Source organism: Lissotriton vulgaris, chromosome 7, assembly GCF_964263255.1.
Source record: "Lissotriton vulgaris chromosome 7, aLisVul1.2, whole genome shotgun sequence".
Taxonomy (NCBI): domain Eukaryota; kingdom Metazoa; phylum Chordata; class Amphibia; order Caudata; family Salamandridae; genus Lissotriton; species Lissotriton vulgaris.
In genome coordinates this window covers 156189324-157262105 of record NC_141695.1, presented here as the reverse complement: position 1 = coordinate 157262105, position 1072782 = coordinate 156189324, and the positions used below count along the sequence as shown (strand labels likewise).

Genomic DNA, 1072782 nt, shown 5'->3' with positions numbered 1-1072782 from the left:
TTTAGCGGTGATAAGGGGCTTGATAATATGGCCTTGTGAATTTCAATAGAAACCCATGTTCTGGCCAGAACCTGGGCTTCTATTGGAATTCGCCAGGGCATATTATCAAGCCCATTATAACCGCTTTAGTGGCAGTTTTCTGCCGCTAAAACAGCGATAATTTTAACACCCTGCTTGATAATATGTCCCCAAATCTCGTCTACAAAAAACAATCTGGGGCCAAAATTCATAGTCAAATATATTTGGCAAATAAAGGAGAAAAATAATAATTGGAAGCACCATCAAACATGAATCATAAGTGTGTTCAAAGTGCAAAGTGAACAGATGTTGCTTGTGAAGAACAGGTAAACGGCGCTAAGTGAAACACGTATAACAATGTGTGAGGTTTGGTACAGCTGGGAAAGCTAATAACCAGAGAGGAACGTATAGTGGTACTGAAGGTTTATTCAAACTTGGGTCGTTACAGAACTTTCAAATGAAAAGGCAAAGTAGGTTCCTCCGTCAGCCCAGGGTTTCCGGACGGTACGTCTGCTTCTTACTCCCCGATGGCGTGGCGTGGAAGGGAAAAGAAAGAAAGCCACATTACTGGACTGTTTCCCTTATCTGATACGTGGAGGGGTAGGATAAGGGCGTGAGGGAACACCAGGGACCACCACCGTCTGAAGTGTTTCTACACCGAGACTATATCGTCCCGACCCCGTACCCTCAGCCGCCCCTTTAAGCCGTTCCTCCCTCTTGGTGAAACAGACCCCGTATACGAGCTCGTACCTTGCGGTGCCACACTTCTCCAGGTGAAGTGTGGCTGGGCGAAGCGTGGTATCGTTGGCCTCCTGGCTTTCCTGTCGTCGGTTTCTCCCCGTCTCCGGCTGATGTTTCCTCGAGCACTTCGGTTCCGGGTTCCTTCCGACCAGCGGCGAAGACGTCCGATGCTTCCGGTGCTGCTCCGGCGCTCGCGCCCTTCTCTTCGAACCCTCGCGTTATCAGCGCCGTCGTGGAAGATGATTGGTCAGCTGGTGATGACGTCGCTGCCGGAGGCGCCGCCTCGGTGTAAGCCCAGGCGGCTGTGGAAGGCGCACGAACATCCTGTGTCCGCCGAGGCGGAAACGAAGAAGGACAAACATCAGTAGCAGAGTCGAGGCAGGTAGGAAGCCCCTGAACATCAGTATCAGAGTCGTGGCAGGCAGGAGCCCCCTGACACATCCTCCCCCCAGGATTTCCCCGATCGGGGGAAAGAGGAAAGCGGGACAGAAAGTCAGCGTTGCCCTGATCACGACCCTTGCGATGACGGACCTCTATCTGAAAGGGCTGGAGTGCAAGGAACCACCGCAGGATGCGGTCGTTGTGGCCACGATTACGCTGCAACCAAGTCAAAGGGGCATGATCCGTATACAGAACAAAAGGACGACCCTCAAGATAGTATCGAAGTTTTTCCACACTCCAGCGGACAGCCAAACACTCCTTTTCAATGGTGGAATAAGCCTGTTCCCTGGGGAAAAGTTTACGGCTGATAAAAAGTACCGGCCTCTCAAGTCCGTCTGAATCTTCCTGTGAAAGGACAGCCCCAATACCCACCCCAGAGGCATCCGTTTGAAGAATGAAGGGTCTCCTATAGTCAGGCGAAACCAACACAGGAGATGTTGTGAGGACATTCTGCAAGGCCTGAAAGGCGGTCGACTCTTTAGGACCAGGGGCAGGCAGCCTTGGAGACGACTGCGTCTTCCGTAACAAGTCCGTGAGGGGTCCTGCCAATTCAGCAAATTGTGGAATAAACCGCCTGTAGTATCCCACTAGACCCAAGAAAGCCCTCAATTCCCTCTTGGTCTTGGGATAGGAAAGGTCCTGAATGGCTTTGACTTTCTCAGTCTGAGGCTCAATTAGTCCATTACCAAGTACATACCCCAAGTATTTCACTTTCTTGAAGGCGACTCGGGTTTTTTTGGCATTGATGTGAAACCCTGAATCGCGGAGACTGGAGAGTATATTCTCCAGATGCACTTTATGGTCCTCCCACGTTTTGCTAAAGACCACAATGTCGTCCAAATAAGCGGATGAATACTGCTGATGTGAAGACAGGACAGTGTCCATAGCTCTTTGGAACGTGGCCGGGGCTCCATGAAGGCCAAAAGGAAGAACAGTGAAGTGAAAATGACCTGAGGGGGTAGAAAAAGCAGTTTTCTCCTGATCTGCAGGATGTAGTGGAATCTGCCAGTAGCCCTTGGTGAGATCAATGGTTGTAATGTATTGGGCCTCACCAAGACGCTCCAACAGTTCATCCACTCGAGGAAGCGGATAGGCATCCTGCTTGGAAACCCTGTTCACAGCTCGAAAGTCAATGCAAAAACGGATGCTTCCATCCGGTTTTGGAACTAAAACCACTGGAGAGCACCAGTTGCTTTTCGAGGGAACAATGACGCCAGAACGTAGCATCTGGTTAATTTCATCCTGAAAGGCCTGTCTACGGGCCTCCGGTATTCTGTAGGGTTTTTGTTTCACTACCGTACCCTGGGGAGTGGGAATCGTGTGAACAGCAATATTGGTCTTCCCGGGTTCGTCAGAAAATACATCCTTGTATTGCAGCAATAAAGCCAAAATCTCTTCCTTTTGGGTTTCCGTTATTTCAGGATTAACAGGGGTGCTATGTACTGTATGAGGGACATTTTCCACAGTGTGTACTGACTGGGGAGGTTTACCCAACCATTTTTTAAGGAGATTGATGTGGTACATCTGTGTCTTATTCCTATTCAGTCTTAACACATAGGTGGTCTTCCCTATTTTTCTGACAATTTCAAAAGGACCTTGCCACTCTTTTTTAAGTTTGTGAGTGGAGGAGGGTAACAATACCAAAGCCCAGTACCTATCTCTAATTCCCTCCATTTCTTTCCCCTATCGTAGAAGGTTTTTTGTTTCTTTTGGGCTATCGACAACTGTTCATGGGCCAGTGTTCTGAGTTTGTGGAGTCTTGACTGTAGTTGCCGTGTATAGTCCAAGAGAGCCTCGGCTTCCTGGACCCCTTCCTTTTCCCAGCTATCCTTCGTAATTTCGAGCAAGGTTCTGGGAGCCCGACCAAACAATAATTCAAACAGGGATGTACCCAGACTAGCTTGTTTCTGACTTCGAAGGACAAAAAGGGCTAACGGCAACAATTGGTCCCAATTTTTACCATCCCCGGACAGAAGTTTCTTTAAGGTCAGTTTTAAACTGCCATTATATCGCTCGACCAGGCCATCTGTCTGGGGATGATATACGGAGGTTTTGATATGTTTGACTCCTAGTTGCTTACAAACTTGGGCCATGAGTTTTGAAACAAATGGGGTTCCCTGGTCAGTAATGATTTCCCGGGGAAAACCCATCCTGGAAAACACTTCTATCAACTTCTGGGCAATGGCCGCCGAAGTTGCTGCTCTCAGAGGGAAGGCCTCAGGATATCGAGTGGCATAATCAACCAATACTAGGGCATATAAATGTCCTTTAGTTGATTTTGGTAAGAGTCCAATAAGGTCCATCCCAATCCTGTCAAATGGCTTTCCGATGATGGGAAGGGGGTTCAATGGAACCGCTGGAGGGACATATGGATTCCTGCGCTGACATATTTGACATTCCTGGCAGTAATGTTGTATTTGAGCATATACCCCTGGCCAGAAGAAATGCTTCAAAATAGCCTGTCCTGTCTTTTCGGCTCCTGAGTGTCCTGCCAACAAATGCGCATGTGCAAAAAACAGGATTTGGTCTCTAAAGTCCACAGGAACCAAGAGTTGGGGCGTATCATCGGGTTTGGCTACTCTATACAACAACCCGTTTTTTTCAACAAACGTGGGAAATGTTCTTTGAGAAGGGTCTTGACCAGAACGGGCGATCTGCCAAGCGTTAGAGAGAGTAGCGTCATTTAACTGTGCTGTTCTAAAATGAGTGTCTCTAGCCCAGGGTTCAGGTACCAGGAGTGCATTCCGGGGATCGTTTTGCAAAGCGTCTTTCAACAAGATAGAAAATCCCGGATTGTCAGTGCCTATAATGACTGGTTCTGGCAGAGAAGGCATTACTCCCACCACTACCTCAGTTACGGACCCTGCTGCCGTGCACAAATTAACAGTGGCTAGGGGATATTCCTTTACGTCTCCATGAACACAACGTATATGCACAGTTTTCCCTGCCATGAAACATGAAGGAGGAACTAACTCTTGGCGGACCACCGAGTGTTTACACCCTGAATCTAATAGGGCCCTTACTACTTTCCCATGTATGATGACACTTACGTAAAACACTGGTCCGGTCTCTTCTGCAAAGAGAAGAGAATATGGTGCATAACTGACATCCATGGGTTCTTCCTCCCTTTCTTTCGGCTTCTTTCTACAAAATCTCGCTATGTGTCCCCACTCTCCGCAATCATAGCACTGAGGTCCCTGAGTGGGTTGTACTTCCAGTTTGGGAACGCGTGGCCGTTGTGGTTCAAACAGGGGTTTTACAAACTTTCTCTCATTTCTCACTGGTATAGGTTTCAAGGGTTTTTCCGGTTCTTTCACCGGGGGTCGACCTTGAGCACGGGAGTAAGAAGTGGCCATTTCAATGGCATGCTCAAGAGTCAATCCCGCGTGTTGTTTCAACCAGCGTTGTGTACCATATGGAAGGGCCTCTAAAAATTGTTCGAGGTAGATTTTATTCATCACGTCCTCTATATTTCCCTCATGTGGTTTCAACCATAGGTCGGCAGCTGCTTTGAGTTTGTAAAATAAAGTTTTAGGGAGATCCCCTGGGGTACCTCGTTCCTGTCGGAATTTGAGTCTGTGCGTTTCTTCATCAACGCCGAGTCGATCCAATATATATTTTTTTACGACAGCATACCCTACAGTCCCATCTCTGTTAACTGTTTGATAAGCGGACTGGGCGTCACCGGTTAATAACGGTGCAAGATAGAACGGCCATCTATCTCCCGGCCAGGCACTGGCTCTGGCAGCCCTTTCAAAGTTCAGGAAGAAAGCCAAAGGATCGTCACCTGGCGTGAATTTTTGTAACGGAACAACGGGGCCAGGTGCGTGGCTTCTACCTTGCCCTAATACTGCCAAAAGTTGATTCTGTCCCTCGGCCAATTTCACGAGATTATCAACTTGAGCCTGCATGGCATTGGAGAAAGTGGAACGGTCGGTGTCAGCCTGAGTAGCGGTCTGACCTATGGCCCACTCGAGTTTTGTCTGGGCTTCCTTCATTTGTTGAATTAAAGCTTCCATCTTGTATCAGAGGACGGTTCAATTGAGGATCCGAGTCACGGCACCACTTGTGAGGTTTGGTACAGCTGGGAAAGCTAATAACCAGAGAGGAACGTATAGTGGTACTGAAGGTTTATTCAAACTTGGGTCGTTACAGAACTTTCAAATGAAAAGGCAAAGTAGGTTCCTCCGTCAGCCCAGGGTTTCCGGACGGTACGTCTGCTTCTTACTCCCCGATGGCGTGGCGTGGAAGGGAAAAGAAAGAAAGCCACATTACTGGACTGTTTCCCTTATCTGATACGTGGAGGGGTAGGATAAGGGCGTGAGGGAACACCAGGGACCACCACCGTCTGAAGTGTTTCTACACCGAGACTATATCGTCCCGACCCCGTACCCTCAGCCGCCCCTTTAAGCCGTTCCTCCCTCTTGGTGAAACAGACCCCGTATACGAGCTCGTACCTTGCGGTGCCACACTTCTCCAGGTGAAGTGTGGCTGGGCGAAGCGTGGTATCGTTGGCCTCCTGGCTTTCCTGTCGTCGGTTTCTCCCCGTCTCCGGCTGATGTTTCCTCGAGCACTTCGGTTCCGGGTTCCTTCCGACCAGCGGCGAAGACGTCCGATGCTTCCGGTGCTGCTCCGGCGCTCGCGCCCTTCTCTTCGAACCCTCGCGTTATCAGCGCCGTCGTGGAAGATGATTGGTCAGCTGGTGATGACGTCGCTGCCGGAGGCGCCGCCTCGGTGTAAGCCCAGGCGGCTGTGGAAGGCGCACGAACATCCTGTGTCCGCCGAGGCGGAAACGAAGAAGGACAAACATCAGTAGCAGAGTCGAGGCAGGTAGGAAGCCCCTGAACATCAGTATCAGAGTCGTGGCAGGCAGGAGCCCCCTGACACAATGATAATCAGTTGATGGATAATGTGCATGAGTCAAATAAGTCCAATATTTAATTCATGGTATCATGGCACAGTAAAGATCTATATGCCTTCCGATGTTTGTCAATTGTTGTTCATCCTTCCTTCCTTCTAGGTCATCATCAGGACAAAATAAACACATTAAATATGATTTCTGCCTGGGGAGTAAACAAACGAAATTTCAACCAAGAATGTTGATACAAGAGAATAGTGGGGCATCAAAATAATGGGCCATATTGGAGATACCTGTGGAAAAATCCAGGAAAAATACAAGATAGTGGGTAAGAACAGAGAAGGGAAGGAAAAGGTTAATTAGGTCATGCAACATTTAGAAGGTGCTCCAAACACACGGTGAAGGAAACACATAGCAATCTCACTGGTATTTGGAAACCTATTTAAGGTAGCAAAAATAGGGAAGGGGTAAATAAAAGATAGGTTCAATTGTTTAATATGAGGGCAGACCATTGCAGTACTCAGCGGAAAATCGTTATAATAAACATAACGTGGGTAGTACCCTGAGTAGAGGATACGTCCAAGGCGACAGGCTGGTCAGTCCGGGAGTCAGCCAACTGAATTAAGTCAAGAATTGGTCAATCAATTACTGAGGGAAAAGTGGTTGTTCCAGAAAACTGTATGCACTATCAAAGAACTGCCGTGTCGGGGACGTCTGGCCTACTCGCCGGGCAAACAATCATCAGGAAAAACTATCACTGCGGATAAAAATGGGGAAAGGAGTCCATTAGTCCTGGTGTAAATTAGGTAAGATGGTTTATTAAGTAGTTATCAATAAGTGTGGGCTGAAAATCCGTTCCGCTCACGGAATTTGTGTTTTTTGGCAATTTCACGGTCCGCGAATCATGCAAAATTGTCAAAGAATTCGCATTTCGCGAGTTGGCGGATTTTTTTGCTTGGTCGCGCTTCAAAAATACGGCGTTGACTTACCGTGATTCTGAGTTCTCCGAGTTGTTTTCCTCCCCGTTTGCTTGCGCTGCACCATTTTTCAATTTTGCTGCGCGATCTCACGAGACTTTTTTACCGCGAGTACGTCATAACGGCCCGCCATCTTGCACTGCAAGAGTTGCTGAACGCGAATACGTCATAAGGGCCCGCGATTACAAACCGCGCTTGAAAACTATTGCGGGCACATAATTGCGCTGCTCAGCTGACATCCAGCCGGAGATTTGAAGAGCTCGCTTTCCCGAACTTGCCCAAATTGCAATTCCGCACAAGAAATGTACCGCAGGCAGCATAAACCTTCTGAAAATGATGATTTGGATCAGAATAAGTCCTCAGATTGACATTTGGCTGCAATTTTTTATGCTGACAGGGTTAGGTTCAAATGTTTAATTTTGGCCCATCATGCTCTCCATGGCTCTGGCCCCCTCTACCTTCAGAGGCGTTTCTCCTTCTACTTTCCGACGCGTGCGCTTCGATCTATGTCTCTGCGTCTTGCTCGGGTTTCTCGCTTTAAGCTTCAGAGGATGGGTGGCAGTACTTTGAGGTCAAGGCAAGTGCAGCCTGGAATGCCTTGCCCCTTCCTCTGCGGTACATTCAGAACCTTGCTGTGTTTGAAAGGAAACTCAAGACCCACCTCTTTGTCTGATAAGTTTCTTCCCATACCCCTCATCATTGCGCCGGGACACTCATGAGTATCCGTGCGCACTACAAGTGGACATAACATAACACACATAACAAGGAGTCCATTGTTGGGGCCTGGCCATGTGGGTGGGGGCCATTTTGAGGCCTGGTCCAAGCAGGGCCTGGCCATGTGGGTGGGGGTCAAGGGGCCATTTTGAAGCCAGGCAGTGTGCTTTGCACCATAGGCCTGCTGCACTCAGTCTGCCTTGCTTTCACCCAATATGCCCAGGGGTACTCAGTGGTGCATGGACCAACGCAGACTGTGGGGTCTCTTGAATTTAAACATCATTTAGGGCATGGATGGCGGTCTGAGACTATTCTAGGAAACAATTCAAACAGAGTATAATTAATAAGACTGGTATCTATAAATAAATAGTCCAGCCGGACAAACTTTTGATGCGGAGCTGAAAAAAATGTATAGCCTGCTGATAAAGGATGTTTTACAAACCCTACATCAGACAAGCCAAAATCCAGTACCAGGCCTCTTAATGCTTTGTATGACTTTTTTTAAGACCAGGATATATTGGGTCGTGCTGTATATCCATACCTCCCCCCAAATGAATGTTCAGATCCCCGCATAATACCAAAGGAGACGGCCAGTCAGGTAATTCTAAGCTTAGAAAATTCAGAATATCAGGGTCATCCAAATTTGAGGCATAAATAGAACATATTTTCCAATCTTTACCATGTGTTTTAAACTCTAGAATCATCCATCGACCATATTGGGCAACCTTAGAACGTTTAAGACAGCCCAGGCTCCTTTTTTTTTTTTTTTTTGGGCGAGTACATCCTAATAAATGCAGCCCCAAATCATTAAATAAGTGGCGATTGTTCCATGTGAGATGTGTTTCCTGAAGACATAGTAGGTCTATCCTCATGGTCTGTATTATTTGAGCACAACCCCCCCTTTTTTTCTGTCATTAAGACCACATATGTTCCAAGAACAAATCCTCAAATTTCCCATCTTAATAAAAAATTTGTACTCGACAACATTGAACCCCTCAAAGTATCTATTTGAATCGGTATCAAACCACTCACAAAAATGTACATGCTTACGTTTAAATTGTTTAACCCATCACCACTGCTCTTGGTTCCTGCTTTCCTGACCATGCATGCCCCCCTTGCTCCCCTCCCCAGCCACCCCCGCACAACCCCCCCCTGAAACCCAACCCAACAGGGGTAAAAGGGACTGATTAGTCCCTAACATCGATGATGTGAGAAGCATCTTGAGCCTTGCAGCTCGCTTCCCAGTCGCTTCCCACCAGAATGTACCATTTTGGTTATCATGATGGACCACCAGTTAGAGAAAACACACATTTTTTTTCCCCAGTTGCGATACCAACATCTTATCTATAAGTAAGCAGAAAACTAACCAAATGCAAAAAAAAATTGGGGAGATGTTGGAGAAAAGACATATCAACATACAGTATGCAGACAAAAAAAAGCCCTTCGAACCAGATTGTCAGTATAATAATCAAAATGAGGCCAATAGCTCCTTAGCAGCCCCCTCTGATGTCATAAAATATGACCTCTCTTTGTAAATGACTTTTAGTTTAGAGGGGTGAAGGAGAAAGGCCTGGGCGCCCTTAGCCTGGAAAGATGGAATTAATTGACGAAGTTGCCAGCGCTGTTGGACTGTAGCATGACAGTAATCGGGGCGGACGAAGAACTCCAGGCCTTTCCCCCTCCATTTTCGATCCGGTCTAGCCAGATCATAGAGAGCTTCTCTAGCCAAAAAATTGTTTAGACTAATCATTATAGCTCTTGGTTTGATATTTGCATCAGATCTAGTACTCCTTTGAAAAGGAAACCTGTGGGCCCTTTGTAATTCCACTTCCCATTTCCAATGAGATAGTTCCGGAAAGGCCTCAGAGAAAAGTTCTGTAACAAATTGTCTGACATTCCCCCTCCCACTCCCTTCGGGAATACCCAGGATTCTAAGGTTGTTCCGCCTGGATCGATTTTCAAGGTCAATCAGTTTCCAGTTAACCTCATCCCGCAGACCCTCCAGAGATGATAGCTGTGATTATTGCGGCTCTAAGGTGTCCTCAGTTGCCGAGATCCTGCCTTCCACCTCGACAACTCTGGTAGTCATCTCACTGCATGACTTGGCCACACGCCTTAAATTGTTTTGCATCTTACGGACAACGCTTTGTGTGCGTAAGTTCTCCGCCCTTGTCTCCTCTCTATTTTGGAGCATGACCTGGTATAATATGTCCATGGTGACTACAGGGAGCTGCACGTCATCTCTGGTATCTACAGATGTAGTTAATGAAGAGCCTTCATTATCAACCTGTACTGTAATTACCGTGTTCTCCTCTCCTCCCCAGTCAGGACTTCCACTCTCGCCAACTTCTCCATCAAGTGAGCTCCTTGGCTCATGCATTGAGCTAATCATACTCCCATCATCCCTCCATTCACCGTCTAGACTCTCAGATTCCAAAGCATTTGATAAATCCGACATTGAATAAAAATTCCCTGCCGAGTCAATGGAATCTGCATCCCCCAAAGGAATCATTTCTGCCTGCGTATTGCCTGTATAAGGTAGTCCCTCTGATTGCTCTTGCACTTGCGCTGCTGTGATAGATAAGGAAGGAGTAGAGACAGGCACATTAGAGGCTGCCACCAGCTGAAATCTATCCGGCATCAACTTATGTGCCTCTTTAGAAACAGCTTTTTGTCCCAGGTTGCCTCTACTTGCTGCTGGAGATGGATCAAAAGCCTCACTAGGGATAGTAGCATGATTATTAGTTGGCTGGGGGATATTAAGAGTATCATCGTTCTCCTGGTTACTAGTAGTCGCGGAATTATCTTTTCCTGTATTTTGAGTCTTTTTTTTAAACATTCCCGGTGTTTTTGGAATCGCGCCCGACCTACAAGTCCCAGAATCCCCCGGTACGGCATGTATGCTACTGCCTGCCTGGATAGCCGTAGAAATGTTTACTTGAGCCAAGAGATTATTTGCCCCCAGATTTGCCCCCTTGATTTACGGTAGGCAGATTTGATGACGGACCCCCAACACCAGGTTCAGCGTTACCTCCACCCATGCTCGACTCGGTGCCCACGGCGGCCGCCGTGTCTGCCCTGGTCTTTGGTTTTTGCGTCTTGAGTGCTGAGCCAGTCGCAAGATTTTTGGGGGCCATCCTACCTCCTCTTCCCTGATAGTGCCGGCTCCGAGACTGCCGCCCTCTCACAACTACTTGGAATTGATGTGGTACCGTATCCTCTGCAGGTGGTTTTCTTCTTCGACCAAGTCCAGAGTCCGAGCTCCTCCCCCAGGTAGCAGCTGGAAGACGCCAAGCGAGCTGAAGAGAACGTCGAAAACTACACCACAAATCCAGCCGCATTCCAGGTAGATAAAGCAATGACAGTAACAGTACTTTAAATCCCGTTATTAGTTTGCTGTGGATTTCAGAGTGTATCTCCGTGCAAGAGCCCTGGCGGAGCTACTGCTCACACAAACACTGCTTGATATCCCAGTCACTCAAGCTCAGTGTTAATCCATCTCCAATACTCTCCACAGCCCACAACACAAAAGTTTGCTCCGTAGTTGATCAGCTATAGTTGTTTTCCGTAATCACGTTCAAGTCTCTGCTATTCCCGCCCCTCTTATCTACCAGCTCAGAGCAGTGGTCGAAAGAAAACAGCAAAAAGAAATGCCACAGAACTCGCCCCGAGCATGTCAGTCCTACGCTGCTCCGTACCTCCAAACCAGGACACCACGCCGTGAAATCCAAAACAGTCCAAAGCAGTCTCAGTTTTCACCGGCCCCAGCCAACTACGCGTATCTCCTCAGTAGAATCCTGGATACACACACGCCCAAAGGTTCACTACCTTCACTCCGCTCAGGTGCGCTTCAAGCTCGGGGCATCTGGTTCGAAACTTCAATCCGCCCAGGCATAATTCTAGTCGGTCGTGGGCTCTTCGCTTCCACCGAACACACTCGGACCCCCGTACAGCCTCAAGCATTCTCAATTTCTGCTTCAAAATTCAGTACTGCATAGTCCGCATTCAGTGTTTCCACGGAAGGTCAAGGCGGAATAGCAAGTGGGGAATCGATTTTGGGTGAGAGCACTGCGCCTGCCGCTCACTCAGACGCTGCTGCGTCCGCCATCAGAGGCAGGGTTTAATCCAGAAGTAAGATCGTGGTCGTTTGATCACAAATTGCTGGCTGACCCACTATATATTGAGTCGATGGGCAATTGGATCAAGGAGTTTTTTTAGCTTAACAGAGGAAGCTCTTCGATTAAAAATGTGTGGGACGCCTTTAAAGCCGGGGTCCGTGGGCAGACACTTGCATACTCAATTAAGAAACAAAGAGATATTCGGAATAAACTTGATGGATATTTTAAGGCAGTACAGGAATGGGAGGAGAAGTTAGTGACAGTTATTGGATTGTCTCAAGACACAGAACGTATTAAAAGCACTTTAGCTATACATAAAGCAAGGCTATATGAAGTATTTGCGACGACATTGGCTGAGCAGATGGCAATCTTTAGATCACAGGTTTATGAAGTAGGCGAAAATTTCGGGTAGGATCCTGGCTAAAAAAATAAGGCAAAAGGAGGCTTATAATTCCAAAAATGCAATACAGGATGAGGTAGGTCAGATACATAAAAAGCCAGAAGAAATTCTAGAGGTATTTAGACAGTTCTATTCTAAGCTTTATGAGCAGGATCTTACAAGATATACTAGAGATTCAATGGTGCATTTTATTACTGCAGATATTATCTCGAAATTATCCACTGCTCAGGCACATATCCTGGAATCTGATATTACTTGGGAAGAAATTGAGGCAGCCCTGATGTCTCTTCCGGCTGGGAATGCCATGGGACCTGATGGTATCCCGTTAGAATTTTTCAGATTATTTAGATCGTTATTGAAATCTGACTTGATGACTACTTTTTTGGCAGCACAGAAAGGTGCTGCGCCAGTCTCATGGAGACAATCCGTAATCATGGCGTTTCTTAAAAGAGACAAACCTCCTCTTAATCCGGCCTATTATAGGCCCATTTCGTTAATAAATGCGGACAGCAAAGTTTTTTCAAAAATTCTAGCGTCTCGAATGGCGGGGGTAATATCTTCCATAGTCTCCCGCTGGCAACACAGGTTTATTCCCAATCGGGATACTACCGATCATGTCCGGAGGGTTATTGGTCTCATGGACTGGGCACAAGGCACTAACTCAGCTATAGGGATCACCCTGTTGGATGCCGAAAAGGCATTCGACAGGGTGGCCTGGCCTTACCTCTGGGATCTTTTATCCTTAAAAGGGTTTGGCCCGCGTGTGATTATGGCCTTGAAAGCTCTTTATGAATCACCATGCTCTTGTATCAAACTTGGGTCAAATAAATCTAACTTGTTTTCTATTTCCCGTGGTGCACGGCAGGGCTGTCCCGTTTCTCCGCTCCTTTTCGCTGTTTATAATGATATTTATTTGAATGAATTGAATTTAGCAGTGGATATATCTCCAGTGGAGGTAGCGGGTATTAGTTATCGAGCATTAGCCTATGCGGACAATGTGGTAGTGGTGACCACAGATATTGCAACGGCTTTGCCAAAGATTGAGTCACTTGCCTCTCAGTTTGGTGGCTTCTCAGGCTATAAACTGAATTTGTCTAAGACACAAATATCATATGTTGGACAGCATCCCCCTTCACACCTTAATATAGTGTCTGTGGCAACGTATCTGGGAATTAAGATCACGACCCTGATCACAGCTATTCCTGAAATTACCTTTGACCCCATTATTAAGAAGGCTAATTAATTGTGGGTTTGTAATGCGATAGAATCGACTCCCGAAGGAGTATCTCTGCGCAGTAGACCGCTGGGGAACCCGTCCTGGCTTTCCCTGTGAGATGGTCCTTACTGGGTATCTCCAAGGTGAAACCAGGCATCCCCAGCGTATGTGGGGGGCCGTTGTGGAGATGAGGCAAGCTAATGCCCAGAGTTGCCGAGTGTGATCCCTGGTTAGAGTAGGCACCGAGGTGAGAATTATCGAGTCCGCTGACCCTGGTCCACATTGGAACGTATTGATCATCTCATCTGTCATTATACGTGAGGAATAACGTCTTAAAGATGCTAATACTCCCGAAATTGTTATATCTATTTAGATCAGTGCCCCTTGAATTTCCTCTTACTTTTTTTTAAACAACTAGAGGATGGCTATAAACGCCATCGGAGAGCTCATAAAAAACGGATTCTTCCGAAAGCGAAAGGGGGGTGGGGCTTTCCACATTTTACTTTTTATTATCTGGCGTCGGTTCTACAGTTCGTTACACCTTTAATAATAGGTGCTAAAGCTCCAATTCTAGCATTGCACTCTCCATCTATATATGAGTTTGCTTTAGGGGTAGAAGCCCGCGGCTGCTTGTTGAAAAATGTGGAACCCAGTTACTACAAAAAAACTAAATTCAAGATTTTACAGGCAGCATACCGGGCCTGGATTCTAATCCGACGTCATGTAGGGATACCACGAATCTTGAGATACACTCTTTTGACCTCTCAACATATCTTTCCTTCTGCTTTCAGAGATCACACAATGGTGAGATAGCGTAATACTGGTATCAGTTCCCTTGGTGATTTATGGCAGGACAATGGCATGATATCCTTTACAGACCTTCGTCTTAAGTTTAGTCTTATAAATAATGATTATTTCAAATATCTTCAGTTTCATAGCTTTTTGAATACCCTATCACCCTTGGAACGTTCGGGACTCTATAAGATTCCTTTGATTGAGAGTTTCTAATAAAAAAAAAGGATTGTTTTTTTTTTACAATTTATTAATTTCTTTGTATCCAGATGATCTATCGAATAATCAAGAGACATGGGCTCAGAAGTTGGATACTGATAACGTTATGGTAGAGGACTCTATTCTTTTGGCTAACTCTATTTTGTTGTCAGGCAGAACTCATACACAGCATCACATGGTTCTCTGTGACCTCTACTACACGCCAGCAAAAATCTCTAAGTGGGGTAATTTAGTTGGTACACTGTGTAGCAGATGAGAGTTACCAGCTGCTGATACAGTTCACATGTTTTACTCCTGCCCTAAATGAACCCCCGTTCTGTTCGGAACTCCAGTAGAACTAACGGCTGAGCTAGTATTGATAAGGATATCTGCAGATACAGTGGCAGATGAGAAAAGAAATTTGCTATATATATCAACGGCGGTTTATCGGGGCTGTATCACTCAGGAATGGATTAGCCCAGAACCTCCATCTTTTTTCACATGGAGGACCCGTCTATTAGCTGTGCATAATCTAGAACATGCCATCTATAGAACAAAGGGGCGGAAAAAAAGAGCTATAGGAGTGAAAATCTGGGCGCCGCTCCAGCGGTGGATATTGGGAGAACTGGAATAGGAGTATTCTTGATATTTATTTACTTTAGTCTGTTAAAGTGATACAATTCGCCTCTCAATGTAAAAATGTTTTGTTTTATTCTGTAATTTTGTTTACTGCTCTTGTATGTAATGCCTGTTTCAAGTAGCTGTATATTATTTGTGAATTTATCGAAACATGCTTCTAACCTGACCTGCTTGCAATAAATAAATAAATAAAACATTTTAAAAAGGGCATGGATGGCATTGGATTGTGGGGATTTTTGTGTATTTTCCGCTTTTTTTTTCTTTTTTGGGGGGTCTGGCCATGTGGGTGGGGGCCATGTGGCCATGTGGGTGGGGGCCATTTTGAGGCATGGTCCAGGCTGGGCCTGGCCATGTGGGTGGGGGTCAAGGGGCCATTTTGAAGCCAGGCAGAGTGCTTTGTGCCATAGGCCAGCTGCAACCAGTCTGCCTTGCTTTCACTCATTATGCCCTGGGGTACTCAGTGGTGCATGGACCAAGGCTTTCCGTGGGGTATCTTGAATTTAAACATAATTTAGGGCATTGATGGCATTGGATTGTGGTGATTTTTGTGTGTTGTTTGCTTTTTTGGGGTGTTGTTGGGACCTGGCCATGTGGGTGGGGGGCATTTTGGGGCCTTGTCCAGGCAGGGCCTGGCCATGTGGGTGGGGTCAAGGTGCCATTTTGAAGCCAGGCAGTGTGCTATGTGCCATAGGCCTGCTGCACCCAGTCTGCCTTACATTCACCATTATGCCCAGGGATACTCAATGGTGCATGGACCAAGGCTTTCTGTGGGGTCTCTTGAATTTAAACATCATTTAGGGCATGGATGGTATTGGATTGGGATGATTTTTGGTCTTTCCGTTTTTGGGTGTGTTGTAATAATAATAAGTGCCTAGTTGCAAATATTAATTGAAGCACGACATATGCAACATTTTTATTTAACTGATGTTCCTCTGGCTTCTTTTGCTTTTAGGTGCACAAAGAGCAGGAAGAAGTCCTGCTGCGGTGTGTGCAGCACAACGTCACGTGTGGCCACAGACAACTCTGCAACTCGTGCACCTGCGCCCTGCTGTTCTGACATCTGAAGAAGATGGGCCCAAAGAAAGGTGGCCGTAGATCCTCTACCAAGAAAGTTGCCAGTGTCACTGCCAGTAAGAAGGAGCAGAAGAAGCAAGTGGTGGCACTTACCAAGGAGACTGGTGTGCCCACAGACACTTTTTTTGGAAGAAAAAAACTATGTCTGCAGCAACGGGTTCCGCCGGGGACCAAGCTGGGAGCAGCACCTCTGCTTCATTGGGCTCAGTGCCACCACGCCAAGTTAAGCCCAATGCCATCAGTGCCGCAGAGGCAGCCACTTTAATTGCTCAAACACCATCGACTAGTGATGTTGGCGTTGACTAATTGCAAGAAAGTAGCATCCGATCAACGCAGGGTGTAACTCATCTGACAAGTGTTCAACAACCACAGCCGCAACGACAACCACAGGTGCAACAAGTACATGTGCACGGAGATGCACATGGAGATGCGCAAGTAGAGGTGCAAGAAGAGGCGCAAGTAGAGGCGCAAGTAGAGGCGCATGGAGAGGCACAACTGCCCACAATGCTTGTTCCTCCAGGAGTAGGGGCACATCAGGAAATCGAGATTCAAGGGGAGGTATCATCCGATGAAGCCACTCCTGCTGATGATCCATTGTCTTCCAGATCCCCAGCAAGAAAAAGGTCAAGGAGGGCTAGTACAAGTTCTTCTTCAAGCCCCCTTCCTTCTGATGATCTTGATCTAGATTGGAACCCACCAATGCAGTCTCAGAGGGAGGCAAGCCATGAGCCGACGAAGGTAGCTAAGCCTAAAAGGAAGGTTCCTGCAAGGCTTTCACTTATGGGTGCTGACGACGGACAAGAAGTAGAAGTGGTGGATTCTGCTGGTGAGGAACAGTCTGACAATGACGACCCAGTCATCACAGTCGTCACTCCAGCCCCACCGGGCATGCAGCAGACAGACATTTTTACCCTATCCAGAATTGCTGCTGAGCGGGGTGTGGGCGGCGTGGCACTTGTACCACCACCAACACAGGTAACTACTACACCAACACGACTTACTACAGCTGCCATATTTTCTCTTCAGAAGGGCCGGCAGGGACCTCCATCCAGCTCGACTTCTGTTACCTCAAGTAGTGGTGCTGTAACTGTAAGTGCACAACAGAGTCAAGTTCGACCACGCCCATCCTCCACTTCATCTGGCATTGAAAGTAGCACCTCCTCCACCACCACCAGACATCTCTACTCCCCAGTTTGGGACTTCTTTAGTGTTAGCAAAAAGGCAGAAAACTTAGTTGTTTGTTCGATTTGTAAACCTGTAGTTAGTCGGGGTAAGCTTGGTACGAACTGTGGTGCCGGAGGCCAGAGAGGACATCTCCAAAAACACCACACTATCCAGTGGGAGGCGCACCTAAGTGAGATCCGGGAAGTCAAAAGTACAAATCCAAATGTAGACATTGATATTGCATCTGATGACGAAGAGGAGATGATCGCGCAGGGGGGCAGTGAACAACCGAGATACATTTTTTCTGGTACAGACAGAACCCCTGGCAGCAGCACTGCAATGGTAGCGCCCACACCCTCCTCTACCCCAACAACAGCAAGGAGGCACAGTAGTCTGGTAGAGACACCAATGCGAAAAAGTACATCAATCAGCTTAACAGGGTTGAAGAGGTCTGCATCCTCATCACATATGAAAACGGTCTAGACTACCATTAAAAGCATGTTTTGGTCAGAGGCGCCATTAGAACGCAACCACCTAATGGCACATCTTTATAATGCAATGCTGGCAAAAATGTTAGAGCTGGACCTTCTCCCTTTTTCTTTCATGGAAGGGGTGGGTTTTCGACAATTTGTGGCAACAGTCTGCCCTAAATAGAAGGTTCCTAGCTGGTCCTATTTTGCCAGAGTTGCGGTTCCAGCACTACATCAAGATGTGCTGGAGTTGATTGGGGCAGCTTTGCAGAAGAGTGCTGTTCACACTATCCACCTGACAACAGATATGTGGACCAGTTGCCAAGCCCTTGATTACATGTGCATCACTGCACACTGGGTCTCTTTTGCAGGAGGTTAGAGACAAGTTATCTGCAGGTGTTGACAGTGCCACAATTTTTCAAGCTAGTCGGAAACATGCAACAGTAGCCATATTTGCCTTGGAGAAATCTCATACTGCAGTAAACATTTTGAAGGAGTTTAACAGTAAGGTCTTTGAATGGCTGCATCCAAGAAAGCGCATGATTGGTTATGTTTCCACGGATAATGGCAGTAATATAGTTAGGGCCATGAATGATGATGGCTATTTCAGAGTGCCGTGTTTGGCGCACAGTATTAGCAATGTTGTTCAAGATTTCTTGAAAAAAGAAAACACAGTCAGCAAGTTACTGAACACCTGCCAAAGAATCTGCACACATTTCAGCCATTCTTTTAAGGCCCGGAAGCAGCTGGGGAAACTTCAACATGAACGTAGAGTGCCAGTCAGAGGACTCATCCAGGAGGTGGTAACACGTTGGAACTCAACCTTCTACATGCTTGAGCGTCTGTCTGAGCAGTGCTTGGTAATCAATGAGTATGTCTTTGCACTGGGTTCTACTATGAAAGACATGAGGCTAGACTTGGAGGAATGGGACCTAGTTAAACACCTGACAGACATGCTTCGTCCTTTTGAGGTCTTCACACGTGAAGTCAGCAGGGAGGACTGTACTTTGGGCAAAGCTATCCCATTGTTGCGCATGCTAGAGCACCAACTAAAGGTGGTGTCTTCAACGTTCAAAGATGATACTGACAAGCAAGACGCATATCAGTTGGCGGAGAGCATATTAACCCGCCTACTTGACAATGAAAGGCTTAAAAATATACATACAGAACAACATTACATTTGTGCCACTATTTTAGATCCACGGTACAAAAAGGCAGCGGCCAGCAAAGCATTCATTCCTTTTACTGAAGCAGATGTTTCAAAGTACAAACATTGGCTAGCTGTGTCAGCCACTCGCTTTGAAAAAGAGCGACAGGAAATTGAAGGAACAGGCAGAAGTACTACTGAATCAGCAGGCCATCCGGCGTCAAGGTCCACTTCTGTGGCCGAATGAAATCACTTTCCCTCACAGCCGTTACCTACTCCAGCAACTGTATCATTATCCTCACCTGCACCAGGCCCAGCCATAATATTGTCGGAAGCGGATTGGATAACTCATCAAGGGTTTGCTCGTTCCAGTGCTGATGCAAAGGCCACAGATGTTACGCAAAGTGGAGCAGCCCTGGTTGACCTTGAGTGGATGGTGCAGGCCTATCTGGATGACCCGACAGAGGTCTACATTGATCACAACCCATTGGTATATTGGTATGGGAAAAGGCCTCACTGGCCACTGATCACCAAGCTGGCTCTAAATTATGTGTCTTGCCCACTCGTAAGTATGTCTTCTGAACGTGTTTTCAGTGCTGCTGGTGCCATTGTAACTTCAAAAAGGACCCGCCTCTCACTCAAAAATATAGAGAGGTTAACAATGATCAGATGAATTAGCACTTCATACCACCAGATTACAAAATATGTGACTGCACGCAGGAAGAAGAGGACACTGACTTAGGTGACGGGAGATCTTCTCTGTTAGCTGACCTACTCCGTCTCAATTCACAGAGTTTGAGGACGAGCTCTACTTCCCTGACACCAAGGCCTGAAAATGAATTCCTTTTTTTTTGTCCTTTCTTATTCACTTTTATTCCTGTGTGTCTTTCTTTGTTTTGCAACTTTTACCACAACAAAACTCTAATCACCTAATCACAACAAAGCCATCAGCAGCACTGTCTTCATCTTATTTTCTTATTGATTTGAAGGTGCCGCTGTCTGCATTTCTGAGGTTTACAAGTTCACAACTCAGTCATGGTCCTCTATCCTCCTCTCCAGACTCCCCCTATCCATTTCCATCAAGGCAGATGGCTGGATTACGCAGAATCAAGAAACTTTGGCTTCGTAGACGAGTCCCCTCAAGTGGGACTGGAATTACTGACTACATGCTGATTGCTGACAATTACTTCTGAAATTGACAGGAGAGGCTGCCCTGTGGGCCTTCACTTTAGGAACAAGATGCGGACAAAAGTGGAACAGGTAATGAATAATGAGAAGATGGCATGCAGTGGACAGCATTGGCTGTCTGGCTCTGATGAAAGCAATTGCTGTTTCTTTGTTGTGCATGAAATTAATCATATGTCTTCTGTTATTATTTAATCTTTTACACACTAAATGTAACTCAAGTCTACTCTGTTTTTTTTTACCTTGTTTAATTCAAATTGTACTTCAACTGCAGGGGCCAAAACGTTGCATTTTCCAACATGCAAAATGTCCTTGGACTCACTGTTTGCCAATATACCATGATGATGATGAGTGTTTATGATCAAAGTTAAATAATATATCTTTTTTCTTTACAGTCACTCACTGGGATGGATGGATCATCATCGTCGGTTTACGGGAGAACTATGGCCAATCTGTGAGTGGCAAACAGGTAAACCAGTCAACAACAACTACTACAGCAGAAATACATGTCTGTCTAGTCGTGGTATGGAGTGCTCGAGCCAGTGTAGTGTTGTTATGCCAGAGTCCAGACAGCAGAATTTCATGTGTGCCATCGTGGATTGATCATCAACAACATCCTCCTCCTACACGTGACAAATCGAATGCTTAATGCTTACGCTGCTGTGTCCTTCATCTTCAATACTATTTCTTATAGTAGCCATACTCCATGCAACTAGTACTTACATTTTGAATACTTTAGCACTGCTTAGGCTACAATTTATGGCACTGTTCTCTACCGTACTATCTATCGTACTGTCCTAATGCTACGCTCAGGCCACTCAATGTTTCATTTCCTTTTTTTTCATATTCTGCTACTGCCAGTGTGTACCACTACTACTACCAGTGCAACAATGACATTTCATCCGTCTAGGATTCCATACCCAACCTTATTCACTATTTGCCATGCAGCCAGCCCTGTGCTTAGCCCTATTCTCAAACACGAATCACAGGTAAGATAAGCATTTTGGGGAGGTAGAATAATGGGCTAGGACTCTGAGGAGAGGAGAGACTGATAGTAGTACTAGTAAAGTACTAGTAGGGGAATTGAATGCACTAACTCTGTTAGTGGCACTTTTGTACATTTTGTACATTTTTGGACATTTAGATCATTCATGCTGGCAAGTTTGAGGAAACCAAACGTACAGCCCACCACTACACAAAATAATATGAACGTGTATACTATGTTTAAGTATGTAAAATGAATAAATATATTTACCCTAGCAAAAATAAACTATTCAAGAAAAGACCCAACTCACCCCGCTCCCTAACCCGGGCCAATGTCCAAATGTCCTTCAAAAACTCCCTTTGAATCCCCTATGCCCAATTCCCACCCCCCCAACGGTCTTTAACCCCTTCGATGCTTGTGACGGAACCATTCCGTCATCAGTCACGGTTGGGCTGTGCTGATGCCGGAATGGTTCCGTCACGACCACACCCATTTACATAGGGGCCCAGCACAGGAGGATATTCTCCCTAGCAGCCAAGGTGTTAAAAGAGGGGCAAGGGACAGTCACTTCCTCCCTCCGGCGGTGTCCTGTGGACAGGTGGTCCTGCATCTCTTTGCAGAGGTCCTGGAGCTTCTCTACCACTCACTCCAGGGAGTCCACTCTCCGGCGGAGGCAGCGCTGATGTGCCATCCAGGCTCTGGGGGGGCAGCTGCTCGCGGCGGCGGGAGGCCATCGGGCCACGGCGCGGTACAACTGGAGGCTGCTGGCTGGTGGACCCGGGGACACTGGAGGAGGATGCAGCTGTTGCCGTCTCCTCCTCCTGCTCCCGAGCCACCAGCCGCCGATATTCTGCACGATCTATGAAGAAAGAAAGAAAAATAGAGTCTGTAACCAATACTCTTTAACATTAACACCAAATAATTCAACAGAAAGTTGTCTCACAGTAACACTAGCAACTTGCAACTGCAAGCACAGTATAATATTTTGCCATGATTCTTTCCTCCGTCTTTGTAGGCCTGCAAAATTAGTGGGAGTTTCAGGAATTCTACTAGCAGCTCAACTAGACCAACTTTACTTTTTCTCAACAGCAAACTAACACCCTTTTTATTTTATTTGGTAAACCACCGTCTTGACCTGCATTTCAGTTTCACCCAAATGATATATTGCAATGCACACCACACATGCATTTTCTCATTCACCCACACAGGCAGTCATCTTTTCTTTCTCCTCCAACCATCCTTGCTTAAAGCAGCCATGCATCTGATTCCTTCCTATCAGCCACCTCTGCCTGCATTCAGAAACGGATATCCTCAAAGAGAAATTACTGTATCGAGGATATCCCCCAAAACTGGTTAAGGAGTCATTCAAAACCGGAACATTATAATCCAACCCAAGATTACTGAAACCTCTGATCAACTGGTGTGTGTCACCCGCCATTCTAACCTTAACCACAAGGTTCGCCAAGCCATAAATTCCAGCTGGCACTTACTAAACTTGGAGAAAAACAAAACCCCCTTGAACAAGCCAATATTCGCGTTCAAAAGAAACAAGAATCTCAAGAACCACCTAGTCAAGGGTAAGATGCTAAAGGCTCTCCTTAGCATTCAAACTGCAGTCACTAATCTTAAACCCATTATTGGAAATGACAGGTGTGGCACATGCCACGCCTGCCCTCCCGCGGTAATTGGAGACAAAATAATCACTACGGAACGCACCATGGCAGTCGCACGCAATGAAACTATGACCAACTGCCGTACCGCTAATGTTATCTATGTGATCATATGCCCCTGCGACCTCCTCTATGTAGGGGAATCTGGACGAGAATGACGCACCAGAATAGGAGAACATAAATCCGACATTCGGAACAAAAAAATATCCGCTTCCATTGTGGCTCATTGGCTGGAACAATGACATACTGAACAAGATCTTAGGTGGTTCATACTTGAAAAAATTAAGGCTCAACCTGGAAGAGACCCCATCAGCCTTCCCAAGAAGAGAGAGGTCTTCTGGATTTTTATGTTGTATTCGGTAACTAAGGCCCTGAGTGAAGAGTGTCCTTGGCACAATGCTATTTCATAGGATCGCTCCATTCCATCATTGGAAGTCCTGACCCTGAGTAGTTTAGACCCATAAGTGGCCAAGACTTACCCCGACATTTGGGGTGTATATATGATGATATACCCACCTCCTTTGACCGATCCTGGTTTACATATTTATATTGAGATCCTGAAAACATCACGGCTGCAATTTACCACTTTTCTGTGAAGTGTCCATCCTTCCCCCTCTTTTGAATTCTCCATAACTATAATACAAAACAATTCTAAAATGGCCTACATCTCTGGAACGAAGGCCTATGGTCTTCTTCTATTTTTATACCTGCATCAACCTGGATTCGATCGCACTTTTCTAAGCTGGCGCTCCCTGCCAGCATCAAGAGTCCCGGTCCGTCTTCTGTTTCTATTCCGCATTCACACCTGAATCGGATTGAAACGATCCTCCTGACTATTTAAAAATCGCGTTTTTTTTTCCACCTGTTTGTGTCTTGTTTGGACCCTGCCCCATATCAGGATGAGAGCGCACCGCACCGCAGCCTGGAAATATTCCGCTTGAATTGGTCTCGGTAAGTTCTCCCCGCCGGCACCAGCATCGATTAGAATCAGAATACTCTGAACCGACTTTTAAATAACTTCCCCTTTGCCCTTTTTCACCTTAGGGAAACCGAATCCACCAGACCCCTGCGCCGCAGTGAATCATAAACCAGCGGCCGAATATAATTTTTTCATCAAGGCGTGGCAGTAAATCTGTGTATTTATTAGGTGAGCTTTTTTCTTCTTGTCTGGTGCCTTGTACCTGTCTTCGACCAGGGAGATTATTACTCTCCCCAAAAAAACACATTCGGAAATAGTGAGCTGAGGCCTGTATTCTCAGGCATCTTGTTACCGACTCCTGACCTTTCCCTTATTTGTTCAGTCTCCAACTCACCTCCTCAGGACCTGTGAACGCAGGCGCGCAACACCCATTGGGCTCACGGGGCTTCAGCCCCCCCCCCCCCGTCGTGTGTGTCAGCCCGGGCTGACACAGCTTCGTGAGCTGGGGCTGGCGAGCATCTAATTGCAGCCGCACCCGAGTAGTTAACGGGTCTTTAAAAGACCATTTACTTGCAAATGAGGCTTTTGAGAAAGAAAATTCGACGTAGACCTGCTTACATATTGCAGCTCTCTGACAATTAGGAAATGACGTGGGTTAGGCACGCTCTGCCATAAAAGTGGGCTTGTACATGTGGTGAGCTAAACGCACAGTGACGATTTCCTCCTTGAATATGCAGCACATCTTGGTAAATATTTGATGGCGCTTTGGTTTCACTATAGTAAAAGGGCTGGCATAGTTTCCTCCGGTAACTGTTTTGTCTTTGGGGCATTTTAATTGGAAGACGTGGGGGATAAGGTGTAAATAAATGACAGTTTAATCTGTGCTGTGCCTGCCAAAACATCACAAGAGCGCAGGAATGTAAAACTTGCAATCTTAGTAGCTGTACTAGATGAGGCAAAGCCTTTGCATTCATATTACATGTGAAGTGTTTGAAGTGTTGACCGTGACATAATATTGGGAGTAAGAAGAGCCTCTTGTTTGCAGTCAGAGTGCTGCCACATGGGAATTATGGAATGTATTTCTGTATTTATTTTTCAATTTACTGAACCATGAACCAGGCCCTGTTAGGCATCAGAGCTCTACTACCATATACACAAGATGACATCATTGTGCCTTGGGGTCCTGTTTCTTGCTGTTGTTGTGCCCAGGCAGTTAAGTGTTCGAAAATAAAACTGCAACATCAAGGCCGCTTTTAGATGTCTGGGTCTAGATAGAACGTCAAAGGCAGGAGCCATCTCGGCCATTCTTATTTGTATAATAAAATATTTAAGAAAACATTGGCTGAGAGAAGCAACGTATTGATTGGTTAAAGGTTTTCTAGTGCGCCCTGATGGGTTCGGCCTGGCTCGCTGACTGGTATGTGTGATGTATTCACAAGGCCCGTGGCAGCAGAAGGAGCCTTGTATGCCACCTGAACATAATATAAGGACATTGGCATTGAAAGAGATCTCTCCCTGTAGGAGAAATTGACAAGTTAGCAGGGCTCATACATTGCCCTGCTTCTTCTCCCTATTGCTACGACTATCTACAGCACTCCAATGCCTTACTAAATCAATGCACAAAACAGAAGAGCTTTAAAATGAACTAAACAAGGATTTCATGATATGATGTTCTCCTTTCTCATAAGGGGTCAGGTCATTCCATATTGTGATTGAATGTGGTATCTCTCGCTGCTTGAATCCTGCCTACCTATCAGGCCACTCCTCACACATGCACTTCTACAAACGGGACTCTTTGTGCGGGTCTTATGTGGGTCCGTAACACCAAAATATGTGTTTTAGTGCCTTCTTAAAGCAAGTCAAGTTGGACGGATATCTCAGCAATTCTCGGAGAGAGTCCAGATCTTACTGACCGAGTTGATTGGCACTGTCACTCTCCTCAGACCATCGCAACACTTCTTACTGAAGTAACTGTGAGCGCTTTATATATGGTCTCAATCAATCAATCAGATAGATGGGCCTGGGGCAGAAAAAGCTCCGAAGCCTTAATTTTAAAGTTGACTTGTGGGACTTTCAAAAACAATTCATCCAGAGTTCTTAGATTTTTTATGTTACAGTAGAGTGAGATTCTGCTGGATAGATAGAGGAGGACCAAGTACATATATTCATCTTACAGCAGTGTATACATGTATACATCCAGCAGTCAAGTTTGAATAGGATTCCATCTTATAACTGGTAACCAGTGAAGGGATTTAGAGCTGCTACTGTACCATGATCGCTTCTACCCAACGCTGAGACAGGTGAGACATTCTGGGCCATCTGCAACCGATTGAGCAGTGAAGCTGGAGGGCCATTGTAGATGCAGTTATATTAACACAGTCTCAAGTTAATAACAGCCCGCAACTTCAATGCAGAAGAGAGTGAGTGCATGACGTGTCTCACCTTTGTTTGTTGGTAGCAGCAACTCTTAATTACAAGCCCTTGCTTACCTAGAGGCATGATCTGCGTCACATTTTGGCCTTAGATACTGTCTTTTGCACTCTGACTGTTTGGGGAAGTTGCGCGGAGGGTGGCTCTCTCCTTGGTTCCAATTAGGATTATAAATGTCTGGGGATAGATGGAGTTCACAAAGAATTCACAGCTTTAATGTTCCTTAGTACTAATATACTACATATTTAGGTGCTTTTATTACACATAATGCAGTAGTATACGAACCCATATTTCACAGGGATTGCCATTGAATATAGATTTCATCATCAAAATGATATCCCCCAAACCACTTTGCGGAGCTTTACATTGTGAAGAATATTGAGAGCATGTGGCTTGGAGGACCACATTATGCAGCAAGGTTATCTAATTTGTGTCTAAAAAATTGCCATTTAGGTGGCACATTATATATATATATATATTTTAATTTTTACAGTTTTATATAGCATAAACTAGACCCGAGACATCGAGTATCAGAGCGCTTTACATGAGCACCAGTTTTATTACAGATGTACACATTCATTTTTGTTAGGCACTGGGAGATTAAGTGATTTGCCCAGTATCACAGGATGTTGACCATCGTTGCTGAGACTTGAACCCGGTTCCCCAGGTCCAAGGTCCACCGCTCTAGCCGCAAGGCTACATCATCATTAGCTAGAAGCAATATTCTTTGTTAATTCTAAAGAATAGGTAGTAAAATGATATGGCAACTGTGGTAAATCTATAATTATGTGGTAAACCCTGCAGCCATTGTATCACATAAATCCGAGGCCCCTCACCATTGCCCACTGTTATATCAACAATTTATTCATACAAGTATATAAAACCTAAACATTTTAAACAGGGTTTTCAAGCTAACTACCCAACACAAAGATGTAATATAAAACTACATAACACTAATGTGTAATATGTAGCCATCTCTGGGCTCTCTCCAGGCGTGCAACGCCCATTGGTCTCAAAGGGCTTCAGCACCTCCCCCCTGTCATGTGTGTCAGCCCCGCTGAGACAGCGTCCCGGGCACAAACACAGCCACGCCTGAGTACTTCACAGGTCTTTAAAAGACCATTTGCTTGTTAATGAGGCTTTGTTGTTTTTTCACCTCTTTTTAGAGAGCCCCCACATCTCCACTCTGCTGGAAGAATTAGCCCCACCCGAAATTTTTTCTTAGCCCCCCCCGAAATTTGTCTCTAGTTGCGCCTCTGTGTGAACGCCTACTTATCCCGGAAATATCGGGGCATGCTCTAAAGGTACAGGACGATTTAGAATAATGGAAATCTCGATCTTAATACTTTACCGATGCTAGATAATTGGTCAGCCCCTTTTGAGCCCTCCACACACTTACTCCAACTATATATAGTCGGAGACGCTAGATATCTTTACATATAATTATAAAAAAAATGTGTGCAGGTCCGTTCTTTAACACACGAAGAATCTTTATGCAGCGGGCCTCCTGTGAACCATCAGCCTTATGCATACTAACTGAAAAAAGTTTCATTTCTCTATTCCCCTATCGCTAAATCAGCCTACTTTGTCCCAGGCCACCCGGTTTGAATGGGAAGGAAAAGTGCAATTTTTTTTACTGCCATTTGAGAGACCCCACCGAAGGATTTTAACAGTCTTGGACTCCCTGAACCCCTAGCACGACTGGATATTACCCTCTCCTCAGGTATTTCTCGATCTCAATATAATATAAAAACGCCCTGGTTGACATAGGGGGTTGCCCCCCTTTAACTGATACACATATCTCTCCCCCATTCTTTGCTTAGAAATCTGGAGATTGAATATTGAACTTGAAATGTTTCATGTTTTATACATTTTTACTCTTAACTAACCTAACCCCTGTAAGTATCCCTACTGCTGTTTGAACCTATGTATAGCAGGCAATTCAAACCGAAGCCACCATAAGCCTAATTATGCTACCACACCCTGAACGATTTAGGGAAATGTAGTCTGCGCCTCTGATTAATATGAATGAACCTTGAGGGAATGTGAGTGAGTGTTGTAAGTGTAGAAAGCGGATTTATCCATCTTCCCTCTGGTCCATCCTTTTTTGACCTCTGGCTTCTCCATTGTGGGAAGACATATCCTGGGAGATAATATATGATATCAGAGCCCTAACATCCCTACCTAAAGACTTATAAATATTAGAACTATCTTATACTGTATGGAATATTATTGTTGGAATTATGTATGTTTTATCGTTGTTGGAATTATGTATTAAGAAATGTTTTTTATTTTCAGCCTATGTGTTCCCCTCCCTGGTTGCACCCCCCGCCCTGACGAAGGTGCGGCCTACATGGGCCCAACACCGAAGCACGCGTCAACGTGATTCTTATGGATGGCAGCATTCTTGTCCATGAGGACACGTTTTTCCATCTTCTCTGCCTCCATAATTTCCACTTTTGTCCATGCAACTATAATTCCATCGTTTTGTTGCAGGCCATGTTGTATATGTATAAATGATGTGTATGAATGAATGTGGATTTGACTGATCCCCTGAATATATGTGTGAATGTAAAAAACCTTTTTTGTATGTTTGGGAGTGTCTTGGAACACGGATGTATGCTGAATCTCTTTCCTAAAAATACCACTTGGAATATTTGTCCCCCACTATTTTTATCAATAGAATCCCTATTTATATTATATATTGAATGTATCAAACTCGAGAAAATGTCTGATCTATTGATCTAATAAAAATAAAAAAAGTATATAAATAAATAATGGATTGAACTCAATATTCTTGATGTTACTGGCTCTGATGCATAGCTGATGTCACCTCATCTTTAATTGTGCAGATCCCCCAAGGGACCGTTTTGATCTATCCTGGCAGGGTTTTTGCTTTTTCTATTTATATTGTGCATTCAAAAATATGTATCATTCTTTACACTCATAAATGTTACGACTCACTCGTCCTTCCTTTCACCCTTCTTTTCCTTTTCGTTCATCACATCCCTCAAGTTCATCTGAGATGACTTGGCTTCATGATAAAAGTTTCCCAGCTGAGTTGAAGTCAAATAGAGGGGGCGATTGCTTACTCGAGAACTACTGCCGCTAATGGTATTGCTAAGTCAAGGGTGTCTTCTCCGTGATTGGCAAAAATGTAGTTCTAAATTAGTAACTGTTCTTAAACAGTACAGTGTACTTGTACTAGTGTACTGTCTACTGTACAGTACATCATACACTCCTTTGCGAGCCTACTCTAAAATGTCAGGAGTATAATAACTTACCACCGTCCACCGCTGCTGAGCCATCCCCCACAGCAGCTCCTGCTCTTGGCACTTGTGGCGCCGCCGCATCACCCCCTAGAGTGGACGCCTCAGTTCTACTGGCCCCAGCACTGGTGGAGGTAGTAGTATGTGCCGCATCCGATGTTGTGACGCCTAGAAAGAACTTGTCATATTTTAAAATGCCATACACCACCCTCTATTTCATCTCGTAATGGAAGAAAATGTTAATACAACATAATCAATTTTTAATTATTGGGAATGAAAAAAGTGACGGTTTTGGGGAGGGTGTTAACCTTTTATATGCTTAGCCATTACATGCTACACTTTTTGGCACAACTGATGAATGCTTGCTTTTTAATGTGCACCATTTTTCTAATTACAGACGGAGATTCCATTGCCCTTCTGCCAACAAGAGCTTTTCAATTTTCACCACCTACTCCTCATCACCACCAGTACTTGAAGTTCAAACAAGGTCAGGGCTGCCGCACAGAGTTATTCTAATAATTAGATGTGTTAAGTTGAAGTATAATGATTCTAGGGAAGGGTGTTTAAACTTTAACGTCATCTATCATCACTGCTCGCTGGGAATACTGCGGTGGGGCGGTTTAGCCGAGTGGGCGGGGCCGCGTCGGCCAACGGACAATCGCAGCACTACGGAGGCAATGCTCGTGAGGGCCGTTGGCCGACGAACACATGCAAAGGGTTAAATAAAATCAGAAAACATGCAGGTAAACTGTTTCATGTAAAGATAGTAAAAAATCATGCATGCAATCAGAATAAAGAAAACAATAAATAAGTCAAACACTCCTCATCTTTTCCCTTTCCATCAACAGAAACAAATCACACACTTTACCACACCATGCCTCACCTACCAAACCTCTAATGCCACAAACAAATCAGCTGGCCAGGCTGACATGAGAGACAACACACAGGGAACCAACCACCAAAGGTGTCGTAGAGACCAACTCACAGCTCAAAATACATCCCAACGACACGGTGCTCCCAACTGTTACACCAAAGAAATTAGTGACTTAATCCATGAGCAGTCATCTCAAACTCAACAGTCATCCTAACTGTAATATCTATGAAATGCATGACTTAATCCACAAACAGTCATCTCAAGCACAACAGGCATCCCAAATCTAATACCTACGAAATGAGTGATTTAATCTACACACTGTCATCTCAAACACAGCAGTCATCCTAACTGTAATACCTACAAAATGAGTGACTTAAAACATACAGGGCCATCTCGATACAGCAACAAAACACCTTTATATGTAGGTGATTCACCACCCACTTTCCAAAATCGATTTTGTCCACACTATGTGTGGGAGGGTATACTCAGACGTGAGTCCCTTGCTCATTGCACCATCAGGATTCAAGCAAGCCGGGCCGACGACGGCTGAAATGCCAGAAACCGGTCCCTGGAAGCTTGTTTCCTTCCCAGTACAAGAATTGGCTTGGTAGTTTGGTTTGCCCTGTTCCCATCATGCACTGGGACAGGAACAGACTAATTTGCATGTAGCCAGGTTCTGAGGTGGGATGGTGCAGTGAGCTAAAAAATGGTGATGGATCAAACCCTGATCTATTGACTGGGTATGAGTATTCTGCATCATTCAGAAACTCTGTCCATCACCACCCCCTTCGCCAAAATCGATTTTGTCCACACTATGTGTGGGAGGGTATACTCAGACGTGAGTCCCTTGCTCATTGCACCATCAGGATTCAAGCAAGCCGGGCCGACGACGGCTGAAATGCCAGAAACCGGTCCCTGGAAGCTTGTTTCCTTCCCAGTATAAGAATTGGCTTGGTAGTTTGGTTTGCCCTGTTCCCATCATGCACTGGGACAGGAACAGACTAATTTGCATGTACCCAGGTTCTGAGCTGGGATGGTGCAGTGAGCAAAAAAAATGGTGATGGATCAAACCCTGATCTATTGACTGGGTATGAGTATTCTGCATCATTCAGAAACTCTGTCCATCACCACCCCCTTTTCCAAAATCGATTTTGTCCACACTATGTGTGGGAGGGTATACTCAGACGTGAGTCCCTTGCTCATTGCACCATCAGGGTTCAAGCAAGCCGGGCCGACGACGGCTGAAATGCCAGAAACCGGTCCCTGGAAGCTTGTTTCCTTCCCAGTATAAGAATTGGCTTGGTAGTTTGGTTTGCCCTGTTCCCATCATGCACTGGGACAGGAACAGACTAATTTGCATGTAGCCAGGTTCTGAGCTGGGATGGTGCAGTGAGCTAAAAAATGGTGATGGATCAAACCCTGATCTATTGACTGGGTATGAGTATTCTGCATCATTCAGAAACTCTGTCCATCACCACCCCCTTTTCCAAAATCGAATTTGTCCACACTATGTGTGGGAGGGTATACTCAGACGTGAGTCCCTTGCTCATTGCACCATCAGGATTCAAGCAAGCCGGGCCGACGACGGCTGAAATGCCAGAAACCGGTCCCTGGAAGCTTGTTTCCTTCCCAGTATAAGAATTGGCTTGGTAGTTTGGTTTCCCTGTTCCCATCATGCACTGGGACAGGAACAGACTAATTTGCATGTAGCCAGGTTCTGAGCTGGGATAGTGCAGTGAGCTAAAAAATGGTGATGGATCAAACCCTGATCTATTGACTGGGTATGAGTATTCTGCATCATTCAGAAACTCTGTCCATCACCACCCCCTTTTCCAAAATCGATTTTGTCCACACTATGTGTGGGAAGGTATACTCAGACGTGAGTCCATTGCTCATTGCACCATCAGGATTCAAGCAAGCCGGGCCGACGACGGCTGAAATGCCAGAAACCGGTCCCTGGAAGCTTGTTTCCTTCCCAGTATAAGAATTGGCTTGGTAGTTTGGTTTGCCCTGTTCCCATCATGCACTGGGACAGGAACAGACTAATTTGCATGTAGCCAGGTTCTGAGCTGGGATGGTGGAGTGAGCTAAAAATGGTGATGGATCAAACCCTGATCTATTGACTGGGTATGAGTATTCTGCATCATTCAGAAACTCTGTCCATCACCACCCCCTTTTCCAAAATCGATTTTGTCCACACTATGTGTGGGAGGGTATACTCGGACGTGAGTCCCTTGCTCATTGCACCATCAGGATTCAAGCAAGCCGGGCCGACGACGGCTGAAATGCCAGAAACCGGTCCCTGGAAGCTTGTTTCCTTCCCAGTATAAGAATTGGCTTGGTAGTTTGGTTTGCCCTGTTCCCATCATGCACTGGGACAGGAACAGACTAATTTGCATGTAGCCAGGTTCTGAGCTGGGATGGTGCAGTGAGCTAAAAAATGGTGATGGATCAAACCCTGATCTATTGACTGGGTATGAGTATTCTGCATCATTCAGAAACTATGTCCATCACCACCCCCTTTTCCAAAAAGGTGATTCACCTATAATCATACCACAACAACACAATGATGGTAACCATGACACCCCACACTCAGCGACAAATGGGTGACCAGACTCAGTCACATACCACACATATCCTCTGGAGCAAAAATAAATAGCAGTTGTCCTTCAATAAAACATCTACACTAGAGATAGGTGACAAACTCTCACAGCCATCCCAACAATAACGCACAGGTAGGACAAATTTCACCAAGCTGCATTCAAACACACACAACTATGAAAGCTAGCACCGGAGCTCACATGAGATATCAACCTCAAAAATAGACATTCGTCAGCTATCAGAACCACACTCCAAAAACTTAAATAATAATTGCCAGGCCCAAAACAAATGCACCTCTCCTAAAAGCAAAAGACAAGTGGAACACAGTACATCTGCAAACAAATGTGCATAGCAAATATTCTTGGAACACCCTTTCCAAGTTTCTGGTGAGTGACCTCTCACTCGAGTATACTGGAACACAGAACAAAAACTGTAAGAATGAGATGGTTCACAACCGCCCTGGATGAAAGTCCCTTTGCACAGTCCAAACAAAACATGTAACAGCCAACAAAATGTTTCAATACGTATCCACATCCGGGGGCAGCAGAAAGGCTCCAATGCAAATATTCAAACAACTTTTCATCACAAAATGCAGAACGAATCTTGAGAATGATGTAGTTAATTCAAAGTTAAAGCCAATTACCAATGCGCCCAGCATTAAATGGCTCAGGAGCACTGTAATGTCATTAGCTTGGGCCCGGTGTGCTGATTACAAAGAGCCGTACGACATGTTTACTTTAGTGGCCAGTCTGTAACTGAAACCACGCCCGAGCCTCCAGGCTATTTATTACCACATTGCACACTGGTCGGGTGTACGCCGGGCCAGCCTATTACTGTACATGCGAGGGGGTATCCTTTGTTTCACCCCTCATTCACTGTGCAACATGGGCTGGCCATCCGGCCACAACATTACATTCCTCCTTTATCAGGAGAACAGTAACCAAACCAAACCAGGTACAGGGAACAGGGAAACAGGGGGAAACACACATATCACTCCATGACAACAGAATGCTTATGGAACAGCCTTACTTGTTCTCTAGACACAGCCGAATCCTCTGCTCGGAGGCAGCAGGCTATGAAGTCTCGATACCTCTGGGATGGCTTTGGGCAGGGTCGTAGGCTGTACCAGTTCTGACTGCCCCTCACAGAGGGGACGGGCGAAGCCTCAGTAAAACTGTCACTGTCTCCGGGCACCTGGTCGCTCCCAAGTCCCTTGTCTCTGGCCTTCTCCCGAGCCAGGTGCCTTGACAATCTTCCATGGAGGACGCAGTGGGTTGGCTGGTGCCTTCCTGGGAGTCATGACAACTTTCTGGGTCAGCTGTCCATTGCTCGTCGGGTGGCCGGAACTCTTTGGCGGCGTCATCAGGGACCTTCTTGAAGAATGAAACATTGAGGGTTATGCTTTCTTGACCCTTAAAGGCTGTCACCATTGTATCTTTGACATTGGTTACAGTCCAGTGGGGCTAGTCGAAAGGGCAGCCTGAAATTCCCTCCGGGGTGGAGGTCTTGCACAAGCACATGGTCACCGACGATGATTGGGCTCACCTTCGCGTGTTTCCCCTAGGACGCCTCATGGTTGGTTGTCGTTCACCATGCCAGTGATTGATTTAAAGGGCTCGGGGGACTCGGCCCACAATGGGTGGTGCGGGAAGGTGTCTGTCACCACAAGACCGAAACACAGTCAGCTCGGGGAGATACCGGTAGTGCAGTGAGGGGTGAGGCAATATTCTTGGAGAAATTGGTACAGCGCCTGTTCTGACATGTGGCCATCTGCTAGGGCTATTTGGATCATCTTGTTCAAAGTCCCCATCACACGTTCTACTTCCCCATTCGCTTGGGACCACCTTGGGGTTATCAGGCGGTGCTTGATCCGGTGGGTGGTCAGGTACTCGAGTAGCTTAATATTGGTGAATGACGGACCATTGTCCATCCAGAGCTCTCCCACCATTGAGCCTGCTTCTTGCATTTCGGCTCGTGGACCCTTTGCGATCCCTGGACCGTCGACTGGTGGGTCCCTATGAAGGCAGCTCTGATATTCCTTGGGCTTCCCTGGTTGCTCCAGACGTGACGGAACTTCCCACCGCGTGATGAGTCCCTCGGACCTTACTGGTCCACCCCGACACATTTCTTTACTTTCTGTGTGGGTTGCTGTTGCCAAGGTTTCATGGGTCCAATCCAGGCACCGATACCGCAGCACTCAACATACTTTGTGGGACAGCTTGATTCCAGCTCCTGGTTGTCATCGACAACCAGGAGCTGGAATCAGTAAAGTAAAGTTTCGCCTCCTTCACCTGAAATCACCCAACATTGGAGGGCATTCGGCTATCATGCCCCTGGTCAGTGGTTAGTGACCCAGTCTCTGTCCCCTCTGCTTTCAGGTTCTTCTCCTCTTCGATCCAGGCTTGGATCACACCAAGCACTTTCCACTTCGACAGCGGCAGCACTTTGCAGCAGATCGCCATTGAAAACAACGACGATTCCTAACACCAAAAGACACCCATGCATCCGGCTTCCCTGGGTTAGGTAACCCAAGTACTCTGGTGCTCCTGTGGGTGTTGGCCCTAGAAACTCTTAAGTCTAAAGGGGTTTGCTCAAAGTCCTCCTCTAAGTGTCCTTTATCTTTAAATTTCCAACCACAACTTTCCCCATAGAAGCAAATGGTGATTCACGGCTGTGTTCTCACACTGCACGCATCCTCCGTGGGTCTCCTGTGTCACTCCCTACCTCGAGACCATAGGTCCCGACCCCTACGCAGATTTTCCAATGGGATCTACCCAAATAGTATTAACGTGTTACCCTTGCAGCACGCCAACCAAACAGATAGAAAAAATCAAGTTAAATCATTTCAAACATATCAGCATCAAGCTCAACTGAAGGTAGTGCATCTCTAACTCCTATAAAAAATCTCCTGTGTCACTACCTTGGGTAGTTCCTTGTGGGCCCAGCGATTCTACATGTACTAGGGCTTGTGTCTAGTCAAGTCGTGGTTCTTATAGCACGTTCCTTAATATATGGTTTGGTACGCCCTTTGGACTCAAAATATATTGTGCTAATTTACTCTGTGCTATTAAGTGTAACTCATATGCTTTTACCTCTAGCCTCATAAATAGACTAGTAGAGTGTGTTTAGAATAAGTACATATATGTTATATATATACCTGGTGTGGTTCACATTTCATTTGGGCATTCAAGAGATTATAGACTGGTAAAACAACTGCTTTACATTCCTTCAAAACTTAGCCTGAAAGCTGCTCTCCACAACTACCACTAGGATAGATTTCAATAAAGGTTGTCTTTAACCTATCACCTCTAAGGGAATGTTTGGACTGGTGCAACGTGCCCACTATAACTAGTGTACAGCATATGCCAGGCCAACTTCTCACAATGGCCAATAGCCAGTCCATTTGATTTGAGTCCTTGATGGGGTGAAACCTAATGCTTCGACTCCCTCGCTTGCCTGCACTGCTATAACTAGGGGAGATCTCTCCTTGGAGGGGCATCTTTAGGAGCATGCCAGGCACAGCAGGGACAGGATTAGGGAGTACCAGTATGGGTTATGGGAGGGATGGGGCTACTGGTGTGTCTGGAACCACTGCAGTGGATAGGTCTGATTGAGGGGGAGGTGGATCCACTGCAGTGGACAGGTCTGATTGAGGGGGCGTGGGCTCCACTGAAGTTTACAGGTGTGATTATGTGGCGTGGGCTCTACTTCAGTGAACAGGTCTAATTTAGGTGGCGATGGCTCCACTGCAGTGGACAGGTCTGATTGAGGGGGCGAGGGCTCCGCTGCAGTGTCCGGAACTCACAGAAGGTGTGGTATTGTGGGAGGTGAAGTGCTTGTGGTAGGGGGGAGGGCCTTATCATCTTGAGGATGGTGTAATGGTGTGTGGGTGAAACTGGGATGGTTTTTGATGTGTGAACTTTGGGAGGGGTGGCCTGGGACCAGGATGAAGTTGGTTTTGTGGTGGCAGTGTGGCATGGTGGAGGTTTTTTTTGCTATCTCTGTTCTGCGGGATGTACGGTGGGAGCCTCAGTCTTGCTACTCTTAGGGGAGGGTGTGCAAGCAGAGGTGGATCTCCTCTCAGTGCTGGGTTATTTCCTCCTTCCCTTGCGAGTCTTATGTATCAGTGGGGAAGAGGCCAAGGTCACAGAGGAAAACCCTGTGGGAAGGGGGGGGGGGGGGGTTTGCAGGAGAGTCAAGGGTATAGATTTTGGAGGGAGAGGTAGCTGAGAAATGCGTAGTGGTTGTGTGTGTTTTTTGCCCTATCCCCTGTGTCTGTGATGTCAGTCCCCTGAGTGTGTGTGCATGCTTTTTTTGGGCTTTGTTTTAGGTGGCTGTGTGCTGCTTGTGTCTGTTGGGGTGTGTGCATGTGCCTGTGTGAGTGTGCTTTAGTCAGGCAGGTTAGTGGGGACTGTGGATGGGGCAGAGATAGGAGGGGTGAGGGACTTCTGTAGGAGGGGGACTTCTGCCGTCAGTGAGGAGGCCATGGACTGACTTGTGCGCCATAGGGTAGACATGTTTGATGACATGCCCTCCATGTATGACACCAATTGGGTCAAAAGACTGGTGTGTGCATGGAGGACACTCAGCGTGGATGTCTGCCCCACATGTATCTTTTTGAGCAAATCCTCAGACTCTCCACTCAGGGCAGTAGGGCTGACAGATGCAGGGTGTGCGGTGCCTGGCCTGAAGGAGACCTGCTCCCTAACACAGGAGGGTCCACGGACCATTGGAATGGGAGCAGCTTTGAGGGTCGAGATGGTAGTGGTGGCGGGGACAGACTCTGATGTTGTGGCCTCTGCTCTGATAACACCCACCACCACAAGGGAGTCATCACTAGACCTTGATTGGTCCTCTGCATATGTCGATGTTTCAGACCGGCCCTCAGTGTGGCTCCCCTCACCTTCTGTGCCACTGGGTCCCTCCTACTCCCATGTGGACTTGATTTTAAGCACAACACACCACAGAGCAAGTCTTTGCATTATGTTAATGTCAGTTTTTCAAATCATTGCACATATGTGAACATGGCACTTGTCAGTCTGCCAGTGAACCATGGTTCCTAAAAACATGATGGCAATGGGACCATCAGTTAGATGTATTTCAAAGACCACCATGTCCAACAACGCACTAAATTGCCTGCTGTCTGATCTGTGATGCTCCTGACCGTCGTGTGTCATTACAAACATGTCTCATCTGATGCAAGGGAGTCTGGAAGTGACAGAGCAAATGGGATGGACAAATTGATAAGTTGACATATTGAACATAATGCCATCCCCAGTAATCATGATGGGCTTATGTCTTGCACGTCAATGCTATATTAGTCAGCCTGCAGGGCAACAAACAAGTACAAATACTGCTCCATCACAAAATTTCATGTGCCATACTATGCCACTGGCCTATGTAACTAAACAGACTGTACCAACTATTGTTATAGGGGCAATGAATCCCAACGTGAAAGTCAGCACAGTGTCACAATCATGTAATCCCTGCTAAAGCAACCTCTGTAGTGGTCAAGTCTACATGTCCCCTTCTTGCTACACCCAATTTAAAGACTCTGACAATTTCACGTTGTTCTTCTTAGACATTGGAGTATATGAATTAACATATCCATCTAAATGAATTTTTTGATTTCTCTCAGGAAGAAAGTAATGCAGCATACATATACATGTTGAAGCCACCATTATGCAGAGTCAAGGGATGACATACATGTTTTGTCCTGTGTATGTGAGCCACATTCCAGACATTAGATGTATGTCCACATTACCTATATTTACTTCCTGTGTTTCATAAAAGTCCTACCTGTATACACTGACACAGAGTCAGACACATGATTATCAAATTCACAATGGTGAAAGTGTTGCCTGGAACACCAAAATCTGATTAGACAGTGTCTCAGATGGCCTGAGTTGGCATACCTGTCCTTGGTCCATGAGAAACGTGTGATTACACTGATCACTATGCAGGTGACTTCACATTTGGAACACTTATCCATTTCTTTTGTCTGAGGCATCAACATTGGTATCACCTACTGCGCAGGTGATACCAATTACAGCAATCATGATGGACAGCTCAATGCACCTGTTGTAAATGATGCTGAGCACATTAACCTTGGACTACCTCAAATACAAAGGGCCTAAGTGACACATGTTAATTACGAAAAGGGACACACCTGCGTATCAGATGACAATGGGGCATCATCACATTTAGCCAGAGAAGTTGTGTCTCAGCAGACAGACAACCTGTGAGAGGGTTACCAGGCTGAGGGAGTGCAACATGCATGTCGAGCATAGTGCAGCAACATGGCACATACTCAACCCCGCCTAGCTGCTGTCTGGCCTTCAACTGCCCATCCAGGTCAGGGATAAGCATGGGCGAATTTTGCGAATCTCGCGTTCGCGAATTTTGCGGATTTGCGAACTCGCAATTCGCAAAATCCGCGAATTCTCGCGAATTTGCGGAATTTTTTTTGTGTGTTCGCGCGGGCTTCCGCCAGTTCGCGAGGGTTTTGTACAATTTCGCAAACGCGAACTTACCTGTTGGGTCGCAAGTTTCGCGAACTTGTTGTTTCTACGTGTCCAACCTGTTTGGGACACTCTTCTTCATCACTGCCACTCTCTGTCACCACTGCCACTCTCTGACTACTCATGCCACCCTCTGGCCCACCCATGCCACCCTCTGTTTCATCACAGCACCCTCTGGTTGTCCAGTCAGTGTACATTATTGTGGCAAAGCAAGCACACCTTCCCTGCCTCAAGTGACCTGAATTAATTTGGGGCTGATTAATGTGTCACAGAATATTTTTTTAGCTGGCACCTGCTTCCTTAGTGCTTCCTGATTAGTGATCTTTTGCACTTGCTAAGTGCTTTCATTGTTGCAAAATTAGTTACAACACCTGCCCTGCCCCAACTGACAATAATGAATTAGGGGCTGATTAATGGATTTAAACTTCCAGCCTGGCTCCTGCTTGTCTCCCTTAGCTGTAATTCAGGACCTTTGTGGTATATGTGTAACTATTCTGAGGTTCAGAGCAGGGTCACATAATAGTTGCAACTGGCAACTGAACTCTGGAGGGGCCCCTCAGGAAGCACTACAGGAAATGGCTACTAATGATGAGCCTGAACTTTTGAACCTGGTAAGTAGTTTCAGTTTTGCTAAGATCGTATTTCTGCAATTTTGCGCTTATTCGCGGGGCGCGAAGTTGTACTGGGAAGCCGCGAACTCACGCGAACAGTGCGAGCAAGCCATAAAATCCGCTGCTCGCGGATTTGCGGATTTTGCGGGAGATTCGTGAATCTCGCGGATTGCGAATTTACCGAAAATCCGCAAAATCCGCGAGCGAAACGGATTTTCCGCCCAGGCTTAGTCAGGGAAGACCACCGCCAGTACACGTGCATGTGGGGGGTCAGGGTCAGGGTCTGTCGGCACCCCTTTTGTGAGGAGGTGACAGTTTCAGCTGGATTCTTGCAATCCTCCGGTTCCAGCTGCGGAGGTCCTGCCACCTCTTCTGGCAGTGGTGGATGCAGCGTTTGAAGACCCCCACAGATATTACATCCCGGACGATGATCTGTCAAATTTCATGCTTCTGATGGGTGTCGACCTGTAAGGAGGACATAGTGACACACAATTACTACACATGCTACATGTTTATTCATCACACACTTGGACACATAGGTCATGGTTGGAATGGCAGATAATGTATGAAGGTTGGACAAGTATTACCATGGGCAGTTGTGCATGAATATCAATCCAACAAAATACAATTTTACATCACTGTACCTGTACAGAACATTAATCTACACTAGGACTTACACTAGCTATGTGGGCATACTTTCCCATGGGGATCACAATGGTATTAGCGCCTGTTTTGAAAAATGCTTATTTGAAAAGGCAATGTAATCAACCCTCACCTGCTCCCCTGGTTTCCATACAGCTGTCTGTACTATAAACGGAGGCTGTCCAGCAGGTCCTGGTTCTCCTCCTCTGTGAAAGATGATGCCCTCTCCACAGTATGTGCCATTGTAGATCCCAGAGGATGCAGAGACAGCAGCAGTGGTAGGTAGAGATGTTGTGAAGTAGCATGCAGTGCAGGCAAGTTAAGTCTCTGGGGAACAGACAGACTTATATCTGTGCAGCAGAGGCAGATACTGTACCATGCGTCCAAAGTGATAGGTCCTAGTCATTCGTATTATCCGAATTGGGCCAATCCATGATATTGCACGCACCTAACACGCCTACCGCCTCGTTCAAATATTCCGCATTATAACACAATTGAGTTTGATGCATTGTAGTTGTAAACTAACAGAATAGGTTGGCACGCGATTCATACACGAAGCAAAACAGCATCCGTCCCCAGGATGGCCAATAGCCAATGTGTGCGTCTGCCTCTGTTCGGATGTGTACAATGCATCTTTTGAAAACTCACCCGCGGCTGTCCCCATGATGACCAATAGCCAATGGGTGTATCCGCCTCCGTTCGGATGTGTACAGCGCGTCTTTTGAAAACTCACACGCGTCTGTCACCATGACAACAAATAGTCAATATGTGCGTCCGCCTCTGTTTGAATGTGTACAATGCATCTTTTGAAAACTCACCTGCTTCTGTCCCCATAACGACCAATAGCCAATGTGTGCGCCCACCTCTGTTCGAATGTGTACAATGCATCTTTTGAAAACTCACTTGCGTCTGTCCCCATGACGACCAATAGCCAATGTGTGTGTCTGCCTTTGTTCGTATGTGTACAACGCGTCTTTTGAAAACTCACCCACGTCTGCCCCCATGACGACCAATAGCCAATGTGCGCATCCGCCTCTGTTCAGATATGTAAAACGTGTCTTTTGAAAACTCACCCACATCAGTCACCATACAGTCAACAGACAAAGGATGCCATCCGCACGCTTTGGTTGATTCTCAGATGACCATACTATTCATTCAGCATTTTAGACAGTATATCAAATCATCATGTTATGCTGTTTTACATGTGTGGGTACAGTGAGACACATGTCATATTGGACAGAGCACTTCATAGCTCACACTCCCATGATGAGCCAACCTTCATATGCACCAAATACATTGTTTGTGAGGAACATCACAACTGTGAGTGATCACTTCACAGATAGCCCTCCTATTCCTGGACACAGTCCCAGGGTACCTTTGTGTTATCACAGGTGACATACACCCATTATAACAGATTCATTGAACTGTGTGTTCGAATGTGCATTGTGTGTAGTTATATTGAGTAAAACTCCAGTATCTGAGGCTTGTACAATGCACACCCTCCATTGCTGATGTTGTTGATGATATTTACTTGAGACATCAACTTGTATTTGGCATCTGAGTTGCTGTTGTGTCTTTGTGTCAACAGATGTTGCAGGAGTGGTCACAGGTGGTGCTGGTGCCACAGCTGCTAGTGCTGCATGCTGACCTGCACCGGAGGGGCCAGGTAGTTTCTCATCATCCGTTGAGGGCCGAGAGATGTCCACACCAGAGAGCTCAGGGTGAACCAGAGTCTGTAACTGGGATTCCTGTTCCGTTCCTGCAGTGTACCCAACAGGCCCTGTGGTGAATGAATGAATGAATGAATGAATGAATGAATGAATGAAATTCTATTTCTATAGTGCATGGCTACCCTGAGGCCTCCCAGCACTGATTAATAGAATGGCAGACAAGGTCAGGCCAACAGTGCTATGGAGGCGTTCCGAACAGATGGGTTTTCTGAAGGGCAGAAGATTATTGTTCTCTCTGAGGGCAAGGGGGAAAGAGTTCCAAATCCTTGCGGCATTATACGTGAAAGAGCGTCCGCCCCATCTCGCTTTACATATCTTCTTGGTGGTGGCCAGGCACAAAGAGCTGGAATGCAGGGTTCTGTGGGGGAGATAGGAGGTGACCAGAGGGAGCATGATCGCCGGGCCAGTCTTCCAGATGACTTTGTGGGCCAAACACATAGCCTTAAATTGTATCCTGGGTGAAATCCGGAGCCAATGAAGTTTCCTCAATGCTGGTCTTGCAGACTGCCAACGCGGGATCTGAAAGAGCAGGCTGGCTGCACAATTCTGTGTTACTTGCAGTTTGCTGATTGTAGCATGTGGGGCTCCGAGATATAAGGCATTCCCGTAATCCAGGCAAGAGAGTATAAGGGCCTGAACCATAATCCTTCTCGGCTGGAATGGGAGGAGGGGGATGATTTTATGCAGCATTCTCATCAGTCCATAGCAAGAGGCTGAAAGCTTAGTTGCCTGGTGGGGAAATCAAAAGAGCTGTCGAGCCACATGCCGAGGCTCTTTATCTGTGTCTTTTGGGGTGGAGCAGGGCCCAGACAAGCGGCCACAGGCAGGTGGGGACAGAGGACGATGGGTTGCCCAACATGCATGATTTCTGTCTTTTCCCCGTTGAGTCTGAGACATGAGAGTTCCATCCACTCGGCCACCGCCTCTAGGCAAGGGCCTAGGGTGCTAGACGACCCCTTAGCGTGATTTAAGGGTACCACTAGCTGAGTGTCGTCTGCGTAGGTGATGATCTTAATGCCGAATGGATGGACAATCCCCACCAGAGGACTCATGTTGATATAAAAAAGCGTGGGGCTCAGGGCGGAGCCCTGTGTAACCCCACAGCTAAGAGGTAGCCTGGAGGATACCACATTCCCCTAGAAAGACCTGAAAATAATGGTCGCTGAGGAAGGATAGGAACCAAATCAGTGCCGCGCCTGACACTCCCATACTTTTGAATCGGTCGGCCAAGATGGTATGATTGACCGTGTTGAACACGGCACTGAGGTCCAGAAGGATGATGGCAGCCGTTCTTCCTTGGTCCAGCAGCCTCCGTCACTGCCAACAGGGCTGTTTCCATCCTGTGCTGAGGACGGAAACCCATTTGAGAAGCACCTAATAGGTTTTTGGATTCCAAATACTCAACCAAGATGTTATTGATGTGTTTTTCAATCAGTTTGATCAGCCATGGGAGGAGGGAAATTGGGCGATAGTTGGACAGATTAGACTGGTCCAAACTGGGTTCTTCAAGAAAGCCCTGACCATCTCACACTTCCATGATGTAGGAACTTTGCCAGAGGCGATCGAGTACTTCAAAACATCAAGGAGAACTGGGCGGATGGAGTCAAAAAATGAGATTAAGCGTTGCAGAAGGGCAGAATCCAGTGGGGATCCTGAGGTCACTTTGGAAATTACCCAATCCGGTGAGTCAGTGTCTAAGAGACAAAACTGTTCTAACGCGCAATTGGGTAAAGGAGTAGAAGTGCCTGTTGTCGCTACCCCTGCCTTAGGCATTTTAGTAGTCAAAGATGAGTAAATTGTTTTAATGTTTTGATGGAAGAAGACGACTAAATTATTGCAATGTGTGTGTGCTCCTTCTAGTTATGTTGATTTTTGAGGGGGAGTGATAAGTGATTTTTGATATGCGAAAAATTTCCTTGAGCGAATTTGCAGATGTATTAATTTTCACCTCATAGAAATGTGCTTGGGCAGTTTTGATCTCGGCTTTGTACTGCCTAATTGCTTTCTTATATTCCTCTTTCCTACTTGGTGAAATGTTTTGTCTCCAGCTCCACTCTAGTCTTCGACAGGATTGTTTCAAGTCCCTCAGTTTGGAGTGGAACCATGGGGCCTTTTTCTGCCTGTTTTTGTATTGGATAGGTTCTTTGGGAAGTACTGCATCAAGGGAGTCTTGAATCCAGCTGTTAAAATTGCTGCTGCCATATTAGGATTAGAAATCCTAGGAGGTTTTGAGTCTTTTAGGACTTCCTTCCATCTATTAGACGGAAGTCTAGGCCACTTCCTTCCCCATGACGTCGGTGGTTCCTGGGCGGGCGGGGATGTGATGGTAGGCCAGATTAAAGAATTAAAAAGTGGTCTGGCCAGGGGAGTAGAGTAGGGATACCCACGCTCAGGCCTTCTAGATTACTGAAAATATGATCAAGGAGATGGCCCTTATTATGCGTAGGGAGGAAGCCCTTTTGTTTAAAATCAATCGCCTGGAAACTTGAAAGTAGTCCACTAGCTACGTGATTAGAGGGGTCATCCAAGTGGATGTTGAAGTCGCCCAGTACTGTGAAGTTGGCAGAGACCAGTGCTGAATTGTGACTATGTTTGAGAGATTCGGTATAAACTCCCGGGGGTCGATAGATCAGCAGACTAGAAAAAGTGATTGTAGACGTGAGCTCTATCGAGAAAGTCATGCTTTCGCAATCTGGAAGCACGGTTGGTAGGGTTCGACAATTATATAGGTCTTTATGGATAATGGCCAGGCCCCCACCTCTACCAGAGGTATGGTCAGCTCTGTTTATTGAGTAGCCTTGAGGGAGGGCCTGAACAATAGCGGGGTCAGTTTCAATCTGGAGCCAGGTCTCTGGTAAAAAAAGAACGTCTGGCTTAAACTCCTACACTAATAGTCCTATTTCAACTCAGTGTTTGGGCAGTGATCTACAATTTAGGAGAAACATCTTCCTAGGAGTGATTGCAGGAGGTCCAGGATGTACGTTGGGTAGCAGCTTAAAATTACAGTGTGGACAGTGTACGGGAGAATTGGCGAGTTTCAATGAGTGAAGACACTCAGTGTTTCCAGTTAATCTCATCTCATGCAGACGTGTCGAGGTGTAAGTTAATGGGCCACCCGAAAAAAGACCAGGGTTTGTGGCCCCTGTGCCAGGTCGGGCGCAGACGGGCGCAGACGGGCTTGGCTTTGGCGTGCCATCAACATGCCCGTTGCACGCGTCCGCTGCGCGTTAGCGACATTCGCCCTGATGTAGATTGGGGTATGCACACAAAATATCGATATTTAAATATCGATATACAATAATATCGAAGTTTAAATATCGAAGGGACATAATATAGAAGGTAAGTAATATTGATAGATTTAATATCGATATTAGTAATATCGAAGTTTTAAATATCGATGTTAGTAATATCAATGTTAATAATTTCAATGTTACTAATATCGAATTTTAAATTATCTTTGTGTATATTGATATGTATTTATTATGTTTTTAATTTATTTTTATGTAATTTTGTATTTTAGTACTGTAGCGGGTTGTGGGTTTATCCAGGAATAGGGTGGGAAGTACTTTAATTATGTTAAATTATTTATTAATTAGTAGGAATTATAAATTAGTTTTAATTCATTGGTAATTATTTTTAATTAATTGGTAATTAATTTAAATTCATTGATAAATTGATAATTATGGTCTGTAGTGGGTTGTTGGTTTATAGGAGAATAGGGTGGGAAGTAATTTAATTATGTTAAGTTAATTATTAATTAGTAGGAATTATAAATTATTTTTAATTAATTGGTAAATATTTTTAATTAATTGGTAATTAATTTTAATTTATTGATTAATTGATTATGTTCTATAGCAGGTTGTGGGTTTATAGGGGAATAGGGTGGGAAGTAATTTAATTATGGTAAATTAATTATTAATTAGTAGGAATTATAAATTTACAAATGGGGGTGGGGTCGCACACTACTCACACACCGGCGGTGTCGCCCCTAAGGACTCTGGTCGCGAAGACAGCAAGGATAGCAGAAGATCGAAAGATGATGCATCGCGAACAGGTTACTACATTGACCAGAGTCCTTAGGGGCGACACCACCGGTGTGTGAGTAGTGTGCGACCCCACCCCCATTTGTAACTTTAAAGCTCCCTTGAGCAGCGGGCTGACGAGCCTGGGATCCCGCACCTAAGCGCCTGAGTGGTACTATACCTGGCAGATATTGGCAGGCAGATATTGGCAGCCATCGGCAACCCCAAAACACGGCCTATCCCTGCTGACGAGGGGTGATACCCCGAAACACGTGTCCAGTTATGGCGAAGACAGCGAGGATAGCAGAAGATCGAAAGATGATGCATCGCGAACACGTTACTACATTGACCAGAGTCCTTAGGGGCGACACCGCCGGTGTGTGAGTAGTGTGCGACCCCACTCCTATTTGTAACTTTAAGCTCCCTTGAGCAGCGGGCTGACGAGCCTGGGATCCCGCACCTATGCACCTGAGTGGTACTATACCTGGCAGATATTGGCAGCCATTGGCAACCCCAGAACATGGCCTATCCCTGCTGACGAGGGGTGATACCCCGAAACACGTGTCCAGTGATGGCGAAGACAGCTAGGATAGCAGAAGATCGAAAGATGATGCATCGCGAACACGTTACTGCATTGACCAGAGTCTTTAGGGGCGACACCGCCGGTGTGTGAGTAGTGTGCGACCCCACCCCATTTGTAAGGAATTATAAATTAATTTTAATGAATTGATAATTATATTTAATTAATTGGTCATTTATTTTAATTAATTGAATAATTGATAATTATGTTCTGTAGTGGGTTGTGGGTCTATAGGGGAATAGGGTGGGAAGTAATTTAAATGTAATTAAGTAAAAATGTTTTTTAATTAATTGTTTTGTTAATTATGTAATTGTTAATTAATTATTAATTGGTAATTAAATATTATTAAATGGTATTTTTGATTAATTTTTTTAGTTAAATATATTTTGCTAGTCATGTTTTGAATAATTATGTATTGGTATTTGGTATTTGTAAATGGTTTATATTTATTTAATAGTTAAGTTTTTATTATTTTAAAAAATACATTTATTTATAAGTACGTTATTTTTACCCCTACGCTATCCAACACTTTCCCTACTGTTGCACTCTCTGGAGTTGGAATAGTAATTTTTACCCCTACGCTATCCAACACTTTCCCTACTGTTGCACTCTCTGGAGTGGGAATAGTAATTGTTACCCCTACGCTATCCAACACTTTCCCTACTGTTGCACTCTCTGGAGTTGGAATAGTAATTTTTACCCCTACGCTATCCAACACTTTCCCTACTAGTGCACTCTCTGGAGTGGGAATAGTAATTTTCACCTGTACGCTATCCAAATTATTATTTTTTTTTTATTTGTTTTACAGTTTTATTAATTGGTATTTATATTATTATTTGATGTATATACATTTATTTGTAATTTATTATATTTTCATTTATTTATAAGTTATTAAAACTGATTAGAGGTATTATTAATGAAGTATATACTATGTATTGTATTTGTATTATTTGTTTTTATAATATTTATTAATTTTAAATATTATAATATATTTTGAACTATGTTTGTTACATTTATAAGTATTATTTTGTTAATATTCAATTTTTTTAATTAAAAAAAAGGATATTTAAAAAAACGATATTTTTGACATTGATATTTTTTTTCGATATTTTTGTACTTACCTTGTTAGAGATAGGATCTCGATATTAATGTAATCAAATTTTTGTTGTGATATTTTTGTAGGTAGATATTTTTGTAGTCGATATTTTGTCATAGATTCGTAGATTGGAACGCTTGGAGAGCTTGAGCGACACTCTGCCAAGAAGGCTGCCTGCTAATGGCTCAACCAGGAAGTGCTGGGCTCTGTAATCTCCCTCCACAAAACCAGCAAAGGAGTTTCTGTGCTGGACCGGGGAGTCAGCAAGCGTGTGGCAAGTAAGTACAAGTGAAGATCTTAAAAACAATTAGTGCCGTTTTTAAAACAATATTTACAAGTGCAACTGCAGAGCGCTAGCGCAGCAAAGCAGGCTAAGGACTCTGCTTTCTATTACCTGCGCGTTGGCGCCCTGGTGCTCTAAATAGTAAAGATCGCCTGCAGAGCTGGAGCGTCACCCTGCCATGATGGCCGCCCGCCAATGGCTCAACCAGGAAGCGCCAGGCCCGGCAATCTCCCTCCACACAACTAGCACAGGAGCCGCTGTGGTGGACCGGGGAGTCAGCAAGCATGTGGCAAGAAAGTACAAGTGAAGATCTTAAAAACAATTAGTGCCGTTTTTAAAAATATATTTCGAAGTGCAACTGCAGAGAGCTAGCACAGCAAAGCGGGCTGATGACTCTGCCATCTTCTGTGGAAAGATGAGAGACACAATGTTTGTTGTGTTTTTGCACAGTTCATCGTATCATGCACATAAGATTTGTGCATGTGTGCTGCCATTTGTGAATGTCGTTTGCAGTCAAATTGGTGTGGCTACCTCACACTCACAGTCCAGAATGTATGTGGTGTTTGGTTTATGGTATTTTGATAAACGTGTTCCTAGTTCTTCTCTCATTGCACAAATGTGAACAGCTGTCGGTAGCAAATGGTTTGACTGCTTTCCTTTGTGCCTGATAACATCATGTATATTGTCCTTATCCTCCATGGACAGATTAGTTAACTGAGGCTGCTTTCCTGATTTTTCATGCTCAGAGCTGTGAGGTAGAGAGGTTTTTGTGCTTGTGTTATGCTGCTGTAAGTTGTACCCCTCCTCCCACCCAGTCCAGCTTACTCTTTCTGGACAAAGTATCAATGACAGTGAGGGGAATGTAGTGGTAAGGATGCTGACAACGCTGCATGAAATAGGAGTTGAATGCAACTCCCAACAGTGCTTTGTGTATATGACAACATGTAACAGGTTCAGCCATCTTGTTGTGGCCCTTCCATTCACTGTCAGTTATCCCTTGTGACTGATTGACATGTTGCTTTGTGTGTGGGTAGTAATGAGTGCTATGACTGCAACTCACACCATGTCCTGTACACCACACACCTTCCCATCCAGCCCACTGAGAACACCTGGGACAATGTATCCCCAGATAGTGAGTGGAAATGTACAGTGAAGATGGCTGAGAGTGAGAACTGGTGTGAGAAGCCCAGGGCCTAGTGTGACTTGTAACCAATTCATACATAAGGCCCATGAAATGTGTCAGCCATCTTGCCGGTACATTTCCACTCCCTGTGAGATCGGCATGGTTCAAGGTGAGATTGTTGTGCCATGCGGGAGGAGGACTGTTGGCTGTGACTATGACTCCCATAATGCTTTCAGCTATACCCACTGTTAGACCTGGCATCATTGGGTGGGTCTCCCTTCCTCTCTCCTTTTCCTATGTTGTGTGTTGGCTGGATTCAGATGCTCTGGGTACCTTGCCACTGCTAATCAGTGCCACATCGCAAATGCTCCCTGTGTAAAGATGACTGTATGAATTAGGATAACCATAATACCTAGATCTGTGTAGCATGCTCTAATAGCAAGCTACCCTCCATTTCACGGTTACTACTGTGAAACGATCTGTTCTCCTAGACCAGAAGGGGCGGGTGGAGGATTACCTTCTATAATCCTATCTGACCCCAGGAACCTGATAGGAACTTCGAGTTTGATATGTTTATGCTCGGACCTCGAGATACACCTTTTAGTAAGGACCATTCATAGATCCCATGTTTGGAAATGCCTCTTCTGAAAATGTGGTAGTTTCTTGCCTAAGCTTTACTGTAGGCTTCGTTAGTATGCGTATTGGCCGTCTGGTTTTGGAGCAGCAGGGTCCGCTGGGTCAGACCTGGCTGGAAAGAGAGATCGGTATTCAGAGCATGGGGAGGAGTGTCTCTTTGATCTGAGCAAGGCCGTGCCTGGCAAGGTGAATGATGGCTCCACCTCCCACGGGGAGTCTGATAGCAGACCCCCTCATTCTGAAAGGGCAGGATGTTGCCTCATAAACAAAGTGCTCTCTGACCCCACTGAACTGGTTCTGTCTGGCCAGAGTGATTTGTGACTTTAGAGAACAAAGACTTTTTAGGTATAAAACGCTGCGCTTGAACTTTGTTCGGTGTGTTCCTTCTGGATGTCAAGACGAAACTCTGTCCGAGTTAACAGAGGAAAAGACTTTGAAAACTTTCACCAAGCTTGCCGAAGAAACTGCCCGAAGGCCTGAATCGAGAGCACCTCCTGCGGAAGTCTCAGGGACATTAGACTTCACCCCGTCAGCCGTCGGAATTCCTGTGTGAGGAATTCTGCTCACAGGTGAGGCCTCCGTCGAGTAATCCGGAGCCTCTGGTTCTACTGTGAGTAACGCTGAATTCGAACCTTTGCAACTTTTCTGAATCTGTGTGGGCAGCTGCAGTTAAGAGAAAGCTGCCGCCGCTGAGAGCCCGCCTGAATTTGAACCTTTGCCACTTCGCTGAATCTGTGTGGGCCGCTGCAGTGAAGAGAGAGCTGCCGCCACTGAGAGCCCACTTGAATTTGAACCTTCAGAACTGTCGCTAGATCTGTGTGGGCTGCTGCAGGTAAGAGAGAGCTGCCACCGCTGAGTGCCCGCACCTTTGCCAACTTTACATCACCCTTCGTCCTGCGAGCTGCTGCAGCTAAGAGAGAGCTGCTACTGCTGAGCGCCCGCACTGTTGCTGTAGGAGAGTAGGGTCCGCTATCCTATGGTCACCCCAAATTTTTGCTTTTTGCTTCACGGGTTTCTGACTTAACGTGGCTGTGGGCCTGGTAATCATACCCACAGCCTCCTGTTCTCTCTTTAACTTAATACCAATGCACTCTAGGTGCATTACCAATTGGAACTGGTTCACCTTATAGGCCCCTGTAACAGTTTACCCTAGGTACCCAGGGCATAGGTGTATCCAAGGCCTACCAGGGGCTACAGCACGTATTGTGCCACCCCTAGCCTGGCCTAGCTATTTGACACAACTGGCTGTTCACTCAACTGGGGTAAGTTGGTGTAATCACCTCCTACTTAGTTATAGTATATCTATATCTAACATATATGGACACAGGGTAGCCCATAAGTCACTCCTGTGGCAAGCCTCAACAATCCTGGAGGCAGAGTGCTTGGTTTCATATGAGATGGTGCTCTGGCATGAGCTGAGTCTGTTTATAGCTTTCAGAACAACGTCCTTTACCTGTTTCATGATATTGCCATACCATATACCCTTGACCAGCCATCTTGGAAGATCCACGAGAAGCTGACCACACAGCACCCGAGGCATCCTCAACGCTGTGCTTTGGGGGTTGAGAAGCCCCACCACCGAGCAGCATCTGCACCAGAGATCAGCCCTCCAGCATCCACGAGATCTGAGTGGGGCCCTTTTGCATTTTGCCACTCGACGCGTCATCCAGGTTACTGGCCCGTTGGCTAGTGGCCATCTTGGCGATGAAAATCTACAATCAACGATGCTGGTCTGGTTGCTCCAGACTGGCCCTTGCTTCTGTGAAAAGGAGCAGCCCCTCTGATCTTGTTGGTCCGAATAAAAAGCTTTCTTCAATTCCTGCGTGGCTTGCATTAGCCAAGGCCTGTTTGCTGCAATCAAGTTGCCGACACCGCCATCAGCTAGAGCCTGCGTGGGACAGTTCGTGATCGACTCCTGGACGTCCTCGACCTCTTCTTGTCCACGTGGCTGCAGAGAGAAGCTACACCTCTTCACCTGTTTGCACCCGACAACGCCTGGTTCCTCGCCGGTCACTGGCTAGTGACTTTGCACATTGTCCCCTCTGCTTTCAGGTCTTCACCTCTTCAGATCCACCCTTGGATCCACCGGAACTCTTCTGGACGACCCGCCTGCAGCATCTTCATCTTCAGGCTCCATAGAACAGCACGACGAAACCCGACACACTTTGAGACATATGCACCCGCTTCCTGTGGGTGAGGTAACGCTGGCACTCCGGTGCTCCTGTGTAGAAATACACCTCTAGTGTCTATGTTCCAAGTTGCTAGGTTCTAGGACATCCGGAAGGTTCATTTTTCTTTAACTTTGTGACTTTTACGCACCCATTGAAATCAGTAGGCGCCCGCGTGTAACTTTCAGCAGTGCACACCCATTTTGTGGGCCTCCTGCTCACTAACTGTTGTTAGCTCCTTGTAGTCCCAGCGATTCCCTAGGCCCTAGGCATTTTCCCTTTCAGAGTAGTGGTTCTTATACCACTATTTTAGTATATGGTTTGAGCGGCCACCAGGCCCTATCCATATTGTGCAACTTTTGTATATTTAAACACTGTCTTCTTTTAACGAATTTGGTTCTGTGCTCATAAAGAGTATAGGGGGTACTTTTAGTAAATAAATATATATATATATTTTCAATACATATCTGTGTGGTGTTCTTTCATTTGGTATTAAAGGAGAGTGTATATGGTAAAACAGCTTGCTTCACATGCCTTCACAGAGTTTAGCCTAAGACTGCTTATATATAAAACAAGACTAGTATACTTAAGTTCTACTGACCTTAGTTGTTGTAGAGCAAAGGGATTAGCACACCCTGACTACAACTAACTAGAGAAGGTTTAGTAGGTAAACACCAGTGTAGGTAGATTGCAACACATCCACCCACACTAGAGCAATGTCTGGAGCAGAGGGGTCCACTGGACCTGTCCCTGTTGAGAGTGACCCTACAAAGGCACCAACCAAATTTGCTATGTTAAACTTTAAAGAGTTGAGGCAGCTGTGTACCTTAAGAGGTCTCAAGCCGGGTCAGAACCCTAGCACAGCCCACCTCAGAGAGCTTTTGGACCAGTCTGAAGCTCTAAAAACCTCTAAGCCAGACCCCACAGGGAATGGAGAAGGGGGCTCTCCCACTGAAGATGATAATACGGATGTCTCTGTCCCTAATGTCCAAGATTCTGATGAAGTTCAGAATGAGAATCAGCCTGAGAATGAGGATGTGGATAAGGATGAGGATGAGGCAGAAGATGATGACAGTGATTCTGATGATGGTAGAGATAGTCAGGTGCCAGCCAGGAGGATTAGCCAGGAGAACGTAAGCCTATTTGGGACTGATACTGGGTCCAACCCAATCAGAACCTCAGGTGGACTTAACCAGGAGTCTAGGAGGAGAAGGAATCACTCAGGTGACTCTGACAACTCCCATGCTTCTAGAGGTTCTTATGGTCACTCCAGAAGGAGGATGACAACCCCTCAGAGGGGGGAACATGAGGCCAAAATGAGAGAGGCTGAGCTTAGGATCCAGAAGCAAGAATTAGAAGTTGCCCTGGCCCCAGAGAAACTTGCTAGAGCAAGACAGCCTAGAGAGAGTGGATTAGGATCCATTGGTGGCAGCACTATCCCTAAGGAAAAAGACAGGTCCTATGACAATAGACACCTGAGAAAGATTGTGCCCCCCTACAAAGCTGGGGATGACATCCACAAAAGGATAACTGCACTTGAGAGGGCCTGCAGAGTACATCAGATCCCTCAGGAGCAGTGGGCAGCAATCTTGTGGCTCTCCTTTGAAGGTAGAGGCAGAGACAAGCTCCTCACAGTTAGTGCTGAGGATGCTAGAAACTACCTGGTCCTGAAGAGTACTCTGATTGATGGGTTAGGCTTAACAACTGAACAGTACAGGTTGATGTTCAGAGAGACCCAGAAGACACAGACTCAGGACTGGTCTGAATTTATTGAGTGTGCCACTAAGGCTCTGGAGGGCTGGTTGCTGGGAAGTAAGGTTACAGACTATACAGGATTGTACAATTTACTTATGAGAGAACAAATCTTAAATAATTGTCAGAACAAGCAGTTGCATCAACACCTGATTGACTCAGATCGGACCTCTCCCCAAGGCAGACAAATGGGTTAGAACCAGGGTTAAACAAAAGAACCAGAACCAAGGTGGTGACAAAAAAAGGCAGACCAGAAGGGTGGGGAGCAGAAATCTAAAGACCAGAAGTCCTCATCAGGGCCCCAAACTAATAATGAGGGTGGGTCCCAAACTTCCAAGAAGAAGAAGAAAGAAGGTCAGAAGAAACCCTGGTGTAATACTTGTAAAAACACCTCTCACTGGACAAGTGGGTGTAAAAAGGGTGGAGCCCCCAACACTGCAGCCCCTACGGCACCTGCACCCCCAATAGTACAGTCAGCAGTGTTGGTCCACAAACTAAGGGGGTAGTGGGTATCACCTTGGGAACTGAGGGAGAGTCTGGCCTAGTCAGAACCCCTACACAGTCTGTTCTGATTTGTGATGTGGACATGGATTTGTCCACCACTGTAAGCCCCAGTAATGTGGGCAAGTACAGACAGACACCTTTGATAAATGAAAAAGTGGCTCAAGCATACAGGGACACAGGAGCCAGTGTCACTATGGTGACACCCAGCTTTGTGGACCCTGGACAGTACATACCAGGCGACAATTACCTGGTGACCAATGCCAGCAATGTCACTACTACACATAGTGTGGCAATTGTTAATTTCTCCTGGGGAGGGGTAACTGGCCTAAAAAGAGTTAAGGTTAGTGCAGACCTCCCCGTTGAATGTTTGTTGGACAATGACCTTGAGAGCTCTCTATGGTCAGAAGTGGATTTCAGGACTCATGCAGAGATGTTAGGGATTTCATCACATGTCCTTGCTGTGACCAGGTCACAGGCCAAAAAGTGCCTCACTGAATCTCAGGTCTTGGATCCTGGAACAATGGACAAAGCACCTACCAAGAAGAACAGGAGGGTTAAAGCTGTGTCTTCCCACCTGCCTACAAGTGATGATCAGCCTTCCCAGGAAGATGATCTTGAGACCCCTGAAGGAACTGTCTCTGAAGAACTTCAACCTGATCAGGTTGAGTTTCTGGGGACAGAGGGACCTTCTAGGGCAGACTTGGGGCAGGCTCAGTTAACCTGTCCTTCTCTTGAACCCCGCAAACAGCAATCTGCTGCTGAGGCTGCTGGGAATGCTCAAGGTACCCATAAAGTGTATTGAGATGATGGGCTCCTTTATTCAGAGGGTAGAGACCCCAAGCCTGGTGCAACCAGGAGGTTGGTTTTACCTCTGCAATTTAGGGGCTTCCTTCTAACCTTGGCCCATGATATTCCTTTGGCAGGACACCTAGGCCAGAACAAGACTTGGGACAGGCTTGCCCCTCACTTTCACTGGCCTCACATGTCTGAAGATACCAAGGAGTTTTGTCGCTCCTGTGTCACCTGCCAAGCCAGTGGCAAATCAAGTGGCACAACAAAGGCCCCCCTAATACCACTACCTGTGGAGGGGGTTCCCTTTGAAAGAGTGGGGATTGATATTGTAGGTCCAATGGATCCCCCTACAGCATCTGGGCACATTTTTATACTGGTGGTAGTGGATCATGCCACCAGGTATCAGAGGCAATTCCCCTTAGGACCACAACAGCTCCTCCATAAGGGTTGCTTGGCATGGTACAGGGTGATCACTAGAACTAGTGAGCATCATATACCAGGCCAACATCTCACAGTTGCCAACTAGGTATTATCGTGATCCGTCCTGTGGGCCATCGCGGCTAAGAAGGAGCTGCTACTGCCGAGTGCCCTACCCTCGCTAACTTTGCCTCATCATGATTTGTCCTGTGGGCCACCGCAGCTGAGAGAGAGAGCTGCTGCCGCTGAGTGCCTGCATCCTTGCTAACTTTGCCTCATTTTGATTTGTCCTGCGGGCCATCGCAGCTAAGAGAGAGCTGCTGCGGCTGAGTGCCCGCAGCTTGTTCCCCATTGTCGAGGATTGCCACTGTCATCTCGTGGGCCGCTGCAGCCAAGAGAGAGCTGCTGCCACTGTGAGCCCACCACCAAGCTGCAAGACGAGAGTCATTGCCCCCAACAGCCCGGGCCAGCACAGCCGCGTGCTGCTGCCACTGAGAGCCCGTCTGTCCCCGAGTGCCCGAACCATTGTAGGTGCACACTGAGGGCCCCAGCAGACAAGACTTGTGGTCGCTGAGAGTCCGCCAGTCACCGCCTCCGCTTCTTCGAGAAGCTGCGTGCTGTGTACCCTTTCCCCGGCAGGTACCTGGTGCGCAACGGGTCGTGTAGGCCATGGCCTTGAGCTCAGTCATTGTCATGTTCTGGGGAATACGTTATTGCCTTTTTGAGTCCCTACTAGTTTATGTGCATTGTAGCTTGTTGAAACGCTTTGAGAGTCTTGAGTTAAACGTTAGATAAAGATATTATTTTTAAATACCTACTTGAGTTGTGTCCTTTTGTGGTGTCATTACTGACTTATTGTGCATGTCATAAATACTTCACACACTGCCTCTGAGATAGGCCTAACTGCTTGTGCTATGTTACCGCAGGGTTGAGCAGGGGTTGTCAAAGGGGGTAGCCCAGTTGCCCTGACTTAGAAAGAGGGGTCCCTATTTGGACATTGGTACCAGCCATTGCCAACTAGAGACCACCATTTCTAACATTGGCGGTCAGCGGTGAGGATCAGGACTTGCATTTATGATCCACGTACAATAACTGGTAGACACCACTAGTGAGTGTAGACCAAAGCACAGCCACAATTATTTTTTTATTCTTTTGTTGGTTGTTCTAGGATTAAATTGTTGATCGCAGTCATGAGTACTGCTAATATGGGAAGGCCAACCTCCAATGCTTTGGAGGATCTCACCTTTGTGGAGGAAAATTTAGATACCTATAATCCCAGACAGCTGAAGTCATTTTGTAAGAAATTTGCCGTCCCCATGATCGGTCTCTCTAGGAAGGAGGAGTACCAGAAGGTGCTGGGGCAGCAGGATGATGCAGTAGAGGGGGGGAGATAGAATACCCTCCAATCCAGGTACTAGCGTAGCCCAAAGAAGCCTGACCCCAGAAGAGCTGGAGGACAGGCAGAGAGATAGGAGGCATAGCGTGGAGATGGCCAAATTGGTTGGTCAGAAGGACCTTGAGAGTATGAAGTTAGACATTGAGAAGAATCGATTGTCAATTGAATTTGAGAAAATGAAACTAGAGCATGAGAGAATGCTGAGGGAGATAGAGATCAGGGCAAGGAGTGTCCCGGTCTCCCCCTCTGGTGGTAGCATACCTTTAGTAACTCCTGAGATTAGAGTTTATATTCCTGAAGATGACATTAAGGATTTTCACAAGAGTGAGGATACTGGGCAATGGTTTGCCCCATATGAGATAGCAATGGTGTTCCAACGGGTCCCTGAGAAGGATTGGGGAGCAGGTTTGTGGGGACGCTTTGTGAGTGATGGTAGGGATACCCTGTTGGACCTTCCTGAGGAGAGCATGATGGTGTATGCCCATATGAAGGAAGCTTTGATGACATGTTATGGTTTGACCCCAAAAATGTACAGGCAGAGGTTTAGAAACTGTAAGAAGTTAGAGGGTACCACATGGGTTGAATATGTGTCTTATTTTTGTAGCGCAATGGATCGCTGGGTAAAAGGGAGCAAAGTGGAAACCTTTGAGCAATTGTATGATTTGTTTGCGTGGGAGCATTTTTCTAGTAACTGTTTTCCAGAGCTACGCCAGCACCTAATTGATAGCGAGCTGACTAACCCTAGGAAGCTTGCTGCGGAGGCGGACCACTGGGTGGGCACCCGGGTCCGCAAAGGTTTTGTGGGAGACTTCGCCAGAGGTGGGCAGGGTCCCCAGCAGAAAAGTGGGGGGGACAAGGGTAAGCAGAGGGAGTTCCAGAGAAGGCCCCAGAGTAATTCCCCAGGGAACCAAGCAGTGGTGACCCAGCCTCCCCCAGGAAGAAGTCAGTTTCCCCGACAGGTAGGCCTGTTCAGATGGGGCCACTCACTTGTTTCAAGTGTGGTCAAGTGGACCACCGGTATTACGATCCCCAGTGTCCCTAGAGAGGACCCCAAAGCAGCCACTCGTGCACTACCCCGTGCACCATTCTGCCAGATTGCCAGTGTAGCCCTGGGGGGAGGAGATGGAAGTCCAATGTGGGTTGGATCCCGTTGAGTTAACCCTTGTCTCACTAGGAGACTTTGAAAGGTCCCTAACCCCACACTGCCTAATAACACTAAAAAGTACATGCAGTGGGTGACCATCAATGGCCATAAGGTGGATGCTCTCAGGGACACCAGAGCTAGTGTGACTGCCGTCAGCTCCAGGTTGGTGTCTAAAGAGCAGGTTGTCCCCCATGCCTTCTGTCCCGTAGTGTCAGCCGACAACTCAGAGAGCCAGTATGAGGTGGCTCAGGTCCCCTTCACGTGAGAGGGTCTCAGGAACTCTTCAAGTGGCTGTGAGACCCGCCATGCCTGTAGACTGTCTGTTGGGCAATGATCTAGAGAATTTCCAGTGGGCTAAGGTGGAGAGAAAGTCTCATTTGGAAATGTTGGGCCTGCCTGAGTGGGCGTGTGTGACCACTCGGTCCATGACAGCTCAGAAGGGTGTTCAAGACGGCCTGAAATCGTGTCCCAGGTCCTTGCCTTAAAGAGAAGGGATAGGGGGCACTGGAAACTGGTCCCCATGGTTTCCACGTACCCGGAGGGAGCAGACCCTGAGTGGGATGCCCTGTAACCTACAGGTGAACAAGTGGCTGAACTGGGGACCTACCAGAGCGGACCCATTGGCAGCAGGAAGGGGGGCCTCCAGGGAGGAATTTTGCGAGCTACAAAGAACCTGCCCTTCTCTTGAGGGGGTGTGGTGACAGGCCGCCGCCCAAGCCGCAGGTGATCAGACATGGTCACATTGGAACTATTGGGAGAATTACCTACTTTACAGCGAACCTAAGGTTGCTGGGCCTGGGTCAGCCCATGTGCTGGTGGTACCCAAGTGCTTCCGTACCTTCCTACTGGGATTGGCTCATGATGTGCCATTAGCCATACATCAGGGGCAGACCAAGACCTTTGAGAGGCTGGGCACCCACTTCTATTGGCCCCAGATGCACAGGAGCTTGTATGCTCACTGCAGGAAGTGTCAGACTTGCCAGGCAAGTGGGAAGAGTGAAGGGAAGATTAAGGCCCACTACAGCTCTTTCCCTTTGTGAGAACCCCAATCGAGAGAGCGGGAATTGATATTGTGGGGCCTCTGGATCCCAAGACAGCCTTGGGCAGCAGATTCATCCTGGTCTTGGTGGACCATGCCACCAGGTACCCCAAGGCCATCCTGCTCAGGACAGTGACAGCCCTCATGGTGGGACGGGCACTGATGGAGATTTTCTCCTGCGTGGGATTCCCCAGAGAGGTGGTGTCTGATAGGGGAACTAATTTCATCTTCAAGTACATGAGTCTCTGTGGGAGGAGTGTGGGGTAACCGCATAAGTTTTCCCCTCTTTACCACCCCCAGGGTAATGGGCTGGTTGAGAGATTCAACTGAACTCTGAAGGGCAGGATTATGGGCCTAGGTGAGCTCATGAGGCGTAAGTGGGATGTCCTCTTGCCATGCCTGTTGTTTGCTTACCGCAAGGTGCCACAGAAGTCCTTAGTGTTCAGCCCCTTTGAGCTGTGTGTTTAGTTACATGCTGGCCTTCAGAAACCAGACTCGGCGTTTCAGGAAACTTGTTGAGGCAAACCTGGAAGCCAGCCAGGAAGAGATGAAACACTGGCACGATCAGAATGCCACTCTGGTCAAGTTTCAGCCTGGACAAAAGGTTTGGGTAATGGCCCCAGTGGAGCCCTGTGGGCTACAGGATAGGTGGATGGGCTCCTTTGAGGTGGTGGAGCTCAAGAGTCCTGTTACCTACATGGTAGACTTGCAGTCTCCCAGGAACCCCTTGTGGGTCCTGCATGTTAACCACCCGAAGCTCCACTTTAAGAAGTCTGAAGTGGGCATGCTTCTGGCTACAGATGCTGGGATGGAGGAGGAGAGCGAGCCCCTTCCTGACCTCCTGTGTGCAGGGGAGCGAGATGGGCCAGTCAAGGGTGTGGTTTGCTCCACCACACTGAAACCTGAGCAGCAGGGTAATTGTCACCCACCACAAAGCTGCAAGACGAGAGTCATTGCCCCCACCATCCCGGGCCGCCGCAGCCGCGTGCTGCTGCCACTGAGAGCCCGCCTGTCTCTGAGAGCCGAAACCATTGTGGGTGCACGCTGCAGGCCCCTGCAGCCAAGACTTGTGGTTGCGGGGAGTCCACCTGTCACCGTCTCCGCTTCTTCGAGAAGCTGGTGCTGTGTCCCTTTTCCCCCGGCAGATACCTGGTGCGCAACTTTCCACGTAGGCCCCAACCTTGAGTTCAGTAATTGTCACGTTCTGGAGAATACATTATTGCCTTTTTGAAGCCCTACCAGTTTATGTGCTTTGTAGTTTGTTGAAACGCTTTGAGAGTCTTGAGTTAAACGTCAGATAAAGATATTATTTTTCAATACCTACTTGAGTTGTGTCACTGTGTGGTGTCATTACTGCCTTATGGTGCATTGTCATAAATGCGCCACACACTGCCTTCGAGGTAGGCCTAACTGCTCGTGCTATGTTACCACAGGTTTGAGCAGGGTTATTGAAAGGGGGTAGCCCACTTGCCCTGACTTAGGAAGAGGAGCCCCTATTTGGATATTGGCGCCAGCCATTGCCAACTAGAGACCCCCATTTCTAACACCCACCTTCCCAGCAAACCCAACCTTCCTTCCTGTGACTCTGCTTTCCTGGTAGTGAATGTGTACAAACAAGATGGTTGCTGCATGTGACTGGTGTTTGGATCACATTGCCTTGCTGTAGGTTGGTGCTATTTTTGAACACATATCCCAGCATGGACTTGTGCTCCCCACAACAGAGCCCAGTGGGAGGCATCTTGGGAGAAGAATTTCCTTAACTCACAAGGAGAGCATAGTCCCAAGTGTGTTGTTTGGTGTTGGTGGGAAGGGTGTGTGTGTGACAGGGCCTGCTGATCGATGTAGTCAGAGCTAGCACTCCTCTTCCCCCAGACCCAAGAGGCCACCATGATCCATGCTTCCATGACAGTGAGTCAAACTTTACGTACAAGATGTCTAACAGTGTGGCTTGGTGTTTGTTTAAGCACAACTCCAAACAGGGCCTTGTGCTTCACACACCAGAGCCCAGAGTCAGCTATCTTACTAGTACTTATCCACTCCCTGTGAGATGAGCATGGTTCATTGTGGGATTGTTGGGCCACGTAGGAGGAGGACTGTTGGCTGTGACTACGACTTACATCATGCTTTCAGCTACACCCACCTTCCCAGCCAATCCAACCTTCCTTGCTGTGACTCTACTTTCCTGGTAGTGAATGTGTGCCAACAAGATTGCTGCTGTATGTGACTGGTGTTTGAATCTCATTGCCTTGCAGTGTGTTGGTGCTAGGTTAGTACATTTTTGTAAATGGCGAGCTTTCTAGTTAGATTGCAGGTATGTTGTTAGTAAACATCTATTTTTAAACACATATCCCAGCATGGACTTGTGCTCCCCACACCAGAGCTCAGTGGAAGGCATCTTGGGAGAAGAATGTCCATAACTATCAAGGCGGTCATAGTCCCAGGTGTGTTGTTTGGGGTTGGTGGGAGAGGTGTGTGTGTGACAGGGCCTGCTGGTGGATGTAGTCAGAGCTAGCACTCCTCCTCCCTAAGAACCAATTGGCCACCATGATCCATGCTTCCATGACAGTGAGTCAAACATTACGTACAAGATGTCTAACAGATTGGCGTAGTGTTTGTTTAAGCACGTCTCCCAACAGGGAATTGTGCTTCACACACCAGAGCCCAGAGTCAGCCATCTTGCTAGTACTTTTCCACTCCCTGTGAGATGAGCATGGTTCATTATGGGATTGTTGGGCCACGTGGGAGGAGGACTGTTGGCTGTGACTAGGACTTGCATCATGCTTTCAGCTACATCCACCTTCCCAGCCAACCCAACTTTCCTTCCTGTAAGTCTGCTTTCCTGGTAGTGAATGTGTGCCAACAAGATGGCTGTTGCATGTGACTGGTGTTTGGATCACATTGCCTTGTTGTGTGTTGGTGCTAGGTTAGTACATTTTTCTAAATGGTGAACTTTCCAGTTACATTGCTGGTATGCTGTTAATAAACATTGATTTTTGAACACATATCCCTGCATGGACGTGTGCTCCCTATCCCTGATCCCAGTATGAGGCATCATGGGAGAATAAATTCCTTAACTTTCAAGGAGAGCATAGTCCCAGGTATGTTGTTTGGTGTTGGTGGGAGGGGTGTGTGTGTAACAGGGCCTGCTGGTAAATGCAGCCAGAGCTAGCACTCCTCCTCTCCCAGACACAATGGGCCACCATGATCCATGTGACCATGACAGTGAGTCAAACTTTTCGTACAAGATGTTTACCAGTGTGACTTGGTGTTTGTTTAAGCACAACTCCCAACAGGGCCTTGTGCTTCACACACCAGAGCCCAGAGTCAGCTATCTTGCTAGTACTTATCCACTCCCTGTGAGATGAGCATGGTTCATTGTGGGATTGATGGGCCAAGTAGGAGGAGGACTGTTGGCTGTGACTACGACTCAAATCATGCTTTCAGCTACACCCACCTTCCCAGCCAATCCAACCTTCCTTGCTGTGACTCTGCTTTCCTGGGAGTGAATGTGTGCCAACAAGATTGCTGCTGCATTTGACTGGTGTTTGGATCTCATTGCCTTGCAGTGTGTTGGTGCTAGGTTAGTACATTTTTGTAAATGGTGAGCTTTCTAGTAAGATTGCAGGTATGTTGTTAGTAAACATCTATTTTTGAACACATATCCCAGCATGGACTTGTGTTCCCCACACCAGAGCCCAGTGGGAGGCTTCTTGGGAGAAGAATGTCCATAACTATCAAGGAGGTAATAGTCCCAGGTGTGTTGTTTGGGGTTGGTGGGAGAGTTGTGTGTGTGATAGGGCCTGCTGGTTGATGTGGTCAGAGCTAGCACTCCTCCTCCCCAAGAACAAATTGACCACCATGATCCATGCTTCCATGACAGTGAGTCAAACATTGCGTACAAGATGTCTAACAGATTGGCTTGGTGTTTGTTTAAGCACATCTCCCAACAGGGCCTTGAGCTTCACACACCAGAGCCCAGAGTCAGCCATCTTGCTAGTACTTTTCCACTCCCTGTGAGATGAGCATGGTTCATTGTCGGATTGTTGGGCCACGTAGGAGGAGGACTGTTGGCTGTGACTACGACTCACATCATGCTTTCAGCTAGACCCACCTTCCCAGCCAATCCAACCTTCCTTGCTGTGACTCTGCTTTCCTGGTAGTGAATGTGTGCCAACAAGATTGCTGCTGCATGTGACGACTGGTGTTTGGATCTCATTGCCTTACAGTGTGTTGATGCTAGGTTAGTACATTTTTGTAAATGGTGAGCTTTCTAGTTAGATTGCAGGTATGTTGTTAGTAAACATATATTTTTGAACACATATCCCAGCATGGACTTGTGTTCCCCACACCAGAGCCCAGTGGGAGGCATCTTGGGAGAAGAATGTCCATAACTATCAAGGAGGTCATAGTCCCAGGTGTGTTGTTTGGGGTTGGTGGGAGAGGTGTGTGTGACAGGGCCTGCTGGTGGATGTAGTCAGAGCTAGCACTCCTCCTCCCCAAGAACCAATTGGCCACCATGATCCATGCTTCCATGACAGTGAGTCAAACATTACGTACAAGACGGAACTGCACCCTCCCGTGGAGACTTCCCTCCTCCGGATAGCCACTACCAGGCTGATAGGGAGGCGTACCTGCGAAGGCAGTTAGGTATCTCCTGCTGGCGTTGTCCAGAAGAGGAACGAGGTGGCCCCCCCCCCCCCCCGCTCCTGGAGCATCTCCTTTCCTGCTACGGCACTTCGCTCAGGGAGTCCCAAATGTTAGGCGGCCCCTCGGCTTGGCTGCCGCGTCACTCCAGGCAGTAGCGGGCCCGGGCCCGGTGGTGTGGTGGCGCCCCAGCGCGGTACTCAGGGGGACGCTCCTGTTGCAACCCCCGCACCAACACCCAATCACAGCGCGTCGGGTCCCTGACATCAGAAGGGAAATCCTCGCTGGGCTTCTCTCGCCTCCCGGGTGGCGGCGGTGATCCTGGGCACTGAACCCTTCAATGCCTTAGCGCTCCACAGTGCAGTTAGGTCCCGGGGGGGCGGCTGGGATGACCGGGAGGCAGTTTTTTATATGTCCTCTAAACCCAGGTAGTGGCGGTGATCACCGGAGCGCAGCATTCCCTCTGCCACAATGCTCGCACTCTACAACTTGCCCTGGAGCCCAAGTGGCGGTGGTGAGAAATGAACCACAGTGCTCCTGCTTCACAGCGCTATACTATGCCTTAGGGGTTTCTGCCAGCGCCGGAGGTCATCAGGGCTTCAGCGATTCAGTCTCTTTACAGCGCTGCAATGTGCAGGCAGATTCGGGGCACCAACGCAGCTGTCCCTCCATGGAATAAGGCAGTCCCATGTGCCGCAGGGGTAGTTTCTTTAAAGGTCAAGAGACCAGCGAGATTGCACGCAGGCTCAGCGCTGTAGGGCAAATCCTGCAAAGGTTGTTGTCCCAGAAAGGCAGGCCTTATAACTATGGTATCCAAAGAAAGGTAGTGTTCTTTAAATCAAAAAGGGTGCAGTCCCAAAAAGGCAGTTCTTATGAGTATGGTGTAGACACTCTGGGGGTGTAATTTCCAGTCATCCCTAGCAGGTCAGGATCAGTAGGCAGTGGACAGCTCTACAAGTAGGGGCAGCAGTTCCTGGGAGCAGTCAGCCTCCTTACAAGTGGCAATCCTCCTGGGGCAGCAGTCCTTACTCCAGCAGAGATTCCCAGTAGTATTTATTTATTTTTATTTATTTATGCAATTTTATATAGCGCGGACTTTACCCGAAGGCGTCAGAGCGCTTCACAAAAGGAACAGAAATGATACAAACTGAGAACATTACACGAACAACAGATTGCGAAAGCATACGTTACGTTACATACGGTAAAGTGATAATTGTGAGCAAACAAAAATACATGAGGTAGTAAAAATTGTGAGCAACCAAAAATACATGAGGTAGACAAGGTAATAGTGACACTTGTGAGCAAACAAAATACATGAGGTAGTATAATGTGAGCTGCCAAAAATACATGAGGTAGTAAAAAGTGCACAGGAGGAAAAAGTGACAAGTGTGCAGGCTACAAGAGAAAATAAGAGTATAATTTGCGGTATAATACTGCAATATATGCTAGACACTCATGCACAAGAACAAACGTTACGTAGGCAAAGGTGGCACTTGTGCAAGTATCAAAGGTATAAAACATGTGAGAGGAAGCAAACCGTGTGTTACAGGGGCAAAGTGGTGAGTGCAAGTTGCAAGAGGGTACCAAACACAAGTACATGGATAATACTGCAATAAAAGGCAAACACTCTAACCACAAGAACACACTGGGAAGGCACTTCCATGGACATGAGAAGTAGAAATTTTCAGTAGTGGGAGGTCTTCCTTCAGATAAAAGAGAGGACGTGAATTGCTTTTGGAGGTGTCTCTGGAGGAGGAGAGCTTTGAGGTCCCTTTTAAAGGCCTGGGAGGAGGCGGTGGTCCGGAGCTGAGGCGGGAAGGAGTTCCAGATTCTCACTGCGTTGCCTGAAAAGGATTGGGCCATCGTTCTTTCCTTCTTGAAAGTGGGGGGTTCAAGCAGTAGATTCTCCGCATTGCGCGAAGGTCTAGAACCTCCAGAGAGTTTCAGTTTATTCGCCAGGTAGCGAGGAGAAGAGGAGTGCAGGGCTTTGTGGGTGATACAAGCGGTCTTGTAGATAGCTCTAGCCTCAAAGGGAAGCCAGCGGAGGGTAGATAACATCGGTGTGATGTGATCGCTTCTTTTGGCCCCATAAATGAAACGAGCTGCTGAGTGGAAAACAGACTTAAGTGGGGACAAGTGGGATTTGGGGAGGCCAGTAAGAAGAGAATTGCAGTAGTCGAGTCTGGAGAGGACCAGTGCTTGCACCAGGATTATAAGGTCCCGCTCCGGGAAGAAGCGAAGGATTCCCCAAAGAAGGCGCAGTTGGTATCGAGCAGATTTTGCAATGGAATTGATGTGGGGAATTAGATTGAGTTTTTTGTCTAGTATGACACCAAGGGATTTGGCGCTGTCGACAATGATGGGTTTATTGTTTAGTAGATTCATCTGATCCATCCATGATTGAACCGGGGGAGGAGAGAGTGAGGAGAAGAGGAGGAATTCAGTTTTGGAGGGATTCAGAATCAGTTGATGAGTTGACATCCAGTTTTGAATGGAGTCGAGAGTGGAGCTTAGGATGGAGAGATCGTGAGTAGAGGCAATCTTGAGGTAGAGTTGAGTGTCGTCAGCATAGAGATGATAGTGAATCCCGGATTTACTTAGGAGATTTCCCAGTGGTTCTAAATAGAGATTGAACAGTGTGGGAGCAAGTATCGAGCCTTGGGGAACACCTTGACCTACCGCCACAGGAGGTGAAAGACTGTTCGCTATTTTGATCATTTGGGATCTGCCAGAAAGGAAGGATGCAAACCATTTAAGCACAGTGCCCTCCATGCCCATTCTCTGTTGAAGAATATTGAGGAGGGTGTTGTGATTGACAGTGTCAAAGGCTGCAGAAAGGTCAAGGAGAATTAGAAGACAGGACCCCCCTGAATCGAGTATCCTCAACGCGTCATCAACCACTTGCAGTAGGGCTGTTTCAGTGCTGCAGTTTTGGATGAAGCCAGACTGACAGTTGTCAAGAAGATCATTGTCCTTGATATGACGGGAGAGTTGTTTTGCTACACATCTTTCTGTGATCTTCGCCAGAAAGGGAAGGTTAGTGATGGGGCGGAAGTTGTTGAGGTTGTTCGCATCAGCAGTGGGTTTTTTAAGAAGAGGGGTGACCTGCCCAGTTTTGAAGGAGGCAGGAAGGGAGCCTTGCCAGAGGGAGAGGTTGATCAGGGTGGTCCAATAGGAGAGGGAATGGGTATAGAATTCAATGGCAATGGCACTGGGGATAGGGTCAAGAGAATGGTTGGATGGCTTCGTTTCTCGTATACACTTGAGAAGGGCATCTTCAGATAGGGGGTCAAAGCTCTGCCAAATGGCTAAGGATTTGCGCTCCTCTGGAGGGGTAGGATGAGCGACATGATCCACAAGTGATTTCACTTTTTCATCGAAGAAAGTAGTAAAATCCGCTGCTCTCTTTGTAGAGTCATCCACCTTGGGGGAGAGCAATTAGGCATTTTGATGAGATTGAATAGTTGTTTGGGTCTATTTTTGGCGGGGTCAAGGAGGGTTTTGAAGTGTGTCGCTTTCCCAAGGAAGATGTGCTTGTGGTACTTGGATCTTGCTGAGCGAAGCATGGCCAAATTGTCGGAGGAAGGCACTTGCCTCCATTGTTTCTCCAGGAATCTTAGCTGCTTCCTTTCCTCATAAAGGGATTTGTTGAACCAAGGTGCTGAGGGAGTGGGCCTTAACCTTTTGCTTTTGAGTGGAGCGACGTTATTAATTTCAGCTGCAAGAACTATGAGGCTTTGGGAGGTGAGTTCGTCAACATCTAGGTTTGGGTCGAGCCTTGGAAGTGATGACAAAGCTGATTCGCAGAGGGAACCGACATCAATATTTTTGGCATCCCGGAACCATGAGATGGCCCTCTTGGGTTGGCCAAGAGTTATAGAGTGTGAAAGTTGAAGAGAGAATGGGATGATGAGGTGGTCAGACCAATCTACATGAATTGGGGTAGTGGTAGAGAGCATGCCTGCTTTAGAAATAACAAGGTCCAGGATTGCGCCCTTAGAATGCGTTGATTCAGTGCAGTGTTGGATAAGATCGTTTGCAGAGAGGAAAGTGGCCAGTGAGTTCGCAGAGGAGTCTTGCGGTACTCCCCAGTGGAGATTGAAGTCACCCACGAAGGTCTGATTGTCACTTCGCGAGTATTGGTCGCTGATGAAGTCGGTGAGTTCATCCATAAACGAAGGGCCACTACAAGGCGGGCGGTAAATGACATGGAATCTGAGGGGTGAACGGTGTTGCAATTGAAGCTCAAGAGAAAGGCATTCAAAGGTTTTGGAGGAGCTGTTAGGAGAGGCCTTGAGTTGGAGGGTGTTTCTAAAGATGACTGCAACACCTCCCCCCGTGTTGTCAGTTCTGTCATTCCTAAATAAAGAGTAGCCTGTGGGTAATAGGAGATCAAATATAGAGTGAGATGTATCTTTGAACCAGGTCTCTGTGAGGAAGAGCATGTCAATATTATGAAGGGTGATGGTATCGGAGATTTCAAGTTTGTGTTTTACTGCAGATCTGCAGTTGTGAAGCATGCAGCGCAGCTCTGTCAAGACTGTTTTGGTGACGGGGGCACTAGGGCTCTGAAGGGTGATCGGGATATTGTACTTATGAGGGGGTGCTCGGGAGGGTCTAGGTGGATGCTTTGTTCTGACAGAGGTGATGATCGGAATGGTGTAGATAGTGGGGTTGCTAGGGTATGCCGGTTGAGGAAGGGTGGCGTTCAGGGGCTTGAGTGAGTTAACAGAGTTTTCCGACGATAGGTTAAGTTTGGCTGTACTAGGGTGAGGGGGCGAAGTGCATCTCGTGGGAGGTTGGGAAGGAGAAGCGGTGCAAGAAGGGGTGACAATCTTAGAGCATAACAGTGAAATGGCAGCTGTAAGCTGAGAGATGGAGGTGATAAGAGTGCCTAGCGTGTTTTCCAGTGAGAACGAGGCAGAGCACGGAAGGTTGGGTTGGGGAAGGTTGGGTGGCTCGATTGAAACAAGGGGGGGTGGAGTAGGTGGTGGCAGGCAGGGAGAGGTGGCGGGATAGGAGGTAATTTGGGGTGTGGGGTTCATAAGTGGGGAAGGGTGGTGGGTGAGAGCGGGAGTTAGTGAAACGGAGGTTAAGGGAGAGTTGTCTTTGTTGGTGTTGCAAGGGGGAGAGGAATTAAAGACAAATTTAGGGGGAGAGGGGTGCGGAACACGGCGGTAGGGTAGAAGGAGAGGAGAGGCCTGTGTGGAGTCATGAGAATATAGGAGGTTTGGGAGGAAAAGAGGTGCAGTGGTTGTGGAGGACCTGTCAGCTAGGAGAGGTGGCTGTGAGAGAACGGGCATCTGGCAGAGTGGGGGGGTTGGGAGAAAGGGAAGTTGAGGAAAGGAAGTGGTTCTGCTGGGCCCGAGGGAGGGAAGTGGAAGGGGTTACTGGGCGGGGAAGGGGAGTAGTGCAGCATTACTGGAGGAGTAGGAGGGAAGAGAGAGATGCAGTGGGATTGAGGGGAAGACGGGGTGAATAGCGAGGGAAGGAGGGGGTGGGGAGGAGAGATGGAAGGGATGAGGGGAGCATAGGGAAAGTACACGGGGGGAGAGGGACGGAGGAGAGGTGGACTAAAAAGGGGGGAGATGAGAAGGAATATGGGGGAGGAGAAGAGATTGGAGAATCGGGATGGTGCAGATGGGACGAGGAGCGTATTGGCTTGAGGTAAGCCTGAAGTGATGTGTGAAGGGACATACTGTGAGGGGGGAGGAATGGGAGGGGAGGTCACCAGGGAGGGGGAAGGAAGGGGGCCGACCTGTGCTTCTCGAGGGAGCAGCCAATTGGAGTGAGGTGGGGTCTGCGGAGGAGAAAGGGAGTAATGGGTAGAGCTGAAAAGAGAGTCATGGGGAAATCCGGTTGCAGAGGAGGGGAGTAAGGAGGGGAAGAGGCAGTCAAAGAGCGAGAGGCAGTTGTCTTTGCCTTGGATCAAGACAGTACCGTTGTTATAGAGTGAGATAGTGAGGTTACCTTTGAAGCAAGCAGAGGGGGAAATTTTTAGTTTTTTCCCATGGGGGATAGAGGAGGAGGAGGTGACGTTAAGGGAATAGTAAAAACTGTTGGACCAGGAGGGGATGTCGTGAGTGAAGAAAATGAAATCATTTTTAAGCCTCCCAAAACGACTATTGTAAAATTGATCAACAAAAAGGGAATCTGGGAAACATTCAATGGTGTTATGTTTCCATCGTTTAGTTGCAGCTTTAGACAGGCTGGGAGGATAAATGATTTTGTAGCAATTAGTTCCAGCCTTAACTCGAGGGGTGGCCATGATGGTAAAATGTGGCGAAGGAGTGTGGGGGGGATAAGAGAAAGGTGTTACTGGGAAAGCGGTGGAGAGGAGAAATAGAAGAGCATAAAGGGGGCACATAGTCCGGACGTTAGGGTGAGGAGATCAGAGCTAGTGTGCCGTTTGGGACTAGCAAGGCCTAGGTGTGCACACCAGCCTCAACATCTCAAGACTATCAGTAGAGGTGCTCAGAGCAGGGTGTGGAGAACATACTATATGAAAAACAATTTCTAACACCAACATATATCTACTGGCCTGGCCCCCTACAAGTCTTGCAGACTCCTTGTCCAACTGGCCATCTCAGATGGGGACTCACATGCCCTAAAACCATAGTGTCAATGGTGCTGTCTCTGCAGTAGGATTCCATCTTAAACAGATCTGACCCCAAGGAGAAGTAACTAAAACTGGGTGCAGAAGGGCTAATAGCCGCACAGCTGAAAAGGGTCAGAAACAGTGCAGCTGTAAGCAGCTCTGCTTGCTGCACATCTGTTAACGGCCTAAACGACGCAGCTGGCACTACTTGCTGCGCAGCTGAAGAAGCTGAAAAGGCCTAAACGGTGCAGCTGGCACTACTTGCTGCGCAGCTGTAGAAGCTGAAAAGGCCTAAACGGTGCAGCTGGCACTACTTGCTGCGCAGCTGAAGAAGCTGAAAAGGCCTAAACGGTGCAGCTGGCTCTACTTCGAGGAACCGACGGCCAACTCTCATCCTCAGATTGCAGCCGCCATTTTAGGATCAAAGCGACGGTACCTCAGATTCCACGCGTGTCAATCTGGCAAGGGTTGTTGACCTTTGAATTACTTTTCCCCGCGTTTCTGCTACTTTAAGCAAGTTTTGGGGCAGGGTGAACGCTTCGTATCGCTCCTGTGCGCTCCGAACGGGAGAAATGGACGGCCGCTACCAAAGCTCACGCATCTCGCGTGAGCAGCCGTGCGAGGCGCTGGTGTGGTTCTGTACCGTGCACCTATTTCCCATATGCACTAATGCGCTGTGCGTCCCGGGTCTCTCCCAACTGAGCAAGCCGCTCCGCAGCACACTTCTTGGACCCTGGGCAATATAGGGGCTCTGCCGTCCTCACTGGGGATCTCGTGGGGCCTACAGCTTAAAAGTTCACTAGACGCCAAATGGCACCAGTCGTGTCCCGGGCGCTGCCATCTTAGGGTCAGGCAGCTGGGGGTAAACAGATGGTGTTGGACGGCCCCCGCCCACCTGCATATGCCGTCTCCTCACCGGGATCGTGAACGGGAGCCACAGGCTATCTTCCGGTCGCATCAGCAGGGTTCCAGCGTCCCTGGTGCAATCGCCAGCCTCAGTGGGTTTTCCTAGCGCCTGACGCCAGTCTCGGACGCCATCTTGCCGCCTGTAGGCACCAGGAGCATGGAGAGAGGTAAGAACTCCGTTATTTGGCCCCATGCCTCCGCCGCCCCAGTGCTAAAGACAGCCACGCCCCCTACCCCTCAGTCTTAACCAGCCAGTCTATCCACAAGGGTCTGCCTGATAAAGTCCAATGCGCAGACAATAAAGGTTAGAGGACCCCACCAGCGCTATTTCCTCAGTGGCAGTCTAGGCACATGCACAGCAACACAGCAGGCCGTACAGCGATCACGGGCAGCAGGTGTAGACCCCACAAAACGGGGGACCCAGGCATGCCCGCAACTCGTCCTCGAGCGCTGATGTCCGTGTGCAGCGCTCACGAGGCAGGGGCGCATACACTCTCTCAAGCCCCCGCCTCGCAGCAATCAAGCTGTGCTCCAGAAGCCCCTCCGATACCTCACAGCGGGTGTAAGCGCATCACTCACGGTTCGCGTTGGCCCGCCCTCTGCCGCTCCTAAGGATTCGCACACTGGGGGTCCGCAAACAGTGATGCCGCGTACACCGCCCGCCCTCGTCCAGCCACCGGTGGACAGCCAGCTATGCCAAGCCTGCCATCTTCATCGGCAATCTCTCCAGCACCCGGCGCTGGCAAGGCGCCCCCAGGGGTGCACCATCGACACTCAAAACAGGGGGGGGTGATCCTCCGCAATGTTCGGCCCCCCTGCCGCAAACCCACACACCAGGCGATCACTCCGCTACCCCAGCCAGGGCCATCCTCACCGCTATTTCGCCATCAGCCGGGATCCTGTCTCCGCGATCTCTCGGCGGGGCAGGGCGCCCCCGGGTGCGCAGCCCTCATGCCGCGAGTCCGCTCACCAGCACAGGCAGGATTGTAGGGACACCCAGGCCTGACCGGCGACTACCGGTCTCGGCTTCCGGTGTTGTGCAATTAGCGGCCGGCCACTCTCCTCACTCGGGTCCCCGGCTCCGCCGGACTAGCAGGCCCAAACTGGTGCGTCGCACAGCTCCTTTCCCCGACCTCGCAGCGGGACCGGAGTTACTTCAGAGGGCACCGCTGAACCTCCGCTGACCAAAGCAGTGTCAGCGCAGCAGGATGATGTCCAGGATGGTAAATCGGGATTCAGGTCCGGCAGAGCAGTGTAACAAGAATGTGAGGCCAGGACCCTCTCTTTTATAGTTTACAGTCCAGTTACTGGAAAGTGGTGGAAGTCACTGGAAGGGTCTGGGGCCTGGGGCTTCTTGAAGAGTCCAGGGAGTTCTGGGATGTTCCCTGCCTTCCCTGACCTGGCTGTCACAGTGACGGGAGACAGGGCCTTTAAGGCTACAGTGGGCAGCTCATCACAGCCCATCCAAGGGGAGAAGGTGTGAATCACCACTCCCACCTCCCAACTCAGACAGCTATCAGTATGCAGAGGGGAGGGGGAGTCTGCAGTGCCCAATTTAAGTGTAGGCAGAAAAAAAGTGGGATCCCTAGCTTAGTAGTGTCCAAACCCCATATATCATTGGAAAGGGTTCCCCTCCCGAGTCCAACAAGACCAAACATGACAGGATTATTTGGTCCCTGTCAGAAATGATCCCATAAGGGGGCTTCCCAATGTTAGCCTATGGAGGATTACGCCTTACTGCGGTAGCAGGGGCTTGTGGCAGATATGCCAGCGTCATATGGTTTTAGGGGAGAGCACCTGCACCTCAGCACTGTTTAGCAGTGGTGAGGCGCCCAGAGTCCTAAGTCCAACAAAAAGGTACAGTGAAAATGGGAGGTGCAAGGGCAAAAAGGTAGGGGTTGACCACCCTAAGGCTGACAGGCCCAACAATGCCACCCTAGTTTAGACCTGGCCATATGCAAATCAGTCTTGACCCTGTACCTCATGGGAACAGTCCAGCCCGAACTGCTAACCCAGGTCCTCCCTGGACTGGAAACAAGCAACCTAGGATCAGTTTCGGGGGTTTGCCCATCTTTCGCCAGGATAGCTTGATTCCAGTGGCACAGTGAGCCCAGGACACACATCTGGGCATACCTGGCACACTTAGGGCGAGAAAGCAAAAGACACACAATTAATGGACGAAATGCAGACCAAATCAAAACATGCACCCCAGTCAAGCGATCGGGGTTAAATCCATCATTCTTTTGCTCACCATGCCACCACAGTTTAGACCTGGCCATATGCAAATCAGTTTTATCCCTGTGCCTCATGGGAACAGGCCAGCCCGAACTGCCAAGCCAGGTCCTCCCTGGAACGGAAACAAGCATCCTAGACCGGTTTCGGGGTTTCACCCCTCTTCTTTCAAAAGTGCTCCCAAAGGATTGAGTACAGTGCATGTGCATTTGTCAGCCTGCAGCCTTTGGGAGCACTTTCGCGGCCGCTTTGATGTTCTCAGTGAGCAGCGCGAAGTGATCACAACATTTAACTAATTGGAATCCCCTCTTGTTTGGGTCAGCCATCTGCTCAGCAGCTATCAGTACCTTTGACAAATAAACACGGTATTGCTTGAATGCTGCCAAAATTCTTTTGTGATAATTAATTAACGCTCACACTTAACCCTCCAATAAAGCATTTTATAAGCCATTCTTTAGTGATACAGCCTTAAATTTTGCCTGCTGCAGCTAAGCAGTTACTACGCCACCATAACCAACAGTTATTACAAACAGAGGGGTCCCAGACTGGCGGGGACAGAGAGAAGAAATATATAGAAAATGGAGTTAGATGTAAAAAAAAAAAATTAAAAATGAAACAAAACCAGAGTACGATATTTTATTCACAACGTACTGAAACCTTATTATTAGTTATAGAATCACATTAAAGGTTGTGCCCATATGCGTAAAAAGGAGGGAGAGGGGTAGTGCAGTGAGGGGATTCGTGAAAAATAGAGAAAAAGGGATCCTCCACACAAAAAAGGACAGGAAGTCTGCCCACCCCATCCCTCCTGTCCTGAAGAAAACCCGTTTTGTAAGGGATACTCCCCCTACATGGAATAGGGTCGAAACGTAGACTACTTTCCCCCGTGACACCAGCTCCTACCACTAGCAAGATTGACACAGCCGTTATGGAAGCCTGGTTTATGAGAATCCTTTGACCCTTGTGGCTTGATCTCTGTGGCCCGTGTCGGGGAGCCACTTCAATATTGTATATATGAATAATTTAAATCGGAATGTATTTGTCGCTTGAATGAGGAATCCCTTTTTCTCTATTTTTCACGAACCCCCTCACTGCACTACCCCTCTCCCTCCTTTTTATGCATATGGGCACAACTACATTGAAAATATGTGAAAAACCTTTAATGTGATTCTATAACTAATAATAAGGTTTTAGCACGTACTCTGGATTTGTTTCATTTTTCATTTATTTTTTACATCTAACTCCATTTTCTATATATTTCTTCACTCTGTCCCCCCAGTCTGGGACCCCTCTGTTTGTAATAACGTTCTACCCAGGTCCCAGGGACTTCTATTGGGTTAACCCTGTTAAATCTAACCATAACCAACAGAGCACATGATAAGCATTCCAAGAAGCCAAACATCTTGAAGGACAACAACTTGTTAGTTTGCAGACTGATCCGTGCATGAAGACTCGTGGTACACAGAAACCACTTACATCAAGAAGCCATGGCCTGGCACTCAAGACTCACATTTTGGCCGTGTGTTTAGCTTGTTGTTTATGTATGCATCTTTGGAAAAAAAAGCATCTATTGTGCCGAAATACAAGTTTACAAAGAAACAACCGCCAAAATATGCGATTTCCACAAAAGCATCCTATGGGGAAAACACACAAAGTGGTGTACAAACATCATGCGGCACAGTTCTAATTTGACAGCGTCCTTATTAACAATTGAGGCGCTTCCAGCTGATCAAATAAATTTAGCACATACACACTAGGGGCAGGGGCAGCTCGCTGCTTTGTGCCAAAACATAATTTTTCAGAACACAGATATTTGCATGAGCTGTTTGTTGCAAAGGTTCACATTTTAGCTCTGTTTTGATGACTTTAGTAAGTGGGTGGCATGTTTTTAAGCCCAGTGGGTACAGTGTGTGCATTTTTTAACGATTAAATATAAGCCACCACCCACTGCGGGGAATTTCCATACTAATAAGATGGTACAGCGGTCTCTGTGGTATGGTCACTGATCGCACGGATCTATTTGTGACTTGTTTTTTAACGCTTTCTTACACAAACGTTTAATAAAAGCGTCCTGCATACTTGAAACCACTGGGCACATGAATAAAATAGGACAGTTGAAGAAATGTAATATCAAAAAACTGATAATGAACACAGCCACGAATATCTCATTCGTATTGTCAAAGCAAAAGGGCAGTGTCTGCAGGACCCCTCCAATATATTTTACCTGTACGATGTTTAATAAATGTCAGATCGTACATGGAGTGGCATGTAAACTGCCTGTCATTATGTGGTAAGACCTCCAAAGCATGTGTGCTCCCAGGTCACTGGCCGAGCAATCACATATGTTTACGTGCATTTGTGTCCTCTTAATGCAATGTATCACTGCACAGACTAGAACATGCCCAGGCAATATATCCATGTATCACGGCATGGAAGAAAGTACACTGCGTTCATATTTGCCATTCTGTATCACAGCATGGCATAACAATAATTTCTTGCAACTCGCTGCTTGGAAAACGAAACAGTCTCCGGCTATATATTTTATTCTTTGTGATTGTGCCAAATGAAGAACACCCATTTAATTCTACCTTTAAGTCTGCAGTAAAGAACACCCACGACAAGTGTCATTGTGTGAAATACATAAAATATTCTGTTGTAACAGTATGTAATGACTACGGACGCATTACCCTATTACACTGTACTTCTGTGTGGCATCCTAGGTTATGTGTCACCTATGTTACAGAATCACTGCACAACATAGCCCTTTCTCTAGTCAATAAACGTGCAATCCCTGTCATGTCGGTGCGTACCTGCAGGGAATAAAGAATACTCCTACATCACTATAGCAGACTCTATCTTAGCTCCGTGCAGGATGAATGGTATCACAGACATGTGCACAGGGCATCATGTGCCAGTGATGTCCTTGTGGTTAGCTGTTTCGCTGCCCATGGTACAGGGCATGCCCGGGCAGTGGTCGGGCATGTCGTGTTCCCTTTCCCACAGATACGCTGGACACAATAGTGCTCTGAGGTAAGCATTTATTAGATCTTCGTTACAGCTGCATTGTCTTGTAACCTCCTGCCCGAGGTCCTCCTTCGACTGCCCTGTTCCCTCCTAGCTCCTCCCCTACCACGGACATGGTGTCCAGTGTCTCTTGGCCTCTGCCCTTTGCCCAGGGTCCTAGTGCACTTGTCCAGGGCACGACATCTCCCCCCTTGTTGCAAAACAAACATTTCGCTTGACGTTACGTATGGCCGTGGATAGATTGATAGAAAGAAAGAGAGAGAGAGAGAGAAAAAGAGAGAGAAAGAGAGAGAGAAGAAAGAAGAGAGAGAGAGAGAGATAGTTTCCACGGCCTCCCACTCTTTACATCTCCTCAATCAGTCTCTTGATCTTCTTGCATTCTCTTCTTGGTCGTTGCTCTCTGATCTCCTCTTGTGCTGCTTCCTCCTGGGCGTCTTCCTTCAGCCCATGTGTCGGCAACTCTTCCTGTTTAGTTTTCAGTTCCCTGAAGTGTGAGCTGTTTCTGGTGATTCGATATTGTCCTGCTGATGCCGTTATCATTGGCCCCTTCACTTCTGTCACTGTCAATGTGTCTTTTGAGAAAACACTGTCTGACTTTCGTAGTTGTCTTTGCCGTACTATCACAGTGTCCCCTTCCTTCACTTTCGCATCTGTTGCATGTCTCCTCCGATCAGCATACGCCTTCATTTTTGCTTTCACTTCCTTGTCCCTCTCGACTTTGTCTTTCTGATCCACTCTTTCCGCTTCTTTCACTTGCGGCAACCTTGTTCTGCTTGATCGCCCCAACACCAGTTCTGCAGGGCACTTTCCTGTGGAGCTGTGAGGTGTGTTCCGATAATCCCTCAGCACTTGGCATAGTGCTTGCCCAATCGAGATCTGTGTTAGCTTTGCTCTCTGTATTGCCTTTTTGATTTTACCCATGAACCGTTCAGCCATTCCGTTGGCTTTTGGCCACAGAGGCGTTATCCTTCGATGATGTATTCCATGAACCTTTTGAATTCTTCCCCAGTAAATGGCGGGCCATTATCGGTTTTTAATGTCTGTGGTGAGCCCCATGCTGCGAAGATATCATTAAGGACTGGTAGTGTTGCGTTTGCTGATGTTGCCGCTACTTGTCTCACTATTGGGAATCTGGAGAATTCATCTATTATTACCAGTAGGTAATTTCCTATTTCGAAAGGCCCATAGAAATCTGCTGCTAGTTCTGTCCACTTTGCTTTTGGAAGGGTGGACATTTGCAGTGGCTCCGGCTTTGATGGTGGCTCTGTTATTTGGCAGATATGACAGTGCATCACAATATTCTCTACCATGTTGTCTAGTCCTGGGAACCATACTTTTTCTCGTTGCATTTTTTTTGGTTGCTACAATCCCTCTATGTGATTCATGTGCTAGTTCCACTGTCCTTGTCCTTAGTGTTCTGGGCATTACTATTCGTGTGCTTCTTATCACTATTCCGTTCTCGCTTTCTGATAGTTCCTCGCTGATCTTTTTAAATGCTAACAGCTCTTCCTTCAGTACTCCTTCTTCCCAGCTGCTGTTGCTGTTTACGTGCCTCCACCTTTGCTGCTTGGTAACTCTCATTATCGTTTGCATGGTGAGGTCTTGTTTTGTTTCCTGCTCTAGCTCTTCCATCGTTATGGTTGCCGGTGTGCTGTGTTTGAGTGCAAAATTTAGATATTCCTCCGCCATGGTTGTCATTTGGGATGCTTGTGGCAGGGGATGCCTTGGCACATAGTCCGCAGGATTGTATTCCTTCTCGGGCTTGTGAATTATCTTGAAGTTGTAGTCCATCAGTCTTATACCTCACCTTTCTATCCTGGGCGGTATCTTTGCATTTGAGTTTCCATATATCATTATCAGTGCTTGGGGATCCGTTATGATTGTGAATGGCTTTCCGTAGATGAACATGTGGTAGTGTTCACACGCCCATACTACCGCCAAGCTCTCCTTTTCCGGCTGGGAGTATCCTTTCTCTACGTCCGATAGGCTTTTGCTTCCATATGCCACCACTTGTCTTGTGGAATCTTTTTCTGGTTGATGTTGTGCTAATATTGCTCCTAGCCCCACTGGGCAGGCATCTACAGTCAGTTCCGTGCATAGCCTCAGGCCGAAGTATGCCAGGTGATCCACTGCCGTCACGGCATGTCTAATCTCTTGGAATGCTTTGCTGCAGTCTTCATTCCATGTGAAGCTTTTTCCTTGCTTTGTTAGCTCCCTCAGTGGTGCGCTTACAGTGGCAATGTCCTGGATATATCTTGCACAGTAGCTTGCAAGACCGAGGAATGGCCTGACGTCTGCCACGTCTCTCGGTTTGTTTGCCTTTTCCAGTGTCCTGACCTTGTTGCGATCTGGCCGCATTCCTTTTTTCGAGAAGATGTGGCCAAAAAACACTAATTCGTCCCTCTCCAGCTCACATTTGTCCTTATTTAGTGTCAGACCTGCCTGCTCTAGGTGCAAGCATACATCCCTTATTGCTTTGTCATGTTCCTCGTCTAATTTTCCAAAAACTAGAATGCCATCACTGTAGTTGAGACTGTTTTTTACTGGTCTTATTATCTGTCTTATCGTTTCCTGAAAGGTCTCTGCTGCGGACGATATTCCAAAACTCAACCGTTTATACCTGAAGAGACCTAGCTGCGTGGAAAACGTTGTGATGTATCGTGATTGGGGATCTAATTCTAGCTGGTGATATCCCTTACATAGATCTAGTTTTGAAAAACGTCTTGTGCCTGTTAGGCAGCTGATCATATCATCGAGGTGTGGTTCGGGATGTCTTTCTCGTTCAATTGCCTTTTTTGTTATCCTCATGTCGACACATATTCTTATCTTTGTTGTGTCTTTATTTGGTACAGCCACGATCGGTGACACCCATGGTGTTGGTCCTTCTGCTGGCTCTATGATGTCTTGCCTGAGGAGTGCTTCCAGTTCTTCCTCTACTTGTGGCTGCAGATGTATCGGTACTCTTCGATGGTGTTGCGCTAATGGCCTGACTGTTTCATCAATGTGCAGCGTTATTTGCCGCCCTTTTAGTTTTTCTAGTCCCTGTAACAATTTGGGGTATTCTTTCAGGATGCTTCTTTTCTCTGACATGTTGTATGTCATTGCCATGAAACCCACTATCTGAGCTGTGATGTTGTTCAGTAGGCATGGTGCTGGGATGTCTTCCTTCAGCACAAGAATGTCTTCTTTGATCCTCTGGTCTTTGTACGTCAGTTCTTCTGTAAATTTCCCCATGTTTGTCACTGGTTTCCGTGATCCCCATGTGAAGACCTCAACTCGGACGGCCTCAATGTCGGCTTTGTCTTCATCTTTTTATACTCCGATACACTCATAATGTTACATGTTGCACCGCTGTCCAGGACAAAATTTGTTTTGTGTGGCCCTACTCCTATGGTCACGGACTCTGTCTTCTTCATTTTGATTTTGTCTATCAGGCATATCCTTTCTTCTTTGTCATCTTCATCAGTATGTTCGGTGGTAACATCCGACATAATATATAGTCGTTCAGTCTTTTCCTCTTCCTCTTCTTCACCTGATTCTAGTGATGAGCTTCTTGTTCCTGTTTCGACATGTCTGACATGTCTGGTTGTCGACATTCGTGGTCTTCCTGTTCTTCCCCTGTCATTCCTGAACTGCACTCCTTGACATACACTGGCGTAGTGATTCCTCCCGTTGCATTTCCTACACGTCTGGCCAAATGCTGGGCATGTGCCTCGATGTGGAAATTCTAGTCCACACCTGTAGCAGGTTCCTTCAGGTTGTTTCTTCGCCTGTTCATTTCTGTCTTTTTTCCAGCCGCCAGCGTGATTGTTGTTGGTTATGCGGTGTGCCTGTTCCACTTGCTTGTCTTTTCCTCGCTCCATTTCCTTTGCGTGTGCTGTTGCCTTTGCCTGTGCTTGTTCTTTCTTTTGCTGCCCAAATCGGCACTTTTTTGCCTTTCCTCATGTTTGCGTTACTCTAAAATGGCCGCCGCGCTGTTCTCTCTTGCTATTGGCTGATTCGCCTGACTTAAATATGGCCTCCGGTGGTCTTGCGAGACTTCTCAGCCAATCAGCGCTCTGCCTGATTCCAAAATGGCCGCCCGCGTTTTTCTCGCTGTGATTGGTTCTGGCCGCCTGATTCTAAGATGGCCGCCGCTCTTCTGGCGATATCTCGCGTTTCCTTTGTTTTTGAGCGCGTGCTCTTTCACACACTTTTAGTCTGCTTACCGGCTGATGCAGACGGTGCTGTTTTCTTCGATGGCGGTCGGGGTGGGCTCCTGCGCCTCTTCCTCCTCTATTCACGAGACAGGGTGGGCTCCTGGTCTCGATTGTGTCGTTGTCTTTCTCGCAACGCACTGCAGCTCGTCTTCTCTTCAATTTCGGGCATACGATCACACGCCTTCGTCGCCAGTTGTCGTGTTCCCTTTCCCACAGATACACTGGACACGATAGTGCTCTGAGGTAAGCATTTATAAGATCTTCGTTACAGCTGCATTGTCTTGTGACCTCTTGCCCCGAGGTCCTCCTTCGACTGCCCTGTTCGCTCCTAGCTCCTGCCCTACCCCGGACGTGGTGTCCAGTGTCTCTTGTCCTCTGCCCTTTGTTCAGGGTCCTAGTGCCCTTGTCCAGGGCATGACAGGGCGCATCTCGGTAGCTGCCAAGGCTGGCTCCGAGATGGCCCTGTCTTCCATTTGCACTTTGGTGTGAGGTAGCTACTGCCTTGGGGAGGCGGAAGGGTTTTAGATGTGGGGGGGCCTCATCATCAGTTTTGGAGATATCTGTAGGGAGTAAAGGTTTATCTTTGGCGAGGTGTCTGCATTCGCATCACAAGCCCACCCTAGAAACCTCACTTTGGTGTCAACAGGCCCCTTTACTCAACTGTTTGTTTTTAATTGGCGGCAGTGTGGCATACGGGGTCTTTGTGTGCATAGGTTTGTGCACCAGCCATGGCAGCAGGCAGTATCATGGCTATGAGGCACAGTGGATGTGGCTGAAAGGCTCGAGTGGCCAGCTTTGAAGTTGGGGAACCATGTTCGAATTTGCCAGGAGGCTTAAACAATCTGTGATTCTGGGCAAATCACTTAATCTCCCTGTGTCTAAAAATGAATGTGTCCGTCTGTAAAGCAACTGGCGCTCATGTAAAACGCTCTGAATCCTTCTGGTCGAGATCACTTTATAAAACTGCACCCAAAAAAAGGCTGTACGGGGGTACCACAGGGAAGAGGTGTGGCGCCACGGCCAGGGCGACCGACACTGGACGCTGGGGATCATGGTTCGAACCCTGGCTCCGGAGGCAGGGGTCTTTCCAGCACCATGCGACTCTGGGCAATAGCTCGCTTAATCTTTCAAACGGCCCCCAGCGCCGAGATACCCCTTTGGGGGTGATTTGTGCGCTATACAAGTACTGGATTTACATTTTTTACAGACAAAAGAGGGCATCCTATACAAGACCCGTCTCAGCACCCCAGATTTTGCTGCATAATGATCGGTTCCTGAAACACACATAGTAGATACATGGGTCTTGACTGACCCAAGACATAGATCTTTGATCTACTGGTAACTATCCAAGTACCTTTAGGTCGCTACCCTGTGGGCTTCCCAGTGAACTAAATTAAAGCTTTTGCTTATTTGAACAAAATGTGTATACCAAATTCAACAAGCATTGGTATAGCCAATATGCCTCGCCTTTGGGACCTTATGAGTGTTTAGCCACTGACTTTTTTTCTTCCTATCTTTCACTTTTCTCCTGCTCTCTCTGTCTGCCTCTATCGTTATCTCTCTCTCTCCCTTATCTGGATTTACTAATTTCTCCCCCTGATCTGGATTTCCTAATTTCTGTCCCTGATTTTCTTTCTATCTACCTCTCTGTCTCTCTCTTCCCCATTTATTTCCATCTCTTCCAGGCATCCAGCTCTGGGTGTTGTTAATGTCCTGTACAAACTAAAAATGTTCGGTAATAAGTATTATTTTTGGGGTGCAGTGTAGTGAAAAACTTCTGACAAAAACTGATGTCAATGACATGGGCAGTAACTGCAGAGCTTTCAGTGTTTATTTTATGTGTAACTTTCAAACTGGAAAGCTTTGGTTGTGAACAGTCACCCAATTTTGAAAAAATTATTTTTTGATTTTTGGATCTGCAGGAACTAAAGTGCTTTTCGGGGTGCCTCTGTTTGCTCTCTGCTTGTTGTGGATACCAGCCGAGGTGTGGCATTAGCCACTAAATAAAATTCAAAACTCTGCATCATCGTATAACGTGTCTATTGTTAGATGTACCAGACTGCTCAAATTGGGTCTTAGGCCTTTTCGTTGCACTTCTTGCTTTGTATCAAATAACATTGTATATGGACTTCTAGAGAATGTTTTTCACTGGCTGAAGTTATTTCCTTAGTGATTCTTTGTGGCCATTGTTCAAGCTCAGGTATTAATACATGCAGTAACGTTATTTATTTCTGGCCAGAATGTCACTAAAGCCGAGAAAACATTTATTTGGACCACATAACCATGTGCCGTCCGCTAGATTAATGGATAGACAAACAATAAAATGCATATATGCCCTACCGACAAAATGGCTACAAAATATTGCGATACAAATATGTACTGTGCAATCATTCGCAGAATAAAACCTGAACCACAGCCCTTATAAGTGGGTGTCCCTGCTTCAGCAGTCTTTGTTTAAGGTGCAGCATGCAGTTTGAGTGCCACTCAGCAGGTCAAAAGCCCTTTGCGCCTCTAAAGGTGGATAAGTATCTATCATAATAGTGTCATTTTTTTTGTATCCATATTAATGTCATCATTTCACTCAGTTTGCAGTCGTTTTTTTTGGGCCAGACGAGAAAGACCAGTCTTATACCAGGTACATAACATTCAAAGGCTGCTAGAAAGTGGTTTTGGAGCTGTCGCTCATCTATGTTTGTCTGCATTTAAACTACTTCTCTTATTTCCGATCCTTGTTAAATTCAAAACGATGATACTTTGGACAGCAGCGAGGGTGCCAAGTTTGCTCTTATCCTAATTTTACAAAGCAGGAGTTGTAGCATAACATTTTTAACTGCAGCTCTGACCGCAGTGCCACATCCTCTACCTCTAAATATCACAACCCAAAAGACCTGAAACATAGTGTGAGGATTGTGAAATAATGATCTCTCTGCCCCACTTTTCTCACGGCCTTACTTTATTCATTTTGGTTGTGGGAATCACCCCGATATCCTTCCCGCTCTCTCTATCTCTCTCTCTCTCCCCCTCTGTCTCTTTCTCACTCTATCTCTCTCTTTCCCCTCTCTATCTCTCTCCTCTCTTTCTCTCTCTCTTTCTCAGTCTCTCCCACTCTCTCTTGCTCTCTCTCTCTCACTCTTTCACTCTCTCGTCTCTTTCTCTTTCTGTCTCTCTCTTTCTCTATTTCCTTCCCGCTCTCTCTATCTCTCCTCTCTCTCTCTCCCCTGTTTCTACCCCTCTCCCTCTCTCTTTCTCATTCTCTCGCTCCTTCTCTCTCTTTCACTCTTTCTAATCCTCTCTCTCTCCCCCGTTCTCTCTTTCTCTGTCTAGCTCTCTTTCTCTCCCTCCCTCTCTCTCTTTATCCCTCTTTCCTCTCGCTCTCGCACTCCACTCTGTGCCACGTAATGACACACCACATAATTACACTCTACTAAATGCAACATACACTCCACATAATACCTCTCAGTGCCACATATTTACATACCACACATTTGCACTCTACTCAATGCAACATAAATACCCCCCTGATACCACTCAGTGCCACACAATTACAAGCCACATAATTACACTCTCAATGCAACATAAAGACACTCCACATAATACACTCAGTACCACAGAATTATACTCCACATATTTACCGTCTACTCAATGCAACATAACTGCACTACACAAAATACCAGTCAGTACCCCATAATTACACGTCACATAATTACTGTATTCAATGCAACATACATACACTCCACATACCACTCAATACTACATAATTCAACGTCACAGAATTACTCTCTACTTAATGCAACATAAATACACTCCGCATAATACCAATCCGTGCCACAAAATAACATACCACATAATTGCACTGAACTCAATGCAACATAAATGCACGCCTTTGGGTCAAGTTCGCGCTATACAAAAAAGCAACAAAAAAAAATGTTTGCAATGCAATAGGTCTCGCATTATTGAATGTTAGCGCTACTGGTGTTGCATTATTATTAGCAATGCCAATAGCTCAAACTTTTATAATGCGAGACCTATTGCATTGCAAATGCTTGTTGCATTTGTCACAGCAGAGCCAGGCAGAGGGAGAGGAAGGGTTGTGCTGCAGCCTGTCTCAGAGCAGGGGGCACTGCTGTCTGTGCCTGCCCTGCTCCTCGCAGCTGCCCGAGTTATAGACTGGCTCTGGTTTCCGCAGAGACCAGCAGATTCTTTTTAATATATCTACCTTACAGCAGGATTTCTATCAGCGCTGCCCCCTTTTTACGTACATAGCCACAATGTCAGAACAAGTACTGGTGGAGGAGGTTGGGGCTGCTTTGGGGCAATGGGAGGATGCTCCCATTGACCTCTCTACAGGATCCAGCACCCCGGCCCCAAAGGTGGGTTGGGGGGCAACCACACAGGGCCAGGTTTCAGCAGGGATGGTAGAGGAAGGGGCCCCCATGGCTGTGGGGGCCCGGGCCTGGTTATTCCCGCCTGGAGTGGGTTTACAGGGCTACTGCCCGCCCCCTCCCCTCCCGGGTTGGGAGGCGTTGGCATGGGAGGACAGGATTAGGGAACAGCGGCTTCTGGTGCAGCTTAATGAGGCACGGCGGGCCGAGAAAAATTTGGCCAGGGTGGGCGCAGTTTGGGAGGATGAGGTGGAGGGGCCCCCTACTCCCACTTCGGAGGGGGAGAGGTGGGCAGAGCAAGAAGAGGCAGCCAGGGCGTCAAGGAACAGGAAAGGTGGCGTGGCGCAGGGCAAGAAACAGTAGCTTCAGGCAGGGACGGCCAGGATGGCTTTGAGGCCCGATGGTGCCGGCACCCACTCAGGTTGGAGCGACCAGAGGGGTAGGGGGCACCAAGCTGGTGGATGTCGGCAGAGCTTGGGGTGGCCCGGCGGGGTGCAAGATGGCCCCGGGACTCCGGTTTGAAGCAGCAGGGCGGTCCGCGGTGGCCATCCCTCCGGCATGGGAGCGGGCAACGGCGGCGGGTGTGTCTGAGGGACAGGGAGCGAGTGCAGTGAAGAGTAAGGGCATGAAGATGGCTGTGAAAGAGGTGTTGTGGACGCCTGTGGATGTGGATCCGGTGGTGGAGTTGGACTATGAGGTTCAGAATGAGGAGCTTGAGTATGGGGAGGTGAGGGATGACGATGTGGACGGGGGGTGAAGGACAACGGTGGCCTTGGTGTTTTACAAGTTCCTAAGGCATCTAAAGACAAGGAGAAGGCAGAGGCGGCCCAGGTTTCTACCCCCAGAAGAGGGCCCGCAGAGCTGCACTCATCGCTATCAGGTGAGGGTGGCCTGGGACAGTGGGTCAAAAGGGAGTAAGAAGAAGGCGTGCAGGTCGGTAGGTGTTGGAGAGCGGTCTGTCCAGGATTTCGGGGGACACCTAAGGGGGGTTACCACTGGGGGACACGCAGGTGGATGGTAAGTCTGTTTCTACGGCTGGGGTCCAGACTGACAAGGTGGATGGGAAGGATGATAAGGGGGACAAGGTAGACGACAAACATCAAAAGAAGCTCCCCTACATGGGCTGGCTATGCCCCTGGTGTCTCACCTGTCAGACAAGATTAAGGGTATGATTTGGAAACACGAGTATGTAGACGTGTTCAAGTTGTTGCACAGGGAGGTGCAGGCAAAGCAGGGTTCCAAAGAGGAAGAGTGGGAGTTGACCAGGCGGCCCAGGGTCCCTGTGACTATGGAAAATTTGACAATGGCGTTTCTCATATACGCTAGTATTTACTGCGGGAAGCACCTGGATAGGGCCATAGCTTTAATGGACATAATAAGTAAGGCACGAATGCAGTTCGGTGGGTTTGCCTGGCTGAGCTATTTTGAGGAGTTCAGGGCTAGGGTTAGCGCTAATCCTGACAAGCATTGGGGTGAGGTTGACCAGGAATTATGAATGCAGTGGATGGCATCCACACACTCGTCGGCATCTACACATACTGCAGGCGGGTTGCCCGTGGCTTATCGGTCCTTTCCGCCGTGCCCCGCCCACACTGGGGTGGAGGGAGGGGCTGCCGCAGGTGCCGTTACTGCTGGTCAAGCTGCCAAGCCGGGCAGTTATAACACCGGGGCCTGTTGGAGCTACAACAGAGGTTAGTGCTCCAAGTGATGAGGAAAACATACCTTACACAGTGTCTTACCCTTGTCACCCCCTCTGAGCAGTGGCGGAGCGAGAAGGGAAGGGGACAGGCTAGGCAGAAGGGCACCTACACCAGTTAAGGTGGAGGCAATGGCCCCGTGGCTCTCGAGTTACCCGGATGAGGAGGCTGCATTGCGAATTTCGTTGGGATTTCACAGAGGGCTACCAAGGTCCCAGAAAGAGGAGATGGGCAGGGAATTTAAAGTCAGCGAAGGAGTTGCCAGGAGTGGTGGCTGCCAAATTGAAGAAGGAGGTGGAGGAAGGGAGAATAGCTGGCCCGTTTAGCGACTGGCCGACGGATGACCTAATAATTTTTCTGCTGGGGGTGGTGCCCAAGAAGGAAAAGGGTGAGTTTCGGATGATACACCATCTCTCATGGCCTGACGGTCAATCCATGAAAAATTTCATTGCCGAGGAGGACTCTAAGGTGCTTTATGCATCAGTGGACGATGCAATCCACCTAGTGAGAGTGTGTGGCGCGGGGCGGAACTGGCTAATTGCGATATCAAGTCAGCGTTCCGCCTGTTGCCAATACACCCTGCGGATTTCTTGCTCCTGGGGATGCAATTCGGAGGTGCCCTCTACGTGGACAAGGTTTTGCCCATGGGGTGTGCTATTTCCTACGCGCTGTTCGAACTCTTCAGCACCTTCTTTCAATGGGCCTTCACGTGATGCAATGGGCATCGGGACGTCAGTCACTATTTGGATGATTTCCTTTTCTTGGGGAAGGCACACTCTGCTGACTGTGGCAGGGCTCTGTCATGTTTCCAGGAGATGTCAATGCACTTTGGTGTTCCCCTAGCCCCTGAAAAGACAGCTGGCCCCAGTTGCAGTCTGACGTTCCTTGGGATTGAACTAGTTTCCATTCACTGGCTGGCTTGGCTTCCTGCGGCTATAGCGACAGAAATTCAGGAGTCCCTGCTTTGGGCAATCGGGGAGAAGAGGATTGCTTTGAGAGCAGTGCAACGGCTGCTGGGTTTCCTGAATTTCTTGTGCAGGGCACTCAGGGCGGGACAGACTTTCTGCCGGTGGCTCGGCATGTTCATGTCGGGGGCAGTACTTCCACACCACAGGGTCCGGATCTCCATTAATTAATTAATTAATTGTGTGCTTATATAGCGCAGGAATCACTCCCGAAGGGGTACCTCCGCGCTTCGACCGCTGCGAAACCCTTCCTGGCTTCCCTGAGAGATGGTCCCTTAATGGGTATCTCCAGGGTGAGACCAGGCATCCCCGGCGGTCTGGTGGGGCCGTTAGTGAAGATGAGGCAAGCTAGTGCCCAGAGTTGCCGAGTGTGATCGCTGATCAGAGTGGGCACCGAGGCGAGAGAATTATCGAGTCCGCTGACCCTGGTCCAGAAACCTGCCGCGTCGGGAATCGAACCCTGGTCCCGGGCCGTCCTCTGCTCTCGGGTCTGCCGCCTCTAACCAGTGAGCCACACTGCTTCACTATGGGGGTTTTGGCGGACTTGAGGACTTGGCTGACGTTCTTGACGGATTTCAATGGAGTTTCCCTGGATTTTGATGACGAGAGGGCGATTTAGCAAAGTCAAATTTACTCTGATGCAGCCGGGGCAGCTGGTTTTGGGATTTTCTGGGATGGCAGGTGGTGCGCGGAGAGCTGGCCGGCTCATTGGTTGAAACAAGGGAGGAGCATTGCCTTTCTGGAATTCTTTCCTTTGCTGGTGGCGCTGGAGGTGTGGGGTCCGGAGTTTCAGAACAGATCAGTGCTTTTCCATGCAGATAACATGACTGTGGTGGTGCTGGTTAACCGCCAGAGGGCCAGGGATCTGAGAGTGCTGAGATTGCTGAGGTGTTTAATGCTGAAATGCTTGCGATTGGATGTGGTTTTTAGAGCCAAGCATGTCCCTGGGGTGAATAATGACATTGCGGATGCTTTGTCTCGTTTGCAGTGGCAGCGGTTCCGGCATCTGGCACCAGGAGCGGATCAGTGCAAGGCCGAGCTGCTGAACGGCATCTGGGCCTTGGGGGAGTGAGAGTGATAGGCCTGGTTGAACATTCCATTGCTGATACCACAAGAAGGACATACCAACTGGCCTGGGTGGAGTTTGGCTCTTTTATGGGTTGGCATGAGGATTCTGTTCTGGGGGACCGTGCAGCAGTGGAGCAGGGTGTCTGGCAGTTTGTGTTACGTTGTATTGACAGGGGGATGACAGCTGCGACTATATCTGGAAAACTGGCAGGAGTGTCTTTTTATTGTAGCCTGTTTTTAGTGTTTGATTCTACAAAAGATGTGATTTTAAGTAGGATGCTCAGAGGTTGGGGTAAGGAGAGACAGAGGGGAGGAGGGTTGTTGCGGTAGGCAGTTACGTTTGAGTTGTTGATTCGGCTGGTTGGGGTTTTGCCATAGTGTTGTTATGACTCTTTTGAGGTACGGATTTTTCAGTTGTGCATGGTTTGGATGTTCTTTGGGGCTTTTCGGGCGTCTGAATTGTTGGGCATGCGGTCGATGTGTGGCAGGAGGTATGATGAGATCCGATTGGACGGTGTGGGTCTGGGGATTTGGTTGCAACGTTCAAAGACGGATCAGTTGTGCCGGGGCAGGTGAGTCTGGCTGTGCGAAACGGGTGGGGAGGGTTTGTGTCCAGTGACTGAATGGAGGATGTTTTGGCTGCATCGCAGGGCGTTTCTGGTGAAATATTCTGTCACAGGTCTGGGTCAAAGGTGACGCCTGGGCAGTTGTTGGCGGTGTTGCGTATGGCTTTGAGGAATCTGGGGCTAGAGTTTTGAAACTCACTCCTTCCGCATTGGGGCTGCGACAGTGGCGGCCCGTTTGCGGTGGTCTTGGGATAGGATTCGGCAGATTGGGAGGTGGAAGTCTAGGTGCTGTGAGCGGTATGTGAGGAAGTGAGGAGTATGTGGGTGCGGCATAACAGTTGAAGTTTTGTGTTTCTTTTTAGGCTTGTTCTAATGTATTTCTCTTTCATAGGTTGCGTGGGTGGACTGGGGACCAAGACAGTCGCTTGGATCGTGGGGCATTTCTTCATTCACTGGGCATCCAAGTACGCAGAGCAACAGGTGTACGGCCGTAACCTGGGACTCAAAGGACAACAGCATGTGATGCACTAGTGGGGTAAAGGGGGGATGCGATGGGGGGCACTATTGTCTTGGCTCGCAAAGATGGTTCCCCAGAAAGGATGCCCGGACTTACTGATCCTACACTTGGGGGAGAATGATTATGTCCATCTGTCGGGTTTGGCGCTCTTGCAGCTGATGCAGAGGGACTTGGAGGTGCTAAAAACCAGGCTTGCAGGGACTTGCATTGCCTGGACTGAGTTTGTCCCCAGGAAAGTATGGAAGGGTGCGATGAAACATGGGGCTATTGAAAAGGCCCGGAGGAAGCTCAACAGAGCCAAGAGGCTGTTTTGTGGGGACAAGGACATTAAGGTTATTTTTCACGCTGGACTACGACTGGATGAACCCTTACTGTTCAGGGACGACGGAGTGCATCTTCCACGTTTGGGGAATGCGTATTATATGATGGAGATAAGGAATGTGGTCAGTAAGCTGTGGAATGAGGCGATTTGGTGTTGCAGGATGGTGTGACTGAGGTGTGGTTGAAAGATGCACTGTGCGGATCCGGAAGGGGGGTGGGGCAGGTAACCGCCCTACAGGGGGTTCCCTGGTTGGAGATTCTTTGGAGGGGTAGGGGGCTCTGTGTCTGCTCACTGCAACGTGTCGGACGGTGTCTTCTCGTTCTGGAGCCCCATTTGTGGGGCCTCAGCACTGTGTTATTTCTCAGTGGGGTAGGACGGTGTTTCCTCGCGGTTGACTAGATCATCATAGTCTCTGTTGTCACTGCGGGTGTTTGTCAGATGCAGGTGTTGCAAGCATGTCTTCTTTCCACAGTGATGCTGTCTTCTCTCAGAAGTTATTGCAGGACTGTTTGGTACTTTTGGGAGTCGTCGACGTCTATTGGGTTTTTCGTCTTCTTTGGGGAACATTAGCGCTTCGTCAGACGTAGTAAGCACTGTGTAAATGCAACTTTCTGTAACTGACGGGGGCAGCAGGCTCTGCTCGGGCGGGTGCTTGGTCTCGTAGGTGAACTCCCGCGCTACTCTCTGCCGAGATGTTCCTCCCTATATATATAGAGGGGATGGCTTAGGGACGGACATTTCATTTTATCATCTCCCTACATTGCGGCAGAGTTGACATTCCAGCAGCGTGAGCACTTATGTATGGGTCATTGTTAGGTTTGGGGCTTACGTCCCCTCAGAATTCCAAATCCAACATTGGCTCCTCTAAAGACCCCTCAGTCAGAGAGCCCCGGCTAGGAATATTTCGCCGTCACCCCAATAATGAAGTGTTGCATTCTTGAGGGGAGGCCTGCTGTGTCTCCCGTCCACTCTTTGTACTCTGCAGTGACTGTTTCTGGGGCACTGGACTAGATCCATGCCTGGACCTTGGCCTCAGAATGGTACAATTCATAAATGGCTCCTGAATGGGGACACCAAGGAGGGGGCTGCGGCTGGGCGCTATGGCAAATCGCCTCCTCTCTCTCGCCGCATTGGGCCTGAGCCACAGTTGGCCCGGCGGTCAACTCGTGTTTGGGGGCGAATGTGTTGTTCTAGATAAGGGGCTTTCTGCACCAGTTAGTGGCTGTTTCTCCTTTTTTGTGACCCCGAATCCTACCCCGATTAAGGGTATGACTAAAGGCAGAGAAAAAACCCTTTTAGCTCTTAGTGTAGCTGCAACCCCTCTTTTAAGATCTGATGCTTCGCTCAAAGGAACAATTACACAGTCTGAATTGGGAGTTAATATGGAAGGACCACAGGACCCTGGAAAGATATTGTTGTAATCCAAAAATGTGATTATTTTTAAATACCAACTTAATTTAATTTGTAAGTGCTCACAGGTTGCCAAATAGGGAATTGGACCATAGGCAAATAAGTGCTTTCGCCAAGATCACAAAGTTGTGTTCAAATGGGAAAGCCAAGAGTAAAATACTGCTATCTTGGTTAGCAGTTTAGCCATTCTACACATAATGTCTTGTGCATAACCATAATCATGTTGTAGAATTTGTAATTCTATGACTGTGAAGGTTTCATTGCATCTGTTGTTGCAGAACGAAGCTAAACTATGCCCGATATGTTACCCTTCAATTTCACACAGAGCAGAAGGCGGAATACTCTTCAGACTCCCCCTGACAGGCCAAATAACAAGACCATTAAGGTGGGGCTAATTAACGCTCGGTCATTAGGTAAGCACAATTCAGAAATAGCTGAACTGATCGAAACCCAAAACCTTGACCTTATCTTCATTACCGAGACGTGGCCTGACGATGCCTCCGATATAGATCTAGCATTAGCAATACCAGAAGGATACTCAATCATCAGGGCAGACAGAAAGGGGAAACATGGGGGGGCCTGGCTTTCATCCAAAGAAATGAACTGAGGCCAAGGGCCTAGACCATGGCAGTAATCCAGATTGTGAGATCTTACTCTTTCAGATAAACGTCACTAATAACTAAACGTTTAATTGCCTTCTGATTTACAGACCACCTAAGGCAAAAACACCACTGATACAACTGCTGAGCCCATATCTGGAATCTAGTGTGAAAAACTCAGATTTTACTGTTCTGGGCGATATTAACTTGCATCTGGAAAATAGCTCTGATACTAGCACAATAATATTGGCAGATGCACTCTCCAACCTAGCCATGGAACAGATTGTCAAGCATAACACGCACGAGGCACACGCTTGATGGGATGTTTACTTCCAAAAATAACATCAAGATAGTAGAAATCCTACCAGTGCCCTGGTCAGTCCACAAGGCAATAATATTTGCTATAAACGTGGAAAAGGATATAGTTGTATCGGCTCCGCTACCTAGGCGCGCCTCATACTTCGACTGGTCAAAGACTAACTCCCCCAAATTAAAGGAGCATTAGCACTGTCAGTTCCTGAACTAGAGCAGGACAACAATGTATCCACGAACCAAATTTCGAGTTGGATAATCTCAGCCATTAAAGTAGCAGTTCCTCAAAAACAAGCGTTGGCAATGCCAATTGGTCTCGGCATATTAATGAGTTTAGTGGTGTAGTTGCTATTATAAATATATTAATATACTGTGTTTAGTATTCACTGTTAACTACACTATGAAGATAAGCAACGGACATTTAAATATATTGTATCTGTAACTTTTAATAAACAAGTATACTGCATTAGTTATGTTTGCCCTTGTCTGGCCTATTCCTAAATTAATAGCCAGATGTGTAACAGATAGTCGAGACCTAAACAAAAGAAAACCTGGAATTAGAGAGTATAAATCCTCAGGCGCCCTTGATCTATAGTGTCAGATTATTTTTCTTTGGTTTGATTTGTCCCGTGTGACTTTGATGGAAAAAGCACGTAGAGAGAAAGAGCTACAGAGGGGGGGTGGGGGGGGGAGAGAGAGGGGCGTGACAGTCCTTTGGAGCTCAGTATCATTCGTAATAAGTCTTAAGGAATAAAGAGGAGCAGTGAGTATAAATGCTGGCTAATCCTAACACTGCTCAACTTGAGAGGAGTCTCAGGACACACACAAGGAGAGAGAGGGGGCAGGCGAGGAAAAGGAGGGAGGTGCAGTGCTGATAGCCCCCAGAAACTGCTGTGAGGTGAGCTGGAGGGCCTCTCCTGATTGTAAGGGCTCCTCACCTCCCTTTCTCCGGCCCTTCTCACTGGACCAGCTTCCCTCTGAGAGTTCCCTGCGGGTTCCGACAGCTGTCATCCCCAAAGGCGACCTGTCGGAATCAGATCACACGGGGTGTGTGTTTATACATTTACCAGACCCTCGCCACGTTCAAGGCTATAGAGTCAGAGCGGGGGGGTAGTGCTTAATACCTTTTGCTACAACCCCTGTCCCATAAGACTCCCTTTGTTATCTGAATAGACGTACACGCAGAGATATGCTTCGTAGCAGAAAGGTATTCGCTTCTTGTTCGGCATAACCTGTAACCTGTTACTCTGACATGTGGACTGTCTCTGCAGCTGTGCAAAAACAGCTGCGGAGACATTCATAGTGATTGAGTAGTCCATTACAGACCAGCAGGTAGAGCCTGTGCGCCGGCTGGAAGCCAGGGCCCGTCGATTGCCCAGTTATCGTATGCATGAGTACGACATGAAGCACTTCATAACACAGGCTCCTGCAATCAATGCAAAGCAAGGGCATCTCTCCTTAGACCGAAGCACCCCGCCAACATAGGAAGTGGGGTGGGGAGGGGGGCTGCTCGCTCTAATGCAGACAGAGAGGGGAGAGTCCGCAGACCAGGGGCACTAATGCCGGAGCACACTGTCCTGCACGGTGCATTATTAGCCCCTGATCACAGGCCCATGTAGCCAACCTCTCTTCACGTAGAGGGCGTGCCGATCTCTGCACAGCCTCCGCCAGCCGTCAACACAGGCACCCGAGACCGATCTGCCCGGTACATAATTCCTCGCACATTTTAATTTTTTTATTGTTTACATAGCGCCTAAAGGGGACGAGGGGAGGGGAGCACAGACTAAAACTGGGAAACCATGCAGACGGCAAACAGGGGCACTGGGGACAGGAGAACAATGCATTAAAGTAGTGCGCATTGTGCACGGTGTTCGTGCACAATGCGCACTACTTTAATGCAGCCAGCCAATCAGAGGGAAAAAAAGCATTTACAAATGCAATAGGACTCGTATTTACGTGAGTCCTATTGCATTGTAAACAAAAATGCAGATGCCGAAGAAGGCAGGAATGGGAGTGGGTGGGGGGGTGGTGGTGGCCAGATAAGTCACAGTCTGTGGGAGGGAACAGAGGGAGGCAGGGGAACAAAAGAGTTGCCATGGAAGGATAAACATGATGTCATGGCAGTAAGGTGGCGGGACTAATACGCTGGCAACCAATCAGAATACAGCATTTCAGATTTGAGTCAATCAAAAGCATGGGCAGAAAGTGGTGGAGCTTCCCCACAATACTTTATACAGCATCTCTCGACGAGACAGCGCATGCGCTGCCTAGTCAAGACCTAAAAAGATACCTCGAAGAGAAAAACCCCTTCCTAACCATGGTTTTCGGACTCACTAAAGGCACAAAAGCAAAACTGCAGAAAGTTAGAAAAGAGATGGAGGACTAACAATGATCAATGGTTGAAAGACAACTATAAAACGTCTCTGGTCATTTACAAAAAATTAATATGATAAGAAAAAAGCAAATATTTCACTCAAAAAATAAACAAGGCAAAAAATTCTAGCAAAGAACTCTTTTCCACAGTAAGAAAACTAACAAAAATAGATAGCACCAAACAAACAGATATTAGCTCTGAATTTTGTAACAATCTGGACCAATTTTTTGTTGATAAAGTCACCGTAGTATATGAGTCCTTTAAGATGACAGCCAATCCAAGTCACATACTGCCCAACATGGAACCTAAAGAGGAAACACTCCCATTAATATTGAACCCCTTATTTCACTTTCTGCCACCATCATTAAAGCAGATTCTTCAGGTGGTTTGGTCAACTAAATCTGGGGGCCTAACGGACCCTTGCCCCCCAAAGGTGATGCACCTATTCCCTGAACTACTGAGTGACCAATTAGGCCTGCTATTCACAGAAATAATCAATTCCCAATTCCGGTCACTTCCCAGAGGCATGGAAACAGCCTCAGTGTTGCCGCTACTACAAGCTTAGACCCATAGGAACCCTGTAATTACAGACCCATTGCGAGACTCCCGTTCGCTGCTAAAGGTCTGGATAAATTACTGAATAGACAGCTGTCTCAATTTCTCGCGGAGGTAAATGCCTTAGACCACACGCAATTTGGATTCTGAGAGGGACATGGAACGGAAACAGCCCTGCTCATGGCAACTGAGGAACTGAGGAGTGTACTGGATGCCGGTGAAAAGGCAGCCTTGTTCCTATTGGATCTCTCGGCGGCCTTTGACAAAGTAAACCATGATACACTCCTGAGCCGACTAACCAAAGCTGGAGTCCATATGTCAGTTCGAACTCTGTTAGCCACTTATTTTTCCAAAAGAACGTTCACAGTGGAGCTGGGAGAGGCTAAATCTAAACCATTTAACTCTCCATGTGGTGTACCCCAGGGGTCCTCTTTAAGCCCCATTCTATTTAACTTGTACGTGGCACTTCTGACGGCAATAATGAGGAACTTCGGCTTCCTGCCGGTCTCCGATGCTGACAACACCCAAATCGTGGTGTCAATCGCAAACAATGCCAAAGAGACGGCAGACGAGTTTAAATACTGCAGGGAACAGATTAATCAATGGATGCAGGGCAATTTCCTAAAGTTAAATGGAGACAAAAGCAAAGTCATGCTGCTGGGGACAGACATGCAAATCTGGTCCCAGGATTGGTGGCCAGATAGCTTAGGCAAGCGCCTTATCCCCAGTTAACAAGGCAAAAAACCTGGGAGTGCTTCTGGACAATAAACTGTCATATGATGCACAGTCAAACAAATTAGCATCCAACATCTGGTACACCCTGAAAATAAGGAAACTCCTGCCATTTATTCCCCATGATTCCTGTAAAACGTTGGTAACAACGCTCGCCTTGTCGAGGCTGGATTATGGAAACGCTCTGTATGCAGGGATTCAGGTCCAGCATCTGGCAAAACTGCAGCGCCTGCAAAACACAACAGCCAGGCTGGTGCTCGACATTTCCAAGTCCGAGCCTATAGCACATAGATTAAGATCCCTCCACTGGCTTCCAATAGGAAAAAGAATAAAGTTTAAGTCATTGTGTCTGGCCAACACAGCCTTTCATGGGATGGGCTTGCAGTTCTTGAAAAATCACCTGAAACTTTATGATTTATCTAGGACCTTGAGATCCAGCCAATTAAAACTTATCCAGGTGCCAAAATATAAACAGGTCAGGTGTGGGGGTTGGAGGGGGGAGACGTTTCCTGCTGCATGCAGCTAAGGCGTGGCATCTGCTCCCAATTGCAATCAAAAAGAGCCCATCTCTGCTTTCATTCAGGAAAGAATAAAAACGTGGCTATTCACCGCCGGCCAGAAACATATACTTGACAGCTCTTAGGTCCCTCTGCATCTAGCTAGCGCCAAGACGCCCATGTGCAATTGCGCGCTTTCTAAATATACAAATCAAATCAATCAATCAAATCTGCTGGTGAGTAGTTAGTCCTTACGATAACCAGGGCCAGCTGGCCCGACTCAGAAAGCAACACCCAGTATCACACTAATGTATAAATCATCTCTGCTAATGAGAAATAAAGGATCGTTATATAAAACATTAAAATAGGCAAGATATAACGATCAAATTCAGAAAACTGTGGAAAGGGCAGAGCCAGAAAAGGGTGCAACAAGAGGAAAGTGGAGAAGTAAGGGAAAGTCATTGTAACATGTTACTGAAAAAACATGAGTTTTGAACTGTTTTGTCAGATATAACAATGTTGGAGAAGCTTATGCTTGGAAGGGAATTCCTTACTGAGGTGGCTGATGCAGGAAAGAACACATGGCGTGCTTTAAAAAAAAATCTCAAACTGGTATTTCAAATCTTGGTTCAGAAAACTGGGGTGGGACTGAGCGGGACATTACTTACAGGCAGGACTGGCACTTCCTTTTAGCACTGGTTGTTAGTCTGGCTATATCCTGTAAGATTGCTTCCAACAAAATGTGCATGGTAGCAGAAAGGCACAAAACACACAGTTGATGGACAGAATGCAGAACAATGTCTTACATTCACCCCAGTACAAAGATCTGGGCCTAAATCCATCGTTTTTTTGCACTCCACGCCACCCTAGGTCAGACACTGGCTATATGCAAATCAGCCTTGACCCTGTGCCTCATGAGAACAGTCCAGCCCGAACTACCAAGCCATGTCTTTCCCAGACCGGAATCAAGCAGCCAAGGACCGGTTTCTGGCTATCAAAAAGGAAAAGGACCCCCTCTGACTCTTTCTCCTTGTCTCTCCTCTTCCGTTGTTTTTAATGCTTTATTTATGGTTTCACAAAATAAAAAAAATGTAAAAAATTATAAAAGACTGTAATGCTCAAAACAGCTCCTCTTCTGTTTTCATGGGCATCTTTGTTGTCCCTGCCATAACCGCGAGCAAAGAGGCTTGGCAAGTATATCTGACAAAAATGGCACCTGATTATCAAAACAGCCCTAGATGTTCCGAAATGATGCCTACCACCCTGACCACTTCAACTGCATCCACTGTAGTGTCCACCATATGTTTCCGCCAGACACTGATTTTTGACACACTAAAGCAGGGGTCTCCAACCTTTTCTGTATTTAGACCTACTTTTGTTCAATGAAAATAATTGTCAGCTACTATTATTGGTTTTGTTAGATTACCTTAGTGACCACCATGTGTAGATTACCAGCAGGGATCACTGCAGTGTATCAGGAGGGTTGCCAGCAGTGATGTAAAAAAGCTTCATCAATTTGGAATGCCTTTGTATGGGTAATACGTAACCATTGTAGCACTGCCCCTGGCACCAAGGTAATACTGTTAGTAATAAGCCATAGCCATGTGATTTATTACTGAAATATCAGCTTTAAATACATTTTCGAAATGCAACCATTTTTCATCAAACACCTTATGAGTTCTGAAAATACACACACTTTTGTCTCAATAACGGACTTTTTAATGTTGGTATACATATATCAATTCAACCAAACAAAACCTTCAAATTTAGTAAGCTGATTTGCACACAGGAGACTGAGGAGAGCTACTCTTAGATAGCTGGATAGCTACCAGTAGCTCATGAGGTAATCTTTGGAGAAGCCTGCATTAGAGTGACCAGTCCTTACAAAGAGTCATGGTACTGCTTTCAGGCTGGGTGGCAATGGTAGAGCTCCTGGGTTTTGTTTGAAAGAGGCGTTTCTCAACTTCTGTTGATTTATTGGCATAGAACAATATACCCACCTCAGAAACACCAGTGAACATTTCCCTTCTGTCCTCTTACTTGACTGTGAGGGGAAGGTTCTCCTTCTAGTGAAGAACTGAAGAGAGAGGCATGACTATCAGCTAGGACGCCTATGCTCACTAGGCTCTCCAAATCAGCATAAGATGGATGCATTGATAAAGAAAAGGCCAGTGTTGGTGAGCCATTGTGATGTAAGAGGCGATTAAGGACTAAAATTGATTAAGACATGATAACTTATTCTTCTTAGGTCGAGCATAGCGGCAGCGCATGCGCTACTTGCTCTGCAAGGCATGCTGTAGTCGAGTATGCTTTAGGAATCCTTGCTTACTCACCTCTCATATTTTTCATTGGCTGGTGTCATTGTCCTTAGTAAAAGCTGGCTTTCGATTCATTATGAGGCTTCTATGTCCCGCCTTGGTACCGCCCTGTCTGCATATGTTGCCCCACTAAGGAATGGACATTTTACTTTGCTCTTAACACGGCATGCATCATCTAGTGGGTGAGCACTGTTTACTTTATTGACAATGGCGGCTACTTTTTAAGTCGAGCATTCAAGACCTCTTGTATATACTTTAGTATATGACTATTATATACTTATATGTGTATGTACTATGTGGGCTCTGGAGATCAGCCCTAGGGACTTGTCTGCTTCCGCTTGGAGACGTTTTTTTCTGTTCAACTGCCTCTGTTTAACTGTTTTGATCGAAAACGACCAGCAGAGGTCAGTAAAATACCAGAATCACTTTAGCATTCTCCAGATTCCAGTCTATAGAAATTGTCTTCTACAAGCACCCGTAGACAATAATATTTTTTACAAATCTTTTATTTTCAGTAATATGACCACCGAATGCCCTGATTTTATATTAAAAACAGAGCTTTGGACTATACCTTTTCCTGCTAAAAGGCAATATTTCTCTCCATGTGTTCCCATACCTGGCGTGTCACCCAGTTTGGTGCTTACTTTCCCTCCATGTTAAAGAACAGTAGATGTGTCAGCACCCAGGCTAATGTGATGCATAGCTAAATACATATAAGGTCCCAAAGGCGAGACTGATTGGATTGCAAATGCTTGTTTTAATTTGCATACCCAAAAGCCACTGCACAGCTGCAAATGGCCCATTTCATTATCACAGGTAAAACAGTATTCATTTTTTTGCATTGAAAATCCCAAGCATGGTTATGTAGGTCTGTCTATAACACAGTGTCACACGTTTTTGTTTTAAAGTTTACGTAATATTTATAGGTTCTAATCATAACAACAGTGTGCAGCGGTAACATCAATACTAACACCAAAACATGGAGCACTGTGTATCTTATAATTTATAGTCCTCTTTATCAGAAGCAACTTTAAAATCTGGTTCAAAAGTTGCACCTGGATGTTTTGCATATGCAATTTAGACCCTTATTATGGGTAGAGAACATCCAAACAGTAATCTGTGTTATTTACATCAATTTCATGAACGGAATTTGCACTTGAAACTGTACGGAATTTGCACTTGCAACGTGGTTTGTTTCAGTATGCGTTTTTCAGGAAGGAGCCAGCTCCGACTTTGGGTACACTACATGAAGGTGCATATGATGGATGAATGATGCTACAATACCAGGAATGGCCACAGGAGGTGCAAGGCTCCTTCTTGCTTCTCCAGAGCAAAACAAGCTCTGCTGATTGAAAGCTCCACAACCCTGTGCACACCGAACACTACTGCATGGCATTTCACATCATTAGAGACAGGTATTTATTTACTGGAAATTGCGACCTTTCAAAGCACACAAAATAAAAGCTGTTATTACACAGAACAGGGTGCACAGGTGTAATGCAGGGATATCCGTTTGGCATCGAGTAAAACAATTGTTTGCTGAAGGTACCTGTGAATACATGATCTTAAAATATTTCTGTTTCCTTCACAGAGACTTCTGTTTTCTCCTTTAAAGCTGCACTCGGCACCCAAGGGTGCAGCTTGGTTTAACCGCTAGGGCGGCTGACTTTGAAGCAGGGGTACCAACATCCTGTGATTCTGGGCGAATAATGAATCTCCTTGTTGTCATGACCTGACAAACAAATGACGGACAGGGCGACAGGACAGTAGGGACAGCAGACACTAGGACCCTGTGGGTCGTGAGGGAGGTGACCAGGTCACCGGACACCACATCCGGTCAGGGGACAGGAAGAGGACAGATCTGACCAGGACGACAAAGAGGGTAGACGTGTATACAGCCAGCTGCGCATGGAAAGTAATAAAGCATTGTGAGTGCACCAACCTGTGTCCTGTGATCGTTTGTGCTACAAGGTGCCCACTGGGTGGACACGACAACTGGCGACGAAGGGTGAGAAACGAGCCGACGCGCATCTCGACGCCATCGACCCGCCGTCTGAAGAACCAGGAGCCCACCCTGGATGCGCAGGATAAACAGGGAGAAAAGAAGCGACATCGGAGCCCACCCGACCGCCTTTGAGGAGTCACCGGCAAATATCGTGGTAAGCGCGAAGGAACGCGCGCGATCTCAAAATAGAGGCGCTAGCTCTCGCGAGAGTCTCGGCGGCCATTTTGGGGTTAGGCGGCTGGGCCAATCAGGGGCGAGATCGGGGAAGCGGCCATCTTTGAGTCAGGCGAGCGAGATTTCGATCGCAAAATCTCGCGAGAAGAGCGGCGGCCATCTTAAGAAAAGGACAATCGGAAAACAGCCATAGGAATAAACAGAGCGGCCATTTTAGAGCCAGGCAAGGAAGAAAAGAGGCAAAGAATCTAAAGAAAAAGACAAGGAAAGCCCAGAGAAGGCCAAAAACAAAAACAAAGAACAGAATAAGAAGAAGGAAACAAGAAATAACAGAGACACAAAAGAAAGAAAACTAGAAAAAAAGACTAAAAGAAAATAAAACAGAAGAAGAAGAAGAAAAGGAAAAAGGAGAATTAAAGAGACACAAGGGTAAAGAAAACAAAGTAAAAGAACAGAAGAAGAAAAAGAAAAAGGAAATAAAAGAGGGAAGAGGAGATAAAAGGAAGAAAAATGGCAGATCCAAAGCCCAGTGCACAATACAGGAGACCACTACCATTCAACTTATCGGAGCCACAAACAGGAATAAGGTGGGAGAAGTGGATCAGACGTTTTGAAAGATATGCAGAAGATACAGATGTAGCAGAGGGAAAGAAACTAGGATTACTGTTGAACCTAGCAGGAGATAACGTTGAAGAACTCCTGGTGACACTGCCTACCGAAGAAACAAAAACATATGACCAACTAAAGAAATGCCTAACAGCCAAATTCGACCCACAACGAAACATTGACTTCGAACGATATACTTTTACCATTGCATGTCAACGAGTCGATGAAACACTAGACGACTTCGCGACACGGCTGAGAAAATTGGTGACACATTGTGAGTTTGACTAATTTGATAACGAGCAAGCCATAAGGCTACGGATCATAGAAGGCTGTTGCGACACAGGATTCAGAGCAAGAATACTTAAGGAACCAACCTCATTGGAGAACATCCTGTCACTAGCGAGAGCAGAGGCGAGAGCAACGGAACATGCCAAGGAAATGGAAAGAGGGAAGAGCGTTGAAATAGAAAACGCACACTTTACGACAAACAGATATCGCACAGACCAACGAAAGAATGACTGGAGGGAACAAAAAGAGAGGAGACGACCTGAGAGAACATGCTACAAGTGCGGAATGGAATTTCCACACAGAGGTCAATGCCCAGCATTTGGCCAGACGTGCAGAAGATGTGGTGGAAGAAATCACTACGCCAGTATGTGCCAAGGTGCCCCATTAAGAGACGACAATGGGAGAACAGGAAGACAACAGGAATCGACAACAAGACATGTCAGGTATGTTGACAACGAAAGGAGGAGCTCATCACGAGAGTCAGGTGAAGAAGAGGAAGTAGAGAAAGTAGAAAGACTATATCACATGTCGGAGGTGCACACCGAGCAGAGCGAGGAAGAAGAAGCAGGAGAAACAACACAGCCAGCAGACAGAAGCACCCGAGGAAAGACAGACCATGCAAAGATAAGAGTAGGAGTGCATGAAACAGACTTTGTACTGGACAGTGGTGCAACCTGCAATGTCATGTGTGCATCGGAGTATGAGAGAATGGAAGTAAAGCCGACCCTGAGAGCGCCCAAGGTAAAGATTTTTTCTTGGGGGGCAAGGAAAGAAGTAACTAACTTGGGGAAGTTTACAGAGGAACTGAGATACAATGACAAAATAAATAAGGAGGACATTCATGTTCTACAAGGCGATGTCTCAGGGCCATGCCTGATGAGCAGCAGCACCGCCCAAACGATGGGCCTTATAATAATGACATATAAAAAAGACAACAGCTATGCTGAGAGCAAGCAAAGAGAAGACTCAGGGAACAAAGAAAGAGGAAGAGAACAAAAAAGAATAATGGAGAGAACAAATACAACAAAGGGCGGCTGTAGAAAGAAAGGAGCAAGAAACAAAACGGAGGGCAGAGAACAACGATCAAGGCGACGAGAGGCCGGCAAAAAGAGAGCAGAAGGAGGACAACGGAAGAACAGAAAGAAGACTAAGAGGAGAGAGCAACGACAAAGAGAAAGAGCGACTGGCAAACTGAGAACAGACGGAGAAAAACTGAAGAGCACAAAGGGATGCAAAGGGACAAAGAGACTACGTAGAAAGAAGTAGGAAACAGAGACTGGGGAGAAGGGTCGACGAGACTGACAATCTCTCTCTCTCTCTCTCTCTCTCTCTCTCTCTCTCACTGCAACGGCGAGTTAATGATGTAAATGGTGGTGACACGGAATGATTAGTAGAACTGTACCACAAACTGTTGTTTGCAACAAGGTGGGAGATGTCATGACCTGACAAACAAATGACGGACAGGGCGACAGGACAGTCTGGACAGCAGACACTAGGACCCTGTGGGTCGTGAGGGAGGTGACCAGGTCACCGGACACCACATCCGGTCAGGGGACAGGAAGAGGACAGATCTGACCAGGACGACGAAGAGGGTAGACGTGTATACAGCCAGCTGCGCATGGAAAGTAATAAAGCTTTGTGAGTGCACCAACCTGTGTCCTGTGATCGTTTGTGCTACAAGGTGCCCACTGGGTGGACACGACACTTGTGTCTAAAAATGGATGTGTCCATCTGTAATGCAACTGGTGCTCGTGTAAAGCGCTGTGAGTCCTTCGGTTGGAGTTGGCGCTACAGAAACCTGAACACACACACACAAAAAGGAAGCAAACTCGAATCCCCAACTCTAAATGTAATTTTGAACACACGGGCGAGTGCTGATGCCTACCACTTGCATCCACAGGCACAAATTAAGCACTACGACCCAGCCACCCATCCATAGCCCCATCTTTTCCTTTCACCTCTTACCCTCACGTCTACACAACTATCCGTCCAGCCACATATTGAGCATAAAAAAACACTCCTGTGCTACACACACAGGGGCTAAAAAACGGATTACACGGAAGTTAAAAGTCTGCACACACAATCCCACGCATGCTGCACACGCGGAAACATGATTAGGCAGAACTCCAAATATTACACACAGGCTAAACCAGAAAAATCTCATACATAGACACCCTAAATTTTATGTACACGGAACTCTGAATGTTTTACAAGTAAGCCCCAAATACAGTAGACATAACACCCCTGGTATGCCTCAGAGTCCTAAATATTCCCCATCCAGAGTACACCTCACACACGAACCCCAAAGCTCGCGCGCAGACTTCAAAAGACTGTGAATATGGGACCCTAGACCATACAAACAAAAAACCAGTATTCTACAAATGGAACCAAAATCTGATGCACACACATAACCCGCGCTCACTGAACCCAAAGGCTGCACATGCGAAACCTGACATGACCTCTACACTTGGGGAGGTGGATGTTTCAAAATGTGCGCAGTGCACAGAATGTAAACAATCAGGTCTGTAAATGCCTGTGTGCAAAAGCATGCTGCAAACAGGCGCAGCTGTTTGTGAAACATTTCCCCAATTGCTAATAGTGGGTGATCTCCATGCCAGTGACCGCAAAGGAAGCCACAACTCTCTGCAACTGACAATGGTTTCAAGATGTATGCAGAAATGCTGACCCCATTATGCAACAGGATCAACTGAAGAAAGGCATGTTATGCAAAACAGCCATTCAGTGTATTCTGAAGCTGCTGGGACATTTTAAAACAGATATTGAAAAAACTTGAACCGGAGTAGTTTAGAACATGTACACGTGTCTTGAGAAGGAACACTACGTGTTCAAAAGATGAGAGTCAAAATATTATTAACCAACTATTGACATGTTTGCCTTCCATGGGTGCTCAAGGGAGTCATTTTGTATATATTGGGTCCTTTACCCTCGTGTCGGACGCTGAGACAATATTGCACTCAGCAGAACACACAACTTTATCAGCATTAAGGTTGAAATAAAAAAAATACTCTCTTCTGGTGCACTGAGGTTGGTTTATTCTCTGTCGACGCTCCGTAGTTATAGGAAGAACACTTTGCATCAAAAAACAGCACTCCAGACAGTTCTGTACACAGAATATTTATATTGTAAGTGTCCCAGTAGAATGTGCTTCCAGATGTAAAGCACAAGCTTTAAAAGAGATGCACAATGTTTGAGACTTTTGTAAACTCTGGTTGCCTTCTTGCATTAAGTACTATTTTGAGAACTCCTTGATGTCAAGGGCAGTCTTTCCACATGCACATGTAAATCTGTTGCCTTAGACCAGCATTAGGAGGCTTAAAATCACAAGAGGCTGACAGAAAATGGACCTATTACTAGGTGATGGGGTACGCTTCAAAGGCAAAATACGTTTTGCTTGGAGGTCCAACATAGGTTGCACTATTCCTGGGTGATGTAAACACGATTGGCATCAACTATAAAACATTTATTATGACCAAAAGTACAAGAGGCACAGTTACGGCCAGCCTTGCTTCTAGTAAGCTACAACAATAAGTAAAAAGTGCCTGTTTACGCACCACTTACAGGTTTACAAAATACATCAATAAAAGGCATTGTCATTTACAATGCTAATAGCTCAAAATATTGCAAATGTGAGACCAATTGCATTGCAAATGCTTGTTTAGAGAGCAGTCTGTTGTTTAAAAGGGCTTCGTCAATTTCTCTTTAGAGTTAGGTCTGGATATCTTGATTTCATGGGTATTTCCTTTAACTCCTGTACTTGTCTTCATCTTTTTTAGGTCTTTCAGGAATGTGTCTGCCGGCTGACAAATTTTCTTTGCCGGCGGGGAGAGCAGTTTCCCGGGTGCAGAGTTCTCGCTAATCCTCAGGAATTATTAAACAAGCATGGTGTCACAGATTGTACTACGGTTAGCGGGTTATCTGTCTCCGTTGAGCTATCTTTCTCTGTCACCTTATCCATGGCATTATGCAGGGCAGACTTTGTAGCGGCCAATCTTACTCCTGCATCAGTAATTTCACTGTTCAATATACCCATTACTTTTGTCAGATAGCTTGCTATTGAGTTGGCATAGGGGGCACTTTAGAGACCCCTTTCCCCAGTGGCTGTGATAGTTTATGTTTGCCCATTTATACAGCCTGATTCATGAAGCAAAATTGCGCTCGCAATAGCTGCGAAAATGCTATCGCGGGCGCAATTTCCCTAATCGGTATTCACCACGATTATAGCGAAATCGCTAACACAGAATTGCAAAATCGCAAAAAGATTCGCAGAATCCTGGCAGTAGACCATTTGCAAATCGGAAATAGCGAGAAATCACGGAATCTGCGAAATCGCAATATCATCGCAATCGGGATTCATGAAAAATCGCAATTAGCGAAAAACCCCAAAATCGCAGTTTGCGAGGCGCAATTTAAGGACAACCCAAAGCAGGTGGTAACCATCAAACCCATAGTAAAAAAAAATTGAAAAACCGTTGGCCAATCAGCAACTGGTGCTGGCCTGACCAAACACACTTAAGGAGAAGCAGCATCAGCATAAGGAGTGTCACAATGCCAGGAATGTACATGGTGGTCAGGCGGCGAAGGCTACAGCGAGCAGCATGGAGGAGACGCAGAATCCAGGACAGGATATTCCGCCAGCGGGTCACCCTGCTGGGTCAAATCAGAGAGCAAATATACGCAAAGTACCGCCTGAATGGGGCAATGATCATCAAGGTAATTCAGGACCTTGACCCCCTGATGCAGTACCCAACAAGGCGGACCAATGCCGTGCCAACACATGTCCAGGTATTGTGTAGCCTGCACCTGCTGGCCTCCGGGAGCTTCCAGGGGATAGTTGCGGCTGCTGGGGGGATATCCCAGCCCACCATGTCCCGCTGCCTAGGGAGTTTCCTCGACGCAATGCTGACCCAGCTACACCACCACATCAAATTTCCAACCAGCCAACAGGATTTGGATGAGACCAAGCTTCAATTCTACAATGTCGCCAATTTCCCACACGTGATAGGATGCATTGACTGTACCCACATCCACATCTGCCCACCAGCTGCAACAGAGTACATGTACCGCAATCGCAAGTCCTACCACTCCCTCAACATCCAGATGGTCTGCAATGCTAAGACATACATCACGGACATAGTGGCACAGTACTCGGGGAGTACACATGACTCATTCATATTCCGGCACAGCGGCCTCCACACACGACTGGCCAGGGGAGACTTCGGGGAAGGACACCTACTTGGTAAGTACACTTTGCCCACAATGTCACACTGCGATGAAGTAGCTGCGCTGCACAGGCACTCACCCTCTGCTCCTCCCATTCAGGTGACAGTGGCTACGCCCTACGTGAATACCTCCTCACCCCATACCTCAACCCTGCTACACCACAGCAACAGTGTTTTATTTATTTGCAGGTTTATAAAGCGCTGTGAATAAACTCCCGAAGGAGTATCTCCGCGCTGGTGACACCTGGTAGAGAACCTGAGAGGAAGCCACAGGGAATAGAAATTGTGTCAGGAGGACTATTAAGATCCAACAGGATAGAAGTTAGAATGAGCTGAACAAAAAGGTTTTCAGACATTTTCTGAATTTAAGGTGATTCCTACATTGTTTTAAAGAAAGCGGGAGAGAGTTTCAGAGGTTAGGATCTACCACGGACAAAGCCCTACCCCCTAGCCTTGATTTGGTTATCTTAGGAATGCTTAACAGCAGCTGTTCACTGGACCTAAGGGTACGGGTAGGAGCGTATGGAACAAATTTATTGGCCAGATACTCTGGTCCCAATTCATTAAGGCCTTTATGGATAATACAGCAAGTCTTAAACTTCACTCGTTGCCGTATTGGCAACCAGTGTAGTTTATGCAGTAATGGTTTAGAGGGGGACCTGGGAGGTGCATTAAGCACCAACCTAGCTGCTGTATTTTGTACCACCTGCAGGCGGTCCAGAACCTCTTCATTAGCTCCTGCCAGGAGACCATTGCAATAATCAAGACGGCTGATAACAAGAGCCTGAACTAAGGTTTTCCTGTAGGAGTCAGGGAGGAAAGGAAAAATCCTACGGAGGAGACCTATTACGTGGAAACATGATCCTACAGTAGTGGTAACATGATGTTTCATGGTCAGCTCCGGCTCGAATCTGACTCCCAGATTCTTGATTATTGTTTTGGGCTCAGGAACTGAGCCCAAATCGAGAGGCCACCAGTCAGGAGACCATTGGACCTTTGCTTCCCCGAAAAGCATCACCTCAGTTTTTCCAACGTTGCATTGGAGGAAATTGGAGGACATCCACCTTGCAACTGCCTTCATGCCATCGGAGAAAGATTGTATTATCTCCGGTGTAAGGTGTTTAAAAGGGATGAGCAGCTGCGTATCATCAGCGTAAGACACTGGATGGAATCCAAAAGCTCTGGTTACATCTGCCAAGGGGGCCACATAGGTGTTAAATAGGGTCGGGCTTAGGCATGAACCCTGCGGGACCCCCTTGGTGATGTTAACCTCCTCCGACCTAAAGTCACCCATGGTGACAGATTGGGTGCGGTTGGAGAGAAAGCTTCTGATCCATTCCAGTGCTGTACCGCTGATTCCACTCCCAGACAGGCGTTCGATAAGGATGTTATGGGAAATGGTATCAAAAGGTTACAACGTATCACACATACGCACAAGGAATTGCATTGAGAGGACTTTTGGGCTACTGAAGAGCAGATTCTGCATACTTCACAAGACAGGTGGGGCCATGTACTACAGTCCTGATGTGTGCTGCCGCATTGTGGCTGTGTGTGCAATACTACACAACATTGCTACCAAGCGCCGGATACCTGTAGACATCTCTGGCAGTGAGTCGGAAGGGGACGACCGGCCACATGCACATGTGCGCCATGCACGCGGGGAGAACCCAGCTGAAGGCCACAGACGCTGCAACCACATCACAATGAACAGTTTCTAGTGCACCCACTCCCCTCACCCAACAAATCACAATTGCATGCAAATGGAAATAATGACAGGATGCCAATGTATGATGCAAGAATAAATATTATTGTTGGATTCACAATAACAGTGTTAAGTTGCCATCCTTCCTATGTAATCAGTATTGCCCCATACTGCTGTGTCCAAAACACAGGGCAGGCTTGTAGTGTCAGCATGTCCCTGTAAAAGTACATGTAACTCAGGTGCGCCTCCGGCGCACAGCACCCAAGCGCCTCTCCGGCTCCTCCTCTGCCACCGCACGTGACCCTGCAGTGGGCCTGGTGCTACGTCGTAACACCGCAACCTGTGAGGCAGACAGGCTGCTCACACTGGAGGTGCCCTCGCTGGTATCGTCCCCCCCTCCCCCCCCCGACATTGCCTGGTAGTGTGGGATGGACTGCCAGTACGGCAGTGGTGACGTGCTGTAACACTCTGGTCACATCCTCACAGCATTGGATTAACTGCTGCTGCTGCGCCAGGGACCGTCGCGAGAGCTGGGATGTCGCATTCCCTATCACGTAGTTGGATCTTGTGTATGCGGACAGCCGCGTCAGTAGCTGCCGGTGGCGGCGGTGGGCGGAGTTGCGATATTAGCGCAGCAGTGTTGGCCTCCATGGCTGCCGTCATGCGGTCCATCCTCTCTGCCACATTTGCCACATTGCGGCCAATGTTATGTAGCTGCATTTGTATGGCCCCTTGCCGGCGTGCCTGCAGCTGGTGAATGCGTAGCATCCTACACTCAATGCTCATGCTCGGCAAGCGCACATCCATCCCCCTCCTGCCGCTGCGTGCATTGTTCTGCAGGCAAGCCCTGCCATGCCTGCTCTGCTGGCTGGCCACTGTGGGTGGGCGCTGTGTCACCGCAGTCGCTGGACCAGATGTGGAGGCTCCAGCTGCTGGTGGGGTTGAGGTAGACAGAGGTGCTGCGCCTGATGGTGGAGGCGCAGATGCTGTGGGCCTGGCTGCAGGGGTAGGTGCTGCGCCTGATGGTGGAGGCGCAGATGCTGTGGGACTGGCTGCAGGGGTAGGTGCTGCGCCTGATGGTGGAAGCGCAGATGCTGTGGGCCTGGCTGCAGGGGTAGGTGCTGCGCCTGTTGGTGCAGGATGTGTTGGTGACGGCACCTCCTCAGCATCAGTAAACAACACGAGAGATACCAGAAGTCTGAATGCAAGAACCTATAAAGTGTTCATTCTGTAAGACAAAACCAAAAGGTTAATGTATGAGATATAACAATCATAAGTGATATGAATGTGGAACTTAAGGAGAAGAAATGACTAGAAAGACAGCCTAAAGAGTGCTTGAAAAAGTACCCATCAGCCCGCTCAATAGCGGAGCATCGTCATCTGGGTTGCATGGTTGAAATTGTGGTATCCAATGTGCCCTTCCTCAGGACAAACCTAAGGCTAGCAGAACTTGGACCACTTTGTTGACCCTCAACCATTAAAGATGATAAGGTGCAGACTGAAAGGGCTTAAGTTGCAGTGCTCAGAAAGTTGTGAGAAAAAGAAGGAAAAAATTGTAATCCACGTGTTCTAAAAATACCTATCTTGATGTCATTTGAGAAACTTTATTGGGTCTGACCATCAAGGTGGTATGATTAAAAGCAGAGTGAAAAATAGCATGCAAGGAATTGCTATTCACCATGAATGTAAACTGGTCGACATGTTTCAGCCTGGATAGGCTTTCTTCAGGACCTATGATGCACTACTGCAACGTTTACTTACTGTGAAAAACTACAGACCAGCTCCACTTCCTCAAATGAGAAAATGGTATTTCTTCTCCTGTGTGTAATGAAAATAAAGAAAATAATGATAGATAAAGATAACAACCATTGTTACTATTTAAAGGACTATCACATGTGCCTGGTGCACTGATTAATCCTCTGATCATCAACTCACCCAAATTGTAGGGAGGAAAAGCCTCACCTCACCTGGCACTGGCTCAGAGTGAAGGAGGCCACGCAATAGAAAAGACAAAAGCAAAACCTACGTTTCATTTAAAAACCAAACTTGGACTAAAATTAGTCCAAAATAGTTTATACACCAACAGCGACCACAGGTGTGGCAGTCAAGGAGGTCAAAGGTTGAAAATGACATAACTCTTTTACTGGGTATAATGCACCAATCTCAAGGAACAGACCAGTATCCCAGGGTCAGCGTCAGAAATCTAATCTGTCCCAGGAAAAACTAGAAAGGACCCACGTGACCAGCGCCTCCCATGGAGACATCTACAAACGAACTGTGGGAAGCCAGCGCCTCAAAAGGAAGTCTCTAAAATCTATGTTGTAACATTATAAAATGCAGGAAACTGCATTGTTGAAAGAGAGACTGCCATGTTCTCAGACTACTGGCAAAATGCGGAGTTACTGATCTAATCTCCAACTCTGCTCCATCTCATCTTTGAAGAAGTGAAAAAAATGATGAGCGCTCTCACCTCTCCGTCGTTGCCTCGCTCTGTGTCATGAGCCGAGGGGGAGGTAAAGGCACTCTGTAGGTGGCCGCGAGATATACGGCGGCTGAAGCAGAGTTGGAGATTAGATCAGTAACTCCGCATTTTGCCAGTAGTCTGAGAACATGGCAGTCTCTCTTTCAACAATGCAGTTTCCTGCATTTTATAATGTTACAACATAGATTTTAGAGACTTCCTTTTGAGGCGCTGGCTTCCCACAGTTCGTTTGTAGATGTCTCCATGGGAGGCGCTGGTCACGTGGGTCCTTTCTAGTTTTTCCTGGGACAGATTAGATTTCTGACGCTGACCCTGGGATACTGGTCTGTTCCTTGAGATTGGTGCATTATACCCAGTAAAAGAGTTATGTCATTTTCAACCTTTGACCTCCTTGACTGCCACACCTGTGGTCGCTGTTGGTGTATAAACTATTTTGGACTAATTTTAGTCCAAGTTTGGTTTTTAAATGAAACGTATGTTTTGCTTTTGTCTTTTCTAGTGCGTGGCCTCCTTCACTCTGAGCCAGTGCCAGGTGAGGTGAGGCTTTTCCTCCCTACAATTTGGGTGAGTTGATGATCAGAGGATTAATCAGTGCACCAGGCACATGTGATAGTCCTTTAAATAGTAACAATGGTTGTTATCTTTATCTATCATTATTTTCTTTATTTTTTTTACACACAGGAGAAGAAATACCATTTTCTCATTTGAGGAAGTGGAGCTGGTCTGTAGTTTTTCACAGTAAGTAAACGTTGCAGTAGTGCATCATAGGTCCTGAAGAAAGCCTATCCAGGCTGAAACATGTCGACCAGTTTACATTCATGGTGAATAGCAATTCCTTGCATGCTATTTTTCACTCTGCTTTTAATCATACCACCTTGATGGTCAGACCCAATAAAGTTTCTCAAATGACATCAAGATAGGTATTTTTAGAACACATGGATTACAATTTTTTCCTTCTTTTTCTCACAACTTTCTGAGCACTGCAACTTAAGCCCTTTCAGTCTGCACCTTATCATCTTTAATGGTTGAGGGTCAACAAAGTGGTCCAAGTTCTGCTAGCCTTAGGTTTGTCCTGAGGAAGGGCACATTGGATACCACAATTTCAACCATGCAACCCAGATGACGATGCTCCGCTATTAAGCGGGCTGATGGGTACTTTTTCAAGCACTCTTTAGGCTGTCTTTCTAGTCATTTCTTCTCCTTAAGTTCCACATTCATATCACTTATGATTGTTATATCTCATACATTAACCTTTTGGTTTTGTCTTACAGAATGAACACTTTATAGGTTCTTGCATTCAGACTTCTGGTATCTCTTGTGTTGTTTACTGTTAAGTTGGGGGACAAGGTACCAATAGGTCTATAAATACGACTCCCCTTATTCCCTCTTTCACCCTCTGTAATTTGACCTCCTCTGCATCCTCTGGTTGCTCATCAATGAGCAGCCGGTCACTGTCGCTGCTGTCTGCGCCACCTGTGAGAGGAAGTGGACGTTCATTAGTTGCATGTATCTGTCACACATGCAGTTGCTGCATGCATGCTGGATGACATTCCCTGACTGGCTGTGGCATTGCGTACTTTGGGACCTGTCTGGCTGCATTGGGGTACTTGTACATTGTGGGCAGACTACATGTCCCACAATGCTTTAGGGCATTACCTAATGTGCACGGATGGCATGACTTTGGAACATTATGGGAGGCTATAGGGTCATGGCCATTGATAGGGGACAGGGTCGCAGTCGCATGCCACTTACCTTGGCTCTCTTGGGTGGGGCGGGATGAGTCCAATCTGGTGACCCCCAATGCACACCTCGGGCTCCAACGTATCCTCGACGCAGTCCTCCATGAGGGTGTTGGGAGGGACTGTGGGATCTCCCCCTCCAGTGGCCAGGGTCTCACCCAGCCTCTGGGCCACCCTCTCCTTGGCACGACCTCGGAGGTCGTACCACCTCTTCTTGAGTTCCTCCAGAGTTCACTGTGGCCGCTATCCCGACCCAGATTCGCCGTTTCTCCGGCTCAGGCACCCTCCTTGATTCTCTCCCAAAAAGTTTTGAGTGGTTGTCAACCACCCCATCAATGAGGTGCTCCAACTCCTGTTCGGAGAATTTCATTTTCCTCTTGCGCCCGGTGTTGCTGGGCCCTGGTACAGCCTCCTCTGCCATTGCTGCAGTGAGATTGGGTGTGGAATAGCAAGTTTGCTGGTGTCCTGGTAGGAGCTGAGTTAGTTGCTGCCTCGAGGTCTGCCTCACTGTTGTGAATTGGGGTGGGAACTGGCTGCTTCCTGGTTGTGATGTCATCACTGTGCTCGAAATGCGACTTCCTGTTTTCCCGATCTCGCGATTTTGCGATCTCGCATTTTGCGATCTCGCAATTAGCGATATCGCTATTTGCGATATCGCAATTCCTACACGGATGTTGCCGAAAATAGCGATTATTCTGCGATTTCCGTAACTCGCAAACACTTTTTGCGGCCGCGAGCGAATCGCATTATTTTCTCGGTAAATTTCATGAACACCGATCTGCGATTTGTAAATTGCGATTCGCTGTTAATCGCAATTTGAAAATCGCAGATTTCGGTTTTCATGAATCAGGCTGATAGTGTCTATAATATTGGCTAGTGATTACTAGATGAAAGGGTTACAAAGTAGGTTAGAGGCAGATGAAAAAGGAAAATTGAGAATGTTTATGCACAGACCTGATTTTATCTTCTCTCTTTTTTGCTGACTTTAGTATCCTACTTCAATGCCCTATATCAGTGCTCGTACTTGTGTGATGACGAGAGACAAGGCTGAAGAGGGTTGCCTGGCCTCGACCAGGCATGGACAGATGCTGCAGGTATACAAAACAGGAATAGGTGGTGGTGGATACAAGGCTTGCACCTCAAAATTACTGTATATACCGGCAACAGAGTTAGTTAAAATAGTAACAAGCATTTACAATGCAATGGTTTCGCCTTTGGAAAAGTTAGAGCTATTGGCATTGCTCATGACATTTCTTTTTATTTTTTACTTATAAATAAATGGCATTGTTATTTACATCGCCAACCTCAATGAAGGTCGAAGTCTCACAATGCCTGTCTCACAAGGCACACAGATACACAGCAGTCACCCACTTCACAAGGCATAACATACACTCAACATCCGGCATCACAAGATACAAAATGCACTGCAGTACCTTATGTAAAATGCACAAAGTGTGCAGGAGACCCCACAAAAATGCACAAAGTGATTTTCAACCTATTCTAAATGTACAACAACACAGCAGCATGCTCCACAACATACAACAAGGTAAAGCCAGTACAACATGCAAACGTCCTCCACACAATATAAAATAAAGAAGGATGTGGCACTACAGCCAGAGCTCATGATCATGGAAATGGGGAGTCAAGTTCGAGTCTTGTTGTTGGCTCAACAGCCGGTGATTCTGGGAAAATCAAGTAATATTGTCCTATAAAATGAATGTGACCTTGTGTAATGTAAATGGTGCTCGTGTGAAGCACTGGGGTCGAGTTTGCGCTATATGAAACTGCAAAAAAGAAAAACACAAACACTGCAACCTACCCCTACCATGCAAAAATATGCAAGTGTGCCCTACTAAATACACAACAGCAGGCTTGTATATAGGAAGAGGAGTTCAATGGGACTCAGTACAAGCTGAGTAGGCATGCACATATGTTTACATGCCTATTGGTTGCAACTCCTTGTAAAGCATGCTTCCCTTCCCACAACGCGAGCAATCAATAAAGTGTCCACTCCAGAACCAACATCCCTGCTCCTAAAAACATAAGACATAGAAGATCTACACTTCAATATTTTTTCAAATCTTCTCTGTGCTTCTAAATTAAGGGAACTTCAATTACATTTACATGTGTGATCTGAATTCTTAATGGGGCTGTTTTATGATTGTTCTGAAAACTAAGGCAAAGGAGAGGGTCGAAGAAAGCACAACAAGTACTCCATTGCAACGGAAATCTGTCACACACCAGCCAGGCCTACTCCCAAAATTTGCCACTGGTCCTGATAAGTTTTTTCCATTTACATCACCAGTTATGCGCCTGCAAGTAAGTCTTTCCTCCCAAGAATGAGGCGTCGAACAAACAGGCAATAGGGTAAACGCTCAGTTCCCCAAGGCTTTATAGCCTCTCGGGTACCCTCAGAACCACAACTGATGTGTCCTTCATGACTCATGTCTGGCAACCATTGCTCCAATCAGATGTGCTGAGATAAACCCCCACCAAAGGCGAGAGCAAAGGGAGCTGAAAGATTAAACAATACACACACGTTTCACTTTCAAGGACCTAAGACCCCCTAAGGCCTACCCAGCCCATAAGACACCTCACCATCCCATTCTTGTCCAGTTGTGGCTCCATCTGTGTGCTTCAAAGGCTTCACCTCACACCTGATCACTTCTCCCAAATCGATCAGATTCAAAAGACTGCCATCAAGACCTAGTTTGCAAAGAAAACGAACACAACTTAATTGCAGTGTAATGTAATGTATAAATACTGCACTATTGTACAGGTCCCAGTGTATGACTATCAAATGGCGGGAACCCTGTAGCTACTAGCAAGGTGAATGAATCTATGGCATCCATCAGAATTGTTTTGCGTGCTGCAGCACAACTCATCAAACAGCAGAGAACTTGCTGCCACCCTTTCATGCCCATATCACCCTTAAATAGAGCTGCATCTACCTACTTGACCATTGTGATAAAATCCTCTGCCTATATGATAGAGAAACTCGTCAACTTTGGCTGCCCGAGCAACACCATGCATGGACTAAAAATATAAATCAGACAAGACACTGGAGCCACCATTCTTGGACATTACGGTAGGATTATTGAACCGAGTTCTACGCTGCCCCAGGTTTGCTTATGCACCACCTGCTGAAGGAGAACCCTTTTCACTGCCCCTAAGCGTCAACCTAAATAATTAAATCCTCAAAAGACCCCGTGCTTATCACCTGCGTGTCACTGACAATAAAAACCTCTTATCCTGTTCTCCTAACCCGTCACCCACACTGCTCTTCAAACGACCTTGTGTTGTGCATCGCTGCTGAGAGGTTTAGACTTACACTTCAGAGTATCATTGGCTATGGATTACTTCTCATTTGTGTTGTCTGTCGAAAAATAAGAAACTGGATGACTTAAGGCCAAATAAGCCTGTGTCGCAATGAGTACGGTACTGAGCCAATGTATTTTCTTTGTCTTTTCCCTTTGCCCCATTAACTGTTCCTTTGCGTTCATTTCTGGTTTCATTAATATGACATAAAGCTTGGAGAACAAGATACAGCTCAGCGTTGTTCCTCTGCTAGGCTTATACGTGCTAAATCTCAAAATAAACAACACAATGGCCAATACTGGATGAACTTACAAATAGTCGAATAGTAACCTTTGTGAATAAAGCAAAAAGGTCTGTTTTGCGTCACTAGTTACATTTTTATTTTATTCACTAGTTGAATATTGCAATTTTATAAACCATGTCACAATTTAAATATGCATGTATAAACAATTAAACAGTTAGACATAAAAAACCAACGGCTTTATACATATTTACAATTCACAATTTATACACATCCAACCAACAACATTCATACTTCTATCACACCACTGTACATGCACACAACAATAAGGACCTTTGTCAACAAAAGTAAAGAACCTATAGGTGTTATTTTCCGACCTAGTTGCAATTTCTTCTGAAAAATTGAACACAAATTATTATTTTAAGGTCAAGCAAAAAAAGTCTTTTTTTGAGATTAGTCTTAGTTGACAAAAGAGTCCAGTAAATTTTAGTGCAGGTCGACGCGTTTCAAACCCCTGATGGCGGGGTTATCATCAGGACCAACCATTTCTACAACAAAGACCAAATATCAGATTAAAAAATCAGCTCTTGGATTCAGATTATTGATACACAAGCCACCTGAAGGCGACACCACCCTACCTTGAAAATATTGTCAATGTCCAAATTCGTAATTGGTAAACAATCGACAACTTTGTGATGACACTGAAGCACAACATAACATAAATGTATGGGCAAAACCTTGTTTGTGATTTGTTGTAACAATTTTCACTTAAGGTCTGGACTCACCTCTATGGTGAACAAGGTGAAGAACCTACAAAAATAAATACACAATCTGTGTCAAAGATATGACTAGTTTTAATCATTAAAGCCGGGAACCGTAGTTCCTTAATTGCGCTTACCGGGCTTCAAGGCGCCTCTTATTTGATGCCCGTTTGTTGATTTCTTAGGGATTCGCGCTACGGTTTTCACCTAAAAAATGAGGGGCAATTAGATGGCTGCTTGGGAAGGCTCGCTGGTAAGTTTTAAGGGCGCATTTGGAAGCGAGGAATTCTTACCTTCGGGAGCTGGCGCTGGTCGCGTCTAACGGTAGTCAGCAAGTGAACGCAGTGGGCTTGAGTCCGACGTCTCTTTTTACCCAGAAGAGTTACGGGGACACGTGACTGACGGTGTAAACAGAAATATTTCAAACAAACTTGTGATTTTTCCAGTGGTAATCCCGCGGCTGTCACCCTATTCGATTCGCCTATAAGTCAATAATCGGCGTCTCTCAATCGTGCCGATTTGCCCCATTTTTAGACCCACCAGTGTGTTTTTGTCATGGCAACCAATAAACGAAAAAAAGAAAAAAACGCACTGGATTTGAGAGTAGTAAACAGAGAAGTAATACTTTCTGTTTACACCATCATTTTTTAGGTGAAAACCGTAGCGTGAATCCCTAAGAAATCAACAAACGGGCATCAAATAGGAGGCGCCTTGAAGCCCGGTAAGCGCAATTAAGGAACTACGGTTCCCGGCTTTAATGATTAAAACTGGTCATATCTTTGACACAGATTGTGTATTTATTTTTGTAGGTTCTTCACCTTGTTCACAATAGAGGTGAGTCCAGACCTTAAGTGAAAATTGTTATGACAAATCACAAACGAGGTTTTGCCCATACATTTATGTTATGTCGTGCTTCTTTTGTCTAGTGTCATCACAAAGTTGTCGATTGTTTACCATTCACGAATTTGGACATTGACAGTATTTTCAAGGTAGGGTGGTTGCGCCTTCAGGTGGCTTGTGTATCAATAATCTGAATCCAAGAGCTGATTTTTTAATCTGATATTTGGTCTTTGTTGTAGAAATGGTTGGTCCTGATGATAACCCCGCCATCAGGGGTTTGAAACGCGTTGACCTGCACTAAAATTGACTGGACTCTTTTGTCAACTACGACTAATCTCAAAAAAAGACTTTTTTTGCTTGACCTTAAAATAATATTTTGTGTTCAATTTTTCAGAAAAAATTGCAACTTGGTCGGAAAATGACACCTATATGTTCTTTAATTTTGTTGACAAAGGTCCTTATTGTTGTGTATGTACAGTGGTGTGATAGAAGTATGAATGTTGTTGGTTGGATGTGTATAGATTGTGAATTGTAAATATGTATAAAGCCGTTGGTTTGTTATGTCTAACTGTATAATTGTTTGTACATGCATATTTAAATTGTGACATGGTTTATAAAATTGCAATATTCAACTAGTGAATAAAATAAAAATTTAACTAGTGACGCAAAACAGACCTTTTTGCTTTATTCACAAAGGTTACTATTTGACTATTTGTAAGTTCATCCAGTATTGGCCATTGTGTTGTTTTTTGGTATATTTGGCTTAGCCTTACTGTGAACAGCCAGGACCCCGTGTTGTTATATACAAATCTCAAAATAAAAGCATGGTAAGAGTATCAAGGTGAGCCCTGCACCTCGAGGGCTCTTGTGCATAATTGCGCACACCCAAATAAGTTCCACTGAAATTGCGGTCCTTCGGCAGGCTGCACCTGATTGCTGCCGGCTTGGGACCAGCAGTAAATGCTTGTACCACAACTGCACGGTTCTGGAACACACAAACCGACCACTTACGAAATACATGTTTCAAGTCTAAAATCGCTGCTCTTTAGGCTGGCTCGCTCAGAGTGTGTGTGTCTGAAGTAAGTGCGTGCAAACAGCGAAGTGACTGGAAACAGGAAATAAAATGTTAACTAACTGTCCAGGTTTCAAGGCATGATTTTTCATTGTGCACCGACTATTTGCGACCCTCCTAGAATGCTGTGCCACCTCTGATGTACTAACCAGTCATGTTGCCAGATGGATTATTTGTAGGTTCAGGTTGCGAAGTGTCCTGGGCATCGAGGCAGGTTACGTTTTGCGAATCTTTATGAAATACTGCGAACACATTACTCCCTGCGAGTAACAGCAGACCTCCATCTACTCTACATGCCATCGTGTGTTTTTTTAAAGCAGAACATTTCCCTTTAAAGGACACGCGCTGCTTTAAAAAACAAAGAAAACAAGCATTTACAAGTGGTGCGGGAACGGGCACACGGAAAGCGGGAGGGGGGGCAGGGGCGGGAACGGGCACACGGAGAGCGGGAGGGGGGGCGGGAACGGGCACTCACCTGGACTTCGGTCGGCCTGGAATGAACGAAACAAAACAAACCTAAAAAAAAAACAAGTATTCAAATCCCAATATATGCATGGATTATTCAGACATACAGAGAGGGGAGGCTGAGACTTACACCGAGTATATATAGCTATATAGGCGCATACACCTATAGATCTGAGTGGTAACCTATGTGCCCCATTAGCTAGTCAAACGTCTCATTTATTTCCTGACTCGCGTCTCTTTATGATAATCGAGTCAATTTTAGAGGTTCTGCTGGTGCACATTTGGCGTAAGTCCCCCCGAAACCGACAAGAGAAGGTGGTGTCTAATTCAATTACACTGTCAAATAGACTGGCGGGTGAGTGTGGCCGTGTATCTCTGTGTGTGGCTGTCTCTTGGGCGTATCTGTATGTGCGGATGCCTCGTGTATATCTGTATGTCTTTTGGGTAGCTATGTGTGTGGATGAGGTGGGTGGGGGCCAGCAGGGCGAGCTAGACTGCAGGGAGGATTTAGATGGAAATGAGGGAAGAGAGACGATCGGAAGAGGACGAGAGAAAGATGTGCCGAAACAGACTTCGAAAGAGGGGAACATGAAGGAGAGAGAGTGATTGGCGGAATGAGAGCCATCGAAAGGGGGGGGCATGAGGGAAAGAGAGAGTGGCACAGGACGAGCGAGTGGGGCGAGGGGTACTAGAAAGGGTATTAGGGGGACTCAGTCTGAGAGAAGTGAAGGGAGAGCGGAGGGTGAGGGGCAGGAGAGAGCGGGTATCTCGAGACAGCGTTTCTCAAGCTGCTGATCCGGTCGCATAGCTGCCGGTGGTGCAGCGGGTGCACTGGCACTGGAGCCACTCTATTTGTGCACTAAACGATAATTCATACACTCATTCTTTGCTAAGGGAGATAGTAAACACGGCGAGTTGGAGCAATTTAAAGGCACTGTGCGACGGCGTAAACCTGGCACAATGCAATGTGCTACATTAAGGTTTGGCCAGTTGTACATAAGCTTTCAGACGGGGCAATGTCTGAGCAGTCTGTTTGTCCCTTACTGTGGAGAAATATCGAAGCGGACATCCCGGTCCTCCCAGAGCGCATCAAGCACGGACAGCATCCTCGGCGATAGTCCTGTATAGAACGCCTGTCCACACTTCACACCCGAGTCTCCGCTGACCCTCACACACACAGAATGCTGTGTCTCCACCATGCCCCCGCTGTGCCCGAGAGTCCTACCTTGGCCGCAGGCTCCCTCCTGACTCGTCTCCCCTGCTCTGGGCGGGTTCCGGGGCAGGCTGGGACTGGGAGCCGCTCTCCATATCTGCAGCGGCTCTGGGGCAGGTTTTCCGGGGTTCGTGGGTGTCTCGGAGTGACCCTTCTGTGCACGCGGCTCTGGGGCTAGCACCAGGAAGGTCACCGCTCGGCTCCATGTGAGTGGCAGGCACCGCACTCACACACACACAAAGCCTGGAAGTGCTGCTCCTCCCGCGCCTGCGCCCCGGCTCTGCTGCTCACACTGCATGCAGGCCCTGGGCAGGAATCGCACGCACTGGAGTGAAATTCGGGGAAAGGATGCCCCCGGCCGGCGGGAGCCACCTCCTTGGGCATGTCCGTGAACTGCATGCTCTGATGGTCGGCGATCGACGTGCTGACCTGCAATCATCCCGCTGCTGTGTTTGGCTGATGTCTGCGTTGGCGCCCACGTCTATGCTGGAGAGGGACAAAGTTAATAATGAAGACAAACATCGGTGGGGGAAAAAAAATAAAGTACACGCCCACCGCCGCAATGACGACATCGCAGAGGCGGAGAGGGAAATAATCGTGGGAACGCCCACGAATCTGGTCCGGCCTTGACGGACAGATCCGGCTTCCAATGGCTAGCCTCCATTTATGGAGCTAGCCAATGGGAGCCGGGGGACGTTCCTATAGCCCATATTGTAAACATTAGATTTCGCCTGCGTGAATTGCTTGCGCAGTAACGCCAGGCGAAACCTAAAAACAACAGTGGATGGACAGAATGCAGAACAATGTCATACAGTCACCCCAATACAGTGATCTGGGCCTAAATCCATCGTATTTTTGCTCACCATGCCATTCCAGTTTGAACCCAGCTGCCATATGCAAATCAGTCTTGACCCATTGACTCTTGGGAACAGTCCAGTCCGAACTGCCAATACAGGTCCACTCTGGACTGGAAACAATCATCCTAGGACCGGTTTCGAAGTTTTACCCCTCTTCAGCCAGGATAGCTTGACTCCAGTGGCATGGAGAGCACGTGACCTACTGGGGGAGAATCTTTGCATTGTCAGGATTCCGTCCATCATTTGTTTGCTGTAACACTTTTCGCCCTATGTTCGATGGGTATGCCCAAACGTAGGTCACTTTCTCACTGTGCCATTGGATTCAAGCTAGCCTGGCTGAAGAAGGGTGACATACCCTGAAACTGGTCCCAGGGTGCTTGTTTCCAGTCCAGGAAGGACCTGGCCTGGCAGTTGGGTCTGGACTGTTCCCATGGGGCACAGGGTCAAGACTGATTTGCATATGGCTGGGTCCAAACTGGGGTGGCATAATGGGCAAAAGAACAATCGATTCAACCCAGATCTTTTCACTGGGGGAGAATGTTTGCATTGTCAGCATTCCATCCATCATTTGTTTCCAGTACCACTTTTCCCCCTAAGTGGGATGGGTGTGCTCACTGTGCCACTGGTTTCAACTAGCCTGGCTGAAGAAGGGTGACATACCCTGAAACTGGTCCCAGGATGCTTGTTTCCGGTCCAGGGAGGACCTGGCCTGGCAGTTCGGTCTGAACTGTTCTCATGGGACACATGGGTCAAGACTGATTTGCATATGGCTGGGTCTAAACTGGGGTGGCGTAGTGGGCAAAAGAACGATGGATTTAACCCAGATCTTTTGACTGGGGAAGAATGTTTGCATTGTCAACATTCCGTCCATCATTTGTTTGCTGTAACACTTTTCGCCCTAAGTTGGGTGGGTGTGCCCAGAAGTGGGTCCCTTGCTCACTGTGCCACTGGATTCTAGCTATCTAGGTTGCAGAAGGGTGACATACCCTGAAACTGGTCCCAGGATGCTTGTTTCTGGTCCAGGGTGGACCCGGCCTGGCAGTTGGGTTTGGACTGTTCCCATGGGGCACAGGGTCAAGACTAATTTGAATATGGCTGGGTCCAAACTGGTGTGGCATAGTGGGCAAAAGAACAATGGATTTAACCCAGATCTTTAGACTGGGAGAGAATGTTTGCATTGTCAGCATTCCATCCATCATTTGTTTCCTGTAACACTTTTCGCCCTAAGTGGGATGGGTGTGCCCAGACGAGGGTCCCTTGCTCACTGTGCCACTGAATTCAACTGGCCTGGCTGAAGAAGGGTGACATACCCTGAAACTGGTCCCAGGATGCTTGTTTTCTTGTCCAGGGAGGACCAGGCCTGGCAGTTCGGTCTGGACTGTTCCCATGGGGCACAGGGTCAAGACTGATTTGCATATAGTTGGGTCCAAACTGGGGTGGCGTGGTGGGCAAAAGAAAGATGGATTTTGACTGGGGGAGAATGATTGCATTGTCAGCATTCCGTCCATCATTTGTTTGCTGTAAGTTAAAATAGTAACCTAGCATGAAAGAGTGGACTTGGTACCATTCAGTTTAAGGAACACCCCACTATCTAAGGTGTAGGAAACACAGGTAACAGCAGTGACTTGTGAAATAGCTTACAACAAAAGGAACCCTGGTACTCACAATATTTCAGATTAAATTATTGACATAATTCTGTCCAACCTAGTAAAAAGGAGGGGCAGGACCACAATTCCAGGCAGTCTCTGTGGCCGTTGCCATCACCATCTCCCTGCAGCCTGCGCCAGGAGGCGCATACATTGAGTGGCTGGGCATCCGCGGCGCGAGACGTGCGCGGACATGCCCGGGCAAAGCGAGGGCCAAGGGCGGGCCGTCTGCACCTATCAGAGCCTGGAGGAGGCTGGGATGGGCCACCCCTCTGTCTTCTTGAACCAGCATATGGGGACGTTTGTTTGCTTTGTTGCCTGTTTCCATGGGGGGGGGGGAATTACTCGCCGCCACCACTACCATCGCTGCTTTTATGCCAGGAGACAGTGCCCAGGGTACCTGCAGGGTCTTACAACAAAAGAAACCCTGGCACTCTGTTACATCCTTTTCCATTGCTTATTCCCTGTACCTTTAAATCCTACATGTTATTCTTTGAGTGTTCTTAGAACACTACTATGCTCTTGGCTTCTGGTCAGTTGCACTGTTCCTGATCCAAGAGACTGGTGAACATGTTGCTGTGCTGCTGTTATTAAACCATCTTATTGCTGAACCAATTCTTCTGGATTATTCAACAAAATTTCTTAGAACACTACTACGCTCTTGGCTTCTGGTCAGTTGCACTGTTCCTGATCCAAGAGACTGGTGTACATGTTGCTGTGCTGCTGTTATTAAACCATCTTATTGCTGAACCAATTCTTCTGGATTATTCAACAAAATTGGCGACGAGGGTGACCAGGAACTGATGGTGAATGCAGCACAGAGGTGGAGTTATTTTGAATTTTTATGAAAATCTGGAAAAAAAAATTGGAAGACCTGCACATTTTAAACACCTTTAAAGGCTTGCCAAAATATTTTCATCAAAGAAGAAGAAAATCGGAATTTAATAACTCCTACCAACATAAAGATCTTCAATTTTGAATACTTTAAGGTAATTCCTTTGTTTACCTTTGAATTCTCTGACTCTGGCTGGTGGACCGTAGGCGCGGCGTGAGACTGACACGTGAGCCAACCAGCTGTGATTCACGAGACGGATTTGCAACCAGCTGTGATTCACGAGACGGATTTTAGCGCGGGGTGTTTTTCGTATGTAAACAGAGCTGTCACTGGAGCTGTCAGGGATCGGGAGAAGGAGACTCGCCGTTAACTACAGAACAAAGCCGGCGAGTCAAGGGACAGCGCAAGGACGCGTCTACGTCAACAACAACATAACAAAGCCGGCGAATCAAGAGACAGCGCAAGAACGCGTCTGCGTGATGACGTAATCACGCAACGTCAAGCGTGGCGGCCATTTTAAATTGGGATTTGGGTTCCCATAGAAACTAATTACCGAGCATTGCCGTTTTTCGAATCGGTATCTCTGACAGACATCGTTTTATCTTCGCAAAGGTCTGTGGTGACTTATAAAGGAAGGAACAAGGATTACAATCAGTAGGAATTCAGGAAACGTATTTGATAAACTCAATAATATTTTCTTTACACACAATGGAAGTTAATACAGAAAATATTAGTGATTAAGCATTTGTTTTATATAATATTGGTTACATGTGTTAGCAAATATTTAAGAGCATTTGTTTTGCACAATATAACTTGCAAGTATTAGCACAAAGGAATCAAATTAGTATTCATACATATTATATGTCATTATTTTATTTTATTTTTTTTGGTTTGTTTTAAAAAAAAAACTAAAATCACAAAATGCAGTTTGACCCACCTGAGAAGTTTTTGCAAAATAAGGGTGATCCACCAATTCCTTGGACTCGTTGGAAAGAGGAGTTCTTTAACTACATGAAAGCCATAGATGGCGAATGCATGGGTGCGGAGAGGAAGGAAAGTATTTTGTTACACTGCCTGGGTTCAGAGGGTCAAATGACTTTTAGAGCTTTACCTCCTATTCCACCTGAGTTAGGTGAAGGAGAAGGTACCAATGTATATAAAGAAGCTTTACTTAGAATAGAGAAGCGCTTTAAACCAGTTTCTAACATTGCTCTTAATGGGTACAAATTCTACACTCGTGCACAACAAGAAACAGAATCTTTTGATGATTTTTTGACTGCTTTGAGATCTTTATCTATTCATTGTAATTTTGGTGCAATGTGTGATGAGATATTGAGAGATCAGATTATAGTTCATGTGAAAAATAAGAAAACGCAAGAAAGGTCATGGGAATTAGGTGATCCAAAGTTATCAGAGGCAATTGCTATTGCAAAGTCTTTAGAACAGTCAGAAAAGTGGATGCTTACTGTTCAAAAACATGTTGTGAATAAGCCAGATCCTCATGACGAAGTTTGTTTGATAAAAAATAAAGAAGGCCAGATGAATGATAATCAACATACATTTTCAAACACCAACAGATTCCATAACACTGGAGGCTTTAAACGATTTGGGAAGTCTGTGATTTGTTATAAATGTGGTAGTAGGATGCATGTAGCTTCATATGCTGGATATCCTGCCATTAATAAAGAATGCAGGAAGTGTGGAAGGTTAGGACATTTTTCCTCCGTTTGTAGGGATTCAAGAGTTGCTGTTCAAAATTCTAAAAATAAAGTAGCTGTTGTTACAGCAGCTCCATCAAAATCTTGTAGTTGTGTTTGTGCGGGTACAGAGGATTGCACTGCATCCAATAAAGGTTTTGTAGTTTATTTGGCTGAAGAGATTTCTTTGATTGATGACAATGGTCAGCACATTAAAAAACCCATTTGTGAAATGTTTATTTTGGGGGTTAGTCTTAACTTGATGGCTGATTCAGGTTCACCTTGGACTATTATTACCAAGGATTACTTTGAGGAATGGTTAAAACATGTTTTAAACTTTAAGGAGATTCTTCCTTCTGAGATTAGTGCAGTCAGTTTCAATGGTACAAATGTAGATGTTAGGCCATTTTGTAGTAAGGATTACTTTTAGGTCCAGGTGTGTTGAGATCAAATTGTATGTTGCGATTAAAGGTGTGAATGTCATAGGTTGGAAGGATCAATGGAAGTTGGGAATAATTTTGAATCCTCGTGGCAAGGATCCGGTTATGTTGGGTGAAAGTTTTGAAAATAATCACATTTCTTCTATTTCTATTGAGCAAGGAACTGATTTAATTAAGTCTGAATTTAAAGATGTTTTCTCTGACAAGTTAGGTAAGCTGCAGAATTTCTCTCACAAAATTAAACTTAAATCTGGAGTGGTTCCTGTTAGACAGAAATTAATAGGGGTGCCCATTAACGTTAGGGAAGATCTTAAGAAAATGTTGGAGGATTTAGTTTCAGAGAAGATCATTGAACCTATTGACTCTGCTGAATGGGTTTCCCCGATTGTTTTGGTCAGAAAACCGGGCAAATCTTTGAGAATGTGTGTGGACCTGAGGGCACTCAGTTTGGCAATCATTGCGGACTGTCATCCCCTCCCAAATATTAATGAGGTTGTTTCCATGTTAGAAGGTGCTAAAGTTTTTTCCACCGTAGATTTAAGGTCGGCTTATCACCAAATTACCCTTACTGATGAGTCAAAGTGTTTAACAGCTTTCATTACTCCTCAGGGTCTTTTCCAGTATACCAGAATGCCGTTTGGCTTGGCTTCAGCTGCCTCGGTATTTCAAAGGGTAATGTATAACATTTTTAGAGATGTAGATCATTTTGTGAAGTGTTTCCAGGATGATATTCTAATTTTTTCTAGCACAGATGAAGAACATCTTGGTCATTTACGCTGTGTGTGTGAGAAGTTAAGGAAGAATGGTTTAACGCTGAAAGCCAACAAGTGCAAGTTATTTCAATCATCTGTTGAGTATTTGGGTCACACATTATCTGGTGATGGGGTAGTTCCCAACAGATCGAATGTGGATGGTATTAGTAATGCCCCTCCACCAACAAATAAAGACCAGTTATTATCCTTTGCAGGTATGTGCGAATATTATAGTAAATTTGTAAATAATTTTGCTTCTAAGATGGAACCACTAAGGAAACTTTTGAGGCATGGTAATTCTTTTGTTTGGGAAGGGGAACAACAAGAAGCATTTGAGCTTGTCAAGTCTGATATTTTGCATGCCCCCACACTTAGACCTTTTTGTTTGAATAAATTGTGTGTCATCACGGTAGATGCAAGTATGTATGGTGTTGGATCTGTTTTGTCTCAACGGTCAGGTAAAGAAGAATGGAACGTCTGTTTTGCTTCTCGCACTCTTAATGAGACAGAGCGCAGATATGCTGTAATTGAAAAAGAACTTTTGGCTTGTGTGTGGGCGATTGAGCACTTCAGAAATTTCATTTGGGGAAATAAATTCATTCTTAGGACTGATCACAAACCATTAGTTAACATTCTGTCCCCTGGTGGAGGTTGGAATGCCACGGCTCGCATTTCCAGGTTGACTTCACGACTCCAGGAATATTCGTTCACCCCAGAGTATGTCCCTGGAAAAAAAATGTGGTTGCAGATTTTATGTCTCCCATCCATCTCCTGTTGTTGATTGCAAGAATTTGAATGATTCTGATGTTGTTACTTGTTTGCAAGATGTATTATCTACATCTTTTAATGAGATCTCTGAAGAGTTATGGGAAACTTCTGACAAACAAGATCTGACACTACAGTCTATTAAGAAATATATCCTTGAAGGTTGGCCTGAAAAGAAGTTGCTAAAAGAAGACCTGTGGTCCTTTTTCAATGTTGCTACTGAGTTAGAATTGGAAAATAATTTAGTTTTCAAATCTGGTAAGTGTGTTCCACCCTTTGCCGTACAGGGTTTAATCCTAGATGCTGCACATAAATCTCGTCCAGGAATGTCGGCAATGAAAAGATTAATTAGGAACTATTTCTGGTGGCCATCTTTGGATCGTCTCGTTGAACACAAAGTTAGAGAGTGTACTGTTTGTGTAGGAAATGATAAAATGTTAAAAGTAAGTGTACCTCCTTTAAAAACAACTGCTTGGCCCACTTTGCCTTGGAAAAAAATTGCTTTTGACATTTCTGGTCCGTTTATGTGTCTTCCTTCTGATTCACGTTATGCTCTGGTTCTTATGGACTACCATTCAAAGTGGCCAGAGGTTAAGTTTGTTTCTTCTGCTTCTACCAATATTGTTGTGGATTTTTTTAAGGAAGTCTTTTCAAGGGAAGGTTGTCCGTCTGTTTTAGTCACGGACAATGGGGTGCAGCTTACTTCATCTGAAATGGAAAATTTTCTCAAATTGCACTCTATCAAGCACAACACTGTTTCCTTTTATGAACCACATGAAAATGGCTTGGTAGAGCGTTTTAATAGAGTGCTGAAGGGATTTATTTCTGAGGTTTGCAAGTCTGGCTCAAGTTGGAAAACTCTTTTGAGGGAAAAAATTTGGTTCTACAGAATTACCCCTCATACAACCACTGAAGTCAGTCCTTTTCGTTTGCTCAAGGGACGTGATCCCGCTTCTACCATTTGTCCTTGGTGGTTTAGGGACAAATGTCTCAACAAATCCTTTTCTGAAGAGTTAGTTGTACAAGCTGCACAGAAAGTTGAAGATAAGCAAGCTAAAAGTAAGTTGTGGTATGATAAAAAGTGGAATGTTAAATCTCCTAATTTTTCTGTGGGAGATGTTGTAAGAATTAAAAAGCCAGGTCTTGGTTCAAAATGTTCTGATAAATTTGGTAAGCCAATGAAACTGGTAAAGGTTTTTAATAATAGTGTAATCACCCAGGACGGCAGATTATGGAACATTAAGCGTGTTGCAAGATGTCCACCCATGCAACAAGCTTCCATTCCATCTGCTTCAAATACTGCCAGTAGTTCTATTGCCTCAAGAGTTAAGTCTTCTGATCATTCTAGATTGCTTCCTGTTAAATTTGATGATTATGTTTCTTAACTCCATTTTGTTTCCTTTTTCTTGTATTGAAAGGAGATGTGTTACATCCTTTTCCATTGCTTATTCCCTGTACCTTTAAATCCTACATGTTATTCTTTGAGTGTTCTTAGAACACTACTATGCTCTTGGCTTCTGGTCAGTTGCACTGTTCCTGATCCAAGAGACTGGTGTACATGTTGCTGTGCTGCTGTTATTAAACCATCTTATTGCTGAACCAATTCTTCTGGATTATTCAACACACTCACAATATTTTAGGTAAAATTGATGGCATAATTCTGTCCAACCTAGCAAAAAGCAAGAAAAAGGAGTAATCCTTGATAAAGGAAACTCGTTAATTGCATTTATTAAGACAATTTTTAGTTTATTTGATAAGTATCCAAGTACCAAAATTAATTCAAGAAATTGTAAGGGCTCAGACACTTCAGTCTTGATAATTCAGTCAAAAATCTCTACGAAGATAGGAATAGTGATCCAGTCCTTGTTGCAAAGAACATGAACCGGCCAACATCACCACAGTTACTTTCTCAAGGCTGAGAAAACAATAGTAAAAACATGTATAAACATTTATAATATCCCTACAATGTATAATACATCCTATCCGCATAGAACAGTATATAGGCAGGATATAGCAGACAAGAAGGTCTGAAACCACGCAGAAAGGTGCAGAAATGTAACAATTAGTGAAGAAAATGGAAATAAATATGACATAGAGTAAAGGTAGACCCAATACTGACAATCGCGTAAAAAAGAAAAGAAAAGACATGTTGTGATGTGTTCCAATCTATTTGATTCAGAAAAGGGGGTGGTGATGAACAAGAGTGTCTGAATTAAGCAGACCACTCTTACCCAGTCCAAAGATCAGGGCTTGATCCATCACCGTTATTTATCTCACTGCACCATCCCAGCTCAGAACCTGACTATATGCAAATCAGTCTGTCCCTGGCCCAGTGCATCATGGGAACAGGGCAGACTAAACTACCAAGCCAATTCTTCACCAGAAAGGAGACAAGCTACCGGGGCCCGGTTTCTGGCATTTCAGCCGTCTTCGGCCCGGCTTGCTTGAATCCTGATGGTGCAGTGAGAAAGGGACTCATGTCTGAGTATACCCTGCCACACCTATAGTGGCCAAAAACGATTCAGAAAAGGGGGTGGTGATGAACAAGAGTGTCTGAATTAAGCAGACCACTCTTACCCAGTCCAAAGATCAGGGCTTGATCCATCACCGTTATTTATCTCACTGCACCATCCCAGCTCAGAACCTGGCTATATGCAAATCAGTCTGTCCCTGGCCCAGTGCATCATGGGAACAGGGCAGACTAAACTACCAAGCCAATTCTTCACCAGAAAGGAGACAAGCTACCGGGGACCGGTTTCTGGCATTTCAGCCGTCTTCGGCCCGGCTTGCTTGAATCCTGATGGTGCAGCGAGAAAGGGACTCATGTCTGAGTATACCCTGCCACACCTATAGTGGCCAAAAACGATTCAGAAAAGAGGGTGGTGATGAACAAGAGTGTCTGAATTAAGCAGACCACTCTTACCCAGTCCAAAGATCAGGGCTTGATCCATCACCGTTATTTATCTCACTGCACCATCCCAGCTCAGAACCTGGCTATATGCAAATCAGTCTGTCCCTGGCCCAGTGCATCATGGGAACAGGGCAGACTAAACTACCAAGCCAATTCTTCACCAGAAAGGAGACAAGCTACCGGGGACCGGTTTCTGGCATTTCAGCCGTCTTCGGCCCGGCTTGCTTGAATCCTGATGGTGCAGTGAGAAAGGGACTCATGTCTGAGTATACCCTGCCACACCTATAGTGGCCAAAAACGATTCAGAAAAGGGGGTGGTGATGAACAAGAGTGTCTGAATTAAGCAGACCACTCTTACCCAGTCCAAAGATCAGGGCTTGATCCATCACCGTTATTTATCTCACTGCACCATCCCAGCTCAGAACCTGGCTATATGCAAATCAGTCTGTCCCTGGCCCAGTGCATCATGGGAACAGGGCAGACTAAACTACCAAGCCAATTCTTCACCAGAAAGGAGACAAGCTACCGGGGACCGGTTTCTGGCATTTCAGCCGTCTTCGGCCCGGCTTGCTTGAATCCTGATGGTGCAGCGAGAAAGGGACTCATGTCTGAGTATACCCTGCCACACCTATAGTGGCCAAAAACGATTCAGAAAAGGGGGTGGTGATGAACAAGAGTGTCTGAATTAAGCAGACCACTCTTACCCAGTCCAAAGATCAGGGCTTGATCCATCACCGTTATTTATCTCACTGCACCATCCCAGCTCAGAACCTGGCTATATGCAAATCAGTCTGTCCCTGGCCCAGTGCATCATGGGAACAGGGCAGACTAAACTACCAAGCCAATTCTTCACCAGAAAGGAGACAAGCTACCGGGGACCGGTTTCTGGCATTTCAGCCGTCTTCGGCCCGGCTTGCTTGAATCCTGATGGTGCAGTGAGAAAGGGACTCATGTCTGAGTATACCCTGCCACACCTATAGTGGCCAAAAACGATTCAGAAAAGGGGGTGGTGATGAACAAGAGTGTCTGAATTAAGCAGACCACTCTTACCCAGTCCAAAGATCAGGGCTTGATCCATCACCGTTATTTATCTCACTGCACCATCCCAGCTCAGAACCTGGCTATATGCAAATCAGTCTGTCCCTGGCCCAGTGCATCATGGGAACAGGGCAGACTAAACTACCAAGCCAATTCTTCACCAGAAAGGAGACAAGCTACCGGGGACCGGTTTCTGGCATTTCAGCCGTCTTCGGCCCAATCTATTTGAGGCATAAGACAAGCAGAAAGTGAACGTGAAGAAAGATTAACCTTGGAACCACCGATGTGAAGCAAAAATAGTCATGTATCCAAAAGAGTATAGCTAAGAGTCATGACCTTCGAGATATACGAATTGTTCGAAGAAGTTGGACGGCTCAACGGTAGTGGTGGGCAGACGTAATGGTAGTAAATCTGTAATATCAGCATACAAAGCAGAAAACATAAGACTTACAAAAAATCAGTGAGACAAATCTGAGTTTTTAGAGTAAAATTGTTATGTCTAGCTTGGCTGTATGCTCACTCTGTAATTGCATCTAAGCCAGATTTTGGTCTCCGTTGCCATAGCTAAAACAGTTAGTCGTGTCCTGACAGACTCGCATTTGAAATTTGTCTGTTAAGAAATAATATATTCTGAATTAAAATAGCAAATTGGAATTTATCGGGTATGTTAACCATAGACCCGCAATTACATGTAAGATTTTCAAATAATAACGTCCGGGTTTAAAATTATATGAATAATTGATGTATGTTGTGACTTACATGTCAAAGTATTCTTTGTAAAAAGTATGGATGACAAATTAATACGGCATCTAGGGTGCTATGATAAGTTCCCGTGAACAAACTTTTCGTTATTCAGAGAAGTGAGACTAACATCTATCCTTTTAACCAAGTATTTTCCCAATATTTTAAACAAATGTGTCATTGATATGTTGTCACAGACTTATGCAGTAATTCTACAGTACCTTTACCAATATTAAACATAGAAGTGCACACAACATAGAGTGCTGGATGTTCACACACACACACAGAGCCCCCCCACACACACAGAGCCCCCCATACACACACAGAGCCCCCCACACACACAGAGCCCCCCCACACACACAGAGCCCCCACCCCCCCACACACACAGAGCCCCCCCCACACACACAGAGCCCCTTCACACACACACAGAGCCCACCCACACACACACAGAGCCCACCCACACACACAGAGCCCCCCATACACACACACACAGAGCCCCCACACACACAGATGCCCCCCACACACAGAGCCCCCCACACACACAGAGCCCCCCTACATGCAGAGCCCCCCACACACACACCCACACAGATCCCCCACACACACAGAGCCCCCCCACAGAGAGCCCCCCCACAGAGAGCCCCCCACACACACAGAGCCCCCCCACACACACAGCCCCCCCCACACACACAGCCCCCCTACACACTGCCCCTGCAAGTGACAGCATCAACACAACTACTGACCATCACACTCCTACAAGTGTGACAATACAGACTATTCCAGGCCCCCAAAGCTATAAGAATAGCTTGGGTGGCGGGCATTAGTCCTAAATATCTGTTGCTGTGCTCATCTCTAAACTCGACAAATAGCACCACCATCTGATATACTGTCATATTGCCAGTGTTGACAATTAATTGCTGGTGCCAAGCACAGGAAACCACCAGCTCAAATTAGGCACTGCAGCACACCCCTCCCTGGTCCTAGACGTGCTAAGTTCCAATTGTTGTGCGAGTGACAAGTTATGAACTGAAAAGGCCTTTGCCACTCATTATAGAAGAAGGTAAAACTCAAAACACGTGGCTGTGTTTAACAGCTCTGCTTCACAACCACCTTGGAGGAGGCTGTTAAACTTCCTTCTGGAAAGAATGAAGTTGGGCAATTGTCCCATTCAGTTTTTAAATGAGATTATCCCAAATTTACTCTGCATTGTAAATGCTGGTTTTATTACTGTCCCATTTTATACAGATGGAGGTAGTTAAAATGGCCGTAATGTATGTGTCATCTTTAGAAGATTTTCCCTGTGGCTATCCTATCCATCCAGCTTCCTTTACTAATGTGCACAGACACCCACATTTATATAATTTTGACATTTCGAATTGGAAATTTTCTAACCATTTGTCTCCCTCTGCTAGCCCATCTATGCATGTGTTTTTAACCCATTTGTTAGTAGTGAAACGGATAAGAATAGCACAGAGAGGAAAGAAGTGGAACCTTTCAAACATTGCCAAGACACATTATTGCAGAAAATGTCATAAAATCTTTGCCATCATCCTTACAACTGGAGTGAAGGAAATACTTGATAGATAAAAAAAAAACAGCCACAAAGTTTTTTAGGTTAGCTGACCACCTTTCAACATCACGGCCCCAAATTCGGGGACCAACTATGGTACCAGTTTCTGAAATGCCCACTTTACCACTTCTGGTTGTCCAAGATATTGGCATAACTCGGCTCTTAAAAAAAAAATGTAAAAAAAAAATCACAAAACTAGAGCTTAAAAGTGAGTAGCAAACAGCAGCAACCCTTTCTCCATTTGACCGAGATTAAATTGTATCCAAGACACATCACCAGCCACACGCACATCATAATCAGGGGACAGGTGGAGAGAGAGTACACAGACAACATTCCTTGTATCGACGAGTAGGTGTTCAAGATAAAAAGCCGTGATAAACAAAGAGGTCAATGGTCCTATACTCCTTGAAACTAAACTCAACAAAGCATTTCTTGGTGGCTCACAGCAAATTGTGTAAGTTACCAATCTAATTGGGTGGGAGGAGGGGAGGGCGAGCTTAGGGCCAGACTCTAGTTATGGCCTTACAGGCAAAATCGGCCTAATTTGTCCTTGAGTTCAGCCAGAGATTAGCTCTGCACACAAAGACTTGCAAAATTTCTGCAAATTTTTTTTGCCATTTTTTCCTTAAGGTGACTTTTTGTTCCCTGCTGTTCTGGTTTCCATTTTAGATTTAAAGAAATGGAGTGTCGCCTGGGATTCGCACAGACCCTCCCTAGTACAGAAGTGCTACAGGTATTACTGGCGGGTATAGATGGCCACATCACACAAACCCTGTAGAGTCCACGCCAGCTCCTGCTGGAGAGTACACTGAAGCTTAGCATAGCCCAATAGGTGTATGCAATGGTACATCTGTGGATACCATTATCAGCAGATGAATGAAATGTATCTCAGGGAGCTCATAACCCAATGAAAAGAAATCCTGCGCGGCTGTAGCACGTCCCAGGGGCACCCTCATGCCCTATCCCTCCACTCACACCCACTCATATACCCAGACAGAGCAAGCACCATCCATCTGTTTACCCACCCAGTTCCAAGAAATAAAGCATGAGGTGACATTCACTGACTGACCAACAGAAGTCTGAAGTATGTCCCCATGTCAAAGAACAGAAGAGTCCTTGCTTTATTTTGCAAACATTTAAAAATATTGTTTAGAGAACAGCGGTTTTATATAGCTTTTAGACTATCTCTGCTTTCTTTTTTGTCATTATGCTATTGTGTATTTGTGGAAGGAAGATTGCTATATTTTGAAACTCGGTCCTTGATTGCTCAATTATTTTTCATCGAAAAAACTATTGTTTTGGGGGCGATTGTCAGTCAGTTTACATATTATTTCCATTGCATTTTTTATTTTATTTTTTGCTATTTGCGCAGCAATATCTTGTCAAAGACAAGGCTGAGAAGCAGGCATGGCGACCCGAACAGAGTGTAAAAGGACAGGGCTTCGATCGGTGGCCCTCCCCTCCCCTCGGGAGCCAGCAGTACCCCCGACTTCATCACATGCAGACTGCTGGCACGCAAGGGTTGTTTGAACTGGCATCCCGTCCCGGAGCGCTACCAGGGCCTGAAACAAGCTGCAAAGTAATTGCATTTGGAACAAAAGGGCTCCTCTCCCAGAGCCAAGATTAATCCTGCAACGCTCACAAGATACCGGACTGGAGTTAATCATTCAGGAAGCAGATAACAAGCTGGCGAGGCGATGGGGGCGTCTGCAAGGAGCTGGGGTGGTGGGGACACAGTGACGGCAAAGAAAGGGAGGGGGTGGAAGGAACGGGGCGTAGTGGCATGGGGGATGGGGCTGCAGCCAAGAAACTGAAAACGGCAGCATTCACGAGGAGGCGTCGGTAAAAAGTTTGGGGTGGTGGGAAACGATGATGGAAGGAGGAGAACAGTGAAGGAAAACAAACAATAAAGAAAGCAAAGGTGGTGGTGAAAGAGGAAGGGGCAGAAGCAACAAGCAGAAAGTTGGAGGGAGTCTGTAAAGAGCCTGGTGTTGGTGAAGACTGGCAAGAAAAGAAAGCAGACATGTATTGGGGAATGGTAGAATGTTACACGGATCGGAGCGTCACAAGCTGGGAGAGAAACTAACTCTTAAAAAAAATGTAGGCTGAGACCAAACAGGGGCAAGGGTAGTAACAAGCATTTACAAGTGGGGCCGGAGACACGGACAGCGGGGGGGGGCGGGAACGGGCACACGGACAGCGGGAGGGGGGCGGGAACGGGCACAATCAAAACACAGAAAGCAAGAAAAAAAAACAAAGCACTCGCCTGGACTTCTTCCAGCGGCGGTCGGCCTGGAGGAATGACAAAAAAACCATTGAAGTAAAAAAAATAAACAACCGCCCACCGCCGCATGACGTTCAAAAAGGGGCGGGATGAGAAAAATTCTCCGGAACGCCCACGAATCTGCTCCCAGAATTACGGACAGATCTCTCGTCCAATGGCTAGCCTCCATTTATGGAGCTAGCCAATGGAAGAGAGAGGCGGGTGGAAGGCCCTTACTGAAAATCAAAAGATTTCGCCTGCGCGAACACTGCTGCGCAGTGGACGCCATGCAAAACCTAAAAAGGGGCATGCTGTTGAAGGCCAGAGACCTCGGCAGCCCTGCTCTTGGGTTGAGATTTTTAGTTCACGTAGACCTATGTTTCATGCCAGAAGAGTAGTTGTGTTTTTTTATGTTAGGTGTGGGCGGCCCAATGCATTCCAGAAGCTGTTTCTGCGCTTGACAATTTGTCTTCGACCAGTGCTAAATATTTTACTACCTTGCAGTTTATTTGAATGTCATCTGGTTTGAAAGAGGCTATCACAGCTAGTCTCCGTGTGAGTATCCTGCACTGGTTGAACTGCTGTTTAAGCAGACGAGACCTCTCCTCCTTCAGGTTGATGCATGGGCAGATCAGGTGTCCCATGTCCCCATTTCCATTGCCGCACAGGTGGCATTGTGATGGTATTTGCCCCGTCAGCCATGATGTAAGATATGGGGCAGCTGGGATTTTTCCCAGCCAATATTTCAGGAATTTCTTCTTCGAGAACCTGGAATATCCCAGGCTGAAATATGGCAGTGGACTAAGAGATGTGTAGCCTTTGATTGTCATCCAAGCATTGCTTCTTTCTGAGAAGGGCTTTGTCTTCTACTAGGGAGAGTCTCCTTATTGCCTACTGCGCTACTTTTTTGAAAATTGTACAGTAGTAGTTGGAACTTCCCAGAGTTGGGTGAGTCCAGTATTTGTGAGGGAATCCTGCAGGAATGTTCTTGCCGGTGATGTCGTTCTGTGCTGGGGCTCTTCTCAGAGGTGGTGGTTTAAACTATTTGGAGAGGCCTTCCAGATTTTGTGCCAACAGGTTATGTAGGCCGCCTGTCTTGCAAGCTGTTGTTTAGTGAGGCTCAACTCCAGCCGAATCTGTGCTGCGAAGGCATATGTCAGAATGTTGAACATGATTCAATAGGCCCTGATTAAAGTGCTATCCAAGGTTTTGGAGTCTCTTCCTCTTGGGGTTTCACTACCACATGTGATAGTGGGCAGAATTTTGGACTGTGCATCCTGGAGGATAAAGGAGAGCGTGGGACCTGACAGCTTGGATTTTAAGTGCCTTAAATGTATTGCTAGTGCCATCCCTTTCCTTATTAACTTAATCTGACTAGCAAATTGGCCTTCATTATAAATAGTTACCCCTATATACTTGTAACTAGTTGTATTCTGAATTTGGGTGTCACCCAGGTGCCAGACATGGGATTTTACCCTTCTCCTTTTTATGGACATTGTTTGACATTTAGTTTTCTCAAAGTTAACCTCCGGAAATTTGTCAGTTGCCTATCAATGCAAAGTATTTAGAAGGCATTTGCATACCCACTTGCATGTGGCTGACTAAGACCACGTCATCGGCATATAAGATGCTAGATAGAGCCTTAGCACTGATCCTTGGAGCGTGTGCATTGCATGAGTGGAGGATGTGGTCCGTCGGCTAGACTGACGACTTTGGTGCTGGAGACCAGGGTTCAAGCCTCGTGGTCGCGTCCACATCCTGTGATTCTGGGCAAATCACTTAATCTCCCCATGCCTGAATGTGTAATGTAAATACGGTGCTCATGTAAAGCGCTCCAATACCTTCGGGTCAAGTTTGCGCTTTATAAATATGCAAAAAAAAAGGGTCAGTGTCAGTTCCACCATGTAGAGATTAAACAAGGTTGGGGCGGGCACGCATCCTTGTGTGAGCCCTTAGGTGGTAGAGATTTTCCTTGATAGATGAGTGCCATCGCCCAGTTTTACATTCACCCGGGTGTCTATGTGCAGACATATTATCATGTCAAGCAGGCATTGCTGGATTTTCCAGAGTGGCAGATTTCCCCAGAGTCTTGTTCGATGGATGCTATCGAATACTGTCCTAAAGTCTATAAAGCAGAGGTGGAGTGTCTGTTTTGACGACTTCACCATGTCCATAATCAGCGACATGGTTGCTATTTATTGTTCCTGCGGCTTTAGAGAAGCCAGTTTGATTGAATTGTATGGTTTCTGGCTCTGCTGATCAAACCTGAAGTTCTTTCAGTACAGTGCCAGGAAAGTAGGTTGCTTCATTATCTAGTAAGCCAACAAGGTGGTAGTTCTTTGGTACAAATTTGTCTTAGCTCTTGTAGATAGGAGCAATGATGGAGCCCTTCCAGGAGGCTGGTAGTTGTCCCAGTTGTCTGATTTCCCGAAAGAGTGAATCTAAGGACTCTGTCCAGAAGTCTGAGTCCTTCCTAAAGACGGCTGGTGGGATCCTATTTGGTCCTGGTGGTCCTTCTCTCCTGCCTTTAGCAATTTGATGTTTGATTATTGTAATGTAAGATGGTATGTCCACTTCCTGATGATTTGTGGTGATTTTGGAAGTGCAGTATTTCTGGAGGTCTTAGATTGTGCTTTAGACGTGTTTTGCAGTTGCCAGCCCGCTCCCAGTTTGCTGATTGAAAGGGGTTGACAGGAAGTCTGACCATTTCTCTTCGGTGATGTGTGATGTCACTCCTCCACAGTGCTTAATTTGAGCCTGTGATTTCTGGTGCTCAGCCCCGGCACTTAATTGTCAACACCGGAGCTTCAGACAATCTGCCACAGGGTGGCGCTGTCTAGCTAATTCAGAGATAAGCAAACAACAGTTAATTATTAATTCAATATACATTAATAATTACTGATACCTGCAGTCCAAGCCATTCTTATAGCATTGAAGGCCTGAAATAGTCTTAATTATCACACTTGCAAGAGTAGCCTAGTAGTTGTGTTCTTACCATCATCTGCAGCATAGCAGGGTCAATATGTGGTGCAAGCTGCAGTGGCCCCCTGATGAATGCCCAGGTACTTATTTTTCTTTTTTACAAATCAAGCACTGCTCTACCACGGAGATATTGTGTGACTGAGAGCATGTCTGCCAGAAGTAGTGTGGCTCACTGGTTAGAGGCTGCAGACCCGAGAGCAGAGGACGGCCCAGGACCAGGGTTCGATTCCCGACGCGGCAGGTTTCTGGACCAGGGTCAGCGGACTCGATAATTCTCTCGCCTCGGTGCCCACTCTGATCAGCGATCACACTCGGCAACTCTGGGCATTAGCTTGCCTCATCTTCACTAATGGCCCCACCAGACCGCCGGGGATGCCTGGTCTCACCCTGGAGATACCCAATAAGGGACCATCTCTCAGGGAAGCCAGGAAGGGTTTCGCAGCGGTCGAAGCGCCTTGGGACCCTACAGGTAAGTAGTGTGCTATATAAATGCCTATACATACATACATACAACCTTCAGGCTAGTGCACATTTTTGTCATGCTGTCAATGCTTGCCATATCGCTTTCTCTGTGCTCCGAAGAGGTAAGGAAAATATAACGTACATATGCTTTTCTGATATCCGAGCCTGCAGCAGCACACTTGCAAGTTCCAAGCATGACTTTAGACCTGATCAGGCCTCGGTAGAAGTCAATGGGAGGAATGCACTGTCCCCATTCTTTTTTTTTTAAATCTCCCACTTTTATCTTCAAAAATGTTGGCATGTAAGGGATGGTTAATTGTTACAATGTAGTTATTTTTATTTTTATTTGTATGCAGATATATATAGGGCGAACTCGACCGGAAGGCCTTGGAGCGCTTTACATGAGCACCAGTTACATTACACAAGGACACGGTAGTTAGGCTAAATCAGTTTACATGGGTTTGTATTGCGTGATGCCAGGGTCTGTATGATTTGATTTACACCTGGTCTAATCAAAACGGCTTTTTACACACACAATCGAAGGCTTGTGGTCTCTGGGTGCTGCTTCTGGCTGTGCAAGTGACTCGGGTCAGTGACAGGTGCCTGGGGCTATGTCTTACTTTTCCATTGCACAGTTGCTCAATTTTCTATTAATGAGGCACCAAGAAACGTGTAGCTGCAGCAACGTCATGCTCACATCCTGGAACCTCGGGGATGGGATGGGCCGTAGAAAGTTTCCGCGCTGCTCAGCAACAAGGAGCGGCAGTCACTGTGCCCGACCTCGCCCCGGGCAGTGCCCCTTACCTGTGAGTTGGGGCAGGGCAGGTAATTTAGGAAGTTTGAAAAGACATCCGACAGCACCTCCAGCCCATTCCGGGCACCAAACTGACGAGGCGTGTCCCAGCAACCCGACGCCAAGAACTTCCATCGAGGCAACCACGGCACTTGACGAGAAAGTTAAAAACAAGAACAGAAGTGAAATATTAACATTTTTTTGTGACATTTGTAATAAAGTTTGAAACATTGAGAGAACATATTTGAATCCGTTGTTGTTGAATGGTAGAACAGATTGATTCTGTGGTGGCTCTGAATGATGTGGCGGCGACGAGTGATGCTGTGGCGTTCAGTGATGCTGTGCTAGAGCATAGTGATGTTGTGGTGCCCCTGAGTGATGCTGTGGTGATGCGAATTATAGTGAGGGCGATAGATAGAGGCAGGGCAAGTGGGCGAGGGATGGAGTGTGGGGCGGGGGAGGGATAGAGTGTGGGGCGGAGGAGGGATGGAGTGTGGGGCGGGGGAATGGATGGATGGATGGAGTGCGGGGATGGATGGATGGAGTGGGGGGATGGATGGATGGCGTGGGGGAGATGGATGGATGGAGTGGGGGGATGGATGGATGGAGTGGGGATGAATGGATGGATGGAGTGGGGGATGGATGGATGGAGTGGGGATGAATGGATGGATGGAGTGAGGGATGGATGGATGAATGAATGAATGAATGAATGAATGAATGAATGAATGAATGAACAAGGTATTTGTTGAGCGCACGGTGGCCAAGCGGCTTCCTGGCGCTGAGAGCTCTACTGAACAGAACAGAACAGGGCCGAGGAAGTTAACAGGAGTAGGCCTGAGCAAACAAGAAGGTTTTAAGCGCTTTGCGGAAGTGTGAGAAAATGGGAATTGAACGCATAGATAGAGGGAGGGAGTTCCAGAACCGGGGGGCAAGAACAGAGAATCTGGTACCACCAGTGCGGGATTTGCCAAAGCGGGGAACAGTGAGGAGGGCAGAAGTAGATGAACGGAGGGTACCGGCAGGGGTGTGAGTGGAGATCAGGGTATTGATGAACACCGAAGCAGAGCGATCAACAGCCCGGAAGACTAGGCACCCTAGTTTAAATAGGGATCTCTGCAAAACAGGTAACCAGTGAAGTGATTTAAGGACAGGGGTGATATGGTGAGTTTTGGGGAAATTAAAGATAAGACGGGCAGCCTGATTCTGGATTGCTTGGAGACGACGGGTTTCGTAGGCGGGGATGCCCACGAACAAGCTGTTTCCATAATCAAGGCGGGAGGTGATAAGGGCCGAAATGATCATTTTAAGGGAATCCAGGGAAAAAAAACGGGAGATTTTTCGAATCAGACGGAGGGAAAGAAAGCAAGAGGACACTACAGAGCTGACCTGGCCATGCATTGACAGGTCCTGGCTGACCTTAATGCCCAGCGTAAGCGGATTGAGTGGGATTGATGGATGGAGTGGGGGGATGGATGGATGGAGTGGGGGCATGGATGGATGGAGTAGGGAGATGGATGGAGTGGGGGGATGGATGGAGTGGGGGGGATGGATGGAGTGGGGGGGATGGATGGATGGAGTGGGGAGATGGATGGATGGAGTTGGGGGATGGATGGATTGAGTGGGGTGATGGATGGATGGATGGAGTGGGGGGATGGATGGATGGAGTGGGGGGATGGATGGATGGAGTGGGGGGATGGATGGATGGAGGGGGGATGGATGGATGGAGGGGATGAATGGAGGGATGGATGGAGTGGGGGGATGGATGCATGGATCAAGTGGGGGATGGATGGATGGAGGGGGGATGGATGGATGGAGTGGGGGGATGGATGGATGGAGGGGGGATGGATGGATGGATGGAGTGGGGGGATGGATGGAGTGGGGGGATGGATGGAGTGGGGGGATGGATTGATGGAGTGGGGGGATGGGTGGATGGAGTGGGGCAGATGGATGGATGGAGTGGGGGAATGGATGGATGGAGTATGGGGGATGGATGGAGTGGGGGAGCTGAATGGATGGATGGAGTGGGGGAGCCGAAGGCAAGAAAAAAAGTGCAATCAGGGAAGCAGAAGGCAAGAAAACGAGGGCAATCAGGGGAGCAGAAGGCACGACAAACAACACAACAAGTGAAGAAGCACAATCGTAACACAAAGTAAAATGTCTCTTAATTCGGTCGAGATCTGGGCGCTCTGTGGTTGTGGTGGGGGAGGGGGAGGGGCAGTTGTGAGAGGTGCCATGACGAAAGACAGGAAAACAATGACAATAGCACTCTGAAAATATAATTAATCGACGGCTAATAGAAACACGCAAGTATAAAACATTGTCATTTTAACCGCCAATAGCTCTTAGTTTAACAAATGTGAGACCTCTTGCACTGCAAATGTTTGATTCTAACTGGTGTTTCTTCAGTTTTTAGAGTTCAGGCAGGATTGCTATTTCTTTATTTTGCACTCAGTGGTGCGCCTTCCTTGTTAGTACAATGAGCAACTTGTCCGGCAGCTCAAGTATTAAGGAAAATGTTCCCGCAGGTGGCTCGACTTATAGGACAGGGGTTACCTTAAGTAAAGACAGTCTAATAAACAAAAGCATGCCTTTCGTTGCTATCCATGCAGTATCCAAAAAGACTGTCATGAAAAAATGCATTGGGTGAAAATGTGAACTATGTTTTAAAGTACCGATGTTTAGTACTGCCAGGGTGAAACCGGGATTCAGAAGAGAAAAGTTAAAACCCAAAGAATGTCACCATCAAAAATCACAAGGCAACTGTCTTTCAGATGCAAGTTTGTCACCCTGAGAATTCCTCTAAACATTCCGCATATGCAACCGATTTTAGGCACGAAGGGGCCAGGTGCTGCTGCTGCTGTGAGGTGCAGATGGCGGGAGCAATGCCCTACTCTTAACATCATCTACAAACACACGCGGGCCCCAGATTAGAATCCAAGAAGCGGCCAAAGCCCTGGAAAGGATGCGCAATGAGTCCATTTAAATCCAGTTCCACGTCTTCCAGCTGCACAGGATAAAAGCTGCTATCGGGTGGCAGTATGGTGTCTCTGGGGGATCCAGCGCCGAGCTCGGCTGCGCCTACATTAATCCCTGGCTCGTCCTGATAAGCCTTATGTCTATTACAAACTTCTGCCAAGGCAGCGTCAGCTCTTGCATACGAGTATTTTGCTAATGCACTCAAGAATGCTTCTCTGATGGGGTATTTGTAAATTGTGTACAGCACAATGGTCTCATAGCACACTTCTTGAGTAAAATGTCCCCTCCCTGCCTCCCGCTAAGAGGCGTGTGGCTCAATGATTAGAGCAGCAGACCCTGATGCAGAGGTCTAGTCCGGGACCAGGGTTCAATTCCCCGCCTCGGCAGGTCTTGGGCTCAAAAATTCCACGGACCTGATAATTCTCGCCTCAGTGCCTCTTCCAATCATGGAGTCCCACTCTGCAACTCTAGGCAATAGCTTGCTTAATCTCCACAACGGCCCCCACAACGCTAAGGATACCTGGCCTCCACCTTGGGGGTGCCCAGGAGTGGACGCCTCACAGGGAAAGCCAGGATGGGTTCCACAGCGGTATTCATACAAGCGCCTTGAGACCCTTGTGGGTGAGTAGTGTGCTATACAAGTATCCATGTACAAGCAGCCTCGTGGGGGGTCAGAGCATACATCAAACGGATGTATGACGTTACAACGCATACTTTTGCAACGCATGCCTTTACAACGCATAGCGCTTTGGGGTGCTGGATAGTGAATAGTTTAATTTACTATTCCAACTCTAGTCCCCGTGGACACTAGGGAAGGTGTTGGATAGTAAATTAAAATTATTCCCTATCCTAGAGCGCCCCTCAGCGCAATGCGTTGTAATGGTTTGCGTTGTAATGGTAGTGCGTGGTAAAAGTTTTGTTGTAAAGGTTGTATACCACATCAAACACAGACCACTGGCCTGCTCCGCACTGCCTGCTACAAGGATTCGGCAAATACAAGAAGGCTATCGAACCCATCTTTTAAACGTGCGCAGAGGCCAACGACTACCAATGCTTACGAAACAGGAGGAAGGCCTTCTCGGCTTATGGCTCTATTTTTATTGTCAGAATAATAAAAAGCAACTACATCAAATCAAGGTCCAATGCAAAGGAAATACACGCACATTGATTATATATGCCCCCAACTGGAAGGCTAAATGGGGAAAGGAGAGGGATAGAAGTTGAAAAAATTATTTGTTTATTACAAACTAATAAATGGTTAGGCAAAACAAAAGATAACCACGATTATAAGTTCAGATATCTAGGAAGTAGAGGCAGGAAAAATAATTATCTAGCTATAAATGAAAAACGTGTGCCATCATTTCTTGGCGCATATACAACATAGCAATTCATGACGGCATTGAATCTACCAGAGAATTTGTTTTGATGCGGTCAGAAAATAGAAGATAAACCAGCTGAGGGCATTGTTATTTTATTAGTGTGCTGCCTCATTTGTTGAATAAAATATTAGTACGGCATGGACTCTTCTTTTCTTGCTCCCATCAGTTTTATCGATTTGCCATGTTGGATAAATGGGCACTTATCGTGGAATCAAAGCAAATCTATGGGGTTAAATACAGAGTCTCAGCTTTGCACAAGGGAAATATGTCTGCACTCAGACTTTAGAAAACGCGGAATGTAAAGACCGAAATATGCTTTAATGTTAACCACTTACTGCTGTTATCTGTTGTGACCCCTAAGCACAAGCTAAGTCGTCACTATATGGACTATTTATTTGTACAACAATTGAAATGCTAAGAAATGGTTAAGTGCACAAGTAAACTATCCTCAAAGAACATGTATTCCTATACACCTCAAGTGTAGCTGTAGTAAGAGGTATGCTATTCAAAGATGCTCACGTTGAGAGGGTTATGATCATCAAAGCGATAAAATAAAGCTGTAAACAAAAAAAAGTGATTTAGGTTCGCATCCAGGGACGCGAATTATCAATGGTGTACCGTGCGCAGTGGCGTCAGGATATTTGTGCACCTTTAGTCTGAAGTGTTTTACTCTTCAGCGCAAACGTAGGTGGGTTCTTTTCTCCATGCTTCCAACAAGGCAGATGGCACCCTTGAATTGCAGGATGTAAACCTTTAAGATTTTAACGCTTGAGAAATGGTACATTAAATGAGAACGTTTACGTACTGCCGTTCATCGATAAAAAAAATACACACATGGAGGAGGTTAAATAACAGCAAAATAAGTCTGTCGTCCTTTACAGTAATCTGCGCGAAGGACTGAATAGTTAGGACACATGTTTGCAGTTTTTTTATAGGGCAATCTCGTCAGCAAGGCATTGGGGCATTTTACTTAAGCACTAGTTACATTACACAAGGACACATTCATTTTTTTAGGCACATGGAGATTAAGTTATGTGGCCAGAATCAGAGGGTGTTGTTCCGACGCCAAGACTCGAACCCAATTCAAAGTCGACAGCTCTGGTCGTTACGCCACATCCTCCCAAATTTCATACTTGAACAGTGAAATACAAGCACTCTAATAGAAAAAAGTATACGAAACAGTAAATGAAACCATTTTGTTTAAGAGAACATCTGTACAACCCCTCTCCCCATCCTCGCATTACAGAGTGGGCTAACAGGCGGCCTCCGTTGTAAGATACACCACCACCAGTCACACCATAGCCGCATGACGGCTCAGAGCTGAACACCCTTGGTGAGGGCCATTAGCACGTGCCTCCGCCGGCGTCCATGCCCCCAGGAAGACCCAATGTCCACTCCTCGGACAAACACCATACAATACTTCTCCGCATACGAATAAACAATTAGAAAACCACTGGGAGCCCGGACTCACCCATCGTGTCAGCTTCAGGTTCTGGAGCGGAAAGGAAGAGGCCCACAATTCACCGCACGAAATGAAGGCTAGCAAGGACCCCAACCTCCGGGCAGCCGTACCTGCCTGGAAATATGACCCACAATTCCTCACGGCGCAGGGGCAGCTTTTTTTTGTATTTATTCATTTTTCCAATACTCTATCGAATGACGGTCATGTTAGGTGTTGGCGGAGTCATCACACACTCTGTCGCTATCCTCATAAGTCATAAGTGTTAACTGCTCTTAGCAAGTGGCTTCAAAATTGCTGTACCGCGGTAATATGTAGAAATCGTTCACCGAGAAACTATGATCTGTAAGCTACATTGAACAGCATCGAACCAGAGGGGCTACGTTTTCAGTTTGCTGTCCACACACATTTGCCATGTGTTTATGTGTTATTGTGGAAGAACAGCTGTAATATCAAGTGTAGCAGGAATAGACTGGGACCTCGGCGAGAGGGAGGGTGTGGGGGCGGGACTTAAAAAAAGACACGGAAACGCCCCCGAATCGCGTTGTGACGGGGTGAAGAGTAATTGACAACCATCTCTTCCAATGGCTAGCCTCCAATTATGGAGCTAGCCAATGGAAGAGAGAGGCAGAACAAAGCCCCATACTGTACATCAAAAGATTTTGCCTGCGCGAGCACTGCTGTGCAGTGCTACGGCCAGGCGAAACCTAAAAACTAACAGCATGTGAGGCGAGAGGGTCATATCGCTTACTCCTAAAAATCCCATACACTAACCTCATTGCTTCGCCAACCTCTGGTGAAAGTAGTCTCCTCCCATTTGTACCGTAGCGATAACCAATTGCTACATTGTTGCATTTTTTAAAGATCCCCGAAAACGGAAAGGAAGTAAGGAGTCACGTGAAAGAAGGTTTAGCAGCAATGGGAAACAACCTTGGCATTTAGCTCGATAATACTACCTACTGAGATTATATAGCAGGAGCTATGTGGTGGCCATCTTGGAAGGGCATCCAAAGTGAGAAAGAGTGGCAGACAGACATTTCCATACGATATAATAGTGTAGACAGACAAAAGGTAAAATTAATAAGCATACATGTAATTCGAATAAGAATGATTGCAATACACTATAATATATACAATTATTTACAAGCAAACTGATAATGCATTGCAATTCACGGACACCATATATGGATGGACATTTTCTAGGAAATGTATCCACCAAGGTAAGATAGTTGGAAATAAGGACATGTAGAACGTTTATTACATGTAATTCCACTCATATTACAAATTCGTACAAATTTCCAATTAACATTGACATTTATGATGTACACCGACTCAGTGATAGTCATAGAGTTCTGCTTATGACAATGGCATGTGTCGAACTGTTGAGATCCCTCAAGAAGCACCTAAACAGACAATTATAAATGACAGACAAAGCAACATGGATATGAAAGACTCATTCTTCACACAGCACTTATGTTACTAGAACTAATCTATCATACATTGAGCATGTGTTTCTAGCAGATGTAACACTCTGACGTGCCTGTTCTAGGGATTATTCGGACAGAAACACGTGGAGTTCCCTATCGGTATTTAGAACCATCTCCACAGCTCTTAATTTCAGAATCAATTGTGTCTCTGTTCTTTTCAGAGTCAATAGGCTGTCTCCCCCCCTAGGGTGACACTGTACTTGTGCGATTCCATGGAATCTAATACCAGTCATGTTCACCAAGGAGTGTGTGTTGTTAAAATACGCAGTAAAAGGATAGTCAGGGTTGTTATTGTGTGAATAGCCCTCATGTGTTCTTGGATTCTTTCTTTTAGAGGGTGTAGGGTACTTCCTATGCAGATTAGTCCACAGTGACATATAATACAGTAAACTACAAACCTGGTGTTACAGTTAATGTTGTATGCAGTGTTTAGTAAGAGTGTTCTACTGAAACTCTGTTAGTTTATTGAGTTCATACGGACAAACATTACATTGTGCAAATTTGTAGAAACCACATGGACTGGTTGGTAACCAGATGGTGTTATGTTTAATTGGGGGCAGACAACTTAGGTAGAGAATCTCCCGTAATGTGGTACCCCTTCTATGTGCCACCAGGGGTTTCTTGGGAATGTATTTCTGCAATGATTTATCTAATTGGAGTAAATACCAATGTTTGCGTAGAATCTTGTAGATCGATTGGCTCTGTGTATTGTACCCAGTAATAAAAGCCAATTCGTTTTCCCTACCTTTCCTGGAAGTCTTTTTCTTATTGTACAGTAGAGACTGCCTCAGTGTATTAAGGATTTTCTTTTTAGAGATGTCAAGGACTTCTTGTGAGTAGCCCCTGTTAATGAAACGTTCCTCCAATCTGCTCAGTTCTGTAAGGAAGACAGTACCTTCACTGCAGTTCCTCCTAATCTGTGTCATCTCTCCCAGTGTGATGGCATTTATTTGTAAACTAGGGTGCGCACTAGAGGCATGTAGTACTGAATGGCAAGCTGTTGATTTTCTAAAATGTCTAGACATGACTCTATTTTCTTCGATATATATTATCAGGTCTAAGAAGTCAATCACTAGTTTGTATGTTTTATAAGTAAAACACAGGCTGTGGGTATTGTTATTGAGTTGTTCTAACAACTCTGACAGACATGCCTCATTCCGTGACCAGATAAGGAAAATTTCATTGATATACCATCCCCAGTAGGTGATATGCTCAATGACTTCTGGAGGGGCAGCCTCCACAGATGTTTCTGTTCGAAATTGCCCATGTACAGGTTAGCGTAGAATCCATTGCGACTCCCACAGCTTGTCTAAACCAATTACCCTGATGTAGGAACACGTTGTTTTCTATTGTCAGGCGAGTAAGGTCTAGGAGCATCTGAGTGTGCTCGAACAAAGTTGCATCTCTCTGGGATAGTGTGTCACTAAGACCTTGTAATCCCTTCTCTAATGGTATAAAAGTGTAGAGGGACCAAACGTCCTATGTGACAAAAGAGAATTCTCTGGCCCATTCAATATTTTCCAGTTTGTTCAAAAGGTCTCCTATATCTCCAAGGTAGGAAGGGGGATTATGGACTAACGGCAGCAGGTATACATCTATGTATTACGATATATGTTCAGCTGGAGACCCAATACTGGAAATTATAGGTCTTCCTTGTGGGAAAGTACTGGGTTTATGAATCTTCGGTAAAATGTATAGGCAAGGTGCCCTAGGGGAAGAATTGAACAAGTATTTTTACTCAATATCAGTAATAAGCCCTTGTTCTCTCAACATAGTTAGTTTGTGCTCTATGTGTTTGGTAATTTCACTGAGTGGGTTGCTAGTTAGTCTTATGTTACCCTGACCATCTGTGAGTTGCCTCTCAATTTCTTGAATATAGTCTATGGTTCACATTACCACTATATTCAAATCATTACCCTGTAAATCATGTGTAACTGCTTTGTAGAATGCATCCACCAGGTTGTCTGGTGGTAGAGGAGGTATAAATAAGTCCTTTGCTCAACACATTCATATCACATTGTGAGAGTGCAAGGTCAGACAGGTTCACAATTGTTACATTCTCTTTAAGAGTGGTACATATAATATTTCCACTAGCCTGTTCAGTGTTTGTGGTCTGACTCAATTCTTCAGATTGCGGTAGACTGATCTTGTGGTCGCCCCTTCTCTTGCATTTGTTGCGGTGTCGCCCCCTCCTAGTTTTTTGTAATTGGTTTGTTGTAATTGATCCTGGGACATATCATAGCACCCTAGATGCCGTATTAAATCGTCATCCATACTTTCTACAAAGAATACTTTGACATGTAGGTCACAACGTGCATTAATTATTCATATAATTTTAAATCCAGGCGTTATTATTTGAAAATCTTACATGTGATTGGGGGTCTATGGTTGACATACCCGAAAAATTCTAATTTGCAATTTGAATTCATAATATATTATTTCTTTGTTAACAGACAGATTTCGAATACAAGTCTCTCAGGACACAACTAAGGGGCATATTACCAACAACTAGCGATAAATATCGCTATGTTGGCTTAGCGGTAATATTTTTATCGCCGAGCTGCGGCGATTTTAACGCTTAGGAACCTTGCTATTATCAAGGTTTATCTCCTAAGCGATAAAAATCGGCCGAAATGCATGAATATCGCTGAAAAGTCAGCGATATTCATGCATTACCGAGCTAATGCTCTTAGCCATGTTATCCACCTACCATTGGATAACATGGCTAAGAACTGCTCAGGGCAGGTGTTAGCTTTTGGAGATAATCGCGCTTAGCGTGAATATCTCCAAAAGTTGGTAATAGGCGATAGCGATGTTAGCGACTGTTTCCAGTCGCTAACATCTTGGCACACCCACTTTGCATGTCATTAGTGATACATTTCACTGACATGCAAAGCGGGGCCCAAGATGGTTGCTATCTCCTACTAGCTGTCGCTAACTGGTGTCAGCAACAGCTAGGTAATAGGGAGATAATTTTATCTCCGCTTTCTTGGCTTTTAAAGCCAAAAAAGCAGAGATAAACCCCCTTGATAATATGCCCCTAAATGTTTTAGCAACGGAGACCGAAAATGGCCTAGATACAATTACAGAGTGAGCATACAGCCAAGCTAGACATTACAATTTCATTCTAAACACTCAGATTTGTGTCTCTGATTTTTGTAACTCTTATGTTTTCAGCTTTCTATGCTGATATTACAGATTTACTCCCATTACATCTGCTTAACACTACCGCTGAGCCATCTAACTTCTTCGAACAATTTGTATACCTCTAAGGACATGAGTCTTAGCTATATTCCTTCAGATACATGACTGTTTTGCTTCCCATCAGTGGTTCCACGGTTAATCTTTCTTCATGTTCACTTTTCTGCTTGTCTTATGTACCAAATGGATTGGAACACATCACAATAGGTATTTTCTTCTTTTCTTTACGCGATTGTCGGTATTGGGTTTACCTTTACTCTATGTCCAATTTATTTCCATTTTCTACACTAATTGTTACATTTCTTCACCTTTCTGCATGGTTTCAGATCTTCTTTTCTTGCTATATCCTGCCTATATGCTGTCCTATGTGGATATGATGTATTATACAATGTAGGGATATAATAAATGTTTATACGTGTTTTTACTATTTTTTCCACAGCCTTGAGAAAGTCTCTGTGGTGACGAAATGCGTGTTGGCTGTTTCATGTTCTTTGCAACAAACACTGGATCACTATCTCCATCATTGTAGAGGTTTTTGACTGTATTATCCAGACTGAAGTGTATGAGTCCTTGCAATTTCTTGTATTAATTTTGGTACTTTGACATTTATGAAATAAATGAATGAATGTCTTGATAAATGCACTTCCCATGTTTCCTGTGTCAAGAGGATTGATCCTTTTTCTTTTTTTTTTGCTAGGTTGAACAGAATTATGTCATCAATGTAATCTGAAATATTGTGAGTGCCAGAGTTTCTTTTGATGTAAGTCGCTGCAGGTACCCTGGGCAGTGTATAAACACCTCCTGGTATGGTAGAGGTGGCGGCGTAAGAGCCGCTTTGCAGGCTTGAGCATGTAATTCCGGACCCCCCATGGCAACAGGCAACAAGGCAAACAAGTGTCCCCATATGCTGGTTCAAGAAGACAGAGGGGTGACTCAGACCAGTCTCCTCCGGACTATTACAGGTGCAGATCGGCCGGGGGCCCAGCCACTCAATGTATGCACCTCCTGGCCCAGGCTACAGCGAGATGGTGATGGCAACAGCCACAGAGACTGCATGGACTTGTGATTCTGCCCCTACTTGAGGTTCTGTAATTCTCGAGTGTGACTCTATTTTGTTCTATGCCACCATTTTGTGTTGCCCTCACGTAGGCCTGTGAAGGTAGCCTGGCGAATAAAGTGGCCTGGCCTTCTTAGTTCATGTATACATTAACTAAGGTTTCTTTTTGACTCTGAAATGAACTGTAAGAAACTGACCTCTTCACCTGAAACTGACCTCGTAAAGCCAATTTCCCTGATCGATCTTTATCTGAGATTGCCAATCAATGTTCAGGACATCGTTAACTTTTAGTCTCCTTGCACATGCCTTATCTTGTTCATCATCTGTTACTGTTTCTTTTTATGTTTCTTCATTACGTGGGTTATGCTTTCAATTATAGGTTTGTCTGGCTTTTGGAGATTGAATTTGGGACATTCCTAATGATTAACTTTTGGGTTGGGATACTGTTCATGTAATCATGCCATGCCCTGCAGTGCCATCTAAATCAGATTAACCTTTGTGAACTATGTACTTATAATGTTTTGCCCATATCCTGCTAAAACCCCAAAGGCTACTCACCTGCTGACCCTCCAGATTTTCCATTTGTTTAGGAATGTTATAAAAAGTTAACTGATACAACTCCCTTACATGCCTGGGAAAGGATAAAGAGTATATAATATGTGAAGTAAGACCATTCTAGCAGACTGCCTCATTTAGTTGCTAAGGCTTCTGTGTGACGTAGTCTCACTCATTTGAGGTTAATAAAAATTTACTTTTATATTCCAGCTTCTGTGTCAAGTTCTTCTTTGTGAGTTTAAAAGGACTAAGTATCAGTGGAACCCCTGAGAAGTGGATTTTTGGTCTTTACAAATGGCGCGGCCAACGCGGGCCTCATCAGAGAAGTGGCTATCTGAGGGAGTGATTGTCAGAAGACAGAAATCTACTGAGGAGGACAGGACAGGACTCTACTAAGGAGGTACTCTGTGCACGGAGGTTCTGGGAATTCTTTGTCTCTGCAGCCCACCATATTTCTGATCTTCCTGATTTTGATCCTCCACATGATGTCACTCCTGACTGAGAACCTTTATGGCGTGAGTATTTTAAAAAAAAGACCGTTAGGTCATTTAGAACTTGGCAGTTAGAATTTGGACAACCATTTGTTTGGTATAGCTTTGGAATTTTGGAATTTGTGTTGGCCAACTTTGGATTTGTATAGGTTTGTATATGCGAATTGCAATTTGTATGGGTGGCTGGGTGGTGGATGCATGATGGATGGATTTATCCATGATGGATGGGTGCATGGATTGGTGGTTGGGTGGTCGATGCCTGATGGATGGATGGGTGGATGGATGCATGATGGATGGGTGTTTGGAAGGATGGATGATGGATGGATGATGGATGGGTGGCTGGGTGGTGGATGCATGATGGATTGATGCATGATGGATGGGTGGATGGATAGGTGGCTGGATGGTGGATGCCTGATGGATGGATGGGTGGATGGATGCATGATGGATGGGTGGATCGATGGGTGGGGGAATGGATGATGGATCTACGATGGATGGGTGGATGGATGGGTGTCTGAGTGGTGGGTGCATGATGGATGGGTGGGTGGATGGATGGGTGGCTGGGTGGGGGATGCATGATGGATGGATGCATGATGCATGGGTGCATGGATTGGTGGCTGGGTGGTGGATGCCTGATGGATGGATGGGTAGATGAATGGATGAATGATGGATGGGTGGATGCATCATGGATGGGTGGTTGGATTGGTGGGTGGGTGGATGGATGGGTGGCTGGGTGGTGGATGCATGATGGATGGATGCATGATTGATTGGTGGATGGATGGGTGTCTGGGTGGTGGGTGCATGATGGATAGGTGGGTAGATGGATGAATGGTTGAGTGGCTGGGTGGTGGATGCATGATGGATAGATGCATGATGGATGGGTGCATGGATTGTTGGCTGTGTGGTGGATGCCTGATGGATGGATGGGTGGATGAATTGATGCATACTGGATGGGTGGTGGATGCATGATGGATGGGTGGGTGGATGGATGGATGGGTTGCTGGTTGGTGGATGCATGATGGATGGATGCATGATGGATGGGTGCATGGATTGGTGGCTGGGTGGTGGGTGCATGATGGATGGGTGGGTAGATGGATGGATGGGTGTCTGGGTAGTGGGTGCATGATGGATGGGTGGGTAGATGGATGGATTGTTGGCTCTGTGGTGGATGCCTGATGGATGGATGGGTGGATGAATTGATGCATGCTGGATGGTTGGTGGATGCATGATGGATGGGTGGGTGGATGGAAGGATGGGTTGCTGGGTGGTGGATGCATGATGGATGGATGCATGATGGATGGGTGCATGGATTGGTGGCTGGGTGGTGGATGCCTGATGGATGGATGGGTGGATGGATGAATGATGGATGGGTGGGTGGATGAATGGATGATGGATTGATGATGGATGGGTAGATGGGTGGGTGGATGGATATATGAGTGGCTGGGTGGTGGACGCATGATGGATGGATGCATGATGGATGGGTGGATGGATAGGTGGCTGGGTGGTGGATGCCTGATGGATGGGTGGATCGATGGGTGGGTAAATGGATGATGGATGGGTGGATGGATGGGTGGCTGGGTATTGGAAGCATGATGGATGGGTGGATGGATGGGTGGGTGGATGGATGGATGGGTGGCTGGGTGGTGGATGCTTGATGGATGGATGCATGATGGATTGGTGGATGGATGGGTGTCTGAGTGGTGGGTGCATAATTTATGTAATTGATACTTCAGATTTATGGAATTACTGACAATATTTACATTTTATTTACATTGGAAACAATGACGCCATGATTTCACGTTTAGCATTTTTGTTTGATGTTACACAGAAATTGCTGGTGGAACATTTTCAAATAACATTGACAGTATTGTTTATTATGCAGATTAGCTGTGATAAACAGAAACGTACAAACATTCTTAGGCAAAGGAATTCCGTATATGTGCTACGGAAGCTAGGTAGTCACTAACCACAGACAAGGAAAAAAGTTTTAGTGCTGCCAATCGTCGAGCGGACATTTCCTTTGTACGATGGGAAAGACGTGGATTTAAAGTACATGCTAACGATTGTGACATGAACATTTCCTGGTAGCTTTGCTCCTTTTGCAAAATCTCTACGAAATGGTAGAAATTAGGGTGCGGTTTGCCAATACTCGTGTTTAAAGAGTTGTGCCAACCCTCTATGGCATTGTTTGTCTTTGCTTCTCTCTCTAACCAGGTCGAGTAGCAGTTCCAACAGTCCACAAGAAAACTTGGTTTCCTCCGGCGACCTGACCTGCTTAGATGGCCAATCCATCTGTCTTCAAAATAATTTATAATTGGTGCCAATTTGTCTTCGTTTGCATATAAAGTACTCAGACTCGGTAATCGATGTGTAGTACTCGTCTACACTGTCAGGAGGAACAAAGCAAAGTGCGGTTAGATTTTTAAGCTCAAACTGTAGTTTGCTGTCAGACGTATAATCCTCAATTAGGAATGTTTTTGGGATTGTACGCCAAAATACCTGAGAAAAGTGGAAAAAACATCCTTGGATTTGGGTATCCATATACAATTTGGTTATAGTATTGAGCATTGGTAATTCAAAGTCCATGATTACTTTTCTCTGACTTTTGTTTGGAATTTTTTAATTTTAGGACTGACAAAAATTCAGTATATGTTGAGGATTGTTTGTCGGATAGTAAACTGTACACTAAAGGAACTACAGTGCTGTTAACATAGCCGTGAATAGTGTATATTTGAGTGACAATGGTGGGAGTACTTTTAAAGGTACCATCCATCATCCAAACATCACTGTTCTCCAACCTAGTTAGATTACGGGGGTACTAAATATTAAAATACGCTTTTGAGCATTTTCATTGTCATATAATAGAAACGGTTCGCTCGCAACTGTAAGGGAAAGTTTTCGAGGAATTGTTATCTCTGAAAAGGTTTGTGGTGTAACACGTTTAGGATTTCCTGCCTGTTTCTTACGTTGGATTATTCACCACAAGCTTGAAATAGTGGGCATACTACTAGCAACATGTCCAGGAATGTTTTGGGATATTTCCCTTAAAATAGCAGCACACGGCTCATTGGAGTTGCCTGCAATTACTTTCATTTCATTTATAGATTCTCTCACTTCAAATGCAGTTGCAGAGGCAGAGTGGTTATGGTCGGTGCTTCTTAAAACAGAGTCACCAAGAGTCACCGCTCGGCCTCTGCAATGGCTGGAGTAGTATTGGACACACCGCCAATGACCCGTGGCTCCCAATGTCTCTCCTTACAATATATATAACCACTGTGTTTTAGTAGACAGTTTCCTCTGCTGGAGGTGATGTATTTGGCCAACTTCGGATCCGACAGTTCCTGTAAAAGAAAAAGCAAAGGGAATCATTTCCAAGACACAAACAGGAACATTATTTGCTGTTGCAAGTCATAAACGGTGTAGACGGTTATAGGTACATGACTTTCATAAAAAGGAAACAAGCATTGGCATATCCAATAGGTCTCGCCTTTTGGACCTGATGTATTTAGCCCGAACTTTTGGCTATGTTGTCGAGCATTGTGGCTGCTCTGCATTATGTTGAAAACTTATAATAAAAAGTGTTAAGCAGTTTTGTTACCTTTATACAAACAAAGGCAACATTATATGAAACTGAAAAACCTGATTACAAAAAGATTTAAACATAAAACTTGTCTTCTACTTTTTTTGTGCTTGCACTGCTGGCAACTACTGCCTGTGCTCATGCTTGGTTGTTAAAAAAGTTTTTTGTAATGGGAGAGCGGGACATAAATAATGGGGGAGTGGATGCTATGGAGCATATAATAATGTGGCACTGAGTGGTATAGGTGTGGAGTGTATGTTGCATTCAGTAGAGTGTAATTATGTGGCACTGAGTGGTATTGTGTGGAGTCTAAGTTGCATTCAGTAGAGTGTAATTACGTGGCGTGTAATATGTGGCAATGAGTGGTATTTGGAGTGTATGTTGCATTGCCTGCAGTGTAATTATGTGGCGTGTAATTATGTGGCACTGATATTTTTTGTAGTGTATGTTGCGTTGGGCGCACTGTAAATATGTAGCATATAATTATGTGGCACAGAGTGTTATTGGTGTGTGGAAGGGGGGTGTAACAAGAGTGAGAGGTGGTGTGCAAATGGGGGTAGAGAAGCAGACAATACAGGGATCCTCTACTGGTAGGATCTTGAGGGGGCTGAAACCGTGCACGGGCATAAGCTATGGGGTTAAATACTCCCAGAGCAATACTCCTCACAAGCACTATAGGCAATCCGCCTGGAAAAGCCTTTGGGAGCATTTTTGAAAGCCCCTACTTAATATCTCGCCAAAGCATCGCTAACGCGATGGCTTAGGCGAGACCTAAAAACAATGATTGGGATAGAGGCCATAACCAAAGACATTTTGGTATACAATATAAATGATTACGTACATCAGCACCTACAAAATTTGGCTGCAAAAACTATTGGTTCACTCACAAATTATCAATGTAAGCTCTATTACCTTTTTGTACACTGTGCTCTGGCGCTTTGCAATGACACCCAAAAATGTTGCTTGCCTTGCAACTCCGTTACCTTTGAGACTCTGTAACATAAAAAAAAAATACATGGGTTTGCGTTAGGATTATTAGTTGAGTGTTTAAACGGCGAACATCCATCGCAACGAAGTAATCAACAAGGGACAACAGAGAAATGGTAGAATTAAGATCTGTTGTGGACACCATAAAAAAGCAAGTAATAATGGTGAACACCACCCATTACAACGATGGGCTCTCATCGCGGTCGCATTACAACGCAAGTTTTACTTTGCGGGAACGTTTACATAGTATGCATGCTTTTACATAGGAGGGTTTGGCACATCGCATGCTGTTACAACGCAGGTTTGGAATACGTGGGGTTGTCACTTAACATAAAAAAAAAAATCTCAATGGTACCCGAATTTGGAGTGATAGATAAATAACTAATATAAAAATATGGCCCTTGCTTGAATACTGCATGTGATTTTAGGTTTATGGCATTTGCGTGATTGATAAGATTGGTATAATACATGTATCATGTATTTAAGATGGCATAATGGACAGTGCGTTTTTTCAGTTGGGTTATCACACAGCGCACAGAGGCCCCATTCCTTAACGCAGGGCTCTTTGCTTCCATGGGTCGTGAATGTTTGTGGGGGCAACAGCACTTTGGCACAGGGCAAAGGGGCGTGGCTACCACACCAAAATCCGATTTAATACCCAGGTGAAGAAAATAAGGGTTTGTCTGCAACTTTTCTGAGTCACGTACCTGTCTGAACCCTAACCCTGGGCTCCTTGTACCCTATAACTCACTTTACTGAGGCTCCAGACACACTCATAATCCCTTTTACAATCAAGAAATTGGAATAGCCCTGGCTTTGTCAATTTAAAAAGTGTAGAAAACTGCATTAACCCCCAGAGCTAAAGTGTGGGTGTCTTAGGAAGGCATGGGCGCTAGGATGTAGATATGCATGTGCAGTGCTCTCGTGACTGGGATCGGACTGCACGCGCATTCATGTGTCTGTGAGCCCGGCTGGTGGCCTCAGCCCCAGTCTTTGAGGCTGATGCCATGAGTGCGCATTTGAAGACTACACTACTGACAGCGCACGGTACTCAGGCGAGAGACTTGCACCTGCTAAATAACGTTTTTAAAGTTGAAAGGATGAGGGTGGCGCATTCTGAATGTCTGTCGTAGTATTGGGGGAAGAGGCTGGGCCAGGTGGACCCTGTGACAGTGTATGCAAGGAGCCATCAGAAGAGCCTCATTGTCTGATGTAACATAAAAGACCAGGAACGCCTGCAGTGTGTGGGCTCAATCAATCCGTCCAATCCCCCCACGCATCCCTCCCTCCACCCATCCCTCCCTCCATCCACCCACCCTCCATCCATCCTACCACCCATTCATCCACCCATCCAGCCACCCATCATGCATCCACCTACCCATCCATCCACCCACCCATCCATCCATCCAACCACCGATCCATCCACCCATCATGCATCCATCCATCCACCCACCCATCCAGCATCCATCCATCCATCCACCTTTCCACCCACCAACCCACCCATCCACCCACCCTCCTACCCATCAATCCATTAACACAGGCCTAATGCAGTTACAATACTATATATGGCTATACAAAGCACCATTAAAGCATCTCAAGGTTGTTTTAAGTAAACTGGTTTTATTCGACAAAGAACATAGTATCCAGAATGGTCCATTGGAAGGTTGCAATGAATTTTGTAGCTGCAGATACATATAATGTTTTTTTGTTAGCCCCACCTTTTAACCTGACCTACTGACATATCAAACTTCAAGACTGTGTTGGTGGTTAAGAGGAAAAACAAAAAACAAAAAAAGCAAAAGTTACTGCAGAAGCCAGCTCCTCCTTGAAAGCTTCGCCTCCCTTTAAAATCAGACGCTGCCTCTATGAATGTACCATGAATATGGGGTGACTCAGGAATACAACGAGGGAACAGGGGGATTTTATTAGCAAACAAAACAAACTTCCATCTGAAAGAATTCTGAAAAAAATCATATCATTTTTTTGTGAAAAGTAAGCAATAAGGGCTACCGCAAATACGTTTAGATGCCCTTCTTTTTAGTAATTAAATTCACATATAAGAGGTGGCTAGATAAATAGAATTGAACGATGTTATGAGCAAGTGCAGAACATGAACAACGCTGAGTGAATATGTAACAGACACACTAAAACACAAAAAATATACATTATCAAACCTGTGTCCAATCAGTCCTTTGTACACAAACTGTGTTGTATTTTAATCGACATTTCGACTCCAAACAAATGTCATCCTCAGAACAAACAGCACGGGCAAATGCCATCACAGAATTGGAAACTTTAGACGTTAATGGTACTTGCCATATTCTTTCCTAGCCTACAAGAACAGGACGTGCACATTTTGTTGTGTAATAACATTTAATAGCAGCAGATACCAAACACTGTTGTAAAATGATACACCCAAGCAGAGACCTCTGTTGATTAACGGTATGTATAGCCACCAACTTACAGCAGGCACGCCGCTGCCGACATTTTCTGCCCAAATGTTATGTTATGTTATGTTACATGGATTTGTACTGCGCACAGCTGCTCCAGCCAAGGGGCGTCCCAAAACATTTTCAGCAATATTTGAAAAAAATTAAATGTTTTATGTTCTGTACCCATACAAAAAAAAAACAGTGCTTAATAGCAGGAAAATTAATATGATGTCTCAGTAAACTGATAAATCACAAGTAACTATTTTAATAATGATGACTTGCATTTTTTAGGGTGCAGTCTATTTGTAGTTTTCCCTTTTTATAGCACTGTGAATAATAATCAACTGTAGGAATGTTATCGACCGTGGAAAAATGATATGCCGAGTCTGTCATGCAAGGATTTGAACCTTTGACCTCGAGGCCTCACACCAGTTTTACCTGTCAGTCATTGTCTCACAAAGTTATCTTACAGCAGAGAAGCGTGATGATCCCTTCAAACAGCTAACGGATAAGTATGAGGGGCAAATGAGCAAGAAGGCATTTGAATGGGGGAGAACCCGCATGGTGAGAGGCTTTACGGGAGAATACAGCTTGGGCCAGATGTACAAACCTACTAAAGTGGAGAGTGCTGGGAGTACACAATAAAATCACATACCTATTCGTAGGGAAACGTCGAGTAGACTGCAGGTCCAAAAGCGACCAAGTTCACAATTTTGAAGCACTATGCCTCTGAATGCCACGTCCTGGAGGAGAGATAAATGAAATTTGTTTATGGACAACTACTCCAAAGAGCGGGTTTGAGGCGCAGCAATTACTTAATTTAACTTACTTGAAATGGCGGAGCTCGGTGCGCAGGAACGTTGCACTCACGTCTGGCCAGCTGGACAATACACTGCGAAATGGATGGAGGCAAGGTGGGTGACTCCTTTTATACCCCCCCAATACGTTTTAAAAACATGGCATGGTCAGCCTTTTAAAAATACAGGCATTTCTAGTAATACATTTACAGAAGGAATTTACATGCCCCAAAACAAAAAATAACACAAAATAAAAATAGAAGAATTAGCGTCGGCGGTAGGGGGGAGGCCAGTGGGGGCCAGGGGTTAGAGGCGGGTTTACTGTTGTAGGACATATACAAACAGCGTTGCTTTGGCCTGCGACTTCACGTTCTGCAGAGTAATGTTCTGGCCAATAGAAAGCAATGCAATCGCATTGCAACAGACATCGATTTATTTTTTTTTGTCCTCATTTGCCTTTCCCTCTTTTCAAGAAGCGCCAACCTCCTTGCATGTCCATCGCCGAGAGAATTAGTATTTTATTATCTCCCGAACCAGGCACGATTTGATTTCATTGGTGGCAGAAGAGTCCTGAAGAAAACAAGAGGGGGGGAAGGGGAGAGAGTGGGCTTGCAATTACTCCATCAAGGTATTTTTCAACCTGTAGGACCAACAGCGAACTGAGAAGACCAGGGTCCATGGAGTGTTGTAGGCATAATCATAGGACCCGTGGAAAAAAAAAACCCGGAACACTATCACCACTAGACCAACAGGTCCCAAAAAGCCAAGTTACGTTTACTGCAAGATCTGGTCAAGTCAACCTTAGATGTTTCATATAGGGACATCAACCAGCCTCTCTGTGATGGAGCCGTATTTTCTACCCAAACTTTACAAATTTGTCTCCTGGCCAGGAGAATTGAGTAAAACAAGAAGGACCTTGCCCGGCCAGAGATGCCAGCAGCCAAGCCGAAGATTATTAATGGCAAAGTGATGGACAATGATGTATTTAAGATAGAGTCCAGAGTTGACTTCTCTTCTTCCCAAAACCGGCCGATGTAAGGGCAATCCTTGAACATATGTACATTTGATGCTTCAATCACATTGCATTTGTTACATTTCTTTCCTGGGAGGAATTTGGAGAGCCTCAGGGGCGAGAGGTAAGCCCGATGTACTGTGAACAGATGATTACGTCTCAGCCATGCCGGTTTAACAGTTTTATAAAGGAGAGTAAATTAGTTTACCCATGTTTCCTCGCACTGAAAGCCTTGTTCTTCTCCCCACAACTCGTCAGGGAGAACAAACTCCCCGTCAACCTCATCCAACAGCCTCCAGTACCACAAAGCTACCTTTTTGCCTCCCCCAGGTCGTTCAACTAGCAGCTGTTCCAGATTGCTGGCTTTCCCCAATAAGACCCCTTTCCGACACAAGGCCCTGGCCCAACTATCCAGCTGCATAAACTTAAATCTAGAAAGACCGGGGCCAACCTGCTCCCGTAGCTCCTCCCATGCACTCACGGACCCTTCTACCATCAGCTCTCCCCATCTCGTAATCCCTGCATCCTTCATTGAAGTAGACAAGCTATCCTTTAAACATATAGGAAGGCCTGGGGAGTTCCACACTAATGCAAAGTTTGAATAGTAGGACAGCCCTAATCTCTTTCTAATCTGTGCCCAGGCTTTCGCCAGGGACTGAAGGATTTTTAACTTGACTTTTTAGAAAAATTTCTGGTCCCCAAATTTAAACAAGAACCCATCAATTGGCAAGTCCGCTCCGATTAGCATGGCTTTAAACATTGTCCCTGTCGATGAACTACATGGTGTTTTTAAAAGCATTCTAGAGTGGGACAACTGAAAAGCCCATGCGTAGTATTTTAGATCAGGTAGTGCAAGCCCTCCCTTTTCCCTCCTCCTCCTCAACTTCTTCCATGCCAGTCTGGTTGATTTGTAATTCCAGATAAAGGAGTTGATCTCTCTCTGACACTAATCCAAGCTTTTAGCATCAAAAGCCAGGGGGATGGTATTAAAAATAAACGTAAATTTATGGAGAATAGTCATCTTTATCAAGCTTACCCTACCCAAAATGGTAAGTGGAAGGTGAGCCCAAGATTTTAATAGCCTTTTATATTCGTTGTAAACTCGATCAAGATTGTTTGAAACAATGTTTCCAACATCTTGCGTTACTTGTATTCCAAGGTATTGCATGGAAGTGGTCACACCCAGATGTAGATTGGGGATATTCCAAACCATGATTTCTGTTTTACTGGTGTTGTCCTCGTACCCCGAAATACGCCCAAACTCTTCCACCCTCTTAATTACGACGGGAAATGACAAATCCGGATCGGACGTGAAGATGAGAATATCATCTGCGTAAAGTGCAACTCGCCTCTCCCACTCCTCAAATCTGAAAGAGGGAATATTTTCCTCTACCCGCAAGACCTGGGTGAACGGTTCAATGTACAAATTGAAGAGGAGGGGAGAGAGCGGGCAGCCCTGTCGCGTGCCCCTCGTGATGTTAAAAGATTCTGTCAGGACACCATTGATTAACAGCCTTGCAGATGGAGCCCCATACATGAGAGTAATAGTTCGACAAAAGCCTTCACCAAAATTTAATTTCTTCAGAACTACGACTAGATAGGGCCAGTTGAACCTATCAAAGGCTTTTGTTGCATCTAAAGTAAGCGTGGCCAATGGAAGGGAGAAAGCCGAAGCCATGTCTATTGCCCCCAATAAATCATGTGTTAGATCTGATAGTTGATACCCTTTAATGAAACCTTTCTGATCCTGATGTATGATTGTACCAATTACACTACCCATTCTCGCAGACATGATGGTAGCAAAGATTTTATAGTCGCTGTACAATAGCGAGATTGGTCGATAGGAACCACACTCAGTCAGGTCCTTCCCTGGTTTAGGGATCAGAATGATAGTCGCCTCCCCCCTATAAATCTCCTCGAAATAATCCAAAAAGGCTCTCCTAATCTCCGAGTTAGAGATCCTGGCAGCAGATTCCCCTTCTACTTTTATTTCTCTGATGTAATTTCGAGCTTGGTCAGCCTTGACTTTCCAGGCCAGAAACCTGCCTGCTGCCTCCCCGAACTCAAATTGGGACATCCTACTAGCCTCCCATCTCTTAGCCACCCTCTCTTGTAAAACATTCTCCAGTTGTTTTTTCAACTCGTCCTGCTTCCTTTGCTCGTCTGGCGACCCCATGGAGGAACCGAGCTTCTGCTCAATTATGTTCATCTCCTGCTCTAAACTTTTTACTTTCTCCCTGTATATCTTCCGCCTGTGAGAGGCTCTGTTGGTAATACTGCCTCTCCAAAAGGCTTTCAATGCCTCCCACACAATGGCTAAGACAGAAGATTCAAGATTGATCCCCAAGAATGCTGTGGTCTCTGCTACCAAAAAGCTCATTTCTTCGTCTTCCAGTAAAATAGTCCGATCAAAAGACCAGGACGGATGTTTAATCTGCTGGTCAGATCTTAACGTAAACGGAATAGCCGAGTGGTCGGATAGGTGAGAAGGGAGGTATTCTATCGCAGTCAATGAATCTTTAAGACAGAAACTGAATAGAGCATAATCGATTCTCGATTTATGCTTATATTTAAGATTCTGAAAGGAGACCCCCAGTTTATTGCCCGCCCTTTCCCTCCACAGGTCAGCCAGACCCAGCTGTGCCATAATTGATTTAAGAGTTTGCCTTGATTTAGAAGAGATGCAGGCTCTAGAGTTGGTGGATTTATCCAAATTAGGATTAAGCACAATATTAAAATCGCCCACCCACATTACGGGGTCTTGGGAGGTAACTAAATGATTCCTAATGAAATCCAAATTAGACGGATCGTCTAGATTTGGGCCGTAATAGCCCACTAATGTACAAATCCAGCCATATATTGAGATTCTCAACAGGAGCCATCTCCCAGAATAATCCTCTTTATAGTCCAGAATCTGGACTTTCGCAGATTTTTTGAAAATAAAGAGGACCCCTCTGATGTTTGCAATATGATCCGTACATAAAAATTTATTGATCCATCTCTGCTTCTTTAGTAATGTGATGACTTCTGCTTTAAGGAGATGTGTCTCCTGTATGACAATAATCTGCGTGGGGGAGTCTCTTAAGTATTGCAAAATTCGATCCCTTCTACTCCTCACGCGCAGACCATTGACATTCCAGGACACGTATTGAATGGAGGTCATAATATTACTTCCATCTCACTCCCCTTTGCAGAACTCCTCCCATAATAATGGTAAACAGAGCTCACCCACCTGGCATTCTTATTGAACTGAACCTGAATATATGTCCAACTCGGACACGCAAAGAAATTAAAGAGGTCAGACTCATGAGGATTTTTTACCATATACCCCCCCCCCTCCCCACCCTAGAGTACCCCCACCCGAGGGTTGCCTGGCAGAGAAGACGGAGAAAACACTACAGGGAGGCGTACCTAGTATTAGCAAGGGGAGCCCCATTATTTAATTTTTTTTACCCCCTTTTTTGTGTAAATCTTTGATACGCAGTAACACCTTATATTGTGATTTTTAGCCCATATTCCTTCTTAATATTTTTATTTTAATTATTTATTACTATCCCACTTTCCCACTGCTCACTAACTCCTAAAAGGCTATTGAGGAAAATTTTGCTTGCAGCCAAGAGCTCCCAAAAATAACAAACATATACAGGCGATGTCTGGAGCAACAACGAGTGCTAGAGCTAGAGCTAAATGTTGCTATATTACTTAACTTCCACCCTGAGAGCGAGAGAAAACTCCAATGGATTCCAACAGCTCATCAGCCTCAAGAGGAGATCGAATATTGTACATTTTGTTGTTGTACATCACCCGTAAAAATGCGGGAAACCGCATCTGCACCGTTGCACCAAGGGACCTAAACTTGTCTATTCTCTGGCCAAGCTCCCACTGCCTACCTAGTGTAGATTTAGAGAGGTCAGACCGTACCTCAAAAGAGAAGTCAGGTCCCTTTAACATTTTTGTTTTCAGTGTGAGGTATTTTCTCCTTTAAGGTGTATGTGAGAAAATTAATCAAAATCTTTCTAGGTTTGGTTCTGCCTGGGTTTAGACGAAAAGGGTCCCAATGTATCCGCTGTATATCTTTTTCGAGGTCCTTGGCTGTCTCTTCAAAATTAAGGGAGTACTTCAATATTTTAGTCACAAAGGCCTTGACAGCTTCACCTTCTTTTCCTTACGGGATCTTCAAGAGCCGAAGGTTGTTGCGCCGTGAATAGTTTTCCAGCGATTCGACCCTTTCCCGCATGGCATCCCCCTCTCTCCTTAGGTTTTCAATTTTTGACTCAGCGATCTCTAGATTGGACTTAACCCCACAGACCTCTCCAGCACCTCTGTTCTTTCACATAGACCATCCACTTTCCTCTCGAGGATCTCGCATGATGCCCTTATCTCATTCTGGTTAGCTTTAGAAACCAAGAAGTCGCATCTTATCTCCTTCCTCATTGATGTAATTGATGCAACAAGGGTCTCAAGCGTATTTCCAACCCCCTTTCCGCCCACGTCATCCCCACCTTTGTCAGCAGATGATATCTCTTCCACTACTGTTAAAGCATTTTCAGCAACACCTGCAGCCTCGATTGCTGTTCCGGGATGAGAGAGGGATCAGCCATCCCTGACTCTGTAATGGGGATAGGCTCGAAAGGAGTAAATACAGCTGCGGGTGTAGATGTAGGTGTAAGCGTAGGTGTAAGCTTAGGTGTGGGTGTAGATGTAGCTATGGTTGGTAGGATATCTAGTACCTGGGGTAACACTTTGAAGAAGGTGCGCAGCGAGGGGGTGACACAAACAGTACTGTTTTTCGAGTGCTTATTGTTAGCCCCTCTCTGAGAACCGCCCCTGGTTATTATACCTTTGCCTGCTTCCTTGCACCTAGCCCCCTGGTTAGCACCTTTCCCGTCCCCAGCAATAGCCTCACCCTCCACTTCCACTCCCTTATCTGCTACTACGCCTTTATTTATCAATTCCTCCACCCTTGCAGTGCTTTCTGGGACCTGTAGTTTTTTGCAGGCTTTCTGACCACTCCCCTGTTTTTTAATTATGTTCTTGGGGACCTGCCGTTTATTTACTCCTCTTTCCCGTCTCCCAATCTTACTTCCAGGCACCTCTGGCACCTCAGGCACCTCTGCCGCTACTGCTGCCGATGCCGATACTCCGGGAGTTTTGAAATCCTCCAGTGCCCCGGGCTCTTCTCTGCCACTGACAGCGCTACCAGCTGGGATTACCCGAAAAAATACTGGGGTCCACAGAACGAGAGCTGGCAGCCTCACCCCCTCTACTACTCGCTGATCTTCCCCTAAGGAGCCCCCGAGCCGCCGCCCTGCGGCCACGCCTGAGTTCCACAGCTGCTCGGTTCCACCACAGCAAGGAGGCGGGGAGGGAGGGATCGCGAATCTACGGCCAGGCACATCCGCAGGGGGAACACAGGAGAAAGAAAGAACCGGCAGAAGAGCAAAACCAGTGCAGCAGCCCCTCTCGCCCGGAATGCGAGTTACTTCATTCTCCGTTCTTCTCTCAGCAGGATTCCATCCAAAAAACTCAGCATTTAACACCGGCAATACCACGGCACATCAGAGGGCTGTATGGAGCAAGCGTGCCGCACTAGCCTGCGGCCGCCATGTTTTCCATTGCAACAGACATCGATGTTATCGTTGATGATGTAATGGTCTCTGTAAGGTAATAGATGCGAGATAAAAGCACGCGATCACAATGTGCATGATGTATCGTCATACATCCACTGTGTGCACACCTCGCCAGCTGACCAGACCATCAACTGTAAAGAGTGGAACACTCCGGTACAAGTTAGAACACCCACAGGTATTCTGAGAGGCTGAGGAGGTAAGAACACAAAGGAAGTAATGACCACTGTCAGCCATGTTTTATGAAGAACTAATATACAACACAGTGCCTCTGCGTTTGTGTTCATTGCAAGAATATAAGGTGCTAAAGGTATTGCTGATCTAGCTAGACGCGCCTGTGAAATGGAAAATGTAAGAAGCGCATTTAGCAAGCTTGCCTGAGCACGTATATGTCCAACATGAACACAACCTCAAACCTAATAGTTCTCTGTGCGGGTTTTCTGCAGTGATCGCTATCGCAGCCGGAAATACGGGCAGGCAGGTGGGGGGACGGTAAGCAAAATAGAATAAAAAACATACATTGGCTTCCTCCGGATTATGATACGCCGCCTCAGCTTCGGCTGCTCCTGGCCACGATTCCATATGCCGAGGGATTGAATGAATTACACTTGGCTGTTAGACTCGTGCCATCCTACTTAAGATAGGATTTGGGTTCAGATGTTTATTCTGAATTTTGATTGTACCCCCGTATGACCCTAATATTGGATGGAAAATATTGCATCCCAAATCAAGAAAAAGAAATATATTTATGAAAACAATGAGGTATTTGCGCCCTGACGAAGGAATTTAGGACCAAGAGTTCCTTTCCAAAATGCGCGTCGGTGCTTTTTCTTCTTTCTCCCTTGTTTCTGTTTTGTATATAGATATGACATGGTCTGCCCCCCTATGTTAGCCCTAACATAGAAACCTTTAAAATAGCTGTAGTGGCACCTATTTTCTTTGGGCGAGGCAAGATCAAGATGGAATTGATGGCTTTTGAGAACTTGCACGTGGCGTGGACCAAATGCCCACTCCACGAGCTGTTCGCAGCAAAAACCATCCCCAAATATGGGAATGTACTCACAGAGACTAGTTTGTCAGTCCCCACATGTATGGTACTGAGCTTCCGTTTCCCTGGACCACATGGCACAAATAAAGATTTTTTGAAATTCACACGCAGATCTAAGGCCTCCATGTATTGTACAAAAGTTTTAACAAGTAGGCGTAATGCATTTGGGGTGCTGCCCATGAGGACCGCCCCTTAATCATCGGAACATCCGGTGTCACCTGTTTTAGACGATTGCTTAGTCCATTAATATAGATAATGAAGAGCAGGGGTGCTAAAATGCATCCCTGTCTGACCCCTCTTCCTACTTTGATTTCCCCCGAGACTTCCCTCAGTCATGTGAGAATGAAGTCTGACATTCTCAGTAAAACATGTACATCCAACAAGGACAGAGACTGTCAGTTGATTTCTTTGTGTTCTAATGCAGCTTCCCAGAGTGTTCTAAAGAACAACTAGAGCGCTAACAGTCCTACTTATTACAAAGGTATGGCACACCTGAAGCCATCTTGATTGGAATAAAGTGGTAACTCTTAAAACATTTAATTTGAAATTGAACAAAATGAGGGGGATCATTTTGCCATAGAAAGTATGATTAGTGCTTTAGAAAGATAAATTAGGGCACATTTTGAGTGACTTCTCAATTCCTCTTCTATTTCATTAAAAAATTATGACATGCAGACTGAAACATGCACTTTCAATACCAGCAGCAGACTTCCCTGGTGAGAAGTAGCTTTACTACAGTGATCTAATAAGCAACTAGTGTGCTAACATTCTGAATTTATGGCAAATGTGTGTCACATCTGAATGCCTTCTTGATGGAATCAAAGTAGAAAACTGAAAGTATTTCCTACTGAGGAGACTGTAGTAAATGAGGAAATTAGGAAGCTTCATGATAAATTAGTCTCCCAAGATGGCAACCAGAGACAAAAGAGCCCAAATGTAGCACAAATATCCCCCAGATGTAGCCCAAGTATAGCCCAATGACAGAAGGTCCCAGAGTGTTATAAAGAACAACTAGAGCGCTAACAGTCTTACTTATGACAAAATTATGGCACACCTGAAGTCATCTTGATTGGAATAAAGTGGTAACACTTAAAACATTTAATTTGCAAAGGAACAAAATGAGGGGGTTCATTTTGCCATAGAAATTATGATTAGTGCTGAAGAAAGAAAAATTAGGGCACATTTTGACTTCTCAATTCCTCTTCTATTTCATTAAAAAAAATTCTGACATGCAGACTGAAACATGCACTTTGAACACCAGCAGCAGACTTCCCTGGTGATGTTTATATATGTTTGTATATGTATATACACATACATATATATAAATGCATATGCATATATATATATGTGTATTGTGTGCATGTAGAGAGAGGTAGAGAGGTAGAGGTGTAGAGGTAGAGAGGAAGAGGTAGAGAGGTGAGGTTGAGAGGTAGAGACTAGTAGAGAAATAAGTAGAGAGAGGTAGAGAGTAGAGAGTGAGTAATAGAGAGTAGAGAGTGAGTAGTAGAGAGTAGTAGAGAGTAGTAGAGTGAGTAGCAGAGAGTGAGTAGTAGAGAGTAATAGAGTGAATAGTAGAGTGAGTAGTAGAGAGAGTAGAGAGTGAGTAGTAGAGAGTAGTAGAGAGCAGTAGAGAGAGTAGCAGAGAGTGAGAAGTAGAGAGTGAGTAGTAGAGAGTGAGTAGTAGAGAGTGAGTAGAAGAGAGAGAGAGTAGTAGAGAGTGAGTAGTAGAGTGAGTGGTAGAGAGTAGTAGAGAGAGTAGTAGAGAGTGAGTAGTAGAGAGTAGTAGAGAGTGAGTAGTGGAGAGCGAGTAGTAGAGAGTGAGAAGTAAATAGTAGTAGAGAGTGAGTAGTAAAGAGGGAGTAGTAGAGAGAGAGTAGTAGAGAGTAGTAGAGAGTGAGTAGTAGAGAGTAGTAGATAGTGAGTAGTAGGGAGTAAGTAGTAGAGAGAGAGTAGTAGAGAGTAGTAGAGAATGAGTAGTAGATAGAGTGAGTATTAGAGAGTATTGGAGTAGTAGAGAGTGAGTAGTAGAGAGTAGTGGAGAATATTCCAAAGTTTGGCGCAGCACCACTTGCACTACAAGTCCAATCAAATCACATCACTTAGAGTCCTTATTGAAGCGCTGAATCTTGGTGTATCTTCAAATGCTTTTATTTTCCTTAAGTTAATGTACCACAGCCAGCCGACGCGTTTCATTCTGTACAACAGAACTTCTTCAGGGCGTTTTTATTTCCTTCAAGTTATGTCGGTATCCTGTTGTCATATAACTAGATATTTCTTCCAAATGTTAGACGAGTCATAAGTACATTCTTATTCAGAGTGACTAGGTATCAATTTTACCCACACAATGCGGGCAGACTTGAGTAGTTTATAGCATCCTCAAAGTCAGTCTTTCAAAAATTCCAAAGTATAACCCATGATAACCCAAATCCAAATCTTTCTCAAGAAAAGTCATTTTCAATCGTTCGGAATATCGGCGTTTGGGCAGATATGACCCACGGACACGGTTTATGACTTTTCTTGAGAAACATTTTCATTATCATGTCCTATACTTTGGAATTTTTGAAAGACTGACTTTGAGGATGCTATAAATTACTCAAGTCCATGGATGCTGCTGGGAGCGCCCCCAGCAACACCCATTGCACGCCCCTTTAACGCAGGACACTGCGTTAAAGGGACTGATATTTATCAGGCAGGATTAAGCCACAAAAAGTGGTTTAGTCCTGCCTGATAAATATCACTCAGTCTTCTGCGCCACCGGAACGTCACACAAAGTGACGTTCCGGAGGCGCAAGGGGCTCGTAAATAAGGCCCCATAGGTTTCACACTCATTATAGTTAGGAATTAACATTTAAAAAACCTTTGAAATTCACTGTTCAAAAAGGCCTTAAAAACGTGGTGCTTCTCAAGAGCCTATTAAGGATGAACTGCTTCGCCTTTGATATGAGCTGGTTTTTTGAAATAGGCACCTTGACGCCCATTGGGCTAAGTTCGCACATGACAAGACGCCTTTCATTCATTCATTCATTCACTGAAAAAACCATAGGTTTCACACCAGTTATAGCTAGCTGGACATTTAACTCATACAAAACCATTGAAATTCCTCATTATAGTTAGTTGTACTCACTATAACCCGCGCGCCCGCAATCCACTGCTGATGATGTCAAATATTACATCATTCATGACATGGTCAGTGACATCACTGATGACATCACTGATGACATCTCAAATGACATCAATGATGACATTACTGATGCCATCATCCAGTGAATGTGGTTTGCTTTGATATTTAAATATGTATTATAAATACACTACTTTGCATTGAAGAATGAGTGGAAATAAACATATAAATGTATGAATGGTGGATTTAGTAACAGTGTCATTGATTGTTTCCTTGACTAATTTGTAGAGTCTCACTATATATAATCTGTAGTTACTAAACTGTGTGAAAGTCTTTATTGCTTTGTCTTAATTGCTACATTAAAGACTATATTTGGTATTGGTTTCTTAACTGAGTATTTGTATGGGTAAGTGAATGTCTATGTGGTTTGGTGGGGGGTGTGTGATTGCCAAAAAATGTGTGAATAGTTCATTCAGTAGGTATATGAGGTTAAGACTACATGTTATAACAGTTGTTTCATTGAGTGTATATGTTTATGGGTGTGGTGGTGAAGAAATATTTCTCTCAATATTACATCTCCATTAAACTTGAGAAAAAAAAGGCAGTGCATGTGACGGTTATATCTAATTAAGTGTGCCTAAGACTTAGTGATTGTATGAGTCACTATATAGATAACTGTATACTTGTAATAGTGATTTTATAACACACTAAGTGTGAGTTACTATCTATATAAATAGATGAAGTGGTGTTTGTATAAGTGTGTAGGTGAGTAAATGTAAGTATAATCAATTGTTTGCATAAGTCAGCAAGTTGTCTTTATAAGTCAATACAATGTGTGCTGGTGTGTAATGTTGAAATAGGCGTATAAGTATATTTGATAGTGTTCTGTTGATTATTCACTGCATATAACACTGAATCTATAGGTAAGTGATTAGATGTGTGTATAGTTCTATGAATAACTGAGTGGGTGTTTTGAAATTTCTATTGGTGTGTCAATGGTTTCAAATATGGCACTTTCTATTTTACAGTGAGTGATGAAAGATATACTAGTGTGTGATGAGGTGTATTTGATTGTCACATGGATGATGTCATCAGTGATGTCATTTGAGATGTCATCAGTGATATCATCAGTGATGTCACTGACCATGTCATGAATGATGTAATATGTGACATCATCAGCAGTGGATTGCTGGCTATAACTATAATTATAACGAGGAATTTCAATGGTTTGGTATGAGTAAAATGTCCAGCTAACTATAACTGGTGTGAAACCTATGATTTTTTCAATGAATATATATATATATATATATATATATATATTCTTTCACTCCTTCTCCACACCATATAAAGTAGGCACCGACTCCGTGAGGTAAGTATTCAAGGATTATTCTTTATTCCATATATTTATACGGTTTGCGTGCAGGGCGGCTGACTCATAGCGCTATTTGCACCCTTACCTTAACAGTGGCCCCTCTGCCTTGGTCCATCGCGGCTTCTGCCGATTGTGTGGAGGGCGGCTCACCTACCGCGGCTCCTATTGCCCGGCTGGTGGTGGGAACGGGCGCCATAATGGGAGGAGCCAGAGAGCGCAGGGACCTGTGGCAGCGGTCCAGTCGCTCGAGGCTCCCTCCCATAAAACGATAGGGAGTCCTTACTCACTCGTGGATTCCGGGTTGGTGGTAGCAGCCCGGCGCCATTATTTGAGAGACGCTGCATTACGGCAGACTGGACTACAATTGCTCACCTGATTTTTAACTTATATTGTGATCTTGCTATGTGTTTTTAAACAGTTACTGTGTGACTGCAACGGTGTATCGGTTTGCGTGCAGGGCGGCTGACTCATAGCGCTATTTGCACCCTTACCTTAACAGTGGCCCCTCTGCCTTGGTCCATCGCGGCTTCTGCCGATTGTGTGGAGGGCGGCTCACCTACCGCGGCTCCTAGTGCCGGGCTGGTGGTGGGAACGGGCGCCATATTGGGAGGAGCCAGAGAGCGCAGGGACCTGTGGCAGCGGTCCAGTCGCTCGAGTCTCCCTCCCATAAAACGATAGGGAGTCCTTCCTCACTCGTGGATTCCGGGTTGGTGGTAGCAGCCCGGCGCCATTATTTGAGAGACGCTGCATTACGGCAGACTGGACTACAATTGCTCACCTGATTTTTAACTTATATTGTGATCTTGCTATGTGTTTTTAAACAGTTACTGTGTGACTGCAACGGTGTATCGGTTTGCGTGCAGGGCGGCTGACTCATAGCGCTATTTGCACCCTTACCTTAACAGTGGCCCCTCTGCCTTGGTCCATCGCGGCTTCTGCCGATTGTGTGGAGGGCGGCTCACCTACCGCGGCTCCTAGTGCCGGGCTGGTGGTGGGAACGGGCGCCATATTGGGAGGAGCCAGAGAGCGCAGGGACCTGTGGCAGCGGTCCAGTCGCTCGAGGCTCCCTCCCATAAAACGATAGGGAGTCCTTCCTCACTCGTGGATTCCGGGTTGGTGGTAGCAGCCCGGCGCCATTATTTGAGAGACGCTGCATTACGGCAGACTGGACTACAATTGCTCACCTGATTTTTAACTTATATTGTGATCTTGCTATGTGTTTTTAAACAGTTACTGTGTGACTGCAACGGTGTATCGGTTTGCGTGCAGGGCGGCTGACTCATAGCGCTATTTGCACCCTTACCTTAACAGTGGCCCCTCTGCCTTGGTCCATCGCGGCTTCTGCCGATTGTGTGGAGGGCGGCTCACCTACCGCGGCTCCTAGTGCCGGGCTGGTGGTGGGAACGGGCGCCATATTGGGAGGAGCCAGAGAGCGCAGGGACCTGTGGCAGCGGTCCAGTCGCTCGAGGCTCCCTCCCATAAAACGATAGGGAGTCCTTCCTCACTCGTGGATTCCGGGTTGGTGGTAGCAGCCCGGCGCCATTATTTGAGAGACGCTGCATTACGGCAGACTGGACTACAATTGCTCACCTGATTTTTAACTTATATTGTGATCTTGCTATGTGTTTTTAAACAGTTACTGTGTGACTGCAACGGTGTATCGGTTTGCGTGCAGGGCGGCTGACTCATAGCGCTATTTGCACCCTTACCTTAACAGTGGCCCCTCTGCCTTGGTCCATCGCGGCTTCTGCCGATTGTGTGGAGGGCGGCTCACCTACCGCGGCTCCTAGTGCCGGGCTGGTGGTGGGAACGGGCGCCATATTGGGAGGAGCCAGAGAGCGCAGGGACCTGTGGCAGCGGTCCAGTCGCTCGAGGCTCCCTCACATAAAACGTAATGTGGTGGAGGGAGCGCAGCGGACGAGCGCAGCGGGCGCGACGGAGGCGCGCCGGAGTCGCGCTAGAGTCAAGCTCGTCTGCGCTCGTCCGCGAGCGTCCGGGACTAGGGGCTAAGGACTCTGTGTGTCCTCTGGTGTATTCATCCGCTGAATTACTAGCGCTGAGACCTTCTATCATGAAGTGCCCCCCCGTACCCCTCAACGCGGTGAAGCGGACATTTCGCCTAGGCATCAGTAGTCCCATCAACCTAACTACGGACTCTGCCTCTACTTACGCGGTTTCGGCAAGCACGCCAGGTACCACTTGTAATTTTAGATGTGTTTATTTAAACACTCGTTCTATGGCCAAACATCAGACAGATATCTTTCTGTTACTATCTGACACTAAACCAGATTTACTCCTGCTGACCGAAACATGGCTCACGCCGGATTCATTACCGGACATCTTGGCTGCCTTACCTGCTGATTATTATATTATATCCGTGTTACGACCGGCAGGTAAAATTGGGGGCGGGGTGGCCATCATCTCCAATAAGAAACATCAACTTAGACAACTCCCTTCCTTGGATATTTCTAATGTGGAGAATATTGTTGCCAAACTGGATACTGTCAATAGGACACTTGTGGTGGTTTTACTATACCGCCCGCCCCAAACCATGGTTATGTTCCCTGCTATTCTTGCGGAGCAATTGGCCATGCTAGCTACTAATAATTAAAAACTGCTTCTGGTCGGGGATTTAAATCTTTGGTTTGATAACATCCTATCTGATCCCCAAGCAGCTGAGACTAGGGACCTTCTGAGTGATCTGAATTTAATACAACATATAGATACTCAGACCCATCAAAAGGGCCACAGTCTCGATCAACTTTGGTCATTGAATTTAGCCATTGATTTTATTGATATTAAACCTTGTAGCTGGTCTGACCATTTTACTATTAGTTTCTCATTTTGTGTTGAGAAAGCTCTTCAATTTAAGCTGAAGGCTACCAGTCTGACTCGGAAATGGTCCTCGTTGGACATGTCAGCTTTTTTAAATCTGTTAAAGTCTACTCTGCCAGAGCAGAGCTCAGATGTGGAGATAGCCGATTGTAGGCTTCAAGACTGGCTAAATTCGGCCATTAATGTTTGTGTTCCCCTCACTCGTTTTGATAACTCACGCGGCGCGGAGGCGCATAAATGGTTTACACCGGAGTTGAGGAAACTAAAACTTGAAGTGAGGCAGCAAGAAAGAACATGGCGCTCCAACTATTGTCCTCAAGCAAGGATCGCTTATTGTTCTACTCGCAAAGCCTACCAAAAAACGCTGCACACTCACAAAACTGCTTATTTCTCTTCTAAAATACTTAACGCCACCAACAAGTCGAAAGAAATTTTCAGGATTGTGACCGAGCTGTGCAATGATGAGAGAACTTCTCCTCCGGTTGTCCCCTCACAATTGCTCTGCAACTCGCTGAATGACTATTTTAATGACAAAATAGTGCTGATTAAGGACACTCTATCCAAGCTTCCAGTTTGTGCCCCGATAGACGACACTTTTTTAAACCCTTTTACCTTGCATTCCTTTCCCTTAATCACTCACCAAACCCTTCAAGACTTGCTCACTAGAGTTAAATCAGGATCTCCTCAGGATGCCTGCCCTCCCCAAGTAATGAGAGAAATTGGTCGGGCATTCCCTAGTAGCCTGATTTCATTGCTCAATAACTCCCTCGCGTCAGGGAATGTTCCTAATAGTTTTAAACAGGCCTTATTGATTCCTTTGAAAAAGAAACCTGGCATTGACTCCTCAGACCTTTCTAATTACAGACCAATATCGTTACTGCCTTACTTATCCAAAATATTGGAGGCGCATGTAACCAACTGCCTATCAAGTTTTGTGGAAGCCTCTGGGTATTTACAACCCAACCAGGCAGGCTTTCGGCCTGGTCACTCCACTGAGGCAGTGATATTGGCCGTTCAGAATACTCTAAGGTCTAATGCAGACAGGGACTTACACCAGGCTTTGGTGTTACTGGACCTTTCTGCGGCGTTCGACACGGTTGACTATACCATCTTGGTCAACCGTGTCGAACAGGCCGGTCTTCGGGACTCGGCCTTGGCCTGGCTCAAGTCCTTTATTTCTGGACGTACCCAATCGGTTCGACTAGGTTCCTTCACAGCCCCTAAAAAAATTTCCTTTTGTGGGGTCCCTCAAGGATCCTCCTTGTCCCCTTTATTATTTAATTTGTATATGCGCCCACTGTTATTCTCTCTACGAGAGTTTAAGGTTGATGTATATAACTATGCAGACGACCTGCAGCTGGTCTTTGTGCTAAACTCCCACAATGCTGCCGAGGAATTTCGAGCAACCATGTCTTTTATCCAGAGGTGGATGTCTCTAAACCACCTTAAGCTAAATCCGGGAAAAACGGAGCTCATTCTACCTGGGAAGAGTGAGATCAGTTGGAGTCCTAGTTTTTGGCCATCGGACATGGGCTCGCCCCCAAAAAAATCCCGCACAGTAAAAAGCTTGGGAGTGACTCTTAGTGAGGACCTTACCTTGGTGAGCCAAGTCGGAACTGTGGTCTCCGCGGGGTTTTTTCAATTGAGGAAGATCAGGAAAATAGCACATCTTCTTACAGGTCTGGCTTTAATTCAGACAGTCAGTGCTCTAGTCCTGTCCCACATTGATTTCTCTAATGGCCTCTATCTGGGGGCGCCTATTGGCCAACTTAAAAGATTGCAATACTTGCAAAATCAAGCTGCGAGACTTATCTGCAAAGTACCTAAGTGGGAATCAATCAGACATGGACTAGAGACCTTGCACTGGCTGCCTGTGGAACAGAGAGCCACTTTCAAGGTGGGTTGCATTGTGTTCAAGGCTCTGGAGGGCAAGGGTCCTATGTTCCTTAGATCACTACTGCGCAAATATACACCTTCGCGCAGTCTGAGATCAATCCACAAAGATCTACTCGAGGTCCCTCGTTTCAAAAAGAAACGTCAGGGAGGCAGCAGTTTTCAATTTTTAGCCTCCTCATTGTGGAATTCCCTCCCTTTGACCCTGCGACATAGCAAGGACCTCCTTGCTTTTAGGAAGGCATTTAAAACTCTTCTTTTTTCCCAGGCCTATTGTAAAAAGTAATTGTATCTTTTTTATGCACTGTTATGTTTGATTCTCTCACCAGCGCCAAGAAGCCCCAGGGCGTATGCGCGCTTAACAAATTATAAATAACATAACATAACATAACATATATATATATATATATATGACAACCAAGTCCTTGGAAAGCACGAAGTAGGGCAAAACTCCACCCAGCGCTTTGAAACCAGGAACGGACCGCAACAAAAGGTAAATTATTAAAGTGCAATTTTATTTTCCTCCATCATGACACGTTTCAACCAGGTTGCCCCGGCCTTGATCACATCATATATGCACACAGGTCCGGCTCGACACCGGTAAACGAGGAGGCACTCACTCAGGCACAAGTAGATTTTTAAACCAACAGCTTTATTTTAAGCTCGTTCGTCCTAACCCAACGCGTTTCGCCTTCAGCGGAAGGCTTGATCATGGGTATTAAGCTCTAACACGAGCCTACTTTTATGTCTAGTGCACAGTGAAAAAACAACAGTGAAATGCAATTGCATTGTGGGAAACGTAGTTTTTAAACTATGAAAAAAGTGTTAGGTGCTCATTTAAAATTGTATTTGGAAACAATTTATTACAAGCGGATAATTTTTAGTACATTATTATCAATTATAAGTCTTGAGATGTCATCCGTGATGTCATCAGTGATGTCAATGACCATGTCATGAATGATGTAATATGTGACATCATCAGCAGTGGATTGCGGGCGCGCGAGTTATAGTGAGTCCAGCTAACTATACCGTGGGAATTTCAATGGTTTTGTATGAGTAAAATGGTCAGCTAACTATAACTGGTGTGAAACCTATGATTTTTTCAGTGAATTTCAAAGGTTTTTTAAATGCTAATTCCCAAACTATAACGAGTGTTAAACCTATGGTTTTTTCAGTGAATTTCAAAGGTTTTTTAAAAGCTAATTTCTAACTATAACGAGTTTGTAATTTATGGTTTTTAAAGTAAATTATTACGTTTTTTTAATAGCTATTTTTTATAGCTATTAATTATTATAATTTGTATTAAATTATTTAAAAAATGTATACTTTTCTAACATTATTTTTTCTATGTATTTTTCCTGTGTTTTTTTTTAATGTTTTTACCCTGAAGCGCTCAGGGTACGCGCACCCGTAAACGCACCCGTACACATAGCGAGAGCGCTATTCCCGCGTGTGAAAAAATATATATTTATGTATTTAAAGTAATTAGTAATGCAAGACATTCAGTAGCATACTCATAAAAGTAGTATTTTCATTTAAAAAAAATATATTTTGACTCTAAACACATTTACAAAAATGAAGTAAAACGTCATTGTGACGCGCCGCGTAACGCCCCCGGAAGCGCCTCCGTAAGCGCCTACGTACGTGCTGCATAAGCGCCGCCGGAAGCACTCCGGAGCGCGTAGCATAAGCGCGTCAAGCCATGTGACCTTAAAAGAACACTTTTGTTGGTTCATAATAGTTTCTTTTCCAAATATTGTAAGCCCCCACCCATTTCCCTCACTATCATTTTGAACTTGGAGAGAGCAAGAGGTGTTCTTTGGATCATCAGCAGCATCTCTACAATTCCAGAGCAATGGCTGGAAGACAACCATCCTCCAGTGACTCTGAAGATGGTTTTTTGCATGAGGACCCTCCTCGGCGCAAAGTCAAGGAGCATTTCATTTGGAAATTTTTTACTTTCCCTGAAGGAGAAAAGAAAGTAAATGTGGCAAAGGTGTGCTGCAAGATTTGTGGCACCAGCTTATGAAGAGTGAATCGAAACAAAAAATACAGTTTTGGGAATGCCACTGAAATCAGGCATGTGGAGAGGAGGCACCCCAATAACTTTGCGAGGGAGAGTGTCAGGGACCTGGCACGCAATCCCCCAGCAGATGGCGGCAGCACCTCGACTGGTGGAGCAACACCTTCGGGAAGTCAAGCTGCAAGGTTGATCCCGAATATACAGCCCGCACGCATCAAAATTGTCTGCATGGACTGCGATGAACTGCTTTGTTATGGTTAGCAGAGCATAGAACTCATTGCTCGTAAAAAACAAGATCACCGCTGCTCCACCCAGCATTAATTTTTCCCTTTTTTTTGCTCCTGTTGAGCAGATTTGCATTCCCTAGTTTTGTTTATGTTCTGAAAAAAATACAAAACAAAATTTTAAAACTTTTGGAAAAAGTAAAAAAAAAAAACTAAAAAAGAAGAATAAAAAAAGTTCTTTTTAGAACTACCTCCAATTCTCCAAAAAGAGCTATATTCTTTATATTTTTTGTTATTTTTAAAAAAAAACGAATGTATGTGAAGGGGAGAAAGAGACTGAAGAAACATATTACAGAAGGGCAGTGAGTGAGGGTGAATTGATGAAGGAGAATGAGGATGTGACAGGACAGAGGGAGTGAGAGAAGCAGTGAGTGAAGTGGAGTAAAATGAGTAAGGGGAGGGGAGTAAGTGAGGGAGCGAAGGAAGAGAAGAGAGGGGAAGCAAAGTGAAGTCAGGGGAATGAAAGAAGGTGACTGAGGGAGGTGAGTGAGGGGAAGGGGAGTGAACATGGGGAATGACGATAAGTGAGGAAAGCGGAGTAAAGGAACGGGGTGAGGAAGGGTAAGAGAAGAGCAGTGTGGTTGAGGAAAGAGGGGTGATAGAGGGTGGATAAAGACAAGTGAGCATGAGACAAGGGGAGTGAGGGAGTGAGGAGACAGAGGGAGTGAAGGAAAGAGTGAGAGAAGGGGACTGAGTGAGGGAGCATAGAAAGGTAAGTGAGGTAGTGTAGGTGAGTTAAAGGGAGTGAGCATGAGGGAAGGGGAATGAGAGACGGAGGTAGTGAGGCTAAGGGAGAGGGAGTGAGGGAAGGACAATGAGGATGTGACAGGACAGTGGCAGTGAGAGAAGTCAAGTCAAGTCAAGTCAAAAAGATTTATATAGCGCGCTACATACCCGGAGGGTCTCAAGGCGCTTGAAGAAGGGTGTGAAATTACTTGTCGAATATCCAAGTTTTAAGTTGCTTTCTGAATGCTAGGTGGTTCTGAGTGAGACGAAGGTGAGTGGGGACTGAGTTCCAGGTTTTAGCTGCGAGGTAGGAGAAGGATCTACCTCCCATGGTGGTTTTGTTGATGCGAGGTATGGTAGCAAGCGCTTGGTTGGTGGATCGTAGTTGGCGGGAGGGGGTGTAGAAGGAAAGTCGTGTGTTGAGGCATTCGGGTCCAAGTTCGTAAAGTGCTTTGTGTGCGTGGGTTAGGAGGTGGAAAGTAATCCTCTTATTGACGGGGAGCCAGTGGAGGTTTTTCAGGTGACTGGAGATGTGGTCTTTACGCAGGATGTCTAGTATGAGTCTAGCTGATGCGTTCTGGATTCGTTGGAGTTTTTGAGTGAGTGAAGCGGAGTAAGGTGAGTGAGGGAAGGGGAATGAGTGAGGGAGTGAAGGGAGAGAAGAGAGAGAAGAGAGGGGAAGGGAAGTGAAGCCGGGGGACTGAAAGAAGGTGACTGTGGGAGGTGAGTGAGGGGAAGGGGAGTGAACATGGGAAATGAGGATAAGTGAGGAAAGCGGAGTAAAGGAACAGGGGTGAGGAAGGGTAAGAGAAGAGCAGTGAGCTTGAGGAAAGAGGGGAGATAGAGAGTGGATAATGGCACGTGAGTGTAATATAAGGGGAGTGAGGGAGTAAGGAGACAGAGGGAGTGAAGGAAATAGTTTGAGAAGGGAACTGAGTGAGGGAGCATAGAAAGGTAAGTGAGGGAGTGTAGGTGAGTTAAAGGGAGTAAGCATGAGGGAAGGGGACTGAGAGAGTGAGGGGACAGAGGGAGTGAGGCTAGGAGAGAGGGAGTGAGGGAAGGAGAGTGAGGATGTGAGAGGACAGAGGGAGTGACAGAAGGAGTGAGTGAAGTGGAGTAAGATGGGTTAGGGAAGGGGAATCAGTGAGGGAGCGAAGGAAGGGAAAAGAGGGGAAGAGGACTGGTGCAAAGGTACTGAGAGAAGGTGAGTGGGGGGTGAAAGTAAAGGGAAGGGGAGTGAAGGATAGGGAATGAGGGATAGTGAGGGAATCGGAGTAAGGGAATGAGGGTGAGGGAGGGTGAGAGAAGGGCAGTGAGCGTGAGTAAGGAGGGGTGAAAAAGGGTGGATAAAAGTGAGTGAGGGTAAGACAAGGGGAGTGAGGGAGTGAGGGGACAGAGGGGGTGAAGGAAGTAGTGACAGAAAGGGACTGAGTGAGGGAGCAAAGCAAGGTAAGTGAGGGAGTGTGGGTGAGTTATAGGGAGTGAGTGTGACAAAAGAGGAGTGAGAGAGTGAGGGGATGGAGAGAGTGAGGCTAAGAGAGAGGGAGTGAGGGAAGGGGAGTGAGGATGTGTGAGGACAGAGGGAGTGAGAGAAGGAGTGAGTGAAGTGGAGTAAGTTGAGTAAGGGAAGGAGAATGACTAAGGGAGCAGAGGAAGGAAAGAAGGGAAAGGGAGTGAAGCAGAGGGACTGTGAAAAGGTGACTGCGGGAGCAGAGTGAGAGGAAGGGCAGTTAAGGATGGGGAATGAGGATAAGTGAGGGAAGTGTAGTAAGGGAACGGGGGTGAAAGAGGGTGGATAAAAGTGAGTGAGGGTAAGACAAGGGGAGTGAGGGGACAGAGGTAGTGAAGGAAAGAGTGAGAGAAAAGGACTGAGTAAGGGAGCAAAGAAAGGTAAGTGAGGGAGTGTGGGTGAGTTATAAGGAGTGAGCGTGACGGAAGAGGAGTGAGAGAGTGAGAGGCGGAGAGAGTGAGACTAAGAGTGAGAGAGTGAGGGAAGTGGAGTAAGGTGAGTAAGGGAAGGGAAATTACTGAGGGAGCAAAGGAAGGAAAGAAGGGTAAGGGGAGTGAAGCAGAGGGACTGTGAATAAATCTGTTTCTGCTTTCCTCAGAGACTATGGTATGAGTTCCATATACCACAATAACTTGCATTACAACATGCAAGATATCTACAAAGAAGACGGTGTACATTTCGCAGATGAGGGGAACAGAGTCTTTCTCTTGAATTTTAGACTCTGCATCGGTACCTACTTGTAGGTACTTAAAACACCCACATAACACAACAGCTCTTTTTAGAGCTACCCTACCTCTAAGCAATCCAAATTCTTATTTTACACTATTTTCTTTTACTGTTTTTCCCTGTGGTACGCTCTGGGTACGCGTACATGGGAACGCACCCAGCGCTTACCCGGCGAAAATTAAAAAAAAATAGGTTTTTTTGCACCACAGGGTCCTTCTAGGCCCCCCTCGGAAAATCTAGGGGGTCAGGGGGTGTCTACCCTGCCCCCTTATAATCATTTCCCCCCTTTTTTTTTCACCTCTTGTGTCTCTATTCTACCGAGACACAAGATGGCGGACTCTCCGGACTGTTCGGAATGTTGACAGACACCCGAGAGCCAATCAGCTTCCCGCTCGCGCACTTCCGTGTCGCGCCGAGGCGCTCCCCGGTACGCGTACCTGTAAGAGCTTGAAGCGCGCATATAGATAAATATGTGTTTTTGAAGTTATTTTTCGTAAAAACCACTGAAGCAATTTTCATCAAATATAGAAAAGGCACTGCGTACCAGTCCCTACAATTTTGCCAAGTTTGGTGTTATTCCGTTCAGCCGTTCTGGTTGTAGCCGTGTCTAATCGTCCTATTGAAATTAACATGGGGAAAACACGTTTTGGGACCCCCCTTTTTTCTCGGCCCCCGCATGACGAATCCCCCCAAAACTTCCAGGGAAGGAGCGGAGCTGGCCTAAATTTTGGAAAATTACATGCAAATTGCTCAACCGGAGCAAAAGTTATTCCCAATAGAATGTTGCGGATTTCCTATGGTAGCTAGGTCCTAACTATAACTACCTACTGGCGACCGCCAGTAGGTAATATGTATATATACACCCTTTTCTTTCGGGTAAGAACGAGTGCAGACCATCAATATCGTGCAGCAATTTCTTCTTTATTTAGCCTCTGCCATAACGCGTTTCAGCCGTACAAGCGGCCTTGATCACATGACAGCGCCCTGACCTTTTTTCCCACTTTTTAATGTGCTAGTGCATGTCACAATTCATATTAATGGGAGACAGGCTCCCTTATTATCATTTTAAATAGAATACAAGCATGAATGCATGGGTACAAGTACAAAGACAGTTCTACTATTGCCCCATATATAATATATTACTGCAATATAGCTAATAATCTGATTAAAACATTTTTAAAACGTATGAGCTATTGTCTGAACCTGAAAACAATGTTGGCCTAAATGCCACTACGGGTTGCACCCAACTTCCTGTTACTAAAATTGGCATACTGTGAAAATCATTTACTGCTCCCTAACCGTGGAAATGAAAAAAACATGAAAACAAAGTTATACTTTGTCAATGGATACTGCAGGTGAATACAAAACATCACATTTGAGTATCTGAACTGCGCCATATCAATATTTCACACCATATAATAATGGGCATATATCTTATTATAACAGCGTAATGCCGATAATTGGCACACAGTAACCACCGTATCTTCTAGTGCAGAGTAAAAGCAACAAATTCATGCTAATGCAAATGCGACTTCCTCCTGTAGTTCAGCCCACTGATGAAATAGCGCCCTGATTAGTCCTTTCAGGTTACCCAGCGCCTGCCTCGGAACGATCCCGGTGTGTATAACAAGGCATGCTGCACAATTTGTGGAGGAAAAGAAGGCCTCTACACTTAAAACACCAAAAACGGCTGAAAACACCCTTCATGGGATTTAAATGATGCGATTGTTCAAACCACTCAAAATGAGTGCAAATTCAAATGTTTTGAAGCAGGGCTTCTAACTGCAATTTTTTAAGTTCTCCCCTTCCATTACACCCCCGCTTCATGAACACGCGCGCACACTCATGCACAGCGACAATTCTTCACCCCGGTACTGCAGTTTTTCCTATCTTTAAACTTGCATTATTTATAACGGCAGCTCTTTGAACTTGTCCCAGGTACCTAAACCTCCTGTGCACTTATTTCAATGGTAAGCAGGTTTTGAGGGCCACGTTGAGCCTTGCTCCTGCGATGCGGGATAACATTGTATGTAATAAGAAAAATGTAAAAATAAAAGTGCTTGAAGCCTCAGCTGCCGGACCGACAGGTCACTACTTCCCTGCCCACTGCTGCTGAACCAGGGCTGCGGGTCTCGACACAGGGAACTTCTTAGCACTCCAGGGTAACCAGCAGAGTTTTTAACAGGACAGAGTTATCCATTTGAACAGATGCATGAATGGGAGAGTGTGCCTGAGAGTTTGTGTGTATCAATGTATGTCTGAACGCAGCTTTTGAGTGTTTGCGGTGCACTTTTTCAAGCGACTGTATATTTAGTGTGTGCGTTAGGGTGTGTGTATGTTTTAGCGTGTGTATTGGATGTGTCTTTGTATGGGACTGTGAGCGTGCGCATGTGTGTGTCTGTGTATTAGTCTACTTGTTTTTATTACCGTTATGTAAAGGGGCACTTTTTAAAAGCCTTTCATGCTCCATCTCTTGTGGATTTATTGTTAACTGATGTACGAGTTCCTGTCTGCAAAAGCTGGAGTGGGCAGTGAATGCACTGTTGTGAACAGGCGATGAAATTCAGTCCTGTGTGCAGCCACCAACTGACATGAAAGCACTTTGAAAGGATAATCCACACATAAGGGCCAACATCACCTCAATCCTCCAATGGATTGATGACTCCTCCATTCTTAAATCATGCCCCCTCCAAATTCTAGCGCCCTGACGCCCAGAAATGCTGCATTTTGATGTTGCCAGCTAGGTTTATGGTTTATATAATACCAGCACAATCTTTATGCAAATACAGTATTGTTTTTACGTTGACCACCTGCTGGGTGTTTCCTGTACACATCTTCCAAGAGTGAATGGCTGAGAGTTCTGAACAGCAGTAGGAGTGTGTGTTCTCCTTTCCTTGTGTTTGCACAAGGTCTGCTCTTTATGGAATCGCGGAATGTTGTGATACTCAAGAAATGTGTCACCGACCATAAAAGATTAGACAAATACCATGCTCGGCCCATTCCATCCACAATGTAAGCAATTAAAAGGGCTTTCCAGAGTCATTTACTTTTCTATTTGACATGGCTGCTTTTGTGACATCAATTTGCTCTGCTAGCCTCACAGTAGAAATGCATCATCCCAGTGTCAGATATTAAATGATTGCTAGTGTTCAGCGCATTAACAGATGTGTTCACTCTTTGAGGATGGACTGCTCCTATGGAGCAGGGTCAAGACTGATTTGCATATGTAGTAGAATTAGGGGGCATGGAATGGGCACAAGACCACTTATAGAAATGATTGCCACTGCTAATTGTGTAATGTTTTTCTTTTCTGCATTTGTTACAGCCTGAAGAAGTGCACATCATTTTTGGATAGAGAGGGGTTGCATAGAACCCAACCTCCTTTTCGGCTTTTCACAACCTCAGGGTTTCAAGTTAGGGCACTGATACTATTTTATTTTTACAAAGTATTTTAGCGCTATGACTATGTATGTGGTCTTTCACAATTGCTTTATTAACTTCTTGCTTTCTCAAATTTGCTTGAAAATGCACCATTTGCCCACTCTTTTTTCACTTTTTTCTCGGGGGAGAATTCCCTGGACCCTCTTATGTTAGTCAAGCACTCCCGCTACACTCACTCGCCCCACTACACTCAGCCACAACATTTACGCCGCACAACTTTCAAATGTCACCAGCCGCCACTGACTTTACAATCCCTGATTGATTGATTGATGTGCTCATGCTGCAATTATCCTCACTCTCCGTACTTATGTCTCTCTCTGCCCTTCTTCTCACTCTCCTTCCTTCTGCCTCATGCTGCTCTTCTCCTCTTCACTCTCCTTCCTTCTGCCTCACGCTGCTCTTCACCTCCTCACTCTCCGTCCTTGAGCCTCAAGCTGCTCTTTTCACTCTCCTTCATTGTGCCTCACGCAGCTCTTCTCAGTCTCTTTCCTTGTGCCTCATGCTGCTCTTTTCACTCTCCTTCATTGTGCCTCACGCTTCTCTTCTCCTCACTCTCCATCCTTCTGCCTCACGCTGCTCTTCTCACTCTCTATTCTTGTGCCTCATGCTGCTCTGATCACACTCCTTCTTTGTGCCTCACGCTGCTCTTCCCTTCACTCTCTTTCCTTGTGCCTCACGCTGCTCTTCTCTTCACTCTCCTTCCTTTTGCCTCACGCTGTGATTATCCTCACTCTCCGTCCTTCTGCCTCGTGCTACTCTTCTCCTCACTCTCTCCTTGTGCCTCACGCTGCTCCCCTCCTCACTTTCTGTACTTGTGCCTAACGCTGCTCTTCTCCTCACACTCCTTCCGTGTTCCTCATAGATCTCTTCTTCTCACTCTCCTTCCTTGTGCCTCACGCTGCTCTTCCTCACGCTGCTCGTCTCACTCTCCTTCCTTGTGCCTCACGCTGCTCTTCTCACTCTCCTTCCTTGAGCCTCACGCTGCTCTTCTCACTCTCCTTCCTTGTGCCTCACGCTGCTCCTTCCTTGAGCCTCAAGCTGCTCTTCTCACTCTTCTTCCTTGTGCCTTACTCTGCTCTTCTCACTCTCCTTCCTTGTGCCTTACGCTGCTTTTCTCACTCTCCTTCCTTGCGCCTTACGCTGCTCTTCCTCACGCTGCTCTTCTCACTCTCCTTCCTTTGCCTCATGCTGCTCTTCTCACTCTCCTTCCTTGTGCCTCACGCTGCTCTTCCTCACGCTGCTCTTCTCACTCTCCTTCCTTGTGCCTCGCGCTGCTCTTCTCATCACTCTCCTTCCTTGTCTATCACACTGCTCTTCTCATCCTCCTTCCTTGTGCCTTACGCTGCTCTCCTCCTCACTCTCCTTTCTTGTGCCTCATGCTGCCATCATCTTACTCTTCTGCCTTGTGTCTCACCCTTCTCTTCTCCTCACTCTCTGTCCTTATGCCTCATGTGGCTCTTCTCCTCAAACTCCATCCTTGTGCCTCACACTGCTCTTCTCCTCACTTTCCTTTCTTGTGCCTCACACTGCTCTTCTTCTTCTCACTCTCCTTCCTTGTGCCTCACAATGCTTTTCTCATTCCTTGTGCCTCGTGCTGCTCTCCTCCTCACTCTTCCTTGTGCTTCACGCTTCTCTTCTCCTCATTCTCCGTCCTTGTGCTCTTCATATCCTCACTCTCCTTCTTGATGCTTTATGGTGCTCTACAAATACAAATTCTACTAACACCACATACACTCCATAACGCACATGTACAACACATTGCCATTTACAACTCTAAAAGCTTGAAATCAAACAAATGTGAGACCTATTGCATTTCCAATGCTTGTTAGAGGGTGATGTGAGCAGCACACCCAACAACAGAGATAAGATAGCTGTTAAAATGTGTTAAAGCTCAAACTGGAGCTGTAGTTTAAAGATCTTAAAAGACATTTTGGGTGCTTGTTTAATTTGTGCAGTGCTTTCAACAAGCCCAAGTAACATAACACATTTACAGTTTCATATTTATTTAAATCACCGGGCGATTATCGACAGCTCAGGACATTACTTAAATGTCTTAATAGAGCTGCCGATTAATCTCCTGGTGTCTACAAAAATATGAATGGCATTGAGTAATGTTGAATGGTGCTTGTGGATCCAGACCTAGTTTTTCTCTCCTCGCATACTCGGCATTACAAGTCAGAGCTGAAAATTTGAAAACAAATGTGAAATCACTGAATAGCTGAGAAAACAAGCATTTGCAAAGTAATAGGTCTCGCATTAATGCATGTTTCAGCTGTTGCAATCTTTCTCACATTTGTTTCATTGGAGCTATTGGCATTGTAAATGGCAATGCCTTTTACCTTTAAGTTATCGAACACATATATGTGGTGTGTAGTGGAATTATTCGCGTTGGATTGGATTAGTTAGTTGTGTAATTGTGTGGCATGAAATTGTGTGGTGTGGATTGCATTTGTGCAGTGGAATTATGTGGCTTGGTGTGCTGTAGAATTTTACGGATAGAACATATGTGGTATTGAGTGTGCAGGAATTATGTGAAGTGGCATTGTGGGTTATGGAGTGTAATTATGTGGAATGGTATTTTGTGTCGTCGAGTGGCATATAGTGGAGTTGAATTATGTGGTTTGCTGTTGATTTTTGAGGCACAATGTGTAATTGTGTGGTGTGGATTAGATGTTTGTGGTGTGTTGTATAATTGTGTTGTTGCATTGTATTCTGTTTTCTGGTGTTAAATTATGTGGTGTGGATTGCAAATGTGTGAAGTTGAATTGTGTGGTGTGGAACTGTGTGGATAGCTTTACATATTTGGTGATCAAAAGGAAGAAATAGGTCGGAGCTAAGTTTCAGATCTGTGTGTTTGAGTGTTTAAAAAAAAGAAAGAGAGTTAGAGCCGTTGGTGTTGTAAATGTAAATGCTGCTTACCCATGTGTTATGGATTTGAGTGGATGTATGCAGCGTGTAGTGGAATTATATGGTTAGGACTAGAATTATTAGTTGTGGCATTGAGTGGCATTGAATCGTGTGGTGTAGAGTGGATTTGTGCACTTTCAATATGTGGCATGACGTTCAGTTTCATAATGTGGATAGTAATTATGTGTTTTGAATGTATTGGAATTATGTGGAGTGGGATTGTCTAGAATGGGGTGTAATTATGATGAATGGCAGTTTGTGTTGCGAAGTGTTATGTAGTGGAGTTTAGTTATGTTGTGTGCTGCTGAGTTTTATGGTATGATGTTGAATTATGTGTTGTAAATTGTATATATGTGGTGTGTAGTGGAATTGTGTTGAAGGGGTGGAATATATATTTTTTTTATTATGTGGTCTGGAATGGATTTGTGTGTATTTGAATAGTATTGAATGTAACAGTGTGGTATGTAGTGAAATTATGATGATTAAAATTATGTGGCAAGGTGTGGAGTGTTTTATGTGGATTTATGTAGGGTGTATTTATGTGGTATTGAGTAGTGTGTAATTAGGTGGACTTGAAATCTGTGGTGTTGAGTGGAAGTATCTGGATTGTTATTATGTTGCATAGTGTGGTTGTATGGATTGGCAGTTTATTGACTGGTGTTGCGTGGAATGGATTTGCGTAGAAAAGTGTGGTATAGCATTGAGTGGAGTAGCATAAAGTGGCGTACAGGTCTATTTATTTTATTTTTATTTTACAGATTTGTAAAGCGCATGGCTGCCCGTGAGTGTCCCAGCGCTAGTGATAGATCAGAAGCGGTTGAGGTGGAGGTGAATTAGGGAAACAGCCAGGTCTTAAGTAATTTGCAAAATGGAAGAAGGTTGGGCTGGGCCCGGATGTCTGGGGGCAGTGTGTTCCATAGCTTGGAGGCATTGTATGAAAATAGTCGGCCTCCAGAGCGGGCCTTCCTAATCCTAGGTACTGATGCCAAGTTTGATTGTGAGGAACGGAGGGTTCTGTTAGTTTTGTAGGGGGCAATAAGGTGTTATGGGTGGTGCAAAGAGCTTTAAAATGTACCCTTTCTTGGATGGGCAGCCAATGTAGTGATTTAAGGGCTGGTTTGGCTGAGCAGCGGCTGTGTGTCCCCCTGAGAAGACGGGCGGCAGTGTTTTGCACAGCCTGGAGTTTTGCCAGCACCTTGTTAGGGGCCCCTAGATACAAGGCATTGCCATAGTCCAAACAGGACACCACAAGGCCCTGAATCAGTATTTTTTTTGATTGTGCAGGGAGCAGAGGGAGGATTTTTCTGGAGGTCCGTAAGAGACCATAGCAGGTTCCGGCCGTTTTCCTGGCTTGGGTGGAGAAGTTGAGACCCTTGTCCAGCCAGATCCCTAAGCTCTTAATTTCACGTTTAGGTGTAGGGGGTATGCCCATACAGGGAGACCACAGGGACTCGGGCGGAAGTGTGACTGGTTGCCTGGAGGTGACTGGAGGTGTGTAACATTGTGTGGATTTGGTTGGAGTGGTGTTGCATAGAGCAGAGTGGCATTCTGTAGAGAGGAGTGGGGTTGCGTGAAGTGGTGTTGTGTAGAGTGACATGGCATTGCAATAAGTGGCATTGCGTGGGTGGTGCTGCATTGAGTGATGTGGCGCAGACTGGAGTGCAGTTGTATAGAGTGGGACAGAGTTGAATTGGGTGGAGTGCAGTTGCGGGAGTGGCGTGGAGTGGTGAGTGGAATGGAGTAGGGCTGCCTGGAGTGAAGTGGCAAAGAGTAGAGTGGCATTGCATGGATTGGCATTGTATTGATTGTTGTGCAATGTAGTGGCATTGCATAGAGCTGAGTGGTGTGGCGTAGAGTGGGGTGCTGTGGCATGGAGTGGAGTAAAACAGAGTTGTATGAAGTGGACTGGTGTGGAGTAAAGCGGAGTGGTGTGGAGTAAAGCTTAGTGGGATGAAGTAAATCAGAGTGGCCTGGAGTAAAGCAGAGGTGCATTGAGTGGAGCAAAGCAGAATAAAGCAGAGTGGTGTAGAGTCGAGCAGAGTGGAGTAAAACAAAGTGGAGAAAAAGTGGAGTGGAGTTAAACGGAGTGGAGTGGAGCAAAGCAGAATGGCGTTGAGTGGAGTAAAGCAAAGTGGGGTAAAGCAGAGTGGAGTGGAGTAAAGCAGAGAGTGGCATGGAGTAAAGTAGAGTTGTGTGGAGCAAAGCCGAATGGCTTGGAGTAAAGCAGAGTGGTGTGAAGTAAATCGAAGTGAAATAATGCAGTGGAGTGGATTAAAGCTGAGTGTAGGTCAGTGGAGTGGAGTGGAGTACAGCAGAGTGGAGGGGAGTAAAGCAGATTGGAGTTGAGTGCAGTAAAGCAGAGAGGCGTTGAGCAGAGTGGAGTGGAGTAAACAAGAGTGGCATGGTGTCGAGTGGAGGGAAACAGAGTGGCATAGAGTAAAGCAGAGTTGAGTGGAGGAAAGCAGATTGTAGGAGAGTAAAGCAGAGCAGGCTGGAGTAAAGCAGATTGGCGATGAGAGGAGTAAAGCAGAGTGGTGTGGTGTGAAGCAGTGTGGCGTTCTGTAAAGCAGAGTGGTGTTGAGTGGACTGGTAAAGCAGAGTGGCGTGGAGTAAAGCTGAGTAGTGTGGAGTAAAGCTGAGTGGCGTGGAGTAAAGCAGAATGGTGTGGAGTAGAACAGAGTGGCATGGAGTAAAGCAGAGTGGCATGGAGTAACGCAGAGTGTAGGAGAGTAAAGCAGAGCAGAGTGGAGTATAGCAGAGCAGCGTGGAATAAAGCAGATTGGCACTTAGTGGAGTAAAGCAGAGTGGTATTGAGCAGATTGAGTGAAGTAAAACAGAGTGGAGTGTAGCCGAGTGAGTGAAGTTTCAGTTTCAGTTTCAAAAGCTTTATTCGATTATTTCACAAAACAATCATAAAAGCGTACAAAATATGTGCGATTTACGTTCCTCAGTATACACTCTATTGTTAATATCATTTAGAATACCAGTACAAAAATACAGAGATACAAAACATAACAGAGATTTAAACATAGTTCACACATACGAATAAGACTTGGGGAAAGTTAAAAAACCATACTTTTTCTAATGGGCATTGATTTTAAAATAAATACGGCTGTAAAAAAGCATACGTCTGGGTCCTCTAGGGAGAACAAAAGGCTCATTGCAGATTTTGTCGTTGTTACAGCCTTTTTTTTAAATAGTGGTTTCAAGTACATAATTCTAAAGTGCAAGTAAAGGTCGCAGATAAGTAAAAAATGCACAGTGCTCTGCTTAGTAACCTTGTCACAAGGGCAGGGGGAGGAAGAATGATTTTTCATACGAGGGAATGCCACCAGATGGTGGACTATTCCTAATCGCAGTCTCGTGAGGACAAACCGGTGGGATGGTTTGGTGACAATCCTCAGATAATTTTGAAGGCCAAGTGGCACCACATTGGAGAAATAAAATTGTGACGTTGTTAACAACATATTTGTGTCTACTCATATAACGACACTTTTAGCTCTTTCTTGGGGATATCAGATAAACAATCAGGGTCAGCCTTGACATCTAGGTTAAATATGTCTCTAGCTGTTACCACAACATAATGGATCCATGGAATCAGTGAGCACTTGTCTAGGAGAAGGCAATCACTAATAATACTCCTGGTAAAGCCAGTTTCTTCCTTCAACCAGACAGCTCTCCACACCATCAAGGGCCTTAGGCTGATTAGGTCAGACAAAAAATCCAAACCCAGTTCCCGATGTGAAATCTCGTTCGAGGCTGATTTTGGTAAACATAACAGTCTTTTAATAAAAGCATTTTCCTCGACCTGTAGATCCATGTACCGACTGTGTCCCCAAGCACCGGATCCATATAATGCGATTGACACACATCTACAACGATAGATGTGCAACATTTCATGGATACGTCGGTCCCCAAGCTTAGTCGCAAATTTGAAAATTCCGTTGGCACGTTTAGACATTTTGGCCTTCACATTAATTATCTCTTGGGACCACTTACCATTACTACTAAACGTAATCCCCAAATAACAGAATTGTTTTACAATTTCAATTTTTTTATCCTCTATATAGAATGATTTCAACTTTCTCATTTTCTCCCCACACTACGTAATGAATGTTTTGGTGTTATTGATTTTTAGCTTCCTGCCCTTGATAAACCCTGCAAACTTGTCCATTAGCCTCTGTAGGCCACAAGGGGTTCTTGATAAAAGCACCGAATCATCGGCATAAAGCAGGACCGGTATGGGCAGACCATCAACTTGTGGGGCATCTGAGTTGACCTGCTTAAGTTCGGTGTCAATCGCATTTATAAAGAGGGAAAAAAGGAGGGGGCGAGAACGCACCCTTGTCGAATACCCAGATTAACATGGATACTGTTCGTACATTCTCCCCTTCGACCATATCTTATGCTGGCAGATAGTTATGAATATAATCTGGCCAGAAAATATATAATCCCAGGCGGGGCACCTTGCTCTAATAGTATCGACCATAACAATGCATGATCAACGAGATCAAACGCGATGCTAAGGTCCGCAAAGCAGAGGAACAGCGACCCCTGCTTAGCGCGCGTATACTTTCCTATTAGAAGGTCTAGATTAATACACTGTTCTATAGTTCCCATGCCTTTGCGGAACCCAAACTGGGACTTCGCGAGGATACCACCCGTTTCTGCCCACTCCTCCAGCCTGGCCAACAATGTGTTGTGGTGTGCTTTTATTGACTGCCACATTAAACACCTTGGTCAAGACGGGGCCCAATAGTTTGGTATCAGCCTTATAAAGGTCGATGGGCACCCCGTCCGGACCTGGAGCTTTCCCGCCCTTACTATGTCTAATAGCAAGCTCAACCTCTGAGACAGTTATGCATAATGGAATAATAGGCCACTGATTGGACGCCATGGTCTGTAAAATGCCCGCTCCTTCTGGGTCAAAAATACGTGTATAGTGTGAGACCCAACACTCCTCACTAACTAAAGCAGTGAGGCATGGCATATTATCGCTCTTGAGGAAAGGGCAGTTAACAGTGTCCCAGAAAAGTTTACTGTCTGAGAGTTCAACTGCCCTAGTCAGCTTATCCCACGCTTCCTCCTGCAATTCATGCTTCCTACGTTTTATCTGCCCCTTATAGGCAGCTCTCAAATTTTTAATAATCAGCCTATCGCTGGGCCTAATAGCTAATGACTTCTTTAGCTTTCGTAGTGACTCTGAAAAAGCAGAGTCAAACCATCCGGTCCTCTGTTTCTTATAACTGGACTTAGTTATAGTCATGATATTAACAACCTGGGCATTAATCCGACTAAAACTTATCAAAATACTCCTTGAATCAGTATTAATGTCTAGGCAGGTGTTAAGGTCTGGTAGACAGGCTACCACATCTTAGTCAGAAGGTTTTCCGAGTTATCTCCCCTCCATTTAATCCTGTGGCCATTAGATCTAGTTGGGGCAATATCAGTAACCACAGGTTTAGCGGCCAATACTTTATTACCCCAAATAGTTAATACCATGGTGACACAGTTATGGTCACTCATCGCAAAGTCCAAGATGACAGGACTATCACAGGACCCGCTAATGTTGCCCGAGATCAACACATGATCCATAACTGTTGCAGCGTTCCTCCCGGTAAATGTAGGAACAATATTACCCTCACAGTCTTTCGCGGCTTGTAAAGCAACTAAATCATATTTTGCTAAAACCAAATTCAGTGATTCCCCATATGCACTATGGGAAAAATGTAAACAACCATCACCATTCTCGTCATTAAAGCCACATACCCTGTTAAAAGACAATGGGCACATCTGGGCGTTAAAATCTCCCCCCCAGATGAATACAAAGTTAACCCGGTTAACTCGGCAAATCTTTTCCATGGCCTTTTCCAATTCATTGACTGCATTCGGGCGTGATGAATCCGGCAAATTATTATAATAGTTAATCAATAAAACATTGCAGCCATTTTGAGTGAGTGGAGTAAAACAAGAGTACAGTGAGTGGCGTGCAGTGGAGTATAGTAGAGTGGAGTGGGTAAAGCAGAGTGGGGTGGAATAAAGCATAGAGGCGTTGATTGAAGGAGAGTGGCTTGAATTCAAGCAGAGTGGTGTGGATTAAAACAGAGTGGCATGGAGTTAAGCAGAGTTTTGTGGAGTAAAGCAGAATGGTGTGAAGCAGTGTGGCATTGTGTAAAGCAGAGTGGTGTTGAGTGGACTGGTAAAGCTGAGTGGCGTGGAGTAAAGCTGAGTGGCATGAAGTAAAGCTGAGTTGTGTGGAATAAAGCCGAGTGGTGTGGAGTACAGCAGAGTTGCATGGAGTAAACCAGAATGGCATGGAGTAACGCAGAGTGATGGAGAGTAAAGCAGAGTGGAGTGGAGTATAGCAGAGCAGAGTGGAATAAAGCAGATTGGCACTGAGAGGAGTAAAGCAGAGTGGTGTTTTTGCAGAGTGGAATGGAGTTTAACAGAGTAGAGTTGAGCAGAGTGAGTGGAGTAATGCATAGTGAGTGGAGTAAAGCAGAATGAGTGGAGTAAAGCAGAGTGGGCTGGAGTAAAGCAGAGTGGCATTGAGTACAGCAGTGCTGTAAAGTAAGGTAGAGTAGAGTGGAGAAGGCAACGTGGCATTGAGTGGAATAAAGCAGAGTGGCGTAAATCAGAGTGATGTTCAGAAGAGTGAAACAGTAGAATAGACTAAAGCAAAGTTTAGCAGAGTGGTGTTGAGTGGAGTGGGGTAAAGAAGAGTGGCATGGAGTAAAGCAGAGTGAAACGGAGTAAAACAGAGTAGTCATTGAGCGAAGTGGAGTGGAGTAAAGAGGGGGCATGGGGTCGAGTGGAGGGAAACAGAGTGGTGTGGAGTAAAGCAGAGTGGAGAGGAGGAAAGCAGAGTGTAGGAGAGTAAAGTAGAGCAGACTGGAGTAAAGCAGATTGGCAATGAGTAGAGTAAAGCAGAGTAGTGTGGTGTGAAGCAGTGTGGCGTTGTGTAAAGCAGAGTGGTGTTGAGTGGACTGGTAAAGCAGAGCGGCGTGGAGTAATGCTGAGTGGCGTGTAGTAAAGCTGAGTGGCATGGAGTAAAGCAGAGTGGTGTGGAGTAGAGCAGACTGGCATGGAGTAAAGCAGAGTGGCATGGAGTAACGCAGAGTGTAGGAGAGTAAAGCAGAGCGGAGTGGAGTAGAGCAGAGCAGAGTAGAATGAAGCAGATTGGCACTGAGTGGAGTAAAGCAGAGTGGTGTTGAGCAGAGTGGAGTGGAGTATAACAGAGTAGGGTTGAGCAGAGTGAGTGGAGTAATGCATAGTGAGTGGAGTAAAGCAGAATGAGTGCAGTAAAGCAGAGTGGACAGGAGTAAAGCAGAGTGGACTGGAGTAAAGCAGAGTGCTGTAAAGTAAAGCAGAGTAGAGTGGAGAAGTCAAAGTGACATTGAGTGGAATAAAGCAGAGTGGCATGGAGTGGAGTAAAGCAGAGTGGTGTTCGGAGGAGTGAAGCAGAGTAGAATGGACTAAAGCAAAGTTTAATGAAGCAGAGTGGTGTTAAGTGGAGTGGGGTAAAGCAGAGTGATGTGGAGTAAAGCAGAGTGAAACAGAGTAAAGCAGAGTACTCATTGAGCGAAGTAGAGTGCAGTAAAGCAGAGTGGCATGGAGTCGAGTGGAGGGAAACAGAGTGGCAGGGAATAAAGCAGAGTGGAGTGGAGGAAAGCAGAGTTTGGGAGACTAAAGCAGAGCAGACTGGAGTAAAGCAGATTGGCGATGAGTGGAATAAATCAGAGTGGAGTGGAGTAAAACAGTGGAGTGGAGTGGAGTAAAACAGAGTGGAGTTGAGCAGAGTGAGTGGAGTAAAACAGAGTGGAGTTGAGCAGAGTGACTGGGGTAAAGCGGAGTGGAATAAAGCAGAGTGGTATAGAGTGAAGTGGAGTGGAGCAAAGCAGAGTGGCATTGAGAGGAATAAAGCAGAGTGGCATGGAGAGGAGTAAAGCAGAGTGGTCTTCACTGGAGTAAATCAGAGTGGTGTTCAGCAGAGTAAAGCAGAGTGGAGTAAAGCAGAGTGGCATGGAGTAAAGCATAGTTGAGTGAAGCAGAGTGGCGTTGAGTGGAGTAAAGCAGATTGGTGTGGAGTGGAGTAAAGCAGAGTGGAGTGGAGTAAAGCATAGTGAATTGGAATAAGGCAGAGTGGTGTGCAGTAAAGCACAGTGTAGTGGGATAAAGCAGAGTGGCTTGGAGTAGAGTAAAGCAGAGCTGCATTGAAAGGAGTGGAGTAAATCAGTGTGAAATAGAGTGGAATAAAGCAGAGTGAAATTGAGTAAAGCAGTGGCGTGGAGTAAAGCAGAGTGGCGTTTAGTGGAGTGGAGTAAAGCATAGAGAATTAAAGTAGAGTGGAGCAGAGTAAAGCAGAGTGGTGGTGAGTGGAGCGAAGCAGAGTGGATAGAAGCAGAGTGGAGTAAAGCAGAATGAAGTAAATCAGAGTGGCCCAGAGTTGAGTGGAGTAAAGCAGAGAGGAATGCAGTGCAGTAAAACAGAGTGGCATGGAGTGGGATAAAGCAGAGTGGTATTACGTGGAGTGAAGTAAAGCAGAGTGGTGTTGTGTAAAATAGAATGGCGTTACGTGCAGGGGATGGCATTGCGTGGAGTGACAATGTACGGAGTGGTGTTGCGTGGAGTGGCATTGCGTGGATTTAAATGGCGCAGCGTGGATTAGAGTGGTGCAGCGTAGAGTGCAGTTATGTGGAGTGCAGTTGTGTAGAGTGGAGTGGGTTTGCTGGGAGTGGAGCGGAGTGCATTTGCTTGGAGTGGAGTGCAGGTTTGTGGAGTGGCATGGAGTGGCATTGTGTGGAGTGTCGTGTAGCATGCAGTTGTGCAGAGTGCAGCGGCATGGAGTAGCATTTCGAGGAATGGAGTGACTGCGTGAAGTGGTGTTGCATAGAGCAGGGTGGCGTGGCTTTGCATTGAGTGACAATGTAGTGAGTGGTGTTGCGTGGTGTGGCATTCAGTAGAGCGGTGTGGCGTAGAGTGCAGTTGTGTCGAGTGGAGTGGGCTTGCTGTTGCGTGGAGTGCAGTGGCGTTGCGTGGAGTGTCTTTGCGTGGAGCACAGTGGTGTTGCTTTGAGTATCAGTGCTTGGAGTGGCGTTGTATAGAATGGAGTGGGTTGGGTAGAGTGAAGTCAGGTTGTATGGAGTACAGCTGCGTAGAGTGAATTTGCGTTGAGTGGAGTGGTGATAGTGAAACCATTGGCTTGAAAGGAAATATCAAATTCAGAACTACATTAAAGAATTGTACTTCAACTGCATAAGCTGAAATACCAACACTGTGAACATGTGCATAAACAGTATTAGCAGTAACACAAAGCAGTGTACTTGGTTCCCTGGTTAAACCATCATAGTTCTTATGCTATCATTCTGCCTGTTAGAGGAAGAACCATTGGTCCCAAAGAAACATTTATATTGATATCGGCCAGGAAACCTCTAATCTGATCAAAATCCTCCTAAAAGTCAGATTTGATAACTATCCCCTTTAGACCAGACTAGTGAACGATGATCAATAAAAGTTTTTTCTGCACATTTCTATTTGTCCTTAAAACACCACAAGCAAAACATTGTAGAGGGGTTAATGGGATGACCTTTTTACCCGCTATTTACACAGTGAAATGTTATTTTATGTCCTTTAAAAGCAGTGTGAGAAATGCTTTGTTTTCACTCACAGGGGAACCCCCCAGAGTCATTTATTTGTGCCAGAGGTTGTGGTTTGGTGGAGATGTCTGCAGTACTTCAAGAAGGGGCTTCGGTCTTTAAGACCCGGCTTCAGTGTCTAAGCTATTATTTTTCAACATTCTTTGTGGCAACGCTTTTTGAGGGACCTGTCTTGATATCACTTCTCACTGTCAGGGTGTTTCTACCACTTTGTTTGGATAAAGGAGAAGGTTGAAAAGCATGTTTTGAAAGAGATTTAAGAACCACGCTAGCGCTTCTATGCCTTGTCAGGGGTAGTAAGCGCTATATGAATACAATTACAACTACAACAGAGCGATCAGATGTGAGGGCATCTGGCTGGTTTGGGATGATGCGGGTGGGAGGGAGGGCGGAGCGAGTGATGAGCCATACATTTTACAGATCAGCCACTGCATGCACCAAGGCTTCACAGACCTAGCAATCAGTTTATGATAAGGATGGGGGAAGCATCAATGGCATCCAACACAAGGGGAAAACAAGCTCAAGATGCAGTCCAGACATGCAAACTGTATTTGTTAATCTTAATGAACATCACAAAGGTGTCAACAATCCACAGAAGTATGCAGAAGAAGACAGACCACCACTGAGTTCCTCATGCAAGACCCAGCCAAAGAGAAATCTCAAAACAAATGCATGAAACCTACAGTATGCGCTGACTTCTACTTATTGCTGTGATTTATTAAAAACCTGGAGCACATGCCAAGGTGAAACCCGCTAAATGCTTTACTACAGCAATAAATCTTAAGTGAACATCAGGCCCAGGGGCTTTTTTGCTCTAAAAGACAAGAACACTGCTTGTGCACAGCCCCTCACTCTTTGTCTACTGACTCCACTGTTCTGCTGTGAGGTAAGCCAGGCTGGAGCCCCATGACTGATTGAAATGGGGTAGTGGGGTAAGGGAGAGCAGAGAGAGTGGGGTGGAGGAGCAGAGGAAAAGAAAGGACAGCAGAATTAAACAAACATTGGCATAGCCAATAGGTCTCGCCTTTGGGGTCTTATAAGTATTTAGTTATGCAGTAGAATATCCTTAGCGCAACAACATCAACTGTTGCATGGCTAAACCCTTATAAGGGCCCAAAGGCGTGACCTATTGGCTATGCCAATGCTTGTTTGTGCTTGAGTTGTGTTGGTGTAGCACAGCAAGGGCAAGGAGAGGTGAGGTGAGGGAAAGGAAGGGCTTTGCACCGATGCACCTGCCTCTTGTCCGTTATCGGTTCTCTGTTTTGCTGATCAGTGGACTGCTGCTGTTGTGTTAGGGAATCTTACATTGCTGTAGCTTTGATGCACGTTAGTGAAGCTTGCACAAACCTTTTCACAGTACAAAGTCACAATGGTTGCCTTGAGCAATGCTCATTCAACGCAGGGTTGATTTTGGGGTGCAGTGTCAGGTGTTGGTGTACATTTGGGAACCAAGAAGCTGATGGGGAAGATTATCCCGAATTCAGACAGAAAGCGGGGAGTTTAGTTTCAAGGACATCTTTGAATTTAGATGCCCGGTGTAGCTCAGACCGAGTTGGGGGTGAGAATCTCAGAGGAAAAACACCTCGAAGAGAACTTGTCAGTGTGGTTACAGTTAACAGGCTTGAGTTTTGATGAGAGTAGGGAGCTGGATAGGGTCTGGCAAACAACCATTTGAGAGTGCTACAGGAGCGATTTGAGTGGGTTTTACCCCACCATCAGTGGAGTGCATGGACCCCTGTGTTTAGCAGACAGCCAAGCAGCGTGTGCCAAGGGGTTGCCGCCTCGGAACTACTGTAGGTAGCAAGAGAGCTGCAGCTCACATAAGGTCAGAAATCCTTTACATAGCTTAGACCTCAGAAGATATCCCTCCGCCTTTCTGGACAACATGGGCAGTGAGAGACCTTCACAGTGATGTATGGATTTCTTTGTTATAAGGACAAACTGAACACAGCATTTGTTATTATTGTAATAAGGTTGTCCAAACCTACTTTGGTTGAACCTAAAACCCCAAAATGGATAAAAAAGAGATAGCTTAAATAAATATAACACATTGAAAGAAAACTGGGCTTTACGATTAAAAGTAGCCCAATCCGCAGTAACTTGAAGGGAAAAAGAACAGTAATATTCAGAATGGAGGTTAACTACTGTTACCTGCGCGGGGACTGGACTGTCTGCAGGGGATGCACGGTAGAGAGAGGTGCAGACACAGTGTGTGATCGTGCACACTATTCCAGCAGCAGTAGAGCCGCAGATGCACAATCTGTCCGTTCACACTGTGCAACAGACAAGTGTGTGTACCTGCAGTCAGAATGAGACAGTACTAAGTCCCTGCTCTATGGGAGGAACAGAAGAGAGAAAGGAGGGACAAAGATACAGGACTGACCATTTGTAAGCAGGGATTTATAAAAGACACTGACGTAGACAAATGAAAAGCAATGTCGAAAAAGGGGATGGACTTGATGCCCACAGACTGATTGGATGTCAAAAAATCATGACATAAATGACCTCAAATGGACAATTCTGTCCAAAATTGAGACCAACCCTCAAGGAGGAGATATTGAAAGATTGTTATTGCAGCATGAAGCAATGTTGATTGTTAAATATAATACTGTGGTTGATGGTTTGAATGAAATATCTGAGATTTACAATCTTTAAAGACCCTCACTTATGGCTTATGGAGTTATGGACCTATGAATGGGTCATTGACTAGGGCTTGTCAAAACCGAGCACTCAGCACTGGTACTAGCTATGCCGGAAAATCCTTGGACCGGTAAATACAATATGAGCTCTCCTAAATGATACATCATCAATGTACCTCATTTCCACTCTTGACTTCGACCCTAAACAGTGAGGTTACGAGTTCAATCTACTTTCTTGGTAACACTAGGCAAATAATCAATATTTCTAAAAATTATGGGTTGGACAAGTCTAAAAAGGTTGGTCGTTTTTATCCCCACTATGGTTTTTAAACTACTGATTTTGATTACTAAAAGAAATTTGAATTGCCAAGTTTTGTTTGTTGCGCACAATTTGCTTTTGTTGATCAGCTAAGGCAGGGACAATATCGGCCTGGTTATCAGCATCTTGACATTTGTTTCACTATGAAGAACACCTCTCAATAAAGCATTTCACATTCAAATCGGGACGTCAGATGCAGCAGCACGTAACTAATGAGGCGATTAGATAAGACGCACGCCTTCGGTTTACAAACACCGACTAGTAGAAACAGGAAGACATGCGATAGAAGCAACACCGAAGAAAACACGGTAACGATATACCCCAAAAAACTTTCTTTGCTGTCCCGCTCGGTGCTTTCACTTAAGATTACAACTGAGTGTCATTTCCACAGACTTTGTGTGGCGCCGGTCGAAGAAGACTGATTAACTTTGCAGCGATTAAAGAGGTACGCGTGTTTACCGCATAGTGTTATGGAGTCACTTTAGATTCATCCTGTGTTGTAGTAAGAGCTTTTTGGGTCTCGCCTACCGAGCTCGCAAGCGCTGGTTAGGCATAAAGACCTTTTGCTGTCGCTTTGGCTTTTCAGCCAAAGACGTGCACGCGTTCCATTGCCTTCAATGGCAATGCGTGCACGTGTGGAGATTCACTTGTGGGAGCGAGCGTCGCCATATGGTAGCAATTATCGCTCCCACAAGTGAATCGCGCCTCTCTCCCCTCCCCCTGCTGCAGAGTGAGGCACGCGCGCGCCCTTTTGCTTGGTATATAAAGCGCTTACTACCTCCGACGAGGAAATAAATAAAAATTCAAATTTGTGTGATTAGAGTGAAAAGAAAGTCAAGCAATCACTACATGACATAAACGGTTTACCATCTTCTCAGACCACTGGCAAGTGCACAATCAAACAGGCATATTAAGGGCGCCCGCAATGGGTCCTGCAAGCCTAGCACATATGAAGGAAATAGCAAAAGGACCCGTAAAATCACTCATTTTATGCTTAAGTTGTAAGACTACAAGGGTCATCATTAATAAGAGCTTTGTGCTCGTACTGATTACAATACGAACAATGTTTGCAAAACAAGTACATTCTAAAGCCGCTTACAGAATAGGAGAAGATCCCTACATGCTGAAAGGGCTACTACAAATTAACACATGGCCATATATTTCAACATAAAATGGATAGATACAATGACTTATGCACACTATTATTACTTTGATAGAACCTGCTTATTTTGTCTTATATAAAGCAAATATTTTTGTGACCCCTAATATGCACAGTGATATGAAACACCTTTTAAAATGGCCACCCGGCAGACAGACGATCTTTTCTTGTCCTCTTCTGTGTCATCGTGCTCAGGTGCTTGGAGACTTCCAGAACGTGACATTGTAAGCGGCTTGGGTTATCCTCTGTAATGATAGAAAGGTTATTGTAACACGCTTTAATGCAGTTAGGTAATCAATACAGGTGAGCTCCAGGGAGCATCCGCTGCCTTACACCATATCTCTTCAACTGCCCCCACAATCATAAGATACACACACACATTCCAGATGTCATCATAACATTCTACTGTAACATTCACGAGCCTTAAAGGTAAAGAACAACACAACACATCCCCCTCTCCTCAATAAAGGAAGAGAAAGGAGACAAGCAAATTAGAACAAAATAAAGGAAATAAAAAGAACAACAAAAAAAACAAATTGATAGCACTAATATTCTGTAACAAAATCTTTGAGCCAAGTGGGTAATGTGCGAGTTCTTTTACCCAAACTTTTCTCAGTAACATTCAACTCACCACTGACGTTGTTTAAAACACCACCAGCACTGTGAACACCGACACTTCCCCCCTCCTCACAATCAGACTGACCCACAGCAACAGAGTCATCCACCAACTCATTGGTGTTTCCAGCTACTCCAGCAAGTTGTGCTTGTAAGTAGCTATCCTCAAAATCATCTTCCATCCAATCATACATATTTGGACAATAAGGGGTTTCTTCCCTTGTTTCATCATGCTGATCACGACTAAAGGCTATACTTTTCAAATTCCAAACTTTTCCATCACTCAGTCTGACCGCATTTCTCAAAACTTCAATCACATGTTTCTGTGGTTCGAAATGACTCTCACCTTTAGGAACTTTATAAGGTTTCCTCACACGCACCCATTCGCCAACTTTAACTTCCACATCTTTCGTACCATGGTGACTGTCATAAAACTCTTTACTCTTGGAATGAAGTAATTCCAAGTCATTCTTCACTTCAGTAGGTGACCATTGTGTAACCTTCCCATCCATTAACCAACCAGGATTGATTTTACTTCTCTGTAATCTCCCCCTCATCATAATAAAAGGAGACAACACTGTACCAGTTTGCACAGTAGTTCTGTAAGACCAGATTGCCTTCTGCACTTGGACCTTCCAATCCAATTTTTTACTAACAGCTGCCTGGATAACACCTTTGATCACCCTGTTGAATCTCTCAACGGTGCCATTCCCACTAGGATTGTATAAAGCAGTTGTCTTATGTTTCACACCACACTTCTCAAAATAGGTGCTAGCCATGTGTGACAAGAATTGTACACCATTGTCAGTGAGCACACACACTGGTAAACCCTCCATGTTGTCCAAACATTTTAAAACATTACATCCGTCAGCTTTGTCCACAAATCTCACTATAGGCCATTTAGTGAATAAGTCAATAGCCACCAAGCCAAACTCCTTGGATTCCCCAATAGGCCCAATGATGTCAACTGCAATCGTTTCCCACGGAAGCCCCAGAATCAATCCATCACTCATACAAGGTTTCAGGGTTTTAAGAGTTTTATCCGCAGAACTACAAACTCCACAATTCCTTACAAAAATCTCTGTGTCCTTATCCACACCAGGCCACCAAAACATACTTTTCACCATGACTTTGTTCCTCCCAATGCCAAAATGTCCCTCATGACACAGCTCTAAAACCTTTTTCCTTAAAGAAACTGGTGGAACAACCCTGTCACCTCTGAAAAGTATATTTTTCTCCAAGGATAACTCCATCCTAACCTCCCAAAACGCCCTAAAATTTCCTTCCAAAGAACACTGTTTAGGCCAACCAGTACAGATATACTCCTTAACCTTCTTGAGTTCAACGTCTCTGTCTTGTTCCTCCATCCACACTTTATTAGTAATAGCAGGGGCTCCAGAATCATGAATTAAGGCAATACTAACATTCCCCCACGGGTCATCCACACACTCCTCTAACGGAGACGGCAATCTAGACAGGCAATCTGCAACTATATTGTCTCTTCCAGGTAAATAAATCATTTTATAAATGAATTCACTCATGCGCATTGACAATCTTGCCATTCTAGCCGAAGCCCCAGAAATGCCCTCAGGTGACAGGATCTTTACCAAAGGACGAAGCTCCGTTCTGATAGTTACTGGTTTCCCCCACACAAAGGCCCTAAAATGTTCAAGAGCCCATGCACAGGCCAATGCCTCCCTTTCAATGATGGGGTACCTGACTTCAGCCGGGGAAAGTGCACTAGACGCACACAGAATTATCATCTCTTTCCCTTTCTCATTTATTTGAGATAACACAGCACCAATACCCTTGTCGCTCGCATCCGTAGTCAACAAACATTCAGCATTGGGATCAAAACTTGTTAAAGCATTGACACTCTGTAGATCAACTTTGATCCTATCAAATTCATCCTGGCACTCTTTAGTCCAAATAAACTTGACATTTTTCTTGAGCAAACTTCGAATGTTAAACACCTTAGATGCAAAGTCATTCACAAACTTAGCGCAATACTCCGCCATTCCAAGACAAGCTCTTATCTCCTCTTTGGTACTAGGTGTACTAGAATTCACAATATTTTCAATCACCGCTGGCTTGGGTTTCACTCCCTCTTCACTAATAATGTGCCCCAAATACGATACACTCCTTTTGCAAAATTTACACTTCGACAACTCCACTGTAAGTCCAGCCTCTTCCAAAACTTTCAAAACCTGTCTCAACTTACCATCATGTTCAACTTTGTTCTTCGCAACCACCAAAATGTCATCCTGAAAGAATGCAATCATGTCCAAATTCCCTAGTAGCTTATACATTAATTTCTGAAATACAGCCGCAGCTGACGCCAACACAAATGGCATTCGTCTAAATTGATAACACCCAAAAGGTGTGATAAAGGCAGTTAGATATCTTGATTTACTTTCCAACTCAACCTGGTGATATGCAGCAGACAAATCTATAGTTGAGAACCAAGTAGCACCTTTAAAAGAGGTCACCATCTCATTGATCTTAGGCAAAGGAAACTTCTCTACAATAATATTGTTATTGAGATGGCGCAGGTTGATGCATAAACGGATTTTTCCGTTGGGTTTCCGTGCCACAACAATAGGACTGATCCATCTCTAATCAACATTGGGATGGGTCTAACCTTGTGCACCTTAGGTTCAGCATTTGCCTTAAGCAGTATTCTATGTTCAAACCCCCTTAATTTCCCCAAAACTGCACCGAACACCCATGGAAACTCTTTGCTCAAAACGTCACTCAACTTACTCTCCTCATCCACCACCAACACTTTTTCTTCACTATTTGGGTCCAAAATTATACTTAAACTTTTATGATCCCACCATCCCAAAGCCGATGGTCCTACCTTAGACACGTACAATTTTCCCCTTGTGCTCCTTCCTTTAAACAAAAATGTGAGCCATCTGTAACCCAGCATCTCAATTCTTTTCCCTGTATAGCCTACTGGACAAATATCCGAACTCCTCAATTGACCACCAATTTTTCCCACAAAATATTCATTCCAAACTTCCTCATTTACAATCGTGTAAGGTGATCCCGAGTCCGCATAAACTTCCACCACTACACCCCCAAAGATACTTTACATAGAGGTTTTCCTTCTAAGACCTCATCAGATATATTGATGACGTAATTACCTCTCACATTCTTTACCCATTCCAAACTCTCTTCCTCTTCTTCAACAACTATCTCTTCGTCATCCCAAACATACTTAACATTACTGCGATTGCGGCACATCATTGAAAAATGTCCTAACATTCCACAAATACCACATTTCTTATTAATAGCAGGGCAGGCCCTACTAAACGCTAAGTGTTCTTTGCTATCTCACCGATAACATCTTCTTTCTTCACTTCTAGTGTCTTTTTTTTTGGAATCTAGTTGGTTGAGCGTTCCATCTTCCCTGTGGACTTGGTTGAGATCTTGTTGGGGTCTTGTTATGTGGTAGAATCTTACAAACTGCACTTGACGTTTTTTCATGTTCAGTCTCTTTACCACAGAAGAACATCTTCCCGACATTTCTGCTTTTCTCATAATGGCTAACACATCTTCTAATGGTGCATCGCCATTTACCCATAGTCTATCTTGTAATGTAGTGTTATTATTATGCATCACTAGTTTGTCCTGTATCAATTCATCATTTAAAGTTCCAAGTTTACAATCAATTGCTAGCTTTTTTAATTTGTCCACCCATTCATCAACTGTTTCCGTTTTGTTTTGGTTCCTTTGAAAGAATTTGTGTCTAGTTACGCCCATACACACTTTTGGTGCGAAACATTTGTCCATGTTTTTTATGCAGTTTTTAAAAACATCCAAATTCACATCCTCAACCTTATTCATACGGGAATGCATTTTAAGACCAATAGCTCGTAAAGAATGTAGTAAAATCCTTTTTTTCTGTTCCGGTTTCATTTTCTTTTCCTCATCAATTGCCTCAATGTAGTTTATAAAATATTCCTTCCACTCAATCCATTTGATTTCCGGTTGAGTACCAGTAGCCCAAAATGGTTGTGGAGCACTTATGGAAAAATCTGTTGTGCCATCCTGTGTTCTATATCCTCACTACTTTCACTAATAATGTTTTCCACAGAATCTCCACTCTCCATAAACCACGACAATAAAATACTTTAAAAGTCTCTACTATGTATTAAAATACAAAGTCTCATTTGTGTATAATACTCCCCGACCGTCTCACCTGTATTCTTCTTTACACCAAGTAATTCAAATTCCTGGTGTCTTCACAACATGTAGTTCACTGCGTTAACGTCAACACAGATTCTCAGCGTTAACATCAAAAACAAATATTTGCTTTACTAAAATGGCCGCCACGCAAGGTTACGTAGCGTGACCCTGCTCAATTGTGTCACTTCCTCCTCGACACAGACTTTCACCGGTTGCTGCCTCACGCGCTCCACTCTCGCGCTTCCTGACCGGTCGTTGCTTCGCGCGCTTCCTTCTCGCGCCTCCGCATGGAACCTTGCAGCTGTTTGTATGATGCAGCGCTTAAAAGACTCAGCTGGGAAGACGTGTATGTTATAAAATTTCCCAACATACGAGGTATGCCGCTTTTTGGATAATGGCTTACCGCATATAGTTCAAGTAGTCTTTTCCCACGGAGTCCACTTAAATCACTGTTAAGATAGAAGTCTACAGTGAATCTTCTCCGGATTTGTACAAATATTATCCATGAAGTCCAATAATATCCACGGGTTCTTCAATTAGTCCAATCGTCGCCAATTGTAATGATAGATCCGGGCCATAGGTTATTGTAACACGCTTTAATGCAGTTAGGTAATCAATTCAGGTGAGCCCCAGGGAGAGTCCGCTGCCTTACACCATAGCTCTTCAACTGCCCCCACAATCATAAGATACACACACACATTCCAGATGTCATCATAACATTCTACTGTAACATTCACGAGCCTTATAGGTAAAGAACAACACCACATCCTCGTTCTCTTACCTTGTGTAATTGTCAGCGTGCTGCTCACTAGCTTCTCTCTCCAAGGTTACTTAGCCGGCTGAACCATGTTCGGGCTCCGCTTCAGATCTTCCCTCCGTCTCACCAAGGACCAGAGCATGGGCTATTGTCGCGCCATTGGCACTTGCACCCATCTGGTAAGACTCTTACCTATAGGGAGGTGAATGAGGAGTTTGAGGTAGATAGGTGCAGGGGAGGACCCTTTCTTGCCTTTCAACTCTCCTCACACCTCCCGTAGCCTGTCATTATATGCTATTTAAGTCTTGTTTCTTGTCCCCAAATCTGCTTCTTCATTTTAACTTACAACTGTGTTTCTGTCATAACCCATCCCAGGGTTTTGCTAGAAAATCGAGAGCTAAAACGATGATCATCTATAACAGTTACACGGCCCAAAAGTAACTAATTTGCCGCAACTTGTTTTTTTTGTCTTTGGACCCTATTTATGTTCATTCTGCTCTGATTTTGTAGACTGTGTTGCTTGCCTTTTTCTGATTTTATTCTTTTGACCCCCTCTAATGTAGATTATTGTGCCCCTCCTTCCCTCAACCTATGGTTATACTATTTTCCAAAAGATTAATTTGTACATGCTTAATCGGACTTCAGAATATTTATTGCACAGGGACTACCGCTGTGTAGTTATGGTTCATCTTCACTTTCCATTGAAAGGTTAGATATTTATTTGCCTAAAACTGTGGTAATCGTAGGTCGATTTGCACCAAATTTGGTATTCACTTTGTGTCTGCAGCTGAGATTTTGTTTTATTTTTTTACAGTCATTTTCTATCGCTGTCAAGAGTTGTTCTTCCTGACTGATTATGGACCAGCTTGGCAACTTCTTAAGGTAATACAAGACTGTCAAGTTGCAGTTTGTTCTTCTAAAGTTAAAAATTGCCCGAATCATTGTAAATGGCATTCTGTATTTATTTTTTTCAGTTGGCTAAATTAAGGTCTGGAATAAAAACCTGGCTGTGAAGCACCATTGGTGCCACCACAGGGAAACAGTAAAGGTACAGATCGGCTTTTAGTGGATTAAGGTGTATGGGAATGTTTGGAATGGATAAATGTGTGACACATGCACTTTTTGTTTTTTCGGCTCACTCCCCCAGGTCCTAAAGATAACCCATAAATCAGTATAGGGTTAGAAACGCGTAGACCTTGTTGTTTGATCAAAGCAAGTGCTCCCATTAAATGGAAGGTGTCAGGTGTTAGAAATACATGTTTAGTTGACTTGTTTAGGTCACAGAACCTGAACACCACACGTTTTTGACCAACTTTGTTTGGGATTATCTCCCTCTTTTCCCAAAAACTCGGGGGCATACTATCAAGAACAGGAGATAACATTATCGCTGCTTTATCGGCAGGAAACTGCCGCTAAAGCGGCGATAATGGGCTTGATAATATGCCCTTGTGAATTCCCATAGCAGCCCAGGTTAACACCAGAACCTGGGCTGCTATGGGAATTCACAAGGACATATTATCAAGCCCATTATCATCCCCGCCTTGATAATATGGCCCTCTTAATACTTTCTTCTTTTTTCCATAGTTTTGTTGGGGATTTGAGCTTCACCAAATTTATTGAATGTTGGAGAAAATCTGTCTTATGTTTCTTCTTCATTATGAAATGTACATACTATTGTTTGGTCTATGTAAATGACTTTTTCGTAACTTTAGTCCTAAAAAGAAAAAGTGAATAATATAAAGAAAAAAAACAATTGAATAATAACAAAAAAATAAAAATAAATGCTTTTCTAAGAAATACGGCTGCAATCCCTATGAGTGGCACAAGTGAATAAGTAGTATCAGTATTGGCTTTGTTTTTGAATACACAGACCGATTACAGCAGGTGTCCAGCTCTACCTAGAAATATGAGCGAACAGGCTATTCACCTGTACCGGTGCCTCTACTTTGGGTCTGTGAGCATAACAGGAAGATGGCCTTGATGAAGGGGGGAGCGAAGAGATATGATAAATGCCAGCAACAGTCCGTCCGTGTAGAAACAGGCACGGCTAATGCATATCGCGGCAGAATGGTGAGATGGATGGAAGATACCAAAGCACAGTGAAAAGGGGGTTCCGCCAGCCAGAGATCAATATCCAGATTATCTTTTCCGTGTCAGTAGTCATGTACTCTTCAGCGCTGTCCTTGAAAGCCCTCGGCCTGTGCTCGTGGTAGCTGGCCAATCATCAGTTTCCCACGCCCGAAACACGCCATTAACTATCAGGCAGTTCTCAGAGCACTCCATCTAGCAAACTTTTATTTCGTTTCTGCGTAAGGCTATTAAGCACATTTTTAAACCTGTTGCTGATTGTTTTTGGGAACTACATAAGCCCAAAGTAAAAGCGCGATGGTGATAAAAAGGCTCCCTTCGGGGTTGACCCCGAAATTAAAATCATTCAGTCGCTCCCTCCCTCGCTAATACTTTTCACTGCAGAGAAAGGCCAAATGTTTAGAGGTTTCATGATAATAGTGTCCACATTTCCCTGTACTTAATGTGGTTTATAAATATCACAAGGAGTGATGAAACAGTTTCCGCTTTCGGCAAATTTGACAACTCTTGCCCACATTGCAGTTCAACTAGGGACAGGGGGAGCCTCGAAAGCCAACAGTGTAACAAAGGAAACCAAGCTGGAAAGCAGTGTGCACTGGACAAATCACGCAATCTTCCTGTGGCCGTTAAAAGGAAACAACGAGTAACAGTCTAGTTCTGTTGTGAAATGCCTTAATGCTCTTGGTACCAGTGTCAAGCGCTATAAAAACACCTACTTAAAAGGACACAGGTCTCAGATATCCCCAAGTTTGAAGGTCAGAAACCCCCTTAAATCACCTGGGCATGAGTGTTGTGTCTCCCAGTTTTCTCGAATACAGCCTCCATGTTACAGAAAGACACTACAATATATACCCAAAATCAATGCTTGAAAAGTCACCACATTTCACATCTGAAATATATAAGTGTGTCTCTGAACTGCCTGGCATGTATGCTCATGAATAGCCCCACATCTTCCTCAAATGTATTGGCACCAAGCAGACAACATATCCCTCTGGGGAATTTCAGTAGATACCTTATGCAAAGGCGTATCTTTTCCAATTTCCTTTCCTTCCCGCAGGCACCAGTGCAAATGATAGTAGTGGGCCGACTAACCTAATTAATCAGAAGGCAAATGGTCTCATGGCGCGTGACATCACAGCACGTGACATCATGGCACGTGACATCGCGGCATGTGACATCACAGGGCGTAGTGGTATCAGAAGTGACATCAGATCTTAAGCCCTCACATATATGTTTAGCAGGTCTATCATGAGTACAGTGGAGCACATTTCGAGTATACACGCAAACCCTCCTGATTTAGGAAGAAGATTCACACTTTTGTAGGCTTCACATAAACCAATGTTGCCTTTTGTCAGCATAAAGCTTCCTCCACCGATAGTGCTTTAAAAGAAAACATAGTGATATTTAAATTATTACAACGCCTCCTCACGGGTAGTAAGAGCTATATAAATGTTATTTGTTTTGTGCAAATACTGGTAAAGATGAGCACATCTGACGTTCTTTCAGTGCATGCACATCTCCTAAACAGAGCCTGAACAAAGTGAAAAGCGGCCTCTCTTAAGTATGTGTGAAGTGCTAACAAAGTGTGAGCCTTTGCTTCCTCTCTGCTGCATTTGCTTCTAGGTGTGAGACTCCTGACTGTTTCCAGCCAAGAGACTCGAACAAAAGGAGGCCTGATTACCCCTCGAATTCCGCCTTTGTTATGGGCCCAGAAGGAGTCAGAAATAAAAGAGCCCCATCCCGTCCCCGCCTGCATGTTGTTACTGATGGACAGCAGATAACAACACGCAGGCGCTGCTGAAAGTGTCCTGGTGTTTGGAAATTACACCGGGATGAATTAGGCATCTTTTTCAGTGTGGCCCAACTTCTTAGCAGGGTGGTCGGCGTACACCCTTTGAAAAAAGTGGGTGGATGCCGTCCACCTGCGTGTACCCCCGATTCGTGCCCTGCCTTCCGGGATCAACTGCAGAACGCAGAGCTCTGCTTGATGCAAGGTTGCAGGAGCACAGAAAAGCAACTATCACGTTCTCCTTGTCGACCACCTGTGCAGGGGCTGCTGCAGTGCCCGTCACTTCTGGCGTAAGACACACACTACCGTTTCCCTATAAAATGTCTTGTGATTGGCTAAGCCTACAAGAAGACATCCATCTACTTACCTTTCCACATATTTTACTCATTCTGAAACATACTTCCGTTTACTCAGTGGCGTAGCTAGACACTGCCTTGTGTGGCCGTCCCTGCCTTTCCCGCTTGAAAGGGGGCAATTCCTGCATTTGCAGCCCTGCGGCAAACGCATGTAAGCAAGGGTGCTGCCTAATACTGGGGGGGCAGGCCTCCCCGCCCCCCTGAAAGCTTGTTCTGTCAAGTGCAGACCGCCGTCCACACCCCTTGCTACACCACTGTGTTTTCTTTTTTTTATGACCATCCATTTACTTATGTATCCCAAGTGGTTAATTTGTAGAAAACAAAAAAAGAGCAGGTGCTCTCATCAGGAGGCAGCTTTGACCAGCCATTTCTCTTGTTAGCATTGCCTAACACAGACCAACAAATCCTGCTAGTGGGACGGGGTGTGGCATAATGGCCAGCGCTTCCGGCTTCGGAACTGGGGGACCAGGTTCGAGCCTTAGCTTGAGTCTAGTGGCAAAAGTGTCTGAAAAGTTTCAACGCTCAGTCCATCATCTATTGTGTTTGCTTTGTTCGCCCTTAGTTGGCAGGGTATACCAAGACGTGGGTCCCTTGCTCACTTTGTCACTTGATTCAAGCTAGTCTGGCCGATGAGGGCTGGTAGCCCGAAACCGGTCCCAGGATCCTTGTTTCTGTTCCAGGGAAGACATAGCTTGGCAGTTTGGGCTGGACTGTTGGAACAGGGTCAAAACTGATTTGCATATAGCTGTGTCTGAACTGGGGTGGCCAAGTGAAGTAAAGAACGAAGATGGATTCAACCCAGATCTGTGACTGGGAGTGAGTTTAGAAAAATGTCAGCGCTCGGTCCATCATCTCTTGTGTTCAACCTACTTTCTACTATCCCTGTTATCTCTTTTTAGGTGGGGCCTGCTTTTATATTTATTAGAAAAACAACAGTTTTAAGTTCTTCCACTTTGTGCTGCTCTTCTCGCTTTCAGTGGGCTGGAGGTTTTCCCACCCCCCTTTTGCAGGCCCCTACAACACAGGGGCCTTCCCCGTGACTCTCCTTCCCCTGGGTTTCATTTGCCATCTCTGACACTAACAGGGTTCACTTTACCTTTTCAATTTTATTTTATTATTTATTTATTTTTGTGTTTTATAGAGCGCGAACATGACCTGTTAGGGTATCAGAGCGCATTACACAGTATATATTGTTGAGCAAACAAAATGATTAGGGTGCAGGGACAAACAGATCAACACGTATGGTTGGAATCAGAAGCAAAAACAAGGTTCCAAATATTTTCGTCGTGGGCTTCTTGTGATATGTGAAGGTGGTAGTCTTAGATTAGTCCCGCTCAATGAGGTGGTTATGGACAGGCCTTAGGTGAGAAATTTACCCATGAGGAAGGTTTTGGTCTAATTTTTGAAGCGTGCTAGAAGAGGGATTTTCCTGATGGAGGTGGAAGAGAGTTCCAAATTCTTGGTGCTACTCCGGTAAACGCCCTGTTGTAGGTTCTTTTTTTTTTTCTAAAGGAGGCAGGCTGGAGCAGAAGGTTCCTGGCGGACCTGGAGTTCCTGCTTCCTTCCGATATCACTAATTTCTGTGCCAGATAAGCAGGGGAGTTTGTGTATAGAGCCTTGTGTATAGTGCAACCCAATTTCAACTGTATTCTGGCCTCCAGGGGGAGCCAGTTCAGCGCTTTCATATGTGGAGAGATGTGGTCAAACTTCCTGGTACCTGTGAGTAATCTGGCAGCCTCGTTGAGGCAGGCTTTTAGAGGCGCTATGGAGGTCTTAGGTAATCCTGTGAGGGTGGAACAGCCCTATTCCAGTCTGGAGATGACAAGTGCTTGAACTGCCATTTTTAAGTCTGGTGCATCGATGAAAGGTTTCAGGTTCCAGAAGTATCTGAAAGGGAATCTGGCTGCTTTGGCCATCGAGTTAATGTGGTCTCTCATATTGAGGTTACTGTCGAGGATTATGCTCAGGGATTTGGCAGAGTCCACAATGGTCTGTGGGCAGATCAGGGCTGTGATGGCCTTAATCCACATCTGTATCTCTGGGTTGGTTTTTGATGGGGAGATTAGGAGAAATTCGGTTTTCTTTGCATTTAATTTGAGTTGTTTATTGGCTAGCCATTAGACAGTTACTTTCAGGGTCTCGTTCAGGGAGAGGATCTCATTGAGCGAGGAGATGTTGATGTATATTTGGGTGAGGTCCGCATACATATGGTAAGAGATGTTGGCGGAATGGAGAACTTCGGTCAGTGGCTCTAGGTAAAGGTTAAAGAGGGTGGGGGAGAGGGTTGAACCTTGGGGGACTCCGACTGTGACTGGGGTGGGAGCTGATAGTTTGCCGTTGATGAGGAATCTCTGAGAGCGATTGTGGAAGAAGGACCTGAACCATTTTAGTACCACGCCATCCAGACCCATCCTGAGTTTGAGGCGTTCGAGTAGTTTTTCATGGTAGATCATATCAAAGGCAGAGGATAGATCAAGAAGGATTAGAAGGCATGTTTTGCCTTGGTCTAGGGCTTGGAGGGCATCGTCCACGATGTGGAGCATAGCAGTTTCAGTGCTGTGCACTGGTCTAAATCAAGATTGGAAGTCATCTAGTAGGTGAAAATTGTTGATGTGCTGGCTTAGTTGCTGTTGTACACACTTCTCCAATACTTTGGCTAGTAGCGGGATATTGGACATAGGTCTGCAATTGTCAGGGGAGGCTGGGTCCAGTGAAGGTTTTTTCAAGAAGGGGAGAACTTAGCCGGCTTTCAAAGGGTCCGGGATCAAGCCGTGGTGGAGAGAGGCGTTGATAATTGTAGTCCAGCAAGGAACAATGGATTGGGAGGCAGTGGCGAGGCAGTTGGAAGTTAGCGGGTATTTGAAGTGGTTGTTTGGTTTTAAGGTAGAGAGGATTTTTGAGATGGAGTCTTCATTATAGTAGTGGAAGTCAGCCCATCGGGCTTTGTTTTTAGGAGAGGCCAGAAAAGTAGGAGTGGAAGGGTGTGTCAGAGCAGGAGGCGGTTGGGCGCAGGTGGTGGTACTGAGTTCAATTCCCAATGCCGTGATTTTATCAGCGAAGAAGGAGGAGAATTCGTCTGACGATATTAGTGATTTGGGGCATTCTTTCGGTGTTTTAGTCAGTTTATTAGATTGGAATTTGACCAGTTCAAAGAGCTTTTGGTGTCTGTTCTTGGCATTCCCTAATTCCGATCTGAAGTATTCTTTTTTGCAATTGATGATGTGCTTGTTGTATGCATTTCTCGCCTGGCGCAGAAGTTTTAGATGCGCTGCGGAGGGGTGTTGTCTCCAATTTCTTTCAAACTGACAAAAGGCTCTCCTCTCCATGTTGAGGGAGCCAGTGAAAAAAGGGTTTCTGCCTTTGATTTGGCTTCTTTTTAGTTTTAGAGGGGCAAGGTCGTCCAGAATGTTTGAAATAGACGATGAGTAGTGCTCATTGAGATCGCAAACCTTGGTTATGTGCAAGGGGGGTGGGTCAGATCTGCATCGAGCCTCAAGTTTCATAAAGTCTAGGATCTTAGTGTCTCGGGTCCAGCGTTTGGGAATCACCAGTTGAGACAACTTTGTCTTGCGTGTCCCGGGTAAAATGTAGTATATGGAGTGATGGTCAGACCAGTCACAGGGGTCTATAGTCAAGTCAAGTCAGAGAATTTATATAGCGCACTACATACCCAGAGGGTCTCAAGGCGCTTAGGGAGGGGAGGAGGATTACTTGTCAAATATCCAAGTTTTAAGTTGCTTTCTAAATGCTAGGTGGTTCTGGGTAAGACAAAGGTAGGTGGGGAGGGAGTTCCATGTTTTAGCTGCCAGGTATGAGAAGGATCTGCCTCCCATGGTGGTCTTGTTGATGCGGGGTACAGTGGCGAGGGCTTGGCTGGAAGAACGTAGTTGGCGGGAGGGGGTGTAGAAGGACAGTCGTGAGTTGAGGCATTCTGGTCCGATGTCGTAGAGAGATTTGTGTGCGTGGGTTAGCAGTCAGAAAGTGATCCTCTTATTGACGGATAGCCAGTGGAGGTCTTTCAGGTGGCTAGAGATGTGTTCGTTACGCGGGATGTCTAATATGATCCTGGCTGAGGCGTTTTGGATTTGTTGGAGTTTCTTCTGGAGTTTAGCGGTACTACCTGCGTAGAGGGTGTTTCCGTAGTCCAGTCGGCTCGTGACCAGAGCATGGGTGACTGTTTTTCTGGTTTCGGTGGGGATCCAGCGAAATGTTTTTTTGAGCATGCGAAGAATGTTGAAGCAGGATGAGGATACGGCGTTGACTTGTCTGTTCATTGAGAGTGAAGAGTCCAGGATAACGCCTAGGTTCCGTGCGTGGTCTGTCGGGATGGGTGCTTTTCCAAGGGCTTCCGGCCACCATGAGTCGTCCCATGCGGAGGGGGATGTACCTAAGATGAGGACTTCTGTTTTATCTGAGTTCAGTTTCAGACGGCTTTGTTTCATCCATTCGGCAACATCTTTCATTCCTTCGTGTAGGTTTGTTTTGGCGGTGCTGGGGTCATTGGTGAGAGAAAGGATCAGTTGAGTGTCATCCGCGTAGGAGATGATGTTGAGGTTGTGGTGGCGAGCGATGGCCGCAAGGGGGCTCATGTATACGTTGAAGAGGGTGGGACTGAGTGAGGATCCTTGTGGTACGCCACAGATGACTTCAGTGGCCTCGGACTTGAATGGTGGAAGGCGGACTCTCTGGGTTCTTCTGGTGAGGAACGAGGTGATCCATTCAAGTGCTTTTCCTTGAATTCCGATGTTTCTGAGGCGTTGTAAAAGGGTGCTGTGGCAGACTGTGTCGAAGGCTGCAGAGAGGTCGAGGAGGATGAGGGCGACTGTGTCTCCATTGTCCAGTAGAGTTCGAATGTCGTCTGTTGCTGCGATGTGGGCGGTCTCAGTGCTGTGTTTCGCACGGAAGCCAGATTGTGAGGAGTCGAGGGATTTGTTGGCTTCGAGGAAAGCGGCGAGTTGGTTGTTGACAGCTTTCTCGATGACTTTGGCTGGGAAAGGAAGGAGCGATATGGGGCGGTAATTTTTGAGTTCGGTGGGGTCCGCTGTGGGTTTTTTCAGAAGGGCGGTGAGTTCAGCGTGTTTCCAGCTTTCCGGGAAGGTGGCAGAGTTGAAGGAGCAGTTGATGACGTCTCGGAGGTGCGGTGCTATGATGGAGTCTGCTTTGTTGAAGATGTGGTGAGGACATGGGTCTGTGGGGGATCCTGAGTTGATAGAGTTCATCAGGCGGATGGTGTCCTCAGTGGAGATTGAGTTCCAGTCGTTAAGAGTGTTCGAGGGGGGAGAATGTTCAGCATATGGTTGGGTGGGTTGGTCTCCGGGTTGGTTGTCGAAGCTGTTGTGGATGTCCGGAATTTTGTTGTGGAAGAATAAAGCCAGGGAGTCGCAGAGGGCTTGAGAAGGGGTGATGTCGTTGGAGTTGGCTGTGGGGTTGGTGAATTCCTTGACGATGTTGAAAAGTTCCTTGCTGTTGTGGGCGTTGTTGTCTAGTCGATCTTTGAATGCTGTTTTCTTGGCCTTTCGGATTAGTTGGTGGTGTGTGCGAGTGGCGTTTTTGAAGGCGTCCTTGGTGCTAGTGGTTGGGTCTTTTTTCCAGGCCTTTTCAAGGGAGCGGCAGAGTTTCTTGGACTTCTTAAGATCATCGTTGAACCATGAGGCTTTCTTGTTGCCATGTTTGCGTTGACGTTTTTTCAGTGGTACTAGGATGTCGGCGGTGTTGGATAACCATAGGGTGAAGTTGGCGGCGGCTTGGTCTGGGTTAGAAGAGTGGGCTGGGGTGTTTAGAAGGAGCGATGAGGAGATCTGGTCGATGGTGATTTTGTTCCAGTTTCTTTGCAGAGTTGGTTGGAGGTGGTTGGTGGGTTTCGGCTTGTTGTAGGTGAAGTGAACGCAGCTGTGGTCAGTCCAGAGGAGATCCGTAGTGTGGCTGAAGGAGACATGATTGCTGGAGGTGAAGATGGGGTCGAGTGTGTGACCTGCGATGTGGGTGGGGGAAGTGACCAGTTGTTTAAGTCCGAGGTTGGCGAGGTTGTCCAAGAGGGTGGTGGTGTTGCGGTCGTTGTTCTTTTCAAGGTGAAAGTTGAGGTCTCCCAGAAGGATGTAATCTTTGGAGGGGAGCGCGTGTGGGGTGATGAAGTCCGTGATGTCTTCACTGAATTTAGCGCGGGGTCCTGGTGGTCTGTAAAGGAGGGTGCCTCTAAGTGTGGTCTTGGGGTCGATGTGGATCTGGAAGTGAAGGTGTTCAGAGTTGGCGAGGTTGACGTCAGAGCTGGTTGAGATGTGGATTGATTTTTTATGGACGATAGCGGTTCCTCCTCCTGTATGGCCGGTACGGTCCTTGCGTATGATCTTATAGTCTTCAGGGATGGCAATGGTGATGTCTGGGGCGGAGGAAGCGTTCATCCATGTTTCTGTAAGGAAGGCGATGTCTGGAGAGATGGTGTCTAGTAGATTCCAGAGGTCAATGGCATGCCTGTGGACCGAGCGGGTGTTGAGCAGGATGCATTGTAGGTGGTTGGGGTCGGGAATCTGTGGTGTGGTCGTAGCGGAGATGTTGTTGGTGCCGATGAATTTGCAGGAGTAGCACGAGAAAGGTCCATGGGTGTGTCCAGGAGCGGCTTGGACGCAGTTGGGGGCGCGACCGGGGTTAAGGGCTAAGAGGGTGGTGGCATCGTAGGTAATGCGGGAGGGCTGGGCAGCGCGAGGGGCAGGGGGTCTGGCGCTGGGCGCGGTCCAGGCGCGGACGGGCGTAGACGGGCTTACCTTTGGCGCACCTTCGGCGCGGATTGGGCGCGGTCGCTGCGCGTGGACGCTGCGCGCGGGAGCAACTGTCATATATGGATAGTGGAGGGGGAGGGGCGAGGGCGTCTCAGCTGGGAGGCGGGTCGGGCACACGAGGAGCACAACAACAAACAAAATGGAGGCGGAGGGGGGAGCAGGGCGGAGCGCTATTGGCTAACGCGCAAACTATGTGATAAACAGCAAGCACAATGAAATACTTCGAGCGCTAAGGAGGCAAAGCGTTAAACAGCAGGCGAAATAAAATGCAGCTTAAATAAGTCAATGTGAGCAAAGCAGCGCTACGATACCACGTGTCTGCCAGGGACACTGGGAGCGACCACTCGGACCGTGAGGAGGAGCGAGTCACAGCGTCTAGAGGGCGAGGAGCGCTATATGAAGTCAGTGGGAGGGCGTCTCAGCTGGGAGGCGGGTCGGGCACACGAGGAGCACAACAACAAACAAAATGGAGGCGGAGGGGGGAGTAGGGCGGAGCGCTATTGGCTAACGCGCAAACTATGTGATAAACAGCAAGCACAATGAAATACTTCGAGCGCTAAGGAGGCAAAGCGTTAAACAGCAGGCGAAATAAAATGCAGCTTAAATAAGTCAATGTGAGAAAAGCAGCGCTACGATACCACGTGTCTGCCAGGGACACTGGGAGCGACCACTCGGACCGTGAGGAGGAGCGAGTCACAGCGTCTAGAGGGCGAGGAGCGCTATATGAAGTCAGTGGGAGGGCGTCTCAGCTGGGAGGCGGGTCAGGCACACGAGGAGCACAACAACAAACAAAATGGAGGCGGAGGGGGGAGCAGGGCGGAGCGCTATTGGCTAACGCGCAAACTATGCGATAAACAGCAAGCACAATGAAATACTTCGAGCGCTAAGGAGGCAAAGCGTTAAACAGCAGGCGAAATAAAATGCAGCTTAAATAAGTCAATGTGAGCAAAGCAGCGCTACGATACCACGTGTCTGCCAGGGACACTGGGAGCGACCACTCGGACCGTGAGGAGGAGCGATAAGCTTGACAGCGGACTCCTTAGAAATTATCCAGTCAAGGATGGCTCCTTCTGAGTGGGTTGGCATAGAGCAGCCTTGGGTCAGGGCTTGGTCATTTAGGAGGTCTTTGATGGAATTGACGTAGGGATCTTTAGCATCATTCCAATGCAGGTTGATATCACCCAGGAAGATCTCTGTGGCATTGGAGGAAATCTTTATTGTCATGATTTCCAGAAGGTGATCAGTGAAAGCGTTGTTTGGACCTGGTGGGTGGTAGAGATGTGCAAGTTACAGAGGTGTACTGAGTTGCTGCAGATGGAGAGTGCGAGGTATTCGCAGGAGTCTGAGGTGTCCGTTACGAGTTCTGTGACAAACAAGGAGGATCGGTAGATGCAGGCTATGCCTCCTCCTTTCTTATTGGAGTGTCTATGCAGTCTGGCGATGTTGTAGTTGGGCAGGACTAATGTATCCAGGCAAGGGGAAGAGTATTCCTTCAGCCAGGATTCAGTTAGTATGGCTCGGTCTAGGTTTTTGTCCAGGACGAGGTCCGCGATGTCAGCGGCATGTTTAACTGCTGAACGGCAGTTAATTAAAAGACCAGATAAGGGGGAGTCGGAAGGAGAGTCAGGTGTCTGGACAGACAGAACTACAGGCGCCAGATTGCTTTTTACCACATTTCTGTTGTGGAGGGTAGCTGGCCTGTTTGAGTTAATGATGACCGTGCTGATGGGGTGTTCAGGACTTGTATTTGGCGGACGGGGATGGCTGGGGTAGAGTTGTGGTCTTGGAGGATGTCTAGGATTTCATTTTCCGTGAGGTCTAGAGGATTAGGGGAGACGGTGGAAGCGTTGAGGCATGAGCAGCAAACTTAGGTGAGTGTTCCTTAGCATAGGGATATGGGAAAGGGGCTCCGTCACCTTGATACGCATAGCCAGGCGATGCAGGAAGCATTTGGGGGGCAGGGGGGCTTCTCCTATCTCCACATTCTGCAGCTTTATTAAACTCACTTTTTCCTTCCTGATCATCCTCTCTCCTCATCTCACTCCGTCATGACTCACTCTCCTACACATTTCTCCTCTTTTCTTATCTTCATCTCTATCTTCTTCCTGCATATATTTCTCTCTCACCTCCATAGCCCCTTTCGCCATTCTCTCTGCATGCGTCCAGCACCTTAACCCTCTCTCTTGTCTTACCACATCATTTTTTATCCGGGGAGAGGATGTGGGTTTCAGCCAGAGCTGCTAACTTTGCAACTGCAAAACCATCTCCAAGTCCCGGCGTTGGCTCAGCATCCTGTAATTCTTGCCAGTTGACTTAATATCTCTTTCTTTAATGTAACTAGTGCACATGTAAAGCCCACCAATGTGCCATAAAAGTTTGAAAAAGTATTAAATGTCTGTCTCATCTCTCCGTTCTCTTTTTAGGTCTCTCTCCCCCTTAAGTTTCTTTACTTCTTTCCCTGTGTTTCTTGTTTTGTCAACGTTTTTATGCACAATGCAACACAATTAAACTCCACATATTTACGCTCAAATCAATACAACATAAAAACACCCCACATACATTCAGTCTATACCACATATCACCAAACCACATAAATACACTCTGCACCATAATGCATATTTCAAAAAAGCAAAAGTTCACTCAAGGACACACAGTTACACACCACATAATTTCACACCACACTACAAATTTAAATTACACAACACATTTCAGCAATACACACCACAAATTTCCACGTCATGTCACAAAATGTAACAGCACAACAAATAATTCAAGCCCGCAGCATGCCACTACAGAACACACACTACATTTCCATATTATTAACTCCTTAGCACAAATTCACACTCTACATAATTCCACTACAGTTAATAGCATTTACTATCCACAAAATTCAAAAACACATCATGCCACATATTTCCACTCCACAATGCCACACCACACAATCCCACAATCCCAACAACAAAGAAATCCACAACAATGCATCTCAAACTTGCACTTCCACTAACTCTATCATCTGTCCACCACACACCCACTGCCCTCTCATCTCTCCCTCACATTCCCATCGCCCCTCACATATTGCAATTCCACTCCCCCCTATCATCCCTCCCTCCCACTCCCTGCTTCCTCTCTATACTACCTTGTCACACATGCTACCTTCCTCAACCACCTTGCGCTGTGCTAAAGTCCACCTCTCACCCCCCACACCACCCCTACCCTCTGGGTGCCCCTTTGTACTCATCCCTATCTCTCTCACGTACACTCTCTCTCACACCTCTCTCGCTCTCTCACACACTCTTCCCACCAATCTAATATCAATTCACTTCAGGGATTCCAGCACAATTTCTTTTCTGTGCCTTCACAATATTTCCGCACCTCAAACCCACCCTCTCTTCCTCTGCTTAAAGTCTCTTTACATACAGAGGCGCTCCCTATTTGTGTGTGTATGGCCTGCCTCTCACCTTCATTCTTTTCCCACAAAAGTCATCGAGAAGACCGTCAACAAGCAGTTGGCCGCCTTCCTCGAGACGAAAGGATCCCTCGACCTCTCAAAGTCTGGCTTCCGGGCCAACCACAGCACCGAGACCGCCCTGATCGCAGACACCAATGACATCCGAGCCCTGCTCGACAACGGAGAAACAGCGGCCCTCATCCTCCTAGACCTCTCCGGGGCCTTCGACACTGTCTGCCACCGTACCCTAGTGCAGCGCCTCAGCAACGTCGGAAACCAGGAGAAGGCACTGGAATGGATCATCTCGTTGTTCGCCGGAAGGACACAGAGAGTCCGCCTCCCCCCGTTCAGATCAGTAGCCACCGAAGTCATCTGCGGCGTTCCTCAAGGCTCCTCGCTCAGCCCAACCCTCTTCAACGTCTACATGAGCCCCCTCGCAGCCATCGCACGCCAACACAACCTCAACATCATCTCCTACGCCGACGACACCCAGCTGATCCTCTCCCTCACCAACGACCCCGCCACCGCCAGAGCCAACCTACATGAAGGGATGACAGACGTAGCCGAGTGGATGATGAACAGCCGCCTGAAACTGAACTCGGACAAGACGGAAGTCCTCATCCTGGGATCTTCACCCTCCGCCTGGGACAAATCCTGGTGGCCCCCCGCCCTGGGCAGCGCACCCAAACCAACAGACCACGCACGCAACCTGGGCTTCATCCTGGACTCCTCCCTCTCCATGACCAGACAAGTCAACGCTGTCTCCTCGTCGTGCTTCAACATCCTGCGCATGCTACGTAAGATCTTCCGGTGGATCCCCACAGAGACCAGGAAGACGGTCACCCAGGCCCTCGTCACCAGCCGTCTGGACTACGGCAACTCCCTCTACGCCGGAACCACCGCCAAACTCCAGAAGAGACTCCAGCGGATTCAGTACGCCTCAGCACGACTCATCCTGGACATCCCCCGTCGCAGCCACATCTCCGGACACCTGAGAGATCTGCACTGGCTCCCGGTCAACAAGAGAATCATGTTCCGTCTCCTCACCCACGTACACAAAGCCCTACACAACCAAGGCCCAGGATACCTCAACAGCCGCCTCAACTTCTACGCTCCCACACGCCAACTTTGATCGACCGGCCACTCCCTTGCCGCCGTCCCCCGCATCCGAAGAGCCACCACAGGAGGAAGGTCCTTCTCCTACCTGGCCGCCAAGACTTGGAACTCCCTCCCGACTCACCTCCGCCTGACCCAGGACCACCTTGCCTTCAGGAAGCAACTCAAGACCTGGCTGTTCGAGCAGTAGCGGACCCCCCTCCCCTAGCGCCTTGAGACCCTTCGGGTGAGTAGTGCGCTATATAAATGCATTGATTGATTGATTGATTGATTCTCTTTTTCTCACACATTGTTTCTGCTCCTCTATCTAAATTTCAATTACCACTCTGTGAATAATCTACCTATTTCTCTCTATCTTTCTTTCCATCTGAAAGTGAAAAAGATTTATTGTTTAGTTAATTAAAACCAAAACAATCTTGTGTGGGTGACCCAGAAAGAGTACAGGATTTTGGGCCCTCGTACTTCCAGCGGGGTAGTTCTGCATTGGAAGGCAGCTTCCCCATACGTTGCACTAAAACTTGTTTTTTAGATCAGGGGAGACGGGGAGATCCAGGCATGCAGCTGGTTCTGATTTTGTGTAAGAATGCAATACCAACCATGCATGAGCTCGCTGACTAAACATTGCTTTATCTTCCACTAGCGAGTGCTTTATTGCTGCCTTCTTTATGATAAGCTGAAACGAGGCCAGAGGTAGTTGCCACTGCTACAGGTCAGCCATCCTGGCGATTTGGAATGAATCCTGTAAATACTTTGCATAGGGAGACTGAGGATCACCTTGTAGGGTATCCCATAGCGCATTAATAATCTCAAGCCCACAATTATTAAACCAGATTATATACCAAGTTTTGATTGCCTCGTACCTTCACTATAGTTGTTGTTGTCGCAGCCCAAACTCTAATCGAACCTGGGCTGGAGAGGAGTCATGTGGCACAGAAAATACTCTTTTGTACTCGTGTCTGGAGGCTATCCGGAATCCCAGCATCATTTTCATGCTGAACTACACTTCCATAGGCTACAGTTGGTAGAAGTTTGACTTTGATGACTGCTAGTAGTGGGGTGAACAGTGGGCCTTTTAGGGATTTTGATAAACTACAGAACGCTAATATTAGGGTGTTTCCCTTTTTTTGTATGGCCTCATTTTGCTTTAGAAAGGATAACCTTCAATCCAGATATATCCCAAGATATTTATAACTGCTCACCACTTCCAACCTTTGCGTTGTTAATTGTGAACATCATTTGTTTATGGAGACAGCGAGTTATAATCATGACTTTTGTTGTTGTGGTATTTATTTCCATCAGGTTTGTTTTGGCGAAGTTACCTATCTCATTAATTGCTCTTGCAAGCCGATTCTCATGTAGCTTAGGAGAACAATGTCATCTGCATAGGGTACATGTGTTAATGACAGTGTACCCAGATGTGGAGGATGTGATCTAACCTCATCTAGCCTTGGTGTTAGGTCAACCATAACTAGATTGAACTGGTATGGGAACAAGACACATCCTTGCTTTAGTCCCTCGTTAGTATAGATCTTCCTCGTGAGCTTCTTACCGTTGACGATTTTTACCTGCACTCAGGTGTCAGTGTATAGATCCGTTATTGATTTAAGTATCGATTCTGATAGACCCTGTTGCTTCAGTTTACCCTATAAAATGTGTCTACTGACTCGCTCAAAAGCTGCCTTGAAATCCACAAAGCATAGATGTAATTTCTGTTGCTGCCGTTGGCTTTTGTCTGCAATTAGGCCTAGCACTAGAGCATTTTTGATTGTGCCTGTGTCCAGCAGAAGCCCGACTGGTTGATGGGGATTATTTTGTTCCCGTCGGACCAGCTTATTAAGTCGGTTAAAATCAAGTTGGCATAATATTTAGCCTCAGCATCTATTAGCGCAATCAGGCGATAGTTGGCTGGGTCTGTACGCTCCCCTCCTTTAAATACTGGATTAATTATTGAGCCTCTCCAGCCTTCCGGGAGGCAACTGGTTGTGCCCACCAGACTAAACAGACAGTACATCCTTGTTGTCCAAAAGTCGGGATCTTCCTTGTATATTGCTTGGGGTATTCCGTTCGGGCCCAGGCCCCTATCAATCCTTCTTTTGACTATCACCTTGGAGATTTCTTCTTTAGAATAGGGTAGGTGTGGTTGATATATTACCTCACCACTTTTTGTGTCCATTCCTGTTATTTTTGGAGTTTTGCAATACATGTCCACCCTGTAACTCTGCTTGCCCGGGACCACCGCTGCTGTTTGATCTACCTTTAAGATATTTTGGTGAAGAATCGTATTTTTGGTTCTCCGCTACCGAGGGGAATGAAAATTCAAGGGACTTTATCCCGCCCTCGACTAATATTGAGAACGTGGCGATTAGGTGTTATACCCAAGCAGACTCTGTGACACAAGTCACGTTTATGACTTTCGATGTTCTTGACAAAGAGTTCACGTGGTCCCAGAAAGCTCTAGTGTTCGACCGCTTTGCATTGTCTAGAAGTTTCGTACATAAGTTATCGTGTTGTGTTCTTTTGTCATCCCAAATTTGTTTTTTCTACTGCTTCTTCAGTTGACGTACTTGCTCCCATGTGGTAGTGGATGCACTTTGTTGCAGTGCCAACCAAATAGCTCTTGTTAATTGTTTCCTTAGACTTCTGACAATTTGGCTTAGATGTTGGCTATGGTTTATCCTCTTGCTACTTTGCAAATTAGTCAATGTCTCTGAATATGAAAGGTTTGCTAGGAAGGTGATCCATGTATCAATCGTCAAGCTTTTTTTTGACTCAAGGGACACCATCAGGTCTTTTGCCCTCGAAGCTATGTGAGGTAGCGTGTTGTTTGTCCCAAGGCAATTGCTTCAGATTTATTGATGATGTGGACCCCTACATGTGGTCTCTGTGTGTCTTAGAAATGTTGTTGTTAATTCAAAATACTGACGCGAGTGGTCGCTCTCGGTGGTGTATATGATCAGAAACCTTTCTATCTGCGTTAAAAGTGGAAGAGTTACTTTTGTGTAGTCTATGAGCTCAAGTGAGGGCCATAGTATGTGTAGGTCGGTGGTCTGTCCTGTGTCATTCTGCAATTTAGTACACACATACCTAGATGTTCAAGATCTGTTACCAATTGTTCTCCTACAATGTCAGCTTGTTTTGGAATGGAATAGGATTGTGATTGTACTTCCCAGATCGCGTTTGCTGCAGTGATGTTGTCATCTTTTTCTGGTGTATAGAGTAAATTTGAGTAGAAGTCTCCAGTTGGATTATTTACCAGGTCGGTTGTTCAAACCGGAGTGCTGCAATGGTGGCTATACATTTTTTTAAAATAGTTATTTTTTAATCTTTTGTTTCGGGTGCGCATAAAGATTAATAAAGATTATAGTGCTTACCACTAACTGAGGTCCAAACTCCATTTTTATTATTTGCATGTCAGATGTGGTTGTTGACAACTGGACAGAAGACACATTTAGTGCTTTGGAAATATAAACAACAAGGCCAACCTTTGGTCTACCGAACTATATTGCATTTTGCATAACAAAACGCTCATGTGTAACGAAATGCATTTTGATTTAAACGTGCACCATGATGAAGATTGCACGTGGAGATGACGAGTTGTGCTTCACGTGTAATCATTTAGATGTTTGCTAAGCAAAGCAAAATTAACATATGTGTATAATTTGATGTGTAAAGGTCTAAATGAAATGTTCACTGTTAGAACTGGGTGTCTCTAGTTGGCAGAGGTAGGTACCACTGTCCAAATAGGGACCCTTGCTTCTAGTCAGGGCAAGGAGGAAACCCTCTGAGATAACCCCTGCTCACCCTCTAGGTAGTTTGGCACGAGGAGTCAAGGCTAATCAGAAGGCAATGTGTAAAGTATTTGTACCAACACTCACAGTAACACAGTGAAAACACCACAAACTGACCCCACAACAGTTTAGAAAAATAAAGGTATTTAATCTAAACTACACAAGACCAAAACAACAAAAATCCAACATACACAGTTCAAGAATATGGTTCCAAAGTGTTCTTAAGGTTGCAGTAAAAAGTTCTTTTGGTTGCGTTAAAATAATCCACAGTTGCGCGAAAAGTTCACAGTTGCGTCACGTTTCGGACACAGTACCTTTAGTTGCGACAAAGTTCCAAAAGTAGAAGCTGGTGCGGTGGAAAACAAGCGATGTGTTGCTCCTGAGACCCTGGGGAGGTGATGCGACAGCCCCACTGTAGCAGCAGGCGTGTTGCGACGAATCCGGCCTGTATAGGGAGGAAGGCCACTTGTATGGATTCCGGTGCGTAGGTTCCGTAGGAAGTTTGTTCTCGCAAAGGCACAATGCGTCGATCTCGTAGGGGCTGCGACGATCTCCGGGGCGACGATGCGCGATCCAGAGACGATCTCTCTCTCGCAGCTCCTCGATGCGATGGCTTTGCGACGATGTACGCAGCGACGTGATGTGGTCCGCAAGCAATCGGTGTGGTGTTTTCACCCAACGATGACAGGCTCTGCGACGACACTCGCAGCTATGTTAATCTTTCCGCACCGGTCTGGTGCATCCCGCAAACGAAGGATGCGACGGCTCTGGCAGCGGCAACAGGCGCTGTGCCGATCTCAGCCTTCGTAGCGGCGGGTATTTCCTAGCACTGTCGGGGATGCGCTCCGCAGCGAGAGATGCGATAACTTTTCTATAGCAAAGTCTCTCAAATCTTGGTTTCCAGCTTCCCAGCACAGGTACAACTTCCAGAGGCACCACACATGGGCCACACACTCCAGGAAGGACAGAACTCTCTCATTAGAGCTCAGGGGAAGCTGAGGGTGAAGTCCTTTTGTTCTTGGGACTTCAAAACAGGGAGCCAGCTCTTATCAGGCCCTTGGAGATTCCTTCAAGCAAGGGGACACAGCACAGCAAAGTCCTTCCCCTCTCCTTGGCAGCAAAGCAACAGCAGGTCAATCCAGCAAAGCAACTGCTGGACAATCTTCCTTCTTCAGTTTCAGCTTTCTCCTTGGCAGAGGTTCCTTCTTGATTCCAGGATGATCTAATTTTCTGTTGTCAGGGGTCCTGTACTTATACCCCTAAAAGTCTTTGTTCTCTTTGTGCATGTGGGCCCTGAGCCCGGGGTGAACCAGTTCTGGGGGTTTCTTGAGCACTTTCTGGCTTCTTCTTTCCTTTCAGAGTGAGGGGCAGGGTCGTCAGCCACCCAGCAGGAGGTGGAGCCAGCATTGTGGAAGGCAGGCAAAGCCCTATTCAGGCCCAGGTGCTATCTCCTCCCACTACCCAAGTTGAAAATGCAGTCAATCAGCCTAGGGTTGACTCAGCCAGCCTCCTGCGGAATCCCCAGCCCCTGCCACTCTCAAACCAGACTGTCAATACACAAACAGGCCAAGGCACACAGGAAGGTCAGACAAGAGAACACAACTTTCTAAAAGTGCTGTTTTCAAACACAGGATTCAAAAACAACCTTTCCTAAAAGATGTGTTATTAAATTCTGAGTTCAGGAATACTAGACTCTTATGTCCTATCTTGTTCCTATGGGAAGAAATGCTGGTAGCCACTGTAGCCAGCATCCCCCATGTTAACCTATGGAGCAAGATAGCCTTACAATAGTGAAAAATGAAAATGGCTGTAATTCACTGCCAGAGCATGTCACCTGCACCGGTACATGCTCTACCTTGAACCTGCACACAGGCACTGCAGTGGCAGTGCACTGCAGTGGCAGGCCTGAGACACCATTTTGGGGCTACTCATGTGGGTGGCACATTCAGTGCTGCAGGCCCACTAGTATTTACAACAAGGGGTGGTGAGGGACAGAGTCTCTGAATTAAGCAGAAAGCTCTCACCCAGTCAAGAGATCAGGGCTAGGTCCCACACCGTTTTTTAGCTCACTGCACCATCCCAGTTTCAGAACCTGGCTGTATGCAAATTAGTCTGTTCCTGTCCCAGTGCATGATGGGAACAGGGCAAACCAAACTACAAAAGCCAATTCTTACACTGGGAAGGAAACAAGCTCCCGGGGACCGGTTTCTGGCATTACAGCCGTCTTCGGCCCGGTTTGCTTGAATCCTGATGGTGCAATGAGCAAGGGTCTCACATCTGAGAATACCCTTCCACGCTTAGGGTGGACAAAAATATTTACAACAAGGGGTGGTGAGGGACAGAGTCTCTGAATTAAGCAGAATGCTCTCACCCAGTCAAGAGATCAGGGCTAGGTCCAACACCGTTTTTTAGCTCACTGCACCATCCCAGTTTCAGAACCTGGCTGTATGCAAATTAGTCTGTTCCTGTCCCAGTGCATGATGGGAACAGGGCAAACCAAACTACAAAAGCCAATTCTTACACTGGGAAGGAAACAAGCTCCCGGGGACCGGTTTCTGGCATTACAGCCGTCTTCGGCCCGGTTTGCTTGAATCCTGATGGTGCAATGAGCAAGGGTCTCACATCTGAGAATACCCTTCCACGCTTAGGGTGGACAAAAATATTTACAACAAGGGGTGGTGAGGGACAGAGTCTCTGAATTAAGCAGAAAGCTCTCACCCAGTCAAGAGATCAGGGCTAGGTCCAACACCGTTTTTTAGCTCACTGCACCATCCCAGTTTCAGAACCTAGCTGTATGCAAATTAGTCTGTTCCTGTCCCAGTGCATGATGGGAACAGGGCAAACCAAACTACAAAAGCCAATTCTTACACTGGGAAGGAAACAAGCTCCCGGGGACCGGTTTCTGGCATTACAGCCGTCTTCGGCCCGGTTTGCTTGAATCCTGATGGTGCAATGAGCAAGGGTCTCACATCTGAGAATACCCTTCCACGCTTAGGGTGGACAAAAATATTTACAACAAGGGGTGGTGAGGGACACTAGTAGCATTTGTCATCACCAGCCCTGGCACACCTAGTGCACTTTACTAGGGACTTCTTGGTGATACAAATAAGCCAATCATGTACATCCAATCAGCATAACAATATACACAGGGATCACTTACACTCTGGCACTGATCAGCAGTGGCAGAGTGTCCAAAGCATCTAAACCAGCAAAAACAAAATCCAGCACAACATCAAAAATACAGGATGTAGATGCCAAAAAGACAGGGGAAACCACGCCAAGGATGCCAGGTCTAACATGCGTCCCCTCCAGCTGAAAGTGGGGGGAACTGCCCACCCTCTTGGGAGTTCTCTTCACTAAGGCGGAAAAATCTGGACAGGCCATCAGCGTTGGCGTGTTCTGTTCCAGGGCGGTGTTCCACCTAGAAGTCCATTCCCTGTAGGGAGATAGACCACTCCAACAGTTTTGGGTTCTCCCCCCTCATCTGCATCAACCACCTCAGGGGACTGTGGTCTGTCTGAACACGGAAGTGAGTCCCAAACAGGTAGGGCCTCAGCTACTTCAGGGCCCAGACCACAGCAAAAGCTTCCCTTTCAATCGCACTCCACTTCTGTTCCCTGAGGAGTAGTCTCCTACTAATCAAAGCCACAGGCTGGTCCCCGTCCTCCTCAGTGATCTGTGAGAGTACTGCTCCCACACCATGCTCTGAAGCTTCTGTCTGCACTATGAACTCACTGGAAAAATCAGGTGCCTTGAGCACCGGTGCTGTGCACATGGCAGTCTTCAGGGCATCAAAAGCATGTAGTGTAGTTCCTAGTTTCCCACTTGGCCCTGCGCATTGGAATAACATAAACAGTAGTATCGACGTAGAAGTGCGGATCTTCCAGGCCTCCACTGACTATGCTAAACTTAATTGGGTGTGTTACCAACTAGCTCAGAGGTCACTGGAAACTTTCTTCTCTGCATAGGAAGTGATCAGCTTCCCTGGCACAGACAAGAAGGGATTCAGTTTTCCAACAACCGTGCAACATGACAACTTTGCTCCTCAGATTAAGAGTCAATCTCTAGGGTCGTGTGAACAATAGACAGGTATTTCACTCAGTCAGGTTAGTGCAGTTTACTTTCATGATATGTAGAGAATAGAGAGACGGGCGTTTGTCAATAAAGGGTTAACATTTATTGAACAGTCTTTCTTCTCGTACAAGAGAAATGTATTGCCACAATTGCAAGACTTGTTATTATAAAAAGTACGTACAGTAAGATAAGTATTGCGAAATAATACTGTAAAAGCATTGATATGGTTTCTTAGCCATACAATGGTTTAAAAGTAATAAAACATATATACATTCATATATACATTAGGCTAAAATACTCAACTGGTGCTTCTAACTACGCCTACCCCAGTGTGCCTGACCTAAGCCTAACACGTGGAAGGGGAGTAAGTAAGTAGCTTTAAGTTAAGTTGGTTTTGCCAAGGTTTGTTTCAAGAATTCTCATCTAAGGGTTTAGTCAACACCATACCTCTGAATAGAATGATGGAGGTCTGGTATGTCCTTCAGGAGGCACTCGGTATCCCAGTCACCCGCGAGGGCAGACTAGAAACGCTGGAGCTGGATTTCTCAGCAGAAGAAAGGCAGCGTCTCTCTTCAGCCCGTCGAGGAGGAGGAGGGGGGACAGCGTCCGCGGGCAGCTTGGCATCTGCTGGGCTCTTCGCAGAGGGACGGCTGTTCAGCTCCTAAGCTCACCACACCATCGTTCGCGCTTTAGCAGCGATAATGGTATCAGTAGCTTCACCAACAGCAGCGGGGCAGCAGGCTGCAGCAACAGGCTGCATACAGCATACAACAGCAATGGGACACCAGCTGCAGCAACAGGCTATTGCTTAAGGCAACGTTGGTAATATTTATACCTGACAGGTGCCTGGTTTGACGCAAGTTTGCTGGACATAAGACGTCAATTAAAGATGTCACTAGGAAGTGATAGCTATCAATTGCTCATTAGAGTTCCATTACTAATCAAAACACAGCAAGCGGGGATTTCCAGGTTTGCTGAGTTTTTATCTTGTTGAAGAACTCGGAGTGTTAATCTAGGAATATCAGATAGTGACTTCTGCTCTGTCATTGCACTAATTGGTTTCAAAGGAAGTGGCAGAGAACTATTCTGGAATGTGGCTCTGTTCGTGTGAGGCCAGAGATGACTTTCTGAATATCGCACTTGAACGGTTATGCCAATATAGGGAATAAATGGATTTATAGCCGAATAGGAGCATAAGGTCGCAGTATCGATCAGGAACCTAGATAAACACGCAACACCCACTCCACGTTTTCATGTCCATCAAATTACTAAAACTAGAGCAATTAGATGCATGTGTAACATTGCCCACCCCAAAATACATAAATGCATTCGAAATAGGCGTATATTGTAATACGTGAAATTTAGGTACTGTACGTTTTTGAAGCACAGAAATCATTCAAAAATTATTGCATATGAAATCAATGAACGATTATGCAAAAAGAATTACACATGAAGTATCTCTGAAACAGAAGAAGGGCGAGATAAATCATCACATATAAATGCATTGCAATAAATGTGCTAGAGGTTGATGTAAGTTTGTTATATCTCTAGATGTGGTTAGAAATAGAAGTTTGAAGCTTCTGTTCTCTAAGAATAGTTTTTACCTTAAGCAAAGAATTGTTCGTGCCAAAAAAAGGTCAATATTAAAAAAATTGTCCAATTCAAAAGAATTAATGCTTGAACGGGGAAATAGAGTTCCAACGCTTTTAGCAGTTTTTGTTGATCAAAACTGAAGGCCGAATTCAGAGTTCATGGGAACGCTGTGTGTCGGAAAGCTTCTCAAAAGTTATTGTTTCTGTTCGGGTGAGAACATCGTATCAGACAGGCTCTCAAAGAATTGGTCTACAAAATAAGGTGACAGTTCAACCAAATTCGATAGTGCTGTAACTTGGCAGGTGTGAGAATGATTGCTGTCATCATAGTCGGGATCAGCAATACTCACAGAAGGTCGTACCTGGGTGATGTTGCTTTTGTCACTCGCTCCACTGTTACCACCTAGTCGTAGCACAGGAGTCTCAACGAATGCCGTCATCAGGATTGGTAGCCGCTGGGGACAACACAATGCATGAGCCGTTATTGGACTGAGCAAAGTATCGACGTCCATTGGTACTGCTGATGGAAGTGAAAGACAGATGTCCAACACGCACTCATCTCCGCATAGCATACATCGAAGTACCGGTAAGATACAGTTCTGCCATATAGGTCTGAATGAAAGGAACCAGGTCATGTTTAGATCTCTCAGCCTGGCCAATCCGAGGACGTTAGTTATCCTGTCCCGGTAGCGCATTGCTAGGATTGTCTCTTCCATTCCCATGGGAGCTATGTCTGAGCTTTGGCTTGCCATAACGAAGCAGGAGGGTCAAAAATAAAATCCCTGCAACGAGTCCCAAAAATAGTGGTATGCCGCCAAAAACAGAGTGAACAAAATTAGGAACGATTCCCAAAATTGCTTGAAAAGGTGTTAGCAGTCCCGTAAAAATCGTCTTAAATATGCCTGGGATGCTTGTGGCACTAGACATGTTAAGGAGTTGGCTAAGCATTTCTACGAAATGCACGGGGCAATTTGTTGATAAAAGTTCATGAACTTCAGTAGCTGTCCTTGCAACTAGAAGATCATACGTCTCTTTTGATGACGTTATGGGCACTGTTGTCTGCAAAAGCACAGACTTCATTTTGCTTAAAGTATCAATTCGTATAGAATAGAGATTCAGACGAGGCCAGATGGGAGTCACTGTGTCTGCAGGCCCACTCGGGAACAATGCTTGCATACAGCATTTGACCATGGATGTTACGCTTACTAGATAACTTTTCCCTGGCACAAGGCCACAACATCTGTGATCCGTTCTAAGAATGTAACTCCCGTTTGCAAGTTGCATAAAGAAGGGCTCTATCTGAGTTGCAGGTGTGACTAGCTGGTGGCATGAAAGGTTGTTAGAATTTCCATCACATGCTCCGTGTAAATTAATACCCTGGCACAAAAGTATACCGCTTAGTGAATGTTTACAATTATCACCACTAAGAAATACATTTTTGTCGCTGTCACTATAGCAAGAATGTGTGTATGGTAATTTCCATTCAGATTTTACATATCCTTTACCCAATTGTTCATACTGGCCAGTAGGTATGTATTCAAGGCACTTTTTAAATCGGAAAGTTGTTATCGGAATTGTGATAATTCCATGTATTATCCATTCAATGACAGGACTCTCTGACATTGTCAATGGTAATCTCTCAAGTTTTTCGATGCTCAGGATTGTATAGTCTGCTCCTTTCTGTGCCAAACTGATCTGTTTATCAGTAAGGTTAAAAATGGAAAATAATGATGTTGTGTTGATTAAACGCCAAGGCACATAGCCTGAACGAAGATTTTGCAGCGTCCAGCCCAATTGTATAATAGAACGTAATTGAGATTGGCCATGTTGTAACATTAGCAAGTCTCTATCTATCACATCAAAGGCAGAGGATACAGTATTGTCCAACGAATATATTCTGGAAGACAGGGTCATTAACCCATTGTCCACCACAGAAAGTGATTTTTCCAAATTAATACGATCAATTTCTCGTGTTTTTTCAGCTGTTTCAATTTGTTTGACTTTCCAAGCCTCGTTGTAAGCAGCATAGATACTGGTCGCTATGAAACGCTTTTGACGCTGTTTGCGTGGTCCAAGAATGAAATCGCGCAAATCAGCACCATCTTTTAGTAAAGACAAGTGTTGCTTAATTTCAGCCAGTGTGGATGATGTTAGCCATTCGATGCAGAGTTTCCCTACACTGTATGTTGTTATTATCCCTGGATGTTGTCTCTGGGAATATCTCGGGTCTAGTCTGGTCATTTTTAACCCCTGTGTTTTATTCAGGAATCTATCTTGACAGCTGTTTGTGTCAGTAGGCCAGATTAACCACTTTTTCCAATCAGGATGTGTTCTGTTAAAATGTAAAATTTGTGAAACGTCTAACTCAATATCTGTAGTTGTATTTTCAGGTATTGGCTTTGGTATAGACGGTTTGTTAAGGTCTTTGATCTTAGCTAGGCCAAGACAGGATGTTTGGTGTATTGTGTCATTTAAAAACATAATTTGTTCTGGTATCATGCAGGTTCTGAATAGTGCTTCAAGGCCTTGTACCTGCCAATCTTTTGTACCCCAAATTGTTTTCGTTTCAATGTTATCTTTCCAATAATCAAAACCAAATGTCATCATTTTATCATAAAATGCTTCTGAATATATCAATTTAGAATTTGTCAGCATTGTTTTCATTCCTGTTTTATCTAACAGTTTGTAATAAAACGTTTCTGCATTACTGGTGTTAAACCCTGAGAAGTATTTGAATTTCTCAACAAATGCTTTAGAACTGCTTTTAGGTGGTGTAGCACAATGTTCCCATTGATTATACATAAAAACATTTCTAGGCTGTGCAGATTTATGCAAGTAATGATCACCATAATGTGTGTAGCAGAATAACTGCTCATAACTAGATGAACCTTGTAAATAATCATGATCTGTGAATCTAGCTGACATTACTAAATCAGACATCACGTCATTAATATTGTTAAAGTCCCAATCATCAGAGAATGTACTAGGTTTTACAAAGTCACTTAAGGAAACCTTCAGTTGATGAGGATACTTCAGGATTTCGACCGGACCATAGATCTCATAGTCAGTTTTCTCCCATACTACCCCACCAGGTATTGGAATTGCTGTGACATTTACTGTTGACAGTTCTCTTTTCTTCACGTGGGATGATCTGTGTGGTTTCAGGACTAGGTTGATGTTCTGACTTGCTGTGTCCATTGTACTATATTTTCCCTCAATGAATTTTCCCAAACACAGTACCATGATGAGCCAAAGCAGGAGGAAAAATACACCTAGACCGAACCAGAACTCTAACCATGGTGAAATAAGGTAGATTTCCTTCAGTTGATGAAAGAGTTCCGTTGCTTTTTCTTTAAAAGTCTTTTTTGTTTCTGGCATCACTTCGGGGTCGTTTTGATCTTCAGAGAAGTTGTCGAAGTTGATGAAATAACCAGAGGCAGTTCTGTCAATTGATGGGATTGTTCTTTCAATCTGTCTCTCCGTAGCACTTTCTGATGCCACATTAGTGTAGACTGGTATTGTTTCTTGACGAACTGTTTCAATCTGTGTTTCAAGAGGCACGAGTTCCATGGCATTATTGCATAGTCCTTCACCGTTCACTGCAGGCTGATCGAATGTGATTAGTCTTTCAGTTTGAACCTCTTGGATTGTTGCAAGTTTGGGTATTCTGTTGTTTCTTGGGAGTCCACTGGGCCTACTGTTGATTATAGGCCACATGCTTGTGGTTTTACCAGGTCGATGGACACGACTCTGTTCTCCTTTTTACCAGCAAGGGGCGGTAGTACAACTGATCTTGTTCCGGTGACTGCCAAGACAGGTACTGCTTTTCTGTAAGAAGGCCCAAATTCCTTCTTCACCGCGATCTTTTCTCTGACTAGATCCCCAATCTTTGGAATCCAGACAGGCCTTGCTGGGGCTGTTGCTTGTGGTGCCTCGTCAGTGGTAGATGGCTGTTGCTTTAACTTTATGTTGCTTAAGGATTTTCTTGTTTCATTCAGTTCCTGTAAAACAGCCAAACGATCTTTGATGTCAAAGTCTGTTGTTTTTTCTTGTACCACTGACATCTGACTATCGAGGTCCTGAATGTTCATTCTAATTCCGAACAATAGTTCGTATGGGCTGAAACCTTTTAGAGAATTTCTTGGCAAGTTATTAAGACTAGTCTGGACACTTATTTAATGTTTGACCCACCCAGCGCCTGAACCTATTACCTTCGCTGTTATAGATCGCTTTATGTCCCAGTTTTTTTCTTTCTACCACACTATTCCCTTCGGGGTGCGACGGACAAGAATACCGCAACCCAATTCCCATGCTGGCCATGGCCTCCTTATAAGCTCGAGAGCTGAAAGCAGGACCCTGGTCAGAATGGAACGTGGTAATTGCGTATGTGCCGATAAAGACTCGCAGATCTTTTATAACCGTTCTAGCGTCAGCCGAGCGCTGGAGGCTACATTATTTAAGTGTGTTTAGACTTAACTGTGTACAATGGGACGCGCTTCTCTTCTTTGATTGCGCAGATAGACCGCCTTATGCTGTCTAGCAGGGATCCTGAAACTACACTGGCCTGTTCATTACTGCGATCTCTGTTGCAGTTTTCACAATTTTGAGCAAAACATTGTATATCTATGCTCATTCCTGGCCACCAGTACTCTGATTGTAATTCTTTCAGAGAAACCTTGATTGTTTGGTGTCTCTGACCCAACCCCATGTGTGCTTCCAGTAAGAGGAAGCCCCTCCTGCTCCTGTTTGGAATTACTCTGTCCCCCACTCCAGGGATTCGAGCAAAAGGAACGGAGTTTGCATCGATTACGTATGCATAATTGAGTGGATAGTTCACGGGTAGTGCTGCACAGTCGCCTTTTACGGTCGTTTTTACTGCCAACAGGGTTTCCCCGTCTATGTATTTTTCTGTACGCTTTTTTGTGGCTACGGAAGCCGGGTTAGTTGCTTCCGCTGTGGCTGTATTAGCCAATGAATTCCCTGCAACGTGAACGCCATCACGTTGAAGACTCTGTGCGTGAATCACGTGAGTCTTTTGTAGTTCTTTGTGTAAAAGAGCTACCTGTTTCCAGAGCAATTTATGCTTTATTGTGGCACCTGTGTCATCTTTGTAGTCGTTTTCAATCCACCTCTGCAATTTATTGTTGTAAGAGTTGACGCAAAAATGAGAATCGCACACGATAAGTGTCGGGAATTCATGTTCTGCATTTTCGAGCGCCATCTTTAAACATCTGATTTCAGTTCTCTGAACCGAACAGTTTCTTACAGATTCAGTTTTTGTTACTTTCGGTCTGAATTTACCGCACAGCCAACGACCTTTAATGATCGCACAGGCTGCATCGTAGGATTTGCTCTCTACGTTGAAATGCTGTACAAATCCATCTGTATAGATTATACAGGCGTATTGTGGGAGAGGCAGAATTTCGATTGGCAGAGGATATTCTTCTTCATATTCTAAATCATTCAGTTCTTCAAATTGCGGTGCGAAATAGTATCTCACATCTTCCGCTCCTAGAGAATCTACACACTGTATCCATTTCGGATCCAGTGACACTGTAGGCAGGTTTACTGGGATGAATAGCGATTCGAAGGCGGATTCCGCTGTGAGGATATTAATCCTTTTGCCGTGTGATAGTTCTCGTTCATTTGCCACTGCGATTTGCACTGCTTTCACAGTTCTTTCTGTGAGACTGAATGCTTTTTCTGCTTGTGTGTACAAGTGAGATTTAATTGAAATAGGTAACTTTTCTCCCTCATTAGAGGTTAGGGACGTGAATCCGCATCTTCCTGGGATGACTCGGATTACAAGATCGATCGTGTTGTCACGTGTATCTAATTTTGTTTTTGCTAACATGTCTGTTTGCAGTGATCTCAAAATTTCTGTGTGTTTTTGAGTCCAATTGATTTGTTTAAAATCAGGTTTAATTAGTTCGTAGAGAGGTTTAACCCTCTCTGCGTAATTTAGAATGTATGTTCTTCCGAAATTCAGAAATCCTAGAATGGATTGTAAATTCTTCAGCGTTTTTGGAGCTTGGAGTACAGCGCACTTCTCTAAGAAGTTGTCCGCTAGGCTTTTCCCTTCACTTGATAATTCGTACCCTAGAAATAATACTGTCAGATGGGCAATTCGGGACTTTTTAAAGTTGAATTAGTAACCCTCTGCTGCGAACCCAAGTATAATGGTGTTCACTCTTTTCAAGTGAGTATCCAAGTCGTCGTCTGTGAGATAGATATCATCTACGTAAGATAATGCCTCATCATCATATATTTGTAGTAACTCTGTTACCCTAGCTGAGAATAGTCCTGGGCTGTTCTTGAACCCCTGTGGGAGTCGACAGAATTTTTTATGCAACCCAAATGCAGAGAAAGCGGTCAAATATCTGCTTTCCATTGCAATGTTTTGACAAAAGAAACCATAAGATATGTCTAATGTCGTTTTATATTTTTTCCTAACTATGTTATTCATTAGGGCTGCACTATGCGAGTTTTGTACTGCAAAAGTTTTGCAACATGTATTAAGGTGTCTGTAGTCCAAAACTAGACGATATGAATTGTCTGGTTTGGAGACAGGAAACAAAGGATTGTTCATTTGAGAGGTGCATGTTTCAATCACCCCCTGGTATTCAAGTTGATCTAAGATCTCCCTGACCTGTTTATAGCTTCTTGCTTAATGGGATACTGCCGTTGGGCAGTTGGTTCACTTTTTAATTGGATTTTGTGAGGAGTCGAGTCCTCATCCCATCCTACATGATTTTTATATAATGCAGGTGCCTGGGCTACTGCCCATTTCCTTGCATATGTATGTTTTTTGTGAATCGGAATGTGATTCGAGAAGGCAGGCATAATCATTTCTTCGCCACGAGGGCACTCCCTGACAAACTCCGGGGGCCAATCTTTTTCAGCTAACAGAATATCATAGCCTTTTGAGAGCTTATCCCAAAATAGACCTCTTATTTTCCTAGTCTTATCACCCTCTATACGCAATGTTATTTCGTATATTTTATGGGGCTTGCTAAGTCTGGTGTCGGCAGTTTCAACCTGAATGTATTCATTCGTGTCCACTGTCTCCAGATGACTCATCAAGATCTTGCGCGCTATACTGATTTCTGCTGCACTGTCCAACATTGTCAATGCCCACTCCCCGTTTTTCAACTGTGTCCTCAGTATTCTCGGCATGGTTGATTACTCTAATACTGGCTACCTTCTTTTTCTGAAATTGAGAATTTTTTACTCTGAGCCGGTTCCTTGTCTTTGGACTTGGTGTGCTCTCCTGGGTCTGACCGTCCTCTTCTTTCCGAATTCTGTGGAAAAGATCGAGAGGGACGTGTATCAATACTTTGATATCTATCAGGTTTTTTCAGATTATCCCTATTTCTAAGGTTATATCTTTTCTCAGAGGGCTCCCTCTGGGGAGACTGGTGTTCTCGAGTCGGAGTTCTTTCCCTCCGTCGAGGAGACCTTCCTCTGGACTGGAAAACTTTTTCCTTGGGAGTGGATTGTTTATTTCCATCCCAGCTCTTTTTAGGAGTGTTTGAATTATTTTTAAATAATTTTACTAACTCTCTATAAGCCTTTGTAATTCTCTTATGTTAACTAAAAGGTCTTCCCTTGACATTTTTCCAATGTCCGGATGTGGTGTGTAGCTGCCTAGAACCGGCCACGTTGCTCCTGGTCTACCTAGTGGACCGAGCCTGGTAATGTGATCATTATGTTTTAGGGCGCCATTAAACCAGAGCAGGTGCTCTTGAAATTTAAGTGGAATTTCAATCTCCTCAAAAGGAGCGTACTCTTCCGGAGGTTCCTCTATTTTATAATAGTGAAACTCTTTTGTTGTAGCGTTTGCCGCTGGAAATTTTATCCATGAATAGAATACCTCTGTCTGCCGATATTCGTGAGCCTCTATCACGAATATTACTGTACCACCTTGTGGTGTCAGTCCGTTCTCTATAAGTTTTAAAGTTATAGATTTTCTTAAGTGGACCGGGATGATAATTGCATCCGGGTCTGTGTGTTCGGGACTCTGCTGAGTCGCATCTGCTGCGGCCCCAGTGGTTCCGTTTTCTCCTAGCATTGTATAAATGCAGGTTTTGCAGAGTTGGTCTCCAAGGAGACAAAGATTAGGTGCACAATATTTTGGAATACTGTATCCTTCAACGTTGAATAAACCAGAGCTTTACATAGGAATCTCTTCCTACTGAGTTCGGGCGGATTTTAACCTTTCACCCACTCCAGATGTCTATTGGAGTATTTACGGGAGAAAGGGGTCTGTGTGAAATATGCACGACTGAGTTACTCTAACGTCTTGCGTTAGTTTTATCGCCTTACCAAACGTTGGGCGCCATGTAGTGTAGTTCCTAGTTTCCCACTAGGCCCTGCGCATTGGAATAACATAAACAGTAGTATCGACGTAGAAGTGCGGATCTTCCAGGCCTCCACTGACTATGCTAAACTTAATTGGGTGTGTTACCAACTAGCTCAGAGGTCACTGGAAACTTTCTTCTCTGCATAGGAAGTGATCAGCTTCCCTGGCACAGACAAGAAGGGATTCAGTTTTCCAACAACCGTGCAACATGACAACTTTGCTCCTCAGATTAAGAGTCAATCTCTAGGGTCGTGTGAACAATAGACAGGTATTTCACTCAGTCAGGTTAGTGCAGTTTACTTTCACGATATGTAGAGAATAGAGAGAGGGGCGTTTGTCAATAAAGGGTTAACATTTATTGAACAGTCTTTCTTCTCGTACAAGAGAAATGCATTGCCACAATTGCAAGACTTGTTATTATAAAAAGTACGTACAGTAAGATAAGTATTGCGAAATAATACTGTAAAAGCATTGATATGGTTTCTTAGCCATACAATGGTTTAAAAGTAATAAAACATATATACATTCATATATACATTAGGCTAAAATACTCAACTGGTGCTTCTAACTATGCCTACCCCAGTGTGCCTGACCTAAGCCTAACACGTGGAAGGGGAGTAAGTAAGTAGCTTTAAGTTAAGTTGGTTTTGCCAAGGTTTGCTTCAAGAATTCTCATCTAAGGGTTTAGTCAACACCATACCTCTGAATAGAATGATGGAGGTCTGGTATGTCCTTCAGGAGGCACTCGGTATCCCAGTCACCCGCGAGGGCAGACTAGAAACGCTGGAACTGGATTTCTCAGCAGAAGAAAGGCAGCGTCTCTCTTCAGCGCGTCGAGGAGGAGGAGGGGGGACAGCGTCCGCGGGCAGCTTGGCATCTGCTGGGCTCTTCGCAGAGGGACGGCTGTTCAGCTCCTAAGCTCACCACACCATCGTTCGCGCTTTAGCAGCGATAATGGTATCAGTAGCTTCACCAACAGCAGCGGGGCAGCAGGCTGCAGCAACAGGCTGCATACAGCATACAACAGCAATGGGACACCAGCTGCAGCAACAGGCTATTGCTTAAGGCAACGTTGGTAATATTTATACCTGACAGGTGCCTGGTTTGACGCAAGTTTGCTGGACATAAGACGTCAATTAAAGATGTCACTAGGAAGTGATAGCTATCAGTTGCTCATTAGAGTTCCATTACTAATCAAAACACAGCAAGCGGGGATTTCCAGGTTTGCTGAGTTTTTATCTTGTTGAAGAACTCGGAGTGTTAATCTAGGAATATCAGATAGTGACTTCTGCTCTGTCATTGCACTAATTGGTTGCAAAGGAAGTGGCAGAGAACTATTCTGGAATGTGGCTCTGTTCGTGTGAGGCCAGAGATGACTTTCTGAATATCGCACTTGAACGGTTATGCCAATATAGGGAATAAATGGATTTATAGCCGAATAGGGGCATAAGGTCGCCGTATCGATCAGGAACCTAGATAAACACGCAACAAGCAGTCTGGCAGGCTTTGGTCCAGTTCACTCTTTTGGGCAACTTCTTAGAAGTCAGTTCTGTCAAGGGGGCAACGATGGTGCCATATCCCTTGACAAACCGTCTGTAATACCCGGTGAGACCTAAAAAGGCTCTCACCTCTGTATGGGTCTTGGGGGGTTCCCAGGCCAGAATGCTATCAATCTTTGCCTGTAGGGACGCCATCTGTCCGCTCCCCACCTGGTGTCCCAAGTACACCACAGATCCCTGCCCTATCTGGCACTTGCTGGCCTTGATAATGAGGCCTGCCCTTTGCAGAGCCTTCGAAACTTCGCAGAGGTGTTGCAAGTGTTCCTCCCACGTGGAGCTGAACACAGCAATGTCATCCAGGTATGCGGCGCTGAATTCCTCCAGCCCGGTCAGTACCTGGTTAACCAGTCTCTGGAAGGTGGCAGGAGCATTCTTCAACCCAAAGGGCATGATTCTGAACTGGAAGTGCCCTTCTGGTGTTGAGAATGCGGACATCTCTTTGGCCCCATCAGTTAAGGCAATCTGCCAGTACCCAGAAGTAAAATCAAAGGTACTGAGGTATTGGGCAGCTCCCAACCGATCCACAAGCTCATCAGCTCTGGGGATGGGGTGTGCGTCAGTCTTCGTGACCGCATTGAGACCACGGTAGTCCACGCAAAACCTGAGTTCTGGAGTGGCACCTGGCGCAGCAGCCTTTGGCACTAAGACCACTGGGCTAGGCCAGGGGCTGCTGGAGGACTCAATCACCCCTAGCGCCAACATCTTGGAAACCTCTTCCTTGATGCTGGCCCTGACCTTGTCAGCCCCCCTGTAAAATTTTTGTTTCACAGGTAAACTATCTCCAGTGTCCACATCATGGACGCACCAATTGGTGATACCTGGGGTCAGAGAGAACAGGGGGCAAACTGACCCAGCACTTGGCGACAGTCCCTCTGCTGTTCTGGGGTCAGGGTGAGCGAGAGGACCACACCATCCACTGACCCGTCTTGCTCCTTAGCTGCCAGGAGGTCAGGGAGAGAATCACTAGCCATGAGCCATTGTAGCCATGAGCCTTGTCACTTCAGACCTCTCAAAGTGTGGCTTGAGGCGGTTCACATGCAAGACTCTCAGGAGTTGCCTGGGGGTCCTCAAGTTAACCAGATAGGTTACTTCACTTTTCCTTTCCACCACCTCATATGGCCCAGTCCACTTGTCTTGGAGCACGCAAGGCTCCGCTGGCGCCATCACCCACACTTTCTGCCCAGGTTGAAATACGACAAGAGTGGTATTCTGGTTGTACCATCTTTTCATTTCTTCCTGGCTAGCTTCCAGGTTCAAATCTTTAAATCAGTGTGGGGTTGGATCACTTGTCCTGCCAACCTGGATTACTCAGGTATTCTGTACGTCCCTCTGTAAAAAACCCTCATACACTCGAGATGGAATCGCGGGTAGCGGTATATCTTGATTCTCCGCTGGAATTATCGAGTGTCTGCATAATCACGGGGTTCTTTGGTATGCAGCCTCCGCCCGGAGGTAGTCATCCAAGGTTGTGTGCAGTAGTGTCCAGTGATTTGTGAGAGTGGTGAATTTAAAATAACTCGAAGAGCCAGAGAGAGAATTTTATTATTCTGGGTACGAGTTAGTGAAAGTGAAAATATCCTTGGTATGCGATTTGAGAATTGTTAGGGTTCTCTTCGCTACCTATTTTCGTGGGTTAAAAGGTCGACATGTTTCAGCCCTTGTCCGTCAAAGTGATCGTCGGGCTTTCTTCAGTACCGGGTGAATTGGTGAGAAGGGATCATTAATATCTCCTTCCTTATGAGGTCAACTTTTGTGCCTGTGGAAAAAGGGATGTGTCAGTTTTAGGGAGGGTATTAAAACGGGGTGTTTACTTAGTCTATCTACATGTTATGTGTTCAAGGTAAATTATTTACCATTCATAGCTTCGCCATAATCCTGTCTTGGGTAACCACATACTCAAAAAACTTGCCAATTGAGATCACACTTAAAGTCACAGAGTTACTCTATCATCAACCCTCATATAGAAATGAAGTTTTTCTTATCGCTGTTCGCAAAAATATCACGTGATTTTTATCGCGTATCTTGCTTAAACATTTAGCATTATCCACTAAGATTTTTTTCTCTACTGACTATATATATTCTAAACATTTTACAAAATTGATCTCATCTCGTGTTTAGAATGACTTTTTGTTATTAGCCTAAAGCTGTTATATGTTCCAAACATAGGGCGTGTTCTCAATAGCATGCTCGTTACATACCTCCGCACGTGTTAATCCGTGCTTCCACGGGTGCCTTGGGAGTCTGTTGGGAGGTCTTATCTAAAATTTAAGAAAATTTAAGAATGTTGGAGGTTGGGATTGTTAAGATTCAGCGGGGATAGCTGTACTTATCTGTTTTTTCTGGAGTGATTCCCGCGTTCTACCTGTAGATCCTCCTCTGCGACTTGTGCTGACTCTGCCATCCAGGACCCGGTTGTGTTACCTAGTTCCTGGTTCCCTTTTATCCTCCCCAATGGATATGGAAAAAAGACTTAAAACTTAGTTCGGAAACATTGTAGTAGCTATCAGTAGTGGATCAATGCTAAAGATTAATTATAATTAAATGAGTGTACATCATCTATTCATGCTGGCCCATGGGATGTTATCATTTAGACCGTGTACATCTGTGCCCAATCGGTGTACCCACCTTTGTTCTTTCTCGAACAGTATGCGTTCCGCATTGTGGTCCTTGGTCTGTAATGTTTCTAGGATCACCCACTGAAGATCATCTACAGTGTGGCCTTTCTCCAGAAAATGTGTTGCCATTTTTGTTGTTTCCTTCTTACATCTCACGTTGCTGCGATGTTCGCTGATTCTTGTTTTTGCCTTACGGCATGTCATCCCAATGTAAGTTTTACTGCAGGGACATGTAATCATATAAATTATATGACTCGTGTTGCAGTTTGTGTGGCTCCGTATTGTCCATTTGAAATTTGGCAAGAGTTGTAGTTCTTTTGTCGGTCTCGTGAGTGGACAGACCGAACATGAGCCGCATGGGAAGTGTCCCACAATCGGTGGTAAGTTCCACAGTGTTGTTTCTCTTGGGAGTGCAGCAGGTTTAGGTCTCGTGTGGACTAGTTGGTCTTTTAAATTCTCAGTTCGCTTGTTAGCGAAACGTGGTTTAGGCCATGATATATTTGCTGATGTAAGTATTCGCCAATGCTTGTTTATGATTTTCTTCACTTGATTCGCTATTGGACTGTATGTGGTAACACATGTTAGGAGATCTTCTTGTGGGGGTTTTTCCGTATTCTCCAGGAGTCCCTCTCGATTCTGATTCTTAGCTCTCTTGTTGCATTTATTGATAACTCTCTCTGGGTAGTCTCGTGCTCTCAGTTTTGTACAGAGGTCTTTTGCTTGTGATTTATAATCCTCCTTTTTGCTGCAATTCCTACGTAACCGTAAGAATTGACTATAGGGAAGATTTTCCCTTAGTAGGCGCGGATGGTAACTGTTAAAGGACAGGAGACTGTTTTTTGAGGTGGGTTTGAAAAAGGTTTTTGTGTACAGTTGATTGTTCTCTACGAATATAGTGATGTCTAGAAAATCTATACTCTTTTTATCAGCTGTATACGTGAATTTCAGCCATTCGTCTTGTAAGATCAGCCATGTGTGGAAATTCACGAAGCTTTCCATATTACCATCCCAGATTAAAAGAATATCGTCAATAAAACGCTTCCAGAAATGGATTTGGTGATGGAAGGGATTTTTTTTGGGTATTGATAATCTGTTTTTCCAGATTGCTCACGTAAAGTCCAGCCACACTCGGGGCGAAAGAACTGCCCATGGATGTGCCATGTCGTTGTCTGTACATGGTGTTCTCATATTTGAAAAAGTTTTCAGTTAATGCTAGATTACAGCATTCCAGGACAAAGTGACGTGGTGTTTTGTAATTCCACGCTTTTTCAAACAGCACATTCTCCAGGCTTTCCAAGGTTTTTCGTTGGGGCAGACTAGTATATAGACTATCAACGTCCAATCCTATCAGAATCATTGTGTCTTCTGTATAGGTTATTTGGGTCAGTTGGTTAAGTAGATCCCTTGTTTCTTTCAGATACGTTGATGTCTGTTGCACTAGTGGTTTTAAATATTCGTCAGCAAATTTGGACAAAGGTTCCAGTACAGACCCAATGCCAGAAACAATGGGCCTGCCAGGAGGGGGTTGACGTGCTTTATGAATTTTTGGTAGAGAGTAAAAATATGGGATCCTTGGAGTTTTAGTAATTAGGAATTCTCCTTCCTTTGTAGAGATCCAGTTGTTAACCACTGCTTCATCAATCATGAGGGAGATGGTTCTCTGTAACCTCGGTGTCGGGTCAGTTGTTATGATCTCATAGTACCTTTGATCAGAGAGGAGGTCAAGGCATTGTTTATTGTAACCGTCCTTACTCAACAGGACTATACCTCCCCCCTTGTCCGCCGGTTTGATCACAATTGTCTCATCTTTCTTTAGTGTGTTTAGGGCTTGTCGTTCCATTCTGGTCAAGTTCTGGAAGGGTTTGGTGGTTTCTTTGCTCAGGGTGTCTAATTCATTCATCACAGCTTGTTCAAATGTACCAATTTCTATTGGTACCTGGGAATTTAGTGGGCAGAATTTGGATTTCGGACGTAGTTTTGTATCTCCGTCATCCTGGGGCATCTGGTTGGAGAAGAACGCTTTCAGTTTCAGTTTGCGACAAAACTCCGATACTTCACATTTGGTTTTAAAAATGTCAACTGTTGGTGTCGGTACATATCCTAAGCCTTTGTTTAGGATATTTGTCTCTTCTTGAGAGAGTACACGATCTGTGAGGTTTACAATGAGGGAGCCGTGCTCGGTCTTGCCTTCGCTTTTGTCACGCTCCTAGTTTGGTACTGGCGTGATTGATCTGACCACGTCACTCCTCTGCGCCGTTGTCTCTGCGGTGCGCGGCCTACCCCTAAAAAAGGATTCCGTTGGTTGAAGTTTGATCCATTCCGTGGTTGGTATTGTTGGGGATTCATCATCGGGGGGCCCTAGAAATATGGGTTCATCCATCCCTGAAAGTGTGGATTAAATGGTTGGAATGGTGATGGACCCATTTGATGTTGGGGCCACATATTGCGTCCTCTTCGGTTGCCTCTGAAGCCCTGATTCCCTCTTTTTCCTGTGTTGTGATATTCATCGCCACTTGAATCACTGTCTTCACCTGATGAGTTGTTATTTGAACCATAATTCGAAGCATTATCATTTGTCCTGTAGTCTTTGCTACTGTATCGGTGAATCTTTTCCAATGAGACCTTTTTTAGTTCTTTTGTTAGTTTCTGCATTTTGGATTCTGTGAGGAATTCTTCCATTTCACCCATCTCTTTGTTGATGTTTTCTAGTTTCGTCTTATAAATTCTTATGTCCACCATATTGTTGAGTTTTGTTTCAATTACCTGGATCTTGATTGTTAGTTCTGCTGTTAATCTTGTCGCTGTTTTTATAATTAGGACCAGATAGTCTTGTGTGCACTTCCAGGATATTGCAGACCAGTCTTTACGGAATGCAAGATCTTTCAAGAATATTCGCGGTGAGTTGGTTACCCAGAGTCCACGAGGTGCTGCGTTTACCCTTAGGTATTCTGTCATAATAATCCCGTGGACTGCTGTCCTCACTTGTTCCTTCTTTAGATCTGTCAGTTCATCCCATTCATTTGTATTGGCTAGAGTTTGGGTCAGGTTTCCCTCGGCTCGGATTGGTGGTTTGGCTAGTATGGCATCTATTTCCTCTATTGAGTAGCTTAGGCCAAAATTTTGTTCTGCCATATTGTTTCCAGGACGGTTGCTACTCGAGGTTTTATAGTTTTCTTTGTCTATCCAACGATAGTACTTTCTGTTAGCTCCCACTGCTGTTCGCAGCTCAACTATTCTTCAAAAAAAGCGGGGGAGAAGGAAATCGACGATCCAACCAGTTTCCTTGGGCTCAGATCTTTAAATCAGTGTGGGGTTGGATCACTTGTCCTGCCAACCTGGATTACTCAGGTATTCTGTACGTCCCTCTGTAAAAAACCCTCATACACTCGAGATGGAATCGTGGGTAGCGGTATATCTTGATTCTCCGCTGGAATTATCGAGTGTCTGCATAATCTTTGGTATGCAGCCTCCGCCCGGAGGTAGTCATCCAAGGTTGTGTGCAGTAGTGTCCAGGGATTTGTGAGAGTGGTGAATTTAAAATAACTCGAAGAGCCAGAGAGAGAATTTTATTATTCTGGGTACGAGTTAGTGAAAGTGAAAATATCCTTGGTATGCGATTTGAGAATTGTTAGGGTTCTCTTCGCTACCTATTTTCGTGGGTTAAAAGGTCGACATGTTTCAGCCCTTGTCCGTCAAAGTGATCGTCGGGCTTTCTTCAGGACCGGGTGAATTGGTGAGAAGGGATCATTAATATCTCCTTCCTTATGAGGTCAACTTTTGTGCCTGTGGAAAAAGGGATGTGTCAGTTTTAGGGAGGGTATTAAAACGGGGCGTTTACTTAGTCTATCTATATGTTATGTGTTCAAGGTAAATTATTTACCATTCATAGCTTCGCCATAATCCTGTCTTGGGTAACCACATACTCAAAAAACTTGCCAATTGAGATCACACTTAAAGTCACAGAGTTACTCTATCATCAACCCTCATTCAGAAATGAAGTTTTTCTTATCACTGTTCGCAAAAATATCACGTGATTTTTATCGCGTATCTTGCTTAAACATTTAGCATTATCCACTAAGATTTTTTTCTCTACTGACTATATATATTCTAAACATTTTACAAAATTGATCTCATCTCGTGTTTAGAATGACTTTTTGTTATTAGCCTAAAGCTGTTATATGTTCCAAACATAGGGCGTGTTCTCAATAGCATGCTCGTTACATACCTCCGCACGTGTTAATCCGTGCTTCCACGGGTGCCTTGGGAGTCTGTTGGGAGGTCTTATCTAAAATTTAAGAAAATTTAAGAATGTTGGAGGTTGGGATTGTTAAGATTCAGCGGGGATAGCTGTACTTATCTGTTTTTTCTGGAGTGATTCCCGCGTTCTACCTGTAGATCCTCCTCTGCGACTTGTGCTGACTCTGCCATCCAGGACCCGGTTGTGTTACATAGTTCCTGGTTCCCTTTTATCCTTCCCAATGGATATGGAAAAAAGACTTAAAACTTAGTTCAGGAACATTGTAGTAGCTATCAGTAGTGGATCAATGCTAAAGATTAATTATAATTAAATGAGTGTACATCATCTATTCATACTGGCCCATGGGATGTTATCATTTAGACCGTGTACATCTGTGCCCAATCGGTGTACCCACCTTTGTTCTTTCTCGAACAGTATGCGTTCCGCATTGTGGTCCTTGGTCTGTAATGTTTCTAGGATCACCCACTGAAGTTCATCTACTGTGTGGCCTTTCTCCAGAAAATGTGTTGCCATTTTTGTTGTTTCCTTCTTACATCTCACGTTGCTGCGATGTTCGCTGATTCTTGTTTTTGCCTTACGGCATGTCATCCCAATGTAAGTTTTACTGCAGGGACATGTAATCATATAAATTATATGACTCGCGTTGCAGTTTGTGTGGCTCCGTATTGTCCATTTGAAATTTGGCAAGAGTTGTAGTTCTTTTGTCGGTCTCGTAAGTGGACAGACCGAACATGAGCCGCATGGGAAGTGTCCCACAATCGGTGGTAAGTTCCACAGTATCGTTTCTCTTGGGAGTGCAGCAGGTTTAGGTCTCGTGTGGACTAGTTGGTCTTTTAAATTCCCAGTTCGCTTGTTAGCGAAACGTGGTTTAGGCCATGATATATTTGCTGATGTAAGTATTCGCCAATGCTTGTTTATGATTTTCTTCACTTGATTCGCTATTGGACTGTATGTGGTAACACATGTTAGGAGATCTTCTTGTGGGGGTTTTTCCGTATTCTCCAGGAGTCCCTCTCGATTCTGATTCTTAGCTCTCTTGTTGCATTTATTGATAACTCTCTCTGGGTAGTCTTGTGCTCTCAGTTTTGTACAGAGGTCTTTTGCTTGTGATTTATAATCCTCCTTTTTGCTGCAATTCCTACGTAACCGTAAGAATTGGCTATAGGGAAGATTTTCCCTTAGTGGGCACGGATGGTAACTGTTAAAGGACTGGAGACTGTTTTTTGAGGTGGGTTTGAAAAAGGTTTTTGTGTACAGTTGATTGTTCTCTACGAATATAGTGATATCTAGAAAATCTATACTCTTTTTATCAGCTGTATACGTGAATTTCAGCCATTCGTCTTGTGTGTTCAGCCATGTGTGGAAATTCACGAAGCTTTCCATATTACCTTCCCAGATTAAAAGAATATCGTCAATAAAACGCTTCCAGAAATGGATTTGGTGATGGAAGGGATTTTGTTGGGTATTGATAATCTGTTTTTCCAGATTGCTCACGTAAAGTCCAGCCACACTCGGGGCGAAAGAACTGCACATGGATGTGCCATGTCGTTGTCTGTACATGGTGTTCTCATATTTGAAAAAGTTTTCAGGTTGAAATACGACAAGAGTGGTATTCTGGTTGTACCATTTTTTCATTTCTTCCTGGCTAGCTTCCAGGTTCAAATCTTTAAATTAGTGTGGGGTTGGATCACTTGTCCTGCCAACCTGGATTACTCAGGTATTCTGTACGTCCCTCTGTAAAAAACCCTCATACACTCGAGATGGAATCGTGGAAGGAAGATTGTCCAGCTATTGCTCTGCTGGATTGCCCTGCTGTTGCTTTGCTGCCAAGGAGAGGGGAAGGACTTTGCTGTGCTGTGTCCCCTTGCTTGAAAGAATCTCCAAGGGCCTGAGAAGAGCTGGCTCCCTGTTTTGAAGTCCCAGGAACAAAAGGACTTCACCCCCAGCTTCCCCTGAGCTCTACGGAGAGAGTGGTGTCCTTCCTGGAGTGCGTGGCCCATGTGTGGTGCCTCTGGAAGTGTTACCTGTGCTGGGAAGCTGGAAACCAAGATTTGAGAGACTTTGCTACAGAAAAGTTATTGCATTGCTTGCTGCGGAGCGCATCCCCGACAGTGCGAGGAAATTCCTGCCGCTACGGAGGCCGAGATCGTCACAGCGCCTGTTGCCGCTGCCAGAGCCGTCGCATCCTTCGTTTGCAGGACACACCAGACCGGTGCGGGAAGACTAACATCGCTGAGTGTCTCAACAAAATTGGACAACTGCCCATTAATGTGCTTTTCCAAAACCTTGGAAAGTGCTGGAAGTAAAGAGATTGGCCGATAGTTTGAAGAAAGGGTAGGGTCGGCTTTGGCCTCTTTAGTAAAGGAAGGACCATTGCATGCTTCCACTCAGAGGGAACAATGGCCTCCTTTAAGGAGGAATTAAGAAGCTCCATCATTATTTTGAAACAAGGTAGTTGAAGCTGCCGTAGAACTGGTATAGGAAGGAGATCACGGGGGAACCTGATTTGATGCTACCTAAATCCTGTCTAAGGGCTGTGATGTCTAATGGTAACCAAACTTCCAGCATGTTGACAGGTTCTGTGATGCATGTGTCTCTGCATTTGAATGGGCCTGCTTCCTGAAGAAGAGTAGGTGGAGATGAAATGATGTTAGCTGTGTTATTACCAATCAGGGTTGCGAATATATTGTTTCCACTTTGTTAATAAAAATTTGCGCAAGATCCTCACGTTGCCCTTCCTTCAGGCTTGGAGGAATGGGCTGGGTTTCAGAGCCTGATAATTCCTTCACCAATTTGAACAATGTTTTTGAGCATTTCTGTGCTCCAATGATAGTGGATGAAACGTAGTCAGCACGGGCAGCCCTGCAGAGAGAGTGATAATCTCTCTTAGCTCGTATGTAGGCAATTTTAGAATCCGGTGCATAGTCGCTTCTCCGTCTTTCCATATTTTTAAATTTTGTTTTCTCCGTTTTTATCTTGTCTGTAAACCAAGGGGCTGCGGGGTGGTAATTATTCACCCTCTTAATATAAGGTGGAAGGCTGATATCCATGGCTTTCTGGATCCAATTCTGAATGGCCACTGAGTCAGAAGTAAACTTTTTATTAAGGGTGGGGGACATTAGTGGTTAGAAGTTTGTTAAAGGCTTCAAAGTCCAGCTTTCCCCAGTTCCTAGTTTGTTTTTGATTGATATGAATAGCTGCTGGCAAGTTAGCTGATAACTCTAACCTGAAGCCAACCAAGAAGTGGACAGACCAACAGAGTGGAGTAGCAGTGAAGCAAACAATATTTGATAAATTACAAAAAATGAGGTCTAATAGATGACCAGCTGTGTGGGTAGGGCCCGAATTACAAAGCAGTATATTCATTGCTGCCAGTTTGGAAATGAAGGTATTACTAATTGCGCAAGAGAGATCATCCAAGTGGAGGTTAAGATCCCCCCAATGTGGAAATATTGGCAGGGCTAAGAAGGAGAGGGGTAAGTAGGTCCAGAAAAGCTGTGGCCCATGGCCCAGATGGCCTCGGAGGGTGATAGACCAGTATCCCCGAAAAGGTAAAACGAGGAGTTAAGGTCAGTTTAAATAAGGCAGCTTCACAACCAATAACAGCAAACACTCAAATCTACAGCTACAGGACTTATTGTAGATTATAGCGATACCTCTGCATGTTCTGAGATCCCTGTCCTTCCTGACTATGGCATAATTAGATGGCAAAGCTGAGGCTACATCGGGGTCAGAGCTAGCATGGAGCCATGTTTCTGTGAGAAAGATAGCATCTGGCTGTTTGATCGTCTAGAAGTATAAGATATCAGCTTGGTGCTTCGGGAGAGAACAGCAGTTGATGCTAAAAAAGGAACATTCCTCAGTGAATGGGATGCCACATTTCGAAAACAGATTATTGTGCAATTTAACAGGAGTAACGGGTGTTGAAGCGCTGAGCTCCCTACATAATCCTGCATGTAGTGAGAAGTTGCAACCCAGGCAATAGACTACATCGTCCTCGGGGCAGAGTAGCGTCCAATCAGTGGCGGTGCGTCCATTGGGGGCGTTGGGGCGTTGCCCCCCTGCCCGCACGGCACCCGTAGCTCCCTCGGCGTAGTGCACTGAACTGAAGTAAACTGAGTTTACTTAAGTTCAAACTCACGCCGAGGCCGAGGGGACAATGCCTGTCAGTCAGCATGATGCAGGACCGCCCTCCCCCTTCAGAGTCTGAAGGGGGAGGGCGGTCCTGTGTCATGTTGACTCACAAGCATTGTCAGGGGCAGGCAGCAGCACAGGTGCGCATGAGAGGGGACGGAGGCACATTTTTTAGCCTTGCCCACGCATGCGCCCTTGTGCCTGCGCATGCCCATTAGAAGAGCGAAACCTCGCTCTCTTAATGGGCAGGCGGGCAGAAAGCAACCATGCCCTGTGTCAATCCTGGCGCTGCTCCAGAGCCAGGATTTGCTGAGGACGGAGGGCGGGGTTACCGCTCTAGTGAAGGCGCCAAGGTCCCAGAAGATGCAGTGCTGACGGTCCGGTGGTCAGGTAACGGTAAGTTTAACTTTTCTTACTTCTTTTCTTTACACACAATGACAATCGCCTCAGTAGCCCTCGACTCATGCAACACTTTTATCATATACGACACTTCAGCTCCAGTACTGTTCAGCTCCCCACAGGTTCAATTGAATGCAATGACGAAACTGTGCATTTATTTTAAAGTAAGTAAATGCAGCATTGCCAAATCGACAGTAACACCCATGCCAGGGCCGGCTCTAGGCTCATGGTGGCCCTGGGCAGGGAGCGTAGGTAGGGGGCCCGGAAGAGGGGGTCCGGGCGGGGCGGAGCGCGCAGGCCAGTAAAGAGGGGAGGGGGTCAGGGAGTTTAGAAGTGGAACAGAGCCAGAGGCCACCAAATCCCTGCCATGGGCCACCACGCAAATATGTATCCATCCTCAGAGGATTAATATATTAAGGATATATATTGACGTGGTGGCCCATGGGGTTTGGTGGCCCTGTGCAGGTGCACAGCTTGCACATGCCTAGAGCCGGCCCTGCCCATGCGCTACAGTGTATTGTATATAAAGATTAAACTTTCTTCTAGGGCGGCGCACGCTGAGCACCTGGCAAGCACAATTGGGCAGCATGCACATATCTGCTAGCGCTGCATTGCTCTCCTGCCTCCTCCTTTCGTCCCCGTGAGCCTCCGTAGGCCCGGCCGGCCGGTGATAAATGTTTTCTCTGCACGTGTATGTGGAATTGCTGCACTATGTATGGATGTGTAATACACATCCATACATAGTGCAGGAATTTCACATACACTGCAGTGGCCGCGCGGATAAAAAAATGTTACTTGGCTCGGGCAGATGTGCCTTATATATAATGCTCGGCTTTGGTGACTTTATGAATACTTAGTGGAAGCCCAGTACATGTTGATGATGTTTACATTAGAGGTGCTTTGTAAGACATGTGAGGATATCTCATTCCGAAAATAGCAGTGAGTGACAGATCAGGATAGAAGTGCATGATCAAAGCTCTTAGCATGCCTTTGTACGGTCGCAGAAGTCATGGTGCAGATGAAGTGCTGTGAATGTCTCATGCATCACACAGATATAAGTGCATCACAAATTATATATTGTCCAACCTCTTATGATCTCTTATTAGTGGAATAGTCATACATTTCAGCTTATGACAGATGTGCTTCATGAGAGTGCTGAATACGTGTCAGTTCTGGGATATCAGTGCATTGGATGGTCAAAATAGAGGGGTGTTGTTGATCTATTTAATGGGTCTTGATTGTTAATGATTGCTGTTGGCACAATCTCACTATGGGTGTATGTATGGTCACATGTTTTATAATTATGTCCACAGGCATTATGCGGCAATGCAGGACCAAATAACACAGGAGGGTTGACTAATATATTTGTCGAGGAAAGGCAAAGAGAATATGAACAATTTTAAAGAACCTGTTTCCATTTAGAACAGTATAGTTAATTTATACACAGCTAAAGACAAAAGCCCTCCCCAAGCCCATCTAAAGGGGGGGGGGTGAAATAGCTGGGCACCTTTGGCATCTCTATAAATAGCTGATTACAGCAATCAACAGATGAAGCAGACCAGTTAACTTTCCATGAGTATCCGGAGCAGAATTATATCCCGGATGCAGCAATTTCAATAACTTCATGCCATTTGGGCTAGAAACAACATTTTGTTTTTTATTAAAATCTGAAAAGTATGCAGCAGATCACAGATTATGTAGGGAGTTTGTCAAATTAATACTTACGCAAAAAATGCCACAGTTGTGAAATGTGCTACAAAGAAATGATGGACGGGATGTTGAATAAATCATACATTCTGTCCATCAATTGTTCTTTTTACAGATGTGCAAAAGCATTTTCCAGTGGCCCTGTTTACAGTGCACAATAGCAATGCAACCTACAGTGCTGGTTTTAGTGCACTTTACAAAGTGTTGGAGAGACTGAGTCTACAGCCACTACTATTGAAAGTGCTAACTAAAGGTCGAACAATAGCTGTAAAAGATTGGTCGGTTAGGGTGTTGTTTAATAGCCTTCTGTTATGGCACTAGTACTGTCAGCAGCATGATCAAACATAAAGGTGGAACCATTGATTCAGTTTGCTGGTTGTTTTCGTAAGATTCGGGGTGTGCTAACATCAAGATTCGCAGCATTGACCCTGACTGTTGTACTGCTTGTATACAACCTGATTAGGAGCTCACAAAAACGTTGTTGTAGCGATTCTCCGGTGAAGTCAAGGTTGCTATGAAAGCGGATCTCTTTGTTATAAGTGAACTGTGCGGATTTGGTGCCTGGCTGACAATTAGAGAGTATGGGAGCTTGTTTTATTCTCAGGTAAAGGTTATTAGAAAGAGCATTCAAATAAATAAATGATATAAAGTGAATTCAGGATTCTGCATTTTAGGCCTCACCGATCTGGGCATAACCCTCTGTACTCCCTATGCGTGTTTTTGCTTGCAGTGCATAAGCAAATATTTTTTATATTGCACAAAACAGTTACAAATGTATCAGTGTTTTCACAAGTAAATAAGGCCAAATGCTAACATCAGCATAGGCAAATATTGTCCTCTATAGCTCATAAAATTTGGTAATTTGTCAAATGATGATTAATTCAGTTGTATTGCTCTATTATCCTTCCTGCTTTCTTAAATTTGCTTGAAAATGCACCATTTGACCACTCTTTTTTCAAAATTTTCTCGAGGGGAGAACCCCTCGAACCCCCTGTAGGTTCTTTGGGCATCCTCCCTACGCTGGTTCGCCGCAGTCGGGTATCACAATAAGTTTACGCCCTACCACTTTCAAATGTCACCAGCCGCCACTGCGTCCAATTAGTGAGCAGGTTTTTGCGATACTCCAACAACTGTGCAGAGGAGTACCTTATAGTTCCCCTGTTAATTAGACCAAGGGGCCTGGTCCCTATCTGTGCGGACGGGCTCAGACGGGCTTGCCTTTGGCGCACGCGCCCGCTGTGCACGTCCAGTATAGGCATCTTATTTAAGTAGATTTCCAAATAGCCTGCCACCAGCCCAAGAGCCAGCCGGAAGTGGGGGTGGTTTCAGTGGGTGGGAACTGTATCACCAAGCTTTTCTCCGTACAATCGGCACAGAGAAGCCGTGATGGAACGGAAGCGCTGGGAAACTGATTCCCCCACGGTAATTGCCATGCAAATGAGCAAAGTACAATTACAATTCTACAATAAAAGCCTCAAGCAAAGTGCAAAATTAATTAAGAGCCTCAAAGCAAAGTGCAATAATGATTTAAAAACTGATTCCAAGGGTGCCACTCCGCTGCTAAGCAAACCTACATCTGAGCATCCACCACACCTGCTATACACACAGCTCAGATGCACTCGGCTGGTCCGCCTTTTATCTTCTCTACGTTCTTTGTCTTGTATCGCGCAACCCGAACTCTTCTCTATACGGGTTTGAGATCACTGTTCAGTCGAGGCAGAGATTGATAATAGCGCAGCGCGGGAGCCAATCAAGGTATTGAGGTAACAGCAGACCTTAAGTATGCAGGATAGACAGCCTATGTTTCAAAGAAGTTTGATTTGAAAAAATGCAAAAGAACATACATAATTAACAAGAACTACAAAGTGGTTGTATAACTGTATATGGTATGATGACTTAATGAACAATCAGCAAAAATCAAGCGCATGCATATGTAAAAAGGATACAAGAACTATAACAGAGGAAAAAAGAGTGAAAATAATAATATAACCATAATCTAAGGAAGGAATAGGAGAGCTTAGTACAATATAAAGTTATATGAGCAAATAGGAAGTAATGGCTGTAAAAGTAGATATAAATAGCTCTAAAACAGATGTAGACAAATAAAGCTAAAAATACAATTGATAAACTTAGGGAAATCTGTTCATGGAGGTTTGGGAACTTCTTCTAGCAATGGACAGTGTTTGGTACATTTTTGTGCAGAAGCATCTAAGAAAATAGTAATAGTTGACCACATGTGTTCTCTTTTGATAAGTAGGGATAAAGGAGAAATATATGTACGATCCAGTCGGTGGTTATAGCAGACACTATACTACAAGCTTGGAAGGATAATTGTGTGGATTGTTTCCAGTTTTTGGTGATCAGCTGGAACACAATTGCAGTTAGTAGATCCACAATGTCTGTATTATATGTGATAGTTTGCAATTGTTCGGAAAGCGAGCCTAGAAAAATGTTTAAAGGGAAAAAGGGAAATTGAATGTTAATTAATATTGATTTGGGACCATACTTTCAACCAAATTTGGTGGGTATAGGGACAGGAAAATAGCATATGAAATAAGTCTACATTGGAAGCATTACAAGACCAACAATTTGGATCAGTTGTAGGCATACATTTATATAGAGATGTTGGAGTAAACATGAGTCTATTGTATAAAAAGATAAGTGTTTGCATTGTGCTAGCCGATCTTGCGGTCTTACGAATATTGATCCATAATTTATCCGAAAAGGAAATGGACCATGAAGTATGAAAATCATGTTCCCACTGTACTTCCACTTTGGATTTACTTCTATGTTCAGTGGGGTTGGCGAACGTCCTCCCGCCCGACCTGGTCTTTTTTATTCTGAGGGGTGTAGCTAAGAAGGTCTGGCTAGAGCGGAGGTTTCTGGGGGGTACGTAGTGGGTGACTAGATCTCGGGTGATCATAGGACCCGTGTCCTAGAAGTCCTGGTGAGCAATGCACATGGCTTTGAAACAAATTCTTTGACGTACTGGCAGCCAGTGAAGGTTGACCAGACCAGACCTCAGTGATTGTCTGCGAGGGAGTTCGAGCAGTAGACGGGCCGCACAGTTCTGCACTGTCTGAAGTCTGCGTAGGGTGTAGTCTGGGGCGCCAAGGTATAACACATTGTTAAAATCCAGGCGGGACTGTATCAAACCCTGTATTGCTACCTGCTTGGCTTCCATAGGGAGGAGAGGCAAGATTTTCTTAAGCATTTTCAGGAGGCCAAAACAGGTTGCAGAGAGTTTTGTGGCTTGAGTCTTAAATGAAAGAGAACTGTCCAACCATACCCCAAGGCTCTTGATGTTGTCCTTTGGAGCTGGAGGGGGGCCTAGATCAGAGGGCCACAGGGAGTTGAAGAAGAGGGGGTCGGAAGGGCCTAGACGCATCAGCTCCGTTTTGTCCCCATTCAGTTTGAGGGATGATAAGGACATCCAGCTTTTTACTTCTTTTAGGCAGTCTCTGAGTCCGCCTGACGAAGGTGGGTTGGCTACCTGCGCCAGTGAGACCACCAACTGTGTGTCGTCCGCGTAAGAGATGATCTTAATCCTATAACGGCGGACGACATCGGCCAGTGGCCTCATATAGATGTTGAAAAGAGCGAACTTAAAGAGGAGCCTTGGGGGACTCCGCACCTAAGTGGTCTACTGGTGGACACCACCTCACCGTCAAAGACTCGGAAGGATCTGTCCTCCAGGAAGGATTTAAACCAGAGCCAGGCTTTGTTCTTAATTCCGACGCTGGACATACGGTGCAGCAAGGTGTCATGACTGACCGTGTCGAAGGCTGCACTGAGATCAAGGAGGATCACTGCCACTGATCCTCCCTGATCCAGGATTTTTCTGGATTCCTCCGTGACCATGAGGAGGGTGGTCTCGGTCCTGTGTTTGGGTCTGAAGCCCATCTGGGTGGCGTCTAACAGTTGGGACTCTTCTAAGAAATTTACCAGATGGTGGTTAATGTATTTTTCTAAGATTTTGCTCACCCACGGGAGCAGGGAGATGGGCCGGTAGTTACTGAAGTCCAACGGGTCTAGATTAGGCTTTTTTAGTAGTGAGCGGACCATGGCTCGTTTCCAGGCTGGAGGAACAGTGCCGGAGGTGATCGAAGTGTTCAGTACATCCCTGATGATTGGGAGTGTAATTTGGGATGCTGACATTAAGATATCTAATTAAACAACAGGGGGTGGTGATGGACAGAGTTTCTGAATTAGGCAGAATACTCTCACCCAGTCAAGAGATCAGGGCTTAATCCAACACCGTTTTTTAGCTCACTGCACCATCCCAGCTACAAAACCTGGCTATATGCAAATTAGTCTGTCCCTGGCCCAGTGCATCATGGGAACATGGCAAACCAAACTACCAAGCCAATTCTTTCACTGGGAAGGAAACAAGCTACCGGGGACCGGTTTCTGGCATTTCAGCCGTCTTCGGCCCGGCTTGCTTGAATCCTGATGGTGCAATGAGCAAGGGACTCACGTCTGAGTATACCCTTTCACGCTTATGGTGGACAAAATAATTAAACAACAGGGGGTGGTGATGGACAGAGTTTCTGAATTAAGCAGAATACTCTCACCCAGTCAAGAGATCAGGGCTTAATCCAACACCGTTTTTTAGCTCACTGCACCATCCCAGCTACAGAACCTGGCTATATGCAAATTAGTCTGTCCCTGGCCCAGTGCATCATGGGAACAGGGCAAACCAAACTACCAAGCCAATTCTTTCACTGGGAAGGAAACAAGCTACCGGGGACCGGTTTCTGGCATTTCAGCCGTCTTCGGCCCGGCTTGCTTGAATCCTGATGGTGCAATGAGCAAGGGACTCACGTCTGAGTATACCCTTCCACGCTTAGGGTGGACAAAAATAATTAAACAACAGGGGGTGGTGATGGACAGAGTTTCTGAATTAAGCAGAATACTCTCACCCAGTCAAGAGATCAGGGCTTAATCCAACACCGTTTTTTTTAGCTCACTGCACCATCCCAGCTACAGAACCTGGCTATATGCAAATTAGTCTGTCCCTGGCCCAGTGCATCATGGGAACAGGGCAAACCAAACTACCAAGCCAATTCTTTCACTGGGAAGGAAACAAGCTACCAGGGACCGGTTTCTGGCATTTCAGCCGTCTTCGGCCCGGTTTGCTTGAATCCTGATGGTGCAATGAGCAATGGTCTCACATCTGAGAATACCCTTCCACGCTTAGGGTGGACAAAAATATTTACAACAAGGGGTGGTGAGGGACAGAGTCTCTGAATTAGGCAGAAAGCTCTCACCCAGTCAAGAGATCAGGGCTAGATCCAACACCGTTTTTTAGCTCACTGCACCATCCCAGTTTCAGAACCTGGCTGTATGCAAATTAGTCTGTTCCTGTCCCAGTGTATGTGGCCACGTCCGCACCCGTATGTGGCAGAAGTAGTAGATAGAAGCGAGTGTGAGGAAAGCTTTTAGCACATAATATTATTTTGACTGGACAAGAGACTATCATTAAAGATATTCATATGCATGTGGAAGGTGGGACCGCATTTTGTGAATCTGCTAAATGTAATTTCAGGTATGGAATCATTCTTTCTCTAACCTGATTCGTCTAAGCGGTGTGACTCTTGCAGAGTTGTGGTGAATGCATGATTATCACTGCATTTTGTATAATAAAAGAAGCCACGTGAGGAGGGCTTTGGGATCATTTTGCCAGATTTTTAGACTGTGCCACTCTGTTGGTCTGAAATCTGATTTATGTCGTGAGCTGAATTATATTTGTTCTTCTATTTCATATATTGGATTTATTCCAAGTTCCATGCTTGTGTATGACAAGTGATTGACTGCTCCCATGCAAAAATACATTTCTTTCTGTAATGCTTTAAATTGTTAATAAACTTTCATGGTTTTCAATATAATACTTGTCAATCTTCATTGAAAAGCCGAATGTGTTTTACACTTTAGCCTGATATGTCACTGTATATTCAGTGAATTTAACTCTTCAGATCCAGACAGGAGCAGCAAAGTCTTGGGGGATTTACACCACTCTCAGTCTGTCAGAAGAACCTGTATTTTACATGAGAGAAAAAAGCGTTCTATCACATGTAAAACTATAGTTGAGTCCTCAAATAAAATACATATCAGTATGACATACAGGAGTACAGTTATAAATTCACTTCATTGCATGCATACTAAAAAGAGGATAACCTTAGACAAACAGTTTCATAGGAGCAGTCAAACAAACAATGGCCACTCTAAAGGAATTTACAACAGCAGGAGACAGGGACTTATGAAGCTGGAATGTGCCCTTCTCACTTCAAAAACAACTTGAAGAGCTGCCAGAAAGAGCTAAACACAAAGGTACCTATAATGTAATAAAAAAAACTGGCACTGAAGGCAAGTATCTTGTTTATGGATGTGCTCTTTGTGAAAGAGCAAAATGCAGACCCATTGCCCATTGCTGCATGCTGTAGCGGGTGGAAGCAAAATGTGAATGTCACCAACAGACCAGTGATGAAGAGAGTTGAAGGAAAGCCCCTTAAAGTAAGTATATTGTGCATATAATTTTAGAAAAATCAAAAGCTCTTTTCGAACGCCAGACCTAAATAGCTAGGCTCCTGCACTTATTTTTTCTTTCATGAAAACTGAGCACTTGATAGACGGGTGACGTAGTATGAGTCTTTGGTGACTGATAAATGAGCAGTCTGTGTTTTTTTAGGTCGAGCCTAGTGTTGCAGCCCACATGCGCTGCTTGCTCTGCGAGGCATGCTGTAGTAGGGCATGATGTGGAAGTGCTGTGGAAGCCTTGCCCACTCTGCATGCATATTTTTCATTGGCTGGTGCCATTGCCTTTGGGAAACGCTGGCTTCTGATTCAATATGAGGCTTCTTAATCCCTCCATGTTACCGCCCTGCCTCCTTTTGTAACCGCCCATAACGACTGGACCTTTTTACTTGCGGTGTTACATGGTTGGCATTATGTAGTTGGTGAGCACTATTTTCTTTCAGGTGCACACTGCTCAGCAGTGGCGCTGCTTCCTCCATCGGTGGCCAGCTGCGGTGCGTGCCGCTCGTTGGCTGGAGGTGTGCTAGCTGTTCCAGCTGCACACGCTGCAAAGAGTAGAGGTGCACTTACTACCGAGGGAGCCCACGGCGGAGCTCTGGCCTCTCCTGCCTTCGGTGTTCATGCTCTCCTCCCCGGGGTTCCATCAGGGCTGCGGGCAGTGCCAGCCAGCCCTGTGCCCACCTCTGCTGTGCCCAGAGCACGATGCTAGACACCTGCGGCTCCTACCAGCTCTGCGCATCCGGGTAGGGTGGGCCAACGTGGGTCTGCGGGTGGCACAGAGTGCCTCAATCTCCGCATGCACAGGAAGGACCTGCTGCCCAGGGGGTGTGAGTGTGCAAGAGCCAGTTGACGGTGTCACCTACCCCTCCGCTGCCGGCTGCAGGCCGCCAGTGCCACCTCCCAGGAGAGGGGCGAGGAGGCTATCAGCCAGCATGCCAAGGGTGAGTGCCAGCAAGGAGAGGGAGCTACCCGGCCCCTCCCCGTCCACCCGTCAGCTCCTGGCCATTTTTGGCTCAGCTTATAGCCACTGGCACCTTAGTGCCCACACCGTCATCAGCTCCCACCCAATATCATGCACATCTGCCCCATACAAGGATACACTGGAAGCGTAATATGGGTAAGAACTGTTGCAGGTTTATTTTCATACAACAAGCGTATGACGTTTCTGTGGGTCATCTTACAGGCGATCCAAAGCAGGCAGCCCCTCGCTGTCCCGCCTGCCTAACGAGCCAGCCAGCACAGTGAGTCGATGCTCCGACGGTGCAGCACCTTGTAGATCCGATCTTATAACCCGCGCCCCCCCTTTCAGGGCGGAGCGGTATGGCACACCCCCGGTCGGTTCAGGCCCCCCGACCGCCGAAAGGACTTACGGGGCACCGTCGCGGTTTCCCGGAGCCTCCTGCTGCTCCAGGTCCTTGGCCCAGGCACCCTTACTGTGCCATGCAGAGGTACCCTTACTGTACCAGTCTGCCACAGAGGTACCCTTACTGTACCCATCTGCCTCCAGATCGCCCTGTTACTCCGCCTGCAACACAAAAGACAACGTTATAACATTCCATCACTTCGCACCGCCTGTCGAGCCGCTGGGTAAGAGGATAGGGTGGGTGCAGCGCTCAGAAGCGGCAAAAGAGGCCGAGACAGGGGCAGCCGTGGCTTAAGTAGGAGACCCACCCCCTTGCAACTGGTCACTCCCCTGGCCGCGCGTCATGGTGACCCCCGGGAGGAGCAAGGAGCCCTCTGGTCTCCCCTCCTCCCCCGGGCATAGTCGTGTGCTGCGATGAATGGCCACTAAGGGGGCTACTCCGCCAATGTCCCCCTGCGTGAGACGCGAGCAGCGGCATAGTGCCCACACAGCTCCCACCCAATATCATGCACATCTGCCCCATACAAGGATACACTGGACACGTAATATGGGTAAGAACTGTTGCAAGGTTATTTTCATACAACAAGCGTATGACATTTCTGTGGGTCATCTTATGGCACACCCCCGGTCGTTTCAGGCCCCCCCGACCGTCCGAAGGACTAACGGGGCGCCGTCGCAGTTCCCCGGCGCTTCCTGCAGCTCCAGGTCCTTGGCCCAGGCACCCTTACTGTGCCATGCAGAGGTACCCTTACTGTACCAGTCTGCCGCAGAGGTACCCTTACTGTACCCGTCTGCCGCCAGATCACCCTGTAACTCCGCCACAGCTCTGGAGGAGGCCACCGTTGATGACAGAGCCCCCCAAGCTAGCTAGCTATTGACATCCTGCTGCTGATAGTGCCTCTTGTACGTCTAATAAGAACATATCCATTCCCAAATGTGACACGTGCACCCCATCTCTATCATAGTAGCCTTCCGTTTTTCCTGAATTAATGGGTGGCTAATGAAACCAAGGCCTCTCCGGGCCATGAACTTTTGCATGGACCTGTTGATCCTCCTGCAAGACTGTTCTACCGCTGGGGGAGATCTTGCCCCCCTCCATTCTCTGTGAGGAACAATTTTGGAGCACCATAGCTCGCACGATCCCAATCTGTTACTTATTGCCACCATGTCCTTCTGCATGACCTGAATCAAAGCCCTCCTCCCTATGGTGACCAAGTCATTCCCTCCCAGGTGGATAATGACGGCGTTGGGTAGGGGGCCCCTTAATCCAAGGCGTTGTTCTAGCCTGGGTCTAAGGTTACTCCACTTCATGCCCGGGGCGCCCAACCATACGAACTGCGTCTGCGCGAAACCCAGAGTCCAATTCTTGAGAGCTGCCCACTGTTCCAACCTGGCAACATAAGAATGTCCCATCACCCACATGCAACAGCCTGCTGGAAAGAAGACAAATTGTTATTCAAACAAATGGGGAGGACGCAGTCTGTTAACACACGTGGTTTAATAGTTGAACACTGCACACAAAAACTGAAAAAAACGAGATTGGATTGCTTATCCTAAACATACTAAGAAGTAATTCGAAACAACCACTCTGGTGCTGGTACACCTCTACAACACCGCCCAGCCTGTGATTCTATGGGCGGATGTATCGTTGAAAGCAGTTAGAGGTCCAGCGTCCCATATTCTTGACCCCTTCAGGCCCCATTCCTGCCTTAAACGCAGTTGTGGCCGCTCCAATCCTTAAAGAGAGGCTCGAAAATCTCTTCCCCTCCCCTGATAGCCTGGATTTGTTCAAAGCTGCCCCCATGATGCGCTCCAACTGGAATCTGGTCAAGGGGCCCCCTCTGTGTGCATTAAAATTTTTCCAGACAGGGCCGGTCTGGTCTTCAGATATTCCCTAACCGTGGTGACAGGGCAGTATCTGGGGTCCCCTAACGCCCGCAGAACTATGGCTGTGCCCCGACCGGCCTGGTCTGTCTTGGATTTGCGGATGCGGAGCACCAGGGCGTCCGTTGCACAAACATCCAGCATATCCAATGCAGCCCCTGACCTATCAGTTTTTGCTTTTGCCACGAGCTCACTCACCCTAAAAGCACCAAAGAAAGCCAGACAGAAAGCGGTGGTGAAAAGCCTAGCCTCGTAAGGGGAATTGGTGACTAAGGGTAGAGTATCTATCAAGCGCTGTAATGAGGGAAAATCAATTGGTGACCTGGTATTGGCGGACTTTATCTCATCCCGAGCCCACCCTCTCAGTGCTGCCCTCACCCTAAATGAACTGGTGGGGTCGACACCCCCGTTGAGTTTGGTGTCATGCTTCAGGGCCGCCAGGTGGCCACACACCCATTAATGGGATTTGCCCGTTTCCCTGGCCCGAACCACAAAAGTCCCGACTTGTTCGTCCAGTCCCAGTGTCCCTGCTTTTAAGGAATCTAACGCAGTTCTGAAAGTTACCAACTGGGAGCCATATTTCTTACGAGTTGCAGGAGCCAGGGAACGCTCGCCCATCCTCTTCAATCGCTCCCCCACCGAAGGAGTCGCCATAGTGGTGCAGGGAATGGTGTCATCGCCGTCCTCGCCCGAGGCCAGGCCTCTCGGAAATGGAGCCTCTGAAAGCGAGAGAGAGCGTCAGCTGCCACGTTCTTCACACTTTCAATGTGTTGCGCCCTAAACTCTATGTTATTCTGAAATCCCGCTTTCACTAATTCTCTGAGTAGACTCAAAACAAGGGGGCATGTGGCTGATAGCCCATTGATTGCCTGAACCACGGCCATGTTGTCTGACCAGAACACCACCTTCCTGTTTCCCAACCTCTCTGGCCATAAATGCAGTGCCACTACAACAGGAAAGAGCTCAACGGCGGGTATGTTTGCAATAATCCCTTTCTTGCGCCATGCATTGGGCCACAGCATTGCACACCGCTTTTCGCCAAGGATAACTCCAAAACCCTCTCTCCCTGATGCGTCTGAGAACAGACAGAGTTCCTGGCTACACTTCCAGGGAGCCCTCCAAATGACCGTACCATTGAAATGCTCCAGAAATTCATCCCACATTTCTAAGTCAGCTTTTAGCCCGTAGCCCAGGCGTACCAGGTGGTGCTTCTTACTCACGTTGGCTGTGGCTTTTACTAACCTGCGGGAAAACACTCTGCCCGCTGGTATGACTCGAGTCGCAAAGTTCAGCTTACCCAAAAGACTCTGGAGAACACCCAAGGTTGCCTTATCCCTGCCCAGTAATGCCCGAATATCCTGCTTCAAATCGCTAACCTTATCAGCAGGGAGCCTCGATTCACCCTTGATGATGTCCAGCTCAATGCCTAAAAAGGTCAGGACCTGAGCCGGACCCTCGGTCTTACCCGGGGCAAGGGGCACCCCGAGATGTCCCGCCATTGTCTCAAAGGCTCGCAAAGGCTAACAAACCATCTGCGCATTCCTGTGTCCCTTCATGGCCAAAAAATAAAAAGTCATCCAGGTAGTGTGTCACTTGAGATATGAATGCTTCAATGTAAGCGCAAGAGACAGCACAACCCATCGGCATGCAGCGGTCAAGGAAATATTCGCCTCCCCACCTAAAACCCAGCAGATGTTGACTGGATGGATGCACAAGCAGGAGGCGGAACGCGGATTCAATATTTGCCTTAGCCAGCCACGCCCCCTTCCCTGCCCTCCTTACCATATCTATGGCCATGTCAAGTGAACAGTAAGACACAGAACAAAACCCCTTCGTCCAGCCAATGATTGACGGAGTTACCCTCAGGGTAGGGCAAGTGATGTATAAATCGGTATGCTCCTGGCTGTTTTTTGGGCACAACTCCAACCGGAGAGACCAAAAAATGCTCAAGGGGTGGGGAAGGGAATGGGCCCGCCACCCTCCCTAGGGCCAATTCCTTCCTGATCTTCTCACTGACTACCAGCGGCAGTTCCCTGGCTGATTTGAGGTTTAGAGCATCCCTACAACCAAGTGGACCTTTGTAAGGTATCTTGAACCCGTCGACGAAGCCGTCAGCTAATAGCGCCTTCTCCTTCGTGAGGGGGTGCGAGGAGAAGTGAGTACACAGGACACTGTGAAGAGGAGTGAGGGGACCATGGAATGCCGCTGCTCGCGTCTCACACAGGGGGACATTGGCGGAGCAGCCACCTTAGTGGCCAATCGTCACAGCGCACGACCCCGGGGGAAGAGGGGAGACCAGAGGGCTCCTTGCTCCTCCCAGGGGTCGCCATGACGCGACCCCCGGGAGTAGCAAGGAGCAAGGCGGCATTCCATGGTCCCCTCACTCCTCTTCACAGTGTCCTGTGTACTCACTTCTCCTCGCACCTCTTCACAATCCCAAGAGCCTCTGCCATACTTTACATCCCTCTCTCTCTTCAACTTTAAAGAGCTCCGCTGCTCCTCAGTGAATACTGCTACTTGTTCACGGCTCTCGGCATCTCTTCCCAACTCTCTGCTCCTACTCAGAGACCCTGATCCTCTTCACAATCTGCAATCCCTCTTATCAGCCCTGTTTTTTCCCCTTTTTAATAGCCCTCTATTCCTCTTCTTAACCCTCTGCTCCTCTTCCCAGCCCCCGCTCCTCTTCACTGCCCTCTGTTCACCTTCCTAGCTCTCTGCTACCTTTCACTGCTTTTTTCCAAGCTCTCTGCTCCTCTTCACTGCCCTCTGTCCCTCTTCCCAGCCCTTTGATCCTCTTTACTGCCCTTTGCTTCTCTTTACTGCCCGTTTCCCAGCTCTGTTCATTTTCACTGCCCTTTTCCCAGCTCTCTGCTCCTCTTCAGTGCCCTTTTCTCATCTCTCTGCTCCTCTTCAGAGCCATTTTCCAAGCTCTCTGCTCCTCTTCACAGCCATCTGTTCGTCTTCCCAGCTCTCTACTCATCTTCACAGCCCTTTTCCAACTCTCTGCTCCGCTTTACTATCCTTTTCCGAGCTCTCTGCTCCTCTTCACTGCCCGTTTCCAAGCGCTCTGCTCCTCTTCACTGCCCTCTGTTTGTTTTCCAAGCTCTCTGCTCGTCTTCACTGCGCTCTGTTCGTACCCCCAGCTCTCTGCTCCTCTTCACTGCCCTCTGTCCCTCTTCCCAGCCCTTTGATCCTCTTTACTGCCCTTTGCTTCTCTTTACTGCCCGTTTCCCAGCTCTGTTCATTTTCACTGCCCTTTTCCCAGCTCTCTGCTCCTCTTCAGTGCACTTTTCTCATCTCTCTGCTCCTCTTCAGAGCCATTTTCCAAGCTCTCTGCTCCTCTTCACAGCCATCTGTTCGTCTTCCCAGCTCTCTACTCATCTTCACAGCCCTTTTCCAACTCTCTGCTCCGCTTTACTATCCTTTTCCGAGCTCTCTGCTCCTCTTCACTGCCCGTTTCCAAGCGCTCTGCTCCTCTTCACTGCCCTCTGTTTGTTTTCCAAGCTCTCTGCTCGTCTTCACTGCGCTCTGTTCGTATCCCCAGCTTTCTGCTCTTCTTCACTGCCCTCTGTTCATCTTACCAGCTCCCAGGGGGGGATGAAGAATAGTGGAAACGATGGTCGAAGGGGTGAACCTGCAATAGAGAGAGAGACAGAAAGGAAGTGTAGGGGGTGGGAGAAAGAGGCATGAATGAGGTCAGCAGGATGGTATTCGGCAGCAACAGCAGTGGACTCTTAATAAACGCTTTGGACTACTGTGCTTATTTATTTAGTTATTGATTTTTAATGTACTTAGCACAGTACACAAACTCGTTGTTGTGTCGTGTAATGGGGACAGGTCTGCCCTAGGGAGATCACTCTGGGACCTGCACTCAGGGGCATCTAACCCTAACTAGGCCTGACACGTGGCCCTAGAATAAACTCAGTCGGACACTGGGAATAAGTTTGCTTGCTCGGTCTGTGCGTCTCTCGCTCTGAACGCCCGCGCACGTGCTAGACCTCTTTTTATTATAGGGAGTCACATGACCAACGCGTCCAGCCCTCGGGGCGCCGGGGCGGACCTTCGGGAACATAACATTCCTCCTAAGAATAAGGAAAAACCAACAAAATGCAAACAATGAACACAATCAACCTGTAACATTTCTTGCTCATGAAATATTTGGACCGATACCTTCAGCGTCCTTTATATGCCAACGCATTCAGTTCAAACAGCACATGTATATGTGTAAATGGGAACAGTCTTACATAAAGTAGTCTCTCAGCCAGCCGGAGGGGGTGGGATTATCACGTACCTGACGTTGGGACCCCCGATGAGTCATCAGTTCCGTTCCAACCTCCAACTCGTGTCTTGGCGCCTCTCTGTCTGCCCCCTCCGGATCTGGGGCCTCGTCCAGGGCCTCCGCGTCACCTCCCACTTCTTCGCTGGAAGCCTGTTGCTCGCTACTTTGCCTGACCTCGTGACGAGGTGTTAATTCAACGGCCGGCACAGTGGTTGCAGTTTCGGTTTGTTCACCGCCTTGCTGGCGCCCTGGCTCAAAGCTTGAAGGATGATACAGTTTGAAATGAGACACATTGCGAGTCACCCTGTCTCGTCCTCGAATGGCCGTGAGGCGTGTGCCTTTCACTCCAATGACTCGCCATGGTCGCTTCTCGTAGTTAAGTTTAAACTTGCCACCAGTTACACGATTTCTGATGAGCACCACATCACCTCTTTTGAAGTGCGGGGCCACAGCTCTGCGTCTCTTACTGATCTTTTCACATGCAGAGTTTCTTTTCTTCTCCACTGCTTGTTCATCTATCATTGCAGGGGCCCACTGGGGGTGATGAGGAATGGAGTCAGTTATCACCCTTCCTAGAAGGAGGTGTGCGGGGGCCACCCCAGTTGTGGAGTGTGGGGTCTGGCGATAACTTCGGAGAAATGTGAAAATGGCCATTTCCACTGACTGCCCCTTGTCATGGGCGATACGGATAACCTTGTTCAAAGTCCTCATGAACCTCTCGGCCTCCCCATTGGCTTGAGGCCACCGAGGTGTTATGCGCCTGTGACGTGTTCCCAGAGACGAGAGGTATTCTGCAAAGTCTTGACCCTGGAATGGCGGTCCATTGTCTGTTCTGAGCTCTCTCATAGCTCCATGAGTGGCAATGATTTTTTCTATTTTGGGGATGACACAGTCTGCACTGGTGCTTGTGACAATTTCGACTTCAGGATATTTTGAGTGGTCGTCTATCATTACCAGCGTGTGTCTTCCATCCGGAAGGCTGCCAAAGTCCATACTGACTCTCTCCCAGGGTTCTTGTGGCCTGGGTTCCACACTGATGGGGGCCTCACGGGGGCTGTCGCCCGTGACTTGACAGACCTCGCACGATCGCACCACGCTCTCCACCATGTCATCCATGAGCGGGAACCATACCTTCGTCCGCAGCCGGGCCTTCGTCTTGACCATCCCCTGGTGGCCTATGTGGGCCAGTTGAACTACTCGTCCTGTCAGAGCCATCGGGATTACCAGGCGATGCCCCCGCAGGAGGCATCCCGCCGCATCTTCATTTAGTTCAGCCCTCACGCGGTACAAGCTGTCCATTATCTTCTGAGCCTCCGGTGTGAGTACTTTCCAGCCCTCCTTGGCCTTCTGCCAGTTGGCCGTTCGGAGCAGATCCTTGGCCCGCTGTATGCAAGCATCCTGAGCCGTGGTGCTCACGATCTCTTCCAATGATATGGGACGCGGGCATGATCTGGCCACGACCCACTGTACATAGGCTTCCGTCTCTTCTGCCTCATCCCTCTCCTCAGGGGTTGCGGGCCTAGGGTGCCGTGATAGGTAATCCACCGGATTCTTTGCCCCTGGCTGGTACTCGATGGTGCAATTATATTCTTGCAGTTGTAAAATCCATTTTTCAATTCTAGGGGGTGGCTTGGAGGAGGTGCCTGAAAACAGAGCCAGCAGCGGTTTGTGGTCCGTCACCACTGTGAAGGGCTTGCCATAGACGTACAAGTGGAAGTGACGACATCCCCAATGTATTGCGATGGCCTCCTTCTCTATTTGGGAATATCTTTGTTCCGTGTCCGTGAGGGACCGGCTGGCGAAAGCAACAGGGGCCCAGTCTATCTCATCTCGGGCTCTCTGCATCAGAACGGCCCCCAGTCCCGCCGGTCCGGCATCTACGGCAATGAGAGTGGAGTGTCGTGGGTCAAAGAACGCCAACATGGTGCTGCTGGAGAGTGCGCTCTTAATGTCTTGAAATGCCCTTTCCTGTTCAGGTCCCCAGCTCCATGGGGTGGAGTCTTTGGTTAGTTCACGCAGAGGGAGAGTCAGGTTGGCTAAGTCCCTTATGAAACGGCCACAGTAATTTACCATCCCGAGAAAACTCCGGACCTCCGTGACCGTTGTGGGCGGTGGTGCATCCTTGATATCTTTGACCTTGTCAGGATCAGGGTTGACGCCATCGGCTGAGAACACGTATCCGAAAAATCCCAGTTTGTTCTGGAGGAATTCCCACTTGTCTCGGTGCAAGGTGAGCCCGGCACTTTGGAGCCTGCGGAAAACCTGCGCCAAGCGTTGGTTGTGTTCTGGGATTGTTCTTGCGTGCACCATGATGTCATCACTGACATTGATTACTCCCGGTATGCCGGCAATCAGTTCCTGGATGACATTTTGGAAGACTTCGGCAGCACTGGAGATTCCAAAACTCAACCTGGTGTACCTGCGCAGTCCAATGTGGGTGGAGAACGTCGTGATGTTCCGGGAGTCCTTGTCTAGTACAAGTTGATGGTACCCCGCCCGGAGGTCCAATTTGGAGAACCACCGGGCTCCAGCCATCTCTCCAATCAGGTCATCTATCGTGGGGGTGATGTGGCGCTCCCTCTTGATGGCAGCATTGGGTAGGCGCATGTCCACGCATATCCGGACCGCTCCAGGCTGTTTTGGCTTCCTCGTGACCACAATGGGCGACACCCAGGGGGTGGGACCGGACACCTTCTCAATTATCCCCGCTGCTTCCAGCTTCTGCAGCTCTTCCTCAACCAGTGGTCTCAAATGGAACGCAACGCGACGGTGTCGCAGGGCCACCGGTTGAACAGTGGGGTCCACGTGCAGATGTATCTCCCGGCCCTTGAAACAGCCAATTCCTTCAAATAGGTCAGAAAAGTCTACAATCAGTTGCTGTACCGATTCCTCATGCACACCAAATGCGAATGTGACCACCCCCAGGTCCTCTGCCGTCCGGCAACTCAGGAGCATGCCTTGACCCTCTTCCGACACAAAGATGTTGGCTCGCGTGATTTTGTCCCCGTGTCGGACCGCTGCCTTAAATTTTCCCCGGATGCGTAGGGGAACGTCCTGACCGTAGGCAAAAACGGTGATCGGAGTGGAGCGGAGGCTGGGAGGAGTAGGCATGTCTCCGTAGAGGGATGCACTCATGAGATTTATCGAGGCGCCCGTGTCGACTGTCGCCATGATGTCCTGATCGGCCACCTGTATGGCGCACTGTGGCAGCGTCCTGGTGCATCTGGTGGCGGTGCCGATCATGTGCACCTTGTGTACGGATCGCTCCTCCTCGTCATCGTCCATATTACTGTTGCTGGGTTCTCCTTCAGCACCTTCGGGCTCCGCCACCGTGTGTATTGTCTGGCGAGGCTTGCCGAACTTCTTGGACCGGCACACTTTTTCAAAGTGATTCATTTTTCCACAACCTGAGCATCTCTTGCCCCGTGCTGGGCATTCTGGCGCCGGGTGTTTTGGGCCGCCACAGTAGCCACATGACTGCGCTGAAGCTCCGCCCTGAGGTGTTGCTGTTCGTTTTGCCCATTTGGGCTGTGGGCGGACTTGTAGTTTGTTAACTGGCTCCATTTTCATGTTGGCTTGTAGTGCGGCTTCCATGTGGGCTGCTCTGGCCTTGGACAGCTCCTTTGTGCGACCCAGCGTGAGGATGTCTGGTAGGGGCTTCCCCGACTCCTCCAGTATTCTCTCGCGCAGCTTAGCAGAGGCACATCCTTGAATTATCTGGCCCCTGATCTCTTCCGTGACGTCCTGGAATCCACATGTTAGTGCTAGTTTCTTTAGCCTGGAGTGGTAGGCGTCCAGCGACTCGTCTGGCAGTTGCCTTGCTTGCCGAAAAATAAAACGTTCATAATCCTGGTTGGCCATTGGCTCAAAGTGCGCGTTGAGTGCATTGATTAGGGTGTGATGGGTTTTGGGAGTCGCCTCCGTGAGGGTACGGGCAATAGAGTGGATGTCCTTGCCACCAAGATGGAGGACCATGGCGCGCTTCTGTTCCTTATGGACCTTGGTGGCCTCGAAGAATATTAGGAGCCTGTCCACCCACTCCTTCCACTTCGGTGCGAGAGTGGAGGGCGCACCCTCCACCACAAACGGTTCAATGGGCGGAATGGTAGCCATCGCCCTGGACGCTCTGGAGTAGGTCCGTGGGCGGCCGGGGGATGATCCGAAGGGGCACCCCGATTAGTGCGGAGGGAGCGGCGAACACGCTCCGGCGAGGTACGTTCCACGGGCCGAGTGAATGATGGTCCTGGCACTCCAGAGTCGGGTAGTAGGGTGAAGGCCCGGGACGGGTCAGCACCACGTCCCCTCGAACAGCTGGGTAGGACCGGGCGCCGACCGGAGCGCCTCGCCAGGCGGGCCGAGGTGCGATTCACGCATGTGCAGCCAAGCACGGTGCGGCACCGGACGTGGAGGGTCCACAGAGGGAGGACCTCGCGCGACCAATCGAGCTCCTGTGCGCAGCAGGAAGGTGCAAGCCAGCGCCGCTCACCTGTCGAGGGCCAGGGATCAGAGTCGTTCCTCCAGGCGAGCAGTGCGGGGGAGTGTGTGGTAGCAAGGCACGAGCACCGCAGGCAATTGGGAGCGCCCGCGGCCGCCTCACCCCAGGAGGGGCACACACACACCCCGAGCGAGGGATCGACCACCACCCTCGTCGCCAATTGTTGTGTCGTGTAATGGGGACAGGTCTGCCCTAGGGAGATCACTCTGGGACCTGCACTCAGGGGCATCTAACCCTAACTAGGCCTGACACGTGGCCCTAGAATAAACTCAGTCGGACACTGGGAATAAGTTTGCTTGCTCGGTCTGTGCGTCTCTCGCTCTGAACGCCCGCGCACGTGCTAGACCTCTTTTTATTATAGGGAGTCACATGACCAACGCGTCCAGCCCTCGGGGCGCCGGGGCGGACCTTCGGGAACATAACACTTGTCACTGCCTGGGAGCAAGATCACACACTGCAGCATCCAAAACAGTGGTTTTCCTCGGAGAGCTTCCCATACAGATGGTATATATACTGCTAGGAAGGAACTATAGAAAAAAATCTGCTTGATTGTGTAATTACAGTGAATTATGAGGAACCCGATCAATTTTCAGGTCCCCGAAAAACATTCTTGAAATATTTTTCTTTAAATTCCACAGTATCATTTCACCTTAGAGGGATGTCAGCTTGACGTTGCAGGGTATTACTTCTCACGCTACACCCCAGGTCCCGAGGTATCAAGAAAATCAAGCAAGGTAGTGCACTCTGAGGGTCAGAGTAACCCATGAGATTTACGCGAAGATGGCTGATCTGTAGAAATATATCAGCCACTGTGACACACGATGGCCAGAAATACTGTCAATAGCACAACAACAGCCACTCGAAACACAGCATTGGTGCAGCTGCCAGACAACAACTGATCCTACTAAGCTACAGCAACTCAGCTACCAATATGGTAACCTACATGGGGGAAATCACAATGTCCTGCCACTTGCACACCAACTTTGAACCTGTAAGGACCAGTTCTGGATAGTAGTGTTGGCAGCACACTACAGTGGGTCATAGTGAGGCCATTCCTCCCCCTGACCAAGACGAGTACAGATGTCGACAGCTGTGCTGCCAAAGCAATATGTCTAATAGCGGCTGGCACAGGTAAGAGCGGTGAGGAGTGGGGTAAGGGGAGGGGGAAGTCGACAGACAAAGGGTTAGGTATTATTATATAAATACATTAACAAAAACCACTTACCTTGCGCTCGCTGCATGCATGTATACATTTACCTCCTCGACATATTGGCCGATATTTGGGATCCAAATTCTGTAACTCAAGATTTCACACTCAATATTGCAGTCTACATTGTAAATGGCAATGCCTTTTATTTATGTTTTGAGTTTTAAAACATAAATAAAAAGCAATGTCATTTACAATGCCCTTAGCATAAACTCACGTAAATGCGAGACCTATTGCATTGCAAATGCTTGTAATGAAAGTTCCCAGAATTATTTGTGCTTCGTAAAGTTCGAAAACACCTGGCGTTAGCGAAAAAAGAGTAATTAAAAAAACAACTACAAAACGTATTTTCAGATCTAGCTCAACCACGTAAAAGAACAGCTGCTGGTGACTCGTTCGAGCTCGGAGGAAACAGGTTGTTGTGGCTGAGAGTGCGGCACTCACATGAGAGGGCACATATAGATCAGACCTCCCTTTACAGACAGTGTTTATTTTTCGGGTGCAACAGCTACCCAAAAAGGGTCTCCCGGCGCCAAGCCAGAGAAGGAGCAGGAAAGGAATTACTGATTTAACAACCAGGATTTGAGTAACTTATAAAAGTGCGTGTAACTGGTTTCATCCCAGAGTGGTAGAGGAAGAACATTTCACGTAGAGGGGCCCAGGTAAGCAAAGAGCAACCACCCATACTGGACAGCCTATTCCTAGGCACTATGAATTTAGCCTGGGTGGTGGAGTGAAGAGTGCGTGATGGCAAATAGAGTTTGTCTAGATTTTGCAAATACTGAGGAGCTGTGCCCTGCTTGACCCTGAACATGTAGCTCAGAGCTTTAAACTTGATCCGTCTCTCAACTCTTAGCCAATGGAGGTCTCTCAGGGAGCCCGAGATGGAGGCTGCTCTAGGAACGTGACAAAGCAATCTTGCAGCAGAATTCTGCACCAGATGCAGCTTTCGTGCCGCGTCTTTATTGGCTCCTAAGTAGAGAATGTTACCGTAGTCCAGTCTGGACAGTACCAGTGCCTCGACTACGGCTCTCTGGGTGGAGCTTGGCAACATCCAAACAATTTTCTTCAACCATTTCAGGATGGTGAAGCAGGTTGCGGCCACCTTCACGGCTTGTTGATGCATGGATAGTATGTCGTCAATGATAAAGCCAAGGTTCCGGACATGAAGAGATGGGCGAGGTAGAGCACCCATTTCTGCTGGTCAATGGAGAGGTCCCCAGAGATCTTTATTTTTTCCCAAGATCAGGACCTCAGTTTTTTCACCATTAGGTTTAAGAAAATTGGCTTGCATCCAGGATGCAATGTTGCTCAGACCGGAGAACAGATGGTTCCGCTTCCTTGCCCTTCAGAGACAGAGAAAATAATGTGGGTGTCATCGGCATAAGAGAATAATGACAACCCAGCTTCCTCTGCAATCGCTGCCAGGGGTATGACATAGATGTTAAATAATAGGGGACTAAGGATAAACCCCTGGGGAACCCCATAGGGAGAGGAGTGGATTATGGAGGAGGCTACAGAAGAAAATACCTGAAAAGTGCAGTCGGTAAGAAAGGAAGTTAGCCATCTAAGTGCTGAGTCAACGATTCCTAGAGATTGTAAGGCCTTTATTAACGGGAAACAACCTTTACAATGCAACTTTTACAAGGCACTACCATTCCAACAAAACTTTTACAACGCAACATCCATTACAATGCATGCATTTACAACGCAACCATTACAACGCATGACACTACAACGCACACCACTACAACGCATGTCATTACAACACAGTCATTACAACGCATACCATTACAACGCATAGCATTACAACACATAGTACCCTTACACTATCCAACACTTACCCTACTGTTGCACCCCCTGGAGTTAGAAACGTAATTTTTACCCCTACACTATCCAACACTTACCCTACTGTTGCACCCCCTGGAGTTAGAATAGTAAGTTTTACCCCTACACTATCCAATACTTACCTTACATGCAATGTAATGTTATGCGGTGTAATGGTATGCGTTGTAAAGGTAGTATTTGATGTAATGGAATACGTTGTAATGGTAGTTTTTAAAAATTCGGTAAATGCATGCTTTGTAATGGAATGCGTTGTAATGGATGTTGCGTTGTAAAAAACGTGTTGTAAAGGAAGGCGTTGTAAAAGTATGCGTTGTAACAGCATACATCCTTTATTAACACTGCGTGAGACACCGTGTCAACGGCCGCGCTTAGGTCAAGTAAAATAAGGGCTACCGGGTCTCCGGTATCCAAATGATGATGTAGCGTTTCAGTGATGCCAAGAAGAGGGGTTTCAGTTTAGCAGCCATCTGTAAATCCAGATTATGATGGATGAAGACATTTTTGGGTCTCAACAAAATTGGACAACTGCCCATTAATGTGCTTTTCCAAAACCTTGGAAAGTGCTGGAAGTAAAGAGATTGGCCGATAGTTTGAAGAAGGGAACAATGGCCTCCTTTAAGGAGGAATTAAGAAGCTCCATCATTATTTTGAAACAAGGTAGTTGAAGCTGCCGTAGAACTGGTATAGGAAGGAGATCACGGGGGAACCTGATTTGATGCTACCTAAATACTGTCTAAGGGCTGTGATGTCTAATGGTAACCAAGCTTCCAGCATGTTGACAGGTTCTGTGATGCATGTGTCTCTGCATTTGAATGGGCCTGCTTCCTGAAGAAGAGTAGGTGGAGATGAAATGATGTTAGCTGTGTTATTACCAATCAGGGTTGCGAATATATTGTTTCCACTTTGTTAATAAAAAATTGCGCAAGATCCTCACGTTGCCCTTCCTTCAGGCTTGGAGGAATGGGCTGGGTTTCAGAGCCTGATAATTCCTTCACCAATTTGAACAATGTTTTTGAGCATTTCTGTGCTCCAATGATAGTGGATGAAACGTAGTCAGCACGGGCAGCCCTGCAGAGAGAGTGATAATCTCTCTTAGCTCGTATGTAGGCGATTTTAGAATCCGGTGCATAGTCGCTTCTCCGTCTTTCCATATTTTTAAATTTTGTTTTCTCAGTTTTGAACTTGTCTGTAAACCAAGGGGCTGCGGGGTGATAATTATTCACCCTCTTAATATAAGGTGGAAGGCTGATATCCATGGCTTTCTGGATCCAATTCTGAATGGCCACTGAGTCAGAAGTAAACTTTTTATTAAGGGTGGGGACATTAGTGGTTAGAAGTTTGTTAAAGGCTTCAAAGTCCAGCTTTCCCCAGTTCCTAGTTTGTTTTTGATTGATATGAATAGCTGCTGGCAAGTTAGCTGATAACTCTAACCTGAAGCCAACCGAGAAGTGGACAGACCAACAGAGTGGAGTAGCAGTGAAGCAAACAATATTTGATAAATTACAAAAAATGGGGTCTAATAGATGACCAGCTGTGTGGGTAGGGCCCGAATTACAAAGCAGTTTATTAATTGCTGCCAGTTTGGAAATGAAGGTATTACTAATGCGCAAGAGAGATCATCCAAGTGGAGGTTAAGATCCCCCCAATGTGGAAATATTGGCAGGGCGAAGAAGGAGAGGGGTAAGTAGGTCCAGAAAAGCTGTGGCCCATGGCCCAGATGGCCTCGGAGGGTGATAGACCAGTATCCCCGAAAAGGTAAAACGAGGAGTTAAGGTCAGTTTAAATAAGGCAGCTTCACAACCAATAACAGCAAACACTCAAATCTACAGCTACAGGACTTATTGTAGATTATAGCGATACCTCCGCATGTTCTGAGATCCCTGTCCTTCCTGACTATGGCGTAATTAGATGGCAAAGCTGAGGCTACATCGGGGTCAGAGCTAGCATGGAGCCATGTTTCTGTGAGAAAGATAGCATCTGGCGGTTTGATCGTCTAGAAGTATAAGATATCAGCTTGGTGCTTCGGGAGAGAACAGCAGTTGATGCTAAAAAAGGAACATTCCTCAGTGAATGGGATGCCACATTTGGAAAACAGATTATTGTGCAATTTAACAGGAGTAACGGGTGTTGAAGCACTGAGCTCCCTACATAATCCTGCATGTAGTGAGAAGTTGCAACCCAGGCAATAGACTACATCGTCCTCGGGGCAGAGTAGCGTCCAATTAGTGAGCAGGTTTTTGCGATACTCCAACAACTGTGCAGAGGAGTACCTTATAGTATCCCTGTTAATTAGACCAAGGGGCCTGGTCCCTATCTGTGCGGACGGGCTCAGACCGGCTTGCCTTTGGCGCACGCGCCCGCTGGGCACGTCCAGTATGGCATCTTATTTAAGTAGATTGCCAAATAGCCCGCCACCAGCCCAAGAGCCAGCCGGAAGTGGGGGTGGTTTTAGTGGATGGAAACTGTATCACCAAGCTTTTCTCCGTACAATCGGTACAGAGAAGCCGTGATGGAACGGAAGCGCTGGCAAACTGATTCCCCCACGGTAATTGCCATGCAAATGAGCAAAGTACAATTACAATTCTACAATAAAAGCCTCAAGCAAAGTGCAAAATTAATTAAGAGCCTCAAAGCAAAGTGCAATAATGATTTAAAAACTGATTCCAAGGGTGCCCCTCCGCTGCTAAGCAAACCTTCATCTGAGCATCCACCACACCTGCTATACACACAGCTTAGATGCACTCGGCTGGTCTGCCTTTTATCTTCTCTACGTTCTTTGTCTTGCATCGCGCAACCCGAACTCTTCTCAATACGGGCTTGAGATCACTGTTCAGTCGAGGCAGAGATTGATAATAGCGCAGCGCGGGAGCAGATCAAGGTATTGAGGTAACAGCAGGCCTTAAGTATGCAGGATAGACAGTCTTTGTTTCAAAGAAGTTTGTTTTGAAAAAATGCAAAAGAACATACATAATTAACAAGAACTACAAAGTGGTTGTATAACTGTATATGGTATGATGACTTAATGAACAATCAGCAAAAATCAAGCACATGCATATGTAAAAAGGATACAAGAACTATAACAGAGGAAAAAAGAGTGAAAATAATAATATAGCCATAATTTAAGGAAGGAATAGGAGAGCTTAGTACAATATAAGGTAATATGAGCAAATAGGAAGTAATGGCTGTAAAAGTAGATATAAATAGCTCCAAAACAGATGTAGACAAATACAGCTAAAAAAACAATAGATACACTTAGGAAAATCTGTTCATGGAGGTTTGGGAACTTCTTCTAGCAATGGATAGTGTTGGGTACATTTTTGTGCAGAAGCATCTAAGAAAATAGTAATAGTTGACCACATGTGTTCTCTTTTGATAAGTAGGGATAAAGGAGAAATATATGTACGATCCAGTATGTGGTTATAGCAGACACTATACTACAAGCTTGGAAGGATAATTGTGTGGATTGTTTCCAGTTTTTGGTGATCTGCTGGAACACAATTGCAGTTAGTAGATCCACAATGTCTGTATTATATGTGATAGTTTGCCATTGTTCTGAAAGTGAGCCTAGAAAAATGTTTAAAGGGAAAAAGGGAAATTGAATGTTAAAAAATAATATTGATTTGGGACCATACTTTCAACCAAAAGTGGTGGGTATAGGGACAGGAACATAGCATATGAAATACGTCTGCATTGGAAGCATTACAAGACCAACAATTTGGATCAGTTGTAGGCATAAATTTATATAGAGATGTTGGAGTAAACATTAGTCTATTGTATAAAAAGATAACTGTTTGCATTGTGCTAGCCGGTCTTGCGGTCTTATGAATATTGATCCATAATTTATCCGAAAAGGAAATGGACCATGAAGTATGAAAATCATGTTCCCACTGTACTTCCACTTTGGATTAACTTCTATGTTCAGTGGGGTTGTTAAGGAATTTATAAATGGATGAAGCACTTGGTTGGGCTCTTACTAAGGGAAGGATTTTAGAATGAGGCAATAAAGGGGGAGTAGTCAAAGATTGAGCGGATAAAAACAAGAGTACAGAATGAATCAATGCCTTGAATTTATTAGAAAATGATTTTGGAAGACCGTAAAACGTCTGTTCTTCAGAAAAAGAGAGAAAGGTCTCATGTGAGTAAAACTGATGTACCCAAAGCAGACCTTTATCTCACCAGAATTTAGGTTTATGATTAATTGTTATAAAGGGATTATGGCAAATCGAAGAGCTGAGAAAGTGGTCAACATCAGAAAGGTCGGAAATAATTATTGATTGAAATAATTTAGGAGAAGTATTATGTATAGGTGAGGATGAAACACTTGTATGAGTAAAGCTAAGAGATTCTTGAATTGAAATAGGGGAAAGAAAGGAAAATTCAATATCCTTCCATAATGGAGAAGTATCTGAAGATTAATTATTTAAACATTTAGAGATTTGATTAAGAAGAAAAGCCTTATGATACATCTGAAAATAAGGAAAATGAACACCTCTGTTGTAAATTAACGGCGATTAAGTTAAGCATTAGCAGAAGACATGTTTCGTTTAACCATTATCGTAACAAATGTACCGACTCCATCTTGAATTTGTAGCAGCCATTTTGTGTGCCATATATTACCATGTGCTCGCCATGCGTTTGGTTCTACCTCCTTGTTCATTGCACCTGGAGTCTGCCCGGCAACAGGCTATTTTTAGCAGTCTCCGCTTCCAACATGTCCAGACATGCACAGTAGAATCAGTGACTGTTACTTAATTGGTTCCAGACAGGAATGCGATCGGAGACTGTTAGCTCCGCCCATCTATCGATTGTGCCTTCTAAAATGTCCTTGTATGGTCATAAATCTGCTCTTGTCTTTTGTACCGCCTTTTCTTGCGACCCCTCATTGTGTATAAAAGGGGCCATGTGCTTCAGTTCTTTGTACTACTCGATACAATACTGAAGAGTGTTGTGTGGACTGTAGTACCACCTTTAAAGGTATAATAAACTTTGTTTTTGTATTTCCAGTTTCATTGCCAACTTCTTCTTAAGGTCCGAGGACTCTGTGCTGAGAAGGGCGAACCCTTGCACTAAGTAGGCCTAGCTGAGGTTTACTTACAACAAATTGGCGCCCGATATGTGGGGCTCATCGGCACCTCGGATGCCCGAAGGAGCGGCCGTGACGAAGGATTGGAATCTCGCTGTGGAAGCATACGCATGTCAGAGGAGACCCGAGTCTTGGCATCCAAGGCGTTTTTTCCTTTCTTTCCGATCTGACCATCCAAGTGGTGCCGGTCCTCGACTGAGATCTCTTCTGTTGGCTTGCCGTGCAGTGGACGTTTTGTCAAATTTAGAACTTGGCAGTTGGAGACTGGACCCTGTGAGTGGTAAGAACCGTTATACGGTTCTTACCACTCACACCACCCACTTGCTGTGGGTTTTGGAAGCCTGTGAGTGGCGAGGCAGTTTTGGGATTCGCTTGCTGTGGCAATTTTGGAATGAGTAGTCAATGTGTATGTGTATGTGTAATATATGTATTGCAATATATAGAGGCAGGTGATGAGGAGATTTTTCTCTACAATGCGATTTTGATTTGAACAGCACAACGTATTACAGATACCTTAAGTGCTACTTTGATTATAATACTGCATATTCGGCACTATTTTTGACATGCCTGCTCTTAGCGCACTTCGTAAGTTGTGCTGCTTTTGTGGAGATCACTGGTTAAGACTTGAGGAATCGCAGCCGGCTCCCCCAGAGGGGACGCCTCATAGAGATATGTACTTGAAATATGGTCTTTCTTCTATAATGTACAGCACATTGTGGCGGAAATACACACAAAAGGATCCTGAGTTATGTTGGCCAAAGTATGGGTCAGTTGATATGCGAAAGATTGAGTATGTGGAACAGTGTATGCTTAAGCGAAAATCTAGACTGGATATGTTTGAGAGTGTGCGAATGTGGGTGAAAGAAATACGTGAGCGTGAGAAATGTGAGCAAGCGCTGATTGAAAAAGAACAACGGAAGAATGTGTATAAAAAAGCGCAAGAACTAAGAAAGAAAGAAGTGAAAGAGTTGGAAGAAAGACTGGAAAAGGAGCGTAGATTACAGATATCTGGCCAATATGCTGTTCGACAACCTCTTTATCCTGTCCTTAATAAACCGCAAGATGATTTTTCTTTGTTAGATCGCCCTCCGCCTCCGTATATCGTCCCGTCTGCCCCATCCGGCGACGATGAGGATTCTGATGCTGATCAAAACAAACCGAGTACTCGCTCCATGATTCTGGTCAAACGGGCGGCTCAACTTAGGAACGTGGCTCTGAAGTCACTTAAGGATACGGTTACGGTTTCAGGAATTATAGAAGCTCTTAAGGGGTGGCATGATAAAGAGCAGTTGTATTTTACTGAGTATTTTGCAGAGGAAGTTGTTGGATTGTTTCGAAAAGTGTCTAATGTTCTTGAACCTGATGATGTGGCAACTGATTTTAAGCAATTACGTAAAGGTTCTTTTCCTGCTTCCCAGGTGACTGATACCATCAGGCGACTCGTTAAAGTTTGAAACGATGCGCTTCGGCTACGAGAGGAGCACCAGAAAGCTAAACCAGACGAACGGACGAGATCGGTCAACGGGAAACAAGCATCTATTTTCGAAACAGATAAGAACGCGATAGTGCATGCAAAGCCTATGCGAGAGGCCGCGGCTTTATACGTTCCTCCTAAAAGTGCGGGTACGAGTGACGATAAACATTCTGTAGATGCTAAAGGGTATTTCATTTATAATTGGGTGTATACTCCCTGGAATAGAGCAGATGTTATGGCGCTTAAAGCTGCATTGCCTGACCCGCGCAAAAACCCTGCTGCCTTTTATGAAGAAGTCGAGGAAGCTTTAAATTCTTGTAGCATGACGCTGGCTGATATCGATTTATTTTTCGGGCTCATATTGCCGCCCGATATGTGGAGCTCCGTGCGTAAAGTCAATGACGGCGCAGCATATGGGGCGGTATGGAAAGAGATAGAGAGAGAAGATGCGGATAGGGAACCAGCACAAAAGTCATGTCAATTGATTTTAGATCTTCCCGGTGCAATATTAGCTGAATTAAAAACAATTATTTCCCCTAAAAAGATTGATTGGACTATTTTAGCATCCTGCAAACAAAAGACAGATGAATCGGTTTCAGATTTTTTCACATGTTTTGAGGAGGCATTTCATGGTTTTAGTGGTCAGTCGCTAACGGACGATACGGGCCGTCACTTATTTGTAGACAAGTATGTTACGAACTTATTACCAGGAGTGGCTAATCGCTTGAAAGCTAGCGAAAGCTTTTGGACCACCTCTTCTCCGGCATCCGTCCTGACAATGGCTCAATATTACGAGCGTCAGGAACTTGAAGCGAAGGCTAATGATGAAAAGAAATCTCAAGAATTAAAAACAAAAGTCATGTTATCCCAGGTCTATGGTCCACCTTTTCGAGGTAATGATAGAGGTGGACGAGGATTTTCTAACTCCTCCTCTACTCGTTATTCTTTGGCCATTGATCAATGCGCGTTCTGTAAGAGATTTGGTCACTAGGCAGAGGAGTGCCCATTGTTGCGCACACAGCGCTATGTCCCTGGCCGAGGATCCATGAGGAACCGCTCGGGAAATTCAGGGTTTCGAGGCGCTATGAATGATCGCGCTAGGTTCGATTCTAATGTGCGGGTACAAAATGGGTCTAATGCTTTTGATAGACGTAACCAATATCAAATGTCTGATTATGCGCAGCCTGAGTTGCGTGATTCTGCTTTTGCATAGGATTGCGTAGGATGGGGTAAGGAATCAGTTGAAGTTCCAGTAGATCAGAGGGGTCCTTATGTTACAGCACATGTTTTGGGTTCTACGGATCAGTTTCTTGTTTATACAGGAGCTACTCATAGCGCTTTGTCTAAACAATTGGTTCCAAGGGCTCCCCTGTCTGGCTTAACAATTACATCGATAGGGTTCGATCGAACTCCTTCCCTTTGTCACAACCACTTGCGTTTCACGTTGATAAGTTTACTGCCCCATGCCCGTTTCTGCTCTCTCCGAACACACCAGATAATATTGTGGGTCTTGATATTTTAGAGCCACTTTGAATAATTGATTGTATCGATTCTGTAGAGTTCCTCAAGGCTATACTGAGAGTCCCAGTATTTACAGCCAAGCTTTGAAAAGACAACTTGATTCTTTTGTTTACCCGAGGGTGTGGCGCTCATTCAGTACGTTGATGATATTCTGTTAGCAGCTGATACCCCCGAACAATGTGAGACATGCACGCTGTCTTTGCTTTCTTTCCTTGCTTTGCACCACCATAAAGTCTCCAAAAAGAAATTGCAATATTGTACACCAAAGGTAACCTACTTAGGTCACCTTTTGTCTAAGGAGGGGCTTGCAGTCACATCAGATTGCATTCAAGCAATACTAGACACACCAGTACCTACTACACGGAAAGGGGTTCAAGCATTTTTGGGTCTTACTTCTTTTTGTAGGCAATGGATATTAGGATTTTCACACATCGCCAAACCTTTGTTAGCACTGTTAACAAAAGATACTCCAGTACCCCTCCCATGGACAGATGAATGTTAGAATGCTTTCCGACAGTTACGGCAAGCCCTTTGTTCAGCACCAGTGTTAGGTACTCCAGATTACACAAAGCTTTTTACGTTGTATGTACACGAGAGGAATGGATGTGCATTGTCAGTTTTAGTACAGACATACGGTGACAAGCAACGTCCTTGTGCATATTTTTCAGCAGTACTTGATCCTGTTGCTCGAGCGCTGCCTGGATGTTTTCGCTCAGTTGCAGCAACAGCTGTGTCAATACGCCAGAGTGAAGGGGTAGACTTATCACATAAGCTTTTGGTGTTGGTACCCCATGCTGTTGATGCCTTTTTGAACCAGACAAAGACGCAGCATTTAACTAGTGCTCGTTTGACAGGATATGAGCTGACGCTGTTAGCTCCTCACATTACTTTGAGGAGATGTGCAACACTAAACCCAGCCACGTTGTTGCCATTTCCGGCGACTCAGCCTGAGGCGGAAGAAACACATGATTGTATTTTTCTGACTGAGGAACAGACAAAGGGTCGTATTGATTTGCAGGATACGCCCCTTCCAGATGTGGATGGAGAATTGTGGGTGGATGGATCTTGTCTGAAGTTACTGGATGGTACAACATCAGCTGCATATGCAATCACTACGCTTCACACGATAATGGAAACAGCTCACATACCACAGAAGTCAGCTCAAGCAGCAGAACTGATAGCTTTGACATGAGCGTGTGAGCTTAGTAAAGGATTGTGTGTGAACATTTATACAGATAGCCGCTATGCTTTTGGAGTGGCGCATGATTTTGGCCTGCTCTGGAAGGAAAAAGGCTTTCTGACATTACACGGGATGCAGATAATGCACGGTGAACTAGTGCATAATCATTTGACCGCATTGACATACCCAAAGAAGATAGCTATAGTGAAGTGTAGTGCGCATAAGAAAGTGACTGACAAGGTGGGACAAGGAAATGCTTTCGTAGATCGAGTGGCACATGAAACTGCGATGCAACCTGACACTACTTCCATGTATGTAGTGAAGTCACAAGCTGAGCGGTGGCATGATGCTAGGAAAGAAGTACTAGAGATACAAAGGACCGCTTCTGATAAAGAACGGGACCAATGGTCCGTAGATGGAGAGTTGGATGATGAAGGTTGTTGGAGAAACAAGCAGATGGACAGATGGAAGTTGCCTATAGCTTTTGTGCAACCTATGGTTCAGATGGCACATGGGCTAGCACATGTTGGAGCTTCAGCAATAGTGAAATTGCTTACGCAAGTTTGGTAGCATCCAGAGATTGCTAACACAGCTAAGAGAGTAGTACAGTCCTGTATGATTTGCTTACAATTTAATCCTGGAAAAGGGACACGAACTCCAGCAGGAGGGTTTGTTACACCAACTTTTTCAGATGGATTATATTCAGCTTGAACGCTGCAATAATTTGAAGTATGGCTTGGTGGTGGTATGTGCCTTCAGTAAATGGATTGAGGCGTACCCCACAAAAGACAACACTGCAATTACTACAGCAAATGTGCTTTTGAAGGAATTTTTCCATCGATACGGAGATTGTAGATTTTTGTGGAGTGATAACGGACCTCATTTTGTAGGGGACGTTATAAAGTATGTCCTGAAAGGATTAGGGATCAAACAGAAGTTTCAGGCAGTATTCCACCCACAATCAGCAGGTCTAGTGGAAAGATACAATGCAACACTGAAACTGAAATTAGCTAAAATACAGGCTTCTACTTCTCTGACTTGGCCAGATGCGTTGCCACTGGCATTGTTGCCAATTAGATCCGTACCTCATTCTCGGACGGGCCTTACACCTTATGAGATTCTTTTTGGCCGTCCCATGAATATCTGGGGAATTCCTAAACCAAGTTCTGTGTATGATGTACCTTGTGTCTTAATGAATGACTATTTGGCACAATTAACCGATAACTTGGGGCTAGATGTAGGTAGGAAAGATTTACCAATTTTGAATTACCGAATTTTACGGATTCGGTAATTTAAAACCGGTAAATCAATGGGTCCGACATGTAGGTATTCCAGATGTGCTGGAATACCGATTTGGATGAATTTGGTATTTACCGATTCGGTAAATACCGAATCGGTAATGCCCATTCATTCCTATGGGCTCAAAGCCCATAGGAATGAATGGGCATTACCGATTCGGTATTTACCGAATCGGTAAATACCGATTTTCACAAGGGTGCAGGGGGTGTCACTTTGACACCCTCTGGCACCCCAAAACAGGCACAGGTGCCATGTGGCAGGCATACCTGCCCTAAGGGCAGGTCTGCCTGTCACATGGCGTAGGTGTGCATGCACACATGTGCATGCACACCGGAATTGGTATTTTACCATCAAATTGGATTTGATGGTAAAATACCGATTTGTTAAGGCTCCTGGGACTCTGAAGAGTCCCACCTACATATGGGTGACTCCAAATCGGTAAATTTACAGATTTTTTAGTTTACCTAATCGGTAAAATTACAGAATCGGTAATTTTACCAATTCGGTAAAATATTGCCTCCTACATGCCAAATCTTGTGTACCGGTCGGTAACGGCCGAAAATACAGATTTTCGGCCGTTACCGACCGACCTACATCTGGCCCTTGGTTTCTATTCATCAACAGGTTCGAGAAGCACTTCCGGACAGATCCACCGGAGAAGGTCACAACCTCCGACCTGGGGATTTCGTCCTTCTAAAATCCTTTGAGAGGTCAAGCAGTTTGGAATCGAGGTGGCGTGGACCGGAGCAGGTGTTACTTGCCACATGAACTGCTGTTCGGGTCACAAATCGGAAGAATTGGATACACGGGACCCACTGTCGCCGAGTACTTCCGACGTTGGTGGAGCCTGCAGTATTGACCGACCACCGAGAGGTTCTGACTGCGGAAAGATGTCGTGCTGTGATGCCTGACGGATCTGAGGAGTTCTTCCCGGACCAGACAGTCCCTGGAGCAACCAGATATAATTTGAGGCCGAGAGAGAAATCTGCAGCATTGTGAAAGTTGTCAGAGCATTCCCTGGGTCAGTGAAATGGAGAGCCGATGTGGCAAAGGGGGGGATCAGCCCTGCATTAGAGTAGTGACACCCTTCTTCGCCCATGGTGAAGAAATTAACGGCTACCCAAGGGGTAAGAGCTCTGACAACTACTTTAGTTTCAGGAAGATTTGTTTTGTACCGAGACTGAGAATGGAGAAAAAGAAGAAGATTTTTTGTGTTGTAGGGTTTGTTGTTGCCTTGATGATTGTGGCAGCAATAATATGGTCTGTTGAGGAAACAACTCCTGCTCGTGAGTTGTTTGTTGTTACTACACCTGCACCCGAGGAGCATTATTTCTTTACGCTCCCATATCAGGAATTGAAACATCGACAATCTTATTTGAATAATACATTTGTACAAATGTTGCATCACACCCACATCGCTACTAATGCAACAAACTGTTGGATTTGTGGGATGATACCTGCACACCAAACGAAAGGTGGTACACCATTTATTCCTCTCCCTTTTTCGCATAATGGCTCTTGTCGAGCCTGGTACACTTTGCTCTTTGCGACTAGGAAGCCTACAGTGGGCAGACTGCTTTTCTGGTTGAATAAAGAGTGCCATCAGGACAAAAATGGGTATCCTCAAGCAAATGGAACTATATGGGAGTGGTAAGAATATCGACCGGACAATGTCTGGACACCATATATCTTTACCAATACAAGAGACTCATTTGAGGCTGAACGTTTTGTTATTTTTGTTACCCAAACGCAAGCAGAACTTTGTGAACAGAGTATTGGACATATACCTGTGGGAATCAGCGAATGTATTACTGTATTAAATATAGATGGTTTGAACAATAGTTCTTTTCTAGCTTCGCATAATACGTACTTTGTGTGCGGAAATAGAGGATATTATCGATTGCCAGCCGGTTGGACTGGAATTTGCTATGTCTCTGTTCTGTTACCCCCTGTGTTCTTAGCTCCTCCAATGTACCACCGAAATCTTAAATTGTTCAATAATATAACTGTAAACAGATATAAAAGGACATTGACTACCGATGATGTTGATCAGACTGACACTAGCCTACAGCATTATGTAGATTTCAATTTAGGATTGTTCTTTTTCGTAGGTGCTGCATTAAATAGCAGGAAAATACGACGATTGACTAGAGTGGTAGAGGCTGTTACTGTTCAAACAGCTGCCACCATAGGAAACATTACTGAGGAACTACAAATTGCTAGAATTGTAGCTTTACAGAACCGGATGGTTCTGGATGTTATGTTAGCAGATAGAGGTGGTGCATGCCGTGTCATTGGTAGTAGCTGTTGCATGTTTATTCCTGATCACACCCCATCAGTGTACAAAGCGATTAATAAACTTCATAAAATCGCTGCAGACATTCACACAGAAAATGGTACATGGACCTTTACAGGATGGCTTTGGACTTTGATCTCTACTTGGGGCTGGAAAGTATTAACAGTCCTATGTATAATTAATGTGATAATGTTTTCTTGTTGTGTCTGTATTCAATGTAGCCCAATGATTTGTTCTATGTATGTCAATGCAGAATGATCTGAAAAAGGAGATAGCTAGTATGATGGCCATTGATATAAAAGATGAATATCTGGCCTTTCTTAGGAAATCGAATGTCTTCAGCTAATGCTGAAAGGGTCGTCTGTTGTAAATTAACGGCGATTAAGTTAAGCATTAGCAGAAGACATGTTTTGTTTAACCATTATCGTAACAAATGTACCGACTCCATCTTGAATTTGTAGCGGCCATTTTGTGTGCCGTATATTACCATGTGCTCGCCATGCGTTTGGTCTTACCTCCTTGTTCATTGCGCCTGGAGTCTGCCCGGCAACAGGCTATGTTTAGCAGTCTCCGCTTCCAACATGTCCAGACTTGCGCAGTAGAATCAGTGACCGTTACTTAATAGGTTCCAGACAGGAATGCGATCGGAGGCTGTTCGCTCCGCCCATCTATCGAATGTGCCTTCTAAAATGTCCTTGTATGGTCATAAATCTGCTTTTGTCTTTTGTACCGCCTTTTCTTGAGCCCCCTCATTGTGTATAAAAGCGGCTATGTGCTTCAGTTCTTTGTACTACTCGATTCAATACTGAAGAGTGTTGTGTGGACTGTAGTACCAACTTTAAAGGTATAATAAACTTTGTTTTTGTATTTCCAGTTTCATTGCCAACTTCTTCCTAAGGTCCGAGGACTCTGTGCAGAGAAGGGCGAACCCTTGCACTAAGTAGGCCTAGCTGAGGTTTACTTACAACACCTCCAAGTGATTTATTACGCTTCAGCATAGCAAGGGACATACGTGGTTTCTTTTCATTCCATAAAAAGATTAATAGAATAGAGTAAATTTTCTTGAAAAAATATTGAAGGAATAGTAAGGGGAATAGCAGAAATGGTATATAGAATCACAGGAACAAGCATCATTTTAGTCGTATCAAGTCTGCCCCACCAGGTTAAATATAGAGGGTGCCATTTAAAAATAGAATTGGATATTGTAGTGGAGACTTCAGTCATATTCAGTGACAAAGGACGTTTAATAGAGGGAGCGAAACATAGACCTAAATATTAGATTTTTTGGGTATTCCATGTAAAATTAGTTGAAAGAAAGTCATGTCTAAAACATAAAACATGACGAGGGAGGATTTCCCAATTATCAGTATTTAATTCATAACCAAAAAGTGAAGAAAAGGAATTAACCTCTGCCGAAAAGGCTGAGAGAGAAATGTCTGGCGTTGACAAATATAACAAAATATCATCCACATAAACACTCATTTTAAGATGAATTTTACAATTTTCGAAACCATGAATATTAGGATTTAGTTTAATTTTAGCAAGAAAGGGTTCTAGAGCAAGGATAAATAGAAGCGGTGAAAGAGGGCAACCCTGGCAAATCCCTCTGTGTAGAACGAATCAATTTTATTTGAATATGATTTTGGAACTCCGTGGAGATCCACATATTACAATAATACAAATTAAACATAATAAAATAACACCACATGTTATCAACCTATTTAACAGTGATATGCCATTCGTCTAATACAATTCTAAGAAACATTTAAAAAAGTTAAAAATTCTGTTACAGAAAATTTCATTCGGGGGACAGATGATTGCATTAATCAAAGATTTAGCATTTAAAATACCAAATTGGATACATAAGGGCTTTACCCACTGCCGACGCTGCGTCATTAGAGCTGGGCAAACTATCAAGACATGTAGGGAGTCTTGGACTGAGCTGTTACAAAAGTTACATATATTGGTAGTGCCGTACCATTTAGCTAACAGCTTATTCAATGGAAGTATGTCATGCCTAAGGAGTAGCCAGAAGCGGCGCAAGCCATGGGGGATATTCCAAGTGACGTAGGGTTGTAATTGTTTTACCATACAAGAATCAACAGCTTGGTTTGTCCCCCTTTTTTGTAAGGTCAGGGTACGATCCCTTTCATAGCTCAACTTCCAGGTGGCATGCTTTAATGTGAGCTTTAGTTGTTGAGTAGAAAGGGCTAGGAGGGAAACTTCCTCCAGATTCAAGAGTTTGAGGGCCTTCCTATAATTCCTTATAAGCAAAGAGTACTCTTTTAATGGGCCCATCAACTCTTTTTTTAATTAGGGATCTTAATGATGCCGGCTTTCCCTTGATCAGACATATTACCCAGCGAATGACTCCTGCCAGAGCCTGTGCCCAGCTGCTTCTTAGCCCGAGTTCCAGACGAAGAGCTGCAGTGCTACAGCTATTATTAGCTGATATTAAGCTTCTCAAGAGGGATCCCTCAACTGTATCTAAGAAGCCCCATTCAGCTAATTCAATAAACTCTATACCATAAAGCAAAGTTGGGGGGATTTTTGCCCGGAATGCCTCCAATAGGTAATCAAAGTGCCTTTTACCAGTCGACTTATATAGTGCTCTTAAGCCATTTCCCTGTGTTTTTGCCTTGTGGGTGCTATTTTCAATATGTGATTTATTGCTTAGATTGCTGTTCACAACCTTGCCCAAGAATACGTAGGATACTACTCTTTCTAATTTCTTTCCTCCCAATTCCCAGCTGATGTTTTCTAATCTTAGTTTTTTCCTCCCCACCATACACATTACCTTACTTTTGGAGATGTTTATTTTCAGGTAATGCTCTTCGGAAAATGCATGTAATAATTGGAGACGATTGTTAAGTCCCTTTGGGGTGAGGTCTAAGATCAATATGTCATCCGCATACATTAGGCAAGAGATGTATGAGTCTCCTAAGCGAGGGGCAATACCGTCACCTGCAGATATTATACGGGGAAGGTCACTTACATATAGGGAAAATAACAGGGGGGCAAGGAGGCAACCCTGTTTGAGGCCATTTGCAGATGGTATGAGCTGGGATAGGCCTCTTTCCCCCCCCAATAATACTCTACACCATGTGTTGTCGTGTAGGTCTTGAACCAATCCTAAAAGACCATGCGGCATGCCAAGATCGTGTAGCTTTCTCCACAGTAGCTGTCGGTCGACCTTATCGAAAGCCGTGGAGAAATCTATGAATGCCACATAGACTCTCCCCTTTCTGGCTCCGATATATTTATCTGTTATCACCTGGAGGGCTGCCAGGTTATCCAGGGTACCGTGGTTTTTCCTAAAGCCTGTCTGCTCAAGTGGAAGAACAGCCGAGTGCTCCACCCAGATATTTATCCGCTTGAGCAGACACCTTGTGAAGACTTTGCCGACTGCATCTAGTAATGCAATCTGGCGATAATTCTGGGGAGATAGACGGTCACCTTTTTTAAACAACGGTACCAGGATGCTTCCCTTCCAAGAGGGTAACACCTTACCTCTTGATAGACAAATGTTAAAAACTGGACAGAGAAGCTTGCACCATTTAGCCCTGTTCTGTTTCAATACATTGATGGGCACCTCATCCGGGCCCATTGCCCCGGAAAAACGCATTTCACTAATTGCCAAATCTATGTCCTTTTCTGTGAATGGTTCTAATGGTACCCTCGTATCTATTTGCCATGTTTGAGGATTCGCTTCGTTGTTACTAGCGTAGAGGTTGATGACAAACTCCCTCCATATTTGTTCCTCAATGGCAATGGGGGCAGGACTTGTTCTCATTCCGCACCCTTCACCTATGAAGGACCAAAATTGCCTCATTTCCCAGTGGATAGCTGCTTCTCTTAGTTTTACCCATATAGAATCCTCCTTTTCTTTGCGTAATCTAGTCAATAACCTTCTCCTTTTCCTTTTTAACTTAGTTATTTTTTGTGCTGTATCCGGTAATCTATTCAGATATTGAGCCCTAACTAGTTTGTTTATTTCTACATTTAGAGATCTCAAAGGGCTGGGGGAAATCCTAATAGTTTTTTTCTTATTGAGTGTTTTTATCTCTGCTACCACTGAATTCATAAAAACACAGAAGTTTTCGATTTCAAAACCATTCCAGGACGGAAGATCGGAGATTGCTGCGTCCAGCATTACCTCCAAGTTTCGATGCGCCTTCGCGTTCCAAAAACACCTTCCTGTTTTGGAATGGAAATTTGTTTGGTCATTGTTCAGTGACCATTGATCACAACTTGGGGGCTTTATATTTAACCAAATGGAGAGAATTTTATGATCACTTAGTGGGGTATTAATTACCTTAAGATCCTTCAGCAGCACAAATGAGTGAAACCCCGTTATTACGTAGTCTAAAATCGATTTCCCTCTATATGATTTGTGTGTGAAATTAGCCGGGGAATCTGATGGGAGTCTCCCATTAACTATGAGCCCGTCTATTTCTACCAACTCCTTTAGAATTATTTTGCCCCGTTTATTTGTTTTTATGCTTTCAGGGAATATTGCCCGGGGAATACAGAGTGTTTCCTCTCTCGATTTATCACTGAATAAGTTTAAACTTAGATTGGAAATCTTACTATTTAGATCCCCAACTAGAATTATGTCTGACATCGGATCTTTCTCCCTGATAGCCTGGACATGCAAGAAAACCTTTTTAAGTATTGTATTAAAGCCTGTTTCTGGAGGAATATAAGCATTAATCAGGACCAGACGGTTGGTAGTTTTAGAATTATCTAGCCCAAGTATAGTTACTGCTTGGAACAGATTACTGGGGTCCAGATAATGTTCATAGTTCCAATTTATTTTATTTGATAAAAGGCAGGCTATCCCCCCACTCGCATGACCTTTTTTGTTCAAGATAGCCCTGCCTTCTAAGACATAGTAGTCCTTCCCTAGTTGGATTTTATCAGGGCACCATGTCTCTTGGAGACATATTATGTTTTGCTCCAGAGATAAAAGAAAAGCCAGTTTCTCTGGACTATTTTTTATGCCCGCTGCATTCCAAGAAATTATGGAAAGTTTTGTGCTAAAGATCCTGATTATTTAAGTGATTGTTTGAGGTTTTTTCTGCCAAGACTCGGGGGAGCCAATTCCATTGGGCACTTTCGATTCCTGAGATTGGTTGGTAAGATAGCGGAGAAGGGGCAAGATAGGACACCATACGGGAGTCCTTAGACTTACATATTTTTAGCTCTGTTAGTTCCCCAGGTTTATTTATACGCCCTGTGGCTGCATGCAACAGGGAGAATGGGGGTTTCTGGGAGGGTTTGGAAGAAACCTTATTTTGACCTGAATGACCCAAAACCGGAATGATGTCTATCCCTCTGCTCTGTAAATCTTCTGAACGTTGTAGAATAAGGTTGGCTACTAACTTAGAGTAGAACCTCACCCTAGTTGTCATCCCCACTTCTGATTGCAATATTTGTACTCTATCTAAGTCAGCCGATTGTATCAATTTCAAGTTGGCCGATTCTTGAAAGTATTTGAGTAAGAGGGATCTGTTCAAAATACATTCGGTATCGAACAGGGGACAGAATTCCACCCATAGAGTATCTATACCTTTTTCTTTAGACTCAGCTGGTGTAATTCCTTTTGCTACTATTCCCGAGAAAGATGGCGCCAAGGGATTGAGTGTTGCGCCCGCTTTGCTCGAGGGTTTATGATCTTGACCCAAAAATGTGGGAGTGTTGGACCCTGTTATGTCCCTAGCAACGAAAGCTTGTTGGGAGGTTATATTTGGGTCTACTTTTAATAAGAGGGGGGGAGCGGGACTCAGGGATATTGCGGGCATGATCACAGATAGGGGTGCGAAATTTCCCATGTTATTCTTGGGTTCAGTATTATTCTCCTTTTCAGCTACCGCCTGAATGTAGGGAACCCCATTATTTGAGGATGAATTAAGGTGTTTTCTAAAGAGGATTTTCCTCCGCCTATTTTTTTCTATCCGTCTCAGCAATTTTCTTTTGTTTTTTCCCTTCTTCTTTAAATCCCGTAACTTCCCTTTGTTTCCGTTTTCTTCTGAAGCCTCCCCCACTTCTATATCTCCCTCACCCAATTGCTTCTTAAAGATTGGAAAAAGGTCGGTCCCTAGTTTTGGGGGGGGGGGGGGGGGGGTTCAGAGGGATGTACTTCTATAACGTTGACACTTAGATTTCCTTCTTCAATTACTTCAATCACAGTTTTATTGCTTTTGGACTGCTGATCTTTTATATCTTCCCCATTTAGTGCTGGAGGAGAAGAGGGCTGCACTTGGACTATATCCTTCTCTTTCTGAGTGGCCAATAGGACCTTTAGAATCTTGGTCACTGTGTCCAAGACACAATCAGATCCCCCCACAAATTTTTCCAAAAGTTGTAGGATGGATGACAATAAATGTTCTAATGAAAGTAGGGAGTCAGAGATAGGATTGTCTTTTCCCTGACATTGTAGTGCCTCCATCCCAGTCAAATTTAGATTAGGACTAATGGAAAAATTTGAATGCTAAGATTTGGAAGGGGTACTACTGTACAACTTCAAGCCAGCGTGGGTCGATGTTAGCGGAGTTTTTAGATCTATCTCTGCTTTGACCGGGTCGTTTTCTATATACCTTTGACGCAGGTCATTATCCAACAACAATGGAGACAGACCATTGTTAAAGGAAACTTTTGTCAAAGAAGTATTTAAAGTATGGTTGGAGATAACTGGCGGATTTTCCCCCATGTGCATATTATCCTCTTCTATACCATCCCTAGTTTTTATAATTACTTCTGGTTCTAATTCAGTGTTATTTTTCGCTGTGGAGAATACGGGAGGAGAGAAAACACTCTCGACAGTTAGAGGAACCACTTTAGATTCTGTTATGCTGGTAACCGCAATTTCCTTTCTGTTTTCAAGCAATTCTCTTGGTGTGTTAGGCAATGTGTCCGTGGGAGTAACACCAGATTCTATAAGGACCACTGATTTGTTATCCTCCATTGCAGCTTTAGTCTTGCCCTTTCCCCACAAGTTAAAAATCTGACAAGTACTCTTCAGATTAGAGGCCTGACCAAGCTTGTTTCGGAGGGGGTTCGATCTGGTTTTAGAATTTGATCTTCCTACCAATATTCTCCCAGACCTCAATTTCTTTGTCATCATCCCACTCCAGTAATATCAGAAAGGGGGCTGGGGAGATGTAAGTGGAATTAGTTTACCAGATTATAAGTCTCAGATGATCAATATAGCTATCTAACATTAGTGAAGAAAATGAGTGGTTTGAATCTATGGTGCACAAAGGAAAAGTACAGATCCTAAATAGCCGAAATAGTTTATGGGGCTAATAAGGGGGTAACTGTTAGGGACAGGGCCTAGCCTAGCCTTCTCGTGCCTCTGAGGGCCTCAGAGGGCCCGCCCTTGTCCCGGGCTTCTCCCGGGCGCTACCCGCGCGCTACCGCGCAGCGGTCTGCTACACTCAATATATAAGTTACAAGGTGATAGGGGCGTGGCCTCCAGGGAGAGCGTCACCAGGTGGGATAGGTGATTGAGGCTGCTGGGACTCTTGGGAGTTGGAGTCCAGCAGTGCCTACGCTCGCAGCCCTGATTTGCCTACAGCCCAGGAAAAGGTGATAGCAGTGACCAGCTGTGAAGCGGGACCCGCGGAGCGGGTCCGGCGAAGAGTAGCGCCTTTCAGAGCGCTTCCAACGAACTGTGCCGCGCTTCCACAGTCCACCGGCACCAGGCACAGTCACAGGTCAGCAGGTCTAAAGGATGAGAAATCCGCAGGTTAGGCAGATCCGGGGCCTTTTCTCCAAACAGCAGCAGGGGGCGTGGCCTCCAGGGAGAGCGTCACCAGGTGGGATAGGTGATTGAGGCTGCTGGGACTCTTGGGAGTTGGAGTCCAGCAGTGCCTACGCTCGCAGCCCTGATTTGCCTACAGCCCAGGAAAAGGTGATAGCAGTGACCAGCTGTGAAGCGGGACCCGCGGAGCGGGTCCGGCGAAGAGTAGCGCCTTTCAGAGCGCTTCCAACGAACAGTGCAGCGCTTCCACAGTCCACCGGCACCAGGCACAGTCACAGGTCAGCAGGTCTAAAGGATGAGAAATCCGCAGGTTAGGCAGATCCGGGGCCTTTTCTCCAAACAGCAGCAGGGGGCGTGGCCTCCAGGGAGAGCGTCACCAGGTGGGATAGGTGATTGAGGCTGCTGGGACTCTTGGGAGTTGGAGTCCAGCAGTGCCTACGCTCGCAGCCCTGATTTGTCTACAGCCCAGGAAAAGGTGATAGCAGTGACCAGTGTGAAGCGGGACCCGCGGAGCGGGTCCGGCGAAGAGTAGCGCCTTTCAGAGCGCTTCCAACAAACAGTGCCGCGCTTCCACAGTCCACCGGCACCAGGCACAGACACAGGTCAGCAGGTCTAAAGGATGAGAAATCCGCAGGTTATGCAGATCCGGGGCCTTTTCTCCAAACAGCAGCAGGGGGCGTGGCCTCCAGGGAGAGCGTCACCAGGTGGGATAGGTGATTGAGGCTGCTGGGACTCTTGGGAGTTGGAGTCCAGCAGTGCCTACGCTCGCAGCCCTGATTTGCCTACAGCCCAGGAAAAGGTGATAGCAGTGACCAGCTGTGAAGCGGGACCCGCGGAGCGGGTCCGGCGAAGAGTAGCGCCTTTCAGAGCGCTTCCAACGAACAGTGCCGCGCTTCCACAGTCCACCGGCACCAGGCACAGTCACAGGTCAGCAGGTCTAAAGGATGAGAAATCCGCAGGTTAGGCAGATCCGGGGCCTTTTCTCCAAACAGCAGCAGGGGGCGTGGCCTCCAGGGAGAGCGTCACCAGGTGGGATAGGTGATTGAGGTTGCTGGGACTCTTGGGAGTTGGAGTCCAGCAGTGCCTACGCTCGCAGCCCTGATTTGCCTACAGCCCAGGAAAAGGTGATAGCAGTGACCAGCTGTGAAGCGGGACCCGCGGAGCGGGTCCGGCGAAGAGTAGCGCCTTTCAGAGCGCTTCCAACGAACAGTGCCGCGCTTCCACAGTCCACCGGCACCAGGCACAGTCACAGGTCAGCAGGTCTAAAGGATGAGAAATCCCTCTGTGTAGAACAAAACTATTGGAAATAGACCTTTTAACAAAAATGGAAGCTTTGGGTGATGTATATAATAAAGAAATGTAAGAAATAAACGTAGAACTAAAACCAAACTAGGAGAGGGTATGAAAAATGAAAGACCAATTCATACGGTCAAAAGCTTTCTCTGCATCAAGGGAAATAGCAGCGAGTGAATGAGAATATTTGTTTGATTTATGCACAATATTAAAAATAGGTTCTAGTATTATCAGCGATAGATCTACCTTTAATGAAGTCATATTACTCTGGACAAATGATGGATGGTAAAAAGGGTTCTAAATGAAGAGCAAATATTTTGGCGAATACTTTATATTTGGAATGAATTAAAGATATCTGTCTGTAATTTTTACAAAGATGGGGGTCCCTCATTTCTTTATGAATAAAGCAAATGAGAGCACCTTGAAAAGTAACACAAGAAGCGTTAGAAGAAATGAAAGATGTAAATAAAGAGTGAAGATGGGGGAGCAGCGATTTGGAAAAGTGAGAATAAAATTCCACAGGAAATCCGTCTTGACCAGGTGCTTTCCCTATTTTAATGAGATGTAGTGTGTGGGAAATATCTTTAACAGAGATGTCTTTTTCTAAGGATGAAAAATCAATTTCAGTGGGAAATTGTTTTGAAATCGAATCAAGGTATAGCTGTATTTGAAGAGAGTTTGGGGTATCCTCTGGAGTATAGAGTGACATATAATATTTCTGGAACTCCTCTAAAATATCAAGATTTTTGGTTGTTCTGGAGGAGTCAGAGTTTAGAATATAAGGAATATTTGTACGGTCTTTCCTAACTTTAAGATAAGAAGCAAGGAGCTTGCCAGCTTTATTTTGACCACCATAATAGCGAGCACTACCTTTAAGAAGGTAGGAGCTGGCATTTTCTGTAGATAGTTTATTGTATTTAAATTTCTCTACAATAAGATTGTTAAGATTAGCCTTAGAATTAGAGGGTTGAGAGAAAAAGTACATGGAGGGCGACCAAGTCTGTGTGCTCTTTGTATGTTCAATATAGGAGATTCTGGAATTTCAAGTACCCGAGGAAGAAAAGATTGAAAGAAGGCTATTGGATTGGATCCTTCCAGCCCTTCAACTAAGCAATAAATATGTATTGTAAGTTATTGGGTCTACTTCAGTTCTCAAGGTTTTTCAATTGTTTCTGAAGCTGAAGTATTTCTGCCTTCATAGGAGGAATCTGTTGTGAAGAAATTTGTAAAGATTCAAATTGACATTTTACTGAAATGATTTTGTTTTGAAGCGAAGACCAATTATCCACTAGAGCTTGTAGGCGGATGTTTGTCTCCTCCATATATGGCTTGAGAGCACGTATTTCATCCAGAATAACTCCAATAAGCTAATGGAGAAGAGTGACTGGCGAGAGAGGGTCTTTTTTAACTCGCTTAGTCGAAGACAGTAATGACAGAGAATTTGGTTTAGACTCATTTTTACTACTGATTTGAGGTGAATGAGAATTAGAAGTAGGCACAAATGTGGAAGCATTGGCAGGATATTCAATAAGATGGAGCAAAATAGTTTGCATGGAATCCTCCATGTCGTTCTGTAGTATTGAATAGGGGTTAGAGGTAGGCACTATAGTAGACCTTGAGCGTAAAGCAGATGCATAAGATGGAACAGTGCCCAGACGAGATTTGGTCTTCCCCAAAGACATAAATATTCAACCAGGAGATACAGGCTGTGCAAGGAAATGCCAAGAAGCAGGGCATATTGTAATGTTATTAGGTAAATATAATGTCAAAATAGTGTGCCACTATAGAATGATTCAAGGGTGAAGCACAGTCAATAGAGGAAACAGCATTTCCAGCATTAAGAAGTCATCTGTTATAGTAGAATGCAGACTACAGCAGAAAAGTATGTTTCCCACGATGTTTAGTAATTGGAGACACTGAACTGACATAAAGCAGACCTTCAAGAAGTCCTTTTATCTTTGCCCTTCACCAGCGGTAAATTGTGAGGAAAAAAAGCACTTCAAATGAAAAACAGTGCTGGATTCAACAAAATGGGTGCCGCAGTCCAGTCACGGAGCGTGCTGCAGGATTCAAGTAGAAGGCTTGAAAATGCGGGCTTACAGCGGCTGATAAAAAGCATCATCAGATGCCGTGAAGGTTCCCTCAGCAAAATCCTGATGTGAAGTGTCAGAAGGCTTCTACGGAATGAATACTTTACAATATTTGGATTGTATCGCAGAGCGACCTCAACTCGCCGTCATCTTCATCGGCGCTCAAACCACGCTCCCAGGATAGACGTCTAAAAAAACAAGTAAGTGCTTCACTTAGCGCACTTTGCCGGTATTTGCTGGACTTTCTTCCTTGCTGGGGGATTCTGTTTGTGACCCGACCTGCTCTGCATCAGCCCACTGCCGCATCCAGTCTCTCCCAGCCGCCGCAGCTTCTTCTACCTCAGCGCGGCCGCAGTACGGGGGGGACCGAGGGGCAGAGACACTACAGCTACCAGGTGCCCTTGCGGCTAGAAAGCTGCTTCCGGGAGGATACGCGCCAGGAGGTGATTTAAATTCAGCCCTGCCCTCGGTGGAGCGGGGGCTTCACTTAGCGCACTTTGCCGGTATTTGCTGGACTTTCTTCCTTGCTGGGGGATTCTGTTTGAGACACGACCTGCTCAGCATCAGCCCACTGCCGCATCTGGCCTCTCCCTGCCGCAGCAGCTTCTTCTACCTCAGCGCAGCCGCAGTGGGGGGGGGGGGGGGCGGGGGCACAGACACTACAGCTACCAGGTGCCATTGCGGCTAGAAAGCCGCTTCCGGGAGGATATGCCCGGAGGCGATTTAAATTCCGCCCTGCCCTCGGTGGAGCGGGGGCTTCACTTAGCGCACTTTGCTGGTATTTGCTGGACTTTCTTCCTTGCTGGGGGATTCTGTTTGTGACCCGACCTGCTCTGCATCAGCCCACTGCTGCATCCGGTCTCTCCCCGCCGCCGCAGCTTCTTCTACCTCAGCACGGCCGCAGTGGGGGGGACCGAGGGGCACAGACACTACAGCTACCAGGTGCCCTTGCAGCTAGAAAGCCGCTTCCGGGAGGATACGCGCCAGGAGGCGATTTAAATTCAGCCCTGCACTCTGCGTAGCGGGACGCCGGGCGAAGCCCGGGCAAAGGGCGGGCCCTCTTAGGCCCTAAGAGGCCTGAAGAGACTGGGCTGGGCCACCCCCCTTGGATCTATTCTGCCCCCTGGAACATTGACAAAGGTGACTCTTTATATATTTCCTTTGTATACATTCATCGTACTGCCTGTTCACTAAATCTTACCGGTATCCTGTAGAAGGGTTCGCTTATAACTGTATTAAGATTTATTACCATCATCATGAGTGAAAACAAAAGTACACCAATGTCGATCCGTTCTACTTCAAGGAAAAAGCCTCAGGTCACCACACCTCTTCCAAGTCTTACCGCGATTGAAAGAATGCTCCAAAATACCATAGTAGTTGTTGTCAATGCGATAGAGAGCACGGAGAGGCGCCTCTCATTACTCCCAAGTATGTGCCTTTCTACTCACCCAATTCAGGACATGCACATGCACGCAAATCCATCTACCCATACGGCATATTCTCAAGATTCTATTCTTATGGAATCTTTTGCAGGCTTTCCAGATATAGAGAATAAGCAGCTAACTCCATCATGCCAAACCCCCCATCTGATTTCGTTACCCGGGAAAGTAGGTTGTCCTTGACCCCTAACATGCAGACAAACGCAGAACTCTCCACACCCACTAAAGCCTCAGTGGTAGCAGAAGTGATGGACGTCAGTACTTCTAATGCTGCTTGTGACCCATCGGACAAAGCAACTGTCCCTAATAACTGTACCCAAGGGAAAGGGAAAGGGAATGCAGGTACTTTGACATCTAGAAGAAGGGCGAGTGTGGCAATTAAATCTAGGGCAAAACTGAAATATGTTAAGCGTAAATTCAGGCATGGTCAGGGGTAACCGTGAGATCAGCACAGAGAGACTCTAACACTGTAGTACAACCCTCCATATCAGTAGATCAAAGTCAGTTGATAGTTTCTGTCAGTAGTACAGGCCCCGAGACTATTGATATTGATACTAACCTGATCAACAGGGCAAGCGATAATAACACTTATGTGGAGACTCTCATGTTAAAAATAGAACAACTAATGAAATCTCTTATGCTCCCTCTATCACAAAGACTAAAAACGATACATGAGAAATTAGAAAAGATGGAAGAAGTTCATCAGCGTAACAACGAGATCTTGATGAAGTATGTCAAAACTCCCCAAACTCAGATCCATCATAAAACCAAAGCCAAGCCGCCGTGCCCTTTAACTAATAAGAATACCCCTGTAGCCACATTAGGTCCATGTAAATTGGCCAAACAATCACAGCTACCGAAACCATTAGATAAGGGGCACAAGGAACCTTCCAAGGTCTCTCTTGTGATAACAGGAGGGAGTACAGATGAGACGGTTCCCCTAAGTGTGCTGCCTAGTAAGGCCGGTTTAGAATCTATAGAAGGGGGGGGTGAGAGTGAGTGGGCAGCCGAGGAACTACACAACGACAATAGCAATAGTCAGCAGGCCCAATCCAAAGGTTCGGTGCCAGTTAGCAAGTTTTCATGTATTGACTTACCTCCGGAATCCCACCCCTTTACAGTGGTCATGATAGGAGCCCCACTTTAGGTGTAGGGAAGTTTGAAGGTCATCTAGAATTAAAAAATAAGGTTTGTCATTGGCTAACTAGACACAGGCCCATTCCTCACTCTCTAAATGGACAAATCTTACATGTTAGAAGATTAAACTGGGTGGGACAGAGGAAAAAGAATTATGAAGGTGACTGCATCGTAATAAATTTCAAAGACCGGCGGGTGGCAAACTACATCAGTGGCTGGAGGGAAGGTGATCTAGAAAGTAGGATCCAAACAGTAGATCTCAGCTACTTTTATCCCCCGCCCCTCATGGCTCAAAGGAATATACACCGACAGTACCCACACAGATCTAGGTACTATACTCATTAGGACAACCTTTCACTGGCCCATGGAATCACGCGCCCTAACTATACTTTTGGATGTGGACACCATGATTATTATGACACCCAGTATAGGGTACCCACTTTCAATCGATTTGATGCCTTCCATCAGCAGGAAGGCCTAGAGGGAGTGGATTGACTTCATGAAAAGACCTTAACATCAACAACAGATATCTTCCCAGATCCACGACACATTGTTGTAAATAGTGATAAGGCGCAGGAAGCTCTGGGCCATGTTTTAGCCCCATGGGTCACTTCAAAACACCTGTTGAACGACATCTCAGTGGAAATAAACGAAACCGAGGAGCTTGCAGGACCCCTGATGTCAGCCAACGACCTGCAGACATACGAAGGGTCAGCTAATGCCTTGCCCGCCAGACTTGTGAACACACGCAAATTCCAATAAGTGAATGGAACATTATACCTGATCCAAAAACAGATGTAGGGGATAATACTGAGCCAAGCTTTGCTGTTTCTTTTGGAAAAGCCACAGGGGATGAAGTCCTGGCCCCAGCAGATTCAATGGCACTGAGGCACAATGTAATCTCATGGAACATTGCTGGTTTAGCGGGTAAAGTCAATGATCCGATTTGGGTGACTTTTATAAAATCCTTTCCAGTAATCTGCCTACAAGAAACATGGCTGGTAGGAAACAATGTATTCATAGAAGGGTATAAAAGTTTCTTTGTGCCAGCCGAGCCGTCCAGGAGCGGCAGAGCTAAAGGGGGTTTGGCTGTGTACATTGACTTAGCACTAACTTGCTCTGTTAAAAGATTTCCCTTCTGTGATAATGATATTCAAATATTGATGGACAAAAACGGGAAAGATTCTTTAACTTTGATTAATTTTTACAATGCTGTTAATCAAAAAGGGGATTGTAAGATTGCTGAACTAGTCAGTTTTCTCAGGGATAACATAGAGAGACTTCCACTTCAGATCATCATTGCAGGGGATTTTAATGCACATCCCTGCGGGAACCCAGCAAATACCGTAATCGGTTCAATGGGTTGCAACAGACTAGAAGGCTTCCATTTTGATCATACCCATCGGGGCAATTCGCTGAACGATCTCATGGATGAATTTGATTTAATTTCTGCCATGTCCCAAGTGGATGATCATATTCTTCATGAAGTCCCCACATATAAAGGCAGCCCGGGGGTTCCTATATTGATCACATACTTCTCTCTAGTGCCCTTAGCACCCATATATTAAGCTTTAAAATCTTTGAGAATTCACTTAGTGACCATAATCCAGTCTGCAATCATCTAGGAGGTAAGATCTTAAACGTGCAGGAAAAAAGGTCAGAGACAACACATAACAGAGCACAGCAACACACACTAATCTCACCACACAACACTTATCACCCACACACCTGACACACCTCACATATCTCACCCACCACACTCCACCTTGCACCTCACTCTCCTTTTCACTCATTTCCACCATGGCACAACTGAAAAGGCCCAAATTCACCAAGGCAGAGTTGAAAGTGATGGTAGACGAGATAATTAGGTAGACCCTCTTTTGTATGGGAGCCTCGTCCAACTGACACCACTTGTGCGGAAAAACTAAATGTGGCAAAGGATTTACAACAATGTCAATGCAGTTGGGCCCACCCTGTGCACACTGTGTGAGATCAAAAAACGGTGGACCGACCTCCAGACCGGAGTCAAAGGTCGGGCCCAGAGGAACAATGAGGCGGCTCAGAGAATGGGCAGTAGACCTCCCATTTCACCACTTACATTCACCGAATGGGAGGAGAAGGTGCTTGCCATCCTGCATCCGGAGAGTCTCACAAGAATAGATGGGGGAGTGCAGAGTGGTAAGTACAAAAAAACAAATTCCATCACACTGCAATGTACTGTCTTGCACTATAAATGACCCTCAAGTCACAGACCACATCAAACACATGCCCAATGGACGCTAATAAAATGATTTGTGCACATGGCTAGCATTTACATCCTTTGCTTCACCCCACAGGTCTGCAGTCAGGCCATGCAGCCTGTCTACCCTCACAAACAGCATGGAGCACCACCCCAATCCTATAGAGATGTGGCAGCCATCACTCTCCTCTGCATCACCTAACAGGTAGGTAGGCATCTTACTAGGGAGTGTGTTGTTCAGCCCGGAGAGCAAATCAACAATTCCCACAATGCCCTCAGTTCCCCACCCACAAACAGCATGGAGCACTCTCCCCAAACCTCAGCAATGTTGCTGCCATCACTCTCCTCTGCATCACCTGACAGGTAGGTAGCCATCTTACTAGGGAGTATGTTGTTCAGGCCGGAGAGCAAGTCCACACCTGCCACAAGGCCATCAGTCCCCCACCCACAAACAGCATGGAGCACCCTTCCCATCACACAGCCATGTGTCAGCCATCCCACTCATCTGCATCTCCTTACAGGTAGGTAGCCATCTTACTAGGGAGTGAGTTGTTGCTCCCGGAGAGCAAGTCCATAACTCCCACAAGGCCTGCTTTCCTCCCTCCCAAACCGCATGGAGCACCCTCCCCATCACACAGCCATGTGTCAGCCATCACTCTCATCTGCATCTCCTTACAGGTAGGTAGCCATCTTACTAGGGAGTGAATTGTTGCTCCCGGACAGCAAGGCCATAACTCCCACAAGGCCTGGTGTCCTCCCTCCCAAACAGCATGGAGCTATGTGATCAACACATCAAAAACTTGCGAGATAACTCTGCAAAGCTCCACAAGTCACAGAGAGTGCACACAGCCAAGCCCATATAGGTGTGACCTGAATCACAGTGTCAATGACAATGTCACATGTAACTGAAAGCAGAGACCAATAATGCAATCCCAAAAATACAATGTGCAAGGTCCTGTGGCATAAAGCACGAAGGCTCACACTAACACCACACATGCACTGACACCCAGTCAAAGGACACAGAACACATGATGTAGGTCCAAAATTCACAAGTGCAATCATTGAGTTCATGCTTAGAAGACAGGTACAGTTTGAAAAATCTATATGATCCAAGCCTGACATAAAGTGGATGAGCACCAAGTCGGCAGATGAGGGCATGTCCTTTGAAAAACAATATCTGTACATGTTTAGTCTTCGCATTTACCATGTCACACTGATAACTAGTAATGCATGTACCTCCACATCATGTAATACTGCAGACAAACTGTAACAAATGCGAAATATTAACAAAGTCCAACATTATGTAATCACTAATGAAATGTACAAACCATGATCATGAAAGTTGTAAAGTGTACAGAACATGCTGACAAAATAATCTCTGTCCAATAGGTGATTCGCAATTAACACCTGGCGATGGGAACATCAACGAACCGAGCAGGTCTCCCTCCAGAAACGTGAACCCTCGGATGCAGATTCTCTCCGTTTTTTTGGATGAGGAGCTTCAACCTGTCCCATAAGGACTGTCAGGACTTGCACAGTCTCAGGGCCTCACTGTCACCACCACCAACACCATGACTCCCACAACAGCTACAATAACCCTGACCCCTGTAACTATGACCTGTGTGGCAGCTAACACGACCCATCACCACTTGCTACCTCCAACACTGTCCCGGCGTCAGTCTTCAGCAATCCCACTAACCACACCAGGGATGCTGGGGACAGTGTACGGGGGCATCCACAGCCAACCACACAGTTCCGTGTCTGCAGGGCAGGTGGGAGGCAAACTGGGGGACAGGTACAGGAGGAAACTGAGATTGAAGCCCTGGCTACAGTCAACACAGTCCTTAGTGCATACCAACAAAACAAGGGACAGATGGGCCAGGTCGTTGAAGAACTGAGGGAGCTCCGCCAGCCGCAGGGGTCCATGGATGGCCATTTGGGTCTAATTGTGGAGTACATGGGCCAGCTCATGGGTGCTTTGAGGGACATGCATGCATCTCAAATAGCTGCACCTCCTCTCCGTGGCCAGCCTGCTGACACTCGCACCACCACAGAAGCGGTTACAGAGATGGGGGAGTCTGAAGACACCGACTCCTAAGACACCTCTGGGCCTGCAGCAGAGTCCCCCCCCCCGCCAAATGGAAGATGGGACATCCCAAAAAAACAATGGGAGGATAACGTGGCAAAACACGTTCAAAAGCCAGTTCCGGGAGCCAACCGTGATGTGACCTGTGTACCTAAGGACATTGACTTTGTTGTAAATTCTGAGTCACATTGCCACCTTGATGGCACATGTCTGTTGGACTGTGGTATTTGACCATAGTGTGGTCTACCCTATCTATCTCTCTACCATCACTTCCAACTTGAATTTACACATCTCACTCATGATCAAATAAACACATTTCACACCACAATGCTTTTGTGTCAGTACCATTTTTATCACAGTAAGTAGTATGTAAACTCAGATTCATACGTACCACAACCATTGACATCTGTAGTCATGCAGGTGGACAGGTTGTACATACTAACTACTACCAGCTCAAAATAAGTAGATGTGTATGACATGTGCTTGGAAATTGACAATCCATTTATAGGGCAGAGGAACCTAGGATGACACAATAACATAACATTGATTTGTCAGATTATGCATAAAAGCAGCTGCACACCACTAGGCAACACTGTACATAATGCATTACATCTAACACTGAGCAGCAACATCAACATGGCCATGAGATAAGTGGAGAAACACACAGCAAAGCATGTAGTACCCCTTTGCACCATGCCAACAACCTCCAGCATCCCACTACATCATCAATGTTTTATCCAGAACAGCAAAGCGAACAGACACAGTCAGAGTAGCTCAATGCAAACTTACACTCAATGGAAGTAGTTGTTGATAAGCCGTTGACACTGGTCCAGACCTTCCTCCTCACCACAATCATCGTCACAGGGCATGTGTGGATTTGCAGCGGGGGGCTCCTGCTGCTCCTCTTTGTCCTGAATCAGGGGGATACCTCTGTGCAAAGCCAGGTTGTGTAGCATGCATTAGGCGACTATGATCTGACACACCTTCTGTGGAGAGTAGCGCACCACCACTCTTGTCCAGACACCTAAATCTAGACTTCAGAACTCCAAAAGTTATCTCCACCATATGACGTGTCCTCCCATGGGCATCATTGAAGCAGACTTCCCTGGGCGTAGTCGGATTCCTCAGTGGGGTCATCAACCAGGGGGGTTTGGATACCCTGACTCACCTAATTGTGATAAACAAAGAGACCAACAATGTAATCAAAACAGATAATGATAACAGCATGTTACACATACATACACATCTCACTCACCAACAAGCCAGGCAAGCTCAGGCCAGAGATTTGCCATCAACTGTGAGATGTTGCTGTTCCGCAGTAATTAGGAGTCATGTGCAGACACAGGAAATTTAGCACACACATGTGTAATGATCATATCGGCTTGGCATACCACTTGCACATAGATGAAGTGATAATGCTTCAGGTTACAGTAGATTAGCTCAAATGCCTGTGGTGGAACAAGGCCAACAGGTGTCTTGTCAATGGCTCCAACAACATTTGGGATATGGCCCAACTCATAAAAATCCCCCTTCACAGCTGTCAATTCATGTCTTTTTGGGAAATTATTTTAGCTGTCCTTGTAGGTCATCAATGCTGTAAGGACATAACACAACAGGTGCGAGAAAAAATCCTAGGTGAGTTTTTATGCTTTTTTCAATACCTGAGTTGCTAAATATATGTTTTTGTCTATAAATTTCACTGTATTGAATATGAGTTTTATTAGTTTTATTATGAGTGGGGGAGAAAAAGATACCTGTTACCACTGCTAAAGTCATGGGGTGTAAGAACCTGTAAAACTGCACTGTTTAGATTATATATGCTGCAAGACGAAGTTACCATAGTGACAGCGATAAAATTCCTGGCGTTTACCGTAAAATGCAGGGGGTCCATGGGAAATGTATAGGACTTCTTGGATAAACACAAAACTGAAAATTCGTATTATAATGTTCCTTATAAACACCGGATAATACGTATACAGCAGTAGACTGTATGAACTCCAAGAGTCTTGTAAATGAATTTTAGAACCTTTATATACGCAATTTAATGAATTTGATCTATTTTATCTATTTTATCCTGATGATATGTTTTATTGTAAGAAATTTTGTATATGAGAAAAGTCGTTTAGTCTGTTTTTTGTCTTGTATTTGTATGTCATGCTTTTATGGTTTTTTTTGTCAAAATACCGAATAAAGCTATCTTGAGTTGAGTTGAGTTGAGTTTTATGCTATTTGTTCATTAGAATTGTATGTAACCAAGGAATTTTTAATACCCATCATATGGTTTGACTTTTTGGTCATTCATAATATGATTTTTAAATATATTGATTAAAAATATACGTTTTATAAAAACTGTTAATTTTTTGATTGTTCCTTCTTGATCACTGGTCTGACCTGATTGTTCACACAAATTCTTAGATGTCCTAGGATTTTTTCTCGCACCTGTTGCTACCCTGCCCTAGGAGTCTATAGATTTATACTACCCAGGGGGTCCTTGTTACTTTCACAGGACATAACACAACACCATTCTGAACATGGGCTGAGACATCCCACCTGCTATAGCCACCATGTACTGAAATGACCCAGTAGCAAAATAATGTAATGCAGACATCACCTTAGCTGTTAGTGTCAAAGCTGTTGGATATGTTCTGTCAGGCATCAAATGTCGCTCCAACTGAGCACATAGCTCTCGCCGGGTAAGGCGATTCAAACTATTTCTTGATGATGTCCACATCCTGTATTGTCACAAGCTCTGGCATGGGCCAAAACACTGATGGTCTTCTCCTCCATACTCTTGCAGGGGCCGAAATGTCATATGTTACTCGAAGATTAATTGTGGGTAACAGCTTACATATTGATTCACACAACCGCAACATTGACATGCCTGGTGAACATGTGCAATGTGCAAGTGACATGGATATGACCATTGACATCTGTAGTCATGCAGGTGGACAGGTTGTACATACTAACTACTACCAGCTCAAAATGAGTAATTGAGTATGACATCTGCTACACTGATACATCATGTGTACCCAGCCCTGTGGGTGGAGGACACAGCACATATGGGTAACATTAACAATGCTGAGTTCTATTTCACTGCTGTCACTGCATGTCCTCAACATTCTGTACCACTAAACACCACATCAGAACGATCTGAGGCCAGTGACTGTAATGTGAACAACTATGGATAAACATACAGCATAGTACACACACATATATGCAGATTATGGGGTCAGTCCACCATGACTGTGGAAGGAGATCCATTGCACACATTTTCATGTTCACAAAAATGACACACAAATACACATGAAATGTGCATACCTGCACACAGTGAAGAAAATATAAGTTGATGACTGACAGACCAATGCATCTACTCACATGTGCACTCCTATTACATGTGTGTGAAAACCATACAGGCATTGGCAGCAAGGGACACTGTATGCTGCATCACTATGTGTGTTTAAAGTCCCAGTAATAACAGTGATGTCAGACCTACGTACAATGCAAGCTCAAAAGGCCACCCACCATCATTATTACTACATAAGACAACACATGTACAAGAAATTGGGACGCTAAACACAAGAGATCTTCAAACAGTGTTCCCAGTTAGAATGTTTAGATAGACAACATGAAGTTGATGCCAGATGCCTTTGTACTTCGACCAATCTTGACTCCGATCATTTCAAACCACAAGACATGACACTTTCGTAATTAGCCTTTCTTGTTCATCAAGTACACAACATGTGTGTTGAGACTTAAGTCGAAGGTTACACTCTGCCATTCATTGCCACTAACTGCTGCTGTACCTCATCTCTGAGACCTGTCTTCGCTCGAACTGAGAACCTGGGGTCCCGTCCCTTCACCAAAGAGGAGCTGGATGTCATGGTGGACGAGATCCTATGCTAGTATGGCCTGCTCTATGGTGCTCCCGGGGTACAGGTAAGTGCCCGTGAAGCTCGCTTTGAGTGATTTCAGTGATTATTTGTGTTTATTAATATGTTTATTAATGTTGTGATTATTAATGTGATTATTTGGATGTGCATATGTTTTAATTTTGTATGTGAGGGATGCAGTGTTTGAACAGATTTAGCTATTTCTGATGGCAAGTCCATGTCTGTGTGTTAGACCTGGCATCTCTGACGTGGTTTTCCCTGACTTTTTAGCTCTACCTCCTGTGTTTTTGATGCTGTGCTGGATTTCGATATTGCTGGCTTAGATGCTTTGGGCACTTTGCCACTGCTGATCAGTGTCAAAGTGCAGGTGCTCCCTGTGTAAATTGATATTGTGATTGGTTCTCCCTGATTGGCATATTTGTTTTACAGTAGGTCCCTAGTAAAGCACGCTAAGTGTGCCAGGGCAGGTAAATCAAATGCTACTAGTGGGCCTGCAGCACGGATTGTGCCACCCACATGAGTTGCCCTAAATAGATGTATCAGGCCTGCAGCACTGATTGTGCCACCCACATCAGTAGCCCTAAAAATATGTCTCAGACCTGCCACCGGAGTGCCTGCACGCAGTTTGTTAACTGCCATGCCGACCTGGCAAGTGCACCCACTTGCTAGGCCTTACCCTTTCCTTTTCTTACACATAGGACACCCTTATGGGAGGCCGAAGGTACCCCCCCTGGGCAGGGTGCAGTGTATGTGTAAGGTAGGATCTGTAATGGTGTGTGTAACAGGTTCTGATAGTTAAATACTGCTAATTTTGTTTTTCACTATTGAAAGGCTATCTTGCCCATAGAACAGAATAGGGAATGCTTTGTAAAATTTTTACAAGCATATCTTCCCATATGAGTAAGATAAGAAAATGGAGTTAGGTATCCCTGATTTCAGGATTTAATTGCACATCTTTTAGTAAAGATGGTTTTTAAATTGTGTGTTTGAAAATACCACTTTTAGAAAGTGGCTATTTTCTTGTTCAACCTTCCTGTACCTCTCTGCCTGTTTGTGGATTGACTGTCTGGCTTTGGAGTGACAGGGGCTGGGGTGGCTCCTGGAGTCTGGGTGAGTAAGGACTAGGCTGAATAGGCCTGATCTGCATTTGGAGTGGTGGGTGGAGTAGAACTTGTACCTGAATAGGGCTGTGCCTGCCTTCCAGAATGCTGGCTTCGCCCCCTGCTGTGTGTATGGAGCCAAGGCTCACACTAACAAAGGATGTTGTAGTACACTGGTAGAGTGCCCCCAAAACTGGTTTGAACTGGGCTCAGAGCCCCTTGAAGTAAGAGAACAAAGACATTTTGGGGTATAAGTATCAGACCTAAAACCCCTGAACTTTAGATAACTCTCGGAATTCAAGAGGAACCTATGCCAGGGAGAAGAGTTGGAGGGACTGAGGAGAAGTACTGCCCTTACTGTGTGTCTGGGGTTGGCCTGCAGTTGCTGTTTCTGCCAAGGAAAGGAGAAGGACTTTGCTGTATGCTGTGTCCCTTGCTTTAAGGAGATCTCCAAGGGCCTGAAGTGAGCTGGCCTCCTGTTCAGAAGTCTCAGGGACACAAAGGCTTCACCCCCAGCTCCCCAGTTTTAGGCCTCTGGAGGTTGTTGCTGCTGTTTGGGAGCGGGAAGAGAGAAGAAACCCAAAGAAGTACAGAAATCGACGGATCGCTCTTCTTGCTGCTGTTTTTCTGAAGCATCTTCAAGGCACAAGAAGAATTTCCACACATCGCAGTTGCAAAAGCCATCACAGAGCATATTGTTGTGTCAAGAAATGACGCACTGCGTCTGAAGAGAACTGATGCAGCACCGCACAACACTGCTGCATCGATCGCCACGCATCCCAAAGATCCACGCATTGTACCTGTGCGACACGTTTCCTCGGCGCATCACCTGTGGACTACAACCGGCACGAAGAATCGACGCATCCCTCCCCCTACAGACAGGAATCCACGCAGCCCTTCCTCTGTGTTCAGCAGAACTGTTGCATCGCCTCCTCAGGGTCTCAGGAGTGTTGAATCTCTTTCTTTTCCAACACTGCTGCTGTTTGGCTTGGTGAACTTTGACGCAACTACAGGTACTTTGGTGAAAAGTCATGCATCTATAGTTTTCTATGGTACAAGTTCTTAAAACCTTTTGAAAGTCATATTTTTACTGTGTATGTGGGATTTTTGTCGTTTTGGTCTTGTTTAGTTTAGATAAAGATACTTTATATTTCTAAACTAGTGTGGAATCCTTTTGTGGTGTTTTCACTGTGTTACTTTGACTATTGGTACACATTGCCTTTGGGATAAGCCTGTCTGCTCGTGTCAAGCTACCAAGGGGGTGAGCAGGGGTTATCTATAGTGTGTATCCCCCTTACCCTGACGAGAAGCAAGGGTCCCTATTTGGACAAACATACCCAACTCTGACAACTGGAGACCCCTATTTCTAACAGTGTGCATTCATCTGTGTGTTCTATGTGCATTGTGCTTTTATGGTATGCATGGTATATACGGATATGTTGAGTTTCGCTGATGTGCTTGTTTTGTGTGCACAATAGTGATCTGACCCCCTATACTTGTATAGTCACGTGTTGGGATTACTAGTAGGATTGCTTGTGAGGCACAATGACACCGTGTTCACTTTGTCACAGGTGGATTGTCTATGGCTGTCTTGGCAGATTTGTCTTCTTGCACACACTTCAGGGTATACATGTGCCATTTATGCTGTGACTTCCAATTCCTAAGGATTATGCAGTCTGTGCAATAGGCCAGAGGTGAACTGATATCTGTTCCAGGGAGCCATGGGATCACATTGGCCGTCCACTGTTTTGAAGCACGTTATGTTATGTTCATTAAACTTTTAGAGCGCACGGTTACCCTAAGGTGTCCTGGTGCTATGCACTACCTGCTGGTTATCAAGATTGCATGGTGTTACTGGGTAAACAGCCATGTATTCAGCCCCTTTCTGAAGGAGAGGAGATCTGCTGAGTCCCTTAGATGGAACAGAAGATCATTCCAGGACTTAGAGGCGTAGATGGCAAAACTCTTACCACCCCAACTGGCTTTTTTGAACAGAAGAACTAGGACTTGTTTTTGCTCCTGTGGACCGAAGAGTCCTTCTAGGAACATACCACTTAAATGTTTGCCTCAAGTGGTCGGGCTTATTCCATTGAGGGCTTTAAAAGCAGTGCAGAGGGCCTTAAAAGGCACTCTTTGTTTCACAGGGAGCCAGTGTAGTTGTATTAATTCTTTCTTGACAGAGACAAATTTCGGTATCCCTGTCAGCAAATTTGGTCGCGGTGGTCTGCGCAATTTGGAGCGTATTAATTTGATGTTTTTGGGCATCAAATATAGTCTGTGCAATAGTCAAGACGTGCCATAATGAGTGGCGTAACCACTGTCCAAAGACATCCTTCAGGAAGAAAAAACTTTACTTTCTTATAATTCTGAGTATTAGGAAGCATGTGGAGACTACCGAGATTATGTGGTCACAAAACGTAAGCTTGTTGTCCATTATCACCCCCAGATTGTTTGCTTTCCTGGTGGGGGCAGGGCAGATACCCAGTTCTAGTGGCCACCAATCTGGTGTCTATATGTGTGGGTTGTTCCCAAACATGATGACCTCGGTTTTGCCTGAGTTTAGTTTCAGGCAATTAGACGACATCCACCCTGAAATGGACTTCTTACAATCATGAAAACGTGCTCTTGTTTCCTTCTCTTACCCGTCCCTAAGTGAAAACACTATTTGGGTGTTGTCCGCGTAGGAGGTGAGTTAGAAGCCAAAGCATCTTATCAAGCCTGCCAAAGTTATCACATACACATACAAGAGCGTTGGGCTTTGAGATGAGCCCTGTGGCATCCCACATGGGAGGGAAAACGGTTTTGACCCGTTCTTATCCAATTCCACAGTTTGCGTTTCAGAGAGAAAGGACTGCAGAAGGTTAAAGCAGCACCTTGTACCTCTTCTTCATACAACTGGTCCATCAGAACTTCATGACGGAGCGTGTCGAAGGCCGATGGCAAGTCTAGCACATGGTCTTGCTTGTTGGAGTTCTGTAGATGTTGTGCGTGATACATGTATTCGCAACTTGCATTGAGTTCAGCATTGGACAAGACATCCTTGAGCTTAAATCAGATATTGTGGGTTATACTGAAGGGTGTTGTATTGGGTCTCAGACCACTCATAGTGATTTCTTTTCACCTTTATCAGACAGGGTCCCAAGTGTTCAGCAGTGAAGGTGGAAGATGTGTAGGTGGTGGTATGCGTAAATGCGATTGTTAATGCGGACATTTAAGGACTTCCTACATGAACCATGTATGTTGTGCTGGTGGCATACACATGACATTGGAGTTGAAACAGATGAGGGGGCTGGGCACTGTGACAAGTCATCTCATTGGTGACCAATGCACTACTTGCATTGCAGGATCACAGTGATGCATAAGTGATGATGATTTTCATCAAAATCTCGACTCAGTGCCACATATTTGTTGATTGCTGAGCTAAGTGGAGTGTTCTATGTGGTACCTCTTGGATTCCCTGGACATATGTATGGGGCTCTGCCTTCCTACTGCCTTAGTAACCACAAGCCCAGAGACGGACTAGCAAATGTTTAGCATTTGCTCTCCTACCTACAAATTTCAAAACATATGATCCTACAACCCAGGACGCAACATTCCCTGATCTACCCGGGACCGCGTAAAGGAGACACCCCCTTTGACACACACTCATGTAGCCATCCACAACAAGAACTAACATAGTCACTTAATTGGTGCATGCTATTTATTGCAATTATTGTGCTCTAAAATGCAGTATACGTGTCACTACTAGAGTGATGATGCATTATGAATATATTGTCAGCATCGCAGCAAATACATACATTTTTTTTTTTTTTTTAAATTTCTTTATTGAAGTATTTTACATTTATATACAAGGCACGGCATCATTAATACAAACCAAAGATTGAAGGAGAAGAAGTATATACCAATAATTCATAGATCAAAATAAAAGACAATCACTAAATCATCAGTAGGCGAGGGTGATATTACCAGGAACAAATTAAAGCGCAAGTTAAAACACAAAAATAGCATAAATAGGAGCAAAATATACTTTCATATTGTACCACATCGATATTATATTTGCACCAAATTGGTATTTCTTATCTTTAGGCAATCCAACATTTCACACTATTATTCCTCCTTCCATCGTGTTATAGGATCCCATATTGTATTACCTAGCTTCCTTCCCCTTTTTCCCTTCCTTGCATATATCTCTTTCTCCATTTTATACGTTATTAGTAACTTAGCAAGCCATTTATGGAAGGTAGGTGGTACAGGATCTATCCATGCAGAGGCTATACATAATCTCATGATAGCCATAGCTACAAACAAGAATTCCCTCCCACGAGAAGAACGTACATCCTCAACATTAACTCCTAGTAAAATGGTTCCTGGGGTTAGGACAATTTCGCTTTCTAAAATTTTACTTATAAAACATTCGATTTCTTTTTTAAATAAATCTAAGCGGGGGCATAAAGCAAATACATGTTCCAGATCAGCATCCGAGCTTCCACACCTATAGCATGTAATACCCACTGAACCTCCCCATTGTGCTATTTTAGCCGGTGTATAATACAAGTGATAAAGTGTTTTGTAGTGTTGAGCCTGTAATGGTGCTGCACATAGAAATGAGTTCCCCATTTCCAGGGAGATACCAAAGCTTTCAGAGCTGATTGTAAGATTATCCTTCCATTTTTCGCTCCACTTTTGGAGATCATCTTGTTTTACTTTAATCAATTCAGCATATAATCTTTTAATTGTGCAATCCTGCCCCCTTTGAATAATTTCCATAATAGCATTACGCCCAAATCCCAGAACACCACCTTTTTTTCCCAGGAGGAAACTCCTAATCTGGAGGAATTTGAAAAATTGCCTAGCTTCTAGGTTATATCTGTCTTGCAGATCTTTAAATTGGGGAAAACACTGTTCCCCCCTAATGTCTCCAATGGTTCTGATACCCCTGTTTTCCCACTCTGCCATTATAGGTCCCGAGAAGATGTCTTGTGGGAGGGTTGGATTATGTAATAATCTTGTATAAGAGTTAAATCTTCCTAAGCCAATTTTTTTTGCAAAGTTTTTCCAAATTTCGAATGCTGCTATTATTATCTTGAACTTTGTCCTCTTGTAATAACTAGCCTCTGTAAATTTCAGGAGAACATCCTTCGCTTCCGTTCCCAGAGTTAGGCCATAAATTGCTAATGATCCAAATTTACTCCACTCCTCTGCTCCGCTACCCTGTTCACCTCCCATTAAGCCAGCCATGTTCTGTAGAGCCGCCGCCCAGTAATAAGATTTTAAATCTGGGACTCCCCAGCCTCCCCTTTCTCTTGGCAATGTCATGTATCTAAGAGCCCTTCTCGTTTTCCCTTTTGCCCAGAGAAATCTATTTAGGATACTCTCCAATTTTTTAAATATTTTATTATCAAAGAATAGCGGTATTGCCCTAAATAAATATAGAAATTTTGGAAGGATAATCATTTTTACTATATTAGACCTGCCCACTAATGACAGGTGTAAATTATCCCATCTATCCAGGTCTTTCTCCACTTTCTTGATTAAAGGGGAAATATTCCTTTCCACCAAGTTATCCAAGTCTGACATTATGATAACCCCTAGATATGTACCTTCTTGTGTTACTCGGTTGTCTGAGCATGGGGTATACGAATTTTTTATTATCTGTGTTTTTGATGTATTTAATTTGTATCCCGAGATTCTCCCAAATTTCAGCGTCTCAAGCTCAAGGTGTTTTATAGCCTCAGATGGGTTTGGAGAGATAACAGCGATGTCATCTGCGTAGGCTAAGATTTTACATTGTCCAATAAGCGTTGTAACCGGTGTTATCATCGCTGATGCCTCTATTCTGCGTATAAGCGGGTCCATATATATAGCGAACAATAAAGGTGAGCAAGGGCACCCTTGTCTGGTGCCTCTTTTTATATGGAATTGTCCTGTGTTTCCACTGTTCACTCGTAGTGTCGCTACTGGTTCTAAGTAAAGAGTTTGTAAAGCTTTATTATAACCTTGTTTAATTCCTGTTCTAGCTAGAGCATACCAAAGGTAGCTCCAGGAGACCCGATCGAATGCTTTTTCTGCATCGAGTAACATCACTGCAATCGGGTCCCCTGTAACTGACGAGACTCAAATAAAGTTATTGCCTTACGTATATGGTGGGTGGTTCCTCTCCCTGGTATAAAACCGTGTTGGCAGCTGCTGACGATTTTATCTATGACTTTTGCCAGCCTTGATGCCAGTGCTTTAGAGAAGACTTTTGCGTCTGCATTAAGTAGGGTTATAGGCCTATACGAGCCTGGTTCTTCCGGTTTTTTACCTTTTTTAATATTACAACTACCTCTGCACCCCCCCATGATTTAGGCGATGTTATGCCCAGTTGCGCCCCTTGCATCACCTTCACCATTTCTTCTCTCAAACAATCCCAAAATACTTTATAAAATTCTATGGGTATCTGATCAGGACCTGCTGCTTTACCAGAAGGTAGGTTCGATATTGCCTGCTTTATTTCTTCTAACTGCAGCTCTTCCTCTAGCGCATCTGCTTCCTCTTCCTCTATTGGGTCTACAGGGATCTCTTGGAGATACTCCCTCATTTCTTCCTTATCTTTTAGAGGGTCACGGCCCTGTAGCTCGTCGTCATATAACTTCTCATAAAATGTCCTAAAGACTTCTCTTATTTTAATCGAGTCTGTATGTACCATGCCCGCAGTGTCCCTAATTTCCCTCACTATACCTACAGATTCTTGTTGTCTTGTTCTAGTAGCCAGTATCCTACCTACTGACTCACTCAGCTCGTAGCACTTCTCCCTTTTAGTGTTATAAATTTTCGCCGCTTTGCTGGCAATTTCACCCTCTGCCTCACCTTTAGCTTTTACTAACTCTACCCAAGCTTTTTCGATATCCCGCCCCGACACCACACTATTTTCTAGATTTTCTTCTGCCATCAAAACATTCAAAGCTAATTCTAAATTCCTCAGCTGAGCTTGTTTCCTTTTGTAAGAATTGTAACTCATTGTTTCACCTCGTATTCCAGCTTTAAAAGTGTCCCAAACAACTCCCATTTCTGCTGTATCTTTATTAAACGAAAAAAAATCAGTGATCCATTTATTCATGTGTTCTATATACTTTTCATCTTTCAGTAGCTCTCTTTCAAAAGTCCAGTTCGTGTGCTGTCTAGTACTTGTTTTTGTTGTTATAGTAAGTACTAAAGGGTTATGATCGCTTAGGACCCGTGGCAGCCTTTCAATCTTCGAGTCAGAGATACTAGTACTTGAAATAAAAAAATAATCTAATCTTGCACAAGTTTGGTGTGGTGCCGAGTAATATGTGTACCCTTTGTTATCCAATATCTTTTTCCCCCATACATCTGAAAGAGCATTGTTTAACACCAGGCTCTGTAGTGCCTGAGATACTTTTTTTTTCCTACCGCTATACTTTCCAAAAGAGCCAAGTCCTAATCCGTCTGCTCCATTAATATTAAGATCGCCTCCCAATATAATTTTTGGTGCCCAGGTCGCTAATTCAACATCTAAGAATTGAAATATATCGGGGTCGTCCTCTGTTGATCCATATACATTTACCAATGTTTTCCACTCTCCATCAATAAAACACTCAACCATAGCCCATCTTCCCCATTTGTCTTGTGCTTTCTTTCTAGTTAGAACATTATTATTCCTGGCTAAGATAGCTACCCCTCTCTTTTTAACCCCTTGGCTTGAGTGAACTAATACCTTAAATCCTAACTGTGACAGAACATAAGCTTGTGTTGTAATTATATGAGTTTCTTGAATATATATGAAATCAAGATTCATTTGTTTCAGCATTAATGCTATTTTCGCTCTTTTGTGGGGGTCATTTAGCCCACAAACATTCCAAGTTACAATTCTAATCCCCATTGTCCATATTCTCACGTCTCCTTTCCCTCCTACCCTCTCTGCTGTACATTATCTGTTTAGTAATCCACCATTTCATTATCTCTGAATCAGCGTTGCTTATTGCATTACATCCTTTACTTTTTCTCAACCCCGCCTGTTCCCTGTGACCAGAGAGTATTGTTTTTAAGCTCCTCCCCTCTATTTTTTTTCCTGCTGTGCCCTGTTCCCCATGTGGTTCCCACCCCCCACCCCCTTCTCTGTCCCCTCCCTCCCCACCCTTTCCCTTACTGGCAAATAGGTCAATCCTGACCTATGTGTGACAGCCGTGCCCTCCCAGGGGAGACTCGCCCGGCCACCCCCCATGCTACAGCATTCTCAGAATATAATCACATTATCTCAAGAAGAACAAAAGAAAAAAGGCTCAGTTATCTCTTTGAAATAGGAGCTACTTGTTTTGTGATCTCTGTACGATCCGATTGTCCGTTTCGGTCTCTATGTCTTCTTTCTTCTCGAAGATAGTTCAAATATTCTTGGGCAACAATTTCCGAAAAGAAAATTCTGAACTGTCCATTAAGCCCCACCTTCAAGCGAGACGGAAACAGTAAATAGACTTCACAGCCTAGGTTCTGGAATGGTACTATAAGTTGCCGCATCCGCCATCTTCTCTCAACTGTTGTATGACAAAAGTCTGGACGTGCAAAGAAAGTTATATCTTTATATGTGCGCTTCTTCGTAGGTTTAGCTTTCATAATCACTTCCTCCCTTAGCAAGTAATTTCCTACATAAACAAGAATTGCCCTCGATCTTGCACCCGTATTGCCTTTTTTCTGTACAAGGGGGAAGCGATGTGCCCGTTGCACTTCCTTATCCCAATCCCATGCATCCATTTCTGGGAACGCACCTTTCAGCAGTTCTACGACAAAGGCTCTTGTATCTCCCCCTTCTTTACCTTCTTCCACTCCTAAGAGTCTTATATTATTTCTCCTCTGGCGATTTTCAAAATCTTCCAGTTTCCATAATATATCAGATTCAGTTTTTCCCTGGGTCTGCCTGAATTCCTGTATCTCTGCCATTTCATCCTCCATTTTGCCAGTTCTCTGTTCTACCTCTGCTAGTCTACCTGTTACTTCAGAGTACATATCCTGCAAGTTGTGGAGAGATTTCTGTATTTTTTGATTAGCCCGCTTGACTCTTTGACTTTCCTGCCGTGCTTCTCCTTGAATTTGTTTCATTGTGACAAGTAAAATGTCAAATCTGTCCTTGTTCGGATCAGTTTCGGCCCCCTCAATTGTATTAGGTATTTCTTTTGATGGCATTATTCCCTTCTTACTCCTACTCTTACTCTTGCTCTTACTCTTGTTATTATTGCTTACTAGGGTTCTTCCTCGGGACTTACTCTTGACCTTATGGGTTTTACCTCTATTTTTAGGTTTTAGATCGTTTTTTACCATCATCTTTTTTGGACATAAAAGATCAGCGTCCGTCTCTTGGGTGTCACTCATTGAGTAATCTTCCATCTCTGCAGAGGAAGTGGATAAAGATTCTGACCCCTCTCCCTCCTCCTCTTCCTCCTCCTCCTCCTCCACCTCCTCCTCCTCCTCCTCCAACAACTCGCTATAATCACTATAGTCACTGCCCTCACTGTCCTCGTTATTCAATGGAGTTTTTAACAGAGATACATTTTTTATTTGGCTCTTACCTCTGTCCTTATTCTTATTCTTTTTCTTAGGAATTGCTCCTTGGTTAGCTAATAATGCATTCTTATCCCCAGAGTCTACGACAGCTACTGCCTCTGCCTCTGCTGCTTGTGATTTAGTTATATCAATGCCATTTAATCCTACTTTGACCCTAATAGTAGACTCAGGGACATCACATCCTTCTGGACCTTTTGCAGCTTCTTCTACTATAGGTTCTTTAATAGAGTCCTCTAGTTTTTTACTCGAGTCATACGCCATAGCATCTATTTTATTGGATATATCCCTAGCTTCAAATGCATCTTTTTCGTTTATACTGTTACTATCATAAGCCATATCCATAGCAGCCATATCCATATCCATATCCATAACATCTGTTTTATTCGATCTAGCACCAACTTCGAATGCATCATTTTCCTTATTGCTGTCTCTTACTGTTTCGATTTCAGTTCCTTCGCTGGCCCTGTGTCTGCTGTCTAAACCAACTGCCCCCCCAGTACCTGGCATTGCGCAGTTCTCGATATCTCCATCTCCAGGTCCAGCGCCGCCTCTTTCCTTGTAAGGGACTGCCTCCACCTCTTTTGCCTCTGCGGTTTGAACCCCGCCCCCACAAGACTCTCCGCCTCCGCCCCCGTCAGCCTCTCCGCCTACTAAGGCTTCCCGGATCAGACGCTCTGTAACCTCCGTCAGAGCAGGATGGTCGCGCATGTCCTCCGCCTCCACCTCGGTGGGCGCCGCTGCTCCATGCACCCGAGCCTTCTCCTTGCCCGCCGTGACTTTTGCATCCACTGCTTGCATTTTGAATGGAGACGTCATTTTGTGCAGTTGGGGGAGGCATGACTATGGTGCCTAAGCTCCCTGCTCATTGTCAGAACCAGTATAATTATATCATGGTGGGTCGGTGTGCATTTTCAGCAGAAGCCATAACTTCAGGCCATGGATCGTATCTCAACATCACAGGTTCGTACAGCAACTCTCCTTGCGAAGGCCCCTCTCCAAGTGTGTCACTGTTAAACATGCAACCTCGTAACATCAAAGTGTGAGTGTTCCACATACAGCATCTGCAGGGTAAGTTTGTTTTATCTCGGACCGGTCCGGAAGCGAATTACAAGGGGCATTGTAGATTGGCCAGGGGAATGGTTACATTTATAGGGCGCCAGGCCCTAATGTGATTTATGTGCTAATGTGATTTTGGTGCTAGGAAATGTATTGTGTAAATTGTGTTTTGCGCACCCTGTTTGATACCTCTTAATATGGTTTATGATTATGAGGTTGGTTTGCCTATTTTGGTTTGTGTTAGAGAGATTATACTTATATTGTGATTTATACTTAGGTGGTTAGGGTCTAATGTACTTAGACATTGTGGGATACTGCGCATAATGTAGTTTATATCACAGACCGATGCAAAGTACAGTGATTACCAGTGTTTACTGGTTGTACGTTTTATGACCTAGTTTACTTGTGCGTTTTAGGATCTATTTTACTTTTACCAAGTTCACTTTGTGATGGTTCTGGCAGTGGTCCATGTGGCCCTGTCAGGTGTACATAATCCCTTGTAAATATTGCCCTGTGTCAGTTAGCACAGTGTACTGTATGTGTTTACTATTCTAATGTGTTTTGAGAATACAAAGGCTATTTTTGACGTAACCTTGTGCGGAGTTCCTTTTGTAGTGCGCCTGGGATGTTGTTGGTGTTGTGTGCGTGCGCAAATTCTTTACACATGGCTTCCGGGATAAGCCTGACTGCTCGTGCCAAGCTACCAAGGGGGTGAGCAGGGGTTATCTTTGGAGTGTAACTCCCTTGCCCTAACTAGAGTGGTGGTATCTGCCTGGCATTGGCGCAAGCCTTAGCCAACCAGAGATCCCATTTCTAACATCCACCAACTATCGTATGGTAAGATGGATCAGAACAAAATCACACTAGTTGAAACACATGTGCAAGGCCTTCAACCTTAGTTGCATATGTATTACATGAATCCGTTCTCCAAAATGAAGTGGGAGATTCTTGTTCAACAGTGACTGGATTTCACTGGGAGTCCTGGCCACCTGTAATTCAAAGGTCTCGCCATCTGGAGTGAGAGCCACTTATTGTTGGAACAATAGCGCTTTGTTTCTGCATGGCGGTTTTGAAATCAGTTTTCAAAGTGGCAATGGAAGGCCACAGCCTATTATCTGCATTCCCATGTGGGGGCGGGAAAAGGACATTGCTGAAACAAGTGACTCGTCCCGGGAAGGTTACTATGTATGATATGCCTGGCCAAAATCCACAGAATTTGTCGTTTTTGAGAGATACATGACCAGTTTAACAGCAACTTGGGTGTGTTAATTATGGTTGGTACTGGCATTCCTTTTGGGAGGCATGCGCGGTTTGTTGCACAGACGTTGCAATCACCGTGTAAATGGACTTGGTGGCATACTCCTGCGTGATCCACCTCTGACTCACAGTCCGCCCGTTAGGTAAACCTTGTCCTCAATGCAAACAGCTGAAGGTGGAGGACACATCTCGTGTACAGATTTACTGACGAGGTGTCGAACTCTTCCGATTGGTTAATGTTCCATACACGCAGTGTATTGACTCTCAGCCACTAAGCATTCTGAAACCTTCTGCCCCTTCGAAAGGTTCCGCAGAGACTAATAGAGCTGGCCCTGCCTGCACTATTGCTGTGTGTTTGTGGTGTGTAGGGGTTGCATGCTGGGAGATGTTTTGAACTTACCTATGCAGTGATTTTACCGCCCCGATATGATAGGCTGTTTGTAGGATCGTAATCTGGTTGGCGGGTGGAACGTCATTCCGCAAGGCGGGCTTGCCCTATTGGCTTTGGCGGGCACCCTTGCATAACGAAAAATCAGCTGGAACGAGGAACACTGCAGCAGATGGAAATTGGGCTAGCTTGGCCCATTGTAATTTGGCAGTCGCAAAGACCGCTTCCAGAGTAACCAAATTGCTGTTTTCCGCCACTGCCAGCACTGCAGATGCACTGCTTATGATCCTTGCACAAACAAACCTGTTTTCCCTGAATGTGTGGTTTAAACTTTTCTGTGCCCAAGCACAGACCATGCTTTCTATCTTAATAACAGAACAGAGCTACTGCTAAACTGACCATAAAGTAATGCAGTATCTAACTTCAACTCTTTAACATTGTCAATTGTAATTGCAAACACTTCTTCAACGTTAAGCACTACTGTGATGCAGAGTCATACAGCAACATCACACAGCACTCTAGGGCATCTTTATCAGTCTAATGCTATTAAAGACTAATGCATTATCCCCTCAAACCAACTCAGACTCTGTTCCTCAAGCAACTTTCCATCACCATTCTCAAACTTTTCTTGCCAAAACAATTTCCATGAATTGTAAAACCTGCAAGAAAGTTCTTTATTAGCACAATAAATACTATGACTTTATATAATCCAGTACGACATTTCACTCTCCCCTTCAACATCACAAGTCTCAAATACTCTGTTTTGACAAACTAAGCTTTTGTCATTCCTAAATGTTCCCTCTTTTTATCTAAAAATGGTTAATAAAGCTTTGTATAATTCGGCAAGCTAAGCTACGGTTTTCCACAACACCGTACACAGCCCTCCACAGCTCACAACAAATGAGACATAAAATGCATCAGACAAAATAGGAAACCAGCGTCCATCACCCAGGAAAACACCCAGATGATAAACTGAATGACATCCAATCCGATCTGGACCCCAAGTTATCACTTTTGATAATGGGGTGGCTCTCTACGCTGCACTGTTGAGACTCTAAGACTCTCATTGCGAGCTGCCAGGAGCAACCTTCCTAGGAGAGATACCGACCCGAACATTTCTGAGTGTACGTAGTCATTCCTGATTTCAGGAACTAAACCGTGTAAAGACGGATTGAGGAGTGGCTGCACCAGCCAGAATCAGAGATGCATCTAAGTCGGATACTGGTAATGATGGCAGAAGTTCAAACAGAAGCAGACGATCTACTCTCTTCCCTTGAACAATCTCTACTGCTTAAATCCACGGAGTACACTGCAGCGGCTTGATGATATCATCAATGCACAGTTTGTGTTTTTTTAAAGTATACTGAAAAGTTAATCCCTTAAGTTAAACGGTACAACCCATAAATGACGTCTAAATATAACAGTTCTATCTTTCATCATGATCATGTTTAGATCCTTTTAATTTCTCCCACCATTTAATAAGGCACCCGATCTCCACCATGCTCAGCAACTTTATATATCATGTTTTTACCCAATCCCAATCGGGGCATGACTGTGCGGCAAAATTTAAGACCTGTATGGAATCAGTATCATCATGGATGATAAGGAACTTTCTCAAGCTCAACGATGAGAAGACCGAGGTTCTGGTATTTGGTGGGAATCAAGATTTGTAGAGTGAGGAATGGTGGCCTACCTCCCTGGGCGAATGCCCTCTTCCCGCCAAATTTGCCAAGAACTTAGGTGTAATTATAGACCCTACCCTGTCATTTGATCTACAGGTCAATAAAACGGTTGGCACTTGCTGCTCCATTATTCGGACTCTAAAGAAGATAGCCCCTTTCTTATCCCCTGAGGCGCGCAAGCAATCTACGGTCGCCCGGGTATTGTCCAGGATCGACTATTGTAACGCTCTCTATGGTGGTATAAATAAGAAAGCGATCCAAAAACTACAGGTAACTCAGAATGCGGCCGCCAGGTTAGCTCTGAACTTGCCTAGGCGAGCGACGGCGGCTAGAAGAGAGCTACACTGGTTGCCGATTCAGGCGAGAATATCATTTAAGATTCTGTGTTTTGCCCACAGTGTGTTCTTTGGATCAGGTCCCGAAGGGGTTAAATCCTTAGTGACACCCTATATCCCCTGCAGATGTTTGCGATCTGCCTCAAATAATCTGCTCATAGTTCCGAGGGTGAACAAGGTGAGATGGGGTGGTAGAGCATTTTCCTTGTTGGCCCCTAAATTATGGATTTCGCTTCCGCCGGAAATTACTAGTCAACCTTCTTTGATTATTTTTCGCAAACTTATAAAAACTTGGCTGTTTTCATCAGCTTATTAATCTCAACATAATTGGCGTCCCTACTCTGTTTCTGTTTTTCGGCCTCAGTTTTGTTTCTGTCTTTTCCATCTGACAGCGCCTTGATGCCCTTTTGGGGTTAAGTTTTCTTGCGCGATAGAAATAATCACTCATTCATTCATATCCAACTTTCGCTCTTTTACAATTAAAAAACCTCTTCCCCCCGAGTACATGACTGACTGATTCAGTGTATTTATAGAGCACACTACTGCAGAGGCATCTTGGCGCTAAGTGATGTGCAGAGACAGTGACCAACATGTTCAGGGTTGGGAAAAAATACATGTTTTTATTTCCTTTGTGAACACAGATCTGCTGGGTTGAAGTCTCAGATGTGTGGGCATTGAGTTCCATAGTTTGGCCGCTAAGTAGGAGAAGCGTTTCCCATGATAGTACATATCGAGTAAACAAGGATTGCACATCCTTCGCCCCACCACCAAACAGAGCTTTGTGCACCAGGCAGAGTGTTTTGAAGTCAATGTGTTGTCTCACTGGAAGCCAGTGAAGCTGTATGTAGGATGATGCTGGAGTAGTTTAAGCAGGAATCTTGCTGCTGCGTTTTGAATTGACTGGAGTTTGGAGAGTTGAGCTGCACCTGCTCCCAAATAGAGGGCATTGCAGTAGTCAATTCTAGATAGGACCGTGGCTCTTGCCACTGTTTTTCTCATAGAGAGGGGGATAAATGGAAGAATCTTCTGCAGGCCTTTTTAACATGAAGAAGCAGGCTGATGCGACTTGATTAATCTGAGGAGCCCAAGTAAGGTCTTTTTCAAACATAAGAGCGAGATTCCTAGCTTTTTTAACCGGAGTCGACATATGCCAGCTGCAGTTGGCCACCATAGTTGGTTCCAGACCGAGATTTTCTGCCCAAATCACCTCAGTTTTATCTGCGTTGAGTTTCAAAAAATTTGTAGCTCATCCAGTCCATCAAGGCAGAAATGCAATTACAAAATTGTGCTGCCATATCATCCACTGACTGTGTTACAGACACTATAACCTGCGTGTCGTCGCGTACGACACCAGCGAAAAGCCGTAACTTTATACAATCTAGCCAAAGGGGCTACATATATATTGAACAGCGTAGAGGATAAGGCCGAGCCTTGTGGCACTCCACCGGGGAGTGTGAATTCCTCAGACTGATAGCCATCCCAAAGAATCATCTGTTCCCTGGATGATAGGAAAGAGGTTAGGAGGGTGAGAGCTGTACCACTGATACCTATTTCCTGTAGCCTTCAAAATAGTACTGTGTGATTCATGGTGATGAAGGCTGCTGTTAAATCAAGCAGGACCAATGCAGCCCTTCCTCCACCATCCATCACCTTACGTATTTCCTCTGCTGCCATAATTAAAGCTGATTCAGTAGAATGTAATGATCTAAAACCATGTTGAGTAGAGTCAAGGATATCATTGGTCTCTAGATATGTTGTTAATTCTGAGTTCATAGCCTTCTCGAGAACCTTGGCAGGAAGCAGCAGGCAGGAGATGGGACGTTAGTTTTTCTCGTCTGAGGGATCCAACGTAGGTTTTTTTTAAAAGAGGGCAAATACAATGGTTGGGAAGACCCCTGAAACTATAATTTGGTTTAATATGGAAGACAGTGAGATACCTATCTCACCTGCAACCAAATGTAATATATAAGGTGGACAGGGATCTAGGGGATAGCCTGATTTGATTTTTAACAATAGGTCAGCCACTTCCTCCTGTCCTAACTGTGGGAATTGCAGTAGGCCACAAAGAGAGACCTTGTCCTCAGGCTGAGCTGGATTGTTGCGCCTTACATCCTTGGCTGACTGAACCTTCCTTTGAAAAAAAACCTGCCAGCTTGTCTACGAAGTTTTGGTCTAGTGAAAATGTTGTATTCCCGCGGACACTTCATCAGCGCAGAGACCGTTAAAAATAATTATTTTGGGGAATTTGTGGCCTCCTTGATTTTGGTGGTAAAATAAGCTGTTTTAGCCAATCTAATTGCCGTTTTATATTCTTCTAAGGCTTCACAGAAAGCTTTCCTGTGTACGCTACTATATTCAGATCTCCAGATGTGTTCCTTTTGCCAGCACTTAATATTAACTTGTTTGAGTTCTGCAGAGTACCAGGGGACAAGGCTAGTTTCCTTCGAGAGTGCTTAGTCACGTCTGGTGCCACAATATTAGCTGCTCTATTAAGCCAGTTATGAAAGACTGTTGCAGCTTGGTTAGAATCAATAGAAATTATGGGCCTTTCACATAGTGCTGATATTAGATCATTTTTACTGACTGACTTCCAGGTGTGATATTTGACGGCCGAAGGTCTGCTCCTGCGACCACCGTTTGAAGTTTCTGGCGTGATGGTAAAATGTACCGCTGAGTGGTCAGATCACAGACAGTCTTAATTTCTATAAGTGAGTTATTAGTGAAAATGCCATCCAGTGTATGTCCTGCATGGCGTGTTGGCTTGCAGATGATCTGGTTCAGTCTAAAGCTAGCCAGTTTGTCTAATAGGTAAAATATGTCAGGATTATTGTTGGCTTCCAAGTGAAAGTTAAAATTGCCTAGTATCGTAAACAATTTGGTGTCTAGGCATGATTCCATGTAGGTTTGGAGGGAGGTCGTAAAAGAGGATCTGGGGCCTGGGGTCTGTAGATCAGCAGACCTGGAAATACTTCTATATTATTGGATTTTATACTAAAAGACATTGCTTCAGCATCAAAGGTAGATTCTGGAGTGATTCTCACTGTGTACTGAGATCGAGAGAATATCGCAATTCCACCACCCCTTGCCCCCATTCTATCAGAATTAGCGACAAAGTAGCCAGCTGGAATTGCCATATTCCAGTCTGGTTCATTATTTTCATTTGACCAGGTTTCTGTGAGGAAAACAAGGTCCGGATTCTCTACTTGGATCAAGCACTCTAAATGAAGTTTGTGCTTGACCATTGACCTGGTATTAAGTAAAATACACCTAATAGTACATGGTTTTAGCACCAACTGAAACTCACTTAGGTGCTTCTAATTCTGATGATCCGTTTTCTGAGTAAATACACATTTTCACTGGCATCTTTATCACCATTGTTCCAGCACTGATACCAATAATTGATCAGGGATCGATATTCAACAAATCACTACAATGGCCCATACACATTCATCCAGTATCCCTGATTCGCTGGGGTTAATCTGTTTCGCTCATAACTTATTTCTTTTATAAATCTCCTAGGACATCTGTTTAAATAAATAATCTTGACATCAACTCTTCTTCTACTTGGTCGATGGACCAATTAGTTGAATAGTTGATGGTAATGATAAATACTAACTCACCAACCATTTATCAAAAAATGTATTACAGACCCTCAGTAAGGTTAATAAATGTGTTCATAAGGTCAGAATTACAAACATCGAATCTCACGACCAGGGTAATAATGCAATTTATACAGACTCATTCTGCAACGACATTATGCAATAAAGGAGTGGATAGAGTAGGAGACTAATGATTCAGCAAAATAATGATGCCTAATAAATATTACCTAACAGAGGGATAGATGAAGAGACAACAGGTTCATCTAAAATAATGCATATCAATATATTGTTGACAGAGTAGATAGGTGGAGAGACAAAAGATTAAGAGACAAGTACATTAATGCTGAGATTCTGAGAACAACATATGCTAGATACAAACCTATCGGTCTGTAGGAAAAACCAACCCCTGGACCCAGGAGATGATGGAGGTTCCCCAAAAAGGTAATCAGGAAACGCAAGATATTTGATCAGGAACAGGACAGGATAGAAACAGCTAGGCCTCTATGCAAACCGACGGACAGCGGCGCATATCTCTTCTCTCCTGCGAACCTAAGCTTCCACGACACGCCCCTAATGCTACCCTAATTATAGTCTAAATTGACGTGTCCATCCCTCAAATGTTGCATTTTACTCTCTAACTCGCAAAGGGATTGGTAAGCTGGGGAGGTGGCGTTGTCACACCACCATGACTTTTCATTTATTCAACAGGCTTGTTGTGTACAACCGTTCCCATGGTCTGAATCTCAACATTTTCACATGTTCCCCACATCAGTTATACATTGTACATTTCTTTTTGTGAATTAAAGTCATTTGCAGAGGATATCTCCAGTCCCACGCTCAAGTACGGCAGTTGGCAGGCGACAGACACACTGCCCTTCACTCCTTCATGTCATCTGTGGTGCACAGCACATCCTTTTCTCCTCATCACAGAACAAACTTGCTCCTAACAAGTACCCCATCCCACCATAGCTAAGTTAAATAAGATGGCATCTTCATCAAGTACACTAAAGTAAATAGAAATTAACATTTATTAATTGTTTATTAATCACTGTTTACCTCAGCCCCTTCACTACTTCCTGTAAATGTGACCTAGTATAAGCCTAGTGCGAAAAGCGGTAATAATCGTTATTTTTAAAGCAGAAATGCGACATGCAAATACTGAAGCACTTGTGGCCTATTCATGCAATTTCGTTTGTTTCTTCAAAAGCATGGAGTTATTTAATTACTGTTTGATTACGTGTTAATTCAAGCATGTGCAAAGCAGTTCCCCTGTGTTTATGAAGGTGCACGTTAGGTTCTCTATGTCTACTTACTGTTAGTACGTATTATTGGGGTACTCGATTCGAGCAGGTTTCATTTTTTTGAAATCCTGCTCCATCAATTCTCCCTTCTGATGACTTTTAGAAGCCATCATAAAATACCTACCCTACCGAGTACAGTCTTTATTGCATTTTTAAAACTCTATATTCTTTTCTCTTTTTATGGCACCCTCATCTAAATCTTTCATTAACCCCTTCCATGCTCATGACGAGCTCAGCTCGGTGCGCGTGTGCTCATGACGATGATCTCTTGCAGGACGTCCTATTATATTTTCTTGAGTCTTATCTCATATTATTTGCTGCTTGTTTATTCATGGTATTATTCATGCATTCAACTGATGCATTTACCAAGTATGTTATTATTGCATGCATATAAGCATATATATATCTCTATGTGTATTTGAATTTTGTGCACTTGGCATCTGGGAAAGCCTTTCTGTTAGAGAACAGTGTGTAGAATAATACCCCAAGCCTTATTCTAAAAAGAGAGTCTTTGTATTTTGTAAAATAAAACCCTTTTCTAAAGCTGTTGCTGTGTTATGTCTCCTGCTTTGTTGGGTTTGAGACACCGTGTGGGAGATTCTGTTTTATCTGAAAGGCGAAACAAGACATTTTTGGCGTCACTTGTCAGGATAGGGAAAGAAAATTAAAAGGGGAAAGAAAAATATTTTCCAGAAAAACGAAGGCAGAGTCCCAGATGACAACTGAGTTATTTGAAAGGGAGATTGCCTCTCTTAACGAGGGAAAACAACTTGGTATTTCAGACATAAATATGCATTGCTTTGCATGCATCAAAAATGTGAACATTTGGAAAAAAAATGTAGTGAGATGAAAAGAGAGTTAGCTGACGCTCAGTTTGAAAACAAGTCTTGAAAAACGGTTAACCTCTTCACTACCGTGCAATTCCGCCGCAGTGTTTGGACATTCCATTCGCGGGCGTGGCTCATGCCCACCTTGACTCATGACAGCCAGGGCCTGCCATGAGCACGGAAGAGGTTAACCATGTACCAGTCTCCAAAGCCGTTTGTTTTGAGTCATTTGTGAAAAATGTGAACTTAGAGATGCTGCCAGTTAATCTGCAGGTTTCACAGAAGGTTTTAATTAATTCTTTTGGGGATGTTCCTCAGTCGGAAATGAATTTGAACTGAGAAAATGTAAAAGTGTAGGAACATAATCAAACCATTCTGTTAGAATTAGTGATCATTGGTTGCGGTTATAAATCCGACTTGTCAGTGAATGATAAATCTTGCTCTACATGGAAAGACGCTATTTGGAAAACTGAAATGCAGCAATGTACATTTGCATCAGCACAACAGACTGTGCCATGTGTTTTAAACCTATGGCCAATACAGAAAGGGGACTGTGAGTTATGTGTTTCATTTCAGGGGCAGTGTGCTGCTTTTAGTAATTGTGAAAAACAAGGAAAGAAGAGTATGCTTTTAGACATGTGGACTAAAACATTTTCAAATGCTGGAGAATATTTTGCTTGCACTGTGACAGACACTGGGCAGATGACAATGAGAGATGATGTGATTTTTACTTTTGAATTTTCTCCAATGCAATTCCAGGAAGCAAATGTAATGAAGTGTTACATACAGACAGAAACTGCAGATTTGCATGAACAGTTGGTGCAGGTCTCAATAGAAAGTTCAGGGTGGTGCTTGAGATGTCTGAGACACAGGATTCCCCAGCGAAGTGGCAAATTGTATGCTCACAGTCCTAAACATTCACTAGACAGAACCTTTAATTCCCTTTTAGATGAAAAGTCTAAAATCCTGGAGACAGAGTTGGTGACACACAATTCTGATTGGGTGTGCATGATTAAATGTGAGCACCTAGGAAAGAAAGACCATACAAACAGGTGGGCAGAGAATGAAGGGATGCATATCCCCCTAGACTTACTTAGAATTGTGATTCCTATGTGTCAATATGCACAGCGCAGACCAGTCTCACAGAAGGTGAGGGGCAAGTTACAGAAAGAAAAATTACCAGAGCAGAAGATTTGCCTTGGGCTTATACCAAATGATAAAGGGAGCATGTATTCAGCAGTGAGTGGGCTAATAGTCAGAAAGGAGACTGCCCCAGCCCTTCTTACAGTGCAGAGAAAAGGAGAGTTTCACCCCAGAACAGCGGAACACTGGTTGCTAAGATGCAGTGTTTGCACCAGGTGAAGTTTTGGGATTTGAATATTGCCATTGTGATGTGTGGCCAGCGGGTTTGATAATTTGAGGGGTTTTCCATGTGATGTGTGACTGAGTGAGGTGCACATCCAAAGTAATGAGTTGATGTATCTAGTGTATATATATGTCAGGATGTCCAATATATTTGCTTGAGTATTATCTCATAATATTTGCTGCCTGTTTATTCATGGTATTATTCATGCATTTAACTGTTGCATTTACCAAGTGTGTTATTATTGCATGCTTATATATATATATATATATATGTGACCAAGGCCTGTGAGAGGCCGAAACGTTATGCTGTTGTTTATTGCAGAATAAAAAACAACTCATGGAATACCTGGGCCTACTGTTTTCTTGAGGTAGCGCGGCTGCATGATGCTTCGAGTGCCTTGCTGAGAACCCGTATGGATATATATATATATATATATATATATATATATATATATATATATATATATATATATATATATATATATATATATATAATATATATATATATATATATATATATATATATATATATATATATATATATATATATTCTCTCCTCCAGTGCCGGTATGTGCACTCTGGGCTGTCGTGGCGCGGTCCTGGTTAGGCCACCGACAGGCCTGCAATATGTACAACAGTTACCTCCAAGATTACGAAGTAAGCCAGGACACACGGAGTTCGTTGCAAAGCTTTAATGGCAGAAGAAATTGTGACGCGTTTCGCCGATAAGGCTCGCTCACGCTCGTCATACAAACAAAGTCAGCCATTTTTAAAGTGCTGAAAACACACCCCCAGTGTGGCCACTTAACACTTTGTTTAATTCTTTAATAAAAGGAATTTTGGAAAATACTAAGCCTAAATTGGAGAAGTGGTACTCAAGTTTCCCCGTTACATAAAATAGGCAGGTAAGTATACTACACAACACACCATAGGTTAATGGAAGGTGGTGATAAGTCACACCTTCAGAAACAGATGAAAGTAATTGCATGCACACATAACAATCACTTGAATTCATAGTTTCAACATACTCATAGAGTAACTTGGTAAAAACATTTAAACATTTAACGAGAAATCACTAATTGATTTATCATGATGGAGAATTCTTCCATCCAAGGGTACTATTTTAGTAATTGGGGTTTCATTTGTGACATCATTCATTCTTTCATTTGTTATGTCATTAGTATTGTTTCTTTTGTCAGTTACCATTAAGATAGGTATAAGAACAGTTAATAGTATCCACATAAATGGTAATAAAAAGACACTACATAAGCAAGCTTTAATACACCTACTGTCAAAGCTACGTTTTGGAAGTTCAGTCACTTCCACTTCAGCCATTTTCTCTCTATAAAAATTTTAAAAATGTATCTATGCCTCTAAATATCTAAAAGTAAAGGAAAATGTGTATTGTAATCCTTCACTTCAAGGCCTTCTTCTTTACCCCCTTTCTTTTTATTCTTTTTCTTTAGTCTACTTCGAATTTGTATTTTATTTAAATCACCAAGCCTCTTGATTTGTCAGAGTTCTTTAAGGAGGTCTTAGTTTGTTTTCATCAACTTGCTCAGTGTCAGAGTTTTCTTTTTCTTCTGTTGGATCTGATCTTTCAATTTCTTCCAGTATCACATAGGTCCACTCAGGTGCTCTATATTTTCTACTTGAAATTCTTACTTTTCTGGTTTTCCGCACTGATTCTTTCCCTGACTCTTCTTGATCTGATTGACTTGAGACCACATTACTTTGTTCTGGTCTTTTTCTTAACCTTCTCTTCAAAAGAGTGTAGTTTAGTCTTTTCACACCACTCAGTCAATTATCACCTTTACTTGGTTTCTTTGCTTTGACCTCGTTTTCACCTTCTACAAGTGGTTCACAGGTTCTTTTGTTTCCCCTTTCTTCTGACTGACTTTATTCATGCCTTTCAGTTTCTTCTTTTTTCTCTGTTTCTATAATGACTTCACTTTTGACTGTGAACTCACTTTCTTCTGGTTTGAACAAAGTTACACCTGGATGTTCGCTTTCTTCTGGATCATCAGTAAACTCTCTTTCTTTTGGTTTAGCAAACGTTTCACCTGTTTCAGGTTCTGTTGGAAATTCACTTTCTTCTGGATCATTAGTGAGCTCACTTTCTTTTGGTTCAACGACAATCTTAGAAGCCCTAGAATATCTCATCCACTCTACTCGACTTGTGCTTGGCTGTTCACCATCCGTTGGTACGTTAGAATCTGTCACTATAGATTCATCAGCTTCGCACACTTCAGCCACTGACCTTTGTTTTTGATTCACCGGTTGTGGCTCTCTTGGTCTTTCTGGTGGATCTAGGGTTCGCTTGGTGTGGATTGTGTGAATCCAATTTGGCAAGCCAGCAGACTTCACTGTCGTTGTCGTCACCAGGATGATTGGTAAGGTCCTTGCTACCTGGGATCTAAACAAGATTTTCTTACGTGTTTCTTGATGTAGATCCACTCATCAGGACTCAGATCATAATCTTGATTTCGATGTACTGTTGTGGCTTCTTCTCCAACCTGGTCAGGCATAGAACGTACCAGTTCAGCCACTTCTCTGCAATAGGCAAGCACCAGATCATCAGATATACTTATTAGTTTGTTCACTGGTACATATGCCTGTCTCATTTCTCTTCCCAAGAGGATTTCATGAGGACTCAATCTAGTCTTTTTGTCAGGGATGCTTCTCAGACTCATCAGCACAAGGAGTAAAATGTCAGGCCATTTTAATGATGTGGATGCACACACTTTCCCTAACCTGGATTTTATAGTGCCATTAATTTGTTCGACTACTCCAGATGCTTCAGGCTGATAGGCACAATGCAACTTCTGTTTAATTTTAAATACTGCACAAATCAGCCGAATTATCTCATTATTAAAATGAGTTCCTCTATCTGTCTACAAAGTGACTGGAATTCCAAATCTAGGGATCAGTTCTCTTAATATTAGTTTGGCTACTGTGAGGCTGTCCTTTTTTCTCATGGGGTAGGCTTCCACCATGCGAGAACAAGCAAACAATGACTAAGACATATTTTAACCCATTCCAAGGGGGAATCTCGATAAAATCAAGCTGGAGTCAGGTAAATGGACATTCATGCTCTCCCAATTTGTCCCCAACTTTCAACTGTCTTTCTTCGTGGATTTCGCTGCTGACATGTGATGCACCTCTGGCAAAGTTTCGCTGCAATGACCCTGAACTACAGATCACACCATGTCTGCTTGAAGAGTCTGATCATTGCATCTCTTCCAATATGTGCATGTCCATGGCACACCCTGGCCATGTGAGAAAGCAAAGAGTCTGGTAAAACTGGTCTATCATCCTGATAAACCCATAGTTCATCAACCCTTCTCTTTCTACAGCTTGTAAGTTTCCAGATTTACTTTTCCTCATCACTTGCCTTTTCCTGCATTTATCATACCTCATCCCAAGTTTCTAATGTGGTTGTCATTGCAAACAAAAGATGGCATTCAGAATTTCCTCTTTCAATTGATCTGTTTGGAGCTATTGATTTGGACACAATAACATGCAATTCGGTCTACGTATTTATTGTCACAATCGTCTCGTGATTGATGTGCAAAACATAACTACTGCAATTCTTTTGGGCAATTGTAAACCATCCAATAGCTCTTTCACAAATTATCCATTTAGTAAGGGGGAACATGAAGGAGTTAGAAATCCCCTTTTCATCCATAGCTGGCCGAAATCGTGCACGATTCCAAAACTATATTGGTTGTCTGTGAATATGGTTACTTTCAGACTTTTGGCAACTTTACATGCTCTAGTCAGAGCTATCAGCTCAGCTATCTGGGCAGAGGTTACTCCTTTCAGACAGGATGCTTCAATAGCTTCTGCTAGGGTGCAAACAGCATAGGCAGTGCGTAGTTCACCTCTTTCGTTCCTCAAACATGACCCATCAACAAATAACTCACAATCAGATTCTTCCAGAGGACTGTCCTCCTTTTTTGCCTTAGGTTTAGTACACAACTCTGTCGCCTCCAGGCAATCGTGATCCGCTTCCTCTCACTTCCTCACAGTGAGAATTGGGCAATAGAGTTGCTGGATATACAGTAGTGCACCTGACCACAGTCACATTTTCAGCACCCAGAATCACTCTTTCATACTTAGTCAGCCGACTAGAAGTGAGATACTGGGTCCTAGTGCGAGTCAAAAGAATCTCAACATAATGTGGCATATATACTCTGACAGGGTAACCCATCACAATTGGTGCACTCTGTTCGAGACTCATGCATGTAGCTGCTACTGCTTTCAGACATCCTGGCAATGGTGCAGCCACTGTATTCAGGGTAGCAGAAAAATATGCTACTGGACGTTGTGCCATTCCATGTTGCTGAGTTAGGACTGAGAGTGCACATCCGTCTCTCTCACTACTGTATAGTGCAAATTCTTTTGTATAGTCTGGCATTCCTAAGGCAGGTGCTCTACAGAGACTACTTCTCAGTTTTATGAAGGCATCCATTCCTTCATCATCTAGAACAATCAGATCTTTCACATCTTTTCGTGTCAACCTCTGTAGAAGTTTTGCAATCATCAGTGAGAAACCACATATCCACTGTCGACAATATCCAACCATTCCCAAAATCATCCACACCTCTTACTGAGTTTTGGGTGGATTCATCTGTTTGATCACACAGATTCTTTGTGGGGTTACTTTTCTGACTCCCTTTTCTATTTGTGTCGAAGGTACTGTACTTCCTGTTTGAAAAATTATAATTTTGCCTAGGACACCTTGTGTCCTCCACTTGCTAAATGGTTCAATAGGGCAATTGTGTCTGTTACACATGCCTCTCATGCCTTTGATGCTACCAGTAGGTCATCAATGTACTGAACCAGAACTGGATTTCCTGGCATGACTAAAGTCTCTAAGCAATATCTGATTAAAGATTAAGGGGCTTTCTGTGTACCCTTGAGGGACTCAGCACCATGCCAAAACACGGTCTCCAAACTGGAAAGCGAACATATACTGGCTATCCGGATGCATAGGAATCAAGAAAAATGCTTGACACAAATCAATCACTGTGTACCATTCAGCATCACATGGCATTTGATAAAGAATCACTGCTGGATTTGGCACCACTGGGCAACAAGGCACTACACTTGTATTTATTTTGGTAAATCCTGCACTATCCGGTAATTCCCACTGGGCTTTTTGATACCTATCATAGGCAAATTACAAGGACTGCTCATTATTTCTTTTAGGATTCATTGATCAATCATATGGTCAATTACTGGAGCAACTACTGCAATCACTTCTGGACTCATTTTTTATTGCAGTGTGTTTGGATACACAGCACCATTCTTCACTATTATCTGGATCGGATCTTTTGTTGTCATTAAACCAATTTCTTTTCCTGTAAAATCCCACACATCCTGATTCACTGTACTTTTTAATTTTTCAGGCAGATTGCTTTCAGTGAGAAGTGAAAACAACTCATCCACTTCTGTCCCTTGCTTTGCTAGAATCATCTTAAACTCCACATCTTCATCTGGGTTCTAAAATGCAATTCCATCTGGGGTAAAGAGGAGATGGTGCAATTCATTTCGCACAGCAAATCTCTTTCCAAGAGATTCACCGGGCTTGAGTCACATACCACAAACCGATGCATGTCTTTGAAGTTTCGAATATGAACTTCTATTGGGTTCGTGACCGGCGTTCTAATATGCTTATTCAAGACTCCTACAACTTGGATAGTTTCTCCTGAGAGGGATAGGTTTGGAATTTCTGCTGCTCTTAAAGTAGAATGGGTAGCACCAGTGTCCACTAAGAATGTAATATCATTTCCTTCTACCTTTCCAACAACAAATGGACCTGACTGATCTACCGCTAAGGATGCACCAAGTACGCACTCTTCCTCCCCCCCTCAGGAACCCTCATTGAGATGAGTCTGAATCATTTCCATTGCATTGCATCCAATACTGCTGACTCACACCAAGCGGGTCTCCTCCGTGATATCTGGTATTCACATTGTACCTTTGCACCTGAGCATTCAGATTACCTGAAATGGGAGCTTGTGGCTCCTGTAACTGCTACGTAACTATCTGCTACTGCTGCTGTTGATTTACACCCACCTCATTTTGCATCTGTGGAATAAAAGTTTGATTTCCCACATTATTCTTTTTAGCAGTTCTACACTCATTCCTCCAATGTCCAAACTTTCCGCACGCATGACAAGGAAATTTCATCATAGTTTCTCCCTTACTCATTTTTCCCTTTCCTTTACCTCCACTGTAATTCTGCCCATTTTGACTCTGTCCACTTGCTTGACTATTGCTGTTTTCTTGTTGCACTGCTACCTTCACTTGTGCCCACATAATTTTCTCCTTTAACTTTTTGTTTACTGTCAATTTCATCACAACAATACTTTGCATATTGTACGAGTTCATCCACTGTCTTACTCTGCCAACCGATGAAATGCTGCTGTATCATGTTGCTAATCTCAGGCCTCAATCCGAACACAAAACGATACACAAAATGTTCAATGTCTTTATCTCCAATATTTTCAAAACCACTATACTGTTTATATACCTGTAGCAACCGTTTGTAATATGCATGTACTGACTCTTTTGGTTCCTGGGTAGTTCTGTCAATCTTAACCCAATCTGTTTCTAGTGGAGAGATCTTTCCCTTTAAGGAAGTGATTACCCAATTATATTTTTTCATTACTTCTTCTGATGGTGCACCTGCTTTAGGATCCGTAGGGTATTCCTCTTTTGGCCAATCCACAGTAATCTTACATTCTGTCCATAGATCAGCCGGAACGACAATATCGAATAGACCATCTAAATCTTTTAGTAAAACTTTTGACACCTTTACAAACCTATCTACCTGTTTGTACCATTCAACCATTTTTTCTCTCAATCTAGGAAAATGATTTCTAAAAGACAATATATCCTGTCTTGACCATGGACCATGTATGTACATATCCACCACCTGCTACCTCTCTCATCGGACACGCCCTTTCAACCTGTTCAGTTTCCTTCATGGGAAACATAGTCTCCCCTTTATTTGCTGCATCTTCCTTCCTTTCAGACAAACTAACTTTCCAATGATCTACATCTCCCCATTTTTCAAAATATTCATTACTTCCTTTATCTGTAACCTTCTTCCTGACGCATTCAAACTTTGTAAATCCTTGTCATTGAATTCCAACTTGTACAATTTATGCAATGTTTTCGACTTCTCCATGTCTACCCCATACTTACTAGCAGCTTCAGATATTTTCTCATGTAAATTCCTTGCCCTCAAGGTAATACTCTTACACAAAAACAACAATTCTTCATCATGATAACTCCCTAATCTGTCTGTGATTAATGTTCCAATAATAATCTCTTCCAAGTGAAACTTCAACTGGTTCCCATTTATGCTCTGTGGTTGTGGTTTTGGCTCTATCATTTCTTTTATCCAATTACTTAATTCTTAAAGGACGCCCTTTGAAACTGAAATCAGCCCATTTGCAGCCAGCAAGCAAGCCAGCCTTTTTCTCGCCACTGCCATTAAGAAACCGGGACCGGGAGTGTAGAGAGTGAGAGGACTACACTCCCCAGGGTCCTTTGCAGCAAATTGCACCGTCGCGCACCCGCCAACATCACTGGAGCACCAGGAGGCGTGGTTAAAAGTGCCATGGTGTAGTGTAGTTCCTATTTTCCCAATAGGCTCTGCGCATTGGAATAACATAAACAGCCATGTAGACGTAGGACTGAGGTCATCTAGGTCTCTACTGACTATGTTAGACTTAAATTAGGTTTTCACTAGCTAGCTCAGAGGTCACTAGAAACTTTCCTGAATGAATAGGGAGGAGTGAACTTCCCTGGTTCAGACAAGAAGGGATTCAGTTTCTGACAACCGCATAAACATGACAACTTTGCTCCCTCAGAATAAGAGTGTATCTCTAGAGTCGTGTGAAAACAATAGGCAGCTATTTCACTCAGTCAATCATGCATACTTAGTTTCACCAGAGTGCAGAGAAGTAGAGAGACGGGCGTTTTCAATAAAAGGTGTTATTTATTGAGCAGTCTTCTTTCTCATGCAAGAGAAGTGAAATGCCACAATTGCAATACTTATCATAAAGTAAAGTGCGTACAGTAAAAGTAGTATTATGAAATAATACTGTAAAAGCATTGATATGGTTTCTTAGCCATATGATACTTTAAAATGGATAAAATATATACATACATAAGAACATTGACTAACGTACTCAACTGGTACTTCTAACTACGCCTACCCCAGTGTACCTGACCTAAGCCTAATACTTGGGAAGGAGTAAGTAAGTAGCAGTTTAAGTTCAGTTGGTTAAGATTGTTTTGCCAAGAATCTGCATCAAGAATTCTCTCAACGGTTTTAGTCAGCTCCGTACCTTGGTAATAGAATGTGGGAGGTCTGGTATCTCTTTCATCAGGACTCGATCTCCCAGCAACCCGCAAGGGTAGGCTGGAAACACTGGAGCTGGATTATCTCGGCTGGAGAAAAAGACAGCGTCTCTCTCAGTGTGTCAAACGGGAGGGGCGGCTTCCATGGGCTCTTACATCAGCTGGGCTCTCGGGCAAGTAGATAGCCGCTCTGCTCCAAACCACAGTGTGTTTGCTTAAGGCAACTGTTGGTATATTTATACCTGAAAGGCGCCGAGTTTGACGTAAGTTTGGACATAATACGTCACTAAGAACTAACAGTTCTTTCTGGACTCCAGGAGTTCTTGTTCAGATCAAAACAAAATCAGGGGGGATTTCCCGGGCTGCTGGAGGCTTGTTTGTTTAAAGAACGCATTGTGCTTTCTAGGAGTCGATGGGAGTAGCCGGGCTGTGCTTTAGACTGCATGGGCTATTACTGAATATGGATATGATTGATTCTTATGCCTTTATAAGGATATTATTAATTATAACCACATAAGGGCTTGAATCGGGAATATTGAATTAGGGTCCTAGATAGAAACACGACACCCACTTCACGGATTAATGTCCATCATTACTAAAAAACTAAGCAATAGTAAACATAACGATTCATGTGTGTTTTCTAACCCACTCCAAAATACATATTTCGCATTTGAAATGGTATATGGTAAATACAAGAAAATGAGTGTTGGTACTGTACGCTTTTCAAGCAGTGTCATCATTCAGTTAAATGCATATTTATATCAGCTGAATGAATTGCGAAAATTACACATGAAATGGCTCTTAATACAGAAAAGAAGGTCGAGACCATTCCATCTCATATTTATACAAAACGCTGTATAAGTGCTAGAGGCTGAGGTAAAATATTGTCTCTAGTATCCTAAAAATAGAAGCTCTGTTCTCTAAGAATAGTTCTACTTTAAGCAGAGTACCATGTGCCAAAAAAAGGTAAATATTTTGGAAAATGTAAAAAATAATTTCGCTTTCAGGGGAAAAAATAGTTCCAAATATTTTCGGTAGCTTTGTTTATCAAAACTGAAGGCCGAGTTCAGAGTTCAGGGAACGCTGTGTACTTGTTAAAATATTTTCATTCTCGTTGCTCAGGGGAGAACATAATTTCAGACAGACTCGCAAAAAATTGGTCTACGACATCAGGTGAAAGTTCGACTAAGTTTGAAAATACTGCAACTGTGCAGTTCTCTGTGTGATTGCTATCATTAATGTTAGGCTCAGCAATGCTCACAGAAGGTTGTACCTGTTTGGTGCTGCTTTCCTCTCGTACCTCACCGCCACCTACTCGTAGTGGTGAAGTCTCAACGAATGCCGTCATCAGAATCGGTAGCCGCTGGGGACAACACGATGCATGAGTCGTTACAGGACCTAGCAAAGTATTGATATCCATTGGTACTGCTGATGGTAGTGTAAGATAGACGTCCAACACGCATTCTTCTCCGCAGAGCAGACATCGAAGCACAGGTAAGATGCATGAAAGAAACCAGGTTGTACTCAGATCTCTTAGCCGGGCCAATCCGAGGACCTTAGTGATACGGTCTCGGTATCGTATTGCTAGGATAGTTTCTTCCATCGTTGCTAGAGTCTTGTCTGTGGATTGGCTTGCCATATCGGTGCAGAAGGAGCAAAAATAAAATTCCTGCCACGAGTCCCAAGATTAAGGCTAGGCCGCCAAAGACAGAATGGACAAAATGGACAAAATTCGGGAAGATGCCCAGAACTGTTTCAAAGGGTGCTAACAGTCCCGAAAAAACTGTCTTAAATACATGTGCCATGCCACTGGTATCAGACATGTTTAAGATTTGGCTTAATATTTCTACGCAATGCACTGGACCATTTGTCGATAAAAGGGAATGTATCTCTGCCGATGTCCTTGCCATTTGCAGATCATACGTTTCTTTGGATGACGATAAAAGGCACAGTTGTCTGTAAAATAATAGACTTTATTCTGCTTAAAGTATCAATTCGAATAGAAGAGATATTCAACGAAGGCCATAACGCAGCCCCCATATCTGGATTGCTGTGTGGATAAATGTATGTAAATGTAAATGTAAATGTAAATGTATAGGCATTTATATAGCGCACTACTTACCCGGAGGTTCCCAAGGCGCTTCGACCGCTGCGAAACCCTTCCTGGCTTCCCTGAGAGATGGTCCCTTAATGGGTATCTCCAGGGTGAGACCAGGCATCCCCGGCGGTCTGGTGGGGCCGTTAGTGAAGATGAGGCAAGCTAATGCCCAGAGTTGCCGAGTGTGATCGCTGATCAGAGTGGGCACCGAGGCGAGAGAATTATCGGGTACGCTGACCCTGGTCCAGAAACCTGCCGCGCCGGGAATCGAACCCTGGTCCTGGTCCGTCCTCTGCTCTCGGGTTTGCCGCCTCTAACCAGTGAGCCACACTACTTCACTAATACAATACTTGCATACAGCAAACGACCCTGGAAGTTACGGTTGTCAGATAGGCTTTTCCTGGCAGCATGCCACAACAGCTGTGGTCACTTAATAAAACGTAACTACCATTAGAAAGTTGTCTAAAAAATGGCTCTATCTGTTTTGCAGGTGTGCCATGCAGGTGACATGAAAGGTTATTTGAAGACCCTTCGCAGGCTCCAGGCAGGTTAATACCTTGACACAGAAGTGTACCGCTTAGTGATTTTTTACAGTTGTTACCACTAAGGAATACTTCCTTTTTCCCCTCACTATAACATCAGTGTGTATAAGGTAAACTCCAGGTTGATTTGATGTATTCTTTACCCAACCTTTCATACTGGCCCACAGGTATATACTTTTGGCAGTATTTAAACTGGAAAGTTGTTATTGGAATTGGAATTGTTCCGTGTATTATCAATTCAATGACAGGTCTCTCTGACATTGTCAATGGTAATCTCTCGAGTTTCGAAAGTGGCCCTCCCGCCTAGGGAGAGAACACCCCTGCGCACAACTTGAAAAGGGGACCAAACAAGGTCTAGTTCAATGAATCAATATTAGAAACGAAAAAGTTCATCCTTTAAAGGTTTATTCCAAAATTTCTTGATTATGCATGATGTTATTCAACACATATCCACAATTGTAATCCAAGGGATAAGTAAATGATTTAAGGTGTGTTCGTTATCACACAACCCAATGCATTTCGGGCGAGGCCCATCGTCAGGGGATTACTCTACAACAAAAAACAAAAAGATACAAGCTATAATCACATTGTTACATTGTCACTACCAGTATAACTGATACACAGTACATGCAGCGAAAAACTGAAGTGGAGTAGAAAAACAGGTGTAACATTAGAAAAAGTGAGAAAATGAAAGTGCATGCGGAGTGGTGCAACCTGGCCCTAGTGAATCTATTGTAAACACGTGGATCCCCGAGACTAGCGATGAAAGATTCCGTGTGTCAGGTAAAAAAATATTAACCAAAAAGGACATGTAAGTGAAAGAGATTAGTCTAGTGTGTTAGGTAGTGCTTGCCCAGATTTAAGAAGAATGGCCGCAATAGTGGACTAGACGGAAGGTCCCAAGGAAGGGTACTTACTCGTGCGATAACTACGCGTGGACTCCGCGGAGTTCCGTGTGAGTTGACAACCCGAGAGAAAGAGGTGGAGATAGAAATACCCCTGGTGAAATGAAGAGAGGACTGGAAAAGGTGTGCATTTAAACAGAGAAAAAGGACTGCAAAGTTTTCTCAAACCTCACAAGTGTGAGCGCCATGTCATACGGTGCAAAAAAAGAATGATAAAAGGGAAAAAGGTTAACAGAAACAAATAGACATGAAAAGGCAAAGTGACTGCATAAAGGACTAAATTATAGGTAACATAAAAATTCCATGCGATCATTGAGCCCCAGGGGGACCATCGTGCTTAGGTATCAGATCCAGAAGTTCTCGCGTTTCAGTAGATTGTTCTTGTTGTTCAAGGTGATAGGAACCTGCTCCAGTATTTGATATTTAAGTTGAGCCACTGAGTGTCTATTTTCCAAAAAATGAGTAGCCACAGTAGATTTTGAGTTCTCTGTATGAATGTTACTCTTATGTTCTAAGATCCTGGTACGGATCTTCCGCTCAGTGTGACCTACATAACACTTCCCACATGGACATTTCAACACATATATAACGTTCTTGCTGTTGCATGTGGCGTTAACTCTCAATTTGATGGGGGTGCCTTTCATCGGATGGTTGATCACGTTACCCAGAATACAATTATTGCAGTTGCTGCAGTTGTGACAGGGTCTTAGACCTGTGTAGGTGATGTTGGTTTTTTGTTCACTGGTTTGGCTCAAAATTTCTTTGAGATTCTTGCCCCTGGTGAATGCAAAGATAGGCGGCTGTGTGAACAAACCTTTGAAGTCTGGTTCTAATGTTAAGATGGACCAATGTTTACGGATGATTCTTTGGAATTGCGTGGATGCTCTGGAGAATTTAGAAACCACTACCATGCGGTCGGAGGGTGTTTTTTGTTTAGGTTGTAACAGAGATGGGAGGGCCACTTTCGATACTGTTCACTCCACACCGCTTGGCCAGACGGTGTTTCCCCAGCAGCACACGATAATCCATCACAACTACTTTACTGCTCTCACCTCAGCTGTGCGAGCTCCCCACCACATTTACTTTGCTTCAGACCTCTGTCCACGGACCTCGGCACGCTTGCAACATGAATTTTGAATCGGTCTCCGGCATGACCGATCAAAAAGCCAGCACGTTTGCCTACACCACAGATGACGCGGATAAGATCTACGGGATGATACAGGACGACATCTCTTCCACTGGTAACACCCGCAGTGTAGAGAGCAATCTCCGGCAATTACTCTACCTTCTCAAAAAACAATCGAACCAGAAACTGCACGCCAGCACCCTGATTCGGTACCATCGTGTCCAACGGATCCCTCGTGGCCTTCGGGTCCCTTTAAAACCACTCCTTTGCAAGAATAATACTAAATTTGTTGAACGCTGGTACTCTATTCTTAATAAATGCTCCCTCGATCTCATTTTACTGATCGTGGAAGAACTAGCCAAGACTCTAGAAGAACTCACCCAAGAAATTACTAACGTTAGGAAGGAACTAGACGATGCCCTGACCGAAGAAGAACTCAAGGAAATGCTAGAAGACATCAACACACAGTTTGACAAGCATATACGTGAAACTCAGGAGAGAAAACTGAGAAAATTCAAAAGAGACACCATAGACTATAAACTCGGCGAGGTGTACACCTGGGCTGAGGTGTATGCCCGCCGACGTCCTAACAAACCATACAACCCCTTTTCAGCTAATGAGACTTCGTCCTCGGAAGACGATCAAAGAGCAAGACCCTCATCGACCAGACAACAGAATGACGCCCAGACTGCAAGCACTTCAACCGATCCTGCGGTTCCTTTTTTAGAACCAGGTACCAACCAACAAAAAGATCCCGGGGGGGAAAAACCCGCCGAGGAAAGAGAAAAGACTCCACCGGCAAAAGGCAAGAAAGCGAAAGGAAGACGCTGACCAACAACGACAATCTGGTCATTAATATTTCCTCCACCACGATGACAGAGGAAGAAATCAATATCCTACAAAGAGGACAATCTTTCGTCCCTGCGACTGGCACAAACACATTGGAACTTGAAGTGAGCACTTTCAAACTTATACGCAATATGCGTTTGAGACATTACTTCCAGAACATCAACCCCGTCAGTTCCCAGGAGGAAGACATGCTCAGAGGATTACGACCCCATAGCACCTTCTTGGCCCCTCAGAGCCACAAAATCATCGATGCCTTTGAGAACTTGGTTAAACAGGAAATATTGAACCTTCCTTTCTTACAACCGGCTAAACGTGGGAACCTTACCAAAAAAGAGAGAAACATCCTACAAAAAATCGCAGACAATCCTAACATCATTTGTCAAAATGCAGACAAAGGAGGCGCTCTCGTAGTCATGGATACCTCATTTTATGAACTACAAGTTAAAGCCCATCTAGGGGATTCCAACACCTATGATGTTCTCCCGGGTGATCCCACCCGAGAATATACCAACGACTTGATCACCATCATCAACAGAGCTTTTGATAATGGCACTATTAATGACAGGACGAGGAGATATCTCACGCCACTCCATCCTAGACCTCCGGTACTGTATATGCTACCTAAACTTCACAAGCACCCGACTAGACCGCCTTTTCGACCCATAGTGTCGACAAGATGCAGCATTCACCAAAACGTTGGAAAATTCCTTGACAAATACCTACAACCGTTTGTCATTACAGCAGATTCATTCGTCAAAGACACCACAGATTTTTTGTCCAAATTGGAACCAGTCATGAACCTATTAAGGGATTCCACCTTGATCATGTGTACAGTGGATGTCAGTTCCCTGTACACGTCTATCCCTCATGATGGAGGGATAGAAGCTATCGAAAGAACCTTGGCTCAATCTGATCTTGATCATGATCTTAAAGTATTCCTAATAGAACTTACCATGTTTACATTGTATCACAGGTACTTTACCGTCTTTGATACATGGTTTCTACAACTGAACGGGACGGCCATGGGAAATTCGCCTGCTCCTTGCTACGCGAACATTTTCATGCGAATGTTTGAAGAGACTCACATTCTATCCCAAGAAGTTTGGAGAGAAAACGGTAGGTTGTACCTACGTTACATCGACGACATCTTCCTTCTATGGGCTGGCACCACCGAATCACTTGACATTTTTCTTAACACCTGGAATCAAGTCACACAACGGATACAATTTACTTGGGAATACAGTACATCCTGCGTCCATTACTTGGACGTCAAAATACTCAGGGCACTAGGTGATTGGTCAACCATGATTTTCCGAAAACCTACAGACAGAAACTCGACTCTACACTACCAGAGCTTCCACCGCATGGGATTAAAAAATAACCTACCGTATGCCCAAAAACTATGAGTCAAGAGAATAGTTTCTAAACCGGAGGAGAGTAAAAGTCAGATTCGAACAACATTGGAACGCCTACGAGCCCGCGGATACCCTACCCCAATTCTCGACATGGCAATCCAGAGGAGTGACAAATGCACTAGAGCATCTCTGTTACAACCTAAACAAAAAACACCCTCCGACCGCATGGTAGTGGTTTCTAAATTCTCCAGAGCATCCACGCAATTCCAAAGAATCATCCGTAAACATTGGTCCATCTTAACATTAGAACCAGACTTCAAAGGTTTGTTCACACAGCCGCCTATCTTTGCATTCACCAGGGGCAAGAATCTCAAAGAAATTTTGAGCCAAACCAGTGAACAAAAAACCAACATCACCTACACAGGTCTAAGACCCTGTCACAACTGCAGCAACTGCAATAATTGCATTCTGGGTAACGTGATCAACCATCCGATGAAAGGCACCCCCATCAAATTGAGAGTTAACGCCACATGCAACAGCAAGAACGTTATATATGTGTTGAAATGTCCATGTGGGAAGTGTTATGTAGGTCACACTGAACGGAAGATCCGTACCAGGATCTTAGAACATAAGAGTAACAGTCGTACAGAGAACTCAAAATCTACTGTGGCTACTCATTTTTTGGAAAATAGACACTCAGTGGCTCAACTTAAATATCAAATACTGGAGCAGGTTCCTATCACCTTGAACAACAAGAATAATCTACTGAAACGCGAGAACTTCTGGATCCGATACCTAAGCACGATGGTCCCCCTGGGGCTCAATGATCGCATGGAATTTTTATGTTACCTATAATTTAGTCCTTTATGCAGTCACTTTGCCTTTTCATGTCTATTTGTTTCTGTTAACCTTTTTCCCTTTTATCATTCTTTTTTTGCACCGTATGACATGGCGCTCACACTTGTGAGGTTTGAGAAAACTTTGCAGTCCTTTTTCTCTGTTTAAATGCACACCTTTTCCAGTCCTCTCTTCATTTCACCAGGGGTATTTCTATCTCCACCTCTTTCTCTCGGGTTGTCAACTCACACGGAACTCCGCGGAGTCCACGCGTAGTTATCGCACGAGTAAGTACCCTTCCTTGGGACCTTCCGTCTAGTCCACTATTGCGGCCATTCTTCTTAAATCTGGGCAAGCACTACCTAACACACTAGACTAATCTCTTTCACTTACATGTCCTTTTTGGTTAATATTTTTTTACCTGACACACGGAATCTTTCATCGCTAGTCTCGGGGATCCACGTGTTTACAATAGATTCACTAGGGCCAGGTTGCACCACTCCGCATGCACTTTCATTTTCTCACTTTTTCTAATGTTACACCTGTTTTTCTACTCCACTTCAGTTTTTCGCTGCATGTACTGTGTATCAGTTATACTGGTAGTGACAATGTAACAATGTGATTATAGCTTGTATCTTTTTGTTTTTTGTTGTAGAGTAATCCCCTGACGATGGGCCTCGCCCGAAATGCATTGGGTTGTGTGATAACGAACACACCCTAAATCATTTACTTATCCCTTGGATTACAATTGTGGATATGTGTTGAATAACATCATGCATAATCAAGAAATTTTGGAATAAACCTTTAAAGGATGAACTTTTTTGTTTCTAATATTGATTTATTGAACTAGACCTTGTTTGGTCCCCTTTTCAAGTTGTGCGCAGGGGTGTTCTCTCCCTAGGCGGGAGGGCCACTTTCGATACTGTTCACTCCACACCGCTTGGCCAGACGGTGTTTCCCCAGCAGCACACGATAATCCATCACAACTACTTTACTGGGTTCACCTCAGCTGTGCGAGCTCCCCACCACATTTACTTTGCTTCAATCTCTCGAGTTTTTCAGAATCGTATAGTCTGCTCCTTTTTGTGCCAAACTGATTTGTTTATCAGTAAGGTTAAAGATACCGAATAATGACGTTGTATTGATTAAACGCCATGGTACGTAGCCTGAACGCAGATTTTGCAACGTCCAACCAAGCTCTACAATAGAACGCAATCGAGACTGACCATGTTGTAACATTAGTAAGTCCTGCTCTATTATATCAAAAGCAGATGATACAATGCTGTCCAGTGAATATATTCTGGAGGACAGAGTTGTTAACCCATTGTCCACTACAGAAAGTGATTTTTCCAAATTTATACGATCAATTTCTCTTATTTTTTCTGCTGTTTCAATTTGCATTACTTTCCAAACTTCGTTGTATGCAGCAAATATACCGGCCGCTATGAAACGTTTTTGACGCTGCTTGCATGGTCCCAATATGAAATCACGCAAGTCAGCACCGTCTTTAAGAAAAAGTCAAGTGTTGCTTAATTTCAGTCAGTGTGGATTTCTCTAGCCAGTCAAGGCATAGTTTCCCTACACTGTATGTTGTAACTATCCCTGGATGTTGTCTCTGGGAGTATCTTGGGTCTGGCCTGGTCATTTTGAACCCCTGTGTTTTGTTCAGGAATCTATCTTGACAGTTATTTGTGTCTGTTGGCCAGATCAACCACTTTTTCCAATCAGGATGTGTTCTGTTTTGGTCTAAAATATGGGATACCTCTATCTTCACATTTGTAGTGCTGTCACTATCAGTTATGGGTTTCGGAATAGACGGTGTATTTAAGTCTTTTATCTTAGCTAGGCCAATACAAGTAGTTTGTTGAATTGTGTCATTCAAGAATATCATTTGTTCTGGGATCATGCAGGCCCTAAATAATGCTTCTAGGCCTTGTACTTGCCAATCTTTGGTACCCCAGATAGTTTTTGTTTCAATTGTGTTTTTCCAAAATTCGAAACTAAATGTAGACATTTTGTCATAAAATTTTTCAGAATAAGTCAATTTAGTATTTGTCAACATTGTTTTCATTCCTGTCCTAGTTAACATTTTAAAATAAAACGTTTCTGGATCACTGTTGTTAAACCCTGAGAAGTACTGGAATTTTTCATAAAATGTTTTCGAGCTGCCTTTTGGCTGAGTTGGACAGTGTTCCCATTGGTTATACAATAAAACATTTCTAGGCTGAGCAGTTTTATGCAAATAGTGATCCCCAAAATGATTGTAACAGTATAACTCTTCATAATTCGATGAGCCCTGTAAGTTATCATGGTCTGTTAATTTGGCTGACATTACTAAATCTGACATCATCATATTAATGTTTTCAAAGTCCCAATCATCAGAAAAGGTACTGGGTGTCACAAAGTCACTTAATGAAACCTTGAACTGGTGTGGATATTTCAAGAGCTCAACCGGGCCAAAAATGTCATAATCAGTTCTGTCCCATGCTACCCAACCGGGTATTGGATTGGCTGAGATGTTTACTGATGACAGTTCTCTTTTTCTCGATGTGGGAGGATGTGTGAGGCTTTAGGACCAAGTTGAAGTTCTGACTTGCTGTGTCCATTGTACTATATTTCCCATCTAAGAATTTTCCCAAACATAGAATCATGATGAGCCAAAGCAGGAGAGTAAGTACACCTAACACAATCCAAAATTCAATCCATGGTGAAATCAGATATGTTTCTTTTAGTTGGTGAAAAAGTTCAATTACTTTGTCTTTGAAAGTTTTTGTTGCAGGTGTTTCTTCATGCTCGCTTTGATATTCAGAAAAGTCGTCGAAGTTGATGAAGTAGCCAGATGCAGTTCTGTCAATTGTTGGAGTTATTTCCGGATTTTCATTTGCTTTTGCATTTTTCTTTGTTTCATTAGCATAGTCAGAGGCTACATCATTGTAGACTGGTGTTTCTTGACGAGCTGTTGCAATTTGGGTTTCAAGAGACACAAGTTCCATCGCATTATTGCATAGTCCTTTTTTATTAACTGCAGGTTTATCAAATGTGATTAGTCTCTCAGTATGAGCCTCTTGGATTGTAGCAAATTTCGGTATTCTGTTATTTCTTGGGAGTCCACTGGGCCTACTACTTATTATTGGCCACATGATTGTGGTTTTACCATGTTGATGGATACAACTGTGTTTTCATTTTTACCAGCAAGAGGCGGTTGTACAACTGATCTTGTTCCGCTGACTGCTAAAACAGGTACTGCTTTTCTGTAAGAAGGCCCAAATTCCTTCTTCACCGCGATATTCTCTCTGACCAGATCCCCAATCTTTGGAATCCAGACAGGTCTTGCTGGGACAGGTGGTTTTTCTTCAGTGGCTGTCGGCTGTTGTTATAACTTTATGTTACTCAGGTTTTTTCTTGTTTCATTTAAATCCTGTAAAACAGCCAAACGGTCTTTGATATCAAAGCATTTTTCTTATACCACTGAAGTGTGACAAACAAGATCCTGAATGAGCATTCTAGTGCCGAACAATAGTTCGTATGGAGTGAGACCTTTTAGAGAATTTCTTGGCAGATTATTAAGTCTAAATTGGACACTTGTTAAATGTTTGACCCACCCAACACCTGAACCTAATACCCTCGCCGTTATAGATTGCTTTATGTCCCGTTTTTTTCTTTCCACTACCGCATTTCCCTCAGGATGGAAGGGAGAAGAGTCCCGCATGCAATGCCCATGCTGTTGAATTTACACGTGTAAGTAACTTTACTACTTTTGGTAATTTATCATTTGCGAATGTAAAGTTACTCAAATGTCTAGACTTACATGTTTACAAACCCTACCAAAAACAGCAGAAGCAAGTTCAGAATCACACAACACCAACCCCTTACACTACAACTTCCTTCCACAGAAAATAATGGAGGCATGGAATGAGGCTAGAACCCCATAACAAGTAATGCTAATTAAAATATTTTATTTGAACTTTTTCATCATAATATATATACATATGTATATTTTTTTTAAGTTTACATTTCATTATATACATACCATTTTGTAATTTCTAATACATTAGATATACATTTCAATTAAAAAATAATTCTTTAAAAACTAAGTAAATTTAATATATTTAAATTAATCAAATATTTAATTCGAATTTAAATTAATAGTACTGTAGCAGTTTTTATTTTTTCTATAATTAAAATAAATATGTAACATAAGCATAAAATGTTTAATCATATTTATTTTACGTTTAAAGAACAAAAACTTTTTTATATTGCTAGACTTTTTTATATAGCTAAGAAGATCTCTAATCCAGTGGTGAAGATCTTGCTCCGGCAAAGTATAGCAAAAGAATTAGTACGGATTTTTATGGTAAATAATAAAGCAGATACATTGTACATATTTTAATTTGTACATATTTTAAGTGCAGAACAATTAACTTAATTTTAATTTAAAATGTAGTTATTTTGAATGTTAAAGTAAAACATTTCTTCTGACGTTTATATAAAATATTATTCGATCTACAGTAAAATAAAATACATTGGTTTCGCGTGTATTAAAAAGTAACATAAGTGACATATCAAAATAAAAGTAATTTATTTACATTTTAATAAAAATAATGTAATACTTTTTTTTTGTTTTTAAATATTTTTATTTTATTTTCACCTGGTACGAGACAACAAGATATTCACAATTATTTCACATCATTCTATGTTTTTGATTTAGATGAACTTAATTTTAACAGAAAGTTTTGTTTGAATAAAGAAATCGTTATTAATAAAGTCAGATATGTCACATACATACATAGAAATTCATGGGTCAAATAACATAATAAAAGAGACTAAAATACAACAAGATAATCCATTTGTCAGTCGGAGTTAGTCTTTACGTCATTCAGTTCAAACTAAGGGGCATATTACCAAGCAATAGCGATAATTATCGCTATTGCTTGGTTAGAGACAAAAATTTACCGCAGCGCTGCGGCGATTTTTACCGCAAATAAACCTTGGTATTACCAAGGTTTAACGCAAATGCGGTAAAAATCGCCGCAAAGCATAAATATCGCTGAAAAGTCAGCGATATTCATGCATTAGCGAGCTAATGCTCTTAGCCATGTTATCCACCTCCCATTGGATAACATGGCTAAGAACTGCTCAGGGCAGGTGTTAGCTTTTGGAGATATTCCCGCTTAGCGCGAATATCTCCAAAAGTTGGTAATAGGAGATAGCGATGTTAGCGACTGTTTTCAGTCTCTAACATCTTGCACACCCACTTTGCATGTCATTAGTGATAAATATCACTGACATGCAAAGTGGGGCCCAAGATGGTCGCTATCTCCTACTAGCTGTCGCTAACTGGTGTTAGCGGCAGCTAGGTAATAGGGAGATAATTTTATCTCCGCTTCCTTGGCTTTTAAAGCCAAAAAAAGCGGAGATAAACCCCCTTGATAATATGCCCCTAAGTCTCCCCAAATCTTCTCAAATTTCTTAAGCGAGCGGATACCTCTTAATTCTGCCAGAGTACACTCCATTGTTTTAATTTCACTGACTAAATACCACCAATCCATGACATTGGGTATATTAGGGCTAATCCAGGCTCTAGCTAGGATTAATTTGGCGCATGAAATTAGTATTGCTGCCAAAGCAGGTCGTGGTTGATTAGTCAGATGTAGACCAAATAGTGCCATAGGCGCCGTTATCAGGGAGCTAAGGATATTTTTAGCAACCATTATTTTTCCCACTTCTTCCCAGTATTTCCCAAGTGTTGGACAGGAAAACAACATGTGCACCAAATCCGCAGCATATTCGGCGCATTTCGGACATTTAGTTTTGTCTCCCAAAGCATTGTTTGTAAGCCATTTCGAAAATGTTCTGGCGTATAATAGAGCATGTAGGTGTGTGATCGTGGGGGTGTCGCGGGCCGGAAAATCAGGCAAGGAGGCCGGATATAGTGGGCTATAGTTGAGATTTATTGGTACGAAAGTCAAATAGACAGGGTGACAAAGGCAGTCCGGTAAGACGGGGTGGTTCTTCCTGGTCGACGGTCTTCTGTTGCTGGCTCTCGGGTTTCTTCGTCTCCGTTGCTGGGGAGGTACCTCGGAGGGCAATAAGAGAGAGAAGGGACCGTTAGACCGAACTGGGTCTCAATCGTATGCTGACACCGACACCGGGACGTGCGTGGGAAGAAAAGAAGGACTAGTGAGGTAGGGTTCTATGGGGAAGAGGAACTTTACGGAAGACGGGGAAGTAGGTCAGAGAAAAGAGTGTTAGGGTGACGGTGGCGGGAAGAGGGGTGTTTGCAAGGTGAAGTGCTTTACAGTAATCACAGTGCAGTTATCGTGCGATAAGTGCCTAAAGGTGAGAGGACTATACAATATATACACTGAGCACCTAGCGTGCTCACGGGAGGGTTTACGCTACTCACGCGGTCCGCCGTAGCTCTCCAGTTGAGCTACGGCCGCTCTTCAGCCACCTCCTCAAGGGCTCCACCAGTCCTCCGACCACTCGTCTACTTCGGCTTGCTCTTCCTCTCGCTCTCCAACACCAGTCTGAGTATCCTGCCACAATGCTCCGACCTCGTCCTCACAGTGGCGTTCGCTTTTCACTGGTGCTGTCGCTGCCTCGGAGGTGGGACTTCCGAGTTCATGGTGACGTACTTCCGGTGCCTGCGGCCCGGTGATAGGTTCCTGGAACAGAGAGAGGGGCGGGGCACTGTGGGTCATGCTGTTCGTTCTGACACTGTTACGGACCCGAGGGGGTTGTCTAAAAGTGCGTGAGGGGGAAGTCCTTGACAACGGTAAGGTTTCAGGGGGGCACAGTCCAGGCGGGGGTGAAACAGGGACCGGGTCACATTCCCTTCCCCTAGCTGTCTTTCTTGTACCGGTGGAAGAACTGGGGTACCAGGACAAAAAGTCTGCGTTGCCTTGTTCAGATCCTTTTCGGTGGCGTGTCTGAAACCGAAAGGGTTGGAGGGATAGGAACCATCGGAGGACCCGGTCATTATGTCCCTTGTTCCGGGCCATCCATTCCAAGGGGGCATGGTCGGTGTAAATGGTAAAGTCCCTACCCTCTAAATAGTATCTCAGGCTCTCGATAGCCCACTTGATGGCGAGGGCTTCTTTCTCTACAACAGCATAGTTAAGTTCCCTAGGAAAGAGTTTTCGACTGAGATACAGTATTGGCTTTTCGTTTCCTTGTGAGTCGATTTGGGAGAGGACTGCTCCTAAACCCTGATCGGACGCGTCTGTTTGGAGTACAAAAGGCCGGGAATAATCAGGGCTTACAAGGACAGGACTGGAGGTCAGGGCGTCTTTCAGGTCGTTAAATGCCTGCCATACCAGGGGACTGGGGTGGTTTAGAGCTAGCTCGGTCTGGGTAGCTTTTTTTAACAGGTCGGTAAGAGGGGCAGCCCTTTGCGAGAAGTTGGGGACAAATCTCCTATAGTAACCTAGGAGTCCTAGAAACGCCCGGAGATCTTTCTTTGTCCGCGGAAACGGGAGAGTCGCAATGGCTTTGGTTTTGGACTCCTGGGGTCGGATCAGACCCTCACCCAAAAGGAAACCGAGGTACTGGACGGTTTGGGCGGCCAGGGTGGTTTTAGCCGGATTGATGGAAAACCCAAAGGAGCCCAAGGAAGAGACAACCGCATGCAAATGGATGAGGTGTTGTTCCCAGCTGTCGCTATAGATGACTATATCATCCAAATAGGCCCCTGCATAGGCTGTGTGGGGACGTAGTACCAGATTCATGGCCCGCTGGAAGGTGGCAGGGGCGCCGTGTAACCCAAAGGGCATGACAATGAATTGGAATATACCCTCTGGGGTAGAGAAAGCGGTCTTCTTCTTATCCTGCTCTCGGAGGGGGATCTGCCAATAACCCTTGCAGAGGTCAAGGGTTGAAATATATTTGGCCTTCCCTATCCTTTCGACCATTTCGTCAACTCGGGGTAGAGGATATGTATCAAATCGGGAGACCTTGTTTACCTCCCGGAAGTCTATACAAAACCGGACAGAGCCGTCGGGTTTCGGCACCAGAACTATAGGGGAGTTCCACTCACTGACCGAGGGTTCGATGATTCCCATCCTTAACATGTCCTCCGTCTCCCTCTTTATAACTGCTCTGCGGGCCTCCGGGACTCGATATGGACGCAGTCTAACCACCTTTCCGGGTTCTGTCTCAATCGAGTGTTCGGTGACGGTGGTACGTCCCGGACAAGAAGAAAAAACCTTCATTACAGGGGTCAGGGCTGTTTGGAGGGCTTGGACCTGTACCGGAGTTAAAGCAGGGTCCAGACAGGGGTCGAATGGAAAGGAAAAAGGGGGTCTACTTCCCATTAGAACAGGACGGGGTCCCTCCCACTTTTTTAGATGGTTTACATGATAGATTTGGGACGTGCCTCTTGTGGGATCGAGTTCTATCTCATAAGTTACGGGGGTGACCTGTCGTTGAATGGCATAGGGCCCTTGCCACTGGCCCAAGAGTTTTTGGTCTGAGGAGGGCATCATCAAGAGGACCAGGTCACCCACAGCGAATACCCTGGCCTTGGTACCCTTATCATATTGTTTTTTCTGCGTATTTTGGGCCTTTTCCATGTTCTGTTTCACTATCTCTCTTATCTCAGCTAAATGGGTCTTGAGATTGTTGACGTACTCTGGCAAAGGGCGGGTACGGTCAGGCTCGGCTTCCCAGGCTTCCTGGGCCATATCAAGTAGGGTGCGCGGGGGCCTCCCATACAGCAGTTCATATGGGGAGTAGCCCGTACTGCTCTGGGGTTTACATCTTATGGCAAACAGGGCCAAAGGCAGGATTTCCTCCCATCTTTTGGCTTCCAGGCCTAACAGTTTTTTCAATGTCTGTTTCAACGTTGCGTTATAACGTTCGACTAGACCATCCGTCTGGGGATGGTATGCCGAAGTTCGGATTTGCTTTATTCCTAGCGTAGAGCAGACTTGTTTGAGTAGGGAGGAAACGAATGGGGTGCCTTGATCAGTGAGGATTTCACGGGGAAAGCCTACTCTGGAAAACAGTGTGATTAGTGCCTTGGCGATGTTCTGTGCTGTGGGTTGGCGTAATGGGAAGGCCTCCGGGAAGCGGGTAGCATAGTCTACTATGACCAGGGCGTACCGGCAACCTGTTCGGGAGGGTAACAGGGGCCCTATTATGTCCATCCCCACCCTAGTGAATGGGATATCAATGAGAGGAAGAGGTTGTAGGGGTACCTTAGGGGGTCGGTATCGGCTGTGTTTCTGGCAGACACCGCATTAGCGACAGTAAGTTTTAATGTGTTGATGGACCCCGGGCCAGTAAAACTTATCAAGGACAGCCTGACTCGTTTTTTCGTCCCCAAAATGACCCCCTAACAGGTGACTGTGTGCTAGAAAGAGGACCTTGTCCTGGAAGGGGCCGGGAATCAACAGTTGGGCGGATTGTAAGGGGCCTCCCTTTCGATATAACAACCCCCGCTTCTTAAAGAAATAAGGACCTACTTGTGTGGGGTCTTCCTGTTCTAAGGCCCTTCCCCATGCTTCTTGCAGGAGCGGGTCCTCCTGTTGGGCGGCACGGAACTCTTGATCGGTTTGCCAGGGTGAGTCATCCACATTCACTGGATAGGCAAAGGAAGGGTGTTTCTTCTCCTGTCTTTTCTGGTTCTTTGATTTGTGAGGTTTCGGTTCTTTGCAAGGAGAGGAGGGACCCTGAGGGTAAGGGGCTTCTTTCCACCATTGTGACAGGGAGTCCGTCGTGTCTTGGAGAAGGGTTGGGAGTCCGGGATAGTCGCTACCTAATATAGCTGGTTCAGGCAACGCTGGTACCAGACCAACCGTGAGTTGGGTTCCCGGGTCCCCGGGATGTTGTACCCAGACTTGGGTGGTGGGATAGCGTTTGGTATCGCCATGTACACACTGTATTGCCACTGTTCCTGTTGGTGGTCCGTTGGGAAGAACCAGGTCTTGCGGCCGGAGAACGCTTTGTCTGCACCCAGTATCAGCGAGGGCCAGCATCTCCTGTCCTTCAATGGTCACGGGACAATGAAACGGAGGTGGGGTGTCCCTTGGGGTGTTGCAAACATAGTTCCGAACCAGTCCAATTTCCATGGGTACCTCCTTCTGAGGACACATGCGGGCAATGTGGCCAAAGTTCCCGCAATGGTAACACTGGGGTCCGGGATTGGGGGGACGATACAGGACTGGAGAATGTAAGAGTGGAGGAGGTTCAGGTCTTCGAGAGGGCAATGGGCGGGTTGGACGGCTGGCTGTGGGGTTGTGGGGTCGGTGCGGGTTTTCCTCCTTACCGCGTTGTAGCTCCTGAGCACGGCCATAGGCACAGGCGATTTCTACTGCAGTTTCCAAAGTCAGCCTAGTATGTTGCCGAACCCATCTCTGAGTGGCGGGGTGCAAAGAGTTCAAAAACTGTTCAAGATACATTTTCTCCAATATCTCGTCTTTGGTGGAGTTTTCCGGCCTAAGCCACCGGTTGGCAAGGTCCTTGATGCGGAAGGATAGAGCGCGCGGATTTTCTTGCGGCCCTTCCCTAGCTTGTCTAAGCTTCACTCTGTACGTGTCGTCGTCGACACCCAAGCGCTCTAGAATGCACTTCTTTATGTCGGCATAGGGGTTGTTGCCTTGGATGTTAGCTTGTTGATAGGCCGCCTGTAGGTCTCCAGTGAGGAGGGGACCTAGATATTGGCCCCATCGATCCTCGGGCCAGTTTGCCGCTTGTGCCAGCCTCTCAAAGTTCGTAAAGAAATAGTCCGGGTCTTCCCCCGGGACGTACTTTTGCAAAACAACGGAGGGGAGAGAAGCCATGGCCCGTGGTTGTCCTAAGACGTCAGTCAGTTTGCCCATAGCTTGGTCATGAGCGGTTCCTTGGCCCTTCAAGACGTCATGTAGCTGCCCTCTGTCGTCTTCGGCGGTTTTCAGAAACTTCTCCATAAGTTTCCCCAGTTGTTCTTGGGAGTCGGCCATTCTCTTCATGACGGCCTCCATGCTTCCAGCTGATCCCACTTCTGACACCAAATGTGATCGCGGGGGTGTCGCGGGCCGGAAAATCAGGCAAGGAGGCCGGATATAGTGGGCTATAGTTGAGATTTATTGGTACGAAAGTCAAATAGACAGGGTGACAAAGGCAGTCCGGTAAGACGGGGTGGTTCTTCCTGGTCGACGGTCTTCTGTTGCTGGCTCTCGGGTTTCTTCGTCTCCGTTGCTGGGGAGGTACCTCGGAGGGCAATAAGAGAGAGAAGGGACCGTTAGACCGAACTGGGTCTCAATCGTATGCTGACACCGACACCGGGACGTGCGTGGGAAGAAAAGAAGGACTAGTGAGGTAGGGTTCTATGGGGAAGAGGAACTTTACGGAAGACGGGGAAGTAGGTCAGAGAAAAGAGTGTTAGGGTGACGGTGGCGGGAAGAGGGGCGTTTGCAAGGTGAAGTGCTTTACAGTAATCACAGTGCAGTTATCGTGCGATAAGTGCCTAAAGGTGAGAGGACTATACAATATATACACTGAGCACCTAGCGTGCTCACGGGAGGGTTTACGCTACTCACGCGGTCCGCCGTAGCTCTCCAGTTGAGCTACGGCCGCTCTTCAGCCACCTCCTCAAGGGCTCCACCAGTCCTCCGACCACTCGTCTACTTCGGCTTGCTCTTCCTCTCGCTCTCCAACACCAGTCTGAGTATCCTGCCACAATGCTCCGACCTCGTCCTCACAGTGGCGTTCGCTTTTCACTGGTGCTGTCGCTGCCTCGGAGGTGGGACTTCCGAGTTCATGGTGACGTACTTCCGGTGCCTGCGGCCCGGTGATAGGTTCCTGGAACAGAGAGAGGGGCGGGGCACTGTGGGTCATGCTGTTCGTTCTGACACTGTTACGGACCCGAGGGGGTTGTCTAAAAGTGCGTGAGGGGGAAGTCCTTGACAACGGTAAGGTTTCAGGGGGGCACAGTCCAGGCGGGGGTGAAACAGGGACCGGGTCACAAGGTGGTTCTGTATTGTTGGAGTCTTAGACTAGATGACCGTACAGAGTTATGGATATTGGTGTAAGATTGTATTATATGTTTTCCTGTAAAATTAGTTCCAAGTTTAGAGTTCCATTTTTGGGCTATTAAATCGCTGTCGTCAGGTCTGAGGTCTGTAAGAAATTTGTACGTCAAGCTAATAATTGCTTTCTATTTCCTAGAGTTTAAGCAATCCCAGATACCACCGCTTGACACGCTATTGATTTTATTTTTACGCACTAAGAAATCATAGATTTGTAATTATTTAAACCTATGTTTTTCAGACAGACCATATAGATGTTTCAAAGTGAGAAAGTCTAGCATGCCTTGAGAGTTGTACAAATCACCCAGAACTGTTATGCCTTTCAGCTGCCATCTGCGGAATTCTCCGTCGCTAAATATGCTCGGTAGGCCGCGGTTGTTCCATAGAATCAGCTGAGAGTGATATATAGTGGTTTTACAGTATTCAAGTATATCCTTCCAGACTCTTATTATATCGCGTGCGGTCTTAAACTTGACCCTTTTGTAGTAGTTTGGGTCTGTTATGTGTAGCAAGAATTGGTTAGAATCGACTTTTAACAATAAATGATGATACAATAATGTATCCTCAATATTTAGTAATGACCGTATGCGTCTTACATATGATGCCCAAAAGTATAATTTCAGGTCAGGAAAATTTAAGCCGCCAGACCCTATCTGATTTTTCAATACCTTTAAGGATCTTCTAGCCTTCTTATATCCCCAGATAAAGTTACCAAAAATCCCATCTAGTTGTTTAAAAAAAGATCTATTCAAAATCAAAGGAATTGATCTAAACAAATATAAATATTTGGGTATGATTTTCATTTTGATCAAATTCATTCTTCCAATTAGATTTAGTGGGAGTCGATGCCATTTTTTCAAAGTCGAGATGGTAATTTTCGTTAGATCGTTATAATTTATAGCATTAAGTTCTTTAATATTTGAGGTGATTTTAACTCTGAGATAAGTAGCAGCCTTACAGATTTCTGGTACCGGTGCAGGGGGGGCAAAGTTAGCTATTATTTGAGTTTTATGTGTATTCAATTTATAGCCTGAGACTCTGCCAAATTTAAGTGATTCGAGATTAATAGCGCTTAGAGACTCAATTATTTCAGACGTATAAATAGCAATGTCGTCTGCGTATGCAGTAATTTTTAGGCTATGCAAGCCAGTCTTGAATGGTGTTATTCCTGGTTGGGTATCCAAGACCTTTAGGAACGGTTCAAGTGAGAGGGCAAATAGCAGAGGAGATAAAGGGCATCCTTGGCGAGTGCCCCTCAAGATTGGAAAACACGACGAAGTAAGCCCTCCATAGCTAAGGTATGCCGTTGGTTTGTTATAAAGTGCACGGATCCCGTTTAGAAACCCCCCTTCAAAGCCCAAAGAACCCAGTGTGCGCCATAAATAGTCCCAACCCACCCGGTCAAATGCCTTTTCGGCATCAAGCATTATCATAGCGAGGGGGGTAGCCTCTACCTCTGCTATGTCAAATGCTTTTATTGCTGTGTTAACATGGGTTGATGTGTCCCTCCCTTCTATAAACCCGTGTTGTTGTATATTTACAATTCTGGGCATTAACGGTGCGAGTGTTTTGGCCAAGCATTTCGCGAAAAAGTTTTGCGTCTGAGTTAATCAGGGATATGGGTCTATATGAACCCATCTCCTCTTTAGGTTTGCCCTTTTTGTGAAAAAATATTATTTTAGCTTTATTCCAGGAGCTAGGGGCCAATCCTGTCCTGCCGATATGTATTATCACTTCTAAAAGAAGAGGTATTAGTTCATCTGAGCATAGTTTATATATTTCTAATGGAATGGCATCTTTCCCTGTGGCTTTCCCTATAGGCAACGATAGTATGGCCTCTTTTAGTTCCTTTCTCTTTATGCCTATGGCCAATACATCTACTTCAGTCGCGGTTAACTGATTCGTTGGATTTTCTCTTAAGTATTCTTCAATTACAAAGCCGCTAGGCATACATTCCGGGGTGTACAAAGTTTCGTAATATTTAGCGAACTGTTGGATGATATCCTTTGGTTGACTATATATCTTATTGTCAAGTCCCGTTATTTGAATAATCATAGAATCTACTCTATCTTCAGCCACTTTAAATGCCAGAATTTTGCCTATTTTGTCTCCACCTTCATAATTAGAAAATTTATATTTATGTATCTTGATGCTATTTTTTTAAAAAAGTTTCTCTTTAGTCTTACATTTTAGCTGAGTAAGATTTGCGCAGATTTCCAAAGTAGGTAAATTATCTCTTAAGGCTAGTGCTAACTGAATCTCTCCAGCAGCAATATCAGAAGTCAAGGCTGTGTCATTTTTACGTCTTTCAAAGTTCTGTTTCAGGATGTAAGATTGCGTGAACCCTCGGATGCTTGCCTTACAAGCATCCCACACTATTAAGCATGAAGCAGTGTTTTTGTTGATTTCTAAAAATTCTATTATATGGAGTTTTAGCTGCAGAATATAGGTTGTGTCTGATATTAGATTCCTAGGGAACGTAAAAGGTCTGCGAGGTTTGCGATTCGATGAGATAGAAAGTTCCACCATGATGGGGTTATGGTCGGATGCGATGCGGGGGTAGATAACTATTGATGCAGAATTCAGCAGGAAATCTGAGCAAAGGCAATGTCTAGTCGGGAGCATAATTTGTGAGGTGCTGAATAGTATGTGTAGCCAGGAGAGTTTGGATGTAAGTACCTCCATACATCTTTGACATTGTGCGTCTTGCATAGATCTAGAATAGAAGTTCTAGTTTTGGACATTCGTTTCTGATTACCTGGCCGAGTAGTGTCTATTTGACAATTCAAAGTACAATTAAAATCTCCCATCACTATTAATTCTCCCTCCCAGTCTACTAGTGCTATATGTAGCTGATCAAATATTCTGGGTTCATCTATGTTAGGGCCGTATACAACACAGGCTACAAACTTCATATTGTTGATGAAGAGTTGAGTAATCGCCCACCTTCCCGTTTTGTCGTGGATTGATTTAATTATTACTGCTTTAAATCTTTTATCTTTCAGAATTGCAAGCCCCCTGGTTAGAGAGACCACACTTGAGCTTACTATCAGGTCCAATCCCAGTTGATTCAGCAGTTTCTTGTCTTTATCTGTGATATGTGTTTCTGACAAAAATACTAAATGGGGGTTATAGAGTCTTAATTCTTCTGCAACTAACCGCCTTTTACGTTTGCTATTCAGCCCTGAGACGTTCCATGCCAAACATTTAATATTATGCATCACTGATATAAAGCAAAATGACAACAAACAACATCAATTCCATCATCTCTATTAAGCCATATAGGTTGTTCTTCAAATACTGTCCTAAGAAAGAAAATGTTTTTTACAAAATCAAATATTGCTTTTTGTCTCTTTACCAGGTTAAAAATATTTTTCATTTTTTTCCTACACCCGCCCCTCCCCTGCCCTTTCCTTCCACACCCTCCCCTGACTGCGGAGACCCACTCCCCCCAACCCCCCCTCGCTACCTGCTGCCGTTGGTGAGGCAGCGCTTGCGGCAGAGAACCCGAGCCTCCCCCCCCCTCCCCCTGAAGTTGTAGCTATTACTAATGTTGTGTCGAAACCATGTTGCAATGATTATAGGTTCACCACTATTTGGTAGTACCTAGTGATACCTTGTGATTACCACTTCAATCCCCCCCTTCAACCTTTAATTTCAGGTGTCCCTTCACATTCCCATTACTTCTACCTGTCTAACATACCTATGTCATTTGTGAAAAATATGAATAAGCCCCCCTCAAAATTTATTTTCCCCCCATTCTTTTCAATCCTTGCTTCTATTGATGCTAGACAAAAAGGCCTGTGCCTCTTGAACGTCACTAAAGAAATTTGTACACCCATTCATGATAACTTTAAGTCTGGCTGGTTCCTGTAGATATGCTTGACATCCCAACTTATTGACTGGATCGATTAATTTTCGCATTTCCCATCTTTTGTCCATTGTAGCTTTGCTAAGATCTGAGCGAGCAAAGATGGAGAGATTGCCAATAGTTATTGGGGTGTTGGGTTTGGCTTTTTGCCATACGGCTTGTCGAAAGCAGGAAATTGCCAAAATGTAATAAAAACAGGCGTGGAAATTTGTTGTGCTGCTGTTTTAAGCAGAGTGGGAGTCGGTGTGCTCGTTGTATTTGGGAGTCCCAATCCCAGTCAGAGAGTTCCGGGAAGGCTTGAGGTAGCAGTTTCACCAGAAATGCCCTAGGGTCAGACCCCTCTTGTCCTTCTGGAATTCCATAAATTTTAAGGTTGGATCTCCTTTGTCGATTTTCCAAGTCCTCGATCTTCCCCTGTAGTTGGGCTATCTGAGCATCATGGCGCCCCGCAGTGAGACCAATCCGTGATGTCTCTTCTTCTACTGCAACTGTGCGTTGCTGAAGCTCTGTTATCTCCTGTGTGACGCTAGTTAGGCTGGAAGTTAGATCTAGTATGGAGGTTTGTAATATTACGTTGTCACTTTTCAATTGTTGATAATGCTCTTCCGAGTCTTTCCTTTGGCTAATCAAAAGTTTTAGTATAGTATCCAACTGGGAGTGACCAGTATCTCCCGTCCCGTTCCCCTCTGTTGAATTCAATGTCTCATAAAATGGTTTAGTTGGGTTTGTATTTATGTTTACGGAAACCAGCTGAGTAGAGCCTATAGCTGATGGCAATTGATCCTTCTCTCCTGTGGCAGTCTCAGAGGGAACGCGCCTGGAGTTTTGCGCACTGAGTGGTCCCAGTATAGGGACCTGTGATGTCTCATTATCTGTGGGGCTGCCCCCTGAAAGTCTTAGCGCCATGTTCTTAACTAGCCCTTTGGCTTCGATCCATCTCCTTAACGGAATTTTGTCAGTAGCCAGTTTTTTAGCAATTAGGAGCACTACTCCTGCAGGACGCGTCAAGTTAGACAGAGCTTTCCCCCTCTTCTTGTAGCTTGCTTTAGCTTTGCCTCTACGTCTTCGTGAGGGCACCCTAGTCGAAGAGTTGTCTGTAGGCTTATCCTGCTCCTCCTCTGTCTCATCGTCAAGGTCCTCAAAGGAGGGCTGCTCCTCAACCAATTCCAGAAAGGAATCTCCAGTTTGACTCACCCCGCCTCCAGTATCTTCTTCCATTGACGCTGAAGTTGTGGCGATGGATGTAGATATGTCAAACAAAATCTCTCTAGAGCACCCTGAAGCACCGGGCAGCGTTGTGGAATTTTCTAACGAGGGTTGCCCCCCCACAGCCTCATTACCTCCACTTGTTACCTCCGAGTCCTCTAGGATTTCCTGAGTCTCTTGAGTCTCGTATGTAATACTTTTTTATTAAAAGGGTAATAAAATATATTTTTTTTAAATGTTTCATTTTTAAGTAATTTTTTAACATTAAGCTTAATGTATATTTTAACCAGTTAAAATAATTTAATGTATCATTATTTCCTATGGGGTTTGATGTCAAGTTCCAACCTCCTTTATTCCCTGTGGAATGGTGTAGCAGTACCAGAGGTTGGTCATGTGTAGGGCCGGATGTACTCAAGTTCTAAGCTTGAGTATATTTTACAACCATTTTGGGTCCTTTTCGGTTGAAGTAACTTTAGAAGTGCAGTCTGTGAATCACAATGTGCTTACTCTTTTGTGGGTTGAGTAAATGTGTCTCCTTAATCCCTTTTCCAACTTTCCCTAAACACCTCTTTACTCCACACAGAAAGCCCCTGATTTGGTAAGTATTCCCCTTTTCCTGATCCCTCAGACAAATTCTTCTAAGTAATAAGCTTAGAAGTGTGAGGATCTCTGCACAGAAAAGATAGCCGTGGTATCTGTGGATATGTACACTCATAGGTCTGCAAATTGCAATCTGAAGTATTTAGGTAGTACTACAAAACACAGTCTGTGAATAGGGCCCAAGCGGTTTATATTCATTTCCGGACACATATTCCTTGGCAAATGCTTTCTGAATTGGATTCCTAAGACTGAATTACATCAAGAATTTAGTTTTTAGTACCCACTCAAGTCTTCATACCTTACCAAGTAAAGTAACCTGACCCTTAGTAATATTAGAATAACATTTCTTTATTGAGTAGCCGGAGGGAGGCCTAATGATCCCATAACAAAGTACAAACTATTTTTAGCATAAAGCATGATAGTGCTTTAGAAGGATGATAACAGGTAGTATACAAATACACCTAAACCCCCACCAGCACAGCATATCGAAATTGCTATTATTACTGTTATTTAAGTTTCTAACATTCCCAAGGAAAGTGTACAATGCAGCTTCACTGTTTCTCACATCACCAACATAACAAGGACTGATTCAGTCCTGCTGAGCTAAAATGAGAGGGAAGCCATTGTCATCTCTGAAGAAATACTTTAAAAAAAAGGCTTTAATTTGGCCTCTCCCATCCTTTATCATGACGTAAGAGTACATTTCCCCAGTTCTCATTCACAAACTCTACTGATAACCTACAATCCCACCAATCTCTCAGGACTGTGTCATGACACAAATCCTTTGTAGTCCTACATTTAAACATGTATTGGAGAGTAGCAGATTGTCCTAACTGGATCAGTGACAGTCTCACGGGACGCTTAGATGCTGTGCCAATTGGTGAGATCTCCAGGACCGGGAAAGACGCAAGTTAAATTCGAACCTCAGATCTATGAAAAATTTATTTATTTATTTGATTTATATAGCGCATTATAACCCAGGGGTCTCTAAGCGCTTTGTCAGGATCCACTTAGGCGATTAAAAAAGATACAGCTAGTCAAAAATTAGAGGCAACCCCACGATTGCTGAAAGAGCACTGTTTTTAATCTCTTTCGGAAGGACAGCAACTTGGTTTCTTTCCGCAGTTCCATTGGTAGTTTGTTCCAGAGAGCTGGGAGGGTATGGGAAAAGGCACGACCTCCCACGGTAGGTTTAAGAAAACCTGCAGGTCATCGATCCTCAGGATGCCTCTGTCTCTCAAAATTTTCTATCACATGGCAGAGCCGCAAATGGAGATCTTTCAGTTATCAAATATAGGTGCTCCAACATCAAGCCTGCCTTGTGTGCAGTTGTTTGTGAGATCTATGACAAGCATGTACTGAGGAACGGATAATTAGATTAGATTTTACACTTATCCATGCTTCCCTCCTGTATATTGAAGCCAGGTTATTTTTGGAGTGCATTATGGTGTTTAGGTCTTGCCTGTAACAATGTGTGTGCTCTTGCACTGCTAGCGGTATTGTTTACTATAAGGTGCATGGAGACCAACCATTGCTAACCATTTGTGTGATACAATCACTCTCTTAATTGGGCAGCTTCACTTCCTATTCTTTCATCAGGAGCATAGACTCAGTACTATTTGCTGCATTTTGATTAGTGTCCTTCCACTGATCGTGATTGGATTGTGGCACTATTTTTGTTTCTTCTTCCCAGTCGTCCTTGTAGCTTCTTTCCCTCCCATCGTCTATTTAACGTGTTTCTTCTTCCCCTAGCCAGACCCTGTTATCCGTGTTGCTGCTTTGCCCTCCCAACTTCCCCTGGAGTTGGTCTCTTTCCCCTCCCACTACTCCCACTCCTACTTCCCCTTGTCTGTGTTGCTTCTTCCCTCCCATCTCTGTGCCCGTAGGGTGTCTTTGTTCATTCATCCCTCCCATCCCCACCATCCTGATGTCTGTGTTGCCTCTTCTCCACAGTCCCAACCTTCCTGCTGTCTGTGTTTGCATGCCCACAACAAGCTTAAAAAACAGAGTGATGACATGGTCAGCGCTGGCCATATCATACCACATTTTTTTTAAAGCTTACCATTGTCGGTTCCTTAGGTCCAATTAGGGAGGACAATAAAGCACCCCAGCACTTGGTAATCCAATCCACTGGTTTTATAAGAATATCCTAAACTACATCGACTGCTGCTATTTATATCAGTTGAATGGCCAGCACACAGCAATATCAAATTAGTCCCCCAAGTGTGCTGCCATTTTTCTATGATAGATCTCAGGGTTGCTTGTTTTCAGTTACTTTTGCTTCTTGTGGTAGGGACCGTGGTAGTGTGGAAACTCTGAGGTGCATGTTCACAAGGACTTATCGTCACTGCCACTAATGCAGTTTTTAGGTAAAAACGTCTGTTATAAAGATCGCTACTTCTGTTAGCGATAATTATATGCAGGAGAGGCGTTCCTGTTCAAAAATGCCCGCTAACAACATTACTCCATATTCACAAGGGGATCCTTGAACTTCTGAAGACCAAAAAAATGGCTCTAACTGAAGTTAGAGCCAGTTACTTAAGACCAGAAAATAGTTGGTCTTAAAAATGGGGATAATGCTTGGAGCCACAGCACAGCATGTTTTGGTGCTGGACAGCGCTGCAGGCAATGTTGCAGCGCTGCCCTGCAACAAAACTACAGTGCAGGAATGCGCACCATCAATAAGATAGTGTGTATTCCTGGGCCCAGTCATGAAAAGTGTTGCAGTGCTGCAACAAGACAGCATTGCAACACTTCTCACTACACCCTTCTTGCGACAGCATGGATGCGCTGTATTCACTGGACAGGGCTCTATGATGCAAGTAATGACAGATAGGTCAGGCATCCTGACGTATCTGTCTGCGCTAAAGTCACACATTGCAGCAGTCATGTCACAACCATGACACAACTCCAGCAATGCATGGGGCCAGCCTATCCCTGTGACACTGCGTCACCCTCACGCCTGCCATCAGGCAGGCGGAAGGTACTGACGCAGTGCCATTCATCAGGGGTGCCCAAATGTCGGCGTTGTTGGATATCCATCGGTGGTGGTTGCGAGCTGCGGTGTCATCGTTTGGAAGCATTGTTGGAGTGTTGTTGCTGAGGTAGTGGGAAAGATGTTCTTTGGTGGCTTTGATCCAGCTGCAAGAGGGTGCGATGGCGTCCGGTGGGCAAGGTGAAGACGTGATGCTACCAATGATGGTCCAACCAGGAGAGTCCAGTGTTGTGGCTGTAGTTGAATTTCCCGCTCGCGAAGGTGACGTGCTTGACTGTGTGTCCTACTATGTGGCTTGTTGAGGTGACTTGCTGCTTGCGTCCGATGTAGGGGACCTTCCCAAGAGGGGCTGGTGTCCTGGTCACTGGGATTGTCCAGGTGGAACTTGAGTTCACTGAGTAGGATTTCATCGGTGGATGGGAGACCCTGGGGGGCAATGAGGTCTACAAGGGTATTGGAGGATGGGGGGCCAGGGCCCAGGGGGCCAGTACATGAGGGTGCCACGGAGGATGTGTTTGGGCTTGGTCCGGATCTGGGAGTTCAGGTGGTCCATGGTCACCCTTGGGTCACTAGAGTGGTGGTCAGTCGGAGTGTGCATCTGTAGGTGATGGTACCCTGGTTTAATGAAGAGCTCAGAAATGCTGAACAGGCTTGTAAGTGCCTAGAACGAAAATGGATAATAGCTTTCTCCAAAGAATCTGAAGAAGCTTAAAAAACAGCACAGAACAAATACCAATCCCTCCTCAAAGAGAGGCGCTCCATGTACCATAAAGAGAGAATTTACATGGCAGAAAATTCCTCTAAGGAACTGTACGCCACGCTGAAAGAGCTCTCGTCCCTGGAGGTAACACTCACAACACCTAGCAGTTCTGAAGAACAATGAAATGTTATTGCAGACTACTTCCTCCAAAAAGTATCCACTATATACAACGCCTTCCCTGAGGAAGCCCGAACTGCTTAGTGAACCTAATGAGGAAATTACTTGGATGAGCTTGCTACCCTTGTGCGAGTTTCTCATCCCCCTTGCCCTAGTGCTCGAGAAAATGGCTCTACAAATCAAATATGGCTCCCTCGATGATCCAGCGGCACTGAACAGAATACAGGAGGGGATTGAACTGATAATACCCAAAATATAGCAACTATTAGATGAATACTTCAAATGCGGAGAGGTTCCGATGGCATGGAAACATCTGATTGTCATACCTCTCAAGAATAAGCCCTCAGCCAACCCTGAGCTACTGGATAACCTGCGTCCCATCCCCCTGCTCCCCTATATATCTAAACTCACGAAAAAGGTTGTGAACAAACAATTAGTGGAACATATCAACACACATAACCTTCTACATCTGACGCAGTCAGGTTTCAGAGCATCCCTCTATACCGAATCCGCTCTCCTTTTTGCAACAAACACAGTTGATGGACAGAATGTAGAACAATGTCATACATTCAACCCAGTACAAGGATCTGGGCCTAAATCCATCATTTTTTTGCACTCCACACCACCCTGGGTTAGACACTGGCTATATGCAAATCAGCTCTGACCCTGTGCCTCATGGGAACAGTCCAGTCCGAACTACCAAGCCATGTCTTTCCCAGAGCGGAATCAAGCATCCAAGGACCGGTTTCTGGCTATCAGCCTTCTTCAGCCTGGATAGCTTGACTCCAGTGGTGTGGAGAGCCTGGGACTCACGTCTGAGTATACCCAGCACACTCGGGGTGAAAATTGCAAAAAACACAGTTGATGGACAGAATGTAGAACAATGTCATACATTCAACCCAGTACAAGGATCTGGGCCTAAATCCATCATTTTTTTGCACTCCACACCACCCTGGGTTAGACACTGGCTATATGCAAATCAGCTCTGACCCTGTGCCTCATGGGAACAGTCCAGTCCGAACTACCAAGCCATGTCTTTCCAAGAGCGGAATCAAGCATCCAAGGACCGGTTTCTGGCTATCAGCCTTCTTCAGCCTGGATAGCTTGACTCCAGTGGTGTGGAGAGCCTGGGACTCACGTCTGAGTATTGAGGTAATAGAAATTTTCAGGTAGCTAATGTGTCCCCCACTCGCACCACCATCCAAAACACACGTGTCCCATGTTTGCCATGTGATCCTTTTTCCGTGCATGCTAGAAAGACGCATATACATTTGCGTCCAACGTTAACATGTCAGTTATACAGTTCCCCAAGAAAATCATGTTAATTAGGCTTCTAGGCCTATGGTGCCAACGTCTTTACATGGTACACTTTTGAATAAAGCACACGTTTTCTCCATGTTTCCTGGCCCAGCCGAGCCAAGCCCTTAATCGAGGCTCCGAGTTCTTTTCTGTCTCTGAAAGCTACAGTTTAGGTATGCATCCCTGACCTCTACCTTACATCCTGCCCAGACGAGCGGTGCCCGGCTCGGCCTGCTTGCCTGCCAAAACGATATTTTGCCTACAGTTATCTGCTCAGCCTCCGCGAAAACACATTCCAGTCTAGTGAAATAGGTAAACATATTCCCGGCTGCAGAGCAAAGGGCCCTGCCTTTCTGTCTCCATGCAAGTAATTTACTGCACCCGTTACCATGGTAGGCCCATGGCCCCCGCTCTTTACATGAAGATCCATATGCACGCACTAGCATTCAGTGATGAACGGTCTCTGCCCGAGAGACCTTTTACTTCAGACACTACATCCTCTAAACACAAGATATCAGATATTCTATAGGTACAGGTCGTTCTGACATCCCAGACATTAGTCTCCTCTACTAGTGCTAAAGTCAAAGCCCCCAGTTCTCCCCAGTTGCGCGTCATGCTCAGTTGCGCGCGCATACAGGCCAAAGGTTCCTGCTGATTCTGCAAAACGTTCTCTAAGCGTCCTCCCACTTGTGACGTTTCATGTGACGTTTCTCTGACATGCCCAGTGCACGCCTACGTGTACGCCTTCTTACACGCCTCCTGTTACGCACATGTGTTCTTATCTCTCTCTTTTCACCTGTTACGCCTACTGTATTCATTTCAATTGTACAGTTTTACTATATATATTGTGTGATGTTAATAAAATGTTGAATGTCCCTTCCTGAACATTAGTGGTGATGGAACCCGATGTCCCATGCCTCGAGGCATTTCATTAAAGCCCCTATGACTCAGATACCACGGACTCTGCCTCTCATTTGATTGAGCTATCCTTATTGTCATTTAATGTATAGAAAAATAGTCCGGTAATTTTATTTACCACATAATCTGGTGCCCGAATAGGGACTCCCCCCTTTCCCACTCACCGGCGATGTACCGCAGGCCTTGACCCCTTCTACAGCCGTGACGGATCCAGTGCACACCTGCGGGTTTTCCTGCTATCTCCCTCAGGGCCACGGAGGAGACGGAGACTGCGACCCGGCATCCAGACGAGGCGGTGAGGAATGCGGAGGATCCCGACCAGAGCCCCAAGTCGAGAGAGCAAGGTCCGAGGTATCCAGAGGCCCACCTGTTCCGAAGCACATGCGTAGGAGAAACCGTAGTCCGACGCAGTCCAGTCCAGTCCAGTTTCCGAGGCCTTCAGTTTCTGCTTCCCGGTGAGTACCATTGTTGGGAACGCATCTAGACGGGTTCATTGATTTGTGCCCGGTCAAGACAGGTCTGGGTACACAGACCTGGTCCAGACGTGTTCACTTAGGTGAATACGGTATGACGTGTCTCTTTATGGGACCGGTATGTCTGTACTGTTCTAGCAGTGCATCAAGTAATTCAGTATTCTAGATCTCGAGAATTCTTCAGTATTGTGTTTTATGTACTAGGCAGTATCTGTTCGAAAATGTTTTAATGTGTTTAATGTCGTGGTATGAGTGATTGTTTGCCATTCATTATTGTGTTTATTGTGTTCGCGTTCAATTCAGTTCAAATATGCCACTGTTCTCGAAATTACGTCAGATAGGAACCAGGAAAGGGATACTCGAAGAAGCAGTTCCCGTCCCGCCTAGGGACACTCCCGGACATTTTATGTACCATAAGCATGGCTTAGATGCCATACTGTATCTAGATTTGTGGGTGGATTATACTAAACATCTGGAAGAGAAGTATAGATGGCCTGTCTCAGGGACATGGGATGCTGATTGCATCATGAGAGTAGAAGAAGCATTATGGAAAAAGAAAGCCAGACAATCCCAGAAAGATGCCATAGAATTATGGCGTAAAGAAGCGCATAGAAGAACAGAGAAAGAAATCAGGAAAGCAGAGAGAAGTAGAGAAGAATCCGAAAAAGCTAGAGAAAAAGAGTTACTAGAGGAAGGAGAACGAGTCCGAATAGAACAACAAGACAGACAAAGAAATACGCTTATTACAGGTCTGTACCCTGTTCTCGCCGAGGGCCTGCCCAAGGCGACCCCGGAAGTACACCGTAACTTGCCACCACCATTGGTCCCGACTAAACTCCGTCATAAACAGACCGCAGCGGACATTTTCCTTTCTTCCTATTTAGATGATGTAGCTCCAGCATATACTAATGTACACGTACCACCTGCTAATAATGTTAGTCAGCCTATTCAGTCTGTTCAAGCCACGACACCCCCACCTCCTCAAGACTCGCTTCCCGCACCTATTGTCACTTCCCCTACTGCTATTGCTACTGTCCCTCCAGCTATTGGTCCTACCAATCCCTTTTCAACAGATGCAACCCAGAGTCCGCCACCATTACATATACCTGCTCTACCCGCTATGACACCAGTAGTTACAACACAGCCAATTCATGTCTTCGCTTCCGCTTCAGGAGGCGCAGTAGGAGGTCATCCTGTCACCCCGCCTCAAGTAAAGCGACTGACGCTTAGAGAGTTAGCATTACAACGTACACCCAGAGCAGCGACGTTCGCATCCCTTAAGCAGTACATTACAGATTGCAGATATGATCCAGTACCAGGCGAAGACGAGATGATGCTATACTCACTACGTTTACGACGAGTCACAACCTATCTGTCTATTCTACCACATATGGAAGAACATCTAGATAACATATATAATTTCATTAGAACAGGGGAGAGACCAGAATGCATTCACGAGGCCATGGCACATAATAAGGTTGAGACACAGAAAATGATTCTACAGTTTTTTATAAATTGTTTGATAAGGGAACGAGATCGGCCAGGTACAAGTAAAGAAGAAATGGGCATCCTGATTAATTGGAGTAACAATATAGCTGATGGTAAACATAAAACACAAGGTTGTATAGAATCCATGTACAGAAAAATCCGTAAAGAAATTGTAATAATACACGAAAGGGAAAACGCAGCTAGGGAAGCCGAGAAAGGGGAGAGTGAAACCACAGAAGACGACGAGATAGATGATACAGAAGAAGACCCAGATAGGATAGCTTACGTAGGTAGAGCAAGACCTTTTGAAAGACACATACGCTTAGAAAACAAGAAACATTTTCTTTCTCCCATACCAGAACAATGTTCTCTTGAGCATTTATTCCAAGCCACTGATAAAGTACTGGAACAACGAATAGGTTACAGTGAACTTAGTACCATGCGTGAACAAGAACTAGCACGATCAGCAGTACAATGGGCTGATAATGACAGAGTATATAAAGATGATTCAGTAGCGCAAACATTTTTTAATCTTTCCCCAACCGAACAGCGCTTAGCTGGCATGTACATGATCCAGCATCTCATTAAATTATATGAGAGTCAGCATTCTGATCCAGGTCCCCTATATAATATTTTAGACGAGTTACTCCTAGGTAGGTGGAGAGGCCTAGGTACCGATTTGATTAATGTCATTCTAGAACAAAGACACAAATACAGAACATTCCTGACTCCACATTTCGTTCCTGTTCCACCCCCAGTAAGGAAAACATTTTACATTGACAGACAGAATCCTTTACGAGAAGTTCATCCCGTCCAGACCACGGGGGGTGTGCTTCAACGCGTATTCGTATACACACCCTTGACTAAAATGGAACTATTGGAAATGAAAAAATTAGTACCCTGTCATGATAAAGATCCAGCAGGGTTCCACCGTGAATTAAAAGACATGTTACTGATGGGAGATTATACATACCCCGATATTCTTAAAATGTTAAAAGTACTGTTGCCAGCCGGTATTTATGAAAAACTTAAAGAAAAAGAATGGGAGGTGGGAGATAAAAAGATTATCTGGACTGAATTAGAAAACGAAGAAAATACACGGATTCCAGGTACTGGTCTTGGGGACAAAGCTAAAGCATTACCAGGATTATTAGTACAGGTTTTGCCGAGGTTGTTGGCAATTAAAAAGGAAGACTGGGATGCAATCTCAGCCTGCAAACAGAAACAAGACGAAGACACTAGTGATTCTTATTCCAGATTCGAGAAATGTTTCATTATTAATAGCGGCCTGAAAACAAGTAGCGAATCATATCCACATCTTTTTGTGACCAAATTAGTCGAGAATTCCTTACCACAAGTCAAGAATAGAGTACTGAAAGTCGAGAGTACATGGCAAGCAAATACCCCTTCTCAAATGTTACAAATGTTACAGTACCACCAGAACCGAATTAGAGAGGAACATGATCATGAACAGAGGCGCATGAAAGATACGAAAATGAAAGTATTAGTAGCTCAGTCTGTTCCAGCTGACGGTCAGAAAAAGGGTACAGCACCGCCAGGTCATTCTGCAGCTCCCGTTAAAGGGAATTGCAACTATTGTAAACAGCCAGGTCACTATATAAACGAATGTACCGTTCTGAAATACAATATTGCTACCGGCAGGACAAAAGAAAGACCGCGTCCTCCTAGACAAGAACATGTTCCACAGCATATTCCACAGAACACGCAACCTCCACAGCAAGCACAACAGACAGTAGCTGTACCCCAACCCCAACCTATTGCTGCCACGCAACATGTCACGCAACAAATGTACCAGTATGCACAGTCAGATTACCTCGATTATCAGCAGTACTCATGAAACAGCCTAGAGAGGGAGGTTGGCTTGCCTCTTATAGAGGTTCCTGTAGATCAAGAGGGTCCCTATGTACATAGTCAGGTATTAGGGAAAGACAGAAAATTTTTGATTGAGACAGGGGCGAGCAGAACTACCATCAGTCATGACGAGGTTCCAGGGGCACCCCTCTCAGGCTCACAGAATGTTTCCCTGGGTTTTTCAGGAAAGCCTATTGTTAACGATGTATCAAAGCCAGTTTCCCTAGAAGTTGGTCCATTGTCCCGTACTACAGACTTGTTACTTACGAAAGCATGTCCTGAAAATCTGCTTGGTATTAAAACGTTGAAAGCTCTAGGAGCAGTAATATGTTGTTCTCCGGAAGGAGTGAGATTGTTTTTACGTGATTTTAAGGGTCATTATGTGTTGAGAGATTTTGATCCAAGATTGCAAAATGTACCAGCGCATTTATGGGCACAAGGTCCAACTGATGTAGGTTGTATGCACATTACACCTTATCGTGTCACACTCAAGCAAAGAGTTGTACTACCCAGAATCCGACAATACAAATTGCCCCCCGAGGCTGTAGCAGCCTTACTGAAAATTATTGACGAACTGATTGCCCAGGGAGTAGTTATAGAAACTGACTCAAATGTATGTAATTCTCCAATCATTCCGATTCTTAAACGAACAGACCCAAATGCACCACCAGTCTACAGATTGGTGATCGACCTACGAGAATTAAATAAATGTATCATTCCTCAGTACCCAGTAGTGCCAGACATATCTTCCTCGTTGACGGCTATTGATTCCGAAGCAGCGTTCTTTACTGTAATCGACCTCAAGAACGCTTTCTTTAGTGTCCCCATTCATCCGGAAAGCCAGTATCTCTTCGGATTCTCTTTAAATGGCCGAAGCTTCAAATTTGCACGTGCACCTCAAGGGTTCACGGAAAGTCCTAGTATTTACAGTCAAGCCCTGAAACGACAACTAAACAGTATTCACATGCCTGCTGACACAGCCCTGCTCCAGTATGTTGATGACCTGTTAATAACTGCACGGACCGAACGTGACTGCGAGCGCGCGTCACTGACTGTCTTATATTTCTTGGCCGAAAAGGGGCATGAAGTGTCCCCTTCGAAGCTACAATTCTGTGCCCAGCAAGTGGTATACCTTGGGCACTTGCTGTCCAAGTGGGGGAGACAGTTGACACCAGACCGCATCCAGTTAATTGCACATCTGCCACAACCCAAGACACAAAAGGAGGTACGGGCCTTTATTGGCCTCACCTCGTACTGTAGACAATGGATCCCTCAGTATGCATATCTAGCCAAACCACTCATACAGTTGACAACACAGGAGGCAGCGACTTCGACTGTCCTCCCTTGGACTCAGGAACATACACAAGCTTTTGACGAATTGAAGAAAGCTCTATGTCAAGCACCTGTTTTAGTGACACCATGTTATAACAAATCTTTTATACTTTTTGTTACTGAACGCGATGGCACAGCATTATCTGTGATTACACAAGATCAAGCAGGAAAACACAAGCCTTGTGCTTACTTTTCTAGTACATTAGATCCAGTGGCCCAGGCTCTGCCTGCGTGCCTCAAATCAGTTGCAGCAACAGCTATAGCAATCAGACAAAGCGATTCAATAGTGTTAGGACATCCCCTGACAGTCCAAGTTCCACATTCCGTGGAAGTTCTTCTAAACCGAACCCAGACACAACACTTGACCATAGCAAGACTGACAGGATATGAATTGACATTGTTTCAGCCACACATAGAGATCAGACGTTGCAATACCTTAAACCCTGCCACATTGTTACCCTCGAGTACAATTGACCCGACACCACATGACTGTGTAGAAGTCATCAATACTGTAACGAAGCCCAGACAAGACCTGACAGACATTGCATTACCCGACCCAGACCTGACACTTTACGTGGATGGTTCATGTATGAGAACAAGTACAGGAGAGTTAGTGGCCGCCTATGCAGTGACCACTGAAACTGAAGTCATAGAAACACATCGTATTGACACATTGTCTGCCCAAGCAGCAGAGCTCATCGCTCTGACCCAAGCCTGTATCCGAGCCAAGAACCTGAAAGTAAACATCTACACGGATTCACAGTATGCATTCAGAGTTGTTCACGACTTCGGTATCCTCTGGCAAGAAAGAGGTTTTTTAACTTCTCATGGTGCCAAGATACAGCATGGTCCCCTCATACAAGCTCTGTTAGAAGCAATACACTTACCTGCATCCATTGCTATCATGAAGTGCAAGGCACATACGAAAGTCACTGACACTATTTCCCAGGGTAACGACCTGGCAGATCGAACAGCTAAACTCACAGCACAGACTCACACAGACATACCGACAGATCCGACAAAGACTGAAGTACCAACACAGACACATTGTATGACAGTGAAGGATCCCACTCTAGATGTACTCGACATACAGACACATGCCACTCCAGACGAAATCAAGAAATGGACTGAACAAGGAGGGATCCAGACGGATCAGGAATGGATGAGGAAGGGAAGAGCCACATGGTTCCTCCCCGACTCTATGGTTCAAGTTATCATTAATACAGCAGATAGTCCTGCACAATTAGGAGAAAAAGCCATGTTAGACAGCATTCAGAATCTATGGTTCAACAAGCATTTACGTGCAGCAGCAAAACAGAAAGTACGTACCTGCATGATCTGTTGTCAGTTCAATCCAGGCAAAGGCATTCCCGTGGAACAAGGTGGATTCCATCCTCCTGACCATCCTTTTGAAGTCCTCCAGATGGATTATATCCAGATGGACAGATGTAGAGGATTCAAATATGTCCTCGTAGTTGTATGTGCCCTTTCCAGATGGACAGAAGCATATCCAGTGCCAGATTACACTGCCGCGACCACTGCCAAGCAGTTGGTTCGTGAATTTTTCCCGCGATACGGCTTGCCCCGTGTCGTGTACTCAGATAATGGACAGCCATTCTCGTCCGAGCTTATGCAACAGGTATCACTCCTGTTAGGTTACCAGTGGAAATTTCACTGTGTACGACACCCCGAAGCAGCTGGTTTGGTCGAGCGACACAACCAGACTCTGAAAACACGATTAGCTAAGGTTTGTGCAGAAAAAGGTGTAGATTGGATAGTAGCCTTGCCAGTTGCCCTCTTTTATATGCGCATGGTAGCTCATTCCAGAACCGGACTATCTCCCTATGAGGTAGTCTTCGGCAGACCTCCCAATATGTGGGGTACGCCTATGCCTCGAAAAATAAGCGATGTCGATAGTAATATGCTGACAGATTACCTAGCTTCCTTGATGTCTGCACTACAATCTTGTCGTTCACAGGTTGCGGCTGCCTTCCCGGACAACACCCAAGTAAAACCGCATGAAATCGTTCCAGGAAACTATGTCTACGTCCGCAACTTCGATAGATCAAGCCCTCTGGAGCCCAGATGGAAGCAGCCAAAGCTGGTGTTGATGACCACGAGGACCGCAGTAAAGCTAGAAGGTCGGAAGGGGTGGCTCCACTCCAGTCATATAAAATGAGTTCACGGACTGTGTCCAGAGACTGCAATTAAGGACTGCCCCCTTTCAGACACTGACTCTCAACTCCCCCTGCTAGAAAAAACTCTGCAACAGGAGTACAGAACCAAACTAAGGTCTAGTAAGTCAGACAGCGTTTAATTGTTTAAGTCCCCCTCGGGTGAAGCGGTTAGACAGGTTTCTGACATGTATAAGATAGACCCAAGTAGTCAGAGAGATAGGCGAATCGAAAAGAGAGAAAAATATTGCAAAAACTTGCATAGTCGATGCATCATAACGTTAATTTTCATGTTTATTTCGATCATATGTATAAGCTTCCTGTTACATGATTTCTTTCCTCCTTTCAATTCACATGTACATACTTCCTCTAAGGACTCTGTAGAGCATACTTTCAGCGACCTGCCTCCTCATGAGCTGTCCTATCGATTAGCAATGCGCAACAATACATTCATTCGTATGTTACACCATACTCACCAGACTAGCAATGCCACCAATTGCTGGGTATGTGGCCGACTCCCACCTTATCAGAAATACAAGGGAGCTCTGCCCCTCTTTCCATACCCGTTTACACATAATGGTTCATGTGGAGCATGGTTTGCTTTAATGTCTTCCTTAGACAGTAAGTCCAAAGTTTCCCAAGGCAATTGGATATGGGGAAACCTGAATACAGTCATGAATAAAGCATGTTTCCCAGACGCAGACGGTCTTCCCCAAAGGAGAGGGACGGATCTAGAAAATGAAGTGTATGAATTAGGTAACTTTTCCCTCAATCTTATGATCCTGAACGTCCAGTCCGAGACCAATTCGGACTTGCCGTTTATAACAGTTTTACCAGTGAAAGGTGAATTATGCGTTAGAAAGAATGGTTCAGTACATCTAGGACACAGTGACTGTAATACTGTGGTCGAATTCAGCGATAAAGGAAAGTCTACTTTCAAAGCCTCTCGCCATTCTTATTTTATTTGTGGTCAGACAGCTTATGTACATCTGCCCCCTGATTGGGATGGAACGTGTTATATTGCGTTCTACTACCACCTGTTTTTCTAGCCCCACCTGATTATCATCGAAATTCACACCTTGTACATATAAGACATAGAAGGGAGATCAAGTCCCCAATTGTCGATCAGACTGAGACAACGTGGGAACAATATACAGATTTCAATAAAGGATTCTTTTTCTTTGTAGGTCCTGTCCAGAACAGTAAATTAATACGCAAATTAACTAGAACTTTGGAAGCAGTAGTGAACGAAACTACTTCTGTTTTAGGTAACCTGACAGAAGAGCAATCTGCTATGAGACTTGTAGTTCTTCAAAATCGCCTTGTCGTTGACGTCATCCTGGCCGATAGGGGCGGGGCTTGTAGAGTGATCGGATCCAGTTGTTGCGTTTTTATACCTAATAACGCGCCATCCGTGTATAAGGCTATAACACGGCTCCACGAAATTGCTCACCTGATACATCAGAACCCTGTTACCTGGACTTGGTCCGGTTGGCTATGGAGTGTGATGTCTGCCTGGGGATGGAAACTGTTATCATTCCTAGGAATAATACTGCTTATTCTATTCAGTTGTTGTCTCTGTCTGCAATGTGGGCCAGCGATTTGCGGCTTGTGCGCCACAGCTTGTATTCCCCGTCCAAGTTCCCGTTCCCGTTCCCGAATACAGAAAGAGGAGCAAATTATGTTATATGAACAGATAGATGGTCTCATGAATATAGACATATCCTAGAGGGTGTAGTAGGGGCCAAGGAGGGAATGAGGTAATAGAAATTTTCAGGTAGCTAATGTGTCCCCCACTCGCACCACCATCCAAAACACACGTGTCCCATGTTTGCCATGTGATCCTTTTTCCGTGCATGCTAGAAAGACGCATATGCATTTGCGTCCAACGTTAACATGTCAGTTATACAGTTCCCCAAGAAAATCATGTTAATTAGGCTTCTAGGCCTATGGTGCCAACGTCTTTACATGGTACACTTTTGAATAAAGCACACGTTTTCTCCATGTTTCCTGGCCCGTCCGAGCCAAGCCCTTAATCGAGGCTCCGAGTTCTTTTCTGTCTCTGAAAGCTACAGTTTAGGTATGCATCCCTGACCTCTACCTTACATCCTGCCCAGACGAGCGGTGCCCGGCTCGGCCTGCTTGCCTGCCAAAACAATATTTTGCCTACAGTTATCTGCTCAGCCTCCGCGAAAACACATTCCAGTCTAGTGAAATAGGTAAACATATTCCCGGCTGCAGAGCAAAGGGCCCTGCCTTTCTGTCTCCATGCAAGTAATTTACTGCACCCGTTACCATGGTAGGCCCATGGCCCCCGCTCTTTACATGAAGATCCATATGCACGCACTAGCATTCAGTGATGAACGGCCTCTGCCCGAGAGACCTTTTACTTCAGACACTACATCCTCTAAACACAAGATATCAGATATGCTATAGGTACAGGTCGTTCTGACATCCCAGACATTAGTCTCCTCTACTAGTGCTAAAGTCAAAGCCCCCAGCTCTCCCCAGTTGTGCGTCATGCTCAGTTGCGCGCGCATACAGGCCAAAGGTTCCTGCTGATTCTGCAAAACTTTCTCTAAGCGTCCTCCCACTTGTGACGTTTCATGTGACGTTTCTCTGACATGCCCAGTGCACGCCTACGTGTACGCCTTCTTACACGCCTCCTGTTACGCACATGTGTTCTTATTTCTCTCTTTTCATCTGTTACGCCTACTGTATTCATTTCAATTGTACAGTTTTACTATATATATTGTGTGATGTTAATAAAATGTTGAATGTCCCTTCCTGAACCTTAGTGGTGATGGAACCCGATGTCCCATGCCTGGAGGCATGTCATTAAAGCCTGTATGACTCAGATACCACGGACTCTGCCTCTCATTTGATTGAGCTATCCTTATTGTCATTTAATGTATAGAAAAATTTATTTACCACAGTATACCCAGCACACTCGGGGTGAAAATTGCAAAAAACACAGTTGATGGACAGAATGTAGAACAATGTCATACATTCAACCCAGTACAAGGATCTGGGCCTAAATCCATCATTTTTTTTGCACTCCACACCACCCTGGGTTAGACACTGGCTATATGCAAATCAGCTCTGACCCTATGCCTCATGGGAACAGTCCAGTCCGAACTACCAAGCCATGTCTTTCCCAGAGCGGAATCAAGCATCCAAGGACCGGTTTCTGGCTATCAGCCTTCTTCAGCCTGGATAGCTTGACTCCAGTGGTGTGGAGAGCCTGGGACTCACGTCTGAGTATACCCAGCACACTCAGGGTGAAAATTGCAAAAAACACAGTTGATGGACAGAATGTAGAACAATGTCATACATTCAATCCAGTACAAGGATCTGGGCCTAAATCCATCATTTATTTGCACTCCACACCACCCTGGGTTAGACACTGGCTATATGCAAATCAGCTCTGACCCTGTGCCTCATGGGAACAGTCCAGTCCGAACTACCAAGCCATGTCTTTCCCAGAGCGGAATCAAGCATCCAAGGACCGGTTTCTGGCTATCAGCCTTCTTCAGCCTGGATAGCTTGACTCCAGTGGTGTGGAGAGCCTGGGACTCACGTCTGAGTATACCCAGCACACTCGGGGTGAAAATTGCAAAAAACACAGTTGATGCACAGAATGTAGAACAATGTCATACATTCAACCCAGTACAAGGATCTGGGCCTAAATCCATCATTTTTTTGCACTCCACACCACCCTGGGTTAGACACTGGCTATATGCAAATCAGCTCTGACCCTGTGCCTCATGGGAACAGTCCAGTCCGAACTACCAAGCCATGTCTTTTCCAGAGCGGAATCAAGCATCCAAGGACCGGTTTCTGGCTATCAGCCTTCTTCAGCCTGGATAGCTTGACTCCAGTGGTGTGGAGAGCCTGGGACTCACGTCTGAGTATACCCAGCACACTCGGGGTGAAAATTGCAAAAAACACAGTTGATGGACAGAATGTAGAACAATGTCATACATTCAACCCAGTACAAGGATCTGGGCCTAAATCCATCATTTTTTTGCACTCCACACCACCCTGGGTTAGACACTGGCTATATGCAAATCAGCTCTGACCCTGTGCCTCATGGGAACAGTCCAGTCCGAACTACCAAGCCATGTCTTTCCCAAAGCGGAATCAAGCATCCAAGGACCGGTTTCTGGCTATCAGCCTTCTTCAGCCTGGATAGCTTGACTCCAGTGGTGTGGAGAGCCTGGGACTCACGTCTGAGTATACCCAGCACACTCGGGGTGAAAATTGCAAAAAACACAGTTGATGGACAGAATGTAGAACAATGTCATACATTCAACCCAGTACAAGGATCTGGGCCTAAATCCATCATTTTTTTGCACTCCACACCACCCTGGGTTAGACACTGGCTATATGCAAATCAGTCTGACCCTGTGCCTCATGGGAACAGTCCAGTCCGAACTGCCAAGCCATTCCTTCCCTGGACCGGAAACAAGCTACCGAGGACTGGTTTCTGGCATTTCAGCCGTCTTCAGCCCGGCTTGGTTGAATCCAGTGGCAAAGTGAGCAAGGGACTCACGTCTGAGCAGTTTTTGCATTCTTTTTTGCATTTAAATTGAATGGTAGCAAGACGGAGGTCATGATTGTCGGGAAATCCCCCTCCATCTGGGATACAGCCTGGTGGCCTCAAACACTGGGGCATATCCCTGAGCCCAAAGCCGAGGTTAAAAACTTAGGAGTATGGCTCAATCCTAAACTCTCATTTGAGTCCCAAACCAGAAATGTTTCAGCACTTTGAAGACGCTGAAAAATACCCTAGACTTTCTTCCTGTATCAGCAAGGAAAACCATAGTCCACACTGGTGACCTCACAAGTTGATCACGGGAATGCCCTATATCTGGGTGCGCCAAAACACTGCATGATACACCTCCAACGCATTCAAAAGGCAGCAGCGCGCCTTGTTCTCAATCTTCCTAGTCGTGCTTCTACGACAAGAGCTCTCGACTCACTACATTGGCTGCCTATTTAAAAAAAAGTTCTCTTTAAAGCCATGTGTTTGTCATAAGAGCCTACAGGGGAAAGGCCCCAGCTAACTGCGTGATTTTCTCACCCCGTACAATCCCAGCCGCCCGTTAAGATCGACAGGCACACACTTACTCAAGATCCCCAGGATAATGAAAGCTAGGATGGGCGCCTGATCCTTTGGCTACCTAGTGGCTAAGAATTTGAATACTCTTCCTTTCTGCCTGCGTGCAGAGAAATCTGAACCAACCTTCAGCAGAGGACAGAAAACCTGGTTGTACAAACATTAGTCCAGCAGTCTCAATTACTCTTGCTGATGTGCTTCTAGCGCGGGGACACACCTTTTGGGGTAGCCAGGCGCTCTACAAATAAACTATTACTATTATTATTATTATTATGGTTGGTTGGTTGTCTTCCCACTGGCCTGACAGGATACACACGTCCGACAGTATGTGTCGGAGGCCACTTTCATCTGAGGCCAGTAAAAGTGGGGGACAAGCCGGGCAAAGGTCTTGTCCTGTCCTAAGTGTCCTGCCAAGGGTATTTCATGAGCCAGTTCTTAAAGAAAGGCTCTGTACCGTTGAGGGACTACCAAGGCCCGTGATGAACCGGGCAAAGGTACCTTTGGGTAACTGTAGAGGAGTCCGTCCTCCCAGTAAATATGGTAGTGCCTTGCAACGTTCCCTGCTGCCTGAGCTTCGGCCTGTCGCCTCAGTCCCTCAAGGGTAGGGCACTCCTTCTGGCCCTTACAAAAATCCTACCTGGTAGGCCCTCCTTCCACATGCCACTCAGCAGGGATAGGTAAGTCCTCCAGGGAGACCACTTCCCCCTCCACGGACTCCTGGCCCACCACCGCAGGTGGCCGATCTGTCTCATGGGGCGTGGAAGCCGAAACAGGCTTCTCCTGTCTTTGGTTCCTTCCCTTTTTGGCAGCTGGCTGGGCCTTTGTTCCAGGCTCCAGCCCAGGCGAACTCCCTCTCCGGGTAGTCGCGGACCTTGTGCTTGCACAGGCCCAGTCAGGTGTACCCAGTATCTCCAAATGAGTCCGGTATTCCACCTTCTTCCAAGCATTGTGCTCCATGTCATTTCCCAACAGGCAATCAACTGTCACGGCAGGGCGTACGGCAACTCGAAGTGAACATGTAACCCCTTCCCACTCAAAGGGAACCTCAGCCACAGGGTAATGGCCCAATCTGCCGTCAGCCATCGCGGCGGGGTGGAGTACATGTGGAATCACCTGCTCTGGAGACACCAGTTGACTCCTTACCATAGTCATACTGGCTCCTGTGTCTCTCAGAGCCTCCCCTCTTTGGCCATTGATGGTGCCCCATTGCCCATACTTTGTAGTATTCGAGGGCACCTGAATCTTAGGAACCATCTCCCGATCTCCCAGGGACACTAAGGTGACACCCGCCCACTCACCCCCCTTATCTAAGGGCAACTCCTCCCCGACCACTACACTAGCTACTCCCGGGGCTTTTCCTCCAGTGGGAGGGGGTGGTCTCTTTGGGCACTTGACATCTCCCTTATAATGTCCAACACCACCACACTCAAAGCAGTGGACAACCCTTGGCTGGTGACTTTGGCCAGGATGAGGGTTTCTGGGCGGGTTAGCCTTAGGGGTGAATCCTGTTCCCTTTCCCTGGAAACTATTTTGGGGGCCTTTTGAGAACTCCCACTTTTTATCTCCCCCCTCTTTCTTCTGCTGGGCGCCCTGTCCGGTCCTTTGAGAGTCCCCTCCAGTCCCCTTTGAGGACACCGGGGTACTTGCCCAGATGTCCGCCTCCTCTGCAAGCTTCCGGGGGTTGGTCAGCTTGCTGTCAACCAGGTGTTGACGCAGCTCGGGAAAACATTTCTCGAGTAGGTGCTCCTTGAGTATAAGGTCATACAACCCCTCATAGTCCCCCACCTCGCTGCCTTGCACCCAGCCCTCTAATGCCTTCTTTGCGTAGTCCAGGAAATCCACCCAATTCTGTGTGCCTAGTTTGTGACTACCCCTAAACTTTTGACGGTATTTTTCTGGAGTCAGTCCAAACTTTCTGATTAGCGCCACTTTCATGGTGGGGTAGTGGGTCTACTCTCCCTGCTCTAGAGCCAAGAGGGTATCCCTCCCTGCAGTAGGCATGTACTTATACAAGCCACCCCCCCAGTGTTTCTCCAGTATCCCATGGGCACTTAAGGAGACCTCATAGGCAGCCAGCCACTTGGCGATATCATCCCCTGTGCTGTAACTGGCAACTACGTCCTTCGGTAAATAGGGTCTGGGTTTCCTGGTCAAATCCTTTGGTTCGCTGCCACCATTCTGAGAATTGGAAGTCCCTACTTGCAGGGCCTTAAAGTCTAATTCTCTGAGGCTCAACTCGTGAGCTAACCTACTCTCCTCTCTTGCCTTCTCCAATTTCGTCAACTCCCATCTCAACTGTCTCTCCTCCCTCCTATCTGCTAGTTTTCCTGTCTGTCTCCTCCTCCTCCTTCCCATCTGGGTGGGCTGCCACCCACGTCCTCAAGCTGGTTTGAAGTTCCCCATTCTTAGCACCACACTTGAAGAACACTCCCATATTTTGACAAAACTCTCGGAGTTGAGCCACATTATAAGTTTCCAACTCCTTCAGTACAAATTCCATTTTCGCCAAGAGAGTTCGGGACAACCACCTAGAAGGAATTAACTCAGAGGGTACTTCGAAGCTACCTCCACCCACCACCATGAGTAAATTTGGAAAAACAAAAAGAGTATAATTAGGAAGTCCGCCAGGAGAAAACTCCAGGTGTAGGCCAGTGGAGTACACTTTGTTACTATAGAGTGAACGCAAACACAGTTCTTCTCCCACCGCTAGACACCAATTATGTTGGACCTGGGGTTACCAGTCTACATAGGGTAGCTTGGCACAGAGTAGGTAGGCTTATCCCAAAGGCACATGTGTTAAGTTTGCATCACACACTTCAGTAACATAACGTCCATCCACTCAAAAATAAGGACACTACACCAGTTTTAGAAAAATACGGGCTGTTTTATAAAAATATTCAGTTGATAGGTTCTCTTTCAATTAGGTTCTCAATTGCTTTTAGACGTTACTATTGGATCACTTGTAATTATAACAGCATATCATGTCATTTGATTTCCTTACTTAAGCAGACCTCGTTTTGACATAGCATTAATATGTGAGGTAGCTGTGAAAATCCATTTCCATCAGAGACTCATTTCCATACAAAAATGGGAGCCATAGTCCGTATAAGCTGTACTGTAACAATTCACACATTAGAAAACCAAGCAGCTATATGCGTTAAATAACAAGCAGAAGAATGCCTAGAAGAATTAGCATGTAGTTATCAGTGCAATTCACTCACTAAATGAGGGCAGTTCAAGGATTAACTTGACAGTGTATTATGATTCACACAGTTAGATAAGCCTAGCTCTTCCCTTCCTCAAACCAACCATCATGCCAGTTCCAGACAGCAGCAGTCAGCCAGTGTCAGTTCCTCAGATCCTGCGTAGCCAGGAAATCTCCACGGTGTACCCCTGTTGGTCTCCTTTCCCTGGGCCCACCATTCACCCTTTCCTTTCGGGGCCAGGGAGTCTGTCCAGTTCGAGTTCGGTAGAGGCTATGAGTGCTATGCCTCCCCTCTCACTAAGCCCAGCACCCTGCTTACTTTAAGCGTGAAGCTCGGTCAGGCTTTGTCAGGCGCACAAGGGATCAGAGCTCCTCGATGTCTGCCGTCACTTGAATCACTGAAGGCAGGTCGCGCTCTGATTTCCGCCTTCCCAGCGGTTTCCGTGCAATTTCCCCACACGCCCACACTGAGGGTCAACTCCTCCCTCGGCTCCTCCGGCCCCGCATCACACCTTCCGGCGCTCTTCTCTTCAACGCCAGCCGGGCACTCCGCTCAAGCCTCTGCAAACGGAAAGCCAGTCCTGAGACAGCGCTCCCCCTTCTGTCAACACCGGCCCAGAGGAACATCACGACAGGGGGACTAGCCCTCACACAGCACCCACGGCATGTCCTCCTCAGAGGCTCGACCCGGGCTGACTGCGATGAGTCTTTGGGGATGCCGAGAGCGCGGGACAGCCCAGAGGCGATGAACCCACACAATGCCCAATACGGAGGTAAGCTCTGGTTAGAGGTGTTAAGACAGCTGAGTGGCTGGATGCGCCAGAGCTCCAGGCATCAACAAGAGTAGGGGGAAATACAGCAGAAGTCCCAGTCGCTGAGGGAACCCCACTGCTCTGCCACTATAGTCTAACAGTTAGGGGGGGTTGTCTCCTCGGAAGGGCCTGACTTCTTTGTAATACTCCCCGATATTTAGACAGTTCCTGCCACTTTTACTTGTGAGCTTCACTGGGTTCTGGTCCAGCGCTACTTGCAGGAGGATAGGACACCCTTCACAGGTACCTCACGAAGGATGTAAGGTGTCAGCTCCACTAGGTTAGATCTATGGTCAAGGGGTGGCGTCAGGTAGTGAAGGAAAAGCAGCCCCCAGAGGCTGTCAGGTCCTCTCTCACGCGCCCTCCTCCTCAGACCTCAGCCTGGACTCTAGCTTGCTCTCGCCCGGTATGTTCTCTGACTCCCCTTACTCCACACAAAATGGCCGCAAAACGTTCCAATATTTATAGCCCAGGTCCAGAGGGTCTAGGGTGGACCAGAAAGTTCTGGAACTCCTCATTATACCCAATGGCACCAGGTTCTGAGGTAACAGTTGTGGCAGTTGGAAGCCACTATTTTGTGGGTCTTTTAGATTCAGTCAGAAAGGCACCTAGGATAGAAAAAACTATAAGGTCAAGGAGTGCCTAACCCCTAGGTCAACACCCAAAAAGGTCCCCCCGGTAAAATAAGTGGGGGGACGCCGTCCACCTGCGTGGTACCCCGACTCGAGCCCTGGCTGAGAGGGCTACATTTTACCTCTCTATCAAGAAAGAGTGAGTTCTCGGAGAGCTGTTCTCCTCGCTGTATGATCATCTGTTTAGGGGCTAAAAGAGGTTTGCATTTTAGGGAGAGTGGTCTAAGCAGTCTCCTCAGCGCTTAGGCATTGATGACTAATGCTGAAGGGACTGGCCCATGTTATGGGAAGACAGCGGTCAATTAATGCTTTGGAGCAACAAGCCGTACTTAGTCCGAACTGCGCAGTTGTATGCTACCAGCTTTCTCCTGAATTGCGTTTTCTATGCACTCACTTATAGCTGAAGCCGTTGCTTAGCGCACTTGAAGCGATAGAGAAACAAATACAGGTTAAATGACAATGGTCAGTTTGTACCAACAGAGACGCCGTACTCTGACATTCTGGTGTGCAGTGATAGTACTTCCGCCTCCTTTGCGCATGCATTTTCATGTGCTGTCTGGAAAGCGCATGCGTGTAGGCAAGTCATTATCTCGTTTTGATTTGTGTTGTGTCCCTGACAGAAAGAGAGAAGAACAAAAGAGGAAATTGAAGCGTTTTAATGGATTGTTCATTTGTGGTGGGTACCGCACCATATGTCGGGACAACCTGAACCGTTTGCTGCAAATGGCGGCATGTGCGCTGCAAAACAAGCACAAGCGCGTGCCGCTGTCAATGGCAGCAGGGGGAGGGGGGAGAGGAGGGGCCTGGCACGATTCCCTTGTGGGAGCGAGGGGCTGGCGCCCCGATAATTGATGACATTTGGTGCCAGCTGCTCGCTCCCGCGAGTGAATAGCCTGACGTGCACGCGTTGCCATTGGAAACAATGCAACATGTGCACGTGTTTGCTGGGAAAGCTGTGCCTATGGCTTTAGGTCCCCTCCTATGCAACGCATGCGCGTTGCGTAGGTCGAGACCTAAAAAGCTCTCTGGGGCCTCCAGCGCTAGCCACATCATGTAGCTTTTTTTCTTAGCTACTCATCGTTCTTGTTGACCACTCACCATAAATGTGGAAAATGAGTCATTGTCGGGTTGAACGTTAGTAAAAAACATATTACGTGTCATTATAAATTCTCTAATATCCCGTACGCTGTTAAGTTGACTTGAGATGAAACTCCATTTTGTATTTACGGCGGCCATTTTAGCTGCCACGTGTTGCCTCGTGATGACCACATGCTTTGTCCTATGTCACTGCCCATGGCCTTTAAACCTGCCCAGCCCTGCCCAGCAACAGGCTATTATTAGCTTCCTTATGTTTCGCCTCTGACTGTTAGGGTCCACATCTGTTCCTGGTCAGTCCGAGATTGGAATGTGTTATCCGAGAACCCCAAGTCCGCTAGCTCCTCCCACTGATCGATTGTGTGTTCCAATATTACCTTATATGTACATGAAACCATGCTCATGTGTCTTGTACCGCCTTCTTCTTGACCACTGTGTGGGTATAAATAAAGTACGCGGTCTTGTGTGCTACCTTCTTGCAGTACCGAAGGGTGCTGCTCGAATTGTATCACCACCTCGTGAGGTTTTATAAATACTTGTACTTTGTTTTCCAGTTTCGGTGCCAACTTCTTTCTTAGTCCGAGGACTAGTGTACACAGAAGGGCGAACCCCTTGTACTAGCGGGCTGAGCTGAGGCCTGTTTGACAAATTGGCGCCCGTCACGTGGGGCTCATCGGTGACTCGGATGCCCGAAGGATTGGTCGTGACGAAGGTCTGGAATCTCGCCGAGGACACGCACGCTGCCAGAGGAGACCCGAGTCTTGGTATCTGAAGCGATCTTTCCTTTCTTTCCGATCTGACCATCCAGGTGGCGCCGGTCCTCGACTGAGATCTCTTCTGTGGGCCTGCCGTGCAGTGACCGTTTGGTCGAATTTAGAACTTGGCAGTCGGTTTCTGGACAGCCTACGATTGGTAAGAGCCGTTTTTCAGCACCTCCCGTGGGTTTGGTTGCCCCTATATGGTGGCATATTTGTATCTGTATCTGAATAGACTAGTATCTGAATAGACTAGTCTCTGAATCTGTATTTGAATCTGAATCTGAATTTGTATCTGGATATATGTGTTGCAACTCAAATAGGCGGGCATGTGAAGATATTTCTTCAATTGTTTATTCTGTGATCTGAGCTGCGCAATGTACTAAGAAAGTACCGTAAGTGCTATTTTATATATAATTTTGCATATTTTGCATTATTCCTGACATGCCTGTTTTTACCGCACTTCGAAAGTTGTGCTGCTTCTGTAATGGTACCAATCTGCGACTTGAGGAATCACAGCCGGCTCCCCCGGAAGGGACGCCGAATAGGGAAATGTATCTAAAGCATGGTCTCTCTGCCATAATGTACAGCACATTGTGGCACAGATATACCAAGCAGGATCCTGAGTTACGATGGCCACTGTATGGTTCGTTTGATGCACAGAAAATTGGGTATGTGGAGCGATGTATGTTTGAGCGTAAGTCTAGACACGATATGTTTGAGTGTTTACGTATGTGGGAGAAAGAGGTGCGACAGCGAGAGAAGCGTGAGCAAGCGTTGATTGAGAAGAAACAGCGAAAGACTGAGTATGAGAAAGAGCGGGAATTACGAAAAAGAAAGAAGAGACGGCGCGCAAGGACCGAGAGGAGAAAGAGCGTTGGTTACAAGTAGCCGGCCAGTACCCTGTCCGACAGCCTCTCTATCCTGTCCTTAATAAACCACAAGATGATTTTTCATTTTTAGATCGATCTCCGCCTCCGTATGTTGTCCTGTCCGCTCCGGAGAAAGGTGATGGAGACTCTGATACGGATTCTGGTAAAGCACGGGACACTCGATCTATGTTATCTGCTGCTCGTTCAGCTGAGATTCGACATATTGCTCGTACCGTATTACGTAGTGACGATTCTGCCTCTATTATCTTGTCTCTCTTGAAAGATTGGTCGGAAAAATAACGGTTGTATTTTACTTCCACGTTTGCTGATGAAGTTGTTGCTTTGTTTCGAAAATACTCTGCAACACTTGAGCCAGATGACATAGCAAATGATCATAAACAGCTTCGTGATGGTTCTTTTGTTTTTTCCCAGGTGAGCGACACGATTAGACGACTGATTAAGATACGTGATGAAGCCAACATCTTAAAAGAGCAGAAACGACGGTCGGAGACTGATCTGCAGCCCCAACAGACTGCAGAGAAGCAGACTCCTATCTACGTGACAGATAAGATATTACCGCTCCAAATGAAACCCATGCGGGAAGCGGCGCCCTTGTATGTTCCTCCTAAAGGGGCAGGAGATAATGATGATAAATCTTCGGTTGATGCGAAGGGCTATTTCATTTATAACTGGGTGTATACTCCATGGAATAGAGCAGACGTAATGGTGCTTAAAGCAGCACTGCCTGACCCATGTAAAAATCCGGCTGCATTTTATGAAGAAGTTGAGGGTGCTTTAAATTCCTGTACTATGACTTTAGCGGATATAGATTTGTTCTTTGGGTTAATTTTACCTCCAGATATGTGGCGGACTGTGCGGAAAACTGATGACCGCGCTATTCTTGTCGCTGACGGGAAGGACTTAGAGAACTTAGATCTAGAGAGGGAGCCTGCCAAGAAACCGCATCAGCTGATATTAGAGCTTCCTGCAGCGATCTTGACTAAGCTTAAGACGGTTATTCCCCCTAAAAGATTGACTGGATTGTTTTAGCGTCTTGTAAACAGAAGATAGGTGAATCAGTTTCGGACTTCTTCTCGCGTTTTGAGGAGGCCTTTCATGACTTTAGTGGACAGTCTTTGACGGACGATACTGGTAGGCATTTGTTTGTTGACAAATATGTTACCAACTTGTTACCCGAGGTAGCCAGTCGGTTAAAAGCTAGTGAGAGCTTTTGGACTACTTCGTCTCCGGCATCTGTTCTGACTATGGCCCAGTATTACGAGCGACAGGAATTAGAAGCTAAAGGTAGTGAGGACAAGAAGAGTAAGCATGGGCGAATTTTGCGAATCTCGCGTTCGCGAATTTTGCGGATTTGCGAACTCGCAATCCGCAAAATCCGCGAATTCCCGCGAATTTGCGGATTTTTTTTTATGTTCGCACGGGTTTCTGCAACTTTGCGAGGGTTTTGTACAATTTCGCAAATTGCGAAATTGTACAAAACGCGTGCGAACTTGCAGAAACCCGTGCGAACACAATGTGCCCAGTAGGGTATGTGCCTCGTCTTGTGTGAATAAAAGGTCAGAGAAAGATCAGTTCAGCAGATGAAGAGAAAGAAGCTCCTGGTCACAGGAACAGCACGGGTATTGCGCTCGTGAAAGTCAAGGATGCAAAGCCTCTCCAGCATCACAGCTGATTTTCCACGGTAGATTTGGGAAGAAGGCACACCTGTCCAGCCTCGACGACGCTCACGATTGTTTTTGGGCTAATGAATGAGTCACTGAATTTGAGCATCAACTAGTTCGAGCGTCCATGTGTGTGTTACTATGCAATTGTACCGAAGGGCGCAGGGGTCCCTTGAGTGAGCTGTGAGCTGTAACTATTTTACAATGGCGCCAGCAAGCTGCCAGCGCCGTTGTAAAATAATTACAAAGTTAGCTTGCACAGGAAGCACTTAGATAAAATAAAGCAGCACCTGCTTCGTTTTATCTAGTGGTTCCTGTGCAAGCTAACTTTGTAACTATTTTACAACGGCGCTGGCAGCTTGCTGGCACCATTGTAAAATAGTTGCATGAGTGGGGGTTCAACTTTTGAACCCGTTACGCTTGCAGATTTTTTTTTGCGGATTTTGCGGGAAATCCGCAAAATTCGCGGATTGCGGATTTCCCAAAAATCCGCAAAATCCGCGAGCGTAACGGATTTCCCGCTCACACTTAAAGAAAAGCAAAGACTTGAAGACAAAAGTTATGTTAGCTCAGGTTTACGGACCACCCTCTAGGGGTCCTGACAGGACATATGATCGAGGTTACGATAGGGGGCGTAGAGGATTTTCGAATGCCCCTTACACTCGTAAGGATTTGCATGTTAACCGTAATGCGTATTGTAAACAAATGGGTCATTGGATGAATGAGTGTCCGGTGCGTGCTCAGCATATGTCACGTGGGCGAGGCCAGATGAGAACTCGTTCGGGATTTGCTGGATTTAGGGGAGCGAATGATCGTGCTCGGTTTGATGCGAATGCACGTGTGCAGAATGGTCAGAATGCCTTTGATAGACGAAACCAGTGTCAAATTTCCGATTCCGATCAGTCGGAGTTTTACGACTCCGCTCATGCATAGGATTGAGTAGGATGGGGTAAGGAATCATTTGAAGTTCCAGTAGATCAGACGGGTCCCTATGTTACAGCGCATGTTTTGGGTACTACTGATCGTTTTCTGGTTGATACGGGAGCTACTCGTAGCGCCCTATCTCAGCAATTGGTTCCGAGGGCTCCCCTGTCTGGCACAACTATTACTTTGATAGGGTTTGATGGAACATCTTCCCTTAGCCCATTATCCCAGCCACTTTCACTACACATTGCGAAATTCAGTGCACCATGCCCGTTTTTGCTTTCCCCAAATACTCCTGACAATATTGTAGGATTGGATATGTTAAAATATTTCAGAGCTACCATACGCTGCTCTCCGGGAGAAGTACGCGTGGTGTTGAATGATAACTACCCTGAAATTAATAGGATGTGTGTTGTGCAGGAGGATGTTGCTTTAGCCTCTCTCCCGGAAACTTTGTGGGCCACGTCGGATACTGATGTAGGTCACATTGTAATTCCCCCGGTTCAGATCTGTGTTAAGGAGGATGCGGTGCTGCCTCGCCTGCCACAGTATAGGATTTCACAGGAGGGTGAGGAAGCACTGGTCCACAATGTACATGACCTGATCAGAGTGGGTGTTGTGGAGGAAGTCCCATTTAATGTCTGTAACAGCCCGATTCTTCCAGTTTTGAAAAGAGATACAGATTTGCGTGTTTATCGATTCATTATTGATTTGAGGGAGGTTAACAAGATAGTGGTGCCTCAATATCCTGTGGTTTCTGACATTACCACTCTCCTTACTTTGGTCCCCCCGACTGCTACCACATTCTCTGTAGTCGATTTGAAAAATGCTTTCTTTTCGATCCCCATTTATCCTGACAGTCGGTACCTGTTCGGTTTTACTTTGAATAACCGATTGTACAGATTTTGTCGAGTTCCTCAGGGCTATACTGAAAGTCCCAGGGCCCGATTCACAGAATGAACTTACTACTTTTGGCATTCACAGAATGCACTTACTACTTTTGATATTCACAGAATGAACTTACTCATTTTGGTATTCACAGAAGTTAGGACTACTAACTTTAGGACTCCTAAATGCCTTCTGTGAATACCGAAAGTCTTAAAATTAGGATTTTTCTCAATTTAGTAGTAGTAAAGTTAGGACTACTAACTTTAGGACGCCTAAATGCCTTCTGTGAATACCGAAAGTCTTAAAATATGGGTTTTTCTCAATTTAGTAGTCCTAAAGTTAGGACTACTAACTTTAGGACGCCTAAATGCCTTCTGTGAATACCGAAAGTCTTAAAATTACGATTTTTCTCAATTTAGTAGTAGTAAAGTTAGGACTCCTAACTTTAGGACTCCTAAATGCCTTCTGTCAATACCGAAAGTCTTAAAATTAGGATTTTTCTCAATTTAGTAGTAGTAAAGTTAGGACTCCTAACTTTACTACTACTAAATTGAGAAAAATCGTACTTTTAAGACTTTCGGTATTCACAGAAGGCATTTAGGCATCCTAAAGTTAGTAGTCCTAACTTTACTACTACTAAGTTGAGAAAAATCATAATTTTAAGACTTTCGGTATTCACAGAAGGCATTTAGGCGTCCTAAAGTTAGTAGTCCTAACTTCTGTGAATACCGAAATGAGTAAGTTCATTCTGTGAATACCAAAAGTAGTAAGTGCATTCTGTGAATGCCAAAAGTAGTAAGTTCATTCTGTGAATCGGGCCCCCAGTATTTACAGCCAAGCACTAAAAAGAGGATTTGATTTTTTTGTCTTACCGAAGGGTGTGGCCCTCATTCAATATGTCGATGACATCCTGCTGGCGGCCGACACCCCTGAACAATGGGAGGAATGTACACTGTCCCTGCTTTCTTTCCTTGCTCTGCATCATCATAAGGTATCTAGGAAAAAGCTGCAATATTGTAGACCCAAGGTAACCTACTTAGGTCACCTTTTGTCTAAGGAGGGGCGTGCATTGACATCCGTTCGTATACAAGCCATTTTAGACACACCTGTCCCTACCACACAGAAAGGTGTGCGTGCGTTCTTGGGCCTTACTTCCTTTTGCAGGCAATGGATTTTGGGTTTCTCACACATTGTTAAGCCCTTGTTAGCGCTTTTGACGAAAGACACTCCAGTACCCCTCCCATGGACAGACAAATGTGAAAGCGCTTTTCAGCAGTTACGGCAAGCACTTTGTTCAGCACCAGTGTTAGGTACACCAGACTACACAAAGCCTCTTATATTATACGTGCATGAGAAAGATGGTTGTGCTTTGTCGGTTCTAGTTCAGTTACACAGCTATAAGCAACGCCCTTGTGCGTACTTTTCAGCTGTACTTGACCCTGTTGCTAGAGCATTGCCTGGGTGTTTCCGCTCAGTTGCAGCGACAGCTGTATCAATCCGCCAGACTGAGGGAATAGTTTTGTCACATAAACTGCTAGTGTTAGTACCCCATGCTGTTGATGCCCTTTTGAATCAGACTAAGACGTAGCACTTAACCAGTGCGCGTCTGACAGGGTACGAACTGACACTGCTAGCTCCTCACATTACATTAAAGAGATGTGCAACTTTGAACCCAGCCACTTTGTTGCCATACCCAGCTACTCAGCCTCAGTAACAAGAAACGCATGACTGTATATTCTTGACTGAGGAACAGACAAAGGGTCGCATTGATCTACAAGATACGCCTCTTTCAGATGTGGACGGCGAGTTGTGGGTTGATGGGTCCTGTTTGAAATTACCTGATGGTACAACGTCAGCTGCGTATGCGATAACCACACTTGAGACAGTAGTAGAGACAGCTCGCATACCGCAAAGGTCAGCGCAGGCAGCTGAATTGATAGCTCTGACACGAGCATGTGAGCTTAGTGCCGGTTTATGTGTGAATATTTATACAGATAGCCGCTATGCTTTTGGAGTAGTGCATGATTTCGGCCTGCTCTGGAAGGAAAGAGGCTTTCTGACTTCTCACGGAATGCAGATAATGCACAGAGAATTAGTACACAATCTCTTGACTGCATTGACATGCCCGAAGAAAGTAGCTATAGTGAAGTGTAGTGCGCACAAGAAAGTGACAGACAAGATTGGACAAGGAAATGCCTTTGCAGATCATGTAGCACGAGAAACTGCGACACACAGAAGCACTACTGCTATGTATGTAGTGAAGTCGCAGGCTGAGAGATGGCATGATGCTAGACAGGAGATACGAGAGATACAGAGGACAGCCTCTGATAAGGAACGTGAGAAATGGTCTGAAGAGGGAGAATTGGATGATAAGGGTTGTTGGAGGAATAAAATGATGAACAGATGGTAGCTGCCTACAGCTTTTGTACAGCCTATGGTTCATATGGCACATGGACTAGCACATGTTGGAGCTTCCGCAATAACGAAAATGCTTACGCAAGTTTCGGAGCATCCTGAGATTGCTAGTACAGCGAAAAGAGTAGTACAATCCTGCCTGATTTGTTTTCAGTACTATCTTGGAAAGGGAACGGGAGTTCCGTCTGAAGGTTTTGCTACACCGACTGCACCTTTTGAAGTCCTGCAAATGGACTACATTCAGCTTGAGCGATGTAATGGCCTGAAGTATGTCCTGGTGGTGGTTTGTGCTTTCAGCAAATGGATTGAGGCATACCCCACGAAAGATAATACTGCTATTACTACTGCTAAGGTGCTATTGAAGGAGTTTTTCCCGAGATTCGGTGTCTGTCAACTCCTATGGAATGATAACGGGCCCCATTTTGTTGGGGAGGTTATCAAGTATGTTTTGAAAGGATTGGGAATTAGGCAGATGTTCCATGCTGTGTTCCACCCACAATCGGCAGGATTGGTGGAGAGGTATAATGCTACTCTAAAATTGAAAATTGCGAAAATCCAAGCCTCCACGCGCTTGACTTGGCCAGATGCGTTGCCATTGGCTCTGATGTCCATTAGATCAATACCTCATTCTAGGACGGGTCTTACCCCGTATGAGGTGGTTTTTGGGCGTCCGATGAATATTTGGGGAGTTCCGAAGCCAAGTTCTGTGAATGATGTACCTTGTGTCTTAATGAATGACTATTTGGCACAGTTAACTGACAGTTTGGTTTCCATTCATCAGCAGGTCCGAGAAGCGCTCCCAGATAATCTGAAGGTGAAGGCCACGAGTTACGCCCTGGTGACTTTGTTATGGTGAAAGTCTTTGAGAGATCTAACAGCTTGGAGCCGAGGTGGCGTGGACCAGAACAAGTTCTTCTTGCTACAAGAACAGCAGTGCGAGTCACGAACAAGAAGAACTGGGTGCATGGCACCCACTGTCGCAAGGTATTGCCGGCCTTGGTGGAACAAGCTGTGCTGACTGATCACCAGGAGATTCTGAATGCGGAAAAGGGTCCTGCTGTATTACCTGACGAGGTTGAGGAGTTCTTCCTGGACCAGACGCCTTCTGGGAAAACACGATTTCATCTAAGGCCAAGAAAGTGATCTGTAGCTGTTTTTATTTTTGTGCAAGACTGGTTGAGCAACCGCCTGGGGTAGTGGAAACGGAATGCCAATATGACAAGGGAGGGGGATCAGCCCTGCTTAGTGTAGTGACACCTGTCTTGATCTGTGGTGAAGAAAACAACGTCTACCCTCTTAGGTGAAGAGCTCATTGACTTTATTTTTTATTTTTGTAGTGTTCCTAGAGACTATTGACTTGGTTACTATGATATCCGTTAGGGATAAGACACTGAGTGCAATAGGTGTTTTTGCTGGATTACTCATTTTGGCAGTAATAGCCTGGTTCCGATTGAATAAAGAGTGTTATCAAGATAAACACGGGTATCCTCAAGTGAATGGAACTATATTGGAATGGGAGGAATACCGATTGGACAATGCTTCAACACCATATGTCTTCACCCACACGAGAGACTCTACTACGAACAATAAATCTGTAATTACTGTTACACGGACAAAAGGAGATCTCTGTGTGCAAAGTACTGGGCGTATCCCAGGTGGAGACAGTGAATGTGTTACTGTATTAAAATTGGATGATGCTAATGATAGCTCGTTTTTAGCTTCACATAACACATATCTAGTATGTGGAAATCATGGTTATCATAGATTACCAAAAGGGTGGTCTGGGAGTTGTTATGTATCGTTTCTGTTGCCCCCTGTTTTCCTGGCTCCTGCTACATATCATCGAGATTTCAAATTGTTTAAGAACATTACAATAAACCATTACAAGAGAGCGGTAAACATTGATGATATTGACCAAACAGACACTAGTTTACAGCAATATGTAGATTTCAATTTGGGTTTGTTTTCTTTTGTGGGTGCTGCATTAAACAGTAGGAAAATTCAACGGTTGACTAGAGTTGTGGAAGCTGTGACCAATGAGACTACTGTAGCCCTTGGTAACATTACTGAAGAATTACAAGTTGCTAGGATTGTTACCCTTCAAAATTAGGATGGTGTTAGACGTCATGTTGGCAGACAGAGGAGGAGCATGTAAAATTATTGGTAGTAGTTGTTGTATTTTTATCCCAGATAATTCACCTTCTGTATACGATGCCATTCTTAAATTGCATAAAATAGCTACGAATATTCATGTTGAAAATGGGAGCTGGACTTTTGCAGGATGGTTTTGGTCATTGGTTTCTGCTTGGGGTTGGAAACTGTTGACTGCATTATGTATTATTATTGCCTTTATCTTTTCTTGTTGTATGTGTATCCATTGCGGTCCAATATTATGTACCATGTGTATAAATGCTTGTATCCCGTCCAAACGTAATGCTGCTAAACTACTACTACTGCTAAACTACAGAAGACCCTAGATAAGGAAGTTGCTACAATGATGTGTATTGATATGCGAGATGAGAATTCAGATTATCCAAATTGGGCATATGTCTTTGACTAACGTTAAAAGGGTCGACTGTGGGGGTGTGGCCAAGATGGTGGCGGAGGGAGACGTGCTTGCTGTCCCTCCGGCGCCGATCCTGCTGAGCATTGAATAGCACCCCGGAGCACCACGCTGCTGGAGCCCCTTTGCCTGTGGCGCTCCCTGCTGCTGTAGAGCGGGGTCCGGTTGAGCGATCCGGCCCCCGGAGGTGTCGGGAGGGGCGGTTGCACCGCGGGCGCCGCGACAGAGTGCGGCCTGAGAATTCCCACCCTTTGAGTAGAAACGGACGCCGGATCCTTGGAGCGGTGAGGCGGACTGGCTGGGTCACGGAGTGCCGAGCTTGGAGGTAGTTCCGCCACTCCTACCCTGACTTGCGCCGGTATTTGCCCCCTCCCGATCCTTGCTGCAGACCCGTGCGGACCCGGTGGGAGAGGCAGAGGGTCCGCATGGGAGGACCTTCAACGAGGCAGCTCGCATCGCTTTGCTGGGGCGGCCGGCGCCACAGCGGTGCGGCCCCCTCATTGGCTCTGGTCGGAGTACCGGTCGGCACCTGAGGCCGCCTTGGGGCAGCTTGTGGCCAGTGCCCGCGAGGCCGGACGGGTTCTTTGGACAAGCTGAGGTGCCGCTCTTCCCCCTCCCTGACTACCAGCGATGCGGCGGCGGGGGGCCCCCACTGAGGAGCGGGGCCTGCAGCCACAAGGAGAGCCTGTTAGCACCAGAGCACCTTGTCCTCGGCGGTTGTCCTGCTGGGGGCCCCTGATCTTGATGGGTATTTGCCCTCGGCCCCGCCCTGCTTGCTGAGGGCCGGTTCTGCCTGAAGACGGGGGCATAGCAGTTGCGGATCTATCGCCGGAGTTGGCTGGAGTGCTGTTGGGGGCCTGCTGCCTGGTTGCCTCCATTGGTTCGCACCCGGTGACGCTAAAGTGTCCTGCTGAGCCTGGCCTGTAGGAGTGGGTCGGAGTTATAGGGGATGAGGTACACTGCATGGACGCCTGGCCGTGGTGGTGACTTGAGTGTTCTTGGAGAGCACTCTTCCTCCCGAGGATCGTAGAGGGGTGCATCCTGCTACTGCCCGGCCCTCATCTTTGTCGGACCCTACCTGGCGGGAAGAGCTCGAGGGGCTGTGGTGATCGGTGGTGCGGCCTCGGGAGGGGCAACGTATGTGGCCTCTGGAAGGATACCTCTAGCTGTGCGGTGGTGGGGTCCCGAGCTGGTGTCCCCAGGTAGAGTGGAGGATCGCTGACCGCTGTGCTTTCTCCTTACCCCTACCCCATGCAGACATATAAGCGGCGGACTGCACGACCACCGGGGGGGTTACTGAACTAACCGGTTGGCGACACTCGAGTCTGGGGAGGAGTGCGGTCGCCTTGGCGGAGTTCCACCCAAACGAAAAAGAGAGCCTCCGCATTGACTTCCAGACGGAATAGGGGGGCCGCGATGTCCTCCGTGCCGCGCAAAGGGAAGCCTGGCAAGGATGGCCAGCCCAAGGGTTCCCAGCAACCGGCGTCCCCTGGCGCTAGCCCTTCGCCCAGGAAGTCGGATGATGAAGCCCCAGCAACCAAGGCTTTCATGTCGGAACTCTTTGCATCTATAAAGGAGGATATTTCGGAACTCCGTGCTCAACTGGCATCTGATCTCCGCGAGGTGCGTAGGGACGTGGACGGAATCAGCAAGCGTGTGGCTACCCTAGAAGATCATGACCTGAGCATGGCCAATGATGTCCACCAATTGCAGCAGGATGTGCTTCGGCTCACGGAGCAGAACCTGGACCTGCAGAACCTGGACGTGCAGTCCCACACGGAAGACTTGGAGAACCGTTCCCGTAGGAACAACATCCGCATACGGGCGGTACCGTGGGATGGCGAAGCAGGCGACCTAGGTGGCTATGTGCAGGCGCTCTTCCTGCAGGTCCTGGTCGAGGAGGATTTGCATGAGATCAAGATGGACAGAGTCCACAGAGTAGGCCTCCCTCAGCGAGGTGGAGGACCGCCACCTGACATCCTAGTCTGCGTGCATGACTTCCAGTTGAAGGAGTGGATCCTCTGAAAAGCGCGGGACATTCCCTCCTTGCAGTTCCGTGAGCACCGGCCCCAGCTTTATCAGGACCAGGCAGCAACAACACTTCAGAAGCAGCGCGACTTCCGACCAGTGACTGCCTTTCTGCGTGAGCATAGCATTCCCTACTCATGGGGTCATCCTTTCCGCATAGTCTTTCGGTGGCAGAATAAGCTGGCGCAGATCCGTTCTCTTTAGGTGGCGAAAGAGCTTCTGGGCATTGAGGATACGACTCCCGCATCTGCGGCTGGCAGCCCTTCATCGCGGAGACGGCGTCGATCCTCCTCTTGGCACAGAGTGGGGTCGGAGTTGGATCGTGGGTGGCCTGATCCGACTAGTTTGCTGGAGAGGGGAGAGGCGGTGGCGTCAGTTGCTTCAGCGACATTGATGTCTTCCCAGCAGAGCTCCGGGGAGGCCTGAGCTTCGGGCTGATGGCCAAATGGCGCCGGAGGGGCGCAAGAACTCAGGCCCGGGGGTATGGTTGTACTTTCTGAGAAGACACCCCGGGCCGTGGCCTTGGGAGACCCATCGGTGGTTTCCCGCCCCCTCCCAGGGACTGTTCTATAGACTGCTTCAATCTGGGACTGATAAGTACTCTTTTCTTGTTTATTTGCTTGTTGGGGGGTGGAGGGGTTTGGGGTGGACGGCGTCGGGGGGAAGTTGGGGCTCGGGTGGGGGTGAGTAGAGGGGTGGTGTCGACCAATGGACGCTTGTAGTGCGTGTTGGCCTTTCTGGAGGAGCGTTACGTGGGCCTTTGGTTACGGGGTTTATGTGTGGACACTGCCAAGGGTCCTTGCCGTGGTTGGGGACCTCTTCCTATTGCTGTACGATTGGTCTTTGGGGGCCTTTGAAGCTTGGAGTCGGAGGGGGGAGAGTGGGGATGGGGGACCGACAGGGAAGCTCGGGGGAGAGACTGGATCCTGGGAGAATGCCTGGTTGCTTGTGAGGGACAGGGGACGGGGTCAAGTTATCCTGCCAGGTACACAGCATTGGGTCCTACTGACTCCTCATGCCTATTAGTATTGGCACTTGGAATGTGAAAGGTCTCAACTCCCCACAGAAACACCAGAAACTCTGTAAATACCTGTCTGACCATCACCTTGATGTGGTGGGCCTCCAGGAGACTCATCTGGCTAGGAAAGATGAACTCAGGCTCCGACACAAACACTTTCCTCTCATCTACAGGTCTTCTGCGCCCACTAAACACAGGGGGGTGCCTCTACTCTTTCGGGCGTCCCTTCATTTCCAACCTATAGGGGTGAGTAGTGATAAAGATGGCCGTTGGTTGATGGTGAAAGGGTCGTTGTATGGCCGATTATGTACCTTTGTTGTGGTATATGTTCCCAATGCCGGACATAATAGCTTTCTTCAGGACATGTTGGACAAGGTGGGGGACTTTCTGGAAGGGCACTTGTTCTTCTTGGGGGATTTTAACATGGTGTGGGACAAGGACCTGGATAGCTCCTGTGCACAGAGGGCGGAGGCTGGGGTGTTCTCCACTGAAACGCAGCGACAGGTGGGGGAATTGGGGTTGATTGATAGCTGGCGCTTCCTGCACCCCCAGACCAGGGATTACACCTTCTTCTCCCATGTCCACCATTCCTACTCTCGCTTAGATCATATCTTTGTGAGCCAGGCCCTTCGGGGAGATGTCCGTGACTCCAGCGTTTTTCCACTCTCCGTGTCTGATTATAGCCTGGTGGTTCTCGGGTTGCATTGGCCGATAGGAGGGGATGGTTGGCGGAAGTGGTATTTTCCGGCTGCACTGGTCCGGGACGATGTCTCCTGCAAGGAGCTGCGGAAGGCCATTAGGGAGTTCCTGGCTCTTAACCCGCCATCGGACACTTCAGTGTTCAACACATGGGACGCCTGTAAGGCTTCGTTACGGGGCACCTGCCTGGGCCTCAATGCGAATCTCAACAAACTAAGGAGGAAGGAGCGTGAGGACCTGGAGGCGGAACTGGCAATATTGGAACAGGCGCACAAATCGAATCCATCCAGGGTGACCCTCCGACCTCTCACAGCGGTACAGGGGAAGCTGAAGGCCCACTACAACAACAGAGCGGAATTCACAATGTTGCGACTGCGGCGCGTTTCCTACTCACAGGGGAACAAGGTGGGGCGGCACTTGACCCGACAGCTCCGGGATAAGAGAGAGAGGGAATACACAGGAGGGATTCAGGATTCGGCAGGGTGCCTGCAGCACCGAGATGCGGACAAGGCGAATATTTTTGGCTGTTTTTATCCCGAACTGTATAAGAGCGACGCTCTAGATCAGGATGCTCAAACTGGGTTCCTGGCCGGCCTCCCTATACCGCAGGTCTCCAAGGAGTGGAACGAGTTGCTGTCTGCCCCTATCACCAGTGCGGAGGTGCTGGGCACTATCAAGGCCCTGAAGCTCCACAAAGCTCCGGGCCCGGATGGCTATACTGCCCTGTTTTATAGAACGTTTGCGACAGAACTGTGCGATTGTCTGGTCTCCCTCTTTAATGAGATGGCAATCACCGGGAAGACCTCTGGGACCATGGCTGAGGCCATGATTACCGTGCTCCCCAAAACGGGAAAAGATCTCACCAAGTGCTCGTCGTATCGCCCGATAGCTCTCCTCAATGTAGATGCTAAATTGTACTCCTCTATCATCGCAAGCAGGATCCAGGACTTGATGCCGGCCCTCATTCATCCGGACCAGTCCGGGTTCATAAAGGGGCGACAAACACACGACAACCTGAGGCGGGTACTCCATCTGATAGAGAAGGCCAACAGGTTCCGTATCCCGGCGATACTGGTGGGGCTCGACGCGGAAAAAGCCTTTGATCGCGTAGATTGGGGATTCTTGTATCGTACTTTGGGCGCCTTTGGCTTTTCACAACAATTCATAAACATGATCAGTGCCAACTATAGCAGCCCCACTTCTAGGGTGATGATCAACTGGCATCGCTCTGCTTGCTTCCCTCACTCACGCTGTTGCGTGCTTATCTAGGTTCCTGATCGATACTGTGACCTTATGCCCCTATTCGGCTATAAATCCATTTATTCCCTATATTGGCATAACCGTTCAAGTGCGATTTTCTGTAAAGTCATCTCTGGCCTCACACGAACAGAGCCACATTCCAGCATGACTCTCTGCTACTTCCTTTGCGACCAATTAGTGCAATGACAGAGCAGCAGTCACTATCTGATATTCCTAGATAACACTCCGAGTTCTTCAACAAGATAAAAACTTAGCAAACCTGGAAATCCCCGCTTGCTATGTTTTGATTAGTAATGGAACTCTAATGAGCAACTGATAACTGTCACTTCCTAGTGACATCTTTAATTGACGTCTTATGTCCAGCAAACTTGCGTCAAACCCGGCACCTGTCAGGTATAAATATTACCAACGTTGCCTTAAGCAATGCGAAGCTGTGAGCTGTTAGCTGTGAGCTACTGTTGCTGATGCCAGCTGCCTGCATGACCCCGTGTTGGTAAAAACTAGCACTCTGTCGCTGCAGCCTGCTATCCTGTGGTGGTGAAGCTGCTGATTACCATTATCGCCGCTACAGCGCGAACTATGGTTCAGTACGCTTGAGGAGCCGTGCAGCCGTCCTCTGCGAAGACATCCAGCCGATTCCAGCTGCCCGCGGACGCTGTCACCCCTCCTTCCTCGACGCGCTGAGAGAAGCCGCTGCATTTCTCGTGCAGAGAAATCCAGTCCCGGCGCTTCCGGTTTACCCTCGCGGGTGACTGGGATATCGAGAGAGACCCCTGAAGGAGATACCAATCCTCCATCATTCTATTCAGAGGTATGGTGTTGACTAAACCCTTAGATGAGAATTCTTGAAACAAACCTTGGCAAAACCAACTTAACTTAAGCTACTTACTTACTCCCCCTTCTCACGTGTTAGGCTTAGGTCAGGCACACTGGGGTAGGCTTAGTTAGAAGCACCAGTTGAGTATGTTAGCCTAATGTATATATGACTGTATATATGTTTTATTACTTTTAAATCATTGTATGGCTAAGAAACCATATCAATGCTTTTACAGTTCTATTTCGCAATACTTATCTTACTGTACGTACTTTTTATAATAACAGTTATTGCAATTGTGGCAATACATTTCTCTTGTATGAGAAGAAAGACTGTTCAATAAATGTTAACCCTTTATTGATAAACGCCCGTCTCTCTATTCTCTACATACTGTGAAAGTAAACTGCACTAGACTGACTGAGTGAAATCTATGTCTATTGTTTCACACGACCCTAGAGATCGACTCTTGATCTGAGGAGCAAAGTTGTCATGTTGCACGGTTGTTGGAAAACTGAATCCCTTCTTGTCTGTGCCAAGGAAGCTGATCACTTCCTATGCAGAGAAGAAAGTTTCCAGTGACCTCTGAGCTAGTTGGTAACACAACCCAATTAAGTTTAGCATAGTCAGTGGAGGCCTGGAATATCCGCAGTTCCACGTCGATACTACTGTTTATGTTATTCCAATGCGCAGGGCCTAGTGGGAAACTAGGAACTACACTACATGGCGCCCAAACGTTTGGTAAGGCGATAAACTAACGCAAGACTTGTAGAGTAACTCAGTCGTGCATATTTCACACCCCTTTCTCCCGTAAATACTCCAATAGACGTCTGGAGTGGGTGAAAGGTTAAAATCCGCCCGACCTTAGTAGGAAGAGATTCCTATGTAAAGCTCTGGTTTTTTCAACGTTGAAGGATACAGTGTTCCAAAATATTGTGCATCTAATCTTTGTCTCCTTGGAGACCTACTCTGCAAACCTCGCATTTTTACAATGCCAGAAAATAACGGCACCACTGGGGCCGCAGTAGATGCGACTCAGCAAGGTCCCGAATACACAGACCCGGATGCTATTATCATCCCGGTCCAGTTAAGAAGATCTATAACTTTAAAACTTATAGAAAACGGACTGCCACCTCAGGGTGGTACAGTAATTTTCGTGATAGAGGCTCACGAGTATCGGCAGACAGAGGTATTCTATTCATGGATAAACTTTCCAGCGGTAAACGCTATAACACAAGAGTTTCACTATTACAAAATAGAGAAACCTCCGGATGAGTACGCTCCTTTCGAGGAGATTGAAATTCCTCTTAAATTTCAAGAGCACCTGCTCTGGTTTAATGGCGCCCTAAAACACAATGATCACATAACTAGGCTCGGTCCACTAGGTTGACCAGGAGCCACGTGGCCGGTTCTAGCCAGCTACACACCACATCCTGACATTGCAAGAATGTCTAGAGAAGAGCTGTTAGCACAGCTAAACACATTAATAAAAATACATAGGCAATTAGTCCAATATGTAATACGGACTGCAACAGTCCAGCCAGCTGTTAATGTACCACAGCTGACCCCTCATCAGGGGAACACAAATAAAATTACACCACAGAACATACAGTCATGTCTTGGTAAAACACCCGTAAAACGGGAACAAATTCCTTTCTGGTTAGCCCAGAAAATCACTCAAATAGAGGCAGTATTTCCTGATACTACCCCTATTGAGAAACACAGAATCTTGACCATCTGCCTACCTATGGGAATTGCACCACACGTGGAGGACTGCGACACTTGGGGTACAGTCTTTGCTTCCATTTACACAAAAACACACGGTGTTCCGTCTATGGCGGTAATACCAGAAGTGCTAAAACAGATTCAAAATGAATTCGGTCCAGAGCCCGCTTTAAATCTAGGTATGAAATTACTGAAAGACTTCAAGCAGGTCACGGCTATATTATTAGCCAACATAAAGGGAGAAGCAGCATCTGTGGCGATTCGCCAGAAGTTGAGGGAAACAGATATAAAAGATCCTGTTGAGCTTGCAAAAATCATAGAAAAATGCTATGAAGAATTAGGTAGAGACAGCTTGGGTGGAAAACCAGTTAAGCCCCAACTGCTCGAAAATCCTGAAAAATTATTTATTAAAAATAATTTAAATACTACTAAAAAGAGCTGGGATGGAAATAAACAATCCACTCCCAAGGAAAAAGTTTTCCAGTCCAGAGGAAGGTCTCCTCGACGGAGGGAAAGAACTCCGACTCGAGAACGCCAGTCTCCCCAACGGGAGCCCTCTGAGAAAAGATATAACCTTAGAAATAGGGATAATATAAAAAAAACTTGATAGATATCAAAGTATTGATACACGTCCCTCTCGATCTTTTCCACAGAATTCGGAAAGAAGAGGACGGTCAGACCCAGGAGAGCACACCAAGTCCAAAGACAAGGAACCTGCTCAAAATAAGAAATCTCAATTTCAGAAAAAGAAGGTAGCCAGTATTAGAGTAATCAACCATGCCAAGAATACTGAGGACACAGTTGAAAAACAGGGAGTGGGCATTGACAATGTTGGACAGTGCAGCAGAAATCAGTATAGCGCGCAAGATCTTGATGAGTCATCTGGAGACAGTGGACACGAATGAATACATTCAGGTTGAAACTGCCGACGCCAGGCTTAGCGAGCCGCATAAAATATACGAAATAACATTGCGTATAGAGGGTGATAAGACTAGGAAAATTAAGGGTCTATTTTGGGATAAGCTCTCAAAAGGCTATGATATTCTGTTAGCTGAAAAAGATTGGCCCCCAGAGTTTGTCAGGGAGTGCCCTCGTGGCGAAGAAGTGATTATGCCTGCCTTCTCGAATCACATTCCGATTCACAAAAAATACACATATGCAAGGATATGGGCAGTGGCCCAGGCACCTGCATTGTATAAAAATCATGTAGGATGGGATGAGGATTCACCGCCTCACAAAATCCAACTAAAAAGTGAACCAACTGCCCAACGGCAGTATCCCATAAAGCAAGAAGCTAAAAAACAAGTCAGGGAGATCTTAGATCAACTTGAGTACCAGGGGGTGATTGAAACATGCACCTCTCAAATGAACAATCCTTTGTTTCCTGTCTCCAAGCCAGACAATTCATATCGTCTAGTTTTGGACTACAGACATCTTAATACATGTTGCAAAACTTTTGCAGTACAAAACTCGCATAGTGCAGCCCTAATGAATAACATAGTTAGGAAAAAATATAAAACGACATTAGACATTTCTAATGGTTTCTTTTGTCAAAACATTGCACCAGAAAGCAGATACTTGACCGCTTTCTCCGCATTTGGGTCACAGAAAAAATTCTGTCGACTCCCACAGGGGTTCAAGAACAGCCCAGGACTATTCTCAGCTAGGGTAACAGAGTTACTACAAATCTATGATGATGAAGCATTATCTTACGTAGATGATATTTATCTCACAGACGACGACTTGGATACTCACTTGAAAAGAGTGAACACCATTATACTTGGGTTCGCAGCAGAGGGTTACAAATTCAACTTTAAAAAGTCCCGAATTGCCCATCTGACAGTACTATTTTTAGGGTACGAGTTATCAAGTGAAGGGAAAAGCCTAGCGGACAACTTCTTAGAGAAGTGCGCTGTACTCCAAACTCCAAAAACGCTGAAGAATTTACAATCCATACTAGGTTTTCTGAATTTCGGAAGAACTTACATACTAAATTACGCAGAGAGGGTTAAACCTCTCTACGAACTAATAAAACCTGATTTAAAACAAATCAATTGGACTCAAAAACACACAGAAATTTTGAGATCACTGCAAACAGACATGTTAGCAAAAACAAAATTAGATACACGTGACAACACGATCGATCTTGTAATCCGAGTCATCCCAGGAAGATGCGGATTCACGTACCTAACCTCTAATGAGGGAGAAAAGGTACCTATTTCAATTAAATCTCACTTGTACACACAAGCAGAAAAAACATTCAGTCACACAGAAAGAACTGTGAACGCAGTGCAAATCGCATTAGCAAATGAACGAGAACTAGCACACGGCAAACGGATTAATATCCTTACAGCGGAATCCGCTTTCGAGGCGCTATTCAGCCCAGTAAACCTGCCTACAGTGTCACTGGATCCGAAATGGATACAGTGTATAGATTCTCTAGGAGCGGAAGATGTGAAATACTATTTCGCCCCGCAATACAAAGAACTGAATGATTTAGAGTATGAAGAAGAATATCCTCTGCCAATCGAAATCCTGCCTCTCCCACAATACGCCTGTATAATCTATACTGATAGCTTTGTACAGCATTTTAATGTAGAGAGTAAATCCTACAATGCAGCATGTGCGATCATTAAAGGTCGTTGGCTGTGCGGTAAATTCAGACCGAAAGTAACAAAAACCGAATCAGTAAAGTACTGTTCGGCTCAAAGAACTGAAATCAGATCTTTAAAGATGGCGCTCGAAAATGCAGAACGCGAATTCCCCACACTTATAGTGTGCGATTCTCATTTTTGCGTCAACTCTTACAACAATAAACTGCAGAGTTGGATCGAAAACGACTACAAAGATGACACAGGTGCCACAATAAAGCATAAAAAGCTCTGGAACGAGGTAGCTCTTTTACACAAAGAACTACAAAAGACTCACGTGATTCACGCACAGATTCTTCAACGTGATGGCGTTCACGTTGCAGGGAATTCATTGGCTAATACAGCCAAAGCGGAAGCAACTAAACCGGCTTCCGTAGCCACAAAAAAGCGTACAGATAAGTACATAGACGGGGAAACCATGCTGGCAGTAAAAACGACCGTAAAAGGCGACTGTGCAGCACTACCCGTAAACTATCCACTCAATTATGCATACATAATCGATGCAAACTCCGTTCCTTTTGCTCGAATCCCTGGAGTGGGGGATAGAGTAATTCCAAACACGAACAGGAGAATATTTTTTATAGCAGACGCACACATGGGTTTGGGTCTACGGCACAGAGAGATCAAGGAATCACTGACTGAATTACAATCAGTATTCTGGTGGCCGGGAATGAGTGTAGAACACCAAATATATGCAAACAACTGTGAAAACTGTAATAGGGATCGCAGTAGCGAGCCTTGCTACCGGCTACCAGTCAGGAAGAGCGTAACGCTGCCTACACCCCACCCTGCGTCCTATTAACAGTTAAGGCGAAAAGCACTTAAAAATGAGGCCTCCAGCGCTCGGCTGACGCTAGAACGGTTATAAAAGATTTGCGAGTCTTTATCGGTACAAACGCAATTACCCCGTTCCATTCTGACCAGGGTCCTGCTTTCAGCTCTCGAGCTTATAAGGGGGCCATGGCTAGCATGGGAATTGGGTTGTGGTATTCTTGTCCGTCGCACAAGTGTGGTAGAAAGAAAAAGCCGGGATATAAAGCAATCTATAACTGCGAAGGTATTAGGTTCAGGCGCTGGGTGGGTCAAACATTTAATAAGTGTCCAGACTAGTCTTAACAACATGCCAAGAAATTCTCTAAAAGGTTTCAGCCCATACGAACTATTGTTCGGAATTAGAATGAACGTTCAGGACCTCGATAGTCAGATGTCAGTGGTACAAGAAGAAACAAAGCAGTTTGAAGTAAAAGACCGTTTAGCTGTTTGACAGGAACTGAATGAAACAAGAAAATCATTAAGCAACATAAAGTTAAAGCAACAGCCAAGTACCACTGACGAGGCACCACCCGCAACAGCCCCAGCAAGGCCTGTCTGGATTCCAAAGATTGGGGATCTAGTCAGAGAAAAGATCGCGGTTAAGAAGGAATTTGGGCCTTCTTACAGAAAAGCAGTACCTGTCTTAGCAGTCACCGGAACAAGATCAGTTGTGCTACCGCCCCTTGCTGGTAAAAAGGAGAACAGAGTCGTGTCCATCGATCTGGTAAAACCACAAGCATGTGGCCTATAATCAACAGTAGGCCCAGTGGACTCCCAAGAAACAACAGAATACCCAAACTTGCAACAATCCAAGAGGTTCAAACTGAAAGACTAATCACATTCGATCAGCCTGCAGTGCACAATGAAGGACTATGCAATAATGCCATGGAACTCGTGCCTCTTGAAACACAGATTGAAACAGTTCGTCAGGAAACAACACCAGTCTACAATGATGTGGCATCAGAAAGTGCTACCGAGAGACAGATTGAAAAAACAATCCCATCAATTGACAGAACTGCCTCTGGTTATTTCATCAACTTCGACAACTTCTCTGAAGATTTAAACGACCCCGAAGTGATGCCAGAAACAAAAAAGTCTTTTAAAGAAAAAGCAACGGAACTCTTTCATCAACTGAAGGAAATCTACCTAATTTCCCCTTGGCTAGAGTTCTGGTTCGGTCTAGGTGTATTTTTCCTCCTGCTTTGGCTCATCATGGTACTGTGTTTGGGAAAATTCATTGAAGGAAAATATATTACAATGGACACAGCAAGTCAGAACATCAACCTAGTCCTGAAACCACACAGATCATCCCACGTGAAGAAAAGAGAACTGTCAACAGTTAATGTCACAGCAATTCCAATACCTGGTGGGGTAGTATGGGAGAAAACAGACTATGAGATCTATGGTCCGGTCGAAATCCTGAAGTATCCTCATCAACTAAAGGTTTCCTTAAGTGACTTTGTGACACCAAGTACATTCTCTGATGATTGGGACTTTAACAGTATTAATGACATGATGTCTGATTTAGTAATGTCAGCTAGATTCACAGATCATGATTATTTACAAGGTTCATCTAGTTATGAGCAGTTATTCTGTTATACCCACTATGGGGATCATTACTTGCATAAATCTGCACAGCCTAGAAATGTTTTTATGTATAACCAATGGGAACATTGTGCTACACCACCTAAAAGCAGTTCTAAAGCATTTTTTGAGAAATTCAAATACTTCTCAGGGTTTAACACCAGTGATGCAGAAACGTTTTATTACAAACTGTTAGAAAAAACAGGAATGAAAACAATGCTGACAAATTCTAAATTGATATATTCAGAAGCATTTTATGACAAAATGATGACATTTGGTTTTGATTATTGGAAAAATAATATTGAAACGAAAACAATTTGGGGTACAAAAGAGTGGCAGGTGCAAGGCATAGAAACACTGTTTAGAACCTGCATGATACCAGAACAAATGTTATTTTTAAATGACACTGTACACCAAACATCTTGTCTTGGCCTAGCTAAGAACAAGGACCTTAAAACACCGTCTATACCAAAGCCAATACCTGAAAATGCAACAGCTGATATTGAGTTAGACGTGTCAAACATTTTAAATTTCAACAGAACACATCCTGATTGGAAAAAGTGGTTAATCTGGCCTACAGACACAAATAGCTGTCAAGATAGGTTCCTGAATAAAACACAGGGTTTAAAAATGACCAGATTAGACCCTAGATACTCCCAGAGACAACATCCAGGGATTATAACAACATACAGTGTAGGGAAACTCTGCCTAGAATGGCTAACTACATCCACACTGGCTGAAATTAAGCAACACTTGTCTTTATTAAAAGATGGTGCTGATTTGCGCGATTTCATTCTTGGACCACGCAAACAGCGTCAAAAGCGTTTCATAGCGACCAGTATCTATGCTGCTTACAACGAGGCTTGGAAAGTAAAGCAAATTGAAACTGCTGAAAAAATACGAGAAATTGATCGTATTAATTTGGAGAAATCACTTTCTGTAGTAGACAATGGGTTAATGACTCTGTCTTCCAGAATATATTCTTTGGACAATATTGTATCCTCTGCCTTTGATGTGATAGACAGAGATTTGCTAATGTTACAACATGGCCAGTCTCAAATACGCTCTATTATAGAACTAGGCTGGACGCTGCAAAATCTTCGTTCAGGCTATGTGCCTTGGCGTTTAATCAACACAACGTCATTATTTTCCATTTTTAACCTTACTGATAAACAGATCAGTTTGGCACAAAAAGGAGCAGACTATACAATCTTGAGCATCGAGAAACTCGAGAGATTACCATTGACAATGTCAGAGAGTCCTGTCATTGAATGGATAATACACGGAATTATCACAATTCCGATAACAACTTTCCGATTTCATAAATGCCTTGAGTACATACCTGCTGGCCAATATGAACAATTGGGTAAGGGATATGTAAAATCCGAATGGAAATTACCATACACTCATTCTTGCTATAGTGACAGCGACAAAAATGTATTTCTTAGTGGTGACAACTGTAAACACTCACTAAGCGGTATACTTTTGTGTCAGGGTATTAATTTACACGGAGCATGTGATGGAAATTCAAACAACCTCTCATGCCACCAGCTAGTCACACCTGCAACTCAGATAGAGCCCTTCTTTATGCAACTCGCAAACGGGAGTTACATTCTTAGAACGGATCACAGGTGCTGTGGCCTCGCGCCCGGACTAAGTTATCTAGTACAAGTAACGTCCATGGTCAAATGCTGTATGCAAGCATTGTTCCCGAGCGGGCCTCCAGACATAGTGACTCCCCTCTGGCCTCGTCTGAATCTCTATTCTATACGAATTGATACATTAAGCAAAATGAAATCCGTGCTTTTACAGACAACCGTGCCTATAACGTCATCTAAAGAGACGTATGATCTTCTAGTCGCAAGGACGGCTACTGAAGTTCATGACCTTTTATCAACAAATTGCCCCGTGCATTTCGTAGAAATGTTTAGCCAACTCCTTAACATGTCTAGTGCAACATGCATCCCAGGCATATTTAAGACAGTCTTTACAGGACTGCTGACACCCTTCCAGGCAATTTTGGGAATCTTTCCTAATTTTGTGCACTCCATCTTTGGCGGCATTCCACTATTTTTGGGACTCATCGCAGGGATTCTATTTTTGACCATCCTGCTACGTTATGGCAAGCCTCGGCTCAGACATAGCTCCCATGGGAATGGAAGAGACAATCCTAGCAATGCGCTACAGGGACAGGATAACTAACGTCCTCGGATTGGCCAGGCTGAGAGATCTAAACATGACCTGGTTCCTTTCATTCAGACCGATATGGCAAAATTGCATTTTACCTGTGCTACGGTGTATGCTTTGCGGTGAGGAATGCGTGTTGGACATCTGTCTTTCACTTCCATCAGCAGTACCAATGGACGTCGATACTTTGCTAAGTCCAATAACGGCTCACGCATTGTGTTGTCCCCAGCGGCTACCAATCCTGATGACGGCATTCGTGGAGACTCCTGTACTACAGCCAAGTGGTAACAGTGGAGCGAGTGACAAAAGCAACATCATCCAGGTACAACGTTCTGTGAGCATTGCTGGTCCTGCCTTCGATGACAGCAATCATTCTCACACCTGCCAAGTTACAGCGCTATCTAATTTGGTTGAACTATCACCTGATTTTGTAGACCAATTCTTTGCGAGCCTGTCTGATACGATGTTCTCACCCATAGAGAAACAATAACTTTTGAAAAGCTTTCCGACACACAGCGTTCCCATGAACTCTGAATTCGGCCTTCAGTTTTGATCAACAAAAAACTGCCAAGTGCTTTGGAAATATATTTTTCTTTGAATTGGACATTTTTTTAAAAATATTGACCCTCTCCTTTTGGCACGAACAATTCTTTGCTTAACGTAAAAACTATTCTTAGAGAACAGAAGCTTCACACTTCTATTTCTAAACACATCTAGAGACATAACAACATAACACCAGCCTCTAGCACACATGTTATTACAATGCATTTTTATGTGATGATTTATCTCGCATTTCTTCTGTCAGAGATACTTCATGTGTAATTCTTTTTGCATAATCGTTCATTGACTTCATATGCAATAATTTTTTGAATGATTACTATGCTTTAAAAAAACGTACAGTACCTAAATTCCGTGTATTACAAGTACGCCTATTTCGAATGCATTTATGTATTTTGGGGTGGGCAATGTTACACATGCATCTAATTGCTTTAGTTTTAGTAATTTTGATGGACATGTATACGTGGAGTGGGTGTTGCGTGCTTATCTAGGTTCCTGATCGATACTGTGACCTTATGCCCCTATTCGGCTATAAATCCATTTATTCCCTATATTGGCATAACCGTTCAAGTGCGATTTTCTGTAAAGTCATCTCTGGCCTCACACGAACAGAGCCACATTCCAGCATGACTCTCTGCTACTTCCTTTGCGACCAATTAGTGCAATGACAGAGCAGCAGTCACTATCTGATATTCCTAGATAACACTCCGAGTTCTTCAACAAGATAAAAACTTAGCAAACCTGGAAATCCCCGCTTGCTATGTTTTGATTAATAATGGAACTCTAATGAGCAACTGATAACTGTCACTTCCTAGTGACATCTTTAATTGACGTCTTATGTCCAGCAAACTTGCGTCAAACCCGGCACCTGTCAGGTATAAATATTACCAACGTTGCCTTCAGCAATGCGAAGCTGTGAGCTGTTAGCTGTGAGCTACTGTTGCTGATGCCAGCTGCCTGCATGACCCCGTGTTGGTAAAAACTAGCACTCTGTCGCTGCAGCCTGCTATCCTGTGGTGGTGAAGCTGCTGATTACCATTATCGCCGCTACAGCGCGAACTATGGTTCAGTACGCTTGAGGAGCCGTGCAGCCGTCCTCTGCGAAGACATCCAGCCGATTCCAGCTGCCCGCGGACGCTGTCACCCCTCCTTCCTCGACGCGCTGAGAGAAGCCGCTGCATTTCTCGTGCAGAGAAATCCAGTCCCGGCGCTTCCGGTTTACCCTCGCGGGTGACTGGGATATCGAGAGAGACCCCTGAAGGAGATACCAATCCTCCATCATTCTATTCAGAGGTATGGTGTTGACTAAACCCTTAGATGAGAATTCTTGAAACAAACCTTGGCAAAACCAACTTAACTTAAGCTACTTACTTACTCCCCCTTCTCACGTGTTAGGCTTAGGTCAGGCACACTGGGGTAGGCTTAGTTAGAAGCACCAGTTGAGTATGTTAGCCTAATGTATATATGACTGTATATATGTTTTATTACTTTTAAATCATTGTATGGCTAAGAAACCATATCAATGCTTTTACAGTTCTATTTCGCAATACTTATCTTACTGTACGTACTTTTTATAATAACAGTTATTGCAATTGTGGCAATACATTTCTCTTGTATGAGAAGAAAGACTGTTCAATAAATGTTAACCCTTTATTGATAAACGCCCGTCTCTCTATTCTCTACATACTGTGAAAGTAAACTGCACTAGACTGACTGAGTGAAATCTATGTCTATTGTTTCACACGACCCTAGAGATCGACTCTTGATCTGAGGAGCAAAGTTGTCATGTTGCACGGTTGTTGGAAAACTGAATCCCTTCTTGTCTGTGCCAAGGAAGCTGATCACTTCCTATGCAGAGAAGAAAGTTTCCAGTGACCTCTGAGCTAGTTGGTAACACAACCCAATTAAGTTTAGCATAGTCAGTGGAGGCCTGGAATATCCGCAGTTCCACGTCGATACTACTGTTTATGTTATTCCAATGCGCAGGGCCTAGTGGGAAACTAGGAACTACACTACAACGCGGGACGAGACAGGGCTGCCCTCTCTCTCCTCTCCTCTTTGCTTTAAGTATCGAGCCTTTGGCCCTTGCAATCCGGGAGAAGGAGCAAATTCCCTTTACAGGTGAGCAACACAAAATCTCCCTTTTTGCAGATGATGTGCTGCTGTCGGTGGGGGACCCGGCCCAATCGCTACCTCATATTCAAACGGTGCTCTCGGACTTTGAAGCGGCGGCGGGGTTTAAAGTCAACTTTGACAAATCATACATACTGAACTTGACTCTTCCCCCCGCGGAGGTGGACCAGGTGCACTCGTTTACGCCCTTATCGTGGGGGACTGCCTCTCTGCTGTATCTAGGCATCCGACTAACACCTACGCTAGGCTCCTTGTTCTCGGCTAACTTCCCCCCAATGCTAACGGTAGTGCGCGCTGAGCTGGAGCGGTGGAAGCCAAAATACATCTCATGGCTTGGTAGGATCCATGCTCTCAAGATGGTCCTACTTCCTAAATTCTTATATCTATTCCAGGCTCTGCCCATTCCGGTGGAGTTGGATTTTTTTCGCCGCCTCAAGACTTTGATGCTGAAGTGCGTGTGGCAGGGAGGCAGGGCACGCTTCTCGTTTGCAACGCTGAGGCGGCCGTGGAAGGAGGGAGGAGTGGGGACCCCGGACATGCACCTGTACTATAAAGCCGCGCAGCTGCGGGTTCTGGTGGAATGGTCCCAGCAGCTCTCAGAGAAACACTGGCTGCATATGGATCAGAGTGTGGCCGGGAGGTCCATATGGGATTTGGCCTGGAAGACTAAGGTAGACCGCCCCAGGAATGCTTACATCAGCACCCCTACCAGCACGGTCCTGAAAGTGTGGGACACGGTTAGTGGCGATGACCGTTGGACCACGTTTCCGTCCCCATTTATGCCCATTCATTTTAACCCAGCATTTCCTCCGGCTCTGAGAGACGGACCCTTTGGACTATGGAGAGAGGGAGGCTGTAGAGCCCTCACGCATTTGTTCCATGGAACGGCGCCTCTCACCTTTCATAATTATATGCGAGATTATGGGATTCCGCCCACTGAACGTTTCCGCCACAACCAACTCCTGCATTGGGCAACCTCAGCGGGAGTGGTGGACGCCGCCACGAGACCATTGACACCATTTGAGGCCTTTATTCTCCGCACGTCTACTATGAAAGGGACGATCTCCTTCTTATATGGGTTGTTACTGGACACTGTGGTGTCCCCACGTCCCCGCTATATGGAACACTTGGAGGCTCTTCTAGGCAGAGACGTCTCTGACAGCGAATGGAAAAGCCTCTGGCAGGACATAGCGGCGCATAATCATTCGGTGGACCTTAGAGAGGTTCACCTGAAACTTATGTTCGATTGGTACCTCTACCCGTCCAAGCTGCATCGGATGTTGCCGGCCTCCTCAGACAGGTGCTGGAGAGGTTGTGGTCTGTTGGGGGACTTCCGCCATATTTGGTGGAATTGCCCGGCTATCCGCCCGTTCTGGACAGAGATTTTGTCCCACATCACGGACGTCCTGGGTTATCCGATTCCGGAGTCGATGAATTTTGTCCTGTTGGGGGCTCCGTGACCCGATGCTGGAACATCAAACTACGGCGGACAAATGTATTCTATGGCTATGCCTTGGAGCTGCCAAGTTGACACTAGCGGCGGCCTGGAAGAAAACAAATGCCCTGGCTATATCTTTGTGGCACACGAGACTCTGGCGATTGCTGAGCATGGAGAGAATGTCGGACATATTTATGGGCAATTTTAAAAATGTCTTGTTTCGATGAGGTCCTCTAGTCCGCTTTCTGTCTCGAGGTCTGCCTTCTGCGGTTTGTCCTTCTGCATTACATGCTCTTCACATTTTCCAGATTTAAACAGATGGTTTGCTTAAGGGCTTGGAGTGAATGTGTGGGTGGTCGCCACCAACAGGGGGGGGGGAGTGGGGTAAGGGGGGAGTGGGGGGGCTACTGTTGGGGTTGTTGGTTCTTACCTGTTGCGACACTGCTTAGCTTACGGAGATGGACTATTGTTCGAGTCTTATGCAGCAATGTCCCCCGGTTGGGGTTGCCACCTTGCATAGCAAGACTACAGCTGGTCGGCGGACCGCGAAGGGGTTTGAGCCTCATTCTCCTTCTGCTTCTGGCGGGCATTGACTCTTGTACCTACACCTAAACGTTCCTTCATGCTGCCTTATCTTGCCTCCTTTGAGGAAGTGTTCTCCAGCTCCCCCTGTGTGGGGTTATTTGCGGATTGTCGCTTGTAATTTCCCTTTATTCTTTTTTTTGCTTTCCTCTCCTTCTTCTTTCCTGCAAACCTAAATTAAAAAAAATTATATAAAAAAAAAAGTGTCGACTGTGGAAAATTAGTCATTGTCGGGTTGAACTTTAGTAAAAAACATATTACGTGTCATTATAATTGCTCTAATATCCCGTACGCTGTTAAGTTGACTTAAGATGAAACTCCATTTTGTATTTGCGGCGGCCATTTTAGCTGCCACGTGTTGCCTCGTGATGACCACATGCTTTGTCCTATGTCACTGCCCATGGCCTTTAAACCTGCCCAGCAACAGGCTATTATTAGCTTCCTTATGTTTCGCCTCTGACCGTTAGGGTCCACATCTGTTCCTGGTCAGTCCGAGATTGGAATGTGTTAGCCGAGAACCCCAAGTTTGCTAGCTCCTCCCACTGATCGATTGTGTGTTCCAATATTACCTTATATGTACATGAAACCATGCTCTTGTGTCCTGTACCGCCTTCTTCTTGACCGCTGTGTGGGTATAAATAAAGCATGTGGTCTTTGTCCCGTGTGCCACCTTCTTGCAGTACCGAAGGGTGCTGTTCGAATTGTATCACCACCTCGCGAGGTTTAATAAATACTTGTACTTTGTTTTCCAGTTTCGGTGCCAACTTCTTTCTTAGTCCAAGGACTAGTGTACACAGAAGGGCGAACCCCTTGTACTAGTGGGATGAGCTGAGGCCTGTTTGACATAAGAAACAAGCATTTGCAAGGCAATCAGTCTCGCCTTTGGGACTTTATATGTATTAAGCTATGCAGCACATTAGCCTGGGTTCTGAAATGTGAGAAGTTGGCCTGGTATATAATGCTCACTAATTCTAGTGATCACTTTGTACCATGCCAAGCAACCCTTATGATGATTGGTTGTAAGTCAACCTTATAGACCAGTTATCCTAGTGGTAACGTGGAAAAAGCAGTCTTAGGCTAAACTCTGAAAGGCATGTGAAGCCAGCTGTATTACCATACACAACCCCCTTGAATACCAAATGAAAGGACACCACACAGATATATATTGAAAATATATATTGATTTATTAACTAAAAGTATCCCCTGGACTCTTTATGAGCACAAAAGCACAAGCGTTAAACACAAGACAGTTTAAAATACACAAAAGTTGCACAATATGGATGAGCCCTAGGGGCCACCTAAACCATATACTAAGAAAGTGGTATAAGAGATACCAATTGGAAAGGAAACAGGCCTAGGGCCTTGGGAATCGCTGTAGCTGATCGGGACTAGCAGTTTCTAAGTCGGAAAGGCCCGCGGGACTCTGGTGCAGTGTTTAAAGTGCACGCACTCACCAATGTAAAGTCTATGGTGCGTAAAAAGTACAAAGTTAGTTAGTTCGGAACCTTCCGGGTGACCTAGAAAGCTGAAACTTGAGACACAGGCCCTAGAGGTGTGTACCAGTGTAGGAACACCGGCAGAGCTGAGTTACCTCACCCACAGGAAGCGGGTGCACAGGGTCGAAGTAGTGTCGGGTTTCGTCACGCTAGTCGAGGGTGCTTGGAGCTGAAGATGCTGCAGGCGGCTCGATGTGGAGAGTTCCGGTGGATCCAAGGGTGGATCTGTAGATGTGAAGACCTGAAAGCAGAGGGGACAGTGTTCAAAGTCACTAGCCAGTGACTACCGTGGAACCAGATTGGTACCAGGCGATGTCGGGTGCAAACAGGCGTTGAGGTGTAGCTTCTCTCTGCAGCCACGTAGACACCGGGGGTTGAGGACGTCCAGACGTCGGTCACGAGCTGTCCTACGCAGGCTTCTCGCTGTTGGCGCTGTCGACAATTTGATCGGAGCAAACAAGCCTTGGCTAATGCAAGCCACGCAGGAATCAAAAAATGCTTACCACTCGGACCAGCAAGGTCAGAGCGGGAGCTCCTTTCTACAGGAGCTAGGGCAAGTCTGGAGCAACCAGACCCGCAGTGTAGTTTGTCGGTTTCTTCGCCAAGATGGCCGCTGACCACGTGGCTAGTGGCCGGGATGGCGCGTCGAGTGGCTCAATGCAAAAGGGGCCCACGCAGATCGTGGAGATGCTGGGGGGCTGATCTGCGGTGCAAGAGCTGCTCGGTGGTGGGGGTTCTCAGGCCCCAAAGCACAACATCGATGATGCCTCGGGTGCTGCGCAGTCAGCTCTTCAGGTGTCTTCCAAGAAGTCCGGTCCCACGTCTCTCGGTGCCTCCACGGGCCCCTTCTTTGCAGGGACTGTGGATCGGGCTCTGAGAAGTCTGGGAGTCTGGGTCTTGTCAGGCTCTGGGCTCCGGCGGGAGGCGGCGGCAAAGCAGACGTCGATTCACTGGTTGGTGACTGCTTTCACAGGGTGGCCACTCCTAGGCCACAAGGGAGATTCTCTTCAGTCTTCTGAGCAGCAGAATGTCGAAGTCCAGTCTTCTTCTTTGTTTAAAGTTGATTCAGGATGATCTGCTGTGCAATGGCACTGCTCCCACTCTTATTCTCAGTCTGAGGGGTGGATCACCTACTAGGTCCCTCCTCTGGGAGGAACCAGGAAGGGGGCGGTTACACCCCCTTTCCTTTGTCCAGCTCCTCACCAGGCCTGGGTCTGGAAAGTCCCAGGACCGGTTTGGACTGGCTTATGCACGGGGACACCTTGTGTGCCCCGGGCATGTCTCAATCTATTCAGCCCTGTCCTACCCCATACACAAAACCCTGTCTGGGGTGGTGCTCGCACCTCCCAAGGCAGGAAACCCTTTGTCCAGGCTTCCCTCGCTGGAAGGACTCCCAGCAGCAGGGGGCCAGACTTGTGTCTGTGGTGGCAGCATCCATTTTGTGATGTTGAGGCTCTGGTTAACTTTAACTGGGGTTAAGGCTACACGCATGTCGTATCCCTCTAGAAGGATGGAATGCTGTCCCCGTCGACAGAATTGTCGAGGGGATAGTATTCCAATTCGTATGACACCTTACTCGACATGTTTTGATAAAGCCAAACCAAAGATAGCATATAACCGCGAGGATTATAATGCACTTAAGAGTATATGGTATGGCAATATCCCGGAACAGCTTAGGGAGTGGTTCCCGACAGCTGCAGACAGGCTCAGCTCATGCTAGAGCACCATCTCACATACTTCCAAGCACTCTGCCTCCAGGATTGATGAGGCCTTCCATAGGAGTGGCTGATAGGAACATATGTGTCCAGTTTAGGGTTAGCTATAGGGATAGTGTATCTAAGTAAGAGGTGGTTACACCACCTTAACCCAGCTGAGTGATCAGCCAGCTGTGTCAAATATGGAGGCCAGGCCAGGGATGGCACAATACATGCTGCAGCCCCTGGTAGGCCTTGGAAACACCTATGCCCTGGGTACCTAGGGTACACTGTTACAGGGGCCAATAAGGTGAACCAGTATCCAATTCGTAATGTACCTAGAGTGCATTGGCAGTAATTTAGAGAGAGAACAGCAGGCTGTGGGTCTGATTAGCAGGCCCACAGCCACATTAAGTCATAAACCAGTGAAGCAAAAAGCAAAAATTTGGGGTGACGATAGGATAGCAGACCCTACTCTCCTACATGAAACATCAACTGTTTTTTAACATGGAGGGAAAGTAAGCACCAAACTGCGTGACATTCCAGGTATGGGAACACATGAAGAGAAATGTTGCCTTTCAGTGGGAAATGGTATGGTCCAACGCTCTGTTTTTAATGTAAAACCAGGGCCTTCGGTGATCATATCACTGAAAATACAGATTTGAAAAAAATATTGTCTACGGGTGCTTGTGGAAGACAATTTCTATAAACTGGAATCTAGAGAATGCTAAGTGATTGTGGTATTTGACTGACCTCTGCTGGTCGTTTTTTATCAAGAAAGTTAAATAGAGGCAGTTTCCAGAAAAATATAAAAAATAAAGTCCCTCAGCAGAAAACAATTCTAGTATTTTATAGACCTCGACTGGTCCTTTTTTATTAAGACAGTTAAATAGAGACAGTTGAACAGAAAAAAGTCCCTAAGTGGAAGCATACAGGTCCTACGGCTGATCTCCAGATCCCACAAAGTACATACACTTATAAGTATACACTAGTATATAAGTATATACTAAAGTATATACAAGAGGTCTCGAATGCTCGACCAAAAAAAGAACATCATGACATGGCCAGCTCTAGCTGTGTCATAGCACTTAAAAAATATACTTTTAGCCATGCTGCACAGCAGCCACAGTGCTGTACAACATGACTAAAATACATTTGCCAAGTCAATAGCTCCTGCATAGGCAAGACCAATTGGCTTTGCCAAGGCTTGTTATCTTTAATTACAGAATTGAATTAGTCAGGACCGCTGGAATTATGCGTGTCTGCATCCACTGGGTTTTTCACATAATTAAGAATTAGCCACGTTGCCACATATTTATACATCTGCTACATAATCTACTGAATTTAACGAAACAAATGGTCTGTAGCTCAAACAGATCAAAAGTTACCGAAAATGCTGTGAATCATTTAACCACACCGTGCAAAGCCCTCCGTAAAGGTTGTCTGGTCATCTTTCAGTTTTTAATTGCTAAATGTAGGTGTTAAACTTGTACTCGTGCGGTGTAAACTTTGTACAAATGTCAAAATAATGAGTATCAAAAAATGTGCTACATTAAGTCGCATATCGTGCCGTTTCTTGGTGCATAATTTAGTCAACCTGCCGCATAATTTGGTGCTCCCCAGCCACATAATCCAGTGGCCCTGGTATTGGTTTAACAACAACAAGGGCACCGCCTCCTTAATTTAAGCAAAGCTAGAACGCAGTCAAGATAGAACAAAAAGGGCCACATTATCAAGAAAGGGCGATACATTTTCGCCGCTTTTATCGGCTGGAAAATGACGCTAAAGCGGCGATAATGGGCATGATAATATGCCCTTGTGAATTCCCATAGCAGCCCAGGTTCTGGTGTTATCGCCCATTATCGCCCCTTTAGCGGCAGTTTGCTGCAGGTAAAAGCGGCGATAATGTATCACCCTTTCTTGATAATATGGCCCTGAATTCCTCTTCGCTGGCGGTGGTTGGAGGGACTTTGTAAACAATTCACCCTGATTCATTTGTTGGCTGGAGTCTGAGGAAAGTCCACTTTGTCATTAGTTGGGTTTTTAAGAAGGTTCTTGCCCGAGGAATTAAACTAAACAGCTGTGCCTGTGTCTAGATCAATTGTCAAGTATAGAAATTCACAACGTAGCGGTACTGGCACGATTGGACTGGCAGAGCTGTGCTGTAAACACTGATGTGTGTGTGGGAGGGGGGTGGGGGGGTCAGAACCTCGCCTGAACTCATTTATTGTGCAATCCTGGCACAAGCAGAGAAGGAAGGGGCGTGACGTGTCTGGAAAGTGCTTATAATAAGAGTCACATTGCTCCAGGTCCTGGCTCGACCCTGACACCATCTCTTTTCTTAGGCAGACGAACAGAAGGGAAGCGCAGGGATGGAAGAAGGAAAGCACGCGCAGGTTTTGCGGACAGTGGCCTTGGCGGGAATGCTGGTTGCCGTCCTCCTGGCTCAAGGTATGTAGGTGAAGGTGTTCCTAGAAGTGCACAACGCCCACTGGGACAAAAGGACTAGAGTCCTACCAACCCTCGCATCCCTGGCCCGGGCAGCTGCAGCTTCGACGACGCACACAGCTCTTCAGCTGTTGTGTGCTCGGGCAGCAGTGAGGGGGCCTCAGTTCCCCCCTCGCGCCCCCTACAAAGTATTCAATGACGTGTTTAGAACAAGACGGGAAACTGACGCTGAGTGCAAAGGGGACTGAGTCAGAAATGTGTCTGAAACGGACAAAATATTCTACAACTATCATGTTAGACTTTCACCTTCATAAATTAAATATAAATGCAAGTTAAAGTATTCTGTGGGAAATGCGTGATTTTATGTCAGGAGAGATAATTTGGTTAACGCTGTCACTGCCGATGTCTGTACATATAATGAGAGTCAAACAACTGAATCCTGGTTGTTTTCGGCGGGGAATAGTGACGTCTATTTATAGCGCTACGAGGTCCCACCGTCCCACCTTGAGACTGAAAGCACTGTAAATATGCAAGTTATTATTTTATTATTGTATTACACGCACAGTAAGCTAGACTGCCACCTAACGAACAGAGATATTTTGATCCTGATGTACAAAGCCATTTTGCGGCCCCAAAGCTTGTGATTCACAAATGACAGGGTTTGCAAATACGCAATGGCTTTTTTTTTATTTCTGTAATTTTTTATTGAAAAAAAAGATATATTTACATGGAGCACAACATATACATGGGAGGAAGAAAAGAGGGGGGAAGAAAGGAGAAAAAAGAAACGCCCATTTTGTGATTGGCTAACAGTTTGCTACATCGCAAAATGGATTTAGAAGACATAACCAATCAGTATTCAGCAGAGGCGTGTTTAGGGCGTCCATTCTAAATAGTGATTCGTTTTCGTATGTATAAAAGTATTTTAACCGAAATCCGGTCGCGCATCTTTGGAAAGTTACAGATTCCTGAGTTGGGTGGTAACACATTTGTAATTGTGAATGTAATAAAAACAAGTTTGTTGGGAAGTAGGCAGTGATCCAGCGTCCCAGTGAAACTCTCAAACAAGCCTAAAAAATAAACATTTCGGGCAAATTTACAATAAGTGGCACATCCCTGCATATCAGCAGGGATGCACCAGTTATTGTGCGCTGCTGCTTCGCCACCATGGATGTGCCACATTTACAATGCAGCGCACCATGGGGCAAAAATGGCACAGATGTGTGACGCATCTGTGCCGTAAAGGCAGCGTATTGCTGGAGTTGCGTCGCAAGCACGACGCCACTCCAGCAATGCTCTGGGAGGCCATATCTGTCTAATGCTGAGCCAGTCCTTACGCCTGCTTCAAGCAGGCGCAGGGTTTTGATGCAGCATGGGCTCAAAAGGGACTGAGTTTCACTGAGTGAAATCGTGTAGATTTCACTCAGCCACTTTTAGGAGGCGTTCCTGCGCCGGAACGCCCCCTCCCCCTGCGCTGGAACACCTACTTCTGGCGCAGGGCTTTACAACGTGACGCATCTCCCAGATGCGTCACGTTGTAAATACCCTGCACCATGGTAAATCTTTTGCGCCGCCGCTGCGTCACAAAAGTGATGCAACAGCGGCGTAAAAAAGGCTCAAGGGGCTTGTAAATCTGCCCCTTCTTGTTTAACTGCAGCCCCATTTCCTTTAACTAAATGTAGGCTGCAGTAATTTAAATGGGATCGCAGATATGGCGGTTTACTGAGCCCAGGAGGACACCGTCCATGCCTTAGATGGCATCCACCCACAGTGACTTGCAGCTTGTGCCCTCCATTATGACTATTGATGAGGTTTGTCGGATTGCAACCTACTATAATTCAGAATTTTGGGAAATGACCTGTAAGTACATAGGTCGGTTAACCAAATATTTTCCATTTGTGAAAAGAAAGTGTGCAACTTGCGACCACTATTTTGCCAATCGTTATGTGGCACATCAGGCTCTTAGAGCTAAAGACAAAAAATCTATGGGGCCTATTACCAAGGGGGGCGATAGGCAATTATCGCCGGTTTAGGGGCCGTTTTCGGCCGCTAAGCGGCGATAATTCTATCGCTCTATTAGCAAGCTGTCGCTAACTGATGTTAGCGACAGCTTTTAGGCGATAGCAAGCGGTTTGGGGCCTGCTTTGCATGTCAGCGATATTTAACGCTAATGACATGCAAAGTGGGCGTACCCAACCTGTTATCGACTGAAAGCAGTCGCTAAGGTCGCTATCGCCTATTAGCAAGGCGGGCGTAGCGATGGAAATATTCCCGCTATCGCCAAAAACTAACGCCTGCTCAGACCAGTTCTTAGCCATGTTATCCAATGGGAGGTGGATAACATGGCTAAGAGCATTTTGTCGCTAATGCGTGAATATCGCTGTATTCTCAGCGATATTCACGCTATCGCCAGAAAAATTATCGCTTTGGAGATAAACGTTGCTAATAGCAAGTTATCTCAGCGATAATCTCCGGCAATGCTTAGCGATAAAAAAATCGTTGCAAAGCCTAGTTAGCGATAAATATTGCTACTCGTTGGTAATATGCCCCTATATTTGTAGTAATATGCAATCAGACTATACCTAGTGAGAACCTCTCAAATAATTTCCCCTTAGAAGGATGGCGTCCAGAATGCAACTGATAACACTTTTGCATTTCTTCTAAAAAGGGTAAACTATTGTCACCGTAAAGCCTGAAATGACTCCATCAATTAAAGCCGTACACCCGCTCCAAAGCGGTCTCTAGATTTTCTGATTAACCAATTGCACAAATTTACATTTCTTTCGGGAAGCAGGCGTCCTAGCGATGAGGATTGTTTCTTCTTTTCCTTGTGCCTCTATCTTGGCTTCACAGAACAGACCACTACCCTTCAATTAAAGCCAGAGACACCTAAAGAGCCAGAATCATTCACTCCCTATTTTTTTTTTAAGTATGTGCACTGTTATTGTAAAAGTTAAAAACAGATTGGGAATATCATACATAATTAAACCTGCCCATATCAGCCAGGTTATCCAAAAGCCATTTACAGTTAGAGGATGCATTGTTTTTTTAGGGCTCGCCTGTTGTGCGCAGCACAGCTGGCAAGCTCTATAGGGGCTTATCCAGTCTTTATCCACACCACCACTGGCTGGCGATTCCTTGCAGTGCATGAAGCGCGTGCACAATGCCACCAGCCGCCTGCCTGCCTCGCATTCCCACATCAAAGGCAGCCCTCCCAGCGCATTTCTCACCCCCTAATTATTCACGGCCGGAGGCCGTATCTACTTTTAAAACGTGCACACCCCTCACCCCCCAGTCACTGTCATCCGCGCCCACTTCACACGCGCTCTGCAGGTCATAAACAGGACCATCTGCTCCACTCCCAGCACTGCATGACCATCTTCAAAGCAAGCTTGTAACACGAGCTGCCCTCAGACGTTCCAAGACACACACTTTTAATGCTTCTGAGGTCGATAACATGAGCCCCGTTGCATTGACACACACTGCCCTCACACACACAAGTTACTGTCACACACACACCCTCAACCCCTCACCCTCACTCACCCTCAACCCCTCACCCTCAACCCCTCACTCACCCTCACTCACCCTCACTCATCCTCACTCACCCTCAACCCCTCACCCTCAACCCCTCACCCTCACTCACCCTCAACCCCTCACCCTCAACCCCTCACCCTCACTCACCCTCGACCCCTCCCCCTCGACCCCTCCCCCTCAACCCCTCACCCTCCCTCACTCACCCTCACTCACCCTCACCCCCTCACCCTCACTCACCCTCACTCACCCTCACCCTCACTCACCCTCAACCCCTCACCCTCACCCTCACTCACCCTCAACCCCTCACCCTCAACCCCTCAACCCCTCACCCTCAACCCCTCACCCTCACTCACCCTCACTCACCCTCAACCCCTCACCCTCACTCACCCTCAACCCCTCACCCTCAACCCCTCACCCTCACCCTCACTCACCCTCAACCCCTCAACCCCTCACCCTCAACCCCTCACCCTCAACCCCTCACCCACCCTCACTCTCACTCACCCTCAACCCCTCACCCTCACTCACCCTCACTCACCCTCACTCACCCTCACCCCCTCACCCTCACTCACCCTCACTGACCCTCACTCACCCTCACTCACCCTCAACCCCTCACCCTCACTCACCCTCAACCCCTCACCCTCACTCACCCTCACTCACCCTCACCCTCACCCTCAACCCCTCACCCTCACTCACCCTCAACCCCTCACCCTCACTCACCCTCAACCCCTCACCCTCACTCACCCTCAACCCCTCACCCTCACTCACCCTCAACCCCTCACCCTCACTCACCCTCAACCCCTTACCCTCCCTCACCCTCAACCCCTCACCCTCACTCACCCTCAACCCCTCACCCTCAACCCCTCTCCCTCACTCACCATCAACCACTCACCCTCAACCCCTCACCCTCACTCACCCTCACCCTCAGTCACCCTCACCCACCCTCACTCACCCTCACTCACCCTCAACCCCCCACCCTCACTCACCCTCCCTCACCCTCACTCACCTTAAACCCCTCACCCTCACTCACCCTCACCCTCACTCACCCTCACTCACCTTAAACCCCTCACCCTCACTCACCCTCAACCCCTCACCCTCAACCCCTCACCCTCACCCTCACTCACCCTCAACCCCTCACCCTCACTCACCCTCAACCCCTCAACCCCTCACCCTCAACCCCTCACCCTCAACCCCTCACTCACCCTCACTCTCACTCACCCTCAACCCCTCACCCTCACTCACCCTCACTCACCCTCACTCACCCTCACCCCCTCACCCTCACTCACCCTCACTCACCCTCACTCACCCTCAACCCCTCACCCTCACTCACCCTCAACCCCTCACCCTCACTCACCCTCACTCACCCTCACCCTCACCCTCAACCCCTCACCCTCACTCACCCTCAACCCCTCACCCTCACTCACCCTCAAACCCTCACCCTCACTCACCCTCAACTCCTCACCCTCACTCACCCTCACTCACCCTCACCCACCCTCAACACCTCATCCTCACTCACCCTCACCCTCACTCCCCCTCAACCACTCACCCTCACTCACCCTCACTCACCCTCACTCACCCTCAACCCCTCACCCTCAATCCCTCACCCTCACTCACCCTCACTCAACCCCTCACCCTCAACCCCTCACCCTCAACCCCTCACCCTCAACCCCTCACTCATCCTCACTCACCCTCAACCCCTCCCCCTCACTCACCCTCAACCCCTCACCCCCTCACCCTCACCCCCTCACCCTCACCCCCTCACCCTCCACCCTCACTCACCCTCAACCCCTCACCCTCACTCACCCTCAACACCTCACTCACCCTCAACACCTCAACCTCAACCCCTCACCCTCACTCACCCTCACTCACCCTCACCCTCACTCACCCTCACCCTCCCTCACCCTCACCCTCCCTCACCCTCACTCACCCTCAACCCCTCACCCTCACTCACCCTCACTCACCCTCAACCCCTCACCCTCACTCACCCTCACTCACCCTCAACCCCTCACCCTCACTCACCCTCACTCACCCTCAACCCCTCACCCTCACTCACCCTCAACCCCTCACCCTCACTCACCCTCACTCACCCTCAACCCCTCACCCTCACTCACCCTCAACCCCTCACCCTCACTCACCCTCAACCCCTCACCCTCACTCACCCTCAACCCCTCACCCTCACTCACCCTCACCCTCACTCACCCTCAACCACTCACCCTCAACCACTCACCCTCAACCACTCACCCTCAACCACTCACCCTCAACCACTCACCCTCAACCACTCACCCTCAACCACTCACCCTCAACCACTCACCCTCACCCTCACTCACCCTCACCCTCACTCACCCTCACCCTCACCCTCCCTCACCCTCACCCTCACTCACCCTCACCCTCACTCACCCTCACCCTCACTCACCCTCACCCTCACTCACCCTCACTCACCCTCAACCCCTCACCCTCACTCACCCTCAACCCCTCACCCTCACTCACACTCAACCCCTCACCCTCACTCACCCTCACTCACCCTCAACCCCTCACCCTCACACAGTGCAATAGGTCTCAGACCATTTCAGTTACAGCTTTAAGAAATGTTTATGGCTTTTTTATTTGTAATTCTTTAGCATTGGCTACAGGAAACAAAAATGCTAAACATTTACAAAAAAACCCATAAACAATTCTAAAAGCACTAACTCTAATGGTGCGAGACCTATTGCATTTCCAATGCTTGTCATTGCTTCTCATGCCTCATGGTGTCAAACTCAGCCCGCGTGCAAGGTGCTCATATGATTGGGTACGGAGCGGGGCAGTATTCGTGCATGGAAATTCATTCCGTCAAATTTTAAGAGGTCCATTGTTCCAACATTGGTATTCACAGACTGCGTGAACAACAAATCCAATTTGAACAGCCGGAATATTCAGCAGGTAAAGTCACAGTGAGGAAACACTGCATTGTAGCCCAGACACATTTAATGACCCCCTGCCTACACCTCACAAAAGGCACTGTGGGAGCATGTCATGTTCTCCCCGCCAACCAGCATTCTTCTATCCTTACTTCACCCTCCTCTCCTACTTCTGTAGCCTTTTCCTTCCGCAGAGGCTGTTTTGGGGTTGATTGGAAGCACTCTTGAGTGCTGTTACTGCCGGATTCAGTTTGCACCTCTCAAGGTAGCTTCCATCATATCTGTGCACTTTCTTAGTCCTGTAGTCTTGTGATGTGGACTGTAAATACACAGATCACTCTAAAGATGGCAGGTACTGGCTTATGCAGCCAAGGCTATCCTCACACTTCTCTGCTACACCCATGAGTTAGTGCAACCACATCTTTGTTTATGACACAGCATCAGCCATTTTGGCCATATCCACACACCAAAACACTTCAAAAGAGAGACTGCACTCACGCACTTCTGTCTATCAGTGGGCAACCATTCTCTCTGCAAAATGAAGCAGAAGCGTATCAGCGAAACTAGGAGCATGTGCTCTGACTCATGACATTAAAAACTCCCCATGTAGGACACACAACAAATATGCACTGTTCCATCTATGGAAATCCACAGAGTAGCGTGCTACTCGCCTGCAAATGCACTTTGGTGCTATGTTTAGAGTATGAAATATGACATAAATGCAACTACAATACAATACAAAATACCCGAACCCTACAGCATGGTGTGTCCATGATTATGGCAAATCTCTAGTGACAGAACATGTCTTTTATAAAGTAAAGATCTTACTCAGACCCCGATTCAAAGCAGTGTTTTGAACAAAAATAAAAAGCAATCAAGTTAGAACAAAAAACAAATTTGCAGTTTTCTTTCTCAACCACCCCCAACACTCCCGCCCGTTCGGCCTTCACCCAGGCAGGAACTTCCATTTAAAATGCAATAGGTCTAAGGTAAATCCGAGCCCTATTTCATTTTCAATGCTTGTTTGCAAGACAGCATTAGCAGTTGCTAAAGAACACAAAGAACAAAGTGAAAAACAAGGCAGTGTTCAAAAGTACAGTTAAAGTCCTGTTGTGATGAGAGCTGAAAGAAAAAGTACAGTTGACAAACATTTGTGCACAAAATGCGGATTTCCCTTTCATTTTCCTTATTGTCGTTTTTGCCATGCTTAATTTACTTTGCAAGACAAAGTAAATTAAGTGTATGTTGACAATGCGAAAGGTGACACATCTGCGGAAGTTGTGAGTAGTATGAGCGATTTGATTCTAGTAAGCATGTGCGAAATTTGCGAATTCGCGGTCCGCGAATTCGCACAAAATTGTAAAAAATCTGCGAGTACGCAAATTTTCCCACGACCTTGCAGATTTTTTTGCCATTTGCACAAATATGTGACCATGTGTGCCTGTAACTTTGCCAGCGCCCCAAAAGGCGCAGAGGTCCCTTGAGTGAGCTGGCCATTATAGTGGGGACGGGCGGGAAGACGTTTCATACCGCTAGTGTGTGGTGGACGGGGCCAAACGGGAGGGTCTTCTATGCGAGTTCACATGCATCTTGTTTATAAAGGGTCAGAGACCGAGCAGAGCAGCAGATGAGGAGAAAGCAGCCTCCTGGTCACAGGAGCTACACGGGGATGGCGCTCGGGAAACTCATGGATGCAAAAATACTTTTGGCACAGGACCCCAGAATCCTCCAGATGTCCAAGATAACTCTGCTGCACGTTTTGGTACAAAGCCATTCAGATCCTGCTCTATGGGTTCAGGCGCATGCAGCTGCTGCTGCTGGACAATGTCCCATCTCATACTAAACTGCCCCGTACAGGCATATGCTGGCGCTGGGCAGTAGGGTGCAGTGGCATGCGGGTGCTGCACGCCTGGTACATGCGCATACCGATGCCAGGGGGGACACGTGTTTATTGGGGCTGTGTAGCAAGTTATGACTTTACATTTTGAGTACACCAGACAGTGGTACCACCTACAGGAATCAGGAGCATCCAGGCACCAGACTTCATGGTGCAAGAGCATAATGGTGCTGTGCGGTACAGGTTTTATATGTACTGGGGGCAGGGAGGCACTTAGCACAATGTGTGCTCACACCCAGAGGACTCCCAGTCAATTGAGCACGAATGATTTTCACACTGAGAGGGATCCGGGGCAGTTCAGCAGCGCGGGGGCTCACACCCTCTGGGCCCCGGGGCAATTCAGTAGCGCGAGGGCTCACATCCCCTGGGCAGCTCAGCAGCGCGGGGGCTCACACCCACAGGGCTCTCGGGCAGTTTAGCAGTGCCAGCCTCTGGTTCATCACTACCACCCTCTGGTTCACCACTGCCACCCTCTGGTTCACCACTGCCACCCTCCGGTTCATCACTGCCACCCTCAGGTTCATCATAGCACCCTCTGGTTCACCACTTCCACCCTCTGGTTCACTACTGTCACCCTCTGGTTCATCACAGCACACTCTGGTTCAGCACTGCCACCCTCTGGTTCACCACTGCCACCCTCTGGGTCAACACTGCCACCCTCTGGTTCATCACAGCATCCTCTGGTTCATCACAGCACGCTCTGGTTCACCACTGCCACCATTTGGTTCACCACTGTCACACAATGGTTCACCACTGCCACCCTCTGGTTCATCACTGCCACCCTCTGGTTCACCTCTGCCACCCTCTGGTTCATCACTGCCACCCTCTGGTTCACCACTGCCACCCTCTGGTTCACCACTGTCACCCTCTGGTTCACCACTGCCACCCTCTGGTTCATCACTGCAACCCTCTAGTTCATCACAGCACCCTCTGGTTCATCACAGCACCCTCTGGTTCACCACTGCCACCCCTGGTTCACCACTGTCACACACTGGTTCACCACTGCCACCCTCTGGTTCATCACTGCCACCCTCTGGTTCACCACTGCCACCCTTTGGTTCATCACTGCCACCCTCTGATTCACCACTGCACTTTCTGGTTCATCACAGCACCCTCTGGTTCATCACTGCCACCCTCTGATTCATCACAGCACCCTCTGGGTCACCACTGCCGCCCTCCGGTTCACCACGGCCACCCTCTGGTTCATCACTGCCACCCTCTGGTTAATCACAGCACCCTCTGGTTCATCCCAGCACTCTCTGGTTCACCAATGCCACCCTCCGGTTCACCACGGCCACCCTCTGGTTCACCACTGCCACCCTCTGGTTCATCACTGCCACCCTCTGGTTCATCACAGCACCCTCTGGTTCACCACTGCCACATTCTGGTTCACCACTGCCACCCTCTGGTTTACCACTGTCACCCTCTGGCTCACCACTGTCACCCTCTGGGTCATCACTGCAACCCTTTGGTTCATCACAGCACCCTCTGGTTCATCACAGCACACTCTGGTTCACCACTGCCACCCTCAGGTTCACCACTGCCACCCTCTGGTTCATCACTGCCACCCTCTGGTTCACCACTGCACCTTCTGGTTGATCACCGCACCCTCTGGTTCATCACTGCCACCCTCTGGTTCATCACAGCACCCTCTGGTTCACCACTGCCACCCTCTGGTTCACCACTGCCACCCTCTGGTTCATCACTGCCACCCTCTGGTTCGCCACTGCCACCCTCTGGTTCACAACTGTCACCCTCCGGTTCACCACGGCCACCCTCTGGTTCATCACTGCCACCCTCTGGTTAATCACAGCACCCTCTGGTTCATCACAGCACCCTCTGGTTCACCACTTCCACCCACTGGTTCACCACTGTCACCTACTGGTTCACCACTGTCACCCTCTGGTTCACCACTGCCACCCTCTGGCTCAGCACTGTCACCCTCTGGTTCACCACTGCCACCCTCTGGTTCATCACTGCCACCCTCTGGTTCATCACAGCACCTTCTGGTTTACCACTGCCACCCTCTGGTTCACCACTGCCACCCACTGGTTCACCACTGCCACCCTCTGGTTCACCACTGCCACCCTCTGGTTCACCACTGCCACCCTCTAGTTCATCACTGCCACCCTCTGGTTCATTACTGTCACCCTCTGGTTCACCACTGTCACCCTCTAGTTCACCACTGCCACCCTCTGGTTAATCAATGCCACCCTCTGGTTCATCACAGCACCCTCTGGTTCATCACAGAACTTTCTGGTGTACCACTACCACCCTCTGGTTCACCACTGTCACCCACTGGTTCACCACTGCCACCCACTGGTTCACCACTGCCACCCTCTGGCTCATCACTGCCACCCTCTGGTTCACCACTGCCACCCTCTGGTTCATCGCTGCCACCCTCTGATTCACCACTACACCTTCTGGTTCATCACAGCACCCTCTGGTTCATCATAGCACCCTCTGGTTCACCACTTCACCCCTCTGGTTCATCACAGCACCCTCTGGTTCACCACTGCCACCCTCTGGTTCACCACTGTCACCCACTGGTTCACCACTGCCACCCTCTGGTTCATCACTGCCACCCTCTGGTTCACCACTGCCACCCTCTGGTTCATCACTGCCACCCTCTGGTTCACCACTGCACCTTCTGGTTCGTCACAGCACCCTCTGGTTCATCACAGCACCCTCTGGTTCACCACTGCCACCCTCTGGTTCATCACAGCACCCCCTGGTTCATCACTGCCACCCTCTGGTTCACCACTGCCACCCTCTGGTTCACCACTGCCACCCTCTGGCTCATCACTGCCACCCTCTGGTTCACCACTGCCACCCTCTGGTTCATCACTGCCACCCTCTGATTCACCACTACACCTTCCGGTTCATCATAGCACCCTCTGGTTCACCACTGCCACCCTCTGGTTCATCACAGCACCCTCTGGTTCACCACTTCCACCCTCTGGTTCACCCCTGTCACCTACTGGTTCACCACTGTCACCTACCGGTTCACCACTGCCACCCTCTGGTTCATCACTGCCACCCTCTAGTTCACCACTGCCACCCTCTGGTTCATCAGTGCCACCCTCTGGTTCGTCACAGCACCCTCTGGTTCATCACAGCACCCTCTGGTTCACCACTGCCACCCTCTGGTTCACCACTGCCACCCTCTGGTTCATCACAGCACCCTCTGGTTCATCACTGCCACCCTCTGGTTCACCACTGCCACCCCCTGGTTCATCACTGCCACTCTCTGGTTCACCACTGTCACCCTCTGTTTCATCACTGCCACCCTCTGGTTCACCACTGCCACTCTCTGGTTCACCGCTGCCACACTCTGGTTCACCCCTGCCACCCTCTGGTTCACCACTGCCACCCTCTGGTTCATCACAGCACCCCATGGTTCACCACTGCCACCCTCGGGTTCACCACTGTCACCCTCTGGTTCATCACAGCACCCTCTGGTTCACCACTGTAGATTATGGGGAGAAAGCACACCTGCCCAGCCTCATCCGACAAATTAATTTGGGGCTGGTTAATGTGTTACTGAATTTGAGCTTCACGTCCAGCTCCTGCTTCCTTATCTGTAAGTGCTTCTTGTTGTGGTTTAATTTTTGTGACAGGAGCATTGTGCCATACTTGTAACTATTCTCTGACCCTGCTTCGAGGGTCAGAGAATAGTTGCAAGTCGGCAACGAACTCTGGAGGCGCCGCTCAGGAAGCACTTACAGGGTTACAGCAGGTGCCCAAGTTGAAGTTAATTTCTTTGTAACCATTTTGTAAATGGTTACAAAGAAATTAGCTCCAACTTGGGCACCTGCTGTAACCCTGTAAGTGCTTCATGTACTTCAGTTTTGCAAAATCCGTTCTGCTCGTGGTTTCGCAGAGTTTTTCTGCAATTTCGCAAGATTCGCGGATCGCAAAATTGCAGAAAATCCGCAAATTCCGCGAGCGGAACGAATTTTCTGCCCATACTTACATTCTAGTGGTTAAAGATGAATCTGATAAATGTGTGTACCCTTATGTAGATATCATTGGAGATGGTAAATCATTGAAGCTATTGGTGGATTCTGGAGCACAAATGACAATGATCACTCAGGAATTATTTGAGCAGAAATGGCTAAAAAGTTGCTGAGCCCCCTGATATAAGCCCTCTTTTCTATGAGGGCAGAAAAATAGAACCTAAAGGTATCTTTGAAACACATTTACTCATAAAAAACATCCATGTGTCAAGAAAAGGGCATCCAAGGGTGGTACCATCAGGGTCTTTTATGTATGACCCTCAGACCTGGAACTAGAGAGTAAGGGGCAGATGTATCAAGGTCAATTTTAGTCGCAAACACTGCGAATCGCAAAAAATCTGCGTTTGCGACTAAAAATTCACAATTTGGAATGTATGAAGCAAAATGCATAGCAAATTTAAGGAATTGCAAAATTTGCGATTTCTTAATTTTGCGTAAGCATTTAAGGAATCGCAAATTGCGATTCCTTAAATGCTATGCATCAAGTATTTCAAATGAGCCATTTTCCCTTAAAAAATCGCAAATTACCACCAACTTGTAGTTGGAGGTAATTTGCGAATTCTTTTACAAATGCACTTTTTGGCATTTGTAAAGGTGTCATGTGGCGCGTGTACATGCCCTTAGGGCATGTATGTGCGCCATATGCACACACATGTACATTTCAGGGGTGAGGCAGGGTGTCGCCCTTGAAATTATTCTCAATTTGCGATTAGCAAATTGCGAATCGCAAATTGAGAATATCTTCCCATTCCTTCCTATGGGCCTCCTGGCCCATAGAAATGAATGGGAAATTATTCCTTGATTGCGATTAGCAATTTGCTAATCGCAATTAAAGAATTTTAAGAAATCGCTAAAAAATAGCGATTTTCTACATACATCCCAAATTGCAATTCTTAAATAGCGATTTCTAAAAAATCGCTATTTAAGAATCGCAAATGATGGTGATGATACATCTGTCCCTTAGTGTCTTGGTGGGAGATAATGATTGTGGAGATGGCATGCATTTGTGGGCTAACAAACATAAGGATGTTTTTGCTGACAAATTGGGTTGTATCAAAAGATTCAAGCATCTCATTAAAGTAAAGGAAAATGCCATTCCTGTTAAACATAAATTGCGTAATGTGCTTTACAGTGCCACAGATGATGTGACCGACAAACTAGGGAAATGTGTGAGTGTGGTGTAACAGAGCCAATTGAGTCTTCGCTGTGGCTTTCGCCTTTGGTGGTTGCCCCCCAAAAATGGGAATCTGAGGGTCTGAATTGATTTGTGTAGCCTAAACAGGGAGATTTGGGTAGACTTCCATCTGTTACCCAGGATTGACAACTTGTGTCAAGGTTTGCAGGTGCCAAGATGTTTTCAAAGATTAATTTGTCTTTGGCCTATTATCAAATGGCGTTAGACAGTACTTCAAAGCATCTTATTGCAATTGTGTCTCCTATAGGGAGTTTTCAATTCAGAAGGATGCCTTTCAGTCTTGCTTTGGAAGCCTTTGTTTTTCAGCAAATTGTGGAGAAGGTCTTGGAGGCAGTGGAGGACACCGTAGTTTTTCAAGACAATATTTTGGTCTCGGGAAAAACTAAGGAACTACATGACAAACACGTAATAAGAATGTTTTGATAAGAATGCAATAAAAGGCATAATTGCAAACAAACAAAAGTGTGTTTTTGGCGGAGTCCATTGAGTATTTAGGGCATGTTATTTTGGGCGAGGGTGTTGAACCATGTATTGGGTTAGTGGAAGCGATTGTCATAGCACCTTCTCCCATGTCCAAGGAGGAGAAAGTGTCATCTTTTCTAGGTGTGTGGGAATTTTATGCGAAATTTATACCAAACATTGCAGCATGAGCAAATTATTGAAGAAAAGGGCTGTGTTTGTCTAGAGTGAGGATTATCAGGAGGCGTTTGATCACATAAAGGAAGAAATGCTCAAACGTAATATTCTAACGATGTTTGATCCTTTAAAAGAATGTGTTGGTTCAGTGGATGTCAGCCTTAAAAGGTTGGGTGGCATGGTCACTCAAATCAATCATGGCAAAGAATGTATGGTTGGTTTTGCCTCACGTGTATTACGTCCAAGTGAAAAGAACTTCTCCATTATTGAGAGGGAGCTTGTGGCTTGTTCTTGGGTGGTTGAAAGGTTCAAGTGCTTTCATGGGGAAGATCCCTTACATTTTGGACCTACCATAAGCCCCTCATTCCCGTTTTAAATGGTCATTTACTTAGAGATCACACCCCACAGATCGCTAACTTTTTAATTGTTACTGTACAGTTTTGTTGTAGAGCATATTCCCAGTGGGAAAAATGTTAAAGCGGATTTTCTCTCCAGGTCTCCTCTACCTTTAACAAAGGAGGATGTCACTGTGCCTGACGATGATAAAGAGTCTTTGGTTGTTGCGGGGGATGTGTGCAATGGCAGTGGCTTCTCTGAAATTGAGTGGTTTGAGAATTTACCATCAAACAGGGTGCTTAATGCTGTCAAACAGCACATTTCTCAAAGGTGGCCTAGAGAGACAAATTTAAGTCCTGAACTGTCAAAGGCTTTGTGACATGCTGTACAAGCGACATGACCATTAAAGTTTGTGGTAATCCCTGTCAGGTGGTCGAGTTACCCATGGGACCATGGATGAAGCTTGTGGTGGACGTGATAGGCCCATTTGATGTCCTTCCCAACATGTATAAATATGCTGGGGTTGTTGCCGATTAATACAGTAAGTAGAGGGAGGTGCAATTCATGGCTGATCCCAACACAGACGATGCTCATGGAATGTATTCAATGAGCGATGAGTGACAGATTAGAGGTTAAGGAAGCTGTACAAAGCATGCTGTGGAAGCATCGCACCACCCCCAACCAAATGACTAACAAGAGTCCTTTTGAACTTTTGAGGGGGAGAGTTGCCAGTTTTGACTTGTGTCCTGCATGAATGAAAAAGTGGGGTTTGCATACTTAGCCTAATGGATTTGGTGATCAAAAGAAGGAGGGAACGTGTTCTTCCTCAAATAAGAATGGGGCTAATGAATGTGCAGTTGAACAAAGACAAAATGTATCCGAAGTATGTGTGGGAGATTGGGTTAGAATAACATTTCCTCACAAAGTGGCCAAAGGTTTATCTAAGTTTGTCCCTCCTACAAAAGTGGACGCGGTCTCTCGCTTTGTTAGATGGAAAGTAGCCATGTTACAAGAGACACACCTAAAAGAGAATGAGGCCCAAAAATTACATAAGAAATGGAGGGGTCAGATGTTTTATGCAACATATTCTAGCTCTGCGTGTTGGGTGGTCGATCTGGATTGCAGACTCCATTCCGGATGCTGAGTTACACTAAAGACATACAGGGGAGGTACATAATGTTCCATGGGGTACTGGATGGGTCCGAGGTATGCCTCTTAAATATCTATGCCCTCAACACTGACAATGGTGCTTTAAGAACTTATAGTGTCCCAAGTGGTAATACCACTCCTCTGGGCAGGCGATTTCAACTGTGTGCTCGTAGAGGCAATCAACAGACTTTCCCCAGAATTGCATACTAAACCCATTATGGTTGGGGCACTGCAGGGGATAATGCAGAGACTCAGGTGTATGGACTGTTGGAGGACACTACACCCAACAAAGGGTGAGTACATGTGCTATGCCCCGACACATGCGGTCTACAGTTGCCTTGATCGCTTCCTGCTCACTGAAGCTGTGGCTGAGCACACTCACAGTATATGCATACCTGGGAGGTTTTTGTCAGACCACACCCCAGTTTTACTGCAATGGGGTGCTGAGAGGGTTAGACCTGCGGTTCCGCTCTGGTGGATGCAGCCAAGGGCACTGAAGGATGAAGAATTCAGCTCGGAGCTCAGTGGCTGCATCGCCAACTTCTTTGATAGTAATTGTCTGTCTACGGATGCCATGGGCACGGAGTGGGAGTCATTGAAGGTGGTGATGCGGGCGGAATGTTTATCCACGTTGGGGGGATAAGACAATGGCTCGAGGCGGACCTAGTAACCTCCGAGAATGACCTGAACATGCTACAGTGTTCAAACCCTAATTTAAGGGTGCTGGACAAAGATCGGCTGAGGACTCATCGGCGAGTAGTGGAACTATGGGACAGGTTGGACTGTCTGGTCAGACAAGAATACCAGCTCCTACACAAAGAAAGCGATAAAACTGGGAAACTGCTAGCATGGCTCCTCAAGAGGAAACGCCCACCCGACCATATTATCTATTAGTCAGCCAGATGGGACCCTCACACATACCCGATCAACCATAAACTTACAGCTTCACACCCACCTGGGAGGCGTATTTAGCAGGGGTCAAAGGGCTGGAGACGCTGCAATAGCACAATTCCTCGACAATATACCCTTGCAGCAGCTTACTGAGGAACAGGGCGAGATGTTGGGGTTGGAGATTGACCTCGAAGACCTCAAGGAGGCCGTGCGGGACATGGTAGGGTGGAAAGCCCCAGGACCAGATGATCTTCCTGTAGAGTACTACACGGCATATGCAGAACAACTCCTCCCGGGACCACTGCCTGGTCTGCCAGGAAGCTAGGCAGATGGGCATACACCTAAATTCTATGAGGGAAGCTCAAATAGTAATGCTACTCAACCCAGATAGAGACCCCACCTTGCCAGGTTCTTACCACCCCGGCTCTATGCTCGGAGTGGACACCAAAAGTCTAGCTAAGGTTCTGACGTCTAGGCTAAATAGAGTGGTGAGCCACCTGGTCCACGAGAACCAGTGCGGGTTTATGCCGGGAAGAGGCACCTACATGAAGCTACGAAAGCTGGTGGATGTGATGCACTTGGTTGCAGGTACGGAGACACCAGCAGCAGTAATTTCAATACACATTGAACAAGTCTTTCACACCTGGCAATGGGATTATCTGTGGCAAGTTCTGATTAGAATGGGGCTGGGCCTAGAGTTTGTGGCATGGGTGCGACCTATGTACCACAGACCCACAGCTAGGGTGCGTACGGGCAGGCTGGTCTCTGAACTGATCACCATTGAACGGGGCACGAGACAGGGGTGCTCCCTATTCCCGCTCCTTTTTGCGATCGAGATGGAGCCACTAGCAATTCACCTTCAGAGTGACATGGAGTGTTGAGACTTGGAGGTAGACAGACAGACCCATGTTGTGTCCCTATACGCGGATGATGCACTGGTGTACAGGCATCAGCCGGCAGATGCCATTCCGGCCCTATTAGCTGTCACAGTCGATTTCGGTGTAGTGTCTTTTATCTACTTTATAAAGGAAAGGAAATGTAGTAGGTAATCTGCGCCTGCGCACAGCTATTATCATGTATTGGGTCTGTTATAGAATGTTGCTGCTTAAAAGGTCAGTTACCTCTGACCATTCTCTCTGAAATCTACAAGGGATGTACATCAAATAAACTGTAGCGCTGTCCCCCTCACCTGTTTTGGAGTGATCGCTACAGATTTCCTGTTCGTCTATTTGTCTGCTGGCTAAGTTCCACCTCACCTGTGACCTGTCAATCAGTAACCAAGGGCCTGGGTCGCAGAGCCTGCCTGCCCACGTATTTCTGAGTCAGGGTTGACGTGGAGTTCATAACAGGCACATTTGACAATAAAGATGCAATTTCATTTCTGTACATGAACGTATTATTATTAACACTGACTTTCTCCATATTGACATTGGGTAATTCTATGAATTAGGCGTGGTGAGGGTTATTTTAGGGCTTAGGGGCGGATACTTGTGAGTGGTAAGGGTATTTTAGGGTTTAGTGGTGTGTGGTGTAAAGGATGGTAAGGAACATTGGGTACTGGTAAAGGATGTTAAGGGTAATTTTGTGGGGTATGGGGTGGGTAGTGATAAAGGGTGGTAAGAAGATTTTTAGGGTTTAGGGGTGGTAAAGGTCATTTTAGGGTGTAGGGATGGATAGTGGTGAGTGGTAAAGGGTGATAAGGGTATTTTTAGGGTTTTGGGATGAGTGGTGTAAATGATGGTAAGGGCAATTTTAGGGTTTGGTGTGGTAAGAGTACATTGAGGGCCCCATTACGATATCGGGCGGATTGCCTCCGCCAGGGTGGCGGTGGCCACCGCCACCCAGGCGGAGGCAATCCGCCCGACAACCACTCTCGTGTTCCCCTCCGCCTGATTAGGATGGCGGAGGGGACAGCTTGCGACCGCGGCGGTAATAGATTAATATGGTGGCGGTGTCCAATGGACACCGCCAGCCATATTACAATGGCACAAAGCAGAGGCCTTTCCGCGGCGGCAATGCCGCCACGGAAAGGCATGCAGTGATTGCTGCGGGGGCCCCCTGCAGGGCCCCCAGGTTGGCGCCACTGTCTAGGGGGCACATGGGGGGTACCTATGGTACCCCCCCACATTTGCATATGCAAAGCGGCAGGCACCGCGCGGTGGCTGCCGCTTTGCATATGTAAATGCAAAACAGCATTTTTTACATTGTGGCGGGCGATGCAGAGTTCACCGCCCGCCACAATCCAAAAACTACAGGATGTGCCCGCCACTGTGGCGGGCACATCCTAATTCCCCCAGCGGGACACCCGCCCTTGTGGCGGGCGGTCCCGTTCTACGATAGGGTGGCGGGCGGACAATGTCCGCCCGTCATCCTAATGGGGCCCTTAGAGTTTTGGGGTAGGTAGTGGTAAATAGTGGTAAGGCTATTTTTAGGCTGTAGAGGTAGGAAGTCGTAAAGGAAAGTTAGAAGTATTTTTTTAGAAAAAGGGTGGTCTTCTGGGGTGTTCCCCAAAAGAAAAAAAAACATTTAAGTGAAATTCTAATATTAAATTAAATATGTAATATATATACATAAAACACTTATGTTAAGTTGCCAAGATTTATAAAGGACATGGCTGACCCAGCAAAGGGGCTTCCCAACTCTACACCATCATGTAGGGTTTTATGCAACAGAAATTAAGCAGAGAGGCTAAAGGCATTTAAGAGCAGAAAAAAGAACTAGGGGCCTCATTTATGAAAAGTGACGCATCGCTGCGTGAAAACAGCGATGCGTCACTTTTCACTGCGCACTCCTTACGACATTCCTGATGGGTCATATTTAATGTATGACGCATCATGTCGCAAGGAGTTACAGATACGCCAGTATTTCTGACGTATCTGAAAGCGCAAAAGTGACGCATTGCTGGGATGTGTCACAAAAGTGACGCAACTCCAGAAATGCGTCCTTTCACATGGGGAAAGCCCCATGTCAAAGGGCTTGCGTCAGTCTTACGCATGCTGTTAGGCAGGCACAAGATTTTGACGCAAAAGCGTCCTGAAAGTGACGCAGTGAAATCTCATAGATTTCACTGCGTCACTATTACGAGGCTTTTTGCGGGGGAACGCCCCCTCTGCATACATTATACCTGACGCAGGTATAATGTGGCGCAGGGGTTTAAAAAGTGACGCATCTACGTAGATGCGTCACTTTTTAAATATGGCGCAACGAGGCACATTTTTTACACCGCTGGAGCGTCACCAAAAGTGACGCACTGGCGGTGCAAAAACTTATTTATTTATTTATTTATTTATTTATTTATTTTTTGCTATTTTTAAAGCGCGCAAATACCCATACAGGTGTCTCGGCGCTAGTGATCAGAGAACTCCTTACATTTTGAGGGGGTGGTTAGACAGAGGAGAAAAGCCATGTCTTGAGGCTTTTTCGGAATTTGAGGAGGGTGGGGGCAGTTTTGATATGCAGTGGGAGGGTGTTCCACAATTTAGCAGTGGCTGTAGTGAAGCACCTGTCTCCCCAAGTGGCCTTTTTTGTCCGAAGGACAGACAGCATGAAAGCTGTGGAGGATCGAAGAGTTCTGCGATGCTCCAATGGATGAAGAGCTTCTTTTAGGAACTTAGGCCCTGGGTGGTTAAGGGTCTTGTAGGCTATACAAAGAGCCTTGAATTTTATTCGGCTCCTGATAGGGAGCCAGTGGAGCTCTTTAATGTGATGGGAGACAGATGTGAATTTGGGAATAGAGAGTAAGGTTCTGGCAGCCGCATTTTGCATGGTCTGGAGTTTGTTGAGGACTCCTTCCTGAGCATTAAGAAGTAGAGAGTTACAATAATCCGTTTTTGAAAACACTAGAGTACTGATAAGTGTTTTGCCGGCTGACTGTGGTAGATAAGGAAGGAGTTTATTAATTTTTTTGAGTGTGTAGAATGCAGAAGATACGACAGCATTGGCGTGGTGGTGGAAAGTCAGTTTGTTGTCGAAGGTGACTCCCAGGTTACGAACCTTAATCACCGGTTGGGGGTGGGATCCCAACTCCGGTGGCCACCATTGTGGGGACCATGCTGGTTTCAAGCTCCCGAATGTCATCACCTCCGTTTTATCAGAGTTGAGTTTGAGGCAGTTTGATGACATCCAGGAGCTTATTGCCTTCATACCCTCCTGGAAGTTGGCTGCCACGCTAGCTCCGTTATTGTACACCGATAGCACTAATTGCGTGTCGTCGGCGTATGTGGTAAGGGCAATACCGTAGGATTTTATCACCCTCGCCAAGTCCGGTACATAGATATTAAAAAGCGTCGGACTTAGCGAGGAGCCTTGTGGAACGCCGCAGGGGAGAGAGAAGGTCTGGGAGGTGAAAGTACCCAGTTTGACAGTCTGGGGCCGATTGGCGAGGAACGAAGCAATCAGGTCTTTAGCTCTTCCTCCTATTCCCAGAGCTGCGACACGGTCGATCAAGGTGATATGATCGACCGTGTCAAATGCGGCGGAGAGATCTAGGAGTATCAAGACAGCTGATCCTCCCTTGTCCAAGGTTGCTCTGATTTCGTCTGCGGCTTTCAGTAGTGCCGTCTCTGTCCCGTGTCCCTGCCTAAAACCGAACTGTGTGTCATCTAGCAAATTGTTGTCGTTGATATATTTTGACAGCTGCAAGTTCATGGACTTTTCAAAAATCTTTGCTGGAAATGGGAGACAGGCGATGGGTCTATAGCTTGCTGGGATAAGAGGGTCTAGCGTAGGTTTTTTCAGCAATGGCTTTATAATCGCCTCTTTCCAGACTGAGGGATATATGCCTGTTGCGAACATAGCGTTGCATATGGTGGACAATGAAGGGGAAATTGCTTCCGGTATGCGGTTGAGAATAGAGGGGGGACATGGGTCAAGGGGGGAGCCAGATTTAGTGCTGGCTACCAGACGTTGAATGTGATCCTTATCTACTGAGTTGAAAGATAATAAAGTTGGTGAAGTGCTCGTAAGGGGAGGACTCGAAGATGGTAGGGGGGCAGATCGTGAGAAAGTCTGGAAGATGGAACTGACTTTTTCCTCGAAGAAGCTGGCCAAGGCATCTGCCAGTGGTTGAGAACCTTCTAAGGGCGGCGTCGGGGGGTTAGATAGAGTGGTAACTACCCTGAATAGTTCTCCTGACGAGTTTTTTGCCTGATTGATCTGAGTGATAAAGTAATGGCTTTTCTCAGTGGTTATCGCTTTTTTGTAGATAGCGAGGGCGTTTTTATAGTTGGATTTGTCTGCAGGGCTGTAATTGCGACGCCATTGTCTTTCAAGGTTCCTGCAGTATTGTTTCTGCATGCGTAGGGCCTCAGTGAACCATGGGGCTGAAGGTATTTTTCTGTTTCGGTGTGATGATTTAAGTGGGGCTAGCTTGTTACAGGCCATGTCTAGGTTTGTCAGGTAGTTTGAAGATGCTTTGGTAGGGTCATGTTCATTAGGGATATAGTTGTCCTGTATCATCTCTGCTAATTGTGATATATTAATGTTTTTCCAGTCTCTGTATGTTGAACGGGCTGGTGCAGTGGGGCTCGGTTTAATGGAGTTTGTTTGCACTGTGAAACAAATAGCTGAGTGGTCTGTCCAGATCAGAGGGATTATCTGGGTGATATTTACAAGAGGACTGTTTGTAAATATTCCGTCTAATGTGTGACCTGCCTGATGAGTCGGGGAATTAATAAGTTGCATTAGGCCTGCAGCTTCAAGGTCTGCAATAAGTTGCGTAGTATCGTGGTTGTTCGAAGTCTCAAGGTGAAAATTGAAGTCACCTAGTAGCGTAAAATGAGGGGCGTCGGCGACTGCTTCGATTAGACTACCTATGTTGGCTAAAAACTTAGCTCTTGACCCTGGAGGGCGGTAAATCAGCATTCCTTTGAAGGATGATTTTGCTGATAAGCCTAGAGTGAATGTGAGAGACTCATATTCTGGACATATATGTGGTTTAGTCGAGAGTTTGAAGTGGCTTTTATAGATTATGGCAATGCCGCCACCTCTTTTTATTGGTCTGTCTAGTCTACAAACATTGTAATTGATTGGAGTGGCTTCTGCAAAATCGGGTCCTGAGGCTTCATCGCCCCATGTCTCGGTGACAAACAGTAGGTCTAGTTTGTGCGCGTCGATCAAATCGGCGATTTCTGTTTTGTGTTTGGGGAGGGATCTAGCGTTTATTAATGCTGCTTGGATTGAAGGTAGATTATTTGTTGGAGGTTTGCCGGAACATTTGATGCATGTCGGACATAAGAGTGGGCCTAAGATGTGATTAGAGTAGCTTAAATCAGGGGGTATATGCGGTTGATCCGCTAGAAGTCTCAGTTGTCGTAATTCATCGGTGGAATAAGTTAGTCTCACCGTGGCTGTAGAAGGTCGTGGTGCTGGAGTTGCAGGGGGGGTGGCCGTTGGCCCGTCCTCGGCGCGGACGAGCGCAGACGAGCTTGCCTTATGCGAGCCTTCGGCGCGCATTCGTCGCGCCCGCTGCGCTCGTCCGCTGCGCTTCCGGTTGCAGCACATTTTTATGTTTACGCGGTTGGCATAGGAAGTGGGTGTGGTCACGTGATTGGGCGTGTTTTCTGCTGGGAGGCGGCGTTGCCCTGGCAACAGAATGCCGTGTCAGCCCTGGATCGGCTGAACGGTCTGCAGCGAGTGCGCTTGATTTCAGGTGGGAATTAGCAGTTTTAAAACAAGAATACAAGAAGTACAATTTTAAAAAAGAGCGTGCTAACTCCCGGCTTCCGCCTCAGGAGTGGAGTTCTTTTAACGCGCGATCTCAGTCAGCGCGCGCTCAAGTAGTGCTAGTGGGCGTGGTCACGTGATTGGGCGTGTCCGCTGCTGGGAGGCGGCGTTGCCCTGGCAACAGAATGCCGTGTCAGCCCTGGATCGGCTGAACGGTCTGCAGCGAGTGCGCTTGATTTCAGGTGGGAATTAGCAGTTTTAAAACAAGAATACAAGAAGTACAATTTTAAAAAAGAGCGTGCTAACTCCCGTCTTCCGCCTCAGGAGTGGAGTTCTTTGAACGCGCGATCTCAGTCAGCGTGCGCTCAAGTAGTGCTAGTGGGCGTGGTCACGTGATTGGGCGTGTCCGCTGCTGGGAGGCGGCGTTGCCCTGGCAACAGAATGCCGTGTCAGCCCTGGATCGGCTGAACGGTCTGCAGCGAGTGCGCTTGATTTCAGGTGGGAATTAGCAGTTTTAAAACAAGAATACAAGAAGTACAATTTTAAAAAAGAGCGTGCTAACTCCCGTCTTCCGCCTCAGGAGTGGAGTTCTTTGAACACGCGATCTCAGTCAGCGCGCGCTCAAGTAGTGCTAGTGGGCGTGGTCACGTGATTGGGCGTGTCCGCTGCTGGGAGGCGGCGTTGCCCTGGCAACAGAATGCCGTGTCAGCCCTGGATCGGCTGAACGGTCTGCAGCGAGTGCGCTTGATTTCAGGTGGGAATTAGCAGTTTTAAAACAAGAATACAAGAAGTACAATTTTAAAAAAGAGCGTGCTAACTCCCGGCTTCCGCCTCAGGAGTGGAGTTCTTTGAACGCGCGATCTCAGTCAGCGCGCGCTCAAGTAGTGCTAGTGGGCGTGGTCACGTGATTGGGCGTGTCCGCTGCTGGGAGGCGGCGTTGCCCTGGCAACAGAATGCCGTGTCAGCCCTGGATCGGCTGAACGGTCTGCAGCGAGTGCGCTTGATTTCAGGTGGGAATTAGCAGTTTTAAAACAAGAATACAAGAAGTACAATTTTAAAAAAGAGCGTGCTAACTCCCGGCTTCCGCCTCAGGAGTGGAGTTCTTTGAACGCGCGATCTCAGTCAGCGCGCGCTCAAGTAGTGCTAGTGGGCGTGGTCACGTGATTGGGCGTGTTTTCTGCTGGGAGGCGGCGTTGCCCTGGCAACAGAATGCCGTGTCAGCCCTGGATCGGCTGAACGGTCTGCAGCGAGTGCGCTTGATTTCAGGTGGGAATTAGCAGTTTTAAAACAAGAATACAAGAAGTACAATTTTAAAAAAGAGCGTGCTAACTCCCGGCTTCTGCCTCAGGAGTGGAGTTCTTTTAACGCGCGATCTCAGTCAGCGCGCGCTCAAGTAGTGCTAGTGGGCGTGGTCACGTGATTGGGCGTGTCCGCTGCTGGGAGGCGGCGTTGCCCTGGCAACAGAATGCCGTGTCAGCCCTGGATCGGCTGAACGGTCTGCAGCGAGTGCGCTTGATTTCAGGTGGGAATTAGCAGTTTTAAAACAAGAATACAAGAAATACAATTTTAAAAAGAGCATGCTAACTCCCGGCTTCCGCCTCAGGAGTGGAGTTTTTTGAAAACTGACGCAAGGCCTTCATAAATAATAGATAGTTAACAGAACACATTTAAGCTGTTTCCTAAAACGAAGGGGCATATTCTCAAGAACGGGTGTTAAACGGATCACTGACATAATATAGAATGACAAAATATAGACTTCCCAAAATATCGACGCCAAAATATAGAATGCAAAATTATCGAATTCCTATCTACAAACAGGTAAGTACAAAAATATCGAATCAAAAATATAGTCTGTAAAAAATATAGTCAGTCAAAATATCGAATTTTTTAAATGTCTTAAAAGTAACTTAAAATTCATAAAATAATAAATATAATTAACTAAAACATACTTAAAAATACTCATATAACCTTAAAATTAAGATATAATTAATTTAAGTTAAAAAAGATACCATTTTATTTTTTAACTAGCAGCCCATCCCGACGTTGTCCGGGTATGAATTGCTGCCGGCCAGTAGTATATTGTTTTGTAGTATTTCGTTTTGATAGCAATTCTTATCTGTGACAGGCCTGTGAAACGCTCCGATTCACAGTGCACTGCTGATGCACTTAAGAGTGCGCATTCAGTAGTGTGTGAACTCGAGTTTCCCTACTTTATTTTTCCTTGCAATATTATATAGCGTGGACTCGACAACATGGCATGAGCACAATTTACATTACAGAAGAACACATTCATTTGTGGTAGGCACGGGGAGACAAAGCGATTTGCCAGGAATCACAGGAAGCCAAGACGCCCACGGGTATATGCAGCGCTTTATAAATATTAAAAAATAAATAAATAAACAGGATGTTGAGCTGATGCCGAGATTCGAACGTAGCTCCCCAGCTCTAAAGTTCGCAATTCTAGAACTTGTGGCGGGAGGTGTGTCTAAAAGTGTATGTCGGTGCTGGCCATCAATGAGAGAGACCTGTGCATTTTTTAAATGGGTGGTGAAAAAATATGAGTATGTTGCTGGAGATGTGGGCCACAGTGCCACCAATGTACTTACCGGGGAGAGTAAACACCCATTATTCCGCAACTTTCTTTCCGCATACCATCACTCCGCATACTTTCATTACAAAAGTACCATGACTCCGCAATGCCATTATAACGCATTGCATTAAATTTTAAATGCTTTTACCACGCATACATTTACAACGAAATTCGTTGTAAATTCATGAATGGTAAAAGCATGTTTTTTTTAAATGTTTGGATAAGGTAAGTATGGGTATAGTGGTATATGTTTTGGGGTACTGAGGTATATGTTTAGGGGTGTTTGGGTATTTTAAGGGTTCAGATATTGTTTTGGGTTATGGGGTTCAGGGGTAGTTCTAGGGTTTAGGGGTAGGTATTGGTTTTGGGGTACAGGGGTATTTTTAGGGTTCTGGGCTAGGTTTGGGTTTTGGGGTATAGGGCTATTTTTAGGGTTCAGGGGTAGGCTTGGGTTTTGGGGTACAGGGGTATTTTAAGGGTTCAGGGCTAGGTTTGGGTTTTGGAGGACAGGGGTATTTTTAGGGTTCAGGGCTAGGTTTGGGTTCAGGGGTACAGGGGTATTTTAGGGTTCAGGCTTAGGTTTGGGTTTTGGGGTACAGGGTTATTTTTATGGTTCAGGGCTAGGTTTGGGTTTTGGAGTACAGGGGTATTTTTAGGGATCAGGGGTAGGTTTGGGTGTTGGGGTACAGGGGTATTTTAAGGGTTTAGGGCTAGGTTTGGGTTTAGGGGTACAGGGGTATTTTAGGGTTCAGGAATAGTTTTGGATTTGGGGTAGAGGGGTATTTTTAGGGTTCAGGGCTAGGTTTGGGTTTTGGGGTACAGGGGTATTTTAGGGTTCAGGGGTAGGTTTGGGTTTTGAGGTACAGGGGTATTTATAGGGTTCAGGGCTAGGTTTGGGTGTTGGGGTACAGGGGTATTTTTAGGGTTTAGGGATAGGTTTGGGTTTTGGGGTACAGGGTATATTTATAGGGTTAAGATGGGTAAGTGTTTAAAGGTGTTGGGGTATTTTAAGGAGTAAGGGTGGGTTATGATTATTGGGTAACAGGGTATTTAAAGGGAGCAGGGTGGGATTCGTTTTTAGGGTGTAAAGGGTAATAAAATAAAATAATAAATACAGATAACATAAATAATGCAATTTAAAAGAATAAATGTTTTAAATAAATAAAAAAATGTGTATATATACATATATATATATAAATACACATGTATACAAACATAGATTTGATGTTTTAATAATGTACTTTTACAATGTATAGGACTTTACCACACATGCATTTGCGTTATAATGGAATGCGTGATAAAGTCATATGCATTGTAAAAGTTTTAGAAATGATGTCTTTGCGGAGTAATAGTCCCGCGTTATAAAAATTGCGGAGTGATGGCATGCGGGATGTTGGTTTGCGGAATATCATCACATATTCCCGGAGGAGGGATAGTCCCTTTCTTGCTATTTCCGTGGAGGCGGGCCTTGTGCCGGGATGTGCGTGGCGCGAGGCCTGTGCGCAACAGAAGTGGAAAATCTCCAGTGTGCGCTTCAGGCGTCACCGGAAGTTAAGGCGAGATTACATTTCCTGCACAATGGCCCCTGTTTGCGCTCCTTCCGGCCCTTGGGAATAGCGCCATGCCTGACTTCCATACAGTAAAGCAGGTGCACGTCACTGGGAGCGCGGGGCAAGCACACCCGGAGCTGGAATGTACAGAACCTGGGAAGAAAAAACAATTAAATATTGGGCACAACGCTTGCTTTTTTTCCCCTTAATCCCGCGCCCCACACATGCCCACGTCCCCAGCACACGCCCACAGCACACGAAATGAGACATGGCATGAAGGGTGGAACGTACCACACGCCCCCAGCATTTGTCACGCCGCAAGCACACGCCCACAGCACAACGCAGACATGCCCACAAGGGACTACTTTGCTGGCACGGTTCTTTTACCTTTTAAATGTATATGGTGGGCGTCTGCATAGCCTATGTCCTTCTGCTGCAACTGCCCTTTCCAACGCTGTATTGGGTGTTGTGATTGTTGCTGTGGTTCCTGAGATTACCTGCCTCAAAGGTTTGGGCTCTCTCTTTATTATATTAGTATAGACACATATATATTAAAGTAATTTTAATAAAAAATATACAATATTTTTACCGTAGGATAGCAGGAGGGTAAAATGTAATATTACCACTCCAGTGACTGCAACAGTAGGGAAAGCATTGGATGGCGTAGGGGTAAAAAATACTAGTCCCACTCCAGTGAGCGCAACAGTAGGGTAAGCGTTCCTTAGCATAGGGGTAAAAAATAATATTCCCACTCCAGAGAGTGCAACAGTAGGGAAAGCGTTGGATAGCATAGGGGTAAAAATCACTATTCCCACTCCAGAGAGTGCAACAGTAAGGAAAGATTTGGATAGCATAGGGTTAAAAATACTATTCCCACTCCAGTGAGTGCAACAGTAGGGAAAGCGTTGGATAGCGGGAGGGTAACAATTACTATTCCCACTCCAGAGAGTGCAACAGTAGGGAAAGCTTTTGGATAGCGGGAGGGTAAAAAATACTATTCCCACTCCAGAGAGTGCAACAGTAGGGAAAGCGTTGGATAGCATAAGGGGTAAAAATACTATTCCCACTCCAGAGAGTGCAACAGTAGAGAAAGCGTTGGATAGCGCGTGGGTAAAAATTACTATTACCACTCCAGAGAGTGCAACATTAGGGAAAGCGTTGGATAGAGTAGGGGTAAAAATTGCTATTCCCACTCCAGAGAGTGCAACAGTAGGTAAAGCATTGGATAGTCACTAGCCGACTGGACTACGGCAACGCCCTCTACGCCGGTACCACCGCCAAGCTCCAGAAGAGACTCCAGCGGATCCAGAACGCCTCAGCCAGACTCATCCTCGACATCCCACGAACCAGCCACATCTCCGGACACCTGAAAGACCTTCACTGGCTCCCCGTCAACAAAAGAATCACCTTCCGCCTCCTCACCCACGCACACAAAGCCCTACACGACCAAGGCCCGAGCTACCTCAACAGCCGAATCAACTTCTACGCTCCCAAACGCCACCTCCGATCAGCCAACTATGCCCTCGCCGCCGTCCCCCGCATCCGAAGAGCGACTACAGGAGGAAGGTCCTTCTCCTACCTGGCCGCCAAGACCTGGAACTCCCTCCTGACCGACCTGCGCCTGACCCAAGACCACCTCTCCTTCAGGAAGAAGCTGAAGACCTGGCTGTTCGAGCAGTAGCGGCACCCCCCCCCCCCCACCCCCAGCGCCTTGAGACCCTACGGGTATGTAGTGCGCTTTATAAATGTCATTGATTGATTGATTGATTGATTGATAGTCTAGGGGTAAAAAAAACTATTCCCACTCCAGAGAGTGCAACAGTAGGGAAAGCGTTGGATAGCTGGAGGGTAAAAATAACTATTCCCACTCCAGTGAGTTTAACACTAGGGAAAGTAATGATTTAATATATTATTAAAAATAAATTAAATATCAATACCAATAAAACATTAATTGAAATTAATAACCAATTTAATATCATGTAATATTTAATTAGAAATACAAATACATATTAGTTATTACAAATGAATTACCTATTCATAATTATTTAACAACTAATTAATTTTCAATAACAAAAACTAATTAATAATAATAATTAATACCAATTCATAATTAACAGTAAATTAATTATCAATACACAAAAAGTATTTTTAATATGTAATTAATTACAATTACATATTGTGGAGAAGTGTGGCTCACTAGTTAGAGGAGGCATACCCTGAAGCAGAGGTCAGATCCGGGACCAGGGTTCAATTCCTGACGTGGCAGAGTCTTAAGCCCAATTGTCCACGGACTCGATAATTCTTGCTTCGGTGCCCACTCTAAGCACAGGTTCACACTATGCAGCTCTGGGCATTAAGCTTGCTTAATCTCCACTACCGCCCCCCGCGGCGGGATGTCTGGCTTTCACCTTGGGGATGCCCAGTACGGGTTATCTCACAGGGAAAGGCCAGGATGGGTTCCCAATGCAAGCGCCGAGATGCCCTAGGGTAAGTCGAGCGCTACATAAGAACACACATACATACATACATACATTACTTCCCACCCTATTCACCTATAAACCCACAACCCACTACGGAAAATAAATTAATAAAATTATCATAATTATCAAATATGTAATTAATACAAAACAATGAGCAATTATTAGAAATTAATTACCAATTAAAAATGTATTAACAATACATTCAAAATGAACACCAATGAATAAATAAAAATATTTAATTAATTACAATTTAATTTCTTCCCACCCTATTCCCCTATAAAACCACAACCCGCTACGAAAAATAAATTAAGAAAATTAACATAATTAACAATTAATCAATGAATACACATTAATTACCAATTAATAAAAATTAATTACCAATTAAATATTAACAATAAATTCAAAATGAATTCCAATAAATAAATAAAAATATTTAATTAATTACAATTAAATTACTTCCGTTCCTATTCCCTTATAAACCCACAACCCGCTACATAACTAAAAAGCAGGATTTAATTAAAAATAAATAATAATTGCTCAAAATTAATATTTAATTTAATATAATTACATTACTTCCCACCCTATTCCCCTATAAACCCACGAACCCGCTACAGAATAAAATTATGCAAAAATTAAACAACATAATATTCATTACTTAAAAAAATGTAAACATACATTACAAAAATGAATATACACTTTTCACACATACACTAACATACAAAACACTTAAAAAAATTCGATATTGTTAAAAATTCGACACATTTAATGTCTATATTTTATACTTAGATGTTTTGACTTCGATTTTTTGACAATCGATATTACTTACCTTCAATTCGATATTTTTAACCACTATATTGTGTCCATTCGATATTTTGTCCATTCTATATTTTTACTTCGATATTATGTCCATTCTATATTTTGGAATCGATATTATGACTGTTTATCATGTTAAACATAGTAAATTCAGCTTAACACAACTTTGCACATCGCAGTCCATCGCGGGAAAATAAAACCGTGCCAACGTGGATGTCTCAACCCGGCAGCGCCATGCAATAGTCCCACCGTAACACGACAAATGACCGTGTTTAAACCAACGCGACACTGAACAAATGCGAAACACCAACAGAAAAAAAGCGGCGATGGCCTAAATCGCGATACAAAAATCTGCGAAAACCAGCAACAGGCCTTCAATTCCCACACCTCATGCGAGAAACTGCACCTTAAAAGCAGAGTACAAAAACAGTGAGATGACAATGTACGATCACAACCCCACATCCGTGACGCAGAACAAATCACCATTGTCCCGCATCACATAGACATCCCCTCACAGTCACAATGTCCATTGACAGGCAGTCTGCATGGAAACTGCGCCAAAGAAGACACAGGCAAGTAACACGCAGTGAAACCGCATCTCCCCTTTGCATTACGGAGGGACAAACAAGCCCTCCTGCACACAGACGTGTCATGACCATGACCAATCAATCATGACAGCGTGGACGAATGTAGGGGCAGTGACTCCTGCTTACGTACATATTGCCCATGTTGTGGGACTTGAGTCCCAGGGGGCATCCCTACATCTAGGTTCAAGTTCAAGTTCAAGTTCAGGAATTTGTATAGCGCACTACTCACCCAGAGGGTCTCAAGGCGCATGAGGGAGGGGGTGCATTATTTATCGAATAGCCAGGTTTTAAGTTCCTTTCTGAAGGAGATGTGGTTCTGTGTAAGGCGGAGGTAAGTGGGAAAAGAATTCCAGGTCTTGGCTGCCAGGTAGGAGAAGGATCTTCCTCCCATGGTGGATCTGTGGATGCGCGGAACTGCAGCGAGGGCTTGATTGGAGGATCTTAGTTGGCGGTGGGTGTGTAGAAGGACAGTCGTGTGTTGAGGCATTCGGGTCCTGGTTTGTAAAGGGCCTTGTGTGCGTGGGTGAGGAGACGGAATGTTATTCTCTTTTTGACGGGAAGCCAGTGGAGGTCCCTGTTGTCACCTGTAGGTTACAAATGGCTGTCGAAATGGAATGACCTTGAACATATGTGAAACGCTGAAGAGTGGGATACCCTACTAACTGTGACACACAGGACTGGCAGTTCGAATATGTCACACCACAAACAGCCCCTCTGCACAGAGGTGACACAACCACCATCCATGAACACATCATAACATCATCATCAACACATGTCACACTCACACCTGTCTGGAGTGATGTGCCTGTACAAATCAGTGACATGCACTTCGTGAATGTTAATTTTGAATGCATTTATTTGCACATGCGGTGCCTGTGGTAAATCCGTTCTGTCCCATAATTGCCAGGGACAGCCACAATGTGACGTGATCATCTGAAGAAATTAGCAATGATGGTGTTCCTGCGGGCTATTCCTGCCGCGGCTGCAGTGGGGTGTTGTCCACCGCCATCATCCTCATCGTCAGGTGTATCTGGATCTGGTATCCATGGTGCCTTGCTGCTTACACATATGTTGTGCAACACACAACGTGCAACACACAACATGCAACGATCATCTTGCACACAATTTCTGGGCTGTACAGGAGCCTTCCACCTGTGACGTTCCGGCACCTGAGAACATGACTTCAACACACCAAGTGTGTGTTCCACGATGCCCCTGGTATGTTTGTGGGCCGCATTTTACTGCCTCTTGGACTATGTGTTCGGGGCTCGGAGGGGTGTCATCATCCAAGCGCAGAGTGCATATCCTTAGTCGCCTGAGACAGTGCAGAGAGACATGAGTCATGTGATTTCTGTGTGATTCGTACTGCTTATTGCAAATGAGAGGCCTCAATGAGTAGTACGTAGCCCCACTGCTGCTCCTCCCTCCCCCGAGCCTATTCACTAGTATGCGCAGCGCAGTTGCATCACCTGCACCCCTACGGTACACCATTGTCATGCCTGTCTGCGCATGTCCACAAGCCTGATCACGACACACTGATGTCATGCGCTGTAGGTGTGCGGCCGTGTGCGTGTTGGCCCATGGTAAGGACAGGGCAGGCACAGATGGAGAGTACATGCCTGGCTGAACTTGCCCTGCAGTTGAGGGTAGACCTCTGGCATATGCTGTGGTAATAGCGAAACCCACAACAGTTGGCATGTATGATCCTGAACCCCGGGCAGGCTTGCTCACCCTCATGTACCCCTCGGCCGAGGCCGCACGTGGGGGCATGCTGCATAGCGACATTGCACAATGCGTGATGGGTGGTGCAGACACTACACGGGAGACACACACATCAGTTACCTCTTTCACAAGGCCCAGACTCAACCACATCCAGAGCCACGTGTCGAAGGACCAGACCCCATGCCGTACTGCCGTACGCCGGCCAATTCACGCTCACAGGGGGGTCCAACACAGCCATATGTCCCAGGTCTACACCACTCCCTGAGGTGACAAGGTTGTGCAGGCTGTACACAGCACAATGTGATATGGTATGGCCCGGGGCCCTCATGCATGCATAATGACTACATGGACTCAATGAGACACTTCCTGGTACGGGCACGTGCGCACGGCACCTTTTATTGCCAGGGTCACATGTCCAGTGACACCTTTGCAGGATGAGTGTTGGGTAGTGTTAAAAAAACACTCAGGGGTTGGTTGGTGCTGGCAACAACAACAACAGCAATCAGACAATAAGAAGTCCAAAGAACAAACAGCAAGGGTCAATGACTTGAGCTGCACAGAGTTAGTGGCCCCGGATGCAGTGCAGCCAGCACAGGCACACCCGTAAGGGACGGTGACTTGTGGTGCACTGAGATAGGGCCACAAGAGCTGAGCGTGGCCTCGTTGATGCCCCAGGGGAATGTCGCAGAGTGTTACGGGGACAGTGGAAGGTGTCCACCCAGGGCATGATGCAGAGGGCAGGAGCATGCAGAAACAGGCATAATGGAGGAGATGAAAGCTACAGTCTACTTTTCCCCACCATGTCAGTATCTGCGACATGATGGAGACAATCCCCAGGCTATGGACTCAGACGCCAACATAGTCCAACGGGAGAGTGTCCATGACTCTCGTAGCACAGAGTCAATGCCACCAAATCTGGAGGGCATGCAGTCTGCGATGAGGCCTGTACAATGATATTAACTCTGCAATTGTCAAATCAAGAGTCAGTTACAGATGTGTGTCCCATTTGACCGCAGTGTGTTCCGGAGGCAGCAGTAAGCGTGGGGCATCCGCTGTGCAGCTAGCTCCTTCTGGATCTCTGACACACGGTGCTGAAATAGCATGCGGAGAAGATCCCTGGTTAACCGAGGTGGTGGCACCAGAGCAGGGCGGGAGTGCACCCTGCGATGATGCCGTGTCCTGGGTGGGATGGACTGGATTGGATTTTTCTGAGGCCTGCTGGACAGGTGTGCAGGCCTGTGGCAGAAGTCTGCAAGGGCCCACAGACACGTGTGGTCGGAATGCAATGCACAAAGTTGATAGCACCACATCAAAGGGAGTATATTGATTTAACCTCTGCCTTGAATATGTACTATGTACTTGTGTAATCATGACGGGAAAGGAGTACTGTGGGCCTTTCTCGCGGAGGCCATAATGGTCTGAGGAGGCTGCCAAGGTTGCGGACCTCATGCTTGGAGCTAGCACAGGCACTTGGTGGGCACTATTGGAGACACGCCGGTGTTGGCAGTGGAGCAGTGAGGCCTGGATGCACAGGGGCATACAAGACTGGTTCGGGGAGCAGTTGCCTGGGCTGTCGCAGGCTCACATGTTCCCGGGCACTGCCACATACGGCATTGGCCTTACAGTGGGGTTTGAGGCGCCGCCCTGGCAGACACGTTGGCCATTCCGGTGGAGAACCACTCCCAGGGCTACTTGCTTTTTATTCACACCCCTCCGCTAGCCTGGCATACACAGGGCCTGCCCACTCTGCACACGCCTTGAGGGGGGACGCAATAAGCAACATTTCTGTGATCTTCTCCACTGGCTTGGGGTGACATGGTTGCATCCACTGTCCTGAACAATACAAACACCAGCTTCATATGTGGTCATGGACATGTCTGTGGTATGCATACTGCAGTCTGCGCAGCACATCCACGCCACACTTGGCATTGTGTACCTTCTCATTCATGGGTCACTCGCCTCCATCGTACATGCCTGGTTTCCATCTCTCCCCACATTCCGCTGGTGTGTGGCTGAAGTTTCATACCGTTGGTGGCTCATGTACATGGCTAGCCTAGGTTGCCACAATAAGTTGTGCTGTTGTGTCGGGTGGGTGGGAATGTTGCTTGGCATGTTGTATGTGGTCTGTAACGTATAATGCCAGAGTTGTGAATGCATGGTTGTGGGTTTGAGGTGTGTGGTGTGTCCATTTGGTACTTACAAACGAGCACTGCGTTTCCATAGGTGCCCTCCTGGAAGCGCCGGTTGATGATGGACTGTCTTAAGATCTATGAGTCATGCACACTGCATGGGTACTTGGCAACAACATTGGTGAAGAGTCCCCGGTGGTTCACTATTGCCTGCACATTGATGGAATGCGTGTGCTTTCTGTTGCGGTAATTGTGTGCAGTGTCGGCAGAGGGTACAAGTAGGACATTTGGCCCTGCTGGGGCTCCGAGCTGCATGATGAGTAGCTCCATGGCATCTGTTGTTCTTCAGGTGTTGCTGTGGGCTGGGCTCCCTTTATGCTGCTGGTCAGCGTCTGGCTTCACACCAGGTCAGAGCAGGTGTTATTTTTCTGCTGCTAATGTGCCTTATCGCCCGTTTTGGGATCTTATCGCAAATCTGGCTGACCGTTGAGAATGTTGCAGTGTGGTTTTTTGCAGCTTTTTGCTTGGGAATGCCTACTCTGCATCTCATTTGCAATAGTTACCGGGGTCCTCCGTGGCAATGAATTTTTTGTTTGCTATCGCAGGTAAACTGGTGATATGGGCTCTTAGCACCAGCCTGTGAATGGTGTGATAAATTTATCATGATTTTGGCTGCAAAAAAGTCCCATTAACTCAGTGATAGATCCTTGAGAATATGGCCCTAGGATTTCTGCGTTTTCCTTTAGTATGATAACAAGCTGCTCCAAAGGACTGGAACCAGGACCCGAAAAGAGAAGCTTCCTGATCTCTTTATATTAAACCATGAAGTAACCAACAGGTTTAAGCCGGCTGAGCGAAGGGATCTTGAGGGTGAATAAGGTGGTATAAATACAGAGAAAATGTGGGCTCCTAATGCATACATGATCTTGTGAACAATACTTAGAACTTTAAACTGTATGCGTTTCTCAATGGGCAACCAGTGAAGTATCTGAAGTAGCCCAGAGGTGCAGCAAAAATTGGGCAGGAAAAACAGTAAACTATTACCAGCATTTTGGACCAACTGAAGCCTCTTAATAACAGATTACTTGGCATCTAGATACAGAATGTTACAATAATCCAGGCACAGCTGGATTACTGATTGAATCATCAACTGCCAAACTTGAAGTTGAATCAAATCAATAACTGGTTTGAGACCTCTGAGATAGCCAAAGCAAGTACTTGCAAGCGTTCTAACTTGGCTCTCAATAGAGAGAGTATCATCCGTCTAACAGCTCAAAATGTTATGGATGATTTGGGTTTAGGGGAAGGCCACCAGTGAGCTCCCCAGGTCTGGGTATGTTTCCTAAGCAGAGGGATCTCAGTTTTAATGATGTTTAGCTTTAAGCGACTATTTTCCATCCGGCTAGCTACTGCAAACATGCATTCCGGGAAGTTGGCTATGTCTTTTGCGCAATCCATAGCAAGAATAAGAATAAGTTGTGTGCATACGAAAATAGGGAGACTCCAAAGGGGTGCATAATTTCTACCAATGGATGACATCAATATTAAAAAGAGTGTGATTCAACAAATAGTCCTGTGTACCAAGGGTCTCTGTAAGGCAGAGAAGGGCAGGGAAATTCTTTGAAAAGAGCGGTCGCTCAGGAAGGAGGCAAACAATGTCAATACCTTGCCTCGTATCCCTATATCATGGAGGCCTCAGAGAAGCACCTTGTGTGATACTGTATCTCCTAGTTACCTTATAATACTTACCATGCATGGTAAAAGCATGTGTGGTAAAGGCATCTGCTTGGTAATGTAGTGTAGTTCCTATTTTCCCAATAGGCCCTGCGCATTGGAATAACATAAACAGTAGTAAGAAACAAAAATACAACGATGGACCCTTCCTAATGTCAGCACCTGACTACCTTTCTCCCCGTAATATTCTGTGGCCCTTAAGTTAATGAAGGGAATTGTGTGCACACTGGATGGCACCCATCATTACTATGCCTATTCCCTAGGGACTCTCAGTGCAAAATAAAAGAACCGCAAAGGTGCACCACAAAGGACAAGACAATAAGTGCAAATGGTATTAAGCACAACGAGGAATTATTTCACAAAGAGATGTTGATAATCTTCTGATAATCTTTATTTTCAGTTTTCAGTGAAACAAACAGCCGACGCGTTTCGTCCCAAGCTGGGACTTCTTCAGGGCTTTTAAAGTTTTGATACGTCGCTTTATAAGTGAATATAACACATCGTCGTTGCGGGTGTTTCGGCGGGACGAGGGCTGTGGATGGGCGCCGGCCGCTTTATTACGAACGGCCTACTGGAACACAGTGCCCACACCCTCCTCCCTGGGACAGATAGGACCACCTGTCCACTGCAATTCCTACAAATTACACAGAATACAAATTGAGTCGGACACAAATTAAGGTCACAAGAACGTTCCCACTGTTCAGGAATCCTGCAAAGCAATGTCTACACAGTTCAAAAATATTTTCACAGTCCAACCCTGACTGTTCGACATTGAAAAAATATACACTCCGGCTCGCACATTAGGACCACAGTGTTCGGGAAGGCGCCCCTTGGACCCCTGTTTCTTTTATATTCACTTATAAAGCGACGTATCAAAACTTTAAAAGCCCTGAAGAAGTCCCAGCTTGGGACGAAACGCGTCGGCTGTTTGTTTCACTGAAAACTGAAAATAAAGATTATCAGAAGATTATCAACATCTCTTTGTGAAATAATTCCTCGTTGTGCTTAATACCATTTGCACTTATTTTCTTGTCCTTTGTGGTGCACCTTTGCGGTTGTTTTATTTAACATAAACAGTAGTATCGACGTAGAAGTGCGGATCTTCCAGGCCTCTACTGACTATGCTAAACTTAATTGGGTTTGTTACCAACTAGCTCAGAGGTCACTGGAAACTTTCTTGACTGAATAGGAAGTGATCAGCTTCCCTGGTACAGACAAGAAGGGATTCAGTTTTCCAACAACCGTGCAACATGACAACTTTGCTCATCAGATAAGAGTCAATCTCTAGAGTCGTGTGAAACAATAGACAGTTATTTTACTCAGTCAGTTGTTGTGCAGATTACTTTCACAATATGTAGAGAATAGAGAGACAGGCGTTTTAATAAAAGGTATTATTTATTGAACAGTCTTTCTTCTCATACAAGAGAAATGAATTGCCACAATTGCAAGACTTGTTATTATAAAAAGTACGTACAGTAAGATGAGTATTGCGAAATAATACTGTAAAAGCATTGATATGGTTTCTTAGCCATACAATGGTTTAAAATGAATAAAACATATATACATTCATATATACATTAGGCTAACATACTCAACTGGTGCTTCTAACTACGCCTACCCCAGTGTACCTGACCTAAGCCTAATACTTAGGAGTGGAGTAATTAAGTAGCTTTAAGTTAAGTTGGTTTTGCCAAGGTTTGCTTCAAGAATTCTCTATAAGGGTTTAGTCAACACCATACCTCTGGAATAGAATGTAGGAGGTCTGGTATCTCCTTCAGGGAACTCGATATCCCAGTCACTCGCAAGAGTAGGCTGGAAACGCCGGAGCTGGATTTCTCTGCAGGAGAAAAGACAGCGTCTCTCTCAGCGCGTCGAGGAGGAGGAGGAGGGGCAGGGTCCGCGGGCAGCTTGCATCTGCTGGGCTCTTGCAGGGGACGGCTGTTCAGCTCCTGTGTTCACCACACCATCGTTCGCTCGTTAGCAGCGATAGCAGCAGCGATAGTATCAGCATTAGCTTGACAGCGATAGCTTCAGCATGACAGCAGCATTTGCTTAAGGCAACGTTGGTAATATTTATACCTGAAAGGTGCCTTGTTTGACGTAAGTTTTTGGACATAAGACATCAATAAAGATGTCACTAGGAAGTGATCGTCTATCAGTGCTCATTAGAGTTCTATTACTAATCAAAACATAGCAAGCGGGGCTTTCCCAGGTTGCTGAGTTTTTATCTTGTTGAAGAACTCGGAGTGTTAATCTAGGAATCTTAGATAGTAATGTCTGCTATGTCATTTGCACTAATGAGCTGCAAAGGAAGTTGCAGAGGAAGCGATTCTGAAATGTGGCTCTGTTCGTGTGGGGCCAGAGACGAGTTTCTGAATATTGCATTTGATCGGTTATGCCAATATAGGGAATAAATGGATTTATAGCCGTATAGGGGCATAAGGTCACAGTATCGATCAGGGTCCTAGATTAGAACGCGACAGTAAAGTTTGCATGGAATAGGCATGCATAGTAAAGTCATGGGTGGCATTGTCATACATCCATCTGTGTTGAATCTACCATGCATCTACTGACATTCGTCATGATCTTTGAGTTGTATGGACATCCCAAATGTTCACATGCCTGAATTTTAGTACAGATGAAGCTTAGTGACCTCTATGTTGCAATTCATCAGCCTCTTTGGCTTGAACATGTTTACATTTTTCATGTCACTCTAGAGAAGCCCAGAATTACAGAGCATTCATACAACAAGCACTGCATAAATATTTGCTGTTCTGGGCTGTGCTGTATTAAAGGATGGAAAGGTGAAAGGGTGAAATACAGTGCAGCACCATATCTACAATGATGGTGCTACTGCTAGCACTAGCACACAAACAGGCTGTCTTGTGACACACATTCACACACCTTGGTGCAGAGAGGCATATGAGATCATAGCATAGGAAGAATCCCCTTTCAGTACACAATTCTGTACCTAGACAAATGCAGAAGCTTAGAGTCCATTGGATGTGTATTGTGCAGAAAGTAACCTAAGCAACGCATGTCCCCTTATTAGAACCTGCTTCCGTTAGGAGCTAAGTCCTATCTGGCACATTAGGGAATTTGTGCAGATCTGTCCAAATAACACCCCAATAACGCCTGCTCGATGCAAAGTAGCACAAAGCACATTTTGCACAGTATAGTACATTGCAACTGCCCCTTGCGAGAGACCGCACTAGTTGACCTTTGGAGATAGGATTACCGTACCTGATGATTGAATACTCACCCGTAATCTCTGAAGCACCTCTCATGAAACAAACCAAAGAAAGAATTGACTGCCCTCTTTAACAATTAAAGGGGAAAGAGTCCTCCAGTACTCCTGATCATACCAACCCTCCACAAACACAATTAAAAAGAAAGAAAGGGCAGGTATGTAATGGGATGAGGAATAAAGAATTGACGCAAGGCAACTCACTGGTATGTAATCCAGGCATTGCCTCCTTATTCACTCCTCATCTCATTACTTACTCCTTGCAGGACTACCCAAGCATGCACAAAATAAATAAACCTGTAATGATCAAGGAAGGTAGGATGCCCAGGTTGCCGCAGCACAAAAGTCTCGAATGAAGGCGCCTCCCCATTCTGCCCATGAAGCAGCCGTACCTTGTGTTAATTGAGCCTGAAGAGAAACTGGGTGCACAAGTTTATCTTTGTGGTAAGATATAGAAATTACCTAGTTTATCCAGTGGGATAAGGTAGAAAGATAAGATTTTCCCTTTGTTAACTAAAAGTGTGTCACTTCTTTCACAGATCTAGTAGAAACAATCTTAACCGCTCCTACCACATCCGAAAGAGAATCCGAATCAGAGGGAGGATAAAGTGCATGAAAAATGATCTCCTGAAACCTGTGAAATAATGTATTATATTTAGGGACAAATCGAGGACACATTTTTAAAACAATGCTATTCTCAAACAAACAAATGTAAGGAAAATTAAAATTCAAAGATGATCAGCCATCCACAAAACACCTTAAAAGACAGAAATTTGAGGGAGACCTTAGATAAAGTTTCAATGGAAGGAATCTATAATTCGCTGAAAACCAGAAGAATGTACCTCAAACTTATAGATTAAAAAAACACCCATGCATACCGCTAAGACTCTCAAACAATCAAAAACACTATCAGTCGCCAACGGACGCCTTTTCAAAAACAGAGCATTCATTCCAATGCAAACGGTCTCGGCTTTGGGACCTTATATGTATTTAGCTATGCAGCACATTAGCCTGGGTGCTAAAACATTTACTGTTCTTTAACATGGAGGGAAAGTAAGCACCAAACTGCATGACATGCAAGGTATGGGAACACAGAGAGAGATTTTGCCTTTCAGCGGGAAATGGTATAATCCAAAGCTCTGTTTTTAATATAAAAGCAGGACCTTCGGTGGTCAAATCACTGAAAATACAAGATTTAAAAAAAATATTATTGTCTACGGGTGTTTGTGGAAGACAATTTATATGGACTGGAAACTTGAGAATGCTAAAGTGATTCTGTTTTTTTACTGACCTCTTCTACAGTATATACTAAATTATATACAAGAGATCTCTAATGCTCAACCTAAAAATGCTTTTGATTTGCTGGATTTGCCTGAACTTTTTAGTAACCCAGAAGAAGTTGTCAACAGATAGGGGAATGGTAAAGCGGCCACGTAGGGCGAATCTCAAGGATACCAGGCTAGCACAGTATCCAAGTAAATCCTGACTTCAGTACCAATTTGATTTACTGACAGCGAGGGGCCCGAACTACCATCCTATGGCTTTAAAGCCTCAACACAGACTTTAACGCGTTTTAGATTAAATACTGTGCACTTCCTGTTTGCGTGCCTAACTGTGGTACTTGGTTTGAAACTCTGGTTGAATGCCCAAGTATAATTATAATCCACAGAGCACTTTGCCGTTGTTAGTACATTGTATACTTTGCCCAGGACAAGCTGTTATTTTAACCTAGGTTATGGCTTGATTTGAAGATAACTAGGGATTAGCTTCAGAAAAAGCTCAGGGGAATTGCTTGTTTGCGATGCTTTTTTACTGTTCGCAATCACTGTTTGCGTGCTCGGGGGGAAATATCTCACGAACACGCATTTGAGAACACGAACAAGCAAAAAATTCTGCGAAAGTCGCAGAACGCAGAATTTTGGGCAATTTCGTGTTCTCCACTGAACGCAAAATTACCCAAATTCCGCAAATTCCATGAGCGGAACGGAATTCACCGCCCAGGCCTAATTATGAATGATGTTTTTAAGGTAAAATAAAGTAACCAGCTAAGCATCCATCTTTGTTGCAAAAATGGCTTGAAGATGTTAACCACTAAGCACTTTTTAAAAATTATTTTGAGATCCAAACAGGCCTCATGATTCGCATTGGCGTGTCTGGTTGTGGTTGGTCCAGGCGCACTGCCACAGCAAAAGGCCTGGACCTACCGGGGCGCAGGAGGCTCGACGGTGGCTAGCTATGCTCAGATTACAATAGTCAATGGGCTAGCACACAGGGTACCTGCAGGAGACGCTCTGCCTGCTGCGTCTGACACTATGGATTTAGCAGCAGATTGTGTAATTAGACCAGACTGACCTCGAACTTTGTAAACAATATTATTATATAAATAAATAAAAAACAAAGGAAAATACACAAACTTTTTTTGTTTTATTCGTGAATTTCAGATAATATAAAATGTATTAAAGGATATCTACAGCCCAGTTTGTAGCAGAAATATAGCTGTATCAAATATACAAGTGAGAACAGCTAATCAAAATTCCATGATTCCTGGGGAAATATTTTGAATCCCTGTTCGCATTATGCAGTCAGGGAACGCCCCACGCATTCCCTTGTGAACAGCCATTTCACCTTGTTTCTCTCGCTACCTGCCCCGGCCCTCCTCCTGCCCTTTCATGCTTTGCTGCCTGCCCTCCTGAGTCACTGAAAGAGAATGTTTTATTTCCCTGACTTAGCGCGTGTTTCATGCGTGTTACCTGGGGGCCAGCATAGCAGGCAGGAGCCCTCCGCACTGGCTCGGAGACACAGCATGACCTCCTCATGACTCGAGAGCAGGCTGCACTATCTGGCTTTAAAAACAAGTTTTCCTGGCGAGTCAGTGCGTGCGCCTGCTGCACCGCCCTTCGGCTCTGAGGTTTTATATACCAGCATGCTGCATTCTGGGACTTGTCTATGCTCACACTAATGGATTGTGTCTTCAGGAATACCATTTCCCAATCCTGAACTTTCATTTAGCACTCAGTGGATCATGGGAGTTGTAGTCTATGTTCCGCTCAACTTAACCAAGTAAAATGATTTGTAAAATAGAAACCCAGAATGGTACCATGGTCTCTCCATTGTGGCACCGAGACAGCTGGTAACCTTAACTTAGTGCCAGTTTCAGGGAATCTATGACGTTACAACGACTTGCGGAGGGGGGTGCTGGATGTTGCAATAGTATAATTTACTATTCCAACTCCAGTCTGTGCGGACGCTAGGGAAGGTGTTGGATTTTAAATCCAACCCCCCACCCCAACCCCACCACCCCGCACGTCGTTGTTTCGATTTGCGGAGTAATGGTATGCGGAATCACAACACAGTCGTAATGACCGCGTTGTGATTCCCTGCCTTGAAAAAGTTTCGGGGTAAACGTTGTTTACCGTTCCAGGTGGTAAGGGTTTATAAAAGAAAGCCCCGCAATTGTTGTACTATTTAAAATTACCCCTGGTCTGATTATAGAGGGCATCTGTCCAGTTTAGTCTTCATGTTCAACTCAACTTTGAACATTATTTGCGTTCTGGGAATTATAGTACTACTACAAAGTTCCAGAGAACACAAAAGCTGTGTTTTTAAACACGCCCAGAGCGCGCTCCTGGTGAGGCATTGCGGACGCCGCAGCGTCTCCGGTCCCCAGCTTCTTGTGGGGAGCAGCGCCTCCCTAACTACCATCTCCCAGTAAAACATGTTTCTACAGGACTTGCTGTTTGGCAAGAGTGAATTAGTGTCCGTGCTGCGCCAAGAGCTCTGTAGATTTGGTGCAGTTCAGGAAGGAGGTGTGGGGGTGAGTGCTTTTGCTGGAATTAAAACATACACACACATTCCGTTTGAAGTGAGGCGGTGGCGAAAAACTCAGAGCGGCCAACTTGCTTACTTTCAGTCTTTCCCCATTCATGCCTCATCGCCGCACGCAGTGTGGGAACCTCTCACTGACACCGCCCCAAACCTGAGCCGCAGGAGCTGACAATGCTCTCCTCCCGGGTCTCCTTCCAAATCAGGGCATATGGTGTGTTTGGCACTAGCACAGTCCCAGAGGTATCGCCCGCATTTGAACCCGAAAAATCGAGTGCGATTGTACCTAGCCAATCAGAAGACAAACAAGCATTTAAAATGCAATAGGACTCAAAGTTACGAGAGCCCTATTGCATTTTAAACATAAGTTCTGGCATCAAAGAAGGCACAAACGGGAGGGGGTGGGAGGGGTGGTGGTGGTTGAAAAAGGTCACAGACTACGGGAGAGAACGGGGAGAGTCAGGGGATCCAAACTGTTTTTACAGTAAAGGGGCTGATAGCCTCGGAATGAAAAAAATGACGACATGCCCATCAGGAGGCGGGATTACCAAACCGAGCACCAATCCGAATGCTGAAATTATGATTCAAGCCAATTGAAAATAAGGCTGGAAAGTGGGTGGAGCTTCCCCCACTATACCGTATACAGCATCTCTCGACGAGACAGCACACACGCTGCCTAGCCGAGACCTAATAAGTGCCCCATTACACCGATAGTGCAGCACCAGTAGACAAATACCTTCGTGCACCATCTCTCAAATACCCACACTCAGCCACTCAAGCGACCAGGAGATTGCCACATTTTCGGACATTAACACCAGTACATTCTCCTTAACAAACATAGATACCAATAGAGAACCACAAAGGCTTTGGTACACTCAAATTATCTGTTCCTTTACTGCTCAGGGTCTTTAAAGAATAACTCATTTAAAAACTACATGACAGGATGGACAGAGGGCTTGATCCTGTTCTCTCATAAAACTCTGACTCTGGAAATTTTGGTGCATGTTCCTTTTTTGATTTTTTTTACTCTTAGCTCTTTTTTGCCTTATCACTCTGCTTTCTCTCCTTTTGTGATTTTTTACTTCTTGATGCCCTCTTTTACTCTCTGTTTCCCCATCCCACCTTCGACACCCATTTCCTTCTCCCCCACTCCTTACCTGTTCCTTCCTGTGCCACTGCTCCTTCTTCCCGATAAGTCCCACTCGCTGTCCCCCGCGCTCCACCCCCATCTCAGGGGTTGCATCGTCCAGACGCACGAAGGGGACAAGTCCGTCTGCCCCTGGACTATGCCAAGTGTCACAAACCCTGGTTCTTCCACCACTCCTACGCTACTCTACAGCATCCCTCTGCTCACTTAACCCGAGACTCCAATCCCTATGCAGCTACTGCACCACACCACAGTAGGAGCCTTCGCTTGCACCTACTGCCACTTTGAATGCAACACTGCACCCACCACAACCATACCACCCACAACCCACACACAGCACACCAAATGCATTCACTGGCAGACACACACCCTAAGGTAAACTATCATGCATGCTCCTTAACACCTCTTTACTCAACAAAGATGGCACAGAAATATGGGACATCCTGAACAACGACGGCCCAGACCTCTTCTTCCTCATGGAAACATGGCTGACTGCCAAGTCGGCACCAGACATTGCCATGGCCATGCCATCAGTATACAAGATAGCACAATAGGACAGCCAACACAAACTTGGAGAAGGGTTCACTATAATCTTCAAAGAAACCATCAATATTACCACAACCACAGAGAATGCGCCCACTTCTTGGAGCACGTATATTTCAGACTGCGAATTGCTGCAACAAATACCACTAACGGAAACCACATCTGCCGACCATCAGCTACTTTCACCTACAACATTGCAGATATCTTCCTTGCCATCACCTCCAAAGACTGTATCCTGCTAGGAGACCTCAACATCCATAGCTCTATCACACTCCTCGAAAGTCTAGGAAATCTCAGACTGACACAAGATGTTGCCTGACACACAAACTCCACCTGACACATACTCGACCCTGTCTTCACCACCTTTAACATCATCAAAATCCCTGCAACCATGCCTTTCACCTGGAATACTCATTCTAAATCAGCATCCCTTGCCAAAAAAAACCTTTTATCATAAACCTAGCCAGACGCAGGTGGACCAGCTTCTCCGAATCTAACTGGCCCCACACTTGCCCATGAACCAGCCCAACTGCACTGGCGACCTAAGCTGCAACATCAAACAGCTCGACAGGTGGATAATAGAATGTGCTAACTCCCTGGCACCCCCACAAATGCACCACTCAAAGCAGAACCCAGAAGCAAGCTAATACAGGAGCTCTGCTCAACCAAACAACCCTGCAAACAACTGAAAAGAAGATGGAGAATGAACCACAATGAAAATGACTACCCTCATCGTAGCAATGGAAGACATCAGGATGATCTAAGACTGTGGAGAAACAGCAGCCCTCATTGTGCTCGACCTCTCAGCGGCCTTTGACATGGTCTCCCACTCATCCTTGATAAAAAGACTACTCAAAACAGACATCCAAGAAACTGCCTTCAACTGGCAAAAAGTCAGCATGCCACTCTACAAGTTCAAATCGAAGAATCTTATCTGTGCACTCCCTCTAGAATCATCTCTCAGTCCAACGTTATTCAACATACACATGACATCACTTGCAGACCTCATCAGATCACAAGACATCAACGTACTTTCCTACACAGACAACACCCACTGGATACTCCCCTCGGCTTAACGCTGTGCTCTGCCACTTCAGAAACGCAGGGCTGCACCATATTTAAAAGAATATGGTGCATCCCTGCATTTTCCCCTGCGCTGTCACTAAATTTAGCAGCCTGGCACAAACACAGGCACCCTTTCTGCAAGAGTGTCTGCATTGAGGGGAAGATTGTGTATGTGCAGGTAGGTGTCCCTCCCTGCACATCAACAATCTTTAAATGCTGTTTTGCAACTTCTGTTTGTGCTGCTTAATGCAGCACAGATAGACTTTGGAAATAGTTATTTTTGGGGATTGTTTATGTGCAGGAAGGGTCACCTTCCCGCACATAAACAATCAATGGCCTTTTGCTGCTTCTTTGTGTGCCGCACAATACAGCACACATAGAAAAAGAAAAAACGAGGATAAAGAAAGCATTTCTCCTCATTTTACCTGTTTAAGACCAGGTTTTCCATGGCTATAATTTTGGCAATGCCTCCTATTTACGCCACCCTTGTAAATAGGTGGCAGCGTAAAAATCAATGGGTGTTGCGGCGAAACGCCCTTTGCAAGACACTAAGTACAGCATGAAAGGGTGCCTTATTTACATTGCAGCGTTAAGCCACGTTAAGTGGCTTAACGCTGCCTCGTATATAAGGCTAAGCCCATATCGTCACAGGAACTGCACTGAAAGTGACGTTACTGTGGAGATAGCGGTTGTAAATATGCCCCAGTGTTTCCTAAACCTTTTGGTCTCCATGCCACTGCTGCTGCAGGACCATTCAAATCATGGCCCTAGTGCCTGTAAGGACAAATGAGGAACTTGTTTATATTCAGTAATATATGTGTTCCAAAAAGACAAAGTTGCAGCAGGAATACATAATTATTGTCTAGCTAAACAAAAACACAAAGGTTTTCATAAGAATTGCTTTCAACCTTCTCCAAATCTCCAAAATGAGTTGCCACAGATGTAATAAATGAAGCATTATGCTCTAGAAATCAAGCATTGCTAAATTGTGTCACAATAGGGAGGTTCTTTCCTGTGAAAAGTTCTTATCCTCTGTCTAACAGTGAATGGGCCATAAACAGTATATCACCATATGTTAGGCTGATGCTGAAACTGAAACGTGGTTTTATACGTTGTTGCTAAAAAGGCAGTTTCACAAATTAAATCGACTCACCAAAGAAGAGGAATTTTGCAAAAAATGGGTCCAGCATAAAAAAGTCTCTGCAACAAATTTCAAAAATTAATTTTTTTCACATGCAGAAGTGTTTTATCTTAGTAGTACTAGTACATCGGACTAACTGTGGTCCGCAAATGGCAACCTGTTGAACAATGGCAAGAATGTATTCACAAGTTAATATTATATGTGAAAGAAAGCAAGTAACAAGTACATCAGACTGAATGGGTACAAGATTGTCTTGTAAGTAATAGTTTTCAAACATGATTTTAGAAACTTTCATGCTTCCATCAACCTTGACAATCCCAATAATGAACTTCATGCCCCACAAATGAAAAGCAAATGTTTTGTGCAGATGAAGAATGAGACCTAATGAGATGGTGATTTGTCTAAAATAAAGTAAAAAAGGTCACAAGCAGGCTCCATGAAGAAAGTGAGGTGCATTTCTCTTTCCTGTAAATGCTCTCACCTTGAAGTCACAAGAAAACAAAAGAAACACCAAACTCCTTTGAAGACAAAGTGTGACATTTGATCTCGGTCTTTGAATGTGCAACAAATGTGATAAGATCAACATTTACAGGTCTGTTTATTACAAAAAAAGAGTTTGTGGAAGAATATTGTAAACATGACTTTGGCACGGAAAGGTACGAAATCGAGCTGTATAGCCTAAAGCAAATAAAGCCAGCAAATGACAAGCAAGCACTGGGCAGAATACATTCCCAGGTCAACTTTCTGAAACTGCCCAAGATGTCTTTAGCAAAACCAACAGCTGCGATGTCTAGTGGGCTGAGACCTAAAAAGGACAACTTCACGAAGAACAGTTTCAGATGGATACAATTTGGTCCACTGTAAAATCGCGGACAAATAAACAAATGCCACTACAATAAGGAGTTTGCAACACCATTAGTAGGAGTTACAAACAATTAAAGCAGTAGCAGCTGGTGTGCCGTGCGAGTGGAGGAGCAGGGGGCAAAGGGTGGGACAACGGACAAAGAAAAAAAAAGTAATAACTTACCTGCCTCATCGTGCATATCAAAACACCGTTCTTCTGTTTCCTCCTTGCAGCAACACAGAGTCCCAGCCTCCCATTCATCCAAACCTGACACTGCTCTAATGCATGAGGGCAGCATCAGGATTGACCTGAGTTACCTTGATTTGTGCTCCCAGGGAGACTGGGAGCCTGTGACTGCTGTATCCAACTCAGCAATGCAGCTTGAGTTGGAGACAGCTTCACTGTGCATGACGCTTTGGCTTGCCTGAGACGGCCAGCCAAACCGTCATGCGCATTGAATTATAGTGCTAACCACTCTCCCTCCTGTCTTGCCCCACAATGGCCTGCCCCAACCCTCTTCAATGAAGAAATAGAAAGCAATAATAAAAATATTTTATTATTGTTTTCTTTTTAGAATATTGAGGCCGGACGGAGGCGCAACGCTACTCTGCCATAGCGTAGGTGCTGCCCCTGGAATAGAGATGAAATGTGGCCTGTGATCAACCTGGAATAGCTGGTAGAAAGTGTGCTGCTATAACATCAGACTCTAAACACTAAGGGCCTTTTTTATGATCCCCAGCGTCACTTTTGCTCCAACGTTGCATCACTTTTCGTGATGCAGCAGAGGCGTAAAATATGCGCCAAGTTGCGCCATATTTACAAAGTGACGCATCTAGGCAGACGAGTCCCTTTGGAAACCACTGTGCTACATTACACCTGCGTCAGGTATAATGTATGTAGGGTGGGCGTTCCCTGCAAGAAAGGGTCTTGGTAGTGGCGCAGTGAAATCTATAAGCTTTCACTGTGCCACTTATAGGATGCCAGTGAGTCAAAATCTTATGCCTGCCTCATGGCAGGTGTAAGGGCGACGCAGGTCCTTTCACATTGGGCTTGCCTCATGTGAAAGGACACATTGCTGGAGCTGCATCTGCTTTCAGACACACCTCAGCAATGCAACACTTTTGCGTTGACAGATATGTCAGTAATACTGAAGTATCTGCCATTCCTTCAACATGATGCGTCATACAGTAAATATGATGCATCCATCATGTCGCAAGGAGGGCGCATTAAGAAGTGTTGCATCGCTGCTTTCACACAGCAATGCAACATTTCTCATAAATGAGGCGCTAACAGGCTTATTTATGAGCCCCTGCATCACTTTTGTGCCGCCGCTGCAACACTTTTTGTGACACAGCGGCGGCATAAAATATGCACCATGTTGGGCCATATTTACAAAGTGACGCATCTAGGCAGATGCGTCACTAATTAAACCCCTGAACTAGATTATACCTGCGTCAGGTATAATGTATGCAGGGTGGGCATTCACCTGCAAGAAAAGGTCGTACGAGAGGCGCAGTGAAATCTATAACATTTCACTGCACTACTTCTAGGACCCCAAAGTGTCAAAACCTTACGCCTGCCTAATGGCAGGCATAAGGGAGACGCAGGTCGTTTCACATGGAGCTTTACCCATATGAAAAGACACATTACTGGAGTTGTGTCTATTTTCAGACAAGGCCCCAGCAATGCGCCAATTTTGCGCCAACAGATACATCAGTAACACTGACATCTGTCTGTCAATCCTTGTGACATGATGAGTCATACAGTAAATATGACGCATCCATCATGTCTCAAGGAGAACACTAAGAAGTGTTGCATCACTGCTATCATGCAGCTATGCGACCCTTCTCATAAATGAGGGCTTAATGCAACTATAAAATATTACAGTAAAAAACAAAAACAGTGGCACTGAAGAAAACCTCTTTGTGTGGGGATGCACTTTTTGTCTAAGAGCAAAATGCAGTCACTCAAAGAGAAGTTAACCAGTGGGTGAAGTGGTTTGACCACCTGCCCCATGATGTATGCTGTGGTGGGTAGATAAAAAATGTGAATGTCACACCAACAGACCAACCGATGAAGACAGCTGGCTAAAAGACTCTTAAAATAAGCATATTAAACATATGTATGTATATATGTATATATATATATATATATATATATATATATATATATATATATATATATATATATATGTGTGTGTGTGTGTGTGTGTGTGTGTGTGTGTGTGTGTGTGTGTGTGTGTGTGTGTATATATATATATATATATATATATATATATATATATATATATATATATATATATATATATATATATAAATAACCATCTGCCGCCCACTGGAGGGCGTATTAAAATACATGCTGTCTAAGCCTCCTTGACTGCTTGCTTTGTCATTTCAAATTGCCTGTGATCAAGGAGCAAGCACGCTCCGAGACGCGTAAGGCTGAAGTTGATGGAAAGTGGGGAAAAGGAAACGCCATGTGCTGTGAATGTGCTGCCTGCGAGTGCGTGTTCAAATGGAGGTCGTTTGTGAAACAATTAATATGCGGCAGACCAAGCAGCGAAGGCTGCACCACCAACGAACGTTTGGGACCATGGAGACATACTAATGGTTGAAGCTTCCAACTGGTGCAAGCGGCAAAAAGGGAAAAAAACACTTAATGCGGGTTTCCTTTTTCCCAACCCCACTGTGGGGATGACACGATCGTAAATTAAATGAAAAGCAGGACCTACAAAGGTAAACTACATTATCAAGGGGGATTGCGACCTACTAAAGGGAGTAGATTACTACAATAACCAGCATGCAACATTGGCTGTAACCATCTGCCGCCCATTGGAGGGCGTATTAAAATAGATGCTGTCTAAGCCTCCTCGACTTCTTGCTTTGTCATTTCGAATTGCCTGTGATCAAAGAGCAAGCCCGCTCCGAAACGCGTACGGCTGAAGTTGATTGAAAGCGGGGAAAAGAAAACGCGAGTGCCGTTAATGTGCTGCCAGCGAGTGCGTCTTCAAATGGAGGTCGTTTGTGAAACTATATATATAGTGAGTGTGGGTAATTCTTTACAACGTGAAGGATTCGAGCAGAATATATATATATATATATATATATATATATATATATATATACATATATATATATATATATATATATATATATATATATATATATATATATATATTGGAAATAAGATTTCTGCTCCAGTTTAGTGTAAATGGAAATCATCCGGCACTCACGGATATCGTTCATTTCAGGCTTGTTCATTTAATTACTGTGGTAAATATTTAATTACCGTCCTAATTTCTATGCAGGTAAGTACTTAAAATAAAATAACTCAATTGGAAAGAAAGACGCAGAGTCCGTGGTGTTAGAGTTCTTAGGGGTTTTATTCCTTAAAAAGGAATGGTTCTTGAACCGGATATCGGGTTCCTGACACCACTGGGGTTCAGGAAGGGATAGAGCAATGCTTTATTGACAATACATAACTTTTATACTTAAAGCATATAATGGAAACCAATACAGTAGGCGTAACAGCTGAGAGAAACAAGATAAGAGCACACACGTGTTAGCAATACGTAATCAGAAGGCGTGAACTAGGCGTGAACACAGAGGTGTGTGCTAGAAACGTCACATGAAAGTGTCACAAGTGGGTGGGTACATAGCAGAATCTTGCAATGTCAGCAGAAATCTGAGGTCTGGATGCGCGCGCAGCTGCATGACGTGTGATTGACGTGAAGCTGGAGGGTGCAGGGGACTTGACCTTTACACTAGAGGAAAGAGACAGAAGTCTGGCATGTCAGATCAACTCGTTCCTATATCATATCTGATATCTGATGTTTGGGAACCATATTATCTAGACGGAAAGGTCTCTTGGGCAGAGGCTATTCTATACTGGTTGTGAGTGCGTGTATAAGCGTCTACGTGTCTGCATGAGATGCGAGGGGGCATGGGCCTACCATGGTAACAGGAGCTATGAATTACTTGCACGGAGACAGTGAGGCCAGGCCCTTTGCTCTGCAGCTGGAAGGATGTTTACTTGAACTACAAGGCAGGAATGTATTTTCGAGGAGCGGAGCAGATAATTCGAAGGTTGAATACAGTCTTGGCAGGCAACAGGCTGAGCTAAGCGCCGTTAGCCGCGCAGGGAGTAAGGCAGAGGTCACGGGTACAGAGGCAGGCCCAGGCTGAGGCATTCAGAGTCAGAAGGCAGGAAAAAGCTCGATGGCAGAATTCAGGGCCTACTTCGCCAGAGCTGAAAAACGTGTAAAGTACACCACATAAAGACGTTGGCAAGGCATACTTGGGAACGGAATATTCAGCCCGTTCACGGTGGATCTGAAAGAGGACATGTTAACGTTGGACGCAAATGTATTTGCGTCTTCATAGCTGGAAGTGGAGGGAACATACATGTACTTGTAGTGCGTACACAGAGTCGTTGGGGTCTAAGATAGGGGACACAATTGATCATAAAATTTATATTTCCTCATTCCCTCCTTGTCCCCTACGGACCCTTCATGATATATCGATCCTCATGAATCGATCAGTCTGTTCACGTAACATCATTTTCTCTTCTTTCTTCTTTTCGCGTTTTTGAATGGGAACTTGAATGCGGAATACATGTTGTGGCGCACAGGCCGCAAATCGCTGGCCCACATTGTAGGCATAGGCAGCAACTGAATACTATGAGAAGGGCAATGCCTAGGAAGGATAGGATCTTCCATCCCCAAGCGGTCAACGTTGTCCAGAACCAACCGGACCAAGTCCAGGTGCCTGGATTCTGATGTATCAAACTTGCAATTTTATGAAGACGTGTGATAGCTTTATATACTGTTGGCCCGTTTTCTGGAATGAAAACACAGCAGCTTGACCCGATGACCTTACAGGCTCCGCCCCTATCTGCTAGGATGACGTCAATAACAAGACGATTTTGAAGGACAACAACCCGCATGGCAGACTGTTCCTCTGTTAAGTTGCCTAGAGCGGAAGTAGTTTCATTCACTACTGCTTCGAGGGTTCTAGTTAATTTTTGTATCAGTTTACTATTAAAGACAGCACCTAAGTAGGGGAAGAAACCTTTATTGAAGTCTGTGTATTGCTTCCATGCCGTTTCAGTGTAGTCGACAATCGGGAGATCTCTTCGGAGTCTATTGTTTACTAGATTTGTATTTCTGTGGTAATCGGGAGGGGCTAGGAAAACAGGTGGCAGAAGGAATGCAATGTAACAGGTACCATCCCAATCTGGAGGTAAGCGTATGTATGCGGTATGACCACAAACAAAGTAGGAATGACGAGTAGCTCTGAATGTAGACTTGCCTTGATCACTGAATTCGACCACAGTAGTACATTTACTATGACCTAAGTGTACTGAACCCTTCTTTCTGACACATAATTCACCAGTAACTGGTAATACTGACATAGCAGGCAAAACTGGTGCAGCTTCGGATTCAACAGTAAGAATCATGAGGTTAATTGTATAATTACCTAATCCATATACTTCATTTTCTAGATCAGTTCCTGTCCTAGTGGGAAGTCCCTTCTTGTCAGGGTAACAGGCATTAAGCAGAACTAAGTTCAGGTTTCCCCAAACCCAATTTCCTTCGTAAACAGCAATATCAGAATCTAAAGAATTAATCAATCTAAACCATGCACCACATGAGCCATTGTGAGTGAACGGGTACGGAAAGAGAGGCAGAACTCCCTTGTATTTCTGGTAGGGAGGGAGTCGGCCACATATCCAACAGTTTGTAGCGTTATTAGTCTGATGGGAGTGATGTAACATACTAATGAATGTGTTGTTGCGCAGCGCGAGTCTGTAAGACAATTCGTGTAGGGGTAATTCACTAAAAGAATGTTCGGCAGTGACATTGTAAGCAGATTGTGCACGCTTGAAGATAGGGTAGTAAATATGCAGCAATATACTGGCAGCAATAATCAGAAGGCTTAGAAAAAACATAACCAATAATGTCACTATACAGTGACTACGAAGTGATTTACAATATGCACGTTTCTTGAGTTGTCTCTGTCTATCTCTCTCTCTATCTCGGTCTAGGGGATACATGTCAGAAACTGATTTAACCGATTCACCTAGGGGAGGACTTAAACAATTAAACTGTCTGACTTGCTAGACCGCAACTTTGATTTATACTCCTCTTGTGGAGTTTTCTCTACCATGGGAATTTTAAAGTCACTAGAATCTGGGCAGTCCTTTGAGGGGGTGGAAGAGTCAGTCTCTGGCAACAGTTCATTACATTTTTTAATATGACTCGTATGGATCCACCCCTTGCGGCCCTCAACCTTGATTGCAGTCCTCGTGGTCAGAAGGACGAGCTTCGGCTCTTGCCAACGGGGCTCCAGCGGACTCCTCCTGTCGAAATTTCGTATCAGGACAGTATCCCCGGGACGGACATCGTGTGGCTTCACATCAGTGTTGTCGGGAAAGGCTGCGGCAACCTGTGAACGACATGATTGGAGTGCAGACATCAAGGAGGCAAGGTAAACCGTCAGCATATTACAGTCAACATCGGTTATTTTCTTAGGCATGGGCGTCCCCCACATATTTGGTGGCCGGCCAAAGACCACTTCATACGGGGATAGTCCTGATCTCGAATGTGGGACCATTCTCATGTAGAATAGTGCAACTGGCAGGGCGACTATCCAGTCGACCCCTTTCTCTTTACATATTTTTGCAAGACCGGTTTTCAGTGTCTGATTGTGCCTTTCTACAAGGCCAGCTGCCTCGGGATGTCGGACGCAATGGAATTTCCACTGATATCCTAGTAGGAGTGAAGCCTGCTTCATGAGCTCGGATGAGAATGGCTGTCCGTTATCTGAATACACGACACGGGGCAAGCCGTACCGTGGGAAGAATTCTCGAACCAGCTGCTTGGCAGTGGTTGGGGCAGTGTAATCTGGGACTGGATATGCTTCGGTCCAACGGGAAAGTGCACAAACAACTACGAGGACGTACTTGAATCCTCGACAACGATCCATCTGGATATAATCCATCTGGAGGACTTCAAAAGGGTGATCGGGAGGATGAAATCCACCTTGCTCTACAGGGACGCTTTTACCTGGATTGAACTGACAACAGATCATGCACGTACGTACTTTCTGTTTTGCTGCTGCTCGTAAATGTTTGTTGAACCAGAGATTCTGTAAGCTGTCTAACATAGCTTTTTCTCCTAGGTGTGCTGGACTATGTGCTGTATTTATTATGACTTGAACCATAGAGTCGGGGAGAAACCATGTAGATTTTCCCTTCGTCATCCATCCCTGATCTGTCTGGATCCCTCCTAGTTCAGTCCATTTCTTGATTTCATCTGGAGTAGCATGTGTCTGAATATCGATTACATCTAGTGTGGGATCCCTAACTGTCATACAATGTGTCTGCACTATGATCTTTGTCACATCAGTTGTCTGGGTGTGAGTCAATGCTGTATGTTTTGCTGTTTGGTCTGCCAGGTCGTTACCCTGGGAAATAGAGTCTGTAACTTTAGTATGTGCTTTACACTTCATGATGGATATGCCTGAAGGCAGATGTATTGCTTCTAACAGTGCTTGAATGAGGGGACCATGTTGGATCTTGGCACCATGAGAGGTCAAGAAACCTAGTTCTTGCCATAGCACTCCGAAGTCGTGTACGACTCCGAAAGCATAACGTGAATCGGTGTATATGTTAACATTTCTGTTCTTGGCTAGTATACAGGCTCGGGTCAGAGCAATAAGCTCTGCTGCTTGAGCAGACAGTGTATCGATACAGTGTGTTTCTTTGACTTCAGTTTCAGTGGTCACTGCATACGCGGCCACTAATTCTCCTGTGCTTGTTCTCATACATGAACCGTCCATGTAAAATGTCAGGTCTGGATTTGTCAGTGCAACATCTGTTAAGTCTCGTCGGGGCTTTGTTACTGCATTAATGATCTCTATACAATCATGCGGGGCTGAATCTGTCATAATCGAGGGTAACAATGTTGCAGGATTTAGAATGTTACAGCGTCTGATTTCTATGTGTGGCTGGAATAGCGTCAATTCATAACCTGTCAGTCGGGCTATAGTCAGGTGTTGAGTCTGTGTTCGGTTTAGAAGGACCTCTACAGAATGTGGAACTTGTACTGTCAATGGATGTCCTAATACTATTGAGTCGCTTTGTCTGATTGCTAGGGCTGTCGCTGCAACTGATTTTAAGCACGCAGGCAAAGCCTGGGCCACTGGATCCAATGTACTTGAAAAATAAGCACAAGGCTTATGTGAACCTGCTTGATCTTGTGTGAGGACAGACAACGCTGTACCATCACGTTCTGTAACAAAAAGTGTAAAAGGTTTGCTGTAACATGGTGTTGCTAAAACTGGTGCTTGACATAAAGCTTTCTTTAATTCCTCAAAAGCCTGTGTATGTTCCTGAGTCCAAGGGAGGGCAGTCGAAGTCGCTGCCTCCTGTGTTGTCAACTGTATCAGCGGTTTAGCTAGAAATGCATACTGAGGAATCCATTGTCTGCAGTACGAGGTGAGGCCTGTAAAGGCCCGCACTTCCTTTTGTGTCTTGGGTTGTGACATGTTTACAATTAACTGGATGCGGTCAGGAGTGAGCTGTCTCCCCACTTTGGACAGCAAGTGACCCAGGTACGCAACTTGCTGAACACAGAATTGCAGCTTCGAAGGGGATACCTTGTGCCCCTTGTCAGCCAGAAAATGTAAAACTGTCAGTGATGCCTGTTCACATTCGGGTTCACTTCGTGCGGTGATCAGCAGATCATCGACGTACTGTAGTAAGGCAGTGTTAACTGGCATTTGGATACAGTCAAGTTGTCTTTTCAGTGCTTGGCTATAGATGCTGGGGCTTTCTGTGAATCCTTGAGGTGCGCGTGAAAATTTGAAACTTCGGCCATTTAAACTGAATCCGAAGAGATATTGGCTCTCTGGATCAATGGGTACACTGAAGAAGGCGTTCTTGAGGTCAATTACAGTAAAGAACGTCGCTCTGAATCAATAGCAGTCAATAAGGATGAGATGTCGGGAACCACAGGATACTGTGGAACAATGCATTTATTCAGTTCTCGTAAATCAATCACCAGCCGATATACTGGCGGTGCATTGGGATCAGTACGTTTAAGAATCGGAATGATAGGGGAATTACAGATATTGGAGTCGGTTTCTACCACCACTCCTTGGGCAATGAGCTCTTCAATGATTTCCAGTAAAGCCACTACAGCATCGGGTGGTAACTTGTATTGTCTGATTCGGGGTAAAACAACTCCCGGTTTGAGTGTAACACGGTATTATGTAATGTGCATACAACCTACATCGGTCGGGCCTTGTGCCCACAGGTGTTTCGGTAAATTTTTTAATCTGACATCAAACTCTCGTAATACATAGTGACCCTTAAAGTCACGTAGAAAAAGTCTTACTCCCTCCGGAGAACAACATATCACTGCTCCTAGAGCCTTCAGTGTCTTGATACCTAGCAAGTTTTCTGGACATGATTTCGTGAGTAACAAGTCTGTAACACGTGATAATGGACCTACTGCTAGGGGGACGGGTTTCAATACTTCATTTACAATAGGCTGTCCTGAAAAACCAAGGGAAACATTCTGTGAGCCTGAGAGGGGTGCCCCTGGAACTTCATCATGACTGATCGTTGTGCGGCTTACCCCTGTGTCAATTAAAAACTTTCTGTCTTTTCCCAATACTTGACTATGTACATAAGGACCCTCTTGATCTACAGGAATCTCAATAAGAGGCAAGCCAACCTCCCTCTCTAGGCTGTTTCATGTGTATCGCTGATAATCGGGATAATCAGATTGGGCATACTGGTACATCTGCTGTGAAACTTGCTGCGTCACGGCAATGGGCTGTGGCTGTGATACCGCTACGGTCTGTACTGTATGTGGTGGTGCATGCATAGGCTGTATATTCTGTGAAGTCTGTTGCTGGACCTGGTCTTGTCTAGGCTGACGCGGTCTTTCTTTAGTTTTACCTGTTGATATATTGTGTTTCAGGACTGGACATTCGTTTACGTAGTGACCTGGTTGTTTACAATAGTTGCATGTCCCTTTAACAGGAGCTGCTGAATTACCTGTCTGGGTCATACCCTTTTTCTGACCATCGGCTGGGATCGACTGGGCCACTAACATTTTCATTTTCGTATCTTTCATACGTCTCTGTTCGTGATCCTGTTCTTCTCTAATTCTGTTCTGGTGATATTGTAACATTTGTAACATCTGGGATGGCGTATTTGCTTGCCATGTACTTTCGACTTTATATACACGGTTCTTAACTGGTGTCAGGGAATTCTCGACTAATTTTGTTACAAAAAGATGTGGGTATGACTCGCTACCTGGTTTCAGGCCACTATTAATAATGAAACATTTCTCGAATCTTGAATAGAAGTCACTAGTATCATCATCGTGTTTCTGTTTACAGGCTGAGATTGCGTCCCAGTCTTCCTTTTTAGTTGTCAATAATCTTGGCAAAACCTGTACTATTAAACCTGGTAATGCTTTAGCTTTGTCCCCAAGGCCTAGCCCTGGAGTACGACCTTTTTCCTCGTCTTCTATTTCAGTCCAAATAATCTTTTTATCTCCCACCTCCCATTCTTTTTCCTTGAGCTTCTCGTAAATGCCGGTGGGCAGCAGTACTTTTAACAATTTCATAATATCCGTATACGTGTAATCTCCCATCAGTAACATGTCCTTAAGTTCTCGGTGGAAACCTGCAGGGTCTTTATCGTGACAGGGTACTAGTTTCTTCATTTCTAACAATTCCAACTTTGTTAAAGGTGTGTACACAAACACACGTCTCAGGGTATTATCGTTATTCAGAACTGGGTGTACTTCTCGTAAGGGATTCTGCCTGTCAAAATGAAACATTTTTCTTTCTGGGGGCGGAGCTGAAACATATTGTGGGCCTAAGAAAGCGTTATATCTGTGCCGTTGTTCTAGAATTATTTGAATTAACTTGGTACTTAGGCCTCTCCATCTATTCATAAGTAGTGCTTCTAATGTATCAGGTAAGGGACCTGGATCAGAATGTTGATGTCTGTATAACGTGATGAGATGCTGAATCATGTACATACCAGCTAATTTCTGCTCGTCTGGGGACAAGTTAAAAAATGTCTGTGCTACTGTATCATCATTGTATGTGCTAGGATTGTCAGCCCATAGTACTGCAGACCGGGCTAGTTCTTGTTCATCCATAGAATTGAGTACATGGTACCCCATTCGTTCTTGAAGAATTTTATCGGTACCCTGAAACAGATATTCAGGAGAACTCGTTTTTGATATACCAGAGAGAAAAACTCTCTTGCTTTCTGGACAAATGCCTTTCTTAAGGTAATTTCCCTTACCCACATACGCTATCATTTCTTTAGCCGTGCCAGATTCTTCAGGTTCGTCCTCCTCGGAGGAGTTATCCCTGTCGCTATCTTTTTCCTTTTCTTGTTCCTTTTCGTGTATTTCTATTACTGCTTTTCTGATTTTCTTGTACATGCTTGCTATACAACTCAGTTTATCATGGTTTCCATCGGCTATATTTTGACCCCACTTGTTTAGTGCTTCCATCTCTCCCTTGTCTACTCCAGGCCTGTCTCGTTCTCTTATTAAGCAATTTATGAAGAAACGTAATATACAACCTTGAGTGTCAGCTTTCTGGTGAGCCAGGGCCTCTTTAATACATTCAGGATTTTCCCCAGTCTGGACAAAATGATATATTCTATCTAGGTGTTCAGTCATTCCTGGAAATAGCACTAGATAATCTGTAACTTTTCGTAAGCGTAGTGATGCTAACAACATTCTATCGTCTTTACCGGGTACTGGATCGTATCTGCAAATTGAAAGGGGTTCTTTAAGCATGTCGTAACTTGGTGTTTGGGGTGTACGTTGCTTCATTATGTCCCTAAGGTTTAATCTGTGTGGTTGTGGCGGGGTCTGGAAACCTCCTGTCGCACCCCCTGAGGCGGAGGCTTGAGCATTGTTTGTCTGTGGAGTCAGTATGTGTACCTGAACTTGTCTCTTACTAGGATCAGGCGCAAACGGATTTAGTGTATTAATCTTAGGTGTGGGAAGTGGTGGAGGTGGAGGAGCAGGTGGAGCAGGCTGTCGAACGGGTGAACTTTGTCGCGGTACTGGCTGGGCATTGTCTTGGAGTGGGTTGCCACCTCCGTCACCGTCAGTAGGCGGTATGTGGGCACGTGGATTGGTGTAAGCGGGAGCTACATCGTCTAGATAGGAAGCAAGGAATATGTCTTTGGTGGTCCTGTGACTTACTTTAGTTGGAACCAATGGTGGCGGCAGATCTTTCGGTATTTCTGAAGTGGCCTTAGGCAAACCCTCGGCCACTAAATACATGCCATTTGCAAGAGTGTTTCGCATGCGGTCTACTTGTTCTGCTTTTACTCGGATCCCTTCAGTAATTAATTCGTTCTCTCGGACTTCATCCGACTCTTCTCTATGTTTTTCTGCTTTTCGGAATGCTTTTTCGGCACGTTTATGCGATTCTTTACGCCACAATTCTATGGCATCTTTCTGGGATTGTCTGGCTTTCTTTTTCCATAGCGCTTCCTCTACTTTCATGATGCACTCGGCATCCCATGTTCCTGTAACGGGCCACCTGTGTCTCTCTTCTAGGTGCTTGGTATAATCAGCCCATAAATCCAGGTACAGTATGGCATCTAAGCCATACTTATGGTACATAAAATTTCCAGGAGTGTCCCTAGGTGGGACAGGAATTTCTTCCTCTACTATCCCTTTCCTAGTTCCTATCTGTCTTAATTTACTGAAAAACGGCATCTTGTTACTTGGTACTGAATACTCGATATTCGTTACTTACTTTGAACACAGCTAATTACACAAAAACACAGTAATGTACATCAAACAGTCACTCATACCACGACATTTATCACATGAAACATTTTGAACACATATGACTACCCTTGATACTAGATGTACTGCTAAACAGTACAGATACACTGTCAAGAACAGTGCAAGAACTTGAATGCCTGATGTACTGCTAAACAGTACAGATACACTGTCTAAAACAGCGCAGACCGTGTTTGCGTACCCAAACCCGTCTTTACCGGATACAAAATAATGCACCCGTCTAGATGCGTCCCCAGCAATGGTACTCACCGGGAAGCACGGAACAGAAGGCCTCGGAAAACTCGACTGGACTGGACCGGACTGGACTCGACTCGATACGTGAATATTTCGGAACTGGTGGGCCTCTTGACACCTCGGACCTTGCTTCTTTCGGCTAGGCTCTGGTCGGGATCCTCCGCACTCCTCACCGCCTCGTCTGGGTGCTGATCGCAGTCTCCGTCACCTCCGTAGGCCAGAGGGAAATACAGGAAATCCTGCGGGTACGCGTAATTGTCCGTCTTGACTTATGGCAGGGGCCAAAGGTTGCAACGCACCAACCGGCGCGTGGGGTGGGGGAGGGGTCCCTGTTCGGGCGCCAAAATAATGTGGTAAATATTTAATTACCGTCCTAATTTCTATGCAGGTAAGTACTTAAAATAAAATAACTCAATCGGAAAGAAAGACGCAGAGTCCGTGGTGTTAGAGTTCTTAGGGGTTTTATTCCTTAAAAAGGAATGGTTCTTGAACCGGATATCGGGTTCCTGACACCACTGGGGTTCAGGAAGGGATAGAGCAATGCTTTATTGACAATACATAACTTTTATACTTAAAGCATATAATGGAAACCAATACAGTAGGCGTAACAGCTGAGAGAAACAAGATAAGAGCACACACGTGTTAGCAATACGTAATCAGAAGGCGTGAACTAGGCGTGAACACAGAGGTGTGTGCTAGAAACGTCACATGAAAGTGTCACAAGTGGGTGGGTACATAGCAGAATCTTGCAATGTCAGCAGAAATCTGAGGTCTGGATGCGCGCGCAGCTGCATGACGTGTGATTGAGGTGAAGCTGGAGGGTGCAGGGGACTTGACCTTTACACTAGAGGAAAGAGACAGAAGTCTGGCATGTCAGATCAACTCGTTCCTATATCATATCTGATATCTGATGTTTGGGAACCATATTATCTAGACGGAAAGGTCTCTTGGGCAGAGGCTATTCTATACTGGTTGTGAGTGCATGTATAAGCGTCTACGTGTCTGCATGAGATGCGAGGGGGCATGGGCCTACCATGGTAACAGGAGCTATGAATTACTTGCACGGAGACAGTGAGGCCGGGCCCTTTGCTCTGCAGCTGGAAGGATGTTTACTTGAACTACTAGGCAGGAATGTATTTTCGAGGAGCGGAGCAGATAATTCGAAGGTTGAATACAGTCTTGGCAGGCAACAGGCTGAGCTAAGCGCCGTTAGCCGCGCAGGGAGTAAGGCAGAGGTCACGGGTACAGAGGCAGGCCCAGGCTGAGGCATTCAGAGTCAGAAGGCAGGAAAAAGCTCGATGGCAGAATTCAGGGCCTACTTCGCCAGAGCTGAAAAACGTGTAAAGTACACCACATAAAGACGTTGGCAAGGCATACTTGGGAACGGAATATTCAGCCCGTTCATGGTGGATCTGAAAGAGGACATGTTAACGTTGGACGCAAATGTATTTGCGTCTTCATAGCTGGAAGTGGAGGGAACATACATGTACTTGTAGTGCGTACACAGAGTCGTTGGGGTCTAAGATAGGGGACACAATTGATCATAAAATTTATATTTCCTCATTACAGCAATTTCATCAACGCGTTTCGGGAGTCAAGCTCCCTTGATCACAATGTTTTTGCGTTGTCATTGAACCCTTCTTTAATGCATGGAAAGGGTAGGAAAAATTGTAAAAGGACACACATTACACAGTTCAGTTGTTTACAAATCTGGCAGCCATTTTAGCACATTTGAGTAAGTAGGAAATTGGCATTACACAGGTATAAAAACACTTGTTATTTTGCATAAAAGCAAATATAAAAGTAGACAAATGTTAAAATCCCAAAAGAAACATGCTCAATACGATAATAACACTCGATAAAAGGCAGTTTAACAATAATGTGCAAGTGCATACTTTCCAAGTCATAAACACAAAACATATATATATATATATATATATATATATATATATATATATATATATATATAAATATATATATATATATATATATATATATATATATATATATATTCACTGAAAAAACCATAGGTTATAGACCATATATAGTTAGGAATTAGCATTTACAAAACCTTGAAAATTCACTGAATAAACCATTGGTTATAGACCATATATAGTTAGGAATTAGCATTTACAAAACCTTAATTTACTCACACAAAACCATAGAAATTCGCATATATAGTTAAATGCAATAACTATATATCACGCACCCACAATCCACTGCTGATGATGTCACATATTACATCATTCATGACATGGTCAGTGACATCACTGATGACATCATCCAGTGACTGTATGTTTCTGTAAAGTTAAAATATGTCTTACATATTGAAGAATGAGTGGATGTATAAGTGTCTGGATGAAGGATTTAGTAGGTGCATGACTGACTGTATGAGAGAGTGATTAAATGTGTCTCACTGAGTGCATGGGTTAGTGACTAAACTGTCTTAATTTGTGCATCATTATATCTGTTGTTCTATGAACTGCTGCATGTGTTGATCAGTAGCTATATGAGTAACTATATGGGTTATTGATTGGTTGCCCAAGTATTTGTATGGGAGAGTGAGTGTGTGTGTGGGGGTGGCTGGGAGGTGTGTGACTCTGTGCATACGTGTGTGAACAGTTGATTCACTAGATCTATGGGTTCAAAACTGCATGTGGAAACAGCTGTATGGGTGGTTGACTGTGTACAAGTGTATTGGTGAGTGAATGGATATCTCAGTGCTACATGTCAAAGTAAGTACATATGTAAAACACAATACGTGTGAGAGTTCACATATATAAATTACTGTGTATAAGAGCCAGTGAATGTGTGAGTGGCTGAATGGATCATTGAAAACTTGTATCAGGGATTGTATAAGAGAGTAAATATGTGTTAGTATATGTTTGAATAAGTAAGGTGTGTATAACTGTATAGTTGAGGAAATGGAGGTGTGATTGATTCAGTGCATGACTGACTAGGTGTGTGAGTAACTCCATGGATGAGTGACAGTCTGTGAGTGTCTGTTTACTCTGAGTGTATCTAAGGTTATATTAGAGTCTGAAGAGGTTGATCGTATTATCGCATGATTGATGTCATCAGTGATGTTGTCAGTGATGTCATTTGAGTTGTCATCAGTGATGTCATTTGAGTTGTCATCAGTGATGTCATCAGTGATGTCACTGACCATGTCATAAATGATGTAATATGTGACATCATCAGCAGTGGATTGCGGGTGCGCGATATATAGTTATTGCATTTAACTATATATGCGAATTTCTATGGTTTTGTGCGAGTAAATTAAGGTTTTGTAAATGCTAATTCCTAACTATATATGGTCTATAACCAATGGTTTTTTCAGTGAATTTCAATGTTTTTTTAATAGCAAATATCAAAAGCTGTCAAATGTCAAGTACGTGATAGGTAAAAACATTTTCGTGTTTATGCACGCTGATGTGCTTTGAACGCTGCCCCCCCCCCTCTTTTCTCTTAGGAGTACTCTCTCTTTGCAGATAGTGAAGGGTAGTTAACGCAGGTCTTTGCCCCCGTTGTAATCCGTCGTGCCTGCTTCTCTCTCTATTTGATTGATTGTTATCCAAGCATTTACTGTTTTAGAATTGGTTCTCTTTGGTTCATTTTCTATTTACAAACAAGCACAGAGTCGCAATACTCTGTTCAGTCTTTGCAGATAGTGAAAAATCGTTTAAAAAAACAAAAGGAATCGAGCAAAATCAGTAGGCCACTAATGGGATCTCTTTTTGACCTCGCTAAAATAGAATCATTAAGAACAACCCCTCATGAGAAATACGAAACTAGTGAGATGAACTGAGCTCCACACCATGATGGCTGCAAGACAGCTCGGCTCCGCCACCCTCCCCACCCAAAATAACGACAAACCCTATGCAAATATTATAAATATATACAACACACCAGCAAAGTAACAGGGTAAAACATTTTATTAAATAACTATTTACATAACTATTTTATACTTTTTGTTGCCCGATCCGGCTAGCTCAATCGATCGAGCATGAGACTCATGCACTCTGATCTCCTTGGCCTCAGTCAAGCATTAATAGTAAGATTTTCATACATGAGTGTACTTTTTGCCTTTTGGTCACTCTTCCATTCTGAACATTTTTCCACAATCCGTTTGACCTGAAACGATTACACAAATAAAACATTTGTGAGTTTTAAATTTCCGGAGAAGTATAATTCACCAATAGCTTTCTCTGTAGATCTTTTTCCATTAACAATCCCAGTTCCATCACCCGCCCAGGATATCACTACTATTAGGTGTCATTGTTGTTTCTGTTTTCTGATAGTGAAGGATAGGTAATGCGGACTTTTGTCCCCCGTTGTAATCTGTCATGCCCATCTACTCCCCACTGATTGAGAAACTAGTTCCACCCGGACCATTTATTAGAGGTACATCATCTGTCTCAACCGGAGAGTACCCCTAATAAAGAAGACATATGTAAAATACGAAGTAATCACTGTATCCTGTTAAACAGAAACTTTAGCATGAAACACACTTGAAAAGGAAGGGAAAGAAATCGAACAAAATCAGTAGGCCACTGATGAGTTTTTGACTTCGTTAGAAATAAGAAACATGAAAGTGGTGAGAGAAGCCAAGCTTGATGTTACGGCAGCCACGAGGTAGCTAACCTCCGACACCCCCCCACTGCTCCAAGCATGTCTGTCCCACCGCCCACCACGCCCATTAACGGTAACATGAAATAGATACAAATCAGCAGATTCCTACCCCCATTCCGGAAATTCCCGAAGTGCAACAGGTCCACGGTTACGCCCATCCGGAAGACGAGGCCTCAACACGTGCAGGGCGGGGCCCGACTAGCCGCCATCAGCCGGAGAAGTCGTGGGATGGTCGGCCCGGAATGTACTGGTCCTCCCATTCTCTTCTGGTGCCCTGCAGGCCACGGGGGGGGGGGATGTCTTGCCTCTGCCTCCGACCCTCCCCTCTTATCGCCTGGTCCGGACATCACGGATATCAACGCCAGGTGTCGGCGTGGGGTGCGCTGGGAGGGAGAGGCGGCGCAAACAAGCCTCTCCCACCCCCCCAGGTGGGGGCCCCTCAGCTGCACCCCCAACGCTCCACTAACCCGACAAGGGTTCCTCCACTCTTGCAATGCAGCGGCGCTTCACTGACCCGACAAAAGGTCTCGTCCACTATTGCGAGGCAATGATGCTCCGCTCACCCAGCGGGGGTCTCGTTTACTTTTGCGGTACAACAACGCTTTTGAGTTCAGCTAGAAAATGAGTCCTGCGTCCAGAAACGTTCTCCTTAACTTTGAAGATTCTATAAGAGCCACGGGGGCCCCTGACCCCCGATGGGGAATGACTGCCATGATCACCCACGGAACAACCACGACGTAGCCGAGGGACGTCGGCGCGCTCATGCCTGCGCCGGCCTCAGTCTTGAAATGATCAAAATCCTGCAAGACTACCAACTTGATCAATTCCGGTGGAACACCAGTATAACCCGGTAGGAGAGATTGTTGCCTCCCACCCCACTTTGACTGATGGTTCATGTCGCCAGTCCCCTCTGCTACCCTTCAACGAAAACTTTTGGACTGCCGAAAGAGGTCCCGGTCCAACCACGAGTTGGTGGAGACATTTTGACTATACTTGGACCTTCCTGACCTCACCCAAAATGGCGCCGGTACAAATGAAACTCTCAACTCCTTGTTGTGCCCCGATTGCTCAGCCTTGATATCATGAGATATGTATGCAGTTTTTAGCACATGAATTGATATGGGATAAGACTGATTATATGTTCGGACAATGAATTGATCCGGGATGGGTATTGATTATACGTTCGAACAATGAATTGACATGGGACGGGTACTGATTACACGTTCGAACAATGAATTGATATTAAGTTCTAATGCATCATTGATTACTGTATTTATTATTGAAGGCTCGAATTGTCGACACTTTTGGTACTTGCTCACAATGAATTATCGATATGATTTTGTTGCACTTGTCGCACTTTTTACTATGAAATCAACGACCACTGACTCGGTTATGTTTTCCACAAATAAATACCCCCCCCCCCCCCATTTACAGTTCCAGCCTGCTCCGTGGCCGGTCCACAGGGTTGTAGGCCCGTACTTGGGCACCAACATTTTTATTAAAGGTTTTTGAAAAAGCAAACGTAGTTGTAACGCGTAGATTGGTAAGTTTCGAATAAATGGCCACTGTTTCCGATTTTTTTTTTTTTTTTTTTAAAAAGCAGGTGAAATGAAGCAGCTCAATTAGTTAAGGGTTCAAAAGTATAGTACGCAGAAACATTGAAAATATGAATGGTCCAAGTTTGTTGTATGTGTTTTTCATTTTTGTACAGCATAAAGCAATCGATAAAGATCCTGGTATTTAGCCTCTACTTTATATGCTACCTGTATCAGGGAAGTTGTTTTAAATGCCCCTAAGCCACCCCGAAGGAATGTCACCTGGCCCCCCTAGTACGAACGAAAACGACCCCGTACCACTGTAGGTTATCTCTCTTCCTCAAAAATGACAAAAATTACTTTCTAGGACGTTTTGGACATTGATGATTTTCATATGATCTATTTATTAAAGTAATACTCATCTCTCCGCATGAAATTAATTTTCCACATGCTACACAAGTCAATCTCATCTGCCCAAAGTTCTTTTGCAGATTTGGGACCGTTTCCCTTGCCTCTGACTCACTTATTGCTAAGTCATTGGTGGATGTTTTTGCCGGTCGGGGGTTATCCACCAAATCTCGAAGTTGTGCTTTGGAATAATTAAGAGGGTGCCACCTCTCCATGTGCCGATGCATGGTATGATTACCATAGCTATATTTTTTTTCGGTCCCTCTCAAGAGTTTTTTTTTTGCAGATGAGGCAGGTAACGAACCTGGCATTAACTTTCTTTTCATGAGAAGGAAAAGAAAAAAATTGCCAGATAAAATTCACTTTCACATGGGACGTTCTTGGCATTTCTTTCAGAAACTTTTACATCACTGTGTCATTTCTTTGTCTATCCTGGTTAAAGCAATGTCATGTTTAATATAAGCACTTCCACATAGGATTGGGTGTATTGTTATAAGGCATGCTTTAAAAGTGATTTAATGAAATGAGCGACATTTCACTGAGGGAGTTCAGCAACACTGATATATGAAAACATTGGTGGTAAATGATATTAAATGTTACATGGTGTTCTTTGCAGGAGTTTAAGTCCTTTGTTGCAGTGGCAATTCTGCCTCAGGATTAGGGGGCCAGGGGGCTGAGTGGTACTTGTATGATATGTAGAGTGAAATGACAGGCTCTCCTCATGAAAAATAAAACTCTGTTCTTGTGTTCCTGCTTCCAGCGCCCGCCTCTTTATTTGGTAACCGTTCAAGATGGGAACTAAGTGGCGTCTTGTGCCAGCAGCCTGGGCATCGGTTGTAATCTGGGCTGAATTTTCCTCAGCACGGGGTGTGATTCTCAGGGAAGAGCAGCGCATATGGGAGGAGGTTTATGGCCCATACATGAGAGAGAGAGCGTGGGTGACCAGTGCATGGGGGAGATGCTTGCGAGGGTGGGGAGCCTTGCTGAGGATCGGCGGCGTGCAGAGAGTGGGTCTGGTCAAGGCATCTAAAATGGCTGTCGTGCACGACAAAAGTGTGGCATTGGAAAAAAAACAAGATGGCGCAGACAATGTTTATCAATACGGATTAATTTATAACAATTATTTTTAACAATATATTTACTCGCAGTGTCAAAATGGCGGTCAACACTTCCTGATTTCCTTCGAATCAAACGTTAACAGAAATCACGCAGCAAAAAAAAAAAAAAATGCTCACGCGCAACCGCTGGAAGACAAGTATCAACATATATGAGCCTCCTCAACCACCCTCAGAAACCATAGGGGGTCAGGATACGTCTCCCATACCCCCTTATACCCAATACTCACATTGCTTTTCCTCCATCTTGTAATTTAATTAAATCGAAACACAAAATGGCGAATTCCCGTTTCGCTACCAGTTTACGACCCGGTTCGCAAACCGAGAAGCGCTTCTACCGCGAAAAATCTATTTTTTTTTATTTGCCCCACGGGACCCTTTAATAACCCCAACATCATTCCTAGGGGGTCAAGAGGAGTCTACCTTGCCCCCTTTCATTAAATTCCCCCTTCGTTTTTCTCCTCCTCTTGTCTCTCGATCCTACCGAGAGACAAGATGGCGGCCACACCGGACTGTTTAGAATGTTGACAGACACCGGAGAGCCAATCAGCTTCGCTTCGCAAAGCTCCGTTATGCGAAAAGTACGCGATCTGGAGCGCTATCCGGGACGCTGTCACAGATATATCTGTTTTTTTAAACGTTAATTTCTCAAAATTCACTGGAGCACATATATTGAGACCCAGCAAAGGCACATCGGGCTAACAGTCCCTACAATTTTGCCAATTTTCGTGTAAATCCATTCAGCCGTTCGAGCTAAAAGTGAGGCCAACCGCCCTATGGAAAAATGAATACGAAAAACGCGTTTTGGGACCCCCTTTTTTATCGGCCCCCCCTTGACGAACCTCCCCCAAATTTTCAGGGGCTGCTCAGAAACAAAATGTGCCATTTTCCTGAACATTTCAGCCGATTCCGTCCACAAACGTCAAAGTTATTAGACATAGAATTTTCAAAAGTTCCATAGAGAAAAAAAAATCCTAACTATATATACCTACTGGCGACCGCCAGTAGGTAATATATATATATATATATATATATATATATATATATATATATATATATATATATATATATATATATATATATATATATATATATAAATTTAAATATACATATATATTTATATATATTACCTACTGGCAGTTGCCAGTAGGTAGTTATAATTAGGACCTAGTTTCCATAGGAAATCCGCAACATTCTATTGGGAATAACTTAGGCGCCGGTTGATGAATCTTCGCGAATTTCTCAAAGAAGATGGCCCGCTCCACTCCGCTCCTTCCCTGAAAGTTTGGGGAGATTTGTCAAGTGGGGGCTGAGAAAAAAGGGGGTCCCAAAACATGTTTTCCCCATGTTATTTTCCATAGGACGATTAGACACGGCTACAGCCCGAACGGCTGAACGAATTACAAGAAATTTGGCAAAATGGTAGAGTCTGATTCACAGATCACGCTTTTGCTCGAATGGTGTAAATCCATCCAGAAGTTCCTGAGAAAATCAAAAGAAAAAAAATATAAATATTTAGAAGCGCGCACCGTACGCGAATCGGGTGTGCGCAAGCGGAATTCTGGTTTTCTGTTAGACGTCTGTCAACATTCCAATCGGTGGCAACCAGGAAGTTTTGGCCGCCATTTTGTGTCTCCGAGGCAGAAGAGAGCCCAAAACAAAAGTGGATAACATGAAAAGGGGGCAGGGTAGAGACTCCCTGGCCCCCTAGGCCTTCTCATGGGGTCCCTGAAGGACCCTGAAGGGCAAAAAAAACATTTTTTTTAAAATCGCGAGGTGCGCGCACGGTGCGCAGACGTCGGCAAAAAAACATGAAAAAAAAGACAGTTAAATAACAAGTTGAGTGTTTAGATGTTGGTTGGTTCTAAAAAAGAGCTGTTGTGTTCTTTAAGTGTTTTTTGTACCTACAAGTAAATACCGATGCAGAGTCTAAAGTTCAAGAGGAAGACTCTGTTCCCCTCATCTGTGAAATGTACTCCGTCTCCTCTATTAATGCTTTGCATGTTTTAACACAAGTTGTTGTGGTAAATAGAACACATACCATAGTCTCTGAGTAAAGCAGAAACAGACTTATTCACATGTTTCCTTGCTTTCTCAATATGTGGACAATATTGGTTGGACCAGTTCCATTTTTGCCTTTGGCATATATTAGAATATACAAAGGCAGTTTGTGGAAAAAGCGACATCAATTGCCCAAAGGTGTCCTTTAAAAGCATTTCCAGACCTACCCCAGTCAAAGTGCCTAGGTCATTGCCACCACAGTGCACAATTATGAGGTCATGGTGTGGGAGATGCAAAAAGGATTTTACCAATGGCATCAATTGGTGACATCTCAATCCTCTCTGGCCAATCCACATAATATCCACATTTGGTAAATCAAGGTTGAGAAAGCATCTATTTGCTGCATACCTTTCACTCCAGAAAATATAGCTGTGTCTTACAATCCACACTCTAAGCATCTTGAAGGGAGATCTGGTTGTACTCAGATGGGCTCTGGAAATGAAATGACAGTTTGAAAAGTGAGAGTTTAGAAAAAAATGTGGATGAGATTCAGTGCACTTGGAAAAAATGAAATGATTGCTGGTTTTTGAAAATTCAACATTGAAAACTAGGGTGCATGCTACTGTTTTTTAAAAGGAGACATGCTAATGGTTGAGAAAAAGTCATTGAAAGGAACATTGCACTGGATAAGCTGGTGTATTGAGAAGTCAAACACTCTTGCTGGTTTGGTTTGCAGATGAACTTTTCACCTGTGTGTTTAGTTAGGTGTTCTATGGAGTGTTCCCATGGTAACAGGCAGAGAGAGCAGTGGGGGAAGGTTGAATATTATGTGAGATTGAAAGTGTTGCAATGTAGAACCAATTACAATTTTAGTTTGGTTTTGAATTTGTGTGGGAAGAAATTTCATTGGTTATCTACATGAATATGTGTGGTAAATAAGAGGGAAGCAATGACATTCTATGGTTTAAGTGACTGGTGCATAATTCAGACATTCTGCTTAAGAAAATCTGGTGTGTGATTGGCATATTCTAAATCTACAAAAGGATTATTATAGGTGAGTTGTTAATTTGTAAGGGGATCTATGTTGTGCACTTTAAGTTAATAAGAAAAATGTGTTCTAATGTAGAAGCAGGAGTTTATTTCTATAGAGTCTTATTCTGAAATTGTCTGCTTTGGGAACAACATTGTGATAGGAGCATTTGGTATGTTAATGTGTTTGAGGAGATTTTTTTTGCAGTTCAGTGCTGTTGTTAAAAATGTAGAGTGTGTACATGAAGTGGTCTAACCACTTACACACTTGTATATCAGGGTTAGAATTCTCAGAAAGTCTCCTTGCAGTCTAGTAAACATTCTGGGTGTGCTGCACAAATGCCACAGAAAATCTTTCAGTAGCATGTGGCAGAATAATTTGCTTAGTTGATGTGTTTAAAATATGGGAATACATGTACTCATGGAGGGAGTCAGGCTTTAGGACATTTAGTGCTATAAAGTCCTATGCAGCATGTTTGTCAAGCCTCGTAATGCCCAAATAGTCTCCATGCTGTGTAATAAAGATCCTGGGTGTGGTGTAGAAATGCCATAGCAACTCTCTCTGTAACATGAAGTAATCATTTCAGTGAATTCTCATTTCTACATTCTGTCCCACCTTGACCCCCTACACTGCCTGAACACCTCTGCACTGTCCTAAACCCTGAAACAGCACTCCCAGCAAGACTCTCTTTCACTGTAGTAATAATTTTACTGAATTGCAAGGCATACTGTCATGTGTCTAAAATCACAGTGTGTGTCAGTCTTCATTTCACAAAATTGCGGCAGGATAATTTGCTTTGCTGATGTGTTTAAAAATATGGGAATACATGTACTCATGAAGTGAGTCAGGCTTTAGGACATGTAGTGCTACAAAGTCCTATGCAGCATGTGTGGCAGGCCTCTTAATTCCCAAATAGTCTCCATGCTGTGTAATAAAGATCCTGGGTGTGCTGCACAAATGCCATAGCAACTCTCTCTGTTGCATGTAGTAATCATTTCAGTGAATTTTCATTTGTACATTCTCAGTCCCACCTTGACCCTCTACACTGCCTGAACACCACTGCACTGTTCTAAACCCTGAAACACCATCCCTAGCAAAACCTGCGAAATTCTTTCAACACTACTGCACTGCTCTAAACTCTGAAACAGCACTCACAGTAAGACCCCCTTTCACCGTAGTAATCATTTTACTGAATTGCAAGGCATACTGTCATGTGTCTAAGATCACAGTGTGAGTCAGTCTTCATTTCACAAAATTGTGGCAGAATAATTTGCTTTGCTGATGTGTTTAAAAATATGGGAATACATGTACTCATGAAGTGAGTCAGGCTTTAGGACATGTAGTGCTACAAAGTCCTATGTAGCATTTGCGTCAGGCCTCTTAATTCCCAAATAGTCTCCATGCTGTGTAATAAAGATCCTGGGTGTGCTGCACAAATGCCATAGCACATCTCTCTGTAGCATGTAGTAATCATTTCAGTGAATTTTCATTTGTACATTCTCAGTCCCACCTTGCCCATCTACACTGCCTGAACACCACTGCACTGCTCTAAACCCTGAAACACCATCCCTAGCAAAACCTGCTAAACTCTTTCAACACTACTGCACTGCTCAAAACCCAGAAACACCATCCTCCGCGAATGTCCCTATAATGTTGAAACACCACTGCACTGCCCTAAACCCTGAAACAGCACTCTCTGCATGATCTCCTACACTGCCTGTACACTGCTGCTGTCCTTAAACTTACTTAAGGAGTGAACCACACTTTACAACATATAGTGCTTCTAATTGCTATGTAGTATGCTAGTAGTGGTCTATAATTGTAAAAAAAAACATGTTTTTTTTCTTCGCTACAGATTTTAATTATCTACAGAAAGAAAAACCAATATGTCTTCGAAGAGTGAGAAAAGAAAAAGATACAAACAGGCTTACTTTTCCAAGAAAAAAGAAGTACAAGATTTATCGAAACAACAATGTGTGGAAAAAACTAAGAAAGCTCCTGGTAAGACAAGAAAGGATTTTATAAGGAAAATAACACAAACTAAAAAAAGTGTGGAGAATCAGGGGAAAACAAATCTGTAACTACAAAGAAAAACCAGAAAAAAAAGAAAAATGATGGAAAACTATGTGGTAACGATGTAGTGAATAGTAATAGACAAAAAAATCAGATTGTTGAAATTCACAAGCGAATGTTTTATAACAGAGTTGTTTTAAATTTATTGAAAAATATAAAGAATTGTAAAAGAAAAACAGCTTTTTATAAGAAAAAGAAACATATTGAAACAATTGTTGAGAAGGCTTTTGAATTTAAAAAAAAATATTTATTTTAGTAATCAATAGGATTCGAACACTAGATAAGCCAATCAATGTTATGAAGGCCGAAAGTAAGTGGAAAAGACTAATTATTAGAACTCATTTTTGTAATGTTTTTTCTGGAGAATGGAAACATAGTTCAAGTTGTGAGCTGTTTTTTAATGAAGAAAGTTACCTTCAGAGTAATGATTTGATGCATGCAGTTGACACCAGTGGTCAAGCTTATGAGGTTAACAATGGTTGTCCGATTGAAAAAGAGAAAATTGTCCCTAGAAATGCAGAAGAGGTGTTAGCTGATGAAGTTTTAGGGAGACGTCCTAAGGCTCCAGTGTACACTTGGAATTCTAGTAGTATTTGTAGTGTACAACAGGATTCAATTTTTTTTTCTCGCAATTTCTTACGTAAGTATAGTAAGAAAAAAGTTAAACAAAAGAATAAGATGTTGCAAGAATTAGACCCTTGCAGAGTGAGAGAAAAAACGGGTTTACAAGGCCATTCTCTGGCTTGTCTTTCTAAAAAAGTATGTCAGAGTGTTTTTCACCATTTCAGGATATTAGCAGTGCATCATACTCAAGTGAGGAAATTAGTGAGAAGGTTGTATTATGCAAAAAGCCCAGCACTTAAGCTAAAACAGTTAAACACTGCTCTTTTGCATGGATCTGTATTAGATGTAATCAACATTTGTGAAGAAATGGAGGTTAGTTACTTTGGTCCTGAAGAAGACAGTGCAGAAACAGATACATTAATAGAAGGCAATGTGGAAGAAAATTTTAGTAGAGAAAATTTTGAGCAAGAAATTACAAGGTCTAAGGTCATTTCGAGTGAAAAGCCAAACTTTTCTTGTATTTGTTGTAGGCGAATTCATTATAAAAATCAGACCAGGTTAGTTGATCTATATTTAAAAAGTGAACAGGAGAATAATAATGAGTGGAAGGAATTTGCAACCTATTTGTTGGTAGAGAATTGTTTTGATTTGGGTTCTGATCAACGTATTCGTAAATATTGTTATAATAAATTAAATGAAACCAAAATACCTGCTAGAGCTGTACATAATAATCTTGAGTTGGTAAATATTCTTTCTGAACTGATGGATTTAAATAACTATGAGTCTATTCTTATTCAATGTGTGCATCCATTTCAGGCTATCATTCGTATGGAGCCTAAGACAGGGAAATTTCCTCCTTCAGATTTACAGAGAGGATTAAAGGGAAGAGTTGTTTATTTGACTCTAGATTTAAAGAAAAATATCGAAACAATTGGTGTAGAAATTGTGGAAGAGGAACCTGTAGTTATTCTAGTTAATGGCGTTCCTACGAAGAGTAAGAAAATCTGGCAAGAATTAGAGGATGTTAGGAAAGGTGAAAAAGGCAACGTTATGTTTGGTAAAAAATAATCAACACTATAAAAATGTATATGTGGGAGAAGAGGAAACAACTGTAGAAGAGGACAGTGATTTCTCAACTGGACAAATTGAAAAAGTGAATGTGTCCAGAACTGAAGAATTTTATGAACATTATAATATGCATCCACTTCACTCAAAAGAAGTGATGGGGAATACTATTGAGTTATTTCAAATGAAAGAAACAAAAGGAAGACCCATTAGTTTATGGGAAGAGAGCTTGGAAGCTCATTGTTTCCCTCAGTTATTTCCAACAGGCAAAGGTGGACGATATGATGAATGACCTGTGCAGATTCCTGCATCTGAATACCGGACATCTATATTATATGCAGAAGATCCAAGGTTTCGCCAATGTATTCCATATTTGTTTCATCTTCTGTTTGAGAGTGACTTGTCTGGACTTTCTTATGCAGTGAACCATAAACTAAAAAGTGGAGTACATTTGCAAAATGTTTCGGCAAAGGACTTTATGGATAAAATCCAACATAAAGATACTGTTTTGGAATCTCAGCTAATTAATCTCATGGCATGTCAGCGTAGTACTAATGAGTATTGGTACCGTCGTCATGGAAAATTAAAATGTATGTTAAGAAACATAGGAACTCCTACATGGTTCCTTACTCTAAGCTGTGCAGAGTATGCTTGGGAAGATTTACTTCAATTTCTTCGAGAGTCAAATGCAAACATAGAAAATATTGAATACAAGACACCTGGAGAACTGTGCTCTTTGGATCCCGTTAATGTATGCAGGTATTTCAATCATAGATTTGAAGCTATGATGTCTTTTATCACAAACAAAATAAATCCTCCTCTTGGAGAGGTTCTGGATTTCTTTTGGAGAAAGGAGTATCAAGTAAGAGGTGCTCCTCACATTCGTATGCTGCTATGGATCAAAGATGCCCCCAAATTTGGAACAGATTCAGATGACACAGTGATGAGTTGTATTGAACAATATTCTACATGTGCTGTACCAAAAAGTACAGAACAAAAGAATTTAAGACATCAAGTCTCACGGTGTCAAACACATCGTTGTGGAAAATACTGTAGTCGAAAGTACAAATCTAAGGATAAGTTCTACACAAAATGTCGATTTGCATTTCCATGTCCAGTATTATCAAAAGGAACAGTGAACAATTTGATGTCATCTTTGCGACATACTGTCACAAGAAAATCACCGAAAAATACCTACAACTCAAGAAGAAATGAAGAGTCAAAATACATAAATGACTATAACCCAGTCATTTTATCCATGTGAAATGCTAACATGGATATTCAATATGTTGCAGACAACTCCATTGCTGTGGCTCGATATGTAACGTCTTACATTACTAAATCTGAATAAACGGAACTGAAGGAAATGTGGGAAGAAATTTCTCATGAAAAGAGCCTAAGTAAGAAATTGGACAGCTACAGTTTGAAGATGTTGTCTCATCGAGAAATCGGAGCATATAAATGTTCAGATCGCTTATCATCTGTACGTCTATACTCCAAATCTAGAACGATCATTTGGGTGAGTTTAGGTCTTGGAAGAATACGAAACCGAGTTTTGAAAGCTGTAGAAGAAATTGAGTATTTAGCAGAGAACCAGACAGTACAGATATTTTGAAGACAAATATGTTGGATACATACTATCCAAATAGAAGTAATCATCTTGAGAACGTTTGTCTCTATGAAGTACTGCAAAGCTATACTTTTAACAGGAATATTACAGAAGATATCAATAAAAGAATATATGCTGTGATTGGATCTGAAGGATGTTTAGTGAAACAAAGAAAAGGACATTTGATTAATTACCAAAAACTGAGTTGCGAAACTCCTGACAAAAGGGAATTTTACTATTTAGCTCTTTTGCAACTCTTTCAGCCATGGCGTACAGAACTGGAACTACTTGGAGATTTTGACAGTTATGAAGATTCATTCAACGCAACTAAAAATACTATAGAATGTCCTGTTTTTACTAATTATCTGAAAATGTTGAACGACTACAATTGCAGCAGAGATTGCTAGAGACAGTTCTCAAGACAAACAAGCTCAAGAGGATGTAATAAACTTAGAATATTTAGAAAAACAAATATATGTTGAGCAAAAACAAATATACGATCAAGAGACAGAACAGATTGAGCATGGTTTATATCATGAGAAAAAAGAGTGCTCATGTACATCATTTAAACCTGTCTGACTGTACGTGAGTGGAGAAGCAGGAACTGGAAAAAGTTTTCTAATTAAAGGAATTGCAACTTATCTACAGAAAAGAACTGTTGTGTTGTTACTGCTCCAACTGGGTTGGCAGTACATAACATTAAAGGGATTACTTTACATCGTTTATTGATGCTGCCAGTAGACCATGAAAATAAATTAGAATACCACAAGCAATCTGGAGAAGCTTGTTGTGAAGTTTCTAGAGTCTTGAAAAAAATGAAACTTCTCATTATTGATGAGGTAAGCATGGTATCAAATTTAATGCTTGCCTTTGTGCATTTAAGAATGCAACAAATCCTTAAAACAGAGTATGATGTGTTATTTGGAGGCAAAGACGTCATAGTTTTTGAAGATATACTACAACGAACTCCTGTGAAACGACAGACAGTATTTAAAACAGTTACACATGAAGACACCAGAAAGTGCCTGGGAAGCATTGGAATATTAATATTTTGTCATATTTCGAATATTCAGAACTCATTACAAATATGCGACAGGCAAGGGACGCTGATTATAAAAGTATTCTTGAAGATATAGGAATTGGAAAAGTGAGTGAACATGGCAAAGAAGCTTTACAGGCACGATTACTTACAAATTTGTTTCCAAACAAAAATATTCTTCAAGAGAATATATATAGAAAATTTGCAGTAAATAAATCAGTGATATGCTTGATGCCAACTCTGCAAGAATGTTCAATATTCAATGAAAAAATGTTAAAGTTAGAAAATCAAGAAATTATAAAACTGGAAGCTATTGATAGTGTCAGGCTCCGCCTCTATCTCTTCGGAGCTGTGTTGCAAGACCTCTACCTCCCCTCGAAGAACCACCTCTACGTCCGAAATATACACAGACCATAAAAGCAATTCCCCCAGGGAAGGAAAGGAAGGGAGCAGCGGGGAGGGAGATCTGAAACGAGAAAGGAACAAACCATTAAAGGAGAAGCCCCCCCCCTTTCACCCACTGTTTTCGCACTTCTTCTATCTAGATATGTAGGGTACTTGTTTATCCTTCTTTCCTACCTGGAGAGGGGAAAGGTTGGGGATTATATGCAAGGAGACGAGACGTGAGAGAATACCAGGGCTACTGCTTTGCTGTAGGAAAAGGTAAAAAAGGAACCAATATGAATCCCTGCACTTGAATACCAACACAATGCTCATTCACACCTAATTAGTAGTTAGTGTTCAAAACGGCTCACCTATCAGCACAGAACCCTTGCTTAATGTATCTCTCTCTCTGATTCTCCTGCACAGAAAATAAAGCAAACCAGGGTTGTGGAAATAAACAGGAAAGAACAGCAGTCAATGTTAATACGCCTTAACGTTTTCTGCTTTGCATTTCATCCCCAGTTCTTAATGTAAATATACAATGGTTCAAACAGGCTGTGGCTCCGCATACACTTTAGTTGTCAATGATTCTTGCAACCCACATCATAGTTCAGCAGAGCCAAATGTTCGTGAACCCATAAAGTCCTTTCTCTCTCTTGAGAGATAAATGTCACAGAAGTGTTCACACGCAGTCCGCGCGTAAACACAAAGCAAGATCAATAGATAGTTGCAGCTCTTTCCAACACGCTGCTTGTGACCAACACGTTTAACCAAGAACAGAACAACACGCAGCTTGCGTGTTCAAAATCAAGCACAAGACTCCCTCAAACACAATGAAGGATCCAGACCTCCTAGAACGGCTTACCGCTACCCATACGCCAGCACCAGACACTCCGTGTTCAGCTGAATAATCGGCACCGCCGCAGGTCTCCGACGTCTTTTGTTTCCGGGTGTGCGCTTGCCTCTGCGTCACATGTGCGCCGCGCAACACGGCTTGCCGGGATGTGTAGTTCATTCCAAGCCGCTTCGGGACTCCGTAGTTCTGGTTTCTGCACCTACGGAGACGGTGACAGAGAGGGAGGAGACGGGAAAGGGGTTCGAGATCTGACAGATAGAATAGAGCATGAAGGAGCTACTATTATTTTGTCAGAAAAGTTGAAGTCAAAATTGGATTCTTTAGAGAAATCAATATCTAAAACTGCTGGTTTAGAAAAGAATCTATATGCATGTATATATTGTCGGATAATTTTACGACGTAATTTACATGTGGAAAGAGGTTTAGTAAATGGAGTAGTGGGTAATGCTGTTGATTTTGTTAATTACCCAAATAGAGATGACATTGAATTTTTGAAAATCAAATTTGATGAAATTGAAGAAGTACAACAATTAAGTCGTTGTTCAGCTCAATTTTTGCTTGTAAATGATTTATATGTCCACCGAAAACAGTTTCCTGTTTGTTTGGCATATGCGGTGACTATTCAAAAATCTCAAGGTTTAAGTGTAGATTGTGCTTTGGTGAATATTGGAAGTACTGTGGGTATGGCATATGTTGCTTTATCTCCAGTCAGAACTTTATCTGGATTATACCTGATTGATTTTGATGACACAAAGATTAGTGCAGATGTAAATTTTGTAAAAGAGTATAATAGGTTAGGAAGAGAACACCCTCCAAATTTACCTCAATATCCAGTATTTGAAAAGCGTGTGGTAAGTCGAAAAAGAAGATATCAGAAAAATTGTAGCGATGTTGCAGAGAAAAGAAAAAAAACTAGATGAACCAGTGATAGTAACCAAAAAGAAAAAGGATTTTATTGAAGAGGTTGTTGGCTTTCAGTTTGAAAACAGTTCTGGTGTCAACTGCTATGCTAATGTAGTGGTTAATGTTGTTTTTTTTCTTGAAACATTACTACAACAAATTGTTGAAAATCAGGACAAAAGATTTTGTTGTTTGTTGAATTCTGTGTTTGAGAAATGTAGTAGTGATAAAACTAAAAAAGAAAGTGTTTCTGATATTCGAAATGTTTTAGACATATGTTCTGGTTTAAATCACTTTTCACAGAATATTCAGCAAGAATGTCAGGAATTTCTAATGTATATGCTTGTTGTATTGCAAGATAAGTGTATAGATATTGAAAATCTTTTTGGCCTTTCTTATAAATCGCAACATGACTGTGACAATTGTTCGTTTTCAGTAGTACTAAAATAGACACTGAAAGATTTATATATTTGACTTTACCAGACTGCAAATCAGTGTCTTTTAATATTCTAGTTAGAGAAGCAAATCAAAACATGGTCTGTACCCAATGTAACTCACAAATGTTATCAACATTATTTATACAAAGATATGGACAGTATGTAATTTTAATGCTGCAACGATGCAGACCTGTTGGAAGAAAACTGACAACTTTAATAAAACATTTTGTGGCTTCTCAACTATCAACATCTGGAAGAACCTTTGTAACTGTAGCAATTATTTTCCATGATGGTCCTTCTACAACATCAGGACATTACACAGCTTATTTAAAATGTACAAAAGGATGGACTCATTGTAATGATACTCAATTGATTTTTAAACAACGTTTGCCTTATGACTTACCACATTCTTACCTAGTGTTTTTACAACCAACATTTTAGGGAAAATAATTGGCCTGGGAAAATTTCTGCTGTTAAGAAAGGGTAGTCTGGTGTTGAAAAGCACTTTGTGAGTGAGGGTGATCAAGTTAAAAAAATTCTTGTAGTTGACGTAGAGGTAGTGTAAGTGTATCAGATAGTGGGTGATGTGGCTATCACAGGAGATGTTGATCATCAGTGAGGCAGAGGTGTTTTAGATTTGTTGTAGTTGTTGGAGATGTTGGTGACATTTTTTATTCCCTTGTAGAGGTTTCTTTTAATGCTACACACCTCCTTGGTAAGATAAAGGATGAGCAGAGTGTCATCAGCAGATGATGTTGAGATTCTGATAGCATGCTAGTTGTTTAAGGTTCTATGTACATGATAAATAGCATCCGGTTGAAGTATAACCATTGTAAGATGGTACAAAAAATGTTGGTGCTTTTGATTCAGAAGGTTGGGAAACGGACGCTTAAGAGTATTATTAAGTATCTTCCAAACTAAGGATTTCACACATACTATTTGGCCATGAGGAATGGTATTTGAAACAAAAAATGACTATTTTGGGTACATGTTGTTAGCATATGTTTGTACATAACTTTATTTAGAGAGAATAAAAAAGAAGTAATAATGTTTTGTTACTTTGTGATTGTTGGAGATATCCCATATTTACGTATGAAATTGCTGTTTCTAATTTTTACATTCTTAATTGAAAATGTTGAATGGGTTTTTTAAAGACAATCTTATTGATTGTCTTTTTATTTGCCCGCTGTTGTATGATGAGTACTATTGAACTCATTGTTTTCAGTGAAATTCAATATATTCTAAGAACAGCAAAGTAAGATACATAACATATTGTACAAATTATTTTGTATAGTGAAATATATATTATAACTCAATTTTTTCTTCTCTTCCACAGATATTATATTTATAAAAAATATATTATTAACTTTCCATTAATTATAAGGTAAGTATGACAAACAAAACATACTTTCTCATCACTCTCTTACTTCTCTTTCCCTTTTTAACTTTCTTCACTTTGTCTCTTACTCCACTTCCTTTGCTCATCTTACTCCCCTTCCCTCACTCTCTTTACTCCCCTTAATTCACCTTTACCCTCCTTCCCTCACCCTCACTTACCTTCTCCTGCTCCCTCTTTCCTCTCTGTGTCCCTCACTACTCTTTTCTTTCTTCTTCCATTACTACCCTTCTTTTGCTCTATCCCTAACTCTTTTCTCTCTCCCCCTCACTCTCTTTCCTTCACACTATCCCTCACTCACTTTCAGTCACTCCCCTTCTCTTATTCCCTCACTTCCTTTTGCTCACTCCCCTTCATTTATTCCCTCCCTCACTCCCCTTTCCTCCATCCGTCTCTAAGTCTCTTCTTCTGTCTTAGTCACTATAACTGCCTCACTCCCTCACAGTTCCTCACCCTCCCTCTCTTTCTCTCTCTCACTGTCTCCCTCTCTCTCCACCAATCTTCCTTTTCTTTCCTCTCTCTTTCCATAAATTATTCTCTCTCACTCACTACTTTTTCCTCTATCTTAATATGCTTCTTTTTGCCTCACTCCCTTTCCCTTACCCTCATATCTCTTCCCTCACTGTCACTGCCCTTCACTCAATCTCACTCCTCTTCCCCTACTTCATTTTCTCCTCTCTGTGCATCACTCCCATTCCCTTTCTTCTTCTCCCATTCCTTCACTCCCCCTCACTTTCTTTCCCTCACTACATCTGTCAGTTCTCTTCCCTTACTCCCCTTTCCTCATTCACTTTTGCTAACTCCCATTCCTTTAGTCCCTCACTCCCCTTCACTCCATTTCTCTCTCCCTCTCTCCCTCTGTCTCACTCAGTCTAACCGCCTCCCTCCCTTTCAGTCACTCCCTCTCTCTCTTTCTCTCTCACTCTCTCCCTCTTTCTCTCTCCCTCACCCTTCCTCTCTTTCCCTTTCTGTTTCCTTCACTCCTACTTTATCCCTCAGTCCCCTTTCCTGTCACCCTCATACCCCTGCTCTCACTGTTACTGCCTTTCACTCACCCTCAGTACTTTTCCCTCACTCCCCTTCCTTCACTCCTCTTTCCTCACTCCCTCATTCCATCTCACTTACTCCCCTTCGTTCACTCCATCCCTCACTTTTTTTTATCCATTTTTCTCTACCTGTCTCCCTCTGTCTCACTCACTCTAACTGCCTCACTCCTTCTCATTTCCATGCTCAGCCTCTCTCTCACTTTCTCCCTTACCCTTCATCTCCTTTCCTCTCTCTTTCTATCCTCTCTTCCTCACTCACTTTCCCTCTCTTAATTTTCTTCCTTCTCCCTCATTTACCTTCCCTCACCCTCACCCTCACCCTCATACCCCTTCCCTAACTGTCACTGCCCTTCACTCACCATCACACCCATTCCCCCTCTCCACTTCCTCCTATCTGTATCTCTCACCCCTTCACTTTCCCGCTCCCTTTTCCTCACTCCCCCTCGCTCTCCTTCTCTCACTCCATTCCTTACTCCCCTTCCCACACTCCCCTTCCCTAACTCCCTCATCTCCTCATTCCCCTTCTGTCTCCTTCACTCACATTCTCTCACTTTTCCTTACCCCCTTCTATCATCCTCATTCCCCTTCCCTCACCGTCACTCCACTTCCCATTCCTTCACTCTCCTTACCCTGCTCTACTTCCCCCTCTCTGTCCCTTACTCCCCTTCCGTATCTCCATCCCCCGCTTCCTTTGTCTGACCCCCTCTCTAACTCTCCTTTCCTTACTGCCATTCCCTTACTCTTTCACTCTCCTTACCTCATTCCCCTACCCTTAGTCTCCTTCTTTCGGTCACTCTTTCACTCCCCTTTCCTCACACACCATACTCCCATTTCCTCACTCATTCCCTCAGTCTCTTCCTCCCATTCATTCAGTCATTTCAGTAATTCATTTATACACTACACATTCATTCAAAAGAAGTATGAGACAGCATATAAGAAATATAGCTCTTCTTAGAGAAGTGAAGTTAGTTCTTAGAAGAACTGTTTTTTTTGTCTTAAATTTTTTGGGTGAATTTTTGAACAATTTTATATTTTTTAGGGGTTTTCTGTAACAAAAAAGAAATAAGGTAACCAAAAACTGCTCAACAGGAACAGGAAAAAAAATAATAAAAGAAAAAAAATTAACAGGGGGAGCATTTGTGCTGCCTGATCTTTGCCACGATTAATTCAATGCTTTGTTCTCCGTAGCACAATATTTCGTTGCAATAGTTGCAACGTGTGTGTACATCTGCAAAGTCCGGCCGGATATCTAAAGCAGTTGCAGATGGAGATGATCCCGCAGAAGAGGTGCTGGGGACAGCAGCTGGAGGATTGTCTCTAAGGTCTTGAGTAAAGATGGGCGTAGTTCGCGAAGTGGCGCTACGCGAAGCTACGCAAAGTGCACTTCGCACTACGCGAACTTCACATAGCACTACGCGAGCTGCGTAGTAGCATGTTCGCACTATGCAAGAGGTGTTTTCAATGATTGCACAGTGCGGACAAGCATCCAGCACTGTGCAATCATTGAAAATGGCATCTTGCACAGTGCGAGCTGTAGTTTTCTGCTGCTCGAGTAGATTTTTACTCGAGCTGCACCTTTCTCAACGCAAACTGGTAGTTTCTCATTGCGAGCGGTCGCGAGCATGCGCAACCATTCGCAATGAGAAACCTGACCTCCCCGCATTGAGAATCTCACTGTGATGTCAATTCAATTCAAAAGCTTTTATTCGATTTGTAAAACAAACCATACAAGCAGAACAAATACATATATTACATTAATTCCTAAAATTTCATCAGAATGCTAAATCTAAAAACCAAAATAAACATGATATTTATAAAAACTCAAACTGACTAATAAAATTTAGGATTTGGATGATGCCCAGTCTGTTTCCTGATATGGACAAAGTTCATTTATGGTGCATACAGATATACGAACAAATCCACAGACCGGAAGCCATGATTAATAACAGAACACGATCCAATGTATCAAAGTATTATGGCTTTCCTGGCAGCTGTACATTTTAGTATATATGATGCTACGAAGAAACAGATATCCAGATCCTTTAGGGAGCATAAAAGTTGTAAAGCGTTCTTCGTAGAACGGACATTGTTTTTTAAAAAGATGGGTTTTAAATATAATACCCTGTAAAAATGATAACATTTGCAAAATAATAAAAAATGGCAACAGCTCTGGCGTGAAATGTTATCGCAAGGGCATGCGGTATCAGATCTGGCTTTCATTATAGGGAATGCAACGAGGTGGTGTACGATTCCCAACCTTAGCCGTGTTAGAACAAACCGGTGAGAATTGCGTGTAACACCGGAAAGGTAAGGTTGGAAACCGGAATTTAGATTGCAGTCCCGATAAAACATCACAGATTGTAGCGTTCCAGACACCCTATCGTGACACTCCTTCTTATAACTTAGAAACCTGTTTTTAATGTCTTTTTTGGAATAGAAACAACAGATTTAGGGTCGAGGAGTATATCAAACTGAAATAAAAGATGAAACCAATAGTATATGTACTTAATCCACTTGATACGTGGGGAATGGTCCAGCCTGAGGCAATCAAGGATTATCTCCTGGGTAAATAGTGTTTCAGTTTTGGCCCAGATTGAGCGCCATAACAGCAGGGGACGCAATGCAGCTAGGTCCGAGATGCGATTGATTCCGACTTCTTCATGAATCAGTTCTACTGATGCCCAGGTCGGTACACATAACAATTTTCTCAAAAACGTATTTTCATCTCTCTGTATGGAAGAACCAATGCAATGTCCCCACCCCCCGCACCATACAGCGCTGATGTAACGCACTTTACATTGTAAATGTTCATCATGTCCTTGATGCTCCTCACCCCAAGTTTGGAAGAAAATTTTAAAATACTATTGGTAGACCTCGCCATTTTTAGACTAATGTTGTCAAACTCGGATTGCCACAACCCGTTACTTGCATAGGTGATGCCCAGGTAACAAAAGGTTTTGACTTGAGTCATTTTAACTTTTTCAATGAAGAAGCTGGTTTTTGCTTTCTTGGCTTTCATCCCGCAAGACATTACAAAGGTTTTGGTTTCGTTTACTAATAGTCTCCTACTTTCAATAAACAACATAAAACTGTCAATAAGACGCTGTAAACCAATCTGTCTGCGGGACAATAGCACAGCGTCGTCCGCATACAATAATATTGGGACCGGATTTCCTCCTATCAATGGTGCGTCTGCGGGGGTCTGGCACAGAATGGAATCAATTTGGTTGATGAAAAGAGAAAATAAAAGGGGGGCCAGTACGCAACCCTGGCGAATGCCTCTTGAAACTTTGAGGAAAGGGGTGCATTCGCCTAGTGGGCCATAACGCACCTTGCATGACAGCTTCTCATAAAGCCTGGCCAGAAAATGTACAATCTCCTTAGGTGCGCCCAGGTCTATCAGTACCTGCCATAGTATAGAGTGATCAACCATATCAAACGCGCTGCTCAAGTCCGCAAAGCAAAGAAACAAGCTACCAGTCTTGACTTCCGTATATTTGTTGATTAGGAACTCTAGGTTTACACATTGTTCTAGTGTCCCCATACCTTTCCTGAATCCGTATTGGGCCTTGGTTAAAATAGCCTTGTCATTTGCCCAATTTTTCAGTCTCTTCAGCAAGATACGACTCATTACCTTGACTGATGCATCCAGCAGAGAAATAGGACGATAATTGCACGCTTCCGATTTACTGCCTTTCTTGAATAGAGATATAATAACCGACTGTCCTCAAGATGGTGGAAGGGGGCCCTCTGCTGCTGCATTGAAAACCCTCACTAAGATAGGTGCCCACAGGTTCATTTCGGTTTTGAGTAAGTCTATAGGAACTCCGTCCGGACCCGGAGCCTTTCCTCCTTTACTGTTGAGCAGGCCTTCATAGACCTCATCCAAACTTATACCTAATGGTAAAGACAGCCAAACAGAATCCTTGATGACCTGGGTTTCTAGGGCCTTCCCCTCAGGATTAAAAATGTTAGAAAAATGTTCTATCCAGGCGTTGCATGCAACGTAAGATGTTAATTCCGGTATGCCATCTGTATTTAGAAAAGGGCTATTGATGGTTTCCCAGTAAAGTTTACTGTTTAGTGTTTCAGCTGCTACGTTTAGATTGTGCCATGCTTCTTCTTGCAGAACCTTTTTCCTGTTGGAAAGAGCCACCTTGTAATTAGCACGCAATATTTTGATATTGATGGTATTGCGGGGTTTATTACTTAGTGCTTTTTTAAGTTCGCGGAGGGTCGAGGTGCAAGGTTTATCAAACCAACCCATCCTGGTAACTTTGGTTTTAGGCTGTTTCTTTGTGAAGATCCCTTCGATGTTTACATTCATCCTAATGAAGCTCGAAAGTAGGGTTGTAGGATTGATGACATCTCCCAAACAATAGGAAAGTTCATTTCTACACTTATCCACTACCTCCTTGTGTTTTTTCACTGGATCAGTTCCGGCCCATTTGATCCTTGGGCCGTTCGGTCTCTTGGGGGCTATATCCGTGGAGCAGGATTCCTTAGCGGGAGTCTTTGTACCCCATCCCAGTAAAATCAAGGAGATGCTATTATGGTCGCTGAGGGTTTCTTCCCTAACCCACAAATTGGTATATACACTATCATTAGACAGCAGAATGTGGTCTATATTGGTGTTGGCATTCCTACCAGTGAATTTGGGACAGGTGAGATTGAACTTATTTTTGTTGCAGCTAAGCAGATCTAGGTCTAATTTAGCCAACAGTTTGTTTAATATCGTGCCATAGTTACAGTGTGGAAAATGCAAACAATCCGAACTGTGTACCACACCGCCGTTACCCATCTCTTTTCTAAAACCACAGGGGTTACCCAATGCTAGAGGACATGGCTGAATATTAAAGTCGCCAGCAAATAGAATGGATGCCAGTTTACATGATGATGCCAGTACCCTTTTGATTTCACTTTCCAGTGGGAATAGGATGTTTCTCCTGGAAGCGTCAAAATTGTTATTATGAAAATTTACAAGAATTAGGTCTCTACCCATGTTAGATTCCAACCATAACACCTGACTGTGTGTTCCTACAGTAGAGTATTTTATAATTTTAAAGTTAGTTAACTCGTTGGAGATTAGTAGCAGTAGACCCCCTTAGCTCTGCCTGATGGGGAATTAGAGGCATTTAAACTAAAAGAAGAGTAGCCTTCTACATATATAGGTTCTTTACACCATGTTTCTTGGAGACAGATTATGTCATGACCGGCCCCAACAAACTCGTCCCAAAATGGGGTATTCAATTTACCTGCGATACCGGCTATATTCCAGGTAAAAAATGTGTACCCCACAGCTGCAGCTGAGGTTAAGATAACGCTTTCTCGTTGCTGGCCAATCATTATATCAGGGGCTCCCAACTTGACGCCTGTAAACACTACCAAAGACTCCTGTTGGTCCACTGATAGAACTTCTTCTATATCAGATGTACTACCTTGGTTTGGAGTGCCCACTGTCTGTATAGTGATGTTTAGGCCATTAGGTAGATTTAGTTCTGTGGGGGTTTCTGAAAAAGTACCCGAGGTGCACCTAGGCTTCACCTCTCGTCCTGGGGCCCCATGGGTCGGGTTATTACTATGGGGGATAACTAACGGTCAATCGACCATATCCAGGCAATTGTATCTATTGCTAACAGAAATGCCTCTCCACCCCCCCGTTATATGGTGTTCACTGCTGGGGTACCGTGGATGATGTTCCCAGTCACTACTCCTATTCCCCTGAGTTTGCCAGGAACCCGCGTAGTTCCAAGGGCGCTCGGATGGTTGCACCCAGTTTGGAGCTAGTGGGTACTGGCGCTCAAGAGGTTGCACCCAGTTTGGAACTATCGGATAATGGCGCTCAGGTGGGTGCCCCCAGTTTGGAGCTATGGGGTGCTGGCGCACTGGTGGTTGTGCCCAATTTGGGGCTATCAGCTGCTGACGTTCAGATGGTTGCACCCATTTTGGGGCTATCGGGTATTGGTGGCTACGCCCGTGTGGATAAAAGAAGGAAAGGTGATAGGCATCTATCCCCCCTTTCTTGTCCAAGGCAGGCCAAGAGCAAATATGGTCTGGGTCATCACAGGTTACAATGATGCAGTCACCCTGAATACTTTTGGGTTCAGCCCCGATCCACGAGGCTCTACGCGCTGCTGAAATACGGCTTTTGTGGGGTGGTTGTAGGGGCCTATTTATGCTAAGCCACTGTGAGACTTTATTCCTAAGGGACCAGGACGGCTCCTCTTTGTCTATAGGCAATTCCGGGACCCCAGTAAGAATAACAGTGTAGGGGGATACTTCCGGAGGTAGGTGGACAGGACGTTTGGACTTGGGACCCTTCTTTCCCTCATCCGGACGGTTCGATGATGGGTTCGATGATGGGTGCTGGGGCATTGATGGGAGAGTGGGCCTTTGGTTCAAGAGCTGGGTTGATCCCTTATTAGTACTTGACTGAGTGGGGGTGGGCTGGGAAATGGTAGGCCGAGTAGAAGAATTGGGGACTGTGGACTCGGACGCAGACCCACTCCCAGGAATAGTTGATAAAGGGGTTTCTGTTTTTTTGGGCTTAGTTTGAATAGGTTGAGCTTTTGTCGCCTTAAAGGGTTTGGCTCCGCCATCTAAAGGAGCCCCTTGTATTCCTGCTCTGGAGGGGTTTGTTATACCTGCCCCAGAGTTGGTTTGACCCAGGCTATGTTGAATCGAGGGCTTCTGTAAAAGTATTGCTAGTTGTTTTTCAATTGACATTATACTCCGTTCTAGCGGTTGCAAAAAGTGCTTTAATAGTTCCCTGATGTTTGCTAAAAGCTGGGAATTAGCAGTACATGAACTACAAGTATCACCCTCCTTACCCGTATTTATTAGGTTTACCAAAGGATCTAATGAGTTAATAAGTGAAGTGATAGAATCACTTGGGGCACCCAACGGCAATGGAGCAGTTGCCCCCTTCTTGTTTGTAAGTATATTTTGGGGTTTTTGATGTTGCCCTTCTTCTTGTCTTTGCCCTGTTTTGGTATAGCGCCACCCTTTGCCCCATTAGGCAAATTCTCAAGGCCTTTGTCTTCAGATAGAATTAGCTGGAGGTCTGGGGTTTTCTCAAGATTCCCCGTAGAGTCAAAATCAGATCTAAGGTTAGTAGCTGACAAATCAACTGATTTCAGGATAGAGTGGGCCTCTGCCGTAGCATTTGGAAGCAATAGGACCGGAATGGGTGATACAGATTGGAGTGGGGATAATGCAGACGCTAAGGGACCCATAGAGGATCTCCTGGCAATTGCCAAGTCTTGTGACACCCTTCGTTCCAGCAGGGAAATACTTAGGTCAATAGCCTCATTAGTTTTGGTAATAAATTGATCAATTGGTCCAGTGATTGATGCAGTTTTCATTGCTGTTCTACTTCGAGACCCCCTTGTCATGATTGATTGTAAAACAGAATTCTTGGCAAAAAAATTAATTATGGGGTACTAGTAACGAAGTTTCCAAAGAGCAGAGAAATAACAGTACCTTTAATGGGAAGCTTGCCAACCGGATCGTAGAACCAAGAGGGGCGGCCCAGCCCAGCCTAGCTAGGTCTAGAACGGGCTAAAACGGGCCCGCCCTTGGCCCGGGCTTCGCCCGGCGTCCCGCGAGTCGGGACTGACGCTCTTTTTATGCGCCTCCTGGCGCCAAACGCTTCCGTCGTATGCCGCTAGGGCTGCTGGGGTATGTAGTTTTTCCCAGAGCCCGCCCACACTCTGCTCGGCGGCCCTACTCCGTGAAGGCAGAGGAGTTGGGAGGCGGGCAGGCAAAGACCCCAGGCGCTGCACTTCTCTCTGTGTTGGTCAGCTCACTCCTCTGGCAGAACAAGGTAAGTGGCGAGTTTAGATCCCCCCGCTCGTCGGGGCTGAAGTTCTTTTTATGCACCTCCTGGCGCCAAACGCTTCCGTCGTATGCCGCTAGGGCTGCTGGGGTATGTAGTTTTTCCCAGAGCCCGCCCACACTCCGCTCGGCGGCCCTACTCAGTGAAGGCAGAGGGGTTAGGCGGCGGGAGGGAGGCAGGCAAAGACCCCAGGCGCTGCACTTCTCTCTGTGTTGCTCGGCTCACTCCTCTGGCAGAACAAGGTAAGTGGAGAGTTTAGATCCCCCGCTCATCGGGGCTGACGCTCTTTTTATGCGCCTCCTGGCGCCAAACGCTTCCGTCCTATGCCGCTAGGGCTGCTGGGGTATGTAGTTTTTCCCAGAGACTGCCCACACTCCGCTCGGCGGCCCTACTCAGTGAAGGCAGAGGGGTTAGGCGGCGGGAGGCGGGCAGGCAAAGACCCCAGGCGCTGCACTTCTCTCTGTGTTGCTCGGCTCACTCCTCTGGCAGAACAAGGTAAGTGGCGAGTTTAGATCCCGCTGTGATGTCATTTTGCTTACTCGCGGTCGCGAACATGACGATGAGGACCGTGAACAAGCAAAAAATGACCGCTGCACTATGCTACGCTGCACTACGCCTGTTTGCAATGTGCTACGCGCAGCTCGCATAGTGCGAAATTGGGCAAACTACGCGAGCGTAGCATAGTGCTTCGCCCAGGGTTAGTCTTGAGTTGATGCCCGAGCAAAGTTAATTGGATGCAGATTTTTAACATGCCGAATCATTGTAGCAATGCTAAAAGAATAATGTTTGGTGGCATCACCACTTGAAAGGATGCTGCCACAGATTTTGCATGTAACTTTGGAGGCATAAACCTTCTTCTGCCCCTCTGGATAGGTAAAAAACTTCCAAATAAACTATTCTTTGGTCTTCTTTGGAGGTGGCTGCTCAGGAACAAACTGCACATCTGAATCAGATGAAGATTCCTGTGGCTGCTGTTGTTCTGCCATTTTCAAATCTTGAAGAAAACATGGAAGATGCTTCTCCAAGGAAGTGAAAGAGCTAGTGAGGGAAGTGGGTGGGGTTTTTGAAGATCTGGAAAAGAAACTACTATAAACCAATCAAAAGTGTTGTTTTCAAGTCATATGACTTTATGTGCGCTCAAGGTGCGTGCACGCATGCGAGCACGATTTTCGCACGCAACACATATGAATGGCGTTTTCTCCGATTTTCGTAAATGCTTTTAAAGCTAATATACGGATAGAAAAAGTCAAAAATACTATTTTTACAGGCATGTCACAGAATGTCTTGGATTATTATGTACATTACATTTACAGAAATTACTTTTTGGACTGAAAAACTTTTCGCGGGGTGTCAACACCGTGCGCGCATGCGTGCGAACACCTTGCGCACATGCGTGAGAACACCGTACACGCACCTTAAAAAACACCAAAAAATAAATAAATGAGACCAGAATTATTTAAAAAATAAAAAATTCGTACATATTAATACATAAATAAAAATACAATTTTTAATATTGATAAAAATATAGAACATTTGTATAATAACACAAAAAAACAATAATTGATACATTTTAAAATTAGCATTTAAAAAACCTTTGAAATTCACTGAAAAAACCATAGGTTTCACACATGTTATAGTTAGGAATTAGCATTTAAAAAACCTTTGAAATTCAGAGAAAAAAACAAAGGTTTCACACCAGTTATAGTTAGCTGGACATTTTACAGTTAGTTGTACTCACTATAATTCGCGCGCCTGCAATCCACTGCTGATGATGTCACATATTACATCATTCATGACATGGTCAGTGACATCACTGATGACATTACTGATGACATCTCAAATAACATCACTGATGACATCATCCAGTGAATGCGGTTTGCTTTGATATTTAAATATGTATTATAAATACACTACTTTGCATTGAAGAATGAGTGGCGATATAAATATAAATGTGTGGACGGTGGATTCAGTAACAGTGTCATTGATTATTTCCTTGACTAATTTGTAGAGTCTCACTATATACAATCTGTAGTTACTAAAGTCTTTATTGCTTTGTCTTAATTGCTATGTTAAAGACTATATTTGTATTTAGTTTCTTAACTGAGTATTTGTATGGGTAAATGAATGTCTATGTGGTTTGGTGGGGGATGTGTGATTGATCAAAAATGTGGGACTGGTTAATTCAGTAGGTATATGAGGTTAAGACTACATGTTATAACAGTTTTTTCAGTGAGTGTATATGTTTATGGGTGGGACGGTGATAAAATATTTCTCTCAATGGTACATCTCCATTAAACTTAAAAAAAAGGCAGTGTATTTGACAGTTATATCTAATTAAGGGGCCGATCAGGATAGCGGTTTTTCCGCATCCTCGGGGCCGGCGGAAGCCACCGCCGGCCCCGAGGATGCGGAAAAACCGCAGCGGACTGACCAAGGACCCACCGCCACATTAGGATGGCTGGTGGGTCCTGGTTTCCGTCCGCAGCTTTTCCGCCGCGGTTGGCTTACAACCGCGGCGGAAAAGCTCTAATATGGTGACGGTGTCTCTCAGACACCGTCCACCATATTAGGATGGGCAGTGAATTATGCTTTTCCGCGGCGCGTTTCCCGCCGTGGAAAAGCATACGGAACTTCACTGCGGGGGCCCGTTGCGGGCCCCCTAGGTGAAGGGGGGGTGGGGGGTGCACATGGGGGGTACCTATGGTACCCCCCTGCATTTGCATGCAGAAAGCGGCAGGCACCGCACGGTGCCTGCCTCTTTCTGCATGCAAAAGCAATGCGTGCATTTTTAACATTGCCGCGGGTGCAGCTTGAAGCTGCACCCGCCGCAATGTTAAAAATAGAGGATGTGACCGCCAGGGTGGCGGTCACATCCTAATTGCACAGGAGGGAACTCCGCATGCCCATGCGGAGGTTCCCTCCTGCTCTGGGGTCGCGGACGGACGCAAGTCCGTCCGCGATCCTGATCGGCCCCTAAGTGTGCTTAAGACTTAGTGATTGTTTGAGTCAGTAGATGGATAACTATATACTTGAAATAGTGATTTTATAACACACTAAGTGTGAGTTACTATTTATATAAATAGATGAGGGGATGAGATTTTGGGTGAAGAACGCGGGTCCAGCGTTATGTAGAGCCTTGTAGACCAAGCACAGAGACTTGAACTTGATCCTCATTCTCACCGGTAGCCAGTGAAGCTGTCTTATAGTGGGTGACACCGGTTGGTATTTGGGAATGCGCCCTAAGAGCCTGGCGGCTGCATTCTGAATAGCCTGCATTTTCAGTAGCACTCTCTCCTGGGCACCTAGAAACAAGGTGTTGCAATAGTCTAGGGTAGACAGGACCAGGGAGCTCACCAATGTTTTGCCTGAAGTCTCAGGTAGGAAAGGCAGAATTTTCTTAATAATCCTTAGTTTGTAGAAGGCTGAGGAGGAAATCTGGTTTGCATGGGGTAAAAAGTTCAGGCGATTGTCGAACATGACTCCCAAGTTCCTCACCTTGTTGACCGGGTCTGGGGGCTGGCCCATGGATGAAGGCCACCAAAGGGGGGACCACTCCGGGGATAAATTGCCAAAAATCACAACCTCCGATTTATCGGAGTTTAGTTTCAGGCAATTATGAGCCATCCAGCTCCCAATTGCCAGCATGCCCTGATTGAAATTGTTGGCTATTTTAAACCCGTCATTCTTGACGGTGAGGACCAGTTGAGTGTCATCTGCGTAGGAAGTGAGGCTCATCCCGTGTGCCCTGATGACTTTGGCAAGGTCCGACACATAAATGTTGAATAGTGTCGGACTTAGGGATGAGCCTTGAGGAACTCCACATGGCAGTGACAGGGGGGAGGATTTGAAAGGTCCGACAGTGATGACCTGGGTCCTGTTTGCCAGGAAGGAGGCAAGGAGATTCTTAGCGTTGCCTCGGATGCCTAATCTCTCGACACGGTCGACCAAGGTGGCATGGTCGACCGTGTCGAAGGCTGCCGATAGATCCAAGAGGATCAGGACAGCTGTTCCTCCCGCATCCCAGATGGATCTTATATCATCCGCCGCTTTGACCAAGGCGGTCTCAGTTCCATGGAATTGGCGAAAGCCAAACTGAGATTCACCCAGGAGTTTGTTTTCCTCAATAAAGGAAGAGAGTTGGGAGTTCATGATTTTTTCTACTATTTTAGCTAGTAGTGGGAGACTGGCAATAGGGCGGTAACTTTTAAGTTCTTCCTTGTCGAGGGTGGGTTTTTTAAGGAGCGGTTTTATAAGGTTTTTTTTAATGTCTCTGGGTAAATACCTGTGCAGAACATGGAGTTACAGATAGCAGTCATGGCGGGGAGAACTGCCTCCATGATCGGACGCAGGACCTTCAGGGGAAATGGGTCTAGGGCCGAGCCCGATTTGATGGACGATGTAGTGTTCTGTACCTGTAAACAAGTGACCTCTCTAAACTGCGAAAAGATAGGACTCTGAAGGTAAGTTGAAGGTCTTTGGGAAGGGGTGGCGTTGTTGGCAAAAATGCGATAGATATCGTCCACTTTGCTGATATAAGTGAATACAATGTGTGCTGGTGTGGAAGTTGAAATAGGCGTATAAGTATATTTGATAGTGTTCTGTTAATTATTCACTGCATATAACTCTGAATCTATAGGTAAGTGATTAGATGTGTTTATAGATCTATGAATCACTGAGTGGGTGTTTAGAAATTACTGTTGGTGTGTAAATGGTTTCAAATATGGCACTTTGTATTTTACAGTGAGTGAAGAAATATTGTACTAGTGTGTGATGAGGTGTATTTCATTGTCATATGGATGATGTTATCAGTGATGTCATCAGTGATGTCATCAGTGATGTCACTGACCATGTCATGAATGATGTAATATGTGACATCATCAGCAGTGGATTGCGGGCGCGCGAGTTATAGTGAGTACAACTAACTATAACCGGGGAATTTCAATGGTTTTGTACGAGTAAAATGTCCAGCTAACTATAACTGGTGTGAAACCTATGGTTTTTTCAGTGAATATATATATATATATATATATATATACATATATATATATATATATATATATATATATATATTCACTGAAAAAACCATAGGTTATAGACCATATATAGTTACGAGTTCGCATTTACAAAACCTTATTTTACTCACACAAAACCATTGAAATTCCATATATAGTTAGTTGCACTAACTATATATCGCGCACCCGCAATCCACTGCTGATGATGTCACATATTACATCATTCATGACATGGTCAGTGACATCACTGATGACATCACTGATGACATCTCAAATGACATCACTGATGACATCTCAGATGACATCACTGATGACATCACTGATGACATCTCATTTGACATTACTGATCACATCACTGATGATATCATTCATGTGATAATACGATGAACCTCTTCAGACTCTAATATAACCTTAGATACAATCAGTGTAAACAGACACTCACAGACTGTCACTTATCCATGGAGTTACTCACACACCTAGTCAGTCATGCAAAGAATCAATCACACCTCTATTTCCTCAACTATACAGTTATACAAACTTTACTTATTCAAACATATACTAACACATATTTACTCTCTTATACAATCCCTGATACAAGTTCACAATGATCCATACAGCCACTCACACATTCACTGGCTCTTATGCACGGTTATTTATATACGTCAACTCTCACATGTACTGTGTTTTACATATGTACTTACAATGACATGTAGCACTGAGATATCCATTCACTCACCAATACACTCATGCACACAGTCAACCGCCCATACAGCTGTTTCCACATGCACTTTTGAAACCATACATCTAGTGAATCAACTGCTCACACATCTATGCAAACAGTCATACACCTCCCAGCCACCCACACACACACTCAGTCTCCCATACAAATACTTGGGCAACCAATCAATAACCCATGTAGTTACTCATATAGCTACTTATCAACACATGCAACAGTTTACAGAACAACAGACATAATGATGCACAAATTAAGACAGTTTAGTCACTAACCCATGCACTCAGTGAGACACATTTAATCACTCACTCATACAGTCAGTCATGCACCTACTAAATCCTTCATCCAGACACTTATACATCGACTCATTCTTCAATATGTAAGACATATTTTAACTTTACAGAAACATACAGTCACTGGATGTTGTCATCAGTGATGTCATCAGTGATGTCATTTGAGATGTCATCAGTGATGTCATCAGTGATGTCACTGACCATGTCATGAATGATGTAATATGTGACATCATCAGCAGTGGATTGCGGGTGCGCGATATATAGTTAGTGCAACTAACTATATATGGAATTTCAATGGTTTTGTGTGAGTAAAATAAGGTTTTGTAAATGCGAATTCCTAACTATATATGGTCTATAACCTATGGTTTTCTCAGTGAATTTTCAAGGTTTTGTAAATGCTAATTCCTAACTATTTATGGTCTATAACCTATGGTTTTTTCAGTGATTTTTCAAGGTTTTGTTAATGCTAATTCCTAACTATATATGGTCTATAGCCTATGGTTTTTTCAGTTAATATATATATATACATACATATATAAACATATATCATCTGTATATCTATATAAATACAAACATAAATGCATGCATACATATACTTATATGCATACAGATGCATGTTATTTACATGAAAGTTGAAAAAACACTAATAAAAGCAAAGCTAAAAAGCCACCTCATTACAAACAGAATGGCTTTAACTTAAACGAGGGCGAGATCTATTGCATTTTCAATGCTTGTTTACTTTGGTTCCATCAAGAAGGCATTCAGATGTGTCACACATTTGCCATAAATTCTGAATGTTAGCACTCTAGTTGCACATTAGATCACTGTAGTAAAGCTACTGCTCACCAGGGACGTCTGCTGCTGGTATTCAAAGTGCATGTTTCAGTCTGCATGTCAGAATTTTTTTAATGAAATAGAAGAGGATTTGAGAAGTCACTCAAAATGATCCCTAATTTTTCTTTCTGAAGCACTAATCATACTTTCTATGGCAAAATTAACCCCCTCATGTTGTTCCTTTTTAAATTGAGTGTTTTCAGACTTACCACTTCATTCCAATCAAGATGGCTTCTGGTGTGCCATACTTTTGTCATAAGTAAGACTGTTAGCGCTCTAGTTGTTCTTTAGAACACTCTGGGACATTCTGTCATTGGGCTATACTTGGGGTACATCTGGGTGATATTTGGGCTACATTTAGGCTCTTTTGTCTCTGGTGGCCATCTTGGGAGACTGTATGTCAGAATTTTTTAATGAAATTGAAGAGGGTTTGAGAAGTCACTCAAAATGTGCCCTAATTTTTCTTTCTGCAGCACTAATCATAATTCATATGGCAAAATATACCCCCTCATTTTGTTCCTTTTTAAATTAAATGTTTTAAGAGTTACCACTTTATTCCAATCAAGATGGCTTCAGGTGTGCCATACCTTTGTAATAAGTAGGACTGTTAGCGCTCTAGTTGTTCTTTAGAACACTCTGGGACACTCTGTCATTGGGCTATACTTGGGCTACATCTGGGTGATATTTGGGCTACATTTGGGCTCTTTTGTCTCTGGTGGCCATTTTTGGAGACTGCATGTCAGAATTTTTTAATGAAATAGAAGAGGATTTGAGAAGTCACTCAAAATGATCCCTAATTTTTCTTTCTGAAGCACTAATCATACTTTCTATGGCAAAATTAACCCCCTCATGTTGTTCCTTTTTAAATTGAGTGTTTTCAGACTTACCACTTCATTCCAATCAAGATGGCTTCTGGTGTGCCATACTTTTGTCATAAGTAAGACTGTTAGCGCTCTAGTTGTTCTTTAGAACACTCTGGGACATTCTGTCATTGGGCTATACTTGGGCTACATCTGGGTAATATTTGGGCTACATTTGGGCTCTTTTGTCTCTGGTGGCCATTTTGGGAGACTGCATGTCAGAATGTTTTAATGAAATAGAAGAGGCTTTGAAAAGTCACTCAAAATGTGCCCTAATTTTTCTTTCTGCAGCACTAATAATACCTTCTATTGCATAATATACCCCCTCATTTTGTTCCTTTTTAAATTAAATGTTTTAAGAGTTACCACTTTATTCCCATCACGATGGCTCCAGGTGTGCTATACCTTTGTAATAAGTAGGACTGTTAGCGCTCTAGTTGTTCTTTAGAACACTCTGGGACATTCTGTCATTGGGCTATACTTGGGCTACATCTGGGTGATATTTGGGCTACATTTGGGCTCTTTTGTCTCTGGTGGCCATTTTGGGAGACTGCATGTCAGAATGTTTTAATGAAATAGAAAAGGATTTGAGAAGTCACTCAAAATGTGCCCTAATTTTTCATTCTGCAGCACTAATCATACTTTCTAAGGCAAAATATACCCCCTCATGTTGTTTCTTTTTAAATTAAATGTTTTAAGAGTTACCACTTTATTCCAATCAAGATGGCTTCAGGTGTGCCATACCTTTGTAATAAGTAGGACTGTTAGCGCTCTAGTTGTTCTTTAGAACACTCTGGGACATTCTGTCATTGGGCTATACTTGGGCTACATCTGGGTGATATTTGGGCTACATTTGGGCTCTTTTGTCTCTGGTGGCCATTTTGGGAGACTGCATGTCAGAATGTTTTAATGAAATAGAAAAGGATTTGAGAAGTCACTCAAAATGTGCCCTAATTTTTCATTCTGCAGCACTAATCATACTTTCTATGGCAAAATATACCCCCTCATGTTGTTTCTTTTTAAATTAAATGTTTTAAGAGTTACCACTTTATTCCAATCAAGATGGCTTCAGGTGTGCCATACCTTTATAATAAGTAGGACTGTTAGCGCTCTAGTTGTTCTTTAGAACACTCTGGGACATTCTGTCATTGGGCTATACTTGGGCTACATCTGGGTGATATTTGGGCTACATTTGGGCTCTTTTGTCTCTGGTGGCCATTTTGGGAGACTGCATGTCAGAATGTTTTAATGAAATAGAAAAGGTTTTGAGAAGTCACTCAAAATGTGCCCTAATTTTTCATTCTGCAGCACTAATCATACTTTCTATGGCAAAATATACCCCCTCATGTTGTTTCTTTTTAAATTAAATGTTTTAAGAGTTACCACTTTATTCCCATCAAGATGGCTTCAGGTGTGCCATACCTTTGTAATAAGTAGGACTGTTAGCGCTCTAGTTGTTCTTTAGAACACTCTAGGAGGCTGCAGTAGAACACAAAGGAATCAACTGACAGTCTCTGTCCTTGTTGGATGTACATGTTTTACTGAGAATGTCAGACTTCATTTTCACATGACTGAGAAAGATAATGTGAATTTACAGAAAATATGCTTTCAGTTTAGCTTATAGATCCCCTTCCAAACCACTGTGGGAAAATCATGAGATATTAGTTTTCTTTCAAACAATATTCATGATATCACAGCAGAAGGTTTTTTCACATGGTAAAATCACCTTAGAACCCACCACAATTCCTAAAATGAGTATGGTACCATCAACAAATGATTTATAATGTAACTAAAGTCCTAAAACCCTCTATTAACTACAATGCTTTTTAATGAGGTGCTATCATGTATATTGGTCCCAAGATGGCTGCCAACACTTCTTGGATGAAGTGCTGACAGCCAATCAGATCAGATGTGTGGTTAGGCTCCGCCCAGATATATATCTTTTTTTGAACCTAAATTACTCAGAATTCACTGGAGCACATATATTGAGACCTAGCAAAGGCACATCGGGCTAACAGTCCCTACAATTTTGCCAAGTTTCGTGCAAATCCATTCAGCCGTTCGAGCTAAAAGTGAGGCCAACCGCCCTATGGAAATTAACATGGGAAAAATGCGTTTTGGGACCCCCCTTTTTTCTCAGCCCCCCCTTGATGAAACCCCCCCAAATTGTCAGGGGCTGCTCAGAAACAAAATGTTCCATTTTCCTGCAAAGTTCAGCCAATTCCGTCCACAAACGCCAAAGTTATTAGACATAGAATTTTCAGAAATCCCATAGAGAAAAAATCCTAACTATATATACCTACTGGCGACCGCCAGTAGGTAATATATATATATATATATATATATATATATATATATATATATATATATATATATATATATATATATATATATATATATGTATATCCAACACCGTCGATCCGTGAAATCAACAAAAAGACCCGGCACTGACAGCCAGTATCTTCTGCAAAACGATTTTAATTTAGGATTGTTGCACAGAAAACCAACGCTTTTCGGTAGTTACATCTACCTTGCTCACGGTTAATTTTGACTTGAAAAGTGCATTGTTTAAATTACCCATGCTACCCAGGAAGTTATTCTTACACTTCCGCCTGCAGGGAATTCTGGACATTGTAGTTTACCTTTTTTACATAGCGTTTTAATATTGGTATTGAGAGAACCCCCGTCTGTTAATTCATACCAATGATTCTACATATGCGTACAATATAAACAATATAAACCATATATTCTATTTAGTGATTCCCTCCAGTGGGCATTTGTAACATAGAATGTTTGTTAAGTATAGTCTTGCTGCCCTCCAGTGGGCTTAATAAGAGGGGGGGGGGGGGTAAAAGCATTAGAGGGTGGGGAGTAGAATTGAAAAATGGTCAATGGATTAGAGCAGGTTATTCATAGTTTATAAGTGGATGTACAGTTCCTCCGACTGATTCAATCCTAGGGGTGTCATGGTTCAAAAATTAAGGATGTGCCGTGACTCTTTTTGTCTTAAGAGTTTTTCCCGGTGGCCAACTCGATCGGACAGGGAAATTGTTTCCAATCTCCAAAACTTCAGAAGTTTCCAATTTCCATCATGGTTCTTCTCCATGTGTTTGGCTACTGCATTATTTCTGTCCTTGTTGACTGTTGCACGGACATGTTGTAGGATTCGTGTTTTCAGTTCACATATGGTACTGCCTATGTACCTCAACTTGCATGGGCATTCTATCATATAAACCGTGTACTGACTTTTGCAGGTGATAAGTTCTTTTATTTTCCAGGTTTTCTTGGTAGCCATTGTCAGTTCTTTCATCTGTTTTGCAATCTCACACACTTTGCAGTTAAAACATTTTAGGAATCCTTGTGTTTTTAGCCAAGTAGTCTTTAGTTTGTTGCTTTGGAGATGACTGTGGACTAAATGGTCTTTTAGATTTATTGCTCTCCTGTAAGTGATTACTGGATAGGTCCCCATCCTTTGTTCCATCATGGGGTCTAATTGGAGTATCTTCCAACTTTTCCTCAGAATTTGTGAGATTTTTTGGGATTCTTGACTATAATCCAATATTAATCTTATTGGCTCATTTTCCGGTTCTTTGTGATTCTCTTTAGATTTTAGGCAATCCCATCTGGGTTTTTTATCCGCTTTTTCCCAACATTTGTTGATTAGTTGTGTTCCATATTTTCTGTTTTGGAAACGTTTGATTGTGCCTGCACTGTGTTTTTTCCACTCCAGATCTTCACTACATATTTGTCTTATATGGAGAAATTCCCCATAGGGAATACTGGAAATCAGAGATGATTGATGAAAACTGGTTGCTTCTAAGGTTGCATTTGTTGCAGTGGTTTTGCGGTGAAGTGTTGTTTCCAACAGATTGTTTTTGACGTACACCTCCTGTCTAAAAAAGTCCCTTTGGTTTTGCTCATTTCATAAGTGAATTTGAGGCACGGTGTGCTAGTGTTCAGATATTCAAAATATTGTTGGAACTCCGCTGCACTTCCGCTCCAGATGATGAAAAGATCATCAATAAACCTTTTCCAGGTCACTATGTGCCGGGTGAAGTGTTGATTTTGATCATTCCAATCCACTTCTTCCTCCCACCAGCCCATTGCTATGCAAGCATAGCTTGGGCTGAAGGAAAAGCCCATTGCAGTCCCATTTCTTTGACGGAATATTTTGCCTCCGAATAAGAAGATGTTATTTTCTAGGCATAAAGAAATCATGTTCATTATCATATTGTTATGTTCCGTATAGTGAATATTGCGATCTTGCAAATAATATTTGCAGGCTTGCATGCTTGCAAACGCGTTGGTTTTCTGTGCAACAATCCCAAATGAAAATCGTTTTGCAGAAGATACTGGATGTCAGTGGCGGCTCTTTTTGTTGATTTCACGGATCGACGGTGTTGGATTGATTGGCGGCTTGGTTCGGCCGTCGTGAGCGACGCACCGGTGAGCAGCGCCATTACGGGGGAAATTGAGCCTTGGAGTTGTGAATATAGGAGGAGGCACCTACTAGTTGGAAACTCCAAAGCAAGACGAACATTTAGTTTCCTAAAGACATCACGCTCCTCTCCTGCCATCCCGCAATGACTTTGTATATTCCAGTCATTCCCCTGCACCGTGGTTCCAAACATCTATCCTGCTGAATTCTGGGACCTGCAGTTCCGCGCCACACTTGGAAATGCTCACATGTGCGGGGACTTCAGCGGAAGGGCGGAGCTGACATGCACCAACAAGCTTATCTGAGAGGAACTCACACACAGCGTGGTGCTTCATCTACGGGATGCTTTGGGAGCTGAGGAAGGCAGTAAAGCTGCCGAAATGCATTCGCAAAGTTACCAATAAACAGGCGTCTCCTACCTGGTCCTCCTGGGAATCTGTCTCTTCTTTTCTTGTGAAGGAGGTTTTTGTGCATATATATATATATATATATATATATTCACTGAAAAAACCATAGGTTTTAGGCCATATATAGTTAGGAATTAGCATTTACAAAACCTTAATTTACTCGCACAAAACCATAGAAATTCGCATATATAGTTATTTGCAATAACTATATATCGCGCACCCGCAATCCACTGCTGATGATGTCACATATTACATCATTCATGACATGGTCAGTGACATCACTGATGACATCACTGATGACATCACTGATGACATCTCATTTGACATTACTGATCATATCACTGATAATATCATTCATGTGATAATACGATGAACCTCTTCAGACTCTAATATAACCTTAGATACAATCAGTGTAAACAGACACTCACAGATTGTCACTCATCCATGGAGTTACTCACACATCTCGTCAGTCATGTAAAGAATCAATCACTCCTCCATTTCCTCAACTATACAGTTATGCACACCTTACTAATTCAAACATATTCTAACACATATTTACTCTCTTATACAATCTCTGATACAAGTTCAAAATGATTCATAAATCCACTCTCACATTCACTGGCTCTTATGCTAAGTTATTTATAAATGTCAACTCTCACATGTACTGTGTTTTACATATGTACTTACTTTGACATGTAGCACTGAGATATCCATTCACTCACCAATACACTCATGCACACAGTCAACTGCCCATACAGCTGTTTCCACATGCACGTTTGAACCCATACATCTAGTGAATCAACTGCTCACACATCTATGCACAGAGTCATACACCTCCCAGCCACCCACACACATACTCAGTCTCCCATACAAATACTTGGGCAACCAATCAATAACCCATATAATTACTCATATAGCTATGATTAACACATGCAGCAGTTTACAGAACAACAGACATAATGATGCACAAATTAAGACAGTTTAGTCACTCACCCATGCACTCAGTGAAACACATTTAATCACTCTCTTATACAGTCAGTCATGCACCTACTAAATCCTTCATCCAGACACTTCTACATCCACTCATTCTTCAATATGTAAGACATATTTTAACTTTACAGAAACATACAAACACTGGATGATGTCATCAGTGATGTCATCAGTGATGTCACTGACCATGTCATGAATGATGTAATATGTGACATCATCAGCAGTGGATTGCGGGTGCGATCAGCAGTGGATTGCGGGTGCGCGATATATAGTTATTGCAACTAACTATATATGCGAATTTCTATGGTTTTGTGCGAGTAAATTAAGGTTTTGTAAATGCTAATTCCTAACTATATATGGCCTAAAACCTATGGTTTTTTCAGTGAATTTCAATGGTTTTTTTAATAGCAAATATCAAAAGCTGTCAAATGTGAAGTACGTGATAGGTAAAAACATTTTCGTATTTATGCATGCTGATGTACTTTGAACGCTGCCCCCCCCCTCGCTTTTCTCTTAGCAGTACTCTCTCTTTGCAGATAGTGAAGGGTAGTTAACGCAGGCCTTTGCCCCCGTTCTAATCCGTCGTGTCTGCTTCTCTCTCCATTTGATTGATTGTTATCCAAGCATTTACTGTTTTAGAATTGGTTCTCTTTGGTTCATTGTCTATTTACAAACAAGCACAGAGTCGCAATACTCTGTTTAGTCTTTGCAGATAGTGAAAAATCGTTTTAAAAAACAAAAGGAATCGAGCAATATCAGTAGGCCACTAATGGTATCTCTTTTTGACCTAGCTAAAATAGAAACATTAAGAACAACCCCTCATGAGAAATACGAAACTAGTGAGATGAACTGAGCTCCACACGATGATGTCTGCAAGACAGCTCGGCTCCGCCACCCACCCCACCCAAAACAACAACAAACCCTATGCAAATATTATAAATATATACAACACACCAGCAAAGTAACAGGGTAAAACATTTTATTAAATAACTATTTACATAACAATTTTATACTTTTAGTTGCCCGATCCGGCTAGCTCAATCGATCGAGCATGAGAATCATGCACTCTGATCTCCTTGGCCTCAGTCAAGCATCAATACTAAAATTTTAATACATGAGTGTTCGTTCATGGTTTTGGTCCCTGAGTTGCTTCGATGTCACTGCCTTGCACAAATGGCGTAAGTCCTGGATGTTGGGTGCCATACTTCAGAGTTCTGAGCAGCGCTTGTAACACTGTCTAAACCTTATTTGCACCTGCTGCAGCTTCACTATTCTCAAAGTAAGTGGGGGCCGTTTGTGGACCTGACTGCATTTGAAAACAATGTGATACAGTACCTCCCTAAACCGCTTGACAGAGGCCCCCGAGGGGCGGTGTGATGGCACAGACTCGGAGAAGACGCTTGGCTCCGACCCCCTCCCCAAGTCTTATAGCCCTGGTGTAGCCTGAGATCGCACCCGACATAGGCGGCCGGCTCCCGGGGTCAAGCTGTCTTTGACGTTTTGTAGCCTTTCGAATTCTATCCTTAGACGGCATTGTCTAATTCCCAAATAATCTGCAGTTGAATCTGTGGTGAAATATAATAAAAACTGTTATTAACCACTATTACCAAACAGTAAATCAATAACAGTAAGAACTAGATTCGACAATGCTATAAAAAAAAAAGTATGCACAAGGGTGCAGGGGGTATCACTTTGACACCCTCTGACACCCTCAAAACAGGCACAGGTGCCATGTGGCAAGCAAACCAGCCCTAAGGGCAGGTCTGCCTTTCACATGACATAGGTGTGCGAGCACACATGTGCATGCTCACCGGAATCGGTATTTTACCATGAAGTTTGATTTCATGCTAAAATACCGATTCGTTAAGGCCTTTGGGACTCAGAAGACTCCCCCTACATAACAAATTAACAGAATCGGTAAAATTACCGATTCGTTATTTTAGCATGAAATCAAACTTCATGGTAAAATACCGATTCTGTAAATGTAGATTTACCTACACGTGGCCTTGGATTTAAGCCCCTACATACCGATTTGCCATTTAACGATCGGAAACGGCCGAAAACGGCCGTAACCGGTCGGTAAATGGCCTGAAACGACCACCTACATCTGGCCCTAAGTGTGCATGCATTTGATTTCAAACAAAGTTTTAAAACCTTTTATGTAAAACAATAAAACACCTAGGGCCTGATGTAGGTAAATCACATTTACCGATTTTGAAATACCGAATATTACCGAATTTTACCGATTCGGTATTTCAAAATCGGTAAATGGGATGTAAGTACAAACATCTGATTTATTACCTATTCCTTAAAAATTCGGTATTTACCGATTCGGTAAATACCGAATCGGTATTTGCTATTGAATCCTATGGGCCTTGAAGCCCATAGGATTCAATTCAAATACCGATTCAGCATTTACCGAATCGGTAAATACCGAATTTGTCAAGGGTGCAAGGGGTATCACTTTGACACCATCTAGCACCCCCAAAACGGGCATGTGTGCAATGTGGCACACAGACATGCCCTAAGGACACGTCTGTCTGTCACATGGCATATGTGTACATGCACAGACATTTAAGGGCAAATTAATTAATTTTATACATGGGGGCGTATTTACAAGAGCCTTACACTACAAGGAAAATGACTTCAAATGACCAGACACACATGGGGACGTATTTACAAGGCACATGAACCCGGGGGAAGTGACTTGAAATTGCTAAGCACACATAGGAGAGTATCTACAATTCCCGTGCAACACTTATGCATAATTTTTTACATGTACACCGTAACATGAACAACACAATTACATCATATATCTGTTCCGCAAAAGCGACACATTGCAGGAGTCACATCATTTTACCATCAAAACCAATTTCACCAATACCTTAAGAAACATGGAAGTGGTGAAAAAAGCCAAGCTTGACGTTACGGCAGCCACGAGGTAGCTAGGCTCCGCCACCCCCCCCACTGCTCTAAGCATGTCTGTCGCCGCCACGCCCATTACCGGTAACATGAAATAGATACAAATCAGCAGATACCTACCCCCATTCCGGAAACTCCCGAAGTGCAACAGGACCACGGTTACGCCCATCCGGAAGATGAGGCCTAAACACGTGCAGGGCGGGGCCCGCCTAACCGCCATCAGCCGTGAGGTGGATGGCCCAAAATGTACTGGTCTCCCGATTCCCTTCTTCTGCCGCCTTGCAGGCCACGGGGGGGATGTCTTGTCTCTGCCTCCGACCCCCCCCCCTCTTATCACCTGGTCCGGACATCACGGATATCAACGCCAGGTGTCGGCACGTTTGCTGAATACTGTAAAGGTTTTCCTACACTTGGCGACGTGCTCGCTGCCTTGAATTCCTGACGTGAGTCCATGAAGTTTCAGTCAACGTGTGCTTGATATGAGCTCCCCGTTTGGGCCTGAAGCGACGCCCTGCAAGCCACGGGGGGGGATGTCTTGCCTCTGCCTCCGACCCCCCCCCTCTTATCGCCTGATCCGGACATCACAGATATCAACGCCAAGTGTCGGCGTGGGGTGCGCTGGGAGGGAGAGGCGGCGAGTACGAGCCTCTCACACCCCACAGGTGGGGGCCCCTCATCTGCACCCCCAACGCTCCACTCACCCAACAAAAGGGTTCCTCCACTCTTGCGATGCAGCGGCGCTGCACTCACCCGACAAAAGGTCTCGTCCACTATTGCGAGGCAATGATGCTCCGCTCACCCAGCGAGGATCTCGTCCACTGTTGCGATGCAACGACGCTTCTAGTTTCCTGCGTCCAGAAACCTTCTCCTCAACTTTGAAGATTCTATAAGAGCCACGGGGGCCCCCGACCCCAGATGGGGAATGACTGCCATGATCACCCACGGAACGACCACGACGTAGCCGCGAGACGTCGGCGCGCTCATGCCGGCGCCGGCCTCAGTCTTGAAATGGTCAAAATCCTGCAAGACTACCAACTTGATCAGTTCCTGTGGGACACCAGTATGACCCGGTAGGAGAAATTGTTTCCTCCCACCCCACATTTACTGATGGTTCATGTCACCTGTCCCCTCTGCTACCCTTCAACAAAAACTTTTGGACTACCGAAAGAGGTCCCGGTCCAACCACGACTTGGTGGAGACATTTTGACTATACTTGGACCTTCCTGACCTCACCCAAAATGGCGCCGGTACAAATGAAACTCTCAACTCCTTGTTGTGCCCCGATTGCTCAGCCTTGATATCATGAGATATGTATGCAGTTTTTAGCACATGAATTGATATGGGATAAGACTGATTACACGTTCGAACAATGAATTGATATTAAGTTCTAATGCATCATTGATTACTGTATTTATTATTGAAGGTTCGAATTGTCGACACTTTTGGTACTTTTAGTATTCACAATGAATTATCGATATGATTTTGTTGCACTTGTCGCACTTTTAACTATGAAATCAACGACCACTGACTCTCTGTTATGTTTTCCACAAATAAATACCCCCCCCCCCATTTACAGTTCCAGCCTGCTCCGTGGCCGGCCCACGGGGTTGTAAGCCCGTATTTGGGCACCAACATTTTTATTAAAGGTTTTTGAAAAAGCAAACGTAGTTGTAAAGCGTAGATTGGTAAGTTTCGAAGAAATGGCCACTGTTTCCGATTTTTTGTTTTTTTTAAAAAAAAGCAGGTGAAATGAAGCAGCTCAATTAGTTAAGGGTTAAAAAGTATAGTACGCAGAAACATTGAAAATATGAATGGTCCAGGTTTGTTGTGTGTTTTTCATTTTTCTACAGCATAAAGCAATCAATAAAGATCCTGGTATTTAGCCTCTACTTTATACGCTACCTGTATCAGGGAAGTTGTTTTAAATGCCCCTAAGCCACCCCGAACGAATGTCACCTGGCCCCCCTAGTACGAACGAAAATGACCCCGTACCACTGTAGGTTATCTCTCTTCCTCAAAAATGACAAAAATTACTTTCTAGGACGTTTTGGACATTGATGATTTTCATATGATCTATTTATTAAAGTAATACTCATCTCTCCGCATGAAATTAATTTTCCACATGCTACACAAGTCAATCTCATCTGCCTAAAGTTCTTTTACAGATTTGGGACCGTTTCCCTTGCCTCTGACTCACTTATTGCTAAGTCATTGGTGGATGTTTTTGCCGGTCGGGGATTATCCACCAAATCTCGAAGTTGTGCTTTAGAATAATTAAGAGAGTGCCACCTCTCCATGTGCCGATGCATGGTATGATTACCATAGCTATATTTTTTTTCGGTCCCTCTCGAGAGTTTTTTTTTGGCAGATGAGGCAGGTAACAAACCTGGCATTAACTTTCGTTTCATGAGAAGGAAAAGAAAAAAATTGCCAGATAAAATTCACTTTCACATGGGACATTCTTGGCATTTCTTTCAGAAACTTTTACATCACTGTGTCATTTCTTTGTCTATCCTGGTTAAAGCAATGGCATGTAAATAGTTGTTTAAAAAGTTTTTTTGACGTGTTTACTTTGTTGGAGCGTTGTATATATTTATAAGTTATAAAAGTGTTATAATCCTACAACTTTGTTGGAGTGCTATATATTTTTAATGTGACACATAATTGTGAAGACTTTGATGTACAAAAACGCATCCCTGGAATCTTCCGCTTCAGGCTCGGACCCACACACCCTCACAGTGAGAATCCCCTCCCCAAGCACATTACAGGATGGTTATCAGATAGTAGGAACGCGTGTGGTGTGATGGATCTCATCGAGTGGGGGCCTTGATCTACTGTAACTCCTTTGAAGAGGGGTGATTCTCTACAGCTGGAGCCATAAACTACATCTGCAGGGCTAAGTGATAGCCTGGGACCGGCCTGGACAATCGAACACAGAGGAAGAGGAGTGTCAGAGGGTGCAGTAGTGAATAGGGTGAAAGGGAGGTGTCGGGCGGCCACAGGGTGCGATTCTCAGGGAAGAGCAGCGCAAATGGGGCCAGGTTTATGGCCCATGCATGAGAGAGAGAGCGGGGGTGACCAGTGCGTGGAGGAGATGTTTGCGAGGGTGGGGAACCATGCTGAGGATCGGCGGCGTGCAGAGAGTGGGTCTGGTCAAGGCATCTAAAATGGCTGCCGTGCTCAACAAAAGTGTTGCATTGGAAAAAAGGCAAGATGGCGCAGACAATGTTGATCAATACGGATTAATTTTTTACGATTATTTTTAACAAAATATTTACTCTCAGTGACAAAATGGCGGTCAACAGTTCCTGATTTCCATCGAAATGAACGTTAACAGACGTCACGCAGCCCAAACAAAAAAACACTCACGCACAGCCGCTGGAAGACATGTATCAACATATATGAGCCTCCTCAGCCACCCTCAGAAAACATAAGGGGTCAGGATACTTCTCCCATACCCCCTTATACCTAGTAATTTAATTAAACCGAAACACAAAATGGCGAATTCACGTTTCGCTACCAGTTTGCGACCCGGTTCGCGAACCGAGAAGCGCTTCTACCGCAAAAAATCTAATTTTTTTTATTTGCCCCACAGGACCCTTTAATAACCCCAACATCATTCCTAGGGGGTCAAGAAGGATGTACTTGCCCCCTTTCATTAAATTCCCCCTTCGTTTTTCTCCTCCTATTGTCTCTCGATCCTACCGAGAGACAAGATGGCGGCCGCACAGGACTGTTTAGAATGTTGACAGACACCGGAGAGCCAATCAGCTTCGCTTCGCAAAGCTCCGTTACGCGAAAAGTACGCGATCTGGTGCGCTATCTGGGACGCTGTCACAGATATATCTGTTTTTTTAAACGTTAATTTCTCAAAATCCACTGGAGCACATATATTGAGACCCAGCAAAGGCACATCGGGCTAACAGTCCCTACAATTTTGCCAAGTTTCGTGCAAATCCATTCAGCCGTTCGAGCTAAAAGTGAGGCCAAAGGCCCTATGGAAAAATGAATGGGAAAAACGCGTTTTGGGACCCCCCTTTTTTCTCGGCCCCCCTTGACGGAACCCCCCCATATTTTCAGGGGCTGCTCAGAAACCAAATGTGCCATTTTCCTGAAAATTTCAGCTGATTCCGTCCACAAACGCCAAAGTTATTAGACATAGAATTTTCAAAAGTCCCATAGAGAAAAAATCCTAACAATATATACCTACTGGCGACCGCCAGTAGGTAATATATATATATATATATATATATATATATATATATATATATATATATATATATATATATATATATATATATATATATATATATATATATATATATATATATATATATATATATATATATATAGGGCCCTTTTGGTATCCATTAAAGGGGAACAAGCCCTCTGATACTCCTGTAAATATTTTGTGTACAATCCTAGGAGTACACTTTCCACAGTGCTGGGGCCTGATTTTAGGTCCGGTGTTAACTAAACCCTTATCTATCTATCTATCTATCTATCTATCTATCTATCTATCTATCTATCTATCTATCTATCTATCTATCTATCTATCTATATATATATATATATATATAGGACACAAAGGACGAATCGGACCCAAACAGGTAAATTTGCAGTCTTTATTCAGTGCAACCTTCGTTCCCCATGACGCGTTTCGGGCCCTGGAGCCCTTGATCACATGACTTGGCCAGTTAAAACCCGTGATTTTTAAAGTGCATGTTTGGATCACATGATCCTGGGCCTATACACATAACCAACAGACTTCTGCCTAATCCACACAATGTTATTCACAATAGCGAAGTGATATATATCGTAAACATGAAGATGCTCAGCAATGTTGCTAAAATTCAAATGTTATATCCCTTTCGCTTAAGTTATTCTCCACTTTACACCCATATTAGATGTTTGTGCAAATTTCGTGGTAATTAAATAAATAAATACATAAGTAAATATATAATAAATATAATAAATATTAAATAAGGCCCATTTCATTTAAAAATACATCAAATGTAAAATCATATTTAATAGTTCATTATATATATGCATTTACCCAAATAAATACAGTAAAACATTTTAAATTCATTGATACGAATTAATACAAAATTTGCAAAATCTGCTTAATCTGTGCAAAACATGCAATTTTCTTCTCTACAAGGCTACAAGAAAATAGGAGAATTTGAAAATAAAAGCCCCAGTGGGCTTGATATATTAGTGGAAAACCGCATCTATACTGCACACATGAACATGTTCTTGAACCAATAATTTGTGAGGTTCGAAACGTCGTGGACAACAAATGCACTAAATGCATAGTTAACACACAAATTGAACATGCATATGTGTATACTGTGGATTATCTTCTTATGATTTTGATTGTTAGATAACCCGATTTTGCCTGGATATTCCCTTCCCCTGTTTTTGGTCCCCCAGTGTGTTAGCCGGGCATAGGCTGGTGTCCCACGTTCATCACACTTTGTGTTTTAGTCCCCCTTTTTTGTATCATTGTTATTAAGAAATTAAAGTCACCGGCTGGGCATTCGTAAAAATATAGTCCTATTTAGTCTATATTCATTATCTGAATTTTCCCCTTCTTTACTAAGGACCTCTGTTTTTTGAAAATAAGTATCTACCCAAGGTCCTTATCATATTGCGCCCTGGGTTTCCTTGTATTGTTCTAAAGAATCACTCCTTTTGTAGCATTGTCTATCGTTGAGCTGCTTCAGCGCTTCCTCTTATACATATGCATTGGCCAGAGGACGATGTTACCTCCCTTATCAGACTGCCTGATGACCACATTGTTGTTATCCTGAAGTTTCTTCATCAGACTGCCAAATGCATTGTTCTGTTTCAGTTTTCCATTATCCATATTCAACGATTTTCTATGGAGTTTCTTGATTTCTGCTGTTACCAAATCACTGAATACATAGATATTATCATGTGTTGTTATTGGGTCAAACGTCGATTTTGATTTGAATGAGGTGTCTCCTGGGGCATTTGTTCTTATAGAAACACCCTCCTCAAGAGTCCCTTCTAAGTCCCCTTCCCTTAAAAGATCATGTAGATCACACTGGATTCATATCCTCCTACCGACATTGTCGTAGATTCCCCTCCTTCTGTGATGTTTATATCTGGTGGTTTGCGCGTTTTATGTTTATTGACCAGGTACACTTTTCTCAGTTTTAGTTTCCTTGTGAATTTAAACAAATCCATCCTGGTCCGCGCATAATTAAAGGTTCTCGGTGGACAAAAGGACAGTCCCAGTGATAGCGTTCTAAGTTCTCCCGGGCTCAAAAGCATGTCTGTAAGGTTTACAATTGTCATGTTATCACTTACTTGTGATCTCATCGGCGATTCCATTTTCTGTAGGTTTTCCTTTTTGGCGCAGGATTGGCTGTTTTGTTTTGCTGTCCTGCATTTCCTCCGTTGCTTGCGCCTGATGTTACGCCTTTGGTTGTTCCGGAGCTTGAGGCATGGGAGCTCAGCGATTGCTTGCGGTCGTGTCTCAGGCATTCCACTTCCTGGGCCAACGACCGCTTTGTAAACCCCAACTGCCCTCTTGTCGCCTGTTGTTCCGCTTCTGAGTCACTACTGGGTACCGAACTAATATCTGTTGATGACGCCGAAGTTTGTCCCAAATTGGCTGTCATCTGCGATGTTTGGGGTGCTGGGCTGCCCTTGGGGGGATCATATTTTCTAGAAAAGGTATAAATCCGCCTGTTCTGGTAATCTAATTTATCCCTTTGGAATTTAAAAGTTTTTCTTTTTTTGATCACCTCCTCCTCTTTGGCCAACCTCACCAGCATTTCCTCACTGAGCTTTTTCTCTTGAGCCCCTTCATTCAATGATTTGATTTGCTCGTTTAATTCTTTAATTTTTATTTGAAGTTTAGCGCCGTCACTTTCAGCATATTGTATTAAGATTCGCATAAGACGACTGGAATTGTCCAAATTGCACTGTGCCCAGTCCTGTAACATGCTGGGGTCCGGGTACTCGTAGCTGGGGACCAGCATGATTCTCAAGCCACGCGGAACACGTCCCACTTCCAAGTAGCAGGTGAGAGACTTTTGCTCCCACCACTTCGATTGTTCAGTCCGCATGGCTTTCTCCAACTGTTTAAATAATCCTTTAATTTGGCTGCCCCCAGCTTCCGCTAGCGTCACTTGCCCCACATGTTGAATGTCTGTTAAGGAGGTGTCATCAAACATACTCACTGCTGCCTCCTCTCGGTTCTTGACCACATCCGCGGCGTCCATTATGTTGCACTGTGTTATCTTTTCGATCTATCGAGAAACCACGCACTCGAGCGTATATCCTCAGTAGCTTCACTCGTATGCGTGGCCTTACTCCTGCTCCGGCTCGCTGTTTCTCGCAATCACTTTAATACACCAGCCGTTTTCCTTCCTACAGACTCAATCACCGCCATGTGAGTCAGTTGCCGACAGTCACTGGTTCTAAGTGGATGTTGCTCGCCGGGGGTTCAAGCGGTTGCTCCTACCAGAGTGGTAGATGCTCACGGATGACCGTTAGCTCGCTTCCTTCCGCTTTACCCTGAATGCAGGAGGGGTCCGTTGTTACACCAAGAAGCACACCGGTGTAGAAACATATCAGGAACTTCGTCTGCATACCATCCACAGGACACAAAGGACGAAACAGGTAAATTTGCAGTCTTTATTCAGTGCAACCTTCGTTCGCCATGACGCGTTTCGGGCCCTGGAGCCCTTGATCACATGACTATATATATATATATATAGATAGATAAGGGTTTGGTATATATATATTGCTGGCAAAGGTGCTATTAAACTAACAAACTCATCTGAACTCTGGGTCTTCGTGTTCTGTGCTGTGTTGGTGTTCCGGTGATTGCGGACCATGCCGATAGTTTGGAACTTTGAACATATATATATATATATATATATATATATACATATACATAGAACTGTTAGAACTGTTAGAACTGTTTTTTTATTCTTTTTGTTGTTTTATATTTTTTTATTGTTTTTTGGAACATTTTGTACTTTTTTTGGCTTTTATGAACAATTTTATATATTTTTTGGAATTTTTATGGGGACAAACAAAAAACAGGGAATTGTAAATGGCTGGACTGGAGCAAAAAAAATCAGGAAAAAATTAAGGTTTCTTTGGGCACTTGTGGTTGTCACCAGCACGGTTGATGAGTTTAACACTTTGCTCACCATAGCAAATTGTACGCCCACAAAATATGCAAACGATTTTGAAATTTCCAAACTGGGTTTGGATGTTTGGGACCATCTCCCTTGTCTCTGGTCCCGATGGAGTGGGTTGGGTACTTTGGGAGGTGCTGGGAGAAGATTGGGGAGGGTTTCTGGTCAGTTCTCTGACCTCTGCCGCACTATCATGGTGTTGTTGCCAAAAACATATTTTTTGGCAGGGTTCCCTCTGGAAAGTACAGTGCCACAGATCAAACAAGTAACCTTTGGCGCATTCACTTTCTTGAGGCCCCTTGGGATTTTAAAAAACTCCCAGACAATGTGCTCCTTTGGCTTGTAGGGGGCAGTATCTTCTGGCAGGTAGCACCTCTCCCCCTCCTCCACCTCCTTCTCCTCTTCTTTATCTCCACCACTGTGGTGTTGTGGTGGTCCTTGTGGTGGTGGTGGTGGTGGTGGTGGCTCAGATGCTCCTGCTGCTGCTGCTACTGTAGCCATTTCTCACAAACAGGTCTTCCTCAGTCAAAGAACAAAGTGAGAATGAGGAAAACAGGTGGGGGCTTTCATCATTTGGAAAACAAAACGGTCCTGAACCAATGAAAAGTGTTATTTTCAGGTGACATGACCCAGTCTTTCATCATTTGGAAACCAAAACTGTCTTGAACCAATGAAAAGTGTTATTTTTAGGTCACATGACCCAACGCGCATACGCTACGGGCCCCAGGACGCGCCCTGACGCGCTTACGCTACGCGCCCCAACGGCGCTTAAGTAGCGCGATCGTATGCGCTCGAGTGCTTCCAGGTGTGCTTACGCCGTGCGTATCACGCGGACGCGGCTACGCGATACGTCACGATGATATTTTCGTTCGCGGAAATAGCGCAAACGGGACGCTCACCGGTACGCGCACCATGGCGCGCCGCAAGACTGCGCTTTCCGGTGCGCTCACCGGTACGCGCACCGTTAGTGCTCCAGGGCAAAAAATAAAAAATAAAATTAAAAAACATGAACAATATACATAAAAAAATAGTATTACATAAATATACAATATAGGATTCATTTTAAAAAATATTATATTTCATAGCAATAGAAATTTAAAATTAAAAAACCTTTGAAATTCAATGACAAAAACATAGGTTTGAGGCCCTGTATATAGTTAGGAATTAGCATGAACAAAACCTATGAAATTCACTGAAAAAACCATAGGTTTCACACCAGTTATAGTTAGGAATTAGCATTTAAAAAACCTAATAAATTCACTGAAAAAACCATAGGTTTGACACCAGTTATAGTTAGCTGGAAATTTTACTGACATAAAACCAATGAAATTCCCACGTTATAGTTAGTTGGACTCACTATAACTTGCACGCCTGCAATGCACTGCTGATGACGTCACATATTACATCACTCATGACATGGTCAGTGACATCACTCATAACATCACTGATAACACCATCCTTGTGACAGAGTGACAGACCTCCTTTCAGTTTAATGTAACCCTTCAAACACATATTCAAAAATAGAAACTAAAATTTTCAAAAAATAGAGAAACCCATACCAGTTACAACAACCAATTAAGTAATTTCACCATCTATATACAAGTCCACTCATTCACCAACAGTTCTATATAGTCACTCAAACATATATTCACTCATCATATGTAGTGAAACACCTATACATCCTGTTACACACCGACAGTCATCCAAAAGTTACTCACACACATACTCACACATGCAAATAAACTATTGAACATCCATTGATTTGCATATACAGCTATACACACACTAGCACATTACTTCTAAGGAAACTTACACATACTTACTCTCTTAAACAATCACTTATAGAAACACATACTTAAATAAAGAGGAACTCGTTCAATCTCTCACTCTCACATATACTCACTTATATACATCAATACTCACATATACTAGATTAAAACATATGTAGTTACTGATAAAGACACTAGTGAGACAGTCATTCACTCACTAACACACACATATACACACTCATCCACCTATACAGTCCTGCACATATGCTGTCTGCAAAACACATACAAACAGTGAGTCAGTCATTGATGCATCTATGTGCTAAGTAATACCCCCACCAAACCATACAGACACTCATACTGATACTAAAAATAACATTTAATAACCCATATACACACACATGTAGCTACTCACCAACCCATGCAACCACTTATACACAAAGTGAAACACTGATACAAACTTTTAAATATTTAAACAATACTCGCTAATATATGTATTCACTAAGATACACTTAATAAGCCAGTTAACCAATCAATTTTTTTTTAAATCCATTTAGACACTTATTTAAACATTTATTCTTCCATCAACCTTTACATATACATATATAAAACATAATTATTTTTCAAAAAGACACACATTCACTGGATGGTATCATCAGTGATGTCATGAGAGATGTCAGTGACCATGTCATGAGTGATGTAATATGTGACGTCATCAGCAGTGCATTGCAGGCGCGCAAGTTATAGTGAGTCCAACTAACTATAACGTGGGAATTTCATTTGGTTTCATGTCAGTAAAATTTCCAGCTAACTATAACTGGTGTCAAACCTATAGTTTTTCCAGTGAATATATATATATATATATATATATATATATATATATATATATATATATATATATATATATATATATATATATATATTACCTACTGGCTATCGCCAGTAGGTATATATAGTTAGAATTTTTTCCCTATGGGACTTTTGAAAATTCTATGTCTAATAACTTTGGCGTTTGTGGACGGAATCGGCTGAAATTTTCAGGAAAATGGCACATTTTGTTTCTGAGCAGCCCCTGAAAATTTGGTGGGGTTTCGTCAAGGGGGGGCTGAGAAAAAAGGGGGGTCCCAAAACGCGTTTTTCCCATTCATTTTTCCATAGGGCGGTTGGACTCACTTTTAGCTCGAACGGCTGAATGGATTTGCACGAAACTTGGCAAAATTGTAGGGACTGTTAGCCCGATGTGCCTTTGCTAGGTCTCAATATATGTGCTCCAGTAGTTTTTGAGAAATTAACGTTCAAACCAAGATATATATCTGTAACAGCGCTCTGGGCAGCGATCCGGTCCGCTTACTTTTCGCTTATCGGAACTTTGCGCGCAGAAAGCTGATTGGCTCTCCGGTGTCTGTCAACATTCTAAACAGTCCGGAGCGGACGCCATCTTGTCTCTCGGTAGGATCGAGAGAGAAGAAGAGGTGGAAAACGAAGGGGGAATTTAATGAAAGGGGGCAAGGTATCCCCCTCTTGACCCCCTAGGAATGTTGTTGGGGTTATTAAAGGGTCCCGTGGGGAAAATAAAAAAAAAATGATTTTTCACGGTAGAAGCGCGGCCGCGAACTGGTAGCGAAACGGGAATTCGCCATTTTGTGCTTCGTAAATTAAATTACTAGTTATAAGTGGGTGCGGGAGACGTATCCTAATCCCCTATGTTTCCTGAGGGTGGGTGAGGAGGCTGATATATGTTGATACATCTCTTCCAGCGGCTGTGCGTGAGCTTTTTTTTTTTTTTTGCTGCGTGACAGTCCGGAGCGGCCGCCATCTTGTCTCTCGGTAGGATCGAGAGAGAAGAAAAGGTGAAAAACTAAGGGGGAATTTAATGAAAGGGGGCAAGGTATCCCCCTCTTGACCCCCTAGGAATGTTGTTGGGGTTATTAAAGGGTCCCGTGGGGAAAATAAAAAAAAAATGATTTTTCACGGTAGAAGCGCTTCACGGGCCGCGAACTGGGCCGCAAACTGGTAGCGAAACGGGAATTCGCCATTTTGTGCTTCGTTAATTAAAGTACTAGGTATAAGGGGGTGCGGGAGACATATCCTAATCCCCTATGTTTCCTGAGGGTGGCTGAGGAGGCTGATATATGTTGATATATCTCTTCCAGCGGCTGCGCCATCTTGCCTTTTTTCGAATGCCACAATTTTGTCGTGCACGGCAGCCATTTTAGATGCCAGGCTGGTCCCAGGCTATCACCTACCCCTGCGGATGTAGTTTATGGCCCCAGCTGTAGAGAATTCAGACATGCCAATCCTCCTGATTCAGGCGTGTGAGTACTGATTTCAGTGCTAGTCTCCCGCCTCCCGATTTCTGCAAGCAAAAACCCGGGGGCATATTACGAACAACTAGCGATAATTTTTGTCTATAACTTGTTTAGAGACAAAAATTATCGCCGCACATCGGCGATTTTTATCGCAGATAAACCTTGCTATTATCGCAGAAAAGTCAGCGATATTCATGTATTATCGACCTAATGCTCTTAGCCATGTTATCCACCTCCCATTGGATAACATGGCTAAGAACTGCTCAGGGCAGGTGTTAGATTTTGGAGATATTCGCGCTTAGCGCGAATATCTCCAAAAGTTGGTAATAGAAGGTAGCGATGTTAGGGACTGTTTCCAGTCGCTAACATCTTGGCACGCCACTTTGCATGTCATTAGTGATAAGTATCACTGACATGCAAAGCCGGGCCCAAGATGGTCGCTATCTCCTTTTAGGTGTCACTAACTGGTGTTAGCGACAGCTTGATAATAGGGAAATAATTTTATCTCCGCTTTCATGGTTTTTAAAGCCAAAAAAGCGGAGATAAACCCCCTTGATAATATGCCCCACGATTCCTTGGGGGTTTCAGCTGACAGGGCTTGGTATTGTGTTACATGGTAATTTTTCCATGAAACGTCAGAGGGTCGATGTAGGGGTTCTAGAAGAGGTGATAAACCATTTAAGCCTCATGAACAAGCGCATGGTCTTTTAAAGATTTGTGAAGTACTCGGGGCGGCGGTGTGTGTGTGCCCTCTTTCAGGAGCGGGCGGGGGGGCACTGCCAGCAACTTGCCAGGTCAGGTAGTGTTCAACACGTGCATCACCCTTTCTCTGCCTGCTATTGCGCTCCATGCTTCGGAAAGGTAAGAAAAAGAACGTGCATTTGAGTTTGAAATGTCCGATCCTGCAGCAGCACACTTCCAAAGCCCACACATGACAATAACCCGATTCAAGGCCCCATTCACCCGTTTTTCAAAAAATAGATAACACTCCAACAAATTAAGGTTATAAAACTTTATTAACTTTTAACGATAATGAACAGAACAAAAACTAAAAACATTTAAACATTTATTAACACAAAAAGCAACAATGGTTAGAAGCTGTCTTTTGTGCGAATAGTCCCAAGGCAGCACAACGTGCAGAGTTCTGGACGGCACCCAGGTGATGTCGCCTGGGTGCCGCACTGGTTTAGGGATCCTACAATGCTGCTCCGAAAATTGGCGTGGGGCGTCCCGGGTGGGGCGGGGGGAGGCCTCGTCAGTAGCGGTCTGTTGTGCGAATAGTCCCAAGGCAGCACAACGTGCAGAGTTCTGGACGGCACCCAGGTGATGTCGCCTGGGTGCCGCACTGGTTTAGGGATCCTACAATGCAGCACAGAAAAACAGCGTGGGGCGTCCCGGGTGGTGCGGGGGGAGGCCTCGTCAGTAGCGGTCTGTGTCCAGTGTCACATGGCTGACACAACATGTACGACAGGCACCCAGGTGATGTCCAGTAAACTGCCGCACTGGTTTTGGTATCCTACAATGCTGCTCCGAAAATTGGCGTGCGGCGGCCCGGGGGGGGGGGGGGGGGGAGGCGGCGTGAACGGGCCTCCCCAGGTGGCGGCCATCTAGCTGAGTTGCGCTCGCTCTTGCGGCCACAGCGTCTCGCTCACCATGTTGTGGAGTTGCTCCCACTCTTGCAGTGCAGCGATAGGCGGCTGCCACATGGCTGTCAAAATGGCGGACGGCTCTTCGGTTTTGGGCCTGGTCCACTGAAATGGCCCTGGGACACCTTGGAAGTCGGACGCTTGCCTGCTAGGGCTTGGGCTCCATTCTCGAAAAGCGTCCCCTCAGCCGTGAAGATTGTATAAAAGTCTTGGGGGCCCCCGACTCCCGCAGGCTTCCGGTGGGGAGCGGCTGACATGATTGCTCGCGGAATGACCACGACGGAGCCAAGAGATGGTGGTGCTCTCATGCTGACGCCAGCTTCAGTCTGAATGATCCAGAAACAAGGTGGGGCTTTCATCGTTTGGGAAAAAAAAATGTTCTAAACCAATGAAAAGTGTTATTTTTAGGTCATATGACCAAGCCTTCCATCTTTAGGAAACCAAAAGTAAAATGAACCAATGAAAAGTTTTATAAACAAGTCACATGACCTGTTATGCGACATAGGGCTACAAAAAGCGTAGAAAATCCGTTGGCACGTGAGGCGGCGTCAGTAGCGGACCGATGTGCGAATAGGCCGAAGGCAGCACAACGCGCCGAGATCCGGATGGCACCGAGGTGGTGTCCAGCAAATTGCCGCACTGGTGTGGCCATCCTACAATGCTGCGCCGAAAGACGGCGTGTCCAGCTGAATTGCGGTCACTGTTGCGGTACAGTGACTCGAACGCGCCGAGATCCGGATGGCGCCGAGGTGGTGTCCAGCAAATTGCCGTACTGGTGTGGCCATCCTACAATGCTGCGCCGAAAGACGGCGTGTTCAGCTGAGTTCCGGTCACTCTTCCGGCACAGTGACTCGAACGCGCTGAGATCCGGATGGCACCGAGGTGGTGTCCAGCAAGTGGCTGCACTGGTGTGGCCATCTTACAATGCTGCGCCGGAAGTCGGCGTGGGGTGCCCCGTTGGCTTATGAGGTGATGTCAGTAGTGGACTGATGTGTGAATAGGTCGGAACCAGCACAAGGCGCCAAGATCCGAATGGCAAGTCCTGGATGTTGAGTGCCTCAGTTGAGATTTCTGAGCAGTGCTTGTAGAACTGTCTGAAGCTTATTTGCACCTGCTGCAGCTTCACTAGGTCCGGCGGAACTTGTTGCCTTTTCCTTTCTGCTTCTTTTCCTACAATGCGTTTCTTCTGAAGACACGACCAGGTCCCTGAATGTGTGCAGGGGGACGCTATTGAATGAATGAACGCGCCGAGATCTGGATGGCACCGAGGTGGTGTCCAGCAAATTGCCGCACTGGTGTGGCCATCCTACAATGCTGCGCCGAAAGTCGGCGTGGGGTGCCCCGTTGGTTTATGAGGTGATGTCAGTAGCGGACCGATGTGTGAATAGGTCGGAACCAGCACAAGGCGCCCTGCACTGTTGAGCCTTTTTCAATGTCTGTTTTTTGTTCTTTCCCCTCCATCAAAAACAAAACAAAAATACAAGGCGCCAAGATCCGAATGGCAAGTCCTGGATGTTGAGTGCCTCAGTTGAGAGTTCTGAGCAGTGCTTGTAAGACTGTCTGAAGCTTATTTGCACCTGCTGCAGCTTCACTAGGTCCGGCGGAACTTTTTTCCTTTTCCTTTCTGCTTCTTTTCCTACAATGCGTTTCATCTGAAGACACGACCAGGTCCCTGAATGTGTGCAGGGGGACGCTATTGATTGAATGAAAATGGCGGCTTGACACAAAGCTGACTCAAGCGTTACTGTTGGTGCTATACAGACAAAAATTGGTTTTCAGTTTGTACATTCTTCAGGTTTTTTTTTTCCATCCAAGTCTGATTGAGAGTTTGTAGAAAAATGTCTTCAGATTTTCCACATACTACTCTTCAACATTCTTCCTAAATGTAACAATGTGAAACTCACTAGGAGAACGGCTGTTTCTGTTTCCTTTCAAAATGCTGCCACCAATATTTTCTGAATGGAAGACACCATCTTGTAGCATAAAGGGCCGAAAGGGGTTCTGGTCTGGCCGATGGTTGGTGGAGACATTTTGACTATATCTTGGACCTGCCCGGCCTCGCCCAAAATGGCGCCGGTATAAATGGGACTCGTAACTCTTTGCCCGCAAATGTATATCTAGAAAATGTTATTGTAAGTGGCCCTGTCGTATTTTAATTACAAAATGTACGTCCACCGATTCCGCAACTGTTAGACACCTTTGTTCTTGTCACCTAATGGCCCGCTCGTTACGTTCTTCTACAGTGTAAATGTCTCCTCATCATATACGATTTCAGTTTGCTCCGTGGCCGGCCCACGTGGTTATAGGCCCGTATTTGTATACTGACATTTTCACAATAAAGGTTTTTAAAACAAAACACGGTAGTAGTATTTTCATTTGTAAAGTTTTTACTTTTAGTGACTGTTTTCGAATCAGTAAAAGGCAAGTGAAATAAAGCAGTCCAATTACATGACGGATAAAAGGTATAATATGTAGGAACGCAGTAAAGATAAATGGTCAAGGGCAGTTGTGTTTTTCATGTCTGCAACATAAAGTGATCGATAAGAATCTGATAATCAGGCGTATCGGCGACTAAGACAGCAGGCCGAATCTCTTTTACTCAACGGCTCCGTCATGGAAGGAAGAAACGCCCTTTTTCTCGAAAAAGGAATATATTTTACTTGCAAGACAGTTGTAAATTTTCCGGGAAAGTACATTAGCCTGGAATATTATAACATATGTTTGAAAAAAAAATATTGTTTGAAAATAATAAAAAGCGTAATTTTTAGGTCATATGACCAAGCTTTTCATCATTAAATTAACAAAAGTAAAATGAACCAATGAAAAGTTTTATTAATAAGTCACATGACCTGTTATGCTTACATTACGCGCTGCGCGCCGCGCCTCGGATCACTTCCGGGTGCGCTAACGCGGCGTGTCATAAAACGCATTACGCGACAACGTAGGTCAAGAATATAGTCTAAATGTCTCCACCAACCAGCGTTCTGAACACAACCCCTTTGAGCAGTCCAAAAAGTTCTGTTAAATGACAACAGAGGGGACAGGCAACAAGAACCATCAGTCAAAGAGGGGAGGGCAAGTTCTTCTCTTCCGGGTCATGTTGGGGCGCTACCGGAACTGATCGAATTGGTAGTCTACAGTGTTTCTGGATGTTTCAGACTAAAGCTGGCGTCAGCATGAGACCACTACCATCTCGTAGCTCCGTCGTGGCCATTCCACGAGCAATCATGGCAGCCGCTCCCCACCAGAAGCCTGCGGGAGTCGGAGGCCCCCAAGACTTTTGTAGAATCTTCACGGCTGAGGGGACGCTTTTCGAGAATGGGACCCAAGCCCTAGCAGACAAGCGTCCGAGTTCCAAGGTGTCCCAGGGCCATTTTAGTGGACCAGGCCCAAAACCGAAGAGCCGGCCGCCATTTTGAGAGTCCTGTGGCAGCCGCCTATCGCTGCACCGCAAGAGCGGGCGCATCTCAACTACATGGTGAGCGAGACGCTGTAGTCGCAAGAGCGGGCGGAAAACAGCTGAATGGCGGAAGAGGCACAGTGTAGCAAAAGCGGGCGGAATGGCAACTAAAACGATAAAGGGGCGCCTCACTACAGCTTGTCTTCAGGTCAAACGGATTGTGGGACAAGGTCCAGAATTGAAGAGTCATCAAAAGGCAAAAAGTACCGCCGGACCCCGGGAGCCGGCCGCCTATGTCGGGGGCGATCTCAGGCTACACCAGTGCTATAAGACTTGGGGAGGGTGTCGGAGCCAAGCGTCTTCTCCGAGTCCATGGCCATCACAGCGCCCCTCAGGGGCCTCCGTCAAGCTGTTTAGGAAGGTAACATATCACATTGTTTTCTAATGCAGTCAGATCCACAAACGACACTCACTTACTTTGAGAATAGTGAAGCTGCAGTAGGTGGAAATAAGCTTCAGACAGTGTTACAAGCGCTGCTCAGAACTCTTAACTATGGCACCCAACATCTAGAACTTATGCTATTTGAGAATGGTAGTGACATCGAAGCATCTCAGGGACCAAAACCATTAACGTACTTTCACGTATGAAAATCTTACTTGGGGAGGGGGCAGGAGCGAAGCGCCCCCTCCCAGTCAGCGCCACCACACCGTATGTTGAAAATCTGAAGCCATCGTTCTACAAAGTCAACCAAACTTGGATTGAAAAATCTAGAAAAATGTACAAACTGAAAACCAGTTTTGGTCTGCATAGCATCAGTAACAACGCTTGAGTCAGCTTTGTGTCAAGCCGCCATTTTGATTCAACAAAGCACAGGCATTGAAAAAGGCTGAAATTCAGAACTCTAAACTATGGCACCCAACATCCAGGAGCTTGCTATCCGGATCTTGGAGCCTTGTGCTGTTTTCGATCTATTCACACATCGGTCCACTACTGACATCATCTTATAAACCAACGTTATGTAAATAGTTTTTTAATAAAATGTTTTACCCTGTTTCTTTGCTGGTGTGTTGTCTATATTTTTAATATTTGCATAGGGTTTGTCATTATTTTGTGCGGGATGGGTGATGGAGCCGAGCTGTCTTGCAGCCCTCATGGTGTGGAGCTCAGTTCATCTCACTATTTTCGTATTTCTCAAGAAGGGTTGTTCCTAATATTTCTATTTTAGCGAGGTCAAAAAGAGATCCAATTAGTGGCCTACTGATTTTGCTCGATTACTTTTATTTTTTTACACGATTTTTCACTATCTGCAAAGACTAAACAGAGTATTGCGACTTTGTGCTTGTTTGTAAATAGAGAATGATCCAAAGAGAACCAATTCTAAAACAGTAAATGCTTGGACAACAATCAATCAAATGGAGAGACAAGGAGGTACGACGGATTACAACGGGGGTAAAGGCCTGCGTTAACTACCCTTCTGTATCTGCAAAGAGAGAGTACTACTAAGGCAAAAGAGGGGAGGGGGGGGGCAGCGTTCAAAGCACATCAGCGTGCATAAATACGAAAATGTTTTTATCTATCACGTACTTGACATTTTAAAGCTTTTCATATTTGCTATTAAAAAACCAATGAAATTCACAGAAAAAACCATAGGTTATAGTGGATATATAGTTAGGAATTTGCATTTACAAAACCTTGAAAATTCAATGAAAAAACCATAGGTTATAGGCCATATATAGTTAGGAATTAGCATTTACAAAACCTTATTTTACTCGCATAAAACCATTGAAATTCCATATATAGTTAGCTAACTATAAGCGCTAACTATATATCGCGCACCCGCAATCCACTGCTGATGATGTCACATATTACATCATTCATGACATGGTCAGTGACATCACTGATGACATCACTGATGACATCTCAAATGACATCACTGATGACAACTCAAATGATATCAATGATGACATCTCAAATGACATCACTGATGACATCACTGATGACAACTCAAATGACATCACTGATGACATCTCATTTGTCATCACTGATCACATCACTCATGTGATAATACAATGAACCTCTTCAGACTCTAATATAACCTTACATACACTCAGTATAAACAGACACTCACAGACTGTCACTCATCCATGGAGTTACTCACACACCTAGTCAGTCATGCAAAGAATCAATCACACCTCCATTTCCTCAACTATACAGTTATACACATCTTACTTATTCAAACATATAATAACACATATTTACTCTCTTATATAATCCCTGATACAAGCTCACAGTGATCGATACAGCCACTCACACATTCACTGGGTCTTATGTTCAGTTATTTATATATCTCAACTCTCACATGTATTGTGTTTTACATACGTACTTACTTGCACATGTAGCAATGAGAAATCCATTCACTCACCAACACACGCATGCACAGTCAAGCGCCCATATAGCTGTTTCCACATGCACTCTTGAACTCATACTCCTAGTGAATCAACTGCTTACACATCTATGCACAGAGTCACGCACCTCCCAGCCACCCACACACACACTCAGCCTCCCATTCAAATATTTGGGCAACCAATCAATAACCCATATGGCCACTCTTATAGCTACTGATCAACACATGCAGCAGCTTACACAACAACAAACATACTGATGCACGAATTAAGACAGTTTAGTCACTAACCCATGTACTCAGTGAGACACATTTAATCACTCACTCATACAGTCAGTCATGCACCTACTAAATTCTTCATCCAGACACTTATACATCCACTCATTCTTCAATATGTGAAACATATTTAAACTTTACAGACACATACAATCACTGGTTGTTTTGATCAGTGATGTCATCAGTGATGTCACTGACCATGTCATGAATGATGTAATATGTGACATCATCAGCAGTGGATTGCGGGTGCGCGATATATAGTTAGCGCTTATAGTTAGCTAACTATATATGGAATTTCAATGGTTTTATGCGAGTAAAATAAGGTTTTGTAAATGCTAATTCCTAACTATATATGGCCTATAACCTATGGTTTTTTCATTGAATATATATATATATATATATATATATATATATATATATATTCAATGAAAAAACCATTGGTTTTAGGCCATATATAGTTAGGGATTTGCATTTAGAAAACCTTATTTTACTCGCATAAAACCATTGAAATTCCATATATAGTTATAAGCGCTAACTATATATCGCGCACCCGCAATCCACTGCTGATGATGTCACATATTACATCATTCATGACATGGTTAGTGACATCACTGATGACATCACTGATGACATCTCAAATGACATCACTGATTACATCACTGATGACAACATCCAGTGACTGTATGTTTCTGTAAAGTTAAAACATGTTTTACATATTGAAGAATGAGTGCATGTATAAGTGTCTGGATGAAGGATTTACTAGGTGCATGACTGACTGATTGAGTGAGTGATTAAATGTGTCTCACTGAGTGCATGGGTTAGTGACTAAACTGTTTTAATTTGTGCATCATTATATCTGTTGTTCTACAAACTGCTGCATATTTTGATCAGTAGCTATATGAGTAACTGTATGGGTTATTGATTGGTTGTCCAAGTATTTGTATGGGAAACTGAGTGTGTGTGTATGGGTGGCTGGGAGGTGTGTGACTCTGTACATAGATGTGTGAGTAGTTGATTCACTATATGTATAGATTCAAAACTGCATGTGGAAACAGCTGTATGGGCGGTTGACTTTGCATGAGTGTATTAGTGAGTGAATGGATATCTCAGTGCTACATGTCAAATTAAGTACATATGTAAAACACAGTACATGTGAGAGTTGACATCTATAAATAACTGTGCATAAGAGCTAGTGAATGTGTGAGTGGCTGTATGGATCATTGTGAACATGTATCAGAGATTGTATAAGAGAGTAAAGTAAATATGTGTTAGTATATGTTTGAATAAGTAAGGTGTGTATAACTGTATAGTTGAGAAAATGGAGGTGTGATTGATTTTTGGCATAACTGACTAGGTGTGTGAGTAACTCCATGGATGAGTGACTGTCTGTTTACACTGATTGTATCTAAGGTTATATTAGAGTCTGAAGACGTTCATGGTATTATCACATGAATGATATCATCAGTGATGTGATCAGTCATGTCAAATGAGATGTTATCAGTGATGTCATTTGAGATGTCATCAGTGATGTCATCAGTGATGTCACTAACCATGTCATGAATGATGTAATATGTGACATCATCAGCAGTGGATTGCGGGTGCGCGATATATAGTTAGCGCTTATAACTATATATGGAATTTCAATGGTTTTATGCGAGTAAAATAAGGTTTTCTAAATGCAAATCCCTAACTATATATGGCCTAAAACCAATGGTTTTTTCATTGAATTTTCAAGGTTTTGTAAATGCAAATTCCTAACTATATATGGAGTATAACCTATGGTTTTTTCTGTGAATTTCAATGGTTTTTTAATAGCAAATATCAAAAGCTGTCAAATGTCAAGTACGTGATAGGTAAAAACGTTTTCGTGTTTATGCACGCTGATGTGCTTTGAACGCTGCCCCCCCCCCACTCCCCTCTTTTCTCTTAGTAGTACTCTCTCTTTGCAGATAGTGAACGGTAGTTAACTCAGACCTTTACCCCTGTTGTAATCCGTCGTACCTGCTTGTCTCTCCATTTGATTGATTATTATCCAAGCATTTACTGTTTTACAATTGGTTCTCTTTCGATCATTCTCTATTTACAAACAAGCACAAAGTCGCAATACTCTGTTTAGTCTTTGCAGATAGTGAAAAATCGTGTACAAAAAAAAAAAGTAATCGAGCAAAATCAGTAGACCACTAATTCGATCTCTTTTTGACCTCGGTAAAATACAAACATTAGGAATAACCCTTCATGAGAAATACGAAAATAGTGAAATGAACTGAGCTCCACACCATGAGGGCTGCAAAACAGCTCGACTCCGCCACCCACACCGCCCAAAATAACGGCAAACCCTATGCAAATATTATAAATATACACAATACACCACCAAAGAAACAGAGTAAAACATTTTATTAAATAACTATTTACATAACTATTTTATACTTTTTATTGCCCGATCCGGCTAGCTCAATCGATCGAGCATGAAACTCATGCACTGATAACAAGCGTTGAGAGTTTGTAGAATGATGGCTTCAGATTTTCCACATACGGTGTAGTGGCGCGAACTGGCAGGGGGCGTTTGGATTCTACCCCTTCTCCAAATAAGATTTTCATACGTGAATGTTCGTTCATGCTTTTTGTCCCTGAGTTGCTTCCATGTCACTGCCTTACATAAATGGCATAAGTCCTGGTTGTTGAGTGCCATACTTCAGAGTTCTAAGCAGCTCTTGTAACACTGTTTAAACCTTATTTGCACCTGCTGCAGCTTCACTATTCAAAGTAAGTGGGGTCCATTTGTGGACCTGACTGCATTGGAAAACAATGTGATACGGTGGCGCGGACTGAGAGGGGGCGCTTGGCTCCTGCCCCCTCCCCAAGTCGTGTTGCCCTGGTGAGGCCTGAGATCGCCCCCGGCATAGGCGGCCGGCTCCCGGGGTCCAGCGGAATTTTTTCCCTTTTGAAGAATCTTTCATTCTGGACCTTGTCCCACAATCCGTTTCACCTGAAGACACGCTGTCGTAGGGCGCCCCTTTACCGTTTTAGTTGCCATTCCGCCCGCTTTTGGTACTCTGTGCCTCTTCCACCATTCAGCTGTTTACCGCTCGCTCTTGCGACTACAACGTCTCGCTCACCATGTAGTTGAGTTGCTCCCGCTCTTAAGATTTGACCGAACTTTTTGGACTGCTGAAAGCGGTTGTATTCCGACCGCTGGTTGGTGGAGACATTTTGACTATATTCTGCACCTGCATTGTCGCGTAATGCGTCATATGACGCGACGCGTTAGCGCACCCGGAAGTGCTCCGGTGCGCAAGGCGCAGCTTCCCGGAAACGATCCAGAGCGCGCCGCGCAGCGCGTAACGTAAGCATAACAGGTCATGTGACTTGTTAATAAAACTTTTCATTGGTTCATTTTACTTTTCTTTTCCTAATTATGTAAGACTAGGTCATGTGACCTAAAAATAACACTTTTCATTGGATTAAAACATTTTTTTTCCCCAAACGATGAAAGCCCCACCTTGTTTCTGGATGTTTCAGACTGAAGCTGGCGTCACCATGAGAGCACCACCATCTCGTAGCTCCGTCGTGGCCATTCCGCAAGCAATCATGGCAGCCGCTCCCCACCGGAAGCCTGCGGGAGTCGAGGGCCCCCAAGACTTTTGTACAATCTTCAAGGCTGAGGGGATGCTTTCGAGAATGGAACCCAAGCCCTGGCAGACAAGCGTCCGAGTTCCAAGATGTCCCAGGGCCATTTTACTGGACCAGGCCCAAATCCGAAGAGCCGGCCGCCATTTTAAGAGTCCTGTGGCAGCCGCCTACCGCTGCACCGCAAGAGTGGGAGCAACTCAACTACATGGTGAGCGAGACGCTGTAGCCGTAAGAGCGGGCGCTAAACAGCTGAATGGCGGAAAAGGCACAGTGTACCAAAAGCGGGCGGAATGGCGATTGAAACGATAAAGGGGCGCCCCACTACAGCAGACGAGCCTCCGCCATGTGCTTCAAAACTGCATATGTATCTCGTGATATCAAGGTTGGGCAACCAGTACAGAACAAGCAGTTACGAGTCCCATTTACACCGGCGCCATTTTGGGCGCGGCCGGGCAGGTCCAGGATCTACTGAAACATAAAAAATGAGGCTGACGTCTCTGAAGCAGTTGACGAACAGCAGGACATAGCAAATAAACATGAACTCTCTAAAGCTGTTAACTCACTGCAGGACAAAACAAGTGAACCTGAAACCTCTGGAATAATTGTCGCTCAAAAGAACAACACACAAAACTCTGTAGAGCCTGAAGAAAAAAAAACAGAAGGGCACTGTAGTTTCAGACACACTTAACACTAATGACTAAACAAAGATATCGTCTGTTTATGAACCAGTTATCATCTTGACAGAATTGACAAAGAAGTGTACAGACACCAATGCATCAGCATTCTCGGAGATAACATCTTAAGGAACAAAGAAAGACCTGTTCACTCTTGACACCCCAGGTGCTGTGTATATTGCACTATAGTGCTGCATCGAGAAAACGGGCAACACTATTGATGTGGATTTTTCATTATTGATTATTGTAAAGAAATGGCGACTCCCCCCTTTAGCAGATTAGCTAAATGTTTGCGTAATTTAGGCATAAAAGTTATATTGTTGTTGTTGTTGTTGTTATCGTTATAGTTCTGGTTAATTTCAAAAAATGGTTAAATATATTTACAGTTTTTGTTGCGTTCGTTATATTTAAATGTTAATAAAGTTTTAAAATGTAACTGTCTTGGAGTACTATATTTTTTTTAAAAATCGGGTGAATGGGGCCTTGAATCGGGTTATTGTCATGTGTGGGCTTTGCAAGTGTACTGCTACAAGATCGGACATTTCAAACTCAAATGCACGTTCTTTTTCTTACCTTTCCGAAGCATGGAGCGCAATAGCAGGCAGAGAAAGGGTGATGCACGTGTTGAACACTGCCTGGCCTGCAAATTGCTGGCAGTGCCCCCCCGCCCGCTCCTGAAAGAGGGCACACACACACCGCCGCCCCGAGTACTTCACAAATCTTTAAAAGACCATGCGCTTGTTCAATGGGAAGTGGATAACATGGCTAAGAGCATTTGCTGGATAATGCATGAATATCGCTGACTTTTCAACGATATTCATGCATTGCGGCCGTTTTTTATCGCATTTGCGATAAACCTTGCTAATAGCAAGGTTTATGTGCGATAAAATTCGCCGAAGTGCGGCGATAATTTTTGTCTCTAAACAAGTTAGAGACAAAAATTACCGCTAGTTTTTGGTAATATGCCCCCGGGTTTTTCCTTGCAGGAATCAGGAAGCGAAAGACTAGCACTGAAATCAGTAGTCTCACGCCTGAATCGGGAGGGTTGGCATGTCTGGATACTCTACAGCTGGGGCCATAAACTACATCCGCAGGGCTAGGTGATAGCCTAGGTCCGGCCTGGACAATTGGACACAGAGGAAGAGGAGTGTCAGAGGGTGCGGTAGTGAATAGGGTGAAAGGGAGGTGTCGAGCGGGCACAGGGTGTGATTCTCAGAGAAGAGCAGCGCAGATGGGGGAAGTATATGTCCCATGCATGAGAGAGAGAGCGGGGGTGACCATTGCGTGGGGGAGATGCGTGCGAGGGTGGGGAGCCATGCTGAGAATCGGCGGCGTGCAGAGAGTGGCCCTGGTCAAGGCATCTAAAATGGCTGCCGTGCACGACAAAATTGTGGCATTGGACAAAAACGCAAGATGGCGCAGACAATGTTTATCAATAAGGATTCATTTATAACAAAATATTTACTCGCAGTGACAAAATGGTGTTCAACACTTCCTGATTTCCATCGAATCGAACGTTAACAAACGTCACGCAGCAAAAAAAAAAAAAAAAAAAAGCTCACGCACAGAGCAGTTTTTAGCCATGTTATCCAATGGAAGGTGGATAACATGGCTAAGAGCATTTGCTGGATAATGCATGAATATCGCTGACTTTTCAACGATATTCATGCATTGCGGCCGTTTTTTATCGCATTTGCGATAAACCTTGCTAATAGCAAGGTTTATGTGCGATAAAATTCGCCGAAGTGCGGCGATAATTTTTGTCTCTTAACAAGTTAGAGACAAAAATTACCGCTAGTTTTTGGTAATATGCCCCCGGGTTTTTCCTTGCAGGAATCGGGAAGCGAAAGACTAGCACTGAAATCAGTAGTCTCACGCCTGAATCGGGAGGGTTGGCATGTCTGGATACTCTACAGCTGGGGCCATAAACTACATCCGCAGGGCTAGGTGATAGCCTAGGTCCGGCCTGGACAATCGGACACAGAGGAAGAGGAGTGTCAGAGGGTGCGGTAGTGAATAGGGTGAAAGGGAGGTGTCGAGCGGGCACAGGGTGTGATTCTCAGAGAAGAGCAGCGCAGATGGGGGAAGTATATGTCCCAGGCATGAGAGAGAGAGCGGGGGTGACCATTGCGTGGGGGAGATGCGTGCGAGGGTGGGGAGCCATGCTGAGAATCGGCGGCGTGCAGAGAGTGGCCCTGGTCAAGGCATCTAAAATGGCTGCCGTGCACGACAAAATTGTGGCATTGGACAAAAACGCAAGATGGCGCAGACAATGTTTATCAATAAGGATTCATTTATAACAAAATATTTACTCGCAGTGACAAAATGGTGTTCAACACTTCCTGATTTCCATCGAATCGAACGTTAACAAACGTCACGCAGCAAAAAAAAAAAAAAAAAAAAGCTCACGCACAGAGCAGTTTTTAGCCATGTTATCCAATGGAAGGTGGATAACATGGCTAAGAGCATTTGCTGGATAATGCATGAATATCGCTGACTTTTCAACGATATTCATGCATTGTGGCCGATGTGCGGCGATAATTTTTGTCTCTAAACAATTAAAACGAAGCACAAAATGGCGAATTCCCGTTTCGCTACCAGTTTGCGGCCCAGTTCGCGGCCCGGGAAACGCTTCTACCGTGAAAAATCTTTTTTTTTTTATTTTCCCCACGGGACCCTTTAATAACCCCAACAACAATCCTAGGGGGTCAAGAGGGGGATACCTTGCCCCCTTTCATTAAATTCCCCTTTCGTTTTTCACCTCTTCTTCTCTCTCGATCCTACCGAGAGACAAGATGGCGGCCGCTCCGGACTGTTTAGAATGTTGACAGACACCGGAGAGCCAATCAGCTTTCTGCGCGCAAAGTTCCGAAACGCGAAAAGTAAGCGGACCGGATCGCTGCCCGGAGCGCTGTTACAGATATATATCTTGATTTAAACGTTAATTTCTCAAAATCCACTGAAGCACATATATTGAGACCTAGCAAAGGCACATCGGGCTAACAGTCCCTACAATTTTGCCAAGTTTCGTGCAAATCCATTCAGCCGTTCGAGCTAAAATTGAGTCCAACCGCCCTATGGAAAACTCAATGCAAAAAACGCGTTTTGGGACCCCCCTTTTTTCTCAGCCCCCCCTTGACGAAACCCCACCAAATTTTCAGGGGCTGCTCAGAAACAAAATGTGCCATTTTCCTGAAAATTTCAGCCGATTCCGTCCACAAACGCCAAAGTTATTAGACATAAAATTTTCAGAAATCCCATAGGGAATTAATCCTAACTATATATACCTACTGGCGATAGCCAGTAGGTAATATATATATATATATATACATATATATATATATATATATATATATATATATATATAGATATATATATATATATATCTATATATATATATATATCTATATATTCACTGGAAAAACTATAGGTTTGACACCAGTTATAGTTAGCTGGAAATTTTTCTGACATGAAACCAAATGAAATTCCCACGTTATAGTTAGTTGGACTCACTATAACTAAAGATAGATAAGGGTTTGGTCAACACCAGCCCTAAAATCAGGCCCCAGCACTGTGGAGAGTGTACTCCTAGGATTGTACACAAAATATTTACAGGAGTATCAGAGGGCTTGTTCCCCTTTAATGGATCCCAAATGAACCCTCTGGATATACTCCTGCTACCTTCATTAGCTGCACTTCTAAGACGCAGCTCATCACATTCTTTCCATATTCACACCAAGCAGTCACTGAGTTCTTCTTCCATATTCGCACTAGTGATAAACAGTTCACAGGCAATGGATTTCCATATTAATGTTAACTGATCAGAGGCAGTGGTTCCCCTGTATTAACACTAAGGGTGCCCTCGTGACAGGCAATGGGCACCTGCACCTTAGGTGCACACTCTTCAAAAGGTGGTCTCCCTTACCCCATGGGGAACACTGATCAGATGGAGATGTTCTACCATGCTAACACTAGGAGCACACTGTGTACTACTGATGCCTCTCAGATAAACATTAGGAGTGCACAGATTACAGGAGTTATATCCCTACTAGTCAAGCCCTATCTACAGAAAAAATGAATGAATGAAATTATTTGTAGAGCGCGCGATGGCCAAACGGCTTCCTGGCGCTAGGAGCTCTAAAGAACAGAACAGACCGGGCCAGGAGGGTTAGCGGGGGAAGGCCAGGGCAAACAGAAAAGTTTTAAGCGCCTTACGAAAGTGTGAAAAGATAGGGATCGAGCGCATAGAAAGAGGAAGAGAATTCCAGAACCGGGGTGCAAGAACAGAGAATCGGGTTCCACCAGTGCGAGATTTGTGGAAACGGGGAACAGTAAGGAGGGCAGAAGAAGATGAACGGAGAGTGCGGGCAGGAGTGTGAGGGGAAATGAGAGAATTGATGAAAGCCGGTGCAGAGTGATCAAGGGACCGATAGACAAGGCACCCTAGTTTGAACAAAGATCTCTGCAGGATGGGTAACCAGTGGAGGGATTTGAGGACGGGAGTGATGTGATGGGTTTTGGGCAAGTGAAAGATAAGACGGGCAGCCTGATTCTGGATAGCTTGAAGGCGGCGGGTTTCATAAGCAGGAATGCCAGCGAACAAGCTATTGCCATAATCAAGGCGGGAGGTGATAAGGGCAAAGACAATGATTTTGAGGGAGTCAAGAGAAAAGAAGCGGGAGATTTTCCGGATAATCCGGAGGGAGAGAAAACAGGAGGACACCACGGCACTGACCTGGCCGTGCATGGACAGGTCCTGACTGACCTTGATGCCCAGAGTTTTGACAGAGGAAACAGGAGTGGGAGGGGGGCCAAGAATAGGGGGCCAGAAAACAGGGGACCAAGGGCTGGATGAGCCGCCAGTCAGAACAAGCTCAGTCTTATCTGGATTGAGCTTGAGGTGGTTGGCGCCCATACACCCAGAAATAAAGACCATAGTGGAGTGAAAGAAAGGTAGGGAGTGAGAAGGAGAAGAAAGATCAAAGACGAGCTGGAGGTCATCTGCGTAGTTATACACAGAGACCCCCAGCTCAAGAAGGGAAGAGATAAGTGGATGGATGTAAAGATTGAAAAGAAGGGGAGAAAGAGAGGAACCTTGGGGGACCCCACAGGGCACCGGGAGGGGGGGGAGCAGAAAAGCCGGGGAGGTGAACAGCTTGAGAACGTCCTGTCAGAAAGGACGTAATCCAGGAAAAGGCAGGGCCTCGTATGCCCGCTGCGCTGACACGGTCCAAAAGAATGTTATGGTCGACCGTGTCAAACGCAGCGGACAGATCGAGGAGAATCAAAGCTTGGGGAGAGTTGACATCAGCCTTGGCTTTGAGCTCGTCGAGGACGGCTAGCACCACGGTTTCGGTCGAATGACCCGAACGGAAACCAGCTTGGTGAGAAGCAAGGAGTTGGTTCTGTTCAACATAAGCAGAGAGACAGGAGGTGACGTAAGATTCCAGAATTTTAGCAAGATATGGAAGAAGAGAGATAGGTCTGAAGTTAGAAGGGAGAGAAGGATCAAGACCAGGCTTTTTAAGAATAGGGGAAACAATAGCAGATTTGAATGAAGAAGGGACCAATCCAGTGGAAAGAGAGGCGTTAAGGAGGGAGAGAGGGGTAGCGGGACAGGAAGAAAAAAGAGTTTTAAGAATGCGGGCAGGGGCACAGTCAGTGGGGGAGCCAGACTTGGTTTTAGTAAGCAGAGCTAGGAAAGAGTCCAAGGAGAGGGGGGGAAAAGAAGAGAAGGAAGATTTAGGCGCAGAAGGGACAGAGTGGAGTGGAGTAAAAGGAGTGACCGAGATGTTGGATTTAATTTTAACAATCTTCTCGATAAAGAAGTTGTTAAGTGAGGAACAAAGAGCCTGGGAGGGAGTAAAGTGAGGACAAGCACGGTCAGAGGTGGCCAAATTGTTGACCAGGGAGAAAATATCTTTAGGTTTGTTGGCCGAAAGAGCCACTTGTTCAGAGAAATACTTGGTCTTTGTGGCCAAAATGGCCTTCTTGTACTCCTTAAGAGAAGACTTGTATTTGGCCTTGAGGTCGGGGCAGTAGCTGCGGCGCCAAAGGCGCTCCGAGCGCCTTTGGCGCCGCAGCTACTGCCCCGACCCCGAAAAAAGTTGAGCAAATTAACAATATGGACACACAAATCAAAGAGAGTTCTTCTCTTCATATTAACAAAAGCACTCTTCACATGAGGTGGTTCTCCAGAAAGAAATGCACTGTTCAGAGGAGGTTGTCTTTAATAAGCAGAATTCATGGGTGGTGCTTCTCTATTTTATAACCATTGGAACACTCAACACAAGAAGTAAGTAAGTCTTCCCAATTCAGGTTTAAGAAACACTACAAAAAAGTGATTCTCACTGTAAGACCTGCCATCTTAGGAGTGGTCTTCCCCCAAATATGTTGCCTTCTCTGCTCCTGTTTCCTGAACTTTGTTATTGTTGGCATTAGGACTTTGCATTTATCCACTGCCAGTAAGTGGGAACGTGCTTGTGATCTCTTCTTCAAAAATGGAAACATTGGTTTACATCCCATTGGCAATTTTTTATTCTTATGGGCCCCTAGTACCCAGGACCTATTACCTTAAATGCTAATAGTGTACCTGCAGCACTCACTATGTCACCCACTAAAAAGCTCATTAAAACAAGTCTCAGGCCTGCCATTGTAGCCTGTTGATCAGTTTTAAGCTGCCATTTTGACCTGGCAAAATAAACCTGGAAGGCCTAAACCTCCTTTTTAATAGATATACATCACCCCTAAGGTAGCCCCTAAACAGCCAACACGGTTTGGTAAATTGTATTTAGTGTGTGTTTATAGGTTTCACATGTTCTAGTAGCGGAAAACACCGAAATGCATGGTTTCACTATGATAAAGCCTACCTATTCATAATTTAACATTGGGTTAGCTAGTTACATTTAATAAGTGCTAACATTTGATTAGAAGCAGGTAGAAATATCATGTTTGGTCTCTAACAAATTATAATTTAAAACCCTAATTTATGATAAAGTTGTGTTTTAAGTCACAGTTCTGTAAATGCCACTTTCAGAAAATGTGCATTTAGTTGGGCTCTCCATTTAATGCCTGCTGGCATGTCCTCAGTCACATGACCCTGCTATAAGGCGTTGTGTATTCCTCCTAGAAAGTGGACACTGGGGCTTAGGTGTGGGCAGGATGGGCCATCTTACCAAGTTGTAAGGGAGCTATTCCTTGACCCACTTGCACCTCTATGACGGCTGCTTCCAGGACACACACAAAAACCTAACATTACTTGTGTGTGAGCCTAGCCTTCTTGGAGCCTTGAAAGGGTAAGGGAGGAACTTTCCAGAACCGGATATGGGGGTAGCATAAACATTTTCCTCACTTTAAAGGCTGGTCTCAGGTGCAAATATTGAACTCTAAGACCAACTCTTCAGTACACTCCTGAACTTGCGGAGGACATCAGAATGACTACCTTGTACTCCAGAGTACAGTCCTGTTGCTTTAGGCCTGCTTTGTACCCTAGAGGACAATCCTGCTGCTACCACTGGACTGCCCTTCTGTTTGACACCCACAGCTCCCTAGAAGACTGCTCTGCTGCTTGAACACAAGACTACAAGAATGACTCAAATGGCTAGTTGGCGAGCCTCTTGTGTGAGCTACAAGGACATAACGAGTTCCAGAGACCTTGGCCTCTGGTGGATTGTGTCATAACCTCCCAGTTGCTGCACATCCAGACATTCACCCTTAGAAGTGGCATTAAATATGCTCCTCCTGCCTAACCCTAACAGTTAGGACTTAGAAACATTCTCACCAAAAATTGTCAGAAGATCTGGGCCTAACTGCCAGCCAAAACCACCCAAGTAACATTGTTGATCACCCTGATTTTGCATTTTTTATTTATCAAAGTTTACTCTATGTTGTTAAATTGGTCAGATTTTTCTTGTATTGTGTTTTCACTTCATTATTGTTTCAGTGCTGCATAAATTCTCAACACAGTGCCTCTAAGTTAAGCCTGACTGCTTTTGTGCTAAGCTACCAGAGGGGTAAGCATAGTTTAGTGACTCTTGGGGTTCACAGTGACATGAACTGTGGTTGTTGCTTGAGCAGGGTTTACACTCCTATAACCTAACTTCTTACATTCACATTGCTCTTTCAGTGGTTGCCAGCCTCCGTTGCTTTTCCTGCAAGGATTATAATGATGGAGGATGTGCAGCAGACCTTATTAGGATAGAAGAGTGTACCCCACCACGGAACGTCTGTCTGGAGGCCATCACTATTGTAATCATAGGTAGGGTAACCATAATAATTTTCAAGTTCACTGTACCAATAGTGACTCGCATATGATGTCATAACTGATATGTTTTCTACTGTCTTCTCCTAAATCTGTTCAATAATGGACCTAATGCTGGGAACTGTGTATCACCTGATTTCTTTTTATAGCTAAAGTACAATCTATTTGTATAATTCTTGTGTGTCAGCATATCAAGGCTAAAAATATCTTGAGGGCAAATTATTACCTAAAAATACTGAGCTTCAATATATCTAGAGAGTAAGTGAAAATAAGTAAGTATAAATGTACTATCTTTACTCAAAATCCTAGTACCTCAAAGATGAAAGGAAACATAAAGAAAAACAAACAGGAGCCGAAAACAGCTCAGAAGCGAGCTCATTGGTGAGCTCAGATGTGGACACTGGTTCAGAGGATGGGAACAGGTGTGACAACCGTAGCAGGGATCAATAATAGCCCCCATTTGTTATTGACGAGCTGCGTTTTTACGCCTGGACAGGACTCAAAATACCAGACAAAAAACGCAACGGAAAAGAAAAGAGCACCAAGGAGACGTGAGGCCCGACAGGGCGGGCAGGAATGGAGCTACGATCTGGAGCCAGGTGAAGGAACCTTTCCAAAGCGAATATTGGGTGATCCAGCAAAATTAATTTGTCTGAGTCTCACAGGAAGAAGAAACCAAAATACTATCACTGCTTTTATCATACTGTACAAGGACACATTTTAATTATGCCCAACCCCACATTGAATTCTACAAGTTTGTCAGGAGGCTGAAGCTTAAAAAGTGTTTCTCCAATAGAAAATAGCAATTGGGAAGATACAGGCAGTTGCAGAAATGCGAGGGACTGCCAATACCTGGGACTTTGAGTGAAACTGCTGGTGCTTTTGGTTTAAATATTTATGAAAGTATTAAAACCGTGCTCAAGCCAACATCAGTCTTTTCTCCCAATACCCCAAAGGATGCCATTGATATTTTTTCTGAGTTTATAATTAATGATTTAAAAGAGTTATCAATAACTTCTTGTAAGACCTTTATGAAAAGTGGTAGTCAGTAAGAAACGAAATTCTCCAAGCTTGTTGTGAAGATAAAAAATTAGAAAAGAGATAGAAGTGTGACAATAGGACAAAGGAGGCAACGTGGTCCTTTGGCCGCTTGATTTGTATAATGAGGAAGCCAAGACACAACTGAGGGACAATCATTGCTACCTAAAAGTACCACACAGCAATTTTAACAGAGGGGAAAAACAAATACTTGAAAGATTCTGCTAGATGGTTAGGTTTGGGCATGCTATCTCAGGGCAAATACCTGTTTTTGAAGGTAGAAAATCCAGTCACACACATTTTTTCACCTTATTCCAAAGGGTCATAAAAATAAAGAGACCCCACCTGGTAGGCCCATAATTTCTGTCTATTTGAATCCATATCCAGGTATTTGGATTATTTTCTTCAGGAGTTCGTTAATAACCTCCTGTGTATATTCAAGATACTAGAGCCTTTTTAAATAGGATCACTAATGTGGTGTGAAAGGATTCTTATCTTCTAATTACACTAGTCGTGACAAGCCTTTATACGAGCATAGCCCATGAGGATGGGCAATGGGCCGTGCGGCATTTCCTGAATACACAACCAATTTCATTATATCAGCACTCTGGAATGTTGATAGAAATGTGTTGACTATGTCTGAACAACAACTATTTTAAGTTTGGTAGTGACACATTCAAGCAGATGCAAGGCAACAGCAATGGGCACCTGCTTTGCCCCCATCTATGCTAATTTGCATATGGGCTGGTGGGAGGAGCAGCTGCTCAAAGTTGAACATGCTAGAGAATGGAAGAAGAACATAATTAAATGGTTGTGATTCGTTGTCGATCTGTTTGCAGGGACAGTACATGGGAATCAGCACAACAATTTGATCTGGAAATAAACAATAACCAATTGAATCTAAGATTCAAAGGCACAATCAGCAGGTCTCAAGTCTCCTTGCTTGATCTAGAAGTATATGTAAAGGAAAATGCATTACACACGCGCAGGTTTAGGAAACCTACGCCCGGCAATTCCATTCTGCACGCCAAGAAATTGAAGATGAGCATACACTATGCAGGGCACCTTAGAATGAAATGCAATTGTGGCGAGGTATCAGCTCTGACAGAACCCAGGAATGCTTGACCAAGAGATTCATGCAAAGAGGCTACAACACACAATTCTTAGGCCAAGCACTATGCAAAGTAAACAAAATTGACAAGGAGGCCCTACTTTGACCTAATTTTTGCAGTCAAAAACAATGATAAAAACTATCCAATTGCACGCCAAATTAATGAAGGTTTTATTCATGTACATGAGTAGTAGGTGATCATTATAACTAGAATAATTAGCACTTGCACTTTTGAGAAGACAATCTCATCCTTGCAGACAGAAAGAGGAGAGTAACTTTTAGGAAAGCACCTGCACTTTAATGTTCATCAGGATGAACATATTCAGCACTTGCACTTTCGAGAGGTTACTCACTCCCTTTGAAGAAACATCAATTATGTGAGTAAGTTCTATGAAGACACTTTAGATTTTTACCTTTATTACTGAGGCACTTGCACTTTATTTATTTATACAGATGCAAGCCATCTTACATGAGGAATGTTTTGATGTTTTCAGGATGCGGCGGTGTAACAGGAATTAGATGTGTATATTTGTGCACAGAGTGGACCAAATTGCATTTATTTAAAATTCAGAGCAAATGAACTGTGAAACCCGATTTTATGTACAGATTGACAGGAAATGACAATGTGAGTTATATTTGGTGAGAGGGAAGAGATACCCTCTAATGAAATAAGGTTTATCCATATTTGTATCTAAGTTTATACTTATTTATCATATAATTGTATTTTTTACTACTGCCAATAAGAGCAGTAAGCACTTGCACTTTCTTTGAGGGAGCCAAGAAGTGAAGCCTCCCTTTCATGTGATGTGGGTTCCCCAAAATAGGTGATTGATAATGAATTATAATTATAATCAAGTTTTGATGAACATGAAGGCAGACCCCGGACAATGTTAAAAATGTGTCATAATATCTGTCACAATTGAGGTAACATGTGATTGAGAGCCCTTTAATTGTGGGTTGATGATGACTTTTGTTGTGTGAACAAGGCAGGAAGTGCCGAAACACGTTACAGCGTTAATAATAAACGAGGAACATATTGTAAATCTTTCCCCTAAGTCGTGTCCATTTCTAATTGAGGAAACTGGAGTTGTAGTTCATATATATATATTTATTTCTCTTCATTCCTTTCCATGCAAACCACCAAAGCCAACCAGCCAGCATACGAGACAATGCAAGAAAACAGCAGCACTGCTGAGGTATCCAAAAAATCCTTTTAGTTTAATTTTATATCACCATCGGGTGCGCACATGAAACCAACGCATTTCAGCCGTAGCCTTCAACAGGGTCATAGAGTTTCCAATGTGCAGAAAGTATTTTTAAAGGAACAATCCTCTTTATCTCATCGCCATTGAAAGCGATGGCTAGACTGCTGCATTTCATAACAATAGGCACATTATCCCTTCCATATTTCTTTCTAACATAGCATCAATTCATTATATTTTTTGTTTTTGTTTTTATTTTTAATATACATTTTATCCTTTTTTGGTTTCAATTTTCTCATTTGAGAAATGTTGGCAAAGTACCCAAAAATCCACAAAAAGCCATGAACTGGTCAAAAATAATAAAGAAACATTTTACAAAAGGAAATTTGGAAATATTGGGAAATGCATCTGTCAGAGAGAGGAATATTAACGAAAAAGATCAAACATGCAGTGGAAATCAAAGTTAGTAGACAAGAAGGAGGGCTGTTGTATACATAAAATCCCTTTGTATAGATCTTTTTCTTCAAGCAGTCTATTCTATTCCTTATCTAATCAAAGAGGACGTATAATCTATATATAAGAGGTATAAATCAATCAAAGTGCAAATGCGATTTTTCTTTACATTGACATATCATGATTCATTATGACCTTAAAGTGCAAATGCTTGGGAGGATGGTTTAAGTTATGTGTAATCTTCACTATACCTTTCAAATTTTACTAGAGTACAATTCAATTGTAAACATATTCTCTCATATATGCAAAAATCACATACGGTAATATACCTTCAAAAGAGAAAGATAAAAAGGAGAAAATACAATAGAATATAAACCATTTGTCAAATGTTAACCTTATAAAATCCCTCTAAAAAAGGATATATCTAATAAGATTGCATTCTCAAATATAATAAAGTGCATTTCTTTACACTGACAAGTCATAACTGCTTTTACAAATAAAGCTCAAATTCTTAGGAAGATGATTTAAGGTTCCGTGCAATCTCTATTGTAAATCAAATAAAGTGCACTTCATTTGATAAAATATATTTTTTCATATGTGCAAAAATTGCATATAGTTCTATATCTTCAAAAGAAAAGAAAATAATTAGGAGGAGAAAAGATAAAATAATATGAATGATTATAAAGACATTCCTCACAATTTTAACCTTATAAACCCCCCTTAAAAGATGTACCGTAGATCCTTATTTAATAAAATACAGAGAAACGATTGTTCTACAATTATTGTTCTAAATATTTGTCATTTGCAGCTGTATGAAAAGATTATTCCTACATAAAGATACCTTCATATCATCAGTTATTTTCCTGTTTCATAGATTAGCAAACTATTTTTTCTACGAAGACACACAAATACCTTCTTGTATTACTATCAGGTTTCCCATGTTTATCACTTTAAACGCCAGTTAATATACCATTGGAGATTGGACATCAGAATTTCACATCAAAGAATATTTCACAGATCCAAATGTTATTCTAATAAAAGCCCTCAATTGTTAAAATTGCAAATCAGGAGTTACAAATGAATATACAACTCCACATCTGTGTTTAGTCCATGAGTAGTCTCAGTACCCATACATATTATCCTTTTTGATTCTTCTTTGTGGAGTTTTAACTCTCTATTTCCTTCTCAAGGTTTTTCTTGCAATATGCTTCACACCATAATATTTCATGTTATCTGTTTTTATCTCATGTACCTCCGAGATGTGCTTTATCATGGCAAATTGAAGATCATGATTTTTATCGCTCGTAGATGTTGCAGAATACGGAGGTATAGTTTATTAACAGTGCTACCCATGTATTTCACGTCACATGTGCATTCTAGCTCATATGCCACAAAATCTGTTTCACATGTAATCCATTCTCATATTCCCTTCATCTTTAAATATATTGTTTTATTTTCTGTTTTATTATATCCGTGACCACATGCCATGGGGTATTTCTATAAACCCTCCTTTTTGCTCATTAACCAATTTACAGAGCTACTTCTCATCATACTGTGAGGTGTCATGTAGATTCTTGTGAGGATGTCCGCTAAGGCTGCTGATTTTCTGTAAGTAATGGTAAGAGATTCAGGAAGTAAACTTTAAAAGTTCATCATCCATTTTTAAAAGCTTCCAAATATCTTCTAATAGTTATCTTAATTTCCTATTCGATACATCATAATCAGTGATATATCTAGTAATTTGTGTCTCATCATCAGATGTAGGCCATCTGGATTTTTTTACCCGTAATGTTTCTCATTTTTTGATTCTGGCACTCTGAAAGGGCATCCCTCAGGACCATATCTGGATACCCCCTTTTTGGAAATCTGTCCTACTTTTCCTTAGCCTATCGGTTACATTCAGACTCCTCTGAGCAACTCCGTCTAGCTCTCAGAAATTCCCCATTTGCCACTATTTGCATGCAATATGCTGATGGTGCTAATGGGTTTTCAATACAGTTTTGTACAAATGTTGTCTCCTTCTATATTAACCCCACTATCCAAATAATTGATCTCCTTTTCCTGAATGTTAAAAGTGAATTGCAAAGTTTGTCCATTGTGATTCAGAGTTTGAAAAAACATTCCAAATCTGATTTTTCACACTCCCACATCAAAAAAAGATTGTCTATAAAACAAACTCACAAAATTAGTTGTTCCATGTTTACTTTGTTTTGCTCACTCCGTGCTATTTCAGCTTCCCACCATCCCATTAGTAGGTTAGTATACGTAGGCACAAACAATGTGCCCATTGCAGCTCCATGCACCTGTAAAAGATATTTGCTGTTTGGATGTTTGAATGTTCTAAAAGATGGTGCAGGTCTGTATGACGTACCTACCATGACGCGACGAGCGGAGACCACTCTGCCCAAATTCACACAAGGCTTTGCGCTTCCCCCCCGCTTTATAGTCGTGAAACCTTGCTCAACCTGAAAGAGCATGCGCACGAAGGTCATCTCACCCTCACTGACGCTGCCTTCCCAGTGCAGGACTTCGCTATTAGGGGCCTGCTTCTGGGGGGACTTCTTAATGTCAGATCACTGCCAAAGCATGCTGACGAAATTCATCTATTAATTGAAACTCATCACTTGGATGTTCTCTTTCTAACTGAAACATGGACCCACACAGACTGTGAAATTGAATTAGACTGGGCCTGTCCACAGGATTTTAAAATCCTGCATCTCCCTAGACCCAAAGGCCGCGGTGGTGGAGTAGGCATCATCTACAGAGCCTCTTGGCTCGTTACCATCCTAGATATGGACCCGGTCGCTGGAACCGAGCTCCTAGGCCTCTCCATTAACAGTCACACAGGAGCTATTTTTTCGGCAATTATCTGTTACCGACCTCCTGGGACCTTCAGCTCCCAACAACAACAATCACTACTTACCTCCTTTACCAACATGGCGACCTCCCACAATAAGCTCATCATTTTAGGTGATTTTAACCTTTGGTCGAATGGCACTCTTGACACGGGAATGAACAATTTAGTGCTCTCCTGTGATAGCGTGGGACTCCAACAACTGGTCAAGGAACCCACTCACACAGCAGGACATCGACTCGACCTCATCTTTTCTACCCCTCAGCTAGTACACTTAAACAATATCCTGCCTATGAGCTGGACTGATCACTCCCTTCTTAAATTTTATATTACTAATAAGGGGACCAGTACGCCGACACACAGTGGCTGTTCGGAATTCATGTATAGAGACTGGAAAGCTCTAGGAAGGCTGAAAACTACTGGTGCCTTGTTTCCAGTGGAAGACAGTTTCTCCCCTCACAACCCAGTAGTAGACAACTACGAGGTTTTCTGTACTAAGATATCCTCAATTACTGATTCCCTTGTTCCCTTAAAAAGTTGCAAAACTAAGGGCAGAGCATCAGCCCCTTGGTTTGATGATTCCCTGAAAGCCCTTAAATTAGCCTGCAAACAGGCTGAGAGGAAATGGAGGCAAGGATATTCCGACACTAACAAGCTGATCTGGAAAAACAAACTCCTGGAATATAAAGCTGCAATTATTAAATGTAAATCCACCTACTATTGCTCCACTATAGCTACAGCCGCCAACAGTTCCAAAAGCATCTTTCAGATCCTTAACAACCTCACCCACCCCAACTCTGCCAAAAAAACTATCCCTCCCACACAAGCACTCTGTGACAATCTCGCACAGTTCTTCAAGGACAAAATCGAGACGATCATCCATAACCTGAGCACTAGCCCTGGAGCTGACTCTATTGACTACAAAAAGATAAGCCCAGGGTGTTCTCCTACTATATGCCTGCGGGAATTTCCCCCCATCTCGGAGGCGGCTTTCGATAGTTTGGCTCGTGGGATTTCTTCGGGTTCCCCTCTTGACCCTCTGCCCCCTAACACTTGGAAAGCTTTCGGAGTGGAACTTTTCTGTACCCTTCGCAGAATCTGCAATCAATCCCTGCGCTGCGGGGTTGTTCCGGCTCCTTGGAAGCAGGCTCTTATCACTCCACTACTGAAGAAACCCTCCTTGAACCCCGAATGTTTACTGAACTATCGGCCTATCTCCCTATTACCTTTCCCGGCGAAAATCGTCGAGCGCTGGGTGAGCTCCTGTCTTTCCAAACACCTGGAGCAGAATAACATCCTGGACGAAATTCAATTTGGGTTTCGTCCGGCCCATGGCACTGAAACAGCTGTTCTCACTGCCATGGAGGACCTTCGTATGCGCACAGACAGGGGCCAGGCAGCAGCCCTGGTCCTGCTGGACCTGTCTGCCGCATTCGATACGGTCAATCATGTGACTCTGCTGGAAAGACTGAGGGAGGCAGGGGTTGATGGCACCGCCCTGCTCTGGTTTCACTCCTTCCTGCGGGATAGGAAGCAGGCGGTGTCCCTACCCCCGTTTCAATCTGCCTTCTCCCCAGTTCCCCATGGGGTGCCCCAGGGCTCGTCTATCAGCCCTATTTTATTCAATGTCTACCTCAAACCTTTGATTATGCTAATAAAATCCCATAATCTAAAAGCCATAAACTATGCTGATGATACTCAGTTTATTCTCTCTTGGGAGGGGGAAGAATCAATCCCCCTGGAATCATTTCACAACTGTCTGAGAGACACAGCTGGTTGGTTGCACAAAAATTCCCTGCAATTCAACTCCTCTAAAACTGAGGTTCTGTACTGTGCCGGAAGTCGGATCCCTCGCTTATTCCCAGCCGATTTCTGGCCCCCTGAAGCCCCGGTAAAGCCTCAACCGGTTACCACCGTTCGCAATCTGGGTGTCATGATGAACGACAAACTTAGCATGGAAACTCAGGTTGCGAAAACAGTGTCCACCTGCTCGGCCCTCCTGCGCTCCCTACGCAAGATCATGCCACTTCTCCCCTTACAAGCCCGGGCGCTAATAGTCAGGTGTACTATTCTTAGTCGCCTTGACTATTGCAACGCGATGCTGTTAGAGGCTCCAGTTGTATTGCTTGACCGACTCCAAAGAGCTCAATCTGCCGCTGCCAAACTAGCCCTTGGCTGGTCAAGGAGATCCTCGGCCACTGCGGCTTTGGCCGAGCTGCACTGGCTTCCTATGAGGCAGCGAGTGGCTTTTAAATCACTCTGTCTTGTCTTTAAGGCATTACACGGAGTTGGGCCCAAACCCCTGCGATCCATGTTCACGTGGTACATCCCAACCAGAGCCCTCCGCTCCTCCACAGCCTGTCTTGTCTCAATACCAAGATTCTACAAGGTCAGGACGGGGGGAAGATCCTTCAGAGTTGCTGCCGCTAAACTTTGGAACAGCCTACCCCTCGACATTCGCCAAATCACTGAACTCTTCCCTTTCAGAAAGCGGATTAAAACCTGGCTCTTTCCCTAAACGTTAAACTTTGGCTTTACTTATCTGTTGTCCCCACTGCTCTCCATCTCAGGAGCTATACTGTTTCAGCGCCAGGATACCTGCAAGGTGACAGCTGCGCTATATAAGTTTTATAAATAAATAAATAAATATCCCATCTGCATGTTCAATTGAAGTATATAAAGAGACTACATTTACTGTAGCCATATAGTAGTTGGGCTTCCATGGCAGATCAATGATTCGGTTTGGAAAATCACATAGGTATTATGTAATATTTTTTACATGTAGAAATAAAAGTATATCAATGAACCTTGATGTATTTTCAAGCAAAGAACCTAATAAACTAACAATAGGTTTTCCTGGAGGATCTGTCTTGTTTTATGTATTTTAGGAAGGAAGTAGATTTGGGGCATAATAGAATGAGTTGTTCTTAACTATTTTATATTCTTCCACATCTAAAAGATCCTTATACTGGAGACATTCATAGCTGCCCAGTCAGGGCATCCACCCCCATCATGGGACGACGCCACTATATCAGTTTTTAAGAAAAAAGATAAGCCTTCATATCTGCCTGGCTCATATCGGCCTATATCGCTTATTAATGTGGATGTCAAAGTCTACTCTAAAATTCTTGCGAACCGGCTGATCTGTGTGGTCCCGGGATTGGTTTCTAATCAACAGCATGGATTCCTACCTGGGCGGGATACAACTAATCATGTCTCCCGAGTCATTGCAGCCCTGGATTACACCGAGACGACGCATAAGAATATAGGTTTAGTATTCTCAGACGCAGAAAAGGCGTTCGATCGCGTCTCATGGCCGTATTTGTGGGCTGTTATGACTAAAGTCGGATTTGGGCCTTGCTATCTGCAGGCCATCCAGGTTATGTATAGGCATCCAAGGGCACAGATTTCTACGTCAGGACAGTTGTCAGGGTATGTAGATATTTCTCGTGGTACACGCCAGGGATGTCCATGTTCGCCACTTTTATTCGCTATTTACATCGACCCACTGCTGCAGGCGTTAACCATATCATCACATATACCATCCATGATCTTTCCGGGGGGCAGCATGCGTGTGCTAGCATATGCAGATGACATTGCAGTTGTGACATCAGACCCGGACACCGCAGTTTCCGAGATTGAAGCTATAACTAAAGAGTTTGGTCGGGTAGCAGGATACAAACTCAACATTTCAAAAACACAAATTGTATGTACGTCAGGATTATGCCCTAATGATAATCGAGTAACCCCAGAAGCCAAGTATCTTGGTATTAAAATTAGACTATCCCTTCATGATCTGGTCATGGTCAACTGGACCGATCTTATACGCTCTATAAAACAACAACTAGAAAAAATTGAATGCTTACATTTATCGATGGTGGGATGACGTAATGTGCTTAAAATGTCTATACTTCCTAAAGTGCTGTACTTCTTCAGGTCAGTCCCACTTGAGGTACCACCCTTGGAAATGCGGAAACTTCAAGCAACGGTGGAAAGATTTATTTGGGGATGGAAATCCCCACGTCGGGCATCTAAATTCATGACACTTCCTATGTTGAGGGGAGGCTGGGCCGTCCCAAACTTTATATTATATTATTTGTCTTGTTTGTTACAGAATATAAAGTTTGCTGTAAATGGAGATGACCCACCTCAATTTCAGGACCCTGATATTTTTTATTTATTACTTGGCCCACGAGCACGACAGATGCTTCTTCGTTTTTACGAGCCTAGCTATTACAAGAGAACGAAATTTAAGTTGGTCTACACTGCTTTTAAGGGCTGGCGCATGATTAGTAAAATCATGCAGCTGCATCGCATTAATTATCACACTCCTTGCGACTCCCCGGCACTACTACCATCTATATTTTGGGACTATAGAATTCAAATCTGGGGGGAAAAAGGCTTAAAAGCGGTTGGATCATTGTTTAAAGACGGTGTAGTGTTATCTTTTCAAGAGCTTAAAGACACCTATGCAATCCAACAGAATGATTTTTTTAAGTATTTACAGTTACGAGATTTTATTTTTAAGCATCTAAATTCAATATCTATACTGCCTAACGGTCTATTGACAATACTTAATAGACCGACATGGATCGGTATTATATATAATTATTTACTCGAATTACATCAGGACGACCTTCCACTGCAGGAGTCCAAATGGTTGACGAGGCTTGCTACTAGTTTTGTACCCTTACAAGAGTCTATTAACATCGCGGCCGATATTATGCTATCGGCAAATTTACGTGCTCAGCACTACAAAACTTTATTTAATCTTTACCATACTCCTGCAAAAATGGCAAAGTGGGGCAACAGTTATAATGGGAAATGTTTTAGATGCCAAACTAATATGGCTGACATTGTTCATATATTTGTTGATTGCAATGTGTTAAATCCATTCTTCACATTCATTGTACAATTTCTTTCAAGTATGCTAAAAGCTGATATCATAATCTCCAAGGAAATGATTATCTTTGGTCTATCTAGTGACTTGGATGTGTTTGTATCGTATCGCAAGTATAGATACCTGCTATTTATGGTGACGGCAGTGGCTCTCCTCTGTATTGCTCAATGTGGTTGAAACCGGAAGCTCCAGCTTATGAGATGTGGAGAGCGAAATTCTACAATGTGTTTTACCTGGAGTACAACCTATATTGCACTAAGTCAATTAAGAAAAAGCAAAGGGGGATTAAGGTTTGGCAGGCGATGATTGATCATATGGGGGTCGAAGAGTGAAGTTTGTATAAAGCTAGACCAAGGAAGGTCTTCACTGTAGCGTAACATTAACACTGTCTTATATCTTGTAATATTTATTTAATGTACTGTTTTTTTATTTATCTACACAGGTTAAATGTTTTATTTTTTGGAAGTGTATAACATCATAACTGTATCATGAATATGAAAAGATATCGGTTTTGAACTGAATCAATAAATAAAAAATAAAATAAAAAAAAGATCCTTATACTGCTGTTCATTTAGCAATAGATATAAGTTTTGGAAATGTTCTTCACTGAGGTCACCAGGTAGTTTTCTATAATGATCTCTGTTGTTTAATTTCCTGTTGGCTTCTACAATGTTTTTCTCTTTGCTGAGAATCACAATATTGCCTCCTTTGTCACTTGATTTTATTATTATACTTTCATCTTGGTGTATATCTATCAATGCTTCTCAGTCTTTATTCCTCAAGTTATTCTGAGAGTTCATTCTATTATTTATTCCTTTTGAAACCAACCATTTTAGTTAATCCTTCCACCGTAACTTCCTGAAATAGGTAAATTTTGTTTCCAGCAGTAAACTAGGGGCAGAATTTTGATTTCAACTTACAACCACTCTCTGGTGCTAAGTCTGTGGAAACTACAAAATGCTCGCATAATGTAAAACAGACATATTATCTATAGTTTGTCCATCAATCCCAGATGCTTCCTTTTCCAAGCTAGTTAAGGCCCGTCAAGGATCAAATTCCCTAGCCGTTATCACTGATAATATGAGTTTCCCCTTCTCTTTCTTTGGATTTTCTTCTTTTTGAGCATAGAATTTCTTTAACTTGATTTTTCTAGTAAATTTGTAAAAGATCAATTCTAGTATTCAGAAGGTTAAACCCAGAGTGGGGGCACAAGGTTACTCCTTTATTTAGTAGTCGCATATGATGTTCATTTATATTTTTGAGGAAAGATTAATGATTAAATTATTTTCTTTTTATTTGATTATTGCTTTTTGTTTTGTGCTCCTCAATCTCTTTTTGTTCCCCTTTGATCTTGTTTGGGGGATCTTCTTGTTCCTTATTCAATTTCCTCTTCTACTGCATGCCACTCCAATCTACAACACTCCACTGTATGCTATTCTATTGTATGACACTTGACTGTACGGTACTCCTCTCTACTCCACTCCAGTGTATTGCACGCCACTCTATGCCTTTTCATTCTATGCCATTCAATTAGATCCCACTCTATCTCACTACACTGTATGCTATTACACTCTACCCCAAGCCACTGTACACCACTCCAGTCTACTCAGCTATAGATTATTACACTGCATGCTACTCCACTGTACAACACTCCATTCTACGCAACTTCATACTAGCCTACTATATTGCATGCAACTCCACTCTACACCTTTTTAATGTATGCCACTTCGCTAAACGCTACTCAGATATATGTTATTTCACTCTATGTCATTCCACTGTATGCAACTCCACTCTATGCTATTACACCTAAATGCTACTCCACTGTATGGTACTTCACTCTACGCCACTCCAGTGTATGCTAATCCACTCTACCCCACTCCATTCTACGCTATTCCATTGGATGCCACTTCACTGTATGTCACTTCCACTGTATGCTATTACAGTCTACACTACTTCACTCTATGCCACTGCACTGCATGCTACTCTACTACACGCTATTTTGGTCTACGCCACTCTACTGTACACCACTCCACTCTACATTGTTCCACTGTATGCCATTCCACTCTTTTCCACATCAGTGTTCACCACTGAACTCTGTGCAACTCCATGCTACGCTGGTTGATTGGATGCAAGGCACTCTATGCTATTTCACTCTACCCCACTCTACTGTGTACTACTCCAGTCTACACCATGACACTGTACACCACTCCATGCTATTCTACTGTAATCCATTCCATTCCACTCTACACTATTCTACTCTACTATACGCCCCTCCACTGTACTCAACTCTTTGCTATTACACGGTCTGCCACTCCATTGTACGCTATTACACTGTACGCCACTCCATTGTATACTGTACCCCACCCCACAATGCACCACTACAGTCTAAACCACTTCAATGTACTTGACTCCATTGTCCCTACTAAGCTATACACTATTACACTATACCTCACTCCCCTGTCAACTACTGCACTATGTGCTATTCCACTGTGCACCACTCCAGTCTATGCTACTCCACCATACTCTATTCAGCTTTATGCAAACCCACTGTACACTACTCCATTCTACGCCACTCCAGTGTACTCTCCTCCACTCTATATAACTCCACTCTACAAAACTCTACTTTTTGCCACTCTACCAGAGGTAGAGAAGGCCAATACAGTCACCACCCCATGATGTTAAATATAAATGGCTTTTTGTTTGGAGACTACGGATATGTCTTCTGTTTTTGTATTTTGGGGTCAGGAGGCCCCTTTCACTATTTCCGTAATCCCTGTCTACTTTCCTCAAAAATATGGGCTCAGGTCTAGGAGGTGCCCCCCCTTTCCAGGAGATGTCCGTCATGTATATGATTCACTGAGTGAGATACCCAGTGTGTACCTCATTCCAAGTGATGCTCATTACCTGTCCCAGTTGTCACAGGGCATTAACATAACAAAAATCCTACAAAGCATCTTTACAGGCTCATTTTCCAGCATAGCCTAAGCAAGTTCCCCTTTTTAGGTCGAGCGTGAGCCAGCATGCAAGCGCTGCTCTGCGAAGATCTGTGGTGGTCCATTACCTGTTATTAGGTCTCGGCTAGGCAGCGCATGCACTGTCACATCAAGAGATGCTGTATACACTATTGTGGGGGAAGCTCTGCCCACTTTCTGCCTATGTTTTTGAATGGCTCAAATCTGAAATGCTGCATTCTGATTGGTTGCTGGCGTATTAGTCCCACCTCCCTACTGCCATGAATTCATGTGTATCCTTTCATGCCTATCAGCCCCTTTACTTCAGCAACTCTTTTGTTCCCTTGCCTCCCCCTGTTACCTCCTGCAGTCTGTGACTTCTATGGCCACCACCACCCCCCCACTCACTCCTGTTTCCGCCTTCTTTGGCACCCGCATTTTTGTTTACTATGCAAAAGGAATCGTGTAAATACGAGTCCTATTGCATTTGTAAATGCTTTTTTCCCTATGATTTTGCAGCGAATATAATCATCATTGTATTTCACAAGTTACAGTTCGAAAAACCATGCATCTTTGGACCCCAGTACTTTAATTTTGTTCGGAACATTCAAGTGGTGAGTTGAAAATTGGCTTTTTATCTTTGATCACTATTGTACAAGCTCTTTTTTGTCGCTTCCTGTTTCCCTTAGTGGAAATAATTTCTTGCATTCTCTTAGTGCTGAAGAAGCCCTCATGCATATTTCTGAGACAACAAGTTAACTCTTTTCTTTTTCTAATTATAAACTTTGGGCTGCCATCAGTATTAAAGAATTTTGTGTAAGGAAACGGAACAGAGCTCGGGGGGTTTGTGTCCCTCATTATTTGGCCTAATTATCCTTTTATTTCTTCTGATGGAGCCTGGCTTCCACTTGTAGTATGGTGCCCAACTCCATCTTCATATCCCCTTTGAGTTTACTGTTTCATGTTCATTCCTAGCCACAGGACGTTGTGTCCAGTGTAACTTAAAAAGCACTCTGGTTTAGTGTGCCTTTTCTGATATGACAATACCAAAGGGGATGATGGACGGAACGCTTGAGTAAATCAAACACTCACCCCCAGTCAACTGATCTGGGTTTAATCCATCATCATTCTCTGCCATACACTACAGTCTTTCAGAGTCAAGCAGCAGCAGCTAATATATTCGGTGGTCAGATAGTGCGGGTTGGTATTTGACATATCTCACTGGTCAAATGATGCTGCTCATGCAGCCGTTGCAGACCCGTCTGGTTTAGTGCTCCACGGGCCTAGAGTGATGTTGCAGAAGAAACTGCCCACATTCTTTTTATTTGAATGTAGTTTATGTATTTAAGCAGATTCATATTTAAATCAAAATATACTGGTTTGCTTCCCAGACCTATCAGATTGTTACTGCCGTAAACTAAATGGACGCTTGGAAAAATACGTCTGGATCAAATCTTGTTTAAAGACCCGCTGCTGGGGCGAGTTAACGGCGTCATGTTTATTGTTTTTGCATTCAGTGAGCATTCCTTCTCCAGCTAATGTAACATGCATTATATCAGCGATGAGGAAGGTCCAATTAGAGAGCTAACCAAAAAATCGAAGTAATATGGATTTCCCTCCTATGTACCACGATAAATATCATGTTCGATGAGCACATCTGCCTTCTCTTCTGAACTATATTTACGTAGATCATTAGGAATGAAAAAACTGCTGGAAACAAATGTTCGGTTTTTATCAGATTTGTATACATTTAAATGATTTGCACATGTTTTAAACATTGTTTTGCGATCAAGAAAATGCCAACATTGTGTCTGGTCGCCAGATTTCCAGTAATAGATTGCTATAGTGATTTAAGAAATGTTTTGCTCCCCCAAAAAATAATGTTGGGCAGTTTCGCTTGTGGTCAGTTGTGCATCTGATTAAATTGGATCCCTTATTCTCAATGGTATGCCATCCAGCATGGCTCATACAGTCGAGGGTGTCCATTTATAATATTTCACCATAGATTAGAACTACTTTTGATCATGCGGCATGGTGTCTTTTTACCTAATGTTTGGTCTGTATTCGTCTCTTTTAATGTAATACTCCAGAAAGACAATTAAATGAGTCTCCTTGAAAAGGGTGAGCACCAATGTATCCATCACATGGATATTTTTTTTACAGAAGTGGTGACAGTGTCTCTAAAATTGCCAACAAGTTGTAAATAAGCTTTAAACCTACTCTTGCATGAATGATGTAGGTGCTCAATAGGTGTCTTGGATGTTAACACACTTTACTTCCCCTCCTATGGGTCTTGGCATCCTCCTGACCAACTCAGCTCAAACTAAAGCCGGGACATAGATGCCAATTAGGGCAATGTGACGTATGTGTGCAAATACTGTTCCCATAATCCCCTGGGAAGGTCAAATTGGTATTCTTAGTCCTGAACTTTGCTTAATATAGGCCTAGGAAAAGAGCATGGTGAACACCTCCTTTTTATGTCGATTTCAGCCTATAGCGGCAGCGCGCATGCGCTGCTCACTTTGCAAGGCATGCAGGATTCAGTGCGGAGTAGAAGCATCATGGAAGCTCCGCCCATCTTTTTCATTGCCTTGTGTCTTTGTCCTCCGTAAATGCTGTCTTCTGATTCATTTTGAAGCATGTTAGTCCCTCCATATGATGGATATGTTGTCATTTGTCACCTCCCATGGCTACTGGCCCCTTTACTTTGAGTGTTACACCGTACGTGGACTGTGAGCACTCTGTGTGCCTCCACCCTCTCTCCCATTGTCCGTGAAGCAATATGCAAAAGGTCTTGCGTAATGTGAGTCCTATTGCATTGCAAATACTTGTTGAAATGAGTAGGCTTTGTTGTTCAAATATCTTGCGCTCACTTGCGTGACTCCCCCCAGTGACTAAATAGCCACAGTGAAGTGTATATTGCATAAATCAGGCATTTGTAAATAGTATGTCGGTATTAAGTTTCTATGGTTTCTTCCTGACTCCAAGTGCTGTTACTCCTTCACTCAACTCCCCGCCCAGCAGCTCTTTCATTACTCTAGCGGCACCTATCTGCCGCTCAGGTTGGAAGGATCCAGTAGAGTTATGGCGAGCCACAAGAGTCATTAAAGTTTAGACTAAGATGTGCACGCTTTGTCACAAAGGAACATTCAAGCCTGAGCTTTTAATGTTACTTCAATGAGATTGTAGTGTCATTTTGATCTCAGTGGGCGCACTGCGCAGATATGTAACGCAGTGCTTCCGTGTTTTGCCTATTGGAGCTCCTTACTATGCTTTTAGTGTGTGGGCAGTGTCTGCGTGTTTGTAGTAAGGGAATAAAATGCAGCTCTGAACATTGGACATTCCTCTGCCTGAAGCTGTAATAATGTAGCAAAAGGATGCTTTCTAAATATAATTCCAAGAGCATATCCCAGAGCTGTAAAATGAGGCTAGTAATGAGAATGCTAGCCTTGGACACGCTGTGAAGGCATTGCCTCGCTGACAGAACATTAATTTCCATTACCTTTGAGATGTGAAAATTGGTATATGTTGGCAAGAAGATTAAAGTGAGCCTACCCCTTACCAATGAACCTAAAATCCCTCTTCCTTGTTGCTGGCCTTTCCTTGAGATAAACATCTTCGTAGCATTTTATTTTCTTTCACTTTGCCCCAAAAAGTAACACAATCATACCCTCCTCTCATGATCTTACTATGTTTTGTCCGCATGTTTTTGCTATTTCCATAGTCCCAACGCATGCCAATCTACCCAAAAGTCCCAGTTGCCGAACCTTTAGAGGTGGCAGTGACTCTAATGTAAGACACCTCAGCGGAAAGAGCTCAACTCAACAATATTTTGTGTCTTTGTATCCACGAGGTTCAGCAAGCAGTGTGTCATTTTCGGTTTCTCCAGAAGTCTGTGTTCTCACCGTGGTATTTGTAGCATTCTCATGGCAGGTAAATTGATTCATTGTTCCTATCTTTCCTGATGTTTCTTGGTGTTTTCACTCACATTACTGGGTCCTTCTCATCAAACTTGTCTCTACAATGAAAAAGAGGGCATATACCACATCATTCCCCAGCAGAGATATGCAGCTCCCATGCTCCCAAACCCAGGAACAAACACAACTGCTTTAGTCACTGGTAAACTGTGGTGCTACAGCTCTTCCTCGAGTTCGTGTTCCAGTCCTTGACATCAGAAGAGATCTGAGAGCCTGTGGAGTCATCCGTGACTGCAGGCTTGGTAACGGGACGTTCTATTGAATGATTACAGTTATAGTGTGTTGTACTCTGTGGTAGGAAGTACACGCTGGTAGCCATGTAAGTTCTTAAGTACATTTATTCCAGTTGTACAGCTGGATGGTAAGTAGATACATCAGCATGGTAGAATGGATAAACAGGTAGTAATGAAGTAGGTTAGCCCAGTAGTCAGCCCTTGTTCCTGTGCCACAGCAGCCCCACCAGGAGCAGCCTGCCTGCTGCTCAGCCTAAACGTAACTGTCATACCTCGCTCAGTCAGACACCCAACATTCCACGCATCACAGCATTACCAACATTCTACTCCAAAAACCCACAGTGGCTGAGCAGCAGGTGGACTGGTAAACTGCAAAGAATAAGATTACTATGCAGGGCATAACACATCCTCCTAAAATGAAAAATGAAAGTGACATTGATATCAGAGAAATAACAATGCAAAAAGAGAAAATTGTAAACAAGAAAAAGTACATACACAAGAAATATTTCAAAACTCAAAGATGCATGAAAGTGATAAACCTCATAAAAGAATCAGAAGCAATTAACCAGAGCGAATGGAAATAAAGCATCACAGAGTACAGTATAACTCATCCTCCCAAAAGAAGATAAAAATTCCGACAATAAGAGGAGTATTGCAAAGGGTAAACAAACCCCCGAAGCACTAGTCCCCAACTATAAAACATTCTGTTGCCTAATGCACAGATTACTAAATTTGCACAAGTAGCAAATTTACAAATGTAAAGAATGTTTCAAAACCAGGGTTGTGCAATTAAGAGAACATCACAAGAGGTAAAGAACCATTCAAAGTAGAAAGAATGGATAACATACAACAACTGAAAAATTGAGCACAGTAACCCATCCTCTCCCAAAAAACAAAATGAGAAAATCATGTTGCGTAAGGCAAAAGATAAACACCCCACCACTGTATATGGGTCTAACCCCCATGTATGCACATCCTGTGTAGGAATTACCTTGTATAGCATAGATGGGACCTAACCAATGCACACCAACCCTGTGCAGGAGTTATGCACAACATAATGAGAAAGGACACATGACCTAATGTAATGTAAATTGGCAGAAACCCAAAAAACATACCCTGTGTAAGAGTAACCAAAACAAAAAAAACTGAAAGTAGGAATCGTACCTTTGAACCTACTCCTATGAAGATGCTGCGTGTAGCGCACTATGGAAAGGGGCTTGTACCCAAACCATGACCATCCCTCATGTAAGAGAGACCATATCCCGTGTAAGGGTTCCACCCCAGCATAGGGCCGTGTGTAACGCTTTATGAGAAAAGGGAATGTACCTAAATTCCATGACTATCCCTCATGTAAGGGAGGCATAAAGCGTACTATGGAAAGGGACTCGTACCCAACCCATGACCTTCCCTCATGTAAGGGAGAATGTAGTACAGTTGCTCACTAAAACAAGACTAAAAACGTCCCTTACGTAAAGGAGACTAAACTGTGAAATGTGGAAGCTGACACACAGTAAAAAGTAAAATATAACACCACAGTAGATAGATAGTAAGTAATGCAATCTGTGTGTGTGAGCAGGACACGTAGAACAATTGCTGAAATGCACACTACCTGTAAAATTTTCATAAAAGGGATATTTAAAGTTGCCACAAACCTACAGAACAGTGAGGCATTGAACACGGAGCTTGCAGCTACAGATTTGCCAACTCCATGTACTAAAACAGAAAAGTAGTAATTATAAATGAACCACCGATGGACGAAAAGTGTAAAAGAATTCCAGACAACTTACAGCTTGACACTAAATGGCAGCGTAACACTGGGCAGTGAATACAGAAAAATCATAGCTACGTGAAAACAAGATCTCAACCCACAGTATTGAGCAATCCTAAGTTGCACTCGAGGAAACAACAAAAATGCTTTGAGCTACCACGAAGAAAAATGAGACACTGTACATGATGTTAAAACATCGTCGCTCCGACAAACCTTGCAATGGTGTTCAGTCAGTTTCAGGAGTGTTCACCTCGAGCACGCTATGAGTCATTGGTCGGCAAAACGTGCAAACTCCATGCGGCCACGTTGAAACAATGTGGAAATCCCTCGTAGTCGATTCACCACCCAGCAGTGCCTAAACAAACTCGGCGTAGTGACTGGTATCCAACAGTCCTTGCTAAAACTTTAAATGGAACAGAGATGACGTGACGAGGTTGGCAAAGTAGAAGAAAGCCGAGCACACACAATAGATTAGTGTGATTGCGAAACCCAATATGGCTGCACGCAAAACACGTCGCGCCGGGTGGCTCCCTGCATGCCTGTGCAGTCCTTTCAGAAGCGCCCAGGATCAGAAACATTGTCACAACATTGTAACAAGAGGAGCTTGGAATTGGCAACGGGTCTCCACAATGCAGGTGAGATTCCGCGTGCCCTGTCAAGCGCACGTGCGCTTCTAATTTAAATTTAAAAGCGGCGGTTGACACCGCACATATCAGGTCTAAAAAATAACCATAGATCAAAGTTACAAAAAATGAAATGTCTCACCTGACTTTTACTAGCCAGTACCATTGAAATCACGCCCTGTAGCTCATTTTTGACCCCCCCACCCGGCAGCTCGTGGTCCAAGCCTCAATCCTGTCTCGGCTGGATTACGGTAGCGCGCTGTTGTTGGGGGTAAACCAGGCTGAGGCATCGGGGCTACAAAGGGTACAGAATGCTGCGGCGCGGGCCATTGTTGGCCTTCCCAGGCACTGTTCGGCCTCCAGCACTATCTCTGCCCTTCACTGGCTACCGGTAAGGCAGAGAATTAAGTTTAAGGCGCTCTGTCTGGCCTTTAAAATTTTGAAGTTCTCCTCGCCGCCTGCACTGGCTAATTTACTCATCGCTTATGTGCCTTCAAGGTCTTTGAGATCGGAGGCCCTTCATCTCGCGGTCTGCCCCTGCTTTAAACTCAGCAGGATGGGTGGCCGCTCTTACCGAGTACTTGCCGCTGGGTTATGGAACTCACTCCCGGTGCATATCCGAGCTCTGAACAATCTGGCCACCTTTAGGCGTGCTATTAAAACTTTCTGGTTTCCTGCACTTGCTTAGTTGTCTGTTCTCTCCCTGTATGTGTGTTATGTTTGGTACTTGTTCAAAGCGCCAGGACGCCCCTTTGCTGGGGCAGCTGCGCGCTGTATAAATAAAATTAACATAACAGAACATAACATTGTCAGATGCAAGCCTTTGTTCCATAAGCTCCGTACACCTCCATGTGAAGTTGCTTTTGTGGAAAAATCCACAGCTGACTCCAAGCATAACGAGTATGTCTTTGTGCTACACCATGTGTAGCGAACTCTGCCCACGTTGTGAATACAGGAAACACATAAAATAGTACTTCAGGCACCTCCAAAGTAGTGCATACATCTGAATGTAGACAGGATATCCACAGGACAGCTGTCCATGTGAATCTTGATGTGTGCCGCACCCATGTAGCATGTAGTGAAGTACGTCATTTCCAAAAAATAGACTCTCCTTGCAGGCGCAGAACTTGTAGGCATATGCACAACCACACGGTACAGCACTCAGTTGTTGGGGTTGTCCGATGTACAGGACGCTGGCGGGGCTGCGAAGAGTGCTGTGCCAATATCTTTTGTTACTTGTGACATCTTGTGTTGTGTTGGAACTTCTTTTGTCTTTTCATAAGTAGCCTTTAGTGTGCTTGTAGTTGCGTCGTTTCTATGCTGTATTGGAAACTTTGGCTTGTGGCTTCATCTCATCATGTGGACTTGCCAAGTTAGGCCTGTGGCTTCTTCTCATCATGTGGACTTGTGCAGATGTCATCTTGTGGTTACTTGACCAACTGTAGAGGCAAGTAGGCATGTAGGAATGTCTCCAACTCTCGCTCATCGCCAAAATATTTTGTACTCTGTGGTAGGAAGTTGACGCTGGTAGCCATGTAAGTTCTTAAGTCATTTATTCCAGTTGTACAGCAGGATGGTAAGTAGATACATCAGCATGGTAGACTGGATAAACATGTAGTAATGAAGTAGGTTAGCCCAGTAGTCAGACCTTGGTCCTATGCAACAGCGTGAACGAGTGAAGGAACGAGGCAGAAGCGCGACTACGACGTATTCCGGACTAACAGAACATATCCAGTTCTTGGAAATACCGGTGACATTTTATGCCCGTTCAAGGAATGTTTTAATATACCATGAGATATAAGAAAAAAACAGTGAAATAACCTGACAATACTCAAAGAAGACACCCCAAGAGAAGGAGCTCCTAGGCTAGGAGAGAGAAAATATCCACGGTAGAGCTTGCAGAACCAAAGTGTGACGCAAAGCAGAACCTAGTTTGGAACATCTCCTACATCATTTGGGGATACGGTGTAACTATCCACTTCTTGAAACCCCAGCAAGAGAAGTCCTGAGGAAGGTGCCACAGAATCTGTTGTACTGCACCGAAACGCGTCGACGCATTGTTTTTTGTTTGAAAGAATCCAGTCAGGGCCGGGTAAAACTTTAGATGGACACTCAACCTCTTCACTAAAGCTTTACAGTAGTTAAAGTGGTTCAGGCCATTGGATCTGGTTATACTCAGTGGCAGAGATATCTGGGAGCCACATCAATACGAGGGGTTTTGTGATTATATGTAGTTCCGTTTCCTGTCTATCTATTGTCAATATGTTTTAGATATGTCTCTATGGGTCGTGTATTTTATTATTGTGTCTGTATAATATGATTATGTTTGTATAACACTGTCCTTATTTAACTTTTATCTTTTCAAGGTATTTTTTCCTTGGATTTTAAACTGTATTGTAATAACTGTATGAAATTGTTTTCTCATTTTGCTTGATTTTGGCTTTTAATAAATAATAGATTGTTAACGATTCTATTTCTTTGTGGAAACCCTTCTTCTAGATTCTTTTATATATATTGCACTGTGTGACTTCCTTCCTTAATAAGATAGGTTAGGAGTCACTGTCTAAGGAGCTGACTCCAGGGATCTCCCTTTGACTAACTGTCTTCTTACCCTGTTCCCTGGTGATAGTGGGGTACCCTCTCCTTTTGAAACCTGGTAAGTAGATACATCAGCATGGTAGACTGGATAAACATGTAGTAATGAAGTAGGTTAGCCCAGTAGTCAGACCTTGGTCCTATGCAACAGCAGCCCCACCAGGAGCTGTAACTGTCATACCTCACTCAGTCAGACACCCAACATACCACGCATCACAGCATTCCCAACATTCTACTCAAAACACACACAGTGGCTGAGCAGCAGGTGGACTGGTACACTGCAAAGTATAAGATTACTATGCAGGGCATAACATAGTGACTCTTGCTGGAGCAGGTTTTAGCTCATAGTCCCGCTCCAGCGTTCACATTTTTAGGTCCTGTTGAGTTTTCTCTGAAGTGTCTTCGACATCTGTGAGCCCAGTGGAGGTGCTTCATGTTTATCTGTGGAATCTCCAGGACAAGAAGCTGCTGGTTTGGGGATACACCCAAAGTGTAACCACATGTATGAGACATCTTTGGTATATTGTAATTTCACTGGTATAATAGCTATCATGGGAAATTCTTCTGCCCAAATTATTTTGAGTGGCATTGTCCTGATACTGTATTTTGTAAAATGCTAAGAAAAAAATTTCAACAAATAAATGTAAAATTGGGCACAGTTGGAGCACCCCAGGCCAACAAGGAAACTAAAATCCTCAGTACCCTGAAGCTGGTTAGGATCAAAGGGGCATCTAGCACAATGAAGAGAAGCTACACAGATAATCTCATTTCCGCATCACGGCCTGCGACCATACGGGTGCTCCGCAGCATACATCAACTTACTGGGGTCAGCCTAAATATAAAAAGATATAAATATGGGGGATGGGTGGTGGTTAACTGAATGCAGCCCCAATGGCAAAAATACAGCATCAAAGCCTCTGTTCCAGGGCATATGGCTACAACGTTCCCTTTTTCGATTGACCTGGATCTGTTTCTGACCGTTAAAACACAACAAGACACCAGCGCACATCTAGTTCAGTCTCTATACTCCATGCGCATTTAGCACCAATATTTCAATCAAAAACTTTTTTTCTTCCTCCACACAAACACTCCTTTTCAATCCAATGGAGCCTCGTAGTGTAGACAAATTTAAGACTTTATTTCATTAAAATCAAGTGCTTCACAGCCGACGCGCGTTTCGCCGCTGCAGCATTCAACCCAAAACAATCCAGAGCGGACAGCCACCACGTGACATCACCAATACAAGACCCAAATAGATAGTCAAATGAGCCCCTTAAGTGTGAAGTGAGAAAAAGTAGCCTAGGAAAATCCCTGCTCACCATGACCAGCCATGTCTAAAAATTATACTACGTGAGTTATTGTGAGTCCCAACAGTGCTATGTATATATCTTGAATGAGCTCACCCGATTTTCTATATGCTCAGCACCGCACTTGTCAACACTTTTGTATTCAATAATCCTGTAGCATGAGATGATGAGAGTAAAATACCACACATATCTTAGTTTTCTATACTACTTTGAGTTTATACAGCAGTGTGGTGTTCGGTTGCTTCTTTCCTTACCTTGCGGTATCTCTATTCTTGCAAAGGCTAGCACAATGTCACGTTCAATATATTTCTAGTTCTGCACCGGAGCCATGATAAGTTCAATCTAATATAAAAACAGACCTCATGTCAATCTTACAATGTATTCTGTTGTTTTTCTAAACTTATAGCTATTGTATCCTCTTTTCTGACTATAGCTATAGGCACGCTCCAAAGTATCCCCTATAGTCAGCTCACTTGGATTGGCTGTCATGTGTAACATTAGTTTTTTTATTATAAATCATGGAAGGCTAGTCGTCTATAAATATATATAAAATGACCCACTTGTGCTGTAGTCCTCATAATCGTATCATCTTTTCTTAGATGCCCATGTAAAAACCATCTTTTTGTTTTGGTTGCCCATTTGTCATTTGTTTTTAAACTTTACACACGGGCTTCTAATGAGAGACAATTACTTCTAGCAGCGTTTTCCAGACCTCTTGTATATAATTTAGTATATACTTATTAATATATACTTATACGTGTATGTAGTTTGTGTGCTCTGGAGATCAGCCCTAGGACTTGTCTGCTTCCGCTTAGGGACTTTTTTTGGTTCAAATGCCTCTATTTAACTGTCCTGATAGAAAACGACCAGTAGAGGTCAGTAAAATACCAGAATTGCTTTCGACTGAAGGACTTTCTTTTTTAAAAAAAATTCTGGCAACTCTCTCTATTTAATTTCTTGATAGAAAACGACCAGCATGGGTCAGTAAAATACCAGAATCACTTTAGCATTCTCTAGATTCTAGTCCATAGAAATTATCTTCCACGAGCACCCGAAGACAATAATATGTTTTTCAAATCTTGTATTTTCAGTGATATGACCACCGAAGGCCTTGATTTTATATTAAAAACAAGGTTTTGGACTATTCCATTTCCAGCTGAAAGGCAATATTTCTCTCCATGTGTTACCATTCTTGGCGTGTCACGCAGTTCGGTGCTTACTTTCCCTCCATGTTAAAGAACAGTAGATGATTCAGCACCCTGGCTAATGTTCTGCATAGCTAAATACATATAAGGTCCCAAAGGCGAGGCGATTGCATTGCAAATGATTGTTCATACTGCACTCCCCAACTCATCTGGATTCCCGTGAATAGTCCTTCCTGTCCTGCAATCCTCACCTGTCAAATCATTCATCCTACTCTGTCCACTTGTCATCCCTTTCTGTCAGACTCAGCAACCTTTGTTGCTTATCTCACATCCACCTTATCCCAAGCGATATCGCTAGTTGTTGAGATAAGCTTGCTGTCTGCAGGCTGGGCGCGCCTTGTAAACTGTCATCGACACTGTTGCTTCTGTTGCACTTAATACCCATTTGCTGAGCCTGCAAATAGCTGTGTTTAGGGTGGTTGTGTTTTCAGCACGTTGGTAACCTAGTCACTTAAGAACTAAAAAAAATATTGACATATTGTACATTGATCACCAGAAACATTCTGGACACTAGTGAACTTAATTTGGACAGAACCAGTGTCCTAGCAGGTGTTTTAAAGACAGTGGTGTTTGTAATGAGCTGATATAATGTTTTAATCCTACTGGCAATAACAGTGATATAACAATTGACCATGTACTGCTAAATCTCTACCCGCCATGCAATGATACATTTTCCATCAGTTGCTTGATTCGTTAAAATGGCCTGATGGAGTGCATGGCTGGGGGTGTAACACATTTGGAATTTATTTTACCAACAGAGGTAATGCCTTTTACATAGACTTGTCTTCCAGAACATTATTTAGAGATATGTGTTTTTTCCTCGTTTTAATCTCAAAATCAGGCAAAAATTAAGAAGGGTGGATGCAACTGGCAAACCTTGTTTACAACATTCTGTCAAGGTCAACGTCTGGAGAAAAGTCACATTTCTTATTTTGTGTACCTTCACTATGTGGGAATAAAGCATTCTCTGAGTGCTTATACACTCCTTCACACCTGGCCATACCTCAGACAAAGCATTTCTAAACAAGAAATATTAACAGATGTAGGCACTGACAATTAGCTCTACGAACCAAAATGTTTACAATTGTATTTGAAATTGCCAAACAGCCTGAAAAAACTGAGTACCAACTTCTGTAAACCGATTTAAGATAAACATGGATCAAATATCCAGTAGAGAGGTAGCTGCATTATACTTTTATAAATGTTTTTCACCTTAACACCATAGATCCTTTAGTTCCCTTATCAGAAATGCTGGATCCATTTACAAGCACTACAAATGACAATATTTCATCCTGATTATCAGAAAACCATACCAATAATTTCACATTATAAGATGTTATTTGCTGGAGCACATTGGATTTATATTTACAGTCGACAGACAGGTCTAAGACTAGCTCTTGGGGACTATGATCACTTTCAACCCTTGGGATGATGGTATAGCCACTGATATGGGTTGCAAAATATTCTGAAATGAAAGTGTAACCAATTATCGAACAGTGCTTAGTGTTTTTCAAGGTGGGTACAATAGATGGCATTGTTGAAGAGTTTTCTCTAAGCAATTCAATTCAATTCCATTCAGTTCAATTCAGTTCTTTCATTATTTGTCCTTCCGAAGAAGGTCATAACAGATACACCATATTAAAAACATCCAATAAAATCATACACTTCTCAACAATACAATACTCATTTTCCATTTAAAATGAGTACAACAGCAAGCAAATACTGGAATTTTTTCTCTGAACTAAAGTAACAATGCAAAGCGATTAGGTTCATAAATAGCAGCAGATATTATCTAATATTGCAAAAGACAACAGTAGCCATAAATAGCAGCAAACAAATAACCAATAGTACACGAATAATAAAAATCAATCCTATAAAAAGGTTAGCCGCAGGGATGGACATTTTAGCAGCAATACAGATACAATCCATGCAGGACAATGGTAACGTGCATTGGAATTAAAACAGCATGCTTTTTCTCTTTGCTAAAATGCTCTTCAAAAAGCTCCCAACACCAAAACAAACATCATGGTTATTGAGTTGCTGCAGAAAACACAAAGCCGCTTTGCACTTGCGTCTTCGCAAAAGAGGTATTAAAAATTTCCTGGTAAATGGAAGATAAAACTGACAAAGAAAGACAAAATGTAAAATAGTTTGAGTTGGATGTTCATCACAAGGGCAGATAGAAGAATACTGACCCAGGGGAAAGCATACCAACCACCGAAATGACCCCATCCTGAATCTAGTCAGCAGATTCCTTTCGTGCACATTATTTACATATAGTAAATACGGGGCAATATAGGGAGCTACTTGTATAAGGCAATAATCCTTGACAGTGGGTTTGGCTACTTCGGACAGTTCCCTGGACAATTCTTCATGTTTCCGAAAGCCCACCAACACCCTCTGTCGACCTCCTTTGCCAATTAGATCTGGGTACTCAAACAAAGAGGAGTAACCAATTTCTGTAAGGCCAGTTTTAATGTATTGGAGCCAGGGGATACAAAGACCATGAGTACAGCTTAAACAGTCTCTAATAATTACCCGATTAAAATCAGCCTCATCATTTGTCCAGATAGAACACCTGGTAGCTAGAGGTGTTGCATTTATGGTATCTTGGACCTACTCGAGACCTAGCTCCAAATGGAGGGAAAAATGTGGCGAGGAAGGGGGCACTCCTAAAACTCTGCGGCAAAATCTATTCTCCTCCAGCTGCATAGCAAAAACATCCCTACAACCCCAGATCCCCATACCATATGTTAAAATTGGAATACATGTGCGCTTATAAATCCCTAAAATTGGGGCTATGGGCTTTTTACCTATGGACATGGTAAGAGAATAAGTAGTGCCAACTGCGCGTGTGAATCTTATTATTCTAATATTTATGCAGGTATGCCATGTACAGCCTTCATCAAAATCCAGGCCTAAGTACGGGAAGGAACAAACCCTTTCCAGATTTTTATTACCCTCTATATTCAGGCTACAGGACTTGGGGCCAGATGTAGGTCACCCGATACCGGTTGGTAAGTGCCAAAATTACCGAATTTCGTCCGTTACTGAATATAGGGGCCTACTTTAAGGATTCGGTAATTTACCGAATCGGTAATTTAAGGAATCGGTAAATGACCGAATTCTTAAATACCAATTCGGTAAAATACCGACTCCTTAATGTAGGAAGCACTCAAGTGAGTGCTTTTCACTTTTAAGGATTAGTTATTAACCACCAACTACAAGTTGGTGGTAAATAACGAAAACCGTTAAAAAAGCAATTTTGTGCTTTTTTAACAGTGCCATGTGGCAGACGGGCATGTATGTGTGCCACTTGTGCACCCATGCACTATTCAGGGGTGCAACAGGGTGTCAATATGACACCCTGCCACCCAGTCTACCCCCTAGTACTGATTCGGTATTCAGGCCTATAGGAATGAATGGGGAATACCGAATCAGTAAATACCGAATCGGTATTTACCGAATTTTACCGATTCTGTCAAATTTACCAAATCATTAGTTACATATCATTTACCGATTCTAAAATACCGAATCTGTAAAATTCGGTATTTTAGAATCGGTAAATGATATTTACCTACATCTGGCCCTTGGTATTTTTGGGGCCACAAATCATGACAACAGTTGCCTTATAGTTTGTCTCCAACCCCAAGTCCTTCATAAAGTTGGCATAGCTGGAAATGATTTTTTTAGACCAATCGCAGTCCTTGCCATAAGGACTGCGTCATCCGCATAAAGAAGTGCTGGCACAGCTTTTTTCTTAACTTGTCGCACATCAGCTCCAACCATAACTAGAGTTTTCTCCAAGTTGTTAGTATAAAGGGGAAATAAGATTGAGGCGAGAACACATCCTTGGCGCACCCCAAACTTAATGCTAAACAGTTCTGAGCATTCGCCGTCATTACCATACCTCACTGAGGCAAAAAGATTGTGATGGAGAAGCCTAGGGAAGGAGACCAGGCCCGCATCGACTCCCATGTTTACTAAAATGTCCCACAGCTTAGAGCGTGAGACATAGTCGAAAGCGCTGGTCAAATCCATAAATGCTAGATGAGTAGAGGTGCCCTTCGCATATTTATATTTGGCCAGGATCGGGGTGCAGATTAAGGCACTGTTATATCGTACCTAGGCCCTTCCTAAACCCCTACTGGGTTGGAGCTAAGATATGGTTAGCATTTATCCAGTCCAGGAGGCAGTCTAGCACAACTCTTCCAATTACTTTGGCCGAGGAGCCAGAAGAGATATAGGTCGATAACACCTGGGGTCGTGCACATCCCCTTTTTTGAAAACAGGCACTATCATAGATGTACGCCAGGATTTTGGAACACCCTCTCTGCAAGCTGAATTAAATACAGCGGTAAGTACCGGGGACCAGAATGCTGGGTTTTCCTTAAACAAATCCAGAGGAATTCCATCTGGGCCCGGTGCCTTCTTTCCTTTACTATTGACAATTGCTTTCCAGACTTCCCCTTCATAAAAAACAAGATTTTGGCATGGTAAATTCACCAATGATGGGGCTTCCTTTACAGCAAAGTCAACAGAGTAAAGGCCAGCGTAATGAGTCACCCAAGACTCAGGGGCTATGTGGACAGTTACTTTGTCGGCTGGTAGGGTGGGAGATAGAACTGACCTTACAGCCTTCCAAAAGGCCTGAGAATCTTTTAAGAGACAAGAGCCAACCACTAAGTCCCACTTCTCTTTCTCTAAGCCAATTTAAGCCAAACTGACACAGATGATCATGAAAAAATTTAACAATACCATTGTTTGGCTCATAAGATGAAAATATCGATGTAAGATGAATATTGAAATAGCCAGAAATTAGAAGACTAACAGTCAGGTGTTGATGTATAAGTGATTTAACAATATCCCACAATATGCATAGCTGAGTTATTTTGCTATTTCTTATTGTGCTCAGATATATTTTCGGAAAAATAAGTGGGAAATGACACACATCAATAACACACATTGCAAGCAGGGCAGCTGCAAGTTGATTGCATGGGCTTTGACTTCCAAATTGGTAGCAGTATACAATTAATATGTCTCCTTAAAATGCATGCAAATACATCGCATGGCATTACAACACTGTCGTTACAACGTGTTGTTACCATGCGTACTATTACATTGCAAGTCATTACAACGACTTGCTGTAGGGGGCGCGCTCAACTTAGGAATAGTATTATTTACTATTCCTACTCCAGTTTGTGCAACAGCAGTAAAGGTGTTGGATTGTAGCGATTGTTAGCGCGCCCTCTACAGCAAGTCGTTGAAACGACTTGCGATGTAATGGTACGCTGGTAACGTTGTAAAGGTATCGCGTTGTGGAGACAGCATTGTAAACGCTGTTTCCTATATACAATAAGTGACCTCCTTTAGCACAGCCTTGTTTTGAAGTATGGCCGGCTGGAACGATATAGTCTTTGAAGTCAATTATTGAAGTAGTTTGCTCTTTCCATGTTTGTTGAACCATCAAGAATTCAAAAAGGATATAGGGCCAGATGTAGGTAGCCCAATACCGGTCGGAAACGGCCAAAAATACGGATTTTCGGTCGTTTCCGACCGGTATTGGGCTATGGAGATGTAGGGCCCTTGAAAACATACAGAATCAATCATTTTACCGATTCGGTAATATTACCGAATCGGTAATATTACCTATTCGGTAAATTTTACCGCTTCGGTAAATATACCGATCGGTAAAATTACTGATTCTGTAAGTTTCCAATGTAGGTAGCACTTTTAACACTGCTACAGGGCTTTCAGGATTCGGTATTTACCATGCAATACACTTCCATGGTAAATAACGAATTCTTGTGTACATGCACATATGTGCATGTACACCTGTGCCATGTGGCACACAGACATGCCCTTAGGGCATGTATGTGTGTCACATGGCACACAAGCCAGAAACAGGAGTGCAACAGGGTGTCAAAGTGACACCCTGTCCCCCTTGGCAATTCGGTATTTTTACCGATTCGGTAAATACCGAATCGATTGTTGCTATTGAATCCTATGGGCTTCAAGGCCCATAGGATTCAATAGCAAATACCGATTCGGTATTTACCGAATCGGTATTTTTTACCGATTTTTTACCTACATAGGTTTTACCGATTCTTAAATACCGAATCTGTAAAATTCGGTATTTAAGAATCAGTAAAACCTATTTACCTACATCTAGCCCATAGTATCTAGATCACCCAGCAGCTTCACAAGGCCTTGAATATTCCAAGAGCATAGCCTTATAGGCATTTTCAAAATACCTAAATCATTCAGGCATCAGTTCACACCACCGAGTTTTGATTTAGATAGAATTGTGGGAAGCCATGCCCAGTCTTCCATTCGTCCATTGCTTTTGAAAATTAGTTCACAGGTGCGTACTGCTGAGATTGTTTTTTGTAAATGACAGACCAGAGCTTTTACCTGTATTGTTAAGGGGTTCAATCGCACTTCGTAGCAATGGGGTTGCATGATTTAAACAAACTGATCTTTTGTTAGACAGGGTATCCTTCTTTGATGGAGCTACTGGCATCAAAATGGATGGATATTTTGGCAGAGCAGGTTTCATAACCTCTTTGCCCCATTAGGCAAAAAGTGGTCTACAATCAAAAATCTTGTTTGCAATTGCAGTGTTAGACAAAGTAGTAAGGGTAGATTTGTGTGAGTGATTTGGGCGGTCTTGCTTGAATCAAACAGATACAAGATCATCTGATTTAATAAACGATAAAGATGGAATGGAAGCAGTTAATTTCAGTAAGGTCCCTCAATTGACTATATTGGGGACTCATCTTGATTTATATAAAGGATGGAAAATAATCTTTGCATGACTAGTAAGTTCCTAGTTCTGCAGATAACTGCGATGGGGAGGTAGGAGCTTCTCCCTGGGAGCGGCGAAGACTTGGAATGCGCTGCCACTGAGCCTTAGAAAGCTTCCAGATTTGCTTTCATTCAGGAAAGCTCTTAAAACATGGCTCTTCACACACTAACTCCCCAGTTCATACGCACTAGTAATCAATCAGCGCCAGGACACCTTCGGGTAACAGTGCCCTTTAAAAATTTCAAAAATAAATAAATAAATAAATAACCCCAATTTACATTCCATGCCTGGGTACAACCCTCCAGTCTCTGAATTGGTCATAATAGTCTTACGAGGCAAAGTTATTGGGGATTCGGCATGAATCCCCACTGTCCTTCCTGCACCTATACAATTGGCCAAAATTATTCAAATTGGTAGCTGTTCAGCTAACAATTAGTGAAATATCTGACGTAGTGGGCTCATTTGAGATTACTAGAGCTCCTAATTGATATTACTAGAGCTCCTAATTGAGGGATTTACTTGTCAGTCGTGAAATTCTGACATCCTTTTTTCCTCACAATTTTTCTTTACTACTGGTTGCTGACCGCATGCAGGAGTAATTTGATCTACCTGACTGGAATTTGAAGAGGCAAATCCTGACACTACCTTATTTGGATGTTACTGCTTGCCAAATTGGACGTTAAGTCTAGAAACGATTACTTGGCTACCATTTTTTACTATTGCTGCCTTTCAAGCCTGGTCATTAGGTTTAATTTAAAATGAATTAAATGTTAAAAATAATTAACTAAAACATACTTAAAAATACTTAAATAACCTTACAACTATAAAATAATTAATTTAAGTAAAAAAAAACAATTTTATTTTTTAAAACATAAATATATATATTCTCATGATATTAATTAAAAAAACACAATATTTTTACCGTAGGATAGCGTAGGGGTAAAATGTACTATTCCCACTCCAGTGAGTGCAACAGTAGGGAAAGCGTTGGATAGCGTAGGGGTTAAGAATTACTATTCCCACTCCAATAAGTACAACAGTAGGGAAACCGTTGGATAGCGTAGGGGTAAAAATTACTATTCCCATTCCAATGAGTGCAACAGTAGGGAAAACATTGGATAGCGTAGGGGTAAAAATTACTATTCCCACTCCAGAGAGTACAACAGTAGGGAAAGCGTTGGATAGCGTAGGGGTAAAAATTACTATTCCCACTCCACTGAGTGCAACAGTAGGGAAAGCGTTGGATAGCGTAGGGGTAAAAATTACTATTCCCACTCCAGTGAGTGCACCAGTAGGGAAAGCGTTGGATAGCGTAAGGGTAAAAATTACTATTCCCACTCCAGAGAGTGCAACAGTAGGGAAAGCGTTGGATAGCGTAGGGGTGAAAATTACTAGTCCCACTCCAGTGAGTGCAACAGTAGGGAAAGCGTTGGATAGCGTAGAGGTAATAATTACTATTCCCACTCCAGTGAGTGCAACAGTAGGGAAAGGGTTGGATAGCGTTGGGGTAAAAATTACTATTCCTACTCCAGAGAGTGCAACAGTAGGGAAAGCATTGGATAGCGTAGGGGTAAAAATTACTATTCCCACTCCAGTGAGTGCAACAGTAGGGAAAGTAAATACTTCATATATTATGTAAAAAATATATATATTAATATCTATAAAAAAATTATTAAAAGTAATTACCATTTTAATATAATATAATAATTAATCAATTAAAAATACAAATAAAAATTAATTATTACAATTAATTACCTATTAATACAAATTAAATACAAATTAACAATTAATTAATTAGCAATTAAAAATTAATGAACAATTAATTAAAAATAAATACCAATAAATAAATTAAATTATTTAATTAATTATAATTAATTTACATCCCACCCTATTCCCCTATAAACCCACACCCTGCTACAGAAAATAGATTAGTAAAATTTGCATAATTATCAATTAATCAATTAAGTAAAATGAATTGCCAATTAAAAATTAATTAATTACCAAATAAAAATTAATTAACAATTAATTCAAAATAAATACCAATAAATACATTTAAATATTTAATTAATTATAATTAAATTACTTCCCACCCTATTCCCCTATAAACCCACAACCCGCTACAGAATTATTACACAAAAATTAAATAACATAAAATTCATTACTTAAAATAAATTATAACATAAATATACACTTTTCACACATATACTAACATACAAAACACTATAAAAAATTCGATATTATTAAAAATTTGATAATTTTAATAACCTATATTATATACTTCAATATTTTGACTTTCTATATTTATAAAATTCGATATTACATTACTTACCTTAAAAACGATATTTTTGATGACTATATTCTGTCCATTCGATATTTTGTCCATTCTATTTTTTGAAGTCAATATTTTGTCCATTCGATATTTTGAAGTCGATATTTTGTCCATTCCATGCCTGGGTACAACCCTCCAGTCTCTGAATTGGTCATAATAGTCTTACGAGGCAAAGTTATTGGGGATTCGGCATGAATCCCCACTGTCCTTCCTGCACCTATACAATTGGCCAAAATTATTCAAATTGGTAGCTGTTCAGCTAACAATTAGTGAAATATCTGACGTAGTGGGCTCATTTGAGATTACTAGAGCTCCTAATTGATATTACTAGAGCTCCTAATTGAGGGATTTACTTGTCAGTCGTGAAATTCTGACATCCTTCTTTCCTCACAATTTTTCTTTACTACTGGTTGCTGACCGCATGCAGGAGTAATTTGATCTACCTGACTGGAATTTGAAGAGGCAAATCCTGACACTACCTTATTTGGATGTTACTGCTTGCCAAATTGGACGTTAAGTCTAGAAACGATTACTTGGCTACCATTTTTTACTATTGCTGCCTTTCAAGCCTGGTCATTAGGTTTAATTTAAAATAAATTAAATATTAAAAATAATTAACTAAAACATACTTAAAAATACTTAAATAACCTTACAACTATAAAATAATTAATTTAAGTAAAAAAAAAACAATTTTATTTTTTAAAACATAAATATATATATTCTCATGATATTAATTAAAAAAACACAATATTTTTACCGTAGGATAGCGTAGGGGTAAAATGTACTATTCCCACTCCAGTGAGTGCAACAGTAGGGAAAGCGTTGGATAGCGTAGGGGGTAAGAATTACTATTCCCACTCCAATGAGTGCAACAGTAGGGAAACCGTTGGATAGCGTAGGGGTAAAAATTACTATTCCCATTCCAATGAGTGCAACAGTAGGGAAAACATTGGATAGCGTAGGGGTAAAAATTACTATTCCCACTCCAGAGAGTACAACAGTAGGGAAAGCGTTGGATAGCGTAGGGGTAAAAATTACTATTCCCACTCCACTGAGTGCAACAGTAGGGAAAGCGTTGGATAGCGTAGGGGTAAAAATTACTATTCCCACTCCAGTGAGTGCAACAGTAGGGAAAGCGTTGGATAGCGTAAGGGTAAAAATTACTATTCCCACTCCAGAGAGTGCAACAGTAGGGAAAGCGTTGGATAGCGTAGGGGTGAAAATTACTATTCCCACTCCAGTGAGTGCAACAGTAGGGAAAGCGTTGGATAGCGTAGAGGTAATAATTACTATTCCCACTCCAGTGAGTGCAACAGTAGGGAAAGGGTTGGATAGCGTTGGGGTAAAAATTACTATTCCTACTCCAGAGAGTGCAACAGTAGGGAAAGCATTGGATAGCGTAGGGGTAAAAATTACTATTCCCACTCCAGTGAGTGCAACAGTAGGGAAAGTAAATACTTCATATATTATGTAAAAAATATATATATTAATATCTATAAAACAATTATTAAAAGTAATTACCATTTTAATATAATATAATAATTAATCAATTAAAAATACAAATACAAATTAATTATTACAATTAATTACCTATTAATACAAATTAAATACAAATTAACAATTAATTAATTAGCAAATAAAAATTAATTAACAATTAATTCAAAATAAATACCAATAAATAAATTAAAATATTTAATTAATTATAATTAATTTACTTCCCACCCTATTCCCCTGTAAACCCACAACCTGCTACAGAAAATAAATTAGTAAAATTAGCATAATTTCAATTAATCAATTAAGTAAAATTAATTGCCAATTAAAATTTAATTAATTACCAAATAAAAATTAATTAACAATTAATTCAAAATAAATACCAATAAATACATTTAAATATTTAATTAATTATAATTAAATTACTTCCCACCCTATTCCCCTATAAACCCACAACCCGCTACAGAATTAAATTACACAAAAATTAAATAACATAAAATTGATTACTTAAAATAAATTATAACATAAATATACACTTTTCACACATATACTAACATACAAAACACTATAAAAAATTCGATAATATTAAAAATTTGATAATTTTAATAACCTATATTATATACTTCAATATTTTGACTTTCTATATTTATAAAATTCGATATTACATTACTTACCTTAAAAACGATATTTTTGATGACTATATTCTGTCCATTCGATATTTTGTCCATTCTATATTTTGAAGTCAATATTTTGTCCATTCGATATTTTGAAGTCGATATTTTGTCCATTCGATATTTTGAAGTCGATATTTTGTCTGTTTACCGAGTTAGAGGCATTAGAAATTTGTGGAATGTCCATAGCTAGCATCTTTCCTGGGAGAGCCTTTTCAACCCTTCCCTCCACCGAGACAGACGTAGCATTGACTATTTTGTCTGTTTTCCCTTCTAGTATTTTATCACAACAGATTTTATAACTGAATGGTCTTTCTGGGAAGGTGTAGACCCTTCTAGTTGATACTTTTGGGCTATTGTGCAAGTAAAGAAATTGTCCTCCAATCCAAAATGTAAGATTCTAGCAACAACTCTTCCAAAACTCAGGTTACAGTGTTTTTTTATCATGTTGCTCAGGATAATGATGTGTTCACGCAAACCACAGTTTAGAGTTTTAAACCCAAGAGCACGTTCATGTCACCTATTTCACATAAGGCTTTGGACTCAAGTCAAGTCATACTTTATTCGATTAATTAAAATCATAAAAGCAAATCCATCACATTTTGAAATTACAGTATAAAAAGACAATTCATGTGTTAAAAACAAGTTATAAGACAATTTGTGTATTAAAAGCAATTTAAAAAACAATTCATTGTCATATTTATACAAAAAATAGTGATAAGACAATTCCCCATATAAGTGACTTACATAAAAAATCACACCTCAGAAACATTTAGCAGCAGTTTTTTCGTCTTTGTGCGCATAGCAGCGACCAAGAAGCTTGTGACCCCAAAGATTACCCTGTATTACTCAACAGTTGTAAGTACAGGAGTGCAGGCCGGACTTGGCTTTGGACTTATTTGAACTTCTTGTTAAGAAAGACCTAGAAACGATACTTAAAGAATTTCACTTAAGGAGGAACTTATCCAACAAAGAGTTGAGCACCCTTCGCAACTTGGCAAATAATGAGAACCTCACATTTCAGCCTGCAGACAAGGGCGGAGCCCTTGTAGTGATAAATACAACATACTATGACTCAAAGGTACAAGAACATGTGATGATGCGGCTACGTATATTGCTCTGGATTCAGATCCTACATTGACTTTCCAAACCACGTTGGCTCAAATTTTAAACAAAGCCATGGACTTGGGCTGGACTGATGACAATACCTACAAATTCTTAACTTCTGATTATCCCACATGTCCTCACATCTATATGCTGCCAAAATGCATAAGAGCCAACAGGATCCACCATTCCACCCCATTGTGGCTGGGTGTGGGTCAATACATGAACCGTTGGGGACATTTTCAGATCACTTTTTGCAGCCACCTTTTGCAGCCACTAGGGCAAGGTTGGATATCTTACGTACAAGACACAACTGACTGTCTGAATAAATTACAAAACATACAGGGTACTGTTGATGACAACACTTGGCTATGTACAATAGATGTCGTAGCCATATATACATCGATTACACATGGTGAGGGCATGGAGGCAGTTGAATGGAAGTTGTTAAGAAGTGATTATGAGGTATCTCAGAACATCTTCCTACTGGAACTCCTCCAATTTAGCCTCTATCACAGTTATTTCTCCTGGAAGAATTGTCTCAACAGCATAAACAAAGAGGGTATCCAAGTGTGGGTTTAGATGCAGCAAAACCAAAAGTTCAACATTTTAAACGGGCACAACTATTGACAAAGGCAACAAAACCTCAATCAAAAAGGGAAGTGTGTCTTATTAAGTTCTCTACAGCAGCACCAACTATTAAACGCAGCATATTGAAACGTTATGAGATCATTGAGCAAGAGAATCTTCACTGCGCAACCGATGTTTGTGTATATGCCAGATCAAAGAACATCAAAGAATTATTGAAACAATGGTGAAAAGGACAACCAGACAACTCGTCATCAAGGGACGCGAAAGTGTTATAACTGTGGATACTGTGGCATCGCGATCACAGGGAACACATTCGCCCACCGCCATACTGGCAAAATGATCACACTCAGACATACTTCTGATTGTAATGCAGACATGGTTGTTTATGCCATTAAGTGCCCATGCAGGCTGGTATATGTTGGACGCACTACACAGAAGATTAAAACAAGGCTCACTGAGCACAAGAGCATTATTAGCACAGCCAACCACAAATCTTGTTTAGCTGCACACTGGGGTAATATGAAACACACAATACCACAGTTGAGGTTTACGATACTTGAACGGGTGTCAGTGGCACCACATGTTAATGTCAATCAACACCTGGCACAAAGAGAAACATTTTGGATCCGTTCGGGCAATGAATCACATGGCAGACCGATGGGGGTTAAAAGGTTGCTTTTATTTAGTAACGATAAAATCAGCATCATAATGCAATCAATCATTTCCAGTGAAAATACCCCGCCCCTGCCACCCCTCCATGATCCCCCAATGAAATTTCCCCATATCGATCCCCCAATGAAATTTCCCCCATATCGTTCCCCCATTGAAATTTCCTCCATATCGATCCCCCAAGAGATTTCCCTCAGGAATTTTTCCCCCACATATCTCCCCAATTCTCCCCCACCTGTAACCTCTACCCCAACCCCTTATCTCTGTTTCCCTTCTGACCTAATCAATTCTGCCTGCCCCAACCCTTCCTACCTGCCTCAATCCCGTCCCAATCTGCCCGATATGAGAAAAAAGGTGACCAATACCAAGCAAACCACGGAAAAAGAACCCCAATATGAAAAATTGTAGCTTCAAATATATGACTAAAATGGGAGGGTGGGTGAGGCATAAAATGAGCGCACTTCCTGCCTACCTGACACTGGAACCCCCAACTGGCACTAATTAGAACGCAGCGTTTGAAAATGCCGCGTTCTTAGGCAGGTGCCTCGCCTGCAAGCGATCACTCCTAGGCGATACCATGTGCACGAAGCTACCTGGGGGTGGACATTCTTTGAATGCCACCCCCAAGCCCCTATCGGGCAATGAATCACATCACAGACCGATGGGGGTTAAAAGGTCGCTTTTATTAAGCAACGAAAAAAACAGCATCATAATGCAATCAATCATTTCCCCCACCTGGAACCTCTACCCCAACCCCTTATCTCTGTTTCCCTTCAGACCTAAGCTATTCTGCCTGACCCAACCCTTCCTACCTGCCTCAATCCTGTCCCAATCTGCCACCAGGAAAAAACCCTGTCAAGGCGTTTTTCCTGTCCCCACACGCCCTTTTTTTTAACGTGTTTTAATTGAGGCATAAGCATATATTGAGCCGTAGAAAACCCTAAAAAACCATAGAATCATCACTGCAAGAGAAAAAGAATTCTTTAATATCATATATGACCTCAAACAAGAAGAAAAGCCGCTTGTGCAAACCTTCAACCCCGCGGACGTAGTCCCAAAATATAAGATAACTTATCTTTTATATTTACAATGTACAATTCATTTGCAATGAAGGTTAAATGTACACCATCCGATCTGAAAAATTGAAAGTCATCTTTACTGATGTCATCATGTGATAACCAGGATATGTCGTTGATGAGACAGAACTGGCGAAGTTCTCTGTTAAATTTACACCGGGCCCTGTCGACAGCAGAAAACTTCTCGGCGCCTCTTCACACCCGCCTAAGTACGAGTGCAGTAAATACAATTTTCGTATTGGGCTAAGTCAGCTTTGACTTCAAGAAGGAGTCCCAGGCCAGACAACTGAACTAAATCATTTTCCCCCAAATGAATTAATAAAACCTTAGGTAATGGTTTAGAAGCAGCCGACTCATTCAAACTGGGTAACAGCTGACCCCACCTCATCCCGCTCTTACCAAACCATAAAAAGTCTGTGTCCTCAAAACTAAAACTTACATTTACACCCTAGTGGCTTCTGTCTGCTTGCCCATCTGATGAAAGAATGTCCTACAATCCATACATTCGACGCTGGATGGTGATGAAGGTATGTGGGGACCTAGAAAGAGATACATGTTAGCAATAACAAAATGGATTTTCAACATTCATTAAAACTTCTAACATATTTTAAACAACAATTCGATGACCAACAACCAAGTTGACGAAGCTGCTGTAAAGAAAAACCCCTCCTGGTGGCCTATGAAGCAGCTCCTATGCGAAATGAATGTGTGCCAAAATCGGATGTACTCCAAATGCAAGCAAGGATTTTCTCAATACCGCTAAAAGCTGAAAAGCAGTAAGCTCGGAGCCATCCTGGTGCTGAAAAATACAGTTGCTATTAGGGTAATGAGGAAATTCTTGAAAATGTAACCAGTCAAACCATGGTCATAACGGTCCGCTAAGTTTCTGCAACACCACAGTAGTCCTTTTACCTCTTTGATCTGTTTTAGATGACTCTAAATGGATTCTTATTGAATCAGACAATGTTGATACATTTGAATATCTTAGACCTTGAATAAACGGTTTTCCTAAAAGTTCAGATACCCTAAAGGCACCAAAAAATAACCATAAGATGCAAAGTGTAAAAAGTGCAACTTCAAACTTGGAATAGCAAAGTGTGGGCAACGTTGTTATAAGCCTTTCCAATAACGCCAAAGATATAGGCTTGCGCAGTATTGTCCCACGTTTTTTCACCTTAGACCAACCTAGTAAAATCCTTCTGCCTAACTCACCCAGAGACGGTTCATAACCCCAAATGCATTTCCCAAAGAAATATATCTCTGAAAGCTTTCCTGCAATGGTGGTAGCTGCTATGCTTCTATCAATGTTGCTCAGCACGAAACGCAGTATGTCATCATTGCGTAGTAACAAGCCAGGGTGATCATTGTTACGACAAGACGCACCTGACTGTAGTAATTGCGTCCAAGCCCTCCTGTAAGCTAAGCGCATGCTGATAGCAAGAGATTGCTCCACCAACATCCTTATCTTCAGTCTGCTGTCAGCCATAGCTCCTGGGGAATTGGAGTCTTTTCGGGATCTGCTGCAGTTGCCAAACCACTGAATCTCTGCCATTGGGAACAAGATAATGCATCTCCTATATTATTGTCCATACCAGGAATATGTTTAACTCTAAAAGTTGTATTCAACATTAAGCAACTCAGCATGAAGCTCTGCATTAACTGAAGCAGCATTTTTTTTTTGCTTTCTGACCCATGACCAGATCAACCACAGTTCTGTTATCAACATGAAAAAACACAGATGTATTAGCTAGGAACTTACACCAGATTGACAGTGCTACTATCAAGGGAAAAAACTCAAAGAATGCAATACTGCGCTTCTCGATGATCCAGTGCTGAGGCCAAGGCTCAGCGCACCATTTTCCATCCCAGAAAAGTCCAAACCTGTTAGCTCCTGAAGCATCAGAAAATATCTGTATAGACCACAAAAAATGCTCGTCAATGGACCTAATTGGAACACCATAAAAACTTTGCAGAGCATCAAGCTGACCTCAAAATCTACTCTCATGTGAAGAGATACTTGACCCTGTGATGCGGTAATGACACACCAGCCATGGCAAAACCCAACCTCCTGCAAAAAAGATCTCCCAGCTTTCACTACTCTGCAGGCAAAGTTCAAATGTCCCAACAACCGTTGCATCTCAAATAGAGTCAATTTTCGTGCCCCTTTAGCATAATTCAGAAAATGCACAATTTCTTGCACTTTTACCTTTGGTAACCTGACTTCCATTTTTTGCGTATCAATCTCAATGCCTGGGAATATTAGACATGTCTCTGGACCTTCTGTTTTCTCTTTTGCCAATGGCACGCCTAACTCTTGCTTCACTGTTTGGAACAATTGGAGGGCCTTAGTGCATAGTTGTGAACCTCTTTGACCAACAAAAAGAAAATTGTCCAAATAATGAGACACTTGCATGTAGCCTGACCTGAACGAGAAAAGCAATTGTAAGAAAGAACTGAAATTTTCAAAAAGTTGACAGGAGACTGCACAACTCATAGGTAACACCTTGTCAACAAACAAATGTCCTTGGAAATGTATGCCCAGTAACTCAAAGTCTTGGGGATGTACCGGAAGCAACCTAAAAGCTGACTTTATATCACATTTTTCCAACTCTGCTCCTGAAGTGGCCTTTTCAACTAACTCCAGAGCTACGTCCACTGATGCGATGCGACTTGAGGCCAAGATAAATGTTGAATAATACGGAATTCACCCTGCGTCTTCTTAGGAACCACTCCTAAAGGGGAAACAATAAGATTGGGAAGAGGCCAAGAAAAGAAGGGGCTGGCTATCCTACCTTCAGCAATTTCGGAGTATAACTTGTTAGCTATTACTTGTGGGAATTGCTTAGCAGATTTCAAATTTTTTGCAAACCTGCTTTGCCTGAAACCTTTATAACCGAGTTTGAAGCCCTCTTTAAAAACCACTCAAGTTTTAAAGCTTTCGCTCTGAGAGGGTAAAACCTAAGCCACTTGCATAAGTTGGCAATATTAATTGGTGTGACCGCCTTTGAAAGGAGGCTGGACAGGGGAGCCTCTGCCTCTGCCCTGACCTGTATAGAAGCTGGAGGTTTGTTCGCTAAAACATTGTAACACTGCATGTTTTCCACCGCATTTTGAACATTCATATCTGTGTTTGCATGGATACCTCTGACAGAAACCTCTGTTAAAATTCCAGTAGGCCTCTGTGGCATAAGCTGTGTTTTTTGCCCATGATCCCACCCCTCCCGGAGTGGGTCTATTAAGAAAAGGCCGGGGAGTAAAAGTTAACACGCTGGCGGTATGCAATGCAGGAGGAGGCCTCTGGGGATACATCCACTGAACCCACAGCTCGTTATTTACTTCGCCCCAAGGTTTCTCGGGAATAAGCACTAAACGAGCTCTGAACTCTTTGTCATAGTGTAAGCATGCAAACCCCCCAAATTCTGCCTGAGCCTTTCTAATTGTGTCCAAATATTCTAAAATTGAGACCGAACAGTCCGGAAACCTTTCACAGTAAACGCCTGAGAAAATTAGGTAGGCTGAGATCTAGGAATCAATGTTAGTGGGAACCCTGGCTAGCTCCCATGCCTCTTCCCTTGAACCTTCTTTAGATTGGAGCTCTCTATGTAGTAGTTTAAAATCATCTACAAATTCCTCGTTCCAGATCTTATCTTTAGTATGTTTATTTAGATGTGAACCTAAGGGCATGAACAAACCCATATAGGGCAATCTCTTTAAACTTGTGTTTTTTTTTTTGGCATCCTTTTCTTCTTGAGTGACTGAGCCAGATGCCTTATCTGGAACCCTATTTGTCTTAGGGGATACCTGCTCTTCTAACCTTGCAGATTCACAATGAAAACAGACTTTAGCATCCGTGACTTTTTCAGAAACTGTGCTTGCTTTACGTTTTCTAACATTAGATTGGGAACAACTGCCACTAATTTTCCCAACTGTTCGGAAAGACTTGTCCGGCAATGCACTTTTTCTTGTACTTATTCCGTCCGAGGCTTTGGACAAATGCTCTAGTTGCTGCCATCTTCTTTCGAATTCTTGTATCTGTAAAATATTAGCTCGAAAAATATGATTAACAAGCGCCCCCCTGTGTGGAAGGAAGACGGTCATTAGAAAGGTTCTCTTGATTAGCAATCTCACCCTTCTCTAGTTCTGATAAGTCGTCATTATCGTTGTCATAAGAGCTCAGTAAAACAACAACTGTTGCATCTCAAATAGAGTCAATTTTCGTGCCTCTTAGCATAATTCAGCAAATGCACAATTTCTTGCACTTTTACCTTTGGTAACCTGGCTTCCATTTTTTGCGTATCAATCTCAATGCCTAGGAATATTAGACATGACTCTGGACCTTCTGTTTTCTCTTTTGCCAATGGCACGCCTAACTCTTGCATCACTGTTTGGAACAATTGGAGGGCCTTACTACATAGTTGTGAACCTCTTTGACCAACAAAAAGAAAATCGTCCAAATAATGAGACACTTGCATGTAGCCTGACCTAAAGGAGAAAAGCAATTGTAAGAAAGAACTGAAGTGTATGCCCAGTAACTTAAAGTCTTGGGGATGTACCGGAAGCAACCTAAAAGCTGACTTTATGTCACATTTTTCCAACTCCGCTCCTAGCCGGCCTTTTCAACTAACTCCAGAGCTACGTCCACTGATGCGATTTGCACTAGTGTCCTCTTTTGCGATGAAATCGTTTACCGATAGTCCTTGAGGCCGAGATAAATGTTGAATCATACGGAATTCACCCTGTGTCTTCTTAGGAACCACTCCTAAAGGGGAAACAATAAGATTTGGAAGAGGCCAAGAAAAGAAGGGGCCGGCTATCCTACCTTCAGCAATTTCGGAGTATAACTTGTTAGCTATTACTTGTGGGAATTGCTTAGCAGATTTCAAATTTTGTGCAAACCTGCTTTGCCTGAAACCTTTATAACCGAGTTTGAAGCTCTCTTTAAACCCTCACCTAAGTTTTAAAGCTTTTGCTCTGAGAGGGTAAAACCTAAGCCACTTGCATAAGTTGGGAATATTAATTGGTGTAACCGCCTTTGAAAGGAGGCTGGACAGGGGAGCCTCTGCCTCTGCCCTGACCTGTATAGAAGCTGGAGGTTTGTTCGCTAAAACATTGTAACACTGCATGCTTTCCACCGCATTTTGAACATTCATATCTGCGTTTGCATGGATACTTCTGACAGAAACCTCTGTTATAGGCATAAGCTGTTTTTTTTGCCCATGATCCCACCCCTCCCGGAGTGGGTCTATTAAGAAAAGGCCGGGGAGTAAAAGTTAACATGTGTTGGCGGTATGCAATGCAGGAGGAGGCCTCTGGGGATACATCCACTGAACCCACAACTCGTTATTTACTTCGCCCCAAGGTTTCTCGGGAATAAGCACTAAACGAGCTCTGAACTCCTTGTCATAGTGTAAGCATGCAAAGCCCCCAAATTCTGCCTGAGCCTTTCTAATTGTGCGCAAATATTTTAAAATTGAGACCGAACAGTCCGGAAACCTTTCACAGTAAACGCCTGCGAAAATTAGGAAGGCTGAGATCTAGGAATCAATGTTAGTGGGAACCCTGGCTAGCTCCCATGTGTCAGGTGTCAGTAGCACCAAGGTTAATAAGCCACTAACCTGAAGTACGGCCAGCAGGAACGATGCCGTGAAGTGTAGTTCCTAACTTCCCCTAAACACTAAACTCTCCACAATGTAAGAACGCACTATGGGTAGTGAAGTATTCACGGGAAAAGGGGAATGGGACAAAATAATAAAAGAATCCTGTTCTGTCACAGGAATAGATGAACGTCTTCTAAACACCCTCTGGGACCTCTGCATATAAAGAAGAAAACAAGAACAGAATGATTCGTACAGCACACTCACACCCCACTTGTACTCAGAAGAAAACAACCCCTATCTCACTTACATGAATGTAATCCAGGGTCTCTTTCCAGAGGACAATGATAGCAAGATGTGTTGGTACTTAGAGAGGAGAGCGCCTTTATGCGCAGTCTCCGACTCTCAACGGGCACAAATCCCTGCAGGGTAGGAAGGGTCCGAGAGAAGCACAGCCGGAAAGATTCTTGCTTGCTGTGAGAGGAGAGCGCCTTTATGCGCAGTCTCCGACTCTCACGTGGATCACTGCACTCTTGAGCCCCCTCGCAACTCGAACAGATAAAGGGCTCAGATCCCCTGAGTAATTCCAGGAGGTAAAGTAAGATGCAAAACAAACAAAGATGTTAGTTCGGTTTCTGCACCGAAACAGAATGCACCATGGGTGTAGAGGTGCGTCAGGAATGTCAAAAGTCCGACTGAAGGGAGGTAATCCAACACGCTCCCCTGCCGCGCTTAACTGTTAGCGTCTGCGTTCAGGAAATACAAAGTCCGACTGAAGGGAGGTAATCCAACACGCTCCCCAGCCGCGCTTAACTGTTAGCATCTGCGTTCAGGAAATACAAAGTCCGACTGAAGGGAGGTAATCCAACACGCTCCCCAGCCGCGCTTAAATGTTAGCGTCTCCTGTTCGGCTCCTGGGAACAGAGACGCGGGCTAGAACAGGATCGCGGTAAATACCGCTCAACTATGGAAATTGCCTAGGGTTCAGGGCAACCAGTCGAGATTCACGAAGAGGATTCCAATCCAGGCAGCTAGGAACGGATTGGACAGACACAGGGAAACGAAGAAAAGGCAACCAGTTTCAAGCTCCGTAGGCAGTTTGTCAAGCCCCGTTTCCACTGGAGGCGGGGCTTATGTAGGAGTATGCTCCTTCCTGTCGTATTGATAGAGGCCCCTAAGCTTTGTGGGATATGTAGTTCCTAATGCAGGCATGCGTGACAGGCGAAACCGGGAAAGGTGAGGGCCAATGGTGTTATGCATACTTGTAATCATGACGACACCATGCCTCTGCCCTTGAACCTTCTTTAGATTGGAGCTCTCTATGTAGTAGTTTAAAATCATCTACAAATTCCTCATTCCAGATCTTATCTTTAGTATGTTTATTTAGATGTGAACCTAAGGGCATGAACAAACCCATATAGGGCAATCTATTTAAACTTGTGGTTTTTTCTTTGGCATCCTTTTCTTCTTGAGCAACTGAGCAAGATGCCTTATCTGGAACCCTATTTATCTTAGGGGATACCTGCTCCTCCAACCTTGTAGATTCACAATGACAACAGACTTTAGCATCCGTGACTTTTTCAGGAACTGTGCTTGCTTTACTATTTCTAACATTAGATTGGGAGCAACTGCCACTAATTTGCCCACCTGCTCGTAAAGACTTGTCCGGCGATGCACTTTTTCTTGTACTTATTCCGTCCGAGGCTTTGGACAATCGCTCTAGTTGCAGCCAGCTTCTTTCGGATTCTTGTATCTGTAAAAAATTAGCTCGAAAAATCTGATTAACAAGCCCCCCCGTGTGGAAGGAAAACGGTCATTGGAAAGGTTCTCTTGATTAGCAATCTCACCCTTCTCTAGTTCTGATAAGTCGTTATTGTCGTTGTCATAAGAGCTCCGTGAAACACCACTACTTGTAGGCTGAGCCCCATCCCCAACACCACCATCAAAAACCCTCCAGTTCACCGCTTTCTTGAACTGGGAGAGCCTATAACCAGGAAAGGGATTTGGGAAAATGTCTTCACAGCTTTTCTTTGCATGGACAAAGGTGAGCAAGACGCTTGAAACGTGCTCAACGGCGGTGCACTGCACCTGCTGCCCTTTTGCAGCATTGTCGAAGCGTTAGCCTGCAATTCACTACTACTTGCAGACATGTAGGGTCCTTGAAAGCTACCAGGCACCGTGTGAAATGGTGGGCAAGACACTGGAAACTCGCTGCACCTGATGCCCTTCCTCAATTTTGATCCTGGGTTGACCTGCAAGCCGCAACTACTTGCAGATGTGTGAGGTCCTGTGTGAGACTGCCTTTTCCCTTCCCTTCTAGTGCGCCCGCTCTAGAAGGTTCACTCGCTGACCTAAAGGGGCTGACATCTGCACCACCAACCTCAGAGGTTGAAACAACAGACCTATACCTCTCACTGATTGGAAAATTCAAACAAGACAAACCAGAAGACACCTCAGGAACCCTATTTTTCCCAACCATTGAATGGGGAACTTGTGGTAAAATAGTACCATTCGCTGACAAATTACTGGTATCAGAAACAAGCATTTGCCCACCTGCTCGGAAAGACTTGTCCGGCGATGCACTTTTTCTTGTACTTATTCCGTCCGAGGCTTTGGACAATCGCTCTAGTTGCAGCCAGCTTCTTTCGGATTCTTGTATCTGTAAAAAATTAGCTCGAAAAATCTGATTAACAAGCCCCCCCGTGTGGAAGGAAAACGGTCATTGGAAAGGTTCTCTTGATTAGCAATCTCACCCTTCTCTAGTTCTGATAAGTCGTTATTGTCGTTGTCATAAGAGCTCCGTGAAACACCACTACTTGTAGGCTGAGCCCCATCCCCAACACCACCATCAAAAACCCTCCAGTTCACCGCTTTCTTGAACTGGGAGAGCCTATAACCAGGAAAGGGATTTGGGAAAATGTCTTCACAGCTTTTCTTTGCATGGACAAAGGTGAGCAAGACGCTTGAAACGTGCTCAACGGCGGTGCACTGCACCTGCTGCCCTTTTGCAGCATTGTCGAAGCGTTAGCCTGCAATTCACTACTACTTGCAGACATGTAGGGTCCTTGAAAGCTACCAGGCACCGTGTGAAATGGTGGGCAAGACACTGGAAACTCGCTGCACCTGATGCCCTTCCTCAATTTTGATCCTGGGTTGACCTGCAAGCCGCAACTACTTGCAGATGTGTGAGGTCCTGTGTGAGACTGCCTTTTCCCTTCCCTTCTAGTGCGCCCGCTCTAGAAGGTTCACTCGCTGACCTAAAGGGGCTGACATCTGCACCACCAACCTCAGAGGTTGAAACAACAGACCTATACCTCTCACTGATTGGAAAATTCAAACAAGACAAACCAGAAGACACCTCAGGAACCCTATTTTTCCCAACCATTGAATGGGGAACTTGTGGTAAAATAGTACCATTCGCTGACAAATTACTGGTATCAGAAACAAGCATTTGCAATGCAATCGGTCTCGCATTTGTTTGTGTTAGAGCATTTGGCATTGCAAATGGCAATGTTTTTTTTTACCCATGTGTTATGGAGTGTATGTATGTGCTGTGGAATTATGTGGGTTGGATTAGTTATTTGTGGAATTGTGTGGCTTGGAATTGCGTGTTGTGGAGTGATAGAAGTGGAGTGGATTTGTGTAGTGGAATTATGTGGCATGGTGTGATGTGGAATTATGTGGTTGGTAATTACATGGTATTAATTGTACTGGAATTATGTGGACTGCAATTGTGTGTTATGTAGTGTAATTAAGTGGAATGGTATTTTGTGGAGTGGTATGTAGTAGAGTTTAATTATGTAGTGTGCTGTTTAATTTTGTGGCATGTAGTGGAATTGTGGGTTGTGGATTGGATGTATGTGGTGTGTTGTGACATTGTGTTGTTGAGTTGAATTATCTGGTTTTGTGTTGAATTATGTGGTATGGATTGGAAATGTATGGTGTTGAAAAGTGTGGGCTGGAACTGTGTGGAAAGATTTGCCTTTTTGGAGATTGCTACTATCGATTCAAGCTCTCAAATGAAGGTTAATGCAAATGAGAAATTAAACATTGATCAAATGTTGGCATCTATGCATAAATAAAGGGGATTTGCATACCTGGTGGTATGGGCATTAGGCCGGTGCAAAATATGGCTGGGATGGACCATAAACCTGGTATATAACAGTTGCACAGCTCATGGCTGAAGGCAGCTGGTATTTCCAGGTATGTTCTAGTAACTCTTGTTCTGCATGGGACAGGCTATTGCTTCATGGGCAGCCCGCATCCCTAGACAATTGCAGGATTGGGGGCAGGTGCAGATGGTGGTCCGCAAGTTTCCAACACGTTTCTGATTTCAGCATAGAGGCCGAGTAGAATAGTAGCGGCTCTGTACTCAAGAGGCATTTAAACCACACGCTCTGACATGCCATGTCAACTGAAGGCCGGGGAAGTGGAAGAATACCCATACAGTAGATACAGCATGTCTTGAGAGATTGCGCATGCGCGCTACCTAGGCAAGACCTAAAAAGGACGAGATCTCCCTGAGCCCACTCCTTTCCTCTGTAATTTGCCTGCAAATTATTTTATTTCCTCCTATTTAACAATAAGGGTTTTCATGATGATCCCAGGAATACAGCCTACCACCCTGCAGCACAAGCTTTTCAAATCAGAAAAGCACCGAAAAAAGCATATTTTCTCTTCTGCTCCTTAAAGGTGGCCACTTCAACCAGCAGCAGACATATCAATTAAGCACCAGACGCTGCCTAGGACAAATAGAGTTTTATCTGGTCATGCTTTAGTACATCTTCGGTTTTGTCTTTTCCTTCTAATCTGTTGTGTACAGGAAAACTGATAAAACAGGTGTAGGCAAAATCGCTGCTAAAACACCAGCGGAAGGGGCGGGGGAGGTATACAGTAAGCTAGATAACGAGTAGGTAAAATATAAAGAGCTAAATATATGCGTAGGGGTCAGAAGAAAATCGGTCATGAATGAAGTGAGAGGTTTTCTACATGCACACACTTTGTTCTAAGAAACAACATCCTGAGAGTTTGACAGCAGCTAAATTTCAAGAGAACATATCAATGGGTACAAGTGCAGTAGGGTAAATTACTAACGATTACTAAATGAACATACACCAAAAAAACAGCAATTGTGAAGTAAATATACGGTAATTAAAAAATACAATAGAATTACGGTAGGATGAAAGCAACAATAAATCATACAATAAAAGAACCAATAAAACAGCACATTGTTCGCTGTATTGAAGGTCTGTGTAAACCAGTCTTTTTAAGTGCTTTACCTACATTTACAAAACCAAATCTATTAGTGCAGCCCCATCTTTTGGAAAACCTGGCAAGTAACTAACTATTTAAAACAAGTTTGTGATGCAGTAGCCACACTAGATGGGCCTGCTGGTCAGTGAAACTGTCATAAACCTCAGATTTCTAGGTTTTCAACTGAGGTGTTATAGATTTCATACTAATTACTGCGAACACATATTCTAAAATTATTAACTAGTTTTGTTAACAATAGTGTGGCACTCTGTAGTACTACAGCACTGGAATAAGTTGTAATTATCCAAAGCAATTATGCTCACATCACCAGCTCCAAATATTGAAAAGTAGAGTTAGCCCTGATGGAACTTGTATCCTATGAGGGGCATGTAGATCACTTCAAAAAGTGTGTGTATCAACATAGCTATCATAAAATAGTCAAATTCCCCTAAGTACCAAAACATTTAACTTTGCTTTTGTGGGCAGTGACAAGATTTTCTTGTGTCATGCTCGACAAACATATCTCCTATAACAATAAAAAAAAAATGCCACAGAATATAAAAAACTGCAACTGCTAAATTCCTTTAACTGGTTTTCTCAAGTACTCACACCTGCAAGCCCGGTTGACCAGGATCGTCATGCAAACGTGAAAACAATTTACACAATTGTAATACTTTTACCCCGGGTTTACAATGTCATTTCCATCTACCAATAGGTTATATAGTCGTTGTTTCTATAGGACTGATATATGTTGGCTCAGTATCGCCGGCTTTGAACAAAATGTAATGCAAGATTCAGGCGACCAGTTTTCAGACGCTAAACACGGAAACCAGAATAAAATTCCTCTCTCCACCTCGGGGTCTTTCAAGACCTGACCATGAACGCCAAAAACCGCTAGACTTTAAACTTGCTACATTAATTTCTCTGTGGAGTTTTCCCATGCAAACACTGCTAGGTGGAAGCTGATTGAGAGGTGTGTAGATAGTCATAATATACACACTATATCTACTCGACTTCTCAATACAATGTGTGTTCTCCGTGTTTTTATTTTTAGAATTGTCAAGAAAACTTACACATTTTACAGTAGTTCAGAAGAACAGTCAGGTGGATTCCTGGCTATTTTCAAACCCTACATTTTTACTCTTCAGTTTACGGACTTTCATTTGCATTATTAGATTACTGGCGCCAAGGCCATTTCTGTAATTGAGTTACTGTTTTATACTTTGCTACCGCTGCTTGCAGATGTGCCTACACATTACCAGTCCTTCATGCATTCTGTTTTGATTCAAAACTAAGTGTGCCTACCACCACCAAAGGACAGGGGCGCTTCAAAAGAGGACATCCGGAGAGGCTACTTACTTGAAAATCTGTACTCATCCTCCCGTCTTCTGATCTCTAACTCTACAAAGAGAGGATGGAAATAGGATATATATAAATAGAATATATTATTTAGAGTTTAACTACCCAACCTCATGCCCTCTTGAAGAAAGAAGCATGTATATTTAAGCTCCTCCTTTGTCCAGGACTACACTATTTAAAGCTTTTATTAGGCAGCTTCCTTTCGGCTCAATGGCTCAGCTTGAACTCCTCATATTCATTTTATTTTGGTTCATGCTATCGCAAATCTGTGAATGGTCAAATCCCCCCCCCCCCAAAAAAAAAAACTGTATTCACGTTGCTGAAACTAAGCAGCAGACAGAGCTAAGAGCCACACAAACAAACGATGCTTGACACGCTACAGAACATCCGTGTATTTTTGTCAAGTGGAAGACTGGACGGGAATAACATTTTAAAAGTAAGCAGAGTGTTAACGATAATGTACTCCTAGTGAGTTTAACATGGCTTTCCTCAAAAATCCATAGGTCATATGCACTACGGAAGGAGCAACAGTCTTTTTTTTAATTTATTTTTTTAACTATCAGCAGCAACTTTCAAATGATCACAGAAATTAAACTGAATAGGGAAATATGATCAGTCGGACACCTCGAGTCTGTCGTGGCAAATATGCTAATTAATTTGAGTATACTATTTTAATTTTAAATAGAGGCCTTATGCTTTCTGATTTTGTTTGCATTACTAGTGTTTTTACTTTTCTATATGGTTTGCAATGCGATTGATATACTACGTTGCATCCACTACTAGCAAGGAACTTATTTACATTCACTAATTTCACTTCTGAATAAAAATAATGCTATATTCCTAATGAAACTCCCAAAATGTTCCTCTAATGTTTATTAATAGTTTATTTAAATCAACTATCCTTCTAGAATGATTACAATCCTGAACAAGCTCGTTCCTACTGGGGTTGCGGTTGTTACACAGTTCTCGTGAGACTCGATCCACCTCCCTTATTTAGAATGACCCCCCCATGTACATGGAGTGCGCCAGCCTTTAAAAAATGGACCTTGAATCCCAACCTGGGGATCGCCCCCCACCCCCCTCCCACTCCGCCCCGCCCACTCCCACCCCAGTGCTTCTCCTTCCCTCCTTTTACCACTGACTAAAGAAACAAGGGGGCTGGTTGAAATTCTGCACTTGAGACGCCACGTGAGCGCTCGTGCCGATTCAGCCACAGGCACAACATCCTTCCACCCGCTCACGCTGCACCCACTGCTTGGTCTAGGCAAGATGGTGCCTGCACGTCAGGCGTGTTTGTGAGAGCTCCGTTTGGGCGTCTCCGACAAGCCGTACCTGAGCCTCAACGGTGGCGCTTTCGCTGGTTGCTGGGCGCGTTGGACGTATCCTGTGATGGCTGGCCGCTGGTTCTCCCCGCTGTAGTCTGTGGTCGTGTGGAGGCATTTTGAGACCCACAGCGGCTGCTGCAACATTGCCGGAGTTCGCATCGGACTTCGTAACTCTCGCCCGGCTGGGCTCCTGTGGTGCTGGGACAGGCGGGGAAGCCGCTGCTGCGCGTGTGGAAAGTCTCCTATAATCACACGCTGGTTTTTGGTGCAGCGGCTTGGATTGCCTCAACTCCCACCCGGCTTTGGATGTGCTGGTTGTGCTGGTGCAGGCGGGGAAGTTACGCCGCCTGGGGGGAAAGCTTTGAAAGCTTTGAAAGTCGCGTGTAATCACACGCTGATTTTTGGTGCATCGGCATCGGTTTGAAGGCTTGAAGGCTTCTGAAGCGGTGTTCAGGGGAGAAATCACACGCTCTGTTTCGTGCAGAAGAGGACGGAGAACAGAGGGCAAAAGGCTAAGCAAATTATAGAATCCCAGGCAAACAGGGATCTTACAGCGGGGAAAAGCGGAGAAACTGCCAAGTAAGATCTATTAATAACTTTTACAGCAGCTGTGTGTGCAACAAAAAAAAAAACCCTAAATTAAAGCAGACTTAAATTAGTTGAGCTAAAACGCTATATACACGTGGCTGAACGAGCAGCAGAAGCTGTGGCAAAGTGACCCTTGTGGAATTCTGGTTATATAACACAACAATATAGCGCTTGGATATTTCAAAATGCCCCCAAAAGTTGCACGAGGTGGGAAAACTAGACCCAGTGGCGACAATCAGATTGGGACTCGTGCTGCACTAGCGGCAAAGTCAAGACAGGATAATAGTCACAACGACCCGGATAACACTCAATTGAGCACCCCAAAAATCCCACAAATGTTCTCCAAGGGAAAAGCACCAACAATCATTAACACTGACTCTCAGAATGATGGCGGAAGCCAGGGAAAGGGCGGTGTATCTTCCATTGACAACCAAGATGAGACGCTAGTAGCTGCACTTGAACAGCTGATTGTGTCTCCAACAACTTCTTCTGCTACTCTATCCTCGCCTGCTGATACCCACGCATCACCAGAGATACAAAAGGATATCACCTTCAATATGCATGACGAAGGGGCCTCGGCAGTGGATCCACCCCGAGTTGAAGGGTTGGAAGCGGAAGGCGATCCTGATCCTACTGGCAGTAAAGATAGCGAATTTTATTCCTTATCTGAACACTCAGAGGGGTCCGACCTGGAAGATGATTTGGATGAGGAGACTGAAAATGTGAGCAAGGAGAACGTAAGCAAGGAAGCACATGCTAGTTCTACAGATGAGACGCGTACAACTAGGTCTTGGAGCGAGGAAACCTCAGAAGGAGATCCCACCATCATAGACCAAGAAATAGAGCTGGACCTAGCTGATTCTATACAACAAACTAGCTCTAGCCCGGGACCACTCAATCAAACGCCTATCGATATTATACTGAAAGCTATATCGGAGCAACGACTAGAGGCAAAAGCCGAGCATTTGAAAACGCATAATGCATGCAAAAAACTGCAGAACACGGTACGACGCTTAGTCAAATCATGTAATGACTTCACAGATAGGATGGCAGAAGCAGAGGGGCGTATATCCTCATTAGAGGATCAAGTTACACACATTAAAACTAGCCTTGACGACTCTAAAGGATTGAAAGAAGACGTGAACTCTAAACTGGTCGATTTAGAGAATAGACTTCGTCGTAATAACCTACGAGTCCTGGGAGTTCCAGAAGGAAGCGAGGGCCCAGATGTACGACAGTTTGTTGTTGAACTATTTGAAGAAGCCTTCCCAGACGTCAAAGAGTGGGAATGGTCTTTGGAGATCCAGAGGGCCCATCGTTTCCCTTTCCGTAAACAACCTGCTCGGAACACCCAAACCCGTCAATATCCTCGAGCCATCTTGATTTCTGTGAATAACTTTCTGGCAAGGCAGAAAGTGTATGATTTGGCTAGGCCGGACAGGAAGCGTTCTGGTAAGGGTATAGAGTTTTTTGTGCGTCCTGATTATTGTCATTCCACTGTGGAAAATCGCTGGAGAATGCGTCAAATGATTGAACCATTTCAGAAAAAGGGTGCGCAGGCATTCTTGCTTCAACCATCTACGCTCAAAATCGTGTACAAAGGACAAAACAGATTCTTTACCGTCGAGGCTCTAGCAAAGGCTTATCTGAATGCACTAGAGTGAGCAGCAAGGTTTGGAGATTAGCAGCTCAAATGTATAGTACGTTACAGACTCACTCTATCTAATGTTTGGTTTTGTCGGTCACGCCCAAACACCTGTGGCGCACTCACATACATCACCGGGGCAATAGGCCCCTTTGCCTTAATGTTGGGGAAGGGTCACGGGGGGAGGGTAGCAGTGCTGGGGGGGGGCTCGGGGGGGGGTGGGTCGTTCACGGGGGGTGTGCTTGGGGGGAAAAAGGGGGAAAAAAAATTCAGTCAAAGTCATGGATTTTCACGCTGAAATGAATAGCGTTTGTTATGTAGCTGGTATGGTACAATGTTCTAAATTTATATTTGCAATGAAATTTTACTTTTCTTATGGCAAATTCTAATTTCCGAATATGTTCTTTCAATGTATGCGGTCTCAATAACGCGCAAAAACGCAAACGCGTGATGCATGAAATTCGGTTAATACAACCGGACATAATATGTCTCCAAGAGACGCATATACCTTGGGTGAAAAGACGTGTATTAACAGATCTTGGATTCAATGTGCTGGCTGTCTCACAACAATCAACCATGAATAGAGGGGTGGCTATTTTAGGCCAACGCTCTGTAACTACCACCGGGAAGGTTAAAGTTGATAGCTTAGGACGTTGGGCTATTGTGGAATGTGTAATTGGTAATGTTGCGACAACGATTTGTACAGTTTATGGTTCCAATGTGGATGACATAGCAGTTATAGAATATCTAAATGTAGAATTAGCCCTATGGAGTACTCCATTAATAGTATTGGGTGATTTCAATATCCATGGGGAACTGAACACATGGGATCCAAACTTCTCTAGATATCTAGGGAGGAAGCCCAAGGTCTTCAAGGCACTACGACAATTACTATCCCAACATGGGTTGATTGATGGTTGGCCTGTGTCCCATCTGAATGATCCTGGATATACTTATTTTTCTTCACCACATAAGAAATTTGTCCGAATAGATTATATTTTTATACCTAGATATTTTGCACAAGGATCCAATATGTCTGTTAAACCACGTATCACCTCTGATCATGCGCCAATTGTTATGGAGTTACCTATATCTAACTCACATAGAACACAAAGATCCTTCACTTTTAATAAGAAATTGTTATTAGATGAAACATATGTGAATCAAATCATGGATTGGGCCCAGCAATTTCTTGATCATAATAGAGCTTCTACCTCATATGCAATGGTCTGGGATTGTTTTAAGGCAGGGTTACGCGGTGAAACTGCTAGTTATAGTTGGAGTGTACAAAAGAAAAGGAAAAATATAATGATAGAATTAATACAAGACTTAGCGAGTGCAGAGCATGAGTTAATCCACGACATTAGATTACAACGTAACAGTGAAATATCCCAAAATGAAGTTGCGAAACATAAAGCGAAGATAAATGGGATTTGGAGCCAGGATATAGCAGTACAATATAAGGCGTTTCGTGCAGAAAGATATGAATATGGGGAAAACATAGGCAGATGTTTAGCACAGAGAATGCGCGGGAGACAAAATATGCAGCGCATAAATTCTATAGAAAACAGCCAGGGAATTCGTGTAGAAATAGCAGAGGGGATACTACAAGTTTTCTTTGAATATTATACAAATCTCTATACCCAAGAAGATTTCTCTTTAGATTTACTTAATCAATATATAGACAATTCGGATCTGCCCCATTTAAATTCAGTACAACAGGAACAATTAGAACTGCCTATTACAATTGAAGAACTAGAGACCTCATTGAAAGAATTAGCCCTCGGGAAGGCCTCTGGTCCTGATAAACTGCCATTAGAAATTTACAAACTCTTATTCCCTATAATTAAAATAGACATGCTTGCAACCTTTTTAGAAGCTCAAAAGGGCCATCCTCCACCTTCATGGGAAGATGCTAGTATAGTTATATTTCATAAAAAAGACAAACCCTCGCACTTATCTGGGTCATACCGTCCCATTTCCCTTATAAATGCGGACGCAAAAATATATTCCAAAATTTTTGCTAACCGATTGAGTCACATTGTCTCAACCTTAGTTTCTCAACAACAACACGGTTTTCTTCCAGAACGTGGTACTATTAACCATATACACCGGGTTATTGCAACACTTGATTATGCGTCTGCGCTACATAAAGACGTTGGACTAGTGCTCTTAGATGCTGAAAAAGCATTCGACCGCGTATCATGGGCATTTTTGTGGGCTGTTATGAGGAAAATGGGATTTGGTCTACAACTTATATCTTCGCTACAAATTATGTACAGGCATCCGAGGGCTAAGATTTGTATATCTGGACAAGAATCCTCGGCAGTTAGTATCACACGGGGCACACGACAGGGTTGTCCCTGCTCACCCTTATTATTTGCTATTTATATAGAACCCTTGCTGAAGGCATTAACGTCATCCCAACAAATTCGGTCTATGTCTTTACCAGGAGGTGATATAAAGGTGTTAGCTTACGCTGACGATATTGCAGTGTTAACTTCTGATCCGGAATCTGCACTAATCGAAATAGAAAATTTGACAGGTGTGTTCGGTAACGTATCCGGATATAAACTTAATAGGCAAAAAACCCAGGTCATATGCTCACCTGGCCTTTGTACTAACGACAGCAGGGTTACGATAGAGGCTAAATATCTGGGCATTAAAATTAGGCTCATGCTACAACAGCTAGTCTCGTCAAATTGGGAAGATTTATTAATATCAGTTAAAAATCAACTAGACAAAATAGAATGTTTGCATTTATCATTAGTAGGGAGACGAAATGTCTTAAAAATGACTATTCTCCCAAAAGTGTTATATTATTTTCGAGCAATACCACTGGAAATACCCACATTAGAACTGAAAAAATTGCAATCTATAACGGATCGATTTTTATGGAGTGGGAAAGCAATACGGAGAGCATCTAAATTCATGACTTTACCAATCTTAAGGGGAGGATGGGGAGTCCCAAACTTTACACTTTACTATTTGGCATGCCTTATGCAAAACATCAAATATTTTTCAATTGGCGGAACTCCACCCCCATGTGAAAGCCCGGATATTTTCTCTCTTCTATTAGGTCCACAATCTCGTCAAATGCTACTTCGTTTTATAGAACCTAGCTATTATAAAAAAACCAGATTCAAACTTATATTGTCTGCTTTCAAAGGATGGCGTTCTATTCGGAAGCTTATCTCACTGGGTCGTATTAATTTTTACACACCGTGCAATTCTATAGAACTTCTTCCGGTAATCTTCAGGGATCGAACTATGAGCATTTGGCGAGGGAAGGGCATAATAGCTATTGGAGACATGGTTAAAAATGGCATTATTGTTTCATTTCAGGAGTTAAGAGACCAATTTAGCCTGTCGAAACATGACTTCTTTAAGTACTTGCAAATAAGGAATTTTTTCAATACACACCCACATATTGTACCATTAAGCTCTAATGAATTTATGGAAATATTTAAAAAATCAACACACATAGGGACTGTTTACAACTCTCTGCTAAACTTACATCAGGACGATATGGATCAACAGGCATTAAAATGGTGTACGAGACTAGGCACAATAACAGTACCATTTCAAGAATCAATATTCATGGCTGATAAAATTATTCTTTCTGCTAATTTATATTCTCAACATTACAAAACTTTATTTAATCTTTATCACACTCCACTCAAAATGTCAAAATGGAGCAATGCATATAACGGGAAATGTTTTAGGTGTCAATGTGATTTGGCAGATATTATACATATATTTTCAGACTGCCCTGTATTGAAACCTCTTTTTATTTCTATAGAACTTTTTTTAGCACATATCACTAAATGCGATGTAAAAATCTCTAGAGAGATGATTATTTTTGGTTTGTCGAACGATAATGAATTGTTCCCAGGTTATCAAGAGAATAGATATGTTATATTCATGGCCATGGCTGTTGCTCGCCTTTGTATATCTTCAATGTGGTTAAAACCTGAAGCACCAACATATGAAATGTGGCGAGCAAAATTTTATAATATCTTTAATTTGGAGTTTAACCTCTATCGCATTAAATCTATCAGGAAGAAGAGAAGAGGTTACAAAATCTGGCAGACTTTGATAGACTATTTGGATCATTAGCGATTATGATTTATGTTATTTAATAATATGAAGATGCTGCCTAGACTGTATATATATTAGATGTTAAGATCACTTTTCGATTTAACTATCTCTATGTTTGTTGAAAATCTGTTTTTTTCTTCTTTGTATACATGACTTTGATCTGAATCAATAAAAGAAATTAAAAAAAAAAAAAAAAAAAGAATTACGGTAGGATGAAAGCAACAATAAATCATACAATAAAAGAACCAATAAAACAGCACATTGTTCGCTGTATTGAAGGTCTGTGTAAACCAGTCTTTTTAAGTGCTTTACCTACATTTACAAAACCAAATCTATTAGTGCAGCCCCATCTTTTGGAAAACCTGGCAAGTAACTAACTATTTAAAACAAGTTTGTGATGCAGTAGCCACACTAGATGGGCCTGCTGGTCAGTGAAACTGTCATAAACCTCAGATTTCTAGGTTTTCAACTGAGGTGTTATAGATTTCATACTAATTACTGCGAACACATATTCTAAAATTATTAACTAGTTTTGTTAACAATAGTGTGGCACTCTGTAGTACTACAGCACTGGAATAAGTTGTAATTATCCAAAGCAATTATGCTCACATCACCAGCTCCAAATATTGAAAAGTAGAGTTAGCCCTGATGGAACTTGTATCCTATGAGGGGCATGTAGATCACTTCAAAAAGTGTGTGTATCAACATAGCTATCATAAAATAGTCAAATTCCCCTAAGTACCAAAACATTTAACTTTGCTTTTGTGGGCAGTGACAAGATTTTCTTGTGTCATGCTCGACAAACATATCTCCTATAACAATAAAAAAAAAATGCCACAGAATATAAAAAACTGCAACTGCTAAATTCCTTTAACTGGTTTTCTCAAGTACTCACACCTGCAAGCCCGGTTGACCAGGATCGTCATGCAAACGTGAAAACAATTTACACAATTGTAATACTTTTACCCCGGGTTTACAATGTCATTTCCATCTACCAATAGGTTATATAGTCGTTGTTTCTATAGGACTGATATATGTTGGCTCAGTATCGCCGGCTTTGAACAAAATGTAATGCAAGATTCAGGCGACCAGTTTTCAGACGCTAAACACGGAAACCAGAATAAAATTCCTCTCTCCACCTCGGGGTCTTTCAAGACCTGACCATGAACGCCAAAAACCGCTAGACTTTAAACTTGCTACATTAATTTCTCTGTGGAGTTTTCCCATGCAAACACTGCTAGGTGGAAGCTGATTGAGAGGTGTGTAGATAGTCATAATATACACACTATATCTACTCGACTTCTCAATACAATGTGTGTTCTCCGTGTTTTTATTTTTAGAATTGTCAAGAAAACTTACACATTTTACAGTAGTTCAGAAGAACAGTCAGGTGGATTCCTGGCTATTTTCAAACCCTACATTTTTACTCTTCAGTTTACGGACTTTCATTTGCATTATTAGATTACTGGCGCCAAGGCCATTTCTGTAATTGAGTTACTGTTTTATACTTTGCTACCGCTGCTTGCAGATGTGCCTACACATTACCAGTCCTTCATGCATTCTGTTTTGATTCAAAACTAAGTGTGCCTACCACCACCAAAGGACAGGGGCGCTTCAAAAGAGGACATCCGGAGAGGCTACTTACTTGAAAATCTGTACTCATCCTCCCGTCTTCTGATCTCTAACTCTACAAAGAGAGGATGGAAATAGGATATATATAAATAGAATATATTATTTAGAGTTTAACTACCCAACCTCATGCCCTCTTGAAGAAAGAAGCATGTATATTTAAGCTCCTCCTTTGTCCAGGACTACACTATTTAAAGCTTTTATTAGGCAGCTTCCTTTCGGCTCAATGGCTCAGCTTGAACTCCTCATATTCATTTTATTTTGGTTCATGCTATCGCAAATCTGTGAATGGTCAAATCCCCCCCCCCCCCCAAAAAAAAAAACTGTATTCACGTTGCTGAAACTAAGCAGCAGACAGAGCTAAGAGCCACACAAACAAACGATGCTTGACACGCTACAGAACATCCGTGTATTTTTGTCAAGTGGAAGACTGGACGGGAATAACATTTTAAAAGTAAGCAGAGTGTTAACGATAATGTACTCCTAGTGAGTTTAACATGGCTTTCCTCAAAAATCCATAGGTCATATGCACTACGGAAGGAGCAACAGTCTTTTTTTTAATTTATTTTTTTAACTATCAGCAGCAACTTTCAAATGATCACAGAAATTAAACTGAATAGGGAAATATGATCAGTCGGACACCTCGAGTCTGTCGTGGCAAATATGCTAATTAATTTGAGTATACTATTTTAATTTTAAATAGAGGCCTTATGCTTTCTGATTTTGTTTGCATTACTAGTGTTTTTACTTTTCTATATGGTTTGCAATGCGATTGATATACTACGTTGCATCCACTACTAGCAAGGAACTTATTTACATTCACTAATTTCACTTCTGAATGAAAATAATGCTATATTCCTAATGAAACTCCCAAAATGTTCCTCTAATGTTTATTAATAGTTTATTTAAATCAACTATCCTTCTAGAATGATTACAATCCTGAACAAGCTCGTTCCTACTGGGGTTGCGGTTGTTACACAGTTCTCGTGAGACTCGATCCACCTCCCTTATTTAGAATGACCCCCCCATGTACATGGAGTGCGCCAGCCTTTAAAAAATGGACCTTGAATCCCAACCTGGGGATCGCCCCCCACCCCCCTCCCACTCCGCCCCGCCCACTCCCACCCCAGTGCTTCTCCTTCCCTCCTTTTACCACTGACTAAAGAAACAAGGGGGCTGGTTGAAATTCTGCACTTGAGACGCCACGTGAGCGCTCGTGCCGATTCAGCCACAGGCACAACATCCTTCCACCCGCTCACGCTGCACCCACTGCTTGGTGTAGGCTCCCCTATTCCCACGTGCACCCAATTTATTTAACCCCACACGTAAGACGCAGCGGGGCCATAGAGTGCCAACCACACGAGCTCCTTTGTCAGGAATCAAAGTTGGTGCCTGTTGTGGGCACGGTGCCAGTTGTAGGTGGCACAGCGCCTGTGCCCACCGCCCTAGTTTCACGTCTGTACTGACACACGAATAAGCAGATGTGCTGCACTGTAATGGCCTTTAATTTAAGAGCGGTACAGATGGCATTAACTCGGGCTCCCTGGCATTAGGAACGAGCCGGCCTGCAGTGAACACACCTCGCTGGACAGTTCAGGTGGCATCACCTCCATGTTATGTAAAGTGCCGAATAAAGGGGCAGGGTGGCACCAGCTCTCTCCGCGTCCTGCTCCCAGCGCACTTATCGCACTACTGAGGGGGCTGAAAGGTTCCTTTTGAACCATTTCACAAGCACTGCAATACATACATTGTCGCCCCTAAGGTGCATGCGGTTGTATGCAGTTTACTCGACATTCTCGAATGCAGTATTTTAAAAAACCATGCTCAAAAACATGTGTCCTACTTAAGGCGAATACCCGATTCTGCCCCAAACTTGCAGTTATCTACTCAACAGAGAACCATTGTTTACATTAGATCATTTAAGCACACCGCGTAATGCATGCATGCGATACACATCATTTTTAACACACAGCACTATACATGCATGGGTTTATACATCATTTGTGCACACAACACTATTCATGCATGGGTTTTTTAGTGTACCACATCCCGCGTAAGCTAAGAAAATGTAATTGTGAATACAGGCACCGAGGATGTGATGAATATTAAATACAGGTCAGCTTGAGCGTGCGCCTCGCGAGAACGGAAGTGCAGCATGTATGCCGTAAACGAGGGGGTGCACGGAAGCTCTTACATGGAAGGCCCACACTTAATTTTAATCCGGACACAATATTATGCTATTGGCTGATTAGCGCTGGTGCCTGAACTGCATTCCTCATCAGACGGCTACGTTCAACAATGCTCTCTCTCTTTTAGCCGCCCCCCCTCCGTTACACCCGCACAAAAGATCCACAGAAAATATAATCTCAGAAATTGCTTACTGCCTCCGAATCTCCAAATCCATGCATGTACAAATTATCGTACATGGAGGTTTAACAGCTCAAAACACGGCGCAATGCAAAACCCGTTTAAAGCTACAGCTCAGCTGCCAAATGTCTCCACCCCCTCGAAAAAACTCTTCTGGAAACCTCCTTCCAATTCAACGCTCAGCAGCAAGCACGCGCACGTATATTACGAACGCAGGCGAGAGAGGCGGGCTCTGCTTTGAAAGGCAGGAAAGTTCTTTTGAACCTGCGAGGTTCCGGGAGATGCCCCGCCTCTGAGCCAGGCTCGCGGTGATGTAGCTTGTCCGGAGCGGGCACCTAAGAGGCAGAGGGGTGTGGGTAGCGGAGAGCCCAGAAGAAAGCAGGGATCCCGGGAGTGCTGGCGTTCTCGGGAGACAGCAGGAGGAGAGAAATCCGGTGATGCGACGGAATGAAGGAGCCAACGACAAAAGAGCCCAGTAAGTGGTGCGGAGTCTGTGTGTGTGTGTGTGCCTGTGTGTGTGCGTGTGTGCGCGTGTGGGCATGTGTGTATGCAGTGTGTGTGTGCCTGCGTGTGTGTGCGCGCGCGCGTGATTGTGAGAGGCTGTGAATGTGGAGAAAGATGTGCACGGCTGGGGGGGTGCTGGGCGTGCGCGGCCACGATGTGCAATCTGCGCTCGTACCCAGATCTAAGTCCCTTGAGGCCCGACTCCACAGCAATAGGTCTCGAGCGAGACCTAAAAATGACAGGAGAAAGTGGCCTGTCACAAGAAGCTGAAGTCTCAGCCTTAGACAATATAATTTTTCTATTAAATATAGGAATATCACGCCTCACAGACAGTTCTCCAGAAAATGTTTTCAAAACATCACCAGAATTACATAAATGAACATCGCCATTAGATCGCGCCAACACCTCACTATTAGCCATGACACCACTTTCTGAAAACTTGGATATCCCTTTAAGAAATGCAGGTTCCCTAGCCCCTCTGCCTCTCACTGAGCATGTGCGAGCCCTCCCTCGACATTTGACCACAACCGGAGGAGCTGGCTGCAGCACAGAAGTAAGCAGGGGAGCCTCGCTAGCCATATTTTTTAATGACTTTTCAATTCCTCCAGGTAACACCTCAGGGGAACTGTCTGATAATGTGCAGGCAATTACTGCAGCAGACACCCCTTCTGAGGAAGCCCTCCTTTTAAGGGTTAACCCAGTCCAAGCTTGATTCAAAACTCCAGGGGCCAATAAATCTTCCATCCCCTCCTGGCACAACACTGTCAGTGCTTCTCTGACTTTATCTGCCGCTTCGGCCATCATAAAAACCAATTAAAGCCTCCCAAAGAGACAATAAATCATTCAGGAGCGGCATAAAATGAGCACGCTTCCGGCCTACCTGACACTGGAATCCCCAACTGGCAATAATTAGAATGCGGCGTTTGATAACGCCATGTTCTAAGGCTGGTGCCTAGCCTGCACGCGATTGCTCCTCGTTGATACCACGTGCCCGAAGCTGCCCGGGGTGGACATTCTTTGAATATCACCCCCAAGCCCCCATACTTAAATACACTGATACCTTTTGGGCTGAATGGTAAGGTAGAAATGGCATGTTTCCTGTAACTAGGGTACAGATGTTCAACTGCGCAAGCATATAGGATTGTGTTATGTTGCTGTTGAAGATATTACAACCCATATCTGTATTTACTCCACGTATTACAACATGTATTTAGGATTGTGACAGGTTTTCTCTAAGCTTAAAATTTATAACATTTGTCCACCTTTTTAGGTTTCGGCCTGGCGTTGCAACTGCGTAGCAGTTGCTCCGCCCAGGCGAAATCTATTGTTATCTCTATAGTGGGGACTTGACACCGCCCCTTCTTCCATTGGCTAGCTCCATAAATGGAGGCTAGCCATTGGAAGAGATTGGCCGTCAATCACGTTTTCCAGAGAAAACGCGATTCGGGGGCGTTTCTGGGTCTTTTTTTAAGCCCCGCCCCTTGTTGGCATGTGTCCCGGGCCGCGCTGTGATTGGCTGCAGGCCCGGGACACCCCAGTGACGTCATTTCCCGGGCCGCGCTGTGATTGGCTGCCGGCCCGGGACACCCCGTGACGTCAGCCAATCACAGCACGGCCCAGGACCTGACTTGTTATTTTGGCTGACTGCAAGATTGTAATAATAATATGTTGCCTTTCGATAAAAGCTGACGTCCCAGCCTTAATTGTAGTGTGGTGCCCTGAGTTGCTGCAGTTTTGTATTCGGTGTTTATAAGACAGTGATTCCAGTGCTGTGATTGCTAAAAAAAAAAAAGACTGACTTTACTCCGATTGCAAAAAAAAAAAAAAAAATTGCATGCATAAAGTGGCTTGTGCCAACGTGTATTTTCCCCTTTTCCTAATGAATGCAATGGTTATTATTGTGAGAGCTTGGCTTGGGTGCTGAAACGGCAGTGCGCGCCCCGTGCCAAGGGCCCATGGGCCATGTGCAGATGCTGTAGTTCCGCTCTCGTGCAGTTGCTGTAGTTCCGCTCTCGTGCGTGGTGCACGGGCTTTGAAGCACAGCCCGGCTGGTGCCGCTCGCTCCCCTGTAAGAGCGCGACACTGGGAGCTAACTGTGCCTGCTCGGCGCCTCCCCGCACCCCTCCCGAGCGTACACTCAGCTGCTTCACGGGCAGCCTGAAGCCCTGCATTGTTCGCCCTTGGAAGTGCGCTGCGGCCGGGCCGAGGGGAAGCGGCGTCCCCCGCGCCCAGGGGCGTCCTCGCTGCTTCGTTAATGGGACAATGTTTTCACGTTGCAGATGGCCGAGAGCTAGCGCCGCACATTCGGGACCACGATGGCCCAATTTCCCACAGCCATGAATGGTAAGCAGTCTTGTTCTCCTGCATGAACTGTTGTGCTCTTTGTTGGGACAGGAAGACCCCTGTCAGCGCTGGCTTCCGATATTTGTATGTGCTGCACGGGTCAGGGGATGCTTTTGTTGCTAAAGATTGCTGTTGTCAACTTGTTATGCACGCCTCCTGTGACATATGGCTACCATGAATTTGCGCAGCGTCCATTGGTGATTTTGGAAATGTCAACACACACATGCCAGAGTCACGCAGAGGTGTTTTGTCGGCACCTTTGCGCCATAACTTTTTGTGAAAATGCTTCATTTATTTACAGTATACAGATGGTCTGTGATTAAAGCTACTCGTTGATGATAGAATATAAACCGTACTGGACAAACACCACAGAACCAACTATTAAAGCTCCTTTGAAGTACTGAATTAAAAGCATTCGGAATTTACTCCTAGAAGGTGATTTATTTTCAATTAAACTTGTATGTGAAATGTTGAGAATCTGACCCCAAAGTTTTTTTTTCTGACGTTCAGTGAAAAGCAGTTTCCTTGTTGTTGGCACAGTGGGGAATCCTGCTCTCTTTCTGCGCAGTCATAACACGGCGAAGGGAAAGATAAACTTTACAGGGCCTGATATTACGCACAGTCCTGTTAACAGAAGGCAGCAGTGTTCTGGTGCTGCTCTGCTGTCTGCAAACCAGGTTATTGCTGCTGCAGCGATGCACTCTGTTTTGTGTAGATATATTGTATGGCTTAGCATTACTTGAAAGAGGAAAACGGTTTAACATTATCAGTTACCCTCACTACAAAAGTGCGAGGTAGCGTTCACCCTGTAATTATAGGGTTAGAAATAAATCCTAGCTCCCGGAGTTTGAAGTGTGCCAAATCTTTTATTTCCCAAGCTTTTTAATTAGCAGTAGTCCGGGCATGCACATGCCAAGTATTCTGTGATTTGTCTGAAAGCCCTGTACTGAGGGCCAGAGGGCTTCTGCCTGCGTGCAGTTCGTAATGAAACCAAAACCTACGTCCCTGTTAAGCGAAAACAAGTAGAGATGGGTGGATGCAGAATTCGTCTCAAACGCAGACTGTCATAGACAGTAAGCAAATCAGACCGGCCCCGCTCCCAAAAGAAACTGTGCTCCCCAAACTTTACACAGTGTCCCCTCGGTATTGCTCTGAAGCAACCTCAGGCATGCTTCCGCCTTGGTGAGCCTTATCGGTGTAGCGCAGCTTGAGACAAATGACTAACTGCTGTTTCTGTCAGAACTACGAGAACGAGGGTCAGCCTGGGTTTGTAGAAAGATGGAATCACAGCAAGTCATCTTGTGGATAAACATAATTTCCAGAGCCTCTGTGAACCTGAAACCCAGCATAAACGTTGCAGATGCACAGTATAAAGGCATTCTTACTCATTGTCTTTTAAAGCCTAGTACTATTTTGTGAATCCTTCAGATCTGCTATGTAGTTTGTTTTTTATTTCATAGAAAAAACTCAGTTGAAAACTGCCGTATTTCATTTAGAAATATACATAATTCCGATGACGTAATTGTCCTTAATTTGTGTGCCAGACATCGTATCCTTCATATGGTTTTTTGACTCTAATCCGTTTCTTTAGGGCTTAGAATTGAAAAATCCAAGACACAGATCTCACTCTGTCCTGACATAAAGTGTAATCATTGACTCTAGGGTTGTAAAACAGTAGTAGATTGTTTCTCTTGACCTGTCTCAAGGGCCTTGGCTGTTAAGCAATGTTATTAGCAGATTAATCAATCAATCAATAATAACTTTTGTAAACCGCACTACTCACCCGTGGGGGTCTCATGGCGCTGAGGGGGTGGGGTATGCTGCTACTGCTCGAATAGCCAGGTCTGGAGTAGTCTTCTGAAGGTTAGCAGGTCCTGGGACAGCCGTAGGAGGATGGGGAGGGTCATCCAGGTCTTGGCCTACTCACTACCACAGAATCACCAAACCCGCTCCACTGTAATCAGGCGTCATAGCATACCAGAGAGGCACTCTGCCTCTCTGGTGGGAACCCAATGATGAAGCATGTCACCAACCAGGTTGGTGAGGGTGGGTTCTTCTAGATAAAAAAGTGTTTCTTCTAGAAAACAAGAATGACTCCTCTTGCTGGCTCTTCATCTTTTGGCCTCACTCTTTTGTTGTTTCTTTGTAATTGACCAGGGGGACCAAGAGTGGCTCCAGTGTCTTTCCCTCTCTTTCTTATTGTTTGAGTATCTAAATTGCTTTCCTAAGTTTGAAACCAGTGGTTTGACTTACCTGTAGTCTTTTTTTTGGGCACTTGACTAGTTGAGGTCACTAGACTCTGCATGGCAAGGCTTAGATAATGCTAGGTCATATACCTTACAAGCGTTGATTGCACTTCGCCAAACTGGTACACCAAAGACACGTAATATGTTTGGCATTGGTGACAGAGGGGTTAGACTTCACTTTCTGCTGGGTTCAGTGATCCCATCAGTACTGGTCAACTACAGTGTCAAGTACTGGTGAGCCACCAAGACCAAGCAAAAACAATTTCAGCATTATACCATTAGAGAAGTAGATTGCAACTGTCTCCTGCATAGTGAATATTGAAACAAATGCTTCTCTTGCACACACACGGGCTAAGAAAGAGTACTTTCACAGCTTCTTTCCAGCTATTAATCCCAGACACCACCAGATCCCCCTTTCCTCTTCAACCGCTCCATATGGTTGCAACTGCTGAAGGCGACTTTCCTTCCCAGTTCACTAACTGCTGGCCTAAATCTTGGCCTCAGCCTGTTTTACCCCTTAGAGCCTCTGAAAACGGAGCTTGTTTTGAAAGACATGGTGCAGAAAATATTCAAGATGAAGGTCGTGAACTTGAAACACCAGTTCAGTTAAACAGTATATATCAATGAACCGTTGAAGGCAATGGATACCTTGAAGCTACTGGCTGTTGAGTGTTTGCTCAGAATGAGTTCCTTTTTTTGCAATGGTGAATGCCATCAAACTTCTTTTCTTATTGAACCACCAGTCATTTAGCAGGCACTCAAATACAGTGATTAATTGCATTGTGTAACTTCCTTAAACCATTCCCTACTAGAACTAGAGATCACTCAAAGCTTGGCTTTATTCATTGTAAAACTCTTATACTTATTGCCCTGCCACTGTCTTTAAGGACCTTACATTTTGGTCTGCCAGGCTCTATTGGACGGAACCCTCCACAGGGTCCTTGCACCATCATCTTCTTAGATTGTTTCTCTAGGAGAATACTTTCCTTGTAGGAGGGAGAATTTATTCTTAGATCAATGGTCTCTGAACACAATAGATTGCAAGGCACTTTTCATAGTTGATGCAGTGGTGGGGAGCTTTGTATTGAAGCTTTACCCAGAATCCTCCAGCTAGTCTGGGGGTAAGAGAATATTCACCCATTTTAATCATGGCACCCAGATTTCTTTATGTAGGTATGATAGAACCATATTCAAAGCCTCATTGTTATTTGTTATAATTAGTTGTCAAAAAATGGTAATTAATATATATCCTGCTCTAAATCTAGGTAGCTTTAACTAATTTTTAGGTTTCGCTACGTCGAAAGCTGCGCACTGCGCAGCTTTTCGGCGCAGGCGAAATCTAATGTTAGAACAGTGTGGCCTTTGTTCCGCCTCTCTCTTCCATTGGCTAGCTCCATAAATGGAGGCTAGCCATTGAAAGAGAGAACTGTCCGTCATTTCCCGAGGCGATTGGTGGGCGTTCCGCCGATTCTTTCCATCTCCACAACGTCATGAAGACGTGGCCACTGGGGGCGTGTGCTTTTTTTTTTTTTACCACCGATGTTTGTGTTCATTGTTCGTCTTGTTCCCTGTCCCGCTGGCTGTTTCCTGACCACCCTCCCGCTGTCCGTGTGCCTGCCCGCCCTCCCGCTGTCCGTGTGCCCGCCCGCCCCCCTCCCGCTGTCCGTGTGCCCGTTCCCGCCCCTCCCCCCTCCCACTGTCCGTGTGCCCGTTCCCCCTCCTCCCCCGTCCGTGCTTCTTGTTTAGTGTTTGTTTTCATTTTACTTTTGCCCACCATGCTGCTCTCCACAGTGCCCGTTCCCCCCCCCCCCGCTGTCCGTTCCCACCCCCCCCCCTGCAGCAAGGACAAAAACATGCTTTTTTGGAAATGTTCAGCGTGATTTGCAATCCATGAAAGAAGACATTTGCCCAACACTTGGTTCCATAAACCTTTTATTTTCAGCAGCACAGCGGCGATTACAGTTGAGCCAAACAATATGAAGGAGCATAGCCGAACGATCCGACATCAGTTCATAAAAATGCCCCTTGCAACTCTGGAGATGTCAGACCTAGAAACTGCGCATGAGGGACATCAGCGCTCATGTGACTCGCAGTCAAGCAGTCTGTTTAGGGCGGCTTGCTGCTGTGACCTGTGTGCAGCGAGCAGTCTCATGTTCACGCCAAGAAGGTGAAATGAGTATCGCTCAGTTGCTGAATAATATCTATCATTTTTCTTCTGCTCTACGATGCCACTTCTGTAGCAGAATGCGCTATATATAAATTGCTATCATTAGACTTGTGATATACATTCTCCAGTTCGTCTATCGCGAGACAAGGTGTTGTATTTGATATCGTGACCCTACAACGGTATACCTACACAAGTATGTTTTTCCTGTATAAAAAGACACTTTCGGCTGCAGGGTTTCGTCAATATGGCAAGGACAGAACAAAAGAAAGTTTACGATTGCTTTCACCGTCTCTATCACCGGACTGCCTCTTTAGCTTTTAAATAATATAGCAAATAATTTACCAAGCTCACAGATTCCTAGTTTATCGATTTAGACGGATGAGAAGTTAAGCGCAGCTAACAATAACAGAAGTGTTTGAGCCGCTGCTCAGTAAACCACCTGGGTGTACACGACACACGGACGGACGTGGCTGTAGTTTTATCAAAAACCAATAAATGTAATGCATGACTTGTATGTGCGTTATTCACACTCGTCGTTTACTGCACACTGGGCAGACGCAAAGGCAGGGAACAACATTTGCGTCTATTTTGCTCCCCCTGGTGGTCATCGGTACAAGTTATTTTGGTACACAGACAAAAAGCATGTTTAATTTGTAATAATAAAGCGCATTTCGTGAGTGGGTTTTGTGTCAGTAGTCAGCAGTCCCAATGTAGCACTCACAAGTGAAAAGGATTTCTGTTTAGTATCAGGGTTTAGATTAGGAGTGCTCCACTTCATTTATTAAATTTAGTGGTCAGTTGTCGCCAGAAAGCTCTGTAACATGTAATTATGTTCCTTTTATTTTAAATATTTAGTTGATCAACAATTGTAAATGCAATAATACATGTTGACACTTACTACAGGAAGTTTATCAGACATATAAGTATCATTACTAAATAAACACACGAGGGATCGCAAAAAAATCCGTAATTTGATGTCAACAAAATATTATTACAAGCTGGCATAATGGACAGGAGGTGTAAAGTGCTCCGGAATACCGTCTGATCCCCGCGGGAGAGACTTTATACTTTCTGATAGTCCCTTTCACCCCTACTGTTCTCTCCACATAAAATGGAATGTTGAAAGGCTGAGCCACCCACGGCTATATTGCAGTGTCCGTGTCAACATTTCTCATCCAGTGGAGGCCAGAGGGAGAATGCGGCTCACAGACGTGAACAAAGTGTGCCCTCTGAAAAGCAGCTCTGATTCCCGGGTTTGACACAAACACCCACAAGGGCCGACAAAGAAAAGAGCGACGAACAGTTTTTTACAGCTGGGCATTCGCTAACTGTGAGAATCAGGAAACCGTTCTATCATTATTATTTCAATGTCTTGGCGTTTTTGCCTTTCTTTACGGGTCGAAGAGCGTTTTAGAACTCTTGACATTAGAGTAATTCAACTATTTCCCACATTTTAACTGTTCTTTGTGATACGCAAACTATCAAACGCTAAAGTTTCTATTTTTGCCCCCCCACATACACCTCAAATCCAAATGTATTTTTTTTTGTTAGGTCTCGCATTTGCGAAAGATTAAGTTATTGACATTGCAAATGACAATGTCATTTATTTATCTGTTTTCAAAACCAACACATAAATAAACAATTTGTCATTTGCAATGCCAATAACTCTAACTTTGTCAAAGGCGAAACCGTTGCATTGTAAATGCTTGTTTTATTTAGTGAAGTATTATTTGTTTACACATCCCTAGGCACTAGTTGACTTCATGCCGTGGCAACACTAAAGGATCTCTTTCATGTCGCATGTAGGGTAATCAGGTTTGTTACGTACTGTTTATTTGTAATTTTTTCTGCATGTGGAGGTTTTCTTTTTTTTAACTTCACATCCTTGTTTAGGTGTTCTATATCACCGTTGTTTAAAAAGTCAGATGCAAGCAGTTCTCACTATCTATTCTTAAGTTGATCTATATTACCGTCCTTTAAGAAATCAGATGCATGCAGTGCAGTCTGTTTTCACTATCCATTTTTAGCGCAATACGTGTGAGACCGTTTTAAACAGGCGTGGAGCGGTTTTAGTGCAACTCTCGTTTAATAATTTTGAGAACGCGAGACAGTGTGCTGGTTTTACAAGTAAGTAGAGGCAGCCAGAGGAGAGGGGCATTACGCATAGATGCAACGGTAACGATATTAAGCACTAAGCCATGTATTTTGTTACACAGGTAGCGGTTTTGACTTGGCAGTTGCAAAGGCTATTTTGTAAGTAGGCTTATGGAAATGTGCACACTCAAATACTTTGACATAAAAGTGGTGAGCGTGTATCATAACAGTTGCTGGTCGTACTTTTGCATCTTTTCCAGAATTATTGCATGGCCAGATATAGCGTATGTTACTGGACAGGTGAGAAGTAATGGGAAGACTTTCGCATTTACACGTGGTCACCTACGGTTTATCATTTAAAAGCACGGATCAATTTGGGTGATTCTTTACAATTCATTAAGTTTTTCTTTGATTCCTAACAAGCGGAGGCTAACTTTGGATTTTTCTGGTATCACACTAGGAATTCTTGCATGTCACTACATGAATCCTCTACATAAGTTTATTGCAGGTGGGTGTGGCTGGACGGCAGCGGCAATGGCTGCCTGAACGCGTCGCTCAGAATACAGAGGATTGATCAAGGCCATATTCAGGGGACTAACTTCTGTATTTGAAGTCGGAAAGACCAGGCTTCACCTCTCCTCGCCATGTAGCACTTTATGACGCTACGACTGTTGATTTAACTGCCCAGGGAAAGCTGTTCTCGGTTTCGCATTCAGTGACCCACAGATCCGAGTCGCGCAACCTCAAGATGGCGGCGTGCTGCCAGGTGAAACGGTCCTAGCCATCGTTGGCCCTGCGGCAGTCTGAACAACGGCGCTTCATCACAATACCCCAAGCGCTACAAAAGGTGGGTGATTTAAGCAGCAACCGATGCGAGAGGCATGAAACTGTTCCCCTACCTCGCACTTGCTGACTTCAAAATGGCGATGGACACTAACAGCACAACACTACAGCACTATCCCAACCACTTACATAAGGACCTGTGATCACAAGGAGCGTATATGCTGAGTAATGTAAGGAGCTCTGCATTTAGCCCTCCACCCGACTCTATACAGAACAATTGCGCAAAGGCCTGTAGGAGTGTGGATGCCTCTTGCTCCAGTCACAAAATGGCAGCAAGTACGGACTTGCATTGCAACCTTCTACTTACAGCCTGTCTCAGTCTCTAGTGAAGCGGCCACATAACACGCTATACCAAGTTGGCCCTTTGACCTGCTCCTGATCTCCAGCTGGCACACAAATGGTGGGGCTATGTAGACTGACCCGGGTGGTGTACCCGCAGCTTTGCAGACCACAAGTCCCATATTCGATATGGCGGCATCATACATTCTCAGGCCTCTCGCCTCACCATTAATGCCTTAACAGGAACTCCCTAGGGAATTCCTCCAGTCGCCTGCATGTATCCAACCCACTCACACCCTTATCTCTGTATGTGATGCCTGCATCCAGACTCAAGTGCTGGTTACACCCATTAATCCATGACATCGCAGCAGGGCGAAGAAAAACAGAACGTCTTATGACCTCCATGCAGATCTTGCTTGAAGCCTGCTTTTTTCTGGTCTACTATTGATACTCCGCCTTTTCTGGTTTGCTTATCACTGATTCTACTGTCTCTTGCAACCCTGTGTTAACCTCCGTGCAGGAAACCCAGCTGTGGAATGCCTGCAAACTGCTGAGCTATTCTGCTTCTCACTGCCTGCGTTCCGATCACAACTGCTGGCACAAATTCCTGAAACAGAACGTAAGTCAACAGCTCTTGTGCTGACAGCAAGAGGGTGTAGTGAGGGCAGGCGAGAGCGATAGAGAGCCACCATCGAGTCCTTTCTCCACTAGTGCCATACACATCAGATCGTCCCCTCAACTGCCTCAACATTGCCTGACAATGGCGGATAGAGAAAGCAGAAACAACAACATGAAGGTACGTCCAGAACCGTCACCTTCAGAATCTCCAATCAAAGCCAGGTCAGACCTGACAAGCACTATGGACATGATCTTAAAAAAGCAAGCAGAAGTTCATGACTTAGCTAAATCGACAAAAAGCAACACAGATACTATGCAGCTAGAACTTACAGCAATCCGGGCGGACATGAGCACTATGAACAAGAGCATCAGTGAAGCGGAACAGCACCTAAGTGACGTGGAAGACAGGACCTCCCAATCCTCCAAAATCATTAAGCATCTCCAGATCACCACAAATGATCTCAAAAGAGAGAACGCAGAATTTGAAGATCTTAACAGGAGAGGAAACATACGTATCTTTTGAGTTCCGGAGAACTCAGAGAAGGATGCAGGTTCATGTGTGGACTTCCTCAAGGCTTGGATACCGATGATCACGGGGATTTCATTCCAACACAGCCTGTAACTCGACAGAGCACATAAAATACCGACGTTCAACATCCAGGGGAGGAAAGGCCCTCGACCCTTGATCTGCAAGCCACTCCGATACCAACATGTTGAGGCCATTTTGCAGTTCGCCAGGAAAAATCATCACGTTACCTGGGAAGGTCAACGCATAATATTCACCCAAGACTATTTTAAAGAAACTGTTGAAACGAGGAAAGAATTCCTTCTTCTGAGGGACAAACTGAAGGCGAAAGATATTCAATTTTCCTTTGCAGGTCCATCAAAATTCAAAATCATCGAAAATGTCAGACCACATCTCTTTTAAAGCCCTCAAGACCTTGCACGCCATCTAGAGGATTCTCCAACACAGAGCATGGACCTGTCCAGCGGTTCTTCTAACAAGGGGAAAACGGAGATCTAGGACTCTTCTGTCCCCTGAACTGCCTGGTCAATGTGCACCACTGGTAGTGTTGATTGTTTCAGTATATTGGCTTCCCTTTAGCCAAATGACTTCCTATACTATTTCCTGTTAATATAATGTTGCCTATTGCCAAGCAGGCTTCACGCCACTATATGTCCTTACCGGGGCAATTTACTGGAACTCTTTAGGTCGTTCTAGGCTCTGTTTTAGAACATCTCTCTAGGCTCTGCAGTTTGATAGTTATGTACTTCCACTGCAATTTCAGCGTTTGCCAAGTTCGAACCTACCCAAATTCGTTTTAAGGTGTATATTAGTTCACATGCTTGTAATCACTTACTTTCACTGCTAGTTCCACACCTAAGCTGTGGGGTTGTTCTCAATCCATGATTCTCCTGAAAAATCAACGTTCCATTTAATTTCTCTGTGCTGCCTATTGACTGTACTGCAGTTGCAGCTCCTGTGTTCGAATTTTTCGGGGGGGAGTGAGTGGGCAGGGAGGGAGGGGAGGGATGGGGGGGTAAGGGAGAGCGAAAGAGGGGTGGAGAGGGAGATTGGGGGTTGGGGGTAAATGCAGTATTGGTTGAGTCCCTTTTGTTTGTTTACTGTTCCTTATATTTTGCTGACGGCACCTCTTCTGGAGTATCATGCAGTATCGGCGTGCAGGCTCCTATTCAGGAATCACGTGTGTCCTTGTAGGAAAGAAAGTCCACAAATGACTAGTCCCATTCCTTGCTGCGATTACTATGCATATGGTGACACTCAAAGCCATTGTTTTCCCGATTGTAGATACCAATATGTCATCCACTCTACTAGCGATCAACACCCTCTAGATGGCTCAAACTAAATCCCTGTTAGAAAATCTCACCATAGTCTCTCCGAACGTCAAGGGCCTCCACCATCCAGTGAAACGACGGAAGGTCTTTGATTACTTAGCAAAATCAAAAGGGGACGTCATCTTCTCCAAGAGACTAAGTTCTCAGAGGAGGATATAGCTTTTATAAATCACAACTGGGTCTCACACACTCTATGCTCCTAGTCTCAAAGAAATCAAACATTTCCATTACCCCACAAACTCATGACGGTAGCTATTAATCACCCACATGATGAGAGACGAGGACCCCATCCACGTGGTAAATATATACAGTCCTGACTCTGACGACCCAAACCTTTGGGAATCCGTCTCATCCGCTATAGAGAACATACCACAAGATGAACTCTTGATTGTAGGTGGCGACTTTAATCTCCCGCTAGACCCCCTAATAGACTGTCAATCCAAATGCACATATCAACCAGCCCGCTCTTACAAGTCACTCATTCGCATGTGTTCCAAATTTAACCTAAGGGATTCCTGGCACCTCCAACACCCTGATGGGAGGGACTATACATTTTATTCGGCTCCACATAATTCTTCCTCCAGAATTGATTATATTCTAATCTCCAGCCCCTTCACTCACTTTATAGAAGAAACGAACATAACACCTAAACTAGTTTCTGACCATTCTTGCATTAGTACTAAACACGCAGGCTCTCACTCAATACTACCCCCAAAGCGCTGGCGCGTCAATGAGGAAATACTCAGGACCCTGAGAACATACTGCAAATAGAAAACGCTATCAGGGATTATATATCATTAAATGATTCCCCAGATACGAACACCTCCGTTGTTTGGGATGCTCTAAAAGCTACAATTAGGGGCGTCATTGTAGGCATTAGAGCACGAATCAATAAAAAATTGAAACATGGAACTGGACACACTTGAAAAAGATATCAAGGCTCTAGAAATCGCCCACTCAGCTAACCTAGACAGCAAACTCTCTCTTGATCAACTTATTAAAAAGAAATAAGAATATAACACAATTGTGAGTAGACGCGCCGGAGTATGGATCAATTAGTTCAAAGCTCTTAAATTGTGTGAGGGGAATAGGGCAGGGAAACTGCTTGCGTCATACCTCAAACATAGACAGAAACTACTCACCATATCCTCGATTAAAGACTCCGCTAATAATATCCACAGCAAACAAGACAAAATTCTTGCCTCCTTTCAGGCCTTCTATGAGAACCTCTACAAGAACAAGATGACATGTGAGCCGGAAGCATGTGCTAAATACTTGGACGCTCTAAACCTCCCTAAACTCTCTGAAGATGACAGCTCTACGCTAGGGTCCCCCTTCACAGACAAAGACATTTCTACTTCTATTATATCCCTCAAAAGCAACAAAGCCCCTGGCCCAGGTGGCTTTTCGGAGAGCTTTTACTAAGCGTTTGGTAAAACTCTTAGACCCATACTACTAAAATTATTGAACTCAATTGCTACCACGGGTAGTGTCTCTGAGTCAATGGGTGAAGCCACTATAATTGTTATTCCGAAGGAGGGTAAAGACCCCTCTTAACAAAAATTGATCACCCTATTTCGCTCATAAACCTGGATTGCAAAATCTATGCGAAGATCTTAGCCAACAGACTCAATGCTATCCTCCCTAAATTGATCATCAATTCTCAAGTAGGCTTTCTTAAATATCGCATGTCCAATGATAACACAAGGCCACTGTGCCACATCCTGGAGAAAGCTAAAACAACATCCACACCCTCTGTGGCCATCACCCTGGATGCAGAAAAAGCATTCAACAGGGTGTCTTGGTCCTTTTTAAAACATTGCATACAAGCTTTCAACCAGGGGAAGTCCTACACTGACATGGTATTGGCCCTTTACTCTTCTCCATCCGCCAGGATCGCCATAAGTGGCACACTGTCGGACCCATTTAGATTAGAATAGGGCACCAGGCAGGGCTGCCCCCTCTCGCCAGCACTGTTTCTCCTGGCCCTCGAACCACTCATAACGGATATAAAACGAAACGAGGACATTACAGGAGTGTGCTTCGGTGTCACACGGGTGAAACTGGCAGCATACACGGATGATATCCTGGTGGTCACAGAGAACTCAGAAACCTCCATCGGGTCCTCATGACTACCATAGAGAGATACTCTACCCACTCTGGGTACAAACTGAACCGGGACAAATCAGAGGTTAAGCCACTAAACATCCTTGGCACAAGAGACATGCTTGGAAGCTCTGGTCTCTCATAGCTGACCGACTTTATTAAGTATCTAGGTATTGAATTTGGCAGCACCCTTCTCGAGACCCTTCAACTCAAAGAGTCCAGAACGTTAGATAAAATGAAATCACAATTAGACGGCTGGCATCCCCGCTTCATAACTTGGTGGGGCAGGGTCGAGACCATCAAAATGATGATCTCTGCCCTAGTAAATTATCTCATTACAATGCTTCCTCTATGGAAAGGGAAAAAGCCAAGGATTAGTATAGAAAACTGTCTCAATAAATCTCTAGGAGGGGTCAACTTAGCGGACTTCAAATTGTACCAGACGGCCTTCCTTGCCAAACAAGGTTCTTACTGGCTATCACCCCAGGCTGGCTACCCCCTGTGTGGCTAGCCGTAGAGAAAGCTCTTTTTAGAAACCTTTCTCCAGTGACCATCCTAACTGCTAATCCTTGTACAGCCACTTGCTCTAAATCCATCTTCCAGAATACGAAAATTGCCCTGTCGAAAATTGAAACTCCTAGAAAGAAGTATAAGACGTTCTAACTGGGAATCACTATGGTGTAACCACGCAGTATTCTACAAGGGGAAGCCTCTACACAATGAGCTATGGATTAAAAAGGGTATCATCTTCCCACACCAACTGCTTGGAGAATATTACCCCCTCTCCTTTAAGGGACTCCAATCCAAATATGATTTAGACTTGATCGAGTTTTACAACTTCTTGAGTATTAAGGCAGCGATCTCTAAAGCAAAATTCTCCACAAAACCTCCCTCTCTTCCGAAATACCTGTCTAATCTCAATAGGCTCTCCTGGCTCTACAAACTGCTGCGCCCGTAACACTCATATTAAACAGACGTGGAGCGGTTTTAGTGCAAGGAGCGGTTCATATTAAACATCTCATACAGTTCTGGGAATCTCACTCCTCCTCACCAATTTCAGATATGGATTGGTCCAAAACCTGGGAATCGACTACGAGACACAAAATAAGCCCTACACTTTCCCAGACGAAGTTTTGGCTTCTCCGTAAAGCTTTCTGGACACCAGCGTGTTGTCATATAGATATGCTTTGCCTTTATGCTGTGTTAAGTTAGCATGAGCTTATTAGGAGTTTAAACACCATTTTACCTTTCTGCTGCTTCTGCACACAACACATAACTGATATTTTAGCTTTCAGCCTAGTAGAATGTTTTGATTCACACACAAAAAATATGTTGTTACTCTGATAACAGCTTTGCTTAGTGAGCTGCGTCTGTACAGTGAGTGCTGAAGCCTTCAAGGATATCTCGACACAGTGGTTGTTGTGAGGTCTGATCTTCGCACGTTCCTAGACATAACATACATGCAGCTGCAGCCAAATTCTGGCTTTAGGCGCGTTTTATATTGCTTTGCACAGAGCATACACACACACTTGATGGAGTTTCGCATGCAGAGAGATGGTGGAAGATGATGTGATCCCTTACCACTAGGATCTGAGGTATGGGCCCGCCCTGCTAAAACCCAAAGAGACCTTCTTAGATATAATATAATATACTAGCTAGGGACGGTGAGAATTAGGCGTTGTTCAACCTTCTTCGTTTTAGCATTTTAACATGCTTTCACCTTTTGTATTCTATGGACTAGTAACTATGCTGATTACTTTGTTTCTTATAATGTTTGCTTGTATAAGCTAAGATACTGCGTTTGAGAACACTGCATTAGAGAATAAACATTCCAAAAGTGCACATGTCCTCATTTACTCCTTGTTCTGGATTGAAATGATTGTATATCGAAAGAGTGTTCATGTGTTCCACGTTACCTGAGGTGTACTAAGTCCATGTTCTGGTTTGTCTAAACATTGGGAGTTTGTAATAACCAATGAGACACTGTAGCTAGTCTGGTAAAGGATTTTGGGTACTAAGGTGAGTTTTGGCACACCCTAATTCACTGAGGTTCCAAGTCTCTATGCACAGTTCTGTAGGAGAATGGAATCCCTGCGACAGTGTTTTTTCTCACACAACATTAGGGAAAATGCAATTTGCTGGAACTTTAACGATAAAGACGGAGACTTAGAACACCTCTTACTCCAATGTGTATGTGTTGCATCCTTTTGGGACAAAGTCTTCGTCTTTCTTTCCAAGGTCTTCCCTTTCTCCCCTGCCAGAGAATTATCCACTTTAGTATTCGGCTTCCTAAGAGCCGGTTCTCTCTCAGATAATGATAGGGCCCTACTTGACCTACTCCTTACTGCCGCTGTAAAGATTGTTCTTAATAATTGGAAAGACACACGCAAAGCCTCTTTCAGATGTTGGTTAAATTAGGTTGCCAACCTAAGAGAAGCTTATCACATTTCACTTCAAAACACTGCGTGGCGCCCTGCTCACAGGAAAATGTGGATCACTCTTGATAATTACTTTAGCGTATACAAACCCCCTTGAACCTCCCAACTACTCATCCGGCTCCAGCTCAACACGACCCTACACTTACTCTGCCGACTCCAACCCAACATGTCCCTACATGTTCTCTACGTGCTAAACCATCAAGCCCATCTTCTTCAACGTATGTAAATGCCTGCGGGTCACTGTACTTGTGTAGGTACTTCATAAGCAATGTATACGATTGAGGTTATGCACTTTTTGCTTTCTGTTTATTTCATGATTTCATTCTGATCTTATGCATTTCATTTCATTTATAACTTTATTTCGATTCATATAAAATCACAAAAGTTAAAGCACATGTACCAAATACATATTAAAAAACAATAAGTAGGCAGCTCCTGAAATCAAGTAAAGCAGTATATACAGTCTAGCACCTATAATAAGTTACAAATATTTTTAGAATTTAGTATATAAAATATGTTAAAACATTGTAACATGATCTGTAAAAACTACTAAAAAAGATATAGTTCATTGCTAAAATTAAGCTCTAGGCAAAAGTGTATGGTACAATTAATCAGAAAAATGTAACACAGGAAAATACTTCAGGTAAGAATGGGCCTCACTGGGAATGAGCCTTAGCAGCTACGTTTTTCTCTTTCCAGCGAAGCACCCACACCCACCCTAGATACTTCGCTACGGCTACCACAACTGGAACGTCCACAGAAGTTTTGAAAATTCGAAGGACCTCCATACTGGACCTAATACCCAAATTGGCGCAAGTTGGTTTCAACCACCTCCTCCTTGGTTTGCTATAATCAGGGCATGCACAAAACATGTCACATATAGGGGCAGATTTATGTTAACTGGCGCATCCCCAGGGATGCGCCAGTTAACGTGCGCCACAGTGCGCCACAGCTCCGCCACCCATGGTGCGCCGCATTTATAATGCGGCGCACCATGGTGCAAAAACGGCACAGATGCGTGACGCATCTGTGCCGGAAATGTGGCGCATTGCTGGAGTTGCGTCGCAAGCGCGACGCAGCTCCAGCAAGGCTCGGGGGTGCCCCATTTTAACAATGCTGCGTCAAGACCTACGCCTGCTTCAAGCAGGCGCAGGCTTTTGACGCAGCATTGGTTTAAAAGTGACTGAGTGAAATCTCATAGATTTCACTCAGCCACTTTTGCGAGGCGCACCTGCCCCGGAACCCCCACCCTGCGCCGGAACGCCCACAAGTGGCGCAGGGCTTTACAACGTGACGCATCTGCCTAGATGCGTCACGTTGTAAATCGTTCGTAGGGATGCGCCACGTTTACGCCGCCTTGCGTGACGCAACAGCGGCGTAAACGTGGCGCAAGGGCCTCATAAATCTGCCCCATAGTTTCTACAGTGTCAACACAAAACGGGCAGTTACTTGATTGTGAGTTGGCCCACTTGTTCATAAACTTGTTGGTAGGGAGCGTTCCCACCCTGAACTGGTGGAACAGCTTCCTATCACGGGTCAATGAAATAATGTCCCAGTACTCGTCTAGTTTGGGCTCCTGCTTAATGTCCAGAAACTAGAACAACAAGAGGAAAAGGCCAATACTGATACCTGATTCGGTTTCTTAATATCTCCAAAATGCATCGACACCAAAACAATGCACCAGAATGCGCCTCAATCGCTATTTATTCCACACATTTTAGAATGTAATTTACAGAAAAAGTTTGTAATCCTTTTTATGCAACAAATTGAATATACACAGTGGGAAAAGGACACACACAATGGTGAAAAAGTTCACAACACACAATCATTCACACACACCTGTCCATTTATACCTCATACCTGACACATCCAACCTAAAAAGTGCTAAAGCAAGCAAAAAATCAATATATTAATTGATTAGCACAAGAAGCTGCCACAAAACATTCTCATGACACTTATTGCTTTTACTAATGAACACCCTGTCCAACTCAGTTCAATATGTACAATTATTCAAAATAAATTATACTGGTTGGGTGTTAAACTCTTTTAAAGCAAAAAAACTGTGGCAAAAACGACGGTCTACGTGTTTCGAATCCCTTTTATTCCATGTGATTCTTCTCAGGACCAACAACAATCTGTGGAAGTAAAAGACAACATGTCTCACCATATGTTCACCAGATAACTATCCACGCTCAACTACCAGGTTGAAGCTCTCGCTTACCAATATACTGGAGTACTGATGGTTTCAAATAAAGAAATATTAAACAACCACTCTGTCAAATTGAAACACCAGACAGGGAGGGAGGGAGAGAAAAGTGAAAAAGAACCATAAGTGTCTCATGGACCCGCAAAATTGTGCTTTTCTTCAACGCCACTATCACAAAAGGCTTACCTTTAGTGAACGCAAAATGACCTCAACACAATCGTTTTGGACCCACTGTTAATGAAGATGGAGGGCAGTGGCCTAATCAAAACAAAAGTAAACCCATTCTATGCCATGTTCCGTTAACAATAATTGCAAAAACAGAAGGCAAAAGGGCGCAATCATACCTCCTGCCACGGCGTGACTCCGGGAGGCTTTTGCTGTCTGCTGTCCGTTTTGGTAATGCCCGATTGTGCGTCTTCCTAATTGGATGTAATGACAAACCCAATCAATCAACTGCGGGCAAAGTCTCAAGAGTGGAACTTCAAAAACACTTGCACCATACGTGGCGACTTCTTCTTCTTACCGGAATAAATCCTGTGCGGACACGAAAAATGCTGCAACGCTGTATTGTTCCAACGCGAGCCTTGTTAGCCGGAAAAAGATTTCGACAGGCAGTCCCCTTGTCTCATGGGAAATGTAGTGTTTCGCGCAAGAAAGTCATTGTCCACAACTTCCTAGTTAGCAAGAAAGGCCACTTTATTAAGACAGGTGTGAACAACAACAAACAATCTTGTTTATTCATTTACCTAATTATTAAATCAAACAGCTCTCAGCCTAACAGAACCTTCCTACCCAACTGATAAACCCCCACCAAGTTAACCCTAAACAAACCAGAAGCCCCTAACTCTATGTATACTCCTTCCTTTCCTACAACTGCCTTTTGAGGATGGACCAACCCGCTCCAGGCTGCCCACCCCCACTAAAAATTCCACCTACAAAGAAAACAACCTGTCTTACAGTGGCAAAATAACAAAAAACCCAGCCCACCAGAATGAAGGCACTGGAAAAACAAAAAGACCCAACGAAAAACCAAAGGGGGAGGGTGGGTGGGACAAAACAAACCTCGCCGCCCGCCTCCCTAGCGCTCAATGCTAACCTGCCCTGCCTGGCCCTAATTACCCCACCTGGCCCTCACTCATCAAGCCCCACCTGCCTTGGCCAATGCCGCTTCGCGAATCTACCCGGGGAGAGACCGGCTCGCGCACGGCTCTCCCCAGGTCCCCCCTCGCGCAAGAAAGTCATTGTCCACAACTTCCTAGTTAGCAAGAAAGGCCACTTTATTAAGACAGGTGTGAACAACATCAAACAATCTTGTTTATTCATTTAATTAATTATTAAATCAAACAGCTCTCAGCCTAACAGAACCTTCCTACCCAACTGATAAACCCCCACCAAGTTAACCCTAAACAAACCAGAAGCCCCTAACTTTATGTATATCCCTTCCTTTCCTACAACTGCCTTTTGAGCTTTTGAGGATGGACCAACCCGCTCCAGGCTGCCCACCCCCACTAAAAATTCCGCCACCCAGGAAAACCTTTAGAGTTTTCCTGCCCCACCCGCAGAGCTAAAAGGAACGCTGAGAGCACCACAATTGAACATCAAGCACCTTGGCAATTAAATCACGTAACTCTAAAAGATAAAATGATTAACCCCTTGGAGAAAGATGGACACTATCCGCACGAAATAGGTGCCATTCCGAAACCTGCAAATGAGGGTGGGCCAACGCATAAATACACAAATCCTCACAAAAGAGTCCCATAGCACGGTTCCCCTTTCTCCGTGCTTTCTCCATCGCAGAATCCCTCCTTGCACCAGTCCAGTGACGTCGAAGGATGAATTCCGTCCAGATTAACATGGTGGTTTCCCATGCTACCTTGAGTACTGCCAGAACCATTTGCATAGACTTAATCAAAGCAAACCAGAGAGAGAGACAAGGTCAGTCTCGCCCAGATGAAGCACTAGCAGGTCAGGCGGGCCCCCCACCCTTCAGACAAAGAGTAGCCAGCAACTGAAGCAATCCCCCCCATCGCATTCCCCCAATCCCATGCCACACAACCTAGTGGGTTAAAAATGCTGAGCCCCAAAGAGCGCCCACAAAGTTGTCCTTCTGCAGCTACAGCAGCCCATTTCACGAAGGAGTGTCCAATAATCCACACTCTCAGTTTTAAGCCAGCCCGCCTGAGCCAGGGACCTAGAAGAAAAAGAAATGTCAACAGAGCAAAAATGCACTACTTTCGCACATATTTCTCACTGCACTTCGACCTCCAACGCCCAATTGTATGGATCCGAGACCAATCCCACCCCAAACGAGCAGCCTCCGTCGTCGCCCCAATCCTAAAGGAGTGCGTACCAAACTGGGAAGGTTGCAACCCCAAAGTGAACAAAACCTTTCGGAGCACAGCCAATAACTGGGCAACTGTAAGGGGGCTGCCATCAGCATGACAAAAAACCACACCAGGCGGAAAAAACCCAAGACTGCAAAAAACACTCCCACGCACGCATTGGGCAACAATCCACAACTCCACTCCTACCTAAGAAAACCCAGGTACCCCTACCCAACTGGGCCGTTTTAGAAGCGCACAACCAAATGCACAACCTATCATGTTCCAGAATCACTTTGTCACTGGTCAAACCTACCCTGGTGCGCAAACATAGAAGCTCAGAGGCCCGAAAGGCTCCGAAGAACAGCCATACAAAACACAAACGAAATGTGAAAAACTCAAAATCATTATAACAGCAACCCCTGAAATGAGATAACAGCTGCTGAAGCAAGCAAAAGGGGCTGGGCGGCGCAACAACCTGGAAACAGACTGCAACCTACCCAGCCCTTTCAAAACCTTCCTGCCCAACACCCCCTCAACTGGAGCCCTCCCCCAGTGCAGGAGCCCATAAAAAGAAACCCCAGCCAATTTACTGGAAATGGTCGTGTGAGACAGACCTTTATCAACAAGATGGAACACAAAAGATAACAAAAACTGCTCTGCAGACAACCCTCCATGTGGTACAGCAAAATTCCCAAAATTCCCTCCATGCCCGTAAATAACTCCGGCGAGTAGAAGCAGCCACCAAATGCTCCACCAGCTGAGAGACTCTCACTCCCCCCAGGCCCCGGCGTACTGTGGGATCGGAGTCTGCGTGGGATCTGCCCCAGGAGCCAATCTGCGGAAGTCCGACCACTGAAATCGAGAGAAAGCGTCCGCTATACAATTAGTGGTCCCAGGAATATGTCGTGCTTTGAAAACAATATTCAACTTCATACACTGCAACAGGAACACACGCAGCAACTGCAGGACACGCAGATCCCTCGCCGCCTGATGATTAATTAGCTGAAGTACCGCCAGATTATCCACGCGGAACAATACAGATCTGTCCTGAAATTCAGCACCCCAGATGCACAGAGGCACTAGCAAGGGAAACAACTCTAAAAAGGCAATACTACGGCCTTGACTCCACCAATGATCCGGCCAGCTGGCAACGCACCATCGCCCGTCCCAGAAGATACCAAACCCATGGGCACCCGAAACTTGCGCTCCACCACCACGTAAGACAAAAAGGAAGACATTTCTTGCACTTTTGCAGCAGGCAATCTCCCCACCATGGCCAAGGTATCGATCTCTATTCCCAGAAAAGTCAAAGTGGTGCAGGGACCTTCTGTCTTGGCAGCAGCCAAATGCACCCCCAACTCCCCAGCCATTGCCTGAAAAGTCTGCAACGCCAGCCGACACCGACCTGAATCCCGCGCCCCAATGAACAGGAATACGTCCAGGTAATGGCAGACCAGCCCATGGCCAACGATGAAGGAAAATCGCCACTGCAAGAAAAGACTAAATGTCTCGAACAATGCGCAGGACACAGCACACCCCATAGTCAAGACCAGATCCACATATTACTTCCCCTGGAAATGCATCCCCAACAGGCCAAAAGCAGAGGGATGGATTGTCAAAGGGTGAAAAGCCGACTGGATGTCACATTTTTCCAGCAGAGCACCCCAACCCGCAGTCCACACCAACCCCAAAGCATCGTCCACCGAAGCGTAAGAAACACTTGAATCCTCTGTGGCAATGAAGTCGTTGATGGAAGAACCCTCAGGCCAAGACAAATGATGAATAAGCCGGAATCCACCAGCCGCTTTCTTGAGGACAACTCCCAAAGGGGACACAATCAAATCCGGCAAAGGGCAGTGGAAAAAGGGGCCAGCCACTCTGCCTGCAACCACCTCAGCATCTAACTTCCGCTGCACAACCTGGGGGATTTTTTTAGCAGAGGACAAATTGCCGGACCACCTCCCACTCCGAGGGCCCCAGGTACCCAATCCGAAAACCCACTTTGAAACCCAAAGACAAGCGTGTGGCCTCATACACATCCGGGTAATCCTACAACCAGCAATCCAACAGCACCACATTAACCCCTTCGCTGCTAGGCTTTTTCCCCTCCTGTGCTAAGCCCTTTTTTGGCGATGTGGGGTAGTGCGCGCTTAGGCCCTTGTAACTTTTTGACCACATAAGGTATCCACGCCAAATTTGCGTCCTTTTCTTCCAACATCATGTTTATTCTAAAGGTGCCCAGGGTTTGTGGATTCCCTTGGAGGGGTCCCAGAAATTAACCAAAATATAGTGATTTTTTTGTTTTTTTCAGAAGAATGGGTAAAACGGGCTGCAAATGAAAGCCTCTGGGTTTTTCCCTGAAAATGTTATCAAAAAAGAGTTTGTGGGGCTGAAATCTCCATTTTCTCAGCTTTTAGGAAATGACAGTCTTTGGTCAGAGAACCGACATTTTTCACACAGTTTTGGCATTTTTCTGGGACATAGCCTATTTTAGCTATTTTTAGAGCTTTCCACCTCCTTCCAGTTAATGGTAGAAATGAGTTTGAAAGCAATAATGGATCCTAGAAAGCTGTACATTTTCGAAAATTAGACAAAATTCTGAATTCAGAAAGGGGTCATTTGTCTAAATCCATGAAGGTTCCTTTATAGAAACTAACAGTTAAATATTGGAATAATTGAAAATTTGTTGAAAAAAACAGCCTTTGTCTCAACGTTTTCACCTATAACTTTTTCTAATTTTGACAGCTCTTGGAAAGCAATATACCGTTACATCCGTTAGACCTTCCTGGTTGTGGGGATATATAGGACTTGTAGTTTCACCAAGAACCCGACGAACCCAGATCCAAAAACTGAGCAGCAACTTGCAATGGTATTTTTTCATTTACTGGGTATAGAGCACTTTGTCTTGGAAAATGTATACATGGAAAAATCTGTATGAAAGACACCTATGTATTTCTGAATTGGGTACAAATTATAGAGTTCAGAAACAGTATATAATTGCTAATTTTCAAAATTGGGAATACTCATACTAGCATGAGAATTATTGGTCATTTTTCAAAAATATTGTTTTTTTTACACAATGTCTTTCATTGAAAGGGAGAAATGCGCGAAAGCTCAATTGGTAATAACAGTTGATTTACAAATCTGAATTACCCCAAGTCTCCCGATAAAAACGGTACCTCACTTGTGTGGGTCGGCCTTGTGCCTGCGACAGGAAACGGCGCAAAATGCAACGGGGTGACACCTAAATTTTGCAGTTACAAATTGACCCTTTTTTAGCAAAGTGCCTACCTGTAGTTTTTGCACCCTAGCTCTGCCGGCACCTAGGGAAACCTAGCAAACCTATACATTTTTGAAACGTAGACACCCAGGGGAATTCAGGATGGGGTGACTCGACTGCCTACCACCAGGTCTTGTTACCAAGAATCCCTTGCAAAGCTAAGGATTTGACAAAAAAATCACATTTTCCTCACATTTCTGTGGAGGAAAGTTCTGGAATCTGCGTGGATCAACAAATTTCCACCCACCCAGTGTTTCCCCTGGTCTCCCGAAAAAAATGGTACCTCACTTGCCTGGGTAGGCATAGTGGCTGTGACACGAAACAGCGCAAAACGCAACATGGTTGCACCTCAATTTCCCAGTGAAATCTTGCGCTCTTTGGACAAAGAGACTACCTTTTGTTTTTGAGCCCTAGCTCTGTCAGCACCTAGGGAAACCTAGCAAACCTATACATTTTTGAAAACTAGACACCCAGGGAAATTCAGGATGGGGTGACTCGACTGCCTACCACCAGGTTTTGTTACCCAGACCCAGAATCCCTTGCAAAGCGAAGAATGTGACAAAAAAACACATTTTCCTCACATTTCTGTGGAGGAAAGTTCTGGAATCTGCGTGGATCAACAAATTTCCACCCACCTAGTATTCCCCCAGGTCTCCCGAAAACAATGGTACCTCACTTGCGTGGGTAGGCATAGTGGCTGCGACACGAAACAGCGCAAAACGCAACGTGGTCGCACCTCAATGTCCCAGTGAAATCTTGCGCTCTTTGGACAAAGAGACTACCTTTTGTTTTTGAGCCCTAGCTCTGCCAGCACAAAGGGAAACCTAGCAAACCTATATATTCTTGAAAAGTAGACACCCTGGGGAATTCAGGATGGGGTGACTCGACTGCCTACCACCAGGTTTTGTTACCCAGAATCCCTTGCAAAGCTAGGAATTTGACAAAAAAAACACATTTTCCTCACATTAGTGTGGAGGAAAGTTCTGGAATCTGCGTGAATCAACGAATTTCCACCCACCCAGTGTTCCCCCAGGTCTCCGGAAAAGAATGGTACCTCACTTGCGTTGTTAGGCATAGTGGCTGCGACATGAAACAGCGCAAAACGCAACGTGGACGCACCTCAATTTACAAGTGAAATCTTGTGCTTTTTAGACAAAGAGACTACCTTTTATTTTTTTGCCCTAGCTCTGCCAGCACCTAGGGAAACCTAGCAAACCTATACATTTTTGAAAACTAGACACCCAGGGGAATTCAGGATGGGGTGACTCGTCTGCCTACCCCCAGGTTTTGTTACCCAGAATACCTTGCAAAGCTAGGATTTTGACAAAAAAAACACATTTTCCTCACATTTCTGTGGTGGAAAGTTCTGGAATCTGCATGGATCAACAAATTTCCACCCACCCAGCGTTCCCCCAGGTCTCCAAAAGAAAATGGTACCTCACTTGCGTGGGTAGGCATGGTGGCTGCGACATGAAACAGCGCAAAACGCAACATGGTCGCACCTCAATTTCCCAGTGAAATCTTGCACTTTTTGGACAAAAAGACTACCTTTTGTTTTTGCGCCCTAACTCTGCCAGCACCTAGGGAAACCTAGCAAACCTATACATTTTCGAAAACTAGACACACAGGGAAATTCAGGATGGGATGACTCGTCTGCCTACCCCCAGGTTTTGTTACCCAGAATCCCTTGCAAAGCTAAGATTTTGAAAAAAACCCACATTTTCCTAACATTTCTGTGGTGGAAAGTTCTGGAATCTGCGTGGATCAACAAATTTCCACCCTCCCAGCGTTTCCCCCGGTCTCCCGAAAAAAATGGTACCTCACTTGCGTGGGTAGGCATAGTGGCTGCGACATGAAACAGCGCAAAACACAACATGGTCGCAACTCAATTTCCCAGTAGAATTTTGCACTTTTTGGACAAAAAGACTACCTTTTGTTTTTGCACCCTAGCTCTGCCAGCACCTAAGGAAACCTAGGAAACCTATACATGTTTGAAAAGTAGACACCCAGGGGAATTTAGGATGGGGTGACTCCTCTGCCTACCCTCAGGTTTTGTTACCCAGAATCCCTTGCAAATCTAAGATTTTGACAAAAAAACACATTTTCCTGACATTTCTGTGGTGGAAAGTTCTGGAATCTGTGTGGATCAACAAATTTCCACCCACCCAGTGTTCCCCCAGGTCTCCCGAAGAAAATGGTACCTCACTTGCATGGGTAGGCATAGTGGCTGCGACATGAAACAGCGCAAAACGCAACATGGTCACACCTCAATTTCCCAGTAAAATCTTGCACTTTTTGGACAAAAAGACTACCTTTTGTTTTTGCGCCCTAGCTCTCCCAGCACCTAGGGAAACCTAGCAAACCTATACATGTTTGAAAACTAGACACCGAGGGGAATTCAGGATGGGGTGACTCCTCTGCCTACCCTCAGGTTTTGTTACCCAGAATCCCTTGCAAAGCTAAGATTTTGACAAAATAAACACATTTTCCTCACATTTCTGTGGTGGAAAGTTCTGGAATCTGCGTGGATCAACAAATTTCCACCCACCCAGCGTTCCCCCAGGTCTCCCGGACAAAATAGTACCTCACTTGTGTTGGTAGGCATAGTGGCTGCGACATGCAACAGCGCAAAACGCAACATGGTCGCACCTCAATTTCCCAGTGAAATCTTGCACTTTTTGGACAAAAAGACTACCTTTTGTTTTTGCGCCCTAGCTCTGCCAGCACCTAAGGAAACCTAGCAAACCTATACATTTTTGAAAACTAGACACCCAGGGAAATTCAGGATGGGGTGACTCCTCTGCCTACCCTCAGGTTTTGTTACCCAGAATCCCTTGCAAAGCTAAGATTTTGACAAAAAAAAACACATTTTCCTCACATTTCTGTGGTGGAAAGTTCTGGAATCTGCGTGGATCAACAAATTTCCACCCACCCAGCGTTCCCCCAGGTCTCCCGAAAAAAATGGTAACTCACTTGCGTGGGTAGGCATAGTGGCTGCGACATGAAACAGCGCAAAACGCAACATGGTCGCACCTCAATTTCCCAGTGAAATCTTGCACTTTTTGGACAAAAAGACTACCTTTTGTTTTTGCGCCCCAGCTCTGCCAGCACCTAGGGAAAACTAGCACACCTATACATGTTTGAAAACTAGACACCCAGGGGAATTCAGAATGGGGTGACTCCTCTGCCTACCCTCAGGTTTTGTTACCCAGAATCCCTTGCAAAGCTAAGATTTTGACAAAATAAACACATTTTCCTCACATTTCTGTGGTGGAAAGTTCTGGAATCTGCGTGGATCAACAAATTTCCACCCACCCAGCGTTCCCCCAGGTCTCCCGATAAAAATGGTACCTCACTTGCGTGGGTAGGCATAGTGGCTGCAACAGGAAACGGTTCAAATCGTACGGTGGTGAATTTACAATACCCAATTGCAAAACAACCTTGATTTTTGGGGGGGGTCACCTGAGTTTTTGGCCTGGGGCTCGGTGGTATTCTTTGATAAGTACAAAACCCAAACAGTTCTGAAAAGTAGACACCCGGGGGAGTCCAGGGAGGTATGGCATGCATAGGTCCCCCAATGTTTTCCTACCCAGAACACCTTGCAAACCTTAAAATTAGGTAAAAATATCACTTTTCCAAACTTTTTTGCGTGGGATCTCCGTGCCAGCAAAAATGTCCTACCACCCAGCGTTCCCCTTGTTCTCCCGAGTAAAAGGATACCTCACTTGTGTGGGTGCCTCAACGCAGAACAGTCCGAAAATGAATTTTGAAAAAGTAGTATTTAAGTTTTACAAATTAAGCCCCCCTGCCTTAGTCACAGGCCTTGGGCCCACCCACACAAGTGAGGTATCATTTTACTCGGGAGAACAAGGGGAACGCTGGGTGGTAAGACATTTGTGCCGACACGGAGATCCCACGCAAAAATGTATGGAAAACTGTTTTTTTAACCTAAATTTATGGTTTGCAGGGATTTCTGGGCAGGAAAACATTGGGGGACCCACGCATGCCATACCTTCTTGGACTCCCCCGGGTGTCTAGTTTTCAGAACTGTTTGGGTTTGGTAGTTTCCAAAGATGCCCGCTGAGTCCCGGTCCAAAAACTCAATCCTACCCCCCAAAAAAGAAGGTAATGTTGCTATTGGTTATTGTAATTTCTCCACCGTACGATTTGGACCTTTTCCTGTTGCAGCCACTATGCCTACCCACGCAAGTGAGGTACCATTTTTATCGGGAGACCTGGGGGAACGCTGGGTGGGAGGAAATTTGTGTGAGCCCAGTGACGCCACGCTTTCCCACACAAAACAAGTGTGAAAAAACTGATTTTTTCAGCAAAAATTGATGTTTGCAGGGGATTCTGGGTAAAGGAATGTTGAAGGATCCACGCAAGCCATACCTCCTTGAAAGCCCCCGGGTGTCGACTTTTCAGAAATGTGTGGGTTTGGTAGGTTTCCCTAGATGGCCGTCTAGCACGGGGCCAAAAACCCAGGTAACCCCTCTTGCAAAAGCTGGTGGTACTGACATTCAATACCACCAGCTGTTGCTAGAGGGGTTACCTGGGTTTTGGGCCCCGTGCTAGACGGCCATCTAGGGAAACCTACCAAACCCACACATTTCTGAAAAGTAGACAACCGGGGGCTTCCAAGGAGGTATGGCTTGCGTGGATCCTCCAACGTTCCTTTACCCAGAATCCCTTGCAAACATCAATTTTTGCAGAAAAAAATCAGTTTTTTCACACTTTTTTTGTGTGGGAAAGCGTGGGGTCACTGGGCTCACACAAATTTCCTCCCACCCAGCGTTCCCCCAGGTCTCCCGATAAAAATGGTACCTCACTTGCGTGGGTAGGCATAGTGGCTGCAACAGGAAACGGTTCAAATCGTACGGTGGTGAATTTACAATACCCAATTGCAAAACAACCTTGATTTTTGGGGGGGGGCACCTGAGTTTTTGGCCCGTGGCTCGGTGGTATTCTTTGGAAAGTACCAAACCCAAACAGTTCTGAAAAGTAGACACCCGGGGGAGTCTAGGGAAATATGGCATGCGTAGGTCCCCCAATGTTTTCCTTCCCAGAACTCCTTGCAAACCTTAAAATTAGGTAAAAATATCACTTTTCCAAACTTTTTTGCGTGGGATCTCCGTGCCGGCAAAAATGTCCTACCACCCAGCGTTTACCTTGTTCTCCCGAGTAAAAGGATACCTCACTTGTGTGGGTGCCTCAACGCAGAACAGTCCGAAAATGAATTTTGAAAAAGTAGTATTTAAGTTTTACAAATTAAGCCCCCCTGCCTTAGTCACAGGCCTTGGGCCCACCCACACCAGTGAGGTTTCATTTTACTCGGGAGAACAAGGGGAACGCTGGGTGGTAGGACATTTGTGCCGACACGGAGATCCCACGCAAAAATGTATGGAAAACTGTTTTTTTAACCTAAATTTATGGTTTGCAGGGATTTCTGGGTAGGAAAACATTGGGGGACCCACGCATGCCATACCTTCCTGGACTCCCCCGGGTGTCTAGTTTTCAGAACTGTTTGGGTTTGGTAGTTTCCAAAGATGCCCGCCGAGCCCCGGTCCAAAAACTCAATCCTACCCCCCAAAAAAGAAGGTAATGTTGCTATTGGTTATTGTAATTTCTCCACCGTACGATTTGGACCTTTTCCTGTTGCAGCCACTATGCCTACCCACGCAAGTGAGGTACCATTTTTTATCGGGAGACCTGGGGGAACGCTGGGTGGGAGGAAATTTGTGTGAGCCCAGTGACGCCACGCTTTCCCACACAAAAAAAGTGTGAAAAAACTGATTTTTTCAGCAAAAATTGATGTTTGCAGGGGATTCTGGGTAAAGGAACGTTGGAGGATCCACGCAAGCCATACCTCCTTGGGAGCCCCCGGGTGTCTACTTTTCAGAAATGTGTGGGTTTGGTAGGTTTCCCTAGATGGCCGTCTAGCACGGGGCCAAAAACCCAGGTAACCCCTCTTGCAAAAGCTGGTGGTACTGACATTCAATACCACCAGCTTTTGCAAGAGGGGTTACCTGGGTTTTGGGCCCCGTGCTAGACGGCCATCTAGGGAAACCTACCAAACCCACACATTTCTGAAAAGTAGACACCCGGGGGCTTCCAAGGAGGTATGGCTTGCGTGGATCCTCCAACGTTCCTTTACCCAGAATCCCTTGCAAACATCAATTTTTGCAGAAAAAATCAGTTTTTTCACACTTTTTTTGTGTGGGAAAGCGTGGCGTCACTGGGCTCACACAAATTTCCTCCCACCCAGCGTTCCCCCAGGTCTCCCGATAAAAATGGTACCTCACTTGCATGGGTAGGCATAGTGGCTGCAACAGGAAACGGTCCAAATCGTACGGTGGAGAATTAAGTTTTCAATTTGAGAGCGTGTGATTCAAGGAAATTGTGACAGACAATTTCAAGTTTGCAGGAGATTCTGGATAAAAATCAACAATAGAATTCACCAGAAAGACATGACCATATACTTCCATGGTTTAACAATAATAACTAAATTTAGTAAGTTATTTATAGCTATAATGTACACCGTAACAGAGTTACTCAAAAGTCAAACATTCAAGGCACGGCTAACTATTCCTCAAAGACACACACATACAGGTTGGATTTGGCACGTGGGCGAGTGATGGTTCAGTACATAAAATGTTATTAACAAGATATTTCAAAAAATGAAATGCTCTGTCAATAAATAAATGCATAAAAACCGAACCAGTGACTCGCCACTTGTGAGCTGTAAAGCCACGACAAGGCACCAACCGTTTTACAGGCCATTCACGCGCCTTTCATACCTGATACAAACCAGACCATTGACACCATCCAGAAAGATCAGCACATTACAACAATCACAATAAGGGACAAGGTACACCCTACTTCAGAAAGAGATAAAAGACAAACATTACTGCACAGCCATCTAATCCGCAAGCACACACACATTCTGGTTGGATTTGGCACGAGGGTGAGTGATGATTCAGTACATACAATTGTATTCGCAAGTAATTTCAAAAAAAAGAAATACACTGCGTATAATTGAAAGTATGATAAACTGAACCACTGACTCACAGCTCGTGAGCTGTAAAGCCACGTCAAGGCACCAACCTCTTTACAGGCCATTCATACACCTTTCGTACGTGTGACACATACAAAACATTCACACCGCCAGCCGCGGACCCATCACATTTCAACACTCACACCAGCAGACAGCGCCATTCAAGGGCCCATCACTTTCACACGCCCACATTTCTGACATTGCAACAACACAAAATGATGGACTGCGTGGAGTGTCACTCACCTAGCAGTGTGTGTAGTGACCAACAGAAAGTAACTACTCACACACCGCCAGCCGAGCGCCAGTCCACCGACACCACCATCCAAGCACCAGACCATGCACACCACTAGCCAAACACCACTCAGCGCACACCGACAGCCAAGTACCACTCCACTCACACCACCCGCCAAGCAACACTCCACGCACACTGCAAGCCAAGCAGCACTCCACACACAACGCCAGCCAAGCACCACTCCGTGCACAGACAGCCAAGTACCACTCCACACACACCGCCAGCCAAGCGCCACTCCACGCGCTCCACCATCCAAGCACCGGACCATGCACACCGCCAGCCAAACACCACTCCACACACACCACCAGCCAAGCACCACTCCACGCACACCCCAAGCCAAGTGCCACTCCACAAACACCGCCAGGCAAGCACCACTCCGTGTACAGACAGCCAAGTAGCACTCCACGCACACCACCAGCCAAGCGCCACTCCACACACACCACCAATCAGGCGCCACTCTACACACACCACCAGCCAAGCGCCACTCCACACACACCGCCAGCCAAGCACCACTTCGTGCACAGACAGCCAAGTATCACTCCACGCACACCACCAGCCAAGCGCCACTCCACGCACACCACCAGCCAAGCGCCACTCCACACACACCACCAGCCAAGGACAAATCCAAACACAACACCAGGCAAGCGCAAGAGCACGCACACGGCCAACAAAACACCAGACCACGCACACCGCCAGCTAAGCACCAGTCCACAGACACCGCCAGACAAGCACCAGTCCACAGACACCGGCAGCCAAGCGCCAAACCATGCACACCGTCAGACAATGGACACTACACGCAAGCCAACATCATACTTTAGTTTTTTTTGAAAATAAAAGAAAAACAAAAACAAATTGCAAATTGATACAAATCTACTAACTCAACAACTAAACTAAAAAGACTACACAAATGCAAACTTTGAAACTGAACAATAAGACCAACCAGTTCACTTTACCACTCATTGATACTCCCAAAAATTCTTTTGCATGTGGTACAATCTAAAACAAGCAGGTACACACAGCCCGGGGTTTGAAGGGCAGTCAGGGCAGTGCATACGAACCTCCTTCCGCAAACCTCTTCGCCAACAGACTCTACATCTCCGACTGGGAAAGTCTTTTGAGGTTGTAGGAGGAATTGTATCAGGAAAGTGGCGATCTTTCAATCTGGCAATATCCTCCACCACTCCAACTCTAGGAACACTTGCCTGTTGCACTAAAACAAGGCTGCCTATTACAGACTCCTGAAACTTTTCAAAAGACAACTTTGACTGGGGACAAGATTTCTGGAACACAACAAAAGCATTAAAGGTTGCCAAGTGGAAAAGATGGATAGTCAACTTCTTGTACCAAATGTAAGCCTTACGAAGAGCAGCATACGGTTCCAACCTCTGATCTACTCTGTCAACACCACCCATGTACTTATTGTAGTGCATTATGCACACAGGTTTGCGCACTTCTGCAACCTGACCCCAAACAGTCACCGGTTCAGTGCTTTCATCATGTATTGTAGTCAACATGTAGACATCTCTCCTGTCTGAAAACTTCACAGCTAGAAGCTCCTCACAACGCAATGCACTACACTGTCCCCGAGCAAGCTTCTGACACACAAGTTCTTTTGGGAAACCTTTACGGTTTGAGCGGATTGTGCCACAAGCAACAGTGTCCACTTTGCCCAATTCCCTGAACAACCGCACACCAGTGTAGAAGTTATCGACATACAAATGATGGCCTTTGTTAAAAAATCCACGACCAAGTTCCCACACAATTTTCTCAGTCACTCCAAAAGTCGACGGACAACCAGGGGGGTTAATCCTGGATTCCTTACCAGTGTACACCCTGAAATTAGAGACATATCCAGTCTCACTGTCACACAGCATATACAGTTTGATTCCATAGCGTGCCCTCTTACTAGGAATGTATTGCCGAAATACCAAGCGGCCTTTGAACAACAGCAAAGACTCGTCCACTGCAATTTCTTTCCCAGGATAAAAGATCTCAGAAAATCGATCAACGAAATGATCAATGACAGGCCGAATCTTGAAAAGACGGTCACAATCAGGGTGATCTCGTGGCAAAGCAAGACTATTGTCAACAAAATGCATCATCCGAAGCAGAAGCAAATACCGATCACGACTCATGACTGCCGGAAATATAGCTGTTGCCATCAAGGGACTAGTAGACCAATATGAAGCCATTGATGGTTTCCTAAGCAAGCCCATCAAAAAAGTTAAACCCAAAAACTTTTTCATCTCCTCCAAATTTGTGGGAGTCCACCGGGTAGCTCTAGCGTGGGGCTTAAGGCTGGCACTGTTCACCCTCAAAAAAATTTCAGCATACAAATTAGTCTGCTCTACAATCTCTGCCAAAAACACATAATCCATAAACAACTTGAAAAAATCAATAGGCAAAAAGTTTTCAGTGTTCACCCTACACCCTGGAACACCAGTAAATTCAGGCAATGCCGGCTGCACCATGCCTGGTGCAACCCAGAGGTCAGAACTTTCAACATCAAGTCTTGCAGCCGCAGGCTGCCGCCCAGCTGCCTCTCGTCTCACTGCACCAACTGGAAGTCTAGCAACCCCAGGCTGCAGCCCAGATGTCTCTTGCCGCACTATTGGCACAGGAATGTCCTCCGCAACCACAGGCACAACAATGTCCTCTGCAACCACAGGCGCAGCAATGTCCTCCGCAACCACAGGCACATCATCCACACCAAAAGTAGCTTCATCAGCACTCAGAGTGTCTTCATCATCAGATGAAGCCAGATGAAGCCATGTGTAGAGAAAACTCACTACCTGAATCTTCACCTCCCACCTCTGGATCAGAATCAGAGTCAGACTCTGGACCAAGGTCAGAGGAAGAATCAAAAAGCAATCCAACAACTTGCTGAGCAGTAATCCGGCGGCTAGCCATTATCCTTACAAATAAAGGAGTCTGCACAAACAACTCAACAACCCCCACTGCGCAAAGTAAGATAAAAAATGTAAGCCTTTTTTAAAAAAAACGAATTTAGAAAATATATACAATTCACTTACAAGACACAACTACACTCACCAGCACCTACTCTGCAAAGACACAGCAAAGAGGCAACGATATCCCACTAGAAAGAAGAAGAAAAAAAACTTACATCTACAGAAGGACACATCAAAAACAAATGCAAAACATGTTTTACAATCACAACAAACGGAAACCAAACATACTCGTATTTTACTACACACTTTGCAAAAAAATACAATTACAGTACAATTGAACAAAAAAGAGGTCTCTTACCAAACACATACAACTACAGAAACAGCAGAACAACAGAACCACCAGTAACGGAACCGCACACTGCAACACTCTAAAGAGAAAAAAAAACAATACACATTAGAAGAAACAAAAACAACACACATTACAACAGGCTATGTCACAAATGGGGGGTCTGTCCCCAAGGGGGGAAGATTATAAATCATTATAAACGTGGGCCCCCTGGAAGCAACCCTACGGAGGGCAGAGAGCCCAAATAAAGACACAGCAGAACATACTTTTGAAATGGGCACAAGGAACCCTTGGCCAAGGGGTCGCTCCCTATAAAAAAAAAAACCCTGAAGTCTAGTGGGCTTTTCTATCCCCCCCTGGGTCCAGAAACGGTAAAAAAAAAACAGTCGAGGGGGGGCAGAACAGTCTACAATATTTATAATGCCCCCTGGAAGCGACCCTTCCCAAATGCAAACAAATCCCTGGTGACTAGTGGGCTTTTCTGCCCCCCCCCCCGGGTGCAGATCGGCCAAAAAACGGCCAATCTGCCCCAGGGGGGGGCAGAAAAGTCTGAAAAAATATGTTATCCCCCTAAGGAAGCGACCCTTGCCCAAGGGGTCGCTTCCTTTATAAATATAACCCAATCCCTGGTGTCTAGTGGGCTTTTCTGCCCCCCCCCTGGGTTCAGATGCGGCCCAAAAAACGGCCAATCTGCCCCCAGGGGGGCAGAAAAGTCTAAAAAAATATTAGGGCCACTAGGAAGCGACCCTTCCCCAAGGGGTCGCTTCCTTTTCAAATAAAAACAAATCCCTGGTGACTAGTGGGCTTTTCTGCTCCCCCTGGGTGCAGATCGGCCGAAAAAACGGCCGATCTGCCCCAGGGGGGGCAGAAAAGTCTGAAAAATATTGTATGCCCCTAAGGAAGCGACCCTTGCCCAAGGGGTCGCTTCCTTTATAAATAAAAATCAATCCCTGGTGTCTAGTGGGCTTTTCTGCCCCCCCCCCTGGGTCCAGATGCGGCCCAAAAAACGGCCGATCTGCCCCGGGGGGGGGGGGCAGAAAAGTCTGAAAAATAATTTGCCCCCAAAAGGAAGCGACCCTTGCCCAAAGGGTCGCTTCCGATTTCAAAAACAAAGTAATCCCTGGCTCTAGTGGGCTTTTCTGCCCACCCTGGGTGTAGATCGGCCAAATAAACGGCCGATCTGCCCCAGGGGGGGGAGAAAAGTCTGAAAAATAATTTGGCCCCAAAAGGAAGCGACCCTTGCCCAAGGGGTCGCTTCCTGCACAGTTATACATCGCCAAAAACACTCCCTGGTGTCTAGTGGGGCATTCCTGGTGCACGATCGCGACGCTGTGCGCGATCGTGCACCAGGATTGCCCTGCATTGGGACATCAGGGGAGAGGAAACACAGTTTCCTCCCCCCCGATGCCTCAAGGCACCGAAAACCGGCCCCCCCGCCCCACCGGAGCACCAAACACGCACCTTGATCCTGGACGCGCTGGAAACAAATGGCTTCCAGCGCGTCCAGCGCTTCCTGATTACGTCGGCGCGCGCTGTGCGCGCTGACGTCACCAGGAAGCGTGGGGGGGCCAGGGGGTGGCAGCAGAAAGTCTTCCGCTGCCACCCCTGCAAAAAAAAACAAAGATCACTGCACAGGGGGGGGGGAGCGCCAGCGCTCCCCCCCAGGGCTGTACTGATGACAGAGCGGTTCCGTCATCAGCACAGCCCAACCGATGCTGATGACGGAACCGCTCCGTCATCAGCATCGAAGGGGTTAATAGGAGTAGGAGCCCTGTGCGCCAAAGCGAGAAGACTGGCCTCGGCCCCAAGAACCCCGACCTGCATCGCCCGCCAACTCCAGCTCCTCCTCCTTAGACCCTTCCTTTGCCTGCAAATCCTGATGGAGCAATGTAAAAACATCAACATACTCATTACCCCAAATGCGAGATTTAGTTCTTTCCAACAAGTGGGAACCTAACGGCATACCAATGCCAGAATATGGCAATGTCGTGTGAACATCCGGGTCCCCTGCACCGGCCACAGGAGCCACAACACCTGACCGCCCCGCTGAAACTGCGGTCTCCTCCCCTCGGGACGTAGCCGGCACAGAAGCCTGCTGCTCAGACAGCTTTGGATGAGCAACTTGCTCCCCCACATTCCCATCCCCAACACCAATAGAACGCGTCCTTCGAATGGGGAGACTCTCCCCTTGCTGGCACACAGACCACCAACCCTACTTACCTGTAGGCAACTGTGCCAACTTCTGCCGAAACACCGCAGGATACCTTGGCGCGGCCTCTTAGCCGGAGTGGTCGCTGCTGCAGGGTCCGCTCCAGACTCCAGCAAAAACACTGAGAACACAGGATTGCCCCAGACCCCCGGTCCGAACCGGCACAGCAACCTCCTCAGCCCGAACTTCTCCCTCCTCCCAATCATCATCATAAAGATCCAGATGTAAAACATCATCTTCAACATAGTCACCACTTCCACCAAGAATTTCCCATCTTCCACACCTTTGTCATAAGATTCCCATTGAAAACCAGTACTGCGCACTGCGCCCTGTTTCTGAAAAAAGGGGGGCCCGCTCCAGAAACCCCTTCCGCTCTCCCCTCCCCAGAAACCGCCGTTGGGGCAGCCCGTGAACCACTCCGTATGGGAAACTGAGGACCCGCAGTGAGACCAGTACAGCGCACTGCGCCCTGTTTCTGAAAAAAGGGGGATCCGCTCCAGAAGCCCCTTCCGCTCTCCCCTCCCCAGAAACCGCTGTTGGGGCAGCCCGTGAACCACTCCGAATGGGAAATTGAGGACCCGTAGTAAGACCAGTACTGCGCACTGCGCCCTGTTTCTGAAAAAGGGGGGGGATCCGCTCCAGAAGACCCTTCCGGTCTCCCCTCCCCAGAAACCGCCGTTGGGGCAGCCCGTGAACCACTCCGAATGGGAAATTGAGGACCCGTAGTAAGACCAGTACTGCACACTGCGCCCTGTTTCTGAAAAAGGGGGGGATCCGCTCCAGAAGCCCCTTCCGCTCTCCCCTCCACAGAAACCGCCGTTGGGGCAGCCCGTGAACCACACTGAAGTTAAAACTGTGGACCCGCAGTAAGAGGAGTCTGGCGTCCACGGCCGCGCAGACCGGACCTCATTGATGCCGAGGCGCCGCAACCACCAGCCGCACTCAGGGGAGCCACCTCCGCCAGCGCCCAACCCTACTCCCCGGCCACCACCCAAAGGGCCATGCCGCCGGTCAGGCACCAGAAGGGGCGCCCCCGCGGTTTGGGAAAGGACACAGTGGAAGGGGGGCAGGGAGCAGCCGAGGCATCCCCCACGGAGTGCACACCACCAGAAGGCCGGGAGAAGACCCGCGCACAACCCCATCCAGGAGAAGAGCAGGCGGGGAGGACTCCCCACAATCAACCGAGCAACCCTGGGAAAAAAGGGGGGCAGAAACCCAGACCCCAGGGCCCACAGGGCCCACAACCTGACCAGTCAAACCCACCGAGAGGGCAGGAAACCCAGGTGCAGCACATGGGGCCGGCGAAAGCAGACAACGCTGCCCATTAAAAACCAGGAAAGGGCCCAAACCAGGCCGGGGGGGGGATCCACCACTGCAGACAGCAAACCAGGCACCAAGGAAGGGCCTCTAGACACCAAGCTTCTCCCCCGCCGGCCGCTAACCGTCGAGGTAGGCTAAGGGGCTTGCAAGCCCGTAAAGCAGTCCCCTTCCGAAGGAGCCTCCCCCCGGAGCGACCCCGCCCCCAGCCAGGCACCCCACGCACAACAGCAGCCCCACGAGGGGGGGGGACATACCTGTGGCAAGGGGCCCGGCACTCCGGAGGGGGGCAAGGAACCGCTCTTTGGGACCCGCCTCCTCTGAAGGCTCAGCCGCCGGCATTGCCTCGTCGCCTTCGTCCTCGCTCTCAGCCTGGGGCGAAAGGCAAGCTGATACTGCCTTGGCAACTCCCCCGGCCGCCTTGCGAACAGGGCGGGCGAGCCCCACCAACGCCGCGCCAGGGACACCAAGGGTCAGCAAATCCTCACGCCCGGCCCTGCAAAGGACCCGAACCGCCCTCCGCACTTCCTCCGAGTCCGCCATCACCAGGTAAATCACAGGGAAAGCACACAAAACGAACCTCGCCGCCCGCCTCCCTAGCGCTCAATGCTAACCTGCCCTGCCTGGCCCTAATTACCCCACCTGGCCCTCACTCATCAAGCCCCACCTGCCTTGGCCAATGCCGCTGCGCGAATCTACCCGGGGAGAGACCGGCTCGCGCACGGCTCTACCCCAGGTCCCGCCTTGCAAACTATGCGCGCATGCGCTCATGAAAAGAAATTCTTTCCATTAAACGACTCGGAGTGTGACATTTGTGAAAGCTGCATGGGTAAAAAATATATACATAATTGTGGCTTCCTGACGACGGTGGTGGTAAAACCTCTCCTCCACTCGTTTTCAGGGAAACATGATTGTTAAAGATGGATCCGCACGATGTATACTCGCATATATTTCATAAATGCACTAATCATTGTATGTTGATTGGTGTGTCACCTAAATCACGGGTAGACTTTGGAGCTGGTGGGATAGATGACAAGTTGCTGGACCTCTTTCGTACTGTCTCAGAGGCAGCGCGAAGTCCAGAAAGGCACTAGAGAGAGAAGTGCCAGAGGAGGACTGAATGCACCTCATATTAACCGTGGCCCAGTAGACGGCTTTAAACTCCGATTTTGAAGGAAACACACTATCAGCTGGGGATGTCCACAAGTGGACCAAACCCATGGCTGACAGTATGTTTCGAACTGTCCTAAACCACCCCAATTTCTTGTTAACATCCAAGTCCCTCACTTCCTGCAAAGCTTTGGCATAGTGGATGAGTTCTGGGGTCACCCATTGTCTTCTCCAATAGGCCACCAACCTGTAATGTACCACTTCACTGAAGGAGTTACATCCTAGATCCAATAACAGGGCGACTAAAGGGGTTGATTGTGGGAGGCCTATTAAAGAGCAAAAAAATTAGTTCTGGCCAACAACTAGACTGTCAACATTTGCATAGCCCCACAGCTCGGCTCCATATAATATCTAAGCACCGATTTTGGATTTGTAAAGCTGAAGCACCGGTGCAATGGGTTTCGTGTGGGACTGCCTGTGTTCCTGCAATAGGGCTCCCGCAAGTTGAGCATGTCTAACTGCTTGTTGGGTGACCTGTGGTTTCCAGGTGACCTTCCTATCTACTATGATACCAAGGTAGGAGAAGGTCTGGGTTTGTTCAAGGATACCCTCATTTATGCGGACAGCACCAACAGCTTTTGGGGAGTTCGTCAGTACCATGTACTTGGTCTTGTTAACATTGACAACTCCTCAAATCTAGCCAGGGCTCGTTGGAAGCCCTGTCTGGTCTTAGAAAGTATAAGGGTGTCGTCCGCAAACATTAATAATGGAATCTTGTTCCCTGCTAACATGGGTGCGTCAGTGGGGAAATCTTTAAAATAATTTACCACCCCGTTTATATAGATTGAAAAGAGGGTGGGGCAAGGACACACGCTTGTCTCACCCCTCTATCAACCGGAAATGTTTACGTGGTATGACCCCTCTCATCCGATCTAACCTGAGCAAAATTGTTGGAGTATAGTTTCACCACAAAAGCCAACAGGTAGGGTGGCATGCCCAAATGTTGTAATGTGCTCCACATCTTGTTGCGAGGGCCCAAGTCGAACGCAGACTTAAGGTCCAAAAAAGCTGCGTAGATAGTACCCTTCCCTAGAGTCACAGTGCGCCAGCATAGCAAAATGAACCTCATAACCTGGTCCACCATGCTAGTACATTGCCGGAATCCAGCCTGCAAATTCGAGAGTATGGCAGAATCATCCAGCCAGGCCTGGATTTTACACAGCACAACCCTAGCAGCAACTTTTTGGATACAGTCAATAAGACTGATGGGCCTATAGTTGACAGGTAGGGATCTATCACCTTTTTTATAGATGGGAAAAATCACTGCCCCCGGCCAGTTACATGGTATACGAGCTCCTTTGGCAATGGCATTCACTAGGAGCCGGATGTATTCAGCCCATAATCCTGTGTTTTGGAGAAACAAATCTGCGGGTATGCAGTCGAGCCCCGGCGCCCTGCCCTTGGGGACCCTGCGCAGGGCATTTTCAACTTCCAGCTTGGTTATCTCTAGAACTGGGCTTTCTGGAAGGATACCTGTATTGGGACTAATAGGGGAGTTACAGGTAAATTGCCCTTCAAAGTAGGATACCCACTGCTGCGGCTCCACATGATTAGATGGTACATTGGTCGAAGCGCCATTGCCCCACTTCACCAGGTGGTACAAAAGGGGGTGGTGATGGACGGAGCGTCTGAATCAATCAAACACTCACACCCAGTCAAAAGATCTGGGTTTAATCCATCACCGTTCTTTAGCCCACTCTGCCACCCCAGTTCAGACATGGCCATATGCAAATCAGTCTGACCCTGTGCCTCATGGGAACAGTCCAGCCCGAACTGCCAAGCCATGTCTTCCCTGGACCGGAAACAAGCTTCCGAGGACCGGTTTCTGGCATTCCAGCCGTCTTCAGCCCGGCTTGCTTGAATCCAGTGGCAAAGTGAGCAAGGGACTCACGTCTGAGCATACCCTACCACACTTATGGGGGCCCAAAGTGGTACAAAAGGGGGTGGTGATGGACGGAGCATCTGAATCAATCAAACACTCACACCCAGTCAAAAGATCTGGGTTTAATATATCACCGTTCTTTAGCCCACTCTGCCACCCCAGTTCAGACATGGCCATATGCAAATCAGTCTGACCCTGTGCCTCATGGGAACAGTCCAGCCCGAACTGCCAAGCCATGTCTTCCCTGGACCGGAAACAAGCTTCCGAGGACCGGTTTCTGGCATTCCAGCCGTCTTCAGCCCGGCTTGCTTGAATCCAGTGGCAAAGTGAGCAAGGGACTCACGTCTGAGCATACCCTGCCACACTTATGGCGGCCAAAAGCGGTACAAAAGGGGGTGGTGATGGACGGAGCATCTGAATCAATCAAACACTCACACCCAGTCAAAAGATCTGGGTTTAATCCATCACCGTTCTTTAGCCCACTCTGCCACCCCAGTTCAGACATGGCCATATGCAAATCAGTTTGACCCTGTGCCTCATGGGAACAGTCCAGCCCGAACTGCCAAGCCATGTCTTCCCTGGACCGGAAACAAGCTTCCGAGGACCGGTTTCTGGCATTCCAGCCGTCTTCAGCCCGGCTTGCTTGAATCCAGTGGCAAAGTGAGCAAGGGACTCACGTCTGAGCATACCCTGCCACACTTATGGCGGCCAAAAGCGGTACAAAAGGGGGTGGTGATGGACGGAGCATCTGAATCAATCAAACACTCACACCCAGTCAAAAGATCTGGGTTTAATCCATCACCGTTCTCTAGCCCACTCTGCCACCCCAGTTCAGACATGGCCATGTGCAAATCAGTCTGACCCTGTGCCTCATGGGAACAGTCCAGCCCGAACTGCCAAGCCATGTCTTCCCTGGACCGGAAACAAGCTTCCCAGGACCGGTTTCTGGCATTCCAGCCGTCTTCAGCCCGGCTTGCTTGAATCCAGTGGCAAAGTGAGCAAGGGACTCACGTCTGAGCATACCCTGCCACACTTATGGCGGCCAAAAGCGGTACAAAAGGGGGTGGTGATGGACGGAGCATCTGAATCAATCAAACACTCACACCCAGTCAAAAGATCTGGGTTTAATCCATCACCGTTCTTTAGCCCACTCTGCCACCCCAGTTCAGACATGGCCATATGCAAATCAGTCTGACCCTGTGCCTCATGGGAACAGTCCAGCCCGAACTGCCAAGCCATGTCTTCCCTAAACCGGAAACAAGCTTCCGAGGACCGGTTTCTGGCATTCCAGCCGTCTTCAGCCCGGCTTGCTTGAATCCAGTGGCAAAGTGAGCAAGGGACTCACGTCTGAGCATACCCTGCCACACTTATGGCGGCCAAAAGCGGTACAAAAGGGGGTGGTGATGGACGGAGCATCTGAATCAATCAAACACTCACACCCAGTCAAAAGATCTGGGTTTAATCCATCACCGTTCTCTAGCCCACTCTGCCACCCCAGTTCAGACATGGCCATATGCAAATCAGTCTGACCCTGTGCCTCATGGGAACAGTCCAGCCCGAACTGCCAAGCCATGTCTTCCCTGGACCGGAAACAAGCTTCCCAGGACCGGTTTCTGGCATTCCAGCCGTCTTCAGCCCGGCTTGCTTGAATCCAGTGGCAAAGTGAGCAAGGGACTCACGTCTGAGCATACCCTGCCATACTTATGGCGGCCAAAAGCGGTACAAAAGGGGGTGGTGATGGACGGAGCTTCGGAATCAATCAAACACTCACACCCAGTCAAAAGATCTGGGTTTAGTCCATCACCATTCTATAGCCCACTCTGCCACCCCAGTTCAGACATGGCCATATGCAAATCAGTCTGACCCTGTGCCTCATGGGAACAGTCTAGCCCGAACTGCCAAGCCATGTCTTCCCTGGACCGGAAACAAGCTTCCGAGGACCGGTTTCTGGCATTCCAGCCGTCTTCAGCCCGGCTTGCTTGAATCCAGTGGCAAAGTGAGCAAGGGACTCACGTCTGAGCATACCCTGCCACACTTATGGCGGCCAAAAGTGGTACAAAAGGGGGTGGTGATGGACGGAGCATCTGAATCAATCAAACACTCACACCCAGTCAAAAGATCTGGGTTTAATCCATCACCGTTCTCTAGCCCACTCTGCCACCCCAGTTCAGACATGGCCATGTGCAAATCAGTCTGACCCTGTGCCTCATGGGAACAGTCCAGCCCGAACTGCCAAGCCATGTCTTCCCTGGACCGGAAACAAGCTTCCCAGGACCGGTTTCTGGCATTCCAGCCGTCTTCAGCCCGGCTTGCTTGAATCCAGTGGCAAAGTGAGCAAGGGACTCACGTCTGAGCATACCCTGCCACACTTATGGCGGCCAAAAGCGGTACAAAAGGGGGTGGTGATGGACGGAGCATCTGAATCAACCAAACACTCACACCCAGTCAAAAGATCTGGGTTTAATCCATCACCGTTCTTAAGCCCACTCTGCCACCCCAGTTCAGACATGGCCATATGCAAATCAGTCTGACCCTGTGCCTCATGGGAACAGTCCAGCCCGAACTGCCAAGCCATGTCTTCCCTGGACCGGAAACAAGCTTCCGAGGACCGGTTTCTGGCATTCCAGCCGTCTTCAGCCCGGCTTGCTTGAATCCAGTGGCAAAGTGAGCAAGGGACTCACGTCTGAGCATACCCTGCCACACTTATGGCGACCAAAAGCGGTACAAAAGGGGGTGGTGATGGACGGAGCATCTGAATCAATCAAACACTCACACCCAGTCAAAAGATCTGGGTTTAATCCATCACCGTTCTTTAGCCCACTCTGCCACCCCAGTTCAGACATGGCCATGTGCAAATCAGTCTGACCCTGTGCCTCATGGGAACAGTCCAGCCCGAACTGCCAAGCCATGTCTTCCCTAAACCGGAAACAAGCTTCCGAGGACCGGTTTCTGGCATTCCAGCCGTCTTCAGCCCGGCTTGCTTGAATCCAGTGGCAAAGTGAGCAAGGGACTCACGTCTGAGCATACCCTGCCACACTTATGGCGGCCAAAAGCGGTACAAAAGGGGGTGGTGATGGACGGAGCATCTGAATCAATCAAACACTCACACCCAGTCAAAAGATCTGGGTTTAATCCATCACCGTTCTCTAGCCCACTCTGCCACCCCAGTTCAGACATGGCCATATGCAAATCAGTCTGACCCTGTGCCTCATGGGAACAGTCCAGCCCGAACTGCCAAGCCATGTCTTCCCTGGACCGGAAACAAGCTTCCCAGGACCGGTTTCTGGCATTCCAGCCGTCTTCAGCCCGGCTTGCTTGAATCCAGTGGCAAAGTGAGCAAGGGACTCACGTCTGAGCATACCCTGCCATACTTATGGCGGCCAAAAGCGGTACAAAAGGGGGTGGTGATGGACGGAGCTTCGGAATCAATCAAACACTCACACCCAGTCAAAAGATCTGGGTTTAGTCCATCACCATTCTATAGCCCACTCTGCCACCCCAGTTCAGACATGGCCATATGCAAATCAGTCTGACCCTGTGCCTCATGGGAACAGTCTAGCCCGAACTGCCAAGCCATGTCTTCCCTGGACCGGAAACAAGCTTCCGAGGACCGGTTTCTGGCATTCCAGCCGTCTTCAGCCCGGCTTGCTTGAATCCAGTGGCAAAGTGAGCAAGGGACTCACGTCTGAGCATACCCTGCCACACTTATGGCGGCCAAAAGTGGTACAAAAGGGGGTGGTGATGGACGGAGCATCTGAATCAATCAAACACTCACACCCAGTCAAAAGATCTGGGTTTAATCCATCACCGTTCTGTAGCCCACTCTGCCACCCCAGTTCAGACATGGCCATATGCAAATCAGTCTGACCCTGTGCCTCATGGGAACAGTCCAGCCCGAACTGCCAAGCCATGTCTTCCCTGGACCGGAAACAAGCTTCCGAGGACCGGTTTCTGGCATTCCGTCCAGGGAAGACATGCCTTGGCAGTTCGGGCTGGACTGTTCCCATGAGGCACAGGGTCAGACTGATTTGTATATGGCCATGTCTGAACTGGGGTGGCAGAGTGGGCTAAACAACGGTGATGGATGAAACCCAGATCTTTTGACTGGGTGTGAGTGTTTGATTGATTCAGATGCTCCGTCCATCACCACCCCCTTTTGTCCCACTTCACCAGGTGCCAGAATGTGGTCATGTCTCTCCTTGAACTTGCCTCCAACAGTGCTGCCCATTGCTCCTCATCCCAGTCCCTTTTAAGCTGCTGTTTGCGCCGCTTTGTATGAAGCCCTACTTTTATTTATTACAGCCCTATCTTTAGTTCTTATTGCAGCAGCTAACAATCTATATGCTGTCCGACATGATGAGTTGTACCACTTTGCCGATTTAGAACGTGGCAGTTTGTTCGATATTTTATTTTTTGCAATGAAAAATATTCTAAGATCATTAAAAAGGTGCTCGTGGACATCTACTGCTCTATCACTTTGTACATCTTGAGATGCCTCTGCTTTAAGGGTTACTATAGCACTAGAAGCCAACGTATTCATCTTCACATCTAATGCCACCTTCGACCATTTGAGGCGACGTGTATCGTTAGTCACGTACGCCTCTACATGGACTGGGCTATCTACCAAACCCTCTACAGGCAATGTGTCATTGCGGTATAATGAAAGGAGCAACGGATTGTGATCGCTTTCAACACGGACCATATCTATTAAACACGGCCAGAGTTCTTTGGTGAGCAAAAAAAAGTCAATCCTAGTTGCGCGTTGCCCGCTAACAAAGGTTGCCATCCCTGTTTTATCAGAGTTAGTGCGCCCGTTAGCTGCTCTCACCCCATGTTCCATACAAAAAATATTCAATTGTAACGCCCCGTTGGACCATTTTTTTATTGGAGGGAGATCAAGTGTGGGAATAGACCACAAATCATTATCTTCTGTGCAAAAATGCATGTCATGGATATCAAGGGGTTCAAACGTGCAATTAAAATCTCCTGCTATGAGGACTGGAACTATCCCCTGGTTCTTAGTCAAATAGGAGTCTAGAATGCCAACCATTTCGGAGGCTTTACCCCCCTGATTTCCTCTGGAATACAAGTTAATTAATAGCATGGCTGGGAGACACCCCTTGATCAGTTTAATAATGAGGATATCCCTTGATTCTATATGGATCTCCTCCAGCCTGAATTGGAGGGACTGTCTTACCCATATGGTCAGTCCTCCTTTGGGCCGACCTCGCTGACTCTGCTCAGCTGGTTTGGAAAAATTTAGATAGCCCGTGCGGAAAACCTTCTCAGTAGCCCAGGTCTCCTGCATGAAGACAATATCCTGAGTTTCTATAAAAGCAGACCATTCTGTAGTGCCCGTTTTACTCACTAAGCCCACTATGTTCCAGGAGATAAGTTTGACACAACGGTCCATTATTAATATAGGGTTTGAACCACAACCTAATGAGTGGGAAATTATAACATTCTTTTGGCCAGGCTCCATTGAGGGACCTTGGTTGGGCACAGATCTCGTGGAATCCAGAGCAGGCAAAAAGCTTTGTAAGCTAGACATATCTAGAGTACACAGAGGATAAGCTACTACTGAAGTTGCGTATTCCACTACCCCGCTTTTACCCGACTCAGATTTGAAGTGGGAAGTATGCTGTGGTGGAGGTGAGTGATTTAGTCAGTCAATTTCCTCTAAACTAGAGAAAGGGTCACATCTATTGCATACGGGCATATTGTAGTCATACTGGTTTTGGGCCTGCTGACCCCTCACATGGGTACTCGATTTGGAACAGGGTGCAGACGATTTAGGATAGAAAAACCCGAGTGGCAAAATAGATGTACCATCTCTAGTCAGATACCTAGCCCCTACCCTCTCTAGTATCGTTCTTACAAGGTTCGTAGACCCAAAATTAACAACCACGCAATCACCACTACATCCTTTAGGTGACAACACAACCCACGGGGTTCTACGTATCATTTTAAAATCTTGAAAGAGGTGCTTGCCTAAACCAGTTCTGTTGTGTAGTAGATGAAGAGCCTTTTTTTTGAGGGAAGACCAGTGTTCCACAGCGTTTGTATTAGGTGTAGGGACATTACTGAGAATTACAGTATACGGTGTGGATTCTGGTGGTAATGCCAAGTGTTCCCTCCTATGTGGCATTTCCACCCCTTGTGAACCGAATCGAAGCCCTCAGTGTGCATTATCGTGGTCCCTGCCTTCTCTGCTATAATTTGAGAGTTGATGGAAATGGCTGTGGGTAGGCACACTGTTGTAGAAGTGCTAGCTCTATCTACTATATAGGCTGCGGGTTTGGGGGTTATAGATGTAGGACGCACTACAACTGGTCTTAACTCATCGGGAACGTTACCATGCTCTGTGCTGGGTACAAGATAGGGGCGAGAAGTGTTTTGCTCAATTAGCTTAAGCCTAGCTTCGATATCTGAGAGCTTATTTAATACAGGCTCCAGCAAGTTCGCTAGCTCCCCCTCCAATTTGACAAGGATGTGAGCCACCTGATCATCCACTGTTTGAATAAGAGGGGCCTGAGGACTTTCCTCTAGATGGCAAGCAGTATTACCTGTGGTTTGTGTTGAGGTCTTATTTATCGTTACCCTTGATGATCCCCTCGTTTTGGCTATTTTATTGGCTTGGGAAATCTCTGTTGGTAGGGTGGCCGCTTTCCTCTTCTTAGTTGGAATAGCACAAACCCGTTCTTTTGCCTGCACCTGCAGTTGCTTGCGGGTGCAGACCTGTCTAGGGGGAGAAGGACGGGTAGAGGACATGGAGTCAGGATCGTTGTGAACTTCTACTTCAACAACAATCGGTAATGGCCCAGCTTCCTCGTGGATACTACTGTTGAGGATTGGACCGCTTGGTGGTGGGGGACTAAGGAGGGGGTCTGCTACGAGAGCAAAACAGGGTTCCAAGGATAACCTCCTTTGAGTAAGCTGAATTTCATGGTTTAAAACAGACTCAGCCCGTAATAAAAATGCGTCCAGAGAGCCTACAACCCCTGGACCCCCCGCCCCCTTACGAGTGCCCTTATTCATAATTATATGAGCAACCCAATCGAAATACAAATATAAACTGGGCCATACGCTTAAAACCACAAAAGCCTTTAATAGCTAAATGGCGATTAAACTAACCAGGTCCAAATGTATCCAGTCCATTCCAGCGTCTGTCTGCCCTTGACGGCCACAGACGGCCCGCCCTTTACCTGGGCTTCGCCCGGCACATCCCGCGCACGTCCCGCGACACAAGACTCTCACTCCCTTTAGCTGCCTCCTGGGCGTCCTGACGCGGTAGCGTGAGACGCGCCGCGAAGGACGCTGGGAATTGTAGTTGTGACTCCTGGCGGTGGCGGCTTCCACTGAACCCCGGCGACCAGCAGTTAACACTCCTTGTGTTGTGGGCTAAGCAGTTTGTCCCCTCGATGGCAAACAATTATGGCACAGTTCACCCCTCTCCTTATGTTTATTATCACCCATGCATTTTTTTTTGTGTTACTGTAGTCACTCTCCATTCATATTGTATCCATCATTGGTCCCTATGATTTCTTACTGTATGTATATGTATTTTGTTTGTTCTTTTGGAAACAACCAATAAAAAACGTTTGAAATCAAAATAAGTTTATTGCTGGGTCCCATTTTTTTTTTGTGTGTTTAGAGTTTGCTTGTTTCACTTAAAGTGGACCATTTTATATTTTATATATGGTAAGCTTGGCAAACCTGATTAGTGTTTATATGCACTATCGGTAACTGGGTTTTTGTCCTGAATACCCTTATATTGTTCATGAATGCGATATTTGGCACAAGTTTTATTTGATTGTTAAAAAAATGTATTATATTATTTACAGTGTTCCAGTGAAGAAAGGATTTCCCGAAATGCATTGGGACTTGTAACCACCATACGGAATCATGAAGCACAAGAAAATGCAATAAATGTGATGATTATGCGATTACATTCCAGCATAAAAATTTGTGTTTAATTATTTCAGATATTTTACAATGACGACTGTGTTTTGGATTTGTTTTGGTTCACTGTTTTATGCATCATTAAGCACCATATAGTTTGAAATGGATATTAGATTGTAGACTTAAACGAAGTACATTGCAATATTTTGAGCACCAAGCAGGCATGTGGATAGTGCATCCTGTTTATATGTGACAGGTTCTGTTTGCATACTTAATTGTTATAATAGGATTAGCAACATTATCTTGCAATAGCCTTAGTGTTGGCTTTAAATCAAAATGCTTGTTACATGTTATAGGGGCTGGACTAAAAGGATCTGTCTCAGGATTGTCATTAGATTGTTCATTAACAGAAGCATCAGAAAGACGTTCTTCAAACACAGGTGTACTAATGGCAGAAAAATATTGAACTTTCCTAATTAATTTAGAAGTTGACCACACCAAGTTCGTTGAGACGTGTTCGGTTTGATGATTATTTTATAGTAGTATCGCAGAATGTACTTCACTTAGATTGATATTTGATCAATTGTATGAATCTTGGCTTAATCCAGCATCCTTGATTTGTTGTCCTGATTCCAGTAAAGGCATCAATAGTATTTGAGATGGAATTAGGAAACAGCAGTCTGGCTTTGTGTGGATTTGTGCTTCTTCAGCCATTGAACGTAATCCAGACACGTTCCTTAAGTCAATGACCGCTTAGTTGTACGAATATAAAAAACAACTTCATTCAGTGACGGCCGGCATGGATCTTGGGCATGTTCTCCATGCAAGCTGTAATGGAAAGTGCGTATGACGGTTTGGCCGGCCCGGGAGGGCTGGCCAAACGTTCATACGCACTTGGAGTGGGCAAATCACTCCTTACCCTGCACCTCTGTCATCGGTGAAGCCCCGCCCCCACTGCTAACCTGCCGCAGCATGAAAACATTAAATAATAATAACCTCGAGCTATTGTCATTTTAAGTATTCTTTATTTACTGCTGCAAAGCAGTGGGGCGACGCTCCTAAGCCTTGGCGAAGGAGCCGCCACTGACTTCATTTGCGGAGAGCTCGCTAGAAACCATTCCCTGGATTGACATAGGATTAAAAGCAGATTCAAGAGAACTCATAGATGACACAACAACAGTAGGTGATTCCTTCTCACACTGTATTTTTTCTGGAGATCTAAAGTAGTCCACTATATAGGCTGAAAGGACCGAGTAACCACAACTTTTTTGGGTTTGTAGGAACCAGGGTCGGATTAGGATCACAATTCGGCCCGGGCACTGATGAAAAAAGTGGCCCACATTCAAGAGGCGTGGCCCATATTTAAGGGGCGTGGCCCACATTCAAGGGGCGTGGCCCACATTCAAGGGGCGTGCCCTTTCATGAAACACCATTTGCACAGACAAGGAATGAAAGTGGGAGGATGCTGTTCTTGCACAGGACACAGGGCCAAGGTGACAATGGTCTACATGCTGAGCAACTAAAAAAAATAGCAAGGCCCCTTTTTGTCACAAAATTATTCCAGCCCTCCAGCACAGGAGCACCTGAAAAGCAGCAAAGCCCCTGCTATTACTAACGTACTTAGCCCTCCCCAGACCTTCAGCTCAGGAGCACATGAACAGAGGTAAGGCCCCTGCAATTAGTAAATTAATCAACCCTCCAGGCCTTGGGAAAATGTCCTGGCAGGGGAGCACAAAACACAGCTTTCTGGGTCATCCAAGGTAGCCAGGTAACCAGGTAGCCAGGGGGGAGGCTGAGGTGAAGCTGGTGTATGGGAAGTGCCTTCCCAGTGTTGTTCTGGCAGTTTGAGTATTTACCATTTACTGTAGTATTACCCTTGTACCTGTGTATGGTACCCTTTTGTAACTTGCACACGTCACTTTTCTCTTCTAACACACTGTTTGCTACCTCTCACTTTTGTTTGCTTTAGATACTTGCACAAGTGCCACCATTGCCAACGTAACGTTTGTTCTGGTGCTGGAGTGTCTGCCATTTATTGCAGTATTATACCTCTACTTGTACTTTGTACGCTGTTGTAACCTGCACATATATCACTTTTTCCTCCTGTAATGTATCGTTTGCTCCTCTTGTATTTTGGTTGCTCACTATTGTCATTTTTGATTCATGTAACTTAACGTTTGCTTTTGTAATTTGTCCACTTATAATTTTCTCCTCATGTATTATTGCTGTTCCTAGTGTGAAGCGCTCTGACACCTTCGGGTAAAGTCCGCGCTATATAAAATCGCATATATAAATAAATAAAACAAAAAAATTCCAAACATCACCTGGCCCCCACAGCAAGACCCATTCTTCCTCGTCCACTATGCCCTGAATGTGAAGGGCTGTGGGCGAGGTGCTAAGACTAACACCGTTTCTGGGCTGCATGGGCCACAGGGGGGCCGAGGTGCAAATGGCTCAAAGGGCTGAGAAACACCTGGCCCCCAGGGAGGCCGATTCTTGCAAACAATCACCCCTCCCCAGCCCAGCCTCAGCTTGATTGCTTGGCAGGGTAGGGGTGAAGGAAAGGCCACAGCTGACAATCGCTGTCTGGCCGCACTGCGAGGCTGCTTTCATTTTCTCAGTCTCTGTCTCCACGCACTCTGTGGGCCGTTTTTTTTCTCCCCTTTTCCTAGTCCACTCTCTGTGGACTGGGACAGGGGAGAAAAAAAACGGCCCACAGAGGGCACTGAGGCACCGGCCCTTCGGCCCATTCCCGAATGCCCGCCTTGCCAATCCGCCCCTGGTAGGAACCCCTAATGCCCGGGCCTGAAGGAGACATTGGATGCATTGTGGCTGAAGGATCATTTAATCCCCGTAAGGTGGAATTTCAATCAGCAGTGGAAGCAACTTGGGCCTTCTTCGGTATCCTCCATTTTTTTGAGGCTGCAAGGACCCATGTGAATGCCCAGACCTCATTAGTCATTGTGCTGTAAGTAACATTAGAAATTCTAGTCACTGTAGTCTAGGATCCCAATACCTGCCTTACTTTTAAGTGGAAAGTACACAAAGGCAGGGGAGCTAACGGGAGCCTGCAAACTGCACCTGGAATTGCCAGACCATCTCCCGTTACCCCAGCTCATTCCACCGGAGGCAGCGACTAATGCTGCTTCCACGCCAGCGTATGCCCAAATTATGCCAAGCTTTTAGTCACTTGTTATCTTTTATTCTTATTCCTGTTTCTCTTTAAGTCTTATTATCTCTTGTAAACACTGGCACAGCTATTTGGCACAAAGCTGTTCCAAATAATGTCGGTCAGCGCGCAAAAGTTGTCAAGGCGTCCTATACAAATCTTGCTCTACCTGGGTTTAAGCCACACAACAATACCATCCAGCATGCAAAACCTTAGAGAGCAAATATAGGCAGGCATAAACATGCTTAGACTGTAAATGGCAAATAAGTCCCAATAGCAATCCTTTACAAGCATGCATTTGTACACATGCAAATGAACGCCTTACTTCAATCAATCAATCAATCAATCAATCAATCAATCAATCGTTCAGTAGTTTATAAAGGGCTGCTACTCAACTGTGAGGGTCCGAAGGTGCTGAGGGGGGTGGCACTGCTGATACATTTGGATGTGGAGGTTCAGACGAAGAACCAGGTCTTGAGGTCCTTCCTGAACTGTGTCAGCGATGCAGATTGCCTGAGGTGGAGAGGCAGCGTGTTCCAGGTCTTGGCGGAACAGTAGGAAAAGGATTTTCCTCTGGTTCTGGTCTCGCAATCCATGGTACGGAGGCCAAGGTGAGTTGGGCAGAGCGGAGTTGTCCATCGGGTGTGTGGAGGGCAAGGTAGTGGTTCAGATATTCTGGTCCTGTGTCATGGAGAGCTTTGTAGGCATGTGTGAGGAGCTTGAAGGTGATTCTCTTGTTGATAAGGAGCCAGTGGAGTTGTCGGAGGTGTTTGCGGCATGTGGTTGCGGTGGAGGATGTCAAGGACTAGTCTGGCTGTGGCATTTTGGACGTTCTGTAGTTTACTGAGCTGTTTCTGGGTGACGCTGGCGTAGAGAGCATTGCCATAGTCCAGTCCACTTGAGAGGAGTGTGTCTTTCTGGATTCAGTGGGGAGACATCTGAAAGTCTTTGGAAGTCGGCAGAGAGTGTGGAAACAGGATTTCTGCATAGATTTAGCAGTGAGAGCGAGGAGTTCAGTATGATGCCATGGTTGCATACGTGATCCATAGGGGTGAGAGGGGTTCCTAGTGTGGCTGGCGTCATCCGAGGTTGAGGGGGTGGGTCCTAGGTATTACTCGATTTTAGTTGATATTCTCTCCTAGTCTCTCCTCGTAGTGAGAGTCACAGTTACATTGCATTGGTGGGCTCAGGGGGTCTCAAAGAGTCACCAAGACAGCAGCAGTGCAGGGGCAAGACAGCAACTGAGAGTGTCTAATGCAGACAATGCCCAGACAAAGCCACAGCCACCTGCTAACAGCCCGCACACCAGCAGCAATGGCAGCTGCAGCATGGCAGGACTCAACATTGATGCTGCTTACTGACGCTGCTCAACTTACTGGTTAGCCCAACTTCCCGGCTGACACTGTATGCGGGCTGGGGTGAGCAACAGCAGTACTGGCTCAGCATGTCGGCAACACGTATTCGGCACGTACCCCCCCACACACAGCAGCGGCGCACAGCTTCTTCGCAGATCTAGCTCCTCCCTCCGTAGTACGTCGCAGCAGTCATTTGTTGTAGGGATTGTACTTGTCCACAATAAGATCTGACAGAGACGCGAGAAACGTTAAAAATATTTTTTTTAACTATTGTGCTCTAGTATGCAGTATACTTGCCACAATAGGTAAGAAGATACCTAACCCAAATACTATCAGCATAGTAAGTAATCCATACATCATAAAAGGAGCTGTCATAGTATTGGACAGGGTAAACTAACCCCGTCCCATTCTACAGAAGCAAGGTGATTACATATCAGACAATCTCTGGGTGTTCGCAGCGGACTCCGTACCTTAGCATGCACAGATTAAAGTTCTAAATCTCAGGTGTAGTCACTATCTCTTCTGTGTAAGTGTGTATTTGCATGTCTGTCCATACCTTTATGACAAAGAATACGTGTTCCCAAACAGCGGAAGCATTTGTGTTTTGTCTAGGTGCTAGAGCCTGACCAAAACAGAATAACAAGGTGCATTGTTTGACCTTGTCTGCGGTGTTTACGCTCATTCCCAGGAAAGAATACAATGCAAAAAAGCATCAGGTGCTGAATGAAGGTGCAGCATGGCACATAGCAAAATACATTTGTATAGTAACGTGCGCAAAGCAGAGAGAAGACCTTCAACGAGGTCATGCTAACATAAGGGAAAACGACAATGGGCATACATGGGGAATATGACACCCTCTCTGTGGTCAGGATGGTAGCACCAAAGTGAGGACAGAATTCAGGAGACAAGCAAAACCAAAGCGTTTGAATGTCAGAGCAGTTATTGTATCAAAGACAAAGGGTTTAGGAATAAAAATGTGGAAGAGGGAGAAAAAATATTGTTGCATCAAAATAATCAATTAAAGCTTGTTGCTGGGGCCTAAAATGTGGTGACTGCCTATGGCTGATATTATTGGTCTGCCTGGGGGGACCTCTGCGTTTTTGTGCACCTTTGGAATAAGGTAAAATATCAGTGTCACTGGGTTGTCAACTTTGGGAAAATTGTATTAATCTTGAGAGATTAACACCAGCCCCTTCCACCTGGCTAGGTCTACCAAAATACTGTTCAGTACCTTTAGATAACAATTGCTATCTCTTAGTTGAAGCATAGCCTCTTAATTGAACATATCAAGTGCCCATAAAACAACATTGCCCCCCCTATCGGATTGGCGTACAACTATGTCTTTACTATTTTTTTTTACAATCATCATATATTTTCTTTCTTCTTGCTTATTTCCTCGCAATAATCCCTCACTGGATTGAATGGATAATATTTTCAAATCTTTGACAACGGATTCTGTAAATGTATCAATCAATCAATCAGTGAACTTGTAAAGGGCACTTCTTACCCGTAAGGGTCCCAAGGTGCTGGGGGGGTTGCCGCTACTGCTCGAAGAGCCAGGTCTTGAGGAGCCTTCTGAAGGTGAGCAGTTCTTGGGTTGGTGGCAGATGGGTGGGGAGGGAGTTCCAGGTCTTGGCGGTGAGGAAGGAGAAGGATCTGCCGCAGGAGGATGTACGTTGTATGCTTGGGACTCGACAAGTAGAGGCTGGTGGAGCGGAGCTGGCGGGCAGGGGTGTAGAAGTTGAGTCTGTTTTTCAGGTAGGCTGGTCTGGTGTTGTGGAGTGCTTTGTGTGCGTGGGTGATAAGCTTGAAGGTGATCCTCTTGTTGACGGGGAGCCAGTGCAGGTCTCTGAGGTGGGAGGTGATGTGGCTGCGGCGGGGGACGTTTAGGATCAGTCGGCGGAGGCATTTTGGATGCGTTGTAGTCGTTGCAGGTGTTTGGCCAGAATTCCGGCGTAGAGTGCGTTGCCGTAGTCCAGCCTGCTGCTGACGAGGGCTTGGGTCACCGTTCTTCTGGTATCGATCGGGATACACTTCTAGATCCTGCGAAGCATGTGGAGGGTGTTGTAGCAAGAGGAGGAGATGGCGTTGACCTGTTTTGACATGGAGAGTGAGGAGTCGAGGATGAATCCTAGATTGCGTGCGTGGTCCGTGGGTGTCTGTGCTGTTCCCAGTGTGGTCGGCCACCAGGAGTCGTCCCACGCAGAGGGGTTGGGGCCGAGGATGAGGACCTCCGTGTTGTCCGAGCTCATCTTCAGGCGGCTGCTCCTCATCCAGTCGGCAACAGCCTTCATTCCCTCGTGGAGGTTGGTCTTGGCGGTGTGTGGGTCCTTCGTGAGGGAGAGGATGAGCTGGGTGTCGTCGGCATAAGAGATGATGTTCAGGTCGTGCTGGCGGGCCACTCGTGCGAGGGGGGCCATGTAGATGTTTAACAGTGTCGGGCTGGGGGATGAGCCCTGGGGTACACCGCAGATGTTGTCGGTGGCTTCGGATCGGAAGGGAGGGAGGCGGACTCGCTGTGTTCTGCCGGAGAGGAACGACGTGGTCCAGTCCAGGACCTTCTTCTGGATTCCGGCTTCTTGGAGGCGTGTTCTTAGTGTGTGGTGGCAGACCATGTCAAAGGCTGCCGACAGGTCCAGGAGGTTGAGGGCTAAAGTTTTGCCGTTGTCCAGTTGGCACCTGATGTCGTCTGTGGCGGAGAGGAGGGCTGTCTCGGTGCTGTGTTTCCGTCTGAATCCGGACTGGGATGGATCTAGGATGTTGTTGTCCTCGAGGTGGCGGGTCAGCTGTTGGTTGGCGATTTTCTCGATGACCTTCGCTGGGAAGGGGAGAAGGGAGATGGGCCGGAAGTTCTTGAGGTCTTTGGGGTCCGCCATGGGCTTCTTGAGGAGGGCGTTGATTTTGGCGTGCTTCCAGCTTTCTTGGAATGTTCCTGTGTCGAAGAAGATGTTTATGACCTTCCGTAGTTCGGGTGCGATGGTTGGGTCCGCTTTGTTGAAAATGTGGTGTGGGCAAGGGTTTGACGGTGATTCTGAGTGGATGGAGTTCATGACCTTGCATGTCTCGTCGTCGCTGACGTGGGTCCAGGAGGTCAGCTGGGTGGTGTAGGTGATGTCTGGGGTGGGGTCTGTAGCGGTCGGGGTGGATGAGGTGTTGAAGCTGTCGTGAATGTCGGTAATCTTGCGATGGAAGAAGGCGGCCAGTGAGTCGCACAGATCTTACGAGGGCGGTACGTTGTTGGTGTTGGCACTAGGGTTGGAGAGTTCTTTCACTATGATGAACAGTTCTTTGCTGTCGTTTGCGTTGTTGTCCAGGCGTGCTTTGAAGGTAGATCTCTTGGTTGTTCTAATGAAGTGGTGATGTCTGCGGATGGCGTCCTTGTGGGTTGCGTGGCTGTCTGTTGTGCGGTAGTGGAGCCATTTCTTCTCCAACTTCCGGCAAGTGCGTTTGGAGGTTTGGAGTTCTTCGGTGAACCAGGCGGCTTTCTTGCTGGGGTGGTTGATGGAGGGTTTCTTGAGCGGAGCGAGGGTGTTGGCGCAGTCGTCTATCCACTGTCTGAAATTTCGGGTGGTGGCGTCCGTGTTGGTGGGGTTGGTGGGCGTATTCTGGGTGAGGGTGGAGGTTAGCTGGTCTTCGATGACTTTGCTCCAGCAGGGTTGGGGGAGCTGTTGGGTGCAGTTGTGCATGGTTGGTTTCTTGAAGGTGAAGTGGATGCAGCGGTGGTCGGTCCAGTTGAGTTCGGTGGTGTGGTTGAAGGCGATGTGGGTGCTTGTGGAAAAGACGGGGTCAAGCGTGTGGCCGGCGGCGTGGGTGGGTTCGGTGACGAGTTGTTGGAGGCCGAGGTTGTCGATAAGGGTGGTGGAATTGCTGTCATTGTTGTTCTCGAGGTGGAAGTTTAAGTCTCCGAGGAGGATGTAGTCCGTGGAGGTGAGTGCGTGGGTGCTGGCGAGGTCGGCGATGGAGTTGCTGAAGGGGGCCCGGGGTCCGAGGGGTCTGTAGACGAGTGTTCCTTTGAGGGTGGTGTTGGGGTCGGTGTGGATCCGGAAGTGAAGGTGCTCGGCGAAGTTGAGGCAGTCGTCAGCGAGAGTGTTGACCTGGAGGGTGGACTTGTGGACGATGGCTATTCCTCCGTCCATTCCGTTGGTGCGGTCTCTGCCGGAGATCTTGTAGGCGTCCGGGATGGCTATGGCGATGTCGGGGAGTCCTGTGTTAGCAACAAGGACCCCCTGATAAGGATAAATATCCTGGGACAGGGAAATAATGTATGTAAAATAACGCTCCCAGGCATATACTTAATTACACAATAGATTAAACAAACAAACTAGTGCAGTTTAGAAAAAATACATTTTTAATATAATTAAAAAGAGAATGATAAAATTCAGTGCATTAATCAGACTTGATAAAATAACAATAAAGTGATACATATGTATTCACAAGAAATTAAAAAAGATTAGATGGTATCCAGTCGACGCGTTTCGACATTTAAGAGTATGCCTTCATCAGGACTTTACCATCAATTTCTGTAAAAGAGATCATAACAGTGTTTTACTATTTTCATTTCCTATCATCAAATGATATAACTGAACTAGTTTCATGTTGTTTACACAATTCTATTGGTAAAAAAGGTATTCAAATATATGATATACCGCCTATTATACATAACAAACACCTATGCGTAAAAACAATTCTCTAGAACAACCCTATTATGTTCGGTGTGTGCAAACAGGGGGGTTTACTCCATGACAAGTTACTTACATGATTCACACTTATATTTTACATAATTCATTTTAGTGTGATTAAACAAAGGTAAAAACAGTTTTCATAATCACAGATTCAGAGAATTAATATGGTACTTATTTGTTCTTTTTTCATGATATATTTACTCATTAGGATTACATCACTTTCTTTATGATTTTTGTTCTGAGAAAATCTATCAGCTTGTACATGCAAGAGTAGACAAAGGGTAGGGAAAGAGGACAGAAAGAATACTCCTAGTGTGTTCTATAATAGCCTTTATTCCAATCAGGTTGCTAACACCATGATTCCATGCATTTTACTTTCTTACCTAAAGTAGTACTTATGTACAGAAGCAGTATTGTTCTCTTGTAGGATTGGGTTTTTTAGAGACCAGAGAGATGACACTTCCCTACTGAAAAAAACATACATTTTAGCTAAAAGTAACTTATATATTTATTTATGTATTGGAGTGGGCATGTTTATGATAACTTACCCCTAGAGAGTTATGGTATATTCCTCATCTGGGGTCTGTATCTCATTGTGACACCACGACTAATGTACTTTTATACTGTTAAAAACCTAGTAATAAAAAATAAAATAAACATAAATTCGGGCTAGTGTTCTCACTAAGGTTCCCTATATTTTCTGCATATAGGATGCAGCTGTTATTGATGCTTACCAAGGTTAGTTTGGGCGCTGCCTTGTAGCGGTGTCACTCATTCCTCATGATTATTAGATGTTAGACACTTTTTATCTGTATGTATCTGGGCGTCGTGTCTGTCCCTCCGACGAATTGCCGATTTAATTTGGCTTCTGTTAACGAAGAAGGAGAGCGAGTATTTTAAGAGCTATTCCGTGTTTGTTCTATTTTACACTAAAAACAAATTTATTTTTAAGCAAGAGCTACCATTCGCTGCTCTACAGCTTCACACCTTTTTCTCACTTATACGTTATTGATTTCAAAGGGGGACTAATTTAAACAGTTTAACTAAATGGGTAAAACGTTTACGGTTATGGCGCGCTCCGTGTTACGTGTTTGTTTACCTGCAGCAAATGCAGCGCTGATAATCCCTAATGCCGGTTTCCCCTCGTGGTTCAAAATCCTAAAGTACGGCGATGGCGATGCAAGCGCTGTCTTCTCTTTATGTAGCACGTCCGTTACTCCTACCATGAAAGGAGCAAGGATTTAACAATGCGTGCAAAGTTAATTTAGCCTAAAATGAAGCCAAAACGGCAGACGCGATAGCTTACCGGGACAAACGAAGGGTCTTGCCGATAGGGGTTACGCTCCCAGCAGGTCAGTTTTCCGGAAAGGCAGCGCTGATTAGTTCACTCTAAGGTCTTTTTAAAGAGGGCCGATATTAATGGCTAGCAAGAGTGCCGAGTTTTTAAAGGGAAAGGAAGTATTTCCGCCTATGAATTTGTTTAGGCTCATCGGTTCGATTCCTCATTGCGCCTCCTGATAATATCTAATTTTGAGATAAGTACTCCACAATAGTCAAATTTTGGGTGGTAACCAGAGTATATATATTACATTCATTGTCATCAAATTACCATCGGACAGAGGGGGAGCATTTTAAATGTGAATGGGACCTTTATCTTTCATATCAGATTACTAAGGGCGCCCTAATCTTATTTGGAGTATACGTTTCTTATTTAATAGGGAATTTTTACCCTAGTCAGTTTATGATTCCTAGATTTCTCATATGATTGCATTTTCCCAGGGCAATTCGTTATTAAGACCATGGCTAAAGGTCTTAAGAGAAAAGATCCAAAAAACTTCTCGCTTTTTACGTATTTTCTCTCCTCCCTTAGTGCTGGGTGTATGAATTTTCTCCAAAATACGCCACCGTATATCGGATGGGGCATGCTGAAAGTCTGTAAAGTGTGCAACAAGTGGGGCTGTCAGTTTTTTAGTTTTGATTGCTGACCTGTGTTCGGTTAGCCGTGTTTTAATTGCTCTCGAGGTTTCGCCCACATATCCTAAATTACAAGGGCATATGAGCAAATAGACTACATTGCTTGTGTTACATGTCCACAATTCATTAGCTGTGATATTATATTCATTCAATTGAAATGTCTGCCCTGGTATTATACCATCACAAGAGTGGCAAGAGCCACATCTTGAGGTGCCTTTTACTGCGTTCGAGCCTTGTATGGATTTCTGCACGAATGGTTGTCTTTCAGAGGTACCAGTATATCTGGATCGAACCACAAGATCTTTAAGATTATTATTTCTCCGGTGTGCATACATAGGTTTCTTCAGCTTAGGTTTAGTTGATTCTATATTTAAAAGGTGCCAGTTGGCATTCACTACCTGCCTAACCGTTGCATTTAATGTTGAATGTCGTGTGACACACACTAATTTTGGTTCCTGGACCTCCTTTTTAGAACCTAAGAGTGCATCCCGATCATAATATCGGGCCCTCTTGTAGGCATCACGTACTAAGCGGTGTGGGTATCCTCTATCGAGGAATTTCTGTTTCATCTTTTCTGATTGTATGTCATAATCTTTGATATTCGTGCAGTTCCGTCTCACCCTCAGGAACTGGGAAAAGGGAATCCCATCTTTTTGGGTCCTGGGGTGATAACTCGAAAAATGAAGTAAGGTATTTCTTGATGTAGGCTTGGAGTATAAGTCCACTTCTAGTTTGTTGTTTGCGTTCTTGATATATATATCCAGGAACTCCACTTTCGTAGTATTAACGTAGGCAGTGAAGTGAAGATTCTCATCTGCAAGGTTGATCCACGCTAAGAATTCTCCCAGAGCCTGTTCCCCACTGGTCCAGATGAAGAAAATATCATCAATAAACCTGTACCAGTGGGAAACAGACTCATAGAAGGGGGCCATCTCATTGTATATATTTCGAGCCTCAAACAGAGCCATATATATATTAGCTATAGACGGAGCCATGGCTGCCCCCATGCTCACGCCCTTTATCTGTTGATATAAGTGGTCTCCGAACTGGAAAACATTTTCCTGTAGTACTATTGAAAGGCACTCATATACAAACTGTTTATTACAGGGTATTTTGTGTGTAAATCTATAAACCACATTGTGGCATCCAAAGCTCCTTTCTGTGGGATGTTGCTATATAGCGCTTCCACATCAAGTGTCACTAATAGATCATTATTTTCATTAAATTTAAGGTTTTCCACTTTTACAATGATTTCTCCGGTATCCTTGATATAGGATGGAGACAATGAGATGTAGGGTCTTAATATATTGTCCACATATTTTGAAAGGGCTTCCGTCGGAGTCCCGATGGTTGAGACTATAGGTCGGTAGGGTGGATCCTGTTGATTTTTGTGCATTTTTGGGAGACCATAAATGCATGCTATTTTGCCTTGCGATTTGTTCAGGAACTCATGTTCTTTTTTAGTTATAATGTTCCTTTCTAGTGCTCTCTTTGTTAGCTGCTGAATCTTTTTAACTACCTTATCTACTGGATTATTGTGGACTTCTTTATAGAACATAGTGTCATTTAGCATATTTAACATATTTGCTTCATATACATTGGAGTCAATGAGGACGATGCCGCCTCCCTTATGTCGGGGAGTCCACCAGGTCTCGGTCAGGAAGGCAATGTCTGGGGCGGTGGTGTCCAGTAGGTCCCAGAGCTCGACGGCGTATTTGGGTGCGGAGCGGGTGTTGAGGAGTATGCAGCGGAGGTGGTTGGGTCTGTTCCTAGGAGGTTTGGTGGTTCTGTTGCAGGTGAAGTGGCAGGTGTGTCAGTAAAAGGGACCCTGGGTGTGTTTCAGGGCGGCGTGGAAGCAGCGGTGGTTTCGGCCGGTGTTGAGAGCCAGGAGGGTGTTGGTGTCATATCGGAGTCTGGCGTCTTGGCGTGCGCGGGGTCCAGGGGGTCTGGCACTGGGCGTGGTCCAGGCACGGACGGGCGCAGACGGGCTTGCCTTTGGCGCGCCTTCGGCATGCCAGCGGCACATTCGCGCAGCGGCTGCCATTTAAGGCAGGGAGGGAGAGAGGAGCAGCTGGGAGGTGGGAGCGGGGCGGCGAGGAGGCATGACCGTAGGGGGCACAGAAGCAAAGGGGTAGTGGGGGTGGACGCGCTGGGCGGGAAACAGCGATGAAACGGGGGACATGACGCACAAAAGCGGAAAAAAGGGGAGGCGAAAGAGCAGCAAATAGAGTACAACCAGGACGCACTAAGCAGCAAATACAGTACAGACCAACAAACAGTGAAAACGTCAGAGGGCAGAGAGGGCGCAAACTCGGGTTTGGCCCAGCAGCGGTAGGCGATCAGGTGGAGCTGGCTGGCAGCACTGGGTGACCTGGCCTGCGAGCAGGGTCAGGGGTGCATCAATTGAGCCTTTTGGTGTTATGGGGACAAAGTTCGATTTTGGTTTGAATGGAGTCTTTTGCTGTTATATATGTCCAGGCCCATCATTTCGGCTGTTTCTTTTACTGACCCCGGTTGTACCATCCCTTCACATTCCATCTCTAGCAAATGTAATTGATGTAGAAAATTCAGATCTTCAGCTTCAAGTGACATATCTCCTGTCACTTCTGGTTCTTGAGATGTTCCACTCTTCGCTTTTGTGTGAAATAATGTCTTTAATTTTAAGTTCCTCACGTTATATTAAATATATATTGACTAAAAAAAAAAACGTTCAAGTGACATTATAGTTAGATGAAAATGTCACTTAAAATATATAATTTTTAACTCCTAAAAACACTGAAATTCACAAGTTACATTTTACACAAAAGCTTATAAATGGCTGTGGGAAAACAGCCACAACGTGACTGTTCAGGTTTGCCAGTCTAGTTTATTCCAATTTCAATAACTTTCCATGTAACCAAAGGAGGCATTGTTTCATAATCCATTCTGAAATATGTTGTGAATGCCATTTAGTGGCCACAAGAAGTTGCATATACACTGAGACTTCAATTCCAAGGGGCCTATTTCTAAAGTTAAATCCACACTTTTGAGTAACTTCAACTTTACTACTTTTTGCTATTCACCATTTATGGGTAAAGTGTAGACTTACATTACCACACCCTTGAAATGGGGTGGACCAAGTAGCAATGTAAAATATGACTTTTGAGTTACTACTCGTAGTGACTTTTTAATCACATATGAAGTTCTACATACTTGACAGAGACCTCTGGGATTGAGATTATATGTAGGGAAAATCATAAATGTGTATTAAACTTAACAAATAAATAGAAACAATATGTTTATGTTAAATAAATATTAATGTTAAAAATCTCATGTATTTATTTTAGATATATTTTACTTCATATGTAGAGCAATATAGAAAAGTTAGATCATTAATAACTTAATTTTAAATTACAAATTTTAATATTTTAAATACAGTCAATGAAAATAAAATTATTTTCCTGAAGTTTACATAAAAAAATCCAAACTAATGTAAAAAAATATACGTATTAATAATTATTAAACATAATTTACAAAATAGTAATACAATATTTCAAAATGAAATGAAACATGTTCTATTTATAAACATTTTTTAATATTAAGTAAAATGTATTTATATGTTTAAATTGTTTAAATTATTTAATTTGTTTTAACATTCGCTCCCATTTGGTTTTAATGTTTAGTCCTTACTGCCATTATTTCGTATGGGAGGGTGTTGGCCTTGGGTAGTGCTGGACCTACACCAGCTCTGAAATGGAGTACATTTACTACTGTGTTGGGTCCTTTTTGGCTGCATTACCAATAGAAGGGCAGTTTGTAAATAACAATGTATTTACATTTTTCTGGGTGGTTGTTTGCCCCCCCTCAAAACTTCTACATAGCCCCCTTTATATCCCTCCTTATTTGTCCCATAACCCCTCCCATTTAGTAATAGGTATTCCAGATTTACAGCAACTCTCCTCTATCCATCCCACATTTACTACTTAAACGTATGCTTACATCTGCAGAGATCTTTGCCATCAGGGTGGAGATCTCCACGCAGAAAACAACATAGGCATAGACCTCCTGAATTGAAATGAATATTTGTAGAGCACGACTTTCGCTCCCTTGGTAGCATCTTGGCGCATGGGTATGTGAATAGCATTTTGTAGTATGTACTACAAAATGCAGTTTATGCCTAGGCCCCAAAGCTTTGAATACTGTGATTCTCCGATTTTAGGTCTGCTACCTCTAGAACCGACAGTGCAACTCATGTACACCTACCTCCCAAGAAGTTATACATTTCACTTTGAGTTATTTCATCGGTGTAAGTGTGCTTGTGAGAGAGATCAGTTTTATGAGTCTTTTTCCCTTAACCCTTATGCGATGTTACTTTCTGTGTTAATGGCAGTATGTAAAAGTGCGCGACACACCACCTACTTGTTGATTTTCATAAAAAATGTCTATCTGTTCATATTCTCTGATAAATATGTCGGCCTCTGGTTTTGCTGGGCACTCATTTGAGGTTTATGTTTTTTCTTCCCTGTTTCTCCCTCTGTAATATCAGAGAAACAAAATGTGTCAGCAGCAATAAAGGGGTGTGACATTGGCATCGCCTCCAGCGGTTGGAACGAAGAGGGCTTACTCAGTCGCTCGACAAGACGTGTGAAAGTCCACACCTGCTCTGAAGACCTCTGTAATACCTTGGTGATTGAAGACTACCTTGAAGAGCCTCCAATCCTCTTACCTGGTAATTCTCTAAGTAGTACCCACATTCCTGCATATTCTCTTTGAAAAGATATTTCTGTAAATTTAATAATGAATATAAGATTATAATAACTGGTCTCTTTTATGAAAAGGGCATTAACCGTGGCTCTTAATAGGAATTATGTCAGTGAAGGAGAAAGAGTTCAAGAAACGACACATGGCTTCTCAACACCAGAGACCTAACTCAATGAGAGAGAATTTCACTCAAATTGAAAGGCCCAACGGAGCTTTGCACTACTGTATGGAAGGAACTGATTGACTTAGTCCATTTCTAGAGTGCTACAAGAATCCCCTCACCGTCTGCATTTAAATGTTTCTATTTATAAGAAACAAAAATGTCACTTTAAAGCATGGTGTTGGTAAATATATCAAATATCTTTTAGGTTTTCTTTATCTATTCCATATTTGAAAAATAGATCAAGGGAAGACGCACGCTCATACATTTGATCAAGTCATGTTTGTTAAGCAAATAAACAGAAACTACAATATTTTATTCATAAATTATCTACTTTAACGAGTGCTTAATTTGTACAGTAAAGAGTGCCGGTGCCTAAAGCACTGCTCAGAAGTGCACTGTAGGTGTTATTAAATGTCAGCACAACGAAGAGCAAGGCAGTGTTTCCTGAATCAAACCTTAGGCCTCTTTAATCCACTGCCAGACACATAGATGTTACATACATGAGCATAAATAAGGCGAAGAGGACAAACAATTTCTAGACAGTACAAACAAAAACCGCAAGATGTTAAAATACTATAGTCACTGGCAAACAAATGCTCCTCTCAAGCAAACCCCTTTTGCACCCCGACAATGTTTAAAAGAGAAAGAAAACATTTCAAATACCACCATACAAATAGAGAAAGTACAATAGTAGTGATACAAGCATTGCTGCTGCCAAAACAACAAATACTACTCTTACTTACACCCGAAAAATAAGGCAATCATACTTAGTGCAAAAACACAAACAAGTAAAGTGCCACAGCCCCTGCCTTATCCATACTTATTTGTAATGTAATGTAATTGTACACTTGTAGAGTGCGACTGTCACTCGAAGGAGCATCATGGCGCTAAGCGGATCTCAGAGAAGGAACAGTACTGGGTGGCTGTGTGAGCAGTAAGGCAATTAGATAAAGGTTCTACATAGGGTGTCTAGGGCAGAGAAAATCCAGGGGCCTCATTTATGAGAAATGACGCATCACTGCGTGAAAGCAGCAATGCGTTACTTCTCAGTGCGCACTCCTTGCGACATACCTGATGCGTCATAACATATGTATGACACATCATGTCGCAAGGAGTTACAGATACGTCAGTATTTCTGACGTATCTGTAAGCGCAAAAGTGACGCATTGCTGGAGTGTGTCACAAAAGTGACGCAACTCGAGCAATGCATCCTTTCATATGGGGCAAGCCCCATGTGAAAGGGCCTGCGTCAGCCTTACGCCTGCTGTGAGGCAGGCGCAAGATTTTGACGCAATGGCGTCCTAGAAGTGACGCAGGGAAATCTCATAGAATTCACTGCGTCACTTCTACGAGGCTTTTTGCGGGGGAACGCCCTCCCTGCATACATTATACCTGACGCAGGTATAATGTAGGGCAGGGGTTTACAAAGTGACGCACCTGCTTAGATGCGTCACTTTGTAAATAGTGCGCAACAGGAGGCATGTTTTACGCCGCCGATGCGTCACAAAAAGTGACGCATCGGAAGCGCAACACTGACGTAAGATCTCATAAATGAGGCCCCAGGTCTTTAAGGCTTTCCTGAAAAGTGTTTGGACTTAAACTGCGGGAGCTGGTTAGGGAGGTTGGTGCATGCCCCGGAGCTTATCACTGCGAGAGATTTTCCTCCCTTTGAGATATATTTGAATGCTGGTATTTTAAACAGATTTGCGTTAGCCGATCTAAGATCCCGGGAAGGTATGTACTGTGTGAATCTAGTTCGAAGGTAGTGTGGGCCAGAGGAGTGGACAATTCTGAAGGTAATTATTAGGATCTTGAACAAAACTCTTTTGTAAATTGGCAGCCAGTGGAGAGTTTCTAGGGCTGCTGAGGCAGAAGACCTCCTCAGCCATTTCAGCACTAGACGTGCTGCTGCGCGTTGGACAATTTGGAGCTTATGCAAGACTTACTTGTTTGTGCCTGCGTAGACGCTAATTCAGTAGTCTAATCTGGATGTGACTAGGGCAAATGCTACTGTTTGTCTGGCTGAGATGTGAAATAAATCCCAAAAAGAATTGAGTGATTTTATATTCTGGAAACCGGTTCCAGCAACTACCAGTGATTGCTGTTTGAAGGAGAGTGGAGCATCGAATTTGATTCCTAGGTTTCTGACCAATGTAACTGTATTGGATGAGGAAGTGGTGTCAGCTGCCCACCAGATGTTCGGGGAAAAGGTATTCTCTTGCTATAAATGGTAGTATTTCCGTATTTTCCGAGTTACACTGTAGATGATTAGTTTTCATCCGATGGAAAGTGGCGGTAAGACATAGGCAGAGGTTTTCTTCCGCCTGAGTGGTGCTCTTGTCCAATACAAAAATTAACTGCGTATCATCAGCATATGAGATGGTCTTTATGTGAAGGACGATATCAGGCTGATCAGCGGGGCTATATAGGCATTGAAAAGTGTAGGGCTAAGACTGGAAACCTGAGGGACACCAGAGAGCAGTGGTTTTTCTTTAGATGTAAATTGGCCAAGCTTGATAACTTGTCTGCGGTACTGCTTGAAATTCTTTAGCCAGGCCAAGACAAGATGGGAAATGCCGTAGGATTCGAGATGGTCTAGGAGAATGGCATGTGAGACCGTGTCGAACGCGGCCGACAGGTCTAATAGAACCAGAACTGCATTTTTTCCTTGATCAAGGGCTGCTCTGAGGGATTCAGCCGGGTACAATAGAGCAGACTCTGTTAAATGATGAGCTCTGACACCAGATTGGTTGGGGTCAAGCAAGTTTGCGTCTTTCTGGTAAGTTGTAAGTTGGATGTTAACAAGGTTTTCTGTGATTTTGCTGAGGCATGGCAGAAGGGAGATAGGTCTTAGATTGGGGAGGGCAGAAGGATCCACAAGCTGCTTCTTTCGCAGCTGTTTGACTACTGCGAGCTACCATTCTGCCGGGATCATAGCAGATGACAGAGAGGAGTTCATTATTTTGTTTATAATAGGATTCACAGCATCGATTATAGTGTGTAAGATCAAGAGAGGGAAGGGGTCAATGGGGGAACCTGATTTAGTAGTAAGGATCACCTGACGGGATTCGTCATGGCCGATCAGTTTAAAAGTTTGCAGGGTCGGTTTATCTTTGCCTAAAGTGGCGTCATTGTTGTTGGATGGAAACGGGGGAGGAGTAAAATCTTTTTGTAGTGTCAGAACTTTCTGTTCAAAATAGTCTGCTATGCTATTGCAAACAGATTGCAATGAGGGGATCTCTTGTTGTAGTGCTTTGGAATTAGTGAAAGTGTTGACTATCTTAAAGATAGTGTTTTGGTGAGAGTTGTTAGTTTTAAATATACCTGTGTAGTATGCTTTTTTGGCTATTGGGTATGGGGGCCCTTTTAAAATTACTTAGTTCGATCTGCTTGTAGGTCCGACACCATTTACGTTCTAGGATCCTACAATAGGTTTGTAGTTCTTTCAGAGTTTGCGAGTACTATGGGGCGGAGGGCTTCTTTTTGGTTCGGCCGTTTTGTGAACCTGAAGGTGCAAAAAGGTCCCTCAGGGTATAAAGCCACTGCGTGAACAGCTGGTTGTCTACTTTTGGATCTCCTGCAAATTAGGTCTGCAAGCTAACGCAGCTGGATGTAAGTAAGGATGAGCTGTCATTTTCTTCCACCTTGGCTTATTTCGTTGCAGGGACCTGTCGTGTCCCTTGGTGTTTGATGTGCTCTGGGCTGTGATTTCAAAGGGATCAGCTTATGATCGGTCCAAGTTAAGTCAACTGGGGTCTTGACATTAAGGGTTTTAAAGTTGGAACAGATAACATCTAGCGTATGGCCAGCGTTGTGGGTGGCGGAAGAAATCTGCTGCTCTAGGCCAAGAGTGTCCATGATTTCATTGTGTGTGTTAAGGTGGATATTAATATTTACCAAAAGGGTGAAATTGGAGAATCAAGGAGTGAGCGACCTCACTATGTCTCCTGGAAAGGCCTTGTATGACCCCGGTGGGCGGTAGAGTAATGCACCTGTGAATGCAAAGGAGTCTTCTAGTTGGAAGCAGAAGCTGATGCCTTCTGCTCCTTTGATGTCTGATAATGGAGATGTTGTGCACTTCAGGGAACTGCGATGAATGATTGCTAGGCATCCCCCAGGTTTTTTATTTATTTATTTATCTAAACTTGTATTGCGCACAGCTACCCTCAATGGGTTTCCCGGCGCCAGGGACAGACAAGAGAAGAAAGCAAGCAAAAAGCCCAAACAGAACAGACAGTGCAGAAGGATCAATTAAACAAAAGAGTCTTTAATTTTTTCTGAAATGAGAGGAGATCAGTCTCGGATTTCAGAGTTGGCGGAAGAGCATTCCACATCCTTGGACCAAGATAGGAAAACGAGCGGCCGCCCATTTTGGCCAATTTAATTCTAGGGACCAAGAGATTGCCACTGGTGGAGGATCTTAAAGTACGACCAGGCTCATAGACTTGAACCAGGTTCTGCAGGTATTTAGGAGCAGAACCCTGCCGAATTTTGAAAAGAAGACATCAGGTTTTAAATTGTACGCGGTTCGAGACCTTAAGCCAATGAAGGTCACACAGAGCCTTGGCTGCAGAAGATCTCCGGGGTACATTGCACAATAAACGAGCAGATGAGTTTTGCACCACCTGGAGTTTGTTTATTGAGGCCTTATCGGCCCCAAGATAAAGCACATTCCCGTAGTCAATGCGGGAGATCACAAGAGCATGGACGACAGTTCTCCGAGTAGAGCAGGGTAACATCCATAAGATCTTCTGCAACCATCTTAAGATGGAGAAACAGATTGCAGCGACCTTTGTTACCTGCTGTCTCATTGAGAGCTTATCGTCAATAAGAAAGCCGAGGTTGCGGGCTACGGGGGTTGGATTCAGCAGAGGACCCATGTCGCAGGGCCAATGTCGAGGGCCCCACAGATCTTTATTTTTGCCCAAAATAACAACCTCGGTCTTATCACTGTTGAGCTTGAGCAGATGGTCGTGCATCCAGGCAGCAACGCGTGATAGGCCAGACTTCAAAGCAGAGACCTCGTGGCCCTCACTGCTAGAGAGAGAGAACACTATCTGCGTGTCGTCAGCAAACGAATAGATTGTTAGGCCGGCGTCCTCCACGATGGTGGCAAGGGGTCTGATATAGATATTAAACAGCAAAGGGCTGAGAATCGACCCCTGGGGGACGCCGTATGCTGATGAGTAGACAGCAGATTCAGCTTCTGTCGAAAATACCTGAAAGGTGCGTCCGCTTAAAAAGGAGGCAATCCAGGCCAGCGCAGATCCAGCAACACCAAGGGAGCGGAGAGAGTCAAGAAGGATGGAATGAGACACGGTATCGAACGCTGCACTCAAATCCAAAAGGATGAGTGCAAAGGTCTCCCCGCGATCTATACCGTGCCGAAGCCTCTCCGTCACCCCAAGGAGTGCGGATTCAGTGGAATAATGTGCGCGAAACCCGGATTGGGACGGATGGAGATATCCCACATTTTCGACAAACGAATTAAGCTGGGTGTTCACATGTCGTTCTAAAATTTTAGAACATGCAGGCAGCAGGGATATGGTCCTAAAATTTGCTAGGTTCGTGATGTCAGCGCCGGTCTTTTTCAACAAGGGAACGACCATGGCATGTTTCCACTCCTGTGCCATTGTAGACTTTGCAAGAGAGGTATTAAAAAGTCTCATCAGGACTCTCCGTGGCTCGAGGTCCAACAGTTTTAAAATTTTCATATGGACAGGGTCCCGAGGGGAGCCTGACCTGATACTATTTAGGCACGATAAAAAGGTAGTGTCATCAAACAAAGACCAGTCGTTGATGATCGTTGAAGGGAGGGGGGGACTCCCAGAAGTAACCACCAGTGAGGACTCAGCAGATGGGGGGGAGGTAGACAAAAATTCATGAATACACTCCACCTTAGAAATAAAGAAATCAGCAATGGCATCACACTGTGGTTTGTCCAAAGCCGGAGGAGAAGGTACCGTGTCTGCTCCTGTTAGCTTCTTTATCATTGTAAAAAGAGTCCGCGGACAATTCTGGGCTTGAGTAATCGTAGATGCCGTAAAAGTGGCCTTGGCCAGTTTACAGTTAACATGATATCTTTTTAGTGCCTCTTTACAAGCTGCCTTACTGGGGATTGAATAGAAACGCCTCCATTTTCTTTCTAATGCCTTGCACTTGGCTCGTTGTGATTTTAGCTCCTCTGAGAACCAAGGTGCGGGAGGATAAAGAGATCTGTGATTCTTAGACATGGGAGGGAGAAGTGCAGTTACAGCATCCCTTAGCCACTGGGACACTGCAGCATTAGATTCTAATCCAGATTTTTTCAAAGCCGGGATAGATTCAGAAAGATGTTGATTAAATGCCACCATATTAAGCTTGTCCCACCGATAAGAAAGCTTGCTCTTACCAGCACAAGGCTTAGCATTAGATGAACGAAGAGGTAACACAAAATGTACCGCAAAATGGTCAGTCCATTCTAGTGGGCGGGCCCTTTGGGAGCAGTCATAGGGTAAGTTAGAAATGATTGGGTCTAACAGGTGACCTGCTGAATGGGTAGCCCCAGAGTTTCGAAGTGAAAGATTGAAGACTTCGAGATCTGACAGTAACGACTGACTGAGGGTACCTTCAGCGTCCTCAAGATGAATGTTGAGGTCACCAAGAATGGTGAAATTAGCCGATTTAAGTAATATACGGGATATAATATCGTCCAAAGACGATATCCAAGGGTCAGCATTGCCCGGAGGGCGATATATTAGAAGACCAGTAAGCGTTAGTTGAGGACCGATCGTTAATTTAAATAGAGGGGCCTCACATCCAGGGAGGGAAAACGACTCCAACTTACATTGGTAGATAGATTTAAAAATAATAGCGATCCCCCCACCCTTCCCGGAAACCCTGTCCTGACGTACCATCACATAGCCGTTAGGAACGGCTAAAGCAATGTCAGGTCCAGAGCTTTCGTGAAGCCAGGTCTCGGTTAAAAACAAAGCGTCTGGTAACTCTTCATTTATGAAATCAAACAACAGCAGGTTGCTGTTCTGGTCTTTATAATCTCTGGATAAGGTAACCAGAGGGGAAGGCGTTAACTATAACTGACTTGCACCAGACCTTCAGGAAGGTTTTGGTTACAAAAAGGCAATCAAGTTTAGCATTTATAATTCGATAATAGATATGTTGGACATGTTTACACAACAAACGAGTGTTTATTAACCCACTTCTTATGCCAGTTAGTTTGGTGATGTTTTCCGATATTGCGTCCTGTGTGGGCCTGAGACTTTGTTTGCAGTTCCTGCAACATACTTGCCCTTTCTAGTTTGCTGCCTCCAGTGCGTTTTTGCAGTTAGAGAGGTTTCTGTTTAAAGCTAATATGGAGACCTGAGTGAGGTGCTGGCAGGGGAAAAAAGGCAGCATCTCGGGTGCTGGACGCGTTCCGGGCGCCAACGGGCTTGCCTTTGGTGCACCTTCAGCGCTCCCGCTGTACGCGTCCGCTGCGCGTCGGCGCCATTCCCCACTTTAATACTGTGCGGCTGGAGACCCTGGGGAGAGACTAGACCATCTCCCTTCCAAGATGACTGCTGCTAAGGGTGCTGGCTGAAGTGAGGGGAATCTAGCGTTTTTCCACTCTATCAGCAACAGCGGTAGGGGACCGGGGTAGGAAGTGAGCGATTGAAGTGGCATAAAAGGTATGAGCAGAGAGACTTTTAAAATTCAATTTTCAGAGATAAAATGCATGCAATTTTCAAAATACAATGCGTGAAAAATTCTGTGACTGTCACAATTCGTTTGAATCCTTAATTGAAAGAAACAATACAATAGAAATGGGTTTACGGGGCAGTGAGTTTAAAATACGTGACAAAATATCAGAAAGTTTGTGGCAAGCATTTTAAAACACCTCATCTGGCACCTAGGAACCTCTGGGGACCTGCTAGCAGCTTATCCGTCCACAGTTCATCATGCCTGTGTCTCCCCTCCTATAAAGGGGAGCAAAACAATCTGACCATGTGCAGCCAAGTATACAAATAAAGTGTAATAATGAACAGCTTGTGCAATTAAACATCCTAAAGTGCCAGTGCGTGTCCAATCCCCTTTCAATGACTACCTCCCATGTAAATGTAAATGTCAAGGTATTTGTAGAGCGCACTGTCACCAAGCGGTTTCCTGGCGCTATAGCTTACACCGCTGTGGAACCCCCTGGCTTTCCCTGTGAAGTGTCCACTCCTGGGCACCCCCAGGGTGAAGCCAGGCATCCTAGCGCTGTTGGGGCCGGTGTGGAGGTTAAGCAAGCTATTGCCCAGAGTTGCAGCGTGGGACCCGTGATTAGAGTAGGCACCGAGGCAAGAATTAACAGGTGCGAGGAAATTGAGCCCAAGACCCGCCGAGGCGGGAATTGAACCCTGGTCCCGGGCCAGAACTCTGCATCAGGGTCTGCCGCTCTAACCTTTGAGCCACACTCCTCCACAATAAACCAGAACCTCATTCAATGGTAAAAAGAACCATAGCTGTTGTAATCGCCTTAGTTGTTTATTCCTTTTAGCACATGAATATTCAAGTTCTCTTACCCTAGCCATCTCAGCTTGCCATTGAAGAAACAGTGAGCACCTTGTCGATTTCCGCAATTATAAAATCTGTGATCGTGCAACTGAGACAGATAAAAAGATACACGTTTGGCTTCTAAACCTAATTAGTTGGCTCTAAAAAGATTCTAAAACACGGGCTGGCTCCAGCGTTTGTTACACGTGCTGGGGATGGAGAAGATATCCCTTACACTGGAAGGGAAAGGGTCGACTTTTGGAGACCTCTGGCAGCCACTCCTAGCCATACTTGCCCAGGAGTTCCGAGAACTTATGTGCCCAAGATAAGAACGTCTCCAACGTCTCACCACATCCGACACTACCGTTCATCAGGACACAAAACAATGGTGAACCCCTCTACGCCCAAACACAATTCCTAATTTGCAGTGGATGGGCAAGGGGAGGGGGTAGAGGGAATGGGGGAGATTATTTATTTTGTTCTTTATATCCTCAGTTTGAACTTTGTGCCAAGTCACCTGCTCGGGCTCTGCGTAGCCCACGATTTGATGTTTCCTCCACAGCAAATTGACTTGCTTGTTGTTAAATCAATAAAAAAGATTTAAACCTAAAAACTGGACAAGTATAGAGAATATGATCTCCGTACACAAGTGTGCTATATCTGAAACATTGATTAGGAAGTTAGGGTAAAATTTATGTAGGAATTGGTGCGTATAATACAGCATATATCTAGCAAAACAGTAATTCTCTTGAAATTTGCTCCTCTAAAAAGGTTATCTTCAAAAGAGGAAATAATGGGACATATGTAAAAGGAGTTAAAAACACTGTAGCATCAGTTTTATGACGCTACAGCAACTTTTTTATTTATTGCAATCTTTGCAAGTTGCTGCTAATTGCAGTTAGCAGCACTTTTCCTTCGTCAACGTGCAATTTCCAGATTGTCAATTCTGTTAGCGGGACTTAACGAAAATGATATGCAAGATGGACATACCCACACAAAAATTGCTGCTAAGCCCACTTCGCGATATTTACAATGAATCCTCTGTCCGTCGATAGTCTCAAAAAACTCCAGATAAGACCAGGTAGCAGCTGTTTTTTAACCGCATCCGCGCTCAGAGAATTCTGCTCGCATGCTCAGATTTTCAAAATCCCATGTTTCATGACGAGCTGGGCTCGGCATCAGCGTGCGAGGAGGCTACGCCATGACGAGCCCAGCTCGTCATGAGCCTGGAAGAGGTTAAGACCAGAAAAAAGCTGATCTAAAAAACTGGAGCAAAAATAATAGAATAAAAGGGAGACAAAGCCAGAACCTCCTTTGCACACCAAATGATGCCAAGGAGGTACTACTCCTGCACCTTGGAGCCCCAAGAAGACCACAACCACCACTGCCTGTGCCACCAGGACCACCACAGAGGCAGCGCCAAAGAAGAGCATGGGTCTACCGCCAAGGCATCACTCTGATAGTTCTCCAGCCGAAGGGTGTGATAGCACACTACAGGCTGAAGAGGAACTCTATCTTACGCATACTCACACAGATGCTGCAGGCAAGATACGAGCACAAACATCCCTCTGCAGACAAAGCTACTTGCAGTGCAGCACATGTTGGCCTCTGGTACCTTCCAACCAACCACTGCCAGAGTGGGTGGAGTCTCACAGTCATCCTTCTCCAGGATTCTACCCAAGGTTTTGGATGCCATCATCAGCCTGAGAGCATCCACACTTCCCCAACACTGAACACGAACAAATAGAGAACAAACAAGGCTTCTATGACATTGCTGGTTTTCCGCATGTGTTGAGGGCCATTGACTGCATCCATGTCCTACTTTTGGCTCCTGCAGACACTGCGCACATTTACCGGAACAGTAAGCACATACACTCCATCAACGTTCAGGCAATTGTGGTCCACCCGGGCCTGTTCATCAATCTCGTTGCCAAGTTCCCTCGGAGTGTGCATGAGGGGCAGACAGCTGCAATAATCTTACTGGACCTAAGTGCGGCCTACGATATCGTCTCACATAAGCTGCTTTTGCACAGACTGGAAGAGTGCGGTGTAGAAGGCCTTGCTTTACGATGGCTGACTTCCTTCTTATCATCGCGAAATTTACAAGTATTGCAACAATCGCAAACATCAAAAAGTGTGGCACTATCCCAGGGAGTCCCACAGGGGTCAATCTTGAACACCACTCTCTTCAGTCTTTATTTGGGACCTCTAGCTGAACTGGTAGAATAGCATCAGGTAAACATCGTATCATATGCTGATGATACCCAGCTGATGGTAACACTCTCCGGAAACAACAATCAGAAAGCGCTCAACTTCTCGAGATGCTTGGAGGATGTGGCAAAATGAATGTCCAATCATTGCCTGAAGTTGAATGGAACTTAAACAGAGGTGATGATAGTGGGTAAAACCCCTAACATATGGTCCTCTACGTGGTGGCCAGAAGTACTAGGTCCCATACCAACTCCAAAAACAGAGGTAATAAATTTGGGTGTCTGGCTAGACACTAAACTATCTTTCGATGCCCAGATACGACAGGTAGTGGGTAAATGCTTCGGTACCCTAAAAACGTTGAGGAAAATATTAGACCTACTTCCATCTAGCACTAGGAAAACCATAGTGCACGCCCTGGTAACATCCCAATTAGAATATGGGAATGTATTATACCTGGGAGCGTCAAATAAGGGTCTAACCAAGCTACAGGTAGTACAAAATGCCGCAGCTCGGCTGGTACTGAATCTCCCTAAAAGAGCATCTGCAAAAAAAGCGTTGAAGGACTTATATTGGCTGCCGGTAGGAAAAATAGTACAATTTAAGGCACTGTGTCACTGCCAAAAAATTCTTGCGTAAAAAGGACCACAATACCTGTACCCTTTAGTAGTACACTACATCCCAGGCCGCAAGCTGTGATCAGAAGGAAGGGCGCTGGTAAAAATCCCTAGAATACGGACCACCAGAATGAGGTCAAGGTCCTTTAGATACATGGCGGCAAAATTGTGGAATAAGCTCCCTGAAACTCTAAGAGTCGAGCAATGTGAAACCACATTTAGGGAAAAACTGAAAACCGTGCTCTTCTCCTCTGTACTGTGATGCAAATAAAGTCAAACGCTCCTCCCGCGTCTGAGCTCTGGGAGATGTTTGCACCGAGTTTCTAGTAACAAGTCCAATTCAGCGCGGGGACACGCCGGGTGGCGTAACCATGCGCTTTAGACATGAATAAATAAATAAATGATTCATTTATATTTCGCCAATCGGTCATCAACCAGCGGTTTGAGAATGGCATTTATGGAAATGGACTGCTGCTGGTATGTACAAACTGAACACACCATACATCTCAAGTGCACAAGCACGTAACTCAAAATTGATACAATGCACAGGTAGCAAATGTCATACGAACAGGTCCAAACAAGGCACACAACCACACAGGGCAAATCAATCAACACATGTGAAACACAGCACAACAAGGGAAGAGCCATGAAACTATCACACAAACCACCATGGCATGCTGGAATCATAGATGTTGCAAAACACATCAGACACAATTAAGTACATGATACAGAACATATGACACTGCTGTGCCACATTTATGTTGAATACAATAAAATGTACCAGGTGTACAAATAGATGACAGATGACCCTGCCCTCACTTGTGAAAGCGCACAATTTGCTGACATGCAAAAACAGTCAGCCATGCCCCATATATTGTGTATGCATACATCATGGCAATGCAAGGAGTGCCAAATTAAGGGAGCACCGACTGACCACAAATTATTCTAAAGTGTTTTTGTACATCAGTCTGTGTTGTAGCTGAATGAAGCATGCAAAGCAAGAGCATACAAACTATCCAAATCGCATCCCCAACACAGGTCAATCCTCAATCAATCAATCAATCAATCAATCAATCAATCAGGGAATTGTAAGCGCGCTACTCACCCGTGAAGGTCTCAAGGCGCTAAGGGGAGGTGGGGGTGTCTGCAGATCTATTTAGCCAAACAGCCAGGTCTTGAGGGTCGTCCTGAAGGTGTTCAGGGAGGGGGCGCGTCTGATGTCTGCTGGTAGCTCATTCCAGGTCTTGGCTGCAATGTGAGAAACGGATCTTCCGCCTGCTCTGGCTCTGTGGATGCGCGGGGTTTCGGCCAGTGCGAGGTTGGAAGATTGGAGGTTTCTTTTGGGTACGTGGAAGTTGATTCCGTCATTGAGGTATTTGGGTCCGTTGTTGTGTAGGCATTTGTAGGCGTGAGTGAGGATTTTGAAAGTGACTCTTTTCTCCACTGGGAGCCAGTAGAGACTTCGTAGGTGTTGGCTGATGTGTTCATATCGGGGATGCCAAGGACGAGTCTGGCAGCAGTATTCTGTTTTGTCTAGAGTTTGCGGAGTAGGTACTTGTTGATGCTGGCATAGAGTGCGTTTCCATAGTCCAGTTTACTGGTGATGAGTGCATGGGTGACTGTCTTCCTTGCATCAGGGTGGATCCACTTAAAGGTCTTGCGAAGGATGCAGAGCGTGTTGAAGCCGCTGGCGGTGATGGCATTGACCTGTCGGTTCATGGTGAGTGATGAGTCGAGTACGATGCTGAGGTGCTTGGCGTGGTCTGAGGGGGTAGGTGGGCTTCCGAGGGCGGTCTCCACCAGGTGCTGTCTCATGCAGAATGGGTGGTGCAGAGGACGAGGACTTCTGTCTTCTCTGAGCTTGAGCCAACTGTTGGTCATCCAGACTGCGACATCTTGCATTCCTTTCTGAAAGTTCAGTTTGGCAGTGGTGGGGTCTTTGTTGAGGGAGTGGATGAGCTGAGTGTCGTTGTTGCATTCTTGCTTTTTCAATGCTTGTTCTTTTTCTATGTTTTACCCCATTGTGCTGGAGCCTGGAATGTGTGATGCGTGCCTGCATCCTACATCCTTGGTTCCAGATTCTGCCCCAACTGTTATATCTCCTTTTACTTCCTTCCTAACGGATGTGATGTGCTTCCTTCCATCATACCTGAAATAAAATACTATTTTTTATAAAAGAAGCTTCTTACTTTTTTACACTGGCGACGAGGGACTCTCATCTACTTTCTGCCACATCTCTTCGAAGCACAGGAGCAGAAATCAAAAGAATCCGAGTTATCAGCCTCAAAAGTCCTTCTGGAGTGAAACGAAGTACTTCCTATTTATTTTCCTCCAAGTCCGGTGAAACTACGCTAAGTATTCAGCGTTTTAACTATTTTTATGCATTTCTTTGCTTTTTCTTCGTGAAAACTACAGCTGCTTACGTCAACAGATACCGACGCTTAGACCAATCAGCGTCTTCCAGCGTTTGTTGCCCCTGATTGGCTGCTGGGATACAACCTCTATGACTCATCACGCGTCATCGCGTATGACTGTGCAGTGAATCCCAAGCCCTTGCGCTTCACGCAAGCCTGCTGTCTTCGTTGCCATAGCAACTTAATCACCGAGGGAGTGCCACACGAAGAATCATTTCTTTTTCACCGGGCAAGCGCATTTCCATAACTTCGCGCTAACTAAAAGGACTAAGGTACTGTTTTACACGCTCTCTCTTATTGCGTGTGTTATTCCTACATTTATTATTTTGCGCATATTCTTTATTTTGGAGTGCTATTTCAGTGACTCGTTTATGGCTCCAGACTGCTCCTATATTACAATTTAACTATTTTTGTGGAGTTGTCTATGGAAAGCTTCAGTACAGGCTCATTTTCCATTCATTAGACTGCCATCTACTGGATATTTTTAGTATTTTTTTTTGTTTAGTGTCATTTCTTAACAGTTATTTGGACATTTATTTTCATTCTACTGCCAACATGCAATTTGATCCACCATCAAAATTTTTACAGTCTAAGGGTGATCCACCCATCCCATGGACAAGATGGAAAGAGGAATTTTTCACATATCTCAAAGCCATGGATGGAGAACGCATGTCTGCGGAAAGAAAGAAAAACATTTTTCTTCACTGTCTTGGCTCTGAAGGGCAGTTAGTTTTTAGAACTTTACCACCTGTAAGGTCTGGGGGTGATAGTAATGTTTATGATGAAGCAGTTTCTAGAATTGAAGGGAGGTTCAAGCCTGTCACTAGTGTCGCACTTAATAGGTTTAAGTTTTATACCAGAATCCAAGATGAAAAAGAATGTTTTGATGATTTTCTTACAGCCTTACGTGCGTTGTCTTTACATTGTAATTTTGGCCTTATGACAGACGAAATGATCAGAGATCAGATCATTGTACATGTAAAAAATAAGAAGGTTCAAGAGCAGTTGTGGATTTTGGGTGATCCTAGTTTGGAAATAGCGATCAGTACTGCTAAAGCTCTTGAACAGTCCGATAAATGGATAAAAACATTAGATAAAGCATCTACTGCTTCCACCCCTTCAACTAGTTCCACTTCTTCTAGCGAAGTTAGTGTTGTTAAACCCCAGGAACAAAGAAATGTTGTGCCTTCCAACAAAAATGATGGGAAGACTAGACAATTCTATTGTTTTAGATGTGGAAACCCTGACCACATCGCTTCCTTTCCACAATGTCCAGCTATTTCTAGACAATGCAATAAGTGTGGACGCTCTGGTCATTTTTCCAAAATGTGTAAAACTTCCACAAGACCCTTCCAAGACACAAAGAGGTCTTCCTTTTCTTCATCTAAACGTCCTTCTGGTAATATATCATATATCAACGACGATGCATGCAATGATCCAGATATTAAGGAATTTGGTATTGTCATTGCTGTACCGGAGTCAATTGACTTATCTCAAGCAGATACCCTTTCCTCTCCTAAAAGTCCTGTTACCATTTTGGGTAAAGTGCTAGAGCTTATGGTGGACTCCTGTTCTCCTTGGACCATTATCACACATGAGTATTGTATTAAGTCTTTTGGTGATCTAATTGATGTTAATTCCTTATCTAAGCCTGACATACGTGGTTACAATTTTGATGGCTCCAAGATCAACATTATTGGCTTTAAGGAAGTTATGCTTACTATCAAAAATAGTTCTGCCAATGTGAAACTTTACATCGCATGGAAGGGTGTGAATGTTTTGGGATGGAGGGACCAAGCGAGACTTGGTGTTTCTTTAAATCCTAGACTTAAAGATCCTGTGTTAGTTTTGGCTATATCTGACGGAGACTCCACTGAATCATCTGAATTCACAGAGATTTCTCGCGCCTTTCCCAAAGTGTTTTCTGACAAGTTAGGCAAATTGAATGGGTTTAGCCATCAGATTAAAGTCAAACCCAACTCTGTCCCTGTAAAACAGAAGTTAAGGGGAGTGCCTATTAGTATTAGGGACGAACTTAGAGATATGCTTGACACCATGGTGAAAGATGGTATAATTGAGGAAGTGGAATCGTCCGAATGGGTTTCCCCCATTGTTTTAGCCATTAAACCTGATAAAAGTATTAGGCTATGTGTTGATTTAAGGGCACTCAATAAGAGTTTAGTCACAGACTGTTATCCACTTCCTAATATTAACGAAATGCTTTGCATGTTGGATGGGGCTAGCGTGTTTTCAACATTAGACCTGAGATCTGCGTATCACCAGATCGAACTCACTGAAGACTCCAAACAATTTACTGCTTTCATCACCCCTCATGGGTTATTTCAGTTCAAAAGAATGCCATTCGGTCTAGCTTCGGCTGCTTCAGTGTTTCAGAGAGCCATGTACGATATTTTTAAAGACCTGTCATTCGTCAAATGTTTCCAGGACGATATTCTTGTTTTTTCAAAGAATAACGGTGAACATCATACTCATCTTAAAGAAGTCTGTTCCAAGTTAGAGCAGTTTGGCTTGACCATTAAAGCCAGCAAGTGTAAATTTTTCTGTAAATCTGTAGAGTATTTGGGACATACCCTCTCTGGAGATGGGGTGGTACCAAAGAAGAACCTTGTTGACGCAATTATGAATGCACCAGCCCCTGATAGTAAAGAGAAGTTACTCTCTTTTGCGGGGTTGTGCGAATATTACAGTAAATTCATTCAAAATTTCGCCAACAAGATGGAACCTTTAAGGGAGCTGACTAGAAGCTCAGCCAAATTTGTCTGGACTGACAAGCAAGATATTGCTTTCAAGCAAATTAAGAGTGAGATTATTAATTCCCCTACACTCAAATCTTTCTGTATAAGTAAGAAATGTGTCATCACTGTTGATGCCAGTTTGTATGGCATTGGTGCTGTGTTGAGTCAAACTGCGGGTAAAGATGAGTGGTGCGTGGCCTTTGCTTCCAGAACCTTATCCTCCACTGAAAGGAGATACTCTGTTATTGAAAAGGAGCTACTAGCGTGCATTTGGGCTGTAGAACATTTTAGAAACTATGTTTGGGGGAACAGGTTTGTTTTGAGAACGGACCACAAACCGTTAGTAGGAATTCTCTCCCCTGGTGGGGGTTGGAACTCGACTGCTAGGATTGCTCGTTTGTCCTCACGCCTTCAGGAATATGACTTCGAGATCATGTACGTTCCTGGAAAAAGCAATGTAACGGCAGATTTTTTGTCCAGGTTACCATGCAGTGTTGATAAGGTTTCCACCATTGACCAGGATGTTGATGTTATTGCTTCCATTGAAGATTGTATATCTAAGGAGTTCTTAACATTATCTGAGGAGGAGTGGTTTAGTGAAATGGCAAAGGATTCTATTTGTCAACAAATCTTTGGATTTGTGAAAGATGGATGGCCTAATAATAAATCCTTTCCTTCTGAATTAGCTTCCTTTTCCCAAGTTGCTTCAGAAATTGAAGAATTTGGTGGGTTTCTGTTCAACTCTGGCAAGTTAATTCCCCCTGCTGCTTTACAAGAGAAGATTTTGTCGTTAGCTCACCAAGGCCACATTGGTATGTCATCCATGAAGCGCCTGGTTAGGGAAAACTTTTGGTGGCCTGGCATTGACAAAATGGTTGATAGAATGGTAAGGGAATGTTCTCAGTGCATTAGCAGTGACAAAATGCTCCATTTGTCTTCTGCTCCTGTGGCTTGGCCCAAATTTCCGTGGCAAAAAGTGGCTTTTGACATCTCAGGCCCTTTTAAACAGTTGCCTTCTAATGCCCGATTTGCCCTTGTTTTGGTTGATTACCATTCGAAATGGCCTGAAGTTAAGTTTGTAAATAGTGTTTCCTCTCAGGTTGTTTTATTTTTCTTGAAAGAGACCTTTGCCAGGGAAGGTTTTCCAGAGACCTTTGTTACCGATAACGGTACACAGCTGATTTCCTCTGAGGTTAAACAGTTTCTTGACTGCTGTGGTATTAAACATCATACTGTGTCCTTGTACGAGCCTAGGGAAAATGGTCAGGTGGAACGTTTTAATCGTGTCCTCAAGGATTGTATTTCTGGGATTGGTTCTTCCGACGATTCTTGGTTGGAGGTGGTCAGGAAGAGACTTTGGGTCTACCGTATCACGCCTCATTCTGTCACTGGTGTGAGCCCTTTCAAACTCTTGAAGGGTAGAGAACCCTCTTCTGTCATTTGCCCCTGGTGGGTTAAAAAACTTAACAGGAATGATCCTAAAGTTGATATTGAAAGTGTTGCCAAACATGTTGAAGATAAACAACAGTGTATGAAACTTGCTTTTGATTCTAAAATGAATGTTAAACTTCATGATTTTGTGGTTGGTGAGTGGGTGAGAGTAAAGAAACCTGGTTTTTTGGTTAAAGGTTTCTCCAAATTCTTTCCTCCTATCAAAGTGGTTAAAGTATTTAAAAACTGTGTTGCCACACAAGAAGGGAGGGTTTGGAATGTTCGAAGGGTTGCTAAATGTCCTGTTCCTTCTAACCCTCTTTCTTCACCATCACCTACGCAGATCAGTATGCCTCTTCCTGCACATGCCAATGCTTCTCCTCACGTGCAAGTTGATGCCCTGACAAAACCGAGTTGGTGTTGACAGGTGGTACATCCAGCCCCTGGTCCCCTCTTTTCTGGCCCCCCTCTCTTGGCCCTCCTCCTACTCCCGCTTCCTCAGTTAAAACACTTGGCATAAAACTTAATTCTCAACTCACCCTTCACTCCCAGGTTAGCTCTGTGGTATCTTCTTCCTTTCTTTCACTGCGCACTATTCGTAGGGTGTCCCGTTTCTTCACTTTCTCTGCTCTAAAGCTCATCATCCTGGCCATGGTGGTATCCCGCCTGGACTACGGCAACGCCCTGTATGCCGGCATCCCCGCCTACAGTCTGCGTCGCCTGCAACAGATCCAAAACCAGGCGGCCCGCCTGGTCTTTAAACTCCCCAAATTTCACCACTCTACCCCGCTCCTGAAATCACTTCACTGGCTCCCTGTGCGAGCCAGAATTGAATTCAAGCTTGCTTCCATCACCTTCCGGGCCCGTCACGGACTCGCACCTGAATTCATCTCCTCCGAGATTGTTTCCTATGTCCCCACTAGGGAACTTCGTTCGTCCTCCCAGTCCCTCCTCACCATCCCACGCTATCGGAGAAAGAAGTGGGGAGGCTCGAAATTTGCCACCCTCGCCCCTACCCTCTGGAACTCTCTTCCCCTTGAACTCCGCACCATCACTCTTTACCCACAATTCCGTAAACAACTTAAGACCTATCTATTCACGAAATCTTTCGAATAACTACTCTCCTGTTCCCCCAGCTTTTTAACTAGGATCCGGTCAGTAATAGCGCCAAGAAACCGCAGGTATATGAGCGCTCTATAAGAAATTTTAAATTCAAATTTAAATTCAAATGTACCTCACCAGAGTTTTACTCATACAGATTTGTCTGTTGCTTCTAGGGTTAAATCTGATGTTAGACCCAAGAAAACTCCTAGTAGGTACTTGTGTTGATTTTCTTTTATTGGGGTAAGATGTGTTGCATTCTTGCTTTTTCAATGCTTGTTCTTTTTCTATGTTTTACCCCATTGTGCGGGAGCCTGGAATGTGTGATGCGTGCCTGCATCTTACATCCTTGGTTCCAGATTCTGCCCCAACTGTTATATCTCCTTTTACTTCCTTCCTAACGGATGTGCTGTGCTTCCTTCCATCATACCTGAAATAAAATTCTATTTTTTATAAAAGAAGCTTCTTACTTTTTTACAGTCGTCGGCGTAGGATATGATGTTGAAGCTGTGTTGTCGGACGACGGCTGCGAGGGGGGCCATGTAGATGTTGAAGAGGGTGGGGCTCAGTGATGATCCTTGTGGGACTCCGCAGGTGATTTTCATGGGGTCAGAGAGGAAGGGTGAGAGTCTGATCCTTTGGCTTCTTCCGGTGAGGAATGATCGGATCCAGTCCAGGGCTGCTCCTTGCATGCCTGTCTCATGTAGTCTGGAGACTAGTATGTGGTGGGAGACGGTCTCAAAGGCCCATGATAGGTCAAGTAGGATGAAGGTTGAGGAGTGGCCTTGGTCCAGGAGGGAGCAACTGTCATCTGTGGCGGCGAGTAGGGCAGTCTCTGTGCTGTGGTTGCTTCGGAATCCGGATTGGGACAGGTCAAGTACGGCGTTCTCTTCAATGAATCGTGTCAGTTTCCTGTTGACTGTTTTCTCTGCTACTTTGGCTGTGAAGGGGAGGAGCGAGATGGGCCGATAGTTCTTGAGGTCAGTTGGGTCAGATGTGGGCTTTTTGAGCAGGGGTCTGACTTCTGCACACTTCCAGTCATCTGGGAAGGTATCTATTTTGAAGGTGGTGTTGATGGTGCGTTGTAGTTCGGTTGCAATGGCAGCCACAGCTCTGTGGTAGATGTGAGGGGGAGAGGTGTCAGTGTGGGGCCGAGTGGATGCTTTTCATGGTCGAGGCGGTGTCTTCGGCCGTGATCAGTGTCTAGTTGGAGATGGTGGGCTGCCTATTTTTTCTCGGGAATGAGGGGGCCGTCTTTGGCGCCTTGTGGATGGTCAATGAAGTTGTCGTAGAGGTTTTTGATCTTGAGGTGGAAATTGGTTCCAAGCTTGTCGCAGAGGTCTTGGGATGGGATGATGTCTGTGGCTTCACTGCGTGGGTTGGTGAATTCTTGAATGACACTGTCATGCACCTACTAACCATGTTCATTGAATCGTGTAGCCGGGTGTGATCCTTGACTCCACCCCCCCTGTCGGCGTGTAGCTCTCTGTAAGGGGGCTGTGAAGGATTTCTTTACGGGGGATTTCTATGAGATTGTATGCGGAAATCGCTCCCTTTTCTGAGCCCTGCCTGCCAGTGAAGATTGAACTGCAGAATTCAGGCGACTCCCGTGGTGGACGCGAGCAAGGCGAGGTGAGGCAGCACTTTTTCGGCAGCATTCTTAGTGGAAGCAGAGCAGCGTGGCTGAACGGGGAGTGCGCCGGCATAGAGGGAGTTAACGGAGCGAAGCCAGTCTTCCGTCTCACTTGGTGGCCTCATCGTAGGCAGCGGCAATGGCAGACACGAAGGGGGGAAAAGACTGAAGAGCGAGAGGCTGCAAATCGTCCTGGAAACAGTAAAAAGTAAAAAAGAGGCAAAAGAGGAAAGTTAGCAAGGTGACAGGAACTGAATGGGACTTGGTTGGATTTGGGCAACAATTTATACAGTGTGTACAGAAATGTACCTTCTGTGGAGGTAAGGAGGGACAGTGCCTCTGCTGGGGCATCTGTGCGCTCTATAAATCCGGCTAACATAACATAACATACAGCTGTGAGCTCGAGGTGGGGGTTTTGGAATTAATAGCCAAAGGAAGATTCAAACTATTCCTCGATCACAGCATCCTGCACTGCTGTAATTGTGACTTGCAATCAATCGGGGGCACACCTTGCTGCTCGCGCGTACCCTTCCAGGGGGTCAATCTCCCAGTACAGCTACCCTCCAATGCCGCACCCCAACACCAGCGGCCGCGAGGGGGGAAAACACTCCATTTCCCAGACGCCCTAGTGGCGCAACACTGGATTTCCGTCCAAGGAGGCGCAACAAAAGGACACCAGCCCGCGCGTCGCGGGATCGCAAGCAGGTCGGCGACCGGGGCTAAGCCCGGGCAAAGGGTGGGCCCTCTGTGGCCCTCCATGGACTGAAGGGGTCGGGACGGGCCCCCTCCCTTGACCCTACTGTGAGAGGAGGTAGAGTGATTCTAATTACTAATAGGCTATTTTTGTGGTTTGATTAATCCTATTCTAATAATATCACGCAAGGGGGGAACAAACATTGCTTCTGAGAGGGGCCCGTGTCAAGGGCCGCAAGAGCATCACATGATTTGTACCAGCACACTGCCTACTGTTCATGAGATAGACTATAACTCTCCTTGCCACTCTTTAATCAGTATGCAATCTCCCTTACAAACTCCAGTAAGAGAGCAAAATCTGTCTTTGTGGGACGAATTAAACATCCTATGCAATACCAAGTACGCCGTAGTGGAATCACCTTCTCCTGTTAAAGGCACCAGCTCCTCAAGTACTAACGGCAGTTTACGGGATCCTCCCTTTTCACCTAAGAAAGACAATATCCAAGATCTAGCCCTCCCTCGGCCTTTACCCACTAAAAGGAAGCATTACGAGGACAATCCTTAAGGGAATCATTCCAAATTACAAAAACTATCTGTAAGTCCTACATTACCTGCCAACAACCTCCCTACTACCATGGAGTCTGCAGACAAATCAGACGATACAATACTCTACCCCCAGTTGACTCTACTGACCCAGATCGAGCATCTTGTCAAAGCCAAATTTCTCCACTATTTGAAAAAATTAATTCCATATGGGAAAGGCTCTCAGGACTGGAGAATACAATCACAACCATTCTGACACCTATCAATAATATGGTAACATCTAACCGCTCCCAGCCACTTACAACCTTATAAACCTTGGAAACATCTAAGCCGACTCCTAAACGTATAAACGTCCAACTCACATCACAACCACTCAAAATCCCAGCCCCAATTGCACCCAAAGCCCCCTTCAAACCTGCTCCATCAAGGTTCACAGGGGTTAGAACAGAATCAAACAAACCACCTCGTATACACCTTCTTCCAGAAGCCGTGCCATATGTGTCCGTTCTTTCAGGAGTACCAGCACTTGCTCTCGGGAAAGCCGATGGACAGCAGGACCTATTAAATAAGGTCATATTCTGGTTGGGGAAAAATAGACCCCTACCACCGGACCAAGATGGTGGAATCCTGAGCGTTAGAAGGGTGGGCTGGCTAGGCTCATTACCAAAAAACATTCCCGGGGACTTGGTACTGGGTAAATTCAGGAACAGGAACATCGTCCCGTACCTAAGATCTTGCCCGCCCCAAGAAGGAGATGGCCCTATACGCACTTGGGATCTACTTGATTTTTATCCATGCACGCCAAACATCCCCCTGCTTAGACCAACAGTAGAGCAACACCATCCGCTGGGAAGGGGGGTTCGTGTATCCATTGGCATTAGTTTCTCCGCTCCCAATAGATTCGAACCATTATACAACTGTCGTAACTTTTGAGTGCTCTATGTATTACCATAGTCGATAGTGATAAACTGTATGAATAACATGTCTTATTATGGAACCCTGAGGTTGGGCTTATGTCCTTTTAACTTGTAGTCATATTGTCATTGAATGTATGTATTCATTTTAAGACTGTTTTTATATGTACGCTTTTATGATTTTAAAACAAAATCCAATAAAGCATTATCGAATCGAATCGAATGACACTGAAAAGTTCCTTTGAGTTGATGAAGTTGGCCAGGATTTTGTTGTGGATGAAGTTCCTCTTGGTGGCTCTGTAGGTGGTGTGGTTTTTGGGTGTCTTGGTGTTTCGCCAGTTCTTCTCTAGACGTCTGCAGGTGCGTCTGGCTTCTTGGAGAGCGGTGGTGAACCTGGCGGCTTTCCTGGGGTGTGTTTGTCAGGGTTGCGTAGCGGGGCGAGCGTGTCTGCGCAGTTAGAGATCCAGGTGTGGAGTTCTCTGGCTGCGTCCTTTGCGAAGGGTGCCAGGTGTGGTTGAGGGTGGAGTTAAGTTGTGCGTAGGTAACCTTGCTCCAGTTCCTTCGAGGTCGGCGTGGGGCTGGTTTGGGTGCCTTGGGTTTGTTGATGGCAAAGTGTACGTAGTGGTGAATGGTCCATGGCGGCTGTGTTGTGTCACCTAATTGGACGCTGTTTAATACAACGAAGATGGGGTTGAGGGTGTGTCGTGCTCTGTGGGTCGGTGTGTTGACGAGTTGTTGAAGTCCTGCTGGCGAGGTTGTCACGAAGGATAGTGGAGATGGGGTCACTGCGATTGTGGAGGTGGAAGTTCAGGTCTCCAATGAGTATGTAGTTTGCGGAGGCAATGGCATGGGGTGCAATGAAGTCGGTGATGGTGGTGGCAAAGGGTGTTCCGCGATCGGGGGTCTGTAGATGAGGGTTATTCAGAGTGTGGCTTTGGGGATGGCCTGGATCTGGAAGTGCAGGAGTTTGGCAGAGGGAAAGGTTTTGCTGTAGGTGGTGAGGTGGAGGGTGCTCTTGTGGGCGATGGCGAGGCCCCCTCCTGGGTGTTTGGGGCGGTCTTTCCTCTGGATCTTGTATCCATCTGGGATGGTGGTGCTGATGTCTGGGGCAGAGGATGCGTTGGTGCAGGTCTCTGTGAAGAAGGCGATGTCGGACAAGAGAGAGTGGAGTAGGTTCCAGATTTCCATGGCTTGTTTGTGTACAGAGCGTACTTTGAGGGGGATGCATTTTAGGGTGTCGCCGGTGCTGGCGTCGGTGGTGTTGGAGGCCATGGTGATGGTGAGAGTCTGGCAGCAGTGGAGGCTGGGGAACTGGCCGTGGGTCGTGTTCGGCGAGGCCTGTTGGCATTCTCTAACTCTTCCAGGGTTGAGTGCGAGGAGGGTTGTGGTGTCGTAGCGATGGGTAGTGGGAGGTCCAGGGTTTCTGGCGCTGCCCGCGGTTGGGTCATGGACAGGCACAGAAGGGCTTTCCTTTGGAGGGCCAGTGGCGCGACCACTCAGCGGCCACCATTAAGTAGGGGAGGTGGGAGGGAGGAGAGCCTGGGAGCTTTTGCAAGGACTGTAACATGCAAAGTGCATCCATGACATTAAAAAGTAACAATGACATGTACACATGTGCAGCTGGGTCTGCAACATGCTTCCTCATGGCTCAGTGTGTCATGTAGAGCTATGCATGTATCTGAGGATGCAGCTGCCTCATGTCATCTGTTACACACATCTAAGTATGCATAATCTGATCTGTGTCTGTAGGATTTTGTAGTCCATTGGGTACTATTGACATGTGTAAAGACTACACAAAAACTAACCTACAATGTCAACAGTGACCCCAATACATATTGGAACATACAGGCTATCATCAGCTCATTGCTGACATGCATGTCTTTTCATGTGACATTGTGTGCACAAGAACAGACCCACAACATGTAATGTTTGGACTAGCATTTCAGGTTAATGTTGTTAATGGAAATGGCCAGTCCACACTGAGCAGATACCATGTAACGGACAGCAACGCTGGAAAACCATACACATATCTAGTAAAAAAGGAATCCATGAGTGCCATACCACAGACTGTCATGAATGTCCGCCTTTGTGCCCACAGATATTCATACACTCCAATGTGAATGTTCAGCCATATCTGTACATTGCATGCGGATCTGCCAGTTTCATAGACAAGTAGTGACTGCCTGTTGATCCAGTACATATGTGTAGCATAAAACATCCCAGCAATGTGTGATGTCAGAGGCTCACATGTAGTGACACATACCTCGAATGCCAACCGTATTGTGTGACACCCTGGCAAGGGATCTACGTACACACATCTAGTCTGGAAACAACACCAATGTGATAAAATAGTGGCTCATAATGACTTTGGACCACTAACATATGTACAGAACTGATACAACACATAAAAATGTCAAGGCACAGTTCACATCACTAATACATAAAGTACTGTTATCACAGAATAAATGCATCAAATGTAACATATATTGCTCATGTGTCCATTAGCGGTCAAAAAATAAACGCTATCACCCCTTAGCGGCAATTATTTCCATTTCTGGTACGGAAAATACTCGCACAAAGCACATATTAACATGAAATATTCCCACTCATCCCTCGGCGTAAGAAAAATGGTATAAAAATGATAAAAACGGGCAGCAAAATGACAGCAACTTACGTAATTCCGCTTCCTGGCACATGGAAGTGTACAGTACACTTTCACTTTCAGCCACACTGTTACTGTGTGTTGAGAGTTGTGGAGGTTTTTTGAAGGTGTCTGCTGTTTTTGGTGTGTTTGAAAGAGTTTTGTGTTTTGTGTCCTGTCCATACTGTCCTAGTCAAGTACTGTATCACTGTCCCTACGTTTCAATTTCATTTGTCTATTTGTTTTATCAGGTGTACGTCTCTGGGGTATCTCTGTATAGTTAAGCAGTTATTTGGCTTTGACTGTGGGATGTTATTTTGGGTTGCCTGTGGAAAGTACTGTATTGGGGTATGTTAGGGCAGGGTATAAAGGGCAGGATGTCAGAGGAGTCCGTGGGGGCCTTCCTCTGGGTGGTAACATTTTACCTGCCCAGAATGTTTGAGCCTGGGGGACACATCTTCATGGGGTACGATGTGAAGGTACGGAAGGTGAGATGGGAGCACATATGTGAACACATGCTGGCCAGGTTGGTTGTGGACAGGACTGTCAAGCAGTTAAAGCACTGCTGGCAGGACTTTGTGGGACATGGGTGACGTATGGAATCATCTTGCACTGATCGTCGGGATGCAAGGTGGTACATACATGAACATCGTATCACATTAGAGAATGAATGCTTTGGACACAAATTATGTTGTGCATAAGATAGAATCAAATCTTGGCATGGATGCCCATTACAGCACCAGTATGACCCTGACATGTGTTGTGTGTAAGACCAACTCAGCAGATTGCAACATGTATGTACCGTGGCAACACACCTGACTATTTCAATGACTGTAATTTATCATGTAAATATCAAAGATATATGTTATTTTGGAATACGTAATGTCTATGAAAATAATTGTAACTTTAAGATTTTTTCAACAGGAGACAGACCTGCTTTCACACAAGAAGACATACATAAATATTTTTACCCAAACGCCACAGGTAAGTGTGTTTTCATTAGCTATGAATATTGTGTTGACATATGCAAGCAATGCCACAGGCCAAGCATGTCGTAGTACACATTGTGTATGTGCATCACACAACAATCAGCTCTTGTGTGATGATGATGCATCAAGTCCGGTGTATTACACATCAGCATCATGCGATGCATGAGGACATAATTGACATGTCTACAATGGTGTAGCAACAGAGTCAGATGAGTCACAACACTGTGGGGGATATGTACAAGGAAGTGGCTGAGCATGTCGCTAGCCTCCTTGGCTTAACGACATGCTTCGCCACTTCAGAAACGCAAGGCTGCACCATATTTTACAAGGATACAGTGCAGCCTTATCGCCACTTTAGCGGCAGTTTCCTGCCGCTAAAGGGCGATAATGTTAACGCCGTTCTTGATAATATGGCCCTCTTGTGTGAATGCCTGGGGGGAGGGAAGACAGAGTCCAGGGGTGAACATGTGCGGAGACCTGTTGAGGAAGAGGCAGAGTTCAGTCAGCAGGGTGATTGTGGTGTAATTGGGAACCACACAAAAAATGGCATTCCATAGCGTGTCCAAGATGAGTTTCGCAGAGTGGATCAGAGGACTGTGGAAGATGATGTTCTGGGGCATGATTATAGGCACAGATCCAAGCAGAAACAGTCAATTTGACAAAGATGACTGCAACCGCTGACATCTTCGAAAGATTGTTGATTCGTCCACATCTTCCTCCTCTGATGTGTCATGTGCCTCCCGTGTGCGTAATGGAAGATTGTCTGGGGCACTGTGAGGCAGAGACACATCAGGGGGATGAGATGTGGATGTTGAAGGTGCAGCAGCAGTCATCTGTGCCAAAGGTTGAGGCAGCTCTGCTGTGATGAGAAGCTGCAGGGCATGGAGTACTCCAGCGCATCTCTATGGTATGCAGCCACGGCTTCTGAGTGTGAAGCTTGTATCTACTCTATGTTCTCTGTGATCATTCGCATGTGACGCAACTCCTTGGTGACATCGTGGGAGCCACTTTTACTGAACAGTTGTTCTTGTCTCTGAGTCAGTACTCCAGCGATGTCAGCCATGGAATGCTGGAGAGCCTGGAGCGGACTGAGGGTGCCTGTGGTGGACTCTAGGTGATCCCTAATGGGACTGAGACACCCACGTACCCCATCTATTTTGGCTGCCAGGCTGGCAAACCCCACCCGCACCTGCCCAGCCATCTCCTGCTGCACCTCTACCGCACCACATTGAAATGTTAGAACTGGGTCCTCAAGGTCCTGTGAGACAGCTGTGGTGGTAGGTGCTAGCTGCTGTGCGTTTTGTGCAGCGGGTGGAGCTACCACTACGCTGCTGGATGTCCCTGCTTCTGGAGATGGGCTGCCAATGGAGTTGAGCAGCTCTTGGAGGGTGTCCTGGTCAATTGTTGAGATGTCTTCATCTTCATCATTGAAGAGTGGGACAGGCTGCTGTGCAGAAGGTGATGTTTATCCCTCAACTTGCAAAGGTGAGATGCAGTTGTATGTGTGTGTTAAGTATTGTGATGCTTTTTATCATTTTACAAGAAGACAATATCCATTCAGGGTGTTTGGGAGGAGATACCTATTACATGCAGGATAGTGTATTATTGTACAACATTACTGAGGTGACAATATAGGTTTATTCTTTTTTTTTGCGAGTTTAAGAGTATGCAAATTGTGAGTGGCCAATTTCTACACACATGCAGCACAAGTTGTGTCTTCTTTTCAGCAGTGGCAGTGGTACAGGTTGTACCACATTGTTGTCAATGCAGAATAGCTAAAAATAACTTTGATTTATGAGTCTGTACACTACATTGTGATAGAGTCTCCCCTACTCTATGCTCTATGGTCTTTTTAACCCCTTCGCTGCTAGGCCTTTCCCCCCCTGTGGTAAGTCTTTTTTTGGCTATTTTGGGGAGTTTACACTTAGCCCCCTGTAATTTTTTGACAACATAAGGTATCCATGCCAAATTTGCGTCCAACATCATGGGGATTTTGAAGGTACCCAGGGTTTGTGGATTACCCTGGAGGGGACGGTAAAATGAGACCAAATACAGTTAAATGTTGTTTTTTGGGGGAAAAATGGGAAAAATATGGGCGAAATTTGCGAATTCGCGGTATGCGAATTTGCGTGAAAGCTAATTCGCGATCCGCGAATGTGCGTTTTTTTTGCGTGTTCGCGGGGCTTTTTTTGTGTTCGCAGGGCTTTTTGCGTGTCCGCGGGATTTTTTCATTGCGGCTACCGCGAGGTTACCCATGCAGTCGTACATGGGCTAGTTGCATGCTCGCGTTGTGCAATTGCGTGTACGCGTCCGTTTTTGCATGCTCGTGGACAAAATGTCTTGCGACCAAGCAAAAAAATCCGCAAGCTTGTAAATTGCGAATTTTTTTACAAATTCACGCGATTCGCGGAACGCGAATTTGTCAAAAATTCGCAAATTCCACGAGCGGAACGGATTTTATGCCCATGCTTTAAAAAACTGCTTCAAATGAAAGCGTCAGTTTTTTCCCCTGAAAATGGTATCAAAAAAGGGTTTGTAGGGCTTAAATCACCATTTTCCCAGCTTTTAGGGTATGACAGACTTTTGTCATAAAACCAAAATGTTTTACACAGTTTTGGCATTTTTCTGGTACATAGCCTATTTTTGCTATTTTTTGTGCTTTCAACCTCCTTCTAATTAATGGTAGAAATGGTTATGAAAGTAATAATGGGTCCTGAACATCTATATATTTTTGAGAAAAGGAGACAATATTCTGAATTCAGCAAGGGGTCATTTGTGTGGATCCTTCAAGGTTTCTTCATAGAAAAAAACTGTTGAATATTGGAAAAATTGAAAATTAGTTGAAAGAAACAGCCATTTGTGTCAATGTTTTCACCTGTAACTTCTTCTAATTATGACAACTATTTAAAAGCAATATAATGTTACATCCGCTGGTCCTTTTTGGTTATGGGGATATATAGGACTTGTAGGTTCACCAAGAACACGACGAACCCAGAGCAGCATCTTGCAACGTTTTTTTATTATGTACCAGGTATATAGCAATTATTCTGGGAAGATTTACACATGGAAAAATCGGTATGAAAGACACCTATGCATTTCTGAAATGGGAACAAAATGTAGAGTTTAAAACCGGTAGATATTTGCACATTTCCGAAATTGTGAGTATCCATACTAGCATGAGAATTATAGTTAATTTTTCAAAATGAAGGCTGAAATGCACTGAAAGTCTATAGGTAAGAACAGTTGCTCTACAAATCTGAATTACCCTAAGTCTCCTGATAAAAATGGTACCTCACTTGTGTGGGTAGGGCTAGTGCCCGTGACAGTAAACGGCTCGAAACGCAATGTGGACACACCACATTTTCACAGTGAAAAATGACCCTTTTTTTGCAAAGTGCCTAGCTGTACTTTTTTAACCCTAGATCTGCCGGCACCTAGGGAAACCTAGCAAACCTACACATTTTTAAAAACTAGACACCCAGGTAAATTCAGAATGGAGTGACTTTACTGGCTCACACCAGGTTCTGTTTCCCGCAAATTGTTCTGGTTTTGGGATTATGGCCTGCGCAGAAGCTCATGTGGTTCTAGGCAATTGGAACATATGGACTGTGGCCAATGACCTCCTGGCACGCAGTTACCTTGAAGTAAGCCAGCGTTGTCCTCTGATGGTGCTAGAGGGCCCGGCTGTTGGAGAACATTAATGTTCATTTCCATTGCTTAAATGAATGGCTGCAATGTTAATGGATGGTGAGAACGACTTTCTATTGGAGGCAGTGGCAACGTATGGTGCCTATACGCTGTTGGATTGAGTGACATTTTTTCTATTTCAAAGGCACGTACTGCACTTGTGATATGCATTTTTTTTCTCCCTCCTTTATCAAACCTGATGCGTTTTCCTTTTTTTGGAGTTTTTTTCACATCATGGCCACCTGTGGGTATTCACCTGTTACAACGCATTTTTTACAACGCACTACCACTACAACGCAGGCATTACAACGCATACCATTACAACGCATAGCGCTGGGGGGCGCTCTAGGATAAGAGGTAAGTTTAATTTACTATCCAACACCTTCCCTAGGGTCCACGGGGACTGGAGTTAGAATAGTAAATTATACTTACCACTATCCAGCACCCCAAAGCGCTATGCGTTGTAGTGGTATGCGTTGTGAATACCGCGTTGTAATGGTATGCGGAGTAAAAGTATGCGTTGTAACGTCATACATCCCCACCTGTGACTGTTTTCACTGACTTGATTTCTTTTTAATTCACACTTCTGACTCCGAATTTTCAAGTTTGGCGAAATTCCTGAACTTGGTTCTGTCTCATTCGAACTTGAACTCTGCGTTCTATAATTTGTGCCCCCTTTATTAAAGGTCCCCCGAACATAGGAGGGTATAGTGTTCTTTGAGGCCTGCTTTGCGTGCATGTTATGCTAGCATGGCTTGTTAGAGGTTTAAACGCTATTTTACCTTTTGCTGCTTTGTGCACGACACTGCATTACCTGTTTTTGTAAGTTAGCCTTCATTAAGGTCTACACATGAGAAAAGGTTTTTGTTTTCGACTTCCCTAGACTTACATTGTGCCCATAGTCTGCACAGTTAGTGCTGAACACGTCAAGATTATCATAACAGAGCTGCTGTTTTTCGGCATGTTAGAGTAACGTTTTCTAGACACAACAATTTGGCAGCTGTGAGCCAGTGAAGATTCTGGCGCCTTTATTATAAACACACTCGCCATAATTTCAGACACTTGGAAGTTTGTCGTTTTCAGGGATGCTGAGAGTCTATGCTGATCCAGATGTAATTCACCCTTACTGAGCGGACAGGTAATGGGGTCCCCCAAAATAAGCCCAAGAGACCTTCTGTAGTTTATAATACATAGTTCCTATATAGGGAGGGTGTTAAAACTAGGCACTATAGGACCCTTTTATTTTTATTATTATTTATTTTGAGAATTTGTAAAGCGCAAACTGACACCTTGCAGGCTTCCTGGCGCTGGAAATTACTCTGTTAACGGTAAACCGGAAGAACAGTCAGACGGGCAGTTTATTTGGGGAAGAGCCATGTCTTAATGCGTCTCCTGAAGGGAAGAAGCTGTGATGTCTGACGTATGTCAGTGGGCAGGCTGTTCCACAGCTTGGCCGCAGCTACACTGAATGATCTGCCCCCTGTTCTAGTTCTGTTGAATCTGGGTACCTTTACCAGACAAGCAGAAGATGAACGTAGGTCTCTGGCAGGAGTGTACCACCGGAACAGGGCTTGCAGAGGTTTAGGTCCAAGTCCGTGCAGAGCCTTAAAGACAATGCAGAGGGACTTGAATGCCACTCTTTGTTTTAGGGGTAGCCAGTGTAGCTCAGCCAGAGCTGCTGTGGCTGAGGCCCTTCTCGTCCAGCCAAGAGCCAGCTTGGCGGCGGCAGATTGAATTCGCTGTAGTCGGTCCAGTGTCGTGACTGGAGACTCCAGGAGCAGGGCGTTGCAATAGTCAAGGCGACTGAGTATCGTGCACCTGACTATCGACGCCCTGGCTTGTGCCGGGAGAAGAGGCATGATTTTCCGCAGTGATCGAAGCAGGGCAGTGCAGATCCCCACGGTTTTTGTCACCTGGGTCTCCATACTTAATGTGTTGTTCAGCATGGCTCCCAGGTTGCGCACCGAAGGAACTGGCAGAGGTTTGTCTCTGAACTCCGGGGGCCAGAATTCGTTCGGAAACTGACGGGGTATCTTAGTGCCTGAACAGAACAGGACCTCCGTTTTCGCGGAGTTGAACTGGAGGGAATTACTATGTAGCCATCCAGCCGTCTCTCTTAAGCAGTCGTGGAAGGTTGAAAAAGGAATGGCATCTTCACCTTCCCACGAGAGAATAAGCTGTGTATCATCCGCGTAATTTATTGTTTTGACCCCAAAGGATTGGATCAATTTGATTAGCGGGATGAGATACACATTAAAGAGGATGGGACTGATGGAGGAGCCCTGAGGGACTCCCTGGGGTACTGTTGCAAAGGCGGATTGAAAAGGGGGAAGAGAGACAGCCTGTCTTCTGTCCCGAAGATAGGAATGAAACCAAAGCAATGCAGTGCCTTCCACTCCCACTTCCCTAAGTCTCTGCAGCAGCCTAGCATGGTTGACCGTGTCGAATGCGGCAGACAGGTCCAGCAGTATCAGTGCCACTGGCTGGCCCCTGTCTGCACGCATTTGAAGATCCTCCATGGCAGTTAAAACTGCTGTTTCTGTGCCGTGGGCAGGACGGAACCCGAACTGGTGATCGTCAAGAAGGTTATTTTGTTCTAGGTGGGTGGACAGGCATGAACTGACCCAACGCTCGGCGACCTTCGCTGGGAAAGGCAGCAGAGAGATGGGTCGGTAATTGGAAAGACAGTCTGGGCTCAGGGAGGGTTTCTTTAAAAGAGGAGTGATTAGTGCCTGTTTCCAAGGGGTTGGAACAAAGCCACTCTGCAAGGACTGATTGCATATTAGGCGCATGGTGTCAAAAAGTTCCATACCAAAATTTTTCCATATTTTTGGAGGTAGGGGGTCCTTTTTCACCTGTATTATAATATGCTTTCCCCTTTTGTGATTTATGGAACTGTAACCATGCTGACCATATTATTGTTAATGATATGTCTGCTTATATTGGCTAAAATACTGCACATGAGATCACGTCGTTAAAATACATATTTTAACCTTACAGTGTCTCTTCTTTACTCCTGTTGTGGACTGGTATGAGAGTATAACAAAAGAGTGTTCACACTTCCCAGCATTCCTGAGATTGTATTAAGTCGCATGCTCTAGGTTGTCTAATCATTGGTTGCTTTCTTGTAGGACGTAGAGCTAATGTGACACTGAGGCTAGCTGGTTGGGGTTCTCTGGGTACTGAGGTGAATTTCTGGCCCACCACAATTCACTGATGTCCCGGGTCTCTGTGCACAGTTCTGTGTAGGAACAGAATCCTTACAACAGCGTCGCTACATCGATGATATTATCCTACTCTGGCACAGCCCACATGAAGACCTAGCATCTTTCATAAACTGGCTCAACATTTGCCAAAACCACCTGAAATTCACGTCTGATGTTGGAACCAATGACTTACCCTTCCTCGACCTCACTCTACATGCGAAGGATGGGATCATCGGTACCACCCTCTACCGCAAACCCACTGAACGCAACACTCTCCTGATGTACTCAAGCTACCATCCCATGGGCCTCAGGGATGGCTTACCATACGGTCAATTTCTTCGGATCCGTAGAAATTGTAAATGGTGTAAAGACTACTTTAAGGACGCAGCCATCCTTTCACAAAAAGTGATCACCAGAGAATATCCAAAACAAATTGTTTCCCGTGCATCTAAAAGGGCATGGTACTGCCACAGGGAGGTTCTACTCACCCCCTCACCTAAACGGATCAATTCACGGATCCCTCTTGTCTCCACATACAGCCCTTCTAGCTACTTGGTCAACAGGGTCATAAAAAGAAACTGGCCAATACTATGGACCCATGCACCATTTAAAGAAACTCCCTTGTTCTCCTACAAAAGGGTTAACAACATTGCAGACAAACTGGTCCATGCTATCACCTGGCCCAAAATTGACAAGAAGAATCAAATAGTCACTTCAATGTGGGGACTACCGCCGATCCTTGGTCACTATAAATGCCAATCTTGTACAGCATGTAACTTCACCTCCATCACAAAGAAATTTGTTTACGTAGGACATACATACAAACTGAACAATTTCACCAACTGTCGTACATCTAATGTCATCTACGCTATACGATGCCCTTGTGATCTGTTATACATAGGCCAAACCACCCAGATGGTTAAACAGCGTTTCCTCCAAAACCAAAGTCGCATTAGATGTAATGTTGAAACAGCACCCCTGGTCAGCCATTACAAAGAAAAACAATCACTCCGAAACAGACTTGACCTGACTGTTGGTTGCCCACCCCATGCTTCCACTCAGGGACAGTAATCTACAGTTATTATTGAACAAATGCGAATGGATTGCACGCTGTAATTGTTGAAAAGGGGCTCTACACCCTCGATGAATACACCACGGTCATTACAGCCACATGAACCGGCCTCCCACCACTGGGCTACCTCACCCTTTTGATTTAGGACCTACCACACTGAGCTCATAAGTTGGTACCCATCATCCCGCTGTAACCTGTTGCTATTACTTGATTTACCATGCATTATCACTTCATTATGTTACCTTCATAACCCGTTTTCTATCTGTCCAATACCTTTGATGTTTTAATTTATTGATGGGCTTCCATTAACTACGTGGATTGACTCTATTTGCCTGTTTAATTCATTTTATTTAATCTTTGTAAATTGAATTTGGATCACCATTATGTGGCATCCACACCATTAGCTGACTGACTGCCATTGCACTGTGTGTCCCTCATCTACCGAATAGGCATTTAATATCAGGATGTTGCCACAGCAGCTACATGCTAAATTTGACTGTGCTTTTTATTCTAATTGTTTCCCTACGTTGACTGTGTTCACGTTCTCCTTCTGTCACATTAATGCCATGTGGCTGTCACTACCTTTAATTTATGTTATGTGCACCTGCTTAGTACCATAATAATTTTTATTATGGCAATTGTTCTTATTTCTTACATGTTTGATTTATCCGAGTTCACCCTCGAATCTGGAATGCACGGCGCTTTTCTTTCCTTTACTAACGCTCCTTGGTCCCCGGGGTGCCTAACTGACGCTACCCTTTCCCCTGTCTAGTCTTCCCGCCCCTCGTGACTCTTGTCACGTGACCGATTACCGGGTCCTTTTCTACCTCCCTCCCATTCACTCCATTGAATCCGGACGCTTCACTCGTCTTCCTGCAGCACAGAGGTTTCGTTCCTCTGCTACATCAATTTTTCCACCCTGCCATCGCGCTGCGCATTCAATGGACACCGTCCTGACAATGTTTCACAAGTAAGTGCTCAACATTCCTGGCCTCTCCGTCCCATGCGATCGATCACCCAGCGGTCGAGAAGGGGTTGGAGCCCAAGCCTGGCATGTGGCATATGCCATGACATATGCCACATTAGGGGGTCGATTCCGAATCGGGGAAAAAAGCGGTCCATACGATTTGTATCCGGAGCCCTCTCCGTACGAATCGTACCCGTCCGTCCGAGTTGCGTAGTACGATCCGTATTCCGTGAATCCGTCCGAATCAACGCGATCCGTATGTATTGCAAGGCTGAAACCGTGAACCGTACGACTCGTACACATGCCGTACGACCCAACGAGTAGGATCCGGACCGGGGTATGAGGACGCGATTCGTATGGTCCACGTCAGGTAAGGGTGAGTCGTACGGAAAAGCACACAAACACATACACAGCGTACGTCCGTACACCCTATGCTCGCAGGGGTACGGTGCGTACCCCTGCAATCATGGGGTGTACAAGCCGTACCCCATGTATGATGGGTGTATGAGCCGTACCCCATGTACGATGGGTGTACAAGCCGTACCCCATGTACGATGAGTACACCCATCGTACATGGGGTACGGCTCGTACACCCATCGTACATGGGGTACGGCTCGTACACCTATCGTACATGGAGTACAGCTCGTACACCCATCGTACATGGGGTACGGGTCATGCACCCATCGTACATGGGGTACGGCTCGTACACCCATCGTACATGGGGTACAGCTCGTACACCCATCTTACATGGGGTATGGCTCGTACACCCCATGATCGCAGGGGTACGCAGAGTACCCCTGCGATCATGGAGGGTACGCACCATACCCGGGGGGCCGTTCCGTACCTGTTTCAGCGAGAACTCTACTGTTTTCAGCTCCTATAGAAAAAGGGTCGTACGGTGTGTACCCGACACGTATCGTACTTGCTGGGTCGTAAAAACCAGCCGCGAACCATACAGATGTCGCGTACAGCGGGTCCGAGGGAGAATCGTACGGAGATTAGAGTCGTACGGTCTCTGTACGACTCATACGGAGTACGGCTCCTGGTACGCATTGTACTTCGTCGTACGTACGGTGGACGTTGCAGGGTACGATTCGTACGGGAAAAACGCTCCGAACAGCTATTCAGAGCGGTTTTTCCTGATTCGGAATCGGCCCCTTTGTGTCTATGTTGTTTGAGGTATAATTGTGTTATAAACCCCCTAAAAGTGCTAGTGGAATATTTTAAAGATATATCTTCCATCTGGATTAAATAAAAAAAAACATAATAAATAATTCCAAATATATCAGCTATGGGGCTTGAACCCTTGTCAAAATTCACTCAGTGCCCCTATTACCTGCCACTGTACCATCTGTTCTGCATAGATATTTGTTAGATTTAGTGGTTGGCACAGGTAGGCACTTGTGACAAGCAGGGACCCTCTCCTCTAGTCAGGGCAAGGGACTTACTCTAGTGAATAACCCATGCTCACCCTCTAGGTTGCGTGGCGCGAGCAGACAAGGCTAATCCCGGAGAGTTAGAGGTTAAGAATTTATGATAGTAGACAACAATCCAATGACCCCCACAAATTGACACCAGTCTAGGATTTATAAAATAATACGTAGGCTTTATGTAAAATATAGGTTTCTATGCAGACTTGAGTACCAGACCATAAATAAAGTTTTTTAAATGCGCACAATAAAGTTTATAGCAAAAAGAGTTCTCTTGTAAATAGGCTTATTTTCCAGTTGGCACAGTTCGTACCTCCTAGGGCGCTCCCTTGAGGATACGTAAAGAAAAGAACCATTAGCAACCAAAACCAGACTTTCTAGTCTGATGCGTACACAGTACCTTGAGATGAGCTGGGGACAATGTGGGGGTACGAGGCGTACTCAGGACGCGGGTCGGCAGCACCTGTCCGGCTCGTGGCAGGTGTCGAGACAGGACGACTGGAGCGGGACCTTAAATGGATGCTGCGGAGAGTCCGGGCCGCTGTCGAGGTCTGCAGCGTAGGCGTTCTTCATAGGGAACCGATCTCCCCCAGAGGCAGCAATGCGGCACAGGGCGTCCTGTACGCAGCTTACAGCGCAGCTCTCCTTTGTGCGGCGCGGCTTCGGGGGCAAGGTACAATGCGGTTTCGTACGCTTCCAGCGTATGACGGGTACTTCTATTCACTCTGGCAAGCGGGGTGCGAGGCGTGCTGGGGTGATCGCAATTGGCGGTACGTCTCAGAGGGTGCAGAAGGCATTGCGGTTTAGTACGCTTCTGGCGTTCGACGCGTACCTCAGGAGATGCCCGTCTGAGTGGGGAAATGATCTTTCTTTTTGTAGCGCGATGCGCTGATCTTTAAGGTTTCTCCCCCCAGTGGGGATGCGGCAGGCAGAACAGTGCGTCCTTCAGAGGAGGGCGAAGCGGATGTGGACAGACCAGCGACGCGGTGCGAGTACGGCTCGTAGTCAGAGCGGTTCACACAGGGCGGGCAGGCACAGGACGGCTTTGCGGCGGTCCAGGGATACGGGACGCACTTGTGGCGGTTCAGCAATTTCTTCACAGCTCAGATGCAGGTAGGCAGAGTCCAATGTTCCTGGGACTCAGGTCAGGGGGCCAGCTCACTTCCAGGCTCTTGGAGATCGTTTTTGAGTGCAAGTTCTTTGTAGAGAATAAAAGAAAGTCTTTTTTTTAAAAAAACAGCAAGTCCTTGCAGGTTTCTTCCTCTCCTTTGGCAGCAATGCAACCACTGCAGGCCAGTCCCCCAGGATAGGGACATTCTTCCTCCTTCAGCTTTCCTAGTTCCTTCTCCTCAGGCAGAGCGTTCTTCTTGGCGCAAACAGGATCTGATGTTTAGGAACAGGGCTCCTACTTTAATACGCAAGATCCTTCGTTCTTGCAGGCCAGGGGGCCTGAGCCTGGTTCAACCCAGTTTTGGAGCACTTTGTTTTGGAGACTCTTGATGCTTCTTTCAGGGCACAGGGCAGAGACATCAGACGCTCCGCAGGAGGTGGAGCCAGCATTGTGGTGGCAGAGCACAGCCCTATTCAGAGTCAAGGGGCACTCCCCTCACCCATCCTGGTGTAATCTCTCTATTAACCACCTGGCAGCCCAGACTGTCTCCTGGAATTCCCCACCCCTGTCACTCACAAAAACCAAGCGATACAAAAGGGGATGATGGACGGAGCGCTTGAGCAAATCAAACACTCACTCCCAGTCAACTGATCGGGGCTTAATCCATCACCATTCTTTAGATCACTCTGCCACCCCAGTTCAGACATGGCCATATGCAAATCAGTCTGACCCTGTGCCTCATGGGAACAGTCCAGTCCGAACTGCCAAGCCATGTCTTCCCTGGACCAGAAACAAGCATCCTGGGACCGGTTTCGGAAACCAGGCAGCAGATACACATCCTAGCAGAGGCGGCCTGAAATAGTTAGGTAAGCAAAGGCTAACTTTATAAAAGTGTAGCATTTGCAAACAGGATATTAAAATAAACTTTACTAAAAGAAGTGTGTTATTATTCTTAGTTCAGGCATACTAAACTTGACTTTCTACCATGCTCTCTTAGTCTTTTAGGATTATATGGTGTTATAATTCCAGCAGCCCATTCTGTCCTATGGAGAGCAGGTAGCCTTATAATGGTGAAAAACGAAAAGGGCTGTAATTCACTATTAGGACATGCCACATACATCAGGGTTTGTCCTACCTTATACTTACTTACAATGCACCCTGCCCTTGGGTCTACCATAGGGGTGACTCACAGGAAGTAAAGGGAAGGTTTAGGGGCTGGCAAGTGGGTGCATTTGCCCAGCCAGCATGACAGTACCAGACTGCACGCAGGTTCTGCAATAGAAGACCGTAGTCACATTTTACTAGGCCGCTTCTGTGGGTGGCACAACCAGTGCTGCAGACCCACCAGCAGCTTTTGTATTCACCAGCCCTGGCACTCCTGGTGCACTTTACTGGGGACTGACAGTAAACCAAGTAAGCCAATCATGGAAACCAATAAATGTATACACTTTTCATAGGGAGCACTTGCACTGTGGCACTAATTGGCAGTGGCACAGTGCCCTGAGCAGCTAACACCAGCAAAACACATGAGGCACATCAGCAAAAAGTGGAAGGGAGACTCACGCCAAGGTGCTAGGTCTAACAATATTCTTTGCCCAAAGCCTTTGTGTCTTTGAGAAAGGCTGATGTCCTTCTTCTGTTTCCATGCCGTTTTCTTCTTACATGCCGCAAATCTACACTTGATTGTCGTTATTTATAAACAAATACCTCTTCCTTCCTCTCATTCTGGCACTTGGCCCATGCATTTAGTTTTCTTACACAACCATTCCCAAAGTCTCATTCCTCAAATTAAGGGATTTCTTTCATAGCAAACCTGGTCCCCCTTCCACGTGTCACAACATGTCACAAATCTCTGACATGCACTCGCTTGTATTTAAAAGGCCTCAAATCTCACAGACACCGCTAGGGGTGATTTACAAAAGGGCATCTTTCATTTAGGTAAAATAGAAAAAAAATAGAAAAGAATATAAAAATCGATTTTCCCCATTTGGGGTTTGAATCCTTGTCAAAAAGCACTCATAGCCCCTGTAAACTACCACTGTACCATTGTTCTGCAAATTTTTTCTTTTCCCAAATGCTTTGTGTCTTGGAAAAAGGGTGATGTCTTTCTTCGGTGTCCATGCCGTTTTCTTCTTACATGCCACAAATCTACACTTGATTTTCATTATTTATAAACAAAGAGCCCTTCCTTCCTCTCATTCTGGCACTTGGCCCATGCATATAGTTTTCTTACACAACCATTCCCAAAGTCTCATTCCACAAATTAAGGGATTACTTTCATAGCAAACCTGGTCCCCCTTCCACGTGTCACAACATGTCACAAATCTCTGACATGCACTGGCTTGACTAAAAAGGCCACAAATCTCACAGACACTGCTAGGGGTGATTTACAAAAAGGCATCTTTCATTTGGGTAAAAAAAAAATAGAAAAGAATATAAAAATCGATTTCCCCAGCTGGGGTTTGAAACCTAGTCAAAAAGCATTCAAGCCCCTGTTACCTACCACTGTACCATCTGCTCAGCATTAACTTCCGCTGCCTAAAGCCTTTGTGTCATGGAAAAATGGTGATGTCCTTCTTCTGTTTCCATGCCGTTTTTCTTTTTCCATGCCACAAATCTACACTTGAATTTTGTTATTTATAAACAAAGAGCCCTTACTTTCTCTCGCTCTGGCACTTGACCCATGCATTTCTTTTACAACCATTCTCAAATTCTCATTCCACAAATTAAGGGATTTCTTTCATAGCAAACCTTGCCCCCTTCCACGTGCACCAGCATGCCACAAATGTCTATCATGACGTGGCTTGACTAAAAAGGCCACAAATCTCACAGACACTTCTAGGGGTGTTTTACAAAAGGGCATCTTTCATTTGGGGAAAATAGAAAAAATGGAAAATAAAATAAAAATCGAATTACCCCAAAGGGGTGTGGCTTGGCGCCGATGGAGTGGACAGCACAGCATGCAAGCTCCTGTCAGCCAGCCGCCATCGAATGCCATCCTGACCCCTAAACGGGACAGCTTCTGCAGTGCATCCTCATAATCATACAGAGGGTGAGGTGCGTGTTGGAGACAGAGAAACCCGTCCCAAAGACCTAAAACGGGGAATAACAAAATCTAACCATAGCCGGGAGGTGAGCCTAGATGGCAGTGCCCATGACGATGTTGCGGAGAAGAGAGGAAAACCCAACCGACAGCACTGACCAAGCAGTAGTGTACAGAGACCTAGAGTGTCCCCTCCTGTCCAGCTGCAAGCCCTGGAACAGGGTCTGGAGACTCCCCAGGGCTGCACCAGAGGAGCAGAGCGGTGGTTGACGCAGAACTGCTAGGGATCACATGTGGTAGACTTGAGCACAGAGCTTGATAATCACTGGGGAAAGCGAGCAGGGCAAATCCTGGGGAACGTGGAGCTGGTCCCCAGGAGGTGATCGGACTGCAGCGGTATGGATGCGACCAGCAGGGGCAGCGGCTAACAGCCGGGACAGAGGTAGAGGAGGTCTCCCCTTTCCTTCAGTGCGACGGAGCGAGTGGGGCCCTCGAGACTTTGGTGGGCACTCTAAGAAGAGGGAGGCCCAGAGAAGCCAGGTGAGAGCGGCAGAGACAAGGGATCAGTACCACGCTTCAGAGGGGCCTGAGCATCCTGGAGATTGGGGTGCCCGAAGATTTTATGGGAGTGAGCCCCTGCGGAGCTCCTAGAAGCGCACCCAGAGCCCCAGCAGAGGCATCTGGCAATGAGAGTCCAGAGAAGCGGCAGGCCTCCCCAAGTAAGCAGCGAGCAGCAACTCAGGCATTGAGACATGGGGAGAAGGGCAGACGATCAGCCACACCAACAAGGAGGCCTACTATAGCGGAGTGGGCCTAGCGGCGTTGACGGGGTCGGTGAGCGGGCCTAGGGCTCGCCTATGCCAGGGACCTAATATGCAAAACAAGGGAGAGAATCCCCCAGGGCACGCGACCTCCGGGATCATGCCGGTAGAATGCAGAGCCCCCCAGGTGGGCAAGAAGGGTGAAGCAAGTGAAGCGGGCACTCTAACTAGAGTGCAGCCTGAGAGCTTGAGGTGGTGCAAGCGATAACCTGAACAGTGCATAATGGTGTAATCCGGAGACCCTTGGCAGACATTGAGGAGAGTGGACCACACTGAGAATATGAAGTGCACTGGAATGGCCTGGTGAAGAGTGGCAGGAACATTAGGCATATACAGATGCGACTAGCCTAAGTGCGAGTTGGACTACATAACAGAATGTAGAGCGCTCACCAGAAGAAGAGAACCCACGTGCAATGCGGACTACCTGGAGCGTCCTATGAGCACATGCTGCACCAGAAGCGCCGCAGATCAAGAGGACACGATGGGGAAGATTCCCAAAAAAAAGAACAGATAAGAGGCAGATAAGAGGCACCAACCGAAAAATCGATGGAGGAGAGGGGGAAGAGCCAACCACAGGCAGAGAACTCTGGAGATACTTTGCTGCAGGACATTCTACAGGCCATCACCTCTTTTAGCGAGCGCCTGGCAACCAAAATCAACTTGCTGGGTCTAGATTTGGACCTGCTCAGAGAAGATCACAAAACGTTGGCAGACCGTGTTAAGACAAATGATGGTCAATTATCCGAGACTCTGCCGGACATAGTCATAATGAAGCAACGATTAGCGGCGCTTGGACATTGAAATTCCGAGCTGAAGACTCAGAAAATACAACCTTAGAAACATAGGTCAACCGGAAAAAATAGAAGGCTGTAACATGATAGACTACCGGGAAGGATGGCTGCGAGAGTGTGTAGCGCCAGACGGCCTATCCAGCTTCTTCGCCCTGGAGAGGGCGCATGGAGTCCCTGCAAAACCACCTGTACCAGGAGCGCCACCGCGGGGGGTGATAGCGCAGCTTCTTCATTACAGGGACAGGGACCACATCCTTGTCCAGGCACGCCTCAAAGGGGACATAGCGGTGGGTAATTCAATGGTGCGAATCTTCCCAGATTTTTACCGGGAGGTGCAAAGACAGAGAGGCTCCTACTGGGAGAGAACAGCACCAGAGACCGGCGAGCCTTGAGAAAGACTCTAGCCCCCATGCAAGAAGAGGCACAGCTTGCGTGCCGAAACGCAAGCCACATGGTGGCATTGATCAGTGGTACAGGGAGAAGCCCAGCATCCCCTAGGAGCAGCAATACTGCAGCATATTCTGGCTCGCAGCAAGGGTCCAGTGACTCAGAGGCACAGAATGTGGCACTTTCAGACGTAATTCCGAAAACGGCGGACAATATCAAGTAGATGAAGAGGGCTGAGACCCACTACGAGCAGGTCTGGAATAACGCTGGACGTACCTGACCCAACAATGAGGTACTGGGGTTGATGGAGGGGGAGTGCTGTGGGGGTTTCTTTAGAACCACTGAACTGAAGAGTGGCTGCTCAGACTGGGAGAGGGGCGGACGAGCAGGCGTCACCCTTTACAATTGACGGATAGAACTGCAAGCGGTCACTTGCGGACTTATAACCTTAGTTTGGATGGGGGTGTTTTCCTGCTTATCCTGGGGAGTGGGATTTGGGGGGAATGTTTAAAGTTAAAATTGGGTGGACACCTTGAGTTGCAGCTCACAAAGTGCTATATGGGATCGAATGGAGAGAGGAGGCAGATGATGGTGCATAGGGACGGTGGATGTCCAAGAATCGTAACATCATCCAATGGCTGATGCGCAAAAGTACAAATGCATGACTTGGAATGTTAGAGGTATGCACACAATGACGAACCGCCATAAAGTCCTCTTATACATTAGAAGGCGGGGAGCCCAGATAGCCCTATTATAAGACACACTTAACATAGAAAGAGGGACAAGCCTTACAGAGGCGGTGGTGGATATGGATCCAAGCAAGGGTCCCATTCCAATTGACCGACTCGCTGATAGACCCAGAGGGCCACTTCATAGGCATAGAAGGGCGATTAGAGGACCGAGAAATAAGTATAATTAGCATATACGCCCCAATGCGGAACAACCAGGCTTCTTGGCAAGACTGAATCACTGCCTGATGCAATATCTGATGGGCAATACCCTAGTAGGAGGCGACTTTAATAGTGTGGACAACATGCTCCTAGATAGATCTCACCATCCACTGTGAAATCCCAAGCAGCGTGCATCTCGCATGCGTTCACCACCTGGAGACAGAGTTGGGGACGGATAGATGCCTCGAGGACCTCGAGGACCTTACACCCCCAAGATAGAGATTACTCCTATTTCTCTGCGGTGCATGAGGCACATGCACGACACAACACTTTATTAAGTGCAGCAGGAATCCAACGCCATGTTGTTGCTGCCGAATTACTTGCATTCACGATATCAGACGACAACCCAATGGTCCTGTCCCTGAGATGGAGGCAGCCTGTATCAACGATCCCCACATGGAGGCTCCGCCCGGACACCCTGGAAGACAAGGTCTTCTGAGAAGAGATTAGGGGGGAGATAGCGCACTACTTTGAGGCCAATGCGGGTATGGCCTCTTCGCCGAATGCAGAGTGGGGCGCTTTTAAGGTGTTCTTGGGGGCCCATTGTATAACACGTACCACCGGGCGCGTCATCCTGGGAGAAGTAGAGGGGGAGGAGACAACCCTTAGGGGACTGGAATGTAGAAGACCAGAACACCCTGGCCTTCAGCATGCAGTTTTAGAGGCCAAGGAGAAGGTGACAAGACAGAGTGACTTAGGTGCTTCGACTATAAGAACTATCCAGAGAGCACCCTTGCAGAGCAGGACAAATCGGGATCACTCCTGGTGTGGTTGCCAAACTTGGTGAGCAGGAGCCTGCCGCTGGTGGAAATAGAGGCTGAGGAAGGGATCAGGCACTATATGCAGGCGAAGATTAATGAAGTTTTCGCCCACTACTATGTAAAGCTATGCAGAAGGTTGCAAGAAGGTGAACATGCGTAAGCAAGGGAATACCTCGCAGGCCTGCAGATGATGAGGCTGAACCCTGAGGAGGCAGAAGAGCTAGGAGCGGACATTACACAGCAGGAGGTACGAGCCGCCATCAAGGGCATGGCAAGGAATAAGACCATGGGCACGGACGGCCTACCGGCAGAAGTCAATACAACCTATGTGGAGGAGCTGGCCCCCCAACTGGTCACAGTGTACCAAGAGGCTCAGGAAGCAGGCATACTGCCGGAGAGCACTATGGAGGCCCTCATAATTCTGGTGCCTAAGCCAGGGAAAGAGCAACACAACTATACAGCCTGAATGTCTGACATAATATCGACAGACAGAATATCGAAATGCAAAAATATCGGAGCAAAAATATCGACAGCAAAAATATCGGAATCCTATCTTCATTAAGGTAAGTACAAAAATATCGAAAAAATAATATCGTAGTACAAAATTATCGGAATCAAAAATATCGTTTTTTTAAATATATTAATAATAATGTAAAATAATATTAAAATACATATAATTTTACAACTATTAAATAAAAATATTAAAACAAAATTAAAACTAATACATATACATTTAAAATAAATAAAACACTTAATAATTTAATGTAATTATAATTTTTTTCATGTAATTTATTTGATTTAATGTCATATTTTTTTGTTTTTACCCTGTACGCCTGTACCCCAAAAACCCAAAACTGACCCTGAACCCTAAAAATATCCCTGTACCCCAAAACTGACCCTGAAACCTAAAAATACCCCTTGACCCAAAAACTGAAAACTGACCCTTATCCCTAAAAATACCCCTTTACCCAAAAACTGAAAACTGACCCTGAACCCAAAAATACCCCTTTACCCAAAAACTGAAAACTGACCCTAAACCCTAAAAATACCCCTTTACCCAAAAACTGAAAACTGACCCTGAACCCTAAAAATACCCCTTTACCCATGAACTGAAAACTGACCCAGAACCCTAAAAATACCCCTTTACCCAAAAACCGAAAACTGACCCAGAACCCTAAAAATACCCCTTTACCCAAAAACTGAAAACTGACCCTGAACCCTAAAAATACCCCTTTACCCAAAAACTGAAAACTGACCCTGAACCCTAAAAATACCCCTTTACCCATGAACTGAAAACTGACCCTGAACCCTAAAAATACCCCTTTACCCAAAAACTGAAAACTGACCCTGAACCCTAAAAATACTCCTTTACCCAAAATTAATTAATATTATTTAATTACCAATTAATTATTAATTAACAATAACAATAAAGTAAATATATTAGCACATTTGCTGTAATTAATTTAATTTATTAATTAATATTATTTTTCCCAATTAATTAATTAAGAATAACAATAAATTATATATAAAAAATTACTATAATTAATGTAATTAAATAATTAATATTAATTAATTACCAACTAATTAATAATTATAAATATGTAAAAAATTATATTAATTAACGAATTAACAGAAATTAATTACCAATTAATTATTAATTAAAATATGTACAAACATATATCAGTTAATTAATTATTATTAAATTACTTCCCACCCTTTTCCCCTATAAACCCATAACCCGCTACAGAACATATTTATCAATTAATCAATTAATTAAAAATAATTAAAAATTATTTTTCAATTAATTAATAAATAATTCCTACTAATTAATAATTAATTTAACATAATTAAATTACTTCCCACCCTATTCCCCTATAAACCCACAACCCACTACAGTAGTAAAAGACAATATTTAATTAAATTACATTAAAAATAAATAATAAAACATAATAAATACAATATAATATACACTAAATTTATTTAAAAATTGATATTAGTAACATCGAAGTTATTAATTTCGATAGTATTGACATCGATATTTACAACTTCGATATTACTGATATCATACCAATATCGATATTAAGACTGTCGATATTACTTACCTTCGATATTTTGTCCCATCGATATTTAAACTTCGATATTTTTGTATATCGATATTTAAAAATCGATATTTTGTCTGTGTACCATACTGCCTATAGCCCTTTATCCATGCTAAACATGGATTACAAAATCCTAAGCAAGGTCTTGGCGATGCTCCTTCTCCCCCACATACCCAAATTAGTCCACGCAGACCAAGCAGGGTTTATCCCGGGGTGGAATACAGCCATAAATATCAGACGACTCCTAGATGTCATGGGCTCCGACGAGTACGACAGGCAGGAAGCGGCAGTGCTCACGGGAGACATTGAGAAGGCCTTTGATAGCCTTGAGTGGCCCCACCTCTGCAAAGTACTGACCAGTAAGGGACTGGGAGGAGACTTTCTGGCATGGGTGCGACTACTGTACACATCCCCCATGGCCCAGGTGCGCACAAGGAGGACCTTCTCACCCAGACAGGGGGTGGAGAGGGGTATGAGGCAGGGATGCCCCTGGAGTGTAGGGCAAGGAGTGGGCAGAACTATAATGGCCAGGGGACAGGAGCGGTGAAACATTTCATAGCCCTCTATGCAGACAACCTCTTGCTGTTTCTCAGTGACACAGCAGGTGAATTGAGAGGGGCGCGGGGCATGCTAGCCAAGTTCGGTACCATATCTGACCTCAAAGTTAACTGGTGGAAATCCAGCTTATATCCTATGATGCCCAATGCCCTTTCACCACTTCTCACTGAACTAGAGAAATTTAAATGGGAGCCCAGCTGCCTGAGGTATCTTGGAGTCAAAATATATCACGGCTCAGCAGAGTTACTATAGGGTAATGCGGGTAGAGTGATAAGATCAGTGAAGTCTGCGATGGAATTCTGGGGAAAGCTGCCGTTATCTGTAAGTAGACGGGTAGCAATCTTAAAGATCATAGCACTCCCGTGACTATTGTATTACTTTGGGGATATCCTGGTGTGGATCCCAAGAGCAACATTCAAAGACCTTGACTCACTGATCACGTCATTTATCTGGGAGCGGAATGCAGAAGAGTACAGTTGACCTCCTTACAGCGCTCCACAGTAGAGGGACAAATGCAAATACAACAATTGATTGACGGAATGTTGCACAATGGCAAAACATTCACCCCCAGTCACAGATCTGGGTTAAATCCATCGTTATTTTGTTCACCACACAACCCCAGTTCAGACATAGCCATATGCAAATCAGTCTTGACCCTGTGCCTCATGGGAACAGTCCAACCCGAACTGCCAAGCCATATCTTCCCTGGGCCGTAATCAAGCATCCTAAGACCGGTTTTTGGCTATCAGCCGTCATCAGCCAGGATACCTTGATTTCAGTGACATGGAGAGCACAGGACTCACACCTGAGCATACCCCTCCCACTCAGGGTGACAAATGCATAAACAACAATTGATGGATGTAATGTTGCACAATGGCAATACATTCACCCCCAGTCACAGATCTAGGTTAAATCCATCGTTATTTTGCTCACCATACAACCCCAGTTCAGACATAGCTATATGCAAATCAGTCTTGACCCTGTGCCTCATGGGAACAGTCCAGCCCGAACTGCTAAGCCATGTTTTCCCTGGACCGTAATCAAGCATCCTGGATGGAGGGATGCCTAGCCATCCCTGACTGATATTATATAGGTGCCCAGTTGGGCTGGCTGATCCAATGGCTGCTGGCGGAACGTACTCCGGAGAGGGAACGGTACCCAGCTGTACCGGATGCCACAGCCCTAGCGATGATCCTGCTACGGGTGCGACAGAACGCATAAGAAAACACAATGGAAACAGGGATGGTGGTGCACTGCTGGGCTAGATACCTGAGTCGGGTAGGCGCCAAGATTCCCTACTCCCTGGACCTACTCATCACAGGACTAAGTTGTCCGCCACAGGGAGAGCACTGGACGGGGTTGGAGGACTGGAAAGGGGCAGGCCTGAAAGTGAAGGGGGACATATACATATATTCTACACTGCTCCCATTTTAAGTATTACAAGCAGCATATGACTTACTGGGAGGCCACTTCCTGAAGCATGGGGCCCTTACCAGAAGAATTAGAAAACACTGGGGAGTGTGAGGCATGGACTTGCGAGCAGTAGCCTGATGTAGATATTTTGCGCTATCAGCGGGGAGGATCAAGACAGTCTCCTGCGTCTACAAGGTAATCAGGCAAGACATGCAAAGGCCGATAGAGTGCTTGCGATTACAGTGGGAAGAAGACCAGGGGAAGCAGATCCCAGAGGTGGTGTGTGGCAAGATCCTAGAGCGCACCCCGCACGATTTAAATTAATAAATTTTTACATGCTGCATAGAGTGTACCTCACCCCATCCCGCATTAGGAGATATTTTGGGATGGAGACAGCTGCATGCCCAAGATGTGGAGAGAGGGAGGCACATATAATTCATATGTTTTGGAGCTGCCCCACACTGCAATCCTTTTGGTAGGAGATAAGGCAAGTGGTGGGTGATTATGCTTCTCATTTCTTTACTTCTAATTTCAGCAGCCATTCACAATAAAGTAAAACACAAACTACATAACCCATGTTTCCCTGTACCTCCCATGTCACATGCTCCAATTATATATGAGCTACCCATATAACTGTAGACTTCACCATTTTGTGACCTCTTTCTTTGCTGCTTCGCAGCCAGATAAGTGCAGTTTAATTATTTAGGCTTGTACTGTCTGAATTATCGATATCTCATATTTCTATTACATAGAATGTTTATTTACTATATGCTTGTTATGTCGTAGTTATAGATATTTCATACCTCTATTTGCTGTGAATGTCATGCCTTCTACGTGTTGGGGTTCTATGAGGGCAGGAGTGGTACGGTTACCAATCACCCACTGCGTGCGCTACAGCGCTGGGCCACTGACTTCATTTTTTGAACACTTACGGCGGTCGGACTCCTACGCTGCTTGCTGCCTCAGTGGAGCGGGAAGTGGACAACGCACGTCTCGCTGATGTGTGCAGCATCTTTTACTTGTGAACAAGTACCACACAACACGCATGTGCAGAAATCAAATGCAACACTCAGGGATATTGACCAGCGCATTTGTTGGCTTTTACTACATATAACGTGACTCGACTCTCTATGTGGTGGCAGGGGTGAATGCTCCCCCTAAGCCCTTGCTCACAAGTGTGTGCAGGGATTTATACATTTGCATAGCCTCTGAATAGAGGGAGTTTTTGGTGCAGGTAGCTCCCTTCACATTTAAATTAAGGCACAATCCTTGGCCTGGCAGGGTTTTTTTCACCCCCCCCTTTACTCTCTCAACCAGTAAAATGAGTATGTATGCAGAGAGAATTGTACAATGGGATCCCTATATGGTGGAGGAAGACATCTACTATGAAGAAGGTGATGACCAGCTAGAGCTGGATTTTGTGGATGCACTGGACTGCGCTGTACAGCGATCTGTGAGTAAGGCCCTAGTACGGGCACTAGGTCCCTTCACGGGCAGCTGTGTCAGTTTGCATGCCAACAAGGCTGGCAACCCCAACTTCCTCTGGACAACAATGAGGTGGGCCCATCAAAAAAGAACAAAGTCAAGAGTAAATCACAGGCAGAGGTACATGGAGATGCTTTTGAAAAGCTAAGGTACAAGAGAGACACTGAAAACGATTATAGCGCCAACCCACAGGGAGAGTCCTCTCAGTCTCACAGCTCACAGTACGCAGAGGCCCTAGACTCAGACTGCTCTTCAAACACTGAGGACAGTGATGAGGGTGAGAAGACGAGACCCAATAAGAGGAAATGGGCTCCAGTTCATTCCCCCGGGTGCTCCAATTCGAGCCCAATGAAGTAATTCACCCCAGGGAGTCAATTTATTTATTTTTATTTATTTATGAACAACAGGATCCCAAAGGATATTTGAGTGCTTTACTAGAAGGATGAGGATGGAAGGAGGGTAATACATACAATATCGACCTTAAGTAGGAATAAAAGCAAGAATAATCACATAATTACAAGAAGAATAGGTCAAAGTAGCGTAATACAGTAAGCAGGTACATAGTGGACTAAACGGGGGGCACACTATGAGATTAAGAAGAGCATCAGCCAAAGATGGTCCAATGGTTGTATGATCAATGACCTAGTGCAGGTGACCTTAACCCAATTAAGGTAGGAATTTGTTCATTAAGAATCTTTTGACTTCCCGTTTGAAAGCAACCGCTGAGGAGATTCTGCGTATTACCGGTGGCAGAGAGTTCGATATCTTTGGGGCGGCACCGGAGAAGGCTCTCAGGCAAGTTCTCTTTTTCCTGAAGATCCGAGGTTTCAAGAGGAAAGTGTTAGTGCTTCTTGAGGCTCCCCCCCACAGGATAATTCAAGTTTTTGCGTTAGGTACCTTGGAGTTTTGAAGTGCAGGGCTTGGTGCGCTAGAGCGGCAATCTTGAACTGGATTCGAACTTCGTAGGGCAACCACTTAAGAGAATTTAGGAAAGGGAAATATGTGCACATTTTGTTTGGTACCAGTAACCAGTCTGGCCGCAACGTTCAGTGATGCCCTTAGTGGAGCCATGGTGTATTTGGGAAGGCCACAGAGCATAGCGCTGCCATAGTCTGACCTCAGTAAGACAAGCGTTTGAACTACCTGCTTGAAATCCATTTGTGGAAGGAATGGTTTGATATTTCTAAGTGTCCTCATCAAGTGATCTGTTCCTCTACACATGTTGGTTATATGATTATTCATGTTCAGGTGCTTGTCCAAGGTAATTCTGAGAGATTTGGCTGAGTCTATAATGAGGGGGCTGCAGTTTAAAGCCGTGAGGTAATTCATCCAAAGGTCTAGTTTGGGGATGTGGTTCGGAAGAGAGATGAGAAGGAATTCAGTTTTTGAGATGTTGAGCAGGAGATGGTTCTTAGTTAACCAATTTTGAGTATACGATAGGGTAGAGTTGAGTGAGATGATGTTATCTGGGCGTAGATTTTCAAATAGAGTTGTGTATCGTCCGCATTTATAAACTAAGAGAATGTTCATGAAATTTAGTGAGTTTGCTAATGGTTCCAGGAATAGGTTGTGGATTATAGGAGATAGGAAGGTCCCTTGGGGTACACCCATGAGAACTTGGGAGGTCTGGGAGAGAGAGTGATTTGCCTTAACTCTTTGTGATCTATGGGTGAGGAAGGACGAGAACCATTGTTATGCCCTATTAAAGCCCATCTTGTTCTTTAGAATGGATAGGAAGTTGTCGTGATTGACCATGTCGAATGCGGAGGAAAGGTCCAGGAGGATTAGGAGGCAGGATTCATTTTGGTCAAGCATTTTTAAAATGTCATTCATAACGTGAGTGAGAGCCAATTCAGTGCTGTGCCCCTTCTTAAAGCCAGATTGATGCTGGTTCAGGAGTTTGAAATTCTCAATGTGAGCACAAAGTTGGGTTTGTATGCATTTTTCTTGGAGTTTGGCTAGGGTGGGGATGTTGGAGATAGGGCGTTATTGAGGTCAGCATTATCTGTGTTCGTTTTTTTTAGTATTGGTGATACCTGAGCTGCTTTTAGACAATCTGGGATCATGCTTTGTGACAGTGAAGCATTTACAATCCTTGTCCAGGTAGGGATCAGAACTTTCTTGATTTCTTTGAAGATGGCCGGGGGCAGGGGTTCGCTGAAATGGTTAGAAGGGTTGATATTCTGAAGAATCTTGTGGATGTCTTTTTCACTAAAAGGGGTAAAGGTGCCCCATGATGCATTGCTCTTGGTGACCAGACTGATAGGTTTGCGGTTTTCTAAAAGGTCATGGGGTGGAACAGACCCGGAGGATGGCAGAAGCGCCTTCTTGGAGGCGAGTTCAATGTTGATAAGCCTTGATTTTTCAGTGAAGAAAGCAGCCAGTTTGTTGCATGAGGGTTGGATGCCTCCGGTAGGGTGGGTTCCCACTTAAGGGGTTGCGGAATACCTTCATACCCATCTATGGCGCTGCTTTGATAAAGAGGTACATGCATGCCGCCACATGGAGTGGCCCCGCCCAGACCAGGCGGATAAGGTTGCAGACACACCAGAGGTAGATCCTATCATGGTCACTTTTATGAAAAAATACGCAAGGGATCTAAAAAAGGACCTGGATTGCTCATGTCAGATGTGCCAAGATAAACTACTTGACCTGCCGGAATCTTGACTAAGATCTTAGACTTAGCATACTAAGTCAAAGAGTCCAACTCCCCAGTAAGTACTGACGATCTGATTGGCTGGGCTCAGTGAGCAGTCTGCATGTTAGGAAACACCAACAGCACCATGTCTATGGCGTGCCAGAGATCTATCCTGATGAGAATAAATCCTAAACTCAATGATCTATCCAATTTATAAGCCAGCCCAATGGCTGACAGCCTAATATTCGGGGGCTCCATTGTTAAGCAACTGGCCAGATTTTGTGCCACCTACTCGACTATATACAAGGTCCAAATGTCGCTAAAAAGAGTATTCTGGAGAGGCCTTTTTGTCAGGGCCGGGTGCCATGGAGGGTGCGCTAGGTTGTGGAACCCCCCAAAGCTCTCAACAAAGCTACTATGCCTACAGCAAAAGTGGTTGGTATGGAGACGAACCAGATCCCACATTTTATCCCACTCCACCCAGAGGTGGTCATCCCAGATTCTGCCACAGATCCGGACACGGACAATAGAATGCAATCCAGGACACAAGATCTACTGGTATGAGTTATTCCCTTCTCAGAAGTGATATTGGGAGGAAGAGTGTTGCTATTCAGCACAACTGTAAATGCATATCCATGGACCCACAAATGGACAGACATTTCAAAATGGAAGAAATGCTCTTGCTGTGAGATATTCTACAGGAATGCAACTGGATGGTCAGTCTGATCCTGGAGGATGACTACTTCTTCATCCCCATATTCCCACCTCACAGATGGTTTCTACAGTTCATATGTCGAGGACAGTGCATGGAATTCAAATCCATTCCATTCAGTCTCTCATAGGCCTGTGTGTTTCACTAAATTGATGAGACCAGTCGTAGAAGCACTGAGGGCTTGAGGAGTATGTCTAATTGACTAGACAACCTCCTGTTGATGACCCAGGACCTTCAGACACTGAGGACTCATCTATCATGGACTATGCAACTTCTTCAGAAGCTGGGATTCCTGATCAACTCCCAGAAGTCAGTCCTGTCGCCAGTCCAGCAAATGGCATTTCTGGGATTCCAGATAAAATCCGCCCGAGCACAATTGCTCCTTCCAACCCAAAAGATTTGCAATATCAAGAGGTAATTGAGGTCTGCGTTGTGCAAACAGACTGTATCATTTTGGTAGATTGCCATATTTCCAGGCCCCCTCCGTTACAGAACCCCTTCAGATATTAAAAATCAAACACTTATGTAAGGGTCTATCTTACACAGAACAAGTCCCACTGATGGGCAAAGCCAGAACAGAGATAACATGGTGGTTGGACCACATGGAATCCTAGAATGGTCGAGCCATTTTCAGCACCTCGCTAGAAATAGGGATTGAATTTGATGCCAGCCGGTTGGGTTGGGGAGTGAGGTGTGGGACGATGTCGACAGGGGATTGGTGGTCGGAGGCAGAGCTCAGGCTCCACATAAATTGCCTGGAACTCCTGGCAGGCTCTTTCCCTATCAGAATTCTCTACCCGACAAAGACAGACTATTAATTCTTAATGAGAATGGACAACAGCTCAGCAGTCCGCTACGTCAACAAGACAAGATTGCCAAGGACTTCCGTCCCTTCTGACTCGATCATCGCATATCCCTCATAGTGGAGCATCTACCACGCAAGAGGAACACCATAGCTGACTGGAACTTCAGACACAAGATTTCAGCGACTGGAAACTGAATCGCTCAGTTTTCCAAGCTCTGAACAGATTGTGGGGCCCATGTGAAATAGATCTGTTCGCATCATGACTCAATCGCCAACTGACACATTTTTTGAGCTTGCGCCAAGATCCAGATGCCCAGGTGACAGATGTGTTTATCCAAGACTATGATCAGTTCCGATGCTATGCCTTTCCCGAATTCCTCATGATTCCCTGTGTTCTGTCACAGATCAGTTGACAGGGAGCAGAATTAATTTTAGTGACACCTTACTGTAGAGCGCAACCTTGGTTCCCAGTAGCTCTAACTCTAGCGAGTGTGCCTCCAGTTCTAGTCCCAGTTCAGCCGGATCTCCTCCTAGACCCTGAAGGTATTCCTCACCCATTGAATCTATCAGGTCAATTCAAGCTGATGGCTTGGATGGTTTCTGGCAAAAATAGTATACCCAAGGAATTTCACAACAAGCTGCATCCTTCATCAGGCAGGCCTGGCCAGATAACACCCACAAAATATATTCTTTAGCTCAGAGGATATGGTGTGCTTGGTGCAACACGGGGAGTGTTGATCCCGTGGGGGCACAACATTGAATAGTAATAACATTTCTATCAGAACTAGCATCTTCAAGTTTAGCATACCAAACTGCTTTTTAAGACATTTTGCATATCGAAATAAAGCCAATTTGACTGACTGGCATACGAAACCGTTAATAACTTCAGATCAGCAATCTCCGCAGGACAGCTCCCAGTAGAGGGAAAACTATTAGATGACCACCCTCTAGTCTGCAAATGGATGAAAGGTATCTGTATGGTCAACCCTCTGAGACCCAAGTATACACCCATTTGGGGCGTGAATGTTGTTCTCAAAATCTTGGAGCAATGGCCTGCAAACAAATACTTGTCGTGCAAACAGCTTTCAGGCCAAGCTCACAATGTTATTATTATCTGATTTCCTGTAAAAGGGTATTGGAATAACGAGTATTGGATATATCAGATATAGTATTCTCTCCAGATAGCATTTCCTGTGCTATCACACGCCGCACCAAATCTATTTCCATGTTGGTAGCCTATCCAAGTTTCTCAAACAGTAATAAATTAAGTGTGGTGCAATGCTTAAAGGATTATGAAATCGATACTTGTGATATGAGATAGGAGGCTGGAGGACAACTACTTATTGCCTTACAAAACCCCTAAAAAACAGTGTTTGCAGCTACCTTAGCCAGGTGGATGAAATGACTACTGGCAGAAGCAGGCGTCAACATTTCTGTCTTTGTGGCATATTCTGCCAGAGGAGCAATGGCATCCAAATCATATGCTCTTGTCTCTCATGTAGAAGACTTCATAAGACCGGCAGACTGGATCTCTGAGTCTACATATAAGAAATACTATTATAAACCTATTGTAGCTGTGGCATCTGTGGTGTTAACACAACTTTAAACTAGCATAATCGGAGCCCCCGGTCCTGACATAAAATAAAATTGTGTCTAGATGACGCATCAAGAATTTTCAATTCTATTAAGTACACTGAGGCGAGGCTCACCCTTTAGATGCAATTGTCTTTGAACTATAATTCAATTGTTAAAAGTGTATTGTTATAACTAATGGTGATACAAAATTGATTTGTTTCTGTCTTATTTCTCCCATCTGGTGATTTTTGGCAATAGTCTATGCTTTATATTTATGATGCCAGATTTCACTTTGCGGATCTCGCTCTATTTCAGGAAACACCCAGAACAGCTGTGAGGTGCACTCTGCTTTGGAATTTTTTCCTTTGAGAGGAGTTATATATGGTGTGTTGACTCGCTGCAATTTTAATCCCATTGCAGAGTTCAGTCACGGGCTGTGGTTGAGGAATAAATATACATCCCTGTTGGATCAACTGGAAGTCTTGAGTCCAAGTTGGGCTGTAAGGATCTTTGGTGACTTTTATGCTGTTTCCCTTTGGAATATTCTGTTCCTATGGACTAATCTAACAAAGAGGACACAAAATGGTGACTTCCACAGTTACATGGGTAGCTCATATATGATTGGAGCATGTGACATGGGAGGTACAGGGAAACGTGGATAATGCAGTTTGTGTTTTACTTTATTGAGATTGGCTGCTGAAATTAGTTGTAAAGAAATGAGAAGCATATTCCTCACCTCCGTGTCCTTAATAGAATTCTTGATGCGTCTGCTATAAAAAATGTCATCCACACTTGCTTTTCATGCTTTATAAATAAATAACCCCCCTTCTCTATCATTCTGAGACCAGTCCTATAAATACATTTCTCACAAACTCTTTCTGTATAGCTTCTGCCACAATTTTTTATGTATTTTTCATGCCTCAAAAACACTTTTACTTTTCAAGACTGTTAGCCACAAAATATCTATTTATTTTTCTCTGTATGTTCTCTATAATAGGATTGCTAAATGTTTTCAATTATGTAAGAAAAGTGCATTCGAAACATTCTACTGGTCAGTCTAGAACGCTGGATAACAACCAAGGAGCTTCTTAGTTCCTGTATTTTGCCTGAAGGATTTTGCATCTAATAACATGAGTGAGGTCAGTTGCGCTGTTGCTGTATGCTATTCCAATGTTTGATTTTATGACGTTGTCTTTTTAACTTTTTAACTGGTGGCTAATTACCAGTTACTTTTGTATTTTTACTTGATGGGCTCTCACCTCCACACGCTAGGGAATTTTTCTTTCTTCATGGTTCCGCCCCCTTTCGCCATGGCTGTGTGCATTCCCGAACCAGACAGACTTGTGTCTCACGGCATTTCCGGATTTTTCCTATTTAAACCCATGCCATGGCGGCTGCGCTGCTGGTGCGCTGAAGGCGCGCCTAAGGCTAGCCCGTATGCGCCCTTCCGCGTCCAGCCTGGACCAGGGACATGAACCCCTGCTCGTTTTTGATTGCAGCCTCAACTCACTCTCTTCTCTCAAGATCTTAGGAGTTAAACTTGTCAAACAGCTCCCCAGTAAGAGGGGTTCGTTCAAATCTCCTTGGTTCACTTCGTAACTACGAGATCTCCGGAAAAAATGCAAAAAACTGGAACGTCTCTGGAGGAAAGATTGGAACCCAAACAACAAAGAAATTTACAAATCAGCCATGAAGCAATATAAAACCCTTATCAAAAATACACAAGCTTCCTATTACGAAGGGAAAATCCTGGCTGCCTCCAACTCCTCCAAGGAGACCTACCGCATAGTAAAATCCCTCATGAAAGTACCTGAACCGCAGCCGGCTGCTGATCCCACCGGTGCCAGATGTACCTAACTCGCTGAGTTCTTCTCTTCCAAATTCCTCAAAATCACAATGACTTTCCCCAATACCTCCCCCTAACTGACCTCCCAGCTGGGCCCATCGACCCAGACGCACCAGCCCTGAAAGCCTTCCTCCCCGCCTCCATCGAGAGACTGTTGGACACTCTCGGGTGAATTGTAAATTGTAAATTGTAAATTGATACTTGTATAGCGCACTACTCACCCGCAAGGGTCTCAAGGCGCTTGTACGAATACCGCTGTGGAACCCATACTGGCTTTCCCTGTGAGGCGCCCACTCCTGGGCACCCCCAAGGTGGAGGCCAGGCATCCTTAGCGTTGTGGGGGCCATTGTGGAGATTAAGCAAGCTGTTGCCCAGAGTTGCAGAGTGGGACTCCATGATTGGAATAGGCACCGAGGCGAGAATTGTCAGGTCCGTGGAAATTTTGAGCCCAAGACCCGCCGAGGCGGGGAATTGAACCCTGGTCCCGGGCTAGACCTCTGCATCAGGGTCTGCCGCTGTAATCATTGAGCCACACTTCTCCACCAGGGTAAAGAGTGGCTCCCCGGACGACCCAGCCCCCATGAGCAAACTCAAACTAGTAGCCCCCACTATTTCCCCCCTTCTTACGAGGCCGATAAATGCCTCTCTTTCCAGCGGGATAGTCCCCGTTAACTGGAAAAGTGCGACAGTTCGGGCACTAATAAAGAATCCTCATCTAGACCCCTTGGACCCTTCAAACTTCAGACCCATCTCCCTCCTCCCAGGCATCAGCAAAGTGGCAGAGAGAATTGTAAATGAACAGCTCTCAACATTTCTTGAGACTAACAACCTCCTTCGCCACTCTCAGACAGGGCTCAGACCTGGACAGGGGACTGACACCGCCCTTCTGGCCGTAACAGAGGAGACAAGGTCCATCCTGGACGCAGGAGGATCAGTGGCAGTGATCCTCCTGGACCTGAGTGCCGCCTTCGACACGGTGGACCACACCATTCTCCTCCACCGCCTCCGAAAAACCGGCATCTCCGGGAACGCCCTGGCATGGCTAAAATCATTCTTGGAACACAGAACCTTGCAAGTTGCCGACAGCCACGGTCACTCCGAACCTCTCCCACTGAACTGTGGAGTCCCTCAGGGCTCCTCCCTGAGCCCCACACTTTTTAATGTTCACATGGCCCACCTGGACGACATCGCCTCACCATTCGGCATAAAGGTGGTCATATACACCGAAGACACACAACTAGTCGTCTCCATCAACCAGGCCGATCAATCAATGGAGAACCTAGTCACCTGCCTGCACAATATATCTATATGGATGGGCGACTCCAGACTCAAACTCAACGGAGAGAAATCCGAAATTATGCTCCTTGGCGACCCAAACAAACTTCCCAAATCCCTTGACTGGCCACCTAGCATGGGCAGCCCCCCACCCCCCACACCAAAACAAGAAATAAAAAGCTTAGGCTTTTGGCTAGATCAGGACCTTAACTTCAGAGCCCAAGCAAGAAAGACAGCCGGCACCTGCTTTGGGCTCATGCGAGCAGCCCGTAAGATCCTTCCTCTTATCCCCCCCCAGTCTAGGAAAATTCGGATCCAGGGCCTCATCATATCGAGATTAGACTATGGAAACGCCCTTTACCTAGGCGCACCAGCAGCTGTCACAAAAAAACTTCAGCACGTCCAGAACGCTGCAGCAAGACTACTCATGGGAACAAAATCCAGATGCTCGGCTAAACCATCCCTCAAGGCGCTTCACTGGCTTCCCATCCAAGAGCGCATTACCTTCAAAGCCTTATGCATCGCCCATAAAATCTTACAAGGCAAAGGCCCACCAATATTGAGACCTCTCATCAAGCTTCACAAATCAATCCGACAGCTCAGGTCGGACACCTTGTTTCTGGCAAGCGTCCCCAGAATAAGGAAAGCACGCTTGGGCGGCCGTCGCTTTTCTTACAACGCTCCCAAGCTCTGGAACAGCCTCCCCCTCAACATCCGCAAAGAAAACAACCTTCTCTCATTCCGTAGACTGCTGAAAACCTGGCTGTCCCCCAATAATGCATCCCAGGAGCACTTACAAGCTATTACGATAGCGCTGGGACGCCCGAGGGTAGCTACGCGCTCTATAAATACTTAAATAAAATAAATTAAAAATAAAATAAATTTAAACTCACCCTAATGATGTTCGTCTGGTTCTTGCCCCTGATGCCAGCATCAGGCTCTGCTCTCATTGTTTATTTAATTATATCTTCCCCACTTATTCCCGGCCTGGCCCCACCCTTCTTTCGAAGGAGAGACTTCCCACCTTTCCAGAGTTGACAATTCTGGCTCACATTCATCTATGGTTTTCCGCTGTTTCAGTGTCAATTGTCGCTCCCTTCCCAAACATCAGTTGTACACATTTCACTTCATAGTTGACATGGATCCAGATGTGTTTTTTTAACACAGACCTGGCTCCATGACAGGTCCAAACCAGATGTGATTGCAGCACTACCACAGAATTTTGCTCTTTTAGCATAAATAGACCTCTGAAAACTGGTGGAGGAATTGCAATAATTTAAAAAAGAATCTATAGCTGCAAAATTGAGGCACTCACGATTCCCAACTGTGAAGCCCTACTTTTCTCTTTCCCATTCTCTTCAAATCTTACCTTTTCTGGTGCCCTCATTTACCATTCCCCTGGCCCATCTAAAAAGTGGGGTTCCCTGTTGACCAAATAACTTGCCCCTAGTGTTCTTCGTGTGACAGATTTTCTGTGGGGATTTGAATTTTCATTTTGATCATCCTAGTAATAAATCTGCTCGAACTCTTTTGGACAATCTGTTGACTCTGAATCTTTTACTCATCAATTCCTCACCTTCCCATTTAACAGGCCATGTTTTGGACCCTATTTTTTTATTTTTCCTACTGTGTCCACAGCTCCTCCCATTCAGCTCGGCTGGTCTGATCACCTTGCCATTCCTTCCTTTATTGATTTCACCTTGGCTTATTTGCTTCGCCCTCCCGCCTTGCCAAAGAAAACTCGTAACTGGTCTCTACTTGATATGAAGGTACTAAATGAGCTGCTTTGGCAGACTGTTCCTTCCATTTCATCTCAACTGGACTATGACAAGCTACTTGTCGATCACGGGTTGTCTGAGGCCATTGATTCCATTCTTACCCTTTTTCCATAATTCCATAATCCCAACCTAGAGTGCTTCCCCTTGTATTAGTCCAAACAACCCTTATGGTGATTGGTTGTAAGTCAACCTTATAGACCAGCTATCCTAATGGTAGCATGGACGAAGCAGTCTTAGGCTAAACTCTTTTGGCATGTGAAGCCAGCTGTTTTACCACATATAACCCCTTGAATACCAGATGAAAGGACCTCACACAGGTTGTTATGAAAATAAACAGTATATTTATTAATAACAAACACCTCTGAACTCTTTATGAGATCAGAGGGCTAAGAACATGACAATCTCTTAGGAAAAATACCATAGGTTGCACAATTTTACAATGGTGCCCTAGGGGCACGACAAACCATATACTAAGTAAATGGTATAAGGAAATCGCAATAGGAAATGAAGATGCCCAGAGGCTGTAGGATTGCTGGGACTACACTACCCTAACCTTAGGTAAGTAGCAGGAGGCCCACGGGACGCGTGAAGTGTGAACTCACACGCGAGATGCGGAACAAAGTCAATGGGCAGAACAAATTACGAAAAGGTAAGTAAAAGACAGTTCCTACTAGTTACGACTAAAACGACAGGATACCTGGACAGTAGGAGAGTCAATCTACCCTTGAGCACCGAAATGCTCTCGTTACCTCACCCACGGGCTTCGGGTGCATAGGTGTGAAAGTGTGTCGGGTTTCCGCGTTGAAGTCTATGGAGCCTTGAAGAAAGATGCTGCAGGCGACCAGGAGGAAGATGTACGGTGCGATCCAAGGGTGGATCGAGGAAAATGGAGACCTGAAAGCAGAGGGAACAGTGTTCAAAGTCACTAGCCAGTGACCGGAGTGGAACCAGGAGGGAACCAGATGCTGTCATCGCGATCAGGTGAAGAGTGGATGCTTGACTCTGCAGCCACGTGGACCAGGAGGTGTCTTCGACAACCAGGATGGAGGCACGTGCTGTCCCACGCAGGCTCTCGCTGTCGGCGGTGTCTTTTCCGGATTCTGCATTAACAGGCCTTGGCAAAGGCAACCCACGTGGTGAGTGGAAAAGGCGTCTGGTGCGGACCAGGAGGGTCCGGGGTGCTTCTCCTTTGCAGGGAAGCAAGGGCCAGTCTGGAGCAACCAGACCACTGGTGTAGATTTCGTGGATCGTCGTCTAGGAGGTCACTAGCCAGCCGGCAAGTGACCAGACAACGCGTCGAGCAGCAATCAAGCAAAAGGGCCTCACGCAGATCTCATGGATGCTGGAGGGCTGATCTTCTGTGCAGGAGCTGCTCGGAGCTGGGGCTTCTCAATCCCCAAAGCACTTACTGGAGGATGCCTCTGAAGTCGTGCTGGAAGCGAAGTGCAGTTTCTTCAAGATGGCCGGTCCCACGTGTCTCGTCGCACCCACGGATCTCAGTTGTGCTGCTGATGTAGGTAGAGGTCGGAGAGGTCTGGAAGTCTAGATCTCGTTGGGCTCTGAAGTCTCGTTCCGGCAGGAAGGACGACAAAGTGAACCGCTAGGGCGCTAGATGGTGCCTGCTTGTGCAGGGTGGTCACTCCTTGGCCACAAGGGAGATTTCTTCAGTCTTCTGTGGAGCAGAACGTCGAAGTACAGAGTTTCTTCTTTGTAGAGTCGTTCAGGATAATCTAATCTGGAATGGGACCAGCTCCTACCTTTATTCAGCTAAAGGGGGCTGTACTGCGACTAGGTCCCTCCTATGGGTAGGACCAAGAAGGGGGGTGGTTACACCCCTATCCTTTGTCTGGTTTCGCGCCAGAGCTGGGGCTGGAGTGTCCAAGCAACTGGTTTGAACCGGGGTATGCACAGGGACACTTTGTGTGCCCCAGGCAAGTCTCATTCCTTTCAGCCTGGCCTACCTCAATACACAAAACCCTGTCTGTGGTGGTGCTAGCACCTCCCAAGGCAGGAAACCCTTTGTCCAGGCCTCCATCGCTGGAGGGACTCCCAGCAGCAGGAGGTCAGACTCGTGTCTGTGGTGGCAGCATCCATTTTGTGATGCTGAGGCTTTTAACTTTAACTGGGGTTCACAGTTACATACATGTCGTGTCCCTCTAAAAGGGTGGAATGCTACCCCCGTCGCCAGAATTGGCGACGGGGTAGTATTCCAATTCGTATGACACCTTACTCGACATGTTTTGATAATGCTGTACCAAAGTTAGCAATAACCGCGAAGATTATAATGCACTTAAGAGTATATGTTATAGTGTTATCATGGAAACAGCTAAAGCACTTGGTTTCGAAAGCTGCAGACAGGCTCAGCTCATGCTAGAGCACCATCTCACATAATTCCAAGCACTCTGCCTCCAGGATTGTTATGGCCTGCCATAGGAGTGACTTATAGGAGTATATGTGTCCATTTTGGGTTAGATATAGGTATACTATATCTATAGCAAAGGGTGATTACACCACCTTGCCCCAGCTGTGTTATCAGCCAGTTGTGTCAGTTTTGGATGGCCAGCTAGGGGTGGCATAATACATGCTGCAGCCCCTGGTAGGCCTTGAGTGCACCTATGCCTTGGGTACCTAAGGTACACTGTACAGGGACTGATAAGGTGACCCATTATCCAATTAGATTTGTGCCTAAGGTACATGGAGTCCATTTTAACAGAGAGAGCAGGAAGCCTGGGGTCCTGAATAGCAGGATCCCAGGCCAACTATGTCGAAAACCAGCAAAACACTAGGCAAAAAGTTGGGGGTAACCATAGTCAGATATCCACCTTCCTACAGCCATCCCCCTCCCTTCCATTACACCACTGCAATGAACTTGCACAGTTTTTTCATAATAAAGTTGTGACTATTCATCGTGAGCTTGAGTTGGATTCCTCTTCTCTTTCCTTCTTCATCTTTCATCTTTCCCACTGCTAGTCAACTTTCTGACCATGTTTTGACTGTTCCCCCTGATTTTGCATCTGGTGAATCTTGTCAAGTTAAGGCATGGCTCCCAATTGATTGAATTCCTTTGATAAATCTAATTGGAATCATCAAGTCTGGCTCCTCACTTGATCCTCTCCCTCCTTCCAAGCTCAGATGCATGGATGAGCCTTTCCTTGAGGTAATTGCTCAGCTTCTCAATTCCTCCCTAAATCTGGGCCAGTTGCCTCCTGCTGGAAGCACACTCTCGTGCTTCCACTGTTAAACAAGACTGGTTTAGATCCCCTCTGCTGGTCTAACTACAGGCATACATCTCTTCTCTCCAACTTTCAAAATATTGAAAACACATTAACTCTCAACTTTCTGCACATTTGGCGGAACATAAGCTATTTCAGTCTGGCTTTAATCCTGGTCACAGTACCGAATAAGCTCTGTTGAGGGTCATGGAGGACCTTAGGCAGCAGCTTGATTGTGGGGGCTAAGCAGCGCTCATCCTTTTGGATTTGAACTCTGCTTTTTATACGGTATTCCATTCTGGTGTAGTGCCTCGTAAGCTCTGGCATTGTAGGTGTCGCCTTGCAGTGGCTGATTTCTTTTTTGGAGGATCACTCCTTTCAAGTCTTTTCTCACACTCTGAAATCTAACTCTGTTGCCTTGACATCATGAGTTCCGCAGGGTTCGATCCTGAGTCCTCCACTTTTTAAACTTTACGTTCGCCCTTTGGCAGACATTGCAGAAAAATCTAGGTTGACCATCTTTTTATACGTTGACGAAACGCAGATTATGTTTTCTTTATCATCTGCTCAACATCAAGATCCTTCTTCACTTAAACATGGTCTGTGTAACATCTCCTTGTGGATGCCCAGCAAAGCTTTCAGGCCGAATGGTTCTACAACGGAGGTGCTCATTCTGGGTAACAATCCTGAGCTTTGGGGAGACAACCACTGGCCTGTATCTTTGGGACCTTTACCCACCCCGGTTCCTAGGGTTAGGAACCTGGGATTTTTCATTGATAGCAAGCTCTCTCTCACTGCTCAGGTCTCAGGAGTTACCTCGGCCTGCTTTGTGGTCCTCAAGAGGTTAAAGAAAATTCTCTGTCTAATACAACCTGCTGCTCTGAGGACTGTCCTGCAGTCTTTGGTGATCTCCAGGCTCGATTAGGGTAATGTATTGCATCATGGTGGGTACAAAACCTCTGTACGCCGTCTCCAGCTCACTCAGAATGCAGCTGCCCCCCTACTTTATAGGTTGCCTTGCCACGCCCCTGTCTCCTCTTTGCTCTATTAACTCCACTGGCTCAGGGTTGGCAAGCGTATAGAATTTAAGGCTCTCTGCCACATGTTTAGAGCTCAGCATGGCCTGGCCCCCGCATACATACCATATCTTGTCAAGCCCTATTAACCTTCTCGCAATCTAAGATCTGCTAATCTTTTCCTTTTCTCAGTCCCTAGAGTAACGCTGGCCCGTACGGGTGGCCGTTTGTTTTCTTTCCTATGACCAAATTGTGGAACTCTCTTCCACTAGAACTCAGGAATTGTCAATCCCTCTTTGCCTTCCGTAAAAAGCTCAAGCCTTTTCTCTTTAGCCAGGCCTAATGCCAACTGAGCTTCGATCTCGCTTGTTGCTCTGTTGGCGCCGGGAAACCCTGTTGGGTAGCTGCACGCTTTATAAATCTTTAAATTAAAAAAACTGCAGTCTCTTTTCTATTTCAAGTATTAGGGTAATTCATTGATAGGCCTTCCTCTATGCCATGTGACACCCCTGTTTAGCTCCAGTTATTTTGTGAGGTTGTTTTTCGAATATATTCCCGTACAATGGAATAATCTACCTCATCAACTACCACTTTTACCTGCTTAAGCAGTGAAAAGTGCCACCTTTCATATGCCGGTTGTGTCACTCATCCTGGAGAATTGCTGACAGAAACAGGATTCTCACTCAAAAGAAAAGGAAGGGGGACCAGGAGCTAATTATGGTCTGGTGTCCATGCTCCCACAGATAATCCAAAATCAATGAGGACACTGTTCCTAAACCCGGTGTGCAAATATGTCACCCTCACGGTGTCAAGACGAAGAGGGAAAAGAGATAGCAGGAAGAAGCAAGAGAGGAGAGAAGAAAGAAAGAGGCAGTCGTTTCTGGATTCTGACATAGCCACTCCGCATTGTGCCATTAAGACAAAGTAAGCCTAAAGCAGGGGCTTGGATCAAGGTCTGTGGGGTCTTAAGATCACTGTCCAAAACCTTGCAAATCACCATGTAGTTACTGTGTAATATGCCAATGTCCTAAATGTGATCCTATCAAATACAATTTGTCAAATGAACACTGAAATGTGCTCATTGGTGCTTATTGTAAGTCTGTGGCACGAGATGGGGCATAAAGCGACTCTCTTTTTGGTGAAAGGGAAAATATTTTTAATTGGGTTTTGGCCCAGAGAGAAAGGTCAAAACCCAAGGAAAGAAGAGAAAGACAGAAGAGAGAAAGCAGATATGAAATGGAACCTGCAAGAGTGAAATAAAGAAGCATAAAGTGTATGTTGGTAGATGAAACAGACATGAATTACAGTTGGCAAAATCACTATAGGATGAAGAAAAGCTTTGTTTTTCTAATTGCTTAGCAAGTATACAGACATAAAAGTACACATATGATAAGACATGGGTGCTCAGTTAGAGTAATTAAGCATGACTAACGAACACAATTGGTGTTTACTTCAGCTGCATGATGATGATACATGGTGACACACAGAAAAGCCTAAGGAGAGCACTAGTAGCAGCACATACTTCGTAAAATACTGAGTGCTGGTACCTGCAACTTTTATGAGAAGCCCGTGGGCCGTGCAATTAAAAGTTGGTGCGTGAAATTCCAAAGCTGGTTGTCTCAAAACTCATATACCTGCCTATTTATTTCACTCTTGCCTATCCTGCTTCCACCCTATGTGATGTTCTCATTTTTCTCTTACTCTATCTTTCCACTTTTTTCCCTCTTTTGCCATCTGGAAGCAACAGATGCGAAACAAAATAAGTGCTGGTCCCCAAAAATAAGCGCTCCTGCCCCACACCGGCAACGACTGGCTCTATTTAGCACCTTGGGTGCTCAGAAGATCCCGCTCCAGTGCTGGGCCATAATGCAAATGGATGTGGTTATGACGAGCTCAGCTCGTCATGAGCACACAAGAGGTGTACCTCATGACGAGCTGAGCTCGTCATGAGCATCGAAGGGGTTAAGCACTGACTGGTAGAAGGATAATCTAACTTTGGGTATTATACAACTATCATTGGACAATAAACGATTGAGCACAAGCAGCTCTCAAAAAGCAAGGGGTTCTGTAGTACACAGCTCATACATAGAACTTTATGGTATCTTATAGTGTTATGACACACAACAGCAGTTAGGCACATTTAGTATCTTATGATGACACACTTTGTAGTTCATGGGCATGGATTTATTAACTATTCACATTCATGATAAATTGTGGAAATAACACACAATACAGGAATGATTGCACAAATTGGTATTTTGTAACACTTGGATTCTACCTCCTATTTGACTTATTAAATCTAGCCTGGCAAATTATTTATACCATGAGATACGAAGGCGGAATTGAGGTGCACGGCAGAGGGTATGCCTTTCACTTTGCCTACCTGTCCGTGCACGCGTGGAATTGATGAATGCAAAGGAACGCTGAGTGAACCTTGCCGGCGCCATTTGCATAGCTCTTTTGGAAATGACTACTAGTTTCATACTTGCACATTTTATAAACTGTACTTTGCGTAATTTGCACAGCTATTTTAAAACTCATTACTAGTTTTAATACCCGACACATTTAATTACTCTAATTCCTCACCTGCTAACACGAAGGGCACACTCCCCGGTCCACTGTGAGAAGTCTCGTTTGAGTGGAGATAGACCTCGCCCGAAGCACTTCCGGTGGAGCTTGAGATGGCGGTCTAGTGCTCAACTCCCGTCTACACAAAACGGTTGCCATTCGAACACGCAGCAGATACGAAGGCAGAATGGAGGTGCACAGCATAGAGTACGCATTTTACTTTGCCTACCTATCCTTGCACGTGTGAGTGGAATTGATGAATGCAAAGGAACACTGAGTGAACCTTGCTGGCGCCATTTGCATATCTCTTTTGGAACTGACTACGAGTTTCATACTTGCACATTTTAAAAATGGTACTTTGCGTTATTTGCACAGCTATTTTAAAACATATTACTAGTTTTAATACCCCACACATTTTAAATACTCTATTTCCTCACCTGCTAACACAAAGGGCACACGCCCCGGTCCACCATGAGAAGTCTTGTTTGAGTGGTGGGAGACCTGGCCCGATGCACTTCCGGTGGAGCGTGACTTGGCGGTCTATTTCCCAACTCCCCTCCTCATAAAACAGTTGCCATTCGAATGCTCAGCAGATACGGAGGCGGAATTGAGGTGCGCGGCAGAGGGTACGCCTTCCACTTTGCCTGCCTGTCCATGTACGCGTGAGTGGAATTGATGAATGCAAAGAAACGCTGAGTGACCCTTGCCGGCGCCATTTGCATAGCTCTTTTGGAACTGACCACGAGTTTCATACTGAGGAAATAGAAATTTTATGTGGCCAATGTGTCCCCTACATGTACCCTATGTATGTCCATGTCACCATGCATTTCCCCTCTCATGCCTGTAATAATAATGCCTCTGCATTTCCGTTCAACGTTAGCATGTCAGTTACCAGGCCCTCCATGAAAGAAACGTTAATTCTGCCCTGAGGCCTATGTTGCCAATGCACTTGCATGGTGCACGTTTAAAAGTTGAGATGAACACGTTTTGTGGCACAGCTGAGCCAGGCACCGAATTCAGGCTCCATGCCTCCTGACACTCTGAAAACTGCAGTTTAGTTATGTATCCCTGACCTCTCACATACTTCCTGCTCAGCCGAGAGGTGCCCAGCCCGGCCTGCCAAGACAGTATTTTGCTTACAGTTATCTGCCCTGCTCCACAGAAACACATTCCTGCTTAATGAAAAAGGGTAAACATATTCCGCATGCAGAAGATAGGGCCTAGCCTTTCTGTCTCCGTTTAAGTGATTTCCAGAGCTTGCATCCATAGAAGGCCCATGGCCCCCTCGCAATGCACAAAGAAATATATGCACACACTGACTCTAGTGATGAGCAACCTTTGCTTGAGTGACCTTTTAATTCAGATAATACATCCCCGGACCCAAGATATCAGATAATACCAGACGAGCAGGTCGTCCTGACACTCAAGGCTTCTCTACTAGAACGAAAGTCAGCTCCCTCCAGCCTCCGCCAGTTACACGTCAATTCCACGTCATGACCAAGTTTAGGCACACAAGTAGGGTAAAGGTTCCTGCTGACCATGCAGACCCCCTCCATGTATCCACCCACCTATGACACACCTATGACTCATCAAGTGAACACCCACGTGTACGCCTTCTTACACGCCCTTTTCACGCCCATGTGCTCTTATCTCTCACCTTCGCATGCTCCGCCTGGAGCGCTCCGCCTTCTCTATGCAAGTCAATGTATGTTTAAACTATAAATAATGTACTCTGTGAATAAAGTTCAGATGACGATCCTTCCTGATCCCTAGTGGTGATGGAACCCGATTCTCCCTTAACTCGAGTTACTGAATAAAGCCCTTCTGAATCGGACACCACGGACTCTGCCTCTCATTATATGCATGATCCTTGTTAATGTATAGAAATTCCGACAGGGTAATAATTTTATTTACCACATAATCTGGCACCCGAATAGGGACCAGTCCCCTTCCCCACGCGCCGGAGATGTAGGTCCAGCCCCTGCCCCCTTCTACAGCCGTGACGGACTTCAAGTGTACACGACAGCAGGACTTCCTGCCTACTCCCTCAGGCTCACGGAGGAGACGGAGACTGCGACCAGGCATCCACACGAGGCGGTGAGGATTGCGGACCATCCCAACCAGAGCCCAAGCCGAGAGAGCAAGGTCCGAGGTATCCCGAGCCCCACCTGTTCCGAGGCGCATGCGCAGCAGCAGCAGTAGCAGTATCAAGTTTCCGAGGCCTTCGAGTTCTGCTTCCCGGTGAGTACCGTTATTGGGAACGCATAGAGACGGGTTCATTTATTTGAGCCCGGTAAAGACGTGTCTGGGTACACAGGCACGGTAAAGACGTGTCTCTTTATGAGACCGGTATGGTTGTACTGTTTTGCAGTACATAAAGTTAACAGTTTTTCAAGTTCATGTTTTTCCCCATATACTAGTCAGGATGTATCTGTTTTTAATGTTTTAGTGTTGTAGTGTGAATGGTTGTTTTCAGTCTATTTTTTGTGTATATTGTGTTTTTTTAAGTTAGTTCCAACATGCCACTGTTTTCGAAATTACGTCAGATAGGGACCAGGAAAGGGATACTCGAAGAGTCAGTTCCCGTCCCGCCTAGAGACACTCCTGGTCATTTTATGTATCAGAAGCATGGGCTAGATGCCATACTGTTTTTAGACTTATGGGTAGATTACACGAAGGATCTAGAAGAGAAGTATAGATGGCCTGCCTCAGGAAAATGGGATGCTGAATGCATTATGAAAGTAGAGGAAGCACTATGGAAAAAGAAAGTGAGACCGTCCCAGAAAGATGCCATTGAGTTATGGCGTAAAGAAGCGCATAGAAGAGCAGAGAAAGAATTCCACAAAGCAGAGAGGAGTAAAGAGGCAGCAGAAAAAGCCAGAGAAAAAGAACTACAGGAAGAGGGGGAACGGGTCAAGGCAGAACAAGCAGATAGAGAAAGAAATGCCCTCATTGCAGGTATTTATCCCGTCCTCACTGAAGGACTAGCTAAAGTGACCCCCTCAGAAGTACCCAGTAAGTTGCCACCACCACTAATACCGACTAAAGTACGTAGACATAAACAGACGGAAGCTGAGGCTTTTATTTCCTCCTATCTAGAAGAGCCCGCTCCAGATTATGTAAACACAGAATTCCCACCTCCTGCCAACAATTCTCCCTTCCCTCCGCCCCCATCACAGGATCTGCTTACACAAATGCGGCTTCCCCAGGCCGTGAAAGACGACGTAGGACAAGGGGCAGTGGGAAGGGGGCCACCAGGAACGCCACGAACACCGCCAGCAACACGAGCACTGCTGGGGTTAGGGTTACAACGAACGCCACAAATGACAGCATCACCCTATAAGCATAATGTAACGATTTCACATTGTATATACGATCCAGTACCAGGTGTGGGTGCAATGCTCGTGTACTCACTAAGATTAAGACACGCTGTAGACTATTTGATCACACTACCAGGTATGAAGGAAAATTTAGATAAAATATATGAATTCATTAGAACGGGGGAGGGACCCGAGAGTATAGAAGAGGCCATGAAACAAAGAAAAGTGGAGGTTAAATGCATGATTCTACGTTTTTTGATTAACTGTCTGATCAGGGAGCAAGACCAACCAGACAAAGGAGTAAATAGAGGTCTGACTGATTGGAGTGACAACATAGCTACTGGTCGGCATGACAAACAGGGACAGACAGAATGCATGTACAAGAAAATACGAAAAGAGATCTTAAAGTTACACAGGAAAGAGTCTGACGGGAAAGATGAGTCAGAAGATGTAGAGCCCGAAACCGAGGAAATGAATAAAATAAATTATGTAGGCAAAGCACGACAGTTTGACAGGCCCAAGTGCCTCGACTACCGCAAACAGGGACCTCCTATAGAAGAAAGATATTCCCTCGAAAATCTATTCCAAGCTACTGAAAACGCACTGAAAAGACGGGTAGAGTGCGATAGACCCCACACCTCACACGAACAGGAATTAGCCCGGTCAGCCGTTCAATGGGTGTCTAATTCTAATATATATAACAGTGATGTAGTTGCCCAGACCTTTTTGAGCCTTCCGCCGAACGAATAGCGTTTGGCTGGTATTTACATGGTTCAACATTTGATAACGTTGTACGAAAGTCAATATTCTGATCCCGGTCCCTTGTATAAATTACTGGACGATATACTTCTAGACAGATGGATAGACCTAGGTACTGAATTAATTAATGTCATTCTGGACCAACGACATAAGTACTTGACTTTTCTGACTACGTGTATGATTCCTGCCCCACACCACAACAGAAAGAGCTTACACATAGACAGACAGAACCCCCTACGAGAGGTGCATCCCGTTAAAAATACAGCGGGTGAGCTTCAGCGAGTGTATGTTTACACACCCTTGACGAAAATAGAAATACTGGAAATGAAAAAGATGCTGCCCTGCCATGATAAAGACCCGGGGGGGTTCCACTGTGAATTAAAAGACATTCTCCGCATAGGGGATTACACGTACGCTGACATCATTAAATTATTGAAAGTATTGTTACCTGCTGGTATTTACGAAAAGCTTAAAGAGAAAGATTGGGAGGTGGGGGAGAAAAAGATAAGTTGGGCAGAATTGGAAACAGAGGATAAAGGACGGGACCCTGGTGTTGGTCTTGGGGATAAAGCTAAAGTCCTACCCGAACTCCTGATACAGGTCCTGCCGAGATTATTGATTACTAAAAAGGAAGATTGGGATGCCATTTCAGCCTGCAAACAGAAACAAGACGAGGACACTAGTGATTTGTATTCTAGATTCGAGAAATGTTTTTCTATTAATAGTGGCCTTAAGCCAAGTAGTGAATCATATCCACATCTTTTTGTGAGCAAATTAGTAGAGAATTCCTTACCCCCGATCAAGAATAGAGTACTGAAGGTTGAGAGTACCTGGCAAGCAAATAGCCCTTCCCAAATGTTGCAAATGTTACAATACCACCAGAACAGAATTAGAGAGGAACAGGAAAATGAAAAGAGACGCATGAAAGATACGAAAATGAAAGTGCTGGTTGCACAATCGGTACCAGCTAATGGGAATAAAAAGGGCACGACACCTGTTAAAGGGAACTGTAATTATTGCAAACAACCAGGTCACTATGTAAATGAATGTGCCGTCCTGAAACACAATATAGCTACAGGCAAGACAAAAGAAAGACCGCATCCTCCTAGACAGAATAGCACCCCACAGAATACGCAACAGACAGTAGCGAATTTTCCGCCCCCACCAGCAGCTGCCACACAACAAGCCACACAACAGATGTACCAGTACACACAGTCAGACTATCCAGAATTCCAACAGTTCTCATGAAACAGCCTAGAGAGGGAGGTTGGCTTGCCCCTTATTGAGGTTCCTGTAGATCAAGAAGGTCCCTATGTACATAGCCGTGTATTGGGAAAGGACAGAGCATTTTTGATTGACACAGGGGCAAGCAGAACTACCATCAGTCATGACGAGGTTCCAGGGGCACCCCTCTCAGGCTCACAGAATGTTTCCCTGGGATTTTCAGGAAAGCCTATTGTTAACGAAGTGTCAAAGCCAGTTTCCCTAGGAGTCGGTCCATTGTCTCGTACCACAGACTTGTTACTTACTAAGTCATGTCCAGAAAATTTGCTTGGTATAAAGACATTGAAAGAACTAGGAGCAGTTATATGTTGTTCTCCGGAAGGAGTACGATTGTTCTTACGTGATTTTAAAGGACATTATGTGTTGAAAGATTTTGATCACAGACTCCAGAATGTACCACAGCATTTATGGGCACAAGGTCCAACTGATGTAGGTTGCATGCACATTACGCCACACCGTGTCACTATCAAACCAGAAGTAGTACTGCCACGCATCCGACAATACAAGTTACCACCTGATGCCGTAGTAGCTTACTGAAAATTGTTGACAAACTCATTGCACAAGGAGTGGTAGTAGAGACTGACTCGAATGTATGTAATTCACCTGTCATCCCTATTCTTAAACGAACAGACCCTAATGCACCACCAGTCTACAGACTAGTGATTGATCTTCGGGAATTGAACAAATGCGTAATTCCTCAATACCCAGTGGTCCCTGACATTTCTTCATTACTGACTGCAATTGATTCCGAGGCGACGTTCTTTTCTGTAATTGACCTAAAGAACGCCTTCTTCAGTGTCCCAATCCATCCAGAGAGCCAATACCTCTTCTGATTCAGTTTAAATGGACGCAGCTTTAAATTTACGAGAGCTCCTCAAGGATTCACAGAAAGTCCGAGTATTTACAGTCAAGCATTAAAGAGACAACTGGACAGTATTCACATGCCTGCCAACACCGCACTGCTCCAATATGTAGACGATATCCTGATCACAGCACGTACAGAACCAGACTGCGAACATGCATCACTGACAGTTTTACATTTCTTGGCAGAAAAGGGACACAAAGTGTCCCCTTCGAAGTTGCAATTCTGTGCACAGCAAGTGGTGTACCTTGGACACTTGCTGTCCAAGAGGGGTAGACAGCTGACACAAGACCGTATTCAGTTAATTGCTAACCTTTCACAGCCCAAGACACAAAAGGAAGTACGGGCCTTCATTGGCCTCACTTCTTACTGCAGACAATGGATTCCCCAGTATGCCTATCTAGCCAAACCACTCATACAGCTAACAACACAGGAGACAGCGTCTTCGACTGTCCTTCCTTGGACACAAGAACATACCCTGGCATTTGAAGAATTGAAAAAAGCCTTATGTCAAGCACCAGTTTTAGCGACTCCTTGTTACAGCAAGCCTTTTATGCTTTTTGTCACTGAACGAGATGGAACAGCATTATCTGTCCTTACACAAGATCAAGCAGGAAAACACAAGCCTTGTGCTTATTTTTCTAGTACATTAGATCCAGTGGCCCAGGCTCTGCCTGCGTGCCTGAAATCAGTTGCAGCAACAGCCCTTGCTATAAGACAGAGTGATTCCATAGTGTTAGGACACCCCCTGACAGTACAGGTTCCACATTCAGTGGAAGTTCTCTTAAATAGGACACAGACACAACATCTGACGGTAGCGAGACTGACAGGATAGGAACTGACATTATTTCAGCCGCACATAGAGATCAGACGATGCAACATTCTGAACCCTGCTACACTCTTGCCCTCAAGCACAGTGGACACTGCACCACATGACTGTGTGGAAGTAATTAATACAGTGACGAAACCAAGACAAGACCTGACAGACATTGCATTGCCAGACCCTGACCTGACACTTTATGTGGATGGTTCATGCATGAGAACAAGCACAGGAGAGTTAGTGGCCGCATATGCCGTGACCACTGATACTGAAGTCATAGAGACACAAAGAATAGACACACTGTCAGCACAAGCAGCAGAGCTCATCGCTCTGACGCAAGCCTGCATACGAGCCAAGAACTTGAAAGTGAACATATATACAGATTCACAGTATGCCTTCGGGGTCGTTCATGACTTCGGAGTGTTATGGAAGGAGAGAGGTTTCCTGACCTCTCATGGGGCAAAGATTCAGCATGGTCCCCTTATTCAGGCTCTGTTAGAAGCAATACACTTGCCTACAGCCATAGCCATCATGAAATGCAAAGCACACACGAACGTTACAGACACCATTTCCCAGGGTAACGACCTGGCAGATCGAACGGCTAAAGTTACAGCCCAGACACCAACGGACACGACAAAGACAAAAGTATCATCACCGACAAACAACATGACAGTCAGGGATCCCTCACAAGATGTACTCGACATACAGACACATGCCACTCCAGACTAAATAAAGAAATGGACTGAACAAGGAGGGGTCCAGACTGACCAGGGTTGGATGACAAAAGGCAAAACTACATGGTTTCTCCCAGATTCTATGGTACAAGTCATCATAAACACAGCACATAGTCCAGCACACTTAGGAGAAAAGGCAATGCTAGACAGTTTACAGAATATTTGGTTTAACAAGCACCTGCGTGCAGCAGCGAAACAGAAAGTACATACCTGTATGATCTGTTGCCAGTTCAATCCAGGCAAAGGCATTCCGGTGGAACAAGGTGGATTTCATCCCCCTGACCACCCTTTTGAAGTCCTCCAGATGGATTATATCCAGATGGACAGATGTAGAGGATACAAATACGTCCTAGTAGTTGTATGTGCACTATCTAGATGGACAGAAGCGAACCCAGTCCCAGAATATACTGCTGTGACCACCGCTAGGCAATTGGTACGAGAGTTCTTTCCACGGTACGGATTGCCCCGTGTCGTGTACTCAGATAACGGTCAGCCATTCTCCTCTGAATTAATGAAACAAGTATCTCTTCTGCTAGGTTACCAGTGGAAATTCCATTGTGTACGACACCCAGAGGCAGCCGGACTTGTTGAGCATCACAACCAGACACTTAAGACAAAGTTAGCGAAAGTCTGTGCAGAAAAAGGTGTGGATTGGATGGTAGCCTTGCCGGTTGCCCTCTTTTACATGCGTATGGTAGCTCATTCCAGAACAGGCCTGTCCCCTTACAAGGTGGTTTTTGGTAGGCCACCGAATATGTGGGGTACGCCTATGCCAAAGAAAATTACTGATGTTGACAGTAATATGCTGACAGATTACCTGGCTTCCTTGATGTCTGCACTACTCTCTTGTTGCCGCCGCTTTCCCCGACAACACCCAAGTTAAAGAACATACCATAGTTCCGGGGGATGTAGTGCTGGTCCGGAATTTTGATCGTTCAAGCCCTCTCGAGCCCCGCTGGCGAACGCCGAAGTTAGTACTGCTTACCACGAGGACTGCCGTCAAGGTCGAGGGAAGAAAAGGGTGGATCCACGCCCAGCATATCAAAAAATTCCATGGACACGCCGGAACTGTGATAAAGACTAAAGACTGCCCTGAAATTAATGACTCAAAGCCCCCTTTGCTAGAAGAGACTCCGCAACAGGAGTATAAGTCTAAGTTACGCTCTAGTAAGTCAGACAGCGTTTAATTGTTTAAGTCCACCCTGTGGTGAATCGGTTAGACAGGTTCCTGACATGTATAAGATCGTAGACCAGAATAGCAGACAGAGAGATAAGAAAGAGAAATACTGCAAGATTTTACGAAGCAGATGTATAGTTACTCTGATTATTATGTTTCTTCTAAGTATATCGATTATATGTATCAGCTTGACACTACATGTTTTCATTCCTCCTATTGCATCACATATACACCCTTCCTTTAATGACACTGTAGAGCACACATTCAGTGATCTGCCACCCCATAAACTGTCCTATCGACTAGCACTGCGCAACAATACTTTTATCCGAATGTTGCACCATTCTCATCGGACCAGCAATGTAACGAATTGCTGGGTATGTGGCCGACTCCCACCTTATCAGAAAACGAAGGGAGTTTTGCCCCTTTTTCCTTTTCCGTTCTCGCACAATGGTTCGTGCGGAGCATGGTTTGCTTTAATGTCATCACAAGACAGAAAGTTCACAGATTCCCAGAGCGATTGGATTTGGGGAGATTCGAATAAAGTAATGAATAAGGCATGTTTTCCAGATGAAGATGGTTTTCCCCAGAAAAAAGGGACCGATCTAGAAAATGAAGTGTACAAACAAGGAAATGCTTCCCTTAACTTTATGATTCTGAATGTCCAGTTCGAGGAAAATACAGGTCCACCGTTCATATCAGTCTTACCAGTAAAAGGTGAATTCTGCGTTAGAAAGAAAGGGTCAGTGCCTTTGGGACACAGTGATTGTAGTACTGTCATCGAGTTCAATGATAAAGGAAAGCCTACTTTCAAAGCTTCTCGCCATTCCTATTCCATTTGCGGTCAGACAGCCTATGTACGTCTGCCCTTAGACTGGGGTGGAACGTGTTATATTGCGTTCCTGCTGCCACCAGTTTTTCTAGCCCCATCCCATTATCAGCGAGATTCACGACTAGTGCATGTTAGAAATAAGAGGGAGACTGATTCCCCAGTGATTGATCAGACTGAGACAGCTTTGGAGCAATATACAGATTTCAATAAAGGATTCTTTTTCTTCATAGGTCCCGTCCAAAACAGTAAATTAATACGCAGGTTAACAAGAACTCTTGAAGCAGTAGAAAATGAGACTGCATCTGCTCTGGCGAACTTGACAGAGGAGCAGTCTGCGATGAGACTTGTTGTTCTTCAGAACCGCCTTGTTCTTGACGTCATCCTGGCAGATAGGGGTGGGGCTTGTAGAGTGATCGGCTCCAGTTGTTGCGTGTTTATTCCTAATAACGCGCCATCCGTGTATGCAGCAATAACAAGACTCCACAAGATAGCTCACGAGATACATCAAAACCCAGGCACATGGACTTGGTCCGGTTGGCTCTGGAGTGTAATATCAGCATGGGGATGGAAAGTATTGTCGTTCCTAGGAATGATACTGCTTATTATATTTAGTTGCTGTCTCTGTCTGCAATGTGGCCCGGCGATTTGCGGCTTGTGTGCCACTGCCTGTATTCCCCATCCACGTATACAACAGAAAAAGGATGAACAAATGATGCTGTATGATCAGATATATGGTATCATGAATATAGATGTGTCCTGAAGGGTACAGCAGGGAACAAGGAGGGAATGAGGAAATAGAAATTTTATGTGGCCAATGTGTCCCCTACATGTACCCTATGTATGTCCATGTCACCATGCATTTCCCCTCTCATGCCTGTAATAATAATGCCTCTGCATTTCCGTTCAACGTTAGCATGTCAGTTACCAGGCCCTCCATGAAAGAAACGTTAATTCTGCACTGAGGCCTATGTTGCCAATGCACTTGCATGGTGCACGTTTAAAAGTCGAGATGAACACGTTTTGTGGCACAGCTGAGCCAGGACCCGAATTCAGGCTCCATGGCTCCTGACACTCTGAAAACTGCAGTTTAGTTATGTATCCCTGACCTCTCACATACTTCCTGCTCAGCCGAGAGGTGCCCAGCCCGGCCTGCCAAGACAGTATTTTGCTTACAGTTATCTGCCCTGCTCCACAGAAACACATTCCTGCTTAATGAAAAAGGGTAAACATATTCCGCATGCAGAAGATAGGGCCCAGCCTTTCTGTCTCCGTTTAAGTGATTTCCAGAGCTCGCATCCATAGAAGGCCCATGGCCCCCTCGCAATGCACAAAGAAATATATGCACACACTGACTCTAGTGATGAGCAACCTTTGCTTGAGTGACCTTTTAATTCAGATAATACATCCCCGGACCCAAGATATCAGATAATACCAGACAAGCAGGTCGTCCTGACACTCAAGGCTTCTCTACTAGAACGAAAGTCAGCTCCCTCAAGCCTCCGCCAGTTACACGTCAATTCCACGTCATGACCAAGTTTACGCACACAAGTAGGGTAAAGGTTCCTGCTGACCATGCAGACCCTCCATGTATCCACCCACCTATGACACACCTATGACTCATCAAGTGAACACCCACGTGTACGCCTTCTTACACGCCCTTTTCACGCCCATGTGCTCTTATCTCTCACCTTCGCATGCTCCGCCTGGAGTGCTCCGCCTTCTTTATGCAAGTCAATGTATGTTTAAACTATAAATAATGTACTCTGTGAATAAAGTTCAGATGACGATCCTTCCTGATCCCTAGTGGTGATGGAACCCGATTCTCCCTTAACTCGAGTTACTGAATAAAGCCCTTCTGAATCGGACACCACGGACTCTGCCTCTCATTATATGCATGATCCTTGTTAATGTATAGAAATTCCAACAGGGTAATAATTTTATTTACCACAATACTTGCACATTTTAAAAACTGTACTTTGCGTTTGCACAGCTATTTTAAAACTGATTACTAGTTTAAATACTCCACACATTTTAAATTCTCTATTTCCTCACATGCTAACACGAAGGGCTCTCTCCCCAGTCTACCGCAAGAAGTCTCATTTGAGTGGAGCGAGACCTGGCCCGACACACTTCCGGTGGAGCATGAGTTAGCGGTTTAGTGCTCAACTCCCCTCCACATATAACAGATGCCACCACAAATGCGCAGCGGACGCACGCAGCGGGCGCACCACTGGCATGCCAAAGGCAAGCCCGTCTAAACAGGCCGAGGGGCCAGAACCCCCGGCCCCCTGACACATTGGCAGCATAAGTATTCCAGTACACTGCTGAAATCCCTGAAAAGGCCTTCCGAGCCACAATGCACGCATTCAATCTCGATCCAAAGGTCACAAAATAGATGCCCCCAGTCTCATTTTGAGATCCCCTCACCCCTGGCCCCTCCTCCCTGCCATAAGACAACATACAAACTTCTCCTGCTCAACTGCACATCCCTTCCCAAACACATAACCGAAATTTCAATCCTTCTAAGGGTGGAGGCCCCCAAAGTCCTTATTCTGACAGAAACTTGGCTGAATACTTGTTCTGACCCGGACATAGTCTAAGCCCTACCTCCAGGTTACTCAATCGAGAGAGTGGACAGAGGGACAGGAAAGGGGGGGGGGAATTGCTATCCTATATAAAGACCACCTAACCTGTCGCCTGATAGATAACCCGTTATCAGACTGTGAAAATACCCATTTTGTGATCAATTTCACCCCCTCCCTCACACTCTCTGGGATTCTTGTCTATCGCCCTTCTGGATCACCAGGACAGTTCGCGAAGTCATTACTAGAAACAGTAGGGATTCTTGCTAGTCGTACGGCTACCCTCTTGGGGGATTTTAACCTTCATTTCAAAGACCCCAGAGCCTCACTCACCACAGAACTAGCCCAGGACTTGGCAACCTACCAACTTCTTCAAAAGGTTTCACTTCCCACCAAAGAAAAAGGCCACCTTCTGGACCCCATTTTCTCTAATCTAGAAAATTTGTCAGGATACAAGCCCACCCCCCAGCATGGTCCGACCATTTCCTAATACCCCTTCTTTGGATTCACCCCCATAAGGCACCCTGCCTCCCCCGCCGCGTTCATTAATGCGACCCTGGTCCAAACTTCCCATGAAGAAATGGATACTAGAATTGAACAGATCATAACCCAGTCCTGCTACGGACCCCACAATGAATATAACAATTTTCACAACTGGATTGAGGGGGCTCTCAACTTGGTGTTCAGTAAAGACTCGACCCAAAGAAAAACGGGCCCCAACCGCTCACTATGGTACACCCCCAAACTACGTACCCTACGTACCCTAAGGCAGCATTGCAAAAAAGAGAAGATGGAGGAGAGACTTCTCTCCTACAAAAAAGCTTGAATATAGGTCGAACTAACGTCATTACAAATCAGAAGTTAAAGCTGCACAGGCCTCCTTCTACGATGGAAAGATCCTAGCAGCAAGTAACTCCCAGAGAAATTTTCAACATTGCCACTAAATTAATGAAGAATCCTGCCCCCCCGGTGATTCCTCTAATCACCGTTGTACTGAATTATCACCGTTGTACTGAATTGGCGAATTTCTTCCTCTCTAAAATCCATAACATCCTTAAACACCTTCCTCAAAAAAGACCCGATTAACTCCAACATACACATAAATGAGGGCCCACAACCAGACAAACTAGAACTAAGGTCTTTCCCGCCTCTAACTCAGGATTGCTTCCTCGCTTTACTATCATTATTAAAAAGTGGCTCCCCCTTTGAGCCCGCACCCCCCAATAACCTGTCATTGGTTGGACCCTCCATTGCCCCTATGACCCCTAAACTAATTAATACCTCCATCAACTCTAGTACAGTACCTACCAAGTGGAAAAAGGCAATGGTCCGCGCCTTGTTAAAAAAAAAAAACAACATAGACCGCAGATCTGGGCAACTTCCGACTGATCTCCCTCCTGCCGGGCATCAGCAAAATAGCAGAGAAACACACTAACTGCGCCCTCTCGGCATTCCTCAAAACTAATGGCGCCCTCCACCCCTCTCAAACAGTTTTCCGGCCCGGCCAGGGAACTGAAACCACCCTTACTGTCAGTGGTGGAGGAAACAAGGAACATTTTGGATGCAGGAGGTGCAGTGTAGTTCCTATATTCCCAATAGGCTCTGCACATTGGAATAATATATCCTATAGATTAGACGAAGGACTGAGGTCTACTAGGTCTCTATCGAATACATTAGACTTAATTGTGAGTGCCAGCTAGCTCAGAGGTCACTAGAAACTCTCTCGAATAAACAAGAAGGGATTCGTTTCTGACAACTGCAGAAACATGAGAACTTTGTTTCCCCAAGATAAAACTGATCATCAGAGTTGTGGAAACAATAGATAGATATTTCACTCAGTCAATCATGCATGCTTCGTTTCACCAGAGGTGCAGAGAATAGATACAGGCGTTTTCAATAAGAAGGTTTTTATTGAAAAGTTTTCTTTCTAAAGCATAAGAAATTAACTGCTACAATCGTAAAAATAGTTGTAAAATATAATGTATACAGTATAAAGAGTAGAATAAAATAATACTGTAAGAGGATTGTATGGTTCCCGAATCATAGATAAATACATACATAAATAACAGAGGCTAAAAGTACTCAACTGGTGCTTCTAAAATACGCCTACCCCTGTGTACCTAACCTAAGCTTAGTACGAGGGAGGAAGTAAGTGAGGTGTAGCATAAATGTAGTATTCTTTTGCCAATAATCTGTCCAAGATTTCTCTTTGGGTCTAATCAGCTCCGTACCTTAGCTTAGAATGAAGAAGGTCAGTCTCAAGACTCGATCTCCCTGCAACCCGCAAGGGTATCCTGGAAACACTGGAGCTGGATTTCGCAGCAGGAGAAAAGACAGAGTCTCTCTCAGTGCGTCTGCTGGAGGGTCGGCTTTCTTCGGCACTTGCTTTAGCAGGATTCATCGGGCAAGTAGATAGTTGAACTGCTTCAAACCACTGTGTGTTTGCTAAGGCTAGTGTGGGCATATTTATGCCTTGAAGTTGCTGAGTTTGACGTAAAGGTGGACATGATAACGTCATTAAAGACTCTCAGTTCTTTGAAAACTCTATGAGTTCTTGGATAAGTCAGTTCTCGAGCACGGGAAAGTCCCTAGCTGCTGAAGCCGAGTTTTCCAAGAAATCGTTGTAGATTTTCGGAACTAGTGGAAGTAGCCCTGCCGTATTTGGACTGCATGAGCTATGTCTAAATATGGTTATGATTCTTATGCCTATATAAGGACATAGTGATTTATACCTATATAAGGGCATCAATCGGGGAATTTCCAATAGTGTCCTAAAATGGTTCACAACAGAGGTACAGCTGCAATCATCCTCCTTGACCTCAGCGCGGCATTCAACACGGTCATCCACCCTCTCCTGGTCCACCACCTTAGGAGGGCAGGAGTGTCAGGAACAGTGCTAAAATGGCTACAGCCCTTCCTTGTAGGTAGATCTTTCCAGGTCTTCCAAGACAACCATACCTCACAAACCTTGCCATTAGGGTGCGGAGTACCACAGAGCTCTTCACTTAGCCCCACCCTTTTTAATGTATATATGGCCCCTAGTGTCTCCATTCGGAATCCATGTGGTGACCTATGCTGACGACTGGTCATAGCACTGAGACACCCCGGCCAACAAGCTATGGTCCTTCTACCATGCCTGGAGGAAGTAGTCAAGTGGATGAGTCTCTCCCACCTGAAACTCAATGGTGAGAAGACGGAACTCACGATACTGGGCGACCATCCGAGCCCAGGACTAAATATGCTCTGGCCACCCTCAATGGGACCAGTGCCCACTCCCAAAACAGAAATAAAAAGCCTAGGAATATGGCTAGACAAGAACCTCAGCTTTAAAACCCAGGCAAGAAAGAAGACAGCGGCCTCCTGTTATGGCTTGCTCCAAATTATTTGTAAATTCCTTCCCCTTTTACCCCCTCTCGCAAAAAGATTATTCACTCAGGCCCTAGTCTTGTCTAGATTGGACTATGGCAATGCCCTCTACTTAGGTGCCCCTAAAGGGGTCATCTCCAAGCTACAGGTCATACAGAACTGTGCCGCAAGGCTGCTCTCTGATACCCCTGCTCGCTGCTCAGAAACACCAGCTGTGCACTCTCTTCATTGACTCCCAGTACAGCAGTGTGTAAACTTCAAAGCTCTTTGCATAGCACACAAATCCCTAAACAATCACAGGCCACTAATCAACAGGGGCATGATTCGCCCATATAGAGCAAACAGGGCACTTCGTTCAAATGAACTCCACCTTGCAACGATTACTAGGATTAAAAAGGCCAGAAGCGGAGGCAGGCTCTTCTCACTAAACAGCTCTAAATTATGAGATGCCTTCCCACTACACCCGCGGAGCGAACTTAATCATCTGAAATTCCGTAAACAATTGAAGACTTGTCTGTTCATATAGATCCCTCCTCTTTCCTCCTTTCGTACCAATGCAGCTCTGGGATGCCTTCGGGTAGCCATGCCCTCTACAAATGTCAAATACAATACAATACAATACAATATTTATATGATTGTTTACATGGTACATTTATGTTGGAGCTTGTAATACTTTAGCAGCGCATAAAGATTCGCACAAATCCTGCCTTGTTTAGAAATACAATTTCTGAATATCAACTCTTTTGCAATACGTGGAACATGAATACGTTTCACAGCTTGTTGTTTTCTTTGGTTAAAGTTGAAATATTAACAGTGCAAAAGAGGTCTTGAGCTTGAGCCGAAATCCAAAGGGGACTGGGGTGTTAAGAAACACAGTGTCATACAGTGGTTTGCACCCTGTCCAAGTAGAGACCCTCACTCTAGTCAGGGTAGGGTGATTATGGGGCTCAGATAACCCCTGCTCACCCCCTTTGGCTGGAGCACTCAACGCAATTGTAAAGCATTTGTAAAGCATCTGTACATACACACACAGTAACAGTGAAAACATTACGAAAGGAGACCACACCAGTTTAGAAAAATAATCAATATTTATCAGTATGAAACACCAAAAGTCCGGCATATACAATTAAAGATATCACATTCAAAAGGGTGAACAATCTAAATATCGAATTATGAATATCGAGTTGCCCAAAAATAAAATTCTAAATATCGAGTTGCCAAAATATCGACTTACAAAAATATAGTGGTGCAGAATATTGAAATGCAGGTAAGAAATATCATTTTAAATAATATCAAAGTTAGTAATATCGACAGTCAGAATAGAGTTGTTAAAAATATCAAATTTTTTGGGGGTGTTTTAAGTGTTGGTATATGTGTTAAAAGTTTATATAATGTTTGTAATGTATGTTGAAATTTTTTTAAACAATGAATTTTATGATAAATTATTTTTGCGTATTTTAGGCCCGTAGCGGGTTGTGTGCTTATAGGGGAATAGGGTGGGAAGTAATTTAATTATAATATAGCAATTAAGAATGTTTTTGAATTAATTAGTTAGACGTTAATTGATTTTTGGGTAATTTTATTCTGTAGCGGGATGTGGGTTTATAGGGAAATAGGGTGGAAAGTAATTGAATGTAAATTAATTTATTAAAAAAATTATTAATTAATAATTCTGTATCTAATAATTTATATTGGTAATTGTGTTGAATAATTAATTATTAATTATAAATTGATAATGTATTGGTAATTATGTTTATTGTGTAAAAATATTAATTAGTTATGAATTATTAACAATTAATTTGTTAATATTTTAGGAGTGTGTTGTGGGTTTATAGGGGAATAGGGTGAGAAGTATTTTAATTGTAATTAAGTAATTAATACATGTTATTTATTGATATTGATAATTAATTTATTGTTAATTAATAATTGGTAATTCATTTTTATTAATCGATTAATTGATAATTATATTAATTGTGTTAATTATTATTTGTGCGCGTTCTGGGTTTAAATTGGAATAGTTTTGAAAGTAATTAATTGTAATTAAGTAATTATTAATTTTTATTTTTGGGGATTGATAATTTATTGTTAATTATTAATTGGTAATTAATGTATATTTGATTAATTGATAATTATATTAATTATGTGTCATTTTATGTGAAGTAGAGTGTGTGTTTATCGAGGAACAGGGTGGGAAGTAATTTTATGTTATTAAAGTAATTATACATTTTTATTTATTGGTAATTTTAATTAATGTATTGTTAATTTATTAATAATTCATTATTTAATTACATTTTATTTTTAATTAATAAGTATGTTATTTTTAACCTTTATGCTATCCAACACTTTCTCCACTGTTGCATTCTTTGGAGTGGGAATAGTAATTTTTACCCCTATGCTATCCAACACTTTCCCTACTGTTGCACTCTCTGGAGTGTGAATAGTAATTTTTACCCCTACGCTATCCAACACTTTCCCTACTGTTGCACTCTCTGGAGTGGAAATAATAATTTTTACAGTTACACTATACAACACTTTCCCTACTGTTACACTTGGTGGAGTGGGAATAGTAATTTTTACCCACCCGCTATCCAACACTTTCCCTACTGTTGCACTCTCTGGAGTGGGAATAGTAATTTTTACAGTTACACTATACAACACTTTCCCTACTGTTACACTTGTTGGAGTGGGAATAGTAATTTTTACCCACCCGCTATCCAACATTTTTCCTACTGTTGCACTTGTTGGAGTGGGAATAGTAATACTTACCTCTACGCTATCCAACATTTTCCCTACTGTTGCACTCTCTGGAGTGGGAATAGTAATTTTTACAGTTACACTATACAACACTGTCCCTACTGTTACACTCGTTGGAATGGGAATAGTAATTTTTACCCACCCGCTATCCACCAATTTCCCTACTGTTGAACTCGTTGGAGTGGGAATAGTATTTTTACATACCCGCTATCCAACACTTTCCCTACTGTTGCAATTACCGGAGTGGGAATAATAATTTTAACCCCTCCGACAGCACTATCACTATACCCGACGGATACAAAATCCAGTGGATGGACCGTCTCAACCTAGCTGGGAGGAGGACTCGCCATTGCACACAAGAACTCTCTCCGGCTCACCACATCCAGCACAAACAACTCCTTGACCCCCACAGAATATATCCATTTCCAGATCCAGACCAACCCTAGAACCACCCCTATGCAGCACCCTCACCTACACACCTTCTGGACCACAAACCGGGTTCAGCGCTACCATCACCGACATCATCATGCCCCACACCATCATCTCCATGGACTACATACTGCTCAGAGACCTGAATTTCCACCTCAACAAACTCAGCGACCCCCAACACCACCGCCCTCCTGGACAACCTTGTCAACATTGTACTAAAGCAGCTTGTCACCACCCTCACCCACAAGCTAGGACCCACCCTCAACCACTATCTTCGCAAAAGTGAACAACATCCCCTTCAGCCACACTACACAACTCCTCTGGATGGACCATTACTGTTTGTTGGAGTTACATAGGTGAGCCAGCCTGTCTGTGCAGTCGGTGATCCATTTTTAGAGTTTGTGAGCTGAGTTGACGTTGGTCATAGGGGAGGGGGCGCATAGTTGAGGGTGGAGTTGAGGTGTTCTTCGGAGACATTGCTCCAATTCCTGCATGGGTGCGTGGTGTAGTTTTGTGTGCAGTGGGTTCAGAGAAGAAGTGTACGCATCCGTACTCTCCTCGACAAGGGCCACCATTGGCCCTCATGCTATTTGACCTCTCCGCAACTTTCAACACCATCTCTCACTGCACACTCAGCGCTAGACTCCACGACATAGAGGGAACTGCCCTCGACTGGATCTGCTCTTTGCTCACCAGCCGAACCCAAAGAATCAAATTCCCACCATTACTCTCCAAACCCACAGAGATCACCTGTGGTTCACCCCAAGTATCATCGCTCAGCCCCACGCTTTTGAACATCTACATGGCTCCCCTAGATTGCCATCATCAGCTAGCACGGACTCAGCATAGTCTCCTATACCGACGACACCCAGCTCATCCTCTCCCTCACAATGGAACCCAACACCGCTAGACTAAGCTTCCAGGTAGGAAGGAAAGACGTCGCTTCCTGGATGAGCAGCAGCTGCCTGAAGCTCAATTAAGAGAAGACTGTAGTCCTCCTATCCACCCCCTCCACATGGGACTACACCTGGTGGCCCACCGCCCTTGGCAACCTCCCATGCCTACGGACAATACCCACAACCTCAGCCTCATACTCGACTCATCCATCACCATGACCGGACAGGTCAAAGCCATCACCCCCACATATTTCAACACCCTCCACTTCCTCCGTAAGACCTTCAAATGGATCCATCCAAACCCAGAAAAACCGTCACCCACGCACTCATAACCACAGACTAGACTATGGAAACGCCCTCTACGCCGGAATCAACAACACCCTGCTCTGAAAACTCCAGACCATCCAGAACACCCCTGCCAGACTCGTCCCCGGCATCCCATGACAAGGCCACATCCCCCAGCACCTACAAAACCTCCACTGGCTCTATGTCGAGAAGAGAGTGACCTTCAAGCTACTCGCTCATGCCTAAAAATCCCTCCATAACACCGGATCTTAGTACCTCACCGAAAGAGTCTCCTTCTACACACCCAAAAGAAACCACTGCTCTGCAGACCTTGCCCATGCCGAAACCCCTTGCATCAGCAAATCCAGAATGGGTGAGAGAGTTCACTCCTACATCGCGGCAAAGACCTGTAATGAACTCCCGCTCAGCATCAGACGTTCCCCCATTCTGTTTGCCTTCAGGAAGAGCCTCAAGACCTGGATCTATGGGTAAGACGTATCTGCATGTTTCTTCCCCGTGTGAGTAGCATGCATCAAAAATTGCTGATTGAATGAATGAATGAATGAATGAAATGAAATGAAATGAATGAATGAAAAAGGTATTTAATAAAGCGCACTGCGGCCAAGCGGCTTCCTGGCGCTGGGGACCTGGTCAGGGCTCCAGAGGGGATCAGGGGAACCTAAGAAGGAAAAGCCTGGGTGAAAAGGAAGGTTTTGAGGGCCTTTCGGAAATGGGTGTAGATGGGGATGGAACGAATGTGAAGTGGAAGACTGTTCCAGAATTGGGGGGCCAAAACAGAGAGACGAGTGCCACCAGTTCTGGATTTGCGGAAACGGGGGATGTGCAAAAGAGAGAGAGAAGAAGAGCGAAGGGTACGGCTGGGGGCATGAGATGAGATTAGGGAGGAGATATAAACAGGGGCAGAGCGGGATTGAGCTCGAAAGGCAAAGCAGGCTAATTTGAAGAGAGATCTGAAGCGGATAGGGAGCCAGTGAAGGGATTTAAGAACAGGAGTAATGTGAGAGGATTTGGGAAGGGAAAGGATAAGGCGAGCAGCTTGGTTTTGAATGGCCTGTAAACGTCGAGACTCGTAGGCAGGGATGCCCACGTACAGGCCATTCCCATAGTCGAGTCGAGAGATGACTAAAGCCAAGAATATGGTTTTGAGTGCTTCAGTGGTGAAAAAACGCGAGATTTTCCGGATGAGGAAGAGGGATAAGAAACAGGAGGACACAACAGAGCTAATCTGACTGTGCATTGTCAAGTCAGAACTAACTTTGATGCCGAGGGTGCGAACAGAGGAGGAAGGTGTGGGAGGGGGACCAAAAGAGAGGGGCCAGTGTGCTGGGGACCAAGGATTAGATGGACCACCCGTGAGGACAAGTTCCGTCTTATCGGGGTTGAGCTTAAGATGGTTAGCGCTCATCCACTCAGAAATGAAAATTAAGGTGAAACTGAACTTGGGGAGAGAATCAGGAGAGGAAGAAAGATCAAAGACGAGCTGGAGGTCATCTGCGTAGTTATACACCGAGACCCCCAGCTCAAGAAGAGAAGTGACAAGGGGACAGATGTAAAGATTGAAAAGAAGAGGGGAAAGAGAGGAGCCCTGGGGAACACCACAGGTGACCGGACGGGGGGGGTGCAGAGAAACCGGAGAGGTGAACCGCCTGGTACCTATCCCGAAGGAAGGACGCTAGCCAAGAGAAGGCCGCGCCCCGAATGCCCGCTGCGCTGACACGGTCGAGAAGAATGGAATGATCGACCGTGTCAAACGCAGCGGACAGATCGAGAAGGACCAGGGCTTGGGGGAGGTTGGAATCTGCCTTCCCCTTGAGTTCATCCAGAACCGCGAGAACCACTGCCTCCGTAAAATGGCCTGGGCGAAAGCCCGCTTGGTGGGAGGCTAGTAGGCCATTGTCCTCGATATAGGAGGAGAGGCACGAGGTGACATGGGTCTCGAGGATCTTAGCTAAATAGGGGAGGAGGGAGATGGGACGGAAATGAGCAGGGAGGGAAGGATCCAGGCCGGGTTTTTTGAGAATGGGGAGAACGACGGCGGATTTAAATGATGAGGGGACAGAACCAGAGGCCAAAGAAGAATTAAGCAACATAAGCGGGGGAGCAGAAGAATTTGTGAAAAGGGTTTTAAGAATGCGCGCCGGTGCACAGTCCATAGGGGAGCCAGATTTAACTTTGAGCAGGTAGTTGTGAAATAGGTCAGAAGAAATGGGGGGAAAAGTGACGAAAGAGGAAGAAGAAGGAATAACAGAGCAGGTAAGGATGGGTTGGGGCACCATCGGAATGTTAGCTTTGATCTTCACAATCTTGTCTATAAAAAAGTCATTGAGTGACAAGCAGAGGGACTGAGAGGGAACCAGACAGGGGGAAGAGCGGTCAGAAGTGGCAAGATTGTGAACTAGGGAAAAGATTTCACGAGATTTATTTGTAGAAAGAGCTACTCTCTCAGTGAAAAAGGAAGTTTTGGCCGCAAGGATAGCTTTTTTGTAGTTGGTGAGGAGTAGTTTATATTTAGCGCGCAGAGAGGGAGAGTACTGCCGTCTCCAGAGATGTTCCGACCGCCTGAGGTCGAGTTTTAGAGCTTTGAGCTCTGGAGAAAACCATCTGTGCGCATCGTAAGGGCGGACCGCCTTGATCTTTTTTAGCGGGGCCACTCGATCACACGAAGTGGAGAGCCATGTACTAATAGCATTGGCCTGGGACTCAAGAGGGAGGTTAGTAAGATCAGGAGCAGAAGAAGCCAGGGAAAGTGAGAGAGAGTCAAGGTCGGTCTGATTCCAATTGCGGGCAAGGAGATTTTTAGGTAGAGAGAGCTTGTTGACCACACCCAAGTGAATAGAAAAGGAAATAATATGGTGATCCGACCAAACACAAGGGGAAATAGAGGGAGGTGAAGCAAGGGGGCAAGAAGACCAGATTTGTTTCAAGGATATGACCTTGAGCATGAGTGGGGGCTGTGGCATAAGGAGTGAGATTCAGGCAATGAAGAGTGGCAGAAAAATCTTTGGAGGGGAGATCTTCCTTGGGATCTCCCGGCCAGAAGTTGAAATCTCCGAGAAGTAGAACAGAAGAATTATTAACCACCAAGGTGGCCAGAAGATCCTGGATGGAGGCTACGAAAGAGGGCATCGATTGAGGGGGACGGTAAACAAGAACAACAGTAAGAGGAGAGGGAAGATTAAGGGAACGGGCCACGATGTAATCCACGTTGGATATGGGGGAGTGAGGGAGAAGTTGAAATTTGAATGCCGACCGGATGATCATCGCCACCCCTCCACCGGCCCTACCATCCGGGCGATCAGCTCGGAGGGCATAGTGGGTGTCGGGGAGGATGGCTAAAAGATCAGGGAGAGAGTCAGCAGAAAACCAAGTTTCGGTCAGAAATAAAAAGTCAGGGGAATCAGTGGTAAAAAGATCAAAAAGTGCTATCTGATGTTTAACTGCAGGCCGGGTGTTAAGTAAGCAGGCAGAGGCCACAGTGAGAACAGGGGGGGATGAGCAACCGGAGGTGATTTAATAGGAGAGGAATTGAGGGTGATCGGCGTCAGGGGGTGCGAAGGAGACGAAAGAATACCAAGTGTGTTTAGCAAATGTAGGGGAGGAAAGGAAGGGGAGGAAGAGGCAGAGAGTGCTATGAGTTGAGAGGGGGTATAGACCAAGTGAGGAACAGGGTGTGTGGCCCCTGGTCCCGGCCCGTCGCGGACGGGCGCAGACGGGCTTAACTTAAACGCAACTTCGGCGCGCCTTCGTCGCGCCCGCTGCGCCGCCGGAAGACAGGGGCTGTTATGTAGGGACGACACATGAGGAAGGAGGGTCAAGGGGGCGTGGCAGGGGGTGGAGGAGCCAAAGAGCTGCAGCGCCGAGGCCAGACCCGCCCACGATGGTGGAGCCGCCCGTCCCCCTCCGAGAGTCAGGCGAGGAGGGGGCGATCAGTGGTGGCGGTCTGGTCGCGTGCAGGAGAGGGGCAGCCAGGAAGGATCAGAGCGCCGTGTCCGAGGCGCTTTGCAGCAGTGCAGGTAGGTGGCGAGTTAAAAGGTCTCAAGTCCAGAAGGATTTTAAAACTAACGTTGCTCCCGGAGAAGCCTCGGGAGATCTGGCAGCAGGTCGAAGAGTGCAGGCAGGTGAGTGCCTTAAGTGATTAGCCAGGGGGGGAGGAGCCAAAGAGCTGCAGTGCCGAGGCCAGACCCGCCCACGATGGTGGAGCCGCCGGTCCCCCTCCGAGAGTCAGGCGAGGAGGGGGCGATCAGCGATGGCGGTCTGGTCGCATGCAGGAGAGGGGCAGCCAGGAAGGATCAGAGCGCCGGGTCCGAGGCGCTTTGCAGCAGTGCAGGTAAGTGGCGAGTTAAAAGGTCAAAATTCAATTGATTGATTGATTGATTGAATATGTGAGCTCCAGAATAAAGCACAAATGCTAAGAGGGAGCTATTTCTCCCTGTTACTACTCTCTCAGGTAGGTGCACGATTTTCACATTAAATCAGGTTTACTACCTTCAGTAAATTATGAATGCATTAAAATACAAGGGTGGGTATATGGCAATGCTCATGGTCCACCCTTTTAACGTCAACCCGACACAGTGTAACCAATGTGATTCACTTTTTGTGTTTTTCACAGAGGTACGCAAGGTGACACAAATTGGTCCTTGAGTGGCTTTCTAAATCTCAAATATCATTTTGAGTGTGCCTGCTCTAAAAAGTGGCACAACCACCATGAAAAATGTTAGTAGGTCTGAGCCTAAAGTTCTAAGGGCTGTTCCTGAGGTCCTGGGACACTTGGGTATCTAACTGGACTTCTGCTGCAATCTCTGAAAAGTTGGGACGTAGAATGGTTTTGAACTTCCAGCCATAAGAGAACTGAGAGCACCCATCTGAGCCAATCCCACAAGAGTGCAGCTTCACTGGTTTAAAGCTAAAGGTTTCTTGTGCAAGGAGCTTTTCTGCAGCAGCAAATCTGTTTCTGCTGGTCCTCTATGAGAAGGTATCCAGGCTGGAGTGTGGCTCACCGGTTAGAGGCGGCAGACCCAGAGCCAGAGGTCGGCCCAGGACCAGGGTTCAATCGTGACAGGGTACAGAACCAATGTCAGCGGGCTCAATAAAATTGCATCGGTGCCTCTCTAACCATGGGTCCCACGCTGCAACTCTGGGCAATAGCTTGCTTAATCTCCACAACGGCCCCCTCGCTGCTGGGGATGCCTGGCTTCACCTTGGGGATGCCCAATAGGGACCATCTCACAGGGAAAGCCAGGACGGGTTCCCCAGCGGCACAAAGCGCCAAGAAACCCTGGGGTGAACGTGCGCTCTACAAATTCATACTAACATAACATAACATAACATGGAGGATACTGACCTCTGAGAAAAGAGACTTAGTGCCTGATTATGAGTTTGGTGGTTAGATGGACCGTCAAACCCATTGTGTCAGTGCAGTAACTGCCATACCAGTGGTTGAACTGCCGTATTACAAGGATGATTCAGAAAAGGGGGTGGTGATGGACAGAGTATCTGAATTAAACAGACCACTCTTACCCAGTCCAAAGATCAGGGCTTGATCCATCACCGTTTTTTAGCTCACTGCACCATCCCAGCTCAGAACCTGGCTACATGCAAACTAGTCTGTCCCTGGCCCAGTGCATCATGGGAACAGGCCAGACCAAACTACCAAGCCAATTCTTTTACTGGAAAGGAAACAAGCTTCCGGGAACCGGTTTCTGGAATTACAGCCGTCTTCGGCCCGGCTTGCTTGAATCCTGATGGTGCAGTGAGCAAGGGACTCATGTCTGAGCATACCCTTCCACGCTTATGAGATGCATGCATGGGGGCACTTTCTGCAGGCACCCCCTTTCCTGAAAATTCAATTTGACAGTGTTTACTTCGTGCTATATCTACCAGCGGATTAATTTAGGTTTAAATACTGAAACCTTAGCTTGAACCAAAAATGTTTGTGACTTTATTACTTTGCTGACCCGTTACCCACTCAAAAGTAATAATTCATTGTCTTACATGTACTCAATGTGGTTCTTATCTACACTGCATTCTCTCACCCTGCTATGCAACTGTTGCATTTTCAGAGTTGTCAACAATCTCAGAGTTTGTGATTCTTTAATATAGTCTGTCCTAAATCCTGCCTACACACACCAGCAGATAGCAACTTTAAACTCTTCTACAAAACAACAAGGGCGAGAAAAGCTCCAAAACTTTATGCAAGCGCACATTACAAGCTCTTCAAAGTTCAGGGTTTACACCTAGAATGAAGTATTAGTCCGGGAGCAGAGAGAATATTGGTTGTATCCCGTCTAAAAAGGTTACATTGTATTCATGTGATGACTGTGCCATTTATTACACAACAAATGTAACTAAAATGTCGCACAATGTCAGAACAGAACTAGTGAAATATCCTTTAGCTTTAATGTATAGTTTGATAGGCGGTAGTCTGTCAGTCAGAGTGGTGGAATAAATTTCATACGCTACTATGATGTACTACAGCACATCAGATTTAAAGTTAACCTCCAGCCCAGCAATGATCTCTTGTCTGTACCTTTAGAGGAACAGCTGTCACAATGGGTCCTATGAAGATACAAAAAGCATTGTGAACAGCAGACATTGTTTTTGACTGCCACCCACCAAACTCCAAAAAGATATAAGGGCTCATGAGAAGGTTGGGCGTTATAATTTCCACCCGACACTGACTCAGTTATTAGACCGGCCGACACCCTGTCGTCGGCCGGACCGCCCCCTTAGGATGCGACCAAATACTGTATACCTATATTTTACTATAGGAGCATGCATTTCGGCAAGAAAACCAGCCGTAATGCGTGCTCCTGTAGTGAAATAGAAGGTGTAGTTCATCCCTGTACCCCTGGTAGGCACCTCAAGAGATCCTCGCAGCCTCAAACAGGAGGCCGTGCACCAAAAAGGGGGCCCTGCTGAGGCCCCCGAACATGCTTTACAACATGGTTTCCATCTCCAACAGACCAGCATGGAAACCATGTCAGAAACCATGATCATAATCTCAAGGGTGAAAAGAGCCAACCTTGAGATTGTACGCATTTCGACTAGCCTACGGGCTCTCCAAGCCAGTCAGAAGCCAGCCTGAATTACTGGTCTGATTCCATTCGAACCACTTCCATCAAAATGAGGCTATTGGAAAGGAATCCAACCGGCGCATTACAATGTGGCTCTCCATCCGAGCTGTATCGTACTGGGCTCCTTAGTGTCATGGCTATGGTTTTGTCGACCCTCAGCCCACATGCTAGTAAATAAAGTGACACAGGTTACATCATGGAACTTGCCCCAGACTTGTGCACCCAACCCTTGTTATTGGCAGTATCACTTACCTGATGATGCATGTGATGGATTGGTTTCAATAAAACCGCTAACGAACGGTAGTTAAGTTCTGTGTTCAGTAGAACACTACAGTGGCAAAGATACTATTGGTGTTTGCCTCGGTGTCACTCTAACCATGGATTCCATTCAGCAACTCTGGGCAATAGCTTGCTTAATCTCCACAAACGGCCCCATCAACGCCGGGGATGCCTGGCTTCACCTTGGGGTGCCCAATAGGGACCATCTCACAGGGAAAGCCAGGACGGGTTCCCCAGCATTATACAGCGCCAGGAAACCTACGGGTAGCAGTGCGCTTTTCAAGCTCAAATACATACATACATACTACTATGTAATATATTGTGGCTAGGGTTAACCCATTAATTCAGAGCCTTTGCTTATTTTTCTAATTCTTGTATTACCCATGTGAAAGTGATGCACTTGGAAATCACTGAATGGCACAGTGTGAGAGGTTTATTACATGATTAGATACAAGAAAGCATGGTAGAAATATTTTACATGTACTTGATTAGTGTGAAAGTACTGGTTAGCTCTCTTTGAAGCCTAAAAAAACTTGAGAGCTTGCAGCATGTAGGAAAATATCAGCATAGTAAGAGAAGTAGAAATCATAAAATATGGTCTTTGCAGTGTCTTCCCAGCCCAGCTACTCGCCAATGACTAGGCCACGCAGGGAGACTTTACATGTGCAACTGCAACTCACCACACTGAAACAGCAATCAATGCATTACGCTCTAACACTTACTTCACATTTCTCTGGTGACAATCAGGACCCAAAAGGGTTCCGTCACTATTAACTCACAAGATACTACAGTCTGTTCAAGTACATTTTGCCAGAATGTAATCATTTTAAAACTGCTACCTTTATGTAAAATCCAATTTATAATGAAACCTTTTGACCCTCTGAGGAATATCTGAGTTTTGTTTTGTCCTTCTTGTGTCACTTCCCCTTGTTACTTTCTTTATTTTATCCCAAGGACCCTCAGTTGCTGTTATGCTTTTTGATCAGGGTCCTAGCCTCTCATCTATTTTTTAAATTCTTAATTACTTTCCTGATTTGAAAGTGAATGTCTTTGTAAACCCTCCTGAGCATTGTCAGAGAAATTTTTGGCCTATTAACTTAAGCCAATCCATTTTTTTACATGTGTTTATTCAGTTCTTCAACTTACATAGAACATGACATACATCAATGTAGTATATACATGCACAGCACGGGCAATAAGCATACCTATTGCTAGAGGTAATTCTGCAATGTAGTATCTAAAGCGGAACGCAATAGCATTTTAACAGGCGTTTGTTAATTAAGCACAGACCTTCTCTATGATATGGGCACAACGTTTCTAAGGTGTTATAGGCAGACAAATGAAATACACTTATCTTGTGTTCCTCCGCACCCGCATGGCTCCCAGCTGAATGTCCAGTTTGTGCACCCAAACCCAAAGCACACAGGTTCAGATCAAGTGTTCCCTCAGATAATCCACCAGGGGCTCCCAAATGTCTCTTGGGCAAGACAAGGCTGGCAAGAGTTCGGCATAGTTCATTAAATGATCCTTACAATAAATAAGGCCTGCTTGCCATTCCTTAAATTTGGGGATCAGCCCTCTGCCCCATCTGCACGCCACCCTCCGTTTGGCCAGCAACAGACTCAATGCTACAAATTTTCTATATGATGTTTGTACTTCAGCTGTGTAGCCCAGAAGTGCTAGTAGGGGGGAAATGGCAAGAGAGGTCTATCGTTTGGGACAGAGCAGCAATCACCTAACGCCAGTACCCATGAACTTCGCAACACTGCCATGCAAGGTGTAATAAGCCGGCCTGCGCTTGACGACATCTCTCACATAGGTCACCAGTTCTTAATTTGTAGTTGTAGAGCCATGTGGTTGTATAGAAAGTTTGATGCAAGTATTTGAAGTGTATGATTCGTACGCAACTGCTTGTTGTAATAGCTTACGTCTGTGTGCAGCAATATGTCCACCGCCGGTCCATCAAGGACAGCTCCAGGTCATGATCCCAAGCCTCCCTGACCCCGTGTTTTGGTTGTATCCTCTCAAGCAGTGCAGTCCGGTAAATGCTGGAAATCGCGTGATCCGGTCCAGCCATTTTGAATGGGGTGTGTAGTGTTTATAGAGTTAGGGGTTGCTGAGGGAATCCCAGGACATTGGCCCTAAGTTTGTATTTCAGTCATATACAAAGATATATCTCCAATGGAGTGACATTATTCCCAGTCAATAACCTTACCCCAAACGCACCCCCCCTGTAAAGGTCGCCTAAGCAGTTTAGGTCTCTCCTATGGAGCATCTCGCGGCATACAGCCTCATGTGTGACTGGCGCACACGAGAGGTACGGAAGAGGCACAGGTGGGGAGTACAGTGTCAATTTGCCCACTATTTTAGCTAGGCGATCCCAGGCTTGGTTAGTACAGGTTACTATGTAATAGGCTACTCCAGGAACGCGTGTTCCCAAAAAGTAGGTCATAGGCGTAGGAGCCAAGTATCCCTGCTCAATAGCCCGGTGTGGCATAAAGGGTGGCGGATGGAGCCAATATATTGTGTAGTGGGCTTGAGCAGCCAGAAAATATAGCTCCTTATCTGGGGCCTCAAAACTCTCATTGAGGCATGGTTGCATCATGGTCCGCCATCCCACTCTGGGTTGTTTCTCGCCCCATGCTAGTCTGATGAGTAATGATCGGAGGGTGCGAAGAAAGGGCGTCCCGGGTTAAAGGGTATATTATTGAAGAGATACAATAATTTAGGTAATAGGACCATTTTCATCAAGGCCAATCTGCCAGCCAATGAGAATGGCATTGCGATCCATCGAGACACCCAGTTAGTGATGGTTTCAAGCTCAGTGCCACAGTTAGCGCGAAGCGTTTCTTATTTATTTCTTGTTATTATCACGCCTAGTTATTTTATTTCCATTTCGCACTATTTCAATGGGAACTGACCAGTACTGGGCGTGAGCGGGAAAATCTGCGATTTACTCCAGTTGATCCCTATCCCGGAGAGGAAACCAAATCTGATGAACGCTCTTAGGATCGGTTTGAGGCTAATCTGTGGGTCCCGTATATAAAGGGTGACATTGTCCGCATATAATGATATGAGTATCTGATGTGAGGGGTCTGGTATAGCTTGCTCTCCTTGATGTTGCCGAACCTTGGCCGCGATAGGTTCGATGGCGATAGCGAAAAGAAAAGGAGACAGACTGTAGCCCTGGCGTGTACCTCGCATAATGGGGGTTGGATTGGAGTATAGACCGTTAATCTGTATAATGGCCTTAGACCAGCCATTCAGCAGCTTTATCCATGCAAAGAATGGCTGGGGAAGGCCCATTCTACCCATTATTATGAACATGTAGTCCCATATCTCCTGCGCTGATCTCCGGGTCAATGTTGTGTAGTAATGTGAATGTTGTGGTCCCAGGGCCTTAACGGAATGCAGGCCCATTATTGCGGCCCGTATTTTGTCCACCGCTATAGCGGCAGAGTGTAGTGTAGTTCCTATATTCCCAATAGGCTCTGCGCATTGGAATAATACCTTGGTCTAAAACTGAATCATCTTTAGGGGCTATTACATCTCCCCTCCGCCTCTGAACTACACAAATTACATCTAGCGCCAAGATGCTCCTTGGAGCGATAGAGCGCTATATAAAATCCCCCCAATCAAATCAAATCAAATCAAATAATATAAACAGCAGTGTAGATGTAGGACTGAGGTCGACTGGGTCTCTACTGACTATATTAGACTTAATTAGTTTTGCCTGCTAGCTCAGAGGTCACTAGAAACTTTCTCGAATATTCAGGAAAGAGTTACCTCTCCGGATTTAGACAAGAAGGGATTAGCTTCTGACAACCATACAAACATGACAACTTTGCTCCCTCAGAAAAGAGGGTATCTCTAGAGCCGTGTGAAAACAATAGGCAGCCATTTGACTCAGTCAACCGTGCATACTTAATTTCACCAGAGTGCAGAGAAATAGAGAGACGGGCGTTTGCAATAAAAGGTGGTATTTATTGAGCAGTCTTCTTTCTCATGCAAGAGAAATGAATTGCCACAATTGCAATAATTATCATAAAGTAAAGTGCGAACAGTAAAAGTAGTATTATGAAATAATACAGTAAAAGCATTGATATGGTTTCTTAGCCATATGATACTTTAAAATGGATAAAATATATACATACATAAAAACATTGACTAATGTACTCAACTGGTGCTTATAACTACGCCTACCCCGGTGTACCTGACCTAAGCCTAATACTTGAGAATGAGTAAGTAAGTAGCAGTTTAAGTTAAGCTTGTTAAGTTGGTTTTGCCAAGAATCTGGATAAAGAATTCTCTTAAGGGTTTAGTCAGCTCCGTACCTTGGTAATAGAATGTGGGAGGTCTGGTATCTCTTTCTTCAGGACTCGATCTCCCAGCAACCCGCAAGGGTGACTCGGGAACACCAGAGCTGGATTTTCTCGGCGTGAGAAAAAGCAGCTTCTCCAGCACATCAAAGGGGAGGGGCGGCTTTCGTGGGCTCTCGCATCAGCTGGGCTCTCGGGCAAGTAGATAGCCGCTCTGCTCCAAACCACTGTGTGTTTGCTTAAGGCAACTGTTGGTATATTTATACCTGAAAGGTGCCGGGTTTGACGTAAGGTTGGACATAAGACGTCACTAAGAACTGACAGTTCTTTCTGGACTCCAGGAGTTCTTGTTCAAATCAAAACAAAAGCAGGGGTTTTCCCGGGCTGCTGGAAGCGTGGTTTGTTTAAAGAATGCGTTGTGCTTTCTAGGAGTCGATGGGAGTAGCCGTGCTGTGCTTTGGACTGCCTGGGCTATTACTGAATATGGATATGATTCTTATGCCTCTATGAGGATATTATTAATTATACCCACATAAGGGCATGAATCGGGAATATCAAATTAGGGTCCCAGATAGAAACACAACAAGAGCAGTGTCCTTTAAGTAGGACGCTATGTCGGGAGGTACTTTTCTATGCGTGCAAGTTTTGCATAGTCGGCAGTCAAAATATTAAGGATCTCCTGCGATTCGATATGCCTAGTGCCTTCCTGGTCTATTATTTACAAAATCTGATTAGCGAATCTAGGGGGTCTGTTTTCCTCGGACAGAGTTCTGCCGAGCTGCCTGCCTTCGCCAAATGATCTGGCCACATGATATTTAGATTGAAATTTAGATTCACATTCCGCCTCATTGCAATATTCAATTAGTAGTTCTTTAAGCTGAATCCTTCTCTTTGGGATAGGGGCGGAAGTTAGGAGCTCCTCTGTTTTTTTGATATCTCTTTATAGTCTATTTAGTGTTCCCCTGATGGAACATAGGATCTCTCTACTTTTGCCTATACATAACCCCCAAATCGTGACTTGAAGCTTTCCCAAACACATGCAAGTGTTGAGACACTGTTTTTATTGCGAGGGAAGAATTGAAGAATTCCCTGCTGTATTTCTTCACAGAAGGCTCTATCTAGCAAGGCTGTGTGCTGGAGTCGCCAGGAATGATATGGAGATTCATTGTCCGGCGGCTTCAGTCTCATGAGCAGGGGGGAATGGTCAAGGGAGGTTTGCAACAACAACAAAGAATCGGGAGTCTAAAATGCCTCAATTCAGATAAACACTGTAACACACTCTAAATAGTAGTGTGTTATCTCGCTTTTACACCAAGTACGCATAACAAACGGACCCGCAAATGGCAATTCCAAGTATATATTAAAGGAGCCTCAGCCTACAAAAGAATCTGGATAACCATCAATTTTTCCAGATGATCAGTATTATCATTTGGTCAACCAGTTCAAAGGCTGGTGTGCTTCTTGATCATAGAGAACATCATGCCTATATGTGCATTTGGCTGGATGCTTCTCAAATATATTTTCAACCAGTACAGTGAACCGTACTTAACTAGATCACTAGAGAAGTGGAAGCAGTGCAAAAACAAAAAAACTTGTGAATGGTGGATTAAAATAGGGTGGTGTGCCCCAAGTGAACAGCCTTTATTAGATATGCGGACACAACCCCCTAACTAAAACCAGAACAGCGCAAAGTGCAATATAAACAAATAACTGCAAAACCGGGCCAACATGTTTCAGCGAAATAGGGCCAACTGTCTTTAGGCTTTCTTCAGGGCCTCTGCTCTATACTCATTGCTACTGCATTTATACATCAAAAATACTTGCTGTGATACATCAGTGTAGTGACGTGAGTAAATAAAATCCTCCACGTCAAGGGATGCAATTGTCATCTAAAAAATATGAAATCAACCATAATGAGTCTCTTTTGTTATCAGCATTTTTTACATAAGCACATTAATATGAAAATACTTTAAAGTATGCTCACCCAGCTTGACCGGGGACTGGACTTCACCTCACCTGGACCGGGCTCAGGATATGTAGGCTCAGCACTGTAAAAAGTAAGGTAGAATGGAGGACCACAGAGTATAAACCAAGTAGAGCCACATAATGATCTGTCTCTACTATAAACTGTTCACACGTACCCCCATTCTTAAATCCTGACTGTCCAGAAGGCAAAAAAAACTGCGAACCCACCAGGTTTATCATACAGCACCCACTGCACACATGGATCCCCATGTCGCTAAAAACTGTTACCCAGTAATTTATACAGGGTGGGGCAGCCTACGGCTCTATGCTGACTCTGGCTGAATCGCAATGTTATACATGCCAAAAAGGTCTGATCACACAGAGCTCTCATGCCGCTGCCCATTCAACCTCTGCGTGAGACTAAGGCTCAGGGCTACACCTTGCTTGTCTATAATATTACATATACCCCCTGTTTCTACCTGCTTCAAGGGGATCTCTTGGCATTACTCACACTCACTATTAACGCTGCCATAATAGCCATACCGGCAATTCAAAACTACCATCATTTCTCTAACTACTTCTGCACCCATCACAAGTGCTACAGTTGAGCCTACCTTTTCGTCGCTACCTCTGGACTACACTGAGTCTAGGGGGAGGCACCGACAGCAACTCGAGGCTCTCCTAAATTGCCCAGGTCAGGTGTCCCGAATGCCGCGTTGTGCATTCACTCACCTGGTATACCAGTCTCCCTCAACTTAAAAAAATGACAGGATTCCACACTCCGTGGTATGCGTCTTATGTTTCTCTATTTTGAATTTTGCTACTCTTCGCCAGACACTGTACGCCAAACACTGTTCAGGAACTCAGCGCCAAAGCATCCGACTACAACTACGAAATGACGTCATCCGCTAGACGTCTGTGGTTTGGTATGCCATTGGTCAGTCTAAACGCTCAACCAATCGAAACAATCTGTTGATGAACTACACTCTGATGCATAAAAAATGGCGTTTGTAGTTCTAATATCACAAAAAGCGACAGAAGTCCTTTGTAAAAGATCAACTTGATAAGCTCACACATCTAGAACGCCTATCTACCGGCCATGTAGGTATTTAAATATGGCAATATAAAGACACGCCAAACTGCATTAAGAGTGCTATCTTTGTGCATTGGTTTATATGTGATGCATATCTACGTGCCAAATAAATAGCTGCTCTTAAAGTTTGTTGTATCTGTTATCTCTGCAGGTTTAACGAGTAGCACATAAACCTACCAGTAGAATTTAAAGTTGTATAACCTTATATATTTGTTTATATAAGGTATGTATCTACGTGTTATAGGGGTGACTGCTCCTTACGATTACTGACGTCTGCATATTTAGCAAATGGCCTATAACCATACTAGTTTAACATTATTTATATGTGTTGAAGGCAGTGTTTATGTCTCCGTGAGAATAATATGTAAGCTACAGTTGAGCCTATTTTATACCAGGACCTAACACAATCGCCCTATTATGGCTTTTTAATGTCCACATATAGACCTGAGGGTGGGCAGACGGACCAGAACAGATCCAATTTAGGTGTAGGCTGCTTTGATGAAACACGGTTCACTCTGTATGTGAGTTGACTGACGCCAATCCAGTCATAAGAGTGATCTCAACCTATGGATCTCTCATTAAGATCTCAAAGTGGTGGACGTTATACAAGTAAAGACACAAGAGGGTGCTCAACATACTGCTTGTCTACTTCAAGCCCTTGTCATTTAGTATTTATAGTGGTTCCTAGGACCGGACCTATTGGTACCTACAGTTTAAACCCATAAGCCTGTCTATGGAGAGTTAGACGAGGACAGTGTATCTATTCTCTAATGTCAAATCAATTTGGCTATATCCTGAACAGTAATTAGACATGTAGATTATACCAAGGTATATCATTGTTGAGCTCCGCGGTATCCGAGCCAAGCTTGAAAATCCATTTCTGCTCTTTTATGAACAAGTGTCTTGAGACATCACTAATGTGAGATGAAATCACTGGTTTTTCCAAGACAGTCCATTCGAAATCTTCTTCCCCGTGATGTTTCTCCACAAAATGTTTGGTGAGTCTTGGCATGGTCTTTTTACAGCGGAATGAACTCTTATGCTCTAGCATACGGATGCGCACTTTGCGTGTCGTCATCCCCACGTACCTAATTGAACATGGACATGTAAGAAGATAAATCAGGTTGGTACTGTTGCAGTTAGAAAAATGTTTTTGGATCCAAGGGCGGTCAGTACCTATGTCCACAGTGCTGGAATGTCTCATTTGTGGACAAATGGAACTACTCCCACATGGGTGGTGATCTACCACAGCAGGAAGGTCCCATAGAGTGCCAATCGGTCTTTTTGGCACCTCCTTTGGACGTGTGTGAACCAATCAATCTGTTTGCTAGTTGCTCTTTTGAATGAATATAAGGGCTGAGCAATTTTGTCAGTGCCATGGTTCAGGATGCGCCAATGTCGCCGGACTATCTCCTGATTGAGATTAGCCTTGGAGCTAAAAGTACTCACAAACGTCAGTCGGTCCATTGAAGGTTTAGGTACCAGAGGGTCCAATAACGCTTCTCAATCATTATTCTTAGCTCTCTTGAGTGAGCGCTTAATCAGAGGTAACGGGTAATGCCTCTCAGCCAGTTGTCTAGACCGGTCTGCCGCATGACATCTGAACGTTTGGTAAGTGGAACAATTTCTACAAAGCCTAAGAAATTGGCCTTAAGGCAAATTATCTCGAAGTGCCTTGGGGTGTTGACTCTCATATAACAGAGAATTCCTTGCCATTGGCTTACGATAAAGCTCACTCTGTAAACCAGCCGATGTCACATATATAGACAGATCCTAAAACGGCAAACGTTCTTTACTGATCTCCACAGCGAACTTGAGGAATTCATTTCTGGCATTTAACCACCAATGGAAAGTCAAGATAGACTCATGACTGCCACGCCAAATCACTAAAACGACATCGATATAATGTTTCCACCACCGAATGGATGTAAAAAACGGGTTGGTGGTCATGAGTATGTGCTGTTGTTCAAATCGATGGACATAAAGATTGGCCAGGCTCGGCGCAAAAACGCTGCCCATACTGGTCACCGATATTTGGAGATAGGTAGTGTCCTCAAAACGAAAAAAGCTTTGTTTCATGGCTAGTTTCGCTAGGGACATAATAAAGGGCACTGGTGTGATGCTGTACAGAACTGCCTCCCCCAGGATGGATGTTATGACTTCCAGGGTCTCATCCTGGGGGATCGAAGTGTTCAGAGACTCCACATCGAAGTATACTAGGAAGTCTCTATCAGCATCAAACTCAATTTTGGGGATCATTCGGAGCACATCCTTCGTGTCCTGTAAATAGGTAGGCATCAATTGAACAATTGGTCTCAAAAAATGGTCCACAAATGTGGATAAAGGTTCAAGGACTGAACCAAGACCCAAGATTATAGGTCTCCCTGGAGGAGGCCTCTGGGGCTTATGGACCTTCGGTAAAATGTAAAAATACTGCATTACCGGATGTTGTTTCTGCAAAAATTGGGCCTCCCTTGCCGTAATCCAACCCTCTGCTAGGGCCTCCTCCACAAGTGTACTGATCTGTCTCATGATGTTTTCTGTAGGATTTTGTAACAGGGGTTCATACGCCCATCTATCTCCTAGCTGGTGCAGACATTCTGCCCTGTAATCAGTAGTGTTCAAAATCACAATTGAACCCCCCTTGTCAGCCGGCTTAATTTTAATCGACTGATCTCTAGACAAGGCTTGCAATGCCAGGTATTTGTCATTGGGTAAGTTCTTATTGGTGTTCAGTTGTGAGTTCCATAGTTTTGCAATATCATCTTGGACCGCTTGTTCAAACACCAAAACCTTGGGAGGTACCCTTTGTGTCGGTGGATAGAACGTAGACTTTGGTTTGAAGCCTGTATTTTTGTTGAACAACTCCAGTTTATTGCTCTCTCTGTTCTTGAAGAAATAGTGTAGTCGTAGTTTTCGGAAAAACTGAGCTACTTCACATTGAGTCCCAAAAGGGTCCCCGTTATAAGTCATAACAAAACCTAAACCTCTGTTAAGTACCTGCTCCTCTTATGGGCTTAGTATTTTGGTAGATGAATTCACTATGAGGCTTGGTGTCCTGACGTCCCTGGTTGTTGGGGGATCCTCTTTATGTGACTCCTGGTCCCTGCAGATGGGTCCCAGTGTACCTGTGGTTGGGGGATTCCGTCTCCTCCCTCGTGACCTGCGCGGGCCAGACCCTAAAAAAGACTGGTTGGTATAGTCCTGCTGTAACCCTGGGTATAGACCCATTGGTGGTTGAAAAAGATGTGGTGGGTGTGCGGGATGGGGAGGATAACCCCAAGGAGCTGGTGGCCATCATTGTTGGTATTGAGGATTGGGGTGCCCTCTATAAGTATTATACCTATTAGGTTGACTACGTCCTCTAAATTGTTGTGCAGATGTAGCTGCACTGTCTGAATCACTACTTCTATCAGAACTAGAGCCTGAATAGTTAGATCCATATCGCCTCCCACTATTGTTGCTATATGACTTTATTCAATACAATGTATCATAAAAGTGTACACAATTCATAAATCGATTTAAAAAGAAAAAAATACATCCTTTTTTCATTAAAAGGGAGAAAAGTATTGCATTGTCATACATACAATACAAAATAGAATTTAAAAGCAATGTTTTAAAAACAGTTAAAAAAAACTGTTAAAAGCATGAATTTTAAAACATTATCACTTCGATGGAGACCATAGTAAAACAGAGGGCATTATTAGAACTCCGTAGTCTACTACTGATACGCCCGTAGGAGCTTGGATCTGATTAACCAAGCGCATCCCAGATATTTTGCTATCCCACAGACTACACTGGTTGTCTGTTGTAAGAATGTGCAGTGCCTCCCTATGGTGCTTAGTTCCCAGATTAAAGCATGCAGGTTTCAACCATTTCCGTCTCGCCTGGCCATACGCTTGACAGGCGAAGAGGAAATGGGAGATATATTCTGTGGGGGAAGTACAACCAGGACACCCTCCTTCCCTCTCTCCCAAGGGTTTCCACCCCACAGTGAAGGCATTCAGAATTAGTGTACCAAACCTCAGCTTCAGATACCCTATCCTAGGGGATTCAATGAAGTCTATGGAGTCTAGAAACTTCTCCGTCAGGGAACCATGTTTCAGATTTCGTGTTGCTTCGTTGGACACCCACTCCCAGTAGGCCTTCTTAACTACTTGCTTGGGTGGCGGAGTCTGGCTTTCCCAAGCATCTGCTAGCCCAATGTCCCCCACCATGTGCCTCAATTTTGAAACCCAAGGTATCTTGCGGCCTGTGTCTATGCGAAGCAATTCAGTCAAGCCAGAAGCATAGTTACACAGTTCTGGGGTCCTTCCGAGGCGGACACAGAATAAGAAAGGGCGCAGTCTTGCTATATCTCTGATTGAATGTTTCCCAAAATCGTGACGGAGAGGAACCAGAGGAGTCGATAGGGGAAGCGAGACCAGGTCCCTGTAAAACTTGCTTTCTGATCTCGCTAACTCTGTGATGTTCTAGAACCCCCACAGTTCCACCCCGTACAGAGATGAAGGCAGTGCTTTCCCCTCGTATACCTTGATGGCAGGGGCAACAGGTCGGCTATGGGAGAGGCGCTGATGTCTTGCTATTGCCCCCGACACACGTTTATGATTAAGAAGCATCTTTGACAAGTGAGAGTTCCATTTCATCAAGTTGTTGACCCGTACGCCCAAATAGTCAAAAGCTTCGACTAGTTCTAAAGGGGAGTCATCCAGCTTGATGGTATGTCTAAAGCGCTTAGATGGGGCCAAAGCCATTAGCTTAGTTTTAGTTGTATTTATACATAAGCCTCTGGACTTACAAAACTGACTGAACCGATCCAGTAGTTTTTGAAGCCCATCGGGCTTTTAGAGATCAGGAGGGTGTCGTCTGCAAAAAGCAGCGTAGGTGATTTTTCGCCTGCCAGGATGGCGCGTCGGCAGGATCCTCCCTCAGGTGGTCCACCACCACGTTAAAAAAAAGGGAGAACAAGGTTGGGGCCAAGACGCACCCCTGGCTACCTCTCTCTACCATAACTCTCTCATTCAAGTGTCCCTGTCGGCCTCAACTCACTCTGGTGTAATTTTCCTCATGCAAACGCACAATCAGATCCAAGATCAAGGGGGGGGATGCCCAGATCGGACAGGACCCGCCAAAGCCCGGCACGAGGGACCAGGTCAAAGGCTGTTCTAAGATCAATGAACGCCAAATAAAGGCTGCCTTTTTCGATCGTTACCGATTTCCAATAGATCATGGAAAATCTAAAGACCTGTTCCATCGTGCCCACCCCTGTCTGAATCCTTCCTGGAAATGGAACAAAACCTCATCTTCGTCTATCCAGGACCTCAATCGCATGAGGAGGACCCTGCCAATCACTTTCAGCACTACGTCGATTAAACTAATCGGACTGTAGTTGGCAGGGTCCTCCCGATCCCCCTTCTTGTAGATTGTCACCACCTCGGCACCCCTGCAAGAATCTGGAACAGGGTAGCCGCCCACAATGCGATTCAGGAACCGGAGAACGAAGCGGGCCTAAAGGTCACCGGCATGGCGTAATAAATCAGCAGGGAGGCCATCAGGACCTGCCGCCTTGCCAGGCGCGATACTTGTAATGGCAGATTGAACCTCCTTGAGCTCAAAGGCGTGCCCCACATTGGGAGTCCCAAGGGAGACCAACCATCGCCCCTGCTCTATTGTTGAATTCCCCTCCCCTCCCGAGTACAGGCCATGGAAATGCTCAAACCATTGGCGGCCTGTGATATGGTTTGGGATTGGGGCATCTCCCTTTCTTGTACTAACATTGATAAGCTCCCAGAATAAGGTGGAGTCCTTCAGCTGGGCGGCAGGTTTGAGCTCCTGCCAGTGCGATTCTTTCCATGCCCGCTTGGCTTTATCTATAGTCCTATAGTAAGTCTTTCTCGCTAAGGTTATTTTTAACTGGTCCTTAGCTCTAAGGGCCATGGATAGCTCCTGTCTCTTTTCCCAACAGAGGGCAGTGTACCACAAGTGTATTGCTTGTGTGGAATGTGATTTGCGGCCCCCACTGTCCTTTGTGCGGAAAAACTCCCCTATCTTATCAGTGGTCTGCTGGTATATTTCAATCAATTTTGAATCCTGCGAGGCCAATGAGGTAAGACTAGGTAGTTGATCGAGCTCAAGAATCTTCAGTTCCAGTAGATCCCTAATACTTTCCAGGTTCTGGCCCTGTTTAGCGACCATATGCCACTTTAAGTGCCAATTGCAATTAGATGGCTCAACCTCCCTAGTAGACTGTGATGGTGTTGTGCCCGTGTCAATAAATGAGGTGTCTATGCATCGGGAGAGTTGCATGGACAGGAGATTGTGGTCACTGTCGAGACTCGGGATGACCTCCATATCGATGAGGTGAGCCCAGAAAGACACATCTAGCAAAATATAGTCGATAAGGGAGGGGGAGCTAATCCTATTAAAGGTACACGCCCCGCCAGGGTCTGAGCGGGTCCTGCCATTAGCTTCTCTTAAGTTGTGCTCTAGGGCCAGAGCGTTAATTTGTATAACTCTTTGAGACCATTTCTTTATTGGAGATAAGTTGAGTGTTGGTATAGCTCATTTAGAGCCCTCGTCCCTGGTGCCCAAGATATCTTCGTTGCTCAGGGGCTCAAAGGTGCAGTTGAAGTCACCTGCAATGATGATCCCTGCCGTTTTAGAAATGGCTGACAGCTCAGAATCAAGGACCGTTAGAGTGGATATCGCTTCGGTACCAGAAGACCCTCTGACATAGATGTTAAATATCTCTAGGTGGACAGTATCTTTAGCCCTTCCATCAGATAAGTGCAAAATATCATGGGAGGGGGTATTGCAGTTCAATATCGACCAATTCAGTCAGATACTAACCCAGATCAGAAGCCCCCCCCCCGAGGGCCGGCCTCTACCCGAGCTAATCGCAGGGATATGGTATGTAGTAAACCCCGGCATATGCAAAGGAACCAGGCTCCATGTCTCCTGGAACAAGCAGATGTCGTATTTGCTGATGAGGTCATTCCATTCAGGAACAGCTAGATTCTTTTGGAGCCCAGCTATGTTCCAGGAGAGTAGCCTGATTACCTTCACGGTGGCAGTGCTGTGAACTACGGGTCTCTGCTCTTTCGACCCAGGTGGGTCAGAATTGGCAATTATGGACTCCCTAGTATCCTTGCGTGTTGCACCACCTTGCTCTAATGTGGCCATGCACACGCCTTCTCCTCCCAGGGGGTGGCTAGAGGGAACAGAGGGACAATCTACTGGGCACTCCCCTTCTAGTCAGTCAACTTGCCACAAACCGGAACCACCCCCCTCCTGGGCCACCGACCAAGATGGAGACCGGCGAATCTGGATGGATGAGTGCTCGGGGGCGATGTTCTAAACTCGAGGGCTTCTAAGTTCTCTGCCAACAAAGGGTCAAATAACTGAATCTCAATACAGTATGTGTCAGAATTTGCCATTATGACCCTCTTCACTTTGGCCATATCCTCCCTTATGATGGATCTGCAGCCTCTTGTGTGCCTCAGCCAATGTATCGCCTTATTGTGGATGGACTCGCTGCTTTCATAGCCCCCCACTGTATTCAATCTCGCCTCGGGACCTGAGTCATGTATATGGTAGCCCTGTTAATGTGGAGATGAAATGAGACACCTTGAGGGCCTGGATCTATAGGTGGCCTACTCGGAGCTCTATTTGGGGTGGCCAAAGGGCAATTCCTAGCCAGAGGTGGGGCCTGCTCCTGGGGGCGCCTTAGAGGTGCCCTAGATCTCACAAGAGTCGGAATGTTCTGCCAGAGGGAAGTCTAGTCTTAGACCCTACAGGGCCCTGTGAGAGATGGCCTAGTAAGGGAGGGGGGCTAGGGAGAGTACCACTAGGCGGAACGTGGCTAATCCTTTTAGCTATATTACTTGTCCCCCCAGGGGAGAGCTGTGTTACTTATCCCTCGAGGGAGAGATTGAGTGGGAGCAGGAGATGTAGTGGCCCTCCCCCCAGTAAACCCTCCACCTTATTACCCAGGGATTCTACTAACTTTTCCAACTCAGTAATTCTTTCCAATAGAGCAGACATGGAGAACCCGCACAAATTACAGCTTGCCTGGGTCTCTACTAGAGGCTTTTTACCCAGAACATGGCGCCCCAGTAAAGATGTTGCAGCCACAACGGGTTCTAGATCCAGAGGTGCAAACCTATTTGAACAGGATACCATGGAAGACGAAGCATGACCCCCTTCTGACCCCCCCCATGGATTCCTCAACTGAAGTAGTATTGGTAGCAGGGGATGGATCAGAAACTTCCTCTATCATGACAATAGTGGACTTCCCTGTGCTCACTTTACGCTGGCTGGATTTTTGTTTTACAAACATGTAGGGGATGGACCTCCCTTAGGCCAATGGAGGGATCTCAATGGCTTCCGGCAGCGGACTGATCACCGTTGTGGGGCAACTATTGGTTAAGACCTCTTCACAATCATTTACCAATTCCTCAATTCTCGTTAACACGTAATTCATTGCTGAGTGGGGCACTTTTTTGGCTTTTTTCCCTTATTTAGTAGCCAAGGTCCCCCCACCTTCCAAGGTCTTCCTTTTCCCCATGGTAACAAGTAATAGAGCAACATTAATAAGATAATGTAAGAGGAGGAAAGTATACAGAAAAGTGGCTCCTGTGATGAAAAAGAGCAGACCCAACACTCGAAATGAGGATAAGGGTCTATCAAACTACCCCTCTACTAGTGGCCATACAAGTACAGTACCTCTTAAGTTCGAAAACCAAATTAAATGGGGGTGACCCAGCCCGGCCTCCAACCGCCCCTGACGGCCACAGACGGCCCGCCCTTTGCCCGGGCTTCGTCCGGCTCCCGCGCGTCCCACGGGGCAGAAAAGGTCCGCTAAGTATATCTCCCCAGATGGCAAGAAGGAGGGTCTCGAGGTCTGCAGGGCGCTTGTGGAGCTTGGAGTCCTCAGGCTGTTCCTGCTGGTCCACGTGCACAGGTAGCCACAACGAAGCGTCTCCCACAGAGCGGGAGACGCAAGCTGTTGAAGTAGCGCCCGGTGGCAGGAAGGAGGGGCTCGAGGTTTGCAGGGCGCTTGTGGGGCTTGGAGTCCTCAGGCTGTTCCCGCTGGCCCACGCACACAGGTAGCCACAACAAAGCGTCTCCCACGGAGCGGGAGACGCGAGCTGTTGAAGTAGCCCCCGGTGGTAGGAAGGAGGGGCTCGAGGTCCGCAGGGCGCTTCTGGGGCTTGGAGTCCTCAGGCTGTTACCGCTGGCCCACGCGCACAGGTAGCCACAACGAAGCGTCTCCTCCCACTATTCCTGAATTCAGGAGGAGAGTAGGTATCACTGGTGTTTGGATACACTCTTTCATGTGTGAATTTAGCCAGATCCTTTTTGAACTTATCAATTTTGATTTGTAAAATCGAGTCCTTGAACTCTTTGGTACTCTTATTGGACTTGTCTTGTTGTTTTTTGAACACCGAAGAAGAGATAGTAGTCTGTATCTGAGATTCCAAAACCCGAATCTCAATCAAAATAGTGTCTGATATCCTTTTGGCCGTGCTAATAATTAAAATCAGCCAATCACGTGTGCACCTCCAGGCTATCAGAGACCAGTCTTTCAGGAAGGTCTTATCCTGTAAGAATAGACGGGGAGCATTCCTGACTATTAGCCCTGGAGGTGCACAACTAGGGAGGTTTGCGCCAAGTGCGTCACAGCCTGGATCCAAGTGTTAAGTCCCTTGGACAGTAACCATAGGTCTATTCCGGACCAGCTGGAGTGCACGCTAGAATAGAAGGTGCCCTCCCCTCATGATGGATGGAGTGACCCCCAGGGGTCAAATAGCTGGTGATCTGTCATGGTGCCCGTGAGGTGTTTGGTTGCCTGCGGATGTGAGGATGAGGTGCCATGTGGAGAAGTGTGGCTCAGGGGTTAGAGGCGGCAGACCTGGAGCTTGATATCGGCCCTGGACCAGGGTTCAATTCCCCGCCTCGGCGGGTCTTGGGCTCAAAAAATCCACGGACTCGATAATTCTCGCTCCGGTGCCTTCTCGACTCACGGGTTCACACTCTGCGACTCTGGGCAATAGCTTGCTTAATCTCCACAACGGCCCCTCGCGGCGGGATGCCTGGCTTTCACCTCGTGGATACCCTGCCAGGGTTATCTCACAGGGGAATACCAGGACGGGTTCCCTAAGCAAGCGCAGAGATGCCCCAGGGTAAGTCGTGCGCTATATAAGTTTCATTCATTTCATTTCATTTCATTTCATGTGAGCAATCGGAAAGAGTCTAGTGTTAAGTTGAAATCAGCTCCCCATACAATGAAAGTGGAACATATTCCTAATATGCGACCCCATACCTTGTCAAAGTAGCTGGCATCATCAATGTTGGGGGTGTGGCAACTAACAAGGGGTACTGTGTGTCCCTCTAATCTGACCCATATCATGATTAATCTGCCCTGTGTATCTTGTAGTGTCCCTAGAGGGCAGTATCCTATGCTATCTTTGATGAGTATTGCTGTGCCTCTAGCATATGTCGAGGAGAAGCAGCTGTGTGCTGCTCATTTCTTTCCAAAGGTGGGTGCTGCCTTAGGGTCCAAGTGTGTTTATTGCAACATAGCCACCTGCACTCGGTGTCTTTCTAAGTATCCTAGGATCTGCCTGAGTTTGCGAGGGTCTCGGAATCCTCAAATGTTCTATCTCAGGAAGTGTAGACATGGGTCTTGTCTGCTCTAGCCTCCGCTATATCTGTCTTGTCCTCTCTGGAACCGGAGGGGTCAATGTGTTCTGCCATGGTGAGTTTGTATGGATCGTTCTCTATGCTTTTGTAATTGTATGTGCTCAGCATTAAACTGTGCAGTACCGCTGTGTGTATCAAAAGTAAGACTGCCCCCCCACCCATACCTGCAGCCCAAACCCGTAGGTAAATAGTATCCCTCCCAAACCCCCATTATGTGTTCTGCCTGCCGTGTTGTGCAAGGATGGATGTTTGCACCTACAGGAGAATAGACTCATTAATGACAATTTAGTAACATGCAAGAGGTGTGTCTAATACAAAGCTAAGAATGGTAAAAGCAGTATACTAACGTATGAGTCAATTAGTAACCTAACTTCAACATACTACATCATTCAGGGAATTCCCACTGGGGGAATGCACCAGAGAGTCTGTCAGCGCACCTCGCAGGAGCGAGGATGCCCGGGAATTCATTATTGCTTGGCGATTTCATTAGTCCTGGCAGTGCCACCCATGCAGGCTCCATTAGGGTCCATGCGTGGCCATTCCCCCAGGGCCTGTGCATATTTTCAAACCGATTATCAATGAAACAAGGAATGCATAATCCTACCCGTGATGCAGGTGACCAACTCCATACAATGACCTGGCCTTAGTCTTCTTCAGGAGCAGGTGGCGTCTGTCGGGAGCCAGGATCACCATCCCGAGTTATGGGTGACCGTCTCTTAACAGTTTTTAAGAAATCTTACACTTGTTGCAGGGTGTTAAAGATGTGTGTCATCCCATGGGAGGGGATTCGCAGTCTGGCGGGGTAGAGCATCATGTACTGCATGTTGGTTTGCTGGAGTTTCCGCTTGACCGGTAGGAACTTCCTGCACGCTTCTTGTACTGCCGTGCTGAAGTCTGGGTAGATCGAGTGTTTGTTCCCTTCGTAAACCAGTTCTTGCTATTCCTTTGCTAGTCTCAGCACCGTGTTGTGGTCCTTGTAATTGAGTAACCGCACCAGTATGGGCCACAGAGGCACGCCCCATGGCGGTCTGGCTGCAAGTGAGCGATGGGCTCTCTCCACCACTAGAACTCTGAAGATTGCCTCTGCGCCAAAGATCCCAAGCAGCAGTCATTCTACACAGTCCACCATGCGGTGGACTCCGGGATCACCACTATAAGCATGTTGTTCCTGAGTGAACGGCCCTCCAAGTCTTCAGTCTTTGCAGCAATAATTTATAACAGTTTATCCATCTCTTGGAGTTGTTCACGGCAGTCAGAGGAAGAGTCTTTGGGGTGGATATCCGCTGTTCCATTTTGATAATGCGGCCATCATGCTTCTCCAACCTTTGTGTGATGTAGTCCATGTGCATATTCATGGTGTCCATTTTGGACTCGATGGAAGTGAGGCTTTGGCACATCATGAGAAGTTCTTTTATATCTGTATCTTGTGGGGTAGTTGATGCTGTACTTTCCTCTTCCCGGCATGAGTCTGTGTCTTCAGAAGTATTGGTAGTGCTTTTACAGGGCGGGAATTAGAGTTTGGCCTGCTTGCCATCCGTTGGACCCATGATTTTCCCCTCTACGTGGTATGGGCGGGCACGGTATGCCTCTCAGGAAGATCAGGATGCAGCGGCTAGCTCTGCTTGTCCCTCAGGGTATGCAGATCCCACTCAGATCAACTGGCGCCAGTTTGTGCCTTCGGGCGGTTTTACAGGCCAGTTTGTGCCTTTGTGCAGTTATTTAGGTGAGCCCTGGCTCTGCCACGTCCCAACTCTTCACCCTCTGCCCTGATTCTTGTGTTGCTGAACAGGGCCCTTGCCCACAAAAAGCAGCGTGTCTTGCTTGGGATTTTGCAGATAATGTCCACTTCAGCCTGTCTTACCGAGTATTACAAGGCAGCAAGTCTGCTCTGCTACCCAGGATCAAGGCCATACCCTTCCATGCCCCGCCTCCCAGTGCTTTACCGGTCGCACAGGTCTATCAGCATCCTTCTAGCAGCGCGTCTGAACATGGTTCTCCTCTTGACCCCTTCAGGCCCCAGGTGAGTGTGCAAATGGGGATCGGGGAGCAGCCCATCACCTCACCCGAGGCCCAAGGTAGCTCAGGGGAAGCAGCGTGGGCTCAGCCTGGCTCAGCCTTAGCGTCGGCGCAAGCCTACTTCAGCTAGTCCCAATCTCACTCAGCCGGCGACCCTCTCCCCGTAGTCTAGCTCCGCGTTGGGCAGCTCCTGGTACCTGATGGTGGTACAGCCAGGGTCTCTCCGCAGCAATCCTGTACAGCAGGGCCAGGCTATGCAGACCTGGTTAGCTCAATCCCGTTGCCGCCATCATGAACAGCAGTAGGCTGCAAAACAGCCCGAACTGCCAAGCCATGTCAGACTTATGCCGGCCAAAAGCTCACTTTGCCACTGGAAGCTTGTTTCCGGTCCAGGGAAGACATGGCTTGGCATGGCAGTTCGGGCTGGACTGTTCCCATGAGGCACAGGGTCAGACTGATTTGCATATAGCCATGTCTGAACTGGGGTGGCAGAGTGGGCTAAAGAACAGTGATGGATTAAACCCAGATCTTTTGACTGAGTGTTTGATTGATTCAGATGCTCCGTCCATCACCACCCCCTTTTGTACCGCTTTTGACCGCTATAAGTGTGGCAGGGTATGCTCAGACGTGAGTCCCTTGCTCACTTTGCCACTGGATTCAAGCAAGCCGGGATGAAGACGGCTGGAATGGCAGAAACCAGTTCTCGGAAGCTTGTTTCCGGTCCTGGGAAGACATGGCTTGGCAGTTCGGGCTGGACTGTTCCCATGAGGCACAGGGTCAGACTGATTTGCATATAGCCATGTCTGAACTGGGGTGGCAGAGTGGGCTTAAGAACGGTGATGGATTAAACCCAGATCTTTTGACTGGGTGTGAGTGTTTGATTGATTCAGATGCTCTGTCCATCACCACCCCCTTTTGTACCGCTTTTGGCCGCCATAAGTGTGGTAGGGTATGCTCAGACGTGAGTCCCTTGCTCACTTTGCCACTGGATTCAAGCAAGCCGGGCTGAAGACGTCTGGAATGCCAGAAACCGGTCCTCGGAAGCTTGTTTCCGGTCCAGGGAAGACATGGCTTGGCAGTTCGGGCTAGACTGTTCCCATGAGGCACAGGGTCAGACTGATTTGCATATAGCCATGTCTGAACTGGGGTGGCAGAGTGGGCTAAAGAACGGTGATGGATTAAACCCAGATCTTTTGACTGGGTGTGAGTGTTTGATTGATTCAGATGCTCCGTCCATCACCACCCCCTTTTTTACCGCTATGGGGAGGGTGGCAGACCTGGGAGCACGTTGGCGTGGCTATTGAGACCCTCGGCCGGGCGTTCATACATCACTTGCATCTATTCCTCAAGCGGACAGACCCTAACCAATACCCCAGATATCCAAGATGAATTTTTAGCATATAATTCCACATTATATGCAACACAGGTGATGCATAGCGAGGGAGACCGTAATTGCTACCTTGTAGAGATTGCTATGGTGTGGCTCAAGAAGTTCATGCAGCAGTTTTCTGACTGAGCCATTCTCCGCCGAGGAAATTAGTAGCGCCATAGATGCAATGAATGGCTTGACGGCCCCAGGCCTGGATGGTTTTACTGGTATCTTTTATAAAACCTATAAGAACTTATTAGCGCCCTACCTATTAGAGGTTTATAATGAAGAACTCAAATGCAAGGAACTTCCCCCCACTTTGCGTGAGGCTGTAATAATCCTCCGTTAAAAAAGCCGGGAAAAATCCACTTCTATAAGACTCTTACAGGCCATTATCACTTTTAAACCACGACTACAAAATGTTGGCTAAAATGATTGCGCTAAGACTGGCCTTGTTGCTGGACCTCATTATCTCCCCGACTCAATCGGGCTTTGTCTCCCATAGGTCGACTGCTTTAATCCTGCGCACATTATTTGCAGTAATACATAGGATCACTCTGGAGGTCCCTGCATCTACTGTCCTACTCGATACCGAAAAGGCCTTTCTTAGCAGTGTTGAGAAAGTTGGGTATCTCTAAGGGATTAACTGACCTAACTTTGTTGCTTTACACAGCACCTACTGCTAGGCTTTGATTGAATGGCACACTGGCCCCTTCGTTCGCTCTCACTCGCGGCGCCAGACAGGGTTGTCCACTCTCCTCGCTGGTCTTTATATTGGCGCTGGACCCTCTGTTTCACCATTTCCAGCAAAGACACCTGCACAGAGGTCACCAGTTCAAAAGTCGTCCTCTACTAATTTTCCTATATGCGGATGATATAATCCTATATCTCCGAAACCCCCAGGGAAATTTGGAACCGCTCATCGGAGAAATTATCCAGTTTGGTGTTTTTTCATGGCTGGGTATGAATTGGGAAAAATCCTACATTTTACCCCTGGCGCCGAGCACTGTTCATTGGGAATGTGAGTTCCCGCTGATGTGGTGGGAGGAGTCAGCCAAATATTTGGGTATTCAGAGCCACAGAGAAACCAAACAAATTATTAGACTAAACTACAGCCCTGTGGCAAATAACCTGGAGCAGCAGGTTGAGCGTTGGTTGAGACTCCCGCTTTCCCTTGCTAGTCGAGTTGCACTTGTGAAGATGATTGTCCTCCCAAGGTTTTTGTATCTGTTTCACAACATTGCTATCCCGCTCCCCAACAATTTTTTGTGCACTTTGAATTCTTATCTCATCCAATTGGTCTGGGAGGGAGGAAGACCTAGAGTTAGCTGAGACACCACGTCCTTACCATATGAGAGAGGTGGTTTTGGGGTCCCCAATCTTCAGATGTACTATTTTGTTGTTCAGTGCAGTTTCGCACACTCCTGGTATTACCTGGATGCGCGTATCCCCCACACTAGACCTAAGCCTGACCTGGTGCTACCGGCGCCCCTTTGTACGGTGCTGCCGTGGGGCTTTGCCAGGGATCCCAGGGATATTCAAACAGTTTGCGCTTGATCTGGCGTAAGTTGACGAAAGTGACAGAGGTGGCACCCTATACTCATTGGAGATCCCTGTCAATACTAACTCCTGGATCCCCATTACGGAAGAAAAACTGGCACAGCGTGCACTCACTACATATTCAATGATTAAGATTTGGGATCTGTTCCCAGGGGTCTATGTTTTTTCTAGCACAGAGGGCGGGAGGTTCAGTGAGGCAACATTAATGGAACAATGGGCCAGATGTAGGAGGCCATTTACCGACCGGTAAATGGGTATTTGTGATGTAGGTGGCCAATTTTACCGATTCGGTAAATTTACCGAATCGGTAAATTTACAGAATCGGTAAATTTACAGAATCGGTATTTTTACCGATTCGGTAACTGCCAGATGTAGGTGGGACTCTTCTGAGTCCCAAAGGCCTTACAGATTCGGTATTTTACCACCCAATCCAATTGGGTGGTAAAGTACAGAATCCAGGTGTGCATGCACATGTGTGCATGCACACCTATGCCATGTGACAGACAGATATACCCCTGTATTTGGGGTGCTAGAGGGTGTCAAAGTGACACCCCCTGCACCCTTGCAGGATTTGGTATTTACCGAATCGGTAAATACCGATTCAGTAATGCCCATTGATTCCTATGGGCTTCAAGGCCCATAGGAATCAATGGGCATTACCGATTCGGTATTTACCGATTCGGTAAATACCGATTTTTACAGATTCAGTAATTCAATTACCGAATTTACCTAAATCTCCCTTCTTCAATTTTACTGATTCATAAATACCGAATCGGTAAAATTCGGTATTTATGAGTCGGTAAAATATACTTCCCTAAATCTTGCCCAATATGTATTTAGCCGGATATCGAGGGCACTCGGAGCCAAGGTTCCGGAGTACCCATTTTAGCCCGAGTCCTTCCCTCCTCTTACTCTCTTAATCACAAGTTCCAATGGAGAACACCTAACCTCGAAGCTATACAAAGCATGTATGTCATTAGTCCCTAGCAGGGAGGCCAAGATACAAGAGGCATGGAGCGAAATCTTGTGTACCCAATTCAAGACTCTCACTGGTCCTTTTGTTGTCCACAAATGAAAGAGGTCAGCTAAAACAGCAGACATAAGCTTATACATTTCAAATATTTGTGGATGGTCTATATGACCCAAGCTAACGTCAGCTCCATTGATCCCAATCTACCACACACTTTTGTCCTAAGTGTGATGGCCCGCAAGCCGATTCTGCCCACCTGACATGGAACTGCGCTAAGACTGGGGACTTCTGGAGATCCATTTTCAGATTAATAGCACATATGACCAACCTTGAAATGGTCCGTACACCTGAGGACACCTTGTTGGGCTATGTGGGGGGGCCTCCCGAAGAAGTTGCGCAAATTCACGTCCATTGCCCTTTTGCTCTCAAAGAGGGAAATAGCTCAGAAATGGGGAAGTAGGGCCTCCCCCACAGTGAAAGATTTGCTCAATTGCCTCACATACTGTAATACTAATTGTGACCTTCATGCTACAACCCAACCCTCTGCATCCAGGCAAAATTTGTATTGGCAGCTATTTAGATCTTTCACCACCTATCTCCCACACGCATGCTCAGCGCCAAGATGCTCCTTCCGGAGCGAAAGTTTGCGCTTTACAAATACCCACAAATATCAAATATCAAATATCAAAAATGACATTTGGGAGCCTCTTAAAAATGACTTACTGGAGATTAGTGACACCCCTATTTCACAACAGCCTGCTGGGAAGGTCCCCACTGGGGTGGGGTAATTCATGTTCCACCCAACTGCTCAATTGTTGTATTTATATAGTCAAGGAAAGTGCAGACCAGACAGTGAGGGAGAGCCCGCTGGTCCGGGTTGATATCACAATTTATGATATATATGTTACCCTGAGACACTTGTTTTGCAAATTATACTTGTCTTTATCCTTACTAGATGATCACAGTGAATGCGCATGCAATGTTGTAAGCTATATGAAAATAATAAATAAACTTACAGAAAAAAAGCTGTTACTTTGTAAACCATCGCCTAGCAGTGTCTGAGAGATTTGTGGCCTCTTTCAACAAGCAATGCATGCCAGACATCTGTGACATGCTGTGGCATGTGGAAGGGGTGCAAGGTTTGCTATGAAAGAAATCCCTTAATTTGTGGAATGAGACTTTGGGAATGGGGTGTAAGAAAAAGAAATGCATGGGCCAAGTGCCAGAGTGAGAGAAAGGAAGGGCACTTTTTTTTTATAAATAATGAAAATCAAGTGTAGATTTGTGGCATGTAAAAAGAAAATGGCATAGAAACTGAAGAAGGACATCACCCTTTTTCCATGACACAAAGGCTCTGCACAGTGAAAATCTATAGAGGACATATGGTACAGTGGTAGGTAACAGGGGCTCTGAATGCTTTTTGACAAGGGTTCAAACCCCAGCTGAAGAAAATCAAATGTTTTATTCTTTTCTATTTTTTGTTCTAATTTACCCAAATGAAGGATGCCCTTTTTTAGCCCATTCCGTGCTCCTGTCGACCATTGGCCTGACAGGTGCATTCCTTCCCCAGTGCTGCGAACAGCCAACGGCCGTCGCAGCCCCGCCCACTAAATAGAACGCCCACACCGCAGCGGAATTTCCGCCTCGGTTAAGGCGTTAAATCACCCCTAGCAGTGTCTGTGAGATTTGTGGCCTTTTTAGTCAAGCCAGTGCATGTCAGACATTTGTGACATGCTGTGGCACGTGGAAGGGGGGGCAAGATTTTCTATGAAAAAAACTCCCATAATTTGTGAAATGAGACTTTGGGAATGGTTTGCCGCCCATTCGGCCCGTACTGCCTCCCCGCCTTTTGCACTCTGCACTCCTGCACTACCCCGGGTGCCAGCACTGAAATCCTGCTGCTTGCCGCTGACTGTCACCAGACAGCCTCTCCGTGCGAGTGAACAAAAAAAGGCGGAGGAAGGCAGGGGGGAATGCGGCAGGGCAACCGGCAGGTGAGGCAAGGGTAGGCTCAATGAGCAAGAGCTGAAGGAGCCGGGTTGGGGGTGTTAAAGCATTGTGCGCTGAATGTGACCTTCTGCTGCGACAGGAGCTGCGACAGGAGGCTGTGCCCTTTAAACAGCTAGGTGGGAGCATCGATTCCCTAGCAATTAACATGTGTCAGAGGGTGCGAGAGCCTTCTAAAGCATCCCTGTGGCCCCAGCAGTGCACCAAGGGCACCAAGGACTCTAAGGACATTGAGGACACTGAGATCATTGGGACTAATTCAGAGCCTACTTCACCTTTCCCTTTCACTGCCTCCCAAATTTAAACACAACAAAGTTTAATTCAATTTTTCAGCTTTTGATTTGCATACTGGGTGCCAACCGTCAGGATTCATAAGGCCCCAAAAAGTATCATGAGATCAGGCCGGGTCCGAGGAGCAATGGTCAAAGGAAAGCGAAAGCGAACGCCTAAGCTGCTCGAGGGCTCAAGGGACGAAACTACACCTGAAACCAGGCCCACAATACAGAAGGATGCTTCCTTAATTGAAATAATTGGTTCAAGCACAGACGCTAATATTTTCAGGGCAGCCATTAACTATGGAAGCAACTTACAAACCAAATAAATAAAAAAACTGCCAATCCTTGTTTCAACAAAAAATCTTTACAAAGTTGTGCTTCCTAAAAAATGCAGGGGATGCTCTATTTTCAAAAGTGAGCGAGGTACAGGGCCTTCAATCACCACTTTTGCCAGGACAGTCAGTACAGGCAACACAACCGATAAAACCAATACAATTTTCTGGCGCATACAGAACTATAGATGAAAAGGGAAGTCCTAATGCGTCCATTATGACAGCTATTAGTCCATCTCATCAACTCCGCAAATAAAAAAAACTTGGACTTAGACAACATATAACATCAATACTATAGATAAGGAACAGAAAATTGTTACTGATTTAATTCAAGTACATAGATCTATGGAAGCAACAGGGATTTTGGGAAAAGACATCAATTATATAGTGAAAAAACAAGCAAACCACGATGATGCAGCTGGTGCCGGAGGACCAACGCAAAATAATAACAGTTTTGATAATTGTGGTATAACTGACATACCAACGATTTGCGGATTGGGAAGCCCTGAGGCAAAACTGCACCTGACTAACAACAACAAACTCGACCGGAAAAAGAAAAAGGAGGAATGGAAAGGAACGGAAACCCCTCAAATAGTTCTGATGCCAACTCTTCATCGCAATGAACAAGCGACAATGCTAAAAGTAGTGGTGGCAAAAGAAAAAGATGAAAGGCCATGAACTGACGTAGCAGAATTAACAGAAATGTCTTCATATCTGGGAAAGGAAGAGTGGGAAGATCTCATGGCTGCCTATTCCCAAGACAAATGTAGGAGCGAACCCATTGGGAACGCTTTGAGTGGGACACCAGAACTTAATCAAGATCGATATCTGGGGAGGGAATCCAAAGGAGATCAAAATGTGACAAACTCAGAAAACCAGGAAACCCTATAAAAACAGATAAATCAGGAAAGCGCTTGGCCCAGCTTGTTAAAAACAATGCAACTCTTGGTAGAGGCTCTTCATTACCAATCCGACAAAATGGACACCCAACTGACGCTATTAGATACCTTGACAGTCTTCGTGGTTGCCATCAATGGGAAGCTGGGCTCACTAAATACACTCTTACAAAGTAAATACGATCATTCGCAAGCTGTGAACCTATGTTGTGGATGCGGGCCCATAATAGATAAACTGACCTCCCTTCCATCTATGCTAAATGACCTATGTAACCAAATCAAAACGTCAGCACAGGGCTCCGATAAAGAATTACCAGGAAAAACTATGGCAAATGAACCATGTGATCAAACAACAAAATAAACATAGCGCCGATTGAAGCAAAAAAAAAAGGGAGCTAATAGGAGAAAGGAACCTCAGGTGCCTAAGATTAAAGAACTGGACAACATAGCTATCAAAGTACCAGACGACCATACGTCTGAGGTTTTATTTGAAGATAATGGTGACAAAACAATGAATGCAAAACAAAGACTAGCAAAAAAAAGGAAAGGTCGAAATCAAAAAACAAATCTAAATCATGAAGGATTCAATCATCTCTTTGGGACATTAGCACCATTAGTACAAAGTGAACGCACGCTTGGATGCGACATAGGCACAGCAGGGTCCCTCAAACTAAATGCAGGATGTGCAAAAACAACAACGCAGCCCGGTGACAAAATGATCGAGGACTTTTAGAAACGTCATACTTCGAGTAACACTAGGAAAGAGATAGTAGAAGCTGTGCACCAGGATGGCTCAAACTTAACTTCCCAACCAATATCAACAAAAAGAAAAACTCAACCTAAACTACAGCAGAACCAACCAAGGATGTGTGCCACGACAAATTGTGAACAAAACAGCAACTGGTGTAGTCACCTGGGTAACAGCCTGAGACCAAAAAGGCTAAACGGATCCTGCCTAAAATGTTTATAAAAACAACAAACAACAATCTTGCGGAGTTATCCAATAGAGAACAGGCTTCCATTGAACAAGTGTCATCATTCACACATAGTACAACGGACCACAGAGACGATACACGTGAACATACTAAGGAACTGGGAGCCACGCCAGCTGACTCTGGGAAAGGAGAGATGGGTCAATGGCACAACTAAGCAGGACAAGAAATAACATGTTATAAAAAAACAGAGGAAGAAGACTTGTCTACAAATCAGGCCCCAATATTAGAAACAAAACGCCAGGAATCCATCCAAATTAGTGGATCCGATAAAAAGACCAGCGGACCAGAAAACTTAATAAACCTAACAAACAATATATTGTTGAGTCCAGAATATGCATCAAAAGGCAGGTATGACATACTGAATAGGGGTAACATCTTACGGCTACTATCCCACATTCCCTCTCTAGAAGATGTGACAACAGCAGACCTGGTCTCGATTAAGTGTAAAGGCGTGGATGGGTCAAGCAGACAAAAAACCAAAGCAACATGGTCGACATTGTCAATTGCATACAAAATATTTGCAGAGGCTCAAACATTCACAAGCTGGGGGATAACTATAACTCCGTACACAAAACCGAGCTATCCGAATATACTAATTCCTGTTGTTTCAGAGGGGACAAAAGATTCTGTAATTAGGCAAGGAATATCGGTACTTAGAGGTGCAGTGGGATTAAATGGTGCAAGGAACATGCAAAATGCCAGCACTTTAAATGAGGGGACATCACGTCCAACAGGACTATGTGAACTAAGATGGATCGCCAGAACAATAAACATCCATGCAACTTGACAAAAGACAAACTTAAGATCAACTGAGGAAAACTACCTAAGAATATGTTCATGGAATGTTAACGGTCTGGCCTCAAAAATGATGGGTTTGGATTTTATCAGCTACATAAGGTCATTTGGCATTTTGGCACTGCAAGAAACATGGCAAGCAGACGCGCCGCACCTACAGGGTTTTTTTGCGTTTCTTTACAGGTGCCACAAGGAGGGCGAAATACGGTCATCTTCAAGGTGGTTTAGTAACCTATGTCTCAGCCACTAGCGCCCATGTGGTTAAAGAAGTTGGCCCTTCTTCCCTCGGCTCAATAGCAGTAAACCTTAACTACTCGCGACAAGAAACAGGCACGGAGGGAACCAACTTCACCTTGATTAATACCTATATCCACCCAAAAAGGAAATTAAAGGCAGCTAAAGAACTATGTAAATTCATGGAGGAATGTATAAGGGAAACAGCATCAACAGATTTGATTATAATCGGGGACTTCAATCTCAACCTTTTGGGAAACTCAACAGAGGATGAGTACCTAGTTCAAACCTCAGCCTGGGATATACCATTCCAAGGGATGTCGCAAACATCAAAACCGACCGAACTAGACAGGCAGTTATTATATGACCTTGAACTTTTTAATATTAGAGCGTTAAACAGAAGATTCAAGGGAGACAATCCATCGGCCACCACCTTTCACTCATCAAGAACTAACTCAACATTGGATTATACCTTCATTTCATTATCCTTGTTTCAAAGAATGAGCACATTTCATATAGGGGAAAAAGCTGACAGTGATCACTGTCCGCAAGAAATTGCCATCAACATCAGGAAACCTAACTACGAATTGTCCGCGGTGCTTAAAGAGTCAGTCCACACAATCAATTACAAAAGGATTAAATATTCGGTAGCAACGGATAGAAGCACATTAGAAAAGACCTGACAGCTCTTCCTCGCTAGAGTAGGTTCTAATGAAATTGAGAAATGGGAACATTTTACTGCGAGTATGGCAAACTACTCAACAAGATGCAAGCAACACAGCCAATCGAGCAGCAGTAGCATGAAAAACTACATAGTAGAATACAAAGAGAAGATTAAGTGGATAAAAAGATCAATCTACCAAACGATGAGACAACTACGGCATAGTCCTATGGACATTGTAAAACATACTTTGCTAAAGAAATCGAAAGTCTTGCTGAAAAAAAACAAAATGGGAAGCCACTACACTTGTAGGGGAAAATATGTGAGCTAAATTACATACAGACTGCAAAGGAAGCGATGGCGCAAGATTTTGGAAATCTATGAACCCTTTTTAAGACCTACGCATGGAGGAATCTCTTCTAACATCACAGAAGAAAGCTGGGCAAGCTACCTCAGAAATGACTTTAATCAAGAAAAAGACTCTTACTTGAAGACAAAAATTGTTAATGTGGAAAATTCTGTCGACAATAACCAACAGTTATTACAAAGGAACACAGGTAATCAAGAAAACCATGTAATAGCGGCAAACGGAGTAGTGTCGAGTCTACAAAAAAAAATACGGCACCAAATCAAAAAGGGAAGAAAAGAGGGGGCACCAGGCCCGAATGGAATACCGCCCATCGTCTACAAACAGGAGGAAATAGAATGGACTGCTGCGCTTGAGCCATTATTTCTGGAAATAAGGCACTTTAATATATTGCCTAGCTCTTTGAAGGGCTCAATTATGTCCCCAATATTCAAATCTGGGGACAAGTCTCTCCCCCCAAATTACCGATTAATTGCCCTTATGGATAATGAGGCCAAATATTTCGCTGGAACACTCTTGGAAGATCTGCAGGATTGGGCCGCAGAGAAATCATTCATTCCGGTTAATCAGACCGGTTTTGCTAAATCGGTGGGAACAACTTCTAATATCCTAGCAATGGGTATGCTAATAGATAAGGCTAAAACAACCAAAATGTCGATTCACTTTTGTTTTATTGATTACAAGGCCGCCTTTGACCATATAAACCGGAATATATTATGGGCCAACCTAAAAAGATGGGGGCTACCAGGACCATTGTTAGACCTGATGATCAACCTACATACGGAGACGTGGATTCAGATAAAGTTGGGAGATGGCTCACTCCTGTCAAGACGCATAGAAACCAACAAAGGTCTCAAACAGGGCTGTGTTCTGGCTCCCACTCTTTTTAACTTGTTTTTAGGGGATTTAATCTCTATCTTAAATAGCTGTAACTCCCATGCACCTAAATTAGGAAGGCTACTATTGCTGTGTCTCCTCTACGCGGATGATATAGTTTTATTCAGCCACACAAAAGTTGGGCTTCAACAACTCGTAGATGCAACACAGGGATATTCAGATTTAAATGATCTGACAATAAATCTAGGAAAAACAAAGACGATGACAGTTAGTAATAAACGTATCAAGTCACACAGCTGGTATTGGAAAAAATCTTGCATCAAGAACACGTCAGTATATAAGTATCTGGGTGTCAAAATTGATAACAGTGGCCTGTTAACTGCACAGAAACCTAGTATCAGGGGCAAAGGCGTCGCCTCAGCAATCGCTCTGAAAGCACTAAATAGCAAACTTACGGGCCCGTCTCTTTTGCCTCTGACACAAGAGACAAAAGCTTGGCTCAGAGGATGACTTTCAATAGATCGCAGCGAGGTAGCTGCTCTGCTACTTACGAAACCCTGACCCAGAATCAGGTCATCTACGAATGATTTAGCACCGGGTGCCCCACGAACATGCGGTGCACTAAGGACGATAATAAGAGCTAAGCTGTTGCTGACAATAACATACGGGAGTGAAGTATTGAGAGGCAGAGATGCTAAGATTCTGGACAAAACTGTAATAGCTGTGTTTAGGATTATATTTAGCCTGCCCAAACAAACTTCACCAGCCCAAATCAGGCTTGAGTTTGTCATCCAGAAAAGACCCTGGTAAGACAGGGCACGTATATAGTAGCGTGGGACAAAACGCGAAAAACCTACCAAGGAACCTTGAATAACCATCTATGGGAAGAGCTAGAACTACACCCAGCCTCACCAGCCGCAAAGTACCTCAAAAGGAGCCTGTTGATTCTTGGTTTATGAAACTTATAGTGTACTCAAAGATTTGCATGTACACTCCCTGTAAGAGGCACTCCTTGGATGATCAACACAATGATTCCAAAGTTGAAAGTGAAATGTAGATTTATTAATCAATCTTCATTCAAAAAAGGTTTGTTTTCCAATGATATTCTCATCATATCAATGCGGTAAGTAAACAGTACAACGTGTACATCATAAACACGAACTCCAATGCATTTCAGGCTGCACGCCCTTTGTCAAGGAGAGCTGAAAAGAAAAAACAAGCCCATGTCAGGGTGGAAAGTGAGGAGATATGTATGTAGATTTAATAATCAATCTTCATTCAAAAAAGGTTTGTTTTCCAATGATATTCTCAAAAATAAAACTAGGAAAATTAAGTTATACATTTTAAGTGGCGATCAATGTGACAATTGGGTCGTGTCCCGAGAAAAAAGGGTTGGATGTGAAAAGGTGATGTGCGGCATGCGGGTCAGCAGGTACGTGAGCGAAGAGTCAATGAGATATAGAGAAGTGAGGAGCATCAACTGCTGGTGCTGGGGGCAGAGAGTCGGTGTGGTGAAGGGAAGTGAAAGGAGTGGGAGGGTAGACGGTGCGGTTGAAAAGTCGCGGTTCCGTTACGGGAACCTGCACGCAGGTAAAGTGCTTACTTCATAGAGGTCAAAAAACAACCGGGGTCTTGACTCCTAACTCAGCTAGGCTGAGCCAAATTCAACTAGAAAAACAACACAGGGGCCAAAGCTGAGGAATACTTCGAACAAGGGGCGCTGGGAATTTGATTTAAGCAAAAACCACCTGCTCAATAATTTTAGCAACGTGAAAAGATTTATTCTTTTTCAAGTATTTTTTCTTTGTTTGTTATGCAATCTTTTAGTGCAAGGAGAAGCAACAATTTTTATATACAATATATACAACACTATGACAAGAAATTTGGCATTTCCATACTTCAATCATACATGGCCGTCCAGTCATACAATACCACATTCATACACACAATAAAATGAACAAAAAGAACAACAAAGAACAGAAACAAATGGATCCACGTATCGGTCAGCAGTAAATTGGAAAGAATCCCTTTTGATTATGCAATTTTAAAGTCTTTTTAGTGAATTAACACTGAGAATGTATTTCTCTGGAGGTTGGTGAAGGGACTTTGTTTTTGACACAGCACGTGAGGACCAGATACGGGGATGAAGTGGTCGACGCGTTTCAAACCCCACTCGTTATAGGGGTTCTCCTCAGGACCTAATGGTTCTGGAAAAATAATAAAGAAGGGTGCTTAGGGGAGGAATCCTTAAAAGGCAAAAGGAGAGACACACATCCCGTGGATACAACAGCCTACCTTAGCCTTCAAACCAAAAGTCATGAAAATCCAAAGGCAGCGAGTCAAGAAGTTCGATAGTAGAGTGCGCGTAGTGGCTGTAACCGAAAGGACAAACGTTCTGGCTTTAGTAACATGCATTTATTTACTCCAATTCATTCAGTCTAACCTAATGTGCTGCTAGGCGGGGCTCTTACCTGGAGTTCGACCGGCTAATTGCTCGCCGTCGGGTCCATCCTTCTCCTTCGCTTCCGCGGGGAAAGTTTTCTTGTTACTGAAAAGAAGCGGTGACAGGCAGTCAGTATTCGGTAAAACTGATCGGGTGTACTGGCGCGTAGAGATGTAACAGACAGCCGCATTCGACTGGCAACATACCGATGAAGACAAAGGCATCCGTCCTTGTTTCCGTAGTGCAAGTTGTGAAAAAAATCGCTGATGGCTGAGACTTGCACTTCCTGGTTTAAGAACCCCCAAGTGGTTGTGGGACTTGTAGTTTGGTGAGTTAGACCAAGTCGGAAAACGGCAAAAGGACAAGCCGGGAGGCATGTCAAATGAGGATTTTGGCTGAAGCAATTTAGATATTGGTTTTATATATTTCAGAGATCGCATTCAAGCCTTTTAAGGCTGTGTTAAATTTCATTATCAGTAGAGCCTCACGTTGAGATAGTTTCGCGTCCAAATCTCCTCCCCTTGGGTCTTTTTCGATCTTTGAAAGCACGGTCCATTTCAAGTCAGTCAGTTCATGTTTCATCCTAGCCCAATGATTGACCAATGGGGCATTTTCAACTCCTTTCCTGATCCTGGATTTATGCTGAGTGATCCTACTTCTCACTTCTTGTGTGGTTTTACCAATATATACCAAAGGGCACGGGCAGACAATGGCGTACACAACATTTTTGCTTTTGCAGTTTGTAAATGTGTCATGTTTCCAATGAATGTTGTCAACACTAAACATCGAATCTTCGATTGTTTCATTAAAACAGGTGCAAGTTCCGCACTTGTGGTGGCCCTTGGTAGGAGGAAGTCCGAACAGGCTTTTCAATGTTGGTGCTTTTGCTTTAGGGAGGGCAGCTCTGACTATGTGATTGGCTATGCTCTTTTCTTTTTTGTACGCGAACAATGGAGGTGCCAAGAAATCCTCATGAAGGTCTTTTAATAGATGCCAGTTAGACAGGATCAATTTCTTGTATGGATTGGCTGCTAGACAGAATGTGGTAACACAAACCAATCTTTTAAAGTCTTGTTTGACCTTCTTTTCAAGTAGGGTCTCTCTGGGAGTCCACCATGCTCTTTTGAGGGAGTTCTTTAAAAGTTTTTTGGGGTAACCCCTTTGCATGAGGCGTTCTTTCAGATCGCCAGCATGTTTGAAGTATTCCGCCTTTCCTGAGCAATTACGGCGAATCCTGAGGAATTGTCCGTAAGGGAGATTTTGTTTCATATTGCGCGGGTGGTTACTGGTGAAATGCAGATGGTTTTCGGAATAAGGTGGTATTTAGTCCCTGTGCTGTAGACTCTATTTTCACGTCCAGAAATGTAATGGATTCGTTGGAGGCTGTGGCTGAAAATTCGATGTCAACAGTTCTTGAGTTCAGCCATTCCACGAATAGATTCAGTTCCTCCTGACTTCCTGTCCAAATCAGGAAGACGTCATCTATATACCGCATATAGTTGGAAATACGGGGACTGAATGGATTATCATTGTATATGAATTTCTCTTCATATAATCCCATAAACATGATGGCTAGCTCTGGAGCAAAGGGGCAACCCATAGCTACCCCTTTTATTTGGAAGAAGAACTCAGAGTCGAATGTAAAAAAGTTCTTCTGCAATGCAAAACGGGATAGGTCCAATATAAAATCTGTAGGGACTCTAACTGGTCTCTCCCGGCTCTCCAAAAAGAAGGTTAAAGTTTCCAAAGCTTGATCTTGCGGGATTTGTGTGTACAAAGACACAACGTCAAGGGTGACCAATAATTGTGTTCTGCTGTCAAAGGTGACATTAGCTAGTCGGTTGAGAAACGCAGTAGTATCACGCAAATGGGCTGGAATAGTGTCAATAAAGGGCTTCAGAAAGAAGTCGATATATTTTGCAACCGGTTCAAAGAGGGATTCACACCCGGAAATTATAGGGCGGCCTGGTGGGTTGACCTCATCTTTGTGGATTTTTGGGAGAACATAAAAAACAGGGATTCTGGGGTTCTTATTTTGTAGAAAAGATAATTCCTTGGGTCCCACGAATCCTTCATCAAAGCCTCTTTGGATCACTTCAAACAATTGATTTTTTATTTCTAAAGTAGGATCCCTGCCAATCCGTCTGTAGCAGGCTTGGTCATTTAATTGGCGATGAACCTCCTGTTTGTATTTGTTTACGTCCCAGATAACGATCGCTCCGGCTACCAGCAACAGCAGCAAAACCAACAGCCTATAGAAGTGACTTCCTCTTGTTGTTCTTCTATAGGCTGTTGGTTTTGCTGCTGTTGCTGGTATTGGCCTTGACGATTATCGGTCCTATTTTGAAATTGTCGGTTGGCAACAGCAGCAAAACCAACAGCCTTTTTTAGGACGAGGTCAACCGAAACCTCGGGGCCGGACTCGGGCACCCCAACCATGGGAGATGAGGACACGCCAGAAATTTTACAAGAACTAACCATTTCTCCGATCTTTAACCTCTCTGACAGAATTCTGTCACTTGCTGAAACTTCTATACTTACCAAAGGTCTCAATTTTGTTCCATCACGACCCACTGATTTCGTCAAGATGAAATTAGAGACACTTGAATTTTGTCGTAAAATACGTTTGAAAACATTCTTTCAAGACTCTATAGAAGAACAACAAGAGGAAGTCACAGGTCTAAAAAGAAAATCGACATTCTGTCCAAAAGGTCCAAAAATCCCTAAGGAAGTAATGACGTTTGAAAACACCATACTATCTGGGATTTCTGCCTTAGAAAAAAAGAAAACCTTTGTTAAGTACAATATAGCTAAAACTGAGAGAGATGCCCTTTTGACTATAAAAAAAGACGATACCATCGTAGTTAAACAGGCCGACAAAGGCGGAGCGATCGTTATCTGGGACGTAAACAAATACAAACAGGAGGTTCATCGCCAATTAAATGACCAAGCCTGCTACAGACGGATTGGCAGGGATCCTACTTTAGAAATAAAAAATCAATTGTTTGAAGTGATCCAAAGAGGCTTTGATGAAGGATTCGTGGGACCCAAGGAATTATCTTTTCTACAAAATAAGAACCCCAGAATCCCGGTTTTTTATGTTCTCCCAAAAATCCACAAAGATGAGGTCAACCCACCAGGCCGCCCTATAATTTCCGGGTGTGAATCCCTCTTTGAACCGGTTGCAAAATATATCGACTTCTTTCTGAAGCCCTTTATTGACACTATTCCAGCCCATTTGCGTGATACTACTGCGTTTCTCAACCGACTAGCTAATGTCACCTTTGACAGCAGAACACAATTATTGGTCACCCTTGACGTTGTGTCTTTGTACACACAAATCCCGCAAGATCAAGCTTTGGAAACTTTAACCTTCTTTTTGGAGAGCCGGGAGAGACCAGTTAGAGTCCCTACAGATTTTATATTGGACCTATCCCGTTTTGCATTGCAAAAGAACTTTTTTACATTCGACTCTGAGTTCTTTTTCCAAATAAAAGGGGTAGCTATGGGTTACCCCTTTGCTCCAGAGCTAGCCATCATGTTTATGGGATTATATGAAGAGAAATTCATATACAATGATAATCCATTCAGTCCCCGTATTTCCAACTATATGCGGTATATAGATGACGTCTTCCTGATTTGGACAGGAAGTCAGGAGGAACTGAATCTATTTGTGGAATGGCTGAACTCAAGAACTGTTGACATCCAATTTTCAGCCACAGCATCCAACAAATCCATTACATTTCTGGACGTGAAAATAGAGTCTACAGCACAGGGACTAAATACCACCTTATTCCGAAAACCATCTGACAGGAATAAGGCGCTGCATTTCACCAGTAACCGACCGCGCAATATGAAACAAAATCTCCCTTACGGACAATTCCTCAGGATTCGCCGTAATTGCTCAGGAAAGGCGGAATACTTCAAACATGCTGGCGATCTGAAAGAACGCCTCATGCAAAGGGGTTACCCCAAAAAACTTTTAAAGAACTCCCTCAAAAGAGCATGGTGGACTCCCAGAGAGACCCTACTTGAAAAGAAAGTCAAACAAGACTTAAAAAGATTGGTTTGTGTTACCACATTCTGTCCAGCAGCCAATCCATACAAGAAATTGATCCTGTCTAACTGGCATCTATTAAAAGACCTTCATGAGGATTTCTTGACACCTCCATTGTTCGCGTACAAAAAAGAAAAGAGCATAGCCAATCACATAGTCAGAGCTGCCCTCCCTAAAGCAAAAGCACCAACATTGAAAAGCCTGTTCGGACTTCCTCCTACCAAGGGCCACCACAAGTGCGGAACTTGCACCTGTTGTAATGAAACAATCGAAGATTCGATGTTTAGTGTTGACAACATTCATTGGAAACATGGCACATTTACAAACTGCAAAAGCAAAAATGTTGTGTACGCCATTGTCTGCCCATGCCCTTTGGTATATATTGGTAAAACCACACAAGAAGTGAGAAGTAGGATCACTCAGCATAAATCCAGGATCAGGAAAGGAGTTGAAAATGCCCCATTGGTCAATCATTGGGCTAGGATGAAACATGAACTGACTGACTTGAAATGGACCGTGCTTTCAAAGATCGAAAAAGACCCAAGGGGAGGAGATTTGGACGCGAAACTATCTCAACGTGAGGCTCTACTGATAATGAAATTTAACACAGCCTTAAAAGGCTTGAATGAGATCTCTGAAATATATAAAACCAATATCTAAATTGCTTCAGCCAAAATCCTCATTTGACATGCCTCCCGGCTTGTCCTTTTGCCGGTTTCCGACTTGGTCTAACTCACCAAACTACAAGTCCCACAACCACTTGGGGGTTCTTAAACCAGGAAGTGCAAGTCTCAGCCATCAGCGATTTTTTTCACAACTTGCACTACGGAAACAAGGACGGATGCCTTTGTCTTCATCGGTATGTTGCCAGTCGAATGCGGCTGTCTGTTACATCTCTACGCGCCAGTACACCCGATCAGTTTTACCGAATACTGACTGCCTGTCACCGCTTCTTTTCAGTAACAAGAAAACTTTCCCCGCGGAAGCGAAGGAGAAGGATGGACCCGACGGCAAGCAATTAGCCGGTCGAACTCCAGGTAAGAGCCCCGCCTAGCAGCACATTAGGTTAGACTGAATGAATGGGAATAAATAAATGCATGTTACTAAAGCCAGAACGTTTGTCCTTTCGGTTACAGCCACTACGTGCACTCTACTATCGAACTTCTTGACTCGCTGCCTTTGGATTTTCATGACTTTTGGTTTGAAGGCTAAGGTAGGCTGTTGTATCCACGGGATGTGTGTCTCTCCTTTTGCCTTTTAAGGATTCCTCCCCTAAGCACCCTTCTTTTTTATTTTTCCAGAACCATTAGGTCCTGAGGAGAACCCCTATAACGAGTGGGGTTTGAAACGCGTCGACCACTTCATCCCCGTATCTGCTCCTCACGTGCTGTGTCAAAAACAAAGTCCCTTCACCAACCTCCAGAGAAATACATTCTCAGTGTTAATTCACTAAAAAGACTTTAAAATTGCATAATCAAAAGGGATTCTTTCCAATTTACTGCTGACCGATACGTGGATCCATTTGTTTCTGTTCTTTATCGTTCCTTTTTGTTCATTTTATTGTGTGTATGAATGTGGTATTGTATGACTGGACGGCCATGTATGATTGAAGTATGGAAATGCCAAATTTCTTGTCATAGTGTTGTATATATTGTATATAAAAATTGTTGCTTCTCCTTGCACTAAAAGATTGCATAACAAACAAAGAAAAAATACTTGAAAAAGAATAAATCTTTTCACGTTGCTAAAATTATTGAGCAGGTGGTTTTTGCTTAAATCAAATTCCCAGCCCCCATTGTTCGAAGTATTCCTCAGCTTTGGCCCCTGTGTTGTTTTTCTACTTCATAGAGGTAGCGGAGTGAGTCGCTGCTTCAGGTATAAGGTCTGGATGTTCCGATATGGTTAGCGCGGTTCGCGCGAGGGGATGTAAATAGAGGGAAAGTGACATGCAGGAAATCGAGAAAGGACTAACATTGGGAGTAAAAACAAAAAATCTTGGTTTACAACAGCTTTGGGAATAGATTGGTCAAGAAAACAATAAAGTATCTCTCATGGACTGAAGACAAGGCATCATTCACAAAGAGGTCACATTGCTGGATGATCCAGAACTCATATTCCACTCAGATACCGCAGACCTATCTTAAACTAGGATACTCAAAAACAACAAAAAAGAGGTTCTTAAAGTACAGGCTGGGTCTGTTACCTTGCATCCGCCACTTCCCACACTGGTTAAAAGAACAGGCGGGCCTCCTCTGTCGGTTATGTGGTTCGACGCCTGAGGACATGCCGCACTTGCTGTGCTCCTGTGACAAATTGCTGGAAGAACGAAAGCACCTGCTAAAATCCCATTTTAACGCACGAGGAATTCGCTCACGCGGACAGGCAGTTCTTGCCTGCCTTGAACCCAAGGATCCCCAGTTGAACTGTAGGTTTGTGAGGTTTATGATAGCAGTGGAAACGAAAATGACAAAAGCTGACTCTTAATCGCCTTTAAGATACTTTTTGCATTTGTGAAGCTCAGTAACGCACTAGAAAAGAAAACATTATGACATGCTCTTAACTGTCTTTTAGATCATTTTTGTATTTCCTGACTCTCAGCAGAACAGTAGTCTTGTAAAACTTTGAAGGTTGAGGGAAAGATTTTGCCAACATCTGTTTTTAACTGTTTTTAGATAGTATTTGAATGGATCTACATTATTTATTGATTGTTAACTAAATCATGAGATTTCATGACTTTTCTTAGGAAGGAAAATGTGTAAGTTGATATACTGTTTCCTCCTTTGTATAGAGAGGCAATTAAAATGTTTTTATTGACATCTTTTTTATTTTAAACTTTGTATTGCAATGGTTTTAAGTAACTATGCAAATAATAAATACCTTCTGCATATCTTCTGCAGCTGGGTAAAATTGATTTGTATATTATTTTCTATTTTATTTTCTATTTTACCCAAATAAGAGATGTCCTTATGTAAATCACTCCTAGCAGCGTCTGGGAGATTGGTGGCCTTTTTAGTCAAGCCAGTGAATGTCAGACATTTGTGACTTGCTGGGGCACGTGGAAGGGGGACCAGGTTTGCTATGAAATAAATCCCTTAATTTTTGGAATGAGACTTTGGAAATGGTTGTGTAGGAAAACTAAATGCATGGGCCAAGTGCCAGAATGAGAGGAAGGAAGGGCTCTTTGTTTATAAATAACGAAAATCAAGTGTAGATTTGTGGCATGTAAGAAGAAAAACAGCATGGAAACAGAAGAGGGACATTACCCTTTTTCCAAGACACAAAGACTTAGGGCTGAGAAAATATATGCAAAACAGATGGTACAGTGGTAGTTCACAGGGGCTATGATTGCGTTTTGACATGGGTTCAAACCCCAGCTGGGGGAAATCGATTTCTATATTCTTTTCTATTTTTTTTTTCTATTTTACCCAAATGAAAGATGCCCATTTGGAAATCACCCCTAGCAGTGTCTGTGAGATTTGTGGCCTTTTTAGTCAAGCCAGTGCATGTCAGAGATTTGTGACATGTTGTGACACGTGGAAGGGGGACCAGGTTTGCTATGAAAGAAATCACTTAATTTGTGGAATGAGACTTTGGAAATGGTTGTGTAAGAAAACTAAATGCATGGGCCAAGTGCCAGAATGGGAGGAAGGAAGGGCTCTTTGTTTATAAATAACGAAAACCAAGTGTAGATTTGTAGCATGTAAGAAGAAAAACAGCATGGAAACAGAAGAGGGACATTACCCTTTTTCTAAGACACAAAGGCTTTGGGCTGAGAAAATCTATGCAGGTCAGATGGTACAGTGGTAGGAAACAGGGGCTATGAATGCTTTTCACAAGGGTTTGAACCCCACCTGGGGAAATTCTTTTATTATATTGTTTTTCTTTAATTAAACAATTTATTTATGTTAGCAGAGTGAAAGATAGTCCTTTGGAAATCATCAACTGATAATCATGAAAGACTATGCAAAACATCTGTGGCATGTCACATCAGCTGTGGCATATGCAACATGACAGAGTGAGACGTGTCACATGCCAGGAATGGGCTCCAACCCTTACTGCAGCGGTCAGGTTGCCGGAGTCAGTCTTTTCCTCATGCCTTTTTTCAGAATTATCCTCCACGCCCATTAACCAGGCTGATTCTGGATTCTTTCCAAGGCTCCTCCCTGATCACTCTTACATTGCCACTGTGCTCTTGGACTTATAACCTGTGTAACTATGTACATTCTTATAGACACTGTCCCCTTCAGCACCTGATGCCTACCTAATACCCCTACATCTCCCTTACCCTGTCTATTCCCCAACAGACTTCACAAACCTCCCTGAAGAATCGCAGATCTTAATTATTTTGTGATCCCCTACACCCACTTTGTACTCTCTTTACTAGGTAATTTCTACTTTTCTCAATTTTCTCCTTACCTTCGCTTCCTTGTCCCCTCGGACCACTCACGTTTTGATCCATTCTCCCTCCATTTTCCCATAGAGCACTACACTCAAATTAATGACCATTGTCCTGATGATGACCTGTAATCTTTCAGGTTGAAACGCCATCGACTATCCAGCCTAGAACACAGGTGCTACTGTGGTCAAATTCAATTATCTGAATATCTTGTATATAAAGACTGTATATAATCTGCATATTTTTTGACCATCTTAATTTAACCTATTGTCACCATTCACGCTGTTTTTCGCACCCTTGTGTCACTGTGCCGTCCACCTTCACTAGCACGCCAAGTGCTCACCTTGTGTGTAATGGTCATTGTATAATTATGTACTGTAGTGCTTCTTAACTACTTACGGAATTATAGTTTATTTACTTCCCCCACCCTTACGTTGTGGTCTCCCTCCCTTTGTCCCCCTTCCCAATTATAATTTATTTCACTGTTTTGAATTGTTCTTTTTTAACATTCTCCAGTTGAGACATTGTTTTTTGTTGCAAACTGCGCCCGGTCTCACCTGGGTTAACGGGCCTTACTCCTGTTAATTGTTACTCTAGGTTGCAGTGTCAGGCAAAGTTATGGTCTCACTTGTCACTTTAGTGGTGGTGCACAAATTACTGCAGTCCACTAGCGACCTTCAACTTACAGACCCATAAATCACGTGGAGTTATGATGTCCTATCTTTTACTAGAGATTATTGTATTCTGGTTATGTATCTTTGCACCTTTCCTGCTAACTAAATCATGCGTGGCATTTGGCTTTTAAATTTTATGAACATCACCGATTTTATATAGTATTCACTCATCGATTGTATGTATTTTTAATGTATTTTTATACTGTGTCTTTTTATGATTTTAATCTAATCGAATAAAGTGTATTGAATTGAATTGAATTGAACTTACAGACGCTGGCTACCCAAGATACCATATACCAGGGACTTAAAAAAACAGGGATTGGGCATTCGTACACATATTTTGCGGTCAGAGCACATACACCAGGTGCAAGACGTCAGAGCACCGGAGTGTATTGTCTGTACAGCAGCAATAAAATCCAGCCAAAAATTGGGGGTGAGGGCACAAAAAGGGCATTTTCTTACACAGTGTATTTTTTTATCTGATGTGGTAATCCTTGAATTTTTGATGGAGATCTAAACCTGCCATTTTGTCCACAAACTTTTCAGCTAACAGATTCACAGGGATTTCTGCTCATTCATTAAAATCTCCTACTACTATAAAATTAGCATGCGCCAAAGATAAAGGAAGTATAAGCTCTAAAAAAAGGGTTGATAAAAGATTCGGCTGGACCCGGCGGTCAATAACAAATGACACCACTCAGAAGCACTTAGGCTGGGGATGTAATTAAGAAACCTAGAACTCTGCTAGGGGGAAGTCCACTAATGTAAGTTTTCTAATGGTCTACTGAACATCCACTATTACTGTCACTCCACCATCTCATCCGAGAGGGTGGTGGAGATGAAGAATACCAAATCCTATGCAGAGCTTTTCTGCTATATCTGGGGAGCACGTATCTCAGAACCATGTTTCAGTAACAAAAAGAACATCCAAACTGCCTTGAGTCAATTGCTCATAGACCTCCATGGCATGTTTAACCATCGACTGAGAATTTATTAGTGCACATCTCAGATAGTCCTTATCCCAGGATTTTTGTCTGCGACCTCACAAGGTACCGGCTTAAAATCCCGCATATCCTTACCTTTTATCCACTCTTGTGTCTATCCAGCTGTAATGGCAACTTAGGGCTGCCGTTCATGAGATCTTTCATCTTACCGACCTTCCCAAATCAAATGTCTGTATATGAAAAGCAGGAATTAGAGTTAAGCCATAAAATCATACTACCTGACAATTTATCAGGGCCCAGCCATTCACTGCCGAGGTTGAGCAACTCCTCTCTCACCCAGGTTTGAGCTTCCAAGTCTGGAGAAAGATGGACAACAGGACTGGTGCTGAGCCTGGATTGGACTGTGGATTGGTTGCAGACAGGCAATCCTTAGCACACCAGTGATGCGCCTTCTGCGCACGGCTGCTTAGCACTCCCATTTTAGTAGCCCCTTCAAGCCTACACATTGTTAAAAACAAGTAGAGCGCCCACCTTAATAAATACTGTTTAACTTGTTCATCTGGCCTCAGGAAAAAACTGTGGAACAGCGGGCTGGGGAGTACTTCACATCGGTCTGTGTCACTCAGGGAGTCACCTTCCAGGGTTGTCAACTGATCTTTCACCAAACCAAACTACTCCTGCACAAAGAGTAAGCAGGTTAGGGCAAGGGCTATAGAGTAAAGGGCTGGTCCACTTAGCTACCAAATAGAATAAATAGTTGTTACTCACAATAACGTGTTCAGCAGCCAATAACATAACACCCATTTTTAGAATCTAGGGCCTGATTTACAAAAAGTTAATGCAATGCAGGAATAAAGTTGTTGTGCTGTGTTGCTGAATAGTAGAGAGCGGAACTGCTTCATATCTTATAAAAAATGGTTCCGTTCTGCTCTCTCCTTGCCCCACAACATGTTGTGCTGCCTAGGACTCATGCTGGCAAACTTGCACCATAGTGCAAGTATGTCTACGTTGTGATCACAATAGTTTTTGTGCAGAATGCAGCACACATGCAAAGAGGAAATAATGAGGAGAATTAAATATTTTCCCCTGTTACTCCATCCTCATGGAGGTGGAGGATTTTGGAGAAAATTGTTGTTTATAAGTCATTGCAGATATTGGTTTGCATCACTATTGATGGGTGGATGCATGGACATGCCCATGCACCAGCCAGGGAATGCCTCCCTGATGCAAAGTAATGCAAGGCATGCCAATGCACCAGCCAGGGAATGCCTCCCCGATGCAAAGTAATGCAAGGCATACACGTGCACCAGGCCGGGAATGACTCCCTGATGCAAAGTAATGCACGGCATGTCCGTGCACCAGCCCGGGAATGCCTCTCTGATGCAAAGTAATGCAAGGCATGCCCATGCACCAGCCAGGGAATGCCACCCGGATGCAAAGTACTGCAAGGCATGCCCGTGCACCAGGCATGAAATGCCTCTCTGATGCAAAGTAAAGCAAGGCATGCCCGTGCACCAGCCCGGGAATGCCTCTCTGATGCAAAGTAATGCAAGGCATAGCCGTGCACTAGCCTGGGAATGCCTCCCTGATGCAAAGTAATGCAAGGCAGTGCAATGCACTGTGTTACTTGTTTTTAGGATACAACATACATGACCATTTGCATTTCTTTGTAAACACTCAAAAGGATTTATTTGGTCTGCTTTGAAAAAGTAAAAAAAAAAAAAATCTTTGTAAATCTGGTCCTGAGTACCGATTCAGCTGTTTGTCATGGATGCAATGAAGGCAAACTGTTGTTAATTATTGCCTCGTTCAAAGTTTGAATCATCATCAGATACTATTTGGAGCCCAGTGAAACATTCTGTACATGTTAAGATGGACCTGACATTCTAAAAATTTTCAACAAATCCCTAAGTGGACCACATAAAAGTGACCTTCAGATACCATGTGCTCTCGCTTATAAGGGATACGATGCTAGCAAAAGTAGAATAAAACACTTAATGAGAATTTGTCCATCAAAATTTTATCCAAGGTATTATCGCTTAGTTGTTTATATGGACTACATTTTCTAAGATAGTACATGTAGCTGTTGCATCAGGATTGCACTGTGTAGGATGCATAATGAAAGTGGTGCAAGTACATAAGTATCAGGGATGTATGTAAAAGCATCAAATTGGTCCAGGGTATAAATAGATGTTACTTAAATGTGACCTAGATTTTATTGCCTGGGACCTGACTCACAAAGATTAGGTTCTCACCGTAGCTATGACTTACTCCTCAATTTCCAGGAGTAAGATACACCTACTCATAGAAGGATCTTGTTTGGCTCAGGTCCTTTCTAAGATTAAAAAGGATGCAAAGTACTGTAGGAATTTAAGTGTACATCTCAGAGTTTGCTAAATGGGACTCTGACATTAGGGCCACCGGTTTGCTCAACTTTGTCCTTCTTAGAGTCTTGTGTGTTTGGGCATCGCTGATGTAAACATACTGTGTTGTCTTAGGATGATAAGCAACATATTTCCTTTTCTTTCCTTACAGTCTCTTCGGTCCCCAAAGATCGGGAATGTTACTCCTGCCTCAGTACCTCAAGATATCAGTGCTCCACTCAGAATGCTGCTGTTGTGAGATGCCCGGATTACGCTCAAATCTGCTATCAAGGGATTGGCACCATAATTCTAGGTAAAGCCTCTTCGTTCATCCACTGAGCACCACAGATAGGCAGGAACTAATTGAAAGGGCCAAAATGGAACAAACTGTTGAATAGAAGACAAGAAGGGGGAAAATAACAAAACCGAAGTATCACAAATGGGTGAAAAACTGTCAAAAGCCAGGTTTTCTCAGGCCCCGACCCAGTGCCTCCGCTGCCCTTTTATCACTTATAAGGTCACTGAAATATTAGGTCTCAGAAGTACCCCCCAAAACCCGGAAGTGAGTGCTAGGTTAACTTTTCTGTCACCATTCTCCATATTTGCCAGGCCTGACCTCTTCTGTCCCTTACTTATAGGAAGGTTTGAAACCTGCATGCCTGGGTAGAGGCACTGTGCTTTCATGATATTTCCTGCAAATCCTGACTACAGTCTACAGTTCTCCCTCCTCTCCCCAAGACTTTCCTCCATTGATCTTACACTGGGACCTGGTTTCTTTAGATTTAGTTAATGAAATTGAGAAACCAGTAAAGGGCCATGCACGAAAAAGACTGACTCTTTCTCTGAGTCATCATAGCCCTTCTAGGACGTAATGTTCCAGAGATGACCAAAATCGATACATGTTTTTCAGACTCTACTTTCAATAGATTGATGGCCTAACATGAGACATATCGAATACCGGATGTTTATACCAGATATATAGGTAAATTAAGATGTTTTGTTGATAGCCAAACAATCTCCCATCTTTATGTTCTGGACTGGGTCTATGGTGTCTTATGTTCTGCTTTGACTTTAAGAACATGTTGATAAATGCTTTTTCTAAATTCACCATTGTGCCTAAGGAAATGTGTAACCAAGGGGACTGTGGTAGAAAAAAGACAGGCAAGAAAGTTGCAAAGGCGGATAACAGAAGAGCAATAGAAAAGCGAGGTTCCCGTGAAGGTGAGAAACATTTTGTTATAGGTAAAGTCCCAAATGGAAATCCAGTTGTTCCACTTATCCAGGTGCTCCAACAAAAAGTACTCTATATATTGTTCTTTTGCCTAGTTCCACCTCTCTGTCCATCTGTGGATGATATCTGGTTGGTGGGAAATGTTTGACTCCTATGGTATTCATCAGTTCTTTAAAGAAATGAGCAATGAGTTGAGCTCCTGAGTCTGTAATGATGACAGCAGCAAATCCACAAAGCTTGAATAAGTTTTTCAGCAACACTTGAGCAAATTCTACTGTTGCTGGAAACCTTTTTAAACAAAAGACACACAGATGATCGACGGAATGCATAACTAATCAAACATTCACCCTCAGTCGGAAGATATGGTTTAAATCCATTGTTCTTTTGCTCACCATGCCACACTAATTTAGACCCAGTCATATGCAAATCAGTCTTGACCCTGTTCCTCATGGGAACAGTCCAGCCCAAACTGTCAGGCCAGGTCCTCCCTGGAGAGAAACAAGCATCCTGGGACCGGTTTTGGGGCACAACTCCTCATCAGCCAGGCTATTTTGAATCCTGTGGAACAGTGAGACCAGGACCCATGTACCCGGCACACTTCGGGTGAAGAAAGCAAAAGACACAGGAATACCTGTCTTGGCAGTTCGGGCTGGACTGTTCCTATGAGGAATAGGGTCAAGACAGATTTGCAGAAGGCTGGGTCTGAACTGGGGTGGCGAAGTGAGCGAAAGAACGATGATGGACTCAACTCAGATGAATCTCTCTCCTTCCATATCCGGTGAAGATCATTGAGCGACTGGTAAGCAAGGCGCTCTCCCAGTTTCTGGAGGCAAAAAATATACTGAAGGACGTCAATTCAGCTTTCGCCCAGCACACGGGACGGAGAACGCACTACTGACTGTGTTGGACGATCTTCGCATGCGTGCAGACTGGGGTCACTCTGCCATACTGATCCTGTTAGACCTGTCTGCTGCATTCAACAAAGTCAATCATAAGGTCCTCCTGAAATAGCTGGAAGGAGTAGGGGTTGTGGGTCTGACACAGAAGTGGCTTCACTCTTATCTGTCTGACAAATGTCAGGCAGTGGCCCTTCCCCCCCTTCCGCTCACAGTTCACCAAGATACGCTATGGGGTTCCGCAGGGATCTGCGATTAGCCCTATATTATTTAATGCCTATCTGCGTCCCTTGGTGGACGTTATTAAATGTTATGATATAGGTTTGGTGAACTATGCTGATGACACCCAGCTCATCCTTTCCCTGGAGGGTGATCAGTCAACCACTCTACATAATTTCCATGCCTGAATGCTGGACGTGGCACACTTGCTGAGAAACAATTCCCTGCAATTTAGCGCAGATAAAACAGAGAGTTTATGAATTAGGGGTAGGAGAGTGCCATACTCTCTCCCAGCGGACTTCTGGCCCATTCCTGCTGATCCTCCTTTGGCACCATCTAATACGGTTCGCAATTTGGGAATCTGTTTTAATGAGAAGTTGACCTTGGAAACACAAGTCAACAAGGCCGTTGGGAGCTGTTTCTCCCTTATCAGAGCCCTTAGGAAAATTCTTCCCATGCTTCCTATTCAGACACGGGATCTGGTAGAAAGGAGCGTTATTATGAGTAGACTGGATTACTGTAATGCTTTGCTGCTGGAGTCCCTGAAGTATTTAATTGGGAGACTACAGAGAATTCAGAATGCGGTGGCAAAGCTGGTCATACTGAGATTCCGCTAGTCCTCTGCTTTCCAGGCCCTTGTGGAGCTTCATTGGCTCCCAGTTTTGCAGAGGATCCATTTTAAATGCCTTTGTGTCGTGTTTAAGGCACTGCTTGGCTTGGGGTCCTTACCGCTGCAGAACAAATTCAACTGGTATGCTCCTACTCCCTGTCTTCGGTCATCCTCGGCTAACTGGGTGAAGGTACCCATGGTCAGAAGAGTTAGACTGGGGTGGCAAACCTTCAGTGTTGCTGCAGCAAGGCTTTGAAACAGCTTACCCACGGAGTAGAGACAGATGAAAGATCTACTGCTGTTTAAAAGGAAAATTAAGACCTGACTCTACCCTAGAGCGTAATGTCAATTTCTCCCTTGTCACAGGCCCCTCGTCTCACAGCGCGAGGATACCCGCTGGGTCACAGTTCGCTATATAAGTATTGGTTAAATTACATGTCTGACTGGGTGAAAGTGTCTGAAAAGTTTCAGTGCTTCGTCCATCATCTCCTTGTGTTTGCTTTGTTTGCCCTACGTTGGCATGGTAAGCAAAGATTCTCTTGATCACTTTGCCACTGTATTCAAGCTAAACTGGCTGATGAGGGGTGTTACCCTGAAACCCGTCCCAGGATGCTTGTTTCCGGTCCAGGGACGACCCTGCTTGGCTGTTCAGGCTATACTGTTCCCATAAGGAACATGGTCAAGACTGATTTGCATATGGCTAGGTCTGAACTCGGGTCGTGAAGTGAGCTAAAGAACGATGATGGATTCAACCCAGATCTGTGACTGGGGTGAGAGTCTGAAAAGTTTCAGCGCTCCGTCCATCATCTACATGTGTTAGCTTTGTTTGCCATAAGTTGGCAGGGTACATTCAGACATGGGTCCCTTGCTCACTTTGCCACTGGATTCAAGCTACCCTGGCTGATGAGGAATGTTACCCCAAAACGGTCCTTGGATGCTTGTTACCGGTCCAGGGAAGACCTGGCTAGGCAGTTCGGGCTGGACTGATCTCATTAGGAACAGGTTCAAGACTGATTTGCATATTGCTGGGTCTTAACTGGGGTGACAAAGTGAGCTAAAGAACGATGATGGATTCAACCCAGATCTGTGACTGGGGGGAAAGTGTCTTAAAATTTTCAGCTCTCAGTCCGTCATCTCCTTCTGTTTGCTTTGTTTGCACTAAGTTGGCAGGGTATGCCCAGACGTGGGTCCCTTGCTCACTTTGGACATAGATTCAAGATAGCCCGGCGGATGAGGGGTGTTACCCTGAAACCAGTCCCAGGATGCTTGTTTCCGGTCCAGGGAAGACCTGTCTTGGCAGTTCGGGCTAGACTGTTCCCATGAGGACCCATATGGCTGGGTCTGAACTGGGGTGTCGATGTGAGCTAAAGAATGAGGATGGATGCAACCCAGACCTCTGACTGGGGCTAAGTGTCTGAAACGTTTCAACGCTCCGTCCATCATCTCCTTGTGTTTGCTTTGGACACCCTTTAAAAGGTACAAAATATTACATTTTAGAGAAATAATCAATCACCAGTAATGCACTGATGCTTTCGGAGGGTGGTAATTCTACAGGTATTCTCATAACAGGATCCATAGTGAGCATCGTTCATGGCTGGGATGCTAAAGGAAGGTTTGCAGCATTGCTGTAGTTTTGGCGTTGTTTGAATGAAAACCAAACACTGATGGATAAACTCCTTGACATCAGTATGGTGGGCCTCTAAAGCATTCTTTGTAATAGGTCTTGCATCTTCTTTCGCTGCGGATGTCGTACAATGGCAATTTGTAGCACCATTTTAATGACCTGGAATTCAAATTCCTGATGTGGTAAATATAATATATTAGAGGGGATTTACCATTTTCCTCGAATCCTTTACTTCTTTTTTTAGCCGTTGTTCACCCTCCATCTGCCCTTTTCTGACTTCATGAATTGATCTACAATCTCTTTTCCTTGCAGGGGGACTAATAAAATGTTATGAGCAGGCATCTGTTTTTCTGTCTTCTCCTTTGCCTAAATAATGCATTAGCCTTTGATATATTGATTGTATTGTATTTCAACATTTATATTGCTCTTACTACCTCTACATGGGGTGTTGAAGCGCTTGACTATCTGTCTGTCTATAGATGGTTTTGTATTGAAATCAGTAGAAGAACAATGCAAACCCTACATGCCTAGCATTCAAAGACTTCAAGGAGTGTAAATACAAAGGTATTTTAGGATCAGTTCATATTGTGATCTCAGGCAGTGCTTCTTCCAGTTTTTCACTCCACTGTGAAAGCCCTCTTTTATTGCTAAAGGCTCCATATCATAATGGCATAGCATTCAGAAGTGGAAAGTATTCTGGAATAATATGCCACTGGATGCACATCTCCAGTCTATGGAACTCTATGTGACACAACATCACAGATGGCCAATGCGCATGCATCAGTTTCCACAATGAACTGCATGTCTCTGTATAAGAGTGGTTGTGAATGCTGTGTTAAACTATTCTTTAAGAAGGTTCCCCTATCTTGGACCCATAGAAGAGGTTGTCTTTTTTGAGTAAATGAAGAGATCATTTGACAGTGATCAAAGTCTTTAATAAAACGTGCATACAAAAATTCAGGAAACTTTGTGTTTCTTTGACATAGGTGGGAACTGCTAGTTTTTTGAAGGCCCAGACCTTTTCTTTATCCATACTTATTTATTTTAATATTTTAAATGCCAAAAAGGTAACTTGATCATTTTTTTTGCTTGAGCCTATTCATAACTTTTTGTTTGTAGATGCATGCGGTCGAACAAATATATATCGTTTAACAAATGTTGAAAGACTTCAGGGGTGTTAAAACCAAACAGCATGACCAATACTCATCATGTCAATAATGAGCACTGAATGCTGTCTTCCAAGTAGCCTTCCAACAAATTATGATCAACATGTAGTCCTGTCAAAGTTCCAGCTTTGAAAATATCTTGGCCTCCTTTTTCTAATCCAAGAGTAGTGATATGAGAGGAGATGATATGATTTCTGTTGGTAATAGCATCCAACTTGCAATAGACTGTGCATCGCCTATAGTCCCCATTTGCTTTAGTCCTTTCATGTGCTTTAAGTCAGATCAACCCTTTATCTAAATGTTTGGGTAAATTTAGCTTCAAGACTTCCTCTTCTTTTCTTTTGAGAAGATAGATTTTCCTGTGGGAAATAGGGGTGTCTGGAGTCATAGGAAAGATGAGGTGGTAATAAGTCCTCTCTTTTACGACTGAAGATATCTCTGATTTCTTTATAGGCCTCCTGAATTGCACCTTTTTGTGAACTCTAGCTGACAGCTAGATTCTTAGATCCCTTTTTGTACAGTTATGAAATGGAGGTTCTTTCTCAAGGATCTTATTGTTCAGGCAATACTCTGACTCACTAATTACTGGAAGTTCCCAGTCAATTTTGGGGTCATGAACTCTAAGTCAGGAAGTTCCCAAAATAATTGAAAATGTAGCAGAACCGGGGCGTGGCCAACTGAGATAGCCTGCTAGACGCTTCTGCCTGCACTCCCGTTGACATTGCAGTAATCCTGTCCTCTGCTTTCAGTAACTGTGGCCATTCTCCCCCCCCCCTCTACACTCCCTCGCCTGGTTATAGTGCTGGGGGTCTGTGGGGAGACCCACTTGGCTCATGTGTACTGCAGTGCACAGTGATTTAAGAGGCTGTACATCGGATTGCGCTTGGCCTCGCCATGGCCGGGCCTTGGACGTGCTGTGTCCTTTCACTGTACAGATGGCGATCAGCGGTCTGCCTGTGCTTCTGGCTCCCTGTTGAAAGATTTCCCTGGGCTAGGAATGCTTCTTCCAAGGCCCGACCTACTTGGAGGAACCGGAGAAAGATTATTTGCCAGCCAAGAAGTGTCTCGCCCAGCCCGATGTGGGTGATGGTGCACTACTCCGGAAGGCACCGAGCAGTGCTGGGGAGGGGGAATGTGATTCATTTTGATACCAGATCTGGTGGCTGCCCAGTGATCAGCGGGTGGTGCGGTGCGTGCTGACTCTGGTAAGAGTGCCTGCAAAACAAACATCTGTGACCCTGGGAGACTGCTCTGCACACGAGGCTGGCAGCGAAGGCGAGATGCTGCTGTGCAATGTAGCTTTACGCTCGGTTCCTCATGAGGCCAGGACTGTAAATCTTACTTACAGCCATAGTTTAATCATGAGATTTGAGGGTGGCAGTGCGGCCTATGCCGGAGGCCCCCCGACCCTCATATTATAAGCCTGATCTGTGGCTCTGATCTCGGGACTTTGAGAAGTATCTGCATTGCATTTAGGATTTTGCAAGTACTTCTTGGAATAGCCTGTTGGTGGAAGACTGGGTGGTGTGAGGGCCCCGATCCCCAAGCATGGACGCTGAATGACAATGCCAAGGCCTACTAGGGGAGCAAAATTCAGCAAGGACGGTGGGGGTGTCGCTTTCTTTTGGGATAAGGCTGAACCGCGGGTGCCTACCACCAAAGGACCTGGAAAAGGTTTAGCAAGATCTTACCCAGGCCGGAGCACTCCGAACTAGGAGCTTGTTTGCGCTGCCCTTTGTTTAATGACTCTCCTGACAGGTACAGCACTCTTGGTCGTGAAGCTTCTGATTAAGGGGCTGTGGTGCCCACCAAGCTCTGTACCTGCTCTTGGGTAGGGACCAGACAGGGCATGTGGACGCCCCAAGGAGAACCCTGTTGGAAGAACTTGGCAGTGCATTCTTCATGAGGAACAAGATTTTGTCTGCGGGACAGTGTTTCTAGCTACAAAAGAGTTAGGCAGGATTTGTCCATCTAATGGGCAGGTTCTGGCCCCCATTGTGACCACTGATCCACGGATCCTACTGTCTTTAGCTGACACATAGCCCCATATCGGAAGAGCAGGCACCCTTGGAGTGGCATTGAAAAGAGTGGAGTCCCGATGGCTTCCCACGTACTTGCTGTGATTTATATAGGCTCTCACCTAGGCTGTTGTGAGACTGTGCCAGCTCCTTGCGGGGAAGCCCCCTCCATAGGATTCCCGGTCCTATAGGGGACTCCCAGTCTACGTACCTGGTTGCGACCTGCTAATAAATTGTTGGATTGACATTGAGGACCCCAGCTGTCATGGTTAAGGACAAGTGAACAAAACCTGCACAGGCCAATAAAATTGCTAATTACCTTAACACCGTAAAACCTGCTGAACCAGATGAGGAAAGTGGAGGACAGGGTCCGATGGAGACTGCTGGAAGAATGACAGACTCAGTCCTATCTTTAATGGACTTGCTGGTGGCAATCCAGGGCTTAGGAGCTGAGATGGTAAATAAAATCGACGCAGTTGCCATTGATGTAAACTTGCTTCGGATTGATTTGTCACTTTTTTTCTACAGAGCATTGAATTGTTGGGTAAAGGGTAGCAAAGTTGATGATTTTCAGGTTATTTCAGGTAATTGTATTTCAGAGCTATGCCAGCACCTGATTGATAGCAGGCTGACTAACCCTAGGAAGCATGCTGAGGTGGCGGACCGCTGGGTGAGCACCCGGGTCCACAAGGGTCACGTCAGCCAAGAGTGGGCAGGGTCTCCAGTAGAAGAGTGGGGGGGGACAAGGGTAAACAGAGGGAGTACCAAAGAAGGCCCCAAAGTAGTCCCCAAGGGAACCAAGGGAAAGGTTCCCAGCATCCCCTCAAGAAACAGTCAGGGGCCCCAACAGGTCCACCTGTTCAAGGAGGACCCCTGAAGTGCTATAAGTGTGGGTACCTGGGTCATAGGGTGAATGATCCCCGGTGCCGCCAGTTTCGAAAGACAGCACCCCCAGGTGTCACCTGGTGTCTCGAGAGCAGGTTGTACCCAATGCATTTTACCCAGTTGTTGCAGCTGACAACACAGAGCCTCTGCAAGGTGGCTCAGGTTCCCTTTGAGTGGGGGGTGTCTCTGGTACTCTTCAGGTAGCTGTGAGACCCGCCATGCCTGTTGACTGTTTGTCAGGGAACAATTTGGAGAGCTCACCTTGGCAAAGGTGGAGCGAAGTGCTCATTTGGAGATGTTGGGTCTGCCTGACTGGGTGTGTGTAACCACACGGTCCATGGCAGCCAGTAAGGGTGCTCGAGAGGACCTGGAGCCTGAGGGGGGCCCAGGGGCCTGCCTTAAAGAGAAGAGGGGGAACACTGGAAACTGGCCCCCAAAGTTCCCACGGTCCAGGAGGAGGCAGACCTTGAGCGGGATGCCTTGGAGCCTACAGAAGAACATGTAGCTGAACTGGGGGACCGGCCTGAACTGACCAATTGGCAGGAAGAAGGAGGACTCTCCAGGGAAGAGTTCTGCAAGGAGCAGAAAGAATGCCCTTCTCTCATGGCTCTGTGGCAGCAGGTGATCAGTCTGGGTCACATTAGATCTACCGGGAGAAAGGTCTCCTGTATAGTGAGCCTAAGGTTGCTGAGCCTGGGTCCGCCTGTGTGCTGGTGGTACCCCAGCGCGTCAGAGCCTTCCTACTAGGGCTGGCTCATGATGTGCCATTGACAGGACATTTGGGGCAGGACAAGACCTTTGAGAGGCTTGTCACCCGCTTTTATTGGACCCAAATGCCCAGGAGTTCAGACACTCACTGCATGACATGTCAGACTTGCAAGGCAAGTGGAAAGAGTGGGAGGAAGTAAAAGGCTCCTCTCCAGCCATTTCCTGTGGTCAGCATCACCTTTGAACGGGTGGGTATTGAGATTGTGGGGCCACTGGACCCCAAGACAGCCATGGGCAACAGCTCATCCTGGTCTTGGTGGACCATGCCACCCAGTATCCGGAAGTCGTAATTCTGAGAACAGTGACTGCCACCGTGGTGGGATGAGCACTGATGGGAATTTTCCCTCACGTGGGATTCCCTAGAGAAGTAGTGTCTGACCGGTGGACCAACTTCATTTCCAAGTATATGAAGTCCCTGTGGCAGGAGTGTGGGTAATCTACAACTTTACCACTCCTTACCACCCCTAAGGAAATGGGTTGGTTGAAATATTCAACCAAACCCTAAAAGGCATGATTGTGAGTCTTGAAGAACCTATGAGGCGTAAGTGGGATGTCCTCTTACCATGCCTGCTCTTTGCATACCGTGAGCTGCCACAGAAATCTCTAGGGTTTAGTCCCTTAGAGGTCCTCTCACTGGGTGACCATAGAGAAGCTCAGAGTCTGGTCAAGGAAGGCTGTAAGCAACCTCCCAGGAAACCTCCCCAGGATGAATATAGCTACATGCTTGCCTTCAGAAACTAGACTAGGCATTTTAGTCAACTCGCTAATGCGAATCTGGAAGCCAGCCAGGAGGAGATGAAGATGTGGTACGACCAGAATGCCACTCTGGTAGAGCTTCAGCCTGTTCAGAAAGTGTGGGTCATGGCCCCAGTGGAGCCCTGCATGCTCCAGGATAAGTTGACCGGACCATTTGAGGTGGTGGAGCACAAAGGTCCTGTTACGAACTTGGTGAACTTGCGGTCTTCCCGGAACCCCTTGAAGGTCCGGCAAGTCAACCGCCTGAAGCCCCACTTGAACAGGTCCGAAGTTGGCATGTTCCTAGCAACAGATGCTGGAATGGAGGAGGAGACTGAGCCTCTTCCTGACCTCCTGTCGGCAACAGAGCAAGATGGGTCAGTGGATGGTGTCAACCTCTCTTTCACCCTGACCACTGAGCAACAGAATGACTGCCGCCAGTTGCTGTAACAGTTTTCTGATCTGTTCTCCCTGATTCCCAGTGTCACTGATTGGTGCATTTATGATTTGGACACTGGAGATAGTCCTCCTGTGAAGCACAAAACTTACAGGGTGACTGACAGGGTGAGAGTTTGCATCAAGCAGGAGGTCTCCAAGATGCTTGCGTTAGTAGTGATTGAGTCCTCTAACAGTCCTTGGGCCAGCCCAGTGGTCTTGGTCCCAAAGGCTGCCACATCGGGTGCCACACCAGAACTCCGGTTCTGTTTGGACTACCGAGGGCTCAATTCAGTCACAAGGACTGACGCTCACCCCATCCCCAGAGCTGATGAGCTCATTTATTGGTTAGGGGCTGCCCGGTAACTCAGCACGTTTGATCTAACGTCTGGGTACTGGCAGATCACCTTGACTGATAGGGCAAGAGAGAGGTCAGCATTCTCCACACCAGATGAGCACTACCAGTCCTGGGTTATGCCCTTTGGGATGAAGAATGCCCCTGCCACCTTTCAGAGGTTGTTCAACCAGGTGTTGGCTGGACTGGAAAAGTTCAGTGCCGCCTACCTGGATGACATTGCAGAGTTCAGCGCCAGTTGGGAAGAGCATCTGCACCACCTCTGGGAAGTGTTGATGGCGCTGCGGAATGCAGGCCACACGATCAAGGCGAGAAAGTGCCAGATTGGGCAGGGTTCCGTGATGTACTTGGGACACCAGGTTGAGAGCGGCCAGGTGGCGCCCCTACAGCCCAATATTGACACCATCCTGGCTTGGGAGCCCCTCAAAACCCAGACAGAGGTGAGAGCCTTTTTAGGACTCACAGAGTATTACAGGAGGTTTGACAAGGGGTATGGCAGCATTGTTGCACCCTTGACAGAGCTGACTTCCAGGAAGCAGCCCAAGAAAGTGATTTGGACTGACACCTGTCAGAAAGCTTTTGAGGCCCTGAAAACTGCCATGTGCACGGCGCCCGTGTTCCTGGCACCCAACTTCTCCAGAGAGTTCATAGTACAAACAGATGCCTCAGAGCATGGTGTGGGGGCTGTTTTGTCACAGATGAATGAGGAGGGCCTAGATCAACCCGAAGCCTTCATCAATAGGAGGTTACTTCCACGGGAACAGAGGTGGAGTGCGATTGAGAGTGAGGCATTTGCTGTAGTCTTGGTACTGAAGAAGCTGAGACCATACCTGTTTGGGACTCACTTCCGGGTTCAGACAGACCACAGGCCCCTCAGATGGTTGCTGCAGATGAGGGGTAAGATCCACAGCTGTTGAGGTGGTCCATTTCCCTACAGGGGATGGATTTCATGGTGAAACACCACCCTGGTACAGAACACGCTAATGCTGATGGTCTGTCCAGATTTTTCCGCCTAAGTGATGAGAACTCTCAGGAGGTAGGATAGTTCTCCCCACATTTCAGCTGGAGGGGACACGTGTTTGGCCTGGCACCTTGGCTTGGGTCTCACTTCTACTTTTTTGCTGTTGCCTCATGTGCTTTTGCTGGTGTTACATGCTTTGGGCACTGCATCACTGCTGTCCAGTGGCACAGTGAAAGTGCTCCCTATTGTAAATTGATGTATGGATTAGTGATTCCATGATTGGCTGGTTTGGTTTACCTGTTTGACCCTAGTACAGTGCACCAGGAGTGCCCAGGGCTGGTAATCAAAATGCTGCTGGGAGGCTTGCAGCACTGGTTGTGCCACTCACAGAAGCAGCCTGTAAAAGTGTGCCTAAGGCTTGCCATTGCAGAGCCTGTGTGCAGTCTGGTACTGCCTTGCTGACTGGGCAGGTGCACCCACTTGCCAGCCCCTTTTCTTCAGATCAGACACCCCTATGGAAGGACAACAGGGCAGGGTGCATTTTAAGAATGAAGTAGGACATGCCCTGATGTATGTGGCATGTCCTAATACTGAATTACAGCCGTTTTCGTTTTCACTATTGCAAGGATACCTGTTCCCCATAGGCCTGAATGGGCAGTTTGATTATTACACCTTATAATCCTAACTGACTCAGGGAACATGGTAGAAATTTGAGTTTAGTATGCCTGAACTCAGAATGATAAAATACATCTTTTAATGAAGTTGGTTTTAACATTCTGTGTTTGAAAATACCACTTTTAGAAAGTAGGTATTTTCTTGTCTAACCATCCAAGCCTGCCTCTGCTAGGTTGTGTATTCCTTGTCTAGAGTTCGAGTGAGAGAGACAGAGTGGGTCTGCACAGGGCTGAATAGGAAGATCTACATGCAGATGGGTGGGAGGAGTTGCTCCTGGGACCTGAATAGGTCTACACCTTCCCTCCACAATGCTGGCTCCACCTCCTGTGGTGCGTCTGATGTCTCTGCCCTACACTGTAAAAGGAAAGAAGGAATCATGTAAACAGAGTGCTCCAGGACTGGCAAAAACTGGTTTGGACTAGACAAAGGCCTCTCTGCCTTCAGAGAACAAAGAGAAACTGTGTATAAAAAGGGGACCCAGACCCCACGACTTTAGATCACTTTGGGAAACAAGAAGAAACCTTTGCTGAGGAGAGGAACCAGAGAGACTGAGGAGAGACTATCCCTAAGCTGAAGTGCTGCTTGGGGGATTGGCCTGCAGTGGTTGCCTGACTGCCAAAGAAAGGAGAAAGGAACTTTGTGTGTACTTTTATCAACTTGTGAAGGGCTTGAGAAAAGAGCTTGCCTCCTGCTGAAGTCTCAGGGACAACAGACTTCAACCACCAGCTCCCCAAGAGTTCTTTGGAAGTGTCTGCAGTTGTGTTGAACCTTTTGAGGGACTGCGTATCGCAAGAAGCTGGAAGCGCGACTCCCGAAGAAGAAGCGTGTCGCCACCGCTGCCGTTGTATCTCTGAACAAGGGTGTCGCCTCTGTAGCTGTTGCATCGCAGAAATGTCTCACAACATCGAAGAAGCGTGTTGCCGCCACAGCCGCATCACTGAAGAAGGGTGTCGCCGCTGTAGCTGTCGCATTGCATTGCAGAAGCGTCTCGCATCACCGGAAAAGCCGCAGCCCCCGTCGTCGCATCACTGAACAAGGATGTTGCCGTTGTTGCTGTCGCATCAAGCCGAAGCATCTTGCATCATCGGTGAAGAGTGTCGCCGCCACAGCCGCTGTCGTCTCTTCACTGAACAAGGGCATCGCCACTGCAGCTGTCGCATCAAGTCGAGACGTCTCACATCATCGGAGAAGCGTGTCGCAGGGCCTTTCGCAGCTCAGAAGAATCATTGAGTCGCCGCGCGGCCGGCGGGTGTGCACACATCGTGTCGCATCAAGAAGAAGACGCCATCTTTGTTTCATCGCCCCGGATCTTCATCGCATCACAGCGTTGCTGGCTGCACCGCCACGGAAGCGCAGTAAGAAACCGACGCATCACCGTTCCTGCTAGTCAGGAACTGACACATCACCTTCCCTGCAACACTTTTGTTGTATAGCGTTACGCATCCAAAAGTACATTGAACTCAAAGTGTCTCATTTTAACATCTAAAGAGAACTAAGCTAATTCTACCATTTTAAGTACAGTATTGTGGATTTTTGTAGTTTATGGTCTTGTGTGAAATCTATATAAAAGATACTTATTTTTAATATACAATTTGTGTGGTATCCATCTGTAGTGTTGTCACTTGATTACTGTATGTGTTCACAAATGCTTTACACACTGCCTCTGAGATAAGCCTGTCTGCTCGTGCCATGCTACCAAGGGGGTGAGCAGGGTTTATTTTAGGAGTGCACCCCCTTACCCTGACTAGACGCAAGGGTCCCTATTTGGACAAAGGTACCTACCTCTACCAACTAGAGACCCCCCAAATCTAACCCCGAACATTTTCACGGCTCGCCCACTGGCTCGTATACGCTTGGCTCGTCTCCGGTTGGCTCTACCTGCTAATTAATATATTGGCTCACGTACCTCCTAACTAAGAGAGTTAAATGGATACATAAAAATGGGCCCGCTATATTGTAGAGAAATAGACTGGTGCAGACAAACAGACAAAGTCAGTCTCCATTGCCTCACGTCAGAATCATCACTTTCAATAACCTGGAAATCTGCCGGCAACTCCTGCATGCCCCAACCTCATCCCACTCACCTATTCTTAGCAGAAGCAACAGATTCTGAGCAGTGCCCTGCTGGAGCAGAGGAGCATGGCAGAGTCTGTAGAAGCACTGGGATCCCTAGCCTCACCGTGCAGACACCTAAACCTTCCGGGTGCCTTCACACTCAGGATTAATGAATATATTTTGTTCTGTGCTTTAGTCGCCCCTCTGTGAGCACTGTCTGGTATATGGAGCTCTGTGTTAATAAACACATTCAGAGAGGTGGTTGTGTACAAAGAAACAACAGCCACAATAAGGTATGTTTTGAACGTGTAGTTAAATACCAGCTCATCGAGTGCCTAATTGGCTGATCAATCTATGGCACTAACAAAATTTCATTTGGACACATTTGCTCAACTGTAAAACACTCCCTTCTATGGGTCATTTAACAACTCGGGGCTTTAAGGTTAGGTAACCTACTTTGAATGCTGTGTAAAAGAGTAAATACAAAAATGAATGCAATGAAACTAAGCAATGAGTACTGTCTAACACACTGTGAAAACTGACACGCTTTCTGGCATTTTTTTTTGTTAATGTCGATTTTCTCATAGATGGAGTAAAGTACTTTTAATATCTTAATGAAATCTGCACACTTTTAAATAATAGCACCAGGCGACCTTTGACAACTAGGCAATTAATACATTTTTATGTACCCCCGAAGCCCCCCTTCCCCTTGGCAAACTTCATTGCCTCCCAGTATTCAGGGGATAACCAAGATGCAGGAGAGTGTGTCAAATAGTCTAGAAAATGAAAGAGAAGCCCGGATTCGGATTCACATGCTCTGATCCGGATCTCGTTGGTTGGTCTGTAAGCACTACTTTTATCTGATAGAGACTACTAGCCGCAGATTCCTTCACATAGAATTATCCCCAGGTGTGAGACTGGACCCGAAAAACGTTATGCCACAGCATCCCTGCGCGCCGGGGGAAAGGCATCACAAGACTCCACCCAGGCATCGTCCGCGCACGTGATGTCCGCGAGGTCACATAAGTCCAGGCCCGGTGCGCCTACATCAGTTTTTTCCTTTTCCGAGTGCAACGCGGATCCGGGTCATGCTCCGGGCCTGTTTAGGCCTTTCCCTTTGCTATTGGGAGTGTTTTTGGGAACAAGGTCCGGATGCCTTCGGGCTTTAAAACATGCTTGTCTTGTGGATGCCTGATGTCGGCGACGGACCCTCACCTCATTTGCATGTGGTGCTTGGGGAAAGATCATGGCTACACCGATTGCAAAGCATGCCAACAGTTGAAGCCAAAGTCGCGGCAGAAGCACCGGTCAAAACCTCTCTCGGCTCGCATGTCCAGATCAGCTTCGTCACCTCGATAAGCTTCGGCTGAAGGTTTTTGAAGTCGCCGTCATCGTCGTCATCCTCATCCTTCTCCTGTACCGCAAGAGCCTAGCTCCCCAGTGGGTAAGTGTTGTGGTTTGTCCCAGAGGGCTGATTTCTGGCCTGTTGGGGGCGTGGGCTCTCTGTGGGTGATGCGGCCCTGCGTATTGTCCCTCTATCCACTGTTTCCCGGTGAGGGGGCGCCGAGAGCCCAGATGGAGGCATATACGGTGGCTTTGCAGGCCTCGCTGGATCCTCCTCCTTCCCCTCCTGGGACGTTGGCGGAACCCTTGCATCGTGCAAGGCCCTCCTTGGCATCGCCGGTGGCTCCAGTGCCAACTGGCTCAGCACCAGGCTTGGAGGATGTGGTACCAGTGGAGTGTGGCCCTTCGGGGGTCCCTCCTTCGGCAGTGGTGGCTGGTGACATTTGAAAGTGGTGAGGCGTAAACTTTCTGTTGGATTGCACCGTGGCGAGCGAGTGCTGCAAGCGAGTCTGAACATCTTAAGGGGAGTTCGGGGAGTTCTCACCGAGAACATTTTGAAAAAAGAAAGGGGAAATGGTGCATTTTCAAGCAAATTTGAGAAGCAATAAGGTTATTAAAGCAATTGTGAAAGTGCAGTTATTATATTAATAAAGGGATGTCATATAACAACAACATGTAGATAGAAATGTTTCTGAAGCAAGGCCCTGCCAGTGCCACGCACCTCTGAGCAATATACACTAATTGCGGGTGTGCTTGTGAAGTTCACTCACTAAGCCCTCACATACACTCAGTGACCCATACACTGTCACCCAGGGGACACACCACACAGACATGGTGTGAGCCACAAAGACATGGTGTGAGCTTCCACAGTGAGCACAGGACACGGCCTACTAACCTACACTAGTTTAATTTTGTCCTTGAAGATCAGAAGGCAGCTTTGTTGAGGAAAGTTTTCAGGTCACATATCCACCGAAAGGCAAGCCTCACCCCCTACTCTTGAATGTCGAAAAACCTACTAAACTCACCTATCACACCTACAGCATGGACAAGATGACAGTCCAGCAAAGCCATCTAATGCACCTCTAATACACTGCCAACCCCACACACATACAACACACACATACACAACACACACATACGAACACACACACATAAGAACACACACATACACAAACACATGCGCACACACAGTTTCTTCAAAGAAACAGAAAAATTATATTGTACAATATCCCTGTTGTCCATTGTATATCAATTTGGAAGTTTGTAACTTTCAACCAGACTTTAGCTTGTGCAGTAAACAAATACAGCCCAGCTCATGGAAATCCTGAATGAGCACACGAAATACACTCAAATAAAGTGCTTCTAGAAGGGAGATGCTAAATGTAGGGTGCTTGATTAGCACGTGCATCAGCAATAGTCGTGTGAAACACTGTAATTAAATTTTAGCATGTTTAAAACACTGACTTTCACTTAGACTGTGTGTCACACACACATGCTTCGCTTGGCTCCTACCACAAAGTAGGGCCAGGCAAGCAAGGCATTCTGCTGACAGGTTGAAAGGTGACACTTTCTGAACGCGGCTCAAAGAAATTGAAAATGAGCATCATTTTGAGAGCGATTACTTTACACTTCAGCACCAGTGCTGGCAGGCAAACGGGGCCCTGTGAGCCAACAGCATGACAGAGCATTCCACGCTCTGGGACCTTTTTCCCGGATAAACACTCTCACGAACTACCTCCACCCCTCCATTTTCCTTCCTTTCTTTTACTGTTTGCTTTAAATCAGCTTCAATTGCAAGGAACAGTTCGCTGTGATCCGTAACCTGTACGCCTTCCTCATTCATCACCCTCCGCAACAGCTCTCTTGCACTCTGGCCTTGTGTAAGTGACTTAGACAAGCCAGAGTGCAAGAGAGCTAAGTGATAGGCTTTTCAGAGCTGTGCTGACTACAGGGAGAGCAGGGGTACTACTGAGAATGCCTGGGGTGCAGGAGCATTTAAGGGATCGCCGTATACCTCTTGGGAAAGGAGCCCGAGCTGCTCAACAGAGTTAGGTTGGCAGACTTGACAGGTCTATGGATAAGCAGAATGTGGTACTGCTCTGGATTGAGGTGCAAAGTGCCATGGCACACACTGACATCAGAGACTGCCTGTAACCACTGTACCCGCACTGACTGGCATGTCACAGGCTGCACTATACAGGCTGTCATATATAGTTACTCCACTGAATGTCCCTAAACACAGTGTTGTAGTGTAGGTCCTATATTCCCAATAGGCTCTTCGCATTGGAATAACATAAGCAATAGTTTAGACGTAGGACTGAGGTCATCTAGGTCTCTACTGAATATGTTAGACTTAATTAGGTATGCCAGCTAGCTCAGAGGTCACTAGAAACTTTCTCGAGTGAACAGTAAGGAGTTAACTTTCCTGAATAGACAGGAAGGGATTAGTTTCTGACAACCCCATAAACTTGACAACTTTGCTCCCCCCAGAAAAAGGAGTATAACTCCAGAGTCGTGTGAAAACAATAGATAACTATTTCACTCAGTCAATCGTGCATACTAGTTTCACCAGAGTGCAGAGAAATAGAGAGACGGGCGTTTTCAATAAAAGGTGTTATTTATTGAGCAGTCCTCTTTCTCATGCAAGAGAAGTGAATTGCCACAATTGCAATACTTGTCATACAGTAAAGTGCGTACAGTTTAAGGAGTATTATGAAATAATACTGTAAAAGCATTGATATGGTTTCTGAGCCATATGATACTTAATACGGATAAAATATATACAATACATACAATAATAAAAGGTTGACTAAACGTGCTCAACTGGTGCTTCTAAGATACGCCTACCCCGGTGTACCTAACCTAAGCCTAGTACGTGGAAAGGAGTAAGTGAGCTGCAGTTTAACCCGTTTAGCGCGTCGAACATTCCGCCCCAGTGCGGACGTTCGATCGCGCTAACGGGATTCGGACGTCCAACGGTCGTGCGCAGCACTAGCGAGGTAGTGCACGCGACGACCGTTGGACGTTCGCAGCACTTAAAGGGTTAAGTTAAGATAGTTTTTGCCAAGAATCTGAATCAAGAATTCTCTAAGGATCTAATCAGCTCCGTACCTTGGTTTTAGAATGAAGGAGGTCTTTTATCTCTTTCTCAGGACTCGATCTCCCAGCAACCCGCAAGGGTGACTGGAAACACTGGAGCTGGATTTCTCGGCAGGAGAAAAGACAGCGTCTCTCTCAGTGCGTCAATGGGAAGGTCGGCTTCCTTCGGCACTCGCATCAGTTGGGCTACGGATAAGCCGATCTGCTCCAAACCACTGTGTGTTTGCTTAAGGCAAATGCTGGTATTTTTATACCTGGAAGGTGCCGAGTTTGACGTAAGGTTGGACATAAGATGTCACTAAGAACTTTGAGTTCTTTCAGGACTCTCAGGAGTTCTAGGACAAATCAAAACAGAAGCAGGGGGAATTCCCAGGCTGCTGGAGGCTTGGTTTGTTTAAAGAATGCGTTGTACTTTCTAGGAGTCTAGGGAAGTAGCCTTGCCATATTTGGACTGCATTGGCTATGACTAAATATGGATATGATTCTTATGCCTTTATAAGGATATGATTTGCTATAACCACATAAGGGCATAAATCGGGAATATTTAATTAGGGTCCTAGATACGTTTACAACACCCACTCCACGTATAATGTCCATCATTACTAAATACAAAGCAATATATAAACATATAAGTATGCATGTGTTTTCCAGCCCACCCCAAAATACATCAAATGCATTTGAAATGGTATAGATACACGAAAAATGAGTATTATACTGTACGTTTTCAAGCAGTGGAATCATTCAGATAATGCATATATAAATATCGGCTGAATGAATTGCGAAAATTACATTTATGAAATGGCTCTTAATACAGAAGAGAAGGTCGAGACCATATCATCACATATTTATACAAGACTGTACATGTGCTAGAGGCTAATTCAAAATATTGTCTCTAGATTCTCTAAAAATAGAAGTCCTGTTCTCTAATAATAGTTCTACTTTAAGCAGAGTACCATGTGCCAAAAAAAATGTAAATATTTTGGAATTTGGAAAAAATAATTTCGCTTTCAGGGGAAAAAAATAGTTCCAAATGTTTTCAGTAGTGTTGCTTATCAAAAACTGAAGGCCAAATACAGAGTTCAGGGAACGCTGTGTGTTCGCTGTTTCAAAAGTTATTCTCGTTGTTAGGAGAGAACATCAAATCTGATAGGCTGGTGAAAAATTCTTCTACAATAGTAGGTGAAAGTTCTACCAAGTTTGAAAAAGCTGAAATAGTGCATATGTGAGTTTCATTGCCATCATCGATGTCAAGATCAGGAATGTTCACAGAAGGTTGTACCTGTGTGGTGCCGCTTTCATCTCGTACTAAACCGCCACCTAATCGTAATGGTGAAGTCTCAACGAATGCCGTCATCAGAATAGGTAGCCGCTGAGGACAACACGTTGCATGAGCCGTTACCGAACCAAGCAAAGTATCGATATCCATTGGTACTGCTGATGGTAGTGTAAGACAGACGTCCAACACGCATTGATTCTCTGCATAGCAGACATCGAAGCACAGGTAAGATGCAATCTTGCCAGATTGGTCTGAATGAAAGAAACCAGGTAGTATTCAGAGCTCTTAGCCGGGCCAATCCGAGGACTTTAGTGATCCGTTCTCGGTATCGTATTGCTAGGATCGTTTCTTCCATCGTAGCCTGAGTTTTGTCTGTGACTTGGCTTGCCATATCGAAGCAGAAGGAATAAAAATAGAATTCCTGCTACGAGTCCCAAGATCAGAGGAAGGCCGCCGAAGACAAAATGCACAAAATTCGGGAAGATGCCCAGAACTGTTTCTAAAGGGTGCTAACAGTCCAAAAAAAATTGTCTTAAATACATGTGCAATGCCACTGGTATCAGACATGTTTAAGATTTGGCTTAACATTTCTACGAAATGCACGGGGCAATTTGTCGATAATAGGGTATGTATCTCTACCGCTGTCCTTGCAACTTGCAGATCATACGTCTCTTTGGACGAGGTTAAAGGCACAGTTGTCTGTAAAAGGATAGACTTCATTCTGCTTAAAGTATCAATTCGAATAGAAGAGATATTCACAGAAGGCCATATTGCTGCCTCCTTGTCTGGTTTGCTGTTTGGATACAATACTTGCATACAGCAAATGACCCTGGAAGTAACGCTTACGAGATAGGCTTTCCCTGGCATCATGCCACAACAGCTGTGTTCACTTATTATAACGTAGCTATCGTTGGAAAGTTGTCTGAAAAAGGGCTCTATCTGTCTAGCAGGGGTGCGGTGCAGATGACATGAAAGGTTGTTTGATGAACCTTCGCAGGCTCCATGTAAGTTAATACCTTGACACCGAAGTGTACTGCTTAGTGCATTTTTAGAGTTGTTACCGCTAAGAAATACCTCCTTTTTCCCTTCACTATAACATCTATGTGTATAAAGTAAATTCCAGGTTGACTTGATGTATCCTTTACCCAACCTTTCATACAGGCCTGCTGGTATATACTTTTGGCAATATTGAAACTGAAAAGTTGTTATCGGAATGGTAATTGTTCCATGTATTATCCATTCAATGACAGGTCTCTCTGACATTGTCAATGGTAATCTCTCTAGTTTTTCAATGCTCAACACCGTATAGTCTGCTCCTTTTTGTGTCAAACTGATTTGTTTATCAGTAAGGTTAAAGATAGAAAATAATGACATTGTGTTGATTAGACGCCATGGCACGTAGCCTGAATGTAGGTTTTGTAACGTCCAGCCTAGCTGTACAATAGAACGTAATTGGGACTGACCATGTTGTAACATTAGCATATCCTGTTCTATTATATCAATAGCAGATGATACAATGCTGTCCAGTGAATAAATTCTGGAGGACAGAGTTGTTAACCGATTGTCCACTACAGACAGTGATTTTTCCAAATGAATACGATCAATTTGTTGTATTTTTTCAGCAGTTTCAATTTGTGTTACTTTCCAAGCTTCATTGTAAGCAGCGTATACACCGGCGTATATGAAACATTTTTGATGCTGTTTGCGAGGTCCCAGTATGAAATCTCGCAAGTCAGCACCTTCTTTAAGTAAAGTTAAGTGTTGCTTAATTTGAGGCAGTGTGGATTTCTATAGCCACTCAAGGCATAGTTTTCCTACACTATATGTTGTTATTATTCCTGGATGTTGCCTCTGGGAATATCTTGGGTCTGGCCTGTTCTTTTTGAACCCCTGCGTTTTGTTCAGGAATCTATCTTGACAGTTATTTGTGTCTGTGGGCCAGATCAACTATTTTTTCCAATCAGGATTTGTTCTATTTTGGTGTAAAATATGGGATACGTCTATCTACTCATCTGCAGTGCTATTACTATCAGGTATGGGCTTTGGAATATACGGTTTGATTAAGTCTTTTATTTTGGCTAGGCCAAGACAGGTTGTTTGCTGAATGGTGTCATTCAATAATATTATCTGTTCTGGGATCATGCAGGCTCTGAATAATGATTCTAAACCTTGTACCTGCCAGTCTTTTGTACCCCAGATGGTTGTTGTCTCAATGTTGTTTTTCCAAAATTCAAAACCAAATGTAGACATTTTTTCATAACATTTTTCAGAATAAATCAATTTAGCATTTGTCAACATGTTTTTCCTTCCTGTCTTATTTAACATTTTAAAATAAAACGTTTCTGGATCAGTGTTGTTAAACCCTGAGAAGTATTGGAATTTCGCATAAAATGTTTTTGAGCTGCCTTTTGGCGGAGTAGGGCAATGTTCCCATTGATTATAAGAAAAAACATTTCTAGGATTAGCAGATTTATGCAAATAATGATGCCCAAAGTGATTGAAGCAATACATTTCTTCATAATTCGATGAACCCTGTAAATAATCATGTTCTTTAAATTTTGCTGGCATTTCTAAATCTGACATCATATTATTAATATTTTCAAAGTCCCAATCATCAGAGAAAGTACTAGGTCATACAAAGTCACTTAAGGAAATCTTGAATTGATGTGGATATTTCAAGAGCTCAACCGGGCCATAGATTTCGTAATCAGTTTTGTCCCATGCTATACCACCAGGTGTAGGAATTGCTGTGATGTTCACTGATGATAGTTCTCTTTTTTCGATGTGAGAAGATCTGTGAGGCTTTAGGACCAAGTTGATGGTCTGATTTGCTGTGTCCATTGTACTATATTTTCCATCAATAAATCTACCCAAACTTAAAACCAAAATCAGACAGAGCAGGAGGAAAAGTGCGCCTAACACACTCCATAATTCAATCCATGGTGAAATCAGATACGTTTCTCCAAGTTGATGAAAGAGTTCTCTAATTTTCTTTTTGAAAGTTGTGTTTGCTGGCTTGTCTCCAATTTCACTTGGATCTTCAGAAAAGTCATCGAAATTGATGAAGTAGCCAGATGCAGTTCTGTCAATTGTTGGAATTGCTTACGGATTTTCATTAGTCTTTGGATCTTTCTTTGTTCCATTAGTATAGTCTGAGGCTACATCATTGTAGACAGGTGTTTCTTGACGAACCGTTGCAATTTGGGTTTCAAGAGGCACAAGTTCCATGGCTTTGTTGCATAGTCCTTTTTTATTCACTGCAGGTTTATCAAATGTGATTAGTCTCTCAGTTTGAACCTCTTGGATTGTAGCAATGTTTGGTCTTCTGCTACTTCTTGGGAGTCCACTGCGCCTACTACTTATTATTGGCCACATGATTGTGGTTTTACCAGGTCGATTGATACAACGTTGTTCTCCTTTTTACCAGCAAGGGGCGGTAGTACTACTGATCTCGTTCCGCTGACAGCTAAGACAGGTACTGCTTTTCTGTAAGAAGGCCCAAATTCCTTCTTCACCGCAAACTTTTCTCTGACTTGATTCCCAATCTTTGGAATCCAGACAGGTCTTGCTGGGACAGGTGGTTTTTCTTCAGTGGTCGTTGGCTTTAGCTTTGTGTTACTTAGACTTCTTCTTGTTTCATTCAAGTCCTGTAAAACAGCCAGACGATCTTTGATATCAAAGGTTTTTTGTTTCACCACTGAAGTCTGACAATCCAAATCCTGGATGATCATTCTAATACCAAACAAAAGTTCACACGGAGTGATACCTCCTAGAGAATTTCTTGGCAGATTATTAAGACTACGTTGGACACTTATTAGATGTTTGACCCACCCGTCACCCGAACCTAATACCCTCGTTGTTATAGATTGCTTTATGTCCTGTTTTTTCTCTCCACTACCACATTTCCCTTGGGATGGAATGGACTAGAAAACCGCAATGCAATGCCAATGCTGGCCATGGCCTCTTTGTAAGCTCGAGAGCTAAACGCAGGACCCAGGTCAGAATGTAGCATGCCAATTGCGTATGTGCTGATAAAGACTCGCAAATCTTTTATAACAGTTCTGGCGTCAGCCGAGCGCTGGGGCCTCATCTAAATGGTCGTCTTAATATTTATGGGACCGCATTCTTCCGTGTGGATGTCTGCGTGTAGATAGCCTAATGCTGTCTAATAGAGGTGTCTGGGCAGGGGTCTGGTCCGGTTCACAACTGTGATCTCTGTTGCAGTCCTGACAATCCATTGCAAAGTTATAAACTTGCACGCTCATTCCCGGCCACCAGTATCGTGATTGCAATTCTATTAGAGATTTTAGGATCTCTTGGTGCCTCAGACCCAATCCCATGTGTGCTTCTTGAATCAAGAAGACTCTCCGGTTCTTGTTTGGAATTACTCTATCCCCCACTCCAGGGATTTGAGCAAAAGGAACGGAGTTCGCATCAATTATGTATGTATTATTGAGTGGATAGTTGAGAGGTAATGCTGCATAGTTGCCTTTTAATGAGGCTTTTACTGCCAGCATAGTTTCTCCATCTATTTGTTTTTTTGTACGCTTTTTTGTAGCTACAGAAGCCGGTTGAACAGCTGCCGCTGTGGCTCTGTTAGCCAATGAATACCCTGCAACGTGAACGCCATCACAATGATGACTCAGTGTATGTATCACGTGAGTCTTTCGTAGTTCTTTCTGTAAAAGAACTACTTGTTCCCATAGCTTTTTATGCTTTATTAAGGCACCTGTCTCATCTTTGTAACCGTTTTTAATCCAGGTCTGCATGTAATTATTGTAATACTGGACGCAGTAATGCGAATCGCACACTATTAGTGTCGGGAATTTGCGATCGGCATTTTCAAGCGCCATCTTTAAAGATCTTATTTCAGCTCGCTGAGCTGTACAGTCTCTGAGTGATTCCGTTTTAGTGACCATCGGTCTGAATTTACCTAAGCGCCAGCGACCTTTAACAATCGCGCACGCTGTATTGTAAACTTGTTTATCCACAATGTAGTGTTGTGCAAATCTGTCCGTGAAGATTACACAGGTGTATTGTTCTAGAGGCAGAATTTCGATTGCCAGATGATATTCATGTTCGTATTCTAGATCTTCTCGTTTTTTCATTTTTGGATCAAAAGCGTGTTTCACGTCAGTTGCAGCAAGAGAATTTTCCCATTGTATCCATTTTGGATCTAATGCCATAGCATTTGGAATGCCTGGTCTTGTTACTGCCTCAAGGGCTGATACTGCTGTTAGTACAGATATGCTCTTCCCTTGGGCTAGGGCTCTTTCTTTTGCTACAGCAGTTTGAACCGCAGTCAGACTTTTTTCAGTTGAACTGAATTTCATTTCAGCTTGTGTGTACAAGTGTGATTTGTAAGCTATTGGTACCGTTTCTCCCTCATTAGAGGTCAGGTATGTGAATCCGCATCTTCCTGGGAAGACTCGGATTACAAGGTTGCGTTCGTTTGCGCGTGTTTGCAGTTTTGTTTTAGTTAACATGTCTGTTTGTAATATTCGTCAGATTTCTGTGTGTTTCTGAGTCCAATTAATTGGTTTGAAATCAGGTTTTATTAATTCGTAGAGAGGTTTAACCCTCTCTGCATAATTTAGAATGTATGTTCTTCTGAAATTCAGGAAACCTCGAATTGATTGTAAGTTTTTCAGCGTTTTTGGAGCTTGGAGTACTGCACACTTCTCTAAGAAGTTGTCTGCTAGGCTTTTGCCTTCACATGATAATTCATATCCTAGAAATAGGACAGTTAGATGGGCAATTCTTGACTTTTTAAAGTTGAATTTGTACCCTTCAGATGCAAACCCAAGTATTATGGTGTTCACTCTTTTTAAGTGAGTCTCCAGGTCATCATCTGTGAGATAAATGTCATCGACATAGGATAATGCCTCATCATCATATATTTGTAGTAATTCTGTTACCCGGGCTGAAAATAATCCTGGGCTGTTCTTGAATCCCTGTGGGAGACGACAAAATTGTTTTTGGGTCCCCATATTTGAGAAAGCAGTCAAATATCTGCTTTCTGGTGCTATGTTTTGACAGAAAAATCCATTTGAAAAATCTAATGTTGTTTTATATTTTTTGCGCATGATGTTATTCATTAGTGCTGACTGTGTGAGTTTTGTACTGCAAATGTTTTGCAACAAGTGTTTAGGTGTCTGTAGTCCAAAACTAGACGATATGAATTGTCTGGTTTGGAGACAGGAAACAAAGGATGGTTCATTTGTGAGGTGAATGTTTCAATCACCCCCTGATATTCAAATTGATCTAAGATCTCTCGGACTTGTTTTTTAGCTTCTTGCTTAACAGGATACTGCCTTTGTGCAGTAGATTGATTTTTTAACTGAATTTTATGGTGAGGAGAATCCTCATCCCATCCTACATGATTTTTATATAATGCAGGGGCTTGGGCCACTGCCCATTTTCTAGCATATGTATATTTTTTATGAATTGGAATGTGATTTGAGAAGGCAGGCATAATCATTTCTTCGCCATGTGGGCTCTCCCTGACAAACTCTGTCTGTCTCTGCTAGAAGGATATCATAGCTTTTTGATAGGTTCTCCCAAAGGAGACCTCTTATTTTCCTAGTTTTGTCCCCCTCTATACGCAATGTTATTTCATATAGTTTAAGGGGCCCGCTAACTCTGGTGTCTGCAGTTTCCACTTGAATGTATTCATTCATGTCCACTGTCTCCAGATGATTCATCAGGATCTTGCGAGCTATGGTCACTTCTGCTGCGCTGTCTGGCATTGTCTGTGCCCACTCTCCGTTTTTCAGTTGTGGCCTCAGAATCCTCAGCATGTTTTTTTTTAATACTAGCTACCTTCTTCTTTGGAAATTGTAATTTTTTACTTTGATGAGCAGGTTCCTTGTCTTTGAACTTGACGTGGGTGTACTTGTAAAGTGCACTGTGACTCCAAGGATTATCCTGGCGCTGAAGACCGCTGGGGAACCCGTCCTGGCTTTCCCTGTGAGATGGTCCCTTTCTGGGTATCTCCAAGGTGAGACCAGGCATCCCCGGCGTCTGTGGGGGGCGTTGTAGAGATGAGGCAAGCTTAATGCCCATAGTTGCTGAGTGTGTTCCCTAGTTAGAGTAGGCACAGAGGCGAGAATTATCAAGTCCGTTTGACCCTGGTCCACGACCCTGCCGTGTCGGGAATTGAACCCTGGTCCCAGGCCGTTCTCTGCTTACGGGTCTGCTGCCTCTAACCAGTGAGCCACCCCACTCCACTAACTCTTCTATATGTTCTGACCGTCCTCTTCTTTCCGATTTCTGTGAGATATTCTGAAAAGATCGAGAGGGACGTGTATCAATATCTTGATATCTGTCAGGTTTTTTCAAATTATCCCTATTTCTAAGGTTGTATCTTTTTTCAGAGGGCTCCCAGTGGGGAGACTTGTCTCCTCGTTCTGAAGATCTATCTCTTTGTTGAGGAGACCTTCCTCTGGTCTGAATTTGTTTTTCTCTGGGAGTAGTTTGTTTATTACCCTCCCACCTCTTTTTTGGAGTAATTAAATTATTTTTAATAAAAGTTTTTTCAAGATTTTCAGTTAGTTGTGGTTTTAGTGGTTTCCCACCCAAACTATCTCTACCTAATTCTTCATAGGATTTTTCAATTATTCTGGCAAGTTCAAAAGGTTATTCTGCTATATCTGTTTCTTTCAATTTTTGGCGGATCGCCACGGATGCTGCTTCTCCTTTTTTATGTTGGCTAGTAGTATAGCAGAGGCTTCCTTAAAGTCTTTCAGTAATTTCATACCTAGAGTTAAAGCAGGTTCTGGACCGTATTCATTTTGAATCTGTCTTAGTACATCTGGTATAACCGCCATAGACGGAACACCATGTGTTTTTGTGTAGATTGAAGCAAAGACAGTGCCCCAAGTGTCACAGTCCTCCACATGTGGTGCGATCCCCATTGGAAGACAGATAGTCAGGGTTCTGTGTTTTTCGTGAGGGGTAGTATTAGGAAATACTGCCTCTATCTGAGTAATTTTTTGAGCTAACCAGAATGGAATTTGTTCCCGTTTACGGGTATTTCACCAATACATGATTGTATATTCTGTGGTGTAATTTTATTTGTGTTCCCCTGATGAGGGGTCTGCTGTGGAATTCTAATTGCTGGTTAGATTGTTGAAGTCCGCATGACACATTGGACCAATTGTCTATGAATTTTAATTCGTTGTTTTAGCTGAACCAGAAGTTCTCGGTCTGACATTTTTTCAATGTCTGGATGTGGTGTGTAGCTGGCTAGAACCGGCCTTGTGGCTCCTGGTCTACCTAGTGGACCGAGCCTGGTAATGTGATTTCGATGTTTTAGGGCGCCTTTAAACCAGAGCAGGTGCTCTTGGTATGTTAGTGGAATTTCAACATCCTCGAAAGGGGCGTATTCCTCTGGAGATTTCTCTATTTTGTAATAGTGGAATTCGAGTGTCACAGCATTTGCTGCTGGAAAAGTTATCCATGAATAGAATACCTCTGTCTGCCGATATTCATGTGCCTCGACAACAAATATGACTGTACCACCTCTTGATGATACTCCGTTTTCTAGAAGTTTTATAGTTAAGGTTTTCCTTACATTTACCGGGATGAGAATTGCATCCGGTTCATTTTGTTGGAGACTTGTGTCTTCCGCTAAAAGTTGAGTAGCTAGTCTTGCTCTCTCCCTTTCGTCGTCACTTTCTGTCATTTTACTGACTGAAGGTTTTGCAGATCAGGTTTCAAGGAAACAAAGATTAGGTGCACAATATTTTGGAACACTGTATCCTTCAACATTGACTAAACCAAAAACTAATACATAGGATTCTCATCCTACTAAGTTCTGGCGGATATTAACCTTTTACCCACTAGTGTAGTTCCTATATTCCCAATAGGCTCTGCGCATTGGAATAACATAAACAATAGTTTAGACTTAGGACTGAGGTCATCTAGGTCTCTACTGATTATGTTAGGTATGCCAGTTAGCTCAGAGGTCACTAGAAACTTTCTCGAGTGAACTAGAAGGAGTTAACTTTCCTGAATAGACAAGAAGGGATTCGTTTCTGACACCCGCATAAACATGACAACTTTGCTACCCCCAGAATAAGGAGTATATCTCCAGAGTCGTGTGAAAACAATAGATAACTCAGTCAATCGTGCATACTTAGTTTCACCAGAGTGCAGACAAATAGAGAGACTGGCGTTTTCAATAAAAGGTGTTATTTATTGAGCAGTCCTCTTTCTCATGCAAGAGAAGTGAATTGCCACAATTGCAATACTTGTCATAAAGTAAAGTGCGTACAGTAAAAGGAGTATTATGAAATAATACTGTAAAAGCATTGATATGGTTTCTGAGCCATATGATACTTAAAACGGATAAAATATATACAATACATACGATGATAAAAGGTTGACTAAACGTGCTCAACTGGTGCTTCTAAGATATGCCTACGCCGGTGTACCTAACCTAAGCCTAGTACGTGGGAAGGAGTAAGTGAGCTGCAGTTTAAGTTTAAGTTAAGATAGTTTTTGCCAAGAATCTGAATCAGCTCCTTGGTTTTAGAATGAAGGAGGGCTTGTATCGCTTTCTCAGGACTCGATCTCCCAGCAACCCACAAGAGTGACTGGAAACACTGGAGCTGGATTTCTCGGCAGGAGAAAAGACAGCGTCTCTCTCAGTGCGTCAATGGGAGGGTCCGCTTCCTTCAGCACTCGCATCAGCTGGGCTTTGGATAAGTAGATAGCCGATCTGCTCCAAACCACAGTTTGTTTGCTTAAGGCAAATGCTGGTATATTTATACCTGGAAGGTGCTGAGTTTGACGTAAGGTTGGTCATAACACGTCACTAAGAACTTTAAGTTCTTTCAGGACTCTCAGGAGTTCTAGGACAAATCAAAACAGAAGCAGGGGGAATTCCCGGGCTGCTGGAGGCTTGGTTTGTTTAAAGAATGTGTTGTACTTTCTAGGAGTCTAGGGAAGTAGCCTTGCCGTATTTGGACTGCATTGGCTATGACTAAATATGGATATGATTCTTATGCCTTTATAAGGATATGATTTGTTATAACCACATAAGGGCATAAATCGGGAATATTTAATTAGGGTCCTAGATAAGTTTACAACATTGTCACAATCTCACACTAAGCACCACCTCTGCTCAGACTGTGACGTTAGAGGCTGCTTGTAGACAGTCATGTTGCACGCTCACTACACCGGATGTCATAATTTTAATAGAATGTAACCGCACAGGATGTCACTATATCGGCATCCACTACTTACACTCTCACTGTAGAGACTGCCTATAAACGCTATGACTGGTATGTTTCAGGCTGTCATTTTGTAAACTGTGTCACTGCACAGGATGCCCTTTTGGAGGCTGTCTCTGGAACGCCTGTCACTGCATGCTCGGCCACTGTAAAGATGGTAAATAAACACTACGGCTGTATGGGCTGTTATCTGACATCTGAGCCTGCCACTAAACAGTCATTTCACAGACTATGACCCCACGCACTGTTACGGAAAAGGCAGCCAATAGGGACGCTGACTGCATTGGCTGTAATGCCACAGACTGTCACCACACAGACAGTCACTGTAAAGTCTGCCAATAAGCACCCCGCTACACTGATTGACTGTCTTGTCTCAGGCTGCCACCCCACAGGCTGTCATTTCATAGACTGTCAATGCACAGACTTACCCTGTTGCGACAGGCTATGACCAGTGACGTCACCCAGCACACTAGCTGTACATAACGTGACCAAATGTTTTGGCTGCTGTTTTTATAAACTGTGGCCTGAAAAGTATCACCGATAGCGCCAAGGCTAAGGTCCCTGGTTCGAGCCCGGGTTTCGGCAGACGTGTTTCTCTTTAAATACGTCTCCTGTATTTTAAATTTATTCCCCACTTCGCCAGTTTTTCTTCTTCCTTCCTTCGCATGATATCTCTCTCTTCATTCATCATCCTCCTCCCTTTAACAATCATTTCTCCCTCCCTCACCCTCTGTCCCATGTGCCAACCCTCCGCCATCACTTTTTCCAGAAACTGCACCACAATTGCTCAGTCGCGGCTCGGGGGGAGAGGGGGGGGGGAAGTTGCGCGGTGGGTTATTAAAATAACATTTTAAAATCCTACCTGAGATCCTGAGGAGGTCCACGCCGCCCTGAGTCCGTTGGCACCTACAGGCCCTCTCAGCCTGTCTTAGGGCACAGCTATTCTTTGCCCGCCGCATGCCCATTAGGAGCCCAAAGGGCTCCTAATGGGCATGCGCAAACAAGTCAAAACACAAGTGCGCATGAGTGGGCTTGGTGCGAAAATTCGCCCTCCGTCCCCACTCATGCGCACTTGTGTTGTGCTGCTGCCTGTTGCCCCCCATTGGCAACAGGCAGCAGCACAACACACTTTGAACTAAGTAAACTGAGACGCCGAGGGAGCTGCGGAGCTGCGGGCTATGCCCCCATGTCCCAATGGACGCACCGCGCCTGTCCTTCGGTCCACGGTGCCTCTCCTTCGCCACAAACTCCCGCGGAAGTCCCTGTGGTGTTGCGGGAGGTCGCCGGGGCTCCGGTCGCATCCCTGAGACCTTCTCGGTCCTATGGACAAGAGGCAATCTTGTCTGAGGCTGAGGTGACGCCGATACGTCGCCTACGGCTGCTGGCCCTGGTGGCGTCACAGAGGTCGGCGGACCCCCCTCGTCCCATAATGGGTCGAGGCTGGCGGGGGACCCCTCGTCCCGCTCCAGGCCCTCTCGTTCCTCCGCGCAGGCAGCAGCCTCGTCGGAGGTCGAGTCGGCCATGGCAGTGCCACTGTGGTCGGTGGGCCCCTCTCGCCCCCTCATAGGTCGCGGCTGGTGGGGGTCTCCTTGTCACTCCCCGGGCCCCTCCTGTCCCTCCACGCAGGCGGCTGCCTCGTTGGAGGTGGAGTTGACGTCAGCTTAGCCGCTTCGGCTCTGGCCCAGCCCCGGTCTCCTACGCCATGTGGTCTGGAGAAGGCCTGTCCGGCATCTCTTTTGGCGCTGGAGGACGATGACGTCCTGCCTCAGGTTGCAGACTTTTCGGCACCGGACAGGCGTCGGGTCGTGGACTCCACTTCGGAGGTTCGGTGCCTGCTGGTGTCATCCTTGCCGGAGACGGGCCGCCGCATCGTGGCTTTCTCCTCGACGTCATTAGAGAGCGGCTCCTCACCGTTACCGCAACAGCGGTTTTCGCCAGAGGAGCCACAGGTTCCCGACTCTTCGGTCCCTCTTTCTCCCTTTTGGACCTGGCCTTTCCCCGCTCCGATTTTTTTAGGGGACGGCCGCCTCAGTTTGCAGCTGTCGCCTACGGAGGAGCTGTTTTCGCCACAGCAGGGCCCTACGGAGGCGGGTGCGGCATTCGTTTGCGCTGTTTCCATGGCAGTGGGTATTCTGCGCATGGGGGACCCGGCTGCCCATTTCCCAGCAGATCACCTGCTGGAAGTTCTTCACCAGGACTCTGGTGGAAGGGAGCTGCTGCTTCCTTTTGAGAGTTAGCTCCATTCTTCTCTGACGAGGGCTTGGGGGCACCCTGCCTTGGGGGAGCTGTTGCTCCAACACGGTCTGCACCGGCACCTTCCAGCGCCGCATGACCCGGTGTGTCTTTCCCTCCACCCCTCTGCCTGAGGGACCCTTATGCGGAATGCTTTTCCCTCCCTGCCGCAGCTGTTGTCTCCACAAATGCGAGAGGCCCGCTGGCTGGACTCTTGGGGGCGCAACATCTTCGCTTCGAGTAGTGCGGCCCTGGGGGCCCTTAACACCTTATGTGTGCTGGCTAGGGGCACCTCTTGCTTGTGGGACTCGGCAGAGTCCCTTAGATCTGCCGCTTGATGCTGGGGTTGATCTGTGGCACCATGCGTTGGATGGCCCAGAGCTGGCGGCGTTTATCCTTCGCTCTGCTCTGGACATCTTGCAGGTGCTCTGTGGTGCAGGGCTTCGTCGGTTGCCCTTGGTCGCCATGCTTGGCTTCTGGACAGTGTGTTCCCGGAAAATGTTCAGGAATGGCTGGTGGATCTTCCCTCGATGGTACTCTTTTGTTTCACGCCCCGGCCATCAGGAGTTTCTTGGCGGGGCTTCGGCCTCCTCCTCCTCATCCTCCTCCTCCTCCCTCTTCTCCTCCTCAGTGACCTTTGAGTTACTCTGGTCTTTTGGTGCTGTTCTTCCGTTGGGACGAGTCACCCCAGTTGGCATGAGCATTCGAGTCCTCTGTGTTGGGACTTTGGTTCTGTTGGCTGCTGGTCGGCCCTGCTTGTCTGTGTGTTTTTTGTTTTTGGTTACCCATACCAGGTTGGCCCTGAGATTAGGGCTTCTGTTTTTTTCTGTTGTCCTCTGCTTGGGAGGTTCTTCCTAAGGGGGTTCCTATGTCTGGGATCTAACATACCCCATGTGGGGTAGTAGTAGCTGTTATATTGCATGTTCTATGCTGGGGAGCTGGAGTTTTTTGTGTTTCTCCCTCTTTCATGAGCTGCCTCCCCAGCCTCCTTGGGTGCCCCGGACTACTCTTACTGCTTCCGACTGCTCTTGCTGTCGGCGCCGTTCTGTATGATCTATTGTCTTTCGGCTGTGGTGGGTTCACCTGCCCTTCTTCCTCTTCCTAGACTTGGCCTTGGCTGGAGGCTCTGTTGCCTTGTAGGGGCGTGGGGTGCTTCGACCTCCCCTTCCCTTGCCCTTGTCTCTTCTGTTGAGTGTGACTGTGCTTCCTCTTTCCTTCCTGCTATTCCTTCCGCTCCCCTCCTGGGGTCAGTGATGTTCTGCTGTGGGGGTTCCCCTTGCCTGGGAGGATGAGGTTTCACACCTTTTCCGTTGGCTAGTCATCTGTGGGACCCCCTGTTATGTCCTGGCTGCAGGGGGTCCTTTCGCAGACCCTCCTTCCCTTTGGGTATGGCTAGGGTATTTATTCTACTTGAAGGAATTTGCGGCTGGTAGTCTCTATCAGATGTACGAGTTACTTACCTTCGGTAACAATGTATCTGGTAGAGACGATTCTAGCTGCAGATTCCTTCACGGCCCGCCCTTCCTCCCCATTATGCGAGGACCTTTGGTTTGGTCTTCTGCACTCGCCTCCCGGTGAGAGGGCTATGTCTTCTATGAGTGTATCTTTTCGCTCCTTTTGACGGGGTGATTAGTCTTGTTTCTTGTTTCATTCCTCTTCTCTGGTGTATTGGAGGATGGGTTTGCAGGTACTCCGGTGTACCTCTCCTCTAGTTGCTCCGGGATTGGGGCTTGCCTTCACTCTCTACCCTTTCCCCTTTGTTGTTAAGGGTCCTGGCCCCTCTACTAACCTCTGGGTTGGAGTCATCTGGCCGTGCCTTAGCCCTTAGTTCCTTTGGGGGGTTGTCGCACTATGTGCTGGGGTTGTCTTGGGGGTTTTGTTGTTCCTGTTTGTCTTGGAACTGTTTCCCCTTCGTTGCTCTTGGGGAGGGTTGTAGTACTGATACATGTTGTCATGACATTTTGCATATGTTCCTTGTCTCCAAGGGGGTGGGACTGTCTACATACTGGCAGGGTGGCTACTCAGGGCTGTGCTCTGTTCTTTCTTCTTTCCCTGCCTTTGGGTGCTGCAGTGTTGACACTGCCCCTTATGGTGTTGTTCATCATTTATTTTTCCAATTTATTCTGCTCTTTCGCACACTGTTCCCATACTTCCACAGTATGCCTGATGGCTCCGCGTTGTGGCGCGGAAAAGTTCTCCGAAGAAAACTGACTTAGGTGGGACTTATGTGACCTGGCTGACGTCACATGTGCAGACAACGCCTGGGCGGAGTCGCGTGATGCCGTCCCCCCGGCGCGCAGGGATGCTATGGCAAAAAGTTTTCCGGGTCCAGTCTCACACCTGGGGATAATTCTACGTGAAGGAATCTGCGGCTAGAATCATCTCTACCAGATACATTGATACCCAGGGTAAGTAACTCGTACATTAATTAGTTTTGCTTTAGTGAAGCACCACGGTGTGCATGTGTGGCGACACTTCACCCATGAGGTACGTTCCGAGCAATCGTTGACACAATCCACACTTTGCGTGTTTTTCAATATATTTATTATGCACACTACATACATTCACTCCAAAAATAAAACATGTAGTTAAAAAACATTGCAATTTACAACGTCAATAGCTCTAACTCACAAATGCGAGACCTATTTGCATTGCAAATGCTTGTTCTAATAGCAATACAGTTGTTTTACATTTTGGTGCTTACACTGCCACGGACAACATGCATGCACCTGACTCCCATCTATCAATTGTTTCAGGTTATATGAGCAGCACTGTACTCACCACCCAGCACGTCCCGTGATGAAACACTGCCTTGAGTCATGAATAGGAGGGCCATGTTAGCAACACACACACAGCAGAAATCTTTTGATACCTAGTGACCTGCTGACCAGTAGGTGGGAGGAGGAGGATGGATAAGCACTCTGGCTCCAAACAGTGACAGGCCCCGGCTCACAGAAGGTGAGACCTGAAGGAAAGGCGCGCTTTGACGCCAGCGTGCGCAGCAAGGAAAAACACAACTGCCACCCGCCTGTGTCTGTCGATGGCCAATTACACCATGCATGGTCACAGGCAGACAAGGCGTCACTCCAGAGTTCAAGGGGCAGAGTCCGCTATTAATGACACAAAGAGAGTTCTCGGCCCTATTGATTGTAAGCAGGAAGGTTTGGAAGTCTATGGGTGACCGTATTGGCGAATAAGAGGTTCACATTACAGTAGAACCGCGCCGGTCGCTGCTCAACCCTCACCACTGATCATATAATAACATGTCCTTTGGTAGTGACACCAGCGCTAGCTAGCGCTATAAAACTAATTAATTAAGCACAGTGAGAGATCTCACATGCACTCACGTCACCTACTTCCCGATGTCTACCTGGCTAAGGCCCCCGGGCATGAAGAGGCTCAGAAAAAGCTGCACAGGGACTCTGACTGGTGTGCTGTGGGCTGCTGAAGCACTCCAGAGGTTCGTGGGGTACTCGTCTCAGCTGCCATTGCTGCAACTTATTAGATAAAATAACCGTTTGTGGCACAATAAAGCGGTGAGTGTGCTTTAACCAAAGTGCCACAGTGTCTGGTGAGTCATAGCGGCTTAGATTTGAAAACTCTGAGCTAAGTCCCCAAGCCTGCCGGGAGAAACGTGAATGGTGCCTGCCACTCCAGGTTATCTTCAACTGTATGGGGCATGCATATAAGCGCCCCTCCGCTTGACGGCAGAGGAGGCGCTATTATTCGTGACTTTCCATTTCAGTGCGGTGATGCGGACCACCACATTGAAATGCGTTAGTCTCACGCCTGATGCGTGATACTTGGCAGGGCTGGTATTAGACACTTAAACATTGGCCAACTCGGCGGCCATATTGGGAGAGATAGCTGCATCAGCAATACGGGGGATTAGGTGTCAGTCTGTGGGGGGACTGAGCCAAAGTGAAAATACCAGTGCACACGTATTAATCATACTGTATAATGACTCAAGCACAATGCAAGCAGGAAGTGGGTAGAGCACTGCAGAAGGCTGGTGTTAGACACTAAAGTAATAGTTAGTGAACCACATAATTTACTTATTAAGCATATCACGTAAGTAGTTAAGGAATAACGCCAAAGGAATGTATCCTATAGTGTAGGGGGACTAAGCCCAAGTAAAAAATTAAAGTGTACACTCACTCATCATTAATTATGATAACTTGAGCACTGAAAATGAAAGCAGGAGAAGGGTAGAGCAGTATGAAAAGGCACAGAAGAGTGGTTACAGGTTCAATTCTTGCCACTGTATCACATCATTCATACCATCTCTTTGTGTGGAAAGTCAGCAAATCCAGCGTTGTTCCATCTCAATGAGTTTCCTCTTGTGCCAACACCGTCCAGCGCATCTCATCAGGTCTATGGTGGTGGTCGATGAAATGCACACTTATTTTGGTAGTGTTTCCTTGGCTTCTGATATTGCTCTGGTGTTCGATTATCCGGGTCTTGACTGCTCGTTGTGTTATACCAATGTATCTCAGGGAGCATAGACATTCAATAAAGTATATGCAATTTTTAGTACTACGATGTGTGTATGTGTGTGTTGGGTCCGGATCTGGTTATTATTCAGGATCACTTCTTTGGAAGGTTTTGTCAAATGTCACTCTCTGCACTGACCGCAGGGGCAATGTATTGTGACCGGCGTCATGTTCCATAGTGTCCTTTGTGATGGTTGATGCTTGGTTGGTGGACGGGTGTGGACCAACATAACACAGAGGATACTGGTATGTTTAAAGGGAAAAAGTGACATGGGGGTGTTCAGATTGCCGCATTGAACAATCCACCAGTGTTTCTGTATCCCTTTCTGTATCCTGTTGGAGCTGGGAGAGAACGTCGTCAAGCAGATAATCATATCTTCCTCCTCTTTAGTCCTTGACTCCATCAGATCCTCTCTATTATTGTTCCAAGCCCTCTTGCGAGATTTCTTAATCACAGATGTTGGGTACTTCTGGGCTTCTAGGTTCTTGCTCATTAGTTCGGCTTCTTTATCACCGTTGGGAATGGAGCTGCAATTCCTACGCAGGCGTAGAAATTATCTGAAGGGAAGATTATCCCAAAGTGTTTTAGGATGATGGGTGTTCTAGCGCAGTAAGTTGTTACAGTCTGAGGTTTTTTTTAATGTGTTGGTCGAAAGATGGCATTCAACAGGGTAATGGTAAGATCTTAAAATAAAATCTCTTTCACCGACGGTGACGCAGGGTGAACGAAGTTCAATGCACCAACGCTGAAGGTGAAAAACAGGGAATTGTAGTCACGCAGAACCATACCTAATATGCAGTTGAAGAAAAGTTATTGCTTTTGGGTTACAAACAATCCCTGCAATGGAATCATGGGCACTGTGGTAACAGAAACAAACCAATGTTGTTGTTCACAGTATCAGGCACACATTGCACTAAGCAGAATAGACACATTTAACTAAAAGCATTTATTACAAAAGGACAAACATTTTTTTCAGTAAATCTAAAGTTACTATGCTGGATATTATAAAAAGAGCAAAAAGTCACGTTGAGGCCCATAGGAATGAATGGGATGACATTCTCAATTTGCGATTCTCAGTTAGAGAATCACAAATTGAGAATGCAATTTCAAGGGTGCCAGGGTGTCAAAAGGACACCCTGTTGCACCCCTGAAATTGATCTGTGCACATATGTTGCGCACACACATGGCATGTGTGTGTGCAACTTGAAACTTTGAAAAATGCACAAAAGTGCATTTTTCAAAGTTTTTGCAAATTACCATGGAGTTAAACTTAAGGGTAATTTGCTCCCCCTATTAGCGAAATCCCAGATTTTTTAACTTTAATGCATTGCATTTAAGGAATCGCAAAATGCGATTCCTTAAATGCAATCGCAATTTCAGAACTCGCAATTAATTGCGAATTCTCAAATTGTAAGGGCCTTGAGTCTTGATGCAGAGCTAATTTTGCGATCGCAAACGGCCGATTTTTGCGAATCGCACCGTTTGCGATCGCAAAAGGCTTTGATGCATGTGCCTGTTAATCCTTCCTCTATGTGCTACAATAGGAGAGCATGCATGGAGAACAACTTGAATGCTAGAGTTTCTTAGTGAAAAGCAAGTCACTACATACCGTGTAGATAGCAAGAGTTGTCGTTATTAGCAGAAGCATGAAAGCAATGTTTCCTGGGAAGGGTAAACACATCCTGTGGTAGCGTCCTTCCTTGGCTTTATCAGCATTAGAAGTGTAGCAGCATCTTCATAATGCACTGCAGTAGGTGAGACCGTCTCGGTCACAAGCTTGTGCGATAATCATGGCGCAGAACCTGTCCTGACAAGTGGTCAAGCGGCAGCCCTTATATATTAAATATTATCAGAGACTGAAAGTTCCGACATACGTTTAGGAAAGTCTGAAATAGATTATGTGCATCAATGTGTACATCCCAGACAGTGCCATTTGAACATTTAAGGTGAAATTATGTCAATTCAGATTGCACGATTTTTGCCTACTGCTATATATGTTTTCTTATTTCACCTTGACATGCTGATGTGTATACACTTGTCCCAGACTGATGTTGTATCAGGTGTTATATGCATGCCATTATTTAAATGAGTTGACACCGTCATGGTTCCTAGAAAGATACGGTCAAATGACATCTGTGGTAGTGGCAGACATGACAATGAGTCCGCATTAAATTGGCCATTACCTAATATGGAGTCAGGGCATGCTTCAAATATAGTCAGATCTTATGGGCTGTACAGCACCTCATGGTCTAAGGGCATCATTTCTGAGTATTCCAAGCGCTTTTGTGAATGCCTTGGGCCTCATTTATGAGGCCTTGCGTCAGTTTTGCGCTGCGGATGCGTCACTTTTTGTGACGCATCTGCAGCGTAAAACATGCGCCTTGTTGCGCCATATTTAAAAAGTGACGCATCTAGGTAGATGCGTCACTTTTTAAACCCCTGCGCCACATTATACCTGCGTCAGGTATAATGTATGCAGAGGGGGCGTTCCCCCGCAAAAAGCCTCGTAATAGTGACGCAGTGAAATCTATGAGATTTCACTGCGTCACTTTTAGGATGCGGTTGCGTCAAAATCTTGCGCCTGCCTCACAGCAGGCGTAAGACTGACGCAAGCCCTTTCACATGGGGCTTTCTCCATGTGAAAGGACGCATTGCTGGAGATGCGTTCTTTTGTGACACACTCCAGCAATGCGTCACTTTTGCGCTTACAGATGCGTCAGAAATACTGACGTATCTGTAAGTCCTTGCGACATGATGCGTCATACATTAAATATGACGCATCATTGGTGTCGCAAGGAGTGCGCAGTGAAAAGTGACGCATCGCTGTTTTCACGCAGCGATGCGTCACTTTTCATAAATGAGGCCCCTTATCTTTAGACACTGCAGTGCTGTGTAATAAGGGGGCCATGGAAAGATTGCCTGACATGCAGATGAGAGCCACATCCTTGCTAAGTGCTGGAAGGAAATCTGTGGCTGGGCCACTGCCACCCTCAATTTCTTCCTGATCATTTTCAGTATTACTTCTGAAAGTAACGGCACCTCTTTATCTGAGTCCACAAGGAACCCCCGAAAATCCATTCTCTTTGATGTAAAGTCAGAATGTTCTATATTCATAATAAACCCTAACCTCTGGATTAGTTCTATTTTCTCGTGCACTGGTATCTGCAAAAGCCCTTCTTTTGACCTAGGAATATCATTAAGTCTGGATAAATCAGCATTTGTTGAATATTTACAGCTGGATACTGTATTTTACTGACAGTAAGCTGAGATGTTGTACTACATATTACTACTAATGAACAAGGATACTGTATCAGAAATTATGCAGAACCCAAACTGTCCATGAATACTTACTGTGGCTAAGACAGCAGTAGCAATACGTTGTGCTTCTCCCTGTTTCCGAGCTGCGATGTCTGCAGCTCGTGCACTAACTGGAAGAAATTTCAAGTCAATTATACGAGCTTCAAACAGTGCAATATCTTCAAAACAGATGAAGTCTTCTCTCCTGTGCCAGTGCACCCACTCATTACACCGCCTCAGATCAATAGTGAGATCAGTTGCCTTTTTAGGTCGAGCCTAGGCAGCACGCATGCGCTGTCTGCAAGACTACCTGTGGTCAAAAACGACTTTGGTCCTGCCTGCTGTTCCCCATACATTTAGGCCACTGTCGTTCTTTTTTGCTGCCTTTTCACTTGTTCGGCAGCCATACATCACTTCCCTTTGAAGACAGAGGAGCACCGCCTAAGCACGGGTTCCTTGCGCTTTCATTTTTGAATAGTTGGTTGGCAGAACTTTTTTTTTAGTGTTGCTTTCCGCCCAAGTTTGCCCGCCATCCGCTGGTTTACAAATGTGTCCTTTAATTTTCTATGCATATAGACCACCCTGTCCTGCCTGGGGTCCTGGGCGGAGTGAACGTGATGAACAACCTCAGTTTCCGGAGCTGTGCACACAGCTCCCCAGACGGCCTCCAGAGGCTCCCTCAGAAATGTCGTGGCTGCGCGCTGGGCTCAGCCATTGGGCAGCAGCCACAGACTCAGCCCCTCTTCCTGCAGCTGCAGTGCTGGATACATCCCGGGTGCTGGTCGTGAAGCTGGGCTCTACCTCTAAGCCCTTCCGCAAGAGCCGTTGGACTTGCACCGAGTACTGCAAGCAGCAGCAGCCTGTGGAGGCCCTTCACACGGTGGTGGTGAGAGTGTGTGAGACAGGCAGCCGAGGACAGGGACAGCACCAGAGAGAGTTCATTCAGCCAGCAGCACTATGAGCTACTAAACGGAGAGCACTGGTGGTGGAGAAGGACCCGGGCTGCAGCAGGGGTACTCGGAGCCAGAGGCTGAGAGTGCTACCCTGCCAGCACCATCTCACCCGCTTAAAGGTGGCTATAGACAGCATAAACCAGGCTCCCAACCCCCATTGACCCCTTTGGCTGGTCATAGTATGGGGGCCATTCTGTTAGTGCACCAACAGTCCCCCTACCCAAAGCCTCTGCGGACTGTGCCCCAGCAGCTCCCCACTGTGCAGCCCAGCAGCAGATTCTCTCCGCACTCGTCCCTCAGAGTCAGACTACTGTTACAGGGAGTCTGGCCGATTTAGCTTAAGGACAGCCAGGGCTAGTGGCCTCCGGGCACACTCTGCCGCAATCCACAGCTGCATATACCATGGCCTCTGCTCTGTCTACTGCTCGCGCACAATACCATAATGTTATAAAAAAAGTATACATGGGTGAACTTTTGACTCACTTTTTGTGTGGTCCTAAATCCATTTAAACTGCAATGAGGCACACTGTGTCTAAATTCAATCGTTTCTAAAATAGGTAGATACTGCTGTGTGTGTGTGATGCAACACAAACTGCCAAAAGTAAAGTGCCATTTGGGGTTGATGTGTTACATTGCAGCTCATATTTATTCAACGTGTTTCTGTAAACTTTTTTTGCTATTCTCGCAGAAAGGTGAAGGCAAAAAGAGAACAGGCCTGTCTTATTTCTTCATGGTGAATGTTCCATGCTCTCAAAACAGCAAAAGATGTGGTTTAATTTGATGCCGTCTCTCTCGATTCACAAAGCTTTCTATGACTAGGTCTGTCTTGCTCCTTGCTCGTGTGAGCTACCTCTAATAACCAGAGCTGATTCACCAAGCATTCTCTTTGAGTAGGTGTTGCATAGTCGTTATAGCTTCAAGTTTTACTTTATCATGGATTACGCTAACTCCATCTACCTAGGTCTTCCCAACTACCTAGTGAAGCGACTCCAGATGGCACAGAATCATGCAGCAAGGTTAATTTTGAATCAACCTAGGCGCCAGGCAGCCACTCCCCTCCTTAAGAAACTACATTGGCTCCCTGTGGCCCAGCGATGTGCCTTTAAAACCGGCTGTATAATCTTCAAGTCCTTATACCACAAAAGTCCACTATTCATCAACAACCTGATTTCCAAATACACCCCATCCCGCAACCTTCGCTCACTCCACCAGAACCTCCTGCAGCCACCTTCTTTCAACTTAAAACGCGCAGGAGGCCGCAGGTTTGCCACCCTTGCCCCCCGCCTGTGGAACTCTCTCCCGTCGGAGACCCGGAACTGTCAGGATCTTCTCTCCTTCCGGAAAGCCTTGAAGACCTGGCTGTTCAGACAAGCATTCCAATAATCCTCTTCCTCCATGTTCATGTTATCACTGATCATAGCGCCAAGCAACCAATTGGTGATAGTGCGCTCTAGAAATATTTTTTATAACATAACATATAACATAACATGAGCTTTTAGGAGCAAGACATACCCACTGTCTCTGTGAGTAAACATATCTTACCCTGAAACTATTCACGAAAAATGGTCTGTGAATGTGGCTAGGGTCTACTGGTGTTAACCTACTGTATTCCCATGGTTAGCATTCATTAAGGCTGGTAACGCTTAGGGTGCACTTAGATTGGTGTTACTTGTGCAATTTCAGACAAGACTTCAGCTGCAAGGAGAACGGAGCCTTGTTCGAGAGGCATCTGGTTTAGCAGATGTTTGGTAGTGGTTGAATTTAGATTTTATGGTGGTGTGCGGTTAAAATGTCATGCGGCCATCCAGATGTTTACTGGGGGACATTCTAAGAGGAGAATTTCAAACTAGAGCTGAGCACATGACGATTCTTAGCCGAAAAGAATGACCTCTGTCCTGATGGAATTGATTGAAGCACACTCAGTCTTCGAGGTATTTCATGCAGTATCAAAGGTATGTTAGATGGTTCGGTACAGCTGCACCTTTGCACATGGGTGTTTTTTCATCTGGGCTTTTTTTTTAGTTATTTAATTCTATCCAGGGTATTAATCAATCAATCATTTGTAAAGCGCACTACATACCCGCGAGGGTCTCAAGGTGCTAGGGGGGGAGGGCTGCTACTGATCGAACAGCCAGGTCTTGAGTATCCTCCTGAAGGTCAGCAGGGCTTGGGACTGTCGTAGGCTCAGTGGGAGGGTGTTTCTTGTCTTGGCAGCGAGGTGGGAGAAGGATCTCCCACCGGTGGTTGTTCTTCGGATGCGCGGGACGGTGGCGAGTGAGAGGTCGGCGAAGCGTAGCTGGCGGTTGGGCATGTAGGAGGAGAGCCGTCTGTTGAGGTAGGCTGGGCCGGATTTGTGGAGTGTCTTGTGTGCATGGGTGAGGAGCTTGAAGGATATCCTCTTGTTGACGGGGAGCCAGTGCAGGTTTCTCAGGTGGGGGTGATGTGGCCGTGGTATGGTACGTCGAGGATTAGTAGTGCCAAGGCGTTTTGGATGCGTTGTAGTCGTTTGATGAGCTTGGTCGGGGCTCCTGCGTAGAGGGCATTTCCATAGTCGAGTTTGCTGCTGACGAGAGCCTGGGTGACTGTCTTTCTTGTATCTGTCGGGATCCATCTGTAGATCTTGTGGAGCATGCGAAGGGTGTTGAAGCAGGAGGAGGAGACGGCGTTGATTTGCTTGGTCATTGAGAGCGTTGAGTTGAGGATGATTCCCAGGTTGTGTGCTTGGTCGGTGGGTGTCGGGGCTGCCCCCAGTGCTGTCGGCCACCAGGAGTCGTCCCAGGCTGAAGGGTTGTAGCCGAGGATGAGGACCTCCATATTGTCCAAGTTCAGCTTCAGACGGCGGGTCTTCATCCAGTCGGCGACGGCCTTCATTCCTTTGTGGAGGTTGGCTTTGGCGGTGATGGGGTCCTTGGTGAGAGAGAGGATCAGCTGAGTGTTGTCTGCATAGGAGATTATGTTGAGGTTGTGCTGTCGAGCTACGTGTGCGAGCGGGGCCATGTAAATGTTGCGTAGCGTCGGGCTCAGGGAGGATCCCTGGGGTACGCTGCAGATGATCTCGGAGGCTTTGGCCGGAATGGGGGGAGGCGGACGCTCTAGGTTCTGCTGGAGAAGAAGGAGGTTGTCCAATCCAGAGCCTTGTCTCGGATCCCTGCTGAGTGGAGGTGAGCGCGTAGTGTGCGGTTGCAGGCGGTGTCGAAGGCAGCAGAGAGGTCTAGGAGGATGAGTGCTGCGGTCTCGCCGTTGTCCAGCAGGGTTCTAATGTCATCGGTGGCGGCGATGAGGGCGGTCTCTGTGCTGTGGTTGCTGCGGAACCATGACTGGGAAGAGTCCAGGATTCTGTTTTCTTCGAGGTATCGGGTTAGTTGTCTGTTGACGGTTTTCTCGATGACCTTGGCCTGGAAGGGGAGCAGAGAGATGGGCTGGAAGTTCTTGAGCCCTCTTGGGTCTGCCTTAGGTTTTTTGAGTAGGGCGTTGATCTCGGCATGTTTCCAGATCTCTGGAAAGGTCGCGGTCTCGAAGGAGAGGTTGATGACACTACGCAGGTGGGGTGCGATGGAGCTGCTTGCTCTGTTGAAGATGTGGTGCGGGAATGGGTCTGACGGAGAGCCGGAGTGGATTGTGCGCATGGTCTTGATGGTGTCTCACGCAGGCCCAGGCTAGCAGGGGGTCGGGTCGATGGTGTGTGGAGGGTCTGTTGTGTTGCTATCTGTTGGGGCTGTCTGAGTGTTGAAGCTGTTGTGGATGTCTACTATCTTGCGGTGGAAGAAGGCGCACAGGGCTTGCAATGGCTGGATGTCGTTGGTGTTGGAGCTGAGGTTGTAGAGTTCCTTCACGATGTTGAAGAGCTCCTTGCTATTGTGTGCATTGTTGTTGAGGCGGTCTTTGAAGTAGGTCCTCTTGGCATTCCTGATGAGGTGGTGGTGGTTGTGGATGACGTCCTTGTGTGCTGCGTGGCTGTCCGGAGTTTGTTCTCTGTGCCATTTCTTCTCTAGTGTCCGGCAGGCTTGCTTGGAGGCCAGGAGTTCCGGGGTGAACCAGCTGGTCCTCTTGCTGGTGTCTGTGGGGGGGTTTCTTCAGCGGGGCAAGGGTGTTGGCGCAGTCCTCGATCCAGCGTCTGAGGCTGTGGGCAGCGTCCTCGGTGTTCGAGGATTCGGTGGGTGGGCTGAGAGCGAGGTTTGTGTGTAGTTGGTCTTTAGTGATTTTGCTCCAGCAGCAGCGGGGGATCTGTTGGGTGCGGTGGTGTGTGGTGGGTTTCTGGAAGGCGAAGTAGATGCAGCGGTGGTCGGTCCAGAGGAGTTCGGTGGTGTGGCTGACGGAGACGTGCAGGCTTGAGGAGAAGACAGGGTTGAGTGTGTGGCCGGTGGAGTGGGTGGGCGTTTTGACGAGTTGCTTCAGTCCAAGGTTGGCGAGCGTATTGATCAGTGTTTTGGAGTTGTTGTTGTTCTCAAAGTGATAGTTCAGGTCTCCGAGGAGGATGTAGTCGGTGGAGGTCAGGGCGTGCATGCTGATCAAGTCGGCGATGAAGTAGCTGAACTGGGGGCAGGGTCCGGGGGGTCGGTAGACAAGGGTGCCTCTGAGGGTGGAGTTAGAGTCTCTGTGGATCTGGAAATGCTTATGTTCGGCGTTGCTGAGCACGTCCTTAGTGCTAGTCAAGACCCTGATGCTGTTCTTGTGGACGAAAGCGATTCCTCCTCGGACTCCGTTGGTGCGGTCTCTGCGGGTGATCTTGTAGCCGTGTGGGATGGCTATGGCGATGTCGGGTGTGGAGGAGTCTTTAAACCAGGTCTCTGTCAGGAAGGCGATGTCCGGGGATGTTGTGTCAAGCAGGTCCCAGTGCTCGACAGCATGCTTGTGTGTGGAGCGGGTGTTCAGTAGAATGCATCGGAGGTGGTTGGGGTATTTCTTGACGGGTGGTTCGTCGGCTCTGAGGCGGGTGTAGCTGCAGTTCCGGCATGTAAAGGGGCCATGTGTGCGTTTCAGGGCGGCCTTGAAGCTGGTGTGGCTCCGTCCGGAGTTGAGAGCGTGCAGAGTGCTGGCGTCGTTGTGGGGGTAGTCGTCATGGCGGGTGTGGGGGCCAGGGGTTCAAGCGCTGGGCGCGGTCCAGGCGTGGACGGCATAGACGGGCTTGCCTAAGGCGCGCCCCCGCAGCAGCCGGCATATATGGGGAGGTGGGTGGGAGGAGCAGCTGGGAGGCGGGGCAGCGAATGGGCAGTGGGCAGTCAGGGGGGCAGTGCCGCAGGGGACGCAGCGGGGAGGGCGGTGAGGGACAACGAAGGTAATAGAAGGAAAAAGGGGCACAAAATCGAGGGAATAACGAGTGGCACAGAAGGCAAAAGGGCACAAAAAACGAGTGGAAAAGAAGGCAAAAGGGGCACAGAAACAAGGGAAAAACGATTGGCACAGAGAGCAGAAGGGCACAAAAAAACGAGTGGAACAGAGGGCAGAAGGGCACAAAAACGAGTGGAACAGAAGGCAAAAGGGGCACAAAAACAAGGGGAAAATGAGTGGCACAGAGGGCACAAAAAAACAAGTGACACAGTGGGCAGAAGGGCACAAAAAACCGAGTGGAACAGAGGACAGAAGGGCACAAAAAACGAGTGGAACAGAAGGCAAAAGGGTCACAAAAACAAGGGAAAAACAAGTGGCACAGAAGGCAGAAGGGCACAAAAAACGAGTGGCACAGAAGGCAAAAGGGGCACAAAAACGAGGGAAAAATGTGTGGCACGGAGGGCAGAAGGGCACAAAAAAATGAGTGGCACAGAAGGCAAAAAGGACACAAAAATACCGGAAAAACGAGTGGCACAGAGGCAAAATACAGAATACACAAATACGGGGGCAGCTAAGAACAGAAGGCAGAACGGGCAGAGAAGCACAGGGGCAGCGAGGAGAACAGAAGGGAAAACCGGGCAGAGACACGGGGGCAGCGAGGGGTACAGAAGAAAGACCGGGCAGAGAGAGCACGGGGACAGCGAGGGAAACAGAGGGAAGAAAATGGGGCACAGACCACGTACAGCCAGTGGGGGAAGACAGACAACAGCAGTCACAGACACAACAGTGAAAATACAGGCAATAAAATACAATACAATAAAAGCAATAACGCGGAGGATGAACAAACCTACCTACGGCCTACCACTGGCCACCAGGGATGAGGCGCAGGTGGTAGCCTGCAGATGATGGAGGGCCTCGAACTTTCTCAGCAGCGGCAGCTGGGGCAGGGAGGCAAACGCGGTGCTGTGCGGAGGGGGAGCGACCTACCTGGTAGGGTCAAGGGTCTTAATGAATAGCATTTATGATTTAGAGGGTTTCTAGGGTGGTAAGGGTATCTTATTTTATGGCCGACTATAAATATTTTCCATTTATAAAAAACGCATATTTGGTTCAGAGATAACTAGCTTTAGTTTCCAAGTTAAAGTCATAGTGTAAACGCTTCTCATTAATGCAAATGGAAACTTTTTTGAGACGACGAATTCCTCTACTTGACCGAGACACCCTATTTTCTTCTATTTTTCTAAATTGTAACTGATATATAGCCCTTTTTGATGGGCGGTATTGGAGTTCAAAAATAAATGTTCCATTGTGTGTAATTTGAACTACTTTTGTGTTTAAGTATTTCGTTTGTTTGCAGTCACATATATCGGAATCTGGATAGGTATATTGTTCTGCAGTATCACTAACAGAAATAAACTGGTGGAGTAGTTTTTAAGAGGTTACATTTAGCTCACAATAGATGACCTGTATGGTATAGAAAGCGATCTCTGTGTGTTTTTCCGACAATGTGGTTTTACCACCTGCAGCATGCCAACACTTCTCATTGATTAGCCTCTGGCAATCCTTCTCTCTTACTTTTGGCGAATTGCTCATTTACTAGAGCTTGGAGAAAGCACATTGCTTATGCTCCCAACTGCATACCCACAAGAAACACAACTGCGATTTCAGCTCCCACGAAAAAAGGCTTCATAAGTAGACCTTTGGTTCTAAAGTTTTTGACTTTTCTGGACCTCGGCTGAATCATTAATAGAATCCAGAGCTAGTCAGACCCACCCTCACTAACACAATTACTGGAAGCCGGAGACCCACACCATCTCATTTTTGATGATTTCAACCGCAAAACAACATACACAAATAAAGAAACAAGCATTGATCGAGCAAAACACAAATGATGAAGTATTTATTTAAATTCACAATACAATACAAAAAGCAATATTTCAAAGGAAATGTTGGAGCTTTCATGAGTTCAATTGAAGTAACCCATCGTACATACTATTTTCTGTTTGATGAATTTGCACATTTACACTATTCCTACGAATCAATCTGAAGATATCAAATTAATTTTTGTTTTACAATTGCAATTGCGTAACATTTACAGAACATTTAAAAATTGTTTATATAATAGTTTTTAATCTGCTAATGTTTAATTTTCTAAACAGACGAGGAACCCCTGAGTAAGCGTCATGGATCACAAGTTAAAACAGCTGAACTAGACCTTATCACAGATACATAACTAGCCATCGCAAAGTGTTTTTTTGTTTGGTCGTTTTGCAGGTTTTCTTGGACCTGCTTTAATCACCAGTGTTAAAGTCTGGTGTTACTGAATACATCAGCCTTGTAGCGGTTGATCAGTGCTGTTTCATTTACAATGCATTTTATTTGGGTTTTGAAAACCTGCAAGCGGTGCGTGAAAACGCACTTTGTACTTATAGTCACTGCTTACGAGAAGCAACGCTGTCAGTAACTGCGTCTCTTTTACTGCCAGCCTTGCTGGCAGTAAAAGGGAAGCAGGGAAGGGAAGGGAAGCTTCTGGGAAGCAAGGACTATAAGTACAAATTGCATGTTTACGCACCACTAGCAGGAATTCAAAACACATTAATACAAGGAAATGCCATTTGCAATGCCAATCGCTCAAACTCTCACAAATGCAAGACCTATTGCATTGCATTGCATTGCATTGCAAATGCTTCTTTGTTTTTAGGGGTTACTCTCTGGCTGTCAGTCCTATGATTATCAGAAGATACTAGAATGTATTTAAAGTGGAATATCCAGACCAAGTTGTGAAATGTTGAAACTAGAAGGTAGTGCAGAGCACAGCTGCACTGTTTAGAAATAAATTCTAACATTTTGAATGTTTGGTGCAAAACAAATCTGTGTTTTTCTAGTACAACTAGTCGCCCCCTTGGAGCTGAAAACATCGCACACTGAAATGGAAGTGGGTTTGGTGACTGTGAACTCTTTTTATGGGTTTGTCTCAGAGTACCTAGCAGTAGTAAACGGGACCTTTTCAAAGTCCATCGCACAGTGGATCTTCCTTTCAAATGGCCAAGCAAACTCGATCTTTCTTAAATGCAGAACAGAACACAGACGCAGACTTCCTGGGCTACTGTGCTGAGAAAAATCCCTCCCAGAATAGCACTGAAATAATTGTCTCTACATCTGTGTGTATATCAAACTTCCAGCCTCGGATTCTAAGAACAGGAAAAGTCAGTGTCCTGCTGTGGTCTACAGGGACATTTTGGACTAAAGAGGTCCTTGACTGGAGAGCATAAAGTCCTGGATGACTATTAATGTCCAGGTCCAGATGAAGTTGCTAACATATTCGCTGACTATAGGTTAGCCAGTGTGCTGCTGATTAGACTGTGGAAGACCTCTGTCAGTTCTAGAGAGATTCTTACAACTGTTTCTAGACAACCATGACTCCTGACTCCAGTCCAGAAAAACTTTTTTTATAAAAACAAAACAAAAACAAAAATCACAAGTTTCTGAAGAACAAGTGAAGTAAGACATCCTCTGGATGTCTGTGGAGAAGTGTGGCTCAACGGTTAGAGGCGGCAGACCCAGAGGCAGAGGTCGGCCCAGGACCAGGGTTCAATTCCCGACGCGGCCGGGTGCAGGACCAATGTCAGCGACGCGGCCGGGTGCCGGACCAATGTCAGCGGGCCCGATAAATCTCGCCTCGGTGCCACTCTAACCATGGGGTCCCACGCTGCAACTCTGGGGAATAGCTTACTTAATCTCCACTCCGGCCCCATCACCGCCGGGGATGCCTGACTGCACCTTGGGGATGCCCAGTAAAGGGACCATCTCACAGGGAAAGCCAGGACGGGTTCCCCAGTGGTACAGCGCTGGGAGGCTCCAGGGTAACCACGCGCTCTATAAATCCAACATTCATTCATTCATTCATTCTGTCAAAGTGCAATGTTGTTGGTTGAAATATTGGCTTGTCAAGATAAGCTTTGCTGAGCTTTGATCTTCAACAAAGTTACCTTTGAAACCCAGTTCGCCTGATTTATTTCGGGTTTAATAGATGCAATCTTTAACTGCATTCCATCAGACATACTCTCTTCTTTCATTCAAATCTCGGATCTGGCAGGTTAGCTTGCTATTTGCCTCTGTATGAAATATTTTATATTAGTGGAAACTCACCATTTCATAATAGCTAGGGAATTTCTCCCCATAGCCTGGCATAAGTGTTCTTACAGTATCACTGTTGAATGTGCAGAATGAACCAGTGAGGAAAAGGTTGGTCAGTCTGTTGAGGGCAGTGGGCAACCGGTGAACACACTCCAGGTGTGAAAAGATGTATGGGAGAGACTTTCCACATGGAGACAGAGGTGCAGAGTGTTGGTTCGAGGATAGAAGAAGGAACTGTGATGTGTACTGGTTCAATGAAAGGGTATGCTAACTGAGATGAAACCAATACTCAGATAGGAAGGCAAGGGTGAGGGATTGAGGGGGTAGGAAAGGGGCTATTCAATGTTTTAAGAACCCAATAAATGACTGGACAAATGTTCTAGAATAATTCAACATGTCAGATGCAAGCTTAACAGTGGGATCTGAAATCTCAGTTGGCCTAGCACCATGAGAACCTGTTAAATTCCATCCAGATTTTAGAGGAGACTGCAAAAGATGTGCAGCGGTGGATACTCAACCTCATTTGGACCAGCGGCAGCCTCGTCTTACTTCACCACCCAGAGTTGACGGTGGTGACGGATGTGTCATTATTGTGTTGTGCTTGCCAATTGGGAGAGGTGGAGATCTGAGGACTCTGGTCTCCAGTGGAAACCCACCCCCACATCAGTTTGCAGGAGTTGCAGGCAATGTGCTTGTTGTTGGAGGCCTTTCTGTCAATCATCAAGTGAAGAATTGCATAAGTTCTCAGGGTAAACACCACCACTCTGTGATACTGAAACAAGCAGGGTGGGGTCCATGTTCTTGTGCGTGGAAAATGCTGATGGAGTCTTGAGGGCATCTCTCAGATCATGAACCACCTGGAGGGATCACTGAATGCCAGGGAAGCAAAGATCAGCCAAAAACACTTAGCATATTATGAACCGTAGCTACAACCAGAGGTGGCACAGGCTCTCTTTCAGCAATGAGGAAAGCCTGGGCTGGATCTTTTCACCATCACCAAGAACACGGATTATCAACAGTTTTGTTTGGAGATCAACAACTATGAGGCCGAAGTCATCTTACTGGTTTAGGAATGGGCTAGAAGAGTGTCACACATTCACCTGGTTCCAACCAAGGAAACAGTGCTGAACCCCCAATACTAGCTGGAGCAGCTTAATGAAACTAGTAACAACAGTCTAGTTTCTTCAACACTGCTCCCTGAGAGAAAAGCGGTATGGGGAAAAACAAGAAAACATAAACTTGTGTTACTGAGGGGACTGCTCTGCTGAGTTGTGAACTGCTTAGTAGGATCAGGACTCTCTTGACCTCAGATCCTTAAGTAGGTGTAGAAGACTAAAGACGACAAGAGGCAAAGTCACCCATGGGTTCTCAACTCCACATTATCTATCAATATGTTTACACTATATGTAAAAATACAGACATTATCATAAATATTGCATGAGAGAGAGCAGAAATCATTTCAAGAATAAACTGGAGATTTCTGGAACTCCACAACATACTAGATTTAGATTTCAAACATGAATAACTTCAAGCTCAAGAAGATACAATTTGTCAAAAACACAGTGGTAAACTTTCAGTTAGGGTACAATAAAGTTCAAAGAGCTGCAATGCAATGCAACAGCTAACCTATGCATTAGTGCGTACTAACCTGAGGAAAAGTGCTTAGCCTAGTCAAGTACTTTAACTGAATCCGAAGATGGCAAGAGACGTAGTGCAAGAAGCTCAAGAAGAGGCAGAATTGTAGCTCACAAAGGAAGACACAGGAAGTATCACAGAAGAATAGAGAGCTGGATGATCCGGACGACTTTGGAGTTGGGTGCAGGGACGTTGCTTATGCAGGACTGGTGCAAGGCCAAGCCCCGATACCGGTTCAGAGGCAGTTTTTTAATGCTGGAAGGAAAGAGTGTTCCGGAAGGCACCTGCCCCATGTGGCAGAGTGGAAACCTTCAATGAACCTTGGGAAAATGATGTGTTACATACAATGGACATAGGCCTTACAGACAGCAGGTGAAAATGGTAATTGGAAACAATTAACAAATGTAGTGGAACTCCAAGTGCATGATAATACAATTCAATGGGTCATAGTGGAAGCGTAACGTATCCTAAAAAAACACATGATCATCTGCATAGTACTTATTCAGCCAGTCACCACTCCCATGCACACAGCAGGACACACACACAACCCTGTATATGCCTCAGGAAACTTGATCTCCTACAGCCATACCACCGAATTCCTCTGGACTGACCACCACTGTACCCACTTATCTTTCAACAAACCCACTGCACACCAGCACGCCCACTGTTTACCCCACAGAATTTGGACTAGAGTCACAGAAGATCGAGACACAACCTTCCTCAACGACACCACATTATGCAACCTCCATCAATGGATCCCAAACGGAGCCAATACCCTTCTCCCTTTCAAGAAAGCTAACGGCACTCAAAGACAGAATCACCAACAATGCACACAAAATCAAAAAACTCTTCAGCATCATCAAGGAGTTTGCTATACCCAACAGCAAAACCACAGACGTCCCACCCTCCCAAGACCTCTGCCAAGACTTGGCACCTTCTTCTTTCACAAGATATAGACTATCTATGACAACTTTGACACCTAGGACCACCCCACCTCGCCAGATACTACCCCAACTGACGTTGTGCCCTGCCCCAGCAGACTCTTCACAGCAGGTTCCCACTCACCACTGACAACTCCATAAAGACCATGAAGAGCACCCGCTCCGGAGCTCCTACGGACCCCTGCCTGCACCGCATCTTCCACAGAGCCACCTCTGCAATTGCACCCGAGAAATGCGGAACCATCTACTGCTCCCTCAAGACCGCCACCTTCTCCGGCAACTGGAAACACGTGGAGATCAACCACTTCCTGCAGAAACTCTCCTCTGACTCGAAAGACCGCAAGAACTTCAGGTCCATCTCCCTGCTTCCCTTCCCAAACAATAGCATTGAAAAATCCACCATTTACCAGCTCGCCAACTTTATCGAAACCAACCACCTCATGGACATCTCCCAATCCGGATTCCGAACCAAACATGGCACTGAGACTGCCCACCTCACCGCCACCAAAGACATCCACTCCCTCCTCGACCAGGACAAAACCGCGGCCTTCGTCCTACTGGACCTCTCAGCGGCCTTCAACACTGTCTCCCACTGCACCCTAGTCACAAGACTCCATCATGCTGGTAACCGAGACAATGCCCTCAATTAGATCTGCTCCTTTCTCACCGGCAGAACTCAATGGGTTAGATTCCCAGCATACCACTCGAAACCAACAGATATCAGCTGCGGTCCTCCCTCAGCCCCTCCTTCTTCAACGTCTACATGGCCCCCTCACAGCCATTGTCAGTAGCAACAGGCTCAACAACATCTCCCATGCCAATGACACGCAGCTGATCCTCTCCCTCACCAAGGAGCCCACTGTCGCCAGGAACAACTTCCACAAAGGAATGAAAGCTGTTGCTGCCTGGATGAAGGAGAGCTGTCCGAAGCTCGACTTAAGCATGACAGAAGTCCTCATCCTGGGATCCTCCCTTTCTGCTTGGAACAATTCCTGGTGGCCCTCTGCTCTAGGGAGTCCCCTTACTCCCACAAATAACCCATGAAACTTCGGCATCGTACTGGACTCCTTGCTCACAATGGACCACCAGATTAACACCTTCTCCTCAGATTGCTTCAACACACTTCGCCCGCTTTGCAAGACCTTCAGATGGATCCCAACCAAATCCAGGAAGATAGTCACTTATGCCCTCATCAGCAGCAGACTTGACTATGACAACATACTTTACGCCGACATCCCCCAGAAACTCCTCTAAAGACTCCAGAATGTCCAGAACGCTGCAGTAAGACTAATCTTTAACATCACCCAGCACAGCCACATCACTCAACACCTCCTCGACAGAAGAAAAAACTTCAAACTCCTCACCCGTGCTTACAAGGCCCTTCACAATGCTGGACCCACATACCTGAATCCCCGCCTCACATTCCATGTACCCGACAGACACCTCCGCTCTGCCCAGCTTTACTTGGCTACCATCCAATGAATCTACAAGACCAGAACGGGAGAAATGTCCTTGTCACACCTTGCCTCTAAGACATGGAACACCCTGCAAATCCACCTCAGTAAATCACCCTCGCTGACGCAATTCAGGAAGGACCTCAAGACCTGGCTCTTTGGATGAACTAAGCACTTAGTCTGATCCGCTGTGCCACCCTACATCGCCATGAGACCTTCACAGGTGAGTAGCTGCATTTTACAAACCCTGATTCATTGATTAATCCGCGGGTGCAAACAGACTAAACTTTCATAGCAACAGAACAGGAGGCTCAGAGGTTCAGGCTTCCTGAGAGAGAAATCAATGAAGACTTGAGAAAGGAAGGCCTGATGCGTACAACCCACAGCACAGAGGGCACAAGATGTAGTCGTGCAAGAGTGTAGTACCCAGGTCTTCTGGTCTGATGATCTGTCCTCTGATCAAGCAATCCCTTCATTAGGATCTTTTGTTGCAACAGCAAGGCAGGGTCGTGCAACCAAACCTGTGCACACTTGAATGGAGATTGAACAATGACACCAACACCTATGAGACCTTCACTGGCACCCAGTTGAGAGGAGGGTAATCTTCAAACTCCTCACCCACACCTACAAATTCCTCAACAACATTGGACCTAAATACCTCAATGAGAGACTATCCTTCCACGTACCCAAGAGGAACCTCCGCTCCGCCGAACTTGCCCTGGCAGAGGTTCCCCGCATCCGCAGAGAGAAAACAGCCTTCTCCTACATCGCAGCCAAGACCTGGAAAGAACTCCCCGTGAACATCAGATGCTCTCCAGCCCTCCACACCTTCTGGAAGGACCTCAAAACCTGGCTCTTTGACTGAACTGGAGCTTGCCCTCCAGCGCCTTGAGACCCTCACGGGTAAGTAGTGTGCTATATAAACCCCTCATTGATTGATTGATTGATTGATTGATTGATTGATTGATTGATTGATTGAGTTGATCTCCTTTGATAGCTCTTCCAGAGACATTTACGTGATTTAACAGCCAGGTGCCTTTCATGAAATCAATGGCTGAAGCATGTGAGGGAAACCCTGTCAGCCCTGGGTTGTGCAGATCTTTTCAATAACCCCACAAAACTGCTACTGCGGGATAGGGCCCATGTCAAAATGGTATTCACGAAACATTTGGCAGACCGGAGGGAAGACAGTGAAGTGAATAAACCCTCTGTGAGAGCGCATATCTTGACCAAATCTTGCTTGGGCATTGAATCATATTTGTCTTTTACCCATAATGCTCAAGACAGATTTTTCATGACACGCTTCAGGCTAGACTTATTACATCACAGTCTAGAGGTGCTGGCAGGTTATATTAAGACTGCAGAGTTGAAGGGCCTGTGCGGGTGCCAAAACGGTCTCCGCAGGATACCCTTCACTTTGATCAATTGTGTCCCTACTACGAGCACCCTCGGAAGCGTTTTTTTAAAAGTATTCTAAAAAGGGGGGTTTTTGAGCAGGCCAAGGTGGCTTTATTGTTTCTGAAATTGTCTACAGAGGTTTAACTCTTTTTTTCTACTGTTAACTTCTTAAGGTCGGCAATGCGACTTAGAAATACTAGAGGAGAGGAGTATCTACACTGATTTTAGTGCTGATAGGCCAAAGGTCCCGTCAATGAATTGTGTGGGTGAGGGTGCCTCTCAAAGATATGAATACTTATTGGGCCATCTGTTAGGAAACTGAATTTTTGCAGGTGTTAATATCTTATTTAATGATGCAAACTCCTTTTAATAAAATACAATATTTATTAATCATGAGTATAAGAATGTTATTAAAGAACGGGTTTTATCAGTAAATATGTATTTTTGGTTGGGATTGTCTCACTGAGATACATTTGTCATTTGAATGTCTTTTTATTATCTGCACTTTTATGGTATTGTTTTTGCTGCCGAATAAAGTATATTATGATGATGATGATGATGATGATGATGAAATCAGTGTGCGCCTGGTGCTGGGATATGTTTGTGGCTTAGTGGTGCACTGACAAGATAGACCTGTTGTAGGCGAAATTGTCAGCTGTCCTGTTATACACCGTATCTTTGGCCCAGTAAGGGTTAGTAACGGGTACTTTCAAAGAGTACTTTCAAACCTCTCATCCTTTTTGTATTTGTCGAACCATCCATCCCTGTTCAAATCACCTTTTGTGATGTGTTTTCTTTAAGGTTTGTAACATATGTTTCAGCCAAAACCCTTTGTGATGCCACAGTGGGACTTGAATTTAGTACTCACTTTCCTAATGTGTATCCCTTTTAAGCCAATGCACAGTTGTCCATCACAGCCCCAGTTTTTGAAAACTAACTTCCTGTTGGCAATAACATTGGCACATGTTAAGAGTGCAGAAGGTAGTGACATCTTATTGTGTCCGACACACTGTCACTGTTCTGACCTTCTTGCTCCAATTTATCCCTCAAAAGAGGAGAGGAGACTCCATCACTTGGAACCCAGAAGAGCACTGAACTTTTACAACATTCTCAGCAAGTAACATTGGGTGAATGAGCATCTCTTTGTGGGGTTCTCTGAAGCAATGAAGGGCCAGGCAGTGAAGACGCAGACCAACTCACAATGGATAGTCCTCTTTATTAAGATCCACTATGCATTTTCTAAGAGCCGGTCTCCAGAGGTCTCAGGGCTCCTTCCACCAGAGCAAAGGCTGCTACCACTCCATTGAAATGCGTGGTGCCTGTCCAGAATATGTTTTCAGGCTGCTATTTACAAAGATGTTTACAAAGCACTGTTTCCTTGACTGTCAAGTCTGTCGGAAAGGGCATTGTACTCATTCAATCCTGCTGGATTTTGTGACCTGAGTCGTCCACAGACCCAACGCTTTGGGCTGGGGTGGATCCTCCGTTTGAGCAGAGGAGCATCGGCCCACTAACAAAAGCTCCAGGCCAGAGCTGAAAAATAAAATGGAACAAAGTTAATTTATTACCATTTTATTTTTCAGCAACTGACCCATCCCGAACTGAGCGTCAGGACGGGGTGGGGCCATTGCTGCTGAGTGTCAGCAGTGAGCTTTGTGCTTTCGAGTTTAAAATGCAGATGTCTCGTTGGTCAGTCATCTTGCGACGGTCAGCCAGGCATGCACATTTGAACCTCTCTGACCCAGCTGTCTTAAGACAGCTGTCTTAAGACAGCTGGGTTAGAGAAAGCAAAGGCCTCCAATGCTCTTGTAAGCGCTGATACAGGCCACTCCCACCCTCCTAGCACTGCTCTCATGCTGCATGAGAGCAGCTCCAGGATATGACTTGGGAGTCGGGAGCCTGCCTGCCTCTATGAGAGAAGGATCAAGGAGAACGTCGCGCTCGAGAATAGGTAAGTGCCTTTTGTTTTTTTTATGTGCCCAACCACCCTCAGGACATGCCAGCTGCCACTAGCCTTGGAAAGTACTGCTTTGGTATCCATTCAAAAGGTGAGGAATTTTTGGTTCGAAATATCCATCAGAGTAACGAGTTATTTACTTTTTGTAATGCTCTACCTAGTGAATACCGTATTTTAATGCATTTTCTCACCACGTTCCCATTCAGTGGAATGGTTTTCTTTTCCCCGTCTAAAGAGGTCCCAATGTAGGAATCTGCACATTGGCCCTTCCAATCTGTGTCTGAAGGTGTAAAGAAACTTCCAAAAAGAAACCTGGCATCAGCACACAATGGTGGTGCTTATATGTGACTCATTTTATCACTACCAGAGTGGAATGGTACTGGTGTGGAATTGCACAGTGCCATGTTCAAGCGCTTAGGAATACAGATTTTTGAGATTTTTTTCTATCCAGATTAGGCCCTGGTGATATTTGCATGGTGAGAAATCTGCAGTTAGGCTATTGACTGAGCAGATGTAAGGAAATGCCTTTTCTGGCATGATCACCCCCAAATTATGGACTGCTGCCGCTAGTTTTTCGACTCCAAGTGTGCAATGAAGCCTTTTAACCACACCTCAGTGCCAGTGTTCTAACCCCTTTCATTGTGTATGTTGAATTGGTGACCCCCAGTTGCCATAGGCTAACTTGCTTATAAGTCCCCAGTATATGGTACCAGGAGTACCCAGGGCATGCATGTTAGAGTGTCCACCCAGGGCTGCAGCACTGATTGTGCCACCGTGCAAAGTACCAAATGTCTCGCAGTCTGTTACTGCAGCCTAAAAGGGTAGATGTAAACTGCTAGGTCGACTTTATTATTAAAACCAATGACAAAGCCCCATCTTTCCTTACCAATATATATTGCTCTGCTATGGATGGCCAATCAAGCCCTAAGCAGGTAGCTGTATATTCTTAAGTAGGGCATGTACCTTTATATGCTCTAATGGGAAAACCTCAACATTTTAATTGATCTGTGGAAAGACCAGTAGCCCCATTGGCTAGTACAGAGTTGCAGGCTCATATCTTAGCCCTGCAAACTTCTGAATGGCACTACTAAAATGGGTACTTCAAAGTATCAAATTAATTGTGGCATTAAACCCAACTTGATGCACAAGTACTGTTAATACCACTCTTAAGAAAATGCAAGATTTAGAAAGTTGCCACTCGGTTGATCAGTTTATCCAGTGGCCATTCACAGTTTCTGGCCACCAGACAGCTTTCTGCCGTCCCGGTCAGAACTGTAAATGACTCCTAGTCTCAGGAACAGTAGAGGCCTGCAACAGAGGGAGGTAGTACCTCCCTTTGGCAAGGAGCCGCACAGAGTGTTGGCCCAAAAGGTGAACTACAAAGGAGAAACTGTCTTGTGGGGCCATGGAAACGCTCAGTCATCTTGAAAGGGGGAAGAATAGTACACCCTGAGATTGCTAGTTGTCACTCATAGCCGAACTTTGTCCTAGGGAAGGAGGATGATGGTAGCCCACTGGCTAGTGACAGCATCATTCCTCCAAGGCACCTTTCGGACTTGAATATGGCACCCTGAACCCCAGATCACACCTGGACCGAAGACTGCCCTACTGACCACTGGACCTAGCAAGACAGGTTGCACCAACCACTGGACGGCACCTGCTGCTCCTTGGGCTAGTGAAGATAGGAGTGTGCCTGTGGTGCCAGGCTCTTAAAAAAGTCACTCTAGAGCCGCAGGCAGAAAAGGTGAACTTCAACAGTCAGTGAGCTAGCCTCCTGTTCCAGCACCAGGGACATATAAGTTGAAGTAGACTGTTCTGGCTAGTCAGTAGCCATCTCCAAGGAATCATCGATGACCACCAAAGTTGAGTCAAATAGACCTCTACTCAAATCTCAGAAGTTGCATCTGTGCCTGTTGGATCTGGGAGAGTTGCCAGAGTGCGTGATAGTTGCCACAGACAGACACTAGCCCTAACCAAAGAAAACCGCCAGACCTGCAGAGACTGGAGATGGGCTGTAGAATCATAACTGGTCTACTACTGAATCAAAGAGGACTTCAAGGGACCCCCGGCTTCTGTGGCTTAAGTTGCCCACCATTTCTGTGGACCAAGGAATAGCCACAAGAAGACCCATATCAACCGCACAGCACCCAGAGCATCTTTCAGAATCTTGCATCACCAGAATCAGCACTATTCCATTGAAGTCTATGGTGTTCTTTGCTTAAAGTGAGGAACTGGACTCGAGACTGCTGTCATGACCAGGTAACTGTCCAAAACTTGCTGTTTGGCCGGACCTGACCTTCTCCCTGTCAGAATAAGTCAACCAAATGAAGCTGGAGTAGTCAAGCACAACTCTTCAAACGTTTTCAAACTGTGCGGTTACCAGTGCTTGTTTGCACTGGGGACTAAAAAGCTGAAATTTGCAATTTACTTAAAAATCTATATCGCCACAACATTCTGGTGTATTTTGCACATTTTGGTGTCTACAAATTTATAAAAATATGATGTAATTTTATACATTAGTGTCAAATTTTCTTCATGTTGAGTGACTTTCTTATTCTGTTTGATGCATCTAAATGCTTTTCTTTTATGTGTTTTTGCGTAGGGCAGCGCAGCAGGCCTTCCTGTTGCGCTGCTGTACGGCAAAAGCAAAGGGCAGGATTGCGTCTTATCTATGAGATACGGCATATTCCTGTCCTTTACCCCAGCGCTGGCGCACAATAGGCTGCCATGACCCAACGCAGGTACCCTTGCACCTTGGTGCAAGGGTGCCTGCATTGAGGTGATTGTTTTTGTGCAGGAAGGAAAACATTCCTGCACACAATCACAAGAGGCTGGACTGAAAGTTTTGCAAACAAGCCGGACTGGAGCGAAGCAGGTTTTATGAGTGTTTTACACAGTGAACTAATACACCATAATCGTCACAACAGATATATATTGTTTCCCAACTGACTGGTACCCATTTTATCAACCTCTAAAGGTCAAAAGTATGAGTGGACCCACTAGGATTTGAATACCTGACCATGGAGTCGAAGAAAGATACCTGTAGAGAATGCAGCTGGCAACTGTGCCTTTTTTCCTTTACAGGTAAGTAAAACTTGATGACAATCTGGTACTTTAGATATAAACACATAACCTATAACTTGTGGATCGATGTCAGGGTGCTAACAGCTGGTGCATCTCAGGGGGCTAGGAGTCGGTTCATCCCAGGGTACTAGTAGCCGGTCCATCTGAGGGTGCCTGTAGTCGGTACATCTCAGGGGGCTAGTAGTCAGTACATCCCAGGGTACTAGTAGTCGGTACATCTCAGGGTGCTAGTATCCCTCAGGAGAGAGAGGGGCTTGCCAGCTCAAACCCCTGGGTGCTTTACTGAAGCATGTCGAATATGTATGTTTCTGACCCAGATCATTATTGAAACTCCTGTCCTTTCTGCTTCATTCTTACAGGTCACCAGAACAACATCACCCTGCCCTACTTTATAAAGGAATGCGCCCAGTCGTTTTGCAGCCCGTACTATGGGTCTTCCAGCAAGTATACAAATCACACCAGACGCGGCTCTTGTTGCCACAGGAATCTCTGCAATGATTTGATACCAACTTCGGAGGCAAATGGTGGCCCGGTCGCTGCCACACATGCTGCCCCACTCGTAGCGGCTGCCCTGCTGGCCATTTCCGGTTTATTATAAACGCCAGCTGAAAGAATAAAGAACTGAACCGAGAAATCGAACCATCATTCTGTTCCCAAAGATGAGACGTTTTAACTTGAAGACGTATTTGTAAAGTTTATCTACCATTGTGATTACATTGGTTTGTACTGTAACCTTATATAATACAGAGGCACAGCTTTGGCACGGTATGGGTCTCCCTGTCAATAAACATTGAAATCGAGCAGACATCAAATGTCATATGGTTTTTTGAAGTGATAACGATGGCTTATCTGAAAATCACAGCATATGCACCTACAAAAAATGATTCAGATACCTAATGCTCAATTTCCCACAATCAGTCAGTTTTTGAGAGTTTGCAGAGAGAAGGTGGAGAGGACGAAGCCTCATAGGCATATAGGGCCATATTATCAAGAAAGGGCGTTACATTATCGCCGCTTTTATCGGCAGGAAACTGCCGCTAAAGCGGCGATAATGGGCTCGATAATATGCCCTTGAGAATTCCCATAGCAACCCAGGTTAACACCAGAACCTGAGCTTCTATGGGAATTCACAAGGGCATATTATCAAGCTCATTATCACCGCTTTAGCATCAGTTTCCTGCTGCTAAAAGCGGAGATAATGTATCGCCCTCTCTTGATAATATGGCCCATAGCTTTTTGAAGCCCCGGGGTGCACCCCAGCAGCAGACCATGTCTGTGATGGGCCTCCTCTAATAATTATCATGTTTTTTCTTCCCTTTTAGGAACCGACATCCCCTTGCATGAATGATATCTACTAATTGATTAAACTACAGTGAATATGTATGGCAAAATCAAGCCCAGATTCTTTTCACGTTGCTCTGTTCTTATAAATATATATTTCAAGCTTGCATTAATATGTTGGTGGTATTTAATCATTGTACTTGATCATTTCAAGAGTAATCACTGTTACATATTGTTGTCCTTTCAAAAGAACACTGGGGGATATTACCAAGGGCAAGTATCGCCGCTTTTTCGGCGAATTGTGCCGAGAAAGCGGCGATACAGCTAGAGCCCTATTAACAAGGGCATTTTAAAGCCTGGCCCAAGCCCACTTTGCATGTCGGCGATAAACATCGCTAATGACATGCAAAGTGGGCGTTCCCACGTCCAACCACATGAAAAATGTGGTTGGAGGTGTGAACACCCTATTACCAAGGAAGGCGATTGGAGGAAAAGACCTGCGATAAACTCATTTATCGCAGGTCTCCCAACGCCTGCTCTGACCAGGCGTTAGGCATTGATAACATGGGGGTCGGGATCATAAAGCTGAATCCACCCCCCCATATTATCAAGGCCCACATTAGCGCGTGAAAACAACGTTTGTTTTCATGCGCTAATGTGCCATATCGCTGACTATCGCCGGATTTCTATTCGCCTACCTGATGCGCATTGATAATTGCGCGCTAAAACTGCAATGAAATCCGGCGATACGGGAATGTGCGTTGTGCGTTTTCCAACGCACGCCTTGGTAATATGCCCCACTGTCTTGCAGACCGAAAAGAGCTAAAAGGGCTTCACACCATTTATTGTCCTGAAAGTTTTCAACACATTTTTGAATAAATGTATCAAAACTGCACATAAATTGCTAAATGTAAGAGAGGATCTTCACAACAGGTGACAGAAGGACAGGCCCAGTCGCACACTCGCCTATTCTGTAGCTTAGAAGTAGTCGGCCTTCACTGGCTGTCTCAGCTGATTATTACATTAGGGGATTTATAAAGCGCCTGGTGTACGCCTACAGGTGTGTCCCCGCGCTATAGAAGTGAAGTAAGCAGTCAACAGCCAGCACAACCGTCTACCGTCTGAATAAATGAGTCTTAAGTTTTGTTCTAAACAAGAGTTCTGAAAACTCCAAGCGTATATCTGAAGGAAGGTCATTCCATTGCTTCGGTACCAAATATCTGAACGACCTTCCTCCCATACGTGCTTTCCTAATTTTAGGAATTTTCAGAAGAGCTGTGCAGGAGGAGCGCAGAGTCCTTGTGGGCTCATACCTGGTCACAAGGCTCTGTAGCGGGGCAGGGGCTTTGCCACCCAGAATACGGTGACACGTGGCTAGGGCTTTAAATTCCACCCTGCTTCTAACAGGCAACCAGTGCAGAGCCTGGAGAGCTGCCTTAGAGGAAGATCTTCCAGGAAGCCTCAAAATAAGGCGAGCAGCAGCATTCTGCAGCACCTGTAGGCGATTGAGAGCCTTTCCCGTGGCCCCCAGATACAGCAAATTGCCGTAATCTAGGCGTGAGGTGACTAAAGCATGCACCAACGTCCGACAAGCAGAAGTGGGCAGGAAATCCAAGACCTTTCTCAGAGTTCTTAGGACTCCGAAGCAAGTCCCCACCACACGGCCAATCTGGGGGCCAAAGGCAAGGTTGGTGTCCAGCCACACCCCAAGATTCCTGGCTTCCTGGCAGGGGACAGGCGTCTCTCCTAGGCAGGACGGCCACCACGCCGACGTCCACACAGATGGACATCCCCCCACCACGAGCACCTCGTTTTGCTGCCATTAAGTTTCAGGCAGTTGGCGGACATCCAGGTTGCCAGTTCTTGCATGCAAACTCTGAAGTTGTCCGCCATCAGACCGGGTGTGCGCGATAGGGAGATGACCAGCTGCGTGTCGTCTGCGTAGGACACCAGACGAAGTCCATAGCTTTCCACTATGTCCGCCAGCGGGGAGACATACAGATTAAACAAGGTCGGGCTCAGGGATGAGCCTTGCGGCACGCCCTGTCCCAACTCAATCTCCCTAGAGTAACACTCTCCCTGGTGGACCTGGAAGCATCTGCCTGTCAGGAATGATCGGATCCACCCAAGCGCAGCCCCTGAAACTCCTCCATCATTCAGACACTGTAGCCAGATGGAATGAGCTACAGTGTCGAATGCTACGCTTAGGTCCAAGAGGATCAGAGCCATAGTCTGGCCCTCATCCACTCCCTGTCGTAAGGATTCTACAGCCATTAGTAATGCGGATTCAGTCGAATGCCGTGGACGGAATCCAAACTGCGAATCATGGAGCAGGGAGGCTTCCTCTACAAAGCCCATTAGTTGGAGGTAAACAATTTTTTCGGCCACCTTTGCCATATATGGCAAAAGGGAAATGGGGCGAAGATTGTCCAGCCTCTCATAACTAATATTAGGCTTCTTTTGAAGCGGGAGGACTACCGCTTGCTTCCAGGCCTCCGGGACAGAATGCGTCCCAAAAGAAATGTTCAAAAGGTGGCGGATGTAAGGCTCCAAAGTGAACAAACTGCCCACCAGGCACCTAGGAGTGGTAGGATCTTTTGGGGAGCCTGATTTTATCAATCCACAGATCTGAATGAGATTTTCAGTAGGCGGTGTAACAAATGCGGTTAGCATCTGGTGCCCCCCCTTACCCCACAGTCCTCTACAATCTCAGAGGCTGCGGTGGCTTGACTGGGGAAGGCTGAGTAGATAGTTGCGACTTTGTTAGCAAAGAACTCTGCTACTCGGTTGCAGCTATCCACCGTACAGAATTCCTCAGGGACTGCTGCAGGCTTTCCAACAGAGAGGGATTTATAAATTAAAAACAGTTCCTTCGAGGAATTTTCTGCCTCCTTGATCCTAGTGGAGAAGAACAGCTTTTTTGCCTTTCTGATCAGTCTGTGATAATTGCGCCTGCTTACAAGATAATTCACCCTAGTTAGAGCAGCATAGTCTAATCTCCACTGTCTTTCTGCGCGTTTACATGCGCTCTTGGCCATTCGCACCTCGTCTGTATACCAGGATGCCGATTTCAGGGCACGTCCCGCTGATCTAACCGGGGCGAGCGGGGCAACCTGGTCTAGAGCAGCCATGATGCGCTTGTTCAAGTTCTTATTGGCTGTCTCCACATCCTTACCCCCCGGGTCACCCCCCCTGATAAGTGCCTCATTGAATCTATCTTGGGAAAAGTTAGCCCATCTCCGCCTTGGGTGGTGTAGTGCTACCTGTTCCGGTATTCTAGTTCCCGAAATGTTGATCGAAAAGGGCACCAAGTAGTGGTCCGACCAGAGAATGGGTATTTGGGTAGCAACCTCCACTTGTTCCCAATTTGCAAAAATTGGGTCCAGCAAATGGCCCCGTTAGTGGGTGGGAATTTTGCCCATCAACTCGAGTTGAAGCGCACTCATTGCTTTGGACAGATCCCCAGCCAGCTTATCCACAGGGTCGTCAACAGCTGGCTCTGTTTATCATTTACTCACAGCTGCGTTGTGAGCTCAAAAAAGAACTCCTTACCCTGGAATCAAGTATGTAGGAGTGAATGTCTTTGAAACTCAGATTAGGCATTTATTTGCTTAAGTGCTACTAATGTGCTAGAACTACTATAGTGCTTTAAAGTAGGAAATGAGTGTCGGGGTGAAAAACCCCTAGAGTATTTTTACTGGTCACTTTACTCATAAGCTTCTAGGCTGCCTTAGTGTTTATCTTTATTGCAGTAACAACTCATACTGTGTACACTAGGTTAGAGTTTTTGTTTTGGAATACATATTTTGAAATGTTTATTCCATTTTCTAGTGATCCTTGAAAGCGTTACTCATTCATGAAAGAGGATCTGGTGTTCCAGCTGATTGTCTCTGTGATGTGTCCCCAATGTTGTCTTATGTAAATACTGCTCAGTATGTTGTGTATGGGATGTTGTCTAGCTGCTTTTCTAATTTGACTTGGCACATTAAAGCATCCTTGGTCCCAGGTAGTCAGAAACTGAACTGCTCTGGAAAATTCTAGAAAACTAATTTGCCCTGGACATTCTGAAGGAGCACCTACAGGATATATGTGCAGGATAGTAGATAGACGGACAAGAAGTGACATTTCTTGTTTCCCATCAAAGACTTTGTTCCCCATTGCCTATTTGTACAAGAAGTGACATCGCTGGATTTCCGGTCATCAAGCTGCACATGAAGTGTCATCACTGGCTTCCCATCAAAGCTGTCTTTTAGGATTTTTGCTATTATTTTCAAACTGGAGTCATTACAATACTGCCCACCTACATCCATTGGGCGGTGGTGGCTTAAGTGTTGAGATATTATGAACATTGAAAGTATAGGACATTATGGAACCAATTATAAAATGTAAACTAGAAGGAAAGATCGAGAGGAAACAGAGCAGGGTGGGGATGGTTAGGCGGTGTTACTCGTAGGCAATACAATCCGGGGGGAACAATCAGGTAGTGTGTTGCTCAGGTGCAGCTACTGGTATTAAACTCAAAACTCGTAAGGCAGGGTTGCTACATCTTGTCAGAAAGGGAAAGACGTTGCATTGCCACTGGTATTAGCTCTTCCATCCCTATTGTGTCCCTTAACTTGTGTGGCCAATCTAAATGCGTTTGGGTAGCCTCTGTGCCCCATATTCTGAGGAGGAGGTGTTTGGCTGCCCCTGGTGCGAGGGTGATAGCTGCACCCTGGGGAGACCGTAAAAGGTAGGAGAGAGGGTTTGGGTGGCCCAGTAGTACATAGCTTGGAAACCTTGGAATATCTGTCATATATATAGTATTTATTGCACCCAGGACACCATCTCAAAAAGATTGCAGCTTAGGGCATTGCCAAAGAAGGTGGGTAAGCGTGCCCTGCTGGCCACAGTGACTCCGGCAGAGGTCATCCTCCTCCAGCACCACCACAGACATTCTAGTGGGTGTGAGATACTAATAGCGTGCGATTTTTAAGAGCATCTCTTTAGTGGTAGTGTTTAGGGCAGATGTCCATGCAAGGTGCATTATGTCGTTCCACTCCCTATCAGTGAAGGATCTCTCACATTCCATTTCCCATCTAGGGCTTGTGGGGGATTTTAGTGGGGTCGTGGTGCATTCAGGAAGGTGTAGAGGTCACATAGTATTTTCTTATCTGTGTAGTACATGAGGAGCCATTTTTCAAAGGGCGTCAATACTCTGCCAGCGTGTGGCCTGATCCAAGGTTGTGACAGCCAATGGGCTACTGATTAGTACGGCCAGCGTGCAGCCTCAGGGAGGCTGTAAGAGGCCTATAGGGTGGAGAAGTCCATAAAGCTGTCTGAGTCGAATATGTTCTCAACACATTTGCATTTGGCGGATCACTGAAATAATATCGAATTCCAAAATATCGACCTGCAAGAATATCGTGTCAAAAATATCGACTGACAAAATATCGAGTTTCTATCTACAAACAGGTAAGTACAAAAATATCGAGTTTAAAATATCGTTTACAAAAATATAGTTGTAAAAAATATCGACTTTAATAAAAACACTATTAAATTAAATTAATATTAAAAACTAAGTACTAAAATATACTTAAGAATACTTAAAATAACTAATGATAATTAAATAATTAATGAAAGTACAAAAAAATATATATTTTATCATATTTCTTAAAACATATATATATAGTAAAAAATATAATTAAATAATAGCCAATATTATTAATATACAATAACAATAGAGTAAAAATTACTATTCCTACTCCAGTGGGTGCAACAGTAGGGAAAGCGTTGGATAGCGTAGGGGTTAAAATTACTATTCCAACTCCAGTGGGTGCAACAGTAGGGAAAGCGTTGGATAGCGTAGGGGTTAAAATTACTATTCCCATTCCAGTTGGTGCAACAGTAGGGAAAGAGTTGGCTAGCGTAGGGGTTAAAATTACTATTCCCACTCCAGTGGGTGCAACAGTAGGGAAAGCGTTGGATAGCGTAGGGGTTAAAATTACTATTCCAACTCCAGTGGGTGCAACAGTAGGGAAAGCGTTGGATAGCGTAGGGGTTAAAATTACTATTCCCACTCCAGTGGGTGCAACAGTAGGGAAAGTGTTGGATAGCGTAGGGGTTAAAATTACTATTCCCACTCCAGTGGGTGCAACAGTAGGGAAAGCGTTGGATAGCGTAGGGGTTAAAATTACTATTCCAACTCCAGTGGGTGCAACAGTAGGGAAAGCGTTGGATAGCGTAGGGGTTAAAATTACTATTCCCACTCCAGTGGGTGCAAAAGTAGGGAAAGTGTTGGATAGCGTAGGGGTTAAAATTACTATTCCCACTCCAGTGGGTGCAACAGTAGGGAAAGCGTTGGATAGCGTAGGGGTTAAAATTACTATTCCAACTCCAGTGGGTGCAACAGTAGGGAAAGCGTTGGATAGCGTAGGGGTTAAAATTACTATTCCCACTCCAGTGGGTGCAACAGTAGGGAAAGTGTTGGATAGCGTAGGGGTTAAAATTACTATTCCCACTCCAGTGGGTGCAACAGTAGGGAAAGCGTTGGATAGCGTAGGGGTAAAAATTACTATTCCCACTCCAGTGGGTGCAACAGTAGGGAAAGTGTTGGATAGCGTAGGGGTTAAAATTACTATTCCCACTCCAGTGGGTGCAACAGTAGGGAAAGCGTTGGATAGCATAGGGGTTAAAATTACTATTCCAACTCCATTGGATGCAACAGTAAGGAAAGCGTTGGAAAGCGTAGTTGTAATAATTAAATTAGTAAAAATCACATATTAACCAATTAATCAATTAATATAAATGTATTAACAATTACTATTAAATTATTTAACACATAAATTAATTATCAATTATTTACTAATTACTATCAATAAATATAATAACATATTTAATTATTATTAATTAAATTACTTCCCACCCTATTCCTCTATAATCCCACAACCCACTACTGCATTAAATTAGTAAAATTTACATATTTACCAATTAATCAATTAGTATTAATTATTTTGCAATTACTATTAAATTAATTAACACATATAAATTAATTAACAATTAATTTTAAATTAATATTAATTAATTAATTTACAGATTTAATTAATTATAATTAAATTACTTCCCACCCTATTCCCCTATAAACCCACAACCCGCTACAGAATTACATTACGCAATTATTATAAAAACAAAATCCATTTAATAAAATTATTTATAACATTAATACACACTTTTCACACATATTATTACATAAAATACACTATAAAATATGATATATTATTAAAAATTCGATATTTTTGCTATCTATATTTTATAGTCGATATTACTTTACTTACCTTAAAAACGATATTTTTGTAGTCGATATTCTGTTCAGTCGATATTTTGTCCAGTCTATATTATTTACTCGATATTATGTCCAAACGATATTTTGGACTCGATATTATGTCTGTGCACCGCAATTGGCTCCTCACAAAGTCATATATGCCACTCCTGTGGCAGCTGGGGGGAGATCTGGATTGCCTATCAGAGTAGTCCGGGGAGATGGTGGTGTGGAGAGCCCATGTCTCAACTGGACTCGGTCCCGGATCACAATAGTGGCTCAGATCACTGGTGAGATATAGAAGCAAGGCGGCCTGCGCCACAGCATTTTACAAAGGTGCATGCCTGCCATTGCCAGGTCCACAAAACCCCTATGTTTTTCCGTTAAGGCGCAGGACCATTCCACCATGTAGCATAATTACGCTGCTTAGTAGTAGCAGTGAAGATTCAGGATCCCTAGTCTGCCTGCCTTTAATGGCAAGTAGGCACGAGTTTTGACCATCCTAGCATGTTTTCCTGCCCAGATAAGTTCCCAGATGAGGGTCTGCAATTTATCCAAGATTGTTAGGGGGGGGGGAGGTTGGAGCGGGAGAGTCAATCAATCAATCATTTAATTTGCAAAGCGTGCTACTTAGCCATGAGGGTCTCAAGCCACTTGGGGGTGGGGAATGCTGCTACTGCTCGAAAAGCCAGGTCTTGAGGAGTCTTCTGAAGGTCAACAGGTCTTGAGTCTGTGGTAGGAGGGTGCGGCGGGTGGTCCAGGTCTTGGCCGCGATGTGGGAGAATGATCTGCCGCCAGAGGTCATTCTTCGGATGCGGTGGACTTTGGCGAGGTCGGTGGAGCGGAGCTGGCGGGTGGGAGAGTAGGTGCTTAGTCGTCCGCTGAGGTATGTTGGTCCTGTGTTGTGGAGTGCCCTGTGAGCACGGGTGAGGAGCTTGAAGTTATCCTCTTGTTGACGGGGAGCCAGTGCAGGTCTCTCAGGTGGGGAGAGATGTGGCAGCGGCAAGGGATGTCGAGGATCTGGCCTGCAGCGATGCAGCCATCTCAGCCATTCAGGGTGGAGCACTGGAGACAATTGTGCCCGTTTGTCAGACTCCAGTAGGGGCTCTGCTGTGTAGAGAGACTTGTAGAATGCTCAAAAGGCATCCAATATGTGTTGTAGGCTGGGGATGCCATCTGCTCTCTGTATTTCAGGGATTCTCCACTCGGTGACCTGAGCTCGGTGTGCAAGCAGAAGCGGTCGCTCTATTGGGCCAGGAGGGTGTTGACCCCCTGCCAATTGGGAGCCTACACATACTCATTTGCCAGTGTCCTTTACCTGTATTTTAATTATGTGATTTATTTTGCTTTTTACGGCCTATGCTGCTCTTTTATTTGAGATGCAGTCCAGTTGTTTTTGGTCACAGAGTGAGAGGGGGCTTAATTTAGAAAGCAGTGACTCTGGGGATGCAGACCCATGGAGTCACTCCTTCCCCTTCACCACCACCGCAAACATCACCACCACCACCGCGGACAAGAACACCACCACCACCACCAGCGTGGACAAGAACACCACCACCACCGCGGACAAGAACACCACCACCACCACCACCGCAGACAAGAACACCACCCTGGCCAAGAACACCACCTCCACCTCCACCAGTCCTGTCAACCACACATAGCCGCAGGGCAAATGTCCCCTCCCTGCAGGAGATGGAGACGGAGCAGAGGCCAACAGACACAAATGTACAGCTGCAACCACCCGAACAGCAGCACGTCTGCGAGCTAGACAGCAGCCGGGATCCCTGGGTAGGGCTGCAGCGACAACAGTTGATCTTGTAGATGTGCTTGCAGTCGTCGAGACCCGGATGCTGCTTGTTCACCGCCTGCAGGTGGAGACATTTGGGTGCAATGAACATGAGCATGACAAGAATGTCCAACAGATTTGCATCCATGACTGACGCTGTGCGAGAGCTGACCACAGCCATTGTAGAGGGCAACAATGACATTAAGGTATGCCTACAGGAACTGACTCGTGCTGTTGTCGCAGGCCAACGAAGTGAGCGCCGGAGACAAAAGCAGTACTCGCTCAGTACCAATGCCACAATTAAGGCTATCAAGAAGCTTGCGCTAGCCCCCGATCGGTGTCCCTGCAGGTAGACTTGGGCCATTATTGTGGGGGTGTGGCAAGGAGCCTTGATAGAGTGACCACTGCAGTGGAGCATCTACAGTCTGGAACTGCCAGTAATAGCAGTGTGGGAGGGGATGAGGTGAGTGAGGCAGCCTCAAGTGTGTGCAGCGTCATCATGCCTGAGACAAGCGGGAGGAGGCGCAGGGCGCGCTGCGCACCAGCCACTGAAAGTCATCAAGGAGATGTTGAGGAGTCACGGGACAGGAGGCTGGGTGTCCCTGGCAAACGTAAATAGCCATGATGCAATGGCTCCCTGGCCATGGTGAGGTAACCATGGGCCAACTGTAGTGCCACATGCAGCACCCGTGTTGTCAATGGACATTTTCCCTTTTGATTTAATTCGAGCTGCATCATGTTTCTGTTACATTAATCAGCACCAGTCAGGTGTTAATGGCCATTAAACCCTTGCAATGCATATCATCTTGTCATGACTCTTTCTTACCTGTCTCAGAAGTGATGCCGTGTGATGTATGTCCGCCTCCTTTGCCCTTCTGCTCTGTTGGGCACATGTGCCTGTCGGTGTTGGGGGGGGTTGCTGTGCATGTAGCTCGTCCTCTCCGTACACCTCTATGGGTATCCCCCTTCTTGTTGCGTTGTTATGCAGGATGGCACAGACAGCTATGATCTGGCAGCAGGTCACTGGGTCGTACTGCAGGCACCTCCTGTCTTGTGCAATATTCTGAAGCGACTCTTGAGGATGCCGAATGTGCGCTCTCCCGCATTCCTTGTGCTGATGTGTGCTCTGTTGTAGCGCTGCTCTTGTGGTGTTGCTGGGTTGAGGTAGGGAGTGAGTAGATACTCACGCAAGGCGTAAACGCTGTCACCTGCAGGATGGGGAGAGAATGGTCAGCAGCATGAATGCAATGGTACATGTGGGGATGGATTTAATGATGTTGCATCAATACGTGCCTAGTAGGTGTCCCACTCCAAATTCACCGTTGGTCAGGTGCCTGTGGATGCCACTGTGACAGAAGATGTATGCGTTGTGTGTGCTCCCTGGGAATTGGGCTACGAGGTCCGTTATGATGTGCTTGGCATTGCACACAACCTGCACATTAATGGAATGGTATGACTTCCGGTTGCGGAATATGTATTCGGTGGCTGAGGGAGGACAGATGAGGACATGGGTGCAGTCGACACACCCTATCACATGGGGGAATTGTGCCACGTGGTAGAACTCACGCTTAGTGGGGTTCAACTGCTGGGGTTTTGGGGGGGAAGGTGATGTGGCGACGTATCGATGCTAGCATGGCATCCAGGAACCTGTGGAAGAAGCGTGATAGTGCGCTTTGCGACACGCCTCCGGCTTCTGCAATGACCCCCTGGAAGCTTCCAGACGCCAGCAGGTGCAGGCTGCATAGGACCTGGACATGGGCTGGTATGGCGTGGGTCCTACGGGTCTGGTGCTGCAGTTGTGGTGCCAGATCTGCTATTAGACGCATGATCATGGCAGGGCTGAGTCTGTACTTATCGTACACCTGCTCCTCTGTTTGCCCCAGCAATGTGATGCGCACCTTGAAGACCCTTTCCTGGATCATCCTCCTTCGCTGGGCCTGGCCGTTGATTCTCCTCCTCCGAGCAAGCACATAGGGGACAGCTATTTTGGTTGACTAACAGTGTTTCCAGGGGCATTTTTGAAGGGTTACTGATTGTCAGCACCTGTTTTATTTTTTTATTTTTTCTTCATTCAAATAACTTTACCTCCAGTTTGAGATTCCCCTTATTTTGCTCATGCTAAATAGCGATTTTTGAGGTTTTCGGTATTTGCGATTTTTGATGCATTCCGTTGCGATTCTTTATTAGCGATTCGGTATTTCCGGGGCCTACTTTGGTTTTCGTTATTTCCGATTGGCTGGATAGCGATTCGGTAATTTACCGAGGGGATTATTTTAGCGATTCTTTAATATTTGCCGATTTGGGTAGATGCATTGCATTTGGGGGTTTTGCGGTCGGTATCGGCCTGTTTTACCGAATTGCTATTTTACCGGGAGGTATTTTGCTTGATGCATCTGCCTGTATATTCTTTATTGAGTTTTTCCTACTTGAGGCAGGTTGACCTGCTTTGTTTACTTTCAGCACGCTTTGATTTGTTGAAACCACTTAATTCCGTCTGAAGACATCCATCCAAGTGCTGCTTCTATGCCGTTACCTCAGCCTCCACACCCCTGCCGCACCATCTACCCCAGCGTTGTAATCTGCCCCAGCCCCTGGAACTGACCACTTGTTCCAGCACACATGCTAATTCCTCTGGATCTCTTCTCTGAAACCAGAATCTGCCATTTCACCCCGTGACAGGCCTTCTTGCCCCCTGGATCTGCCCTCTTACCCCCCAGATCTGCATCCTATGCCAGTATCACCCTGAGCGCTGCCAGGGAAGCCCTGCGTGTTGCCGGTGGTGTCAGTTCGGGCACCCTTCAAAGCTGGATTTTGATACGCGCAGCTGTCAGTGTCCTGCATGGGACCCCCGGCAGTCTGTCCCCCACCCTACATTAGCCCCTCGTGAGTCCAGCCTGCGCAGTCCCTGTGTGTACTGGAGGCACGTAGGTTGTATCCTGGGGTGTGGGACAGGGCTTGTGAATGTGAACAATATCTTACTGTTTCAGTGCGGCTTTTTATAGATTATCGGTATGCACCTGGCTGCTCAATCTGGACAGGGGAGGGGGGCTGCTGAAGTCTGCACCGGCTCTCTTTCAAGATCCTATTAAACAGTGGCTGGTGCAATTCTTCTTTTCAAATATTTTTGATCGATTTTGATCATATATAAACATGACCATACAAAAAAGAGCATCGGAAAAAAGGTACACATATGTTATAATTTGATAACTAGTGAACTGTCAAACAGTTATTTAATATTATAATATCGGCTGAACAATCTTAAGAATCATGAATATTATTACATACTGTAATAAAGAAAAGGAAGACAAGAATAATAAACAATGAAAAAGAGGAGAAAAGCAGAAAAGAAAATTGAAAATAAATAAATCATTTAATAGAACGAAATATTACAAGTTATTAGGACTATTATTATCTGAGTAGAACCACATAGATGTATAAGAAATAGTTAAACAATTATTAATTTACTCAACAGATTAGATATAATCATGGCTGTAAAGCTATATATTTATCAATTGATTTCCAAAATAAATGATAATTAGGACTGCTATGAATAACACCTGTAAGGGATAAATCGGTTCCTCTTCTGGAAAAAATTATCCATGCCCACCACGCATGTCTTGACAGTAATGAAGCTTTTTCCAATTAGCAGTAATAGATTTCAATGCAGTTGAAATTAAAAAATCAAAAAGCTTGCATTCAAGACCTGTAAATTTTGTTGTAAAAACGACTGATTTACAAATTATTATAGTATAAGACAATATATCAGTAATATTCAATATTTGTGTTACTATATTCCAAACATCATTCCAAAACTTACTAATGTTTGGACTGTCAAAGAGTATATGTTTTAACAGACCTTCTTGTTGAGAGCAATTTCAACATACACAAGAATTCAAATAATTTAGCTGTAAATAACCTCAAAGGAGTCCATAAGTAATTGAATAAAATAAATGTATTTGTTTGATATATAGAAACGGGCAACCATCCTGAGACGTGATTCAGTCAGATTTTCTGCCAAATACCTAAGGATCATACAATGTCTAATTCTTTATTCCAAAAAGAAGTTAAGAAAATAATATAATTTGTACATCCATTCATTTTTTTTTTATATAAAAGAGAGATAAAGCATGGGAAGAGGGGGCCAGGGTTTGGATGTATACAGCCAAGTCAGATAATGCATTCTGGGGAAAATTATTATGGAACGTGTCTAGTATTGAATTACGCAATGTCTAGAGAAATTAATCAACTGATGTTTCACCAAGCACCTCAGCTACAACCAGCTTCTCAAGCCATGCTGTCTGGATTCAGGCCCACCATAGTGGAGACACCGCACTCATCACTGTCACGGACAACATCTGCATGATCCTTGACAGATGTCACAAGGCAGTACTCATTCTCTTGGACCTCTCTGTAGCATCTAACACAGTGTCACATTATGATGTGACAACAGACACATTGGATACAGTCTCACTCCCAATAGTCATCAGATGCCTGCATGAGATTGGCATTCAAGGACCTGCTCTTCGTTGGATCAGCTCCTTCTCAATGGATAAAACACAAGCTGTCAGTTTGGCAACCTATTTCTCAGAAGCCCCCAAACTCACCTGCGGAGTGTCTCAAGGTTCCTTGTTCAGCCCCACCCACTTCAATGCCTATATAATCGCTGTTGCCTATTCCATCCTCGCACACAAGGTTAACGTCCTCTCATACACAGATGGCATGCAACTCATAATCTCCCTATCGGAGAAACACTAGAAACAGGTTCATTGCCTGCACGACCAAATTTGCTGACTGGTTGAAAGCCAAGTGTTTCAAGCTCAGAATCGACAAATCATAAGTAGTTTTCTTCGATGAGAATACCTACTCACTATTCACTATTCTAGAAAACTCGAGTAAAATGTAATGACGTTTTTTACACCAAAACAACAACAAACTCAAGCAGTAGAACCACAGTCATGAATTTTGAAAGTTTAGAGTGAAAATAGTGCCTAAAAGATCAAAGAGCCAACGACAAGCATTTAGTTGCTCAAGACCAGGGCAAAGTAAACAATGATGCCTAAACACAGTGGCGCTCGATTCAGATACAGTAAGTAGATGCCCTAGTCTCCACCTAGCTTCGAAATTTAAAGGAAAAATATCTGCGAAAGTAAAGTTCTGCGGGGCAAGGCAGCCGGTGGTATCAGAGGAGGAGGTGTCATTGTCGACGAAGTCGCAGTGAAGCTTTCTATTTTCGGACTTAGGGCCTGATTTAGAGTTTGGCAGAGGGATTAACCTGGCACACCGGTGACAGATATCCCATCGGCCAAATTCTAAATCCCATAGGATATACTTAGATTTAGATTTCGGCGGACGGGACATCCATCATGTTTGTGACAGAATTAAACCTCTGCCAAACTCTTAATCAGGCCATAAGCCTTTTTTTCGGAAGACAACAATCTCCAGCGGAACAAAGCTACAGGCTGTATCCGACAAGGGCTCCTGGAAACAAGACATCTTCCATAGTTGTAGTAGAGATGCTAAACAGGGTTTGCTTTTTCAGAGGAGAATGTAGTGGGGGCTACAACAAAGTCAGGCCAACCAGTGATGCACCATGGGTGGATTGCCAATCATCCCGGGTCTCAGGGCACTTTCTAGTCAATAATTTATTTTGGATTTCAGCTATCTGGGCTCCTTTAGCCCCACTTCCTATGGACCAGGATTGGATAAGCACAACTTCAGGAGGCTAGCCAACTAGCACTTCAAATCACTCTGGTAGGCCTGGGTTCAAGCAGAAGAGCTGGTTTCAAGCAGTAGGGTAGTCCTCTGAGGGCAAAAATGCAGGCTTCAGACAGCAGGGCAGCGCTCTTGAGCAGCAAATCAGTCTTTTGAGAGTTCTTCGCAGATCTGGAAGTAAACTGAAGAGTGGGTCTGAGAGTTCTAATTTTATACTTAGTGCCTGCTTTGAAGTAGAAGTGTCTAGAATGTCCTGTTTTCCTGCACTGGTCCCAGGATGTCTGGAGTCACAAAAGGCTAGTGTGAAGTATTTGGATGTGTGCTGAGGCAGAGTCTACACAGCTCGGCCCCATCCTGTCAGCATGGCCCATCCTGCCAACACACAGTCCCCCCTATTGTGTGCCTTTCTTCAAGAAATGCACAAAGGCCAACTCCCAATTACACCAAGTCATATGATAAAGGAAACCTGCTGCAGGCACCAAATGGTTAGGACAATCAAATGCCAACTTTCTAAAAGTTATAAACAACAAAAGAAGGTGCCAGTGCTGATAATAATAACTTAGAACTGTGATAAATCCTCCACAAACTGAAAATCAAATTCAGAAAAGGGAATGCTTCTTAGTCGCAGTTTTATTATACATTCAATAATATTTTATAAAATCCGTTTTTACATTTGAGAAAGAAACATTAAAGGGAAAACAAGGAGAAAGAAACATTAAAGGGAAAACAAGGAGAAAGAAACATTAAAGGGAAAACAAGGAGAAAGAAACATTAAAGGGAAAACAAGGAGAAAGAAACATTAAAGGGAAAACAAGGAGAAACAACTTTCTAAAAGTGGCATTGTCAGAATTCTTTAGACCCCTTGGGGGTCGATTCCGATTCGGTAAAATCCCCTACGAATAGCCGTACGGAGCATATTTCCCGTACAAATCGTACCCATAAACGTTCACGTACGTACAATGAAGTACAATTTGTATCCAAAGCAGATCTCTGTACGACCGTACTAAATACAGTACGACAAGAAAGTACGCGACGTCCGTACGTAAACAAGCAGCAGTTTCCGGCCCAGCAAGTACGATTCGTCTCTGCGACACTCCGTACGAACCTTTTTCTACGGGAGCTCAAAACATCCGTAAAAGCAGAGACTTGACCCTGTCACCAGGTAGGTCGCCCCCCCTTAGCCGCCACACGGTCCTCCTGTGCCGCTGTCCCGCTGCCGCTACCTTCTGTGTCCTGACCGCTTTCTCCAGCTCCGCGGGCGAACTTGTTGGTTTGCCTGTGCTTGTTACTTCCTGATTCCACTTTGTTGCCACTGATTGTTTTTTTTCATACTGCTTACTGTCGCTACTGGTGCCCTCTGTGCCCTCACCCCCGCCCCTTTTGCTTTTTGTGTCACCCCCCCACCCGTTCCCCTCCCACGCGCTTTCCCGCCGCTGCTTCTATTGCGGCCTCGACCCCTGGTGCCTTATTCGCCGCCCTGCTCCCGCCTCCCAGCTGATCCTCCCTCCCACAACCCCTCATATGGAGGCCGCACAGCGGAAGCACGCAAGGGCGCGCCGTAGGCGCGCCAAAGGCTAGCCCTTCTGCGCCAGGCCGTGCCCAGCGCCAGAACCCCTGGCTCCCGCCGAAACCAAGAAACCCGACTGAGTTACGGCATCACCACTCTCCATGCACTCAACACCGGCTGACCATCTGCCTGCTACAGAGCCACCCTGAAGCGCACCCACGGACCCTTATCCTGCCATGTCTGCAAATTCACCTGCGTCCGAACCTGCACCCCATCGTCCGGACCAGGCAACAACAACAACTACCTCAAGTGCATCCTGCTCAACAGCTGCTCCATCTACAAGCACGCTGTTGAACTTTGGGACCTTCTGGACACAACAGCACCAGACTTCGTCTTCCTCACGGAAACCTGGATGAACGCCTCCTCTGCCCCCGACATTGCCATAGCCATCCCGAACGGCTATAAGATCACTCAGAAGGACTGCGTCAACCAAACCGTAGGAGGAATCGCTATCATCTACAAGAACACCATCGACGTCACAACCAACTCCGAAGACGCCCTCACCACCGCCGAACACCTACACTTCCAGATCCACACGGACCCCAAGACCACCCTCAGAGGAACCCTCATCTACAGACCCCCGGGCCCACGCACACAATTCAGCGAAACCATCGCCGACTTCATCAGCCCGCATGCCCTCGCCTCATCAGACTACATCCTCCTAGGGGACCTGAACTTCCACCTGGAGAACAACAACAACAACAACACCACCACCCTGCTCGACAACCTCGCCAACCTCGGACTCAAGCAACTGGTGAACACCCCCACCCACAACGCCGGCCACACACTCGACCCCATCTTCTCTGCCAGCGGCCAAGTTACCTTCAGCCGCTCCACCGAACTACACTGGACGGACCACAGCTGCATCCATTTCACCTTTAAGAAGACCACATTTCACCACCACCCGCAACAGATCCCCTGCAGATGCTGGAGCAAAGTCACCACAGACCAGCTAACCACATAACTGAGCCAGAACCCACCAATCAATACTGCTGATACCAACGACGCAGCCCACAACCTCACACAGTGGATCATCAACTGCACCGACACCCTTGCACCACTGAAGAACCCCCAAGCAAGCCCGGCAACAGGAAAACCACATGGTTCACCGATGACCTCAAAGAATCGAAGAAATCTTGCCGAACCCTCGAGAAAACCTGGCGCAGCGAACAGACGCCAGAAAACCTGACAGCCCTCAGGATCGCCACCCGCAAAACACCACCAGCTGATCCGCACCACCAAAAAGACATCGTTCAAAGAGCGGATGGACAACAACATACACAACAGCAAGGCACTCTTCAGCATCGTTAAAGAGCTCTCCAACCCCAGCACCAGCAGCAACGACATCACACCATCGCAAGACCTTAGCAACTTCCTCACCACGTTCTTTCACCGCAAGATCGCCGACATACACGACAGCTTCCGCACCCAGACTCCACCCCCAGCCACCGAACCAACGCCCCCTACAACCACCCTCAGTACTTGGACTCCCATCAGCACTGAAGACACCACCCACGTTATGAACACCATCCACTCCGGCTCTCGTTCTGAACCATGCCCTCACCACATCTTCAACAAAGCCAACACCATCATCGCACCCGACCTCCGGAATGTCATAAACAACTTCCTCACGTCCGCCACCTTCCCAGAGAGCTGGAAGCACGCAGAGATCAGTGCCCTACTGAAGAAACCCACAGCGCACCCTAAAGACCTCAAGAACTTCCGCCCCATCTCTCTTCTACCCTTCCCTGCAAAAGTGATCGAGAAGACCGTCAATAAACAGCTGACCAATGGCCAATGACCCCCCTTGACCCATCCCAGTCTGGATTTCGAACCAACCACAGCACCAAGACCACCCTCATCGCAGTCAACGGCGACATCTGGACCCTGCTTGACAACGGGGAAACAACTGCCCTCATCCTCCTAGACCTCTCAGTCGCCTTTGACACCGTCTGACTTTGCAGCCTAATAGCCCACATCCACCATATCAGGATCCAAGGTAACGCCCTGGACTGGATCACATTGTTCCTCTCCGACAGAACCCAGAGAGTCCACCTCCCTCCCTTCCGCTCTGCGGCCACCGAGATCATCTGCGGCGTACCCCAAAGCTCGTCGCTCAGCCACAACCTCAACATCATCTCGTATGCCGACGACACCCAGCTGATACTCTCCCTCACCAAAGACCCAGCCACCGCCAAATTCAACCTCCAGGAAGGAATGAAAAACGTCGCAGAATGGATGAAACTTAGCCGTATGAAACTGAACTCAGACAAGACGGAGGTCCTCATCCTCGGACCTTCCCCATCCGCCTGGGACGACTCCTGGTGGCCCACAACACTGGGTACCGCTCCGACACCCACGGACCTCGCATGCAATCTGGGATTCATCCTGGACTCTTCTCTCACGATGACCAAGCAAGTCAACGCCATTCTGTCCTCCTGCTTCAACACCCTGCGCATGGTCCGAAAGATCTTCCGGTGGATCCCTACCGGAACTAGTCTACTGGAACTCCCTATACGCAGGAACCACAGTCAAACTTCAGAAAAGACTACAGCGCATACAGAACGCATCCGCACGACTCATCCTCGACATCTCCCGCCACAGCCACTTATCTGACCACCTGAGAGACCTGCACTGGCTCCCCATCAGCAAAAAGATCACGTTCAGGCTCTTCATCCACGCACACAAAGTGCTCCACAACATAGGCCCAGAATACCTTAACAACCGCCTCAAGTTCCACACTCCAACCCGCACGCTTCGCTCCGCCAGCCTCGCCCTCGCCACTTCCCACGAATTCGCAGAACCACCACCGGAGGAAGATCATTCTCATTCCTGGCTGCCAAGACGTGGTACTCCCTGCCCGCTCACCTACGAATGACCCAGGACCATATCACCTTCAGGAAACACCTCAAGACCTGGCTCTTCAAGCAGTAGCAGCACCCCCCTCCCTCAGCGCCTTGAGACCCTGAAGGGTGAGTAGCGTGCTCTATAAATGTTTTATTGATTGATTGATTGAACCCGAACCGTATCCCTGGTATGCGACATACACGCCATGAACTCCATCGTCCGTGTCATCCCAGTCCAGTAAGCTGGAAACAACACTTACAACGCAACTTTTACAACGCACTACCTTTACAACAAAACTTTTACAACGCAACATCCATTACAACGCATGCCATTACAACGCAACCATTATAACAGATGTCACTACAACGCATACCACTACAACGCATGTCATTACAACGCAGTCATTACAATGCATACCATTACAAAGCATACCTACACTATCCAAGACTTACCCTACTGTTGCACCCCCTAGAGTTAGAATAGTAACTTTTACCCCTACACTATCCAATACTTACCCTAATGTTGCACCCCCTGGAGTTAGAATAGTAATTTTTACCCCTTACACTATTTATCACTTACCCTACTGTTGCACCCCCCTAAAGTTAGAATAGTAATTTTTACCCCTACACTATCCAATACTTACCATACATGCAATGTAATGGTATGCGTTGTAATGGTATGCGTTGTAAATGTAGTATGTGTTGTAGTGGAATACGTTGTAAAGGTTGTTTCAAAGAATTTGTTGTAATGGCATGCGTTGTGATGGAATGCGTTGTAATGGATGTTGCGGTGTAAAAAATGCGTTATAAAGGTATGCGTTGTAAAAGTATGCGTAGTAACGACATACATCCCTGTATGCCTACGACCTGGTGCACAGAAACCGACGATGGCACATACGGTGAGAACAACGTATCAAAACAACGGAAGTGTACTTGTACGGTGCGTCTTATACGTTCGCGTATAGCACCATTGCTATTTGATTGAAAAACTGGTGAATCTCTCACTCAGCTCAGGTACCGTCCCCAGAGAATGGAAACGAGTCCTTCTCAGACCCATTAGGAAAAATACTGCTACCCCATGGACTGACCTAGCCAACCTCAGACTCATATCCTTACTACCATTCTTAGGGAAACTGATTGAAAAGCATGTAAACCATCACCTGTCCAGATACATCAAACTTGCTGGCGCCCTGGACCACTCTCAGTCAGGGTTAAGGCCAAAACACAGCACAGAGTCCACCCTCCTGTCTGTCACTGATGATCTACATATGTTCCCGGACAAAGGCCTCTCAGTCATCCTGGTTCTTTTAGATCTGTCGGCAGAGTTCGACACCGTGTCTCACACCATCTTGACCGATCGGTTGTCGAATGCTGGCATCAAGAACAAAGCCCTTGACTGGTTGAAGAGCTTCTTATCTGATCGCATCCAGAGAGTCACCATGGGTGCGTATCGTTCAGCAGAAGTAGAGATCTCAAAAGGGGTGCCACAGGGCTCTTGTTTAAGCCCAACCCTTTTTAACATCTATGTGGCACCCCCGGCAAGAGTGATGCGCAGGTATGGTTTCATCCCAGTATCATACGTGGATGATACGCAGCTCCTCTTCCCCTTTAAGACTCTCTCCGCTGACGTAAGAAACTCTTTTTCATCAGGCATGAAAGCAGTGGCAAACTGGATGTCCTCCAATTACCTTCAGTGTAACGTCAGCAAAACTGAGGTAATGTTGTTTGGGAAAGCTAAAATGCTATGGACTCCAGATTGGTGGCTGCATGACCTAGGAGCAGTTCCAGAACCCAAACAGGTCGTGAAGAATCTGGGGATTCGATTTGACCAAGATCTGTCACTTAAACGACATACTAATTATATTTCAGCAATATGCTTCCATACCATTAGCCTGTTACACAAAGTTTTCCCTTTGCTACCTGACTCTGCTGGAAAACTTGTTCAGGCATTGGTTTTAAGTCAGATCGACTATTGTAATGGCCTGTTGATCTCTGCCAACGAAGGCGTGTTGGCCAAGCTTCAGGTCATTCAGAACACTGCAGTTCGCCTTGTTCTCAATGTCCCCCCGAGAACAGCATCCAAACCCCTCCTTGGGCAGCTGCATTGGCTCTCAATCCGGCAAAGAACTAAATTTAAAATATGTTGTCTGATTCATAAATGTCTGAATGGACAAGGGCCCGCCTACCTTGAAAAGAATTTGTTCCCTACATTCCAATTCGATCTCTCAGGTCCAGCAACAATCTTCTTTTAGGGGTCCCCCGTGCCAAAAAAAACAGACACGGGAGTAAAGCTCTATCTATCACTGGACCCACTCTATGGAACAAACTCCCTCTGTCTCTGAGACAATGTAAAGAACATCTCACATTCAGGAAACTCCTGAAAACTGCTCTGTTCAGAAATGAGATCTAGCTCCTACTCTCTCATAACCTCCGTTATTACCGGCTCCAAAAGCGCAGAGATACTCCAACAGTAGTCGATTCAAGCGCTATACAAACCAGCAAATAAATAAAATAAATAAATTGCAATAGTAATACGAGCCGCACACACACGGCATGAATGTTGGGTACGGTGCGTTTCACACGCTCTCGTATGGCACCATTGCAATAGTGATATGATACACACACATGCCATGAATGTTGGGGTACAGTGCGTTTCACGCACTCGCGTATGGCAACATTGCAATATTAATACATTGCGCACACACGCTAGGAATGTTGGGGTACGGAGCGTCTCACGCGCTCACGTACGGCATCCTCACAATAGTTATACAAGGCACACACACGCCATCAACCCCATGTGGCCAACAATATGGGTGTGGGAGCAGAGGACTCCCGGCAGTGCCCAGACATATGAGGGGTGGGTGCAGAGGACTCCCAGCAGTGGCCAACAGTATGGGGGTGGGTGCAGAGGACTCCCAGCAGTGCCCAGACATATGAGGGGTGGGTGGATGACTCCCAGCAGTGCCCAGACATATGAGGGGTGGGTGCAGAGGACTCCCAGCAGTGGACAACAGTATGGGGGTGGGTGCAGAGGACTCCCTGCAGTGGCCAGACATATGAGGGGTGGGTGAAGAGAACTCCCACAAGTGCCCAGACATATGAGGGGTGGGTGCAGAGGACTCCCAGCAGTGGCCAACAGTATGGAGGTGGGTGCAAAGGACTCCCAGCAGTGCCCAGACATATGAGGGGTGGGTGCAGAGGACTCCCAGAAGCGGCCAGACATATGAGGGGTGGGTGGATATGACTCCCAGCAGTGCCCAGACATATGAGGGGTGGGTGGATAAGACTCCCAGCAGTGGCCAGACATATGAAGGGTGGGTGTATATGACTTCCAGCAGTGGCCGGACATAGGAGGGGTGGGTGGATATGACTTCCAGCAGTGCCCAGACATAAGAGAGGAGGGTACATCCTCATCAGCATACCACAACTACATGGGGGTATGTGCATATCCCTAACTTGTGACTATGATGATAGTGCCATAGCAACACATCACTTACAGCAGTGTTCCATTCCCTGGAGGATGGATTACTTTCACACACTGCATGACACACCACATGTGGGTGTGATGTCAAATTCCACATGCATACACACCCATGGAGGCTTCAGGCGAAATACACACTCTACCATCATGACACAATAGTGTATAGTGATGTAACAGCCTACCAAACAAAGAGAGCGAAAGGGAACACACCCTGTCATGCACATCCCAGGACTGATATTAATGTCCAGGTGGTGGTCAGACCACCAAGATGTAGTCTCTTATGGAAGGAATAGGGTTGAAACCCCTTAGATACAATGCACAAAATTGTGAGTCATGTGCCCAAATACCCTGCATACCAATACCCAACATCGGGGCAGGCTGTGATTACACACATGCATAGTGGTGAAAAGGGTGAATGTGTCCATGAAGGCATTTGTACATACTCAAAACATAAGTACAGTGATTTGCAAGCATGGCACATACGTATGAGCAGTAGACATCTGTGAGCAGGCATGGCCATTGTTGAAGGGAACCGTCATCAACAAAGAAAATGTGCACACATGTCAGCACAACAATTGTGCAACTGTCTGCAGTGACACAACCAATGATTAATTGCTGAGACATTGTGATGGCACACAGAAACCATGGTCCACCTCATGACCATCAACAAAAAACATCATTCAGAACCCCAAAACATTACCATGACACCAACTCCAGGCCCCTCAACACCAACATCAATTACCTGAAATGCAATAGTGTTGAACGTAAAATAAAAGGCTTTATTCAGCAGGAAAATAAAAGATGTGCAAAAAATGAGTCCTTTCTCAAATAAGGCCAATGGCCAGTCCACACAAATGTCCTTGTAGGGGGACGTTGGGTAGGCCGTCTATCCCTAACTTTTTTTTTTTTTTTTGCCTGCACATGGACTATTTAATGGGATGTAGGCCCTTGGGCGACATCATCAGGGGCAGGACCAGGTACCGCAGGGACAGAAGTGGTAAGGGTAGGTGTGGTGGGTTCAGGGGTGGACGTATCCTCCTCAGTGGTTTGTGCAGCGCCGAAGGTGGACTCATACTATGCGCTGCACATTGCAGCCAGTTCGGCCAGCCCAACCCCTGCACCCGAGGACAATATTGGAGTGGAGGGAGAGGGCTGTGAGGGTTACGCACTGTGACTCTGGCTGCATGTATGCGGTCTAAGCCCAGACCCTGTGGGTGTGCCTGCAGCCCCCTCAGTGTGCGCGCCAGGAGGTGTGCGCTTCGCCATATGTGGGTGTGTGCTGCCTGTGTCTGTTGGTGTGGTGATGGTGTCTTCCTGCGTGTGCGTTGGACAGGTATGGGAGAGGGGAGGGTGAATAGGTCCGAAGGAGGGGGGGACGGACCGCTGCAGGAGGGAAACTGCTGCCGTCAGTGATGAGTCCATGGACTGCATAATCCGACGTTGGTCAGACATCGCTGCTGACGTGCCCTCGATGAAAGACAACAACTGTGTCAGTATGTGAGTGTGGGCATGGAGGCCATTCAGCATCAATGTCCGACCAACCTGCAACTGGCGGTGTAAGTACACAGACTCCGCAATGAAGGTAGCAGGGGTGACAGGGGCAGTAGCTGCAGTGCTGGGGCTGAAGGAGACATGGGGGCTGCACGGACAGAAGGGATGGGATCAACTGGGAGGGTGGAGATGGTGCTGGAGGGGCGGGTACAGACTCAGTGCTGCTGCCCGGTGTTGCTGCAAATTTCCCCTCCTCCAGGGAGCCAGAATCGGATCCATTGGCGTGATATGACGTTTTGCCTTCCATCAGGTCCGCAGACTGACTCCCCTTACCCTCCATGCCACTGGCTCCCTCAGACTCCTCCACGCTGGTGGCACTGTGGCTGGGTCCCTCCTCTTGGTACGTGCAGCTGTCTCCTCCTGTTTCTGGTGATGATGCTGTGGGCAAGGAGAAGAAACAGAAATGCATCAGTCACCTGTACACATCTGACACATGAGCACAAAAATAGTAGGTCACACTGCAAATCATGCCATGCAGCCTGAGTAACAGCCAGATAACTCTGCACAAATTTGAGCCTTGTACTGCCCAGTTGGTATAGACACAATGCAACTTGGACACAATGATCCAAAGAACACACCAGGCCACAACTTGAATGAGAAATACACAGAGAAGCTAGTGTTTGTTTACAGGAGAGTGGATCAATACAATTAAGTGATGCCACATCAAGTTCACATAGAAAGAAACAGTAGTAGTGCCCTTCAGGGCAAACTAACCCACCTCACTCCCCAAGGTGACACCACACTCAGACCTCTGCAAGTACATTGTGCAAATATTTAAATGTAAATAAATGTTGGTATCTTGGGACTCACCATACTTTACACAATCAACATGTATTGAATGTGGTAATTCGCCATCTTGTGAAGAGAACACGTATGTGCCTGCATGAAAGATGTCTCACATGGAAATGCACACTAAAAAACATTTACACATTCATTGAAAAAGCTGGCACCCTTGAAGATAAAACACTGTCAGAAACAAATGGCGTTGCAGATTGTCCATATACATGGTCCAATGGAGGTCTTGATACTCATTAGTTTGCAAAATTGACAACAAAGGAGTTTCAAGACCTCAAGACCACTGTGGGAACATGTATATGGAGATCAAGGCACACAAGCATCTATGAAAAGGTGCCAGCTTATTTCAAGAAAGTGGAAATGTTGTTTTGTGTGCACTACCTTGTGAGACATCTATCATGCAGGCACATAAGTGTCATTTACACAATTCATCATATTAACACATTCTAAACATGAACAACTTTTAACAAGTGTTGTGAGTGCCAAGGTACAATCACCTATGTGAAACAACTGCAAATATGTCAGTCCTCACATGGTCATCCATTCCCTGATGACACAGTTGCTTGCACATAAAACCTACTGGCTGTCATGTGGAGTGGCACACATGTCCCAACTCTGGACAATGCTTAAGCTATTGGGACAGCAATTGTGATGAACAAAATCATTGCTGCATTGTGGACACACCGTTATCCCCAGTCAAAATGTCAACACAGAGGTATGCACACTAAGACAAAACAGCATTGCATCTGAACTACATACATGCGGCAGAAATGTATGAGCCTGAATCATGTCTGGAACAAAATGACATAGGGTGCCAAGCCCCAACTAAAATCACTGCCCACCATCCCAGGGGCAGTGCATGGTGAATCATTGTTCAGCCAATTCTCACCCACAGGTCAGACCTGGCAAAGCTAAATCAGGCAGGCCCATGTATACCTCTCCTGTACAAAACCCCCATACCTCAGTCAATGTGATTGATACAGCTCAAGAAGTGAGACCTATGAATCGGGGTAACAAAAACTGTGCAGCAACAATTCCAAAAGTAACCCAAGAACACCTTGTGGGGCTGGCAATACATATTTGTGACAAACAACCATCAACAGATTGTTGTGAATAGTCACTCAGGCACTGCCCAATGTGAGTACGTACAAGCCAAATGTTGTATCCCGGTCCAGTGGACACATGTAGCAGACACAGGAAAAATGCAAACTATGCCAGGGACCAATGCCACAGAGGCAGAGCCATGCTGCACCCACATAGAAGGGGCACAGTGTTGGATGACACACATGATTAGGAGGCCAGGGTGCCTCAGGGGACTGTAGTGGGCACACTGATCCGTGGGTCTGGAATGAGCTGACTGTACCATGAGCAACCATCATGGCACTATGCATATCTTGTAGTGTAGTTCCTATATTCCCAATAGGCTCTGCACATTGGAATAACAAACGATAGTTTAGACGTAGGACTGAGGTCGACTAGGTCTCTATTGAATATGTTAGACTTAATTGTGTGTGCCAGCTAGATCAGAGGTCACTAGAAACTTTCTTGAATACACAAGAAGGGATTAGTTTCTGACAACCATATAACATGACAACTTTGTTCCCCAAGAATAAGGAATATATCTCCAGAGTCCCGGAAACAATAGATGGCTATTTCACTCAGTCATCGTGCATGCTTCGTTTCACCAGAAGTGCAGAGAAATAGAGAGACAGGAGTTTTCAATAAAAAGGTTATTTATTGAGCAGTCTGATTCTCATGCAAGAGAAGTGAATTGCTACTATCGTAATACTTGCTATGAAGTAAAGTGCGTACAGTAAAATGAGTATTATGAAATAATACTGTAAAAGCATTTATATAGTTTCTAAGCCATAAGATACATAAAATAGATAAAATACATACAATGATAAATAATGACTAAAAGTACTCAACTGGTGCATCTAAAATACGCCTACCCCGGTGTACCTAACCTAAGTCTAGTACAAGGGAAGAAGTAAGTGAGGTGTAGCTTGAGGTAAAAAGTTTTTGCCAAGAATCTATCCAAGAATTCTCTAAGGATCTAATCAGCTCCGTACCTTGGTTATAGAATGAAGGAGGTCTTGTATCTCTCTCTCAGGACTCGATCTCCCAGTAACCCGCAAGGGTAGCAGGGAAACACTGGAGCTGGATTTCTCGGCAGGAGAAAAGACAGCGTCTCTCTGCGTCAGCGGGAGGGTCGGGTTCCATCAGCACTCACATACAGCAGGGCGTCGGGCAAGTAGTTAATCCATCTGTTCCAAAACCATTGTGTGTTTTGCTAGGACAGATGTGGGAATATTTATACCTGGAAGGTGCCGAGTTTGACGTAAGGGTGGACATAATAACGTCACTAAGAACTCGAAGTTCTTTACACACTCCAGGAGTTCTGAGACAAATCAATACTGAAGCAGGGGGAATTCCAGTACTGCTGAAGGCTGGTTGTCTTCAAGAACTCGTTGTACTCTGGGAGCTTAGTGGAAGTATCCATGCCATATTTGGACTGCATTGGCTGTGTCTAAATATGGTTATGATTCTTATGCCTATATATGGATATGATAAGTTATATCTATATAAGGGAATGGATCGGGAAAATTACACTAGAGCCCTAGATACGTTACAACAATCTCCCACTGATGTACATAATGTCTGAGGACACAACATAGGTCATGCATGCTGTAAGGGTGTGCAGTTGAAACCTCACACTCCTATGTTGAGACTCATCATCAGTGCCAACAAATATGAAGCCCAAACACAGTGCACAGATCATGGCACAGGCAAGGTACCAACACATGTCACAGACCACCCTCCCACATGATGCGGAAATCAATGTGCAGTCTTATTTTCTTGCACCCTAGATGAACATGTGCAAATGTGATTACATACAGACCAGGGGACACATGTTAAGGATGGGAAGGGGTGAAAATGAGCACCAGGTGACTATGGGGAACCAAAAAGGCACTGCACATATAACCAGTCTGAGGAGGCACACCAACTGTGGGAGTGTAGCCAGGCTTCAGAGCACTACAAAAAGCAGGCGACACACAACACAACAAACAGCCATGTACCTCCCCCTCCTTACTGCTGTCTCTCCTGCAACTGCCCATCGAGGTCTGGGAACACCACCGCCAGGACACAGAGCATGTGGGGGGTCAGGCGACGGCGACCACCATGTCGGCTTGGAGGTGACATCTTCACGCCGAGTCCCGCACCGAATGTCCTGCCACCTCTTCTGCACGTTTCGCAGGCACCGCCGAGGGCCACCCGCAGACCTGACTACCCTGACGATGTCCCGCCAGATTTCCCCCTTCTTGTAGGCAGTTACCTGTCAGGAAGATCCAATGAGACAACATCAGTACACCTGCTCCATGTCCCAGAGACACACACTTGCACATCCTTGATAATGTGAACAGGGCATAGGATACTGACTGGACTTGCATCATTGTCCATGTGAATTTGGCCTGTGTGAAAGCCCCAATGCACCACATGGCATTGAAGCCCAACAGATGGCGTAAGGGGTGCAACACACTCACTGATCATTGCACACACTGAGCAGCGCATGCAACTGCAGGGTGTGTGACAGCACGTGCCAAGCAGTCACATATCCCACTCCACTGAAGAACCCTCAGCAGACCACACAGACACACCCTAGCACAGATCACACACCTGTCACTGACAACAGCGGATACAGCCCTCACTTTGCACATGTGACACTTGCCTGTGGGGTGTCACAGGTGTCGTGCTAGCTTTGCAAGTCGGGCACACAGCACTGCTTACTTGTCACATCAGATGGAGAGAGATGCTGCATACGCCATGCAGCAGTGTTGCAACACATCACATACATCCTCACCCACATGACAAGGCACATTCACACACACCAATGTCCATGAGGTTCAAGTTCAAGTTCAAGTTCGAGCATTTGTATAGCGCACTACTCACCCAGAGGGACTCAAGGCGCTTGGGGAAGTGGTTCGTTATTTGTCGAATAGCCATGTTTTAAGTTCTTTTCTGAAGGAGATGTGGTTTTGGGTAAGGCGGAGGTGAGTGGGGAGTGAGTTCCAGGACTTGGCAGCAAGGAAGGAGAAGGATCTGCCACCAATGGTGGATTTTCGGATACGCGGGACTGCGGCGAGGGCTTGATTGGACGTTCTTAGTTGGTGGTTGGGTTTGTAGAAGGATAGTCGAGTGTTGAGGCATTCGGGTCCTAGGTTGTAGAGGGCCTTGTGTGCGTGGGTGAGAAGGCGGAATGTAATTCTTTTGTTGACGGGAAGGCAGTGGAGGTCTTTTAGGTGTTCGGTGATGTGATCTTGGTGAGGGAGGTCTAATATGAGTCTCACTGATGTGTTTTGGATGCGTTGGAGTTTTTTCTGTAATTTTGCTGTGATTCCGGCGTATAGTGTGTTACCATAATCCAGTCGACTCGTGACCAGTGCGTGGGTGACAGTCTTTCTTGTCTCGAGGGGGATCCAGCGGAAGATCTTTTTGAGAATGCGAAGTACGTTGAAGCAGGAGGATGAGACTGTGTTGACTTGTCTGGACATCGAGAGAGAGGAGTCTAGGATGAAGCCAAGGTTACGTGCATGGTCTGTGGGTGTGGGTGCTGTGCCCAGAGCGGAAGGCCACCAAGAGTCGTCCCAGGCAGAGGGGGATGGTCCTAGGATGAGCACCTCCGTTTTGTCTGAGTTGAGTTTTAGGCAGTTATGTTTCATCCATTCGGCTACTTCTTTCATGCCTTGGTGAAGATTGGTTTTGGCGGTGTTAGAGACTTTGGTGAGGGAAAGGATTAACTGGGTATCGTCGGCGTAGGAGATGATGTTAAGGTTGTGTTGACGCGCGATGGAGGCGAGTGGACTCATGTAAACATTGAAGAGGGTGGGACTGAGTGAGGATCCTTGTGGTACGCCACATATGACTTGTGAGAAGTTGGCCTGGTATATAATGCTCACTAATTCTTAGTGATCACTTTGTACCATGCCAAGCAACCCTTATGATGATGGTTGTAATTCAACCTTGTAGACCAGTTATCCTAGTGGTAACGTGGACAAAGCAGTCTTAGGCTAAACTCTGAAAGGCATGTGAAGCCAGCTGTTATACCATACACAACCCCCTTGAATACCAAATGAAAGGGACACCACACAGATATATATTGAAAATATATATTGATTTATTAACTATTAAAATCCCCTGGACTCTTTATGAGCACAGAAGCACAAGCGTTAAATCACAAGACAGTTTAAAATACACAAAAGTTGCACAATATGGATGAGCCCTAGGGGCCACCTAAACCATATACTAAGAAAGTGGTATAAGAGATACCAAGAGGAAAGTGAAGAGGCCTAGGGCCTTGGGAATCGCTGGAGCTATTCGAGACTGGAGTTAACTAAGTCGGGAAAGGCCCACGGGACTCGGGTGCAGTGTTCAAAGTGCACGCACTTCTCAATACAAAGTCTATGGTGCGTAAAAAGCACAAAGCTAGAAAGTTAGGAACCTTCCGAGTGACCTACGGGGCTGAAACTTGAAACACAGGCCCTTGGGATGTGTACCAGTGCAGGAGCACCGGCGGAGCTGAGTTACCTCACCCACAGGAAGCGGGTGCACAGGGTCGAAGATGTGTCGGGTTTCGTCACGCTGGTCGATGGTGCTTGGAGCTGAAGATGCTGCAGGCGGCTCGATGAGAAGAGTTCCGGTGGATCCAAGGGTGGATCTGAAGAGTTGAAGACCTGAAAGCAGAGGGGACAGTGTTCAAAGTCACTAGCCAGTGACTACCGTGGAACCAGATTGGAACCAGGCGATGTCGGGTGCAAACAGGCGTTGTTGGGTAGCTTCTTTCTGCAGCCACGTGGATACCCGGGGTCGAGGACGTCCAGGAGTCGGTCACGAGCTGTCCCACGTAGGCTTCTCGCTGTTGGCGGTGTCGGCGACCTGATCGGAGCAAACAGGCCTTGGCAAATGCAAGCCACGCAGGAGTTGAAAGATGCTGTTCACTCGGACCAGCAAGGTCAGAGCGAGTGCTCCTTTTCACAGGAGCTTGGGTAGGTCTGGAGCAACCAGACCTGCTGTTTAAATCTTCGGGTTCGTCGCCAAGATGGCCGCTGGCCGCGTGGCTAGTGGCCGGGATGGCGCGTCGAGTGGCACAATGCAAAAGGGCCCCACGCAGATCGTGGAGATGCTGGAGGGCTGATCTTCGGTGCAAGGGCTGCTCGGTGGTGGGGGTTCTCAATCCCCAAAGCACAACGTCGAGGATGCCTCAGAAGCTGCGCAGTCAGCTTTTCGAGTGTCTTTCAAGAGGTCCGGTCCCACGTCACTCGGTGCCTCCACGGGTCCCTTCTTCGCAGGGACTGTGGATCGGGCTCTGAGAGGTCTGGGAGTCTGGTTCTTGTCAGGCCTGGGCTCGGTCTCCGGCGGGAGGCGGCGGCAAAGCAGACGTCGAGTTGCTGGTTGGTACCTGTGTTCACAGGGTGGTCACTCCTTGGCCACAAGGGAGATTCTTCTTCAGTCTTCTGTGCAGCAGAATGTCGAAGTCCAGTCTTCTTCTTGTTTAAAGTTGATTTCAGGATGATCTGCTGTGCAATGGCACTGCTCCCTCTCTTATTCCCATCTGAGGGGTGGATCTCCTGCTAGGTCCCTCCCCTATGGGTGGGACCAGGAAGGGGGGTGGTTACACCCCCTCTCCTTTGTCCAGCTCCTCGCCAGGACTGGGGCTGGAAAGCCCCAGAACCGGTTTGGGCTGGCTTATGCACAGGGACACCTTGTGTGCCCCAGGCATGTCTCAATCTATTCAGCCCTGTCCTACCCAATACACAAAACCCTGTCTGGGGTGGTGCTCGCACCTCCCCAGGCAGGAAACCCTTTGTCCAGGCCCTCCTCGCTGGAAGGACTCCCAGCAGCAGGAGGTCAGACATGTGTCTGTGGTGGCAGCATCCATTTTGTGATGCTGAGGCTCTGTTTAACTTTAACCAGGGTTAAGGCTACACACATGTCGTGTCCCTCTAGAAGGGTGGAATGCTATCCCCGTCGCCAGAACTGGCGAGGGGATAGTATTCCAATTCGTATGACACCTTACTCGACATGTTTTGATAAAGCCAAACCAAAGATAGCATTTAACCGCGAGGATTATAATGCACTTAAGAGTATATGGTATGGCAATATCCCAGAACAGCTTAGGGATTGGTTCCCGACAGCTGCAGACAGGCTCAGCTCATGCTAGAGCACCATCTCACATGTAACCATGCACTCTGCCCCCAGGATTGCAGGGGCCTTCCATAGGAATGGCTTACAGGTTAACATGTGTCCAGTTTAAGGTTAGATATAGGGATACTATATCTAAGTAAGAAGTGATTACACCAACTTACCCCAGCTGAGTGATCAGCCAGTTGTGTCAAATCTGGAGGCCAGGCCAGGGGTGGCACAAGACGTGCTGGAGCCCCTGGTAGGCCTTGGATGCACCTATGCCCTGGGTACCTAGGGTACACTGTTACAGGGGCCTATAAGGTGAACCAGTTCCAATTATGTTATGCACCTAGGGTACATGGAGTCCATTTTAAGGAGAGAGCAATCAGCCTGGGGCCCTGAATAGCAGGATCCCAGGCCAACTAAGTCAAAAACCAGCTAAACACCAGGCAAAAAGTTTGGGGGTAACCATAGTCAGATATCCACCTTCCTACATAACCCCCCCCCCAAACGAAAGGAGATAAGGCTATCCTTGACCAGGTAAGCCTATATTGCCTAAGTGGCCATATAAGGAAGTACCAGCTCTGGCTTGGTAACCCCCTGTCTCATGGTCCACTAAGCAATCCCTCACCCTAAGGGTATCTGAGGGTCTCCACCATAGGGAATCTCTACCTGTGGTGTGTCTTTGCAAAGTCAAAGGCTGGTGTTGAGATGGAGTACTGAAGTGAGTTTCCTCTGTAGGGCTCAGCTTCCTCCAATCACTCTCCACCATGTGTGCCTTTCTTTCTCTGACTGAGTTGCACTGTGCTCTCAGGGTCAACCTCTGGCTACCTAAAGCTGGAGGCTGGGTCCCTCTGTTTGGCTTACTGGAGGGACAGGTCAGGTTTGGGCCCTTAGGGTCCCAGGTTTGGCTGTGCCCAACAATATCCATCTGGGGGAGGTCCCTAACTACTTTTAAGGGGGATCCCTCAGGAGTTTTTAAAGCTTGCACCTCACTAGGGCTACTAGTTTCGGTGCCCCTAATCTGCTGATGGGGGTGCTTTATTTGACAGGGGGCCCTTTGGGTCTCACTGTCCTTCTTGTCCTCTGCAGCCCTGGGCTGAGTAAGGCAAGGTAGAGAGGGGCAGGTTACCTGCTCCAGACTGGGTCCCACCTGAGAAGGGTCCACTGCCATCAGAGGCTCTGTCAGGCCAGGCCTAACAACCTCTGGGACAGTTCCTTCATCAGGGGTAAGATCAGTTCCCTGAGGAGACTGATCCTTTCCTAAAGTCTGGTGGGAGGGAGATTTCTCTTCCTCCTCAATGCTCTCTGTTTGGGTGGAGTAATCCATCATTTCAGGCTTCACTACCCAGGTATCGGTTTGAGTTTGGGCTGTGGCCATCACAGCCCCACCAACCTTTTCAGGAGGAGACTCAGTTTGGGTATGGGCTGTTACTAGTACAGCCCTGCTACTCTTTCCAGGAGGGAAGTTATCTAAAGATGGGGCTGAGGTTTGCTCAGCCCTCCCAACCTTTTCAGGAAGGACATCTTGAATTGGGGCTGTAGCCATTACAGCCCCACTAACCTTTCCATGGAGATTTACCATTCTAGAATGGGTTTGCTGTTCAACCTCAGCCCAGGCTGAGATTTCCAAATCATTACCCAGTAGGCAATCTACAGGCAAGTTTGCTGACACTGCCACTCTCTTTGGGCCAGTGACACCTCCCCAGCTAAGATTGACTACTGCCATGGGATGATTGGATTCTATGCCATCAATGTTTGTCACCTGATATTTGGCATCAGGTAAAAGTTGCCTTGAGGGGACTAGACATTCAGCCACCATGGTGATGCTAGCCCCTGTGTCTCTGAAGGCCTCAACTTTCAAGCCATTGATGAGGGGCTCCTGTCTATACTTGCTCAAAGTGTTTGGGCAAGCTGTGAAATTGGCAAACCCCATGCCAGTCTCATAGACAAGAGTATCTGAGTTAGGGGACCTGGATAGGCCAGAGTCCACCTGTCCTCCAAAAGTAAACCCACCCAAATTCTTGGGGGTGCTCCCACCACCTGGGGGACCACTGCTAACAGTGACAGGAGGTGTTGGAGCCTTACCTGGAGGTATATTCTCCTTATTGCCATTCTTGGGACAACAGCTATCTGTTTTGTAATGCCCCACCTGTTTACAGGTATGACAATAAGGCTTTTTCTGGGATGTAGAAGTGTCTTGGGACCCACCCCCATTCTTGGAGTTTTGGGGCCCTGGGGAAGTCTTTTCCTTACTTTTATCCCCACCCTTCTCTTGAGGCTTGGTAGTCTCTTTCTTTTGGTCACCACCCTGGTTCTTAGGCCTGATCCTGGTTCTGACCCATTTGTCTGCCCTCCTACCCAATTCTTGTGGGGAGGTCAGATCAGAGTCAACCAGGTGCTGATGTAGAAGCTGATTTTGACAATTACTTAAGATTTGCTCTCTCATAATTAAATTATACAATCCTGTATAGTCAGTAACCTTACTTCCCAGCAACCAGCCCTCCAGAGCCTTAGTGGCACACTCAACAAATTCAGACCAGTCCTGAGTCTGTGTCTTCTGGGTATCTCTGAACATTAACCTGTACTGTTCAGTGGTTAAGCCCAACCCATCAATCAGAGCACTCTTCAGGACCAGGTAGTTTCTAGAATCCCCATCACTAACTGTGAGGAGTCTGTCTCTGCCTCTACCTTCAAAGGAGAGCCACAAGATTGCTGCCCACTGCTCCTGAGGGATCTGCTGTACCATGCAGGCTCTCTCAAGTGCAGTCATCCATTTGTGGATATCATCCCCAGCTTTGTAGGGGGGCACAATCTTACTCAGGTTTCTTGTATCAAAGGACCTGTCTTTATCCTTCTGGATATTGCTGCCACCAGTGGATCCTAATCCACTCTCTCTAGGCTGTCTTGCTCTAGCAAGTTTCTCTTGGGCCAGGGCAATTTCTAACTCTTGTCTCTGGACTCTCAATTCAGCCTCTCTAATTTGAGATTCTCTCAATTTGGCCTCATGTTCCCTTCTCTGAGGGCTAGTCATCCCCCTTCTGGAGTGACCATGAGAGCCTCTAGAAGCATGGGAGTTGTCAGAGTCACCTGAGTGAGTCCTTCTCCTCCTAGGCTTCTGGTTAAGTCCACCTGGGGGTCTGAATGGGTTGTTACCTGATTCATTCCCAAGTAAGCTTAAGTTAGCCTGGTTCAGTCTACTGACCAGCACCTGACTATCTCTGTCATCATCTGACTCACTGCTTTCCACCTCCTCCTCTTCCTCCTCTTCCTCTACATCTACCTGAGGAGCTCCAGTGGTGGAGGCTTCCTCATCTACCAGGATGATAGGGGCAGGGGTGTCTACAGTGTCATCCTCTGAAGGATGGCCTCCTTCCGCATCCCCTGTGGGGTTTGCCTTAGAGGGCTTTAGAGTCTCAGACTGGTCTAAGAGCTCTCTTAGGTGGTCTGTAGCAGGGGAAGGCCCTGTCTTCAGACCCCTTAAGACACAAAGCTGTCTTAATTCCTTAAAGGAAAAAATAGCAAATTTGGATGGTGCCCTTGGAGGGTCACTCTCAACAGGAGTAAGTCCACTGGACCCCTCTGCTCCAGACATTGCTCTAGTGTGGTGGATGTGTTGCAATCTACCTACACTGGTGTTTACCTACTAAACCTATCTAGTAGTTGTAGCTAGGGTGTGCTACTCCCTTTGCTCTACAACAACTAAGTTCAGTAGAACTTAAGTATACTAGTCTTGTTTTATATGTACCTAGCAGGTACCTGTATGATCTTTCAAATGATAATCTCAAAGATTGTAATGGTAAAACAACAGCAAGCTCAGATCCCAACGCTGCTCACCAATGTGAGAAGTTGGCCTGGTATATAATGCTCACTAATTCTTAGTGATCACTTTGTACCATGCCAAGCAACCCTTATGATGATGGTTGTAATTCAACCTTGTAGACCAGTTATCCTAGTGGTAACGTGGACAAAGCAGTCTTAGGCTAAACTCTGAAAGGCATGTGAAGCCAGCTGTTATACCATACACAACCCCCTTGAATACCAAATGAAAGGGACACCACACAGATATATATTGAAAATATATATTGATTTATTAACTATTAAAATCCCCTGGACTCTTTATGAGCACAGAAGCACAAGCGTTAAATCACAAGACAGTTTAAAATACACAAAAGTTGCACAATATGGATGAGCCCTAGGGGCCACCTAAACCATATACTAAGAAAGTGGTATAAGAGATACCAAGAGGAAAGTGAAGAGGCCTAGGGCCTTGGGAATCGCTGGAGCTATTCGAGACTGGAGTTAACTAAGTCGGGAAAGGCCCACGGGACTCGGGTGCAGTGTTCAAAGTGCACGCACTTCTCAATACAAAGTCTATGGTGCGTAAAAAGCACAAAGCTAGAAAGTTAGGAACCTTCCGAGTGACCTACGGGGCTGAAACTTGAAACACAGGCCCTTGGGATGTGTACCAGTGCAGGAGCACCGGCGGAGCTGAGTTACCTCACCCACAGGAAGCGGGTGCACCGGGTCGAAGATGTGTCGGGTTTCGTCACGCTGGTCGATGGTGCTTGGAGCTGAAGATGCTGCAGGCGGCTCGATGAGAAGAGTTCCGGTGGATCCAAGGGTGGATCTGAAGAGTTGAAGACCTGAAAGCAGAGGGGACAGTGTTCAAAGTCACTAGCCAGTGACTACCGTGGAACCAGATTGGAACCAGGCGATGTCGGGTGCAAACAGGCGTTGTCGGGTAGCTTCTTTCTGCAGCCACGTGGATACCCGGGGTCGAGGACGTCCAGGAGTCGGTCACGAGCTGTCCCACGTAGGCTTCTCGCTGTTGGCGGTGTCGGCGACCTGATCGGAGCAAACAGGCCTTGGCAAATGCAAGCCACGCAGGAGTTGAAAGATGCTGTTCACTCGGACCAGCAAGGTCAGAGCGAGTGCTCCTTTTCACAGGAGCTTGGGTAGGTCTGGAGCAACCAGACCTGCTGTTTAAATCTTCGGGTTCGTCGCCAAGATGGCCGCTGGCCGCGTGGCTAGTGGCCGGGATGGCGCGTCGAGTGGCACAATGCAAAAGGGCCCCACGCAGATCGTGGAGATGCTGGAGGGCTGATCTTCGGTGCAAGGGCTGCTCGGTGGTGGGGGTTCTCAATCCCCAAAGCACAACGTCGAGGATGCCTCAGAAGCTGCGCAGTCAGCTTTTCGAGTGTCTTTCAAGAGGTCCGGTCCCACGTCACTCGGTGCCTCCACGGGTCCCTTCTTCGCAGGGACTGTGGATCGGGCTCTGAGAGGTCTGGGAGTCTGGTTCTTGTCGGGCTCTGGGCTCGGTCTCCGGCAGGAGGCGGCGGCAAAGCAGACGTCGAGTTGCTGGTTGGTACCTGTGTTCACAGGGTGGTCACTCCTTGGCCACAAGGGAGATTCTTCTTCAGTCTTCTGTGCAGCAGAATGTCGAAGTCCAGTCTTCTTCTTGTTTAAAGTTGATTTCAGGATGATCTGCTGTGCAATGGCACTGCTCCCTCTCTTATTCCCATCTGAGGGGTGGATCTCCTGCTAGGTCCCTCCCCTATGGGTGGGACCAGGAAGGGGGGTGGTTACACCCCCTCTCCTTTGTCCAGCTCCTCGCCAGGACTGGGGCTGGAAAGCCCCAGAACCGGTTTGGGCTGGCTTATGCACAGGGACACCTTGTGTGCCCCAGGCATGTCTCAATCTATTCAGCCCTGTCCTACCCAATACACAAAACCCTGTCTGGGGTGGTGCTCACACCTCCCCAGGCAGGAAACCCTTTGTCCAGGCCCTCCTCGCTGGAAGGACTCCCAGCAGCAGGAGGTCAGACATGTGTCTGTGGTGGCAGCATCCATTTTGTGATGCTGAGGCTCTGTTTAACTTTAACCAGGGTTAAGGCTACACACATGTCGTGTCCCTCTAGAAGGGTGGAATGCTATCCCCGTCGCCAGAACTGGCGAGGGGATAGTATTCCAATTCGTATGACACCTTACTCGACATGTTTTGATAAAGCCAAACCAAAGATAGCATTTAACCGCGAGGATTATAATGCACTTAAGAGTATATGGTATGGCAATATCCCAGAACAGCTTAGGGATTGGTTCCCGACAGCTGCAGACAGGCTCAGCTCATGCTAGAGCACCATCTCACATGTAACCATGCACTCTGCCCCCAGGATTGCAGGGGCCTTCCATAGGAATGGCTTACAGGTTAACATGTGTCCAGTTTAAGGTTAGATATAGGGATACTATATCTAAGTAAGAAGTGATTACACCAACTTACCCCAGCTGAGTGATCAGCCAGTTGTGTCAAATCTGGAGGCCAGGCCAGGGGTGGCACAAGACGTGCTGGAGCCCCTGGTAGGCCTTGGATGCACCTATGCCCTGGGTACCTAGGGTACACTGTTACAGGGGCCTATAAGGTGAACCAGTTCCAATTATGTTATGCACCTAGGGTACATGGAGTCCATTTTAAGGAGAGAGCAATCAGCCTGGGGCCCTGAATAGCAGGATCCCAGGCCAACTAAGTCAAAAACCAGCTAAACACCAGGCAAAAAGTTTGGGGGTAACCATAGTCAGATATCCACCTTCCTACATGACTTCAGTGGCCTTTGAGTTGAAAGGGGGGAGTCGGACTCTTTGTGTTCTCCCAGCGAGGAATGAGATGATCCAGTCCAAGGCTTTTCCTTGTATGCCGATATTGCTGAGGCGTTGTGTAAGGGTGCTGTGGCAGACTGTGTCGAAAGCGGCGGAGAGGTCGAGTAGAATGAGGGCCACTGTTTCTCCGTTGTCCAGCAGTGTTCGGATGTCGTCGGTCGCTGCGATGAGGGCGGTTTCGGTGCTGTGTTTGGCTCGAAACCCGGATTGAGATGGATCTAGGGAGTTGTTGGATTCAAGGAAGACGGCGAGCTGGCTGTTGACGGCTTTCTCAATGACTTTGGCTGGGAATGGGAGGAGGGATATGGGTCGGTAGTTTGTAAGTTCAGAGGGGTCTGCTGTGGGTTTCATCAGAAGGGCGCTGAGTTTGGCGTGTTTCCAGCTTTCTGGAAAGGTGGCAGAGTTGAATGAGCAGTTGATGACATCACGGAGATGGGGTGCGATGATGGAGTCTGCTTTGTTAAAGATGTGGCGGGGGCAGGGGTCGGTCGGCGAGCCAGAGTGGATTGAGTTTATTAGGCGGATGGTGTCTTCAGTGGTGATTGGGTTCCAGGCGCTAAGGTTGTTAGTTGGTGGAGTAGGATCTGAGGGGGGTGGGGAGGGTTGATCGCTGGGATTATTCTCGAAGCTGTTGTGGATGTCGGCAATTTTGTTGTAAAAGAAGGAGGATAACGCATCGCAGAGGTCTTGGGAGGGAGTGATGTCGTTTGAGGCCGCGGTGGGGTTGGTGAATTCTTTGACGATGTTGAAAAGTTCCTTGCTGTTGTGAGAGTTGTTGTCGAGACGATCCTTGAATGCTGATTTCTTGGCGGATCGAATCAGTTGGTGGTGTTTGGGGGTGGCTGCCTTGAGGGTGGCCATGTTGTCGGTGGTTGGGTTTTTTCTCCATGTTTTCCCCAGGGTGCGGCAAAGCTTCTTGGATTTTTTAAGGTCATCATTGAACCAGGGAGCCTTTTTGCTGGTAGAGTTGATCTGGTGCTTTTTCAGGGGTGCTAATTCGTCAGCACTGTGGGTAATCCATTGCTTGAGATTGGTGGCCGCTTGGTTTGGGTCCAATGAGAGGGTGGGAGGGTTTTGGTTGAGTGATGTGAGGAGTTGGTCGGAGGTGATTTTGTTCCAGTTTCTCCGCGGCATAGGTTGAGGGCGGTTGTGGGTCAGGGTGGTTTTGTAGCTGAAGTGAACACAGCTGTGGTCCATCCAGTGGAGAGCTGTGGTGCAATCGAAGGAGATGTGCTTGCTGGAGGTGAAGATAGGGCCGAGCGTGTGTCCGGCTACATGGGTGGGGGTGTCAACAAGTTGTTTGAGTCCGAGATTGGCCAGGTTGTCCAGAAGGGTGGTGGTGTTGTTTTCGTGCTTGTTTTCAAAGTGGTAGTTGAGGTCTCCTAAAAGAATGTAGTTCTCGGAGGCGAGGGCATGTTGGCTGACGAACTCCGTGATGTCGTCGCAGAATTGAGTGCGGGTGCCTGGAGGCCTGTAGATGAGGGTGCCTCTAAGTGTGGTCCTAGGGTCGGTGTGGATCTGAAAGTGGAGATGTTCGGCGGTTGCAAGATTATTGTCGGAGCTTGTCGTGATTTTGATGGTGTTCCTATGGATGATGGCGATGCCTCCTCCTGTTTGAATGGAGCGGTCTTTTCGGATGATCTTGTAAGCGTCCGGTATGGCTATGGCGATGTCGGGTGCTGATGATGTGTTCATCCATGTTTCTGTAAGGAAGGCGATGTCCGGTGACGCAGTGTCGAGTAGGTCCCAGAGTTCAGTTGCGGGTCTGTGGACCGAGCGGTTGTTAAGCAGGATGCATTTCAGGTGGTTAGAGTCGGAGCTGTGTATGGAGGAAGTGGATTTGTTGAGGGTCCTGAAGCAGTTGAACTTGCAGGAGAGGCAGGCGAATGGGCCGTGGGTACGTCCTGGGGTGGCTTCGCAGCATTGCGGTGTGCGTCCGGGGTTGAGGGCGAGGAGAGTAGCGGCATCATATGTGATTCTAGTGGGTAGGGTGCGGCGGGGACCAGGGGGACAGGCGCTGGGCACGGACGGGCGTAGACGGGCTTACCTTTGGCGCACCTTCGGCGCGCATGGGGCGCGACCGCTGCGCGTGAACGCTGCACGCAAAGACATCTGTCATAAGTGGATGGTGGAGGGGCGAGGGGGGGTCAGCTGGGAGGCGGGAGCGTGGTGGGGGGGACGGGCTGGGATACACAACAACAAAATGGCCGCGAACCAAAAGGTAAACAGGACGCACTGATTAACTAGCCACAAAGCGCTATGGCAAACAATGCTGGCAGCAGAGCGCTGTAACAATTACTGCAATTCAGATTTAACAAATTACTTCAGGCACCAAAGCGCTGCTTGTCAACAAAAGCGCTAAGTTAAAATACAGTCTAGATTACTTCAGGCACCAAAACGCTGCTTGTCAACAAAAGCGCTAAGTTAAAATACAGTCTAAATTACTTCAGGCACCAAAAACGCTGCTTGGATACAAAGCGCTATATCTAATAGATGCAAGGCACGCTCAGCAGATCGCTACGATACCAGACGTTAAGGCGGGAGGGGAGCGACCGTCTCTGACGGAGTCAGGGATGGTCACAGCGTAGGGGCGGTCGGGTTAGCTCATATCTTCCAGTGGGAGAGGGGGTCAGCTGGGAGGCGGGAGCGTGGTGGGGGGGACGGGCTGGGATACACAACAACAAAATGGCCGCGAGCCAAAAGGTAAACAGGACGCACTGATTAACTAGCCACAAAGCGCTTTGGCAAACAATGCTGGCAGCAGAGCGCTGTAACAATTACTGCAATTCAGATTTAACAAATTACTTCAGGCACCAAAGCGCTGCTTGTCAACAAAAGCGCTAAGTTAAAATACAGTCTAGATTACTTCAGGCACCAAAACGCTGCTTGTCAACAAACGCGCTAAGTTAAAATACAGTCTAAATTACTGCAGGCACCAAAAACGCTGCTGGGATACAAAGCGCTATATCTAATAGATGCAAGGCACGCTCAGCAGATCGCTACGATACCAGACGTTAAGGCGGGAGGGGAGCGACCGTCTCCGATGGAGTCAGGGATGGTACACATCATTTGGACAATGTCACCACAGGTCCACTCAACTCATGAATATCTGTGAGTACAGTCACCTGTCACTCTGGGGGGACCTCAGGACATTTGTAAATAAAGATACCAAGGTCTGGCACGGCTGAATGTGTCATTCACTATGCAGTGAATGTCACAGTAAGCACAATGTAAGTGAGGAGTGAACACACATGAAATACATCATGCCCTGCATGAGAGACATCACCATGTACACCCCCTGGGACTCACTAAAAACCACATTGCCTGTCTGTCCCTCACGGACACAATGCCTGTTGTGACACTCACACAACAGGTGCACAGTCTAAGGTAGGGTAGTCAGCACTCACCTGCTCCTCTGGTCTCCCATACAGCTTGCTGTACTGTGCTAGGAGGCTGTCCAGCAGGGCCTGGTTCTCCTCCTCTGTGAAGGATGGGGCCCTTTCCACAGTACATGCCATTGTAGCCAGAGGGTGCAGAGACAGCAGCAGTGTGGTCCACTCCAATGTTGTGCAGGCAAGTGCCTTCTCAGGGGTTCTTGCTGCCTTAAATCAGTGCTGCTGAGGGGCATTCAGTTCGAGGAGTTCATAGTGATAGGTCAGATTCGTTCGCATCATACGTTTCCTCCAATTCCTTTAAACATACGGCGCTGACAGCATTTGCATCGTTCAAAATTTGAGCTTCAGCTCAACAATCATTTTCAACATTGTATTTTTTGGGCCAACTGACTTTTGCAGGTCACCTGTTAGACAGAGAGATACTAAAAAATCAGTATCCATGACACCCAGGATGCATTCAGGGCCTACTACTAGTCCCCTTATTAATTTTGAAATCCACACACGTATATGGTGCGTTTCACGCGCTCGCGTATGGCACCATTGCAATAGTGGTACGATGCGCACACACGCCCGGAAAATAGGGGTATGGTGCATTTCATATGGTGCGTTTCACATGCTGATGTGAATGCAGGGGTACAGTGCGTTTCACATGCTGATGTAAATGCAGGGGTAAAGTGCGTTTCACACGCTGATGTGAATGCAGGGGTACGGTGCGTTTCACACGTTGATGTGAATGTAGGGGTACAGTGCATTTCACACGCTGATATGAATGCAGGGGTACGGTGCATTTCACATGGTGCGTTTCACACGCTGTTGTAAATGCAGGGGTACGGTGCGTTTCACATGCTGACGTGAATGCAGGGGTAGGGTGCGTTTCACACACTGATGTGAATGTAGGGGTACAGTGCGTTTCACACACTGATGTGAATGCAGGGGTACGGTGCGTTTCACACGCTGATGTGAATGCAGGAGTATGATGCATTTCGCACGGTGCATTTCACACGCTGGTGTGAATGCAGGGGTATGGTGCGTTTCACACGCTGATGTGAATGCAGGGGTACGGTGCGGTTCACACGCTGATGTGAATGCAGGGGTACAGTGCATTTCACATGCTGATGTAAATGCAGAGGTACAGTGCGTTTCACACGCTGATGTGAATGCAGGGGTACGGTGCATTTCGCATGGTGCGTTTCACACGCTGTTGTGAATGCAGGGGTACGGTGCGTTTCACCCGCTGATGTGAATGCAGGGGTTTGGTGCGGTTCACATGCTGATGAGAATGCAGGGGTAAAGTGCTGTTCACACGCTTATGTGAATGCAGGGGTACGGTGCTGTTTACATACTCACGTATGGCACTATTGCAATAGTGATACGAGGCGCACACACGGCAGGGATGTAGAGGTACGGTTTGCACAAGGATGTCTATCAAGTACTTGTCATTGCATACTTTCATGTGCAGGCCCTAGGTGTGGCAGCCAGTGATATAACACAGGGCATCTTATCTTGTTGCACAATCGATGTGTGATGACCTTTAGACACAAGTCCTGTGCGATGGGGCACTATGTGGCACACATCACCTTGATACTTGTCCCATCTGTATCATTAGGCAGATTTTGTCAGGCACAGCAACGCTGGGATAGCACAGTCATCACTACCGTCACCTGTCTCCTGATGCCAGGGACTGGGGCACTTTGTCAACCGACATGTCACGCTCAGCAGGACCCTACGTTACTAAGTCAGGTGTGTGTCATGTGTAACATTGAGCTTGCTGTTTGTATTCCGTAAACTGCATCTGCTGTTGGTGCATCTAACATGGGTCTGTGTTGAGATGGCACTGGTTTCATATCTCCGCACACCATGCCACATGTGCATATTTCCCCAGGCATACATCAGCTTGTGGAGAAGTGTGGCTCACTGGTTAGAGGAGGCAGACCTGGAAGCAGAGGTCAGCCCGGGACCAGGGTTCAATTACCGGCTCGGCGAGTCTTGAGTCCAAAAATGTCCACGGACTCGACAATTCTCGCTCCGGTGCCTACTCTATTCACGGGTTCACACTCTGGGCAATAGCTTGCTTAATTTCCACAATGGCCTCTCGCGGTGGGATGCCTGGCTTTCACCTTGTGGATACCCTGCCGGGGTTATCTCACAGGGGAATACCAGGACGGGTTCCCTAAGCAAGCGCTTAGATACCGGGTCGGTGATTTGCGCTATATAAATACATGTACATTTACATTTACATGTCTGCCTTGTGACAATGGCGGTGTTGTTTTGTTGTCACGTGTACACCTTAATCCCAATGTGTTTGATACGTACATTTGACATTCCATGTGACTTGTGCGTTTCCCTTGCAGTCAGCTGTCTGGATGGGATGACAACCGCCCACTGCAGGTATTGTGACGTGAGTCACTTCAGTGATATCTCGGGCTGTTCACTCAGACCAGCCCAGCAGCTCATTTCATGGCATGTCATGTTTATTTGTCAATCAACAGGTGTATCTGGCTTTTCGTAGGAGTGCCAGCAAGCTGTCATAGGTGTCCTGGATGTATTGCACACGCCAGACTCCATAGTGACCTGATGTCTAGTAGCAATTTTGCATGTGCTATGTACATTGCCATTGATGTTGGCTGACTGTTAATCTACATTATTCCAAATAAAGTCCTGCAGGGCACCGCCTCTACCAAGGCCATTCCCAGACTTGGCTACCATGAGGGAACGTGCATGCATCCGACGTTACAGATTCACTCAACAGTTGATTCAGGAGTTGACGAACAAGCTGGCACCACATCTCCAACCGCAATACAGGTATCCTACTGTGCTGTCCCCCAAGATAAAGGTGATGGCAGCCCTCCATTTTTTTGCTACAGGTACGTTTCAATTAACCATAGCTGATGTAGGTGGAATGTCACAGACGATGTTCAGCCGTGTCCTGCGTGATGTTTTGGCAGCCATGTTGGAGCACATTGATGAATTCATCAAATTTCCTACTCCTGAAGAGTTGAGAGATGTCAAGGGTGATTTCTATGCCCTGGGAGGGATGCCACATGTCATTGGGTCCATTGATGGGACACATGTGGCTTTGGTGCCACCACAGGCACAGGAGCAGGCATACCGCAACCAAAACATTATCATTCAATAAATGCCCTTGTGGTGTGTCTTGCTAACATGCTGATTTACCACGTTTGTGCACGTTTTCAGGATCGGTACACGAAGCATTCATCATGAGGCGTAGCAGGGTTCCTCAAATGATGCTGCAGCTGCACAATGAGCGGGAATGTCTTGTTGGTGGGTTAACTCTGTTTGTCCTGTGTGTTTCAGTATCTTTTGCTCTGATGGCATCTTCTGACCCACTTATTTACATGATTTATCTATGTAGGGGACTCGGGGTATCCCAACATGCCATGGCTAATGACACCTCTCCGCAACCCAAGAACAGCTGCAGATCAGCGGTACAATAATGCACATGGGCAGACCAGGTGAGTCATTGAGAGGACATTTGGCCTCCTGAAGAGCCGATTCTGGTGCCTCGATAAGACCGGCGGATCCCTCCCATAGGCACCGGATAAGGTCTGTAAGATCTTCATCGTGTGCTGCATGCTGCACAACATGGCAGTTGAGAAGGCAGTGCCACTCATCCTGGATCCTGAGGAACAGGAAAATCCACCCGTTGAGGATCAAGGGCTTGGTCACGATGCAAGTGATGAGGAGGAGGAGGATGATATGCGGAGTCAGCTCATACGCAACTTCTTCTCATAATTGTGAGTCACTGGGAATGAGTGGGCAAGCTTGTGGCATTGAGTAGCATGTGTTGCAATGTGTGTGCCCAGCTGACTTTATGGAAAGTGACTTTTATGTGTGTTCTGATGTGTCACGCAAGTGCTGATGTAATGCCACACAGTAATGCGCAATGACTTTCCTTGAAATTTGCATGTGTCCTACATTGTTCCTGTTTCGTAACTGCCCATGTCTTTTGCAAAGATTTTTACCGGTCAACTCTTGTGTGTCTGTCAGTCCCAGGTTGCTGTGCCTGTTCGTGTCATCTTAGTCCTCCTGCTATTCCTCATTATGATTGCAATGTGGGCTGAATCAGCGTTCCATGCACGGACATGTGTAAATGTCAATTCGGGTAAGAGATCCAAACAGGCCTTTTGGTGTTGGTATGGTTTGGGAATGTGTGGGAGCTGTTTCTGTGCATTTAGTAGTACCATGCATACAAGTCTCATCACCATGGATCAACTTACATGTTGCACCACTCCTATGAGATGCCAGTCACTCTTCTTGACAGTCATCTGTAGTGGAGTGTGGACTCTGGTGAAGGCATCAATGTTTGTAAACCTTGCCCCTGACACATTGTGGATACCACGAGTTTACATTTTGTGGGATATCACAACAACAGGCTCTATGGGGAATTGCAGCCTCGCTGTGTGCAGCAGGATGTGTTTGGCTCATCCACTTAATCTTGTGTGCCAGTACATTTGGATTTCCAACAACCATGTTGTGAAGGTGTTGGCCAGCGTATGTCCCACATTTTCTGTCAACTGTCCTGTGAGTCTGTTCGTATCGATGCATTGCCCTTTGTGCCAGTATGTCATGTCACTGTCTCGTTGCTTCCTCAGGGCCGGTGGAGAACACTGCTTTGCAAGCCTTCTTGGTAAGTTGATGAGAAATGTCTATTCCCATGAAGCCAAGAACGTTGCGCTGATGACGTCACAACGTTGCGCTGTAGCAAATGTAAACGCTTCTGTGGCACCACTCGGGTGCCGTTATTTCCAAATTTCTCTTGTGACATGCTGCATATCCTGGTCACGGTAGGGATGCTTTTGTGCCATCGCTCCTCATTACTCTCTGTTGAGTTCAGGCCCAGCAGCTTGTTCTCTTTGGCATTTCAAAGCCCAGTTGGACGAGCTGATGACTGGCTCTTGCGGGGCTTCCTTGTGTTTACCGAATTCCCTCCCTCGTTGGACGAGCTTCTTAAGGCTCTTGCGGGGGATGTGTAACTTCCCTTCTTGACCCTCACTGATTCCCTGGGGTAACTACCGATCGTTGGCTATGTGTGAGTCACGCTGCAATGCATTTGGATTTCTGTTTATTGGACCTTATTCATACACTGTGATTTTCTGGATTACCGCATGGCTTTAGTTGCCGTTCACCAGACCTGTGGATTCATTCCGGTACCGGCACAAAGATCTGAGGACTCGTGCAGGTTTTTGGGGGATCACAGACGACCGCCCAGCCCTCCAATGCCTTGCCCTCGTGCAGGTTGAAATTAATTTTCAGACGATCACCCCTGATCGCCCCAATTTAAGCACCTTTTCAGCACGCCCCAAGCAAGACAACTCAGTCCTGATGATGATCCTTACTAACGTGGATCGAAACACCATCGACTTCACAGCTTATTAATAGGCGTACTTCTCTAATGTGGTTCTAATAATGGTAATGAAATCTTTTATCTGTGATCTCACTATGTCACATGATCTGAGCCACCCACTGTAGATTACTTGCACCTTGTTCACAGTGCGCCGTCTCTGCTGTTCACTCCCCCACTTGCGTCGCCACCTTCACCACAGTCACTTTTGTAGAGCACCAAGTCTTCTATGGTTGTCACCGAATTGAATTTATGCAGTGCCTCTTAACTGTATAATACCGACCTTGAATTTATACTATAAAACAAGATGATTTACTACCTTGTCTCAAATCCAAAGAGTGTTCTCCTTTTTCCTTGCTAGTAATGCGATGTGCATGCATATTCGATTGACTGTTTATTATTTCCTATTGGGACACTGTTTATTGACTGCATCTTTAATTGCCTTGAAGCAGCCTGCAGAGCGTTATACCCCCTTCATATCGCTGCAATACTCTGCTACCTTTTATGTGTCTTCTGTGATCCCTGTGCTAGTTGCACAATCCTTGAAACAGGATCGTAATATTGGCCATTTCTTTTGCAACTCGTACAACATAATCTTTGGTGTTTTATGGTGTTTCATCACCTTTCAATGTGCTATGAATTCATGTGGATTGTTCATCTCTGTTTTCACAGCAGGGGCTTGTATTGCTCGTCCTGAAGTAAGCTCAAATTTCCCAGTTACATGGCTGTTAAGACTTTTTTGGGTATGTTCATAACTGCTGGATAAATACGTGTAAACATATGGAACAGCTTTCTTTGTAAGTGTGTAGTAATGTCCTTGTTCGATCCTCAGATCTACTAGCACTTTCATTACTGTGATCCTAACTAGGATACAGTGGCTGTTGTTTTCGTTTACAGGTGTAACAGTTATAGTATATGTCCTGTGGGATTCAGTGATTCAGTGACAAGAAGTGTTGAATCCTTATGCTTGTTTACCTTTGTTTCAGATCTCCCTCCCTGCTGTTCCCTTTCTTTCCTTCCCTCTCCTGATCACCCTTTTGAGGATGTCATTTCTACTCAGACCAAGGGGCTATCGGGAGATGGACCACTTTGATCATCACACGTTTCTGAGGATTCAAGGCCCTGACAGTCACAGGCAGTCCTGTGCACATTGTTTCACCAGCAGTACAGGTAAACTCATTAAATGACTGTTCATTTGGCACTGGCCAAGGACATTGGCTCATGCAGCATGGCCTCAACACATACTTGATCCGTTTGTGTAGTAAATGTGTTCACCACAGAACAATGTGCCTCATCACTGTCACCGCAGATCTCTTGCCACTTTGCATGCATCATCTATGGCATAATTGACAAAGATTGTGCATATGGGAGTATGTGTACTTTGCCAACATGCATGCAGTTATTCATGGCTAATATTCCCTATTGTGCATGAAGTACTCGGTTGTGTATGTATTTGTGTAGGTTGCTACCCACAACGGGCATGCAACACCTGCTGACGCTGTGTGTCCTGGGGGCAGCTTGGCCTTTTGGTGCCTGATCCTGTGCCCATCATTTTTGGTGATTGTTCATCCATTTTCTTTGAGTGACCCATGGGTAACCAGACACTCCTTCCTTTCCATACACCTGTTACACTGTGCCTTTCTAACCTCCTTGTCTTTGTGTGCTACTTTTTGCCTGGTGTCTCACCCCTTCCGCCGTCATGTGCTCACTCATTCCTGCTACTGCCTCCCCTGCGGCACCGCACCACCGAGTGCCCTGATTCTGTAACCCGCACACCTCACAGGTGCTCCTCCCTCTCTCCATCCATTCTTAATGCAGGCAGCAGCTTGTCTGTGCCACTGTTGCGCCACCTCCGTGCCAAAGGCAGGACCGTCAGCGCCAGTCAGCGCCTGCAACGTGCACAGTGCAAGACCCTCTGGTCCTTGCATGACCCACGTAACACAACAGACTCATGATCCAGCCACCCTCCAAACAATGAACACCAGACAATCAACCACCTGTTATCAGGCAACCCCTAAGCGCACACACGACAGCTTCACATGCTGTATGTGCAACTCCTACTGCCTACACCCGCTGCCCTGCCTAACAAACCATGTCTGTACAACCAGGTCATGTGCCTCCTACTGCACACCCACTCCATCCATCAGCACGCCATTGGACTCTGTTACCTCCTTAACACAACAGCCCCACACATCGCCTTCATTACGGTAACCTGGTTGAACACATCCTCAGCACACAACTTCAACATTGCCATCACAGACAGATACAAGATCACCCGCATACACCACACCAACAATCCAGGAGGATGAATTGCAATCCATTCAGAAGTAAACCCTCAGAGTCACATACAACACAAGGACACACTCAGCATTGTTAAGTACCTGCACTTCAGGTTTCACACCAACCCCCTGACCACCCTCAGTCTAACAATCATCTACAGATCTCCAGGCCTACACCCAGAATTCCGCTAAGCCATCAACAAGTACATCAGCACGCAGGCCCTCACCTACACATACTACATGTGGCAGGGGGACAGCAACTTCTGGCTGGAGGACAACCACACCACCATCCTTCATTGGTGCATCAACTTTTGCATCCAGTTCTCCGACACGCAACACACTGCCCCACACTCCGCTACAGATCCCACTAAGATGCTTGACCTAAGTCACCACAGACGAGCTGTGTGGCACCCTCGCCCATGACACTCCAACCAACGCCACCGCCACAACCTGCAACCTCACACACTGGATCAGCGACTGATCCAACACTCTTGCCACATTGGCACACTTTCCTGTGAAGCACAACAACAGTTAAGCCACCTGGGACAAGGCAGACCTACTGGACTCATACAGGTCTAGCCGGACTCTCGTGCAAACCTTGCTAAACAAACAACCATCAGTTACCTTTCAGCCCTGAAACCCGTCACACACAGACATCACCATATCATCGGCATGGACAAGAGGACATCCTTCAGGTAGGGCATAGGCACCAACACACACAACATAAAGGAGCTCATCGGCATTGTGAGTGAAATATCTAACCCCAGCTCTCCATCCAAAAGACATCCCACCCTTGCAAGGCCAAGGGGATCCCTTGCAACATTCTACCACTGCAAGCTCCTGGACATTCACGACAGCCTTGCCACACAGAGGCAGACAGTGCTATTATCCACAGGACATACCCCCTCTCAGGTCCTGGACTCCGGTCAGCAGCAAAGACACCACCCGGCTCATGTACACAATCCATTCCGGGTCTCCATCAGGACCCTTCCCACACAGCATCTCAATCACTGCATACCCCATCCTTGGAGCCCACCTCCGGCACGTCATGATTATCTCCTTTGAGTATGCCGCATTCTATGGGAGCTGGAGGCATGCAGAGACCCATGCCCTTCTTTAACATTGGACGGCAGTACCGCAGGATCACCTGGAACATCACCCTGCTTCCCTACCCGGCAAATGTCATGAATAAGACAGTAAACGAGCAACTGACCATCTCCCTCCAAGCAAACACCTCCAGGCAACCCGCCCCAGTCCATCTTCCACAGTAATCACCCCACTGCAACAGCCCTCATTGCCACCACCAACGACATCTTGCACCCTGCTCAACAATGGTGAGACCACCACCCTCACCACCTCGACCTCTCAACGGCCTTCTACACCATGTGCTACCACACTGTCAGATAACACATCTCCAATACTGTGATCCAGAGGAGGGGACAGGATGAAATCGCCAAGTACCTCACCAGCAAGGCCCAGGGAGTCCGCCTCCCCCCTTTAGCACGTAGTACACTGGGGTCATTGTGGCCATGCCCCAGGCTCATCTCTCAGCGTGACAATCTACAATGTCTCCATGACCACCCCTCTCCACCATCACATTCGCACACAATGTCATCATCATGTCCTATGCCATTCACACCCAGCTGCTCCTCACCCTCATCAAAGACCCAGCCACTACCAGATCCAACCTTCGAGAAGGCATGAGGTCCGTTGACGAATGGATGAACATCAGCCACCTGAGGCTGGACTTGGACAAGACTGATGTCATCATCTGAGGACTGTCCCCTTACGGCTGGGACAACTCCTTGTGTCACACTGGCCTGGGCAGCGCACCGACACACAGTGGCCATGCACACAAGCAGGTGTTCATCGTACATTCCTCACACACAATAACCATGCAACTCAACACCATCTCTACCTCATGCTGCAACTCCCTCCGCATGCTGCAAATGATCTTCACATAGATCCACTGCTAGGCAAGACAGACAGTCACACAGGTCCACGACACCAGCCGGCTCAACTACGGCAACACCCTCTATGCGGAAACAACAGCCAGACTTCAGGAGGACTTGTGCACATCCAGGCTGCATCCGCACACCTCATCCTCAACATCCCCTGCCTCAGCCACATGACCGTCCACCTGAGATACCTACAATAGGCTCACTGTCAACTGTAGGATCACCTTCAGACTCCTCAGTCACACTCAGGAGGCACTCCACAACCCCAGCCCCAAAGACGAACATGGACGTCTCGAATCCAACACCCCATTGCCTCTACTCCGTCCAGCCAACCTTGCCCTGGTTCACAGTACAACTGCATACAGGAGATAGTTTTCCCACATCACCAAACAGACCTGGTACTCCCTCCCTGGGCACCTCCACAGGACCCATGACCTCTACGCCTTAATAAAACTCTTCCAAAACTGTCTGTCTGAGCAGTATGGCAAGCCCCCCCCCCCCCCTCAGCAGCTTAAAACCATCACGGATGAGTATTGCACTCCATGTATGTATTTGATGATACATTGTGGCCTATGTGTGTCCTCGACCAGACTCAGATTCCAGTGTAGGGATTTGATTTGATTTGATTTGTTTTGATTTGGACTTGTAGAGCGCATGGCTGCCCTGGAGCGTCCCAGCGCTAATCCTAATCTGAACCTGGTGAACTCAAGCAAAGCAAGGTTAGAGGGTGGTAGGGAACAAAAAGGTTTTAAGTGCTCTTCTGAATTTCAAGTGATCCGGTTCCATTCGGAGTTCTCTAGGGAGAGCATTCCATTTGTTTGACACATTCAGAGAGAACCGTCGGCCTCCTGTTCGTGCTTTCCTCACTCGTGGGACAATGGCCAGATTTTCTCCATCCGAGCGAAGGGCCCTGGCCGACTTGTAAGGTCGGATCAAACCTCTCAAGGCTGGAGGGCCTTAACCTTGCAGGGTCTTATGTGCAATACAGAGAGACTTGAAAGAGACCCGCTCTTGGATGGGGAGCCAGTGCAGGGCATTCAGCAATGGTTTGGCTGAGGCCCGTCTCGGCGCCCCCATCAGCAACCTGGCTGCGGCATTCTGAGCTCGCTGAAGAGTCTTGATGGTAGCAAGAGGGGCTGCAAGGAAAAGGGAGTTACCATAATCCAGTTTGGACAAGATCAAGCCCTGGATTAACAGCTTTCTAGAATGAAACGGAAGGAGAGGGAGTACCTTCCGGGCTGCCCGGAGCAAGCCGAAGCAGCCTCCAACCACTTTCTGCGCGTGGGTCTTGAAGGTCAGTTGGGGTTCGAACCAAATCCCGAGGCTTTTTATTTGCTGCTTAGGGGGTGGAAGATCTCCCATACAGGCAGGCCACATCTCAGGGGGCAGAGAGGTGAATTGGTTGCCTAGGAGCATGATCTCCGTCTTAGATCCATTTAGTTTAAGTTTTGAACTGGACATCCAGGAGGAAATGGCTGTAAGACAATCTGGGAGATCAACCGAGCTGCCCTCATATCGCGACAGCGAGACGACAAGCTGCGTGTCGTCAGCATAACTTATAGCTTTAACCCCGAATGGGGCTATCACCTTCTCCAGCGGGGCCATGTAGACATTAAACAGTGTGGGGCTGAGGGAGGAGCCCTGCGGCACCCCACACTGAAGAGGGAAGGGCTCTGACATGGACCCATTTTCCCAGATCCTGAAGGATCTCTCCTCCAAGTAGGACTGCAACCATTTGAGGGCTGATCCTGAAATGCCCAGCAAGGCCAGGCGTTGGGCCAGGACAGCATGATCCACAGTATCGAATGCAGCACTCAGATCCAGGAGGATCAGAGCTACTGATCCCCCTGAATCCAAGATGCATCTTACCTCTTCAGTCACCGCCAGAAGGGCGGTGTCTGTGCCCTGACCCGGACGAAAACCAGTCTGAGAGTCACTGAGGAGATGGTTAACCTCTAGGTACTCGGAGATCTGCTTATTCACCACTTTTTCGGCCACTTTGCTTAGTCCAGGTAGAAGCGAGATCGGGCGAAAGTTGGCCAGATCGGAGGTGTCTAGTCCTGGTTTCTTTAAAAGTGTTTTGACTCTGGCCTGTTTCCAGCTCGGGGGCACTATGCCCGAAGATAGCGACGAGTTGAGTAACTCCGTGGCTACCGGGGCAATGATGTTTAAAGTTTGTTTAAGAATGTGCATCGGGACTGGGTCTGAGGGAGAGCCGCTTTTAATAGTGGAAAAGATATTACAAAAATCTTCTTTGGATATGGGGCTGAAAGCCTCTAGTTGGGGACAGGTAGGGTCAGGGGAAGGGATCTCGACAAGTTCAGTGATGGAGGTTTGAGGGAGGCTATCTAGGATTTTCCGAATTTTGGTGTCGAAAAATTCTGCTAACTGATTGCATCTCAGTACTGGGTCATTCTGGACCAAAGAGGGGGCTGGGACTTTAAGAAGCATGTTCACAATTTTGAATGTTTCTCTGGAGGAATTAGAAGAGAGACGAATTTTTTCTTCAAAAAAGGCAGCTTTAGATTTTTGTCGTCCTAGTTTGTAAAGTTTAAGGGCTGCTTTGTATGTGGTTTTGTGAATAGGTGCCCAGTCTTTGCGCCAGGCACGCTCGGCTCTTTTGCACTCTTTCCTGAGTTCTCTTAGTTCAGGCGAGAACCAGGGAGATTTGAACGTATTGCTCTTTTTTGTACAGAGTTTAAGAGGCAGAACCGAATCCAAGGAATTAGTGAGCCAGTCTCGAAAATTTATGTCTGCCTGAAGAACATCGGATTCTGTAGGGGGAGCAGATTTTTCGAGAGCAGTTGACAAATTGTCTACTGACAGCCTTGGCCATGGCCTTTGAAGCGTACGGGAACAAGGGATCTTGATTCCTCCTTGGTGGAGCTCCCATGAAAAAGGAACTAGGAAGTGGTCTGACCATAATATGGGCAAGGGTGGTTTAGCTTTAATCTGGGGGATGTTAGAAAAAATCGGGTCTAACAGGTGACCCTTATTATGGGTGGCTTCCTTATTTGTCAGTTCAAGATCAAAGGAGCTAAGGTTAGTAATCAGTTCAGCCCCAGAGTTATCCTTGGGATCGTCGAAGTGTATATTCAAGTCGCCCAGGATCAAAAAATTCGGGGCCTGAGAGGCAGCTGATAGGGAGATTTCTAACAGGGAGTCAGGGAAGTGTTTTAGACTCCCAGGGGGTCTATAGATGAGAAGACCTGACAGGGAGTGGGTGGGTGAGAGCTGAATGTTAAAACTAGCACTTTCTGCATCTAAAATTCCACCACCTTCAATGGCTTGAGTTTGTTCCACACTCTGGCATACTTTGACATATCCCCACAAGTATGTTTTTGACTCATGCAAAATGACTGCAACATCAATTTTCCTTGTGATTATTTTGTTTATTTATCTGTATTGTGCGTGAATCGTAAGTAAGTGATAGGTGCTGTACAAAAATTCAGGAAAGTTCACAGAGGGAGATGTGATGCCTTGCAGATTGAGTCAACAGAGTCCAGACCACAGTGCTTGGCATCATTGTTCAGACTGCAACCAGCAAGTCCATGTGGGAGAGTAGAACAGTCAATGAGGTGATGCTGTTGCACACAAGGTCAAGGTGCCAGACCAGGTGACCTGGGAGATGTGCATGGCCCAGGGCCTTTCACTTTCTTTTCCGTGGACGACCCACCTTCCTTGGGGCACCCTCATATGCAGGCCTTGACGATGCATGGGATGCTCCGTCGGACGATTCCTCCTCCTCCTCCCTCCCTGTGCCTGTTGGCGGTCTTCGCCTAGAAGTGTCTTGCATGGTGACACAGGGGGGGTGCTCCATGTTGTCTGCGATCTGACGGAGTGAATGGCTTATGTCCCTTTGCAGCGCCAGGAGCTCAGCCAGTCTTGCCTCCATCCGTCCTTGGTGTTGCTCGGCCTGCAGATCTCTGTGAGGGTCCCCTCTACCTGGCTGAACTCCCTGGTGTCCCGCCGGTATGCCTCCATGATGTTGCGTAGTTGAGACATACCGGGCCGTACAGCTGGCTGGTCAGGTTCTCGCCTCCGCCTGCCACCACTCCCACCACCCCTGCCCACATGAGCCTGGCCTGCCGTTGTGGGCACATCGGGTCGATGGGACCCCTGAGGGATGGCAGTGGTGGTGTTGTCTGCCACCTCCTGGGTGCCCGGCGAACCTTGTCCCTCATTGTCAGACTGGCTCAGTTGTTGACTATGGGCAGGGCTCCGAGATGTCTGCTGGGATGTGGCAGGAATGGTGGTGGTGGTTGGCGCAGATGTTCCTGATCCAGGTGCTGCACGGGTTTGGGAACCAGAGGTGCCTAGTTGGTCGGGGTCTTCCGTGGAGTGGTGAGAGGCGTCGCTGTTGGTGGGATCAGGGTCCTGCGGAGCCTTGGACTGTGATTCATCTCCTCCATTGTTAGGGGTAGATTCCGCACGTTGTCCTGTGGGTGTGAGAGAAAGACAATGTTAATGTGATTTAATGCAACATCCATTTTTCATACACATTGTAGTTGGCACTGTTCCACTTGGTAGTTGTCTATGCTTTGGATTGTCCTCAATGTTCACTTGTGGATGGGTATGTTGTGGGGTCAGATTGATCTGTGCTCAGGAGTCATTGACATGTAGGGGCATATTTACAATATCTGACACAGCCCTGCATATCAGCAGGGATTCGCCAGTCATTGTGCACCACAGCTGTGCCAGCATGGATGCGACACATTTACAATGCGGAGCACCAAGGTGGAAAAACGGCACAGCTGCGTCACGCATCTGTGCCGTAGAAGTGGCGCATTGCTGGAGTTGCGTCACCGGTGCAATGCAGCTCCAGCAATGCTCTGTGGGGCCCTATCTGCACAATGCTGCATCAATCCTTATGCCTGCTTCAAGCATGCACTGGGTTTTGACGCAGCATATGCTTAAAAGTGACTGAGTGAAATCTTGTAGATTTCATTCAGCCACTTTTGGGAGGCGTTGCGGCGCCAGAAAGCCCAACCCCCCCCTCCCGCGCCAGGACACCTACTTCTGGCGCAGGGCTTTAGAACGTGACACATCTCCCAGATGCGTCACCTTGTAAATACACAGCACCATGATGCCTTTTTTGTGCGGCCGCTGCATCACAAAGGTGACGTGAAAGAAGCACAAGGGGCTTGTGAATCTGCAACGTGCATTTTTAGCTTAGATGCTTCAGCAGATCTGTATTGGTTTTGTTGTGTTACATGACCATTGTGTCAGTGGGGCATTCCATTGCCTGTACCAGGAGGGTATGTTTGTGTAAGGGGTGTGTGTGACAGGCCGTGCTGGTAGTTGCAGTCTTATTTGGAACTGGGATTCCCTCATGGTGTGGCTGTCCCCCCATGGAGCATACTGCCATGACAGTGGTTGTGAGTTACTGTCCAAGAGATCTGACCTTGTTGTCCTGGTGTTTGTGTTTGCACTGGTCACAGGGGGCCTTGTGCTGCCTACACCAGGGCCCAGTGCCAGCTATCTTGTCAGTACTTTCCCACTCCCTGTACATTGAGCATGGTTCATGGGTGTGTACCTGGGCCATATGGGATGAGGGCAATTGGGCATGGACGTCCACAGAAATGTTTCTAGGGGTGAGCATATTTTTAACTTCATCACCATCCTCCTTGCACCCTTCTTCCCACTGCCTTGCACCCTTCTCCCCCTCCCCCTTGCACCCTTCTCCCCCACCACCTTGTACCCTGCTCCAACTCCACCTTGCACCATTTTCTAGCTTGCATCCATCTCCCCACTGCCTTGCACACTTCTCGCCCTCCCCCTTGCACCTTCTCCCCCTCCTCCTTGCACCCTTCTCCCCCTCCCCCTTGCACACTTCTCCCCTCCCACTGGCACCCTTTTCACACTCTGCCTTCTCGGAAACCCCCTTGCATCCTTCCCATCCAATGGAGGGGGCTGCCACCTGGAACAATGTCACCATTTCAAAAAAATGATGGGCTAGGTCAGACACTGACAGGGCCCACACCAGACGCACTGGCGATCCACGGGGGACAAGAGCCCCCTTGCCACCCCCTGCAGACGCCCATGCAATTGGGTCTGATTTGGAGTCCCACAATGCATTTTGTGACACCCACCCTCCCAGCATACCGGACGTCCATTTTTGGGTCTGTGCTTCCTGTAGCATAGGACAAAGCATGGGCTTGCTTTCTCAATGGGGCATACACATGTTAGTGACATTAGCGATGTTTTTGGATGTAGTTGTGGGCGGTGGGCGCTTGGGGGTTGGTGCGGGCATTTTTTGTACTTGGGGTGTGGATGCCATTACCCCCATGTTACATGAGATGTTTGTGTACTCACCAGGCTCTACGACTCCTTCAATTCCATGTACTCCCACCGGCAGTAGCAGGGCCATCACCTTCTCCTCCCAGGGCTGGTACTGTTCTGGTCTGCGGGGACCACCACCTCCAGTGTGCTGGCTCTGTAGGTACTCCTCGTCCATCTTCCGCTTGACCATCCTCCGCAGATCGTACCACCTGGCCTGGCACTCCTTCCTTGTGCGTTTGATGGGGGCAACAGCATTCACCCTATTGATTATCCTCTCCCACAGCTGTGTTTTCTCAGCTATGCTGGTCCGTCTGACCAATGTGCAATGTTTTACGAGGTTCGCGTGCGCTTCGTTTAGGGGGGTTCAGATCGTATTTGATTTTGTGGGTTGCTCATACGTGAAGTTTTTACGGGGTTTGCGTGAGCTTTGCTCAGGGGGGGTTCGTCTCGTATTTGATTTTGTGGCTCGCTCATACGAGAAGTTTTCCGTACTAATCGCAGCTCAGACGCGACGTTTCCCAGACAAATCACATTCTGATTACCCGGTCTGGATAGTACTTGTCGGGTCGTACAGCATGTTTACGATTCGTACGGTTCACTTTCACGGTCCGTTTCGTGCGGATTTTCCCTTGCTTTTCGTGCGGTTCGCGAAGATTCGGGAGTATTTTTTACCTACAGACCTTAGTACGCGATTCGAACGGATTCGTATGATTCGCACGGAAACGGCTCCGAATTCAAATCGTCGCATTTTATTTTATTTATCTTATATTCTTGTATAGCGCCTGAATAGACCCCCAAAGGGGTATCTCCGCGCTTTGCCAGTAAGAATATAACTCCAGATGGTCTTGTTCAGAGGGGATAGTACATATTACAAAGGGAGAGTCAATTGCTGGTAAATAAGTGTGTTTTTAAGATCTTCCGAAAGGTCAGATGGCTGGTGAGTGATCTCAACTCAAGAGGTAGAGAGTTCCAGAGCACTGGTCCCACATTGGCCAGCGCTCGGCCTCCTTGTCTGGACTTCTTTATTCTAGGTATCTGCAGTAGCTGCAGGTTACTAGAGCGCAGAGAGCGCCCAGGAACATATGGCTGAAAGATTTTGGCCAGATATTTTGGGCCTTCGCCTATCACACTTTTGTGAATGGTACATAGAGTCTTAAACTGTACTCGCTTCCTCACTGGTAACCAGTGGAGTCTAGTCAGCGGGGGGCGAGAAGGAGTCCTAGAGGGAACATTCAGGTATGTCCTTGCTGCCGTATTTTGGATTACTTGTAACTTATTAAGTTGCCCTTCATTAGCTCCTAAAAGAAGACCGTTACAGTAATCCACTCTGCTGATGACTAGCGCCTGCACAAGTGTTTTCCTGTGGCAGTCTGGCAAATAGGGAAACACTCTTCTTAGCATCCCAATTGCCCGAAAGCAGGTACTAGCCACTTGGTTTACGTGGTCTTTAAAAGTGAGTGTCTGATCTAATAACACTCCCAAGTTTTTTACCGTGCTCTTAGGGCTGGGAACAGGTCCTAATTCTAAAGGCCACCATTCAGGTGACCAGTGTGTTGCCGCTTGTCCAAACAACATGACCTCTGTTTTCCCTACGTTGCATTGAAGACAGTTTGATGACATCCACTCAGATATTGCTCTCATTCCATCTGCAAATGATCTTTTTATTGCAGGTGTCAGACTTTTGAAAGGAAAGAGGAGTTGGGTGTCGTCGGCGTACGACACCGGGGTAAACCCAAATGATCTTGCTAAGTTGGCCAACGGGGCCACATACACATTGAATAGTGTCGGGCTTAAACATGAGCCCTGTGGCACTCCCTTGTTGAGGTCCCTATTAAGCATGGGCGAATTTTGCGAATCTGGCGTTCGCAAATTTTGCGAATTTGCGAACTCGCAATCCGCAAAATCCGCGAATTCTCGCAAATTTGCAGATTTTTTTTTGTGTGTTCGCAAGGATTTCTGCCAGTTCGCAAGGATTTCTGCCAGTTCGCGAGGGTTTTGTACCAGTTCGCATTTGCGAACTTACATGTCGGCGCGCAACGGTCATGATTATGTTGTTTCTACGTCTGGTTCATCATCACAGGTTCCCAGCACCCTCTGTTTCACCCCTGCCACCCTCTGTTTCACCCATGCCACCCTCTGGTACATCAATGCCACCCTCTGGTTCATCATCACTGTAGATTATGGGGGGAAAAAGCAAGCACACCTGCCTGCTTCAACTGACATGAATTAATTTGGGGTTGATTTATTAATGTGTCACTGTTTTAAAATTAGTCTGGCACCTGCTTCCTTATCTGTAATTTGCTTTCTGTTGCAGTGCAATTTTTTTTTCCAGGACCTTTGTGGCCTACTTGTAGCTATTCTATGAGCCTGCTGTGAGGGTCAGAGCAGGGTCATACAATTGTTGCAACTAGCAACTGAACTCTGGAGGGGCCCTTGTCAGGAAGCACTACAGGGAATGGTTACTAATGATGAGTTTGAACTTTTGAAACTGCTGAATGCTTTTTTTGTGTTCGCAAGGATTTCTGCCAGTTCGCAAGGATTTCTGCCAGTTCGCGAGGGTTTTGTACCAGTTCGCAATTGCGAACTTACATGTCGGCTCGCAACGGTCACGATTATGTTGTTTCTACGTCTGGTTCATCATCACAGGTTCCCAGCACCCTCTGTTTCACCCCTGCCACCCTCTGTTTTACCCATGCCACCCTCTGGTACATCAATGCCACCCTCTGGTTCATCATCACTGTAGATTATGGGGGGTAAAAGCAAGCACACCTGCCTGCTTCAACTGACATGAATTAATTTGGGGTTGATTTATTAATGTGTCACTGTTTTAAAATTCCAGTCTGGCACCTGCTTCCTTATCTGTAATTTGCTTTCTGTTGCAGTGCAATTTTTTTTCCAGGACCTTTGTGGCCTACTTGTAGCTATTCTATGAGCCTGCTGTGAGGGTCAGAGCAGGGTCATACAATTGTTGCAACTAGCAACTGAACTCTGGAGGGGCCCTTGTCAGGAAGCACTACAGGGAATGGTTACTAATGATGAGTTTGAACTTTTGAACCTGCTGAATGCTTTTTTTGTGTTCGCAAGGATTTCTGCCAGTTCGCAAGGATTTCTGCCAGTTCGCGAGGGTTTTGTACCAGTTCGCAATTGCGAACTTACATGTCGGCTCGCAACGGTCACGATTATGTTGTTTCTACATCTGGTTAATCATCACAGGTTCCCAGCACCCTCTGTTTCACCCCTGCCACCCTCTGTTTCACCCATGCCACCCTCTGGTTCATCATCACTGTAGATTATGGGGGGAAAAAGCAAGCACACCTGCCTGCTTCAACTGACATGAATTAATTTGGGGTTGATTTATTAATGTGTCACTGTTTTAAAATTCCAGTCTGGCACCTGCTTCCTTATCTGTAATTTGCTTTCTGTTGCAGTGCAATTTTTTTTCTCCAGGACCTTTGTGGCCTACTTGTAGCTATTCTATGAGCCTGCTGTGAGGGTCAGAGCAGGGTCATACAATTGTTGCAACTAGCAACTGAACTCTGGAGGGGCCCTTGCCAGGAAGCACTACAGGGAATGGTTACTAATGATGAGTTTGAACTTTTGAACCTGCTGAATGCTTTTTTTGTGTTCGCAAGGATTTCTGCCAGTTCGCAAGGATTTCTGCCAGTTCGCGAGGGTTTTGTACCAGTTCGCAATTGCGAACTTACACCGCACGCCGCAAAATTGTATCACCAAGAAAAAAAAATCCGCTGCGTGCGAATTTGTGGATTTTGGGTAAATTCGCGAGCGTTCGCGGATTGCGAATTTACCGAAAATCCGCAAAATCCGCGAGCGTGACGGATTTTGCGCCCATGCTTACTCCCTATAGGTGGATTTGTGGGAGCCCAGCCTAACTTCTTGGGAGCGGCCAGATAGAAAACTTTTCATCCATGACAGAGCCACTCCTTCCAAGCCTACGTCCTTTAGACGATCGAGAAGCACCGTGTGAGACACCGTATCAAAAGCGGCGGAGAGGTCCAACAGCACCAGAATCATAGAACTGCCCTCATCCAGTGCCATTTTGATGTTATTGGTCACTGTTTGAAGGGCTGGTTCGGTGCTGTGGTTAGGCCTGAACCCAGATTGCGAGTAGTGCAGGCCCTCCGTCGCTTCTAGATGTTCTGATAGATAGGTGTTCACGTGCTTCTCTGCTATCTTGCCGATGTAAGGCAGGAGTGAGATAGGACGCAGGTTTGAGAGGTCTGTCCATGGAGATGCCGCTTTTTTCTGTATTGGGTTTACCACCGCTCTTTTCCAGTCTGCCGGACCTGTCCTTTCATGAGAGAGATGTTAATAACACTCTGTATGGAGGGTCCCAAGAGAGAAATCAAAGGGACAACCATCTTGGCAGGGAGGAGGTCATTTGGAGATCCAGATTTAATATGAGTGATAAGAGGAAGGAGCTCTGCATTGTCAATTGGAGGAAAGGATAGTAGCAGATGTCTGTTATGCTTTAGCTGGATCGGGGATAGGGGCTTATTAATATCACCCATGTTGTTGTTAGCTGCCACTATTCTTTCATAAATAGTGTTTATTTTGTCCTCAAAGAATAGCGAGATTTCATCGCATAGAGTCTGCGAGAAATCATCAGAGCTCTCACATGCGGCAGGTTTTACAAAATTTTGCTAAATTTTAAAAAGCTCCTTGGGACAGTTACCCGCTTCTGCTAACTGTTGCATTAGGCGGTGTTTCCTAGCTTGCTTTATATTTTTATAGTATATTAATTGGGCATCTAGAAAAACTGCTCGAGTCTCCTCGTATGGAATAGTTTCCCGAATCGGAATCGACCCCCAAATATGAAATTTACACCTATCACTTATTAAATATAATAAAGTAACCCAATCTTATACTATAGGAGGGGTAGACCATACAGTAGTAAAATCTGAATTTAGGAGTTGTTTTTATTACTAACACATATAAACACATAAAACTAAAAAGTCAATGCCCAACCCTTTAAATACACTGCACCCTGCCCTATGGGGTGTCTACTTCTTACCTTAGGGGTGACCTAAATGTATTAAAAATTGAGTTTAGGACTGGATAGGGGTTTATTTTGCAGTACAAATTGTAGTTAAAAACTGCACAAGCTGCAATGGCAGGCCTGAGAAAGGTTTTAAGGAGCTACTTAAGAGGGTGGCATAATTAGTGCTGCAGGACCAGTAGTGGTGCAAAAGGGGGAGGTGATGGACGGAGCATCTGAATCAATCAAACACTCACACCCAGTCAAAAGATCTGGGTTTAATCCATCACCGTTCTTTAGCCCACTCTGCCACCCCAGTTCAGACATGGCTATAAGCAAATCAGTCTGACCCTGTGCCTCATGGGAACAGTCCAGCCCGAACTGCCAAGCCATGTCTTCCCTGGACCGGAAACAAGCTTCCGAGGACCAGTTTCTGGCATTCCAGCCGTCTTCAGCCCGGGTTGCTTGAATCCAGTGGCAAAGTGAGCAAGGGATTCACATCTGAGCATACCCTGCCACACCTATGGCGGCCAAAAGCGGTACAAAAGGGGGTGGTGATGGACGGAGCATCTGAATCAATCAAGCACTCACACCCAGTCAAAAGATCTGGGTTTAATCCATCACTGTTCTTCAGCCTACTCTGCCACCCCAGTTCAGACATGGCTATATGCAAATCAGTCTGACCCTGTGCCTCATGGGAACAGTCCAGCCCGAACTGCCAAGTCATGTCTTCCCTGGACCGGAAACAAGCTTCCGAGGACCGGTTTCTGGCAGTCCAGCCCTCTTCAGCCCGGCTTGCTTGAATCCAGTGGCAAAGTGAGCAAGGGACTCATGTCTGAGCATACCCTGCCACACTTATGGCGGCCAAAAGCGGTACAAAAGGGGGTGGTGATGGACGAAGCATCTGAATCAATCAAACACTCACACCCAGTCAAAAGATCTGTGTTTAATCCATCACCGTTCTTTAGCCCACTCAGCCACCCCAGTTCAGACATGGCTATATGCAAATCAGTCTGACCCTGTGCCTCATGGGAACAGTACAGCCCAAACTGCCAAGCCCTGTCTTCCCTGGACCGGAAACAAGCTACCGAGTACCGGTTTCTGGCATTCCAGCCGTCTTCAGCCGGCTTGCTTGAATCCAGTGGCAAAGTGAGCAACGGAATCACGTCTGAGCATACCCTGCCACACTTATGGCGGCAAAAAGCGGTACAAAAGGGGGTGGTGATGGACGGAGCATCTGAATCAATCAAACACTCACACCCAGTCAAAGGATATGGGTTTAAACCATCACCGTTCTTTAGCCCACTCTGCCACCCCAGTTCAGACATGGCTGTATGCAAATCAGTCTGACCCTGTGCCTCATGGGAACAGTTCAGCCCGAACTGCCAAGCCATGTCTTCCCTGGACTGGAAATAAGCTTCCGAGGACCGGTTTCTGGCATTCCAGCCGTCTTCAGCCCGGCTTGCTTGAATCCAGTGGCAAAGTGAGCAAGGGACTCATGTCTGAGCATACCCTGCCACACTTATGGCGGCCAAAAGTGGTACAAAAGAGGGTGGTGATGGACGGAGGATCTGAATCAATCAAACACTCATGCCCAGTCAAAAGATCTGGGTTTAATCCATCACCGTTCTTTAGCCCACTCTGCCACCCCAGTTCAGACATGGCTCTATGCAAATCAGTCTGACCCTCTGCCTCATGGGAACAGTCCAGCCCGAACTGCCAAGCCATGTCTTCCCTGGACCAGAAACAAGCTTCCGAAGACCGGTTTCTGGCATTCCAGCCATCTTCAGCCCGGCTTGCTTGAATCCAGTGGCAAAGTGAGCAAGGGACTGGGGTGGCAGAGTGGGCTAAAGAACGGTGATAGATTAAACCCAGATCTTTTGACTGGGTGTGAGTGTTTGATTGATTCAGATGCTCCGTCCATCACCACCCCCTTTTGTACCGTTTTTGGCCGCCATAAGTGTGGCAGGGTGTCCTCAGACGTGAGTCCCTTGCTCACTTTGCCACTGGATTCAAGCAAGCCGGGCTGAAGACGGCTGGAATGCCAGAAACCGGTCCTCTGTAGCTTGTTTCCGGTCCAGCGAAGACATGGCTTGGCAGTTCGGGCTTGACTGTTCCCGTGAGGCACAGGGTCAGACTGATTTACATATAGCCATGTCTGAACTGCGGTGGCAGGGTGGGCTAAAGAACAGTGATGGATTAAACCCAGATCTTTTGACTGGGTGTGAGTGTTTGATTGATTCAGATGCTCCGTCTATCACCACCCCCTTTTGTACCGCTTTTGGCCGCCATAAGTGTGGCAGGGTATGCTCAGACGTGAGTCTCTTGCTCACTTTGACACTGGATTCAAGCAAGCCGGGCTGAAGACGGCTGGAATGCCAGAAACCGGTCCTCGGTAGCTTTTTTCCTGTCCAGGGAAGACATGGCTTGGCAGTTCGGGCTGGACTGTTCCCATGAGGCACAGGGTCAGACTGATTTGCATATAGCCATGTCTGAACTGGGGTGGCAGAGTGGGCTAAAGAACGGTGATGGATTAAACACAGATCTTTTGACTGGGTGTGAGTTTCTGATTGATTCAGATGCTCCGTCCATAACCACCCCCTTTTGTACCGCTTTTGGCCGCCATAAGTGTGGCAGGGTATGCTCAGACGTGAGTCCCTTGCTCACTTTGCCACTGGATTCAAGCAAGCCGGGCTGAAGACGGCTGGAATGCCAGAAACCGGTCCTCGGTAGCTTGTTTCCGGTCCAGGGAAGACTTGGCTTGGCAGTTCGGGCTGGACTGTTCCTATGAGGCACAGGGTTAGACTGATTTGCATATAGCCATGTCTGAACTGGGGTGGCAGAGTGGGCTAAAGAACGGTGATGAATTAAACCCAGATCTATTGACTGGGTGTGAGTGTTTGATTGATTCAGATGCTCCGTCGATCACCACCCCCTTTTGTACCACTTTTGGCCGCCATAAGTGTGGCAGGGTATGCTCAGACGTGAGTCCCTTGCTCACTTTGCCACTGGATTCAAGCAAGCTGGGCTGAAGATGGCTGGAATGCCAGAAACCGGTCCTCTGTAGCTTGTTTCCGGTCCAGGGAAGAAATGGCTTGGCAGTTCGGGCTGGAATGTTCCCATGAGGCACAGGGTCAGACTGATTTGCATAGAGCCATGTCTGAACTGGGGTGGCAGAGTGGGCTAAAGAACGGTGATGGATTAAACCCAGATCTTTTGACTGGGTGTGAGTGTTTGATTGATTCAGATGCTCTGTCCATCACCACCCCCTTTTGTACCGCTTTTGGCCGCCATAAATCTGGCAGGGTATTGTCAGACATGAGTCCCTTGCTCACTTTGCCACTGGATTCAAGCAAGCCGGGCTGAAGACGGCTGGAATGCCAGAAACCTGTCCTCGGTAGCTTGTTTCCGGTCCAGGGAAGACATGGCTTGGCAGTTCGGGTTGGACTGTTCCCATGAGGCACAGGGTCAGACTGATTTGCATATAGCCATATCTGAACTGGGGTGGCAGAGTGGGCTAAAGAACAGTGATGGATTAAACCCAGATCTTTTTACCGCTGCAGGACAAGTAGTAGCATTTAGTTTATCTGTTTTGGGTATATAGTATCCTGATTTACTAGTGTCTAATAGATATATTAAGTATGCCAATCAACTGTAAGCCACTTTTGCCATATTTTAGGGATTGAGCACAAACACTTTAGAACTGGTTAGCAGTGGTAAAGTGCTCAGAGTCCTAAGGGCAACAAAGTCAGCAAAACAGGAGGGGAGAAGGCAAAGAAATTGGGTGAAGACAACCTTAAGGCTGACTCATCTAACATCTGCCTAACTGCCCCATCTGAAAATAGGTACAACTACTGAACCTCCTGGGAGTGCTCTTGTGGTTCGTTGCTCCCATGCCCTTTTCCATTTGTGAAGCAGCTTCCTTTTATGTTAACATCATTGTTCAAGACTTTCTAAGAAAAGAAGACTGAGTCAGCAACTTACTGACCACCTGCAGAAGAATCTGCACACATTTTAGCCATTCTTTTAAAGCCCGAAAGCAGCTGATGATCATTCAACATGATAATAGAATGCCAGTTAAAGCACTCATCCAGGAGGTGCAAACACGTTGGAATTCAACTTATTACATGCTTGAACATCTGTTTGAGCAGTACAGACAAATCAATGAATATGTCATTCAAAGAGGAGATGCTACTGTGAAAGGCATGGTCATTGACATGGACCAATGGGGCCTAGTCAAATGCCTGACAGAGATGCTACTTCTTTTCGAGGTCTTCGCATGTGAAGTCAGCAAGAAGGACTGTTCTATGGGCCAAGTTATCCCATTGTTGCACATGCTATAGGACCAGCTGAATGGGGTGTCTGCAATCTACGCAGATGTAGGAGGAAAAAAGAAGCATATGAGTTGGTGGAGAGCTTAACCCTTCACTTATCTGAAAACACAAAGGCACAAAGAGGCATTGTGTCATCTAACCATTACATTTGTGCCACAATTCTGGATCTACGGTACAAACCATTACTGTACACTTTCATTCCTTGTTGGGTCACTCTATTTATAGGTTTATGGACCTGATGTCAGCTTTTGACTGGGTGCAGAGAGGAAGACTTTGGGAGAAGATGCTGGGTATGAGCATTGAACCAGCTATTGTCCACTTTTTAGCAGCTATGCACCAAGATGTAATGGGGATTATTCAGTATGGTGCAGGTGGCAAACTCACAACCCCAGTAAAAATTACTTGTGGGGTTTACCAGGGCTGTGTTCTGACACCATTTTTATTCTGCCGATACATAAACGACCTAGAAAATCATATTAAACATGGGAATGTACACGTTCCCATGATAGGTCGCAGCTTCTTACCTGCCTTATTATATGCCGATGATTGTGTCCTAATGTCAAGAACGGGTGTGGGGCTGCAGCGGCTTTTAACCAGGTTCAATGATTTTATGACTGACCTCGGTTTGAAAATTAATGTCGGGAAATCCCACATCATGGTGGTGGGAAAATCCCCTCCCCCCCATTTTAAAAACCTGTTTAATAAATAACGAAAAATTGTACTAAGGGCCCACTTTTTGCTATCTAGGAATTTTGTTTGAACAAAAAAGCACCTGGAATCATTTAATAGAATCCAGAATTTGTGGTTTTAATAAAAATCTGGAGGCACTTACTAGATTCACTAAAAATCTGGGCTCAAAACCAATTAATGCCATTATCAACATTTATAAAGCCCACACATGTGCTGTTTCCTTGTATGGTGCTGGAGTTTGGGATTTCTGTAAGGCAAGGGGTCTCCAAAGAGCAGAGAAAATGTTTATGAAGCGCTTGCTGACAGTCCCTAAATGTACTTCTGCTACTGTCTGTCATAGCGAACTGGGTTTGGTCCCTCTGACTTTTCGAATACAACTAGCACCAATACTCCTGTGGCACACTATTTGGGCTTAGGACGAAACAGCTTTAAATTGTGCTATTATTTTAGATTGTTTGAAACTAGAGTGCACAACAAAAATACCTTGGCTCAATTATAATGAAAATCATTTAGAGATTATTGGTGTGGTGGGTTGTCTTCATAACCCAGAGATAATTTTGAAGACATCAAAAGCGAAGTTGAAAAATTATTTTTTAACAAACTTTTATTCCACCAGAAAAACCAGAGAGATAGAAAAAAAGGGTTGTAGAACACTCACTGCTAGTTTGCACTCCAGGTATTGAAGCTAATCTTTCTTTTTATTTTAGCCCTGCTAACCTGTTTTATCTAATAAGATTCAGGTTTAGATGATAAGTTGGAACCATGTCCATGTGACTTGGAGTCGGTCCAAAGTACCTTACATTTCATGTTTTTTTGTAAACTTTATACTGAGCCTAGGCATGTCTTTTTAATTCCTATTTTAAAAATTTAAAATATAAGAAAGTGTTGGGCTGCATCATATTCCCTCTAGCTTTTAAAAGATTAATTGACTTGTTTAATGATTTACAGATACATCTCATCTGCTTTTCGGTTGTGGGATATTGTCGAAAAGTGATTTTATAAACCATTTGTATTTTGTGCTTAGCTTTTAAAGAGGCTTCTTTGTAGAAACACTCACTAATGATATTGATATTCGGAAAAGGTAATTGTTACTGTCATGGAATTATCGAGTTGTGTATACTTTACCTACTTGTTTTTAGTTTTAATTGTTTTTAAGATGTATTCTTTTATGGTTGAGAGTCAACTGAATACAAATCTTTGACTGACTGACTGACTGACTTTCATTCCTTTTTCAGACGGGGATTTTGACAACTACAAAACTTTGATAGCTGTGGAAGTCAGTCAGCTAGAAAAAGAACAGCCAGGAATTAGAGGCCCACTACTACAGGGTACAATAAGTACAGCAGGGCAGTCGGCTTCAAGTGCAACTTCAGAGCCTGAAGGCAGTGCGGTTGGCTCACGGGAACCAAAACCACCAGCAACACCACAAACAACATCAACAACAACAACAAGAGCATCAGACCCAAAATCGGCAAAGGAATGGTTTCTAAAGCAAGGTCCTAAGTCCAGTGCTGAGGCAAAGGCAAAAAAGGCCAAGCAAAACAGAGCACCCATGAGCATTGAGAGGATGGTCCAGGCCTATCGGGAAGACCCAACAGAGGTGTACTTTGATCAAAGCCCATTGCTGTATAGGTATGGGAAAAGGCGCCAATGGCCAGTGCTCAGCAGGCTAGCAATAAACTATCTGGCTTGGCCTAACACAAGTGTCTCCTTTGAGCGTGTTTTCAGTGCTGCTGGTGCCATTCTGACAGTGAGGAGGACCAGTCTCTCGCCCCAAAATGTGGAGAGGTTAAAAATTAAAAAAAATATTCAGAACTTTATACCACCAGATTACACAATATCCGAAGTAGCACAGCAGGAACATGATGATGGCGACTCAGGTCATGGAAGTAGTGTGTTAGGTGACCTACTTCTGGGTGAACCACCAGAGGTTGAGTACAAACCCTACTTCCCTGACAACTAGGCTTTCGAGTTACTTTCTTTCTTGCTTTGACACCCAAAAAAAAAGCCCCCCAAAAAGATATAGCTATGGAATATTATTTACTTTTATTATTTGTGTGTGTCACTGTCTTTCTGGTCTGAATCACAACAAATCCATCAGGATTGGAGTTGCAACTTTGTGCAGTCAGTGAAGAAGTAATTCCGCTCCTCCGAGTCCTGACTCGCCCTAAATCCATTTCCCTAAAGCCAGACATTGTATGGAGAATAGTACAATAAATGTGAAATGTGTGCCTGCCTCAAGTACCTCTAGAACCTGACTATATATCTATCCTACTTTCCGAGCCTAGAGGGACTGAACCGGAAGAACAGGTAAATGATGGCATGCATTGCACGCTGACGCTGAGTGATTGGTGTTTGTGTTGTTGTGCATGAAGTTTACTAGTATTTAATCGGCAACCATAAAAAAGTGACTGAAGTCAATGTTCACTTCTTGTTGTACAATAACAAAATTGTACTACTGCAGGTCGATCCATTGCATTTTTGATTCTGGACTCACTCGGGACACTACAGAGTTGGACACCATGACCATACCATACTCGCAGTCAGTCAGTGGGATCAGATATGATTGATGGAATAACGTGGGTGTTGCATGAAGCAGCCTAAAACGTAAAAAACAACAACAACAACAACAGACCTACATGTCTGTGTAGTGGTGGAGGCGAGTGTAGTGGTATGACTGGCGGCAGTGCATTGATTTTGTTACATAATTTGGAAAATACTATGTTGCTGTGTGTTTGTATGTGTGCTCAGTGTTGTCTGGCCCAAAATCTAAGATAAGTGAAGGCTGAGTAGGTGGGCCTGTTCCTGTTGTTGGAAGTAACTCTTGGAAACAGAGTAGATATGATTCAGCCATGCCGCCTCTGAAAGTTTTCGTGTTTCACTCATCCTTAATTTATGCTGTTTAACGTTACTTTTCTCCTTGATTTTTCAATATTATTTTTGTTATTCCATCTACAATTACAGGCCAGCCTTTACCCTATGCTATACTGGGAAAAACAACTCACACTCACCTTACCAAACTGCATCCGCCCTCAAGATTGACGGACGGACTGTCCAAGGAAGGACCGAGCAAAATGACGAGATGCAACTCATCTCATTTAATTGGATTATTTTTTTCTCTTCAATCATTACGACTGTGTATATTGTTGTTTGTTACCTTTGCTTATTTTTGACTCCTACAGATATTTTTTCATTTTCTTTGCTAGCTTTCAAAGGAAGCCTGGTACAACAGAACCTGAAATGTATGTACCTTGGGCCTCTCTGTGGGCAGACAGACAAGGCAATTGCATAATAATAATTAATATTATACTGCTGCCCTGTACTACTAGTGTCGTACTACTCATCAAGTCATCATCATGCATGTATTTCCTTTTTCTCCCTTAACAGATTGATGATGGTCGGCTACCAAGATTGTGTATTGTCCATGTTTAGTGTATGTCTTTGTCAAACTTTACCCTAAAACCCCCCTTCTCAACCGATCATCAAATCATAACCCTCTTCCCCCAGGCTATGTGATTTATATTGAGGTGTGACTAAATTAAATTTACACCAATTATTGATCATACACTTGCTGGGGTGGATGTGGTGAAAGCAATACTAACTCAAGGCAGGGTGAGGATCTTCTTCTGCTCTAAGTATAAATACTTTAGCCCACACTGGCAATATTAGATTGCCCACCCATGCACAGGATTCAATATTCAATTTTTTTTCCAGAGAAACATAATCCAACATAATAATATAATTTGTTGCCAGCATCGAGTCATCAATCACCCTAGTTCCAGCACTAAAGGCTACAAAGCCTATTGTCCGCTTTATCATCATAGCTCGAGTTGACTTCTCTTGTACTAGGCTAGCCCTCCAGGCATTCTGGTTTATTTTACTTTAGCATTGCTTATCATCATCTGAGTTAAGTCTCCTGAGGCGGAAGCCGGGAGAGGTTGCATATTTGATTTGTCTGCACTATTTTAAAACTTACCTGTTTTTAAAACTTGTTTATTTCTTGTCAAGCACCGCGCACTTTCAGGGCACGGTAGAGCGGACCTAGCGCTCACGTGACCCCTAGCACCAGCTGCCTTCGCCGCTGGCCACGCCCACCTTGAGGCCACGCACACTTCCCACCCTTTAAAAGCGCTGACACACTAGCGCTCGGCTGAGTTAAGTCTCCTGAGGCGGAAGCCGGGAGAGGTTGCATATTTGATTTGTCTGCACTATTTTAAAACTTACCTGTTTTTAAAACTTGTTTATTTCTTGTCAAGCACCGCGCACTTTCAGGGCACGGTAGAGCGGACCTAGCGCTCACGTGACCCCTAGCACCAGCTGCCTTCGCCGCTGGCCACGCCCACCTTGAGGCCACGCCCACTTCCCGCCCTTTAAAAGCGCTGACACACTAGCGCTCGGCTAAGTTAAGTCTCCTGAGGCGGAAGCCGGGAGAGGTTGCATATTTGATTTGTCTGCACTATTTTAAAACTTACCTGTTTTTAAAACTTGTTTATTTCTTGTCAAGCACCGCGCACTTTCAGGGCACGGTAGAGCGGGCCTAGCGCTCACGTGACCCCTAGCACCAGCTGCCTTCGCCGCTGGCCACGCCCACCTTGAGGCCACGCCCACTTCCCGCCCTACGGCCCCTATAAAACATGTGTAACTTCAGAACGCGCAGCGGGCGCGCCGTTTGCGCGCCGAAGGCGCGCCTAAGGCAAGCCCGTCTGCGCCCGTCCGCGACCAGCCGGGACCCGGGGCCACTAACCTTGGCTCTCACCCCACCCAGAGCAGGACCTACAGCTCGGCGGCCTTATACAGCATAGGTAGGACTGCCACTCTCCAGTGCTCCCACACCTTTGCTCCCACAGAGCTACCCGCCCGCTGTTCTGGATGCAAACACTCCTTCCGCAAATCCCCGTCGGCCGCGGCAAAAACGTACCGTATGTACTCGCTAAACTGCCACTCCTTACCTAAACATAGCACACAGATTGCCATGCTGCTCGAGGAGAAAAAGCCAGACTCAGTTTTCCTGACAGAAACGTGGCTCACTGCTCACTCTGAGCCAGACGTAGTTCAAGCCTTACCCGTAGGCTACCATATCCTTAGAGTGGATAGACCGGTAGGGAGAGGCGGAGGCCTGGTGATCATTTTGAAGAACCAGTACCGATGCCGTACTACAGCAGAAACTATCCCTGAGTGCGAGAGTGTAGCATTCTGCATAGAGTTCAACGCAAATAGCACTTTCTCCGGCACCCTGATCTACCGCCCCCCTGAGCCTGTAAAAGTGTTTCACAGGTCTCTTCCAGGAATTATAGCGGAAAGAATTCTTTCTTCCGCCAACCACACGATCCTAGGGGACCTTAATCTCCATTTTAATTCCCCCTCAGACCACATAGCTCAGGAATTACTAGATGATCTGGAAGCTCTCCAACTGTTCCAACTGGTTGCAGCCCCGACCCATAAAAAGGGCAATTTACTTGACCCTATATTTAGTAACTGCCTGGATCTAACTGTTGATCAACCCACCCCCCTACCATGGTCGGACCATTTTTTGGTCCCGTTTACCTGGGTCAAACACAAAACCCCCCAGCTACCTCCCCAAGTCACCACCAGGAGGAACTGGTCGAAACTCCCATTGGAGTCCTGGCTGCATAATCTGGACTCCACTCGCCCGTCACCCTGCCTAGACCCCAATGTGGCAAACGTCTACTATGAAAATTGGATCACCCACTCGCTAGACTCGATCCTCCCGCTTCGTAGATCCTCCTCGAAGAGACTACAGAAATCTGCCCCCTGGTTCTCTGACTCTCTAAGACAGCTAAAACGCCTTTGCAGGCAATGAGAGAGAGCCTGGCGTTTAGACTTCCTCCCAGATAAAAAGGCTTCCTACAAAGAGGCGATCAAAGCCTACAAAGAAGGGATCAGAACGGCCCAGGCAACCCACTATTCTGAGAAAATACTAGAAGCGAAATCTAAGCCCAAAGAAATTTTACAAATTATAAAGCAATGCTCCAGTGCCAACACGGCACCCCCTCCTAACAAAACCCAGGACCAATGCAACGAGCTTGCGGATTTTTTTCACAACAAGTTCTAAAAATTTACTCTACCTTCCCAACTGCAGCCACAACCCCGGATGCGATTAATCCACTCCCCCCTAGACCACCTCTTCACCCAGACCAGCCTTCCCTCGAGCACTTCCCTCCTCTGGAGCTCGACACTTTAAGCAAGGTGGCACGACAAGTCAAGTCGGGCTCCCCTTGTGATCCTGCTCCTCCAGAAGTCCTGATGCAGGCAAGCAAAACCACCCTGCCTGTAATCTTGGATCTTCTAAACACATCCATATCCGCTTGCTCAGTCCCCACAGCTTGGAAGCAGGCCATGGTACGGGCGCTGTTGAAGAAACCCAGCCTAGACCCAGATGACCACTCCAGCTACCGCCCCATCTCACTTCTCCCTTGGGCTAGCAAGGTGTTAGAGAAGTATATAAACGCGCAGCTGGTCCAGTTCCTGGAGGACCACTCTCTATTACACACATCCCAGACAGGCTTCAGACCGAAGCATGGCACGGAAACCGCCTTGTTAGCAGTCGCCGAAGAAACTAGAAGGATACTGGACCAGGGAGGATCAGTGGCAGTGATCCTCCTTGATCTAAGTGCCGCCTTCGATACGGTCAGCTATACCACCTTGCTGGACCGTCTCTATAACATCGGAGTTTCAGGTGACGCTTTAAGGTGGTTTGACTCCTTTCTGTCTGGGAGGTCGTTTCAGATCTTCGACGGAGAGACTGTGTCCTCTAGCAAACCCCTGAGCTGCGGAGTACCACAGGTCTCCTCCTTGAGCCCTGTATTGTTCAACGTGTACATGAGGCCGCTGGCGGGTGTTGTCGAACCATACGGCATTAAAATCGTGTCATACGCCGATGACACCCAGCTCGTGGTCTCGCTGGCCACGGAGAACAACAGGCATTCCCCAGCCGACCTACTAAAATGCCTAGAGGATGTTAAGGGATGGATGACCAACTCCTCCCTAAAACTAAACGGAGAAAAGACGGAGCTTATGCTCCTAGGCCCAACCTCCCCTGTGTCTTTCACTTCCTTGTGGCCCAGTACACTGGCCCCCCCCCCCATCCCTAAGGAAAGTGTCAAAAGCCTGGGAGTGTGGCTGGACAACAAACTCTCCTTCTCCACCCAGGCCAAAAAACTGTCCGCCACTTGCTTTGGCCTACTTAGAATCTTGAGGAAGGTTCTCCCGCTACTTCCCCTAGAGGCCAAAAAGGTGGCGGTACAAGGTCTCATCCAGTCTCGCCTGGACTCGAACAATGCCCTATACGTGGGGGCACCTGAGATGACCCTCCGAAAATTGCAGGTTGTTCAAAACTGTGCAGCACGCACCCTGCTGAAAATTCCGCGCACCCAGTCAGCCAGACCTGCTCTAAAAAGTCTCCACTGGTTGCCAGTGAAGCAGAGAGTGGCCTTTAAGGCGCTGTGCTTGGCGCACCGCGCCTTCTGGAAAACGGGCCCAGCCATTAACACCGACCTTATCACCCCCTACCACCCTAACAGGAACCTTCGGTCGTCGGAGGCGTTCCTCGCCGTTGTTCCCAGAGTGAAGCGAGCCAGGTCTGGGGGTAGGCTGTTCTCTTTGAACACCGCCAGGCTCTGGAATGCTCTCCCCATCTCACTCCGGTCCAACCCAGACCTCTTCTCATTCCGTAAAAACCTAAAGACATTGCTGTTTGCCAAATCCTATGCACCCTAGCTCCTCTCCCCGTCACCTCACTGCTTCAACTCAGCGCTTGGACGCCTACGGGCAGCAACCGCGCTTAACAAGTATTTTTACAATTTACAATCATCATGGTTTCTTATTTGGTAGTCTTCTTGTGTACTGTACTTCTACTACTCTTCCCAAGTCTCCCCCAGGTGACTGACTTCTCATTTTCTTTTTTTGTTGCAAATTGTATTGTCAGTGTCTACTACTACTACCACCACCATGGCACCTTGGGAAACCAAACCATCATTATGCAGCCATCGCTTTGTCTAAGTAAACATCAATCACAGGTAAGAGATGAAGTTTGAGGGAGGCATAATACTATGGAAATTAATTCATTAATTCACACACCCACACCCTTCTGAGTCCATAGGGGTTTTAGTTTCAGACTACATAGACTAGGAGGAGAGACTGACAATACTAGTACGACAAGTAACAAGTGAGGGTACCGCATCTATCTGTTGGCGGATTACACTATCAGCATATTATTTTAATCAAAAATTGTCTGCTTCCCTGCTGCAGCAAAGGAAAACATGTGAAGTAAAAGAGTAACCATCCCACAAAATATTTATCTCAAATGTAAACTATCAATAAATGATTCCCCCAACAAATAAACTAATGAAAAAAAAACACAACACCTGACCCACCCCTCTCCCTAACCCCAAACAATGTCCATCATAATGATGAGTCCAATGTCCATTGTCCATATTAAATTAAAATGTTCATAACCTCCAACTTTTCCTCAATGCCCATTGCCCACACACCAAAAAAAAGATTAAAAAAGGGGCAACGTGATAGAGTTCTAGCAGCGGGCTCACCGGATCTTCCTCTCCAGGGTGTTATCCACTCCTCTAGGTGCGTCATCCAGAGGAGCATGCAGCGCTTATATGCCTTAGAACTGCATGAACAGGGGAGTGTAGAAGTGCAGTGGGCGGCTGCCAGACCACGGCGCCGTACAACTGGAGGCACTTGACGGGGCCTGGCGGGGGCCCGAGGCATTGGAGGAGGCTGCAACTGCTGCCCACTCCTCCTCTGCCAGAACCACCAGCCGCTGATATTCTGCATGAATGGCCTCCAGCTTCCGCTGCCGGGCCATGGCTGTTAACTCCTTCCTGTTTATTTGTTTCTGTTGGGAAGAAGTAGCTATGTGAAGAATGAAAAAAGACAATTGTAACCAATACTCTTAGCAAAACAGTTAAACGAAATTAATTATACAAATAAAATTATAGTGGTTCAGTAGCACTAGAATGCACAGCAAATACCATTTGCAGAATCTTCCCACTTCCTTGGCCTCTAACATTTGTGGGTGTTTCAGGTATCACTAGGCACTACGGAGTGGACAAGTTTTCTTCTCCCTCTTTTTTAGCTAAATTAACCTTGTAGGCATGTCAGCTCAGTCAGCTTGCACCCTAGACATACATACTTGTGTCACAGACACACATTATTTACTACCGTCTGCAGGTGGGGCAGCTGTAGTCTACAACTGCACAATTATCTTATTTCTCTATTATGGCCATACTCTATTACATCGATGGCAACTGCTCAATTTCTCTTCCACCCCAACTACTACAACAAGGCAGATGATATCTGTTCTGAATAAGTGTATATGGGATGACGTGAGGTACTATTGATTGATTGTGTAACCATGCAGTCGATAGGTAACCCGTGGCTGAAACCGTCAAAATGACATAGGTAGGGATTGGGCCTCGAAGTCGGAGGAAGCCGATTAATAATGGATAGGTATGGGTACACACATACACAGTATATATGTTGTGCTTGCAAACTACTTTGAGTCAAGTGAGCATTCTGAAATACAACCTTGATTCAAAAACCCTGAAAAAAACTGCCCTTGTTCCTCTTCCCAGAGAGTTTTCCGTTTATCATTGCATTGCAATTCTAGCAATATATTTTTTTTATTCTAATCTTAATCTTATCTTCACCCTTGGCTTTGCTACTCCGGCACTGTTTATTTTTCTTTTACATTGTGTACACCTATGCTATGTTTGAATACCATCAAGGCATCATCTATTCAATGTAAACATTGTTATCATTCTTCTTAATCTTGCAACAAACCTTTCACCAACAACATACATCTGTACTTTTTTTTTTAAACCACCACCAATGTGTCCTTGCTTGCCTATGAGTTTGACCCATCAAACCCCCTAAAGGATTCCTTTCACCCATATGCTTCACCCACCCAATCAGGCATCCTTTCTTTCACCCTTCACCCATCCTACATCCACCCATGCATCCTATCAGCCACCTATGCATCCTGGGCCTCCTTCCTTCACCCATGCATCCTTCTCTGCCAGTCATATATTACATGTCACCCGTCCTTCCTCTTTGCATTCTTCTTTCCCTTTTCGTTCAACCTATTCATCAAGGTTGTCTGACTCTTAGTCTTGTTCATAAAACATTCCCAGCTGAGTTGAAGTCAGATAAATGAGGCCATTAGTCACTCAACTCCTGCCACTATTGCTAATGCTAAGTAACGGCCCGGGTGTCTTCTTCAACCGTTGATCACAACAACTTAGTCTCTCTCAACAGTACAGTGTACATCCTTGCAGCGAGTGTGTATTGTCAATAAGTAAGGAATATAACTTACCACCACCAGCCACTTCTGCTGACTCACCCACCCCTGCAGCTGCCGTGTCTGTTCACTCCTGGCTGGCGTCGCCTTTCCTGCTGGCCCTGACACTGGTGGGCGGTACGCTAAGAAAAAACATTACACACTTGTTAGATGCCATATACGCCTCCCCCTATTTATTTTTTTCACTAGCAAGGTTGACACACACATATTACTAGTACAAATTGGCTACTAGAGTAGAGTAGACATTAGTATGTCCTATCCAATAAAAAATAATAAAATATCTGGTTGGGCATTTTGTTGGTGGCAATTTTCGAAAAGCCTCTTAAGAAGAGGACAACCCAAAGGAATGGACTCAGAGGATCGAGCTATTGGTGAATCTGAGTTTTAAAACTTTTTAAAAAAAAGAGAGGCCAACTGTGGGGACAATCCGACATGAGGTCTCTCGAGTCTCGACTCGAATCCTTTATCTTGGTTGGAAAATATATTTGTGGCCTCCTCCTCCTCATACTTCCTTCCAGCCATGGGACACAGTAATCAGTTGTTCACAATCAACTGCTGCTGCAAAAGTAATAATAATAGTACTTGGCCTACATGAGAAGAAGTAAAAATGCACCATTTTGGGGTGTCCAACGTGACCATCATTTTATTTACTGATTTAGTATTAAAAGAAAGTAAAAGAAAGTGTTCTAATCTCAACAAACATGCATGGAATACCTTAAATAGGCATGCATTTTGCAGAGTAGTAGTACTAGTAGTAGTAAAGGACTGTTAGAACCGGCTGTCTCTAGTTGGCAGAGGTATGTACTTCTGACAAATAGGGACACACCTTTTCTAGTCAGGGCAAGGGGATCACACCCTTTGATAACCCCTGCTCACCCCCTTGGTAGCTTGGCAGAGCAGACAGGCTTATCTCAGAGGCTGTGTGGTAAGCATTTATGACCACATACAGTAATAAAGTGAATACACTACAAATGGACACGACACAGTAGTATTATAAAAATAAGTATTTTTATATAAGGCTTAGCACAAGACCAAATAACGACAAAAATATACCACAATCTCAATAAATACTCTTGGAAGGGAAAATAATAGTTCAAAGGTAGTTTCTTCTTAGCACAAAGTCTTTAGTATCAAAAGCAACTCTTCTTCTTCAGAACATAGTTCTTGGCAACAAGGTAACCCACACGGGAGTCACACGACGTTGAGGCAAAGTTAATCCAAAGGGTTCGGCGTCGACCGCGAGAGCGCTGCGTCGAGCCCGGAGTCACACGGACCCCCCAACAACACAGTACCTTAGGAAAATGAAGCACACGATGATCAGCGGCGTCGAGCAATCCGGCGTTGCGTCGTCGGTGTCGATCAGGCCTCAGTAGTCGTCGATGTCGATGATGCTGTTGCAAGAGTGAGCAGCGCTCACGGCGTCGAGAGGGCTTCAAAGTCGATGCGATCAGCAGCGGTGCAGACACGAGGTCCCTTGGAGCTGGAGCCGAACTCACTACTCACTGGCGTTGCTGCTGGCGTCGATCGGGCCCGGCGGCCAGCGTCGAGGAAGCGGGACACTGGAGCCGTTACTCACAATGTCGAGCTGGATTCGGCGACGTCCGTCGGCGTCGAGATTGCTGGTTTCTTTTAGAGGTGCTGGACTCCGGTTCCAGCAACAAGCACTTTTAGCAGATGAAGTCCTTTAGCCCTGTGACTTCAACAGGAGGCTGGCCCTCTTCCAACCCTTGGAGATTTTCTTAGCAAAGCTTGAGAGTACACACACAGTTCCTCTCTCCTGGTTCCTTGGCAAAAATAAAGAAGCAATGCAGGATTCCCCCCAGCAAACAGCACACTGGCAGAAGGGGTAGGCAAGTCCTTGGATCAGCAGGCTTCTTGTCCTTGGTTTCAGGGTTCCTTGTCAGAAGTGATCTAAATTCTTGGTTCAGGGGTCCTTCTCTTATACCCCTTTTTGGCTTTGATCCCTTTGTCCATGCAGGGGAATTTCCCAACATCCTGGGCCTGTTGTGGGTGGAGCCGGGCAGAGGCACCTGGCCTATTCACTGAGCAGGGCTGGGTCCTCAGACGCCCAGCAGGAGGTGGAGCCAGCATTGTCACTGGCAGGAGCAGAGCTATCGGCCTCCTGGTAGGAGGTGGGGCTAGGATCGTCCATGGCAGGCATAGAGCCATCAGTCGCCTGGCAGGAGGTGGAGCCAGCATTGTATCAGGCAGGGCAGGCTATCAGCAACTACTCTCAACGCAAATGTCCCACTCATCCCACACTGACTCATCAGATCTCTGGAGCCACCCAGCTCCTGTCACACACACACCAAACCAGCAGAAACCAGAAATAGTTAGACAAGAAAATAGCCACTTTCTAAAAGTCCTATTTTCAAACCCAGAGTCCAAAAACCATCCACACAAACGGATGCGTAATTAAACCCAGAGTTCAGGGATACCAAACTCGACATTGCACCATGCTCCCCGAGCCAGCTAGGTTTATAGCATTAATAATCCTGGCAGCCCATTCTAACTAATGGAGAGCAGGCTACCTCGCAATAGTGAAAAACGAGTATGGCTGTAATTCACTATTAGGACATGCCAACTTGGTCAGGCCTGTCCTACCTTATACTTACAATGCACCCTGCCCGTGGGCCTACCATAGGGGTGACTAACATGAAGTTAAGGGAAGGTTTAGGGACTGGCAAGTAGGTGTACTTGCGCGGTCAGCGTGACAGTACTAGACTGCACGTGGGTCTGGCAATGGCAGACCCTCAGACATACTTTTACTAGGCCGCTCTTGTGGGTGGCACAACGTGTGCTGCAAGCCCACGAGCAGCATTTGTATTTACAAGCCCTGGCACTCCTGGTGCACTAGACTAGGGACTGACAGTAAACCAAATAAGCCAAACATGGAATTCAATCAATACAGTAATTTAACATAGGGAGCTCTTGCACTGTGGCACTGATCAGCAGTGGCACAGTGCCCAAAGCATTATCCAGCAAAAACATCTTAAAACAGTGGAGGCAAACTGAAAAAAATGGAGGAGAGACTCAAGCCAATGATGTCAGGTCTAACACGTGTCCCCTCCAGCTGAAATGTGGGAAGAACTACCCTTGACCTAGGGAGTCCTCATCACTAAGGCGGAAAAATCTGGACAGACCATCAGCATTGGCGTGATCTGTACCAGGGCGGTGTTCCACCGTGAAGTCCATCCCCTGTAGGGAAATGGACCACCTCAACAGTTTTGGATTCTCACCCCTCATCTGCATCAACCATCTGAGGGGCCTGTGGTCTGTCTGAACTCGGAAGTGAGTCCCAAACAGGCAGGGTCTTAGCTTCTTCAGCGCCCAGACCACAGCAAATGCTTCTCGCTTTATCGCACTCCACCTTGTTTCCCTGGGAAGCAACCTCCGGCTGATGAAGGCTACAGGCAAGTCTCGGCCCTCTTCATTCACCTGAGCTAGAACAGCTACCACGCCATGCTCTGAAGCGTCCGTCTGGACAATAAATTCTTTAGAAAAGTCGGGTGCCTGGAGTATAGGTGCTGTGCACATTGCAGTTTTCAGAGTGTCAAAGGCCGTTTGACAGGCATCAGTCCAGATCACATTTTGCGGATGCTTCCTGGAAGTCAGCGAAGTCAAGGGGTGCACAATGTTACCGTAATCCTTGACAAACCTCCTGTAGTAACCTAAGAAGGCTCTCACCTGAGTTTGGGTTTTGGGCGGCGCCCAAGCCAGGATGGTATCAATCTTGGGTTGCAGGGGGGCAACCTTGCCGCTCCCTACTTGGTGCCGCAAGTACACCACAGAACCCTGCCCAATCTGGCACTTACTGGCTTTGATTGTGAGGCCTGCTCTGTGCAGGGCCAACAACACTTCCAGGAGGTGGCGCAAGTGTTCCTCCCAGCTGGCGCTGAACACCGCGATGTTGTCCAGGTAGGCGGCACTGAAATCCTCCAGTCCAGCCAAGACCTGGTTGACCAACCTCTGGAAGGTGGCAGGGGCATTCTTCATCCCAAAGGGCATCACCCGGAACTGGTAGAGCCCATCTTGTGTGGAGAATGCCGACCTCTCCTTTGCCCCATCAGTTAAGGCGATCTGCCAGTACCCAGACGTTAGATCAAACGTGCTAAGGTACCGTGCAGCCCCCAACCGATCTATGAGCTAATCAGCTCTGGGGATGGGGTGCGCGTCAGTCTTCGTGACTGAATTGAGTCCTTGGTAATCCACACAGAACCGAAGTTCTGGTGAAGCACCAGGCGCTGCAGCCTTCGGGACCAAGACCACTGGGCTGGCCCAAGGACTGCTAGAGGACTCAACCACCCCTAAGGCAAACATTTTGGAGACCTCCTCCTTAATGTATGCTCTGACCTTGTCAGTCACCCTGTAAGCCTTGTGCTTGACAGGAGTGCTGTCTCCGGTGTCAACATCATGGACACACCAATGAGTGACACCAGGAACCAAGGAAAACAGATCAGGGAATTGCCCCAACAGTTGGCGACAATCCTGCTTCTGCTCAAGGGTCAGTGTGTCAGAGAGGACAACACCATCCACTGACCCATCTTGCTCTTTAGCACACAGGAGGTCAGGAAGAGGCTCACTCTCCTCCTCCATTCCAGCATCTGTAGCTAGGAGCATGCCCACTTCGGACCTTTCTAAGTGGGGCTTCAAACGGTTGACATGCAGGACCCTCAAGGGGTTCCTGGGAGATTTCAAGTCCACCAAGTAGGTGACATCGCTCTTCTTCTCCACAACCTTAAATGGTCCAGTCCACCTGTCCTTGAGCGCACAAGGTTCCACAGGGGACATGACCTAAACTTCTTGACCAGGCTTAAGCTCTACCAGAGTGGCATTCCGGTCGTACCATCGCTTCATCTCCTCCTGGCTGGCCTCCAGATTTGCCTGAGCAAGATCTCTGAAGCGCCGAGTCTGGTTCCTAAAGGCCAGCATGTAACTGTATACATCCTGGGGAGGTTTCCTGGGAGATTGCGCCCAGCCTTCTTTGACCAGACTCAAAGGTCCTCTTACCGGGTGACCATACAAAAGCTCAAAGGGGCTGAACCCTAGAGACTTCTGCGGTACCTTACGGTAAGCAAACAACAGGCATGGCAAGAGGACGTCCCATTTCCGCCTCATTGGTTCTTCAAGACCCATGATAATGCCTTTAAGGGTCCGGTTGAATCTCTCAACCAGCCCATTACCTTGAGGGTGGTAAGGAGTGGTGAACTTGTAGGTTACCCCACACTCCTTCCACAGAGACTTCATATAGTTGGAAATGAAGTTGGTGCCCCGGTCTGACACCACCTCTCTGGGGAACCCCATTCGGGAGAAAACACCCATCAGTGCCCGTCCCACCATGGGGGCCGTCACTGTTCGGAGAGGGATGGCTTCCGGGTTCCGTGTGGCATGGTCCACCAAGACCAGGATAAACCTGTTGCCCGGGGCTGTCTTGGGGTCCAGGGGCCCAACAATGTCAATCCCCACCCGGTCAAAGGGGGTACTGACCACTGGAAAAGGTTGGAGGGGAGCCTTCTGCTTCCTTCCGCTTTTCCCACTTGCCTGGCAAGTGTGACAAGTATTACAATGGATGTCTACATCCCTTCTCATCTGAGGCCAATAAAAATGGGTGACAAGCCTGTCATAGGTCTTCTCCTGCCCCAGATGTCCAGCTAAAGGAACGTCATGAGCCAAACCCAGTAGGAAGGCTCTGAAGAGCTGGGGTACCACCAGCACACGGGCTGACCCAGGCTCAGCAGCCTTAGGCTCGCTATACAGGAGGTCGTTCTCCCAGTAAACAAAATGTGACCCTGACTGATCACCTGAGGTTTCGGCTGAGGCCTGCTGCCGCATACCCACAAGAGAAGGGCACACTTTCTGTTCGGCACAGAATTCTTCCCTGGAGGGACCACCATCCTGCTGCCAATGGGTCAGCTCGGGCAGGTCTCCCAGTTCAGCAATTTGTTCCCCTGTGGGCTCCAGGGCATCCCCCTCAGGGTCTACCTCCTCCTGGACCACGGGAACTACGGGAGCCGGTTTCCTGCACCTCCTGCCTCTTCTCTTTACAGCTGGGTCCTGGGCCATACTTTCAGGCTCCGGGACCCCATCAACACCCTTACTTGCTGTCATGGATCGAGTGGTTGCACACACCCACTCTGGCACACCCAACATTTTCAAATGTGTCTCCCTCTCCACCTTAACCCAAGGGGAGTCTTCTAAATCATTGCCCAGGAGAAAATCAACAGGCATGGCGGGCCTCACAGTAGCCTGAAGAGTACCTGAAACTCCCCCCCATTCAAAGGAAACTTGAGCTACCTCACACTCTTTCTGGGAGTTGTAAGCAGCTATCACGGGGTAGAATGCGTGGGGAACTACCTGCTCTCTGGACACCAAGTGACACTTGACAGCTGTCACACTCGCTCCGGTGTCTCTGAGAGCTTCCACTCTATGGCCATTAATGGTCACCCACTGCCTATATTTATTAATGTTACTAGGCAGAGGGGGTGGAGGGACCATTTCCATGTCTCCTAGCGAGACCAGGGACATTTCTGCGGGACCCCTTCCACCAGGGACAACCATCTCCTCCCCTCCCAGGGCTACACTCGCCAACTGACGGGGGGGTGCACGAGGTGGTGCATTAGAATTCTTCATGGGACACTGGGGATCATAATACCGGTGTCCCACCTGTCCACAAACCTAGCAGGTCAGTGGGCCCCTATGAACAGGTTTACCTGTCGGGCCCCTGGCTTCTTCTCAGGGGGAGGCTGGGAACCTTTCCCTTGGTTCCCTTGGGGATTACTTTGGGGCCCTTTCTGGAACTCCTTCTGTTTTCCCTTGTCCCCCCCACTCTTCTGCTGGGGACCCTGCCCACCTTTGGCTGAGTCTCCCACTGGACCCTTGTGGACCCTGGTACTGACCCAGTGGTCCGCCTCCTCAGCAAGTTTTCTAGGGTTAGATATCTTGCCATCAATAAGGTGCTGGCGCAGCTCTGGAAAACAGTTATTAGACAAATGCTCCCAAGCAAACAAATCATTAAGAGCTTCATAACTTTCCACTTTGCTGCCCTTTACCCAACCATCCATGGCTCTGCAAAAAAAGGACACATATTCAACCCACGTCGTACCAGGCAACTTCTTACATTCTCTAAAAGCTTGTCTGTACTTTTCTGGGGTTAGGCCATACCTCAACATTAAAGCATCTTTCATATGAGCATAAGACATCCTATCCTCAACAGGCATGTCTAACAGGGTATCTCTTCCCTCATTCACAAAAATACCCCACAACCCCGCTCCCCAATCCTTCTCAGGGACCCGGTGGGCCAACAATGCTAACTCATATGCATTAAACCATTGACCAATATCTTCATTCCTATGACAATCTTTTATCACATCTTTCGGGAAATAAAACCTACTTTCTGCAGGCACAGATGGGATGCTGCCACCAGAGGGATTCAATTCTAACTTCTTAGCTTGGATCTCCGACTCCCTCAACTTGGTATCACGCTCCAAAGCTAACTTTTCTCTTTCAAAATCCAACCTTTTGGTCTCCAAATCAGCTTCTCTCCTACCTCTTGCATTTTCTAACTCCAACTGCCCATTTATCTTAAGCCTTGCCATTTCCATGTTGTATGCACGCTCTTTCGCCCTTTCTTCTCTTTCTTCAGGGGAAAGACCTTTGGAGGAAACACTGCTACCTGGAGAGGACACAGGCCCATTCACTGGCGCCTCCTCATCCCCTTCCCCTGGCGGTACCATCACCGCATCAGAGGGATCTCTGGACTCCAACCAGGCTTGCAATGCTTTGACAACTTCTGGTTTGCTTCTGCAGCTTTTGGTAGGAACTTTGAATTGCTTGCAATAATGGTCTAATTGCTTTCTGCTGTAATCTTGGATTTTACTTCTATCGAATTCCTCCACAACAACAACAGGGGCAGTTACTCCGGTGTCACTCATGGTCAAAACTGGCAGTGTTAAAAAAATCAAGCTTCAGAAAAGCGGAGAACAAAAATAGAATCCTTCCAAATTAGATTGTGGCCGCGCTATGGTCTGCTTTCACTATGTAGCGCACACTAATCACTGCACATGGGTCATAAATGCAAGGTTCAAATCCTCACCGCTCTGTCCAATGTTAGAACCGGCTGTCTCTAGTTGGCAGAGGTATGCACTTCTGACAAATAGGGACACACCTTTTCTAGTCAGGGCAAGGGGATCACACCCTTTGATAACCCCTGCTCACCCCCTTGGTAGCTTGGCAGAGCAGACAGGCTTATCTCAGAGGCTGTGTGTTAAGCATTTATGACCACATACAGTAATAAAGTAAATACACTACAAATGGACACGACACAGTAGTATTATAAAAATAAGTATTTTTATATAAGGCTTAGCACAAGACCAAATAACGACAAAAATATACCACAATCTCAATAAATACTCTTGGAAGGGAAAATAATAGTTCAAAGGTAGTTTCTTCTTAGCACAAAGTATTTAGTATCAAAAGCAACTCTTCTTCTTCAGAACATAGTTCTTGGCAACAAGGTAACCCACACGGGAGTCACACGACGTTGAGGCAAAGTTAATCCAAAGGGTTCAGCGTCGACCGCGAGGAGCGCTACGTCGAGCCCGGAGTCACACGGACCCCCCAACAACACAGTATCTTAGGAAAATGAAGCACACGATGATCAGCGGCGTCGAGCAATCCGGCGTCGCGTCGTCGGTGTCGATCAGGCCTCAGTAGTCGTCGATGTCGATGATGCTGTTGCAAGAGTGAGTAGCGCTCACGGCGTCGAGAGGGCTTCGAAGTCGATGCGATCAGCAGCGGTGCAGACACGAGGTCCCTTGGAGCTGGAGCCGAACTCACTACTCACTGGCGTTGCTGCTGGCGTCGATCGGGCCCGGCGGCCGGCGTCGAGGAAGCGGGACACTGGAGCTGTTACTCACGATGTCGAGCTGGATCAGGCTACCTCGCAATAGTGAAAAACGAGTATGGCTGTAATTCACTATTAGGACATGCCAACTTGGTCAGGCCTGTCCTACCTTATACTTACAATGCACCCTGCCCGTGATCCTACCATAGGGGTGACTAACATGTAGTTAAGGGAAGGTTTCGGGACTGGCAAGTAGGTGTACTTGCGCGGTCAGCGTGACAGTACTAGACTGCACGTGGGTCTGGCAATGGCAGACCCTCAGACATACTTTTACTAGGCCGCTCTTGTGGGTGGCACAACGTGTGCTGCAAGCCCACGAGCAGCATTTGTATTTACAAGCCCTGGCACTCCTGGTGCACTAGACTAGGGACTGACAGTAAACCAAATAAGCCAAACATGGAATTCAATCAATACAGTAATTTAACATAGGGAGCACTTGCACTGTGGCACTGATCAGCAGTGGCACAGTGCCCAAAGCATTATCCAGCAAAAACATCGTAAAACAGTGGAGGCAAACAGAAAAAAATGGAGGAGAGACTCAAGCCAATGATGTCAGGTATAACAAGGACCAATGTGTTCTCTGAGTCTTACAGTAGTACCACCACTAGGCAATCCTCAAAATATTAGGGGAGAGGGAAAGCTGACTGAAAAACCAGAATAATTTTAATGCAACATACAGACAGACTAATAGTAGTACAGAGTCAGAGGCAGTTATATTGATGTAAAAAAAGAAAACAGAGACTTGAAATATAATATCTAAGGGCCCGATTCACAGAACTAACAAGACAAAATCCTAAATTTACCACCATTTTGGTATTCACAGAAGGCACTTACTCATGTTGGTATTCACAGAAGGCACTTACTCATTTCGGTATTCACAGAAGTTAGGACTCCTAAATGCCTTCTGTGAATACCGAAAGTCTTAAAGGTAGGATTTTTCTCAGTTTAGGAGTAGTAAAGTTAGGACTCCTAACATTAGGACTCATAAATGCCTTCTGTGAATACCGAAAGTCTTAAAGTTAGGATTTTTCTCAGTTTAGGAGTAGTAAAGTTAGGAGTCCTAACTTTACTACTCCTAAACTGAGAAAAATCATAACTTTAAGACTTTCAGTATACACAGAAGGCATTTAGGAGTCCTAAATTTAGGACTCCTAACTTCTGTGAATACCGAAATGAATAAGTGTCTTCTGTGAATACCAAAATGAGTAAATGCCTTCAGTGAATACCAAAATTGGTAGTAAGTTTAGGAGATTGCCTTAAGTTATTTTTGTGAATCAAGCCCTAAGTAGATAGGTAATGCAGGGATAACAAGAATTTAGAAACAGATAGATCAAAGAAGATTTGGTAAAAAATTTGAATTAGGAAACTGAAATAAATAGTTCAAAAAAATAAGGTGCCGTAAAAGTTAGGGAAATATAATTATTGATAACAACTGGAGGACTTACTGGGGCCAGCAGCAGAGCCATCAGTAGAGGAGCGATCCTAGCCATAGGAGGCACCTACTGCTCCAGCCTCAGCAGACCCTGTCGTCTTCTTACCCCTGGATGCTGATCATTTGAGACATAATAAAGAAACGAAAATTGGTTGGTGTGAAATAAATAATAAATATTTTAAAAAGATTTGTTGACAGGAAACGACAATTGGAATAAAATTGATCTGTCTAATCAGATCCACTAGAGGTATTGCGGGCATGCACCATTCTATTTCTTTATTATTCCAGTGTTCCATTCCGATTCCGGAATCCTAAACCTAAGTACCACCTTGCCAACCTATTCTAATGACTTTGGAATGAATTGCCAAAAATGATATTTGCTTCTTCTAAGTTCTGATCTCATTCGCAATCAACAATTAATCAACCCCCTTTGACGGGCCAATTGTTCACTAATTCTGCATTTCCATTTATTTTAGTCCTCAAAAATGCATAGATGGACACATGCATATTGCATACACCAAATTGTTGGTTGCTGATGTGCTGAGTTGCTATATTATTAACTCACTAACAAACTACAAAAGGTTCTACTAAGGACTGGAGTCAGCAGCCTGTGACAGAGGAAGCATCACATGGGCAGCTAAAAAACTTACCAACTAATACTAAGTAACTAACTATAATACCTACCAACCACCACTATCTTATTGACAGGACAAAGGAAAAGAGTCTCTCTAGCATTATCTAACTCAAGTCCTGTAACCTCTCTTACATTATCAGCCCAAGAGAGTGCAAAGTTGCAAAAAGGTAAGATTAGTAGTGCCAAGCACCTCTCTGAAAGAATAACAATCAGATAATATAAGTTTTTTACCTGCATCTAAGCAGTAGTGGTATTCTTGCTATTTGGGAAAAAAATAATATTTGCAATAAAATAGAACAGAATACACAATAGTAATATAATTAGCTAGCCTAGCCACCAATAACCATGATCTCAACACCTAACAAGTCCAGCAGGTCCTGCTCCCAGTCCAGGATGCCGGACCACCGGTGAGTCAGCTGGTTGTGGGTGCGCCGGACCTCAGAGCAGTGATACACTGCTTTTCGCACTCTTGCCCACCTGCGGTGACGCTCCTGGATCCCATAGCTGGAACCAGGCTTGCCGCCTGCTGCCAAGGTTAAGGGGAGGTGGTACTCCATAAAAGAAACTAGGGCTGCCACCTCCACCTCTGAGAATGCACCCCTTCCTGGTGTTGTCTTCCGCCGGGAAGGCCGCTCCTGGTGTCGCACTACTCTTAGCCATGATTCTGAAGGGGGGGGGGCGGAGGGGGCGGAGAAGGAAATGTAAAAGTAAAACATTCATTCAAGAGAAGAAGTAGGGAAGTAAAAAAAAGAAATAGCAAGTAATAGACAGTACAGAAAACTCAGAAAAAGTTGAAATAAAACACAAAATATACACTTAGGAAGGGAGAATGATTAAAAAGATTTGAGAGGATTCAAAAACAGGCCCCAGACCACAACAAAGAGTAGAAAAACAAGATGGCCGAGCCCGGTGACGACCGCATGGTGACTTTCGTCTGATATTTCCCCCCAAACATGCAATCTGCTTTGCCGAATGTCAAAAACGTCTTGCGAGCATGCGGTACAAGCAACTCTGCATGTTTGCGAACTCCGCCCAGGTTTACTTATCTCCTGAATTTCTTTTTTAAATGAGGTGAAATAATGTATTTTTCAGTGTAAATTTCCAGGAAAACTAAAGGGCAGTAATCTCTGCAAGAGCACATGAGGAGCAAGCTGGGAATCTAGTCAAGTGCACGTACAATTCCGCCTTCAGCTGGAGCATCTAGTTCATACTTACAAGAAGGAAAAGGTCCCCCAACTTAATAAGTGTCAGGTATTAAGTATAATCAAGGAGGCACTAACTGGATGTCACATACATTGGTCACAGAGCAATAAAAGTCATTTTAATGTTAATGTATGGAGATTTGACAGAGTGTCCTGGCGCTATGCGGTAAGTCAGAGAAAAGAGAGGTAGAGATCCACTGCTGCATAAAAAGCCCTGCTAGATAGAGAAAGATTGAAACCCGCTACAACATAATGCACTCCTGCCTAGAGAGACCCAGAGCCAAGCTGCCCAATGCATTTTGAGCAGTCTGAAGTTTTTTCAAAATAATTTAGGCAGGCCGGCATACAATGCATTGGTACATTCCAGCCTGGACATAACCTAAGCCAGTACCACTGTGATCCTAGTTAGGACAGAGAGGAAATGCAGACATTTCTTTGGCATGACTAAAATGCCAAAACACAAGCCTACCACTGAGAAAATATGATTATGAAAGGACATTTTATTGGCGAACTTGATCCCCAAGTTAAGAACAAAACATTGTCTGGAACTGAGTTTTTTTAGTGTTGCACTTAAGATGTTTGTAGGTCATCCACTGAAAGACTGCAGAGAGACAGGGTTGAATGGCATCCTGCTAAATGGAGATACCTTTACCAAAGGCAATGAAGATCTGGGTGATATCCACGTAGGAAAATATTTTAGCCCTAAAGATTCCACCACCTTGGCCAGGGGGGAAAAATAGATATTAAACATTGTGGGAATATGTGCTGAACCCTGAGGAACTCGAACTGAGACTCTTCGGCCATTAGAGGAGTAAGGAGGAAGCAAGACTTCTTGACTCCTGTCTTCTGGAAAAGACTTGAGCCAATTCCATGCCTTATCCATAATGGTAATCTCCAGAAAGTGAGATAGCAGCCTGGCATGTGGAACTGTGTCGTATGCAGCCAACAGGTCCAACAATTCCAGGACTGCCCGACCACCTGTAATGGAAGAGCTTTAAGCAATTCAGAGACCTCTACCAAGACAGTCTCAGCACTTTGCCTTGGCCTAAAACCTGATTGACAAGGATGGAATAACCTGTTGGTCTCTATATAGTTGTAAAGCTAACAATTCACACATTTATTCGACTATCTTAGCTGTGCAGGTAGAAGGAAAATGGGCCTGTAGTTGCCCGGTACATCAGAATCAACGTTTGCATTTTTTAAACCATGAACATTTTTAGCCCTCTTCCAGCATGGAGGCATGAAAACGGTAGCTAAAGATTTATTCAGAAGCCCATTTAAGAAAGGGTTGATAATGTCTACTACCAACACCAAAATAGAGGGGGGCACGGATCAGGAGACCCAGAATATTTAAAATAGCACAACTAGAACATTCTATGGAGATAGTGATGAACTCATGCAGAGCACGCAACAAGGTGAGAAAGTGGGAGACAGATTAAAATCACCATCTTCCACTTCAATAATCAAAGAGGCTGATACACTGTTCTGGATGTCCCGATTCTCGTGGTAGAAAAATTTACCAAATTGCTCTCATCACTCCATTGATGGAGCCTTACTTCTGTGATAGGCAGCAGGATCAGCAAAGTCCGTTACAATCTTAAAGATTTCTCTTGATTGATTCCCTGCCCTTTCTTTCACGCTTTCGTAGTACTCTGTCTTTGTGGATGTTATCATGCTCACATATTTATTCAAAGCCCTTTTATACAGTTCTTTGGATTTTGAACTATAATTTTTTCTCCATGTCCTTCATGCCCTTGTGCATGTTTGTTTCTCATGTATAATGGCCTTGCCGAACCAGGGACTACAAATATTTTCCTACCTAACACCTGAGTTGGAAGAGGGCCAAGTTTCTCCACTGAAGTAAGCAGACAGCCATCTTACTCCTGCATATCAAAATCAATGGAGCCTGAAAGGGTCGGCAGGTTGTTTAACAAAGTGGACTGTAGAATATTATGAGAACATTTAGAGAAAGGTCGGGTACAGTAGGGAGTAACACAATTACCAGAGAGCCCATGATGGGAAGAAGTTCAACAAACTTGATCAGATGATGATCTGTCCAGGCTAAGGGAGTGGTGTCCGGCACAGAAAGACTACCGTTAGAGAATTAACAAGATAAGGCAGTAGGGGAAATCATGCACAGGATAGTGTGCAAAATATCCACAATTCAAAGTCACAAAAGCATAAGTGCTCAAGGCTAACATACAAAGACTGCCCCACATTCTAAAATGAAGAACAAAGTCCAGATATAGTACTAATTAGCAATTGATAGCCTGAGAAAAAAAACACTGAAATAAGAGCACATATAAGTCTCAGTTCATAATAGTTTCTTCTTGTTTATTCCAAGATCAAGCATCCTCTTTATTCAATCTTCCTGATATATGTTGTCCGAGCCACACACAATGCCAACACATGTTTCGTCTATATGGCAGTGTAATGGCAGAGTTTTTGGCTTTATTTAGCAGTGATATAGATCATTAATCTTGCTCACATCTAGTATAGGTATTCTTAGCCTGTGTTGGCCCTTTTAAGCCCTTTTTCCAGACCTAGAAGAGGATAGCTGCTTAATATGCCTTTATTCTTGACTTTAACCTGTCTATTGCCTATTGGCTTTGACATATTAGACACATTGGTATGGTTTATGTAGGTATTCTGACAGAGCTAAGGAGCATTTCACCCCTTTCAGGCCTACAGGCCTAGAGCTAGAGGGACTCCATCTTGATGAAGCTGAGAGGCTTTTCAGGGCAAAGGCAAAGTTTATAGTTAAGGCTGTTGTTCGCTTGGAGAGAACCGGCTTGGGCTGGCCCTTATCGAAGGAATGTATTTTTCTCCACTCCGAAGACACAACTTCAGGCTGGCCAGCTGGGAACGTGTCCTTGGTACGGGGAGGTACAAGAATTTGGTGGGCGGCAGGTTACTGGCCGTAACTTTCCATGAAAGGACAAGCTTCCATATTAGTGAGCTACAGGAGAGGAGGAGTGTTCAGTTCAGTTTGGAGTTCAGTTCAGCATGGTGTGCAGTTCAGCGTGGTGCTCAGAACAGCTTGGAGCACAGAACAGCTGGGAGCTCAGAACAGCTTGGAGCTCAGAACAGCTTGCAGAGAGAGAGAGAGAATGTCTGCTGGAGCTGCAGAATAGAGTGCAGTTCTTAAATGGAGAAAGAAGGCAGACGATTGCTGAAGATGAGGAGAGAGAAAGCAGTGCAGAGAGCATCAAAGAAGGCTGTCAGCTGGAGCAACTGAACCAGAGGCGTGGTGATGTGGTGAAGGAGGGAGAGACAGAGAGAGCCCTAATCCCACCAGAGGCAGAGAGAGAGCCCTAATCCCACCAGAGGCAGAGAGAGAAATCTTCCTTCTAATAGGTGAGGTAGTCTGAATTAGTTACACTTACACTTTATGTCTAATCTTTTCCCTTTCAGTGGAGTTTTCCTGTTATGTTTAATCTTTTCTCTTTCAGCGGTGTGTTCTACCTATAGTCTTTGTCAGTTCTTTGTAAAGGTTTATATTGTACTAATAATAAATGACCCCATTAATTAGTGAATTAGTGTGCATGAGTTCTTTTATGATAAAGTTATCCTGGCTTCAAGCCAGTTGCTGTTGAGCCACTGATGGATCAAAAGGGAGTAGGAGCGCTTAAATCAAGAAATAACTCAATCACATAGTGTGTATATCTTTGTCCCCATACAGTGAGGGTAATCTTTCCTGGTAGGTATTGCTGTTTGAACAGATGCTACCCCTGATCAGGTAAGTAATAGTGAGGGAGAGAGGAGACTTGCAACCAAGGGACTAAGTTAGTACACCATCCCATAATATTATTGTAGTAGCAGACCCTTAGTGAAGAGACTTCCCAATATATATATATGTATAGGTGTTCATAGGAATGTGGTCGTCGTTGATATGCGGCGTTAGTGAGAACACTGGGGAGGAATACCAGTGCCGATACCCACAGGATTGTGGCTTGAATAAGTGAGAGCACTAGGAGGTCGAACTAGTGTGTAGTTTTGCAGGATTGCAAACAGTTTGGAAAAGGGAGCATTGGGTTCTGCAGGCCCATGTGTAGACACACCGGATTGTGTGTCATATCTGCCCTAGGGTAGAACGGTCTGGGTCAGGGTGGCCGCGAGACCAACCAATGTGAATATAAGTGTGGTGTAGGGTATGGATATCCCTAGTAATCAGTGAGTATTCTTAGTATCCCTATAGATTTTGTGGTGTTTTTAATAATATGAGCTTGTATATTGCGAGTTCCCCATCCTCAGGTAGGTACCAGGTGCCTGGATAGTTGGTCCTGGGGAGGGATGTGATTACGTTCTGGCTGGGTTGGAGGGGCCCCTAGGGGCTGATCCCACCTACTCAGAAAATCCAGCCATTACATTTTGGCGTAGTTGGCATCTTATGAATTCTGTGTGTCCTGGCCATGTGCTTAGATTGTTTCCCATGTGTTGTGTGGGAGTGCCCTGAGCGCCAAACATTACATTTTGGCGTAGTCGGCATCTTACGAATCCTGTGTGATCTGGCCATGTGCTTAGAGAGTTTCCCATGTGTTCTGAGGGAGTGCCCTGAACGCTGGTTCCATCTGGCGTACTGTTGCAGTTTATGTAGCCTGTTAGACCTATGGGCTTGAACAGTTGCAGCGTGAGGAGATTGCATTACATCATGGCATATGGTTTATTCAGGGTGGAAGGAATGGTTTTCATCTTGGTGTTTAAACTGTCAGGGTTGAAGGATGGCATTACATGAGGAAGCCAGTTACATCTTTGTGAGGGGCCAATTGTATAAATGTGTGTAAAAAGTGCTTTTAAATTGCCCATTAAATTGCTTGCTGCATCTGCTTATGCTGTGCAATGTGAAATGTGTTCATTGTAATATGATTTGTGGAGTTCTTTGAATATAGCTCCTTGTAAATATGACTTGTGAATAGCGCCATGTTAATGTGGCTTGTGAGGTGCAGGTTCTCATGTTGATCTACTGTGTTCCTTGTGCATTGCGCCTTGGATATATTGTTTGTGAAACGCTTGTCTTGTAAATATGGCTTGTGAATAGCGCCATATTATTGTGGCTTGTGAGGTGCATGTTCTCATGTTGATCTGCTGTGTTCCTTGTGCATTGCGCCTTGGAAATATTGTTTGTGAAAAGTTTGTCTTGTAAATATGGCTTGTGAATAGCGCCATGTGGTCATGGCTTGGACAGGGCATGTTATCATTACGTTAGGCAGGAGAGAGCTGGATCTCTCTCGGGTGCTTGGGGATAACGTTTTTGAAAATATGTGTACGTGTTATTTGTAAACGTGAAGAAATGTGCTCATGATTTTCCCATGTATCTGCAGTCGTTGGGAAATGATTGTGCTTGAGCTGCCAAAGGGTTAATATCTTGAGTTGAGATGGCAGTCTTTATTTTTAACATGCTGTCAACATGCATGGTTATCTGACCTGACTATAAAAGTCAGTGGATTATTTGATGGTTTGATTTTGACTTTTTTTTTTTTTGGTTCCTTGGGCTGCCTATGTGCTTTGTCAACTTCTTGACGGGAAGGTAACATCTTGTGTTTTGCAAAGGGTTCTGTTCATTTCACATTCTTTTTGAAATGCGTCTACGAATTTGTGTGGGTTTGCCTTGGAACTGATGTGGTTATAAATCAACCAGTCGGATTACGGAGAAAGCTGTGTTCTTTTAAAATGAGTGAAATGTTAAAAAGATGGCCCTGTTAGAGTGCACGCTACGGAGCTGTTTTCATTAATTATTTCTTTGAGGGGTTTTCCATCTAGACAGGAATGTGCTGGTTGCAATGATCACAGGTTGAGAATAATCAATCTTGCCCGACAGTGCATGGTAACATGTGCTTTTAATTAGTGAAAGGCAACCGTGTGCCTTTGAAAAAAATATTAAACGTAACATTATTATTTTCCCAAATGTAAATTAAAATGTATTCTTTTATAAATGTGTCAGCAAAACCTTTTTTAATCAGTTAACCAACTCAGTTAGAAAATAATTGGTTGTTTATTAGTGTATGAATGTGGCTCTTTTATTAGTTTGGATTACATAGCTTGCATGTTAAATTACACTGTAATGTAAAATGATATGATGCCCCTGGTTAAATTAAATACAATGTTGAAATGTATCTGCATTTTATGTTGTTTTAAAATTATTTCTCTTTACAATGGTCCATGTTAATTCGTTTTTTTTTCAAATGCAGAATGTATAATCTTGTGTGCAAAACTTAGTTGCCCCTTTCTAAATAAGTGCCCATATTTTAAATGTCTTGCCTTTAGCTGAATTAGTTAGACAAAAGTCTTTTTAGAAACTGGAGCTTTTAATTAGCAGTACACTGTAACAGAATTGTTTTTTTTTTAAATGCTAGCTTCCGTTGGTTAGCACAATCAGGCCTGGGAACAGGCAAGGAATTTGTTTGTCGACCTTGGCAGACCAGCTGGTTTGTGCAGACGAGTTTTTTTTTTCCCTTCATTCTGCAGGTTCCGATCACGTCCCTGTTTGTTATGATTGGCTACAATCCAATTTTCTTCCGCGAACGGCTTGTTTATTTAAGGGCGGGGTGACCTGGCTCTTCCTGGCTGTTGACGCAGGCGGCTTCATTGCCTGCTGATAAGGGACTCTTGCAGACTCTTGCCCTTGGGGTTAGTTAGTTGCAGTGGGCCTGGGCGGGCTTCTCTGACCAGGGAAATGGGAGGCTTGCAGTGCCCTGCTGATGCTGTGAGATCATCACTTGGCTGTGATTCAAATAGCTTCACACTGTAGCCTGGCTCCTGCTCTGAAGAGAGGGGCTGGCTTAGAGAGGATTAGGGTATGTTAGGCCCCACTCAATACACTTAAAAATTAAATTTTGAATGTTTTTAATTAATTAGGATATTTTCTTTTCAATAATGAAAGGCACCCGGGGTGCTTTTTAAATGGAAAATTTTATTTTGCAAGATTAATGATACTTGTTTTCTTGTTCCTAGGATTGCTGGGTTATGGTTGTGGTTGTGCGTGGGTCGATTCCCCCTTCCACTTCCTTTCTTGTTTTAGTTTTTTACTTTCATGTTTTTATTTTAGTTTATTATTTTTGGATGATGGAACCAGACCAGACCAGACCGGAAGGGTGATGGATGGCCGCATCGGAGGAAGTGTCCGGATACCGAAGATGCAGGGTGGTGGCCTACACTGAAGAAACAATAATTGACTTTTTTTTCCCAATGAACTTTTTACATAATTCCTTGGCCTGCAATTTTTTTTTTTTGTTGTTGTTGACATCACTACGAGCAGGCCCCACTTTTAAAAAAAACAAACCACAAACATGTTTTATTTGTGACAGAATTATACATGGATTTCGTTGCATAATCCCTTGGACAAGCAGGCCCCACTTTTAAAGCTAAACACATGTCACCTATTATAGTTTTCCTGTTTTCTTCAAAACAGTTTTTGCCAATGAAGGACTTTTTTTTTTGAATGGTGGTGCACACATGTGTTCCACAGTGTGATTTAAAATGGTTGTTTTATTGTTTTAAGATTGATGTTACACCAGCTATCTTGTATAAATGGGGTTGTTTTTTATTTTTTACTGTTCTTACATTTTCATCTTGATTGATCCAAGGGTGGTTACCTTAGACCTTAGATTGTCCTGGGAGGTGTGTCTTTTAGTATGATTATGTATTGATGTTTGCCCAAACCTTGACACAGTTTGTCATGTCTACTTCAGATTTCACCAAAATGTTAGCTTAAGTTAACTAAAGTAGGTAGGCCTCATTTAGGCCCATTGTTATTTTCATCCCACAAACAAGCCCCTACACCAATAGTTTCATGAGTCATCATTAGCTTAAGTTGCCTATAGTAGGTAGGGCTCATTTAGGCCCTTTCTTGTTTTCTCATAAGGAGTTGAAACACATTTAGTTCTTAAGTTGACAATAGTAGGTAGGCCTCATTTAGGCTTAAGTTGTCCGAAGTAGGCCCCATTTAGGCCCCTTGCTGTTTTCATTCAACACATAAGTCCCTACATCACTAGATTTCACCAGTTATCACTAGAAGTTGAGGCACATTTAGTTTGAAGATGCTTTGGTTAGTTTCTGTTGTTATCAGATCCAATCTCAAATATGTTTCAGCATTCAAGTCAAGGGTGCTTTGATTTGTTTTCAGTTGGTTGTTAGGTTTGTATTCCTTACTATTGTGTTTCAGGTGGAATTTTCTTAAGTTGTCATTGTTTTTAGGGAGTTTTTTAGGTTTTGATTTGTTGATAGATTGTGTTGATGTTTGTTTATCGGGTTGTTATTGTTTATCAGATGTTCGCAAGATAAGGATCTAAGGGTGGATGGCAGAGTTTTTTGGGCTCTATTTAGCAGTGATATAGATCCTAGTCTTGCTCACATCTAGGATAGGTATTCTTAGCTTATGTTGGATAGATTATGTTGATGTTTGTTTAGATGGATATTGTTGTTTATTGATGTTCGCAAGATAAGGATCTAAGGGTGCAGTGTAATGGCAGAGTTTTTGGCTTTATTTAGCAGTGATATAGATCATTAATCATGCTCACATCTAGTATAGGTATTCTTAGCCTGTGTTGGCCCTTTTAAGCCCTTTTTCCAGACCTAGAAGAGGATAGCTGCTTAATATGCCTTTATTCTTGACTTTAACCTGTCTATTGCCTATTGGCTTTGACATATTAGACACATTGGTATGGTTTATGTAGGTATTCTGACAGAGCTAAGGAGCATTTCACCCCTTTCAGGCCTACAGGCCTAGAGCTAGAGGGACTCCATCTTGATGAAGCTGAGAGGCTTTTCAGGGCAAAGGCAAAGTTTATAGTTAAGGCTGTTGTTCGCTTGGAGAGAACCGGCTTGGGCTGGCCCTTATCGAAGGAATGTATTTTTCTCCACTCCGAAGACACAACTTCAGGCTGGCCAGCTGGGAACGTGTCCTTGGTACGGGGAGGTACAAGAATTTGGTGGGCGGCAGGTTACTGGCCGTAACTTTCCATGAAAGGACAAGCTTCCATATTAGTGAGCTACAGGAGAGGAGGAGTGTTCAGTTCAGTTTGGAGTTCAGTTCAGCATGGTGTGCAGTTCAGCGTGGTGCTCAGAACAGCTTGGAGCACAGAACAGCTGGGAGCTCAGAACAGCTTGGAGCTCAGAACAGCTTGCAGAGAGAGAGAGAGAATGTCTGCTGGAGCTGCAGAATAGAGTGCAGTTCTTAAATGGAGAAAGAAGGCAGACGATTGCTGAAGATGAGGAGAGAGAAAGCAGTGCAGAGAGCATCAAAGAAGGCTGTCAGCTGGAGCAACTGAACCAGAGGCGTGGTGATGTGGTGAAGGAGGGAGAGACAGAGAGAGCCCTAATCCCACCAGAGGCAGAGAGAGAGCCCTAATCCCACCAGAGGCAGAGAGAGAAATCTTCCTTCTAATAGGTGAGGTAGTCTGAATTAGTTACACTTACACTTTATGTCTAATCTTTTCCCTTTCAGTGGAGTGTTCCTGTTATGTTTAATCTTTTCTCTTTCAGCGGTGTGTTCTACCTATAGTCTTTGTCAGTTCTGTGTAAAGGTTTATATTGTACTAATAATAAATGACCCCATTAATTAGTGAATTAGTGTGCATGAGTTATTTTATGATAAAGTTATCCTGGCTTCAAGCCAGTTGCTGTTGAGCCACTGATGGATCAAAAGGGAGTAGGGGCGCTTAAATCAAGAAATAACTCAATCACATAGTGTGTATATCTTTGTCCCCATACAGTGAGGGTAATCTTTCCTGGTAGGTATTGCTGTTTGAACAGATGCTACCCCTGATCAGGTAAGTAATAGTGAGGGAGAGAGGAGACTTGCAACCAAGGCACTAAGTTAGTACACCATCCCATAATATTATTGTAGTAGCAGACCCTTAGTGAAGAGACTTCCCAATATATATATATGTATAGGTGTTCATAGGAATGTGGTCGTCGTTGATATGCGGCGTTAGTGAGAACACTGGGGAGGAATACCAGTGCCGATACCCACAGGATTGTGGCTTGAATAAGTGAGAGCACTAGGAGGTCGAACTAGTGTGTAGTTTTGCAGGATTGCAAACAGTTTGGAAAAGGGAGCATTGGGTTCTGCAGGCCCATGTGTAGACACACCGGATTGTGTGTCATATCTGCCCTAGGGTAGAACGGTCTGGGTCAGGGTGGCCGCGAGACCAACTGATGTGAATATAAGTGTGGTGTAGGGTATGGATATCCCTAGTAATCAGTGAGTATTCTTAGTATCCCTATAGATTTAGTGGTGTTTTTAATAATATGAGCTTGTATATTGCGAGTTCCCCATCCTCAGGTAGGTACCAGGTGCCTGGATAGTTGGTCCTGGGGAGGGATGTGATTACGTTCTGGCTGGGTTGGAGGGGCCCCTAGGGGCTGATCCCACCTACTCAGAAAATCCAGCCATTACAGGCAGTAAGCCAAAGACTTCATCAGGGCTAACACAAAAACAAAGTAGCCATATTACATTATGTAACACCCTACACTTGTATAGATGATACATCAAATGACATAGACAAATTGTCTTAACAATTGATGAACATGCGTTGTAATATGCAACCTAGTGAAAACCCAAATTTCCATATAAGCGAGGCATGTTTCTTGTTAAAAAAGCAATTCATAAGAGGGGCAGGGATAGAAAATAAAATCAGAAGATCATCACCCATACTGTGCGTACCTGCTCACATATTAAGCGACAATGTGATTAGATATAGTGATAAAGAATAGTCAGGACCATAGTGACCACACCACTTAGTGCTCATAGCAAAGACTCTATACACTTACCACTAAAAATTATGTCATAGAAACTATAGTCTTGACATCAAGTAAAAGCTTATCTCAGTAACCCAAGTTTCTTAAAAAAAAAGACAACAGACAGTCAGCCTACTGAGGTACCTGTAGCAGAGGTTGTCCTATTAGCAGCCTCACTACACAAACATAAAAGTTAGCTATACATATATATCCAACAAAAGAATTATAAATCTTACAATTATATTGAGACAACGGCATGTACTACCTGGCATGCATTTTTTAGAGTACAGGTTGGCCATACAAGTTACACAACATATGCTAATAGGATCAACTTGCATATATAAGTAAATATATATATACACAACACACTTGATAATTAAGCCCCAGAATAACTGGATATAAATTAAATAATCAGAAGAAGGTGAAAAGGCAGCAGCAGCGACAAATCAAACTGCATACATATAGATATCCTAATAACAATAAAATATGAATTGGGAGCTAAGCCATATAATTGATGTAAAAGCATATGGTAGAGGCCGGAATGCAATTTTAAAAGTGTATTCCTTGAAACATAGCAATAAAGTCTGTAACATGGGCTGAAATTTTCTATCTAAAGTAAAATACCTTGTGTTCAAATTACAGCATAGCGCACTGGTATTGGGCCTATAATTCCATCATGAGTTGTGCAAAGGTCACGGTAGACCAAGTATCGTGATAAATAAAGAGATATATTTTAGATTTCCTACAGTATAAGTCTCAACAGTCTATCGAAAGTCACAAACAAGTCTAAAATTGTGTGTCACAATTAGTAGAACACTCTAATCATAGACTTACACATATCAGACAAGTTCCTAACGTAGTTTAAGCACAATTAGGGTATCACAGAAATGGTTAGCACTAGGGTCGACAAATAAGGAGCTTAGGGGCATATGTATCAACCATTTTTTAGTCACAAACGCTGCGATTCTCAAAAAAGCAGCGTTTGGGACAAAAATTCGCAAAATACGATGTATAAGTAGCATCGCAAAATTAAGAAATCCCAAAATTTGTAATTCCTTAATTTTGCGGAAGCATTTAAGAAATCGCAAATTGCGATTCCTTAAATGCTATGTAAGAAGCACCCAAGTTGTGCGATTTCTCATTGAGAAATCGCAAATTACCACCAACTTCAAGTTGGTGGTAATTTGCAATTTCTTTCACAAATGCACTTTTTGGTATTTGTAAAGGTGCTATGTGGTGCAGATACATGCGCTTAGGGCATGAATGTGCGCCATAGGCTCACACATGCTCATTTCAGGGGTCCTTATGACACCCTTGCACCCTTGAAATTATTCTCCATTTGCGATTCTCGAATTGTGAATCACAAATTGAGAATGACTTCCTAATCATTCCTATGGGCCTCCTGGCCCATAGAAATGAATGGGAAGATATTCCTTAATTGCGATTTCGCAATGTGCTAATCGCAATTAATGAATATTAGAATTCGCGAAACAATTGCGAAATTTTAAATATATCCCATTTTGCAATTCTCATATAGCAATTCTCAAAAAATCGCTATTTGAGAATCGCAAACACGGATGTTGATACATCTGCCCCACAATCCCATAAAAATTACCTTAAATCGACTAAGCAGTAACTGATGTAATATATGTTCAGTGGTGAATTTAAAAGTGTGGTCCGTAGTGGTATGGTTAGGTAAAAAGGCCTGGATGCGTACCACAACCAGCTACTATACTTAGTAGAGAGGCCACAGGTGTGTATAGTAGCACCTAAGATCTTTCAAATTTTACAAGTAAATCTATTAATTGCTGACTGCGGAGCAGACGCGTGCAGTCTCGCTCTCGCTCTTCGCTTTTGGGCTGAGTGGTCGCTCCCCTGCTTGGTATCGTTCTGCAGCGCTTTGCTATCTAAACTGCCTCATATATATTGCCTACTGTCTGCCTTGGTTGCCGCTTTGATTGTATGCACTTTTAAATTGCCTGTATTACTTTCACGCTGATTGCGCGTTTTCCCCCCAAGCGCTCTGCTCTGCTCACCCCTCCGCCTCCATTTTGCTTGTTGTTGTCGTCCTCTGTAGCCCGCCCCGCCTCCCAGCTGAGCCGCCCTCCCACAGACTACAAACAGCGCTCCCTGACCTGGAAACGCTGTGACTCGCTCTTCGCTTTTGGGCTGAGTGGTCGCTCCCCTGCTTGGTATCGTTCTGCAGCGCTTTGCTATCTAAACTGCCTCATATATATTGCCTACTGTCTGCCTTGGTTGCCGCTTTGATTGTATGCACTTTTAAATTGCCTGTATTACTTTCACGCTGATTGCGCGTTTTCCCCAAAGCGCTCTGCTCTGCTCACCCCTCCGCCTCCATTTTGCTTGTTGTTGTCGTCCTCTGTAGCCCGCCCCGCCTCCCAGCTGAGCCGCCCTCCCACAGACTACAAACAGAGCTCCCTGACCTGGAAACGCTGTGACTCGCTCTTCGCTTTTGGGCTGAGTGGTCGCTCCCCTGCTTGGTATCTTTCTGCAGCGCTTTGCTATCTAAACTGCCTCATATATATTGCCTACTGTCTGCCTTGGTTGCCGCTTTGATTGTATGCACTTTTAAATTGCCTGTATTACTTTCACGCTGATTGCGCGTTTTCCCCCAAGCGCTCTGCTCTGCTCACCCCTCCGCCTCCATTTTGCTTGTTGTTGTCGTCCTCTGTAGCCCGCCCCGCCTCCCAGCTGAGCCGCCCTCCCACAGACTACAAACAGCGCTCCCTGACCTGGAAACGCTGTGACTCGCTCTTCGCTTTTGGGCTGAGTGGTCGCTCCCCTGCTTGGTATCGTTCTGCAGCGCTTTGCTATCTAAACTGCCTCATATATATTGCCTACTGTCTGCCTTGGTTGCCGCTTTGATTGTATGCACTTTTAAATTGCCTGTATTACTTTCACGCTGATTGTGCGTTTTCCCCCAAGCGCTCTGCTCTGCTCACCCCTCCGCCTCCATTTTGCTTGTTGTTGTCGTCCTCTGTAGCCCGCCCCGCCTCCCAGCTGAGCCGCCCTCGCCCCTCCCCCTCCACTTCCCATATATGACAGTCGCTCCCGCGCGCAGCGTTTACGCGCAGCGATCGCGCCCCATCCGCACCGAAGGTGCGCCAAAGGTAAGCCCGTCTACGCCCGTCCGCGCCTGGACCGCGCCCAGCGCCAGACCCCCTGGCCTTTGCTCCCCCCACCCCTCCCGCATCACTTAAGATGCCACCACCCTCCTAGCCCTTAACCCCGGCCGCTCCCCCAACTGCATCCAAGCTGCTCCTGGACAAACCCACGGACCTTTCTCATGCAACTCCTGCAAATTCTACGGCTCCGTCTACAACTCCGCTACGATCACACCACAGATATCCGACCCCAACAACCTACAATGCATCTTGCTCAACACCCGTTCGGTCCACAGGCACGCCATTGACCTATGGAATCTACTAGACACCATCTCTCCGGACATCGCCTTCCTAACAGAAACATGGATGAACGCCTCTTCTGCCCCAGACATCACCATTGCCATCCCTGAAGATTATAAGATCATACGCAAGGACCGTACCGGCCACACAGGAGGAGGAATCGCTATCGTCCATAAGAAATCAATCCGCATCTCTACCAGCTCTGACGTCAATCTCGCCAACTCCGAACACCTCCACTTCCAGATCCACATCGACCCCAAGACCACACTCAGAGGCACCCTCCTTTACAGACCTCCAGGACCCCGCGCTCAATTTAGTGAGGACATCACGGACTTCATCACTCCACACGCGCTCCCCTCCAAAGATTACATCCTTCTGGGAGACCTCAACTTTCACCTTGAAAAGCACAACGACCACAACTCCACCACCCGTTTGGACAACCTCGCCAACCTCGGACTTAAACAACTTGTCACTTCCCCCACCCACATCGCAGGTCATACACTCGACCCTATCTTCACCTCCAGCAATCATGTCTCCTTCAGTCACACCACGAATCTCCTTTGGACTGACCACAGCTGCGTTCACTTTACCTACAACAAGCCCAAACCCAACAACCACCCCCAACCAACTCTGCAAAGAAACTGGAACAAAATCACCATCGACCAGATCTCCTCATCGCTTCTTCTTAACCTCCCAGCCCACTCCTCAAATCCCGATCAAGCCGCCTCCAACCTCACCCTATGGTTATCCAACTGCGCCAACATCCTAGCACCACTGAAAAAACGACAAAACAAACTCGGCAGCAAGAAGGCCTCCTGGTTCAGCGATGATCTTAAGAAATCCAAGAAACTTTGCCGCTCCCTTGAGAAGGCCTGGAAAAAAGATCCAACCACCAGCACCAAGGAAGCCTTCAAAAATGCCACCCGCTTACACCACCAACTGATCCGAAAAGCCAAGAAAGCCGCTTTCAAGGACCGACTAGATAACAACGCCCACAACAGCAAAGAACTATTCAATATCGTCAAGGAATTTACCAATCCCACGGCCAACTCCAACGACATCACCCCCTCCCAAGCCCTCTGCGACTCCCTAGCCTCATTCTTCCACAACAAAATCGCAGACATCCACAACAGCTTCGACAACCAACCTGAAGACCAACCCACCCAACCCCTTGCAGGACCCCCACCTCCCTTGAACACCCTCAATGACTGGAACCCAATCTCCACTGAGGACACCATCCGCCTGATGAACTCCATCCACTCAGGATCCCCAACTGACCCATGCCCTCACCACATCTTCAACAAGGCAGACTCCATCATAGCACCACACCTCCGAGATGTCATCAACTGCTCCTTCAACTCCGCCACCTTCCCGGAAAGCTGGAAACATGCCGAACTCAGCGCCCTCCTGAAGAAACCCACAGCTGACCCCACCAAACTCAAAAACTACCGCCCCATCTCGCTCCTTCCATTCCCGGCCAAAGTCATCGAGAAAGCGGTCAACAACCAGCTCGCCGCCTTCCTTGAAACAAACAAATCCCTCGACTCCTCACAATCCGGCTTCCGAGCCAAACACAGCACTGAAACCGTCCTCATCGCAGCAACAGACGACATTCGAACTCTCCTGGACAATGGAGACACAGTCGCCCTCATCCTCCTTGACCTCTCCGCAGCCTTCGACACAGTCTGCCATAGCACCCTTCTACAGCGCCTCAAAAACATCGGAATACAAGGAAAAGCTTTGGAATGGATCACCTCGTTCCTCACCGGAAGAACCCAGAGAGTCCGCCTCCCTCCCTTCATCTCAGAGGCCACTGAAGTCATCTGCGGCGTACCCCAAGGTTCCTCACTCAGTCCCACCCTCTTCAACGTATACATGAGCCCCCTCGCGGCCATCGCACGCCAACACAACCTCAACATCATCTCCTACGCGGATGACACTCAACTGATCCTTTCACTCACCAATGACCCTAGCACCGCCAAAACTAACCTACACGAAGGAATGAAAGAAGTAGCCGAATGGATGAAACACAGCCGTCTGAAACTGAACTCAGATAAAACAGAAGTCCTTATCTTAGGCACCTCCCCCTCTGCCTGGGACGACTCTTGGTGGCCAGAAGCCCTTGGAAAAGCACCCATCCCGACGGACCACGCACGGAACCTGGGCGTCATCCTGGATTCCTCACTTTCAATGAATAGACAAGTCAACGCAGTCTCTTCATCCTGCTTCAACATTCTTCGCATGCTCAAAAAAACATTTCGTTTGATCCCCACCGAAACTAGGAAAACTGTCACCCACGCTCTGGTCACGAGCCGACTGGACTACGGAAACACCCTATACGCCGGTACTACCGCTAAACTCCAGAAAAAACTCCAACTAATCCAGAACGCTTCAGCCAGGCTCATATTAGACATCCCGCGCAAAGAACACATCTCTGGTCACCTGAAAAACCTTCACTGGCTCCCCGTCAATAAGAGGATCACTTTCCGGCTCCTAACCCACGCACACAAAGCACTCTACGAAATCGGACCAGAATGCCTCAACACACGACTGTCCTTCTACACTCCCTCACGCCAGCTACGATCATCCAACCAAGCCCTGGCCACTGTTCCTCGCATCAACAAAACCACCATGGGAGGTAGATCCTTTTCCTACCTGGTAGCTAAAACCTGGAACTCACTTCCCACTCACCTTCGCCTTACTCAGAACCACCTAGCATTCAGAAAGCAACTTAAAACGTGGATATTTGACCAGTAATTCCCCACCCCTCTTCAAGCGCCTTGAGACCCTCTGGGTATGTAGCGCGCTATATAAATTTTCTGACTTGACTTGGCTTGACTAGTCAGTCTCTGAAACGCTGCTGCTTTAATTTAATTAGTGTCTTGTGTTTATATTTTCATTACTTTGCACCTGTTTTCAATAAACTCTTATTATGTAGGAAACTTTGAGGTTCGAACGGTGGGGTGGCATATATGCAGTATTTAGTGCACGCCGCTCTTAATGTCGTTGGAGTGATCACCCTCTTTGTTGTTCACCTGCTCTACTTGTGGTATGGGTGGGCCACTTCCCTCTTCTCTTGAGAAGCACCATGGGCTCTCCTTATTTAATGGAGGCTGTAGCGTGAATGCGCAGTGTATGTTCACAACTGGCGTGCCATTGACGCACCAAAGGCAAGCCTGTCTACACCCATCAGCATCCCAGAAGCGGACAGCACTAGCTAAGGGAAGTCTCTGTTATTCTAAAGCGGACTGATTGGCTTTTAACACTCCTAGGAATTGTTCCCATAAAATACTCCTGGAGGAGTCAACTAGTGGCTCCCCTTGCAGCCACTGTGCTTTCGACTGGAGCCTCACCCTCTCTCTATATTAAATAACACAGTATTCAATATACTGTTCGTCACCTCCACTGTGTCATTGGCAACCAAAAATGGACTATGGCAGTCCATCGTGGACAAGGTGAATGCAATGGGAGTGCTGAAGAGGACAATGGAAGAGGTCAAGAGGCACTGGAATGATGTCAAGTGCAAAACCAAGCTGAAACTCGCCAACAACAGGAAGGCAGCAATGCAGACTGGAGGTGGGAGTCCTGCGACACTGGAGGAGATGGACGATATGGAGGAAATGGTGTCCACAGTCATCAGTGGGCAGACGGTGGTAGGAGTTCGGGGACCGGACATAGCTCAACATGTGAAGTGGAAAGGTGTGGTGCAGCGGCCAGAGCAGCTGACTTCGGAGCACAGGGTTCCCGGTTCGATCCCTGGCTCTGGCGACAGCTCAGCTCAGCACCATGTCACTCTGAGCAATAGCTCACTTAATTTCCAAAATGGACCCCAGCGCCTTGAGACCCATAAGGTGAGTAGTTTGGGCTTTACAAATGTGGATTACAACATGACCAGCCACAGCAGCACCCGGGTGAGTAACGACCATGGACTGGGGGGATGGGGGAGATGGGCTGTAATGGCTGGATTTTCTGTTTAGATGGGATCAGCCCCCAGGGGCCCCTATGACCCAGCCAAAACGTACTCACCTTCCCTCCTCAGATCGTATTCACAATGAATAGATATACAGATATATATACAGGTCGCACCTAAGGATGGGGAATGACAATATATATGTATGGATTTTCTACAATATCTTATTCACATCAGTTGGTCTCGCGGCCACCCCGACCCAGACCGTTCTACCCTAGGGCAGATCTGACACACAATCCGGTGCGTCTACACATGGGCCTGCAGAACCCAATGCTCCCTTTTCCAAACTGTTCGCAATCCTGCAAAACTACGCGCCAGTATCCTCCCTGGCGTTCTCACTTATTCAAGCCACAATCCAGTGGGTATAAGCGTTGGTCTCCCCCCCAACGTTCTCACTAACGCCGCATATCAACGACGACCACATTCCTATGAACCATTATTGGGATAATATCTCAGTGGTCTACTCGGGATAAAACTATAATAATAACTTTGAATATAGTTCCAGATTGTATAGTGTACTCCCTGCTCTTGGCATCACAGGTCCACTCACTCCCTCTTTATTTGATCACCATTTACCTGATCGGGATTTCTCATCCGTTCACATAAACAACTCTCAACTAGGAATGTAGTTTACCAAGATTGAACACGAACACCAGATACACAATAATTCTATATGAATTAGGGTATTTATTAATAATAGACACAAATCACATTACTATGCAACATAACTCCTGCAAGAAAAAGGTAAAGATTAGAGTGCACATTCTATTAAAGTTAGGCAGAGGTCACCTTATTAGTGGGAAGTCTGGACTCGGCAGTCATCTAGGTTCCCTTCTCGTCTCTGTATCCTGGCTCGCCTTGCAGTCACCCTCAGCCGTCACAAGTACACGTCTGCACCGCTAGGCTCAACCTCGTCTGCTTCCCTTCAGGACACCGGAACCTTGCTGGTTATTAGCTACCGTCTCTCTCTCTCGCTCTGTATCAGTGCGCTCTGCGCTGCTTCTCGTTCAGTCTTTCTCAGAGAGTTTCGGTATTAAATCTTTCTCAGACTTCAAAGATGGCGACTCGTCCACCATGAAAATGAATAATGGCAGAGATGCTAACGGCTAGATGCCGCCTACGGACTAACTGACAAACTGACTAACACCTTCGCTAATATCAAAGCCCGTTCCTTCATGGAAATTCACGGCCAGTAACCTGCCGCCCACCAAATTCTTGTACCTCCCCGTACCAAGGACACTTTCCCAGCCGGCCGGCCTGAAGTTGTGTCTTCGGAGTGGAGAAAAATACATTCCTTCGATAAGGGTCAGCCTGAACCGGTTCTCTCCAAGCGAACAACAGCTTGAAACTAAAACACTACATTTGACCTAGAAAGCCTTCTCGGCTACCGGGCAGAAAGCAAAATGGAGTCTGTCTCGTTTAAGGCCTACGGAGCCCACAATATGCATAGCTCCATGGAAAATAGCCTAGCATGTTAGCAAATGAGCAAATCATGACTAATACTTATATATCTATCCCCTAACTTAAATTCATAAGCCTTACTCTAAGGAAAATGGTACGAAAATGCCCTAATATATGTAAGACAGGGTCCCTGTCTATAGTCCTAATCCCTATGCTATGAGGGTGATAGGCTGGAGTCACTCTCCATCATTCTCCTTCTCCAAAGAGCCAGCAAAAAGGCAGCCATTACATTACACCCCTTGACTCCAGTCTATTAACCACAAACTAAATGGAGCTAACATCAGTAGAAGAATAATATGAAACAAAATTAACTGATCTACGACCCTTACTAAGTCTAAAAAATTGCAGCAGGGAAGGGATACACTGAATAAAGCAACAAATAGCTATTAAGATACAAATGGCGACAATAACCCCCCCTAAAATCTGTCGTAGGGAATGCATGTCAGGGAGCCAATTAAAAAGCCAGTCAAAGAAACCCTGATCTATATGTTCTCTAATTTCTGCAGTCAAGTCGTGGAGTTTGTCAATGTGGGATTGGATAGCTTTAGAATGGTCAGACAAATTAAAACAGCATAGACCTTCAAAATCAGAACATTCATGTCCATGTTTCAACAATAGATAATCAATAGCGGCCCTGTTCTGCAAAATAGCTCTACGTTCACCTTGGGCGTCTAATAAGAGATCAGATAAAACAGTAGATGTTTGGTTAATGGACTTAACCATCCAGCAGGCCATTTTGCCGATTGTTTTGGCATTATAAACGGCCAATGCAGGCACTCCAATAATAGAAAAAGCTAAACCAAGATATTCTGATTTGGAAAAGAGATGAACAGAGGAATCACAATCTTCATGTAATGACATCGAATCACGTACAATACGGGAATGTGAAGTAGGATGTGAGGAAAACATTAGCAAACTTAATCTAGTGATGGCACATGGGCCACCAGAAATATTCGCAGGAATATAGGGCCAAGATGAATTCCCACAGGAAAAGAGCCATCCAGCTGGCAATAGCATTGAACGATAATGGCTAGTGGCTACTAATAAACGTTTACATGTCATATTATTCTTAACTGAAAGACATGAATTAGGAAGTCTCTTTGAACATAACAAACGTTGATGAGCTGAAAAAGAAGTAGCGGCTTGGAGCTTCAGCCTCAAGCACTCAGTAATAGCTTTAGGGTCACAAGTCATAATAAAGCAAAGGTCTCCAGGGGTAATATTAAAAGTAGTAATGCGGGAATGTATAGGGACATCAAGGTCTGGAAGAGTAGTACATGAGGGACAAAATTCATGGGCCGCGAAGTCACCCAGAATAACATTAGGTCGGGCATTAGATATATTAAAAATGTGACGTAGAGTTTCGGTGGATGCAGGGACAGCAACCAAACAGGTCGCTAAAATGTCAGTGACAGACTTCATGGGGGTAAGGCAAAAATGCGGAGAGTTCGTCACCCGCTTTGCGAGTGTAATCCAAAAGTATGATGACGTTTCCCACGCGGACCGCGGGGCTCTTATTATCCCATCAACCGGCGTCGGTAGATCCTCTCCTCTCCCGGCGTAGCAGGCCAAAAGGAGTCCAGCGCCGACACATCCTGCAGCAGCAATCCAGAGAATGATCTGAAACAATACAAACACAGGCCTTAATCATTCTCGTAAGTAACATTTATCAGCTGGGACAGCTTCCCAGCCATCTTTCCCTGGCTTCATCACCAAAACGGTGTTGTCATGACCGGTCGCAATAATATCAGCCTGTTCAGGAGGATTTTTAGGCGATTGCACCCATATCTTAGCTCCAGGAAGATCAGACGATCCGAAGCCTTTTTGTCCTCGCACAGTTAGCAACGTTGGGGCAGAGCCTTTTTTGATCTCACCACTGAAGACAGGCATAATCAGTAACTGAGCAACACGGTCAGACTTTTTGATGAACAAATCCGTCTTACTGCTATTAAGCAGGAGAACCTTAATCTCTCCCTGGTAATCACTGTCAATTACTCCTCCGAGTACTTGTACACCTTTCAGGGCCAGGCCAGATCTAGGGGCAATTAATCCAAAACTACCGGCAGGTATACAGACACCAACGCCAGTTTCAACAATGATTCGATCCTTTCCTGGAAATTTAGCATCATTTAAAGCATGCAGGTCGAGGCCTGCGGAACCTGGGGTTGCTCTACATGGAGCCAAAGCACCGGGGGTAATTTCCCAATACATGACAGTATTTGATATAGAATTCGGTTTCGCATCAACATGTGGAGGAAACAAACGCATTAAAGGAGATTCAGCATGTAACAAAGGACGATTATTTAAAATTAACAAAGCTTGAAGTAGGACATCTCTCCACTGGCTGTACCGGTCATCAGTCAACTTGCGCAACTGTTCTTTCAACAAGCCATTCATTCTCTCAATCAATCTTGAAGCTTGTGGGTAATATGGAATATGAAACACCCAATCAATATTATTTTCCGTACAGAATTCCTGCACCAATCTTCCACGAAAGTGGGATGCATTATCTGATTGAATCTGGAATGGGACACCATAGTACAGAATAATGAGCTCCAGGGTTTTAATGGTATTCACTTGGGTAGCGTTCTTGCAAGGGAAAGCGACCAAAAGGCCACTATAGGTATCAACCACTGTGCAAATATATTGACAATTTCTGCTCATAGGGAGCGGACCAATATAATCAATCTGCCAAATTTGGGCGGGCAATTTACCTCGATGTAAGTGACCTCGAACAATCTGAGGCACCTCTTTTTTCCTAGAATGCTGGCAAATGGGACAATGTAGAATGACATCTTTTATTAAAGAAAAGGGAATATGAATTCCTCTATCGGCAGCCCACCTGCTAGTGGCTTTCTCTCCAAAATGTCCTGCTTTCTGATGGGCCCACTTCGCCAATCCCGCCAAATCAGAATCCTGCATGTCAACCACTGCCTCAGAAATTTTAGACTGTTCATCTGCAATATTATGAAAAAATTTGTCAAGGGAGTCAATTGGAGTATGAGCATCCACGTGAAAGATTGTTACAGTACTCTGCGGGAGCAATTCCCAAATTTCTTGCCACAGCTCTTTGCCCCACAATTCCTTTGAATGCAATTCCCAATTATGAGAATGCCATGTTGGTAACCATACCGCTAGTCCATTTGCAGTGGACCAGGAATCAGTGAAAATATGACATGTACCAGGTAGTTCCTGTTTCAAAACTTGGTAAACTGCATAGAGTTCAGCATATTGACTACTCTTACCGTCTCCAGTTGTGCTTAACAATTTCTGTGTAATCGGATTATAAGAGACAGCTTTCCAATGTCTTTTGTCACCAATGAATTTCGCAGAACCATCCGTAAACCACACATGTTTTCTATCCTCCGCGGACAGATCATCAAATGATTTACCCCACTTCACGGGAGACTCCTGCACTACGGGAACCGAACACTCACTTTCAGTCTCATTGGAGGGCGCCTGCGCCACTCGCTCATGTAAAACCGCCACACCTTTCGGACCCACACGTGCCCTGTCCTGAATGTACCATTTCCATTTAATCACACTAGCCTCCTGAGCATGTCCAATTCGATGGGACTTTGGTGAACTCAAAACCCACTGCATAATGGGAATTTCAGGCCTTAAAATCACAGCATGGCCTAGGGTCAATTGCTCGGTATCCACCAGAGCCCAATAACAAGCAAGCAGCTGTTTTTCAAAAGGTGAGTAACGCTCACCAGCCTCAGGTAACTTTTTGGTCCAAAAACCTAATGGCACTTTTTGTCTGCCCTGCTTTTGCCACAAACTCCAATTGGCATACAGGCCTTCCACGGACACATTCAAATCCACATCACCTTCACTCACGGGCCACAAATCCAAAGCATACTGAATAGCTTCTTTAGCCAAATTAAAAGCAGTCTGTTGAGGTTCACCCCATTCAAACGCATTCTTTTTACGAGTGACTCGATACAGTGGAGCCAAGATTTGACTCAAATGGGGAATATGCTGACGCCAAAATCCAAACAAACCAATAAAGCATTGAGCTTCTTTCCTGTTTCTGGGAACAGCAAAATCAAGTATTTTTCGTTTAACCTGTGGAATCACCTCTCCGTGACCCTCATGCCAATTAATTCCTAAAAATTTCACAGCTTGGGATGGAGTTTGTAATTTGTCAGGATTGATTTCCCAGCCTTTCACTCGCAAACAGTCAATGATTTGATCTAAATGGGACTGCACCTGGTCCTGTGTTTCACCTTGAATCAAAATGTCGTCAATATAATGACAAACCTGAACTTGTGGATTCGTGGGCACTTCAGACAAATGTTCCGCCACCAGCCGGTGACAGATCGTAGGACTATGTACATAGCCTTGAGGAAGACTCCGGAACGTCATTTGACGTCCATTCCATGTGAAACTGAATTGTTCCTGACATTCGGGGGCAATCGGAATTGAAAAGAACGCATTAGCAATATCAATGGAAGCATACCACGTACCTGGATGCTTTTGAATTCTCTGAATCAGTGTGACAATGTCAGGCACTGCAACAGTCAATTTAGGTGTATTTTTGTTCAATTCTCGATAATCAACAGTCATGCGCCAAGAGTTGTCACTTTTGCGCACGGGCCAAACGGGATTATTCCAAGCAGATGTGACCGGAGTAATGACTCCCGCGTCAACCAAATCCTGAATCGTAGCGGTAATTTCTTCATGACCACCTGGAATGCGATATTGCTTTTGAGAAATCACTTTCGTTGCTAAAGGTATTTTAATAGGTGGCATGCGTAAACGGCCAACCCGTACGGGTCTGGTCGAAATGTACTGTCGTGTACCAAATTGATAGTACCCATCATCCAAATGCAAAGTCATACCTTTCAAAATGTCAATTCCAATAATGTATTCCAAAAGTGGCACAACCAACACAGAGTATTCTCTACGAGGAATTCTACCAATTTTAATTTCGAGTGCAGTTTGAACCGCGGGTGTCTCTTTACCACCCAGACCAGTAATCGTAAAAGACTGTCCATGAAATTTCCTCGACTTACCATGAATTAAAGTGGCCTCCGCCCCAGTATCAACTAACGCTCGGGCCCTTTGGATATTACGATGTTTCCAAAAAATCTCAATATCTACATAGGGTCTGTAATCTCTGTGGGCCCACTTGCGTACCGGAGCTTGACCTATTTCCTAGTCATTTTTCCTGCGGTCTGTCAACCAAGACAAATCAGGGTAAATGCTCTCGGTTTTCTTTGGTATTAGAACGTCTTGTTCATATCCGTCTCCAGTACGAAACGGATTAGTGTCAGGTTCAAAAAGTTGTGAGTTACGGTCAGAGAGTCTGTTACGATCCTCCCTCTTTCTTACATCAGGGGAATAACTCCTTGCATCTCGTCGTCTGCTAGAAACACGATCATCTCTTCCCCTTTCGCGATCATCCTCTCTCCCCCTCCCATCATTACGACGAGGGGATCCATCACGTTCATAACGCCGATCATCACGGCGATCAGAATTCACACGTCGTCTCTCATCACCACTGTCATCCGAACCACGATCATACTCATTCTTTCGCACACGACGGGCACCCTCCTTTCGATCCAAACCACGCTTACGAAACATGTCCCATAAGCGATTATTAGGCTCGCCATCAATGTCTTCCCTTTTGACACCATCAGCAATGAGAGCAAGGAACATGTCACGTCTAGAGAACTTATAGTCACCACCAGTACGACCTTCAGGTCGAGATTGTCTTTCAGGTTTAAACCATTCACCCAGCTCACCAAGCTGACGAACAGACTCAAGCACAACAGACAAAGGATTGCCAGTTTGGTTAATCAATAATGTCATCATGACCTGCTTGTAAGCAACAGGAGAAGAACGGATAATGCGATTACGCACAGAAGATGTTAAAAGACCATCCAATAACTTGTCAGCAGTACTAAGGAAGATAGCCGTTTTCATGACTTCCTCTTTTAAACGTTGCGACGCATCGCGCAGAGTGTACCACGGTTTCTCATCAGTAGGCCAATCAGATTCAGTTGGATATTTATGATTACAGCCGTCAGACGCAAGCTGGAGCAAAGAAATTTGACCAGCACCATTATAATTCCGAAAATGATCCTGAATCGTAGAATCAGAACTCAAAGAGCAAAATCGTAAGCAATCAACAGCATCGAGCATAATACCGGCAGCGCCAAGCTCATAAAGACGCACCATCCAAGTAAGCAAGGCCTCACCAGGCCGTTGTCGAAATCGTTGCAGAATGTCACTAACCTCCTGCTGAGTAAAATCTTCAATACAATCAAGAGCTATACCACCCGGATTACCAGGGGCCTGTTGTAATTTTCGTCGAAAAATCGGGTGAGCAGAAACTGCAGGAAGAGCTTCCGAGGAAGCCCGCATCTTAGATTTAACAGCACAATCAGGGCAAGCTACGTCATCCACACGGGAAGAACGAGCACGGTCACAATCAGGAGTTGAATCAATACATGAAGCAGATTTACAATCACGTCCGGAGCGAGAAGACTCGCGCTTGTCACCCTCCTCTGCCGAGGAGTCAGAAGTATGAGAATCCCAGATATTACCGTCCCATTCATCGGGGTTCCAATCCATTCCAGCTTTTGCTACAATCATACGCACTTTGCGGGAAGACACACGCCCACGACGATGTTTATATTTATATCGTGCAATACGGACCGCAGCTCTTTCGGCAATGGTCTGATATGTTTCAAGTTTGTCGGCAAGCAGTTTATTTTGACAACGCAACAAAGTATGCGCATTTTGCAACTCAACACACTGTCCTTCCGTATCTTTAAACTGTTTCTGTAGTTGAACAAACCTCTCATGCAATATTCTGTATGCATTAAGAACAATCCACCCTCTGCGTCCTAAAATAGGAAGGTCATCACCCTTCACTACTGGCGCTTTCTGTAGGCACGATACCACATCGCACATCACATCGCTCCGCCTGCTCCAAGCATGAAGACCAATTTTCACTCAAACCAGTAGAATCAGCCCACTCACGGGCTAAAGCCTCATAAGGCGTAGACTCCCAGCCGGGAATCTGAATAGGCAACTTGAAAACCGACGATGATTTTTTCGCAAACATAATGACACGCAAAAAAAAAAAATTATATACACAATTATAAACAAAATTCTATACGTACAAGCCGAGCGCAAACCAACAAGATTAAAACAACACAATGCACACAGGCTTCGTAAACAGTTTGTGACGCCAGATGTAATGGCTGGATTTTCTGTTTAGATGGGATCAGCCCCCAGGGGCCAAAACGTACTCACCTTCCCTCCTCAGATCGTATTCACAATGAATAGATATACAGATATATATACTCACCTTCCCTCCTCAGATCGTATTCACAATGAATAGATATACAGATATATATACAGGTCGCACCTAAGGATGGGGAATGACAATATATATGTATGGATTTTCTACAATATCTTATTCACATCAGTTGGTCTCGCGGCCACCCCGACCCAGACCGTTCTACCCTAGGGCAGATCTGACACACAATCCGGTGCGTCTACACATGGGCCTGCAGAACCCAATGCTCCCTTTTCCAAACTGTTCGCAATCCTGCGAAACTACGCGCCAGTATCCTCCCTGGCGTTCTCACTTATTCAAGCCACAATCCAGTGGGTATAAGCGTTGGTCTCCCCCCCAACGTTCTCACTAACGCCGCATATCAACGACGACCACATTCCTATGAACCATTATTGGGATAATATCTCAGTGGTCTACTCGGGATAAAACTATAATAATAACTTTGAATATAGTTCCAGATTGTATAGTGTACTCTCTGCTCTTGGCATCACAGGTCCACTCACTCCCTCTTTATTTGATCACCATTTACCTGATCGGGATTTCTCATCCGTTCACATAAACAACTCTCAACTAGGAATGTAGTTTACCAAGATTGAACACGAACACCAGATACACAATAATTCTATATGAATTAGGGTATTTATTAATAATAGACACAAATCACATTACTATGCAACATAACTCCTGCAAGAAAAAGGTAAAGATTAGAGTGCACATTCTATTAAAGTTAGGCAGAGGTCACCTTATTAGTGGGAAGTCTGGACTCGGCAGTCATCTAGGTTCCCTTCTCGTCTCTGTATCCTGGCTCGCCTTGCAGTCACCCTCAGCCGTCACAAGTACACGTCTGCACCGCTAGGCTCAACCTCGTCTGCTTCCCTTCAGGACACCGGAACCTTGCTGGTTATTAGCTACCGTCTCTCTCTCTCTCTCTGTATCAGTGCGCTCCGCGCTGCTTCTCGTTCAGTCTTTCTCAGAGAGTTTCGGTATTAAATCTTTCTCAGACTTCAAAGATGGCGACTCGTCCACCATGAAAATGAATAATGGCAGAGATGCTAACGGCTAGATGCCGCCTACGGACTAACTGACAAACTGACTAACACCTTCGCTAATATCAAAGCCCGTTCCTTCATGGAAATTCACGGCCAGTAACCTGCCGCCCACCAAATTCTTGTACCTCCCCGTACCAAGGACACTTTCCCAGCCGGCCGGCCTGAAGTTGTGTCTTCGGAGTGGAGAAAAATACATTCCTTCGATAAAGGTCAGCCTGAACCGGTTCTCTCCAAGCGAACAACAGCTTGAAACTAAAACACTACATTTGACCTAGAAAGCCTTCTCGGCTACCGGGCAGAAAGCAAAATGGAGTCTGTCTCGTTTAAGGCCTACGGAGCCCACAATATGCATAGCTCCATGGAAAATAGCCTAGCATGTTAGCAAATGAGCAAATCATGACTAATACTTATATATCTATCCCCTAACTTAAATTCATAAGCCTTACTCTAAGGAAAATGGTACGAAAATGCCCTAATATATGTAAGACAGTGTCCCTGTCTATAGTCCTAATCCCTATGCTATGGGGGTGATAGGCTGGAGTCACTCTCCATCATTCTCCTTCTCCAAAGAGCCAGCAAAAAGGCAGCCATTACATGGGCACAATGGCACACATGTACACTTAAGTAGAGCACATCTGCCAACAAACAATGCCCCAGCCACCAACTCCCACTAAGAGACCAAAGTACCCAAGTATGCAACATCGCCGCACTGCATGAGCACAGAAGTAAAAGACACACCGCATGAAAGAGATAAGGGGCAGCAAAATCAGAGCTGCAGGGCCAACTCACCCGAAACGCAGCACACACACATAACATGCAGAGCACGTCAACACTGACAACAATGCGGTACAAACCGCAACACGTCCACAACAGAACACAGGACACAACTGGTGCCGCTTGTGTGTCGAAACTGGCCAATCACATTTGGCATTGCAGGGCAATGTGAGTTGATAATGTACAAGTACAAATACACATCCGTTATGTTGTCGAAATGTCTACTGTCCCCCATCAAATAGGCAGCACCTCCCAAATAGCCACAATGTACGCATTCTGTATGAAAACATGTACAATGCGCCAACATACATGTGAACACATGTTAAACTACAACTCCCCTTCTCATTGCAGAGGGAGAATCAACACCTCCTGCAGAGCATCCCGAACCGTATTTCTCTGATGACGAAGAGGACCACCACAGCATCTACTCCGACACCCTCCAAGAGTTAATTGACAGCCTCTGCAATACACCTCCAGGAGCCGTGCAGCCCAGCTGCATCGATGAGACTGCACCCCCTGCACAGACCACACAGCAGGCAGCACCCACCACCACAGCTGCCTCCCAGGATCCCCACGATGAATGCATGGCCTTCCAACGCCGTCTGTTGGGGTGTCAGGAGAATCTGGCTGAACAGGTGCGGGTGGGCTTCGACTGCATGGCAGCCAAACTAGATGCCGTGAGCGGTCCCATCAGGGACCACTCATGGTCCCTAAAGGACACCCACAGTCTGCTCCATGCTCTCCAATGGACCATGGATGACATCGCTGGAGCCCTGACTCAGAGACTAGAGCAGCTGTCTAATCAGAGTTGGGACACATGCTGAGGTTAATGGAGAACATGGATCGAACGCAGGCGGAAAGAGTGGCTGGCACGGCTGCACACCAGCGAGAGGTAGTTGGGTTCCTCAATGACCTGAAGACCATCCTCATGGCATTGCTGCAACAGGGCCTGGCGATGATGAATGCTGCTGCTACCACTCCATCCACATCTCTGCCCCCTGAGGTGTCACTGCCACACAGTGCTGGAGAGCGGCCACCACAACCCACATGTGAGGCACTTGAAACAGCTGTAGAGTAAGATGCGGATGAACCTGCCTTTGTGGTAAGAAGGACGCAGTAGTATTAATCTCCGCCATATGTGGAGAAGTGTGGCTCCACGGTTAGAGGCAACAGACCCGGAGGCTGAGGTCGGCCCGGGACCAGGGTTCAATTCCCGACGCGGCCGGGTGCAGGACCAATGTCAGCGGGCCGATAAATCTTGCCTTGTGTCACTCTAACCATGGGGTCCCAAGCTGCAACTCTGGGCAATAGCTTGCTTAATCTCCACTCTGGCCCCATCACCGCCGGGGATGCCTGGCTTCACCTTGGGGATGCTCAGTAAAGGGACCATCTCACAGGGAAAGCCAGGACGGGTTCCCCAGTGGTACAGCGCTGGGACGCTCCAGGGTAACCACACGCTCTATAAATCCAACATTCATTAATTCATTCATTCATATGGCCGGTTTCTGCTTGGTTCTGCCCTCTGCATCATCACCTTCCACTGTACCCCGATACACTCTGCGACACTCAACCTTGAACCTTGATATGGACTGCCATATGCTGTTTGATCGCCAATGACACAGCATTCAGACTGCCGACTAAACTGTTCCTCTTCCTTTGGACTTGTCATTCCATGAAGAATTCTGGCTCGCCCTCCTCAAGCCAGCATTGTAATGTGGGGTTTGCGTGGCCCTGTACTGCTCCAGCTGCATCACTCAAACTGAATGTGCATTAAACATTCATAATTACATAAATGTGTCATGTCTATGATCTTTCGAATGTGGAAGTATGGATGAATGTAGGGTCAGTGATTCCCCCTTGCGTCCATGTTGCTCATGTTGTGGGAATGAATAAATGAATGAATGAAGGATTTGTAGAGCGCATGCCTGCCTACAGGCTTCCCAGCGCTGTGTAATCAGGTACTGAGATTGGGCAGGTTAGACCCTACAGATATTGCGTGAACAGCCATGTTTTCATTTTTTTGTGGGATTGTGGCTCCCACTGTATTCGCCTCAATTCCAATGGTAGGGAGTTCAACAATTTGGGGGCCAAGTGGAGAATAATCTTCATCTCCATTTTCCCCTACAGACCTTAGTTTGAACTCGTATAAAGAACATAAGAGGGACCCTGAACCTAAAAAGGATAAAGGGGAACAACCCGCCAGGGCAGCATAAAACTAGAACAACATGAACAGGCAGTTCCCAATATGGTAACGAACCAAACAGTTCCAAGAATATAGAATGCCCACGAAACAGCTACTTATATTGAAATTATTTTATTGTCATTTATATTTATAGAAAAATCTCTGTCAAATGTGCAAAATACCAAAATACATAATTCATTAAATAAGGACTGCATATAATTCATGTAACATCAGCCCAAGAACAGGAAGAACAATAAAAAGAGGCACATACATCACTCATTCACACTACCAAACACATACTCACTCACAAACCGATACACTCATATTGACTCAACCAACTAGAAACTCTCATCAACCAGACAGAAAAAGCGCCGACTGGACTGTTCCCATGAGAGAACCAGCTAGAACTGGTTATAGGGAACTCCTTTCACTGGCCATGCTAGGGACATCAGACGCACCACAGGGGGTGGAGCCAGCATTGTGGAGGGAAAACCCGGCCCTATTCAGGCCCAGGTGCACCCCTCCCCTCACATCAGCATGCTAATCACACCATTTACCACCGGGGCAGACCCACCCAGACTCTTGGAGCCAGGCTCATCAGCCACCTCCAGCCAATCACACGCCAGACACAAATTTCACAAATATGCCACCTTCTAGAACTGGCACTTCTACACTAGACACATTCATGCCGCATACATCATTGCGCAGCATTCAATCTCACGAGTTCGCACATACCAAACTCGACCCTGCACTCCCCACACATCAGGAACTACCATGGTCACACATATTATCCATGCATTCCTATGGGAGGGCAGGTCACTCTCACCACACACACAGAGAGCTCACGCACTTTACACTGTACCACAGAGAAAAAGTGCGCAGAGGCCTAAAATCACCAATACCAGGTCACAGAAACAGGCTAGGAAACAGCAAAAAGTTTCGGGGTGAACCTGCCTAAAAGGGCCAGGTACAGCATGTGTCTTTTGCGTCCGGAATACTAGGACTGGACAGTCGGACCTGTGAACTTGGTACTTCAGGAGTCGGGATTCAGATCAGCAGGTAAGGCCCAGTAGGGCATTTTTAAAGTTATATAAGCCTGTTTAGTATTACGGCTTTGTTGCATGGATGGATGTCGGGGTGGGGTTGGGGAGGAGACACAGTGCATTGCGAAGGTTCCATTAACTGAATTATGGAGTTCACTTGGGGCAAAATGTCAGCTCAGGTATGCGTAATAAATAATTTCTTGCACACGTCCGTTACCCTGCACGTATTCAGAAAACCTCAGGGGTGAGGGGCAACAAGGACTTTAAACAGACACAAGGTTAAATTTTATTATGTGTACAAATGTACAATCAACCCTAATTTTTAATGTTTCAGCTATAATTACTTGCGACTGTTATATGATAATTATGCATCTGCCTGCAGGAATGTCCACCTCCTCCATTCTCTTTCTTGTAGCAAGTACTTACGTGCGGATGCCATGACTCAGCACCGCACAATTGAGGATAAAAAGCAGGACGCTGACACAGGACAGAAATAATCAGATTTTAGTGGAGCACTGCACGGACAGGTAGTCAGTGCGCATTTGTGCATGCCAGCTTGCATATTTTAGCACTCAGAACCAGGCCTAAGCCAGGCTTGAGAGAATCAATAGTTTAGAATGATCACTTAGCATTACAAAAGGTCTCTTATCGAACAGTTACAGAACCCGAGAAGTGGGAAGAGTCACGACTCCATGCTGAAGCAGAACATGAGCAGCTAACTTCCCCTATGCTATTAACAACATTTTTGATGGCTAGAAAAATGTGCTTGTGTCCGAATTAAAGGTTCCTTTATGTGACGCTGTGGTAAAATCTTAAGCAGGTGTAAAGTAAGTTTATTTGGAGAAGTAGGGATAATTATGTGTGAATCAACCTTACAAGCAGGTATAAAACGATTAACACTAGATATTAACCGGTTGCACAAAAGTTCTGTGTGCTCTTTTTCTCATTATTATTACCAATGTGTTACCAACCTCACAGCTACTGATGTGATGATTCCACCTCACAATGATGCCTGCCCCGTCCTTTGTGTTTGCGCAACTGTTGAGAAATGAGGCGTTGGCACAATTAGCGCTAACTAAGAGAAACAAGACTAAAATTCCAAAAATGCATTAAGGTTTAATGACTCTCCATACAGTAATCGTAGAGTACCTGAAACAAATTGAAATGCGTTCTCCCAAAACTGACTGCTGCTTGTATGCATGTCTAGAAAGTTCTAGATGCAGTTTTTTTAAGCCATACAGAGACATCAATACCTTGAAAGAACCCTCACGCTGTCACCTAGTCTAGGCTGTCCCTGCTGTGACCCCCTGTTCCACCGCATATTTTACCTGCAGAGCCTGGATGCGGTGCATATGTCGCTATCACTTTAAAGCTTCCTATCGGAAGTGTGTGCCCATTAAGGAAAAATTAGTATGCCTCACCTGGGACAAATAGGAGTTCTGTGGAAATCGTAGAGATCAGATGGAACTGATAGTTCATTTAAAAAGATGTCAAGTTGTGCGTGTGAGTTTATTTGTTTGGCGAGTTCTTGTTTGGTGGTGAGAGAAATAGTTTCACTTATGTTTCTCAGTGTTGCAGGGACGTGTGCGCTGTGCGTTCTATCTGCTTCCTTCACTTTGTTGAGTTCTTTTTCCACTGCTTTTATGTTTAATGTTTGCTTAACCCTGTTCCCTATTTTATTGTACATTGTTCCTGATTATAGTTTGCTCATACCTAGCTAAATTGTGTTTATGAGTCATATGCAGTAGAGCACATGATGGAGGAAAAATGTTGGAAATACAAGTGCTCTGTATTATGTGCACCAGTGCAAGGTTTCTGAGATGCAACATCAGAACTCTATATATTGTGATTGTGAAATTGATATGAATGTATCCTTAAAATACATTAACTGATCAAACAACTGTGGAGACCAATATCATGGGGAAGGGGGACATCAAGCAGACAGAAAAGGGGGATGAGGTTGTGGGCTCTTTTCTAGTGATAACAATGAATGTGTGAAAGAATGTGAGAGTGCTGGTTGAATTCTTTGGCTATTTATATATTTTTTGACTTTCAGGGGCATATTCTTAAGGACTTATCGCGGAGTTAATGGCCCTTTATCACAGCCAAAGTGGCAATAAATTCATCGCCCCATTCACAAGCTGGTGCTAACAGCCCATATCACCAGTTTACCTGTGATAGCAGCCGCAGAAAACATTGCCACAGATTACCCCGGCAACTATCGCTAATGAGATGCAGAGTAGGAGTTCCCGTGGCAAAAGCCACGACAACACTACTTTGCAACATTCTCAACCACCAGCCAGATCGGCGATAAGATAACAAAACAGGTGAAAAGGCACGTTAGCAGCAGGAAATCAACACCAGCTTTGACCTGGTATAAAGTCGGACGGCAGCCTGCACTACAAAAGGGAGCCCAGCCCAGAGCCACACCTGAAGGGCAACAAATGCCATGTAGCCACTGATCATGCAGCTAGGAGCCCCAACAGGGCCGCAACACCCACCACCACCACCCCCAGGACCCACCCCGGTTACCCCCTCCAGGCAAAGACATGTCACATCAACTCCGCGAAATCATGCACAAAAGAATTCGCATGATGTCGCACAATTACAACAAGCAACATTCATGTGTTGTCACAAAAATGAGCATCACACATACACCTCCGAATTACCAAATGAAAATTTATTTTAAAAAAAACAAAGAAGAACATTAATGATGACACATGGCGGCTATCCTCTGAACAATCTGTAGGCTACAGCCAGCAAGACAAAAATACAGATAAGAAGGTGTGTCATGCGCTCATCAAAGGACAGAGAGAGAGGGAGCGAAGAAGAGAGAGAGGGTGAGAGGCAGACATAAAGAGAGGGAGGGAGAGAGGCAGATGGAAAGAGAGGGAGGGAGAGAGACAGATGGAAAGAGAGGGAGAGAGGGAGAGAGGAAGATGGAAAGAGAGGGAGGTAGAGAGGCAGACGTAAAGAGAGGGAGAGGGGAAGACAGAAAGATAGGGAGGGCAAGAGGAAGACAGAATGAGAGGGGGAGAGAGACACATAGAAAAGTAGAGTGGGACAGGGAGAGAGATAGCCGACACAGCGTACCCATGCGTCACTGCTCACTTGCTGCCACCGGTGTGCCTCCAACCACGTGCCGGTATGCAGTGCAGTTCACCAGGTCCCCCATCTGAAACAGATCCCCCATCTGAAACAGAGTCCAGATACATGAATGGCAAAGTACATACAAGTGCACACACCATCATCGCCTGCCCGCCCCAGCAAACTCAGGCGCCTGCACCCCAGCCCCTCCCACCGCCCAACGGTGCATGCCCACCCCTGCGCACCCAGGCATCACTGCTCACCTTCCGCCACCGGCGTTGCGCGAAGAAGGCCCAACACATGCCGGTGCAAACCCCAAGGGTGTGAACGATGACCCCAGGGCTCTGGGCGTGGTTCCGTTCTGGGTTGGACAAGGAAGTAACTAATGCGTGTGTCCCTGTTGTGGTGCCGGAGCCACCTGGACCGCAATCAGCAATATGTCACCCAAACAAGCAAATTCACAATTAGAAATACCAGGGTCAGTTGAAGAAGCCTACTCACAATGGGAATCTTGGATCACGCACTCACTAGATATAGTAGCTCATAAGACCATTCACAAACATAGAACTAGATCCAGAGCAGAAGGATGGTTTATCTCCCAACTATTGGAACAAAAAAAGGAGTGTAAAAAGATCGAAAGAGAGTGGAGAAAGTGTTATGATCCCAAACTTAAAACAAAGTATAGCGTGTCCATTAGGAAGTTTTATGACAATATCAAAGTGAGCCAAGCCAAGTTTTTTGAGGAGAAAATTAGGGGAGCACAGAATTCTACAAGAGAACTGCTTTCAATAATTAAGTCCTGGACCAATCCACCTACCGACAGTAGCCCGTCCAAATCATCAGGGGAAAGGTTTAATAGCCTAGCTTCATACTTCCTCTCGAAGGTGACAGATATTTACAGTGGCTTTAGAACCGACAAAGACCACCTAACAGGGAAGGAGGAAGAACATGAAGGGGTACCTTTACAACAGGTCATCACCAACTTTCCAAACATGGAACAAAAGGACCTAGAATCCCTACTAGACATAGTGAAGTCGGGCTCACCTTTAGATCCAGCACCTTCTCATATCCTCAAAACAGTAGTACCGATTGTGGCACCCACCTAATAAAGATTATGAATCAATCTCTAGATACTGGCATAGTTCCAACGGTGTGGAAACATGCTGTGATAAAACCATTATTAAAAAAGCCAATGCGGACCAGTTCCTACCAGAAAATTACCATCCTATCTCTTTACTGTCATATGCTAGCAAGTTACTGGAAAAACATGTCAATAAGAGCTTGACAGAATTCCTGGAGACTAATCACTGTCTCCACCACTAACAGATGGGGTTCAGGGCACAACATAGCACTGAATCTGGCCTGTTGGTAGTGGTGGAGGAGCTAAAACAGTCACTAGATATAGGAAAACCTGCAGCACTGCTCTTACTAGATTTGAGCGCAGCCTTCGATACAGTGAATCACCGTATATTGTGTAGAAGGCTTTTAGATAAGGGAATAAAAGGCGTGGCACTTAAGTGGCTAACCTCATTCCTGGACGGACGCACATTCCAAGTACAGGAAAATAATACCTGCTCCAAAACTATATCACTTAAGTGTGGAGTTTCTCAGGGCTCATCCCTGAGTCTAACACTTTTTAATGTGTATGTGGAGCCACTTGCCAAAATTAGACTGGAATTCGATATCTCCATGACCTCATATGCTGACGATACGCAGCTGATCATCTCCCTGGATCCAAAAAACAGCAGGGATGGTGAGAGACTGTCTTCATGTCTGATTAAAGTGAAGGAATGGATGACGGCAAGCTGCTTAAAGTTAAATGGTGAAAAAATGGTGCTGCTATTTATCGGAAACAAAGCAATACCTAGACCAATACCAAACTGGCCAACATGTTTGGGTAAACCACCAACCCCAGCAGATACAGTGAAAAATGTGGGATTCTGGCTAGAAACAATCCTCTTCATGACTTCGCAAGCCAATAAAGTCACAGCAATTTGCTTTGGGCTACTTAGAAGTCTACGGAAAATTCTAGATAGAATACCCACTCAACTAAGGAAGACAGTGATCCACTTGCTGGTCACCTCGCGACTGGATTACAGAAATTTTCTCTTCCTAGGGGCACCCTAATATGTCACCCAGAAGCGGCAGATAGCCCAAAATGCAGCCACAAGATTACTGTGTAACATCCCGGTATGGGAATCAGCGAAAAAGCATCTGAGGAAACTTCACTGGCTCCCAGTAGAGGCCAGAATAAAGTTCAAAACCTTGGTCATTACCCATAGAGCACGACATAAAAAAGGCCCCAAAAAATAAAAAATCTGATCTCACCTTACATCCCAAAGAGACAACTGCGCTCCAGCATAGAAGAGAGGCTAGTTCAAACTAAGTAACTAGAACAACATGAACAGGCAGTTCCCAATATGGTAAAGAACCGAACAGTCCAGCCCCAACTGCCAAGCCAGGTCCTCCCTGGACCAGAAACAAGCATCCTAGAACTGGTTTCGGGGTTTCACCCCTCTTAAACCATGTTAGCTTGATACCAGTGGCACAGTGAGCTCAGGACCCACGTCTGGGCATGCCTGGCACACTTAGGGAGAGAAAGCAAAAGACACACAAATGATGGATGGAATGCAGTACAAATCAAAACATTCACCCCCTTTCAAGAGATCTGTGTTAACCCATCATTCTTTTGCCTACAATACCACCCCATGCCACTGGAATTTAGCTACCCTGGCTGAAGAGGGGTGAAACCCCAAACCTGTCCTAGGATGCTTGTTTCCAGTCCAGGGAGGACCTGGCCTGGCAGTTCGGGCTGAACTGTTCGCAATGGGTGCAGGATGAAGACTTACTTGCATATGGCTGGGTCAAAACTGGAATGGCATGGTGAGCAAAAAATACGATGGATTTAGGCCCAGATGTCTGTACTGGGGTGAATGTATGACATTGTTCTGCATTCTGTCTATCAATAGTTCTTTTTGCATTTGTCACCCCGGATTGTACGGGTATGCTCAGACGTTAGACCCGTGCTCTCCAAACCACTGGAATCAAGCTATCCTGGCTTAAGAGGGGTGAAATCCCAAAACCGTTCCTGGGATACTTGTTTCCAGTCCATGGAGGACCTGGCCTAACAGTTCGGGCTGGACTGTTGGCAATGGGCGCAGGGTAAAGACTGATTTGCAAATGGCTGGGTCCACATTGGAATGGCATGGTGAGCAAAAGAACAATGGATTTAGGCCCAGATCTCTGTACTGGAGTGAATGTATGACATTGTTCTGCATTCTGTCCATCAATAGTTCTTTTTGCATTTGTCAACCCGAGTGGGACAGGTATGCTCAGACGTGAGTCCCGTGCTCTCCATGCCACTGGAATCAAGCTATCCTGGCTGAAGAGGGGTGAAATCCCGAAACGGTCCTAGGATGCTTGTTTCCAGTCCAGGGAGGACCTGGCCTGGCAGTTCGGGTTGGACTGTTCCCAATGGGCGCAGGGTCAAGACTGATTTGCATATGGCTGGGTCCAAACTGGAATGGCATGGTGAGCAAAAAAACGATGGATTTAGGCCCAGATCTCTGTACTGGGGTGAATGTATGACATTGTTCTGCATTCTGTCCATCAATAGTTCTTTTTGCATTTGTCAACCCGAGTGGGACAGGTATGCTCAGACGTGAGTCCCGTGCTCTCCATGCCACTGGAATCAAGCTATCCTGGCTGAAGAGGGGTGAAACCTCGAAACCGGTCCTAGGATGCTTGTTTCCAGTCCAGGGAGGACCTGGACTGGCAGTTCGGGCTGGACTGTTCCCAATGGGCGCAGGGTCAAGACTGATTTGCATATCGCTGGGTCCAAACTGGAATGGCATGGTGAGCAAAAAAACGATGGATTTAGGCCCATATCTCTGTACTGGGGTGAATGAATGATATTGTTCTGCATTCGAACCATCAATAGTTTTTTTGCTAGCATTCCGGACAGCAACCTGCAGTGCTGTGCGCAGCAGCATGCAACCAGGACTTGCAGCTGCTGCCAGCACTTCAGTTATGATGAATCGATTCAGCCTGCCGCAGCTCCAAAAAACATGCAGTCTGACTCGAGTGACTCAGACATTACAGATACAATGGCTTCCACTCCGATTGACGAGGCCTCACGCGAGGGAAGCAGTCTCATGTTGAGTCTGCGCAGACTCAATTACTTGGCTTCCCACCTGCCACACCCTTTCCCAACTCGTCACAGGGAGGGGTTCCTCCTACGCCCTGTAACAAGTTGGGAAAGGGTGTAGTGACAAGCTCTCCACTCTCTGATTGATGTGGAGGGTTATCGATACCGGGCTTGTTATTAAAATGCCCAGGGCTAACTTTACCTCCACGCCATCAGGGGGTGGAGACTGGGCCTTGAAGCTAGGTTTTTGCCGAGCTGATGACATCACAGCCTTCAGGGCTGTGAGGTTATCAGCCCAGCAAACACTTAGGCTTCTTTGGGACCGCCTGGGGAGCAAGCAGTGCAGAGTCACGTCACGTGACCGTGTCCACATCAGCTTCACTGGACAATGCTAATGCCGGCGAGTAGGGCAGACAGTTCCCCGTGTTCTAGTATTAAGTAAGACCACTACAATATAAAATAACGTAGGTTTTTGTTTAATCAAAACTAATTATGAGCATTGCTATGATATTGTAGAATGTAACGGGGGCGAAGCCCCGAGGCCCTCACGGAGAAACCGCCACTGGTTACACCTGTGGGGCGCTAAAGTGCTGTAAATGGGCGTTCCACAGTGTCTCTGAATGGGCAGCCGGGCAAGAGGCCTAATTGCAGGACAAACCTGCACAATGCTTCTCCTTGCAACTGGTACACCATCCCTTAGAGGCCCAGGGAGGAACCCCTCCCGGACCCCTTCCCGTCATGGGCCCAATTGCAAAAAGACCCCTTTCTTTCAATTGAATCGGCAGGAGAACAAGAGGGCTGGTGGTGCGTTGAACTGGTGCAGGGCCCCATGCTGGTGGGCTGAGCGCGAGACCCTGAACAGCTGCCCACACTGTCCATGCTTGGCGCCTGCATGGACAGTGTGTCTAAAATATTTTTGCACAGGAAAACATTCTCTGAAAGTGGGAGGGATCAGTATATGTGATTGGTAGCTGCGCATGACTCTAACACCCTAACATTCTGGAGCTGGTGGTAGTCCTTTCGCCAACCACCATGATGCACACATGTGAAAGGTGGGATTAACTCAGGCTTAATGAAGTAAAGAGGTTGGGAGTTGGGTTGAGCCTTAGTGAAATCTGTGCTTTTGCCAGAACCTAGGGCTATGCATGTGCTCTTTCTTGTTCTTGACTTTAGCCCAAATTCGTTTATTTGAAGTGACCCAAAACTACATCTCCCAAATAGCATTAGGTTTTAAAATCCAAGTTTATTACGAAACAAAGTTTGTATGAACTCGACCAGTAAACAAAGTAGCGTTTGATTATGGCGTGATTTTCAATGCAAGAATGTGTACTATGAAAAATTTACCCTCCACCCAAAGGAAGGACATCATTGCTTTGGATGTTCGTTTTTCCCCACAACACTTAAACAATGCGTTTTCTGATTTCAGAAGTCCCTCTATTAAGCCTCAGCGAAATAATTAGCTGTGTATGTTCATAGAGTTGTTTTAGGTGCGCTGCACGAGGCCCTTGCAAGGCCGATTTTCCAGAATGAAGGGTACTATAAAAGATGACACTAATCCGAGAGCAAGTAGGTAGGCGACTCTATACACACTCACAGTCAAGCATACATGCACTCACAGTCAAGCATACATGCACTCACAGTCAAGCATACATGCACTAGCAGTCATGCACACTTGCACTCACAGTCATGCATACATGCACTCACAGTCAGGCACACGTGCACTCACAGTCAAGCATACATGCACTCACAGTCAAGCATACATGCACTAGCAGTCATGCACACTTGCACTCACAGTCATGCATACATGCACTCACAGTCATGCACACTTGCACTCACAGTCAAGCATACATGCACTCACAGTCAAGCATACATGCACTCACAGTCATGCACACTTGCACTCACAGTCATGCATACATGCACTCAGAGTCAAGCATACATGCACTCACAGTCATGCACACTTGCACTCACAGTCATGCATACATGCACTCACAGTCAAGCATACATGCACTCACAGTCATGCACACTTGCACTCACAGTCATGCATACATGCACTCAGAGTCAAGCATACATGCACTCACAGTCATGCACACTTGCACTCACAGTCATGCATACATGCACTCACAGTCAGGCACACTTGCACTCACAGTCAAGCATACATGCACTCACAGTCATGCACACTTGCACTCACAGTCATGCATACATGCACTCACAGTCAGGCACACGTGCACTCACAGTCATGCATACATGCACTCACAGTCAAGCATACATGCACTAGCAGTCATGCACACTTGCACTCACAGTCATGCATACATGCACTCACAGTCATGCACACTTGCACTCACAGTCATGCACACATGCACTCACAGTCAGGCACACTTGCACTCACAGTCATGCATACATCCACTCACAATCATGCACACTTGCACTCACACTCATCCATACATGCACTCACAGTCATGCACACTTGCACTCACAGTCATGCACACTTGCACTCACAGTCATGCACACTTGCACTCAGTTATGCACACTTGCACTCAGTTATGCACACTTGCACTCACAGTCATGCACACTTGCACTCAGTTATGCATGCATGCACTCACAATCATGCACACTTGCACTCACACTCATCCATACATGCACTCACAGTCAGGCACACCTGCACTCACAGGCATGCATACACGCACTCACAATCATGCACACTTGCACTCACACTCATCCATACATGCACTCACAGTCATGCACACTTGCACTCACGTTCATGCACACTTGCACTCACAGTCATGCATACATGCACTCACAATCATGCACACTTGCACTCACACTCATCCATACATGCACTCACAGTCATGCACACTTGCACTCACAGTCATGCACACTTGTACTCACAGTCATGCACACTTGCACTCACAGTCATGCACACTTGCACTCAGTTATGCACACTTGCACTCACAGTCATGCACACTTGCGCTCAGTTATGCATGCATGCACTCACAGCCATGCATACATGCACTCACAGTCATGCACACTTGCACTCACAGTCATACACACTTGCACTCACAGTCATGCACACTTGCACTCACAGTCATGCACACTTGCACTCACAGTCATGCACACTTGCACTCATAGTCATGCATACATGCACTCACAGTCATGCACACTTGCACTCACAGTCATGCACACTTGCACTCACAGTCATGCACACTTGCACTCACACTCATCCATACATGCACTCACAGTCAGGCACACTTGCACTCACAGTCATGCACACTTGCACTCACAGTCATGCACACTTGCACTCACAGTCATGCACACTTGCACTCAGTTATGCACACTTGCACTCACAGTCATGCACACTTGCACTCAGTTATGCACACTTGTACTCACAGTCATGCACACTTGCACTCAGTTATGCATGCATGCACTCACAGCCATGCATACATGCACTCACAGTCATGCACACTTGCACTCACAGTCATGCACACATGCACTCACAGTCAGGCACACTTGCACTCAGAGTCATGCATACATCCACTCACAATCATGCACACTTGCACTCACACTCATCCATACATGCACTCATAGTCATGCACTCTTGCACTCACAGTCATGCACACTTGCACTCACAGTCATGCACACTTGCATACACAATCATGCACACTTGCACTCAGTTATGCACACTTGCACTCAGTTATGCACACTTGCACTCACAGTCATGCACACTTGCACTCAGTTATGCATGCATGCACTCACAATCATGCACACTTGCACTCACACTCATCCATACATGCACTCACAGTCAGGCACACCTGCACTCACAGTCATGCATACACGCACTCACAATCATGCACACTTGCACTCACACTCATCCATACATGCACTCACAGTCATGCACACTTGCACTCACAGTCATGCACACTTGCACTCACAGTCATGCATACATGCACTCACAATCATGCACACTTGCACTCACACTCATCCATACATGCACTCACAGTCATGCACACTTGCACTCACAGTCATGCACACTTGCACTCACAGTCATGCACACTTGCACTCACAGTCATGCACACTTGCACTCAGTTATGCACACTTGCACTCACAGTCATGCACACTTGCACTCAGTTATGCATGCATGCACTCACAGCCATGCATACATGCACTCACAGTCATGCACAATTGCACTCACAGTCATGCACACTTGCACTCACAGTCATGCACACTTGCACTCACAGTCATGCACACTTGCACTCACAGTCATGCACACTTGCACTCAGTTATGCACACTTGCACTCACAGTCATGCACACTTGCACTCAGTTATGCACAGTTGCACTCACACTCATGCATACATGCACTCACTAGTCATGCACACTTGCACTCACAGGCATGCGATGCACAGACACACGCACACACACTCTATCATGCACACGCACGCTATTAATAACATTTCACGTTGGGACTTTTGACCTCTGTATTATATTTCTCCAAGATTCTGTCTGCCATGGACGCCACGATGAACAAGCAGAAGACGCCATGACTGATAGCTTTTGCTTGTTATGGCCAAGGGCACGAGCAGCTGTCCTATCAGATGCCAAGGTAGGGCTGTAGGCGGGCCCTCCTTCTCTATCCTGGCTTCTGATAGGGTATGGAGATGAAGAGTGATAAGCCTCACATCAGCCTCATTTACAGACAGACATGCTGCACTCCCTAAGGCAAGTGCTTCATGTCGGTTATTTATTGTGAATGTGTGAGGTGGGCTGAAGTATCTACAGTCTGACACGTGCGCAGCTCAAAGTAACAGTGGAGCCCCCTCTGCTGCTGGCATGATGCTGCATTTGAATTTGGAAGCAACTAGTTAGAGATGGAGGCAGGCTTGGTAAGTCAAGGGCCTGGTGCCCTCTCTGGGCGAGCCGCAACTGCATATGAGACCAGCAACACTATTTTTGACATACAAAACATCTTAGGTAAAACCACGTTTATATCGACAATGCTGCCTGTAAACCAGTTGCGCAACTTCTGCGACCCCCTCCTCTCCAAACCGGGTTGCATGACCCCACCCAAAACCTTTTTGGCTTATTATCTAGGATCCCCAGCTGAACGTCACTGACCTAAAAACCTAATTCGGTCACTTATAGCACGAGCACTAAAACACCGAATAAGACAGTCTGCTACCTTTTTTTTCTATCGAAATCTCCCACAAAAAGCATGGAGTGGTTTGTAGGTACGAACTGTAGCACGTGAAACGGATGAAAATTCATATAGTAATTCTTAACACATATTTATAATCATGCCTGTTCCTCTCCTTTTTCTAGCTCTTTTAGTGCTTGTATGTGATGATTACCTGCATTTACTGTTTGCTTCTACTTTTTTCTTCATGTGACGTATATATGTGTATAAATGGAATGTCTTTAATTCTGTAACTCATAATACTTAAACAGCCTTGAAAAAGCCCACGCCTGCGTGCCATTGAGGGGAGGAAAATGTGTTAATCACGTGTTTATTTTTATTATTGATATTTGCTTACTCTGCCTTACTTAAATATATTTTATAGTCGAGGACATAGGGGTAACAATTCATACTGTAAACAAGCCAATAATATCCCCACCTTGATAACCATAGCTTCAAATTTCCAAGGTGTCCTTGCCAAAAACGAGAGTATGCCAAAACCGGAAGCGGCCTGTTCGAGCACTGACCGGAGCTCCAAGCTGGGATTTCTGGAGCGTTGAACGGTTGCGAAAGAATAATTGTCGTGGTGGAGGCAATGATGCACAAAAGGGCCAGTTAACTGGCCGGGTTCCAGAGTTCAAGATAGTTGGAAGCTATCACGTATGGCAGGGTTCCAAGGCCCTTATTTATGATGCCTTGCGTCAGTTTTGCGCCGCCGGTGCGCCACTTTTTGTGACGCACCAGCGGCGTACAAAATGCGCCTTGTTGCGCCATATTTAAAAAGTGACGCATCTAGGTAGATGCGTCACTTTTTAAACCCTTGCGCCACATTATACCTGCGTCAGGTATAAAATATGCAGAGGGGGCGTTCCCCCGCAAAATGCCTCGTAATAGTGACAAAGTGAAATCTATGAGATTTCACTGCGTCACTTTTAGGATGCTGTTGCGTCAAAATCTTGCGCCTGCCTCACAGCAGGCGTAAGACTGACGCAAGCCCTTTCACATGGGGCTTTCCCCATGTGAAAGGAAGCATTGCTGGAGTTGCGTCACTTTTGTGACACACTACAGCAATGCGTCACTTTTGCGCTTACAGATGCGTCAGAAATACTGACGTATCTGTAAGTCCTTGCAACATGATGCATCATACATGAAATATGACGCATCATTGGAGTCGCAAGGAGTGCGCAGTGAAAAGTGACGCATCGCTGTTTTCACGCAGCGATGCGTCACTTTTCATAAATGAGGCCCCAAGAGGGGCTGCTGGCACTCAACTTCGCGCTATAGAAAACTCAAAAAATAAATAAATAAAAATAAAAAGCAAAGGTATCCAGGCCACGCTTGTCACAGCCTGGGGGCTTGGAACTTATAGCTGGTGCTGGCAGGTGATATAGCCGCTCTTCAGACAGCTCGACAAATCCAAGTGGGCAACTAAGTTTGAAAGCTGTATTTATAGTCTGCCATACAAGTGTTTACCTGAAGCCTACTAGAAGACTACTAAGTATTGCCTGTTGATTAGAGGGCTATCTCCAGTGGGAGACGGGGCAGGGAACTGGAAGTTGAGTAAACAAACACAATAAGCAATGGAGCCTTCCTGAGGATAATTGAGTGTTTCTTGCACAAATGCTTTTTCGTACCGGCTAGAAAGGCATCATCAGGGAGAGCTAGCGGGGGATTAGTAATATATGTTAATTTACACATCCAGGGTACATGGGCAAATCTTAACTGGGACTCACACAATTTACAAGTAATAAGGTTTCGTTTTAAAAGACTAAACCTTTTTTTGGTTAACTGGTACAATGCCACTGGCACAATGGCAAAGGGAGCAGCAGTTAATGAGCTGGACTCATGTTTAGAAAAACTGATTATTTCGAACAAGACACCAAACCCCCCAAGTTTAATACTTTTGGGGGATTTTAACTGTCACCTTTGTGACAAACTAAAACAATTTAATAAAGACTGGTCAGGCTGCACCATAGTGAAAGGGCCGCATTTTGCTCATGTAAAAGAGGGATGGGACCTTGAGAGATTAACTAAAAGGTATAATTTGGTCCACACCTTGGATCTTGTTGAGCTGGGTGAAAATGGAGACCTCAACCCAACATTTAGAGGTAGAGGTTGCCAGTCTTATATAGATTTTATCTTAGTTTCGCCCCCACTAAAAAGAAACATTAGTAAAATTATAATTGATGCAAGTATCTTTAGTGATCACAACCCGCTGATACTTACCATTAAAGGGTTTGATTTTAAAATAGGCCCAAAGAGAACGGACGTGATAGAAAAGGCAGTGGATCAAGGAAGGAGAATTAAGTGGGCCAGGACTGACGGGGATCAGGGCCATTTCTACCATTAGGCAAGCCTAGGCGGCTGCCTAGGGCGGCAAAAGGGGGAGGGCGGCAAAAACAAGTTTGGGAAACCCCTTAATAAAAATCAATAGCTAAGGATTCGGAAGGTATAACTCCAGAGTAATGTACGAAAAAAAGACCAAAACAGTGTCTGTCATCCTCCGTGAAAAAACGATTGGAATGTACACCTTTCATTTCCGGCTGTTCGCTTTCTTCCGATAGCCTCACATTTCAGGATGGTTTACTGACAATTTGAAGGCTTTCCGTCTGTGCCACACACACAGTTTTTAAATCAAAATGTCTGATACACCAAGAAATAACACCTAAATAGAGTCCCTAATTAGAAAAAAAATGAAGAGATGAGGCTATGGGAGGCTCTAAGTTCTAGGGGATCTTCGTCCATCCCGCTCACTGCAATTTCAAGTGCTGACCCACTAGTGTTGATAGTGGAGGGGAGGGGAGGGGAGGGGAGGCAGACAGTGAAAATTGCTGGTGTGCAATTCTTAAGCAGACCCTATGTCCGGAGATAAGTAAATATGACAAAATTGCATAGAAAAGGACCAACATTTCCGAGGGGGATACGTCTGCCCAGCCCCTCACACTGTAAAAGAAGCCTTATTTACAAGGCAGCGTTAAGTGGCTTAACGCTGCCTTGTAAATAAGGCGAAGACCCTATTGCCACAGGAACGTCATAAAATGTGATAGGGGCTTGTAAATATGCCCCATGGTTTTCTAAATATTGTGGTCGAAGATTTCAACGTAATACCGTGGCTCTAATGCGGAGATAGGGAGCTCCCATAGCTGAAAGATTCACATGAATACTTGTGAGTGTGATACTGCAATAACAAAGAATAGTACCTATATGAGGTAAAGCTGCTACCATATGTGGGTCAGGTAAATGAAGCAGTTTGGCAGTATGCAATACTCTTTGTCACTTAGGGCCAGATGTAGGTAATCCCTGATTACCGATTCTTAAATACCGAATCATACCGATTCGGTATTTAAGAACTGGCAATCGGGATGTAGGTATATTTACCGCATCAATTACCGAACCGGTAAGATTCGGTAATCACCGAATCGGTATTTACGGATTCGGTAATTGCCATTGATTCCATTGGGCCTTGAGGTACATACCGATTCGGTAAAATTACCGAATTTACAAGGGGGACAGGGTGTCACTTTGACACCCTGTTGCACCCCTGATTCTGGCTTGTGTGCAATGTGACACATACATGCCCTTATGGCATGTATGTGTGCCACATGGCACAGTGTACATGCACAGATGTGCATGTACACAGGAATTCGTTATTTACCATGAGATAGTATTTCATGGTAAATAATGAATTCTTAAGGGCCTGTGGTACTATTTTAAGTTCCACCTACATCTGAAATAACCGATTCGGTAAATATACAGAGTCGGTATTTTACCGACTCTGTAAATTTACCGAATCGGTTAATTTACAGATTCAGTAAAATTCGGGTCCCCTTCATCTCAAAAACCAATTACCGGTCGGTAACGGCCGAAATCGGCCGTTACCGACCGGTAATTGGCGACCTTCATCTGGCCCTTAGATGCTTAAACAGCTGAGAATCTAAGGCATTCTATCACTATCCGTTTCATAAATGAAATCACCTGCTCTCACCTTGCACCTCTCACATGTTTCGTCTTCTCAGGAGATGCCATAATTTTACATCGGACATTCTCCTTATCAACCCTCAGTTGGAATGTCCAAAAAATGATAACATCCTTGAACCGAAAGACAATGTGAGCCTTTAAAATATCGGCTGTCCCCAGTGAAATTAATTTGTGGTCCTAGCGTGACCCCGTGGGTACACATTCACATGCCACCGCCATACTGGAGTTTGTCACAATGTGGCCCCACTTTTAGACTCTGCTCTCAGAAGCCAAGCGGCTAGGGAAATGAAGGGTTGCGTCAAGCTGAAACCGTGGAATTTATACAGAGCTTGCCTAAGTCTGAAGAAAAAAATCCCAGACTACATATGTAAACCTGTTCTACTTAAATACTATTGTTGATGTGTTTTATTGATTAATGTTGAATAAAAGTTCTTTTTATATCTAATGCATTCATTCTTCTAGCCTGGATGACAGAGGGAGAGAGTGATGGTAGTAAAAGGGAAGGGAGCATTGTTCTATTCTTGCCTAGGGTGGCAAAACACCTAGAAACGGCCCTGACGGGGGTCAATTCTATAAAAAATAGATATCAGAGGGTCTAAAGGCAATAAACATATGCCTTGACCCCAGAGTGGAAGGAGCTTTAGTGGTTAGGGCATTTGAAGAAATTGCATGCCACGTAAATAATCTCCTGACGACCTCTAAATCTGGCAAAGTGTCCTCCACCCCTCGCTGGTTCGATTCCCTCTGTACCAAGGCGCATAAAAAACTGAAACTCAGCCTTCATGCTAAACCAAGAGATAAATCTATAATAGCACAGAATAGATCAGAATATAAAAAAGCCCTAAACACTCGCAAAAAGAGCCTACAAACTCAAGCCTGGGAGGACTTAAGGGACGCCGCAGAAAGGCGAGACACACCAGGTTTTTGGAAGATCATCAACACCCCATGCTTCCAGGACCAAGGAGCACCGAAAATAACGAACACCATCCTACCAGAACAATGGCAGAATCATTTTCAGGGCCTTTATAGCCATACAGGACATCCAACCCAGGGTGATGAACCAAGGTTAACACAGCCCAGAAAACTGGATTTTTCCCTGAAAGAAGTCGAAATGGGAATAACAGGGCTTAGCAAAAACAAAGCACCCGGCCCGGACGAAATACCACCGGACCTCTTCCTAAGCAAAATCGAACTATGGGCCCCGTTACTAACAAGGGTACTGAATGAGGCAGTGGTGGCAGGACTGCCTCGTTCCTGGTCAACAGCAACCATAGTACCGATTTATAAAAAGGGGAACCGTGACGACCCTCAATGCTATCGCCCCATCTCCCTCATCGATGTGACAGCGAAAGTACTGGGGCGAGTCATTTTACACCGCCTGCAGGAATGGGCAGTGGAGCACCAGGTTTTCTCAGACATCCAATATGGCTTCAGGGATGGCAGATCCACCACAGACCAATGTCTGAACCTATATCTTCTGGCAGCAAAATATACCATCGCTGGCAAGGGTTCCATTTTCATGGGGTTCATGGACCTTTCCGCAGCCTTTGACCATGTAAACAGAAGAAAACTCTGGTCACTATTGATAGAGTTAGGAGTGGATCAACCCCTTGTGGATACCCTACAATCTCTTCACTGGAATACATCGGCAAGCGTGAGGTATAACCAAGAGGGAAACAAGACCGACCCCTTTGCTTGCACCAGTGGAGTGAGGCAGGGCTGTATCCTAGCGCCTTTCTTTTTTCCATTTATATCAACTCTCTGGAAAAAGAACTCCTCAAATTAAAGGTGGATTCACCCCAAATTGGCCACCGTGCAGTGTCGGTACTACTTTATGCCGACGATGCGGTACTACTAGCCAGAACCCCCCTAGGTCTACAAAAGCTGATTGACGGTTTTGTCGAGTTTATGGATAAACTGGATTTATCGACACACTTGGAAAAATCCTATATCATGTCTACAGGGCCAATGAAAAAGGGGAATTTTATTTACCATATCGGATCACATTAGATTGACCAGGTCAAAACCTTTACATATTTGGGTGTACTGTTCGACAGCCTTCTCAACTTTAAACCTTTGGCAGAGAAACACGCAACGAAACTGGCGGCTTCAACAGGAGCCATCATGGGGTACGGCCAAAGACTAGGAAGGTGGTCTCCTGAACAAATACTAAACTTGTATAGATCAATTTGCTGTGCGAAGGTAACCTACGGTGCAGAAATTTGGGGTTTTATTGACAACAAAATACAACAAATACAGGTAGAAGAAAATACATTCCTGAGAAGAATCCTGAAAGTGCCACAGAGTGTCCCGGCCTATGTCATTCACGAGGAAGTCGGAGAGCCATTTATAGAAGATCGTATTAAAGTTTAACCTCTATTGGCTTGGGTCAAAATATGGACCAACCCTGAGCCGGCTCTAACTAGACAAATCATTAAGGACTGCCTCAAACGTGATAAAGGACATAACATCCCCTGGCTAAAGTATGTTAAGGACTCTCTAGAAGAAATTGATTGTATAAACATTTTCACATCCCTAGAAGCCCTAACTGTTGAAAGCAAAACAATGGTAAAAAAACTTTTTCCAAAACGGTTACGGATGATCAGGACAGAGAGAGAAAGGTATAAACCTACTGTTTTTTCTTACTGTCAACTCACTGCGAAGCAGGGAATGGAACCATACCTGAGGGTCATGTATAATGCTCAGGATCGTTATCACATGACTCGTTTCGGACTCAACATGCTCCATCACCTATTTGCGGTTCCTCCTGGATTCACTCACACCGTGGAGGAGAAGGGTACCTGCGGCGGCGACAACAGGTCTCCGCAGGATACCCTTCACTTCGTCTTATTGTGTTCCTTTTACTCAGTTCCAAGACGCAAGTTTTTAGTGGGGATTCTTAAAGAATCAAAGTTAAGACAAGCAAAATCGGCTGTGAAGTTCCTACAAGAAGCAGAAGATGCCCACACACTATTTTGTATTATAAACTTTATTCGGGTAGCACTTCGGCTAAGAAATACCAGAGAAATTGGACTCTAATATTATCAGATCCCCGAAAAATGAATTCCTTTTCCCCACCAGTCTAAATTGTAATACAGTTTTAGCTAATTTTTAACATTTACCCTTTTTTTAATAGAAATTGTTTTTATTAATGTGTGTATAATGTACATGTGCTTTTATGGTGTCTTTTTAAGCATCGAATAAAGATTACAAATTGAGTGTTTCTTGTCAATTAGAAATCTGTCTCAGACAGAAAACGGAGGCAGGGAGTGATAGATGGGGAATTAGTTGGCAGGGCAGCAGACAAATAAACAACAAGCAAGCATTGCGATCAACAGGATACAGAAGCGTTTAACTAATTAGCACCACCTGTTAACCTATTAGGGCAGTTGAACACATAAACAACAAACACGTATCATCGGACCCTGAGGTCAGCTGTCCATTTCGAACTAGCAGTATTACTAATTTCATCTGTACTCTGGTTTTCGCATGGGAAAACCAGGTCAGCCACAGTGAAAATAGCTTTTTATGGCCTGGCCACTGTAGGGAGATTGCAATATTTAATTCTGTACACATCCTTACCTAGTGGGATGACTAACTTGATATTTAAAAGGGGGAGTTTACCTGTCAAAAGAGTTATTTTAACAGGTCACGCTGCAGGTTTTAACACTCCATAAAACAGGCCAAAATGACAGCCCTGGAGGCAGGTTTTACTTTGCCACACTAGTAGATGGCACAGTTAGTGCTGAAGTCCATTGGTGAAATTCATCTTTGTATGCCATGGGTCTATTTTCTACACTATAGACTATGGGCCTATAGGACAGCTAAAAACATCAATCGGGGATTAGACAATTTCTGCATGTTTTAGAGGTCAGAGCACATAAACTGATCACTTGACAGCAGGGCCCTTGTGTTGCAGTGTCTACAAACCAGCGCTAAATGTCAGCATAATTAATTATGTAACTCCTCCTTCGGTGGAATATTAAAGAAAATGACTTGACCTCTGTATTTGTATGGAAAAAACAATATATGTTGCTGTGGTCTGCCTCATAAATACCCCAAAAACTCGATGGGATGGACAGATTCCCAGGGAATTAGTATTAAGCCAGCAGCTCCTCCTAAAGCAATGTTAGAGGCTAACATATGAAACTACAAGGGATAGTGGGACAAAGCTCTGGCGCCAAACGGTTTTTGCAACTATACAGTTTTATGGGGTGGGCTGTAGATTATTGAAAGTAGGTGGGTGGAGAGTCAACGGGGGTATGGGATTTCATGTTTATATTCCTGTGTTATGTTGTCATTCACTTGTATTGATGTGAATCAACACACATTAAAATGTATTTTTTCAATAAAAAAGCAGCACACTACCGTGATGACCATGCACAGATGGGCTTTTAATCACATTTCTTACTCCATTATGTTATTGCTAAGCATAATAAGAATTGTACTTCTTCCATATACGCCAACGGATCTAATTCAGATGAAGACGTCAGGTTTTACAGCCAAAAACGGCTTTAATTTAGCTTTCTTCCTCCTGAGGTAGCCCCCATTTCAGTACAAGTCATGATAAAACAAGCATTGGCATAGCCAATAGGTCTCGCTTTTGGGACCTTATGTGTTTATTTTGGAGTTTTGGTTATGTTGTAGAGTAATGCGGCTGATATGTTTTATGTAGAAAAGTTCTAATATGAAGTGTTATATGTGGTACTTAGTGGTATTATGTGAAGTGTATGTTGCATTTAGTACTGTTTAATTATGTGGTGTGATTAGGTGGTTTTGAGTGGTGTTATATGGAGTGTATCTATATTGGATTGTGTAAAGTGTAACTATATGGTGTGTTCTTATGTGACAATGATTGATATTATGTGGTTTGTATTTATGTTGCATTGAGTAGAGTGTAATTATGTTGCATGTAATTATGGGGTATTGAGTGGTATTATGTGAGGTGTATGTTGCATTTAGTAGAGTGTAATTATGTGGTGTAATTATGTGGTCTTGAGTGTTGTTGTGTGGAGTGTATTTATATTGCATAGATTAGAGTGTAATTATGCAGCATGTTAATATGTGGCACTGAGTGATATTATGTGGATTGTATTGATTGTGTATTGAGTAGAGTGTAATTTTGTGAGTATTCTCTACTCCACTCTACCCAATACAGCATCAATACAATCCACATAATATCAATCAGTGTCACATAATAACACGCCACATAGTTACACTTTACGCAATACAATATAAATACACTCCACATAACACCACTCAAAACCACATGATCACACCACATAATTAAACACTACTAAATGCAAAATTCACTCCACATATACCACTAAGTACCACATATAATACTTTTTATTAGAACTTTTCTATATAAAACACATCAGCCCCCAATACTCTACAACATAGCCAACACTTCAAAAAAAACATATAAACACACATAAAATAAACATGCCATTGCTTGTTATAACTATGCGGTCACTTCTGACAGTACGACTGTACAGATGCCAACTTAATTGATATCTTTCTTGGGCGCTGTAGAGTGTTGTGCACAAGAGAATTGAGTCCAACAAGAGAAGCTGTAAATGTGCTCTTGCTTTCAATATAATATTTTAAGAGTTTTAACAAAAAATATTTTTTCATATACAGTACACAATGGCATGTCCAAGTCTCAAGGAACCACAATATATGTGAGTTTACATAAAAGAAAATTGATACAGACCACAGGGGGTATCGCACGGATGTTGAATGGCTCCACATACGACCACTGGGGCAGCTCATTCAGATCTACAAGGCGCAAGCCAGGGGTGCTACTATGTATGGGGCGGAATTGTGGGGGACACACATCTTGTCGTAGTCTGTCCTTAACAGAGAATAAATTCATTAGACAGATAGTCGCACTTCCGCCCAGCACCCCGCTCCTCCCCCTGAGGTTAGATCTGGGTTTGCGTCCCATAGCTGACGAACTAGGCTTGAGACCCATAGCCTTCTGGCGAAGGCTGTGGAGTAGCGACGAACTTCTTGCCTATAGGGCGGAACTAATGGAGCTACTGACCCACCCGAAAGCGCTATTGATCCCCTGGATAAAATACATCCAAAACTCCTGTATGGCACTGGGGCTCCCCGACCTTTGGTCTAACCCTGCTAATGCCTCATTAAACATTTCAAGGAGAGCTCTGGCTATCGCTTATCATGAACATAAATTAGCCACGGCCCTAGACAGTCAGTGTGAAGGGTCACTAACTTCTGTTTTTCTGCAAAACAAGGACTCGTACAGGCAGGAGAGAGTTTTAGATGCTATCTCCCCCGTGCTGGCCAGGAAGCTGTTTCTCCAATGGAGATACGGCACATTGCCTCTACGATCCTTTACCAGCTCCTGGTCATCACCCCCCTCCACCAAGCAGTGCCCGGCTTGCGCTGCCGCGGAGGAAAGCGATTTACACGTGGTCCTGTTTTGCCCAGCTTACAAGGCAGCGAGGAAATACTGTCTCCTACCATTGATCAGAAATCTGGGTTGTAGAGAGTACCTCCCAATGTATAGAATCTTAAAAACTGATGCCTCTAGTTTAACTGTATTTGTATTAGCAAAATTCCTCACCAATGTCTGGCACACTCGCACCCGTATTCTGAAGATGCAGGCTCCCATTTAATTTTAAGGTTTACAGTTTCTAACGTAGTTTTATTAGTATGTAATCTCAAGGTTTTATATTGTGATTGATTATGTTTGTCGATTTTATAGTGACTATATATGTTTTACTGTATATCTTTGATGGCCAATGGCCGAAATAAAGATTGAATGATGATGATAAAAGAAAAGGCACTTGTTGGTAAGAGCGCAAAGGCATGCAAAACACATGTGAAGAATGACTCTGTGTTATTGTGCATGCCATATAATGCACCGAACGCCTCTGGAATCATTTGTGGAGGAGCCTTTCCATGGCCCTGCTTTGTTGGCCAACTCTGCACCTAGCGAGGAACTTTGCAGCCAAGTTCTGTGCCTTTGTTTTCAAACAGCTGTTGGCACCTGCTGCCTGGATTTAAAGCATGAAGTACATTTCCTATTGCCTCCCCCTTCTTTAGTGCGCTCCCCCCTGTCTCCATGACCCAGCAGATCTGAGGCAGGTGGCTCTTCTGCTGTGCCCTCTCTTGGGCAGCTTCGGCCCTCTCTCTGCAATTGTGATCGCCCTGTGATGCAGAGAGCACCACTCTTGCCAACCACAGATGACAAGCCACAACCAGCACCCAAATATGGCAATTCCAAGATGCACCCCATAGCTCCTGCACAGATAAAGGGGGCTCTCTCATCCTAGATCCCTGATTCTGCCAAGTGGGCCAGGCAGCGCTGAGGTTCATCATTGCAGTGTTTCGGGTCTCACAGAGAATGGATGTTATTGCAGAGTATTTTAGGCATTATGATCTCTTAACATCCATGAGAAGCCATTAAAGGTGGAGACGAACGTGCCCTCCTTATAGATCAGGTGAAAAGCAAAAACACCAAGGCTGCAGAAACCTATATTATTTCAGTTTGTGCCCACACCCTCAGATTAGCCTGCCATGGTGGTTTTCATGCCTATGTAGCCTATATTTGGTTGGGATACATGGGTTCGCTATGCTATCCTCACCCTTCTCCACTGGCCTCACCAGTCCTCTTTACAAGACTATGGCAACAGTGGCGTAGCTAATGGGGGGGAGGGGGGGCAGCACAGTTTTTCGGGGCGGCAGAGGTGAGCAAGTCATGTCTGTCGACTACCAACATCCCGCCCCGACAACAAGTCGTCCATCAGACGCCTGACACCTCCACCCGCCCCTGGAACAAGTCATCCATCAGCTGCCTCCCATCCCGCTCTTACCTGCACCGGGCGGCAAATGTAGGGTCCGCCCCAGGTGACAGTAGGTCTAGCTAAGCCACTGCTATGGCAGTGTGGCACTCTGTCTTGCGAGGCTGCTTCCTTTCTAGGGAGAGATGAAGTAAGCCTCCGCTCTAGGCTATCACTTCACAGACGGTTGCTGTAATATCAAAAATGCATGTCGCTTCTGGGCTACATTACGGACTTTTAACTGAATCCCACTGCATCACAATAGTGACAGCTAAAACGTTTGTGCTCAGTAAGAAAATTACATATCTTTGTTCAACATAACTAGATGTTGTAATTCACATCTCAGCCATGGCTGCAAAAATATTGTACTATACCTTGAGAGAACCCCAAATTAATAAAGAGTAAGGTATGCGTTTGAGCACATGCCAACCCACTTTGACTTTTTTGGCACATGAACATTTATTAAAAGTGGTGCAAACAAAACACTCCTTTTGCCCCTCTAACCACACAGTCAAGAGAAAGATTCTAGTAAACTTTAGCTTCAGAGGGATTTGAAACACAATGATTTAATCATGTTTTGTAGGGCCAGGGCCAGTGTAAAGAAATTAAGAGCCTGCTTTAGAGACCGATAAAAGGGTTACTCCATAACAAATGTGACGGGTATCCTGTATGCAGTATTACAAGTTCTAGAGCTCAATGCAAGTCACGCATCTATAAGCTCCAAGCAGAACCCTTCGGTCCAGCACCAATGACAAGCTTGTTCTACTCCACAAATTACCTATTCTATCTAAAATCTGCTCAGCCCGTTCCAAAATCAAACATACAATACTGTAGACTTCTTTATCAATCATGACCCTTTCTGCAGCGATCTCTAATATTCCAAAAGCAGAAAAAAGATTATTTTTAATCTATGTGTATCAACTCTATCATGTATCTCTAGCCTTCTTAGCACATGTTCTACCCCCCCAAACATGTATGTCTGGATGCAATGCATTTTTTATGCAACTACAAAAGTGTTACAGCTATCCAATCCCACAGCTTAAATTCCAGTCTTCTCCAATAAATGCTGGCCCAAAAACCACGTAATTGAGAATTTGAGAATTATTTACGGGTCCAAACGAATGGGCAGTGCCCTTTAAAGTGGTGTCTCTACATAAAGATCTGCTGTTTCATGATCTACATTTCTGGGTTTTAACCCATAGAGGACATTCAATGGTTGCCAGTACCATAGACTGTTTGTGTACAAGTGTGCAAAAATGTCATTAAATTCTCTTTAACTGCAAATGAAGGTTTGGAACTCATCTCCTTACATTTTACTGATATTAACTAATGCTCAATCATTCTGAAACCGCACATCTTCCAGGCAAGGGGGCGGGATGGATACCACATGGACAGATTACAAAAAATCTACCATCTGTCTCAGGTCCACGTGAATTAAAGTAATTATTAGCACTACATTTCTCCAGTTGTGCACACACCACTCACGTGACCCAAAGAGCGCCACTGCCCTCCGTGAGAAGCGCAACCATGCATTACTGCTAACCAGACCACTCTGGTTGTCATTATCACCATGGTGATGTGGCCTGCCTCCTTTCTGTGGCTGAAGACAGAAGAACGTTTAGAAACCCTTATCACTTTTGTGAGATAAAATGAGCAATATTTGTTTTTTGCCTAGCAATTGCCAGGCAACATTCCAAAAGATAATGCATCAATACCACTTGGAGTCTCTAAAGAGGAAGTCAGTACTTGATAGTTAATTTTTGAGGCAGTGACAGGGCCAGGGCAAGCGCAAGCTCAAGCGTTTTTGCCTTTCGGGTGAAACAATTTTTTACCCTCCCTCCACTTGCACTTGGGGGCAGATTTGATGTCTACAGAGCAACTGATGCTAACTTGCTGAGTGGAGGGTCACTCCGTGTCATAATCAAAACACAAAATGATGGGAACCCCTTGCACAAGAGAGGCTGCAGGGGCCCCAACCATGGGATGACATTAAAGAAATATGAGCATCGTGGGAGTTGCAGGATTTGCTTTATTGTAACCAGCTGGACTAATGCACCAGACACCATATTAATTTTTATAAGAAAATCCCAGGAGAGGAAAAGGGCTGTTACGATGCGATCTGGAAACTTTCCATAGAACTGGCCATAAAGGGGGTCTCAAAACCGCCTTACGAGTGATCACATGGGGTTCTAATGTCTTTGCTAAACACGTCATATCATTGGATAAATAAAGGCGGATTCTGATTCAAGACCGAGATTATGGTCCTTTAGATGAACACCACAGCTCGGGATTACTCTACAGCACACACATGCATGCCTTTTTAAGCGAAGATTGATTTAACAGGATTGTTTCAGCCCAGTTCTGGTTTCCACAATGCGGCTCCCAGGGGAAGTGAGGTCGGCAGACCAGTCTTCCCCTGGGGGGTTCGTGCGTTAGTTGGGACAGGGTGTTAGGTAGTGTAGGGGGTGGGTTAGGGGGAGGGATTACGGCTAGAGTTATTAGGCGGCAGGGGAGGAAGTCCTTCCTCTTCCTGTTCCCAGCGCCTTAGGGTATAGGTCAGGAAAGTTTGACCACCCTCCCACCCTACAGTTTTAGGGGAGGGTTTTTTTCTTTCGGTTTATGAAGCGTGCCAGTTTAGGACAGGTTGAAGGGGGTGTCTTTGCAGTACTTGGGAGGGGTGGGGAGTCCATGACGGGCATAATCACCCTTCCAGGAGGGGGATAGAGGTGCAGGATGGGGGTGTAGCAGGCAGGAGTGCGATGGCTGGAGATGCTTGAGGAGGTTAAAAGAGAAGTGTGGAAGTGAATGATATAAGTGAAGAGTTTGTGGTATGAATTTGGAGTTGAGTAATTGGAGTACGAGAGTGGATGATGGTTGGAAGAGATGAGGTTGGGGATTGTTAACTGTGTATTTGTGTTAAGTTGAATCGGTTGTCAACCCTGTCCTAATAAATGGCCTTTTACTCTAAACTGACAGCCTGGAGTGGTTATTGCGCGACATGGGCTGCTATTACTGGTAAATCAGCAATCGAAAAAAGGCAGAGCCCTCAGCCGTTTGTGCATTCCCACGGGGTCTCAGAATGGCCTTTGAAGACGGCCAACCTTGCTGCTGCCGTGGGTGTTCCCTCCCTTCCGTCCTTGTATCCCCGGCCTGGGCAGCGGGCGCTCACCCCTGCTCCTTCCAAGGGGGACTGGTCCATGAGAGGCAATGTAGTACCAGGCAAGGGAGAAGATGCCATGACTAGTTGATACCAAAATCGGACAAGCGCTGAACTTTTTTTTAACCCGTTTTTAAAGACTGACGCTCGATCACTCAGAACGTGCACCTGATATTAGGAGAAGCAATTTACGGCCACGGAATCTGGCTCCATGGTTCTATTTTCAACGTGAAGTCAGCAAATGAAGTCTGGTGAAATATTCTTCAGACGCCCCCTAAAACATCCCTCTGGCTGTCAGTACGGTTCCTCCAGCTCCTCTAAGCAGAGCACCTCACATACATGTACATCGTAGAGGGGCATTTAGGAACAGGCGACAGTCGTGTTTTCCAAGGTAAAACCCTCCTTACCTTCCGGCAAATATCTTCCAATCCACATGAAAAACGAGCGAACACCAGAAAATGGGAATTTTCGATCTCAAGAGCAAAAAAAAAAACGTGTGGCAGCGGGGGAGGGGGCCTGTGCGATTCCGTTGCGGAAGCGTGCGACTTTATGGCGCCACCATATGGCGCCACGCGCTTTGTGAGAAGTTAGCGTGGCATATGATGTCCACTAGTTCTAGTGGGCACCTTGTACCAGTCTAATCGACCCTTATTGATGGCGGTTGTAAAGTCAACCTTATAGAAAGCTATCCTAGTGGTAGCATGAACTAGGCTAAGACTTCAGTAGGCGAGTTAAGCAAGTTGTTTTACCATATATAATCCCTTGAATACCAAATGAAAGGACACCACACAAGGTATATATCAAATTTATATGTGTTTAATCTGAACACAACGACTCTGCACTCTTTATGAAGTCAGAGGTAAAAATACAATACAAGTCACACAGTTAATACACAATAAGTTGCACAGTATACGTCATGCCCTAGGGGCCTCACCAACCATATACTAAGAAAGTGGTATAAGTACCACTTGAGAGTTAGAAAGCAGGCCTTGGACCTGTAGAATCGCTGGAACTACACTACAAAACCAAAGGTTAAGAAGTAGAAGACCCACAGGAGTCGAGTGCAGTGTCTAAACACAGGCGCGGGTTCGCATTGACTTTCCATGGAGTTCGTAAAAGATAAAAAGTTACAATTTAAGGACACTTCCGGATGGACTAGTATGGAACCCTTTTAAACTAGAACACTTCGAGAGTCAAGACCCACAGGAGCACCGGAGTACTCGTGTTACCTCACCCAGGGAAGCCGGGTGCATAGGTGCCTTTTCGTGTCGGGTTTCGTCGTCGTTTCCTATGGAGAGCTGCAAAGAAGTGCTGCAGGCGACCAGAGGAAAAGAGCCCGGGTGAATCCAAGGGTGGATCAGAAATTTGAAGAACCTGAAAGCAGAGGGGACAGAGTCTGGGTCACTAGCCAGTGTCCAGGAAGGTACCAGGAAGGAACCAGGCGATGTTGGGTGCTTTAAGGTGAAGAAGGTGAGTTTGTCTCTTCAGCCACAACGTCCAGGAGGCATCGACGATGACCAGGAGCTGGATTCCAGCTGTCCCACAATTTATCTAGATGACTGCAGCGTCGGTATCCGGATTGGACACAACAAGCCTTCGCAACCGCAACCCATGTAGGATGTCGAGATTGGCTATGTTGCAGACCAGCAAGGTCTGTGGCTCTTCTCCTTTTCTGAGAAGTTGGAACAAGCCTGGAGCAACCAGGATCGTAAGTTAGATTCAAGATGGCATCTTCAGGGGGCTCACTAGCCAATAGGCAAGGAGCCGGGAAGATGCGTCAAGCACAAATGTAAAGGTGGGGCCCACGGGACACTCTCGGAGTGTGGGGGCATGAGCTCGGTTCAAATGATGCTCGGGGCTGGGGCTTTTTGTACCCCAATTCACAACTTACTGAGGCTTCAGTAAAGGAGTGCAGGTAGCACAATGCAGGATTTCTAAGATGTCCGGTTCCACATCTCCCGTCTCCGCCATGGGTCTCATCTTTGCTGTGGATGTGGGTCGGGGAAGAAACGTCTGGAAGTCCAGTTGGGGCGTGGCCGAGAGCCGAGCATGGCGGACCCTTCTTGAGTTAGCTCCGTCCTCTGCCCGGTAATACAAGCTGTATATCCTGTACCCCTGACGGCCCCTACATCCCACCCAGGTCCGGTGACAACGAAGGGACCCTAGAGCGGCACAGTCGGAGCCTTAAGCCCTGCAAGATTCCACACGGGCAGTCGGAGCTCCCGAGGTGTGTGAGGCCTACCGCCGGAAACGCAACCGCGGTCTCTGGTGACGGGAACGGCCGAGCGGGGTGAGCCCTGCCGGGACGGCGACACGGAGGGCAGCGGAGTGAAGGGAGAATCGCCTATGCCGAGGTGCTCCTGACATTGACATCTGGAGCCTTGTACCACCATACGACATTCACTGCTGCAATTTACCACCGGGGCTCAACGAAGAGCGATCGGGCGTCCGAGATTGGAGGGGCCTAGTGCAACAGAAAGAGCTGCGGTCTCCAGTAGCGTGCAAGGCGAGGTGAGGTGAGCCCTATTGGGGAGGCTACTGCAGGGTGCAGGAAATCGCGAAATCCTGGAGGGTCTGTGCAGGGGGCGGCGGAGAGGAGAGGAAGCCACATACGCCGGAGCACACACCAGCCCGGCTCCCTGGCGTCCCGTTGCACCTCTGGCACGACGTTCGTGGCCTTTCGGGTCTTCACTAGGCGCTGCAGGCGCCATTGTACGAGAGGTACCACAGCGAATGAGCCGATCTGCGTTGGCAGGCCACGCGGGCCAGGCATAGTGCATGTGCATGTGACTCCACCGGGCGCACCATTAGACTGTACACGGCATTGTCTGGTGCCTGCCAGAACCCCAGGTGGTGACCGGGACATTGTGGAGGGGGCCGGCCGCTAATGCTGGTTCACACGGGCGGTGGGCTGAGTACTACCATCGCTGCCCGCTACGGTTGGTGGTTTCACTGCAGGTGAGGGCGACTCCTCACGTATATGACCCGGAGGCGACGGCGAAGTGGCGGAGTGGATTACATAGAACATATCGGCGGTTGGGAGGATACTACACACTAAGCCTTCCTGTGTGGCGGGCGGCTGGGCCCTGCTCCTGGCGTGGCGGACCCCTTGGCTGGATCTGAGAGATACCCGGGGTGGGCCCGGAACGGACAACCAGTGCGACGCTGCGCCCATCCACGTGTGGGACCACGAGCCACTAAGAGCTGGAACTAGCGAGCGAGTGGCATCTACGACGATTTGCGGTGGGCTGGAACGGGATCACCGGGGGTGAATAAACACCGCCAACCTGGCAGCGAGAACTATGGGCAGAAACAGGACCAAGATGCCGGAGAGAGGTGCCGGTCTGGTGCTACAGTCTACTGGCTCTGAGGACCCGCTGGCCTCCTCGAATGTAGAAATGGTGCCTCCAACGGGCAGGGACTCCCAAGAGGCTAAGCTGTATCTCATCCTGAATGAGATCAGGGCTTCCAGAGAGGCGCTCGAAACATGAATGGACAACATGGCAACTGGTATGTCGCTACTGTGTGCTGATCATAACAAGCTTGAGGAGAGAGTCACGGAACACACAACAGACAGAGCACTCCACAAAAATGGAAAACATAGAGAAGCAGCTGAAGCTAATTTGGGAGAGGATGGACGATGCGGAAGGGAGGGCACGCCGCAATAATGTGCGAATCTTAGGTATTCCGGAGCGCAGTGAGGGGAGGAACCCAACGCAGTTTGTAGAAGACTGGCTGAGGAAAATTGCGGGACCACAGGAACTCACACCCCTATATAGTGTGGAGAGGGCGCACAGGATACCGGCTAGACCACCAAGACCGGGGGCGGCACCACGACCTCTAATTGCACGTTTGTTGAATTATAAAGATAGAGACATAGTATTGAGAGTGGCACAGGAAAAGGCACTGTTGCGAATTTGAGGATAAGACGGTGTCGATATACCCAGACTTCACCCCGACGGTACAAAGGGCCAGGTCAACGTTTATGGGAGTAAAAAGACGACTGAGAGCCAGAAATCTGAAATATGCTTTGCTGTTCCCAGCCCGCCTGAAAATAATTCATAACAACAAATCACTCTTCTTTGATACGCCTGAAGAGGCGGCAGAATGGATGGAGGTGACACTGACGCCGACTACTTCACAAGACCCGCTTGAGGAGGACCGGACGGGGGAGCCGTCGCGTCGGGAGGAGCGGCAGACCAATGCGAGAGACAAACGCGAGAAGGAGGACGACGCGCACGGCCCAGAGACCACGCTCGAGATGCGGAGGACCCAGGAGGGGGCCCGACTGACGGAGGCTGCGTTAGCTGCCCACAACACCAGAGGCGAGCCGGCCATGGATAGTGCCTCTGACGCCTGAACTGAGGTGTCGGGCTCTGCGGATAGCTTGCAACTTTTCCTGAAAATAACTGCACAGGAGGCAAATGAACTCTGAATGGGACAACAGAAGACTCCGACTGGTAATGTACTGGATATATGTAAGACCTTGGGTGGGACAGATGGGGCTGGGGGTATGAATACTTGCCAGCGCGCGCTGTAATGACTTTGGCGGGTTCCAGGCAAGGAAGAGCAGAACCACACCCCCAGGGCGCAGCAATGGTTCAGTCTGTTTGTCACCCCGGTTGGGTGCACGTGTTTGGACCTCATGGTTTTTTGAGTGGGGACCTTGATGTTTGGGATTACTTGTTTTTTTGGCACTCATGGCTTGCTTCGTATGTATACTTGGAACAGGGCGGGAAATGCTGTTCATGTCTGTTGCGGACTACCATGGGGACTCTTAGCGAATACAAAATGTGCACCTGGAATGTGCGGGGCATGGGCTCGATCCATAAGAGACACCGGGTGTTAGCGCAATTTAACAGGCAGCGTGTCGCTGTGGCATGCTTACAGGAAACACATTTGAACAAGGACGAAAGTGCGAAATTGCTAAAGAAGTGGAAGGGGCAATTGTTTGCTACTACTTACTCTGTGTTCTCCTGGGGGGCGGCTATATGGTTCAGGAACTCGGTTCCTTTTAAACTGGTGGAGGAGAAGCTAGACCCAGAGGGCAGGTATGTGCTAGTCAGAGGATTGCTGGATGGTTCCCCTGTGGTGTTTGGATGCGTGTATGCGCCGAATACAGGCCAGTTGGAATTTCTAGCTACGCTTAATAGGGTGATAGCAGACTGGTCGGAATGCACATGGATAATTGGAGTGGACTTTAATGCAGTGCTAGACATAACTCTAGATAGGTCACACCCACCTTTACAGGCTACTGAATGTAGGAGACAGGCAGACGCGCTCTCACAGTGGGCAGTAGGATGGGAGCTGGCTGACATTTGGAGGCGTATGCACCCACTGGATAAAGAGTATACCTTTTTTTCCCCTCCCCATAACTTACACACAAGAATTGACCATATGTTTTGCACCACGACACTGCTGGATGCGGTGACCACGTCGGAGCACATGGGTAAGACCTTCTCAGACCACAATCCAGTGGAGGTCACGGTACAGTGGGCAGAATGCCCATGCCTATACCAACATGGCACATGTCCCCAGACTTACTTGAGGATACTGTCTTTAAGGCAACCCTCGCAGACGCAATCACACAATATTTCCGTATAAATACTGACACGGCTAGCACGCGAAAAATTGAATGGGATGCCTTTAAGTTATCCATCAGGGGGGAGGCAATGATCATAAAAACGGGCATGAGGCGCATGGTAATGGAGAGACTTAGTGAGGTAGAGGGCCGACTGGGCATGTTGGAGAGGGAAGCGGCGGGTACGAATCTGCCCTTTACACCATTACAGGAGGCCCACATACAACATGCCGAGCTGTTAGAGGAACTACGCATCCTGGATTACAAAGAATACACTTGCAAACAACATGCACACGCAGAGAAATCAGGGCCCCTATTGGCTCGATTGATAAAAGACGCCCCTGCTCCCACTCCCATATTAGAGGTTGAGGACCAGACTGGGAAGCTGGCCACGACACAATTTGATATAAACACTGCCTTTCGAGACTACTATGGAGCATTGTATGGACCACACCGACGTATGTCGGAAGACGCGTTCGAGGAGTTCATGATTGGGCTTGAGATGCCGCGCCTGGAGGGGGCTCAGAGTGAGGGACTAGCACGACCCATCATGGTCGCAGAGATACGACAGGCTATACGAGCTCTCCCGAGGAATAAGACCCATGGCACCGATGGTCTGCCAGCGGAGTTCTATGGGGCGTATATGGACCTGTTGGCTCCACGTGCACGTGGTGCTCAACGAAGCGAAGAAAGCACAAGGACTGCCGCAGACCTCACTACAGGCCCTAATTGTTTCACTGCCTAAACCGGGTAGGGATAGTCTACACCTAGCCAACTACAGGCCTCTGTCCTTGTTAAATACCGATCACAAGATCCTGAGCAAGGTCTTATCGACGAGACTAGCTCAGTATACCCCGGGATTAGTCCACCCAGACCAATGTGGTTTTGTGCCTGGCAGGAGCACAGCGATGAACCTGAGGAGGCTCAGCCAACTTATGCTCCATGAATGTTCACCCACTGCAGCTGAGGGCTGCATCTCCCTGGATTTACGTCAGGCATTCGAATCACTCCGGTGGGATTACATGTTTGCGGCGCTTGAGAGGTTTGGGATCCCAGCTGATTTAGTTGCTTGGGTCCGATTATTATACACTCGCCCTACGGCTCGGGTCCTCACAAACAGATGTATATCACCACAACTGGACATAGCGAGGGGAACCAGGCAAGGCTGCCCGCTATCCCCCTTATTGTTCATACTTGCACTAGAACCGTTGTTGTGCAAACTCCGGCAAAAAGCGCAGCACAGAGGAATCAGGAGAGGCGGAACGACCCATGTGGTATCGGCATACGCGGATGATATTATCCTTTACTTGAGAGACCTACAGGGTGACCTAGATCCCATCCCGGGTATTTTCGAGGCCTTTAGCGCACTGTCGGGCCTTACGATCAGTGAGTCTAAGTCGTACGGGTACTGTTTCACTGCTCTTGGGGCACGTGACCCCTTGCCTTTTCCCCCCTATAATTTTGAGATGGCCGAGACGACCTTCCGTTATCTAGGGATACAGATTTATAGAGAAGCGAAAGACATGCTTGACGGCAACCTGGGCAGAGCCGTAACAGCGCTGAAAGAGCAGGTGCAATTTTGGACCACGTTACCTTTGTCGGTGGCGGGCAGGGTGGCCATCTCTAAGATGGTAGTACTCCCCAGGCTCCTTTACTATTTCCCGAATTTACCCTTCTTGGCGCCAGCTGTTATTTTTCGGACCTTGAACACAATATTGACGGAGCTGGTGTGGGGGCAGGGTAGACGCCGTATTAGCCTAGCCAAGCTGCAGCTACCTACAGCGGAAGGCGGGATGGGAGTCCCGGATCTATTGGCATATTATTATGCATGCCAGTTGCAGTGGCTGGCTTATTGGATTGCGAGTCGCAACCTGCATAAAAAAGATATGACTGAAACTGACAGGGAGAACGGTGCCATACATACTCTGTTGCTCCCAAAAGCTGTGATCCCCTGGCAGTCTCCTACCCTACTCAAGATCGCCATTGCCTGCTGGAGAAGGGCTGTACGATACACATCCTCTGCCTCCTGCTATGCTCCAACTATACCATTGCTGGGGATCCCACTGGGTACGAGACTATCATCCACTCGGGAGCTCGCAGTATGGGCCGATGCGGGTGTGTCGCAGGTGGGTGACTTTTTCGGTGAGGGTGTTATGATGACCTTTGAAGATTTCCGAAGGGCACACCGCGTCGCTGGGGGATCGTTCCTGCTACATGCGGGGGTGCGCCGATACGTCACACAGACTTGGTCGCCAGAAGGCGATGAACCGGGTATAAACACATTACTCACCATGCAGTACCTGATGGGATCGGGTAGTCATTTAACAAAGTGGATCACGAATGGTATACGTGCCGGGAGAGCGATTTCGCTACAGCCGCTAAGAGAAACATGGGAATGGGACGTGGGACGGGAGATTCGAGAGAAGGAATGGGAACGTATCCTTAAATTCCCCAAGAAAGTATCGCGGAACCCGAAATTTAAGTTCATACAACTCATGATCCTACACAGTGCATACCTCACACCACACCGTCTACATGTAATGTTCTCAGACACACCTGACTCATGCCCCCGGTGTGGCTTAGAAGATGCGAGGCTAGTACACATGTTGTAGGATTGCCCGAAACTAGGATATTACTGGAAGACGATACACGATGCCCTGCACAGGAAAGCCCCTAATAGGCCATATGACACCATAGTCTTTAGCTTACTGGGCCTAGGGCCTATGGTAAGGAAGAAAAGTGTAGCCACACGGTTCGTCGACCTTGCAATAATGCTCGCTAAGCGCACTATCACCATGAGGTGGAAGTCGAGTAGGCCACCTGACAATGATGTATGGAGGACGGAAGTGGTGAGATGGGGTAAGGCAGAAGGGTTGGCACTACAGCTAGAGGAGCGTAAAGGCCTGAGAAAGACCCCTATATCGTTAGAATGGAATGCCATGATGTTGTCCTTTGAAACGACTGGTGGGGAGGAGGCGTCTGAGACATTGTCGGTGGCCAACTGAGATGTGATGATTGTCACAGGACGATACATGTTCAGACTCCCCGGGCACACAGCCGTCCCGTATGGAATAGCCCAAGTGTTGGCACGGGTGCACTCTACATAGAGGTAGATGAGATATATTTGGAATGTGCTCTGTATGTCCCCGAAAGGTGTTACGACAACGATCCGGCCTACATAAAAGACAGTCACGAGAAGTACCGCCATGTAGATATAACAACTGATATGACTATATACGAGTGCCTAGGGAGGGAATTGGGTGGGGGGAGTTGGGTGGGATGAGTTGGGAATGCACCAAAAAGGAAAAAAAAAATGTTCCATAAGCATGTACAGTACTGTAAACATTTCAATTCCTTCGCAACCTCTATGGTCTGATTGTACTGTATAATTCTATGCAATTCTATCCTGCAAATAAAAAGTTTTTTTTAAAAAACGTCTGGAAGTCCAGTTCTTGAGTCACAAAGTCTTCGGGTTCCGGCGGGAGCCTTGAAACTGCAGACCAGCAAAGTTGCTGTTGGTACCTGTTTGCACAGGGTGATCACTCCTTTACCACAAGGGAGATGTCTTCCATCTTCCAGTCAGAATGGAATGTCGAAGGTCCAAGATATATCTTACAAAGATTCATCCAGGATAATCTAAAGTCCCAGGGACACAGCTCCTATACTTATACTAAGGATGGGGGCTGGATTACCTGACTAGGTCCCTCCTATGGGTGGACCTGAGAAGGGGGTGGTTACACCCCTTTCCCTTTGTCCAGTTTCTCGCCAGAGCTGGGGCGGGAGTGCCCTAGCAACTGGTTTGAACCGGGCTATGTATGGAGCGCCTTGTGTGCCCCAGGCAGTGTCTAGATGCATTCACTGAATACAGCCCTCCCTGCCCAAGTACACAAAACCCCTGTCTGGGGAGGTGCTGGCACCTCCCTGGACAGGAAACCTATTGTCCAGGCTGCCCTTGCTGGAGTTTCTCAAAGCAACAGGAGGTCAGACTCGTGTCTGTGGCAGCAGCATCCAATTTGTGGTGCTGAGGCTCTGTTTAACTTTAACCTGGTAAAGCAGTAACATACATGTATTTTCCCTATAGAAGGGTGGAATGCTACCCCCGCCACCAGAATTGCTGGGGGGGGGGGTAGTATTCCAAAGTGTTTGACACCTTACACAACATGTTTTGATAAAGCCAAACCAAAGTTAGCATTAACCGCAAGGATTATAATGCACTTAAGAGTATATGGTATGGCTATATCATAGAACAGCTATAAGGAGATGGTTCTGAAAGCTGCAGAGGGGCTCAGCTCATGCTAGGGCACCCTCACACATAAAACCAAGCACTCTGCCTCCAGGATTGTCAAGCCTACCATAGGAGTGTCTTATAGGTGTATATGTGTCTATATGTAAAGGTAGATATAGGTATACTATATCTAAGTAAGGGGTGATTATACCACCTTACTCAGGCTGTGTGAACAGACCTGTGGTGTCAGTTTGGAATGCAAACCAGGGGTGGCACAATACATGCTGCAGTTTAGTCTGCCCTGTTCCCATGATGCACTGGGCCAGGGACAGACTGATTTGCATATAGCCAGGTTCTGAGCTGGGATGGTGCAGTGAGCTAAATAACGGTGATGGATCAAGCCCTGATCTTTGGACTGGGTAAGAGTGGTCTGCTTAATTCAGACACTCTGTTCATCACCACCCCCTTTTCTGAATCGTTACAAATGTTGGCATGAATTGCTCTTCTCAAGCAATATGGAAGATTTAACCTTTTTTTGTCAACACCTTTTTCTTGTGGACTCTATATGATTGCTACTCTCTGAAAATGTTATATTACCATATGCAAGGGTGAAATAACTAGCTCATACAATGTGTTCTGCATATTGCACTAGCACAAAATTGTATCTGTATTACTTTTTCATGTTCCATCGCATGATTTACAATGTTTTCTGTCCCACACTAAGGTCTATACTTCTGATGTGTAAAATTGAGATTTGGCTTTGTAGCTTTCACTCTATGAAAATCAGGGCCTGATTTAGCATTTGGCGGATGGGTTACTCCATCGCAAATGTGACGTATATACAGTGGCCTTATTGCAAGTTCCATAGGATATTATGCATTCGTAACTAGGTCCGCCAAACTCGAAATCAGTCCCTTATCCTCGACCAAAATTATACAATTCCAAACAGTATGAAATCTTCAAATTACATGCAATTAAATTACAGAAATCTAAATCATTCCTAATTAACAACTGCAGAAAGTGTTAAAACATTTTGACCCCCCTTTCACAACATAGGTTGTAAAAAATTCAGTGAGAGTGGTCCTGTGTTCTCTAGCTCCACACCCTCCTGGCTCCTACTTGCCTCAAATTCGATAACAATGTAAATAAGTCATACATGAACCCATGACATTATGTAAACCAAAATACAATTATCAACTCCATTAAAAACATGTTTGAAATATATTGTGAAGATAGGTTGGCAATTCGGAATCTTTATTAGGACCCTATTGTTTTAGTTTATTTATTCAAAAGAATGTTTTTTCTGTACATTTTGTTCTTGATTGCCACCTTTAAGAAGGCGATAAAGAAATTAGATGAAAAGAAGTCATTTTTAATTAGTGTTTACAAATTCTATTGTTCACATAGTACAAGTTCCAACGACTGCTGCACCACATCACTGTGCAGCAGCGGGAGCATCAGCTCTAATCCAGACCCATCGCTGACTGTACGTTTTCCCAGTGTGGACCTGTGCGAATGACGTGTCTGGGCACCTGCACCCACCTGTTCAAACAGCCCACTTCTTCCCCTTGAGTAGCATCCGTTACTGCAGGTAGGAGTCAGACTCACTATTGATTGATTAGTAGATAAACATGATGGTGGACAGCTGTAGAGCTGCTGCCCCTGTAATCAGTGTTCAGGTATTGCTATATCTTTGGAGCAGATGTACAAGGAAAGTGACTCAGCACGTGCCGCAAGCCATTTGGCTGTGCCGCACTGAGTCACTTTCAAAGCACAGGGATGCAACACATTTACAATAATGTGTTACATCTCTGTGCTTCCCCCTGTGCTGGGGCACAAACTGCTGCCATGCGCCGACGCAGGCACCCTTGCACCACGATCCAAGGATGCCTGCATGTTGGGGAGATTGTTTATGTGCAGGAAGGGTTTCCTTCCCGCACATAAACAATCAGAAATGGCGTTTTTCAACTTCTATGTGGGCTGCATCAGCACACAGAGAACTTGCAAAATGTCATTGTTTGTGTCATGCCCTGCATAGTTTACTTATATTTTGTAGTTCATCAATCTTCCTTCTGCTCAGCCAGTGTGCATGTTTACTGTAGAATGTTGGGAATTCAGTGATGCACGGAATGTTGGGTGTCTGTGTGAGTGAGGAATAACAGTTAGAGATGGGCTGAGCAGCAGGCAGGCTGCTCCTGGTGGGGTTTGCTATTACATGGAACTAAGGGCATGACTACTGGCTAACCTACATCTACTTCACCTGTTTACCTGGACCACACCTATGATGTACCAATATATACTATCTGGATGTACTTGGACGAGCTACAGAATAAAGGCACTTTTGAATTAAACATGGGTACCAGCGCTTACTTGTGCCCTATTTTGGCAACGAGGGAGAGTTAGATTCTTTCCCACTTGCCTACTGATCTCCACAACTGGTCAAGGAAGCAGAAGACGACATCTTTGATGAGTACGGAGGGTGAGAAGGAGCCACAAGTCTTACGGTCAACTAAGAACCAACGCTACATCAAGCATACAAGAGGCAACACATCAAGCAACATAAGAGGAATCATCGCAACAAAAGAATCTGGTACAGCATATTCAGCAACCTCACCTGTGTCCTGTACATCGGACAGCCCCAACGACAGCATGCTGTATTGTGTGTTTGCCGCAAGAACTGCACAATCAAGAGAAGAGGGTTTATTGGTAATAACTTCAAACATGTTCAAACTGTGCTGGTATACTGCACATGTCATGGTCTGTCCTGAGCAATGTTTGTCTGCTACTGGATGTGACTGCTACTTTGAAGATGCCAGAAAAAGGATTGTGGGTGCTACATGGATCTACAAGGTGTGTAGAAATCTCTACAGTTTGCCAATTGTATTAGTAATGGTGTACTAGTTGTTGGGGAATTCCTCAACGTTGAGACATCACAAGAAGGAGAGTTGTGAACTTAACACAAAGGTGAGCTGGGGATTTAACACGAAGGAGAGCTGTGCACTTCACTGATGAGTTTTAGGTAATTTCGAACTTCTACCTGGTAGTGGCTAGCAGCGTGGTGCCAGGTTGTGGTACATGCCAGGTGTGACATATTTTTTTTTTTGATTGTTGGTCAACGTTTAGACTTGATCTCTGCAACTGCGACTGTTAAGTTTAAATAACAGCGCGAGGACTTACCTGGTCCGTGGTGTCTCGCGGAGCTGTGGAGTCTTCTGTGACGTCCTCCAGAGTCTTTGCTGCCTGCCAATGCACGTTTTGCACCTAGAGCGTGCCATGAGCCACTCGGCATGCGTCTCATGAGCATGCAGCCATTTTGGGGCTGGACATGCCTTGTGAGTTTGCCATTGATTGGCATTCAAAACGCCAACCACATCTTAATCTTCGTTACATTTTTTTCGGTGGTGTGGAATTAGATGCCACGAGTCTCCCTATCGTTTCCACAATCTGTTTTCTTCTGTTTTCATGCAGCGCTACAGGGTCATCAGATGATCTTGATGGAGCGAGTTTCAGAAATTATTTTATTCTGGCTCGTGAAATTAATACTCTGTAACATCAACTAATATATTAATGCATGATTTGTATTGCTTAACCAACCTAGAGTAAAATTGCATACACAAACATGAGGGATTAATATTATGTGCTTTCTGTTGCATCTGCATGTATGTTTTAAATAATTAATTAATGTTGTTTTGTTCGTCTTATTGTCTTTGTCAACACTAACACTAACTAACACTATTTAATTAATGGCATGTGCTTAAATTATATGTGCTTTTGTTTATGTTGTGTTATTTGGTTATGTTGCGTTTGGTGTTGTGTCTGTCTATCTTTTTACTCTTTCAGATATATGAAGAATCTGGCTGGACTTTATGAAGAATGGTAGATCTTAAATGTGCTGCTTTATTCGTTTGCTCCTGCTAGGTGACATATATTAATGGGTTAACTATTAGTATGGAGGGTGGGTAACAGAAGGGTTTGCATTACTTGAATTAATTACTCTTTTGTGTTTGTTTGATTACTAGCTCGAGTGAAAGGCCTAAGGCCTAGTTCTGGAGAACCTCGTTTAGCCTGACTAAAAGGAGCCAAGCACAGCCATGTTGGAGCTTATTTTCATGGAACATTTCTTTTAAAATGAACTGTTGCTCAAACAAAGACTTCTGTGCGAGGATGTGCTCCTGAAAGTAATTCTTTCAAGGCAGAGGAAGCGTCCAGAGGCAGTTTGGCCATGTCCTGGTGGAAATGTGAACTTTCAATATAAATGTTGCCAATCTTCGGAAGCCGGTGTCACTTCATAATAATGAACAATGATGCAGTGACGTTTTGACTTTTGCAAGCGGTGGCCTCTGGTGGTCTGACAGCCAGCAACCAATCAGGTTGCTGGATTTTATTAAAAATATATCGTTTTCTTAGATTAGTGAGTTAGAAAGAGTATAAGAACTGAGCCTTTTGAGGGGAGCGGGGCTGACTGTTCCTGAGGGCGAAGTGCTGTCCGATTTCCCTTGGACACATAAGGCTTATGCAAAAATATATGTCTTTTTCTTTGCAGGTCAGAAAGCTAACTTTAGGTAAATAGGGTTTATGTTAGTTTAATTCATTTTGTTTTGAACAAATTTGAAGTGCCAGACCTTTGTGCCAATAAACTAATAAATGATTCTTATTGAAATAAAATGTTTATTATTAATAAAGAGTTAATACATAGTTTGAATTTGAAACTTTGAATCTTTAAATAAAAGACTTAAGCTGGTCTTGATTAATTTGTCGTTATCAACAGTTAGAACCATCGGCCACAGTGGTCTAGTTAAATGTTATTTTTATTTACTTATGAATAAAATGTTATACTGCAGTTGTATATAATGTACATATGGGTTTGATAGTGTGATTAATTAGGCCACATGATTCAGCTTCTTGATTTTCTGTCTCAGTCCTATGGGCCTTGTTAAACATTTAGTAAGGTGAGTATAAGGTAGTGAATGGTGATGCTGTAGAGACAGAATTTCTATAGCCACGCTGGATCAATTCATTGGTAGCAGAGTTCGGTTGCTATGGTAACATACATGTTATATGGTAATTACATAGGATACATGTTTAAAATATGTTGTTAGGTTTGTTCACTTGTATGTAGTCGAAAGGATTTTTCCAGCAGTGTGAAAAATTCCTGGTTGTTTTCCGGCAAAGAGTAGTGTGACTAGAAGAGTTACACAGTGCACTTGTCCTGTTTCAAAATTGTGGTATAGAATATATCGCAAAGTGTTGTGGACGTACAACACAAGTTTAGGGACCTTAGTTGTGACTGGTTAAATGTATAGTGAGGATTGTCTATGAAATCGTAGCATTAAGCATAGGGACCTGGTGAGCCCGTTTTAAAACTTTTTGTGAAAAGAGTAATAGATTTATCTGAACTTGAGTGAAGGGTAAGATGGCGTTGTCTATTCTTATTAACGTTTGACGATCTCTGTGGTTGGTTAAAGTCCTGCCAAAGTTTTCATGTGTGTGTGATTAGGGTTTTTCCGTTTGAATGTGTGAGCGATTTTGTGAAAATAGCGTCGTCTATTTCCAGCGAAAAGAATTCTGAATGTTTGTAAAACTATCTCTTTATTTAGCGAAACAAGCAAGTGGTTTGTTTATTTGTAGTTACTAATTAAAATTAATTGGAAAAGCATTGTTTAAAATGGCGCTGTGAGAATTTTTTGTAAAGGAGGGGTGAGTTTACGGAGTAACACACAGTGAAGCTGCAGCGGCAGTGTACGTCATTTTGGTTCGCGCTGTGATTGGCTAACATACGTCACAGCAAGTGCACTGATTGGTTCACGTGACAGTGACGAGTTGACACCAGATTGGTCAGTTCTGAATACTGTATTTCTATTGATTGAGCAAAGTGGTGACGTGGCTTAACCTAATTGGCTTGTTAGTGTCTTTCGCGCACAGATTGGCTAGAATAGCGGAACACCAAGAGAATATTTTGAACCTTTCGGAATAAGCGATTTTGATTTTAAAACATGAGTTATTGGAACGATTGCGAGAAAAAGAAGCCTTCATGGTTTCAGAAAGCAAAAAATTAATTTAAACCTGACAAGAAAATTGAAACGTGTGGTGGTAAATTACTCCATAAGTACAAAACACCCGCAGCCTATATGGAAGGTGAATATGGTTATCATACTGTAATTTGGTTTGATAATTGGATGCATTACACAAAAGGTGATGGCGTATTAGCATGACCGGAGGATGGGTCATTTAATATGAAAGTTTTGAGAAACCTGAGAGAAAAAATGATGGATCTTGTGCCGAAGCCTAGACCTACACAATTTGAGGCTTTAGTTGAGTGGGAGGTTGAGATGATGGAGCTTGAACGTGAAAGTAAATGCTTAGCACCTAGGAATTCAAAGCAGATTCTAAACGGAGAAAGGCATGAGGATAAAGTGAGGCGTTGGAGAAAAGCAGACATGTATGATGGTCTGTATCCAGTGAGAATAATGATTACTGAAGAGGCAGGACAAAAGAAAATTCGAAAGACAAATAGACTTGATGAGGAATTAGATGATGCAATTTTAGAGGATATTTATTCTACTAAACGCAAACCGCCACCTTATCAAGTAGATTCACAATCTACCCCGAGAGTTTCTACAGAAACTCCTCCAAGTGCACCTCCTAGGGAAGCTGATGAAGGTTCGCCCAGATTTTTAAAATTACCTGAAAGAGTAGGGTCAATAAATAATACTAGTACACCTAGAGAAAATAGAATTTCGGATCAGAGAAATAATTTACCAAGAAATCAAGAAAGAGCCCTTGCAGATATGCCAGAAATTTCTAGTTATAATAAAGCAAAGGAAGATTTAATTCAACAATTAACAAAAAGCATGGAAGCAGTGACAGTACCGGTAACAATTGGTCCTGTTGTACCGGTTTTTGATCAGGGAGAAAATAGACATTCTGCCTTGACAGTCCCACTAAATGCAGAAATTTAAAAAGTGGCTGAGAAATTTTATTCAGAACTTTCAGAGATTCATAGAGAAAAATGCATGATGCCAAATTTAACTTTAAATCGAAGTTTAACAGGTTCAGAAACTCCATCAGTTGCAGAATCAGATCCAGGCCCTTCAAAAAGAAGCCTGAATAGAATAGATTTAACGCAAAATGCATTGTCTCCAGAAACTCCTGAATTTAAAAAGCTTGATGTTGCAAAATTAAAGGCTGATCTTGAGGAATTAATTATTGGCACAATTGGTACTGACAGTTTAAAATTGTATCAGGAT

The 1072782-nt window shown here is 45.4% G+C and overlaps 1 protein-coding gene across 1 annotated transcript; it reads left to right on the top strand.

The window, feature by feature from the left end:
* Positions 1-429452: 429452 nt before the first annotated feature.
* Positions 429453-905282, top strand: LOC147701048 (ly6/PLAUR domain-containing protein 3-like). The gene is made up of 6 exons (XM_086929844.1): positions 429453-429655; positions 570210-570341; positions 701253-701435; positions 728020-728079; positions 843205-843345; positions 904832-905282. Exons 1-6 carry the CDS (start codon positions 429577-429579, stop codon positions 905068-905070), a joined length of 834 nt encoding a protein of 277 aa, XP_086785970.1. The 5' UTR covers positions 429453-429576; the 3' UTR covers positions 905071-905282.
* The last annotated feature ends 167500 nt before the right edge of the window (positions 905283-1072782 follow it).

What these genes read in the sequence shown, in the direction of transcription:
- LOC147701048 (XM_086929844.1), top strand. Translation starts at nt 429,577, where the DNA reads ATGGAAGAAGGAAAGCACGCGCAGGTTTTGCGGACAGTGGCCTTGGCG. An exon ending in CATCACTATTGTAATCATAG is followed by an intron (nt 570,342 to 701,252) that starts GTAGGGTAACCA and finishes CTGTAATATCAG; the next exon opens with AGAAACAAAATGTGTCAGCA. An exon ending in GCCTCCAATCCTCTTACCTG is followed by an intron (nt 701,436 to 728,019) that starts GTAATTCTCTAA and finishes TTTTTTCAACAG; the next exon opens with GAGACAGACCTGCTTTCACA.